Source organism: Mustelus asterias, chromosome 23, assembly GCF_964213995.1.
Source record: "Mustelus asterias chromosome 23, sMusAst1.hap1.1, whole genome shotgun sequence".
Classification (NCBI taxonomy): Eukaryota; Metazoa; Chordata; class Chondrichthyes; order Carcharhiniformes; family Triakidae; genus Mustelus; species Mustelus asterias.
The window spans coordinates 67843293-68913739 of NC_135823.1; the positions used below are offsets into that span (position 1 = coordinate 67843293).

Sequence of the window (1070447 nt, forward strand, 5' to 3'; positions counted from 1 at the left end):
AAGGGCCACTCACTCTGATCATATACCACTGTGCCATCACCTCTGGTGCATCTGCCCTGCTGGTGGGACAGGACATACCCAGTGATAGTGTAGAGGAGAATGGGACATTGACTATAAGGGAAGGTATGATTTTGTGAGCATGACTATGTCAGGCTGTTGCTTGACTCGTCTGCGGGACAGCTCTCCCAATTTTGTTAACAAATCTCCAAGCCAGTGAGGGGGAGTTTGAAGGGTGCTGTGGGCCAGGTGTGCCTATCGATGCTTTATTCTTATTAAACTTTGTGGTACAGGAAAACCGCTTAACCAGCAGCTCGTTCTGGGAATGGGAGGTGCCATTTAATTAAGTCTGCTGGTTAATTGAGATGTAAGTCGATTTCCTCATTATAATCCAATTAGAAATCTCCAGAGTAATCACATGCAGGAGAGTGCAAATTGCGTGAGCGACACTGACGGGGAGGGGTGGCGGGTGGTGGGGGGGAGAGGGGGGAGGGGGGGGGGGGTGGTGGGGGGGCTGCTGCAGAGGCTGAGACCAGAGAGAAGACAAGAGGACATGCCGCCAATAGCTATTAGCAGGGAGTTGACATCTCCAATCCATAAACACACCAGAGAGACCTGATCCCAGAGTTCCAGTTACTAGAAAGCTCTGGTTGGTAGGGTGCTGGATAAAAGAAATGTTACCCTATTGAAAAAATAACCAATTCTCATTGACCACGAAATGCCTGGATGGAGTTTCATGCCAGCACGTTCTCACACATTTGGACTGTGATCATAGCTACCCGGTTGAAAGCATGAATTACAAAGTTATATTCCCTGCAGAAAGTTATCAAAAAGCTTGAAAACAAATTCCTCAGATTTTGTGGCGATGGATAGTTAGAGGAGATCCTAGGAGAACACAATGCGTTTTGTCAAAAAGTCACGCAAAGCATGAGGGAGCTCAAAAAAAGGAAAATAATCAAGATAATGTGTTCGAGTCCCAAATGTCACTGATGTGAGAAGTAGATGTGCTTCTCTTGCATTGTCAGTTCAAAATGTAAAACTCAATGAAAGCCAATGGTTGAAGCAAGCCAAAATGATCTAGAACAATGCTTGATGGCCTGGTACCTTTCATAGAATCATGGAGTCATGCAGGGCAGAAAAGGCCCTTCGGCCCATCAAGTCTGCACCAACAATAATTGCCAAAGTCATGCTATTAACGCCAGGAGTGTAGTGAATAAAGTGGATGAGCTTAGAGTGTGGATCGATGCTTGGAAGTGTGATGTGGTGGCCGTTACGGAGACTTAGGAACAGGAACAGGACTGGATACTTCAGGTGCCAGGCTTCAGATGTTTCAGAAAGGACAGAGAAGGAGGCAAAAGAGGGGGGGGAGTGGCACTGCTGATCAGGATAGTGTCACAGCTGTAGAGAAAGTGGACGTCGTGGAGGGATTATCTATGGAGTCTCTGTGGGTGGAAGTTCGGAGCGGGAAGGGGTCGATAACTTTGCTGGGTGTTTTCTATAGGCCGCCCAACAGTAACAGGGATTTTGAGGAGCAGATAGGGAAACAGATCCTGGAGAGATGTAGTAATAACAGGGTTGTCGTGATGGGAGACTTTAATTTCCCAAACATCGATTGGAATATCCCTAGGGTAAGGGGATTTGGATGGGGAGGAGTTTGTTAGGTGTGTTCAGGAAGGTTTCCTGACACAGCATGTGGATAAGCCTACAAGAGGAGAGGCTGTACTCGATCTGGTACTGGCTAATGAGCCTGGACAGGTGTCGGATCTCTCAGTGGGGGAGTATCTTGCGGATAGTGATCATAACTCTATCTCCTTTACGCTAGCATTGGAAAGAGATAGGATCAGGCAAGCTAGGAAAGTGTTTATCTGGAGTAAGGGGAAATATGAAGCCATCAGGCAGGAGATTAGAGGCGTTGATTGGAAGGAGGTATTCTCGAGGAAAAGTACCGAAGTAAGGTGGCAGATATTCAAGGAATGTTTGTCGAGAGTTCTGAATGACAACGTTCCGATGAGACAGGGAGGTTTTGGTAGGTTACGGGAACCGTGGTGCATGAAAGCTGTGCTGAACCTAGTCAAAAAGAAAAGGAAAGCGTACAAAAGGTTCAGAGAGCTAGGCGATGATAGGGATCTAGATGAGTATACGGTTTGTAGGAAGGGACTTAAGAAGGAAATTAGGAGAGCCAGAAGGGGTCACGAGAAGGACTTGGCAGGTAAGATTAAGGAGAACCCTAAGGCGTTCTATAAATATGTAAAGAGTAAAAGGATGAGATGTGAAGGTATAGGACCTATAAAATGTGAAGGTGAGAAAGTCTGTACAGAACCGGAAGAAATAGCAGAGATGCTTAACGAATACTTTACCTCGGTATTCACGATGGAAAAAGACCTGGGTGGTTGTACTACAGGATTGCGGCGGACTGAAAAGATTGAGTATGTGGACATTAAGAAAGAGGATGTGTTGGAAATTTTGAATAGCATCAAGATAGATAAGTCGCCGGGACCGGATGGGATGTACCCCAGGTTACTGTGGGAGGCGAGGGAAGAGATTGCAGAGCCTCTGGCAATGATCTTTGCGTTGTCGATGGAGATGGGAGAGGTTCCGGAGGATTGGAGGATTGCGGATGTGGTTCCCATATTCAAGAAAGGGAATAGGGATAGCCCAGGAAATTACCGACCGGTGAGTCTAACCTCAATGGTTGGTAAGTTGATGGAGAAGATCCTGAGAGACAGGATTTATGAACATTTAGACAAGTTTAGTATGCTCAAAAGTAGTCAGCACGGCTTTGTCAAAGGCAAATCGTGCCTTACGAGCCTGGTGGAGTTCTTTGAAAATGTGACGAAACACATTGACGAAGGAAAAGCAGTAGATGTGGTTTACATGGACTTCAGCAAGGCGTTCGATAAGGTCCCCCATGCAAGACTTCTCGAGAAAGTGAGAGGGCATGGGATCCAAGGGGCTGTTGCCTTGTGGATCCAGAACTGGCTTGCCTGCAGAAGGCAGAGAGGGGTTGTAGATGGGTCTTTTTCTGAATGGAGGTTGGTCACCAGTGGAGTGCCCCAGGGATCTGTTCTGGGACCGTCCATTTTGGCAGGTCAAATGGAATGAAGGAGTATAATATCAGGGGTAAGACTCTTAGCAGTGTAGAGGATCAGAAGGACCTTGGGATCCGGGTCCATAGAACTCTTAAATCGGCCTTGCAGGTGGAGGAGGTGGTTAAGAAGGCGTATGGTGTGCTGGCCTTCATCAATCGAGGGATTGAGTTTAGGAGTCGGGGGATAATGATGCAGCTTTATAAGTCCCTTGTCAGACCCCACCTGGAGTACTGTGCCCAGTTCTGGTCGCCTCATTACAGAAAGGATGTGGAAGCCATAGAAAGGGTGCAGAGGAGATTTACAAGGATGTTGCCTGGATTGGGTGGAATGCATTATGAGAATAGGTTGAGGGAGCTCGGTCTTTTCTCCTTGGAGAGACGAAGGATGAGAGGTGACCTGATAGAGGTTTACAAGATGTTGAGAGGTATAGATCGGGTGGATTCTCAGAGGCTTTTTCCCAGGGCTGAAATGGTTGCTACGAGAGCACACAGGTTTAAGGTGCTGGGGAGTAGGTACAGAGGAGATGTCAGGGTAAGTTTTTTCACTCAGAGGGTGGTGGGTGAGTGGAATCGGCTGCCGTCAGTGGTGGTGGAGGCAAACTCGATAGGGTCTTTTAAGAGACTTCTGGATGAGTACATGGGACTTAATAGGATTGAGGGTTATAGGTAAGTCTATTTATAAGCCTAGGTAGATAGGGACACGACCGGCGCAACTTGTGGGCCGAAGGGCCTGTTTGTGCTGTAGTTTTTCTATGTTCTATTCCCATTTTCCTACACTTGTCCCATATCCTTGAATGTTATGCTGTTTCAAGTGCTCATCCAAATATTTTTTAAAGGTTGTAAGATTTCCGGTCTCCACCTTCCCAGGCAGCGCATTCCAGATTCCCACCACCCTCTGAGTGAAAAACTCTTTTCTCAAATCCCCTCTGAATCTCCTGCCCCTCACCCTAAAACTCTGCCCCCTCGTCACTGACCCCTCAACCCAGGGGAACAGCTGCTCCCTACTCACCTTGTCCATACCACTGAATCAGAGAATTCCGGCCCAATGAAACCAGAGGGTCCCCACACAAGTAGTTTTGACAGAACGTGGAGTTACATTGAGTCTGAAGCACAGGAACAAGCCAGTCGGTCTAACTGGTGTGTGCTGCCATTCATGCCCCACGTGAGTCTGCCCCCAAAATGCTCCCAATCTAAAAGCTCAAAGGTGAAAACCTGAAGCGTGCAAGACATAACAAAACATTTTAAATTGCATTCTATATCCTACATTTGATGGTAAATTAAAGCATGTGTAAGAATTAAAGAATGTGCCCGACAGATAAAAGTTTTGTTTGCTGATTTGGTTCAATGTTTGTTGGGGAAGGAGGTTGACTTTACAAATTAATAAATGCGATCGTGCGATTTGATCTCTTCGGTGATGATCCCTGGGTTCAACGAGGTGTCCACAGGGTTGCTGCTTTCTGAAGATGATTACAGTTTCTCTGCTTTCATGGCTCCTCAACACTAACATTAAAAAACTGGCAGATGTACTCTGCAATATTACACTCACAAAGCCTGGCTTTTCCAATAGTGTGATTACCTTGGCAAACAGCGCGAAGGATTAGCAATTAGGCTTCAACTCTTGGGTGGAATTTTCCCATAAAATGACAAAGGCCGGAATTCTCCGATAGTTCATGCCCCTCTGCCGCCACCAGTGAGAATGGAGAATTTGGTGCTCAGCCAAATCTCCGGTCGCTGCGGCGGGACCGGAGAATCCCGGCCATGGGCGAGGTCGGAGAATCCAGCCCAAAGTGTCATCTCGGGCACGAAACCTGGTGAAATTCCGTTCTGCTCAGGTGGCACGATCCTGATCCCAACTCCGATCTTCCAACACTGAGTGCAATGAATCATCCCACGTGGAACATGCTGAGCCTGAGTGTCCAGGTGTTTGATTCGCCCGACCCGGGACTCAGCTGAGTCCGGTAACCAATGGGGAGCTGCATTTTAATGCTCCCTCAGCACTCCCTCCCAATCGAGCCAGGAGGATGGCTGTGAGGAGACCCGCTCCACCTCTCGGAGAGGGACCTGACCAGGGTTCTGGACGCGGTGGAAAGAGGCGGGCCACCATCTAGCCCCCCCATGTGGGAAGGAGACCCATAAGTGACGGAAGCAATCCCACCTGGGAGGCGGTGGGAGCCGCAGTCAGTGTCAGCAACATGGCCTGGAGGAGCGACGTCCGACACCCCAAGAAAATGACTGATCTCCTACAAGCAGCAAGGCTGAGTTCCCACCTGTCTCCCCCTCTCACAAATCTCATCTGTCACCCCCGAATGTCACCATTAATCTAAAGTTAAGGAGTAGGCTTACATTAACACTGCAATGAAGTTACTGTGAAAAGCCCCTAGTCGCCTTACTCCAAGGCCTGTTCTGAGGGAGAATTTAGCATGGCCAATGCACCTCACCAGCACATCTTTCAGACTGTGGGAAGAAACCCACGCAGACATGGGGAGAACATGCAGACTCTGCACAGACAGTGACCCAAGCTGGGAATCGAACACGGGTCCCTGGCGCTGTGAGGCAGCAGCGCTAATCACTGTGCCACTATGCCACCCTCACTCACTGGCTCCTGGCAACCTCCCAACAGCCAACCTCTCAGCATCATCTTCAAAACTCCTGGCACTCCCCTTCACAACCCCTTTCTGTTCAGCCTAACCCTTGGCTCCTTGAAGGACCCTCCCTTGGCATCTGGCTAGTGGCTGCTCTGCCCTTGTGCACCCTGGCACTAAGTGGCGAGGGGTAATCACCTCCTTCCTCCCTCTCAGACTCCATGGCGCCTCGTCCCCATTTCTACAAACCAGTAGTAATTGGCGCCCATGTGACATCTCACTGGAAGGCGGGAAGATTCAGTGAGGCCGTAACATCTGACTTCAATCTCGTTAATGAGATGGAAATGCATCCAAATCAGGTTCTCACTATCTCTGGACAAGATCCTGATCACAGCAGCAGGAAGGGCCCAGGAAGACTGCGATCTGAGTTTGTGTCGGCGCAAGTCACATTTTTAGCCTCTCGCCAGATTTAGCAGCCAAACGGGATATGCGCCCATGGCTAAGTGAACCAAAACATCTCCTCCTTAGTTGACAGAGTATTTCTAAAAAAATACATTTTGTCAAAGCTTTTCATTTTACACTCATCACAGCAATCGCAAGAATACTAATGTCAGTGGAAGCAACAATTTGCACAGCTCTTTGTAGACAGAAAGAACATGTGCACACAATGCCTCGACCAATCAGAGTCAAGCTACCTGGTTCAAATTTCAAATTTTAAACAATGCTTTGCAGTTAACTGGCAGTCACCATCAACTGGTGCTTTCCCCACGTCTCTACCAATCAAGAGTCCACTTGCCAACCAATCAGCCCTCTCTTCTCATACAGTTCTGAAATTTAAAAAAGATCATCTTCAGCTTTGCATAGCTGGTGGCAAGATTAAAGCAGAACAATATTTGGTCTTTAAATTTTCACCCCATTTTCTCCCTATCTGGACTTTTAGAATCATAGAATCACTACAGTGCAGAAGGAGGCCATTTGGCCCATTGATTCTGCACTGACCACAATCCCATTCAGGCCCTCTTCCCGTAACCCCACTCATTTAACTAGCTAATCCCCCTGACACTCAAGGGAAATTTAACATGACCAATCAACCTAACCCGCACGGCGGCATGGTGGCACAGTGTCTGGGGGCGGCATGGTGGCACAGTGGTTAGCACTGCTGCCTCACAGCGCCAGGGACCCGGGTTCGATTCCTATCTTGGGTCACTGTCTGTGTGGAGTCTGCACATTCTCCTCGTGTCTGCGTGGGTTTCCTCTGGGTGCTCCGGTTTCCTCCCACAGTCCAAAGATGTGTGGGTTAGGTTGGTTGGACATGCAAAATTGTCCCTTAGTGTCCCGGGATGCATAGATTAGAGGGATTGGGGGGGGTAAATATGTGGGATCACAGGGATTGGGCCTGGGTAGGTTTCTTGTCGGTGTAGACTCGATGGGTCAAATGCCTCCTTCTGCACTGTAGGGATTCTATGATCATTGGATTGTGGGAAGAAACCGGAGTATCCGGAGGAAGCCCATGCAGACACGGGGAGAATGTGCAGGCTCTGCAGAGACAGTGGCCTGAGACCGGAATTGTGAGGCAGCAATGCTAACCTCTGTGCCCATACTGGGCTACTCATCCCTGCTGATCAGCCTGGGGGTGCTTTCCTACAGCAGCTGTTAATTCCATTTTGTCATCCGTTCCCTCTTTCACACCCACTGCTACACAACGATAAATCTTTTTTTGGGTTCTTCACTCCCATCACTTTCTCTATGTGGGACCTGGGTTAAGTGGTGGAATCAATTTAACACACTGCTGCAGCACCGCAATCCCAGCAAAATAAAAATGAAACTACATCGCGCTTTTCAATTGAAAGCCGACATATGACAGGACATGCATTTTCTAAACCTTTAAATACACACAATTCCTTTCTAAATAATAAGATTGCTTCCATCAAATTCAGCATCGGAAAAACAAGCTGGAATGAATTGCAGGTTCAAACAGCTTAAGCCTCGAGAATGTAAAACAGGGAAATCCACTTGGAAACTTCTCTCGATGCCTAATGTTGTGCAACTTATGTCGTTCCTGTAATATTTAGAAATTAACACCTTATGACAGCATTGTGACTGATGATACTTCCTCGAGGGGTTTGCTAATGCAATTCTGCACAGCTCTGGTCTGTCGTGATGGTGCTATCACACCAGGGCATTGACTGTGCAATGCAAAGTGTCAATGCACCGGGTGCAGATTTGGGGTGAAGTGTTTGTGAGGTCACCTCAACTAAAAACATCTGATCCAATGTCTGTGGGCACTGGCCTGGGTGCACAAGCGATTGAGGACAGGTCATCCAGTCTGACTCCAACACGCCTCAAATTCAACACGTGAAAATATGTTCACAACTAAAGGCAAGTTATGAGATAGAATTTCAGCCTGTACATGTTTTCTATCTTTCCAAGGCTACGTTGGAAGGATAGATGTAAGAAGCTAACAGCAAAGGAAGACAAATCATACAAAATGGAATCTGTGGACAGGTATCTGGTTGTATCACAGTTTGGTATGGCTCCTGCTTTGACCAAGACCGCAAGAAACTACAAAGGGTCATTAACGTAGCCCAATCCATTACACAAACCAGCCTTCCATCCATTGACTCTGTTTACACTTCTTGCTGCCTCGGAAAAGCAGCCAGCATAATCAAGGACCCCACGCACCCCGGACATTCTCTTTTCAACCTTCTTCCGTCGGGAAAATGATACAAAACACTGAGGTCACGTACCAACCGACTCAAGAACAGCTTCTTCCCTGCTGCCATCAGACTTTTGAATGGACGGGCAGCACAATGGTTAGCACTGCTGCCTCACAGCACCAGGGACCTGGGTTCAATTCCAGCCTCAGGTGACTGTCTGTGTGGAGTTTGCACATTCTCCCCATGTCTGCGTGGGTTTCCTCTGCGTGCTCCGGTTTCCTCCCATAGTCCAAAGATGTGCGGGTTACGTTGATTTGCCATACTAACTTGCTCCTTAGTGTCAGGGAGATTAGCAGGGTAAATACATGGGGTTACGGGGTAGGGCCTGGGTGGGATTGGTGTCGGTGCAGGCTTGATGGGCCGAATGGCCTCCTTCTGCACTGTACGGATTCTATAATTTTATGACCTAACTTATATTAAGTTGCTCTTTCTCTACACCCGAGCTACAACTGTAACACTATGTCCTGAATCCTCTCCTTTCCTTCTCCCCAATGTGATCTATGAATGCTACGTTTTGTCTGTATAGTGCACAAGAAACAATACTTTCACTGTATCCCAATATATGTGACAATAATAAATCAAATCAAATCAGAAAGGTACTAGAATCAGAGATCGATTACAGCTCAGCAGGGGCCATTCGGGCCATCGAGCACATGCCAAGAGCAACTGAGCTCGTCTCTCTCCCCCATCCTTTCCCTGTAGCCCTACATTTCTCCCTTCAAGTGTTCATCAAAAGGCCTGATTAAATCAGCCTCCAGTCCTTTCAGGCAGTGCATTCCAGATTGTAAACACTGCCACTGAACAAAAAAAAAGTCGCTTTTCTTCATGTTGCCATTGCTTGGTTTGCCATTCACTTCCAAAAATCTGTATCCAAGTGTTAGGGCAAAACTGCGTCCAATTTCCTCTTGGGTAGATGTCATGCTGCGTGTGCCAGTGCTTGATGTGGGTGTAAGGAATATTGCCTTGTTTGGGACTTCAGGCCACCCTCCTTACAAGAACACAGGATGCCATGCCTGGCACAAAACAACCAGACTCAACAAAAGTGTACATACCTTCGGGAGCTGTGAACAGATGTAGGAGCAGACAGCATATTGTAAAGAACCTGGCATGGTGGAACTATTCAGCAGTACCATGTACCAAAGTACTGCCATAAAGTGTTGCTTGGCAACTTGTTCCACATTTGAACACCTATGCCAAGCTGTCACACAACCAGACAGCTCATTAGTAAAATTTAATGCACACTCTTTCTTCAGTGGGACTCATACTCAAATTGTAATTTGCAACTGAAAGCCTTTACATATTGACATTTTCCAACAGCTTCACACTTCAGATCATCGCAACACACGATATGTAGGATCAATAATTGACACCAAGGTGGGTTGAAGTTAACTTATATCTCAACATTCCTACTCTGCTGCAATAAGGTGGCACATAATTAAAAAGATACAAAAGGACTCCAGAATCACAAACCCATGATGCCCTTGGATGTTCTGGTCTTGAAGATGAAGAGGCATCAGGGGGGTATTGAAGTAACAGGCATTCTCCTGGTGCTGATTTTGTCTTGCTCTTGCATCCTGGGCCCTCTCACAGCCAGTGCTACATAGGGATACACACAACCATGCAAACATCACATAGCCGAGATGTTCTTGCAGAGAGGTGACATGGACACAATGGGCTGAATGGCCTCCTCTGTGCTGTATCCGCCCTCATAGTTCTGTCACACAGCATTTTGGAAGGAGTGTTCCGTTTGAAGCTGTCTTTTGTACCCAACATCGTTTTTCTTTCACTGTAGGCCCGGAAGCTTCCAAATGCTGCCAAATGCCCACGATTCTGTACCAGAAACTACCCTGCATCTCAGAGCCATACAATGTCAGCTATGGCTCAGGCCCCAGCTGGCTTCTCAGGTAAAAGTAAAATATCTTCTGAAATACAGGATCTACAGGCATTTAAAGATGCAAGGACTGATTAGGGACAGTCAGCATGGCTTTGTGAGTGGAAAATCATGTCTCACAAATTTGATTGAGTTTTTTGAAGGGGTAACCAAGAAGGTAGATGAGGGCAGTGCAGTTGATGTTGTCTACACGGACTTTAGCAAGGCCTTTGAGAAGGTACCGCATAGTCGGTTGTTGCATAAGGTTAAATCTCATGGGATCCAGGGTGAGGTAGCCAAATGGATACAAAATTGGCTTGATGACAGATGCCAGAGGGTGGTTGTAGAGCGTGGTTATTTAAACTGGAGGCCTGTGACCAGCGGTGTGCCTCAGGGATCAGTGCTGGGTCCACTGTTATTTGTCATTTATATTAATGATTTGGATGAGAATTTAGGAAGCATGGTTAGTAAGTTTGCAGAGTACACCAAGGTTGGTGGCATAGTGGACAGTGAAGAAGGTTATCTCCAATTGCAACGGGATCTTGATCAATTAGGCCACTGGGTGACGAATGGCAGATGGAGTTTAATTTAGATAAATGTGCAGTGATGCATTTTGGTAGATTGAACCAGGGCAGGACTTACTCAGTTAATGGTAGGGTGTTGGGGAGAGTTATAGAACAAAGAGATCTAGGGGTACAGGTTCATAGCTCCTTAAAAGTGGAGTCACAGGTGGACAGAGTGGTGAAGAAGGCATTCAGCATGCTTGGTTTCATTGGTCAGAATGTTGAAATACAGGAGTTGGACATTTTGTTGAAATTGTACAAGATATTGGTACGGCCACGCTTGGAATACTGTGTAGAGTTCTGGTTGCCCTATTACTGAAAAGATATTATTAAACTAGAAAGAGTGCAGAAAATATTTACTAGGATGCTACCGGGACTTGATGGTTTGAGTTATAAGGAGAGGCTGGATAGACTGGGACTTTTTTCTCTGGAGTGTAAGAGGCTTAGGTTAACTTATAGAGGTCTATAAAATAATGAGGGGCATTGATCAGCTAGATAGTCAATACCTTTTCCCAAAGGTAGGGGAGTCTAAAACCAGAGGGCATAGGTTTAAGGTGAGAGGGGAGAGATACAAAAGTGTCCAGAGGGGCAATTCTTACACACAGAGGCTGGTGAGTGTCTGGAACAAGCTGCCAGAGGTAGTAGTGGAGGTGTGTACAATGTTGCCTTTTAAAAAGCGTTTAGACAGTTACATGGGTAAGATGGCTATCAAGGGATATGGGCCAAATGCAGGAAATTGGGACTAGCTTAGTGGTTAAAAAAAGAGGCAGCATGGAAAAGTTGGGCCGAAGGGCCTGTTTCCATGCTGTAAACCTCTATGACTCTATGTGTCTATCTTATGCTGCTATTTTGGAGGAGAGCAGAGCAGACCTCCCAGTGCGCTGGCCAATATTTGTCCCTCAACGTCACTGAAAAAATCTGATCAGTTGCTCAAGACCATTTGTGGAAGCTTGCTGTGTACAAATTGACTGCTGAAATTACTGCACTTCACAAGGACCTAATTATCTTTAACGCTCTGTGGAGTCCTGGGGTCATGAAAGGCACTATAGCAATGAAGTCTTTCTTTTTTATCCTCCTCGCTCACATGTTTGCAAGCTCCAGCGCAATGAGTTCATAGCCAATCACAGGTGAGGAACAGCATGTAGTGGTTCCAGAAGAGCAGCCATAATCATCTAACCAGGTGACCACAGATTGAGCATCAATAATTCTTCCTCAAAGGCAGCTGCACCATGAACCTGGGCTCCTGGTGCTCATCGGTGACAAAGGAAATGAAAATGCTCCCATGCTTTGGGACGGCACAGTGGCACAGTGGTTAGCACTGCTGCCTCACAGCACCAGGGACTCGGGTTCAATTCCGGCCTCGGGTGACTGTGCAGAGTCTGCACGTCCTCCCCGTGTCTGCGTGGGTTTCCTCCGGGTGCTCCGGTTACCTCCCACACTCCAAAGATGTGCGGGTTAGGTGGATTAGCCATTCTAAATTGACCCTTAGTGTCCCAAGATGTGTAGGTTGGGTGAACTGAGCATGCTAAAATTGCCTCGTAGTGTCCAAAGATGTGTAGGTTTGGTGGATTGGCCATGGGAAATGTGTCAAATGTTTGAAATACGTTTCCACACGTTAGCTGACATAGCACAATGAACCTGAAATATTGCGGAGGCTGAAAAGCTGAGGGCATTTAGCAGCCCTGCCTGTGTTACAGGTTGCTGCAGGTGTTCTTGTAAAGCTCTGCAGCTCACCCTCAATGAGACTGGGAGTACTGCAGGTGGTTGTCCTCAGTGAGTGACCCACATGTGCACCAGGCTCTGTACGCCTGGTTCACAGCAGAATGGCAGATGTGGTTGGGGTGGTTTAGGTGCTGACTGGTTCCCCCGTCTTTTATCTTGTTCCACTTTGACTATGAATCACTGCATTCAGCACATGACCCCAGTCCATCATTAACTACATCTTCATTTCATAACTAACACAGGAGCTCACCAGCATGAGAAGCCTCAGGACGTTCTCCCACACCCAGCCCTTGCGATAGCCGCTGCTGGAAGGAATTCCTTCCCTGTGCTCTCTCCCTATCTTTTCCCTACTTTGCTGAACCTTTATAAATGATTCACTTCCAACCTGTCTTTGCAGGGACTTCACGGGCAATTATGGATGGCGGTTTCGGCTGTACTGAAAACATAAAACTTTCTGTAAGTAACTAAAATTAATCCTCAAATATATATTAATGACAGCATCGTAAACGTGGCAAAAAATTTGTATTCGATGCACGATAAATAGGTCCTGAAAAAGCACACAGAAATAAAAACGCTTCAATTCTCCATCCCAAGGTCAGCTCCAACACACAGCGAAGCGAGCCCCCATTGTGCTCATTATATTGAGACGGTGAAAAGAACAAACCTGGCACAATATCCAGGAAAATGGGCCAGGCTGTCTCATGAATATTTTTTACAGGCAATCTGGGGACCCTAATGAGGCTGTGGAAGGAAAGGAATGGGCCCAAAACCTGCCGACTTGTCCAAATTCCTGATCCCTTGCTGCCACTGTGCCCTTGCACAGATAAACACAAATTTACATGGTGAGCATCAAGCTATGCTGTGGGAGTCAATGTATTAAGTATTTATACAAGGATCATGAATAAATCACTCATAAAAGTATTATCTGAAACCAAAAGAACTAAATCTTTAAAACTTTACCTTGCACATAAAATAAGAGTCCACCTAGTTTCCCACATCAGATGAATTCAGGATGGCAATCACTGGAGTGATAATGATTGACTATAGCTTTCCCCTGTGTGCTTCTGGATACTCCTTAACTGAGATTTTTACTGGCATCGAGAAGCAGATCGTTACGTTTTAATTTTATCTTTATCTTACAGAGAGCCTGGAGCCATTCTATAAGGTTTAGCTGCAAGGTAAGATAGTGGAAAATTTAATTAGGACGAGCATTTGGAATTGCAATGGCTGTCAGGTGTACCTTCAGCAGTAGGAATGACCAACTTATGACAAAAATGGGAATACTCTGTTTAACAAAATTCGCAAGAAACTAATTCTAAAAAAAATTAAAGATTCTATTTTTCAATAAAATCATCTTTACATTTTTCAAAAAGGATAACCGACATGTCACTGTGAAGTATTTCATTTACACACATTGCAAAGAGGCAGCACAATGGTTAGCACTGCTGCCTCACAGCACAGTAAGAAGTCTCACAACACCAGGTTAAAGTCCAACAGGTTCATTTGGTAGCACGAGCTTTCGGAGCGTTGCCCCTTCATCAGGTGAGTGAAGAGTTGTGTTCACAAACAGGGCATACATAGACACAGACTCAATTTACAAGATAATGGTTGGATGGAATGCGCGTCTTTACAGGTAATCAAGTCTTTACAGGTACAGACGATGTGAGTGGAGAGAGTGGAGAGACTTGATTACTTGTAAAGACTCGCATTCTAACCATTATCTTGTAAATTGAGTCTGTGTCTATGTGTGCCCTGCTTGTGAACACAACTCCTCACTCACCTGAAGAAGGAGCGACACTCCGAAAGTTTGTGCTACCAAATAAATCTGTTGGACTTTAACCTGGTGTTGTGAGACTTCTTATTGTGCTTACCCCAGTCCAACCCTGGCAACTCCACATCATGGCCTCACAACGCCAGGGATCCAGGTTCAATTCCCAAATCAGGTTTGCGCCTGATTTCTCACCTCTCGCGATCTTACTGGCACCAGATATCCAATGAGATCAGCCTCATGCCGGAAAGGGGGGACGGGGTGGCGATTGGCCATGGAGCGCCGCAGTGGTGGGGGAGGGGGGGTTTGATATCAGCCAGAAGAAGGCCAGCTATAGCTGAGGGGAGGCAGTAACAGGTTTCTGTGCTCTCTGCACAAGCGCAATTGTGCCCTCTGTTGCTATCAGCCAGCTTTTGGGCGATTTAGGCCCCACCCACTCCCCCTACTGGCAGATTCCAAGTTTGGCAAGATTTGTTTGACTAAGTCAGGTAAAATTTGATTTTTAACTCGTCCAAAAAGAGGCACGAATTTCTCCCATTTTCACACTCGTTCAGACTTAGAAGTTTTTTTGGTAAGGTCGCCCCCTATGGAAATGTCTAATTCATTTGTGTTTTTGTCTTCAAATTGTGGAAAGAGCTGATTAATCCCCCTTCACCAGTCTGTACATTCTGTGCGGAATTTTTCATCTTTAGGCAGTGGGTGGGGAAAACAGTGTGGAAGCCACAGGCCCCACAGGCGGATTCCTGCGCCCTATTTCTAGGGTCTTAGGAAAAAAAAGTTAAAGGGTGGTCTTGCGACATCAGGCTGGCGAGACGGGCTCTAATTGAGACCAGCCCGTCAGCAATTTAGTTTATAAAAGATCCGGGCACCACTTTTAAAGGACTTTAATAAAAATCAAAAGGGGTCCTCCCCTCTCCACTGAGCTCCCACCCCTTTTATGGAATCCCCCTTCACAGAACCCTCCCTCACAAAGCCTGCCCCCACGGAACCACCCCTCTCATAGACTCCCTCCCCGATAGATTACTCACTCACGCAACGCCCCCTCCCACACAGAACATTCTTACCTGGCAGTGATTCCTGACACTGCCTGGGTATGACCCTCTCCCCCGCCCCGGGGCCATACTCACCTGTGCACCTCTGGCGGGTTCTGCTTGCCAGGTGCACATCACAGGGGATCCGTTGTGATCCATGTTGGTGTGTGAATGGATGTTGTCATGGGAGGGAGGGAGGGGGGGTGATGCTGAACAAATAGCTTTGCGCCCGTTAATTATACACATTGGGTTCAGCTTCATGAATGACCAACAGATGAAGGATTACGAGATGTATATCTTTGATTTCCCATGATGCTCTGGTGTCAAGGCTCCCACTGGCTGAGACGTTTACCAATCACCCCAAGAAGACGGTTCGAAACTGTTCTTCGGTCTAGGCCTGTACATATTTGTGGCCAAGATTGGAAGAAGGGTTATCACAGACATGCCAGCCTGAAGGGCCTCCCCTGGCGTTGTAAGATTCTCAGAAATCCAGACTCACCGCAAATTTTCACATTTCAGAGCATGCCTAAATGTAAGTGACGGAGGAGATAAACGTTTTTTCTCCTCTACATTCATTATGTTTATGGGACGATTTGATTTGAACATTAAAATAGACTCTAACTGTACCTTTCTGACCGCTTCAATTATCTGCTGAGATCAGGTTGTTAAGGATGTGATTGAATGCCTTTCGCTGGGATATTAATCGTGAATAATGAAGCAAGTCATCAGCAGAAGAGTTGTGTAAATCAGTTGTAATTCCATTATGACTGATCAAGACAGTGGAGGATAAAAGGGAGGTCAAATCTGATTGCATAATGGCCTATAAATGTTAACAGCTACTGCCATCATCAATTTATTCAGTGACTGACAATGATATGTCTACACTGCAAATTCATATCGCTCCTAAATAAATGGTATAGGGCTGGTGTGCAAATACAACATGTTCAGGTTCACGTGGTCCCAGTCAGTAGCAGGGCACATACATTCTGGTCAATCCAGCAGAAGAATTTTTACTCTTGTCATTAATTTTTCATATCGCATTTAAGAGGAAGCTTAAAGCTTGGAGGTTGGGGAAAGGTGAAGGTTCTTGCATTCCACATTCCTTTTCAGTGATCATTTGTGTAGATCAAAGCAGAAAAGAGTCGAATTTCCCCTGGCGAAGGACAGCCCTTGCTACTTTAGTTAAAACACAAGAAGAATGATGTATTTCAGTTAATCGGGCAAATCCTCTTTATCATATTGTGTTAGTGTGTCCTCAACTTGATTTATGACTGCCTCCAGTTTGACAGCGACGTGTATCAAGTGAAACTGCTACACAGAGGGGACGGGGCTGGTTGAGGTCAGCTAATAGTAGGAACACTGGAATCTCTGTTTGAATTTGTTTAGCTGCTCCCATCCTGCACGTTGAAGTTTGATGCTTGACAAAATGATCTCAATAACGTTAAAGTAGAATGCATTACAAAGACCTTACAACAAAATTGAATCGTAGGACTGATACATCCTGAAAGCAGCATTTCTGACATCCCACCACCTATTATGGCGATGAAGGTGTTCCAGTTCTGACTGGTCGGAGATGCTCTTGTCCACTTCAATGCCTGGGGCAGGAGTAAAAACTCCAACAAGCTCGAGCTTTGCAATGGTTTACCTGGAGAAAGGAGCTGAACTCCAAACTAATTCAATGTGTTCATCAACAAACTTCTCTTTTTTTGTAGATGATCCTGGAAACATTTAATTAAATTGTCCAAATTTTGAGAGGAGGAGTCTTGTGGCTGTACCTTATTTCCCCAGAAAAGCCTGGAGTGTCCATGAACCTGGTTCCAATGATCTGAAATCAGTTTTGATCTCTTGAGTAAATCAGAAAGGAAGCCCATGAGGGTGGCCTGCAAGAATTATGCAAGTAGTTGACTGAATAGAAGATGGAAAAAGTACTAGAACCGTACAATGATTCCATATTTCTACTTACGGTGACGCATTTGCTTTTAGTGTAAGCAAATCATTTTAATTTGCATTGCCGAGCAGCACAGTGGTTAGCACTGCTGCCTCACAGCACCAGGGACCCGGGTTCGATTCTGGCCTCGGGTGACTGTGTGGAGTTTGCACATTCATTCTCTCCATGTCTACGTGGGTTTCCTCCGGGTGCTCCAGTTTCCTCCCATAGTCCAAAGATGTGCGGGTTAGGTTGATTAGCCATGCTAAATTGCCTCTTAGTGGCCTGAGATGGGGTTGGGATTAGTGGGGTAATTACTTGGGGTTATAGGGATAGGGCCGAGGTAAAATGCTCTGCCGGAGACTTGGTGCAGGTTGGTGGCCCAATGGCGTCTTCCTGCACTGTGGGGGTTCTATGGGGGGGATTCTCCCATCCTGCCACGCTAATGTTGTATTGCGGCGGGCCGGGAGAATCGCATGTCGGTCAATTCGCGGGATTCGCACATGCGTTCCCGCTGTGCGCGCAAATCCCAGCACCGGATATCCGGCGCCGCCTGAGCCATGCTGGAAACCAGCAGGAACACTAGATCAGTGATTTAAATCTACTTTTAATGTAATTTAAATCTGATTAGTGGGCCCAGGACTGAATTCTCCAGGCCCACTAGTATCTCCCACTCTGTCAGGAGTATTTCACTCCAGTGAGGTTCAGACTAGCTCCCCACTTTCGGGGAACTAGCGGGACCACCCCACTGGAGTGAAGGGGTGGCAATGGGGGCCCGCAGGGGGTCAGGCCGTGAGGGAGGTGGTGCCCCCTGGACATGGGCATCCTGGCAGTGCCAGCCTGTGCCCATTGGCACTGTCCAAGAGGCAAAGTGCACATGCCCAAGGGACACCTTGGCACTGTCCATCACGCATGGGGCAATGCCAAGGGGGCAGGGTCTAGGAGCAGGGCCTGAGGGGTGATCTGTGAGGGTGGGGGGCCCTGCTGCCACTCTGCCATTGCGATCGATGGGGGCAGGAGGGAGGCCAGCGATCGGGGCGGGCTGGGAGGTGGTCAGCCGGGGGAGGGGGATCACCACTGCTGGGGGGGTGGGGGGGAGGGGGATGCTGGAGATCAGGCGCTCTGGTTCGGGACGGGGTGGGGGTTCTGGCCCACGAATGGATGGGGGGCCGTGATTGGGCTGTGGGGGGTGGGTGAAAGGACAGCACTGCGAGGGTCCCGGGCTGGCCAGTGATCGAGCTGGCCAGCAAACTGTAGGCCGACAGAGAGGGGCCACTGCGCAGAGTTCCGGAACTGTCAGCCTCCAGTGTGTATAGGCCCCCCCACCCCCCACCCCACCCCCCCCCCCCCCCCCCCACCCCCCCGAGCTTTTAATAATATTCCCGATTGTGACCTCTGCATTGCACAGAGTGTGGGAGATTCTTGTCTGAAGTTGCACTGAAAAACCAGCGTGATTTGATAACTTGGTGTTGTGAGACTACTTACTGTGCCTACCCCAGTCCAAAGCCGGGAACTCCATGTCATAGCGTGATTTACACCAGTGTTCCCGCAAATTCGACAACTGGAACTTTTTTGGGAGAATTGCGGCCTATGATTCTATGACCATAATACAGTGCTACTTAGTTTTTTTAAATGTGCATTTATATAGCACCTCTCATGACCATTGGATGTTCCAAATTGCTTTACTTAAGTATAGTCACTGTTACAATGTGGGAAAAGTGGCAGCCAATTCGCACACAGCAAAACTTCAACAAGCAGCAATACAATAACTTGATAATCTGCTTTTGTGATGTCGTTTGAGCAAGAAATATTGACCAGAACGGCAGAGATATCTCCCCTATTCTTCTTCAAATAGCATCATGGAATCTTTTACATTCACCTTGAGAACAGACAGGACTGTGGTTTAATGTTTCATCTAAAAGGTAGCAGCTACAATGTCCTGAAGTAGAGCTTGAAGCCACAAACCTCGGACGATCCTTTAAAACAGAGATGAGGAGTAATTTCTTCAGCCAGAGAGTGGTGAATCTGTGGAACTCTTTGCCGCAGAAGGCTGTGGAGGCCGGGTCATTGAGTGTCTTTAAGACAGAGATAGATAGGTTCTTGATTAATAAGGGGATTAGGGGTTATGGGGAAAAGGCAGGAGAATGGGGATGAGAAAAATATCAGCCATGATTGAATGGCGGAGCAGACTCGATGGGCCGAGTGGCCTAATTCTGCTCCTATGTCTTATGGTCTTATGGACTCAAAGGCAAGGATGTTACACACCAAGTCACAACTTTGACAGAAAATAGTTAAATGGGTTGAAAGATGAAGATGCAAAATCAGTTCTGGTTTCTGAACTTCTGGTTTTAGGGTTTTGAGATCATTATAATCCAATCTCAAGCTCCATCTCACAGCATTATTGCAATGTAGAATCAGGATAAAGATGCGTCCTTGAACCAAACAGAAATGAACAGAAAAAAAGGCTTTTATCAGTTTTTTCTCCCCTGAAACCCATTATCAAGCAGTGATTCAACACTAAATAATCAAGGTGAAAAGATAAAAATGCAAATGAACTGTGCAAACAAGGTAAGATAAACAGTGATCTTTCTTCCCATACAAACCAATTCAGTAAATATGAAAATACATGTTTATGAAGTTTTAAAATTCGAAATTTACAGAAGCAACTGTCTCCGAAAAGCCAGTTCATGCGCAGCTTACAAATTATTTTCTTAAGATCAGATCAATAACAATTCTTTTGTAATATGCTGAGTATTGCAACAACTCATTGTAAGCTCCTGAAGGATTGATTCAACACACTTGTGTAAGAAAGGATGTCAAAATTACAATATCACAACTTTGTTCTTCAAAGCGTTTCACCCCCAAAAGGATTTTGTTCCACTAAAATAAGGACGAGTCATCATAGCACTTCAACAAATCTTAACAACATCAACAGGAAGGATGCTCCTCTGCATTTTTAATGATGTGATGGCATTTAAAATGAAAATGAGTTTGTGGTATAATAATCTTCGGCTTGTGTTTCGTGTTATTACTGCCAAAAAGGGTTTCGTCACCTGTTTTCACACAGCGCTCATTTATAACCTTGAAATTCTTCTCTTGGAAAGTAACTAGCCTATTAATAATGTTACAATTGGGAGGACACGTGTCAGGATTCGTCCGTTCTTTCCCACTCTTTGATTGATCAGAACGGGGTGATTTTGTAATTTACAAGGATGAAGGTTTTCATTCAATGACTGTGTATAACTATTTATGTGCTGATTGCAAAGACCTCAGTCCAACACACTTTGAATCTAAACACAAAAGGATTCATTCTTATTGATTGTCAGCTTTGACAAAGGGTCATCTGGACTCGAAACATCAGCTCTTTTCTCTCCTTACAGATGCTGCCAGACCTGCTGAGATTTTCCAGCATTTTCTCTTTTGGTTTCATTCTTATTGAGCCAAAAACCAACCCAGGTAAAGATATTTAAACAAAGTCAACTCACATCCTGACCTTCACAAACATTAGGAGTTGTATCAAAAGACATTTCAAAAATGGTTATTCTGGTCACATAATGATCTTCCCATGATGATTTCAGATAGAAATTGATTAGGTCATGTTTGAACAGACCGTGGCTATTGTTTCATGGCCGAGGTAATTGGATTCTGTAATTTCCCAGCGATACTGCTGAATGGGCCATTCTTCCCTGTGATCAGCTAGGATCTATGTAGCCGTTGTCCCAATATGCTTTCAGTTTCTACCTGAAAGGGCAGCTTTACAGAAATGCAAATGGTAAGAGCCAGTAAAGATTCAGTTCATCCTTTGAAGTAGTTTTTGACAACAGTAAATGTGAAATTCCATAGCAACTTGTCTTGGTAAGTCTTAACTATAATTCACATTGGAAATTTCCAGAAACTGGCCCACTTGAATTACTAGACATGTGGTAGCCATCGTAACGTGGTTAAAAGTCCTTTTAAAACTGTGCAGTATATAGCTGACTGGTCGATGGAATTAAAGATTAATAGCACACGTGCACACATCACATCATTGTGAAAAACAGTTCTATCTAAATTTGAAAAACAATTGCCCTGATATAAGAACATAAGAACAAGGAGCAGGAGTGGACAATTCAGCCCCTTGAGCCTGCTCTGTCATTCAGTGCGATCATGGCTGATCTCATCTCTGCTTCAACCGGTGAACTGGTGCGACAACAATAATCTCTCTCTCAATGGCAACAAACCTTTAGGAAGCATAGTGGAGAGCATGCCCCTGTCTACATCAACGTGGACGAAGTAGAAATGGTCGAGAGCTTCAAGTTTTTAGGTGTCCAGATCACCAACAACCTGCCTGGTCCCTCCATGCCGACTCTATAGTTAAGAAAGCCCACCAACGCTTCTACTTTCTCAGGAGACTAGGGAAATTTGGTATGTCCGCTACGACTCTCACCAATTTTTACAGATGCACCAAAGAAAGCATTCTTTCTGGTTGTATCACAGCTTGGTATGGCTCCTGCTTTGCCCAAGACCACAAGAAACTACAAAAGGTCATGAATGTAGCCCGATCCATCACGTAAACCAGCCTCCCACCCATTGACTCTGTCTACACTTCCCACTGCCTCAGAAAAGCAGCCAGCATCATCAAGGACCCCACGCACCCCGGACGTTCTCCCTTCCACCTTCTTCCATCGGGAAAATGATACAAAAGTCTGAGGTCGTGTCCCAAACGACTCAAGAACAGCTTCTTCCCTGCTGCTGTCAGAATTTTGAATGGACCTACCTCGCACTAAGTTGATCTTTCTCCACACCCTAGCTCTGACTGTAACACTACATTCTGCACTCTCTCGTTTCCTTCTCTATGAATGGTATGCTTTGTCTGTGTAGCGCACAAGAAACAATACTTTTCACTGTATACTAATACATGTGACAATGATAAATCAAAATCAAATCAAATCCACCTTCCTGCTCATTCTCCATAATCCTTCAACCCATTAAAAATCTGTCTATCGCCTCCTTAAATTACTCAATGTTCCAGCATCAACCACACTCTGGGGTAATGAATTCCACAGATTCACAACCCTTTGAGAGAAGTAGTTTCTCCTCATCTCTTTTTTAAATCTGCTACACCTTATCCTAAAACTATGACCACTTGTTCTAGAATGCCCAACAAGAGGAAGCATCTGTTCTACATCTACTTTGTCAATACCTTTTACCATATACCCTCAATTAGATCTCCTCTCATTCTTCTAAACTCTTGAGAGTATAGGCCCAAGCTGCTTAATCTCTCTTTATAAGACAAATCCTTCACCTCTAGAATCAATCTAATGAACTATCTCTGAACCACCTCTAATGCCATTACATTATTATAATAATATTATAACCAATGGATCCATTATCTCCACTGCCACTTCCTTTAGTATCCTAGGATGTAGGCCAAGGGCCCTGGGGACTTGTCTGCCTTCAATCCAATTGTTTGTTGAGTACTATTTGCCTATTGATGATGATTGTTCTAAGTTCCTCCCTTTCTATTTCCTCTCCATTACCTGTTACTATTGGGATGGTACTAGTGTCCTCCACAGTGAAATATGAGGCAAAATATTGATTTAGCATCTCCACCATTTCAGTGCTCCCCAGTATTAACTCCCCGGTCTCATTTTTCAAGGGAGCAACATTCATGTCAGCTATTCTCTTCTCTTTGATATACTTATAAAAGCTTTTGCTATCCTTTTTCATATTTTGTGCTAGATTTCTTTCATAATTACCATTTCTCTGTTATCACTTTTTAGTAACCCTTGGTTGATCTTTAAGTTTCCCAATCTTCCAGCCTATCACTGGCCTTTGCAATATGGTAAACCTTATGTTGACTTTAACTTTCTTGCTTAGCCATGGATGTTTTTTTCCCCTTTACAATCTTTCTTCCTCTCTGGAATATAGAATCATAGAACCTACAGTGCAACAGCAGGTCACTCGACCCACTGGGTCTGCACCAACTCTCCAATAGAGCATCTTACCTTGACCCTATCCCTGTTACCCCACATATTTACATCACTAATCCTCTAACCTACACATCTTGGGACTCTAAGGGGAAATTTACCATGGCCAATCCACCTAACCTGCATACCTTTGAACTGTAGCAGGAAACTGGAGCACCTGGAGGAAACCCATGTAGACACAGCAGAACATGTAAATTCCAGGCAGGCAGTTACCCAAGGCCGGAATTGAACGCGGGTCCCTGGCGCTGCGAGGCAGCAGTGCTAAGGCACTGTGCTACCGTGTCGCAAACTTTAGTTTAGTTTTTAATATACATATGATATATGGGCGGGATGGTGGCACAGTGGTTAGCACTGCTGCCTCACAGCGCCAGGGATCTGGGTTCAATTCCAGCCTTGGGTCACTGTCTGTGTGGAGTTTGCACGTTGTCCCCATGTCTGCCTGGGTTTCCTCTGGGTTCTCCGATTTCCTCCCACAATCCAAAGATGTGCAAGTTAGGTTGATTGGCCATGCTAAATTGACCCTCAGTATCAATGGAATTAGCATGATAAATATGTGGGGTTATGGGAATAGGGTGGGATTGTGGTCGGTGCAGAATGGTCTCCTTGTGCACTGTAGGGATTCTATGATTCTACTTTCATTATGAGATGAAAAGATAATGCAATCTGCATTGCGTTATTGAAAATAATTGGTGGAGAAAGTCCATTGTTGGTTTTCGGTTTGTTCTTCAACATGACTGCCAGTTCAGGGATGTGCCCAAGTGTTACACTGAACTCCCATTATAGTCTATTATTGATTCTTTACTTTACTTTTTCTTTACTTTGCACGAGCGAGGTTGTAAAATCCCGCCCAAGTTCAACGGAAATTTCCATTCTGCGAGCCTCGCAGTTCCGGGGCGGGCAAGACAGTAAAATTCCGGCTTTTGTTTCTTGTCCTAAAAGACCAACAATAATTTTGTGCTCAACATAAATAACATAGAAAAGTGCAAATGACCAGCTATGGGTTGAAAGTACTTTGCTTCAACTTTTCCCTGCCATTTACATTGAACACAAATTATTGTCAGTCTTTTAGAACAGGGGGTTGGAGTTTAAGAGCCATGGGGTTATGCTGCAACTGTACAGGACCTTGGTGAGACCACATTTGGAATATTGTGTGCAGTTCTGGTCACCTCACTATAAGAAGGATGTGGAAGCGCTGGAAAGAGTGCAAAGGAGATTTACCAGGATGCCGCCTGGTTTGGAGGGTAGGTCTTATGAGGAAAGGTTGAGGGAGCTAGGGCTGTTCTCTCTGGAGCGGAGGAGGTTGAGGGGAGACTTAATAGAGGTTTATAAAATGATGAAGGGGATAGATAGAGTGAACGTTCAAAGACTATTTCCTCGGGTGGATGGAGCTATTACAAGGGGGCATAACTATAGGGTTCATGGTGGGGGATATAGGAAGGATGTCTGAGGTAGGTTCTTTATCAGAGAATGATTGGGGTGTGGAATGGACTGCCTGCAGTGATAGTGGAGTCAGACACTTTAGGAACATTTAAGCGGTTATTGGATAGGCACATGGTGCACACCAGGATGATAGGGAGTGGGATAGCTTGATCTTGGTTTCAGATAAAGCTCGGCACAACATCGTGGGCCGAAGGGCCTGTTCTGTGCTGTGCTGTTCTATGTTCTATGTAACAAACAAAAGTAAATCATCAAGGGTAGACCATAATGGACAGCTCAGCATCACAGTTGAGAGCATCCTTGAAGTAGATTGCACAGTTTTAGTCTAATTAGAAATTCTCAACTCCCAGCCAGAAATGTTTAAGAACTTACTATCTTTCAATCTAACACCAGGAAGTAAATCAGTGAACTTCAACTCAGCACTAATTTACATATAATATATATTTACAGATGATGTAAAATAATCCTGTTGATTTATAACTAATGTAAATTATATAAACAGCTAGACACAGATTAGCAGCAATATTTTAATACATTTGCTTTCATAAATTTGTACTCTCCTGTTGATTTAAAGATTTCAACTCATTTTTTAACAGACAGCAAATCAGTTATAGCTAACAGGTCAGGTCAGATTAGAATTATTAACTACTCACCTGAACCATGTATGAATCAATCATTCTCCTATTTAACTATGTTTACACAGATTAACATAAAATATTTGCCACTTATTTTGAAAGGACCCAAATCTGAATGTGTTCAAATGTCCGAATGTCTCTACTTTCTCAGAAGACTAAGGAAATTTGGCATGTCAGCGATGACTCTCACCAACTTCTACAGATGCACCATAGAAAGCATTCTTTCTGGTTGTATCACAACTTGGAATGGCTCTTGCTCTGCCCAAGATCACAAGGAACTACAAAAGGTCGTGAATGTAGCCCAGTCCATCACGCAAACCAGCCTCCCACCCATTGATTCTGTCTACACTTCCTGCTGCCTCGGCAAAGCAGCCAGCATAATTAAGGACCCCACACACCCCGGACATTCTTTCTTCCACCTTCTTCCGTCGGGAAAAGATACAAAAGTCTGAGGTCACGTACCAACCGACTCAAGAACAGCTTCTTCCCTGCTGCTGTCAGACTTTTGAATGGACCTACCTCGCATTAAGTTGATCTTTCTCTACACCCAAGCTATGACTGTAACACTACATTCTGCACTCTCTCATCTCCTTCTCTATGAACGGTATGTTTTGTCTGTATAGCGCACAAGAAACAATACTTTTCACTGTATGCTAATACATGTGGCAATCATTAATCAGATCAAATCAAAATGTCCTTTGAGATGTCCAATGCAGACATGGTTTTACAAATCTCAGCGAGCTCTGATACTTATGTGTAAATAAAATAAACAGTGCCGTAATAACCAACCTCATTTCATTTCTAGAACATCCAGAATTGACCGTTAAAAGAATAACAAAGGTATAAAAGAGACATTGAATTGCTAAAATGTACTCACTCCCATCAGGGGGCTTTGCAGTGTTCACTCAGCTACATGTAAGCAGGAAATGTAACATTGTCCCCCCTCAGAGTTACAAAATGAAAATAATTTTCTCCAAGAATGGGTTTTGTTAACAGCTAAAGAAAGTACATTAAGTCAAGAAATTTAGCAACTTGCAGAAACATTATAAAAAATAACCATGGCTGGCCTCGGGGCTTTCACTTTCAGAGGCAATCATGTCATTGCTCTGTGTTTTAAAACATGGACTGTGTCTCCTCCTTCACACAAAGGTTTACTTGGTTGCACTTTACTGTACTCGGTTTCAGACTGAATACAGACTTTCCCTTCCCTGAGTTTGCCTGGGGCTCTAACTGGTGATCAGTTTTAATGTCAGGCTACAAAACCAATGTTGGTGATGAATGCGGGACTTTTGCCCTTCACTACAATTATCGGATTTTATTTTTAAGCCTCAACATTTCATATTTCCAATAACTGGCCATGAATGTCTAAAATAACGTTTCAGCAAAATCCAGATCTTTTGTGCAAAGCGATTTTCTGAAACTTTCCATTATACATTTTTCACAACACAAACGGCCTCAGGTGTCTAATTGAGATCAACGTTTAATATCTGAATGAGAATCACCGGTTTGCATTTCTCATTTTACTGTTATGGAATTTACAGGAAATTACAGGAATCATACAGCAATACCCCTCCAAAGGGCCGTTCCAAGAGCTCTACTGGACATGCCTAGAATGGCTGTCGAAGGCACTGGATAGCCAGCCACATTTTCTGGCCCCGTACTCACCACGCCAGGACTGAAAATTCCATCCATGAACATAGGTCTGGGTGGGACGCTCCATCGGAGAGTCGGTGCAGGCTCGAGGGGCTGAATGGCCTGCTTCTGCACTGTAGGTTTCTATGATTCTATCATAATGCCTTCTACCAACAGTTGCCGGAATTTTACCGCTTCACCCGCCCCAGAATGGGGTGGCACGGTGGCACAGTGGTTAGCACAGCTGCTTCACAGCGCCAGAGACCCAGGTTCGATTCCCGGCTCGGGTCACTGTCTGTGTGGAGTTTGCACGTTCTCCCCGTGTCTGCGTGGGTTTCCTCCGGGTGCTCCAGTTTCCTCCCACATTCTGAAAGACGTGCTGGTTAGGTGGATTGACCCAAACAGGCGTCAGACTGTGGCGACTCGGGGAATTTCACAGTAACTTCATTGCAGTGTTAATGTAAGCCTTATTTGTGACTAATAAATAAACTTTTACCTTACTTTTACAATCAGGGCGGGCATGGCTCACAGAATGGCATTCTCCGTTGGCCTCGGGCGGGATCTTACGAGCCTCGGGTGGGCGAGGCGGTAAAATTCCAGCAAGTTTGTTCTGTATCAACATGTGATGACTTTAATCAGGCAATTGAGGTTGGTCTGCTTGAGTATGAACTCCTAATTGATGGACCAATCAGGGAGCCCCATGTCCTGTATTTAAACAGGAGTGTCAGTCTCTCTGCACTCCTGATGCAGATAGCACACTGTGAGCACTCTGTATTTTATGGTGAGACCTTGGAAATAAAGGAACTTACAGTGATGGGAATTTCGCCTCCATGGACTTATTACATAACATAGAAACATAGAAAAACTACAGCACAAAAACAGGCCCTTTGGCCCCACAAGTTGTGCCGAACATATCCCTACCTTTTAGGCCGACCCATAACCCTCCATCCTATTAAGTCCCATGTACTCATCCAGGAGTCTCTTAAAAGACCCTATTGAGTTTGCCTCCACCACCACTGATGGCAGCCGATTCCACTCGCCCACCACCCTCTGTGTGAAAAACTTCCCCCCAACATTTCCCCTATACCTACCCCCCAGCACCTTAAACCTGTGTCCTCTCGTAGCAGCCATTTCCACCCTGGGAAAAAGTCTCTGAGAGTCCACCTGATCTATGCCTCTCAACATCTTATGTACCTCTATTAGGTCTCCTCTCATCCTATGTCTCTCCAAGGAGAAAAGACCGAGCTCCCTCAGCCTATCCTCATAAGGCATGCCACTCAATCCAGGCAACATCCTTGTAAATTGCCTCTGCACCCTTTCAATCTTTTCCACATCCTTCCTGTAATGAGGCGACCAGAACTGAGCACAGTACTCCAAGTGGGGTCTGACGAGGGTCTTATACAGCTGCATCATTATCCCCGGACTCCTAAACTCAATCCCTCGATTGATAAAGGCCAGCACACCATACGCCTTCTTAACCACCTCCTCCACCTGCGGGGCCGATTTTAGAGTCCTATGGATCCGGACCCCAAGGTCCTTCTGATCCTCTACAGTACTAAGAGTCTTTCCCTTTGTATTGTACACCTTCATCCCATTTGACCTGCCAAAATGGACCACTACGCATTTATCTGGGTTGAAGTCCATCTGCCACTTCTCCGCCCAGTCTTGCATCCTATCTATATCCCTCTGTAACTTCTGGCATCCCTCCAGACTATCCACAACCCCACCAAACTTCGTGTCGTCGGCAAACTTACCAACCCATCCCTCCACTTCCTCATCCAGGTCATTTATGAAAATGACAAACAGCAAGGGTCCCAGAACAGATCCCTGGGGCACACCACTGGTGACCGATCTCCATTTAGAAAAAGACCCATCTATACCCATTCTCTGCCTCCTTTGGGCAAGCCAGTTCTGGATCCACAGGGCAGCAGCCCCTTGGATCCCATGCCCTCTCACCTTTTCTAGAAGCCTTGCATGGGGGACCTTATCGAACGCCTTGCTAAAATCCATATAAACCACATCTACCACTTTTCCTTCGTCAATGTGTTTAGTCACATTTTCGAAGAACTCCACCAGGCTCGTAAGGCACGATCTGCCTTTGACAAAGCCATGCTGAGTATTCTTGAGCATAATAAACCTCTCTAAATGCTCATAAATCTTGTCCCTCAGGATCTTCTCCATCAGCTTACCAACCACTGAGGTTAGACTCACCGGTCGGTAATTTCCTGGGCTATCCCTATTCCCCTTCTTGAAAATAGGAACCACATCCGCAATCCTCCAATCCTCCGGCACTTCCCCCGTCTCCATCGACGACGCAAAGATGGAGGCTCTGCAATCTCTTCCCTCGCCTCCCACAGTAACATCGGGTACATCCCATCCGGACCCAGCGACTTATCTATCTTGATGCCATTCAAAGATTCCAGCACATCCTCTTTGCTAAATTCCACATACTCAATCTTTTCAGTCCACCGCAAGCCCGCAGTACATCCACCCAGGTCCTTCTCCTCTGTGAAAACAGAGGCAAAATACTCATTAAGCACCTCTGCCATTTCTACTGGTTCCGTACAGATTTTCCCGCCTTCACCTGTTATGGGCCCTATTCCTTCATGTCTCATCCTTTTACTCTTCACATATTTATAGAACGCCTTAGGGTTTTCCTTAATCCTACCTGCCAAGGCCTTCTCGTGACCCCTTCTGGCTCTCCTAATTTCCTTCTTTAGTCCCTTCCTACAAGCCGTATACTCATCTAGATCCCTATCTTTGCCAAGCTCTCTGAACCTTTTGTACGCTTTCCTTTTCTTCTCGACTAGGTCCCGCACAGCTTTCATGCACCACGGTTCCTTTAACCGACCAACTCCTCCCTGTCTGCTCGGAACATTGTCCTGTAGAACTCTAGACAGACATTCCTTGAAAAACTGCCACCTCTCTTCAGTACATTTCCCCAAGAATACCTCCTTCCAATTCACTCCTCTAATTTGCTGCCTTATGTCTTCATATTTCCCCTTACTCCATATAAACGCTTTCCTAGCTTGCCTGATCCTCTCTTTTTCCAATGCAAGCATAAAGGAGATAGAGTTATGATCACTATCCCCAAGATGCTCTCCTACTGAGAGATCTGACACCTGCCCAGGCTCATTGGTCAGTATCAGATCAAGTACAGCCTCTCCTCTTGTAGGCTTGTCTACATGCTGTGTCAAGAAAACCTCCTGAACACACCTAACGAACTCCTCCCCATCCGATCCCCTTACCCTAGGGATATTCCAATCTATGTTTGGGAAGTTAAAGTCTCCCATCACAACAACTCTGCTATTACTGCATCTCTCCAGGACCTGTTTCCCTATCTGCTCCTCCACCTTCCTGTCACTATTGGGCGGCCTATAGAAAACTCCCAGCAAAGTGATCGGCCCCTTCCCACTCCGAACTTCCACCCACAGAGACTCTGTAGACAATTCCTCCACAGCATACACCTTCTCTACAGCTGTGACACTATCCCTGATCAGCAGTGCCACTCCACCCCCTCTCTTGCCTCCCTCCCTGTCCTTCCTGAAACATCTGAATCCCGGCACCTGGAGTATCCAGTCCTGTCCCTGAGACATCCAAGTCTCCGTAATGGCCACCACATCACACTTCCAGGCATCGATCCACGCTCTGAGCTGATCCCCTTTATTCACTATACTCCTGGCATTAAAGTAAACACATCTCAATCCTTTGGTCTGACCTCTCCCCTTCTCTATCCCCCCTCCATCCTCCCTCTTGCACTGTCTATAACCCTTCTCTGTTTGCGAGCTAACTTCCTCGCTCCCTGTCTCCTCGTCTCGATCCCCCCAACCTATCTAGTTTAAACTCTCCCCAGTAGCCTTAGCCAACCTTCCCGCCAGGAACATTTCCACTAATAGTAGACAAGGCATTTCTAATTGCTTTATTGAGACGCTCGCTGAAGAGATGGTTTGCTCAGTTCAAAGAGAAACTGAGGAAATACTTTCAATCATCTCTCTGCCTCCTTCAGTTAAACATGAACCCATCACCAATGGCTTTGGGCCACATGGAGAAAGGCCTTATACATTTTGTCCAGAATTTTCCAGTCATTGTTGCCAGCGTGATCTTCCGGCCCTGACGATGACGAGCCCTGGCGCAAGTTTCCCGGTGGTGGGGTGGGGGGGACCCACCTCATTCACTAATGTCCTTTAGGGAAGGAAATCTGCCTCCTTACCCGGTCTGGCCTACATGTGACTCCAGAGCCACAGCAATGTGGTTTCCTCTCAACTGCCCTCGGGCAAAACTAGGGATGGGCAATAAATGCTGGCCAGCCAGCGACGCCCACGTCCCATGAATGAATAAAAAAATGAACTGCATTGATTTTAGATCCTCTGGAATGTCACATCACAAAATAACTAACTTTCTTATTTTTCCTGCCAAATAGACATTTTCATACTTTCCCACATTATACTCTATTTTCCAAATCCTTACTCACTCACTTAACCTTTCTACGTCCATTTGTAGCCTCCTTATGTCCTCTTTATATCTTACTTTCCTACCTATCTTTGTGTCATCAGCAAATGTAACAACCATATCTTTGGTCCCTCCATCCAAGTCCTTTATATAAATTGTAAAAGGTTGAGGCTCCAGCACTGACCCCTGTGACACACCACTCATCACATCTTGTCAACCAGAAAAATCCCCATTTATGCCTACCATGTTTCCTGTCAGCTACAGTAAGAAGTTTAACAACACCAGGTTAAAGTCCAACAGGTTTATTTGGTAGCAAAAGCCACAAGCTTTCGGAGCCTTAAGCCCCTTCTTCAGGTGAGTGGGAATTCTGTTCACAAACAGGGCATATAAAGACACAAACTCAATTTACAGAATAATGGTTGGAATGCCCGTGATTAGAGTTTTGGAAAATTGAAACCAACGGATCAACTATCTCACTAGCCACTTCACGGGCATTCGGCCTCTGATATTCGGGTAAGCGTTCTCCAAGGCAGCCTTCACGACACACGACGGCGCAGAGTTGCTGAGCAGAAACTGATAGCCAAGTTCCGCACACATGAGGACGGCCTCAACCGGGATATTGGGTTCATGTCACACTATCTGTAATCCCCACAGCTTGCCTGGATTTGCAGAGTCTCACTGGCTGTCCTGTCTGGAGACAATACACACCTCTTGAACCTGTCTTAATGCTCTCTCCACTCACATTGTTTGTACCTTTAAGACTTGATTAGCTGTAAGTATTCGCATTCCAACCATTCTTCTGTAAATTGAGTTTATGTCTTTATATGCCCTGTTTGTGAACAGAATTCCCACTCACCTGAAGAAGGAGCTTAAGGCTCCGAAAGCTTGTGGCTTTTGCTACCAAATAAACCTGTTGGACTTTAACCTGGTGTTGTTAAACTTCTTACTGTGTTTACCCCAGTCCAATGCCGGCATCTCCACATCCTGTTAGCTAGCCAGTGTTCTATTCATGCCAATATGCTGCCTCTATACCACGAGCTTTAAGATTTTCACAAAAACTTTTGAGGTGACACCTTATCAAATACCTTCTGGAAAGTGTCGCAAATCCATCACTTCCCCCTTATCCACAACACCTGTTACTTATTTTAAGAACTCCAATAAAATAGTTAAACACAATTTCCTTTTCACTAAACCATGTTGACTCTGTCTGACCACCTTGAATTTTTTTCTAAGTGCCTGCTATGACATCTTTGATAATAGCTTCTAACATTTTCCCTGTGACTGGACTGTGGTTTCCTACTTTCTGCCTCACTCGCTTTTTGAATGGAATTACAGTCATTTTTTCCCAATCTAATGGAACCTTCCCTGAATCGGGGGAAAATTGAAACCAATGCATCAACTATCTCACTAGCCACTTCTTTTAGGAACCTAGGATGTAGCCCATCAGGACCCGAGGATTTGTCAGCCTGCAGCTCCAATAATATGTTCAGTACCACTTCTCTCATGATTGTAATTTGAGAGTGCTATTGGAAAATCATCCCCACATCCGTGATCATCCGCGTAATGACTTTACTCAGGCGATTGAGGTGGGACTATTAGAATATGAACTCCCTGATTAAAGATCAAATTGATGGGCTAATCAGGGACCCTCTTGCTTTGTACTTAACCAGGAGTTAAGGGGGCAATTTTTTCACACAGAGGGTGGTGAGTGTCTGGAACAAGCTGCCAGAGGTAGTAGTAGAGGCGGGTACAATTTTATCTTTTAAAAAGCGTTTAGACAGTTACATAGGTAAGATGGCTATAGAGTGATATGGGCCAAACGCGGGAAATTGGGGCTAGCTTAGGGGTTAAAAAAAGGGGCGGCGTGGACAAGTTGGGCCGAAGGGCCTGTTTCCATGCTGTAAACCTCTTTGACTCTGTGACTCTATCAGTGTCAGTTCCTCTGGGACTCCGAGTGTAGACTGCTAAGTGAAAGCACTCTGTGTGCTGTTGTCAGACTTGTAAATAAAGGGATTTTGGTGAAGGGACTTCTGCCTTCAAGTGTGCATTACACTTCTTTCTGCTGTATTTGCTTCCTCACATTGGCCCAACCTTCTGGCTTTCTCTTCTGAAAACACTGCGAATAATCTTCAACTCCACCACATGCACAGTAATCTGGCAGAGTGAATCACTGGCATTGTAGATGGAGCAGCAATTTCATTCTAACCAAACAAAAAATTCAACAGGTTCTACAACGAGTGGACATCTGACCAAATCAGACAACAGCCCCGGTGAAAATAATTCCATTGAGTCTTATTCTGACACCTTGGTCCAGTGACTATTTTATTATGCTTGTCAACATAGCTTTGATTCATTTCCACATGATAAGATGGAATATAAAAGCATGTGACTCATACACCAAGTTTTTATATTGTGATGATCTGCAATTGGACGCTCTCACCGTGGAGTGGCGCTCAGAAGGTGAAGATGATTTTCTAGCCACCTGGGATCCAGATCCTGCAAATTGTTCATTTTCCATTTCACACACGGGGTTCCTGCTCACGGAATTAGCCCAAAAAAGCGCAAAGTACCTGTGCACGAAAATAAGGAGCTATTTATTTTTCTCCACTTTCTTGTTACATAACAGTTTTCTGAGTGACAGGCACCTTCTGACACCTCAACTAACTGCTCATTATTCATGAGTAAGCCCTGAGGGCGAGTGCTTGTAGATTATTTGACTGTGGGAGTCATTCCTGACCAATTGTGCGTTAATGATTTGATTTTCTCATCCCAAGCCTTCTTCTGTTCTCATCCAAATCCACACTGGCATATTTCCAAGACACATCATGACAAGTGGGAACCCTGCTCGGCTACTCCTTCTATGACCAAAGGTATTGAGTTAAATTATGGACACCCTTCGCTGACATTTGTACAATCCCAGTCAAGATCGGGTAACTCACATGAGAGAGGAGATTGCGTCCACAAATATCCTAATGCAATCGTAATGTCATGTCCACAAAGCTATGAAGCTAAAAATAAAGTGTCCATTTACCAATGAAAGTAAAGAAGATGGCAATATTAAATATTAACACTATTCTTTTATAAAATAGACTCTTAAAATCAGGTGACTTCTGTTGTGCTTTCTGGACAAACAGAGACAATGGCCGGAGTGTTACCGCCTCGCCCGCCCTGGAATCAAGGCGGGCGAGGCGCGCAGAACAGAATTCTCCGTTGGCCTCAGACGGGATTTTACGAGCCTCACCCAAGTGAGGTCGTAAAATAGTGGCTAATATTCATGGAAAGCTACTTAAATATGCAAATTGATTGACCACACCTCTCCATTTCAATGGAAGAGCTCTAAAATGGCATAGAGCCCCATGAAGATGGGATTTCAAATCAAATAAGAAAGATGATGATAGCTGGAATGTTTAATGGAATATCAAATATTTCCCCACTGTGTTGGGGCAAAACAGATTGGCTCCAAACCATTTGGTGGACAATTGAGTACATTGAAATTGCCATCACATGAGTGAAACTGGCTGAAGAGGGAGCCAGTACCTCATTAATTCTCAAGGGAATCCAACAAGGCTGTGAGGGACCAGTACCTCGGAGGGAAAGATCACACTCAGCTAAAGGAAAGAGCCTGCTCTTAAAGAGACAGAAATCTCAGACAGTGAAAGGCGGCTCATTTGTTTTAGCTAAAAGATTATGGGGTGAATTTTACCATTCCACGCATCACAGGAATTGGAGCGGGTGAGGGGTGGACCATGGAAAGGTCCGTTGACCTCAGAACAGATTTTATGGTTTCGGAACGAGTGCGGCCCCAAAATCCTGTCCTGTATCTCCTCACTGCAGAGACTTCAATTCCAACTGAAAAGCCAGAAACTTCCAATCTCTGTTTGTCTTTTAAAGAACCAGGAGAGAATCCCCCGTGTTGCATCTTTGGTAACTATCTTCCCTTGTGTGTGTGTGTCTGTCTGTTTGGAGAGGGTAGATGCTTGAAACATTTATATTTCAGGTGTTGCAAAAATAAACATTGTTTATTGTAGATGTACTTAGAACATAGAACATAGAACAGTACAGCACAGAACAGGCCCTTCGGCCCACGATGTTGTGCCGACCTTCATCTGAAACCAAGATCAAGCTATCCCACTCCCTACCATCCTGGTGTGCTCCATGTGCCTATCCAATAACCGCTTAAATGTTCCTAAAGTGTCTGACTCCACTATCACTGCAGGCAGTCCATTCCACACCCCAACCACTCTCTGCGTGAAGAACCTACCTCTGATATCCTTCCTATATCTCCCACCATGAACCCTATAGTTATGCCCCCTTGTAATAGCTCCATCCACCCGAGGAAATAGTCTTTGAACGTTCACTCGATCTATCCCCTTCATCATTTTATAAACCTCTATTAAGTCTCCCCTCAATCTCCTCCGCTCCAGAGAGAACAGCCCCAGCTCCCTCAACCTTTCCTCATAAGACCGACACTCTAAACCAGGCAGCATCCTGGTAAATCTCCTCTGCACTCTCTCCAGCGCTTCCACATCCTTCTTATAGTGAGGTGACCAGAACTGCACGCAATATTCCAAATGCGGTCTCACCAAGGTCCTGTACAGTTGCAGCATAACCCCACGGCTCTTAAACTCCAACCCCCTGTTAATAAAAGCTAACACACTATATGCCTTCTTCACAGCTCTATCCACTTGAGTGGCAACCTTTAGAGATCTGTGGATATGGACCCCAAGATCTCTTTGTTCCTCCACAGTCTTCAGAACCCTACCTTTGACCCTGTAATCCACATTTAAATTTGTCCTACCAAAATGAATCACCTCACATTTATCAGGGTTAAACTCCATTTGCCATTTTTCAGCCCAGCTTTGCATCCTATCTATGTCTCTTTGCAGCCTACAACAGCCCTCCACCTCATCCACTACTCCACCAATCTTGGTGTCATCAGCAAATTTATTGATCCACCCTTCAGCCCCCTCTTCTAAGTCATTAATAAAAATCACAAAGAGCAGAGGACCAAGCACCGATCCCTGCGGCACTCCGCTAGCAACCTGCCTCCAGTCCGAAAATTTTCCATCCACCACCACCCTCTGTCTTCGATCAGATAGCCAGTTACCTATCCAATCGGCCAACTTTCCCTCTATCCCACACCTCCTTACTTTCATCATAAGCCGACCATGGGGGACCTTATCAAACGCCTTACTAAAATCCATGTATATGACATCAACTGCCCTACCTTCATCAACACACCTAGTTACCTCCTCAAAAAATTCTATCAAATTTGTGAGGCACGATTTGCCCTTCACAAATCCGTGCTGACTATCCCGGATTAATCCGCATCTTTCTAAATGGTCGTAAATCCCATCCCTAAGGACCTTTTCCATCAATTTACCAACCACCGAAGTCAGACTAACCGGTCTATAATTACCAGGGTCATTTCTATTCCCTTTCTTAAACAGAGGAACAACATTTGCCACTCTCCAGTCCTCTGGCACCATCCCCGTGGACAGCGAGGACCCAAAGATCAAAGCCAAAGGCTCTGCAATCTCATCCCTCGCCTCCCAAAGAATCCTAGGATACATTTCATCAGGCCCAGGGGACTTATCGACCTTCAGTTTATTCAAAACTGCCAATACATCCTCCCTCCGAACATCTATTTCCTCCAGCCTATTAGCCTGTAACACCTTCTCTTCCTGAAAAACATGGCCCCTCTCCTTGGTGAACACTGAAGAAAAGTATTCATTCATCACCTCGCCTATCTCTACTGATTCCATACACAAGTTCCCACCACTGTCCTTGACCGGCCCTAACCTCACCCTGGTCATTCTTTTATTCCTCACATAAGAGTAAAAAGCCTTGGGGTTTTCCTTGATCCGACCCGCCAAGGACTTCTCATGTCCCCTCCTAGCTCTCCTCAGCCCCTTTTTCAGCTCATTCCTTGCTAACTTGTAACCCTCAATCGAGCCATCTGAACCTTGTTTCCTCATCCCTACATAAGCTTCCCTCTTCCTTTTCACAAGACATTCCACCTCTTTTGTGAACCACGGTTCCCTCACTCGGCCATTTCCTCCCTGCCTGACAGGGACATACCTATCAAGGACACCCAGTATTTGTTCCTTGAAAAAGTTCCACTTTTCATCAGTGCCTTTCCCTGACAGTTTCTGTTCCCATCTTATGCCCCCTAATTCTTGCCTAATCGCATCATAATTACCTCTCCCCCAATTGTAAGCCTTGCCCTGCCGTCCGGCCCTATCCCTCTCCATTGCAATAACAAAAGACACCGAATTGTGGTCACTATCTCCAAAGTTCTCTCCCACAACCAAATCTAACACTTGGCCCGGTTCATTTCCCAGTACCAAATCCAATGTGGCCTCACCCCTTGTCGGCCTATCCACATATTGTGTCAGGAAACCCTCCTGCACACACTGCACAAAAAGTGCCCCATCCAAACTATTCGACCTACAAAGGTTCCAATCAATATTTGGAAAGTTAAAGTCCCCCATGACAACTACCCTGTGACCCCCACACGTATCCATAATCTGCTTAGCAATTTCTTCCTCCACATCTCTATTACTATTTGGGGGCCTATAGTAAACTCCTAACAACGTGACCGCTCCTTTCCTGTTTCTAACTGCAGCCCATATTACCTCAGTGTGCATATCCCCCTCAAAGTGCTTTTCCGCAGCCGTTAAACTATCCTTGATTAACAATGCTACTCCTCCACCTCTTTTACCAGCTTCCCTACACTTACTGAAACATCTATACCCCGGAACGTCCAACAACCATTCCTGTCCTTGTTCTACCCACGTCTCCGTAATGGCCACAACATCGTAGTCCCAAGTACCAATCCACGCCCCAAGTTCATCTACCTTGTTCCGGATGCTCCTTGCATTGAAGTAGACACACTTCAACCCACCTTCCTGTCTACCGGTACCCACCCTTGACCTTGATACCTTCCCCAATACCTCACCACCCTCAACACTGACTTCCGGACTACAACTCCTTTTCCCACTCCCCTGACAAATTAGTTTAAATCCCCCTGAAGAGCCGTAGCAAATTTCCCTCCCAGGATATTGGTGCCCCTCTGGTTCAGGTGCACCCCGTCCTGTTTGTAGAGGTCCCACCTTCCCCAGAACGTGTTCCAATTATCCACGTATCTGAAACCCTCCCTCCTGCACCATCCCTGCAACCACATGTTTAAGTGCACTCTCTCCCTGTTCCTCAACTCGCTATCACGTGGCACCGGTAGCGTACCAGAGATGACCACATGTTTTGTCTTGGCTCTCAGCTTCCAGCCCAGCTCCCGAAATTCCTGTTCTAAATCCCCGTCCCTTCTCCTACCTATGTCGTTGGTACCAATGTGTACCACGACTTGTGACTGTTTCCCCTCCCCCTTAAGAATCCGGAAAACACGGTCCGAGACGTCACGGACCCTGGCATCCGGTAGGCAACAAACCATCCTCGAGTCTCTTTTGCTGCCACAGAACCTCCTATCTATCCCTCTAACTAACGAGTCCCCAATAACTATTGCCCTCCCGCTCTCCTCCTTACCCTCCTGAGCCACAGGGACGGACTCAGTGCCGGAGATCCTCTCACTGCGGCTCACCACTGGTATGTCGTCCCCCTCAACCGTATCCAAAGCGGAATACTTATTGCTAAGGGGAACGACCACAGGGGATCCCTGCACCGACTGCTTCTTCCCAGCCCCTCTCACCGTCACCCATCTATTTTCATTCCGCGGAGTAACTGTATCCCTGAAGCTTCTGTCTATGGCCATCTCTGCATCCCTAATGATCCTAAGTTCCTCCAACTCCAGCTCCAGTTCCCTTACACGGTTTTGGAGGAGCTGCAGATGGATGCACTTCTCACAGGTATAATCAGCAGGGACACTGACGTCGTCCCTCACCTCGAACATAGTGCAAGAGGAACATTGCACTGCCTTCACACCCATCCTCTCTAGATACCTTGCCAGTACCAGGTAGAAACAGCAAAAAATGAATTAACTCACCCCTGCTCGCCCTTCCTGCCTAAGCCCTGTGAGCCAAAGCCCTACAGCTTTCACTCTGCCTCCTGCTCACTCACTGCCCGCTAACGACGCTGCCCGCTCAAAAGTGCGGCCTACTTTTAAACCCTCCAAAACCTTCCCAGACTCCTGCTGGGCCCACTTCCTGTTTTGAAAAAAACCTCCGATTTTTTTACACAAATTTAACTTAAAATAAATAAATAAATGTAGTGAACAAACAAACTGCCTTCTCCTCAGCCTGGTCCTGTGGAACAATGACTTAATATACTTAATACAATTAATGTTACCAGGGAGGCAGTGCTTGGTAGACTAACGGGACTGAAGGTGGACAAGTCCCCGGGCCCGGATGGAATGCATCCCAGGGTACTGAAAGAAATGTCAGAGGTAATAGCGGATGCGTTAGTGGTTATTTATCAAAATTCGTTGGATTCTGGGGTAGTGCCGGCGGATTGGAAAATGGCTAATGTTACGCCGCTGTTTAAAAAGGAAATAGACAAAAGGCAGGTAACTACAGGCCGGTTAGCTTAACGTCTGTAGTTGGGAAAATCCTGGAATCCATCATTAAAAATGAAATAGCAGGCCATCTGGATAAGAATGGTTCGATTAAGCAGACGCAGCATGGATTCATGAAGGGAAAGTCGTCCTCGACGAACTTGTTGGATTTTTATGAAGATGTGACTAGTGCGGTTGACAGAGGGGAACCGGTGGATGCGGTGTTTTTGGATTTCCAAAAGGCGTTTGATAAGGTGCCTCACAAAAGGTTGCTGAAGAGTAGGGTGTTAGCGTGGATTGGGGATTAGCTATCCGACAGGAAGCAGAGAGTCGGAATAAATGGGTGCTTTTCTGGTTGGCAGATGGTAACTAGTGGCGTGCCGCAGGGATCAGTACTGGGGCCTCAACTATTTACCATTTATATAGACGATCTGGAGGAGGGGACTGAGTGTAGAGTAACAAAGTTTGCAGACGACATAAAGATAAGTGGAAAAGTGAATCGGGTGGAGGGCGTAGAAGGTCTGCAGAGAGATTTGGACAGGCTGAGTGAGTGGGCGAGGATCTGGCAGATGGAGTATAATGTTGACAAATGCGAGGTTATTCACTTTGGAGGAAATAATAGCAAATTGGATTATTATCTAAATGGAAAAAAATTATGACATGCTACTGTGCAAAGGGACCTGGGGGTCCTTGTGCATGAGACGTAAAAACCCAGTCTGCAGGTGCAACAGGTGATCAAGAAGGCAAATGGGATGTTGGCCTATATCGCAAGGGGGATAGAATATAAAAGCAGAGATGTCTTGCTGCATCTGTACAGGGCATTGGTGAGGCCGTAGCTGGAATACTGTGTGCAGTATTGGTCCCCTTATTTGTGGAAGGATATATTGGCCTTGGAGGGAGTGCAGAGAAGGTTCACCAGGTTGATACCAGTGATGAGGGGTGTTGATTATGAGGAGAGACTGAGCAGATTGGGTTTGTACTCGTTGGAATTTAGAAGGCTGAGGGGGGATCTTATAGAGACCTATAAGATAATGAAGGGGCTGGATAGGGTAGAGGTGGAGAGATTCTTTCCACTTAGAAAGGAAGCTAGAACTAGAGGGCACAGCCTCAACATAAAGGGGGGTCAGGTTAGGACAGAGTTGAGGAGGAACTTCTTCTCCCAGAGGATGGTGAATCTCTGGAATTCTCTTCCCACTGAAGTGGTGGAGGCTACCTCGTTGAATATGTTTAAATCACGGATAGATGGATTCCTGATTGGTAAGGGAATTAGGGGTTATAGGGATCAGGCGGGTAAGTGGAGCTGATCACTTCAGATCAGCCATGATCTTATTGAATGGCGGGGCAGGCTCGAGGGGCTAGATGGCCTACTCCTGCTCCTATTTCTTATGTTCTTATGTTATCTTTTCTTCTGATTTAAACATGCAAGGAAACTTGTTAGTGTCTTTTCTAACACTCAAAATGGTTAAAACACTCCTCATAAATACGTCTTGTTGTGGTCAACTAAGAGGTGCAAAAAGAGGGAGAAATACCCCACCTCTCTCTCCGTAAATACCACTTAACCTCCACGGTTCATATACGGTGGAATAAATTCACTCTAGCCACCCATCAGGGAAATTTATATTCATTATTTAACTATATATATATATAAATGGCTGCCTTTTGAACACAGTTTTTATTCTCACAGATAATTTTTGAATTATGGTTAAAGTGAGAAAAGCATTAAAATAGTTCAGTTAGAAGACTTAACTTTTACCAGCCCTTTGATAAACTCTCATTAGCTTGATAAATGATAAAAAGAAGGCTGACTGTTGCTGACTACCTCAGTAACAACTCTGTCAGTGATCTGAAGAATGACAAAAGCTCCTGCTGTGCCTACAGTCTGACATGTTATTGTCTTTGAAATAGAGCGGCCCTGATTGATTTGTCAGGCTGCAGGACCAAGGACTAATATCACTCGGGTTGACAGGAAGCATGTCCTGGCAGAACCAACCTCTGCATTTTGCTACTGTCAACCAGTGTGTAGAAAATGGTCATTAACATTTGGAGTCATTTTCTGTGGTGAATAGTTCACATTAATGGAATTGATAATGGTGCGCTCCTGTTTAATCTGTAGAGAGGGAAAAGGCGAGATGTTGGACTCAGGTGGTCAAAAGTTAAAATAAATAACAAGTGTCTATTATCCATTATTAACTGTAAGAAGTCTCACAACACCAGGTTAAATTCCAACAGGTTTATTTGGAATCACGAGCTTTCGGAGCGCTATTCCCTCATCTGGCTCGTGATTCCAAATAAACCTGCTGGACTTTAACCTGGTGTTGTGAGACTTCTTACTGTGCCCACCCCAGTCCAATGCTGGCATCTCCACATCATGGCTACCATTATTAACTAAACAAAGCTGGACTTATAGTACTCAGCTTAAAACATGCACATCTTTTAACACAAACCAGCCTGGGATCTCTGAAGATATATTTATCAGCAACATTGCTCAATGAAGATAGAAATAAAGGCTCAGATTCTTCAGAAACACACATCTTTACCAATAGGCTGAAATGTACAAGGAAGCTATTTCCAATAATAAGTAGAAAATTACCCTTCCAACTCAATCACGCAATAAAAGAGTGTAATTATCACCACAATTATGCAGATTCCTTTACTAATTGGTAGAAGCAATAGATGCTTTTACCTGCCATTAGTTTAAGCACCAGACTAGCTAAACATTATTCTGCATAACAGCTAAAAGGCTGAGCGCCACAACTAAGCACTTTCAAATGTGTTTCTTCCCTATTTATAGCAAGTCTTTAAGTACACCCTATTTCAGAAGTCAATTACTTTCAGGATTGTTTCAGATGGTAAGTACAGATGCCTTTCAGTTTGCAGACACTGATGCAACTGTTGCAATTCCATTCAGAGGAAACACATGTAATTATCCCAAACAGGAGACAGGTTGTCAGATGTTTATTAGCCTGCGAGGTACATCAGTTTAATAAATTAGCAGCTTACCAAGGCAAAAAAACACATAAAAGTCCAAAATACAGAAAGATTCTTTTAAATCCAGTCCACACACTTCAGATCAATCCTGTGGAACTGGTACTGTTGAGTGTTCTGTCATCAAATGTAAATCGCAAGTTTCTAAATCCTCCTGCAGATGCTGCAAATGGGATTCAAGATTGTTTCCGATCTTAAAAAGAAATTACTAATGCTGTCACTGACTGGCTGGGCCCCTCAAAGGATTCAAGTCGGAAATACCTGCCCCAACTGTCTGACTAACTCCAAGTCTGTAAGAGTTTTGACAACACCAGGTTAAAGTCCAACAGGTTTATTTGGTAGCAAACACCATTCGCTTTCGGAGCGCTGCTCCATTTCCACTCCATCTGACGAAGGAGCAGCGCTCCGAAAGCTAATGGTGTTTGCTACCAAATAAACCTGTTGGACTTTAACCTGGTGTTGTTAAAACTCTTACTGTGTTCACCCCAGTCCAACGCCGGCATCTCCACATCATGACTCCAAGTCTCTCAGCAAGAAGACAGCTCTATCCATACATGCTTATTTATTTCATATTTCATATGCACAGGACTCATCCACCCCCCCAACCGCCAACCCGCCCCCCCCCCCCCCCCCCGCCCCCACCAGTGGTTAACTTTTAAATTTTAACAGGACCATGCATGAGTGTTTGCACTCTAAACTTTTAAGTCAGCACTAAGCATACTTTAAAAAGATATTCATGAGGGTCACACACTTTTGAATCCAGGTTTGACATTAAACTGGTGTTCTACTCCATGTATTGATGACAAGCCTACCAGCTTGGAGGAAGATGCTGTTACCACATTGCTCCAGAGTCAGTCAGTTTCACTTTATAATCATTCAATAGTAGACACTGCATAGAATCTGAGTAGAGACTCTTGGCCCAGTTGACGTATGTCGGGGTTTATGCTCCACATATATCTCCTCCCAATTCGCTTCATCTTAGCACGTACATCCTTGCAGTATGCTCCCCTCATAAATTTACCAAGCTTCTTCTTCAATCTGTCCTTTATTTAAATTTGAGCAGAAGGAGTGATGACAATTGTGACAAAGATAGGTTGCATTAAGCAGATGAGAACACATCATTTACCGCTAATGTTCTAACATCTCTTACTGCAGACTCCTCAAGTGATGGTCATTCTGAGGCGCTCCATGATGTTTAGCCTCCAAATCAACCAAGGCCATGACCACAGGAATGTCCATGCCCAAGTATATTGGATGACACAGCTCTTCCGGGCACAGCAGGCTACAACTGTATGGGAGAATGAGCTTCCTGCAGTGACCTTCCAGGCCGATCAAGGCAGGAAAAGCACCTTTTTAAGATCCCAAAAGTCCCTTCGGTGACAAACTCTGACAGAAGCATGTGCCTCATTGTGGTTCTCCTCAGCTGCTGTACATGCTGCTTTAACATGGTTCATTGTTTATTACAGCAAGGCAGTCACAAGCTGTCCATTCCCATGATGGGCGCATGTGAAGAGCTCAGGAGAATTCCAAAAGACGAAGGCATCAAAACAACGTCTAGCGAGTCTTTGTGTTAATATGGAAGAATCTTTGCACATTAAGGGGATGGTTGCCCTTTCTGTTTGAGAAGTTGAGTAGGTTTGCAACACAAATGCCACCTATTTTTCCACAGCAGCCTAATAGAGCTGGATGGCCATTGCTTGCTGCTGTCTTTAAGATGCCAAACCAAGTGAATTCCTAAGTTTCCCTGAAAGTTGTGACAGTCGCTTGGTAAATATGTGCCCACATGGCATCCAGGCTGATACTACATAGATCTCCCTACACTACTTCAAATAACTTCGAGAGATAAAAGTGGTGTGCAACTGTAATCACCGCAATCTCCGATGACCAAGGTGGCAGGGTCATCATGCAACAGCTGGCACGGATTCCCTGTTGCCTCTTTGGTAAAGTACACTTACCTCACACAGTGCTCTTCACAAAAGGTCTTGGTAGGATCTGTGTGGTCCACAAGTGCTTTGTGGGAGTATTACATTGAGGACATATCGCCATCATATGCTGTCTCGCGGCCTTTCCTCCAACCACTCCTGCTGCTCTATTAGAATGGCAAACAAAGGAATTCACATCTCTTCCTTTGATCTTTCAAAGTGGATGGGAACAAAAAATGATCGCAGCCAGTCTCAGCTTCTCAGGCATTCAGAGGCAAATGGTGGACCACCCAGGCAAAAAGGTCAAAGCAAAATGCTCTAAACTCTCTTTCCTAAGCCCAGTCATTTGTTGGCAAAATTTGTTCACTCAAACTCAATAGATCCTCTCCTCGTATTATCTTTATTATAGCAAGGCAGTCACAAGCCGTCTGTCTCACGATGGGCACGTGTGAAGCGCTCAGGGAAAGTAGAATTCTGAAAGGCAAATGCATCAAAACAACATCTAACAAGTTCTTGTGTTGATGTGGAAGATTCTTTGCACAATGTCTCAGGTAATCAAGACATTAAGGGGGTAGTTGCCCTTTCTGTTTGAGAAAGGGTGGTCTTTATGTATGTTAGTCTTAGTTACCCTGGTACATTGTGAGCACGATCTCTGGGATTACAGGCTGTCAATGAGGTTGATAAGCTTGATGGAATCTGGGTGGAAGCCAAAGGCAGCGCTGGTTATTCAACTGCATCGTTTTGGAATGGAATGATTCTGGAAATGGCAATTGTCTTTATCTTCAAACCCAAGCAAATCAGGTTATTGTGTGCCATAGGGAAACCAAAAACAAGTACAGTCGAACCTGCATGTTTATTGGCAGCCAGTAGTTTTAGTGCTTTCCCTCAAGAGCAGTTGATTTTCCATTTCCCAAGAGAGTAGTACAGCATTCCTTTCAAATTGCACAAAAGGGAAGGCAAAAAACTCACAACAGCAATTTATGTTGAAAGAACATTTTAGTGATAATTCTAGATTGCCCTTATGGGGACCAGACTCTATTAAAACCCACATATGCAAAAATCAGAGATAATAGATCCATTTTAATGGATTAATACAGACACAAAACATTTAATTTGTTAATGACAAAGCATATACACATCATCAGATCAGAGTTTATATTTTACCTTGTAATTTCTCTTTTTACACACAAATACATACATACATCATACACACAGGGATGTGCGTGAGAATACACTCACTAAAAGTGGGGAATGAATTGAACTGTCCATACATCCTGATCTATGATATATTCATATAGGAAGGTCACCAAGGAATTAATAGGGAAGTGTGCGAACCATGCAAGGCAGGTTAGTCAAATAAATTTAACCAGAATTTATTTTAGGAATTACTGATCTAAATTTACCAGATTGGGATCTTCATCAATCCAATTCTCTTTCCTAATTCGTTGCCTCTCCTTTCCTTCTTCAGCACCCACTTCTTTTCCCTCCACCCCAATCCAAACTCGAATGCGAGTCCTAAGTCTGATTCAGAGCAGAATCCTAATTCACTTGGTCTGGGAATGAGTAGTGAGACTATCAAAATTGCCAGAAACCGGAGAACCTGAGTCACCACTCAGTGAGCTTACGACCTGCCTGGCTGAATCTTAGATTTTGACAGCAGACATTGCGCAAATCAGGATTGGACAACGTTAGAACAAAACGCTATTAAATTATGGATTATGTCCTTTACCAAAGGGCTGCATTTCTAACTGAGAAATCTCCACGGATTTGACAATATTCCAAGTGTTAATTATTATTTTTAAAGTATGTCTCAGGAAAGCCATCGCGACAAAAGGAAGATACAATAACACCACAATTCATTCAGTTCCACCGCCCCACACAAGCCTGTCCAATTGTGCCACTTACCAAAGTTGTTCCTTGAGGTTGTGGGCTGCATGTTTTCGTGTTGCACATGAATGGCGACCTTCCCATCTCTCTCCACGTGATTGCTGGTGGACTGACCCTGCTGTTTCAGAACATCAGTCAGAGCTCTGGAAAGAGAGAAGGTTTTTCAGAAATAACCAAAGCCTTTCATTTTCCATGCTGCTTTGTGAATGAAGCACCCTCCGGTTACTTTGTATTTATGACGTCGGTGCAGTGCAATTTACATTGTTGTTGGAGTTGTTGCAGAATAATCCTATTCTAATGAGGCGTGAGCAATAGAGTAAACACCTGTTTCCACCTGAAATGCCCAGTGCACTTAACATGGTGCAGGTGGAGACTTTGCAATTGACTTTGTTGGAAGTGTAAATGATTAGTGACTTTTTTCCTGTTTTAACCAAAGAATCGCTCAATTTAAACATGGGCTGTTTAAGTGTTGAGGACTATACTTAAAACCATTAAAAAAGGAGGTTGTATGTTGCCAGGTTACCTGCAGTCACGTTTGTTGTCAGTACGTAGAGGAATAAAGCAAATTACCAATCCATTGATGGCTCAAGTGAGCAATTTCATCTTGCTTTCCGTGATCACCTGGCAGCAACGTGAGGGGGCTATGCAATTTTATTGAACGGCGAGAATTCTGAAGACACTTGCACCATGTGGCCTTACACGCTGTGTTGCACAAAGCCACAAGCTACATGAATCAGAAAGAATTCCACTTGCTTGATGTTCAACTCATTTGCAATTATCAATGCTGAATTACACAAATCAATGGGTGCTTCGCAGAGCTCATCGCAAAGCTTTCACTTACGGTAATCCATGGTTCCATAAATAATCAAACCAAAAAGTCAATCTCAAGAGTGACTCCTGCATGATCAAAGCTTAAGGGTTTCAGGATATCAATATAATGATGCTTTAGGTGCATTGACAAATCTGAAATGCACTCTGACCAGGGTATCAAGGGTTTTGGCAGTGCATTGCATGATTCAAAACTCTGCCCAGCTATAAATGTATGGTCATAGGGCACAGGGGAAAGGCCCCACATGCAGGAGGAGTCAGTCTAAATCAGTAATCTAGAGATCTGAACTAATGATCCATTGACATGAGTTCAAATCCCATCATGGCAGCTAAATTCAATTAAATCAAACCTGGAATAATATCAATAATGGTGGCCATGAAACTACCAGATTGTTTTAAAAACTAATATACATTTACTAATGCCCTTTATGGAAGGAACACCACCATCCTTACCCGGTCTGGCCTATATAGAGCCATAGAATTCCTACAGTGCAGAAAGAGGCCATCCAGCCCATCGAGTCTGCACCGACTTTCCGGATGTGATACTAGACCCACAGCACTGTCTCTTTACAGCCCTGATAAGCCATTCAATTGTACTCAAGGAGGACGCACAACGCCATTTTCTCAAGGGCAGTTAAGGGTGGCCAACAAATGCTGGCCTTGCCAGCAAAGCCTACATCTCATGAACAAATAAATAAAGAGGCTGGAACGGAACTCTCATACGCAAGGCCGTCTCTTAACTTTGAGATATGCTGGACACATAACTGTGCCATCTGCATCTTCCCATTTCCTCTGGCACTCTGGCATCACATCCTCAGCTATGTATCTGGATACTCTCTAACTGGCTGTTTAAAGACAGAATGTGACTCACATTCATGACAGTGCCTGTAACCGACTAGACGGGAGTTCATTGGATGTTCAAGGCAAATTTACAGCAGTTTTCCTGATATTGATTGGAGGGAAGAACATTTGAATACAACTTTAAGGGGCTGCAGTTGGTGAAGTGCCAATAAGTCCTCAAATTTGAGGAACACAGGAAAGAGAAGCCGGAATGAGAGGGAGGATAGTGGGTATCTTACAGTTGTAAGAGAATCCAGATTTTCTAACTAATCTGTGGACTATAGCAAAGAGAGATCAACTACTTGACGGGTGGCACGGTAGCACAGTGGTTAGCACTGCTGCCTCACTGCGCCAGGGACCCGGGTTCAATTCCCGGCTTGGTTCACTGTCTGTGTGGAGTTTGTACATTCTCCCCATGTCTGCATGGGTTTCCTCTGTGTGCTCCGGTTTTCTTCCACAGTCCAAAGGGGCAAAATTGCCCCTTAGTGTCAGGGGTCTAGCTGGGGTAAATATGGGGATAGGGCCTGGGTGAGATTGTGGTCGGTGCCAACCTGATGGGCCGAATGGCCTCCTTCTGCACTGTAGGATTCTATAAAGCAAATTGACATCACAGTTTGGAAATTCATGTGAGTGGCTCAAGCAATATGGAGGGAGATGGTACAGACAGTCCTTGGAAATTAATGCCACCTTGACCACCCCAGAACAATGTCACAAAATCACAGAGTGACTGCTGAAGTACCCACAAGGAGGAAGTTCTTCAACTCCTTTGCAGACACAGTGCAGAGGAAATGGGAATTAGCAAGTTGGATGTGAGCTGCCAGGGACAAGTCGGTAACCTTGTGTATAGGGGCCAGTTTAAGAGTCTAATAATTAGCGAGGATGGATTTTATGTGAGGACAGTAGAGACAGATTACTCTCCTGTGCTGGAGGATCACGTTTCAGGATTCCTTATCTTCCATCAAAAGAATTTGTAAGAAGTGTTACATTTCAGGGATGTTTTCATAGAATTGTAGAATGATTACAGCATAGGGGGGCCATTTAACCCATCAAGTTCTGCTGGCTCTCTGCAAGAGCAATTCAGCTGGTCCCTTTATCCTGCAGTTTTTTTTATCGACAAGTATTTGTCCAGTTCCTTTCTGAACGCCCCAATTGGATCTTCCTCCACCACCCTCTCAAAGTGCATCCCAGATCCCAACTACCTACTGCATTAAAAAAAAATTATCATGTCACTTTTGGCAAAGAACTGAACACCTTGAATCTATTTTCTTTGGTTCTTGACCTCTCTGCCAATGGGAGTTTCTCTCTAACTACACTGTCGTTATTTTAAACACCTCTATCAAATCTCCCCTGAACCTCTCTACTCTGACTTGAACCCCAGCTTCTTCAATATACCCACATCAATGACGTTCCTCATCCCTGGAACTATTCTTGTCATTTCTTTGCGCCTTTTATAATACCTGAAGTGTGGTGCCCAGAATTGGGCACAATACTCTAGTCGAGGCAGGACCAGTGTTTTTTTAAGCTTGTGTGTTCTATGCCTCTATTTATAAAGCCCAGGATCCCATATGCCCTTATAACTCTCTCTGAACCTGCCCTTTGTGCACAGTTACCCCCAGCAGTCTCTGCTCCAGCACCCACTTTTAGAATTGTATCCTTCATTTCATATTGTCTCTCCTCAATCTTCTTCCTGCCAAAATATGTCACGTCACACTATTCTGCCTTAAATTGCATCTGCCACATGTCCCCCCATTTCCACCCACCTGCCTATGTTCCCTTGAAGTCTATCACTATCCTTCTCACAGTTCACAAAATTTCCATGTTTTCTGTCACCCACAGATTTTGAAATGATGTCCTACTCAACCAAGTCAGGGCCATTAATATATATCGAGGAACAGTGATCCTCATACTGATCCCTGAGGGACACCTATCTGATAAATAACTCTTTACCACAACTCCCTGTTTCTGTCACTCAGCCAACTTTGTACCCATGCTGCCACTGTAATTTTTTTTTATTCCATGGGCTTCAACTTTGCTAACAAGCCTAATATGTGGCACTTCCTGAAGCACCTTCTGAAAATCCATATACACTACATCAACCGCCTTACCTTCATCTTGCTACCTTGTCAAAAAAGGCTCAATCAAGTTAGTTAAACATAACTTGCCTTTTTAACAACTCCCTGTTGGTTTTCTTTAATTAATCCACCCCTGTTCAGGTGATATTAATTTTGTCTCAGGTTTAAATTTCTAAAAGCTTCCCCACCACGGAGATTAAACTGGCTGGCTCGTAGCTGCTGGCTTGTCTTTACCCTTTTTTAGAACAAGGGTGTAACATTTACAATTCACTAGTCCTCTGGCAGCATCCCCACTTGTAAAGAGAATTAAAAGTTTACGGCCAGTATTTCTGCAATTTCCACCCTTGCATTGTGTAGCATTCTTCATTTCCTCTGACCTGGTCTAGGTGATTTAACAACTGTGAGGCAGCTTTTCTAATACTTCCCCTGGAAATTGTTAGCCCATCCAGTATCTCACTTAACTCATCCTTCACGATGACTTTAGCAGCATCTTCCCATAAGGACAGGGGCTAAGTTCTTATTTATTACAAAGATAAAAGAAAATTACTGTGGATGCTGGAATCTGAAACAAAAACAGAAAATGCTGGAAAAACACAGCAAGTCTGACAGCATCTGTGGAGAGAGATGAGAGCCGACGTTTTGTGTTTAGATGACTCTTCATCAGAGCTTATGAACTGCCTCAGCCATGCCCTCTGCCTCCAAATATAGATCAACTTTTATGTCCCTAGACAGCACCACAGCAGCAGCACAGTGGCACAGTGGTTAGCACCACTGCCTCACGGTGCCAGGGACCCAGGTTCGATTCTCGGCCTCGAGTCACCGTTTGTGTGGAGTTTGCACGTTCTCCCTGTGTCTGCATGGGTTTCCTCCGGGTGCTCCGGTTTCCTCCCACAGTCCAAAGATGTGCAGGTTAGGTGAATTGGCCATGCTAACTTCTCCCTCAGTGTACCCGAATAGGCGCTGGAGTGCAGCGACTAGGGGATTTTCACAGTAACTTCATTGCAGTGTGAATGTAAGCCTACTTTTGACTACTAAATTTTACTTTACTTTTTCCTCTTACCACACATATTCACAAAGAAAAGACTTTTGTTTTCTCTTTTATGTTATTTCCAGTCTCTTCCCATACTCTCGCTTGACCTCTCTTATTTCTTTACCCAGCCTGGCTCCTACTTTTATTATCCACCTGGAATCTATCTTTTGGCCCCTTTTTCTGCTCAATTTTACTTTCTCTTTTGCCACCCAGGAGCTCTCTGGCTTTGGTTACCCTACCTTTCCTCCTTTTGGGAATGTACCTTAACTGTACCCAAACTATCTTCTCCTTCAGGCAACCCGTTGTTCCATTATAGTTTTCCCTGCCAATCCTTCTTTCTAATTTTCTATTTTTGTTTCAGATTCCAGCATCCACAGTAATTTTCTTTCTTCTTTGTAATAAATAAGAACTTAGCCCCTGTCCTTATACCAAGGAGGAAGATGCTGCCAAAGTCATCGTGAAGAATGAGTTAAGTGAGATATTGGATGAGCTAACAAGTTACCTGGGCAGGTCCGAAGTTGGCCCTCCCCTAATTAAGCATTTACTCGACATTGCTTCCTGTCTTTTTCCAAAGCTGTTCTAAACCCTACGATACTATTTTTCACTGTTCCCTATGTGCACTTCATTTACTCACCCTACCTCATTCCATCGAAGCAGGATCCAGCTTCCTCAATGGGTCAGAAATATACTGATCAAGAAAATTCAGCTGAACACACTTCAGCAACGTTTCTCTTTCTCTTCCCTGCACACTACTGCTGTAAGAAGTTTAACAACACCAGGTTAAAGTCCAACAGGTTTATTTGGTAGCAAAGGCCACACAAGCTTTCGGAGCTCTTAGCCCCTTCTTCAGGTGAGTGGGAATTCTGTTCACAAACAGAGCTTATAAAGACACAGACTCACTTATAAGTCTTTATAAGCTCTGTTTGTGAACAGAATTCTCACTCACCTGAAGAAGGGGCTAAGAGCTCCGAAAGCTTGTGTGGCCTTTGCTACCAAATAAACCTGTTGGACTTTAACCTGGTGTTGTTAAACTTCTTACTGTGTTTACCCCAGTCCAACGCCGGCATCTCCACATCATCACTACTGCTGTCCCAGTTTATATTCCAATAAAAGAAGTCCCGCATTATCAATACCCTATAATTCTTGCAACTGGCTAATTCCCCTGCAATTTTAAAGCAAAATGTATTCATACAAATCAAAAAGGTGATTAAAAAACCAATAGACATGGTTTTTGAATCTGTTTCCTCCAAAGATTGTAACAATGAGCAATTTGTTAGCTTGCCTCAATAATGGCTAAATACCTAACAACCATTGTGTAGGAAGATCCCTCATCCTGGGCACCCAGCAGGGGGGGTTTGGCACAAGCTATTCTTTCTTCCACACAAAGGATAGATTTACAAAAAAAAATAGAGGGAGAGAAATACGCAGACAGTCAAGTTTTAAATGGAAAGACACATTTCCAGAAAGATCAAACAGAATTAAGGAGAGTGGTTATTTTTTTGGTCGAGTCAAGCAAGATACTGGGAGGGGGAGCCTGTTTCTTATTTTGTATTATTTGTAAAGAGAGGTTGCAATAGGCCTTTTGGCTAAGGTGCAAATGAGATCAAGCACTGGAGGGGGTGCAATGCCTGCTCCTATCAGCTTGGATCATATAGATCATAGAAATCGTAGAATCCCTACAGTGCAGGAGGAGGCCATTCGGCCCATCGAGTCTGCACCGACCACAATCCCACCCAAGCTCTATCCCAGTTTAGTTACCCTGCTAATCCCCCTAACCTATCACATCCCGGGACACTAAGGGTTAATTTAGCATGTCCAATCAACCTAACCCGCACATCTTTCGGACTGTGGGAGGAAACCGGAGCACCCGGAGGAAATCCACGCAGACACGGGGAGAACGTGCAAACTCCACACAGACAGCGACCCAAGCCGGGAATCGAACCCGGGTCCCTGGAGCTGTGAGGCAGCAGTGCTAACCACTGTGCCACCGTGCCAGTCAAGATCAAGCCTAAACTCATAACTATTCTTCTATAGGTTCCAGTACCGTGAAACAAAGTACTTAAAGATGTGTATTTGACTGCATCCTCCACATCTCACTCTACTGTGAGTTTTGACGGGTATTTGGGGGTAAATGCAAAACACACATCACAAAGGCATACAATTGCCTTGGCTTGGCTCATCTAGTGAGGTATTGGACATTGTGGACACACTGAGAAGCAAGATATATAGATAGCTTATGGGACGTAAAAAAAACTTGTTGCTCTCAGGAAAATATCCAAGACGTATTACATTTGTAACATGTATTAGTGGATACATTGGTGTCCATGACCTACATCAGCAGGCGGCTTCTTGCTTCAGTGATCCATCTTCAATTGCAAGTCTGGACAATGAATGTCAGCGTGCTAACTGAATGAGAGCCATCACAGTCAAGACTGACATCGACCAGAAATTGCTTTTCTGTTGTTTCTGCTCGAGTTTAAGGTTGTTGAGTTCTGAGAAAGCTGTATTTCTGATGTACAAAAATGACCAGGAGAGAAATTCAATTCATAAATCTGGAATTATAAAGCTGGTCACAGGAATGGTTACCATGAAACTATCATGGATGTTGTAAAAATTTATCTGGTTCACCAATGTCCTTCAGGGAAGAACTCGGGGTCATTGTTTGAGGATAAGAGGTAAATCTTTTAGGACTGAGGCGAGGAGAAATTTCTTCACCCAGTGAATGTGTGGAATTCACTACCACAGGAAGTATTTGAGGCCAAAACGCTGTCTGATTTCAAGAGGAAATTAGATATAGCTCATTGGGCTAAAGGGTCAAGGGATTTGGGGAGAAGGGAGGATTAAGATATTGAATTCGATGATCAGCCATGATCAAGATGAATGGTGGATCAGGCTCGAAGGGCCAAATGGCCTACTCCTCCTTCTAGTTTCTATGTTTCTATGAAATCTGCCATCCTTACCTGGTCTGGCCTATATGTGACTCCAGACCCGCAGCAATGTGACTGACTCTGAAATGGCCTAGCATTTCAGTCATCTCAGATCAATAATCTCAGCTCCAGGACATCACTACAGGAGTTCCTCAGGGTAGTGTCCTAGACCCAGCAATCTTCAGCTGCTTCATCAATGACCTTCCTCACATAAAAGGCCAGAAATGGGGATTTTCACTGATTACTACACTATTCCTTACTTCTCAGATACTAAAGCAATCCATGTCCAAATGCAATAGGATCTGGACAATATCCAGGCTTGGGCTGATCAGTGGCAAGTAATATTCGTACCATGACACGTGCCAGGCGATGACCATCTCCAACAAGAGTGAATCTAACCGTCACCACTTGACATTCAATGACATTACATCACTAAATCCCCCACTATCAACACCCTGGGGGTTACCATTGACCAGAAACTGAGCTGGACTAGCCATATAAATACTGTGGCTACCAGAATGAGTCAAAGGCTAAGAATCCTGCAGAAAGTTACTCAAATCCTGACTCCCCAAAGCCTGTCCACCATCTAAAAGACACAAGTCAGGAGTGTGATGGAATACTCCCCAATTGCCCAGATGAGTGCAGCTCCAACAACACTCAAGAAGCTCAACACCATCCAGGAGAAAGCAGCCCGCTTGATTGTTACCCCTTCCACAAACATTCAATCCCTCCACCCCTGACAAACAGTGGCAGCCATGTGCTCCACCTACAAAATGCACTTCAGAAAGTCACCAAAGTTCCTTTGGCAGCACATTCCAGACCCACAACATCTACAACTAGAATGGCAAGGGCAGCAGATACCTGGGAACACCACCACTGGAGGTTCCCCTCCAAGCCATTAACTATCCTGACTTGGAAATATATCACTGTTCCTTCAATGTCGCTGGGTCAAAATCCTGGAACTCCCTCCCTAACAGCACTGTGGATGTAGCTACACCACAGGGACTGCAGCGGTTCAAGAAGGCAGCTCATCACCACCTTTTCAAGGGCAACTAGGGATTAGCAATAAATGCTGGTCTGGTCAGCGATGACCACATCGCATAAAATGAAATTTTAAAAAGCAAGCCACTCAATTGAAGGGCAATTAGGGATGGATAATAAATGCTGGCCCTGCCAGAGATGTCCACATTCCATGGAACAATAACAAGAAAGAGATGGGCAAGTACAAATAAAGAGGGTCTTATGCTAACCAATGATTTTGATTTGATTTGATTTATTATTGTCACATGTATTAGTATACAGTGAAAAGTATTGTTTCTTGCACACTATACAAAGCATACCGTTCATAGAGAAGGAAACGAGAGAGTGCAGAATGTAGTGTTACAGTCAATGGGGATTAGTGTCAGAGAAAACACATCAGACGTATGAAGAAACATGGCGATGTAAAAGCAATCTATTGGACCATTTTATTAGTATTTAGAGTTGGAATTACAATCCTAACACAATTAGGTGGGATAAGTTTGTTAAAAGAATCAAGCAGAGATGGTGGAAAACCATCAGACAGATCAGCTGGGTGCTATATGCAGGAAGTAAAAGTTGTAAGTGTGGAAACAGTTAAAAATGCAGAGAGAAAGCTCTTATCAAATGTTATGCACAGGATAAATATCATTATGGCACGCCACAAAAATGATCAAAATAGACAAAGCAATTTGAAGGGTTTAGAATTACACTGCATTGAGGTAAATATGTAATCTCAATCATTTTAATACACTGATATATTTAAAGAAAGAGGAGCCTATTGATTTTTTTCAATTGTGTGCAGGGGGAATTATAAAACAACACCAGATAGACAGGAAAACATAGAAGCTTCTTTATGAAAAATATAACTTCAACCAAAGAAAGCAGCAAGATAGGGGAATTGGCACAAGGTTATGTTGCAGCTCAAAACTGTTGGGCACAACACCATGGATGGCGCTCTCTGTGTGCTGGGAAAACTTGTGCTCATATTGGAACCGTGTGATTAGAGGCTGTCAGAAACGGCAAATTACACAACTCAGCAGAGACCATCTGAAGTTAATAAGAAGGATTAATGAAAGACGGGGAGAAATATTAGCCAACAGAAAGTCTAGAGGAGATTACTGCAGACGGGAAAAGAATCCCAAACCAAAGAATAATCCTAAATAAAGCTAAGGGAGAGACGAGAGAAAGATCCTATGAATTTATAAGAAGAGGTGAAAGATTCTGAACATATGCCAGACATTTATACCTGGGAGAAGTGCAAGTCATCATGTAATTAGAAGAGAACTCAAAACTGTGTGTTATATAGGGAATGTGGTCAAGGAGACAGAGGAGCTTTTTGAAAGCTCACAGACAACAACCCTGCTTGTTGGAAAAGGCCAAATTGATTTGCAAATTGACACAAGGACAACTGTCTCTTGACTAGCCAATCTGTGACGTGTTTAAAAGGAAACAGGCCAGCTCAAAAACAGAATAAAAATAAATAAAACTGAACACAAATTGAGTTTGTTGTGATCTCCCCATCTTCAAGAAAAAAAGTACAGGAAAATTCATATGCAGTTTGAAAGCTTACAGATGCTCCACTAAAGCACTCTGCAATACAAATTCTTGAACTTTCATCTCAGGTAGACACAGACAAAACAGAACTGGATTTTCCTGAGCTTTTTGAAGATCACGATGGCACAGTGGTTAGCACTGCAGTCACACAGCGCCAGGGACCCGGGTTCGATTCCCGGCTTGGATCACTGTCTGTGTGGAGTCTGCATGTTCTCCCCGTGTCTGCGTGGGTTTCCCCCGGGTGCTCCGGTTTCCTGCCACAATCTGAAAGATGTGCTGGTTAGATGGATTGGCCGTGCTAAATTCTCCCTCAGTGTACCCGAACAGGCTTTGCGCTGGAGTGTGGCAACCAGGGGAATTTCACAGTAACTTCATTGCAGTGTTAATGTAAGCCTACTTGTGACACTAATAAATAAACTTAAAAAAACGTTTAAACTTCTTTAAAAACTTTTTAAGATCATAGTGAACTCACAGGTGAACATTGCATTGAACCTAAGCTCAATAAAAAGCCTTTCCTGCAGCAGTTTGTAGAATGCTTTCTGTTCTATTTTGAAGAAAATTGAAACAAGAAAGAATCAGGCTGGAGAAATTTGTTATATCAAGAGTAGAGGGGAACTACAGACTGTTGTGCAGTAATAATTGTCATCCAAACAGCCAGGTTTGTACAATGCAATTTTGACCAAGAATTGTGTGTCTGTCTATTGGAAAAAGGAGGTGATGCACTCACTCAGTCAGACTCCACCACCGTTAGGAGGGAAGGAAAATGTCTTTTTTCTTAGAATTAGTTAACAAATCTGGATTCTGACAATCCCATCTTTTGAAAGGATCTGCTCTGGTAACAACATCTACATATCAAATTCGGAACAGTTCCAACCGCATATGTCAATGTTCCTGGAAAGCTGCCAAGACATTGCATGTCAGACAGATAATACTCTAGTAAAAAGAAAGATCCAATCAGATCACAATGTGCTGAAGAAAACATAAGCAGAAAAATTAATTTGAATGGCCTGTTAAGGTTTTTGAGGATAGAATCAAATTCCCACAATACCTAATTTTTTTCTGTAGGTGTTAAAGTGGGTCACAACCATGCTCAAGAAATCTTCACCTATGAACGTGAAAGGAGGTTGCCCCTAACTGGAATCGTCAACTAGTTCATAGATCATAGAATAGAATCCCTACAGTGAAGAAGAAGGCCATTTAGCCCATCGAGTCTGCACCAACCACAATCCCACCCAGACCCTATCCCTGTCACCTCACATATTTACCCCGTAAATCCCTCTAACCTACGCATCCCGGGACACTAAGGGGCAATTTAGCATGGCCAATCAACCTAACCCGGACATCTTTGGACTGTGGGAGGAATGATGTGAAGATGCCGGTGTTGGACTGGGGTAAGCACAGTAAGAAGTCTCACAACACCAGGTTAAAGTCCAACAGGTTTATCTGTACCTTTAAGACTTGATTACCTGTAAAGACTCGCATTCTAACTATTATCTTGTAAATTGAGTTTGTGTCTTTATATACCCTGTTTGTGAACACAAGTCCTCACTTACCTGAAGAAGGCGCTTGAGGCTCCGAAAGCTAGTGCTGCCAAATAAACCTGTTGGACTTTAACCTGGTGTTGTGAGACTTCTTACTGTGGGAGGAAACCAGAGCACCCGGAGGAAACCCATGCAGACACGGGGAGAATGTGCAAACTCTGCACAGACAGTGACCTAAGCCAGGAATTGAACCCAGGTCCCTGGAGCTCTGAGGCAGCACTGCTAACCACTGTGCCACCATGCCACCCCACGTTAGTTAAATATGGTTTCTCCCCACTTTCAACGTACTCTGAATAAAACCAAAACATAAGTGTGGATTAGTAATTAATTGAGATAGTCTTGTTTTTAGTCTCTTAGGTACCTCGCACATGCATATACGATGGGAGGTATCTATCATTTTCATCTGGATTGGGAACCATCTGACTGTAAAAATCCCAGCAAGGAATATCACAGACCTCAGTATGAGGAGATAGAACAGATCAAGACTTCCAAAGACAACATTGTTATTTTACAAAGCATTGCAGTGACAGCAAATTTGGTGACAGGAAATCAAGGAGTAAGCTTAAAATATGAGTCAATCTGAATCAACACTGGTGAAAATAGAATCAGAGCTAGGCAACAGATGATTAACATTTGGACCATAACAGAAAAACTAACAGTTCAAGATGAGTTGCTTTAGCAAGTATTTATTTACTTATCGCTGCATCAATGCACTCTGAAATGCTTGATTGGTATAAAATGCCAGGGGATCTAAAAATGCAGAAAATTACTCTAGGAAGATCGATAACCAGATTTGAGCAAACAACTGGGACATATTTCACAAAGTGGTAAAGAAAATGCAGTTCTCACCGTGATGCATTCTGTTCTTAGAGTCCTACAGTGCAGAAAGAGGCCATTTGGCCCATCAAGTCTGCACCGACTCTCTGACAAAGCATCTTATCCAGGTTCTCTTCCTCCTGCATCTCCCCCTCCCCCTCCCCCTCCCCAATTCCTATAACCCCAGACATTTACTATGGCCAATCCACCTAATCTACACATCTCTGGAGTGTGGGAGGAAACGGGGGCACCACCCAGAGTGAAACCCACACAGACATGGGGAGACATGGGGCAAACACCACAGACAGTCACCCGAGGAATTGAACCCGGGTCCCTGACCCTGTGAGGCAGCAGTGCTAACTACTGTGCCACCGTGCCGTTCTACAAGACTGTCCTCCGTGAAAGGTCAAAATTAATCAGTTCAAACTACAAAGTGGTACTTATCCCCAGAATGTAGATTGTTTCTCAATGTATCGGAATCATTGTAATAACCTAAACTCCAGCTCAGACTGGAGCAATGCAGCTGAAGTCTGTGTGTTCTTGCAATGGGATGCCTGAACAAATACTCATGGAAGAATTGCTCATTATCAGAAGGAGTTTGGTTTTACTCAGCTTAGAAATAACCATAAATATCCACGAAGCAGAAGCGGAGTGAAAACTATAAAGGATCTAAGAAAATGAAAAATTCTATATTTGGTTCTACTCAATTACAATGACACATGACGGGCTAATGATCTATCCGTGCTTAACTGCTCATGGGAAAGCAACTGAAAGCAACCCAAGCAATGTTTCCAGAAAACTGTGCAGAATTTCACCATTCACCATTTATTGGAATATTTATTTGAAAGGAGAATATAAGTGGTTATTAAATCAGGATCATATTAGCTGTGTGTGATGTAATAAACATCAGGAAAGTGAGTGTATCTCACAGACTGGTTGTTGGAAAGAGATTAGAAACTGTAAGAGAAATATTTTGGAATAAAAATCACATCCAATGGCTGGATGCAATGTATGACCTGCAGTCCATTCTCCTACCTCAGCCCAAGCACACTGAATGAGTGGATTACACCCACTCTGCTGCAGGCTGAGATCGTAGAATCATAGAATCCCTACAGTGCAGAACAGGCTATTCAGCCCATGGAGTCTGCACCAACTCTCTGACAGAGAATCTTACCCAGGCTCCCTCCCTTGCACTGCCCCCATAACCCCACACATTTAGCATGGCCAATCCACCTTATCTACATATCTTTGGACACTAAGGGATAATTTAGCATGGCCAATCCACCTAACCTGGACATCTTTGGACTGTGGGTGGAAACTGGAGCACCCAGAGGAAAACATGGGGAGAATGTGCAGACTCCACACAGTTACCCAAGGCTGGGATCGAACCCAGGTCCCTGGCACTGTGAGGCAGCAGTGCCAACCACTGTGCTACTGCACCGTCCTTGAGAAACACGGGGCGACAGAGTTTACTGGACGGAATAGTTCAGGTCCACATTCAGTAAGTCACGTGGAGCTGGTGTATATCATTGCAATACTTTATTTGTATTTCATAGATTGGCACATAGACCCCATCTAGTGGATGCTGTGAGGAGTCTATTGGTGATGACAGAGGACATCATAAACAAGACTACAGAAAATGCTGCCCATGTCTGCTGGGTGTCACACTATGTGGTTGGGGTTTTTTTGGAGGGGGCAGGAGTTGCTCCATGTGCTATAGAGGGTTTTGTAACGATCATCAATTTGACCTGGGCACAGACTAACCTTAGACATGTACAAGGAAGGGCCACAGAGATTCAGCCTGGTAAACAATAACCTCAGTACTGCCGTGAAGCTGGTCTTCACACACAATTGAGAGTTTCCGAGAGAGAGCAGCGGAGTGAAAAACCCCGCAGGATTATTCGAGAACAGGTGTGTGTTAGGAGTGCGGAAGTTGTCGAGTCTTTCAAGAGAAATGGGACCAAGAGCCTCCCTCGGCTGCAATCAGCCCATGTGGCCGGGCCAGCGGGTTAGCCAGCGGGTTAGAGAGGAAAGCTCTGGGTGGGAGGGCAGTTGGGGGTAAAACATTGCGCAGCTCTCAAATTGCTGCTTCACCCACCCTCCGATATTCCTGAGCCAAGCAGCGCCTTCTAGCGAGCTGCGCCTGGGTTAACTCCTTAACTTCCGCGGAGGTTGGGAGCAACAGTGAAAGCGGAGCAGGAGGAGCGGGGAAAGATGTACAGCACCGTCTCGGTCAAACAGCCGGGTTTGACCCGAGTATCAGACAACTGTGTATGTGGCGGAAAGAAGCTTTGACAAAGGGTCATCGGGACTCGAAACGTCAACTTTCCTTATAGATAGGAGCACGGTAGCACAGTGGTTAGCACTGCTGCTTCACAGCTCCAGGGACCTGGGTTCGATTCCCGGCTTGGGTGGAGTTTGCACATTCTCCTCGTGTCTGCGTGGGTTTCCTCCGGTTTCCTCCCACAGTCCAAAGATGTGCGGTTAGGTTGATTGGCCATGCTAAAAAAAAAATGCCCCTTAGTGTCCTGAGATGCGTAGGGTAGAGGGATTAGTGGATGGATATGGGGTGGGATTGTGGTCGATGCAGACTCGATGGGCCGAATGGCCTCTTTCTGTACTGTAGGGTTGCTATGAGATACTGAGATTTTCCAGCATTTTCTCTTTTGGGTTGTATGTGGCGAGGTGCACCCAGTTGACGGGTAAGCTTACACATTACCCTGGACAGAGGTGTTGTTCGGGGTCTGTGTGTGTGTGTGTGTGAGAGAGAGGACCCGTTACTTCCCCAGTGCTTGACTGTAGAAAATGTCCCCACCGGCGTTAACAGAGGGACATTCCCAGGATACACACATGTCCATATAGCCATTGGCACAGTGATTGTGTGTGTGTGTGCTGTTGGAACACAACATTGAAGGCATCAGAACTCTGGTGTACTGAGTTGTCAACTGCACTGATTAATAAGCGACTCCTAAAACCCAGCATCCGAAACACCGTTAACAAGAAGTGGAAAGTGTAAACTATCTCTATGTCCCCCTGCTGACACACATCTCCCAGGAAAAAAAATCAAATGGCTTTTCCAGATCTCACCTTTTCACAGGTTTTACCCTAACAAATTGCATTATACTGGAAGATTTGGAGATATTTTGACAGCCCCGCCCGCAAAGGATCATGCCATGTGGCTTGAAGATAAATAACACGTTGTAATTTTAAGCAGAAATGTGCGGTAACTGGGTAACAGTTCCAATGGGAATAGAAAGGCAAATTCCCATCCGATTCTTAGCGGGGGGATTAAACGTTCTACCAGTTTGACACTCATTTTGGATAGGACTAGCTTAGACGTTGGAAGGATTTTTTTTTATATTCTCTTTGCGCAGGCACATTTGATGGGAGATGTAGCTTTGGGAATTTGGGGAATAGAGCTGGAAGCTCACTAACTCTGTCACATATCCTGTCACCCGCTACCCTGAAACTCTGCCTTGTGGCAGCTGCAGGGGGGGGGGGGGGGGCTGTGCTGATGTACAGAAGCAAAGTGAGAGGAGAAGCTGTTTAGAGCAACAAGTCTGCCTCTCTCCCTCTTGTGCAAGCCTTTAGCGCAACATCTACAATCCCACAATCTCCTGAATGCCCAGATGCCATTTCGCAAGATTGAGAAACAAAAGTTGTTTATTTGAGTGACCTGTAACCTCTTTGGCTAATTTGGCAAAGGGGGGAGTTGTTGATCACCCAGTTGCCAACTCCACCGCCCCCCCCCCCCCCCCCCGCCTACAGGTATCTCCTGTGATAATAAATAACTTTCAATAGAAAATAGGGTTAAAAATGCCCCGCGCCGAGTGTTTAACCTGAAGGAGAGGGGAGATAGCCTCTGTAGGGTACAGAGAAGATTTCAGATGCAGTGACCGGGGTGAGCCGAATGGGAACAAGCTGATTTATCCCCCTCCCCCCTGCCCCCTACCCACCCCCAGTTCCTGTCGTAGGGCCTTTCAGAACCCAGTCCAGACCGGGTCTCAGTCTTTCCCATTTTACCACTACCGCCCTTACATTGTTCAGGATTTCCACTGGACCCCGATTCCCCTTCATACAGGGGGGAGGGATTATAAATTATTTAACAATAACGAGAGAGTGTCGAGTGCCTGCGTGGGGGGGGGGGGGGGGGGTAGCAATAATCCGGGCCCCGGGGTGGGGGGGTGGCGGGGGGGAGTCTTCCTTACCTGGACACGTTGAGTTCTCTCTGGGGTCTCTGTGATTTCTCCAGCCCAAGTTTGGTGAAGATTCCAACTAAGACCATGATAGCCACCACGCCACAAATGAAATAGACGATTAAGTTAGTTTTATCCCGGGTGTGATCAAACGCCGTTTCATCGGGTCTCTGGGGTGGCTTGCCCACGTTGGCCCAGTTCGGGGTGTCATAGTTGGAGCAAATGCTCTGATCCAGCCTGGACTCTTTGAACTGGCAGCAGTACCTGTAGCCGCATGTCCCACAGCAGTACTGGTAGATACTAGTGTTGCAATTGAAAGCGGCGTCGAATTGGCCCATCACGTCGAAGTAGCCCCGGCAGCGGTCCGGGGTGGCCGGCAGCTCGGGGGTCCCGGGTTCCTTCGAGGTGTTCTGGCCGGAGACCACCAGGATGCCCCCCAGCTGCTGCCCGCCTTTGCCCTGCGCCATGCAGTCCAGCACCGGGCACCACAAGCCCAACAGGTCCAGCAACAAGTAGCGCAGAAGTCGGGGCTTCATGGTCTTCCTCAGCATGCTGTGTGTATGGGGAGACAGGAGCCGGGTGCCAGCGCTCACAGGGTTCAGCCTGCACCCTGGCCAGGGGCAAGCAGCGCACCCTCGCCTGATCCGCAGCCCAGAGTTGCGGTTTGATACCCCCTCCCCCCCCCCCCCCTCTCTCTCCTGGGGATAGCAGCTGAGGTGGGAAGCTGGGCGAGTGGTCAGTGGCTGGTCACTCCTCCAATCGCGGCCAGTCCATGTAGCCAGACAGCAACACCGGATTGAGGGGCCATCCGGATCTCAGCCTCAGGTTAAAGCTGACTCACAACAACTCCAGGCGACAGCTGAATGCCCGCGACACACATCCCCCCCGTCCCCTTACAGCAGATCAGTGAAAGTCAATGGACCTTATCGTCTCAAAGTTCCAACCTTCCTCCCGCCCCTTCTGCAGGCAAGCTTTAAAAAAACCCCTTCATCGTGACACACACAACCCTCCCATCCTGCGGGTTAATATCGCTCAGGTATCCACACAGTGAAGCAGCTCCTGTCACTGATATGGGATGCTAAAGCTTTAACGCCGAGGGAGAGAGAGAGAGAGAGCATCCAGTAAGTAACTCGCCGCTGTTCCTCACAGCTACAGACTGGAGCTCTCGCTCGGGGACTCAGAATTAAAGGGGCAATGTCTGTATTGATATATGTCGTTGCATTTAACAGCCAGTGACAAACTAAGAGGTTTACATCTCTTGGCCAAGTTATTCCAGTCTTTTTAAAGAAAAATAAAGTTTTAAAAGTTGTCACTCGCGCCTTTAGTAAATAAAGGTTTGTTTTCTGAGGCGGTGGGACCTACACAGTGGACTGCCACTTTTAGAGATTAGAGTCAACAAATCCTCAACTGCAACTCCTGCCATTTAAACTATAACTAAAACACTGCATCCCGACATTTTTAATTTGCAGGGTCTGCTCGTGTTATTTAAAACAGTTCCCAAAATCTGTCCCTCTCATCACCATCTCTGATCCATCTGCTGATTGCAAACTCTGCTGGGTGGGACCACAATCCCAGCTCTGAGCTTGTTTGGCACCCTACCCACTAAAACAGCTCCAAATACCAGAGAGGGAGAGGGGGACGGGGGGGGGGGGGAGGGGTCATCACTGAGAGCATTTCCTAATTGAGAGAAAAAATAGAAACAAAAAATAATCGCAATATCTTTCGACACCATTCGAACAACCAGCAAAAGATCCAGCTTCAACCCGCTCCCTCCCGTATCTGAATTTACTCGGGTGGTCGGGAGCTCAGCAGCAATGAAGTAAGATACAGATATTACTGACAACCCCGAGATCTCAAACATTTAACCAGAATTATACTCAATGTGCGTGAACCGATATAATGTGAATGTGGAAATAGTTTTGAGATGGTATATTTGCCGAATACAGTTTAGAAGAAAGTGGTTCTGGGACTCTTGCGGTATGAGGATAGATAGGTAGCTTCATATAATCACCGTACAATGGAGAATAACAACTTCTCAGTCTAATCTCCGAATGATCTGTTAACTTCAGTCAACACTTTGAAATGCAGTCATAAGGACAGTTTAGTTCTTTTGCTCATTACTCGGACAGCAACTAACTGGAGCTCTTAACAGCTTGAAACCCTCGTACATGCATTTCATCCTGGGTTTTAATTTTCTTCCAAAAAACCCGTCTAAATGAGGCCGTGTTGAAAAATGTCACAAGCTGGGTGTTCGGACAGGTGGGCAGTGATTCAGTGACAGCGCCAAGCGATCTCCTCAGAAACCACACACTCGCAGCTCACAAAACCAAGATGGGGAATTTCATGGAGGGGTTCACCTTGCCCCGCGGGCAACCCGCCTGCTTCACTCTGTTCAGTGCTGAGCAACAAAAAAACATGACACACCGCGGTGTTTTAAAAGCAAAGATTGCGGGACTTATTGCAGCTAGAGTGGGTTGATGTTTGAGATGTACAAGTTCACAAGAGTATATTCAACGCTGAAATGGAGTCTCGAATCTCAAAGTGGAGCAGCTAAGTCTTGTTTGTCTCGCTGGTGAATTCGGATGAAAATGAAATTACAGGAGGATTGAAGGCTCACTTCCTGAACCCTGGCTGACAGCTGCAATTGTTTTTATTTAAACGGGTGTTTTGAAAGTTCGCCTGGTCCGGGAGTGTTGAAAGCTGAGTGAGATGTTGGGTTGTGAGCAGTTATGTCAATGCAGAGGCTCAGAACTCTCGCCTGCCTGAGGATCCCAGTCAGTCAGACAGGGTGAATGTTGCAGTTATGGATTAATTGGTGCCACAATCGAGCCTCGGCCAATCCAGCACTGAGCACTCCTTACTTTGCAGAACAGTGCCTTGTTAACAGGAGTTCCTGTTATTCACTCCTTTTTCAGGGGTTGCCTATTTACAGCACGAAACCGCATAATCCTTTCAATCCTCTCTCTGAATTAATTTCTGAACGCTCCCCCACCCCCCATTATTTTCCAAAATAACCCTGTATATCTGTTGAATAATCGCGCATGTGAGGTGGTGCTGATTATAAACAGTAATGCAGTGAACTAGTTCGAATATCACTAATCCTAACTGTCACATCTTCCACCATCCACCACCGTTTCTTCCACAAAGCTTCAGATCAGCTTGCAGGCTTCTGCTAGTGTTAGTGCCACCCTGTAATTAGCTGCCAGTATCCTGAGTCAGCTGGCAAGTGATGTTCCTTTGTTTTGTGGAGCAGCACCTTGCATCAGTTCAGTGCCTGATTTGAGAGACTGAGAGCTTACTGCTTGGGGAAATCAGTGAAGCAAGTAAAAAGCACCCTGCATTTATATGGTACTTCTCATGGCATCAGGACGTTTTGAAGTGATTCACACTCAATGTACTAAGAACTGGCACAGTTGTAATGTAGGGCAGCAGCAGCCAATTTGAAAACAACAAGCTCCAACAAACATCAACAAGATAAATGAACATTTGTTTTAATGATTTTGATTGAAGGATAAATGTTGGCCCTACACAATCTTGTTCATCCACTGACCATCATCGTGGGTGTTTGGCAGTGTTCCAGTGGGTACAGAGGTGACTGCAGGAAAGTTCTGCTGCGAATAGGACAGGATTGTGCAGCCGATTGAGCTTTGGATGTTGCTGGTTGGGAATATCCTCTCCTTGTGTTTTCTCTCTGCCGCTGACATGTGCTTGCTTTCGAGGGAGGGTGCAGTTGCACCAGTTGCAGCTTCTTCCAGTAACCAGGGTTGATCTCAAAACTCCTAAATGAAGCCTTTAGAGCAGTGGTGGACAACCTGCAGTCCGGGGAGCCATATACAGCCCATCTGGGTTCTGAGTGGGGCCCATGAGAAATTTTGTTGACTGTTGCCCATATGCAGTTACCAAATTCCATTGGTTTCCATCCACCTACTTCTTTTTCCTAATGGTATTAATGAAGTGATACACAGGTAAAGCACGGGCAAGTGAAGTGAGATGCATTCTGATTGCTCACATTGACTGTGAGGACCGTGTGCTCCCTTTGCATCCAATCAAGTGTAAATATTTATTTTGTTTTTACCATTTGAAATCGATGATAGTTCCAACAATATATAAATGATTAAACATTTTCTATAACTCATTATGAAATATTCAGCATCTAATAAATGCATTCAATCTTATTCATGGGGTCATGGTTAGTGAACAAGCCCGCTGAGATGAAGGCGGGCCACTCATGCAACCCACTCACTAGTCTTGGCTGCCCATCACTGCTTCAGAATGTGCTTGTAACATTTCCTTTGACTGTCATGAGACTCAAGCTCTCTGGAGAAGATTCGCTTTGATAAGCAAGTGTCAGGCATTCTGGCTACATCACCAGCCCAACTCGGTTGTGATTGTCTCAATATGGCATCGATGCTTGAAATGCCAGCTTGGGTTGCGCTTCAGTGTCTGGTATTTTGTCCTGTCATCTAATCTTCAGAAGCTTCTGAAGGCAACTCAAGTAAAAGTGGTTGAGCTTCTTGGCATGACACTGGTACACAGTCCTTTTCATTCCCAGACAGATATTTAAAGTCTGCCAAAGGCCACACTTGTTTTGGCATTTCTTTCACATATCTCGTCATCAATATAGACAGCTAGAGAGAGTGTGCTGCTGTGACAGAGGCCACAATCAGATCAGCCATGATCTTATTAAATGGCAGGGCATGCTCGAAGAGTCTGAGTAGCCTACTCCTGTTTCTAATTCATGTTTGTATGTTCGTATGAGATAAGTGGGCTCCACAGCTGGCAGATTCTAGTCATGGACTGAAACTTTGGGCTTGAGATAGGGCTCTCCTGGAGCAAGCTGGTGTGTTACTTTTGTTTTCTTCATGCTGAGCACATAAGGCTGAATTTGTCACATTAGAGGACAAGTCCATATTACATTGCATATCCAGTTCTGATCCAGCAGCTAGCACACAGTCATGGGCAAACAGGAAATTGTATAGTATGTCCTTGGAGACCTCGGTCAGGTTGATATGTGATATCTGATTTGGATCATGGAAGCTATAGGATAGCATGCTGTTTTACATCCTGTTTCCTTGATCATTGCCATATTCTCTGGAAGTGATATCACAACCATCCCACTTTTTTCCAAGATAACATTACATACATTGAGTAAAAGTACATTCATAGTAGGAGGTTGTAGAAACACAAATGATGAGCAGAGGAGATCTATCTTTTAAAAGTTTAAGAGTCTAAATAATTCATAGGTCACTTACTAATCCTCCCAGATCTTGTGATGGTATAATCTTCCTGAGATCTAGACATATCATTTAGGTATTCTTGATTTGCAGGTGCACTGGCATCCTATGTATTACTGACGTGCTGATCATTTTCATGGCGGTCTTCTACAATATCACTTTCCAATTTAATGTGATAAACATGGACAGGAGTTGACTCTTAATTCTCTTAACAATCTTCCTTTATTTAACACTTTAGGTACCAACTTACAACAGTTGCAACACTAAATCTTTTACTGAACTTTAACTCTTAACTGAACAGTAACTCTTCACTGAACATCAGTTATTTAACTGAACATTAACTCTAATTCTTTAACTGAAAATATATACTACTGAGTTTAGAATGACGTGGCCAGATCCGTTCCCGATGTAGAATCTATCCTCATGGTCTTCCCTGAAGATGTTCTTCAGGGCACTTCTTGTGACGGTTGCTCTCTGGAATTATTGCTGCAGACAAAGGCTCAAACACATCTCTTTATCCTGAATTTACATTCTTCCAGAAGGTTCTTTGGCACCCAGCCAATAGAATTATTTGTGAATGACTCCATAATGGTTGATTTAGATAGCATGTAGTTCACATCGCCTTATGTGGGTTGGGTTAACGTATAAACCTCGGTGCCATAGAGTATAGCTCCAGTCAACTCCCCATATTTAGTTAATACAGGAAGCTTCAAATCACAGCTCCCAGACCAGATCATGGCTCACAGTAATACTGCCAAAAATTCCAGCATACTTAATTGTCAGTTACACCTGCTCTTTAAAGCCAACATTGCCATTAAAGTTGTTACAATAATTGTTGTAGTTGTTCTTTCTCTGTCTGCACATCTTTGAGGATGCCTGGGTCAGGGTGGATCCCCGAACTTGAACAAATGGAGACAAAATATTAATTTGACCTACATTCAGCTGGTATTTCTTGCTGGTGGAAATGGGCCCTTCACAATGAGTTGTTTCCATCAGTGAGTGTAGATTTCAGTCATAGAAACATATAAACAAGGAGCAGGAGTAGGCCATTCAGCCCTTCAAGCCTGCTCTGCCATTCAATGTGATTATGCTGATCCTCCATCTCAATGCCATATTCTCACTTTCTCCCCATACCCCTTGATGCCACTAATATCTAAAAAATATCTATCTCTCTCTTGAATATATTCAAGAGAGCCTTCAGGGGTAGAGAATTCACAGCCTTCAGGGGTAGAGAATTCCACAGATTCACTACTCTTTTAGTGAATACATTTTTCCTCGTCTCAGTCCTACTTGGTCTACCCCATATCCCCATATTGGTCTACCCCATAGACTGTGTTCCCTGTTTCTAGACTCCCCAGCTAGGAAAAACATCTTCCCTGAATCTAGTCTGTCCAACCCTGTTAGAATTTTATATGTTTCAATCAGATCTCCTCTCATCCTTCTAAACTCTAGTATATTCAGGCCCAGTTGGACTAATCTCTCCTCATAGGACAGTCCCGCCAATCTCAGTATCAGCTTAGTGAACATCTGCTGCAGTCCCTCTATGGCAAGTATATCCTTTCTTAGGCAGGGAGACCAAAACTCCATACAATATTCCAACTGTGGTCTCACCAAGGTCAAGTATAACTGCAGCAAGACATACCTACTTCAGAACTCAAAATCCTTTTTGCAATGAAGGAAACATTGTCTTCTTTATTGCCTGCTGCACCTGCCTTTCTATTTTCATTGACTAGTTTACAAGGACACCCAGATCCCTTTGCACATCCACACTTCTCAATATATCACCATTATATAATACTCTTCCTCTCTATTTTTTACACTGGTGTAATACTTCATATTTAGCCACATCGTACTGCATCTGCTATGTGTTGCCCCCTCATTCAACATGTATAAATCACCTTGAAGCCTCCTTGCATCTTCCTCACAGCTCACAATTCCGCCCAGTTTCGTATTATAGCAAAGTTGAACATATTATATTTGGTTTCCTCCTCCAGGTCATTTATACATATATTGTGAACAGCTGGGGCCCTGTGATACCCCATTAGTCGCTGCCCGCCACTTGGAAAAAGACCCATTTATTCCCATCTGTTTCCTGTCTGTCAACTAATTCTCAATCCATGTCAATACATTCCCCCATCCCATGTGCTTTAATTTTGCCTATTAACCTCTTATGAGCGACCTTATCAAGAGCCTTCTGAAAGTCTAAATACATCACATCCACTGGTTCTCCCTTATCCATTCTACTAATTATATCCTCAGAAAACTCCAGTAGATTTGTTAAGCATGATTTGCCTTTCATAAACCCATCCCATCAATGCTTTCCAAATGTTCATTATCATATCTTTTATAATAGACTCTAACATCTTCCCACTACTGATGTCAGGCTAACTGATCTGTAATTCTCCATTTTTTCTCTCCCTCCCTTTTAAAAAGTGGGGTTACATTTACCACCCACCAATCTGTAGGAACCGCTCCAGTGTCTGTGGAATTTTGGAAGATGACCATCAATGTATCCAATATTTCCAGGGCCACTTCCTTTAGTACTCTGGGACATAGATTATCAGGCCCTGGTGTTTTGTCAGTCTTTAACCCCTTTAATTTGCACTTTCTTACTAATAATGATTTACTTCAATTCTCTCTCACTAGACCGATGGTTCCCTAACATTTCTGGAAGGATATTTGTGCCCTCTGTTTTGAAGACAGAACCAAAGTATGTGCTCAATTCTTCTGCTATTTATTTGTTTCCCATTATAATTTCCCAGGCTTCTGACTGCAAGGGACTTACATTTGTCTTTACTAATCTTTTTCTCTTCACATATTTGTAGAAGCTTTTACAGTCAGTTTCTATGTTCTCTGCAATTTTACTCTCATACTCTATTTTCCTCCTCCTGATCAGATGTTTTGTCCTTTTCTGCTGAATTCTAAAATGCTCCCAATTCCCAGGCTTGCTGCTTTTTCAGACAATTTTATAAGTTTCCTCTTTGGATTTAATATTATCCCTAATTTCTTTTGTAAGCGATGTTTGAGCCAACATTCCTCTTTTATTTTTGTGCCAGACAGGAATGAATAATTGTTGTAATTCATGCACATGTTCTTTAAATATAAACCATTGCCGAGCCACCATCAACCCCTTTAGTAAAGTTCCCCAATCTAACACTGCCAATTTGCATTCATACCCTCATCGCCCTCTTTCTTTTGATTCAGGGCCCTAGTTCGGATTCAACTACTTCATCCTCCTTCTTAATGAAGAATTCTATCATATTAGGATCACTCTTCCCCAAGATTGTGAATTAATCCCTTCTCATTGCACATTACTCAGTCTAGAATCAAAGAACAAAGAACAGTACAGCACAGGAAACAGGCCCTTCGGCCCTCCAAGCCTGTGCCGCCCCTTGGTCCAACTAGACCAATCGTTTGTATCCCTCCATTCACAGGCTGCTCATGTGACTATCCAGGTAAGTCTTAAATGATGTCAGCGTGCCTGCCTCCACCACCCTACTTGGCAGCGCATTCCAGGCCCCCACCACCCTCTGTGTAAAAAACGTCCCTCTGATATCCGAGTTATACTTCGCCCCTCTCAGCTTGAGCCCGTGACCCCTCGTGATCGTCACCTCCAACCTGGGAAAAAGCTTCCCACTGTTCACCCTATCTATACCCTTCATAATCTTGTACACCTCTATTAGATCTCCCCTCATTCTCCGTCTTTCCAAGGAGAACAACCCCAGTCTACCCAATCTCTCCTCATAGCTAAGACCCTCCATACCAGGCAACATCCTGGTAAACCTTCTCTGCACTCTCTCTAACGCCTCCACGTCCTTCTGGTAGTGCGGCAACCAGAACTGGACGCAGTACTCCAAATGTGGCCTAACCAGCGTTCTATACAGCTGCATCATCAGACTCCAGCTTTTATACTCTATACCCCGTCCTATAAAGGCAAGCATACCATATACCTTCTTCACCACCTTCTCCACCTGTGTTGCCACCTTCAAGGATTTGTGGACTTGCACACCTAGGTCCCTCTGTGTTTCTATACTCCTGATGACTCTGCCATTTATTGTATAACTCCTCCCTACATTATTTCTTCCAAAATGCATCACTTCGCATTTATCCGGATTAAACTCCATCTGCCACCTCTCCGCCCAATTTTCCAGCCTATCTATATCCTGCTGTATTGCCCGACAATGCTCTTCGCTATCCGCAAGTCCAGCCATCTTCGTGTCATCCGCAACCTTGCTGATTACACCAGTTACACCTTCTTCCAAATCATTTATATATATCACAAATAGCAGAGGTCCCAGTACAGAGCCCTGCGGAACACCACTGGTCACAGACCTCCAGCCGGAAAAAGACCCTTCGACCACTACCCTCTGTCTCCTATGGCCAAGCCAGTTCTCCACCCATCTAGCCACTTCTCCTTGTATCCCAATCGCCTGTTCTCTGGTTGGTTCTCAACATATTGGTCCAAAAAAACCATCAAATATACACTCCAAGAACTCCTCCTCCACTATACCATTGTTCGATCTGTATGTAAGTTAAAGTTACCCATGATTACAGCTGTACCTCTGATTTGTACCTCTAAGTTCTTGTTTAATACCATCCTTTACATCCCAACTAAAGCTTGGGGGCCAATAACAATATTTTTTGCCCCTTGGTGTTACTTATCTCCAACCATACTGATTCCCTATCGGGATGGGCCAAGTGCTGGCAAGTGGGATTAGGTGGGCAGGTCAGGGACTTCCGTGCGTCGGCGCAGACTCGATGGCCTGAAGGGCCTCTTCTGCACTGTAATGTTCTGTGATCCTGATTCTGTAATTTTCTGAGCCAATTTCCTGCCTCACTATTGCATCGATTTCCTCCTTTACTGATAAAGCTACCCCACCTTCATTCCCTTTTTGCCTTTCCTTCCTAAATGATGGCTACCTCTGGATGTTCAGTTTCTTTCCTTGGTAATCCTGCAGCCATGAGTCTGTAATTGCAATTATATCCTAACTATTTATATCTATTTGCACGGTTAATTCATCTACCTTGTTGTGAATGCTCCACACATTAAGACACAAGGCCTTTAGACTTGTCTTTTTAACCTTGTCAGTTATCTTAGCTTTATTTTGCATTATGGTCCCATTTGTTTCTCGTCTTTGTTTTATCTGCCTTCCACTTTTGCTTCTTACATTTCTGTCTTTTGTTTCTATCTTTTTTCTCCCTTCTTTGTCTTCCTGCTCAGGTTCCCATCCCTTTGCCATTCTAGTTTAAACCCTCCCGACAGCATTAGCAAACACCCCCCTGAGGACATTGGTCCTGGTCCTGCCCAGATGCAACACAGTCTGCTTGTACCAGTCCCACCTTCCCAGAACTGGTCCCAATGTCCTAGGAATCTGAATCCCTCCCTCCTACATCATTTCTCCAATCACATATTAATTTGGCATATCCTGTTATTTTTACTCTTATTAGCACGTGGCACTGGTAATAATCCTGAGATTACTAGCATTGAGGTAGTTTTTAATTAACGTCCTAACTCCCCATATTCTGCTTGTAGGACCTCGTTCTTTTTTTAACCTATGAATCAGGGATTAAGTTCCCTAATTTTGGAATCTTATGTGGGCATCTCTTTAGAGCGAGACTTCATACAATCATAGAAACCCTACAGTACAGAAAGAGGCCATTCAGCCCATCGAGTCTGCACCGACCATAATCCCACCCAGGCCCTACCCCATATCCCTACATATTTACCCACTAATCCCTCTAACCTACGCATCTCAGGACACTAAGGGCAATTTTTAGCATGGCCAATCAACCTAACCCGCACATCTTTGGACTGTGGGAGGAAACCGGAGCACCCGGAGGAAACTTAGCTGTCTTGGGTCCAAGCATACCTGAATTGTGCAATTTCTTTCAGTACACACCTGACTTAGTTAAACAGTCAGTGTGCTGATGCATATGTTAGATAATGCCATACTGCTTCATGTCTTCCAACGCACTCTAAAGCTTCTCCTGTACGTGCACACCGGAGGGTCAATTAATAGAATTACATCTTCTCTGAGGTATAGCACCAATTCTCAAATCTGTTTCAGTTCATTTGTTCATTGACTCAATGTAATTGTTTTTGACCTCTTCTGCCATAATTGATGAGTTGGTGACGCTCTCGCAGACGCATCACGCAAACCAGCCTCCCATCCATTGATTCTGTCTGCACTTCCCGCTGCCTCGGAAAAGCAGCCAGCATAATCAAGGACCCCACGCATCCCCAAGATTCTCTCTTCCACCTTCTTCTGTCGGGAAAAAGATACAAAAGTCTGAGGTCACGTACCAACCGACTCAAGTACAGCTTCTTCCCTGCTGCTGTCAGACTTTTGAATGGAATTACCTTGCATTAAGTTGATCTTTTTCTACACCCTAGCTATGACTGTAACACTACATTCTGCACTCTCTCCTTTCCTTCTCTATGAATGGTATGTTTTGTCTGTATAGCGCACAAGAAACAATACTTTTCACTGTATGTTAATACATGTGACAATAATAAATCAAATCAAATCAAATCTCATGTGCAGTTACAATGTTGAGTTCTATACATGATGGTAACCCTGCTACTGCTGGCCTGCTTGTGACTACCAGGTAGAATACTTGTGGTTTCCATGCAGACCAACCATAGCTGCATTTCAATGTCAATGTAATAATGCAATGAATGGGTGACCCATTATACACAGTTAGTTTGGTTGTAGTAGGTTGTATCATTGACTCCCACTGATCCAGATATATATCCTTTAGGATTCTGACTGGTAAGATATTTCTACTCACTCCTGTGTCGACTTTGGCTGAGAACATGTTCATCAGTAGTGTGCGGATGGCAGCATCACTTCTAGAATAGTATTAAACATGTTTTAAAAATTCACGAGTTCTTTGAAGTATCCAGACATTTATAAGATATGCTTTGGATACAGGTGGAGATAAGTTTTATATTGGGTGGAGTCCAAGTAGCTTGAGTACCCATTGCTTCACTACTCCAAGGCAATGAAAAGGCAGATCACAAACCGGAGTACTAAATTATACACAAACGAATCAATTCACACCTGACATCACCTCACATGAATGTAAAAGCAGTCAGATCATGGTACTGTGAGCAAGAACATAAGGAAATCCAGAGCCAGAGAATGCTTTTTATCTTCTCCAGCCCACTTCATTCACAGCTCATGTATGCTATCATGAATTCCCCTCCCACACTAACCATTGATCTCCTACTTCAGAAATCCTTACATGGCCTCCCATAATAATGATATTGAAGCAAATGAAAATGAAGAACAGGAAAAGATCAGCTGGTCCATTAATCCTACCAAAGCATCCCAAGAATCACGGTGAGGCACTTCACATTCCTCAGCAACCACAGCATCTCCTGGGACAGGCAAATAAAGGAAACAAAATCACAGGGATAAAAGAGAGGGAATGATCTGGAAATGTCCTATCTGACCCCTCTAACACAATTCTGGAGACTTGTTGTTTTCTAGTTAGGGATCAGTAACTTTAAAAAAAATAGATAGGATGTGAAATCTCAGTCACCCATCAGGAGAGTAAAACCATAATTTTCCACAGTTTTAAATAAACAAAAATAAACATTACTATACAAAGTCAGAAAAACAAAACAATTCACAATATCTCTTTTATACTCTAACATTCAGAATTAACATGAGATAAATATAAATAAATAGGCAAACTGTGGCTGAACACACCACATTAAATGGCAGATGCGACCAAGACAGATTTGACGGATTTCTCAGCAACCCACCCAGACATCAGTGACAACTGTGAGTCACAATATCTCATTGAAATTCCCAAACATTATTATTAAATACCTTGATAATTCTCAACAAATATTTATCCATTATAAAATGACCTTGATTTAATTGCCTTCTTAAAGAGTTTGATTGTATCCACTGTCCCATTGAAAATAACGACTAAGCTAACCAGTCGGTGTGCTGTTGCTCATGTTAGGTAATGCCATTAGGCATCTTGTCTTACTCAAGGCTTGTGAATGGCATACTTGTGTTCTCCTATTCTATTGTCATTTCCTTAAGACATGAAATAAATCATAAACTGTTTAAATCAAATGTTACTTTCTGGTTATTTAAAAAATAGGCTTTGCTGGACAAAAAAATGGCTGCTACCATATAATTTGCAAGTTGGCTACAGATCTAGAAAGTTCCAAAAGTAATTAAGGACAAAGCTCAACCCTCATCCTTGTGGAATCGCACAACTATCAATGTGTGGACCATTACAATCAATGAAATAAGGGAGCAGCAAATGGTCTGTCTCCCCAGCCTGGACCTATAAAAAAGAGAGAGACATCAAAACATATCATTCATGTGGATATGCTAATAACCACCATCATTAGGTGAACAATGAATTTTTACCCGATGCAAAGAAACTGATTTTTGCTGTGAAACTGACTTAACAGTGGGCAACTCAACGTGACCTTAAGCTCCTTTGGCTTAGGAAAGTTTTAATGTTACATTCCTCGATTCCCAGGGCAATCTGCTGATAACATCCAGCCTGTTGACATCAAAGATGGACTCCAGGCTGACAACAAAGCCTCCCTCAAGTTTAAGTCTCCTTGAAGCCTGGTTCTCTGGCAGATTCCTGTCATTGCCTGTAGAGTGGAACAAGTCTCTAGATACAAACCTCTTTTTGCTGTCTCATCACCAACTTTGAAGGAATTCAGCAACTCCTGCTTTCAACTAGCTGAGCCCACCTGAACTTTAACTCTTAGATGAAGGAACCCTCATTGGACTCTAGCATTCATGTGAATTAATATCCATACCTTTATGATTTTTTGTGTTGTTATTCCTAGTTGTAGAACTCTTTTCTTTCCTATTTCCTCGTTTGTGTGTGTGGTTGCAATGACTGTTCCCCAGGTATAAATGTATGAATAAACATTACTTCTGATTTAAACCCTGAAGAGCTTGCTGCGAGTCACTTCAAAATTGACTTCACGAAGAGAGAGGGTTTGGGAAACATACCACAGCCTATTTCAAAAAGAAAAAACACCTCTGCTTATGAACAGATGGTGAGAAAAATAAAGCAGCTCAGTTTGCCTATCTCTGCTGGTCCGTAATACTGTATGGGATTTTGTGGTAAATTCCCACCTGAAGTCAACGGACTTTTTGCTGGACTGTCAAATTTTCCATCCTGCCCGCAGTGATTCACACAGTGGGTGGGAATGTAAAATCCCACTCAATGGGTGGAATTTTCCAGTAGCACCTGTCCAGAGACCAGAAATTCCCACCCAAGGTCAATGGACTTTCAAATAATCCACCAAATTTTCCATCCCGTTCGTGACGAAAATGTATCCCGTTTTGTTCATTATTTTTTTTACTGCAGCCTTCTATTGTTCTGAAAGTCTGTTTCATGTCTTCCCTCCTTTCTTCACACATGCACCGGATGGCTGGAATCATTTTGGCCTCTCTGAATCTTTTTTTTAATGCACCTATATATTTTTTGGAAGTATTGTGTAAGTGCTAGTGCATATAATATTCTCGAATTGACCTCACATAGATCTGTGCAGCATCAATATAATTGTCTTTGATTTCTAACACAATGCCTTCCAGATGCACCTCAGCATCTGATTATCCTCAATAACTATCTTGTACTAACCAGGGGCTTTCACGCCATAATCAGCAATCACTCCCAAATCTCCGAGGAAATGAGTAAGCAAATTATACCATTGCCTGAGGTGAGGAAGTTGCAGAGAAGTTTATTTTGGCAATGGATTAAAAGAAGTTGCAGTTCTTCTGCTGGAGAATAAAAATACTGTATTTATTTTCCTGTGTAACACCAAGGTAGCAAGAAGAGGCAAGAGCCAACAGTCTTTTGCGTATTATTTTAGTTAAAAAACATTTGAAAAACCCTTTTGAAAAGTATGTTACTTGGTTTATACTAGTCCTTAGTCTGTTTATAGTAGGTTGCATTGAAAGAATCTCCAGACGAATATCAGGAAATAACCTTTGATATATACTATAGCATAATTTTGTAAATGAACACCATCTTTATGCTGCAATAGTTGCCATCTTACTGACCCAAGCATATTTGAATGTTACCTTGTGAAACACTGATGGTGCAGAGCTTCAGCGGCACCTGCTTGCTCTCTCTCACCAGGTTATTGTAGACAGCAGGCTCTGTGTTTATGAGTGTGTATTCTCATACCTACACTCCTTCCAGCAGCAGTCATGTCAAGGTTCAGTGGATGCATTGTCAACCATACAATGGGCATCTGTCTTGAGCATGATGGGAGAAGCTGTATAGGACAACTGGCATCGTGTCAACTGTGATGATTTCAGCCAGGCTAATGAAGTTGGCTTGCTAGAGTATGAGCTACTTGATGAGTCTTAATTGATGGTTAAATCAGGGAACCTCATGCTCCCTATTTAAAGCAGGTGTGTCAGACTCCCAGTCTGCATTCAGCAGGCAACAGCTGGCTGTGTACAGGTGTATGGTGTAAATAAAGTAACTTGGCGACGGGACTTTCACCTCCGTGGAGTTATTACACCAACCAACTTGATGGTCTGAACATCAAAATCTATTACTGCATGAGGAGCTTTAGTACTTGCTGACCACTCACTGAAATCTGTGATCATGATTGTTCCTCTCTGTAGTGGCTCCAATGATACTCATAGATTTGGAAAATCAGAGCTAAGTCAGCCCATGTGATAAATTCAATAGTCCAATTACTGAACCAAGTAGGCCAGTAGCACTCTAGAAAACTGTGGATAATTAGCCAACTGATCCAGCTCATTATTGGAACCTGGCGGTGTAGTGGGATCTTCTTACTTCCTAATCCTACAGGCCAATGTACAAATGTATAGAGTGACCCAAGTTAAACAAACAACTGCAAAATTGCCAGTACTGACAAGCTGTATGGTTTTAACTAGTTAAACCTTCCCCACTGTATGTAGCTGGTAAGTTGACATTAACATAATTTGGCTGCTATAAGTGATGGATTGTAAAACCATATCAAGTTGTAGCAATAAAACAACAATACATAGGAACATCGGAATTAGGAGCAGAAATAGGCAAATTCAGCCCCTCAAGCCTGCTCCAATATTCAATTAGATCATGGCTGATCCCTTCCTGGTAACTTAAGTTTATACAACACCTTTAAGTTTATATAACACCTGAGGTGTTTCACAGGAGCATAATTGGACATAAATTGAATACCAAGCCTCATAATCAAGCATTTAGAGACGCAAGGACTGATTAGGGACAGTCAGCATAGCTTTGTGAGTGGAAAATCATGTCTGACAAATTTGATTGAGATTTTTGAGGAGTAACCAAGAAGGTAGATGAGGTCAGTGCAGTTGATGTGTCTACGTGGACCTTGGCAAGGTACCGCATGGTAGGTTGTTGCATAAGGTTAAATCTCATGGGATCCAGGGTGAGGTAGCTAAATGGATAAAAAATTGGCTTGGTGACAGAATAAGAAGTTTAACAACACAGGTGACAGAAGCCAGAGGGTGGTTGTAGAGGGTTGTTTTTCAAACTGGAGACCTGAGACCAGCGGTGTGCTTCAGGGATCGGTGCTGGGTCCACTGTTATTTGTCATTTATATTAATTATTTGGATGAGAAGATATAAGGCATGGTTAGATGACACCAAGATTGGTGGCATAGTGGACAGTGAAGAAGGTTGTCTCGGATTGCAACGGGATCTTGATCAATTGGGCCAGTGGGCTGACGAATGGCAGATGGAGTTTAATTTAGATAAATGCGAGGTGGTGCATTTTGGTAGATTGAACCAGGACAGGATTTACTCAATTAATGGTAGGGCGTTGGGGAGAGTTATAGAATGAAGAGATCTAGGGGTACATATTCATAGCTCATTGAAAGTGGAGTCACAGGTGGACAGAGTGGTGAAGAAGCCATTCGGCATGCTTGGTTTCATTGGTCAGAACATTGAATACTGGAGTTGGGACGTCTTGTTGAAGTTGTACAAGACATTGGTAAGACCACACTTGGAATATTGTGTACAGTTCTGGTCATCCTATTATAGAAAGGATATTATTAAACTAGGAAGAGTGCAGAAAAAAATTACCAGGATGCTACCAGGACTTGATGGTTTGAGTTATAAGGAGAGGCTGGATAGACTGGGACTTTTTTCTCTGGAGCGTAGGAGGCTGAGGGGTGATCTTATAGAGGTTTATAAAATAATGAGGGGCATAGATCAGCCAGATAATCAATATCTTTTCCCAAAGGTAGGGGAGTCTAAAACTAGAGGGCATAGGTTTAAGGTGAGAGGGGAGAGATACCAAAAGGTCCAGAGGGGCAATTTTTTCACACAGAGGACGGTGAGTGTCTGGAACAAGCTGCCAGAGGTAGCAGTAGAGGCGGGTAATGTTTAGACAGTTACATGGATAAGATGGGTATAGAGGGATATGGGCCAAACACAGGCAATTGGGACAAGCTTCGGGATTTTTAAAAAAGGGCGGTATGGGCAAGTTAGGCCGAAGGGCCTGTTTCCATGCTGTAAATCTCTATGACTCTATGTCTCTATCTTTACCAAGTGTCCAAAAGCTTGGACACAGGAGGTGGAATTTTACGAGAAAAACTCAAGTGTCTAGCTAGTGTGAAAATGGGAATGTTGCAGATCTATTTTTGGGCGAGTATTTACTCCCAATCTTGTGCACGTAGTGCATGAAAAAATGGGCAAGACGTTTTCTAGCTACTAGAGGCAGTGGGCAGGGCTAATCTCACCAGCCAGCCAGCAGAGAGAGCTACTGTGCATGTGCAGACCTCTGTGTCTGCACATGTGCAATTCCAACAACAGAGGGCTCACAGAGAGAAAGATCTGTCAGGCCTCTGCTGTTGGAGCCAGCCTCAACGCAGCATCCACCACCGCCCCCCTCCCCCCACAATCGCAGGGGCCCGCAGCCGATCATGAGCAAGGCCCACACCAACTGGAAATGTAGCCCCTGCCATCCAGATTGATCATGCCCCCCCCCTCCCCCCACAAATCTGATGCAGAGCGGTGGGGGAAGTGGGCGAGAGGCTCACTGTGCCGGAAATCCAGTTCCGGTAAGACTGCGAGAGCCAGGAAGGTGGATATTAAAGAAGGGGAGAGAGGTTAAGAGGCAGACAGAGTTTATGGTCTAGGCGGGTAAGACCTACAGTCACAGTGGGGGCAATAAAAATCAGGTATGCGGAAGGCCAGATCTAGAGGAGTGCAGTGATCCGAGAGCGTTGTAGGGTTGGAGGAGATTACAGGGACAGGAAGGGGTATGACCATGGAAGAATCTGGACTTTTGATTTATGTACCTTGTCATTTCAGATTCCAGCTACTTTGAAAGCTAATAGCATAATTGTCACTTCTCATTTGTTGTGGTGATTTGGTTTTCTCTGTTGCAAAACATGATCTAATTGTCCATTTTGACCAAGAATATTCATTGTTACGGCTTTCTAAAATTAACAGAAACAACTCAGAAATGTTTTCTATGTAATAGATAATTACAGTGCTTTTGCTGGTGCTCAAATGCCATTGCTTTTATTCCAAATGAGCAATGCATACTCATTAGTTGAAATCCATCAGCACAATCTGGGCAGCTTAAAGTTTATACATTAGTCCCCATCACTCATGAGGCTGAGATAAGTGCCAGAAAGCACCACTTCTGTTTGAATATCACCATCATAGGGATTTTTAGCTGTGATATATAGAAAAACTGGAAATTTGTTACTCGATTGGTAAATACAGGGGAGTAACATGAAACAAAGAACCTAGTGAACTGTTTTAAATAGCTGGTATAACTAATACAAGTGCTGCCTTTGTAATTGACTCCTATGTTACTACCAAGTGGTTAATGCCATTTGTCTCTCTATATAGGTGGCTGCCTGTGATAAGCAACGTGGGGATTGTACTCCAAAAGGATCCCCTCCACGTACCTGGAAGATCTCCAAAACTTGACTACATGAAAGATAACTAAACTTAAAGAAGTGAGGTATGTTGATGACCAAAAATAGACTAAAATTTACACAATCTAAACTACTTGATGATTAGTGTAAATGTGTAAGGCTAGAAGTAGGAGGTCCCTATTTTAAACTGAAGGTTCAGAATGACATTAAAAGAACCTAGTCTGGTCATAGAATCATAAAATCCCGACAGTGCAAAAGGAGGCCATTTGGCCCATCGAGTCTGCACTGACCACAATCCCACCAAGGTCCTATCCCCGTAACCCCACATATTTCCCCTGCTAATCCCCCTGATTCTAGGGTCAATTTAGCATGGCCCATCCACCTAACCTGTACATCTTTGGGCTGTGGGAGGAAACCGGAGCACCCAGAGAAAACCCACGCAGACATGGGGAGAACATGCAAACTCCACACAGACAGTGACCAGAGGCCAGAATTGAACCCGGGTCCCTGGTGCTATGAGGCAGCAGTGCTAACCACTGTGCTACTGTACCGCCCCAGTCATGCAAGTAAAGTATCCTGTTAAAATGTTACCTTATGTAAAAGTAACTGGCTCGCTGATTGTGTCTGCTACTATTTTTCCCTGAATTTTCTATGGAGACTATAGGACGGAATTCTCCCCAAAAAATTCTAAGTGTTGAATTTGTGTGAAAACTGGAGCAAATCACACTGTTTTTATTCAGTGGGAGTTTCAAAATGAATCTCCCACATTCTGTGCACAGCAGTGTGCACTAGCATGAATCACTCCAGAATTCAGGGGATGGGGCCTATTCCCGCTGGAGAGGCCGGCAGCATAGCGCTGAGCGGGCCACTGTGCATGCGCTGATCTGTTAGCACAGAGATCAGCACATGCACAGTGGTCCTGCACTGCTGACCAGCCCCTTGACCCCTGCAACGTCGGCCCTCCCACTCACTCATGGCCCAATTGCTGGCCCCCCATGGATGTTCAGGGCAGCACCAACCCCCCCTCCCCACCTCCCCACAGCCCCGATCTCCCATCGCACCCCCCGATCTCCATCCCCACTGGCAGTCCTGAACCCCCATCCACAGTCCCGATTCCCATGCAGTCCCAAACCCCCCCAGCTGGCTGACAACCCCCCCCCCTCCCCCCCCACCCCGATGGCCAGCCCTGATCGCTGGCCTTCCTCCCTCCCCCACCAATCTCAATGCAGAGTGGCAGCAGGAACCCCCACCCTCACTGATTGCCCCACCGGGCCCCACTGTCCATAGGCCACACCCCTTGGCACTGTCCAATGAGCAGTGCCAAGGTGCCCCCTGGGCATTGGCACTTTGCCCCTTGGGCAGTGCCAGGGGGCATAGGCTGGCACTTCCGAGGTACTAATGCCCAGTGGGCACCAACCCCCTCCCCCACCCCCCGGTGCCCGACCCTCTGAGGGGCCCTGATTGCCCCCCTTCACTCCAGCGGGGTTGGGCCACTCGGGGAGCTACTGTAAATCCCGCTGGAGTCAAATACTGCTGGCGGGGTGGGAGATGTTAGTGGGCCCTGAGACTTCAGTCCTGGACCTGCTAATGGGATTTAAAATATACGGTGATGAACATTACCATAATTTATGTGCCTCCCTGCGAATTCCGGCACGGAGCTGACACGGCTGAAATCCAGCGCTGGGAGATGCTAGTGGGCCCAGACACCCAAAGCGGATCCCGTGCATCAGGTGCCGCTGGAAGCATCCGGCCCACTGCGCTAAAAATTTAGCGCAGATGGATGGGAGAATCATCCCATTAAGAATGTGCTTAACACATTCCAAGTACAAGAGTTAATTTCGGGGTTGTAGTATCAGCCATGGCTCACTGGGTAGCACTCTTGCCTCTGAGTTAGAAGGTTGTGGGTTCAAGTCTCACTCAAGGCACTCCATTGCAGCACTGTGGGAATGCTGCAGTGCTATCTTTTGGATGAGATTGAGCACAGGCTCTATCCATTTTCTCAGATGGATGTAAAAGATCCCATGATGCTGTTATGAAGAAGAGCAAGGGAGTATCCCTGGTATCCTGGCTGACATTTATCCCTTGTTCAACATCATAAAAAGAGATTATCTGATCATGGTAACATTGCTGCTTATGAGAACTTGCTGTTTGTATATTGGCTGGCACGTTTTCTACATGTTTTCTACATTCTACATAATTGGAACACGTTCTGGGGAAGGTGGGACCTGTACAAACAGGACGGGGTGCACCTGAACCAGAGGGGCACCAATATCCTCGGAGGGAAATTTGTTACGGCTCTTCAGGGGGGTTTAAACTAATTTGTCAGGGGAGTGGGAAAGGGAGTTGTAGTCCAGAAGTCAGTGAGGGTGGTGAGGTATTGGGGAAGGTATAAGGGTCAAGGGTGGGTACTGGTAGACAGGAAGGTGGGTTGAAGTGTGTCTACTTCAATGCAAGGAGCATCCGGAACAAGGTAGATGAACTTGGGGCGTGGATTGGTACTTGGGACTACGATGTTGTGGCCATTACGGAGACGTGGGTAGAACAAGGACAGGAATGGTTGTTGGACGTTCCGGGGTATAGATGTTTCACTAAGTGTAGGGAAGCTGGTAAAAGAGGTGGAGGAGTGGCATTGTTAATCAAGGATAGTTTAACGGCTGCGGAAAGGCACTTCGTGGGGGATCTGCACACTGAGGTAATATGGGCTGAAGTTAGAAATAGGAAAGGAGCGGTCACGTTGCTAGGAGTTTACTATAGGCCCCCAAATAGTAATAGAGATGTGGAGGAAGAAATTGCTAAGCAGATTATGGATATGTGTGGGGGTCACAGGGTAGTTGTCATGGGGGACTTTAACTTTCCAAATATTGATTGGAACCTTTGTAGGTCAAATAGTTTGGATGGGGCAGTTTTTGTGCAGTGTGTGCGGGAGGGTTTCCTGACACAATATGTGGATGGGCCGACTAGAGGTGAGGCCACATTGGATTTGGTACTGGGAAATGAACCGGGCCAAGTGTTAGATTTGGTTGTGGGAGAGCAATTTGGAGATAGTGACCACAATTCGGTGTCTTTTGTTATTGCAATGGAGAGGGATAGGGCCGTACGGCAGGGCAAGGTTTACAATTGGGGGAGGGGTAATTATGATGCGATTAGGCAAGAATTAGGGGGCATAAGTTGGGAACAGAAACTGTCAGAGAAAGGAACTAATGAAAAGTGGAACTTTTTCAAGGAACAAATACTGGATGTCCTTGATAGGTATGTTCCTGTCAGGCAGGGAGGAAATGGCCGAGTGAGGGAACCATGGTTCACAAAAGAGGTGGAATGTCTTGTGAAAAGGAAGAGGGAAGCTTATGTAGGGATGAGGAAACAAGGTTCAGATGGCTCGATTGAGGGTTACAAGTTAGCAAGGAATGAGCTGAAAAAGGGGCTTAGGAGAGCTAGGAGGGGACATGAGAAGTCCTTGGCGGGTCGGATCAAGGAAAACCCCAAGGCTTTTTACTCTTATGTGAGGAATAAAAGAATGACCAGGGTGAGGTTAGGGCCGGTCAAGGACAGTAGTGGGAACTTGTGTATGGAGTCAGTAGAGATAGGCGAGGTGATGAATGAATACTTTTCTTCAGTGTTCACCAAGGAGAGGGGCCATGTTTTTGAGGAAGAGAAGGTGTTACAGGCTAATAGGCTGGAGGAAATAGATGTTCGGAGGGAGGATGTCTTGGCAGTTTTGAATAAACTGAAGGTCGATAAGTCCCCTGGGCCTGATGAAATGTATCCTAGGATTCTGTGGGAGGCAAGGGATGAGATTGCAGAGCCTTTGGCGTTGATCTTTGGGTCCTCGCTGTCCACGGGGATGGTGCCAGAGGACTGGAGAATGGCGAATGTTGTTCCTCTGTTTAAGAAAGGGAATAGAAATGACCCTGGTAATTATAGACCGGTTAGTCTTACTTCGGTGGTTGGTAAATTGATGGAAAGGGTCCTTAGGGATGGGATTTACGACCATTTAGAAAGATGCGGATTAATCCGAGATAGTCAGCACGGATTCGTGAAGGGCAAGTCGTGCCTCACAAATTTGATAGAATTTTTTGAGGAGGTAACTAAGTGTGTTGATGAAGGTAGGGCAGTTGATGTCATATACATGGATTTTAGTAAGGCGTTTGATAAGGTCCCCCATGGTCGGCTTATGGTGAAAGTGAGGAGGTGTGGGATAGAGGGAAAGTTGGCCGATTGGATAGGTAACTGGCTGTCTGACTGAAGACAGAGGGTGGTGGTCGATGGAAAATTTTCAGATTGGAGGCAGGTTGCTAGCGGTGTGCCGCAGGGATCAGTGCTTGGTCCTCTGCTCTTTGTGATTTTTATTAATGACTTAGAGGAGGGGGCTGAAGGGTGGATCAGTAAATTTGCTGATGACACCAAGATTGGTGGAGTAGTGGATGAGGTGGAGGGCTGTTGTAGGCTGCAAAGAGACATAGATAGGATGCAAAGCTGGGCTGAAAAATGGCAAATGGAGTTTAACCCTGATAAATGTGAGGCGATTCATTTTGGTAGGACAAATTTAAATGTGGATTACAGGGTCAAAGGTAGGGTTCTGAAGACTGTGGAGGAACAGAGAGATCTTGGGGTCCATATCCACAGATCTCTAAAGGTTGCCAGTCAAGTGGATAGAGCTGTGAAGAAGGCCTATAGTGTGTTAGCTTTTATTAACAGGGGGTTTGAGTTTAAGAGCCGTGGGGTTATGCTGCAACTGTACAGGACCTTGGTGAGACCACATTTGGAATATTGTGTGCAGTTCTGGTCACCTCACTATAGGAAGGATGTGGAAGCGCTGGAAAGAGTGCAGAGGAGATTTACCAGGATGCTGCCTGGTTTGGAGGGTAGGTCATATGAGGAAAGGTTGAGGGAGCTGGGGCTGTTCTCTCTGGAGCGGAGGAGGCTGAGGGGAGACTTAATAGAGGTGTATAAAATGATGAAGGGGATAGATAGAGTGAACGTTCAAAGACTATTTCCTCGGGTGGATGGAGCTATTACAAGGGGGCATAACTATAGGGTTCGTGGTGGGAGATACAGGACGGATATCAGAGGTAGGTTCTTTACGCAGAGAGTGGTTGGGGTGTGGAATGGACTGCCTGCAGTGATAGTGGAGTCAGACACTTTAGAAACATTTAAGCGGTTATTGGATAGGCACATGGAGCACACCAGGATGATAGGGAGTGGGATAGCTTGATCTTGGTTTCAGATAAAGCTCGGCACAACATCGTGGGCCGAAGGGCCTGTTCTGTGCTGTACTGTTCTATTACAACAATTATTACACTCCAAAAGTATTTTATTGGCTGCAAAGCACTTTGGAACATTCTGGGGTTGTGAAAGGCGCTATACATACGCAAGCCTTTTTCAATAAAGAGACATTAACCCCTCAAAGAACTAAGATTAAAAATGAATAAGAAAACTGATAATAGTTGTACTGTGCCTACACTAATGACAATGACTAACATAGGAGGACCGTGGAACTTTTCACACCAAGCAATTGCATGAACCAAACCAACATTTTTACTTTCCTGCAGCACCTCTAATGTAGTAAAACATCCTGAGGCTAAACGCTTCATTGATAAAGGCTAAGATCTTAAGAAACAAAACAAATTCGTTCAGAATTTAAATATCTGTTGATGACAAATCTCCCAATGTTAGATTATTGGACATGGAAAACTAAATCCTCAACTATTGTTTTTACTTAAAGTATGCATATCTGGTAATCCAGAATCCAATCAGTTCCAATACTATTGAAGAATCATGCATATGAACTGTTGCCATTAAGGCAACGACTTACATTATACAATTAACCTGCACTCAAGCCAAAATTCCTTAAATTGCATGTTCATGGCAGCTAGCATGAATTATGCAAGTTATTTGAATCAGGAAGTCAAGTAAGCCACATTTACAGAAAGACACTATTTCCAGACACATTTTTGAATGTCATTCTTCCACAAGATATGATGATGATGGGCACATTAGCACAAGGTTGCCTCCAGCATGTCAGTTACACTAATAGGCTTCAACATTAGATCATGCCTCCATGGCAGCATGCTATAAATAGATGCATCCAACACCTCAACGCTAATTGTTCTGCCAATAAAAGATACAGGAAACATAGAGCAGTGCAGCATGGAATGGAAATTGATATAAAAATTAATTTGCTTATAGAATCATTTGGGAAAGTGATACCAGAATTAATAGAAACAACAAAGCCAGGAAATCCTAAAGGAGACTCTTTTAAAAAAAACAAACTGAGGCAGACTCATTCAAAACATTTTAGATGCTTGTGAAACTTAAAGGATCTGACTGCTTGAGTTCAGAACAAAAGAAGAATTTTCATGCAAACAAGAAGTAGAAACACCAGGAAATTGCAAATCCAATATGAATATTCCCAATAGCTTCTTGAGAAAAATAATGGAAAACATACTAAAGTCCAAACTAATTATCCAAACTTAATGAAATATTCTGTCTTCCATTACAGAAGAGATCTAAAGGATCTTAAGTCTTGACTTAAGACTGTCAAACTCAACAATTCTCCTGATAATGCCCAGTAACCCAATGTAGCACAATTGTCCTATTGTGACCCCAGAATCTTCCTACTATCTGGGATCAAGTTTACGGCACCTGGTTCCACAACGACCCTGCTTCAAACTCAAAGAGATTGGCAATGATAAATTGGACTAGAGATACAGGTAACAAATTCTTAAAAGCAGCATTGCATTTCGGCAAAGCAATTAACAAAGCATTGGGATTTATTTCTTGAGATACAGAATTCAAAAGTAATGAAATTATGATAAACCTGAATAAGAACATAAGAACTGGGAGCAGGAGTCAGCAATTCAGCCCTTCGAGCCTGCTCCATCATTTGGTGTGATCATGGCTGATCTTTTCTTGGCCTCAACTTCACTTTCCTGCCCGTTCTTCATAACCTGCTGCCTCACAGCCCCAGGGACCTGGGTTCAGTGCCCGGCTTGGGTCACTGTCTGTGCGGAGTTTGCACATTCTCCCCGTGTCTGCGTGGGTTTCCTTTGGGTGCTCCAGTTTCCTCCCACAGTCCAAAAGATGTGCTGGTTAGGTGCATTGACCATGCTAAGTTCTCCCTCAGTGTACCTGAACAGGTGCTGGAGTGTGGCAACTAGGGGATTTTCACAGTAACTTCATTGCAGTGTTAATGTAAGCCTGCTTGTGACACTAATAAATAAACTTTAGGGGCGGCACGGTAGCACAGTGGTTAGCACTGCTGCTTCACAGCTCCAGGGACCTGGGTTCGATTTCCGGCTTGGGTCACTGTCTGTGTGGAGTTTGCACATTCTCCTCGTGTTTGTGTGGGTTTCCTCCGGGTGCTTCGGTTTCCTCCCACAGTCCAAAGATGTGCGGGTTAGGTTGATTGGCCATGTTAAAATTGCCCCTTAGTGTCCTGAGATGCGTAGGTTAGAGGGATTGGCGGGTAAATGTGTGGGGATGTGGGGGTAGGGCCTGGGTGGGATTGTGGTCGGTGCAGACCCAATGGGCCAGATGGCCTCTTTCTGCACTGTAGGGTTTCTATGATTTCTATGAACCCTTTACCCATTACTAATTAAAAATGTCTATCTCCTCCTTAAATTTACTCAGTGTCCCAGCATCCACCACACTATAGTGCAGTGAATTCCACAGATTTGCAACCCTTTGAGAGAAATAGTTTCTTCTCATCCCTGTTTTAAATCAACTACACATTATCCTAAATCTATGACCTTTTGTTCTAGATTGTCCTGCAAGAGGAAGCATCCGCTCTCTGTCTACTTTGTATCATCTTATATACCTCAATTGTATCTCCTCTCATTCTTCTAAACTCTAGAGAGTAAAGGCTGAAACTGCTCAATCTCCCTTCATAAGACAAACCCCTCATCTCTAAAATCAATCCAATGAACCTCCTCTGAACTGCCTCTAATGCCACTACATCCTTCCTCAAATAAGGGGACCAAAACTGGACACAATACTCCAGTTTCTTAATTTTATACTCTGTTCCTTTAGCTATAAATGCCAAAATTCCATTTGCTTTCCTTGCCACTGCTGTACCTGCATGCCAGTTTTCTATGACTCATGCACAAGGACACCCAGATTCCTCTGCATCAAAGCACCCCGAAGTCTCTCTCCATTTAGATAATAAGTTGCCTTTCTATTTTTCCAACCAACATTTCTTATTGCAACTTACTACCCCACCTACTATCCCACCTTACTATCCAGAACGGAGTGGGAATGGAGGGATACAAAAGAATGGTCTAGTTTGGACCAGGGAGCGGCGCGGGCTTGGAGGGCCGAAGGGCCTGTTCCTGTGCTGTATTGTTCTTTGTTCTTTGTTCTATTTTAGTGTAATCTGCAAATCTGGCTGCAGTACTTTCTAAACCTGTATCTAAGTTATTAGTATAGATTGTTAGTATTTGAAGCCCGAGGACCAAACCCTGTGGCACCCCACTAGTTTCATCTTGCCAACCAGTAAACGACCCATTTATCTCGACACTCTGTCTTCTGTCAGTTCTTACTGTGTTTACCCCAGTCCAACGCCGGCATCTCCACATTCTGTCAGTTAGCCAGTCTTCTATCTAAGCTAATAAATTGCCCCAAACCCCATGTGATCTTACCTTGTGTAACTGTGCGGCACCTTAGCAAACACCTTCCTAAAGTCCAGATATACTATATCTACAGGATCCCCATTATCCATTTGACTTGTTACATCTTCGAAGAGCTCTAATAAATTAGTCAAACACAACTTACCCTTCATAAAACCATGCTGACTCTGTTGGATTATGTTTTGACTTTCCAAATGTGTAAGGCTTTGATTAGGTTGCACTTAGAATACTGTGCACAGTTTTAGTCTCCATACTATAAAAATGACAGAGAAGCACTGGCAAAAGTGCAAAAAGGATAGACAAATATGGTTCCAGACTGAACAGATTAGAGTATATCGATTGCACAATGTACAGTTCCATTTGTGACTTCTTGGATAATGAAACAGACATACCTGCGCACAGTAAGACCTGAACAAAATTCAAGTTTGGACTGATAATTGACATATAACATTCATGCTATGTAATGACCATCTCCAACAAGAGAGAATCTAACCACCTCCCCATTAAATTCAATGGCTTTCCCATCGCTGAATCACCCACCAACAATACCCTGAGGGATTATCACTGACCATAAACTTAATTGGATGAACCATATGAATACTGTGACTACAGAAGCAGAACAGAGGCTGGGAATTCTGCTGCAAGTAACTTGCCTCGTAACTCCTCAAAGCCTGTCTACCATCTACAAGGGAAGTCAAGAGAATAATGGAATAATCTCCACCTCACTGAATGAGTGCAGCTCCAACAACACCCAAGAACTTCTAAACCATCCAGGACAAAGCAGCTCACTTGATCAACATTCTATCCACCATCTCAAGCATTTACTCCACCTACCACCAATGCACAATGGCAGCAGCGTGTACTATCTACAAGATGCACAGGAGCATCTAGCCAAGCCTCCTAGAACAGAACATTCCAAACCTACGGCCTCCACCACTAGAAGGACAAGGGCAGCAGATGCATGGATACACTATCACCTGTAAGTTCCCCTCCAAGCCACACAACAACTTCACTTGGAACTATATTGCCGTTTGTTCACTGTTGCTGGGTCAAATTCCTGGACTCCCTTCCTGATAACACAATGGGTGTACTGACACCAGATGGACTGCAGTATTTCAAGAAGGCAGTTCACTACCACCTTCTCAAATAAAAGTAGGTTTGAGCAACAAATGTTGGCCTTGCCAGTGATGCTCACATTCTGTGAACAAATGAAAAAAACTCATTTGACAAATAAAAAAGTGCAGACAAAAGCACCTAGATTTGTATTTCATGGCAATAACAGTTAGAAATCCCTACTCTGTTTACAGTGACTCTGTGCTTGGTGGTTTATGAATGTTGAGTGGGACTACTTCCTAATGGCATTAGTCATAGGGTCATAGAATTTTACAGTACAAAAAGAGGCCCTTTGGCCCATAGTGTCTGCACTGGCCATCAAGTAAAATATTTTTAAATCCCATTTTCCAGTATTTGGTCTGTAATCTTGTATGCTATGACATTTCAGGTGTTCATGTAAATACTTATTATGCATACTCTCATCCCCACTCATGCCTCATAGCTGATCCTGTGCAATGGTTACTCAATATTTTAAAAGTCAGTCATAATATACCTTCAAGCCGGTTCAGAATGTGCATTTCTCTCACTCTCCTTTTACTTTTGCTGGTTTGTTTCTTTATCCAAGCTGTTATTTCCTGTGGTAGCTCATAATTATTTGATAGATTATGTAATAAAATGTATTAGCATTTGAACTGTATATTCATTTACAGTGTTGAATTATAGCAAGTTTTCTAGAAGAATTTTATATCGTGCATAAATAAGAGATTTTATTGTGCAGTTTTAGCATTCTGTCATACAAGGGATATTGAGACCATTTACATTGAAAACAAGAAGAAGATTTAATTGAAGATTTTATAATTAGGGCAGCCCTTGATAATGAGAATGGGGAAAGATGATTTTGTCTGGTTGGGCATTCGGTAACAAGCGATCAACAATTGTCACTAAGCCTGAGGAACAAGAATTTTCTTTAATGCAGTTGTTGGAACAGCAGCTGCTTTTCTATAGGGAGTAGATGAAGCGGAGATCATTGTTTCTTTTAAATAAACAATTGATAATTATTTGATGCGAAGCACGATACAAGATTGTGGGATAGAGAAAATATTAGACTTAAATAAAAACAGAAAGTACTGGAAATATTCAGGAACTCTGGCAGCATCTGTGGAGTGAGAAACAGAGTTAATGTTTTGAGTTGAACATGACTCTTCTTCAAACTCTTCTTCTGTTCCAAAGAGACATATTTGACTCGAAACTTTAATTCTGTTTCTCTTTTCAGCACTTTCTGTTTTGATTTCAGATTTCCAGCATTGCAGTATTTTGCTTTTCTTTTAATATTAGGACGTTCTAACATAGCGCGGACATGATGGGCTGAATAGCTTCTTTCTGTGTTGTAAACTTAATAGTTGTATGTTTGGGATGATGGAGCAAGGAACTTACAATGAGTATAGCTTGGCTGACTCTCAAATTAAAAACAAAATCAGGTATGCATTGGCTCTGCTGTAGGTTCAACCATTACACAAATATTTTTAATACTCTTATAGAAAATAAAGTCATGACAAGCTTTGGACCTTTTGTTTAAATCATTTGTAGCAGCATAGGACACAAGGCAAAGGCTTCTGATGTTTCTTGGTGCTCAAATAGTTGTGACGGTCTTTAAGTACATTTAATGACTTTTTTTTCGTATTTGCAGTGGTAAACAAGAGTGTTGCAGATGTATCAGAAAAATGCCATTCATCGCACACTAGTGTTAATGCTAACTGTGCAATTGTGATTCTATAATTTTATACTTGTCTGTTTTGAAATAAAACATAATTACGATACACTACGTTATAGATCTTTACTCCAGCTTTAATGTTATCTATTGTTATATTATCTATTGTTAATATTATCTAATGTTATCTATTGTTATCTTTCAAACTACTCCCAGTCAATTCCTTGACTCAGTTAGGATAAAAAATATTTAATCACTCCAAAATGTAACAAGAAAGGAAAATACTAATTTAATTTCATTTTTAACAGTAGTGTTGAGATGATTTTTTAAAGTACAATACATCCTCCAATCTCTACAGTAGTGCTGTGTAAGGACAGTATAATTCACTGTGTGATAAAATGGTTGGACACAGATTCATACCTGTGATTCTCCTGTTGTGGGCTTTTGATTTTGTCCAAGCCAGCAGGGAGATGCAACAAACAGAGGCTAGGCACTTTGCCACAGGTAGGGAAGCTCAAGGACAACATTGACTGAAGCCTTTGAACATGTTACCTGCCATTCTCTAAGCTATGAAAATATGCGACAGTCCTGCAGAGAAAAAGGCAAAATGAACAAAAGCAAAACAGATCAGCCATTCAGTATTTTTTTTAACAAACCCTTTAATTACAAGTGCCGATTATTCAGTTTCAGAATAATACCAGCATTCGCTTGAGAAGATTTAAAATTTAGAGCTTTGCCAAATCTAATTCAAATCAAATGTGCAGCGCCATTTTAGAATTAAATTTGACAGATGTGATGAACAAATCATTCCCTGGATGCCACCAGTTCTCGGAGCAGTTCTGCAGTAAGATCTCAGGGTTCCCGAATCTGTGGAAGACATCCTGTTTATCTTGTAGGTGGTTTTTAACAACAAACAGGAACATCCACAGCAGATGTACCAGAAAATATTTGTTTTCAATGACTGAAACTGATATATTTTTATTTATTCTGTAGTGCTGTTTGGAATAGTAGAACCTTAAGCAGCATTGATGACAAATACCATTTTTGCTTGCTTGCCAAACTTCCAAAATTATTAGCACTTTCTCATTTAACTTACCATACTACAAGTGACACACACTCAATGGGGTTCTAGCATAAAGGAATTCATTTTATATTTTGTGTAATGGTTTTCTCTTTTTCTAAACTTCTCTCAACTGCTTGCTTCTAATAAGTTAATATAACATTGAGGGGGTCAATTATATACTTAACTATACTCTATGGATTTTTTGTTCTGCTCCATGTAAAAGGTTGCAAATAAATGGAAACATATAAGCTTAGTTCAAGTGATTACCCTTTATTGTTTCCATCATCCTGATAGTCACAATTGACTGCTCATGCATTAGGGTTACATCTGAATCATAAAATGATTTTCGATACATGTTGGTACAAAGTTTAAAGTAACAAACTGGATAAAAGTTTTAAATATTTAAATTATAGGGCCAGGTTGCATAGATTGGGTTTGTATTCCCTCACGAATTGAGATGTTGAAGATGATTAAAGAATTTGATGAGATAGAGAGAAACAATTTCCTCTGGTGAAGATTTCAGAACAAGGAGGCATTCCCTTAGAGTAAGAGCTGAGCCACTGAGGGGTGATATCAGGAAACACTTCCACAGAAAGTGGAATGGAAAGCTCCTCCTTCAGCCACAGCTTTTTGCAGGAGTCAATTGAAAATTTCAAAACTTCAGATTGATAGATTTTTGATAAGCAAGGGTGCTAAGGGTTATGGAACCGAGAAGATAAATGGGACTAAGGTACAGATCAGCTATGATGGAATAAATGCTGAAACAGACTGAAGGTGAATGGACTATTCCCTATGTTCCAAAAAAATTAATAGTAAGGTTCTGATATCTTAAAAACAGAACTTCACATTCTGTAAGGCAGAGCTTTATGCGAATTGTACTTCTAACTCTGACCATCTCAGCGACTTTAACCTGTTGTACGTAAGGCTGATTCATTCCCTTTGTTATCAGACGCAGCACGATCATATTACTTACTGGACAGCAACATCTTGGGATATGATTTTATTCATATTCAGGATGTGGATATTGTTGGCAAGGCCAACATTTAGTGTCCATCCCTAATTGCCCTGAGCAGTGAAAGGCTTGATCGGCCATTTCAGGGACAATTCAGAATCAACCACACTTTTGGTGTGATTTCGATTTGATTTGATTTGTTATTGTCACATGTATTAGTATACAATGAAAAGTATTGTTTCTTGCGCACTATACAGGCAAAGCATTCTGTTCATGGAGAAGGAAACGAGAGTGCAGAATGTAGTGTTACAGTCATAGCTAGGGTGTAGAGAAAAATCAACTTAATGCAAGGTAAGTCCATTCAAAAGTCTGACGGCAGCAGGGAAGAAGCTGTTCGTGAGTCGGTTGGTACATGACCTCAGGCTTATGTATCTTTTTCCCGACGGAAGAAGGTGGAAGAGGGAATGTCCGGGGTGCGTGGGGTCCTTAATTATGCTGGCTGCTTTGCCGAGGCAGCGGGAAGTGTAGACAGAGTCAATGGATGGGAGGCTGGTTTGCGTGATGGATTGGGCTACATTCACTACATTTTGTAGTTCCTTGCGGTCTTGGGTAGAGCAGGAGCCATACCAAGCTGTAATACAACCAGAAAGAATGCTTTCTATGGTACATCTCTAAAAGGTGGTGAGAGTCGTAGCTGACATGCCAAATTTCCTTAGTCTTCTGAGAAAGTAGAGGTGTTGGTGGGCTTTCTTAACTATAATTTCGGCATGGGGGGACCAGGACAGGTTGTTGGTGATCTGGACACCTACAACCTTGAAGTTCTCGACCCTTTCTACTTCATCCCCGTTGATGTAAACAGGGGCATGTTCTCCTTTATGCCTCCTGAAGTTGATGACAATCTCCTTCATTTTGGTGACATTGAGGGAGAGATTATTGTTGCCGCACCAGTTCACCAGATTCTCTACCTCATTCCTGTACTCTGTCTCATCATTGTTTGAGATCCGACCCACTACGGTGGTGTCGTCAGCAAACTTGAAAATTGAATTGGAGGGGAATTTGGCTACACAGTCATAGGTGTATAAGGAGTATAGTAGGGGGCTGAGAACACCGTCTGTGGGGCACCGGTGTTGAGGATGATCGTGGAGGAGGTTGTTGCCTATCCTTACTGATTGTGGTCTGTGAGTTAGGAAGTTCAGGAACCAGTTGCAGAGGGAGGTGCCGAGGCCCAGGCCACGGAGTTTGGAGATGAGTTTCATGTGAATAATGGGGTTGAAGGCTGAGCTGTAGTCAATAAATAGGAGTCTGACATAAGTGTTCTTGTTATCTAGGTGTTCCAGGGTTGAGTGCAGGGCCAGGGAGATGGCGTCTGCTGTGGACCTGTTGTGGCGATAGGTGAACTATATTGGATCCAGGTAGTCTGGGAGGCTGGAATTGATTCGTGCCATGACTAGCCTTTCGAAGCACTTCATAATGATGGATGTCAAAGCCACTGGCCGATAGTCATTAAGGCATGCTGCCTCATCTGACTTCCATGCTTAGAACAGATGGAGACTGAGAGAGACAGAGATTGATTTTGAGATTGAGACTGATAAGAGTAAGAGAGAGAATGAAGAAGAAGGAAAATAAACTTTCTCAGTTTGCCCAGCACTTAAAAAATAATAGTTTTCTCTATCACGTCTCCTGTAGAAACCCCTTCAAGGCAACAACTAGAATGATACTGTTCTGTTTGGCTTCTGTTACAAATTTACGAATGGTTGGCTTTTAAGAACTCACTGGTGCCAGATAACACCCCTGACCTTTGCACGTTCCCATTGCATTATTGCCAGGCTTAACAAAAATGTTGTACAAAATTAGCTCATTGGAGTACAGAAGCACATTGCAACTAAAGAGCAGAGAGAGGTTCCAGCATCATAACACCAGCACTTCACCATCACTCCTGGTTTCCCTGCCTTTGAACTGAAGGCTTAAACAATTCTTTCCAAATTCTTTCAATAGAGATGTGCAACTTGCCCTCATTTCCACAACCCCTGCCACCTTCTTCTAATGTTGAAATCACTGGCCCTCTCCAACTGGAAATTGTTCACCCCGCATTGGTCTGACATGTCTATATGGCTTCATACTTTACAATGTCACATTTGGAGCTGTGCACAATCATAGAACAAAAATTAATGACTAGCTGAACTGAGGACTTAGCGATTAATCATCAAATATTTGATTAATTAAACATGAACAGATCAAAAGCACCCAATTCAGTTGATAAATATCAATGAGGAATGGAGATTTTGTGCTGCAGTGGTAGGGTCCCTATACCTCTGGGCTAGAAGCTCCTGGTTTAAGCCCCACACCAGGACTTGCTGGGTATGGAAGAAGCATTCAAGATATGGTTCAACAGGCTGATAACCAGCCTGGGGATTCTTCCACCACCATCACATTATCCCCCAAATTGAAAGTCTGCATAGACATGCTTTAAGAAAAGAGAAATGGGTGAAAATTAACCGATTATATTAATTATTCTTTTCCCAAAGTTGTCATTCACTCAGTAGAAAATCTAAGAAAATCTTCAAATAATTTTGGTTCTTTCCTATTTGTCTTCTTAATGAAGTGAGCCTAAAGCTCTTTGTGACTTAACAACTGTATCAAAACTTAGAAATTACTGAAAATTAAATGAGCAAACTTGGTTAATTAAATTGGAAATGATTGAAGGACATTTGTCTCAAAAATGCTTATCCTTGTGCTTGAAGCCAGGGAATTGAGTTAGATATTTCACTTCTGCAGCTGTCAAGAAATTTTCAGCTACTTTTCTCAGTTTATTTTGCTGCGACTCATTACCATATGGCTTTCTCAAAAATGGCCCCAATTTAGGTACCTGCCAATTAGAAAATGCTTCCAATATTGAGTGGCCATAGAAGCTTTTGTTTTAAACTTTGCTTCTTCCTCTGTAATTTATTCATCAAACCTAGTCTGTCTATGCTGTTAACTCTTTAGAATGTAAATTACATATTATATCTAAAAAATGAATTATATCTGAATAGAATCAAATGGTTTGTTCTGGGAATAATGAGAGCTATTTTGAACCCACATTTCATATAACAAGCTTCACCATCAATTTCACCATTCAATGTTGGTCTGAGGAACTGGATGATCTCCTACGGGACTGCTTTGCTTCAGTAGACTGGTCAGTATTTAAAAACTCTGCGACCAGCCTGAACGAGTACGCCACTACAGTAACTGACTTCATTAGTAAGTGTGTAGAAGACTGTGTGCCAAAGAAGCAAATCCATGTGTTTCCCAAATATTAAAGCATGTAGAATCACTGCCACCAATGCACCCGCCCGTCCTCCCGCCCGCCCGATGAGCTCAACACATTCTACGTTCGTTTTGAGCAAGAGGTCAGGGAGAGCACGCCTTCTACCCCGGAAGCCTCAGCCAAACCTGTATCTGAGGTCACCATCACGGACGTCAGAATAGCCTTCGTGAAAGTCAACCCACGGAAAATAAGTGACCCAGACGAGCACTCAGATCCTGAGCGGACCAGCTGGTGGGGCTATTAACCTCTCTTTACACCAATCTGAGGTCCCTATCTGCTTCAAGAAGAAGATCATCATCCCTGTACCAAAGAAAAGCCAGGCAGCGTGCCTTAATGACTATTGCCTGGTAGCTCTGACATCCATCATTATGAAATGCTTCAAAAGGTTAGCCATGGCACGAATCAATTCCAGCCTCCCAGCTTGCTTGGATCCACAACAGTTCGCCTATTGCCGCTACAGGTCCACAGCAGACGCCATCTCCCTGGCCCTGCACTCAACCCTGGAATACCTAGATAACAAAGACATATATGTCAGACTCCTAATTATCGACTACAGCTCAGCCTTCAACACCATTATTCCTATGAAACTCATCTTCAAACTCCATAGCCTGGGGCTCGGTTCCTCCCTCTGCGACTAGATCCTAAACTTCCGAATCCACAGACCACAATCAGTAAGGATAGGCAACAACACCTCCTCCATGATCATCCTCAACACCGTTGCCCCACAAGACTGTGTTCTCAGCCCCTTACTATACTGCTTATACACCTATGACTGTGTGGCCAAATTCCCCTCCAACTCGATTTTCAAATTTGTCGATGACACCAACATCGTGGGTTGGATCTCAAACAATGACGAGACACACTACAGGAAAGAGCTAGAGAATGGTGAACTGGTGTGACGACAAAAATCTCTCCCTCAATGTCAGCAAAATGAAGGAGACAGGCATCGACTTCAGGAAGTGTAGTGGAGGACATGCCCCTGTCTACATCAATAGGGATAAAGTAGAAATGGTCTAGAGCTTCATGTTTTTAGGTGTCCAGATCATCAACAACCTGTCCCTCCATGCTGCGCGTGGAAAGAAAGCCCACCAACTTTCTCAGGAAGCTAAGGAAATTTGGCATGTCCACTACAACTCAACTTGTACAGATGCACCATAGAAAGCATTCTTTCTGGTTGTATCACAGCTTGGTATGGCTTCTGCTCTGTCTAAGACCGCAAGAAACTACAAATGGTCATGAACGAAGCCCAGTCCATCACTCAAACTAGCCTCCCATCCATTGACTGTCTACACTTCCCACTGCCTTGGAAAAGCAGCCAACATAATCAAGGACTCCACGCACCCCAACATACTCTCTTCCACCTTCTTCTGTCAAGAAAAGGTACAAAAGTCCGAAACCATGTACCAACCGACTCAAGAACAGCTTCTTCCCTGCTGCCATAAGACTTTTGAATGGACCTATCTCATATTAAGTTGATCTCTCTCTACACCCTAGATTTGACTGTAACACTACATTCTGCACTCTCTCCTTTCATAGAATAGAAGAGTCATAGAATCCCCACAGTGCAGAAGGAGACCATTCAGCCCATCAAGTCTGCACTCACCACAATCCCACCTAGGCCCTATCTCCGTAACCCCATGCATTTAACCTGCTAATCCCGTGACACTAGGGTCAATTTAGGGTCAATTTAGCATGGCCAATCCACATAACCTGCACATCTTTGGACTGTGGGAGGAAAACGGAGCACCCGGAGGAAGCCCACGCAGCCACGGGGAGAACGTGCACTCCACACAGGCAGTGACCTGAAGCCAGAATTAACCGGGGTCCCTGGAGCTGTGATGCAGCAGTGCTAACCACTGTGCCACCGTACTGCCTGTTTCCTTCTCCATGTACAGTATGCTTTGCCTGTCGGCACAAGAAATAATACTTTTCACTGTATTAAATTGAATCAAATCAAAACCATCAGTATTTCTGCCAACATGTGAAACAGTGGAAGTAAAATTGAGGTTAGCTTTCATATTCTTTGTTAATCACAATTAATGATCATTTGAAGAGAAATGTCTTGAAGGAGTAACTGAGCTTGACAGCATGGGGACATGAAATAACTACATTGGAATTAAAGGATCAATTCCAAGAGATGAGAAGTCTTTGGCAGGTAGGATCAAGGAAAACCCTAAAGCTTTCTATAGGTATGTCAGGAATAAAAGAATGACTAGAGTAAGATTAAGGCCAGTCAAGGACAGTAGTGGGAAGTTGTGCGTGGAGTCCGAAGAGATAGGAGAGGCGCTAAATGAATATTTTTCGTCAGTATTCACGCAGGAAAAAGACAATGTTGTAGAGGAGAATACTGAGATACAGGCTATTGGACTAGACGGGATTGAGGTTCATAAGGAGGGGGTGTTAGCAATTCTGGAAAGTGTGAAAATAAATAAGTCCCCTGGGCCGGATGGGATTTATCCTAGGATTCTCTGGGAGGCTAGGGAGGAGATTGCAGAGCCTTTGGCTCTGATCTTTATATCGTCATTGTCTACAGGAATAGTGCCATAAGACTGGAGGATCGCAAATGTTGTCCCCTTGTTCAAGAAGGGGAGTAGTGACAACCCTGGTAATTATAGACCAGTGAGCCTTACTTCTGTTGTGGGCAAAGTTTTGGAAAGGATTATAAGAGATAGGATTTATAATCATCTAGAAAGGAATAATTTGATTAGGGATAGTCAACACGGTTTTGTGAAGGGTAGGTCGTGCCTCACAAACCTTATTGAGTTCTTTGAGAAGGTGACCAAAGAGGTGGATGAGGGTAAAGCAGTTGATGTGGTGTATGTGGATTTCAGTAAAGCGTTTGATAAGGTTCCCCATGGTAAGCTATTGCAGAAGATACGGAGGCATGGGATTGAGGGTGATTTAGCAGTTTGGATCAGAAATTGGCTAGCTGTAAGAAGACAGAGGGTGGTGGTTGATGGGAAATGTTCATCCTGGAGTTCAGTTACTAGTGGTGTACCGCAAGGATCTGTTTTGGGGCCACTGCTGTTTGTCATTTTTATAAATGACCTGGATGAGGGCGTAGAAGGATGGGTTAGTAAATTTGTGGATGACACTAAAGTCGGTGGAGTTGTGGACAGTGCGGAAGGATGTTGCAGGTTACAGAGGGACATAGATAAGCTGCAGAGCTGGGCTGAGAAGTGGCAAATGGAGTTTAATGCGGAAAAGTGTGAGGTGATTCACTTTGGAAGGAGTAACAGGAATACAGAGTAATGGGCTAATGGTAAGATACTTGGTAGTGTGGATGAACAAAGGGATCTGGGTGTCCATGTGCATAGATCCCTGAAAGTTGGCACCCAGGTTGATAGGGTTGTTAAGAAGGCGTACGGTGTGTTAGCTTTTATTGGTAGAGGGATTGAGTTTCGGAGCCATGCAGTCATGTTGCAGCTGTACAAAACTCTGGTGCGGCTGCACTTGGAGTATTGCGTACAGTTCTGGTCGCCGCATTATAGGAAGGATGTGGAAGCATTGGAAAGGGTGCAGAGGTGATTTACCAGGATGTTGCCTGGTATGGTGGGAAGGTCTTATGAGGAAAGGCTGAGGGACTTGAGGCTGTTTTCGTTAGAGAGAAGAAGGTTAAGAGGTGACTTACTAGAGGCATACAAGATGATCAGAGGATTAGATAGGGTGGACAGTGAGAGCCTTTTTCTTCGAATGGTGATGGCTAGCGCGAGGGGACATAGCTTTAAATTGAGGGGTGATAGATATAGGACAGATGTCAGAGGTAGGTTCTTTACTCAGAGAGTAGTAAGGGCATGGAATGCCTTGCCTGCAACAGTAGTGGACTCGCCAACATTAAGGGCATTTAAATGGTCATTGGATAAACATATGGATGCTATTGGAATAGTGTAGGTTAGAGGGGCTTTAGATTGGTTTCACTGGTCGGCACAACATCGAGGGCCGAAGTGCCTGTACTGCACTGTAATGATCTATGTTCTATTCACTGATCCTAGCTCCCAACAGGAAGTCATACTTGAAGGGAATACAGGTTGGATAATCAGGACTACCATGTTCGAGTCCTATTTCCAATCAGCACGCCTTTTGGGCGTGGAACGCGCTCCATGAAGTTTCACTGCAGTATTGAAAGACCACTGACCTCATCTGCAACTGGGATTCTTCTGCACCGCTGCAGTAAATGGAGCTTTGGCTGAGCACCAAATTCTCCATCCTCGCTGGTGGTGGGGTGGAGCGAAGAGATCAGAGAATCCTGTCCCACATCTCCAACAACATTTGTTCAGCATTTGCACTGTTGGATTCAGTAACTCAGTAAGTCAGCTCTCAAAGAGGTTGTCAGCACTAATCCAAAACAAAAATGAATAGGGATAATTATTTTGTAAAGGTTATTCTAATGGCAAGGTGCCCACATAAATATCCTTGAGCAATCGCTTAAGGTACATTAGTCATCTCATACTTTATGTTTGGAATTTCTCAGCTATTTTCCCATTTATGTTATCATGATAATTATTTGAATAAACTGTGTCTGATTAGTGTGTCTTTGATTGATAGCAATTCCTTTTTTCTGGCAATCTGATATGCACATAATTAAAAGTTATTAGAAATAGAATACTTTCAAGTTGATCAGTAAGTGCCACAAGGTATTAATTGAGCAACACAAAGGGGGCGATCTAACCTTCTTGTCCTGCCGGTCGATGGGCGAGTTCGTAAGATTGTGGGAGGGCTGAAATATCGGATTCATGCCCAATTTCTCACCCCTCGCGAACTTACTGGCAACAGATATCTGGCGCAAGATTGTAGTATTTAAGATCGATGTAAAATAGAATTTAAATATTACAAGTGAGCCTGGGATGGAATCGTCTGTTCTCACTCGCCTTAGCACCTTGCCGGTGAAGGTCCACACTGGTGAGGATCACATAGGGACCTGTCATGATTAAAAGTTTAAAGTCTATTCATTTATTAGTCACAAGTAAGGCACTGTGAAATTCCCCAAGTCACCACAGTCTGGCGCCTGTTCGGGTCAAAGCACCTAACCAGCACGTCTTTCAGAATGTGGGAGGAAACCGGAGCACCCAGAGGAAACCCACGCAGACACGGGGAGAATGTGCAAACTCCACACAGACAGTGACCCAAGCCGGGAATTGAACCGGGGTCCCTGGCGCTGTGAAGCAGTAGTGCTAACCACTGTACTACCATGATGGCCTCACCGGTAGGACTGGGCAGGGATCCCCGGGAGATGGGGGGCAGGACAGTGCCCCTCTGGGCAGTGCCACCCTACCACTTCCAGCCTGGCACCCTGGCAGTGCCCACTGGGCACCAGGTAGTGAGTGCCAAGGGGGTAGGGCCTGAAGAGGGCAGGGTCTCCTGGAAGGGGGCTGGGCCTGAAAGGGGCAGGGCCAAAAGGGAGGCAGGCAGGCAGGCGAACACTGCACACTCTGCAACTGGGATGGGGGTGCTGTGCACTCTGCAACTGGTGATTGGCTGGTCTGTGTGGGTGGAGGGGGGAGATTGGACAGCTGGTCCGTGCGGAAAGGGAATTGGCTGGGCCATGTGAGCAGGGAGGGGGGGTGGAATCAGCCATGGAGGCCAGCTATAACTGAGGGGAGGCAGTGACAGATCTCTATGTTCTGTGTTATGATCTGTGCATGTGCAATGGTGCCCTCTGCTGCAATCTTTCGGCTTTTGGGTCAGCTTAGGCCCCAAACCCTCCCCCTGCCAACAGGAAACAGATCTTGCTTCATTTTTTCCTCAGAGTGTGATAAGATTGGATTTTTAACTTGCCCAAAAAAAATCAGTGCGATTCTCTCCCGTTTTCACGCACGTTTGGCACTTAGAATGTTTTTGGTAAGGTCGCCTCCAAAGAGTATTGTTGTTCACAAAATCATGTTAATGCATTAACAATGCTGGTTCATAAGCAGCTTTGTCTTGTATTCTTGCATTTATATGTCTGGAAAAGTAACATGAGTTGTCAACGGGAGGAAGCAGAGCATTTCCGTCAGGGGGAGTGGTGGGGTGAGGGGTTCAGATGCTGATGCTTGTGGTGTTGCCACTCACAATATATTACATCAAATTAATTTATTAATTTTGGATATTAACACTGAGCATGGCATGGTACTCAGCTGTGACGCCTAACACAGATCTTAGTTTCTGCAAGATGGTTGTCAGTACTTCTCGGTGACTATGATTTAACATCTTTCTCTTTATTGCAGGGCCCTGGAGATGAGAGTTCACAGGTTCTGGAACTGGCTTAAGATTGCCATTGGGGAAAAAGCATCTTAGAGAAATGCAAATATACTGGGCTGGACAGTTTCTGCAATTACCAAAAGCATAGCCTCCTGACCAATTTGGAATATTAGCCAAAGGGGTATTATAATCTAAAAGATTATTAATGCTTCCACAGCATAAAATAGTGCTAGTTCTTCACAAAAATATAATCATTTCTGAAGGCACTCTAAAAAAACCACCGTCCTCATTAAATTTGTGTTGTACAATAGACACTTTTATGAAATTCTCAAAATGGCTCACGGTTACACAGTTAGTGTTAAATGTGGAAATTAAGGCAACATTTGGGTGAGAACTCTGCAAACGACCATTTGCACAGCAGCAATCAAAGGCAGAGCAAATCAATCCTAAGTTCTTCCAGAATGACAGCTCCAAATCTGCTCTTGAGTTCATTAGGACTCACATAGTGAAATAATTGCGGTTGCATGATAACATCGTCCACCATGACACTGGCACATAAATGTTACATTAATTTGTGGAGCAGTAAAAATATTCAGGACTTTTTAATGTTCAAGGAAAGCAAGGCGCGGCATCATTTATTGCAACAACATGCAGCAAATCGAGAAGGTTTAAGCTCGAGTAGAATATTTTAATAAGGTTGGTAGTAAAGAACGCTAAATACCTTTAAGCAAAGTTTTAACTCCAATACTTTCTGCAGTAAAACTCAGCACAGCTTGCAAAAGTTGAATTCAAGAAACTCAGATTCAGGGACATCAAAGGAATCTAATTAGCAGACTTTATTCATATAGTTTCCTTAATTTCCTTTGAGTTTCATAAAAAATATGGTTTGCAGTATCTGCATTAAAGTCTATTTTCTAATTAATATAATCTGATAATGTAAATTAGTTTTAATATGCATAATTCAATGCTATATTAATTCTAATAGCACACTGGTTACAGGACATTGACCCAGATTCACTCTGGAGTGTGCATCAAACAATGGTAACTCTAAGTAATGCAAATGGAAAATCATGACATTTTTAAAGAGACTGAACACCGCATGCTGTCATTTTGCTTCTCATCAATACCTAGGAGGCCCTTTGGTTATTTACCTGTAATCTATGGCCACTGATGTTTAATACTTTCTTTTGCTGCAGGTTGACAACAGTTGTGATTCTCTTAAGAATCACAGGGCTGGAAGTTTGCAAAATCTGGGCGACAATTGTTAGTTTCAAAATCAAGTTTTAGTGTTACGACCATTTTTGTAGTATGTTATTTAACATGATAAACTAACATGGTCAGAAACCAATCTTAAAGAATCTAAATCAGTAGTTTTCAGCCGGTGTGCTGTGGGGCAGACTCAGAGCCCTGACTATAGAAAGGGCATGTTGTATTCGAGCCACCAATCCCTGAATCTCAGGGCTGCTTTCCTCTCTACTCTCTGTCTTTCTCCTATCCCGGTGAATGAATCCTTTCCTCGCCAGAATTGAGAGCTGTGGTTGTGGGTTCTGTTCAGTCCAGCCTCTGATGTACATGCCCATATATGGAGCTCAGGAAGCCCATGTTTGGGCAGCTCTGGTTTACCTAATGAACAGCTGCAGTTAGTGAATGGTCTCTGGGCCATTCCTGTTCACCAGGACCCATTAATAAATTTGGAAGGATATATTTGGAATTTATGTGTCCAGTTCCTGCCATTTACCATCACCGTGAGAACCCCTCTCCCTTTCACGTGCTGAGCTGAGAAAGAAAACTATTGAACGCTTCTGGTTCTGATACCCACACAGTGCTTCTTCTGCAAAGCACAAATGTGTGAACTTTGGGTACGAACATTGACACATCCTGACAGTAAAATGCATCAGGATCCTGACAGGGTTATTACTTTCCTGTACTTTCTTGGAATAAGTGCAGAATTTGATTTTCCAATCCTGCCCAGGTTTCCCCATTTATATACCTGCGTTTTTTCTCTAGAAACTCTTTCCGAATTTAATCCTGCACTGAAGAATTTTACCAAACTCATTTGTAATTTATAGAAAGTAAAATACCAGCAATGGACTACTTGAAAGTGAAGCAAGGAACCTGCTCTGATGCTGAGCTAGCCCATTAGAAGTAGTTCTGCAAAGGAGGAGAGGTGGGGCTGAACCAGAGGGTGGAACAGGCCTGGGTTGATGGTGGCCAGCATTGCTGTTATGAAGCTAAGAGGAGTAAATCAAAAGTGTAAGACATTGCTTTTAGCCAACAGCATCAAGTAGTTTCTCTAATTACCGCTGTTCAAGACACCTAGTCTTCCTAAATTTGGGAATGTTATCCTAAAACCTTTGTTGGGACTCAGAGTAATGTCCTTTTTCTTCCTAGCTCTTAACTGTTTCAAATGCGTGCCCTGAACACTCACTTTTTGGTAGTTTCCAGTTTGGCAGTCACCGCACTTTCAGAGATTGGAATTAAGAGAACTCTAAACTTATCCAAGCAACAGGCACAACAGGGACTTAGGAAATTTTGTGAAGTGACCAATTTCATCAATGGCAGGAGAACCATAAACCAGCTGTGAATCATCACTTAATCAATGCAAAACACCTTTCAGTTATCACTGAGTCTTTATCTAAAGTATTTGGTATGATGTAAGTGTGATGATATTGTGCCTTTAAGAAATGCATTTGTATTATGAAGGGACTGTTTTATACTTCAGCACTGATTATTGTGCCAATTGTCTACAACTAGCAGCCCACATGCTAATAATGCAGAAGAATAATTATTGGGGGTGTTTGTTTTAATCTGGGTTAATGCAGTTTTATTATTTTTAGGATTGTCTCCTGGGTTTCAGAGTAGGGTTTAATTAGATTGATTGACATGCACATATTGTGTGCTATTGGGAGGACCTCGGCTTACAGAGAGACAAGCAGGCAGTTGCTGTTTGAATTTGAAAAGGAACAGCAGCTCTTTCTCTCTTTTGGGAAATTGAAGTCTGGGACCTGCTAGAAAATAGGTATCTCTCTCCAGAGATCTGCAAAAGGCAAGAGGTGTTTTCTTCCTCTGGAGTTCTGCCATGTGAAGATGGATTTTTCTCTAGAGCTCTGCTGTTTGAGAGGCAGAAGTCAGATGTCTCTCTCTGTATCTCTGTCCAAAAGTGCTAAAAAGGCTGGAAGACGAGCAACCCATGTAAGTCTGTGTGTTTTTGCTAACTGATTCTGAAGAGGAGTTTATGTCTATGGGAAATGTTGCTTAAATTGGAACCAATAGATATAACTAGCAGTTAAGAATTATACCTTGTCATGCTTAAGTATTTCAATTGGTAAAAGTTATGCTAACTCTTTTTGTTATAGTTAAACTGTATAGTTAAGTAAAGTTTGTTTTAATAAAAACTTCCTAGTGGGTCAAAAGAATCACATCTGGAGTGAAACGCCTTATGCTCACACTAATGACAAATCAAAAATGCTTGGGGTCTAGTCTAACATCATAATACACCTTGGACTTTCTGATTTGGTCCCTAACACGAGACAAATTTGACTGACATTGCACCTAAACATAAATCAGGCATTTGAAGGAATATTTATACTGGTTTGCATGAGTGGGTCAAGAAAAGAGGCAACTTTGCATAATGGTTAGTGTTAGAGTTAGGGTTAGGGTTACTTTTACATGCTTACACCACCAATCAATGTTATTGTACAATAGGGATGCAGATCCACAGGCATTTCTGCCTCTACATTCAACAACTCTCTTTGTCACACTGGGCCTTCGTTCTGGACTGATGGCTTTCCTATGTCTACTTCTTGGCCATGATTTGACCAGCTCACCCTGCCCATCGATGGGCAGAGTGAGCCAGTAAAATCGCCTGAGAGCTGAGAAATCAGGATTGCACCTTATTTCTCAACTCTCGCGATCTTACCGGCACCGGATTTATGGTGCGGTCAGCCTCTCGCCCATTTCTGGCCTGGAGCCTATTGGGGTGGGGCCTGGAGGTGTATGGCCAGGCCGGGGTGGCCCGATCGGGGGGGGGGTGGTGGGCGCTGTGCACTCTGCCTGTGATCAGTGGGGGAGGGGGGCCTACTGCGCCTTCTGCCTGTGATCAGTGGGAGAGGGAGGAGGGGCCCGCTGCCGCTCTGTTGTGATCGGTGGTCATGGGGAGAGAGGTGCTCGGTCTGGGCTGCAAGAGCTATATTTTCCGGCTGTGTGGTCATCTACGGACCCCCACGATTGTGGAGGAGAGGAAGGCTGAATTGAGGTTGGCTGCAACAACAGAGGCCTGACAGCTCTTCCTCTCTCTGTCAGGCCAATACTGTTGGAATTGTATATGATGTGGAGATGCTGACATTGGACTGGGGTAGGCACAGTAAGAAGTCTCACAACACCAGGTTAAAGTCCAAAAGGTTTATTTGGCAGCACGAGCTTTTGGAGCACTGCCCCTTCATCAGGTGAGTGAAGAGTTGGGTTTCACAAACAGGGCATATATATAGACAGTAAGAAGTCTCACAACACCAGGCTAAAGTCCAACAGGTTTATTTGGTAGCACAAGTTTTCGGAGCATTGCTCCTTCATCAGGTCATCTCAGGATTACTCCCTGTGCCACGTGCTAGTGAGGCTAGGAATAGGAAGATAGTGCAGCTCAACACGTGGCTAAACAGCTGGTGTAGGAGGGAGGGTTTCAGATATCTGGACCATTGGGATCTCTTCCGGGGCAGATGGGACCTGTACAAGAAGGACGGGTTGCATCTAAACTGGAGGGGCACAAATATTCTGGCCGGGAGGTTTGCTAGTGTCACACAGGAGGATTTAAACTAGTTTGGCAGGGGGGGTGGGACCCAAAGCAAAGGTGAATTAGCTGAAGGGGAATGAGAGAGTAGGGCCAATAAGACTCAGAGAAACAGCAGGCAGGGTGGGATTGCAAATCAGAGAGGGTCTGGTGGACTGAAGTGCATTTATTTCAATGCGAGAAGTGTAACAGGTAAGACAGATGAACTTAGAGCTTGGATTAGTACTAGAAACTATGATGTAGTTGCCATTACAGAGACTTGGTTAAGGGAAGGACAGGATTGGCAGCTTAACATTTCAGGATATAGACGTTTCAGGCGTGATAGAGGGGGATGTAAAAGGGGTGGGGGGAGTTGCACTACTGGTTAAGGAGAATATCACAGCTGTACTCCGGGAGGACATCTCGGAGGGCTCATACAGCGAGGCAATGTGGGTAGAGCTCAGGAATAGGAAAGATGTAGTCACAATGTTGGGGGTTTACTATAGGCCACCCAACTGCCAGCGGGAGATTGAGGAGCAGATGTGTAGGCAGATTTTGGCAAGGTGTAAAAGTAACAGGGTTGCTGTGGTGGGAGATTTTAATTTCCCCTATATTGACTGGGACTCACTTAGTGCTAGGGGCGTGGATGGGGCAGAGTTTGTAAGGAGCATCCAGGAGGGCTTCCTGAAACAGTATGTAGATAGTCCAACTAGGGAAGGGGCCATATTGGACTGGTATTGGGGAATGAGCCCGGCCAGGTGGTTGATGTTTCAGTAGGGGAGCAGTTCGGGAATAGTGACCACAATTCAGTAAGCTTTAAGGTACTGATGGATAAAGATAAGTGTAGTCCTCAAGTTAAGGTGCTAAATTGGGGGAAGGCTAATTACAACAATATTAGGCAGGAACTGAAGAATGTAGATTGGGGGCAGATGTTTGAGGGCAAATCAACATCTGGCATGTGGGAGGCTTTCAAATGTAGGTTGATAGGGATTCAGGACCGGCACATTCCTGTAAGGATCAAGGATAAGTATGGCACGTTTTGGGAACCTTGGATAACGAGAGATATTGTGGGCCTAGTCAAAGAGAAAAAGGAAGCATTTGTCTAAGCTAGGAGGCTGGGAACACACAAAGCAAGTGTGGAATACAAGGAAAGTAGAAAGAAACTTAAGCAAGGAGCAAGAAGAGCTAAAAGGGGTCATGAAAAAGCATTGGTCAGCAGGATTAAGGAAAATCCCAAGGCTTTTTACACATATATAAAGAGCAAGAGGGTAGCCAGGGAGAGGGTTGGCCCACTCAAGGACAAGGGAGGGAATCTATGTGTGGAGCCAGAGGAAATGGGCGAGGTATTAAACGAGTAGGCGGCACGGTAGCACAGTGGTGGGGCGACACGGTAGCACAGTGGTTAGCACTGCTGCTTCACAGCTCCAGGGTCCCGGGTTCGATTCCTGGCTCAGGTCACTGTCTGTGTGGAGTTTGCACATTCTCCTCGTGTCTGCGTGGGTTTCCTCCGGGTGCTCCGGTTTCCTCCCACAGTCCAAAGATGTGCGGGTTAGGTTGATTGGCCAGGTTAAAAATTGCCCCTTAGAGTCCTGTGATGCGTAGGTTAGTGGGATTAGCGGGTAAATATGTGGGGGTAGGGCCTGGGTGGGATTGTGGTCGGTGCAGACTCGATGGGCCGAATGACCTCCTTCTGCACTGTAGGGTTTCTATGAATCTATGAGTACTTTGCGTCAGTATTCACCAAAGAGAAGGACTTGGTGGATGATGAGTCTGGGAAAGGATGTGTAGATAGTTTGAGTCATGTTGAGATCAAAAAGGAGGAGGTATTGGGGTTCTTGAGAAACATCAAAGTAGACAAGTCTCCAGGGCCTGATGGGATATACCACAGAATACTGGGAGAGGCAAGAGAGGAAATTGCTGGGGCATTGGGAGAAATCTTTGTATCCTCACTGGCTACAGGGGAGCTCCCAGAGGATTGGAGAATAGCCAATGTTGTTCCTTTGTTTAAGAAGGGTAGCAAGAATAATCCAGGTAATTACAGGCCGGTGAGCCTTACATCAGCGGTAGGGAAATTATTGGAGAGGATTCTTTGAGACAGGATTTATTCCCACTTGGAAATAAATGGGCGTATTAGTGAGAGGCAACATGGTTTTGTGAAGGGGAGGTCGTGTCTCACGAACTTGATCGAGTTTTTAGAGGAAGTGACAAAGATGATTGATGAGGGGAGGGCAGTGGATGCTGTCTACATGGACTTCAGTAAGGCCTTTAACAAGGTCCCTCGTGACAGACTGGTGCAGAAGGTGAAGTTGCATGGGATCAGTGGTGAGCTGGCAAGGTGGATACAAAACTGGCTCGGTCAAAGAATGCTCCCTCCACCCACATTGTCTGTACATTTAAGACCTGGCTGACTGTAGAGATTTGCATTCTAATCAGTATTCTGTAATTTGATTTCTGTGTCTGTGCCCTGTTTGAGAACAGAGACCACTCCATCTGACGAAGGAGCATTGCTCCGAAAGCTTATGGTATTTGCTACCAAATAAACCTGTTGGACTTTAACCTGGTGTTGTGAGACTTCTTACTCGGTCAAAGAAGACAGAGGGTAGCAGTGGAAGGGTGCATTTCTGAATGGAGGGCTGTGACAAGTGGCGTTCCTCAGGGATCAGTGCTGGGATCTTTGCTGTTTGTAATATATATAAATGATTTGGAGGAAAATGTAACTGGATTGATTAGTAAGTTTGCGGACGACACAAAGGTTGGTGGATTTGCAGATAGCAATGAGGACCATCAGAGGATACAGCAGGATATAGATCAGTTGGAGACTTGGGCGGAGAGATGGCAGATGGAGTTTAATCCAGACAAATGTGAGGTAATGCATTTTGGAAGGTCTAATACAGATAGGAAATATACAGTAAATGGCAGAACCCTTAGGAGTATTAATAGGCAAAGGGATCTGGGTGTCCAGGTACACAGGTCACTGAAAGTGGCAATGCAGGTGGAGAAGGTAGTCAAGAAGGCATATGGCATGCTTGCCTTCATCGGCCGGGGCATTGAGTTTAAAAATTGGCAAGTCATGTTGACACTTTATAGAACCTTAGTGAGGCCGCACTTGGAATATAGTGTTCAATTCTGGTCGCCACACTACCAGAAGGATGTGGAGGCTTTGGAGAGGGTACAGAAAAGATTTACCAGGATGTTGCCTGATACGGAGGGCATTAGCTACGAGGAGAGTTTGGAGAAACTTGGTTTGTTCTCACTGGAGCGACGGAGGTTGAGGGGAGACCTGATAGACGTCTACAAGATTATGAGAGGCATGGACAGAGTGGATAGTCAGAAGCTTTTTCCCAGGGTGGAAGAGTCAATTACTAGGGGGCATAGGTTTAAGGTGCGAGAGGCAAGTTTTAAAAGAGATGTATGAGGCAGATGTTTTACACAGAGAGTGGTGGGTGCCTGGAACTCGTTGCCGGGGGAGGTAGTGGAAGCGGATACGGTAGTGACTTTTAAGGGGCGTCTTGACAAGTACATGAATGAGATGGGAATAGCGGGATATGGTCCCTGGAAGCGTAGGGAGTTTTAGTTAAATTGGGCAGCATGGTCGGTGCAGGCTTGGAGGGCCGAAGGGCCTGTTCCTGTGTTATAAGTTTCTTTGTTCTTTGTTCTATCAGTTTCTGCGCCGTGATTCTGTGTTAACGTGTATCTTGAAGGGCGCCTCGGAGAACACTTACATGATGATCAGAGGCTGAATGCCCTTGACTGCTGAAGTGTTCCCCGACAGGAAGGGAACATTCCTGCCTGGTGATTGTCGAGCGGTGTCCATTCATCCGTTGTCATAGCGTTTGCATGGTCTCGCCAATGTACCATGCTTCGGGACATCCTTTCCTGCAACGTATCAGGTAGACAACGTTGGCCGAGTCACAAGAGTATGTACCGTGTACCTGGTGGATGGTGATCTCATGTGAGATAATGGCATCCGTGTCGATGGTCCGGCACGTCTTGCAGAGGTTGCTGCAGCAGGGTTGTGTGGTGTCGTGGTTACTGTTCTCCTGAAGGCTGGGTAGTTTGCTGCGTACAATGGTCTGTTTGAGGTTGCGTGGTTGTTTGAAGGCAAGTAGTGGAGATGTGGGGATGGCCTTAGTGAGATGTTCGTCTTCATCGAGGACATGTTGAAGGCTTCGAAGAAGATGTCGTAGCTTCTCCGCTCCGGGGAAGTACTGGACGACGAAGTATACTCTGTCCACCATGTCCCGTGCTTGTCTTCTGAAGAGATCGGTGCGGTTTGTCGCTCCAAGGTGGCCTTCAAGACACACAACAACGCAGAATCGCCGAGCAGAAACATAGCCAAGTTCCGTAAACATGAGGACAGCCTCAACCAGGATCTTGGATTCATGCCACACTACCTGTAACCATTTGGCCTTGGCTTGCAAATCTTACTAACTGTCCTGGCTTGAGACAATTCACATCTCTTTAACCTGTGCTTAACCGTCTCTCCACTTACATTGTCTGCACCTGTAAAGACTTGGTTACCTATTAAGACTTGCATTCCAACCATTATCTTGTAATTGAGTCTGTGTCTATATATGCCTTGTTTGTGAAACCCAACTCTCAACTCACCTGATAAAGGGGCAGTGCTCCAAAAGCTTGTGCTCCCAAATAAACCTGTTGGACTTTAACCTGGTGTTGTGAGAATTGTACATGTACAACCACAGACGTCTGCACATGCACAATAGCTCCCTCTGCTGGTTGATCAAGCTGGCTGGCGAGTTAAGCCCTGTCCACTGCCTTGAGTGGCTAGAAACAATCTAGCCCATTTTTTTCAAGCACTATGTGCATAAGATTGGGAGTAAAATCTCGCCCAAAAAATGGATCTGCAACTCTCCATTTTCTCTTCAGCTGGACACCTAGAATGTTTCTCGTAAAATTCCGCCCCCTATGTAGGAACTAGATTTTCACACTTACAAATCACTCTGTTTTTGTTTATCTAACTTAAAATAATTCATGACTATAATTAGTTTTAATAATTATAAGACATGATTCATCCCTTTTGCATGAAAATTTGGCACTTTACAGGAAAGTGGTTTAGATAAAGATTCAGTGGAAACTGTATGATACTTCTATACTGGTCAGGTGTTGTTACAAAACTGATTTATGGTACTTCTGTCACTGGAATCGGATATATACTTGAAAAGAAAAAAATTGCTGGGTTATAGGGAGAAGAACAGGGGAATAGGACTGGTTGGATAGCTCTTTCAAAGAACTGGTCCAGGAACAGCAGGCCAAAATGCTTTCTTCTGTGCTGTGTGATTCAATGGGGGGAGTTCTCCGGCCTCCCAGCCACATGTTTCTCGGCAGCGGGAGGTGGTGTACTGTTCATTGGCAGTAGGATTCTCTGGTCCCACCGCCGTCAACGCGATTTCCCATTGATGTCACCCCACGCCGCTGCGAAACCCACAGGAGGAGGTGTGCTGCCGGCAGGACAAGAGAATCCCACCGGTGTGAATGGTCAATGAATTCCCCCCTATGACTCTACTTTCTTAAGGACAACAGCTATGTGTCGCCTGTGAAACAGAAGTAATCATATGATGCTAATAGTGTGGGTAAGACTTAAAAACATAATTTACTTGTTTCACAGTCACAAAACAGCCGTGGATTTATAATACAAAATACAATTCATCCCAGTGTAAAGCAGTTATTGCAAAACATGCAATGTGAAGCAGTTACTGCTTTTTCTTCATTTCAGCAGGACATTTTCAAAATGTCATCAATATGATTCAACAACAATAATATCACCCTTAAAGTTGATCACATTGAATTGGCAGGAGACATGGCAATTATTAATATAACAAATATAATTAACAGTTGACTAGGCTGAATTAATGTATAGTACACATTGGTGATAATTGCTGCGGCACTCTGGGTTAATGAGTCTAAGTTAATTCTACTCCCCCGTGTTAACAGACTCAGTCACCATTTCAAGCCAATTTGATTTCCAACGATTTTCGCATTTTAAAATCCAATTTTGAAAAAGATTTTTTTTAAAGAAAGCATTACTCATAATTCTTTTTATAAAAAATATGTTTCTATGGTGAACATTAAGGAAGAAGTCAGCACATTCCTACACCCTGCTATTGAGGAGGGAGTTCAATGTCACGGTCTAATCACGGAGTTCTGAACTCAGTCAGAATTCAAATTAATCAATCTGCTCCCAGATAAGTAGACCAGATTTTGTAGCTTCTTTTGGACACTTAGGCCTGAATTTTACTGAATATTTTCATTTGGACATCAATGTCAGGGTAAAAAAGGGGGAGATGGTGGTGTCGTGATAATGTCACTGGGCTAACAATCCAGAAATCCTGGCTAATGCTCAGGGACATGGCTTCAAATCCCACCATTACAACTTAATAGGAGGAAAAAATATGAAGCTGAAAGCTAATCTCAGTAATGTGATCAAGAAACTATCATCGATTGTCATAAAAACTCATTTGGCTCACTAATGTCCTTTAGGGAAGGGAATCTGCAATATCCTTACCCAGCCTGGCCTACAGTCAGCAAAGTAGCTGACTTTTAATTGTCCTGTGAAATGGCCTATGTAAGCCACTTCGTTCAAGAGCAATTAGAGACAGGCAAAAAATGCTGGCCTGTGATGCCCACATCTCATCAAAGAATTTTTAAAAAATGGATCCAAGCTCAATTTTGTCAGTAGCGGAATGGTCTTGGCAATTTTACAACAAGTGGCCTCTGACATTGCTAGTCCAATCAGAGGGCCAGCACCACAACTGCAGGAATGTGGTCACTAATCAGACACGGTAAGAAGTCTCACACCAGGTTAAAGTCCAACAGGTTTATTTGGTAGCCCGAGCTTTTGGAGCATTGTTCCTTCACCGGGTGATCTTCTTCACTCACCTGATAAAGGAGCAGCGCTCCGAAAGCTTGTGCTACCAAATAAGCCTGTTGGACTTTAACCTGATGTTGTGAGACTTCTTACTGTGCCCACCAGTTCAAAGCCGGCATCTCCACATCATGACTAATTAGACAAGCAGAATACCTCAGCAGCTGGGCCAGATAAATCTAAAAAGAATAAAAAATACAGGGGCTCAAGGGTTGGTGGGAGCCCCTCTGGGAATTTCACTGGGGCTGGGGTAGGTGAAGGTGTAGCTGCCTTCCCTCCTTGTGGTATGTTCATCAGGCCTCTAGCTCTGATGGCCTCCCAACTCCCATGCCTCCATTTAGCTGCTGACCTCTCCACAGATGCACAGTCACCCCCGCTGCCAGCCCCTAAAATTACCCCTAATTGGGACTCGCAACTTGTCCCACCACTGGGAAAATACCCACTTAAGGGAGCCAAGTCCCACCTCCGAGCCGGCTCCCCTGGCCCGGTAAAATTCTACTCTTAGTGATTGCATGGAAGTGAAAAAGAGGTGGGGCAATCATTTGTCTCAATTCAGCTTTCCCTCTAGTTGTTTTTGTTTTCTTGATTTGTATATCCCTTCTCAATAAACAATGTGTCAGAGAAAAAAGCATTCAGCTTCAGATTTTTTTCCAGGTGAGAAATAATGGGAGAAAAATAAATTAAATGAAAACTTGTTCCTGCTGTTTGATGTTCTCTAACATGCTTGTCCCTGATTTTCTTCTTCCACATCTCCATAGATGATTATTGCTATACTCACTCACAATCTTCTGGCATCTCACTAAATTAGCTGAGTTTGGATGGTGTGAATCAGGTGTTTTTGACTTTGCAAGGTGTGAATCAGGTGTTTTTGACTTTGCAAGGTGTGAATCAGGTGTTTTTGACTTTGCAAGGTTTACAGCCTACTACGTCATAACTGTTCTCACCTATTGAAATACAATTGTTGCCATGCTTGAGAATATAATTTCAGTAGATAACACTGAGCTCAGATCACTGTAAACTTTAGGAGTGAATTTCATCCTTAACTCAAAATGGGCATAGACTTACAACCACGTTGCCTGCCCATTGCTATTGGCATGAGGCTCCAGCTATTTGAGGCCTTGACTGTTTACACGAGTTTGGGAAATTGACTAACTGAATAAACCAAACACTGAGAAAGAGCAGCTCTTGACGTAGGATCACAGAGCCAATTATATTCAATAATAGGCTGCCTATGTAACATCAGAGCCCCAATTCATGGGAATGGAAACTATAACTGATGCACCTGATCCCCAGTTACTGGCTATGGTAACCATTTTTAATAGGAATTTAATAGTTGTTGCCTGAGGGAGATGCTATACGCAGGCTGGCAGAGGACTAAAATTTGTGCCCCATTAAAAAATAATTTCCAGGGCAGTTTTGTGTGCCCCCTCCAGCAGTCCCTTAAAGCATCACTGATTAGATGTCTAATCTCTGGTACAAATGTCTGGAGCCCACATGGTGCCTATTTGTTCCTCTTACCTATGCTTTTGAATTCCTGGCCTCAAACTTTTCAGGCGAAAAATGGACATCTTGTGGTTGCAAATTGCCTCCAGGATAACCAAAGGACCTTTTAAATTATCAATGGGAGCCTTGGGGAACACTTTTCGGGGTGACCACTTGATAGCAATCAACAACATTAGCTGATCATTTTTTCTGCCACTTTTTAGATAAAGATAACTAATCTTTAACATTCAGCCTCCCACCATGTGGAAGTGTGCCACTTTCAACCTTCTCTCTCTTCAAGGATTCATCAACAACAAGGCTCGCTTGTATATGCTGAAAATCCTGAAGATTGCCATCTGGACTAGGCCAGGGATCAAGGTCCCTGCTTTTGGTGATGCGCCACACCATTAATACTGGAAGAGATTAGTGGGCGTTAGTGTAACTGCGATAAATATTGCTGCATAAATTATTCCTCTCTTCACTCCTGCTAACATAAAAATAGCCAATGAGTAAGTAGGTTGTTTGGCACCTCTTACTAATCCTAATAACTGACATGCAAGCAGTAATCAAAACTGGAGGTTTGAAAATTCTCATGGAAGCAAAACAATAAGGAAAGCATCATTTAGAGACCATGCTGTTTCAGTCTGAGTGGTGGATGCAATGCTGCACTGACAATGAGCCATCTTTGGGTCTGCCGGTAATATTACCACAAAGCTCACTCACTTTATTCCTTGGAAGAGGTCATCGAGAGAATCAATGTAATGCCCCGATCACACTAACACCCGAGGATTTGGCAAGACTAAATGATTCAAGTGGGGGAATAAAGTGCTCTGCATCATATTACATAATAGAGGGAGATATCTGGTTTGTGATCAGTCAATAGAATTAGGAGTATCCTGTTGCTATAGCCACAGCTGGCAAATATGATGTGTTTTAAAGGGGAAAAAAGCAAGAGAGTGAAGCTACTGTATTAGAATACATAAGAGTTTGTAATTATAAATGAATGAACATATACCGAGGGAACCTTCCGCATAAACGATCTAAGGATTTCTTGAATATTTTGGAAGATTTTGTAATTAGAAAGTTCTGAAAGGGCATACCTGCATGTTGATAGAGATTTCGAACTGGTAAAATTAAACTTTTGGAGGTGTTGCAAGATAGCTTATCTGAATAGTACACACATAACTAAACATATGCAAAATATAATGGGGCAAATTTTCCTGTTCCGCCCGCCACAGGAATCATAGCGGGCGAGGGGCGGACCATAGAAAGGTTGGTTGACCGCGAGCGGGATTTTTCAGTTTCAGGGCGAGGGTGGCTGGAAAATCCCACCCAATGTGTGGAAGACTTGTTTGCGTTTGAAATTTGTATATACCTAATGGGGTTGGTTAACTCAGTTGCATGTAGTTCAGAATAGCACCAACCCCACGGGTAGATTTGGGACCTGTCTCCTTGCCGTGCCCCTGAAAGTGAAAGGCAATGGCAAACCATTGCTAACAAAAACTGGCCCAAAACATAGCTCAGGATGAAGCATCAACAGACAATGTGTCAAGAACCTGGCTTTGAGCAGAACACACATGACATGATATAAACCTACCATCATTATTTCAGACACTCCAGCATGATTAAAGTATACATGTTTTTCCTATCATCCGACTTGTTGAGGACCACGGTAATCTACAATGCTAAGGTATAAATAAAAATGTGTGGGGATTGCAAAAATAAGGGCCAGCCTCTAAATTGGTAGTTACTTTGATAATTGTATACAAATGTACTCACCTGCTGAGAACTCCACGTTTACCAAAGAAAATTGTCCACAAATGCATCTCAAATAAGACATCATCCACTATATCCATTTCTGATTCAAACAAATTATTTCCTCCCACCCCCTCCCATTTTCATGAAGAACAAGACCATTAAAATGTTAATGTTCAAAACTTGATATAGAGACCAAAAAATTGCAGACCTCGATTTGTTGCTAATATGGAAAAAACATTCTAGAGTCTGGAGATGAAAGCCATGTTAAGATGCTTTTAGCATTTCTCTGCTAATAGATTTTGAGCAGGAAATAACTTTGAAGTGACAGTCATAAAATTATCAAGAGGTCTCCTATTGCAGTGTATTCAAGAGGTTTTAGAAAGGAAAGCATATCACTACTGTGGTATGAGACTGGCTCACAAGGGCACCACTTACCTAATTTCCCACTCCCTCACAGACCCTCTTAAAATACTACTCTTACGTTGCTAGAAAAGACAAATGTGGGATGGACAATGTGATTCAAGCAGCTCTTACTGGGATTTTATGGATTTGAATGTGGTTACTTGCAATTCTGTCACTAGTATTTTGCAGATGTCTAGAGTGCAAAAGGCCTGAGACAGATCTTACAGTTTGGAAAAATATAAGAGCATATGAAAAGTGATGTTGACTGAGGGATAAATATTAGCCAGGACACCTGCTCTCCTGCTTTTTTTTGAAATAGTGTTATGGGATCTTCACCTGAAATGGCAGGTATAAACTTCAGTTTAACATCTCATCTGAAAGATGGCACCTCTGACAGTGCAACACTCCTGCAGTTTTTTGTTTTGCTCAGTCATAGAATTATAGATTCCCTACAGTGCAGAAGAGGCCATTTGGCCCATCCAGTCTCCATCGACTTTCTGACAGAGTATCCTACCCAAACCCTCTCCCCTTGCCCTATCCCTGTAACCCTGTACATTTACCATCCATCTAACCTACACATCTTGGGACACTAAGGGATAATTTAGCATGGCCTTTCCACATAACCTGCACATCCTTCGGACTGTGGGAGGAAACTAGAGCACCCGGAGGAAACCCACACAGACATAGGGAAAACGTGCAAGCTCCACACAGTCACCCAAGGGCAGAATCGAACCCGGGACCTTGGCACTCTGAGGCAGCAGTGCTAACCACTGTGCCACCTTAAAGGAATAAAGTATCCAATAGGAATTTAGATTGTTGTTAAATTAATTAAAATTTGGCATTATCATCCCTGTCACATCTCTGTTTGGTTGAATTACATCTTGGAATGGATGCAATTGGTTGAATTGGTCATTCCAGAAAATCTGTGCAACACAAAGAATTCACATATTCTAATGCAGCCAGGTATCCCTAATTAGGTAGGCTTTCTAAAAATGCAGTGAATTGGACTGATCCATGCATAATAGTGTTAGGAACAATGTATAGCTTTAAGTTTAATTTGTATTTGTGTGTTAAGAAAGTTGGAACTTAGTTTTGGTTTCATTAAAGATTTTTGTGAGCTTGGTGCCAAGAAGCCTGACAGGCCTCCTAGCAAGAAGGTCAGGTTTTCTGGATTTGTTTGTATACACGCATTTTAAATTAGTTTCACAATCTTTGAAGTGAAGAAATGGGTTACAGAGGTTTTGGTATTTGTTTAGTGATTTTGGGACAAAAACACCAAGCAGAAAAAACCGTATTGTCGCCTAGCAACAGGGGTCCAGTGACACACAGAGACATAGGGAAAGACAGAAAAGAAGTTCGAAGTGTGTGTGAGACAGAGAGTGAAGACAGGAGTTCTAAACTCTGATAAATACTTGCAAGGCTGCTAGGGGACTGAGTTTAGGTAACTCGTGTTTGCTCTGCAGTTGAAGTAATAGTGAGTTTATAGTTCAGCTTTGGGTGTTTCAGGGACAGATATTAGCTGGGGAAAAACATGTAGTGAAGTTCAGAAATCCACTGGAAGAAAACTGTTTGCAACTAGAATAACTCACGCAAGAAGCCTTGGTGTTAAGTCATGGTAAATCTTCACTGATGTTTTGTATCTGTAAGGGGTGGGGTAAAAGGTTAGGTGGATTGGCCATGCTAAATTGCCACTAACTGTGTCCTAAAATCTGTGGCTTAGGGGAATTAGCAAGGTAAATACATGGGGTTACAGGAATAGGACCTGGGTGGGATGCTCTGTCAGTGTCGGTTTAGACTCAATGGGCCGAATGGCTTCCTTCTGCACTGTACGGATTCTATGTACAGTGTTAATTCGAATCATTTTCTGGTGTTTGTATTGAGACTTTTTCATTTTTTTTGTCTGGTATAACATATTTCATCTTCCTTGTTTAATAAATGTTTTGTTCTTAATGTTAAATGTTTATCAGTAAACTCCTGTGAATTTGTTCAGTAACTTTTCTCCACGTTTTCTAAACAAAACAAAGTTAGAATCCATCAAGCCAGGTTTGACTTTGGGATCTGACATGTCTGGTATTAATATTAGCTGGGATTGTAACAATAGTGAAATGATATGCATACAAGCGATCGAAACAGAACACGTCTTTTTTCAAATAATGGCATCTAAACTTTTTTCCTCTCTCCTCTCTTTCCTAAATATTCTCTCCATTAATCTGCTATTATCCAATATGTCCATTTTATTGCTCTCAATGAGCCAGATCATCTGATGCCAACAGTGGCGAATGTTGAGATATCCACCACTGTTGCATTTTAGGACCCATCAGGTCCAATTACTTGTGGTAATTATCTGGGAAGATTAAACTTTCGATGGGCAAATCTGCACTGCCTGGGACTCTCCACAACTGTCACTTGGCTCAGCTTTAGAGATTTGGGATAGATATGTGCAACTTACCCTGACATTCACTCTAGAATTTTTACATCTTATAATCCCTGGTTTAATAAATGTGTAACTCACCAGCTCCACACATAACCATGCCCCACTCCTCACACCCCAATTATCTCCCCCAACTCGGCTACCCATCCCACAAATCCGGTTACTCCCCCCCCCAAATACCCACAACCCAACCAATTACCCACCCCTTGATCCAACTACTCACACCCCTGGATTATCCATCTTCCTGACCCAACTAGCCAACCTGACTTCCAACTGCCCCAACACCCTCGCTCACTCACATATCCACCTAATCATTCACTCGCTTTTTATCCACACACATATCCTCCAACTCACCTACCCACATATCTACCTAATTACTCACTCACTTTTCATCCACCTGTTACATATGTTGTCTGCTATTGAGGCTAATAACAAACCATGAGGTCAGTGATAGTAATCAACTGGGACAGTTTATTAGCACGTCTTAATCCTAGCACAGTCAGCACAAGGCTGACCAGGCAAGCTTCACCCAGGGTGAGGTCTGAGTCCAGGTCCACCTGACCCATTATCTTAAAGGGGCAACCCAACATATATAAAACTGCTCACAGTTTACTTCAAAACCTCCTTTAAAACATTATTAACATAATTATGTAAATACACAATTCAACTATATACAAAAACATGAACATGAACATCAACCGTGAATAGTAATATCAACATCCAATAAAAGTCTACATAGACATAATCAGTCTATCTGGAGGAAGATGATTCCTGGATGACTGTTTTGTTGCCACTTGACGCCTCTCGGGTGTTCTTCCCTGCATTTCCGGAACCTCTTGATCTTCCTCTCTATCCTGGTTACTGTCATCAGCAGCTTCTGCCAACATTTCCTCTCTGGTCAGAACTCCCTCAGTTTCAGGAATACAAGACTCAGTCGGTTCTTCAGGCACTTCTTGCAACAATTCCGTGTCAGGGAGGACTTCCCTGCTTTGATATGGAGCAGCCACCAGCTGATCCATGTGTCTTCTCCAGACCCGTTCGTGCCGGATCTGAACAGTGCATGACACTGGCCCTATTTGGGCCACCATTGTTGCAGGAACCCATTTAGCCCCGCCATGTAGTTCCTCGCCAACACTGTTTCTCTCTTCCTGAACCTCCTTGTCTTTCCCTCTCTGAGGGCCATCTGACCTTCTTGGTCCCTTATTACCACTTCTCATGTCTCCTCTGGCCGCATCTGGTAAAAAGTGGACTTCAATCTGCTGCCAAACATCTGCTGGGGAAACAGATCGTTGCATGGGTTGTGTTACGATATGTGCTTAAAAATCAATTCACTCCCCTTCCAAGGAACCCCTCCCCTTGGGAAACCTTCAGTGCCTGTTTTAAGGTCTGGACAAACCTTTCAGCTTGGCTATTTGTCGCAGGGTGATATGGAACCAACTTCACCAAACTCCTTGGTGGTCAAGGTAGTCCACAAATTCCTTTGCCACAAACTGTGGCCTGTTATCACTTACTATTCCATCAGGGCTTCTAAAACAAGCCAACAACTCGTCAAGTCACTCTATACTTGCCTCTGCGGACAACAATTCCATATTTGCTACTTCTGGCTATTTCAAGTGGGTATCGACCATTACCAAAAGCATTTTCCCTTCCACTGGACCCACAAAGTCTGTATGAATCCTTTGCCAAGGAGCCTCAAGCCATTCCCAGGGTAGAGGGGTGACAATGTCGGTGCTTTCTGCACTACTTCACAGGATTCACAAGCACCTGCCTTCTCCCATATCTGGAAGTCAATGCCTAGCCACTAAAATGAGCTCTTGGCAATTTCTTTAATCCGCACCACATCCGGTGCCCTTGGTGCAACTGATTTAGCACCTTCCTATGTAACATAGGAGGAATGACCGCTCTCATACCCCACAAAATACCCCGTTACGGATGACTCTCACCTCCTTGACAGGTAGGGACAAATAATCAGGCTGATTCCGAGTCTTTCGCAAAACTAAATCCATGCTTGACTTTAAGACTGGGTCGTTTCTTGTAGCGTTTTGAACCTGGGTCACTGATACAGGTTCTTTATCATCTAGGTGAAAATACATAATTTTAAAATGCCAATCCATTCTTCCAGGGAGAGGCAACCTTGAAAGTGCATCAGCGTTAGAATGCTGTTCCAGATTGTCTATACATCATGTCGTAGGAGTATGCTGCCAAACGTAGTGCCCATCATTATAACCATGCTGCTGCCATTGATGATATTCCTGTGTATGGCCCAAAGATGTTGGTCAGGGGCCTGTGAGCGGTTAACAGCACAAAATGCCGGCCATATAGAAAATGGGAGAATTTTTTCACCCCAAATGCGATACTTAACCCCTCCTTCTCGACATGGACATATCTTTCCTCTGTTTTTGTCAATGACCTTGATGCAAAGGCGATGGGCCTTTCTTCTCCATTGGCCAATATGTGTGATAATACAGCGCCAACCCCATAAGGAGAGGCATTACAGGCTAATTGAAATGGCAACTTCGGATCAAAGTGTACCAACACTTCCGACCTTTGTTAAGGATGTTTTACCTTCTGGTAAGCCTCTTTACACTCCTGGGTCCATTTCCATGGTCAACCTTTACACAGCAGATGGTGTGTAAAATACGGTGACCAAATCTGGCATAAATTTGCCATTATAATTTATAAATCCCAGGAATGAACATAACTGCAATATATTCTCTGGTCTAGGAACTTTCATGATGGCCTCCATTTTCTTGGATGCCTTGTGTCGTCCCTCACTATCAATGACGTGGCCCAGATATTCAAACGAATCTTTAAAGAATTTGCATATCTCTTTCTTTACCTGCATGTTCCTGCCACCTCCTGAGGGTCTCTTCAAGATTCTTTAAATGTTCCTTCTCATCACCACCAAAATGACGTCCAGGTAACATTGGACCCCAGGTAACCCACTTAGAATTTGGTCCATTGCCCTTTGGAAGAGGTGCCGACATAATACAGAAAGGAAGATGTTTATAATGGAAAAGCCTCTGATGAGCTATAATTGTCAGAAGTGGTTGGGACTCTTCTACCACACCCATTTGAAGGTAAGCTTGAGATAAGTCCATCTTTGAAAACTTCTTCCCTCCTGTCAATCCACTAAATAAGTCCTCAAACAGAGGAAGTGGGTACTAGTCTGCATACAATGCTGGGTTTATAGTTACCTTAAGATGGAGACAGACTGTCGACCGGATCTGCTGAGGAGGCAAAAGAACCCAAAATGACTGAATTTCGGTTGAATATTTTATCGGTTGGAGGCGTGGCACCACTTGTTCTTACAGGTACGCAAGGTGATTTTTGAAGGCTTCAATGGCAGTGTTTTCAACTTCTTTCTGTATACTGAGTCCAGGATCAGTGATATTGTTGCCCACTTATCAGCTTCCATTTTGATTACCTTCTCTTCCACCTTGGGAAGGACACAGAATCTATCCACTACTTCTCCAACCGATAAAATATTCAACCGAAATTCAGTCGATTTGGGTTCTTGTGTCACATTGGCAGATTCGGCAGACTGTCTGTCTCCTTCTTATCTGCCGACATGTATCTTGTTCCTAGTCTTCAGGTTCATCTCTCTCCTACTCCCCTTTTCCTCTTTTAATTGCGCCCTACAATTCCAGGCAATGTGCCCCACCCACTTAGACCAGCAGCATTGGTCTTTGCAAATTTAGCACATGGATTCTTTGCGGCTGGACTTGCCACGATGGCAGTATTCTATGGTTGAGACCCCATTCTGCGGTTCTTCGGCTACTTTGTGTACTCAGGCACTGACACCCAACTGTGCTGCCTCTTTTGCAGCCAGTTCCATGGAAGTAGCTATCTCAAAAGCCACTTTAAAGTCTAGACTTTTTTGTCAACAGTTTCCATAGTATTGCTTCGTTGTGAAGCCCACACACCAAACAATCCCTCAAAGCATCCTATAGGAAAGCACCAAATTCAGTGTTCAGCTTGTCTCTTCAACAGTCACAAATTGTGCAATGAATTCACCTTCCAATTGCATTCTCTTATAAAACAGGAACCATTCTGCTATCATAAGTGGCTTCGAGGCATAGTGATTCCTTAGTGCTTCACGCAGCTATGCTAGGGTATGTTCTGCGCGTTTCTCTGGTTGTATGAGGTTTCTGAACTTCATGAATGTTTTAGTCCTTATAGTGCTTAAGAACACTGCTACTGCTAGTTCATCCTCTACCTTATTTATCTTTAAATAAAGAGTTGAAACGCTCCTTGTATAGCATCCAGCTCTCCATATCTTCATTGAAAGGCCCCATTACCCCAAATTGGCCCACGATTTCCTGGTTCTTTTGTTGGGAGTTTTTTCTGCCTTTGTGTTTTGTAATTGTTTTTCCTGCACTTTTGCTGCTCTTTGCGCACTTCTCGCTGCTAATCCTTCACCAACTGTGCTCCCCTACTCTTCACATTGGTTGCTGTCTGAGTCCCTCCGTGACCGCTTCCCTCCTGACGGTCTCAATGTTCCCGGTGGAGAGATCCCTCTCCTATACCTGGCCTCTGAATATACCCTGAGTCCCGTCATAACCTTCAGCTTCCCGGTGAGTACCTTTGCGACATCAAATGCAGTTCGAGTCCCCTCGCAATTGCTCCTCTCGATGCCGAAGCCTGTTCCCTCGAGTCTACACCAGCAGGGGGGGTGACTGCCTATGCAGAATCTGCATATTTTGATTTGATTTATTATTGTCACATGTATTAACATACAGTGAAAAGTATTGTTTCTTGCACGCTATACAGACAAAACCTACCGTTCATAAAGAAGGAAATGAGACAGTGCAGAATGTAGTGTTACAGTCATAGCGAGGGTGTAGAGAAAGATCAACTTAATGCAAGGTAAGTCCATTCAAAATTCATAGAAATCATAGAAATCATAGAAACCCTACAGTGCAGAAGGAGGCCATTCGGCCCATCGAGTCTGCACCGACCACAATCCCACCCAGGCCCTACCCCCACATATTTACCCGCTAATCCCACTAACCTACGCATCACAGGACTCTAAGGGGCAATTTTTAACCTGGCCAATCAACCTAACCCGCACATCTTTGGACTGTGGGAGGAAACCGGAGCACCCGGAGGAAACCCACGCAGACACGAGGAGAATGTGCAAACTCCACACAGACAGTGACCCGAGCCGGGAATCGAACCCGGGACCCTGGAGCTGTGAAGCAGCAGTGCTAACCACTGTGCTACCGTTCTGACAGCAGCAGGGAAGAAACTGTTCTTGAGTCAGTTGGTACGTGACCTCAGACTTTTATATCTTTTTCCCGAAGGAAGAAGGTGGAAGAGAGAACGTCACGGCTGTGTGGGGTCCTTAATTATGCTGGCTGCTTTGCTGAGGCAGCAGGAAGTGTAGACAGAATCAATGGATGGGAGGCTGGTTTGCGTGATGGATTGGGCTACATTCACGACATTTTGTAGTTCCGAGCGGTCTTGGGCAGAGCAGGAGCCATACCAAGCTGTGATACAACCAGAGAGAATGCTTTCTATGGTGCATCTGTAAAAGTTGGTAAGAGTTGGAGCTGACATGCCAAATTTCCTTAGTCTTCTGAGAAAGTAGAGGCGTTGGTGGGCTTTCTTAACTATAGTGTCGGCATGGGGGGACCAGGACAGGTTGTTAGTGATCTGGACACCTAAAAACTTGAAGCTCGCGACCCTTTCTACTTCGTCCCCATTGATGTAAACAGGGGCATGTTCTCCTTTACGCTTCCTGAAGTCGATGACAATCTCCTTCATTTTATTGACATTGAGGGAGAGATTATTGTTGTCGCACCAGTTCACCAGATTCTCTATCTCATTCCTGTACTCTCCCCATGTCTCATTCACCCCATGTCTGCGTGGGTTTCCTCCGGGTGCTCCGGTTTCCTCCCACAGTCCGAAAGATATGCTGGTTAAAGTGCATCGGCCATGTTAAATTCGCCCTGTGTACTCGAGCAGGCGCCGGAGTGTGGCAACTAGGGGATTTTCACAGTAACTACATTGCAGTGTTCATGTAAGCCTACTTGTGACTAAGAAATAAACTTTAACCTCAACAATTCCTGCCATTTTTGGAGTCCAGGAAGTCCATCGTCCTCTCCTGAAAATCGGTGGTGAATTGCAGTCCGTGGGTCGTGACTCCACCCCATTGCTAGTTGTTATATATGTGGTCTGCTATTGAGACTAATAATAGCAGGAAGTCAGTGGTAGTACCACAAAGTCAGTGGTAGTAATTCACTGGAACACTTTATTAACACGTCTTAATCCTAGCAGTCAACACAAGACTAACCAGGCAAGCTCCACCCAGAGTGGAATCTGAGTCCCGGATCACTTGACCCATTCTCTTAAAGGGGCATGACCCAAAAAATACATAACACCACTCACCTGCACATCCTCCTACTCACCCACTCACTTACCCACCACTTTCTAATCAACCTAACCATTAACCCATTCACTCACTCACTAAATCCATTGAAAACATTATTGAGAGCTTTCAGCGCATACTTGATTATGGCAGTTGACGTTGTAAAAAGTGGGTGTGTCCTCTATGCTCCTGCTCTTTGCCAGTTTGCTTCATGGATGGCTCTGTTACACGGGTGGTAAGGTGGCACAGTGTTTAGCACTGCTGTCTCACAGCGCCAGGGGCCCGGGTTCAATTCCAGCCTCGGGCCACTGTCTGTGTAAAGTTTACACGTTCCTCCTGTGTCTGCGTGGGTTTCCTCCAAGTGTTCCGGCTTCCTCCCACAGTACAAAGATGTTGATTGGCCATGCTAAATTGCCACTTAGTGTCAGGGGGACGAGCAGGGTAAATGCGTGGGGCGACAGGGATAGGGCCTGGGTGGGATTGTGGTCAGTGCAGACTTGATGGGCCGAATGGCCTCCTTCTGCACTGTAGGGATTCTATGGAGTCTATGGAGCATCACTGTTGTAGCTGGAACAGGAAGTCCTGGTTCCAAGGATGCAAAAAGGTCAGGACTCAGCAATCTCTGCAGTGAACAATTGTCCAATTATCACTGTTTGGAGGGTTTGGACCACTGACATTTTCCAGCTGTGAATACGATTATCTTGCCTGTTAAAACATTTTGGGAGCTCCTGAGGTGGTAAAGGCTCCATGTAAATGCAAGTTCTTTATTTAATTTCCTTCTTTCATTGCATAGTTTGCACCGCAACTCTTCACCAGTCTTAGCTCAATATTCCTTGATACACCAATGCAAAAATCTTTTAATCTCAATCTTGAAATCTCCAATGGACCAGATATGCACAGCCTTTTGTAGGAGAGAATTCAAGATATTTACTACCCTTTGGGTTGACCAGGGAGGTCAAAAGTTCGACAACTGGATGTGCTGTATTTAACTATTAGGGAGAGAGGAGGGCAAAATCATCAGGGTGCCTGCTGCCTGATCAGTGTATCGTGAACCTTTTTGGAAGTGCGTGGATGTGAGACAAGGACAGAATAATGCTCAGCTGTAATCACCACAGCCAACTAACATGTCAACATTCATTGTTAAGCTTGTACATAAACAATCACCTGAGCGAGGTGCTGGAGCACTGATGACACTTATGTAACCATACCCCAGCATGAGTCATTGTCTTCAGAAGAGAAGTAGTAAAATTAGGACAAAAGGCGTAATGTTTCTATCAGACTGCTGCAATGAAATAAAAAAATTCAGATTTAAAAAAAAATGCAACAGACTTAACCCCAAGCTCATTGCAAAACAATGTCCTGGTAACTGACAGAAGCCTGTCCATTAAAATAATCTTTAATTAAAATAAACAAGTATTATTGAATTTACAAAATGCACAATATTAAGAATCAGATCAAATTTTAACTGCTTTTCTTTATACTGAAATTCTATTGTTTTCACAAATGCCTCCTGATGAGCTTTTAAAAATCCTGCATAACATTTCTCACAAGCTGTCCTCACTCCTTCTCCCTCATCCTCCAGCACAGCTCTCACCAAGTCATGGGACCTGTATTATTCTTTCATTTTTAAGCTCACAGTTTTACAATGTCAAAGCACTGTGGTATTTTACCAGTGTTGCTGCTGCAGAACAAGACAGAATTAGAAACATTTTTGTTTATAATTTGGAGAAATCTATAAATTGAAACATTGAATTAACACGAAAACATTAATTTTGATATAGGTTTGAGTTACTGAAGAATTTTTCTCTTGCCATTGACTTTAATATACAAATGAAGCCTAACCTAACTAAATGTTGAATTCCTAGGTGGTTATAACAAATATACCAAAGGGTAACTCCCACAATTATTTTCATTTAGTTGATGTGGTTAAAGTGGTTTAAAACTGCTTCACTTCACAGATGAAAGGAAAAACAAATGCTAAATCAGACAGAAAGAGATTTGAATGGGTGAATGAAATCGGTGTTGCGTAGGTTTTTTAAAAAAGGGATTTCAGTGAATAGGAACTTGACAAACCTTGGCTCTTCCACCAGTGATGGGGCCCAGAAGAGTTAAGGATGAGGGAGGGGCACAGCTTGGGAGGAGATTCTGGAGTCAGAGAAACACAATGTGACAACTTAAGGCTGAAGGAGATTGCAGAGGTAGGGTGAGGCAAGACCATGAGAGAAAAAGAGATGAGACTTTAAACATAATTTAGGTTAACAATGACTGGGTGATGGACTTAGTGTGGGACAGGGTATATTCTGTATGGTTTGGGATATGGAGTTTGTAGGGATGGAAGGTGGGAAGCCAGCAAGAAGGCTGTTTGAGTTTTTAAGGCTTACAATGATGAAAAGATTTACCAAAGGATTTAGCAAACCAATAGCTGAGGTAAGCAATGTGACAGAGGTAGAGGTCAGCAGCCATTGTGATGAAAATTGAATGGGGTCCGATGCTTAGCTCAGGGTGAAAGTGAATGCCAAGGATGAAAATTGTTAGGTTCAACTGAAGACCATGATTGGGGAAGGGACTGGAAACAGTAACAAAGAAGCTGAATTTGTTTGGGGGTTGAAGGCAATGGCTTTCCCAGTGTTGAGTTAGAACACATGACTCATCCAATAGTTGGTGTTGGCAAGAGGTCTGTGAGCACAAAGATGGTTGGAAGATCAGTGGAAGTGATGGAGATGTAGCATTGGCTCATTTCAGCACACAGACCAAGTCGAAGTCATACCTGCAGATAATGTCACCAAAGGGCATGGGAAGATTGAATGGGTGTTAATGTCCACTCGGCACAATCACTGAGGATGCAATCATGACTGGAATATTTTAAGAACTGGCCACTGACTTTAAAGAAAATTGCCCATAAAGATCTAGAAATTTCATGGTAGTACAGAGCTTGAATATTGCTGAAAAATGCAATATACATTCATACATGGGAACCCATTTTCTTCAAACAAAGGAATATGTTCAAGCCCGATGACTTTTTTGAATTATCCATTGGCTTGTGGAGCCTGTAGTTCCTGTTGTTTTCTCCGTGCCAATGACTCAGCTAATTAGAGTTGACTTGCCAACCAATTAGCACCTTTTTCTTATTATTTGTAATTTGGCTTTCTTGTGTTTGTCCTGATAAGTACAAGATGAAAAGCATCAGCAACATCTCTCTATTTTCAGCATTTTTCAGTTACATTTCTTTGAACAGCATTTCAGTATAGACTTTTCAGGTAATTCACAGTAGACCTTTCCTGATAATTTGGGGACGCTGCAATTCCTGCCACTGGTAATAAGTGTCCCTGCCAATCTTGCTTCCATTTTGGTCAAAATTATAAGCAAAAATCCAGAACTTATACTTTTAGCACCCTTGAAATGCAGTCTTGCTTTTTGAGAAGCAAGTATTATTATTCGCACGATGGGCACTAGTAACATTAACACAAAGGTTGTTATGAAAACAAGCTTTCCTTGTTGAAATGTAGGTCGGGAACTCCAAGTCCTGACAATATTCGGATATCCTGCGCTTGCGCAGGCTGGCTGCAAGCTGCACTTTTCAACACCTTGACATTCATCAGGCACAGGCCCTGTGTGTCTGCGTCTAGAGGAAAAAGAAGAAGGGTGCAAAAACCCATGTCAGGTGACCTGCTGCAGAGTGCCATAGTAAATAAACAAGTGCCCAGAGGAAAGGGACAAGGAAAGGAGGCAGGGTGAAGATCCCAAGAAGTGTCCCAGAGGTAGGGACGAGAGACAGGGCACAGAAACAGGTCCCAGTTGAGTTAGTGTCGTGTATGTACAATTGTTTCTGACTGATCTGACAACAAGGAAAAATGATTTCTGAAATGCCACACTGTGGGTTACTTAAATAAACCAATGCAGCTTTATTTACAAGGTGTTGCCTGATTGAAGTCCAACATGGATGAGAGATAAAAACCCACAAATCCTTCTGAGGTCACAGCACATCATGTGACTAATTACAGAGATGCATTGCTTTACAATACATAACATTCCTCCTCTTCTACTTCAGTGGTACAAGAACAAACTTTTAAACCTCAATGATAACCCACTAAAACATCAGTTACATTACCAAGTATTATCATCTACATATGAACAATTAATACAACAGTCTTTTTGGTGGACGTCAATTTTGTTTTGGCAAGATACAATGTTCCAGAGTCTGGTTTTTGACATCTTCGGTAGCCTGTTCCTCATGAATATTAGGTACTTGACCTTGAGAAATTGCTTCACTGTCAGCTTCCAGAGATGTTGGTTGTTCAAGTGGTGTAGAATCTCAACTTGGTTCTGTAGTAATTCTTGGTTCAGGAATTTTACAACCTTGGATGTCTGATGTAAGCCTTTTTGATACTGTCTCCGTTAATTTACTTTTTGAAGCGAGGATTTGATCTACGTGTCTCCTCCATATTATCTCATCAAGTTATACTGTGTAAGAAATTGGGCCTGTCTTAGCTAGAATGGTTGAAAGTACCCACATCTTACTTGTAGGGCCCGATTTTACTATCAAATTGTGCCTGTTTTCCGGCGCAAAACTTGGCAAAGTCGGGCGTGAGGCGAGTAGCGCAATCCGCATCCACCTCTGCACCAGTTCCCCCTTTACCAAGGCCCAAAAATGGCCGCGATTGGGACTGCGCCCAAAACGGGTGCGACGGCCATTGAAATGCATTTGCATGCATTTAAATTGACTTAACCTTACCGGCACGTCACCATTTACCACCGCGTTTGCCCATTCAGATTTGACGCGAATTAGACACGCTCTACAAAAGTCTGATTCAGGCACTCCAGTTAGTGAGACTACTGGGGTCCGCTGCCACTCTGTGAGGGGGAAGGGGGGGGAGAGGCAATGTCGATGGGGGCTAGAGGGAGGCATTATCCAGCCAGGAGGGATGTGGCAGGGGAGCTGCATTCTATCTTTTTTTTTCTGCGCGTGCGCAGTTGGAAGCGCCAGTCGGAGCTGCAGGGTTTCGGGCACGTTAAGCCCCACCCACAGGCTTGTGCAGCGAGATTCGGAATTGCTGATATTTTTGCAGGCAGAGTGCACATGGGGGCGCCAGTCAGATCTGAAACACTCCCAGTTTCAAGTCCGCCCAGCACTTAGAATCAAAATAGTAAAATAGAGCCCCTAGTGTAGTTTCACACTGAAACTCTTTCTCCTTGTTTGAAAGGCCTGTTTTGATGTTTGTTCACAGCAAGTAACTTGTGCTTCTTGTTGTCGCTCTACTAGTGTCAGGTGATGTGAATTGATCAAATTTGGTTCTGTTTTCTTCTTAGGAACAATATTGCTGATGAACTTTGTGTGGTGGCATGAGTCATGTAACAATAGGACATGAGAAAGTTGTTTACTTTCCTAAATAGCAAACCTTTATCTTGATGCTTTGGTGGCATGTTTCAGTGACTGTACTAGCCTCTCTGCTAATCTATTAGTGGACGGATGATATGGGGCAGTCCTTATGTGTTCTATACCATTGCTCTTAAGGTAATCCACAATTCCTGGGATGTGAATTGTGCCCCATTATTGCTGACTACTTGTTTGGGCCATCCAAATCTTGTGAACAACTCATCCAACTCCTCTATGGTTCTTTCCATCATGGTAGACTTCATCATCCTGACTTTGGGTCACTTTGAATACGTGTCCACTAGGGCAAGAAACATGTCCTTCAATGGGTCCCACAAAGTCAATATGTATCCTCTGCCAATGTGTTTTGACCAATTCCATGGGTGAAGTGATTGTTAGAAGGAGTATTCTATATTCTACAGCATGACTGGTGTTGCCCCACTTTTTCTTCTATTTGTGAGTCATGTCTCTGCAACTAAAAATAGCTTTGTGTGAGCTCTTTCATCCGCACTACCCCTGTATGACCTTTGTGCAGTTGATCCATGGTTCGCCTTCATACGCATGGAGAGATGACCACCCTCATCCCTCATAACAATACTCCATTTTGGACAGTTAATTTAAGTTCCCTCATTATACAAGGTCTGAATTCAGGACTCTTTTTTTGTTTGTCCAATGTTGTTCCTCTTAAAACCATGTTCATGACCCTAGCCATTACCAAGTCATTACTCATGTGCCTTTGCATTGGGGAACAATGTTCTTGGGACATTCTACCTGGTAGAAATATAATATGTTGATGTAGCTGTCCTGTGATTCAGTTTAGACCTGAAAAAGAAAAAAATCATTATCCCTTTCAGGAAACCTGAGCATTCAATGGTAACCCCAAGGATGTGCACAGTGGGAGATTCAATGATGGCAACACCATTGAATGTCAATGAGCGGTGGTTAAAGTGTCTCTTATTGGTAATGGTCATTGCCTGGCATTTGTGTGGCATGAATGTTACTTGCCACTTGTCAGCCCAAGACTGGATATTGTCCAGATCTTGTTGCATTTGAACATGGACTGTTTCAGTATCTGAGGAGTCACAAATGGTGCTGAATATTGCACAATCATTGACGAACATCCCCACTTCTGGCCTTATGATGGAGGGAAGGTTATTGATGAAGCAACTGAAGGTGGTTGGGCTTAGAGGGACCCCTGCAGAGATGTCCTGGACCACGAGATGGATCATCCACTCAGCACTTCGGGCTGAAGGTTGCTGTGAATGCTTCAGCTTTATCCTTTGCACAGATGTGCTGGGCTCCTCCATCAATGAGGATGGGGATATTTGTGGAGTCTCTTCCTCCAGTGAGTTGTTTAATTGTCCACCACCATTTACAACTGGATGTGGGAGGACTGCAGAACTTAGATCTGATCCGCTTAGCTCTGTCACTTGCTGTTTATGTTGTTTGGCATGCAAGTAGTCCCGTTCAGTAGCTTCACCAGGTTGACACCTCATTTTTAGGTATGCTGCTCCTGGCATGCCCTCCTGCACTCTCCATTAATGAGTCATAGAGGTTTACAGCATGGAAACAGGCCCTTCGGCCAAACTTGTCCATGCCGCCTTTTTTTTTAAACCCCTAAGCTAATCCCAATTGCCCGCATTTGGCCCATATCCCTCTATACCCATCTTACCCATGTAACTGTCTAAATGCTTTTTAAAAGACAAAATTGTACCTGCCTCTACTACTACCTCTGGCAGCTTGTTCCAGACACTCACCACCCTCTGTGTGAAAAAATTGCCTCTCTGGACACTTTTGTATCTCTCCCCTCTCACATTAAACCTATGCCCTCTAGTTTTATACTCCCCTACCTTTGGGAAAAGATATTGACTATCTAGCTGATCTGTGCCCCTCATTATTTTATAGACCTCTATAAGATCACCCCTCAGCCTTCTACGCTCCAGAGAAAAAAGTCCCAGTCTATCCAGCCTCTCCTTATAACTCAAACCATCAAGTCCCGGTAGCATCCTCGTAAATCTTTTCTGCACTCTTTCTAGTTTAATAATATATTTTCTATAATAGGGTGACCAGAACTGTACACAATATTCCAAGTGTGGTCTTACCAATGTCTTGTACAACTCCAAAAAGACATCCCAACTCCAGTATTCAATGTTCTGACCAATGAAACCAAGCATGCCGAATGGCTTCTTCACCACTCTGTTCACCTGTGACTCCACTTTCAAGGAGCTATGAACATGTACTCCCGAGATCTCTTTGCTTTGTAACTCTCCCCAACACCCTACCATGAACTGAGTAAGTCCTGCCCTGGTTCAATCTATCAAAATGCATCACCTCGCATTTATGGGTGGATCCCCTGGCTTGATGGTAATGGTAGAGTGGGGGATATGCTGGGCCATGGGGTTGCAGATTGTGCTGGAGTACAGTTCCGCTGCTGTTGGTGGCCCACAGCACCTCATGGATGCCCAGTTTTGAGTTGCTAGGTCTGTTTGAAGTCTATCCCATTCGCACGGTGATAGTGCCACACAACACAATGGAGATTATTCTCAATGTGAAGGCGGGACTTCATCTCCGCAAGGACTGTGCGGTGGTCACTCTTACCGATACTGTCATGGACAGATGCATCTGCAACCGGCAGATTGGTAAGGATGAGGTCAAGTATGTTTTTCCCTCTTGTTGGTTCCTTCACCACTTGCTGCAGATCCAGTCAAGCAGTTGTATGGCCTTTCTCGCCACAACTTCTGCATTTATTTTTCCTACTCCAACATTCATGTAGAGAGTGCCCCGCCTGAACACACCTATGGTATGCTTGCATTTAAGAGATTTCTTCCTGTCTGTTCCCATCTTGTGCATCTTGGCTCCAGCTCCAAGTTAGGAAGCTTCTTTTGCTGCCAATTCCATGGACACCGTGATTTCAACAGCAAGTTTTGGTGTTAAATAACTTTCCGTGAGCAATCGTCTTTGAATTGCTTCATTTCAAAGTCCACAAACAAATCTGTCTCACAGAATGTCTTTGAGGGTCGAGCCAGGCTTGCAGTTCTTTGCTATCCTTCCCAGCATTGCAACGAATTTCACCCTCTTTTTGGCTCCGACGGAATCTCTCAGCTAGTGGTTTAGGCAAAATATGACTTCCAAACATTTTGTTGAGTTCCTCTAGGTTTTTCACCAGGCTTAAGTTGGACAAGGCTCTGTAGCAATGTAGAGGTTTTATGCCCTACTACGCTTCAGAAAGTGACTACTTGTTTGCAGCCAGATAACATTGACATCTCTCTTAATAAGCATTCCATGTTACCACATTTTCTTCAAACGCCTCTATGGCACCATCTTTGTCCGCCATGCAGTTGCCGGCTCTTAAATTGTAGTACTTTCCTTAACTTTTCCTCCCCTCTTATTTCTTTTTCTCTTACTTATTAATTTGCGTTATTTGTTTTGTTGTTTTGTTTTAGTTGGATCTGTAGTTTTGAAAAAAAATTCAATCTATTCTTGGCAATCACACTTCTATTCTCTAACAAGACGACTTTAGTTGTAATTCTTGTTTGGCTTTTTTTTTGGAGTAGTGGCTTCCCTTTTCAGAATGCACAGGTTTTCTCTCTCTTTTTAATGAGTGTGAGAATCCCGTTGCTGCAGCCTCCATGTGTGAAGTCCCGTTGTTCAGAAGTCTACCTCGCCAGTAAACAGTAAGCAAACTCTTTTTCTTTTTCAAGGCTACTTAGTTTTTTTTCTTGCAGTTTTCTCTACTCTTGAGAATTTTTTTTCTCGCATAGGAGAGGTTTTCAACCTGTCTCAGAGCCAAGGTGCTTATTCTTTCGTCTTCGTGATGTTGATGCTTCGTTTCATGCCAAGGTCACGATTGAAAAGAAAAAAACTTCAGAATTTGGTCAATTTCGGCTTAAAAACCAATCTCATCATCAATTTTTCCTTGCTGTGTATGTGCAATTGTTTCTGACCGATTTGACAACAAGGAAAAAGGATTCCTGACATAACACACCATGGGTTACTTAAACAAATCAATGCAGCTTTATTTACAAGGTGTTGCCTGATTGAAATCCAACATGGAAGAGAGATAAAAATGTGCAAATGCCTATGGTGAGGCCACAGCAAGCCATGTGACAATCGCACAGAGATGCATTGCTTTACATACATAACAGTTAGGAAAGGGAGAAACAGTCTTCAATTAAAGAAAGAGTTGTGGGGTGCAGACTTTAAGTGAAGCGGAGAAGCTCTGATAGTCAAAGAGGGATCAAGAGGATCCAAGAAGGCAGCCAAAGGTTGGTGCAAAGGCACCCCATTGGAGCTGTGGTGTTCTGCTTGGCACGGCTGAAAATCTGAAATTGTGCTTGTAAGTTGATGCTTGAATGTACTCTGGAATCCAGGAAACAGAATCTCGAAAGACAAGTTCAAAACCCTACAATGTGGGCTGCCATTGAAGTTGTCAGACTGGGCATGACGTTTGGAGAGAATTCCAAGGCAAGATCTTCAAAGATAAAGATTGGATTCCCTTTTGAGAAAGACTATGTTTCCGTGAGATTAGTTGCCTCCACAAGTAACAGACACCTGAGTGGGTTGTTGTGAAATCTATGGAATTGTGTTTGGTCGCATTTATGCTGCAGTGCAGAGTTTATGACCACATGCATTTCATACTTACCTTGAATGTTAATTCCCATGTACTGTATGCTTACCCAGAATATTAGAGTATAAGATAGATATTGTAAATTGCTTTCTTTCTGAACTTGTACAGTAAAATTTATTTTGTTTGTTCAAAACACATGGAATCGCGTGGCTTTATTCACCTAGTAAGTGTCTTGAATCTAAAACTTTGTCCACTTTAAACAAAACATTATTGGTCCCTAACCAATCTCTCCCACAACCTGGGACCTGGTCAAGGTTTATAACATATGTAAGGATCAACTCAACAATTGCAGACCAGTAACTTTAACCTAAGTGGTGGGAACATTCAGAATAAAATTAACAGCCACTTTTGGACAAATATGGATTAATTGAGCAAAGATTTGTGAAAGAAAAATCATGTTTCAGTTGAAGTTATTGATGAGGTAATGGAGAGGGTTGATGAGGGTAATGCATTTGCTGCAGTGTATAGGTGCTTCCAAAGGTTTTGGATAAAGTGCCACAGAGTGGGCTTGCCAGCAAAGCTGACTTCCATGGAATAAAAGGGGAAGTGGCATCATGGATATAAAGTTCACTGAGTGAAGGGAACAGAGTAGGGTTAATGTATTTGTTTCAGACTGAAGGAAGATGTAATGTGGGGTTCCCAGGGTACAGCACCAGGACCACTGTTATTATTGGTATAATGTCCCAGACGTTGGCATACAGGACACAATTACAAATTTGGCAGATGGCACAAAACTTGAAAATATTGTAAATTGTGAGGAAGAGTGATGAGCTTTAAGAGGATATCGACAGGCTGGTGAGATGGGTGCACATATAGCAGATGAACTTTAATGAAGTGAATTATACATTTGGGTAGGAAGAAGAAGGAGGCAACAAAAAAGAAAGGACACAATTCTAGAGAGGAAACAGGAGCAGTGGGCTCTGGGGAAAGATGGGAGAGTGGGACTAACTGAGCTTCTCTTTCAGACTGCCAGCTTAAACACAATGGACCAAATGGCCTACTTATGTGCTCTAACCTTTCTATGGTTCTACAATTCTATGCAAGCTGTGTGTAATTCTGGTTGGTAAACCTGTATTGTAAAAAGGTATACAAAGAACAGTACAGCACAGGAACAGGCCCTTCGGCCTCCAAGCCTGCGCCAATCATGATGCCTGCCTAAACTAAAACCGCATGCACTTACGGAGTCGATATCCTTCCATTCCCATCCTATTCATGTATTCGACTAGTTGCCCCTTAAATGCTGTTATTGTACCTGCTCCCACTACCTCCCTGGGCAGCGCGTTCCAGACATTCACCACCCTCTGTGTAAAAAACTTACCTTGCACATCTCCCCTAAACTTTTCCCCATGCACCTTATGTCCCCTAGTACTTGACTTTTCTACCCTGGGAAAGAGCATCTGACTATCCACTCCATCCATGCCACTCATAATCTTGTAAACCTCTATTAGGTTGCCCCTCAACATCTGTCATTCCAGTGAGAACAAACTGAGTTTATCTAACCTCTCCTCATAGCCAATACCCTCCAGACCAGGCAACATCCTGGTAAACCTCTTCTGTAGCCTCTTCAAAGCATCCACATCCTTCTGGAAGTGTGGCGACCAGAATTGTACACAATATTCCAAATGAGGCCTAAGGAGAGACAAGATTTACAAAGATGATACCAGAAATTCCTGGGTATTCATATTAGCAAGGATTAGCAGGATAGGTCTCTTTTCTCTTGGAAAAAGAGAATTGAAGTCTTTAAAATTTTGAAAGATTTTGACACATTGGACACAAACAAAATGTTTCCTCTTGTGAGGGGGAGCATATAATTACAGGTCTTTAGTATAAGATACTCATCAAGAAATCCAACTGGGAATTCGGAAGAAACTTCTTTATCCAAAGAATGGTAAGAATATGAAACTCATTACCACAGGGAGTGGTTCAAGTGAATAGTGTCGACCATTTAAGGGGAAACTCAACAAAGATTTGAGGGAAAAGCAAATAGTTGATTATGATGGTAGATTTAGCTGAGAAGAGATGAGAGGAGACTCGAGTGGAGCACAAACTGGTTGGGCCAAATGGCCTATTTCTGTTTCATAGGGTGAAACTGCGATGAATCAGACTCAAATGATATGAAATTCTGGTTAAGAAGTTGTCATCCATTGCTGCTGACTGAATAGCAAATCCCATAGAACAACACCCATTAAATTCCAGATTACAGTAGTCAGCACTATTGCCTCACAGTGCCAGGGACCCGGGTTTGATTCTGACCTTGGGTGACTGTGTGGAGTTTGTGAGTTCTCCTCATGTCTCTGTGGGTTTTGTCTGGGTGCTCTGGTTTCCTCCCACACACCAAAGATGTGCAGGTTAGGTGGATTGGCCATGCTAAATTGCCCCTTAGTGTCCAAAGATGTGTAGATTAGCACGTGGTTACGGGGAGGACCTGGGTGGGATGCTCTTTTAGAGTGTCAGTGCAGACTTGATGGGCCAGATGGCCTCTTTCTGCACTGGAGGGATTCTATGGTTCTATTAGTGAAACTTGTCTAAATTTCTCACATGACTGCACTAATCAATCAGAGCAGTGTTAAACCACACAGCAGCGCAAAATCATGGTGCACTGGGCAAGCCATCATTTGATATTGAGATCTCCCTGTGAAAGGATGTGCAGAACCTGAGAGTATGGCTAAACCTATGAGAATTTTAAAAGTGTTGTTGATCAGACAGACGATGAGATTGATGCAACAAGTGGAAAACCAAGGCGCAAAGTGGGCATTGCAAAGGAGTGGGAAGTTCCAGTATGAAATATTTTCACCATTATGAAACATAAGGCAAACATCGACAAAGAAGGTGTGCTCTCCAGCATGGGAGAGGATGAGAACAACCACATGCCCCAGTGTTGAAGAAGCTATGCTAATATGGTTCAAAGCAGCCTGAGTAGAGGATGTCCCCATCTCCAGTCAAATCCTACAGGAAAAAATCACTCAGGCGAAGAAGCTGGGCCATGTGGATTTCACCTGCAGCAATGGATTGCTGGACCAATTTAAGATAAGGTACGGTATCATATTCTGTATGGTAATTGTATGCTGGGACGACAATAATGACAGATGATTGGCTCCAAAATGGTCTCATCATGTCTTGAACGAACATGCACCAAGTGTTTTTAACACAGATGAAACCAAACTGGTTTACTGTCTTTTTTCCAGATCACTCTTTGATGTTTAAAAGTGTAACTTGTGATGGTGTAAAATGGAGCTAGGAGCATGTCACTGCTATGATCTCCCCCAACATGGATGGCATTGAAAAATCTGCTGTTTGTTGTGACAGGAAAGTGCAAGAAGCCAAATGACTCTGTGACTGTCAAGACACTATGAAGCTAACAAACCTGCTGGGATGACCTCCAGCATTTTTTGATGCAAAGCCCTGGCCTTTTACAAGGTGTGAAGAAATTGAATAAAGACTTTTTCACACATTTACTGCTTTACTGTGTCTTCATTTGGCATTTGAATGGGTTGTATTTGACATAGACCAAGGGTTTAGGCATTTCGGGTTACATAGACCCATTCATGTGAGAATGGAGCCTCTTCGGCTATCACAAAGCTCTGTTTAACATGAAGTTGGAGATGGCTCCCCTTAGATATACCTCAATTAGATTTTACTGTTTATCCTATGGAGAAAACATGTCAGTGACCATTTTAGAGGGGGTGGCAGGGGAGTGTTGGATAAGGGGTACTTAAAGTTGTATTAAGTAGATTGGAATTAATAATGTGCCATTTGATTTATGCTAAATGTTGCTTGGAATGGATCACTGTATTTCCTTGGCACTATGGGCAGAATTTTACCGGCACGTCCGCCCGGGTTTCGTACGATCCTGTCCGAGGCCAACGGAGAATGCCGTTCTCCGAGCTTCGCCTGCCCCCGGAACCGGGGCGAGCGTGCCGGTAAAATTCCGGCCTATGTCTCTTTGCTTTGGCTACTTTCCAGAGCATTTTGAGTGAAGCCAAAGAAAATTAGTTAATTTCCCAAAATGCATTGTGGAAACCATTTGAGGGTGGTACCTTCTCACCATTACAATTTGCATTACATTCTGACAGAAACCACCCACAAATACTTTCATCACTAACCACTTCCTGTACGCACCCATTTCAAAATGAAATTCCCAGAAACTAACTTTTTTCTTTCACTTACAATTAGGTAGGTAGGTAATTAGCCATAATCCTTGAGAGACCATAGGCATCTCTGTCTCTCTATTAGAGACAATTGGCCATATAGCTTGAGGGGCACCACTCCATATCAAGTACAGAACCGAGGCACAGTGGTTAGCACCACTGTCTCACAGCACGAGGGGCCTGGGTTCAATTCCCGGCTGGAGTCACTGTCTGTGCAGGGTCTGCACGTTCTTCCCGTGCCTGCATGGGTTTCCTCCGGGTGCTCCGGTTTCCTCCTATAGCCTGAAAGACGTGCTGATTATGTGCATTGGCCATGCTAAATTCGCCCTCAGTGTACCTGAACAGGTGCTGGAGTGTGGCGACCAGGGGATTTTCACAGTAACTTCATTGCGATGTTTATTTAAGCCTACTTGTGACATTAACAAACAAAACAAAAAAACCAGGAAGCAAGTCCCACGTCTAGCTCAACAGGAACAGGAATTGAACCCATACTGTTGGTGTTATTCTGAACCACACACTAACCAACTGAAAAAACCAGCCCCTAACAGCAATTACTACGCTTCAAAAGAAGCAAACATGCTTAGATTTTGAAACATACAATGCAACTTCAATTCAATTGTCATTTTTTTCTTTACAAAAAGCAGCAATTTTCCTCACTTGCCATAGGTGGCAGTGGAATAATTGACACTATTTGTGAATTAAATTAAACCAATTTTTGGCTGGCAGCACTTCTACTACCTTGCCAAAGTCCAACTTCTCTTCATCTTTAGTTTGGTCGAAGAGTACACGGACCCAAAACAACCAGGACCTAACTTGATGATTTATGATTACCAACAGAACTGCTGCGTTATTCCAACATTTTGGGATTTTATTTCCCGATTCCTTCATACGGGTGCTCCGGTTTCCTCCCACAGTCCAAAAAATGTGCTGGTTAGGTACATTGGCTATGCTGAATTCTCCCTCAGTGTACCCAAACAGGCGCCGGAGTGTGGCAACCAGAGGATTTTCACAGTAACTTAATTGCAGTGTTACTGTAAGCTTAAGTGACATTAATAAATAAACTAACCATTTAATTAGTTCTTGGTTGACTTGTACCTAAGAACATATTTGTTGCCTAACAATTGTTTGGAAACACCCGCAGATGTTTATAGAATTGATAGCGTGGAAACTGGCCATTTGACCCAACTGGTTGGCCTATGCCAGTGTTTATGTTCCACATGAACTTCTTCCTACCCTACTCCATCTGACCCTGACAACATAATCCATACTTTCCTCCTTCATGTGCTGCAGGGAGTTTCTGAATCTGGGTCATTTCTAAGTTATGATGTGGAGATGCCGGCGTTGGACTGGGGTAAGCACAGTAAGAAGTCTCACAACACCAGGTTAAAGTCCAACAGGTTTATTTGGTAGCAAATACCATAAGCTTTCGGAGCAATGCTCCTTCGTCAGATGGAGTGGTCTCTGTTCTCAAACAGGGCACAGACACAGAAATCAAATTACAGAATACTGATTAGAATGCAAATCTCTACAGCCAGCCAGGTCTTAAATGCACAGACAATGTGGGTGGAGGGAGCATTCAACACAGGTTAAAGAGATTCAGCCTTGGATCTTCAGGTAAGCGTCCTCCAAGGCGGCCTTCACGACACACGACAGCGCAGAGTCACTGAGCAGAAACTGATAGCCAAGTTCCGCACACGAGGACGGTCTAAACCGGGATGTTGGATTTATGTCACATTATCAGTAACCCCCACAGCTTGACTCCTGGACTTGCACAATTTCACAAGCTGTACTGTCTGGAGACAATACACATCTCTTTAACCTGTGTTGAATGCTCCCTCCACCCACATTGTCTGTGCATTTAAGACCTGGCTGGCTGTAGAGATTTGCATTCTAATCAGTATTCTGTAATTTGATTTCTGTGTCTATGCCCTGTTTGAGAACAGAGACCACTCCATCTGACGAAGGAGCATTGCTCCGAAAGCTTATGGTATTTGCTACCAAATAAACCTGTTGGACTTTAACCTGGTGTTGTGAGACTTCTTACTGTCATTTCTAAGTGTCAGTGACAATGTTTCCAGCTCCGGTGCCCTGGGATAAACCACTCATTCTGATGTAACTCAACTCGCAATAACTGGTTGTTTCATCCACTTAACTAGTTTAAAAAACATACAAGTAGTTCTGGAATGTCTCCAGCTTCGCTCAGAGTATTAGTGGAATATGGGACCCCTAGTCTATGTTCTGTAACTCATACCGTGATACTTCTTATTTAGACAAAAAGTCCAGGAACAAAAAAAAATTGTGAAAGGCAATTGAATGTTTCGCTTTGGGGAGTCTGGGGGAATTGACAGACTGTTTGTTTTGGGGACAGTAAGAAGTCTCACAACACCAGGTTAAAGTCACTCGTGATTCCAAATAAACTATTGGACTTTAACCTGGTGTTGTGAGACTTCATATGCTCCCCACCCCAGTCCAACACCGGCATCTTCACATCTTGTTTTGGAGGAGTGAGGAATTGAGGATTGAGAAATCCTAAAAAAAATTTTTTGGGAGGGTGAGGAATTGAAAAGGTGAATGTTTTTTTTTGGCGGCGGCGGCGGGGAAGTGAGGGATTGAGGAGCTAAGTGTTTTGTTTTGGAGAGGCTGAGGGATTGAGGAACCGGGACAGTGAACACTATTAAAGGGAAAAGGCTCTGACCGCCAGCAGGCCGAAACTGGGCTGGGCCAGCCGGAGCGATCGAGAAGGCAGGGCACAACAACAACAACAAGAAGTTACCGAGCCGGGTTCACTCTGGATCAGCGGCGAGAGGCGGATTGAAAAAGAGGAAAGTGACCATGGCTGTGCAGAGCGAGGACTCCATTTTCCACAGAGCCCACTGCCGGCGCTTCAAGGGGCTGAGGGAAGGTCAGAGCGCGCGACGCCCGAACCCGCCAACGGCCCGCCTCGCGCCGCCCGAACCCGCCAACGGCCCGCCTCGCGCCGCCCGAACCCGCCAACGGCTCAGCTCGCGCCGCCAACGGCCCAGCTCGCGCCGCCCGAACCCGCCAACGGCCCGCCTCGCGCCGCCCGAACCCGCCAACGGCCCAGCTCGCGCCGCCCGAACCCGCTGACGCCCCCGCCTCGCGCTCCGCTGACGTATCTTCCCGCTTCTCCGCCCGCCTGTTGTCCGTTGGCGGCCGCCGGAGCGAGCGGGCGGGGAGAGTTTCCTCAGAGCGGCCCCCAGGCCCGGGTAACTGGAGCGCGGGGTTCTGCTGCTCGCTCTTCTCTCACGCTTTGCGGGCGGCGAGAGCAGCTCCACTCGGCAGGAACATGTCGGCCTACTGCTGAAACCTGTCCCCGGGTGTGGACCGGTGGATAGATGTGAGTGACAGCCTCCTGGACTGGGAGAGATCAGTGCAGGAGTCCAGTGTAATGGGGAGTTCAGTTCAAATGTAAATTGACAGGTTTAACTGAACCAATATTTGTTTTGGTTTGGAGACACATTACATCGAACACCCGCAGATGTTTATCCCATTTAATTTGTTTTAAAGATTGCCCCCTCCCCACCCAGTGCTTCATCTGTCCTGCTGGAGGAAAATTCAGTTCAACCTTGAACTGGTTTCCAACTGGTCTCCACTTGGATTCTGCTGGAGTCAGCCGCTTCCCTGGTGACTCCCACTGGAATCCAGTTGCTGAGTTAGCACATTTACTTTACACCTGACTTCATTCAGCTGGAACCAGTTCCCCTCTTGGCAGTTTTAACAATACACCTGTCTTTCAAATATTCCTCTCCATCCCTTCCAGCTGCAGTTTGCATGGCAAGTTCTGATCATCAGGGGTAAAACTTATGGTGGGAGAAACTTGGATTTCACTGGTGAACATACTTGAGGTTGCACCAATAATAATAGCAAAAGAACCAGAAAGATAATGAGAACTTTACACTTTGTGACTTGTCATGCTCTGACATGCCACTTTCTGAAAGGCAACAGGAGCAGAATCAGTCGTAACATTCAAAAGGGTATTGAATATATAATTTGTATTTTAAACACAACATTGCAGGGATTACAGGGTGAGAGCATATGGGAGGGACTAATTGGAAAGCTTTCTCTAAGCCAGCACAGGCATGAGGGACCAAATGGCAGTGATCTTCTGAACCACTGCCTCGGAAAGACAGCCAGCATAATCAAGAACCCCATGCATCCCGGACATTCTCTCTTCCACCTTCTTCCGTCGGGGGAAAAAGATACAAAAGTCTGAGGTCACGCACCAGCCAACTCGAGAACAGCTTCTTCCCTGCTGCTGTCAGACCTTTGAATGGACCTATCTCATATTAAGTTGATCTTTCTCTACACCCTAGCTATAACTGTAACACTACATTCTGCACTCTCTCCTTTCCTGCTCTATGAATGGTATGCTTTGTCTCTAGCATGCAAGAAACAATACTTTTCATTGTATACTAATACATGTGACAATAATAAATCAAATCAAAAACTGGCTGCAGTGTCCATTCCCCATTCTGGGAAACTCTTAGAAAATGAAAAAAACGCTTTAAAAAACAGAACAAGGGAAAATACTTTCCCTCCTGTTTCTCTTTTTGTTATACTGTTTTTAATTTCTGTTTCTATGATCCACCCTCGATCTCTGACTTTCCAATTCTTTAATTTTATTGATTAAGAAGACAGATAGTTGTTCACCAAGATGTTCTGTTACCCTTGCTGTACTTCCATCAGCTCACAGTTTCAGCAAAGCATTTTTTGAACAGAAGAGTTCAGGAAAAATCTGATCTGGGTATGATGCGTGAAGCCCTGTTTCAGCAAATTGTACCTCATTTATTGAATTTTGTACAAAGTGAGGCAAATACACTAGAATGACATCTTTAATTTATTGGACCAACATTTCACAGTCCATATTAATGAAAGTTAGAATCATAGAATCCTTACAGTGCAGGAGGCCGCCATTCGGCCCATCGAGCCTGCACCGACAACAATCCCACCCATGCCCTCTCCCCGTAACCCCACATTTACCCTGTTTGTTCTCTGACACTATGAGACAATTTAGCATTGCCAATCAACCTAACCTAAAGTTGATGTTGGCAAAGCAGTTGTATTGTCTTGAAGGACGCAGCTACTTCACAGCTTAAGTTTTTGACAAAGCTCTGTACAGAGAATGGTATAGAAACTCAGCATAGGCCATCATTCCTTGCTGGCTTTTAGAAAGAGCAGTCATATTTAGCCTGCCTGTCCCAATTTTCATCTGTAATCCTGTATGTCCCTCCTGTCACTGTCTAAGTCCTTTTAAAAATTATTTATAGCAACAGCTTTCCCCAAATTTTAAGGTAGAATTTCCAATTGTGACAGTTCTCGGAAAGAAAAAAATATTCTCATCTGCTCTCTAAATCTTTTACCAATGGTTCTAAACCTGAAACTTCTGATTATTGATGCAAGAATTTTTTTCCCCTCTATTAGCTCAATTGAAGCCCCCCAGCATCTCGGAAACGTCTATTTGGTTACCTCTCTGATACAACCACTCTGCATATCTGAAAGCCCTCAACCCTAGTACTCTTTCCCTCTGAACACTTTCGAAGGCCTTTACATCTTTCCTGAAGTGTGGTACTTAGAATTGTCCACAATACTATGATTAATTGCAGAGAATATACAGCACAGAAACAGGCTATGCTGTTAGTTATTCCCCATACGGGTCTCCTCCCACCTTTCTTCATTTAACTCGATTAACATAACCTTTTAATCCTTTCTCCCTCATGTTTACCCAGTTTCCCCTTCAATGCATCTATACTATTTGCCTCACTGACTCCCCGTGGTAGAATATTCCACATTCTAACAACTGTGTTAAGACGTTACTCCTGAATTCCCGATTAGATTTATTAGTGACTATCGTATATTTAAGGCCTCTAGCTCTGGTCTCACTTGCAAATACATTTATCTTCTCTATGTCTATTCTGTCAGACCATTTCATAATCTTAGACCTCTGTCAAGTGGTCCCTCAATATTGATGATGCCAGAGGAACCTCCTGTTCTTCTAATAGCACCGAGACTGGATATGTTTACCTGAAAAGGCAAAGAAGCTATTGGCACACTGTCTGATCCAAAGAATTGCACCGGTACAGCATTCTCTCAGTACTGCACTGAAGTGGCTGATTAAACTGTGTGTTTATATCCATTGTGGGGTTTGAAATCACAATTGTCTGACTCAGGCGAGAGTGTTAGCCAAGCTGACAACACAGTAACAACAAATAACAAGTTTGTGAAAACATTCTCTTGTTAGGGGAGAAGTACTTGGGACAAAATATTAGCTAAACCTTTTCAGCTTAGCTAACCACTATAAAACAAACATACAAATTCTAATTTAACAATAAATAAGAATGATACAGGCACAACCCTTGCTTAACCAATAAATACTTGCTTGTTTTCCTTCTCGCAGTTTGTGGTTTAAGTTAATAGATTTTGTTTATTTCAACTGATTTGACAAATCAACATGAAGTATGAAAAAGACAACTAAAGTACCATTATACAGTTAATACTTGTAGAACTGATCATGATGTTCTGGGGAAAACACAAAATTTATCATCATTGTAAGGATGACCACAACCCACTCCAGTCCCTTCGTCTCAGCTCAGTGTCAATCTAAAGCTCCAATTCCATTTGAACAAATAGAAATATTTTACATTTTTACCACTCAGAACGGATGTTTGTGAACTCAAGATAACAGAATCCATGAAATCGGTGTAACCACAGGTAGTGGCCATGCTAATAAGTTTTTGGAGGCAGAAGTCACGTCACCAAAATCCCTTTATTTACAATTCCAACAGCAGTACACAGAGTGCTATCAATCAGGAGTGCCAGAGGAACTGACATTCCTGATTAAATACAAGGAAAATACTCCCTGATTGGCCCCTCAATTGACTCCTTAATCAGGGAGTTCATATTCCTATAGGCCAACCTCAATGGCCTGATTGAAGTCATTGCAGCCATACAGTCCATCACACACCTGTGGCTACTTACTTTTCATAAAAGTGTTCATCATTCCTTCTTCAACCAACAACTCCAGCTGCAGGTTATGCGATTATTCATAAGACGGAGGAACAGAAGTAGGCCATTTGGCTCATCGAGTCTGCTCTGCCAGTCAATGAGATCATGACTGATCTGATAATCTTCAATTCCACTTTCCTGCCTTATCCCCATAACCCTTGATTCCATTATTGATTACAAATCTGTCCATCTCACTCTTGAACAACTTACAACCCTCTGTGCTAAATAATTCCACAGATTCACTACCCTCAGAAAAGAAATTCCTCCTCATCTATCTAAAAGGGATGACCCCTTACTCTGAGATTATGTCCTCTTGTCCTAGACTTTCATACAGGAGGAAACAACTCTCAGCATCTACCCTGTCAAGTCCCCTGAGAATCCGATATACCTCAATTAGGTCACCTCTCATATAACTCCAATGAGTACAGGCCCAACCTTTCCTTATAAGAAAATCCCTCTAAACCTGGGATCAACCTAGTGAACCTTCTCTGAACTGCCTCCAATGCCACTATATCCTTCCTTCGATAAGGTGTTCACAGTATTCCAGGCATGGTCTATCTAGTACCTTGTATAATTTTAGCAAGACTTCTATATTTTCATATTCCACTCCCTTAGAAATAAAAACCAACATTTCATTTGCCTTCCTTATTACCTGTCAAATTTGCATGTTAAATTTTTGTGAATTATGCACAAGGACCCTCAACTCCCTTGTGCTGCAGCTTTCTGCAGTCTTTCTCCACTTACATATTGTTCAGCTCCTTTAATCTTCCTACCAAAGTGCATAACTTGACATTTTCCTATATTATATTCCATCTGCCAAGTTTTTGCCCATGCATTTGGCCTGTCCATGTTCCTCTGTAGACACTTTTGCCGAAATTTTACCGCCTCGCCAGTCCGAGGCTCGTAAGATCCTGCCCAAGGCCAACGTTCTGGCTTTTGTGTCATCCTCACTGTAAGAGGGAGAGTAGTATATATGGACAATTACTACAATTTTAGGGCAGACAACAATCATGGTTTATTAAGGGTCAAAAGATTACAGTCAAGCTATCAAAAGGAACTAGTAACTGAAGAGACATTTTAGGGGGTTTTGAAAACTATATAGTATAGCATCAGAAAGGTTAAATAAAATATAGCTAACATGCTGATGGTGGCAAAATACCACCAAATTATTTGCTGCCAAATAAATCTTTTGGTTTGGGGATAAGGCAGGAAAGTGGAATTGAAGATTATCAGATCGGTCATGATCTCATTGACCGGCAGAGCAGACTCGATGAGCCAAATGGCCTACTTCTGTTCCTACGTCTTATGAATAATAGTTTGTCTTCTTGGACTTTAACCTGGTGTTGTTAAAACTCTTACTGTGTTTACCCCAGTCCAACGCCGGCATCTCCACATCTTGATGGTGGCAAAAGACACACTGCTAGCTGAATGTGTACGTGGCTAAGCAGTACCAGTAAACATGCCCAGAGAATTCTGTAATTCTTAGATGGCCTGAATTAGCAGACAAAGCTAACGATGCAAGGCCGAAGCTGAGTAGCAACAAGGAGAGAAGAGATTACAAGCAGCAAAAGAAAGATAAGAAATTTAGATAGTTCTTGGGATAGTAGACATCCTACCTTGTGAACATCTGCAAATTGTTTAATGTAAAACCAGACAATGTTGGAGTGTAAATAATGCCTTGCCTATTTGACTTACAATGTATCAATATTGCATGATTCTTCAGCTAGTGTAGAGTCAATCCCAAAGGCCTTCTCTGAGGTTGAGCTCTCCCAACACATTGGCTGATAAACGATCGTTCTGTAGTGGGTCTCTCCTGAGACTATTTCATATAATAATCTGCTCCACAATACTCACCTTCCCACCTATTTTTGTGTCTTCTGCTAACTTGGCAATAGTACATTCACTTCCTCCATCCAAGTCATTAATATATAAGTGCATATATTTATTTACAGATGTTAATAATTGTGGCCCCAGTGTTGATCCCTGTGGCATTCCACTAGCTGCAGGTTGTCATTCTAAAAATTGCCCTCTTATCCCAACTCTGTCTTTAGGCATGATTTCCCCTTCATGAAGCCATGCTGACTCTGCTTGATTCTATTATGTATTTCTAAGTGCTCTGCTATTATATCCTTCATAATGAACTCTTAACATTTTCCTAATGACAGATGTTAAGCTAATTGACCTATAATTACCTGTTTATTGTTTTTCTCCCTTTTTAGATGATACTTCATTGGCAATGTTCCAATCCTCTGGGACTTTCCAGTAGCTCCTTCCTTTAATATCCTAACATGTAACCCAATAGGTCCAGAGGACCTATTGGCTGTTAGCCTCATTAGTTTCCCTAGTATTTTTTCTCTACTGATATTTATTCCCTCACCACTGTTGCCCCATGATTATTTAGTATTTTTGGAATGTTATTAGTGTGTTCCACCATGAAGACTGACACAAAATATTTATTTAACTCCTCTGCCATTTCCTGGTTCCCCATTATGATTTTCCCAGTCTCATTCTCTAAGGGGCCTATGTTCACTTTGGCTTCTCTCTTCCTTTTTATATATTTAAAGAAGCTCTTATTGTCCATTTTTATGTTACTTGCTAGTTTGTCTTCTCCCTCTTTATTTTTTGGTCATCTTTTGTTTTTTAAATATTTTCTTACTCCTGTGGCTTACCACTAATCTTTCCACTTTATTTTTTTACTTCAGTTTAATACTATCGTTAACTTCCTTGGTTAACCATAATTGATTTATCCCCCTCCTAGAATCCTTCTTCCACATTGGGATATATCTTTGTTACGAGTCAGGAATTATTTTCTTAGAAGTCTGCCACTGCTGATCAACCGTCTTTTCCCCGTCCACTCCAGCCAACTCTGCCCCATTTCTTTGTAATTACCCTTATTTAAGTTTAGCAGTTGTTTCTGGTATATGTTTCTCCCCCTCAAATTGAATGTTAAATTCTACCATGTTATGGTCACTGTTTCCGAGGAGATCTTTTGCTCTGAGATTTTTTATTAAACCGGCCTCATTACACATTTACAGATCCAAAATAGCCTGGTCCCTGGTTGGATCTGCAACATATGGGGGGGTGGGGGGGGGTGATGATTTTTAGCACAGCAGACTAGGAGATTTAAGCTGTGACTGATCCGTGGGATTCGCACTGGGCGCCAGCCCCGAGAGAGTCTCCCAGAGCCGGACTTCTAGCGCCATCAGCTCCGCGCTGGAAATCAGCGTAGAACTGCATTAGATGTGCAGGGGGCAATTTGAATGTAATGTAAATGGCATTAGCAAGCCTGGGACTGAAGTTTCCGGGCCCACTAGCGCCCCCCCCCCCCACACACACACAGGAGTATTTCACACCGGTAGGGTTTACAGTAGCTCCCCACTTGCGGGGAGCTGGCGGCCTGACCCCACTGGAGTGAAGGGGGGCAATCAAGCTCCCCCAGAGGGCACTGGGGGGTACCCCCTGGGCATTGGCACCTTGGGAGTGCCAGCCTGGGCCCCCAGGCACTGCCCAAGTGGCAAAGTGCCAATGCCCAGGGGGCACCTTGGCACTGTCCATGGGGCATTAGGCAGTGCCATGGGGAGGTAGGGCCTATTGGGGGCAGGGCCTAATGGGACGGGGCCTGATGGGGGGGTGATCGGTGGGGGTGAGGGGGTCCTGCTGCCACCCTGCAGTAGGGATCGGTGGGAGGGAGGCCAGTGAGGTTAGGGTCAGTGGGGGATGGGGAGGCCAGGAGGCCAGCAATGCCTGGGTCACTGAAGGATGAGGAGGTCAATGCTGTCTGGGATTAGTGGGGGATTGGGAGGCCAGCAATATGTGGATCAGGTGGGGTGAGAGGCCAGCAATCAGGTCAGCGATGTCCATGGGGGGGGGGGGTGATGAGAAGTTAGCAATCAGGCCAGCGATGTGCATGGTGGGGGGGGGAGGGGGGAGGGTGGTGGGTGATGAGAAGTTAGCAATCAGGCCAGCGATGTGCGTGGAGGGAGTGAAAGGCCAGCAACGAGGCCACGATGTGCGTGGTGGTTTGAGGCCAGCAATTTTACTGCTGGGAGGACTTGTTTAGCGATCTCCTAGTGATGTGTGCATGCATGGTGGCCCACTCAGCGCACTGATTTCAGCCTCTTCAGTGGGATTAGGCCCTGCCCCTGGACCTCTGGACTGATTCACACTAGTGACCTCTGCAGTACACAGAGCATGGGAGATTCATTTTGAAAATTCCGCTGAAAAACCAGCGCGACATACTCCAGTTTTCACACGAATTCGACACTTCGAATTTTTTTGGGAGAATCCCGGCCATTATTCTCAGGAACTGTCCTGAATACACTCTATGAATTCTTCCTCATTGCTACCTCTGCCAATTTGATCTTCCCAATCCACATGAAGATTAAAGTCACCTATCATTAATGTACTGTCTTTTTTACATCCCCTCATTATCTCCCAATTTATTCTTTTGTCCTACAGTATAGCCATTGTTAGGGTGCCTATAGACTACTCCCACGAGTGTCATCTCCCCCTTGTTATTTCCTACCTCTACCCATATGGATTCTAAGATCATTTCTTGCCACCATACCTTTTCAATTTGTACTAACAAAACTACCCCAACACTCTTTCCTACTTGCCTGTCCTAGTACAAAGGTACAAAGGACAGCACGGTAGCACTGCTGCCTCACAGCGCCAGGGACCCGGGTTCGATTTCCGACTTGGGTCACTGTCTGTGTGGAGTTTGCACATTCTCCCTGTGTCTGTGTGGGTTTCCTCCGGGTGCTCCGGTTTCCTCCCACACTCCAAAGATGTGCGGGTTAGGTGGATTGGCCATGCTAAATTACCCCTTAGAGTCAGGGGGACTAGCTAGGATAAATGCATGGGTTTATGGGGATAGGGCCGAGGTGGGGTTGTGGTCGGTGTAGATTCGATGGGCCAAATAGCCTCTTTCTGCACTGTACGATTCTGTGATTCATACCCTTGAATATTTTGTTCCCGGCTTTGATTTCCTTGAAACCATGTTTGTGTAATGGCTATAAAATCATATCCATTATCCTCAATTTGTGCTGTTAATTCATTTATTTTGTGCCAAATACTACTTTGAAGAACCATTAATTTTTTTTAAAAACCATTTTTTCCCCCTTTGACCCTTAATCCATAACCCATCACGTTGGAGGAGGGATTTTTAATATTGACCCCAAAATTTCTCCAACCTGTGGTTACTCTGCCCTGAGTTTACTGCTTTGCCAGTGAGCCTCGTGTATTTTGTTGCAAACCACTGCTGATAAATGCCATTTGCTACCAAATAAACCTGTTGGACTTTAACCTGGTGTTGTTAAAACTCTTACTGTATTTACCCCAGTCCAACGCCGGCATCTCCACATCATGACTACCATGGAAATCCACAGCAGAATACTCAGTCATTTGTGGTGTTGGAGGGAGGGTGTGTGTGGGGGAACAACGTTTGTAAGGAAAATGCATTAATATTTGTAAATGTCACACATGGTCAGAATGTCTTATGATCAAACCTCTCGAAATACCATCAACAGACACAAATTATTATTCTTTCAGTGGTTTCATACGGTAGTTTCTGTTGAAACTATTCTGGACAAGTGTACTGATTACATTTTGTGATTTTAACTGAGATACTGGATTAATGGCAGATACAACATGAAAATATTTCCATAAAGAGTAATCTAAATTATTTGAGCGAAATAACCTCACTGGATGTTTCACTAGACAATATCTACAGCTATGCAGGCACTTGAGTAATCTAGAAGCTTGTGCATCATGCAAATCTTAACTGTTTCTTGTACATTAATCACATCAGGCTCTATAACTAAGCAAACTTATGTGTATTGCATAAAGAAACCATATTTATATTTGAATCTGATTCTGCAAGAGTCATTGCGTTTTCCTCTATAAATGGAGAATGTAGGAACTGTGGAAATACGTTTTGCCACTGTTTATCACAGAGGAGCATTGTATTAGGAATTAAATGATGGAGTGGAAGAAATGCAGGAATTAGATAGGTTAATTGTAGATAAAGGTGTAGTGCTGAAAAAATTTGTAGAACCCTAAGTTGAAAAGGCGCTTGCGTCTGATGTTTTTGCCTTCTAGAGAGGAAATAAACTTTCGAAGCTCCTTTGGATGCGAAGTTTGTGGCAAATAACTATAGGATTGCCAGCATGAAACTATAGCTCGAATGTGAAGAGATAAACAAGGTAACTGTAAACTGAGCAGCCTAAATCAGTAATTAGACAAGCTTCAAGAAGCCATGATAATGTAGGATATAAGTAATAAGTTATTTGAGGCTATCCAATATGGATTTGTAAAAACTGTTATGCCTTTGAAAGTTTATTGAAGAAATAAGTGACCTTATTGATAAAAAAGTCTAGATTTTGAAATTTGCATCTTTATTTTCCAATCCCTCAATTGCTTTGCCCCTTCATAGTTCTAAAGACCCCAACCCTGCACCCTCAGATATCTGCACTCCTCCAGATATGGCCTCTTTCTGCAGCACTGATTTTAATTGCTCCATCATTGACAGTCGTGACTTCAGCTGCCAAGCCTCTAATATCTGGAATTTCCTTCTAAATTTCCCCAGACCATACCTTTCCTCTTTTAATGATTTGCTTAAAAATTTCACCAACCTTTTGGCTACCTGTCCTAATTAAAATGCAGGTTGGTCCAGCTCAGTTGGCTGGTTAGTGATGCAGAATGAAAGCCCGCCTTCTCAGCCTTGTCCCTTGCCTGAGGTGTGGTGATCCTTAGATTAAATCACCACCAGTCAGCTCTCCCTTAAAAGAGTAGAGCATCCTATGGTCATCTGGGACTCTAGCGACTTTACCTCTTTGAACAATGCTCCTGTGAAGCACCATGGGACATATTACTGTATTAAAGGAACCAAGTAAACACTAGTTGTTGCTGTGCTTGTGTTTTGAAAGGTGTTACATTAAAGGTTTGTTGATTTAAAAAATAAGGTACAAGGATTAAAGGAAATGTGGCACCATGGACAGACAGTTGGTTAAAGGACAGAAAACTGAAAGAGTGATTACTGAATATATTTGTTAAGGAGGGATATGAACAGTGGGGACCATGAAGTGATTGTTGCCACTTGTGTATATAAATGGTGTGAACTATTAACATTTGTAGCCGGACTAAAATAGGGAGGTTTGTCAACAGTGAGGGACACTAAGTGATTTCAGGAAGACAGGCAAATTAGTAAATTGGGAAGATAAATGCCCATAGTGAAGAATAACATAGAAATTTGAGGGGATGTGCTCTGGGAGGATGAGCAAGGAGAAGAAATGTATCCAACAGTCATCATTAAAAATGGAGGAACAGAAAGACAAACCCAATGTATGTCCTCCACCTGCATATAGTTAAACAGAATTTAATTCAATTAACACTATTTTGGAAGTACAGGATGATCTTTGAAGGCACATTGATCATTCAGCAAGAAGCATATTTTTATGTGATTAGTCATGAAATATTATTCCATTCTTTTATCCAACAGTGCTCCCCAGTCAGGCTCATTTGACTGAGAATCAATAAATCAGCTCAGCCATGGCTTCAAGCGATGGTCACTGTGCAGAGAGAACATGCAAATGTTGTGCTTTAGCGAATTGATTATAGTTTGGATTTTATCCCATTTAATTTCATTTTATCTCTCCTTCCTTTTGGTTTTCTGCATTACCCACTTTGCCCAGACAGCAACCCAGTCCCTAGCCGTTTCGTAACCCGCCAGATGGAGAAATGCTAAGGAAGCCCAGGATGACTGTACTCATCTTGGTCTAATGTGCTGATGTAGTCTAGAATTTAGTTTGTGGCGAATTGCAGGTTTTAAGTTGTACCTCCGTGGGGCTCAGTATATTGGAGAACCAATTTGCTTTGCCACTCTCCTTTTCGTATAAAAACAGTTTTATATAAAAAATAATAATTCCACAGCACCTGTTGTGAGGCGGATTGGTTCTCAGTATTGGTACTGTCTCATCCAATTCTGTTTCTAATCAATTTGTTTTGTCAGCAATTCTCTTGCACAGAAAGTGATTTGATGACATTTTGGTTTTATTGCTTTCATCTCTTTCCACTTTAATCGCTGATTGATTTTTTTCAGTGTATAAGTGGAGATGTATCTGAAGGGATTTGATGGTTTTCATAAAGCTTCTGAAGTTGCAAAAATTCAGCCGAAATGCAAATTGGCCTTGACAGCTTTATTTTCAACGGGGATGATTTTGTAAATGGGACAGGTTCATTTGTATTTAAGTATCCCAGATGATGGGTTTCGGAGTTGTCAGGTTTGCTTCTATATGATGAAATAATCATTGATCAAAAATAGGTGAGTCTCACGTTTCATTGCGGTGCTGTTAAAAGACTTGGGAAAGAGTTTTAATCATGAATGAACTCGAGGGTCGCAATTGTAATAAATTAGTCATAGGGTGCTAGCACTGAGCATTGAAAATGTTGTAGTGCACTCGAGTGCTTTGGACAATAAAATATTCTACTACCTGATCTTCCGCAGCATTTCTCACAGGTAGTCTGGAGTCTGAAACATGATTGTGATGTTTAGCTGCTAACGTGGCCTGTCATTTTTAGTGCAGCTGACTAGTTACTGTATGTGGGAATCTAAATCCCTAGGATGATTTAGAGTCAGTACATCACTTGTAACCTTCAAATTCTAGAATGAAATGCTTGGCTTTCTTCATCTCTTATTAAGATTGCTTTGCATCTATACACAAATGGGATGTCAAGTGTGTCACAAATCCATTGAACACCAGGCATTTTTAAATATGATGTTGGATGTCCTGCAACATTTGTTGTGATGAGTGGGAGGATATGCTGTTTTATAACAGTTGGTATGTTATGCCATATCACCTTGTCTTTGTTGGTAAGCCATGCTCAGGATGATATTTGTTTTCTAGCTTGTTTCCACTCTAATGAGGGGATCTTGTGAGATTTAGTTCAATTGGGGTTGGTGGGGAGTGGTGGAGGGGACGTGACTTGGGGGAAATCTGTGCCGCTGAGGTTTTGCATCAGTGTAGTGGGAATTAATTAAAGTTAAATTACCTTATCCACAACATTCCATGAATTAGGATAGAATTAGAAGAGAGACAGTAGCATAGTGGTATTATCGCTGGATTAGCAATCTAGAGATCCAGGGTAATTATCTGGGTTCAAATCCCACCATGGCAGGTGGTGAAATTTGAATTCAACTGAAATCTGGACTTAAAAGTCTAACAGTGACTATGAAACCAGTGCCAATTGTTGTAAAGCCCCATCTGGTTCACTAATGTTCGTTAAGGAAGGAAACCCTTATTTTCATAGTAACTTCATTGCAGTGTTAATGTGGGCCTACTTGTGACACTAATAAATAAACTAAAACTAACCTGGTCTGGCCTACATGTGACTCCAGATCTATAGCAATGTGGTTGACTCTGAAATGCACTCAGTTAGGGGATGCCCACATTTACTGAATAGAAAAACAATTATTTAGTTGGAAGTTTAAAGTAGAACATAGAACATTACAGCGCAGTACAGGCCCTTCGGCCCTCGATGTTGCGCCAACCAGCGCCGACCAGTGAAACCAATCTAAAGCCCATCTAACCTACACTATTCCAATATCATCCATGTGTTTATCCAATGACCATTTAAATGCCCTTAATGTTGGCGAGTCCACTACTGCTGCAGGCAGGGCATTCCACGCCCTTACTATTCTCTGAGTGAAGAACCTACCTCTGACATCTGTCCTATATCTATCGCCCCTCAATTTAAAGCTATGTCCCCTCGTGCTAGCTGTCACCTTCTGAGGAAAAAGGCTCTCACTATCCACCCTATCTAATCCTCTGATCATCTTGTATGCCTCTATTAAGTCACCTCTTAATCTTCTTCTCTCTAACGAAAACAACCTCCAGTCCCTCAGCCTTTCCTCATATGACCGTCCCACCATACCAGGCAACATCCTGGTAAATCTCCTCTGCACCCTTTCCAATGCTTCCACGTCCTTCCTATAATGCGGTGACCAGAACTGTACACAATTCTCCAAGTGCGGCCGCACCAGAGTTTTGTACAGCTGCAACATGACCTCCTGGCCCCGAAACTCAATCCCTCTACCAATAAAAGCTAACACACCGTACGCCTTCATAACAACCCTATCAACCTGGGTGCCAACTTTCAGGGATCTATGCACATGGACACCGAGATCTCTCTGTTCATTCACACTACCAAGTATCTTACCATTAGCCCAGTACTCTGTATTCCTGTTACTCCTTCCAAAGTGAATCACCTCACATTTTTCCGCATTAAACTCCATTTGCCACCTCTCAGCCCAGCACTGCAGCTTATCTATGTCCCTCTGTAACCTGCAACAACCTTCCGCACTGTCCATAACTCCACCGACTTTTAGTGTCATCCGCAAATTTACTAACCCATCCTTCTACGCCCTCATCCAGGTCATTTATAAAAATGACAAACAGCAGTGGCCCCAAAACAGATCCTTGCGGTACACCACTAGTAACTGAACTCCAGGATGAACATTTCCCATCAACCACCACCCTCTGTCTTCTTACAGCTTGCCAATTCCTGATCCAAACCGCGAAATCACCCTCAATCCCATGCGTCCGTATCTTCTGCAATAGCTTACCGTGGGGAACCTTATCAAATGCTTTACTGAAATCCACATACACCACATCAACTGCTTTACCCTCATCCACCTCTTTGGTCACCTTCTCAAAGAACTCAATAAGGTTTGTGAGGCACGACCTACCCTTCACAAAACCGTGTTGACTATCCATAATCAAATTATTCCTTTCTAGATGATTATAAATCCTATCTCTTATAATCCTTTCCAAAACTTTGCCCACAACAGAAGTAAGGCTCACTGGTCTATAATTACCAGGGTTGTCTCTACTCCCCTTCTTGAACAAGGGGACAACATTTGCGATCCTCCAGTCTTCTGGCACTATTTCTGTAGACAATGACGACATAAAGATCAAAGCCAAAGGCTCTGCAATCTCCTCCCTAGCCTCCCAGAGAATCCTGGGATAAAGCCCATCCGGCCCAAGGGACTTATCTATTTTCACACTTTCCGGAATTGCTAACACCTCCTCCTTATTAACCTCAATCCCGTCTAGTCCAATAGCCTGTATCTCAGTATTCTCCTCGACAACGTTGTCTTTTTCCTGCGTGAATACTGACGAAAAATATTCATTTAGCGCCTCTCCTATCTCTTCGGACTCCACGCACAACTCCCACTACTGTCCTTGACTGGCCCTAATCTTACCCTAGTGATTCTTTTATTCCTGACATACCTATAGAAAGCTTTAGGGTTTTCCTTGATCCTACCTGCCAAAGACTTCTCATGTCCCCTCCTGGCTCTTCTTAATTCTCTCTTTAGGTCCTTCCTGGCTAACTTGTAACTCTTAAGTGCCCTAACTGAGCCTTCACATCTCATCTTTACATAAATCTCCTTCTTCCTCTTCACAAGAGATTCAACTTAGAAACATAGAAAAACTACAGCACAAAACAGGCCCTTCAGCCTCACAAGTTGTGCCGAACATATCCCTACCTTTTAGGCCTACCTACAACCCTCCATCCTATTAAGTCCCATATACTCATCCAGGAGTCTCTTAAAAGACCCTATTGAGTTTGCCTCCACCACCACTGACGGCAGCCGATTCCACTCGCCCACCACCCTCTGTGTGAAAACTTCTTTAGTAAACCATGGTTCCCTCAACCACTTCCTCCCTGCCTGACAGATACATACTTATCAAGGACACCCAGTAGCTGTTCCTTGAACAAGCTCCACATTTCAATTGTGCCCATCCCCTGCAGTTTCCTTCCCCAACTTATGCATCCTAAATCTCGCCCAGTGGGCACAGGTCTTTGTGGAACCCTCTGATGAAAGCTTTCAGAATTAAGTTTTGGTTTGCTTCTTGTTTGAAGGAGAAGCTCGCTACATGAGGAACAGATGATTAAAATTGTGTCATTAACAGCCATTGATTTTAAATTTAATTACTTTTGAATCCATTTGAAGCTGAAATACATAATGGACAGACTCTCTGAAGTTCTATTGCACTATCTGTTTAAATTCACGATTATTTTGGATAATTTGCAGGAAGAAGGCCAGTGTGATGACCATTAGTCAAAAAACTGCCAATATGATCAACAGCCTGCATTGTCTGATGCCCTCCTCCTCCAACATCCTGCCAACTATTCCTTTAGACCCAAGAACACCTGCTTGGGACTGGCATGGGATCTTCTCACAGGAGATGGTGGATTGGAGTGGCTGGTTGTGGGGATGGTTGGGGAGTGGTTGGGGGGGAAGTGGGGGTGGCTCACAGTCAAGTTGTGCATTGATCTTACAGTATACGGTTGCCATGTGCAGTGGCAGTAACAGTTAGTCTTCAGCTGAAGTTGGCTGCACTTCCTTGTAGGCAGGTTGTAATGCTAATCGATCAGAATGGCACACTGGAATGTCACAAGTGACAGTGGTCTAGTGGTATTATCGCTAGACAATTATTCCAGAAACTCAGCCAATGTTCTGGGAACCCGAGTTCGAATCCTGCCATGGCAGGTGGTGGAATTGGCATTCAATAAAAGATATCTGGAATTAAATATCTACCGATGACCATGAAACCATTGTCGATTGTCGGAAAAACCCATCTGATTCACTAACGTCCTTTAGGGAAGGAAATCTGCCATCCTTATCTGGTCTGGCCTACATATGATTCCAAAGCCACAGCAATGTGGTTGACTCTCAACTGCCCTTCAAAGGCAACTAGGGATGGGCAATAAATGCTGGCCAGCCAGCGATGCCCATTTCCTGCGAATTAATTTTAAAAAGGACAAACTTCCTTGCACTTACCTCCTGACAGTTAGAATACTGAATCAGATGCCCTGTCACTTTTCTTAAGTCCCTTTATTCGAGATTGCCATTTCTTAACCGCAGATTCCGATGGGTTGAGATTCCTTTTGAAGTTCTTTAAAGGCTTTCAGAATTTTTTTGTCCCTTGATATTGTACTTTAATTGTCTCTATCCATTTAAATTAGCTGCAGTTCTTCTCCTGCTGCTAATGACCTTCCTCGAACAGTCAAGTTGCATTTGTTACTGTGAATGTTGTGTCACACAAGTTCAGACTGTAGAATTCAGTGTTTTTTGCACTTGACTTTTTGGATAGCATTCATTCTATTGCTAAATCATTTGAAAACTTCAGACTTGAAGATGAAACTCAACTGTTGGTATTTCTTTTAAAGATTGAAGAAGAGAACTATTTCAGCCACAAAGTTTTGTGATGTGGAACAGATTCCCAAAAGTAGCAAAATCATGGTCAGTTTGCCTCTTTAAGGAGGAGCTGTTGGGAAGGAAATTTGAGGGTTGTCGAGATATTAACCGTGTTAGAAGGAGATGAAGGCAGAAAGTAAATATATAACCGCAACTGGTACGATGATCATGAAAACAAAAGTGCAAACTGATTTTTCCCCCTGTGAACTGCCTAATAATGCCTTAAAGCATTTACTTTTAAAACCTCTGTCTTTTAGATGCCTTTTTATCTGAAGGTCTGCCCAGAGGTTCCCTTTCCACTAAATTTCTTGGATGTGCTGGAAACTTGGCAGTCTTCCAGTTCTCCTTGCCCCTCTATGTTCACTGTACTACTGGAACCACAGAAATGTCAGGGGCGCTTCTCCAACCTCGTCGTGACATTAGTAGATTGTGCCAGACCCGGAGAATAGTTTGCGGGCCTAAAAGTCTGTTTTGAGTCAGGTGCAGGACAGTTTGTGAGTCTCCCGGCCCCTTCCTAATGGCATGAACCGGATCACGTTTAAAGTAGCATTTAATATGCATAGCCCGTTCAAATTCCACGCATGGAATTTACTGGCCATCGGGCGAGGTGTGATAACGGTGAGAATCACTACTAGTCTCCACTAGGCTGGGCGGTGCCCACCTGGCCCATTGGTGGTGCCCAACTGTCACACTGGCAGTGCCTGGCAGTGGCCACTGGACAACCCAGCAGTGCCAGTTGGGTGCCATCAGTATGCCAGTTGGGTAATGCCAGTGTACTGGGGCAGTGCTGAGGGGTGGGGCCTAAGTGGCAGTCATGACGGGGGAGCAATGCTGAGGGGTGGGGTGGGGCAGTCTGACGGGGGGTGGTTGTGCAAGGGTAGATTGTGAAGGCAGTCTTGATGGGGGAGGGGCATGTCAGGGTCCTGATGGGGCATGTCGGGTTTGGCAGAGGACCCATCGAGAAGGCCCCGATGCCCTGATGCTGATAACCTGTGTTAGGTAGTGGGTGGGGGAACATGTCACTGATGAGGGGTGGATGTTCCCATGTCTGTGGGGTGAGGGAGGGGGTCTCCCAGTGCATTCTGAGATCAGGGTGCTCTTGCGAAACAGCGCTCGAGCGCTCAGAAGCCATTTACACCGTCATGTTTAGGCCCCCGCCCCCAGTACTGGCGTGAAACTCCAAACTCTCCAAAAAAGTGTAGAAGGATTGCGGTGCGGAGCGCGCCTGAGAGACTGACGTGGATTACTCCATTATTCTCGCCGTTACGACACTTAGAAACTTTTTGGGAGAATTTCACTCGTCATCTCTGAAATGATCTCTGAAAGTTTTCTTCGTACCTTTGATTTGATTTGATTTATTATTGTCACATGTATTAACATACAGTGAAAAGTATTGTTTCTTGCGCGCTATACAGACAAAACATACCGTTCATAGAGAAGGAAACGAGAGAGTGCAGAATGTAGTGTTACAGTCATAGCTAGGGTGTAGAGAAAGAGCAACTTAATGCAAGGTAAGTCCATTCAAAAGTCTGACAGCAGCAGGGAAGAAGCTGTTCTTGAGTCGGTTGGTACGTGATCTCAGATTTTTGTATCTTTTTCCCGAAGGAAGAAGGTGGAAGAGAGAATGTCCGGGGTGCGTGGTGTTCTTAATTATGCTGGCTGCTTTGCCAAGGCATCGGGAAGTGTAGACAGAGTCAATGGATGGGAGGCTGGTTTGAGTGATGGATTGGGCAATCGCAACCTTTTGTAGTTTCTTGCGGTCTTAGGCAGAGCAGGAGCCCATACCAAGCTGTGATACAACCAGAAAGAATGCATTCTATGGTGCACCTGTAAAAGTTGATGAGAGTCGTAGCTGACATGCCAAATTTCCTTAGTCTTCTGAGAAAGTAGAGGCGTACCTGCTGTTGAAGCTCCTGCATTTTGAAGGGTGGGTGAATTGAACCTAGGCCTGGGGACTTGGGAAAAGGATTGGGGTTGAAAATCATCAGTAATCAATTGAACTCCTTTCTTTCTATGACATTCTACAGAACAGCATATCTTATGAGCATGCTTAATAAAGCATGCTAGACACTAAACGCAATTCCTTAATGTTGGTAATCAATACAGTGGAAAGAAGTAGGTCACCTTTTTTAAGTTTCTTCCCTTAAGTCTCCATGGAGTACTTTGGGACTTATTTTTCCTGTGCTAAAGGCTTTTGATGATGAAGTGTTATTGGAGTTTGTTAACAATTATTTTTTAATTCTTTATATGGATCACAGCTTCATGAAAGGGATTATATTAGGTTTATTATTTGCAACTGGGCGGCAAGACATTATATTTAGCATTTACAATCTATTCCAATTGCTCAGGAATTAAGTAGACCATTGTAAGTCTTTCAAAATGAGGAACATGTATTTGAAGAACTAGGGTTCAGGATTGTATCTAGTTGTAACATGATTAAAGCATTTCAAGGAAGAGACCATACTTGATTTAGAACATAAGTACAGGATTTAAATCTGGACGTTTGGACTGGAAAATACAACTATTAAAGACCAGGTAAGAGTTGTGTGAATGGATCTATCAATTTAAACTCTTGGAGAGGTGTATTTCATGGATGAAACTGATCCAGAATGTTAAATAAGTAAAAGCACCAGGATGTGATTCTAATATTATAATCTATGTTATTAGAAAACTCTGATCATTTCAAGAATGACATTTTCTATGGTCCCAGTGGTGCAGAAACAATAAGTAAGAAAGGAATCTAAACAAACATTTGGGTTACAACCAGTGTGTGCAATATTATTCTACTGTTCTTTTCTGGATCAAAATCATAAATGCAGGTTTTAAAAAAGGGTGCAGGTATTTTGATTATATTTATATTTGATTTGATTTGATTTTGTTGCATGCAGCCTAATCACTGGATCCCAAAGTAAACTTTTAAACTGTGAGTTTGACAGAGATATAACCATTGGGCGAATACTGAGACACTGAATTAGTAAATATTACCAACATTCATTAAAAATAAGAAAATAAAACAACAGTACATTTATCAATGAGTTAAAGATTTATCAATTAACTAAAAGAAAACAAGAGTATACTTATCAACCAAATCCTACAGACAAAATTCCTGTGTTTAAAAGAAAACTTCCTCTGTCCCTGAGGATATTGATTATCTCCACACTTTACGCTGATAGGTATTCACCTCTGCCTCTGAAGGAAATTGCTCTATCCGAGGTCAATGCTGATAGGAATTTTTCCTCGGTCTTCAAAGCTCTAAATCCGTTTCCCTTCACTTGATGTACTCACCAAGGAGATTCCCATAGCCCACATTTTTACCAGAAATTACCAGTACTGTCAATCCACTTTAGCCCATGTTGTTCGAAATGGTGAATTGGTCAATAATGTTGTGAGGATTCATTTAATTGGTCCTAATGTTACGACCACAGTGTATGTTATTTGCTGAGGAAAACGGCTTACGGACCATAACCCTTTTTATGTATTCTGAAAACAAGAAGAAACTGTACTTGTCTCAGTAGCAAAGAAGTCCAGTAACATTTTGAATTTTTAAAAATTAAAAGTAGAAGATTTATTAAGAAGTAGAAAAGAAATCTTAAGCACACAAGATTACAGTTAGACAGTTAAAAACCGTCTTGCAAGTCATTCCCCAAAAATCCTACTTGGTCAGACTCACAAGTAAACCAGGCAACACTCCATTATAGATGTTTTAATGATTAAAAATCCAGTAATATTACCCAAGGCAAAACTGCTGTTGCTTTAGTTAAGGTATACCACATGACTTCTCAAACTCTCTTCCACTCTGCTGTGAAAATCCAAGAAACTTCAGAAACAAGACAGCTTTCTGAAACCCAAGACTTTTCCAGCTTGACTCGATGGCTGATTCAAACTTTGCACCTCCTCCCAGCACAGAGCTGTTGCAGGATGTCTTCCCCCACACAGCTAACACAGCTCAGCTCAATATCTGAAGTATCCTTTTCCCCATTCAGTTTTGATTCCATTGTCCTCAGCCCCCTATGAACTTAACTTTTCAAAAATACAAAAATCTTTCATGTCTTTTCTATTGCCCCCACTTTTGGGTCAAATAAAATTTAATAACTTTGTTTACTTATGAAATCTTTGCAAGCTGTAAAATACTTTTACCCCTTTAAAATTTAACAGCTGAGAAAAACTAACTCCCCTACACTTCCTAATGCAAATTTCTCAACTTTGCTTATTTACTCATAAAACCATTTAACTAGAGCTTTGTTACAAATGCATGGATTTAGCACCTCTACTCCTTTTCACCTCTTAATTCTCCAGGCAAGCTATCTCCATTAACCTTTCCCCAGCTTAATTAAATCATTTACACGCACACATACATCTTTTACAAAATAACACAGCATTCCCCCCCAAAATATTAAAAAATAACATCCAAAGAACAAACAAAGAACAGTACAGCACAGGAAACAGGCCCTTCGGCCCTCCAAGCCTGTGCCGCTCCTTGGTCCAACTAGACCAATCGTTTGTATCCCTCCATTCCCAGGCTGCTCATGTGACTATCCAGGTAAGTCTTAAACGATGTCAGCGTGCCTGCCTCCACCACCCTACTTGGCAGCGCATTCCAGACCCCCACCACCCTCTGTGTAAAAAACGTCCCTCTGATGTCTGAGTTATACTTCGCCCCTCTCAGCTTGAGCCCGTGACCCCTCGTGATCGTCACCTCCGACCTGGGAAAAAGCTTCCCACTGTTCACCCTATCTATACCCTTCATAATCTTGTATACCTCTATTAGATCTCCCCTCATTCTCCGTCTTTCCAAGGAGAACAACCCCAGTCTACCCAATCTCTCCTCATAGCTAAGACCCTCCATACCAGGCAACATCCTGGTAAACCTTCTCTGCACTCTCTCCAATGCCTCCACGTCCTTCTGGTAGTGCGGTGACCAGAACTGGACGCAGTACTCCAAATGTGGCCTAACCAGCGTTCTATACAGCTGCATCATCAGACTCCAGCTTTTATACTCTATACCCCGTCCTATAAAGGCAAGCATACCATATGCCTTCTTCACCACCTTCTCCACCTGTGTTGCCACCTTCAAGGATTTGTGGACTTGCACACCTAGGTCCCTCTGTGTTTCTATACTCCTGATGACTCTGCCATTTATTGTATAACTCCTCCCTACATTATTTCTTCCAAAATGCAAAATCCATTCTTACACTAGCTGATTACACAAATTGCCTTTAACTTAAGACAATGGCTTGCTTCAAGCCATATGCCTTACCTTGAGGCTTATGGGCAAACTATTAATTTCACTAAGACTGTGTTAGACAAGCCATTGTGTTCTTGATGCGAGAGGTCCCACTGATAGGTCAGGCTCTTTCTTTCCCTGAATCTGTGACAGCACTTTTCAGCCTTAAGGGTGTTAATTGTAAAGTACAGAAATCATTTATTTCATTATTAACTACTTATCCTTCAATTACAGGGTAATTGAGGTATTTCCTTTTACTAAAGTCATTTGTTACTAGTTGGTGACGACTTCACAGTACTATATTGTGTTTGTTGTAAAAGGGTTAGCAACATCAACATGGCTTCTTTTCCTCTTCATGTTAGTAAAAAAAAATGGCCAAGTTAAACAAGCACACTGAATCCTACTAAAATCAAATCTAAAATCTAGGCCAGCTTACATCTCCCCAGAATGAGGGTGAAATATATTGATCCCTCACCACTTGGTGACCACATCCCTCCTTTTTAAAGGAGAAACAGAGTTTTCCAACTTAAACTGGATGACTCCATGTGCAGTCGAAGTCCTTAATCATTCTTTTCATATGAACTAAAGATACAGACAAAACAATCGGAACAAACACTTGGATTACAACCAGTGTGCAATATTATTCTAGTCCATGGCGGTATTTCAATATCAAGTCCAAAGTTCCACCAAAGCCTCTCGATCCCAACACCAGGCAATTCTTTTGTGATATTCATCTTTTGTCGTTGCATAGTATAAAAGTGTTTGTTGGAGGAATCGATCCTTCCATCAATTCAGTCCGTTGTTTTGACAATGAATCTGATATCCAAATCGAGTAACATACTCATGCAATCGTTCCTTCATATTGCCCTGGTTGTGAGGTTAAATTGTTGTTGATCATACATTCTGTATAGAATGTGTTCACTCAGAGAGAAGTAAGGGCGTGGAATGCCCTGCCTGCCTGCAGCAGTAGTGGACTCGCCAACATTAAGGGCATTCAAATGGTCATTGGATAAACAGGTGGATGATATTGGAATAGTGTAGGTTAGATGGGCTTCAGATTGGTTTCATTGGTTGGCGCAACATCGAGGGCCGAAGGGCCTATACTGCGCTGTAATGTTCTATGTTTATTTGAACTCGTGAGATAGGACTAAAGCAAAACGTTTCTGAATGAATGGGGCAGGTCAAATTCCCAAATTGATATTCTTTATAACCTTTTATATGGAAAATTCTCTTGCTCCAGTGACTGTCATAGTGCAAATAGGTCCTTGTTGATTCCAGGTAAACCCACATGCTGGTTTTGTGCATTCAGTTAAGGCAGAAGGGAAAACCAAGGTGTGACCTCTGTGGGTACAACCATTCACATCAGCGGCCACCCACATTGTTCCGTTTATCAGGGCTATATACTCTGGCTGCTGATGGTACCGACATGTGTGACCTTTGTTTTCTACTCCAAACTTCTCAATCCTATACAGGGAACTATCATTTTCTCTCAGTATGGAGTAATGCAATTAAAATATGCTAACTTCTTGCTGTGGCTTTTGTGCCTTTTACTTGAACATTAACAACATTCCTTAACACGCACATTTACTCTATTGTTTAAAACTGATTTTTTGAAAATGTATTGATTATTGGGATAACATTCACTGTCTTCAGATGTGACATCTGTATTTTTGAGCTCCTGAAGATGATCATCACAGCTTCACATATTTCCCTGGTCAGGAGCAAAAGCTTAATGATAATCTCCCTGCCTCAGGGTCAGGAGGAACATGCTTCAACCAATCCTAATGAGTGGAGACCAGGGTTCCAGCACTGAGTTCAGGTTTATTTATTTATTTAGCATGTAGGATCGGCACGGTGGCACAGTGGTTAGCATTGCTGCCTCACAGCACCAGAGACCCGGGTTCAATTCCGGTCTCAGATCACTTTCTGTGTGGAGTTTGCACATTCTCCCCATATCTATGCGGGTTTCCTCGAGGTGCTCCGGTTTCCTCCCACAGTCCAAAGATGTGCAGGTTAGGTTGATTGGCCATGCTAAATAGAGCCTAGTGTCAGGGGGATTAGCAGGGTAAATATGTGGGGTTACGGGAATAGGGACTGGGTGGAACTGTTGTCGGTGCAGACTCGATGGGTCAAATGGCCTCTTTCTGCACTGTAGGGATTCTATGGATTCTATGAAGTTGTTTACAAACACGTTGTGTACACCCGTGCCACTGCTGTGCTCCTAAATCTTTAAAAGGCGGCATGGTGGCCCAGTGGTTAGCACTGCTACCTCACAGCGCCAGGGACCTAGATTCATTTCCAGCCTTGGGTGACTGTGTGGAGTTTGCACGTTCCCCCCCATGTGTCTGGGTGGGTTTCCTCCAGATGTTCCGGTTTCCTCCCACAGTCCAAAGATGTGCTGGTTAGGTGGATTGGCTCCTCTAAATTGACCCTAGTGTCAGGAGAATTAGCCGGGTAAATGTGTGGGGTTACGGGAATAGGGCCTGGGTGGAATTGTGGTCGGTGCAGACTCGATGGGCCAAATGGTCTCCTTCTGTGCAGTAGGGAGTCTATGGGCCTGATTTTACCATTTTGAGTCTAAGTGCCGAATCTGGGCGTCAAATAGATCTGCACCTGGAATCTTCTTTCCAGCGCGCCCATGCGCGTTTTGCCGGCTCCGGTCCGATTCGCGCTGTGGGTGGGGCTTAGCGCTGCCAGACCAATCAGAGCTCTGAACTGCGCATGCGCAGTTCGAAAAAAAATCTGACAGAGCGCGTCCGGGCGCGAAAGAAAAAAAAAGCAGAAAGTGGAGAGAGCGGCTCTCTGACGATCATCCTCAGGTCGGGGGGTGGGAGGAGGAGGGGGGCGGGACCCAGATCATCCTCTGGTCGGGGTGAGGGGTGTCCGCCACCACTCTGCGGGCGATCCCTCCTCCCCACCGGAGGAACGAATTCCTCCTGCCGGAGTGAACGTGCAGCCATGCCATCCCACAAAACCTTCAGGATGAAGCGGTTCCTCTCTAAGAAGATGAAGCAGAACCGGCCGATTCCACAGTGGATTCGCATGAAAACCAGCTACAAGATCAGTACAAGTCCAAGAGGAGACACTGGAGAAGGACCAAGCTGGGCCTGTAAAGGGATAGACCATCACTGGTACACTACCAGCCACAGCCATCTCTCCCGCTCTCTTGCCCCTGCAGGGAAGAGTAATCTGTGGCTGGTAGTGTACCAGTGATGGTCTATCCCTTTACAGGCCCAGCTTGGTCCTCCTCCAGTGTCTCCTCTTGGACTTGTACTGATCTTGTAGCCAGTTTTCATGCGGATCCAATGTGGAATCGGCCGGTTCTGCTTCATCATCTTAGCGAGGAATCGCTTCATCCTGAAGGTTTTGTGGGATGGCATGGCCACACGTCCACTCCGGCAGGAGGGATTCGTTCCTCCAGTGGGGAGGAGGGATCGCCCGCAGAGTGGCGACGGACCCCCCTACCCCCTCCCTCCCCACCGATCGGCCGCAGACTGGCAGTGGAACCCCCACAGACCAGAGGATGATCTGAGTCCCACCCCCCCTCACCCCCCTCTCCCCAACCGGAGGATGACCTGGGTCAGAGAGCCATTGCAGGCTCTGAGCCCGCTCTTCGGAAGCTGCAGCGATGACTTCAGACTTTTATTTACCAGGTCGTTAAAAGTGCGGATCCGGATCGGGCCAGAAGACGGTAAAGTGGGATTTGGCGGTAGAGTTGGTCGCGCGGTTCATTAAGTCGATTTAAATGCATGCTACCGCCCAACTTTACCGCGTTCGGGCGCGAAGTTTTGGTAAAATCAGGCCCTATGATTCTATGTGCATAGTCACACAACCAAGCAATAACCTGGTCAGTGGCTAGATGGAGTTCTTCAATCCTGTCATCAAGTTTAGTCAGCAGACACTTCTCAACAATGTGAGTCATTGTTTGGACTGAACCACAGTTGTAGCCTGGATGACCTGAGTGATCCCACTGCTATCATTAGAGGCCTTGGCCAGTTCAGAAATGGTTTAAAAGCACCCACTGTTGCTGTGGGAGATCAAAAAATTGGGTGGATGAACAGCAGGGTCTAGAATTGAGTTCTTGCAGGTAAAACTCCCACGATTGTGATTTTTGCAATATCAACCCACAACTCCCTTTATCTTGTTCCCAGCCTCTGAATTCTCCTTTCGGTAGTACTCCTCCTACCTCCCTCTGCTCCAATGCTCTTTGCCACCAGAATCTCAGTGTTCCCAAATCCTAAAAACAATCTGCTAACATCAACTAACCACATGCCCCTCCTACTACCCCAGTATCCATACCAGCTATGTACGTACCTCTATTGTGAAACTTTTTTTTTCAAACATCTTCCTTTCAAACCTATCCAAATAACTATGATTAGCTATATGTTTACATGAAACCCCTGGTAATAATCAAGGCCACTGACCTGAAAATACTGCCAACACTTGCACCATTACTGTGTAATAAAACAAAACTGAACTTAATCAGTCATCATAAATCAATGGTGCTGTTAATATATTATGCATTGTATGGAATAAAACAGAATAACATCTGACTGAACATGGCTTTGGGAGATGTTCTGTTTTTAAAAAAAAAGTAGATTCATGAACCAATTGGTTTTTGAACAATTAACTTGAAGTTTTTGGATTTGCTTTCTCTAATTTTTCTACCCTTTCCCAATCTGGTATTTAATGCTCTATTGACTTTGTATACAGTTATAGTGCTTTTCCTGCAATTTACAATCTATTAATTGTTTCTCATATTTATTTAGTTTTTTGGCGTTTGTAGTAATCATGATCCAACAACAACTTGCATGTACATAGCTACCATTAACATAAACAAAGATCATAAAGCACTTCACAGATATATGGCCAGTTGGAAATTGATACCAAGGCAAAGAATACAGATTAGAACAGGGTACCCAATGTTTCGTCAGAGAGGGCCTTAAAGGGAAAAAGAGAGTCAAAGAAGTTTACGGAGAACATTCAGGAACTTGAAACCTGAGCCCCTGAAGATTGCAGTGGTTGAAACAGGGATGCAGAACTCAGAGAGAGATATATTGCAGATGGGAGTGAAGTGGGGGGATGGGGAGGGGAAAGAGAGATGGTGGGAGGGAGGGAGAGATGGCGGTGTGGGGAGGGGGTGTGGAATGTGAGGGAGGGAAGGTGGGGGAGGTCACTGGGGTGTGGAAGAGAGATTACAGAAGGAGAGAATTTGCCCATTGGCATCAGATTGGGAGTGGTGAGACGTGAGACATCAGATTGTTTTGGCGGTTTGGGACTGGGGGGGTGGGAGGGAGTGCTGCTGCTCCTGGCCCATAAGCTGTGCTGAAAAATCAGTTACCTGCTTGATCCGACAGTTCTCATTTCTATAGCTGCCGGTTTTCATGAGCCCTGGGACCCCATTCTGCAACTGCTCTTACAACAAGGCTGTTTGAATCTGAAACATGCAGTATCATTTTAATATGATTTCTGACCTGCCTGGAGGGAGATTGTGATTTGTGCAGGGTTGGAAAGAGAAGCAATTACAGGAAATTCTCCAGCTCTAACTGGATAGGTAAAACTGGAATCAGAAAAGGACAGCCTCACTGAGTTTGAAATCTGAGGGAGATAGTATTGTAAATTGTATCAAAGGCTACAGAGAAGTTGGGAAAGATGAGGAGGGATAGGGCAACATAGTCACAGAGAATGTCATTTGTGACTTTTGAGAGCTAGAGCTAACTGCTGTGACAGGGACAGAAACCTGATTGGAGTGGTTCAGGTGTGTAATTGTGGGAAGGACAAGTACAGATTTGGGAGGCAATAATATATTCGAAGACTTCAGAGAGGAAAGTGAGGTTGGAGATCGTTTTCAAGGACAGAAGTGTTAAGGATTTTTTTTGAGGAGGAGGTTGATGATGTAACATTTAAAAAGGAGGGAGACAATCCCTGAGGAAAGGGAGCCATTTCCAAAAAGCAGCTAGCACAATAGAACAAAGAAAATTACAGCACAGGATCAGGCCCTTCAGCCCTCCAAGCCTGCACCGGCCATGCTGCCCAACTGACCTAAAACCCCCTTACCCTTCCAGGGACCATATTCCTCTATTCCCATCCTATTCATGTATTTGTCCAGAAGCCCCTTAAAAGTCACTATCATATCTGCTTCCACTACCTCCCCCGGCAGCGAGTTCCAGGCACCCACCACCCTCTGTGTAAAAAAAACTTGCCCCATACAATAGCTAGCACAAGTAGGAATTTGATTCGAAGATGCTTGCTTTTGGAGAAAAGGAGCAAGGGGTTATTGCGCTGATCTTGACCTTGAAGTAGTGAGCAGTTTTGGCAGAAGATAGCAGGGCCTGGTGACACATTAATAAAAAACAGAAAATGCTGGATAAATTCACCAGACCTGGCAGCATCTGTGGAGAGAAAAACAGTTAAAGTTTTGAGTGTATGACTTCTTCAGAAACATTGGGCAGGATTTTATGGCCTCACTCAACCTTAGACCGGAAAATCCTGCCCGAGGTCAACAGACCTTCCCATTGTCCGCCCCTTACTTGCTCCAATTCTGTGGCAGTCGGGCAGTAGAATTCCGGCAATTAACTGTTTTTCTCTCTCTGGTTGCCAGACCTGCTGAATTTATCCAGCATTTTCTGTTTTTATTTTGGATTTCCAGCCTTTGCAGTATTTTGCTTTTCTTCTGATGGCACTTTATACTGTCTGTCCAGATGTGGCTAACTGCTTTAGGATTTCTTGTGCTTTTTTAAATAAAAACTTAATTCCTATTATCTAGGCTACTTTAAATCTCCTTTAATCAAAATCTGTTGTCCTTGTAGGAAAATGCTTCCTTTGCATAGCCCTTAAAAATGTGTATATTTTCATCTGTTTAATTTTCTGATGTTGTTTCCCATTTAATTGTACCTAAAACTTGCAGCAGAGTTTCAAAGTCTACCATTGAAATTTTACCGCCCTGCGTACCATGGAATTGGAGCAGTTGAGGGGCAATGAAAATGTCTGTTCATAGAATCATCATAGAAACCCTACAGTACAGAAAGAGGCCATTCGGCCCATCGAGTCTGCACCGACCACAGTCCCACCCAGGCCCTACCCCCATATTCCCTCATGTTTTACCCACTAATCCCTCTAACCTACGCATCTCAGGACACTAAGGGCAATTTTTAACATGGCCAATCAACCTAACCCGCACATCTTTGGACTGTGGGAGGAAACCGGAGCACCTGGAGGAAACCCACGCAGACACGAGGAGAATGTGCAAACTCCACACAGACAGTGACCCAAGCTGGGAATTGAACCCAAGTCCCTGGAGCTGTGAAGCAGCAATGCTAACCACTGTGCTACCGTGCCGCCCCGTCTGTTGTCCTCGGGTGGGATTTTCTGGTCTCACTCTAGCAAGGCTGTCAAAACCCGCCCTACATTTCTTGAACAGCTGTGTTGATTCTTTATGTTAGCCTTTATTAGCTTGTAAAGAATCCACCTGTTCATCCACTTCCACATTACTGCTTGCTTTATGTGAGATCCTAAATATATCCAACAGTGGTTTACAAGGTGCAGCAGAAAGAATCATATGTTATGCTAATGATATGAAATAGTTGTCTAAAGGAGTTAGTTCATGAAGTTGGTGTTCCCCTTTATGTTTTCATGTGATTTACCTTATTAAGATATTGGTATTAAAGATTTGGTACAGAAATATTTTTCAGCCCATTTAATTCAAGCTGTGCCAAACTTGACAAAATTGTCTGAAGAGTGCTGTTGATCCTGATTGTAATGTTCAAAAAATAAGGGTACATTGCAATAGATGTCAGATAAATATTTTGAGTCTATTGATAACATAATAAAGTTATTATGGCATAGAAAGAGGCCATTCAGTCCATTGAGTCTTTGCTGGCTGTCTGAGGAGCAATCCAGCCAATACCATTCCCCAGCTCTATCCCTGTGGCCTGCAAGTTTATTTCATAGAAATCATAGAAACCCTACAGTGCAGAAGGAGGCCATTCTGCCCATCGAGTCTGCACCGACCACAATCCCACCCATGCCCTACCCCTACATATTTTACCTGCTAATCCCTCTAACCTACGCATCTCAGGACTCGAAGGGGTAATTTCTAACCTGGCCAATCAACCTAACCCGCACATCTTTGGACTGTGGGAGGAAACCGGAGCACCCGGAGGAAACCCACGCAGACACGAGGAGAATGTGCAAACTCCACACAGACAGTGACCCGAGCCGGGAATCGAACCCAGGACCCTGGAGCTGTGAAGCAGCAGTGCTAACCACTGTGCTACCGTGCCGCCCTTTTTCCTTCAGGTCCACCCAATTTCCTTTTGAAATCATTGATTGTCTCTGCTTCCGCCACCTTCACAGGCCATGAATTTCAGGTCACCACTCACTATGTAAAAAAAAGCTCTTCCTCACATTCCCCCTGCACATCTTGTCCAATACTTTATATCTCTGATCCTTAGTCCTTGCACCATGTGCCAATGAGAACAGTTTTCCTTGTCCACCTCATCTAAACCTATCATGATCTTGTACACCTCTACACTCTCTTGTTTCTCCTTATTTATCCATCCAAACCCTCCATGATTTTGAACACCACTAGTAAATTTTCCCTTAACCCACTTTCCTCTAAGGAAAACAATCCCAGCTTCTCCAATCTCTCCATATAACTTTTTTCATTCCTGGTGCCACTCTTCTCTGCATCCTCTGTATAGTCTCGAACTATTTAGACAAACGTGCTGATTTAACCATGATCAGCCTGAAATTGCTGTACCAAATTTTGGCATTATTGTTTCAGTTGGTGCATTGCTTTCCTTGCCTTTTATAAATCTGAGCATCCCATAGGTTTTTTTAGTCTTCATTTTTGTACATATATCCCCAGGCCTCTCCATTCCTGCATGCCTATTAAAATTGTACCATTTACTTTCCTCATTGAGTAATATGTAACCTTAAAAATCTTTGAACCAACTGTATCAAATTCCCTAGCCAAGCCTCAGCAATGCCAGAGGCTGGAATATTCACCAGGTGATTGATTCTGTGATGCTATTCTGATTGCATTTAGTACTTTGCTGAAATAGGGTAGAGTGGGTCAGAAACTGACCTTTCAGCTCTGGACATGAAAATGAGGATGATAATTTTGAAGGTAAACATTGCTTGAGTGGGAACCATTGTAGGTTACTGAGCACAGGGGTGATAAGTTAACAGGACTTGGTGCGCATTTAAGGTATGGGCAGCCAAGTTTTGGATGACCTTGTTTTTATGGAGGAGACAAGTGGTGAAAATAACTAGTGAAGGATGCAGATTCAGATTTATATGGTACAAAATGCCACTTTAAATCAGATCATTTAATTTCACTAAACCTCAGAGAATCTTGTTTAAAAAATATTAGTTCAAACCATTGGTTATTAATCTTCTAACTTGCATCATCACAGCATCATACGCCATTGAACTGACAGAAATAGAGCACTGTGTCAATCTCACTGATCTTCCATTCCTTCATGGAACTGCAGGTGGGAAAAGATTATTTTCAAAAAGGCTCAGTGGATTTGAATGCAGTTCAAAGTGATGGAACAAATTTCTCCTGTCTTCCAGCTCTAAAGGTCTTATCTCAAATGAGCTTGAATGATCTAAATCCAGAAATTAATGGATATAAAATACTGCAGATTGTCTTTTTTTATTTGTTCATGGGATTCAGGCATTGCTGGCTAAACCAGCATTTTGTGCCCATTCATTATTGCCCTTGAGAAGGTGGTGACGGGCCACCTTCTTAAACTGTTATGTAGTCCATGTGTTGTAGGAACACTTACAATGCTGTTAGGAAGGGAGTTCCAGGATTTTGACCACACAACAGTGAAGGGATGGAAATATACGTCTGGAACAGGACAGTATGTGACTTGGAGGGCAACTTGCAGGTGGTGGTGTTCCCATGTATTCCCTCTAGGGGGTAGAGGTCATAGGTTTAGAAGGTGCTATCGAAGGAGCCTTGGTGAATTGCTGCAGTGCATCTTGTAGATGATACACATTGCTGCCACTGTGCGTCAGGGATGGAGGGAGTGAATGCTGAAGGTAGTGGATGGGCTGCAGTCAGCTCAGCAAAGCTACAGTCGAAAGGAAACAGGACAAATCCTTTCAGGTAACCTGCAGGACCAAAAAACTCAAAACTCAAAAACTTAAAATGCTCAACTGTCACAGTCAGCTCCACCAGAATCACCCAACTAAATGACCACAACATTTTGATATCTATTCCTTCCAGACAAGTCAAAGATTGATTCATTTATCTTTTTTAACTTTTACTTGTGGACTCACTCCTCATTCTAATCTGTGTCTATGTATGTTGTGTTTTATTATTTTCTTCTCGTGTTTCAGTAACTAATAAACTCTTTTTCTTTAACTCAAGAAAGTCTGGTTAAGTTGGCTCCTTTTAAAACATAAATACATTTGAGCTGGGAACAGTTGTCCATGAGGGAAGGGATCATTTCTAAATTAACCTTGTAGAACCAACGAGAGGATTGAATAAAGAAGTGGAACCAGCTCATCCCTCGTCATCTGGGAGCATAACAGTTTGGGGGTATCCCGTTTGGAATCATAAGAACGTTGGAGGACCTCACCCCGGTTGTAACACTGGTTATCATCAGCACAGATACAAAGCTGATAGATAATGCTGTCAAGTAGCAGCACTGGAGAGGGGCAAGGGTGAAAGTTGGAGTTGATTCCGCAGGAGGAATATAAAGCACCATGATTCCAATCAGAAAGGATGTCATAGAGACTTTGACCAGTGCATAGGCCAGAAACCAGATATTAAGTGGGTGGGTAGGTGGGGGTGGGGTGGTGTTGGATGGTAGAGGCACATGGATAGGGGTGGTGTTTTACAACTTAGATTGACCATAGATGCCTTTTTAGGTTCAGCGATGTTATTTATTCCATTAAGCAATTTGTTGTTTTTATGGCAGTTGACAACCATTACTCTATTTCTTAACACTGTGCTAGAACCTAGGAATGTAACAATGAAGCTTTCTTATTTCTGTAACACTGTTAACACTATGCAAGGTGCCATTTGGTTTGATTTGTAAACTACTTTGTATCACAGTAGGCAAAATAATACAGAACACCGAGAACAATAAGAAACATTTGTTATATTTAATAGAGCTTGTGTTTGCATACTGTTAAATAAAGAAAGAACGTATGAGCGCTAGACAATTCTTATTTAATGTAAAAAATATTATTCTCACTCTCTGCTACCTGGTCTGATGACCAAGGCCTAGGGAACCTCTCTTTGGCTGGTTGCTTCTATCTGATTGATTCCTTTTGTGTCTATATTCCGATTTTCATTTTATTAAGGGCCTTTGTCACAGCCCTCACAGAATATCAAAAACAATTTTCAACACCACGGTCTGAATAACCAGACTTAGCTAACCATTGCTTGGGCGTCAGAGAGGAACTTCCAGTCTTACATTGTACTTACCATTTATCCAGCTATTGGGGCTGACAGTAAACTCATGTCCAAGTTCCTGCATGAAAAAATAACCAAAGAATCCCAAATTGTGATAAGGAGGACTGAGATGGCAGAGCAGTGTTGGTGGAAAACAAATAATTAGCTCCTTGCACCATTACTGCATTTGATTTGGAGCGCTTGACCCTGATACTTGAGAAAAGTTGAATGGTATTCCATTCCCTGCACTGACACCCCAGTCCTTGATGAACATACAATAATTCCAGTGATATGGGCTCTTTTTTTAAATTCTTATGTTCTCCAGTTAAAACTTTGAAACCCTTAAGGGAAGATCTCACTTCTTAAAGAGAAAACGGCAATACCAGGAAGCTGCATTTAAACTACCGCCAAAGTCATTGGGGAAAATAATCGCCACTCATCTACATTTTACTCTCACCTGCTCCATCTGTCACCTTCCTGCACTGCGCTCACCTCTACACCTTTCCCTCTTGCTTCCGTCTCGGTTGTAATATAGCAGCTGGTGTAGCCATATTGAGGGAAACAACTTCTCATTATATATGTTATGTCTGTATGCTGGTGTCATGAGTCTGAATGCAAATTAATTTTTAACTGTTCCCTAGGAAAAGAAAGTGATTGGAAGGGACCTTTCTACTTCATACAAGGAGCTGATCCACAGCTTGGCCTTATGAAAGCATGGAAGGTTGGAGATTGCGATAATGGAGGTGATGAATGGCAAGAAGAGATCAAGCTCACAGAACAAGCAATCCAGGCTATCAACAAGCTAACATTGAAACCCAAGTTCTTTGTCATTTGTGGAGATCTTATTCATGCAATGCCAGGTAATTACTGTCAACAAAACAGCAATTGCCATAATGTCTGACAAGAACATATTTACATCACTTTGAGAAATGTGTTAAACTCTTTTGTTCTATTTCCAAAATACATTGTACAGGGAGAATTGGCTATTGATCTAATATTTGGTATTATGTTTGGAGAATACAATGCTTAGCAAAATTCTCAAGGAGAATTCTACAAGATTATGAGAGGCATGGACAGAGTGGGTAGTCAGAAGCTTTTTCCCAGGGTGGAAGAGTCAGTTACTAGGGGGCATAGGTTTAAGGTGCGAGGGGCAAGGTTTAAAGGAGATGTACGAGGCAGATTTTTTACACAGAGGGTGGTGGGTGCCTGGAACTCGCTGCCGGGGGAGGTAGTGGAAGCAGATACAATAGTGACTTTTAAGGGGCGTCTGGACAAATCCATGAATAGGATGGGAATAGAGGGATATGATCCCCGGAAGGGTAGGGGTTTTAGTTCAGTCAGGCAGCGTGGTTGGTGCAGGCTTGGAGGGCCGGAGGGCCTGTTCCTGTGCTGTAATTTTCTTTGTTCTTCGAGAAGGAGGTGAATTTTTTTCAGCGTTTCCCCTGACTTTCTGCCAGAATTACAGATGAAGAGCCATGACAAGCTCAGAAAAATGCCGAAACATATTCAAATCACTGTTTTGTGGTTTCTGGGGCTCTTCTACTGAAGTTACAGTGGACAAGCGCCCTTCCCACCCCCTTCTAAAAAAAGATCATCATGGTGCTGTGATGTTAGGTATTTATATTTCTGTTTACCAGAATGATAGTGTAGTTAACGTTTTACCTCCCCATCATGATGAGTTAATCTCACCAGCAAACAAGTTAAATCTTTTCCTGGCGATTTCTCATAGGGAAAATAGAGGGTGTGTCATTTGAAGCTACTCACATACACCTGCCGACTACTGGTTAGAGCCCTTCATTGATATGGTTTTGTTCATGCTTGGAAAAATATCTAGTTCTCAGAATCATAGAATCCCTACAGTACAGAAGGAGACCATTTGGCCCATCGCGTCTGCACCAACCACAATCCCATCCAGACTCTATTCCGGTAACCCTCATTTACCTTGCTAATCCCGCTGACATTAGGGTCAATTTAGTATAGCCAATCAATCTAACCTGCACATCTTTGGACTGTGGGAGGAAACCGGAGCACCCAGAGGAAACCCTCACAGATATGGGGAGAATGTGCAAACTCTGCACAGACAGTGACCTGAGGTCGGAATTGAACCTGAGTCCCTGGCACTGTGAGGCAGCAATGCTAACCACTGTACCACCGTGCTGCCCTTATAAAAAGATTTGCGCCGCCGCCGCCACCCCCCCCCCCACTGGCAGCTCCTCCTCTGCCACCTGTTCTCAAATAGAAATGTATTATTTATAAAAAGCAGTCAAAGAAAGATGCAATTTAGTCCTGAAGGGACTTACAAAGTATCACCCTTAGGTTCTATTTTGGTCTTTTTTAGTCTAACGATGCAAATTACTGAGTAAATACTGGACCTGTCAAATTGAAATTGGGTTAAAAGGGTTTTTTTTGTGCTTTCTCCACCAAAGCCGCATGCATATTTGACTCTCCTTTTCTCCAGGTACATGTGACAGGTTTGTGGATATCTGATGGGTTGGCTTCTATGTAAAGATTTCATTGGTGATGTGTAATGGCAACCTGATCTTAGGAAGAACACACATCAAAACCAAAAGCAACTCGGTAACAGCAACTACAAATTGTGTTTATATAGTGCCTTAACACAGGTACATAAATAGACAAAAACTTGCTGAGCCGAAGAAGAAATTAGTTGGAGTGATCATAAAGTCATGGTCAATGCGTCGGTTTTAAGGAGGTCTTAGAGGAGAGGAAGATCACAGGGTAGTTGTCATGGGGGACTTTAACTTTCCAAATATTGATTGGAACCTTTGTAGGTCGAATAGTTCGGATAGGGCAGTTTTTGTGCAGTGTGTGCAGGAGGGTTTCCTGACACAATATGTGGATAGGCCGACAAGAGGTGGGGCCACATTGGATTTGGGTACTGGGAAATGAACCGGGCCAAGTGTTAGATTTGGTTGTGGGAGAGCACTTTGGAGATAGTGACCACAATTCGGTGTCTTTTGTTATTGCAATGGAGAGGGAAAGGGCCGTACGGCAGGGCAAGGTTTATAATTGAGGGAGAGGTAATTATGATGCGATGAGGCAAGAATTAGGGGGCATAAGATGGGAACAGAAACTGTCAGGGAAAGGCACTAATGAAAAGTGGAACTTTTTCAAGGAACGAATACTGGGTGTCCTTGATAGGTATGTCCCTGTCAGGCAGGGAGGAAATGGCCAAGTGAGGGAACCATGGTTCACAAAAGAGGTGGAATGTCTTGCAAAAAGGAAGAGGGAAGCTTATGTAGGGATGAGGAAACAAGGTTCAGATGGCTCGATTGAGGGTTACAAGTTCGCAAGGAATGAGCTGAAAAAGGGGCTTAGGAGAGCTAGGAGGGAGGCATTAGAAGTCCTTGGCGGGTCGGATCAAGGAAAACCCCAAGGCTTTTTACTCTTATGTGAGGAATAAAAGAATGACTAGGGTGAGGTTAGGGCCGGCCAAGGACAGTAGTGGGAAGTTGTATATGGAGTCAGTAGAGATAGGAGAGGTGATGAATGAATACCTTTCTTCAGTGTTCACCAAGGAGAGGGGCCATGTTTTTGAGGAAGAGAAGGTGTTACAGGCTAATAGGCTGGAGGAAGTAGATGTTCTGAGGGAGGATGTACTAGCAGTTTTGAATAAACTGAAGGTCGATAAGTCCCCTGGGCCTGATGAAATATATCCTAGGATTCTTTGGGAGGCAAGGGATGAGATTGCAGAGCCTTTGGCTTTGATCTTTGGGTCCTCACTGTCCACGGGGATGGTGCCAGAGGACTGGAGAGTGGCGAATGTTGTTCCTCTGTTCAAGAAAGGGAATAGAAATGACCCTGGTAATTATAGGCCGGTTAGTCTTACTTTGGTGGTTGGTAAGTTGATGGAAAAGGTCCTTAGGGATGGGATTTACGACCATTTAGAAAGATTAATCCGGGATAGTCAGCACGGATTCGTGCCTCACAAATTTGATAGAATTTTTTGAGGAGGTAACTAAGTGTGTTGATGAAGGTAGGGCAGTTGATGTCATATACATGGATTTTAGTAAGGCGATGGATAAGGTCCCCCATGGTCGGCTTATGATGAAAGTAAGGAGGTGTGGAATAGAGGGAAAGTTGGCCGATTGGATAGGTAACTGGCTATCAGATCGAAGACAGGGTGGTGGTGGATGGAAAATTTTCAGACTGGAGGCAGGTTGCTAGCAGAGTGCCACAGGGATCAGTGCTTGGTCCTCTGCTATTTGTGATTTTTATTAATGACCTAGAGGAGGGGACTGAAGGGTGGATCAGTAAATTTGCTGATGACACCAAGATTGGTGGAGTAGTGGATGAGGAGGAGGGCTGTTGTAGACTGCAAAGAGACATAGATAGGATGCAAAGCTGGGCTGAAAAATGGCAGATGGAGTTTAACCCTGATAAATGTAAGGTGATTCATTTTGGTAGGACAAATTTAAATGTGGATTATAGGGTCAAAGGTAGGGTTCTGAAGACTGTGGAGGAACAGAGAGATCTTGGGGTTCATATCCACAGATCTCTGAAGGTTGCCACTCTGTGAAGAAGGCCTATCGTGTGTTAGCTTTTATTAACAGGGGGTTGGAGTTTAACTGCAACTGTACAGGACCTTGGTGAGACCACATTTGAAATATCGTGTGCAGTTCTGGTCACCTCACTATAAGAAGGATGTGGAAGCACTGGAAAGAGTGCAAAGGAGATTTACCAGGATGCTGTCTGGTTTGGAGGGTAGGTCTCTTATGAGGAAAGGTTGAGGGAGCTAGGGCTGTTTTCTCTGGAGCGGAGGAGGTTGAGGGGAGACTTAATAGAGGTTTATAAAATGACGAAGGGGATAGTTAGAGTAAACGTTCAAAGACTATTTCCTCGGGTGTATGGAGCTATTACAAGGGGGCATAACTATAGGGTTCGTGGTGGGAGATATAGGAAGGATCTCCGAGGTAGGTTCTTTACGCAGAGAGTGGTTGGGGTGTGGAATGGACTGCCTGCAGTGATAGTGGAGTCAGACACTTTAGGAACATTTAAGCGGTTATTGGATAGGCACATGGAGCACACCAGAATGATAGGGAGTGGGATAGCTTGATCTTGGTTTCAGATAAAGCTCGGCATAACATCGTGGGCCGAAGGGCCTGTTCTGTGCTGTACTGTTCTATGTCTATGACACGTTTTAGGCCTGAGAGGACTGAAGGTACTGCCACCAGTGCTTGGGTGAAATATAGAGGCGGTCAGAGTTCGAGGAATGCAGAGTTCTAAGGCTGGAGAAGGTTATAGAAACAGGGATAGGTGAGGCCAAGAAAGGACATGATCATGAGGATGGGACTTTTAAATTTGAGGTGTCAGGGCACTGAGAGTCAAATAGGTTAGTGAGCACAGGGTAATGGATGAGTGAGACTTGGTGCATAATAGGATCTGGGTAGCAGAATGATCCAAAGAATATGGAGGATGTGACTGGGAGACTACCAGGAGCTTATTAGAGACTGGAGATTGCAAAAGACTGAGGTTGTCAGCAGCAGATGGATTAGGGCAAGTACAATGATGGGCGATGTTACAGAGATTGACGATGATGCTAAAGGTGGAAGCAGCTCATCTTCGTGGTGGTGAGGATATCAACCACTGATGTTCAGCTGTTCAAATGTTCACAACATGGAGCTGACCACAAAGGAGCAAAACTAACAGTTTTAGAAAATATAGAAAATCAGACCATGTCTGCAAAGTTCAAACTCTGGGGGAAGGCGTTTGCAAGGAAACTATCCACCCATGTCCTCAGGCAACTCTCAGTAATCTACAGGACCTGTAGACACCTTTATCTTCTGAATTTGTAGGGAATCATTAATATAACACCATCATATATCCTGTGTAAGTAAAAGCATTGTAACTTTAAAGCCTCCACTCCAAAAAATGTATCCATGTAATTCATGTTGGGGTTCTTTTAAACCATTCGGTGACTGGTTGAGTAATTATTCGTTTGCAAGAACAAATATTGACTTGTAGCAAAACTTCGCTTTATAAGCAGTGGGAGCTGACTGTTGCCTTTCAGTGTGATTTGTTGGAAAGGGGTTACTCCTTCTGATTTGATTTTGCTGCAGCTGTATTGCAGCATTAACTGTCAGGAAAGAAACTAAATTACCAGTCTCTTGGTGCTTTAGAGAGCTGGCCCATTATCTCCCAAACTATTCTGTCACATTCTACATTGCATGTAAAAGATGGTGCCACTGGTTATTATTACCTGTGCTCAGGACATTGTTATTTTTTATCTGTTAATTTGTGTTGCTGCTGCACTTAGATGCCCTACAAAAATATTTTCACAGCTGTTGGATGGGAGAGAGTTGTCTGCATTTGTACATTAGCTGTGCTGATAAATCCATTTCAGAAGTTGTGAGTGAAGTACTGGTGGTTCGACTGAACTGACAGAAGATGTTAATCTTCTGAATACCTAGGGTGAGGCATATTCATGTGCATTGAACTCATTATTCTCTGAAATGGAGGGGAGAGCTTCCTCCTCACAGTTTACTCTTGTATACGAATAACTCAGAATATTCCTGGGTTTTCTGATGGGTCCTTTATTGTATCTTTTATGCACAATTAACCATAAATGGGGAATTTTATAATTTCACAAGTGGACTAACACTTGTACTGGAATTGTCAAAGTAACAGCCATATGGAGCAGTGCTCTCGCCACCTGCGACAAGTCTTGTTGCTATGCTGTTCTTCATGTGTCTCAATTGATGACACAATCGACTGTGAAAAATTTTGTGTGTGTGTTTGAGAGAGAGAGAGAAAAAGAACATTGCAGCATTGAATAGTAATGACTGTGAGCTGGTTAGGCTCGAATGAGACTGAAATGCATGATCAATTGTACAACTTGAAAGTCCTGTTTTCCAAATCAATCACACTCGACCCATTTGATGAACATAAGCAGTCCTTACTGGAGCCATTGTATTCCATCATTGCTGGAATGAACTTGAATATTTATTTAACCTTGACTTGTGTACTGGTTATAGAATCCCTACAGTACAGAAGGAGGCCATTCGGCCCATCGAGTCTATACCGACCGCAATCCCACCCAGGCCCTATTCCCATAACCGTACACATTTACCCTGCTAGTCCCCCTGACACTAATAGTCAATTTACCATGGCCAATTAACCTAACCCGCACATCTTTGGACTGTGGGAGGAAACCGGAGCACCCGGAGGAAACCCACGCAGACACAGGGAAAAAGTGCAAACTCTGCGCAGACAGTGACCGAGGCCGGAATTGAACCCGGGTCCCTGTTGCTGTGAAGCAGCAGTGCTAACCACTGTGCATGCATCTAAGTAGCTACTATCCTCATACACAATCGATAGTTGAAGGAAGTGCATAATTCACTTGCACAGCATGGCTTTCTACTGAATCTTTGATAGGTTTAAAAATGAAATGATATATTGGTCACGTGCACCACATTATTGCTCTGGCATATGGTGAATTTCACGTTGCAACCAGTATGTAATCCAAAATGACTTTCCCCTAATCTAGTGACCTTGCCAATAAATGGTATTTAAAATATATACATTGTTTACTCATGATTAGGTTGAGGGGAATGGTGCAGTTTTCTACTTGGGGCACTGACTGTCATTTAGCTCAGGTATATCATGCCACATTCTTTACTGAGATGCAACCCAGTCAACCTCCAGAGGAACATTGTACTTTTCCCATGACAGCCGCTGTTATGCTCTTCCAATGTGATTTGCAACTGTGGGTATAAACATGCACTAGAACTTTGGTTGAGATTGACCAAATGGAACTTTTATAGCCAGCTATGAGAGGAGATTTAATCCCATCAGTCTGGATGGCTGGTGAAACCATATTTCAGGGAGAAAACAGCAATGATATAACAAATTATACCACCAACCTCAAACAGTGACCAGAGAATGGAATGAAGTTAAAGACGATGGCCTCGATCTTCACTATATTTGTTGGACCAAAAGTTAAAAAGTTCAGAGACAGGGAGGGGTCTAGATTGATGGTGGTGAGGTAGAGGTGGGTGACCTCAGCAAGCAGTTGAAACCTGACTTAAAAGCAAAGTACTGCAGATGCTGGAAATCTGAAATAAAAATAGAAAACGCTGGAAAAACTCAGGTCTGGCAACATTTGTGAGAGAAAAAATAGAGTTAACATTTCGAGTCCATATGACTCTCCTTCAGAGCTAAAGAGAAGGAGAATTGTGATGGGTTTTATACTGTATAAGAAGGGGTGGAGCAGAGTGGATGGTCATGAGACAAAAAGCGTTGATGACAGAAGAAGATGTTGGTAGTGGCATAACGGTAAGATATCAGAATGTGTTAATGGGAGAAACAAAGGCCAGTGCTCTGTGAAAACAAAACCTAAGGGTGAGTGACAGCTGGCCTGGTGGAGGAAGGGGATTTTGCATTGGGACAAAAACATGTTTCGGATATAAGGAAAGGGTCAAGGTGGAGGAAAAAGATTACAGTCTAAAGTTGTTGAACTCAACATTGAGTCCCGAGGCCTATAACTTGCCTAATCAGAAGATGAGGTGCTGTCCTCCAGTTTGCACTGGGCTTCACTGGAGCATTGGAATGAGAGCAAGATGCTGAGTTGAAATGGCAAACTTCAGGAAGGCTGAGGTTATGCTTAAGGGCTGAGTGAATGTGTTCCGCTGCGCACTCATCCAGTCTGTGTTTAATTTCCCCAGTGTAGAGGTGACCGCATTGGGAGCACCAAATACACTAGACCAAATTGAAGGAGGTGCAAGTAAAAAGTTGCTTCACCTAAAGGAGTATTTGTGGCCTTGAACGGTCAGGATGGAGAAAGTAAAGGGGCAGGTGTTGCACATTCTGAAATAAGGGAAGGTGCCCTGGGAAGGAGATGAAGAGCTTGGGGTGATGGAGGAGTGGGCCAGGCTGTCATGGAGGGAGCAGTTCCTGTAAAATATTGATGGGGGTGAGGGGAAGATGTGTTTCATAGCAGCATCATGCTGCAGTTGGCAGAAGAGGATGATCCTTTGACTGCAGAGGCTGGTGGGATGGAAAATTAGGTAAAAGGGGACCCCATCATGGTTCTGGGAGGGAGGGAAGGGGTGAGGGCAGAGGTGCAGGAAATGGGTTGAAACCCGGCTACAGGGGTGGGGGACCTTGGTTAAAGAAAAAGGCAGACATGTCAGAACAAAGAACAGTACAGCACAGGAACAGGCCCTTAGGCCCTCCAAACCTGCGCCGATCATGATGTCTGCCTAAACTCAAACCGTATGCAGTTACGGAGTCCGTATCCTTCCATTCCCATCCTATTCATGTATTCACCTAGTTGCCTCTTAAATGCTGCTATTGTACCTGCTCCCACCACCTCCCTGGGCAGCGCATTCTAGATATTCACCACCCTCTGTGTAAAAAAACGTGCCTCGCATATCTCCCCTGAACTTTTCCCCACGCACCTTAAATGTATGTGCCCCAGAAGCACTATTTTTGAAGGCGGCATCATCAGAACAGATGCAACAGAGATAGAGAATCTGGGAGAATAGGATGGCGTCCTCACAGGGAGCAGGGCACGAGGAGCTGTAGTTGAGGTAGCTGTAGGAGTTGGTGGGCTTGTAATGAAAATTGGTGGTCAGTCTATCACTGGAAATCGAGACAGAGAGACAGGGGAAAGGAAGGGAAGTGCCGGGGATGGACCACGTGAAGATGAGGGTAGAAATTGGAAGCAAAATCGATACATTTTTCCAAGTCCAGACGAGAGCCGTTAAAATGGTGCCGATACACTCATTGATGTAATGGAAAAAGAGTTGTGAGGGCCAGCCTGAGTAGGACTGGAACAGGGAATGTTCCACATAACCCACAAAAGGACTGGCATAACTGGGGCCCATATGCCTACCCATGAGCACACCCTTTATTTGCAGGAAGTGAGACAAGTTAAAGGAAAAATTGTTGAGTGACAGAACAAGTTCAGCCGGATGAAGAGTGGTGGTGGTCTGGGATTGTTTGGGCCTCTGCTCGAGAAGGAAGTGTAGAGCCCTCAGGCCCTCCTGGAGGGGGAGGGGGAAGAGAGAGAGAGAGAGAGAGAGGAGGTGTAGAGGGATTGGACACCCAGAATGAGGAGGTGGTGATTACAACCAGAAAACTGGAAATTATTGATATGAAGTAAGGCATCCGAGGAATCATGACTGTAAGTGAGAAGAGTCTATACAGGGGGAGAGAGGATGAAGTCAAGATGGGAAGAAATGAGTTCTGTGGGGCAGGAACAGGCTGATATGTGCTAGTCAGATAGACAAAGGCCAAACTGAGACTTTTCAGTTCTGCAAGGCAATATTACTGGTTCTGCAAGTTGGAGGCCCATGTCACATAACTCCCACCTCACCACACTGCCTTTGATAAAGCTCATGTATCTGTTGTTTGGGCCCCTGGGTTGCTAACTGTCAACCATTAGGAATTGAAAGGAAGGCTGTGGGCCTCTTTGTCTTTGCAGACAGGCAGACTCCTATTGGCCAGCATGGGTTCTGAAAATGCAAACCGCCTTTGTATAATTCTGTTTGAATTTGGTCTAGGCAGCCCACAGCGGGATGTTAGTGGCTCTTCAGGGAGAATGATATGTGAGTTTCTTTGACATTGAAAAGGTAGTTTATTTTGTTCGAGGTCACATTCAGACATCAATTTAACTATTTTAGGTCTTTGAAAGACCAGTGTAAGGTCTCAGTCCCTCACATTTGTATCCTGCATTGCTGTGAGAGAGGTTGTATAGGTGTTCTTTATCAAAATTTGGAGTAGCACTCAATTTTTGGATGTACTTGGACTTTACAGAGTTAAGAAACATTAAGAGGAAAAGAATGAAAGAAAGACTTATCTGGGTAAGATGCTGTTTTGGAGTTGGTGCAGACTTGATGGGCTGAATTGCCTCCTTCTGCAATGTCAGGATTCTATGGGAATGGAGTGGAAGAAAGGATAGAGGGTAATGTTATATTAATTACATACCAGTAATATTGATTCTACATACTACAAGGGCGGCATGGTAGCACAGTGGTTAGCACTGCTGCTTCACAGCTCCAGGGTCCCGGGTTCGATTCCTGGCTCGGGTCACTGTCTGTGTGGAGTTTGCACATTCTCCTCGTGTCTGCGTGGGTTTCCTCTGGGTGCTCCGGTTTCCTCCCACAGTCCAAAGATGTGCGGGTTAGGTTGATTGGCCAGGTTAAAAATTGCCCTTTAGAGTCCTGAGATGCGTAGGTTAAGAGGGATTAGCAGGTAAATATGTGGGGGGAGGGCCTGGGTGGGATTGTGGTCGGTGCAGACTCGATGGGCCGAATGGCCTCCTTCTGCACTGTAGGATTTCTATGATTCTATGATAACTAGTACTATTGACATTTGCCAGGACAGATAATAGATGGCACTTTCTGAGCCCAGAGCAGCTGTTGACCAAGCTTTCAAGTTTAACCTATGCGTAGCTTTGGGGTGTGCAAGTCTTGATATGTCATCTTGGTGCTTTTGGAAGGGTTTTCTCAAATTTCCTTTGGGGCTTTCACAATGGCTGGTGTTTTAATGAATACTCTGTGCTAAACCCAGCATGACCAATTTCATCATGTTTGCTTGACCACTTATCTCTGTTTTCTTTGCTAATTGAATGGAGGTTGAAGTTGTATGTAGATGATAATTTCATTATACTGTTGTATACAAATGATGACAGTCTTGCTCTGCAGAGGTTAAATTTGGTCTCTTCAAGTGCAGCAGAGCAGAATAAATCGAAGAGTACTGAGCAATGAACTGATACAACAGCTGGTGCTTACATGAGATTCATAGCATTGCAAACGGAAAGATGAAACTTAAATAGAAATGATCAACCCAGCAATTATGGTCATTAGAATGCATTTGCCAGACAAAATACATACTAAGATAATGGAGCTAGTGGTATACATTATATTTGGTGGGAACCTCTTTCGGTATATTTATCTATGCATAAACAATTTCAAGAATATTGCAAAAGCATTTGTTCATATTAAATGAAAGAAAGGAACCCAGATATTCCTGCTGACCTAGACACCGTTTTGATTATTATTGTGACAGAAGTTTGAGCGATATTTGAGAAACTAATATCATTCATTCTTGTACTCGAGCTTGAAGTGATTTGACTTGATTTATTATTGTCACATGTATTAGTATATAGTGAAAAGTACTGTCTCTTGCACACTATACAGACAAAGCATACCGTACATAGGGAAGAAAAGGAGAGAGTGCAGAATGTAGTGTTACAGTCATAGCTAGGGTGTAGAGAAAGATCAACTTAATACGAGGTAAGTCCATTCAAAAATCTGATGGCAGCAGGGAAGAAGCTGTTCTTGAGTCAGTTGGTACGTGTCCTTAGACTTTTGTATCTTTTTTCCGATGGAAGAAGGTGGTATGTCCGGGGTGTGTGGGGTCCTTGATTATGCTGGCTCCTTTTCCGAGCCAGTGGAAGTGCAGACAGAGTCAATGGGTGAGAGGCTGGTTTGAGTGATGGATTGGGCTTCATTCACAACCCTTTGTAGTCTTTTGCAGCCTTGGACAGAGCAGGAGCCATACCAAGCTATGATACAAACAGAAATAATGTTTTCTATGGTGCATCTGTAAAAGATGGTGAGAGTCGTTGCGAACAAGCCAAATTTCCTTAGCCTCCTGAGGAAGGTAAGGTGTTGGTGGGCTTTCTTAACTATAGCGTCGACGTGAACGGAACAGGATAGGTTGTTGGTGATCTGGACACCTAGAAGCTTGAAGCTCTCGACCATTTCCACTTTGTCCCCTTTGATGTAGACAGGGGCATGTCCTCCACTATGCTTCCTGAGGTCAATGACTATTGGACGTTCCAAGACTCGATGACTTGACTATCTCCTTCATTATAGTGTTATCATGGATTCAAAATGGAGCATATTTTCTGCTCTGAATAAAGAATCTGACGTTCCTTTCTTTGAAAGTCCAAATGAGAATTATTAAGTGAATAGTCAATGAATAGCTTCTTGCCATTTATTTTTGTGGCTTTGTTTTAACGAATATACATTTTGGTGAACAAACAGCAGTCAGCAAAAAGGTGGCCTCTCTTCACCAAGCCGCAGGTGAGTTTCAAGACATCCTCCTGAAGGAGAAAATTATATTATGCTAGAGCTGAAGGATTCAGCAAGATAATAATTATGGATGTGATTTACACCCTCTGGAAGAAGATAAAGTGGTGGTAAGGTATATGCACTTTCATGAGATAGACAAAACAATAGGAGCAGGATAAGAAATCTGGATTTTTGGTGAAGAGAAATTTGTACCTGAATGGTTGCAAATATATGAAAAGGTGTACACATTGAAATAATGTAGTCAGTGTAGTCAAGCAGGTCAGCATGTTAGGTGTTGTCAGAGAGCCAGATAAGTAACATAGAAGGAAAGCAGTTTTATGTCATCATGCCCAATAAAGGCTTGTCATATTCATAACTTTATATGTTCGTATAAAAATTTCTGGAACTGTCTTTTAGTTAAAATGGACATTGATGAACCATTAATATGGCCACCAAGGGTCAGGTGACCATTGCAACTTCAACATTGACTATCTGAAGCTTCTGGAAGGTTCCTAATTGCATCACCCTGGGCGGTGCCTCCCCTTGGAATGGGCATGTCAAGTTGAATACTATCTGTGGAATTCATACTTGCTGTTGTTTGGAATTTTACCCAAAACACAAGTCTAAACTCCATGTTACTGAGTTGAAATTCTGACAGTGAGGGCTGGGCTGAAATCTATTCATCCTAAGTTAGGTGAGAAGAACTCGTCAATTATCTCTATTATATAGCAATGGCTTTTAGCTAAGCCTTTCCAGGTGGACAATACTAGTATTGGTCATGTGACCAAAACAGGCTGGAAATAATGAGTTTTTATTTGAAGAAAGAACTGGGCAGTCTTTGGAATAGCTTGGTAGGCCTTGGGTAATGGTGCATGTAGATTTTGTAGGTCCTTAAATGGTCTTTATGTTTCTTTTATTGGTGGATGCTCACTCTAAATGGTTTGATGCATACCAGAGGAAGTCCACCACCTCTTGCGCAACAATTGAAAAATGACATTAGTGTTTCTGCACTCACGAGTACCAGAGATCCTGATTTCAGATAATGGTGCTGCTTTTACCAGCATGGAGTTTCAGAAATTCATACCTTTCAATGGTATTAAACACATCAAAACAGCACTATTCTACCCATTGTCAAACTGTTTGGCAGAACGAACTGTGCAAACTTTCTAATCCGGAATGAAAAAGCAGTCACCAGCATCAACGGACATTAAGATTGTGCCATTTTTATTCACCTGTGGAACCACCCCACACTCAACAACAGAAATAGCCCTGGCAGAACTACTCATAGGGTGTCAGTTGCATACGAGGCTAAGCCTCAGAATTCCAAATTTGGTGAGTAGGGTGGAGTGCAGGCAAAATAACCAAAAAGGGAATCCCGACGACTCAAAAATAGAGATCATTTCAGGTAACAATCAAGTTTTTGTGAGAAACTTTGGAAGCAATCCTAGCTGTATCTCAAGAACTGCTGTAGCAATGACTGGACTAGTGTTGTACGAGATGAGAGCCCAGGACAAGATTCTGAGGAAACATTTAGACCATTTGAGGAAAAAAGAACCTCACCAGTGCTGGTGATGTCACCAACCCAAACATGCCCACAGTTAATATTGACCACAATACTAGAGAGCCAAACAGGCCATTGTGAGCCCCGGCACCGTTGATACAGAAGCTAAAGAAACAACAGCGGAGCATGTCCTTGTAGTGACAGAAGCCGATGGAGAGGCTGGCCAAAGTGAGACAATCCCCGAAGAGAAACCCCAGCCAGTGACACTCCAACACTCTCAATGTAAACAGAAGTCCCCTGAGAAACTGAGGTATCGGCATCAAGATCTTTAGGTAATAGCAGGAAGAATGTCACAGCGACCTTGAAGACCACACGATCTTCTCATCTGAGGTTTCGGCAAATCTCGGGAAACACACGATTCCCCAACCAATGGGACTGCGGCGCGTGGAATTTTTAGCTGGAGAGTGGGCTGTAAAATCTGCAATTGGGACCGGGAGTACGTGCTATGTCAGTTCCGATAGTGCTGTTTTGCTGTAAATGTTTCTTGTAAAGTCTTTTCTTCCTATAAATAAATAGTTGTTACTTCACCAGCTGTTTGGACAAACAAACAACAAAGAACAATACAGCACAGGAACAGGCCCTTCGGCCCTCCAAGCCTGCGCCGCTCCCTGGTCCAAACTAGACGCCAGGTGTTCATTCTTACAGGCCAGTCGGCCCCTTGAGCCTGTTTTACCATTTAACAAGTTCATTGATTATAATCTCAGTTACTCATTCCAACCTACCGATGAATAACCTTTCACCCCCTTGTTATTCAAGAATCTATCTAGCTCTATCTTAAAAATATTCAGACACTGCTTCCACTTCCTTTTGAGGAAGAGAATTACAAAGACATATAACCCTCTGAGAGAAAAGAAATTCTCTTAATCTCTGTCTTAAATGGGTGACACTTTATTTTTGAACAATTATCCCGCGTTCTAGATTCTCCCACAAGAGGAAAAATCCTTTCCAGATCCACCCTGTCAAGACCCTCCAGGATCTTATGTGTTATAATCAAGTTGCTTCTTATCCTTCTAAACTCCAGTGGAGTGGATACAAGCCTAGCCTGTTTGACCTTTTGTCATAAAAGATAAGAATTCTGTAATAATCCTTCTATCGACTTCTGCTATTCAAATCCATCAAAACTACAATTCCAAAGTGTGAAAAAGACTTTTCTTTATTGGTCCAACAGCGACTTTCTTTTATCACAAACCCAACACCTGAACTGTTAACTTTTGGTTTAATGCTTGTAGAAGTGCACTATCTCCTTCAATTATATCTTTGAATGTGTGATTTATGAATAATGCGGCCTTTAGATTTTTGGTGGGAATGTGTGAATAAATAATCCTCTTCATTTAACCCACAAAAGCTTGCTGCTGTTATTTCTAAATTGAACACCTACTCTTGGGGCTAAGGCCCGGATATATCATCCTCTGAAAAACCACACTGATTATTGATAGTAAAGGGAATTGGGGATTTCAGTTCATCTCTCCATCTGTAGCACCTGACACAACAAATTGGAGACAAGGAACAATATAACATCATGACCATACTGCATCAGCTTCAAAGCATAAACTCAACGTTTCTCAAACCGATAGCTTAGAAAGCAAGCAAATTGTTATGCGTATCAGGTCTGCTACTGAACTAATTGTAACGCAGACAGTTGAACTCCAACATAATAGTATTGTGCTTTATAGAAAGTCTTCATCATCACATAAGGCTATGTTTTTCTGCTGTTAAATTTGCTAATGTTCATTTGCTTGATAAAACTGAACGCATTTACATGCTTTTATTGAAGTGCATCTGTTTCATATTCATTGAAGAAGAGGTCCAGAGGGAGGCCTGTTGAGCACCTTCGCTAAGGAGATCATTGTTTAAATGAAGAAAATTTCCAAGTGCTTCGGGAAGTTGACTCCAATCAGCTGACTTTCAGCTTTTACTGAGACAGGATCTGGAGTGGGCAGCCAACCTGCTCCCAGGGAGTGGGTTGGCATTTTAAGTGTATTAATGAGGCTGGAAGCCTCAACTTTAACTTACTTTGTAGACTTACCTGTGACAGATTGGGTTCCCTTGGCCTCAGGAAACTTCTCAAGTGCAAGGTGGGGGGAACAGTCTCTGAAAGCACCATATGTGGACCAGGAAGTGCTGGAATGTTTCAAACAACCACATCATTTCCACCTCTTTCACCTTTCCAAAATTCTGGAACATGATGTCACCATCATTATTTTCAGTTTGAACCCCTCCAAACAAGTCTCCAGTAGTTGATCATTTTTAAAATGACGACTGAGCTGTATTTTAGGGGAGGCGATGGCCAAATTTTATTATCACTAGACTATTCATCCAGAAACTCAGCTAATGTTCTGGGGACCCAGGTTCGAATCCTGCCATGGTAGATGGTGGAATTTGAATTCAATAAAAAATACCCATGAATGGGTATGATGTCCATCAAACTATTGTTGATTGTCGGAAAAACTCATCTGATTCACTAATGTCCTTTAGGGAAGGAAATCTGCCATCCTTACCTGGTCTGGCCTACATGTGATGCCACAGCAATGTGGTTGATTCTCAACTGCCCTCTGAAATGGCAAACCACTCCGTTTCAAGGGTAACTAGGGATGGGCAATAAATGCTGGCCCGCCAGCAACACCCATGTCCCTCGAATGAATTTTAAAAATTGTATCACTAACCTGCTTACACAAATGTGGACTATAAACCCGTCAACTGGGATACACTTGAGTAATGATTTTGCAACTCTCTTTATGTAGTCAGGATATTTTAGTATCAATATGTTTGCTTCTGGAATCACAATCATTGTCTTTATATTACGAGCAGCTTCCTCGCACATAACTGCAACATGAACAAAATCAATAGATAAGGAATTATAGTCAGATTTGTATGAGATCATGAATCCACAAACCTAACAACCTAGATCAGGACCAAATGCACATAAGCTTTTTGGTTTGCAGTACCTTAGTGAAGGTGCTCAACAGGCCTCCATCTGGACCTCTTCTTCAATGAATATGAAACAGATGCACTTCAATAAAAGCATGTAAATGCGTTCAGTTTGCAGTATTACTATGAGACTTTTGTGCCTACATCATTCTTTCACATTCTTAAAGTAAGTCACTATTGTCAGCATTTCCCTTTCTTATTCTTTCTGCTACAATCTGTCCTACATGCAAAGCCTGGGCTTCTTTGCTGGTGATGACCAGAATATTGCTGATTAACTATGAGAAGTTGTGATAACCCCCATGAGTTCCATGAGGAATCTTGAAATGATCTCCTGTGGGGCTCATTATATACGAGCTCCCTTGGTAACAGGCAGTAGCCTGCTCAGGTGGAACTCATTACCTGAACCCTTTATAAAGCTGACACCAGATGGGGTCTGTAGAACTGTTGTCCTGGTTGGGACTTGTGTATGTATGCCATGGAGTAGTGGCTTCAATTTGTGTTTACCAATAAATACCATTCCTTTCCAAGCAGCTTCTTGAGTTATTACATTGGCGACGAGGAACAAGGAAAGTTTCAGCCTTTCAATGAACCCGCTAAGGCAGTAACAGGGAGATTTGAAGATGCCGCTGTTCGGGAAATTGGAATTGTATGATGTGGGTGTGGAGGATTGGCCCCAGTACGCCGAACAAACGAAATACTTCTTCCAGGCAAATGGGATAGAAAGGGACGACCAGCAAAAAACCATCCTCCTGATTACTTCTGGGGGCTCCAACATTCAACATCATAAAGAGTTTAACCTTCCCGGCAGCCCCAGATTAAAATCCCTTTAATGAAGTGATAGATTTTATAGCATGACCCCAATCCCTGTTCTATTGCAGCGCTACAGGTTTAACACGGCAAATAGTCTTTCTGGGGAACCAGTTACAGAATTCTTGATGAGATTGCAGAAATTGGCAGAACACTGGGTACTGGCCAGCACTTTCAGAAATGTTAAGGAACCGCTAAGTATATGGGATAAATAATATAGCAACCCAAAGGATGCTACTGACTGTGTGGAGTTTGCACATTCTCCCTGTTTTAGCGTGGGTTTCCTCCGGGTGCTCCAGTTTTCTCCCGCAGTCCAAAGATGTGTGGGTTAGGTTGATTGGACATGCTAAATTAACCCTTAGTGTCCTGGGATGTGATAGGTTAGAGGGATTAGCAGGTTAGTTAAGCGGGAACAGGACCTGGGTGGGATTGGTGTCAGTACACTCGATGGGCCAAATGGCCTCCTTCTGCACTGTAGGGATTCTAGGATTCTATGACTCAGCCGAATCTAGACCTCAAGAAAGCACAGAACTGGCCTTTCTCACGAAAATGTGCAAAAAGAGACCCAGGTGCCTCAGGGATCCATAGACGGTACCGTCCTTAGCCTTGGGTGACCCCCATACCGTAGAAACAAGTCCCCAGCAGATAACACTCATGTCTCCTATTTGTTGCCAAGGAAGGGCAATTGTATGAGGAGGCTGTGAGATTCCAGAACTGGACAGGAGGTTTCTCCACAATGCAGTGAGGAGCAAGCACATCCATACTTTCTTTATTCATTCATGAGACATGGGCATCACTGGCTGGCCAGCATTTATTGCTCATCCCTAGGTGCCCTTGCCAAGAGGGCAGTTGAGAGTCAACCACGTTGCTGTGGCTCTGGAGTCACATGCCAGCCAAACCAGGTAAGGTTGGCAGATTTCCTTCCCCATTAGTGAATCATTAGTGAACTTGCAGTCATGAGGGCCACCTCAGACAGGGCTATCAAAACAGGCAACGGGTGTTTTGCCAGGCCGAAGGGCGAAGCCACCTCGACAGGACTTTGCAAATAAATCAGCCCGAGGATGAGAAATTGATGCAACTAAATTGCATCACTGCATCCAAAGTAGCCACAATCCAGATTCAGCTTCAAGTAAATGGCCACCCCCTAGACATGGAAGTCGACACAGTTGCCGCAGTAGGTATCATTGGGGAGCACACCTTTAGGCAACTCCAATTGGGTATCTTGCCGTTAAGCCTGTGAGACACCAAGGCGAGATTGGCCATTTACACCGGGAAGCCCTTATGCATTATTGTGACCACTGTAACCCCAGTTACATATGGGCAACAGACAGTTCAATTCCCTGTAGTTGTAGTGCAAGGACCAGGGTCCGCCTCTTGGAAAGGCACTGGCTACAGAAAATCCACTTGGATTGACAACGGATCTTTAAAATGAGTACTGGCAACCTACAGAAAACCTACAGAAAGGAACATAAAAGTGCCAGGGCCAAGATCTATATAGACCCACAGACCCAACCTAAATACTTCAAAGCATGACCGGTCCCCTATGCCCTGCATGCCAAAGTAGCAATCGAATTGTAAAGTCTAGAGGAACTTGGCATTATACACCCAGTACAGTTTGCCGAATGGAATGGGCCATGCCGGTAGTCCCAGTTTTAAAACCTGGCAACTTGGTCTGTCTCTGTGGGGACCAGAAGTTGACAGTCAACAGAACTTCCCACTTAGTCAAAACTGGCTGAGGGTCATATATTTTCCAAATTAGATATGAGCCTCGCCTACCTCCAACTTGAAGTGTCATCAAGGAAATATGTCACTATAAATACTCACGAAGGATTGTATGATATACTCACTTGCCTTTTAGGGGGTCTTCAGTGCACTATTATTCAAAGGGTGACAGAGAACACCCTTCATGGGGTGTCCACCGTTTCAGTCTACCTGATTGACTTTTAATCTCAGGAGCTACCGTAAAGGAACAGTTGGAGAGTTTAGGGGTGGTTTTATGGTATTTTTCTGAGGCTGGTGTCAGGATTGAAAGGGAAAATGTGTGTTCCAGATAAAGAGTTGACGAGGACAAACTACATACACCCTGTTGAAGGGAAGGTGAAGGCCATAAAAGGGGCTCTGGCTCCAAGGAACACAGTAAGAAGTCTCACAACACCAGGTTAAAGTCCAACAGGTTTATTTGGTAGCAAATACCATAAGCTTTTGGAGCGCTGCTCCTTCGTCAGATGGAGTGGAAATGTGCTCTCAAACAGTGCACAGAGACACTGTTTGAGAGCACATTTCCACTCCATCTGACGAAGGAGCAGCGCTCCGAAAGCTTATGGTATTTGCTACCAAATAAACCTGTTGGACTTTAACCTGGTGTTGTGAGACTTCTTACTGTGTTCACCCCAGTCCAACGCCGGCATCTCCACATCATGACTTCCAAGGAACACAACGGAGTTGAAGTCTTTTCTAGCTCTCATCAACTACTACGAGAAATTCGTACTGAACCTGGTGACCCTGCTGGCACCTATCCATGCCCTGCTAATAAAAATCAGAAATGGTTGTGGCAAATGCCACAGGAGAAAGCCTTTACAAATGTCAAACAGCAATTGCTGTCGACAAACATACTGGCCCATTACGATCCACTGACACCACTCATCATGATGTGGAGAGGCCTTCCCCCTATGGGATAGGAGTGGTATTGTTGCACCATTGAGACGATGGGATAGAACGCCCAATCATATGCAGAAAGAAAATACGCCCAAATTGAGAAAAAAGGTCGGACCATGGTATTCGCAGTGAAAGAAATTCCACTAATACGTCTATGGTCGACATTTCACCATAATGACAGACCACCTCTGTTTGGCCTCTTCGCAGAAAGCAAAGCGATTCCTCCCTTGGCATCAGCTCGGATCCAATGCTGGGCACCGCTGTTAAAAGCCTACGAATACACCCTAGAACATCGTCCAGGGAGACAGATTGCCAATGTGGATGCCTTGATGCCACCTACTGCTCCCCACCAGCTTCACTTAATTCTGAAGATGGATTAATTCAGCATGACTTTGAACTTCTTGGACACTGCCAGTATCCGCCAAGCAAATTCAGGCTTGGACGCAAAAGGGCCCCACATTGCCAAATATCATCCTAAATGGTGGACCACAAGGGCGTCCTACAGAGAATCTAAAACCGTATGCTCCCAAATATCAGGAGCTGAGCATTGAGGGTGGTGGGGAGCGCGGGTGGTTGTGCCGTGTCCAGACCAGCGACCAATCCTCCACAAATTGTATTACAGCCACCCAGAGATTTCTAAAATGAAAATGTTTGCAAGAGGCTATGTCTGGTGGCCCGGTATAGATAAAGACATTGAAGAACTGGTCAAGTGGTGCAAAACCTGCCAGCAAAGCCAGAAGGTCCACCAGCAGCTGCGTTGCACCTCTGGGAATGGTCAAGGAGACCCTGGGTGTGAGTACATGTAGACATCGCTAAGCCATTTATGGGCTCTACGTTCTTAATTCTGACTGATGCCCATTCAAAATGGACCAATGTGCACTGGATGGCCTCGACTACCTCTTACAACACCATAGAAAAACTGGCAATCTTGCTGTGCGCATGGTACACCTGAGGTCCTTGTAAGAGTTTGATTCCATCTGAGACCGTAGCCAGAGAGGTGGGTGGACTTGGTACCTAGGGAGCCGATTTTATGGTGGGAGCAGAAAGCAATGGCTTCAGTCTTTTTAGTGAATATTACTGGATACATAGCTTCAAATTTTGTTTTAAGTTGTATCTTACTTGCATCATAAATTGCATTTGAATACTATGGTCTGCAACAGTAGAATTTGGGGACCTATCATTGATGGTCTAAAGTCCTTTAGGAGGATACAGTGACAGCCTACTCCCAGTGTCCAGGGATTAGTAATCTGTGTGACTGCGCTGTGCTGATGTCCACCCCTACATTTCCTCTTTGTCCTTGATACACTGAGTTTAAAATGACTACCATCATCAAACTGGTTCTTGACCTCACCCCCACCCTATCTCTGCAGCTTTTATAGTCAATCCCCTTATCCTTCCAAATGTCTCTTTATAATTCAATATTGTGCTTCATCAAGCCAGTGGTGATGGTATTAATATTTTTTAAAAGCTTATAGATAAGGTTGACATAGAAATCTGATTTTAACAGTATTGTATCCAGTAGAATTGAAAATAGCTGGTGTTAATTCAGCTGACCGTTTAACCCACCATTGCTACAGTAATTAATTCCAAAATAATTTACTGTCTTCCTGTCACAGCTTCAGTCCTAAACTATGTCTTCATCTGTTCCAACCTATATGACTTGTGTCATCTCTCAGTAGCCCTATTTTATGGATGAACAAACTAAGTTTGTTTCTTACAATTATTAGTATATGATTCCTTTTATGGAGAACGGTGAAATACAAAGATTGTTCCAACAGTGAGGAGGATTGGAACTTCCAAAACAATTTCTAACCTTTTGAGAGCCATTTTTTTATTGAATAAATTTTAATATGAGTGTTAGAAACCCTGCTTATAATGCATGCAAGGGTAACTCAGAACACCAGTTCTTAGTGATTTATATGTGGTTTTTTTGGTATAATATGAGGAGTGGTGTACAACCCAGAGCGGAACAGTCCAGTCACTGTGTGAACAATTAATAAAGAATATTTATTAATTTAAGGAAAGTAAAAACACATACGACAAAAAGGCCTATAATACAATATGACACTTAAGTACATTGATGACTATGCACAGAATTTTGCATGAAGCTATCCCTTGGTCCCCAACTAACTATGTTACCTGAAACTCTGGCACCCCTTTTCCCAAACAACATCTAATATTAAGTAACTCAATGAGGTAAACCCAGCAAAACGTTACCATATACAGGTGAAAGTGGCCATATAAAGGAAATAGTCTTCCGGTCCCAATGAAGGTGGAAAATTACTTCTACTTTCGAGAGATTCTGGATGGGATTTTTCGGTCGCGCTCACTCCAAGACTGGAAAATCCTACCCGAGGTCAACAGACCTTGGCATGGTCACTGTCCCCCCACCCCGCCTGCTATGATTCCCATGGTAGGCGGGAGAGATGGGAAAGTTCTGCCCTATATCTGCGACTGCTGCAGTTCTGATGTTACTGTCTCCCCCTTCTTATTTCCCTTAGTTGGTGTTCTACAGTGAAACTATTTCCTTCCCTTTGATGTTATCCACCCTGTGGTGTTGGCCTTTGGCAGGTATGTGTCAATTTCCTTATCGCTTCACTTTGAAGTTACCCCTTCTGTAGCCCCACATGATATTCCACTGATAGGAGGCTAATTCGCATCACACAATTTCTCCTGATGTCTGCCTCTAATCAACTCCCGGTGTCCTGTTCTTTCATCCACTGTTCCATTTTGTTTTTAACTTTAATTTTTTCCAATTCTTAACATGACTAACTCTGCCTATAGTGAAAAGAAGTAAAGAGTCAATTTCAATTCATCTCCATTGTGAAATATTAAGTGAGCAGCAGGCACTTTTCTCTGTTGCAGCAGCCTGCAAATCTAGCCTGTATCACTCTGCAGAAAATAGTAGGTGTATCGCCTAATAACAAATCTTTTTAAATTCTTCTTAGATGTGCCAGATTGTTTTAGTGGGAAAAACATTATGGGCAGGATGGAGCTGGGACAAAGTTTTATATAACTCTGTAATTTGGTATCAGTCATATGTATGACCATATTTCCTTTCAAAGATTTTGTGTTAAACTTTCCATTCTACCTTTGATTCCACATGGCAGAGAAGTGCAGTTTTCATTTTTTTCTCTGCTCTGAGCCACATTAATGAGACTAAAACCTCATTAGTTTTAGAGAAGTTCCCAATCTTGTATGACTCCAAATGATGAGCCCAAAGGGAGCTGCAGTGGTACCATTTCTCAGGTCGAAATTTTAAACTTAATTTAACTCTGCAGTTGACTTACCAGATTTGCTCCAGTTCTGAATCAGCTGCTAGGCACCAGCTGAAGCCACTCCCCTGCACAAAGTCTGATGAGCACTGCAGCTGGGTGCTCCTTAGGAAGGGCCTGGTGCTAGTCCAGATTCACCACTGACTTAGAGGGCAGCATTTTGTCTATCTGCGCCACACTGGGAAAAATACCATTTAATTCACAAATATTCTTTAGGAAATAAATTTTGTTCACCTTACCTGGTCTGGACTATATGTGACTTCAACAATTTGGTTAACTCTAACTGCCCTCTTGAATGGTCTAGCAAGCCAATGAGAGTGATAGAGGGTGACAGCATGGAAACAGGCCCTTTGGCCCAATTTGTCTATGCCTTCTTTTTAAAACCCTGGAGCTAATCCCAATTGCCCACATTTGGCCCATATCCCTCTATACCCATCTTACCCATGTAACTGTCTAAATGCTTTTTAAAAGACAAAATTGTACCAGCCTCTACTACTACCTCTGGCAGCTTGTTCCAGACACTCACCGCCTTCTGCGTGAAAAAATTACCCCTCTGGACCCTTTTGTATCGCTCCCCTCTCACCTTAAACCTGTGCCCTCTAGTTTTAGACTCCCCTACCTTTGGGAAAAGATATTGACTATTTAGCTCATCTATGCTTCTACTTAGGCTTCACCCTGTCTAAAAGTGTGAACTCACTGTAGGAAAACCATTAATGCCCTTTTACAAGCAACTTTTTGGAGTTGTACCTAACACAACGAAAGATGGATACGGTTGTTGGAGGCCAGTCATCTCAGTCCTGGATATTGCTGCAGGAGTTCATCAGGTTAGTGTTATAGACCCAACCATCATTTAGGTCAGAAGTGGGGATATTCATGGATAATTGCACAATTTTCAGCATCAGCCTCAACTCCTCAGATACCGAAGCAGTTGGTGTTGAGAAAGTAGAATATAAATGAAGGGTTAACTCAGAAAATATGGGTTAACATGACTTGACAGGGGTTAGAAAGTACAGCATGACTCAAATAAAATGAAGGCATACAGAGAATGGAATGTTCTAGGAAAAAAGCTAAAACCACATAAGTGATTTAATTATGCGTGTAACATTGTATTCTGGCAAGGACCCATTGGGTAAATAAGGTAGGTAAACAATCCATTCTATTGAGGAATGTGCTTAGACCTGTACAGAATTGAATATACTTGTATGATTAGATCTGTATAAAAGACAGCTGTAACAGAACAACTTTGACTAGATCTTTCTGATCACTCCCAATGGCCATTGTAAGCACAAAATAAAGTTTGGATTTTCCACGATGTCGGTTGTTCTTTAAAATTTTCTTTAACAGTGTCCATATGCAGCAAGACCTGAACAATATTCAGGCTTGGAATGATAAGTGACAAGTATTATTTGTGCCACAGAGACCAGACAGTGCCCATCTCCAACAAGAGAGAATCTAACCATCTCCCTTTGACATTCAATGGCATTGCCATTTCTAAACCCCCACTTTCTACATCCTGGGAGGGGCTTACCTTTGGCCAGAAATTGAACGAGACCAATTCTAGTTTCTAGTTCAGCTAAAGGGGTAAGAAATTGATTATTTTTACTTACTTTTTTGCGGGGTTTCTTGTACTAGTTTAAATTTGAAAAGCGGAAGTAGGCCGCCCGCAGGGTGACCTGGGAAGGCATTTAGTTTTTTTTTAAGCACGCGGGAGGTTTAAAAAGCAGGCCGCAGTATCCAGCGGGCAGCGTTGAGAGCGGGCAGCAGAGTGAGAAGGGAGCAGAGTGAGAGCTGAAGGGCTTTGGCTGTAAGGGCTTAGGCGGAAAGAGTGAGGCGAGGTAAGTTTAATTCTTAAATACGTTTCTCTGTGTTCCTTGAAATAAGAAGGGAAATTATGAGTGTGAGGCCAGTCTGTTGTTCCCAATGTGGGAGGTCCTGGAGGCTCCTGGCCTCCCAGACGTCCATATCTGTGATGGGTGTGTCGAGCTGCGGTTCCTAAGGGACCATGTTAGAGAACTGGAACTGCAGCTCGAGGACCTTCCTCTGGTTAGGGAAAATGAGGAGGTGATAGACAGGAGCTATCAGCAGGTGGTCACACCAGGGCCACGGGAGGCAGACAAAGAACAAAGAACAATACAGCACAGGGACAGGCCCTTCGGTCCTCCAAGCCCGTGCCACTCCCTGGTCCAAACTAGACCATTCTTTTGTATCCCTCCATTCCCACTCCGTTCATATGGCTATCTAGATAAGTCTTAAACGTTCCCAGTGTGTCCGCCTCCACCACCTTGCCTGGCAGCGCATTCCAGGCCCCCACCACCCTCTGTGTAAAATATGTCCTTCTGATATCTGTGTTAGACCTCCCTCCCTTCACCTTGAACCTATGACCCCTCGTGAACGTCACCACCGACCTGGGGAAAAGCTTGGGGAAAAAGACAAGTGGGTAACGTCCAGGAAGGGGAAAGCTCGGGTGATAAAGAGCACCCCGGTGGATGTGCCCTTTCACAATAAGTACTGCTGTCTGAGTACTGCTGGGGAGGACAGCCCACTTGGGGGAAGCAGCAGTGGCCGTGTCTCTGGAGCAGAGTCCGGCGCTGTAACTCAGAGGGCTAAGGAAAGGAGGAGGAAGGCAGTATTAATCGGGGACTCAACAGTAAGTGGGTCAGACAGGCGTTTTTGTGGAGGCAGATGGGAGTCTCGGTTGGTGGTCTGCCTCCCTGGTGCCGGGATCTGGGATGTCTCTGATCGCGTCCCAGATATCCTGAGGTGGGAGGGAGAGGAGCCAGAGGTCGTGGTACATATTGGTACCGCTGACATAGGTAGGAAGAGGGAAGGGGTCATGAAAAGAGAATATAGGGAGTTAGGTAGACAGCTGGGAAGGAGGAACGCAAAGGTAGTAATCTCAGGAAAGTGAGAGCAGGAATGGAGTGAGGTGGAGGATGAATGCGTGGCTGAGGGACTGGAGCAGGGGGCAGGGATTCAGGTTCCTGGATCATTGGGACCTCTTTAGGGGCAGGTGTGACCTGTACAAAAAAGACGGGTGGCACTTGAATCCCAGGGGGACCAATATCCTGGTAGGAAGGTTGGCTAAGGCTACTGGGGAGACTTTAAACTAGAAAGGTTGGGGGTAGGGAATCATGATGAGGTGACTGAGAGCGAGGAGGTTAGCCCGCAAATAGAGAAGGATTGTACACGGTGTAAGAGGGAGAATAGACGGGTGATGGAGAAGGGGAGAGCTCAGACCAAAGGTTTGAGATGTGTCTATTTTAACGCCAGGAGTGTAGTGAATAAAGTGGATGAGCTTAGAGTGTGGATCGATGCTTGGAAGTGTGATGTGGTGGCCGTTACGGAGACTTGGGGACAGGGACAGGACTGGATACTTCAGGTGCCGGGTTTCAGATGTTTCAGAAAGGACAGAGAGGGAGGCAAAAGAGGGGGGGAGTGGCACTGCTGATCAAGGATAGTGTCACAGCTGTAGAGAAGGTGGAAGCCATGGAGGGATTGTCTACGGAGTCTCTGTGGGTGGAAGTTCGGAGCGGGAAGGGGTCGATAACTTTGCTGGGTGTTTTCTACAGGCCGCCCAATAGTAACAGGGATGTTGAGGAGCAGATAGGGAAACAGATCCTGGAGAGATGTAGTAATAACAGGGTTGTCGTGATGGGAGACTTTAATTTCCCAAACATCGATTGGAATATTCCTAGGGTAAGGGGTTTGGATGGGGAGGAGTTTGTTAGGTGTGTTCAGGAGGGTTTCCTGACACAGCATGTGGATAAGCCTACAAGAGGAGAGGCTGTACTCGATCTGGTACTGGCTAATGAGCCTGGACAGGTGTCGGATCTCTCAGTGGGGAAACATCTTGGGGATAGTGATCATAACTCTATCTCCTTTACGCTAGCATTGGAAAGAGATAGGATCAGGCAAGCTAGGAAAGTGTTTATCTGGAGTAAGGGGAAATATGAAGCCATCAGGCAGGAGATTAGAGGCGTAAATTGGAAGGAGGCATTCTCGAGGAAAAGTACCGAAGTAAGGTGGCAGATTTTCAAGGAATATTTGTCTGGAGTTCTGCATGACAACATTCCGATGAGACAGGGAGGTTTTGGTAGGTTATGGGAACCGTGGTGCACGAAAGCTGCGCTGAACCTAGTCAAAAAGAAAAGGAAAGCGTACAAAAGGTTCAGAGAGCTAGGTGATGATAGGGATCTAGATGAGTATACAGCTTGTAGGAAGGGACTTGAGAAAGAAATTAGGAGAGCCAGAAGGGGTCATGAGAAGGCCTTGGCAGGTAAGATTAAGGAGAACCCTAAGGCGTTCTATAAATATGTGAAGAGGAAAAGGATGAGATGTGAAGCAATAGGACCTATAAGATGTGAAGGTGAGAAAGTCTGTACAGAACCGGAAGAAATAGCAGAGGTGCTTAATGAATATTTTACCTCTGTATTCACGGTGGAAAAAGACCTGCGTGGTTGTACTACAGGATTGAGGCAGACTGAAAAGATTGAGTATGTGGACATTAAGAAAGAGGATGTGTTGGAAATTTTGAATAGCATCAAGATAGATAAGTCGCCGGGACCGGATGGGATGTACCCCAGGTTACTGTGGGAGGCAAGGGAAGAGATTGCAGAGCCTCTGGCGATGATCTTTGCATCGTCGATGGAGACGGGAGAGGTTCTGGAGGATTGGAGGATTGCGGATGTTGTTCCTATATTCACGAAAGGGAATTGGGATAGCCCAGGAAATTACCGACCCGTGAGTCTAACATCGGTGGTTGGTAAGTTGATGGAGAAGATCCTGAGGGACAGGATTTATGAACATTTAGAGAAGTTTAGTATGCTCAAAAGTAGTCAGCACGGCTTTGTCAAAGGCAAATCGTGCCTTACGCACCTGGTGGAGTTCTTTGAAAATGTGACTAAACACATTGACGAAGAAAAAGCGGTAGATGTGGTTTATATGGATTTTAGCAAGGCAGTCAATAAGGTTCCCCATGCAAGACTTCTCGAGAAAGTGAGAGGGCATGGGATCCAAGGGGCTGTTGCCTTGTGGATCCAGAACTGGTTTGCCTGCAGAAGGCAGAGAGTGGTTGTAGATGGGTCTTTTTCTGAATGGAGGTCGGTCACCAGTGAAGTGCCCCAGGGATCTGTTCTGGGTCCCTTGCTGTTTGTCATTTTCATAAATGACCTGGATGAGGAAGTGGAGGGATGGGTTGGTAAGTTTGCCGACGACACGAAGGTTGGTTGTGTTGTGGATAGGTTGGAGGGATGTCAGAAGCTGCAGCGTGACATAGATAGGATGCAAGACTGGGTGGAGAATTGGCAGATGGACTTCAACCCGGATAAATGTGTAGTGGTCCATTTTGGCAGGTCAAATGGGATGAAGGAGTATAATATCAAGGGTAAGACTCTTAGCACTGTAGAGGATCAGAAGGACCTTGGGGTCCGGGTCCATAGGACTCTTAAATCGGCCTCGCAGGTAGAGGAGGTGGTTAAGAAGGCATATGGTGTGCTGGCCTTCATCAATCGAGGAATTGAGTTTAGGAGTCGGGAGATAATGATGCAGCTTTATAAGACCCTCGTCAGACCCCACTTGGAGTTCTGTGCTCAGTTCTGGTCGCCTCATTACAGGAGGGATGTGGAAATGATTGAAAGGGTGCAGAGAAGATTTACAAGGATGTTGTCTGGATTGATTGGCATGCCTTATGAGGATAGATTGAGGGAGCTCGGTCTTTTCTCCTTGGAGAGACGAAAGATGAGAGGTGACCTGATAGAGGTGTACAAGATGTTGAGAGGTATAGATCGGGTGGATTCTCAGAGACTTTTTCCCAGGGCTGAAATGGCTGCTACGAGAGGACACAGGTTTACGGTGCTGGGGAGTAGGTACAGAGGAGATGTCATGCGTAAGTTTTTCACTCAGAGGGTGGTGGGTGAGTGGAATCGGCTGCCGTCAGTGGTGGTGGAGGCAAACTCGATGGGGTCTTTTAAGAGACTTCTGGATGAGTACATGGGACTTAATAGGATTGAGGGTTATAGGTAGGCCTATACATAAGCCTCGGTAGGTAGGGACATGACCGGCGCAACTTGTGGGCCAAAGGGCCTGTTTGTGCTGTTCTACGAGCAGGTCAGAGGCTAGGATTTCTGCAACGTGTAAGTCAACTGACTCCTGAAAGCCTGTTACCAATTACAAAGCACAAGTCAGGAGTGTGATGGATACTTTGCATTTGCTTGGATGAGTACAACTTTAACAATACTTAAGAAGTTGAACACCAACCAGGACAGAACAGCCCACTTGATTGGCATCCATCCACCACAATGAACATTCACTCCCTCCACCACTGACTCATAGTGGCAGCAGAGTGCACTATCTACAAGATGCCCTGCAGCAAATCACTAAGGTTCCTTTGATAGCATCTTTCAAATTTGTGACCTCTATCACCTAGAAAGACAAAGGCAGCAGAAATATGGGAACACCTCCATCTGCAAGTTCCCCACCAAGCCACATACCATCCTGACTTGGAACTATTTTGCATTCCTTCCCTGTTGCTGGGTCAAAATCCTGGAACTTCCTTCCTAACAGCACTGTGGGTGCTCCGACAATACATGGACTTCAGTGGTTCAAGAAGGCAGCTTCTCAAGGGTAATAAGGGATGGGCAATAAATGTTGGCCTAGTCAACGACACCCACATCCCTTGAACAAGCAAATCTAATTTAATTCCCTTTTGATTGCATGGACTGTACTTTTAACAAGTTTGTGACAGAAAATCCCATGTGCTAACAATTCTTTGGTGTAAAGAATACTTTTCTAACGTTCTTCTCATAGCATCGTATCACTTTTTGACCAAACCATAATTTTTCAGAATTTTGAACAACAATAATTTGCATTTACAGTGCCCCGAGACACCTTACAGGAGCATAATGAAATACAATTTGACACAGAGCCATATAAGAAGAGTAGGACAGGTGACCTAGAATTTGATGAAGTAGGTTTCAAAGAGTGTCTTAATGGAGAAGAGGTTTAAGGAGGAAACATAGTTTATGGCCCAGGTTGCCTTATCACCCCTCAGAATTCTCAGTGCTAATATAATAATTGAAATTATAAAAAAATTAAGACTCAATATAACCATCTCTACCTATGGTTGCAACTCTGCAGGAATGATCCTCTGCTCTGTCTATGAGATTTCTGTGGATTTTCCACTAAAGTTATGGCAGGAGATTGGCAGAACTTTACAGGGATTCCACCCGTGGTAGTCTATCAACAGCTGAAGCAAAACTGACGGCGTTATGATTTTCTGCCTTATCCTTGTCTCCTTTGTTGAAGGACAGTGCCACAATTGCCATGCCCCAGGCTTCTAGTACAACTCTCCTTTGCAGTTTTTAAAAGGTTAATGGCCGGAATTGTCTGACCTCACTCGCAGGTGGGATTCTCCAGTCCCGCTGCAGTGAATGGAGTTTTGGTGGAATACTAAATTCTCTGTTCTCGCTAGCAGTGGTGGTGGGGTGAAATAGAGTGGAAAATTCCGGTCAAAGTCTGATACCTTGTTATATGTTTTTCAGTTTCATTCAAAATCCTCAAATAGACACCTTCAGGTCCCTGGCATTTCTGTCCTTTAAATTTGAGTGATTTATTTTTTCTATTACTTCGTGGGATATGGGTGTCACTGGCTGGCCAGCATTTATTGTCCACCCCTGGTTGCCCTTGGACTGAGTGGCTTGCCCATTTCAGAGGGCAGTTAAGAGTCAACCACCTTGCTGTGACTCTGGAGTCACATGTAGGCCAGACCAGGTAAGGATGGCAGATTTCCTTTCCTAAAGGAACATTAGTGGACCAGACAGGTTTTTCTGACAATCAAAAATGGTTGCATAGTCATCAGTAGATTCTTAATTCCAGATTTTCTTTTATTGAATTCAAACCCGGGCCCCCCAGCACCATCGCACTTTGAATAACAACTGCCACTGTACATTCTATAGCCACCTCTGGTTCTACAATATCCATCTTTCTTATGAATTCTGAGATAGTATTTATCATTTGTTACCCTCTCAGTGGCCACTACAATTTTATTGTTATCTTTTACCAACAACTACCCAATTTGAAAATCCTCTTATATTTGTAAAAAGTCTTTCATTGCTCTTTATGACTTTTTTAACAATGATAGTTTTGGTTTGTATTTCATTGCTCTGCCACTCTGAATGTATGTCGTCAATTAAAGAAACAAAACCAAATGTGCAAATAATGTAAATGAGATCAAATGGAATCGTGGTGAAATATGACAATGATGAACCCAGCATAAGTGTCATGTTCCCATCGTCGGTAATAAATTCCGAAAATCTAAATCCTGTTATAGAAACATAGGAAACTACAGCACAAAACAGGCCCTTTGGCCCCACAAGTTGTGCCGAACATATCCCTACCTATTAGGCCTACCTATAACCCTCCATCCTATTGAGTCCCATGTACTCATCCAGGAGTCTCTTAAAAGACCCTATTGAGTTTGCCTCCACCACCACTGACGGCAGCCGATTCCACTCGCCCACCACCCTCTGTGTGAAAAACTTCCCCCTAACATTTCCCCTGTACCTAACCCCCAGCACCTTAAACCTGTGTCCTCTCGTAGCAGCCATTTCCACCCTGGGAAAAAGTCTCTGAGAGTCCACCCGATCTATGCCTCTCAACATCTTATATACCTCTATTAGGTCTCCTCTCATCCTACGTCTCTCCAAGGAGAAAAGACCGAGCTCCCTCAGCCTATCCTCATAAGGCATGCCACTCAATCCAGGCAACATCCTTGTAAATCTCCTCTGCACCCTTTCAATCTTTTCCACATCCCTCCTGTAATGAGGTGACCAGAACTGAGCACAGTACTCCAAGTGGGGTCTGACGAGGGTCTTATATAGCTGCATCATTATCCCCGGACTCCTGAACTCAATCCCTCGATTGATAAAGGCCAGCACACCATATGCCTTCTTAACCACCTCCTCCATCTGCGGGGCCGATTTAAGAGTCCTATGGACCCGGACCCCAAGGTCCTTCTGATCCTCTACCATACTAAGAGTCTTTCCCTTTATATTGTACTCCTTCATCCCATTTGACCTGCCAAAATGGACCACTACGCATTTATCTGGGTTGAAGTCCATCTGCCACTTCTCCGCCCAGTCTTGCATCCTATCTATGTCCCTCTGTAACTTCTGACATCCCTCCAGACTATCCACAACCCCACCAACCTTCGTGTCGTCGGCAAACTTACCAACCCATCCCTCCACTTCCTCATCCAGGTCATTTATGAAAATGACAAACAGCAAGGGTCCCAGAACAGATCCCTGGGGCACACCACTGGTGACCGACCTCCAATTAGAAAAAGACCCATCTATACACACTCTCTGCCTCCTTTGGGCAAGCCAGTTCTGGATCCACAGGGCAGCAGCCCTTGGATCCCATGCCCTCTCACTTTTTCGAGAAGCCTTGCATGGGGGACCTTATCGAACGCCTTGCTAAAATCCATATAAACCACATCTACCACTTTCCCTTCGTCAATGTGTTTAGTCACATTTTCGAAGAACTCCACCAGGCTCGTAAGGCACGATCTGCCTTTGACAAAGCCATGCTGAGTATTCTTGAGCATACTAAACCTCTCTAAATGCTCATAAATCTTGTCCCTCAGGATCTTCTCCATCAGCTTACCAACCACTGCGGTTAGACTCACCGGTCGGTAATTTCCTGGGCTATCCCTATTCCCCTTCTTGAAAATAGGAACCACATCTGCAATCCTCCAACCCTCCAGCACCTCTCCCATCTCCATCGATGACGCAAAGATCATCGCCAGAGGCTCTGCAATCTCTTCCCTCGCCTCCCACAGTAACCTGGGGTACATCCCATCCGTACTTATCTATCTTGATGCCATTCAAAGATTCCAGCACAACCTCTTTGTTAAAGTCCAAATACTCAATCTTTTCAGTCCACCGCAAGCCCGCAGTACATCCACCCAGGTCCTTCTCCTCTGTGAAAACCGAGGCAAAATACTCATTAAGCACCTCTGCCATTTCTACTGGTTCCGTACAGATTTTCCCGCCTTCACCTTTTATAGGCCCTATTCCTTCACGTCTCATCCTTTTACTCTTCACATATTTATAGAACGCCTTAGGGTTTTCCTTAATTCTACTTGCCAAGGCCTTCTCGTGACCCCTTCTGGCTCTCCTAATTTCCTTCTTTAGTCCCTTCCTACAAGCCGTACACTCATCTAGATCCCTATCTTTGCCAAGCTCTCTGAACCTTTTGTACGCTTTCCTTTTCTTCTCGACTAGGTCCCGCACAGCTTTCGTGCACCACGGTTCCTTTAACCGACCAACTCCTCCCTGTCTGCTCGGAACATTGTCCTGTCGAACCCTAGACAGACATTCCTTGAAAAACTGCCACCTCTCTTCAGTAGATTTCCCCGAGAATACCTCTTTCCAATTTACTCCTCTAATTTGCTGCCTTATGTCTTCATATTTCCCCTTACTCCATATAAACGCTTTCCTAGCTTGCCTGATCCTCTCTTTTTCCAATGCAAGCATAAAGAAGATCGAGTTATGATCGCTATCCCCAAGATGCTCTCCCACTGAGAGATCTGACACCTGTCCAGGCTCATTGGTCAGTATCAGATCAAGTACAGCCTCTTCTCTTGTCGGCTTGTCCACATGCTGTGTCAGGAAACCCTCCTGAACACACCTAACGAACTCCTCCCCATCCAAGTTAAGTTATACTTAAAATGGAGCTGAAACATGAATATTTAAGAGTTAAATCTATATTCCCACTTATTTTAAAAACACTCCACTCACATAATACATATTTGCACACTGTGCCCAAGATCCTTCTTACATAGTCCGTGACGCTGGGAAGGAATCACTGAACAGCAGACAGTCAGCTTTTCGGGGATATCTAAGAGTGCATATTATCAGGGCATAATACATTATGTGCCAAGAAAACAAAAGACTCAAAAGTGGTGCAGGGTTAAAACATCACAGACAACACCTCCTGAGCAGTAGGTTATCTATGACGAATTATGATGAATTTCAGTGTTCCCGTGAAGATACTCAGCCATATGTTATATCTAAACATGACTGTCAGTCAGGGACACCACAGTTGTCACTGCTCTTGCCATCATACACATTATGAATTGATTACATTGTTATGTAGAATGAACAGTTGGTTCTGACACCCCAATGTAAAGAAATGCAGTTTTTGTAATATTCTAAAAATCTTGTGAATAATTCTAATTTAAAATACAATGGTTAGATTTAGAATGTGATTCCTGTATGAAACGGTAACGTGAATTGATGGGAAATACAATTTAAAATGTTCATTATTTTGCTTGTGCTTTGATTATTCTGACATGGGTATTTATGAAGCATTTAATTGGGATGATTAAATGTAATAACTTTGAATAACTGTACTCTGTTGTCCAATGATTCACATAGATTCAGTGCTGCAAAGATTTGTCTTTTCCTTGAATGTAAACACTGCGGTATGAATAGTGTGTCCCAATGTGTTGACTCCCCGCTGTCTCTCCCTAGATTGTCCCATGGGGATATTGGTCTCCTTCATTTGGTAAGCATTAGGCTTTTCTACGACAAGTACCATGCCCACATTTATTTTCCTCGCTTTGGAGGTTCTCAATGCTTGCGACAGTCTGCTCACTATTCTCAACCAGATTAGAGGTCTACATCTGTAGGACTCTGGCTTTGAAACATCTGGATTGTGAACCAGTGTTACTGCTTGAACCATAGTTTACACTGGTAGCTTATCTCACTCCCGGTGGAACTGATGTTGTAAACCTTGTTAGATTGTGCAAGGTATACTTCTTCAGAATTGCATTTCACACTTGTGAGACTGCAGAAGAACTGCAATACATCAGGGCGACAGTTTGAAATCTCTATTCTGGTAGGGATTGCTATTGTCTATCAACATAGATATAGCAAGATGTTGCTAACTGTCACCCTTCTAAAGCATTTATCTATAAATCGGTGGTGGATCATTGCATGAGTAGGACACATTGCATTGATTTCTGAAATACAGGCAAACTGCATTGGGTTTGCTCCACAACATAAAGGCAAAGTACTACAGATGGTGGAAATCTCAAATGCAAACAGAAAATGCTTGAAAATACTCCACAGATCCTGCAGCGCCTGTGGAGCAATGGTAAACCGAGTTGATGTTCCACGTCAACGATTTCTCAACAGATCATTGACGTGAAATATTAACATTTTCTCTCTTAAATGCTGCCAGACCTGCTGAGTATTTCCAACATTTTTTCGTATTTCTAGTTTACTCCAGTCTGGTTCACATTGCAGTCCCACGCTCAATTTTCCTTACTCACATTCTACTGTTGAACATCTCCAGTGTTAAATATTATGTGTTCCATGAACATCTGCAAAATAATTATGTAAGTTTGCTTCACATTATGGAAAGAGAAAATAAACTCAGAATTTGTCTTTTGTTTAAATGGTTGGTCATGCCAAGACATGAAAGAATCATCCTGGCTACTTCATATATTTTTTAGAATACTAATTTTATAATCGACAAAGGCTTTACACAAACCAAGACTGGCTTACGACTCATGGAAAATAAATTTCTATCCTTCAGAAAACCAGAGCAACCTAATTATCTCTGTAGATATGCTAATATCCCTTATGATTGCAGACATCAAGTTCTAAATGCACAAAGGCACCTTTACATTTCTGAGGCAAAGTCCTGACCAATGATGACTTTCTGCAAGGACAAAGGAACCTGAAATCTCTGATAAACTTATTAATGGTTGAAACATTAACCATCTGAAGAATCCAGACCATGAATATATATACTTTGTCCCTTTGTCCAAACCAAGAGAAAGAAAGTGGGAGTTACATCTTGTGAGCCCCACAGCACCCCCCGTCCCACGAACTGCTAGAATCTGTAATATTGCCTTGTGAAGCTAAAGAAGGCATGTTTCCATCAACCAAACAACCAGAGCTCTGTCCAGGTTCAAATTGCCTGGCCCTCATTTACCCTGTTCCTATGAGAACGACAGCACGGTGGCACAATGGTTAGCACTGCTGCCTCATAGCTCCAGGGACCTGGCTTCGATTCCCAACTTGGTTCACTATCTGTGTGGAGTCTGCACATTCCCTCTGTGTTTGTGTGGGTTTCCTCCAGGTACTCCAGTATCCTCCCACAGTCCAAAGATATGTGGATTAGGTTGATTGGGCATGCTAAATTAACCCTTAGTGTCCCAGGATATGAAAGGTTAGAGAGATTAGCAAGGTAGCTTAGTGGGATAGGGCTTGGGTGGGATTGTTGTCGGTGCAGATTCAATGGGCCGATTGGCCTCCATCTGCACTGTAGGGTTTCTATGATTCTATGATTTCTATGAACTTCCGAACCAGACTACAAGACTAATGCATATCTACACTCCTCTCCCCATCATGGAAGTCATTGCTTCTGGGAAAGGGGATCACGCAATATCAACTTAAGGCTGCTAACCTCTCTGAAGGAATACACCATTGGATTTTTGATTCGAGACTCTGGACTCATGTGAAACAATTTTTATTTTGTCTGTGGTCTTTTCCCTGTACTACTTTCTTTCCCGAATCCATCTTTAATTGCGTGAATGTACTGGGGAGTTATGTTGTGACACACTCTCCCTGCGTTTGAGAGTGAGTAAAATAAACAAACCCTTGCTGTGGGGTTATTAATAGAGAATCACTCTAAAACTGAGGGGTTGGGAAAAATATCTTAATAAAGGGGAAAATCAAATATTTTTAAAAAACACCTTTTGACTTAGGGATGGATAGTAAAGGAAAAAAATCAGGATTGTTGTGAATGAAAACTCCTTTGCAGATACGATAGTGATTTTTAAGGGGTGTCTTGACAAATTCATGAATAGGATGGGAATAGAGGGATATGGTCCCCGGAAGGGAAAGGGGTTTTAGCTCAGTTGGGCAGCAGGCTTGGAGGGCTGAAGGGCCCGTTCCTATGCTGTAATTTTCTTTGTTCTTTGTTCTTCAGTCTCTAATAGTTACCTTTGTAGAAAATATATGACCTCTCTGGCAATTTAGTACAGAAAATCCTCCTATTAGCATTGTATTTTTTTATTTAGAACATCTGTAAGAAAACTACTTTCTATATTCAGTGTTTTAAAACTTACTTGCAGCAATTGAACAGCAGCTTTTAATTTCAGCAATCCTGAAGGTCACACAGTCCAAACCAAAGCAGAACAAAGTTTGAAATATCTATTTAGAGATAATTGGTGTCATGTTACATTTGTGTCATTATGATCTTTATTTTAATTGGAGGGTATTTGTTTTGTTGCAATGGACATTTAATTTAATTACTGCCAAATTTAAGAGGTCCAGCAAAATAGTTCTGGTTTCCAGCAAGATCTATGTTCAATTATAAAGAGATGCAGCTGAGAAACAGGAGAAAACGTGTTGCATCAAGGGCTGTCTTGGACTTAAAGAAGAAAGGAAAAACTTGAAGTGGTGTTTCCAGTTCCAGGTGAGAGTAGAATTAGTGCCATAAATATTATTCGCTAATAAATCAATAGGGAATTCGGGGGAAACTTCTTTACCCAGGGAGTATGAAACTCAATACCACAAGAGTAGTTGAGGTGATTACCATACATGCATTGAAGATGAAGCCAGATAAACGCATGAGGGAGAAAGGAAATATTGATAGGATTAGTTGAATAAGTATGAGAGGAACGGTTGAGGACTCTGGGTCTGTACTTGTTGGAATTTAGAAGGATGAGGGGGGATCTTATTGAAACTTACAGGATACTGCGAGGCCTGGATAGAGTGGACGTGGAGAGGATATTTCCACTAGTAGGAAAAACTAGAACCAGAGGGCACAACCTCAGGCTAAAGGGATGATCCTTTAAAACAGAGATGAGGAGAAATTTCTTCAGCCAGAGAGTGGTGAATCTGTGGAACTTTTTCCAGTAGAAAGCTCTAAGGTCAGGTCATTGAGTGTCTTTAAGACAGAGATAGATAGGTTCTTATTGTTAAGGGGATCAAGGGTTAAGGGGAAAAGGCAGGAGAATGGGGATGAGAAAAATATCAGCTATGATTGAACGGCAGAGCAGACTCAATGGGCCGAGTGGCCTAATTCTGCTCCTATGTCTTATGGTCTTAGGAAGCTGGTATGGAGCAATGTACACCTGTTGGGCAGAAAGGTATTTGTTTATGTTTATGAAGGATCTTCACAATCTTGGGTTTAAAATGTTTACCAACAGCTAAGCTGTTTTTGATGGATGCATAGTCACTGTAAGGTATCTGTACTCCTGTAATTCTGATCTCTTGAGCATTGTTGACTTCTGTGGCACTGTCAATGATATCTGTGCTTCCAGCTGTCAAGGCCCTAAGCTCTGGAATCCCTTCCCTAATTCTATCTGCATCCCTACCATTCTTTCCTCCTTTAGGGCACTCCTTAAAAACGACCTCTTTGACCAGACTTTTGATGATTGGTCCTACAATCGTCTCCTGAGACGTGGTGTCAAATTTTGTTTGATAAAACTCCTATGAAAGTTTTACCACATGTGAGGCACTATACAATTACAAGTTTACCACCTGGACAGTAGTGGTTCAAGAAAGTGGCTCACCACTACCACCCTCTCAAGGGCAATTAGGGATGGGTAACAAATGTCAGTGATTCCAACATCCTATGAAAGATTTTTCTTTAAATGTCGCTGCTGATATGACAATAATGAGTGACTTAAATCATTCAAAGACAAACTGGGGCAAAAGAAATGCAAACGGCTAAGAAATATGTTTCCACAGTGTTCAGGATTGCTTTCCATGTCCATTTCTTCACTCCAGCAATGGAAGAAGATTTAGGCAGTGAGGATTTAGTCCTAGGAAATTAAGTGGCTTAAATAGGTAATGTAAAGGCCAATGAAGACCTAGGAAACGGTGATCATAAAATAATTAGATTTTATATGAAAAACAGAAAAAAAAGCCACAGTCTAGGTTAAAGCAAATTTCAACAAGATGAAAAGAAAATTGGCTGAAATAAATTGGAAAATAATAATTAGCCGGTGAAACAGTGAACTGAAATATAATATTTAGGGCACAAGAAGTAAAAGAGGTGTAGCATAAGCAAAATTCTTTGGCTGAGCAGAACATTTCAAATTAAACTGAGACTGAAAATAAATCTATGGTCACTGACCTAAAAGAAAATCAAGAAAGTTATGGAAAATATTGAGGAGAAACAAACTAAATTTAAAAAAGAAAATAGAGACTTGTATTTGCACATCCCTTCTCCGAACCTCAGGGTGTTCCAAAGCACTTTACAACTGTTGAAAGTGTAGCCACTGCTGTAATGTAGGAAAACACAAGCTCTCTCATACATGCTGATTGAGGGAAAAATATTGTACAGGACACCAAGAATCATAGAATCCCTGTAGTGCAGAAGGAGGCCATTCGGCCCATCGAGCCCACACCAATGACAATCCCATCCAGACCCATTCCTGTAACCCCATGTATTTATCCAGCTAGTCCCCCTGACACTATTAGACAATTTTGCATTGCCAATCAACCTAAGGAGGAGGAAACCGGAGCACCCAGAGAAAACACACACAGACACGGGGAGAATGTGCAAACTCCACACAGACAGTGACCTGAGGCCGGAATTGAACCCGAGTCCCTGGCACTGTGAGGCAGCAGTGCTAACTACCATGCCATCACGTCATCGATCTTCAAAATATTGCCATGGAATCTTTTATGACCAGTTCAGGGGTTTCAGCTTAATGTTTAATCTGAAAGAAAGCACATTGCAGTTCTGTATGACTGTTGTTAAGAATCAGGAAAAATTAAGATGATAAGTAATACGGAGTTGGTTTGAGGCAGAAGGCTGGAGCAATCTCATCCCATTAGTGAAAGAAAGTACCTTACATTTGTGACTAGAGAAAGCCCCAGAGAGAATGGGGCTTATAGCAGTGGTAAGTTCAAAGCGGAAATATAAGGAAATTGACATGTACCTGCCAAAAGCCGACTCTGAGGGGATAAAGTCAAAATGAAAGAAATGGTATAACTGTAGAACACAAAAAAGAATAAGGAGAGAGACAGCTAACATCAGAACTGCAGCAAGTTGCAGCTATTGTCTTCTGAGAACAGCAGCCATTTTCCACCTTCGCTGAACAGAGGGCTATTTTCTAGACTTGGCCACTTTAACATGGTTGTGGTAATTATTTGCTGGGGATTCAGCTCAGAGTTACTTAATATTGGATTTTGTTCTGGAAAAGGGGTGTCTCAGCGTTTAAGTAAAAAGTAGGTAGTTTTGGGGACCAAGGGATAGTTTCATGTAAAATTATGTGTGTATTCATTGGAATTCAGAAGAATGAAGGGAGATCTTATAGAAACGTATAAGATTATGAAGGGAAAAGATAAGATAGAAGCAGGGAAGTTGTTTCCAATGGCAAGTGAAACTAGAACTAGGGGGCATGGCCTCAAAATAAGGGGGAGCAGATTTAGGACTGAGTTGAGGAGGAACTTTTTGAGGGGGCGGCACCTAATGCTGCCTCACTGCTGCCTCACAGTGCCAGGGACCCAGGTTCAATTCCGGCCTCGGGTCACTGTCTGTGTGGAGTTTGCACATTCTCCCCGTGTCTGCGTGGGTTTCCTCCGGGTGCTCCAGTTTCCTCCCACAGCCCAAGGATGTGTAGGTTAGGTTGATTGGCCATGCTAAATTGACCCTAGTGTCAGGGGGATTACCAAGGTAAATATGTGGGGTTACGGGAATAGGGCCTGGGACTCAATGGGCCAAATGGCCTCCTTCCGCACAGTAGGGATTCTATGATTCTTCACACAAAGGGTTGTGAATCTGTGGAATTCCCTGCCCAGTGAAGCAGTTGAGGCTACCTCATTGAATGTTTTTAAGGCAAGGATAGATACATTTTTGAACAGTAAAGGAATTAAGGGTTATGGTGAGCGGGCGGGTAAGTGGAGCTGAGTCCACGAAAAGATCCGCCATGACCTTATTGAATGGTGGAGCAGGCTCAAGGGGCCAAATGGCCTACTCCTGCTCCTAGTTCTTATGTTCTTATAGCTGTGTGTCATAGGATATTATAGTCCTTCTTGTCATATGTGTTTTTGTTTTCCTTTTAAGTTAATAAATATTCTTTATTAATTGTTCACACAATAACTGGGCTGTTTCCTCACTGAGTTGCTCACATAATAGCAAAAAAACCCAATAAAACACATACACCACTACGAACTGGTGTTCCAAATTACCCTTCTGAGTTTTGGGATACCTTCGCATTTAACACCAGTGTGATTTGTAACATTCTTTGAGTGTCAGCCAAGTGGGGCTTGAACCTAACTCAGAGGTGAGAGTGTTACCAACCGAACCATGCTGATACAGAAATATTAAACAGAGAAAGATCAGCAATTCACAAAAAGAAATAAATGCATCTGAAGTAAAAGTAGCTAAATAATGGTGTTATAGTGCCCTGTTGTCTCAAACAATTTTTTCCTTTACAAACTGCAGTCCTAAAACAATTTAAAGTTCCAAATACCATTTTTCGAATGCAAATCTGATCTGATGAAGGAGCAGCGCTCCGAAAGCTCGTGCTTCCAAATTGACCTGTTGGACTCTAACCTGGTGTTGTGAGACTTCTTATTAGCCTGTTTGAGACACACTTCTCCTCAAGAACTGCCCATTTTATGCTTACCTGACTGCAGAAAGTCATCGCCTCTTCCAGGTGCAATTATCTTTAAAGGGAGGTTCTTATGGGGCCATTCCGCTACTGGGAATCGGAGCTTTCTTCAGTTTGTATCTAACATACTAACCATTGGTCACCTTGCTATAATGTGTGTAGCTGCTTAGAGATTAAAAGGCCTGCAAACTCACACTGTATATAAATGTGAAGCATGGACTTCTCCAGGTCACAGAAATTACAGGAGGCCTGTGAGTCCGTGAATTGACTTCATCTCTTGCGTGGCACTGCCCCATGTACCACCTTCCATGCTCCAATGCATGAAGGACATCTGCATAGAGAACCTCTGATTGGGGAAGCCTGCCACCTCTGGACAGTAGAATGGAATACCAAACAAAGGTGAGAAAGGGGAGAGTGTGCAAGAGTGGCCTGTACAGAAAACCCCTCCAGACGGTGCTATGGCATGGAGGGGCTATCCAAGAAATGGCTCAGGCCGTAGAACAGAGGCTACTGAGGGAGGTTTTGAGGCCTGGCACCAATGAGAAATTCTTCCCAAATGGGGGAGGTCAGTTTCATAGAATCATAGAAACTCTACAGTGCAGAAGGAGGCCATTCGGCCCATCGAGGCTGCACCGACCACAATCCCACCCAGGCCCTACCCCCACATATTTATCCGCTAATCCCTCTAACCTACGCATTTTAGGATTCCAGGGACAATTTTTAACCTGGCCAATCAACCTAACCCGCACATCTTTGGACTGTGGGAGGAAACCGGAGCACCCGGAGGAAACCCACGCAGTTTGGACAGGAATGCCCCACACTCCTGAGCCACATCGAAACCTTAAGTGCAGCTGAGGCTAAGCATCACCTTTTTAAGATTTTTTGACTGCAGCTGGACACTACCTAACAATGCATATCATGTTAGCCCTTCCAGTGCCATCCAGTATGTCCCTGACTCTGGTCATCATGGCAGCCAAATTCCTAACCTCTGCTATCCATATGTACCCCTACTACTGGAGGTGCAGATCCCTGAGCAGCAGCTCCCAGATGAAAGTCACCACTCTTATATGTGAGGGAGCTCTGGGTAAATGTTCCTCTGTAAGTACCTGCAGGAATGCCTGAAACAGACATTGGATCTTTGCATTTGCAAATAGGGGGCCTCTTGCTACTTTATGCCCTCTTTGCAATATTGGTTTGTGACACACCACAATATGTGCTGTGCAGCTTCTTTAAACTCTTGGTAGCTAAATCAGTGGTCCTTAGGGGGATCCTTGGAGGCTGCTCATGGAAAGACAAACTTTAATCTCCTTTCCTTAGCTTCTTGTGTAATTTCTGCTCTTCCTGGTGCCACGTTAATCCTCAGGCCGTTGCTGGTTACTGCTCTTTCAAGCCCATTCCTGATTGCCCTCCCTTTGACTTTCCTACTGACCTCAGCTGGAATCCCAGTTGGCCAACCTTTCTGTCCCTCAGGACCGCGAATGCTACAACTACCACCTGCAGCTTGCCAAGTAGATGAGACCGGTGGACCAATTTGCTCTGAAACTGCCACAAACCTCATTAGGCATTCGCTGACCCAGGATATTGATCTGTGTACGGGCATGGTTTAATTCCTAAGGGCCTTGTGTTTGGGCACATTGTCACACCTTGACATGTGGCTGCTTCATTTTTATTCAGCTTTTCTGAATTTTTTCCACTATAATTTTGCAAACCACATTTATAATGGATTTTGTCTATGTAAATTTGCAGTATGGTAATATTAACTTCTGAATGCACTTCCTGCATCAACTTTTCCCATTATACATTCCTATGTTCACCTTTAACGATGGTAACTGTGTAGAGTTGACATTCTGTAATTACAGCTTCAAGCCAGTGGTGCCACTATAGTGCCTCAGTTTCAAGTTTTTCAACTGCACAACTGGGATTTGAGAAAAACTCCAGAAACATCGCTTACCTGCTTCTCCAATTGTGTACGTTTTGATAAATGATTATAAATAATATAAAATGTAAAGATTGTGTGAAAGATAGATTGTAAGACTTTAAAATGGGAGCTGGATTACATCTTTCTGCCCTGACCCAACTTGTGCCCCACTCTCTAACCCCACTCTCTAACTACCTCACTTGGTCTTCATGTCCAGGTGCAAAACGGTTTTTTGAAGCTGGGGATATTCAGCAATAGAACTGTCACTGAAACTCAAGGAGAGGTGGTTGGACTGTTATTATTGGAGATGATCATTCATGTGGTGTAAATGTTGTTTGTCATTTCCCAGTCTGGCTGTTTTCCAGGTCTTGCTGCATTGTGAGAAATTGCTAATGGAGCTGAACGCTTCTTGCCTGCGTATTTATTTAGAGAGGCGAAAGAGGTCTATGTTTAGGGAATTGATTTGTTTTAAACTTGAGACTTGTGTGAAGAGCAGGAATCCTGGGTGCAAGACAGATTCCCAGTCCATCAAAGGCAATAGAATTTATTGCAGCAGCGGCTCATGAGCTAGAAAACAATTAGATAAAGAAATTACAGGAACTAGCATATGTTTAGAGTTTTTGAATATATAAAAAGAACTACTTTGCAATCTAGCAGTGTAATCATGATTCATTGTTTTGCAAGTTAAAATTTAAAATCTGTATGCAGTTACAGTATGGTAACGTCTTGTGTAGTTGTACACTTTTCGTTTGTATCTGTATTTAGTATTCTGTTTTAATGAGCTCTCCTGAGATGATTCTGTGCAGCAGAAGTATTAAAGTGAATAGCCTGTATTGCTTGACTGTCACAGAAAGCACTTTCACTTGATTAAACGTTTCATGATATCAAATTGCAGTTTAATAGGCTGGGATACTTTCTGGTAGCTTTTAAGACTTCAGCCGCCATTCATAGCCTAGCAATTGATCTTTAACACAGAATAATGTAAATCATTGAGGATCAATTTTGTAATAATTTTGAATTAGCATAAATACGCAGCTATTTTTGCATTTCAGTTGGCAGTGATGTTTAATTTTTAAAAAGGCAATGAAGGTACAATGCCTCCAGTGGTTGACCCGTTGATCAGAATTTCCACTACTGTAAGCTTAGGAGCAGTGCGGTGAAATATCAGGTTCTTAATCATCTTGCTTCAGCTGCCCATCATTCACAGCTGCTCCACTGATGCAGTTAGTCCCTAGCTTCAGCAACCAGACCTCAACTTCAGAGGAACAGCTACACTATGTGGTGAGTTGTTTTGTTGCTGAAATATATTCCAAGGTGGTGCAATAGTATAATTAGCAACCTGCATCTTAATGATACCCAACCTACCAAACTAAACATGATGCAGTAGATTTTTGTAAAATGAGGAGATAGCACGTGCCCAAACTAAGAGGCTGGAGGATCACCTGGAATTGGTGCTTGGATCATATCTGTGAATTGTGGTGAGCTGAAGTTTATTTATCAGTCACAAGTAAGACTTACATTCACACTGCAATGAAGTTACTATGAAAATCCCCTAGTCGCCACACTCCGGCGCCTATTCGGGTACACCGAGGGAGAACTTAGCATGGCTAATTCACCTAACCTGCACATTTTCGGACTGTGGGAGGAAACCGGAGCACCCGGAGGAAACCCACGCAGACACAGGGAGAACGTGCAGACTTCACACAGACAGTGACCCAAGCCGGGAATCGAACCCAGGTCTCTGGAGCTGTGAGGCAGCAGTGCTAACTACTGCGCCACCGTGGCACGTCTGCTAGAGCCACTAATTGTACCTGTTTGGGGAGCAAGCCTCATGAGACTATCTTGAGCTGTCTGCTTCACCAGCAATGACCTTTAACTTGCCTTTCATTGACAGCGGTCGAAGCAGGCCCGGTGCCTGAACTGTTCATCGGCAACAGATTTTATTGGGTGGCGGGGGGGGTAGGCAGGGCTGCAATCCTTGAAGAGGCTATTTATCAATAATTTTACAAGGCTTAGTGCGGTAGTACAAGAATTATTACGGTTAGTGTTGGTTGTTGGTGAACATCCCTCCCTACATCCCCATGCAGATTGAGTGCAGGCTGCACCAGTGCGAATACTTTGCAGTTGTTTTGTGCCTGGATTGCAAGCACAACAAATCCCAATTTACAGTTCAGATGTGCTGAGTTTATCCAGCATTTTCTGTTTTTATTTCCCATTTTTACTAATATCTGTTGGTTTTCATTGGAGGGTGAAGATGGGTCAGCATGCAGAAGAATTCCCCAAACTTGTTATAAGAATGCCATGTTTTACATTCCACCTAAACAGCTAGCCAGCATCCTGGTTTAACACCTCACCTGAAGACATTGCAGAGTGTCTTTACCCTGCCATATCTTCATTTGAAGCAATTTTTAAAAGCGGCATCTCGGCCTTTTGGCTAAGATGCAAATGAGATCAAGCCTCGGGGGAGGAGCTATTCCTACTCCAATCAGCTTGGATCATGTAGATCAAGCCCAAGACAGCAGGTGAGAGCCCTGTTTTGTCAGCTTGGATTGGGAATGTCTCAACTTGTTGAGACTCTGAATTGGACTTGATTTGATTGAATTGGAATAAAAATATAAAGGGTGAAGAGAGGCAGAATAGTCGTGAATTTGCCCCAATCTGTGAAACAGTAGGGAAGGGAAGAGCCAGTATGTGCCATACTGACTCGATATTCAAGTGATAAAGTGCATTGGAGCAAGCCTAAGAAAGAACATTATAATTATGAATAGAAATACGAAATGTACACAACATTTTTTGAAGTTAAAATCAGAAACCGCAGACTGTTTTAACCCAGCCTACACAATTAAAATTACCTGAGACTTACTAACTAATGTATACATTTCTTCTTGCAGGTTTCAATTTTACCCTGCTCTTCAGAGCAGGCAGCAAAGACAAAATACCAGCAGAATCCTTCTTTAAAAATCAGGGTCTGACTGCTTTTTTGCCTGAGGGGGAAACTGGCGGGATGGTGCATCATAGCCAGAAAAGGCCTAAAAAGATGAGTTCTTAAAAAAAAAATCCTTTTTTAACTTCCTGAAGAAAGTTTGAGGCCTTTCCTGCCCTCAGCTACTTCCTATCCTGTTCACGTAGCCCTCCCAAAACCCCTTCCCAGGGCAAAATGCCAGGGACTGTTCCTTGGCTTGCTCGACTGTTTTACATTCCACACAGTAAGAAGTCTCACAACACCAGGTTAAAGTCCATTGGATTTTAACCTGGTGTTGTGAGACTTCTTACTGTGTTCACCCCAGTCCAACGCCGGCACCTCCACATCATGATTACATTCCACACCCAGCACCCAGTCACTTTCTGTTGATTTTGGCTGGGCAACTGAACAGGAACATGCAAATGAGGCCCAGTAGTTCAAATCACCCCAACCTCATACTACCAAGGCCGGGGTGGAGTGGTTGATACTCATCTTGGCACCTACTGGCCTGATTCTCACCCAGTGAAAATCGAGGCTTGAGTTTGACATAAACATACCTCAGAAGAAAAGTAATTTGAAAAGATCAAAGATGGTGCTTGAGTCGGAAGCAATCCCACAGCAATATGATTGCATGAATATAACAACTTAGCAGAGATGATTCCCTTCATTAATGTGGACATTGTAATTTATAATGAGAAAAGTTGACAAAAATATGATGAGCAATCAGACACATAGTGAAGATGTTTATTAAATGCAATATTTATTGTGCGAGTGAAGCAGGATCATAATCAAATGACGGCGTCACTCATAAGTTATGCATATGTCTGGACATAAGGACACAACAACTACAACTTCTGTGTGTTATAACACTGGCTCGAATCCTCCGATGTCTCAGTTAATTAAGGCTGAGCCTTTCTGACCAGGAAGACCACAATTTTTATCATTCAATTTTGACTCAGAAGACATATGTGCGAGTTATTGAAATCTGAGTTTGGCTGCAGGTTTGTGGTATTTTAGTGGTGTCTGTATAAGTTTGTTAGGGATTGTATTAGGTATGGTGTAGCTGAACTCAGCTTTGTTGCACAAGTATGGAACGTTCCAGAATGCATACTAGCAGTCACGGTGAGAAAGTTGCCATGGTTACCTGGCCTTTGCCGACAGTGAGAGTAAATGCACCACTTTTTAATTTGAAGTTAGAATAACCTGTGGGGAAATCGTCTTGGTTGGATCGTAATCTTAATACATCTAGGGGGAATGATTGTAAGAAAAAAAAGATATGCATGATAAATTAAAGTTTTTTAAAAAGTTTATTTATTAATGTCACAAGTAGGCTTACATTAACAGTGATGGAGTTACTGTGAAAATCCCCTAGTAGCCACTGTTCGGGTACACTGAGGGAGAATTTAGCATGGCCAATGCACCTAACCAGCACGTCTTTCAGACTGTGGGAGGAAACTGGAGCACCTTAGAATCATAGAATGATGCCAACAAAGAATGAGGCCATTAGGCCCATTGTGGCCAATGTGGAAGAGCCATCCAATTAGTTCAATTTCCCATTCCTTTCTTTAGAGCCATGCAATTTTTTCCCCTTCATTAATATTTATTCAGTTCCCTTTTGAAAATTATGATTTAATCTGCTTTCACCACCCTTTCAGAGTATTTCAGATTGCTGAGTATAATAAATTTATTTTCACCTCAAAGACATGCCTCTGATTATTTTGCTCATTACCTTGAATCTGTGCCTTCCGGTTACTGATCCTCCTGCCATTGAAAATATTTCTTTTTATTCTGTCAAACGTTCATGATTTTGAACATCTATTAAATCTTCCCTTAAACTTCCCTGCTCTAAAGAGAACAAACACTGTTCATTTAGTCCTGCCCACATAACTGGTGTCTCTAGTCCCTGGTACCTTCCTAGGAAACCTCTTATGCACCCTCCATTAGGCTTTGATATCCTTATTAAAACGTGTTTTTTTAAAATAAAGGTTTGACATTGCTTTGTAATCGAAAGCACAGAAAAGGAAAGAATCCTGCCTCAATTCATCCTGTCCTTCAAAGATCTGTGTGCACATATCTCTGTTCCTGTGCCCCCTTTAAAATTGCACCATTTAATTCATATTGCATTTCCTTATTCTTCCAACTAAGCCAGTGTTTTTTAATAAAGGTTTGACATTGCTTTATAATCAAAAGCACAGAAAAGCATAGGACCCTGCCTCAATTCATCCTGTCCTTCAAAGGTTTGTGTCCACATACCTCTGTTCCTATGCCCCCTTCAAAATTGTACCATTTAGTTCATATTGCATCACCTTATTCTTCCAACTAAGATGCATCACTTGACACTTCTCTGTGTTAAATTGCAACTGTCATGTGTCTGCCCAATTTATTGATTTGATTTTTTTGATTTTGATTTATTATTGTCGCATGTATTAACACACAGTGAAAAGCATTGTTTCTTGCATGCTATACAGACAAAACATACCGTTCAAGGAGAAGGAAACGAGAGAGTGCAGAATGTAGTGTTGCAGTCATAGCTAGGGTGTAGAGAAAGATCAACTTACTGCAAGGTAAGTCCATTCAAAAGTCTGACAGTAGCAGGGAAGAAGCTGTTCTTGAGTCGGTTGGTACGTGACCTCAGACTTTTGCATCTTTTTCCCGAAGGAAGAAGATGGAAGAGAGCATGTTTGGAGTGCATGGGGTCCTTAATTATGCTGGCTGCTTTGCCGAGGCAGCAGGAAGTGTAGACAGAGTCAGTGAATGGGAGGCTGATTTGCGTGATGGATTGGGCTACATTCACGACCTTTTGTAGTTCCTTGCGGTTTTGGGCAGAGCAGGAGCCATACCAAGCTGTGATACAACCAGAAAGAATGCTTTCTATGGGGCATCTGTAAAAGCTGGTGAAAGTCGCAGCTGACATGCCAAATTTCCTTAGTCTCCTGAGAAAGTAAGTGGGCTTTCTTAACTATAGTGTTGGCATGGGGGGACCAGGACAGGTTGTTAATGATCTGGAGACCTAAAAACTTGAAGCTTTCGACCCTTTCTACTTCGTCCCCGTTGATGTAGACAGGGCCATGTTCTCCTTTACGCTTCCTGAAGTCGATGACAATCTCCTTCGTTTTGTTGACATTGAGGGAGAGATTATTGTTGCCGCACCTGTTCACCAGATTCTCTATCTCATTCTGTACTCTGTCTCGTCATTGTTTGAGATCAGTGTTTGACGACACCACTGCAGTGTCGTCAGCAAACTTGAAAATCGAATTGGAGGGGAATTTGGCCGCACAGTCATAAATGTATAAGGAGTATAATAGGGGGCTGAGAACACAGCCTTGTGAGGCACCGGTGTTGAGGATGATCATGGGTGATTAGAACATAGAACAGTACAGCACAGAACAGGCCCTTCGGCCCACGATGTTGTGCCGACCTTCATCTGAAACCAAGATCAAGCTATCCCACTCCCTACCATCCTGGTGTGCTCCATGTGCCTATCCAATAACCGCTTAAATGTTCCTAAAGTGTCTGACTCCACTATCACTGCAGGCAGTCTATTCCACACCCCAACCACTCTCTGCGTGAAGAACCTACCTCTGATATCCTTCCTATATCTCCCACCATGAACCCTATAGTTATGCCCCCTCGTAATAGCTCCATCCACCCGAGGAAATAGTCTTTGAACGTTCACTCGATCTATCCCCTTCATCATTTTATAAACCTCTATTAAGTAGATTGATTTGTCTATGTCTCCTGAAATCTGTTATGTTCAACTTTTGTGTCATCTGAAAGTTTTGGAATTATAGCCAAGTCCAGATCACTAATAAATATCAAAAAATGCAACTGTTCAACTTCTGGATTGGGGGAAAGGGGATGGGTTGGGGGCAAGACTGTAAACTTCACTCCAGTCTTAGAAAAGACAACTGCTTGCCACTACTGTCTGCATTCTCTCCCTTATGCAATTTTGTATGCATGCTGCTGCTGCCCCTTAAAAGCATGGATTTCAATTTTGTTGACAAGTCTTACTGAGGCACTTTGTGAAATGCCTTTTGTAGTCCACATAAACAACATCAACCACACTGTCCTCATCAACCTTCTATTATTTCATCAGTGATATTGAAATGCCTTAAAGCACATCACAAAAATAGATTCCTTTGTGAATGTAAACTAACAAGTTCTGTGGTATCAATGAGTAATAAACATCAGTGCGCTGGATAACCAATTCTTAATCTATTGTGTTTTGGTGTCATTATTTGGAGCAAGACTGTTGGCCAGGGCACCAGGAGTACCCTTTGCTCTTCTTTTAATAATGCCTTGTGATCTTCAAAGCTCACGTGAACAATAGTGCAAGACTTTGTTTAATGTGTTATCTGAAGGCTTGCATCTCCTGCAAGTTTCATTACAGCAATGTCAGCCTAGAGTATTCAGTTAGAGTCTTCAAATGCACAACCTCTGACCCATTAGCCACTGACTTGGCCTAGCTGACACAAACATTGCAGCATGCATGAAATTCTCACATGTTGTAAAAAATTAACATGTTTGTCTGCTGACTGTGCAGCATTTATGTCCACTTTTGAGTTTCAAGCATCTCAATGTACAAAATCAGGTGGAAACAGGGAAGGGTCCAAAGCCTGTGCCTGTGCACTTATTATTTTTTGAAGGATTTATGGCAAGATAGAGTGAAGAAGGAAATATAGAATTTTACAGATGCTCAGGAATTCCCACAGCTCTTCACAGATAATGAAGTGTCCTTGACGTGTAGCTGCTGTTATTATGCAGGTAAACATTGCTGAGAACTCCTCAGGCTGTATTCCAATGAATCAAATTGATTCTAATGATCATCTTATGATTTAAAAAATGGCTGATTATACAAGTAACAGCTTTTCACCATTTAAAAAACATACCAAACAAAGCTCCTATAGATCATATTACACATCAAAACAGAACTTTAATTACCATTGAACTTTCCTGTGTTAAACTAGATAACCTTTGGTCTCACTGGTAGCCAAAATCATTAACGCCACATTTATTGTAAAAGTGCAGCAAAATACTCACTGCAATGTACAATGGTTGCTATTGGCACTGCATATTCAAATTAAACGATAATGGGGACTGTGCAATATTGCTACAACTGTCTAAAGCTATAGCAGGGGGTGGCAAGGTGGCACAGTGGTTACCACTGCTGCCTCACAGCGTCAGGGACTCGGGTTTGATTCCCGGCTTGGGTCACTGTATGTGTGGAGTTTGCACGTTCTCCACGTGCCAGCGTGGTTTCCTCCGGGCGCTGTGGTTTCCTCCCACACTTCGAAAGACGTGCTGGTTAGGTGCATTGGCCAAACTAAATTCTCCCTCAGGATACCTGAACAGGTGCTGGAGTGTGGCCACTAGAGGATTTTCACAGTAATTTCATTGCCATGTTAATGTAAGCCTACTTGTGACACTAATAAATAAACTTTAAATAATGGTATTTTATGTGACAAGCTTAGCTGGAATGCAAATTAAATTCAATTTTTTTTAGAATTTCTGTTTTTAACAATAGAATTCTATATTTATTAGGGTGCACATGCTCAGCACTGTGTTTGTGTGTGAGAGAGGATGGCTAACATGACAACAGTTACAGTATCTGGTTAACAGAGATGGGATTTAGTGAGCAATACAAGCTTTTGAAAACGAACATTCATTAGTTGTTACATTTTGTCAGACTGATGGTGCCACCCATTCATCAAATGCTGACCAAATCATACAGGGCATACCATAGTTGGCATTGCATTAGCTTGCTGAGGGAAAAACAAAATAAAAAGAACAGTTTCTCGACTCAAGAACAGCTTCTTCCCTGCTGTCATCAGACTTTTGAATGGACCTACCTCACATTAAGTTGATCTTTCTCGACACCCTAGCTATGATTGTAACACTACATTCTGCACTCTCTCCTTTCCTTCTCTATGTACAGCTTGCTTTGTCTGTATTAGCGCAAGAACAATACTTTTCAGTGTATACTAATACATGTGACAATAATCAATCAAATCAAAGTATTTGCATTTGTATAGCACCTTGCCATCGCATCAACTGTCTCAGATTGCTTGATATAATAATGACTTACTCTGAAGTGTAGTCACTGTAGTATATAAGCAAACACTGCAGCTAGCAAGCTTCCATTTAAAAAAATGACTGGTTAGTTTCTGGTGCTGAGCAGAGAGGAATGTTGCTAAAATACGCCTGCAGAATTCCCTGCTCCAATAGAGACATGGAATCTTTTACTTCCACCTGAACAAACTTTGGTTCAGTGTCTCACCTGAAGTACAACACTTCTGGCAATGCAGCATTCACACACAACTGCAGTCAAGTGTCAGTCAGGATTATGTGCTTGTGTCCTGAATGGGCCTTTAACCCACAATCTTTTATTTGAAAGAATACTCCCAATTGAGACAAGCAAACAGATGTGTGTTTGACAGTGATTAAGGAGTTAAGAATCTCAATTGGCTTTTTAGATTAATCTCTGATCACCAGTGCGTTAAATTCAAAATCATTGTCCTTGCCTGTAAATTTGTTAGTATAGAAATAACGTAATGACCAAATAATCTGTTTTCAGTGACATTGATTAAGGATACAGTTGTCTAGGACAACAGGGAGCACTCCCATGCTCCCCTTCGAAATAGTTCGAAATCATTGCGAACAAGTATGATTTGGTGGCCATTACAGAGACATGGGTGCAGGATGTTCACAACTGGGGGTTAAGTATCCAGGGGTATCAGACTGTTCGGAGGGACTGACAGGAAGGTAAGGGAACTGGTGTAGCTCTGACATTTAAGGATGACAACAGGGCAGTAATGAGAGATGATATAGGTTCTATGGAACAAAAGGTTGAATCCATTTGGGTGGAAATTAGAAATAGGAGAAAAAGTCACTGATAGGCCACCAAATAATAACATCACGGTGGGGCGAGAAATAAACAAAGAAATAACTGATGCATGTAAAAATGGTACATCAATTATCATGGGGGATTTTAATCTCCATACGAATTGGTCAAACCAGGTCAGTCAAGGATCCTTGAGGAGTTCATTGAATGTATCCGCGATAGCTTCCTTGAACAGTATGTAACGGAACCTACGAGGGAGCAAGCTATCCTAGATCTGGTCCTGTGTAATGAGACAGAAAAAATTCATGGTCTTACAGTTAGGGATCCTCTCGGAAGAAGCGATCACAGTATAGGTGAATTTAAAATACAGATGGAGCGTGAGAAGGTAAAATCTAATACCAGTGTCTTGTGCTTAAACAAAGGAGACTACAAAGGGATGAGGGAGGTGTTGGCTAAGGTAGACTGGGAGCAAAAACTTTATGGTGGGACAATTGAGGAACAGTGGAGGACTTTCAAAGCGATCTTTCACAGTGCTCAGCAAAAGTATATACCAGTGATAAGGAAGGACTGTAGAAAAAGAGATAATCAGCCATGGATATCTAAGAAAATAAAGGAGGGTATCAAATTGAAAGAAAAGGCATACAAAGTGGCAAAGATTAGTGGGAACCTAGAGGATTGGGAAATCTTTAAAGGTCAACAGCCACGAAAAAAGCTATAAAGAAAAGTAAGATGAATTATGAGAGTAAACTAACTCAGAATAAAAAAACAGATAGCAACAGTTTCTACAAATATATAAAACGAAAAAGAGTGGCTAAAGTAAACATTGGTCCTTTAGAGGATAAGAAGGGGGTGTAATAACTGGAAATGAGAAAATGGCTGAGGCATTGAACAGGTATTTTGTGTCGGTCTTCACAGTGGAAGACACAAATAACATGCCAAAAATTGAAGACAGGAAGGCTACGACAGGTGACCTAGAAAGTATCATTATCACGAAAGAGGTAGTGTTGGGCAAGCTAATGGGGCTAAAGGTAAACAAGTCTCCTGGCCCTGATGGAATGCACCCCAGGGTACTAAAAAAGATGGTGGGAGAAATAGCAAATGCACTAGTGGTAATTTACCAAAATTCGCTGGACTCTGGGGTGGTTCCAGCAGATTGGAAAACGGCAAATGTGACACCACTGTTTAAAAAGGAGGTAGACAAAAGGTGGGTAACTATAGGCCGGTTAGCTTAACTTCTGTAGTAGAGAAAATGCTTGAATCTATCATCAAGGAAGAAATATCGAGACATCTGGATATAAATTGTCCCATTGGTAAGATGCAGCATGGGTTCATGAAGGGCAGGTTGTGTTTGACCAATTTGGTGGGATTCTTTGAGAACATTACATGCGCAGTGGACAATGGGGAACCTGTGGATGTGGTGTACCTGGATTTTCAGAAGGCATTTGACAAGGTGCCGCACCAAAGATTGCTGCATAAGTTAAAGGTGCACGGTGTTACAGGTAATGTATTAGCAGGGATAGAGGATTGGTTAACTAACGAAGCAAAGAGTGGGGGTAAATGGGTTTTTTTCTAGTTGGCGCTCAGTGACTTGTGGTGTGTCTCAGGGATCAGTGTTGGGACTGCAGTTGTTTACGATTTACATAGATGATTTGGAGTTGGGTACCAAGTGTAGTGTGTCAAAATTCGCAGATGACACGAAGATGAGTGGCAGAGCAAACTGTGCAGAGGATGCAGAAAGTCTGCAAAGGGATATAGATAGTCTAAGTGAGTGGGCGAGGGTCTGGCAGATGGAATACAATGTTGGTAAATGTGAGATCATCCATTTTGGTAGGAATGACAGCAAAATGGACTATTATTTAAATAGTATAAAATTGTAGCATGCTGCTGTGCAGAGGGACCTGGGTGTCCTTGTGCAAGAATCACAAGGAGTTGGTTTGTGGATGCAGCAGGTCATTAAGAAGGCAAATGGAATTTTGTCCTTCGATGCTAGAGGGATGGAGTTTAAAAACAGTGAGGAAAGGATGTGTAGATAGTTTCAGTCATGTTGAGATCAAAAAGGAGGAAGTATTGGGGTTCTTGAGAAACATTAAGGTAGACAAGTCCCCAGGGCCTGATGGGATATACCCCAGAATACTGAGAGAGCCAAGGGAGGAAATTGCTGGGGCCTTGAGAGAAATCTTTGTATCCTCACTGGCTACAGGGGAGGTCCCAGAGGATTGGACAATAGCCAATGTTGTTCCTTTGTTTAAGAAGGGTAGCAAGAATAATTCAGGTAATTACAGGCCGGTGAGCCTTACCTCAGTGGTAGGGAAATTATTGGAGAGGATTCTTTGAGACAAGATTTATTCCCACTTGGAAATAAGTGGACATATTAGTGAGAGGCAATATGGTTTTGTGAAGGGGAGGTCGTGTCTCACAAACTTGATTGAGTTTTTCGAGGAAGTGACGAAGATGATTGATGAAGGTAGGGCAGTGGATGTTGTCTACATGGACTTCAGTAAGTCCTTTGACAAGGTCCCTCATGGCAGACTGGTGCAGAAGGTGAAGTCGCATGGGACCAGAGGTGAGCTAGCAAGGTGGATACAAAACTGACTCGGTCAAAGAAGACAGAGGGTAGCAGTGGAAGGGTGCGTTTCTGAATGGAGGGCTGTGACAAGTGGTGTTCCTCAGGGATCAGTGCTGGGACCTTTGCTGTTTGTAATATATATAAATGATTTGGAGGAAAATGTAACTGGATTGATTAGTAAGTTTGCGGACGACACAAAGGTTGGTGGATTTGCGGATAGCGATGAGAACCATCAGAGGATACAGCAGGATATGGATCAGTTGGAAACTTGGGCGGAGAGATGGCAGATGGAGTTTAATCTGGACAAATGTGAGGTAATGCATTTCGGAAGGTCTAATACAGATAGGAAATATATAGTAAATGGCAGAACCCTTAAGAGTTTTGATAGGCAAAGGGATCTGGGTGTCCAGGTACACAGGTCACTGAAAGTGGCAATGCAGGTGGAGAAGGTAGTCAAGAAGGCATATGGCATGCTTGCCTTCATTGGCCGGGGCATTGAGTTTAAAAATTGGCACGTCATGTTGCAGCTTTATAGAACATTAGTTAGGCCGCACTTGGAATATAGTGTTCAATTCTGGTTGCCACACTACCAGAAGATGTGGAGGCTTTGGAGAGGGTACAGAAAAGATTTACCAGGATGTTGCCTGGTATGGGGGGCATTAGCTACGAAGAGAGGTTGGAGAGACTTGGTTTGTTCTCACTGGAACGACGGAGGTTGAGGGGAGACCTGATAGAAGCCTACAAGATTATGAGGGGCATGGACAGAGTGGATAGTCAGAAGCTTTTTCCCAGGGTGAAAGAGTCAATTACTAGGGGGCATAGGTTTAAGGTGCGAGGGGCAAGGCTTAAAGGAGATGTACGAGGCAGATTTTTTACACAGAGGGTGGTGGGTGCCTGGAACTCGTTGCCGGGGAGGTAGTGGAAGCGGATACGGTAGTGACTTTTAAGGGGCATCTTGACAAGTACATGAATAGGATAGGAATAGAGGGATATGGTCCCTGGTAGGGTAGGGGGTTTTAGTTAAGTCGGGCAGCATGGTCGGTGCAGGCTTGGAGGGCCAAAGGGCCTGTTCCTGTGCTGTAATTTTCTTTGTTCTTTGTTATGTTGCAGCTGTATAAGGTACTGGTGAGGCTACACCTGGAGTACTGTGTACAGTTTTGGTCTCCTTACTTGAGAAAGGATATACTGACACTGCAGGGGGTGCAGAGGAGATTCACTAGGTTGATTCCGGAGTTGAGAGGGTTGGCTTATGAGGAGAGACTGAGTAGACTGCAGCTATACTCATTGGAATTCAGAAGGATCAGGGGAGATCTTATAGAAACATATAAAATTATGAAGGGAATAGATAAGATAGAAGCAGGGAAGTTGTTTTCACTGGCAGGTGAAAGTGGAACCCGGGGGCATGGCCTCAAAATAAGGGGAAGCAGATTTAGGACTGAGTTGAGGAGGAACTTCTTCACACAAAGGGTTTTGAATCTGTGGAATTCCCTACCCAGTGAAGCAGTTGAGGCTACCTCATTGAATGTTTTTAAGGCAAGGATAGATGCATTTTTGAACAGTAAAGGAATTAAGGGTTATGGTGAGCGGGCGGCTAAGTGGAGCTGAGTCCATGAAAAGATCAGCCATGATCTTATTGAATGGCGGAGCAGGCTTGAGGGGCCAGATGGCCTACTCCTGCTCCTAGTTCTAATGTTCTTATGTCATGGAATCATTTATACCCACTTCTGAGAGAAAACAGGACCTTGGTTTAGCATCTTATCTGAAAGAAGGCACAGGAATGGTGGCCTAGATCATTCTCAAGTGTCTGGAGTGAGTCTTGATCCCACAGCTTAACTCAAGTACTATCAACCAAGCCACTCTTTTTTATTCATTAAAAATAAGTGTAAAGTTTTGAATCAATGTCAGCGTCCATGAAGAGATGTCCAAGAAAAAATTACCAAGATCATTTGCATTAGAACATTATTTTCTCCAAGGTTTCATGTGCAAGCTATAGTTGGCCCCATTTACAAAAATAGAAACTCAAGCTTATTCCATTTGTAGTCCAGGAAATGTTGTTTATAAACATAATTATGACCCTAAACACCATCTACGTGCACTTTCAGTAAAATCTATGCATTTCCGTTTGCCTGTCATGTAAATTACGGTTTTTTATTTTTCCAACAGCTGTGCCACCATCTTCCCTGATTTTTCAAGCGCTCAAATAGGATGTGGAATGATGCATCAGTGCGTAAGCACCAAGTAGCTGCTCCTACCCCTTCAGTTCTGCACCTGGTCCTTCCTTGCCTCTAAATATGATGTTAAGCATGTGCTACCCTCTCAGACTGGAGAAGAGAAATGAAGCTGATTCACTGCAGGAGGGCAGCAAGTGCTTAAAATGAGAAGCTACTGTGAGGAAGGAGGAGGTGCAGCACTACAATGAGTGAAGCAGAAAATAAGTAGTCTTTGTAAGGCATGTGTGCTTGTTCTACTAAGCATCTTTTTATAGAGTTATCTTTTGTTTTAAATTGCCAATGCAATGGTAATTTGCAAGCCACTTGGAAAATAAGTCACTGGAGAACTTGCTGAATGAAAATGAATTTAATGCATTTTGTTTTATCAAATGAATATTTCCAATACATGATCTACATGATCCTAAGCAAGGATGGAAAATTTGGCACTCAGCCAAATCTCTGTTCACTGCAGCAGGACCAAAAATCCTGGTGTGAAAGGCCAGAAAATTCCCCCGAATGTTTTGGGCCTGCATGATTCTGTCTGGAATTGCATCACCTCAAGTAGATAAGTTCAAAAATCAGGGTGGAAGGGAAATGGCAGGGACCCACGGAACTCTGATCAATGTAAACAAGGAATTGGGATCAGAGAATCTGCTTACAGGATTGGGGATGACAGCTGGAGTAGATAGGGGAGACCAGCGTTACCCTTATGGGGTCAGGAGGAGCACTCGTGCCAACAAAGAACATTTATAAAGTAGCATCGGAATTTTCTATAGCAAGAAACCTGGTTGCTAGCAGGCTTGAGACAATGCAGGCTTTAGTTGGAACCATAGTTAGAATGACGTTCAGGACCCAATTATTAATTGTTTATCAACTGTGCTTAATTATATGCAGGTGGAGGACATTTAACTGGAGTTTTACTTAAGCACATAAAGAGACACTGAAAAGGGAAAGAGGCGTTGAGTTAGGAGGTATATGCTTATGATGTTTCACTCTAAATAAATATAAGACTGAGTTAAGATTGGCTCTAGCATTACCCTTCACCAACTGATTTATGACACTGGGACATGGCAATGCCATTTAAATTAGAACCCTGCTCCTGGACTGTTACCTGTGCCCAATTTCAAGCCAAATAAAATGGTTAAGGGATGGGAACTAAATGTCATTGCTGAGAGATAGTGATAGTCCCTTAATTATGGGCAAATGACTGTTAACAGGTATACAAAATCTAAGGTTTAAAATTAGTTTAAAAAAGAATCGGAAAATATTTGAACATTTTGTCATTTGAGACTTCCATCTTCTAAAAACTGAGTCGTGTTCAGATTTTCAAGCAACTCTTTGAAATGGATGCGGAACGGTTTCACCTGTCAGGGAAACCTATATCTGAGCAGCCCCACAAGTCATTTGTACCATTTAAAAGTCTATAATCCTGAAGGTGACCAGCAAAATCAGCTCAGAATTCGGTGCAAAATACCAAACAGATGAAACCTGTACCCTAAAGAGAAAATACTCTTAGGACGCTGTACATCAGACTTTATGAAAGAACTTGAATTTAAATAGTGATTTTCACATTCTTGGGGCATCTCAAGTGTCTCACAGTCTTTTGAAGTACAATCATTCCCTTGTGGGCAAATGCAGCAGCCATTTTGTGCAGAGCTAGGTTGCACAAACAGCAGTCAGACAAATGGCCAGCTAATCTGCTTTGGATGGTTCTGGTTAGGGGCTCAATGTTTGGACACAACACCAATGAAAGCCTCTACACTTTTTCAAGTTGTGCTGTGGGATGTTTTTCATCTATCTGCACAGGCAGACAGGGCCTCAATTAAACATCTTGAAAGATGTAACTTTTGATGATTATTACTGTATTATATTATTATTATTAATATTATACTGAGATGTCCGCTGACATTATATACTTAAATCCTGGAGTGGCACATGAGGCCACAACCTCCTGACTCGGTAAGAGTCAAGGTTGACTCCTAAATAAAATTGGCTGAATGCAGTTTGACAGCAAGATCACTGAACAGCACAGCTGGTCCCTTTATGTTACCTAATAGCTTACAGGCAAAGCTAATTCATGCAAATTGTCAGCAGTAGAATCTTGGGTGCCCAGACACAATACTTGGATATGGCCAGCAAAGTTGGTATCTTAGAGGGACAAGCTGTGGCCAATTTTATTGTGTGTGTGGAGCGAAAGATGTCCTAATGCCACCTTATCCATTTTTATGTCTCCAATAAAGAAAACATAACCCCACATTATTTTTGCAAAACCTGAGCGGCTTTAAATTGGAAATGTCTTGGTGTTCCTGCTGGCTTTGTGTCTGTGCTGCATGATGATGGCTTTAACTCAGTAAAATCTGACATGTAAACAGGTAGGCTGGAATTTTACTAGCCCCCATCCGCCATGGGAATCGGAGCGGGTGAGATGAGGAGCATGGGAAGGTCCGTTTACCTCAGGCGGGATTTTACTGTTTCGGGATGAGCAAGGCCGTAAAATCCTGCCTGTAATCTATAAAAGCAACTTGTAATCAGGGCACAGGAGATGTACAACTTTCCTGGAGAAGATTCTCTTCCCCATCCCTCACTGTATTCCCTCCTTTGTGCTTACCTCTTGACACCTGCCTGGATAATCAAACTGAAAGCCCTGTCTGGGAAGTGCTGGACTATATTAAGCCTCCATAACATTCCATTCCAGCTTTTGAAGTTGAAATTTAAACTGTGATGCATATTTATTATTTAAATAATGAGCAAGTGAATAATCTAACAGAAGAGTGTCTTTTATCTAATCCCTTGGGTAGACATAATAATAAAAGATCCCAATTCTGTGAAATAACCTAATCCATTGTAATTACTTTTTAAATGCATGGTATTTTTCCCCATCTTTTTGAAATATCAATCTCTCATGAGATTTTCAGTCTTTTTGTTTCTGAGGTTTAAAATGATTGTCTCACTCATGCACTTCTCCAACTGCCAACTGAAAATTGTGTGTGGGTTGCCTCTGAAACCTGCTACCTAGTCCATAATCACAAACAATAAACCAGGATAGGCTTGAAATCTTGGTTATAACAGACTGTTAAATTTCCAAAGTATGATGGAGTTTCAAAGAAGGAAAATTAACTAAATTAAATCATGGATAATAATATATAATATCAATTTCTAATCTTTTGCTGTATTTGATAAACGATGGGCAATGACAAAGGATTGGAAAAGGCCTGCAATTTCTGTGCTGTAATTGGTTTATATTACTGCAGTGGCTTCAGGTTTGTGCTAACAGCTTTACAAGTGGAAGATGGAAAATTATTTCAAGTAAGTAAATATAAGTGTTTCTGAAAGCAGGTAGTTTTTGAGTCATCTTGGAGTAACTTAATTTACCTATGTGCACAGGCACTATAAGCAAAGATGGCTGAGATGCACACATTACCTTTAATCATATCAGCATACATCAACGTGAGAAGGCATGTTGAGGTTTAATAATATTTTAACAGAAGCCAAAAGTTGTCACTGCAGGGTATTATTTAATTATTTTGCCGTCTATTGTATTTTTGCCACAGAAGACAGAATGAGTTCTGCTGTAGCCTCCCACAGGTTTCCTTCAGTCCATGGTGTAATAGAATGTTGCCATTACGGTTCTCCAAATCAGATCATTCTTGTCTAATAATCTGATGAATTTGTGTTGAGCTTCATTTGTTAATGTTCTGATAATGAAAAAACGAGCAGGTAAATTACTCCCCATGCATGGTTCCTTTTCACATCTGTAATTAAAAGGAAATTGTGATGGTGCAAAACTCTTTGTTTCTAAATAAGCAATCTAGTGATGTAAGGAGTGTCGCCATTTTGTGATGGTAAGACCAATCATTCCAGCAACAACACAGATGTTCATTCGAAAATATAATTGCATTGCAGAAATTAAGTGAGACAGTTGTTGGTTTTGAAGGGCACCGCAGTGCTCTTTTACAGAGCAATATGAACAGCTTTTATTGTAGTAAATGGTAATTTTGCATGCCACTTCTCATTAGATTCATGGTACAGAGTTAGATTTCCAATTATCACCAGCTCTTTCTTCAAGCGTAAAGAGATTTTCTCAAACCCAAAGCGGTTTAACCCTCACACTATTAAACTTTCTCTGTCAAGTTATCAAGTTAAACTGAACAGATTAAGAAAAATAGAAAAATATTTAATGCAATAATACGAAAGCAAAATACTGTGGATGCTGGAAATCTGAAATGAAAATGGAAAGTGCTGGAAATACTCAGCATATTTGGCAGCATCTGTAACGAGAGAACAGTTAACCTTGCAGGTCTGTGAACTTTGTTCAGAATGTCAAACCTGCTTAGAGTCCTCCATGACTGCAACTGAGAATTCCTTTAGCATTTGTTCAAAATAACTATCTCCCACCACCCTTACTTGGAGGGCAGGTTCCAAGACAGTGACCAAAATGGTGTCGACGATCCCTAGCACATTTATTTGATCTTGATGTGCATAATTTCTTCAAGTACTCCCCAGCTCCCTCCCCTTCACCAATTTTCTGGTGGAAGCTCTAATGCCTAAAGCAAGGTGTGCCCAATGTTTGGAATGGACAAACAACAAATGGACACAAAAATTGGCATAATGATGATGAAAATAAACTTCAAGAACCAATCTACAGTGTAAAATTTAGCTGTTGAGGCTCTGTTCCTAGTAAGCATTTTTGTCGTTGTAAAATGGGCACACTGGATAGGTGTCCTGGGATTCAGATATACTCACTTAGGTTCTTAAAAGATTGTAGCTGAATTGTTGAAAGTGTTGGGTTGTTTGCAAATACATTTGACTCTTGAAGAATTTGTTTTTTTCTCTTTTTACTGTTTTTGTTGAATTTCTTCATACTTTTCCATTATTCCTTTTTCTCATTACTGCCATTTTAGTATCACCAAAGATGAGGAAGGTGAGTTCTTGGTGAGACAACAATCGACGGTGTGCCAGCATCTGAGGCATTTAATTTCCATCTGTCACTATCCTAAAAACTGTTTTTAAAGACCTCTCCACAGTTACTTGGATATGTCAGAGGGGAAATGTCTTGACAAGATAGGCTACAAATTTAAGTCTGGTGTACTTCTTGGGCTCAATGGCATCAATGGGGATTTTCACAGTAACTTCATTGCAGTGTGAATGCAAGTCTACTTGTGACTTACAAATAAATGCTTTTATCAGTTACTCCCATAAGTAGATCCCATGTCCCTGAAGTTCTGACAGCAAACTAAGTCATGAGGCAAGGAGTGCTGTTGGCAGCATGGAGTGAGGAAAAGCTGTACAGACTATTTTTGAGAGGTTTGGAGGAGCACTCCTGCTCAGATAGTCCCAAAAAATACTTTGTCCACCTTTGAGAGACTCTGCTTGTCGGTTGATTGATGTTCCAACCAGTTAGCTGTAAAAGTGGTTTTGGGATTCTGTCTTTGTAATGAAACCCCCATTTAAATGCATTCAAGAGTTTGCTGCCCGTATAAACTTAAAGTATAAACCCTTCACTTATTGAAGTAATCAGGAAGGACACATGTGGAAGACACCATTATTCAGCTTTGTGTCAAGAGAGACATCATGCTCATCCCCTGACTATATTCACAGTATTTTACTGGTGTAGTATGAAGCAAGCAAAACCAACTTGGGGGATTACCAAGCACTTGGAAGATACCTGACCTGATATTGGGTTTACATGCCCATGATACAAGAGTTCCTGGCAATCAACTAAAGTGGATGTTAGGAGCTTTTTCAAATGTAAATAAGGTGTCTAACATCTGTGTTGGGTTCCCAGGCAGATGATATTTTGGATGTCACTGGGAAAGAAAATAGTGCAGGGTGTAAACGGGGTTGCCAATTTACTGATTCTTGTTTTCAGTGTTGTCCAAAACCAATTTCACCTCGAATATGCCAAACATTCATTTATTATGGGACATTATGCTCAAAACACCTTGATGATATATTTAGTTTTCACTCCCTTTTAATGCTAACTAAAATATAATTGTCAAACTAATGCTAAAAGAAAAGCAGTTCACTTTACCAATTTAAAAACAAGTGATTTGGATTGGATAATAAGCTGTCACTTTATCTCAGTGTACCTTCTCTACTGTGGATCGGTTGTTGACCAGTGCACTCCATGCTCCCCTGTCTCTTTGCATAGCCCCTGATGTTACATCCATTCCATCACTTGTCTAATCATATTCATGTTTGTCTCCTTCAACAATTTTTTCCAGTTAATGACAATGTCAACCACCTGCCAAACAATGGCCCACTGTTTGTCATTTTCCTCACTCGTAATAAAGCCTCATCGCTTCTCTTGTGCTAGTTCAAGGACCCAGTTATTATTCTTGTCCAACTCATTTTCAGCATGTCTGTAGCGCCATTAATCAAATGTCTCCAGTTTTAAGTAAGCAATCCAGCTCCTGTTTTCACATCCTCTTAAATGCTTTTATCACACATAGTTCTACTTCTTATGGCCAGCATGATTTTCTGACAGGATAGAAAATCTTTGGCAATGGCTATTTCCTGTTTAACTTCTTTACCACCTCAGCTATCCTCACCTAACAAGATCAGCAATATTACCCAGTTGCTCAATTCCCATATCATTAATCCAAGGTCAATTTTAGAGGTCCACCTACTTCTTAATATTTTTCATGGCCATTATCACAAAAAAATGTTAAATATTCACATTTGTGGTTTACAGAAATATGAAATGTACAGTGCTGTTGCCTTCCACTTAATATTGCCTCTAGTTTTCAACCCATTAATTCTCCCATGTGGACATGTGTAAGGTAGTAGAAATGGTACAGATCACTCTAGTTGATAGCAAAATTTGTTCCCACATTGAAGAAAAGAAGGTAGTAAAGGGCAAATTCTAATACATCTGTCAATATTAAACAAAACCATCAGTCCTGGGAGAGTTTAAGATTAGCCTATAGTCTTCAGATGTCTGGAATTCATATATGAAATGAGAACTTTAAAGCAAAATATTGTGAAGCAAACCTCAGACTGGCTATTTATACACAGCCAATATTTCATGCTAAAATTGATTTTGTGTTTGTAAAATGTCATTGTTGCTATCCTGGAATATCTCCTTTTGAAACTCACCCCAATGAGTAAAAATGCAGCAGAGATCACACTGGAATTTAAATGGTAGTTTGTCACCAATTTTCAAAGTAATGCATTGATCAATATAGTTAATCAATACATTTTAGTTGAAGATTATAGACGCAGGCAAATATTAAGGACTGTTTACTTTTACCTTGTGTTTCTATCTTATCTTCATCCATTTGAGTCATCACACTGTGGTTATTCCACCTGAAATAGACAGAAGTATTTACATCAAATGTTAGTGCCATGGTATTGCTGTCTGAATGAACACCACCAAGGTCATTCTTCTGGGCTTTTTGAACCTGATGGAAGCCCAAAAAATGCTGCACCCAATGAAAATGAGCCTCCTTACATTTCCAAACAGATAACTACTTTATTCTTAGGGCAGCAAGAAGGATTAGCATGGTTTAAAATATCCTGATGCTTTTGAATATCAGCCAGTAGGACCCAAAGCTGACATCCATTAGCCTGTACTATCATTTCTTTTTTGTCCTATGGTTTGGTTGTATACTCAAAAGGGTGTTCATATGCTGAGGGAAGCTGAGACCATATGGGTACGTTCAGGTCCATTAAAGCAGCACATTTTGAGTGCACGCCATCTGATGTGCTCAGGCAGGGGTGGGAGTGAAGAAAATTAGTCCAAGTGGCTTTCAATCCGATTATCTATGTGGAGTGCTTTTGCGGAAAAAACTTTAGATGTAAAGATAAACTCACAACTGACATAGGTACCTCCTGATGACTTAATTGCAGCATTGCTTTAGAAAGAGTGTTGATGTGTATCCTCTGACTATGAGCATCATGCCAGAACAAAAGTGGATACTAAGAATAAGATGTAAATACAGTAATGGGGCAATCCAATAGATGAAAGAGAGAAAGTCTTGTATGTTCCCATTGTACTTACAGGTTTGCAGCACTGTTCTTAACCCATAGCAGAACCAATATCAGCATTTATGTAATGTGTTAAAATTCATGAGATTTAACCAAAAGGTTATTCTGTAAAGCAGAATATGAATGATATTAGTTTGAGTCGTGGTAGCACTATTACCATGAAATCTGTGGGTTGTGGGTTCAAACTGCACCAGGGATGAGAGGACACCATTTAGGCTGACACAGTGTGGTGCTGAGGGAGTGCTGTACAGTTTAAGAAAGTCACAAATAACGTACGCATCTGTGGGTATTCCATTACAAAGAACAAAGAGTTGGAGATACTGTCCTTCATAAGATATGAGACTTCGTGGCACTATTCTGAAAAAAAATAATTGAGTTTACCTTGGTGTCCTGGCCGATATCTGTTTAACCTCAGCTGACTTCCTTAAAGTGGATTATCTAGACATGATCACATTGCCACTTGTGGGATCTTACTATGTGCAAATTGGCTGCCACTTTTTCTACATGAAAACGGTGACTAGACTTCATACAACACTCCAGTGTGAGAATAGATGTAATTTTTGGGACAATGTATTGTGTTATTCTGTAAAGAAGGCTGTGTTTGTGTGTGTGCAAATTATTTAATTAAGCTGGAAAAATACTATTGGAGATCATTTGTCTGGAAGAGTTGAAGAAAAGGAGTAGAAGTGATAAATGCATCAATTTGCAATTAAACTATGGTCAAGTGGTTTTATACACTAAATGGCTAGGTTTAGAAATTTGAATTAAGAGATATATTAGGGATTTGTTGTTTTCAACTTAAATTTCAAAGGGAAGTAAAAGGCAGCTTGCAAAGGTTTCATAAGTAAACAAGGGAATGATGTTCATTTTTTGACCTGAAAGTGGGAGCCATGGGAAACCATAAAATATTTTTATATTTTTGAAAAGTTGAGTTCCAAGAAGCGCTGAGGACAATGAAATTGTAGATGAAAGGGAAAAGGGATATTTAAGGGTGTGTGTTGAGTTGATTAGGTACTGGTTATGTGAGAAAGATCTGCTAGAAACAGCTCTGAGCTGGGAGAAGATGTGAATTTTGAATAAGCCATCTAGTTAAGCCTTAAAAGTCTTGGGTTGTGCAATGCAGTCTTGTATCTGAAGGTTTCCTGGATTTCCAGAGCAGAATGGAAGGTAGTTTGAGAGGTTGCTTTTTTAAAACAACAGCAGCTATGCCTTGTGTGCGTGGGTTTCCTCCAGGTGCTTCGGTTTCCTCCCATAATCCAAAGATGTGCATATTAGGTAGATTGGCTACACTAAATTACCCCTTAGTTTGTCCGTGTGTGAGTGTGGCTGTGCCCCTCAAGCTATAAGCCCCTGGTAATAGACTAGTGATCTGTTCCAGGAATAATTAGCTATAGAAACAAACAAAAGTCTGACCTATGTATCGTCAGGCTGTGGAAATGATGAGAGGGAGAGCCTTATCTTGGGTAATTTAACTATATTTTTCTAGTTGAACATCTATAAGGGAATGTTGCCTGGAAAGTATTTACTTGTGGGTCTAACCAAGCAGGAAACTTTCGTAGGGAATGTTTTGTAAGACTAATTTTATCTGTGTAACTGTAATCATGTGTGCTTAAGTTTTCTTTCCTTCGTGTTTATTAACCTGTTAATTTCAATTTTTAAAGTCCCAAAAGTGTTGCTGGACTTCTTGCTGCTGAGATTAGGATGTTTTCTTCTTATTTTCTGAACAAAAAACGGTATGGCCCGTAAGTCAAGTTTCACTCTGGGATTTGGTTTGCTCAGAAATTAACATCTGCTGTGGTCATAGTAAATGGCTTTGAAGTGTTTTGGGATGCCCTGTGCCCTCAAAAACACTATATAAGTGGACGTCAGTGAACACATAGACAATTAATAGGTTACATCAGATATCATGCATGATTTTAATTTGTGTTCTGTTGCAACATCCAAATGCCAAGAGTTCCTTTTACACACATTGCAAAATTTTTGTAATTGTCATTTTTCACATACAATGGCTTAAGAATCAAATGATGTGAGTTCATCAGCACCAACATTTTACTGCAAGTAAATCTGTCATAACCTCCTCCAGTCACTGTTTACGTATCAAGGATTAATTTACCACTTTTCAGTTCTTTTAGAGAAATAGGGTCATTATGACCTGAGCGCTAAATATACACAAATTAATCTGTAAACGAAAGTTGCCTCCTACGGTAGCTGTTGCCCTATAATTAATGTGGCTGAGGTCTTGCCGAAAGCTAATATTCTGCCCTCTGCAGTTAGTTAAGGTAGGGACACCGCTGAGGTGATGGGGAGATGCTGGGTCAAAAACTGCTTGGATGCAACACAATTATTATTATCACTGTTGAAGACTGAGGAGGAGAGGGTTGTGATGGATGGGAATATGGACACCCGTGTAGTTTGCATGGAGAAACTGGGAAGAAGTCACGCAGACAAGCAAGTACACTTATGTAATTGGAGCTAGTGAATAGCTTAATGTTGATGTAGAAGCTATTTTATATTCCCCTGTGGTGCTAAACAAGTAACATGATTACTTGCTGGCACAAACAGTGGGGAAGTAGTGAAGAGGCCTCATGGTCTTACTTTTTCAAGACTGATCTGCCCTCTTCCACAGAATCTTTTCTGCATTTTAGAGGACAAATACCTTTCTTCCATTTTAAAAAAGTAAGCCTTAAACTTAAGGCTGCATGGTGCTGGGATTATATTCATTTGGAATTTTGAAAAAAAAGGGGGATACCTTGAGCCCGTGCTCACCCCAAGACCGGAAAATCCCGCGCGAGGTTATCGGACCTTCGCATGGTTTGTGTCCTGCCCACTATGAATCCCGTGGCGGGCGCAATGGGAAAATTACACCTCTTGTCTTTCGCCGAAGCAGCAACAGTTGGTTTTGATAGAGTTTCTAAACTTTTTAAATTGATTCCTCTTTAAAACATACGTTCAGACTATAACCTCAGCATAACAGGTTGGGAGATTTACACCCAAAAATTCCCAGATAGTTTTACAATTTCGGACTTGGGGTTGGAAGGAAACATTAAGCATCATTGAGTTTCTCAAAGTGAGGAATTAAATCTGCAGCCGAGATTACTCTTCCACATCTCCGATCGGGTGTTTTTTCCATGCCTTCAGCTCTAGAAAGTGTGTTTTCATGTTTCCCAGAGTGGAAAATCAAAAAGGAGCAGAGAAGAATAAAAAGGTTGCTAATTTAAAAAAATAATAATTTCAGCACTCTTAAGGCATCACTCTACTTTATAAAAAAGCTCTGCAGTGTTTATCCAGAGAAAAATCATTCAAGAGAAGATTCAAGAAGGTTAAAGCTACATTGTGATCACAAACACCTGGTGGGCAGATAAACAAAATTGCTTTCATCCTTTCAGAGATAGATCCTTTATGCCTAAATAAACCAACGGTGTGTTTTCAGCTCGGGCTAAAGTTGTCAAGACACCGACATTCACAGCAGACTCCAAGCATGTAATAATTGAATACAATCTCAAATTGATCTACATTTCACCTTTTGGATGTCAGAATCAACAAAATATGTTTTTAAAAAATGCTGATTGATGGACTTTACACAGATACAGCACAATTTTTAAAAACCTTTCAAAGGTTTCAACCTGGTGAAATTATAAAGCAGGCTGCTATAACTGTGAATATATTATACTCATCACAGATGTTCAGCTAAGTCAGTCTTAAGTCTCAAACTAATGGGTTCTTCGGAAATATTTTTATTTGACCTAAAATTTATAGATTTTAAAAGGTCCATGGAGATAGCGATCAAGGAAGAATGCTGAACATAGCTAGACTCCAAAGGTTGAACTGCTGAGCTCCTGTATTTTAGTTTTGGTTTTCAATTGTGGACTGCATGAAAGAATTCTTATGGCTACACCAAAATGCCCCAGAAGGTTAAGTATGAGAATTGTTCCCACCTCGCTAGATTTCTATTCACAGTCTAAATCTTGCAACTTTATCTGTGACAAGAAAGAATCGTGTTTGGATGCTGTGGATGGTGTTTGAGGTCAAAAATGGGGTGGGGCAAATATGGGTAAGTAGTGCAGGACACTATATTAGTGAGGGCATTCAGTACATACATGTTTCAGCATGTTCACTGCAAGGTCAGCAGTTCAGGATGTCAGTCCTTATACAACTGATTTGATGTCCACTGTCATTTTGGACCTCAATATTCCAGCTAACACAATCTCTTAATCTTGCACATCTGAACATGAATTCATTGTCAGAAAGCACCCCTCCAGCACTATTTAAGGGATCTTCAAGTACTCTATGACTCTAAGTATGTATCTACCTAGGTGAATATAAAGTCCTGGTCCTTAACAAACCACTCATTGTGTTATGACGAGAGAAAATCCCAAGGCCTGAGGGCAAAGCAATATTAAAAAGAAAAAGGGAGACATTCAAGATTGCAAAAAGTACAGAGGAATTAAACTCTTAACACAACTTCAAGATGCAGCAAAAGTCACGGGCCAGAAACTCAGAAAAATAGTGAAAACATAAAAGCATAAGAACTGGGAGCAGGAGTAGGCAATTCAGCCCCTTGAGCCTGCTCCACCATTCAGTGCAATCATGGCTGACCTTGTCTTAGCCTCAACTCCACTTTCCCGCCCGTTCTCCATAACCCTTCAACCCATTACTAATTAAAAATCTGTATATCTCCTCCTTAAATTTACTCAATGTCCCGGCATCCACCACACTCTGGGGTCGTGAATTCCAGATTTTCAACTCTTTGAGAGAAAGAATTTCTCCTCATCTCTGTTTTAAATCTGTCATTTCTTATCCTAAAACTATGACCTCTCATGAGCTCAACTCAGGTTTATGCCTGGAAGAAGCACCATCAATCCCATTTCTGGTTTGTGACAAGTGATGGAGAAGCATTGGGAATGCAACATGAAGAACTATATTCAATCGAGCTGGAGAGGGCTTATGACCAATTGTCTAGGGAGGAAGTCTGGAGATGTGCTAGAATTCATGGAGCCCCTGAGAAGTACACAGGGTGTGCAGGAGGACTGTCAGACAAGAGTAAGAAACAATGTGGAGGAGAGTGAAAGTGTCGAAGCCTAAGTTGGATTGGCACTGAGCCCCTTCCTCTTCTTGATTGCCATGGAAGTTCTAACTGAGCAAGTGAGACAGGAAATAGCATGATCAATAATGTTTGCAGAAGGCATTTAGGTGGAGAGGCTGAAAACATGACCAGGTATCTGGAGAAAATTGCTGGAAGGCAAGGGTTTGAAGATCAGTAAACTAAAAGCCCAATTTTTGGACTGTCAGTTTGAGCCTAGGGAAGATAATTAGAGTGGAAAGATTATTGCCAGGATTTTCTGGCCGCACTCGCCCTAAAACTGGAAAATCCTGCCCGAGGTCAATAGACCTTTGCTATGAAGTCAATGGACGCTCCGATTCCCATGGTGGGTGGGATGGGAAAATTCCTCCCATGGTAAAGACTTGGAGAAAGTGAGTAGTTTCAAGTAACTGGGATCAGTAGCGGCAAGAAGATGGAAGAATAGAAATGGAAATTAAGCAACTCATTAGCTCTGGTTGGATAATTGGAAGAAATAACATGGAGTATAGTGTTTTGAGACCAAAAAAGAAAATGCTGGAAAATCCAGCAGCATCTATAAGGAGAGAAAAGAGCTAATGTTTCAAGTCCAGATGTCCCTTTGTCAAAGATAAAAGGCACGGAAAGTGGGAGATATTTATACAGTAGGATGAGGGAATGAAAGATGAACCAGAGCCAAGGGGAAAGGTTAAGAGGTGCTAATGGCCGTCCATCGAGAGAATAGAAGATGTGAATGGCTAAACAGCAGAGAAGCTGAAATCAGAAGGTAAACTGTGACAGATGAAGATGTGGGGGGAGGGGGGGAGATGGGTAGGAGAGAGGTAAAATAGAAAAAGGGGGGAAAGGGAAGCAAAGCGGGAAAAATGGGAGGAAAGAGCGGGGGAGGAAATAAAACTAAAGAAAGACAATAAAGAAATAAAAGGTAGAGAACAGTTAAAAATTAAATAAAATGAAAACAAAGGGGTCGAGGTGGGGTAGAGCTAATCATCTGAAGTTATTGAATTCGATGTTGAGACCGGAAAGCTGTAACGTGCCTAGCTGGAAGATGAGATGCTGTTCCTCCAGTTTGCGTTGAGCTTCACTGGAACATTGCATTTTGGTAAGCACTCATTACAGGTTAAGCAGCGTTTTACTTGCACCTCTTTCAATTTGGTCTATTGCATTCATTGCTCTATGTCGGAGAGACCAAACGTAGACTGGGTGATCGCTTTGTTGAGCACTTTCAGTCTGTACGCAATCAGGATTGACCTTCCCGTTGATTGCCATTTTAACACACGATCCTGCTCCCATGCCCACATGTCTGTCGTTGGCCTGCTGCAATGGATGGGTACATGGGACTGAAACATGGCTAATGGAAGGGCAGGACTGGTGGCTCAATGTTCCACAGTACAGATGCTATAGGAAAGATAGGACAGGAGGTAAGAGAGGAGGGTTTTTTTTAATTCATCTATGGGACATGGACGTCGCTGGCTGGCCAGCATTTATTGCCCATCCCTAGTTGCCCGAGGGCAGTTGAGAGTCAACCACATTACAGTGGCTCTGAAATCACATGTAGGCCAGACCGTGTGAGGACGGCAGATTTCCTTCCCTAAAAGAACTTAGTGAACCAGATGGGTTTTTCCAACAATCGACAATGCCAAGACAATAAAAGAGAAAATAGAAAGGAAAAACTACTTATCAGTCACCAGCCAATCACTTACCTGCTGGCCATGATGGCACGGTTCGATTTCTTTCAACTCTCACTTGCCCTCGAGTCTCCCTCGCAGGTCCACCTCTCCACTCCTGAAGATGAGCACTTCTTTCCCCTCAGCACCGAATTCCCACTCGGCTCTAAATTCCTGATACCCTCACTCTGTCTGAAACTCATTCAGGCTGCAGTCTCTCTCTCAGTGGCTTGCGCAAGCTCACTGGTAATGAGTATTTCAGTATTATTCTGATGTCTTTCTGATTTATGCTAGTTGTTGGTCCTCAATTTGCAGCTGCCTTTTCTGCTTTGTTCTCTGGTCTTTTTCATTCATAATGTATCGCCCCCACCTCTCTGCTTTCATCCTCTAGTGAATGTACATTTCCCACATCTTTTGTTAACCTGTCTCTCGCAGCTGCTATCCTGAAGATATATTTTTGTCCCTCTTTTGAATTGAGACTTTCGTACATTTCTTCGATGGCCAGGGATCTTTCTCTAGCAAGCATTCCTTTATGCTTTTTTATACTGTTTATCTTTTTTGAGTTGACTGTTTCCACGTCACTGTTCTCACATGATTATAAATCTGATTAATATTTTGGAACATATGTCTTGCATTTATTTGTGCCTTTTACAACCTCAAGTTATCCCAAAGAGCTTTACCATCAATGAAGTGCTTTTGAAGTGCAGTTGCACTATAGTATGTGCAGAGCAGGAACTGTGGCAGTTTGCCCAAGATAACAATCCAAATGTTTTTAATGTTCCACCTGTTATCCTTCATTTTCAGTTATATGGTTAAACAGCGTTATGATAAAATATTTGAATGGTGGTTTGTAAATATCCATTTTTATTGTAGGCTGCAGTGCATCTATTCCTTACCTCAGAGACATTCCTTGAATGCAAATTAGTTGATTTGTTTTTTCACAGTGGTTTATTGTGTAATCAAATACAAGTACTTGAAAAAGTCTCACTGGCTGACGGTATTTTAATTAAGCATCAAGTAAATCTTTCTTGTTCCAAAAAGAGTGAAGCATCATTTTAATTACGGCAATAACATGTCAAAACAGTTCGAATTATATTAAGTGTTTGAAAACAAATGCAAAGAGGTTCCCCTAGCATTTTGCCTTGAAAACACCAGCCATTTATTGCAGTCTTTTGCATTGTCCAAGTGCAGCTTTCACTTAAACAACATTGGTGTTCATTGCTATCTGGGAATCAAATGCCCAGAAATATCTGTGACAGAAATTTGATTGTCTTAGGTTATGTAGCTATTGATGTTCTGCTATTTTATTCAATTCCATAGCAGACAACTTGGCTGTAAATTGTTCACTCTTTATCAGTCGGCAAATTAGTGAGCCTTTCCTGGAGTCAGGAAACATGAATAAATGGGCAGCAGTTACATTAGAACGACCTTAAACATTCACTTACTGCACCAGTGTGTACCACGCCAAATGCACTGCAACTTGCTAAACAACCTTCGACAGTGCCTTCCAACCCATAACCTCTATTACCTAGAACAACAAAGGCAGCAAGGGCATAGGAACACCACCTACAAGTTCCACTCCTGGTCGCACACAATCCTAACTTGGAAATACATCGCAGTTCCTTAGCTGTTGCAGGGTCAAAATCAAAAAAGACAACCTCGGTGTTTCTGGCCTGGATCATATCTGCTCCTACTTCCCCACACCCCGTCTTTGCATCATATTTCTGACCTGATCTTCTGAGCCTAGCTTCTTCAGAAATGTGGAGTTTGCAGTCCCACGAAAGAGGTGGGGGTGGGGGTAGAAGACAAGGTATGCTCCCTTTTTATGGGACTAGCTGCTATAAGGGAAGTTTAATTGTCCAGCGTGAATATTAGTGAATATATGAATGAATGAATGAATTAATGGGTAAGGTAAGTGGATGTCGGTAAGGTGGTAGCTTGGTGGGGTGGCAGTGTATATTCAACCTGTGGTAATATAGAGTGGGGCGGATATCTGTCTGATTCCGCAGACAGCTGAACATAGGTTAAATGTCTCTTCACTGGGACAGGAATAGAAGGAGAATTGGCATTGGCCTGGTGCAACTTTCCAAACGATCCAGAAGATTAGAAAAGTATTTTACCAGAGTAAAGTGACTTGGTGCCGAGCACCTCCGGATTGAATCTTGAACTTTTTATTTTTTATTTTTACTTCAGCTAAAAATACTGGCATTGTCCTCTGAGGATTTAAATAAAGCATGCATAACATGATCATTATGAAAGGTAATTGGTGAGTGCAATCAAGGAAAGATGATAGAGAAGCATAGAGCTAAATGAAACAGGCTGCCAGCTTAAAGTTCCTGCCTGTCAGAATGATAATTGTGTACTTTCTGCACACAGTGCACAACATTTCAGGAGACTGGAGCATATGTTTGCGGGCATATCTTCAGCTTTTAATTTAACCCATTCCTCCCCTACTCCAGGTGGATGTGTTCCTGGAGGTTTAATCATCTGACCTCCTGTCTCCAACCACCCCATCGCGCACACTCTCGCCAGTGATCTCCTGATACAGTCAGATGCCCTGACTTCCCATGTCAATTGGAAAACAAATAGACTGTTACCTGATTGGATGATTTTTGACTGTCAAACAAACTTTTTAATCCATCACCAGTGTTTTATAGCTAACTAATGTTCAAAGTCACCTTCTCAACTTTCATAATTAATTACAGATCATTTTGAAATTCATTCTGTAATACGTATAGCTTTTAACATAAAACAGAAGTCTATTTTTTATTAGTGGTGAATGAGGGGCTGCGTCAAAAGTAACAGAAACACCATCAAATGGGCAAATTTAAAGGATGTTGGAATGCATTTGAATGTGTTTGCTGTTACATGACTTGTATTTAACTATTTCATGAGAACATGGGAATAGATCGAGGCCTTTTACCCCTACAGCCTCTTTCGTCATTCAATGGATCATGGCTGATATGTGACCTAATTCCATATACTCATCTTTTCCTTATATCTCTTACTAACTTTCAGTCTCAGCTTTAAAATTTACAATTTATCTGGCATCAATTGCTGTTTGCAGAAGAGAGTTTAAAACTTATATGACACTTCGTGTGTTGAAGTGTTTCCTGATTTCATTCCTAAAAAGACTGGCTCTAATTTCTGGCTCTAGGTGGGGAGCGGTAGTCGGGTTGGTTGGGATTAATGTGGTTGACAGGGTAGTCAGGTCAGTTTGGGAGTTATTCATTGCATTGATCGAGGTGGCAGTTCTGGAGTTACCCAGGAGTAAGACTAGGATTTTTCTGTGTAACTATTCAGATAAATAATCACAGAATTGTTACGGTGCAGGAGGAGGTCACTTGGCCTATCGTGTCTGCATTGGCTCTGCAAATGAGCATCATGACTTAGTGTCATTCCTCTGCCCTTTCCCCGCACCCCAGCACATTGTTTCTTTTCCAATAATCACCTAATGCCTTCTTGAATGCCTCAATTAAACCTGCCTCCACCACAATTCCAAGCAGAGCATTCCAGTCCTGAACCACTCGCTGTGTGGAAAAGTTATTTCTCTCATCACATTTGCTTCTTTTGCAAATCACTTAAATTGATGCCCTCTCATTCTTGATTCTTTTATGAGTGGGAGCAGTTTCTCCCTATCTACTCTTTCCAGCTCCCTCATGATTTTGAACATCCCTATGAAATCTCTGCGTTCTTCTCTCCAAGGAAAATTGACTCAACCTCTATTGTCATAACTGAAGCTTTGCATCCCTGGAACCATTCTTGTAAACCTCTTCTGTACTCTCTCCAATGTGTTCACATCCTTCCTATAGTGTGGTGCCCAGAACTGTACGCAATACCCCAACTGTGGTCTAACTGGTGTTGTATAAGTTCAGCATAATCTCCTTGCTCGTGTACTCTATTCATTAATAAAGTCCTGAATACTATATACTTCATTAATTGCTGTCTCCATCTGTCCTGCCACCTTCAGTGATCTATGCACATATAGACCTAGGTCCCTTTGCTCCAGCACTCCCTTAAGAATTTTACCCTTTATTTTATATAGTCTCTCCCTGTTCCTCCTGCCAAAATGAACCACCCCACACTTTTCCACATTCAACTTCGTTTGCCACCTATCTGCCCACTTCACCAACTTGTCCAACTTGAAACTATGCTCTGCACAACAAGCTGTAGATCATTAATATATGTCAGGAAAAGCAAGGGTCCCAATACTGATTCCCTGGGGAATACCACTACAGCCCTAAAAATACCCACTGACCATTACTGTCTGATTCTTATTATTCTGTCAAATTTGTATCCACATTGCGACTGTAAATCCGTTTGTCTTCCTAATCACTTGCATTACCTGCATACTAACCTTCTGTGATTCATTTACAAGGACAACTAGATCCCTCTGGATCCTTTAAATAGCATATTACTTTCCTATTTTTCCTGCCAAAGCGGTCAAGTTAACTTTTTCCCACACTAAACTCCATCGGCCAAATCTTTGCACACTAATTCACTCGCTCAATCAATCATTTATCCCTTTGTAGAATCTTTATCTGCTCTTGACAACTTTCTTTCCTTTCTATCTTGTTGTCATCAGCAATTCAGCTGCCATACATTCAGTCCCTTTATCCAAGTCATTGAGTCATAGAGGTTGACAGCATGGAAACAGGCCCTTCGGCCCAACTTGTCCATGCCGCCCTTTCTTTTTTAAAGTCCCTAAGCTAATCCCAATTGCCCGCATTTGGCCCATATCCCTCTATACCCATCGTACCCATGTAACAATCTAAATGCTTTTTAAAAGACAAAATTGTACCCGCCTCTACTACTACCTCTGGCAGCTTGTTCCAAACACTCACCAGCCTCTGTGAAAAAATTGCCCCTCTGGACACTTTTGTATCTCTCCCCTCTCACCTTAAACCTATGTCCTCTAGTTTTAGACTCCCCTACCTTTGGGAAAAGATATTGACTATCTAGCTGATCTGTGCCCCTCATTATTTTATAGACCTCTATAAGATCACCCCTCAGCCCCCTACGCTCCAGAGAAAAAAGTCCCAGTCTATCCAGCCTCTCCTTATAACTCAATCCATCAAGTCCCGGTAGCATCCTAGTAAATCTTTTCTGCAGTCTTTTTAGTTTAATAATATCCTTTCCATAATAGGGTGAGCAGAATTACACACAGTATTCCAAGTGTGGCCTTGCCAATGTCTTGTACAACTTCAACAAGACATTCCAACTCCTGTATTCAATGTTCTGACCGCTGAAACCAAGCATGCTGAATGCCTTCTTCACCACTCTGTCTACCTGTGACTTCACTTTCAAGGAGCTATGAATACGTACCCCTAGATCTCTTTGTTCTGTAACTCTCCCCAACGCCCTACCATTAACTGAGTAAGTCCTGCCCTGGTTCAATCTACCAAAATGCATCACCTCGCATTTGTCTAAAACTCCATCTGCCATTCGTCAGCCCACTGGCCCAATTGATCAAGATCCCGTTGCAAATGGAGATAACTTTCTTCGTTGTCCACTATGCCACCAATCTTAGTGTCATCTGCAAACTTACTAACCATGCCTCCTATATTTTCATCCAAATCATTAATATAAATGACAAATAACAGTGGACCCAGACTGACCCCTGAGGCACACCGCTGGTCACAGGCCTCCAGTTTGAAAAACAACCCTCCACAACCACCCTCTGGCTTCTGTCAAGAAGCCAATTTTGTATCCATTTAGATACCTCACCCTGGATCCCGTGAGATTTAACCTTATGCAACAGCCTACCATGCGGTACTTTGTCAAAGGCCTTGCTAAAGTCCATGTAGACAACATCAACTGCACTGCCCTCATCTATCTTCTTGGTTACCCCTTCAAAAAACTCAATCAAATTTGTGAGACGTGATTTTCCTCTCACAAATCCATGCTGACTGTCCCTAATCAGTCCTTGCGTCTCTAAATGCCTGTAGATCCTGTCTCTCAAAATACCTTCCAACAATTTACCCAGCACAGATCGATATAGATTGTAAATAGTTGAGGTCCCAAAACTAATCCCTGTGGCACTCCACCCCTGTTATAGCTTGCCACACTGAAAAGGACTCTTATCCCTGCTCTGTTACCCCCTATACCATGAGCTTTTTTTCTCTGTAGCAACCTTTGATGTGGCACTTTATCAAATGCTTTTCGGAAATCCAAATACACCACACCTATAGGTTCCCCTTTATTTGTGTTGCTTGTTACATCCTCAAAGAACTCTAATCTTTTAATGAAATACCATTTTTTGTCTTCCTGATCCCAGTATGGTTTTCTCAGGATTCTGCTGTACCTTCCTTACTTAATAGATTCATGCAATTTCCCTCTGACAGATGTTGGGTGAACTGGCCCATAGATTTCTGCTTTTTGCCTCCCTCCTTTCTTGAAAAGTGGCAGTTATCTAGTAACTGGGAAGCAAAATATATCTTGAGGTACTTTACACTGTGGGGTGACAGGGCGCGGGAGAGAAATTAGAAATATAGACTCGAATGAGCACCAAGCTGTGGATAGAGAAATTAGGAGGGTGACTGAAAGATTCAATGAAATGCTGGCTTTGAAGATTTTTAAAGACAGTATGTGGTGAAGGGTCCAGAAAGTAGGACTCGGGAGGTTTAACGCCCTGCTGGCAGTGCTTGGACCAATAACTAAGTTGGAAAACTAGCAGGTGCATGAGGAAGAAAGTTGCAGATATTGGGTGGGGTGAGAACATGGATGGAACCGACGATTAAAAAAATTAATCGTAGCCATGACATATTAATATTGCATTGCAATTGAAGAATGTAAAGAAGGATGAGGGGGGATCGAATTGAAACTTACAGAATACTGAGAGGCCTGGATAGAGTGGACGTGGAGAGGATGTTTCCACTAGTGGGAGAGACTAGAACCAGAGGGCACAACCTCAGATTGAAGGGACGCTCCTTTAAAACTGAGATGAGGAGGAATTTCTTCAGCCAGATGGTGGCGAATCTGTGGCACTCATTGCCACAGAGGGCTGTGGAGGCCAGGTCATTGAGTGTGTTTAAGACATAGATAGGTTCTTGATCAATAAGGGAATCAAGGGTTACTGGGAGAAGGCAGGAGAATGGGGATGAGAATCATATCAGCCATGATTGAATGATGGAGCAGACTTGATGGGCCGAATGGCCTAATTCTGCTCCTATATTTTATGGTATTATAATTTTTCACCATAACTTTAGAACAAAAACAGTGGAAAATTATTTGAAAAACAAAATTAGTGTCAGATGGATAGACAAACATTAAAGATTTCTAACTGGCGAAATATTCATCTGGAGCCCTGGAAAAGAAAAATGTTCGTGTTAAGATAGACACTTTTGAAAAAAAAATTAAATTACGTAATGGAAATCAGCTAAACTAATAACTGTTTTTGGTTAAAATGCAAAAGTAACTTAATCTGTAATAATACATAGACCAAGAATGATACAGGTCAATTTTGGCAGCAAACATAAATACATTTTTAACACCATACTCTCGGTTCAATTTTTACTTTCTGCAATGTATAAACGTTCTGTAGTGGAAGAATATTTTATGGAAGAGTTTAATAAATTTAAAGTAATTGTTCATGATTAGATATGTCTACTATTTCTGAATGCAAAATTCCAGCTGATGTGCATTTTAAAACTACTTGCTCAGAATGTGGTATTACATTTTAAAGCTATGAAAATATTTTGTATGCTGTATAATTGTATAAGTGCTACAGCAGTTGTATACCATGTGCAGATTAAATAGACAATATTAAACAAAATATTCTGTAAAGTAAGTACAGTGGCACAGCTTATTAGTTCTCCAGCATATGGACAGAGTGGCCTAACCAATGTGCCCTCGCAGCTGTGTAAAAATACAGAATGTACTGCACAGGCAACAATCAGGCTGTGCACAGCATTGGTCCCAAACCTGGTTCCCTGCTGCTCTTCCACTTATGAGTTCAGGATGAGGTTGCATCATCTGAAGACATGACACAGTAGATGTTACACATGGAGACATAAATTTTGACTTTGTCTGATATGGTAAAATGGGTGTTATAACTGTCAGCAGCCATTACACACCTCTCCTGATTTTAACAGCCATTGAAATCAGTTGCAAATTAAGAGGGATGACCCATTTGCCAACTTCCTTTTTACTCCACTGCAGAATGTCAAGATCTACTGAGACTGATGGAAGAAGTCTTACAGCAGAATTAGTCAAAATGCTCTCTCATTTACAGGTTCACAATATATAATTAAATCAGGGGGAAAATGAGCTCATATAACTCCTAGTTTTTCTGTATTTTTCAGGTACACCTTTGCATGATGAGCAAACATTTGACCTCAAGCATGTTCTGAAGGGCATTGACCCTAGCATTCCATTGGTGTTCATCAGTGGCAACCATGATATAGGAAACGCCCCCACCCCAGACACTATTTCCGAATATTGCAAGAGCTGGGGAGATGATTACTTCAGCTTCTGGGTTGGGGGAGTGTTGTTCCTTGTGCTGAACTCTCAGTTTTTTCAAGATGCTTCCAATTGCTCTGAACTAAAAGAAGCCCATGACCTGTGGTTGGATCACCAACTTGCTGCTGCTGAACAGTCGAAAAGCAAACATGTGATTGTGTTCCAGCACATCCCTCTATTTCTCCAGAGTCCTGACGAGGAGAATAACTATTTTAACCTGGAAAAGTCAAAACGGCTGGATCTTTTGCAGAAATTTGAAAAAGCAGGTATTGTTTTTATTACGTTCATTCACTAACAAGCTAGAAAAGACTTCAGATCTGAAAACTCTAAATGAAAATGTTTCCTCTTTGGTTGTGCAAAATTTACACTGTTCCTGAGGTGCGCTCCGTCATTTATAGGTGGGGAATGCTCATCTTTCCTGTGCAGGCTCTTTGCTTGGCTCAGCTGCATGGTGGCACAGTGGTTAGCACTGCTGCCTCACAGCCCCAGGGACCTGAGTTCAATTCCCGGTTTGGGTCACTATCTGGATGGAGTCTGCACGTTCTCCCCGCATCTGAGTGGGTTTCCTCTGGGTGCTCCAGTTACTTCCCATAGTCCGAAAAACGTGCTGGTTAGGTGCATTGGCCATGCTAAATTCCCTCTCAATGTACCCGAACAGACGCCGGAATGTGGCAACTAGGGGATTTTCACAATAACTTCATTGCAGTGTTAATGTAAGTCTACTTGTGACACTCGTTAAAAAAACCTAAGGGCTCGGACCGGAAATGCCCAAAATGTCTAAGTCCCGCCCCGGGCCGGAATTTCCCACCTTTTCATGAGCGTAGCTGGAATTGGAAAATTTGATTCTGGAGGGTTTGGGAGCTTAATGTAAAGTAGTTGCTGCACACTTAATATTTGGGATTGATCTTCCCATGGAAAGAACTGCTTCGAACAAAAAAAAGTTAATGATGTGTCCAGCTTCTGACATGTTAATTTGAAAAAGAAATCCTTGGGATCTGGAGACTTGTTTTTGCAACAATTTATGAAAAACAGATCAGAGGCAACAAAGAACATTGGTGAAGACCTAATTAATAGTAAGTGGTTAAAATGCATTTGAGATACATGGACAAGGCTGCTAGCTTTGTACAAGGTAACATAAAATTTGACAGTCTTGTTAATTTAAAGTTTAAAGAAAGGGAAGGTAAATCTGAATAAAGACTCATGACTTATGAGCAGATTCTTTAATGGATTTGGGTCCGCTGGGAACCAGAGTAACTTTAAAACTAATGTAAATTTAATAAAGTTGATGCCAGCACAAGACAGCAGAAGCTGTAAAAGCCAGTGTGTATATATCACTACCTTTTGCTAAAGGAACAGCACACTGGTAATAATGATTTCCCCCAACTGGGCACTATATTGATTTTTGTGGACCAGACTGTCTGCTAGATTCCATTTTACTTGCAGTCTTAGGATTTATTCGAGATAGCATTTGATTACTATTCCCAAGATGACTACTTTCATCTTTTACAGCATCCAGGAGCCATTCTGTCCACACCAACATAGTTGTAAATTATAACAGGATTTCAATTAATTACATAACCTTTTGCAAGTTCAGAGAAAAGACAGGTGAAAACTACAGTGCAGTGCTTTGGAAATCTTAATGCATTGAAGTATAGGGTAAAGGTATCCACTACCCACTGAGACACATGAATTATACAAAGGTGCACATTGAAGACTCTTTGCTAACTGCTGAAACAGAGTATGAGTTATTTCAGATGATGTTGGTTCGACAGATTAAAATGGTTTGTTCCTTGGATTTAATTGGCAGCATTTTAATTGGCAAAAAACATTCAGTGCAGATTTTAAAAACCATTCATACTTATGACATATTATTTGAAATCTGTTCCCTTACTGAGCACTACATACATATGTGATACAATTTTATTCATGCCGCGAAACCTCTACTTCCAAGTACTAATAACATTGTTGGTTTTGACACCCAAAGTGAAAAGTAGTTTGAAATTGATTATGGGAGTATTTATGAAATGGATGAACAAAAAGTAATATCATTCTTTGCATCAGAAGTTAACACACAAATCTGTGGAAAGGCAGAACTGACAGATTTCATCCAATCTACAGGGACAGTTACCAGTTCAATGCCATTCATATGAAATGGAAATTAACACATTCTGAATGTTATGTTCTTGGGTTGACTTTGATATTTCTGTCATTCCTTTTGTACAGTGGTATTTGTTAGAAAAACAGTGAGGGCCAATTGGGATATTGCAAAGTATTAATTGCGCTGCATTTTAAAAATACTTTTGGATTCGTTGCAATTTATATCTTCAGGGTATCTTGTTATGTAAGACATCAAAATCATGAAAGAAAAACACATAGCTGTATACCGTACACCGAGTGAATACCGTACTTTTAACTTTTTCTACTTATCCCCCACTCACGGCCCGTCCTACTCACCCCCTCCCACTCCTTGTAACACTACATTCTGCACCCTCTCCTTTCCTTCTCTATAAACGGTATGCTTTGTCTGTACAGCACGCAGGAAACAATACTTCTCAATGTATACTAATACATGTGATAATAATAAATCAAATCAAAAATCAAATCTGTTCTTCACCCTTCCCGCTTGCCAACCTTCCCACTTGCCACTTCTTTCACCTTTCTTTCCTCTCGCTGACCATTTCCTTTTCCCAAACCCTAGCTGTGAGCGAGGGAGTTAAAGGGGCAAACGGAAGAGAAACATTGAATGGGAGGGAAGGAGCAAGTGTGGGGGGGGCAGCAAGTGGGAGAGAGGTGGCTAGCAGGAGGGCTGGAGAGTGGGAGAGAAACAGTGAAAGGGAGGGAGACAGCAAGTGGGAGATAGGTGGTGAGATAGCCATAGGAAAGACAAGTGCAAGCAGAGTAATAAATATCACTGGTTTAGTAAATAATTGCTGTGACTTCCTAATCTTTGGAAAATGTTGGAGTAAACATACTTCAGAATGTGCTGCAATAACATGAGTTATTTATAAGCAGTACCAATAGATCATACAATTGGATAGTAATTTATACAGCTTTAACGAGCAGCACAATACTTTGCTAATTATCTCAGCAATACTTGACGTGGGTCAGAGTTCATAAAATCTCCAGTCCCATCTTCAGAAGACTTAGGACGACTATCTTCTACTTCCTTTCCATTTTGAAGATGGATCAAAAACAAAGGTAACTAGATGTATCTCACATTTGCCTTATGTTCATTTAAAACACAAGTAGCGCTTGTTGGCTAGAGATGTACCTCATACCTTTTGAAGTTAACATTGGAGATATTGTAAACAAAAAGATAGCAACTCAGTAATTTGCTTGCTTCAGAGGTCCACTAAATGTCCAAAATGTTAATAGGAAATATTCAAGACCTCAAAATGAATTGCAGCCTGCCAAATGGCTCCTGGATCCTAACACATTTGTCACTTAAAATTCCTTTGAACTCAATCAACCGGCATAAATAAAGCAAGCAAGTAATGAAAGCCACAATTAAAATATTAACATTAAAAGGCACTCACAGTTGGTGAAGTAAGTAAGCCTTTCTTCCCATCTTTGGTGCTTGTTTTTATCTGTTTATTGCACCGTGGGAATTTCTGGAGTGCTTTTTAACTTTCTTTTGCCATTAAAATGTTACTATGTTAATGCCTACCTTCCTCATAACTTACAGGTTTTCTTCTTAAAAGGTTTCTAGTGCTGATGTTTATTTGCATTTAGTAATATTTAGAAGTGGACAAGCCATAGTTACAGTCAAGAAATAGTTACAAAAATAAAACTATTTGTAATCCTGTTATGAAACTCCCTATTCACCACAATGTTTTACTGCCTGAATGTTTGTACACGTTGTGGTTAAGTATTTGCCATTTTTCAGTTCTGTGTTAATATTTATTTAATTACAAATTAAAATATCAATTGTTTTGTTCTTTAAACCTTCTGCACTGTAGCACAGTAGCCACCATTTCAAAAATTCTTTATAATATAACACACACTTCGAAGGTCAAAGCATAGAAAATGTAGAGTTTCATAATGATGGAGAAAGAGTCCACTTAGAGAAATTGCTGGTGCCACGTTGAGAAGAGATGGAACTAAAAACTTCAAATTAACAATGATTGGCGGGAAATAAATTCTGAGGGATAAATGAGGAACTTTGCAAACTCAATCCAATCTGATAAGTTTATGTTTAACTTTGAAATTTAAAGGAATAAGTCCAGAGGGAGGATGGAAGTGCATCAAATTTATTTTCATCTTCCTCCCTTCCCAACTAGAAACTTGTGTTCACCCTAGTTACAGTTATTCCTTAGAATCCCTACAATGCAGAAGAAGCCATTCGGCCCATGAAGTCTGCATCAACCTTCCAAAAGAACATTCTACCCAGGCCTAATCCTCCGCCCTAACCCCGCGCATTGATCATGGCCAATCCTCCTAATCTGCACATCTTGGACACCTAAGGGCTAATATAGCACATATAGCCCAACCTGCACATATTTGGAGTGTAGGAGGAATCCGGAGCACCCGGAGGAAACCCACGCAGACACGGAGAACGTGCAGACTCCACACAGGCAATCAGCCACCCAAGGCTGGTATTGAACCCGGGTCCCTGGCGCTGTGAGGCAGCAGTACTAGCCATTGTGCCACCCCTTTTTTTCACCATGGGTGACATACAATACTAAAATCATCCTCTGATATGTGTACTGGCACTAAATTGAAGGTTTCTGCAGATACTGAAATTTATTTATGGTGCGTTGAAAACATACACTCTGCTAAATATGTTTCAAAGCTGATGTATTGTGATGGAGGTTGATCCTTTTAGCACCATCTGGCTGAATAGATACTATTTTCATTTGTACTACTACAATTCAACATTCAATTAAACATGATGTAGTATTCTTGATTTATAGGCAGCATGTATTCGTATATCTTTTTTGGTCTTGCACAAAGTAGTAGCCACTGTTTTCAATTATACGACTATTTGAGGATGATGCGCAATGATTTGATTTATTATTGTCACATGTATTAGTACACTGAAAAGTATTGTTTCTTGCACGCTATACAGACAAAGCATACTGTTCATAGAGAAGGAAACAAGAGAGTGCAGAATGTAGTGTTACAGTCATAGCTAGGGTGTAGAGAAAGATCAACTTAATACAAGGTAGGTCCATTCAAAAGTCTGACAGCAGCAGGGAAGAAGCTGTTCTTGAGTCGGTTGGTACGTGACCTCGGTCTTTTGCATCTTTTTCTCGACGGAAGAAGGTGGAAGAGAGAATGTCCGGGATGCGTGGTGTCCTTAATTATGCTGGCTGCTTTTGCGAGGCAGTGGGAAGTGTAGACAGAGTCAATGGGTGGGAGGCTGGTTTGTGTGATGGATTGGGCTACATTCACGACCTTTTGTAGTCTTGGGCAGAGGAGCAGCCATACCAAGATACAACCAGAAAGAATGCTTTCCACAGTGCATCTGTAAAAGTTGGTGAGAGTCATAGCTAACATGCCAAATTTCCTTAGTCTTCTGAGAAAGTAGAGGCGTTGGTGGACTTTCTTAACTATAGTGTCGGCATGGGGGGACCAGGACAGTTAATCTGGACACCTAAAAACCTGAAGCTTTCAACTAATTCTACTTCATCCCCATTGATGCAGGCGGGCATGTTCTCCACTAGCTTCCTGAAGTTGATGACAATCGCTTTCATTTTGTTGACATTGAGGAAGAGATTAATGTCGCCGCACCATCTCACCAGATTCTCTATCTCATTCCTGTACTCTGTCTCGTCATTGTTTGAGATCCGGTGTTACGGACAGTGATTGGTTACACTATGGTTAGCATTGCTGCCTCACCGTGCCAGGGACCTGGGTTCAATTCCGGCCTCGGGTCACTATCTGTGTGGAGTTTGCACATTCTCCCTGTTCTGAGTGGGTTTCCTCCGGGTGTTCCCGTTTCCTCCCGCATTCCAAAGATGTGCAGTTTAGGTTGATTAGCCACGCTAAATTGCTCCTTATTGTCAGAAAGACTAGCTGGGTAAATACATGGGGTTATGGGGATAGGGCCTGGGTGGGATTGTTGTCGGTGCAGGTTCGATGGGTCAAATGGCCTCCTTCTGTACCGTTGTTATTCAACGATTATATGAAAGAGAACTGAAACCCTTTGTTTCCTTCCCTTTCTGTAATCAGTGTGTATTTTTAAAAGGAAGAGGTGTGTGTTTCTTAACCCCTGAGTGTCTGAACAATTTGAAAGGCCAGCAGCAAGCTTTCTATGAATTTATTAAGAGGAATAGTTATTTAGGTGTCCATCCTGAATGTGTAATGCTATGTCTCATTACTCACCATTCACATACACATGCGCACGCACTCGAAAAAAACTTGTCAAATAAAATAGTGCATTTTTGTAAGTTATCAACAAAAGATAGTTCGTAATTTACGTGATTGGCTAGTTTTGACAAAAACATGCGTAGCACGCCTGGTGAAGAAGGCGTTTTCACTCCTATAGAGTAATCTAGGCGGATTCAGTAGTTGGAGTCGTATATCAGAATTGTTGTAGGTTTTTGAGAAGAGATGGATTTTGAGCAGGTTATTAAGTCAGTTACTTGTAGTTTCATCGGAATATAGAAAATATGAGTTGGAGTAAGCCATTGGGCCCATTGAGCCCGCCATGCCTTTCAACTAGATCATGGCTGATCTTTTACCTCAGGACCATTTTCCCATCATATCCCCATGTGCCTTGATATATTAAATATCTAGAAATGGATTGATCTGTATCTTGAACCTACTCAATGACTGAGCCTCTGGAGACCTCTGGAAGTTCCATGCCTTTATGTGTGGTCCAACCTGCGCTCTACATTCAGACATTGGAGGTCAGAGCTGCTCCGATAGGAAAGACTTAAAAGGTCTGGGATGAGCTAAAGATGAATATGACAGATTTTTTTCTTCACTTCTTAAGCACTTACTATTTTAAAGACATTGATTTCCCCCTCTGGTCCATCCATTACCTTTTTTTAAGCTAACCATTGAATCCAGCTAGGTCTTAGTTGGCAAGATTTCCATAAGCCTTACAAGTACATAATGGGTGAAATTCCCATGGTAGTCCAGGAGCTACATCAGACACACTCCCTAGGAGAATCTGGAAGGATCATTTGCTCCTCTGAATCATGTTTTGATCCAAATTTCAGCCTAATCTGCCTGACTTTCAGTCTGGCACCCCATTGGAATTTTAGGCCCAAAGCAGCTCATCACATAAGAGCTTGGACAGTCAAATTCCACTCAACAGCAATTTTATTCTAACAATGTTGCATTGTAGAAGGAATACCTGCTTCATCCAAACACACAAAAAAATGAAAATTTCCCTTATTAAATACAAATTTTGCATCGTGATGGAATGGCATTTTATATTGGGTCAAAATCCTGGAACTCCCTCCCTCGCAGCACTGTGGATGTATCTACATCATATGGACAGTGGTGGTTCAATAAGACAGCTCACCACCACCAACTTTTCAAGGGCAATTAGGGGGCCTAACTCCACTAGTCCTAGATCTTGTACTGCGTCAGTCTCCAACTCTTGCTGATGAACAAATCCTTTCACCTGATGTCCAGCAAGTTTCAGGCACCCTGAAGATCATTTTTTCCCGACCTGATGGTTTCCAGCAGCAGTTGATGTTTGTCCAGGCATGCGCCCCTGGGAGCACAGGATCCTGTGTTAGAGCTGCTGAGAATGACACTTAACAAAAAGCACTGCATTTCTTTCTTGGAAAATGTAAATTTTAAAAATCTTTTAAAAAAATACTTTTCCAATTCAATCAAATCAAGTCCAATTCAGAGTCTCGACAAGTTGAGACATTTCCGATCCAAGCTGACAAGACAGGGTATGCGACCCTTTACCCTGTCTTGGGCCTGATCTACATGAGCCAAGCTGATTGGAGTAGGCAGACGTCTCCACCCCCAAGACTTGATCTCATTTGCATCTTAGCCAAAAGGCCGAGATGCCACTTTTTGAAAATTGCTTCATATGAAAATGAAGCTTAAATGCAACCCAATGGCCACGACCAAGTGCAGCATTGGCAGACTACACTTGATCTTAGCCAAAAGGCCGAGAAGCGATGTAAATTATTCCAAATGGTTTTATATTCTTCACTCTAAAGCATTTGTAGCCAAATTGCCAAGCTTGATTCACTAGTAGAGCTACCACATTTGCATAGATGTGTCCCTGAAATCACTTTCCAATGAGGCAGTGTGTGTATTTTAATAACATCACTTGGAGATTAGTCTGTGCTAAATTGTCGATATTTCTTCCGAAGTGCCGGCAACTTATTTCTATGTTGATGAGAGCTGAATCGTTTGCTGCAGGAAATGGTGTATGGTGGTGACTTTATGAAGATTTTGCATTTCCATGGATAAGTAATTGTTATCTTCATTAGAAGTTCAATTATAAAACCTTATTATCTACATTGGAAAATTATGCCTAGATTTGTGTAATGACTAGTTTTTGTTTTATTGATACTTTTTCAACAAATTGTCAGCATCTCACAAATAAATTAACATAGTGAAAATTGCATAACCCATTTACATAGTTGGTGAATTATGTAGCAAGATAATACATTAATCACAATTATACCTTAAAGTTCAAAAATGAATATCTTTGGAGCAAATTTTAAATCAAATAATGTTGCTTTGGGAATAGTATGGTATACAAGTGTAGAATCTCACACTGTGACCCTAAAATAGATGCCAATATGTTGGCAGTGAAGCTATTTGAAGCATCAGTGTTAAAACTACTAGTAATTAAAGAGGCTGTTTCTGTGTATCCATTTAGGTCCTTCATATTCACTCCTCCATTCTCAGAATCATTGGTTTCTCCTGTGCTGTAAAATTCATTTGGTTCATTCTGCCCTGGCCACCACACCTGAAAGAGATTTTCTCTTTCCGTAAATATTTTTCAATGTTTCCATTCCAAATATGTATTCATTGTCTTTGTGATAATAGTGTGCTATTGCTATGGATATTTTGTTTTTATATTTAACGGGACTGTTTTAAAGTTAAGTTTTTGTTCTACAGGTAGTCGGTATGTCTGTGGGGGACGTAGGTCAGAGGCTGGGAAAGCAGGATAATTATTCACTTTAACCATGTTATGTTTACTTAAGAGAGAGCTAGTGGACTTCAGTCTACAAAAAGAAAAAGTTTCCTGAGGTTTTTGATTAAAGGAATACAAGGTAGGTTTTGATTGACAGGATCATGTGATAATGTGGTTAGGGAGAGTTGGCTATGTAGCAGAGAAAAAACCAGCTTTTGAGTTCTGGCTGGAGTTTGTTTAAAGACAGAGGTCTGCAAGCTGCTCTCTCCACAAAATCTCTGAAAGTTTCAAGGCTGTTTACATCCAGCAAGTATATTTACGGTTTAAAGTGATTTTTGAGTCTGTGAGAAGAATGTTGCTTATTTGGAGCTGAAACAGTGATAAGTTAGAAATTAGAGTTGTCTCTTTTCATGTTTAAATATTGTTCAATGGACAATAGTTAAACTGCTTCATTTATAGTTATAGTGTTATTAAATAAGTTTGTTTTAGCGGAATTAGTTCTGGAGTGAAGCATTCTATCCTCACATTTATGCTAAAATAGAAAAATTGTTGAGATCTAGTCTGGCTTCCTAATGTAACTTGGTATTCTGGTCCAGGGCCCTAATACTTTATTAGACGTGATTATTAATTCTGATTCCATAACTGCCCTAACAACAAGCACAAAGCAAATTATTGTAGATGAAGTAAAAGAGAAAATGCCGGAAAGGCTCAGCAGGTCTGGCAGCATTTGTGCAGAGAGAAGCAGAGTTAAGGTTTCAGCTCCTGACCTTTCATTACCATTCACCCTATTTTTGTGTTGACTGCAAATGAATGTGTACCCTACACTTAGAAAAAGGGAGGGGGGGAGAGAGAGAGAGAGAGAGTGAGAGTTTTAATACTGATCCTTGATGTATATCCCTTCAATCTGAAAATATTGATTTACCCTTGAGTTAACGAGGTCCAATATGGATGAACTTTCAATCTTACCAGTCAGATGTCCTGTGTCTGTGTACCCAAAAATGGATGCATCTGAATTTGTAGGCCAGTGGATTAAAAACATATTTTTCATTATTATATGGTTTTCATGATTTATATGTATAATTAAATATTTGAGGTAAATGCAAGCAACAGTTAAATTGTGGGTGTGAATATTCCAGTCTGTGGATATTTAAGGTTGTTTAGATTATATGATGCTAGATACAGTAGCTAGAATTGTTTAAATCTTAAATCTTAAATAAGGGCGGCACGGTAGCACAATGGTTAGCATTGCTGCCTCACAGCTCCAGGGACCTGGGTTCGATTCCCGGCTTGGGTCACTGTCTGTGTGGAGTTTGCACATTCTCCTCGTGTCTGCGTGGGTTTCCTCCGGGTGCTCCGGTTTCCTCCCACAGTCCAAAGATGTGTGGGTTAGGTTGATTGGTCATGCTAAAAAAAAATTGCCCCTTAGAGTCCTGAGATGCGTAGGTTTGAGGGATTAGCGGGTAAATATGTAGGGATATGGGTGTAGGGTGTGGGTGGGATTGTGGTTGGTGCAGACTCGATGGGCCGAATGGCCTCCTTCTGCACTGTAGGGTTTCTATAATTCTATGAAATCTACTGTTTCAACATATGCAAATGAACCCTCTACTCCTGCTCCTAGTTCTTATGTTCTTAACATCTGCAGCCATTCAGGGGTTCCTTGAATCTCTTGGAGAGTTTTACAGCGACAAACAATTAACTCTTTTGTAACTCAGTCCCTCCCTTCCTCAGTACCATGCCTGCACCACGCAATGCAGCGGATGATTTTGTTCTCCAACAGATTGGGCTTCTCGAAGTTTGACAGCAATTAGACAGTCAGGTTTAACTATATAATTGAATAAACTTATCACAGATGTTAGGGGCAGCACGGTAGCACAATGGTTAGCACTGCTGCTTCACAGGGTCCCGGGTTCGATTCCCGGCTCGGGTCACTGTCTGTGTGGAGTTTGCACATTCTCCTCATGTCTGCGTGGGTTTCCTCCGGGTGCTCCGCGTTCCTCCCACAGTCCAAAGATGTGCGGGTTAGGTTGATTGGCCAGGTTAAAAAAAAAATTGCCCCTTAGAGTCCTGAGATGCGTAGGTTAGTGGGATTAGCGGGTAAATATGTGGGGGTAGGGCCTGGGTGGGATTGTGGTCGGTGCAGACTCGATGGGCCGAATGGCCTCTTTCTGCACTGTAGGGTTTCTATATTTCTACGTTGATTAAACAATATTGTGTTTTGTCACAGTTCAGTTTTTTGCGTGTAATGCTAGTGTCTGACACAGCATTACTGTTGCATTATGCACACCGTTATCAAAAATTGTTATTACAGATGTCCTCTATCCATTTCAAATAGAGTTGGCAAGATAGTTATGCCACTGGCTAGTGATTCAGAGGCCCAGGTCTGGGGACATAGGTTCAAATCCTACCATGGCAGTTGGTGGAATTTAAATTCAATTAATAAATCCAAAATAGCTAGTTAAGTAATGGTGACCAGGGAAACTATCATCAATTGTTGTAAAAACCCATCTGTTTCCTAATATCTTTCAGGGGATGAAATCTACCGCCTTTATTTGACCTGGCCTTGGGAGGCCTTTGGGAGGCAAGGGATGAGATTGCAGAGCCTTTGGCTTTGATCTTTGGGTCCTCACTGTCCACGGGGATGGTGCCAGAGGTCTGGAGAATGGCGAATGTTGTTCCTCTGTTTAAGAAAGGGAATAGAAATGACCCTGGTAATTATAGACCGGTTAGTCTTACTTCGGTGGTTGGTAAATTGATGGAAAAGGTCCTTAGGGATGGGATTTACGACCATTTAGAAAGATGCGGATTAATCCGGGATAGTCAGCACGGATTCGTAAAGGGCAAGTCGTGCCTCACAAATTTGATTGAATTTTTTGAGGAGGTAACTAAGTGTGTTGATGAAGGTAGGGCAGTTGATGTCATATACATGGATTTTAGCAAGGCGTTTGACAAGGTCCCCCATGGTCGGCTTATGATGAAGGTGAGGAGGTGTGGGATTGAGGGAAAGTTGGCCGATTGGATAGGTAACTGGCTGTCTGATCGAAGACAGAGGGTGGTGGTGGATGGAAAATTTTCGGATTGGAGGCAGGTTGCTAGCGGAGTGCCACAGGGATCGGTGCTTGGTCCTCTGCTCTTTGTGATTTTTATTAATGAGTTAAAGGAGGGGGCTGAAGGGTGGATCAGTAAATTTGCTGATGACACCAAGATTGGTGGAGTAGTGGATGAGGTGGAGGGCTGTTGTAGGCTGCAAAGAGACATAGATAGGATGCAAAGCTGGGCTGAAAAATGGCAAATGGAGTTTAACCCTGATAAATGTGAGGTGATTCATTTTGGTAGGACTAATTTAAATGTGGATTACAGGGTCAAAGGTAGGGTTCTGAAGACTGTGGAGGAACAGAGAGATCTTGGGGTCCATATCCACAGATCTCTAAAGGTTGCCACTCAAGTGGATAGAGCTGTGAAGAAGGCCTATAGTATGTTAGCTTTTATTAACAGGGGGTTGGAGTTTAAGAGCCGTGGGGTTATGCTGCAACTGTACAGGACCTTGGTGAGACCACATTTGGAATATTGTGTGCAGTTCTGGTCACCTCACTATAAGAAGGATGTGGAAGCGCTGGAAAGAGTGCAAAGGAGATTTACCAGGATGCTGCCTGGTTTGGAGGGTAGGTCTTATGAGGAAAGGTTGAGGGAGCTAGGGCTGTTCTCTCTGGAGCGGAGGAGGCTGAGGGGAGACTTAATAGAGGTTTATAAAATGATGAAGGGGATAGATAGAGTGAACGTTCAAAGACTATTTCCTCGGGTGGATGGAGCTATTACAAGGGGGCATAACTATAGGGTTCGTGGTGGGAGATATAGGAAGGATATCAGAGGTAGGTTCTTTACGCAGAGAGTGGTTGGGGTGTGGAATGGACTGCCTGCAGTGATAGTGGAGTCAGACACTTTAGGAACATTTAAGCGGTTATTGGATAGGCACATGGAGCACACCAGTATGATAGGGAGTGGGATAGCTTGATCTTGGTTTCAGATAAAGCTCGGCACAACATTGTGGGCCGAAGGGCGTGTTCTGTGCTGTACTGTTCTATGTTCTATGGCCTATCTGCGACTCTAGATCCACAACAATATGGTTGACTCTTAATTGCTCTCTCTGAAATGGTGTAGCAAGCCACTCAGTTTAAGGGCATTAGGGATGGGCAACAAATGCTGACCTTGCCAGTGATGCCCATATCCCATGAATGAATAAAAAAAAAGACTTCCAGTTTACTGAGGATAACTACAGATAATATAGCCAATACTGGCATTTTCTTTTACATGTAACATTTTTTTCTAGTACTTTAAGCTATCCTGCTTGCATTTGGGTCAATGATTGCCCTCCATAATACCCTTTTGATTGCAAATGTAAATGCTTTAGCATGGTGCCTGGTTACCCTCTGGGTGCTCCTGCATCAATTTATGAAGCTGAATTACAAACATATTCTTTCGCCCAAAATACTGGTATGACGATACTGTGCCTTTAAGAAATGTATTGTTATGTCATGTTCCTTGTGAAGGGAATGTTTTAAACTTCAGCTCTGATTGCAGTGCCAATTTGTCTGCTCCAGGCAGCCCACTGCTGAGAAGCATAATTGATCCTAGATATTGGGTGTTTGTTTTAATCTGACTAATGTAGTTTTGATTATTTTTGTGTGTTGTCCCCTGGGGTTTCAGCGTAAAGATTAATTAGGTTGATTGACAAGAGTGCATCATGTGCTGATAAAAGGAGCTAGGCTTACAGAGGGGAAAAGGCAGGCAATTTCTGTTTGGATTTTGTAAGAAGCAGCAACTCTCTCTCTCTCTTTGGTGATTGAAGTGTGGGACTTGCCAGAAAATAGGTATCTCTCGCCAGAGGTGTTAAAAAGCTTGAATATTGGCAACCCTTGTTAGCCTATCTGCTCAAAAATTTCTATCCATTACCTAAGCTGTGTTCGTGAGTGTTACACATAGACAATAAGGTGAGTGAAGACCTTCTTCAAAGAATAGACAGTTGGGATTCACTGACAAACAAGAGCGCTATCAGATACGATACATTAAATCTGAAATGTGTTTCCACTTCAAGAAACACTGGCCTTGTGATTCAGTTTTCCCAAAAAACTGAATATTGGCCAGTTCCTTACTCCACACAAGCAAGGAATTCTCAAGAAGCCTGCTCTTTGGGCTGCAGAGCTGTTATTCACTTGAGCTCTCTTCTAAAGTTAACAGCTACTTTAGTTGATTTTCCAAATCTGTGCAGACTGTATCAAAAACAAATCAGCTGAAGTAATCAGTGGAGATTTCTCTGTTTCAGCAGTTTGCCTGGATCAGTAGTTGCGAACCATGCCAGATGGAATCACTGCTGTACGTACTTGTAACATGCCTCAATTCTACCAGGATCCGCATAATAGATTACCAGAGCACTCCACCAGTACTTGGACTTCTGCATCAATGCTTAGTTTTCAAATTGCTTTTAAATTACAAGAACACTTTACTTAAATCCCAAGGTTCATGTCCTTTTCATTGTTGCTTCAAGTTGTTAACAGTTTCTTTGCTGAATGTGCAACAGTTTAAATACAGCAACCAGAGCTCAGAAGCAGCTAGAAGACAAAGTGATAGAAGGGAAAAGGGGAAAGCTTACAGTATGTTCAGCAACTTTCACAATCTCAGGGCAGCTGTTCTCTCAGGCACAGGGAAGAGGAAAACCCAGAGCAAAAGATTATTACTTGGCTATATAAAGTGCAGAATTTTAAGCAACAGGCCACGCTAATTGTGTAATTAAAGAAATTAGATGGGCCAATTCCTGCCAAGGTGAGAAATGGCCAAGCATTTTGCTGATGTTTATAAGCAAACAGAAAAAAAGATGTGCTGCTTCCTTGATTCAACACGATACAGTATCTTCATAATAGCACGTAGGCTCTATTTTATCATGAACAGGCTAAATTGCCTTCACTTAAGAGTTAATTGTCTTATTCTGTTGAAGATATGAAATGTATCCCAGCTGTAATTGAATTTCAAGTCATGAGCTATGTAAAGTGTGTGGGAGGGCAATTGGATCAAGCTTGAGAAATTTGTGAAGATTTTATCAATGTCTGTCATTTGAAATTAGTGAGCATGACGAAGGTTGTCTTTCTGACTTTGCTGTTTTCTACTTTGCTTTACCTGATGAGCGAGGCTCCAATTTTTAATACCACTGGATCCAGTAATGAGAAATTAATCAAAACAGATAAAAGAAATAAACATTGAAGAACGTCTAGACAATAGTGATCATAACATAAGATTTGAAATAAAAATTGAGCAAGATATAAGTACGACAGAAAAAACTAATAGATTGGAAAAAAACAAATTTTGATGGGATGGGAATGGAACTAGGGAAGGTAAATTGGAAAACGAAAGTGACGAGCAACATAAATGATCAATGGGAAGTTTTTAGAACTGTGATCAGTAGAGTTTAGGAGAAATATATTCTGCTAAAATACAAGAAGAAACCTAGCTAGTAATGAAATATCATGGAGATATATAGAGTTGAGGGTGAAATTGAAACTAAAGAATATGGCATATACTAACTATATAGTGGATAAATTATAATAGTATTGGATATGCATCTGCAGAGAAGACATTTCCAGGGTTATGAGATAGGGACAGGCAAGTGGGATGAGTAACTTTTGTATAGAGCCGACGCAAACAATGAACCGAGTGGCCTTTTAAAAAATGCATTCACGGGATGTGAACATCGCTGGTTCGGCCAGCATTTATTGCCCATCTCTAATTGCCCTTGAGAAGGTGGTGTTAAGCTGTCGTCTTGAACTGCTGCAGTCCACCTGGTGTGAGTACAAGCACAGTGCTGAAGGGGAATGACTTGGAAGGGAACTTTCAGGTAGTGTTGTTCCCATTGTCTGCTGCCCTTGTCTTTCTAGATAGTAGTGGTCATGGGTTTGGAAAGTGCTGTCCAAGGAACCTTGGTGAGTTCCTGCAGTGCATCTTGTAAATGATACACACTGCTGCTATGATGCATTGGTGGTGGAGAGAGTTTGTGGATGGGGTGCCAATCAAGTGGACTGCTTTGTCCTGGATGATTGGGGAAGATCCCAATATTCTTGAGTGTGTTGGAGCTGCACTCATCTAGTGAAGTGGAAAGTGTTCCATCGCACTCCTGTCCTGTGCCTTGTAGATGGTGGACAACCTTTGGTTAGTCAGGAGGTGAGTTACTCTCCGTAGAATTCCTAGCCTCTGACCTGCTCTTGTAGCCAGTATTTAAATGGCTAATCCAGTTCAGTTTCTGGTTAATGGTAAGCCCCATGTTGTTGTTAGTGGGGAATTCAGCAATGGTAATACCATTGAAGGTCAAGGGGGTGATGATGAGATTCTCTCTTGTTGGAGAAGGTAATTGCCTGGTACTTGGGTGGCGCAAACGTTACTTGTCACTTGCCAGTCCAAACCTGGTTATTGTCCAGGTCTTGCTGCATTTGGACACAGACTGCTTCAGTATCTGAGGAGTTGCGAATTGGGCAATCATCAGCAATACCAATACATGTGACAATAATAAATCCAACAATGCTTTTATGTAGCATCTTTCACAGCCCCAGGATATTCATGACCAATGAAACACTGTTGTGATGAAGGGAGAACTGACATCTAATTACCTGGTGTTTTTTTTCCTGATGGTGTGGATTGGGGGCTGAATGCTTTCCAATTAAAAGGGCAGGTATGGCTTAACATTTCTTAAAATATTGCATGCAACAGTGGAACACTCCCTTCATGCTTAAGTCTCTGGAGTGGGGCTTGAACTCAAGATTTTCTGATTCAAATGTGGGAATGCTTCCGAAAAAGGATGATACATCACATGATTATACCATAAATATAATTCTTTGTCCATAGTTCCGATTATGGAAACTTTACGTCAAGTTCAGTTCTTGGATATTTTATGAAGAATGACAAAGCCTATCGTCCAACCTCCAAAGAAAGTGATTATAACAGCCAGAAGATATTTTGAAGCTTTGTGCAAAGAATTATTGTATAATTTAGTTTTGTTTCTCTTCTGATTATTCATATGGCAGAATTAACAGCCAGTATTCAAGATTGTATTATTTGGGAATCTCATACTTAAACATGGAGGATTAATAATGCAAATTCCGTCACACTATAATAAATCATCTGAATGTATTTGTTAACTAAGAAAAATGGAATGTGCTAATGACTTGACAAAAATCCAAGGATGAGTGCAGCTCATGTGATTTGATTTGATTTATTATTGTCACATGTATTAGCATACAGTGAAAAGTATTGTTTCTTGCGCGCTATACAGACAAAACATACCGTTCATGGAGAAGGAAACGAGAGAGTGCAGAATGTAGTGTTACAGTCATAGCTCGGGTGTAGAGAAAGATGAACTTAATGCAAGGTAGGTCCATTCAAAAATCTGACAGCAGCAGGGAAGAAGCTGTTCTTGAGTCGGTTGGTACATGACAGACTTTTGTATCTTTTTCCCGACGGAAGAAGGTGGAAGAGAGAATGTCCGGGGTGCGTGATGTCCTTAATTATGCCGGTTGCTTTGCCAAGGCAGCGGAAAGTGTAGACAGAGTCAATGGATTTTGGGATATGTAATTATGATAGATAATTTACTCTATTGTTACTCTATCTGTACCATTCTAGTTCCCACTACTAACAGGAGGAAACAGATAAACTATAAAGCCTAGGTTTATGAGCACAGTGGACAAATGAGGTAAAAATAAAAGGTGCTGGAAATCCTCAGCAGGTCACGCAGCATCTGTGGAGAGAGAAACAGGTTATCGACCTGAAATGTTAACTTTAATCTGAATTGGGAAAGTTTAGAAATGGAATGGGTCTTGAGCAAGCAGTGGGTGAGACAAGGGCGAAAGGAAGGTCTGTCAGCTGAGGAACAGCACCTCATTTTTCAATTAGGCACTTTACAGCTTCTAGATTCATCATTAAGCTCAACAATGTCAGACCATAATCTCTGCTCCATTTTGTTTCCTTTTCTTTGTTTTCAGTTTTTCTCTTACTTTTGCTTTCCCACTTCAGAACAGCTGCCCTTGGCACATTTTTTCCTACTCTCTCCGTAGATGCTGTCAGACCCAATGGACGGGATTTTACGGCTTCGCTCATCCCGATACTGTAAAATCCCATCCAAGGTCATTTCCATGGTCCGCCCCTCTCCTCCAATTCCAATGGTGGGTGGGGCAGTAAAATTCTGGCTCTCAGTTTTTCCAGCATTTTGTTCTTGTTTCTTGCCCCATCACCATTCCCGTTGACCCTGTGAAACGGACTCATATGTTGTTTAATCTCTCCTGTGTTGCACCTTATCACAGATCATCCTTTTGTCCTTGTCTCACCTACTCGCCCCTTGCTCAAAACCCATTTCTAACTTTTCCCAGTTCTGATGAAAGGTCATCAACCTGAAACGTTAATTATTTTCCTCTCGCAACACGTTGCTGTCCTTTGGGTGGCACAGTGGTTAGCACTGCTGCCTCACAGCACCAGGGACCTGGGTTCGATTCCCAGCTTGGGTCACTGAGTGTGGAGTTTACACGTTCTCCCCGTGTCTGGGTGGGTTTCCTCCGGGTGCTCCGGTTTCCTCCCACAGTCTGAAAGACATTCTGGTCAGGTACATTGACCCGAACAGGCGGCAGAGTGTGGCGACTAGGGGAATTTCACAGTAACTTCATTGCAGTGTTAATGTAAGCCTTACTTGTGACTAATAAATAAACTTAATAAAAAACTTTACCTGCTGAGTATTTCCAACATTTTCTGCTTTTATTTCAGATTTCCAGCATCTTTAGTATTCGGTTTTTTGGTTTGAAATGTGAGAATCTGATTCTGAGATAGGGCCCTGTGATTCATTGAGCATAGGACTCTGAGTTACTGAGCATACTCACTGATAGATAATTGCATTCAAATACAATGGCCCTAAATCATTCACAAAACTTCTCTGGTCACGTTTTTTATCTGCTCAATGTACACAAGCTTTGCAACTTCTGAACTAGTTCAGAGAGAAAGCTGTATGTCAAAGAAACAAATAAAGTGCGAGTAGAGAAACCTGACAACTAATATAATCAGTTCTGACACTGATTAGGAAGTGTCTCCTTTTTTTGGAATACCCTGCATATGAAGAAAACACATGCTGTGATTTGCATTTTGACTATTTTGTAGTCATGCGAGCGAGCAATATAACCTATTGCTTTCCATTTGTAGAATCCTCAAGTTAATATTAGTGTAAAATTCTACCAAATGCATCTCAGATTGTGAGGTTAAATTGAAACATAGTTTGGTTCCCAAAACTGCTGGATTCTGGCTCATGGCACTGAATAGCAAATAGCATTGCCACATATAGCCGCAAGTTAAATCTACTCAGATAGCATATGCTTAACTTCAAATAAATACCATTAAATTTCCTGTTTGTCTTTTAAGTTATCAAAGGATTTAGATTTATTAAATGCCACTGTGATGTAGTGATCGTTAGTTGGAGCAATTGTCGTAAATTTGGATCAGTCTGCATTAGAGGGAGACTTGCTAATACAGAGGGTTGTGCTGATATTAAAATTATAGGGCAGGATTTTCCGCACAACCCACTGCAGGTTTTGCAGGGGTGGAGGCGGCCGGTGATAGGATGGAATCATAGAATCCCTGCAGTGCAGAAGAGGCCATTTGGTCCATTGAGACTGCCATCAACTCTCCAAAAGAGCATCTTACCAAGGCCCTATCCCCCTAACTCAATGTATTTACTCTGCTAATACCCCTAACCTACACATCTTTGGACAGAAAGCAGCAATTTAGCATGGCCAATCAACCTAACCTGCACAGCATTGGACTTTGGGAGGGAACCGGAGCACCCGGGAGGAAACCCACGCAGATACAGGGAGAACGTGCAAACTCCACACAGTCACCCAAGGCCGGAATTGAATTCGGGACCCTGGCGCTGTGAGGCAGCAGAGCTAACCACTGTGCCACCCCAGATCATCTGGTCTTGCTGCTGTCAACGGGGTTTCCCATTGAATTCACCCTTCACTGCCGGGAAACCTGCGACAGGGAGTGAGCCATCAGCTGGACCAGAACATCCCGCCGCCATGAACGGCCGGAAAGTTCCAGCCACAATTGTATTGCCTTGTGTTTGAAGGGCTTAATGTCAAGTGTGGAAACCATATTTTGCTTGATTACAGTGATCAATTTTACCAATACCACATTTGCTGGTGTGATAGCTCAGCAAAAACTCATAAAATAATCAGGGTTGATTGTTTCCATGGAAACATAGCTTTAAATTTTCAGATGTGGTCCCCATAGTCTTGTTCTTCCTGCACTTGCCTTGTCAAAATGGCATCAAGGGGGAATTATTATGGTGGTACAAATGCAGTGACACCAATTTATATTTGCTCTGAATTGGTGGCTGGGGGGCAATAAACTGCCACAGTCATGATTAGAGATACTTTATCTATAGGAGAGAATGCCTTATTTATAGAAAGCTCAGAAAGCCCAGACTTTGGAAGGCAATTATCTGGATCAGCAACACGATTTGTTTTGCCTCCGTTCAACGTACAATCTCAGAAAATTGCACATTGAAAAGCATGCTACATTTTTGTATGGGAAAAGGTGAAACAAAAAATCATCTCCCTACAAATCATCTCCTGTCTTTTAGTACATGACCAGCTAGTCACGAATATTTTATGTCAGTCACTTAATGCATTGTCAAATGGAATAGTACTGTTTATGATGAACAAACAAAGAACAAAGAAAATTACAGCACACGAACAGGCCCTTCGGCCCTCCAAGCCTGCACCGACCATGCTGCCCGACTTAACTAAGACCCCGTACCCTTCCGGGGACCATATCTCTCTATTCCCATCTCATTCATGTACTTGTCAAGACGCCCCTTAAAAGTCACTATTGTATCCGCTTCCACTACCTCCCCCGGCAACGAGTTCCAGGCACCCACCACTCTGTAAAAAATCTGCCTCGTACATCTCTTTTAAACCTTGCCCCTCGCACCTTAAATCTATGCCCCCTAGTAATTGACTCTTCCACCCTGGGAAAAAGCTTCTGACTATCCACTCTGTCCATGCCTCTCATAATCTTGTAGACTTCTATCAGATCGCCCCTCAACCTCCATCGCTTCAGTGAGAGCAAACCTCTCATAGCTAATGCCCTCCATACCAGGCAACATTCTGATAAATCTTTTCTGTACCCTCTCCAAAGCCACCACATCCTTCTGGTAGTGTGGCGACCAGAATTGAACACTATATTCCAAGTGCGGCCTAACTAAGGTTCTATAAAGCTGCAACATGACTTGCTAATTTTTTTAACTCAATACCCCAGCCAATGAAGGCAAGCATGCCATATGCCTTCTTGACTACCTTCTCCACCTGCATTGCCACTTTCAGTGACCTGTGTACCTATACACCCAGATCCCTTTGCCTATCAATACTCTTAAGGGTTCTGCCATTTACTGTATATTTCCTATCTGTATTAGACTTTCCAAAATGCATTACCTCACATTTGTCCGGATTAAACTCCATCTGCCATCTCTCCGCCCAAGTCTCCAACTGATCTATATCCTGCTGTATCCTCTGATGGTCCTCATCGCTATCCGCAAACTTACTAATCAATCCAGTTACATTTTCCTCCAAATCATTTATATATATTACAAACAGCAAAGTTCCCAGCACTGATCCCTGAGGAACACCACTTGTCACAGCCCTCCATTCAGAAACGCACCCTTCCATTGCTACCCTCTGTCTTCTTTGACCGAGCCAGTTTTGTATCCACCTTGCCAGCTCACCTCTGATCCCATGCAACTTCACCTTCTGCACCAGTCTGCCATGAGGGACCTTGTCAAAGGCCTTACTGAAGTCCATGTAGACAACATCCACTGCCCTACCCTCATCAATCATCTTTGTCACTTCCTCGAAAAACTCGATCAAGTTCGTGAGACACGACCTCCCCTTCACAAAACCATGTTGCCTCTCACTAATACGTCCACTTATTTCCAAGTGGGAATAAATCCTGTCTCGAAGAATCCTCTCCAATAATTTCCCTCCCACTGATGTAAGGCTCACCGGCCTGTAATTACCTGGATTATTCTTGCTACCTTTCTTAAACAAGGGAACAACATTGGCTATTCTCCAATCCTCTGGGACCTCCCCTGTAAGAAGTCTAACAACACCAGGTTAAAGTCCAACAGGTTTATTTGGTAGCAAAAGCCGCTAGCTTTCGGAACAGGCTGTCCCTTCGTCAGGTGGGTGAGAGTTCTGATCACAAACAGGGCAATTATCTATCAGTGAGTATGCTCAGTAACTCAGAGTCCTATGCTCAATGAATCACAGGGCCCTATCTCAGAATCAGATTCTCACATTTCAAACCAAAAAGCCGAATACTAAAGATGCTGGAAATCTGAAATAAAAGCAGAAAATGTTGGAAATCTTTACAGCTAATCAAGTCTTAAAGGTACAGACAATGTGAGTGGAGGGAGCATTAAGCACAGGTTAAAGAGATGTGTATTGTCTCCAGACAAGACAGCTAGTGAGATTGTGCCATACTTATCCTTCATCCTTACAGGAATGTGCCGGTCCTGAATCCCTATCAACTTGCACTTGAAAGCCTCCCACATGCCAGATGTTGATTTGCCCTCAAATCTACATTCTTCAGTTCCTGTCTAATATTGTTGTAATTAGCTTTCCCCCAATTTAGCACCTTAACTTGAGGACTACACTTATCTTTATCCATCAGTACCTTAAAGCTTACTGAATTGTGGTCACTGTTCCCGAACTGCTCCCCTACTGAAACATCGACCACCTGGCCGGGCTCATTCCCCAATACCAGTCTAGTATGGCCCCTTCCCTAGTTGGACTATCTACATACTGTTTCAGGGAGCCCTCCTGGATGCTCCTTACAAACTCTGCTCCATCCACACCCCTAGCACTAAGTGAGTCCCAGTCAATATAGGGGAAATTAAAATCTCCCACCACAACAACCCTGTTACTTTTACACCTTGCCAAAATCTGCCTACACATCTGTTCCTCAGTCTCCCGCTGGCAGTTGGGTGGCCTGTAGTAAACCCCCAACATTGTGACTACACCTTTCCTATTCCTGAGCTCTACCCACATTGCCTCGCTGTATGAGCCCTCCGAGGTGTCCTCCCGGAGTACAGCTGTGATATTCTCCTTAACCAGTAGTGCAACTCCCCCACCCCTTTTACATCCCCCTCTATCCCGCCTGAAACATCTGGAATGTTAAGCTGCCAATCCTGTCCTTCCCTTAACTAAGTCTCTGTAATGGCAACAACATCATAGTTCCTAGTACTAATCCAAGCTCTAAGTTCATCTGCCTTACCTGTTACACTTCTCGCATTGAAACAAATGCACTTCAGTTCACCAGACCCTCTCTGATTAGCAATCCCACCCTGCCTGCTGTTTCTCTGAGTCTTACTGGCCCTGCTCTCTCATTCCCCTTCAGCTAATTCACCTTTGCTTTGGTTCCCACCCCCCTGCCAAACTAGTTTAAATCCTCCCGTGTGACACTAGCAAACCTCCTGGCCAGAATATTTGTGCCTTTCCAATTTAGATGCAACCCGTCCTTGTACAGGTCCCATCTGTCTGGAAGACCCAATGGTCCAGATATCTGAAACCCTCCCTCCCACACCAGCTGTTTAGCCACGTGTTGAGCTGCACTATCTTCCTATTCCTAGCCTCACAAGCACATGGCACAGGGAGTAATCCCGAGATTTCAACCCTCGAAGTCCTGCTTTTTAACTTTCTACCCTAACTCCCTAAACTGCTGCTGCAGGACCTCATCACTGTTCCTGCCCATGTCGTTAGTACCAATATGTACCACGACCTCTGGCTGTTCACCCTCTCCCTTCAGAATGCTTTCTGTCCGTTCAGAGACATCCTGGACCCTGGCACCAGGGAGGCAACAAAACATCCTGGAGTCTCTTTCACATCGACAGAAACGCCCATTTGCACCCCTAACTATAGAGTCCCCTATAACTATTGCTCTAGTCCTCTTTGTCCTTCCCTGCTTAACAACAGAGCCAGCCATGGTACCACTGCTTTGGTTGCTGCTGCTGGTATCCCCTGATAGAATCATAGAATCACAGAAACCCTACAGTGCAGAAAGAGGACATTTGGCCCATCGAGTCTGCACCGACCACAATCCCACCCAGGCCCTACCCCCACATCCCTACATATTTTACCTGCTCAGCCCTCTAATCTATGCATCTCAGGACACTATGGGGCAATTTTAGCATGGCCAATCAACCTAACCCGCACATCTTTGGACTGTGGGAGGAAACCGGAGCACCTGGAGGAAACCCACGCAGACACGAGGAGAATGTGCAGACTACACACAGACAGTGACCCAAGGCAGGCATCGAACCTAGGCCCCTGGAGCTGTGAAACAATCTCATTCAACAGTTACAAATTTAAGTACTTAGAAAGTGTGGAGGGGTGACAAGAAAGAATCCTTTCTCAAAAATTGGTTTAAAAATTATTCAGTGGCCCATTGGATCACTTGGTTGCTTCGTTAATTAGGTTAGTCACAGTTTTGAGTGTCGATGTCCCATGTGGCACCAAACCAAAGGGTTGTGCAACCACTGTCTCTAAGTTTTGTTCCAAAGTAAGTTTGCACATAGATTTATGCTGCAACTTTAGCATTGGGGCAAAGTGAAACTACTTTGCACAGGTATTAAACTCGCTGTGTAAATACACCTTAAGTTACAAAGAAAAACATGAATAAAATTGGGCTTGTTCTCATTGCAGTGGGAACTTGGAGATAACATGTAGGTTTCCAAAATTACAAAAAGTATTTGATGAGGATGAATAGTTTATTCTGATTTGCAATTTAACTTGAAAATTAATTTAGGAAGCCTGTTTTTATAAATAATGCTGAAAACACTTGCAAAGGACTTCCCAAACTGTGTGTCACGATCATCATTGGGGTCATGAGATGAGAATTTGAGTTCATGATCTCCCAGGGAGCAATGACAGATCTTTGAGGCCTGATTGCTGCTACAAAAAAAGGCTGTGAAAAGGTAGCTGTTTGTCTGCAATTTAAATGCCTCCTAACATGCTCAACCTTGCTTCACCTCCACTCAGCAGATGGGGGACCATTCCAGTAAATCTTCAATGATCGCCGATGACCATGGGGGCAGGCAAGTACTGAGATGGGCTGTTTAGAAGGCAACAGTGAAGTAAAGGTGATCTATTTCCAAGTCCACCAGTGGTTAGCACTGCTGCCTCACATCGCCAGGGTCCCAGGTTCAATTCCAGCTTCCAGTGACTGTCTGTGTAGAGTCTGCATGTTCTCCTCGTGTCTACATGGGTATCCTCTGGGTGCTCCAGTTTCCTCCCACACTCCCCAAATGTGCAGGTTAGGTTGATTGGCTATGCTAAATTGCCACTTAGTGTCAGGGGTAGGGTAAATATGTGGGGTTACAGAATATGGCCTGGCTGGGGTTGTTGTCAGTGCAGGCTCGATGGGCCAAATGGCCTCTTTCTGCACTCCAGAGATTCTATGATTTCCAAACCCACGACCTTTAATAACTAGAAGGACAAGGAAAGCAGTTGCATGCAAATACCACCACCTTCAGGTTCCCCTCCAAGCCACACACCTTCCTAAACCAATACTATATTGCCGTTCCTTCACTGTTACTGCATCCTAGAACTCCCTCCCAAACACCACTGTACACCAACAAAAGATGATTTGCAACAGTTTAAGTAGACAGCTCATCACCACCTTCTTAAGGGCAATTAGGGATGGGCATTAAAAAAAACGCTGGCCTAGCCAGTGATACTCACGAGTGAAAGGAATTAAAGTCAGGAAGGTGAATGGCTTGCAAGAGAATGTTAAGACCCAGGCCAGAAACTGCAAGGTAATTCGTGAAGTTAGCTTGGATCCTAAGTTTTACATTTGATTTTAGCATGGATGAGCATAAGGCGTTTCACTCCAGGTATGATTCAAGTGACCCACTAGGAAGCTTTTATCAAACAAAGTTTATTTAACAACAGTTAGAATATAACAAAAAAAAATCAGCATAACTTTTACAAGACTTAAACATGACACGGTATAACTCCTAACAGCTAGCTATCTCTGCTGTTCCAAGTTAAACACCATCCCATGGACATACACCCTTCTTCAGACTTAGCACAAAACTAGTATGCTGACGTGATTCTGAATATTCAGCTTTGTAACATCTATGTGAATTGGTTCTTCGAATGTTGGATCAAATCTCTGAGGCTCCCCAGTCCTGGAACTTTCAAAAAACCTCTGGAGAGAGAGAGACACTGCCTTCTTCGTCAGCTTCTGGCAGCAACAGAAAACAAAACTAAAACTAGAATGTTCTGTGGAAAAAAGTTGTCCTCAGTCGCATGACATAACCTGTCAATCAACCCCAATGAAGCTCCACTCAGCAATCAATTAAAACCACAGAACACTGCATTAGTTCAGATTAAAATCAACATTCCTTCAATTATCCTGCTTCAACAACAATAAATCTACTGATGAACCATGAAACCATTGCAGATTGTTGTAAAAACACATCTGGTTCACTAAGGTCCTTTAGGGAAGGAAATCTGCTGTCCTTACCTGGTCTGCCTCCAGACACAAGCAATGTGGTTGACCGTTAAATGGGGAAGCGATGACCAAGTGAGATTATCACTAGACTATTAATCCAGAAACTCAGCTAATGCTCCGGGTTCAAATCCCACGGCACATGGTGGAATTTGAATTCAATAAAAAATATCTGGAATTAATCTACTGATGACCGTGAAACCATTGACGATTGTTGGAAAAACCCATCTGATTCGCTAATGTCCTTTAGGGAAGGAAATCTGCCGTCCTTTCCTGGTCTGGCCTGTATGTGACTCCAGAGCCACAGCAATGTGGTTGACCCTCAACTGCCCTCTGAACAAGGGAAATTAGGGATGGACATTAAAATGCTGGCCAGCCAGCAATGGCCATGTCCTACAAATGAATGAAAAAAAATGCCCTCAGAGATGGGCAATAAATGCTAGCCCAGCCACATCCCATAAACAAATAAATAAAAAAGGTCAAGGACAGACTGGGAATGGGACAGGAAATTAAAATGGCAAGTGACCAGAAACTCGGGATCGTGTTTCAGAGGAGGGAGGATTGAGGGATATGATGAGATGGGATAAGTTCACCCAAGGCCAAGTAATTCCTATGCTCCTAACAAGCTGTTAAACATTCTAATTAAGTGCCATTGTTAATTTCAACACTTGATTAATCTTGTTGATTATAAATTCTGATTGGATTATTTCAATGAAGGCTGTATATTCACACTAATTGATACCCTACATACATACTCATGTTTCACATTTTCGAATATCTGCAATATTACCATATATTTTCCATATCAAATCCTAGCTGTTATTTTTTACCTGTTCCTTTGAATGCTATCTCCTTTCTCCTTGTTATGTGACCACATAGCTTGGTTATCAGCAAGTGAACCCTCTTCCAATTTGTTTATGGATAGTGCAAATAGATAATCCAGAACAGGTGGACATTAAATGTGGGGGTAGGGCCTGGGTGGGATTGTGGTCGGTGCAGACTCGATGGGCCGAATGGCCTCCTTCTGCACTGTGGGGTTTCTGTGATTTTCTGTGAGGTTCTGGAATAATGTATTGAAGGATACATCTCACAACTTTAACTGAAGTATATTTTATGTTCTTATGAAGCATTTTGACAATGATTACAGATTTTGAAATTCATGCAATGATTTAAAACATCAAAACTGAGGAAATTGACATCCAATGAAAACAGAAATGATTTTACTTTAATGTTACAACACAAAGGAACTGAAGCATATTTTGTATCAGCATTAACTACATGAGAAGTTGAGAACACTTAAAATTTATTCTCTTACAGCAATGTATTCCATTAAAATAGTGCTAAACAAACCAAAGTAATAAAAAAAGTACAGCTTCCATTTACTAAAGCACTGCTTTGTCGGGTAGATGTAGGGGAACCAGCACAATACGTGGATTACTAAAAAGAATTTGATATGGTGCCGCACAAAAGGTTGCTAGACAAGGTAAGGCAAGTTGGGGTAATATCTTAGAATGGATAGAGGATTGGTTAATGGACAGGAAGCAAAAAATAGGCATAAGCACAGCATTTTCAAGTTGAATGGCTTGACTAGTGAGTGCCGCAAGCATTAGTGCTGGGACCTCAACTGTTTATAATCTTTACTAATGATGTAGCTGAAGAGGCAGAGTATGGTATAAAGTCAGTTGAAATGTAAGGTGCGCTTTTCTGTGCGTCCCTGCAGCTTATTTTGCTGAGGCAACCCGCCATTGGCCAGTGGCGGGCTCTACTGATTCCACCTCTGTCAACAGGGTTTCCCATTATATGGCATCCCCTGCCACCAGGAAACTCATGGTGGGGTTTCGCTGTCGGCAGGGCTGAGAGATCTCGCCGGCAAGCATAGCCAGCTGTGAAGAGGACACAAACAGGCTGCAAAGAGGTATAGATGAGCTAAGTGAGTAGGCAACAAGAAGATGAATGGAGAATATTATGGGTAAGTGTGAGGTTATTCACTTTGGTCGTAAGAACAGAAATACAGAATCTTTTTTGAGAGATGTGAAACTTGTAAGTATTGATGTTCAGAAAGACTTGAGTGTGCTCGTATAAGAAATGCAGGTATAGCAAGCAAATAGAAAGTCAAATGGCATGTTGACCTTTATTGCAAGGGGATTAGAGTACAGGAATAAGGAAGTCTTGCTACAGAGCTTTGGTGAGACCACATCTGGAACACTATCTCTCCATATCTAAGGACTGGAAGTAGCGTAGTGAAGGTTCACTAGGTTGGACCCTGTGTCTCCTATGATGAGAGGCTGAGTAAATTGGGCCTGTATTCTCTGGAGTTTAGAAGAGTGAGAAGCAATTTCATTAGGGTTAGGGTTAACATAGAAAGAGCATGACAGGGTAGATACTCAGAAATTGTTTCCGCTGACTGGGGAATCTAAAACATGGTGACACCGTGCCAAGATAATTTAGGATTGAGATTAGGAAAATTGCTTCACTCAAAGGCTCATGAATCTTTGGAGTTCTTTGCCCCAGAGAGTTGCGGATGTTCCATCATTTGATACATTTAACACTGATAGATATTTGGTCTCTCAGGGAATCAAGGGATGTGGGGAGAAGGAGGGAAAGTCAGGTTGAAGCCTGACTACATTAAATGAGGAGCAGGGTCAACAGGCCAAATGGTTACCTCCTGTTAATTGAGCTTATATGGGTGTCACTATTTCTCGATCTGAACTCCAATTGTTGTTGAAGGGCACAAATATCCTGGCTGGGAGCTTTGCTAATGCAATTCGGGGGGGTTTAAACTAGTGTGGCAGGGGGGTGGGGATCAAACTATTAGGTCTATAAGTGTGGTGGCTGGGGACGAGCTTGGGGCTGGGACAAGGCTGGCAAAGAAGAAGAGCACTCTGGGGGAGGACGACCTCACTGAGCCTGGGGGTCTGGAGTGCTTATACTTCAATGCAAGGAGCGTAGCAGGTAAAACAGATGAACTTGGGGCCTTAATGCGCACGAGGAATTTGGATGTGGTTGCGGTGACGGAGACTTGGTTGAAAGAGGGACAGGACTGGCAGCTGAATATTCCAGGGTACAAGTGTTTTAGGCGAGACAGAGGAGGGGCCAAAAGAGGTGGGGGAGTAGCGGTATTGGTTGGAGAGCATATTACAGCGGTGCAGAGGGAGGACAATTCGGAGGAGTCGTGTAGCGAGTCACTCTGGGTGGAGCTTAGAAACAGGAAAGGCGCAGTCACTATGTTGGGGGTGTACTACAGGCCCCCCAACAGCCCAAGGGAAGTGGAAGAATGGATATGTCAGGAGATACTGGATAGGTGCAGGAAATATAGGGTTGTTGTAGTGGGAGACTTCAATTTCCCTGGTATAGACTGGAAATCGCTGAGGGCAGGGACTCTGGATGGTGAGGCATTTGTAAAATGTGTACAGGAGGGTTCGTTGGAACAATATGTGGACAGCCCAACTAGAGAGGGGGCTATACTGGACCTGGTGCTGGGGAATGAACCCGGTCAGGTCTTCAAAGTTTTGGTCGGGGAACATGTGGCAAATAGTGACCACAATTCTGTTAGCTTTAGGATAGTGATGGAAAAGGATGAGTGGTGTCCCAAGGGTAAGGTGTTGGATTGGGGGAAGGCTAACTTTATTGGGATCAGGCAGAAATTGGCAGCTCTTGATTGGGAGAGGCTGTTTGAGGGTAAATCCACATCTGGTATGTGGCAGTCTTTTAAGGAACGGTTGTTAGGGCTACAGGACAAGCATGTGCCTGTAAAAAAGAAGGATAGGAAGGGTAGGATTAGAGAACCGTGGATAACCAGGGAAATTGAGGGACTGGTCAAAAGGAAAAGAGAGGCGTATGTTAGGTCCAAGCAGCTAAAAACGGAGGGAGCTCTGGAGGAGTATAATGAAAGTAGGAAAATACTCAAACGGGGAATTAGAAGAGCAAAAAGGGGTCACGAAATGTTCTTGGCAGACAGGATTAAGGAGAATCCCAAGGCATTTTATTCATACGTTAGGAACAAAAGGGTTGTAAGGGAAAAAATCGGACCTCTCAGGGACAAAAGTGGGGACTTATGCTTGGAGCCCAAAGAGGTAGGGGAGATCCTAAATGAATACTTTGCGTCGGTATTCACTAAGGAGAGGGATGTGTTGACTGGGAGTGTCTCGGAGGGGAGTGTTGAACCGTTGGAGAAAATCTCCATTACAAAGGAGGAAGTGTTAGGTTTGTTAGAGAATATAAAGACTGACAAATCCCCAGGGCCTGATGGAATCTATCCAAGGCTGCTCAGGGAGACGAGAGGTGAAATAGTTGGGCCTCTGACGCAAATCTTTGTCTCGTCACTGGACACAGGTGAGGTCCCAGAGGATTGGAGGATAGCCAATGTGGTCCCGTTATTTAAGAAGGGTAGGAAGGATAACCCGGGTAATTATAGGCCGGTGAGCTTGACGTCCGTGGTGGGGAAGTTGTTGGAGAAGATTCTTAAAGATAGGATGTATGCGCATTTAGAAAGGAATAAACTCATTAACGATAGTCAACATGGTTTTGTGAGAGGGAGGTCATGCCTCACGAACCTGGTGGTGTTTTTTGAAGAAGTGACCAAAATGGTTGACGAAGGAAGGGCCGTGGATGTTGTCTATATGGACTTTAGTAAAGCGTTTGACAAAGTCCCTCATGGTAGGCTAGTGAAAAAGGTTGGATCCCATGGGATAAAGGGGGAGGTGGCTAGATGGGTGGAGAATTGGCTTGGTCATAGAAGACAGAGGGTGGTAGTGGAAGGGTCTTTTTCCGGCTGGAGGCCTGTGACTAGTGGTGTACCGCAGGGCTCTGTATTGGGACCTCTGCTGTTTGTGATTTATATAAATGATCTGGAAGAAGGAGTAACTGGGGTGATCAGTAAGTTTGCGGACGACACAAAACTGGCAGGACTTGCAGATAGTGAGGAACATTGTCAGAGGCTACAGAAGGATATAGATAGGCTGGAAATTTGGGCAAGGAAATGGCAGATGGAGTTCAATCCTGATAAATGCGAAGTGATGCATTTTGGTGGGAATAATGTAGGGAGGAGCTACATGATAAATGGAAGAACCATAAAGGGTGTAGAGACGCAGAGGGACCTGGGTGTGCAAGTCCACAGATCTTTGAAGGTGACGTCACAGGTGGAGAAGGTGGTGAAGAAGGCATATGGCATGCTTGCCTTTATAGGACGGGGCATAGAGTATAAAAGTTGGGGTCTGATGTTGCAGATGTATAGAACGTTGGTTCGGCCGCATTTGGAATACTGCGTCCAGTTCTGGTCGCCACACTACCAGAAGGACGTGGAGGCTTTGGAGAGAGTACAGAGGAGGTTTACCAGGATGTTGCCTGGTATGGAGGGGCTTGGTTATGAGGAGAGAATGGGGAAACTGGGGTTGTTCTCCTTGGAAAGACGGAGGATGAGGGGAGACTTAATAGAGGTGTATAAAATTATGAAAGGCATAGATAGGGTGAACGGTGGGAAGCTTTTCCCCGGGTCGGTGGTGACGTTCACGAGGGGTCATAGGTTCAAGGTGAAGGGGGGGAGGTTTAACACAGATATCAGAAGGACATATTTCACACAGAGGGTCGTGGGGGCCTGGAATGTGTTGCCGGGCAAGGTGGTGGAGGCGGACACACTGGGAACGTTTAAGACTTATCTAGACAGCTATATGAACGGAGTGGGAATGGAGGGATACAAAAGAGTGATCTAGTTTGGACCAGGGAGCGGGGCGGGCTAATTGTTCCTGGTTTCTCGTTTCAAGGCTTCATTCTACGATCATCTTGCTGGTGCCAGTACAGAGTGAGACTGCGGATAGTTGGGAACCTGTCTCGGGGGCAGGGGATTCATATGGTGTTCGTGGAAGTGGAAATGACTAGGGTTGGGAAGCATTTTCCGATCGGGGCCATTGTGATCTCCTGGACTCGTTTCGATCGCCTCAGGGGGTCGGAGAGGAATTTCCCAGATTTTTTTTTCCCCATATTGGCCCTGGGGTTTTTCACTCTGGGTTTTCGCCTCTCCCTGGAGATCACATGGTCTGGAATGGGGGGGTGGGGGTAAGTTAATAGGTTGTAATGAACAAAGCATCGTAGCTGTGAGGGACAGCTCGGTGGATAGGATATTGGTATGTAGATAGGCTGGAAAATTGGGCGGGGATCCTGGATTCAGGATTCAATCCTGGACCGGGGAGCGGCGCGGGCTTGGAGGGCCGAAGGGCCTGTTCCTGTGCTGTATTGTTCTTTGTTCTTTGTTCTTTGTTGTGCATTTTATCAGAGTCTGACGCAAGATGAAATGAATATTTCAGTCTATGCCTTCAATCAGATCAATATTAACTTCAATGGCCAGAATTTTACCACCCCACCCACCATGGGAATTGGAGCGGGCAAGGGGCGGACAATTTGAAGGTCAATTGATCTCGGGCGAGGTTTTACAGTTTCGGGACGAACGAGGCCGTAAAATCCCACCCATCATCTTGAATATAGTGCAACAAGGAACCTAGACTTAGGAGACAGGGGAAAGAGAGTTATATAAGAGCAACAGGAAGACAGAGAAACCCAGATAACAAATAAATTAGTTTAATAGGAAACAACTAAGACCCTCTGTTTTTAAATATGCAATTTTTTAATAAAAAGAATTTTAATGAAAATCTCAATTTTCTTAAATGATCAATTAAGCCGGAGTAGTTTCTTTATGACCATTGCTACATGATTAATGGAAGAAAATGTCATACTGAAAACACAGATTAATGTCAAAAATGACCTGTGACCGAAACACGTGTAGGACTAAGCAGCTTAATTAGAGCTAAATTTAAACCCATCCGTCATCTGATCATGGTTGGAGTTTGAAAAATTACAATTTATGGAATGTATGAGGAGATGAGCAATGAGGTGATCAATTTCCTTAAATTAGATCTGAAAAGATTTGGTTTACTGTAGTGGTATAGAACCTTCCTGTTGTGCCATTTTACCAGGAATGAATAGCATCATTTAGTTGACAATAATTCTCATTAGAAAAAATTCAATCGTGTATTGTGACAACAAAGAACATATCAAAACTCCAATTAAAATTCAGCAACCTGATGCTAAAATATGAATTTCTTGCAAATCATGTCCATGTATCTGATTATTCAGAACCCTTCAAGATTATGGGTGTCACTGGAGGTTGCAGATTATGCTGTGGTTTCAAGGGGCGCCAATTTAAGACTGAGATGAGGAGGAATTTCTTCTCTCAGAGGGTTGTGAGTCTTTGGAACTCCTTGCCACAGGGAGCTGTGGGGGCAGAGTCCTTGTGGATAGATTTTGATCAGGAAGGGAATCAAGGGTTACGGGGAAAGGGCAGGAAAGTGAACGTGAGGAATGTCAGATCAGCCTTGAACCTATTGAATGGCAGAGCAGGCTCAAGGGGCCATCACGTTCACTATAGCTGCTAGACTGGGACTGCAGCAGGGGTGAGGGAACCAACAAGAGGGAAAAATATACTTAACCTCATCCTCACCAACCTGCCTGCTGCAGATGCATCTGTCCATGACAGAATTGGTAGGAGTGACCACTGCACCGTGCTTGTGGAGACAAAGTCCTGTCTTCACGTTGAGGATACCCTCCATTGTGTTGTGTGGCACTACCACCATGCTAAATGGGATAGACTTCAAACAGATCTAGCAGCTCAAGACAGGGCATCCATGAGGCACTATGGGCCATTAGCAGCAGCAGAATTGTACTCAAACCAGAATTTTTAATCTCATGTTTTAGCATATCCCCCACTCTACTGTTAACAACAAGCCAAGGAATCAACCCTGGTTCAATGAAGAGTGCAGGAAGGCATACCAGGAGCAACACCAGGCGTACCTAAAAATGAGGAGTCAACCTGGGCTGAAAGATGGCAAGTAATATCCATGCCACACAGGTGCCAGGAAATGACCATCACCCCTTGACATTCAATGCCATTACCATTGTAATCCTCCACTATCAACATGCTGGGGGTTACCATTGACCAGAAACTGAACTGGATTAGCCATATAAATACTGCGGCTGCCAGCGAGGATGGAAAATTTGGCACTCAGTCAAATCTACATTCACTGCAGTGGGACCAGAGAATCCCACTGACATGAACGGCTGGAGAATCCCAAACTAGGAATCCTGCAGTGATTAACTCACCTCCTGATTCCCCAAAGTCTGTCCATCATTTACAAGGCACAAGTCTGGAGTGTAATGGAGTACTCTCCAATTGCCTGGATTAGTGCAGCTCCAACAACACTCAAGAAGCTTGACACCCTCCCAGACTAAGCAGCCCACTTGATTGCTACCTCTTCCATAAACATTGAATCCCTTCACCACTGATGAACAGTGGCAGCAGTATGTACCATGTACAAGATGCACTGCAGGAACTTACCAAGGTTCCTTAGGCAGCACCTTCCATACGCATGACCACTACCATCTAGAAGGACAAGAACAGCCGATACCTGGGAGCACCACTATCTGGAAGTTCCCTTCCAAGTCACTCACCATCCTGACCTAGAAATATATCACTGTTCCTTCACTGTCACTGGGTTAAAATCCTGGAACTCCCTCCCTAACAGCACTGTGGGTGTAGCTACACCTCAGGGACTGTAGCAGTTCAGGAAGGCAGCTCACCACCACCTTCGCGAGGGCAATTAGATATCGGTAATAAATTCTGGTCTAGCCAGCGATTCCCACATCCCGTAAATTAATATAAATACACATGCCTAGATTATAGAAATGAGACATTTCCACTTTCTAACTACCAGGATGCAGAGGATTTTGTGAATTATACCAGAACTAGTGACAATACTTTAAAGTTAACCAGTGGTCCATCACCAGTGACCTGTGGTGTTGCTCATGAAACCTTGCATCTGCTGACCCAACAGTTTTTGGGAGGAACGAAGCAGAATTCAACAGGGCCGAGATTAGATTGGGAGCCAGAGCATTGGAGGTGAAAATGCCAGGGTAGAGCTGCTGCCGGGAGGAATGGATTGAGGTGACAGCAAGTGTGGGAATGGAGTAAAGAGCAGGATAAGTTCTGGGTGGAAACGTGTAACACCTGATTACAGTACCTCAAAAGACTTGCTAAAGAAAACATTGATTGAATAGATCTTTGGAATAGGATCTATGCTCATCATCAGGATCATGGGGCAGATTAATTGTAATGTCAGTGTGTTGAGGATTGTTTTAATATTTGTATTTATGGAAATGACTTTCTGTTAAGCCGCTCTTGTGTATCAAGTAATATTGTGTTTGTTTACTTAGCATTTGTGAGAAAAGAATATCAGTGTATAGATAGGACTTCCTAAAATTAAAGCTAGTTATGAAGATGTGAATAAGATGCAGTGAGATGCTCTTTGTTTCACTCTCTGAACTGGGTAATTATTGTTGGACCAAACACTTTTTAAACAAACATCTGGTGGTAAAATCATTCTGGTGGTCACAGTTTGAGAATATTTTATTGATTTCAACAGAAACTTAATCGTCACCTTTCAAAAGTGTTTTGTTTCTGGAGGGCAAAATGACCTGGCTAGTTATTATACTTAGCTGTCAAATTTTCCCTTTAGAATACCATAGAAAACTTATAAATCTCTGACTGAAAGCTGCTAATGATTCTGCCAAAAAAAAATCGGGTAGGATCTAACTATCTGAAGTTTATTTTCTCTCATGAGAGAATCTCACAAATTTGCAGTAATTGATAAGACTGTTTGCCATTCAAGTTTGTGAAAAAACTGAAGATGAGTGTATTCATTTTTTAATAAACAGTAAAGTTTTAAAAAGGCAACAATTTATATAGTGTCTTTAATGTAATAATATATCCCATAGTTTTTCACAGGAGTATTATAAAGCAAAATATGACAACCACATAAGGAGAAAGCTTGGTCAATGAGGTAGGTTTGAAGGAGTGTGTTAAAGGAGGAAAGAGATAGAGAGGCAGAGAGGTGTGGGGAAGGAATTCGAGTTTAGGGACTACCCAACTAAGGGTGCAACCACCAATGGTGCAGCGATTTAAATCAAGGATGCTTAAGATGAGTTTCGATATCTTGGGAGAGATAACAGATAGAGAGACCATGGGGGGATTTGAAATGGAGGATGAAAATATTAAAATTGAAACATTGCCTGATGGGAGCTAATGTAGGTCAGTAAGCAGAGTGGTGATAGGGGAACGGAGCTAGATGCAAGTAAGGACATGGGTAGCAGAGTTTTGGATGACCACAAGTTTATGGGACACCAGCAGGAGTTAATTGGAATAGTCAATATGTGAATCTTATCTAGTACAAAAAAAATTAGGGAGGCATGAGTTGTGAACTTATAAATCAGATTAAGACTTGAGAGGTTACAATTTCTGTTGTCTTTTGACTGTCATGAGTGTAAGAACTCTAGCAGTTCCAGCAGGGTGCTTCGATGACATTAGCTTAGTCTTGATACAAGAAAAACCTGTTGGGTCATCATGAGCTCAGCAATGGAAACTAGCCCATTGGAATCACATCAGATTAGCTGCAAGTTTACTGGTGGCTTGTTTAATATATGCTCTAGATACTGGAGGGATGTGGCAAATCTACTTTACAGAATACCATTGGGAGGGGTTCCTCTTGCTCCTGTTTCAATTTACTGCATAAAACTCCATACAATTGAAAAAATACATCTTTACCTTTTGGAGGTATGAGGGGCAGAATTCAACCTTTACTGTTGTTTGAAGAAACAACAGAGTATGGTCTTAAACTGGAATTACTACCGAGTGGATAGAGGACAGTTCATATTCTCAGGAATCAAAGCAACATAGAAAACAGGTGCAAGAGAAGGCCATTCAGCCCTTCGATCCTGTACCATCATTCAATATGATCATGGCTGATCATGTATTTTCAGTATCCCACTCCCGCTTTCTCACCATATCCCTTGATCCCTTTAGCCAAAAGGGCCACGTCCAGCTCCCACTTGAACATATCTAACGAACTGGCCCCAACAGCTTTCCGTGGTAGAGAATTCCATAGGTGAGTGAAGAAGTTCTTCCTCATCTCAGTCCTGAATGGCTTACCCCTTATTCATAGACTGTGACCCCCTAGTTCTGGACTTCCCAAACATTGGAAACATTCTTCCTACATCTAGCCTGTCCAGCCCCATCAGGATTTTATATGTTTCTATGAGATCTCCTCTCTAAATTCCAGTGAGTACAAGTCCAGTCGATTCAGTCTCTCTTAATATGTCAGTCCTGCCATTACGGGAATCAGTCTGATGAACCTTCGCTGGACTCAAGAGCAAGAATGTTCTTCCTCAGACTGGGAGACCAAAACTCACACAATACTCAAGGTGAGGCCTCACCAAGGCCCTGTATAACTGCAACAAGACATCCTTACTCCTCTATTCAAATCCTCTTGCTATGAAGGCCAGCATGCCATTGTCTTTCCTCACCGCCTGCTGTACCTGCATGCCAACCTTCAGCAACTGTTCCACCATGACACCCAGGTCACGTTGCACTTCCCCTTCTCCTAAACTGCCACCATTCAGATCTTCCTTTCTGTTTTTGCCACCAAAGTGGATAACCTCACACTTATCTACATTATATTGCATCTGCCAACTATTTGCCCACTCAGTCAGCCTGACCAGGTCACCCTGCATCCTCTTAACATCCTCCTCACAGCACACACTGCCACCCAACTTAGTACTGTCTGCGAATTTGGAGATAGACTGGAACTGGGACATTTTTAGAAGTCAAATTAAAACCAGCAGCATCAAAGCATGGATAATTTGTTAATCAAACACTGATGGGTCAACAAGACCTTATGTACCTTCAAAAGAAGATTGACTTTTCCATATGTTTCTGGAAATTTATGTTTCCCATCATTGAGTGATTCTAACTTTCCCTTTTAAGGTGAAAAAGGAAATATTGTTTCACTTCATTTTGAGCAAGGAGACAACATTGTGAGGTTAAGTTTCAATTGTCAATCTCCTGCAACCATTCTTCCTGGAGTGAAATGGCTGCCAAGTTGCAAGTTTGAAACCGGCATTAGGTGGTTTTGCATTTGCAGTTCTGGTCTCTGATGCCAGTTGTAGGATCTCAGTTCAAAACCTAATGGACAGAACTTTGCCAGTTCTCAACTGCCTAACCAGGGGGACCGTTGGTTGGTGCCCACAAAATCTAAAAAATTTTGTTATGTAATAGAACAGATGTGTATGAACGGAGGGTCTAAAACTGTTTCGGGTCCTTGATGCTAAGTTCAGCGAAAGGTTTGTGGATTATGTGCAGCATATGCTCTGCTTAATTTTTTCTGGGTCAACAGCGAACTGAAGGAACTACTGGAGATTGTGAAAGAAGAGGTACGTTTTTTTAATTCACTTATCTCAATGTGGAGAAGAATGTCCTTCGTGCTTTATCGAAATCCTGCAAACTATTGGCTGTTTGCACTCACTCTACTTCATTTGCCTCCCTTTTCCCATTCTGGGCATAACTGAGGGCTGCCTATGGCCCAGGATGTCCGTCTGGGAATCCACAGCCTGCTGGTATTATGAAGGTGATGCCTAAGGCCTAATTTGGAGTGTGCCTCACGCCTGTGTCTTTGAGCGTGCATTCTGAACCCACACAAATTTCATGCTGGTTCCCGGTGATTACCAGTTATTTTGGCCATTGACTGTGAATTGATCATTGAATATATTCAAGGCAGAGATAGGCAGATTTGTGGTCTCTCAGGTAATCAAGGGACATGGGGAGCAGATGGGAAAGTGGAGTTGAAGCCAAAGACCAACCACAATTGTATTGGATGATGGAGCAGGTTTGATGGGCTGTAGCGTCCATCCCTGCTCCTGATTCTTAGAGTCTTATGAAGTCATGATGTGGAAATGCCGTGTTGGACTGGGGTGGGCACTGTAAGAAGTCTCACAATACCAGGTTAAAGTCCAACAGGTTTATTTGGTATCACTCTTTCATCAGGACTCAACTGGTGAAGGAGTAGCGCACTGAAAGCTCATGATACCAAATAAACCTCTTGGACTTTAACCTGGTGTTGTGAGACTACTTACTATTCTTTTGAAGGAGTAGACAAGGTGTGGCTATGGAAGCAATTTAGCATTTTATCTGTAATTTTAATCAATTTCCACAAAAATTATATTCAAAATGTTCTCATTTAAAATCTTAAAGTATAAATTTGTGGAGCATATTTTTATAAATCAATATATTGGAAACGGGGCGGCATGGTGGCACAGTGGTTAGCACTGTTGCCTCATAGCGCCAGGGACCCAGGTTCGATTCCTGGCTTGGGTCACTGCCTGTGTGGAGTCTACACATTCTCCCTGTGTCTGCGTGGGCTTCCTCTGGGTGCTCCGGTTTTCCCCTCACAGCCCAAAGATGTGCAGGTTAGGTGGATTGGCCGTGCTAAGTTGCCCCTTAGTGTCAGGGGGACTAGCTAGGGTAAATGTGTGGTTTTGTGGGGATAGGGCCTGGGTGGGATTGTGGCTGGTGCAGACTCATTGGGCTGAATGGCCTCCTTCTGCACTGTAAGGATTCTATGATAAACCAAATTTGACATGCAGGACCTATGGTGACTGCAATAATGCTTTTAAAAAAGATCTATGATTTAGATTACGATTCTATAAGATTAATCTTTGTAGGTCAATGTTTGCAACTTATTGGCCTGTATATGAATATTGACTGGTGGCTCTGACATCCATCACTATGAAGTGCTTCGAAAGGCTAGTCATGGCACAAATCAATTACAGCCTCCCGGTCTACCTGGATTCACTACAGTTGGCCTATCGCTGCAACAGGTCCACAGCAGACGCCATCTCCCTGGCCCTTAAACTGAACCCTGGAACACCTAGATAACAAGGACACCTATGTCAGACTCCTATTTATTGATTACAGCTCAGCCTTCACTACCATTATTCCCACGAAACTCATCTCCAAACTCTGTGGCCTGGGCCTCGGAACCTCCCTCTACGACTGGATCCTGAACTTCCGAACTCACAGACCCGTAATCAGTAAGGATAGGCAACAACACCTCCTCCACGATCATCCTCAACACTGGTGCCCCACAAGGTTGTGTTCTCAGCCCCCTACTATACTCCTTATACACCTATGATTGTGTGGCCAAATTCCCCTCCAGTTCGATTTTCAAGTTTGCTTACGACATGACCGTAGTGGGTCGGATCTCAAACAATGACGAGACAGAGTACAGGAATGAAATAGAGAATCTGGTGAACTGGTGCAGCGACATTAATCTCTTCCTCAATGTCAACAAAATGAAGAGATTGTCATCGACTTCAGGAGAATATGCCCCGATCTACATCAAAGGGGACAAAGTAGATATGGTCGAAAGCTTCAAGTTTTTAAGTGTCCAGATCACCAACAACCTGTCCTGGTCCCCCCATTCTGCCACTAAAGCCCACCAATGCCTCTACTTTCTCAGAAGACTAAGGAAATTTGGCATGTCAGCTACAACTCTCACCAACTTTTACAGATGCACCATAGAAAGCATTCTTTCTGGTTGTATCACAGCTTGGTATGGCTCCTCCTCTGCTCAAGACCGCAAGGAACTACAAAAGGTCGTGAATGTAGCCCAATCCATCACGCAAACCTGCCTCCCATCCATTGATTCTGTCTACATTTCCCGCTGCCTCGACAAAGCAGCCAGCATAAATAAGGACCCCACACACCCAGGACATTCTCTCTTCCAACTTCTTCCGTCGGGAAAAAAATACAGAAGTCTGAGGTCATGTATCAACCAACTCAAGAACAGCTTCTTCCCTGCTGCTGTCAGACTTTTGAATGGACCTACCTTGTATTAAGATGATCTTTGTCTACACCCTAGCTATGACTGTAACACTACGTTCTATACACTCTCGTTTCCTTCTCTATGAACGGTATGCTTTGTCTGTATAGCGTGCAAGAAACAATACTTTTCACTGTATATTAATACATGTGACAATAATAAATCAAAACAAAGTGAAACAGAATTTATTTGAATATTTTGTGTAGTAAAGTATAATTTATAATTGGAATCTTGTTACTTTTTTAAAATATAAGTAACAACTAGGGCTTTTCTTTATTTGCAACATCTGTTGAGTTTGAACAGTTAGAACTTAACAATCTGCAAAAATGTGAACACTGACAGATGGTGGTTTTCCATCCTGTACTTTTTGTCAACTAAATTGCTCAATTATTTGAAGGCAATTGCAAACTTTCCACAATTCTCTCCGTGACTGCACTGCTACTTCATTCCAAAGACTGGAGCCAGTGCAGTCTGCCTTCTGTTCCACTTATACGTGTGTCAATGAAGATGAAAGTAAGGGAAAAATCCAATTCAGCAGGATTCAGCTTGGCATTTTACTCTATTATGGCCTCATAAATAATTTTCACACTTTTTAAAAGACGCACATATTTGAGGAAGGTCAAACGGTATGGGACCAATTCAGGATTGTTAACAAATTGTTCCTTATGTGGGAAATTAAGTTTCTTAAAAATTGGCAGCACCCGCCATAAGAGAATTAATTTTTTATGCTCAAAGGAAGTATTATAAATTGTAATCTTGGCTACTTGAGCCTAAATTTGTTTATTAATTTGCATCCCATTAATGGGCATCTTGTTAATGGGAACACGCAACACATAACAGCCAGAAGGACCATTCAGACGCAAAACGTTATCTGTTTTCTCTCTCCACAGATGCTGCCAGACCTGCGGAGTCTATCCAGCATTCTCTGTTTTTATTCAGTATATGAAACAATTTCTTGGTTAGAGATTAGTTAATTTCCTGTAGATCCAACAGTGTTCACTTGATAGAAATTATTATTAGAGATGGGAACATTTTCTTCATCATGGAGGGGGTTTATTCATTAATAGATGATTTCCACATGATTGCCATTTTTTTCAGTTTATTCCTAGATTGTCATTTTAAAGAATTGTAACTCGTTTATTTATCTTTATGACTTTAAAATATGGCATGGATTTGAACCATTTTATGCTGACTAAATGCTTATCCATTTGCTGATACTTTTAAATAATTATTTCATGGGATGTGGGAGCCACTGGCTCAGGCAGCGTTTAATTGCCCATCCCTGATTGCCCTCGAACTGAGTGGCCATTTTGCTGAGAATCTGGAGTCACATGTAGGCCAGACCAGGCCAGAACAGCAGATTTCCTTCCCTAAAGGACGTTCAGGGGATTCAAACCCATCACTCTGGGTCTCTGGATTACTAGTCTAGTGAAAATACCATGCCACCATTGTCTTTCCTATTGACTGAAGTGCTGATCTCTTTACATGTTTAATCGCCCGTGCTTCCACTGCATTGTGAAAAGATCAGCATTTTCTCAGTTTAAAAACTCAAGTCTATGCCACATTTTAACGAGTTAAAGGCCAATTAACTATAATTTTTTTTAAAGTGAGTTTTGGAATAAACGCTGAAATGTCGATCATGTTAGGTCTTCTGGCCAGATTGTAAGAATCAGAGCATAGACCCTCTTGTAAAACATTTGTAGTCTGCAGAGTCCGAAGTGTACATTAAAAAAAAGGGAACACAGTAAAGTGTAGTCATAGGGGATTCAATAATTAGGGCGAGATAGGCATTTCTGTAACTACCAATGTGAGTCTCGCATGATATGTTGCTTCTCTGGTGCCAAGGTAAAGGACATCACTGAACTGGTGCAGAATGATTTAGGTGGAGAAGGGGAACTTCTAGAAGGCATGGTCCATATTAGAACCAACATCATGGATAGGGAAAGGATTGAAGTCCAGTAGATAGAGTTTCTAGATGTAAGAAGGAATTTAAAGAGCAGAAGCTCGAAGGTTGTAATTCCTGGATAACTCCCAGGACTACAAGCTAGTGAGCATCAGAGCAGTAAAATAAAACTGGTTAATGCATGGCTGAAGAAATAGTGCAGCAAGGATGGCTTTGGATTGATGGGGCATTCGGACCAATTCCAATACCAAGAGAAACCTGTACAAGATGAATAGATTGTAACTCAACTAGGCAGGGACCAATATCAGGCAGGTTAACTAATATAGCAACGGGGGAAACCAGGATGAAATATTAGAGAGGAAATGCAGGATGCACAAAGGTCTAGAAGAGATGAACAGCATTTGAATAAAGTGTAGTTAAGAAATTGAGCGGATCAGACGTAAGGGAAATACAAGGCAAGCTAACATGGACTTAGGGTAGATGTGCAAAGAGCTCACAATATGGTTAGTTGTATTGGTGAGCTACAGGCACAGGTGACAATGGCATCAGCTGAGGTCTGAATTGAAGAAGGGGAGGAATGGGTACTTTCTATTCTTGGCTGCAAAGTATTCAGGAAAGTTAGGGAAGGAAAAAGGAGAGTGGCAGTAAAGATACAGCACTAGAAAGGGATGATGTACTTGAAGGTTCAAGGACAGAGTCTAGTTAGTTAGAATGAATTAAGAATTGAGGAGCTCCTATGATGTTAGATGTATGCACAGTCCACCAAATAGTAGAAAGGTGAGAAAGAAGAGCTAATTTGCAAGCAAATTGCAAAGAAAAATGAATAGGATAGTGATCATGGAAGACCCTGTTATTCTAATATAGACTAGGAAACTAATAGGGTAAAGTGGGGAGGAATTACTAAATGTGTGCAAGCAAGTTTCTTGATCAGTGTCTCATGCCTAATGAGGGGAGGAGGATGTGCAAGAAGTACAGGGAAGAACTGAAAAAGAAACTAAAGAGACAGAGTGTATGTAAATAGATTAGTGGGCAACACCAATATCTTTTATAAACAAACGGTGAAAATGTAGTCATATGAAAGGTAGGATTAATCAGAGACCAAAAAGTAGAACTTATGGAGACAGACGGCATGGCTGAGGTACTAAATGAGTACTTGGCATTTGTCTTCGCTATAGAAGAGGATGTTACCAATGTCACAATAAAGGAAGTGGTAGCAGAAAGATTTGAATAGAATAACAATGTATAGAAGAGGTGCCAAAAAAGTTGGCAATGCTCAAAGTGGAAAAGTCACCATCAGCTGTTTCCTAGATGCTGAAGGAGGAGATAGTGGAAATTGCAAAGTCTTTGACCACAATCTTCCTCCTTAGATATCGGAATGGACCAGAGGATTGGAGGACAGCAAATGTTACACCCCAAGAAGGATAAACTCAAAATTACAAGCCAATTGGGCAAACATTGGTGGTGGGGAAATCTCTAGAGACATTAATCCAAGACACAATTAACTAGCTGTTGTAAAAATATAGATTAATAAATAAGTCAGTATGGATTTGTAAAGAGCAAATTGTGTTTAATTAACTTAATTGAGTTTTTTGATGAAGTAACAGAGAGGTTTAGTGGATGATGTGCCATGTGGACATTTAAAAGGTTTATAATAAAATTTTGAATAATAGACTTGTTAGCAGGATTGAAGCTTCTGGGCTGCATGGCATTTATGAAATTGGCTAAGAGACAGATTGTAGTGGTGAAGATTGTTTTTCAGACTGGAAGGAAATGTGTAGTGGTATCCTCCAAGGATTGGTGTTGGGGTTACTGTTGTTTTTGATATATACTGATAACCTGGACTTAGACATACAGGGCATGAATTCAAACTGCGGATGACATGAAACTTGAGAAATGTAGTAAACAATGAGAAGGGTAGTAGAGAGGCTGTTGAAATGGTCATGCGCATGCAGATTAAATTTAACGTGTGAAGTAATTCATATTGGTAGATAGAATGAGGAGATTCAGTATAAACTACATGGTACTATTTTAAATGGGTGCAGAAACCGAGAAATCCGGGAGTACATACACAGATCATTGAAGCTGGTGGAAAAGTTGGAGAGGCTGTAAAAAAAACATGCAAGATTCTTGACTTTATAAATAGAGGCAATAAATTAAAAAGTTGAGGAAGTTACATTAAACCTTTATAGATTACAGGCTATTCCTCAGCTGGAGTATTATGTCCAATTCTGAACACCACTCTTAGGAAGAATGTCAAGGCCTCGGAAAGGATGGAGAGATGATTTGCTTGTACGGTAACAGAGATAAAATACCTCAGCTATGTGGAGATGCTAGAGAAATTGAGGTTGTTATCCTTACAGGAGAGAGAGTTCAAAGGAGATTTGATTTAGTTCAAAATCTAATTGTGTTTTGATAGAGTAAATAGGGAGAAACTATTTCCAAAAGTTTCCAAAATAACCAAGGGACACAGATTTGGGTGACTTGCAAAGGAGAAAATGAGGAAAAAAAACAATTTACGTAGCAAGTTGTTGTAATCCAGAATGGTGGAAACAGATTCACGAATAACTTTTAAAAAGGAAGTGGATAAATACTTAAGAAAAAGAATGCTGGACTTAGGAAAGGAGCAGGAGAGTGAGACAAATTGGATAACTCTTTCAGAGAGCTATCTCAGGAATAATGGGCTGAATATCTTCCACCAATGCTGTATTATTCCATGATCTCTATGAATTACCACCTAGAATCATTCTCCTGTGACACAGAATGGGCCAGAACTTCCCACACATTATATCTGAGCAGCTGTTTTCATCAATAAGTGTAGAGTGCTGTGTGAGCCATAGATCTGCAACAAAATCCAGCAAAGCTGTTTGTTTTGACAGTTACTTTTAAGATTTTCATATAAAGAACACTTTTGGATCCCCATCGAAGACTATACAATCTTATTGCACGGAAGGAGGTTAGTTTTTCTTTACAAGTATATATCAAATTGCCTTTTGAAAGTTTCTTATTGTCCTTTCAGACAGTGAATTCCAAGTCTATTGGATGAGCCAAATGCTAAAAGCCCCTCCCATTTACAAAATATCCTGGCCACAAATTTAAGCCCCCATTTATGGCCTTTTTGAAGCTTACACAAAAACAGAACTGGAGCCTGAGTAGGTCATTCAACCCCTTGAACTGTTTCACCATTCAATAAGTTCACCCAAAACACACCAGGCGGGGGCACATAAAATCCAGCCTAATGTATACAAATTCATAGGTGCATCTATTTTTAAAGAGGAAGACATTATGACTGAGATTTAAAGAGATCTTTTTCACGTATGGATCCAAACCTGTTACACATGAAAGAACAAAAAATATTCTGATTTACCATGCCGTTAAAGAAACTAAGCTGTGAGATGAAAGTGCAAGGCTGCCTGCTTTTTTGTGACATTTATGCATGCCTGCACTAACCACAAGAGTGAAAATGCTGCTTTTCCCCTGTGATTCTCCACATGGTGCCTTCTGCATCTCAGTTGTGTTTTCAGGATGTACGGCAGGAAAGATACGTCGCGAGAAGAAGGAATTTAAAGGCTAATAAATTTAACCTATTTAAATCTCACATATATATCTCATAATGGTTTGACTACATGTCAATGACAGACAAATGGAAAGAGGTATGAGGTTGTCTTCTCAGTTGAATAACTCATTTTGAGTGAAAGGAGAAATCCAGGGATGAACAGGAAATAATTGACATAAATTAGAATTGAAGAATGAGAAATATATTCTGAAAGAAATATTAACATTCATGTCCTTGAACCATGTGTGCTATTTAGCAGGTTTAATAACAGTATAATCTGCTTTTTTTAATTTCAGTCATTTTGATATAACCAACTATGGCACAAGAATATTCTATGTCATTTACAATTGAATTGCAAATAAATTTGATTCCTAAAGCAGGGCAGAAATAAAGCTAATTAAGTTTGAGCTGAAAGCGATGACCTTTCAGCTTCTTATTAATTTATTAATTTAAAATTTTGATTTATTGAGGGAACTTAAGTCCACACTCATAGCACAAGGGGATTTAAAAAGCTGTGGTTTTGTTAGAGAAATAATCCGAAGCTAAACCGGGATCCATTTACTCCTGTGATGTGATTAGGCATTGTATTATGAATACAAAACCTGGTAGACATGAATTTATTTGAAAGCGAGTATATGTAAGATACTAGTTGCAACGCCTCCTGGGTAAGATTACATAAGTTCTGGTCGAGTAATTTTAGTTTAATTTGTGCTCACATGAACGTCATTTTAATTCAATATCTGAGGATAAAACTAGATAATTAAGCAGCTTGAGCCAACAAACCTTGAAAAGATAACCACCCAACATGCCCCTGAATTGTTTGTTACAGTGATTGTATATTTGGTAAATGTGCCTGTTGCAAAATGAGTACAACGTTCAAAGAGCAGAGAGAGCTCTGTAACAGAACATTAGAACGTGGAAGGCATACAAGTCAAAATAGCCTTCTTGGATTTCTATTATCCACACATCTCAATGCCTTAAAGATTTAAATTATGTCTGCTTTCAATCTTTTTTTTGTATTCAAAACAAAAGTTACTTCTGTTGGTAAGTTGCAGTCCCAAGTCCCAAAACAATCTTGGGAAAAGTTTCCATGAATAGTCAATAATCACACCCATATCCTTTGCAAACAGAGGCTCATTTATTGTGATTGCATACTTTCTGTTTCAATATTTATCATCTACCTTGAAAGACAACTGCAATTGCATTGTGCAAGTTGCCCATCTCCTTCCTAAAGCTATTAATCTCAATTACACCAGTTGCAGTGTTTGACATTTTAGGCAGATTTCCTATGGCTTGATGACCTGTCATTCCTGAAGAGCAACTGAAAGTTGGGATGGAAGTAAACAAATGGAGGATGTGCACTTGGAATCGTTTATCTAAAAATGCAGTTTAGGTTTGACTGCATTCTCAAATCAAATTTCTGTCTCCATATGTTATGCATAATAAGACTTCTTACTCACCACTAGATTATAGAGTGTTCACCAGATTCATTTTTGGGTGTGTAGATATCTTGAGGGTCTGACCTTCATGCCATTTCCACTAGAACTCATGAAACTTTTACTACATTTCTAAACTGGACTGCACAACTGAAGCTTAATTTAAAAGTTTAGCTCACTGAGCGGTTACGTCTGGGCATGTGTTTACTGATTATGTAAGCTTGCCTGTAACCCTAAGCAGTTTAATGTCCAGCATCTTGCATCACCAATGCCTGTTTCCACAAAGAATCACTCACTTGATGGAAAGGTAGTTAAGAGATTTTTATAAAATGCCCTTGTGCACGTATGAAACAATAACAGAATTATCGGGTGGAATTTTTCCAGAGTGTCAGGCTCTGATGGAAAACTGGCGTGTAACTCTCTAGCTGCACAGCTGAGTTTTTAGTCCAGATTGGCAGACACTCTTGGGAAAAAAAATAATGAGTAGACGGGGCTTACGCCATTAATCTGGTGGGGCAGGTCCTAATAGAGCTAGCTAGGCAGCTCCACAGAAACCGGAGCACCATCTTTAGAGGGTGCCCCGATCAGTACAGAAAGTAACTGCTTCCTCCCGCCCCCAGTGAACATGGAGAACCCCACCCCCTCACAAGCATCGGAGCTTCCCCCTCCCCCCACTCCCCCACCCCACCACCGTTGCACAAGCATCGGGACACTGCCCACCACCGAATGCCAACATCAGAGTCCTCCTATCCCCCAAGTGCTAACATTAGAGGCGACCCATCTCTCGGGGGCACTCTTCCTTCCCACAACCACAGTCTCAGAGGCACTCTCCACCCTTACAGACTCCCCTCCCCCCCCACCCCACCCATGAAGCTGCCCAGAGGGCCCACCCTGGCACTGCTAGGTTGGCAGCGCCCACCTGGCAATGCTCACTTTTGCCAGGGGCAGGGCCAGGACACTGCCTGGGCGTATCTCTTCCCCACTGGGGGAGGGCTATACTTATCTTAACGCCCCAGGGGGGAAACCCCTCAAATGTTTCCCACCTTCACAAACCTGTTGTGAATCTCACCATTGTGACGTCAGGTCGGCGAGTTTTCAAATATTCTGTGAGGGGGGTAATGTGGAGAGGAGGACTTTTAAACATATGTTAATGCATTTAAAAGTATTAAAATAAGGTCCTGCTGTCACTGGCGAGGGGCAGGGAAAATCAGGAAACGTGACCTCGCCGGCATGAATCACATTCTCGCAAGTTTTTGCGCCCACATCACTGATCTCGCTGAGGGCAAATGTGGGCACAAAATTGCCCCCATCATATTCTATGACAACAAGAATGACACGGCTCATCTACATCTCTCAGTAAAAGGCTCAGCAAACACTTTTTCATGGCACTCACAAAGATCTTTAACAGCTCAGCTATCCGCTCAACAGTAACATCAGAAAATCTGTTCCTAAGAACTGAGACTTAATGGTCTGGAATTTGCAGTCAGCAACAGAGCAAAGGCATTCACAGCTGACCTCGCTGAGAGATCTAACAATGTGGCAAGAACCTGGTGTACAATGAATTGCAGCATTCTCAAATGGGAATTTGAGAGTTTATTTAGTTATTAGTGTCACAAATAAGCTTACCTTAACACTGTAATGAAGTTACTGTGAAAAGCCCCTGTGAATTTCCAATGTGGAGCTGCAGTGATGCCACCCAAATGTCCAAGCATTCAACCACGCTCAGGAATTCTCACAGATAGCCAACCAGGTAATGAAAGTTATTAATCACCAAATCACCTTTCAAAAATTCTACACAAAGTAAAGATTGGAATGTACACATGGGGTGAAAATAGCAGAAATATCATGAGAAATTTTAAATTTCCTTCAACTTTAAAAAAAAATCTATTTTCAGAGATCTAGTAATTAATCATATTAGAGACATTTGGTAAGATAGTATTTCTGCAGTGAAACATGCAGTGAGGGACATATCACTACTTCAGGATTCCTGTGTTCTCTGCTTGTGCTATACCCTGAAGTGTCAGTCAGATTCAGAGCGGTAACAGCAGCGAACGGCAACAGTTCATGGTTTTTTTAGACAATGAATCTTTTAGCCCCACAATCTCCAGGACTTTTATTTTGCACTTAGTACATGAATTTGCATTTATGTGGCAGCTTTAATGTTGTAAAATGTTCCATGATGGCTACACAGCAATGTAATTCAAGAAAGGGAACAGGGACAGCCCGGGAAATTACCGACCGGTGAGTCTAACCTCAGTGGTTGGTAAGTTGATGGAGAGGATCCTGAGAGACAGGATTTATGATCATCTAGAGAAGTTTAGTATGATCAAAAGTAGTCAGCACGGCTTTGTCAGGGGCAGGTCGTGCCTTACGAGCCTGGTTGAGTTCTTTGAAAATGTGACCAAGCACATTGACGAAGGAAGAGCGGTGGATGTGGTCTATATGGACTTCAGCAAAGCGTTCGATAAGGTCCCCCATGCAAGACTTCTTGAGAAAGTGAGAGGGCATGGGATCCAAGGGGCTGTTGCCTTGTGGATCCAGAACTGGCTTGCCTGCAGAAGGCAGAGAGTGGCTGTGGAGGGGTCTTTCTCTGCATGGAGGTCAGTGACCAGTGGAGTGCCCCAGGGATCTGTTCTGGGACCCTTGCTGTTTGTCATTTTCATAAATGACCTGGATGAGGAAGTGGAGGGATGGGTTGGTAAGTTTGCTGACGACACCAAGGTAGGTGGTGTTGTGGATAGTTTGGAGGGATGTCAGAAGTTGCAGCGAGACATAGATAGAATGCAAGACTGGGCGGAGAAGTGGCAGATGGACTTCAACCCGGATAAGTGTGTAGTGATCCATTTTGGCAGATCCAATGGGATGGAGCAGCAGTATAAAATGAAGGGTACCATTCTTAGCAGTGTAGAGGATCAGAAGGACCTTGGGGTCCGGGTCCATAGGACTCTTAAATCGGCCTCGCAGGTGGAGGATGCGGTCAAGAAGGCGTATGGCATACTAGCCTTCATTAATCGAGGGATTGAGTTTAGGAGTCGGGAGATAATGCTGCAGCTTTATAGGACCCTGGTTAGACCCCACTTGGAGTACTGCGCGCAGTTCTGGTCACCTCATTACAGGAAAGATGTTGAAGCCATTGAAAGGGTGCAGAGGAGATTTACAAGGATGTTGCCTGGATTGGGGGGCATGCCTTATGAGGATAGGTTGAGGGAGCTTGGTCTCTTCTCCCTGGAGAGACGAAGGATGAGAGGTGACCTGATAGAGGTTTACAAGATGTTGAGGGGTCTGGATAGGGTGGACTCTCAGAGGCTATTTCCAAGGGCTGAAATGGTTGCTACGAGAGGACACAGGTTTAAGGTGCTGGGGGGTAGGTACAGGGGGGATGTCAGGGGTAAGTTTTTCACTCAGAGGGTGGTGGGTGAGTGGAATCGGCTGACGTCGGTGGTGGTGGAGGCAAACTCGTTGGGGTCTTTTAAGAGACTTCTGGATGAGTACATGGGATTTAATGGGATTGAGGGCTATAGATAGGCCTAGAGGTGGGGATGTGATCGGCGCAACTTGTGGGCCGAAGGGCCTGTTTGTGCTGTGGCTTTCTATGTTCTATGTTCTATGTAATCAAATTTGACATGTTTGGCCGATTGAGAGGAATGTTTGTGTCACTGTAACATAAGCACAGTTTTTCTCAAAGATAAAAATTTGTCCGGACCTTTGTGGTTGTTAATAAAAATCATTATTTTAAATAGATGTAACAAACACAGGTGGCACGCTGGCACAGTGGTTAGCACTGCTGCCTCACAGCGCCAGGGTTCAATTCCCAGCTTGGGTCACTGTGTGGCGTTTGTACGTTCTCCCCGTGTCTGCATGAGTTTCCTCCAAGTGCTCCGGTTTTCTCCCACAGTTTGAAAGATGTGCTGGTTAAGTGCATTGGCCCGAACAGGCTCCGGATCATGGCGACTCGGGGATTTTCACAGTAACTTCATTGCAGTGTTAATGTAAGCCTACTTGTGACTAATAAATAAACATTTAAAACATTTTAATCTCCTTTGGAGTTTGCACCTTCTCCCCGAGTCTGGGTGGGTTTCCTACGGGTGCTCCAGTTTCCTCCCGCAATCCAAAGATGCGCAGGTTAGGTGGATTGGTCATGCTAAATTGCTCCTTACTGTCCAAAGATGTGCAGGTTAGGTGGATTAGCCATGGAAAATTGCCCCTTAATGTCCAAAGATGTATAGGTTAGATGGATTAGCCATGATAAATGCAAGGAGTTACAGGGATATGGTAGGGGGATAGGCCTGGATAAGATACTCTTTCGGAGAGTCAGTGCAGACTCAATGAGCTGAATGGCCTCCTTCTGCACTGTATGGATTACATGATATGGTTCTACAGAAGCTTTTTAGGATGGTATATCCATTGCTGCATGGCCTTTCCCTCCGCTGGAAAGGCAGACGACGACGATATTTAAAAACCAAAGAGAAATTAGGTTATGTAATATTAGCTTTTTAGATGACTATGCTATCTTTTCAAACTGGTTGATACAATTTTATACCAAGTTAAGTTGTGATAATTGTACAACCTGAGGTGCCAGTGGAACCAACCTGTCATTGGTAATATAACATGGGAAATTGGAATTTTAGCAACGCTGGGTAGCAGCAGCTCCTGAACAGAACCTGCTTCCTGACTGATTCCTGTTCCTTGCTGCTGTGACAACGTTGCTGGAGGGCAAAGATTATATATCAGTTGTGGTTTTGTATAGTGTAGTAGACTGATTATATTTCTTAACAAGATATTCTGCACCTAATGCAAATTAATTGAATAATTGGTGTTTTTGGATAGTGTAGTAGACTGATTATATTTCTTAATGAGATATTCCGCATCTAATGCAAATTATCTGAAAATAAATAGGTACAAATGAAGCTTTTAACAGACTGCACTTTGTTTAGCAGAGTAGCCACCCCTACTTTCTGATGGTTTGTCTTTTGACAGAATATCTGGGAAAACATGTCTAGATTTTGATCTGTAAAATAATATTTTATATAAAAATGAGCCAGCTTCGTTCAGCACATCTCTCGGTATAACTGCAAAGTAGCTTTCTGTCAAGAGTGCCTATCTGTTCTGGCCACAAACAGGTTGAGCAACTGAAATATTCATGCACATGTCTTACAAGACAAATGTCCTATTAAGTCATAAGTTCGACTCGAATATTGTGAACGTTTGGATTAAACTGCAAGGTTGTGGAACATTTTCGAAAAGAAACTCTGTTTGGCAACAGAACATATAGACGGTGCTGGAGCAAGAACAAGCAATGAAAATGGTATACTAATGAAGAAGGGGATTTGATAAATTTGTGCCTATGATTCCAAGCTCACCAGACTTTACAGAAGTAATTGTTAACTAGAAAGATTGCATGAAGCAAAGGACATTGTAATTTAGTGGGAAGGTTTGTCCAGATACACTTCATTGTAAGTGGGTTAAGTGGGAAAAAAAGCAAGTACTTACCTATTTGTGTAATAAAACCATTTGCGATAATAAGCTCACAAAAAGGCTAAATTGATATAAATTGTATCCCATCAGTTTTCTGAATGTATGTTCCTTACGACATACATTAAAAATTAATTTGTTGAAGGATTAAAATTAGTTAAAGAGGTAATGAGATGTATTTAACGATAGATTACATCCCTCAGTGCCAACACTAATTAGTTTCTTGTTGTGAGGATCGGATTAGACTGTTTATGTTTTAAATATTCATTTTATAGGAAAACTAATCCCAGTAATTACTATATAAGGTCACCTCTACAAAACATGAAAAATATTTTGTGCAAATTATGCCATGACATGCAACATAAACTATTTAACAAGAAATATAATCCTAGCATTTTTTTTCTCATTTTTCATTTGCTATGTGTTGGAAGAAGGGTGACAGGGGAGAAGTCTACTAACAGTAGGTCTTCACCACTTGGGCAGTAATTTGGCTGAGTGGTTTGCCCACCTGCTTTAGAACATGCCCAATTGATTTCATATTACCGTCCAGTCTGTGAAGGTAACAATCTAACCCGGAAAGTTGCTAGGCTGCGTTAAGGAAGATTACTTCATGAAGGCCAAGGAAGACAGATTATTTTGCTGCTGCCCTCTCTCGCTAATTTACTCCCGTGTCTCTTCTGAAGGTGTGGACTGAATTTTGGTACACAGCTGCTAGTTGTCAGCTGATGCTTCACCCATATTTCCATTACTCAAGTGAGCTTTGACAGTGATGGTCACCAGAATATTCAATTATGTAGGCCCTAATTGAGGCAGATCCTGTCCTCAACTGATGTCCACATATGTGGGCTTCCAACTGGTTTCCATCATCAGATAGTGATCAGAAATGTGAACCCAGGCTGGTCTTCCACTCCCTAAGACAGGGCTGCAGAAGCCAATTCACATAGAATCCCTACAGTACAGACGGAGGCCATTCAGCCCATCGAGCATTGTAGCAACACTACAACTGTAGCCTCAATTGAGATCAGTTAGTTATCTTTTCCTGGTCTGTGTCATTCAGCAGTTTACCAAATAGACTTGTTGGGCTAGCATTTAATCTAAAAATAATATTCTGGGGACCTGGATTTGAATCCCACCACGGCAGGTGCTGGAATTTGAATTCAGTAAAAAATAATATCGGATGACCATATAAGCATTGTCAATTGTTGGAAAAACCCATTTGATTCACTAATGTCCTTTAGGGAAGGAAATCTGCCGTCTTTATCTGGTCTGACCTACATGTGACGCCAGAGCCAAAGCAACGTGGTTGACTCTCAACTGCCCTCGGGCAACTAGGGATGGGCAATTAATGTTGTAAGAGTTTTAACAACACCAGGTTAAAGTCCAACAGGCTTATTTGGTAGCAAATGCATTAGCTTTCGGAGCGCTGCTCCTTCGTCAGATGGACTGGAAATCTGCTCTCAAACAGGGCACAGAGACACAAAATCAAGTTACAGAATACTGATTAGAATGCGAATCTCTACAGCCAACCAGTCTTAAAGATACAGACAATGTGAGTGGAGGGAGCATTAAGCACAGGTTAAAGAGATGTGTATTGTCTCCAGACAGGACAGCCAGTGAGATTCTGCAAGTCCAGGAGGCAAGCTGTGGGGGTTACTGATAGTGTGACATAAACCCAACATCCCGGTTTAGGCCGTCCTCATGTGTGCGGAACTTGGCTATCAGTTTCTGCTCAGCGACTCTGCACTGTCGTGTGTCGTGAAGGCCGCCTTGGAGAACGCTTACCCAAAGATCAGAGGCTGAATGCCCGTGACCGCTGAAGTGCTCCCCCACAGGAAGAGAACAGTCTTGCCTGGTGATTGTCGAGCGGTGTTCGTTCATCCGTTGTAGTAACGTCTGTTGTGTGGGGAGCCTTCAACATGTCATTGATGAAGACGAACATCTCGCCAAGGCCATCCCCACACCCCCACTTCTTGCCTTCAAACAACCGCACAACTCAAACAGACCATTGTCCGCAGCAAACTACCCAGCCTTCAGGAGAACAGTGACCACAACACCACACAACCCTGCCACAGCAACCTCTGCAAGACGTGCCGGATCATCGACACGGATGCCATCATCTCACGTGAGAACACCATCTGCCAGGTACACGGTACCTACTCTTGCAACTCGGCCAACGTTGTCTACCTGATACGCTGCAGGAAAGGATGTCCCGAGGCATGGTACATTGGGGAAACCATGCAGACGCTACGACAACAGATGAATGAACACCACTCGACAATCACCAGGCAAGACTGTTCTCTTCCTGTTGGGGACCACTTCAGCAGTCACGGACATTCAGCCTCTGATCTTCGGGTAAGCGTTCTCCAAGGTGGCCTTCACGACACACGACAGCGCAGAGTCTCTGAGCAGAAACTGATAGCCAAGTTCCGCGCACATGTGGACGGCCTAAACCAGGATGTTGGGTTTATGTCACACTATCAGTAACCCCCACAGCTTGCCTCCTGGACTTGCAGAATCTCACTGGCTGTCCTGTCTGGAGACGATACACATCTCTTTAACCTGTGCTTAATGCTCACTCCACTCACATTGTCTGTATCTTTAAGACCTGGTTGGCTGTAGAGATTCACATTCTAATCAGTAGTCTGTAACTTGATTTTGTGTCTCTGTGACCTGTTTGAGAGCATATTTCCACTCCACCTGACGAAGGAGCAGCGCTCCGAAAACTTTTGGCAAATGGCATTTGCTACCAAATAAACCTGTTGGACTTTAACCTGGTGTTGTTAAAATTCTTACTGTGTTTACCCCAGTCCAACGCCGGCATCTCCACATCACAATTAATGTTGGCCAGCCAGTGACACCCATGTCCTGCGAATGAGTAAAATTTTAAAAAGGATTGAATCTAAAGATAATTCTAAGGGTAAGAATGCTCACCATTATTTGCAAATCTGACAACAACTACAGTTGTGGGCAGAAAGGCAGTTCAATACAAAAATACAGATTTTGCTGTGTGAGATGCTTTATTCCTTTATAAGGTCCACAAAATAGCATCTCATCTCCTGGCTCCCCATTCATCCATATACTGAACAGCATGAGCTTCCTGTTCTTGCATTGTAACTATGGGCTAAATCACCATAGAAAGTTAAGGTTTGGCTTTGTCAGTAATAAATCGCTGCCCAGCAACCTGTCTGAAAATAAACTTTTACACATGTGGAGATCCATTCACAAATTTGTTGGCAATTTTAAAACAAAATAATTAATTTAAATTTTAAAAATCTTTTACTTTTTGGCTGGTTTATTTCTCGCTCTTAATCTCATCTTTCTTTCGCTCTCGATCATTTATTTTCTGCACCTAATTTTACTGAGACCAATATTCTGACTACGCATTAATGACTCTTCTATTAGATTTATTAAGGAGATATCATGGAATCATAGAAACCCTACAGCACAGAAAGAGGCCATTTGGCCCATCGAGTCTGCACCGACCACAATCCCACCCAGGCCCTACCCCCATATCTCTACATATTTACCCATTAATCCCTCTAACCTACGCATCTCAGGACACTAAGGGCAATTTTAGCATGGCCAATCAACCTAACCCGCACATCTTTGGACTGTGGGAGGAAACCGGAGCACCCGGAGGAAACCCACGCAGACACGAGGAGAATGTGCAAACTCCACACAGACAGTGACCCAAGCCGGGAATCGAACCCAGGTCCCTGGAGCTGTGAAGCAGCAGTGCTAACCACTGTGCTACCGTGCCGCCCGGTTGCTTAGAACATAGAACAGTACAGCACAGAACAGGCCCTTCGGCCCACGATGTTGTGCCGAGCTTTATCTGAAACCAAGATCAAGCTATCCCATTCCCTATCATCCTGGTGTGCTCCATGTGCCTATCCAATAACCGCTTAAATGTTCCTAAAGTGTCTGATTCCACTATCACTGCAGGCAGTCCATTCCACACCCCAACCACTCTCTGCGTAAAGAACCTACCTCTGATATCCTTCCTATATCTCCCACCATGAACCCTATAGTTATGCCCCCTTGTAATAGCTCCATCCACCCAAGGAAATAATCTTTGTTCTAGTCATACAGTTTTAGGTGCCATGATGTTCCATTTGCAGAAACATAGAAAAAACTACAGCACAATACAGGCCCTTCAGCCCACAAAGTTGTGCCGAACATGTCCCTACCTTAGCGATTACTAGGCTTACCCATAACCCTCTATCTTACTAAGTTTATTGTACTTATCTAAAAGTCTCTTAAAAGACCCTATCGAATCCGCCTCCACCACCATTGCTGGCAGCCCATTCCACGCACCCACCACCCTCTGAGTGGAAAACCTACCCCTGACATCTCCTCTGTACCTACTCCCCAGCACCTTAAACCTGTGTCCTCTTGTGGTAACCATTTCAGCCCTAGGAAAATGCCTCTGACTGTCCACTCGATCAATACCTCTCAACATCTTATACACCTCTATAAGGTCACCCCTCATCCTTCGTTTCTCCAAGGAGAAAAGGCCGAGCTCACTCAACCTATCCTCATAAGGCATGCCCCCCCAACCCACGCAACATCCTTGTATATTTCCTCTGCACCCTTTCTATGGCTTCCACATCCTTCCTGTAATGAGGCGACCAGAACTGAGCACAGTACTCCAAGTGGGGTCTGACCAGGGTCCTATATAGCTGCAACATTATCTCACGACTCCTAAACTCAATTCCTCGATTGATGAAGGTCAGTACACCATACGCCTTCTTAACCACAGCCTCAACCTGCACAGCTGCTTTGAGCGTCCTATGAACTCGGACCCCAAGATCCTTCTGATCTTCCACAATGCCAAGAGTCCTACCATTAATATTATATTCCGCCATCCTATTTGACCTGCCAAAATGAACCACCTCACACTTATCTGGGTTAAACTCCATCTGCCACTTCTCCGCCCAGTCTTGCATCCTATCAATGTCTCGCTGCAACTTCTGACATCCCTCCACACTATCCACAACACCTCCAACCTTTGTGTCATCAGCAAACTTACCAACCCATCCCTCCACTTCCTCATCCAGGTCATTTATAAAAATCACAAAGAGTAAGGATCCCAGAACAGATCCCTGGGGCACTCCACTGGTGACCGACCTCCATTCAGAATATGACCCATCTATAACCACTCTTTGCGTTCTGTGGGCAAACCAGTTCTGGATCCACAAAGCAATGTCCCCTTGGATCCCATGCCCCCTCACTTTCTCAATAAGCCTTGCATGGGGCACCTTATCAAATGCCTTGCTGAAGTCCATATATACTACATCTACTGCTCTTCCTTCATCAATGTGTTTAGTCACATCCTCAAAAAATTCAACCAGGCTCGTAAGGCATGATCTGCCTTTGACAAAGCCATGCTGACTATTCTTAATCACATTATACCTCTCCAAATGTTCATAAATCCTGCCTCTCAGGATCTTCTCCATCAACTTACCAACCACTGAGGTTAGACTCACTGGTCTATAATTTCCATGGCTATCTCTACTCCCTTTCTTGAATAAAGGAACAACATCCGCAATCCTCTGAAACCTCTCCCGTCTCCATTGATGATGCAAAGATCACCGCCAGAGGCTCAGCAATCTCCTCCCTCGCCTCCCACAGTAGCCTGGGGTACATCTCATCCGGTCCCGGCGACTTATCTAACTTGATACTTTTCAAAAACTCCAACACATCCTCTTTCTTAATATCTACATGCTCAAGCTTTTCAATCCGCTGCAAGACTGCACTACAACCACCAAGATCCTTTTCCATAGTGAATACTGAAGTAAAGTATTCATTAAGTACCTCTGCTATTTCATCCGGTTCCATACAAACTTTCCCACCGTCACACTTGATAGGTCCTATTCTTTCACGTCTTATCCTCTTGCTCTTCACATACTTGTAGAATGCCTTGGGGTTTTCCTTAATCCTGTCTGCCAAGGCCTTCTCATGACCCCTTCTGGCTCTCCTAATTTCCTTCTTAAGATCCTTCCTATTAGCTGTATACTCTTCTAGATCTCTAACATTACCTAGCTCCCTGAACCTTTGTAAGCTTTTCTTTTCTTCTTGACTAGATTCATTACAGCCTTTGTATACCACGGTTCCTGTAACCTACCATAACTTCCCTGTCTCATTGGAACATTGCTATGCAGAACTCCAGACGAATATTCCCTGAAAATTTGCCACATTTCTTCCGTACATTTCCCTGAGAAAACCTCTTTCCAATTTAAGCCTCCAATTTCCTGCCTGATAGCCTCATAATTCCCCTTACTCCAATTAAACACTTTTCTAACTTGTCTGATCCTATCTCTCTCCAATGCTAGTGTAAAGGAGATAGAATTATGATCACTATCTCCAAAATGCTCTCCCACTGAGAGATCTGACACCTGACCAGGTTCATTTCCCAATACCAAATCAAGTACAGCCTCTCCTCTTGTAGGCTTATCTACATACTGTGTCAAGAAACCCTCCTGAACACACCTAACACGCTCCTCCCCATCTACACCCCTTACTCTAGGGAGATTCCAATCAATATTTGGGAAATTAAAATCTCCCATCACGACAACTCTTATTATTACACCTTTCCAGGATCTGTTTCCCTATCTGCTCCTCAACATCCCTGTTACTATTGGGCGGCCTATAGAAAACACCCAGTAAAGTTATTGACCCCTTCCTGTTCGTAACCTCCACCCACAGAGACTCCGTAGACAATCCCTCCATGGTGTCCATCTTTTCTGCAGCCGTGACACTATCTCTGATCAACAGTGCCACTCCCCCACCTGTTTTGCCTCCCTCCCTGTCCCTTCTGAAACATCTGAAACCCGGCACTTGAAGTAACCAGTCATGTCCCTGAGTCATCCAAGTCTCTGTAATGGCCACCACATCATATTTCCAAGTAGTGATCCACGCTCTAAGCTCACGTGTCTTGTTCTTGGAAATTAAATGGGAAAAAGCATGGAGCCATAGAGGTTTACAGCATGGAAACAGGCCCTTCGGCCCAACTTGTCCATGCCGCCCCCTTTTTTTAAACCACAATGCTAGTCCCAATTGCCCACATTTGGCCCATATCCCTCTATAGCCATCTTACCCATATAACTGTCTAAATGCTTTTTAAAAGACAAAATTGTACCCGCCTCTACTACTGCCTCTGGCAGCTTGTTCCAGACACTCACCACCCTTTGTGTAAAAAAATTGCCCCTCTGGACACTTTTGTATCTCTCCCCTAGCATGTCTAACAAATAGTGAGCACCATACGTTCACTGATTACAGTAAGGTTTAGTCTAGTATGCTTTTGGAGCCAGGATAAGTGGCTTTCACCAGGCATTTTTTTCCCCCAAATTATCATAGACTTTAACTTGGACACCTAATCAAAATGCTCCCTGTTAATTATTCGCCTTTTTAAAAATTTCTAAATCATGCTGGCGGTGCACATGTGATTTTTCATTGTCACCGTGCATTGCTAGTGTGCCCAGGTTTCGTGGCACAATAGTGAGAGTAGCTACACAGAATCTCAAATGATCGAATAAGCTGACTAAACGCCATAAAATGTTATCAAGCTGAATAAATTGAAATGTCAAATGGAATTACCACAGAACTGCCTGGAGTGACACTGAATAGCAGAAAATCCCAAAATCTAAATTGTTCAATGAAGTTCTGTTAAAATTTTCATTCTACATTGGTTCTTTTATTTAATTCAAGTGATGAAGAACTTTTTGATCAATGACTTGCGTTGTAAGTTAACCTTCAGGCTGGATATATAGACATATGAAATAGGCTGAATATGAATAGGTAAACAATTTTCCATGTGATCCCTGAGAAATATTTTGGTAAGATTACGTTTCTCAGTATGTTAGAAAAAAGGAAAATGCAAATAAATTATAAGATTAATAATCAATTCTGGACTATTTTTTAAAAAGAAAATAAACTATGTACTTGGGGAATCATCTTTCATTCTTTTGTTGTCAACAATATGAGGGTGGCACGGTGACACAGTGGTTAGCACTGCGCCTCACAGCTCCAGGGACCTGAGTTCAATTCCCGGCTTGGGTCACTGTCTGTGTGGAGTTTGCATGTTCTCCCCGTGTCTGCGTGGGTTTCCTCCAGGTGCTCCGGTTTCTTCCCACAGTTCAAAGATGTGCGGGTTAGGTTGATTGGCCATGCTAAATTTTCCATTCGTGCCAGGGGATTAGCAGGTTAAATATATGGAGTTACGGGAATAGGGCTTGGGTGGGATTGTGGTGGGTGCAGACTCGATGAGCTGAATGGCCTCCTTCTGCACTGTAGGGATCCTATGAACTATTTAAATTTGATATTTATCTGAAAGAAATTATCTGTGGTTCTCTTAGATTGAATGTCAAAGAACAAGATGGCGGTGAGGGGAGCTACCACCTGAATATGGGAATGTCTTTGCACTGACTCTCAGTTTTTACAACTCCTATTTAACTCTTGCATCTCTCTTCCTTGGCTAATGGCACATGCTTTGTTCCATTAATGTCATAATGTTTCCATAACTTGGCTGTGACAGTTTGATACATTATTCTTCCAGTGTCCCTGTGGTTGTGTTATACATTTGTGTGTATGTATTTTTATATGTATATGTAAATCAAGTCATTTTTCAGATTGTATTTACATGCTTATTCACCTCTTTTTCAATTTTCAAGAAGGCCACACAACCAAAAATTCAATTGAATGTCCTCACATTGCTGATTGACCTTTTGCATCTTTCTGTTATTTTCCTTATTATTATTCCCCATTGTTGCTCTATCAGTTTCTGATGATCCAGTCCCGCCTGTCACGGGAATCGTCGTGGGCGGGATGGAAAATTTGGCAGACCATTTAAAAGTCTGTTGACCTAGGACTGGAATTTCCAATCTTACGTGGGCGTGGTTGGAAAAGTCAAAGATTTCTGAGTTTTCTTTTATAGAAAGCTGTTTGACTCAGAATCACTCCCCCTCTACTGCCCCATTCCCCAAAGAGAAACATAACTGCCAACACGTTCATTCCCAAATTGAGTAAAGTTTTGATTTGGTTTGATTTATTATTGTCATGTGTGGTTAGTATACAGTGAAAAGTATTGTTTCTTGCGCGCTATACAGACAAGGCATACCGTTCATTGAGAGGGAAAAAGTACCTCACGCAGGACTGACAAGAAGGTAACATTTAAAGCACTGGTGGCTGATAAAACTAGAAGTGTGAATGGACTTGTTACTAGTATATTTTCTCCCCTTCTCAGGGCAGCGAAACAAATTGCTGAGAGAATTAACTTTATCACAACAGGCTATCACTCTGTTCTGCCACATTATCATCCAAGTGATGAACTTGAAAATTGACCCTTGAATAAAACAGAGAAATGTTTTTTTTTCTCCAAACCAATGCTGCTTCTTTCTACACTTAATAATAACATTGGAGGTGACCCCCACTATTTCTCATTTATATACTGCCCCTGGACCACAGTATCAGTAAACAGCATTCGCTGACGATACCTCACCACCGGCTCCCTCGACAACTCCACTGTCTCTAAATTATCAGACTGTTTGTCTGACACCCAGCGCTGGATGAGCAGAAACTTGCTCCAACTGTAAGGAAGGCCAATGCAATAGCTGTTGGGCCCAACTGCAAAATCCATTCCCTAGCCACTGATGCCTTTCCTCTCACTGGAATGTTTAAGATTAAACCATACTTATTCGTAACCTCCAGATGGGCTTCCCATCACACATCCATGCCATCAATAAGACCACCTATTTCCAACTCTGTAATATTGTCTAACTCCACCCCTCAGCTTATCTGCTGCTGAAACCTGAATTCATTCCTTTGTTACTCTAGACATGACTATTCCTTATTGGTCTCCTACACTCTATCCTCTGTAAGAAGTTTATTTATTAGTCACAAGTAGGTTTACATCTACACTGCAATGAAGCCACTGTGAAATTCCCCTAGTTGCCACACTCCAGCACCTGTTCACCTGTCAATGCACCTAACGCGCACATCTTTCAAACTGTGGAAGGAAACCAGAGCACCCGGAGGAAACCCACGCAGACACAGGGAGAATGTGCAGATTCCGCACAGACAGTGACCCAAGCCAGGAATTGAACCCGGGTCCCTGGCGCTGTGAAGCAGCAGTGCTAACCACTGTGCCACCAGCTCTGCTGCTTGTATTCTTACCCACATAAAGTCCCACTCATCCATCACAGCCGTGTGCCTGCGGACTTGCACTGCCTCCGCTTAAGCAACGTCTTGACTTTAAAATTCTCATCCTTACTTTCAAATCTGTCCATGGCCTTGCTCCCTTCCCTATCTCTGTGGAGCCCCAGAACCCTCAGATATCTGCACTCCTCTAAATCTAGCTTCTGCAGCAGCCCGATGTTAATTGCTCCATCGTTGGTTGGGCCACACTTTCAGCTACCTCAGCCCTAAGCTCTGGAATTCCCTCTCTTCACCTTTCCAACTCTCCCTCCTCCTTTTAAGATGCTCCTTAAGACTTGGACATCTGCTCTAATATTGCTTCATGTGGCTTAGTGTCAAATTTTGCTTATAGTGTTCTTATGAAACACCTTGGGAAAATTTGTTACATTAGAAAGTGTTTGTCCATGTGCTCTCTTTAGCAGCAATCATGAAAGAAAGCAAACATTAAACAAATACTGACTTTTTATTATCTTGTTGCAGTTTATAATATCGCAGCATAGCTCTTTCATGTAGCAGTTAGCTGTGTAACATTTGGGATCAGCATAGTGAAGCTTTCCCCAAGGTCTGAGCGCACACTGATCTTTCAGCTCAAAGCCTTACTTCAGCCTTTAAAAACCAAAGGAAAATATGTTGTGGACAAGAAAGCACCACTTGCCCTGTAAAGAAATCGTTGCAAATTAAATTCACTGGATAGATTCCTCAGAAATTCTTCTGAGTCCTCAGTTTCCACTTACTGAAATCCAGTGCAGCACAGTGGCGACTAAGCATAATTACAAACGTGTATCTAATACATTTTACAGCCAGTCTTTGAGAAGCCAAATTCTTTGTGTGGCTGTTGTAGAGACTGAACACTGTCAAAAATCTTAGCAGCTGTATGATTGTCAAAGGGAATGGAATTGAGAAGTCAAATGCATCATTATGTTGTTATACTGACTGATTTTGTTTTATTTGTTCCAGGCGTAAAGGCGATCTTTTCTGGCCACTACCATCGGAACGCTGGTGGTATGTTTAACAATCTGGATATGGTGGTGACTTCAGCTATAGGCTGCCAGTTGGGAGAGGACAAGCACGGTGTGAGGGTAGTGGTAGTGACGGAGGAGAAGATCCATCACAAGTACATCAATTTGGATGAACTAAGTGACCTTACAGTTAAAGAGGTGATTTCAGACCTTTTTGATGTAAGTGTTCTGAATCCCTGCCTTTAATAAAACATTGTGAGAAGAGGCTGTTTAATCAATACACATAAGGCCCATCACAAGATGAGTGGCATTAGTGGGTACATTCACATATTTGGTGAAGTCCATTATATAATCATACAGTGAATTAGTCAGAAAGATTTCTCCTGCTACATTAAACTGGGAGCGCCAATAAATGTGAATTTTACCAGATCAACTGTGTACATTTTTCTACATATTTAGGTACATCTCTGTTATCTCATGAAGTTATGCACATAATCTTGAAACTTTTATGGCATTATTTTTGCTACCATCTGTGGGAATGTTTTACCAGCTGTCACTGCTTTAATACAGGATGTACTCAAGCTGTATATTATCTGAACATGTTGAAGTATCTGAAATAATAAAGAAATGTAAACAAGAATACCAAACATGCTTCCCTTAATTAACAAAAAATCGTAATAAGAATTTTGTTTTTGAAAATCTTCATGGCTGGGCTAATTAACAATTATAGCAACAGTTTTGCAATGTAAGACACAGTTCGCAGGATTCCACCTATGGTGAATTTTAATTATCACTTCAAAAGCTCGCTGATGGGCAGAACCTCAGGCAGACACTTTGCTGTGTGTCTGACCAAGGTGTTAATTAGGTGTCACTGTGCTAACAAGACAACTTGGACCCATCACTACTTTCATTTCATTCTTGTCATAAATGCAAAAAACAGGCACTCTCAAGAACACTACAATCTTTAAACAATCCTATTGACAGTCATAGAGGTTTACAGCATGGAAACAGGCCCTTCGGCCCAACTTGTCCATGTCACCCAGGTTTTACCACTAAGCTAGTCCCAATTGCCCGCATTTGGCCCATACCCCTCTATACACATTGTACCCACGTAACTGTCTAAATGCTTTTTAAAAGACAAAATTGTACCTGCCTCTACTACTGCCTCTGGCAGCTTGTTCCAGACACTCACCACCCTCTGTGTGAAAAAATTGCAGTAAGAAGTCTAACAACACCAGGTTAAAGTCCAACAGGTTTATTTGGTAGCAAAAGCCACTAGCTTTTGGAACAGGCTGTTCCTTCGTCCTTCATGGAAAGCTAGTGGCTTTTGCTACCAAATAAACCTGTTGGACTTTAACCTGGTGTTGTTAGACTTCCTACTGTGTTTACCCCAGTCCAACGCCGGCATCTCCACATCATGAAAAAATTGCCCCACTGGACTCTTTTGTATCTCTCCCCTTTCACCTTAAACCTATGCCTTCTAGTTTTAGACTCCCCCGCCTTTGGTGGAAAGATGTTGACTATCTAGCTGATCTATGCCCCTCATTATTTTATAGTCCAATTTATTGGAAATTAGTGGGTATCTGGGATTAAGATCAGCATAACTTTCAAAATTCAAGAGGCTTTAACGTCAGTCATTTCAAAAGAATAAGAATTTTTGCATTAAGAGCACAATGTAAAATTGACAACGTAACTAAATGATAATTTTTCAAAATAGACAGATTTGGTCTTTAGTTCAATTGAGTGGTACTATCTAAAGGAACACATGTTTGAATGGGGCTTAATGGAGCATTATCATATTGCGATCTTGCTGTTACTTATTCATTATTGCTTGCTATCTTAAGGCACATACTATCCAGCCTATGTCTGATCTGAACAGCCAATAATGTGCATGTAAGCTATAGAGAGGCACCTTGCTTCAGATCATTTATTCTGACAAATGGCACACAAATCATTCAAATGGAGAAACATTGCAATGTTTTAATATGAAAACTGAAGGTTTAGCACATTATCTTGTTCTTTGGTTAATGAAGTTTGAGAAGTAATATTGTAAATGGGGCCACAAGGCTTTTGTTGAAGTTGATACGGTGCAACAGCCCAAAAGTGAATATTTCATGCTTTCTTAAGCCCAGCATTCACTGTCAGGAGAAGTGGATTCAGGTTTTAGGCTTGAATATTATATAAATCTTGCTTCGAGTCCTATTTCTGGGACATTGGACCGCAGAGGTGGGTAGACAGTGGGGTGTTGCTTTGAGTTTGGGGAAACTCCACAAGAATGGGTTTCCCTACAAGTCCTGACAAGTTTAACAGCAGGACATGATAAGCGTTTTTTTTTATTTTGATTTCCTGGCTGCAGCCAGCCAGTTTGAGAAGCAGGCAGGCTGTCAGAGAGAGGGAGAAGAGAGACCATAAAGTCTGAAATTGTAGAGGAGAGGTTGGGGGTGGGGTTAGTGTGGAAAATTCGATGCCTTGTGTCAGAGATTGGAAAAGTTAGATTTCGAGGCAGACTGAGCGCCAGAGAAAGGCCAAGGTGATGTCTGATCAATGGATGAGGGAGGAGGTGGGCAGCTGAGCAGATAATTTGGAGCCAGTAGGTAAATGGAAAGGCACTTTTCTCCTTGGTCCAAAAGTCCTCGCCTTCCTTTAGACTTTTCCAAGGCTGGAAATCCAGCCAACGTTAAATTCAAAATGAAGGATAAAAATGCGGCATTCATAGAATCCCTACAGTGCAGAAGGAGGCCATTTGGCTCATCGAGTCTGCACCGACAACGATCCCACCCAGGCCCTATCCCTATTTACCCTGCTTATCCCCCTGACATGAATGGATAATTTATCATGGCCAATCCACCTAACTTGCTCATCTTTGGACTGTGGGAGGAAACCAGAGCACCCGGGGAGAGAACGTGCAGACTCCACACAGACAGTGACCCAAGCCGGGAATCGAACCTGGGTCCCTGGCGCTGTGAGGCAGCAGTGCGAACCATTCTAGTATTTAAATTGCCAATTGGTTCCTGGGAGCGGGTTGGTTGCACACACACCACCCCCCCCCCCCCCCCCCCCACACACACACACAACTAATCTCACATCCACTAAACCCTGAGTGGTAGGGTTGGGGACAGGTTTTTACACCATAGACCTCCTACCTCGTCCATGGCTGGGGTTCCCTGGTGCCGCTGCGGTGAATGGAGTTTTGGCAGAGCGCCAAATTCTCCATTCTCGTTGACGGGGGGTGGGGGGGGGGGGCGGGGGGGGATGGGCACAGACGAGATCAAAGAATCCTGTCCTTAATATTTTAACATCCCGCCCAACCCAAACCCATCTGTTTTTGGGGGTTGAAACTCCCCCATTAAATGGCTTTCCCCCAGCTTTGACTGTTGCACCAGGACCTGAAGACAGCTTTAGTCTCTGCTTTTCAGAGTCATTTATATGGGCAGTGGTTAACACTGCTGCCTCACAGTGCCAGGGACCCGGGCTCGATTCCTGGCTTGGGTCACTGTCTGATGAGTTTTCACATTCTCCCCGTGTCCACGTGGGTTTCCTCCAGGTGCTCCAGTTTTCCTCCCACAGTCTGAAAGACTGGTTAGGTGCATTGACCCGAACAGGCGCCGGACTGTGGTGACTAAGGGAATTTCAAAGTAACTTCATTGCAGTGTTAATGTAAGCCTTACTTGTGACTAATAAATAAACTTTAATTCATTCTTTGTCAGTTGATGAGAGGTCTTAATCATGTACACATCACAGCGCAATATGTAACAAGAGCTTCACATGCCCACTGACATCTGTACCTGAAATCACAAGCATTTCAGCCCCAGCAGCCAGTTTTATTTAATTAACTAGATTGAGTATTTGGTGCTGATTGTGTTCCATTGAGATCACAGTCAACAATATTCCAAAAGTATCAAGTTACAGAATTTTCACATTCCTATGACAATCGTTCTATACTGAGCTTGTTGACACTCCTAGTATGTCATGTGTGCCCTGCCCGAAGGCAGGTGCTTGGCTAATTGTCCACTGATGCTTCCTCCTGAGACTTTCTTTGGCAGTTCTGTCAGCAGTGGTTTGAATTGCCTTTCCACTGTCAGGGGCAGGGTGAGGAGCTAGGTCCCAAAGTCCACTGTGGCCAGGACAGGAATCGAACCTGAGCTGTTGCCATTATTCTGAACCACTCATTACCCATTTGAGCTCACTGGCCCCCTACTCGTTATGCTTGTAGTAATTTAATACCAGTAATTTACACATGGCTTATCACATTAAATCATTTTATTAGGAAATGTTACTTTTTAAAAGAAAAATATTTACATTTTTTTCTTATTTATTCATTCGTGGGACATGTGCGTCTCTGGCTGGCCAGCATTTATTGCCCATCAAAAGTTACCCAAGGGCAGTTGAGAGTCAACCACATGGCTGTGGCTCTGGAGTCACATGTAGGTCAGACCAGGTAAGGACGGCAGATTTCCTTCCCTAAAGGACATTAGTGAATCAAATGGGTTTTTCCAACAATTGACAATGCTTATATGGTCATCAGATATTATTTTTTATTGAATTCAAATTCCAGCACCTGCTGTGGCGGGATTCAAATCCAGGTCCCCAGAATATTATCTTTAGATTAAATGCTAGCCCAACAAGTCTATTTGGCAAACTGCTGAATGACACAGACCAGGAAAAGAAAACTAATTAATCTCAATGGTTTCATGGTCATCAAATTCTTAATTCCAGATTTTTAAAATTGAATTCAATTTCAATGAAACCTGCTGTAGTGGGATTCAAACCCTTGTCCCCAGAACATTAGCTGAGTTTCTGGATTAATAGTCCAGTGATAATACCACTAGGCCATCGCCTCCCCGCAGGAACAGGTCATTCAGCCCAACCAGCCCCACCGTTTATGCTCCAAACAAACCATGTTTCATCAAAGCCCAGTCACATAATTCTCCTGGGGGTAGCACAGTGGTTAGCACTGCTGCCTCACAGCACCAGGGACCCAAGTTCAATTCCCAGCTTGAGTCACTGTCTGTGAGTGCACGTTCTCCCCGTGTCTGCGTGGGTTTCCTCCAGGTACTCCGGTTTCCTCCCACAGTCCAAAAGACATGCTGGTTAGGTGCATTGGCCATGCTAAATTCTCCCTCAGTGTGTCCGAACAGGCGCTGGAGATTGGCGATTAGGGGTTTTCACAGTAACTTCTTTGCAGTGTTAATGTAAGCCTACTTGTGACACTAGTAAATAAACTTTTTTCTATTCCTTTCTCCCTCATGTATGTGTCTCATTTCCTCCTAAAGACATCTATACTGTTCACCTCAAATACACCATGGGGCAGAAGTTCCCCACTTATTCCCTTTGGCGCCCAGGGAGTGAGCATTGCTTGAAAATGTTGTAAAGAATCAGTAAAGCCTGACACCGTTATACCATAAACCCCAATCCCCATTTGAATTAAGAACACTAAATTAACTTATTTTTCTTTCTCTCCATCCTAGACACAGCAATCTAATGGTAATGTCCCCATTGCAGGAATCAACTAACTCCTGCATTCCTTTCCTCCAACCTAGTCTTGACTCAGTGTCAACTCATCCGGCGAACTTACCAACTGTGCAATATGGGAAGATGAAAGAAATTGTTTTAATGACGCATGGTGAGACTGAGGGCCAAAGATGGTGACATCAACACAACTGAGATGCAGTCATTATTTGTCAGTTTTTAGCCCCCAGCAATGAAAGAGTGGGACTGAAAAACTGGGACCATTTTCACTGGGAACAGGATGGTTAAGAGGAGATCTAATAGTGATCATGAGACCAGGCATTTGGGAAAAAACAGTGTTTCCACAGCTCAGTTGGTAACGGGGGGAATTAACCCTCAACAGAACATGAGGAAAGCCAGGGAGTTTACATGGAAGATTTAAAAGGAAAGAAATACTTGCATCTATATAATCACGTTAGGACGTCCAAAAGTGCTTTACATCCATTAAGTATTTTCAAGTGTTGTTGTTGTAATGTGGCCACCAATTGGCACACAACAGGTTTCCATAAACAGCAACGTGCTGATGACCAGGTACTGAGATTCAGTGAGGTTGGTTACTGGTCAGGACACTGGGGAGAACACCTCTGCTTGCCTTCCGAATACTGCCATTAGATCTTTGATGTCCACCTGCGAGATCGGGTGAGATTTCAGTTCAGTGTCTTCTAAGTTTAACATCTCGTCTGAAAAACACTTGTTATGGCATAGAGGCCTAGAAATGGGATCACCTCCAAATTGTGGAATCTAATGGCGGTAGGGCCAGATTCTCTGGGTGCAGCGGAATCATGAGGACAGCATCAGCAAGCTGTGGGTGCCACTCGCAACCGGAGGGGAAGCTCGCCAGCAGCAGAAAAGCAGCAAAATAGTCCCGCTCGCACACCAGCTGTCAGGAGGAAGACGAGTGGGCAAGCTACAGGTTTAATGTGGAGATAGAGAAACAATCCGGCTCCTCCTAGCCCCACAATAAGGTAAGTAATAAAACGGTAAACATTCCTCCTTGTACAGCAGCTTTCACTGATTCTGTAAGGAACACAGGTTTAGTAGAATCATAGAATCCTACAGTGCAGAAGGAAACCATTCGGCCCATCGAATCTGCACCAAACACAACCCCACCCAGGCCCTATCCCCATAACCCTATGCATTTACCCTAGCTAGTCCCCCTGACACTAAGGGGCAATTTAGCATGGCCAATCCACCTAACCTACACATCTTTGGACTGTGCGAGAGGAAACCCACGCAGATACGGGGAGAATGTGCAAGCTCTGCACAGACAGTGACTCAAGCCGGGTATTGAACCTGGGTTAACCGGATCCCTGGTGCTGTGAGGCAGCAGTGCTAACCACTGTGCCACCGTGCCAAGTACCTGAAAAATACTGCCCACCCTCCCCCTACTCTCACATCCCATGGTGTAGTCACTCGTTTTTCCAGGGTCTTGAAACAGGATTTAGGCCTGATTTGAAAATAAAGTTTATTTATTAGTCACAAGTAAGGCTTACATTAACACTGCAATGAAGTTATTGTGAAATTCCCCTAGTCGCCACTCTCCAGCACCTGTTCGGGCCAATGCACCTAACCAGCACGTCTTTCAGACTGTGGGAGGAAACAGGAGCACCCGGAGGAAACCCACGCAGACACGGGGAGAACATGCAGACTCCGCACAGGCAATGACCCAAGCCGGGAATCGAACCAGAGTCCCTGGCACTGTGAGATAGCAGTGTTAACCACTGTGCCACCGTGCTGCCAGAGGGAGTGATGACAGTTTTGCACATGAACCCTGGACACCCACCCACCAAGTTGCTGAACCCGACACGGTGGGCAAGTCACTTCTGGTGTGAAATTAGCATGACGAGAATGTCAGCCTCTGTATTTGGCCTTTCAGCATCTTACCGGATCCAGGACTTGGCCCTCCCTGCCAGCAAACAGGTCCCTTAGGTTAACCATCAATGATGAGTGGGTGGCCAGGACCCAGCCCTCTGCAACATGAACCAATTTCTAGGCTGGAAACATCTTACTTGAAACAGTGGTGGAAGCAGAATCTATTATAATTACAAGTACCTTTCACAATCCTAAGGATTACTGAAACACCACAGACAGTTGGGTACTGTTGTTTCTATATTCAAGAGGTGGCTAGATATAGCACTTGGGGCGAATGGAATCAAAGGTTGTGGGGAGAAAGCAGGATTAGGCTATTGAGTTGGATGATCAGCCATGATCGTGATGAATGACGGAGCAGGCTCGAAGGGCCAAATGGCCTCCTCTTGCTCCTATCTTCAATGTTTCTATATTGTAATGTTCAATTTGCAGATATCAAAGTCCCATAAACTGCAATGAGATAAATGGTCAGCTACTTTGTTGCATTGGTGTGGGTTGAGGGACATATTTTGTTTTAGACATGGGCGTGGCTGGCCAGCATTTATTGCCCATCCCTAGTTACCCTTGGAGGGCAGTTGATATACAACCACCTGCTGGCCGGGGGAGTTTATCTGCTGTTCTTCAGATAATAGCATGGAATTTATTCCAGCCACCAGAGAGGACATGCGGTTTAATATTGTATCCAGAAAACTTCCAACAGTGTTGCATTCTCTCAGTACTGCACTGAGGAACCAGCCTAGACTTAAGTGCTCACCTCCTTCAGTGGGGCCCTGAAACTACAACATTTTCACTTCAGTCAGGAGAAGTAAGGCCACAAGTCGATTTGAACACAAAATACATGAGAGGGCATGGGGACCAGACAGGAAAATAAGACTGGGATAACTCTGAAGAGTTGGAACACTGGGGGCGCTGGCACAGTGGTTAGCACTGCTTCCTCACAGCGCCAGGGACCTTGGTTCAATTCTGGTCTTGGGTGACTGTGTGGAGTTTGTATGTTCTCCCCGTGTCCACGTGGGTTTCCTCCAGGTGCTCCAGTTTTCTCCCACAGTCCAAAGATCAGCAAGTTACGTTGATTGGCTATGCTAAAATGCCCCTTAGTGCCCAAAAGATACACATCGTGTTAAATGGGTTGGCCATGGTAAATGCGAGGGGTTATGGGAATAGGGGGTGGGCTTGAGTAAGATGCTCCTTCCGAGAGTTGGTGCAGATTTGATGGGCCAAATGGCCTCCTTCTGCACGGTAGAGATTCTATGGCACTATGACAACACGTTTAGTGAGCTGAATAGCTTACTGTGCTCAAATATCTCTTGGTTTTTTAATACACTGCAGAACTTCCTATCGATCATCTGCAAAATAATTCTTTGCAAATTTGGGTGCAGTGAGACTAAACACTTTGTTTATACCCATTGTACACATCACTCACTTTTACTGCATCTTCAGCACTGAAACCTACATCAGATTTCCAAAAACTAACTAGCCCTGTATGGTAACAATAGCGATTCTCAAATTTAAAGACAAATCAGAACATAGCACCAGCGTCTAAATCTATCATTGGACACCCAAGATTGAGTGGACAGCAACAAAGATTCATATTTCTGTTACACCATTAACCCAGCAAAACATCCCAAGGCATTTCGGAGAAGCAAAATGGAAAAAAAGCACAACGCGTTTCAGCTCCACTTTTATTGTCTGCGACAAGATTTGATGAATTAGATTACGGCAATATAATCTCTCCCAAATAATCACATGCAGACTGCGCTATACTTTAAAATCCACCTAAAACACTGAGACCAATGAAATGTGACATCAATGTGTGCAATGTACAGTGCCATTAATTCAAAATAAATTAAAATATCTTTAGAAACATTGAAACAAAAAGCAGGAATAGGCCATTCAGCCCTTCGAGCCTGCTCCATCATTCATTCTGATCATGGTTGATCATCAAATTCAATATAGAGTCATAGAGGTTTACAGCATGGAAACAGGCCCTTCGGCCCAACTTGTCCATGCCGCCCTTTTCTTTTAAAACCCCTAAGCTAGTCCCAATTGCCCGCATTTGGCCCATATCCCTCTATACCCATCGTACCCATGTAACTATCTAAATGCTTTTTAGAAGATAAGATTGTACCCGCCTCTACTACTACCTCTGGCAGCTTGTTCCAGACACTCACCACCCTCTGTGTGAAAAAATTGCCCCTCTGGACACTTTTGTATCTCTCCCCTCTCACCTTAAACCTATGCCCTCTAGTTTTAGATTCCCCTACCTTTGGGAAAAGATATTGACTATCCACCTTGTCTATGCCCCTCATTATTTTATAGACCTCTATAAGGTCACCCCTCAGCCTCCTACGCTCCAGAGAAAAAAGTCCCAGTCTATTCAGCCTCTCCTTATAACTCAATCCATCAAGTCCCGGTAGCATCCTAGTAAATCTTTTCTGCACTCTTTCTAGTTTAATAATATCCTTTCTATAATAGGGTGACCAGAATTGCACACAGTATTCCAAGTGTGACCGTACCAATGTCTTGTACAACTTCAACAAGACGTCCCCCCACTTCCCCTCATATTCTTTGATCCCTTTAGCCCCAAAGATGTATCTATATTAGATTGGAACTTGAGGTTTTCGTGTTTAAACGCAGTAGCAATCCATCAATTTACCCAAATATGTTGGTGACCAAAAAATAAAGGCTGGAATTCTCCAGCTGTTCACGGCGGCTCCAGTCCCGCTGGCAGCACACACCAATCCGCAGGTTTCCCGCCAGTGTGGGTGATGTCAATGTTTTATTTTTTTTAAATTTTATTTGTGTCACAAGTAGGTTTACATTAACACTGCAATGAAGTTACTGTGAAAATCCCCGAGTCGTCACACTCCGGCGTCTGTCTCGGGTACACGGAGGGAGAATTTAGCATGGCCAATGCACCTAACCAGCACCTCTTTCGGACTGTGGGAGGAAACCGGAGCACCGGAGGAAACCCACACAGACACGGGTAGAACGTGAAGACTCTGCCCAGACAGTGACCCAAGCCGGGAATCGAACCCAGGTCACTGGCGCTGTGAGGCAGTAATGCTAACTACTGTGCCATCGTGCCAGCCATATGGGAATTCCCATTGACAACAATGGGACCAGAGAATCCCATCGCCAGTAAACAACACGCCAACTCCCACCAGCGGGATACACATGGCTGGGAGACCGGAGAATCTCACCTGTAATGATTTTTCTAGCAAACTCAATTTGGCGACATTTAATCTTTACTTTTTAAAATTTCTTCTCAGGATGTTTTTGATTTGATTTGATTTATTATTGTCACATGTATTGGGATACAGTGAAAAGGATTGTTTCTTGTGCGCTATACAGACAAAGGAAAGGAAAAGAAAGGGTGCAGAATATCGTGTTACAGTCACATCTAGGGTGTAGAGAAAGATCAGCTTAGTATGTGATAGGCCCATTCAAAATCTGATGGCAGCAGGGAAGAAACTGTTCTTGAGTTGGTTGGTACGTGACCTCAGAATTTTGTATCTTTTTCCTGACGGAAGAAGGTGGAAGAGAGAATATCCGGGGTGCGTGGGGTCCTTAATTATGCTGGCTGCTTTGCCGAGGCAGCAGGAAGTGTAGACAGAGTCAATGAATGGGAGGCTGGTTTGTGTGATGGACTGGGCTTCGCTCACACCCTTTGTAGTTTATAGCAGCCTTGGACAGAGCATGAGCCACACCAGGCTGTGGTACATCTGCTTGCTATGATGCATCTGTAAAGGTTGGTGAGAGTTGTAGTGGACATGCCAAATTTTCTTAGCCTCCTGAGAAAGTAGAAGCGTTGGTGGGCTTTCTTAACTATAGTGTCGACATTGGGGGGGGGGGGGGGGGGGGGGGGGGGGGGGGGAGGTGCCAGGACAGGTTGTTGGTGACCTGGACACCTAGAAAATTGAAGCTCTCGACCATTTCCATTTTACCCGCTTTGATGTAGACAGTGGTATGTCCTCCACAATGCTTCCTGAAGTCAATGACTCCTTAATTTTGCGGACATTGAGGGAGCGATTATTGTTGCCACACCAGTTCACCAGGTTCTCTCTTTCCTGTACTCTGTCCCGTCATTGTTTGAGGTCTGACCCACTACAGTGGTGTCATTAGCAAACTTGAAAATTGAATTGGAGGGGAATTTGGCCACACAGTCATAGGTGTATCAGGAGTATAGAAGGGGGCTGAGAAAACAGCCTTGTGGGGCACCGGTGTTGAGGATGATCGTGGAGGAGGTGTTGTTGCCTATTCTTACTGATTGTGGTCTATGAGTTAGGAAGTTCAGGATCCAGTCACAGAGAGAGGAGCCGAGGCCCAGGTCACCATGTTTGGAGATGTAGCTGTCGCTGGTAAGACCTGCATTTATTGCCCAATCTTAGATTTACTGTCAAGGATAATGATAAAATTTTCCAAAGTAAATTAAAACTTAAATGATTTGTAATGCATGTTTTTAATATATTTAATGCTCCTTTCTTCCTCTGAGACTTTGAGTGAGTTAACTTTCTGCCCGATTCTTCTCTGAACACAATTATCAAATTCCAATCTGTGATACAGATTAGTGGCGCCTGCTGTTTCTCTACCTCCTGCCTATCAACTTGGTAAACTGTACAGACACAAGTGCCCACATAGACTTAATATGACAATTGATGGCCAAGAAGCCAGTAAAAAAAACCTGCATTTATATAGCGCCTTTCAAACCTCAGAACGTCTCAAAGCGCTTCACAGCCAATGGAAGTACTTTTTGTAAGTTTAGGAAATGTAGCCGTGAACTTACACACGGTAAACTTTCACTAACATCAATTGAATAAATGATTAGATTATCAGATCGAGGTGCTCGTTGATTCAGGATGCCAGGATGAAATCCAGCGTTCTTCCCCATCTACTGCCATGGAGTCTTGTTCATCCATCTGAGATGGCAGCTGAGGCCTCACTTTAATATACACACTCACCTGATGATGGAGTAGCGCTCCGAAAGCTCGTGCTACCAAATAAACCTGTTGGACTTTAACCTGGTGTTGGGAGACTACTTACTGTGCCCACCCCAGTCCAAAGCCGGCAACTCCACATCATCAGCCTTTTTCCTCTGATGGAGAAATCCAGCACGAGGGGGCATGGCTTTAAATTGAGGGGGGGTAGTTATAGAACCGATGTCAGGGGTAGGTTCTTTACCCAGAGGGTGGTGAGGGATTGGAATGCCCTGCCAGCATCAGTAGTAAATGCGCCTAGTTTGGGGGCGTTTAAGAGATCCGTAGATAGGTTCATGGACGAAAAGAAATTGGTTTAGGTTGGAGGGTCACAGTTTTTTTTTTGTTTTTTTTTAACTGGTCGGTGCAACATCGTGGGCCGAAGGGCCTGTTCTGCGCTGTAATGTTCTATGTTCTATGTTCTATGTTCTAACTCCACATCATCACTTTAATGTGTCATTCAAATAACAGCACTTTTGATAGTGTAACACTCCCTCAGTATCCCACTGAAGTGTTAGCCTAGATCATGTGCTCAGGTCTCAAGTGGGACTTGAATCCACAACCTTCTGACTCAGAGGTCAGAGTGCCAAAGCAGCAATTGATTAATGTTTGTGAATTGCCCCGTGTTTCAGAGACTGTGTATTGCCCGGTGTTTCAGAGACTGTGAATTGTTCCGTGTTTCAGAGACTGTGTATTGTCCCGTGTTTCAGAGACTGTGAATTGTCCCGTGTTTCAGAGACTGTGAATTGCCCCATGTTTAAGAGACTGTGAATTGCCCCGTGTTTCAGAGACTGTGAATTGCCCCGTGTTTCAGAGACTGTGAATTGCCCCGTGTTTCAGAGACTGTGAATTGCCCCGTGTTTCAGAGACTGTGAATTGCCCCGTGTTTCAGAGACTGTGAATTGCCCCGTGTTTCAGAGACTGTGAATTGCCCCGTGTTTCAGAGACTGTGAATTGCCCTGTGTTTCAGAGACTGTGAATTGCCCCATGTTTAAGAGACTGTGAATTGCCCCGTGTTTCAGAGACTGTGAATTGCCCCGTGTTTCAGAGACTGTGAATTGCCCCATGTTTAAGAGACTGTGAATTGCCCCGTGTTTCAGAGACTGTGTATTGCCCCATGTTTCAGAGGCTGTATTGCCCCGTGTTTCAGAGACTGTGAATTGCCCCGTGTTTCAGAGACTGTGTATTGCTTCGTGTTTCAGAGACTGTGTATTGCCCCATGTTTAAGAGACTGTGAATTGCCCCGTGTTTCAGAGACTGTGAATTGCCCCGTGTTTCAGAGACTGTGAATTGCCCCATGTTTCAGAGACTGTGTATTGCCCCGTGTTTAAGAGACTGTGTATTGCCCCGTGTTTCAGAGAGAGGCTGTGTATTGTCCCACGTTTCAGAGACTGTGCATTGTCCGTTGTTTCAGAGACTGTGTATTGCTCCGTGTTTAAGAGACTGTGAATTGCCCCGTGTTTCAGAGACTGTGAATTGTCCCATGTTTCAGAGACTGTGTATTGTCCCATGTTTCAGAGACTGTGAATTGCCCCATGTTTCAGAGACTGTGTATTGCCCCGTGTTTAAGAGACTGTGTATTGCCCCGTGTTTCAGAGAGAGGCTGTGTATTGTCCCACGTTTCAGAGACTGTGCATTGTCCCTTGTTTCAGAGACTGTGTATTGCCCCATGTTTAAGAGACTGTGTATTGTCCTGTGTTTCAGAGAGAGGCTGTGTACTGTCCCGCGTTTCAGAGACTGTGCATTGTCCCGTGTTTCAGAGACTGTGAATTGCCCTGTGTTTCAGAGACTGTGTATTGTCCTGTGTTTCAGAGAGAGGCTGTGTATTGTCCTATGTTTCTGAGAGAGACTGTGAATTGCCCTGTGTTTCAGAGACTGTATTGCCCCGTGTTTCAGAGACTGTGCATTGCCCTGTGTTGAAGAGACTGTATATTGTCTTGTGTTTCAGAGACTGTGTATTGTCCTGTGTTTCAGAGAGAGAGACTGTGAATTGTCCCACATTTCAGAGACTGTGTACTGTCCTGTGTTTCAGAGACTGTGAATTGTCCCATGTTTCAGAGAGAGACTGTGTATTGTCCTGTGTTTCAGAGAGAGACTGTGTATTGTCCTGTGTTTCAGAGCGAGACTGTGAATTGCCCCGTGTTTTAGAGACTGTGAATTGCCCCGTGTTTCAGAGGCTGTGCATTGTCCCGTGTTTCAGAGAGAGACTGTGTATTGTCTTGTGTTTCAGAGAGAGACTGTGTGCCTCAGATACAAATGGCTATAGTTTGCCATACATTGTTGGTAATAGAACCAGCTTTCACACAGTGTATCAGTGCTTGATCCCTTTCCAAGAATCTGCCGTTTATTACATATTTAGATGGTAAGGTATGTAAGGAAACATTGATTAGATTCCTTAATACTTGTTCATTTCATTGAAAGCATCTTTTTAATGATGTGTCATTATTCATTACTGTCCCTCTCTGGCAATGAAAATCAATGTTACAAATGTGAGATCTCACTTCTTTAGGTTTTAATTGCTGCTGGAGATTTTAAAAATAAGACCATAAGGCTTTAAGACATAGCAGCAGAAGTAGCCCATTCGGCCCATCGAGTCTGCTCCGCCATTCAATCACGGCTGATATTTTTCTCATCCCCATTCTCCTGCCTTTTCCCCATAACCCATGATCACCTTATTGATCAAGAACCTACCTATCTCTGTCTTAAAGACACTCAATGACCTAAAATCTTAATTTTTTTTCTCTCTCTCGATTTAATTTTTATTTCTCTCTGATTTGACATTGAATTCAGCCAGACGAATTTAAACTTTATTCTCATCCCTGTGCACCATTCATTTCATAATCCTTCAATCTGATTATCCAATCTTTCACAGGAGAGGTTGGAGAAACTTAGTTTGTTCTCACTGGAACGACAGAGGTTGGGGGGTCGACCTGATAGAAGTTTACAAGACAATGAAGGGCGTGGACAGAGTGGATAGTCAGAAGCTTTTTTCCAGGGTGGAAGAGTCAATTACCAGGGGGCATAAGTTTAAGGTGCGAGGGACAAGGTTTAAAGGAGATGTACGAGGCAAGTTTTTATACAGAGAGTGGTAGATGCCTGGAACTTGTTGCCAGGGGAGGTAGTGGAAGCGGATACGGTAGTGACTTTTAAGAGGCGTCTTGACAAATACATGAATAGGATGGGAATAGAGGGATATGGTCCCCGGAAGGGTAGGGGGTTTTAGTTCAGTAGGGCAGCATGGTCGGTGGAGGCTTGGAGGGCCGAAGGGCCTGTTCCTGTGCTGTAATTTTCTTTGTTCTTTGATGGGTTGGTTCCCGTGTTTATTCAGGCCCTGAGAATTCTCTCGCTGCCATTGTTATCAGCTCCACTCACAGCAATGTGAAGTAACAACAAATGGCAAATCCTAAACTTGCGAGGCTGAGTCTAACAGCAGATACCGTTAGATTCAGTCTCACAAGCAAATTGTGGGCCAACCTCTTTGCTCACTAGATCATTGAGAGCTTCAAGTAGTTAGGTGTCCAGATCGCCAACAACCCGTCCTGGTCCCCCCACGCCGGCACTATAGTTAAGAAAGCCCACCAACACCTCTTGTTTCTCAGGAGACTAAGGAAATTTGGCATTTCAGCAATGACTCTCACCAACGTTTACAGGTGCACCATAGAAAGCATTCTTTCTGGTTGTATCACAGCTTGGTATGGCTCCTGCTCTGCCCAAGACCACAGGAAACTATAAAAGGTCGTGAGTGTAGCCCAATCCATCACACAAACCAGCCTCCCATCCAGTGACTTTGTCTACACTTCCCGCTGCCTCGGCAAAGCAGCCAGCATAATTAAGGACCTCACGCACTCCAGACATTCTCTCTGCCACCTTCTTCCGTCGGGAGAAAGGTACAAAGGTCTGAGGTCACGTACCAACCAACTCAAGAACCTCGCATTAAGTTGATCTTTCCCTACACCCTGTAACACTACATTCTGTACCCTCTCCTTTCCTTCACTCCCATGTACTCTTTGAACGGTATGCTTTGTCTGTATAGTGCGCAAGAAACAATACACTTCACTGTATTCTAATACATGTGACAATCATAAATCAAATCAGTGAATGGCAGGATGGGCCTTGTCCTTTTCTCCTGCTCCTGTTTTTTGGATTCCTATATTGACTAGATTGTGATCCTTCCCTCCTCCTTATTTTGGTGTAATCTCATTTTAGTGCAATTTTAACCAGTTTATAATCCATGCTATTCATTTAGCTGAGGAGCAGATGTTCTGAATATATGCAGCATTTTACAGCATATAAATTATATTATTTAGTGAACATGATATTCAAATAAATGCAAGTCTGGTCCTGATGATTTGCAACTGCAGTTTATCTGTCTTCCTGTCTAACAGAGACCTACATTGTTATGTGCTGTGGACATTAATTTATAATGGATCCAGTTCTGTCACTGGGTTAGAATCCCTACAGTGCAGAAGGAGGCCATTCGCCCCATCGAGTCTGCACCGACTCTCTGACAGAGTATCTCACGGTACAGTGGCACAGTGGTTAGCACTGCTGCCTCACAACGTCAGGGACCCAGGTTCGATTCCCGGCTTGGGTCACTGTCTGTGTGGAGTCTGCATGTTCTCCCCATGTCTGCATGGGTTTCCTCCAGGTGCTCTGGTCTCCTCCCACAGTCTGAAAGTTGTGTTGGTTAGGTGCATTGACCCGAACAGGCACCATAGTGTGGCGACTAGGGGCATTTCACAGTAACCTCATTGCAGTATTAATGTAAGCCTTACTTCTGACTAATAAATAAACTTTACTTTCACTCACCTAGGCCCTCTCCCTCACCCTATTCCCATAAACATTTACCATGGCTAATTCACCTAACCTGCACATCTTTGGACTGTGACATGAGCACTTAATCTTGGCTTGTTCCTCAGTACAGTACTGAGAGGATGTAACACTTAGGATCATAGGATCCCAACAGTGCAGAGGGAGGCCATTTGGCCCATCGAGCCTCAACTTCACAACAATCCCACCTAGACCTTATCCCCATAACTCCACACATTTACCCTAGCTAGTCCTCCTGACTAAGGGGCAATTTAGCATGTGTACCAAACCCGCACATCTTTCAGACTGTGGGACAGTGGGAGGAAACTGGAGCACCCGGAGAAAAACCACACAGACACAGGGAGAACATGCAGACTCCGCACAGAGAGTCACCCGAGGCCAGAATTGAACACAGTCGCTGGCACTGTGAGGCTGCAGTGCTAACCACTGTGCCACTGTGCCACCCCGCCAACCGGTTCTACCAGCAGGTAGGATAGTAACCATCCCGAATAATCAATGCAGCTGAAGGGAATGTAATTAAAACCTCTGATGATTCAAAAATTGCAGCTGATTAATGTTCTGATTAGTTAAACTGATATTCTAAGTTCCTGAGACAAAGCTACTAAAGTCAACGTGTAGACTTGGTAACATAAGCCTCGGCATCATTAAAAAGTGCTGTGTAAAAATATAATTAGAAAAACAGAAAAGGTCCTGCAGTGCCTCAGTTGATAAATATACTGCGCAACCCAGAGGCACACAGGCCAGGGAGATCACCGATTCAATGTCATCTCTGATGCATTAGCTGAACCCAGCTCAGTGGGAACGCTACAATTGCTGTTAGTGTCTTAAATTAGGGAGGAGAAAAAACAAATGAACTAGTGACCCCTGCTGTAAGTAACTAAGGACTAATAATTCAACAATTGATTGTTATTTTTCTCCCGTGAAGTTAAGGGCCTCTGCTCTGATGACCCTCTGGCAGAATAGTCCATTGACATTCATTAAGCAAGCACATGCATGATAAGGCAGCTGGTTGAGTAACAGACCATAAGACATAGGAACAGAATTAGGCCACTCGGCCCATCGAGTCCACTCCGCCATTCAAACATGGCTGATATTTTTCTCATCCCCATTCTCCTGCCTTTTCCCCATAACCCCTTATTAATCAAGAACCTGTAAGTAGTCTCATGACACCAGATTCAAGTGCAACAGGTTTATTTGGGTAGCATGAACTTTCGGAGAGTTGCCCCTTTGATGAAGGGACAACGCTCCGAAAGCTTGTGCTACCAAATAAACCTGTTGGACTTTAACCTGGTGTTGTGAGACTACTTACTGTGCCTACCCCTGTCTAACGCCAGCAACTCCACATCATAATCAAGAACCTATCTATCTGTCTTAAAGATACTCAATGACCTGGCCTCCACAGCCTTTTGCGACAAAGAGGTCCACACATTCTTCTTTGGCTGAAGAAATTCCTCCTCATATCTGTTTTAAAGGATCGTCCTTCCAGCCTGAGGTTGTGCCCTCTGGTTCTAGTTTTTCCTACTAGTGGAAATATCCTCTCCACATCCACTCTATCCAGGCCTCACAGTATCCTATAAGTATTCATTAAGATTTCCCCTCATCCTTCTAAACTCCAACGAGTACAGACCCGGAGACCTCAACCGTTCCTCATACGACAAGCTCGTCATTCCAGGGATCATTCTTGTGAACCTCCTCTGGACCCTTTCCAAGGCCAGCACATCCTTCCTTCGATAGGGGGCCCAAAACTGCTCACCATATTCCAAATTGGGTCTGACCAGAGCCTTATACAGCCTCAGAAGTACATCCCTGCTCTTGTATTCTAGCCCTATACGGCTGATAACCACTGGTAGGAAGGGAAGATACATTAGATTCTTGAAAACAGAACTGTTCGGTGAGGAGGAAGATTTAAACAACACAAATAAAGCACACTATACTCGGAATGTCAATTTCTAAAGATAATATTTTGGAACGCTAACATGAAGCTAACACAGATGGCTAGAAAAACTCAACTGAACTTCTGTCATCAAATGTTCTTGCCAAATCAGTTGGAAATTGTACGTTATCTCATTCAGATTTCTGACGCTGATTCTATTTTTTCCAATTCTTTGTTCACACAACACTACTTACAGAGCCAAGTCTATACATAGATTTTGGTTGTTTTGTTACATAAATTCATAACATTTTTTTTCAGACAAATATCGAGATTTACACAGTCGCGAGTAAGTAATGCGGAAGTCAGATCTATTCAGTTTCCTGAACTGTGTCATGAGGGAACTGCTTTGTACGTTTAAAGTGCTCCCATGTGTTGGTAAAGTTGTACGAACAACTGCAACCCTGACTATAAAGGGCTCTAATTACATCATCACTCAGAACACGTTAGTCACGTTGAACAATATAATTAAATTGTAAATAATTCCAGTGAACGCTCAGGGGGAAAGTTCTGTCGCATTACAGACTGTACCTCAATATAAATTAACCCAGGCTTGTGACACATATTTTCGAATGTGCAATCTCAGTGGAAGTTCCAAAAGACAAATCCATCCCTGTAATTTTCGCGTTAAGATTAGCCTTGTTAGCATTGAGTAGCTTATGTAGGTTGGGGTTTTTCGGCTCATGCAATGAGAGTTCCCTAATGATTAACTCAAATAAAATTAAAACATATCACGTCCCACTGTGTGAAAACGGAAAAGCAGCTCACTCCAGCCTCCTCCATTCAAAACAAGCTTCTTTCTCGTACAGTGAGCCCCAAGGTCTGTTGGAATATTCATATAATGGACACCTTGTCAAAATGAAAATAGATTGAAAGTCTGTCAAGAACCATCTACATCATTTGTTTAGCTTTTTATCAGTCTTTTCTTGCTCTTAGTAATTGAAAATTAAAGATTTGCCAACAACACTTACCTCTGGTTTCATAGAATCATAGAATTCCTACAGTGCAGAAGGAGGCCATTCGGCCCATCGAGTCTGCACTGACCACAATCCCACCCAGGCCCTATTCTCGGATCCCCATACAGTCCCCCTGACACTAAGGGGCAATTTAGCATGGCCAATCCACCTAACCTGCACATCTTTGGACTGGTTTAGTGTTTGGATTTTGTCCAGAAGATGCTGCATTGAAAACGCAAAATAATAATGGCAATATTTAACCAGGGAGGAAGAATGCAAGCTTGTTTGCAATGGAGTTCAGAAGAATGAGGGGGGGGAAGGGGATCTCATAGAAACCTATAAAATTCTAACAGGATTAGACAGGGTAGATGCAGGAAGGATGTTCCTGATGGTGGGGATGTCCAGAAGCAGGGGTCACAGTCTGAAGATTCAGGGTTGACTGTTTAGGACAGCAAAGAGGAGACATTTCTCCACCCAGAGAGTGGTCAGCCTGTGGAATTCATTACAACAGAAAGTAGTTGAGGCCAAAACATTAAATGTTTTCAAGAAGCAGTTAGATATAACTTGAGGCAAAGGGGATCAAGGGATATGGGGGAAAGGCAGGATCAGGCTATTGAGTTAGATGATCAACCATGATTATAGAACCATAGAAAATTACAGTTCAGAAACAGGCCTTTTGGCCCTTCTTGTCTGTGCCGAACCATTTTTTGCCTAGTCCCACTGACCTGCACTTGGACCATAGCCCTCCGCACCCCTCTCATCCATGAACCCGTCCAAGTTTTTCTTAAATGTTAAAAGTGACCCCGCATTTACCACTTTATCTGGCAGCTCATTCTACACTCCCACCACTCTCTGCGCGAAGAAGCCCCCCCTAATATTCCCTTTAAACTTTTCTCCTTTCACCCTTAACCCATGCCCTCTGGTTTTTTTCTCCCCTAGCCTCAGCGGAAAAAGCCTGCTTGCATTCACTCTATACCCATCAAAATCTTATACACCTCTATCAAATCTCCCCTCAATCTTCTACGCTCCAGGGAATAAAGTCCCAACCTATTCAATCTCTCTCTGTAACTCAGCTTCTCAAGTCCCGGCAACATCCTTGTGAACCTTCTCTGCACTCTTTCAACCTTATTTACATCCCTCCTGTAACTAGGTGACCAAAACTGTACACAATACTCCAAATTCGGCCTCACCAATGCCTTATATAACCTTACCATAACACTCCAACTTTTATACTCGATACTCCGATTTATAAAGGCCAATGTACCAAAGGCACTCTTTACGACCCTATCCACCTGTGACGTCACTTTTAGGGAATTCTGTACCTGTATTCCCAGATCCCTCTGTTCAACTGCACTCTTCAGAGTCCTACCATTTACCCTGTACGTTCTACTTTGGTTTGTTCTTCCAATGTGCAATATCTCACACTTGTCTGCGTTAAATTCCATTTGCCATTTTTCAGCCCATTTTTCTAGTTGGTCCAAATCCCTCTGCAAGCTTTGAAAACCTTCCTCACTGTCCACTACACCTCCAATCTTTGTATCATCAGCAAACTTGCTGATCCAATTTACCACATTATCATCCAGATCATTGATATAGATGACAAACAACAATGGACCCAACACCGATCCCTGCACACCACTAGTCACAGACCTCCACTCAGAGAAGCAATCCTCCACAACCACTCTCTGGCTTCTTCCATTGAAAAGTTCCATGGTTCCATTGAAAAGTGTGGCTTTTGCTACCAAATAAACCTGTTGGACTTTAACCTGGTGTTGATAAACTTCTTACTGTGTTTACCCCAGTCCAACGCCGGCATCTCCACATCATTCTTCCATTGAGCCAGTGTCTAATCCAATTTACTACCTCCCCATGTATACCTAGCGACTGAACCTTCCTAACTAACCTCCCATGAGGGACTTTGTCAAAGGCCTTGCTGAAATCCAGGTAGACAACATCCACCGCCTTCCCTTCATCCACTTTCCTGGTAACCTCCTCAAAAAACTCTAATAGATTGGTCAAACATGACCTACCACGCACAAAGCCATGTTGACTCTCCCTAATAAGTCCCTGTCTATCCAAATATTTGTAGATCCTATCCCTTATCACACCTTCCAATAACTTGCCCACCACCGACGTCAAACTTACTGGCCTATAATTTCCCGGATTTCTTTTGGAACCTTTTTTAAACAACGGAACAACATGAGCCACCCTCCAATCATCCGGCACCTCCCCCGTGAATACTGACATTTTAAATATGTCTGCCAGGGCCCCTGCAAGTTCAACACGAGCTTCCCTCAAGGTCCGTGGGAATACCCTGTCCGGTCCTGGGGATTTATCCACTCTGATTTGCCTCAAGACAGCAAGCACCTCCTCCCCTTTAATCTGTCAAGATTCCATGACCTCCCTACCTGTTTGCCCTATTTCCGTAGACTCCATGCCCGTTCCCTCAGTAAATATGGATGCAAAAAAAAACCATTTAATATCTCCCCCATCTCTTTTGGTTCCATACACAGTCTACCACTCTGGTCTTCAAGGGGACCAATTTTATCCCTCACTATCCTTTTGCTCCTAACATACCTATACAACCTCTTTGGATTTTCCTTCACTCTGTCTACCAAAGCAACCTCATGTCTTCTTTTAGCCTTCCTGATTTCCCTCTTAAGTAGCTTCTTGCACTTTTTATACTCCTCGAGCATCTGATCTGTTCCTTGCTGCCTGTACATTTCATACAACTCTCTCTTCCTCTTAACCAGTGTTACAATCTCCCTCGAGAACCAAGGTTCCTTATTCCTATTTACTTTGCCTTTAATCCTGACAGGAACATACAAACTCTGCACTCTCAAAATTTCTCCTTTGAAGGCCATTATACCCATTATAATGAATGGCGGAGCAGGTTCGAAGGGCTGAATGGCCTCCTCCTGCTCCTATTTTCTAAGTTTCTATGTATGGGGTTTGGGGAACTGGAAATACCAGGAATGAGGTGATTCGGCTGAGTTTAACGACAGAACCTCATCAGAATGCTTTCCTTCCACTTCCCACCTGGAAGCAGGTTTGCTGGTTGATGAGTGGGAAAGCTGTGGTAGAGTGCCACAATTGGGGACAGTCCCTAGGAAAGATCAGGATCAATGGAGTGGAGATCAGACCTGCAAATGGCAAGGAAGTGGTACTGGAAAAGACTTGGGTTTGTGGGGAGGGGGGTGGGGGAGCAGTAGATTGATTGGAGCAGAAGATTTTCTTGATGGTGGGAAGAGTGGCAGAAAGCACTCCTGCTGGTCCTGACCCACAAGCAGTGCTATAAAAACTACTGACTTGCTGTTTCCCACTGCGGCTGGGTTTCCCAAACTGTGGGGAAATGGTTCAGACTTTTATTTCAGATCACTATTAACATATTAGGAAAGAAGACTTAGTTCAGCACCAATACTACAGATTTACATCTCCAGAGTTTTCACCCTTCCCAACCCTCTGCCGCCTGTTGTGAGGGTGAAAATTCCAGCTCCTCCTCCAGTGTGTCACAGTTAATCAAAATAACGGATGAAAATAATGCACTGGATGGGAAAGGACAGAACGTTCTGACAGTGCATGAGATAATGTCTTAATCTAAAAATACACAACGGGGCTGGAGAGGAGGACATGGCGTTCTCGCGAATAAACAAACTAACATTCACGCCACCCAAGCGACACCTCCAATGATGACCATCTCCAACAACATCCTCGACATTCACTGGCATCAACATCACTGAATTTCCCCACCATCAACATTGTTGAGGTTACCAACAGAAACACTAACTTGATCAGCCATATAATTATGATGAAAGCAAATTACTGCGGATGCTGGAATCTGAAACCGAAAGAGGAAATGCTGGAAAATCTCAGCAGGTCTGGCAGCATCTGTAAGGAGAGAAAAGAGCTGACGTTTAGAGTTCAGATGACCCTTTGACAAAGGCTCATCTGAACTCGAAACGTCAGCTCTTTTCTCTCCTTACAGATGCTGCCAGACCTGCTGAGATTTTCCAGCATTTTCTCTTTTGGTTTCAGCCATATAATTACTTTGGCCGCAAGAGAGGTCAGAGGTTGGGAATTCTGTGGCAAGTAACTGACGTCCTGACTCCGCAAAGTCCATCCACCATCCGCAAGGCACAAGTCAGGAGTCTGATCTGCTTTCCTGATGAGAGGAGTTCCAATTACAGTCAAAAAGCTTGACATTATTCAAAACAAAGCAACCTGCTTTTCGGGAACCCCATCCATCGTCTCAAACATTTTCTACCAGTAACTTAAACATTTTCTAACAGTACATGTTGAGCCTCTCAGTTGCAGTCCAGTAATAAAAGATGATGCAAGGCCAGCTTCTCCACAAACTCACTTTATTCTCTTTTACAACTCCACATACACACCCCAACACCCAGTGCCCTCTGTAACCCCTTTATATATCCCGGTGAGCACTATTAACAATTAACAGACAAATTAGGTGTAAAGTGAAAGGTTGCAGTTAACCCATTCCTAACCACAATGTAATTGACAACACCCAATAAATCAATCATTTGAACAACACAAATTTGGAATGTTCCCAAGGGTGGAGGAACAAATAATTTAAAAGGCCAAACAGATTAAACACCATTGATGACACACGGCAGAATTCCAGACCCAACAAAGTGGGGCAAAACCCCTAAAGATTTTCCCTTCATAGATGTTGGGATGGTTTCTGACCATCTGTCTGTCTGCAGCCTCCTCATTAATCCAAGGCTCGCTTTATCCAAGTGTTTGGTACCACAGTGGGCAGTCGATTACAATTTTGACCATCTAGAAGATGCATGCAGCAACTCACCAAGCTTCTAAATCTGTGACCTCAACCACGTGGAAGGACAAGAGCAGAAGACATTGGGGGATGTCATAGAAATCATAGAAACCCTACAGTGCAGAAAGAGGCCATTCGGCCCATCGAGTCTGCACCGACCACAATCCCACCCAGGCCCTACCCCCATATCTCTACATATTTTATCCACTAATCCCTCTAACCTACGCATCTCAGGAAACTAAGGGGCAATTTTATCATGGCCAATCAACCTGACCCGCACATCTTTGGACTGTGGGAGGAAACCGGAGCACCCGGAGGAAACCCACGCAGACACGTGGAGAATGTGCAAACTCCACACAGACAGTGACCCAAGCTGGGAATCGAACCCAGGTCCCTGGAGCTGTGAAGCAGCAGTGCTAACCACTGTGCTACTGTGCCGTCCTACTGTCCTCGCCTGCAAGTTTCCTTCAAGCCACACACCATTCAGACGTGGAAATAGATCGCTGCTCCTGCGCTATTGTTGGGTCAAAATCCTAGAACTTCCTTCTTAATATCTATATGTGTGTACCATAAAACCATAAGACATAGGAACAGAATTAGGCCACTCGACCCATCGAGTCTGCTCCACCATTCAATCATGGCTGATATTTTTCTCATCCCCATTCTCCTGCCTTTTCCTCATAACCCCTGATCCCCTTATTAATCAAGAACCTATCTATCTCTGTCTTAAAGACACTCAATGACCTGGCCTCCACAGTCTTCTGCGGCAAAGGGTTCCACAGATTCACTACTCTCTGACTGAAGAAATTCCTACTCATCTCTGTTTTAAAGGATCATCCCTTTAGCTTGAGGTTCTAGTTTTTCCTACTAGTGGAAACATCCTTTCCATGTCCACCCTATCCAGGCCTCACAGTTTCGTGTAAGTTTCAATAAGATCCCCCCTCATCCTTCTAAACTCCAATGAGTACAGACCCAGAGTCCTCAACCGTTCCTCATACAACAAGCTCTTCATTCCAGGGATCATTCTCGTGAACTTCCTCTGGACCCTTTCCAAGGCCAACACATCCTTCCTTAGATAGGGGGCCCAAAACTGCTCACAATACCCCAAATGGGGTCTGACCAGAGCATTATACAGCCTCAGAAGTACATCCCTGCTCTTGTATTCTAGCCCTCTCGACATGAATGCTAACATTGCATTTGCCTTCCTAACTGCTGACTGAAGCTGCATATTAACCTTAACAGAATCTTGAACAATGACTCTCAAGTCTCTTTGTGTTTCTGATTTCCTTAACATTTTCCCATTTAGAAAATAGTCTATGCCTCCATTCCTCCTTCCAAAGTGCATAACCTCACACTTTTCCACGTTGTATTCCATCTGCCACTTCTTTGCCCACTCTCCTAACCTGTCCAAGTCCTTCTGCAGCCCCCCTGCTTCCTCAATACTACCTGTCCCTCGATATCTCTTTGTATCATCTGCAAACTTAGCAACAGTGCCTTCAGTTCCTTCTTCCAAATCATTAATGTATATTGTGAAAAGTTGTGGTCCCAGCACCGACCCCTGAGGCACACCACTAGTCACCGGTTGCCATCCTGAAAAAGACCCCTTTATCCCCACTCTCTGCCTTCTGCCAGTCAGCCAATCCTCTATCAATGCCAGGATCTTACCCTTAACACCATGGGATCTTAACTTATTTAATAGTCTCCTATGCGGCACCTTGTCAAAGGCCTTCTGGAAATCTAAATAAATCACTTCCACTGGTTCCCCTTTATCTAACTTCCTTGTTACCTCCTCAAAGAACTCTCACAGATTTGTCAGACATGACCTCCCCTTGACAAAGCCGTGCTGACTCAGTCCTACTTTATCATGCACTTCCAAGTACTCCGCGATCTCATCTTTAATAATGGACTCTAAAATCTTACCAATGACCGAAGTCAGGCTAACCGGCCTATAATTTCCCATCTGCTGCCTCCCTCACTTCTTAAATAGCAGTGTTACATTTGTCACTTTCCAGTGCTCTGGGACCCTACCCTCCCTGCCTCAAATGATTCATGAAAGATCATCACCAATGCATCCACAATTTCCTCAGCTATCTCTTTTAGAACCCTGGGGTGTAGTCCATCCGGTCCAGGTGATTTATCCACCTTCAGACCTTTCAGTTTCCCCAGAATCTTCTCCTTAGTGATGGCCACTACACTCACCTGTGCCCCTGATTCTCCTGGAGCTCTTGCATCCCACTGGTGTCTTCCGCCGTGAAGACTGATGCAAAATAACTATTCAGTTCCTCTGCCATTGCTTTGTTTCCTATTATTACTTCTCCAGCCTCATTTTTACCTCTCTCTTACTTTTTATATATTGAAAAAACCTCTTCCTATCTTCTTTTATATTACTAGCTAGCTTACATTCATATTTCACCTTCTCCCCCCTTATTGCTTTTTTAGTTGTCCTCTGCTCACTTTTAAAGGCTTCCCAATCCTCTGGCATCCCACTAATCCTCGCCACTTTGTATGCTTTTTCTTTTGCTTTTATACTGTCCTTGACTTCCCTCGTCAGCCATGGATGCCTCTTCCTCCCCTTAGCATGTTTCCTCCTCCTTGGGATGAATTTCTGTTGTGCCGCCCGAATAATCCCCAAAAACTCCTGCCATTGCTGTTCCACTGTCTTCCCCGCTAGGCTCCCTTTCCAATCAACTCTGGCCAGCTCCTCCCTCATGTCTTTGTAGTTACCTTTATTTAATTGTAATACCGTTACATCTGATTCCAGCTTCTCCCTCTCAAACTGCAGGGTAAACTCTATCATATTGTGGTCACTGCTCCCTAAGGTTTCCTTCACCTTAAGTTCCTTAATCAAGTCAGCCTCATTACACATCCACCAAATCCAGAATAGCTTGTTCCCTAGTCGGCTCTGTTACAAGCTGCTCAAAGAAACCATCTCTTAGAGACATTCCACAAATTCCTTTTCTCGGGATCCACTACCTACCTGATTTTCCCAGTCCACCTGCATATTGAAGTCCCCCGTGATTATTGTAATATTGCCTTTTTTATATGCCTCTTCTATCTCTTGATTTATTTTCTGCCCCATATACCAACGCCACACGGGCTGCAGCTATTTAAGAAGGGAACTCAGCACCACCTTCTCAAGGGCATAGTGATGGGTAATAAATGCTAGCCTTCCAGCAACACTGACATCCAATGAAAGAACAAAACAAACTTTATGAAAACTACACTGGCCAAAATGTAAACAAGTGTGTTATCAATGCTCAAAGGAGATGGGTGACAAGAGGAGGTTTTGGGCTAGAAACGGTAGGGCGTGATAAGCCAGGCAAAGGATGGATCAAGGATGGCAAAGGATACATCAACAGGGACGAAGTAGAAAGGGTCGAGAGCTTCAAGTAGTTAGGTGTCCAGATCACCAGCAACCCGTCCTGGTCCCCCCACGCCGACACTATAGTTAAGAAAGCCCACCAACACCTCTTGTTTCTTAGAAGACAAAGGAAATTTGGCATGTCAGCCATGACTCTTTTACAGATGCACCATAGAAAGCATCCTTTCTGGTTGTATCACAGCTTGGTATAGCTCCTGCTCTGCCCAAGAGTGCAAGGAACTCAAAAGGTTGTGATTGTTGCCCAATCCATCGCGCAAACCAGACTCCCATCCATTGATTCTGTCTACACTTCCTGCTGCCTCGGCAAAGCAGCCAGCATAATTAAGGACCCCATGCACCCTGGACATTCTCTCTGCCACCTTCTTCCGTCGGGAGAAAGATACAAAAGTTTGAGGTCAAGTACCAACCAACTCAAGAACAGCTTCTTCCCTGCTGCCATCAGACTTTTGAATGGACTTACCTTGCATTAAGTTGATCTTTCTCTACACCCTAGCTATGACTGTAACACTACAGTCTGCACTTTCTCGTTTCCTTCTCTATGAACTGTATGCTTTGTCTGTATAGCGCGCAAGAAACAATACTTTTCACTGTATGTTAATACATGTGACAATAATAAATCAAATCAAAGGGCCAAAGAACTGAGGGCAAATTCAAAGCGGCTAAGTGCTCTCAGTTCCTGTTTTGTATAAACATTGTGGTTAGGAACAATGGTGAATGATTCTGATGCACTCAACCTGGAAGGGAAAGATAAACACTGCATGCTGTGCAAAACCTGTCAATCAAAGGCTTGTTCAACTGCACTGTGAAATTGAATGAAAGCAAAGATTTTCAAAGGATTTCCAAGGATCTAAGCTTTCTAGGAAGGTTCAGAGATTAGAAATCGATGCAGTGTTAACAAAATGGGGCTGAGTGAGCAGCTGTGGAGAAGGAAATTCTCAACCTCCCCTCCCCCCAGTGAAAGTGACTTCTCCTGTCAGTCAGAGGAGTTGAAAGGGATCGTCTCACACCTGAAGCTTCTTAGAGAGAGAAAAGGGAATCTCTTCTCCAAAATGGAGTGCTGCTGTGATTTGGAAGCTTGCAGGTGTCCGGAGGCATGGAGTTTAGAGTGACCAGGCCACTTCACAGTTTTCATAGTCCACAGACCAGAATGAAGACATTTATCAGAGGGATGCCTGAAATCACCATGCCAAGAATGATGTTTAGGTTTCCCAGGGCTAGAAGGGGCAGTCTAGCAACAAGGCGCCCATCCTGGGGATTTGTGCCCAGATCAACTTCTTGTCCCCCTCAGTCTAAGCCCACCCAACCCCCAAGACCTTTGGGGGACCCTCCCTCTGCAGCCTGGTAGCAGCAGAGGGGCACGTGGGCATTGACTGCACTTATCTCTTTGACCCCCCGCCCCCCCCTGCGCACCCCCCCCCCCTTGCGCACCCCCCCCCCCCCCCCCCCCCCCGCCGCCTTGGGCTCCACCACGCCAGGTCCATAATGCACAGGACTGGCACCAAAGCCCACCTGGTGCAGATCCCGCTGGGGAGGGGGGTGAATAGTGGGGGTGGGAGGGGGAGGGGGGCTTTGAATTGGGCTTCAAGCCTGCTGATTACATTCAAATGGGCAGTTCATTGGCTTCCAGCCCCTTCTGGATGGGAACCTGATCGGGACCAGGACCAGTGGGGCGGCCGAGGTTAATAGTGACAGGTTTGTCGCCCAGTGGGTATACTGCTTTAACCCCGATGTCTGATTCAGCAAGCCATGGGGATTCCCACCCGCGTCATCGGGGCCTATGTTTAGCCACCCCTCCCCGTATATTTTCAAGGAGTTAGATATAGCTCTTGGGGTGAAGGGGTTCAAAGGAAGACATGATCAGCTATTGAGTTGGATGATCAGCCATGATCGAAATGAATGGTGGAGCAGGCTTGAGGGGCCGAATGGCCTCCTCCCGCATTTCCATATCGTAATATGATCTCTGATTTGAGACCCGGGAGAGATCAGGCATGATCTGATTGAATGGCAGAGCAGGCTCGAAGGGCCGACCTTCTACTCCTAATTCCTCTGTTCCTGAAATGTTAAGGAATTAAAAATAAAATTAGAAGCAAAAAAAACTAGAATCTTTGTCTCCATCTATTCCTGAGTGACACAAAAATCTAAACAAACACTGGAGAACAAAGCTGACTAAGTGTTAAATGTCATGACTGGGAATTCTGGCCATTCCCAGGACTAATCTCCCATTTGTCTGGCAGTCAGAGATGCTGGAGGGAGGGAAGTATCTCTTTCTGGGTTGCAGTTTTACTCTGCAGTTGCTTTTGTGGTTCTCTAACACAGCAGGGTTGGATTAATTGCCCCACATCTCACCCCAGCAAAATAATGTGGGAAATAAATTTGCAGAGTTCAATGGTAAATTTCCCGATTAGGCTGCTGGCAACATTCACAACATCACTGGAATTTGGGTAAATAAGGGGTGGCACAGCGGTTCGCACTGCTGCCTCACAGTGCTTGGGACATGGGTTCGATTCCCGGCTTGGGTCACTGTCTGTGTGGAGTTTGCACGTTCTCCCCATGTGTGTGTGGGTTTTCTCCGGGTGCTCCGGTTTCCTCCCACAGTCTGAAAGAGGTGCTGGTTAGGGACATTGACCCGAACAGGCGCCAGACTGTGGCGACTAGGGGAATTTCACAGTGACTTCATTGCAGTGTTAATGTAAGCCTGCTTGTGACTAATTAATAAATGTTATATTGCTTCAAATTTTCAAACAGCTCAAAAGTTGAAGAAATCAGTGCAAGGGTACCAACATTTATTTAAAAAGTTTATTTATTAGTGCCACAAGTGGGCTTACATTAACACTGCAATTAAGTTACTGCGAAAATCCCCTAGTTGCCACACTCCGGCGCATGTTCGGGTAACTGAGAGAGAATTTAGCATGGCCAATGCACCTAACCCAGCACATCTTTTGGACTGTGGGAGGAAACTGGAGCACCCGGAGGAAACCCACGCAGACACGGGGAGAATGTGCAAACTCCACACCGACAGTGTCCCAAGCCGGAACCCGGGTCCCTGGCGCTGTGAGGCAGCAGACATTCAGGTGCGTATTTTCCCGTTCTGCCTGCCAAGGACGGGTGAGGGGCGGACCATGGAAAGTCTGTTGACCTTGGGCGGGATTGTCCTGTTTCAGGGCCAGCGTGGCTGGAAAATCCCATCCTCAGGGTCTTGCATTTTCAGGTTAGATTGTAACAGCGATATGAGAGTGAAAATGCTTGCATTCTCCACCCTCACCAACATTCCTGACGATTCCATGCTTTACCTGCACAAGAGTTCAGCACTGTGCACAAACATGACCTTTGCAGTGAAAGAGAAAATCTGTCTGTAACGCACATTTCTTCACACGGTTAAAACAAGAATTTAACAGCTGCTTTCGTGGAGAACGCAGACGTGACATTCTGCTGTTTGCTCATAGAAAAACACATTAAAATGTAATTAAGGTTTAGTGAATATTTCAGGTTCTACACTTCATTATGTTTTTCATTTAAATGATTAAGCAGCAATTTTTAAAACTCTGCTATCGGAATCTTATTACAAGAACAATCAAGTACATGTAACATAGCTACCAAGAACCACTTTGCACTAACATCATCTGAATATGAGTGGGCAACTGTCTAATGACCCCAATACGCTGCTTCTCAGTAAAATTGTTTGCAATAGTTCAGTTTGAGCTGCGTGCGGTGTCTAATTTACCAGCTCCAACCCATCACTGCTGATACTTCACCACAGGTAGTGCCTTGCTTATTTTACTTTTTATTTAATCAGATAAATCACACAGATACTTCCTGACTAGCGCATCAGCCAAACAGCCTACTGTCATGACTGCACTTCAGCAGGAGCAGCAGTGAGTCCCAGGCTCCTTTATTAATCATGCAGCTCCTCTCCTTCATTCACCCTGTGGTACTTTTAAATTTTATTCTGAAATTGCTTTCAGCAGCAGAAGATGTCTGAGATGGTTAACGGGCAATGAAAGTAAAATGGCAAGTCAGAAAGAGGACAGGAGCAGGGAGGGAACTTTCTCAGTTGAATTGAACTCTCTTCAAGGACATTGATATCTCAGGAGGTGATCAGGAGAATAAAGTCCGTGTGCTGAATGTAGCTGTCTCACAAGGGAAATCCTTTTGCTAATGGCCCATTTTGTGTGTATAGAATACCTGAATGACCCTTTATCTTTACGCTGTTTCAGACGGTTGAAGAATAAAATGCATTCCGTTTCCTATTTTGCAAAATATAATTTGGGTAATGGGTTTTCCTAAAAACTTGCTTTGATTTGATTTTGGATTTGATTTGTTACTGTCACATGCATTAGCATATAATGAAAAGTATTGTTTCTCATGCACTATACAGACAGAGCATACCGTTCATAGAGAAGGAAAGGCGAGAGTGCAGGATGTAGTGTTACAGTCATAGCTAAGATGTAGAGAAAGATCAACTTAATATGAGATAGGTCCATTCAAAAGTCTGACAGCAGCAGGGAAGAAGCTGTTCTTGAGTCGGTTGGTACGTGACCTCAGACTTTTGTATCTTTTTCCCAACGGAAGAAGGTGGAAGAGAGAATGTCCAGGGTGCGTGGGGTCCTTAATTATGCTGGCTGCTTTTCTGAGGCAGTGGGAAGTGTAGACGGAGTCAATGGATGGGAGGCTGGTTTGAGTGATGGACTGGGCTTCATTCACGATCCTTTGTAGTTTCTTGCGGTCTTGGGCAAAGCAGGAGCCATACCAAGCTGTGATACACCCAGAAAGAATGCTTTCTATGATGCATCTGTAAAAGTTGGTGAGAATTACACATGAGTGAAACATCAATGGCGGAACTTTACAGACTCCCCAACTGGATCTTCCAGTCCCAGCAAAGCCAATGGGCTTTTAGAATGGTTCTCTGCATTTTACAGCCCCACCCCAGCTGTGACGGGGCTGTAAAATTCTGCCCCATGTTTCTGTAGAATCCAGGTTTCCCGCTGAAACAAAAGAATTGGTGAAGGGGAAACACACCATGCAGATTTTCAAAATTACCAAAGGGACAGAAGAGATGAAAGTAATCAAGTTATTTTAACATAGGTGATGGCCCATGGATTAGAACAAGATTCGCAAGCCTTCAGCTCAAATGGTTCTCAACTGATTTGATTTGATTTATTATTGTCACATGTATTAGTATACAGTGAAAAGTATTGTTTCTTGTGCGCTGTACAGACAAAGCATACTGTTCATAGAGAAGGAAAGGAGAGAGTGCAGGATGTAGTGTTACAGTCATAGCTAGGGTGTAGAGAAAGATGAACTTAATGCAAGGTAGGTCTATTCAAAAGTCTGGCAGCAGCAGGGAAGAAGCTGTTCTTGAGTCGGTTGGTACGTGACCTCAGCCGTTTGTATCTTTTTCCTGACGGAAGAAGGTGGAAGAGAGAATGTCCGGGGTGCGTGGGGTCCTTAATTATGCTGGCTGCTTTTCCCGAGGCAGCGGGAAGTGTAGACAGAGTCAATTGATGGGAGGCTGGGTTGACTGATGGACTGGGCTACATTCACGACCTTTCATAGTTCCTTGTGGTCTTGGGCAGAGCAGGAGCCATACCAAGCTGTGATACAACCAGAAAGAATGCTTTCTATGGTGCATCTGTAAACGTTGGTGAGAGTCGGAGCTGACATGCCAAATTTCCTTAGTCTCCTGAGAAAGTGGAGGCGTTGGTGACTTTTTTAACTATAGTGTCAGCATGGGGGGGACCAGGACAGCTTGTTGATGATCTGGACACCTAAAAACTTGAAGCTCTTGACCCTTTCTACTCCATCCCCGTTGATGTAGACAGGGGCATGTTCTCCTCTTCACTTCCTGAAGTCGATGACAATCTCCTTCACTTTGTTGACATTGAGGGAGAGATTATTGTTGCCGCACCAGTTCACCAGATTCTCTATCTCATTCCTGTGCTCTGTCTCGTCATTGTTTGAAATCCGACCCACTACGGTGGTGTCATCAGAAAACTTGAAAATTGAATTGGAGGGGAATTTGGCCGCACAGTCATAGGTGTATAAGGAGCATACACTGCTTGGGGATGTGGAAAAAACTCCCAAAGATGGTACCAAAGATAAATTGGTACGAAAGGAAAATAAGATGGATGAATATCTGCTGAGAAGTGGAATTGAGATCTTGGAAGGTATTTAACAAGTTCCCTTTCCAAAGAAGATCGCTGAAGAACCACCCACCCCCAGGGATCAGCACTGGGACACGGGAATCAGCACTGGGACACGAGGATCAACACTGGGACACGAGGATCAACACTGGGACACGAGGATCAGCACTGGGACAAGGGGTTCAGCACTGAGACACGGGGATCAGCACTGGGACACGGGGATCAGCACTGGGATCAGCACTGGGACACGAGGATTAGCACTGGGGCACGGGGATCAGCACTGGAACATGAGGATTAGCACTGGGGCATGAGGATCAGCACTGGAACACTGGGATCAGCACTGGGACATGGGGATCAGCACTGGGACATGGGGATCAGCACTGGGACATGGGGATCAGCACTGGGATATGGGGATCAGCACTGGGACATGGGGATCAGCACTGGGGCATGAGGATCAGCACTGGAACACTGGGATCAGCACTGGGACACAAGGATCAACACTGGGACATGGGGATCAGCACTGGGACATGGGGATCAGCACTGGGACATGGGGATCAGCACTGGGATATGGGGATCAGCACTGGGACATGGGGATCAGCACTGGGGCATGAGTATCAACACTGGGACATGAGGATCAGCACTGGGACACGAGGATCAGCACTGGGATACGGGGATCAGCACTGGGACACGGGGATCAGCACTGGGATATGGGGATCAGCACTGGGACACGGGGATCAGCACTGGGACACGGGGATCAGCACTGGGACACGGGGATCAGCACTGGGACACAAGGATCAGCACTGGGACACAGGGATCAGCACTGGGACACGGGGATCAGCACTGGGACACAAGGATCAGCACTGGGACACAAGGATCAGCACTGGGACACGGGGATCAGCACTGGGACATGGGGATCTGCACTGGGACATGAAGATCAGCACTGGGACACAAGGATCAGCACTGGGACATGGGGATCAGCACTGGGACACGAGGATCAGCTCTGGGTCATGGGGATCAGCACTGGGACACGAGGATCAGCACTGGGACACGAGGATCAACACTGGGACACGAGGATCAGCACTGGGATACAGGGATCAGCACTGGGACACGGGGATCAGTGCTGGGAATGTCATGTACATAAATGGCATAGATAGAAACGTGGGGGGAATGTTAAGCAAGTTTGCAGATGACACCAAGATTGGTCGGGTAGTTAATAGTGAAGAAGATGGTTGTATATTACAGGAAGATGTAGATGGGTTGGTCAGGTGGGCAGAGCAGTGGCAATTGGGGCAGCATGGTGGCACAGTGGTTAGCACTGCTGCCTCTCAGCGCCAGGGATCCGGGCTCGATTCCCAGCTTGGGTCACTGTCTGTGTGGAGTTTGTACATTCTCCCCGTGTCTGCGTGGGTTTCCTCCGGGTGCTCCGGTTTCCGCCCACAATCCAAAAATGTGCGGGTTAGATTGATCGGCCATGGTAAATTGACCCTTAGTGACAAGGGGATTAGCAGGGTAAATATGTGGGGTTACGGGGACAGTACATGGGTGGGATTGTTGTTGGTGCAGGCTCGATGGGCCGCATGGCCTCCTTCTGCACTGTCGGGATTCTAGATGGTATTTAACCCTGATAAGTGCAAGATGATGCACTTTGGATGAAGAAACAAGATGAGGGGGTATTTAATGAATGGCAGGACACTGGGAAGCTCAGAGGAACAGAGGGATCTTGGAGTAATTATTCACAGATCCTGGATGCAGCAGAGCATGTGAATAAGATAGTTAAGAAGGCAGATGGGACACTCGCTTTCACCAGTCATTGTATAGAATATAAGAGCAAGCAGGTAATGCTGGAGCTGTACAGAACATTGGTGAGGCCACAGCTGGAGTATTGTGTACAGTTCTGGTCACATCATTACAGGAAGGATGTGGTTGCACTGGAGGGGGGACAGAGGAAATTCACCTGGATGTTCCCTGGGATGGAACATTTGAGCTATAAGGAGAGACTGGATAGGCTTGGATCATTTTCTCTAGAGCAGAGAAGGCTCTGCTCAGAAGGCTCAGAGAAGGGGGAACATGATTGAGGTGTATAAGATTATGGGTGGTCTGGACAGGGTGAGTAGGGAGCAGCTGTTCCCCTGGGTTGAGGGGTCAGTGACGAGGGGGCAGAGTTTTAGGGTGAGGGGCAGGAGATCCAGAGGGGATTTGAGAAAAGAGTTTTTCACTCAGAGGGTGGTGGGAATCTGGAATGCGCTGCCTGGGAAGGTGGAGACCGGAAACCTTACAGCCTTTTAAAATATTTGGATGAGCACTTGAAACAGCATAACATTCAAGGATATGGGACAAGTGCAGGAAAATGGGATTAGTATACCGATAGTGGAAGCTATTGTCGGTGCAGGCTCGATGGGCCGAAGGGCCTTTTCTGTTCTCAATGGCTCTCGGGGTGGGATTTTCCGGCCATGCTCGCCCCAAAATTGGAAACTCCCGCCCAAAGTCAACAGATCTTCGCATGGTCTGCCCCCTGCCTGCTGCCATTCCCATGGTGGGCGGGACAGGAAAATTCCGGTGTATGACTCTATGACGCTATCCGTATATCTCTAAATGACATCAATAGGTGGTGGGGGAGGGAAGTTTATGGTAACCTCTGAATGGAGCAGGTTTGATAGGTGGACATATTTTGACACTGTCTTCCTCTGAGAAAAAAATCCACTCAGGCCATTTAACCGTTTTTGGGTGTGGTTTTATGATGACGATTGATAGTGTTGTGTGAAAATTTAAACATGATATCGGCCGGAACTCTAACACCTCACCTGCCACGGAACCGGCAGGGCGAGGGATCGACAACGGAATCTCCTTTGACCTCGGGCGGGAATTCCCGATCTCGCCAGAGCAAGGCTGTAAAATGCCGCCCAAGTTGGGTTCACTACTTTAGGTAAATCTCAGAAAGTCTGCAAGTTTAGCTGAGTAACAATCATAGAAAAATAGGGAATAAGTCCATCAGAAAGCATTGGGCGTCTTACAAATGATAATATTTAACATCATAGAGTCATAGAGGTTTGCAGCATGGTTCTTCACGCAGAGAGTGGTTGGGGTGTGGAATGGACTGCCTGCAGTGATAGTGGAGTCAGACACTTTAGGAACATTTAAGCGGTTATTGGATAGGCACATGGAGCACACCAGGATGATAGGGAGTGGGATAGCTTGATCTTGGTTTCAGATAAAGCTCGGCACAACATCGTGGGCCGAAGGGCCTGTTCTGTGCTGTACTGTTCTATGTTCTATGTTCTAAGCAACCGGCCGGCACGGTGGCACAGTGGTTAGCACTGCTGCTTCACAGCTCCAGGGACCTGGGTTCGATTCCCGGCTTGGGCCACTGTCTGTGTGGAGTTTGCACATTCTCCTCGTGTCTGCGTGGGTTTCCTCCGGGTGCTCCGGTTTCCTCCCACAGTCCAAAGATGTGCGGGTTAGGTTGATTGGCCAAGCTAAAAAATTGCCCTGGGATGCGTAGGTTAGAGGAATTAGTGGGTGGATATGGGGGTGGGGCCTGGGTGGGATTGTGGTCGGTGCAGACTCGATGGGCCGAATGGCCTCTTTCTGTGCTGTAGGGATTCTAAGAAGTCCTGGTAGCATCCTAGTAAATCTTTTCTGCACACTTTCTAGTTTAATAATATCCTTTCTATAATAGGGTGACCAGAACTGTACACAGTATTCCAAGTGTGGCCTTACCAATGTCTTGTACAACTTCAACAAGGCGCCCCAACTCCTGTATTCAATGTTCTGACCGATGAAACCAAGCATGCCGAATGCCGCCTTCATCATTCTGTCCACCTGTGACTCCACTTTCAAGGAGCTATGAACCTGTACCCCTAGATCTCTTTGTTCTGTAACTCTCCCCAACGCCCTACCATTAACTGAGTAAGTCCTGCCCTGGTTCAATCTACCAAAATGCATCAGATTGAAGAATCCTTACTGAGAAACACAGGGTGGGATTTTACGACCTCACTCGGGCGAAACTGGAAATTCCTGCCCGAGATCAATGGAGATTTCCATTGTTGGACCCTTGCCCACTCTGATTGCGTGACGGGTAAGGTGGTAGAGTCCCGGCCTGTGTTGCAGCTCTAACTTTTTCTGACATGTGCAGTAGGTTCCATTCTCTTGTGTGCTCTGCCCAAAGGCAGGTCCTTGGCTCATTGGCCATTGATGCTTCATCCTGAGCCATTTTCTGGGCAGTTTATTGCCTTCCTCTCTCAGGGACGGGGTGGGGAGGCAGATCCAAAGTCTACCTCAGCTGGAACGGGAATCAAAGCAGCGCCATTGATGTCATTCTGAATCACATGCTGGCCACCAAAAAACTGAGCTAATCAGCCCCGTTTTAATGTGTGTGTAATGACTTAAGTGCAGCAACTTCATAACCTTATGCAAGTTTCACTGCTGGAGTGTGTTGACGAGACACTGTTAGAGCAAAGTTTCTGGAAGAACAATGTAATCTACAACAGTAACGACCAGATTTCCATGTTCAACTGCAGATGTGCAGTTTCTGTCTGATTTACTCCTTAATAAGTTTATTTATTAGTGTCACAAGTAGTCTTATATTAACACTGCAATGAAGTTACTGTGAAAATCCCAATAATAACTGAGTAATGATAGCTTCACGGTTAATGCTATCACAAAAGCTGGCCCATTAGGTGCTTTGACTGCCATTACTGAAATATTACAGAATTACAGAACAGTCACGGAATAAATAGGCAATAAATCAAAGAGGCATGTAAAATATTAGCCTTCTGATATTGCGGCAATTCCAAACTGAGTTTCGTTTCAAATAAGGTAACCTTCAAAAAACATTTCCCTGTGTTTGATTGCAGTATTGAAGCCACTCAACCCACTGGAATCTGTATCTAAATATGGTAAGTGTAACTGGGAGCAAGCTCCGTTTCATGTGGTATTTCTAACTGAGAAGCAGATATTACTTCAATACAAGAACAGTTCAATATGATGCCCGGGATCACCCTCCAGCTCACCATGTTGTGTGGTCTTCACCTCCAGCTGTTGCTCGAACTAGCTCCCTCCCCTGGTCTGGTGGATCTACATCTCACCCACGTTCTGGACGTGTTTCATTCCTGGGTTTGAATCCTGCTGTTCCTCTCTCCTCTGCTGGTTTATTGCAATGATGTGGAGATGCCGGCGTTGGACTGGGGTAAACACAGTAAGAGTTTTAACAACACCAGGTACCAAATAAACCTGTTGGACTTTAACCTGGTGTTGTTAAAACTCTTACTAGGTTTATTGCAACCCCTACCTATCCATTGGCTAAATCCCTGGTTCATGATCAAATCTCCATCCCTCCTTAACCGTCCCAATTCCCTGGACAAGGTCCAGCATTGTCCCCCAATACCTTTCCCTTCAAATGGTTCCTAGTTCCACTCCCTTTCTCTACATGAATTTCAAACTGAACATTGTGTTATGGACATCCCTGCTGGAGTTTTACCGCCACGCCTGCCCCGGGCGCGGCTTGCAGCATGGAATTCTCCCTTGGCCTCGGGCGAGATTTTATGAGCGAGCGAGGTCGTAAAATACTGGCCTCCAAGATAACTGCACACAATCTACAAGTCAACAGTGCCTCACACTTCACCTTTGGAAACTTCCATAATATCCCATCTTTTTCCTCTATTTAACTCTCTGGAACAGAGAAGGCTGAGAGGAGGTGTATAAAATTATGAAGGGCCCTTGATAGAGTGGATGGAAATGATCCATTTCCCATTTGCAGAGAAATCAGGGAACATAGATTTATTATTGACGGAAGGGTTAGAGGGGAGTTGAGGAGGATTTATTTTCACCCTGGGGGAGGTGGGTCTGAAACTCACTGACTGAAAGGGTAATGGAGGGAAAAAAAACCTTGTCAAACTGAGGCCCTGGATAATGCTCCGAGTTCAGATCTCACCAAGGTTGCTGGTGGAATTTAAATTCAATCAATAAAATCTGGAACTGAAAACTAGTCTCAGTAATGGTGACCATGAAACTACCATTGATTTTCATAAAAACCCATCTGGTTCATTCATGTCCTTCAGGGAAGGAAATCTTCCGACCTAACCCAGTCTGGTCCACATATGACTCCAAGCCCACAGTGGTGGTGCAGTGGTTAGCACTGCTGCCACACAGTGCTAGGGACCTAGGTTCAATTCCAGTCCTGGGTCACTGCCTGTGCAGAGTCTGCACATTGTATCTGCATGGGTTTCCTCCGGGTGCTCCGGTTTCCTCCCACAGTCCAAAGATGTGCAGGTAAGGTCGATTGGCTATGCTAAATTGTCCCTTAGTATCTCAAGATATGTAAGTTAGTGGGGTAAATATGTGGGGTTACAGGGATAGGGCCTGGGTGGGACGCTCTGTCAGAGAGCTGGTGTAGACTTGATGGGCCGAATGGCCTCCTTCTGCACTGTAAGGATTCTATGAGCAATGTGGTTGATTCTTAGCTGCCCTCTGAATTTCGAGCAAGCCACTCAGTTCACGGGTAACTAGGGAGGGGCAACAAATGCTGGTCTTGCCAGTGACACCCGTATCCCATGAAGAAATAAAGCTCCTATTGCTGGAAGAGTGCATTATGGAAAATGGGGTCATGCACAATCCTGACCGTCCAGGATAATGTAGAGGAGGGATCAGTAATGTCCAGGGCGTGTTATTTCATCAAACCAAGGCAGCTTAGTATCATCACAACTTCCGAAAACTTGACCATCCTTCATAATGAGCACAGATACAAAAGAATGGAAACCGGAGGAAAATATCTGCTTTCCACAAACCCAAACTTGAAAACTGTTTACTTTCCATTGGAATATGAGTGAAAAATAATGAGTTAAAACCAACTTAATCAGAGAAGTTACATCATATTATGGCACAGTATGCACCATGCAAACAAATATAATACAGAACTGCAAAATAAAGCAGGTTCCCACAGGACTGGAGAGAAGAGTAACACACATGGCTTAGAATTTGTTGAATACATATGTAGGTTTCCTTAATATACATTTAATGATTCATGAAACACTGATATGTTTGCACTGAAAGCTATTTAAATTGCACTTCTAAAAGTGAAGTATGTCAAGGTGTATTTTCAGTAAGTATATTCAGTTCAGCACCTCTGCAAATCTGGAGGAAAAATGTCATCCAGTACCTCACATCAGTTGCAGTAAAAATTGAAATGAATTTGGTCCCGTTTTGAAACTCATCATACCAAACTTTCTTTTACTCAATTTAAGAAAACACAAGTAGTGTTACACTGATAGGTCCAGTCAGTAAACAGGATTAGTGTACACATTACCCAAACAACAGATAACATTTCCATCCCAGTTTGATAAGATGATGATTGAATAATTCTTCCAGCAATCTTGCAATTTTCTGATGAAGAAATCAAATCCCTCGACAGAATTTTATTGCTTAATGGTTTTGATTTTGAGAAAAAAGGTAAAATTTTCACTAATATACATGAAGTTTCTAACTAAAAATACCCCAGCTGTAAAGTTTAAAGACACAACAGTACAATGTAGGATTTCCCAAAGGTGTGTTGAAACTGCAATTTAAAATAAATCTGCCAACGCTGGAAATCAGTAAGAAGTCTCACAACACCAAGTTAAAGTCCAAGAGGTTTATTTGGTATCACGAGCTTTTGGAGCGCTGCTCCTTCATCAGGTGAGTGTTGAACCTGACGAAGGGGCAGCGCTCCGAAAGCTCATGATTCCAGATAAACTTGTTGGACTTTAACCTGGTGTTGTGAGACTTCTTCCTGTGCCCACCCCAGTCCAACGCCGGCATCTCCACATCAATGTTGGAAATAAAAGCAGAAAATGCCAGGTGCACGCAGCTGGTCGGTCAGTATCTGTGAAAAGGAAGTTAGTGTTTCAAGAACGCGTCTGCAAAAAAATGAGCTGCACCTGAAATGTTCACCCACCTTTCTGTCTGTCTAGCCTCACAGTCTTCGCATATCTCCTCACATTCTTTTATACATTTTTCAGAAAAAAAAACATTCAAAGGAGTTGAATGTAGAGATAAATGGCATTATAATATTGTCTTGTCCATCCATCTGACTGCACCCGGGTGAAATCGGCATTTACCATCATAAATCCCAATTCACCCATAATTTCACACCAGCGCTGAACACGGATTTCACCCGCTTCCTCCCAGCTGTCTAACTGCTCAGAAAATGAAACAAAATAAAAAATGGAAAATAAAAGCAATAAAAGCAGAAGCCGCCACAACTAATACATCCGCACATATGCTTCCCCCATCAAGAGATTTCTCAGAAGCATCTTTGTTTTCGTAAATAATAATTGTAATAATAAAATTCACAAGAATGATCCCTGGAATGAAGAGCTTGTTGTATGAGGAACGGTTGAGGACTCTGGGTCTGTATTCGTTGGAGTTTAGAAGGATGAGGGGGGAATCTTATTGAAACTTACAGGATACTGCGAGGCCTGGATAGAGTGGACGTGGAGAGGATGTTTCCACTAGTAAAAAAAACTAGAACCAGAGGGCACAGCCTCAGGCTAAAGGGACGATCGTTTAAAACAGAGATGAGGAGGAATTTATTCAGCCAGAGAGTGGTGAATCTGTGGAACTCTTTGCCGCAGAAGGCTGTGGAGACCAGGTCATTGAGTGTTTTTAAGACAGAGATAGATAGGTTCTTGATTAATAAGGGAATCGGGGGTTATGGGGAAAAGGCAGGAGAATGGGGATGAGAAAAATACCAGCCATGATTGAATGGGGGAACAGACTCGATGGGCCGAGTGGCCTAATTCTGCTCTTATATGGTCTTATAATAAACAAAATTAAACTCCGTTATTATATTATAGCACAGTGACATTAACATTCCAGCAACCTGGCCTCAGGTTCAGAATAAATTTGCACCGGCATCAACACAGCAGTTACCTGCTCATTTACGTTTAGCCTCAGAAACAGAACAACTGCAAAATATTAAGAGCGACACTGGGAAATACATTGGGTGGGACTCCATCTGACAAACATCAAAATCTCAGTGCAAACTATTTTCACGGTTAACGAAATGGTAACAGGGCGGCAAGGTGGCGCAGTGGTTAGCATTGCTGCCTCACAGGGTCCCGGGTTCGATTCCCGGCTTGGGTGATTGTGTGTGTGGAGTTTGTACATTCTCCCTGTGTCTGCGTGGGTTTCCTCCGAGTGCTCCGGTTTCCTCTCATAGTCCAAAGATGTGCAGGTTAGGTGGATCGGCCATGATAAATTGTCCCTTAGCGTCTAAAGATGTCAGTTGGGTGGATTAGCCATGGGAAAAGTGTAGGGTTACGGGGATAGGGTGGGGGAGAGGGCCTGAGTAAGATATTCTGTCAGACAGTCGGTGTTGACTCAATGGGCTGAATTACCCTGTAGGGAATCTATGATTCTATAAGCACTGGCATGGAGTAATTAAAATAAACCCTTTTAGTGGTGAGCAGAATTTAACAATGCAACATCGCTGAGATTAATTTTGCAAGTTACCTGTTTCATTATTAAGTTACTGATGCTTTGATATGATCCACTAATAAATATTGTAAATATCTGGAGAAAGAATATTCTCTCAATTTATTTTGGCTTTTTTCTGACATCTTTTATTTTCCACGATTTTAAATGTCTTAAAATCACCGACAAAATAAAGAAAAGTGGGGCATTAAAAAGAGCTCTGAGCATCAAGCGCTCCCAATTCAGCGCGATTTGAAATTTCCTCCAGAAAGTCTTGTTCGTTGATAGTCAGTTGCATTCAGAAGCTGCGGGCACCCAACTGAAAGGTGACATAGACACTTCGCACCAGAGGAAAATCTAGGCTGTGTGTGCGAATTCAAGAATGTTCCCAATAGCGAGAGACAAGCAGAGAACGTGTGCGACATCACGAATGTAAAGTGATCGCTGCCAGAGAGTAAAACGTGCAATTAGCCGTGAACATTTGATTTATTTTAACACCCATTGGGACAATTGGCTGGAAATCATTAGCATTAGTAACTGGAAGCTGTGCAGTTTAATAAATCTGATTAAGTGTTAACAATAATTTTTCTTTTAAAAAATAATATTTATTCAAAGTAGACCCATAAATATACGCTCCAATGTTGATGAAGCTTACAAATAACCCAGAGAATGGCCTATTCCTGCTCTTATGCTCCTGATAAGAGAGCAATTTTTCTGCTCCAAATGTGCCTTTTAACTTGTTCTTAGAAGATATGGAGATAGACAAACTCAATAGGGGCAAGAACACCCAACCAGCCACCGTTCAGTGCTTCAGGAAAATTTAAGTCTTTTTAGAGCACCCAACGAATGAGTCTTTCTTTGTGATCGATGTCTCTGGATCAGTCCCCCAACTGGTCAATAATTTCACTGAAGTGAATAGTTTAAATGTGAAATACATAAAGTTCTTCCTTGTTACTGAGTTGAGAAGGCAGCACAAATCATCCATCTTCGTAATTGCATGAAAAATGGCAAGTTACACTACAGGTTATTAAGACAGGGCTGGAGGGAATATTCGGAACAGAAGGGTCATCCTTTAAATTTTCCTTGCCCTTGAACGATGCTACAGTCAGCATTAAATTTTAGCACGGCGAATGGGTATGTGGAATGTCACAAGCCAACCTATTAGAGATTTACTAAAAGTTCCAGTCGTGCATAAATGGCTACTTTATAAAGACGACCTACTGAAAGTATAACACAAAATTCAGCACCTTTTATTTAATCATGATCATGCATATTTATTAATTATTCTTAAGTTTGTTTTGTGGTCCCAGAGGCAAAATAAGCACTTGTAAGGACATCTCATTAATTTCTGGCACGACTAACGTTTAACCCTTGAATTGAGAGAGTCCTGATTATATACACTTCCACTGTTAAAAAGTTACATTGCAATGTTTCCCAGAACACATTTTGGTCCACGTAGCATATGTCTTATGAATGGCCGAGCCAGAAGCAGCTGTAATGAAACACTTTTCTCAATGCATTTCTAATAAAAAAAATTAAAGTTTAACAGCAGTGCTACATTCTCCACACGCTGACAGGATAGAGATTAATCTGTTTAATATCATGTCTAATCTGCTTCACGTACAACTGAACAGATGCTAACACAGGAGCCAATGGCTTCCACTTCTTCCTAAGTAATTAATCAAAATTAAAAAGTGTGTGCAGCAAATGTCAGCATGTTCAATGTTTGGTCTCTCTTCATCTCCCTGTCACTGGAATAAGTTTGTGTTCATTGATACGGCATCTAATTCAGTGGGTAAGGACACTCACAAACCTGTTGGATGATGAATGCAAAATGGGATGGAAGATGATAGGTAGGTTTTGGTGAAAATAGATGAGAGAAGTTTGGACAGTTACAATGCTAGATAAATGGACTGGTGGATTGCCGTGGCTGAAGTTGGCTGTTAAGAGTGCCGCAGATTGATAGCGTGGAGCTGAATGAAGAACAGAGAGGCTCGCTACAGTATGAACAATGAGGCTATTAAACATGGCTTGGGTTAGGAAACTCATGGAATTTGGGGACTGCAAGGAGAAATAAAGGAGCAGAAGGTGATAAAAGTCTTTGCAGCAATTCTAGCACGCACGTTAACTAAGGTGAATTGTGATTGGGTCTTGGTGGTCAGAATGCTTAAAAAAAAAGCTCTGAAGCAGAAAGATTAAACATTTAATATCACAGCGAAGATGGAATTGAAGCGGAAAAGTATTTTCTTTGTGTTGCAATTCATGCTATTCGCATTTACAATGTAAACATTCAGAGAAACAGTCATTACAACCAAGGTATTTTTTTGGTGGAATTTCTAAAAGCACAATGTGAGGAAAGTTGCTTTGGGCTCCAGCATTTGCTCACAAGAGGGAGAATTACAATGAACCTCATAAAAACATCAACCTGAAAGCATCAGGAAGCTGGATCTAAAATAACCTCAACAAACAATATTGCTTTCAGAAATCGATATTGGCAGAATTACATTTTAAGCTGTTCTTGAATTATTTTGCTTTCCAAATAATGATAAGGCTACTGTGTCTGACTGTGGGGAAAAAAATCCTCTTTGTCAATGCTCTCAGATTGTATGGAAAGGATTCGGTTGCAGATAGTAAATTTTATCCAACTGTGGAGCTCAAGGCATGTCCTCGGAACTGTGACTTGTGCACTGAGTGTCAGTGTGAGCTAACAGTTACTGATGTGATTCCTCTACATCGTGTTCCCTCACCCACCACCCCCCCAACTGTAAATTTAAGTATAAAGACAATATTAACTTACAAAAAATTTGAGATGCTATTGTTAGTATCTGTGTGTTTGGCTTAATCATTATTTATGTATAAGAAGCATTGTTCCTGCTCTGCTCTTGAGTTGATGTGACTTACACCGATGTTATTTAGGAAGGTTTGACACTCTTGTCCTGCAGTCTTTTCACAATCTGTGACAATGGAAATTTGCAAATGGTCGAAGAAAACTGCTTAAGGAACCAAATTTAGGAATTAAATGGAGAGATTAGAATCAGGTAGTTGTAAAGCATTTCAGTGTGAGAATTGTGTGCACTTTACATAAAAAAACAGTTTCTGAAATAAATCGATTTCCAGTTCATATTGCACTTATTGTCATTGCCAAAATAAAACTTCAATTTTTTTTTCAGGTGGGTGAGAGAGAAACAGCAACAAGCACTTCTCAATGTCAACAGATTATATCTGACTTGAAATCTTTTCTCTTTGGCACTCACTGAATGAGTTTCCGGTGTCTAAATGGTTTGAAATGCAGCTACAGTGTTTGTGTAAACTGGTGCAGGAATAGTTTATCCTACCAGATATTGTCGATAGACAAAGGAGTGGTCTTTTACCAAGCTCAACAAGTGAACACCAAGAAGCTGCCGTGGTTTTGATGTTTGGGTCATTAGAAATCGCAGTAAGAAGTCTCACAACACCAGGTTAAAGTCCAGGGGTAACCTGGTGTTGTTAGACTTCTTACTGTGTGTTTACCGCAGTCCAACGCCAGCATCTCCACATCATTAGAAATCCACAGCGAAAAGAATTACCAAATAAATTTTCCAATTGTGCCATCGCAATAAATAATCAATGCAGACTGTAAACATTTCAATCGGTGCAAGTGACAGGGAATCTTATCTGATACTGGCGTCTCTTTAAAGCGAATATGCATATTCCAAATGACCAACAATGTAGGGCCCATGAGAATGTGACATTATCCAAATCATTCCCCATGAAGTAACACTGTAGCTCTATCTTCCTCTGCTGCCGACTGAAGGGTTATCTGATGCTTCAATTAAAGGGTGGTTATGAAGAGTCCTGGAACCTTTAGTAAGTTCACAGGTCATAGGTCGCCACTCTGAGGCTCAGGATTCCGGGTCTCTCTGTGGTGAGTCGTGTTCAATCTAGAAAATTTAGAGATGCCCTTTGACCGTGTCTTACTTGCAGCGTCCCCCATTGGCTGTACGTCACTGTAGATATAAAAACAATGGCTAATTAGTTTGTTGAAAAATTACAAGACTCTTACTAATCTGAGCTCACGATGAGCTACAGATTGAAGTGGATGTGGCAACCACAAGGAAAGTATTTTTCTTTCTTAATTATTTCAATTATTGGGTGGCACAGTGGTTAGCACTGCTGCCTCACAGCGCCAGGGACCCAGGTTCGATTCCCGGCTTGGGTCACTGTCTGTGTGGAATTTGCACATTCTCCCCATGTCTGCGTGGGCTTCCTCCGGGTGCTCCGGTTTCCTCCCACATTATGAAAGATGTGCTGGTCAGGTACATTGACCCGAACAGGCGCCGGAGTGTGGTGACTCGGGGAATTTCACAGTGACTTCATTGCAGTGTTAATGTAAGCCTACTAGTGACACGAATAAATAAACTTCAGAACTTTACAGCTGAACATTCTCAGCACTTCCCTGGGTTTTGGAGACTCGCAGTCTGTCCACTGTTAACACACAAGCTGCTGCTATTGTTTCCATGCATGAAGATCTTGCATCATCTTTCTAGTAAAACAATCTGGACCCCCTTTGGTCTCAAACAATCACATCGACCAGGTTTGTCAAGCAGACTTCAGAACAGGTAATAAATAAACTTTAACTTTTCAGTTCAGAACACTGACATTTTGCAGATACTTTTGTTAAGAACAAAACTTTAACGACCGCTCAGCGAGAGTTAGTAATTAAAAATGTTTTCATCAGTTTCCTGAAGCCACGTTTGTACACCACAAGAGACCAGTTATATGGCACAGAGGCATCCAGTAGATGTGGTCTGCACATAACTCTGACACAAAGGCCGTAGATCTCAGTAGAATTCAGTTTGTGAGAAATGGTGTGAAAGTCTAAATAGTCCCAGATGACCAGAGGCTGCTCTCTCCTCTTTGAGATGATGGTGATTTTAACTGGAGGTTACGGGGATTGAACCCCTGCTGTTGGCCTCATTCGGCATCACTAACCAGCCATTCAGCCAACTGAGTTAACCGACTAATCTCCCTCAAGAAACCAGTCTTTCATTATTTGGAATCAAACGTTGTATGGCTCTAACTGGCAAGCAATGGAGGAGGCGTTGGCCTAGAGAGATTATCACTAGACTTAATCCAGAAACTCAGCTAATGATCTAGGGACCCGGGTTCAAAATCCCACCACGGCAGGTGGTGGAATTTGAATTCAACAAAAAATATCTGGAATTAAGAATCTACTGATGACCATGAAACCATTGTCGATTGTCGGAAAAACCCATCTGGTTCACCGATGTCCTTTAGGGAAGGGAATCTGCCGTCCTTACCTAAAGTTTATTTTTTAGTCACAAGTAAGGCTTACATTAACACTGCAATGAAGTTACTGTGTAATTCCCCTAGTCTCCACAGTCCGGTGCCTGTTCGGGTCAATGCACCCAACCAGCACGTCTTTCAGAATGTGGGAAGAAACCAGAGCACCCAAAGGAAACCCACGTAGACACAGGGAGAACGTGCAAACTCCACACAGACAGTGACCCAAGCCAGGAATTGAACCCGGGTCCCTGGCGCTGTGAGGCAGCAGTGCTAACCCACTGTGCCACCGAGCAATACCTGGTCTGGCCTACATGTGACTCCAGAGCCACAGCAATGTGGTTGACTCTCAACTGCCCTCAAAGGGCAACTAGCGATGGGCAATAAATGCTGGCCTAGCCAGCGATGCCAATGTCCCACGAATGAATAAAAAAAAGAATAAAAATGTAACATGGAAGAGAACATGCCAGTTTTCCAAATTATTTCCCATGAATAAGGCTGCAGTTCTATTTCCCTCTGCTTAACATAACTGCAACTGATAGCAGAGAGCTCAGCATCATCTTTCTTAGGCTCTAGACACTGTCCCCGATACCTACGGGAACTGCAGGTCAGTCAACAAATCTCTGACAGCAGGACCTCATTAAACAGGCAGACTGGACATGGGGTGGGGAGGGGACATGTCCCTCAGGAAGCTGAAGCCAGGGCCCTTAGAATGACAACCTTGGGGGTGAGGGACATAAACCTGTGGGTGGTCCGGTTAGGAAAGAGGACAAAGACCAACATTTCCTGAGGCTTGGAGGAGAATTCCAACTTACCCCAGCTCAATAAAAGAGCTGGCCATTCCCCTCGGTGTTTCACAGCCATGTTTCTCTGGGAAACAGAGAGCCTTTGTTACCTTGATATTTGACCTCCGTAAGTTCTCCTGGTTGGTCTATCTTCCACCCTATGTAAACTTTAAGTTTACCCAAAACTCTGTTACCCTTTCCCTTACTTGCAGCAAGCCCTGAGTTCATGGACCTACACTGGCTCCAGATCGGACTATGCTTCCAGTTAAAAATGCTCGTCTTCATTTTCACATCATTCCACAGCCTCAACCTGCACTACCTTGCTCACGTCCTCCAGCCCTACCACCCTCCCAGATCTCTGTGTTCCTCTTATTCTAGCTTCTTCTGTACCTGGGATTCTAAACGCTCCCCCATTGGTCTCTGTGCCTTGTCCTGAAACACTGGGACTCCTTTCCCTGATCTCTGCCTCTCCACTCTCTTTCTTCCCCTGAGTGCAAGTATTTCATCATTATCTTGCCTTTACATGCTTCACCCATCATGAGTACAGGCTCAGGGGTGAAAGCATTGTGAAGCTAATCTATAGGATTTAGCATCAACATTGCTTCTTGCTTTTGTGATGTTTTTAAATTGGCAGAGAGTCTTAATCAAGTTCACTTGGAACCAATATAAAGAAAGATTGACCTGGAAGGCTAGATAGATGAGTAAATTTAAATACCAGTCTACTCCTATGATAAATTGGAATAATTCTATCAATTATATTTTCTCAGTAAGTTTAACAAAGGCAAATGTGAATTTAAAATGAGAAGCATCAATCACATCTGGGTTTTTGATATGCAAAATAAGAGACTGATTTTGATGTATTACCTTCCCTCACCTGGGACATGGGTTTAATTATGTAACTGTCAATTTTACACACAAGCACCTCAAACTTCACATTGCTGAGATTCACAGCTCCAACGCTGTTTATAATGTATCCGGGGCCCATGGAATGGCCAACTGGCAGTTCAAACTGGATCACAAGGAAATTTCTAACCGTTTAATAGAGCCAATTGCATAGCACCTGGCGAGAATGGAAGATTTGAACATTTGACACGACGACCAAAGAATTGCAACTGCAAACATTGAAAACTGTAATCACCATCTTCATGTCGATATACTTTGCCCCACACTATGAGGTGATCTTTATTTTCAAACAGAATCTATACTTCACACACTGCACAATATTGCCAGGCTTATACACATTCATCATTTTCTAGATTTCAAACTCAAAAGAAAGCAAATTTACAGTTCAGTCCCAGCCTAATTCAGATGAACTCCGGGAACACAGAACATCAATATTGTTATTGCTCCAACAATCTCAGAAAGTTCCTCCGTATTTCAGCAGAACAACAACAGCAAGAGCTGCTGTCACTCCTCAAGACAATGGAGTGAATCTTAATCCCCAAGAGGTACCGCGAGATGTATATCAATGGGGTTGGGACAAGGGTTGGGCAGCAAAGCCGCTCACAAGAGCCACATTAGGTGGGCAGGTTTTCACCAGGCTGTGGCCTCTGGTTTCGCAGCTTTGACCTTGGCTGGTGTGGGTTTTAGCAAGGCCTCAGGAAGCCCAACAGCTGAAAACAGGTTAGGACAGATTTGGGGAGAAGGTTCAAGCTTTTCCCTGGAATGCCAACCACCAGAGGGCCTGGCGCTCAAACCCACTTCCTTGGGGTCAGGGATCTGAATCTCCTGGATCAGAACCACTCCTGGTTTCAAGAGTCTAAACCCCAGGATCAGAACTCCAAGCAGCAACAGGCGACACAGCAAAGATCCTGGAACTCCCTCCCTAACAGCACGATGGACAGACCTACACCTCAGGGACTACAGTGATTCAAGAAGGCAGCTCACCACCACTTCTCAAGGGGCAATTAGGGATGGGCAATAAATGCTGGCCCAGCCAGCGATGCCCACATCTTGTAAATTAATAAAAAAACAAACTAACCAGTGTGAAAGACACTATAGAAATGTAAGATCCTCATTTCTCTTTGTTAGTTAGCTATGCTTTCTTTATTTTATGGGCTATCCAAAATCATGAAATATTTTACACCTGATCACAATTTCCTCTTGTGTTTTCCCCATTTGAATTATTTCATTTCCATTCCATGCGTCATTCCCCGAACACGAGGGTGGACAAACTCCCAGCTGAGTGCCCCCGCTTTAGACACTGGCTTAAACAAATAAATAAATAAAGATAAATAGAAATTGTTGGAAGGAATTGGCAAGCCTGCCAGCAACAGCAAGAAGAAAGGATAGTTTAATGTTTTGGGTATCGTTCCTCTGTCAGACCTGGCAACAGTAAACAGGTTAAAAATAAACTGGACGGGAATGAAAAGTGCCAGACAAGATATAAAAGCATCTTGGGTGGGCAATTGGAATGCAATAGAAAATCTGTCCAAGTGGAAAGAAACCATTTGGGACGTGAATGGGAGAAACTGCCACGTTAATGGGGGAGACAAATGCAAGTCTGTAGCTGTGAACACGATGTGGAGATGTCGGCGTTGGACTGGGGTAAACACAGTAAGAAGTCTCACAACACCAGGTTAAAGTCCAGCAGGTTTAGAGACTACAACATGTACACGCAGAAGCTATTGTTCCTGATTGAGACAGTGTTTGATGATCAGGCTATAGATGGAAAGAATGGGGTAGGAATGAGTAGGGGGCTGCACTTCTGGCTTTGTCCCACAGTTTATTTAATTTAGTCTAATTGTTTAAACTTAAAAGAGTTGGGGCAGGAATGGGGATGTTTATGTAAGGCTTACATTAACACTGCAATGAAGTTACTGTGAAAATCCCCTAGTCGCCACACTCCGGCGCCTGTTCAGGTACACTGAGGGAGAATTTAGCGTAGCCAATCCACCCAGCCAGCACATCTTTTGGACTGCGAGAGGAAACCGGAGCACCCGGAGGAAACCCACGCAGACACGGGGAGAACGTGCAGACTCCACACAGACAGTGACCCAAGCCGGGAATCAAACCTGGGTCCCTGGTGCTGTGAGGCAGCAGTGCTAACCACTGTGCCACCATGCTGTCCAGATGGTCAGCTAAGGAATAATAGGATGGTGCTTGTGACGAGTAGACATGTTGAGTAAAGCAATCAATCTGTATTTGATTTCAAAGTTGAGAGTCTGTGCTGGCTGATACTCATTTTTTGATTTGATTTGATTTATTATTGTCACATTTATTAACATACAGTGAAAAGTATTGTTTCTTGCATGCTATACAAAGCATACTGTTCTTAGAGAAGGTGCAGAATGTAGTGTTACAGTCAAAGCTAGGGTGTAGACAAAGAGCAACTTAATGAGAAGTAGATCCATTCAAAAGTCTGATGGCAGCAGGGAAGAAGCTGTTCTTGAGTCGGTTGGTACGTGACTCAGACTTTTGTATCTTTTTCCCGACGGAAGAAGTGGCACAGTAGCACAGTGGTTAGCACTGCTGCTTCACAGCTCCAGGAACCTGGGTTCAATTCCCCGCTTGGGTCACTGTCTGTGTGGAGTTTGCACATTCTCCTCGTGTCTGCGTGAGTTTCCTCCGGGTGCTCCGGTTTCCTCCCATAGTCCAAAGATGTGCGGGTTAGGTTGATTGACCATGCTAAAATTGCCCCTTAGTGTCCTGAGATGCGTAGGTTAGAGGGATTAGCGGGTAAATGTGTAAGGATATGGGGGCAGGGCCTGGGTGGGATTGTGGTCGGTGCAGACTCGATGGGCCAAATGGCCTCTTTCTGCACTGTAGGGTTTCTATGATTCTTCTATTCTATGAAGGTGGAAGAGAGAATGTCCGGGATGTGTGGTGTCCTTGATTATGCTGGCTGCTTTTCCGAGGCAGTGGGAAGTGTAGACAGAGTCAGTGGATGAAATCCCTGCGATCCTCAAGCCCCACATTCCTAGCAACATTGGACAACCCTTTCCCAGCCTGGATGGCAGTGCTGTATATAGTATATACATTGGACCTTAAGAACAGGACTTATTTTAAAAGGATAATAATGCATTAAAGTTGAGGATGGATTGATGATAAATCTTGCAATGGCAGGCAGTGTGGAGAATGTTCAAAATTAGATTTCTTGTAAGATTTCTGAATCACTGTCAGCTTGTCAGTTTTTATAACTGCCATTTGTGTAGACAGTGCTTGTTAACACAATGAATAAAAAATGGATTTAAAGAAAAATACAAACCTTTCCCTGAAACAAAGCTGGTGAAATGGTGTTGCAGTGACTCATGGCTCCTGCGATTATCAACTTGACTCACTGAAGGAAATCAGCTTTTGCTAATGCGTGATGGTCTGCCTTTTGTCATCAGTTGTGTTCTTAGAAACTTCCTCTGCTTCCTTGCGATGCCTGTCAATGCTCGGTGGTCTTTATTTTGTTTGTTGGTGGGGTGTGAGTGTCACTGGAAAGGCCAGCATTTATTGCTCACCCCAGCTCAGTGCTCTTCAGAAGGTGATGGTGAGCTGCTTTCTTTGTGATGGTGCACTCTTGCCATTGCCTCGCAAGGTTCCCGGTTCAAGTCCCATTATTCCAGGGCCCGAGCACAAAAATCTACACCACTGCTCCAGCGAAGCACTGAGAGGGTGTTGCACTTCCACAGGTGCAGTCTTTCAGATAAGATAATAAACTGAGGCTTGCTCGGGTGGATATAAAAGATCCCATGACACTATCTTGAAGAGAAGGGGAGTTATCCCTGGTGTCCTGCAATCCCTCAATCACTGTCACAATAAAATATATTAACTGGTTCTTATCACATTGCTGTCTGTGTGCAAATTAGCCGCTGTGTTGCCTACATTACAACATTCACTACCAGGGTCAGGGAGGAAAGTCATGGGCCCTGGTGCTTCTCCTGTTTCCAGGCCCCTTATTCTCCACCCCCTTTAACCCTCTGCCTTAATCAGACATGATATTCCCCCCCTTTCCCGATTCACCATTCAATTCACTAAACGATCATAGAAAAGCCCTAGCAAATTGATGCTAGAAGTAGGAGACCTTCTCCTGCCTGAGTGCATGATATTATTGAATAAAATTATTTCATATGGGGGTGTAATTGGATTCTATCTTATCAGTCATCTTACAAGGTAGAAAAATCAAGTAATCCCTGAGCAACGAGTGGAATAATTGAACAATATAGATCTCCATTGTCAGTGAGAAGTATTGGAGTCCTCATGTGTCTCTGTGCAACATAGCTATAAAGAGGCCCGAGGACAAAGACTGAATGGCTCACAATTTGTATCTATGTTTCATTGATCAGCAAGTCGGAAAACTCTTGCTGATTGCAGCTTCTCACTGTAATATATTTTCAATTTCTACTACAGAACACAACTTTATCACGAAGCATCAGTACCTCAAAGAAAACTCATAAAAAGCACCAAGATAGAGTGGGATATTAGGCAAGTAGACAAAAGCACAAGATTGAAGTCAATGGAAAGAACTCTTGAGAATTATGTACAGTGTAAAACAGGTTAGTGTTTCACTTTTACCCAATATGCACTTCTGTCCTGGTCATTTTACCTGACAAAGCCTGCTCACAGCAAACTCCAATTCGCCACAAAATAAACAGAAATCCAGTTGTGATTCCACCCTCTATTTGCATGATAATTACAATGACAAAGGCCATCCAGCCCAGTCTAACCCATCTCAGAATGACATACAAACATACATATTAGGAGGAGGAGCACTTGGCTCCACAATTTGATAACATTGGGGAGGGGCAGGTGGCGATGTGGTGTAGGGGTTTGATAACCATTTCATAGAATCCAACAGTGGAGGAGGAGGCCATTCGGCCCATCGAGTCTACACCAACCACAATCCCACCAAGGCCCTATCCCCATAACCACATGTATTACCCCAGCTAGTCCCCCTGACACTAAGGGGCAATTTACCATGACCAATCAATCTAAGCCGCACATCTTTGGACTGTGGGAGAAAACTGGAGCCCCTGGAGGAAACCCACGCAGATATGCGAGAACGTGCAAACTCCACGCAGAGAGTAACCCAAGCCGGGAATCGAACACGGGTCCCTGGCGCTGTGAGGCAGCAGTGCTAACCACTGTGCCACCCATTTGACAACATTGTCTACATTATATCAATGACTACAACGCCAAAGTAGTTAATTGGATATAAAGCAATTTGGGCAATCCTGAAAGATGCTGTATCAATAAAGGCTTAGAGGCTTTCTCTTTCATTACACCTGTACACAGGAGGCAGAGTGACTGTAGCAATGTGAAAATGGAGGCTCAATGCTGATTCTGAATGGATAACTAATATGTGGAGATGCCGGCGTTGGACTGGGGTAAGCACAGTAAGAAGTCTCACAACACCAGGTTCAAGTCCAACAGGTTATTTGGTAGCAAATTTGCTACCAAATAAACCTGTTGGATAATTAATCACAGAGCAATCAACAGATCTCAGGAATGTGACTACAAAGAAATCACTGTGCTTACAAAAGAATTCAACTCTGTAGCTAAGACAGCCTTACCATTCTGGCGTCAACCCACGATATATCATAAATGCACCTGCCCCTTCTTACACCAATGACACTATCTCCAGGAATTGTCAATCAGACATGCAGCAGCAGCTCAACAAATAAAGAGGTTGAGTTTTTGATCTGAATTTTTCAGAGAAGAATCATACAGGAAACAAAGATTCAAGACAGCCTTAACTCAAGAACGGAATTGTTTCTCCTCCCCCCAGAAGCCGTTAGACAAGTAGTGTCGTGCATGGTGAATTTACAGCCTATTCGGGTGAACCACGGGGTGGAAAAACCTTTCTTTGTACAATCGCCTGGTGACAAATCGGGATTTTCCTGTCAGACTTTGCAGGAGCTCAGTTTACGCCTTGTCATGCATCACTCCCAGTTCTTAGTTTCGGATATTAATATTGATGAGGCCTGATACTCTCAAGCTTCTGGTACATCAACACAGCGTGTAATCAGAATTGTGCTGATGAACTCTGGGCCTATAATGAATCGTTAGATTGCTATTTAAATGCTGCCTCAAATTCAAAAGTGAATTTTGGAAGAGTGCAGCATTTCATTTTGTGGGATTAAACCTTCAAAGTGACCCCCACCACCACATCGCCCAACCAGCCCCTCACCCTCATCCCCACTGCCCCCACCCACCTCACCGCCCCCCCACTCCCCTCACCACCCCCCCACTCCCCCTCACCAACCCCTACTTCCCCCGCATCCCCCTTGCCCTCACCACTCAACTCTCCCCACCTCACTCCCCCCTCACCATCCCCCAACCCCCAATCACCTCCCACTCCCCTCACCAACCCCCATTTCCCTCCCACCCCCCTCACCACCCCCATTCCCCTTCACTATTCTCCCTGTCTTCACCCCCCAACTACCCCCCCCCCTCACCCCCTCACCACCCCTTCTACTCACTATTCATCATCATCCCACCACCCCCTCACCAGCCCTTCTCACTCTCTCCCCACCACCCCCCCCCCCTCACCGAGCTTGTCCCCACCCCTTCCTCCCCTCATACCCTCCCCCAGCAACAACTGGTTCTAGGAATTTCACTCCCCATTCCCACGCTCCTGATCTTTGGGCATTGTCTTGGTTTCCTGGCACGAGTTGCTGCCATCTCTGGAGTGATGTTGTCGTCTCAGTGGAAACCAGTTATAAACTTTTGTTGAGGGAAAAAAAAAGATCTGAGCAGATATATAAATGAAATTCCTTTCTGAAAGTGGAGAGTTAGCGATAGCTCTGAGGAGACAGAAGATGTTTCAGAGAGAGAAGACCACTTTTATTTTCTGTTGGTAGACTAAAGCACACACTTCAGTTGGCTATTTTCAAACTTATTTCAAAGAATTAGATTTTTTCTCAGTTTTTTTCCCGTTCCCGCATTGCTGTGTTGTCAAACCTGTGTTTCTGTAGATAATGAGAAAACGTCTGTAGTGTACAAAGCAAATTGAAGACTGAAACTACTCGAGAAAGGATTTGTGTGCCTGTATTGAAACCGTCAGACTTTAGAGAGCAGAGCTTAAAGAAAACAAACCACTCTGCCTGAAAGAAGCAGAATAAATCTGCAGCAAAGATCTGTGTACTCACTTCAGATGGCGAAAAGTAATAATGGGATTTAAAAGGGAATGGCTAAGGGTGTTTCAAATACTGACAATGAATTTTACGTCTCAAAAGGGAATGGCTAAGGGTGTTTCAAATACTGACAATGAATTTTACGTCTCAATTTAAAATGGAATTTACAAAAATTCCAGCTTCAGTCCTCTCTGATTAGATATTCTAACATCACATTCAATAACTCAGAGCTGGCAATGTATTTCCTAAGCATCAGGTGCAATTGTAAAGAGTCCCCAGTCACGAGGCTAGATTTCCAATCTCCGAAAATGGAAAAGCTCTTGCTGTTACAGATACCGGACTCCGTGTCCGGGAACCTCGAGACTGGACACGTGCTGGATTTGGGTTTTTATGGATTTTGGGTCCTCGGCCTAGTATGCACTCATAATACATAAAATAAAGTGTGAACAATAAAGAACCAAAGGGTTTCATTCAAGTTGTTACTCAGGGCAACAGATTTGAATGTAGCTAGTTTTAGGGTCTTTCCCGATTTTGGGATGCTGGATAAGGGGTCCGTACAGAGTCTGCCCGTTGTCCCCGTGTCTGCGTGGGTTTCCTCCGGGTGCTCAGGTTTCCTCCCACAATCCGATTATTAACATTTCCTAAGGACTGATTATTATGACATTATGGGGGCACGGTGGGTGGCACTGCTACCTCACAGTGCCAGAGACCCGGGTTCAATTCCTGGCTTGGGTCACTGTGTAGAGTCTGCCCGTTCTCCCGGTGTCTGCGTGGGTTTCCTCCGGGTGCTCCGGTTTCCTCCAAAGATGTGCGGGTTAGGTGCATTGGCCATGCTAAATTCTCCCTCAGTGTACCCAAACAGGCACCGGAGTGTGGCAACTGGTGGATTTTCACAGTAACTTCATTGCAGTGTTAATGTAAGCCCACATGTGACACTAATAAATAAACTAAAAAAAATTACATTCAGATGTCAATAGAATTAATTGTGATTATTGTAAGGTATTAAGCTGTTGCTTTATTAATCTGGTACATCATTCTGCAACCTAACTGTAAAGTATCCCTTTATTTCCGATCAACCAAATAGTACAAAGAATTTTTAAAATAAATTTCTCGTTCTATCCATTCTCTAATCTTATTCTATACTTTAGGATTTAATCTAATACTTGTTTCTTCTCTAAATTTTGAGAGTATTAAACAGAGGATTGACAATGTGTAAAAGTCACACGGTATTTAGATACTGAATTATCTGATTGTGAGTTCTAAGTAATTAATTGACAGGAGGGAGGTTTTGCCCAATGAATTTAATGGAACAATTAAAAGAAAGTACTCAACCAGAGGAAACAAAGGAGCACTGTGGCTGCTACTTAATCGGCAATAGTAATAATTCTGGTGGGCGATCTCAGGGATAAGTGTTTGGATCATTGTTGATCATAGGTAAATAAACAGGAAGACATGATAGAAACATGTTCTCCACGTTTGCTGATCATGTGTTGATTATAACATGTGAGACGATACTATGCCTTTAGGAAATGCAGTTTAATCGTGTTTCTCTGTAGGTTTTTCTCAAACAGGCCCTGGTAGTTTATTTTGGCACCGTTATGTTTCAGCCAGTGTCACCTAATTGTTGCTGAAGCAATATAATAGGCATCTTGTTTATTTGTAATCTGGGCTCATGCAGTGTCCTGGCGTTTTATGACCCTTTACGGGTTGTTGGGTGGAGCATGGTTGGCAAATCGGGTGCTGCCTTTGGACAGATTTCTCCCCCCTCCCCACAGGAAAAATCCAAGGTTTTAGTCTCATTTTGTTCGGAAGCTGTTTGGGCTGCAGACTGAAGGAAGTGTTTTTGTCGTTCCCTGGTGTTGGAAATCCTGCTGTTGGTTGTTTGCGAGCTCGAAGCCAGAGGCAAGCAGTGTCTCTATCTCTTTCTCTATCTCTCTCAAGATGTGCTGCAAGTTCCAGGGCTCGAAAGCCTCAGTGGTTTAATTCAACATCCAAAAGACTAATTCATGGCAGATATTAAAAAACTACAAAAATCCAGCATTACGTGAGCATACTTGCTTTCTGTGCCAAACCTAGAACAGGGTGTATGTTTGTGGGGGTTGTTTGACCTGGAACAGTACAGTTAGCTGTTAAGATTTATACAATATTCTGGGTGTTCTCTTGTAATTGGTAAAAGCTATGCTGATTTTTCTTATTATAGTTTAACTGTGTTCTGAAATAAACTTTGTTTGTTAAAAGCTCCGTAGTGGGTCACTTGAATCATACCTGGAGTGAAACATCTATGCTCACCCGAATGCTAAAATCAAATGTAAAAGTTATGATCTTCATAAAACACCTTGGAGTTTCTGGCCTGGATCATAACACATGGAACAAGTTAATCAAATACAAAAAGGATTTGGATACATTAAGAAGCTAGGGTGACAAGAGACAAGACATTTTTATAATGTGGATAAATTCAACATTATGAGAATTGGAAATGAGAATAAGCAGTGATAATACAAGCTAGTTGGTATTAATTTGCACAAGTTAGTGTGCAGAACTTGCAGTTTGCTGAAACCAATGACACAGATAGATGTATGGCTAAAGTAAAAAAAACACAGATTATTGTGGCTGTGTAGCCAGAGAGACAGACCAGAAAACCAAGGAAAAGGTTGCTGGGCCAAAATCCTGGAACTCCCTCCTCTACAACGCTGTGGGTACAACCACACCACATGGTTCAAGAAGACAGTTCACCACTACCTTCTCAAAGGACAATTAGCGGGGGGGGGGGGGATGACAATAAATGCTGTCCTTGTCAGCAATGTCCACATTGATAATGTGGTATATGACCAGCATGGGTTCACTCCCAGAACAATTACATGGGATTTAATGGGATTGAGGGCTATAGATAGGCCTAGAGGTAGGGATATGATCAGCGCAACTTGTGGGCCGAAGGGCCTGTTTGTGCTGTGGCTTTCTATGTTCTATGTTCTAAGTTATGTGCTAACTCTGATCAGCTTGCTGCAATGAGGCATCCCAACCCTGGCGAGAGGGCATCATGAAAGGTAATTAAATTGGGATTTTGAATTGGTACTTGAGCAAAAAGGAGATACCATGATTACTGGATATGTTTACACTGGGAAAAACAGCTTTTTTTACTGAGGTATTCAAGATTCCAGGGCACCTAGATAAACGGAACACTAGTAATAGGCTTAAAATCACAAACTTTGCAACAACAGCACACAGGCTTGAGTCAGAAGAGAGAAAGTGAGTAGAGGACAAAAAACATAATAACGATACAGATCAGGTGGAGATTTGGCATGTCAGCTATGACTCTCACCAACTTTTACAAGCGCACCATAGAAAACATTCTTTTTGGTTGTATCACAGCTTGGTATGGCTTCTCCTCTGCCCAGGACTGCAAGGAACTACAAAAGATTGTGAATGTAGCCCAATCCATCATGCAAACCAGCCTCCTATCCATTGATTCTGTCTAGACTTCCTGCTGCCTCGGCAAAGCAGCCAGCATAATTAAAGACCCCACACACCCCGGACATTCTCTCTTCCACCTTCTCCCTTCGGGAAAAAGATACAAAAGTCTGAGGTCACGTACCAACCGACGCAAGAACAGCTTCTTCCCTGCTGCTGTCAGACTTTTGAATGGACCTACCTTGCATTAAGTTGATCTTTCGCTATACCCTAGCTATGACTGTAACACTACATTCTGCACTCTCCCGTTTCCTTCTCTATGAACGGTATGTTTTGTCTGTATAGCGCGCAAAAAACAATACTTTTCACTGTATGTTAATATATGTGACAATAATAAATCAAATCAAATCAAATGGAAGAGATCACCAGAGTAAACATGGAGGAAACAATATCAGCAAATTCAAGAAGGATCTGGGATAGATTTTTTTTAACAGAGGAAGAGATTGAAGGGTCCAAGAAAGTGAGTAGTATAAGACATCTTCAGACTCTCAATCACACACATACAGCCATCATGTGAAATCCATACAGTGGGTAGTACAATGTATATTGAGCAATAAGGACACTACCCTGTATGGTGTAAGGTTTCACCTCATGGATAAAACACTCTAAATTTGCTAAAGAAGCCCATGGCTTAATCTCAAGTCTGTTTGCAGCAAAGGTTCCTTCCCCGCCACCCCACACACCTCACCGTAGGAAATATTTCCAACATTAGTGAATAAAGACAATAAATTTTTCACCAGCTAAAAAAAATCAGCAGCTGTTTGAGACCTTGGATCTTTCCCATGTGCTGCTAATACTTCAAAGAATCATAGAATCTACAGTGCAGAAGGAGGCCATTTGGCCCATCGAGACTGCACTGACCACAATCCCACCGAGACCCTATCCCCACAACCCCATGTATTTACCCTGCTAATCCCACTGATACTAAGGGACAATTTAGCATGGCCAATCAACCTAACCTGCACATCTTTGGACTGTGGGAGGAAATCGGAGCACCCAGAGGAAACCCACGCAGACATGGGGAGAATGTGTAAACTCAGTGATTCAAGGCCAGAATTGAACCCGGGACCCTGGCGTGGTGAGACAAGCAGTGCTAACCACTGTGTTATATTTCACACAGGAAGGTAATCAGAACATGGTCATTCTAGACCAGTTGGTTTGACTTCAGTTTAAGGTGGGCTATTTGAAGACAGTGTCAGAGAAACATTGTAGAAACACTTGGAAAGAGCAGCAGTGACTACAGAAACTCAATATGACTTTTGAAAATGCAGGTTCTGACTCACTAACTTCATTGAAATTTTCTGAAGCATGTTAAAGTTTATGTGCAATTATGTCGGATCTCCAAAGACTCTCCCCCCCCCACCCCCCCTTTTCCCCGCAGAGGGGGGATTCATTGTGTGGGAACGGTGGGGAGGATAGAAAATTGTTTACATTCTCCCGGGCAGAGGCAGTAATTAAAGATAGCAGCTCTGCATGGGGTGCAGTCACTGGTGCCATTCTATATGGAACATGCTGCAAGGTCTACTCTTCACCGTGCCTGTCAACCATTAAACAAAGAAATTCCACAGGAGCAGGTAACATGAGGATGTGTGCAGGAATTAGAAATGTAGACAGAATAAACTGCAGACTGATCTAAATTCCCTGGAAGAATAAACGCCAGGTGTTCATTGAGTTGAATAAATGTCGGGTAACACATTTGTGTCGGAATCATTCCAACAGGGCATACTATTCAGATTGTAATGTTTCAGGCTGTGGAACAGGAGTTGGGGGGTGGGGGGGGCAGGTCTGCGGAGGATTATAGTTGATGAGACATCTAAGGTTCATGAGTAGCATCACAAAGTGACAAAGAAAGCAAATACGATGCAAGAGTGTGTCGCTGGAACTGCTCAGTGTGGGACTGGAAACACAAAGCCATATCCGTGCCCAGCTTTGGTTCCTGCACATTTTCCTCAATGGGCTTACATTGTTTCCCTATTTTTATTAATTCTTGTGTGTGTTTGGTACGACACTACCTTAAATCTGCCGTTGAGCATTATAAAGGAACAAGACACTCTCAATGTGACCAGTCGCATAATATACAAGTAACATCGAATCAAATATGATTAGCTAAATTGAAAAGATCTATTTAAAATGTGACAAATTTATTCATACTCTTTTGCTACTTGCTATCAATAATAGCACAGTAGTAATCTTACTGGATGAGTAATCTGAGAGCCATGGACTAATGCTCGAGAGACATGAGTTCAAATCCCCCCAAGGCTGCTGGTGAATTTAAATTCCATTAATTAATACATACAAATATACAAATTAGGAAGAGGAGTAGGCCACTTGGCCCCTTGAGCTTTCTGTATTATCCAATAAGATCATGGCTGATCTGATTGTGACCTCAACCCCATATTCCACCTACTCTCGATAACCTTTGACTTCCTTGTTAATCAAGATTACCTCTGATTACACTTTATATCAAAAGGAGCCTCAGGCTGAGATGAACAGATTTCTGTCTTTGCTTTCTGCTGTTGTTTGATTTTCTTCCTCTGCCTGAAGTAGGTCCGCATGTCCACCATCTGCTCCGCACAATGTGGAAACATACCTCCTCCTCTCCCCCCTCAACATAAACCAAACTAGAGCAAATTGGGTCAATAAAGCAAGCAGGCAGATAAGGTGGACCTTCCATGAAAGCTAAACCATTCCTGTCCCAGAAACCAAAAGAGAAAATGCTGGAAAATCTCAGCAGGTCTGGCAGCATCTGTAAGGAGAGAAAAGTGCCGATGTTTCGAGTCAGCGAAAAATTGGGTTCGCGACGGATTTCCCACCTATCGCGATCATACCGGGCCTGGATATCCGGTGAGATCAGCCTTGCGTCCAATGACGGCCGACCGGCCACAGAAGTTAGCGATCGCGGAGGACGGCGGGAGAAACGGGCACTATTTGGGGGGTGGAGGTGACTGATAGATCTCTCTGCGTTGTTGCATAGAAAAGAGAGATCTGTGCACGCACAATTGTGCACTCTTCTGTGAGCTACCGGCTTTCTGGCGCATTCAGGCTCCACCCCCTCCCCCTGCTGGTGGGAAACAGATTTAGCATTATTTTTTTCACAGAGTGGCATAAGATTGGATTTGTGGCCTCGCCGAAAAGAACAGGATTGAAACTCTCCTGTTTTCACGCTCGTTCCGGACCTCAAATTCTTTTGGTAAGATCACCCCCATGGTTAATATTCCAGAACTCCAAGTGGAATTGGCCCTGCATTTTCTTTTGGCAAGGCATTTGTTGCCTATCCCTAATTGCTTATCCCTAACTGAGTGGCTTGCTGGGCTATTTCACAGAATCCTACAGTGCAGAAGGAGGTCATTCGGCCCATCGAGTCTGTACCGACCACAATCCCACCAAGGCCCTATCCCTATAACCCCAAGTATTTATACTAGCTAGCCCCCCTGACAGTAAGGGACAATTTAGCATGACCAATTTACTAACTCGCATATCTTTGGACTGTGGGAGGAAACCGGAGCACTCGGAGGAAACCCACACAGACACGGGGAGAACGTGCAGACTCCACACAGACAGTGACCCAAGCTGGGATTCGAACCCGGAACCCTAGCGCTGTGAGTCAGTAGTGCTAACCACTGTGACACCGTGCCGCCCTATTTCAGATGGCAGATAAGAGTCAACCACATTGCTGTAGGTCTGGAGTCATATATAGACCCGAACAGAAATGGATGGGTTTTGTTTTACAACAATTGATGATCATTGTCATTACTAAGACTAGCTTGATATTCCAGATTGCCATGGTAGAGATCTGAAACCATGTCCCCAGAGCATTAACCAGAGCCTGTGGATTGGTAATCCATTATCACCACACCACCATCTCCCCAAACTGTTCATCTGTATAAAGTGACTGAAACTGTACTAAATTGTTGGTTGATTTTGGATTCAGTTCTTTAATTCAGGTCCCTCTAGTCCAGCCTATTTGAAGCTTCACTGCAACAAAAATCATAGATTCCTCGAGCACAGATTGCGCCAAATGAATCCATTCTGCTTGATGAAAGAGTGAATTAGTTCTCCTCCTTTGCTGTTTTTAACAACCCTGGAATTCTTTCCCTTTCAACGTATAAATACAATCTCCTTTTCAAAGTTATTATTGAATCTGCTTCTACCACCCATTCAGCAAGTGGATTCCAGATCATAACAACTTGTATAACAATTGTCTACTCATTTTACCACTCTCCAGTAATTCTTGTCCCTTCTGTTAATAAAAAATCTCCGTAACTCAGCCTTGAATATATTCAATGACCCAGCCTCCAATGGCCTCTGCGGAAGAGAATTCCAAAGACAAACACCTCTCTGAGAGAATGAATTCCTCTTTATCTTTGACAAAGGGTCATCTGGACTCGAAACGTCAGCTCTTTTCTCTCCTTACACATACTGCTAGACCTGCTGAGATTTTCCAGCGTTTTCTCTTTTGGTTTCAGATTCCAGCATCTGCAGTAATTTGCTTTTATCCTCTTCATCCTAAACCCAAGACCATTTATCTTCCAACTGTACTCCCACAGCTCGAGATTCCCCCACATGAGGAGACCCCAGAGAAATCTCTCCCTATTAACTCTATTCAAAACGCCCTCAATTTTAAATACCTTTATTAAAGTAACCTAAACCTTGAGAAACATCTCCAGCTTTTCGAGTCTGTCTAAAGTTGCTCATTTTTGGGATGATGTGGTGGGGGAGGAGGATTAACAAACAACACGTCAAAGAAAGAGTAAAAACATATGTCATTTGGACATTCCTTTTTTCTTGAAAAGAACTACCTTTTATTTCCGAAGTCTGTAAAAAAGTCACTTCTAAAGTGACCTAGCTTTTTAAACATCGCATTTTCTGAATGCACCAAGGGTTATAAAACGTGGCATATTTGCTAGAAGGTTAACTAGTTGCAACTTTTCACTCAAGTCCCAGATACAATGACGATGGTTGAGGCATTTTTTGGGTGTAAAAATGTCATGACAGAATTGGGCATTCACAGCTGAGCCAATGCATGCATAAACTGGCAGGGAAAGCAGGGTGAACCACATCAGATAATGATAGAATAGACAATGATATAGAATATAACTGATAGAACGTAACACTGAGGAAAGTGTCTCATTTTAAAAAAATGCTTCCCTCTTAAGTATCAACTATAGTTTAGCCGGCATCATCCTTGCCTCCAGTCGGAAGGTTGTGGATTCAAGCCCCACACAAGAGACTAGAATACATGTTCTAGGCTAACACTCCTGTGCAGTATTGAAGGACTGCTGCACTGTCAGAGAAAGTACGGCTATTCGGAACAGAGATGAAAGCAAGGTCCTAACTTCCCTCTAATGTGGATGGAAAAGATCCCATGGTACTTTTCCAAAAAGAGCGGGGGAATTCTCCACGTTGTCCTCACTAATATTTTAGTCTTCAACCGACATCACAAAATAAAAAGATTATCCCACTGTTGTGTGTGGGATCTTGCTGTGCACAAATTAGCTGCCGGTTTTTAAAAATTCTTCCATGGGATGTGGGTGTCATTAGCAAGGCCAGCATTTGTTGCCCACCCCTAATTGCCCTTGAACTGAGCAGCTTGTTAAGCCATTTCAGAGAACTGCCACAGACTCACAAAGTTAACTCTGTTTCTCTCTCCACAGAGATGCCGCCAGACCTGCAGAATCTCTTGGATAACGGTGCTACATTTGTGATTTCCCAAACTGTTGGCACCTTTCCCAAATCTCGGGAACGTTGGAAGATCACTTATTTAGAATCATGGAATCCTACAGTGCAGAAAGAGGCCATTCGGCCCATCGAGTCTGCACCAACCACAATCCCACTCAGGCCCTATCCCCATATCCACCCACTAATCCATCTAACCTATGCATCCCGGGACACTAAGGGGCAATTTAGAATGGCCAATCAACCTAGCCAGCACATCTTTGGACTGTGGGAGGAAACCGGAGCACCCGGAGGAAACCCACGCAGACACAGGGAGAATGTGCAAACTCCACACAGACAGTGACCCGAGCTGGGATTAAGACCCTAGGCCTTGCCAGCAATTAGTTCAAATAGATTTCCCAGTGCCTTTCCTCTAGTCATAGAATCAAAGAATCCCTACAGTGCAGAAGGCGGCCATTTGGCCCATTGAATCTGCACCAATTCTCCAACAGAGCATCCCACACAGGCCCTATCCCTGTAACCTCCCACATTTACCCCACTGATCCCCCTAACCTACACATCTTGGGGACACTAAGGGGCAACTGAGCATGGCTGATCCACCTAATCCGCACATCTTTGAACTATAGGAGGAAACCAGAGGAAACCCACGCAGACATGGGGAGAATGTGCAAACTCCACACAGGTAGTCACCCAAGGTCGGAATTGAACACGGGTCCCTGGTGCTGTGAGGCAGCAGTGCTAACCACTGTGCCGCCTAGCGATGGTTTTAAGTTCCTCATTCCCTTTTACCCCTTCATTTTCAAGTATTCTTGGGATTGTTTTTATGTCTTCTGCAACGAAAACAAACAAAAAAATCGAGTGTCAGTTCATTAATGAGATCCCAAATCAAAAGCAAAAGAATTTTGTGCCGCAGGAGAAGGATTTTGCCTAAGCGAGCACTATCTTCTCTGTGAAAGATACTGACCTGATGCGTTCACGGGAGTCCACGCCCACTGATACATCTTTCAATGGAATCTCGACTCTTACTGAGCCGCACTTAACATGTATAAATATTAATAATTTAAATAGTTTGAAGCTGTGCTATGGTGTTCCGATATATCAAAGATGAATAATTGAACAGGCATCACAGAATCTGTTTAAAGCAGTTGTCAGCTTGCTATACATTCAGAAACATCCCCCCAGAAGAACCAGGGTATGGGTTAACACTGCAGGGATTCCAATCACATTCCAGTAGCAAAATCTTGCATACATTATTTTCATTTTTTTAATGTTAATTTTATAAAACACGCGAATGAAAAAATTTTCTTTGATTCAATAAATTTCCCCAGTTATACTTCCTAAAAAAAAGTGCAGAAAATTAATATCAACTTCTAAGAAAATGGAAATGTGCACATTTTAAAAGGTCAAATCAGATTTCAGCAAAAAAAGGAAAAGGAGGTTCTTTTGGTCGATTAAAATTTTAAATCATTTTTCATTTTCTGTAGAATTGAGCACAGTGATGTCTAAGGGTACACTAACCCAGCAAACACACCTTAGCTCAGAGTAATTAATGTAAATAAAAATTCTAAAATCTTATGACTTGCGGTTAAAAGTGTCCAAAGATCTGTTCATTTCCCTGAGTTGCAAGTGTCATTTAGTCAAATTCCATATATCAGCTTTTTCAATCAGTAGCACACAGAGAATACTCAGCAATTAGAATTCTACACACTCACATGCTGTCTATATGAACATATGAATTAGGAGGAGTAGGCCACCTGGCCCCTCGAGCCTGCTCCGCCATTCAATAAGATCGTGGCTGATCTGATTGTAACCTCAACCCCACATTTCTGTCCACGCCGATAACCTTTCACCCACTGTTGTTGCAATTATACAATGGGCAGCACAGCGGCACATGGTTAGCACTGCTGCCTCGCAGCTCCAGGGACCCGGGTTCGATTCCCGGCTTGGGTCACTGTCTGTGCAGAGTCTGCACTTTCTCCCCGTGTCTGTGTGGGTTTCCTCTGGGTGCTTCGGTTTCCTCCCACAGTCTGAAAGACGTGCTGGTTAGGTGGATTGACCCGAACAGGCGCCGGAGTGTGGCAACTAGGGGAATTTCACAGTAACTTCATTGCAGCCGTAATGTAAGCCTTACTTGTGACTAATAAATAATAACTAAACTTTAACTTTATACAGGGCCTTGGTGAGGCCACACCTACAATATTGTGTGCAGTTTTGGTCTCCTTCTCCGAGGAAGGATATTCTTGCTTTCGAAGGAGTGCAGCGAAGGTTTACCAGGCTGATTCCGGGGATGGTGGGACTGATGTATGAGGAGAGATTGACTAGGTTAGGATTGTTTTCACTGGAATTCAGATGAATAAGTCAGGTCTCATAGAGACTTATAAAATTCTAACAGGTCTAGACAGTGTAGATGCAGGAAGGATGCACCCAATGGTGGGGGTGTCCAGAACCAGAGGGGGTCAGTCTGAGGATTTGGGGTAGACCATTTAGGATGGAGATGAGGAGACATTTCTTCACCCAAAGAGTGGTGAGCCTGTGGAATTCATTACCACAAGAAGCAATTGATGCCAAAACATTGAATGTATTCACGAGGCGGCTGGATATAGCACTTGGGGCGAACGGGAACAAACGTTATGGGGAGAAAGCAGGATTGGTCTATTGAGTTGGATGAGCAGCCATGATTGTGATGAATGGCGGAGTAGGCTCGAAGGGCCAAATGGCCTTCTCTTGCTCCTATCTTCTATGTAAGAATCTATCTAGCTCTGCCTGAGAAATAGTCAAAGACTCTGCTTCCACTGTCTTTTGAGGAAGAGAATTCCAAAGACTCAACGCCCTCTGAGGGGGAAAAAATCTCCTTGTTTCTGTCTCACATGAGCGACCTCTTATTTTTAAACAGTGACCCCTAGTTTTAGATTCTCCCACAAGAGGAAACATCCTTCCACATCCACCCCATCAAAACCCCACAGGATCTTAAAAAGTTTCAATCAAAATGCACTCGTACTCTTCTAAACTCCAGCGGATACGAACCTAACTTGTCCAACCTTTCCCCACAAGACAACACGCCCTTTCCAGGATTTATTCTAGTAAACCTTCTTCGAACTGTTTCTAACCCATTTACCTCTTTCCTTAAATAAGGAGACTAATACTGCACACAATACTCCAGGTGTGATCTCATCAGTGCCTGTGCAACTGAAATATAACCTTCCTCCTTTTTTAATTGATTGCCTCATAAACAATAACATTCTATTGGCTTTCCTAATTACTGCTGTACCTGTATAGAAGCCTCTTGTGATTCATGCACTAGGACACCCAGATCCCTCTGCATCTCAGAGTTCTGCAATCTCTCACTATATAGATAATATGCTTCTTTTTTATTCTTCCTGCCAAAATGGACAATTTCACGTGCATCCACATTATAGGCCATGTTCCAGATTTTTGCCCACTCATTTCTTTTTATAATTCACTTTTACGGATCTTGGTGTCATCGGCTAGGCTTACATTTAGTGCCCATACCTAACTGACCTTGAGAAGGTGTCTTCTTTTTTTTAATTCATTCATGGGACATGGGTGTCGCTGGCTAGGCCAGCATTTATTGCCCATCCCTAGTTGCCCTTGGAGGGCAGTTGAGAGTCAACCACATTGCTGTGGCTCTGGAGTCACATGTTGGCCAGAGCAGGTAAAGACGGCAGATTTCCTTCCCTAAAGGACATTAGTGAATCAGATGGATTTTTCCGACAATCGACAATGCTTTCATGGTCATCAGTAAATTCTTCATTCCAGATATTTTTGATCGAATTCAAATTCCGTCATCTGCCGTGTCGGGATTCGAACACGGGTCCCCAGAACATTAGCTGAGTTTCTGGATGAATAGTTTAGTGATAATACCACTAGGCCATCGCCGCCCCCCCCCCCCCCTTCTTGAACCACTGCAGATGCTGTGGTGTAGGTACATCCACAGTGCTGTTAGGGAGACAGATCCAGGATTTTGACCCAGTGACGGTGGAGGTTGCTCACGTTTTAAACTCTCAGCCACTCCAGGATCTGTAGGGTTAATAGCCAATAAATAAGAAAAAGAAATGTATATAAAGCAGCTTAAACAGGATCAAACCCTGCTGTGTAGCTAGTGTGTACAGTTCTTTTTTAAGAAGTCTCACCTATAATTCTTAGAGCTCTTGCCTGCAGTTCACTGTGACATTGTGTGGAATTTATAACCGTGACTAATTTCTGCCATCTGATGTTAAAATACCATTATTTTTGCTACAAGGAATAGTGGCTGAAACAGTAGGTTTAGAAGGTGCACTTCTACGTCTATATTTAGTAAATTGTTAGAAGGGAGCTTAAACGTCATGAGCATAACAAACTAGTTCTGTTTAATCCTTCTTGAAGCTGGCGCACACACTTCTGATTATATATCCAACTATCATCCTCTCATACAACTGTTATCAAATTGCAGGGGAAACGTTAGTGTGAATGTTAAATAAGCTCAATCACTGTTCCCCCATTCCAGTTAAAATATCAACGTTCAGTGCACTCCTTGTTGGGCCAGGTGTGGAATTGTATGAACTAAAGAATAGCATGATGGGAAAATTGGTACAATATAAGAAAGACTGACTCTGCATAACTTAAAACATAATTGACCTCTGTGTAAACCTGATAAAGCTGACTTCGTATAACTTATGACGTAAATGAGATCAGAGAAGGTTAAGCTATTCCAATTTCCTGACCTCTAAGGCCCGATACGATTGATTCCTCATAGCCTAAGACTATAGGAGTAAATAAAACAAGATAAGGTGAGGGATGACGGAAATCACCGACCTTCATCTGTTACATCAATGGGCAAGATATGGGTATGAATGATGCGACAAAAGGTTCTAGGAGGTCAACAGGTTATAACATGATTAATGGTATTGCTTATACTTCTATTAATGATCAAATTCCTGAATAAGCTCTGGTCACACTAACTGATAATGATTATGTATAAATACTGAACTGTTTCTTTCTGTAAGCGCAGACTTGGGGAGGAATTAGCATGTTGTAATAACTGCTCTCTGAACCCAATTTGCAGCCAGAACTGCATGCAGTCTTTTCGTAAATAAAGGCTTGTTATTTTGTCTGAACAAACTTTGTTGAGTCTTTCTATCACAGTCAAGAAGCAGGAAAGTTTCCACTTCAACACAGGGATTGGTCGAAAACAGGAGGAAATGGGAATGAAAAGAGGTAAGGAAGAGAAAAGTGTACGTTAGTGAGAAAAAGAAATGTAAAGAAAGGAACTAAGCTAAAAATAGATTAAGGAATTTTAAGAGATAAAGAGAAAATTGAAGGGTGAAGAATGATGAGATTGTATTACGTAATCCCATAAACTGCACATACTTGAGGAAACTGAATGAATATCAAAACACGAAAATAGAACTAATCATCCCCAAAAAAACTAAAAGTAATTACAGAGTTTACAGCTTGACTCTTTGGCCCAACTTGTCCATGCCACCCTTTTTTTTTAAACCCCTAAGCTAATCCCAATTGCCCGCATTTGGCCCACATCCCTCTATACCCATCTTACCCATGTAACTATCTAAATGCTTTTTATAAGACAAAATTGTAGTGCATTATGCTGCACAATATGTATTTAACATATAGCATATTTTGATTTGATTTGATTTATTATTGTCACATGTATTAGTATGCAGTAAAAAGTATTGTTTCTTGCGCACTACACAGACAAGGCATACCATTCATAGAGAAGGAAATAGAACATAGAACATAGAAAGCCACAGCACAAACAGGCCCTTCGGCCCACAAGTTGCGCCGATCACATCCCCACCTCTAGGCCTATCTATAGCCCTCAATCCCATTAAATCCCATGTACTCATCCAGAAGTCTCTTAAAAGACCCCAACGAGTTTGCCTCCACCACCACCGACGTCAGCCGATTCCACTCACCCACCACCCTCTGAGTGAAAAACTTACCCCTGACATCTCCTCTGTACCTACCCCCCAGCACCTTAAACCTGTGTCCTCTCGTAGCAACCATTTCAGCCCTTGGAAATAGCCTCTGAGAGTCTACCCTATCCAGACCTCTCAACATCTTGTAAACCTCTATCAGGTCACCTCTCATCCTTCGTCTCTCCAGGGAGAAGAGACCAAGCTCCCTCAACCTATCCTCATAAGGCATGCCCCCCAATCCAGGCAACATCCTTGTAAATCTCCTCTGCACCCTTTCAATGGCTTCAACATCTTTCCTGTAATGAGGTGACCAGAACTGCACGCAGTACTCCAAGTGGGGTCTAACCAGGGTCCTATAAAGCTGCAGCATTATCTCCCGACTCCTAAACTCAATCCCTCGATTAATGAAGGCCAGTACGCCGTACGCCTTCTTGACCGCATCCTCCACCTGCGAGGCCGATTTAAGAGTCCTATGGACCCGGACCCCAAGGTCCTTCTGATCCTCTACACTGCTAAGAATGGTACCCTTCATATTATACTGCTGCTTCATCCCATTGGATCTGCCAAAATGGATCACCACACACTTATCCGGGTTGAAGTCCATCTGCCACTTCTCCGCCCAGTCTTGCATTCTATCTATGTCTCGCTGCAACTTCTGACATCCCTCCAAACTATCCACAACACCACCTACCTTGGTGTCGTCAGCAAACTTACCAACCCATCCCTCCACTTCCTCATCCAGGTCATTTATGAAAATGACAAACAGCAAGGGTCCCAGAACAGATCCCTGGGGCACTCCACTGGTCACTGACCTCCATGCAGAGAAAGACCCCTCCACAGCCACTCTCTGCCTTCTGCAGGCAAGCCAGTTCTGGATCCACAAGGCAACAGCCCCTTGAATCCCATGCCCTCTCACTTTCTCAAGAAGTCTTGCATGGGGGACCTTATCGAACGCCTTGCTGAAGTCCATATAGACCACATCCACCGCTCTTCCTTTGTCAATGTGTTTGGTCACATTTTCAAAGAACTCAACCAGGCTCGTAAGGCACGACCTGCCCTTGACAAAGCCGTGCTGACTACTTTTGATCATACTAAACTTCTCTAGATGATCATAAATCCTATCTCTCAGGATCCTCTCCATCAACTTACCAACCACTGAGGTTAGACTCACCGGTCGGTAATTTCCCGGGCTGTCCCTGTTCCCTTTCTTGAATATAGGGACCACATCTGCAATCCTCCAATCCTCCGGAACCTCTCCCGTCTCCATCGACGATGCAAAGATCATCGCCAAAGGCTCCGCAATCTCCTCCCTCGCCTCCCACAGTAACCTGGGGTACATCCCATCCGGTCCCGGCGACTTACCAACCTTGATGCCATTCAATAGTTCCAACACATCCTCTTTCTTTATGTCCACATGCTCGATCCTTTCTGTCCACCGCAAACCAGCAGTACAACCACCCAGATCCCTTTCCACCGTGAATACCGAGGTAAAGTATTCATTAAGCAGCTCCGCCATTTCTAACGGTTCCGCACAAACTTTTCCCCCTTCACCTTTTAAGGGTCCTATGCCTTCACATCTCATCCTTTTACTCTTGACATATTTGTAGAAAGCCTTGGGATTCTCCTTAATCTTACCCTCCAAGGCCTTCTCATGACCCCTGGTGCTGGCTAATGAACCTGGACAGGTGGAGGATCTCTCGGTGGGTGAGCATCTTGGGGATAGCGATCATAATTCTATCTCCTTCACGATAGCATTGGAAATGAAAGAGTGCAGAATGTAGGGTTACAGCTATAGCTAGGGCGTATAGAAAGATCAACTTAGTGCGAGGTAGGTCCAATCAAAAGTCTGATGGCAGCAGGGAAGAAGCTGTTCTTCAGTCGGTTGATACGTGTCCTCAGACTTTTGTATCTTTTTCCCGGTGGAAGAAGGTGGAAGAGAGAATGTTCGGGGTGCGTGGGGTCCTTAATTATGCTGGCTGCTTTAAGGAAGGATTTAAGGGAGGAATAGCTGCATTGGAGGTGGTACAGAGAAGGTTCACTAAATTGGTCCCGGTGATGAGGGATTGTCCTATGATGAGAGGCTGAGTAAATTGGGACTGGATTCTCTGGAATTTAGAAGAAGGAGACACAATTTTATTGAAACCGACAAGATTCTGAAGAGGTTTGATAGGGTGGATGCTGAGAGATTGTTTCCATGGACAAGAAATCTAAAACACGGGGGGCATAGTCTCAGGATAAGGGGGCGGATCATTTAGGACCGAGATGAGAAGAAATGTCTTCACACAAAGGGTTGTGAATCTTTGGAATTCTCTATCCCAGAGCATTGTAGATGCTTCATCATTGAATTCATTTAAGACTGGAATAGACAGATGTTTGGTCTCGCAGGGAACAAAGGGATATGGGAATATGGGGAGGGGGCAGGAAAGGAGGATTGAAGTCCCATTTTGGCCAGTCTGATATTGAAAGGCAAAGCAGGCTCGATGGGCCATATGGTCTACTTCTGCTCCTATTTCTGCTGTTCCATATATAGATATCTCGGTCTAAAACATCAAGACAGCACAGCAAGCATGCATTTTCTGCCTATCACACCAAGTACAACATTCAAAATTTCTACATACTGTGCTTTGAAAGAAAGCATGAACAGGCAATTATTCGGTAAAAAAAACAATTCCAGGGCACTGGAAATATCTCAACACAGCAGGAAGATTATTTGTAATATGAGCTTTCTTGCCAATCACACGTTAAAACAATTAGCAAAGTCATGGTGCTGATCTGGAACCTGAACAACAATTAAACATTGATTGACTGATCCAGTGTCAAATTAATAGCTTTTAGACTCTCTGGAAAGGGACAAAGCATCATTTTAACAGCAGAAAATTGATATAAATTTATTTCTCATCATATCGCGTGCATTAGAAATTGACAGGTCTAAGGTAAAGTCGATGGCTGAGAAAGGGATGAGCTTTGGTTGGGAAACAAGAATACTTGCTTCCTTTTTAAAAAGATTTTTGCCCGGAAGCCAGTGATTAACAGTCTTGTCTGAATGGTGGGCAAGGGAGACTTCAGAAAAGGCTGCAATTGAAGATTAGGTAAGTTCTTGGGGATAGAAATTCTGGGCTGGTAGGATGCATGGCATTAGGCGTGTGATTGGCAGGTCAGATGCGATCACAGGGGAGAGGACATTGTGGAACAGGAGTCAGAGTGGGCGAGTCAGAAGTCATAAAGATACCTATAACAGGTAAACTTGTTGTGCTGGGAAGAATCATTCTTCTTTTTCCAAGCCCACAAGCAGAGCTGTAAAGGCACGTGATGGATAGATTCCTTCCTACCCTCCTTTTACCTGACATCGGATTTGAGATGGGTTTGAGATTTTAAAAATTGTTTCTCACCTGACACCAAATCACCTGCTCTGGGGTTTTAAAATCCACCTCCGAGTAACAATGGAAAATCATCCACTGTGGTTAGTGCTCAAATTGGAAATGCTAGAAAAACAACACATCTCCTCAAACAGCAGCTGGGACCATTCTCATTGATAACGGATACATGCCTACATTCCACTGGAGAATTAAAGATAGTCAAAGAAATCAGTCTGACCTGCCTATCCTAGAATCATAGAACCCTACAGTGCAGAAGGAGGCCATTCGGCCCACCATGTCTGCACTGACCACAATCCCACCCAGGCCCTATCCCCATAACCCCATGCATTTACCCTGCTAATCCCCCTGTCACTAAGGGGCAATTTAGCATGACCAATCCACCTAACCCACGCAATCTTTGGAATCCAATGATAAGCTGCTCAGCTGGAGCAGCTTATCACGGCTAAAACACATACAATTAATGGGCAATGGGCCAATAATTCACAACACGTGAATAACAAGAGGAGAAAAAATACAAATCTAATTTTTGGAGTATTTTCAGTGGGTCTGTGTGTGTAGAGAATACATTCCCAAATGTTTGATAGGGGTAAATACAAGAGCAGAATGGGGAATAGATGGGGGGGCGGGGGGGGGGGGGGGGGGGGGGGCGGTGGTGTAGGAAACACTCTTAGAAGGCTTTGGAAAATAGGGATAGCAGTGGTAAGGTGGAGTTTCGAACATACATACAAACATACGAATTAGGAGCAGGAGTAGACCACCTGGCCTGTTCAAGCCTGCTCCACAATTCAATAAGATCATGACTGATCTGATTGCAAACTCAACCCCACATTGATTTGATTTATTATTGTCACATGTATCAGCATACAGTGAACTGTATTGTTTCTTGTGCACTATACAAAGCATACCGATCATAGAGAAGGAAATGAGAGAGTGAAGAATGTAGTGTTACAGTCATAGCTAGGGTACAGAGAAAGATCAACTTAATGCGAGGTAGGTCCATTCAAAAGTCTGATGGTAGCAGGGAAGAAGCTGTTCTTGTGTCGGTTGGTACGTAACCTCAGACTTTTGTATCGTTTTGCCGATGGAAGGCTAAATCTTCCGATAACCTTTCACCCTTTTGTTAATCAAGAATCTATCTAGTTCTGTCTTCAAAACATTCAAAGATTCAGCTTCTTCCGTCTTTTGAGGAAGAGAGATCCAAAGACTTGTGTTCCTCTGAGAGAAAAATCTTTCCCCTTATCTCGATCTTAACTAAGCAACTTTCCCATTAGCAGAAACATTCTCTCCATATACACCCTCTCAGGACCCCTCACAACCTTAAAGATTTCAATCAAGTTGCCACTTACTCTTCTAAACTCCAGTACAGAAGTCTAACCTGTCCAACCTTTCCTCATAAGACAATCCGCCCATTCCAGGTATGAGTCGAGTAAACCTTTTCTGAACCACTTCTCATACATTTACATATTTTCTTAAATAAGGAGACCAATACTGTATCCAATACTCCAGACATTTCAAAGCTTTTTTTACAGCCATTTGAAATATAGTCGCTGTTGGAATGTAGGACATGCAGCAGCCAAGCTGTGCACAGCAAGCTGCCACAATATGATAATGCCTAGATAATCTGTTCCTGTGATGTTGGCTGAGGGATAAGTATTGACCATAACACAGGAAGTAACTTCCCTGCTCTGCTCCAAAATAGAGCATGGGATCCACCGGATAGGGGAGACAGGGCCTCAGTTCAGTGTCTCATCCCAAAGACAGCATTTCCAAGAATGCAGCACTCCCTCAGTACCACACAAGAGTGTCAGCCTTGATTTTTGCTTACAAGTCCTGGAGCGATTCTCAACCTCAGAACCCTCTGACTCAGAGGCCAGTGGGCTACCAGCTGAGCTAATACCTAACGTTTAGTGAGTAAGCTTTGCTCTGTAGCACTGTTGATGACTCCTTCTGTCGTTTTGCTGATGACTGGGAGGAGAATGAAAGGACATTAATTTCAGGTTAGATTGGTCCTTTTTTTAGTCACTAAGCCATCAATGGGCACATTTTAACCTCACCAGATAGATGCAAGTGTCATAGTTGTACTGGAATGGCTTGGTGATTGGAATAGATAGTTCTAGTGCCTAAGTTAAAATTACCATAATGGATATTATGGTAATTACCATAATGGTTATTGATACAGTAAGAAGTCTCAGAACACCAGGTTAAAGTCCAACAGGTTATTTGGAATCACAAGCTTTTGGAGCCCTGCTCTTTCAGCAGGTGAGTCCCTGATGAAGCGCTCTGAAAGCTCGTGATTCCCAATAAACCTGTTGGACTTTAACCTGGTGTTCTGAGACTTCTTACTGTGCCCACCCCAGTCCAACGCTAGCATCTCCACATCATAGATATTGATAAGGTTAATAGCCTTCACTGTATCTGATGCCGACAAGCCACTTCTTAATATCACGGAGAATGAAATATGGGCTGGACACTGGCACTCATGACCATGGGGATTTGGGAGAAGCTGAATCGGATTTTTCATTTGGCACTTTTGGTTGAAGATGTTTATGAACATTTGAGCTTTGTTTCTTGAATTTAAGAATTGGGCCGTGCCACAGCTGAGTGTGGTGATGTTAATGGAACCTTCTCCTCTCATTAGTTGCTAATGGCAATATTAAATATTAAGTAGCTCTGCTGTTTCACTTATTCAGCACATTTAGAAAGATATCTACATATTTTGCCGCTGGTGTGCAGAATTCTTTGCATATCAAAGATGGTTTAGCGTTCAATGTGGATGAACATTTCTCAACCACAATGCTGCAAACATGTTTCAAGAAACAATATCAAATGCCCGCACAGTAAATCTTGTTAGTTTGCTGTAACATTCTGTTCCTGTATCCTGCTCCCTGACCTATCTATAATCTATGAGCCAAAACTCCCCGGGCAACCAGATCACTAATTAACAAATTCATGCTTCACCTAGTAAAAGGATATGAAAAGAATTCTTGATGAAAACACTAGCGACAGGAAACATACCAGAATACAGACAAGACAGGTGATGCAGTGACCCAGTAGGAAGGAGCACCAGTGTACTGGACTGCTGGGGGCTAGATTTCATTACGCACACTGTTGACTTTCTGTTCGCAAGGTGGGAACAATAACTCCTGGGCTTTGTCGATGTGCCACCTGGCAGGAAGTTTACAGTAGCACTGCTGAGGCATTTAGACATGTCAGTGTGGCAGCAGGGCCAGAGGGGGCACAAACAAGAGGTTGCATCATAAAAGATACATTACAGGATGCTGATATCTATCGGAATTAGTTTAAATCAAGAGTACGCATTAATAATGATCAGCTTTATGGAGGGCGGGCGACTTTTTTTGTGAGAAGCGCAGTAAAATTGTACATGGTTTACAGAGAAAATGCAAAGAATGAAGTTCTGCACAACTTCAGCAATCTATTACTCTCAGAATTAAAATTGCAACCATTTGTGACATTGGCGTGACAGAAAAATGCGCAAATTTTAAAGGCAATTAAATGCCTTTAAGCTTTGCCGACGACAGATTAAATTCAGGTTCTGGTGAAGTACACTGCTGTAACGATGGGTCGTTGAATGTCCTGCGATATTTGAATGACCATTGCCCGAATTATGAGAGGCATGGACAGAGTGGACAATCAGAAGCTTTTTCCCAGGGTGGAAGAGTCAGTTACTAGGGGGCATAGGTTTAAGATGCGAGGGGCAAGGTCTAAAGGAGATGTACGAGGCAAGTTGTTTTTACACAGAGGGTGGTGGGTGCTTGGAACTCGCTGCCGGGGGAGATGGTGGAAGCAGATACGATAGGGACTTTTAAGGGGCGTCTTAACAAATACATGAATAGGATGGAAATAGAAGGATGTGGTCCCCGGAAGGGTAGGAGGTTTTAGTTCAGTCGGGCAGCATGGTCGGTGCAGGCTTGGAGGGGCCGAAGGGCCTGTTCCTGTGCTGTAATTTTCTTTGTTCTTTGTTGAATTTGGGATATCCAGGGGAGAACAGCAACTGACTGCACATTTAGCCTGGAGGGAATTTCAGAAGCTTAACCTATTCTGCATCAGTGTTTCTTTAGTGAGGGAACTCATCTCAGTCATAAGTGGCCACCTCCTTATCCTGAGACTACATGCTGGATTTTCAACGCCAAGTGAGTAGCGTATGGCAGAACCACCAGGATTTAAAGAGCACGGTTATATCAAATTCCCACCCCAGATAAGTGGAGGCAGGATAGAGTCAGGCACGCTGACTCTGGAAGCAGATCCTAGGTGGCGAGTGGTAAGGCAAACTGGTTCGAAGGCCAGCCTAATTTTCTGGAACTTCCTACCAGACACACAAGCCCTCAGCTCTCAGACCACCACATACTCATCGTAGCTCATCTGTGCCCACTCACCCCTATGTCTCCTCATACCTCCAAAGCTTCTTCATGCCACACTCACCCCAAGCCCCGTCATTATCCCATTTCCCATAATACCCCCCCCCCCTCCATGCCACCTCTTTAGCCACTCACCCAGTATCAACCATGGGCAGACCTCAGGAGCCACGCAGAAATAAAAAAAACTTGTAACAAACCAATACAGCTCTCAGTCACACACAACTGATAGTGAAAAAACTCCTATTCATGAAACCCATTCACAATGTTGAAATCTCTCATAAAATGAACAAATCTCCATTCCAACCCCACAGAAATAGCTAATCCTTTAATAGAATATTTAAACTGCTGTTAATCAAACTGTGAACTCTGAACTTTCTGCTGAGATCATTTGGAGTTTGGAACTTAGCCAAACATTCATAACATCATAATAATAAGTCCTTAGGAAATGTTAATAAAGAATTCTATGAATCTACACATACAGATGGCAATTTCTTTTCTAACGTATACCAGATGGTCTGTCAATCATAGCAATCCAGCAGACAATGCTTTTTGTTTTAACTCCCACTGAAAAGTCAGACTTTAAAAAACTTCAGGTCATAGCAATTAAACAACCCATACACATCCTTCGTGAATGAAAGCTTTAGCTATTTGTGACTCCCAGCCTCTGGGTTAAGACCATTGAAACAGCCAAAATAAGATCTGCTTCAACTTAGCACTAAATTCAAATGGTTGTGCTGAGCTTGGACATTTTTTTTCATTCATTCCTGGAACGTGGGCGTCGCTGGCTGGCCAGCATTTATTGCCCATCCCTAGTTGCCCTTGAGAAGGTGGTGGTGAGCTGCCTTCTTGAATCGCTGCAGTCCATGTTCTGTAGGTTGACCCACAATGTCATTAGGGAGGGAATTCCAAGATTATGACCCAGCGAATGCAAAGGAACGGCGATATATTTCCAAGTCAGGATGGTGAGTGGCTTGGAGGGGAACTTGCAGGTGGTGTTTCCATGTATCTGCTGCCCTTGTCCTTCTAGGTGGAAGTGGTCATGGGTTTGGAAGGTGCTGTCTAAGGATCTTTGGTGAATTGCTGCAGTGCATCTTGTAGATTTCCCACTATGTGAATCACACCGGCCCCCTTCTCCTGCTAGCAAAAAACTGGATCTGTTGGAAATGGGACCTTGCGTCCGCTATTTTAAAAGGTTTGTGGTGCATTCTTACAGAAGCAGGAGGAAGAGGACCTGACACCAATGGAGAAGTTGACTATCAACATCATTGTGAGAGACATGGAACACAGCATTAGAGATGTCCATCTAAAATAGGGTATTTGGAAAGCTTCCTTTCCATTTCCCTTTCATTTAACTCTCACCCACACTCAGCATAATGATGCATTGTGCTGCCACTCATCTGCTAGCCCTTGCCACTACATGCTAACCTCTGTTACTCTTCCCTTTGGTTCATAAGCTGTCTCAGATCTTGTACAAGCATAGACTGAGGGGGTGGACCATCCCGATGGTGCACCATCATTCATTCTCATCTTTCCAATCATCAGCATTGAGATTGCATGCTCCAGAAGTTAGAGGGGCCAGCATTGGATGTTTGCATGTCAGCAGGGGCAATTGCAGTTGGAAAGGATGGCCTTGGAAACAGCTTGTCCTGGAAAATTCTCATCCTAGTCCTGTTGAAGAGAGATGTAGACTTCAGGGACCCAGTCATTTTTTTTTTATTCATTCATGGAATATGGGTGTCGCTGACTAGGCCAGCATTTATTGTCCATCCCTAATTGCCCTTGAGAAGGCGGTGGTGAGCTGTCTTCTTGAACTGCTGCAGACCATGTGGTGTAGGTTCACCCATCGTGCTGTTAGGGAGGGAGCTCCAGGATTTTTGACCCAGTGACAGTAAAGGAACAGTGATTTTTTTTCCAAATCAGGATGGTGAGTGGCTTGCAGAGAAACTTCTGGGTGGTGGTATTCCCAGGTATCTGCCACCCTTGTACTTTGAGATGGTAGTGGTCAGGGATTTGGAAAGCGCTGTCTAAGGAGTGTTGGTGAGTTCCTGCAATGCATATTGTAGATGTTGCCACTGATGTTTGCTTGAGACCTGCAATTTCTAATATATTCTACTATCTGCTGGGTGATACAAAAGATGACAGACAACACGGAGCAGTTGCCACTGCCATTTTGCAGAGAAGCGCAGAGTTTCAGTGTTTCCTTACAGGAATATGTGGTACCACTAATGGTCTCTCAATGATGCTCATGAAGTCATGGGTTCAACCAGAGCCAGGGTAATGTTCTGGGGACCCGGGTTCAAATACTACCACAGCAGATGGTGAAATTTGGATTCAATAAAAATCTGGAATTAAATGTCTACTGATGACCATGAAACCATCATCAATTGTCAGAAAAACCCATCTGGTTTACTAATGTTCTTTAGGGAAGGAAATCTGTTATCCTTACCTGGTCTGGCCTACATGTGACTCCAGAGCCACAGCAATGTGGTTGACTCCTAATTACCCTCTGAAATGGCCTAGCAAGTTACTCAGTTCAAGGGCAATTAGGGATGGGCAATAAATGCTGGCCGAGCTAGCGACGTTCACATCCCATGAATGAATTAAAACAATATATCCTCTTTCTGAAATGAGTGAGGAGAGCGGGATCAAATTCTTTTCTTCCACAGATCCATGCGTGTGTGTTGAGTCACAACTTGATGGCAGGAACAGGGAAGAGGATCTGTCGCCAACCTCATGAAGACAACATAACCAGACAATCGCCATGCTCCCCTGCCAATGCCAACACTGATGTCTGAAAGCTAGGCTGGCCAGGCTGCCCTTCCCAGCTGCCAAGTCGCTGCAGTCTACAGCTGGGTTCACTCAGGCCTGTGACCTGGAGCTCAGCAGCCTCAAGCACTTGAGAAATCTTTGACTGAGCTACAACAGCATCACACCCCAGCAACTAGGCAAGCACTGGAGTACAAAGAACAGAGAACCAAGAAAAGTACAGCACAGGAACAGGCCCTTTGGCCCTCCAAGTCTGCGCCGATCATGCTGCCCGCCTAAACTAAAACCGTACGCACTTACAGAGTCCGTATCTTTCCATTCCCATCCTATTCATGTATTCATCTAGTAGTGTTACATATTAGAAAAATATTCTTTTTAAAATATTTGTACGCAGAGTTGCTTCCTGTAGGAAGATGTGCTCATTTTTATTCCTGGAATATTTATCAGCGCAGGCTTGGAGGGCCGAAGGGCCTCTTCTTGTGCTGTACTGTTCTTTGTTCTTTCTTTATTCCCTGATTTCTATTCTGTGCATCTGCTTCTCAGCTCCCCAACGTCCAAGCTCCATACCGTTCATAGAGAAGGTAGTGTTACAGTCATAGCTAGGGTGTAGAGAAAGATCAACTTAATGCGAGATAGGTCCATTCACAAGTCTGACGGCAGCAGGGAAGAAGCTGTTCTTGAGTTGCTTGGTACGTGACCTCAGACTTTTGCATCTTTTTCCCAACGGAAGAAAGTGGAAGAGAGAATGTCCAGGGTGCATGGGGTCCTTTATTATGCTGGCTGCTTTGCCGAGGCAGCAGGAAGTATAGACAGAGTCAATGGATGGGGGGTTGGTTTGCATGATGGATTGGGCTACATTCACGACCTTTTGTAGTTTCTTGCGGTCTTGGGCAGAGCAGGAACCATACCAAGCTGTGATACAACCAGAAAGAATGCTTTCTATGGTGCATCTGTAAAAGTTGGTGAGAGTCTTAGCGGACATGCCAAATTTCCTTAGTCTTCTGAGAAAATAGAGGCGTTGGTGGGCTTTCTTAACTATAGTGTCGGCATGGGGGGGACCAGGACAGGTTGTTGGTGATCTGGACACCTAAAAACTTGAAGCTCTCGAACCTTTCCACTTTGTCCCTGTTGACGTAGACAGGGGCATGTTCTCCTTCACGCTTCCTGAAGTCTATGACAATCTCCTTTGTTTTGACATTGAGGGAGAGATTATTGTTGCTGCACCAGTTCATCAGATTCTCTATCTCATTCCTGTACTCTGTCTCGTCATTGTTTGAGATCACTACAGTGGTGTCGTCAGCAAACTTGAAAATCGAATTGGAGAGGAGATTAAACGGCAAAAGGAGATGCTGACACAAGGTAAAAGGAGATTTTAATAGAACAAATAAAGAAACAAAAGACCAGTCCAAAAGTGATGTAAAGAGGAAGAGAAGAATTATTGCTAACAGTTGCTGTCTGACAAATTGGGGACAGAAGTTATGGTCTGAAATTTTTGTATTCAATTTTATGTCCGGAAAGTTGTCAAGTGCCGAGTGGAAAGATGAGGTGCTGTGTCTCGGGTTTATCATGAGCGTCACTGGAAAAGTCTAGGAAACCGATAGTATATGGTTAAAGATAAAAGCAGGTGAACGAATTGAAATGCAGGTGACTGGAAGTTCAGGGTGATGCTTCCACACTGAATGGAGGCTTTTTTAAAATGTGCATCTTATCTGTCAGTAAGTCCTGATGTCTGACAGTACAGCGCCCCTTCTGTACTGGGCTAGGAAACAGCAAGCATCAAGTCTTCAAACTCAGTAAAATATCAGATATAAACTAAAAGCCGAATACTTCAGAAATCTGCAGCGAAAACAGGGACTGCTGGAAAAGTTCAGGTCAGTGAGCTACTGTGCAGAATTTTTATTTTTTTGCTTCAGAGCAATTCCCACTTAATTACCAACTCCACTTTCACTTCTTTCTAACCCATTTTGGTGTCTATATTGTCTCAGTGAACCTCAACACAAACCCGAGAAATTGCACCCGGTTCAATGAAATGTGCAGGAGGGCATGCCAGGAGCAGCACCAGGCACACCTAAAAATGTGGCACCAACCTGGTGAAGCTACAGCACAGGACGACTAGTGTGCCAAACAGCATAAGCAGCAAGCTGTAGACAGAGCTAAGCGATTCCACAACCAACAGATCAGATCTAAGCTCTGCAAACGTGCCACATCCAGCTGTGAATGGTGGTGGACAATTAAACAACTCACTGGAGGAGGAGGCTCCACAAATACCCCTATCCTCAATAATGGGGGAGCCCAGCACATCAGCGCATAACATGAGGCTGAAGCATTCGCAGCAATCTTCAGCCAGAGGTGCCGAGTGGATGATCCATCTCAGCCTCCTCTGGAGCTCCCCAGCATCGCAGTTGCTAATCTGGGCTATGAAACAACAAGCGTCGGGGCAGGATTCTCAGAACTCATCCGTTCCCGTCCCACTGCAAGTGAGAACGGCGAATTTGGCATTGCAGCCACAACTCCATTCACTGCAGCGGCATCGGATTATCGCAGCCACGGATGATGTCAGAGGTTTTTCAGCACAAGTCTTCAGGCCAATCTGATACATTCCACTCCACCACCTGGAAGTTCCCTTCCAAGCCACTCAGCATCCTGACATTGCTCCTTCATCACTCACCTTATGAAGGGGCAATGCTCCGAAAGCTCTTGCTACCAAATAAACCTGTTGGACTTTAACCTGGTGTGAGACTACTTACTGTGGCCACCCCAGTCCAACGCCGGCAACTCCACATCATCCTGACTTGGTTCCTTCGCTATGGCTGGGTCAAAATCCTAGAACTCCCTCTCTAGCAGCACTGAATGGCACGGTGCCACAGTGGTTAACACCAGTGCCTAACAGCACCAGGGACACGGGTTCAATTCCCGGCTTGGGTCACTGTCTGTGTGGAGTCTGCACGTTCTCCCTGTATCTGCGTGGGTTTCCTCCAGGTGCTCTGGTTTCCTCCCACAGCCTGAAAGATGTGTTGGTTAGATGCATTGGCCATGCTAAATTCTCCCTCAGTGTACCCGAACAGGTGCCGGAGTGTGGCAACTAGGGGATTTTCACAGTAACTTCATTGCAGTGTTAATGTAAGCCTACTTGTGAAAAAATAAATAAACTTAAACGAAATGAATAAAATAAAAATAGCGTCTTGTCTTTCTGTTAAACATTTTGGAATCCTCTGTTTGGCCCTAAGAATAACTTTCAGAATTTCAAACCTGAACTTTAGCTCCCACCTTCCTCATGTTCAAGGGTGTTGGTAACATCTAATGGATGGGAGGGTGCCTTGTGCTTTGGGGAAGGAGGCATTTCATTGCAACACCATGGCTGATGGACAGTCTGCATTCTTGCTCTCACCCTAATTTGTTCCCCTTGGAATCTGGATACAGTTTCAGCTTCTCTTGGTTGCATTTTCAGACCTTCTTTACAATACCATGCATCAGCCCCCACTCCCAACCCAATGTCTCTGTTCTACTATGATGTATCTGTACCTTTCAGGAAACATATCTTAAACTGCTGTCAATCAGTATTACCTCGACAGGACACGATGTATTCTTCCCATGGCTTGTACTCTGTCTGCAAGCAGTAACATTAGAGATCAGATATATTATACATAATCTCCCGGTTAGCTCAATTTGTATATAGACTAATCTTCAAATGAAGAACCCATAATATTGTTTCACCAATCCTTGTTGTGTGGCTGGTATGTCTTTGTTTAAGAATGTAAGGGCCACCACCTCAGCTATATTTATTTATTTGTTTGTGTTACAAGTAGGCTTACATTAACACTACAATTGGGGTGGCACGGTAGCACAGTGGTTAGCACTGCTGCTTCACAGCTCCAGGGTCCCGGGTTCGATTCCCGGCTCGGGTCACTGTCTGTGTGGAGTTTGCACATTCTCCTCGTGTCTGCGTGGGTTTCCTCCGGGTGCTCCGGTTTCCTCCCACAGTCCAAAGATGTGCGGGTTAGGTTGATTGGCCAGGTTAAAAAAAAAAATGCCCCTTAGAGTCCTGGGATGCGTAGGTTAGAGGGATTAGCGGGTAAAATATGTGGGGGTAGGGCCTGGGTGGGATTGTGGTCGGTGCAGACCCGATGGGCCGAATGGCCTCCTTCTGCACTGTAGGGTTTCTATGATCTATGAATGAAGTTACTGTGAAAATCCCCTGGTCACCACACTCCGACGCCTGCTCAGGTACACTGAGGGAGAATTTAGCACGGCCAGTGCACCTAACCAGTACGTCTTTCAGACTGTGGGAGGAAACCGGAGCACCCGGAGAAACCCACGCAGACACGGGGAGAACATGCAGACTCCACACAGACAGTGACCCAAGCTGGGAATCGAACCCGGATCCCTGGCGCTGTGAGGCAGCCGTGCTAACCACTGTGCCACTGAGCTTTCACACCTCTGCATCTTCTAGATATGTTGAATTTCTTTCATTTTTCTTTGCTGTGCCGTCTCGTATTAAAATCATTTCAATCATTGAACCGTCACTGCTTTTCCATTTAAGGACTGTGCAGCTCACTTTAATTTGTTATTTTTTTGCACATCATTAACTTTGATCTACGCACGTCAAAATATTATTCATCCATAATTTTTTCAGTCCAAATGAACACCCAAAATGTTAATTTGCCTGCTCTCGCCACATAGGCCGACTGATCCATTGAGGATTCACAGCATTTTCGGTTTTTGTTTAAACATTTCGTACAAACAGAAGAGTATCTCTTTAGCATTTACTCCTCTTAAATATAAATGGATTATTTAATGATGCCCAATTCATCTGTGGGATTATATATGACATAGTTTTTCTCATCTGCATCTTTAACAATTTTGAATGCTCATTTGTAAAGCCATTGCATTTCATTGCTAACTGCTACAGACAGCTTAAGAGGATTTAAGACAGTTTAGTTTTAATATAACGCGGTGTTTCACATTGTCCTGACACAGAAGCAGCAAAATAACTCGGCAGATGAACAATCAATGTGGCACTTGGGACATTTTTGACGCACACCGAGGGAGGAATAACCGCAGCTATAACTGGTGGACGTGGATTTAGTCTAAGCCTCGATCATCCTCTACGTATATTGCTCCTTGGAGACTCAGCTACTGTCTGAATGTTGATGTAACTCAGCTCCATTGGTTTATCCTGTCCCTCAGCCCCACAATCACTTCCTGCTGTCAGAATTCCGGTCCAAGATTGAGTAGGATGAGTCAAACCTTTCTCCAGTTGAATATCAAAGCCATTCATTTTGGCTGCAACTCGAAGTTTCATTCACCTGGCACTGGCTCTATCACCCTCTTGGGATAGTGACTCTGGTTGAACCAGATTGTGCAAGGTCTTGGCATCTTCTTCAACTCCAAATCAAACTTCAAAGCCTGCATTCTATCCATCACCAAAAGTATTTATATCCCCCCCCACGACACTGCCACCTCAACCCAATTGCTTTCTTCCTCATGTTCTTGCCATCTTTAACTTCAGCTTTTCAATGTCCTTTTCCGTTATCATCTGTGTTCTCTCACCAATTCCAAATTACCAAACTCAGGTGCCTACATTCTGTCTGCACTTATAATACAAATTGTGAAGGTAGCTGATACCTATTGGCACATTAAGGGCCTGATTTTACCATTTTGAGTCTAAGTGCCGAATCTGGGCGACAAATAGGTCCGAGCCTCGAATCCTCTTTCCAGCGCGCCCATAAACGTTTTGCCGGCTCCGGTCCGATTCGCGCTGTGGGTGGGGCTTAGCGCTGACGGAACGATCGGAGCTCTGAACTGCGCATGCGCAGTTTGAAAAAAAATCCAAAGCAGCGCGCCCGGGTGGGGAGAAAAAAGCAGAGAGAGCGGCTCTCTGACCCAGATCATCTGAGGTGGGGGTTTGGGGGGCGGGGGGGTTGGTGGTGGTGGTGGGAAGAGGAGAGGGGGTGTGACGGGTCCATCTGGCTCACCAAGTCAGTTACAATACTGCGTTCAGCATCTACTGAACCATCTTGGATACAAAGGATAATGCCATTAGGGTTCTGCATGTAAGCCTTGCTTATGCTAAAAATTATATCCTTAGTGTCGGCAGCCATTCCTGATGTTACAGTACTGATAGCACCAGGAAGATCGACCAGTACCATTCATTATCCTTTGTATCCAAGATGGTTCAGTCGATGCTGAACGCAGTATTGTAACTGACTTGGTGAGCCAGATGGACCCACAAGGCAGAAGGACCATCTTTGTGTTGACCAAAGTGGATCTAGCTGAGGAACATACAGCTTATCTTGCTAACGGAAGGATGGTGGAGGGAGACCAGTGATTGAGGTAGGTTGGGGGTGTGCTCTGCTGGGGGGGGGGGGGGCGTCTGCCGGGGTGGTTAGTGCGGGGGGTCCGCAAAGGATGGTGACTTCACAAGGGCAGAGAGGGCTTCGGAGGTTCCCCTGCAGAATAGAAATCCGCTTCGGACTTTTATTCTGCAGGTCGCTAAAAGCGCAGATCTGGAATGGGCCAGAAGACGGTAAAGTGGGATTTGGCGGTAGAGTTGGGCGCGCGGTTCAGTAAATCGATTTAAATGCATGCTAATGCATTTAAATCGTCCGGCCGCCTGATTCGGGTCGGTAAAGCCGCAATCTGCTCGGAATCGGGTGAAGATCACGGTATAGGCCCGACGCCCAACTTTACCGCGATTTTGGGTATTATCACTGACTATTAATCCAGAAACTCAGCTAATGTTCTGGCGACTCCGGTTCAAATCCTGCCAAAAATACCTGGAATTAAGAATCTATTGATGACCATGAAACCATTGCTGATTATCGTAAAAACCTATCTGGTTCACTAAAGTCCTTTAGAGAAGGAAATAGAAACATAGAAGATAAGAGCAGGAGGAGGCCATTCGGCCCTTCGAGCCTGCCCCACCATTCATCACGATCACGGTTGATCGCCCAACTCGATAGCTTAATCCTGCTTTCTCCCCTTAACCTTTGATCCCCATTCGCTCCAAGTGCTATATCTAGCCATGTTTTGGCATCAACTACTTCTTGTGGTGATGAATTCGTCCTTACCTGGTCTGGCCTACATGTGACTTCAGAGCCACAGCAATGTGGTTGACTCTCAACTGTCCTCGGGGAAATAGGGATGGGCAATAAATGCTGGACAGCCAGTGACGCCCGTGTTCCACGAAAAAGAAATTATCCAACTGATTCCATTGTTGGAAATCAGTCAGAATTCAGTGTGTATTGTATGTATACAAGTAGCTTTGCCTTTCTCCAGTAAACAAATAGTCAATGGAGAAAGGATATGACTGTAAATACAACTTGCCCGTTCATACTGGCGATGCCTTACTTGGTGCGGCATTATAGCTGCAGCGTTATAGACAGGATGCATGACCACAAGGTAAAGCCCCGAAAGCTGCTGATGAAAGAAGAACTTAAATTTATATAGCATCTTTCATAACCTTAGGACATCGCAAAGCCCTTTACAACCAATGATGTCTGTTTTAAAGTATTGTTGTAATAAGAACATAAGAAATAGGAGCAGGAGTAGGCCATCTAGCCCCTCGAGCCTGCCCCGCCATTCAATAAGATCATGGCTGATCTGACGTGGATCAGTACCACTTACCCGCCTGATCCCCATAACCCTTAATACCCTTACCGATCAGGAATCCATCCATCCGCGCTTTAAACATATTCAGCGAGGTAGCCTCCACCACCTCAGTGGGCAGAGAATTCCAGAGATTCACCACCCTCTGGGAGAAGAAGTTCCTCCTCAACTCTGTCTTAAACCGACCCCCCTTTATTTTGAGGCTGTGTCCTCTAGTTTTAACTTCCTTACTAAGTGGAAAGAATCTCTCCGCCTCCACCCTATCCAGCCCCCGCATTATCTTATAAGTCTCCATAAGATCCCCCCTCATCCTTCTAAACTCCAACGAGTACAAACCCAATCTCCTCAGCCTCTCCTCATAATCCAAACCCCTCATCTCCGGTATCAACCTGGTGAACCTTCTCTGCACTCCCTCCAATGCCAATATATCCTTCCTCATATAAGGGGACCAATACTGCACACAGTATTCCAGCTGCGGCCTCACCAATGCCCTGTACAGGTGCATCAAGACATCCCTGCTTTTATATTCTATCCCCTTCGCAATATAGGCCAACATCCCATTTGCCTTCTTGATCACCTGTTGTACCTGCAGACTGGGCTTTTGCGTCTCATGCACAAGGACCCCCAGGTCCCTTTGCACGGTAGCATGTTTTAATTTGTTTCCATTGAGATAGTAATCCCATTTGTTATTATTTCCTCCAAAGTGTATAACCTCGCATTTCTCAACGTTGTACTCCATTTGCCATATCCTCGCCCACTCACTCAGCCTGTCCAAATCTCTCTGCAGATCTTCTCCGTCCTCCACACGATTCACTTTTCCACTTATCTTTGTGTCGTCTGCAAACTTCGTTACCCTACACTCCGTCCCCTCCTCCAGATCATCTATATAAATGGTAAATAGTTGCGGCCCGAGTACCGATCCCTGCGGCACGCCACTAGTTACCTTCCTCCAACCGGAAAAACACCCATTTATTCCGACTCTTTGCTTCCTGTCGGATAGCCAGTCCCCAATCCACTTTAACACACTACCCCCAACTCCGTGTGCCCTAATCTTCTTCAGTAGCCTTTTATGGGGCACCTTATCAAACGCCTTTTGGAAATCCAAAAACACCGCATCCACCGGTTCTCCTCCATCAACCGCCCTCGTCACATCTTCATAAAAATCCAACATGTTCGTCAAGCACGACTTTCCCCTCATGAATCCATGCTGCGTCTGATTGATCGAACCATTTCTATCCAGATGCCCTGCTATCTCCTCTTTAATAATGGATTCCAGCATTTTCCCTACTACAGACGTTAAGCTGACCGGCCTATAGTTACCCGCCTTTTGTCTCCTTCCTTTTTTAAACAGCGGCGTAACATTAGCCGTTTTCCAATCAACCGGCACTACCCCAGAATGCAACGAGTTTTGATAAATAATCACTAACGCATCCACTATTACCTCTGACATTTCTTTCAATACCCTGGGATGCATTCCATCCGGACCCGGGGACTTATCCACCTTCAGTCCCATTAGTCTACCCAGCACTGCCTCTCTGGTAACATTAATTGTATTAAGTATTTCTCCTGCTGCCAACCCTCTATCGTTAATATTTGGCAAACTATTTGTGTCCTCCACCGTGAAGACCGACACAAAAAACTTATTTAAAGACTCAGCCATATCCTCATTTCCCACTATTAACTCCCCCCTCTCGTCCTCCAAGGGTCCAACATTCACTCTAGCCACTCTATTCCTTTTTATATATTTATAAAAACTTTTACTATCATTTTTTATATTAATTGCTAGCCTAGCTTCATAGTCTATCCTTCCTTTCTTTATCGCTTTCTTACTCTCTCTTTGTTGTTTCTTAAATTTTTCCCAATCACTTGTTTCTCCACTATTTTTGGCCACTCTGTACGCAGCTGTTTTTATTTTAATACTCTCCTTTATTTCCTTCGTTATCCACGGATGAAAATGAAGAATTGCGCGCACAATAGATGTCAGGTAGAGAATCCAATGGAGAATCAAAGAACAAAGAACAATACAGCACAGGAACAGGCCCTTCGGCCCTCCAAGCCTGTGCCGCTCCCTGGTCCAAACTAGACCATTCTTTTGTATCCCTCCATTCCCACTCCGTTCATATGGCTATCTAGATAAGTCTTAAACGTTCCCAGTGTGTCCGCCTCCACCACCTTGCCTGGCAGCGCATTCCAGGCCCCCACCACCCTCTGTGTAAAATATGTCCTTCTGATATCTGTGTTAAACCTCCCCCCCTTCACCTTGAACCTATGACCCCTCGTGAACGTCACCACCGATTCCCACCGTTCACCCTATCTATGCCTTTCATAATTTTATACACCTCTATTAAGTCTCCCCTCATCCTCCGTCTTTCCAGGGAGAACAACCCCAGTTTACCCAATCTCTCCTCATAACTAAGCCCCTCCATACCAGGCAACATCCTGGTAAACCTCCTCTGTACTCGCTCCAAAGCCTCCACGTCCTTCTGGTAGTGTGGCGACCAGAACTGGACGCAGTATTCCAAATGCGGCCGAACCAACGTTCTATACATCTGCAACATCAGACCCCAACTTTTATACTCTATGCCCCGTCCTATAAAGGCAAGCATGCCATATGCCTTCTTCACCACCTTCTCCACCTGTGATGTCACCTTCAACGATCTGTGGACTTGCACACCCAGGTCCCTCTGCGTATCTACACCCTTTATGGTTCTGCCATTTATCGTGTATCTCCTCCCTACATTATTTCTACCAAAATGCATCACTTTGCATTTATCAGGATTGAACTCCATCTGCCATTTCTTTGTCCAAATTTCCAGCCTATCTATATCCTTCTGTAGCTTCTGACAATGCTCCTCACTATCTGCAAGTCCTGCCAATTTTGTGTCGTCCGCAAACTTACTGATCACCCCAGTTACACCTTCTTCCAGATCGTTTATATAAATCACAAACAGCAGAGGTCCCAATACAGAGCCCTGCGGTACACCACTAGTCACAGGCCTCCAGCCGGAAAAAGACCCTTCCACTACCACCCTCTGTCTTCTGTGACCAAGCCAGTTCTCCACCCATCTAGCCACCTCCCCCTTTATCCCATGAGATCCAACCTTTTTCACCAGCCTACCATGAGGGACTTTGTCAAACACTTTACTAAAGTCCATATAGACGACATCCACGGCCCTTCCCTCGTCAACCATTCTGGTCACTTCTTCAAAAAACTCCACCAGGTTAGTGAGGCATGACCTCCCTCTCACAAAACCATGCTGGCAGGCAGAGTACAGAAGGACCAGAGGGGAATTGAAAAAAATAATTTAAAAAAAGCAGAGAGTATGAAAAGAGACTGGCAGCGAACAAAAGGGAACCCCAGAGTCTTCTACAAGCATATAAATAATCAAAGGGTGGTAAAATAAAAAGAGTAGGGCCAATTAGGAATCAAGAAAAAGGGACTTTCACACAAAGGCAGGAAAAATAGCAGATGTATTAAATGGATACTTTGCATCTGCCCTTACAAAGGAAGAATACGCTCCCAAGCCGATGAGAGAGAAGAGGTAACTGGTACACCAGAAGAATTTACAATTAAGAAGGAGGAGATGTTAGAAAGGCTATCCTTTACTGAAAATCGAGAAGGTACCAGGCCACATGAGATGATCCAAGGTTAGTGAGGAAACTGAGAGTGGAAATTGCAGAGGCACTGATGATAATCTTCCAGTCTTTTTCCTTAGATGCAGGGGTGATGCTAGAGGACTAGAAAATTGCGAATTTAACATCCTTGTCCAAGAAGGTGTGCAAAGATAAAACCAACAACTGCAGACCAGTCAGTTAGAATTCAGTGGTAGGGAAGCTTCTGGAAACTCTAGTTTGGGACAAAATCAATAGTCACTTAGGCAGGTGCAGGTTAATTAAGGAAAGACAGTATGAATTCATTAAGGGAAAGTCATGTTTAACTAACTTGCTGCAGCTTTTTGAGGTGGTAACTGAGAAGGTTGATAAGGGCAATGCGGTTGATGTGGTGTATATGGATTTTCAAAAGGCATTTGATACAATGCCACAGAACAAACTTGTGAGCAAAATTCAAGTTCATGGAATAAAGGGAAAGTAGGCATTTGGATCAGAAATTGGCTGAGTGACAGGAAACAGAGAGTAATGTTAAATGGGTTTTTTTCAGATTGGAGGAAGGTTTGTAATCGAATTCTCAAGGAGTCAGTTCTGGGAGCCTTGCTCTTTCTGATAGATATTATTAACCTAGACTGTGGTGTTCAGGGCCTGATTTCAAAATTTGCAGATGATACAAAGGTTGGAAACATTGTCAACTGCTGAGTTTATTCTTAAACTTCAGAGGGACATTGACATATTGGTGGATCGGGCAGACAAGTGGTAGATGAATTTCAATGCGCAGAAGTGTGAAGTGATTCATTTTGGCAGAAAGAATGTGGCGAAATAGTGTAAAGCAAAGGGAGAAATTCTAAAGGAGGTGCAGAAACAGAGGGACCTCAGTGTATTTGTATTTCAGCCACTGAAGATGGCAAGGCATGTTCACCGAGCAGTTAATAAAGCATATTGTATCTTAAACTTCATTAATAGAGGCATTGAGTACAAGAGTAAAGGGGTCATATTGAACCTGTATGAGACAATAGAACAAAGAACAAAGAAAATTACAGCACAGGAACAGGCCCTTCGGCCTTCCAGGCCTGCACCGACCATGCTTCCTGACTTAACTAAAACCCCCTACCCTTCCGGGGACCATATCCCTCTATTCCCATCCTATTCATGTATTTGTCAAGACACCCCTTAAAAGTCACTACCGTATCCGCTTCCCCCGGCAACGAGTTCCAGGCACCCACTACTCTCTATGTAAAAAATCTGCCTCGTACATCTCCTTTAAACCTTGCCCCTCGCACCTTAAACCTGTGCCCCCGAGTAATTGACTCTTCCACCCTGGGAAAAAGCTTCTGACTATCCACTCTGTCCATGCCTCTCACAATCTTGTAGACTTCTATCAGGTTGCTCCTCAACCTCTGTCGCTCCAGTGAGAACAAACCAAGTTTCTCCAACCTCTCCTCATAGCTAATGCCCTCCTATACCAGGCAACATCCTGGTAAATCTTTTCTGCACCCTCTCCAAAGCCTCCACATCCTCCTGGTAGTGTGATGACCAGAATTGAACACTATATTCCAAGTGCGACCTAACTAAGGTTCTATAAAGCTGCAACATGACTTGCCAATTTTTAAACTCAATGCCCCAGCCGATGAAGGCAAGCATGCCATATGCCTTCGAGACTACCTTCTCCACCTGCATTGCCATTTTCAGTGACCTGTGTACCTGTACACCCAGATCCCTTTGCCTATCAATACTCCTAAGGGCCATTTACTGTATATTTCCCATCTGTATTAGATCTTCCAAAATGCATTACCACACATCTGTCCAAATTAAACTCCATCTGCCATCTCTCCGCCCAAGTCTCCAACCAATCTATATCCTCTGATGGTCCTCATCGCTATCTGCAAATCCACCAACCTTTGTGTTGTCCGCAAACTTACTAATCAAACCAGTTACATTTTCCTCCAAATCATTTATATATATTACAAATAGCAAAGGTCCCAGTACTGATCCCTGAGGAACGCCACTTGTCACAGCCCTCCATTCAGAAACGCACCCTTCCACTGCTACCGTCTGTCTTCTTTGACCAAGCCAGTTTTGTATCCACCTTGCCAGCTCACCTCTGATCCGGATGCGACTTCACCTTGCCAGCTCACCTCTGATCTGGATGCGACTTCACCTTCTGCACCAGTCTGTCATGAGGGACCTTGTCAAAGGCCTTACTGAAGTCCATGTAGACAACATCCACTGCCCTACCTTCATCTTCATCACTTCCTCGAAAAACCTGATCAAGTTCGTGAGACACGACCTCCCCTTCACAAAACCATGTTGCCTCTCCTAATACGTCCACTTATTTCCAAGTGGGAATAAATCCTGTCTCGAAGAATCCTCTCCAATAATTTCCCTACCACTGATGTAAAGCTCACCGGCATGTAATTACCTGGATTATTCTTGCTACCCTTCTTAAACAAAGGAACAACATTGGCTATTCTCCAATCCTCTGGGACCTCCCCTGCAGTCAGTGAGGATACAAAGATTTCTCTCAAGGCCCCAGCAATTTTCTTCCTTGCCTCTCTCAGTATTCTGGGTATATCCCATCAGGCCCTGGGGACTTGTCTACCTTAATATTCCTCAAGAACCCCAATACCTCCTCTTTCTTAATCTCAACATGACTCAAACTATCTACACATCCTTTCCCAGACTCATCATCCACCAACTGTTCTGTGCTGTACTGTTCTATGTCTATGTCTAAGTCCTTCTCTTTGGTGAATACTGACACAAAGTACTCATTTAATACCTCGCCCATTTCCTCTGGCTCCACACATAGATTCCCTCCCTTGTCCTTGAGTGGGCCAACCCTCTCCCTGGCTACCCTCTTGCTTTTTATATATGTGTAAAAAGTCTTGGGATTTTCCTTAATCCTGCTGGTCAATGCTTTCTCATGACCTCTTTTAGCCCTCCTTACTCCTTGCTTAAGTTTCTTTCTACTTTCCTTGTATTCCACACTTGCTTCGTATGTTCCCAGCCTCCTAGCTTTGACAAATGCTTCCTTTTTCTCTTTGACTAGGCTCACAATATCTCTCGTTATCCAACGTTCCCAAAACTTGCCATACTTATCCTTCATCCTTACAGGAATGTGCTGGTCCTGAATCCCTATCAACTTACACTTGAAAGCCTCCCACATGCCAGACGTTGATTTGCCCTCAAACATCTGCCCCCAATCTACATTCTTCAGTTCCTGCCTAATATTGTTGTAATTAGCTTTCCTCCAGTTTAGCACCTTAACTTGAGGACTACACTTATCTTTATCCATCAGTACCTTAAAGCTTACTGAATTGTGGTCACTGTTCCCGAACTGCTCCCCTACTGAAACATTGACCACCTGGCCGGGCTCATTCCCATTAGCTGGAGACTACATCTCGTTAGGCCTCGTTAGCTGGAGACTACATCCAGTTCTGGCTGCCATACTTGAGGAAGGATGTGAAAGCATTGAGAGAGTACAGAGGCGATTCACAAGAATGATTCCAGGGAGGAAGAACTGTAGCTATGAGGATAGATTGGAGAGATTGGGACTGTTTTCCTTTGAGAAGGCAACTTGATGGATGTATTCAAGATCCTGAGGGATATGAACAGGTAAATAGAGAGAAACTGTTGCCTCTCAAGAGACCATCAAGAACTAGAGGGCACAGATTCAAAATAATTGGCAAAAAGAGTAAAAGTGATGTGAGGAAAAAAGAATTTTCACCCAGAGGATGGTTGTAGTTTCTGAGAGAGAGAGAGTGGAAGAAAGTTTGATCGAGGTATTCAACAGGGAATTACATTGTTATCTGAAAAGAAAGAATGTGTCACGTTACAGACATAAGGGAAGGGAGTGGGATTAGGTAGAATGCTCTTTCAGAGAGCCAATATTGACTTGATGGGCCGAATGGCCTCCTTCTGCACTGGAAAGATTCTGTGATTCTGTAACGTAGGGAAATGTGACAGCCGCAGAATATGACAATGACAAAAGAAAGTGACAATGACCATACGATCTGTTTTAGGATTGTTGTTTGAAGGATACATTTTGGCCAGAACACAAGGGAGAACTCTGCTGCTCTTCTCTGAATATTGCTGTGGACTCTTTAATATTCACCCAGGAGGGCAGATGTGACTTCAGTTCAACGTCTTCTCCAAATGCAGCACTTTCAGAAGTGCTGCATTCCTTCAGTGCTGCACTTTCAGCCTAGATTCTGCGCTGAGTCACTGGAGTGGGGCTTAAACCCATAATCTTCTGACTCAGTGGAAAGCGTGCAATCCGCTGAGTTATGTATGAATGTTACCTGAGGACACTTTGATGGCTAATTTGTTGTGATGCAATCTAAAGGCCTGATTCTTCCCCCTTCCTGTCTATGGAGAAAATGAAAAAAATCTCCAGATCCTCTGACCGTCCCCACTCCCAGCCACCTCCACATCTTAATGAATCCCCCTCCCCCATGAGGCTCGCCTCTTGTCACAGGTTGCGATGGGCATGCTGCCAGCCTGGCAAAGCTCACCTGCCCAAAGATGTGTGGGTTAGGTCGATTGGCCATGATAAATTGACCCTAGTGTCAGGGGGATTAGCAGGGTAAATATGTGGGGTTATGGGAATAGAGCTTGGATGGGATTGTGATCGGTGCAGACTCAATGGGATGAATGGCCTCCTTCTGCACTGTAGGGATTCTATGATTCTATTTTATGATTCTCTGCCAAACTGCTGTCATGATGTACCAGGGGGCATTGCCTGGGCACATCGAGGTGAATCTGTTGTAAATGCACTGATGTGTCAATATACGGCAGGGGAGTGTTAATATTTGATGAGGGGCAGGTTAATTATATCAAAATCTATTCAAATCAACATTCTGGACGTGAACTTGATGACGTCGCCTGCAAGGTCAGAAATCATCATCTCGCCAGTGAGCACTGCGACTTCTGGATCTCGAGCCCCCGCTGGCATTCGCTCGGATGGTGAGCGTGAGATCAAGATCACCCCCAGCATCTCAAATCCGGTTATTTGAGAACTGGAGTTGTCCAAAAACTGGATATTTTTAAAAGCTGCCATGCATTAATTTTAATTGATGATAATTTAGTAAAATAACTTACTGGGACAACTTGGCTTTGTGCTGCATTGGCATGGTGGCACACCAGAACAGTTGTAGGCCTTGCGCACCAGTCTTTACCCATGCTCTGAGCGATCCTTAACCCCACTCCTTGGCCTGATTTCAAGTGTCTTCTACTAATTAGATGGTGCTTCTGACTTTTTAAAATCCAAAACCCAGCAAGATCCAAACGCAGCCCCAAGGTTGCCGATTTTGAGATGCCACCGGTACCATATTTTCAATCCTTAGACTGTCAGCATCCACAGTATTTCATAACCCTTGGGACTAACTATTCTTTGCAAAGATTTCATTATAATTGCACAGTAAATCTGAATATTGATTAATGATTAATATTGACCCAATACAATGTACATAGTTAATGAGATGACTCATGTGATAATATTTTTTTCTCAATCCGCCAGAGATTAAATAAATGACAGAGACCAGATGATCCAGGGAGAAAATTATAAAGTACAATAAATTAAAAATCAATAGCATGTCACAAAATTAATAAATTGATATTGTGTTTATAATAATTTATATTATATTTAATTTGCTATCAACTTATTCTAACACGTAAACCAGCCTCCCATTCATTGACTCTGTCTACACTTTCTGCTGCCTCGGGAAAGCAGCCAGCATAGAATCCTAAAGTGCAGAAGAAGGCCATTCGGGCCCATCAAGTCTGCATCAACCACAATCCCAGCCAGGCCCTATCCCCATAGTCCCATGCATTTACCCTACCTAGTTCCCCTGACACTAAGGGGCAATTTAGCATGGCCAATCCACCTAACCCCCACATCTTGGGACTGTGGGAGGAAACTAGAGCACCCGGAGGAAACCCATGCAGACACGGGGAGAACATAATTAAGGACCCCACGCACCCCGGGCATTCTCTCTTCCACCTTCTTCCGTTGAGAAAAAGATACAAAAGTCTGAGGACATGTACCAACCGACTCAAGAACAGCTTCTTCCCTGCTGCCATCAGACATTTGAATGGACCTACCTTATATAAGTTGATCTTTCTCTACACCCTAGCTATGACTGTAACACTACATTTTGCATTCTCTCCTTTCCTTCTCTATGAACGGTATGTTTTGTCTGTATAGCACGCAAGAAACAATGCTTTTCACTGTATGCTAATACATGTGACAATAATAAATCAAATCAAAATCTTTCTAAATGTCAAGATTAAAATGATTATGGCAAAATAAGTATAATAACAAAAGCAAAATACTGTGGATGCTTATATCTGAAACAAAGAGAGGAAATGCTGGAAAATCCCAGCAGGTCTGACAGCATCTGTGGAGAGAAAATAGAGCCAACGTTTTGAGTCAAGATGACCCTTCGTCAGAGCTCTGATTCGAAACGTTGGCTCTATTCTCTCTCTACGTTTGCTGTTCAGGCCCGCTGAGATTTTCCAGCATTTTCTGCCTTTGTGAAGTTTAAGAAATCATTTTTAATCCCTCTGAATAAACCAAGCTTCAGCTTTGAAAAAAAAAATTAATTGTGAGGAAAGCTAGGAACGGACTGTCACAATACTTTGTTGAGAAGGGAACTGCACGACCTGATGTCATTTTTAGGGGAGGTAGATGAAAGAAAGTAATAAACTCTTGATTGAACAGACTCTTCTTAGCAGTCTAACTCCCATCATTTTAAGGAAATGAAATGTATCCTAAAATGGCTGTTTTACAGAAAGAAGTAAAGATGGTTGAATTAAAATCTGCAATTGTCAGCTTCTCAATAGACCCTGTCAAAGGACCAGGATTCATTTCCAGTAAAATAAATTAGAAACACAAAACACTCGCTGGGAAACAATACTAAAAGTGGAGCATTCCTGTGCTTGTATCTTTCTTCATTATGTGAGAATCTGAAATCTTTTGTCGCAAACAAAGAGGAAATAATCCATACTTAATTCCACATTCAAAGGACATCCAAAAGTGCTTCAAACAAAATTAACTTGTTTTGTAATGAACTGCGCTGTTGTTCTGTGCACAAGGCCACAAAGCAGGAAATAAGATAGATGACAGATTAATTTCTCCTTGGTGATTTTGGCTGAGGGACAGAACATGGAGAGAGATCCCCTGCTCTTTTTTTGACTGGTGCCATGGAATCAATGTCAACCCGGACCTCGGTTTGATGTCTCATTTGAAGGACGGCAGCTCCAGCGATGCAGCAATCTGTCAGCACTCCAACCAGACTCTGTACTCAGGTCTTGGAAAGGTGCTTGAGCCAATTCCAAGCCAATCTGTCACTGACCAGTCCAGACATAACAGTGCAACAAGTTGCCTGTGGCCTCAGCAGTGATAGATATCACGGCTTCCAGTTTTGTTTTTTCATTAATAATTGCTTCCTATTCATAAACTTAACAAAAAGTAATTTTTGTCAACTGTGATTAGCACAATATTTAAGTAATAAGGCTTCTTCAAGATTCCTTCTTGTTAGAAGCTTTGGTGATTGTTTTAAAAGTCACTCTATACCAACGATTCCTGCTTGTACTCGAGTACAGGTTATGTAATTACACTGCATGAACATTCAACTAGAATATTGCTGAAGAAAGATTCATGCTGTCAAAACTTTTTTGCCTTGCACTCATCAGCACAAATGCAAGAATGAAAAATTTAAAGGGAGCAACAATTTATAATTCATGAGAAAGGATCACTGATTGTTTGGCAATTCAACAACAGGGGGGAGCAATAGTTCCCTGGTGCATTTGGCAACACATCGACCAATCAGCCCACTTGTCAACCAATTAACATCCTTTCCTTGAGTAGCGCAAACTGCGGCTCCCTTTGAAATTTCGTATTCTTGTGTTTGTCCTGATGAGTGCAAGATGAAAAGCTTCAACAGCATGTCTTTTTTTCAGCAATACTTACATTCTGCAGTGCCAAGTAAACTTTTGACATATTGTAGATATGAGCTTTTACACTAATGTAGGTTAGATGTGTGGTTTACATTAAACATTCAACACAAATACATTAATCAAATCAATAAGCAGAACCAATTTAAATCCAACCCTTTCAAACAAGTGTTCTATTTACTTAAATTATTCATGACTTCAAAGAAAAGGTCAAAATAAATTAATAAGGTACTCAACACCAATAAATCATGTGGTTGGATTACTCAAGGATAATTTTGCTAAGTAAATTTCAGTCTTTAACATATATCCTCTATTAGTTTAGTGAACTGGTAATATAATTCAGTGATAAGGACCGAGAAAAATAAAATGAAATATTTATTTTCAAAAGGACTAGTTTATTTTAAATTATTGATAATACAAACTACTGCATATAAACCAAGCCCTCATGCAGATTTTAAAATATTTACAATTTATTTATAGTGACTATCTGTTGGCAGGCCAGGATAAAAAATCATGGATGAATTGCCTGTACTCGGATAGCCAACACATTGGATTTTATGGAAGAAACTAAACTTCAGTAAGGCTAAAAGCAAAACATAGAACCTGACAGGATGAGAGAGTGGACATGACCTCAATGCTAAATGCCAAAGTCTTTGACAGTTGGTGCTTACTGAAGATGATAATGAGTGTTTCAGCACAATTATGTTTTCGTCAGCTCTGAATCCCTAAATTGCGTTGGCATTCATTATTATCACAAATTTAACACACAGTTAACTGCTCCAAACATTATTTGTGACATCACAGACAATTTGTATAATGCATGCAGCAAATTGGAACAGTAGTAGAATCATAGAATCCCTACCATGCAGAAGGAGGCCATGCGGCCCATCGAGTCTGTACTGACCACAATCCTACCCAGGCCCTATTCCCGTAACTCTCATTTACCCTAGTTAATCCCCCTGACACTCTAGTCAATTTAGCATGGCCAATCAATCTAACACCCACATCTTTGGAATGCGGGAGGAAACCAGAGCACCTGGAGGAAACCCACGCAGACACGGGGTACTAGAAACAGACATGAATAGTACAAACTTCATTTCTGAGTTTTAGGTAAGAAGGTGTGATAAATGAGAAGGTGGAATGTACTCGTGCAGGTGAGTCAGGTGGGAAACGCCAAGTACTCTTGTTGCTGGTGAATCCAAGTTAACGTAACTGCTGCACTGGTCAGTGAATAAATGGGAGAAAGTCATGCACTTTTTATGGAGGAAATAGGAATAGGACTGACACTGAAGAGGGCTAATGAAAACAGAATATATATTCCAATACTCAACTACCGTATATTCCCTAAATAAGATTAAAACAAAGAGCTGCATACTTACACACAAAATGGCAGCAGATGCATCAGCGTCGCTTTTTTAGGATTGGATGTAAACTCTGGAAGTGTTTGTATAATTTTGTTCATTATGCTTCTTAGGTACTCCTGGAGTTGTTTACGACGTTCCTCCACAAACTTTGCGTCCTTAAAAACAAAAATGATATTCCTTACGATCTCAACACAGCTGTGCTTCAAGACTGGAATTAAGCTTGCACACAATACAGCGCAGACGAACAGCCATTTTTGCACTTTCTTCCTCGAGGCATGGTTAGTAAGTTTGCAGGTGACACCAAGATTGGTGGCATAGTGGGCAGTGAAGAAGGTTATCTCGGATTGAAACGGGATCTTGATCAATTGGGCCAGTGGGCTGACGAATGGCAGATGGAGTTTAATTTAGATAAATGGAGGTGATGCATTTTGGTAGATTGAACCAGGGCAGGACTTATTCAGTTAATGGTAGGGCGTTGGGGAGAGTTCCAGAACAAAGAGATCTCAGGGTACATGTTCATAGCTCCTTGAAAGTGGAGTCACATGGGGACAGAGTGGTGAAAAAGACATTCAGCGTGTTTGGTTTCATTGGTCAGAACATTGAATACAGGAGTTGGGACATCTTGTTGAAGTTGTACAAGACATTGGTGAGGCCACACTTGGAATACTATGTACAGTTCTGGTCTATTATAGAAAGGATATTATTAAACTAGAAAGAGTGCAGAAAAGATTTCCAGGATGCTAGTGGGACTTGATGGTTCAAGTTATAAGGAGGGGCTTGATTGGCTGGGACTTTTTTCTCTGGAGCGTAGGAGGCTGAGGGGTGATCTTATAGAGGCCTATAAAATAATGAGGGGCATAGATCAGCTAGAAAGTCAATATCTTTTCCCAAAGGTAGGGGAGTCTAAAACTAGAGGGCATAGGTTTAAGGTGAGAGGAGAGAGATACAAAAGCGTCCAGAGGGGCAATTTGTTCACACAGAGGGTGGTGAGTGTCTGGAACAAGCTGCCAAAGGTAGTAGTAGAGGCGGGTACAATTTTGTCTTTTAAAAAGCGTTTAGACAGTTACATGGGTAAGATGGGTATAGAGGGATATGGACCAAATGCGGGCAATTGGGATTAGCTTAGGGGGTTGAAAAAAAAAGGGCAGCGTGGACAAGTTGGGCCGAAGGGCCTATTTCCATGCAGTAAACCACTATGACTCTATGAGGTATTAACCTGTGTTATAAGGAACACCTTCATGACAGCACCGAGAGTGAAAGTATTCTTTTGTGACTTTCTCAGTTTACCATCTATATTTCCAAGTACAATTTGTTGTCAACAAAATTTCTGTGTCCTTGTAAAATATCTTGAGAAATAATTTAATCTAAGACTGAAATATTGAGGCTTACAGAGGGATATAGCAGATGCTGCCTCCTTGGCAGCAAATGTGAAGGATTCAAATCAGAAATAGAACAGATGCTAAAACGAACGAAATTCCACTGAAGAATCGGGTTTGACTGCATAAGACTCCAGTGTTTCCTCGAAGATTTGAAAAACGGTACAACACTGGGAATGATTTTTAACTCTCAGTGAATGAGTTAAAATTGGGCTCATAAATATTTTGGTACTAAGTTATACTTTGGAAAACATCTAATGATTCAAATCTGTATTTTGAATTAACAAAATGTAATATTCAACATTTCAATGAGCTAACTTTGACTTAACAGGAGTAGTGTGTACACCAAAGTGGCAATGTTTAAATCTTCTCCGATTTTAAACTTATTTTTGACAGGGTTTGTCTGTCTGTGTCTGTCCACCCCAGCTCCTCAAGGACAGCAGTGCAAAGACACTTTTCATGGAAAAGTAGTGAAGTTCTCCTGACATTCTTGCCAACATGAATCCCTCAGCTGATATCCCCAAAACAGATTAAGTAGTTGTCCCCTCATAGTTATTTGCACCTCACTGTGTAAAGTACTTGCTATCATGTTTGCTCGCATATTAAGTGACTTTATTTGAAAAGTAATCCAGTTTTGCGGCATGGCTTGGGACACAGTGAGAGCATGAAATCTGCTATATAAATGCAGGCTCTTTGTTGTCTAAGGTCAAGAAAAGCAACCACACAAGATTTTTGCATCCCAACATGCTAGAAGATGCACAATGCGGCACGGTGGCACTGTGGTTAGCACTGTTGCCTCACAGAGCCAGGGACTCGGGTTCGATTCCCAGCTTGGGTCACTGTCTATGCGGAGTCCGCACGTTCCCCCCGTGTCTGCATGGGTTTCCTCCGGGTGCTCCGGTTTCCTCCCACAGTCTGAATGATGTGCTAGTTAGGTGCATTGGCCATGCTAAGTGTACCTGAACAGGCGCCAGAGTGTGGCGACTGGGGGATTTTCACAGTACCTTCATTGCGGTGTTAATGTAAGCCTACTTACAAAACTAATAAACAAACTTTAAAACTTTTAGAAAGTCTTAGTATGTTCAGGTGAACTTTGTTTTGAACCTATTTGTTTTTGTTCGGGTAAATAGTTAAGTTAAATGGGTTTTGTAACTAGATGATAAATGGATTTGGACTAATGTTTATTTAGACAGAAACTCAGAATATGGTGTGTTCTGAAGTGACAGCATGATTAGCAGCTGTATTTGTTCTCTAAATCTCGGATTTCCTCTGCTGCTGGTTGAACGTTAAAGGATTTGTCTTGGAGCAATCACCTATCTGACCAGCTTTCTACTCAACCCATTGAGACGTCCGCTGAAAACTGGCGCATTTTACAAAACGCCACTTAGAATTCTTTGTCAGGGTCCCTGTCTCCATTTCGGTTTTGAGTTTTAGCGCAATGACAATTCCAATAGGTGTTATTTCCCATACTTAAGGAGGAAGATTCTGCTGTGAACATACTGTTAGGTTTTGCTTTTGCTTATTTGCTTTAGAACCGAAGAAGATTACAGCACAGAAGGAAGTCTTAGCATGTCTGTGTTCGATCCTTACGTTTTCCCCTTGGCTACATATCTACTTCTTCCTCTATTTATCCAGTTTTCCCTTAAAAGGTGCCACAGTCTCAGATCTAATTACTTCCTGTGAATAAGGTTTCCATTTCAAACAAATTTCTGAATAAAGACATTTCTCGCCACATTTTTAATTGGTAGCATCCAACTGCCGACCCATTGTCACTGACTCTCCCATCAGAGGAAACTTTCTCGCTTCATTCACCCTATCAAAATCCTTCATAATTTTAAATCATCACTATTTGTAGAAATTATTTAGCCTTCTCTGCTCCAATGCAAGTTGTTCCAGTATCTCAGTCTCATTTCACGACTACAGTTTTTTAAATTTTGGTATATTGCACACCCTTTATGGCTTTCTCAAATGGGGCACCAAAATTGCAGCGTTGCCCTAACACTTGCCTTTAACAAACATATTAGTGCTTCACTCTAACACTCTGGCTGGGATTTAATGAAGCCTCCCTGAGTAGGCTCGGTGACTGGTGGGTCCAGATAATATTGCAGGAAGTTGTGTGGCCCTTTCCAATGGTGGGAAAACTGACCCCTACATTGCAACAAATTGGGCCAACTGGGGGAATCCGTCCGCTGGCTAACAAGGCTCATTATTGAGTTATGTAATGGCTGTTATCCCTGAACCCACCATGATTTACTGGTGGACGCAAGGATTCTCCCAAACTTACGCAGGTCTCCTGTGCTTCCTGAAGCCATCCAACAAGCCCCTTAAGCAAAACTGGGAGGAGTCCCTCTTTCAGAGGCGCTTTGTGCCGTCTAAGGGATCTGGCTTCAAGAAGGGAGATGCTAGCCAAGAGCCACTCCCTGCCCTTGTCTCTGAACCATTCCCCCCACCTCACCGACAACCCAAAATCTGCTCAGACTCACCTGCCTTCAGGGATCCAGCGACAGTCCCTGGAGAAGACCTCAGAACTCCAAGTGGCAGTATTGGCAAGGGAAAGCTGCTGGTCTCTGACTGATCAGTGACTCATGGGGCAGGATTTCTACTCTATTGGGCACTTAATACCGTGGGTGGCTCGACACTTCCCACTGAGCTTTCTCATTACACTTGTAAGAAGTCTCACAACACCAGGTTAAAGTCCAACAGGTTTATTTGGTAGCAAATACCATAAGCTTTCGGAGCGTGCTGCTCCTTCGTCAGATGGAGTGGTTATGAGGTCCAACACCGGCATCTCCACATCATCATTACACTTGAACAGCTTTGAATGCCCCTTGGAAAGGTGACAATGGTTTCCCACCAGGTTTCCCGCTGGGCTGAAATACATCACCTACGCTATGTTCCTATTGGTAAAACCCGAAATAATATTGGACTTATGGCTTGATATACCCGTCCTCTCATTTCCAAAGAATTACGCATTATTACACCAACATCTCACTCTTCATCCTCCTCCAACAACACCTTCCACTGAACGCATACACTGATTCCTCTGAAAATATACTGCATCACACTCCTCTGCACTAAACTGCATCTGCCCTTTCTGGTAACTTGTTCATGCCCACCTACCTGAAATTGTGAAATACTTGTTGTTTGCCATTTATTCATTTATACCTGGGGAAGGTGATGGCCTAGTGATATTATCCAGCGGTATTAATAGTTAGACTATTAATCCAGAAACTCAGCTAATGTTCTGGGGACCCGGGTTCGAATCCTGCCACGGCAGTTGGTGGAATTTGAATTCAACAAAAAATATCTGGAATTAAGAATCTGCTGATGACCATGAAATTGTTGATTGTAGGAAGAACCCATCTGGTTCACTAATGTCCTTTAGGGAAAGAAATCTGCTGTCCTTACCCGGTCTGGCCTACATGTGACCCCAGAGCCACAGCAAGGTGCTTGACTCTCAGCTGCCCTCGGGCAACTAGGGATGGGCAATAAATGCTGGCCAGCCAGAGACCCCCATGTTCCACGAATTAATTTAAAAAAACTTGAAGCAAGTTTGCTTTTATTAACAGGGGGTTGGAGTTTAAGAGCCGTGGGGTTATGCTGCAACTGTACAGGACCTTGGTGAGACCACATTTGGAATATTGTGTGCAGTTCTGGTCACCTCACTAAAGGAAGGATGTGGAAGCGCTGGAAGGAGTGCAGAGGAGATTTACCAGGATGCTGCCTGGTTTGGAGGGTAGGTCATATGAGGAAAGGTTGAGGGAGCTAGGGCTGTTCTCTCTGGAGCGGAGGAGGCTGAGGGGAGACTTAATAGAGGTGTATAAAATGATGAAGGGGATAGATAGAGTGAACGTTCAAAGACTATTTCCTCGGGTGGATGGAGCTATTACAAGGGGGCATAACTATAGGGTTCGTGGTGGGAGATACAGGACGGATATCAGAGGTAGGTTCTTTACGCAGAGAGTGGTTGGGGTGTGGAATGAACTGCCTGCAGTGATAGTGGAGTCAGACACTTTAGAAACATTTAAGCGGTTATTGGATAGGCACATGGAGCACACCAGGATGATAGGGAGTGGGATAGCTTGATCTTGGTTTCAGATAAAGCTCGGCACAACATCGTGGGCCGAAGGGCCTGTTCTGTGCTGTACTGTTCTATGTTCTATATACTCTGACGAAGGATCATCCAGACTCAAAACGTTGGCTCTATTCTCTCACTACAGATGCTGTCAGACCTGCTGAGATTTTCCAGTATTTTCTGTTTTTGTTTCAGATTCCAGCATCTGCATTGCTTAGTGTTTAACTCATTGCCACTTCTCTTCCAGGAATGCCTTCCCTGAAGAAGCACAGCTCTTCTCTCCAACAGAATTTCTGCTTGCATAAATCTCCTCTGATTGTTGCTATGCTTGTGTTCTGCTCTTCAATTCTCAATATCAAAGATTACTCTCGTAAGCAAGATGTCCCACGAGAACCAGTGTGTGATTTTAAATGCACAAGAACTGACGCAGCGTGCCAGGGATCAGTGTTGGAATTTGAGCCAACGTTTTGCTCTTAGCTTTGACAAAGGGTCATCCAGACTCAATTCTCTCTCCACGGATGCTGTCAGACCTGCTGAGATTTTCCAGCATGTTCTGTTCCTTTGTTTCAGATTCTAGCATCCACAGTAATTTGCTTTTATTTTAAATATATTGCTTTCTAACGTCTGCAGGATCACAAGTGCTTCTGATATTTCCAGCAAGCTGTACGTAGTTAGAAGGGATTCTGTTCAATCCCTGGTACGCTGTATCAGTTCTTGTGCATTTAAAGTCAGACACTGCTTCTTATGGGACAGAAAGGTTGTAGAGACAAGCCAGGGAACTACAGACCAGTGAGTTTCACGTCCGTGGCTGAAGGAGATTGTGAAGGAGAGAACCTATCTCCATTTGGAGAGGCAAGGTTTGATCAGGGATAGTCAGCATGGTTTTGTCAGAGGGAGGCCATGTCTAACAAATTTGATTGATTTTTTGAGCGTGTAACCAAGTGTGTGGATGAGGGTGATGCGTTGATGTAGTTTACATGGATTTCAGCAAAACCTTTGACAAAGTCCCACATGGGAGACTTACTAAAAAGGCAAATGCACATGGGATGCAGGGTGATCTGATAAGGTGGATTCATATTTGGCTTAGCGGTAGGAGACAGAGGGTGGTGACTGGAGTAAGAAGCTTCACAACACCAGGTTAAAGTCCAATGGTTTATTTGGAATCACAAGCTTTCGGAGCGCTGATCATTCATCAGGTGAGTCACTTGATGAAGGAGCAGCGCTCTGAAAGCTTGTGATACCAAATAACTCTACTGGACTTTAACCTGGTGTTGTGAAGCTTCTAACTGTGCCCACTCCAGTCCAAAGCCGGCATCTCCACATCTTAGTGACTGAAGGCCAGTGGCGTACCACAGAGATCTGTGCTGGGCTCCCTATTGTTCGTCATTTATATAAATGATGTAAATGACTATGTCGGAGGTAGGATCAGTAAGTTCGTCGATGACACAATGATTGGCCGGGTGGTTAACAGTGAGGTTGAGTGTCTTGGGTTACAGGAAGATATAGACGAGATGGTCAAATGGGTAGATAAGTGGCAAATGGAATTTAACCCTGAAAAGTGTGAGGTGGTACACTTTGGAAGGAGTAATTTGACAAGGAAGTATACTATGAAAGGTCTGACACTGGGAAGTTCTGAGGAACAAAGGGACCTTAGCGTGTTTGTCCATAGATCTCTGAGGGCGGAAAGGCAGGTAAATAGGATGGTGAAAAAGGCATATGGCACACTCGCCTTTATCAATCGGGGTATAGATTACAAAAGCAGAGAGGTCATGATGGAGTTGTATAGAACTTTGATGAGGCCACAGCTGGAGCACTGCGTGCAGTTCTGGTCGCCACATTATAGGAAGGATGTGATTGCACTGGACGGGATGCAGACGAGATTCACCAGGATGTTGCCTGGGATGGAACACTTAAATTATAAAGCGAGGTTGGATAGGCTTGGGTTGTTTTCTCTGGAGCAGAGAAGGCTGAGGAGCGACCAGATTGAGGTGTTCAAGATTATGAGGGGCATGGAGAGGGTGGATAGGGAGCAGCTGTTCCCCTTAGTTGAAGGGTCAGTTATGAGGGGACAGAGATTAAAAGTGAGTGGTGAGAGATTCAGGCGGGATTTGAGGAAAGACTTGTTTACCCAGAGGGTGGTGAGGGTCTGGAATGCATTACCGGGGAGGGTGGTGGAGGCGGGATGCTTCACATCCTTTAAAAAGTACCTGAATGAGTACTTGGCACGCCATAACATTCAAGGCTATGGGCCAAGTGCTGGCAAGTGGGAGAAGGTGGGCAGGTCAGGGCCTTTCAGGCGTCTGTACAGACTCGATGGGCCGAAGGGCTTCTTCTGCACTGTAGTATTCTGTGATCTCGCTTATGAGAGTGATCTTTGATACAGAGCATGACGAAAATATCCAAGAACTGAAGAGCAGAACACAAGCATAGCAAATACAAAACACAGGATAAAGTTTTCTCTGTGCCCTGCAAACAACATGCCTTAAGCTTAGCTTCATAAAAGCACTCTCACTGTGAATTATTTCATTTGCAATGGGCAATTTAGGTGGCAAATTAGGAGCCGTTCCTTGCTGTGGAATTAAGCCTATCAAGCACTTAACGCGATTCCCGAAAATCATCTCACACAGAGTTCTTATGGGCAACAAACAAAAAAATACTTCCCTCTCATTAGGCTGAACTGGATTTGAACTCACTTTGTCCTATTGTCCCCTGGCTGATTAATATCAATTACAACGTTTTAAATATTTGTATAACTCAAAATAAATTACAGTTCATACATTAGTCATTGCTAAAAAAAATTACCATAAATATTCCAGTAATTGATGTTTATAGTGTGAAAATTCAGCATAACAAGCAGAAATAACCCATGTGTTATTGGAACAAATTGCAAATGTCATATAGACATTACTGCAATGTGAATGCCCTGGTACACTGAAGGTTTCCATCGCATTTTAGATTTAAGGGAAGTCTAAATCTACAAATGTAAGGCGGCACAAAATACATAATTAGAATTTTGGAGCTCAGAGCATGATTTATATACACCACTTTTAATTTTATAGTAATTCATATTCGACTTTGGTTTGCATCATATAGAAATTAATATTTTACTTGTATTGTGTTCTATGCCTTGGATGAAATATTATCATTTTACAAGCACAAGATGCAATTTAAACTTGGAAATGGTTAGAGGTGACACATGCTAATTATTGCACCAATGTCAAGATCCATCTGGAAATTGCATATCATTAAGATATTATCGAAGACTTCTAGACATTCTATCAAAAGAAAGTTAATTAAGCCAACTTAGATGAGATGTCCTAAAATAAACTACAAAGTAAAAATTCTTATTATTACTGAGTTAGACAAGACCCATTTGAGAAGTGGCCAACTATATCTAAGGTAGTCTTTAATCACACTATCTGCAACATCTACAAAGTTAGCCATGACCCCGTAATTCAGCGACTATTTTACAATTTGGTTTTATAAACGTATCCTTCAGGTGATGTATTTGAACAGGCTCCACATTTTTCCAATTACTACAGTCAAAATTAGAAGTCATGTCTAAATGGCTCTGCTCATGATGTTCGAAGAATGACGGTACTGCACTTATTCCCATCCAACAACAATGTAATGGGGTTCTGAGACACAATTAAGACCAGGGAGACATCTGCACTGAATATTGGAAAATTACAGGACTGAAATGATATTTCACGGCCAACACTTGAAACATGCAGAACGTCACAAAAAAAAATACACTGGGTGGAATACTCCCACCTGGGACTAAATCCTGTGGCGGGGATGGGGAGAGTATCCCACTGCAGGAAACCACGCCATATCTTCTGGCCCTGACTGCATTAGTTGTGCATCTGAGGGTTTAGTGCCATATTCTGTGGCAGGGCGGGTCTGATTGCATGCGCCCTGCCATCATATCAGGGTGCCAGACTTAAAAGGAGCCAATCATGACTGACCCACAGTTGAAGAAAGAACATGGACTCCCTGAAAAAAGATGGATTTCCAGGGACACGCTGAAGCTGGGAGATGGATCTCCTCGAATACACTGAAGCTGGAAAATCCACTTGATAGATGCTCCCCCTCCCCACCCATTGCTGTGATGTTCCAGGGTTCAGGGTTGCTGGTGGCCTCCATTGCGGAGTCCGGAAGCAGCCCCAGGCATTCTCAGCCTCTGCATACCATGTTGTTCCAGACACATTCTAGACCAGCGTGTTTTCCCGCTGGCGTCATGGAGAATCAGGAATGGAAGAACAAAGAACAAAGAACAGTACAGCACAGGAAACAGGCCCTTCGGCCCTCCAAGCCTGTGCCGCTCCTTGGTCCAACTAGACCAATCGTTTGTATCCCTCCATTCCCAGGCTGCTCATGTGACTATCCAGGTAAGTCTTAAACGATGTCAGCGTGCCTGCCTCCACCACCCTACGTGGCAGCGCATTCCAGGCCCCCACCACCCTCTGTGTAAAAAACATCCCTCTGATATCTGAGTTATACTTCGCCCCTCTCACCTTGAGCCCGTGACCCCTCGCGATCGTCACCTCCAACCTGGGAAAAAGCTTCCCACCGTTCACCCTATCTATCCCCTTCATAATCTTGCACACCTCTATTAGATCTCCCCTCATTCTCCGTCTTTCCAGGGAGAACAACCCCAGTTTACCCAATCTCTCCTCATAGCTAAGACCCTCCATACCAGGCAACATCCTGGTAAACCTTCTCTGCACTCTCTCTAACGCCTCCACGTCCTTCTGGTAGTGCGGCGACCAGAACTGGATGCAGTACTCCAAATGGGGCCTAACCAGCGTTCTATACAGCTGCATCATCAGACTCCAGCTTTTATACTCTATACCCCGTCCTATAAAGGCAAGCATACCATATGCCTTCTTCACCACCTTCTCCACCTGTGTTGCCACCTTCAAGGATTTGTGGACTTGCACACCTAGGTCCCTCTGTGTTTCTATACTCCTGATGACTCTGCCATTTATTGTATAACTCCTCCCTACATTATTTCTTCCAAAATGCATCACTTCGCATTTATCCGGATTAAACTCCATCTGCCACCTCTCCGCCCAATTTTCCAGCCTATCTATATCCTGCTGTATTGCCCGACAATGCTCTTCGCTATCCGCAAGTCCAGCTATCTTCGTGTCATCCGCAAACTTGCTGATTACACCAGTTCCACCTTCTTCCAAATCATTTATATATATCACAAATAGCAGAGGCCCCAGTACAGAGCCCTGCGGAACACCACTGGTCACAGGCCTCCAGCCGGAAAAAGACCCTTCGACCACTACCCTCTGTCTCCCATGGCCAAGCCAGTTCTCCACCCATCTAGCCACTTCTCCTTGTATCCCATGAGCCTTAACCTTCTTAACCAACCTGCCATGTGGGACTTTGTCAAATGCCTTACTGAAATCCATATAGATGACATCCACGGCCCTTCCTTCATCAACCGTTTTTGTCACTTCCTCAAAAAACTCCACCAAATGTGTAAGGCACGACCTCCCTCTTACAAAACCATGCTGTCTGTCACTAATGAGATTGTTCCGTTCTAAATGCACATACATCCTGTCTCTAAGAATCCTCTCCAACAACTTCCCTACCACGGACGTCAAGCTCACCGGCCTATAATTTCCTGGGTTATCCCTGCTACCCTTCTTAAACAACGGGACCACATTCGCTATCCTCCAATCCTCAGGGACCTCACCTGTGTCCAAAGAAGCGACAAAGATTTCTGTCAGAGGCCCAACAATTTCATCTCTCGTCTCCCTGAGCAGTCGAGGATAGATGCCATCAGGCCCTGGGGCTTTGTCAGTTTTAATGTTCCCTAAAAAACCTAACACTTCCTCTCTTGTAATGGAGATTTTCTCTAACGGGTCAACACCTCCCTCCGAGACACTCCCGGTTAACACGCCCCTCTCCTTCGTGAATACCGATGCAAAGTATTCATTTAGGATCTCCCCTATTCCCTTGGGTTCTAAGCATAATTCCCCTCCTTTGTCCCTGAGAGGTCCGATTTTCTCCCTGACAACTCTTTTGTTCCTAACGTATGAATAGAATGCCTTAGGATTCTCCTTAATCCTGCCTGCCAAGAACATTTCGTGACCTCTTTTTGCCCTTCTAACTCCCCGTTTGAGTTCTTTCCTACTCTCTCTGTATTCCTCCAGAGCTCCATCTGTTTTCAGTTGCCTGGACTTAACGTACGTCTCCCTTTTCATTTTAATCAGATCCTCAATTTCCCTGGTTATCCACGGCTCTCGAATCCTACCTTTCCTATCTTTCCTTTTTACAGGCACATGCCTATCCTGCAGCTTTATCAATAGTTCCTTAAAAGACTCCCACATGCCAGACGCGGACTTACCCTCGAACATCCTCTCCCAATCAACATCCACCAATTCCTGCCTAATCCGGCTATAGTCAGCCTTCCCCCAATTTAGCACCCTGCCCGTAGGACAGCACTCATCCTTGTCCATTACTATCCTAAAGTTAACAGAGTTGTGGTCACTATTTGCCACATGTTCCCCTACCGAAACTTTGACGACCTGACCGGGCTCATTTCCCAAAACTAGGTCCAGTATAGTCCCCTCTCTAGTCGGGCTATCTACATACTGTTCCAAAGAACCTTCCAGTACGCATTTTACAAATTCCTCCCCGTCCGGACCCCCAGCTCTAAGCACTTTCCAGTCTGTGCCAGGGAAATTAAAGTCCCCCACTACAACAACCCTATTTTTTCAGCATCTATCCAGAATCTCCTGACATATCCTTTCCTCCACTTCCCGTGGGCTGTTGGATGGTCTGTAGTACACCCCCAGCATAGTGACTGCACCCTTCCTGTTTCTGAGTTCCACCCACAGCGACTCAGTACATGACCCCTCTAAGTTGTCTACCCTCTGCACCGCGGTAATATGCTCCTTAACTAATATCGCTACTCCCCCACCTTTTTTAGCCCCTCCTCTGTCTCGCCTAAAACACTTATACCCCGGAATATTCAGCTGCCAGTCCTGTCCTTCTTTTAACCAAGTTTCCGTCACCGCAACCACATCCAAATTCCGCATAAGCATTAAGGCCCTAAGTTCGTCTGTTTTACGCGTTACGCTCCTCGCATTGAAGCAGATGCACTCCAGACCTCCAGGCCCACTCAGGTCATCCTCCTCCAGAGTGCTCCTCTTCTTAGCTAGCCTTGCCCTGGCCCCCAGCTCAACCCCAGCCTCAGTATTTACTGACCTACTGTTTTGTTCCCCACCCCCCTGCCACACTAGTTTAAATCCTGCCGAAACACTCTAGCAAAACTCCCAGCCAGGATATTTGCTCCCTTCCAGTTAAGGTGTAACCCATCCTTTCTGTACAGTTGCCATCCTGACTTGGAGATTTCCCAGTTATCTATGAATTTAAAACCCTCCCTCTTGCACCAGTCCTTTAGCCACGCGTTCAACTGTAGAATCTCCCTGTTCCGAGCCTCACTTGCACTAGACACCGGGAGCAGTCCAGAGGTTGCTACCCTGGAGGCTTTACTTTTTGATTCTGGTTGGGCCTTTATTTGCATTCCATTAGCAAATCAGCTTCACGCCAGCCACCAGTTTCCCGATCCGCCATGCTGGCACCAGCATCAGATCCCACAGGAAATTCACACCAGCATAAACACAATTTTGGACCTTTTGCTGAATTACCCCCCCCCCACCTGCGCTCCCTCCAGCTCACCTACTCCCTCCCAACCACCTGCCCCGCAACCCCCTCCTGCCTCACCATCGAATCGAAGGGTTAGAGAATGACCATTTGAATAATTACAAATAAGCTGTAGGTCAAACCTAGTTCAAATGTAAAGGGATTGTCATGGTCAGCACCAGATATACCTTGAAAAGAGCTACCAACCTTGTGATGCAACTCCGAGCTTTCCGAATATGAAGAACCGAAAGTAGCAAGTTAGAGCTTGAATTGACGGTCTCACAACCAACAGATTAGAGAAAGGCTCTGCAGTCATATCACAACTAGCTGAGAATAGTGGTGGGCGGTAAGGTAACTAACAGGACAGGGTACGTATGCTATGACATCTCCATCCTAAACCACACATTGACAACCATTTAACTACAACAGACTTTGCAAACATCTTCAACTAGAGGTATTGAGTAGACAATCCCATTCAGCTTCCTCCAGTTTGGTCCCCAAATCAAGGATAGCCATATCCTGCCAATTTAGTTCGCTTCACGTGACATCTAGAAGCCACTGATCTCACAGGCCCAGTCCATCACGCAAACCAACCTCCCATCCATTGACTCTGTCTACACTTCCCGCTGCCTCGGCAAAGCAGCCAGCATAATTAAGGGCCCCATGCACCCCGGACATTCTCTCTTCCACCTTCTTCTGTCGGGAAAAAGATACAAAAGTCTGAGGTCACGTACCAACCGACTCAAGAACAGCTTCTTCCCTGCTGCTGTCAGACTTTTGAATGGACCTATCTCACACTGAGTTGATTTTTCTCTACACCCTAGCTATGGCTGTAACACTACATTCTGCATTCTCCCCTTTCCTTCTCTATGAACGGTATGCTTTGTCTGTAGAGCGCACAAGAAACAATACTTTTCATTGTATACTAATACATGTGACAATAATAAATCAAATTAAAAAAGTGGTAAACTCAGCAAAAGGTACAGACCCTTAATATTCATTGGCTGTAAATCTGAAGATCTATTCACCAGAATTATCCATCCATCCCTAAACAGGCTAACCCAGGTAGTTAAAACACTGTCACTGACCCAACAAATTAAAACAAAATGCTCAGGAACCTGCTATCCACAGAACGCAGAATTGTTAATGGTCTCTCAGCCTTCTTCCAGTCACCAGATAAGTTATTTCCTGTTCAGTGCAGGTTCTGCCAGATTCGCTTCGCTCCTAGCCTCACCATTTCTTCACTCTAAGCACAGGCATGAGGGATGGATGTGAAAATTGAGGTGACACTAACTATATTTGATATCATTTACTTGGTTTAGATTTACTAGGATGCTACCGGGACTTGATGGTTTGAGTTATAAGGAGAAGCTTCATAGACTGGGACTTTTTTCCTTGGAGGGTAGAAGGCTGAGGGGTGACCTTATAGAGGTCTATAAAATAATGAGGGGCACAGATCAGCTAGATAGTCAATATCTTTTCCCAAAGGTAAGGGAGTGTAAAACTAGAGGGCATAGGTTTAAGGTGAGAGGTACAAAAGTGTTCAGAGGAGCAATGTTTTCACACAGAGGGCGGTGTCTGGAACAAGCTGCCAGATGTAGTAGTAGAGGCGGGTACAGTTTTGTCTTTTCAAAAGCGTTTAGACAGTTACATGGGTAAGATGGGTATAGAGGGATATGAGCCAAATGTGGGCAACTGGGACTAGCTTAGGCGTCTAATAAAAAAAGGGCGGCATAGACAAGTTGGGCTGAAGGGCCTGTTTCCATGCTGTAAACCTCTATGACTCTATGACTCCATCAAGGCAGCCTTTGGCTGAGCATGGCACCTAGAAGTCCTGCCAAAACTGAAGTCAATAATAGACAAGGCGAAAGTTGTCTAGCTGTTGGAGTTAACTTTTAATTTTTTCATGGGAAGATGGCATCACTGGCGAGTCCAGCATTTGTTGCCCATCTCTGATCGCCCTCGAGAATTGTTGGCAGTGAGCCGGCTTCTGACAGAAAAGATGTTGGTCAGAATATTTGATGGCCAATTATTTCTATTGCAGGTCATCGCAGCAGGGGTTCCCCAGGGCTGTGTCTGTTAACCCAACGAACTTCCCCTTCTTCTGCATCTGAATGATTCTACATCATTCAGCTCCATTCACAACTGTCTGCTACACACCCCCACACTCAGAGAGGCACAGAATTAAAATCTGGATTAAATTTAACAATCTCAGAAGGTACACGAAATAGACGTTTTTATGCTTGTAGTTTTGGAGTAGGCCACTGAATTGGTCTCAAGACATAATGTTGGAGCAGAATAATAAGAACTTCACCATGCATCTGCTGAGTAATATTGAACCTGTTGACTTTTGACACCAAGCAACCAAAGTGCGAACGTACGTGACTGCCTTTGCCAACAACAGGTGCAAAAATATGCGACAAAGTCTAAAGAACTAACAGAATATTGACCTACATATGTGGAAAAAACAGGATAAGTATTTTCTACCACATTCATATATGAACGAAGAAGACTCTGCATTGTGTTTAGAAATGATTTCTCTGCAATTACGGTATTGGAAACCCTGCCACTGTCAGGCAAATCCCATGTCCCACGACCCTGTTCTGTGCCTTCTGGCTATCTACATTTTCATACCAGAATAACTTTTCATTCCATCCATTTTCTCCCAGAGGAAAGTCAATCGCTCAAATAAACCTTTTAAAACCATCCCTTTGTTTTGGATCAGTCTGTATTAGAATGTCAGATGTTCAGTGGAGGACGTGAAGCCATAAGCCCCAGCATGAAGTGGATGCATTACACCACGGTACCTGGCTAATAAGCATGCTTCCCCTTCAGGGTGACCATTATCACACTGATTAAACTCTGCGCCATACCTTGAAAGTGTGACTGCTTCCGGCAAAGTTATAACATCAAAAAACTGCTGGAGAACGTCTAACTAAATTTCAGCACTAAATATTCCCGGCAATATATATTATATGAAATGTGATTAACCGAGAGAGATGGAAGGCTAGAATGCAATCTCCGGCCTTCTGATGCCAGAGGGGAGAAAAACAAAATCAGTAAATAATTTTACTCTAAGCCGTTACAGCCTGAGAAACACTCACATCTGAAATATTCATTCATTCTGGATCTCTGATCTATAAGTTTTCTGGTGGTGTGCTTCTTATTGAGACTTTGCTATCCTAGGAATCCATTTGGTGACTACAGATATTCAGCGTGCCTCGTAACTGAATCGTATTTCTCTCCTCTCTACAGCTGCTAACATGACAATTTCTAAGAGTACCATAAACCTCAGAGACCCACTATCTTAATGCGCTTCTTTTTCAAATTAACCTATCCTATCACATACACCAAGGCAGCATTTTAAAAAAAAACACAATCTCTACACCATTTCATCAATTTTGCTGTTGATCTAAAGCCTTGGCGTTTCATCAGGATTTAAAGTCAGCCTTGTTAATAGTAATTTAACTCAAGGGTAAAAGGTAGCGTTTGAACAAGAAACCAAAATCAAATCTAATTTGTCTTTATCTCTGTCGAGGATACAGCAGTCAATGACTGCAAGTAAGAGGAGACTTGGAGTTTTCTTATAGCCATCCATCCATGACAGAAGGCAGCAATTTTGCCATCTTCTTAAAAGTGCTGCATAACAAGTAGCTCGCAACAGCAAGAAACGATTCCTCTTTACCTGCCCCTCGTCCAACCTGCAAATGAGATTTAAGATTCACATTATCCTTCATTCACTGCTAGCACTGCAAGAGCACACGAGAGCAGACAGAGTGATGAAAGTAATATTAACATCGCACACCAGCATCCAGCTTCTCTCGTTACAAATACCCTACTTTTTTTTTCCTTTCCTCAGAAATCTCAGCCTTTGGCAAAGTGAGAGATGGCAATGTTTGAGAGTGGAACATTCTGTCTCTCTGTGCAAGCATTCTTTGACCAATTTAAAGTTCAGGATGCGAAAGGGTTCCTTTATAAAAGCAAATTACTGCGGATGCTGGAATCTGAAACCAAAAGAGGAAATGCTGGAAAATCTCAGTAGGTCTGGCAGCATCTGTAAGGAGAGAAAAGAGCTGATGTTTCGAGTCTAGATCCTTTGCTACAAAGCTTTGACAAAAGGTCATCTGGACTTGAAACGTCAGCTCTTTACTCTCCTGACAGATGCTGGGTTCCTTTCTCTATTTGTTCACAGGATGTGGGCATCATCAGCAAGGCCAATCTTTGTTGCCCATCCTTGAGAACAATTAAGAATCAACCACATTGCTGTGGCTCTAGAATCACATGTAGGCCAGACCAGGTAGGGACGGCAGATTTCCTTCTCTGAAGGACATTAGTGAACCAAATGGGTTTTTAATGACAAAAGCATGGTTTCATGGTCACCATTACTGAGACTGGCTTTCAATGCCAGATTTGTTCTTAATCAATTGAATTTAAACTCCACAGCATCACTACCCACTGCGAGCATTTCCCCGTTCAGGAACCTCTACACCAAGCTCAGGGTTATAGCTACGTCAGAATTTTAAAAAATGATCAATGCCATGTCAGTGCCTGCTACCACTGAAGCAGGAATATAGAGTCATAGAGGTCAACAACACAGAAAAAAAACTCTTCGGCCATCGTGTCTGTACCAGTTAAAGACAAACCACCCAACTATTCTAATCCCATTTTCCAGCACTTGGTCCATAGCCTTTTATGTGGTGGCATCGGAACTGCACATCTAAATACTTCTTAAATATTATGGGAGTCTCTGCCTCCACCACCCTCTCAGGCAGTGAGTTCCAGACTTCCACCACTCTTTGGGTGAAAAAGATTTTCCTCACATCCCCTCTAAACCTCTTGCTTCTGCTTACAACATGCTACTGTGCAAAGGGACCTGGGGGTCCTTGTGCATGAGACGCAAAAACCCAGTCTGCAGGTGCAACAGGTGATCAAGAAGGCAAATGGGATGTTGGCCTATATCGCAAGGGAGATAGAATATAAAAGCAGAGATGTCTTGCTGCATCTGTACAGGGCATTGGTGAGGCCGCAGCTGGAATACTGTGTGCAGTATTGGTCCCCTTATTTGCGGAAGGATATATTGGCCTTGGAGGGAGTGCAGAGAAGGTTCACCAGGTTGATACCAGAGATGAGGGGTGTTGATTATGAGGAGAGACTGAGCAGATTGGGTTTGTACTCGTTGGAATTTAGAAGGCTGAGGGGGGATCTTATAGAGACCTATAAGATAATGAAGGGGCTGGGTAGGGTTGAGGTGGAGAGATTCTTTTCACTTAGAAAGGAAGCTAGAACTAGAGGGCACAGCCTCAAAATAAAGGAGGTCAGTTTAGGACAGAGTTGAGGAGGAACTTCTTCTCTCAGAGGGTGGTGAATCTCTGGAATTCTCTGCCCACTGAAGTGGTGGAGGCTACCTCGTTGAATATGTTTAAATCACGGATAGATGGATTCCTGATCGGTAAGGGAATTAGGGGTTATGGGGATCAGGCAGGTAAGTGGAACTGATCCACTTCAGATCAGCCATGATCTTATTGAATGGCGGGGCAGGCTCGAGGGGCTAGATGGCCTACTCCTGCTCCTATTCCTTATGTTCTTATGTTCTGACCTGAAATCTATTCCCCCTAGTTATCGATCCCTCCACCAAGGGAAAAAGTTTCTTCTTGTCTACTCTATCTATGTCCCTCATAATTTTATACATCTCAATCATATCCCCCCTCAGTCTCTTCTGTTCCAAGGAAAACAACCTCAGTCTATTCAATCTTCCTTTATAACTAAAACTCTCCAACCCAGGCACCATCCTGGTGAATTTCCTCTGCACCCTCTCCAGTGCTATTACATCCCTCCTGTAATGTGGATTCCAGAAATGCACACTATACTCTGACTATTCTTGATTTCTCGAGGAATTAAGGGCTATGGGGAGAGAGCGGGTAAATGGAGTTGAAATCAACCATGATTGAATGGTGGAGTGGACTCGATGGGCCGAATGGCCTTACTTCCGCTCCTATGTCTTATGGCCTAACCAAAGTTTTATACATTTCCAGCATAACCTCCTCGCTCTTAAACTCTATATCTTGGAGGAGCGGGTTAACTCATCTACATTCCCTTATTACTTTCTGTCAGCGAATTGGTATTAAGTTGGAAAACAGATTTAATGCACAGTTGCTGAAATTATAGCTCAGGATTGAACAATCTGTTACCTTTGAGCACTGACTAAGCTGTACGCACACCGTAGCACTTTGTGGGGTTTATTTGGAAACAACAGTGAGTCCTTTCAACGAACATTATTCTCATAGAATCTACGGTGTGGAGACAGGCCCTTCGGCCCAAACTGGTCCATGCCAACCAAAAAGCCAATGCACGCTAACCCCATTTGCCTGCATTTAGCCCATATCCCTCTAAACCTTTCCGATCCATGTATCTGTCCAAATGCCTTTTAAATGTTGTCAATGTTCCTGCCGCAGCCACTTCCTCCGGCAGCTCATTCCACACACGTACCAGCCTCTGTGTAAATAAAGTTGCTCCTCAGATTCCCATTAATTCTTTCCCCTCTTAAAACCTATGCCCTCTAGTTCTCAATTCCCCAACCCTGGGAAAAGACTGGGTGCATCACCATATCCATGCCTCTCATGATCTTATACACCTCTATAAGATCACCCCTCAGTCTCCTACACTCCAAAGAAAAACGTCCTAGCCTGTCCAATCTCTCCCTATAACTCAGTCCTGCGAGTCCTCGCAACACCCTTGTAAATCTTCTCTGCACTCTCTCCAGTTTAATAACATCTTTCCTATAGCAAAGGTGATCAAAACCGAACGCAATACTCCAGGTGCGACCTCTCCAACGTCCTGTACAACTGTAACATCACTTCCCAACTTCTATACTCAATGCCTTGACTGATGAAGGCCAGCATGCCAAATTTTGTAAAGGGAATTTTGTGTTCTTGGCCTTGCATGGCTTTCAGTCTAATATCTCTGTATACACACACACAGAGGCACACACACGCACACACACACACACACACACAGGCACACACACACGCACACACACATGCACACACATGCACACGTACAAACACACACAGGCTCACACACAGGCACATGCGCACACACACACGCATGCGCACACGCGCACACACACACGTGCACACACACATGCGCACACACACATGTGCACACACACACACACATGCACACACACATGCGCACAACACATGCACACACACATAACTGCTCATTGCATTCACAAAGATAATTTGTGATGGCAAATCATAATCTCTAAAAACTTTAGGGGATGATATCAGTCCTTGCGTGCCTGACTGTTGGGCAAAAAATAGCGCTGGGTGACCAATCCTCCATGCCTGTTTCCCTGCCATGTGTATTGCTGCCAATTCAACAGCAGGTTGCATCATGGGCCCACCATACACTGGAGGCAGGCTCCTTGGATATGCTAATAAGGGGCGACAGACTGGCCTTCCCTGAGGGACAAACGCAAACCAGTTACGTTTTTACGACAATCTGGAAGTTTCCGTGATCAGTTTTCTGATGCTAACCAACCAATTACCAAATTTATTGAATCCCTTTTCCACCACTGCCATGGTAAAATTTCAGTCCTTTAAGTATTTAGATTCCTGTACTTTATGTGAAATGGCACATGCAGGGTGTTATCATTTCTCACACAATGGACATTCTTGTAATCCAGCTGACTAAATGACAGAAATTTAGATCCCATTGTTCCTTTCATAAAGGTTCCTGAAATTGCAATATTTGAGGACATGGAAGTCTGCAATGAATGCTCTAATTTGGTTTGTTTGGAGAACAATCTATGAAACATGATGACCGTTAGTAGGATACATTCATAGAATCCCTACAGTGCAGAAAGAGGCCATTCGGCCCCTCGAGTCTGCACCGACAACAATCCCACCCAAGCTCTCTCCTCTCAACCCCATGTATTTATCCAGCTAGTCCCCCTGACACTAAGGTGCAATTTAGCATGGCCAATCCACCTAAAACACACACCTCTGGACTGTGGGAGGAAACTGGAGTGCCCGGAGGAAACCCATGCAGACACGGGGAGAACGTGCAAATTCCACGCAGTCGGAAATTGAACCTGGGTCCCTGGCGCTGTGAGGCAGCAGTGCTAACCACTGTGCCAGCGTGCCATCCTCCAGTCTATTCTCACCACAGAATTAAAACACAAGGCAAAGGGTAAATGGGTTATTGCTAACATTATGTCTAGTTTACGTTGGAGGCCAATTACTCCACTGCAATGTCAAGGAACTAGACAAGAAATTATAGCTCAGGATTGAATGTTACCTTTGAGCACTGACTGAGTGGTACACACACCATGCGTGTGTGTGTATAGCACTTTGCAGGGCTTGTTTGTTTGAGCCCTTTCAATGCATGTTATTTTGTTAAAAAATTGTGTTCTTAGGCCTAATTGGCTTTCAATCCAATATCTCTAGACGCAGTTGCACAAACGTACATGAACAGGCAAACAGCAGCTGAATAATGGATCTACTGTGGCACCGCTCTGTGGAAATCATGATCTGTAGTTGGATCAGGACAGCTGCATTGTGCCATGGAATAGACAATGGATTTTGCTGCGAAGCCGAACGTGCATCTAATTAATATGAACATATGGATGAGGTAATTAAAGATCAAACACTACACAGGCTGAAGATTAAAACGAATGATGGACCTGCATTAATGTAAGGCCATTCACCACTTTAGGACATCCCAAAGCACTTTACAATCAATGAGATTATTGTTGTAATGAAGGCAACGTGGCAGCTAATTTCTGCACAGCAAGCTCTCACACTCTGCAATCTAATTATCACCAGATTATCCTGATCTGTGATGCTGTTTGAGGGATAAATATTAGCCAGGACACCGGGAATAACTACCCTGCTCTTCTTCGAATTAGTGTCTTGAGGTCTTTCACTTCTACCAGAAAGGGAAGGTGGGAACCAAAAATCTCCATTCTCATTTGGGGCTGGGATTCTCCGGTGCTGATTCGATTTGATCTGATTTATTATTGTCACACGTATTAGTGTACAGTGAAAAGTACTGTTTCTTGCATGCTATACAAAGCATACCATTCATAGAGAAGGAAACTGGAGAGTGCAGAATGTAGTGTTACAGTCATAGCTAGGGTGCAGAGAAAGATCAACTTAATGCAAGGCAGGTCCATTCAAAAATCCGATGGAAGCAGGGAAGAAGCTGTTTTTGAGTCGGTTGGTGCGTCTCCTCAGACTTTTGTATCTTTTTCCCGATGGAAGAAGGTGGAAGAGAGAATATCTGGGGTGCGTGGGGTCCTTAATTATGCTGACTGTTTTTCTGAGGCAGCGGGAAGTGTAGACAGAGTCAATGGATGGGAGGCTGGTTTGCGTGATGGACTGGACTTCATTCACGACCCTTTGTAGTTTCTTGCGGTCTTGGACAGAGCAGGAGCCATACCAAGCTGTGATACAACTAGAAAGAAGTTTGCTGACGACACCACCGTAGTGGGTCGGATCTCAAACAATGTTGAGACAGAGTACAGGAATGAGACAGAGAATCTGGTGAACTGGTGCGACAACAATAATCTCTCTCTCAATGTCAATAAAATGAAGGAGATTGTCATCAACTTCAGGAAGCGTAAAGGAGAACATGCCCCTGTCTACATCAATGGGAACGAAGTAGAAATGGTCGAGAACTTCAAGTTCTTAGGTATCCAGATCACCAACAACCTGCCCTGGTCCTCCCCATGCAGACACTATAGTTAAGATAGCCCCACCAACGCCTCTACTTTCTCAGAAGATGAAGGAAATTTGGCATGTCCATTCGGATGATGCTGCTGAAAGTGAATGGAGTTTCGACTGGAACACCAAATTCTCTGTTTTCTATTGCAGCAGGGCAGCCATGGTCGAGATTGGAGAATTTAATGCCTCATCTGAAAGACTGCACCTCAGACAGTGCAGCACTCCGTTTCTACTGCACTGGGGTGTCAGTCTTGACTTTTGTGCTCCAGATGTCCCCATGTAGACTTGAGCCCACAAATTCCTGACACAGAGATTGAAGTGCTGCAACTGAATGCTGGCTGACACCTGTGTGCGGGACATTAATTACGAATGTGCTTGGCTTCTGGACACTTTTCATAAATATTTACTTTTACTTCCACTTTTATAAAAAAAAGACATTTATGTGAAGTCGGAAATGTGACAGACAGTATGTACACATGTATGTAAAGTTTTCATAGAATCATCTCCCACTTTCTATGCCTTTTAGCTTTGACAAAGGGTCATCTGGACTCGAAACAAAGAACAAAGAAAATTACAGCACAGGAACAGGCCCTTCGGCCCTCCAAGCCTGCACCGACCATGCTGCCCGACTGAACTAAAACCCCCTCCCCTTCCGGGGACCATATCCCTCTATTCCCATCCCATTCATGTATTTGTCAAGGTGCCCCTTAAAAGTCACTACCGTATCTGCTTCCACTACCTCCCCTGGCAGCGAGTTCCAGGCACCCACCACCCTCTGTGTAAAAGATCTGCCTCGTACATCTCCTTTAAACCTTGCCCCTCGCACCTTAAACCTGTGCCCCCTAGTAATTGACTCTTCCACCCTGGGAAAAAGCTTCTGACTATCCACTCTGTCCATACCTCTCATAATCTTGTAGACTTCTATCAGGTCGCCCCTCAACTTCCATCGCTTCAGTGAGAATAAACCTCTCCTCATAGCTAATGCCCTCCATAACAGGCAACATCCTGGTAAATCTTTTCTGTACCCTCTCCAAAGCCTCCACATCCTTCTGGTAGTGTGGCGACCAGAATTGAACACTATATTCCAAGTGTGGTCTAACTAATGTTCTATAAAGCTGCAACATGACTTGCCAATTTTTAAACTCAATGCCCCGGCCGATGGAGGCAAGCATGCCGTATGCCTTCTTGACTACCTTCTCCACCTGTGTTGCCACTTTCAGTGACCTGTGTACCTGTACACCCAGATCCCTCTGCCCATCAATATTCTTAAGGGTTCTGCCATTTACTGTATATTTCTTATCTGTATTAGACCTTCCAAAATGCATTACCTCACATTTGTCTGGATTAAACTCCATCTGCCATCTCTCCGCCCAAGTCTCCAATTGATCTATATCCTGCTGTATCCTCTGATGGTCCTCATCGCTATCTGCAAATCCACCAACCTTTGTGTCATCCGCAAACTTACTAATCAATCCAGTTACATTTTCCTCCGAATCATTTATATATATATTACAAACAGCAAAGGTCCCAGCATTGATCTCTGAGGAACGCCACTTGTCACAGCCCTCCATTCAGAAACGCACCCTTCCACTGCAACCCTCTGTCTTCTTTGACCGAGCCAGTTTTGTATCCACCTTGCTAGCTCACCTCTGATCCCATGCGACTTCACCTTCTGCACCAGTCTGCCATGAGGGACCTTGTCAACATCCACTGCCCTACCCTCATCAATCATCTTCGTCACTTCCTCAAAAAACTCGATCAAGTTCGTGAGACACGACCTCCCCTTCACAAAACCATGTTGCCTCTCGCTAATTTCCAAGTGGGAATAAATCCTGTCTCGAAGAATCCTCTCCAATAATTTCCCTACCACTGAAGTAAGGCTCACCTGGATTATTCTTGCTACCCTTCTTAAATAAAGGAACAACATTGGCTATTCTCCAATCCTCTGGGACCTCCCCTGTAGCCAGTGAGGATACAAAGATTTCTCTCAAGGCCCCAGCAATTTCCTCCCTTGCCTCTCTCAGTATTCTGGGGTATATCCCATCAGGCCCTGGGGTCTTGTCTACCTAAATGTTTCTCAAGAATCCCAATACCTCCTCCTTTTTGATCTCAACATGACTCAAACTATCTACAGACCCTTTCCCAGACTCATCATCCACCAAGTCCTTCTCTTTGGTGAATACTGATGCAAAGTACTCATTTAATATGTCGCCCATTTCCTCTGGCTCTATGCATAGATTCCCCCCCTTGTCCTTGAGTGGGCCAACCCTCTCCCTGGCTACCCTCTTGCTCTTTATATATGCATAAAAAGCCTTGGGACTTTCCTTAATCCTGCTGGCCAATGCTTTTTCATGACCCCTTTTAGCCCTCCTTACTCCTTGCTTAAGTTTCTTTCTACTTTCCTTGTACTCCACACTTGCTTCGTGTGTTCCCAGCCTCCTAGCTTTGACAAATGCTTCCTTTTTCTCTTTGACTAGGCTCACAATATCTCTCGTTATACGTCAGCTCTTTTCTCTCCTTACAGATGCTGCCAGACCTGCTGAGATTTTCCAGTGTTTTCTCTTTTGGTACCATTTCTTTGAACGAGGCTACATTGTTTGCAGTTCACCACCCTAATGCATCCTCCTTGTATCTAAGGTGGATTGGAAGATTATGGACAATGTCTCCACAATATCCACCCTCTCTTCCCTCAGTACCCTCTGATGCACATGATCAGGTGCTAGTGACTGAACAACTTTAAGCCCAGCCAGCCTTTCCAGTAATTCCTCTTCATCAATGTCTAGTCCATCCAATGCCTCAGTTCCCTCTTCTATCAACTTTGACTGCATCTTCTTGCTTGGTAAAGAGGGTTTCAGAGTACACATTCAGTACCCCTGAATCCCTGTGTGAATCCCCTTTTTGGTTCTAAATGGGCCACACGCCTCCTCCTAATTATTTGCCTATAAAATACATTTGGATTTTCTTTTATGCTAGTTGCCAGTCTTTTCTAATTTTCTCACTTTGCTTCTCATTTGTTTTTCACTCCCCTGTTGAGCTTTAAACACTCAGCCAGGTTCTCACTTAAGTTATCGATCTGCCATATGTCATGTGCACCTTTTTCTGCTTCATCTTTCCCTCTATTTCCTCACCCGGAGAATTGTGACTTTGTCCTGCCTGTTCCCTTTAGGGGAATGAACCCTCACTGCACTCTAATATCACCTCGTTAAAGGTAGTCCATTGCTTCGTTATGGTTTTGCCACGTCAATCATTGATACTAAGTTACCATATATGCCGTGTTTGTGAACCAAACACTTCACTCACCTGATGAAGGAGCAGCGCTCCAAAAGCTCGTGATTCCAAATAAACCTGTCGGACTTTAACCTGGTGTTGTGAGACTTCTTACTGTGCCCACCCGAGTCCAACGCTGGCATCTCCACATCTAAGTTGCCAGGATCAGCTTCATTCACATCCCATTGAAACTGCAGCCACCCCCCGCCAATCCCCAACCCCCAATCCTCTTATCATTATGTTTACTCTGGATTGCTCTGTCTTTTCCCGTGGCTAACCTAAACCTATGATCACTGCTTCCTAAAGGTTCCCCAACTGTCATGTAACTGTCATGGGCGGTACGGTAGCACAGTGGTTAGCACTGCTGCTTCACAGCTCCAGGGACCTGGGTTCGATTCCCGGCTTGGGTCACTGTCTGTGTGGAGTTTGCACATTCTCCTCGTGTCTGCGTGAGTTTCCTCCGGTTGCTCCGGTTTCCTCCCACAGTCCAAAGATGTGCGGGTTAGGTTGATTGGCCATGCTAAAAAAAAATTGCCCCTTAGTGTCCTGAGATGCGTAGGGTAGAGGGATTAGTGGGTAAAATATGTAGGGGGATAGGGCCTGGGTGGTATTGTGGTCGGTGCAGACTCGATGGACCGAATGGCCTCTTTCTGTACTGTAGGGTTTCTATGAATTCACTTGACCCACCTCACCTGCCAGAACAGATCCACCAATACATCCTTTTTCCCTGGGTCACAACATACTGATCTCCAAAATCCCTCAGCACACCACTGAGAAACTCTTTCCCATCTCTACCCTTTACACTATTAAAATCCTAACCTATTACGATAATGAAAGTGCCCCATTATAATTACCGTATAGCTTTTGGCATATCTCAGTAATTTCCTTGTGAACTTGTTCCTTTACATCTTTCCCACTAGTTGGGGGCCTATAGAATACCCAGTAGTGTAATAGAACCTCTATTGTTTCCTAGCTCTGAGTAAGTCCTTGACCTCTCCAGGATAGCTTCCATCCACTGTAATATCCTCCTGAATCAATACTGCCACCCATTCTCCTTTCCTTCCCTTTCCTTCCAGAATGTCCTGTATCCAGAAATAATTGGTACCCAGTCATGTCCTGACTGATGGAGTGCTGCACTGTTGGGAGGTGTTTTTTTAAATGAGACGTTAAACTGAAGTCCATCCACGTGTTGTACTGCTTTAGATGAAAATCACAGATGTCATGGCACCGTTCAAAGAACGCCAAAGCTCTGACTGTCGTGACCAGTTACTGCTGCAGTCGACAACAAAATGGATTATTGATTATTTGTCATTGGACTTTGTTGTTTGTGGCACTTTGCTGTGCAGGAAAGTCTGCTATATTTACCAACATAGTAACAGGGACTGCAACTCACACAAAAAATCACTGTCGATGAAAGACTTTGGAATATAGTAATGTTGGCCGGAATTCTCCGGCCGTTCATGCCGCTGGGATTCTCCGGTCCCACTCGCAGCGCATCCTTGCCTGCACTTTTCCCGCTGGCGTGGAGTGACGTCAATGGGAATTCCCATTGACAGGAGCAGGATCAAGGAATCGCTCCGCTAGCAAACAACGCGCCACCTCCCGACGGCAGCAAACACGGGGCTGGGAGGCCGGAGAATCTCGCCTGTTGTATAAAACGTGAGACTTTCTTTTTATTGCTATTTATTCCCTTAGCTCAGTGTCCAATAGAAATTGCTAATGAGTAACAGTTGTGGCTATGGCGATACCATTTTAGTCACATGCCCTAATTCTTTGGGAGAAAATGTCTTGCATACGCTCAAAATACAGGTTAATATACCTTGCATGTATTTCTATTTAAACATCTACTATTCAGTGTCTAAGGAACTAAAGCACTCAGAACAATCAAAAAACACTCACACGCTGCTTTTTGTATTAAATTAGAAAATGCTGGATAAACTCAGCAGGTCTGGCAGCGTCTGTGAGAGAGAGAAACACAGTTAACATATTGAGTTAATTGACCCTTCTACAGAACTGCTTTTTGTATTACTGTTTTGCCAAAAATGTACAAGTTTAAAGTTCACACGCATGTGCCACGCAAATGAGTGTTGAGTTCACATGCCCAACAAAGATGACTATTATTTTATTATTTTCTGATCACGAATGCAATTAGCTACTTGAATCCAGATGTGACTATCATACTGGACTCTGCTCCGATTACATTTGTGTTGCACTCTGCTCCTCTTTCTGCTTCCCTGAGTTTCCGTTACATTGTTCCCTCACATTAAAGGCATTTGTGAGAGAGAAACACAGTTAACATTTTGAGTGAATTTATCCTTCTATAGAATCATAGAATAGAATCCCTTCAGTGCAGAAGGAGGCCATTTGGCCCATCGAGTCTGCACCAACCAAAATCCCATCCAGGCCCTATTCCGGTAACCCCACACATTTACCCTAGCTAGTCCCCCTGGCACTAGGGTCAATTTATCATGGCCAATCAACCTAACCCGCACATTTTTGAACTGTGGGAGGAAACCAGAGCACCGGGAGGAAACCCACGCAGACACGGGAAGAATGTGCAAACTCCACGCAGTGATCTGACGCCAGTCTTGAACCTGGGTCCCTGGTGCTGTGAGGCAGCAGTGCTAACCACTGTGCAGCCCTGTAATCTTCACGCTTTGTAAGTGAAGGTTTGTTGAATGTAACTGGCATGAGAGTTGAGTTCGACATGAGCAAAAGTGGTCTATTACGTTGGCTGGTGAATCAAAATAACAACTCCTGCGTCATTTCCAGTGTGTCAGTCAGTGTTATTGCATGTCGATATGCCAAGACTGTAAAATTCACTAAAACTGGTCAAATTAGATGATGCAACATAAACTCAGTTGAAGGCATGTGTAAGAATAGGTGTTTAGAATTATTACTTTAATTTTCCAGAAATTTCAGAAGTATCGCATTAGTCTTTGTGCCAGGAAAATGTGCTCATTATTTTAGCAATCGTTTTTTTAATACTGATTCCAGAGCAATAAGATGGTGAGTATGACAGTATTTCTATGATTTTGTTCTATGAAACATTTCTGAAATGCATCAACCCTCTCCCTGTTTAAGGGAAGCAAGGGTCTGGGGGCAGACAGCAAAGTGGAGTTGAGGTCACAATACGATCAGCCAAGACTTTAATTGAACAACAGATTAGACTCAAGGAACTGGATGGTGCGCTCCTCCTAATTTCTGTGTCCTTGTGTTTGTGTATTTGTTACTACCCTATGACAGGAATTGCAATGTATAACAATGGATTCCTTCCCCAATTACCCTGCGTTGCAGCCCAGGGGCCAAGATGTAGATGCGGCCCAAGAAACTAGCAACGGGTGGTTGATATGTTTGTTTTTTAAATTTATTTGTTCATGTGATGTGGGTGTTGCAGGCTGGGCCAGCATTTATTACCCATCCCTGAGGACACTTAAGAGCCAACCACATTGTTGTGGCTCTGGAGACACATGTAGGCCGGACCAGGTAAGGACGGCAGATTTCCTTCCTTAAAGGACATTAGTGAACCAGATGGGTTTTTACAATAATTGACAATGGTTTCATGGTCATCAGTAGACTTTTAGTTACAGATTTTTATTGAATTCAAATTTCACCATCTGGCATGGTGGGATTTGAACCCGGGTCCCCACAGCATTACCCTGGGTGTCTGGATTACTAATCCAGCGACAATACCACTATGCCACCGCCTCCCTAAACAGAGAAGCCAAGGCAGCTAACCGAATACCTTCTCAAAGAAAGTTGGGAATCTCTCATTTGTAGCTCACACTGGAGTACTTTGGCTGCTAATTTACAACAGCAGCAGCGAGGCTGGCCACCTGGCTCAACGTTACGGGTTCCTTCTGTTTGCTGGGGCAGTTCCGTATCGTGCCAGTGTCCTGATTCACCACATTGCTCTGCAGCTTGGTGTGGAGAGGAGCAGCACATGTTGTGCATTCTGGAGCTGCCCAGGACAGAGGGCACCCAGGAAAATCAGCTGATACATAGGGCTGAAGTTTCCATTGCAGGAGGGGGCAAACAGGGTGTCGGGGGGGGGGGGGCATTGAAAATCCTGTTCCCAGACACGAAAGCTGCATCTTGATGTCTCCAGAAAGTGGTGTGATTTTCAAAGGGTGGGGGTGGGCGGGGGTGGGGGGAATGTTGCTGTAAGATCGGGCGCAGTACTGTCTGCCGGGCCATTCACCCAGTTTTCAGAGCACTGAGGCTTCTAGCCCTCGGGATTCCTGCTTTCACTCAAATAAAAGCAAAATACTGCGGATGCTGGAAATCCGAAATTAAAACAGAAAATGCTGAATAAAGTCAGCAAGTCTGGCAGCATCTGTGGCGAGAGAAACAGAGTTAACGCTTCAAGTCTGTATGACTCTTCTCCAGAACTGAAGCAAGGTAGAAATGTATTGAATTATATACGGCAGAATTCTCTGACCACCACCCGCAGCGATGTGTTTCTTGCCGGTGGGTGTTTGGCTGGCAGCAGGATCTTCTGGTCCCACTGCTGTCAATGGGATTTCTCATTGAATCCACTCCGTGCTGCCAGGAAACCCACGGCGGGAGTGCGCCGTCGGCAGAACCGGAGGATCTCACCGGCATGGAAAGCTGGAATATCCCACCCAAAATTGGACAGGTGGGTGGAAGAGGCGGGGCAAGGACAAGCGTAGATCGGCGCAAAGTGGAGATTGACATGGGTGGCACAGTGGTTAGCACTGCTGCCTCACAGCACCAGGGACCCAGGTTCAATTCCGGCCTTGTCTGTGTGGAGTTTGCACGTTCTCCCCATGTCTGCGTGGGTTTCCTTCGGGTGCTCTGTTTTCCTCCCACAATCCAAAAATGTGCGGGTTAGTTTGATTGGCCATGGTAAATCGCCCCTTAGCGTCCCAAGATGTGCAGGTTAGGTAGATTGGCCATGCTAAATTGTCCCTTAGTGTCCCAAGATATGTAGATGAGGCGATTTGGCGGGGTAAATATGTCTGGTTACGGGAATAGGGTTTGTTAAGATGCCCTATCAGAGTTGGGTGCAGACTTGATGAGTCTTTCTGCACTGTAGGGATTTTATGATTCTATGAAGTCAGTATGGTGAGTGGCTTGGCAGGGAACTTGCAGGTAGTGGTGTTCCCGTGTACCTGCTGCCCTTGTGCTGCCAGGTGATCGAGGTCATGGGTTTGGTTGGTGCTGTCGAAGGAGGCTTGATGAGTTGCTGCGGTGCATCTTGAAGATGGTACACACTGCTACCACTATGTGTCAGTGGTGGAGAGTGAATGTTGAACGGTGGTGAATGGGGTGTCAATCCAGTGGGCTGCTTTGAACTGGATGATATTGAGCTTCCTGAGTGTTGTTGGAGCAGCACCCATCCAGGCAATATTCCGTCACTCAGGTCTTTGCCTCGCAGGTGGTGGAGAGGCTTTGAGGAGTTTGAAAGTGAGTTACTCTCCACAGATTTCCCAGGTTCTGACCAACTCTCGTAGCACAATATTCACCTGGCTGATGCAGTTCACTTTCTGAATGGTAACTCCCAGGATGTTGACAGTGGAGATTTCAGCGATGGTAATGCCATTAAATGTCAAGCGGAGATGGTCAGACTGGTCGATTAGGTGGTTCCACTTCCTCTTGCTATTGTTTTATTAAGATCTTTATTATTAAATAAATTCTTATTTATTGATCCTTTATTTCAGATACAGCTTCCAAGTTTTGGGAAAAGACATTGTCACAAATTAAAACATTTGCTTTACAACCAAGAATCAAGGTTGATTTCAGCCAACCAGTTCTCCCCTCCATCCCCAATTTTCCTTCCTGCCCACAGACCACTCAGACCACCTGTATCTGCCTCGGAGAAAGTAGGTGGATATCTTTTGAAGATTTCTGCTCCGGTTTCTTTGATTTGATTTATTATTGTCACAAGTATTAGTATACAGTGAAAAGTATTGTTTGTTGCGCACTATACAGACAAAGCATACCGTTCATAGAGAAGAAAAGAGGGCAGAATGTAGTGTTACTGTCATAGCTAGGGTGTAGAGAAAGATCCAAAAGACGTGCTGGTCAGGTGCATTGGCCATGGTATACTCTTCTCCCTCAGTGTACCTGAAAAGGTGCCGGAGTGTGGCGACTAGGGGGCTTTCACAGTAACTTCATTGCAGTGTTAACGTAAGCCTAATTGTGACAATAAATAAATAAACCTTAAACTTTCAAAACATTACTCACTGGCCAACTATTCATGTGACTGCAGGCTATCGAAGTGCCCATGCTGCCTCAAAGTCGGCACCTGATTTGATTTATTATTTCACATGTATTAGTATACAGTGAAAAGTATTGTTCCTCACCCGCTATACAGACAAAACATACTGTTCATAGAGAAGGAAACGAGAGAATGCAGAATGTATTGTTACAGTCATAGCTAGGTGTACAGAAAGATCAACCTAATGCAAGGTAGGTCCATTCAAAAATCTGACGGCAGCAGGGAAGAAGCTGTTCTTGAGTCGGTTGGTACGTGACCTCAGACTTTTGTATCTTTTTCCAGACGGAAGGTGGAAGAGAGAATGTCCGGGGTGCATGCAATCCTTAATTGTGCTGGATGCTTTGCTGAGGCAGCGGTAAGCGTAGACAGTCAATGGATGGGAGGCTGGTTTGCATGGTGGATTGGACTACATTCACGACCTTTTGTCGTTTCTTGCGGTGTTGGGCAGAGCAGGAGCCATACCAAGCTGTGACACAACCAGAAAGGATGGTTTCTATGGTGCATCTGCAAAAATCGGTGAGAGTCGTAGCTGACATGCCAAATTTCCTTAGTCTCCTGAGAAAGTAGGGGTGTTGGTGGGGTTTCTTAACTATAGTGTCGGCATGGGGGGACCAGGACAGGTTGTTGGTGATCTGGACACCTAAAAACATGAAGCTTTTGTGGATTTTGGCTCTGAGCAAAGTGGGGTTCAGAGCTAGCGTCACAGAATTTGACAGCCCATCATGCTGTCGACAGCTCCATAACAGGGCTAGCCCAATTAGTCTTATTTCCTCACCCTGTCCTTTAGCTCACACACTTTTTAATCTGCCTGCCCCATGGATTTGCTCAATCAATTGTACACTGCTACTCATGCATAATATCTGTTTCAACAGCACCTGACATTTTGGTAATTTGCAAGAATGAAGTAAATATATTGAAAGTAGAGCTGTGGGAGTTAATTAACACAATGCTATTTGCTCTTACGCAGTTTCAGAAGTAGATTGTTCAAGGTGTCAGCGTGTGATAACAATTTATCCAATTTGTTACCGTCCATCTGCATTACCACAGCAATCATTTCTTGGCTGTGTTACTGGACAAAACAACAGGTTCTGCTTCAATGTTTCATTCAGTAAACAGTGAGTCACTATTTAGCTCACTCAATATCTACCTCACCAATGGTTTCCCACCAATTTTATCCTGGAATTATAAACAGTATCATTGCAAATAAGATTACCACCTCAGAAATGTTGGTAGTTTTTCCTTCAACTATATTCAACATACCACACTATCACCCCATCATGAAGCTATCACAGTTTGTCATGTGTGACATTACTATGATAAAATTGACTCCAATCTCTCACATTTTGCTCTTTTCTGCACTTCTAAATGGCAAAATTTCCGACCAGCTGTAATAATAGAGTTGATAGCAAAGGATTGCATTAGAACAACCCCTTAGTTAGTAATTATGCTTGATTATGGAAGACTGAGTAGGGGAAAAAAAATCATATTTCAACAAAATAATTCAAAAAAAAGGAGGCTGAGGGGGTGACTTGATAGAGATCTAAAAAGTTATGAGAGGCCTTTTCCCAGGATGGAAATGTCAATTCCAAGGGGGCACAGGTTCGAGGTGAGAGGAGGAATTTTAAGGGAGATGTGCAGGGGAGGTTTTTCATGCAGAGAGTGGTGGGTGCCTGGAACGCACTGCCAGAGGAGGTGGTGGAAGCAGGCACATTAGCAACATTTAAGAGGCATCTGGATGGGTGCATGAACAGGAAGGGAATAGAGGGACACGGACCGAGTAAGGGCAGAAGATTTTGTTTTTAGTTTAGTTAGGGCATCACGATCGACATGGGCTTGGAGGGCTTGTTCCCGTACTGTACTTTTTCTTTGTTCTTATTTAAAACTAATACAAAAATTAGTATCCTGGCAAGAAGTTATCTCCCTCTTTCTGTTTAAAAGCTATTGTCATTTCCATATTAATTGAAGCATGCTGCTAATCTAATACACAAGCTTGACCTCCAATGGGAAAGTTACATCAGTTTGTGAAATCTCATGAGATTTCAAACAGTGGAAGATCAGCGACGTTTATTTTTATGAATGATGATATGTGTGCATGTTGAGAAAACCTATAAAAGGTACCTTGTTTCCAATAGCTTTTTTAGGTGGGAAATGAAAGGTGTTGACTGAAGGGAACTTGGTCCGTAGCCTGGTGTGCAGTGCCCTGAATTCAGTGTATCTTCTGTAGACGTTCCATTCATCGTCTTTGATCCGAATGTAAACCTGCCATCAAACAAAACAAAATGTTTCATGCTCACATTGATGCTGACAAAGATAACGTTCTGCTACCCAACTGCAAGTGCTTCAGAAAAGCGTGAAGTTCCCATCTTCAATTACGAGGAACCTGAGCACAAGGGGATTATAGATAATTCATCACTTTACACTGCACGCACCGCTGCAATGCTGTTATCAAGGAAAACAGTCTTCACTCTCTATAATGACGTACAATATTATTGAAGATCATGAAAATCGACACAGTGGAGAAGACAGAATTAAAGGCTTTCCAGCATTTTACGCTCAACACTTAAAGATACTGACACATACATAAAAATACAAATTGTTGAATGTTTAACACTTTTAAAGAGGTATTTTTCAATTTCATGGAACTACCAAATGGTACTACATTTCAAAACATTAAAATCTTAGCCCCTTTCCATTAGGATGAATTGTACAGATGCATTTTCTGTGAACATTCTCTTTAGTTCTTTTTTTATATATGGGTGGGAGAGCAGTTATAGTTTGAACTTGAGATTAACAATTCATCAATGTCGGACGCAATGTGAATGATTGGAACCGAAAGAGAAAATGCTGGGTAATCTCAGCAGGTCTGGCAGCATCTGTAAGGAGAGAAAAGAGCTGACGTTTCGAGTCCAGATGACCCTTTGTCAATGCTAAAAGACATAGAAAGTGGGAGATATTTATACTGCAGGGTGAGGGAATGAAAGATGAGTCATAGCCACAAAAACAAGGGGAAAGTCTGCTGATGGCAGTCCTTTGTTCCGATGATGCCACTTTCCAAAGTGGTGCTTCCAATATGTGCTCCTTCTTCCTCAACTGTGGTTTCCCACCTACAGTTGGCGACAGGGCCCTCAACAGCGTGCGGTCCATCTCCTGCACCACAAGATTTCCATATGTGAATGATTGTGATGCCACCAGGACAGATCTCTTAGAGCGGAAATTCAGTCAATGGGTGATGGTCTGATTAGGATGACCACAATGACCTGTTCCTCATGTGGAGCAAGTGGAGTGTCTCCCCCAGCCCGTCCTCAAACAGTTGTGGATTGCCCAGATTTTCCTTGCAAGGCTGAAACCTGGGTCTTCACCGCTGGGACTTAGTTACCAGGTTGCGATTGGTGATGTTTGCAGTCAACCTGGGGGAGGTGGGGCTGCTGACAGTATGTAGAGTATGTTCCAGTAGGGACTGTGGGATTCCAGATGAGTGTGAGGGGGTTTGTATTTGAGGTCCTGTGTCAATGGGAGTGTGATGTTAGCTGTCAGCTGGGGGTGTCAGTGAGGGGACTGTACACAAGAAACAAGTGGCTGAACAGTTGCTCTGTCTTTATGAACATTCAGAATTAGCTTGGAAAATTCACCCAGACCACAGCATTTGGTCACAAGATAAAAGTCATGATGTGGAGATGCCGGCGTTGGACTGGGGTAAACACAGTAAGAACATAGAACATAGAACAGTACAGCACAGAACAGGCCCTTCGGCCCACGATGTTGTGCCGAGCTTTATCTGAAACCAAGATCAAGCTATCCCACTCCCTATCATCCTGGTGTGCTCCATGTGCCTATCCAATAACCGCTTAAATGTTCCTAAAGTGTCTGACTCCACTATCACTGCAGGCAGTTCATTCCACACCACAACCACTCTCTGCGTAAAGAACCTACCTCTGATATCCTTCCTGTATCTCCCACCACGAACCCTATAGTTATGCCCCCTTGTAATAGCTCCATCCACTCGAGGAAATAGTCTTTGAACGTTCACTCTATCTATCCCCTTCATCATTTTATAAACCTCTATTAAGTCTCCTCTCAGCCTCCTCCGCTCCAGAGAGAACAGCCCTAGCTCCCTCAACCTTTCCTCATAAGACCTACCCTCCAAACCAGGCAGCATCCTGGTAAATCTCCTCTGCACTCTTTCCAGCGCTTCCACATCCTTCTTATAGTGAGGTGACCAGAACTGCACACAATATTCCAAATGTGGTCTCACCAAGGTCCTGTACAGTTGCAGCATAACCCCACGGCCCTTAAACTCCAACCCCCTGTTAATAAAAGCTAACACACTCTCCACTCACGTTGTTTGTTTCTTAAAGACTTGATTAGCTGGAAGTATTCGCATTCCAACCATTATTCATGTAAATTGAGTTTGTGTCTTTATATGCCCTGTTTGTGAACAGAATTCCCACTCACCTGAAGAAGGGGCAGCGCTCCGAAAGCTTGTGTGGCTTTTGCTACCAAATAAACCTGTTGGACTTTAACCTGGTGTTGTTAAACTTCTTACACAAGATAAAAGACAGACTGGGACAGTAACACTCATCACTCCAAAAGCAAAAGGCTTCAAATCAAAGGCCAGGATTTTTTGGCCCCGCCCATGCAGAACTAGTTGAGGGCGGCAATGAAAATTTGACAAACCAGCAAATTGTCCGGGAACAGACAATCTTGCCCAAAGCAATAACTCGATCTTCATTGTGACTGTAACCCATGGTAACTAACCATTCACTCCCTTTCCAACCTGTCTGCAGCCTTAGACTTGGCTGAACACCTCCTACTCCAAATGCCTTTTCACATTTTTGCCCAGCTGGATGGTACTGCACCCGCCAAGTTCCATTCTTATATATCCAATCGTAGCCAGGGAATCACCTGTAAGGACTTATTTTCCTGCTTCTGCAGCAATGTTTCAGATATTCCCCAAGGAACTATCCTTAACGCTGTCCTATTTCTCACCGTAAGAAGTCTCACAACACCAGGTGAGACTTCTTACTGTGCTTACCCCAGTCCAACACCGGCATCTCCACATCTATTTCTCACCCACAGGTGTTCCTCAGCGACATCATCCAAAAACACAGTATCAAATAAAGTAAATAAGAGTAAATAAATAAAGCTTATTTATTTATTAGTCACAAGTAGGTTTACATTAACACTGCAATGAAGTTACTGTGAAATTCCCCGAGTCGCCACATTCCGGCACCTGTTCAGGTCAATGCACCTAACCTGCACATCTTTCGGACTGTGGGAGGAAACCGGAGCACCCGGAGGAAACCCACGCAGACACGGGGAGAATGTGCAAACTCCACACAGATAATGACGCAAACTGCGAATTGAACCCGGGTCCCTGGCACTGTGAGGCAGCAGTGCTAACCACTGTGCCACCGTGCCGTCCCAGTTTTCTGCATGTGTTTTTGTGACACTGAGCTATACCGCAGCACGATATCTCTCAACTCCCACTATCTATAAAGTGTCACACTGTTTCCTAACAAGAAGAGAGCATGGAAAGAGACTGGCGACGAACAAATAGGAGAACCCCAAGGTTTTCTATATTCACTACCATCCAGAAGGACAAGGGCAACAGACACGGGAACACCAACACCTGGAAGTTCCTCCCACTATCCTGACTTGGAAATATATCGCCCGCCATTCCTTCACTGTCGCTGGGTCAAAATTCTGGAACTCCCTCCCCAACAGCACTGTGGGTGTACCTACACACCGGGTTGCAGCGATTCAAGAAAGCATTCCCTGCCACTTTCCCAGGGACATTAGGGATTGGCAATAAATGCTGGCTGAGCCAACGGCACCCATATCCGATGAAGAAATACAGATATATAAATAAAGAGTGGTTAGGAAAAGATTATTTTTGTATAAATAAAAACAGATATATAAATAAATAATGCCTCTACTTTCTCAGAAGATTAAGGAAATTTGGCATGTCAGTTACGACTCTCACCAACTTTTACAGATACACCATAGAAAGCATTCTTTCTGGTTGTATCACAGCTTGGTATGGCTCCTGCTCTGCCCAAGACCGCAAGTAACTACAAAAGGTTGGGAATGTAGCCCAATCCATCACGCAAACCAGCCTCCCATCCATTGACTCTGTCTACACTTCCCGCTGCCTCGACAAAGCAGCCAGCATAATTAAGGACCCCACGCACCCCCGACATTCTCTCCTCCACCTTCTTCTGTCGGGAAAAAGATACAAAAGTCTGCGGTCACGTACCAACCGACTCAAGAACAGTCTTGAGAACTGCTGCTGTCAGACTTTTGAACAGACTTACCTTGCATTAAGTTGATCATTCTCTACACCTTCGCAATGATTGCAACACTACATTCTGCACTCTCTCGTTTCCTTCTCTATGAACGGTATGCTTTGTCTGTATAGCACGCAAGAAACAATACTTTTCACTGTACACTCATACATGTGACAATAATAAATCAAATCAAATCAGATCAAAATCTAACAGCACTGTTGGTGTACCTACACCACATGGATTGCAGCGATTCAAGAAAGCAGTTCCACACCACCTTCCCAAGGACAATTAGGGATTGGCAATAAATGCTGGCTGAGCCAGCAGCATCCACTTCCCATAAAGGAATACAGATATATATATAAATAAAGGGTGGTTAGGAAAAGAGTAGAGTCGATTAGGGAAAAAGGGGACTTGCAAATGGAGGCAGGAGAAATAGTGGAGGTAGCAAACGCATATTTTTCATGCTTTTACAATGGACGATGCTACGCAGGCCCGAGGTTGGAGACAGTAAATCTAACTTTTTGCCCAGTTGAGGCTTTCTATGTCTGAAATTTCATCACAGTGAATTGGAGAACCAAATAAAGAGGAAAAAACATTGTGTTCTCAACAACAGAAGACGTATTTCTTCATGGAGAAATAGGAAGATATTGAAACAGCGTGCCCATGAATCACGGCACAAAATCTTGTGAAATGTGGCTTGAGATTAGAGATTTCATTGTCTTGATGTTATTGCAATCATTATTAGTTGTGCAGCATATACCTTTCATTGATTTATTTTCTCTTCAGATAAACTAAGAAAAAAAATAAAATAAAAGGGATTACACTAATCCATTCCCTCCTTCCAGAATCTAATATCCTCCCACCAAACCCTAGCAAACATTTAATAAATGAAAGAAATGGCTCTCGGGCTGAATTGCAGAAAATAAAGGAAGAACTCAGATTAATATAGCACCTTTCATATCCTTGGGACGTCCCAAAGCATTTCGGGGACATTGAAGTGTTTTCAAAGTGTGGCCTTTATTACTTTATAGGCTGAGATAGCCAACTTGCACACAGCAAGTTCCCACAAACACGTGGGATGAATGATCAGAGGCCGCATCTATATTTGGTGATGTTGGTTATGGAATCCATGTTGGCTAGGTCACAGGGAGAACTTTCCTGATCTTAACATAGTGTTGTGAGATTGTTTACATGCACCTGAGCAGACAGACATTTCAACCAAAAGATGGCACCCCCATGTGAGAAAGATATTGTTTCAGTCTTCAGAATGAATTCTAGACACTGGTCGACCTTTGACAAAGCTCGGGAGATGAAGGTGAGCATAAATGAAATGAATGGAATTCAAATGTGGAGGCACTGGACTGATTTTATGGACAAATACAGATGGTTCACCTCCTGAACCTATTTTATGGATAGACAAACGGATCAGTAGTTGCATAAGGTAGGGCACCCTCCTCAGGGTAAAAGCAACGCAACATTCATGTCAACAGGTACACATTACCTGCTGAATCTATAAAATAGATGCATCAGAAGATGACTCACACAAAGAAATCTGCCGAGAAAAAAACTAAACAACTATTCCATATCTTGACACTCACCCAAGACTCTGTAACACTATGAGTTGCCATAAATGTATTCAACGCTACAATTGGCCATTGTAAATCAACACACCTGCAATGACTTTAATTAGGCAATTGAGGTGGGCCTGTTAGAATATGAACTCCCTGATTAAGAGCCAAATTGATGGGCCAATCAGGGAGCCTCTTGCTTTGTACTTAACCAGGCGCGTCAGTTCCTCTGGGGCTCCGAGTGTAGACGGCGAACTAAAAGCACTCTGTATGCTGTTGTCAGACTTGTAAATAAAGGGATCTTGGTGAAGGGATCTGCCTCTGAGGACTTATTACAACAAACTTCCAGCTCTTTCATGCGAACCCCATAACACTGCAGCACAAACCCTAAACCTGCAGTGTACAACCTTACTACAGAATCACTTTCAAAGACTATATGAGGCTGCATAATAACTGATTATTTATTGGAGCCCCTGGTTGAAATGCAGATTGTAGACTGTGCATGCGTTCCTTAACTTCCAGCATCCTGAAACTACTTACCTGTTTCGCAACAACAATGCAACTGCAGTACACAATCCATTAGAGAGAAAGATCTCCCTCGTCAAGTGTAGTTGACAAAATCACATCTCCTGGTCATGCAGAAGATCTGTGGACTTGCCTATTTGGGTAATTATGTGTTTATGTAATCTGATTGAAGTACAGGGACCCCTCTCCAGGTTTTCTTCCGGAATATTTCCTTGTCTTCTCATTTCCTCGGTGTGAGAGGAGCACCAAACCAGCCCGGGTTTTTGAAATTCCCAACGTGCGGACAGTGAAAAGAAAAACTGAAGTAAAATATGAAGGAGAAAATAGAACGCATCGAACTGAAATCAAACCCAAAAATGCAAAGAAATAGACACGACCAGTTGTAAAAGCAAGGGGCATTCATTTTAGAAAGACCAAAAAGTTAGTTTTCTTCAGAAGTGTACAAACGCACCTCACCAAGTTGGGGGCAGTGAACAAAAGGGAAACGAAGAGCAAAGTATTTGTTTGCAGACGTTTTTAAGGTTTAACAGCACCCACAGCACAATCCTCCTGTTGCCCATTGCTGCTTGGTCAGAGAACGGGGATAATCATTCCTTTATCCTCCTTTCCCCCCACAACGTTTTAAAGAGTTTAGAAAGCTTGTACCCCCACAATGAGCTGTGAAGTGGTGGTGCGCTTTTTGATTTGATTTATTGTTGTCACATGTATCAGTATACAGTGAAAAGTATTGTTTCTTGCACGCTATACAGAGCATACCGTTCATAGAGAAGGAAAGGAGAGAGTGCAGAATGTAGTGTTGTACAGTCATAACTCAGGTGTAGAGAAAGATCAACTTAGTGCGAGGTTGGTCCATTCAAAAGTCTGACAGCAGCAGGGAAGAAGCTGTTCTTGAGTTGGTTTGGTACGTGACCTCAGAATTTTGTATATTTTTCGCAGCGGAAGAAGGTGGAAGAGAGAATGTCCGGTGTGTGTGGGGTCCTTAATTATGCTGATTTTCCGAGGCAGCGGGAAGTGTAGACAGTTTAAAGTGTGGAGCTGTTTCTACTCGATTTGCCACTTTAAATGAAGGATGAACACTTCTGATTCCGGGACAGAAAAGCCACGGGCCCCCTCCATCATTATTTGCCAGAAGGGTCACACTGCCATGTGCCTGGACTATGGCCTGAGGACCAGATTCAAGCTCTTCAAAGTGTTTAGCTGCGGTCACTCTTGGAAACAGGGATAGTTTCTGAGTAAAGAAAGCTCACGGAAAGGCAGTGGGAGCTCAGGCCAGGTGAGAAGCCTGATTTCAGGTTTCAGGTGGCTAATGTTGAAAACAGTATTACCCACAGCAGGAAGGTAAAAATCGACAGCTGGGAGGATCAGGACTGGAGTGAGTCACTTGGAAAGAATAAGTCAATTGGAGGAAAGTATATGAAATAGTGTTAAAACAGGAAGTTTAGATGGAAAGAAAGCCATGACAGACACATATGATGGAAAAAGAGGAAGGAAAGTGCTGTAAGCAATTAATGTAAAGGAAGGGTCTGCTTTGTACAGGACTTATAATTATATTAATATAGATTTATGTAACAATGTAAGTCTTGAATACCCATGCATTTACTTTTCTCCAAATTAAATTAAACTTGTATAAACTGACTTCAGAAGTTTTAAAGTTTATTTATTAGTGTCATAAGTAGGCTTACATTAACACTACAATGAAGTTGCAGAAATGGAGCTGAGAGGTCCTAAAGCTATGTGGCAGTGTTCTCACCTTAACCTCTGAAACCTTCACGTACTCCAAAGTACCAATATAAGTTGTTATGTTCACCAGTGCCTCAGGGTTATGAAATTGAGATTCTTGATGCATATTGCTTCTGTACTTTTTCACCACCTCACTGTTGGTTTTTCCCAGTCTCAGGCTGATGCTTTCATAGCCCTGTTTCAGCGGTCTGGCTTCCCATAGTCAACAGATCTACCCTTGGATCCTCTTCTACGCCCCCTCCGGCACAGAATGTATCCTATTGGAGACTCCCCTCTCCCACTCCTACTACGCTATAGGTAGGCTGCATAGATGTTATGTTACGGGACGGCTGGCTGGGTGGGAGACATCAACATCTGATACAGTTTCATTCTGAGTATGGAGTATTCTTATAAGTCTTTTCTACAATTATTTTACTGGTGTCTGTTGAGGGTTCTGAGCATGTGCGGATTTTGGAGAGCTTTTCTGTCCACAGCTTGAAGGGGATCTTATAAAGCTCTGTAAAATAAAGAGGGGCATAGATAAGGTAGATAGTCAACATTGTACAGAGGGATATGAGCCAAAAGCGGGCAGTTGGGACTAGCTTAATGGTGAAAACTGGGCGGCATGGACAAGTTGGGCCGAAGGGCCTGTTTCCATGCTGTAAACCTCTATGACTCTATAAGAGTGCGTTCTGCAAGCAAGATCTGTTTTACTCGTACTCCAGTTTTCATTGTTATTACTGTGCTGCTGAGTTATTGTAATTGTTAAATTTCATTACTTTATTGTATAAACAAGACACTTCTTTTAAACAACACATTCCACTACCTTCATTGTGGTGCAAGTTACCACAACATCCATCACCTAAAGTAGCTTGGCAGCAGTGCTACTGACCAGACAGTTTTGTCCTGAAAGACATGTCTGCCAGACCCGGTTAGTGGCAGGTATTGAGGAAACCGTGAGGGGAAACCACAGCCGGCTTCCTCCTCACAAATCTAAAGGCTGCAGAAACATTTTTTGATAACAATTATGGTAGGACTGATCACCACTGATTCCTTGTGGAGATGAAAGGATACCTTCACACTGAGGATACACTCCATCGTGCTGGGTGACACTACCACTGTGGTCAATGGGATAAATTCATAACCAATCTCGCATGTTATAACTGGGTATCCAAAAAGTGCTGTGGACCAGCAGCAGAAATATATTCCGCCATATTTTTCTTTATTCATTCATTCATGGGACATGGGAGTCGCTGGTTGGCCCAACCCTAGTTGCCCTTGGAGGGCAATTGAGAGTCAACCACATTGGAGTCACATATAGGCCAGACCAGGTAAGAACGGCAGATTTCCTTCCCTAAAGGACATTAATGAACCAGATGGGTTTTTCTGACAATCGACAATGGTTTCATGGCCCTCGGTAAATTCTTAATTCCAGATTTTTTTTTATTGAATTCAAATTCCACCATCTGCCGTGGCGGGATTTGAACCCGGGTCCCCAGAACATTAGCTGAGTTTCTGGATTAATAGTCTAGCGATAATACCACTGGGCCATCTGCCTCGCTCTGAAGGCAGCAACCACTTGGTCTGGCATACCCCTCACTGTACCCATTACCAACAAGCCAGGGACCAACCATGATTCAACGAAGTGTGCAGGAGGGCTTGACAGGAGCAACACCAGGCATACCGAAAAATGAAGTGACAACCTGGTGAAGTTCAACACAGGGCCACCGGCATGCCAAACAGCAGAAGCAGCTTGCTTTAAGCAGAACAGAGCGATCCAAAACCAGTGGATCACATCAAGGCCGTACCATCCTGCTGTGAATGGTGATGAGCATTAAATAATCGAAAGAGAACAGGAAGGACATCCCCATTCTCAATGACTGTGGAGACCAACTCACGAGCACAAAAGAAAAGGTTGAAGTATTTGCAACCTCCTCAGCCAGAAGTGACTGAACCATCTAATCTCCACCTGAAGTCTCCAGCATCATAGATGTCCGTTGCCAGCCAATTCATTTCACTCTACATGATTTCAAGCAATATATGAACCTATGAGTCAGGAGTAGGAATAGGAGTAGGAGTAGGTTTAGGCCACTTGGACCCTTTAGCCTGCTCCACCATTCAGTGAGACCATGAGTGATAGATTGTAACTTCAACCCACATTCCCGCCTACCCCAATAACCATTCGCCTCCCTTGTTAATCAAGAATTTATCTAGCTCTGCCTTAAAAATATCCAAAGATTCTGCTTCCACCGCCTTTTGAAGAGAATTCCTGAGACATATGACCCTCAGAGAAAAGAATTCTTCTCATCTTTGTCTTAAATGAGCAACCGCTTATCTTTAAACAGTGCTCCCTAGTTCTAGATTCTCTGATAAAAGGAAATCTCCATAAGAACGCTGTCAATACCTCTCAAGATCTTAAACGATTCAATCAAGTCACCTCTTACTTTTCTAAACCCTAGTGGATACAAACATAACCTCTCCAACCCGTCCTCATTCCTGACATTAGTCTAGTAAACTATCTCTCAACTGCTTCTAACACATTTAGATCTTTCTTTAAATAAGGAGACCAATACTGTACACAATACTTCAGATATACTCTCATCAATGCTCTATACAACTGAAGCATAACCTCCCTACATTTGTATTCAATTACCTGCACAATAAATGATAACGTTCTATTAGCTTTCCTAATCACTTGCCATAACTGTATACCAGCCTTTTGTGATTCATGCATTGAACACACAGACACCATTATACCTCAGAGCTCTGCAATCTCACCAGTTAGGTAATAAGTTTATTTTTTATTCTCCCTGTCAAAATGCATCATTTCACATTTGCCCACATTATACTCCATTTGCCAGAGTTTTACCAATCACTTAGTTTATCTATCTCCTTTTGTAATCTCCCTACATCTTCACAATTTGTTTTCTTACCTATCTTTGTATTATCAGAAAATCTAGCAACTACATCTTCAGGCCCTTCAACCAAGTCATTTACATCAATGGTAAACAGTTGAGGCCCCAGCATTGATCCCTGTGGCACACTATTCATCACAGCCTGCCAACCAGAAAAAGACCAATTTATGCCAACTCTCTGTTTCCTGCTCGCCAGCCAATCTTCTGTCCATATCAATATGTTAACCCCTATACCATGAGCTTTTATTTTCTGAAATAAGCTTTGATGTGGCACCTTAACAAATGACTTCTGGAAATCTAAGTAGAGTACACCTACCGGTTCCCCTTCATCCACAACACATGTGACTCCTTCGAAGAGCTCCAATAAACTGGTTAAACACAATTTCCCTTTCACAAACCCATGTTGACTTTGCCTGATTGCATTGAATTTTTCCAAGTGTCCTGCATCCCCAAATCAAGCAAATTTTAGAAAATTAAAACAAATGCTTCAACTAACTTCAAAGAACAAAGAACAGTACAGCGCAGGAAACAGGCCCTTCGGCCCTCCAAGCCTGTGCCGCTCCTTGGTCCAACTAGACCAATCGTTTGTATCCCTCCATTCCCAGGCTGCTCATGTGACTATCCAGGTAAGTCTTAAACGATGTCAGCGTGCCTGCCTCCACCACCCTACTTGGCAGCGCATTCCAGGCCCCCACCACCCTCTGTGTAAAAAACGTCCCTCTGATATCTGAGTTATACTTCGCCCCTCTCACCTTGAGCCCGTGACCCCTCGTGATCGTCACCTCCGACCTGGGAAAAAGCTTCCCACTGTTCAACCTATCTATACCCTTCATAATCTTGTATACCTCTATTAGATCTCCCCTCATTCTCCGTCTTTCCAAGGAGAACAACCCCAGTCTACCCAATCTCTCCTCATAGCTAAGACCCTCCATACCAGGCAACATCCTGGTAAACCTTCTCTGCACTCTCTCCAACGCCTCCACGTCCTTCTGGTAGTGCGGCGACCAGAACTGGACGCAGTATTCCAAATGTGGCCTAACCAGCGTTCTATAAAGCTGCATCATCAGACTCCAGCTTTTATACTCTATACCCCGTCCTATAAAGGCAAGCATACCATATGCCTTCTTCACCACCTTCTCCACCTGTGTTGCCACCTTCAAGGATTTGTGGACTTGCACACCTAGGTCCCTCTGTGTTTCTATACTCCTGATGACTCTGCCATTTATTGTATAACTCCTCCCTACATTATTTCTTCCAAAATGCATCACTTCGCATTTATCCGGATTAAACTCCATCTGCCACCTCTCCGCCCAATTTTCCAGCCTATCTATATCCTGCTGTATTGCCCGATAATGCTCTTCGCTATCCGCAATTCAAGACCTATGGGGGGGGGATTTTCCCATCCTGTCCACCATGGGAATCGTAACGAGCACGGGATCGGACCATGCAAAGGTCCGCTGACCTCAAGCGGGATTTTCCAGTTTTGGGGCGAGTGCGGCAGGAAAATCCCGCCTTTAGAGTGAAGTCTCTCCGAACCAGGGGATTTGTCAGCTCCTGGACCCAACAATTTGCTCCATACCACACCCTGGTGATTATAATTTTCCTGAGTTCTTCCCTCCCATCCAGTTCCAGATCCATAGTTATTTATGGGATGTTACTTGTGTCATCGCTAACTGATCATAAGTAAAACTAAAGGAGTTCCACAATATATACAATATCTATGTAAGTGTGTATAAGTTGTGTAGTGTTTCCAGCAAAGTTCACAATTCGCTGCCACATTAGTACCATTAAGGGCAGCATGGTGGCACAGTGGTTAACACTGCTGCCTCACAGCGCCAGGGATCTAAGTTTGATTCTCGACTTGGATCACTGTCTGTGTGGAGTCTGCACATTCTCCCCGTGTCTGTGTGGGGTTCCTCCGGGTGCTCCGGTTTCCTCCTATAGTCCAAAAGACGTGCTGGTTAGGTGCATTGGCCATGCTAAATTCTCCCTCAGTCTACCCAAATGGGCACCAGAGTGTGACGACTCAAGGATTTTCACAGTAACTTCATTGCAGTGTTAATGTAAGCCTACTTGCGACACTAATAAATAAACTTTAAACTTTCCATTATATGTCATTGATTGGTTCATTAATATCATAACTTTGTTTAACTAAATGGACAGTTTTATCTGCAGTTTTTCCAAAGCACATGGTCCACATGAAGCTATGAGGGAAGATGTTTCAGGTGGTCAAAGTGAAACAGCAGCATATCAAATGAGGAAATTGGGAGTAGATAAAATCAAAGCAGAAACAGTATCTAGAAAACTGCCGAAGAGTAGCTACAGATGATACATCAAAATAACCAAACCTGAAAAAACAGTAAAGAAAAGCATTTATACGGTAATTTTACTCTCTGGGCAGGATTCTCCGTACACTCCTGCCGCGTGTTTCATAGCAGTTGAGGCAGTCCATTATTGGCTGGTGGCGGGTTTTTTGGTCCCACTGCTGTAAACGGGCTTTCCCATGTTGTGCACCCCCCTCCATCACTAGAAAACCCACGACGGGGTTTGCTATTGACAGGAACGCAAGATCCTGCCGGCAGGAATGGCCAGAAAATTCCGGCTTCAGTAACTGAAAATTCTAATGTCCATAATGTTTAGACAACATAAGAACAAAATATTACACATCTTATGGTAGATAACATGATTACATTTAACCACTGATCATTTTAAATCTGAAATCCAGGAGTGCTGGATTTTTGTTAGACAGCAGGTATAGAAGAGTATGGAGCTAAGGATGGAGTTGGGATACAGCCATGATTTCACTGAATGGCAGAAGAGGCTCAAGGGGCTGAATGGCCTATTCCTGCTCTTAAGTTGCTTCCTACCTTTTAATACCGTGCATTAAAGCTTTTACTTCAAGGCCTCAGGCCTGTATCAAAAATCAAGGCTTTAACCAGCTTTATTCCCCAAAGCAGTTGAGGGACATTAAAAGCCACATTCATTCATTTCTCAACATGCATTCTCCCAGTTGAAGCAGAGGAAATCTTTCATGTCCAGTGAGGAATTGGGTTTTTGTCTTTTTCCAAAATATTCCAAACCAAATTGGTGCTTTGAATTTTCAAAACGTGAGAATCCTACAGAAGGAGGCCATTGGGCCCATTGAGTCTGCTCCGACCACAATCCTACCCCAAGCCCTATTCCCATAATCCCATGCACTTACCCTAGCTAGTCCCCCTGACACTAAGGGACAATCCACCTAACCCGCACATCTTTGGACTGTGGGAGGAAACCGGAGCACCCAGAGAAAACCCACGCAGACACGGGGAGAACGTGCAAACTCCACACAGACAGTGACCCAAGCTGGAAATCGAACCCGGGTCTCTGGAGCTGTGAGGCAGTAGTGCTAACCACTGTGCCACCCGAGGCATTACTTGGGGCAGGTTTCATGTTTAAGATATTTAACAGCTCCTTCTCTTCAATTCTGAAATAAATTTGACCTCAAAGGCAGTCAGATAACACCTGTGGTCCAATAAACCTGTGATTTATTTTATTGGTCAAGATTCTCTGGCCTCCCCTCAGCGATTTTCTCGGTGGTGGGAGGCAGCACGCCTTCAGCCGGTGCTGGGAGCCTCTGGCCCCGTCGCTGTCAATGGGAATTCCCATTGAAGTCACCTTGTGCTGCCGGGAAACCCAGAGAACCCCGCTGACGTGATCGGCCGGAGAACTCCAGTCAATGACATTTGAGGGGAAGGGAGGGATCAGGATATTGAATTTGATGATCAGCCGTGGTCAAAATGAATGGCGGAGCAGGCTCGAAGGGCTTCTAGTTTCTATGTTTCTGTTTAAGAAAGTGAAATGAATGTTTTTGTTTAGTAAGAATGACCTTCTTTCTTAGCTGAAAAAAAATCAAACAGAACCTTTTTATCACAAGTGATTTAAACCTGGCTGGAAGATGAACCTGGTTTATTGGATTCCTTCTTATTATGACCCCGTTTTTCACTCAAAAAAACTGTTCAGAAATATTTCTCGAGAAAGACAGCGGATAGGCAGCAGATCATACGCCAGTAGAATGTCACTGCACAAAGCACACATCGCAAAATCGCAGGTCTATGATTTTCTGTCCATTTGCATTAATGAACAGAAAGTCCTGGTCAGTGCGCAAAGCTTCAATGTTGCAGCCAAGTGTTTTTTTAGATAAGAATGTAGAAACTGCAAATGCTGAACTTTTTAGGACTTACTGAGATAACCTTTGATGGCTTATGGAAATCTCTGTTTACTAAAGGCTACATGAGTTGGTAAACACACTAGTAGTACTCCAAAAATTTAAGCTCACCACTTGTGGACAATGGCTATCACCAGGGAAAGTAGTAGGGTTGCTAATGATCTAAAATGTGCCACAGATAGGTTTAGGGAGGAGGCAATTCGGTAAGTGAAGTTCTAAACTCGATTGTCCCAAGGCTGGTCTGTGTCTTCCAGGACCACCGCACAATTCCATAGATTGGCATCTGAAACCCAAGGGATATCCCCAATTCATAGAAAACGTACAGTGCAGAAAGAGGCCATTCAACCCATCGAGTGTGCACTGACTCTCCAAATACGCATCTTACCCAGGATCTCCACACCGTCCTATCCTATTCCAAAGCATCCTAATTGAATATTAATGGACCTAATGCTCTTTAGAACATAGAAATCAAGGCAAAAAGCAGGAAATCCTCATGTGTGTCTGGAATAACTTTCCTGAAGAAAATGCATTGTGCTACTGTATTCAAGGGGTGTTTATTGCATGTTACATGTATGACAAGTGAAAGTTTAAGCAAAGACAAATTTCCAAGTATAATTTTTGTGTTTTAATCAATTTTAAATGCTTACGTCTTTTATTTACTCAAAAGTAATGATTATTCAAATATTCCTTCCACCTTTCGTTCATAACATCCATTCTTAATCATCAATGTCAGTATTTGTGTAATTTGTACATAACTATCTATTCATTCAGCGTATTATACCATCAAAACATGTCAAATTGCAATTTTACTTCATTCGTACCTCCTCTTGCATTTTCTCTCTAAATGTCAACTGTGTACATGAAGTTCTAATGAACCCAAGGAAATGAAAATTAAATATATAAATGTCCAAGCAATTTCCTTCATCATTTCATTTTGAAGTAACTGTACAAGTTTATCAGGAGGTCAAAGTAATAAACACCACCTAGGCTTTTATTAAACACCTCAGTCTGTGGTCTTGGCACTTTAATAAGCACAGCTGTTGTTTAACACATTTTATATTTGTGACAAATGGTGGTTACTGCGTAATCCTCAATCTCGTATCAAAACCCTGACTCCAGATGGTGGGAGAGGTAGAGAGGGAGAGGAAGGGAAGGAGGGAAAGGAGAGAGAGAGAGAGAGAGGTGAGACAGCAGTGAGAGAGGCGAGGGAGAGAAGCTTTGTAGTCTGTATATCATATAACTTGCTTCTTTTAATTCTTTGAGAGCAAAGGAGAGCTTTCAGAATCAAAACCAACACTCTATTTCTCTTACACGGTGACCTTCTTCCATCTGGAAAAAGATACAGAAGTCTGAGGTCACGTACCAACTGACTCAAGAACAGCTTCTTCCCTGCCAGACTTTTGAATGGACCTACCTCACATTAAGTTGATCTTTCTCTACACCCTAGCTGTGACTGTAATGCTACATTCTGCACTCTCTCCTTTCCTTCTCTATGAACGGTATGCTTTGTCTGTATAGCATGAAAAAAACAATATTTTTCACTGTATGCTAATACATGTGACAATAATAAATCAAGTCGAATCATACATTTGAGCAGAGCAGATTAAAACTTATACATTTTCAACGTAACAGATTTAAGAGTGAGTGAATCCAGCCTTCTATAGCGGGTTTGGAAGAATTACAGTTAAGCAGATTTTCTTTTCCGAGCTCAAACTGTATTGTTTACATCAGGATATTCTACTGCGTGAACCAAGCAGGACGAGTACTGTGTCCCCGGAACTCAAGGTGAATATAAATTAAAAATGACCACATGCTTCCTGAAGGATTAGGATCCAGTGTCATGGCAAACACATGGCACAGTTAAACTACCTCATGCCAAGGATTCAGAATGTCTGGAGAACTGTACCCTTCTTAGAAATGACTCCATCCATTACGAACTGAACATACTGCTCCTAAGATCATTACGAATTCTAATTTAGATGTTGTTATCACCACATAGAACAGGCCCTTCGGCCCACAATGTGCCGAACATGACGCCAAATTAAACTAATCCCTTCTGCCTGTCTTTGGTCCGTATGCCTCTATTCCTTGCATATTCATGTGCTTATCTAAAAGCCCCTTACACATCCCTGTTGTATCTGCCTCCACCACCCCTGGCAGCACGTTCCAGATACCTACCACTCTCTGTGTAAAAAATAACTTGCCCCTCACATCTCCTTTGAACTTTCCCCCTTTCATCTTAAGTGCATGCCCCTTAGCATTAGACATTTCAGCTCTGGGTAAAAGTAATCTATTTTCTGTAAATTAAGATAATGCCAGGGGAGAACCATATTATATCGGCTGTAAAAAAATGAAACTTTTGTTTTTTAAACAGATAAAATAGACAATTCGGCAACCATCTTTCAACGTCATTTTGCCCTTAAATCAATTATTGAAAGACCGCCAAAGTCACAATGGCTTTCTAAACCTCAGTGGCAAACTTTTAAGCGGTTGAAATAGGACTGTCGTAATCTGAGTGACAATTACAAACTGCCAGACAAAATTATGAATCTGTTAACTTGTGATAAATCACTGTTATATAAATAGGGACACAACACTAAGCTTCACTGAATTCTTGACACACCGCAATCCCTCTGGTTGGATTTGGTATTCCAATTTTTGCAGATTTTTCATTTTATGCAGACTTAAAACAACGTGCTTTACTGTGCAGTAAACATCATTTCAGTATTACAAGCCAACATTTAACATTTTTATTGGAATTTTGCCATGAATATACGACACTTAATGTCTCTGACCAAAATATGACTGTTTCAACGCAGAAAATTGTGAGCTACTGCCTCTGCCGCAAAGGTTCGCCGTGCCTAGGTAGGTGATGATCACCCTTGGTCGTGGGAAAGATCATGATAAAATGAAATGCCAGCAAATTTTGCTGATCTCGGGATAATGAGAGAAGCATGAAAACAGCTCAACTTTTTGGAAAAATGCACTTAATTGTTAGAAATACCAGACAATGGGTCGGCACGGTGGCACAGTGGGTAGCCCTGCTGCCTTCCAGTGCCAGGGACCTGGGTTCGATTCCCAGCTCGGGTCACTGTCGATGTGGAGTCTGCACGTTCTCCTCGTGTCTGCGTGGGTTTCCTCCGGGCGCTCCGATTTCCTCCCACAGTCCAAAGACATTCTGGTTAGGTACATTGGCCATGCTAAATTCTCCCTCAGTGTACCCGAACAGGCACCGGAATGTGGCGACTGGGGGATTTTCACAGTAACTTCATTGCAGTGTTAATGTAAGCCTAGTTGTGACTAATAAATAAACTTTATGAAGAGTTATCCCAGTCAAATCCAACCATTCCCATATATAGCTGAGATAATATAAGCTACGTAAACACACAAAACCATTTAAGCAGATCAAAGCAGTGGTTTCTATTGTCCAGCTCCTGCAGACTGACTTCAGTTGTGCTCTATGAATCGAAGTTGAAGAAATTCAAGTTTAAGATTATTGTTCCAGGGATAATTCAATAAGTCTACACTTGTTTAGGTCGATTTTTGTTTAGTGAGGATAAATAGATAAAGAGATACTTCTGACCCTGCAGCATGAAGGTGCAATGTTTGAATAAGTGTGACCATTCAAGGACCTGGCATCAGGAAGAGGGAGCCTTGCAGGAAGCCACCGCTCCACCCCAGAACATTAGCTGAAACTCAGTTAATGTTCTGGGGACCTGGGTCCGAATCCTGCCACGGCAGCTGGTGGAATTTGAATTCAATAAAAAATACCTGGGATTAAGAATCTGCTGATGACCATGAAACCATTGTCGATTGTCGAAAGAACCCACCTGGTTCATTAATGTCCTTCAGGGAAGGAAATCTGCCGTCCTTACCTGGTCTGGCCTACATGTGACTCCAGAGCCACAGCAATGTGGTTGATTCTCAACTGCCCTCTAAGAGCAACGAGGGATGGGCAATAAATGCTGGCCAGCCAGCGACGCCCATGTCCCACGAATAAATAAAATAAACCCTCCTCCCAATGACCACGCCCCCGCCGCCCTGGAATCACTATCCCACCCACACACACACCTCTATCTGGGGACTGACCCATCGGCAATCCTCAAGGCAGGCACCACTTTATTACCATTCCCAGTGGGATAACGCAGCATTACCCATCACATTGATTTCATTCTTCACATTTCTTCAGGTTTACAGGAGAGGCACAGAGAATTACCACTTAAACGATTGGTCAAAGGTTCGGGACTGTCACTCCTGGAATACAGCTTTGTAACTGGGATAAGGTGCTGCCTGATGCCAACACTAAGAACAATGGGACACGGATAGGACTATATAGTCTTTCAACAAAAGTGGCCTGCAGTCCAAACCCAGCCTCCCATCCATTGACTCTGTCTACACTTCCCGCTGCCTCGGAAAAGCAGCCAGCATAATTAAGGACCCCACGCACCCTGGACACACTCTCTTCCACCTGGGAAAAAGATACAAAAGTCTGAGATCACGGACCAACCGACTCAAGAACAGCTTCTTCCCTGCTGCTGTCAGACTTTTGAATGGACTTACCTCGCATTAAGTTGATCTTTCTCTACACCCTAGCTATGACTGTAACACTACATTCTGCACTCTCTCGTTTCCTTCTCTATGAACAGTATGCTTTGTCTGTATAACATGCAAGAAACAATACTTTTCACTGTATGTTAATACACGTGACAATAATAAATCAAATCAAAACTGAAAAGTTTCAAGGAATTATTCTCCACATATTACTGGGAACAATAACAATAACACATCAATAACAGAAGTGTGATTTTAGAAAAAAAAAAATTACATCGAATCAAACTTTTACTGCCCTTTACCGTTAAAAGCTTAGATCAAACAGAACTTAAGGATAGAATCATAGAATCCCTACAGTGTAGAAGGAGGCCATTTGGCCCATTGAGCACAATCCCACCCAGGCCTTATTCCCAAACCCCTCATATTTACCCTGCTAATCCCCTTGACAAAAGGGTCAATTTAGCATGGCCAATCAACACAATCCGCACATCTTTGGTGTGTGGGTGGAAACCGGAAACCCGGAGGAAACCCACACCGACACGGGGAGAATGTGCAAACTCCACACAGACAGTGCGCCGAGGCCAGAATTGAACCTGGGTCCCTGGTGCTGTGAGGCAGCAGTGCTAACCACTGTGCTGCTGGGCCGCCCAAAGATATTTGCAGAAAAGATCAAAGTCACAGAAATGATTACTTCAATTACTATTTTGTTCAGAAATAGTCAACAGCATGTGGGCAAAAGCTAATTTAGAATGTAATTATCTTTTAATTTTATTGTTTTTTTCTCCATTCTTTTTTTTATTTGTTTGCAGAGTATGGGCGTTGCTGGCTAGGCCAATATCTAATGCCTACCTCTAACTGCCCTTGAGAAGCTTGAAGCTTCTTGAACTGCAGCAGTCTATGTGGTGTAGGTACACCCACAGTGCTTTGGGACAGAGTTCCAGAATTCTGACCCAGTGACAGTGAAGGAAAAGTGATGAATTTCCAAGTCAGGATGGTGAGCGGCTTGGAAGGGTGGTGCTCCCAGGTATCTGCTACCCTTGTCCTCCTAGATGATAATGGTCACAAGTTTGGAAGATGCTTTCAAAGGAACCTTGGTGAGTTGCTGCAATGCATCTTGTAGATGGTACACGCTGCTGCCACTGTTCATTGGTGGTAGACGGTGTGAATATTTAAGGTGGTGGTTGGGGTGTCAATCAAGTGGGTTGCTTTGTCCTGGATGGCCTTGAATTTCTTGAGTTTTGTTGGAGCCACACTCATCCAGGCAAGTGGAAGTATTCCATTACATTCCTGGCGGCACAGTAGCACAGTGGTTAGCACTACTGCCTCACAGTGCCAGGGACCCGGGTTCAATTCTCGGCTTGGGTCACTGTCTGTGTGGAGTTTGCACATTCTCCCCGTGTCTGCGTGGGTTTCCTCCGGGTGCTCCGGTTTCCTTCCACATTCTGAAAGATGTGCTGGTTAGGTGCAATGACCCGAATATGCAGCGGACTGTGGTGACTAGGGGAATTTCACAGTAACTTAATTGCAGTGTTAATGTAAGCCTTACTTGTGACTAATAAATAATAAACTTTATAAGCTTAAACTGACTTATGCCTTGTAGATGATGGACAGAGTTTGGGGAGTAAGGAAGTGAGCTACTTGCCCTAGAGTATACTGTCTTCTTAAGAATGGAATTGTACTTTGTTAAAGACCACATTCCACAAAATTCCTTGCAATACATCACTTTCTTCCATTATACATAAGGTGAAAGCTGAGTAAATTACACTTTATGACTGAGGAATGCAAACCTTAACAGATAACCATTACCTAAAGTTTAAAGTTTATTTATTTGTGTCACAAGTAGGCTTACATTAACACTGCAATGAAGTTACTGCGAAAATCCCTTAGTTGCCACACTCCGGTGTGTGTTCGGGTAGACTGAGGGAGAATTTAGCATGGCCAATACACCTAACCAGCACGTCTTTCAGACTGTGGGAGGAAACAGGAGCATCTGGAGAAAACTCCACGCAGACACGGGGAGAATGTGCAGACTCCACATAGACAGCGACCCAAGCTGGGAATCGAACTTGGATCCCTGGTGCTATGAGGCAGCAGTGTTAACCACTGTGCCACCGTGCCGCACCTAACATGTGACTAGCTGTTTCGCAAGTTCATATTTAATGTTGGTGTCATTTGACTGGACAAATCATATTTTTGGAAATTGGATAAAGTTAAAGTACTTGTCACTGTCTTTTTTCAAGTAAAAGAACCAAATGTAATTTCAAAGTGAATTAGCTGTTGGGAAAAAAAACCCAGGCAGAGTTACAATCTGCTGAGATGACAAGTCGATTAGACCAAAACAGTCCATACTTGCAGCACACTCTAGCTCCAAGCTCAGTCGGAGTGCTGATTGAGAATCAGAAAAGGAGACTTGGACTTCATGGTGCTGAATTCTAACCTTGAGCAGTAGTTCCTTGAGTGGGTGATCCACCAGAACCAAATAAGACCATTAAAGCAGATGGCCAGGGCAAGGCCTTTAGTTCCTACTTGCCCAGCTCCAGAATGGGTCGACCAGGATTGGTTGACATTATTAGGAAACTTTCTTCAGGTGTCACCATCTTATAAAGGGGCCAAGGATAAAATAATTCTGGTAAAGCGAACGTTCAAATGGGTCAACAGTGGATAACCAAATATTTGGATTTTGGAAATAATTCGGTGCTTTAAATTTACTCCAAGTGGTAGAGATGCCCATAGGGACATTCAGACGAAGCCACCACTCCCTGATTGTGCATTCTCTGCAGGCTCAGGTCACTAATGCGCACAATCCCAGCACAGCTGTCAGGATTGCTTACCTTCGGGTTCCCTGTGCCAATATTTTTGAGATACTGTATTTCTATGTACAAATTATACATTACAACATAGACATTTTCAAAATAAAGATTAAAGTTAATTTTTTAGTGTCACAAGTAGGGCTTCCATTAACAGCATGGTGGCATAATGGTTAGCACCGCTGCCTCACAGCGCCAGGGACCCGGGTTCAATTCCAACCTCGGTCACTGTCTGTGTGGAGTTTGCACATTCTCCCTGTGTCTGTGTGGGTTTCCCCCGGGTGCTCCGGTTTCTCCCACAGTCCAAAGATGTGCGGGTTAGGTGGATTGGCTGTGCTATAATTGCCCTTAGTGTCAGGGGATTAGGAAGGTAAATGTGTAGGGCTACGGAGATAGGGCCTGGGTGGGATTGTGGTCGGTGCAGACTCGATGGGCCGAATGGCCTCCTTCTGCGCTGTAGGGATTCTATAATTTTACAACACTGCAATGAAGTTACTGTGAAAATCCCCTAGTCACCACACTCCAGCGCCTGTTCGGGTACCCGGAGGGAGAATTTAGCAGGGCCAATGCACCTAAGCGGCACATCTTTTGGACTGTGGGAGGAAACGGGGAGAAGGTGCAGACTCCGCACCAAGTTTCCCAAGCCGGGAATCGAACCCGGGTCCCTTGCGCTGTGAGGCAGCAGCACTAACCACTATGCCACCAAGAAAGAATTGAGTACATTTGGAGAAAATGTGTTTTTTTTTAATGGTCCCCTCAAACTGATTTTGTTCATTGCATTCTTGTGCAATGGCAGGATAAAAATTAATAGATTTGTGTGGGAGGATTCACCAGGTGAGCAACTAAAATAACCAGAATCTCTTGTGTGTGTGAATATGCAGTCATCTAAAACGATCAAATATCAAATGGAAAATATATAAAGAGAAAAACAAATCAAGATAATTGTTTGGAAGGGGATGTGATTTGTCCTTTAAACTGTAATCACTTCTATGAGAAAGTTTAATGGCAGTAAATTATATTAGTAATGCATTGGCTTCCTTTCTCTCTGTGTGAATCATACTGTTCCCTATTTTTGTCAGTGGAATGGACAAATAAATTATTTTATTACTCCACTGAACCACCCCATTCATCTTCATTTTCAATTGGCTGTGGAAAGAAAGTTAATCACAATTACAGCAGAGCTTTGTTATCCCGTGAAAGCAAAGGTTTGGAATAATTAGTCTACCTGACTGCATCTTTATCTCCAAATGTCAAATGCATTCCTTTGCCCTGTGCTGGCTAAACTACACTGTTTCCTGGTCTAGCGAGGTTTTGATTTTTAAATTCTTATTCTTATTTTTCTTATAGCTTCACCCACCACTATCCATGTGGCCTCGTACGGTCCGACACCCCTCTGGGATCTCTGCTTCTCCATACTGGCCCCCAGCGCATCCCCTTTTCTCAATAATTTCATCAATGATTTAATCTGCTTCAGCCCAAAACTCTAGAAGTCCTTCCCTTAAACTCTGCGCCTCATTCCCTCCTCCAAACTTCTCTCTTTAATCAAGCCTTTTGTCAGAGAGGCTCAGTGTCAATTTGATCACATTCCTGTGAAGCACCTTGGGACGTTTTACTACGTTAAAAGTGCTATATGAATGTAAGTAGTTGTTGTAAATATGCAAAACTATGCAGTGGGAAATAGTTAAAAGCTTTTATTTCTTGCTAAAGCAGAAACGAACAGAAAAATAAATCGGTTGTTGGGGGGAGGGGGCATTGTGGTATTGTCACTGAACTAGTAATCCAGAGAGCCAGGATAATGTTCTGGGGACCCGGGTTCAAATCTCACCATAGCAGATGGTGAAATCTGAATTCAATAAAAATCTGTATTTAAAAGTCTGATGATGATCATGATGATTACTGTGTTTACCCCAGTCCAACACCGGCATCTCCACATGATGATCATGAAACCATTGTCAATTGTTGTAAAAACCCATCTGGTTCACTAATGTCCTTTAGGGAAGGAAATCTGCCGTCCTTACCCGGTCTGGCCTACATATGCCAGATCCACAGCAATGTGGTTGACTCTTAATTGCTCTCAGGGATGGGCAGTAAATGCCCAGCCAGTGACGCCCACATCCCATGAACAAACAAAATAAAACAACATTGTCTTGTCTTCCTGTGAATAAATATTCTGTTCAAAAGTTAAGGGATCACTTGCGTTCTCTTCCTATGATTTCTTTTATTCATTCATGGGACATGGACATCGCAGGCTGGCCAGCATTTATTATGTGGAGATGCCGGAGTTGAACTGGGGTAAGCACAGTAAGAAGTTTCACCACACCAGGTTAAAGTCCAACAGGTTTATTTGGTAGCACAAGCTTTCGGAGTGTCACTCCTTCTCCAGGTGAGTCACCTGAAGAAGGAGTGACACTCTGAAAGCTTGTGCTACCAAATAAACCTGTTGGACTTTAACCTGGTGTGGTGAGACTTCTTACAGCGTTTATTGCCCATCCCTAGATGTCCGAGGGCAGTTGAGTGTCAACCACATTGCTATGTTTCTGGAGTCACATGTAGGCCAGACCAGGTAAGGATGGCAGATTTTCTTCCTTAAAGGACATCAGTGAACCAGATGGGTTTTTCCAACAATCAACAATGGTTTCATGGTCATCAGTAGATTCTTAATTCCAGATTTTTTTTATTGAATTCAAATTCCACCAGCTGTCATGGCGGGATTGGAACCGGGGTCCCCAGAACATTAGCTGAGTTTCTAGATTAATAGTCTAGCAATAATACCACTAGGCATTCAAAATTTAATTGATTACTTGCGTGATCTCCTAAAACAATTTCCATATTCTACTTCTAAATATTATGTGCTTGTTTTTGAGCACAAAGTTTAGAAATGTGTTGTTGGAAAAAAAGTTCTAAACATTAGCTGTCCAGCAAGGATACAGAGCAACATGAATTCTCATTCAAACTTATTGCTTTTCACACCAAGCAACAAGATTTAAATCCCATTATAGCAAAATATAATGATATTCTATTTTTTGCCTTTATGGCAGAACCATTCCTGTTTTTGCCATTTCAATTTTCTGCTATAATTTAAAATTACTTTCATATCACACAATAATTACAGAAACTGAAATGGTGTGCAATCTTCTGATGTTTTTTATTGAAAAGCAGTATTCCGAAAGGACAAGAAAGCGAACGCTGGGAAAGCATTGCCCATAGAGAAGGCCTGATAATAAAAGCTGTTTACAATCTACGCTCCCTATTTGAAGGGTCCAATAAATACGATAGCTCTTTATTGCCATTGCATTGTCATTAACCACAATCAGGGAATTGGTATCTGCCTTTTGACTGACCTACTGGATTATATTCTGTCCTGCATTTCAACAAATGCTAGTTATTATCTATTTAAACCAACATGTCATCCTGTACAACTGAGCAGTTATTAATATATTATACATTTGGTAGCTTAGCAGCCTCCGTAAAGCATTCATTTCACAAAAAATAAGTTTCAATAAGGGGGAGTCTTTGGACAAACTGGTGGGTGATGATATAGAGCTTCTCGATTTGTACTAACTGTTTGCAGATTGAAATTCATCATAAGGAGTGTTTCAATTGAAATCCGTTTTGAATCCGTTATGTTGCACGGACATTCAGAGTCTGTTGGAACAGAAAACCAAAGCAGTTCTCACAGATTCTAAAACTCACGCAAAAAGAAGTTGGCATTAAAGATGGGCGGCACGGTGGCGCAGTGGTTAGCACTGCTGCCTCACAGCGCCAGGGACCCGGGTTCGATTCCCGGCTTGGGTCACTGTCTGTGTGGAGTTTGCACATTCTCCCCGTGTCTGCGTGGGTTTCCTCCGGGTGCTCCGGTCTCCTCCCACAGTCTGAAAGACGTGCTGGTTAGTTGCATTGTCCCGGAGTGCAGTGACTTGGGGAATTTCACAGTAACTTCATTGCAGTGTTAATGTGAGCCTCACTTGTAACTAATAAATAAACTTTAAACTTCAGATACTAGCTAGGGTAAATGCATGGGGTTGTGGGGAAAGGGGCCTGGGTGAGATTGTGGTTGGTGCAGACTCGGTGGGCCGAATGGCCTCCTTCTGCACTGTATGATTCTATGATTGATTCTATGATACCATAAGACATAGGAGCAGAATTAGGCCACTCAGCCCATCGAGGCTGCTCCACCATTCAATCATGGCTGATATTTTTCTCATCCCCATTCTCCTGCCTTTTTCCCATAACCCCTGATCCCCTTATTAATCAAGAACTATCTATCTCTGTCTTAAAGACACTCAATGACCTGGCCTCTACAGCTTTCTGCAGCAAAGAGTTCCACAGATTCACCACTCTTTGGCTGAAGAAATTCCTCCTCATCTCTGTTTTAAAGGATCGTCCCTTTAGCCTGAGGTTGTGCCCTCTGGTTCTAATAATTGACTGAAAAATCTTTATTTGTGGATCATAACTTTTTGTTAAACTTTCAGCAAATAAATAAATATCCATATTTTAGAATTTTAAAGTATTAATATGTGTGACCAGCATAGATTTCATTTAAGGGGAAGCTAAATATGTACACGAGGGATAAAAGAATAAAAGGATTTTCTAAAAGGGATAGATGAATTCAAGTAAGAGGAGCCCCCACAGCATCTAGTAGATAAGCATTTGAAACGCCACAACATATAAGGCTATGGCCCAAGTGCTGAGAAATGGGATTCGATACTTGGTTCAAAAACAGAAAATGCTGGAAAATCTCAGCAGGTCTGACAGCATCTGTGGGGAGAGAATAGAGCCAATGTTTCGAGTCCAGATGACCCTTCGTCAGAGCTCTGACAAAGGGTCATCTAGAATCGAAACGTCGGCTGTTCCTGCAGGAAATTCTTTGCATTGTGATCATCCTTAAACCAGTGATTCATGAGAAAAGCATTTCTGACTGATGAAGTTGAGCATTAATATTTAAAATATTGAAGATCATAGAATCATAAAATCCCTACAGTGCAGAAGGAGGCCATTCGGACCATCGAGTCTGCACCGACCACAGTCCCACCCAGGCCCGATCCCATAACCCCATGTATTTACCCGAGCGAGTCCCCCTGACACTAAAGGGCAATTTAGCATGGCCAATCCACCTAACCCACGCATCTTTGGACTGTGGGAGGAAACCGGAGCACCCGGAGGAAACCCACACAGGCACGGGGAGAATGTGCAAACTCCACACAGGCAGTGACCCGAGCCGGGAATCAAACCCGGGTCCCTGGTGCTGTGACGCAGCAGTGCTAACCACTGTGCCACCGCGCCGGTCAAAATATTACTTGTGTAATGTGATTGACTTGCAGGCCTTGAGTTTCAGACTAGTATCACGACAGAAATGTGCAGGACACCTGAATCTGGCTTGTGATCCACCTGCGGCTGTGAGATGACCACACAAAAGACACTAAAATTCGCAGCAAGCCTTTACAGCAACCAGAGGAAACAGCCAGCAAAAAAGCGATTACTTTTTAGAAGGTTAATTGTTAGAACACATTATGCTGAAACTAATCTCATTATGGTTTATACCAATTACATTTTCAAATGGTATTTCATTGTGGAAGTAAGCTTCAAAAACAAATGCTGACGATGATTTTGAAGGAGGCAAAAAATCCTGCCCAGCACCTTTTGTCAAGAACGTGCCAGCAGGGTAAAGGCCACCAGCATTTCAAAAGGTATTTCACAGGATGCGAGTCCCAGTAATGAGATTAGCAGTTGCAGATGGACAGAGGAACCCACCCCCCTGCTAACAGTTAGCACCCATGATGTGGAGATGCCGGCGTTGGACTGGGGTAAGCACAGTAAGAAGTCTCACAACACCAGGTTAAAGTGCAACAGGTTCATTTGGCAGCACAAGCTTTCGGAGTGTCACTCTTTCTTCAGGTGAGGGAGGAGTATATAGACACAAACTTAATTTACAAGATAATGGTTGGAATGCGAGTCTTTACAGGTAATCAAGTCTTAAAGGTACAGACAATGTGAGTGGAGAGAGAGTTAAGCACAGGTTAAAGAGATGTGTATTGTCTCCAACCAGGACAGTTAGTGAGATTTTGCAAGCCCAGGCAAGTCGTGGGGGTTACAGATAGTGTGACATGAACCCAAGATCCCGGTTGAGGCCGTCCTCGTGTGTGCGGAACTTGGTTTTCAGTTTCTGCTCAGCGACTCTGCGCTGTCGTGTGTCGTGAAGGCCGCCTTGGAGAACGCTTATCCGAAGATCAGAGGCTGAATGCCCGTGACCGCTGAAGTGTTCCCCGATATCAGGTAGACAACGTTGGCCGAGTTGCAAGAGTATGTACCGTATACCTGGTGGATGGTGTTCTCTCCCGTGTTCTCACCATGGACTACTCTCCGGAATCGGTTGCATTCTTGGACACACGCATCTCCATTAAGGACGGTCACCTCAGCACTTCACTATACTTCACGATGCTCCACTTCTCCAGCTTCCACCCTAAACACGTTAAAGAAGCCATCCCCTATGGATAAGCCCTCCATATACACAGGATCTGCTCAGATGAGGACAATCGCAACAGACACCTACAGGCGCTGAAAGACGCCCTCATAAGAACAGGATATGGCGCTCGACTCATCGATCGACAGTTCCGACGTGCCACAGCGAAAAACCGTACCAACCTCCTCAGAAGACAAACACGGGACACGGTGGACAGAGTACCCTTCATCGTCCAGTACTTTCCCGGAGCGGAGAAGCTATGATATCATCTCCGGAGCTTTCACCATGTCATCGATGAAGACGAACATCGTGCCAAGGCCATCCCCACACCCCCACTTCTTGCCTTCAAACAACCGCACAACCTCAAACAGACCATTGTCTGCAGCAAACTACCCAGCCTTCAAGAGGACAGTGACCATGACACTACACAACCCTGCCACAGCAACCTCTGCAAGACGTGCCGGATCATCGACACGGATGCCATCATCTCACGTGAGAACACCATCCACCAGGTGCACGGTACCTACTCTTGCGACTCGGCCAACGTTGTCTACCTGAAACGCTGCAGGAAAGGATGTCCCGAGGCATGGTACATTGGGGAGACCATGCAGACGCTACGACAACAGATGAATGAACACCGCTCGACATCACCAGGCAAGAGTGTTCTCTTCCTGTTGGGGAACATTTCAGCGGTCATGGGCATTTGGCTTCTGATCTTCGGATAAGCGTTCTCCAAGGCAGCCTTCACGACACACGACAATGCAGAATCGCTGAGCAGAAACTGATAGCCAAGTTCCGCACACATGAGGACGGCCTCAACTGGGATCTTGGGTTCATATCACACTATCTGTAACCCCTATGACTTGCCTGGGCTTGCAAAATCTCACTAACTGGCCTGGCTGGAGACATTACACATCTCTTTAACCTGCGCTTAATCCTCTCTCCACTCACATTGTCTATAACTTTAAGACTTGATTACCTGTAAAGACTTGCATTCCAACCATTACCTTGTAAATTGAGTTTGTGTCTATCTATGCCATGTTTGTGGTCACCACCCACCGGCAAGAAACATGTACAAACCATGATGAGAATCCATTTCTACCCCTCTTCTCTTCTGAAGAAGAGTCATGCAGACTTGAAACTTTGGCCAGAATTTTACCGTTCCGCCCGCCATGGGAATGGGAGCCGGTGAGGCCTGACCATGCAAAAAGTCTGGGATTTTACAGGTTCGGGACAAGTGAGGCCGTAAAGTCTCGCCCCTGGACTCTGTTTCTCTCGCCACAGATGCTGCCAGACTTGCTGACTTTATTCAGCATTTTCTGTTTTAATTTCAGATTTCCAGCATCCGCAGTATTTTGCTTTTATTTGAGAGAAAGCAGGAATACCGAGGGCTAGAAGCCTCAGTGCTCTGAAAACTGGGTGAATGGCCCGGCAGACAGTACTGCGCCCGATCTTACAGCAACATCGCGGTGACAAAAATGTTTCCAGTTTAAAAAAAACAATTTTTCAGCTTCCCTCTTTGAACCCGGAGCATCAACCATCACCTCCCGGCATCCCCCAGACCCTGAACAAGGAGACGAATGGGTTAGTAATTGGAAGTGAACAGGTTTCCAGATCTCTCCCTGCCCCCTCCCAACCTTTGAAAATCACACCACATTCCTGAGACATCAAGATGCAGCTTTGGTCTCCAGGAATGGGAGATTCTCAATGTGCCGCCCCCCCCCCCCCCCCACCCACCCCCCCCCCCCCCCCCCCCCCCCCCACCCCGCCGGCCCCCGCTCGCCCCCTCCTGCCCTATGTATCCTGGGTGCCCTCTGTCCTGGGCAGCTCCAGAATGCACAACTCGTGCTGCTCCTCTTCACACCAAGCTGCAGAGCAATGTGGTGAATCAGGACACTGGCACGATACGGAACTGCCCCAGCAAACAGAAGGAACCCGTAACGTTGAGCCAGGTGGCCAGCCTCGCTGCTGCTGTTGTAAATTAGCAGCCAAAATACTCCAGTGTGAGCTACAAATGAGAGATTCCCAACTTTCTTTGAGAAGGTATTCGGTTAGCTGCCTTGGCTTCTCTGTTTAGGGAGGCGGTGGCATAGTGGTATTGTCGCTGGATTAGTAATCCAGACACCCAGGGTAATGCTGTGGGGACCCGGGTTCAAATCCCACCATGCCAGATGGTGAAATTTGAATTCAATAAAAATCTGTAACTAAAAGTCTACTGATGACCATGAAACCATTGTCAATTATTGTAAAAACCCATCTGGTTCACTAATGTCCTTTAAGGAAGGAAATCTGCCGTCCTTACCTGGTCCGGCCTACATGTGTCTCCAGAGCCACAACAATGTGGTTGACTCTTAAGTGTCCTCAGGGATGGGTAATAAATGCTGGCCCAGCCTGCAACACCCACATCACATGAACAAATAAATTTAAAAAACAAACATATCAACCACCCATTGCTAGTTTCTTGGGCCGCATCTACATCTTGGCTCCTGGGCTGCAACGCAGGGTAATTGAGGAAGGAATCCATTGCAATTCCTGTCATGGGGTAGTAACAAATACACAAACACAAGGACACAGAAATTAGGAGGAGCGCACCATCCAGTTCCTTGAGTCTAATCTGCTGTTCAATAAAGTCTTGGCTGATCGTATTGTGACCTCAACTCCTCTTTGCTGTCTGCCCCCAGACCCTTGCTTCCCTTAAACAGGGAGAGGGTTGATGCATTTCAGAAATGTTTCACAGAGCAAAATCATAGAAATACTGTCATACTCACCATCTTATTGCTCTGGAATCAGTATTAAAAAAACTATTGCTAAAATAATGAGCACATTTTCCTGGCACAAAGACTAATGTGATACTTCTGAAATTTCTGGAAAATTAAAGTAAAAATTCTAAACACCTATTCTTACACATGCCTTCAACTGAGTTTATGTTGCATCATTTAATTTGACCAATTTTAGTGAATTTTACAGTCTTGGCATATCGATATGCAATAACACTGACTGACACACTGGAAATGATGCAGGAGTTGTTATCTTGATTCAGAGAGCAGGTGAGAGGCAACCACATTGTTGTGGCTCTGGAGTCACATGTAGGCCAGACCAGGTAAAGGATGGCAGATTTCCTTCCCTAAAGGACATTAGTGAACCAGATGGGTTTTTCTGACAAGCAACAATGCCTTCACAGTCATCAGTAGATTCCAGAGATTTTTTTTATTGAATTCAAATTCCACCATCTGCCGTGGCGGGATTTGAACCCGGGTCCCCAGAACATTTGCTGAATTTCTGGATCAATAGTCTAGCGAAAATACCACTCAGCCATCACCTCCCCTAGATTTCAAGAAGACACAGACAGCCTGGTAGAATGGGCAGACATGTGGCAGATGAAATTTAATACAGAGAAGTGTGAAGCAATGCATTTTGGTAGAAATGAGGAAAGGGAATATAAAATGAAGGATACAATTCTAAAGGTGGTGCAGGAGCAGAGGTACAGATGTGCATAAATCATTGAAGGTGTCAAGGCAGGTAGAGAAAGCGGTTAATAAGGTATCCAGGATCTTGGGCTTTACAAATAGAGGCATAGAGTACAAAAGCAAGTAAGTCATGATGTACTTTTATAAAACACTGGTTCTGCCTCAACTGGCATGTCATGTCTGGTCTGAGCACCTAACTTTAGGAAGGACATCAGAGAGAATGCAGAGAAGATTTGGTTCCAGGAATGAGGCACTCCGGTGACGTGAACAGATTGAAGAAGAACTGTTGTTCTTAGAAGGTTTAACGATGTGATGGAGGTGTTCAAAATCATGAAGCATGTCACAGGATAGATGGGGAGAAACCATTCTCACTGGCAAAAGGGTTAAGAACCAAGGGACACCATTTTATGGTGTTTAATAAAATAACGCATGGCAATATGAGGAAAACCTTTTCTACCCAGCGAGTGATTGGGATCTGGGATGCACAGCCTGAGAGCGTGGTGGAAGCAGATTCAATGGCGGTTTTAGGGACGGCACGATAGCACAGTGGTTAGCACTGCTGCTTCACAGCGCCAGGATCCCTGGGTTCGATTCCCGGCCTGGGTCACTGCCTGTGAGGAGTTTGCACATTCTCCCTGGGTCTGCGTGGGTTTCCTCCGGGTGCTCCAGTTTCCTCGGCCATTCAGAATGATGTGCTGGTTAGGTGCATTGACCCGAACAGGCACTGGAGTGTGGCGACCAGGGGAATTTCACAGTAACTTTGTTGCAGTGTTAATGTAGGCCTTACTTGTGACTAATAAATAAACTTTCCTTTCAAAAAATTATTACCTGAAGAGCAAGAAATTGCTGAAAGCTCTTGCAGAGGGCTGACATGTACCCGATGGACTGAATGGATACCTTCTTTACTGTAATCATTGTATGATCCTGGCATTGCGCTGATGTGTAGATTACAAACTCAATGCTGGAACAGACAACTTTCAGAATCAGAAGCAACAGTGCTGCCAAATGAAACTTGGATCACCGTAACCAAACAGTAGAAAGAATAACAACTGAAATTAATTTTTCAGGAAATATTATATGAAAAGCCATAATTTATGTTGATATCTCTGAAAGGTTCTCTGTATGAATTGGCATCTCTTTAAGCATCACTGATTCAACAACAATGTCAGATAATCAACAATGGATTTGTGAATGTAAATTACATATTAGAAAATATTAGTGGAATGGACCATTGCAGAGGACAGCAGCCTTAGATATCAGTTTAAATCTCTTTACTTCTGATTGCATGAACCTTTTGTAAGTGTGCCTGTATTGTTTTAAAATTGCCGCTTACACTTACACTTGCCTGCATCCAGGGCTGGTGGGCTGGTAAACAACGGGGATAAAAGATTTACCAAGAGATTGATCAATAAAAAAAAGTCATTTTGTAACAAACAGAAATATACTGCATTTCTACTTGGTGTTCACTGATGTGCAAAGAATGAATCTCCCAGACGCGACTAGATTAGGTTGTGTTTGTGAGGGGAATCTGGTTTTAATGTACCAACATGACAGCAAATAATAGCCTGAGTGAAAGCATTGATCGCTTCTCCAAAAGATCAATACATCCTTAACTCCTGAACATATTGGAAAAGACTTATTTTATTAACTCAGGGGGAAGATGCTAACCAAAAAAGGCAGAACATAAAGGAGAGTTTTAATTTACATTTAAAGTATAATAATGATCACTAAAATTGAAGATTTCTCTTCATTCGAGGATTTTTGTGGAAGGTTTGGATCTGGGTGTGAAAACTCTCAATTTTCTGAAGAGATCTTTTTTACTTGCACAGATCCTTGGGTAAATCAATATAAGTTTATTTACCAGTGTCACAAGTAGGCTTGCATTAACACTGCAATGAAGTTATTGTGAAATTCCCCGAGTCGCCACACTCCGGCACCTGTTTGGGTACACTGAGAGAGAATTTAGCATGGCCAATGCACCCTAACCAGCACATCTTTCAGACTGTGGGAGGAAACCAGAGCACCTGGAGGAAACCCACGCAGACACGGGGAGAACGTGCAGACTCTGCACAGACAGAGACCCGAGCTGGGAATTGAACCCGGGTCGCTGGCGCTGTGAGACAGCAGTCACCCACTTTTAGGAATTTTAGGGATTACATGGTAAAATAATGAAAGGGGGAGATGGAAAGAAAATTGATCACAGAAAATCTTACTGCAATGCAAACTATTTACTTGATGAATGGAATTCAACAGTTTAACAAATAAGAACAAAGAAAATTACAGCACAGGAACAGGCCCTTCGGCCCTCCAAGCCTGCATCGACCATGCTGCCCGTCTGAACTAAAATCCCCTAGTTCCACGCAACAATCCAATCATAAATATAACAGAATAAGTGACTGAACAGCATTTTGTGGCATAAAAGGAAGAGGTTTGCTGCTTCCTCTGCCTGTACGATTTGTCTTAGGGCAGCTTCACATTCTGTAGCAATGACAAATTGATTAAGACGTTATTAAACTCATGGAGAATCTCGGTTTCTGATTTTGCCTCAAGCATATAGACCTTGAAATTACACCAAGGCATATTTGTACATGAATGCTCAACGTGTTCACCTGACACCCCTCTCTCCAGTACTTTTAGCAGAGCCAGTCAAAATAAATGGACTGATGCTGTCACTAAAATAGTGAGAGAAAAAGTTTGGAGAAATGTGCTAAGCATTTGCACACTTTAAATCCTGCAATTGTATCCAAGGGCAGGAAGTTAAAATAATGGAAGTGCAAAAAACAAATATTTGTAGTTTGCTCGAAAGCTTGTTTAATAAAAAAGGAGGATATTTGAATCACAATGCAGTGGGCTGCGGCAAAGAGCACAGAATGAATGAAACATAATAGAAAACATCTAGAGATATTCAATTTGCCATGCACTGGGGTTTCATTCCAAGATTGAGACACTGCCTGCTCATTTATTGCTATAGGGAAAGGAAAATAACAGGATGATGGTTGCAATGGGTGGTAATCCATTCTGCAGGCCTACCGTTAATTTGTTTTTTTTGTCTTGCCTGGTGCACCTTATTAAAAAAAAACATGACCTATTTAGTATAAAATGATTTATCAATCTTATTTGTGAAAGACTGCTCCGCCATTTTTATCATTTATGTATCGCGACACATTACCATAAAACAAACTCTGAGAAACAGTCATGTATTTTCCCAAAGTAAATGATTTGTCATGTTATTAAAAACACAGCTTCATGGTTTTCAAACAGGGAGAAATAATTTAACCGCTAACGTTAATAGAATTGGACATATGAATGTATAGAAACACACTTTCGTTTGCATATTGTCAGTTTGTTATTGCACATGATCAATTTTCCCTCCGTACTGCAATGTACAATGTACTTTGGGTCATTTTTCTATTATCTTAAATTCCATAGCTTTTCCACTTCACAGCAATGTGCTTCAGGTCAGCTGTGTCAGTTCACATTATCATGCTATACTCATCCCATTTACTTTATGTCGGGGAATAGAAGAGGTCTGTTTGCATTTTGAAACTATATCATTGTGTTGAACATTGTATTCAATTGCACATCAAATGAACATCAATATCTGAGGAAAGTACTTGGTTGACCAAGAACTCTTTTATTTGCCGCTAATCACGAAGCCACATTCTTTCAATTTGTGAGCTATTTAAGAGTACCAACTGTTGTGAACTTTGCATTGCTGGCTGAAACTTAAAAACAACCACAGCCCTATCTTAATCTTCAATAGCTGTGTACAACACAATTGCTCTGAAGATATCTTTTCACACAAGTTGCCGCCAAAACCTTCGATCGCAATGCACACAAAAACCATTTGAGGGGGTTAATGAACTGTCACCAGAATCCTGTGGACAGCACCCCAGTAATAAACATCATCGGAGCAGAGTCAATGAGATGGCCGACATGCATTGCAGGCATTTTAAGAGGCGGTCTGGTGGTGTAGCCTATTGCCTCAGTAATGGTTATCCAATGTGCTGGAAAATTGTGTATTGGCGATTATGACCCCTTATCTACAAGTTTCCAATCTCAACCATGGAAGAAGCAGTGGATCAAAGGAAGGCACAAGAAGGAAAGCTGGACGAACTGATGCAGATAAAAGCCTGCCCTATTCAACCTTTCCTCATAGGACAACCCGCTCAATCCTTGTAGTAGTCTGGTAAACCTCTGAACTGTTTGAAATGAATTTACAACTTTCCTTAAATAAGATCACCAATACTATACACCGTACTCTAAATGTGGTCTCGCTAGGGCTCTGTATAACTGATGCATAACCTCTCTACTTTTATATTCAATTCCCTTTGCAATATATAACATTCTATTCGCTTTCCTAATTACTTGCTGTACCTGCATACTGGTCTTTTGCGATTCATGTACCAAGATACCCAGATCTCTCTGCAATCTCTCGCCATTTAGTTAACATGCTTCTCTCTTATTCCTCCTGCCAAAATAGTTAATTTCACATTTTCCCATGTTATACTCCATTTGCCAAATCTTTGTACACTCACCTAACCTATCTATATCTTTTTGTAGCCTCCTTATGTCCACTTCACAACTTACTTTCCTACCTATCTTTGTGTAAGTAGCAAATTTGGCAAGCATCTCATCCATTCCTTCATCCAGATATAAATTGTAAACGGTTGAGTTCTGAGCACTGATCACTGTGGTACACCACTCGCTGCATCTTGCCAACCTGAAAAAAAAACCATTTATGCCTACACTACGTTAGCCAGTCAATCTTCTATCCATGCCAATATGTTACCCCATATATCATGAGCTTTTATTTTCCACAATAACGTTCAATTTGGCACTTTATCAAACGCCTTCTGGCAATCTAAGTACAGCACATCCACTGGTTCTCCTTTATCCACAACACATGTTACTTCCTCAAAGGACTCCAATAAGTTGGTTAAACATGATTTCCCTTTCATAAAACCATGCTGACTGTGTGATTATGTTGAATTTATCCAAGTGCCCTTATATAAATAGTTTTAGTAAGTATAGTGAATATTGCAGCAGTTACTGGAAGAGTTAAATTAAGTTAATTGAACAGGAGGTAGGTATTAGAAAAAACACCTTATTTTCCATAAATAGCAACCAAAAGATGAATATGAAATGCCCATTTGATCCCTACCTCCAATGCCATTCCTGATTTTTATATTAATATCAAATATTGCAGTAACCAAATCAAACAAACCCATCACGGTTTCATCTATATTGTCAACAAAAGGCCTTTCAGACTACCATCAACCGTCCGAAAATGTAATTATAAGTTCCAGCATTTTAGTTCCAGTATTTGTTCAGCTTAATTCTGAATTTGATTTTCTGACTGTAAAGCCCTTGTTGTCATTCTTCAATTTAACCTAAAGACATACTTTAACAGCTTACCAGAAATGTGTAAATTTAGATTGCGCACCGTTTTGAGTCTGTGTGATCTATGAGGTCCCTTTTAACCTCAAAATGCCACCACGGTGAACTGCAGCAACTCCAAATCACTTGAGACAAGGTCATTGAGAGCTGCTGGGCACAGATAATAACCCAAACATCTGCAGGGAATGGATATGTCTCCCTTTTGCCACCAAGCTCGGCAACTTGGAAGCTAAGATTTAGCATCTCGTAGAAAGATAATTGTTTTGTTGCAGATTCAGTCTCATAAACCAAATGGGGAAGGAGAAGTAATTTTGCAAAAACAACTATTAAACAAGACCTAGGAAATAATTTACAAATAAGACAGATATGAAAAAACAGTGTGAATTGAAAAGTCCAATGTAAATATGGTATTTTGTGCTATTTTACATATTTCGGTTTTTCAGTATGACTTGTAAAATAACAGGCATATATTGAATTTTAAGTTAACATAGAATAAAATCCTGAAACTTTCTCTGTATCAGACTTTAAAAAGAAATCTGGTTTTACCATGGTGGCACAGTGGTTAGCACTGCTGCCTCACAGCGCAAGGGACCCGGGTTCGATTCCCGGCTTGGGTCACTGTCTGTGTGTAGTCTGCATGTTCTCCCCATGTCTGCAGGGGTTTCCTCCGGGTGCTCCGGTTTCCTCCTACAGTCAGAAAGACGTGCTGGTTAGGTGCATTGGCCATGCTAAATTCTCCCCCAGTGTACCCAAACAGGCGCTGGAGTGTGGCAACTAGGGGATTTTCACAGTAACTTCATTGCAGTGTTAATGTAAGCCTACTTGTGACTAGTAAATAAACTAAACTAATATGCCATTAAACATGTCCAGTTTTTGGCTGAAGTTGCAAAATGTTGCATGTGACTAAGAGATGTGAACATGCCATCACAACATTTGTACATTTTGTCTTAATGATCATGTTTTTCTTGGTATTGGCTTGAATGTATAAATGTAAATAAAGAAAACAGCTCGATCAATACAGCCAGTTCAGTTTGGTTACTTTATTAAAGGGTGCTGGCAAGCATTCTATTTGTATTAAAAAGTGTGATACAACTTCTAAATACATTATGCCTTCAGGCTGGAGCTCCCATCTGCTTTGAACTGATAACATTCTTCGTAAAATCGCTTAGGCTACATTTTCCCTTTGACCATTACTCTATGGAATGGGATTTACTTGATAGTATTTTTATATAAGTTTATGAAGAGGTTTACACCAAACCAGGGAAGTTATTATTTGTCTATAAGAATCACATACACCTTTTATCTTACAAAACTTTGAAAAAGATATATAGATTTTCAGTTTCAGTTCATGATCTGTATTTTCAACATAATTATTACACCACATCTTATTCCCACAGTTATAACCGATGAACCCTGTAAAGTTTATTTATTAGTCACAAGTAAGGCTTGCATTAACACTGCAATGAAGTTACTGTGAAATTCCCCTCGTCCCCGCAGTCCGGCGCCTGTTCGGGTCAACGCATCTAACCCGCATGTCTTTCAGAATGTGAGAGGAAACCAGAGCACCCGGAGGAAACCCACGCGGACACGGGGAGAACGTGCAGACTCCACACAGACAGTGACCCAAGCCGGGAATCGAACCTGGGTCCCTGGTACTGTGAAGCAGCTGTGCTAACCACTGTGCTACCGGCCAGGGAGGTAGCATTCACTTATTTGCACACACCGCTTCACTGTAAAGCTTTTCAAAAACACTAGGAAATGTAAAGTAGCTTCTACTTGTAGTGGGACCTGCAAGGGCGGGGGGGCACTTGTTGTGGGGCATGGGGTGGGGTGCAAGGAGACTATTCTTAGATGTCGCTACATAAATAATTGAATCAAATGGATGCGGCTCCAAGCGGACATTTATACATTTCATGTGTTACGATCCCAGTTGATGATTCTACTGGACAGTCAGATTCTGGCTCAACAGATAGTAAATTTTATTGTTTTATTTAGAGACGTGGATGAACAGAGTCGCAGGATTGCCAATTAACTTTTAGCAAAATAAAAAAAATTAAAACAAGTAAAGATTAAACATAATACACCATACTCCACATCAGCTATCTAAAGTTAAAGTTTATTTATTAGTATCACAAGTAGGCTTACATTAATACTGTAATGAAGTTACTGTGAAAATCCCCTAGTCGTCACACTCCGGTGCCTGTTCGGGTACACTGAGGGAGAATTTAGCATGGCCAATGCATCTAACCAGCACGTCTTTCAGACTGTGGGAGGAAAACGGAGCACCTGGAGGAAACTGGAGCACCCAGAGGAAACCCATGCAGACATAGGGAGAATTTGCAAACTCCACACAGACAGTCACAGGCTATCTTTACAGATATACAAAGATTTGTAAGAATAACACAAGTTAAAAGCTATATCCTACACTCTACTGTACTCAGTAAGTATACAGTTCATGTAAACCAACAGGTCAACTGTGTTCAGACACACTACACTGAAGCCAAGTGGCAGATGTCACCCCGAACAATTCCTGTGGATTTCTCATCAAATCCCCCCAGATGCTTGTCACACCATGAGCCAAATGGTCTCACTGCAATTCTGACTTCCACACAGGAGTTTCCAAACTTCACTCTGGCAGACCATGCTTGAAATCTCCCTCCAAATGAAGTTTTCTCATGGATGCCTTCAACAAGGATCTGCCTCCAGGATTTCAATCTCTTTTGATATTCCTCTGCCTTGGATTGTCATGTGCATTCAAACTGCTACGCAATATCTCAGGTACTCAGTCATGCCAACAGAACACTGCTGCTTCACAGGCTGTATTGAGGTGTCACCAAACTTTTGAGTTACCTTGATGTCTGACTGCTCACCTAAACAAATTCAATTCAGGTCCTTGCAGCTGTATCTAGAACTAACAGCACTTTCTCTGCTTTTCACTTGAATTCTCCTGAACAGGACCTTGTGTCACTTCTTGTTCTTTGTTCCTTTAACTTAACTGCCTTTTGGAGACATATCTTTTGTTCCAACTTCCTTTTGTTCTTCTGAGAAGTCTGTTCCCTGGAGCCTCCTTGCTCTGTCCAGTTTTGCTTGGTTCCAGTTTACAGCTAACTCAAAAGTTCTTTATATCCTTGAGCAGCCCCTGGTTGCTAAGCAACAACCTAGTTTTCCTTTAAGTCCTGTTTACTTTCACGCCATAAACCTTTATTACCATGCATGCATCTAAACCAAACTAAAGTCATTATCCCTTTCACAGAAACATAAAATTAAACTTACTAAAAGCTATACCCTATTTCCAATACCCACTAATATAAATGTAAATTATTTAAAACTGCCCCTGTAGCCTGACACGTGTAGGAGGAAATTCAGAACAAAAGTTAAAATAAGTTTCTTATAAGACATTGGGCCGAATTTTCTGGCCCTTCCGACTGGCAGGATCTTCTGTTCCTGTCAAAAGTGCCTCCCTCCCCACGTTCCCAGCAGTAGGTTCCTCGGTGGCAGGGGTGAGTGATCCATGCAAAACACTGTAGACTTTGGCGGGACCAGAAAATCCCAGCTATCAAAGAACAAAGAGCAAAGGGAACAAAGAACAGTACAGCACAGGAACAGGCCCTTCGGTCCTCCAAGCTTGCGCCAATTATGATGCCCTAACTAAACTAAAACCGCATGCACTTACAGAGTCCGTATCCTTCCATTCCCATCCTATTCATGTTTTCATCTAGTTGCCCCTTAAATGCCCCTTAAATGCTGCTCCCACCACCTCCCTGGGCAGCGCCTTCCAGACATTCACCTCCCTCTGTGTAAAAAAACTTGCCTCGCACATCTCCTCTAAACTTTTCCCCACGAATCTTAAACCTATGTCCCCTAGTACTTGACTTTTCTATCCTTGGAAAGAGCATCTGACTATCTACTCATAATCTTGTAAACCTCTATCAGGTCGCCCCCTCAACCTCCGTCATTCCTGTGAGTCATTAATCATTCCGAAATGCAGAGATGTCAATCAATCTCTTCCACTGAATATAGGTATGGTCAAACAGTAATTAGGTCAAATTGAACGAGGAAACTAATAGCGAAGAGTGGAGATATAAATATTTGTCTCCAATAATTTTATAAATGAAGATATGTAGTGTGTTTAGCAATATTACAATTTCTCAACAAGAGTACAAAAAATGTTGAATGCTCTTAAACTGAAACAAACCTCTTCTTGCGTTGCTATCTCCAGAAAAATATTCCCATAGCTGCACCGTATTTTGCGCCCTTGTACTTACACTCAATAAATTGTTTGTAGTCTGTTTCTGCTTTATTATTTCACTCTTTCTCAGCATTTTAAGTGATTGCTACTTGTTTAAACTTTAATTACTTGAAATGTGCAATAGCTGGCTCTGAGTGTGTTAGAGAACTCAAACATCTCCAGAATTTCACAGGATATCAAACTGAAAGAGCTGTGGTTTGTTAGTTAAGTCACAAGACTTCACAACACTTGCTTTATAAGTAATATTCCAACTTCAAACATTTACACCATTTAAAACAAAACTGATCTTTTCCCCTTGTTAGATTGCATGTTATATTTGAGCAACAGTCGTAGCATGCACTAAGTCAAAGAATCCCTACAGTGCAGAAGGAGACCATTCGGCCCATCGAGTCTGCACTGACCATAATGCCACCCAGGCCCTATCCCCACAACCCCATGCATTTACCCTAGCTAGTCCCCCTGACACGAAGGAGCAATAAGGGGCACCAAGAGTCTCCCATCCATTGACTCTGTCTACACTTCCCGCTGCCTCGGCAAAGCAGCCAGCATAATTAAGGACCCCACGCACCCCGGACATTCTCTCTTCCGTCTTCTTCCTTCGGGAAAAAGATACAAAAGTCTGAGATCACGCACCAACCGACTCAAGAACAGCTTCTTCCCTGCTGCTGTCAGACTTCTGAATGGACTTATCTTGCATTAAGCTGATCTTTCTCTACACCCTAGCTATGACTGTAACACTACATTCTGCACTCTCTCCTTTCCTTCTCTTTGAATGGTATGTTTTGTCTGTATAGCACGCAAGAAACAATACTTTTCACTCTATGTTAATACATGTGACAATAATAAATCAAATCAAATCAAAATTTAACATGGTCAATCAACCTAACCCACACATCTTTGGACCATGGGAGGAAACCCATGCAGACACGGGGAAAATGTGCAAACTCCACACAGACCCAAGCTGGGAATTGAACCCGGGTCCCTGGCGCTGTGAGACAGCAGTGCTAACCACTGTGCCACCATGCTGCCCCTGATCATCAAGATGATGATAACATTGATAAAAGAGACAGAATTACTTATATTCAATAGAAAGGATATTCACTGGGCCTCCTGAACAATGCAGACAACGGAAGTGTTGTTTGTGAACACCAACAGTCTCTGGAATGATATGTCTGGTAGCAGCATGGCTCTCACAGTGGGCTAGCTCTGCAGCTGTGCCCAGGTTTCTGCCAGTCATGAGCTTTGTCAGGAGGGGATATTCCTTGTCGCCAAGCCTGGCTTCAATTAAGGCAGCACAATGGAATGGGCAAGATGCATCATTCATGACTGTCACCAGGAAACAGGAAACAAGGCTCGTATGATAAGCTGCCTGTGGTTGTAAATTGGGAATTCAGCAAGTGTAACCCCCTTCCCTTTGGGAAAAATGCCAGAATGGTGATGAAGAGCACACAAGGCAAGTTAGGTGTAGTCAATGACACCTTGAACTCTGAACAATAGTGCAATACAGGGTAGTCTAGGCTAGTCCAGTGCTTCCCAAACCTTTCCCTGATGAGACCTCATTTTAATGCTGGTGTGGTCCCAGAGTTAGTGAGCAGGGATTCAAATGAAACAAAACTAAAGGATAATGTAATGACCTCATCAAGGACCATGAGATTGGCCTCTTGGAGTATGAGCTCCCTGATTGAGGTAATAATTGTCTGTCCAATCAGGGAGTCTCAGCTGTGTATACATATTGAGGAGTGTCAGGGTTTCTGACACTCCGGATTCTGACTTTGTACCTGGAGCACTCTTAGGAGTGGAATCGAGTTTGTAAATAAAGGGAGTCTGGTGAAGGGACATCGGCCTCTGAGGAGATATAACAACCTTCACCACCGTGTTGTTAAATTAAAGGGCATTGGCCCTATTCTACACTAGGATGAAACACTACATGGGCATGCATGTTGCACCGCAGTCCTTAAAAGTCTGGCAGCGCGGTAGATAGTGTACAACTGCAAACAACAATTGCAAAGGAGTCAGAGAGCTTGCTGCTGGAGGTGGAAGCTCTGAAACTACTTATCAAATGACTTCCAGCCTGTTCAGCTTCAGATTAGAGACACACCATGCCAATGAGACTTACGTACGTTTTACACATGTAGAGGTTCGTTCCTGTCCTCAGAGTGAACATTTTAAATATTTCGGCTGCCTATCTTGAAGCTAATGGAAAAACCTGGCCCAATATGGCATAATGATAACTTCTGGCATCAAACAAGGGCCATAATTCTCCAGCAGTTCATGCCAGCAGGATTTTACGGTCCTGCCCATGATGCATACCAGCCGCAGGTTTCCTGACAGTGTGGGGTGCAGGCAAGAGGAAGTCCCATTGACAGCGGCGGGACGGGAAGATCCCACCACTGGCACGCCACCTCCTGATGTGAGAAACACACTGCAGGGAGGGTTCGATTCCCGGCTTGGGTGACTGTGCGGAGTCTGTACATTCTTCCTGAGTCTGCATAAGTTTCCTCTGGTTTCCCCCCCCCCACCCCCACCTCCCCCAACAGTCCAAAAGACGTGATGGTTAGGGTGCATTGGCCACGCTAAATTCTCCCTCAGTGTACCCGAACAGGCACCGGAGTATGGCGACTAGGGGGATTTTCATGGTAACTTCATTGCAGGGTTAATGTAAGCCTACTTGTGACAAGAATAAATAAACTTTTAAACTTTTAAAAAATTACTTCTTAATTTTTGAACGACTACAGCACCTTTATTACTTCAAGAATATATTAGTATGCTCAAAAGATTATTGCTTACAATCAGATCTGGTCTCCAAAGTGGGTTATGTAAGCCTTCCTCATGACTTTCATTCCCATTGAAGGTCCTATTAATACTACGCTTGACCTATAAAATATTATATTCTAATTTACATGTGCTAAGTTGTGCTATTTAGAGTGGAAAACAAACTATGCATGTCAGTACTGCCTGGAAGGTCATTTAGGGCAGGATATGTGGAATTATGGCTCTTTCCCAGGAACTGTTGATGAGTGTAGCTGGAAGGACCGTCAAGGGGCTAAACAAGCTCTGGATGTAGGCTGCTGTGTTTGAGGAGTTGTATTTCAGACAATGTCAAGAAAATAATTTGGAATTTGACACTTGGATTGTGATTTTCTTGCCTGAGAAGCAACCCGGCCTTAAGGCATTAGAACTTAAGCTCCCGGCACCAGCACTGCTGGAAATCCGTTTTCCCTCAAAAATAAAATGTGAACCACAGTATGTGGCTAGTAAGCTAAAGCTTATAGTACCAGTGAGCTTAGTCACAATCAGTCTTGTTCACATTATTGCCTGCAGAAAATATAGGACTGTTACACTTATTAATGCGAAGGCCTTTTTGACTTAAAATTATTTTAGACTCTAAGACCATAAGACATAGGAGCAGAATTAGGCCACTCGGCCCATCGAGTCTGCTCCGCCATTCAATCATGGCTGATATTTTTCTCATTCCCAGTCTCCTGCCTTTTCCCCATAACCCCTGATCCCCTTACTAATCAAGAACCTATCTATCTCTGTCTTAAAGACACTCAATGACCTGGCCTCCACAGCCCACTGTGGCAATGAGTTCCATAGATTCACTACTCTCTGGCTGAAGAAATTCCTCTTCATCTCTGTTTTAAAGGATCGTCTCTTTAGCCTGAGGTTGTGTCCTCTGGTTCTAGTTTTTCCTACTAGTGGAAACATCCTTTCCGTGTCCACTCTATCCAGGCCTCGCAGTATTCTGTAAGTTTCAATAAGATCCCCCCTCATCTTTCTAAACTCCAACAAGTACAGACCCAGAGTCCTCAACCATTCTTCATACGACAAGCTCTTCATTCCAGGGATCATTCTTGTGAACCCCCTCTGGACCCTTTTCAAGGCCAGCACATCCTTCCTTAGATATGGGGCCCAAAACTGCTCACATTACTCCAAATGGGCCTTATACAATCTCAGAAGTACATCCCTGCTCTTGTATTCTAGTCCTCTCGACATGAATGCTAACATTGCATTTGCCTTCCTAACTGCCGACTGAACCTGCACGTTAACCTTAAGAGAATCTTGAACAAGGACTCCCAAGTCCCTTTGTGTTTCTGATTTCCTAAGCATTTTCCCATTTCGAAAATAGACTATGCCTCCATTCCTCCTTCCAAAGTGCATAACCTCACACTTTTCCACATGGTGTTCCATCTGCCACTTCTTTGCCCACTCTCCTAACCTGTCCAAGTCCTTCTGCAGCCCCCCTGCTTCCTCAATACTACCTGCCCCTCTACATATCTTTGTATTATCTGCAAACTTAGCAACAGTGTCTTCAGTTCCTTCCTCCAAATCGTTAATGTATATTGTGATTTTGCATGTATTTTGTATGCATTTTGTATGTATTTTGAACTTAAATGAATAGCTTTGCAAGGTAGTGTGATAGTTAATGCTGTTAGGAGTTTTAGTAAGAAGTCTCACAATACCAGGTTAAAGTCCAACAGGTTTATTTGGTAGCACAAGCTTTTGGGGCACTGCTCCTTCATCAGGTGAGTCAGGATTTGCCGGAGTGTGGCAACTAGGGGATTTTCACAGTCACTTCATTGCAGTGTTAATGTAAGCCTACCAGTGACACCAATAAATAAAACTTTAAACTTTAAAAAAAACTCTCTCTGTTCCAGTATTTTATGCTTTGAGTCCACCGGCACAAGGCAGCAATTTTCCACCGTGTTGGATATACATTTGACAGACAGTGTTAGATTGCTGGACTAATTCAGGCCATCACTGACTAGAGATCAGGCAGAGACTGATGTGGGACATTGTCTGATGGGCTGTGCCCTTAAGAATCACAGAGGGATCCAGAACAAGTCAGCAAGTTACTCCATAACAGGTATTGTAATATTGGTTCTTCTTTTTTTCTGGTGAGGTGGCAGAGGGAATATGGGGAAAAGATTAATCAGATAATCCAGAAGGAGCTTTACACCACTTTATTTAGTTTTCACTCCAATCCATTAGTTTAAATGAAGAACATCATGTAAAATCTGTGGTGTAACATACATTTAGAATTGGTTTAAAGCTGCACAGATTTCACAGAAAGACTGTGCGATCACAGTGCATGACATTACATGGCACATTACTATTCTGATTCTTCCCAAATGGGTTTGCCAAGCACTTTTTGTGAAGTTTGTGCCCTTTAGAAAACAGCCTGTGCAGGCAAATGCAAAATTATGCTCCTGATCAAATCCCCGACACTTTGCCAAGTTAGAATACAGAAATGATAAACTTTGAGATAATTCATTTGAATATTCAAAGCTCTGTAACCACAGCAATACATGTGAGCACAGATACTGTCAGTAATGATTATCCAAAACTACTCAGCAATTCATGGGTTCTGAAGTTCACATAGCTCCCACCAGCGGAATGCACATTTAATAACTGCTGTACAGTGTCTGAGCTAAAGTGCACAATAGCATGCAGGCAAGATTGCCATTCACTTCACGTGTGCTCTGTTCAAAGGCAGGTCCGCGGTTCAATGTCTACTATTAATACTTCATCCTGAGCTGTTTTCTTGGCAGTTTTTTCAGTGGTGGTTTTCTATTGCTTTCTACTCCTCGACTAAGTCCACCTGAGCTGGAGATTACAGCACACTGCCATCTGCAGACAGTCTGCAATGTAGAGAGGGCCGTGCCAGTCTGGATCCTTCCAGGTTAGTGCAGGTGGCAAGAATGGTATCATTTATTTTGAGTTCAATGAATCAAACTGATAGCTAATACATTATTCAACAATCCAACACCTTATCTTCTTTTTCCAACAACATGCAACACATTTTGGTCTCCTTACTTGAGAAAGGATATACTGGCACTGAAGGGGGTGCAGAAGAGATTCACTAGGTTGATTCCAGGGTTGAGAGGCAGGTGCAGCAGGTAATTAAGAAGGCAAATGGAATTTTGTTCTTCATTGCCAGAAGGATGGAGTTTAAAAACAGTGAAGTTATGTTGCAGCTGTATAAGGTGCTGGTGAGGCCACACCTGGATTACTGTGTACAGTTTTGGTCTCCTCTCAGGATATACTGGCACTGGAGGGGGTGCAGAGGAGATTCACTAGGTTGATTCTGGAATTGAGAGAGTTGGCTTATGAGGAGAGACTGAGTAAACTGGGGCTATACTCATTGGAATTCAGAAGAATGAGGGAGGAATCTTATAGAAACATATAAAATTATGAAGGGAATAGATCAGATAGAAGCAGGGAGGTTGTTTCCACTGGCAGGTGAAACTAGAACTAGGGGGCATAGCCTCAAAATAAGGGGGAGCAGATTTAGGGCTGAGTTGAGGAAGAACTTCTTCATCCAAGGGGTTGTGAATCTGTGGAATTCCCTGCCCAGTGAAGCAGTTGAGGCTACCTCATTGAATGTTTTAAGGCAAAGAAAGACAGGTTTTTGAACAATAAGGAAATTAATGGTTATGGTGAGCAGGCAGGTAAGTGGAGCTGAGTCCACGAAAAGATCAGCTCTGGTCTTATTGAATGGCGGAGCAGGCTCGAGGGGCCAGATGGCCTACTCCTGCTCCTAGTTCTTATTTCCTTAGGACAAACATGACAGTGCTGCCCCAGTTTTGAAACTGGAATTCCAAGAATATGGGGGCGATTGATGGCACTCTTGAGGATATCTAGCTGCAAGCTTTATCCAGGAACAGAACTCTTCATTGGCACGCAGTTCGTCAGTGATAACCAGCACCATATTGAGCAGATTCCTGGCTGCATGTTGGGCTTAAGAGGTCTGGAGACCAGAGAATAAATTTTGATGAGGAGACAGTTGATGTCGTGGTATTAGGACGATAAAAGTATAGGATGTTTAAAAAGATTCACATTTCCTACATGGGCAGCAGCCATGTTGTAACAATCAACTGTAGCAGGTGTGAGGATCATAGAATCCCACAGTGCAGAAGGCCATTCGACCCATCGAGTCTGCACCAACCACAATCCACCCAGGCCCTATCCCCATAACTCCATGTATCCACCCTAGTTAGTCCCCCTGACACTTAGAGGCAATTTAGAATTGCCAATCCATCAAACACGCGCATCTTTCGAACTGTGGGAAGAAACCGGAGCATCCGGAGGAAACCCACGCAGACACGGGGAGAACGTGCAGATTCCGCACAGATCCAAGCTGGGAATTGAACCCGGGTTTCTGGCGCTGTGAGGCAGCAGTGCTAACCACTGTGCCACCGTGTCGCCCGGGTCCCTGGCGCTGTGAGGCAGCAGTGCTAACCACTGTGCCACCGTGTCGCCCGGGTCCCTGGCGCTGTGAGGCAGCAGTGCTAACCACTGTGCCACCGTGTCTCGCGGGTCCCTGGCGCTGTGAGGCAGCAGTGCTAACCACTGTGCCACCGTGTCGCCCGGGTCCCTGGCGCTGTGAGGCAGCAGTGCTAACCACTGTGCCACCGTGTCGCCCGGGTCCCTGGCGCTGTGAGGCAGCAGTGCTAACCACTGTGCCACCGTGTCGCCCGGGTCCCTGGCGCTGTGAGGCAGCAGTGCTAACCACTGTGCCACCGTGTCGCCCGGGTCCCTGACGCTGTGAGGCAGCAGTGCGAACCACTGTGCCACCGTGTCGCCCGGGTCCCTGACGCTGTGAGGCAGCAGTGCTAACCACTGTGCCACCGTGTCGCCCGGGTCCCTGACGCTGTGAGGCAGCAGTGCGAACCACTGTGCCACCGTGTCGCCCTAGAAGGAAACTAGAAAGATGATCTGTGCAACACCACAGGTTACCATTTCAGCCAGGCTTGTGGCAGTCAGGCCCATGCAACAACTACATAAGAACTAGGAGCAGGAGGAGGCCATCTGGCCCCTCGAGCCTGCTCCACCATTCAATAAGGTCATGGCTGATCTTTTTGTGGACTCACTTATTCGCCCGCTCACCATAACCCTTAATTCCTTTACTGTTCAAAAATGTATCTATCCTTGCCTTATAAACATTCAACGAGGTAGCCTCAACTGCTTCACTGGGCAGAGAATTCCACAGATTCACATCCCTTTGTGTGAAGAAGTTCCTCCTCTAGGATCAATACTGAACTTATCATTGTATCTAACAGCTATAGTTCACATATCTGAATAGATGGAGTATTCCAGAGTCCAGACCTTACACCCCACACCAAACTCCAAAACCATCATTACCGCAGGATACTTTGCTATTGTAAAAGAATAAGTCTAGCCCTGGAGGAAGAGTATCATTCAGAAACAAGGCTAGAACACAATGCAACAGTAATGATATAGCTCAGAAACTCCAACACAGGAAGACGACTGGCGCTGCAGAGGGTCATTCGAGTTCACCTTTAAAAGAACATTCCTCTACACAAATAACCAAGTCAAAGTGCCCACCTCGAGTACTTGGCAGACATCTTTCTCTTGTGCCCAAAGCAAAAATCCTTCTGCCCACATTTCACCTGAACCAAACCTTGAACTCATATATAAAGCAATTTGAGGTGGTTTGCCTCAGGTGAACAAAAAAAGTTGAGTTAACTTCAATAGCTGAGTCAAGAGTAACTGTTCAGTTGATAGTGTGTGTGTATGAGTGTATGTGTGAGAGTGAGTGCGAGTGTGAGTGAGTGTATGGGTGTGTGTGTATGTGTGAGTGCGTGTGAGTGCGTGTGAGTGTGTGCTTGTGAGACTGAGTGTGTGTGTGTGTGTGTGTGAGTGTGTGTGTGAAATGGTGTGTGTGTGAGAGTGTGTGTATTTGAGTATGCTTGTGTGTGTGTGTATATATGAGTGTGTGTGTGTGATTGTGCGTGTGAGTGAGTGTGTTAGTGTGAGTGTGCGCGCGAGAGAGGACAGTGTGTGTGTGTGTGATTGTGTGTGTGACTGTGAGTGTGACTGTGAGTGTGTGAGTGTGTGACTGTGTGTGTGACTGTGTGTGTCTGTGTGTGTGAGAGCATGAGTGTGTGTGTGTGTGACTGTGCGTATGTGACTGTGTGTGTGAGCGTGAGTGCGTGTGGGGGAGGGAGTGGCTAACATTTATGCATTGCACAAGCTGCAGTCTGAACTCATGGTGGAGACCCTTTACTGGGACGGCACGGTGGCACAGTGGTTAGCACTGCTACCTCACAGCAAGAAGTCTCACAACACCAGGTTAAAGTCCAACAGGTTTATTTGGTAGCAAATTTGGCACCTCACAGCGCCAGGGATCCGGGTTTGATTCCCGGCTTGGGTCACTGTCTGTGTGGAGTCTGCACGTTCTCCCCGTGTCTGCGTGGGTTTCCTCCCACAATCCGAAAGACGTGCTGATTAGATGCATTGGCTGTGCTAAATTCTCCCTCAGTGTACCCGAACAGGCGCCAGAGTGTGGCGACGAGGAGGTTTTCACAGTAACTTCATTGCAGTGTTAATGTAAGCCAACTTGTGACACTAATAAACTTTAAAAGCTTAAACTTTAAAAGCTTAAACTTTATTGCTTCTTATGATTATCATGTTTGCTTGGTTTTGCTTGTGCTTAGTGTTTCAGCTTCATACTTGATGAATCTGTAGTTCTTCAGTGCAGGAATGTTGCAATGTCTTTACAGCCTACCCCATCATTTTATTCACATCTTTTGGTGTTTTTCTATGTGTCTGTTTGATCTTGCTGATGATCTTTAATATCGACAAACTCTTTTCCATGAAGCAACTTGCAGATCATTGAACACATTGGTTGATGTAATGGGTGGTTCTCTCTCTTCTAGTTTTCCAATATTGATAAAATGTCTGTTTATCGCTCAGGCTTCAATCCTGATGAAGGCCACACACCAAAACTGTCATAATCTGCCTTTTCTTTTCTGATACGCTGTCTGACCTGTCATGCATATTACTGCCTTCTTTGCAGAATTCCAATATTTTTAGCTCCTTTATATTTCACTCTGGTTAGATCCTATGCCAAAAAATCAGGTTCACCAAGAAGTTAAATTAAACATGACCAAGGAGAGCTAAGAAAACAGTAGCTTTCAGTTAAAGACTGCCTGATTCCTCACCAGTACCTTTTTCAAAATATCTGATTTGATTTGATTTATTATTGTCACATGCATTAACATACAGTGAAAAGTATTGTTTCTTGCGCGCTATACAGACAAAGCATACTGTTCATAGAGAAGGAAATGAGAGAGTGCAGAATGTAGTGTCACAGTCATAGCTAGAGGGTAGAGAAAGATCAACTTAATTCAAGGTAGGTCCATTCAAAAGTCTGACAGCAGCAGGGAAGAAGCTTTTCTTGAGTCAGTTCGTACCTCAGACTTTTGTATCTTTTTCCCGACGGAAGAAGGTGGAAGAGAGAATATCCGGGGTGCGTGGGGTTCTTAATTATGCTGGCTGCTTTGCCGAGGCAGCGGGAAGTGTAGACAGAGTCAATGGACGGGAGGCTGGTTTGCGTGATGGATTGGGCTACGTTCACAACCCTGGCGGTCTTGGGCAGAGCAGCAGCTATTCCAAGCTGTGATACAACCAGAAAGAATGCTTTCTATGGCACATCTGTAAAGGTTGGTGAGAGTTGTAGCTGATATGCCAAATTTCCTTCGTCTTCTGAGAAAGTAGAGGTGTTGGTGGGCTTTCTTAACTATAGTGTCGGCATGGGGGTTTAATTACTTAAGCATCCCAGATCTTCAATACTTGTAACTTGGAATAGATGCTGCTGAGGAAACACTTACACGTGAAGTGTTTGCAGTTTTCATGCAGTTCAGGTTGTTTAACAGCCTGAATATTAGACAACAATTATATCCGAGCCTGTGAATTCCAATTTGTGGCAAAGAAATATCAATCTTCAAAAATTAGCCTAAACTGCAAGAAAAGAATTGAGAGAGATATTGGTGAGCATGAGTCAACACTAATTCCTTGTAAAACACTTCCTATGGTACACAGAAATCCAAAAGCAACATAATGCAGATGCTGGAAATACTCAGCAGGTCAGGCAGCATCATGGGGTTATTCCCCATCCCTAATTGCCCTTGAACTCAGTGTCTTGCTCGGCCATTTCAGTGTTCAGTTGAGTTAACCACATTGCTGTGGCTCTGGAGTCACATGTAGGCCAGACCAGGAAAGGACAGCAGATTTTCCCTCCCTCAAGGGCAATGGGTTTTTGCAACAATCAACGATCGTTGTCAAGGTCACCGTTACTCATACAAGCTTTATATTCCAGCTTTTATTAAGCAAATTGAAATTCCAACAGCTGCCATGGAAGGATTTGAATCCTTGTCCCCAGAGCATTAGCCTGGCTTCTGGGTTACCACTGCTCCACTAGCTTCTTATAGTAATGGGCCTGTTAATGAAAATACATTTCACAGGGAATAAAGAACTAGCAGCCTCATTCGTCACCGACAGAACGGAATAGAGTGCCTTGCAAGTAGGGTCCCACCCCCAACTTAGGCCAATCACAGTTAATGGCAGTTAGAAGGTGCAATAACATAGACCATAAACTGGACTGCAAAGTAAGGCAGCTCATAGCCTAGTGACTGATTGTAATTATTCTGACACTTGAATGTGCAGGGAGACAATCTAAATAGAATGCAATCATCTGCATTAGAAACACCAGTTGTCAAATACCTGGGTACAAACAACACTAGGTCCTATAGTCGACTTGGGTTCACACAACAGTAGGCACTAAGAGTACTCAGACTTCCAAGCCTTAATTACTTGTGCACAAGTGAGAACACAATACAGCGCAAAGCATTGCAAGGCGTTCTGTCGATTCATACAGAAAATGTAACAGTTATAGTTCACCGCATCTTGCTCTTTGGAATTTTGTTACTGAAAGGGTCTTATTTGCATCCTGTGGCCAAGGCTGGGAACACAGTGTTTATGAAACTAACACAAGGTTTAGATTAGTTGCTTATCCTGAGTATGCATGCGCTGGCCTCACTGAAGGCCTTGTTTGCTAATTAGCATTTTCCATTACTTGACAGAGTTGTTTGTCATAACTTAATTTCCACAATTGTTGTAACTTAATAGCTGGAATTACAACTTAATTTCTACACAGTGCGCATTGCAGCCAACAATTCATCCCCAGAAAATTCAATTTACCAGAGGGCCTATCTCAAAACGTAGTTGGCTGATCCTTCCTCCTTCTCCCTCTTCTGGTGAGGAGACCTCATCACTTGTTTTAGTCAAAATAATATATATAGCGGATGTATTTTGTTTTACTTCCAGTGCCCCAGCAGGAATTCTCAACCCCTCTCTCATCTGCACTGAATTTATTGATCATTTGTTTAATTGAGAATAGTACACCCAACTGAACACTTTCATTTCTCCCAAATAAGACAGAGGTCAATGAGTTTATCATGATGTCACCCCCAGAGCTAAAGGGGCGAATTTTCCCGTTCCGCCCGCCACGGGAATCGGAGCGGGCGAGGGGCGGAGCATGGAAAGGTCCATAGACCTCGAATGGGATTTTCCGGTTTCGGGGCTAAACGCAGCCGGAAAATCCCACCCAATATGTCTGACTGATTCTTAACTTATTCTTAATAATTCCCCTCTGGAAAGAATGAACATGCTGGGAGATTGCAGGATTTTGGTTGGCATTCAAATATCTTTTAAATTATTTTACAAGCTTTTACTTTTCCTCCTGCCAACTGGTCGAACAGAACCCTTTCTCACAAAGTTTTTTGATGTGACTTCACAGGAACAAAGACGAAATGAACACAAACCGTGATGCAGGGTTTACTGCAGCAAGCCCCTATTCGATTCCTGTTGGATAACGACTTCAATTCTTCCTTGTAATTTTGTACTCGAACCATGGACAATATGGACTTGCCTGGTCAGCATTCAATGAGCAATCTCTCAATTGCCTGGCAACGTAGTTTAAGCTTGTATAAATGTTCAGAAAGAAAATATATAAGGGCAGGACAGTGGTTAGCACTGCTGCCTCACAGCACCTGGGACCGGGGGTTCGATTCCCGGCTCGGGTCACTGTCTGTGCGGAGTCTGCACGTTCTCCCTGGTCTGCGTGAGTTTCCTCCGAGTGCTCCGGTTTCCTCCCACAGTCCAAAAGACTTGCTGGTTAGGTGCACAGGCCATGCTAAATTCTCCGGGCCTGATTTTACCAAAACTTTGCGCCTGTTTTTGGGCGCGAAATCGCGGTAAAGTTGGGCGTGGGCCTTTTACGCGATCTGCACCCGAATCCAAGCAGATCGTGGCTTTACCGACACCCAATTCGGGCGCGGATCTGGCCCGCGCCCGAATCGGGCGGCCCGACGATTTAAATGCATTTGCATGCATTTAAATCGACTTAATGAACCGCACGCCCAACTCCCACTTTACCGTCTTCTGGCCCGATCCGTGTCTGCGCTGTAATCGACCTGCCGAATAAAAGTCCAAAGTCGCCGCTGGAGGGGGGGGGAGAGAGAGAGAGAGAGAGAGGGGATGTGACCGTTCATCCCTGGAGGTTGGAGGGGAGGGGGTGTGATGTCTTATCCTCTGGGGGGGGGGGGGGGGGGGGGGGGGGGGGGGCGGTGAGGGGGTGGGGGTGTGATGTCTTATCCTATGGGGGGGGGGAGTGGGGGGGTGTGACCGATCATCCCGGGGGGGAGGAGGGCGGGGGTGGTGTGATGTCTCATCCTCTGGGGTGGGGGGGCGGTGGGAGAGGAGGGGGTGTGACATATCATCCTCTGGTCGGGGGGGGGTTCCGCTGCCTGTCTGCGGCCGATCCCTCTGGAGAAGGACCAAGCTGGGCCTGTAAAGGGATACACCATCACTGGTACACTACCAGCCACAGCCATCTCTCCCGCTCTCTTGTCTCTGCAGGGAAGAGTAATCTGTGGCTGGTAGTGTACCAGTGATGGTGTATCCCTTTACAGAAGGAACATGTTGGTCAAATGTAGTTAAAGGTGTACTTTAAACAAACCTTCGGCCTTGGAAAACAGATACAATTTCTACTTTCTGTTTTCTTACATTTTTCTTTTTCTACTGTCTGAAAATTGGCTGCAATCCAACTAAAAATAAAAACAAATTGATTGCAAGTGTCTAACTTTATGTCCTTTGCTATGACTAGATTAATTATTTTTCTTTTTGCGAGCTTATAGCTCCCTGAGACAACAACATCTTTCAGGGTACTTGCCACAAGCAGATGGCTTGGAGTGAGATGCCCAGCACCGATGAATATATCATTGATGCATCATTCGAGGTTCACAGCGCTTCACTATATCCTATCACCTAAAACTAACAATTTGGTCATCAGTAGATGCACTGAAAACAGACGGTTTATTTCAATTTACATTCCAAGCACACCATGGATAGAAAGATGAAAAAAAGAATCTGAATGCGTCTGAATTGAAAATTATACAATCGCAATAAGCCTACATTTACGAGTTAAACTGAAAATTGAGATAATTTTAATGTAAAATTAGAGCTTCTATAACATGTAGTTTAGAATCCATAGCTTAGAGTCATAGAGATTTACAGCATGGAAACAGGCCTCTCGGCCCAACCTGTCCATGCCGCCCTTTTTTTTAAACCCCTAAGCTAGTCCCAATTGACCGCATTTGGTCCATATCCCTCTATACCCATCTTACCCATGTAACTGTCTAAACACTTTTTAAAAGACAAAATTGTACCCACCTCTACTACGACCTCTGGCAGCTTGTTCCAGACACTCACAATCCTGTGTGTGAAAAAATTGCCCCTCTGGCCACTTTTGTATCTCTCCCCTCTCACCTTAAACCTATGCCCTCTAGTTTTAGACTCCTACCTTTGGGAAAAGATATTGACTATCTAGCTGATCTATGCCCCTCATTATTTTATAGACCTCTATAAGATCACCCCTCAGCCTTCTACGCTCCAGAGAAAAAAGACCCAGTCTATCCAGCCTCTCCTTATAACTTAAACCATCAAGTCCCGGTAGCATCCTAGTAAATCTTTTCTGCACTCTTTCTAGTTTAATAATATCCTTTCTATAACAGGGTGACCAGAACTGTACACAGTATTCCAAGTGTGGCCTTACCAATGTCTTGTACAACTTCAACAAGACATCCCAACTCCTGTATTCAATGTTCTGACCGATGAAACCAAGCATGCCAAATGCCTTCTTCACCACTCTGTCCACTTGCAACTCTACTTTCAAGGAGCAATGAATCTGTACCCCTAGATCTCTTTGCTCTGTAACTCTCCCCAACGCCATACCATTAACTGAGTAAGTCCTGCCCTGGTTCAATCGACCAAAATGCATCACCTTGCATTTATCTAAATTAAACCCCATCTGCCATTCGTCAGCCCACTGGCCCAATTGATCAAGATCCCATTGCAATCCTAGATAACCTTCTTCACTGTCCACTATGCCACCAATCTTAGTGTCATCTGCAAACTTACTAACCATGCCTCCTATATTCTCATCCAAATCATTAATATAAATGACAAATAACAGTGGGCCCAGCACCAATCCCTGAGGTACATGTGCCACATGAGAGATTCAAACCCAAATATAAAGCTTACCCATAGCCACACAAACGCGATCAGCATAAAATAACGGCTGTGACTAACATTAGAGTTGTTTTCTATTCACAGAATGGTTTTATTTCGTAGCTAGAACTAGCTCTGCGGGAGACAATACACATCTCTTTAACCTGTCTTAATGCTCTCTCCACTCACATTGTTTGTACCTTTAAGACTTGATTAGCTGTAAGTATTCGCACGCCAACCATTATTCTGTAAATTGAGTTTGTGTCTTTATATGCCCTGTTTGTGAACAGAATTCCCACTCACCTGAAGAAGGAGCTTAAGGCTCCGAAAGCCTGTGTGGCTTTTGCTACCAAATAAACCTGTTAGACTTTAACCTGGTGTTGTTAAACTTCTTACTGTGGACAATAAATGCAGCAGGGTTTTGCAGGGCCAGCTTCTCCTGTCCAATTTCTTTCTTAACCCCTTGTGGGGAGGGTAGTTCATTTTGCAATGGCCACATTTGTTGGAGGGCAATTTTACCAAGAGGGTGGAGATATCACAATTCAGCCTAGTCCTGTCTCCATCTGACATCCAAATACATGCACCTTCCAGAAGGGGGGACAATTTTTGATGATCAGGTGAAGGATCCTCACCTGATTTTCTCCACTACCTGGTTCAAAGGCATCAAAAGCCCAACTGCAATGCATATCACTGGCTCGGCTAATACCAGCTAACTTGGCATTAACCAGGGTTTGAATTTAAGACCTTCTTTACCCATACAGCAATGATATGCCACGGAGTGTAGTCACAATCAGCAGTGGCAGAGCTCTGTAGGGTTGATTTATTTTAATTTAGGGCGGCACAGTAGCAAGCACTGCTGCCTCACAGCGCCAGGGACCTGGGTTTTTGGCATGTCAGCTACGACTCTCACCACCTTTTACAGATGCACCATAGAAAGCATTCTTTCTGGTTGTATCACAGCTTGGTATGGCTACTGCTCTGCCCAAGGCTGCAAGGATCTACAAAAACTCTGTCTACACTTCCCGCTGCCTCGGCAAAGCAGCCAGCATAATTAAGGACCCCACGCACTCTGGCCATTCTCTCTTCCACCTTCTTCCTTCAGGAAAAAGATACAAAAGTCTGAGGTCATGTACCAACCAACTCAAGAACAGCTTCTTGCTGCTGTTGTCAGACATTTGAATGGACTTACCTTGCACTAAGTTGATCTTTCTCTACACCCTAGCTATGACTGTAACTCTACATCCTGCACTCTCTCCTTTCCTTCTCTATGAACGGTATGCTTTGTCTGTATAGTGAGCAAGAAACAATACTTTTCACTGTATGTTAATACATGTGACAATAATAAATCAAATCAGATCAAATCAATTCTGGCCTCAGGTGTCTCTCTGTGTGGAGTGTGCGTGGGTTTCCTCAGGTGCTCTGGTTTTCTCCTATAGGAGGAAACTGGAGCACTCAGAGCGGTTTGGTTGATTGGCCATGCCAAATTACCCCTTAGTATCAGGGGGATTAGCAGGGTAAACGCGTGAGGTTACGGAGATAGGGCCTGGGTGGCATTGTTGTTGGTGCAGCTTGAAGAGCTAAAAGGCCTCCTTCTGTACTGTAGAGATTCTATGAATCTAATTGTGTTTGATGTCAATTGGAGGAAAAAGGGCATCTCCATTTTTATCAGTGAGGTTTCTTTTAAACAGCGGAACCATGCATTTATCCCAGAGGGGGAAGCAAATACAGTAGGGAACTAAACATTTTAATACTTGTATAACAACAGAACAGAAATTGCACTAACATTGGTGGCATATCCAGAGATGGGCAGGTTAGGTGGATTAGAACATAGAACATTACAGCACAGTACAGGCCCTTCGGCCCTCGATGTTGCGCCGACCAGTGAAACCAATCTAAAGCCCCTCTAACCTACACTATTCCAATATCATCCATATGTTTATCCAATGACCATTTGAATGCCCTTAATGTTGGCGAGTCCACTACTGCTGCAGGCAGGGCATTCCACGCCCTTACTACTCTCTGAGTAAAGAACCTACCTCTGACATCTGTCCTATATCTATCACCCCTCAATTTAAAGCTATGTCCCCTCGTGCTAGCTATCACCATCCGAGGAAAAAGGCTCTCACTATCCACCCTATCTAATTCTCTGATCATCTTGTATGCCTTTATTAAGTCACCTCTTAACCTTCTTCTCTCTAACGAAAACAACCTCAAGTCCCTCAGCCTTTCCTCATAAGACCTTCCCACCATACCAAGCAACATCCTGGTAAATCTCCTCTGCACCCTTTCCAATGCTTCCACATCCTTCCTATAATGCGGCGACCAGAACTGTACACAATACTCCAAGTGCGGCCGCACCAGAGTTTTGTACAGCTGCAACATGGCCTCCTGGCTCCGAAACTCAATCCCTCTACCAATAAAAGCTAACACTCAGTACGTCTTCTTAACAACCCTATCAACCTGGGTGGCAACTTTCAGGGATCTATGCACATAGACACCGAGATCTCTCTGCTCATCCACACTACCAAGTATCTTACCATTAGCCCAGTACTCTGTAATCCTGTTACTCCTTCCAAAGTGAATCACCTCACACTTTTCCGCATTGAACTCCATTTGCCATCTCTCAGCCCAGCTCTGCAGCTTATCAATGTCCCTCTGTAACCTGCAACAACCTTCCGCACTGTCTACAACTCCACCACTTGGCCATGCTAAATTGTCCCTTAGTGTCGGGGGACTGGCTAGGGTAAATGCATGGGGTTATGGGGATAGGGCCTGGGTGGGGTGGGATTGTGGTCAGTACAGACTTGATAGGCCGAATGGCCACCTTCTGTACTGTAGGGATTCTATGTGGATTATTCTGGATTCCTGCAATGTTCTCTTTAAGGGTAAGCAAGACGTAAGCATTTCCTCGGCATATCACTGCATTCTTTCATGGCTAACAAACAGAAAGATGACCACAGATCAATGTCCAATCAAAGCTGCATCTTTCACTATTAACTAAATATAGAGATTGGAATTTTAGGTTAAAAAAAGGGACATTTATTTAATTTTTTAAAAAATGAATGATGTGTGATGGCAAATAATTCCTTGAATGAGCAAAGTGAATAACGGTGGAGCTTAGTCAACTGACTAGTGGAAATATTAATCCTATCATAATCATTTGTTGTTTCAGCTTTATGTATAAAACATTTTTGGCCTTATTATTTCAATGTAGATGACAGCCAGTTTGTAAATTCTGTATTAAATTCACTGCCATGTTTCAGCCAAAAATACATTTCTTTCAAGTCATGAAACATGGACTCAGTGAGAAGTCTTTAAACTGAAGCTCAATACAAGATAACCAGAATATTTACCACCAGCCATGTTACAAACATATGGAAAGCCGTTCTGCTTCCATGTGTCATACAGACAGCCCTGCCACAGGCATTTAATTATGACGGTGGTGGAGTCTACCGAATGGAAATGAAGTGATAATTACAAGCTTCAGCCCATTGCTGCAGCCACTGGTAACTTCAAATGGGCTTCACAATACTGATAAACTTAATTAATTAAACGTAAAGATAATTGTTAGCTCTCTGAATCACTGACAAAGGGAGTCTCATTTGAGATAGTATGTCCCCTATCGAATATAAGCTTTACCAGGCTCAGGAGCAGGGGAAAAGCTTCAGTTTTGTGGGTTAAGTTAATTGAAAGGAAAAGAAAATGATGGAACGAGAGGGCCATTCAGCCCTTTGAGCCTGGTCTCCCATTCAATCAGATCATGACTGATCTGTATCTCAACCATGTTTACCAGCCTCGGATCCAAATCCTTTCATACCCTTATCTAATAAAAATCTGTCACACTCAGATTTGAAAATTTCAACCAGTCCAGCAGTGCAGCTTTTTTGATTTGATTTATTATTGTCACATGTATTAACATACAGTGAAAAGTATTGTTTCTTGTGTGCTATACAAAGCATACCGTTCATAGAGAAGGAAACGAGAGAGTGCAGAATGTAGTGTTACAGTCATAGCTAGGGTGTAGAGAAAGATCAACTTAATGCAAGGTAAGTCCATTCAAAAGTCTGACAGCAGCAGTGAAGAAGCTGTTCTTGAGTCGGTTGGTACGTGACCTCAGACTTTTGTATCTTTTTCCCAAAGGAAAAAGGTGGAAGAGAGAATGTCCGGGGTGCGTGGGGTCCTTAATTATGCTGGCTGCTTTGCGAGGCAGCGGGAAGTGTAGACAGAGTCAATGGATGGGAGGCTGGTTTGATGATGGATTGGGCTACATTCACGACCTTTTGTAGTCCCTTCCAGGGATGGAATTATAGATTTCCACTACTCCGTGAGAAGAAGTGCTTCTTGATTACATCCCATGGGGGTTTTCATTTTAAGATTGTGCCCTCTTTTGGATTTCACCCCACCCTCCCCCCGCCCCCCACGGAGTAAACAGCTGCTCTGTCTGCATTTCAAATGCCTCCAATAGATCGGCACGGCACGGAGAACGGCACGGTAGCACAGTGGTTAGCACTGCTGCTTCACAGCTCCAGGGACCTGGATTCGAATCCCGGGTCGGGTCACTGTCTGTGTGGAGTTTGCACATTCTCCCTGTGTCTGCATGGGTTTCCTCCGGGTGCTCCGGTTTCCTCCCACAGTCCAAAGATGTGCGGGCTAGGTTGATTGGCCATTCTAAATTGCCCCTTAGTGTCCCAGGATGCATAGGTTAAAGGGATTAGTAGAGATATGGGGATAGGGCCTGGGTGGGATTGTGGTTGGTGCAGACTCGATGGGCCGAATGGCCTCTTTCTGCGCTGTAGGATTCTATGAGCTCTATGAGATCACCCTCAACTTTCTAAATGCAATTTAGAAGCCAGCAGCCTTATTCATAATTTACTCCTTTAAGCCTTAACATCAATTTTGTGAATCTACACTGCGCCATTTCCAACGTCAATCCATCCTTCCTGAGGTGGGCTGGTCAAAACTGACCCATCTCTAGATTAGGTGTGACCAAGGCTCTGAAGATCTGGAACATCGCTTATTCCCCTTTGTATTCATCCCCTTATTTGTTTATTAGTGTCACAAGTAGGCTTACACTAACACTGCAATGAAGTTACTGTGAAAATCCCCTAGTCGCCACATTCCGGCGCCTGTTCGGGTACACTGAGGGAGAATTTAGCACGGTCAATGCACCTAACCAGCACAACTTTCAGACTGTGGGAGGAAACCGGAGCACCCAGAGGAAACCCACGCAGACATGGGGAGAACGTGCAGACTCCACACAGACAGTGACTCAAGCTAGGAATCGAACCCGGGTTCCTGGCGCTGTGAGGCAGCAGTGCTAACCACTGTTTGAGATAAAGCCAAATATTCCATTAGACATGTTGACTATTCTTGGACCTATGAACTAGGTTTGAGCCCCTCTGCGTCTCCACATTCTTCTCTCACATTATGAAAATATTCTGGTTTTACTTTCTTGGATCCAAAGCACATGATCTCAGGCTTTCCCACATTGAACATTTATCTGCAATAGTTTTGCCACTGACTCCTGTCTCTGTCCCTTTGTAACTCCCTATTCCCATTCACACAACCTTCTGTGCCTCCTCGCTTTGTATCCTCTACAAGCCCTGAAACACAGCACTCTGTTCCTCTGCGTGCTACTTATATACGGTGAAACATCCAGGACGCAGTACAGATTGTACCAACCAGAGTATATTATCTCTATTTTCTGTGCCCTACTGAAAAAAGTACCAGTTTAACAAGTCTGGCATCTCATTGTTATCCATTATGCTATCATGTCTCCCTGTCTTTAACGGCCCCTACTGCTTTTCTCCCTTAATTAAAGCGCGGATGGACGGATTAAAGCGCGGATGGACGGATTCCTGAGCGGTAAGGGAATTAAGGGTTATGGGGATCATGCGGGTAAGTGGTACTGATCCACGTCAGATCAGCCATGATCTTATTGAATGGCGGGGCAGGCTCGAGGGGCTAGATGGCCTACTCCTGCTCCTATTTCTTATGTTCTTATGTTCTTAATATAGTTATTAAATGCTTGCAATTATCTGAGATATTTCTTGGAAGTTCTGTGTCCACACCCCATGCCCTTTCAAACCAGCAATGCCTTTCTTGGTATCTCTGTTGTTATCGCAGCTCGCCCAGTCTGCTGTACTTCCATCTTATCGTCTACTTGTTTAAATCTCTTGGTTCTATTGGAGCTTTGACAAAGGGTCGTCCGGGCTCGAAACGTCAGTCTTTTCTCTCCTTACAGATGCTGCCAGACCTGCTGAGATTTTCCAGCATTTTCTCTTTTGCTTCTATGCAATGTTGCCTTTTACATAACTTGTTGACCATGGAGTTTTTGCCTATTGCTCCTACTGTCTATCTGTACATTTACACATGGGTGAGAATTTTATGTGTGACGTGCGCGTACAGCAGGCGGGATCTGAAGCAGCTGCGTTTTCTGGTTCCGCCCGAGATCGACCACGATATTGCGCTGGCTGAATAGGGTCAGCAAGGCCGGCAGGAGCGCGGCGGGCACCGGGTTCATTGGCGACCCGGCAGGATGTTTAAAGGCGGCTGCTGCAGACCACTGAAGACATTCAAGGAAGTAGAGGGAAGTCTGCATCATGGCAGCGGCACCCAGCAGACATTCCAGCTGGGCATCAAGCCCCTCCCCGCCTCCATTTCTTGGATGACTGCCTCCATGCTCTTATGAAGGCAGTGAGTGCCAGGTGAAACATTCCAATGCCATGGGAATCACCAAGGCGGCCTGGGCAGAGGTGTAAGCCGAGATCAGTGGGCGCAATCTGGTCCATGCATGGATTCAGTCCCCAAAGGGTTCAGTGATCCTCTGCACTCAGCAAGGGTGATACTGAGTTGGCATGGTCCGATATGGAGAGAAGTATGGAAGAGTGCCCGTCCTTAGTTGCACTCATGGGTATAGGAATCAGAGTCTCAGAACACACCATTGCCTATGTGTGTTAGGCTGCGAGAGAAGATCGGAAACCCTGGGTCCTTCTAAGGATCCTCTCCACTTGGAGCCGGCAGTTTGCGGTGTCGATGGTAGCTATGATATGGAGATGCCGGCGTTGGACTGGGGTAAGCACAGTAAGAAGTCTCACGACACCAGGTTAAAAACTGCCGGCTCCAAGTGGAGAAGATCGCCAAGAAAATCGCGCATATCGCTGCCAAATAAACCTGTTGGACTTTAACCTAGTATTGTGAGACGTCTTACTGTGCCTACCCCAGTCCAACGCCAGCATCTGCACATCCCTTTAAGGATCAGATGTGCAAAGATGTCAGGAACATCCATATGGTTGGTGGGGGTGGGGGGAACAGCATGGTATGGCATTGGAAGTGGAGGGTTTGGTACTAAATGGAACTTTGAACGTACAGGAGAAACGTCGACACAACAATGCCACTGCACCTGCCACTGATGGTGGGGTGGCAAAGATGGTTATTCTCACCAGCCAGGAGCTAGGAGCCCTGGAGCTAGAAGGTGAGCAAGGAGAAAGGTTCTCAGATGGCGAGGAAGCTGGGGTCTCTGAGGAAGGTAAGAGTCCAACGAGAAGAAGCAGGACAGAAAAGAATATAGGAATATCTCATCCCTGATTGGGATTTCTGAGGAACAGTGACCAGTGATTCACCAATCACTGCGCCACTTTGATGTCACTGATACCACCTGCACCTTGCCACATAGCATGGGCATTGACTGTGTGATGGGTTTTAACACTGACCAATTGCTTTCCTCCCTCAGATGAGCCATCCTCTCGAGCCAGCCAGGAACATGATGACCTTCCATTAGCCCTGGAACAGGCGCGGATGACGGATGCACACATCACACCATCTCTCCACTCATCATGGCTGTGTCCACAAAAAGACCAGGCATGATCTTATTGAATGGCAGAGCAGGCTCGAGGGGCCAGATGACCTACTCCTGCTCCTAGATCTTATGTTCAATCACCAGTGCAGACATTGGCATGTCAGTGTGAGGGCACCTCACTGGTGGAGGCATAGAGACCCAAGGAGCTGGCATTCGGGGAGATGAGCCTCTGGATTTGTCCATCAGGGGAAGATGCTGGATGTCCATTGGGATGCCATGGGGAGATCTGGCAGAGATTGCTGAGTGTCTGCGTACCATGGCCCCTGTCATCGAGGAGTCCATGTGGAACATGAGCGCTGTGTTTACCCTGAGCACCGAGTGCACAGTCCCCTCCATTGAGAGAATAGCGACTCTTACAGAGATGCAGCTCCAGAGGTAGAACCAGGCATTCCTGGGGTTGCAGTTGGACCTGCAAGCCCTCCTGCAGGAAATGCAGCATCCAGTCTCTCAGCTAGGTGTTCATCCATCCAAGGGGAGCAGGGAGGGACTGACATACATTACGCTAGCAGATGAGCTGTCTGTTATCTGTGTGGGCTCCGCTCACAGCTGACACCTCTGTGCCAGTCACTGCTCTATCCTCAGAGCCAACAACGACTGAGCAGCGCCCATCCATGTCACTGAGCGCAGCCTCTCAGCCAGAGGACGACCACCAACGTCACAGAGCCACAGGACATCACGGCCAGCAATCCGCCTCCAATGCTTCTGCCAGAGTGCGAGGGGCCGGGGTCAGAGTGCGAGGGGCCAAGTTCAGAGAGCAAGGGGCCGGGGTCAGAGAGCAAGGGGCCGGGGTCAGAGAGCAAGGGGCCGGGGTCAGAGAGCGAGGGGCCGGGGTCAGAGAGCGAGGGGCCGGGGTCAGAGAGCGAGGGGCCGAGTTCAGAGAGCGAGGGGCCGGGGTCAGAGAGCGAGGGGCCGGGGTCAGAGAGCGAGGGGCCGGGGTCAGAGAGCGAGGGGCCGGGGTCAGAGAGCGAGGGGCCAGGGTCAGAGAGCGAGGGGCCGGGGTCAGAGAGCGAGGGGCTGGGGTCAGAGAGCGAGGGGCCGGGGTCAGAGAGCGAGGGGCCGAGTTCAGAGAGCGAGGGGCCGGGGTCAGAGAGCGAGGGGCCGGGGTCAGAGAGCGAGGGGCCGGGATCAGAGAGCGAGGGGCCGGGGTCAGAGAGCGAGGGGCCGGGGTCAGAGAGCGAGGGGCCGGGGTCAGAGAGCGAGGGGCCGGGGTCAGAGAGCGAGGGGCCGGGGTCAGAGAGCGAGGGGCCGGGGTCAGAGAGCGAGGGGCCGGGGTCAGAGAGCGAGGGGCCGGGGTCAGGGTGCGTGGGGTTGGGATCAGAGAGCGAGGGGCCGGGGTCAGAGAGCGAGGGGCCGGGGTCAGAGAGCGAGGGGCCGGGGTCAGGGTGCGTGGGGTTGGGATCAGAGAGCGAGGGGCCGGGGTCAGGGTGCGTGGGGTTGGGATCATGGTGCGTGGGGTCGGGGTCAGAGAGCAAGGGGCCGGGGTTAGAGTATCAGGGGCACCCAGACACAGCACTCACAAACCTGAGTTGAAGGCGCCTCCCTGGAGGTTCCCCATTTCGGCCTCTTCATCTTCACCGTTGACCTGCCCAGACTCTGCATCATTGAATTCCTCCTTTAAGGCAGGTGCAACCGTCTCCGTGTCCCCCTGATGCTGTGGGAGTGATTGCGCCTTTCCTCTGCCTCTAGCCTTGGGTGCCTGAGAGGTGTCATCAACCATCTATTCAAGGGATGCCCCTTGCCACCCACCAACCACCCTGAGAGTGTCTCAATAGGTAGGCACCATGGGAGTTGCCAGGACCCCTCGTACAGACCTGGAGAAACTGGGTCCTGTGGTCACACACAATTTGAACATTCAAGCAGCGAGACCCCTTCCTATTGACAAAGGTGCCCGGCTGGCATCTTGATGGCAATGTGGGTGCAATCAATGGCACCCTGGATGAGAGGGAATCCTGCAATAGCTGTGAAGCTTCTGGCTCGCTCCATCTGGGCGACTTGGTCTGTCCTGAAATGAATGAATATTCTCACTCGCCTGAACAAAGCACCGGTCACCAGCTTGGTACAGCTGACTGGGAAACTCTGAAAAGATCACACATTGACCCCTGGAAAGATTTGGAGGCATAAAAGTTAAAGGCTACCATGACCTTGAGAGCCATGGGTGTCCACCCACACAGTTGGAGGCTAACTCTGGTCAATCCTCTGGCATCTGGACATGACAATTTCCCTTGGAAGACGGAGCCGCCTCTGGCACTGGACCTCTGTCATTCCGAGGTTGTTGGAGCGCTGCCTGTTGACCCCGGCAGCTGGACAGTAGCATCTTTTACAGGGCCGCTTTCCTTGCCCTCCCTCCTGGCCCTGAACACCCTGTGCCTGCATCTCTACTCTGAGGAGATACCCATGACCACATGGCCTCCTTAGTTAGGCCGCGCTTGTAATATAGTGTTCAATTCTGGTTGCCGCACTACCAGAAGGATGTGGAGGTTTTGGAGAAGGTACAGAAAAAATTTACCAGGATGTTGCCTGGTATGGAGGGCATTAGCTATGAGGAGAGGTTGGAGAAACTTAGTTTTTTCTCACTGGGGCGACCTGAAAGAAGTCTACAAGATTATGAGGGGCATGGACAGAGTGGACAGTCAGAAGCTTTTTCCCAGGGTGGAAGAGTCAATTACTACAGGGGCAAGGGTTAACATAGGTTTAAGGTGCAAGGGGCAAGGTTTAAAGGAGATGTACGAGGCAAGTCTTTTTTACACAGAGGGTGGTGGGTGCCTGGAACTCGCTGCCGGGGAAGCGGATACGATAGTGACTTTTCAGGGACGTCTTGACAAATACATGACTAGGATGGGAATGAGGGATATGGTCCCCGGAAGGGTAGGGGGTTTTAGTTAAGTCAGGCAGCATGGTCGGTGCAGGCTTGGACGGCCGAAGGGCCTGTTCCTGTGCTGTAATTTTCTTTGCTCTTTGTTCTCCTCTCCCTTCAGCCCCTCTCTTCCTGAGAGGAGTGGGTAGTGCCTGCTGAGTACACAATACCCAATGGCTGAAATACTAGGGGAGCTGACCTGTGCACAGTAGATGCCAACTCCCATCACAGCTCTCTGTATAAGTATACTTTAGCCTTTTTAACTTGAGTCCAAACTTCTTAACCCTTCTTTGAAATTTACCTTTTCCACAATATATATTTTTTTATTATCTCTTTATGGCCACCGCTTTCAGGTAAAATAAAATTAAAATAAAATTGAACAGCTTTGCCTTACTTATTTATGACCTTTTCCAAGTTGTAAACACGCCCCTTTTTACTTCCCTTTGAAACATAACAACTGAACACAACAAACGTTATCTCCTAATGCAAATTTCTACCTATATTGTATGTATCTGCAGAACAACCAATCTGGCCATATTCATTTCAAGTGCCTGCCTTTCACATCAGTGCAAACGCACACATGCGCGCACCTTGCACAAGCCAGTCAATCAATTCTGACTTGTTACTCAATACTAAATCTAGGATACCCCCCATTGTTGAGGTATGAACCTTGACACTTCTAAAACATTGTTCTTCATGTTTGATTCCTAACTCACAGGCCACAATCAGTAAGGATCGGCAACAACACCTCCTCCACGATCATCCTCAACACCGATGCCCCACAAGGCTGTGTTCTCAGCCCCCTACTATACTCCTTATACACCTATGACTGTGTGGCCAAATTCCCCTCCAACACGATTTTTGCTGAAGACACCACTGTAGTGGGTCGGATCTCAAACAATGAGACAGAGAATGAGATAGAGAATATAGTGACTTAGTGCAGTGAAAATAATCTCTCCCTCAATGTCAACGAAACGAAGGAGATTGTCATCAACTTCAGGAAGCGTAAAGGAGAACATGCCCCTGTCTACATCAGCGGGGACGAAGTAGAAATGGTCGAGAGCCTCAAGTTTTTAGGTGTCCAGGTCACCAACAACTGTCCTGGTCCCCCCAGCTATGGCTGTAACACTACATTCTGCACCCTCTCCTTTCCTTCTCTATGAACGGTATGCTTTGTATAGTGTGCAAGAAACAATACTTTTCACTGTATACTAATACATGTGACAATAATAAATTAAATCAAATCAAATTTAAAAGCTCAAAGTTATGACTTTGGGGGAACATGGGGGGTGGGCACGAAGAGGAACAGTAGATAAATACATCCTGACAATGGAGTAGGATTCCTATCCTACTCTAGTTAATTTAGTAAATACCCAACCGAAATCTATCCAGAGCTTTTTTGATTTGATTTATTATGGTCACATGTATTAGTATACAGTGAAAAGTATTGTTTCTTGCGTGGTATACAGACAGAGCATATCGTTCATAGAGAAGGAAAGGAGAGAGTGTAGAATGTAGTGTTACAGTCATAGCTAGGGTATAGAGAAAGATCAACTTGATATGAGATAGGTGCATTCAAAAGTCTGATGGCAGTAGGGAAGAAGCTGTTCTTGAGTTGGTTGGTACACGTTCTCAGACTTTTGTACCTTTTTCCTGACGGAAGAAGGTGGAAGAGAGAATGTCCAGAGTGTGTGGGGTCCTTAATTATGCTGGCTGTTTTTCCGAGACAGCGGGAAGTGTAGACAGAGTCAATGGATGGGAGGCTGGTGTGCGTTATGGTCTGGGCTTAGTTCATGACCTTTTGTAGTTTTGTGGTAATCTTTTACAGGTCAAATCACGTTTCGTAAACTACAGCACAAGAAAAACAGTGTGGTAATGTTGCATGAAAGAGGACCAATCAAAAGCTATTGCTGAAACTCATGTTTGGCTGCTTTGAAGGGTCGGGTTTCCCTATTCTCTTAGCTGCAGACAATGTATGCCTGCAATAAAAAATGATGCATTCTTGCCAAGGTAGGGTATGATGACAACCTTCTTTAAACTCAGTCACAAAACACAGATGGGGCAATTTTCCAGCCAGGTGCTGTTTGCAAATGTGTGCTGCACCCCAAGCAGAAGTGGAGCACCTGCACCTTCTAAATCCACTCGCTTGCAAAGACAGGGCACACTTGTGCTCTTGTGATGGTGTTGAGCCAGCCAACCCGGTGACAGAAACTTCAAACACATTTTGGGCTAAAAAGCCTGGAGGCAAGGAACAAGAAGCAGCGAGATGAAGCAAATGCAGAAGAATCAAAAGTTTGGCTGTAAGGTTCTGTGCAAAAGGTAAATTGCAGCTTTGGCTGTTTCTGATAGATTAATTTTATAGGTTTAGAAGAAAATACCTCAAAAATATTATGCTCTGAGTCTACGCTGGAATTTAAGCTCTGTTTGCTACTTGTAAAACTCTCTCTCCTCATTAGCCTTTTTCTGATTCACTGACAGAATAGGGTATCAGCGTGAAGACAGTTTGATGAGGTGTCATACCCTTGCCTTGGGCAGAGAAGTCTTCCAAACAGCTGGATGCTATGTGCAGTGGAAACAACGCCAGTCCAACGCCGGCATCTCCATATCAGTGGAAAGTAACAGAGGAACTGATCTCTATACTGCACTGTCTAATGCACATGGGGTAGAGTGCTGGAAGAAGCTGACTGATCTCATCAAAAGCAATAAGGTAAGGCACTGTGTGGCTATGCTTCCCATCGTGAAGGAAGCAATTGTCTGCACCTCGCAATGTCTCTTCTTTTGCACATGTCCTGAAAGTATTCTGTCTTCATTCTTTTTGAATCATCTTTCAGCACTGTTCATTCTCACAGCAGCAGCAAGTCTACTGCTGGAAGCTTCCAACCTTTAATGTCTCTTCATTCTATGTGACATACTCCTTCCTCTAATCAGTCCCCTTCTGGTATTGGATTCTTAAATATCACTTCTCATTATTATCTCTTGGAACCACACAGCACAGAAGGAGGCTCTTCATCTCATTGTGCCTGGTCTGACTCTTTGCTGGAGCTTTTCATTGATTGGAGTTCCACTGCATTGTACTTTCCCTGCAGCCCTGAAATTCTTTTCCCTTCAAGAGTTTATCTCATTCTCTTGTTAAACAATTAGATTTGCCTCCATCATCCTATCAGCAGTGCGAACCAGATCACAACATCTCGCTATGTTAAAAAAAACATGTTGTCTATGGTTCTTTTACCAATCACCTTTAATCTAATCTCTAGCGCCTGACCCTTCTGCTATGGGCAACAGTTTCCCCTTACTTAATCCACCAAATGTTGTCTTCTCTGCCCTAAGGAGTGTAGCTGCAGCCTCTCCACTTCACAACTGCTCCTCATCTCTGCTACCGCTCTAGTAAATCTCTTCTGAACTCTCTCCAAAAACTTCCAAAAATCTTGCGCCCAGAATTGAACTCCAGCTGAGGCCTAACCAATGTTTTATAAAGATTCGGCATGAACTTCCTTCCTTTTCTACTCTACTCCTCTATTAATAAAGCCAAGGTACCCAAACCATTTTTTTTTAAAAAAACAGCGTTTCCAACTTATCCTGCCAGCTTCAAAGATTTGGGACTACATGGGTTCCTTTCCCATTTAGTTTATATTGTGGCTTCCCGGTCTTCCAAACAAAATGCATCGCTTCACATTTGGCTGTGTTAAATTTTATCACTATGTACCTGCCCATGTTATCAGTCTATCCAAATCCTTCCAAGTCTGTTTCTATCCTTCTCATTGTTTATTATATTGTCAAGTCTCATATCAACTTCAACCTTTAAAAGCATACTTTACGTGCCTCTGGTTATTTGTACGTGTCGATAACAGCAGGGTCCCAATACTGACTCGCTGCAGGAATGCAATTATATTGTACCCTCTACTCTGAAAAAAGACCTTTATCAGTACATACTGTTTCTGTCCTTTGGCCAGTTTTGCATCCACACTGCCACTGTCCCTTAATCCCATGAGCTGTAATTTTGCTAACAAGTCTATTACGTGGTACTTTGTCAAGCAACTTGTAAATTTCATTCACACCATACCAACCACACTATCCTCAACCTCCTCCTCTGTTACTTCATCAAAGAACGGAATCAAGTTGGTCAAATACAAATTGCCTTGAACAATTCCAATCTGATTTTCATTTCTTAGCCCATACTTATCAAAACAATAACTGATTTTATCCCGAATTATTGTCCTTAGAAGTGTCTCCACCACAGACGTGAAGCTGACTGGTCTGTAGTTGCTGGGTATATCCCTCTGTAGAACCATCAAATCTGTGCACCTGCAAAATAGGACGGCACGGTGGCACAGTGGTTAGCACTGCTGCCCCACTGCGCCAGGGACCCGGGTTTGATTCCCGGCTTGGGTCACTGTCTGTGTGGAGTCTGCACGTTCTCCCCGTGGGTTTCCTCCAAGTGCTCCGGTTTCGTCCCACAATCCGAAAGACATGCTGGTTAGGCGCATTGGCCATGCTAAATTCTCCCTCAGTGTACCCAGAGTGTGGTGGCTTAGGGAATTTCACAGTAAACTCATTGTGGTGTTAATGTAAGCCTACTTGTAACACTAATAAATAAACTTTAAACTTTATTCAGTGAGTGGCTCTAAGTTGGGACATTATGCACATGACTGTGAAAGAGAGCATAATGCTCTCTCCCTCTCAGGGAAAAACGACTTTCATGTTCTTCCTCCGATCCATCAGTCCTGACTGTTCATGAATCAGAAGGTTGGCTTCAAAAAAGTTGCCATTACAAGTGTATTCTCAGGAAGGCTAAAGGTCACATCTGTCATAGCATCACATCCCAGAACTCCAACCTAGCCCTGTCTCCCTGTTGCCTGTCAATGGGAGTTCATTGAAGTGAAGCACTGACGTAGGTAGCCTTGCACCCACATCACCACTATGGAAAAAGCAGGTAAGAGGGAAACACTTTGGTGCTGAAGATTAGTCAGTAACTTTCTCACTGCATTTAAATTCAATCACTGTTCGTCTGTGCTGTATCACTCCATGATCCTAGCTCTTTGCTAGAAGCAGTTTATGTCTGAGGGGTGAGCCAGATGAATATCTGTATTGCTCTCAAAGAAGCTTTCCCAACCAAGCATCTCTCGTAAGGAGAGAAAATATTGTTAAAACACTGCAATGATCATTGAATCAAAGAGTTCTGAAGCTGCAAACTTATCTTATATCCAAAGGTCCAAAAATAAACATTTTTTTGGACAAGAAGAGCCAATCTCCTTAAGACAGCTGGCACCTAGATGCTGGAAGCTACAGAGACAGATTTTTGGAAGCAGTTTTCCCCTGAAATGGATGTGCCAATGGAGCAGAAAATCTGAGGGCACAGGTATCTGACACTAATTCCTATGCAGCTTGTATAAGTGCACCCTCTCTGCAAGTAGTCAGGTGCAACCAGCTGAAACACCACTCAGTAAGTTCAGATGCTGTGTTATTCAAGCATAAAATGATGCAAAGGATTAGCACCCAGTTTTTCCCATGCATAGCACCCAGATTTGGGCACTAAACTAAGTCAGGAATCTTGTACCAATTCTATCCTGATATAATGTTGTAAACTGGAGAAGGGAACAATTTAAACTTAATTATCTGACTGCCTCAGATGACAACTGACCAGCATTTTGTTTTGGATTTGAAGGATCCGTTATTCCAAATTCAAAAGTGCTGAGATGTTCCAGCATTTTCTCTTTTGGTTTCAGATTCCAGCATCCGCAGTAATTTGCTTTTACCAAAAGTTATCATATCTCCTTTGTTTTAGGGTTCAAGGACTGATTCTGTTTGGAATTGAAGAACAGTTGGGAGATCCCATGAGTAGAGGCAGTTTGATGTTCAAGAAAGACAAAGAAGGTCTTGCATTTAGCACCTCCAGAACACTCCAGAGCACTTCACGGTAAATGCTGTACTTCTGAAGTGCCTTGTTTGACAAGGTCAAGTCTTACAGATTACAATTGTAATGTAGGAAATGTGATACTCAATTTGTGCACAGGCAACTCCCATAGCAACAACGTGATCACGGGCAGAGAATCTGTTTTTGTGTTTTTCACTGAAGGATGAATATCGACCAGGACAGTAATCTTCATCGAAACAGTGCCACCTGGGAGAGCACACAAGGCCTCGGTTTATAGTCTCATCTGAAAGATTGCAGGAAATCCATGTTTAATAATTCATTTTAATTTAGTTATGTGCAATTATCAAGGAATCAAAGTGCATTAATTCAACATGGAAGGCACTACTATCATACTACATGAGCCTCTATCTTCAGGTGCACTTCTCCTTGACAAGTGAAATGTGATTTGATTTTGATTTGAACAAAGAACAAAGAACAATACAGCACAGGAACAGGCCCTTCGGCCCTCCAAGCCCACGCCGCTCCCTGGTCCAAACTAGACCATTCTTTTGTATCCCTCTATTCCCACTCCGTTCATGTGGCTATCTAGATAAGTCTTAAATGTTCCCAGTGTGTCCGCCTCCACCACCTTGCCCGGCAGCGCATTCCAGGCCCCCGCCACCCTCTGTGTAAAATACGTCCTTCTGATATCCGTGTTAAACCTCCCCCCCCTCACCTTGAACCTATGACCCCTCATGAACATCACCACCGACCTGGGAAAAAGCTTCCCATCGTTCACCCTATCTATGCCTTTCATAATTTTGTACACCTCTATTAGGTCACCTTCCTCCGTCTTTCCAGTGAGAACAACCCCAGTTTACCCAATCTCTCCTCATAACTAAGCCCTTCCATACCAGGCAGCATCCTGGTAAACCTCCTCTGCACTCTCTCTAAAGCCTCCACATCCTTCTGGTAGTGTGGCGACCAGAACTGGGTGCAGTATTCCAAATGCGGCCAAACCAACGCTCTATACAACCGCAACATCAGACCCCAACTTTTATACTCTATGCCCCGTCCTATAAAGGCAAGCATGCCATATGCCTTCTTCACTACCTTCTCCACCTGTGCCGTCACCTTCAAGGATCTGTGGACTTGCACACCCAGGTCCCTCTGCGTATCTACACCCTTTATGGTTCTGCCATTTATCGTATAGCTCCCCCCTACGTTAGTTCTACCAAAATGCATCATTTCGCATTTATCTGGATTGAACTCCATCTACCATTTCTTTGCCCAAATTTCCAGCCTATCTATATCCTTCTGTAGCCTCTGACAATGTTCCTCACTATCTGCAAGCCCAGCCATTTTCGTGTCGTCCGCAAACTTACTGATCACCCCAGTTACACCTTCTTCCAGATCGTTTATATAAATCACAAACAGTTTTGATTTGATTTATTATTGTCACATGTAGTAGCATGAAGTGAAAAGTATTATTTCTTGCGCGTTACACAGAATATACCGTTCATAGAGAAGGAAATGAGAGAGTGCAGAATGTAGTGTTACAGTCATAGCTCGGGTGTAGAGAAGCGTCAACTTAGTGCAAGGTAGGTCCATTCAAAAGTCTGATGGCAGCAGGAAAGAAGCTGTTCTTGAGTTGGTTGGTATGTGTCCTGACTTTTGTATCTTTTTCCCGACGGAAGAAGGTGTCATATTACCTTTGGCCAAAATAAGGTTACATTTTATGGTTTTACAATGGGACAAATGGTGAAGGAAACCCAGTGTTATCACTTAGGCTTGACTACAGGGCAAATGTAAGGTGCAGTTTAATTATCAATGTACTTGCTTAATTACTTGTAGTTTGATTATCAAAGCACGGTGGCGTAGTGGTTAGCACTGCTGCCTCTTGGCACCAGAACCGGGTTTCATTCCGGCCTCGGGTGACTGACTGTGTGGAGTTTGCACATTCTCCCCGTGTCTGTGTGGGTTTCCTCCGGGTGCTCCGGTTTCCTCCCACATTCCAAAGATGTGCGGGTTAGGTTGATTGGTCATGGTAAAATTGCCGCTGAGTGTCGGGTGATTAGCAAAGTAAATATGTGGGGTTGTGGGGATAGGGCCTGGGTGGGATTGTCATCAGTGCAGGCTCAATGGGCCGAATGGCCTTCTTCTGCTCTTTAGGGATTCTGAGACCCTATGATTTAAATGCCGCAGAGATTAGACTCTGGAAAGTGGTTTGACATTTCTCGTGCTGTATTCCTCTCAAAAGCCCATTGTGTAAAGTAAAATAGTTTTAGGTCTCAAAGTGCAGTTCTGTCTTAAATTGTCTTAAATTTTTTTAAACCTGGAAGTGCCTTAAAGAGAAACTGGCACTTGTTTAAAGAAGTATGTAACAGGCCAATGCATTATTGTGAGATTTGCAACTTTGGAATCAGTTTCTGCAGTGTGTTATAGTTATGTAGCTTTTGTGATTTGTATTTCTCATGAACATGTATTAATTGAATGTGTCATTTTGTAATGTGTATCTTGCGACCTCAACTTTAATTCACCAATCATCTCAATGCAGTAATTTTGCAATTGTAATTGTTGTATTAGTTTAAGATTGTGTTCCTCTTGGACATATAGGCATTTGAATTTTCGACAACATCTAAGATGTACGATTAGGACTATTGGCAGCACAGTGGCACGGTGATTAGCACTGCTGCCTCACAGCACCAGGGATCCAGGTTCGATTCCGGCCTTGGATGGCTGTCTGTGTGGAGTTTGCACATTCTCCCCGTGTCTGTGTGGGTTTCCTCCAGGTGCTCCAGTCTCCTCCCACACTCCAAAGATGAGTAGGTTAGGTTAGGTGGGTTCGCAGGGTAAATGCTCAGGGTTACGCGGATAGGGATGGGCCGAGGTAAAATGTTCTTTCAGAGTCAGCGCAGACTTGATGGGCTGAATGGCCTCCTTCTGCACTGCAGGGATTCTAGGATTAGTCCAGAGCATCAATCATTAGGCCGGGACACCACACAGCCTCTTCTTACAAATAAGATCCGTAAATTACCTTGTAGTGCCTTGTTACCTTATTGGAAAAGCTATGAACTTAATAAAAATAACAGAGGAAAGAGAATACAAAGGATGTTCCCACAAGTGACTGACATCTCACGGAACCAGTCAGGTGGTAATGGGAAGTGACATCAGTGAGGTGGTCCTGACGAAACCAATCAGACGTTTGAGTGGGGCATGATCAATCAGGGACTGATCATGTGCTGATTGGGCCAATCAGAACTAAGGGATACTAGTGATCATGCATAGTGCTAGCATTGGTTAAAAAGCAACAACTGTCAATAGCTAGGAGCACAGCAAGGTGACAGAAGATAGACTGTGTTACAGTCAGCTGGAAGTCGTGAACCAGTGTTCGAGAGTGAGTTACCTCTTCTGCTGTCTTGGCTAAGTATTTTACAAGTTTGTACCTACCGCAACAAACTTAATAAATTATCTGAAATTTGTGACAACAAACATGTACCTAGAGTGGTCTGTAGCTAGTCAGGAACTGCAGTTTCTTTTTAGGTAACTCTTCCAAGTCATTCTAGCAATTGAAATCGACTTAAGTCTTACAACTGAGATTGGAGTGAACCCCAGATCTAATGAGATGGCACCTTCGACAATGCAGTATTCCCTCGGCACTGCACCGGAGTGCTAGCCATGATTTTTGGGCTCATGTCCTGGAGTGAGACTACAACTGAGCCACAGAGAAAGAAAAGAGATAGTCTGAATCTAAAAATGAGACACTAAATATTAGCTTGCTGCTTCAAATGTTGCTTTTAGTATTCACTTTATATGAAGAGTTAGGTGAAAGATTATGAACCATGAATACAATGGCTGCTGCTTATATCTAACCTAATTGGTATTTTAAAATTGAACTCAGGTCTCACAGAAACTCCGAAAGAACAGAGTGAGAATTTATGGTGGATGAAGACACTAAGCAGTGAAAGGCAATCAGCCAAGGCTTGTTGGGGCATCTTACAAAATAAACCGGCCTAGATCTTAAATCAAGGATAGAAACTAATCAAGGTAAAGGATCTCGACTCAGCCAAACCTATGCAACAGCGTAACAGTGACCCAGGATAGTTTAGTAAAATAGGACCTTTTTATAGTGTAATTAATATAGCAGAGATTTTAGACTGAGGTCCAAAGATGTGCGGGTTAGGTTGATTGGCCATGATAAATTGCCCCTTAGTGTCATGGGATGCGTAGGTTAGAGGGATTAGCGGGGTAAATATGTGGGGTGAAGGGGATAGGGCCTGGGTGGGATTGTTGGCGGTGCAGACTCGATGGGCCGAATGGCCTCCTTCTGCACTGTAGGGATTCTATGATTTTATTCTATGATTCTATGACTGAGAATAATTTTCAATGAACATAGCAGAGACAAGGCTCTTCCCCCATGCAAATCAAGCATACATATTTCTCAAAATGCTCATTAAGATAATCGTGTTTCATTTAAGGTTTCAGCCTGGGGGAGTGTTGCACTGACAGAGGTGCCACTTTTCAGATAAACCATTAAACCAAGGTACTATCCTGATGTAAAAGATCTGCCGGGCAAATTAAGGAAGAATAAGGGTGTAACCCACAGTAGAGATAAAGTTGCCATAGTCCGAGATGATCACCTGCAAAGGGGAGAGCTGACTGGTGGTGATTTAACTGAACTGAATCAGTTGGCTGGACAGCTGGTTTGTGATGCGGGGCAACACCAAAAATGGGGGTAAAATTCCTGTACCAGCTGAGGTTATTCAGGAAAGCTCCACCTACTCTACCTTGCCCCTTGCCTGCGGTATGGTGACCCTCAAGTGAAATCACCACCAGGCACACGAAAATGCGATCACACACGCACGTACATGCACACGCACCCTGCACCCACATCCTCTGTTTCCCAGCCAACATTCATCCCTCAATCAACATTACAAAAACAGTACCATATTGCTGATTGCAGGAGCCTTATCTGCAATTAGCTGCTGTGCTTCCTACATCACAGCAGTGGCTACACTTCAAAAGTACTTCATTGGGTGTAAAGTGATTTGAGAAGTCCAGTGGTCGTGAAAAGGGTTATATAAATCACGTTTTTCTTTTACATATTTGAGATCTACAGGATGGGTGTTTAACCTTTTATTAGTGTTTCGTGTGCTCGTGTTCACTGCACTGTGCCTTTGACCCTGAATGAGAGCACTGCATTGTGTAAGACGGGTGACTCTGGAGCAAATGCATTCTAGGTGGAACATCTTATCCTGACACTTTTCCTACAGTCATTTTATTTGACTGCTCTCTTATCACTGTATCAAACAACACTTTCCTACCCTGATTCTACCTCCACCTCTCTTCCCTCAAAACACGGGGGTTCAAACTCGCGTATGCCTGGCACATGGCTAGCCTACTCGTCAATACTCAATTTTGGCTCAATCGTTTCAAACTCTGCATGCTCTGATTTCCACATTCAATTACACCTACTATTCCCAGTCACCTGGAGGATAAGAACAATCTTATGCTCCTTTCTTCCATGGCTAAACATCTAGGGTCATCTAGACTCGAAACGTTGACTCTATTCTCTCCTCACAGATGCTGTTGGACCTGCTGAGATTTTCCAGCATTTTGTGTTTTTGTTTGATGTTTACCTCCCTGCCCCGCTCTCTTCCTCCCATATCGCAGGTACAAAGGGTTCATGGGTTTTTTTATTTCCTGTTACTTTCTTTTCCCCTTGCCGTCCGCTCCAACATCTCCTGAACCTACCCATTCTAACTGCATACTTTTTAATATTCATTACAGTTTGCCCTCACTCTTTCAAATTCATGGAATCATAGAATCTTACAGTGCAGGAGGCCATTCGGCCCATCGAGTCTGCACCGACCACAATCCCACCCAGGCCCTATTCTCATAACCTCATGCATTTACCCTAGCTAGTTGCTCTGACATGAAGGGCCAGTTTAGCATGGCCATTCCACCTAACCCGTACATCTTTGGAGGAAACTGGAGCACCCAGAGGAAACCCACGCAGACACGGGGAGAATGTGCAAACTCCGCACAGTGACCCAAGCCGGGAATCGAACCCGGATCCCTGGCGCTGAGAGGCAGCAGTGCTAAATTCATTCAGACCTACACATCTCTCCATCAATCCCTTCCTATTCAGCTCTTAATCTTGGGACAGGATGCAATATAGGGTATTACCTGAAAGTCCTCTGTTGGTGAAATCTTTTTGCATGCCTTTGGCACTTTCAGGTTCAACTGTTCCAGCACTCTAAGCCAGTCTTCCATCCAATCCTTCATTGGATGCCAAGACATTAAATTTGAAATTCTCCAAGATCCTCTGTAGCCTTCCCCTACCCAACCTCTGCAAGCTCCTGCCGTTCTATGGCACTTATCAAGTGAATAGGCACGTTTGGTCTGATCCCCGAGGGATATTCTCTCCCTAAAGCTTGCCATCGCTCTCTCCATCTCATTAAACATTTTTTTAATCACTCCTACAAGTTCTTCCTTTCTCGTTTGGGATCCTGTACCTTGCTCAAATTTTGAAATACTTCTCTATATTGAAGGCAGCATAATTAAGGACCCCACGCACGCCGGACATTCTCTCTTCCATCTTCTTTCATCAGGAAAAAGATACAAAAGTCTGAGGTCACGTACCAACTGACTCAAGAACACCTTCTTCCCTGCTGCTGTCAGACTTTTGAATGGACCGATCTCGCATTAAGCTGATCTTTCTCTACACCCTAGCTATGACTGTAACACTACATTCTGCACTCTCTCCTTTCCCCAAAGTGTATCCCTCCATATGGACTGCATCACTGAGGTTCTACATTGATGCTAAAAAACATCTCATTCAGTCACTAGTGTGGAGTGTTGCACTCGATGGATGTGAGAGTTGGACTCTGAAGAAAGAGAGGAAAGAGGGTGAGAGGAGAACAGCTTTTCAAATGTATATATAGAATCATAGAATCCCTGCGGTGCAGAAAGAGGCCATTTGGCCCTTCCCACCCAGACCCTAACCCCCACAACCCTATGTATTTACCCTGCTAGTCCCCTGACACTAAGGAGCAATTGAGCATGGCTAATCCACCTAACCCGCACATCTTTGGAGTGTGGGAGGAAGCCGGAGCAGGCACGAGGAAAACGTGCAAACTCCACACAGATAGTCACTCGAGGCTGGAATCGAATCCAGGTCCCTGGCACTGTGAGGCAGCAGTGCTAACCACTGTGCCACCGTGTCATCAACGGAGAATGCTCAGAATTAGCTGAATGGATAGAAAGACAAATGAGTGGGTTAGAGGAAGAGTAGAAGTTCAGCAATGAAAATGATTGCTAAGTAGTTACAGAAAGAAAGATAGCCAAATACAGACATTGGGGACTAAGACTCGACAGCCTTATCCTGACAACAATTCAAAGAGAAATTGAGGTTAAAAACAGAAGAAAAATTGGATGGATGGATAAGGTGGCCTGAGGGAGGCTTGAAGAAAACTATATGGCTACGGTGACAAGGAACAAACATAGACTGCTCATGGTTCTCTTATTAAATATTTTTCTGCACAGGTTCTTGCCAATGGCTTTTATTTATTTTTTTGATTTGATTTGGTTTATTATTGTCACATGTGTCAGTATACAGTGAAAAGTATTGTTTCTTGTGCGCTAAACAGACAAAGCATACTGTTCATAGAGAAGGAAAGGAGAGGGTGCAGAATGTCGTGTTACAGTCATAGCTAGGGTGTAGAGAAAGATCAACTTAATGCAAGATAGGTCCATTCAAAAGTCTGATGGCACCAGGAGAGAAGCTGTTCTTGAGTCAGTTGGTACGTGACCTCAGACTTGTGTATCTTTTTCCCGATGGAAGAAGGTGGAAGAGAATATGTTCTATTTATAGGCTTACATTTTTTTCTAAACAAATAAATCAACCTGTAAATAATGATGTGCTATTTTCCATACTTTGAGGCAATGGGAGATGAAGTGAGTATGCGGCACATTCTCCAATGACTGCCAATCACAGATGGCAGAAAATAAGGACCAAGACTCAATTCACTGGAAATTCATCTGCAAACAAAAACTGTTCTCAAGTCAGTTACAAAAGAATGAACTGTTTGGTAAACACTTTGCTGGAAATGGAAGAATGTCAACTTACTTCCATGGGGGAAAAAAATCAACAGCGTAAAGTTGCGAAATACCGTACAGTACGATACATATGATTGCACCCAAAATTCTACGGTAATCCTACAAATTTACTGTAAACTATAGCACAATACACGAAAAATGGAAACCTCACTGCACACAGAAAGTAACAACTAATAATTGATAAAATAAGAATTAAAGTTACTTTCATTTGGGAGTAACCGTCCCAATAGTTCATTGAATTTTACATGGAATTATCTAACCGTATCACATTACAAAGTCAGCTCTGCGCCTTAGATCTCCTAACATTTATTACACCCAAAAGAAATTAAACCTCTATTCTAATTCCATAGCACGAGGCAGCAACTAAACACAGACTTCAACATTAACCCGCTGTCACTGAATCCAAACTTAGTACAACACATCTCTTCAGAACCTGGAGTCTGAAAAAGCAAATATGTTGCCTTTTCCAATTCCATCTCTTCTTGACTAAAAAGGGTTTCTTTCAGCAGATGCTGCTTACATATGGTTGCTGCACGTTTTAGTCAACACTCAAAAAGGTCCGTAATGTGTTGTTGCACCGCTGAGTGGCTCTGAGTGTTGTAATGATCTACAGCGTAAATTAGACTGGAAGGTGAAGAGACAGAACTGCATAGTGCACATGAGTCACACGGTGATCTTTGGAAAAGTTGGCGTCATGTTTATTTGAAATGGAAGCAAGGTCGAGGGCAATGATCTTCATTCAGAGTACGCTTACATAACTATGAACAATGGACCTCCGAGGAATTCCAATAAGACTTTTTAATCCTTAGAAATATAAATCTTCTAATCAAGTGGCGCCCTCGAGTCAAAGTGCAAAGAATCTAACGTTGACCATTTGATTAAGGAATAATCAACATTCTAAAAATAGAACTGTTTGCTGAACAAGGAACAATCATCAAAAATGATCGATTATCTGAAGCAAGAATTAATCATCACAAAATGGATATTTCATACATTTAGCTTACTGGCAAGGAATGCATTTATCTACACATGATTTTTAATTGGGGAGGTTAATGGCAAACTGTTGGTATCACCATTGGTATCAAGCATGTGCAGGGTTTGCTTCTTTATGCAAAGACTTCATTTTAAGATATTTCTGCCTATACAATTACATTTAAATGCTAAGCTTAAAATAATAACTAACTCAGTTTTAACTTGACCACATTTTAAGGCTCAGAGGGCATGCTGGATTAGCGAGGAAAATTGACAGCATTTTTGAAAGTACAATGCAAGCAAAAACAGGCTCTCTCATGAGCCAAACACAGTTATTCATAAACAACTTCTGCAAGTTGTTTCTCCAAGTTAGAGACAGCATGTGCCAAACAATTTCAATAACACATATATTATAGGTTTAGCCCTATGTTTTCAGTTTGGGTCAAGTCTGTTTTCGAGACCTGTTCAGTCTGTTTTGAGTTCTGCCTTGAGCAGTACAGGGCTGGCAGGAAAAGCCAGTAACTCTCTCTCTCTCCAGTTTTTTGCTTTCCGTAATGCATTAATTTTAAGTTCTGTTCAATAAAAGAAATTCAACTCCCTACTAGTGCCATCTCCATCTATTCAAAGGAATGAATGGATCCTACATTATCTCTCTGAAATTGAAAGTGACTTCAAAATCTAGCATGAGCATTGATTAATGCAACAATTCCTAAGTTGTCTTCTCTCATCCCTGCCACTCCACAGGCTGCACTGTGAACATCCTGCATTTCCCCCCACCCTCACGCAATAGCAGGAATCTTTAAAATCACATGAGATGGTAAGAACTTCCCCTCTTCTACTCTTATATTATTAGAAAGTCCAATAAACATTACCGTCTGCAGGACCAGAAGATCCTACCCTTTCTTTTTAAACAATTATTTTAAAGTTTTTTGATCATACTTCAGCTTTTACCTTCATCCACATGTCTGCCACAATTGTTTTGTTTTTCTGTATAATGTTTTCAAAAATGATTTGAATTTAGTGCTTTTCATTTCCTGGTTGGCTGTCTGTGTGAATGCTTCAATGCGCTTGGCTGTTTCGACAGCTTGATGACATAATTGCAACTCCAGGCTGGGAACGCCCTTTAAAGTACGTTGAATTCACTCCAGGGCAATATAATAATTGTTGACAAACATTTAGCATAACTAAAGCTATATTAAACATATGCTGCACTCTACGAAAACCTCAAGCAAAAGAAAAGATCACGGTTGAGTCAAACTGGTAATCCAAGGTCTTGAATCATTGGCCAACGTCATGTCGACTATGTAGCTGGTGTTTCACTTGAATTAAACCCCAGGAACACATGAATCCCACAAAGCATTTCACTGGGAAATTAGATAACACAAGAATTGCAGGCATTTGCAGTTAAGGAATTCATCAGTATTGGGATAGCTAAAACGTGAAAAGCAATAATTCAATATGAGTTTTTCTTTTGCATAAAATACTGAGGGCATTCAAGATATTTTAAATGTGATATAAAAGCATTAAACATACAAAGTTAAATCAGGTGTGAAACGAACAAACTTGCTGTGTCATGCTTTACTTTATAAGGTGAAGAGACTTGGGATATTTTATTCTATTAGTAAAATTGTAACCGTGGCCAGCACGGTGGCACAGTGGTTAACACTGCTGCTTCAACACCAGGGACCCGGGTTCAATTCCAGTCCCCGGTGACTGTGTGGGGTCTGCAAGTTCTCCCTGGGATCTGACTTGTCCGGTGGTAGCAGTATCTGGGTTCGTAACAAGAGGTAGTGGCAGCACAGGTAAACCTCCCCCGTTACCTGGATGAGGGCAGCTCCAACAAACAATACTCAAGAAGCTCTACATCATCCAGGGTAAAATAGCTTGCTTGATTAGCATCCCATTCATGAACATTCACTCCCTCCCCTACAAAGCACAGCAGTGTGTACCAAGATACACTGCAGGAACACACCAAGGCTCCTTAGACAGCACATTCCAAATCCACGACCGCTATCATCTAGAAGGACAAGGGCAGCAGATAAATGTGAACACCACCACCTGTAAGTTCCCTTCCAAGCCACTCACCATCCTGACTTTCAAATAGACTGCTGGATCAAAATCATGGAACTTCCTCCCTAACTGCACTTTATCACCTGGACTTCAGTCATTCAAGAAGGCAGCTCACCACCACCCTTTCAAGGATAATTTGGGATGGCGATGAATGCTGGTCTAGCCAGAGACACCCACATCCCATGACTGAATAAAGAAGAAAGCGTGTCCTGCTTCTTCCTCGAGCACTGAAAGGGATGATCGAGCTGGACTAGGACATCTCAGACTTGAATTGAATCGGTTGATGACACTGAACGATCTTGTATGTTGGCAGAAGAATCTTTTCCCTGGATTTTGGATTTGATTTGATTTGATTTATATATTGTCACATGTATTAGCATACAGTGAAAAGTATTGTTTCTTGTGCGCTACACAGGCAAAGCATACCGTTCATGGAGAAGGAAATGAGAGAATGCAGAAAGTAATGTTATAGTCATAGCTAGGGTGTGGAGAAAGATCAACTTAGTGCGAGGTAGGTCCATTCAAAAGTCTGATAGCAGCAGGGAAGAAGCTGTTCTTGAGTCGGTTGGTATGTGACCTCAGACTTTTGTATCTTTTTCCCAACGGAAGAAGGTGGAAGGGAGATTGTCCGGGGTGTGTAGGGTCCTTAATTATGCTGCCTGCTTTGCTGAGACAGCGGGAAGTTTAGACAGAGTCAATGGATGGGAGGCTGGTTGGATTGTGATGGATTGGGCTACATTCATGACCTTTTGTAGTTTCTTGCGGTCTTGGGCAGAGCAGGAGCCATTCCAAGCAGTGATACAACCAGAAAGAATGCTTTCTATGGTGCAGCTGTAAAAGTTGGTGAGGCTTATTATGCTGGAGCAGAAATTCAGATGCTGGAGATTTAGACTTCAGAGCTTTCTCAGCGGCAAGCCCACGCCTCCCCCATTCCTGAGCCTGCCGCAACATAATTGGGTTCAGTCAACCACCCATGGACCTGAGCCAGAGCCCCACCGACATCTGGACCCACCAGAGGGGGCACCGACACTAGGACTAAATCCAGCCCATTAACTCTGATTTTCTTTCGACAGATGCTCTCAGACCTGCTGAGAAATCTCAGCATTTTCCATTTTTATTACAGGATTTTTAATAACGCATAAATGAGTCAAGACCCATTCATTAAACAATGGGTGGATTAAACAACAAGTAGACAAATTAGACACTCATTCTGTAGCATTTCCAAAAACATTTACTCACCTAATTTGCTTTTTTGAAATGGCAATTTTCTTCCACTGGAAGTAAAATCACTCCAGACTATCATTTGGCAACAATATAAATTCAACTTGTTGTTGTACAATCATTATTAAACATCGAGGAAATTCTGGTCTCCAGGAAGAGGCATGCAGAGTGAATTAGATATCTCCAGGTATGCCTGAGTATCTCAGTATAAAAATAGCAATCTATTATATTCTTATTGATCATTAGTGTCTCTCTTCATATGGATGTTGGCTACTCTTAATATAGGCTTACAGCCTCACTTTCCCCATTAATCTACAAGAATAAAGGATCGCAAGGATGTGCAGAAAATGATTGAAAACAACTAAGTTGCAGAATATAAATGGGTGTTAAAAAAATGAAGTTACTGGGAAAATCCCCTAATCGCCACACTTCGGTGCCTGTTCAGGTACACCGAGGGAGAATTTAGCACGGCCAATGCACCTAACCAGCATGTCTTTCAGACTGTGGGAGGAAACTGGTGCACCCGGAGGAAATTCACGCAGACACGGGGGAGAACATGCAAACTCCACTCAGACAGTGACCCAAGCCGGGAATCGAATCGAGGCAGCAGTGCTAACCACTGTGTTGCGCCTACAAAGCCTGGCAGAAACAGATGTGCTCAAGAATGCCGGTTAAGAGAATTCGCTCTAGGAAACACTCTCTTTATTTAAAAAAAAGGGAGCAACAAATCTTTAAGCAACATAAATTTTAGCATTAAACAGCAGCTAGGAATGCCCATTAGGGACTTATTGAGGAGAACTAAACAGTCATATGACCTGCGTAGCTTATCAGCACATTTCAAGTGTTCTCGCCCTGATTTATTTTATCTACTGAAATTACTGAATGTTAAATCTCATCAATGCAACCGCAAGGATTCACTGATGACATGGGTGCTTTTTTAATTAATTTGTGGGACACGGGCGTCGCTGGCTGGCCAGTATTTATTGCCCATCCCTAGTTGCCCGAGGGCAGTTGAGAATCAACCACATTGCTGTGGCTCTGGAGTCACATGTAGGCCAGACCAGGTAAGGACAGCAGATTTCCTTCCCTAAAGGACAGTAGTGAACCAGATGGGTTTTTCCGACAATTGACAATGGTTTCATGGTCATCAGTAGATTCTTAATTCCAGATATTTTTTATTGAATTCAAATTCCACCAGCTGCCATGGCGGGATTTGAACCCCCAGAACATTAGCTGAGTTTCTGAATTAATAGTCTAGCGATAATACCACCAGGCCATCAGCTCCCCGTGCAAAGTGCAGCCCAAGAAATTAATGAAAAATTTTTCAAGTTGCCATTTTCAGAATTACTTCCTTCATTAATTCGTTTTCCAAATTCCCACTCCCACAATCTCCCCTCCAGCCATCAGGGTGAGTTAGTTCAGGCAATTGAATTTGCGATTGACATTGGTCATCGTCCCTTGATAAATGTTTCATTTTCTGATTCAGAGAAACAGAGTATGTGAGTGAGTAGGGCCTCAAGGCTTCAGTCTTCACTGGAATCCTCTTGAGGCAAAAATCAATGGCACAGTCACTAGGTCATGTCATTAAAATATTTGTCAGAACTGAAGTTGTACATGAATGTCCCACGATACTGTAAGGAGACAAACTTCCGCCCTGAAAATGTGCACATGAACAAATAATCCTTTTATAAAATGTGGCGAGAGGGATTGTGTGTGAACACCATCAGAATGCAAAGTATGTCTCCCCTCAAGAAGGAGGGAGCAGCAGTAATTGATCATGGGAGAACTGCAATCAAAATGGATTAAGAGACAAAAAAAATCAAAATAATAAAACAAAATCGAAAGAATAAAATCGGCAGAAATATCTATTTGATTTGAGTTATTAACATTCGGCGAAAAGTATTGTTTCTTGCACGTTATACAGAGCATACCGTTCATAGCGAAGGAAAGGAGAGAGTGCAGAATGCAGTGTTACAGTCACAGCTAGGGTGTAGAGAAAGATCAACTTAATGCGAGGTAGGTCCATCCAAAAGTCTGACGGCCCCATTCCTTGACAGTGCCAACATGGCAGTGCCCACTGGCAGTGCCAACCTGGTGCCAAAAGGGGTTCGCCCCAGTGTGAATCATGTTTCTCCACCTGGGCGCGTGAGGCCAGAGAATCGTTCCATTTAACTTAAAACAACTTTTTCACTTTTCCATGCATCATTGGTGAGGCTGAATTGGGAACACTGGCCAATTATATTCTCGATATGGAGATGCCGGCGTTAGACTGGGGTAAACACAGTAAGAGTTTTAACAACACCAGGTTAAAGTCCAACAGGTTTATTTGGTAGCAAATGCCATTAGCTTTCGGAGCGCTGCTCCTTCGTCAGATGGAGTGGAAATCTGCTCTGACGAAGGAGCAGCGCTCCGAAAGCTAATGGCATTTGCTACCAAATAAACCTGTTGGACTTTAACCTGGTGTTGTTAAAACTCTTACTGCAATTATATTCTCAGCGTACTACTCCCCGCACTGTTCACCTTAGAGTACGATCTCAAGTGTACATTCCATTGCTAGTTAGAGAATAAATTACATATTGTCCTGGTCAGTGTGGTAAACAGTGAGGAGAGTTGGCTCATTAAAATATCCATCTCCTCTTCATCTCATTGGCTGTAACAAGAAGGATTTAACCATTTAAGAGTTCACAATTTAAAACAAAAGTACATACACAATTCACTCCCACATCCTTTTAGTGAACAAAAATGCTGAAATGTGGTAAAAGGGTTAGATAAATATTTGATTAATAATATTAAACGGTGCAAAGAAATTGCACCTTTAAATATTCCACCTCCCACATATGCTGAAGGAGAGACTCTGGAATGTGTTAAGCACTTCCCATTCACAGAAATTACATCGAAATCAGCAAGATTGACATTAAGCACCCGAGCAGAAAGATTTAAATTAATATGTCGATTCGAAGCCAGAGAAAGATCCAGTGAGCAAAATTGGATACAATACCGAACTAGTGTAAGATTAACAAATTCCAGGGGCGGGATTTTACAGCCACACTCGCCCCAAGGCCAGAAATTCCTGCCAGAGGTCAATGAACCTTTGTGTGGTCCGCCCCTGCCCGCTACAACTCCCGTGGCGGGCGGGACAGGTGTCACATCGCTTCTTGTGCTTCCACAGCTGGGTAGTCAGTGGAGAGCGGCAACTCAAGGCTGGAAGAAGGAGATGTGAACATGGATAAATGCTCTTCCTTTTTTCCTGATTGTAGGAGGTACTTTTAAATAACTTTCCTTCCAGAATGCATGATAGGAGAGATTGTATATGGTCTGTTGAAGCAGAAGCCTAATGAGCCAAACTGTTTATCTTACATCCATTGTCCATAAGACGATAAGGTATAGGAGCAGAATTAGGCCACTCGGCCCATCGAGTCTGCTCCGCCATTCAATCATGGCTGATATTTTTCTTATCCCCATTCTCCTGCCTTTTCCCCAGAAACAAGAACCTATCTGTCTCTTGTCATCATATAATTTCTTCCACTAAGAACATGCAATATTTTTGATTCAGAGGACTTTATGTTTTTAAAGGGGGATGGAGATTGTGGGGGACAGAAAGGGACACTTTGTGGATATGTAGCACTGTGAAATAAAGGTTTATGGTGTAGATTTTAAAAGGTTTGCAAACAATGTACACAGTGAAGGTTTAATTTTGATTCGTGTCTGTATCTTTGTTTCATACCTGGTAAACATGGAAAGCATTAGCAGCTCGTCCACGCAGGAACACTGTCGGAATCCACACATTGATCAGCGCACAGTGAGCCCTGACAGAAACAAAATAGTCCCACAGTGAATTTCACAGGAAAGCGTAAAATTTACAAAACAATTTACAGGCAAAATAATCATTGAAACATAGAAGATAGGAGCAGGAGGAGGCCATTTGGCCCTTCGAGCCTGCTCCGCCATTCATCACAACCATGGCTGATCATCCAACTCAATAGCCTAATCCTGCTTTCTCCCCACAACCTTTGATTCCCATTCACCCCAAGTGCTATATCCAGCCGCCTCTTGAATACATTCAATGTTTTGGCATCAACTACTTCCTGTGGTAATGAATTCCACAGGCTCACCACTCTTTGGGTGAAGAAATGTCTCCTCATCCCCGTTCTAAATGGTCTACCCCAAATCAAAAGGATGCAGTTCATTTAGGACAATTTCAGAGAACGTCTTAAATAATCGGAGCAGGATATGCGGCATGACAACAGCACTTGTCCCACTTCATTCCGAAACTAATTTATTTGGAAAAATTGCTAACTTGGCGCTTTCAGCAAAAGTAATGGAAAATGTTGCACATTACACAGCTGACACTAAAACATTCTGTCAGAGGCCTGTATTCTGCTAATGGTGTTAATACTGCAAACAGAATAAAGGATCTTCAACATCACTTGAATTTAAAGATTTGGAAGGAATCAATGAATGAAAGCAAACATCAGGAGATCCTACAGTTGAAACCTGACGAACGTGGGCCAATTTCAATAATTCACACTTCATATATAATAAAAGAAGCATGCCTGTAGTAGAAATTGCTGTTCATTTCTCGTAACATTTCATTTAAAGCAGCTTGTAGGCATTCCATATTCATGATTTCTGAAACATTGCCTCAAGTGCCAACTACCAATTCTTCAGTTGTTTTAAGTGCATCTATTGTTTCCAAATATGTTCGACACGGTACTTATTGCGAGAAGGATTTCTGAGATTGACAGAAAGCGTAACCCTGCTGAGAGAGATACTGGAGGTAGATGAAGTCAACATTGTAATAAAGTTCCAGAATGCGATGGGTTATCCTTCTGTCACAGCAGGGATAGAAATGGATTTGAAAAGCAGCTACATCCTTAAGTATGGATATTAACAGTCACGCTGAATAATAGACGTCTACCCACTGATAATGTAAAACAACTCTCTGTGATAATACTGCAGTTAACACTCATTTTAACTTAGTTACAGCTGGAGTATTATCTTGAAATAAAATTGTTGTACCGCTCTGTGGTTCTAACTTAAAACATTCTGTCATGATAGATTTTGAAAACGGCTTCAGTAATAGGCAACGTGCACTTGTCACCTCAATGATGGGATATGCGTTTGACTTTCTGGGCCACTGATCCCAAACACAGCTTCATTTCTGAGGGGTGCTGACAAGACCCAATGTGCAAGAAGGGGAAAAGAAAACTTGGAAGGGTTGAAACTGTGCACTCTGTAGGACTGTGCAGTCAGCAGCCCAAGTGATGATGCACACCTTAACCTCCAAGAAAACCGTCCACAAGGATCTGGGGTTCTTTGCAGCGTGGAATTCACTTTGCCCCAATATTAACTTGTGACTGCCACAAAGTCAAGGGCATTACTGCTTCCAGTGATGACATCATACAGGTTAAGCAACGAATCACAGTAGAGAATTCCCACAGACAGCAAATCATGAAGTAAAGGGCCAGAGGGATTGCTTAATAGAACATAGAAAGCCACAGCACAAACAGGCCCTTCGGCCCACAAGTTGCGCCGATCACATCCCCACCTCTAGGCCTATCTATAGCCCTCAATCCCATTAAATCCCATGTACTCATCCAGAAGTCTCTTAAAAGACCCCAACGAGTTTGCCTCCACCACCACCGACGTCAGCCGATTCCACTCACCCACCACCCTCTGAGTGAAAAACTTACCCCTGACATCTCCAGTTGTGGTTTTAGAATATTACTAAAAACTCAGCTACACCTCATTAACAAACCATGCGGCCGGGGGGGGGGGGGGATTCACAGCCATATTTTGGCCTGAAAAGGTAATCTTGTCAATTCACTGATTTTTAAAAGCTCATTCTGTGGAGGCACCAAGCATTTCCCATTTACCTGTGGAGACCAGAGGCTGCTGTTAGTGGCACAGGATAATGAGAGCAAACGCTGACTGTTGCAGGACCATTACAACTGAAAAATCCACATGCAAAGTTCCAGATACAGGTGCCGCCAGCCCGGCAATATTTTGTCTATTCTCCCCCCTACCGTCAATATAGGACAGACGGCAATCAAAGGATGACAAGAGTAAAATTCAGGAATCTTACCCCAAATTTGAGGAGGAAGAAAAGAAACAATTTGACACCATAAAAACAAGTAAGAAGCAATGAGCACTGAAGTAAGGGGCAGCATGGTGGCATAGTGGTTAGCGCTGCTGCCTCACAACCCCAGGGACCCGGGTTCGATTCCCGGCTTCAGTCACTGTCTGTTGGAGTCTGCACGTTCTCCCTGTGTCTGCGTGGGTTTCCTCCCACAGTCCGAAAGACAGCTGGTTAGGTGCATTGGTCATGCTAAATTCTCCCTCAGTGTACCCGAACAGGCGGCAGAGTGTGGCGACTTGGGGATTTTCACAGTAACTTCATTGCAGTGTTAATGTAAACCTTATTTGTGGCTAATAAATAAACTTTTAACTTTATAATGAAAAGTGGATGTGGTCGCGAGTGTGAAAAGTGAGACAATTCATCAGTGTTAATGCAACTCCAGAAATAGTGCTGCAATGCAACCCAGTACAATGTGTTGAATACCTCATACTAGGATTGCAGCAATCCATTGGGGTGATAAATGATCTGCTGCAATTGGACTGGGACAAAAGCTATACATAATGAGACAGCAATGTTACTGGATGAAGCGAATACAATCCAATGGGCTGAACAATTATACATTGTACTTGAGCTAATATGTCCAGTATAGTGAGAAGCAATGCAGTAGCACTGCAAGAATAGTACATTAGAAGAAAAATATTGGATTATCTGACTAAATACAATGAAAATTGGTCCAAGTCACTCACACTAATGTAACTCAACACAATGCAATCAGGCTGTTGTAATAAAATTTCATGAGTCACAAGCCACCAAAGCAATTGCAATGTAAATGAAGAGATATGTGACAAGTGCTGTGAATAAAGAATTTAAATATGAAAGGATGTGAATAACAAGATGCAAAACAAGGACTTCTGACAAGATCTGAAGTGACAAGCCAGAGCAGAAGAAAGCTGCAACTGAGATGCAAGACAATGGACTTCAAAGCAAAGCTTCATAAGTGATGAGTGGCAAAGGGAGCAGGAATGCAAATAGGACAGAGACTCAATGTGATAATTACAGACAGACTAATAATGAGTTCGGCCAGCAAGAGAAACTCACAACAATGAGAACAATATCACATTTTATAAGGCGGCAAATATACATTTGCTGCAATCAGTTTGTAGACAAACAATTGGGAAAACCATTTTCCAGGGTTAGTTTACTGTTTAATTAGTCAGAGATATGATGTTACTGGAAATGTGATTTAATTAATTACTTCGCGAAAGACACAAAAGTCTCTTTGTTATTGATAACAGAATTTAGCTTACGCTAGGAAACAGAATGTTGTCAAAACCATGATACTTGTCAAGTTAGGAAGTGAAAGCTAAGTCATTTTTGATTACATTCTCTCTTCCACGTTCTTCCGTCGGGAAAAAGATACAAAAGTCTAAGGATACGTACCAACCGACTCAAGAACAGCTTCTTCCCTGCTGCTGTCAGACTTTTGAATGGACCTACCTTGCACTAAGTTGATCTTTCTCTACACCCTAGTTATGACTGTAACACTTCACTCTGCACTCAATCGTTTCCTTCTCTATGAATGGTATGCTTTGTCTGTATAGCGCACAAGAAACAATACTTTTCACTGTATGTTAATACATGTGACACTAATAAATCAAATCAAAGTAGGTCAAAAAGTCATTACTTATGCTCAGGTATGCTGCTGTCTACTGCAAGAAATGTTACAGCTCGCATGACTGCCTGAAAGATGAAAATCATATCATAGAATCATAAAATCCTTACAGTGCAGAAGAAGGCCATTCAGCCCATTGAGCCTGTACTGACCACAATCCCACCCAGCCCATATCCCTGCAACCCCATGTATTTACCCTGCTAATCCCCCCAACCTACACATCTTGGGGCACTAAGGGGCCAACCAACCTAACCTGCACATCTTTGATCTGTGGGAGGAAACCGGAGCACCCAGAGGAAACCCACGCAGACACGGGGAGAACATGCAGACTCCACTCAGGCAGTCAGGCAGTCACCCCAGGTCGGAATTGAACCCGGGTCCCAGCAGTGCTAACCACTGTGCCACCTTAATCAATAGATTAAAGGATAAGATTCAGGACCAACAGTCAATCAAATACTGAAAGTTGTGACAAATCCAAATACCTATTAGTTCAAATGAAAATGAAAAGTGAATAACATCCCACTGCAGAATTAGCGCAAAGCAATAATAAAGTAAAGCTCAAGTAACAATTTCAGAAACTAACATCTTAAATTGAGGAAAGAACAAGTGGACATTATTGTGAATATAATTAAATACTCAGAACAATGGACAGAAAACAAGAAACTGTAAGACTAGTATGGCAATAATGTCACGCACAGGAATTCAGCAAAACCAACAAATAAAAAAGAAGGAAAATGCAGAGAAAAGCTCTGGCAGATTTGGGTAAGCTGACCTTCCACCAAAATGGATTCAATCAAAACGTGACAAATCCTCCAGCTAATGAAAAGGTTTCCAGCAGATTCTGAAATTAAAACCTGAAACTTTGAGTTATTTAATGTGACAAGCTAGCAAATTGGCAGCAATTACCCAACATAACTGGAGTCCAGAAATACTGAGGCAAAAACAATGCTGAGTTTCAACACATGCGCGTCAATCACTACCAAGCAAGGAAATTACTGAAGACAGCATCTGACCTGAAAGCAAAACTCCGCCTGAAACAGAGAAGACAAAGAACAAAGAAAATTACAGCACAGGAACAGGCCTCCAAGCCTGCACCGACCATGCTGCCTGACTTAACTACAACCCCCTAAAGACTTTGTGGGATATGCCAGGTGATTGGTCAAATGTCTAAATCGAAATAAAATTTACTGCGGAATTTAATGTTACTTTTCTATTAATAAGAAATTATGGTGTGTCATTCTGTTACTGAAACAGATCACAGAGTGTCATTTAGAATGCTGTTCGTACAGTGTGATAGATCCCAGCTGGAAGATCGGAGTTATACTGTTAATGTTACCAAACAAATCTGCTGGGGAATGAGTAAAGGGTGTATCTGCCCTGCCAGCTTGAAGCAAACTCACAGCAACACAAGAAATAGAAGCAGGAGTTGCCCACCAGGCCCTTCAAGTCTGCCCCGCCATTCAACACAAGTATGGCTGATCTATACCGGCCTCAACTCCTTTTCTGTGCCATTTCCCCATTGCCCTGTATGGGGTAGCACAGTGGTTAGCACTGCTGCCTCACAGCGCCAGGGACCCAGGTTCGATTCCTGGCTTGGGTCACTGTCTGTGTGGAGTCTGCACGTTCTCCCCGTGTCTGTGTGGGTGTCTTCTGGTGCTCAGGTTTCCTCCCACAGTCCGAACGACCTGCTGGTTAGGTGCATTGGTGATGCTAAATTCTCCTTCTGTGTACCCGAACAGGCGCCGGAGTGTGGCGACTAGGGGATTTTCACAGTAACTTCATTGCAGTGTTAATGTAAGCCTACCGGTGACACTAATAAATAAACTTTAAACTTATTCTTTGATCTATCAAATATTTATCCACCTCCACTTTAAATACTTCTAATGATCCAGCCTCCAACACCCTTTGGGGCAGAGAATTCCATCCGCGAGAAGAAATTTCTACACACCTCAGTTTTAAATGACCGGCCCTTTATCTTGCAGCTTTGTCCCCTTGTTCGCGACTCTCCCACGACTGAAAACATCTCACCATCTATCCTGTCAAGCCCCTTCAGGATCTTATATGTTTGAATAAGGTCACCCCTCACTCTTCTAAACTCCCAGGAATATAGACCCTGACTATTTAGTCTCTTGATAGGACAACCCTCTCATCCCAGGAATTAGCCTGGGGAATCTCCTGTGGACTGCCTCCAATATTACCATATCCTTTTTAAGGTAAGGGGGTCAAAACCGTACACAGTATTCCAGGTGAGGCCTCACCAACACCCTGTACAATTGCAACAAAACCTCCCAATTTTTAAACTCCAAACCCTTTGCAAAAAGGTCAAAATGCCGTTTGCCTTCTTAACTACTTGTAGGACCTGCTTGCTAGACTTTCGTGATTCATGCACAAGAACACCCAGATCCCTCTGTACTTCACTCACCTTCAGTCCCTCTCCATTCAGATAATAATCTGTCTTTTAACTCCTCCTACCAAAGTGCATGACCTCCCACTTCCCCACATTAAACTCCATTTGCTAGGTTTTCGCCCCGTCCTCCAATATATCTATATCCCGTTGCGGGATCACAGTATCCTCATCACAACCTGCCTTTCCACCTATCTTTGTGTCATCGTCAAATCTGGAAACCTTATTTCACTCTCCTATGGAATAAACTTGCATCAAAGGTTCCCCCATCACATTTTCTGCATCATACACAGAGTCGGTGTAGTAGATTGGGTGGAAACGAGGGTTTCTTTTGTTGTCAGTGTGCTCAGAATTCAGACACTCACATTGATGCACATCCAAAATCACCTTGTCCTGACACAAAGGCAGCAGTTCAATGATGCTGAAAAAGGAGCAGTAAGTTGTTGTAGTTATACCATTAAAGTGATTATGGCGGAGTGTAAATGACACAAACAAAAGTCAGGCAACATTCTGAAGTAAAATCACCTTTTCAAATAAACTTCAAAAAGGTCTGTAGAAGGATCATTTAGATCTGAAACATTAACTCTGTTTTTCTCCACAGACTCTGCCAGACCTGCTGAGTTTATCCAGCTTTTTCTGTTTCTATTTCAGATCTCCAGCATCCACAGAATTTAGCTTCTGTTCAAAAAAATGCCACTGGGATCAATATTTTTGGACATCTTTCCGGCTGACTTCATCCGCATTATTTCATACAATACTTTTGAGCTAAATGATGGAATTTTTGGCTCCCCCCTGGGCAGCAAGCAGGTTCGGGGATCTAAAACTGAGCACCATGGCAGCAGCAATATGTCCCTCACCATTTTCCACATCTATCGACTTCTCTTGGGATTTAACCCACGCTGGAGGAAGGGTCGAGTGATTCACTCACCCATGTGTCAACTAAGGCCCTAAGGAGCCAATTAATGGTTACTTAAAGACTTCTTCCTGCCACTGTTAGGATTTAACCCACAGCAGAAGGTGTTAGCACCATGTGGTGCGGTTACCTAGTGGCCATTTTATTATCTTTTTTAAATTTGATTTATTATTGTCACATGTATTGGATACAGTGAAAAGTATTGTTTTTTGCGCGCTATAGAGACAAAGCATTCCGTTCATAAAGTACATCGGGGAGAAGGAAAGGAGAGGGTGCAGCTAGGGTGTAGAAAAGATCAGCTTAATTTTGTGTACTGGTGGGGCCTCCTATTCGGACACCCTGTGCCCAACGGAATTCTCTGCTCCCCTCCTGCATTCCACCCTCTGTCCTGACAAACCATGGCCTGCAACTCTCTCACCAGGCTCTGTCCGCCTGGCCCTAGTGAATCCCTCGGACGCGCCTTGAAGTCCAGGTCCTTTTATAAGGGACCGCCTGCAATCCCAGTGGTGCTCATCACCCACAGTTGCACTGCTGGGTCTACAGAGGGTTTGATGGGCTGGCAGCACTTGGGGCTGGAGCCTCCTCACAGATAGATAGAAGTTGTGATGGCCCAACAGCTGTGAAATGGGGAACCCAACCCGATCAAGTGAAAGCAGGTTCACCCTTGACTTTTTAGATGGCACAGCAGCACCACCAACTCTGCATCAATCTTCCACTTGAAATGTTCAGTTCATTCAGTGACCTTTTGATCTTAACACAAACAAGTCAGTAGAGCACAATTAGGATGGGAAAGAAATCATGGAGTGTATAGTTTTGATCAATTCCTTGTGTTTTAAATCTGTTTTAATGCCCCATTCTAGTCAATGACGGCTGCTAATGCCCCAGCTCCATTTTTCCCCATGACCTATTAGACTTCCTACCAATCACTCAATCATAATTATAGAGTTGTGATGACAAGATGACCAAGGTTGAGACCTGAACATTGATATTTCAAAAAGACAGGACGCTAGGAAATGGCAGGGTAACTCTGTTAATTAGGGACATCATTCGTCCAGTAGTGAGAAATGACCTTAACTCAAAGCACCAAGATGTAGGATCAGTTTGGGTAAAGATAAGAAATAGGAAAGGTACAAGGTTGTTTGTGGGAGCAGCTTTTAGGCTCTCTAACAGTAGTTATACCGTCAGACAGAGTATACAGAAAGAAATAAATGGGGCCTGGAGGAAATAATCATGTGTTAGGAGGATCGGCAAATCTGATTCTGATTCATATCCTGGAAAATGAATTCGAGTATATTTGGGACAATTAAGCATTACGATCTGAAGCCAACCAGGGAACAGGCTATTCTCGTCCTGCTAATAAGCAATGAGATATGAATAATCAATAACCTCATGGTAATGGTACCTCTAGGTGACAGCGATCATTACATGATAGAATTTCACCGAATAAAAGCAAATAGGGCGGCATGGTGGCATAGTGATTAGCACTGCTGCCTCACAGCGCCAGGCACCCGGGTTCGATTCCTGGCTTGGGTCACTGTCTGTGTGGAGTTTACACATTCTCCCCATGTCTGCATGGGTTTCCTCCAGGTGCTCCGGTTTCCTCCCACAGTCCAAAGATGTGCGGGTTAGGTGGATTGGCCATACTAAATTGCCCCTTAGTGTCAGGGGGACCAGCTAGGGTAAATGCATGGGGTTACGGGGATGGGGCCTGAATGGGATTGTGGTCGATGCAGATTCGATGGGCCGAATGGCCTCCTTCTGCACTGTCGGGATTCTATGATTCTAAAACACTGTGGATGCTGGAAATCTGAAACAAAAACAGAAAATGCTGGAAAATTCAGCAGATCTGGCAGCATCTCTGGAGAGAGAAATAGAGTTAACATTTCGAGTCCATGGGACTCTTCAGATAGAATTTCATGTTCAGTTTGAAGGGGATAAGTGTGGATCTAAGACTAATACTTTAAACCTGAGTGGAGGTAATTATAAAGGCATGAAGAAGACAGAGCGAGGCAAAGTAAATTGAGAACTTAGGTTAAAAGGTATGGTGGTAGAGATACAGTGGCAGACGTTTAAGTAAATATTGAATAACTCTCAGCAAAGATTTATTCCAGTGAGAAGAATTCTTGGGTAAACATACACTACCCGTGACCAAAGGGAGTTAAGGATAGTATCAAATTGAAAGGAAGACTGTACAAATGTACAAAGATTAGTGGTAGATCAGAAAGATTTCAGCAAGGCCTTTGACAAGGTCCCTCATGGGAGGTTAGTCAGGAAGGTTCAGTCGCTGGGTATACATGGGGAGGTAGTAAATTGGATTAGACACTGTCTCAATGGAAGAAGCCAGAGAGTGGTTGTGGAGGATTGCTTCTCTGAGTGGAGGTCTGTGGCTAGTGGTGTGCCGCAGGGATCGGTGTTGGGTCCATTGTTGTTTGTCATCTATATCAATGATCTGGATGATAATGTGGTAAATTGGATCAGCAAGTTTGCTGATGATACAAAGATTGGAGGTGTAGTGGACAGTGAGGAAGGTTTTCAAAGCTTGCAGAGGGATTTGGACCAACTAGAAAAATGGGCTGAAAAATGGCAAATGGAATTTAACGCAGACAAGTGTGAGATATTGCACTTTGGAAGGACAAACCAAAGTAGAACGTACAGGGTAAATGGTAGGATTCTGAAGAAACCATAGAATCCTACAGTGCAGAAAGAGGCCATTCGGCCCATCAATCCCACCCAGGCCCTATCCCCACATCTTTACCCACTAATCCCTCTAACCTATGCATCCCGGGACACTAAGGGCAATTTAGAATGGCCAACCAACTTAGCCCGCACATCTTTGGACTGTGGGAGGAAACCGGAGCACCCGGAGGAAACCCACGCAGACACAGGGAGAATGCGCAAACTCCACACAGACAGTGAGCCGAGCCGGGATTCGAACCCAGGTCCCTGGAGCTGTGAAGCAGCAGTGCTAACCACTGTGCTACCGTGCCGCCCATGAAGAGTGCAGTTGAACAGAGGGATCTGGGAATACAGGTACAGAATTCCCTAAAAGTGACGTCACAGGTGGATAAGGTCGTAAAGAGTGCCTTTGGTACATTGGCCTTTATAAATCGGAGTATCGAGTATAAAAGTTGGAGTGTTATGGTAAGGTTATATAAGGCATTGGTGAGGCCGAATTTGGAGTATTGTGTACAGTTTTGGTCACCTAGTTACAGGAGGGATGTAAATAAGGTTGAAAGGGTGCAGAGAAGGTTCACAAGGATGTTGCCGGGACTTGAGAAGCTGAGTTACAGACAGAGATTGAATAGGTTGGGACTTTATTCCCTGGAGCGTAGAAGATTGAGGGGAGATTTGATAGAGGTGTATAAGATTTTGATGGGTATAGAGTGAATGCAAGCAGGCTTTTTCCGCTGAGGCTAGGGAAGAAAAGAACCAGAGGGCATGGGTTAAGGGTGAAAGGAGAAAAGTTTAAAGGGAATATTAGAGGGGGGGCTTCTTCACGCAGAGAGTGGTGGGAGTGTGGAATGAGCTGCCGGATAAAGTGGTAAATGCGGGGTCACTTTTAACATTTAAGAAAAACTTGGACAGGTTCATGGATGAGAGGGGTGTGGAGGGATATGGTCCAAGTGCAGGTCAGTGGGACTAGGCAAAAAATGGTTCGGCACAGACAAGAAGGGCCAAAAGGCCTGTTTCTGAGCTGTAATTTTCTAAGGTTCTATGGTTCTAATGGTCAGATTTTTAAGAACCAGCAAAGAATAGCTCAAAAAAATAAAGAGGAAGAAAGTATAATATGAAAGAAAGTTAGTTAGTATTACAAAACAGCTCATAAAAGTTTCTACAATTATTTAAATAAGAAAAGTAACTAAAGCTAGTGTTAGTCCTCAGGAGAGAGAAAATCTGGGAAATTGATCAAGGAAAATAAGGAAATGTCAGAGGCATTGAATAGGTATTTTGGGTTTGTCTACACTAGAAGACCTAGAAATTTGCCAAAGATACCTGAAAATCAAGGTGTAAAAGGAAGTGAAGAACTTAAAATAATCATCACCACCAGAGAACGGATGCTGGGAAAAGTCTAAAGGCTGTTCAGTCCCTTGTACCCCAGGGACTTGGGAGTCATTGTTCAAGATTCTCTTCAGGTTAACATGCAGATTCAGTCGGCAGTTAGGAAGGCAAATGCAATGTTAGCATTCATGTCGAGAGGGCTAGAATACAAGAGCAGGATGTACATCTGAGGCTGCATAAGACTCTGGTCAGACCCCATGTGGAGTATTGTGAGGAGTTTTGGGCCCCATATCTACGGAAGGATGTCCTGGCCTTGGAAAGGATCCAAAGGATGTTCACAAGAATGATCCCTGGAATAAAGAGCTTGTCGTATGAGGAATGGTTGAGGACTCTGGGTCTGTACTCATTGGAGTTTAGAATGATGAGGGGGGATCTTATTGAAACTTACAGGATACTGCGAGGCCTGGATAGAGTTGACGTGGAGAGGATGTTTCCACTAGTAGCAAAATCTAGAACCAGAAGGCACAACCTCAGGCTAAAGGAACGATCCTTTAAAGCAGAGATGAGGAGGAATTTCTTCAGTCAGAGAGTAGTGAATGTGTGGAACTCTTTGCCGCAGAAGGCTGTGGAGACCAGGTCATTGAGTGTCTTTAAGACAGAGATAAATAGGTTCTTGATTGATAAGGGGGTCAGGGATTATGGGGAAAAGGCAGGAGAACGGGGATGAGAAAAATATCAGCCATGATTGAATGGCGGAGCAGACTCAATGGGCTGGGTGGCCTAATTCTGCTCCTATGTCTTATGGTCTACCAGATGGTCTGCATCCTAGGACCTTAAAAGAAGTGGCTGATGACATAGCACAGTGGTTATAATCTTCCAAATTTTCCTTTGATCCTGGCAGGGTCCCAGCAGACTAGAAAATGGCAAATGTGACATCTTTATTCAAGGAAGGATAGAGACAGGAAATGATAGGCCAAGCCTAACATCTAAGGTGTGGAGTTACAACAGGATATTTTTAAAAATCAATATGGAATCAGGCAGAATCAGCATGGGTTTGTGGCAGTTTTAGAGTTATGTGAGGAAGTAACAAGCAAGATGGATAATGGGGAACCTGTAGATGTGGTATACTTGGATTTCCAAATGTCATTTGCTAAGGTGACTGCAGAAGATGTAGGGGGTTACATACTAGCATGGATAAATGATTGTTTAACTGACAGGAAGCAGAGGGTGAGGATAAATGGATCTTTTTCAGATTGGCAAGATGTAATTACTGGAATGTTTTCAGGGAACAGTGTTGGGGTCACAACTATTTACAATCTATATCAATGAACTGGATGAAGGGACTGAACATATGGTAGCTGCATTTACTGATGACACCAGGTTAGGTAGGAAATTAAGTTGTGAAGTAGGTAAAGAGTCTACAAAAGGATATAAATAGGCTGTGAGTGGTGTAATGGGGCTAAACCAGCACACTATATATCATCATGGCAACTGCTAGCATTTTAAAAATTGAACAATAACCTTTTATGTCTATGTCTATGTCTTTTAAAATAACTGAAGCAATTTGCGCTGTTATCTCTGAAGATATGCTAATGACCCCTGTGGACTGCAAAGACCAAATTCAAACGGAATTATACAAAATCCATCTACATTTCAAAGGCCAGGCCTTTGTGAGCCTGGGACTGGAGTCTACTAGGACAAAGGGCACTGCAATTTTCCTTTCAAATTCTTAATGGTTGGAACACACACAAAGGAATATACACCCTTTATCAAAGCCAAAGTGAAGAGGTGGGAATCCAGTGAGAACCCTCCTAACTGGGAGAACCAGTTATACTGCTCTTCTGCCAATCAGTCAGCCATCTTCCATCTATTAAGCAGCTGCACAGAAAGAGGGTTTGGGTTTGAATACCTGGCTCCCAACTACACTGTCTCTACTGGAACTTCTGAACCACTGTACCATTGCCTACAGGAGGACTTCATTTCTGCAAACCTATCTCATTGTCAAAGTCATCTCTACTGGAAAAGTGAATTATCCAGCATCCGTTTTCAACCTGCCAATCGCCATGAAGGAATACACCATTGGACTTTGATTATGGACTCAGGACTCAGGTGAAACAATAGATCTTTACTCTGTGGTCTTTGACCTGTAAATTTTTCTTTCTCTATCCTTTTTTTTATTTTATAAGTGAAAATGAGGCAACTTTGTAACGCTCCTCTTGTGTTTGACTTTGTGCAAATAAACTAATCTCATTGGGTTCATCCTATCCTGCATTTGCTGTTGGGTTATTAATAGAAATTGGATCACACAAAAACCGAAGGTGAGAAATACACACCACTTATTAAGGGAGAAATCAAAACTGAAACACCATTCTATTTACAGGTGGGTGGTGTGGGGAGAATTCAGGGCTGTTTAAGTTAAACCCCCCTCCTCTCCATAACAGTGCACAAAAATTTGGCAGGTGATGTATAACGTGGAAAGTTGTAAACTTGTCCACTCAGGCAGGATGAATAGAAAAGCAGCCTGCTATTTAAATGGATAGATATTGTAAACTTTGAGGGATCTCAGGGTCTTTTTACATGAATCAGAGTAAATCAATGTGCATGTGATTAGGAAGGCAAATTAAATGTTGGTATTTATTGCAAGGGGAATGGAATATAAATAGAAGAAGGTTTTATTGCAGTTGTACAGGACTTTAGTGAGACCACATCTAGATTACTGTGTACAGGTTTGGTCTCTTTATCTGAAAAATGATCTGATTGCAATTAGAAGCAATTCAGAGAAGGTTAATTTGGGCTCATTCCTGGGATGAAGGACTTACATTATGAAGAAAGATTAAATAGATTTGGTCTATAGCCATCGGCATTTAGAAGAATAAGTGGTGAACTTATTGAACTTTACGAGATCCTGAGGGGAATGGAAAGGGTGGATACTGAGTGGATGTTTCTTCTTGTGGGAAAGACTAGAACTAGGGGACACAGTTTAATAAAGGGTCTCCCATTTAAGATGGAGATGAGGATAAATATTTTCTCTCAGAGGGTCTGTGGGATTATCTTTGCAGAAAGCAGTGGATCAGTGAATTTATTCAAGGCTGGGTGGAGTTTTGATAGATAAGGGAATTGAGGATTACGGGTGACAGAAAAGAAAGCGGATTTGAATCCACAACCAGATCAGCCATGATTTTATCGAATGGCAGAGCAGACTCAAAGGGACAAATGGCCTACAGCTGCTCCAAGTCCTATGTCCTGGGTCCCATAGTCTTTATTCTCTGGCAACCACAACTTTCATCATAAAACTACACTTTTTTCTGTCCTGTAATAGCTCAACTATTCTGGTGAAACCTGAACTAGTCAATGTATTGATATAAAATGTTTCTAATTACAAACAGCAGTCCATCTTTTACACAGCGACGACCAAAATGTCAGTGGGATATTTTAGCTTGCAGACTTCAGATAACTGATTGTTTAACAGAAGACATTCTCCAGTAACTGTTTATTCTTCATCACCGAGATACCAAAATGAATGCATTTTTAAAATACTTACACTGATAGCTAGATAAAATTTAATCAAACGATCTTAATTGTTTTCACAATTATTTCCCTGAAGAAGAGTTGTAAGGTATACAAGTCAAGAAAGAGTCAACTTACATTTCAAAATCTGACAAGCTTTGGTCTTCGGAGGTTTGACTTAAATCACCAGGAACCTGTTAAAGGAAGAAAATTATTTTCAACTCGAGAATTTTAAAACTTCACAAACTGAAAATGGTATTATATAGAACAGAATAGAATCATAGAATAGGATAGAATAGAATCAAAGAATAGAATAGAACAGAATCGTAGAATCCCTACAGTGCTGGAGGAGGCTATTTGACCCATCAAGCCTGCATCCAACAACAATCCCAGCCAGGCCCTATCCCCATAACCCCACGTATTTAACCTGATAATCCATGTATTTACTCTGCCAATCCCCCTGACACTACCGGTCGATTCAGCATGGCCAGTCCACCCACACATCTTTGAGAACATATGTTTACTATAATGTTTGCATTCTAATGCAAAAAGAAAGACAAAAGACCTGAATACAATTGTCATTAGAACCTTATGAATTAGAAGATATAAAAAAAACCTTGCAGGCAGAACAGCAAATACGAACCTTGCGATAAAAATTTCTCATCTGTCACTGAGTACCAAAGCGATTACTAAGGTTTGACCATTTGCATCAAGGTTTAATAGTGGTTCTGACCATGCTAGCAAAAGAATATGGGGTCCCCATCAGGAAAATTTGGTTTCTAATCAAGTCTCAATATTTAACGGAAGTGGCAGTTCTTTAAAACTGAATCACTCCCAGAGCACTCAGAATTAATCACTGGGGATATTTTGGCCAAAATACTTGTCATGGTTCCTCCAAAAGTGAACTAACGGCAGAAATAAAGTCACCCGGTGCAGGTCCAGCTATGCTTAGTAAAGGAGAGCATAAAGATGGTGAGGAGATTAAAGAGCATGTTATTCTAGATGGGTGACTGGTGCACTGGGAAATTCATCATCATGAAGCAAAGTAATGAGAAGTCTACACGTGTAAGATATCTGCTTGTCCCACACAGAGTTTACACAATTTTCCCAAAGGAATACACTCCACTTAGCTATGTCCAAGAAGTTTAAACATAAGCCATGGTCTATAGGTATGTCCTGATAACTACTGAAGCTTTATTGTCATGAGCTTCCCAGTGCTGCTTTTGCTACAGTAATGATATCTACTGGAAATTTGGCTTGTGGTGTTAATGGGAGCCAAGTGTGAGACCGAACAAACAAATACACAAATATATAAATTAGCAGCAGAAGGTGGCCTTGAACCTGCTGTGCCATTCAATAAAATCATGGCTGCTCTGACTGTGACCTCAACTTCACATTCTGCCTATCCTGGATAACCTTTGACTCCAGGGTTAGTCGAGAATATACAGTGTCGTGTATAACATAACAGTCAACGGTTTAGCCGAGGTGCAGAACATCAGTGGATAGCTCGCATAGAGGACTGAGGTAAAAGAGGAAATGCAGAAATGAAAGAGGTATGGGGGGTGTGACTGACGAATCATCTTGTGTCCAGTGAGAAAATAACTGAATACAGGCGTCAGGACTATTAGTGTGTACTGTTGAGAATTTAATGTGCGATAGAGACTAACATGGTTTGAGATTAGGTTGTTCGGATTTGGCAAACCAAGCAAGACGAAAGTTAGAACATGCAAAGTTTAAGATGAAAGGCAAGATTTATAGAAGGACTGGCGTAAAGAATTAGGTCTTAGTTTGGAGCTAGAGAAGACAATATTATCCCTGAAAACGAGCAAAGGCAGTTGCTCCATGCCCATTCAACATGACACCAATAATGTGCTACCTGTTCATAAACATGACTGTTATCTGCAGCTGTAACATTACTTGCTAGCACTATCTAAAACGAGTTAACACCTCTGAGCAAACACGCACTGTGGCTGCTCTAGTCGCTGATATCATTTAGGGTCAACCTCGGCAGCCATCTGTTCAAAAGGTCGTGAATGTAGCCCAATCCATCACACAAACCAGCCTCCCATCCACTGACTCTGTCTACACTTCCCGCTGCCTCAGGGAAAGCAGCCAGCATAATTAAGGACCCCACGCACCCCGGACATTCTCTCTTCCACCTTTTTCCGTTGGGAAAAAGATACAAAAGTCTGAGATCACGTACCAACCGACTCAAGAACAGTTTCTTCCCTGCTGCTGTCAAACTTTTGAGTGGACCTACCTCGCATTAAGTTGATCTTTCTCTACACCCTAGCTATGACTGTAACACTACATTCTTCTCTATGAATGGTATGCTTTGTCTGTATAGCGCGCGAGAAACAATACTTTTCACTGTATGTTAACATATGTGACAATAATAAATCAAATCAAATCAATGCCTTCCCATCGTGTGTCCAGAGAGCGCCCTGCAGATACAGGATATTTCTCCTCTTTTCCACTAAGATCTCTACCACAGTGTTGAAACAGTAAGAAGTCTCACAACACCAGGTTAAAGTCCAACAGGTTTATTTGGAATCATGAGCTTTCCGAGCGCTGCTCCTTCATCAGGTAAGTGGATTCACCTGATGAAGGGGCAGCGCTCCAAAAGCTCGTGATTCCAAATAAACCTGTTGGATTTTAACCAGGTGTTGAGAGACTCCTTACTGTGCCCACCCCAGTCCAACGCCGGCATCTCCACATCATGGCAATGTTGAGAAACCTTGGGTTATCCTTTCTCCCACGGTCAACCATTGCATTACACTATTCCAACTGATGTCAGCAACTACAGCCGCCACAATGCATGCTTGCCAAGACAAAGCCCATAGGAGAAAGAGGACATTGGCAGCAAGGATACAAAGTTGGTCGAGTGACAGGAAACAGAGTAGTAGTGAAGAGTCTTTTTTGGGACTGGAGGAAGGTATATAGTGGTGTTCCCCAGGGGTGAATACGAGGAGCGCTGCTTTTCAATATTAATGACCTGGACGTGGGTGTCCAGGGAACAATTTCAACATTTTGAGCTGACATCTTGAACTTGCAAGTACTGTGCACTGCGAGTGGGATCGTGATAAACATCAAGAGGATCCAGACACAAGGGGAATGGGTGGACAGGTGGCAGATGAAACTTAATGAAGATAAGTGTGAAATGACACAGTTCAGTCAGAACAACGAGGAGAGGCAATATAAAATATAGGATATAATTCTAAAAGGAGCTGTAGGAGCAGGGAACTGGGGATACATGCGCATAAATCACAGTTTGTAACAGAGACTGAAGACAAATTTAACACTGTAATGAAAAATATTTCAGGCTTACAATTTCAGAATGTACTGAAGAACTTCAAATCAAGGGTTATCTCCTTTTTCCCTTGAATGCTTTGAAAATACAGTGAAATTACCTACACTCGAAGCTAACCTGAAATATTGTTATCAGCAACGTACAAGAAGTCATGCCAGTACACGGGGAATGCTAACAATTCATGTGTCTGATTTTAGATTTCATAGTTCCGAAGTTGTCAGACTGCTGATACACTGCACTGATATAAACTTGATAACTTAATTTCCAATCCTTATAGTTGACTTAAAATGTTTTCATTCGAAGAAAGAGTGGCTCTGCTGCGACGCTTGATCCCACTGCTGCTTCCATCCATTTTGGTTAAAGCAAGTACCACTTTTTATGTGGTGCTACCAAGTAAACAGGTGCACCATGAATAACCAGGAGTGCACATCAACAAGCAAGAATACACATCAGAATTCCAGCTGTAAAAAATGATGGATTCCTGCCAATGAGATTCATCGTTTAGGAAAATGGTGTATCATAAGGCCTCACTGAGAAGAAACAGCTGTGACTTGCTGAAAAATTTTATTTATGCAGCATTCCTTAATGAAATGCATGGACTAATGCGCATAAAACATGTTTAAATGTGTCTGAAAATGCTTATGTTTAAATTGATGGAAATGTTCCCCAGTTACACAAGCGTTTCATCAAACTAAATGACAAGATATCACGGTTATTGCGAATGAGACGGAGAACTTGAAAAGAGTGTCATAACAAATTCATATTATTTATCATTTCACTGAACCAACACTTTAGTTGGCCAAGCTGATGGAACTTGCGTTCTTGAAAGATGAGCTTCCAACAATCAGCTTTTACGATTCAGTACTCGTGAGGTTAAGGCCAGATTTGATTCCGCCCCCTCCTCTCCCCTTTTTCTCATGCAATAATTCATTTAATTAATTTACATTAAGTAATTAGATTTCACCTCACAGAATTACCAATATCACTGAAAAAGGACTGATTGTGGAACACTAAATTTATCTCAGAATGTAAGAGGTTATCTTGAAAATCCAGATAAAAAATAATCTATGGGGCAGCTGGAGCATTTATTTACTTAATAACGTCAAACAGGTTTCTAACTAAGTCTCAGTAGAAACAATATAAAAGTATAAAAGTTACTGCCCTCTGATGTTAGAAAAACAAAATTATAAATATAGCTGTTCCTTGTATTTAGAACAGTACACCTGAAGAACTACAAAAGGTTCGAGATTCCTTGCTTTATGTGTAAATGCTGATGCATAGTGGAAGAGTTAGAGAGCCATAGAAATATACAGCATGGAAACAGGCCCTTCGGCCCAACATGTCCGTGCCGACCAGGTTTCCTAAACGGAACTAGTCTCATTTGCTTGCGTTTGGCCCATATCCCTCTAAACCTTTCCCATCCATGTACCTGTCCAAATGGCTTTTAAATGTTGTAATTGTATACGCCTCTACCACCCCACCTCCTCTGGCAGCTCATTCCATATACGCACCGCCCTGTGTGTGAAAAAACTGCCCCTCAGGTCCCTTTTAAATCTTTCCCCTCTCACCTTTAACCTATGCCCTCTAGTTTTGGACATCCTACCTTGGGGAAAAAGACCTTGGCTACTCACCTTACCTCACGATTTTATAAACCTCTATAAGCTCACCCCTCGTCCTCCTACGCTCTTTCAAAACATACAACCCAATGCAAACTGTTTTCATAAGAATACCAAACTAAAATGAGCATTATGTTCTGACATGTATTTTGTGGATTTTATTTTTAAAAATCCATTTTTGGACATGAATACTGGTTCTGGTCCCCATAACTATCCCGTATGTTTCTGGGTTTATTTTAGATTTTGCAAATGAGCTCAACTGGGATATTTCACATTTCCGTGTGACACGAATTGTAATTAGTGTGTGTATTGTTTCTGAATTGTTGCTATGGGTGCTCACCCATTTTGATAGGGATCATAACTATTTACAGTGCAGTTTATCCAGACAAGTAAAGCCATTCAGTACGAGGATCAAAACACATAACCACTGATAATTTAAATACACCTCAATCATCAGGGCATGAAGAGAATAAAGATAAAAGTGAACTGTCTGCCTCTCTCTTTATATGACTGAAGTGTTCTAGGGAAATAATGAGTAGAGATATGAATCAGATTGCAAATGGATTTTAAAATAATCGTCTAGAGAGACAGTGATCAAAGAATGTGCAAATATTATGGTGCTTTGCTCAAAACGTGGCCAAATTCATTTAACTAACAGCCGACATAAGTTTGTCAATGAGGTTCAACTATCATCTTACAAAAATAAGCAAGTTTTAAAGCAGATGGAAAAATCTCCAGCCTTTGAATTTATTTGCAAAGCATGAAACTGAATTCTGTAAAATGGCATTGCGAACTTGAATTTTAAATTCGGCATGAAAGATAAACAAACAATAATTGACGATCAGGCGTTCTTTGTGCATCTATGATTTGGTCTCTGTTGAATTATCGAGGACTTTATTATTTAACAGTGTTGAAGCTTGAGAAGCAATCTGTAAGGATTTTCTTGCGCAGGAGCTGTTCTGCATTTGTGAGGTGCTTACCACTGCCAAAGTTCTTATTAAGAAGTCTCACAACACCAGGTTAAAGTCCAAAAGGTTTCTGTGGAATCATGAGCTTTCAGAGTGCTGTTCCTTCCTCAGGTGCGTGGCCCACTCACCTGATGAAGGGGCAGCGCTCCGAAAGCTCGTGATTCCAAATAAACCTGTTGGACTTTAACCTGGTGTTACAAAGAACAAAGAATACAGCACAGGAACAGACCCTACGGCCCTCCAAGCCTGCGCTGCTCATGTGCCCAACTAGACCATTCGTTTGTATCCCTCTATTCCCAGTCCGTTCATGTGGTTATCTAGATAAGTCTTAAATGATCCCAGCGTGTCCTCCTCAATCACCTTGCTTGGCACTGCATTCCAGACCCCCACCACCCTCTGTGTAAAATACGTCCCCCTGACATCTGTGTTGAACCTTGCCCCCCTCACCTTGAACCCGTGACCCCTTGTGTTCGTCACCTCCAACCTGGGAAAAAGCTTCCCACTGTTCACCCTATCTATTCCCTTCATAATTTTATACCCCTCTATTAGGTCGCCCCTCATCCTCCGTCTTTCCAGGGAGAACAACCACAGTTTACCCAATCTCTCCTCATAGCTAAGACCCTCCATACCAGGCAACATCCTGGTAAACCTTTTCTGTACTCTCTCCAAAGCCTCCACGTCCTTCTGGTAGTGTGGCGACCAGAACTGGACGCAGTATTCCAAAGGTGGCCTAACCAACGTTCTATACAGCTGCAACATCATATGCCAACTTTTATATTCTATGCCCCGTCCAATATGGACTTTAACCTGGTGTTGTTAAACTTCTTACCGTCCAATAAAGGCAAGCATGCCATATGCCTTCTTCACCACCCTCTCCACCTGTGCTGCCACCTTTAAGAATCTGTGGACTTGTACACCCAGGTCCCTCTGTGCGTCTATACTCCTGATGGTTCTGCCATTTATTGTATACTTCCCCCTTACATTAGATCTAACGAAATGCATCACTTCGCATTTATCTGGATTAAATTCCATCTGCCATTTCTCTGCCCAATGTTCCAGCCTATCTATATCCTGCTGTATTCTCTGACAATGTTCATCACTATCCGCAACTCCAGCAATCTTTGTGTCATCCGCAAACTTACTGATCACACCAGCTACATCTTCCTCCAAATCATTTATATATATCACAAACAGCAGAGAGACTTCTTACTGTGCCCATCCTAGTCCAGCGCCGGCATCTCCACATCAAAGTTCTTATTAACAATCTAATCGGGTTTATTTACAAAATAAAGATCTCTACACACTTTAGGATTCAAAAGCATTCAGGATTAGATTACTCCTCACATTATTTACTCATGAACTTTTGTAATCACCCACACTCGTGGGTGGTGGCACGATGACACAGTGGTTAGCACTGCTGCCTCACAGCACCAGGGATCCGGGTTTGATTCCCGGCTTGGGTCACTGTCTGTGTTGCGTCTACACCTTCTCTCCGTGTCTGCACGGGTTTCCTCCGGGTGCTCCGGTTTCCTCCCACAGTCCGAAAGACGTGCAAATTAGGTGCATTAGCCGTGCTAAATTCTCCCTCAGAGTACCTGAACAGGCACTGGAGTGTGGTGACTAGGGGATTTTCACAGTAACTTCATTGCAGTGTTAATGTAAGCCTACTTGTGACATTAATAAATAAAACTTTATATTCTTCAAGTATTCTTGCAGCTACTAAGAATGTAATTAAACAATAAAAAATACAATTTTCTTTCATTTGTATTTTTACAGACATCAAACTGTTGAAAGTACCATCATAATACATGAGGCATTAACTAATTCTGGAAAAAGACAAGAAAGACAAAATGTGATAAATGGAAAATAAAGATATCCAACAGAATGTATGCAAATTAATATGTTGTTCACAGAATAGTGTACAAGTTATTCCCAATAATTATTTCCAATTATCGTTACAACAGATTAACTGTATTTAGATTTAAATTAATCTTAACACAGAACATCTGCAGCCCTTGAAGGATGAAAAGATGTTTTTCAGGCATCACGTTGTATTAACATGTTTTCTTTCAGTTGAATAAAATACAAAGCTCTCATTTGATTTTATTCATTTATCTTCACTAACTATAGCCTCGGGGCGATATAGTTTGTGGACTGAGGAAAGAATGTATTGATTTCCACCAACTGATTTCCGTGGGCTGAAAGGGGACCTCACCAAGAGTAGCGATTATGATTGCAAATAATGGCCCAATAAGAGATGACCACCGAGAGGATCACTGAAACACTTGGAGGAAATCTGTGTGTTTCCCAATCAGATACCATGGATGAACAGGGATACCCACTGCTTGCTGAAGTCCAGGTCTGAGGCGTTCAAGTCAGGCAACCCTGACCTATACAAGAAATGATGTGGAGATGCCGGCGTTGGACTGGGGTAAACACAGTAAGAAGTTTAACAACACCAGGTTAAAGTCCAACAGGTTTATTTGGTAGCAAAGCCACACAAGCTTTCGGAGCTCTAAGCGCGTTGGAACTGTTGATCGATGAGTCGAGCGCCATATCCTGTTCTTATGAGGGCATCTTTCAGCGTCTGGAGGTGTCTGTTGCGATCCTCCTCATCCGAGCAGATCCTGTGTATACGGAGGGCCTCCAACGCGCCACAGCGAAAATCCGCACCGACCTCCTCAGAAGACAAACACGGGACACAGTGGACAGAGTACCCTTCATTGTCCAGTACTTCCCCGGAGCGGAGAAGTTACGGCATCTCCTCCGGAGCCTTCAACATGTCATTGATGAAGACAAACATCTCGCCAAGGCCATCCCCACACCCCCACTTCTTGCCTTCAAACAACCGCACAACCTCAAACAGACCATTGTCCGCAGCAAACTACTCAGCCTTCAGGAGAACAGTGACCATGACACCACACAACCCTATCACAGCAACCTCTGCAAGACGTGCCGGATCATCGACACAGATGCCATCATCTCACGTGAGAACACCATCCACCAGGTACACGGTACATACTCTTGCAACTCGGCCAACGTTGTCTACCTGATACGCTGCAAGAAAGGATGTCCCGAGGCATGGTACATTGGGGAAACTATGCAGACGCTACGACAACGGATGAATGAACACCGCTCGACAATCACCAGGCAAGACTGTTCTCTTCCTGTTGGGGAGCACTTCAGCGGTCACGGGCATTCGGCCTCTGATATTCGGGTAAGCGTTCTCCAAGGCGGCCTTCGCGACACACGACAGCGCAGAGTCGCTGAGCAGAAACTGATAGCCAAGTTCCGCACACACGAGGACGGCCTCAACCGGGATATTGGGTTCATGTCACACTATTTGTAACCCCCACAGTTGCGTGGACCTGCAGAGTTTCACTGGCTGTCTTGTCTGGAGACAATACACATCTTTTTAGCCTGTCTTGGTGCTCTCTCCACTCACATTGTTTTGTTTCTTAAAGCCTTGATTAGTTGTAAGTATTCGCATTCCAACCATTATTCATGTAAATTGAGTCTGTGTCTTTATATGCTCTGTTTGTGAACAGAATTCCCACTCACCTGAAGAAGGGGCTTGCAGCTCCGAAAGCTTGTGTGGCTTTGCTACCAAATAAACCTGTTGGACTTTAACCTGGTGTTGTTAAACTTCTTACTATACAAGAAAGCCAGATACGATCTAAGGAGATCCATCAAAGATGCCAAAAGACAGTACCAGACCAAGCTAGAGTCCCAGGCCAGCCACACCGACCTCCGCCGACTATGGCAAGGTCTGCAAGACATGGTAGGCTCCAAGATGAAGGCAGGTAAAATCGCCGGCTCAATGCATTCTATGCCCATTTTGAGCAAGAGGTCTGCGAGAGCATGCCCTCCACCCTGGAAGCCCTGGATGAACCTGTACCCGAGGTCACCATTCCAGATGTCAGAGCAGCCTTCTCAAAGGTCAACCCACGGAAAGCGACTGGCCCGGATGGGATACCCGGACGAGCGCTCAGATCCTGCACGGACCAGCTGGCGCGGGTAGTTGCAGACATCTTCAACCTCTCTTTACAACAATCTGAGGTCCCCATCTGCTTCAAGAAGACGTTCATCATCCCGGTATCAAAGAAAAGCCAGGTAGTGTGCCTCAATGACTATCGTCCAGTGGCTCTGACATCCAACATTATGAAGTGCTTCGAAAGGTTAGTCATGGCACAAATCAATTCCGGCCTCCCAGATTGCCTAGATCCACAGTTTGCCTACCACCTCAACAGGTTCTCAGCAGACGCCATCTCCCTGGCCCTGCACTCAACCCTGGAACACCTAGATAACAAAGGCACCAATGTCAGACTCCTATTTATTGACTACAGCTCAGCTTTCAACACCATTATTTCTACAAAACTCTTCTCCAAACTCTATGGCCTGGGCCTTGGCACCTCCCTCTGCGACTGGATCCTGAACTTCCTCACCCACAAACCACAATCAGTAAGGATAGGCAACAATACCTCCTCCACGATCATCCTCAACACTGGTGCCCCACAAGGCTGTGTCCTCAGCCCCCTACTATACTCTTTATACACATATGACTGTGTGGCCAAATACCCCTCCAACTCGATTTTCAAGTTTGCTGATGGCACCACCGTAGTGGGTCGGATCTCAAACAATGACGAGACGGAGTACAGGAATGAGATAGAGAATCTGGTGAACTGGTGCGGTGACAATAATCTCTCCCTCAATGTCAGCAAAACGAAAGAGATAGTCATCGACTTCAAGAAGCGTAGTGAAGGACATGCCCTGTCTACATCAATGGGGACGAAGTAGAAATGGTTGACAGCTTCAAGTTTTTAGGTGTCCAGATCATTAACAACCTGTCCTGGTCCCCCCATGCCGACACTATTGGTAAGAAAGCCCACCAAAGCCTCTACTTTTTCAGAAGAGTAAGGAAATTTGGCCTGCCCACTACGACTCTCACCAACTTCTACAAATGTACCATAGAAAGCATTCTTCCCGATTGTATCACAGCTTGGTACAGCTCCTGCTCTGTCCAAGACTGCAAGAAACTACAAAGGGTCATGAACAAAGCCCAGTCCATCACACAAACCAGCCTCCCATCCATTGACTCTGTCTACACTTCCCGCTGCCTCGTCAAAGCAGCCAGAATAATCAAGGACCCTACGCACCCCAGACATTCTCTCTTCCACCTTCTTCCGTTGGGAAAAAGATACAAAAGTCTGAGGTCCCAACCGACTCAAGAACAGCTTCTTCCCTGCTGCCATCAGACTTTTGAATGGACCTACCACGCATTAATTTGATCTTTCTCTACACCCTAGCTATGACTGTAAAACTACATTCTGCACTCTCTCCTTTCCTTCTCTATGAACAGTATGCTTTGTCCATATAGCACGCAAGAAACAATACTTTCACTGTATACTAATACATGTGATAATAATAAATCAAATCAAATCAAAAGATAGAGCGGCCATGTTGGCCCAGCATCTGATGCTCAATTCCTTCGACTGATAGGGGGTTGACTATTGAGCGAGACATAGACACAGGTGGCCAACGTGACATTGTCAAGATCTTAGTAGGAAAAACAAGAGGCAACATGAACTAAATGGTACACTTCTAAAGCAGGTGCAGCAACAGAGAGACCTGAGCTGTCTGTACACAAGTGTTTAAAGGTGACAGGGCAAAGAGAGAAAGGTGTTAAAAAGACATTTGGAATACTTGACTGTAAATTGAAGAGTACAAAAGCAAGGGAGTTATACCAAATGTTGAGAAAACAATGATTAGGGCTTGGCTGGAGTTTTGTGAAACAATTCTTGGCACCCCACCTTGGGAAGGATGTCAAGTTCCTCAAGACAAAAAGATGTGAAAGACTTCAGTTACATGGAGAAACAATCACCTGCCCCACCCTGGAACCCACTGAGGGGTTCGACATCATGAAGCTTTCAGATACAACAAATTAGGATAAACTGTTTCCAGTGGCAGAAGGGTCAACAACAGGAGCATGCAGAGGGCGGCACGGTGGCACAGTGGTTAGCACTGCTGCTTCACAGCGCTAGGGACCCAGGTTCGATTCCCGGCTTGGGTCACCGTCTGTGCAGAGTCTGCACGTTCTCCCCATGTCTGCGTGGGTTTCCTTCGGGTGCTCCGGTTTCCTCCCACAGTCTGAAAGACGTGCTGGTTAGGTGCATTGGCCGTGCTAAATTCTCCCTTAGTGTATCCGAACAGGTGCCTGAGTGTGGCGACTAGGGGATTTTCACAGTAACTTAATTGCAGTGTTAATGTAAGCCTACTTGTGACACTAATAAATAAACTTAAACTTTCAACTGAGCTAACTGGCAAAAACAATCCAGTGATGACATGAGGAAAAACACATTTCCAGAGCGCGTTGTTATAATCGAGAATGCACTGCATGAAAATACTTCCAATAATAACCTTCTAAAGGGAATGGAATTACTCTTTCAAAGAGCCAGCACAGACACGTTGGGCTGAATGGTCTTTTGTTTTGCATCACTGTATGATTCCATTATTCAAATGCACCAAAGAGGGGTAATAACAAGTGAGTTACTATCTCCTGATTACCTCTGATACAGACTATCAAATCACAGCAAACATACAATGGAGCATAAATATTGAATTGTCTGATGGTCATTCATGCCTCACCCTGATCTCATATACCCAAGAAATGTTTTACTGAGATACAGATTAACTCTAACCTACAGTGAGTGTGTGCCCTCCAGAACAAAATTTACTTTGATTGTTCAGCCATTTGAGATTTTACATCGGTCAGCTCCACTTGGTCAATGTTATACAGACAGGAGACAATTTTTACCACGATCAACAAGTAATTTACTAGGATGCTACCAGGACTTGATGGATTGAGTTATAAGGAGAGGCTGGATAGACTGGGACTTTTTTCTCTGATGCGTAGGAGGCTTATAGAGGTGATCTTATAGAGGTCTATAAAATAATGAGGGGCATAGATCAGCTAGATAGTCAACATCTTTTCCCAAAGGTAGGGGAGTCTAAAACAAGAGGGCATAGGTTTAAGGTGAGAGGGGAGAGATGCAAAAGGGTCCAGAGGGGTAATTTTTTCACACAGAGGGTGGTGAGTGTCTGGAACAAGCTGTCAGAGATAGTGGTAGAGGCGGGTACAATTCTGTCTTTTAAAGAGCATTTAGACAGTTACATGGGTAAGATGGACATAGAGGGGTATGGGCCAAACACAGGCAATTGGGACGAGCTTAGTGGTAAAAACTGGGTAGCATGGACAAGTTGGGCCGAAGGGCCTGTTTCCGTGCTGCGAAACTCTATGACTCTAATTGAGTTCAGACGGTATGTATTTATTTGGCTCTACAACCCCAATGTAAAATGCTCCTTAAAAATCAGGTTACCTTTCCTGGTTTCTGTGGTTCAATGTCAAAAATATCTTGATCCATATTGCCCTTATTAAACATCTTGGAACATTTTTACTTTGTTAAATGTGCAAAGTAAATGCTGGTTAACCAGATTCCAATAGAAGTTCACAATCCTCTGCCCAGCTAAGTTTCTGTTTTGAAAGATGCGATTGGAATTTTATGAAATGAATCTGGACGGGACTTTACTTCAGTCAAAATATGAAATTTCCCAAGTGCCGCGCTTCTAAATTCTTCGTGACATTTAGATTAAAATACTTATTTGTGGAGCTGATGTGCACAATTATGCCAATTACAAAAGAGAATGTGGATTGGTTAATTATTGTGAAACATAAAACGCAAGTGAGGTTAAACCTTTAGTTTTGAAAATTACACAAGATAGGATAATATTGTTGGTGGTGAAGTAAATAACAGAAATGACAACTGCCTTCACACGCCCCTCTTGCCATTTTAAAAATTGGCTTCAATCAAAAAATCAGGCAGAGTAAAACAGGCTTGCAATTTGCTATCGCTTATTCTATCCTACCAGCCAAGACAAATTTCAGCCCCATCTCTGCAGAATTTAGGGTGGCACGGTGGCACAGTGGTTGGCACTGCTGCCTCACGGCGCCAGGGACCCGGGTTCGATTCCAGCCTTGGGTCACTGTCTGTGTGGAGTTTGTACGTTCTCCCCGTGTCTGCGTGGGTTTCCTCCGGGTGCTCCGGGTTTCCTCCCACAGTCCAAAGATGTGCGGGTTAGGTGGATTGGCCATGCTAAATCGTCCCTTAGTGACAGGGGGACTAGCTAGGGTAAATGCATAGGGTTACGGGGGTGGGGCCTGGGTGGGATTGTGGTCAGTGCAGGCTCGATGGGCCGAATGGCCTCCTTCTGCACTGTAGGGATTATATGAATTTAAATCTCATCCATGGTGATTTTTGAGAAATGCTAAAACTGCTTAGCCACACTTTTTAAAATGGCATCTGATTAAAAATATCACCCTATACTTGTTCAATAAAAATATTGTCTCCCTCCTTTAATGAATTCAACAAGTGTTGTGTGATTCCTAATTACAGTTTATAGTAATCAGCAGACGCTGCTCCAAGCAGATAATTTTAGAGGGACTCATTTGGCGGCTTCTTATTTTGAAAACTGAAATAGTGCATCAAGGGCTGATCTGGAGCTCTCCCTTCATTTTATATTCATCTTTATCTTCTTTCCAGTCCTTACTGGGCTTGGCTTGTTCTTTATGTTTCCCTTGCAGCTGCCGACTTGACCACTGTTCAGCAGCGCACATTTTCATTTAACCATTTCCGATTTTGTGACAGTTCTCACCTTGTTCTCAACGTCTGCTTGGCTGGAATTCTCCGCTGCTGCTGCCAGCGAGGTTGGAGAACCGGGCGCTCAGCCAAATCTCCGTCCACTGCGGCGGAATCAGAGAATCCTGCTGACGTGAACTCGCTAACATTCTCTAACAATCCCATCACTGTTTTACTGTACCTGTTCAAAATTAAAGGTTTATCTCCACTTGGGTTTTACATTTGTTAATTCAATGATTTAGGGTCTGAAGCAAATTACTGCGGGTGCTGGAATCTGAAACCAAAAGAGAAAACGCTGGAAAATCTCAGCAGGTCTGGCAGCATCTGTAAGGAGAGAAAAGAGCTGACGTTTCGAGTGATGATGATCGCTTTGTCAAAGGGTCATCGGGACTCGAAACGTCAGCTCTTTTCTCTCCTTACAGATGCTGCCAGACCTGCTGAGATTTTCCAGCGTTTTCTCTTTTGGATTTAGGATCGAGCCCCATCACCACTTTACATCTAAGAACTGTCTCCCCTCCCTTCACAAGCTGTAATATATCATTCATTAAGTGCTGAGAATTGATGGGTTTAATTTAATTCTTTGATCAAATGCTCTCTGACCAACTTGCCTTCAGCCTTGACCGAAATGCCAATAGTTATTACTTGGGTCTTTATTAGCTCCTCTTTCCTAAATGAAGGACAGTTTAAATCTGCCTACATTCTCAATTAGAATGTGCAAAGAAGCAATATTAAATGTACATTGCTGCTCAGTCATGGACCGGAATTCTCCCATGCTCCTGCTGACAGTCCGAGATGGCGGCCAGAAACTTACTGGTAGATTTTTGTTTTACGGCATATATGATTGCCAAACCCTCTTTACCAATTTGTGAAAACTTCCTTTACGGTATCTAACAAGGTCCTGGAATCAAAAGTGACAGGTCGCTCCATGCCATCTTCCACCTTATGGCAAAGCACAGTCCCTGTGCCGTAAGACAATGCATCGCACGTCACTATTAGCCACTAGGCGGGTGGGAATGGGTGAGATTGTAGGGCCCTTTGGCCCTATTTGGTCAAAGGCTGTCTCTGAGAATCTTCCCCCTATCAGCATTAATGTTCCTTCAAACATTGCTGCAAAGGGCGTCTAAACTGGGGATATGTTTGGCATAAAGCGGCCGTAATAGTTGACCATCCCAAAAAAGGATTTCAACTCAGCTACCTTGCTTGGTGCAGGTACCCCTTTATCACCTCTACCTTATCTTCCAGAGCGTGTAAACCTTTAGCATGGACTTTGAATCCTAAATGTGAGGCCCCATTGACCTGAAAAGTACACGTTTCCCTTTTCAGGCGCACCCCTGCTTATTTAAATCTTGATGTGGAGATGCCGGCGTTGGACTGGGGTAAACACAGTAAGAAGTTTAACAACACCAGGTTAAAGTCCAACAGGTTTATTTGGTAGCAAAAGCCACACAAGCTTTCGGAGCTGCAAGCCCCTTCTTCAGGTGAGTGGGAATTCTGTTCACAAACAGAGCATATAAAGACACAAACTCAATTTACATGAATAATGGTTGGAATGCGAATACTTACAACTAATCACTTATCTAATCACTTACAACTAATCACAAATAAGACTTGATTAGTTGTAAGTATTCGCATTCCAACTATTATTCATGTAAATTGAGTTTGTGTCTTTATATGCTCTGTTTGTGAACAGAATTCCCACTCACCTGAAGAAGGAGCTTAAGGCTCCGAAAGCTTGTGGCTTTTGCTACCACATAAACCTGTTGGACTTTAACCTGGTGTTGTTAAACTTCTTACTGTATTTAAATCTTCTGAGGACCTCTTCCAAATTGGCCCCATGCTCTTCGGGTGATGCCCCCATATTAAGATATCATCCAGATACATAACTTTTGGGATCCCTTGTAGAAGGCTTTCCATTGTGCACTGAAAGATAGCTGATGTAGATGAAAGACTGAAGGTTAGCCTTGTGCTTTGGAATAAGCCCTTGTGTGTGTTGACGGTGACAAAATTCCCGCGTCTTCCTCCAGCTCAAGCTGTTAGTATGCATGACTCAAGTCCAATTTTGTGCACTTGAGACCTCCTGTCAGTTTAGAATAAAGGTCTTCTATCCTAGGGATAAGATATCTATCTATTTAGACAGCCCTGTTCACGGTCAACTTGTAATCGGCACAACTGCTTACTGTGTGGTCTGTGTTTTAACACTGGGACTATTGGTGCTGCCCATTCAGAGAATTGTACAGGTTTAATTATCCCTAGGTTTCCCAAAATTTCAATTCAACTTCCACTTTTTGATAGAGGGCATAAGGAACAGGTCGGGCTTTAAAATATTTTGGTGTTAATTCAGGGTTCATGTAAATTTTGGCCTTACCTCCTTGTTTTGTGCCCCGGCTCTGTCTAAACAACTTCCTGGTACTTGCACAGGAGTTGCTGGAAAAGCCCGTCTGTGATGCTTAATATCTCCAGCTAATTCAACATGACTTCCTTCAGCCAGTTTCATCCCATAAGGCTAGACCTCTGCCTTTTACTACCATCAGGGATGGCTGAGCAGACTGGTCCTGGTAAGACACTGGTGTCGTGCTCATTATCTTCAGGGCCTTCCCTGTATAAGTTATTAACTTGGCAGCTGTACTACTAAGCTTCAAGGGTTGCGATCCATCCTGTAAGTACTTGTATGTTTGCTCTCCTACCATCATGGCAGAAGCGCCAATATCAACCTCGCTACTCAATGGCCACGTGTTAACCATAAGGTATATTTTGATGGGGGGTGTCTTATTTAACTTTACAATGTTGAGCTTATAAATTTTGGACTTCTCTTCCCAGACTTCCACAAGCCTATTCACAGGAGTCATCGTTTTTTAATTGGGATCTAGGCACAGTCTGTTTGACTCTGCACCTGACTTGAGTGCGTCTCTTCCAAATGTACCTGAAACAAATGAACTCTTTACATTTGCATCTGTCTTGGGGATGGACTCCCCCACAACGAGAGCATGTCTCTAAACCCTGTGGCTGATGACCGATCTGCCTTTTATCAGGCTCCACTGTGCCCTCACTACAGGTGCTTAGAGTAACAGCTGCTTCCCGCCATAATTGATTTACCCCACTTTGCACATATTTTAGTTCAAAAGCACTTTGCTTAGCACTTTCAGTCGCTTCCCCCATTTCAACTACCTTCTCTAGGGATATTCTGGTTTCTGCCATCAACATTTTCTAAATATTCAAATTATTGATACCACAGATCAGACAGTCACAGAACATATCACTGGAGACTGGCCGAATTCACGGTGTTCAGCCATTTGGCAAAACTTAGCTACAAAAGCAGAAACCATCTTCCCTGGGTCCCTCATGGCCAAATGGAACTGATACCGCTGCATAATAATGGAGGGTCGGGGACTGCCGTGATCTCTCACTGGTGCCACTAGTTGATCAAAGGAGTTAGTATCTGGAACCTCTGGAGATTGTACGTTTGAGGGCTGCAAACTGTAAGTAAAATAACTTTTTGTTTTGGTTTTGAAATTATTTCATTGGCAGCAAGAAAGTATCAAAGCCTTTTGATGTACTGTCCCCAATTTTCAACCTCCATATTACATGGACCGATTTTCCCCCAAAAAACGACATAGTTATTTGACTATGGTTGCTACAGATCAATCTACCTAACCTGCACGTCTTTGGAGTGTGTGAGGAAACCGGAGCACCTGGAGGAAACCCACACAGACATGGGGAGAATGTGCAGACTCCACACAGACAGTGACCCGAGGTATCCCTCGCAGGTATCCAAGAGCTCCCCCTTCCCACTCCAAATGTTGAATTTTGCGGCCGTGGAATAATTTATTTTCATTGTCAAAATTGTAGTGCAAGGTAATACGATGAGGAAGTTTTAGATCAGAACTGTAATTTATTAAACAAGAACTGCAAAACAACACCCATAAACTGAACACTGATACAGTTCTTGTCCCTCCAGCTCCTTAGCTTGCAATGGCGGTTTCTCATCCCCGGACCTACAATCCACCACGCCATAGGTCAAGGTTCATACGCTCCATTCTGATAGGTCCCTGGCAGGTCATGTGACCCGCAAGCAAACAATCGCCCCTTAAAAGCGCCGCACTATCACAGTGCACCTTTTAAATATGGCACCCAGATGTCATGACGGGACACATGCCCTACAGCCCACTGCAGCACGGGAGACGGCGCAAAATCGCAAGATGCATAATTAACTATGCCAGGGACGAATGATGCGGCACGGTTTTCCATCAGCATCTGTCCTCGCCACGGATCTTAGTCCCAGATTGGGGAATTCCACCCATGGTATGGGAGATAATCTAAAGATCAAGAATAACTGAGCCTTCTGAAGGATCACGATAGAACACAGATTCGTTTTGCTATCACAACATCCACTGTAAATCTTACATTCTAACACCGATCTTGTAAAGTGCAGGTTTTAACGAGTACCGTAATAAACTCTCAACATATACTGTTTTTATGATCTGTTGTTAATATTGCTAATTCCAGATATTTAGTCACATGTACTCTAAAGTTCTAAATCCATGAAAAATAAGGATTGGCGATGTACTTTGTCGCGAGTAAAAGTTCCTTCACTGAGTTCAAAGAAAATGCTCTTCCACCTTTTTTTTTTCAGAAGCAGTAGGAACAAAAAGTATAAATGGTAATCAAATGTCATGGTCTAAGATTGAAATATTCATAACCTCCCCATGGAAATCTGAACAAGCAAGATCATTTTAACATTTAAGCCAACCAAACTGACTTCACAAGTTAAACTCAGCATACTAATCAATTCATAGCACACTGAATGATAATGGAAGTGCATGAGATTCAGAATGTCAAAGACATGTTCAAAAGGTGCATCCTCATTTTTTTTACAGCCTGAAAATGATTCATAGAAACGTAGAAATTAGAAGCAGGAGGAGGCCATTCGGCCCTTTGAACCTGCTCCACCATTTATTTTGATCATGGCCGATCATCAAATTCAATATCCTGATTCCCCCCTTCCCTCCTCCATATCCCTCGATCCCTTTAGCCCCAAGCGCTATATCTAATTTCTTCTTGAAATCAGACAACAAAGAACAAAGAGAACAAAGAAACTTACAGCACAGGAACAGGCCCTTCGGCCCTCCAAGCCTGTACCGACCATGCTGCCCGACTGAACTAAAACCCCCTACCCTTCCGGGGACCATATCCCTCTATTCCCATCCTATTCATGTATTTGTCCAGATGCCCCTTAAAACTCACTATCGTATCTGCTTCCACTACCTCCTCCGGCAGCGAGTTCCAGGCATCCATCACCTCTGTGTAAAAAACTTGCCTCGTACATCTCCTTTAAACCTTGCCCCTCGCACCTTAAACCTGTGCCCCCTAGTAATTGACTCTTCCACCCTGGGAAAAAGCGTTTTGGCCTCAACCACTTTCTGAGGTAGTGAATCCCACACATTCACCACCCTCTGGGTGAAGAAATCTCTCCTCACCTCAGTTCTAAAAGTCTTAACCCTTATCCTAAAACTATGACCCCTTTGACAAAGCTTTGACAAAGGGTCACCTGGGCTCGAAACGTCAGCTCTTTTCTCTCCTTACAGATGCTGCCAGACCTGCTGAGATTTTCCAGCATTTTCTCTTTTGGCTCCTAAAAATAATCCCTGTTTACTTATCTTTTTGATAAGTCATCAGTCCGGATGAAGCAACTGGCGACTAGTTCTAATTCATATGCAAACTGGCACAAAGGTGTCAGCTGCGAAATATTTACATAATTAAATAAAATTAAGAACCACCACTTAAATTATGCACAGGTAGAATATTACCACATATTCATTCTGTAACAGGTATATTTTTCAGATTTTCTTTGGTTGAATCTTTCAAAAAGTACAACCTGATTTATCATTTTTAAGTTTATAAAATATGTAATATGGCATTTTTCTATATCGTCACATCGGCTTGTGAACTGATAATACTTGATTTGATTTCTTATTGTCATGTGTTGGTATGCAGTGAAAAGTATTGTTACTTGTGCGTTATACAAACAAAACATACTGTTCATAGAAAAGGCAAGGAGAGAGTGCAGAATGTACTATTATAGCCATAGCTAGGGTGTAGAGAAAGATCAGCTTAACACGAGATAGGTCAATTTCTCACAGTAGGGCAATCATAAGAAACAGGCTCTTTTCTCAGAGGAAAAGTATAATCCCAGAATACTCTTATGAACCTCTCAGTTATATAGTGACAAAGGGTGAGACCAATGAGAATCATCGAATTCCTAGAGTGCAGAAGGAGGCCATTTGGCCTCTCGAGTCTGCAGCGACTCTCTCTGACCCAGGCCCTATCACCGTAACCCCACTAATTTCCCTAACCTACACATCGTGGGGCAATTTAACACGGCCAATCCACCTAACCCATGCATCTTTGGATTGTGGGAGGAAACCGGAGCACCTGGAGGAAACCCACGCAGACACAGGGAGGACGTGCAGATTCCATACAGACAGTCACTCAAGGTTGGAATGGAACCCGTGTCCCTGGCACTGTGAGACAGCAGTGCTAATCACTGCGCCGCTGCTGTTCATTCATTACCATTTAATCTTGTGATGGTGTATAGCTCCGGGAAACAAAACAATAAGAAAAAATGTGCATAAATATCTGATGAGATCAGTTATAACGCCCAGATAGATAAATATCCTGTTAATATTCAGCACAGGCAAAAAAAAATTAAAGTTTATTTATTAGTCACAAGTAAAGCTGATATAAACGTTGCAGTGAAGTTACTGTGAAATTCCTCTAGTCACCACATTCTGGCGCCTGTTCGGGTCAATGCATCTAACCAGCACGCCTTTCAGACTGCGGGAGGAAACTGGAGCACCCGGATGAAACCCACGCAGACATGGGGAGGACATGCAAACACCACACAGACAGTGCCCAAGCTGGGAATCGAACCCGGGTCCCTGGCGCTGTGAGGCAGCAGTGCTAACCACCATGCCACCAGGCCGCAAGAAATATTGATTTATGGAAAAGGAGATAAAGTACTTTTTAAGCCCGAGCCACTGTTTGGAAGTAGCGTCAATGAGAAATAACAAGTTGTTTCTCAAATTAAGAAATTGTTCACATGTTAGCTCTGTTGTCATCAAGCTTATTGGTCTTAATATACTATGGGAAAAATAGAATTGCACTTTAAGCCAATTTTCTTCAAAATTATACCAGACTCAAGAACCCAACATTAATCTGTCACAGCTATTAAGTGATTTCAGCAGCATATCATAGGATATAAAAATGATGAGCAGCTTGGTGCAAATAAAGCAAAGTAAATCAAGCTAAACAGAATGCATTAAAAAAACCCTGATTATAAGCTGAAAGTATTGAGTGAGCTGGTATGGGAAGGGATTGAAGATGCAATTAGATCTCACCAAATATATAGAAACTGCTCAAATCCAAATCTCACATTGAAAATTCACGGCAAAAGGTTTTATTCCAATTTGAATAACCTTTCATGCTTTTGTATTTTTAAAGTTATTTATAACATTCAAATATTTCAAAGAGTGCACATTTTGGACAGCAAAGCATTAACTGGGGCACATTAAAATATATTATACATATATGTATGAGCTTGTCTCCACCAACAGACAATAACTAAGGCCCTTTCCTATTTGAAACAAATTTTATGAGGATGAAGTGGAAAGAGTACATCGATGCATGTACAAGTAATAATTAATCTTAATTATTTTTGCTATTGATCATTCAAGTTACATCTGAAACATGACCAAAGATGAGAAGAGGATTGAAATATAATCAAACACCAAAGCACAGACCAAACGATCATTGGAAACGTAATACCTTCAATAAAACCGGCACGTGGGCAGCATGGTGGCTACGGGAAAAAGATACAAAAGTCTGAGGTCAAGTGCCAACTGACTCAAGAACAGCTTCTTCCCTGCTGCTGTCAGACTTTTGAATGGACTTACCTTGCATTAAGTTGATCTTTCTCTACACCCTAGCTATGACTGTAACACTACATTCTGCACTCTCTCCTTTCCTTCTCTATGAACGGTATGCTTTGTCTGTATAGCGCACAAGAAACAATACTTTTGACTTTATGTTAATACATGTGACAATAATAAGTCAAATCCAATCAAATCAAATCAAATCATACAGCGCCAGGGACCTGGGTTTCAATTCCCAGCTTGGGTCAGTGTCTGTGTGGAGTTTGCACCTTCTCCCCGTGTCTGCGTGGGTTTCCTCCGGGTGCTCCAGTTTCCTCCCACAAAGATGTGTGGGTTAGGTTGATTGGCCATGCTAAATTGCTCCTTAGTGTCAGGGGGATTAGGAGGGTAAATACATGTGGTTATGGGGATAGGGCCTGGGTGGGATTGTGGTTGATGTGACTCGATGGGCCGATTGGCCTCCTTCTGCACTGTAGGGATTCTGTGACTGTAATGATTTCTCTATTAATAGGGTAAGAAAACAAATATAACATTTGTACCAGTTCTGCTTTATACAAAAATGTGTATGATGAACAGTCAGGGCTGAAGACTGTGTTTCTTGTTTGTGAACCGGTCAGTTTAACCATTTCTTTATTTCCTTCCTTCGTGCTGGTCTTCAGTTGTTACAAATTTATTTAAAGAGGCAGAAAATGATAAAGAGAGTCCAGTTCGTCAAAACCTCCCTCATTTCAGGCACTCACAGCAAAACATTCAGAATGCCAAACACTGCACACCGCAAGGCTAAAAATCAAACACACAATTTTCAAGCCACAAGGCTTGGGTCACTGTCTGTGTGGAGTTTGCACCATTCTCCTCATGTCTGCGTGGGTTTCCTCCGGGTGCTCCAGTTTCCTCCCACAGTCCAAGGATGTGCGGGTTAGGTTGATTGGCCAGGTTAAAATTGCCTCTTAGCATCCTGAGATGCGTAGGTTAGCGGGATTAGCGGGTAAAATGTATGGGGATTGGGCCTGGGTGGGATTGTGGTCGGTGCAGACTCGATGGGCCAAATGGCCTCTTTCTGCACTGTAGGGTTTCTATGATTCTAAGTCAATCAGAGAGTTAATAAAATACAGGCAGTATGGAGTGAAGGGGACAAACTAAAGCCTAAAATTACCATTCACAGTAATAGCAGACGAAAAGTTTGCATAATATTCCATTGCACAGTGCTACTCTATAAACTCATACGAACATGCAAATTAGGAGAAGTAGGCCATTCTGCCCCTCGAGCCTGCTCTGCCATTAAATTAGAACAAGCTTGATCTGATTGTAACCTCAACCCACATTCCTGCCAAGCTCTGATAACCTTTCATTCCCTTGTTAATTAAGAATCTATCTACTCCGCCTCAAAAATATTCAAAGAATCTGATTCCACTTTAGAACCATAGAATCCCTACAGTGCAGAAGGAGGCCATTCGGCCCATTGAGTCCGCACCGGCCACAATCCCACCCAGATCCTATTCCCATAATCCCACATATTTACCCTTCTAATCCCACTGACACTAGAGTCAATTTAGCATGGCCAATTAACCTATCCCGCACATCTTTGGACTGTGGGAGGAAACCGGAGCACCCGGAGGAAACCCACGCAGACACAGGGAGAATGTGCAAACTCCACACAGTCAATGACGTAAGGCTAGAATTGAACCCGGGTCCCTGGCGCTGTGAGGCACCAGTGCTAACCACTGGGCCACTGTGCCATTCTCATTTGAGGAAGCATATTCTAAAGACTCACAAACTGCTAAGAGAAAAACATTTTCCTCATCACCATCTTAAATGAGCAACCCCTAATTTTTAAACCATGACACCTCATCCTAGCTTCTCCCACAAGAGGAATCATCCTTTCCACGTCCATCCTGTCAATACCCCTCAAGATCTTGTGTGTTTCAATTAAGTCACTCCTTACTCTTCTAAACTCCTGTGCATAGAAGATTAACTTACGAGCCTCGTGTGATAACCCCCATGATCTGCGTGGGGAATCACTAATCGATCTCCCAGTTGGGCTTGTTGAATACAAGCTCCCTGGGGATTGGTAATTAGCCCACCAGGTAGAGCTCGTATACCGAGCCCTGTATAAAGCAAGACCCTGAGAGAGTCCATTAGCCTTTAAGTTCTGGTTGGGACCTGTTGTGTCCACCACAGGCTTGTGGTTATTGTTTATTTTTATTTTGTGCAATAAAGCACGGTTCCTTCACAGCCAACTCCTGGAGTTAGTATACCTAGCTCATTTAATATAAATAGCTAACAGCAGCCAAAACCTTAATGTGCTCATATAACAATTATCTCTCTACTATCTTAAAGCAGAGGTCAAGAGATTTAAATAAACACATTAGGCCAGAATTTTCTTTCAATGGTAAACAAGTAAGGCTCATCATTCCTTGCAGTTACAGGTACACTGTGGACAGAACCCACTATAGACAATCTTGGAGCTGTGTGAACAGTGAAGTAACTGTGCATCACACTGACCAATCAGGTAGAACATTTTGTGAGATGCGCCGAGTCTAAACCAGGAAATGTCAGTTCTAATTCTGAATTTAATGTAAACTCATCGACAGAAAACAGGCAAGATAGAGAGAGCGAGATAGAGATGAATAAGATAAGCAAACAAAAGAGACAGAAAGAGTCATTTTTAAAAAGTTTTTGTTTTAAATCTACAACAATAGCTAAAATCTGAAGGAATGAGAGTCCACACTTATAAATAAGTTAATTTTCAGTGACAGAAAGCTTGTTTGACACTCATTGGAATTTATCACACCATTAAAAATTCACTTACACTTGAATTGAAAACCCTGCCCTTTTTTGCAAATCTGGCGCATCTCTGGTAACAACATACCGTAACTTTACACTATTCCATGTGCTTGAATGCTAAGGGCGGGATTTTCCATCTGTGCTCGCTCCAAAACTGGAAAGTCCAGCCTGAGGTGGCGGCAGGATGGGAAAACTCCCCCCTAAGTCTCTTGGCAAGATTCTATTGCAACCAGGTTTTTGAACCAGCAAGGCATCTTGGAAAGTAACTTTCTAATTTCCATGTATAACTGCGAATATGCGGATGCTGGAAGTTGCAGTCTGATTTATTATTTAATAACGATAAGCGCTAATAGCTTCACTGTTATTCTTCCTGCATGAACCTAGTCTTGTGTTAAAATAGCAGATAAATTTCCTGAATGTTGTCTAAACACATTAAAGCTTTGTTATCAGCTTCAGCACACTTTCTGGTCTCCTTTTATTTCTTTTTGAAACTAAATCTATTTCTGAACAGTTAATCAGCTACAAAAAAAGTTTTCAGCTGATCTTTTACCCATAATTGGGGCTGTCACAAATACCGCTACTTCACTCAGAGGGAGCTAAGTACCGCTGAGGAGAGACATGAGACTCCTTTCACATGATCAGGTAACATACCAGAGGAGCAATCTTAAATTTAAAGTGTTTGACAACGTTTTTGCATCTGTTTGCATGAATACATGATGATAATGCAAATTAGGTTTGGAGCCCACCACAGTGTCACTTAACACAGTTCACGTGGGTCTCATCTTCCCTGAATACATCTGGAAGATAACGCACATTGCAACTATCGTTCTTATAAAGGTCCAAAAATTAAAATTGAACTGAAAATCTTTACAAAACTAAACATTTTTCAAAATAATCATTTACGTTTTGAGTGCTTGGGAGTAATTGTGGAATAACAGTTTTACACAATTCACAAGGAAATTTGGGTGGCATGGTAACAGTGCTTAGCACTGCTGCCTCACAGCGCCGTGGACCCGAGTTCGATTCCCGGCTTGGGTCACAGTCTGTGTGGAGTTTGCACGTTCTCCCCGTGTCTGCGTGGGTTTCCTCCGGGTGCTCTGGTTTCCTCCCACATTCTGAATGACGTGCTGGTTAGGTGCACTGACCCAAACAGGCGCCGGAGAGTGGTGACGAGGGGAATTTCACAGTAACTGCATTGCAGTGTTAATGTAAGCCTTACTTGTGACTAATAAATAAACTTTAAGAGATAACTTTCCTGACTCTGTTTTCATAATCTCTGCCAATTAGCACTCACTGGATAAAAATTATATACTTAAGTTATCCACTGATAAAAATGTTCAGCATGAATTATGTTTTACTTTTGCAGCTTTCATATAAATTTGCTTTCTATTACTTAGCTTCCTTCAACTGTACTGCATCATAACTGCTCCTCGGCCTAGCTGCTTTATGCAGGTGCTTATATGCGCAAGCCTCCTCCCACTCTTTCTTCCCACCCTTTTCCCATATCTTTTCATTCGCGTCTCCTTCATGAATGTATCAGTCCTCCCCTAAAGTGAGCCAAAGCTATCTGCTTCAACCACTCCATGTGGTTCTGCGTACCACATTTGGCCACAAATCTAAACAGTACAAAGTTTTCTTCATGGTCAGAGGTGTAAGTGAGTGCGTTCAGTCCTTCATCCTCCCTCAGATGTTCTGCTAAATCCAGCAATTAACTCCACATGCAACATACTGCAGCATGTTTACAATGTACAATGTTTAAAGGTATTGCAGCTTAATTGTCAGTCTCTGGGGATAAAGAATTACTGTGAATTTCAACAGGTAACAATTAACATCAGGTTCATACTGTGAACATTTTCCAAGAATTTGCATTGTGACTAAGGTGCAAAAAGGAGCTGATAAAACAAAAATACTTTGTTGAGAGGGGCATCACATCGTAGCATAACCAAAGGACTTGACTGCGGGAGCGTAGAAAAGTTTATTTATTATTTATTAGCCACAAGTAGGCTCACATTAACACTGCAATGAAGTTACTGTGAAAATCCCCTAGTCTCCACACTCCGGCGCCTGTTCGGGTACACTGAGGAGAATTTAGCATGGCCAATCCACCTAACCAGCACGTCTTTCAGACTGTGGGAGGAAACCGGAGCACCCGGAGGAAACCCATGCAGACACGGGGAGAACGTGCAAACTCCACACAGACAGTGACCCAGGCCAGGAATTGAACCCAGGTCCCTGGCGCTGTGAGGCAGCAGTACTAACCACTGTGCCATCATGCCGCCCCGATGAAATGAGAGTATATGTTTTTAAAACATATATTTTGTCTTGACAAACTGCAGAAATTGGATAGCTGCCATTCTGCAATCATTTTTCATTAGTGGCAAAACATAATGTTGTTGGAAGTGACAGCTCCTTTCAGTTTCCCAGTTTTCATCTGGCAAATCCTGAACAAAATCATCATTAATCATTTCCTTCCCAGTGAACAAGGGCACATCCTCTTGTTGGGTTAATTCCAATATTCAGGTAACCTTTCATATCCAAAGGAGAATAAGCTGACAAATGACAAAAGCTTTCTGCTGGGTTGTGAAAGGAGGTCACGTATCAAGACTGGAAATGAAATCAAATTGTGAAATGAATATTTATTGATGTCACAGATGAAGAGGTGCAGTCCCGATGTGAGCCAATAAAGGAATGAATGACATAATACACATTAAAGCAACAAGGTTGAAGCAGCTGGGTGTTATCCACATTACAAAAATTACTGGAAAATTGATATAATTCTGAATGTGAAGGAGCTGACAGACACTTCAATAAACTTACAGGAGTCACCTGATACCACCGCAACCTTTTAAAAGCTGCTATAACGGCAGCGACATCTTCTCAGAACCATCATCAATATTGACGATAAATTGTTTATTGTATCCTTTTATTTCAGACAGAGGGAGACCGTCATTTTATTTGTAGCTGTGAAGCTTAAGTAAAATGATGCCTCAGGAGTCAGATCCCAACCTGGCTCCGGAACACAGTGAAGCGAGGAGCTTAGCTCCAGGTTTAGCACTGTGGGGAACATAGTGCTTTATGATCCATCGTCATCAGCAATACAGCACGGAAACAGGCCCTTCGGCCCAACCGGTCCATGCCAACCATGGTGCCCTCCCAGCATCCTACCATCTACATAAGATAATGAACATGCAACAAATTAAATCCGTTGGGGATGGGGTAGCTTCATAAGGGCTCACTTTTGCTGAAAGCCAAAGAGACCAACCAGTGAAAGGCAGGTTCAGAAACAAGTTTTATCTTTTACTTATTCTGTTCATAGGTCGGCATTTGTTGCCCATCCCTCATTCCCCGTGAACTGAGGGGCTTGCTAGGCCATTTCAGAGGGTAGCTAAGAGTGAACCACATTGCTACGGATCCAGAGTCACATGTAGGTCAGACCAGGGAAGGGTGGCAGATTTCATTCCGTAATGCACATTAGTGAAGCAGATTTTCTTCTTATAAAAACGCTAGTCTGATGGTCACCATCACTGAGGTTCCAGACTTTATTAACTGAATTAAAATTCCATCAGCTGCCGTGTTTCCAGAGCATTAGCCTGCAGTACTGGTTCAGTCACATTACCACTATTCACCATCTGCCGTATATGAAGTGATTATCAGGTGTAGTTATTTGCTGGTTTTGGCTACGGCCAATAATCGTCATGATGATGCACCCCCTCCTAATGTGGGGGGATGGAGAGAGGGTACAGCGACTCCTTCAGAATCATGCACATTTACCCAAATCTGGCAAGGCTAGATTGGGTGAATTATTACACCTTCCAGCATTCAAACACTCACTGCCCAGTTTGAACAAGACTGCAAGGGAAAGTTGCTAAAAACTTAGGCAACCAGAAACTTTGCTTTCTATGGTGCATCTGTAGAAGTTGGTGGGAGTTGTAGCTGACATGCCAAATTGGGGGGGAGGTGGACATCTAAAAACTTGAAGCTCTCGACCATTTCTACTTCGTCCCCATTGATGTAGTTAGGGGCATGCTCTCCATTACCCTTCCTGAAGTTGATGACAATCTCCTTCGTTTTGTTAACATTGAGGGAGAGATTATTGTTGCTGCACCAGTTCACCAGATTCTCTATCTCTTTCCTGTACTAAGTCCCGTCAATGTTTGAGATCCGACCCACTATGGCGGTGTCATCAGCCAACTTGAAAATCGAGTTGGAGGGGAATTTGGCCACACAGTCAGAGGTGTATAAGGAGTATAGTAAGGGGGCTGAGGACACAGTCTTATGGAGCACCGATGTTGAGGGTGAACGTAGAGGTGGTGCTGTTGCCTATCCTTACTGACTGCAGTCTGTGGGTTGGGAAGTCTAGGATCCAGCTGCAGAGGGAGGAGCCGAGCCCCAGGCCACAAAGTTTGGAGATGAGTCCCATAGGAATAACGGTGTTAAAGGCTGAGCTGTACTCTATGAATAGGAGCCTGACATAGAATCATAGAAAACCCTAAAGTGCAGGAGGCCGCCATTTGGCCCATCGAGTCTGCACTGACAACAATCCCACACAGGCCCTATCCCATTAACCCCACATATTTGCCCCACTAATCCCGCTAACCTATGCATCCCGGGACACAAAGAGGCAATTTAGCATGGCCAATCAACCTAACCCGCACATCTTTGGACATAGGTGACATAGATTCAATATATTGCATTGAGAAACCAGTTGGGATTAAAAACAGGTGTACATCAAACAAGTTTCAAGTTTCCAGTAAAAGATTCAGTTCAGTTGAGCAGGGCTTCTCTTGAATTAATTTTACATTAAACCAATGGTATTGGTACCAAGTCGCTCCATGGTTTGATAAAGCTTGCTCCCCGTGTTAAATTGTAATCCATTTATTTTGCTTGCTCTACTCTGCATTTTCTTGCGACAGTTCTCTCTTTATAAGATGCCTTCACAGAGCAAATGCCATGATTTGATTATAAAATGATTGAACAGTCTATGGGACTGCTCTTTATTCTCACTTCTCAGAGGTCCTTCCTCCAAGCGTCCAAAATATTCTCAGCAGCAATATTTTTAAAAATCTATTTCTAATCCATTTCCGGATCTATTTCTTTTCAAATTCTGTCAGCAGCAAACACTGATTTGCTTTTATCACAGTTTTCATATGGAACCTTTTATATATTTTGGTATCCTTTCTCTATTTTACCTGCTTCATAACTACACTTTACTCAAATACAGATTGTTCTGGTAACATGTCCATGAATTTTTAATACAGACAATGTCCAGTTGAATCCCACACACCACAATTATCCATTACAGTATTTCTGAGCAGTCTGTACAGAGCTACTTACTGGCCCTCGTAGATCAATGAGTTCCTGTCTCATCTGTGAGATAAGGGCTTCCTTGGCCATCAGTGATCTGTGTAGTCTCTCATTGAATTCTATGAGTTCACCATGCATCTCTGCCACCTGAAAACGAAGAAAACAGAAAATTATAAACATAATGCAGCCTACAGGGATCAAACTCTAGGTTGTTTAGATTTCAGCCATGCTGTGCCTGTTCCGGAAATAGAATCGTAGAACCAACAGTGCAGAAGAAAGCCATTTTGACCCATAGAGCCTGCACCGACAATGAGCTCACCCAGGTCCTATCACTGTAACCCCATATATTTACCCCTCCTAATCTCCCTCACACTAGGGGCAATTTAGTATGCCCAATCAACCTAACCCACACATCTTTGGACTGTGGGAGAAAACCGGAGCACCCAGTGGAAGCCCACACAGACACGGGGAGAACGTGCAAACTCCACACAGACAGTAACCCAAGCTGGGAATCAAACCTGGGTCCCTAGCGCTGTGAGGCAACAGTGCCAACCACTGTGCCACCCCGACCAAAATGCCTATCAAATACTTCAGTCACGCAAATAGGTTTGAGAAGTTGGGACTGTTCTCCTTGGAGAAGAGAAGGTTGAGAGGAAATTTGACCGAGGTATTCAAAATAATGTGGGGTATGAACAGAGGAGATAGAGAGAAACTGTTCCCATTGGTGGAAGGACTACGGACCAGAGGGCATAGATTTGAGGTGATTGCCTAAAGAAGCAATGGCAACATAAGGGGCGGCACGGTAGCACAGTGGTTAGCACTACTGCTTCACAGCTCCAGGGTCCCGGGTTCGATTCCCGGCTCGGGTCACTGTCTGTGTGGAGTTTGCACATTCTCCTCGTGTCTGCGTGGGTTTCCTCCGGGTGCTCCGGTTTCCTCCCACAGTCCAAAGATGTGCGGGTTAGGTTGATTGGCCAGGTTAAAAATTGCCCCTTAGAGTCCTGGGATGTGTGGATTAGAGGGATTAGCAGGTAAATATGTGGGGGTAGGGCCTGGGTGGGATTGTGGTCGGTGCAGACTCGATGGGCCGAATGGCCTCCTTCTGCACTGTAGGGTTTCTATGATTCTATGATAAGGAAAAGTGTTTTTACACAGCAAGTCATTCGGATCTGGAAGGCACTGGAGACAGGTTCAATCGAGGCTTTCAAAAAGGAATCAGATCATTATCTGAAAAGGAAAGATTTGCAGGGAGACGGAGAAAAAGCAGGGGTGCAGCACGGGGTGAATTGTTCCTGCAGAGGACCAGCATGGACACGACTGGCTGAATGGCCTCCCCTCCTTCTGTACTTCAACTCTTCTACAAAGTATCCGATAAGAAGGTATCAAGGGAAATCACTTCAGTTCCAAAGCATGTCATCTAGAGTATTGGAAAGTGCTTCATAATACACAAGATACATTCCACAAAAAGGTTAGCACCTTGACAGGTATATTCATTCCAACAGGGAGCCCGCTCTGCAACTGTGGTGCACCCCAGTCAATGACTCTCATCATTGAAGACTGCCCCCCTGACAAGCTTCAATGGAGGGCTTGGAGAGCTTCATTTAGCCACTGCTGGAGCTGTTTCCTGGGCTTGGTGATTACTGCACATGCTAAAAAAATTAAAAATTCCAACAGCTACCCACAGCTATCCCGACAGCTTTCCATATCAGATGGATTTCTTTCACCAACTTATATCATTATTCATTTTCTTGCTTCCCCTGAATAGTGCAATGTTAAAGGAAAATGTTGTGGTCCTCAGTCGTGTTTTTTAAAGTAAATTTAAAATGTTTTAATACTTTATAACTTGATTCCCAGCAAGACTACTAAATGCCTCACGACTCACTGATACAACGTGTGCTGGATGAGCAGAAATTTCCTCCAATTAAATATTGGGAAAACAGAAACCTTTGTCTTCTGTCTCGAACAACTTAATGGGGGCGATTCTCCCATCCCACTGCACTGCGAGATGGGAGATTCCAGCAGGGCCGGATTAGCGTGATCCGCGCTGCGTGCCCGGCCCTGAGGGCGTCTCCCAGTGCCGGATTTCCGGCACCATCGGCTTCATGAATTATTTAAATAAAAATTTTAATATAATTTAAATATAATTAGCATGCCCAGGACTAAAAACTCAGGGCCTGCCAGCATCTCTCCCCCACTACCACCAGGAGTCTTTCACTCCAGCAGGGTTTACAGACGCTCCCCACTTTCGGGCAGCTGGCACTGCCAGCCTGTGCCCCTGGCACTGCCCAAGGAGCAAAGTGTTGACGCCCAGGGGCACCCCCCCGCACCCAATCAGGCATGGGCAGTGCCAAGGGGATGGGTCCTAATGGGGGTGGGAGCTAGGGGGTGGGGCCTGGCAGGGCGAACGGTAGGGGTGGGGGATCCAGTTGCCCCCCACTCTGCAGTCAGGATTCGTGGGGGAGGGAGGCCAGCGATTAGGGCGAGCCATCAGGGTGAGGGAGGGTTTCTGGAGATCGGGGCGGGGGGGGCTGTGTCGGTTACATTCGGGAGGGCCAGTGATCGGGAGGCCAGCAGACAGGGGCCACTGTGCTCGTGCCGATCTCAGCACTGACAGATCGACACATGCGCAGTGGCCCGCTCAGCGCTATGCTGCTGGCCTCCTGGGCGGAAATAGGCCCCACCCATGGCTTTTCAGTGTGATTCACCCTGATGCACACCGCAGTGCACAGAGTGTAGGAGATTGATTTTCAAACTCACACTGAAAAACCAGCAAGAGTTACTCCAGTTTTACATAGAACATAGAACAGTACAGCACAGTATAGGCCCTTCGGCCCACGATGTTGTGCCGAGCTTTGTCCGAAACCAAGATCAAGCTATCCCACTCCCTATCATTCTGGTGTGCTCCATGTGCCTATCCAATAACCGCTGGAAAGTTCCTAAAGTGTCCGACTCCACTATCACAGCAGGCAGTCCATTCCACACCCCAACCACTCTCTGAGTAAAGAACCTACCTCGGACATCCCTCCTATATCTCCCACCATGAACCTTATAGTTATGCTCCCTAGTAACAGCTACATCCACCCGAGGAAATAGTCTTTGAACATCCACTCTATCTATCCCCCTCATCATCTTATAAACCTCTATTAAGTCGCCTCTCATCCTCCTCCGCTCTAAAGAGAAAAGCCCTAGCTCCCTCAACCTTTCCTCATGAGACCTACCCTCCAAACCAGGCAGCATCCTGGTAAATCTCTGCACTCTCTCCAATGCTTCCACATCCTTCTTATAGTGAGGTGACCAGAACTGCACACAATATTCCAAATGTGGTCTCACCAAGGTCCTGTTATAGTTGCAGCATAACCCCACGGCTCTTAAACTCAAACCCCCTGTTAATAAACGCTAACACACTATGGGCCTTCTTCACGGCTCTATCCACTTGAGTGGCAACCTTCAGAGATCTGTGGATATGAACCCAAGATCTCTCTGTTCTTCCACATTCCTCAGAACCCTGCCGTTGACCCTGTAATCCACATTCAAATTTGTCCTACTAAAATGAATCACCTCGCACTTATCAGGGTTAAACTCCATCTGCCATGTTTCACTTTTCACGCGAATTCGACACACAGAATTTTTCTGGGAGAATCCCGGCCCATATCCCTCGCTGGCAACAGTCTCGAGGCTGAAGCAGACTCACAATTCAATTTTTATATCTGACAGCAAGATGAGCATCTTGCATCATCACCAAGATTACCTGCATGATATCACCTGACTTCGACCTTGTCTCAGCTTATTAGATGAGGAAATTCTCACCCATGTCTTTGTTACCTCTAGATTTTATTATTCCAGTTCACCCTCGCCAATCTCCCATGTTATACCCATCGCAAACTTAAAGGCATTCAAAACTTTGATGCCTTAGTCCTAACTTGCAGCAAAGCCCTGCCTAGTCTGGAGAACGGGGTGGGCCCGGGAACGTTTCCAGTCTCCAGTCTATGTCTATCCATTTCCCAGTAAGAGTTTTAACAACACCAGGTTAAAGTCCAACAGGTTTATTTGGTAGCAAATACCATTGGCTTTCGGAGCGCTGCTCCTTCGTCAGATGGAGTGGAAATTTCTGTTGGACTTTAACCTGGTGTTGTTAAAACTCTTACTGTGTTCACCCCAGTCCAACGCCAGCATCTCCACATCATATCCATTTCCCTCCAGCTCACTGATTTCCATTCCCTCCAGGTTAAACATCTGCTTCAATTTTAAAATTCTCATCCTCGTTTTCAAATCATTCCATAGCCTCTCCCTTTTTATTTGGAATCTCTTTCAGCCCCACAACCCTCCGAAGATCTCTGTCCTTTGCGCATTCTGCCTCTTGAGCATTCTTGATATTTTGCAGTCAGCAGGGACAGTGACGAACACACTGATCTGGTGCACAGGGAAGTGGAGAACTTTCTCACATCTTTTGTCAGATCAAAACCTTTGTAATGAAAGATTTGAAAAGCTAATGAAGGTAAAGAGAGCCATACAGAAGAGTCTCATCCACAACTTTACACAGTACATCATCATACTGACAATTGAAAATATGAGAAAAGGGCCATTTGGCCCATCATGTGTCTGCTGGCTCTCCTCCAGTAATTTTGCCCAATGCATTCAATACATTTTAGGAATACATAGAAATATAGAAGATAGGAGCAGGAGGAGGCCATTTGGCCCTTTGAGCCTGCTCCACCATTCATTAAGATCATGGCTGATCATCCAACTCAATAGCCTAATCCTGCTTTCTCCCCATAACCTTTGATCCCCAAGTGCTATATCCAACCGCCTCTTGAATATATTCAGTGGTTTGGCATCAACTACTTCATATGGTAACGAATTCCACAGGCTCACCACTCTTTAGTTCTTCTTCAGTATCTCTTTTCAAATGTTCCATTTGTTCAAGAATAACTCAATAAAAGATTTGAAAAGAAATCAAATTTAAGGAGGCTCCCATACAAAAATCAAACAGTTGATCATTGATTATCCACCAGTCTCCAATTTCTTCAATGTGATGTCTCCCCTTCAATATGATGAACATGAGATTCCATCTCTATAACAATATCAATAACCAAACCACTAATCTTTCCATTCATGGCAATTATTTGAGTCCCAACTTTTCACAAACACCCTCAAGGGCAATTAGGGACGGCAACAAATACTGGCACAGTCAGAGACACCCATATCTCATGAAAGAAAATGAAAAATCCTCAACAATGTGTTAATGACAACAGACATCAAAAATTAAATATTCCAAGTGTGATGTCTGATTACAAAAACAGAAAATGCTGGAAAATTTCAGAAGGTCTGACAGCATCTGAGGAGAGAGAATAAAGCCAACATTAACTCCACAAATGCTGTCAGACCTGCTGAGATTTTCCAGCATTTTCTGTTTTTGTTTTGGATTCCAGCATCCGCAGTATTTTGCTTTTATTATATTGAAAGTAAAGTTTAGTCACAAATAGGTTTACATTAACACTTCAATGAAGTTATTGTGAAAATCCCCAAGTCGCCATACTCCGGCGCCTGTTCGGGTACACGGAGGGAGAATTTAGCACCTAACCAACACGTCTTTCAGATTGTGGGAGGAAACCGGAGAACCTGGAGGAAACCCACGCAGACACAGGGAGAATGTGCAGACTCCGCACAGACAGTGACCCAAGCTAGGAATCGAACCTAGGTCCCTGGCGCTGTGAGGCAGCAGTGCTAACCACTGTGCCACTGTGCACTTCAGGTCTTGAATTTTGGGGGCAATTTTAAAAATATCTATGGCAACGCCTCAGTCAGTCAGTCAGTCAACTTGCCAACCAATCAGCACCTTTCTCCCCTGCAGTGTAAATTGTTGGGATTGTTTGAAATTTGGCATTCTTGCCTTTGTCCTTATGTGCAAGATGAAAAGCTTCAACAAAACCTCTCATTTCAGCAAGATTCAACTTTTTAAATGTTAAATTCTCTTACTTGTCCTTTCTATCACTCTTTATTCTTGCTCTTAAATCTAATCTTTCTTTCCTTCCTGTAATTTCTCTTCCTGTACCCGATTTGACATTGAACTCCTTGCCTTTACTTCACCTTTTCATTCTCGGGCTTTCTGCTGTTTGTTTTTGAATGCTTCAGATCTTATTGGTTGAAGAGATGTCCTGCTGGTTTCCCTCGGGTCCCAGCTGCTGCCTTTCTCTAACTGCACCCTTATCAGCTCAGAAACTTTATCAGCAAAATTGCTCTGAGCTGAAGGCTGCAGAGGCAGGTGTCAATAACAGCTGATGCCACTTGATGCCCTGCTACAGAAAAATCTGGCCCAATAAAAGACAAATACTTTCTGAAACTTGCAAAGTGGAATATGAATAGAAAGCTGTCATACCCTATGTTCCATTTGTACAAAGTAATATCGCTTCTAATTACCAAAGAGGAATATTTATTTTAATGCATCAATAAAGACCATCATATTCTAACTGTGAGGTGGAGATGCCGGCGTTGGACTGGGGTGGGCACACTAAGAAGTCTCACAACACCAGGTTAAAGTCCAGGACTAATCTGATGAAGGAGCAGTGCTCCAAAAGCTCGTGATTCCAAATAAACCTGCTGGACTTCAACCTGGTGTCGTGAGACTTCTCACCATAATCTAACTGTGTTAACGTCATTCTGACCCTCATTGCACTTCATTGTCACTGTAACTGCAGCTTTAGGAAGCAAACATTTTGTGTGTTATATTGAGTGAACCATAACACAGCATGACAATATCAAAGAACAAAGAACAGTACAGCACAGGAAACAGGCCCTTCGGCCCTCCAAGCCTGTGCCGCTCCTTGGTCCAACTAAACCATTCGTTTGTATCCCTCCATTCCCAGACTGCTCATGTGACTATCCAGGTAAGTCTTAAACGATGCCAGCATGTCTGCCTCCACCACCCTACTTGGCAGCGCATTCCAGGCCCCCACCACTCTCTGTGTAAAAAAGGTCCCTCTGATATCTGAGTTATACCTCGCCCCTCTCACCTTGAGCCCGTGACCCCTCGTGATCCTGCCAAGAGAAGCACAAAACCTGAATCCATAGAAATCATAGAATCCTACAGTGCAGAAGGAGGCCATTTGGCCCATCGAGTCTGCACTGATCACAATCTCACCCAGGCCCTATTCCCGTAACCCCACGTATTTACCCTTCTAATCTCCGGATGCTAAGGGACAATTTAGCAAGGCCAATCAACCTAACCCGCACATCCTTGGAGTGTAGGAGGAAATCGGAGCAGCCGGAGGAAACCCACGCAGACAAGAGGAGAATGTGCAGACTCCACACAGACAATGACCCGAGGCCGGAATCGAACCCAGTACCCTGGCACTGTGAGGCAGCGGTGCTAACCAGGTGCCACCGTGCTGTGGGAGAGGTGCAATCTGTTTGGGAAGTTAACGTCTTTGTCGAGTCACAGACTCCACTAGCAAGCGGTTCGTCAAATTCCTGTAGCTCCCTTTGAAGCTGAACTGTGCAGGCACCAGGTGGTCTGGTAGAATCTCCTTAGACATAACGAGGTGTGACGTTCATGAAACTCAGAAGTAAATTACTTTGTTCTGGAGACTCACAAATGATAGCTCACAAGCAGAGGGTGAACTGTTTAATGGTCTTTGTTTAGCTAAAATGTCCAGTAAAAATAAGGGTATATTTATAAAGGCGTCCAGGGTTAGGTTCTGCTCTGTCACACCAGGTTTAAGAGCAAGATGCTATCTTGAGAAAGCTTTCGAAATCAGTGCCAGGAACAGCTGCCCAGAAGCTTGCTAAACAGCCAATTGTCAATGTGAGTGCTCATTAAAGAGGCTGCACAGAACTTTGGCCAGCAATTCAAATAATGCCCTATCAGTGACCAGCTGTTTGCAAATAAACAAAATGTTGATGTCAACTTCAAGCACTTAAAGGGACCAAAAGAGAAAATGCTGGAAAATCTCAGTAGGTCTGGCACAATCTGTCAGGAGAGAAAGGAGCTGACGTTTTGAGTCCAGATGACCCCTTGTCATGGGCCAAGAAACTTTTAAGAGCTGGAAAAACAAAGGCACCAAGTGCTGCAAAAGTGCATCAAAAAGCAACTGAATGTCGATGCACGCATACGAACAATGCAGACGTGGTGCCGGAAGGTCACCACTAACATGGCATCAGAAGGCTGAAACTGACATGGCAATTCAAAACAGTGTTAATTTGTAAACGTCTTGAGTATCATTCGTCGTAACTTGAATGTCGTAAAGACGAGGACTGCCCGTACTTTAGATATGGTCTCCCAAAGCCCTGTACAATTGGAGCAAAACATCCTTACTTTTATGTTCCATTTCCCTTGGAATAAACAACAACATGAGGGTGGCACAGTGGTTAGCACTGCTGCCTCACAGCGCCAGGGACCCAGGTTCGATTCCCGGCTTTGGGTCACTGTCTGTGTAGAGTTTGCATGTTCTTCCCGTGTCTGCGTGGGTTTCCTCCGTAAGAAGTCTCACAACACCAGGTTAAAGTCCAACAGGTTTATTTGGTAGCAAATACCATAAGCTTTCAGAGCACAGCTCCTTCGTCAGATGGAGTGGATATCTGTTCTCAAACAGTGCAAACAGACACAGAAATCAAATTACAGAATACTGATTAGAATGTAAATCTCTACAGCCAGCCAGGTCTTAAATGTACAGACAATGTGGGTGGAGGGAGCATTCAACACAGGTTAAAGAGATGTGTATTGTCTCCAGACAGAACAGCTAGAACAAGTTCCATCCCACCATGCACAGGTTCGAACAAGACTTCTTCACCGCACAGGACCTTCAACCGATGCTATACACTAGATACATCGATGACATTTTCTTCCTTTGGAGTCATGGTGAGCAATCACTGAAACAACTATATGATGACATCAACAAGTTCCATCCCACCATTCACTAGCTGTTCTGTCTGGAGACAATACACATCTCTTTAACCTGTGTTGAATGCTCCCTCCACCCACATTGTCTGTACATTTAAGACCTGGCTGTCTGTAGAGATTTGCATTCTAATCAGTATTCTGTAATTTGATTTCTGTGTCTGTTTGCACTGTTTGAGAACAGATATCCACTCCATCTGACGAAGGAGCTGTGCTCCGAAAGCTTATGGTATTTGCTACCAAATAAACCTGTTGGACTTTAACCTGGTGTTGTGAGACTTCTTACTGTGTTCACCCCAGTCCAACGCCGGCATCTCCACATCATGGGTTTCCTCCCACAGTCCAAAGATGTGCGGGATAGGTGGATTGGCTAAATTGCTCCTTAGTGTTAAGGGGATTAGTAGGATAAATATGTGGGAACACGGGTAGGGCCAGGGTGGGATTGTTGTTGGTGCAGGTTTGATGGGCCGAATGGCCTCCTTCTGTACTGTCGTGATTCTATAAAATTCCATTTGCCTTCCTGCTGTACCTGAATACGAACCTTTAGTGATTCATGTACCAGGATCTCTCTGTATCTCAGATTTGCTCAATCTCTCACCATTTAAATCATTTGCTGCTGTTCTATTCTTCCTACCAAAGTGGGCAAGTTCGCATTTTCCCACATTATACTCCACCTGCCAAGTTTTTGCCCACTCACTTAACCTATCTATAATCAGACCAGATTTAATTTTCTCTCTCCATTAAGTGAAACAGTGCACACGTTCACAGCTGCTTTGTGCCAGCAATTTCAGCCAAGAAGCCAATTACGAGCACTGCAGTGGCAAACAGACAGGGGAGATGGGAGAGTGAGAATGATAATCTGGAAATAAATGCAGTTTTGCACGTAGAAAAGCAGCCCGATCACAAGCAGCCAATGTCACTGCTGCAACAGCACAGCCAGGAAAATACAGGTCACCCTTGCCTCAAATCTGTGAAACCAAAGTGTGAAAAGTAACATGTAGCCATCGGTGCAGAGATAGCAGCGCAATCTACCACATGCAGACCATCATCTTTAGGGAAAACCCATTTAATTAACAGTCTCTAAAAGTTACTGTTCAGACCCACAGATAAAAGGACAGATAAAAATTCATCAAGGCATCAGAGCACATTCAGAAACAGTATATCAGACACTGTGAATTATTGCAAAAACACAATGACCACTACGAAGTGAATTTACACTGTGTGTTTGATTGTGACATTGAACTAAAGTAAACAGCCAAATCTGCAGTCTGATCATTCAGTAGTAGTTTTTATATTGAAGCCTGGGGCCGGTATTGTACAACCCCGCTCGGCTGAGGCTCGTAAAATCCCACCCAAGGCCAACGGGGAATTCTGTTCTGCGAGCCTCTAAAAAGGAATTTTTAAAAAATACTTTTCCAATTCAATCAAATCAAATCCAATTCAGAGTCTCAACAAGTTGAGACATTTCAGATCCAGGCTGACAAGACAGGGCGAGCGACCAAACCACCCTGTCCTGGGCCTGATCTACATGAGCCAAGCTGATTGGAGAAGGGGGAGGTTCCTCCTCCAAGACTTGAGCTCATTTGCATCTTAGCCAAAAGGCCGAGATGCCGCTTTAAAAAATTGCTTCATATGAAACCTCAGTGCAACCCAATGACCTCAACCAAGTGCGGCCGACCATGGGCTGCCGACCATACTACACTTGATCTTAGCCAAAAGGCCGAATTGCCGGAATCAGGGCAGACGTGCCGGTAACATTCCAGCCTTGGTTTCAGGAGAGCAAACTCACTGCAATGCTCTCTCAATCCCTCCAAAGCGCAGCGGGTTTTTTAAATTCATTCGTGGGGCATGGGAGTCAACCACATTGCTGTGGCTCTGGAGTCACATGTAGGCCAGACCAGGTAAGGACGGCAGATTTCCTTCCCCGAAGGACATTAGTGAACCAGATGGGTTTTTCCGACAATCAACAATGGCTCCATGGTCATCAGTAGATTCTTAATTCCAGATATTTTTTATTGAATTCAAATTCGACCATCTGCCGTGGCGGGATTCGAACCCAGGTCCCCTGAACATTAGCTGAGTTTCTGGATTAATAGTCTAGTGATAATACCACTGGGCCATCCCCATATCTTCAACATAATTGTATGCCTCAACATTTTGTGCATGCACAGACTCTCAGTAACAGTTTGCATATTTGCCAAGTACTGAAGTTATGATATTGCTGCAATATCATCAGTCTAATGTGTGGAATTACTGGATATATATGTCAAAACCCACACCATGCTACCGGCTTTGGGACACATCAATTATTGCCACTTGACTGGCAGCACCCAGAAGGCCCAATAAAAACATCTTCCAGTCGGCCGCTGTTAAATCTTGGCTGCCTCCACCTCGGCCTGTCAACAGTCAATGGCACAGAGCATAAAAAAGCAATTAGTGAGTAATGCTCGAGCAAAGAAAACTCTTGAGCCTCATTTAGTTTTAAATGACACATCAGATTCACTTTAGACTCCAACACCCTTGTGGCTACCAGCTGTAAAAACTGCTTGTTTATACTCGAGGTGGTTTTTGTAAAGGGTTAGCTCCTGTTCTATTCTCATAATAGCTTCTGAACATGTGCAAGGAGCTATGTCATAATGATATCACTCAAATGAGTGACAAGAACCTAACAGAGGAGCAAGTAGCTCTTTTCTGATATATTCTGTGATCTTTTATTTACATAACTAACTATATGCAAGTACTTTAAAGGAAAGATCTTTTCGTCTAGCCAGATCTCTCACGAGAGTAAGTCACACAATGTCTTCCGAGGCAACCCAACAATAACTGATTGTGGTAACAGTGATCACACCCACAGAGAAATGTGAAAGAAGATGGCGGGAAACAGCCTGCGATGAAGCCCAGCAGCAGCAGCACAGGCGCTGGGTGAAAGACTTCGATGCCAATCCGGTAGTCAGACCAGAGAGGGAAATCACAAGGATGGCCCAGCAACTAGCACAGAGAGACAGCATGGGAAACTGGAACTTCCACCTAGGGTGAGCAATGGCTTCGACCCTACCTCTCCCAAAATTGTTACTGAACATATGGGGCCCCAGGCAGACTGAGCGATGGCAAAAGTGAAGAAGGCACTTCACTCGGTCCTGCAATGTTTCGGGTCTGGCGAGCAAGTATAACAAGGAGGCAGGTTAGCACCTTGTTGTACACTGGAGGCAGCATTACGAATGATGTGCTAGCCAGGCAGGGTGTGAACAAAGAGATAGCCTCCCATAAAGATGTTTATCGGAGCCTTTCACTCAAACTTCAGTCTCCGTCGAAACATTGTTAATGGAAAGGACAAAATTTAACCAATGAAGCCAAAGCCCAGGTGAATGAATTTTTATTATTTCTTATTATTCATTCATGGGACATGGGCGTCGCTGGCTGGCCAGCATTTGTAGAATTCATATTGCCCTAGGTGCCCGAGGGCAGTTGAGAACCATCCACATTGATGTGGATTAGAAGACACATGTAGGCCAGACCAGGTAAGGACGGCAGATTTCCTTCCCTAAAGGACATTAGTGACCCAGATGGGTTTTTCTGACAACCGACAATGGCTTCATGGTCATCAGTAGATTCTCAATTCCAGATATTTTTTATTGAATTCAAATTCCACCGTCTGCCGTGGCGGGATTCGAACCTGGGTCCCCAGAACATTAGCTGAATTTCTGGATTAATAGTCTAGCAATAATACCACGAGGCCATCACCTCCCCTTGATCCATTCATAAATGATCTCTACCATTTGATGACAATTGTGAGAACAGAACATTAAACGATAACTTAATTAGAGACACGATAGTGGTCGGTATTTTAAAAGAAACCACAGGGAAGGTGATGGCCTAGTGGTATTATCGTTAGACTATTAATCCAGAAACTCAGTTAATGTTCTGGAGACCCGGGTTCGAATCCCGCCACGGCAGATGGTGGAATTTGAATTCAATAAAAAGTATCTGGAATTAAGAATCGACTGATGACCATGAAACCATTGTTGAAAAACCCATCTGGTTCACTAATGTCCTTTGGGGAAGGAAATCTGCCGTCCTTACCTGGTCTGGCCTACATGTGACTCCAGAACCACAGCAATGTGGTTGACTTTCAATTGCCCTCCAAGGGCAACTAGGGATGGGCAATAAATGCTGGCCAGCCGGCGATGTCCATGTCTCACAAGTGAATAAAAAGAAACCCTGTCAGACTTCCTATGATTTCAGGAAGATTTGACACTGTGTAAAACTACACAACTGGCAGGCTAATGACTGAGGGCAAAAATCAAGTCTTTGTAAAGGGAGAGAGCGAAATCCCACAGGAACAGCCCGATAAAACTATCCAGTTTGTTGGGTACAAAACTGAAAGTACATCGCCACAGCAACCAGGAAAGCACACTGAATGAATAGGTGCCAACCGCCACTTTCCTAAAATATCCCTGTTTTGGCAGGATGAAGAGCCAAGGCATGAAGAATGCCCTTTCTGAACCACGCTGTGCCATCTGTATGGCAAGGTTGGTCCTTTTAAAAACAGTATGTTGTTCAAAATGAAAAGCAAAATGAAAAGTATTTTTTCAAAGAAGCTCTATTCAAGAAATACAGGAACGAGACAAACAGGAAATCTCCTTCCTGGGGGAAATAAAAGCCAATACTGAAACGCTAACATTGAAGTGAATGGACATCATGCAGAATCTACACTAAATACAGGAGCTGGAATCTCAGTTTTATCTGATAGATGTGATAATGTAACCGACGGTAACACGCTGTGAAGGTCAGCTGACCTGGTAGACAATGTAACCAATGGTAAAATGATGAGGTGGTCAGCTGACCTGGTGAGCTTGTGTGGCCCCAAGTGTTGGAGAAATGAAGTTTCTTCATTAAAACTTTTTCTTTGATTTACTTTCTGAAGTTAGTTCTTTTATTACTTGCAACTGAAGCAGCCCGACTGCCGAATGAACAATGGAGTTCAGTGGCTGCAAAAAATTACTCTGCATCCTCATCAATCCAACCCCAAGAGGAATCGAGCCAAATGTCAGCTTGCTACAACACTAAAATACAGAGCTCAAAAAATCTCTGAGACACCATGGACTGGATTCTCGAATCTTGTCCGTACCCGCCCCACTGCCAGTGAGAAAGGAGAGTTTGGCATTACAGCCAAAACTCCATTCACTGCGGCGGCACTGGAGAATCCCAGCTGCAGCGGGGGTCGGACGTTTTTAGCATAAATGTTATTCAGAATCGGGAGTGCCCTTTGTTGAGCAAAAATGCCTGGACGGTCTGAACCTAATCTTAAAGTCAGTGAAGGAATGGACAAGAAGGTAAAACTTCCACTGAGGAAGTCCAGACCTTCACAACCTTAACCACTCAACACTTACCAGCAATAGAGCAGAACTTCCAAGAATTCCAAGAGGCGTAAAGACGAGATGAAGAATAGAATCTTAGAGGTTTACATCATGGAAACAGGCCCTTCGGCCCAACTTGTCCATGCCGCCCTTTTTTAAAAAAACACTAAGCTAGTCCCAATTGCCCGCATTTGGTTCATATCCCTCTATACCCATCTTACCCATGTAACTATCTAAATGCTTTTTAAAAGACAAAATTGTACCCGCCTCTACTACTACCTCTGGCAGCTCGTTCCAGATAATCACCGCCCTGTGTGTGAAAAAATTGCTCCTCTCAACCCTTTTGTATCTCTCCCCTCTCACCTTAAACCTATGCCCTCTAGTTTTAGACTCCCTTATCTTGGGAAAAGATGTTGACTATCTAGCTGATCTATGCCCCTCATAATTTTATAGACCACCCCTAAGCCACCTATGCTCCAAGGAAAAAAGTCCCAGTCTATCCAGCCTCTCCTCATAACTTGGAGCTAACCATCATGTCCCGGTAGCATCCTAGTAAATCTTTTCCGCACTCTTTCTAGTTTAATAATATCCTTTCTATAATAGGGTGACCAGAACTGTACACAGTATTCCATATTTGCAGGTCCGTACACACTGCCTTGATGGATGGCCACATTATATTCCAAGTAACCCCATCTTGAGGCAGTACTTTAAACTATTTCACCACATCAGCATCACAGAGGACTTCTTGCTGAGTGATTGGTGGTATCACAAGATCTTTCTCAAAGTCCTCCAAGAAGATTCACCAAAGATATTATATTGGTATTACTAAGTTTTGGACCAGGGCACAACAGTCAATATGGTGGCCAGGTTTCCCACTTTCTGGGCAATTAACGCCCAGTTAATGTGGATTCTTACAGATGGGATGTTTGTGATATTTTTAGGAAAACCTGTAACCCAATCCTACAATGGCTTCCTGTGGACTCTTCCCCTTTCCGAGCTCATCTCTATAGCAATGTGAATTGCATGGGCCTTGTATCCAGGTAGAAATGTCAATTAGCTACCCTCCAAACGCCAGCTCCATTCCATTTTAGAATTAAATAAGACAGTTTAATCTATAGCCATTTACAAAATAATACCGCCCTGTGAATTTGAGATTAAGGCCCGGGTTTTCATGGACAGTCCATGAAACTTTTTTTTAAAAGTTGGTGGAGCCTGGATTTGGAAGTCCGTCCCCTATTTCCAACAGATCCCATTTTCATCGGTAAAGAAAAGGGTGGAGCGTGACTCACATGAGGGAAACGCAAACTCAGCGAGTGGCATTAAGTTGGCATAGGGTCCATAAGAGGCCATGGGTATGGCAGAGTAAGTGGGTGGGGGTTATTGGGTATGAGGAGTAAGGGTTGCAAGGCCTAAAATGCAGCAAAATAACTCGGATAAAGTCTCAGAGAATCAGGATGGGCCTTGCAAGCTTGCACTCAGCAGCCCTTGAGGTCACCTCCTATCCGCATCTGGGGACAGCGAGCCCAAATATGCCAGGCCCGAATACATCCTGTTCCAGCCACTCCCTGCCATTCTAGAGCGAAGATGTAAGGGAGTTCCTCTCAAGGTGGAAGTGGCGAGCCAGGAAGTTTCCCAACTGGTGATACCTGGCTCAACAGCGAAAATCCAGGCCTGACAGTCAGCACAGCTGCTTGGTCAATGTTTACAGGTGTGAAAATATTGCACCTTCCTCCTAGTGAAGCAACCTGGGTCACTCCCCTTTAACAACCAAGCTAGCCAGTGAGTGTCGACAAGAAGTCAGTACAGATCACATTTAGATGTACGAGGCAAGTTTTTTACACAGAGGATGGTGGGTGCCTGGAACTCGCTGCCGGGGGAGGTAGTGGAAGCAGATACGAAAGTGACTTTTAAGGGGCGTCTGGACAAATACATGAATAGGATGGGAATAGAGGGATATGGTCCCTGGAAGGGTAGGGGGTTTTAGTTAAGTCGGGCAGCATGGTCGGTGCAGGCTTGGAGGGCCGAAGGGCCTGTTCCTGTGCTGTAATTTTCTTTGTTCTTTGAACCCCCTTCATTTGTCCATTTTACCCTAAATTAAAGAGAAAATCTCGAATCTTCATCAATCTTAGAAAACTCCGTGATTTGTAACTATATGTTCCAATCAATTCTTTTTGATGGTTTTTCGACTGAGTTGCCTCAGGCTTCAGAATAGCAAGTAGTCCATTTTCAAATGTTGTCTGCTGCTCGATAGCTACACTGTGGAATTTATTCAGATTGCTGTCACTAGATGTCAGATTTGAAATGTTCAGCATTTATCAACAGTTTATACAAATTCACAGAGAGCTATGATGGAACATTGTGACATGATTGTTCTAATATACCATTGTGATCCGTGGGTCTTAAATATTACTACAGGCAGCTCATCAAATAGCATTGGGAAAGCAACCATCCTAATGATTCCTGAGAAGGAAATAACAATAACATCGTGCTCTCTTTTCATTTCAGCTAATTAGATAGTTTATATTTGGATGTGTCTTCTTCCAAAAGTATCATTTAATGCCACCTGCTTTACATTAACTCTGCCTGGCTTCATGTCTCTATAATTCACACTCTCACTTACAGTATGGTGATCATGTTGACCTATAGATAGGAAGGACAGAGAGAGGCAATATAAAATAAAATGTACAATTCAAAAGGGGTTGCAGGGAATCATAGAATCGATAGAATCCTCATAGAAACCCTACAGTGCAGAAGGAGGCCATTCGGCCCATTGAGTCTGCACCGACCACAATCCCACCCAGGCCCTGTTCCCATAACCCCACATATTTACCTTGCTAATCCCCCTGACGCTAGGGTTAATTTAGTATGGCCAATCAACCTAACCTGCACATCTTTGGACTGGGGGAGGAAACCGGAGCACCCGGAGGAAACCCACGCAGACACGGGGAGAATGTGCGAACTCCACACAGACAGTGAGCAAAGGCCGGAACTGAACCCGGGTCCCTGGCACTGTGAGGCAGCAGTGCCGCCGTGCCACATGAGCAGAAGGACCCGAGGGTATAAATTACTGAAGATGGCAGGACAGGTTGAGAGCGCAGTTAATAAAGCTGATGGCATCCTGAGCTTCATAAATAGGTGCACTGAGTACAAAAGCAAGGAAGTCACGTTAAACTGGTATAAAACACTGGTTCGGTCTCGACTGGTGTATCGGATTTAGTCCTGGGCACGACACTTTAAGAGGGATGCGATAGCATTAAAAGAGATGAAGAAAAGATTCACAAGAATTCCAGGGATTAGGGACATTAAGAACAAAGAAGAACAAAGAAAATTACAGCACAGGAACAGGCCCTTTGGCCCTCCAAGCCTGCACCGACCATGCTGCCCGACTGAACTAATACGCCCTACTCTTCCGGGGACCATATCCCTCTATTCCCATCCTATTCATGTATTTGTCAAGACGCCTCTTAAAAGTCACTACCGTATCCACTTCCACTACCTCCCCCGGCAGCGAGTTCCAGGCACCCACCACCCTCTGTGTAAAACATCTGCCTCGTACATCTCCTTTAAACCTTGCCCCTCACACCTTAAACCTATGCCCCCTAGTAATTGACTCTTCCACCCTGGGAAAAAGCTTCTGACTATCCAATTACTTATATAGACAGATTAGATAAGTTGCAACTATCCTCTTTGGAGCAGTGAAGGCTGAAAAGAAATTTAAGAGAGGTTTTCAAAATCATGTGGGGTCTGGACAAAGTTGAGAGGGAGAAACTGTTCTGATGGGTGAAAGGATCGAGAATCAAAGGACACAATTTTAAGGAAATCGGCAAATGAAGCAATGGTGACGTGAGCAAAAGATTTTTCACGCAGCAGGTAGTCTGTATCCGGAATGCACGGCCTAAGGGTGTGGTGGAGGCAGATTCATTTGAGGCTTTCAAAGAAAAATTGATTATCTGAAAAGCAAAAATTTACAGGGCTCCAGGGAAAAGGCAGATCCAAGGCACAAAGCAAACTGCTCCTTCAGTGGGCCAGCACAGACATGACAGGGCAAATGGCCTCTTTCTGTGCTCCAACTGTTCCATGATTCTATATTGGGCGGTACGGTGGTTGGCACTGCTAATTCACAGCGCCAGTGACCTGGGTTCGATTCCTGGCTTGGGTCACTGCCTGTGTGGAGTTTGCACATTCTCCCCATGCCTGCGTGGGTTTCCTCCGGGTGCTCCGGTTTCCTCCCACAATCCAAAGATGTGCAGGTTAGGTGTATTGGCCATGTTAAATTGCCCTTTAGTGTCAGGGGGACTAGCAGGGTAAATGCATGGGGTTATGGGGATAGGACCTGGGTGGGATTGTGGTCGGTGCAGACTCGATGGGCCGAATGACCTCCTTCTTCACTGTAGGATTCTATGATTCTATGTAGCCAAACAATTAAGAACAAATTGAGGGATGTTTTGCTTAAACCGTACAGAGGACTGGTCAGATTATACCCGGATCATCATGTTCAATTCTGGTTACTGGTGCAACAGCGCTGTGCAGATCGCACGGAGAATAATGACAAGATTGAAAGGAAGTGCTAACGAAGTTATCTTACAGTGGGGTAGTAACAGACTGAATGCGAAGTAAATCTGATCCACTCTGGCAGGCAGTATGCGATCTCCAGTTTCTAATTTGAAATGTAATTTTATAATATGATGAGTGGTCTCCCTAGTATTCTGGCCACAATTTCTTCCTGAAAGAACAGCACAAAAACCGCCGTTCTTTCACTGCTCTTGGGAACTTGTGGTATACACATTTGGCTGCCACATTATCTACATTAAAACAGTGGCTACACTTCAAGAGGGACTTCACAGACTGTGAAGCGCTTTCAATAGTCCCGAGGCCCTGAGCGGCACAATATGAATGCACGTCTTTCTTTGGTAATGAAGCACCAAGTAACCCCTTTTGAATTGTACATTTTATTTTATATTGCCTCTCTCTGTCCTTCCTATCTATAGGTCAACATGATCACCATACTGCATTGACACTCGAACCCACAACCTCTGACTCAGGAGTGAGAGCGCTACCTGCTGAGCCACGACTGACAGCGAGAAAGTTAGAGTTATTTAAAACGGCAATTGTGCAGGTGCCTGTGCATTGCTCGACAATTTAAAGGTGAGATTGCAGCCGGCATCTATAAAAATGGAATACTTGACATTTTATTTGCAAGTGTTCCTGTCACAAAAGAAACCGCTTGAATACAAATAAGGGAAACTTGAAAGCTGCTGCATTCTCAAGAATGAAAACAATTTGAATGGTTGTATTCAGGTTCAGAGTATGGCTCTTTCCGAAAAGCTTCCCCAATAAAGCAGAATTACCGACTGGGGGATTTCAGATCTTTGAATAGAAGAAATCATAGAAATCATAGAATCCCCACAGTGTAGAAAGAGGCCATTCGGCCCATCGAGTCTGCACCGACCACAATCCCACCCAGGCCCTACCCCCATATCCCTACACATTTACCCACTAATTCCTCTAACCTACGCATCTCAGGACACTAAGGGGCAATTTTAGCATAGCCAATCAACCTAACCCGCACATCTTTGGGCTAACTTACTTTAGTAACTCACTTTCATAGTCTGCAACATTGGCTACTGGGTAACATTGTGGCTCACAAGATATAAAGACTATAAATAGATATAAATAGTCAAAGACTATTTCCTTGGGTGAATGGAGCGGTAACTTGGGGGCATAACTATAGGGTTCATGGTGGGAGATATAGGAAGGATGTCCGAGGTAGGTTTTTTACTCAGAGAGTGGTTGGGGTGTGGAATGGACTGCCTACAGGGATAGTGGAGTCAGACACTTTAGGAACAATTAAGAAGCTATTGGATAGGCACATGGAGCACTTTGGGATGATAGGGAGGAAATAGCTTGATCTGGGTTTCAGACAAAGCTCGGCACAACATTGTGGGCCGAAGGGCCTGTTCTGTGCTGTACTGTTCTATGTTCTATAATGCCAGTTTTAGGTTTCTTTTTAATGGAGACATGATTCCTGATGTAATCACACCATTACTTGTTTTTGTTTGCAGGCATCTGATAAAAAGATGCTGTTATTAGTTCACAAGGGCATTAATGACTGTTTAAACAATGATGTGGATTGGATGCTTTTGATATAAAGAGTCAATTGTGTACCTCCAGATGTTAGTAAGGAGGGGTTGACAAGGTTTTTTGAATTGGTTTTTTATTGTCACATGTATTTGTGTACTGTGAAAAGTATTGTTTCTTGTGCGCTATACAGACAGAGCATACCATTCATAGAGAAGGAAAGGAGAGGGCGCAGAATGTAGTGTTACAGTCATAGCTAGGGTGCAGAGAAAGATCAACTTAATGCAAGGTAAGTCCATTCAAAAGTCTGACAGCAGCAGGGAAGAAGCTGTTCTTGAGTCGGTTGGTACGTGACCTCAGACTTTTGTATCTTTTTCCCGACAGAAGGTGAGAGAATGTCCAGGGTGCGTGGAGTCCTTAATTATGCTGGCTGCTTTTCCAAGGCAGCGGGAAGTGTAGACAGAGTCAATGGATGGAAGGTTGGTTTGCTGGGTGGGCTGTTGTTGTTCCCGACGCCTGGATCGATGCCGGACATTTAGCTCATAATGTGCACCATAGAAAGCATTCTTTCTGGTTGTATCACAGCTTGGTCTGGGTTCCTGCTCTGCCCAAGACCGCAAGGAACTACAAAAGGTAGTGAATGTCGCCCAATCCATTACGCAAACCAGCCTCCCATCCATTGACTCCATCTACACTTCCCGCTGCCTTGGAAGAGCAGCCAGCATAATTAAGGACCCCACGCACCTCGGACATTCTCTCTTCCACCTTCTTCCATCGGGAAAAAGATACAAAAGTCTGAGGTCATGTACCAACCGACTCAAGAACAGCTTCTTCCCTGCTGCTGTCAGACTTTTGAATGAACCTACCTCGCATTAAGTTGATCTTTCTCGTGACCCTAGCTATGGCTGCAACACTACATTCTGCACTTCTCTATGAACAGTATGCTTTGTCTGTGTAGTGCACAAGAAACAATACTTTTCACTGTATACTAATACATGTGACAATAATAAATCAAATAAAAAAAGCCCTTTTCCTTGCTCCAATAACCAAATTCAAATTGAATCCAGTTCGTGATCCTAGTTTAATTTAGTTTATTTACTGCTCTCACAAGTAGGCTTGCATTCACACTGCAATGAAGTTACTTTGAAAATCCCCTAGTCACCACACTCTGGCGCCTGTTCGGATACACTGAGGGAGAATTTAGCACGGCCAATGTACCCTAACCAGCACATCTTCCGGACTGTGGTAGGAAAACGGAACACCCGGAGGAAACCCACACAGACACGGGGAGAACGTGCAGACTCCACACAGACTGTGACCCAAGCTAGGAATCAAACCTGGTTCCCTGGCGCTGTGAGGCAGAAGTGCTAACCACTGTGCCACCGTGCCACCCTCAAAAGAGAGATAAAAGATCCAAGCTGACAAGAAAAAGCATTGCACCCCATCTTGGGCTCGATCTGACCTTTGATCTTAGTCAAAAGCCCAAGAAGCTCAGCCCTACCAGCTGGTCATGGTTTCACCCCTATCCCCATTTGATTCCCAAATCTATTATCGGGTAACGTGTCTGTGCTTACAGCAGAGAATTTACCACATTGCAAAAACTCCCTTCAATGCATTTACAAAAAATTGAACATGAAACTTCAGAACAAAAATGCCCGATGAGGAAGGAGGTTTATGTTGCATAAGATCCTGCTGTTTGGAATAATTTTGCACAGTTATATGTATTTGTGCAGAGATACTTTCAGTTAAAGGGCTTGTTAATTTATAGTGTGGAATCGCCTGAACACTCTGCGTCTGCCAATATCAGCTTTAAAAAATAACCATGAAAATCACCACAACTTGTGAGCACTTAGCCCAAGTTGTTGAATTACAGGTCCCCGCCGTTGTACACAGCGACTTAGTGGGACCATCAATGCATGTTACTTCCAAGCCTATTGAGGCTCACCACAATGTCTGGTTTTCGATGAAGATGCTAGAGGTGGCACAGTGGTTAGCACGGCTGCCTCACAGCGCCAGGGACCCGGGTTCGATTCCCGACTTGGTTCACAGTCTGTGTGGAGTCTGCACGTTCTCCCCGTGTCTGTGTGGGTTTCCTCCGGATGCTCCAGTTTCCTCCCACAGTCTGAAAGACGTGCCGGTTAGGTGCATTGGGCCATGCTAAATTTTCCCTCAGTGTACCCGAACAGGTGCCAGAGTGTGGAGACTAAGGGATTTTCACAGTGACTTCATTGCAGTGTGAATGTAACCCTACTTGTAAAGTACACGAATAAATAAACTTTATTGCTCAAAGCAGCTCAATGTTTGCATCTGCTCGAATCACAAAATCCTGACCTATATGTCCCCCTGGAATATGAAGTCATCAAATGGATGTGGAAGGTCGGACATTGTGTGTTTTGAGTAGTTTTAGGAATGAGGTTTTATGCATTGCCCAGTGGGAATGGAGATTCTGACCAGGTTTCAGATGCTCTGCACATTTCCCACTCTGTTTGCAAGTGGAATAATTGGAATCCACCTTCCGTACCCACACACAATCCAAATTGTGAGGAATTCAGATTAATTCTGATACCAGGTTGGTTTGGAGCTCATCCCTGACATCAGGGAGGCAATGGCATAGTGCCAATGTCACTAACCTAGCAACCCTGAGGCCCTGGCAAATGGTGAAATTCAAATTCAATTAATAAATCTGAAATTAAAAACTAGTCACCGTAATACTGGGCGTAATTTAGGGCGGCACGGTAGCACAGTGGTTAGCACTGCTGCTTCACAGCTCCAGGGACCTGGGTTCGATTCCCGGCTTGGGTCACTGTCTGTGTGGAGTTTGCACATTCTCCTCGTGTCTGCGTGGGTTTCCTCCGGGTGCTCCGGTTTCCTCCCACAGTCCGAAGATGTGCCGGTTAGGTTGATTGGCCATGCTAAAAATTGCCCTTAGTGTCCTGGGATGTGTAGGTTAGAGGGATTAGTGGGTAAATATGTAGGGATATGGGGGTAGGGCCTGGGTGGGATTGTGATCGGTGCAGACTCGATGGGCCGAATGGCCTCTTTCTGTACTGTAGGCTTTCTATGATGATTTCTATGAATACTGACCATGAGAATTTGTCATAAAAACCTATCTGGTTCACCAGTGTCCTTTAGGGAAGGAGATCTGTCATCGTTACCAGGTCTGGCCTACATGTGACTCCAGCACCAAAGCAGTGTGGCTACTCTTAAATTCCCTCTGAAATGGCCTAGCAAGCTACTACAAAGTCAAAAAATGAATGAAAACAGATGGACCATCCGCCATCGATCTAGGCATCAGAAACAGCAATGGCACACCCAGCACTGTTGACCCTGCAAAGTCCTCCTCACTAACATCTGGGGGCGTGTGCCATAATTGGGAGAGCTGTCCGACAGACAACCTGACATAGTCATATTCACAGAATTACATCTGACAATGTCTCACCACCATCACCATCCCACCAATAGGACAGACCCACCATAGGCGGCGGCACGGTGACACACAGTAGGGAGGGAGCTGCCCTGGGAGTCCTTAACATTGACTCTCTAACACAATAAGGCATCAGGTCAGAAATGGGCAAGGAAACCTCCTGCTGTTTACTGTTGGAGGACGTTGGGCATTGTTCAGTCACTCTTATTAAGTATGTGTAGTCTTAAGATAGTTTAACAGCAAGTGTTTAACTACTAGGAGCTATTCATAGGTACAGTAAATATCCAAGCTTGCTTCTACACAAGGCTCTTTCCAACATAATTTGTTCCCTTGTGGGTGTTACTGTACTTGGTCCCACGCTAACCCTTTATGAGCCAGACCCACATATTACAGTTACCACATGTTAACTTCACCCCACCCCCTCCAGCACCCCTCCCACTCAGTTGATGAGTTAGTACTCCTCCATGTCGAGCACCGCTTGGACAATGCACCAAGAGTAGCAAGAGCACAGAATACACTCTGGGTGAAGGACTTCAGTTCAGTGTGTACCATGTAAAAGATGCACTGCAAGAATTTATCAAGGTTCCTTAGACAGCTACTACCAAACCCATGACCTCTACCAAACCGAAGGACAAGGGCAGCAGATACATGGGAATACCACTATCTGCAAGTTCCCGTCCAAGCCTGCCTTGGAAATTATCTCCATTCCTGCCGTCACAGGGTCAAAATCCTGGAACAGCACTGTGGGTGGACCTACACCACATGGACTGCAGTGGTGACTCACCACCAACTTTTCAAGCACAGTTGTGATGGGCAATAAGTGCTGACCCAAGCTGACACTGCCCACATCCCATGGAAGAATTCAAAAATGTCACAGACACATCATCGTTCTTTGGGCATGTTCAGTCACTTCACTGCTTGCAACACATCAAAAGTTAAAAAGTAATCAGTGTCTAGAAATCAGTAACAGTTTTTGAGAACCTATTTAGAAGACTTCTAAGATTGCACTGAGAGCTGCACGATCACAGTATAAACAGTGCCTTGAATATGATAGCAAGTTACAGACAATTCGTCCAGTCATGAGAAGATGATAATTTGTTCACACCTGCTGCTTTTGTGAATTATGATTCGTTCACACATGAAAGACCCTCTCTATCTCAGTCACAACACTCTGATGTTCTTTCAACAATCTGTGATAGTTATAAAAATGAAAAACAAAAACTGGATGATTTTTGATTATGGATGCATGTTATGTAGACCAACTGGTTGCCATTGGTGTTTAGCTCAACATAAATCTCCTTCTGTCTGACTTTATCCTTCCCTATCAGTATATCCTTTATTCTTCCCTCGTAAATTTTCCAGCTTCCCCTTCAATGTATCTATGTTATTCACTTCAGTTAGTCCATGTGGTAGCAAGTTAAGCAATCTGTGGAATTTCTTCTTGTATATCTTAACCCAAAGCAGCGTCCCACCAAATAGCTAAACATCCCATTCCCAAACAGTGGCATTTGGCCCCTAGTTTTGGATGTCTACAACCCACCCCATTAAAGTCTATCATAATTTTAAAGGCTTCCACCAGGTCACCCCTCACCATTCTCTTTCCTTTCTCTGTAATGTAAGAAGTCTCACAACACCAGGTTAAAGTCCAACAGGTTTATTTGGAATCACGAGCTTTCGGAGCACTGCCCCTTCATCAGAAATCACTCACCTGATGAAGGAGTAGCGCTCCGAAAGCTCGTGATTCCAACCTGTTGGATTTTAACCTGGTGTTGTGAGACTGGTTATTGTGCCCACCCCAGTCCAACGCCGGCATCTCCACATCATGTTTCCCTGTAATGTCTGCAGCCATTCTTCAGATCTATACTTTTGAGTTTTAAGATTCTGAGGTATAAATGGTATATCTACATCTCAAAATGGCATCTGAAGTGAACTCACTGAAACCACCTTGGGTGACTTTCACAGTTTTTATCTTTCAGTCATTATTCAGTTATCCTCGAGTCTCAATCATTGTAATGCCTAAGGTTAATGTTTAAAGTAACTGCTTTCTCTATCTCTCTCTGGCAAATATTAAAGCCAAAGAAGAAAACAATTATCGTTTGTAAGGAAGAAAGGAATAGCACAGCAGTGGAAACTAAGATAAGATAATACTTTCTGATTTTGAATCCCACTGTGCATAACTTAATCTACAAGGTTTGAGTGCAATTGCCAAGAAATGTTAGAATCTAACCAATGATAACATTGGATCTGTTGTCGTGTGACCAATGGTAACATGCTGTAAGGGTCAGCTGACCCAGTAAACTACATAACCAATGACAAAATGATGTGGTGGTCAGCTGACTCAGTATAAATAAGATGCTGTTGGGGTTTGAGAGAGCTTAGAATGGCCCTGGGTGAGGCCTCAAGTGTTGGAGTAATGAAGTTTCTTTGTTAAACTTTTCTCTTTGAGTTATAAGTTGGAGTTTCTTCTAGTGGATCAACAAGGAATACTGATATTTCATACTATTAAATTTGATGAAGTCTGATGTATTAAATGAGCCATAAGACCAAGGAGACCTCAGCTATAATTCCTCATCCGTACCAAATCAACAGGAGTAGCATCGGGATGCTACAATTAGTCTCAGCTTCCCCAGACTAGGGAGAGAGAAAACAGCCTGTTTCCACTCCTGATTGTGATTCAATGACTTATGTTGTGTGTGCACATTGGGTCAATTCCACGTGACTTGGTGCTTCAGAAGAGCAGACAGGAAAATCCGAGGAAGGTGCCCAGATTTGATTTGAAAAGGAGAAACAGGATTTTTGGGAAAATAAAGGTAGATTTAAGGGATTCATAATTGTATTGGTAAACATTAGAAATAAGGTATAGTTTTAAGTGGGTTTAATTTAAAATTTCTATACCTGGAAGGGTAAAATCTATAGTTAGATTCATGCTGAACAAAGATATTTATATGTGTGGGCTGATTTCAATTCCAACAGTGATTCTATTGTGCTTAGAGAGGACTATGGTGTGAAGAGTAAATAAAACAGTAGTGGTTGCTTCGCAACTGGGGCCCCATAAGGTAGAGAGGCGTTTATGTTTTAGTTTAGCTAATTTGATTGCAGCTGGAGATAGGTAGTGAGGGAGAAGGCAGCTCGCACAGTTCTGCTAGAAGCAGTTGGTTTTAGAAGGCTAAAGAGGGGACATCTCTCCCAGCCTTGCTAAAAGAAAAGCCATACTAAGGAGCAATGGTTAAGAAATCAGATGCAGGAAATCTAAAGTCCTTCTAGTTAAGGAAAACACAGAAATGAAGTGAAGTTTCCAAGAAGTCTGGGAACTGGGAAGAAACTGGGAACCGGAACAGATTATTCAGTAAAGTCACAGAGTTGAAAAAACCTTGTATCATGAGGGGCCAGAAAAACATCTGCAGTAGTGCTAAAGCTTGCGAGAAATTACTACATTTTGGGAGATATTACTTGAAATAATTGTAGAAATAGGTGGTTGGACTTCAGTTTATGTAAAAGCCTTTAAGACAAAGGCAGAGATGTAAAACCTGAAAGCGAAATCTTGATGGAAGCAAAGGAGGGAAAGCATAATTTAAAAGAAGATTTGAAAGTGTGACTTTTGAAAGCAGAATCTGAAATCATTTGTGTGGAAGCCGGAGTTCAGTGAGACGAGGTGGCTCACAGTATAAAAATCATCTGGAGGAATTTTGAGGAGAAATCCACAGACATTCACTTGGGCTCAGAGAGGAGTGTGTTTTACCACAGCCATCTTGTGTGCTTAAAAGGGACTTTGTATTAATGAGACCATTGTAGTTTAAGATGTACTTTGTAATCTGTGTTAATCTTAAAATCTGGGTGTTCATCTTAAAATATGTGTTTAATTGCTAAGATAAGGAAGAAGTAAAGGAGTATTGTACCACAATATTTTTTTGTCATCTTTATTAAATGTTTTTTAGCGTCATAGAGGTTTACAGCATGGAAACAGGCCCTTTGGCCCAACTTGTCCATGCTGCCCTTTTCTTGTTGTTAAAACTAATTCGAGGTACTGTGACTCAGTTCCTCCACATTTTATAAAGTAAAAATTACAGCCTTTTGAGCCAGCGTTCCATTCTGGGATCATCTTGTTCAGTTAATCAACTGGGATTGTAACAGGATGATTTGCAGAAGTGGGTCGACCAATAGGCATCCATTCAGGTGGTACAGTTTGAATACTTGACTAAAACTCATTCTCAATTTCACAGCAATATCAACTTTCACACACTCCTGGATAAAGAATTACTTCATATTGGATTTATGGAAAGGTCATTTTCTTTAGGCAGGTTATGATCTGCCAATATTGAAAAAGATGCCAACATCCCCAGTTCAAACTATCTCACATTCCCAGCTGAAAATAACAAACAAATGGAGACTAAAATCTGGAATGAAAAGAGGGATTGGGAAGTTATATCAATCCATTCCATGTTTTGCAATGGACTTTATTTGCTAACAATCTGCTATAAGAAATGTTCAAAGCAACGGATGAATTATTGAACAGAAACAATCTACTCAAGTTGTCATAAACATGGGTCCTTTATTCACAGTGGGAGAATTGATTAATAAAGTTAAAAATAGAGATACAGTGCTTGAAGAACTCTAATTTTTTCCGAACTGAATGTTGGATCCATTGAGCATAATATTTTGCCTTTATTTTCCAAGACAATACAAAGAACAATACAGCACAGGAACTGGCCCTTCAGCCCACCAAGCCTGCGCCGACACATGATGCCTTTCTAAACTAAAGACCTTTTGCCCCTACAAGGTCTTTGTCCCTCTGTTCGCTGCCTATTCACATATCTGTCATGATGCCTCTTATATGTTGCTGTTGTATCTGCTTCAACCACCACCTCTGGCAGCATATTTCAGGCACTTATCACCCTCTGTGTAAAAGAAAAACCTGCCTCTCACATCTCCTTTAAACTTTCCCCCTTTTACCTTAAACCTATGTCTCTCAGTTCTACCGTGGAAAAAGACTGACTGTCCGTTCTATCCATTCCTCTCAAATTTTAGAAGCTTCTATCAGGTCGCCCCTCGGTCTTTGACGTTCAAGTGAAAACAAACCAAGTTTGTCTCAATCTGGGAATACAGATACATAATTCCCTAAAAGTGGCGTCACAGGTAGATAGGGTCGTAAAGAGTGCTTTTAATACATTGGCCTTTATAAATCAAAGTATTGAGTATAAGAATTGGAATGTTATGGTGAGGTTGTATAAGACATTGGTGAGGCCAAATTTAGAGTATTGTGTGCAGTTCTGGTCACCTAATTACAGGAAGGATATTAATAAGGTTGAAAGAGTGCAGAGAAGGTTTACAAGGATGTTGCCGGGACTTGAGAAACTGAGTTACAGAGAAAGGTTGAATAGGTTAGGACTTTATTCCCTGGAGCGTAGAAGAATGAGGGGAGATTTGACAGAGGGGTATAAAATTATGATGGGTATAGATAGAGTGAATGCAAGCTGGCTTTTTCCACTGAGGCTAGGGGAGAAAAAAACTAGAGGACATGGGTTAAGGGTGAAGGGGCAAAAGTTTAAAGGGGATATCAGGGGGGACTTCTTCTCACAGAGAGTGGTGGGAGTGTGGAATGAGCTGCCAGATGAAGTGGTGAATGCGGGCTTTTAACATTTAAGAAAAACTTGGACAGGTACATGGATGAGAGGGGTGTGGAGGGATATGGTCCAGTGTGTGGAGGGATGCAGGTCAGTGGGACTAGGCAGAAAAATGGTTCGGCACAGCCAAGAAGGGCCAAAAGGCCTGTTTCTGTGCTGTAATGTTCTATGGTTCTAACCCTCCAAACCAGGCAACATCCTGGTAAACCTTTTCTGTACACTCTCCAAAGCTTGCACATCCTTCTGGTTGTGTGGCCACCAGAACTGTACGCAGTATTCCAAATGTGGGCGAACTGAAGTTCTATACAGCTGCAACATGACTTGCTAATTTTTATATTACATGCTCCGACCGATGAAGGCAAGCATGCCATACACCTTCTTGATCACCTTATCCATTTGTGTTGCCATTTTCCGGGACCTCTCTCTATGTTAATGCTTCTAAGCCTTCTGTCATTTACTGTATCCTTCCGTCCTGCATTAGGCCTTCCAAAATGCATCACCTCGCATTTGTCCACATTACATTCCATCTGCCATTTCTCCGCCCAAGTCTCCAGCCTATCTATATCCTGCTGTATCCTCTGACAATCCTCCTCACTATCCACAGCTTCCCCAATCTTTGTGTCGTCTGCAAACTTACGAATCAGACCATCTACACTCTCCTCCAAAACATTTATACATGTATTACAAACAGCAGAGGTCTTAGCACTGATCCCTGCGGAACACCATTGGTCACAGATCTCCAGGTTGAAAAATACCCTTCAACCGCCACTCTCTGTCTCCTATGACCTTGTAAGAAGTTTAACAACACCAGGTTAAAGTCCAACAGGTTTATTTGGTAGCAAATGTCACACAAGCTTTCAGAGCTCCAAGCCCCTTCTTCAGGTGAGTGGGAATTCTGTTCACAAACAGGGCATATAAAGACACAGACTGAATTTACATGAATAATGGTTGGAATGCGAATACTTACAGCTAATCAAGTCTTTAAGAAACAAACAACGTGAGTGGAGAGAGCATCAAGACAGGCTAAAAAGATGCGTATTGTCTCCAGACAAGACAGCCAGTGAAACTCTGCAAGTCCAGGCAAGCTGTGGGGGTTACAAATAGTGTGACATGAACCCAATATCCCGGTTGAGGCCGTCCTCGTGTGTACGGAACTTGGCTATCAGTTTCTGCTCAGCGACTCTGCGCCGTCCTATGACCTTGCCAGATCTGTATCCACCTTAGCAGTTCACTATGGATCCAATGTGACTTCACCTTCTGTACCAGCCTGCCATGAGGGAACTTGTCAAAGGCTTTGCTAAAATCCTTGCCCTCATCAATCATCTTTGTCACTTGCTCAAAAAAGTCAATCAAGTTTTGAGGCACGGTTACACAGTGGTTAGCACTGCTGCCTCACAGTGCCAGGGGCCCCGGTTCGATTCCCGGCTTGAGTCACGGACTGTGTGGAATTTGCATGTTCTCCCCGTCTCTGCATGGGTTTCCTCCAAGTGCTCTGGTTTCCTCCCACACTCCAAAGATGTGCAGGTTAGGTGGATTAGCCATGCCAAAATTGTCCTTTAGTGTCCCAAGATGTGTAGGTTAGGGAGATTAGCAGGGTAAATTCATGGGGTGACAAGAATAGGTTTGGGTGGGATGCTTTATTAGAGAGTCAGTGCAGACTTGATGGGCTAAATGGCCTCATTTTGCACTGTAGGGGTTCTATGTGAGACACGACTTCCCTCACACAAAGCTATGCTGCCTATCGCTAATAAGTCCATATTTTTCCAAATGTGAGTAAATCCTGCCCCTAAGGATCCTTTCAGATAATTTCCATACCACTGATGTAAGGCTCACTGGCCTGTAATTTCCCAGATTATCCCTGTTGCCCTTCTTAAACAAAGGAACACCACTGACTATTCTCCCGTCCTCTGGGGCCTCTCCTGTGGCTAAATAGGATACAAAGATTTTGGACAAGACCCCAGCAATTTCCTCCCTTGCCCCCCTCAGTATTCTGGGATAGATCCCATCAGGTCCTGGGGACATGTCTACCTTTATACTTTTCAAAACACCCAACACCTTTTATTATATCGACATGCCCTAGAATATCCACATACCCCTCTCCAGACTCACCATCTACCATGTCCTTCTGCTTTGTGAATACCGATGCAAAATATTCGTTAAGGACCTCACCCACTTTCTCTGGCTCCACGCATAAATTCCCTCCTTTCTCCCTGAGTGGATCTACCCTTTCCCTAAGCTACCCTCTTGCTCCTTACGTACATATCAAATGCCTTGGGATTTTCCTTAATTCTGTTTACCAAGGACATTATGGCCATTTTTAGCCCAGCTAACTTCTTGTTTAAGTTCTTTCCTGTTTTCTTTGTATTCTGAGGGCTCTGCCTGTCTTCAGTTTCCTAAACCTTATGTATGCCTCCTTTTTCTTTTTAACTGAGCTGACAATTTCTCTTGTCATCCAAGATTCCCGAATCTTGCAATCCTTATCCTTCATTTTCACAGGAACATGCTGATCCTGAACTTTAATCAACTGGCCTTTAAAAGATTCCCACATTGCAGATGTGGATTTACCCTCAATCTATATTAGGTTCCTGCCTAATATTGTCATAGTTGGCCTTCCCCCAGTTCACCCAATCTTTATCTTTATCTATAAGTAACTTAAAACTTACAGAATTATGGTCACTGTTCCCGAAATGCTCCCCCATTGAAACTGGGATCACCTGGCCGGGCTCGTTCCCCAATGTCTAGTATGGCCCCTTCTGAGTTGGACTATTTACATATCACTTCAAGAAACCCTTGTGGACACAGCTAACAAATTCCACCCCTTCCAAGCCCCTGACACTAAGGGAGTCCAAGTCAATATAAGAGAAGTTAAAATTACCCACCACAACAACCCTGTTGTTTTTACATTTTTCCATTATCTGTCCACATATCTGTTCCTTTATCTCCCGCTGGCTGTTGGGGAGGCTGTAGTACAACCCCATCAAAGTGATTGGACCCTTCCTATTCCTGAACTCTACCCATGTGGCCTCGCTGGATGAGCCCTCGGAGGTGTCCTCCCTCAGTACAGCTCTGATAGTCTCCCTGATCAGGAACGCAACTCCCCCACCCCTTTTACATCCCTCTCTATCATGCCTGAAACATCTAAACGATTAAGTTGCCAGTCATGCCCCTCTCTCAACCAAGTCTTTGTAATAGCTGTAACATCATAGTTATATGTACGAATCCAAGCTCTTAAGTTCATCTGTCTTATCTGTCATACTCCTTGCGTTAAAACAAATACACTTCAGGTTGCTAGTCCCGTTGTGTTCAATAACCTCTCCCTGTCTGTTCTTCCTCTTCGCCTGACTGACCTTAGTCTCAAACTCCTCTTCGATCATTTCACTTGCTGACCTACTGCTCTGGTTCCCACCACCCCCCACACTAGTTTAAACCCTCCTCAGTGACACTAGCAAACCTCCCTGCCAGGATGTTGGTGCCCCTCCAATTTAGCTGCAACCCGTCCTTCTTGTACAGGTCCAACGTTCCCTGGAAGACATCACAATGATCTAGATATCTGAAGCACTCATTCTTCACCAGCACTTTAGCCACGTATTTAATTGTACTTTCATCCTATTCCTAGTCTCACTGGCATGTGGCACAGGGAGTAATCCCGAGATAACAACCTTCGAGGTCCTGCTTTTCAACTCACTATCCAACTCCTTGAACTTCCTTTGCAAGACCTTGTCACTCTTTCTGCCTATGTCATTAGTACCAGTGTGTACCACAACCTCTGGCTGCTTACCTTCTCTTTTGAGACATCCTTGACCCTGGCACCAGGGAGGCAAACACCATCCTGGAGTCTCTTTTGTGGTCTCAGAAATGCCTATCTGTGCTCCTGACTACAGAGCCCCCCCATTACCACTGCTCGACTGCACTTTGCCCCTCCCTGCCGTAGAACAGAGCCAGCTGTGGTGCCACTGCTCTGGCTGCTGCTGTCAACATCCCCTGAGACAATCTCCCCCAACAATGAACAGGAAAATTAGAAAAAAATATTAATTAGTTTAGTTTGACCAATAAACAAGTGATTTGCTGATGTGATAGGGCAGATATGATGTTCAGTAACAAACTTGACTGTTAGTTCCATCCTGTTACTCAATTATGTGAGTTTTACCCATTATCATATAGTAGAAGAAGCAGTCACTCTATAGTAAGAGTGCCTCTTCCTATAAACTGAAACAAAATCTTATTGCGACCCGTCCCATTGTTCCCATCAGATGAAAACCTGGTGTATTTTTATGAGGCTGCACTGAGCTCCCGCATTCAATTTAGCAAACAAATTAACCAACAATTTGCCTTTATTATATTAAGCTAAAGTCATTTTGAGATTCTTGAAATAAATAAATGCCAGTTGATCTTTTTTGGCAAACTATTTGTCTACTTCCCATGACATCAGACATGATCTCTCTCTCTCTCTCTCTCTATCTCCCATCTTCCTAATTTCTTTGCCTCTCTCCTTGAATGAGAAAGGAAGAGGCAGACAGAGGGCAGGATTTTCCAGCTGCGATCAATGGACCTTTCCATGGACCGCCCCTCACTCCCTACGATTCCCATGGCGGGCGGAACAGGTTAAATCTGCCCCAGAGAAAGCCAGACAGAAATGGGAAAATTTGCCTAATTTTGGCCAGAGGGAGGGATCTCCAATTTGTGCCTTTTTGTTTAGGGAGAGTAGAAGTTATCTGGCTAGAAAAGGAAAAAGTACCTGAGAATAGCTTCAGATTGGTTCCAGGAAAATTAAATGTCTACTTAAGGGACAGAGGAAAATATAATAATGATTAAGGATTTTTGGTTGTTGCAAAAGTAAATGGGGGGTCTTCTTTGTTACTTAGAATACAAGCTGTGTTACAATCTCAGCTGATGTTATAACTGGAGGGGAATATCCCAGAATGGAACTCTGGCTCCAAAGACCTTAAGCTGTACTTTTTTTAATCAAATGTGGAGTTACAGAATCACAGGACTGCTAATTTTAAAACTCTATTAAATATGGAAAAATTGGATCATAATACAATACTCCCTCACCTCCTTCCTTCAGCTTAACAAACGATACACAGGTTTTACAATAAATAGAGGTGAAAAAGAACATTTGAATCTACAATGGTCTCACTTGCACACAAAGTTAGTGATTGCAGATTTCTCCCCTGAATTCCCCCAGATGGTTGTTATATGGAAGTTTCCAAACTCCACTCCCAGAAACACACTTTAAAACCTTCCCTCATAGTAATACTTCCTTTTAGCAGTTTGCACTCTGGAATCCAGTCCAGATTAATATAGAAACTCGAGCCTGCTCCGCCATTCATTTTGATCAATGGACCTGATCCCCCGTCCCCTCATATTCCTTGACCCCTTTAGCCCCAAGAGCTGTGTCTAATTTCTTCTTGAAATCAGACAATGTTTTGGCCTCAAATGGATTTTCCAAATGACACCTTCAAACAAAGCTTTTACTCCACTTTTAACATTGAATCCATTCCAGAATTTTGTACCAATCCCTTTAGATTTTCATTGCTTTGACTGACTTTCATTATTACACAAATTCTGATAACCAATCAATACTTTATTCCCAATTTCTATAGATTTTGTTCATAGACAGTAGTAAGACATTCCAAACTTTGGAATTACTTTAGAAACCTTTTTCTAGCATTTTCACTGACCAATTCCTTCTCCGTTTTGTCTGAGGTCCACGAACGGCATCCTGCTCTATTTCCAAGTTTTTGTCCCTTAGTTCCTCTGGAGCTTGCTTTCTTGTATATAACTCCACTGTACAGCTTTTCTTCTAGCAAAGCTGAGTGAGCTGGTTTCTCTCTAGCTTCTCCTAGCAGAGTTGAGAGAGCTGTTCACTGCTCCATGACCTGTCTGTAACTGTCTCTGGATTCTAGCTAAAACAACAGCACAAAGAAAGCATTTTGCTTTAACCTTACAAGGGCCCCTAGATGCTAAGCAACTATTCTTCACACCTTAGCTCTCTAAATACAATAGAATCCCAGCTGCATTTGAAACTAAGCCCCATATAAACAAATACCTTGGCACCAAAACATTAAATGCAACCCGCTTAAAACTATACCTTATTTCTAATATTTACCACTACAAATATAAATCCCTTAAACTACCTTTATTTCCTGAACAATTGCTTATTGAAATAGCGTTAGTAAATGTTGTTAATTTTGTTTGTTACAGTAATATTCTTAAATCTTGTGTGATCCGTTCAGTCATTCAGCAGAAGTTTGAATTTATTTTTAAAAGTTATGGAGCTCTAGCAGGGGGAGCAGAGGCCTTAATTGTGAAGGATAAAAGGAACAATGTAGGCAGATGATAAGGATAATGAGAACCAGGCTGTTGGCAGTGTTCTGATTGAGAAGAAGGGGAATATAATTTGGGCTGCAGCTGGTAGGATGGGAGGGGAACCATAAGACACAGGAGCAGAAGTAGCTCATTCAGCCCATCGAGTCTGTTCCGCCATTCAGTGAGATCATGAATGATCTGATAATCCCCAAAACCTTTGATTCCTTTACTGATTAAATATCTGTCCATCTCAGCCTTGAACATACTTAACAACACAGCCTCTACAGCCCTGTGTGGTAAAGAATTCCAGATTCACTACTATATTGAGAGAAGAAATTACTCTTCATCTCTGCCTTAAATGTGTGACGCCTTACGCTGAGATTATGCCCTCTGGTTCTAGACTCTTCCACAAGAGGAAACATCCTCTCAGCATCTACCCTGTCAAGCCCCTTGAGAATCCTATATGATTCAATCAGGTCACCTCTCATTCTTTTAAACTCCAATGAATACAGGCCCAGGCTACTTAACCTCCCCTCATAAGAAAGGTTCCTCCATACCTGGGATCAACCTCGTGAACATCTCTGGACTGCCTCCAAAAGCAGTACATCTTTCCTTAGATAAGGAGACCAAAACTGTTTTCAGTATTCCAGGTATGGTCTAACTCGTGCCTTGTATGGTTTTAGCAAGACTTCCCTAAATGAGGTGAAGTGAAGGAGGTGGTTGAAATGGAACCTATTCAAGATACCTGCAAAGGGGAAGGAAAACTAAACAGTCCAGGTAGTCTGCTTGAGACACTCAATGACAGATTTTTTTAAAGTTGTGAGGTGTACAAAGGGATGATTACTTTGTATATTTTACTTGATAAAAGAGATTACAGCAATTATCAAAATCTCAAATGTACAAATTAAATATAGAAATATTAAGCCAAATTAAAGATATCCAAAATTACATATTTCATAATAACACGATTATATTCATCCATTGCATAGCCTTCTGTGCTATTTGATATTTTTATTCAATATTTTACCTGCAGACCTTACATCCCTCAAAAGCCTGTGCCATTAACTAATAGTTTTGAAATGAAATAAACTTTGAATTGACCCCAGGATTTTGTCAGTTACAAAATTTTAATTTTTTAAAAATTCATTCGTGGGTCATGGGCGTCGCTGGTTGGGCCAGCATTTATTGCCCATCCCTGGGTGCCTGAGGGCAGTTGAGAGTCAACCACATTGCTGTGGCTCTGGAGTCAGATATAGGCCAGACCAGGTAAGGACGGCAGATTTCCTTCCCTGAAGGACATTAGTGAACCAGATGGGTTTTTCCAACAATTGACAATGGTTTCATGGTCAATTCCAGATTCTTAATTCCAGATTTTTTTGTTGAATTCAAATTCCACCATCTGCCGTGGCGGGATTCGAACCTGGGTCCTCAGAACATTAGCTGAGTTTCTGGATTAATAGTCAAGCGATAACACCACTAGGCCATGGCCTCCTCAATTGTAGCCTTAAATAATTGAGCTGTGCTTTAGCAGCAGAAAGTAAACTGTGTTACATGATCTAGCTTTCCCATTGCTAAAAAACAGTGTATTCTTCAATTCACAGTAAGCGTCATTACAGGACATCAATTAATCTATTTGCCATTCAAGGCAAGTTCATCATGTGTGGGGAACTACATAAAATGTTTAATATTAATTTTCATAATCTCTGGCTGGATTTTATCATTGCGGATAACTTGTAAATGAGTTTAGGACATTTTGTAGATTTAAAAACAAGAAAACTTGTACATTTTTAAAACTGAATGTGAATGAAAATGCAAGGCTGTCGATTGCACTGTCTCCTAACATCAATTAACGAATCTTAGTATGTGTTTTAGGATCGCACAGCAGGTTCATGAATAAGAAAATTATTAATGATATGTTTAACAAAATGATAGATGAGGCAACTCATTCGGATATAAAGCAGAGATTTTCATTTGAATAATAATTTCGTCATTTTTTTAAGGAAATTTATAACGGCACCAAAACAGAAAATTTACATTTTAAAATTCAGTTTTCAATGATATTCAAGAGAACTCAACAAGATAGTTATATTCTGTTGAGACCTCTGCCCTTCCCCTAAAAGAAATAACTTACATCAAAGTGAACAGCTTTTTTTGAAAAATCTTAAATGTGAACGAAGGTTAAATGTTTTTCAGATAGAAAGGGCTTTGTGTCTGATATGAAATGGTCTTCATTATCCCGAGTGTACGGTATCGTGCTGAGAAAGACGTGCGGGTATTTGATAGAATACTTCCTTTGGGGAATTGAGCCTGGAATTGGTTTGTGACATTCTTCTTTTTTTTTTAAAGTGAAAGATCTTACACATTTTATGTCACGTTGTTGAAAGCAAATGCTCATTCAGGTCGACTCTATTATCTGTGCCACTAAAAACTGTGCCTCCAAATCATTGATGTATATTGTGAATGGCTGGGGTCCAAGCACTGATCCCTGCGGTAACCCGCATCTCACTGCCCGCCACTCCGAAAAAGACCCATTTATTCCTAATTTCTGTTTCCTGTCTTCTAACCAATTCTCAATCCATGCCAAAATATTATCTCCAATCCTGTGTGCTTTAATTTTGCACACTAACTTCTAGACAGAACTTTATCAAATACGTTCTGAAAATCCAAAGACACCACATCCACTGGTTCTTCCTCATTTATTCAACTAGCTACGTCCTCAAACTGTTCTATGTACCACTGAGGGACACAAAACATTTCCTCCAACTCCCCATTACCTGCTAGCTTTCCACTAGTCACCACTTATTCATCCTAACTCTATCCAATACGGTAAGCAAATCACATCCAAAAACCAAAAATATCCAGGTGCCGCTGCATAAGTCCAAAGCATACGCTGGAAACATTTAAATACCTCATTTTCATTTTAGAGTAATAGTTCTATGCTTGCTGTAAGACCTACATGTGAAATTGGTCTGTCCTAGCACTTGACCTCATCATAGAATCCCTACAGTGCAGAAGGAGGCCATTCAGCCCATCGAGCCTGCACCAACAACAATCCCACCCAGACCCCATCCCCATAACCCCATGTATTTAACCTGTTAATGACACTAATGAGCAATTTAGCATAGCCAATCAACACACATCATTGGATCTGATAAACTTATTCAGCAATTTAGCTGGTAGCTTACCCTTTTAGGCTGCTTAGTTGACTTTGGGTGTTTTTATTTGCATATTTTTTGTTTTTTATAACCGACTTCTGACCGACAGGCGCTATCTATGTCTGTCTCACAACAGTTTTAATGCAGTCACAGGTGGCTGACAAGTCTGGGAACAATCATAATGTCCTCATCTTGCACCAGTCCTCTGTTTTATTTCAAACTATTAGGACATAGGCTGGCTGCTGGGTGAAGCAAGCTAACTCTTCCAACAATGATCATGTGCCAGGAACATGGAACATTCCTAGAGGAGGTGTCCAACAAAAACCATTCCACCATTAGAAACAGCATCATGCAGAAAGTCAGCATGTTCCAGGAACGCTTCCACTGCCTGTACTATTCAGAAAGAGCTTTGCAAAACAACTCACACCAACTATCCAGATTTTTGATCTGCTGTGTAGCTTCGTGGTAATGAATGACTATTATTACCAACACATAGGCAGCTGGAGGAAGAACAACAGGAAAGGAACAAAAGAAGTAAGATCACTATCAGTATCTAGAATGGACAAATGACTTTGATCCCAAAAGCACTTGTAAAAATCTTAGTGTACCATTTAATGAAAACAGAGCTTGACTTATAGTCACTGTGGTGACATTAGTGTCCCTTTAAGAAAGTTTTTTTTAAAACATGGTTTCTTAGCTCACAGCTTCAGTTGTGTCATTACTGTTGCCGACTTGACTGGAATTGTCCTTTTATTGCTACTTCAATAGTTTAAATGGGGGTTGTTTATGTTTACTCTGCTATTAGTTTTTACTATCCTGCATTGTTAGGAAAAAAGATTGTGTTTTTGGACAGTTTTGTTTTCCCCACTGAGTTTAAGATTTCAGTTTTGAGAGTTCTGAGGCTGCAGTTTAGTTTTTAGTTTTAGCAGGGGCATCAAGCAAGAAAGAAGCTGACGTCTCTCTCTCTGTCTCCCCGTGCTATTTGGAAATTCTGCTGGTTATCTCAAGATGTGGAGATGCCGGCGTTGGACTGGGGTAAACACAGTAAGAGTTTTAACAACAATATTCTGTAACTTGATTTTGTGTCTCTGTATGCCCTGTTTGAGAGCAGATTTCCACTCCATCTGACGAAGGAGCAGCGCTCCGAAAGCTAATGGCATTTGCTACCAAATAAACCTGTTGGACTTTAACCTAATGTTGTTAAAACTCTTACTGTGGTTATCTCAAGGCAACGTTTTGCCTTCCGGGAGGAAAATGCAGGCTTTGAAAAGACTCAATTCCAGTCAAGTGAGATTTTAATCTATGCTGTGTTAAGCCTGTGAAAAGGGTTTTGTCTATGAAAGGTTTTGGTTTGTTGGAACAGCTTTAACATTCAACTAAGGGTAGAAACATTATTGTGGTTGTTTTCTTTCTTTTTTGTGTCTATAATTGATAAAAGCTATTGCTAATTTTCTTTCTATACATATTAACTATATCCTTAAATAAACTTTGTTTGATAAAAGCTCCCTCGTGGGTCATTTGAATCAGACCTGAAGTAAAAATATCGAGCCAAATTCAAGACGCAAAACTTATGGTTCGGCGGGGCTTCATGAAGTACTTTTGAGTTTCTAACCTGACCTATAACACTGTGAATTATTAGTCCTGACATTATTCCCTTCATAGCATCAGCACCCTCTTTTTAGAACAGCATGTCTTCTGACTCCAAGGGCAAATTGTGCAGGTGACAGGATTCTGAGCCGCTGGCTGGAGAGAATCCCACATGCCTCCGTTAGGGATGGCCCAGTTCATCCAGTGCCACTCAGAAACCTGACAGGCCTGTAGTGGGCTTTCTCGACGATCAAGTCCCACCTGCAGACAGCTACAAGCCGGGTTCGATTCCTGTGCAGGGTCTGTGCGGAGTCTGCACATTCTCCCCGTGTCTGCATGGGTTTCCTCCGGGTGCTCCGGTTTCCTCCCACAGTCTGAAAGACGTGCTGGTTAGGTGCAGTGGCCGTGCTAAATTCTCCCTCAGTGTACCCGAACAGGCGCCGGAGTGTGGCGACTAGGGGATTTTCACAGTAGCTTCATTGCAGTGTTAATGTTAGCCTACTTGTGACATTAATAAATAAACTTAAAGTAACAAAAACTTAAGACAGAGGCAGAAAATGAACAAAAACAAAATAAAACATAACCTAAAAGGAAAGAGGGGGAGTGAGAAGATCGAAATGCTGAGAAACAGAACAAAATTACAGAGAAACTAATGAATGAGAGACAGATGGAAGCGCGGGAAGTATGAAACAGCAGTCAGGGAGAGTGCCATAGACAGAAGCAAAGGAAAGAGAGCAAATGCAAAACAAAGCATGGAGGGGAAAGAGGAGTGCAAAAATAAAAATTGAAGAGGAAAGCATGAATAAATCAACTGGAGGGACAGAGGGAAAGAGAACGAGGGACAGAAATGAAATACTAATGATGCTGGAAGCTGTTTCTGACATATGGCCAGTCTGGACTTCTTAAAACAACCTATGTACTGACACAAAAGAATATGCAATAGATTCATATGATATTCCTCTGTCTAATACTTTAGTGGACTTCTTAAAGTTTATCTATTAGTGTCACAAGTAGGCTTACATTAACACTGCACTGAAGTTACTGTGAAAATCCCCTAGTCGCCACACTCCGGCGCCTGTTCGGGTTACACTGAGGGAGAATTTAGCACGGCCAATGCACCTAACCAGCACGTCTTTCGGACTGTGGGAGAAAACCGGAGCACCCGGAGGAAACCCACGCAGACATGGGGAAAACGTGCAAGCTCCACACAGACAGTGACCCAAGCCGGGAATCGAACCCGGGTCCCTGGCGCTGTGAGGCAGCAGCGCTAACCACCATGCCGCACCAAAACCCATGCATTAAAATAGCAAAGGAGCATCATGTCAACAGATTCATCTTTTGTCCACGACTGTGTTGACAGCAATTATTACCCCAAGTTTTTTACACGACGGAGGATTGCACTGTATCCAAACTGAGGTGCACCTTGAAATGGTGCAAATTTCCTTTGAGAAATAGGACAACTGTCTATCCACTGACCCAGTTGTTTTCCCAAACCATATTTGATCACTGTGCACTTTACAAATTAAAAATAGCTTTTAAAGCACATTGGACTTGAATAGGTACTTCGAGAAACATCTGAATGCTTAATACACTGGTGTACCACTCGCTTCAATTTCAACAGGTTCACTGACCCATTTATTTCATGTTAAACTTCCATTAAAGGGGTAAATTGCTGAAGCAGGAAATGGCTGATAATAGGTTCTGATGGCCCATGATACTGTATGTGACCTGAAGATTATGTACCATTGAGACAGATTACCTGGTGGTGAACACAATAACCTCTGATTGCACTTAAACAAGTAATAAGATGTGCTAAAGATAAAGGCAAGATTTCCACATTGGCATCAACATCCTGGGGGTTACCACTGACCAGAAACTTAACTAGACTAGCCGTGTTAATACTGTAGCTACAAGAGCAGGTCAGAGGCTTGGAATCCTGCAGCGAGTAACTCACCGACCATCTACAAGGCACAAGTCAGCAGTGTGATGGAACATTCTCCACTTGTCTGGATGAGTGCAGCTCCAACAACATTCAAGAAGCTCGACACCACCCAGGATAAAGCAGCCCACTTGATTGGGACCCCATCCACCAACATTCACTCCCTCCACCACCAACACACTGTGGCAGCAATGTGTACCATCCACAAGAAGCACTGCAGGAATTCACCAAGTCTCCTTAAATAGCACTTTCAAACCCATGACTGCCGTCATCTAGAAGGACAAGGGCAGCAAGCACATGGGAACACCACCATCTGGAAGTTCCCCTCCAAACCATTCACCATCCTGACTTGGAAATATATCTTCATTCCTTCATTGTCGCTGGGTCAAAATCCTGGAACTCCCTCCCTAATAGCACTGTGGGTATACCTACACCACATGAACTGTAGCCACTGAAGAAGGCAGCTCACCACCACCTACTCAAGGATACTTAGGGATGGGTGATAAATGTTGGCCTAGCCAGCAATGCCCACATCCCATAACTGAAAAGAAACACTGTTCCACACACGCAGCATTCACTCTATTCTACTATTTGTAGGCTCTGTCGAAAAATATATTACATAGGCTGGAAATGTGAAATAAAATTGCAAGAAAACACACAACATCTGGAAAGGGAAAAGACAGGTCAACATTGAGAGTGCAGACTGGAAGATGAGCAAGTTCCTTTGAGGGGAAATTAATAGCTTGAATGAGCTACAAATGGCTTTACAGAGTAAAGGTAACCTGCTAAGTAACATAAAACATCGCTGAGGTATTGAAAAAACTTTGAAAGAGTAAAATAATATGCAAATGACTAAGATGATGAAATTCACAGGAAAAGCATTAGGTCTTATCTGAATACAGCAAAAAGTAAAAACAACTCTGCTCATGTGAAATACCATGCAAGCATCAGGGAACAAAGAATGCCTCACGTATCTTCAAGATTGGCATTACGGAGGGTTCCACACACTACCTTTTGTCTGGAAGAACTGAGTGGATTTAAAACAGATGTTAGGCACATTGAGAATGAGTTTAGTCAACCAAAAGATTGGATGGGGTTCAAGGAGAAATAATGGGCCTGGCGATCATCCTGGTGGGGGATGGAGGGATAAAAGGAGACAATTAGAGTAAAAGGAGCTTAAATCAACAAAGTGGCAAAAGAGTCTGATGTAAGTGCCTAGGGACTGAACAAGAGGCCAAAGTCTTAAACCAAGAATGGTTATTTATTAGTGTCACAAGTAGGCTTACATTAACACTGCAATGAAGTTACTGGGAAAATCCCCTAATCGCCACACTCCGGCGCCTATTCTGGTACACTGAGGGAGAATTTAGCACGGCCAATGCACCTAACGAGCACATCTATCGGACTGTGGGAGGAAACCGGAGCACCCGGAGGAAACCCACACAGACACGGGGAGAACGTGCAGACTCATGCAGACAGATTCCCCAAGCCGGGAATCAAACCTGGGTCCTTGGCGCTGTGAAGAAGCAGTGCTAACCACTGTGCCACCCCAAACTGGAATTGGTGCAAAAATCTTCAAAGGCAAGTTAGTGCTGCCAAAACTCTAGAAGAAGCATTTTGAAAGCCAACTTCGGAACACCAACTGCTACAAAGATCCTGCAGCTGAAAGTGAGATAATTCCATTTGAAAATTACATTAATATCACTCTGAGCTACCGACAGCATCTTTGATTCCTTATCATAAGTAGGTTTTCGAAGTATTACTATGTGTTATTCTAAATTGTACAATTATCCTGAAAGTATTTACATTTACTATGAAACAATACTTTGTCAGTGTGGTTTCCTTTCCACCCGAAGAGGTTACAAGAGGAATATGTGTGCAGCCATGCAAAATTAACTGTGGTACTGATACAGAAAAATAAATCCAGAGGTACTTATTGTATGTATGATAGGAATGACATTTTGCAATTCTATCCCCATATAAGTTGTTTAATGTACTGCCTGGGGCACCATACCAATTTATTGGCCAATGCACATCTCCATCAGCTTGGAAGGAGACAGTGATCTGGATGGGATCTAATGAGGCTTTTATTGCAGTCAGTTTTAATAAGACAGATGGTACAAAAGTGATTTGCTTTTGTTCAATAGTATAGCCAAAATAAATCAGAACAAAAACGCACAGCCTTTTGGACTACTTTTTTTTCCAATGTAACTACCTGCAGCCACCAAATCTAATTCCTGTGTTTGCCATTCTAATTATAGATAGAGCAACAGTTTACAGATTACAGTTAAAAATATACAGTTAAGCAGAAGAGCCATTAATGCTGAAATAATAATATAAATGATAGAAATGCATAGAAAAAGATAAGTTAACGGGCCATCAACCCAAATGAGATTCTCATGAAATGCTGCAACCAAGTATTAACCAATTTCTTTCAGATCCTGAATGGTCTGTTGTGTAATTCCAACGATTATTGTTTTTATGTAAGGTACATTGACTTCTACTTAGAAATTTTACATTAAAGAAAGTTATATCCTTAGGAAGCTTACATATTTTGTATTAAAGTTGAAAATGCTCTCACTATGACGAGATGCGCATGGACAACTACCAACATTAAATTCCAATACTGCAGTCATTTCAAGTGCATCAGCTCCATGAATCATCATGCAATGAGTACAAGTGTGGGTCTTAAATATTTCCCAATGTACAAGAGCTTCTTCTGTGCACCGCTAGTGCTCCATAGGTCTGTGATGTTGAAACCTCAAACTTGTTAAAAATAAAGGATGGCAGATTTCTTTCCCCAAAAGACATTAGTGAAGCAGATAGTTTTATGGTCATCATTACTAAGACTAGCTTTGAATTCCCGAGTTTATTTAGTGAATTTGAATTCCACCAGCTGCCATGGTGGGATTTGAACCCATGGCTTTACCACTACATCACTGTCTCCTCAATTACCCTAAAGTAAATTACCTCAGAGGTTTGTAAATCTTAAAAGATGTATTTACCAATATTTCATCTCTCTCTCTATGTATTTTTCTGTATCCAATTGGACTCTAATTCATGATATTTCCTTCTCAGTGCTTCATTCTGTTTTCTTCTTTACGTTTAAACTAACCTGGTTAAAGAGGTTGACTGTTGGTCCCCTTGTACACCAAAGTCCCAGATTCCCGTTGACCTTGGCCCACCAGTACCAGTTCGCACATCCAGCAGTCTGCAGTGCAACTTAGGAACATGGGAATTAGGAGCAGACGTCGGCAAATTCAGCCCTTCGAGCCTGTTCCGCCATTCAATTAGATCACGGCTGATCTGTCCCTGGTCTCAAATCCACCTCCCCACCTGTTCCCCATATCTCTCTTTCCTTTTTTTTATTAGAAATATATCTATCTCCTTACTGAAATCATTCAATGATTCAGACTCCACCGCGCCCTGGGGCAGCGAGTTCCACAAATTCACCACCCTCTGCAAGAAGTAGTTCTTCCTCATCTCAGTTTTAAATCTACCACCTCGCAACCTATACCTGTGACCTCTCGTTCGAGATTGCCCCACAAGAGGAAATACTTGGTCTACATTTACTTTATCAATCCCTTTAAAAATGTTATATACCTCAATCAGATCCCCTCTCATCTTTCTGAACTCCAACAAGCATAAGCCCAAAATGTTTAATCTCTCCTCATTCGTCAACCCTTTCACCCCCAGAATCAATCTGGTGAACCTCCTCTGAACTGCCTCCAACGCCACCACATTCTTCCTCAAAGAAGGAGACCAAAACTGGACACAATACTCAAGATGTGGTCTCACCAACACTCTGTACAATTGCAACACTTTTCTACTTTTATGCCCCAGTCCCTTTGCAATAAATACCAACATCCCAGTTGCCTTTTTTATTATGTGCTGCACCTGCATACCGACTTTCTGCGATTCATGAACAAGGACACCCAGATCCCTCTGCCTGGACGCATTTTGAATCTGCTTTCCATTTAGGTAATAATTTGCCTTTTTATTTTTTCTGCCAAAATGGACAGCCTCTCACTTATCCATGTTAAACACTATCTGCTAAATTTTGGCCCATTCTCCTAGCCTATCTATATGTTCCTCTGTTCAGGGGAGGCAGCAAAATAATTGGACCTTGCGTGACTAGACAGATTACAATATTCTGTCCGTGTGCAAAACACTGGCAACACAATAATGCCATCAAATCTCAGCCTCAGCTATGTTTCACAAGTAACCTTAAAATCCCATTGTGAATGAATAGTGCAAACATTGCTGAAAAAAATCCAACTGACTTTTCACAGTACATGATGTGGAGATGCCGGCGTTGGACTGGGGTGAACACAGTAACAAGTCTCACAACACCAGGTTAAAGTCCAACAGGTTTATTTGGTAGCAAATACCATAAGCTTTCGGAGCGCTGCTTCTTCGTCAGATGGAGTGGAAATGTGCTCTCAAACAGTGCACAGAGACACAAAATCAAGTTACAGAATACGGATTAGAATGCGAATCCCTAAAGCCAGCCAGGTCTTAAAGGTACAAACAATGTGGGTGGAGGGAGCAGTAAACACAGGTTAAAGAGATGTGTATTGTCTCCAGACAGAACAGCTGGTGAGATTCTGCAAGCCCAGGAGGCAAGCTGTGGGGGTTACTGATAATGTGACATAAATCCAACATCCCGGTTTTATCCATGTACCCGAGGCATGGTACATTGGGGAAACCATGCAGACGCTACGACAATGGATGAATTAACACCGCTCGACAATCACCAGGCAAGACTGTTCTCTTCCTGTGAGGGAGCACTTCAGCAGTCACGGGCATTCAGCCTTGGATCTTCAGGTAAGCGTTCTCCAAGGCGGCCTTCACGACACACGACAGCGCAGAGTCGCTGAGCAGAAACTGATAGCCAAGTTCCGCACACATGAGGACGGCCTAAACTGGGATGTTGGATTTATGTCACATTATCAGTAACCCCCACAGCTTGCCTCCTGGGCTTGCAGAATCTCACTAGCTGTTCTGTCTGGCGACAATACACATCTCTTTAACCTGTGTTTAATGCTCCCGCCACCCACATTGTCTGTATCTTTAAGACCTGGCTGGCTTTAGGGATTCGCATTCTAATCAGTATTCTGTAACTTGATTTTGTGTCTCTGTGCACTGTTTGAGAGCACATTTCCACTCCATCTGACGAAGGAGCAGCGCTCCGAAAGCTTATGGTATTTACTACCAAATAAACCTGTTGGACTTTAACCTGGTGTTGTGAGACTTCTTACTGTTTTCACAGTACAATCAGAGGCATATCAGCTTTCACGTATATGGAAGACCATGTGATACAAGAACAAATTCAAACAAAGCACCATTTTCCTTTTATTCCTATCAATGGATAAACAGTTGAGTCAATTCATTTTTTAAAGTTTATTTATTAGTGTCACAACCAGTCTTACATTAACACTGCAATGAAGTTAACTGAAATAGACAGGATTCATACTCTCTAGAGATAAAGCACGTTGCATTTATATGGCCTCTTTTTTTATTAATTTACGGGATGTGGGCGTAGCTGGTTAGAGCTGCCTTCTTGAACCGCTGCAGTCCAATGTGGTGTAGGTACACCCACAGTGCTGTTAGGGAGGGAGTTCCAGGATTTTGACCCAGTGACAGTGAAGGAACGGCAATACAGTTCCAAGTCAGAATGACTTGGAGGGAACTTCCAGGTGCTGGTGTTCCCATGTGTCTGCTCCCTTTGTCCTTCTAGATGGTAGTGGTCATGGATTTGAAGGGTGGTGTCTAAGGAGCCTTGGTGAATTCTTGCAGTGCATCTTGTAGATGGGTACACATGGCTGTTATTACATTTCAGTGGTGGATAGAGTGACTGTTTGTGGTGCAAATCAAGTGGTCTGCTTTGTCCTGGATGGTGTTGAGCTTCTTCAGTGTTGTTGGAGCCGCACTCATGCAGGCAAGTGGAGGGTATTCCATCACACTCCTGGCTTGTGCCTTGTAGATGGTGGACAGGCTTTGGCAAGTCAGGAGATGATTTACTTGCCGTAGAATTCCCAGCCTCTGACCTGCTCTTGTAGCCTCAATATTTATATGGCTAGTCTAGTTCAGTTTCTGCTCAATGATAACCCCCAAGATGTTGCAGATTCAGCAATGGTCAAGGGTTGAGGTTATGCACTTCGGAAGGAGGAATGGAGGCATAGACTATTGTCTAAATGGGAAAATGCTTAGGAAGTCGGAAACACAAAGGGGCTGGGGAGTCATTGTTCAAGATTCTCTTAAGGTTAACGTGCAGGTTCAGTCGGCAGTTAGGAAGGCAAAATCAATGTTAGCATTGATGTCAAGAGGGCTCGAATACAAGAGCAGGGATGTACTTCTGAGGCTGTATAAGGCTCTGGTCAGATCCCATTTGGAGTATTGTGAGCAGTTTTGGGCCCCATATCTAAGGAAGGGATCAGAGGAGGTTCACAAGAATGATCCCTGGAATGAAGAGCTTGTCGTATGGGGAACAGTTGAGGACTCTTGGTCTGTACTTGTTGGAGTTTAGAAGGATGAGAGGGAATCTTATTGAAACTTACTGGATACTGCAAGGCCTGGATAGAGTGGACATGGAGAGGATGTTTCCACTGGTAGGAAAAACTAGAACCAGAGGGCACAACCTCAGGCTAAAGGGGCAATCCTTTAAAACAGAGATGAGGAGGAATTTCTTCAGCCAGAGAGTGGTGAATCTGTGGAACTCTTTGCTGCAGAAGGCTGTGGAGGCCAGGTCATTGAGTGTCTTTAAGACAGAGATAGATAGATTCTTGATTAATAAGGGGATCGGGGTTATGGGGAAAAGGCAGGAGAATGGGGATGAGAAAAATATCAGCCATGATTGAGTGGCAGAGCAGACTCGATGGGCCGAGTGGCCTAATTCTGCTCCTATGTCTTATGGTAATGGTTAGATTCTCTCTTGCTGGAGACAGCCATTGCCTGATCCTTGTGTGGCATGAATGTTACAAGCTCTGGTCAGCCCAAGCCTGGATATTGTCCAGGTCTTGCTACATTTAGACATGTGCTGCTTCAGTACCTGAGGAATTGTGAATGGTTCTCAACATTGTGCAATCATTAGCAAACATCCCCACTACTTCATTAATGGAGCAGAATGTCCCAAGGTGCTTTACAGGAGTGTTAGCAAACAAAAGATGACACTGAACTATACAAGGCAATATTGGCGTAGAGAAGAGGTAGGTTTTAAGGAGCAATTTAGAGGAGGTTAGTGAGGCAGAGTGCTTTAGGGAGGGAATTGCACAGCTCAACATCAATGATGGACAAATTGAAATCAGGAATGTGCTAGAGGCTGGAATTAGAAAGGTGCAGATATTTCAAGAGTTGTGGTGTAGGAGAAGATGGCAGAGATAAGGAAGGGCAAGACCATGGAAGGATCTGCAAACAATGATGTGATTGTAAAATCAAGGTGTTGCTTAACACAGAATAATTGTAGGTCATTGAGCAGGAGGATGATGAGCGAATGGGACTTGGTGCAAATTAAAGAAAAGGGGCAGTGGAGTTTCAGATAGGCTGAAGCTTTTGGAGGTTTACATGTGGCTGATCAGAAGCACACTACACACAACAACATGGATGACGGTTTCAGTATCAGATGAGATCAGGCAAGAGTGGAGTTGAGCAATGTTACAGAAATGGAAACATCTGAACTTAGTCGTGGCACAGATATGTGATTAGACGACACCTCAGGATTAAATACATAGAAACATAGGAATTAGGAACAGAAGTGGGCAATTCAGCCCTTCGAGCCTGCTCCGTCATTCAATCAACCTCCCATCCATTGACTCTGTCTACACTTCCCGCTGCCTCGGCAAAGCAGCCAGCATAATTAAGGACCCCACGCACCCCGGACATTCTCTCTTCCACCTTCTTCCATCAGGAAAAAGATACAAAAGTCTGAGGTCACATACCAACCGACTCAAGAACAGCTTCTTCCCTACTGCCACCAGACATTTGAATGGACCTACCTTGCACTAAGTTGATCTTTCTCTACACCCTAACTATGACTGTAACACTACATTCTGCACTCTCTCCTTTCCTTCTCTATGAATAGTATGCTTTGTCTGTACAGCACGCAAGAAACAATACTTTTCACTGTATACGAATACATATGACAATAATAAATCAAATCAAATCAAAAAATCAGATCATAGCTGATCTCTTAAATAAAAGCAAATTACTGCGGATGCTGGAATCTGAAACAGAAACAGAAAATGCTGGAAAATCTCAGCAAGTCTGGCAGCATCTGTGGAGGGAGAAGAGAGCCAATATTGGCTCTATTCTCTCTCCAAAGATGCTGTCAGACTTGCTGAGATTTTCCAGCATTTTCTGTTTTTGTATGGCTGATCTCTTCCTGGTCTCAAATCCACTTTCCTACGGCATCAAGATTGAGAACATGACAAAATATAATGAAGTTTTCCGTTACCAACTACAAGGCAATATGAACAAAATCGAACAAAATTGGGGTGGCATGGTAGCACAGTGGTTAGCACTGCTGCTTCACAGCTCCAGGGATCTGGGTTCGATTCCCGGCTTGGGTCACTGTGTGGAGTTTGCACATTCTCCTCGTGTCTGCATGGGTTTCCTCTGGGTGCTCCGGTTTCCTCCCACAGTCCAAAGATGTGCGGGTTAGGTTGATTGGCCATGCTAAAATTGCCCTTAGTGTCCTGGGGTGCGTAGGTTAGAGGGATTAGTGGATAAATATGTAGGGATATGGGGGTAGGGCCTGGGTGGGATTGTGGTCGGTGCAGACTCGATGGGCCGAATGGCCTCTTTCTGCACTGTGGGGTTTCTATGAAACATAATTGGCAATCATGAGCTAAAAATAATTCAAAGAGTTATCAACCTCTTTGCCTTTTTTTTTCTCTGTGCCTTTGTGCTAATGTTTTTCCATTTGACCATTTAACATATGCAAGTCACTAGTATTGCAGTGAATCAATATTTTTTAAGGTCAGAAAACCTGTGGGGTGGCACAGTGGTTAGCACTGCTGCCTCACAGCTCCAAGGACGTGGGTTCGATTCCCGACTTGGGTCACTGTCTGTGCGGAGTTTGCACATTCTCCCCGTGTCTGTGTGGGTTTCTTCCGGGTGCTCTGGTTTCCTCCCACAGTCCAAAGATGTGCAGGTTAGATGGATCGGCCATGCCAAATTGACCCTTAGTGTCCTGGGATGTGTAGGTTGGAGGGATTGGTGGGGTAAATGTGTGGGGTGGTGGGGATGAGGCCTGGGTGGGATTGTTGTCGGTGCAGACCCGATGGGCCGAATGGCACAGTAGGGTTTCTATGATTCTATGATTCACCTTAAAAACGCTACCTGAAGTTGTCCAAGAATGAAAAAGCACGATTATTCAAACACCCTGAGTTCCTGCCATCAAATCATTTTCCCAGGTGTAAATCAGCGTGGATAACATTAGACTTTCCAATGCCCTTTAATTATCTGTATTTAATGGTGCTGGTTACAGTTAGACCGCACGGAAACAGTTGCTTCTTATTCCGTTTAGCCCGGGGCTACATTTCAACAGGTCTCTTACCATTACTATATACATCATATGCAGCCTCATATCAATTTATTAAAATCTGGAGAGTGATAGGAAATGTATGAGTTTGTCGAGCGATGCACAAGGGTATTATTGGCTCCCAGTACAAATTTCATGTGAACAGATAACAGACACTGCAATAAAATTCTGCAACAAAATGAATTCTGTACACTGTTCTGAATGTTAAATCATCTTGATATTTCTGTTTATTATTGTTTGACAGTTGGTAAGTGCTACATTTTCTGTGCTAATATTTTTATCCTGCAGGGAGATTGCTCTGAAATAATGATACCGCTGTGATTTGCACTGCAATTTTTTCCTTTCCTTTTGTGTCGAGAGACAAAAAGAGACTCCATCGGCCTCGGCAAGGGAGACTAAAGTAGAGTTGAGATCAAAAGTGACACTGATAGGATCTAGCAAGAGGGAAAAGTGCTCTCTACACAGTGAGAGAAAGTTAAGTTATATGTTGTGGACAAAACTACAAAATGAAGGAAAAAAGGCTGATTTGTGTCTTTCATGTTGCTGGAGCTCACCTCAGCGTTTTATTAATTTTTGAAATGTAGTCACTGTTGTATTGCAGCTAAACGCAGTAGCCATTCGATACACAAATAAGGTTTGGCAAACAGTGTCAACATCTTTTCTCAAAGGTAGAGTAGTCTAAAACTAGAGGGCATAGATTTAAGGTGAGAGGGGAGAGATACAAAAGGTCCAGAGAACCTGGAACAAGCTGCCAGAGGTAGTAGTAGAGGCGGGTACAATTTTGTCTTTTAAAAAGCGTTTAGACTGTTAGATGGGTAAGATGGGTATAGAGGGATATGGGCCAAAAGCGGGTGATTAGGACTAGCTTAGTGGTTAAAAAAAAGGGCGGCATGGACAAGTTGGGCCAAAGGGCCTGTTTCCATGCTGTAAACCTCTATGACTCTATTGTTAGAATGTAACCAGTGACAACCTTGTATTGGATGTAATGTGACCAATGGGAACATGCTGTAAAGGTCAGCTGACCCAGTAAACCATGGAACAATTACAGAATGATGTAATAGTCAGCTGACCAGCTAACTCACTATAAATAAGGAACTATGGAGAATTGTGCCCAGGTTGAGGCCCCAAGTTTGCAGTGATGATGTTTCTTTATTAAACTCTTTCTTTGATTTATAAGTTGAAGTAAGTTTTATTATTGTATTTTCATTAGCTACATTTTGAAGAGTGCCTTCTGAAGAAACATCTATGACCAATTAATCTGTTTTGTTGATGTTAGTTGGGGGATGAATGCTAAACTGGGGAATTCTCTGCTCTTCCAAAAGAAAACACCGCAGGATTTTTTTTAATAGCAAGCGTCCACAGGAAACAAGCCTCAATTTAACAACTCGTCTGAGAAACAGCAGCCGAGAATTTCATCCCTCAGGCAGGCCGAGGGAGGCAGGAAAATTCCCAGCTCCACACCCATCTCAAGGGAAAGTGCCTGCACAGGTGAAAGTTTCAGTGTGGGATGTGTTGGATGTGGGCTGGAGTCAGTCCAGCTGACGCAGGTAGATGTTTGAAGGAAGCCACAGGGGCTGCTGGCTGCAGAGACAGGCTGCTTGAGAGGCCTGCTTTGGTGCTGTGGAACTTCATACCAGTTAAAATGAAATAAAGGCCTCCCACTCACCGCTCCACGGCCCCTCAATTCACCCACTATACACTGTATAGAAGCAGTGAATTCTATCGTGACAGGGATGTGTGGATAAGACTTTTAAAAAGTCATTCATTAATAGATTACCACTTGCTTCACTTTCTCAGCAAATGCTGGGAGACATTGCGCATGTTTTTTGGCGTGTCAGGTTGGGAGATGCGCATGTCGGCCATTTCGTGGGATTCGCGCGTGCGTTCCCGATGCATGCGCGTCTCCCACAGCCAGAGAGCAGGCGCGGTCGAGACCACGCTGGAAACTGGCAGGAAGACTGTTAAGTGATTTTAATCTTATTTTAGTGTTATTTAAATGTCATTATCAGGCCCGGCACGGAATTCTCCCGGCCCAATACCATCTCCCAACCCACCAGGAGTATTTCACTCCGGCGGGGTTTCGACTAGCTCCCCCTGGGGGGGGGGGGCAATCGGGGCCCCCCCAGGGGGTCGGGTGGCGGGGTTCCCTGAGCTTTTAATAATATTCACGATTATGACTTCTGCAGTGCACAGAGTGTGGGAGATTCAAGTCTGAACTCCCACTGAAAAATCAATCGTGAATTACACAATTTTTCTCGCCAATTCAGCACTTAGAATTTCTTTGGGAGAATCGGGCCCATTGTTGAAGAGGATCTGACCTGGGAAAGGGCGAAGGATGACACTGCAGAGGAAGGAGCAGGTCCTAAGAATTTTGGATGTTGCACTGGAGAAGGTAGAAAGAGACAAAGAGGCCTTGCACCAACCAGAGTGAAGAAGGAGGCCCTCCAGACAGCCGGTCAGAAGGTACTTACAGAAACTAGCCGTCGAGGTCAATATCAGGGGTCAAAGATCTCCTGAGTGGTCAGGTTCTGTGAATGCACCTTCAAATGTCGTATCTTACCAAGTGCACGAGTGGCTTTAGCTGCTGCTCAAGTTACCATAACCCGTCACTCATCTACAACAACAACTTGCACCTGTAATTTAATAAAACATCCAAGGCACTTCAGAGGAGCGCCAAAAAGTAAAATTTGACACCAAGTCATGTCAGGTGATATTGGGAAATGGTCAAATGTTTGATCAAAGTTTTAAGGAGCATCTTAAAGGAGGAAAGAGAGGTAGAGAAATGGAATGGATAAGGGAAGGAATTCCAGAGCTTACGACCTAGGCAGCTGAAGTCACCGCCACCCATGGTGGAGTGTTTACAATCAGGAACGGTGAAGAGGCAAGAGTTAGGTGAGCACAGAGATCTTGGGAGGGTTGTGGGACTGGAGGAGATTACAGAGATAAAAAGGGGCAAAAAGGGAGGTGTTTGAAAAACAGGATGAGAATTTTAAAAGTGAGGCTTTACTTGACCGGGATGCAGCGTAGGTCAGCGAGCACAGGGTGGGTGAAGTAAGGACAGGGACAGCAAAGTTTTGGATGACCTCAGCTTGGTGATGGGTAGAGCGTGGGAGGCCAGCCAGGAGAGCACTGGCATGGTCAAGTCTCATATTCAACGAGAACAGTAGGATACAAAGTGATTCATAAGACAGATCTAAATATCAATTTGGAATGCAATTCTAATATAGTATAATTCCTCAGGATAGTTTTTATATTTGCTGTTAGGGAGCTGATCTCACAGTACTTCAAATGATACGTGTGCTGTAGGAATGCTGGGTGAAGAGTTGCCAAAATATTTTATTACATTTAAAACACTTGGTTACTTTTCAAAAGGTGAAGAGTTTAAAAGTAGTGGTCAATGGAATCACAGTTCATTTTTGAAAAAAATATGCAATAGCAAATTATAGGGCAGCACGGTGGCACAGTGGTCTGCACGGCTGCCTCACAGTACCAGGGACCCGGGTTCAATTCCCGTCTTGGACGATTGTCTGTGTGGAGTTTGCACATTTTCCCTGTGTCTGCGTGGGTTTCCTCCGGGTGCTCCTGTTTCACAGGCCAAAGATGTGCGGGTTAGGTGGATTAACCATGGTAAATGCATGGGGTTACGGGGATAGGGCGGAGGGGTAGGCCTGGGTGGGATGCTCTTTCTGAGGGTGGATGGAGACTCGATGGACTGAATGACCTCTTTCTGAACTGCAGGGATTCTATAATTCAATGGTTCTAAATTAGTGCTTTGCTCAAGAATGAAATCAGAGTTTGCTGGACACCAGAATCTTGCATCATTTGAAAGCACCAGAAAAGAATACAGAAACAGCCAGAACCATTCTAATAAATGGTTCAGTCACGAGTAGACTGAAACTAAATCAAGTTGTATTTCATATTTTACTCTTGACTGGCACCCAGCTCAGAGGGGAAGGATCACATATTTGAATTTGTAAGCCTTTTCTACAGAACATATCTAAATTGCTTAATTCAATCATCAGAATTTAACACATTAGTGATTCTATCGGCAACAATGAAAGCAAAGGAATACAGCTGTTCAGCTTATAGCCCACAAGTGACAGATTACTGATGACTTAACAAGTCATTCTCTGACATGGAATAGTATCTATATGCCACACTGCCGGCTGAGTACATTATTAATATGGCTGCAAAACATATGCAAAATTTTTTCATTTGATAAAGTCAATGTTTTCACTTGATAAATTCAATGTTAAGATTTGTTTTGTACCACCCCACATTCATTTCCTGCTGTTGACAACATAAATGTTCAGGATTTAAGAATTATTTTCCATTTATTTCTTGTTATTAAACTATAAATAGGACTTTATTACATTGTAGCCTGGTAACACATCGGGGTGAATTTTCCTGTTCCGCCTGCCACAGGAATTGGAGCGGGTGAGGGACGGACCATGGAAAGGTCTGTTGACCTTGGGTGGGATTTTCCGGTTCCGGGGCGAGCAAGTCCGGAAAGTCCCACCCATCATGTTACTTTTAGAATACAGAAGTGGTTTATTTAAGGAAACATGTCACCAAGCTATATGGTCAATAGTTCTCAATTTGAACTGCTATTGAGGCTCTAGAATAGAGTTTATCACTTGCTCTTAAACAGGTCACAATCTATTCATAAATGAATTTTTAAAAATTATGACACTTTCAAATGTTATGTAAAGCATGCCACTTCCCAAAGGTCAAACTGGGAGAAGGCAAAGACTGCTACTGATTAGCTTTTTACAATATTTCTTGCTTCATACTTCCACACTCCTTAAAGATACCAACTCCTTGCCAGGAATTCAATTCCATCAAAGCAAGATGCCTTTGACAGCAAATTGAACACAGTGTTTCAGGTCTGTATGACAAACAGTCACACGGACCCAAAACACTCGCTCTCCGCAGATGCTGCTAGACCTGATGAGCTTTCCCCAGCATTTTCTGTTTTATAGGTGATCTTATTAAAATTGATCTGATCCAGGGGGGGACTTGACAGGGTGGATGCTGAGAGGATTTCCCCTTCTGGGGAGTTTAAATCGAGGGGCACGACTCAAAAATTAGGATCACTCATTTCACATCGAGATGAGCAGTTTTTCTTTCTCGCTGAGGTTTGTTATTCTGTGGAATTCCCTTCCCCGAGAACTGTAGAGATTGGGTCACTTAATATGTTCAAGAACAAAGAAAATTACAGCACAGGAATAGGCCCTTCGGCCCTCCAAGCCTGCACCGACCATGCTGGCCGACTGAACTAAAACCCCCTACCCTTCCGGGGACCATATCCCTCATTCCCATCCTATTCATGTATTTGTCAAGACGCCCCTTAAAAGTCACTATTGTATCTGCTTCCACTACCTCCCCGGCAGCGAGTTTCAGGCACCCACCATCCTCTGTGTAAAAGACTTGCATCGTACATCTTCTTTAAACCTTGCCTATCACACCTTAAACCTATGCCCCCTAGTAATTGACTCTTCCACCCTGGGGAAAAAGCTTCTGACTATCCACTCTGTCATGTCTCTAATAATCTTGTAGACTTCTATCAGGTCATCCCTCAACCTCCATTGTTGCAGTGAGAACAAACCAAGTTTCTCCCACTTCTTATAGCTAATGCCCTCCAGGCAACATCCTGGTAAATCTTTTCTGTACCCTCTCCAAAGCCTCCACATCCTTCTGGTAGAATTAGGAAAATTTCATTCTTTAATGTTTCACCTTGCCAGTAAAACAAAACAAAACTCCTGTACATCCAAAAAAATATTTTTCATTTATTGTTTACCTCGTTACATGTTTTCTAATTAGGATCTCCACTGGCGCATGCTACTTCAAGGCTCAGTTAGATACATTCTGATCGACAAAGGAGTCATGGGTTACAGAGGGCAGAAAGAAAAATTGAGTTGAGATCGCAATCAACTCAGTTCTGGTCCTATCGAATGGCAGAGCAAACTCAAGGGGCCAAATGACAAAGTCCTGCCCCTAATTCTTGTGCGAATTTCCCTCTTTGTATCTCTCTTGCCTGTAGTGGGGCACGGGGTGGGTGGGTGGGTGGGGGGGGGGGGGGGGGGGGGGCGACCATAAGAACATAAGAACTAGGAGCAGGAATAGGCCATCTGGCCCCTCGAGCCAGCTCCGGCATTCAATAAGATCATGGCTGATCTTTTCGTGGACTCAGCTCTACTTACCCACCCACTCACCATAACCCTTAATTCCTTTACTGTTCAAAAATGTATCTATCCTTGCCTTAAAAACATTCAATGAAGTAGCCTCAACTGCTTCACTGGGCAGGGAATTCCACAGATTCAAAACCCTTTGTGTGATGAAGTTCCTCCTCAACTCAGTCCTAAATCTGGTCACCCTTATTTTGAGGCTATGCCCACTAGTTCTAGTTTCACCCACCAGTGGAAACAACTTCCCTGCTTCTATCTTATCTATTCCCTTCATAATCTTATCTGTTTCTATTAGATCTCCCCTCATTCTTCTGAATTCCAACGAGTATAGCCCCAGTCTACTCAGTCTCTTCTCATAAGCCAACCCTCTCAACTCCTGAATCAACCTAGTGAATCTCCTCTGCACCCCCTCCAGTGCCAGTATATCCTTTCTCAAGTAAGGAGACCATTTAAATAATAATCCATTTTGCTATTAGTACTACCAAAATGGATGACCTCACATTTACCAACATTGTACTCCATCTGCCAGACCCTCGCCCACTCACTTAGACTATCTATATCCCTTTGCAGACTTTCAGCATCCTCTGCACACTTTGCTCTGCCACCCATCTTAGTGTCATCTGCGAATTTTGACACACTACACTTGGGGGATTGGGTATCCCCAACTCCAAATCGTCTATGTAAATCGTAAACAATTGCGGTCCCGACACTGATCCCTGAGGCACACCACTAGTCACTGATCGCCAACCAGAAAAACACCCACTTACCCCCACTCTTTGCTTTCTGTTAGTTAACCAATCCTCTATCCATGCTAATACATTACCCCTAACATCGTGCACCTTTATCTTATGTAGCAGTCTTTGGTGCAGCATCTTGTCAAATGCCTTCTGGAAATCCAGATACACCACATCCACAGGTTTCCCATTGTCCACTGCACATGTAATGTTCTAAAAGGTCCGTTGACCTCGGGCGGAAATTTCCAGTTTTGGGGCGAACGTGGTCAGAAAATCCCACCCAACCTCTGAGCAGGTTTTTGGTCTTCTGTCCTAACATTGACGTGGTTCAGTCATATTTTGTTTTGCCGTGCCTCTGTGAAACACCTCGGCAGGTTTTCGTTGGCTAAATGTGCTTTAAGAATACAAGTTGGTGCTGTTTGTACCAGACTCATCCATGCTCCCACTACATTTCTGCTTATTAGTTTGATGTTCCTCATCTCTCCACTTGCCATCACTGTCTGACATAAAACTCCTCCCTGCTCTTGAATGTGCTTCTAGAAACACTATTAGGATGAGGAGTATTCACAGGTTACTGAATGCAATGATATCAACCTATTAGCAGAAAACAATGGATCATTTTGAAAGAAAGCAAGAGGCTTTACTAATCTCAATTTGCAGCAACATTCCTTTTCTTATGTTGTCTCTTGTGACAGCCAGGGTAGTTACGGAACTAAGATGGTTTACACTGGGCAGGAACTGTACTTGGAATCAATGAGTGAAAAAAAAGCTCAGTTGTAGACCAATTTTAGAAACGTAGAAAAACTACAGCACAATACAGGCCCTTCAGCCCACAAAGTTGTGCTGAACATGAGCCTACCTTAGCGATTACTAGGCTTACTTATAACCCTCTATCTTACTAAGTTCCATGTACTTATCTAAAAGTCTCTTAAAAGACCCGATCGAATCCGCCTCCACCACCGTTGCTGGCAGCCCATTCCACGCACCCACCACCCTCTGAGTGAAAGATTTACCCCTGACATCTCCTCTGTACCTACTCCCCAGCACCTTAAACCTGTGCCCTCTTGTGGCAACCATTTCAGCCCTGGGAAAAAGCCTCTGACTATCCACTCGATCCATACCTCTCAACATCTTATACACCTCTATCAGGTCACCCCTCATCCTTCGTTTCTCCAAGGAGAAAAGGCCGAGCTCACTCAACCTATCCTCATAAGGCATGCTCCCCAACCCAGGCAACATCCTTGTAAATCTCCTCTGCACCCTTTCTATGGCTTCCACATCCTTCCTGTAATGAGGCGACCAGAACTGAGCACAGTGCTCCAAGTGTGGTCTGACCAGGGTCCTATATAGCTGCAACGTTATCTCACGACTCCTAAACTCAATTCCTCGATTGATGAAGGCCAGTACACCATACGCCTTCTTAACCACAGCCTCAACCTGCACAGCTGCTTTAAGCGTCCTATGAACTCGGACCCCAAGATCCTTCTGATCTTCCACTCTGCCAATAGTCCTGCCATTAATATTATATTCCGCCATCCTATTTGACCTGCCAAAATGAACCACCTCACACTTATCTGGGTTGAACTCCATCTGCCACTTCTCCGCCCAGTCTTGCATCCTATCAATGTCTCGCTGCAACTTCTGACATCCCTCCACACTATCAACAACACCTCCAACCTTTGTGTCATCAATTTTGAGGCTTTCTGCAGTAATACAAATACTCTTGTGATATAATGATCAAAATATGAATCAAATGGGGTCCAAAACTGGATGTCACAATAATCAGTGTTTGTATTCAGGCTTAATACAACACATTGTACAATGTGAATATATACGTACTACACTCTAGAGATGAATACAGCTTGTATGTTCTCCCTGTGTCTGCATGGGTTTCCTCCGGGTGCTCCAGTTTCCTCCCACAATCCAAAGATGTGTAGGTTAGGTGGATTAGCCATGGTAAATGTGCAGGGTTACTGGGATAGGGTAGGGGAGTGGGCCTGATTTAGATGTTCTTCCAAATTCCCAGCTTGGGTCAATGTCTGTGTGGAGTTTGTACATTATTCCCGTGTCTGCGTGGGTTTCCTCCGGGTGCTCCAGTTTCCTCCCACAGTCCGGAAGACATGCTGGTTAGGTGCATCGACCATGCTAAATTCTCCCGCAGTGTACCCAAACAGATGCTGGAGTGTGAAGACTAGGGGATTTTCCCAGTTACTTCATTGCAGTGTTAATGTAAGCCTACTGTGACACTAATAAATAAACATAGGGTGAATGGCCTCTTTCTGTATCGGGATTCTATGGATTCTCTATCAAATACAGGTCTACCATGCCTGGGGGTGCAACATAAAGCATCAAGCTTGCAAGGTCATGAATCTGTGATATCGTGCAGCCACAATAACAACTGGATGGAAAGCTAATTTTAAATAAAAGCTAGGAAGACAAATAAAATGAAAAAAGGGACATGGGAATCACTTAACTGAGAATATTAGAGGAAGCAAGTTTTATACCATTATATTATTACAAAAAGGCATTAAAATATTTATTTCACTTAGCATGGATCCACAATCATAACATTCTAATTAAATTAATACTTCAGGCAACCAGAAATTAAGCTAAAATAATATCTGAAAATAACTACATTGTGACTAAGTACCAATGTATTTCTGCTTAGATTAAACATTTCTTCTCATTGCCTGGAGCTCTTCCTTAATGAAAGTTTTAGCACTAACAATTTTTGGTATTTAAATCAGTTGTCAGTGATGCACATTAAAAGCATCGATCAAACAGTCTGGATGGTTCTCTGAGAAGCATAATAAGTCACCAAATTTCCTTTGAAAGAATAGAGCACATAATGAGAGTAAAAGGGAATATCTTTGTCAAATATTATGTACTTCTGCTGTTCTGATGCTCGATCTTAACGACTGCACATCATTCACAATACCCGTGACTTCGTTTTTTACATTATGACATTGATCGCAGAATGTCACACAAAAAAAAGTGCATCTTCGTGTATTCACCTTAGAAGCAGCATGCGCCAGTGGGGTTCCTAATTAGAAGACATACTACTAGGTAAACAAGAAATGAAAAATATTCTTTTGGATATACAGAACCTTTTTTTGTTTTGTTTTACTGGCAGGGTGAAACATTAAGGAATGAAATTTTCCTAATTCCCAAAAGTACAGATAAAAAAAACCCATAAAATCTCTAACTTATTTGGTGAACATGGGGTGGAGATGCCAGCGTTGGACTGGGGTGGGCACAGTAAGAAGTCTCACAACGCCAGGTTAAAGTCCAACAGGTTTATTTGGAATCACGAGCTTTCGGAGGGCTGCTCCTTCATCGGGTGAGTCAGGCTCCTTCATCCGAAAGCTCGTGAGTCCAAATAAACCTGTTGGATTTTAACCTGGCGTTGTGAGACTTCTTATTTGGTGAAGGCTTTGGTCTTAGTCCAGCCTGGGTACAGGAGGCTGGGGTTTTGGCAGGGTGAGATAAAAATTTATTTGTGTAGCACCGTTAGCACAGGCTACACCGAGTGCCCCAGGGGCAAACTGTGCATGGGTTCTTATCCTGCACAGCCCAGGCAGCTCTCTTCAATTTCAGTGAGGAAACCAGCATGGGTAACACAAGCAGCAACCTGTGAAGTCGTCCAGCCCTGGGGAATCGACGCAAATCTACGTTTGAACCGGTACTAAGTGAATCAGTTTCTGTCCCTGGCCATCTTGCATTAGGTGTGAGTAGTAACTCTTACTCAGCTGATTTTAGAGCAATCTGAATCAGTGAACAGCTGGTCTGAACAAATGTAGATTGGCATCTGTTCTTTCTGGAGAGGAGAATGACTCCAAAATCTGTTTTCAGCCAAGAACCTTCTTTTGGGCAGCCAATTCAACAAACTTTGTAAAAGCTAATGTGACGATGGTAACATAATGGGCCCTGGGACAAATTCCTTTCATTACTGGGGCCCAGATTCCTTTCTTATCCCGATTAATGAGATGAAAGTCTACTCTCTCTACCTGCGTCATAAAATGTGTCTGTCACTAAACCAATGCGAGTGCGCAGGAGTTAATACCACAGCATTTCAAGTAATTAGTTAAACACTGATAATGAACCTCATAGAAGCTCGTTTGAAAAGCAGGAAAGGTCATGTTCTTTCAGTGCAGATCCCCTTTTGAAGATTAAAGTTTTGGGTCATTACATAAACAATGCAGAAGCATTGCAATTAATAAATAATTACAAAGATGGTACCAGAACTGAGATAGAAGACTGAAAGATGACCTAATTGAGATCTTCAAAAATAGGAGGGGTTTAATCATTGATGCATTTAAGGGGATGCTTGATAAGTACAAGAGGAAAAGGGGTAAAGGGGTGCATTGATGAGCTGAGATGAAGCAAGGTGGGAGAAGTCTCCCAAGGAGCATAAACATTGGCATTAAAGAGACCTGTTTCTGTGATGGAAAATTCTATGTAAGCTGGGATACCCTGGAAGGAAGCCTGTATCCAGTCACACAAAGTCTTATCTGGGACTAATATTGCATCACTGAGTGCTAAAGTGAAAAGTGTTTCATTCCTATCGGTTTGTACTGACAACTGTGAGCTTGGATGACAAAACATAAAAAAGTAAAACTTCAAATTTAAGATATTTAACAAAATTCACGAGTATTCACGTGCATGGGGCGGCACGGTGGCACAGTGGTTAACACTGCTGCCTCACAGCCTCAGGGACCCGGGGCAGCACGGTGGCACAGTGGTTAACACTGCTGCCTCACAGCCTCAGGGACCCGGGGCAGCACGGTGGCACAGTGGTTAACACTGCTGCCCCACAGCCACAGGGACCCGGAGCAGCACGGTGGCACAGTGGTTAACACTGCTGCCTCACAGCCTCAGGGACCCGGGTTCAATTCCAGCCTTGGGTGACTGTCTGTGTGGAGTCTGCACGTTCTCCCCGTGTCTGCGTGTGTTTCCTCCCACAGTCCGAAAGACGCGCTGGTTAGCTGCATTGGCCATGCTAAATTCTCCCTCAGTGTACCCGAACAGGTGCCAGAGTGTGGCGACTAGGGGATTTTCACAGTAACTTAATTGCGGTGTTAATGTACTTGTGACACTAATAAATAAACTTATCACTCAAGTGTTTTTTAGCTGCCAACTCCATAGCTGACAAAGAGTTACAGTGTGCTGTATGACTTTAAAGTCAATGGAAAGCTGTGCTTCTCCCTATCTGAGAAATGCTTCACCGTAGAGAGGAGTTGACCAGACAGAGATCAAGAGTACATACAGAGATTGCACAAGGCGGATTTTCCTTTGGTGCGCAAACAGTTTGCACATGTAGAGCATTGAGAAAATCTGTTGTGCAGATATTCCATGTGTTTCAGTGACTGCTGAGAGTTCTTTTTAGAGGAAACCTGTGGCAGAAGCTTTTGTGGTGGCATTGCTGCATCTCCAGTGAGAAACCTAGATTTGAGGCGGCTCTGAATCTCTGCCAGCTTAACCCTGAGGAACCGGCTTTAAGCTGCAGCACTTGCCCTGCATGTTCAGCTTCACCCTATGTGGTCTTTTGGGGGGGGGGGGGGGGGGGGGGTGTCCAAAAGGATTCCCATTGTGAAAGTACATTACCCCTTCAATCCCTCCAAGAAGGTCTTCGTGATCTGTGAAAGACATCAGATCAGAAAGCCCTTATCAATAGCTCCCTCCAATCATCTAGCTAATCAGGTAACCACAGGACAAAGCCTTATGACAGAAGTTGCAGCATTCTGAAGAACAAACCTCCCATCCATTGACTCTGTCTACACTTCCCGCTGCCTCAGAAAAGCAGCCAGCATAATTAAGGAGCCCACGCACCTCGGACATTCTCTCTTCCGCTTTCTTCCATCGGGAAAAAGATACAAAAGTCTGAGGTCACGTACCAACCAACTCAAGAACAGCTTCTTCCCTGCTGCCATCAGACTTTTGAATGGACCTACCATATATTAAGTTGATCTTTCGCTACATCCTAACTATGACTGCAACACTACATTCTGCACCCTACCCTTTCCTTCCCCCATGTACTCTCTGAACTGTATGCTTTGTCTATATAGTGTGCAAGAAACAATACATTTCCCTGTATACTAATATGTGTGAAAATAATAAATCAATTCAATTCAAAATACAAAGACCGATGTGAGGATTTCTGCACTAAAGATACTGTTTGCTCAAGATATCTAACGGTCTGTCTTCTCTGCCAGGAATGTGTCTGTGTAGTGCAGGTATGGAAAGACTACAGGGGAAGGACAAAATAAACATTCAGAAGGAACATTGAAAAAGACGCTGACTTTAGGGCCTGATCACGCAGCACGCCATGATGACAATTCCATCATGAGATGGACAGCAGGAATTAATACCAATGTTATTTCAAGTAATTAAACAGATAGTTTTTTTAACAATTAAAAAAGTGACACGTCCACAGGTTTAAGGGAACTATGGGTGGAATTTTACATTATTTGCACAGAGTGCTAAGGCGAGGAAACTGACACACAGCGCGGAGGCTGCACAGCCGACATTTCTCACATAAAATCTCTCGTGTAAAATCACAGCATATACCTTTTTGTATTCCCAATAAAAAAAGGAGCTCAAATATAATATCAATAATTGCCTCAGCCAGTTTAATTAGAATTGGAAAAAAGTTGGCAACATTTTGAACTAAAAACTTAGCTTTCAAGCAACAGGTTGCAAACGGGGACGATTATTTATGAAGCGAAACAGTCGATCAAGTTAAAAGATGGACTAACAAATAAACAGAGAGACTGACAGCTTCATTAAACACAGACCAAGCGAACTGTTGGCTTGGTAACCATCACAATGCGACATTTTGCCTGAAAGCAAAATAAAAATGATCAACGTGTAACATCAAGATTTTATCATGGGAATGTCAGCTGGAATTTGACAAAACAAAAATTAACCTGGAAAACTGAATTCAGAAAATGCATTTCAAAAACATTACACGTCTCAGAGTCTGCACTCTCTCCTTTCCTGCTCCATGAACGGTATGCTTTGTCTGTACAGCGCGCAAGAAACAATACTTTTCACTGTATGCTAATACATGTGACAATAATAAATCAAATCAAAAGATATTAGAAACAAAGATGTAAAGATCACATGCAAGCACATTGCTGGAATATTATAAAAAGTTGGGCTGCTTACAGGTTTGAATCATAGAATGGTTCACTAATGCTTTATATCGTGAGGAACTGAGCTTTAGGGCACAGGTTTAAGTTCAATGCTCAGTGTACTACTTCACTTGATCTCAACTAGGGCAGTAATAAGGGTTTTGCTCAGGGCGATTTAAACAACGCTACAATGGGCAGGTTGTCCTCCCTGCAATCTCAAGAGAGACTTATGCTGTAAGTTCCAAGTATATGGACATCAAGTAGAGGCAGAACAAGGTTTGGAAAAGATGCCTACAGCTTAATATATTGGTTTGCTGACATATACTGTCGAGATCAGACATGAAGAGTAAGTCTTTTAAATGAGGACAGCAGTAACCCTAGCATGAGCTGCCACTTTCAAGCGAGGAGTTGATAAGAAAAATATGATTGTTCATAGTCTGTTGAATCTCTAAATCCCTTAACCATATTGTCACCTCTCAAACTTAGGTTCATTTTATCAGCAATTCTGCAAAGTCTGCACTGGAGTGTTGCCTTGTTGCATTACTGTACAGCTGGAGTTAGGAGAAACACGGAGTCTCAAGGGGAATAATTTAATTTAATTTTAGAGCTAATTTCAATTTAAAGTCTAGTTTGCTCTTTAATTTAATTTTTTTTAAAGTTTATTTATTAGTGTCACTGGTAGGCTTACATTAACACCGCAATGAAGCTACTGTGAAAATCCCCTAGTCGTCACACTCCAGCGCCTGTTCAGGTACACTGAGGGAGAATTCAGCATGGCCGATGCACCCAACCAGCACGTCTTTCAGACTGAGGGGGGAAACCGGAGCACCCGGAGGAAACCCACGCAGACACGGGGAGAACGTGCAGACTCCGCACAGACAATGACCCAAGCCGGGAATCGAACCCAGATCCCTGGCGCTGGGAGACAGCAGTGCTAACCACTGTGCCGCCCTAATTTAATTAATTAATTTAGCAGCTAACTAAAAGTTGCTCTTTTGACTGGGTGAAGTTTAATTGCCGCTTTAAAACAGGAATTTACAGGCTCTCAGTTGAAGCTAGTTGTGGTGAACCATCGTTGGTTCCCACCAGGTAGTACTGAGCCAGGGTCTGGCCAGTACTATGAGTCTGTATATATGTTACTGTTGGGGTTAGGGTTGGGCTGTTCTACATGTTACTGTTGGGGTTAGGGTTGGGCTGTTCTACCTGTAATATAGTTATTATGGTACATCCCAGTCGGGCTCCGCCTCCTGGGAGAGGTATAAAGGTCACTGCTCTGTCTGGGACCCTTCAGTCTGGGATCGTGTATTATATATGGTAGCTCTATTGTAGTAGTCAATAAAAGCCTTTATTTTCTCGAGCATCTCTAGCCTCGTGAGTTATATCGCGCATCACTAGTTAATTGGACAACTGGTTTAATCCAGTTTCGTAAGCCTTGAATTAGGCTCCAGAAAGGGAGGACTCCCTTTGTGCTACTTTGTCTGCAGTGCAGCTGGAGTTTGGTGACAAAGGCAACAGAAACAAGACAGTAATAAAACAGAGAACAGTAAAATGCAAAAAATGACAGGGAATCAAGGGCGAGGGGCAACTAAGGCCACAGTACAAAGAAAAGTTAGGATGTTAAAAATGGCAAAAAGGCTTTGTATCTTAATGCACAAAACATTCAGAATAAGGTAGATGAACTGAAGACACAAATCGAGGTAATTGAGGCGCCAGACTGTGGCGACTGGGGGAATTTCACAGTAACTTCATTGCAGTGTCAATGTAAGCTTTACTTGTGACTAATAAATAAACTTTAACTTTAAATGATCTCACAGCCATTAAGAGACATCAGTTAAGCAGCCTGATAATTTACCAACTACTTCAATGCTCTCCTGCTTAGTCTCCAATTTGTCACCCTCTTTAAACCTTGGCTCATTGCCAACTCTGCTGCCCATATCCTACTCCAAACAAAGTCATGTTCAGCCATTATGTCCATATTTGGTGACTTAGTGACCCTTACCCACCAGCACCTCAAATTAAACATTCTCATCCTCATGTTTAAATCTCCATGGTCTTGTCCTTCCCTGAGCCTACGCTTTCCAGGGACTCTACATTTCTCCAACACTGGACATCTTTGCATCCTCATTCCCCACTCCCATCACAACACCTTCAGCTACCTAAGGCCCTATATGCTCCAGAATTCCCCCCTTAAACTGCTCTGCATCTCCATTTCCCTCTCACCCTATAAGATCCTCTTTGGACCAAGATTTTAGTCACCCTTCCCAATACCTCTTTTGGGTCATCACAGATTTTTCATCAGCTTTTGTGAAGCATTAAGGCAATAAAGGCACTATATACATACAAGTTGTTACTGATGTTGAGAAGCAGGAGAATATAGCAGACAATTGATGGGAACAGTTTATTAGCCACAGGCTATATAAACAGTATCAGCAATATTTTAAGTTATGGTTTAGAGCAAATCATAAAATAGTTCTGGTACAAAGTACAGTTTGGCCAAAGAAAACAGGGAATATTCTGCTTCATATAAAAGCAGAGTAGTTAAATGTTCACTTGTGGTATTTCAGTCAGCAATTGACTCTCCTCCCCAATACTGTTGGGCTACTGCTGCTTTGTTTCACTAGTGGGCGGCACGGTGGCACTGCTGCCTCACAGCGCCAGGGACTCGACTTCGGTTCCAGCCTTGGATCACTGTCTGTGCGGAGTCTGCACGTTCTCCCTGTGTCTGCGTGGGTTTCCTCCGGGTGCTCCGGCTTCCTGCCACAGTCCGAAAGACGTGCTGGTTAAGTGCATTGACCGTGCTAAATTCTCCCTCAGTGTATCCGAACAGGCGCTGGAGTGTGGCGACTAGGGGATTTTCACAGTATCTTCACTGCAGTGTTAATGCAAGCCTACTTGTGACACTAATAAATAAAATAAATAAACTAAATCTATACTGTTGGGCTACTGCTGCTTTGTTCCACCAGTTCTGCTTACATGAACTCCACAGGACTTCAGGTTTGGGGAATGTTCTTTGTGCTAATCCACTGCGGTGTCTACTGCACAGAATGATGTAGAATTTATGGAAACATTCAACCTATCTATGCTGCTCCACATGAGCCTCCTCCCGTCCTACTTCATCTAACTCTATTGGCATATCCATCTGCTCTTTTCTCCCACATTTACTTACCTAGCCTCTCCTTAAGTGCATCTGTGCCTATCGCTTCAATATTTTCACATTCTGGGAATGACTGAAGAGAATCACGCTCAAGGACAGGGACTGTATTTGGTTATTTGGGCCATGGATAATGTTGTCCCAAGAGATGCTGTCCATTCAGATGGGTTAACAAAACATGAAACTGTCGCTGTGCTGCAGCGCGTTTACTGTTTGTTCCAAACTTTGATATGAGTACCGTCAATTTATTTTCAAAATTCTTGAAGAACGCCTCAGGATAAATAATTATATTGCCACCAACCATGACAACCAACATGCTTCAGAAATATTGAAAACTGGAACTGAAACACCAAAGGCAAAATGCAAACGATTGCAAAAAGTATATTTTTGATTAATTAAACAGGAGTCACGTTCAGTCACAAGCCCCTTTAGCTAAGACAGCATCAATGATTAAAATCTCCTGTGCACATTCATTTGTTCTGAATTTAAAACAGTAATAATTGGAGCACTGATTCTCAGCTTCTCTTTGTCGCAACTGGAGAGATGTTTCATCATTAATTGCTCTGCAGTGCTTTAGCCAATCTGAGAGACAAATTGGACATCTCTCGAACAGCCATCAGCAATTGGCGTCAACTCTATTGAAAAGAGATCATTCTGTCACCGGCAAAACTAGAACATGTTCAATCAATAAGAGCACACTGTCACAGTAGCTGGCGGTCTATTGTTAATCTTCCCAAGTAAACAACAAGGGCATCTTCCGTATCAGACTACTGGAACAAAACTTGCCAAAGCAGCAAACAATTCAAGCAAAATCTTGGGTGAAATTTAAGGTCTTCGGATAGAAATGGGAATGAAAAGGGATTCAATACTTATTTTAAAAAGTAAAGTGTATTTATTGGTCACAAGTAGGCTTACATTAACACTGCAATGAAGTTACTGCAAAAATCCTCTAGTTGCCACCGAACAGGGTACACTGGGGGAGAATTTAGCAGGGCCAATGCGCCTAACCCGCATGTCTTTCAAACTGTGGCAGGAAACCAGAGCACCCGGAGGAAACCCACGCAGACACGGAAGGAACGTGCAGATTCCGCAGTCAGGTGACCCAAGCCGGGAATCAAACCCAGGTCCCTAGCGCTGGGAGGCAGCAGTGCTAACCACTGTGTCACCATGCCACCCTATTTTTTGATAGCGTTAACATTAAGCACCCTTAGATCCAACATAACATTAACCTAACGCCAAATAAAACCACTTGTTTTCTGTTCGAACAAAATACATAAGAAATAAGAGCAGAGGTAGACCATACAGCCCCTTGGGGCTGCCCAGGTGGCTGATCTTCTGCCCCAGCTTCACTTTCTGATTCAAAAAAACACACCTTAATCCTAACCCCAAAACAGCATCTCTTATTAATCACGTGTTACCTTCAAATTTGCCAAGATCAATAATCCCTGTGGCCTGAACAAGAATCATTTATGCTACACTCTAAGTAGCCTTTTACTGTGGATTCAAATTTGGTAGAAACTATGCAAATTAATTAAAAACAAAACATTTACTGCAATGCACAGACACAATTACTGACAAACTTATGTCAAGGACACTAGAGGCCTTCACGTACATGAATATCCAACCATCAAAAACCATGCTTAGGTGCCTCAGCTCAAGGCTCATGGAAGTTAAGTGTCATTTTTGGTCAGGAACCTGAACTAAATTATGTGATTCATTGGTTCGTCGACTTCACGTGTTGGGGGTGTACCAAAGGAGTTCCATCCATGTGATGATGATGATACTGGTCATGGTAAGTTAGCAGAAAGAAAATCTCTCTCCCACTTTCACCTCTGCATTTTACACTTGGGTTCTACAAAGCTTCAAATTCTATTGTTTAATTTCTTCCACTTCTACTCTAGCCTATACTTTGGCTCTCCAGCTTTTCACCTATGTCTTTCCTTATTTTTGTCCAACTCTCTCTATCTCTGTTGAAAGATGTCTCTCTCTGTTTCTTTCTCCTTCTGACCTCAATGGGCGGGATTTTCTGGCCTTGCTCGTCCCAAGACCGGAAAATCCTGCCTGAGGCCAACGGACCACTGCATGTTCCTGACCTGCCCGCTATGATTCCCGTGGTGAGTGGGACAGGAATTCCACCCAACGTCTTTCCCCCTCTCTCATTTTAGTTCTTTTCTTCTACCCTTTCATTATTCCTGTCTTTCTTTCATCTCTCTCCTGTGAAGCACAAGTCACTTTTCTCCCACTCCATTGATTTCCTTTCTCTGCCCATTCATATCACTCACCTCATTCCTCACTTTCATCTCTTCCTCTTCTCCTTTCACTTAGCTTCTCTCTCATCCTCCCTCACATTTTCTCTCTCTTACTTTGCCTTTATTTCTTCAATATTTTAAAAAATTTAATTGGCGCTGTCACTTTGAGAAGGGGATAATGAGGGACCAGAAAGATCTCGGAATTTCTTGCTCCTATAGTCAGTGTGCAGTTGGGGATGGGCAATGCAGGAAATGCCCAAGAATCATAGAATCCCTACAGTGCAGACGGAGGCCATTCAGCCCATCAAGTCTATCCCCAACCATTACCCCACATAATTACCCTACTAGTCCTTCTGACACTAAAGAGCAATTTAACATAGCCAATCCACCTAACCTGCACACCTTCGGAGTGTGGGAAGAAACCGGAGCACCTGGAGGAAACCCACGCAGACACGGGAGAATGTGCAAACTCCACACATAGTGACCCAAGCCTGGAATTGAACTCGGGTCCCTGGCGCTGTGAGGCAGCAGTGCTAACCCTAGAAAGATAATTCATATTGTTTCTAATTTTCACCCAGTTCTGGAATAGCCACTGTTCACTCTGGCGATCCACATCTCAGGCGACTCAGGTAGAAAATGACAATTAATGATTTCCTTCCTGCTCCCGAGAATCTGCACTGTTATAATCCAGGCAGAACATTTACAGACAGCAACTGTGAGGCACCAGCTTTAAAATTTTGTACAGTTTAAACTATTAAACAAACAGCATTGTTCTGATTCAGATTTGTGTGTGCTATGGAGCAAGACTAAATGGATTTATCAGAGATTTTGATGTTAGTCTCAGATAATGGGCTCCGAGTCAATCAAGCAGACAACCTGAACCATGACAAATCATCATCAATTCTGCTTGGTCACTGGAGATTCAACAATGGGGCAAACCTGAATAAAGACCATTCTAGTATTAAAGATGAACATAGCTCAGGGAACAGCGCAGTACTTTTCCATTAGCACAGAACTGAGTTCTTAGAATGAGTTCTTAGAATGCTGTCGGGATAGTTTCCTTGAACAGCATGTTACGGAACCGACGAGGGAACGAGCTATTTTGGATCTGGTATTGTGTAACGAGGTAGGTAGAATTAAGGATCTTATTGTGAAGGACCCTCTTGGGTCTAGTGACCACAATATGGTCGAATTTCTGATTCAGATGGAAGAGGAGAAAGTTTGGTCTCAAACCAGTGTCCTCTGTTTGAACAGAGGGAAATATGATAGGATGAGGGATGAATTGGCTAAGGTAGACTGGGAGAGCAGGCTGGCAGGTAGGATAGCTGAGGAACAGTGGAGGATTTTTAAGGAGATCCTTTTCAGTTCTCAGCAAAAATATATTCCAGCAAAAAACAAGGATTGTAAGAAAAGGGAGAACCAGCCGTGGATAACGAAGGAAATAAAGGAGAGTATTAAAATAAAAACAGCTGCGTACAGAGTGGCCAAAAATAGTGGAGAAACAAGTGATTGGGAAAAATTTAAGAAACAACAAAGAGAGACTAAGAAAGCGATAAAGAAAGGAAGGATAGACTATGAAGCTAGGCTAGCAATTAATATAAAAAATGATAGTAAAAGTTTTTATAAATATATAAAAAGGAATAGAGTGGCTAGAGTGAATGTTGGACCCTTGGAGGGCGAGAGGGGGGAGATAATAGTGGGAAATGAGGATATGGCTGAGTCTTTAAATAAGTTTTTTGTGTCGGTCTTCACGGTGGAGGACACAAATAGTTTGCCAAATATTAACGATAGAGGGTTGGCAGCAGGAGAAATACTTAATACAATTAATGTTACCAGAGAGGCAGTGCTGGGTAGACTAATGGGACTGAAGGTGGACAAGTCCCCGGGTCCGGATGGAATGCATCCCAGGGTATTGAAAGAAATGTCAGAGGTAATAGTGGATGCGTTAGTGATTATTTATCAAAACTCGTTGCATTCTGGGGTAGTGCTGGTTGATTGGAAAACGGCTAATGTTACGCCGCTATTTAAAAAAGGAAGGAGACAAAAGGCGGGTAACTATAGGCCGGTCAGCTTAACGTCTGTAGTAGGGAAAATGCTGGAATCCATTATTAAAGAGGAGATAGCAGGGCATCTGGATAGAAATGGTTCGATCAATCAGACGCAGCATGGATTCATGAGGGGAAAGTCGTGCTTGACGAACATGTTGGATTTTTATGAAGATGTGACGAGGGCGGTTGATGGAGGAGAACCGGTGGATGCGGTGTTTTTGGATTTCCAAAAGGCGTTTGATAAGGTGCCCCATAAAAGGCTGCTGAAGAAGATTAGGGCACACGGAGTTGGGGGTAGTGTGTTAAAGTGGATTGGGGACTGGCTATCCGACAGGAAGCAAAGAGTCGGAATAAATGGGTGTTTTTCCGGTTGGAGGAAGGTAACTAGTGGCGTGCCGCAGGGATCGGTACTCGGGCCGCAACTGTTTACCATTTATATAGATGATCTGGAGGAGGGGACGGAGTGTAGGGTAACGAAGTTTGCAGACGACACAAAGATAAGTGGAAAAGTGAATCGTGTGGAGGACGGAGAAGATCTGCAGAGAGATTTGGACAGGCTGAGTGAGTGGGCGAGGATATGGCAAATGGAGTATAACGTTGAGAAATGCGAGGTTATACACTTTGGAGGAAATAATAACAAATGGGATTACTATCTCAATGGAAACAAATTAAAACATGCTACCGTGCAAAGGGACCTGGGGGTCCTTGTGCATGAGACGCAAAAGCCCAGTCTGCAGGTACAACAGGTGATCAAGAAGGCAAATGGGATGTTGGCCTATATTGCGAGGGGGATAGAATATAAAAGCAGGGATGTCTTGATGCACCTGTACAGGGCATTGGTGAGGTCGCAGCTGGAATACTGTGTGCAGTATTGGTCCCCTTATATGAGGAAGGATATATTGGCATTGGAGGGAGTGCAGAGAAGGTTCACCAGGTTGATACCGGAGATGAGGGGTTTGGATTATGAGGAGAGGCTGAGGAGATTGGGTTTGTACTCGTTGGAGTTTAGAAGGATGAGGGGGGATCTTATGGAGACTTATAAGATAATGCGGGGGCTGGATAGGGTGGAGGCGGAGAGATTCTTTCCACTTAGTAAGGAAGTTAAAACTAGAGGGCACAGCCTCAAAATAAAGGGGGGTCGGTTTAAGACAGAGTTGAGGAGGAACTTCTTCTCCCAGAGGGTGGTGAATCTCTGGAATTCTCTGCCCACTGAGGTGGTGGAGGCTACCTCGCTGAATATGTTTAAAGCGCGGATGGATGGATTCCTGAGCGGTAAGGGAATTAAGGGTTATGGGGATCAGGCGGGTAAGTGGTACTGATCCACGTCAGATCAGCCATGATCTTATTGAATGGCGGGGCAGGCTCGAGGGGCTAGATGGCCTACTCCTGCTCCTATTTCTTATGTTCTTATGTTCTTATGTTCTAACTGAAGCCAAAGGACAAGTTTTCAATTCTGATAGCTGCTTGATCTGGTAATCCAACTAGATTTTGATTTGATTTATTATTGTCGCATGTATTAGTACACAGTGAAAAATATTGTTTCTTGCGCGCTATACAGACAAAGCATACCATTCATAGAGAAGGAAACGAGAGAGTGCAGAATGTAGTGTTACAGTCATAGCTAGGGTGTAGAGAAAGATCAACTTAGTGAGAGGTAGATCCATTTAAAAGTCTGATGGCAGCAGGGAAGAAGCTGTTTTTGAGTCGGTTGGTACGTGTCCTCAGACTTTAGCATCTTTTTCCCGACGGAAGAAGGTAGAAGAGAGTATATCCAGGGTCCTTGATTACGCTGGCTGTTTTTCCAAGGTAGCTGGAAATGTAGACGGAGTCAATGGATGGGAGGCTAGTTTGCATGATGGATTGGGCTACATTCATGACCGTTTGTAGTTTCTTGCGGTCTTGGGCAGAGCAGGAGCCATACCAAGCTGTGATATAACCAGAAAGAATGCTTTCTATGGTGCATCTGTAAATGTTGGTGAGAGTCGTAGCGGACATGCCAAATTTCCTTAGTCTTCTGAGAAAGTGGAGGTGTTCGTGGGCTTTCTTAACTATAGTGTCGGCATGGGGGGTCCAAGACAGGTTGTTGTTGATCTGGACACCTAAAAACTTGAATCTCTCAACCATTTCTACTTCATCCCCATTGATGTAGACAGGGGCATGTTCTCCACTACGCTTCCTGAAGTTGATGACTATCTCCTTCGTTTTGTTGACATTGAGGAAGAGATTATCGTCCATCGGGCAATTGATCCTTTGTGAATGAAACGTAACTTCACAGCACATCATAATATAAATTAAACTGGAACAATTTCCAGGTTACTTAAAGATAACATATCACAGGTGGCTACTACTATGAAAATAAAGAGTCTTCATGTCATTCTGTAATTAAACTGTGACAAGATCCAGTGGCATGGACAGTTTAAAACAAGCAAAAAGATGCACTAAATGGCAAAAAACAAACACACAGTAAATGTATATAAATCATGCCTTTTTAATACAATTAAAAATAGTTCTATGCTTGCTGTAGTCTGACCAATGAAAGCTATCATTCTGAAGCAATTTCGTCTGCAATTGCTGATTGGAAAAGTATATATCCTGACAGGTACAAATGAGAGATAACGTTGTCTGTGAGGATCATGAGAGAGCCGACATTTCAGGACGGTATGCTCGGAGGTTTTTCTGGAATTGCAATGTGGCTTTGATGGAATTTAGGACAGGACACAGTGGGGAATTTAACACACTCGTGTCAAAAAGAAAGGCTGCAAGTTTGAGTTGAGATCAAAGTTTCCGAAGAGAAAACTAAAACCAAGTGATTATTTTCAACAAACTCAGATTTCTATCTTTCATTCTCCTCTCCATCATATTAATTACAACACTTGTGACAGCATAGTTACGATACAGACATATTGCTTTATTTAATCTTCTTTAAAAAGAAATCATTTAAGCAGAGCGATGTTTCGGATTTTGGAACTGCAAATGGTTGAGATTATTACTGTGAAACTACAACTGCAGCACAGGACCACAGCAGCCTGAGGGTTTCAAGCTGGTCGGACATCTCAAGATTATTTGTAAAGAAATAACTGCACACTGGCACATTTTTCATTTCAGATCCACTGAGATACTGATTTAAAACCTTTTTCAAATATTGCGCTTTAGGAGAAGGTTACAGCTGACAGTAAGGAATATTTGAGTTGGGAAAACTCTGGGCTGAATTCTCCAATTTTGAGACAAATGGGCGGAATTTTACCGGCACGTCCGCCCAGGGTTCGTACGATCTCACCCGAGGCCAATGGAGAATGCCGTTCTCCAAGCCTCGCCCGCCCCCGGAATCGAGGCGGGTGTGCCGGTAAAATTCCGGCCAAAGTGTCAGCGATGTCTGGCTCTGGCAGCGTCTGTCCCGCCGGCCAGAATGGCGGGTTCCTGCATGAGACTCAGCACTTGGAAACTCATTAATTATGCAGAAACCACTTGGCCCCCAACTCTCCTGGTGGCGAGCAGCTGATTCGTCTGCCCCCCCCTCAGCCGAAGGGTCCAAAAGTCTCGCCGCCATATTTAAATACGGGTCCAGTGCAATCAGATTACTCTTTCCAGCCAACCTGCTTACACCAGACCGTGCAGGATATCAGCAACACGGGCAAGAGGCTGGCAGCCTCAAGAAGAAATCTGTTCCTTGAATCAACCACCTCCCCCTGCTGGGCCCATCACCTGCAAGTACACCTGTCCCATTTGAACCTCTACCCACCGCCTCTGGAGTCTTCACCCATCCAATTCCAGTCAACAATGTGGTATCCCTTTGACCCCCTTGTTTGTGAGCTTTTCGCACAGCCTTGCCGGGGCCCAGCGTCCCTCCCTACAGGCTTACCTTCGCCTTCCACTGTTCATCTTTTTCACCCACCTCCTTGCCCCCGTCTGCCCTTGTCCTTCCCACCACCCCTCTTGAACAGCCTTCCTCGCACACTGCCCCACCTTATCTTCATTAGGACACATCCGCTCTGGACACAACCTTGTCCTCCACCCCAGTCAGACTTCAGACGTTTGTTGTGGTGGCTGCATGAGACCCGCAGCAAAATGGTCTCCAGGAAAACACTGCTGTATGGCACCAGGAGCAAGTAGACTCCTGTACTCCCCAACCTGAGGCGTAATACTGGCCCAACCTGGTGGCATAGGATTTGATTTGATTTTGATTTGATTTATTATTGTCACATGTATTAACATATAGTGAAAAGTATTATTTCTTGCGTGCTATACGGACAAAGCATACCGTTCATAGAGGAGGAAACAAGAGGGTGCAGAATGTAGTGTTACAGTCATAGCTAGGGTGTAGAGAAAGATCAACTTAATGCGAGGTAGGTCTATTCAAAAGTCTGACAGCAGCAGGGAAGAAGCTGTTCTTGAGTCGGTTGGTACGTGACCTCAGATTTTTGTATCTTTTTCCCGACAGAAGAAGGTGGAAGAGAGAATGTCCGGGGTGCGTGGAGTCCTTAATTATGCTGGCTGCTTTGCTGAGACAGCAGGAAGTGTAGACAGAGTCAATGGATGGGAGGCTGTTTGCGTGATGGATTGGGCTACATTCACAAGGAGGGTCTATAGTTAAGAATCTTGGGAAGTTAATGAGGTTAACAGTGAGCCTGAGGTGAAAACAAAATAACAAACAGACAGTAACAAGATTAGCAGACATCTAGAGGAATAATGAGATGTGATTTGCCCAGAAACAAGATTAGCCAATGCCAAGGCTGGAACCGAATCCGGGTCCCTGGCACTGTGAGGCAGCAGTGCCAACCACTGTGCCACCCATACTTGAATTTCTTGGAGGGAGATCAGTGGATGAGAATAAAATCTTATCTGATTTAAATCTTGCAATGAAATGTGGTCAGGGGAAACAGATTCAGTGCTGCATGACGTAGCCTAATTATTTGATTTGATGAGACAAGCAAAGGAAAAATATTTGAACAGGGAATATGAGAATTCTTTCAGCCTCAGAAATATTCAAAATCAATTTAATCTTTTGGGTAAGTAACATTAATTTAAAAACGGCTTAAAAGGACGGAAGTAATTATTTTATAACTAAGAGTAACTTAGTTAACAGATATATTTGGGAGTTGAATTTGCAATTCATCAGTGAGACTGTCAGAGCAACATTACAATTCATTAAAATTAAATTCTATCAATACAGATCAGAAACTAAACATTTAAAAAATATTGTAACAAACCACGTTTTTATTTGTTGATTTTGAACAATAAATTCTGTGACTAATTAATTTTTTAAAAACGAAGCCTTCATACGTACAAAGGAGAAGCTGGAGTTACAGGGATTTCCCTCTCTTTGGAAATCAAACCTGTCTATCATTTACAAGGCAGACGTCTGGAATATGATGGAATACTTGCCAATTGCCTGGGTGAGTGCAGCTTCAATGACATTCAAAACGCTTGAACCCACCCAGGAAAAAGCTGAAGCGTTTGTAGCCAGAAGCATCACATGCATGATTCACGTCAGCTTCTCTCAAAGTCCACAGCATCACAGATGTCAGTCAATTCACTCCACAAGATGTGAAGAACCAGCTAAACCCACAGCAGAGGCTATGAACCTCGATAACATTCGATATGTAATGCTGAAGATTTCTGCTCCAGAACTAGCCATGCCCCAAACTGTTCCACCACGGATACAACACTGGCATCGACCTGACAATGTGGAAAGCTGCCAAGGTAGGTTGTCATAAAGCATCAAAAGTTCCAGCTGGCTGATTGCTGTCCCATCAGTCTACTCTCAATCATCAGCAAAGTAATGGAAGGCATCATCAACAGTGTATTCAATGGGGAATAACCTGCTCACTGATACTTAGTTTGAGTTCCACCAGGGCCAAGCATAAATAACCGCACCAGGGCAGCAAAATCTGACTGAATGGTTCATGAACCCACACCAAACAACTTATGAATGCAAATCTGTGAGTTCAACATACAGGGCTTCCTTATAACGAGCGAATATTCAATGTATTGAATAACATTCCATGCGGTGAATGATTTACATTTAGGGACTCACTACATTTCAATTTTGTGTTGAGAATTCGAAACAAGCTTCTATACAACAATGGGGTAATGGTCTAGTATGTCATAAAATTAGTGTCATAGAATCCCTACAGTGCAGAAGGAGGCCATTCGGCCCATCGAGTCTGCACCGACCACAATCGCACCTCGGCCCTAACCCCATGCATTTACCCTGGTTAGCCCCCCTGACACTAAGGGGCAATTTACCATGGCCAGTTCACCTAACCCACACATCTTTGGACTGTGGGAGGAAACCAGAGCATGCAGAGACGGGGAGAACGTGCAGACTCCAAACTCTACACAGCGTGTGTGGTTTGTGGTCTTCGTTCTTATAAGGAGATGAAGGGTTTTTAGGAAGCACTCTAAAATGCTTAATGGAAATCATTATGGCGATTATCACGTCGTCGGTCAGTGATGACCACTCCCAAAGACAATTCATATTACGTTATGGCAGCATGGTCGCTTGGTTTGTGGCACTGTAACCATGCAGGGCTCACCTCCAATTATTCAACAGGAACTGTTCCAATTATAACTTGTGCTTCATGAGGCTGAAATTAAGTACATCACAATTTGTTTTTCTTTTATGGGTCTACCAGTTTGCCAGAGGTTGGGTGGACCAGACAAAGTCGCATAAATGAAAAGTTCTGGCTCATGGATGTTGGTCTCCAAGAATTCAACCTAAAACAGCATGAGTATAAAGTGGAAACAGAAAGTGCTGGAAAATCTCAGCGGGTCTGACAGCATCTGCGGAGAGAGAACAGAGCCAACGTTTCGAGTCTGGATGACCCTTCATCAGAGCTCAAGTCATCCTGATTTGAACGTTGCCCCTATTCTCCCTCCACAGATGCTGTCAGACCTGCTGAGATTTTCTAGCATTTTCTGATCTTGTTTCAGATTCAAGCATCCGCAGTAATTTGCTTTTATCTGAATATAGAAGTGGTTTGTTAAGGGCAGACATATAGTCCTTCGAGACCAAGGAATATCATTTGTGAAATAACATCAGAATTCAGTAAAGCAGATTGCAATAATAGAATAATAGTTACTGCCGTCTTCACTCGTGTTAGACTTCACCTCATTGGCAAATTTGTGTAATTAATAAGATTTAAGTTATCAGATTGTACTGTACATAAGCTTAGTGATGAAAAGCCTTGATTTTTATGTACTATTAGAATGCTGTTACAAAGGTCTTTAAACTGGCATCTCTTTCAGTTGCAAAATACGATAATGTAGCTTTAAGAAAGAACACATGAAATTATAACGAGAAAACATTTTGCACATTTGGACTCCAATGTGTCTCGCATTACCAGTAAAGGGAAGTCAAGACCGCAATATGATTGGCTAAAACAATGGTCCAGAGATGGGTCTCCAAACAAAAAAGTAGAGGTTAAGATGAAATTGTTGTGGGGAAGTCAGGAGCATTTCCTCATTGTTCAAGAATTGCAAATATTTGGTTTGACATGGTTACTTTCGTTGATGCAGGTGCACATACTTGAACTGGATGTTGCAAAAACTGACTGCAAAAAGGGTATAAAAATAGGGAAGGGAGTATGGTTACCAGGGGACAATATTCATCTCGGGACACTTGCTGGGGACATTTGTCATTAGAGAAAGCTTGGGGTTGGTAGTAGAGCCTTTGCTATATTTTGCGGGACATTGCCAGTTAACAGGTAACTGTCATAGGTTGGATGTTGCTGTAAGAATCCACTGGTATTAGCACTGGTATCTACCATCAGGGCTAAAGGCCGGAAGAGAAAGTGAATGTTCTTTATTAGGAAACTGTCTCCACCAGAGAGGGAGTGAAAGGAGTTGAAGACTTAAACCTGCAAGGGATTTCTATGTGTGTTAGAGGTAAGATGACTAAAGTTAAAATCTTGAAGGGTGTCGTGAGTCAAGAGACCAGATTCAAAAAACCAAGAAGAGAAAACGCCAGAAGACCCGGGCCCCATGCAAAGGCAAGCCTGCATGTGTTTAACTTGTGTATCGTGTCATGCCTTGACTAGCAGAATGTTAAGAACAAAAGAACTTAAGAACTAGGAGCAGGAGTGGGCCATCTGGCTCCTCGAGCCTCCTCCACCATTCAATAAGATCATGGCTGATCTTTTCATGGACTCAGCTCCACTTACCCGCCCGCTCACCATAACCCTTAATTCCTTTACTGTTCAAAAATTTATCTATCCTTGCCTTAAAAACATTCAATGAGTAAAGTAATAATTAAGTAATAATCTTTGTTAACACAAACCTTGTTACTTTGCACACCAAATTATTAATTGTCCTTTTGACCAATAAGGTGGTCCACAATAAGATTTTTTTTAATCCTGGGTCTTAGTATGGAGGAAGAATTCCTAAACTTGATTTCCTTCAGGGTTCAAGAAGACATCTTACAAACCTCTTCTTATAAAGTTTGCTCTTATTTTTCCCTTCATTCTGTGAAATATTAGGAGATGGTGTTAACTGTGAAAACTTGATGCATTTGTTTTTACAAAACGACGTTGATTGAATGATATTTTCTCACAGTACAGTGTTAAAGGTTTAAAGAATCAAAACAGGCCATGTAAACATCAACCCGGCACAGGCAGCACGGTGGCACAGTGGTTAGCACTGCTGCCTCACAGCGCCAGGGACACAGGTTCAATTCTGGCCTCGGGTCACTGTCTGTGCGGAGTCTGCACATTCTCCTCGTGTCTGCGTGGGTTTCCTCCGGGTGCTCCAGTTTCCTCCCACAGTCCAAAGATGTGCGGGTTAGGTTGATTGGCCATGCTAAATTGACCCTAGTGTCGGGGGTATTAGCAGGGTAAATATGAGGGGCTACAGGAGTAGGGTCTGGGTGGGATTGTGTTTGGCTGAATGGCCTCCTCCTGCACTGTAGGGGATTCTATGATTTTAACCCCTCCAAATTTACAAGATCACTGACCAATATTTACTTGAGAGTCACAACTGTAAACACCTCCTGTTTTTGCATCCAACTCGCATTTTTGGAAAATATTTTTTGCACAGTTTAAAATGATTGATCAAGGTCGAGAGTCATGTGAGTCTTTAATGAGCTGCATCTGTCTCCGGAGCCGCAGGTTGTCGACGCCTGCACTAGAACAAGAATTGCAAATCATGTCGTTCTCTGAGGTACTCTTCCCTTGCCCAAATACTCCAGCCTTCTGCAGAACCAGGAATAGTTATTTATTTGATGGTTGGGGGTGGAAGGACTGGTCTGAAATACACTGGAGCAACATGTCTGACATCAAAGAAAAGAACGCTCGCAGTGGCAGAGTCAGCCTCATCAAAATTGTCTCACTTCAATTTTTAATTTTAAATCTTCACTCGCAAACCTCCATGATGTTGTTCATGGTCAATGAGAAGCTATGCTGCAACCTAACACAGGGGGAGTAATGCCATATAATCAACACCTAATTGGGGCGGCACAGTAGCACAGTGGTTAGCACTGTTGCTTCACAGCGCCAGGGACCCGCGTTCGATTCCCGGCTTGGGTCACTGTCTGTGCGGAGTCTGCACCTTCTTTGATTTGATTTGATTTATTATTGTCACATGTATTAGTATACAGTGAAAAGTATTGTTTCTTGCACGCTATACAGACAAAGCATACCGTTCACAGAGAAGGAAACAAGAGAGTGCAGAATGTAGTGTTACAGTCATAGCTAGGGTGCAGAGAAAGATCAACTTAATGCAAGGTAGGTCCATTCACGAGTCTGACAGCAGCAGGGAAGAAGCCGTTCTTGAGTCGGTTGGTACGTGATCACAGACTTTTGTATCTTTTTCCCGACGGAAGAAGGTGGAAGAGAGAATGTCCAGGGTGCATGGGGTTCTTAATTATGCTGGCTATTTTCTCCCCGTGTCTGTGTGGGTTTCTTCCGGGTTCTCCGGTTTCCTCCCACAGTCCGGAAGACATGTTGGTTAGGTACATTGGCCGTGCTAAATTCTCCCTCAGCGTACCCGAACAGGCGCCAGAGTGTGGCGACTAGGGGATTTTCACAGTAACTTCATTGCAGTGTTAATGTCAGCCTACTTGTGACACTAATAAGTAAATTTTTTAACTTTAAACTTTATATGTTAACAGGATTAATGAATTGCAATGACTGAATAAACCAAACTCAATTTTAATTATATGGCATTGTTGGATTTTAATGTTAGCAAAACAGTCAATTTTGTCCTCAACTTAATAGATGGAAAAAGTTGGCACCCATAATTTTTATGAATTTCCACTCAACTGCAAATAATTTTTATTTCATGCTGTTTCTGTTCCCCAGTCACCTTTACACATTTAAAGTTATACATTTAATAGATTTATTTTATTTGGATGCAAAAACAAAACAGTAAATTCATCATTCAGTTTTCAGTGCAATCATTCTTAAAAATGAACAAAGTGAACTACACTGTTAGACACAAAGGCATAAATGAACCTTTCCACTGACAAAAATATATTTGAGAAGGGATGTTTGTGTATATCTTTGTAAATGCGAATGTGTGTGCGTGCGTGCGTGCGCGTGCATGTGAGAGAGGGGAGAGAGAGTGTCAGACAGACAGACAATGGGCAGAATTTTATGGTCCATTCCCACCAACAGGATCACCTGGTCCTGCTTAAGCCAATGGAGTTTTGAACGGGTCACTTCATTTTCAAGCCTTACCCCCACCGCGACTAGGCTCTAAAAGTCTGACCAATGAATGAGTGTGGTGTATGTCAGTGAATCAGAGGCTGAGAGAAAGAAGCAGATATTGACCCCACTTCAAACATGTTTAAGATACCCCAAAATGTCTTTGTAGCATTTCACTGCTGGTCTTTAAGTAACTTTCCTCACTTTTGATTTTTGTATTCTCTTTCTCAATTCTGTTTTGCTGCCGCTTCACTTTGAGCCAATCAATGATTTGACAGCTGATGTGTACACAAAATCCAGGCTATGTGAAAGACTTTCAATATATTGCAGATTATTTTGAAGTGATATGCTTCTGCCTAAATAAAGTTGAAAAGGTGCAAAAAAACCTACAACTAAAATACAAAAACACTGTATTAAACCCAAATATTAGAGGAAAAAGACAGTTTTTTTTTAAGATTTAGGAACGCAATATATGCTTTAATGAACCAAAAATTTCCATCTGTTAACACAGCCTGCCCATGAATGCCAGCTCAAGGGTCCAAGATTTATGGAAATTTCATAGAATCATAGAATCCCTGCAGTGCAGAAGGAGGCCAATCGGCCCATCAAGTCTGCACCAACAACTATCCCACCCATAACCCCATATATTTACCCTAGCTCGTCTTCCTGACACTAAGGGGCAATTTACCATGGCCAAACCACCTAACCCGCACATCTTGGATTGTGGGAGGAACTGGAGCATCCGGAGGAAACCCACGCAGACACGGGGAGAACGTGCAAACTCCACACAGACAGTGACCCGAGCCGGGAATTGAACCCAGGACCCTGGTGCTGTGAGACAGCAGTGCTAACCCCTGTGCCGTAAATTCAAGATGTGAGCAAGTTATGCTATTCAAATACAGGATATATTTATGTCCATAAGCAAGATGCTCTTGCAATATCTCGATAGCCTTGGTAAAGGTGGTGGCGGCACAGTGGCTTTGTCACTGGACTAGAAATCCAAAATCCAGGGTAATGCTCTGAGGACTCGGGTTTGAATCCCATCACAGCAGATGGTGAAATTTGAATTGAATAAAAAATTGGAATTAAAAGTCTAATGATGACAATGAAACCATTGTCAAGTTTTGTAAAAACCCATCTGGTTCATTAATGTCCTTTAGGGAAGGAAATCTGCTGTTGTTTACGGGTTTGGCTTATATGTGACTCCAGGTCCACATCAACATGGTGGACTGTCAATGCCCACTGAAATGGAGGGTGTTTAGGGATGGGCAGTACATGCTGGCCTAGCCAGCAACACCCACATCCCATAAAACAAATACATTAAAAAAAATCAAGAAGTGAAAACACAAATTCAAGCTTTCAATCTAAAAAGGTAATGACATAAATAATTTTAGCACAATGTTATTTCAGAGTGTCACACATAGCTGCTAATGTTATATTCTGCCGACCCTTGACGGATGCACAGAAACTTGAGTGCTTCTATTGTACAATACTCACAAAGGCAAGTTTGCTTTTAAAAAGTCACACAGTCAAAAGGTTGCTTAGAGACATTTCAGGATTTCCATTTGAAGGCCCATTCCTAAGCCACATTTCCTGACATCACATCCACATAGTATATCATTATCACCAGGGAATAACAGAAAACCCATTTACACAACAGTATAATGTCGGGCAGAAGGTTGTAGAGTCAATACATTATCCTTTCATGGCTCCAACCTTTGAGTTCCGCCCAGTCTAATGGGATAGTGGCCTGCTTCTGCACTGTCGGAATTCTATGATTCCACGATAAGAGTCCAAAGTCCAAGTTTTAAGCTGAGTTTCAATTTAGATCCAACCAGGTGTACGGGAAGTCTAAACTAACCACTTTGGGCGCAAAATGGCACCAAATTAGCAACTTGCACTCAGACAATCCTCGTTGAGATGCAGAACAAAAGAAGTAGCCAGAAGAATGTAGGAAGCGTTGTTCAGGCTCAGAGTGGAATTGGGCTCCATTTCCTCCATTGAAATACTTTGAAAACTGTACAGTAAGAAGTCTCACAACACCAAGTTAAAGCCCAACAGGTTTATTTCGAATCACGAGCTTTTGGAACGCTGCTCCTTCATCAGGAATCACCCGCCTGATGAAGGAGCAGCGCTCCGAAAGCTCGCGATTCCAAATAAACCTGTTGGGCTTTAACCTGGTGTTGAAAGACTTCTGATTGTGCCCACCCCAGTCCAACACCGGCATCTACAGAAAACTGCAGAAAGGGCAAGGAAACCTCGAAGCTTCACAAAAATGGTAACATTGTAAGTACAGGCATACCACGCTTTAAAAATCACAATATAATTGCAAGGATCACGAAAAGTAATTTTATTTGTGATTTAAAGACTTCTTTTACAAGTTTCATCTTTTCAGTTTAAAAAATTGGGAGAAAATCAGGTGACAAAATTGGTCAAAAATAATGATACAATTAGAGAAGACCAGGAATGAATCAATTACTATTTGTAGCATTCCTCGGTCAAGAAAGCAAAGAACAGTCTGGAAAAAGTCACCATTTAGCAGAATGGCAACCAACCATTATTCACACAATTCATGTACATTATTTATGGGCCTCAATGGCAGATCCAAACTCCCGGCAAGTGCACACCAAGGATCTGATCCAGATTAAAACATGCTTTTAGCCCAGTATGTTTTAACAATGCGCTAGTCTTTCCTACAAGGGTATTTTTGGGCACTTTGTTCTCCAGATTTATTGCGCTGTCAGTTGCTAGAAAAATCATGGCTGGCAGCCAGCAATTGTAACAGTTCACATTTACAGAGAAATGGATTCTCGCACCCGAAGGAGCGTCAGCACACTGATGCCTGTCCGATCAGAACCATAATCTCATACATTGACCACTAAAAGAGAACAATCACCCTTTTAACACAGAATTTGCCACAATTCTCTGTTGTATTTAAAACTCAGATACAAAGCTGTGCATCATATTACTGACCTCCTTGTGCACAGTCAGCAAGACCTTGCCTGTGCATGACTATCCATGATACCCCAAAGATGTGTGGGTTAGATTGATTGGCTATGCTAAATTGTCCCTTGGTGTCAGGGGACTGGCAGCATAAATACATAGAAACATAGAAGATAGGAGCAAGGGGGAGGCCATTCGGCCCTTCGAGCCTGCTCCGCCATTCATTACAATCATGGCTGATCATCCAACTCAATAGCCTAATCCTGCTTTCTCCCCATAACCTTTGATCCCATTTGCCCCAAGTGCTGTATCCAGCCGCCTCTTGAAAACATTCAATGTTTTGGCATCAACTACTTCCTGTGGTAACGAATTCCACAGGCTCACCACTCTTTGGGTGAAGAAATGTCTCCTCATCTCTACCCTAAATGGCCTACCCTGAATCCTCAGAGTGTGGGGGTTACAGGGATAGGACCTGGATGCAGGCTCAATGGTCGAAAAGCCTCCTTCTGTACTGTAGGGATTCTAAGCTTCTGTGATCTACACCTTATAATTTCCATGGTGACATCGCTAATGCGACCACATCAATCTTGGAATCCGATTCGCAGTACAAAAAGAATTCTGAGATTTTAATGCCAAAATTGATTTACTAATCCACCAATCCAACTGAACCTCGGAACGGCTGAAAATTAGTAAAAAAATTACCCTGGAATAATTGGTACAAGAAATCTGTTCATAGAAATCATAGAAATCCTACAGTGCAGAAAGAGGCCATTTGGCCCATCGAGTCTGCACCGACCACAATCCCACCCAGGCCCGAACCCCATATCCCTACATATTTCACCGCTAATCCCTCTAACCTACGCATCTCAGGACACTAAGGGGCAACTTTCACATAGCCAATCAACCTAACCCACACATCTTTGGACTGTGGGAGGAAACTGGAGCACCCGGAGGAAACCCACGCAGACATGAGGAGAATGTGCAAACTCCACACAGACAGTGACCCAAGCCGGGAATCGAACCCAGGTCTCTGGAGCTGTGAAGCAGCAGTGCTAACCACTGTGCTACCGTGCCGCCCACTGTTAAAAATGATACTCCTAATCTAAGATGTTGGATAACATTTCTAAATCACAGCTTCTATCACTTGAATTCTGATTAAAATATAATGTTGTAATCATATAATCATTCTCACTTTGCAATAATGTAAATATGTTTTTTCCTGATGTATATGGAAGCTCTGATTCACCACTGTACAACAGAAGCAAGGGTTCCACAAAACCCTTCTCTTTTAAAAACCATTTTACACTCGCAGATTTCCTGTGGCATTACTCACAAGGCTGAAGATGACAGTGGTGACTGGTGTCTGACATCTAGGCCTGGAATTTCAAAAATGGCGAAAGAGGCTGTAATCCAGAAGTCCCGACCCTGAAAATGGCACCTACCATGCTCACAGGGGTGGGAATAGGCCCAGATTGAGATCTGCACGTGCACAGTTCACGGAGGCAGCTGCCTCCAGTCACGTCTGACTTCTGTGCGCCAGGATTGGCAAAAGCAACATGTGCAGTGAAACCTGATAGGAGCAGGTCTAAACTTTGTGCAGTCCTTTGGCGAGCTGGTGTACCTCTTTGGATATGGTCCTGAGACATCTTTGTGGAAAATCAGATGCTCTTGAGGGGAGGTGAAGTGCCCCTTTGTAGCCATGATTGTGCTTAAAACATGCAAAAACTCACTAACTGTCTTGCTCATTGGAATTAACCTAAGAGTCAAAATGAACTGTCAGAGGCAACTGTCAAGTTGTCAAGGCATTTAATACTCCTGCCCTTTAAATCAATGGAAAAATATCTGGAGATTTTTTAAATCATTGCTTGATATTTCAGTCTGTCTGTTGACATAAGCCTGAGGGCTGTCATTACTTGCTTGGTGCTGGATGACTGATTTGACAACCTTTCATTATCACAGTTGGGTACCTTCCATTTCATAGTTTGATTGTCAGACTCCGTGAAGTGGGGCTATCCAAATGTTGTTTTTATGAGGAATAAATGTTGAATGAAATGAAGAAATTTAGTAAATGGGTTTTTATGAATTGACGTGTTTTTTTAATACGGCCAACTTGAAACTAGACACTTGAAGCTTTTAAAATTTAATCTCAGCATGGGTCCTGAGGTTTGCTTATGGTAGATATTGGATGGGTTGGCACAGTAGATGCAAGGACAAAGATGGAGAGGCCTGGTTTGGCACTAAGTTGGCAAAGGGGCTATGAAGGGCCTTTGAGGGTGGGTACAGGGGCATACGTTGGCATGCAAGGGAGTGTAGAGAAGAATAGAGCTTGGCACAAATGCTTTAAGGGATGATCAAGTTGGATAAAGGGGCATAGGTTACTATAGGGGCTATAAAGGGCCATGGGGTGAGTAGAGTGGCATTCATGAAGTGGGCTAAGTGGAAGGCATGCCTCTCTACTCCAGCACTATGTGCAAGATGTTTTTAAAAACACAATTAAACAAAAGCAGCTCTTCAAACCTTGCCTCCCTTCAATCACCCACACTTCCCATGCCCCATCATACCAATCCAAGCAGTGGTGAGCCCGATTTCTACCCCAGAATTAAAATCCCAATTTCCACAGCACTCCTCCAAGAAATGTCCCAACTCAGCACTCCCGACTTGGGAGTGACGTTCCAGTCCTTAATGGTGTTATATTTCTACTGGTAAGTAGTAAATATAGTAATAGTATTGTTTGGCAAATTTATATATTTGATATACAGGATGTAATATATTATTTATATGTAGTAATTTATGAATTCTGCATATGAACAGGAATAGAGCGGGGTAATTGGACTGACTGGATTTCTCAAAAGAAAACTTGCGCCATTTAGCCTTCTGCTGTGCTGTAATGACTTTTATGTTTATCATTGTGTGTTACTGTTGTTATTTGATTTAATCCTTTAATCTTATTGGTATATTGTGACCAAATATATATAGATCATATTAAATGACATGGTGTGGTTGGAGGTATGAGGCTCATGGAAGACTGATATACGTTTAAAGAAATCTTTGAGGGTGCTTATAATTTTGGGAGCATTGTGTTGTTTGAGAGGTGGTTTGTAAATTGCAGTAAGTGGTAAAGCATTCAATCCTGAAACGCAGAATGCAGTAGTGGTGAAAAATTGCTAATGTTGATAAAGAGGAAATGTGTTGAGTGGGTCTATTATTCTCAATTGTTACTACGATACAATAGTGCATTTCTGAGTACGGGTCATGTTGCTTCTATTTTTAAAAAGATAGTTTTGTATTTTAAATCCTCACCTTTGATGGTGTTATGAAGTTAGTGTTCGTAAAATTATAAAGAATTGTAAAAATGCTAAGAGTCTGTTTAAAAGGTGGTTTTATTTTTTCTATCTTGAGGAGCTGCAGGTGCATCCAGTACCCAGATGGAAACAATTAATCAGAGGCAAAAACAGCAGGGTTGCTTTGATAACAGGCTTTAGGGATTTGAATCAGAACATATTTTTTAATTTTGACCAATTTGAAATAGGCATTTAAACAACAGCAGCCTATTCCATTTGAATTTGATGTTTTGATAATCTGCAAACCAATCCTATTGTGGGGGTTTTTGGAATGTCATCAGGGGTATAAAAACAGCTCCCAGCTCCAGAAAACTGCCAGAAGACCGCCTGCCAACGACTGCCACAGTTCACAGCTCTTAGAAAGAGACACACACACACACACAGATAGCAACTGTTTCTGCCAGTGTAACAGCCACATTTATGTCTTAAGAGAAAGCCTCATCTCAATCATAAAGGTACCAACAGAATATAATGAACACAGAAGAAATCAGCAAAGAATAACATTCTGGAAGACAGCAAACCTGACTGCATCTTGAGTGTGGCTAAAAATTCTATTTTATTTGGTTAATAAGTGGGAGTTGTAATTATCTAAACAGCATTCCATTAGATTAGTGTTTTATTCGGTTTGTTAATAGTTTAGTTAACCTGTTCACTCTTAGTTAGATAAAATAAAGTGTTACTTGTTGACTTTACAGAGATTGCCTCAGGTAGTTATTTTGATTTGACACTAAAAGCTGTGGAAGGGCAGATAATCCCCCTTCTCACACTCACTTTAACACTTTATGAAGGGAGATACTTTGAGTGGTTCCGTGTTAGTTCTCAGAGAGGAAATCAACCTCCCCTTCGTAACAATGGGCAACACATTAAAACTCCCCCGAATTGATTTGCGAAAACGTGTATTGAAGAAAACAAATTTTGGGGGGTACAGGACAAGAACAGCAGCACGAGATTCCACAAAGCAGTGAAGAGAAGCAAGCAGGTGGCATGGGAACCAGGTAAATACCAGTGAGAGACCGGAAAGCCACCAATAACGGTGGAACAAGCACCTCAAAGAGCCAGAGCAAGACAGATACTCAATGAAAGATTGCCTATCACGCCATTATTATAAATATCTACTCCATGATTAATGTCTTTTAGAATATACCTTCTAGCTTCGGAATAAAAATTTTAGTTTTAGGAATTGAAGTTTAACTGTAGAAAACGGGGTTAATGAAATGTAAGCTAGCTGGAAGGTTATTACAGAATGAAAGAGATAGAGCTATAAAACAGCAATGACCAAACTGACAACAGAAACTGAAATGGAAACAATAAAAATAAATATTGAATTTTGCTGGTGGCACAGTGGTTAGCACTGCTGCCTCACAGTGCCAGGGCCCCGGGTTCAATTCCGGCCTTGGGTCATTGTCGGTGTGGAGTTCGCACGTTCTCCCTGTGTCTGTGTGGGTTTCCTCCGGGTGCTCTGGTTTCCTCCCCCAGTCGAAAGATGTGCGGGTAAGGTTGAATGGCCTTGCTAAATTGACCCTTAGGGTCAGGGGATTAGCAGGGTAAATATGTGGGGTAATGGGAATCGGCCCTGGGTGGGATTGTGGTCAGTGCAGATGGGCCGAATGGCCTCCTTCTGCACTGTAGGGATTCTATGATGCTATGATCCTCCCTGCCTCTGAGGAAATGAAAATTGAACTCGAGATTTGAAAGCCAAAATTTCTGGGCAGAATGAAACTGGTCGAGGCTATAAACAGGGACAAAGTGCCATCCAAGGTCCAAACTGCAACTACTAAGAGATAGCTGAAATAAATATTTAGCTCGGCCTGCACTGTAAGCAGGGCAAAAAACAACTTCATCATTCACCGTGTGGAATGCAGGTGAGGCTTAATCTCAGTTTGAATTTTGTGAGGGGACAGAAGCCAGAGGGCTGTTCACTTTGAAGCTGATGGAAGAATCAACAGCGGGCCTCACAAAGTCTTGTGGCGTAGAAAGCAACAAACAGATTAGCTTGGAAGTATTGAAAAGTAAGCAGAACAAGGGATTGAGATGCCTTGGATAGACCTTTGAGAATAGTTGGAGCTGACAAAAATTAAAATGTTGTTTCCAGAAATCTGGCATACTAATGGATTCCCTACAGAAGAAAATAAGATTAAAGTATTGTAACATATGAGAGAATTCTTTGGGAAAGTAACAAGTAAACCTAAAGGGCTTGCAATTATGGGTATAAGCTTTAGTGTTAACTTAATTGCATTTGCTTTGTCTAATTTATTCTCTAAAAAAATAAAGTTTGTGTTTTGTTCAACAAACATGAGATTTTCAGACTTCTTCAATATTAACAGTCCCTAACAGGATCATAACACTACTCTTCAAACAGAAGGAGCTTTTTCAAGTCCCCTGATTAGTCCATTGCTCAAGTTCAGTGTTGTGATTACCAAACAAACATTATGAGATCCAAATAACTGTTGTGTTTATTAAGCAAAATCCAGCATGAAGAATAGCACAAGGAAACACTACCAGAAGGATGAGGAGGCTTTAGAGAAGGTACGGAAAAGATTTACCAGGATGTTGCCCTGGTAGGGAGGGCATTAGCTACGAAGAGAGGTTGGAGAAACTTGGTTTGTTCTCACTGGAACGACGGAGGTTGAGGGGCGACCTGATAGAAGTCTACAAGATTATGAGGGGCATGGACAGAGTGGATAGTCAGAAGCTTTTTCTCAGGATGGAAGTCAATTACTCGGGGGCACAGGTTTAAGGTGCGAGGGGCAAGGTTTAAAGGAGATGTACGAGGCAGATGTTTTACACAGAGGGTAGTGGGTGACTGGAACTCGCTGCTGGGCGGGGGGGGGGCGGTAGTGGAAGTGGATACGATAGGGATGTCTTGACAAGTACGTGAATAGGATGGGAATAGAGGGATATGGCCCCGGAAGGGTAGGGGGTTTTTGTTCAGACGGGCAGCATGGTCAGTGCAGGCTTGGAGGGCCCCAGGGCCTATTCCTGTGTTGTAATTTTCCTTATTCTTTGAAACACATCAAAAAGGTACACACAATCCAAGACATCTGGGGGATTGGAGCTGGACCATGCGGGCAATCAGCACACTCACATGGGGTGTAAACACATCCCCAAGGCTGGATGTATAATTTGGCTCCAAGACAATGAAAACATGTCTTTTGACCCTTCTGATTGTGACAATTCTTCTGGGTCCCCAGATTTGTAACCTTTTCAATTCTGCTGGATCTGTCTCACACCATACAGCATCAGCAAGATGAGGTTGGGAGGGTAGCACACAAGAAACAATACTTTTCACTGTATACAATGTGACATGTGACAATAATGAATCAAATCAAATGGAGGCATGGATTATTTGATTCAATTTATTATTGTCACACGTCTTGGAATATAGTAAAAAGTATTGTTTCTTGAGCGCTATACAGACAGAACATACTGTTCATAGAGTACATAGGGGAGAAGGAAAGGAGAGGGTGCAGAACGCAGTGTTACAGTCACAGCTAGGGTGTAGAGAAAGATTAGCTTAATATGAGGTAGATCCATTCAAAACTCTGATCGCAGCTGGGAAGAAAGCTTTTCTTGAGTCAGTTAGTACGTGATCTCAGACTTTTGATTTTATTATACAATAACTTCCAAAAAATATGTATAGAGATGTTTTAAATTCTGAGTTCACTTAACTACTGGACAAAATAAGATTGCTAACAAGTTGGAAAAAACCTCAAATTTACTCCAGAGTCACAAAATAGCATGACACACAACTACATTACATAGGCTAACATTAAAAACTATTAAATGGGAAATGCTGACATATTCCCAATTTATATTTGGGAAGGTGTTACAAAAGTCTAACCAATGCCCATGTGCACATTTTGAAAGCTATGATTATAGTAGGGAAACATTCATGGGGCGGCACAGTGGTCAGCACTACTGCCTCACAGCACCAGGTTCGATTCCCGGCTTGGGTCACTGTCTGTGTGGAGTCTGCACGTTCTTCCTGTCTCTGCGTGGGTTTCCTCCGGGTGCTCCAGTTTCCTCCCACAGTCCGAAAAACGTGCCGGTTAGGGGCATTGGCCATGCTAAATTCTCCCTCGGTGTACCTGAACAAGCGCCGGAGTGTGGCAACTAGGGGATTTTTACAGTAACTTCATTGCGGTGTGAATGTAAGCCTACTTGTGACTGAAATAAATAAAATAAAAATAAACTTAAGAAGTTCCTTACAGATTCAATTAATGTTCGATTGTGCTTGTATATTTAGCTGTATCCAAGTCTCATTGAATTTAGATGATATAAAGCATTATCTGCAACATGACAAGGAACAATTACAATTACACCAACAAGAATCAATGATGACAGAGATCTAATGCATACATCCTCTTTTAATAGTCCTGGTGTAATTAAAATGGCCAGTGCGTAACTGCATTCTTTTCTATGTTTCAGCAGTACAAATTCTAAAAAATAACTCTTGCTGATAAAGGGTGCTGAGAATGAAAGCTGTGTGTGATATAATTTCTGCTTTATACTCCTCCTATATTAAGTGCGAAAGCTGTGGGAAATTAATTCGCCTCCTTAATAAATGTTAAATCTTCTCACTTGTGCATGGAACTGTGTCACAATGATGTGCTTTGAAAAATAAGAATTATACCAAATGGATTTGCAAGGTGCCTATTTTTACACAGATGCACTTCAGCAAATTTTTGAAAATAACATTTTCAGAGACTTATGTCTGAGAAGTTCAATTTACTTCAATCTGGCATTTCTGAATAGAGCAGTTTTTTTTAACAAAGTACTGAAAGTTAGAAACTTTATAAGAAGTGAAATGTGCCATGCAAACATGCATTAGAAGCAGGAATAAATGAGGGTTTCAGGAGCAGATGAGCTGGGATGGGGGGCTGGGGGAGTCAAATTATAGAAACATAGAAGATAGGAGCAGGAGGAGGCCATTTGGCCCTTCAAGCCTGCTCTGCCATTCATCACGATCATAGCTGATCGTCCAACTCAATAGCCTAATCCTGCTTTCTCCCCATAACCTTTGATCCCATTCATCCCGAGTGCAACATTATGTTGTGGAGGTGGTCTCAGTGACGGCGTGGATATATGGTTGGAAAGTTTATCTTGGGGTCAAAAATGACACCAAGCTTGCAAACAATCTGTTTTGCCTCAGACTCGCCAGGGAGAAGGGATGAAGCTGGTAGCCAGAGCTTGGTATGGCTCCTGCTCTGCCCAAGACCGCAAGGAACTACAAAAGGTCATGAATGTAGCCCAGTCCATCACGCAAACCAGATTCCCATCCATTGACTCTGTCTACACATCCCGCTGCCTCGGCAAAGCAGCCAGCATAATTAAGGACCCCACGCACACTGGACATTCTCTCTTCCACCTTCTTCCGTCGGGAAAATGATACAAAAGTCTGAGGTCACGGACCAACCGACTCAAGAACAGCTTCTTCCCTGCTGCTGTCAGACTTTTGAAGGGGCCTACCTCGCATTAAGTTGATCTTTCTCTGCACCCTAGCTTTGACTGTAACACTATATTCTGCACTCTCTTGTTTTCTTCTCTATGAACGGTATGCTTTGTCTGTATAGCGCACAAGAAACAATACTTTTCACTGTATGTTTATACATGTGACAATAATAAATCAAATCAAATCAAATCAACAGCGTTTGCCATGGGGATCAAAAACTTTGGGCGCAATCTTACTGGCCATTCACGCCACATTCCTGCTGCAAAGAATTTGGCACCCAGCCAAACCTCCATTCACTGCAGCAGGATGGGAAAATCCTGTCGAGACTTCTTACGGTGTGAACACTGGCAGCATACCGGCCGATGACGTTGGTCTTCCCGATATTTAACTGAAGGAACTTTTGCTTATTCAATATTGGATGTCACTCAAGCAGTTTGATAGTGTTAGGAATAGGTTAACAGACCTTCCAATTAAGTCCTAATTTGATGTCAATTATTTAATAGAAGTCACTGATGTATAAAGGGGTCACAGGTGGCACTATTTCATTGGTGGAGAATTGTGTGTGAAGTTGGGTATTTTGTGAAGAAGCAGAACTCGTGTCTCCTTTATTCTACTATGCAGCCTAAACAGATAGTTTAGTAAAAGTGGAGAAGTGAAAGAGGTGATGGTGAGGTGCAGCTGGGTGTCAGCAACATACACCTGATATAGTTGATATTACTAAGGGGCAGAATGTACATAGGACATAGAAACATAGAACAGTGCAGCACAGAACAGGCCCTTCGGCCCATGATGTTGTGCCGAACTTTATCTGAAACCAAGATCAAGCTATCCCACTCCCTATCATCCTGGTGTGCTCCATGTGCCTATCCAATAACCGCTTAAATGTTCCTAAAGTGTCTGACTCCACTATCACTGCAGGCAATCCATTCCACACCCCAACCACTCTCCCCAACCAGTAAAGAACCTACCTCGGACATCCTTCCTATATCTCCCACCATGAACCCTATAGTTATGTCCCCTTGTAGTAGCTCCATTCACCCGAGGAAATAGTCTTTGAACATTCACTCTATCTATCCCCTTCATCATTTTATAAACCTCTATTAAGTCTCCCCTCAACCTCCTCCGCTCCAGAGAGAACAGTCCTAGCTCCCTCAACCTTTCCTCATGTAGGTGAGAAATAGGAGGTGGCTAAGGATGAGTGCTCAGGAAAACCAGAACTAAAGGTGAAAGAGCTAGAAGAGAAGACATTTCAAGTGACACTCTGTCTACGATTAGATTATTTGGAATCACGAGCTTTCGGAGTGCTGCTCCTTCATCGTGATTCCAAGTAAACCTGTTGGACCTGGTGTTGTGAGACTTCTTACTGTGCCCACCCCAGTCCAACACCGGCATCTCCACCTTACGATTAGATTGACAAGAATGGAACCTGCTGAATGCAGTCCTAACAAGCCATTGGAGATTCATTGGAGGAGGATGCAAGGACAACCATGTCAACCAGGTTGCAGACAGGTTGAGAAAGACAAAGAAACAGAGAAACTAGGAGCCAGAGTAGGCCATTTGGTCCTTCGTGCTTGCTCCACCATTCAATGTGATGATCAGTGATCCTATATCTCAATGCCATATTCCCGCTTTCTTCCCATATCCCTTGATGCCATTAAAATCTTTAAAAGCATCACTTTCTTGAAAACATTCAGTGACTTGACCTCCACAGACTTCTGTGGTAGAGAATTCCACAGGTTCACTACCCTTTTAGTGAATAAATCTTTCCTCATCTCAGAACTAAATGGCCTACCTCGTCTCCTGAGACTGTGGTTCCTGGTTCTAGATTCCCCATCCAGGGAAAACATCCTCCCTGCATCCAGTCTGACCAACTCTGTTAGAATTTTATACATTTCAATCAGATCCCCTGACAGGATTTTCACAGTAACTTCATTGCAGTGAGAATGTAAGCCTGCTTGTGACTAATAAATAAATAAACTTTATAAAGTCATCCTTCTAAACTCTAGTGAATACAGGCCCTGCTAAGCCAATATCTCCCCATAGGACAGTCCCACCAATCCCTGGTATCAGCCTCGTGCACCTCTGCTGCACTCCCTCTATGGAAAGCATATTCTTTCTTGGGTAGGGAAACCAAAACGGCACACAGTACTCCAAGTGCGGTCTCACCATAGCCCTGGTCAAAGGCAATGGCCCTGTATAACTGCAGTAAGAAGTCTCACAACACCAGGTTAAAGTCCAACAGGTTTATTTGGTAGCACAAGCCACAAGCTTTTGGAGCGCTTTCAGATGAAGGGGCAGCGCTCCGAAAGCTTGTGGATTGTGCTACCAAATAAACCTGTTGGACTTTAACCTGGTGTTGTGAGACTTCTTACTGTGCTTACCCCAGTCCAATGCCGGCATCTCCACATCATAACTGCAGTAAGACAACCCTACTTCAGAACACAAATCCTCTTGTAATGAAGGCTAACATTTGCCTTCTTTATTGCTTGCTGCATCTGCCTTTCCACTCATTGACTAGCGTACAAGGAAACCCAGGTCCCTTTGTCCATCCACACTTCTCAATATATCGCCATTTAAATAATACTCTTCCTTTCTGTTTTTCACGTTTAGCCACATTGTACTGCATCTGCCATGTGTTTGCCCACTTAATCAACTCGTCTAAATCATCCTCCTCACAACTCCGTCCAGTTTCGTGTCATCAGCAAACTCGGAAATGTTAGACTTATTTCCCTCATCCAAGTAATTTATATATACTGTGAGCAGCTGGGACCCAAGCACTGATCCCTATGGTTTCCTGTCTGTTAACCAATTCTGATCCACACCAATACATTACCCCCTATTCCAAGGGAGGATGGTTTAGGGTTGCCAAAGTCACATAAGATACTATTTGTAACCTTATGGGCAGATTTTCCAGCTGCGCTCACCCCAAGATCAGAAAATCCCGCCCGCTAGAATTCCTGTGGCAGACGGGACAGGAAGATTCCGCCCTATGAGTGTCATTTAGGTACTGGGGCAGGACAGAAACCTGGAGGGGTTTAAATGTGACATTCCCGGATAGATGAGCAAGGATTTAGAAAGAAGCAACATCTTCCAGATATTTGAAGCAGAAAGGGAATCAGGAGATGGGACAGTTTGAAAAGATAGTGGAATCAATTTTATTGGAGACGGGTCAGATTTAAAGGTAATTTCAAATTAGCTGAAATTAAGCTGAAGTTCAAATTAACAATATCAACTAACACATGGACGAGGAAGGGAAGCTTCGCGGTCAGCACTTCAGTGGGAATAGAATCAAGGGACTGAAGGTGGGTCACATGGACGAGGTGAACTCAGAGAGGGCACAAGAGGAGATAGGAGAGAAACTAGATAAAGATGAGTCCAGAGGTAAGGCTCGGGGAATCTTTAGAGGAAGTATGATCCAGCGGACTAATGGAGAGAGGGAAATGGCAGAAGCAGTTGCAAGGATATCTCAATCACAGTGACAAAGGAGTTAATGAACTCCTCAAAGCCATTATTGGAGGGAAGGTGGAGAAGCAGAGGAGAGGGATTTAAGAAGACAGACGGCTGTCAAGATGTTGGGTGTTAAGTTTTGCATTCTTGGATGATTCTTGAACAATCTGCAGTGTTAGCAGATGGGATTGTGGCCAGATAGTGGTTCAAATGGTCCAGCCAAATGTGGCAGTAAGTGGCTAATCCAGCTAAATTGGTTCAAGTCTGAGATCCCTGGATTCCAGGGAATGGAGATGAGGGATGGAGTGCGGAATGGCATCAAGTCATGAATCTTTCCATCTCTCTTACTGAATGGGCTGAATGGTCTACTCCTGCTCATTTATCTTCTGATCCCATATCAACAACCTATCAATCACCTCCTCGTCCGTCCTCATAATTTAGTCATCTGGCGCCAGGGATGAGTCTATTCTCAGTAAATGTCTGCAGAGTTTTGGTATTTTTCTGTGACTGGGTGGCCGGGCCTGGGCACAATACACAAAACTCAAACTGATCACTTCTGTCAGAATATGCTTCCAAACCTTGAGCTACGGATATGAGAAATACGCTGCTGTGTTTGTATACCACTTCAGGTACTGGGTAATTTGATGCACTGGACCCGAGGGACAAAATGCATGTTAAATACTAGTAATAATTAAACAGTGGAGAAAACTCGAGCAAACAATCACAGGGAAGCTCAGAAATTAAAGGATCACTATTTCGCACAACAGTACACTGTGTTGGAAGATTGCGCAACTATAGCAGAGCATTTGTTAAATCAAGCAATGAATCTTCAGATACTTTTGCATTAACTGAGCATCTGTGTTAGACGTACCACCGGGGAAAGGCAGGGACACGGACAGATAATTGTTGTGTCGGCAGGCATTAATCTCAGGTGGCGTCCAATCTCATAGAATTTTCAATTAAGGACTTCAGGTTTTTTTTGCTGATCTAAATCACCTGCTTAATCCATGCCTCTGGTACACCATCTGTTCTGAACAGTCTTTGCTCAATGGCAAGTTTAATGAAGGGTTATTTCACAGTCTCAAGCCAAAGACAAAAAGAAACCTTTTTGCTTTGATTACCAGTAAGTACCAGAATGCAGGACACAAGGTCAACATAAGCAGCGTGTTCGAAACAAGGAAAGCAATTACTAATGTGGCGCACAGCTCATCATTTAAGGACAATGTGGACAGAGAGGATAAAGCACTTGCTTTAGAACATGTCGTAAGTGGTGTCCCACTGATAGCACATACACAGTTATAATTAGTATGTCTGACTCAATTCTAACATGACAAACAGGTTCCTCTTTGCAAAAAGCCAAGAACTTCCAAAACTGATTCCTAAGTCAGAGTTCCCCCCGAGTGGCAATCAGCTTTGGTAGTTGGCGGGGGTTAGTCAGAATCAGTCGGAACCATCCGGAATTTGCAATGTAAATCATATCTTTGGATGGTTCCCAGCGCACAGCAATTGCCATGGGGATGTTTGCACATCTAGATAACTGTTGTACAAACCCTACCTGGTAAACTCTGAAGGGGATTCCCCAGCACATCTTTGGGGTACACCCCCCCCCCCCCAACCAATACAATGCTGGGGAGCTCAGAAGTTACAACCCAATAAGTATTTGCAAAATTAGTAGATTTCCGATGGGCTGTTCGTAGTTAGTAAGAGACAGGAACAGTGAGCAGTCAAAGATAAGGATGACTTTGAGATTGGGATGCACCAGGATAGGGCCCAGAATATAGCAATACTTTCAGCTACATTCTTAGCATCAGAAGCATTAGGAGGGGCGGCCAACATTCATAAAGAGGCTCCAAATCACGGTGACAGACGCTGCGATTTGGCATTCCCGGGGGAGGGTTCCTAGAATCATTGGGGTTGGAGTTCACAAGTCCTGAAGGGTTTTGGAGCGGTAGTGGATTCAGGGAGCACCTGGATATAACGGTGTTGTACAGACTTGGACAGGGGACTATGAGAGCTTTAACATTAAAAACTATCACAATGTCACTTATAAGAAATATTACAGGGAGAACAATCCGCTACCAAATTTAATATATCGATAATAACAATAAGTCATCACATTCCATCTCTAAATGTCAGGCTTTGTCAATGAGAAAACCGATTTAAAAGTGTCAACACTAATCTGTAGTCCTGCTATAGGTGTAATTAGCATTTACAATATTAAAAATCCTGTTAGCCAACATTAGTTGAGTGTTATCCTCCAAAGTCAGCACAATGGCACAGGATTGAAGCCACGCCGTTAGCCCTTACGATTGGCTCTCTGAACCAAAGGTAATTCTATCCAATGAGCATAGGAATGTAACACAAATGTAAATGTTTACAAGTAACATTCTTCCCTACCGTCACAGAATATCGAACACGAGAATCCTGACCTTTCAATCAAGTGGCTGGAACATTGTCCCTATCCATACTAAAAGGCCTATCACAATAGTCTCCTCAGCCTATTGTCGACCTGTTTCTAGTTCTTCATCAGTGTGGAACACCGAGCCTTCAACTAGCTCATGAGGAATCCCAGAACTGATAAGTGACTGGGGGAGAAACAGGGAGGGCAAAGGGAGAGATGAGGCCACAAATAGAATGGGAAGATGAAGGGTGTTAAATACATATTTTACTGTTCATTGCAGGAATGTCCCCAGTTCATGTTCTTTTGGGAAGGGTCAAATAAATGTGATGTGAAAGATTGTTATTCTGGTAGAGGTCAGTAATTTTTCTTAGCAACAGGTGGGAGAATTATGTAGTTTCTTAGCATTTTGGGGAGGGGCTGTTATGCAGATTTTGGAGTGGGGCTGTTATGCAGATTTTGGAGTGGGGCTGTTATGCAGATTTTGGGGAGGGGGTGTTATGCAGATTTTGGAGTGGGGTTGTTATGCAGATTTTGGGGAGGGGCTGTTATGCAGATTTTGGAGTGGGGCTGTTATGCAGATTTTGGGGAGGGGGTGTTATGCAGATTTTGGGGAGGGGCTGTTATGCAGATTTTGGAGTGGGGCTGTTATGCAGATTTGAGTGGGGCTGTTATGCAGATTTTGGGGAGGGGCTGTTATGCAGATTTTGGAGTGGAGCTGTTATGCAGATTTTGGAGTGGGGCTGTTATGCAGATTTGAGTGGGGCTGTTATGCAGATTTGAGTGGGGCTGTTATGCAGATTTGAGTGGGGCTGTTATGCAGATTTTGGGGAGGGGCTGTTATGCAGATTTTGGAGTGGAGCTGTTATGCAGATTTTGGAGTGGGTCTGTTATGCAGATTTTGGAGTGGGGCTGTTATGCAGATTTTGGAGTGGGGCTGTTATGCAGATTTTGGGGAGGGGCTGTTATGCAGACTTTGGGGAGGGGCTGTTATGCAGACTTTGGGGAGGGGCTGTTATGCAGATTTTGGAGTGGGGCTGTTATGCAGACTTTGGGGAGGGGGTGTTATGCAGATTTTGGGGAGGGGCTGTTATGCAGATTTTGGGGCGGGGCTGTTATGCAGATTTTGGGTGAGATTTAACAGCCTCATTAGGCCAAAACAAGATTTGCGTCAGCAAGATCTCGGATTGAGATCTCCCCCGTGCACTATCAGTGACATGGTGAGGGCAGAACCTGATTTCCATGAATCGGAATAAATTTTGATGCAATTAAACAGCTTTACACCATAGTGTCCACACATAACGTATCCTCCCCCCTCACCCACTTTTCACTTTTCAAAAGTGAAAACCAGTCACGATGACCATGCCATGAGCGTGGAGGTGCCTCGAGGCCCAGGGGTTTGAGACCCAAGGCTGGGGGGTCGAGGGCCAAGGCTGGGGGGTCGAGGGCCAAGGCTGGGGGGTCGAGGGCCAAGGCTGGGGGGTCGAGGGCCAAGGCTGGGGGGTCGAGGGCCAAGGCTGGGGGGTCGAGGGCCAAGGCTGGGGGGTCGAGGGCCAAGGCTGGGGGGTCGAGAGCCAAGGCTGGGGGGTCGAGGGCCAAGGCTGGGGGGTCGAGGGCCAAGGCTGGGGGGTCGAGGGCCAAGGCTGGGGGGTCGAGGGCCAAGGCTGGGGGGTCGAGGGCCAAGGCTGGGGGGTCGAGGGCCAAGGCTGGGGGGTCGAGGGCCAAGGCTGGGGGGTCGAGGGCCAAGGCTGGGGGTCGAGGGCAAAGGCTTGAGGGCCAAGGCTGGGGGTTGAGCGCTGAGGCTGGGCATTGTCCCTTGGCACGGCCCCCTTAATGTTTCTTCACCCACCCCCCTCCCTGCCCCCCAACACCACCACAATTTGGTGCAGTCTACACATTTTGGTTTCAAAGTCGCTGATAGAAATTATTCAATCAAATAGGAAACTGGACATTTTTCACTAAGCTTAATGGGCAAACCAACTTTTCATCATTTCACCATGCAAATAAAAGTACAACTGATTTTTCCCAAGGTGCTTAAACTTAAAGGTTGATTAGGTCACGTTTCAAAGCCATTGAGTATTTCTTTTATTCTTTCTTCCTTCAAAGTCCTGGACCTATTCAACAGTTAGATCTGCCACTTTACTGGTTCTCCAATACTGGCTTTATCTCCGATAGTCTTTCATTGTGCTATGTGGAATAGCACTCTTTTTGACTTCATATTGGCAAGAGAGGTGGATCAATAGAATGTCACTGTGGCTGCTTTCTATTACATTGCTTTTGCTGATAGATGGCATGGTGCCATGAAACACAAAATTATATCTCTAAAAAGCAGAACATCTATTGACTTTACAATGAGCAACCATGCCCAGCTTTTGCACGTGAGGCAGATGGTAGATGTGGCACGGAATTACTTTTGTTCTATTTTTTAAGGGTGGATTAATTCTAGAGCAAAACATCTCGATGAGTCCACAAGGGAGCTTTCAGGACAGATCAGTGCAGCGAAATTAAATCTCAATGTTTTATTTCTTTGCTGTACGTGTTTTTGAGAGGAGCAGGCTTGAACATAAATCACCATCAGTTATTAGAGGCAAACTGTCTATTCTGCTTCTAACATATAATATAGGTGAAAATAAAATAAATAACCCCTAAGCAAATTAGTATGAGAATGAAAAGAATCAAACACAACATTGCTTTTGTATTCCAGGCAACCCATACTGCACAGAAATAAATCACTTGATTCCTCAAGTGGGCCTTCACATACTTTCTTCAATTTAACATATTCTTAATTAAACATCTATCGACAAGCAGTGAGAATATGACACCCTCTCTTCATAGTTCAAATTAAGTGTTTTTCTTTGCAAGATCACAGAGATAATATTCTCAACTGCTCTCGGATTGGGGAAAAAAAAACTAGCTGTAAAAATTCAATTGTTCAGCACGTAGAAGTTACACTTTGGAGAACTCCAAACACTACAGACCAGTTAACCTACAGCGAAACCTGGCCTTCTTTCTGGAATCCACCCTAAATGACAAGCTCTCAACATAATAATCACAACTGAGCTGTTATTTACTCACCAATTTGGCTTTTCCTTTCTCGCTAATTAAACCAATTTGAATACGAAGACTCTTTCCTATCACTTAGAATTATAGCTCATCAAAAGGACACTCAGCAAAAGAGAACCAGGCCAGAATTAATGCTCCACATGAGCTTCCTCCCAACTTACTTCATCTCATCTCATGAAGATACAATTTTACCCCTTTCTCCCTGACATCTTTATATTACTTCTTCATCTTTGAACACCTTCCAATGCAACAATGTCACGTCAAACTTTGAGTGGTCACACTTTTGTTGCAAATACTGAGGAAGCACTGAATTTGACTCAAAGGAAAGAAAGAAAAAATAAGAGTGAATGTGACTCCGGGGAGCTGTCAATCACCCCAGCTATCATTTCACATATCCATTTTAAAAAATATTTCATGGGATGTGTGGGCATCGCTGGCTTGGCCAGCATTTATTGCCCGTGAGGTGGTGGTGGAAGCCACCTTCTTGAACCATTGCAATCCAAGTGGTGTAGGAACACCCATAGCACTGTTAGGAAGGAAGTTCCGGGATTTTAGTGTCAGTGAAGGAATGGCAATATAGTTCCAATTCAAGGTGACGAGTGACTTGGAGGGGAAACTTCTGGGTAGTGGTGTTCCCATGCATCTGCTGGCCTTGTCAAAGAACAAAGAAAGAACAAAGAACAATACAGCACAGGAACAGGCCCTTCGGCCCTCCAAGCCCGTGCCGCTCCCTGGTCCAACTAGACCATTCTTTTGTATCCTTCCATTCCCACTCCGTTCATATGGCTATCTAGATAAGTCTTAAACGTTCCCAGTGTGTCCGCCTCCACCACCTTGCCTGGCAGCGCATTCCAGGCCCCCACCACCCTCTGTGTAAAATATGTCCTTCTGATATCTGTGTTAAACCTCCCCCCCTTCACCTTGAACCTATGACCCCTCGTGAACGTCACCACCGACCTGGGGAAAAGCTTCCCACCGTTCACCCTATCTATGCCTTTCATAATTTTATACACCTCTATTAAGTCTCCCCTCATCCTCCGTCTTTCCAGGGAGAACAACCCCAGTTTACCCAATCTCTCCTCATAACTAAGCCCCTCCATACCAGGCAACATCCTGGTAAACCTCCTCTGTACTCTCTCCAAAGCCTCCACGTCCTTCTGGTAGTGTGGCGACCAGAACTGGACGCAGTATTCCAAATGTGGCCGAACCAACCTTCTATACATCTGCAACATCAGACCCCAACTTTTATACTCTATGCCCCGTCCTATAAAGGCAAGCATGCCATATGCCTTCTTCACCACCTTCTCCACCTGTGACGTCACCTTCAAGGATCTGTGGACTTGCACACCCAGGTCCCTCTGCGTATCTACACCCTTTATGGTTCTGCCATTTATCGTATAGCTCCTCCCTACATTATTTCTACCAAAATGCATCACTTCGCATTTATCAGGATTGAACTCTATCTGCCATTTCTTTGTCCAAATTTCCAGCCTATCTATATCTTTCTGTAGCTTCTGACAATGCTCCTCACTATCTGCAAGTCCTGCCAATTTTGTGTCGTCCGCAAACTTACTGATCATCCCAGTTACACCTTCTTCCAGATCATTTATATAAATCACAAACAGCAGAGGTCCCAATACAGAGCCCTGCGGAACACCACTAGTCACAGGCCTCCAGCCGGAAAAAGACCCTTCCACTACCACCCTCTGTCTTCTGTGACCAAGCCAGTTCTCCACCCATCTAGCCACCTCCCCCTTTATCCCATGAGATCCTAGAGGTTGTGGGTTTGGTTGGTGCTGTCTAAAGAGCCTTGATGAGTTGCTGCAGTGCATCTTGTAGATCATATACACTGCTGCCTCTGTGCAGGGAATGAATGTTGAAGGTGGTTGAGGGTGCCAATCACGCGGCTGCTTTGTTGTGGATGGTGTCAAGCTTCTTGAGTGTCATTCGACACTCACTCAATCAAGTGAAGTGCATTCCATCATGCTTCTGACTTGTGCCTATTGATGTTGGACAAGCAAAAGGAGATGGCTGAAATCTCTAAGATAAAGGCAAAATCTGCGGATGCTGGAATGTGAAACAAAAACAGAAAATGCTGGAAAACCTCAGCATGCCTGTGGAGAGAGAATAGAGCCAACGTTTCGAGTCTGGATGACCCTTCGTCAAAGCTCTAACAAAGGGTCATCCAGGCTCAAAACGTTGGCTCTATTATCTCTCCACAGATGCAGTCAGACATGCTAAGATTTTCCAACATTTCCTGCTTTTGTTTGTGGTTGAAATCTCCCTTGATGGAAATGGTCATTGCCTGGAGTACTTGTGTGGTGGGAATGCAAAAAGGTGTTTGTCACTTGCTCTCTTATTAACAGCTGACAAGCAGTCAGGAAAACATCCATTTCTTTAAAATTTCCAGAAATTTAAATGCCTAAATAAACTGAAGAGATACATGACTAAGGATTATCCTTACCTCGATTAGCTTCCGTTCATAAGTGTTAGCCAGCTCATCATTATCGACTACTGGTTTAGGTTCCGGGATCATAATCTCTGTATCACCACTCCGCAGGTTAGGAAGAACTAAATGAGATAGTAAGACAAGTTTAAAAAATTATGCAACAACATTTGTTATTTTGAGCAAAGAATTTTATAGCTTTTAATGCTGGCATTTTATTGAACCTTAGAATTTCATTCCAATGACCAAGATTATCACAATATCTTTAACTATTGCCCTTTGGACATAACTAGATTATTTTTTTAAACTCTAAATAATTGACTTAGCTTCTTTCCAGTTATGTAAACCAGGTTACATTTCATAGTCGCACATATTAAAGCCATACAAAATAGAAAGGGAGGTGGTGGCTTCATGATATTGTCACTGGATTAGTAATTCAGAGACTCCGGATAATCCTCTGGGGACCTGGGTTTGAATCCCACCATGGCAGATGGTGATATTTGAATTCAGTAAAAATCTGGAATTAAAAAGTCTAATGATGACCAGGAAACCCTTGTCGATTGAGGTAAAAACCCATCTGGGTCACTAATGTCCTTTAGGGAAGAAAATCTGCCATTCTTACCTGGTCTGGCCTACATGTGACTCCAGATTCACAACAGTGTGGTTGACTCTCAAATGCCCTCTGAAATAGAGGGCATAGAAACTAGAAGCAGGAGTAGGCCATTCGGCCCTTCGAGCTTGCTCCACCATTTATTTTGATCATGGCTGATCATCAAATTCAATATGCCCTTCTCCCCATTTCCCTTTAGCCCCAAGAGCCATAAGTAATTTCTTGAAATCAGACAATGTTTTGGCCTCAACTACATTTTGTGGTAGTGAATTCAAGACATTCACCACCCTCTGGGTAAAGAAATTTCTCCTCACCTCAGTTCTAAAAGGTTTACCCCTTATCCTCAAACTATGACCCATAGTTCTGGACTCCCTCACCATTGGGACCATTCTTTCTGAACCTACCCTGTCTAACCCTGTTAGAATTTTATAAGTTTCTATGAGATCCCCTCTCATTCTTCTAAACTCCGGTGAATATAATCCTAACCAATTCAGTCTCTCCTCATATGACAGACCTGCCATTCCACAAATCAACCTGATAAACCTTCGCTGTACTCCCTCTATAGCAGGTACACCCTTCATCAGATAAGGACACCAAAACTGCACACAATACTCCAGGTGTGGCCTCGCCAACACCCTATACAATTGCAGCAAAACATCCCTATCCCGATACTCAAATCCTCTCACTATGAAGGCCAACATACCATTTGCCTTCTTTACTGCCTGCTGTATCTGTGCGCTTACTTTCAGTGATTCATGCACGAGGACTCCAAGGTCTCGCTGAGTGTCCAACTCTCTCAATTTACACCCATACAAGTAATAATCTGTCTTCCTATTATTGCTACCAAAGTGGATAACCTCACATCGATCCACATTATACTGCATCTGCCATGCACTTGCCCACACACTCAGCCTGTCCAAATCACGCTGAAGCATCTCTGCATCCTCCTCACAGCTCACACTCCCACCCAATTTTGTATCATCTGCAAATTTGGAGATAATACATTCAGTTCCCTCTTCTAAATCATTAATATATAATGTGAACAATTGGAGTCCAAGCACAGCTCCCTGCGGAAGCCCACTCGTCACTGCTGCCAATCAGAAAAAGACCCAGCTATGCCAACTGGACCCATTTATGCCAGTTAGGATGGGCAATAAATGCTGGCCGAGCCAGTGTTGAATGAATAAATGATACGTGAATAAAAACAATTAACTTTGATGGTGCAAATAACAGGTCATTATCGGTGAGAAACATACAATTTAAAGACAAAAATATACAAACACGAATACTAATTTCCATCGCTTAATGTGTGGCTAGTAAACAATTCAGTATTAATCACATTACAATGTATTTCAAATTTAGCCACTTTCCATTCTTTTGTCACTTGATGCCAGTTTAATGGATCCAAACCCAGTACATCCTAAAAAGATACAACATATAAATTAGGACCAGAAGCAGGAGTAGGCCATTCAGCCCCTTGAGCTTGCTCTGCCATTTGATGAGATCACAGCTCACCTAATTGTGGACTCAACTTCACTTTCCTATCTGTGCACCATAACCTTTGACTCCCTTGTTAATCAAGACTCTATCTAACTCAGCCTTGAATTCCAGATAGTAATGACCCTCAGAGAAAAAAAATCTCTTCATCTCCATCTTAAATGAGAAACCACTTACTTTTAAACTACGTCCCCTAGTTCTGAGATTGATGTACCAGGGCTAAATTAGGCTAATAAAACACATAATCATGGGTTTAAGAACACTAACACAATACTGACTTAAGAATGAATGATCTTAGACTATAGAGAGCACTGATGAGAGCTGTCATTATAGAAAACAGCTCTAACTGAAGAACAAGTATGCCTCATTCAATTTGTATTTTGAATTTATAAAATGGATGTAGTTTGCTTTTAGAATACATTTTGTGAAACTTCAGTCAATGGCAAGATACAGTAAGAAGTCTCACAACACCAGGTTTAAGTCCAACAGGTTTATTTGGTAGCATGAGCTTTCAGGGCGCTGCCCCTTCATCAGGTGACAAATAAGATCCCATGAGGTCAGGATGTATAATGTTATTGGCTGGAGTTAATGACATGATGATTATTGACTGATTTGTATTAATGTTTATTGGATAATGCCCACTGGAAAGGTGGCAAATATGATTTTGAAAATGTATAATTGCCCTCGCAGAGGCGTTGTATTTCAGAGCGATATTGGGCTGCCCGTATTCTATACTTGGAGTGCTGGGCTACTTTATATCATTCTCCCATTCGATAGTTTGGTTAATAAAGGCACGTCTTAAAATCAGTACACTGAGCTTCATGGGTCTCTGTATTTAGTTTAAGGTTAGCAATACATAGCATCAAAAGAAAGCCCCCGTCAAGAGATGAATCATCTTCTCAGCATCCACCCTATCAAGTCCCTTTAGGATCTTATGTGTATCAACAAGGTCTTTCCTTCTTCTAAAATCCAATGCTTATAGGCGCAACCTGTTTGACCTTTCTTCATGAGATAACCTCTTCATCCTAGGAATCACCAGGAATTCTTATTTTGTGTAGTAACTTTCAATGCAACACCTTATCAAATGCCTGGAAATCCAGGTTTCCTTTTACCCATGTTTCTTGTTATTTCCTCAAAGAACTCGAATATATTAGTCAAACACAATTTCCCCATCACAAAATCATGCTGACTTTGATTGCATTAAGGTTTTCTAAGTGTCCTGTCTGATCTCCTTAATAACAGGTCCTAGCATTTTCCCTGACAGATGTTAGGCTAACGGGCCTGTAGTCTCCTTCCTTTCTTGAATAGAGTTACATTTGTTATTTTCCAATCTAATGGGACCTTTCCAGAATCTAGGAATTTTGGAAAATTAAAAACAATGCATCTCCAATCTCCGCAGTCACTTGTTTTTTTAAAGACCCCATGATGTAGCCATCAGGTCCTGGGATCTTGTCAAACTTTAGTTTGAAGGGTTTTCTTAGTACCATTTCCCTGATGATGTAATTATTTTGAGTTCTTCTCTCCCTTTCACCTCTTGATTGACAAGTATTTCTGGGATGTTATTAGTATCTTCTACAACTACACAAATATCTGTTCAACGCTTCAGCAATTTTCTTATTTCCCTATTATTAATTATTCATTCCCAATTTTCACTCTCTAGAGGATCAATGCTCCCTTGAATTAGTCTCTTCATTTTCAAATATTTATCGCCTTCAAGATCAAATACAAACAAACTTGTGACAAATTGGTTAAGGCAATTTCTCAAAGAACAACTAAAAGTACAGCACAGGAACAGGCCCTTCGGCCCGCCAAGCCTGTACCGATCATGATGCCCTAACTAAACTAAAAAAAACCTTCTGCTCTCACTCAGTCCGTACCCCTCTATTCTCTCCCTATTCATGTACCCATTCGGATGCCACTCAAATGTTGCTGCTAATGTGCCTGCCTCCACCACCTCCTCTGGCAGTGCGTTCCAGGCACCCACCACTCTCTGCGTAAAAAACTTCCACTGCACATCTCCCTTAAACTTTCCCCCTCTTGCCTTGAACCTGTGCCCCCTTGCAATTAAACATAGAAACCCTACAGTGCAGAAGGAGGCCATTCGGCCCATCGAGTCTGCACCGACCACAATCCCACCCAGGCCCTACCCCCACATATTTACCCGCTAATCCCTCTAACCTACGCATCCCAGGACTCTAAGGGGCAATTTTTAACCTGGCCAATCAACCTAACCCGCACATCTTTGGACTGTGGGAGGAAACCGGAGCACCCGGAGGAAACCCACGCAGACACGAGGAGAATGTGCAAACTCCACACAGACAGTGACCCGAGCCGGGAATCGAACCCAGGACCCTGGAGCTGTAAAGCAGCAGTGCTAACCACTGTGCTACCGTGCCGCCCATCCTGACACTTCCATCCTGGGAAAAGGCCTCTGACTATCCACCCTGTCGATGCCTCTCATAATTTTGTAGACCTCTATCAGGTCTCCCCTCAGCCTCCGTCTTTCCAATGAAAACAATCCTAGTTTATTCAATCTCTCCTCATGCCCTCGACACCAGGCAACATCCTGGTGAACCTTCTCTGCACTCTCTCCTCTATGCAATTAGATTTTCTAGGGTGCAAACCACAGAGCCTTTCCAATCTAAGGGCACCTCAAGAAAATATAGACTAGTTCAAAGTGCCACCAACTAACTAATTGATCCTGATTCAGTGTATCCCTAGCATGTGTTGAATTATACAAGCTCACAATACTTTATTAGCCTGAAAGGAAGACTTAATGTCCTGCTTCATCCACATGACACCCAAGTCATAACACAAGATTTAAACTCTCAACACTGGCACACAAAACTAATAAAGCAACCTCCAACTTAATTTCATTGTTGAATGTAAAATCTGGAGGTATTTTTTCTCAAAATATAATTCAATATTAATTCGGTATGACAAGGTCTAAAGTTGTCAATCAGATGAGTTATGATTAAAAATATTTAATTTGTTTTCACAAATTCATTGAGGAACAGCATGAATAATATTTGCATAAATCAGTATCCATATTTGATGTAAGAATTGATGCTGTTTTTAATCAGTCATTATCCTAAGACCAAATACCAGAACGCTCCATGCCTCATCATTTCACAGCATTAACACAAGAGAATTAACAATATTGTTAGGGGCCAGACCAGAAACGCCAAGGTATTTTGTGAAGCTCGCCTAGACCATAACTTTCATATTTGATTTTGGATTAGGGTGAGCATAAGGCGTTTCACTCCAGGTATGATTCAAGTGACCCACTAGGAAGCTTTTATCAAAACAAAGAGTACAGTTAGAATATACCAAAAATAATTAGCATAACTTTTGCCAATTAAAATACTTCAACATGGCAAAATATAATTCTTAAAGCTAGCTATCTCTATTGTTCCAGTTTAGCACTATCCCCTATCGACATAAACCCCTTCTTTAGAACCAGTTAGCACAGAAACCAAAGATGTTTACATGGGTACTAGATTTCTGATCTTTTAACCCATCTGGAGAGTGATCCAGATAGACACTTGTTTTTTAAATCTCATGCAGCAACTTCTAGAGAACGCTCCAGCCCCAAACAGTAGAATCACAGAGGAAAAGGCTTATTTCTTGGCAGATTCCAGTCTCCAAATCAGACAGAGCAAGGGATACAGAGAAAGCGACCTCTCTCTAAAAGGCCCCAGAAGCAGACTGCCTTCTCTGTGAAAGTCTAGTTGTGCCCAGCCATATAACCTCACCTGTCAAATCGAATTAATCAAAACCTATTCTGCAACATCCCAGGGGAAAACACAAAACAGAACCCTGCATTGTTTCAGATTAAATCAAATATTGTATCAATTAAGATCAATCAAGCAGCTGCGGTAACATTGCTACTGCTGGATCCGGACAAAATGGCTCCGAGTGCACAGAACAGGGCCTGCACAAGAAATGTGACTAAAATACATTTCTTAAAGGCACAGTATCGTCACAACATATAAACATAAGAAATGGGAACAGGACTAGACCACACATACCTTTGAGCCCACTCTGCTAGTCAACAGAATCACAGTCGGTCTTTTATCTCAATTTCCACCCTATCCCCGTATTTTGTTGATTTCCAATATGTATAATAAAACACATTAACCACAAAATAACACACTCTAATGTGGGATAATTAAACAAAATGTCAGACATGATGAGGAGATGCCGGCGTTGGACTGGGGTGGGCACAGTAAGAAGTCTCACAACACCAGGTTAAAGTCCAACAGTTGGACTTTAACCTGGTGTTGTGAGACTTCTTAAAATAGCAGGGAAAGTGGATTGTAGGATATGTTCATCAATTTATTACTTCCCACTAGTATATGACACATGTTCCACGTGGTCTTCTTATATTGCACTAGTACTGCCAGATTCCCAAATAGCAAAAAATGACAGCCAGTGTTGGGGCGATTATTTTGGACAAAGGGTGAAAACAGGCATGAACATACATAGAACATAGAACAGTACAGCACAGAACAGGCCCTTCGGCCCACGATGTTGTGACGAGCTTTATCTGAAACCAGGATCAAGCTATCCCACTCCCTATCATCCTGGTGTGCTCCATGTGCCTATCCAATAACCGCTTAAATGTTCCTAAAGTGTCTGACTCCACTATCACTGCAGGCAGTCCATTCCACACCCCAACCACTCTCTGTGTAAAGAACCTACCTCTGATATCCTTCCTATATCTCCCACCACGAACCCTATAGTTATGCCCCCTTGTCATAGTTCCATCCACCCGAGGAAATAGTCTTTGAACGTTCACTCTATCTATCCTCTTCATCATTTTATAAACCTCTATTAAGTCTCCCCCTCAGCCTCCTCCGCTCCAGAGAGAACAGCCCTAGCTCCCTCAACCTTTCCTCATAAGACCTACCCTCCAAACCAGGCAGCATCCTGGTAAATCTCCTCTGCACTCTTTCCAGCGCTTCCACATCCTTCTTATAGTGAGGTGACCAGAACTGCACACAATATTCCAAATGTGGTCTCACCAAGATCCTGTACAGTTGCAGCATAACCCCACGGCTCTTAAACTCCAACCCCCTGTTAATAAAAGCTAACACACTATAGGCCTTCTTCACAGCTCTATCCACTTGAGTGGCAACCTTCAGCTCTATCCACTTGAGTGGCAATCTGTGGATATGGACCCCAAGATCTCTCTGTTCCTCCACAGTCTTCAGAACCCTACCTTTGACCCTGTAATCCACATTTAAATTAGTCCTACCAAAATGAATCACCTCATATTTATCAGGGTTAAACTCCATTTGCCATTTTTCAGCCCAGCTTTGCATCCTATCTATGTCTCTTTGCAGCCTACAACGACCCTCCACCTCATCCACTACTCCACCAATCTTGGTGTCATCAGCAAATTTACTGATCCACCCTTCAGCCCCCTCCTCTCAGTCATTAATAAAAATCACAAAGAGCAGAGGACCAAGCACTGATCCCTGCGGCACTCCGCTAGCAACCTGCCTCCAATCCAAAAATTTTTCATCCACCACTACCTTCTGTCTTCGATCAGACAGCCAGTTACCTATCCAATCGGCCAACGTTTCCTCGATCCCAAAGTGGGTTCTGTGCGGATAAGAAATGCCTGTCTTAAAGTATGTACTACTTAAAGTATGTATCTACTTGGCATGTAGTTTTTGAACTAATTAACAACTGCATGTTTAACACTCAAGGACTGATTGAACACAATTGCTGTGGAGCTGTATACTTAGCCTGCAATCTCACACCTCCACAAAAGGTGCGGGTGATGCTGGCTGGAACCGAAGCCAATGTGGAATGACGTCTCAAAGAGTAATACAGAGAGTTGCCTATGAGATATTGGGGCCTCGGTGGAAAAGGCAGAGAAGATATGGGATGTTCTCTGGTGCAGCAAAAAAATTTAATGACTTGACAAGTATAGCCAAGGCAGGATCCCATCATAAATACACTTCTTAATAACCGCACCACCTCTAACATCACAACCTAAACACTTCATTCATCATCTAACTACACACTGACACTCACACATCCCATGCTATTGCATCCTTCACTGATACTGCTCATAACTCAGTCACACCTCACAGCTCTTCAACCACATGGGACATCGCACACACACTCACCAATGTACTTATTCAAAATTACCACTTCTTTTCCAGGACAACATAGCACATAGCAGATGGCAGCAGGATTTGTCTACGGGAGGTCAACCATGCCTGCATCAGATCATTCCCCTTGAGAAAACAGTGCTGGCCAGGAAGGCAGTAAGAGATGCTGTGGCCAGAGACAGAGAACAGCGAATATCACATCGAGGTATGTGGCCACTTCAGTTTCTTCACAGGTGAACAATATTCCTGATCCCATAGCACCTTGCTACCATAAAGTTAAAGTTTAAAGTTTATTTATTAGTGTCACAAGTAGGCTTACATTAAGACTGCACACTCGTCGCCACACTCCGGCGCCTGTTTGGGTACACTGAGGGAGAATTTAGCATGGCCAATGCACCTAACCAGCACGTCTTTCAGATTGTGGGAGGAAACTGGGGCACCCGGAGGAAACCCACGCAGACACGGGGGGAACATGCAAACTCCACACAGTGACCCAAGCCAGGAATCGAGCCAAGGTCCCTGATGCTGTGAGGCCACAGTGCTAACCACTCTGCCACCGTGCCAGCCCTATGTTCCATATCATCTCTTCACGCACATCCTCCTATAGTGGCCAGTCAACTTCAGCCAGTAAGTGAACTTTGAAAGCCAAGCATGGCATTGGAATCCTCGGCAATGACACATTCACTCCCATTCAGTCGGTCATTGTTAGGCAAAGTCATTAAATGAAGTGTTACACACCAAGATGCACACAAACTCTTATCTGAGAGCTAACAGCCAATGTAATTGTCAACCAGCCCTTACCGACCCCCAGGCTGCTGGTTGATCCGAGCGCTTGCTTTAATTCCTTTACCAAAATGCTATCTTGCACTAAACCGGCACTGCAGCTTAAGATTTTACCTTGGCCATTTTGGAAGCTCTTTAGTGCTTGAAATATTTGGCACAAATCGCTACCTTGGCGTTCCAGCAATTTTGCATGTAGCTGGCTTTGTAAAGCCTTTGCTTCAGAAATCTGGCAGTTTGAGCACGGATCTCAAGCAATGTAAACATACCGATTGGAGAATAGGATCACAAGGCCAGGGGACAGACCATTCTTAACACAACATGGCTCACTCGTGTCCGAAGGAAACAAGTGCAAATGACCTAATAACAAATTGACAAAAAGAATCAAGGAAATGCATGAACTATTTATTAAAGCATAAGCATTTTACAGGCCAATTGGCCTCTTCACATAAAACATGATTACTGGCTGTCCATTGTGCTGTACGACTTTACACCACAGCCATCATGCATGATACTCAAAATCGAAAGGCACTCTGTGGGGTCATCTTTGCGATGTCAAACTTAACTACTGACTGACTGATCTTCAACAGACCTGATCATAAATACTCAAAGTGGAGGAGTAAGAATAATAATGTTGAAAAGCGATCACTGTAAGCCTGATGAGTTAACTCCAGTTCAAATGATAGAGATGCATGATGCCGGTGGTGACATTTTGCAAGCTTGGGGCACATTTCAGTGATTGGCGTAATAAGCTCCATAACTCCAGATTCCAACATTACATCACAAGCTGGTTAAACAGCAATTGCAGTGAGGAAAGTCAGTGATTTCAAAAGTTAGAATATGCAAGGTTAAGGCATAGCCAGTTAAAAATACTTAGACCTCCCTAATTGTTTTCGTATTCATTTAAATCACAAACAAAAGAAAGCCTTTAGATCCAGCAGCAGATTTGATATAAATAATGTATAATTTATTCTATCATAGACTGGGCTCTATTTCATTTCTGACCACACTTGGAAATTCCAGGGTTTAGCAGGGTCAAATTTTTCTCCACCTTGAAATGCTCAAGAAAAACAGTTTGAAAAACTTCTCCTGTGGCTTCTACCTTTCATTTTTGATGATTTTGATGTATGCCTTCTTGCAGTGACATCCTTGTGGTTTCAACTTGCCTCAGCACCTTGCTCAAGAGAGGCCACCCAGGCTCCAGAGATGCTGACACTCTGGGTGGGCCCGCAGCATCAGGAGCTCAGCTACTGTCCTTGACAGCATACCCAGCTTGGAGGTAGCGTTCTCACAAGATTAATAGCCCGGTTTTGCTGCAAGCATGTATCCATTCAGATCCACCATTTGGACGCGACATCAGGGTCTTGAGCCAGTGGAAAATACTGCCTGTGGTTCCCAAACTGGGTGACACAGTGGTTAACACCACTGCCTCACAGCGGCAGGGATCTGGATTCGATTCCCGGCTTGGGTCACTGTGTGGAGTTTGCACGTTCTCCCCGTGTCTGCGTGGGTTTCCTCCAGGTGCTCTGGTTTCCTCCCACAGTCTGAAAGACGTGCTGGTTAGGTGCAGTGGTCATGCTAAATTCTCCCTCAGTGTACTTGAACAGGTACCGGAGTATGGCGACTAGGGGATTTTCACAGTAACTTCATTGCAGTGTTAATGTAATCCTACTTGTGACACTAATAAATAAACGAAACTAAAAACTAAAAAACATTACTGGGAGAATTCCTCGTTTCATAGAACATAGAAAAGCTACAGCACAAACAGGCCCTTTGGCCCACAAGTTGCGCCGAACAATTTCCTTACCTTCCAGGCTCATCTATAACCCTCTATCTTACTAACCTCCATGAACCTATCCAAAAGTCTCTTAAAAGACTCAATCAAATCCGCTTCTACCACCACGACCGGAAGCCGATTCCACGCACCCACCACCCTCTGAGTGAAAAACTTACCCCTAACATCTCCTCTATACCTACTCCCCAGCATCCTAAACCTGTGGCCTCTTGTGGCAACCATTTCAGCCCTGCGTAAAAGCCTCTGAGAATCCACTCTATCAATACCTCTCAACATCTTATACACCTCTATCAGGTCACCTCTCATCCTTCGCTTCCCCAAGGAGAAAAGACCTAGCTCCCTCAACCTATCCTCATAAGGCATGCCACCTAATCCAGGCAACATCCTTGTAAATCTCCTCTGCACCCTTTCTATGGCTTCCACATCCTTTCTGTAATGAGGCAACCAGAACTGGGCACCATATCATGGGTAATTGTACCCTATTAGATTTTTTAAAAATGTATTATTTATTTTATGGGATATGGGCATCATGACAAGGCCAGCATTTGTTGACCATCCCTAATTGCCCTTGAACTAAGTAAATCACTCGGCCATTTCAGATGGTAGATACGAGTTAACCACATTGCTGTGGGTCTGGAGTCACATGTAGGCCAGATCAGGTAAGCATGGCAGATTTCCTTCCCTAAAGGATTTTAATGAACCAGATGGGTTTTTACAACAATCAATGATCGATTTTTTAAAATATTCCTCCCACGGGATGTGGGTGTCGCTGGCTAGGCCAGTATTTATTGCCCATCCGTAACTGCCCTTGAGAAGGAAACGCTGCAGGGCATGTGATGAAGGTACATGCACAGTGGTGTTAGGGAGGGAGATCCAGGATTTTGACTCAGCGACAGTGAAAGAACGACGATATATTTCTAAGTCAGGATGGTGAGTGGTTTTGATTTGATTTGTTACATGTATTGGTACACAGTGAAAAGTATTGTTTCTTGTGCACTATACAGACAAAGCATACCATTCATAGAGAAGGATGTGTTGAATATAGTGTCACAGCCATTCTAGGGTGTAGAGAAAGATCAACTTAATGCGAGATAGGTCCATTCAAAAGTCTGATGGCAGCAGGGAAGAAGCTGTTCTTGAGTTGGTTGGTAAGCGTCCTCAGACTTTTGTATCTTTTTCCTGACGGAAGAAGGTAGAAGAGACAATGTCCGGGGTGTGTGGGCTCCTTAATTATGCTGGCTGTTTTTCGAGGCAGCAGGAAGTGTAGACAGAGTCAATGTTGTTGCACCAGTTCACCAAATTCTCTATCTCTTTCCTGTGCTCCGTCTCGTTTGAGACCTGACCCACAGTCGTGGATCAGATCTACGGTTTGGAGGGAACTTGCAGGTGGTGGTGTTCCCATGTATCTGCTGCCCCAGCCCTTCTGGGTATTAGAGGTCACAAGTTTGGAAGGTACTGTTAAAGGAGTTGGTGAGTTGCTGCAGTGGCCCACATTGTTCCTGCTGTGTGTCATTCTAGGAGAGAGTGAATGCTGAAAGTTGTGGATGGGCTTCTAATCAAGTGGGCAACTTTGTCCTCGATGGTGTTGAGCCTCTTGTGTGTTGTTGGAGCTCTACTCATCCAAGTGCAGACTATCCCATCACTTTCCTGACTTGCGTCTTGTAGATGGTGAACAGGTTTTAGAGAGTCAGGAGGTTAGCACACTTTCAGCTACAGTATTTATATGGCTGTTCCAGTTCAGTTTCTGGTGAACTGTGACCCGCAGAGTGTTGATACTCAGTTTTACAGCAATGGCAATGCCATTGAATGTCATGGGGAGATGGTTAGATTCTCTCTTGTTGGAGATGGTCATTGCCTGGCACTTGTGTAGTGTAAACGTTACTTGCCACTCAGCCCAGGATATTGTCCAGGCCATTCTGCAGATGGCTACGGACTGCTTCTCCCTTTTCTGAAGCTTACTTGGTTGTTCGGGAGGCAGTTTTTAAAACATCACCTTAACTGTAATAAAACATCCCAAGGTGCTTCCAGAGACAGTATAAAACAAAATTTGTCACACTGATTCACTTCTTGAAGGGCAAGAACATCAAACATTTGTGTTCTAGGTTCTCTTGACAAAATATCATACTTCACTCTCATTAGACCTTCAGCGCTCAAATAATAAATGTAGAATGCTGGGAGTTGGCTAATTGATCTTGGAAGCAACCTTTGGTCAACATCTTCGACGCTTTTATATTTTTCAGAACGAGTGGCCACTTTCAAGCATTCAGTTGTTTTCCTGATGACATGTTGGCCGGCAAGTATAGAATAAGTGCCAATATTTAAAATAAATCTCCAATTTAACAACGCGACACCAACTTAAGTGGTTCCTGATTAAAGTTAATGTTTAGAAAATCAAAACCTCTGCCTTTTTTATTCATGGGACATTGGTGTCGCTGGCTGGGCCAGCATTTATTGCCCATCCCTAGTTGCCCTTGAACTGAGTGTTTCGCTCGGACCATTTCAGAAGACAGTTGAGAGTCAACCATGTTGCTGTGGCTCTGGAGTCACATGTAGGCCAGACTGGGGAAAGACGGCAAATTTCCTTCCCTAAAGGACATTAGTGAACCAGATGGATTTTTCCGACAATTGGCAATGGTTTCATGGTCATCAGTAGATTCTTAATTCCAGATTTTTTTTTTATTGAATTCAAATTCCACCATCTGCCGGGGCGGGATACAAATCCGTGTCCCCAGAACATTGGCTGAGTTTCTGGATTAATAGTCTAGCAATAAAACAACAAGGCCATCGCCTCCCCATTATGTTGTGACCCCTCTTTTCCAGATTTACGGTGCAATTTGTTACAACTTGGAGCACGGCTCAAATGCAACTCCATACTAGGGGTGAAGATTTTATTCAGGATTTTAAACCATAGATTATTTCATTCCCTGTTCACATTGAAAATATTTTCTGTGTTAAATTGGTCTGAATATCTGCCAACTTTCGCAGTCAGAATATCTGCCAACTTAATTAGACAGTATAATCTTGCTGACATATTCATATATTTTACGCAAGATGCAACATAATTTAACATTCTCCTCAAAGGAATTCTGAATCAGTCACTGCTACCAACCCGATTAGTAGTTGATCACAAATTGTGTGAATATTAATCCAAAAAGAAAGTTAGCCTTAACTGGTTTTAAATTTAAAATAAATCATAACCTGTTTATTCTCCTGAGTGGGCAATATGGGAATATCAAAATATTTCACTGTGAAAATAGTACTATCACAAATCATGCAATTTATGCTGATTTTTTTTAAAAATGAAGCTTTCATAAAATGCCAGTTGTATTATCAGACAGGAAAGCAATCTAAAACGCTACAAAAATTAAGCTCTTGCAGTCATTAAATATTAACTCTGCACGTCTGAAAAATGTTTGGACTGTCGATATCTCTGGATTAGTAGTTATTCATCACTGACTACCAAAATATTTAGAACATAGAACATAGAACATAGAACATAGAACATTACAGCGCAGAACAGGCCCTTCGGCCCACGATGTTGCACCGACCAGTTAAAAAAAAAAACTGTGACCCTCCAACCTAAACCAATTTCTTTTCGTCCATGAACCTATCTACGGATCTCTTAAACGCCCCCAAACTAGGCGCATTTACTACTGATGCTGGCAGGGCATTCCAATCCCTCACCACCCTCTGGGTAAAGAACCTACCCCTGACATCGGTTCTATAACTACCCCCCCTCAATTTAAAGCCATGCCCCCTCGTGCTGGATTTCTCCATCAGAGGAAAAAGGCTATCACTATCCACCCTATCTAAACCTCTAATCATCTTATATGTTTCAATAAGATCCCCTCTTAGCCGCCGCCTTTCCAGCGAAAACAATCCCAAATCCCTCAGCCTCTCCTCATAGGATCTCCCCTCCATACCAGGCAACATCCTGGTAAACCTCCTCTGCACCCTCTCCAAAGCCTCCACATCCTTCCTGTAATGTGGGGACCAGAACTGCACACAGTACTCCAAGTGCGGCCGCACCAGAATTTAGATACACATTGATAAGATATTAACCTTATGAATGATGTTAAATCACAATTATCAGCGCATATTTACTTTCCTGAGTTGACAACACCAAAATATCAATAATATTTCTCAAGAATGCTTAACATTTTAGTTATGAGAACATTTCAAAGTTCAACATAAATTCAATTCGAGCCAGACAAGCAGATGACAAATGTCCTAACATGCAACTGGTAACCCAGGATACAGTCTCCTCTTCCAATAAGCATCAAGGTACAAAATTAACCATAAGGTTCAGACAATTACAGTGAAAAAATTTTTAAATTTTGTTTCTAAATATTTAGCAAGTGCCTTTCACTTGCCATAAAATATAATTTGCCTCATGTATTTACAGAAGTAAAACAATTTAAGAATTCATTGCTATAGTAACATGAAAAACAGTTTTACAGTTTTAAAAATGTATCAAAAAATGGACTAAATCAAAGAAGCTACAGTTTTCCTTAAGGAAGACTGATTGTCAATTTCACATCGATGCAATGTAATGTCAGGTGTGCATCAACCTAAGTTGTTAGTACAAATCACGGGCATGGTCCCAAAGTAACTTCTGAACTGACCTAATGTTAGCTAGTGCGAGATCATCTCCAAGGAATATATTAGATTGTCATACCAGTTTGATTTTGTTTCAAGTCCAGTTTATATGGTCAGTGGAGAGCTAAGAAACCCCTCACACACTCCTCACAATATCATAGCATCATAGAATCCCTACAGTGCAGAAGGAGGCCATTCGACCCATTGAGTCCACACCAAAAACAATCCCACCCAGGCCCTATTTCCGTAACACCACATTTTAACCCTGCTAATCCCTCTAACCTACGCATCCCAGGACACTAAGGAGCAATTTAGCATGGCCAATGCACCTAACCCTTTATAAGAACATAAGAACATAAGAAATAGGAGCAGGAGTAGGCCATCTAGCCCCTCGAGCCTGCCCCGCCATTCAATAAGATCATGGCTGATCTGAAGTGGATCAGTTCCACTTACCCGCCTGATCCCCATAACCCCTAATTCCCTTACCGATCAGGAATCCATCTATCCGTGATTTAAACATATTCAACGAGGTAGCCTCCACCACTTCAGTGGGCAGAGCATTCCAGAGATTCACCACCCTCTGAGAGAAGAAGTTCCTCCTCAACTCTGTCCTAAACTGACCCCCCTTTATTTTGAGGCTGTGCCCTCTAGTTCTAGTTTCCTTTCTAAGTGGAAAGAATCTCTCCACCTCTACCCTATCCAGCCCCTTCATTATCTTATAGGTCTCCATAAGATCCCCCCTCAGCCTTCTAAATTCCAACGAGTACAAACCCAATCTGCTCAGTCTCTCCTCATAATCAACACCCCTCATCTCTGGTATCAACCTGGTGAACCTTCTCTGCACTCCCTCCAAGGCCAATATATCCTTCCGCAAATAAGGGGACCAATACTGCACACAGTATTCCAGCTGCGGCCTCACCAATGCCCTGTACAGATGCAGCAAGACATCTCTGCTTTTATATTCTATCCCCCTTGCGATATAGGCCAACATCCCATTTGCCTTCTTGATCACCTGTTGCACCTGCAGACTGGGTTTTTGCGTCTCATGCACAAGGACCCCCAGGTCCCTCTGCACAGCAGCATGTTGTAATTTCTTTCCATTTGGATAATAATCCAATTTGCTATTATTTCTTCCAAAGTGAATAACCTCGCATTTGTTAACGATATACTCCATCTGCCAGATCCTCGCCCACTCACTCAGCTTGTCCAAATCTCGCTGCAGACCTTCTACGCCCTCCACATGATTCACTTTTCCACTTATCTTTGTGTCGTCTGCAAACTTTGTTACCCTACACTCAGTCCCCTCCTCCAGATCGTCTATATAAATGGTAAATAGTTGAGGCCCCAGTACCGATCCCTGCGGCACGCCACTAGTTACCATCTGCCAACCAGAAAAGCACCCATTTATTCCGACTTTCTGCTTCCTGTCGGATAGCCAATCCCCAATCTACGCTAACACCCTACCCCCAACTCCGTGTGCCCCAATCTTCTTCAGCAACCTTTTGTGAGGCACCTTATCAAAGGCCTTTTGGAAATCCAAAAACACCGCATCCACCGGTTCCCCTCCGTCAACCGCACTAGTCACAGCTTCATAAAAATCCAACAAGTTCGTCAAGCACGACTTTCCCCTCATGCTGCGTCTGCACATCTTTGGACTGTGGGAGGAAACCAGAGCACTCGGTGGAAACCAGGGCACTGGGAGGAAACCCACGGGGAGAACGTGCAAACTCCACACAGACAGTGACCCAAGCCAGGAATCAAACCCGGGTCTCTGGAGCTGTGAAGCAGCAGTGCTAACCACTGTGCCACCCTATAAACAGGTGAAGAGCAGAGCTATGTACCTGCATCTCTGTGATACGCCCTAATGCAGCCTGCAGCTATTGCACTATCAGCAATGTAACTCTGGACTCACCTGAAACCATTAACTGTAATGCAAGTGCAACTGACTATCCCTCTTGCCATGTCTCATTGATGGGCCTGTTTTAAAGTGAAGGTTGATATACTGAAAATAATCAGTCATCCACATTTGATGAAACCTCACTGGAACTGTTGTTGCACTCCCAGATGTTTGATAACTTTAGTAGATTACATTTTTTTTTAACATACATTGAATAATTTAGCCTAAGTCTGTTTGACATGATGGCGCTCAACTCTTAACAAGTCAAGTATGCCCTTGCATTGGCACCTTTCTTTAAAGAGAAACTTTTCTTTTCATTTCTACATAAAGGTTTCCAACTTTAAAGAGATCAACAATGAAATGTTAACAAGGACATTCTGTTCAGCTATCCCTTGATGTGCTTTCCTTGAAAAGAAATTGTACCTCATTAGCCTGCATTTGAAAATTCAACACAGCCAACTACACCATCTGTTAGAGGCCTGATAGTCCATCCTGCTTTAGCTTCACATCACAGGTTTAAGTTTTGGATCAGCTCACGTTATGGCAGTCATTACCTTACAAATGCCTGTCCCAAGAGCCAAAGGTGGTAACTCAGATAACAGAGCACCGTGCCATCTAAACCAAATTATAATATTAGCACACTTTTCCCCTGTACAAAATGCTCGGCTGTATAATGACAATTTTAGTTCAAAATGCACTTAGATTTCAAAATAGCATACCTGTGTAATATATTGTGTCGTACATTTCCCTGTATTACACAACAATGCTGAATAATATCATACCTGCCATCAGATTTTTGAATGGTCCTCTCATATTTAAGCTGATCTTTCTCTTCACCCTATCTGGAGCTGGATCACAGTATTCTGCACTCTCTCCTTTCCTTCTCCCTTATGTATTCTCTGAATGAAATGTTTTGTTTGTATAGCGCGTAAGAAACAATACTTTTCACTGTACCCCAACAAGTGACAATAATAAATCAAATCAAATATGATAAAAGAATTAACATCTTTTGTATTCTTTGACCTATATCAGCTTCAGAACAAAACATAAATACTGCCAGTAAATAATTCAGATCTCGAAGTTATTTAACTTCCGAAGCAAAATGGACCAAAGAATAACAAGTGCAAACATATACAGAGCTGTACTTGAATCTCAATATTCTGAAAATTAAATAATCAACTCAAAGTTTTATTTATGATCGAAAATCTAAACCAACAACAACAATTGTAGTCTTATATCTTACTACTGTTTAGCTGAGGGGGTCAATAAAGACAGGAATTGAAACAAGGCAGAAGGGAAAGGTACACCCGGGTAAGTTAGAAGCGGATGGAGTGAAAAAAGATAAAGCAACAGTAATGTGATGGGCCAGATAAGAATTGGAGGTCTGTGGGGTAGATTATGTGATAAGGTTAGGGGCTACACAAAGTGTATGCACTATTGGATAGGATACCGTAGATGGTGGCGTATCAGTCAAATTTCAAAACCTCGAAAAATCCCTCCAAAAATATGGGTAATATTACATGCTGAGTAAACAAGTGAACATCTAGCATGTGTCTGGTCGCCATCTTTGTTGTTCGCCATGTGGGACCTGTTCTCTCTCTCTCTCCTCCTGAGGATTGCGGATGTGGTTCCGTTATTCAAGAAAGGGAGAAGAGATAGCCTGGGAAACTATAGACCGGTGAGTCTAACTTCAGCAGTTGGTAAGTTGATGGAGGAGATCCTGACAGGCAGGATTTATAAACATCTGGAGAGGAATAGTATGATCAGAAATAGCCAGCACAGCTTTGTCCAAGGCAGATCATGCCTTACGAGCCTAACTGAATTTTTTGAAGATGTAACTAGACACATAGACGAGGGAAGAGCGGTAGATGTAGTTTATATGGATTTCAGCAAGGCGTTTGATAAGGTGCCCCATGCAAGGCTTATTGAGAAAGTGAAGGGGCATGGGATACAAGGGGACTTTGCTTTGTGGATTCAGAACTGGCTTGTCCACAGAAGGCAAAGAGTGGTTGTAGATGGGTTTTTTTCAGCATGGAGGTCGGTCACCAGTGGAGTGCCCCAGGGATCTTTTCTGGGACCCTTACTCTTTGTGATTTTTATAAATGACCTGGATGAGGAAGTGGAAGAATGGGTTGGCAAGTTTGCTGATGACACAAAGGTTGGTGGGGTTGTGGATAGTGTAGAGGGATATCAGCAGTTGCAACGAGACATAGATAAGATGCAAGACTGGGCGGAGAAGTGGCAGATGGACTTCAACCCAGATAAGTGTGTGGTGGTTCATTTTGGCAGGTCAAGTAGGATGAAAGAATATAATATTAAGGGTAAGACGCTTGGCAGTGTGGAAGATCAGAAGGATCTTGGGGTCCGGGTTCATAGGACGCTCAAAGCAGCGTCGCAGGTAGAGGCTGTGGTTAAGAAGGCGTATGGAATACTGGCCTTCATCAATAGAGGAATTGAGTTTAGAAATCGGGAGATAATGCTGCAGCTGTATAGGACCCTGGTCAGACCCCACCAGGAGTACTGTACCCAGTTCTGGTTGCCTCATTACAGAAAGGATGTGGAAGCCATAGAAAGGGTGCAGAGGAGATTTACAAGGATGTTGCCTGGATTAGGTGGCATGCCTTATGAGGATAGGTTGAGAGAGCTAGGTCTTTTCTCCTTGGAGAGGCGAAGGCTGAGAGGTGACCTGATAGAGGTGTATAAGATGTTGAGGGATATTGATAGAGTGGATTCTCAGAGGCTTTTACCCAGGGTGAAATGGTTGCCACGAGAGATCACAGGTTTAGGGTGCTGGGGAGTAGGTACAGAGGAGATGTTAGGGGTAAGTTTTTCATTCAGAAGGTGGTGGGTGCGTGGAATCGGCTGCCGGTAGTGGTGGTGGAGGCGGATTCGATAGGGTCTTTTAAGAGACTTTTGGATAAGTTCATGGAAGTTAGTAAGGTAGAGGGTTATAGGTAAGCCTAGTAGGTAGGGACATGTTCGGCGCAACTTGTCGGCCGAAGGACCTGTTTGTGCTGTAGCTTTTCTATGTTCTATGCACATCTTTGCAACACAGCTTGTATCACTTGCTTGATCCCTTGCACCCAGTCATATGGTACTAGTAAGTAAAACATCCATTTGTGGGGTGAAAAATTAAGGTTGACGACTAATGCCTAAATAGCATGTTGTGGCCGAAAAGTGGGGTCAACTTATATGTTGAGTAGATGCAAAAATGTGATTCCTGGGGCTGAATAAAATGGGGCCACATTAGACACCAGCTCGCAATTTATAGTAATGTGAATATTTTGAATTGAGAGAGAAGCAGAGGAAGGGTAGGAGTGTATGACAGAAGGAATAAATGAGAAGAACGGAAGAGGGGGGAAGGTCAGGTCAGGCAGAAAGGGAGAAAGAGGTTAGAGGGTAGGGAGGGAGAGGGAAAACAATATCATAGAAAAGGAAGAGTTTTTGTTTTATTTATTAGTCACAAGTAGGCTTACATTAACACTGCAATGAAGTTACTGAGAAAATCCCCTAGTCGCCACACTCCAGCGCCTTTTCAGAAACACTGAGGGAGAATTTAGCACGGCCAATGCACCTAACCAGCATGTCTTTCAGACTGTGGGAGGAAACCGGAACACTGGAAGAACGTGCAAATTCCACAGAGACAGTGAGCCAAGCCGGGAATCGAACCCAGATCCCTGGCACTGTGAGGCAGCAGTGCTAACCACTGTGCCATCCGACAGAGGTCTGGTGAGAGGCAATGAGAGGTTGGTGGAAAGACGAGGAAGAGGACAAGAAAGACTAACAAGTTGGAGGAAAGGAGAGAAAGAGGGAAGGGGAAAGAAGGAAAGGGAGAGGACAGTAGCATGAGTCAAAAACAAAAATGGAACTGGGGAATGCAAATTTAATGAAATGGGCAATTCATTAATTTAAATGGAATCGAATGGAATGCAAAGAAACAGTACAAATAAATAAAGCTGAAAATGTTCAGGATAAATGAAATGAGCAAAATGGGGACAAGGTTAGCAATATTAAAAATGTGGTAACAGTAAATTGAAAAATCCCTTATAGACAACACTCATTAAACCAACAGCTGAGCTTCATTCAACAAAATTCAAAATTGAGACATCAATGGGGAATAAAGTTATTAAAAATCAGGCTCCCTTTCAGAGTAAAAATTGATTAAATACAAAGTCTCTCAACCTGACAATTCTAATGGTCTCTTGGCACACCTCCCAATTGCACCTTCCATAAACTTGAGCTCATCCAAAATTCTGCTGACTCTGTAATCACCATTTCCTTCATCTTCAACAACAGGAAAGCTACGTTTTGGTGCTTACTTTTCTTCAGCTACTGGAAACAGACTGTTAGATTCATTGAGGTAACTTAAGTTGTTGAATAAAATCAACATCATAGACTATTCTTTCCAGCCAGATATTCAAGACTCATTCCATTTGCTTCTTATAACTCTAATTCACATCCTAATTCACATCAAATCCCATTCACCCATCATCCACACTCACTGATCTACTCTGACCCCTGGTTCAACAATGCTTCAATTTTAAGACTCTGATCCTTGCTTTTAAATCCCTCCATGGCCTGACCCTCTCCTTATATCCTTCTCCAGCTCTTCACCCTTCAAAATCACTACCCTCCTTTAATTCTTACCCCTTGCAGATCCCCGATTTTCTTCACTCCGCGAGCAGCCATGCATTCAGCTGCCTCAACCCCAAGTTCTAGAATTCCTCTTTAAACCTGTTTGCCTCTCTCTCCTTCTTGAAGACACTGTTTAAAACCTGTTCCTTTGACCTAGATTTCAGTGCCTATCCTGTACGTGACTCAGTGTCAAATTCTGTTTGATAATCACTCCTGTGAAACAACAACTAAGGGACATTACAATAGTCATGCCAAAAATGCCCACATCCTGTGAATGATTTAAGAAGTATTTTACCATAACAAAGAATAATTTACTATTCTAATCTTAGAATCTTAGAAATCTTAGAAAGCCTCCAGCACAGAAAGAGGCCATTCGGCCCATCGAGTCTGCACCGACCACAATCCCACCCAGGCCCTACCCCACATCCCTACATATTTACCCACTAATCCCTCTAACCTGCGCATCCCAGGACACTAAGGGCAATTTTTTTTAGCATGGCCAATCAACCTAACGTGCACATCTTTGGACTGTGGGAGGAAACCGGAGCACCCGGAGGAAACCCACGCAGACACGAGGAGAATGTGCAAACTCCACACAGACAGTGACCCAAGCCGGGAATCGAACCCAGGTCCCTGGAGCTGTGAAGCAGCAGTGCTAATGACTGTGCTACCGTGCCGCCCCTAGGGCGGCATGGTGGCACGGTGGTTAGCACTGCTGCCTCACAGCGCCAAGAACCCGGGTTCAATTCCGGCCTCAGGTGACTATCTGTGTGGAGTTTGCACATTCTCCCCGTGTCTGCATGGGTTTTCTCCAGGTGCTTCGGTTTCCTCCCACAGTCCAAAGATGAGTGGGTTAGGTTGATTGGCCATGCTCAACTACCCCTTAGTGTCAGGGAGATCAGCAGGGTAAATACGTGGATGTTAAGGGGATACGGCCTGGGTGGGATTCTTGTCGGTGCAGGCTCGATGGGCTGAGTGGCCTCCTTCTGCACTGTAGGGATTCTACGATTCTATGATTATTGCATGAAATTGTCCACGCCAAACTATGAATTCCTCTGCAGAAGTTGTTCAACTTACCAATGTAGATGGAAGACAGCAAAAGAGAACTGGTCTAAGAGTCTTCTAATGTGAGCTAAAATAACATTTCTTAGTATATTTCAGCAAAATATAATTTATTTTATTGTCATGGGATGTGGGTGTTGATGGCAGGGCCAGCATGTGTTGCTCATCTCTAATTGCCCTAATGGCTTGGTTAGGTTGGGCCATTTCAGAGGGCAATTCCCTCAAGCACATTGCTGTGGGCCTGGAGTCACATGTAGGCCAGAACAGTCAGGACAGCAGATTTTCTTCCCTGGTGAACCAGATGGGTCTTTATTCAACAATTGTTTCATTCAATTTAAATTTCGCCAGTTGCGATTGTTGGACTTGAACCCCATGTCCATCGAGCATTAGCCGGGGTCTCTGGATTAGCCAGTGACATTGCCACTAAGTCACTGTCTCCCCGATGCACATGATTATCACTTTTGTCAGTTCAGCTTTTGTTTATATTTCATTCGTCGTTCTAGCTTTAAAATTTCTGAGTAACACAATCCAGAGAGGAGCCTGCCAATAAATAAATACTGAGGCCTCTGGAAGTCCTACAGCAAAGCTGAAGATTACAATCAGTGATGCAGAATAAAACACATTATACAATACATATTTACATGGTTGATACCTCCGCTAAATCACTGTTCCTTTCAAACTGTCAGAACAAAAGTAATTGGATATCTGATAAACCACCTGCTTCCAATGTGCATTCTGTTTATTTACTGAAAATAGAATTTTTTTCCAGTGAGAATTAGAATTTTTGCCATTTTTTTTCCAAGTTTTTTTTCCCCATATTTGAGATATTTCATAATAAGGTGCAGTTTGGGGAGTTGGTTGAGCTCATTTGGCCGGGCGACTGGTTTGTGATGCAGAGCGATGCCAACAGAGCAGGTTCAATTCCCGTACCAGCTGAGGCTATACATGAACACCCACCTTCTGCATCTTGTCCCTCGCCTGAGGTTAAATCACTACCAGTCAGCTCCTCCCCTCAAAGGGAAGAGCAGCCTATGGCCGTCTGAAACTACAGTAACTTCACCTTTACTTTAAATGTCATCATAGACGTAGAATCCCTACAGTGCAGAAGGAAGTCATTAAACCCATCGAGCCTGCACCGACAACAATCCCTCCCAGGCCCTATCCCCATAACCCCACATATTTACTCTGCTAACTCCCCTGACATCTACAATTAATCTACCAAAAATCCACCAATCTTAACTTTCCTGGCATGTTTAATTGGATAAATACTACACCTCTCATGCTTTGCATTTTATCGACAGAATCACCATTATTTCCAGTGGAATATCTGGACCATTAATTCACTGTCATTGCACTCACACACCCTGATTGGTTAAAAACATCACAATTCCCTCAGCTCACTCAATAGTTTTTAAGTTTCATATTATTGATCTCAGTACACTTGTGAAACGATTTATGAAGGGTGACAAAAATGTTCCATTACAATGGTAAGGAAAGTGTACACAGCATGATGCACAGTATCCAAATTGTGAAGGTGAGACTTTGTAAATGCAATGGTGACTCCTACCACTCGTGCCGTGAACAGATGCACCTGCAGCAGGTAGATTGGTGAGGACAAGGTAAAGTAGGTTTCTCTTTCTTGATGGTTCTCTCACCACTTGCTGCTGGACCTGTCTCGCAGAAATGACTTTCAGATTGTGACAAAACTATACCTTTAAGAAATATACTTCAGTCATGTTTCTGTACAGGATTGTTTTTTTAAACAGTCTGTTCTAACACCGGTGCTGCTTGGTCTGTAACTGGCAGCCTCTGGTGTTACTGCGGCAGCATAATTGCTCCTAATTGCTAGAATGTTTGTTTTAATCTGGACTTAATGCTGTTTCCCCCCTGGGGTTTTGCAGCATAAGGCTTGATTAGGTTGAGTGACAGTCAGATCATGTACGTCGGTGGAGCTAGGCTAACACAGAGAAATCATGTTCAGTTTTGCTGCTTGGGATTTTTAGAGAGGGGTCACTTTCTGTGTGTCTCTTATTCTCTCTGGATTTGAGACTGGGATCTGCCAGGAAATGAGTCTCATTCTCTGCAATTCTGCTGTTTGGGGGTGGATCTTCCTCTGGAGGATGCTGTATGAGAGTCAGAAGCCAGGTGTTTTTTGTGCAGAGGGGTAGAAGGCTGGAAACATCGCACCCATGTGAACAGATGTGTTTTGTGCTGATTCTGAAGAGGGATTTATGAGATATTACTTGCATTATAACTATAGAGATAGCTAACTGTTAAGAATTATACCTTGCTGAATTATTTCCAATTGGTAAAAGTTATGCTAATTCTTTTTGTTATATCTTAACTGTGTTGTTAAAAATAAAGTTTGTTTTAATAAAAGCTTCCTGGTGGATCAATTAAATCATACCTGGAGCTAGTCAATCTTGAGGTCTCCCAGAGTCACTCCCTCCAACTATATGCCACCATGATCTGTGGCGTAGCACCCAGGGACTGTGATGGAGGTGTCTGGGGCATTAGTTGTAAGACATGATTCGATGAATATGACTATGTCAGGCTGATTAACCTGGGACAGCTCTCCCAATTTTGGTAGAAGTCCCCAGATTTGAGCGAGGAGGACTTTGCAGGGTTGATTTGAAGAAGAACAGGGGGAATTATCCCCCTTTGTGTTGGCCAAAATTTTTCGCTAAATCAACAATACAAAACACAGCAGCCAGTTTTTCAGAGCAAGTTTTCATAAACTTCTTTTTTGTTGATTGAGCTTAGTTTGCCTTTGTCGTTTCCAGGACCTAGGTCAATGCTGTTGCAGTTTTATTCTTAGTTAACTTTTCTGTTGCTGTTTGATATAACTGAATGATTTAATAGGCCATTCCAGAGGTCCTATAGTGAACCAGATGATTCTGTCACGGCAGTTTATAGTTTCATCATTATTGAGACTAGCTTTTTATTCAGATTAACTCATTAGCTAATTAATTGAACTTAAATTTCCCCAACTACCATGGTGGGATCTGAACTCATGACCCCAAGCATTCTGGATCATCAGAGAACTAACATTGCAACATTACATGCTAACATCCCTCTGACTCCACATATAAAAAAAGATGTCTCATAGCATTTGATGTCCAATGAGATACTTCTGAAATATCGTCACTGTTATAATTCAAGTCTGGCACTCCATCGGAGCATTGCAGAGAAGAGGTTAAACCAGATCCAATGACACTATTTTGAAGGAGGACAGGGAGAGTTAATCCCTTTGTGTTGGCCAAAATTTATCCTGAATTTATCCCAGCACAGAGGTTAGCACTGCTGCCTCACAGCGCCAGGGGCCGGATTCAATTCCCGGCTTAGGTCACTGTCTGTGTGGAGTTTGCACGTTCTCCCCGTGTCTGCATGGGTTTCCTCCGGGTGCTCCGGTTTCCTCCCACAGTCCAAAGATGTGCGCGTTAGGTGGATTGGACATGCTAAATTGCCCCTTAGTGTCAGGGGGTCTAGCTAGAGTAAATGTATGGGGTTACGGGAATAGGACCTGGATGGGATTGTGGTCAGTGCAGACTTGATGGGCCTCATGGCCTCCTTCTGCGCTGTATGATTCTATGATCCTAATTAATAACACAAAACACAGCAGCCAATTTGCACACAGTTAAACTTCCACAAACAACAATGTGCTAACAACTGGATAATCTGTGTTGTGATGATTGAAGGATAATTTTTGGCCAACACACCATAGATAAGTACCCTGTTCTTCAAACTAGAGCCATGGGATCTTTTACACCCACCCGAGGGGGCAGTAGAAGCCTCAGATGAAGATCTCATCTGAAAGTCAGCACCTCCAACAATGCAGCATTCCCTCAGTACTGCACTGGAGTACCAACCTTGTTTTTTATGCTCAAGTGCTGTAGTGGGACTTGAAATCACAAGAGCACCTCCTCTTGTTCTTCAACTGAAGTCAAATAGATTCAGTCCCAGAACAACCTATTATATCGTATCTAGAATTGCATCATCCCTTTCCCTACTCTTTTTCCTTCTCTATCATTCCTAAATAACTGGTAACCAAGATTATTAAGAAGCCATTCCTCGCCTCGCTTCAGCCATGTGTCTGTATATGCAACCACGTCATAATCCCATGTAGCAACATCATTGACATTTTTACAAAATGATACATTTAAAAATAACTCATTTTGAATTACATGACTCATGAGCATGTTGTAATACTTTTAATCGGACCACAGGAAATTCAAATCCAACATTACTTTTACCTGGAAATTGGTCTGACATACAATGTCTACCAATAAATGAGAGAGGAATTAAATCCCAGCAGTGAAATTACGTTCTTTGCATTAATCGTTTCGATACTATGACATTTTCTCAGCTGCTTCTCATTCCTCTGGTCAGACCACGCAAGGTTGGCATGAGTTTTACTCCTCATTAAGAAATATTGGTAATTTATTCCACAATCACCTCATTTTCATTTAATTGGTAAAACTGGCATCAAGAAGACGGCAGCTTTTTACACAAACAATAACTACATGATTATATTTATTCAAATTTTTAATGATTTCACCTCGGATATGTTCCAGAAACAATCCAACTTCTACATTAAATAATAAAGGATGATTAGGAATGCATTATAGGATTCTAACATACTCTGCAGGTTTGGTTGACAACATGGAACAAAAACAATACTTAAATATTTACATAGTGTTATCAACAGCTTGTGCTACTGGGTTGCAATTATGCTTTTAGATTTAAAATATACAGAGTTTTTGTTTTCTTAGTGTTTGAGGTTTTCTTAGAAGGATCACCTTCTACCAGCAGGGCAAGGAGGTACAACTCAAACTTCAGATGACATGTCCGAGCAAGCAGCCTCCAGAAAACAAATGATAATTTGACATCTCGGTGATTGTTCACATCCATTGCTGCGACAAAATCCTTTTCGTTTAAACCTAGCAGAAGTCGTGGCAAGTAACACTGATGGATCCTGCTCTTGATGGGAAGGTGTGGTGAGTTTTCACAAAAAGTTGTCACTGAGATTTAGGCTTGCAATAAACAAAGATATAAAAGGTGATACAGTTAGGCAGCAAATTGCTACAAGAAGGTTGAAAAGGCAGGAGATTACAGCAAGAGAAAGTGCTGCTCTGAAGCTGCAAGACAGAAGGCAGAGGAGTTGCTCCATTTAAGTAAAATAACCCACTGACTTGGGGTAGCATAGTGCATTAATTATTTTACAACAATACATGAAGATAAGACAACTTGTGAATCTGATCCTAATAATTTCTCTGTTTGCTCCTCTTGCTGTGAAATGAAGCTCAGAGATGTGTATCTAGTCTTGCGCTGCCTCGTTGCAATTCAGTCTGCCTGGGAGAATAAACAGCAAGTAGTCTCACAACACCAGGTTAAAGTCCAACAGGTTTATTTGGTACCACAAACTTTCAGAACGCCGCTCCTTCATCAGGTGCTCCAAAAGCTTGTGATACCAAATAAACCTGTTGGACTTTAACCCGGTGTTGTGAGACTACTTACTGTGCCCACCCCAGTCCAATGCCAGCATCGCCACATCGTGAGAGAATAAATGTAGCTACAGGATCAGGTGAAAGAACCTCCATCGAAGTATAACATTTAAACCACTTAAATAAGTGCCTAATATCACTGAAACAGAGGAGGTACGTGCAACATGAATTCATTGCATAGCTATCACTCTGCAACATATATCAGGAATACAATATTTCCAAAGTGTCTGTATTTTGAATGTGGCACAGAAAGAAAATAAAGTGAAAATCAACAAGTTTTTTGTATTCTCTCTTTCAGCCGACTGTCACAAATTATCAGAATTTGGCAGGGCTATTTGATAGCCTTTAGTGAAGAAGCAAGGAATTTGTCCCAGATTCAGCACCAGATAGGAATTGGACAGATTTGGGAAGATGGTGAGTGAGCTAACTGAGATGAGACTGGAAGAGAAATTGACACAGGACGATTAGATCAACAATGGGAGATTGCAAGGTTGCAGAATAAATGTATACTGTATAATTGAAAAAGGAGACAATGTCAAGTTTCAGAATGCCATTAAGAAAAGGCGATTGGAAAAAAAATTGAAGATGGCATTAGTATAAAAGGTTAGAAATAGAAGAAACTATACTAAAATAAGGAAAAAGGATAAGAAAAGGACAAAGAAAACAGAAGTACAAGGACATATATTTTTTTTAAACATTAAGAGCACTAAAAACCTTAGCCAAGCAATGGTATTTGCATCTCTGAGACACAATGTTATGGATTTGAATCCCAGGCAGCCCCAGCAAGCAGAGATAAGAATTAAGAACTCTGATCGTTGAACTGGAAATCAGCAGCATAGCAGAGTACCCCCAATAAAGCACCTTCAGCAAGCAGGAGACCAGAGCTCCAGCCTTTGGGTACTGGCTTGACATCTAACCAGTTACCTGTATCCAATAGGAGCAGAGTGGTGGCAATACAGTGGAAGTAATGACCTTGTGTCACTACGTAGGGAAGATAAAATGATGACAACATGTATATCAATGAAACGAGGGCTGTTCCCGGGAGAGGAGATTTAGAATCATAAAGGTTTACAGCATGGAAACAGGCCCTTCGGCCCAACTTGTCCATGCCGCCCTTTTTTCTTAAACGACTAAGCTAGTTCTAATTGCCCGTGGTTGGCCCATATCCCTCAATTGCCATCTTACCCATGTACTATCTAAATGCTTTTTAAACAACAAAATTGTACCCACCTCTACTACTACCTCTGGCAGCTTGTTCCAGGCACTCACCACCCTCTGTGTGAAAAAATTGCACCTCTGGACACTTCTGTATCTCTCCCCTCTCATCTTAAACCTATGCCCTCTAGTTTTAGACTCCCCTACCTTTGGGAAAAGATATTGACTATCTAGCTGAACTAGGCCCCTCATTATTTTATAAACCCCTTTAAGATCGCCCCTCAGCCTTCTACGCATCAGAAAAAAAGTCTCAGTCTATCCAGCCACTCCTTATAACTCAAACCATCAAGTCCCAGTAGCATCCTAGTAAATCTTTTTTGCACTCCTTCTAGTTTAATAATATCCTTTCTATAATAGGGTGACCAGAACTGCACACAGAATTCCAAGTGTGGCCTTACCAATGTCTTGTACAACTTCAACAAGACGTCCCAACTCCTGTATTCAACGTTCAGACCAATGAAACCAAGCATGCCGAATGCCTTCTTCACCATTCTGTCCACCTGTGACTCCACTTTCAAGGAGCTATGAACCTGTACCCCTAGATCTCTTTGTTCTATAACTTTCCCCAACACCCTACCATTTTCTTCACATAAAGGGTTGTGAATCTGTGGAATTCTCTGCCCAGTGAAGCAGTTGAGGCTACCTCATTGAATGTTTTTAAGGCAAGGATAGATACATTTTTGAACAGTGAAGGAATTAAGGGTTATGGTGAGCGGGCGGGTAAGTGGGACTGAGTCCATGAAAAGATCAGCCATGAATGGCGGAGCAGGCTCGAGGGGCTAGATGGCCTACTCCTGCTCCTAGTTCTTATGTTCTTATTAACTGAGTAAGTTCTGCCCTGGTTCAATAGAGGTTTGATAGAGGTATTCAAAATAATGAGTGAGGGTCTGGACAGAGTAGAGGGGCAGAAACTGTTCCTATGGTGGAAGGATCAAGAACCGGGGATATCGATTTAAGGTGATCAGGAAAAAAAGCAATGGCAACAAGGAAAAGCTTTGTTATGCAGCAAGTGGTTAGGATCTATAAATGCACTCCCTGCAAATGCGGTGGAGGCAGATTCAATTGTGGCTTTCAAAAGAGAACTCAATCATTATCTGAAGAGGAAAAATTTGTAGGGCTTCAGGGAAAAGGCAATGGAATGGCGCAAGCTAAACTGCTCTTGCAGAGAGCTGGCACAGACACAATGGACCGAATGGTCTTCTGTGCTGTAACCATTCTATGTTTCTGTTCTGTGAAAAGAGATGCTTTAAACGTGAACTGACACTTCTTAAAGAAGACTGGTGAGTTACTGGAGGATGTGGAAATTGGCAGAGATATCAACAAGTACTTTCCTCCAGTGCTTACAAAAAGAATACTGGGGCGGAGGTAAATTCTGATTGGCCAACGCAGACATGATGGGCTGAATGGTCTCTTTCTGCGCCATAACTTTTCCATGGTTCGATGAAAATCTGAAAGTATCAGAGAACTTAGTTAAGTTAAACAAGGACAAAATGAACAATATCCCTGCGGAAATAGCAATGGCTCCAGAAATTATATTTCCGGGTTCTTTTGAGACTGGTTGATATTATAGTGCCCATTTTCAATAATGAAGACAGAGCAGCCTGGGGGATTATAGGCTATGTAATTTATAGTCTGCGGCAGAGAAAGTTTGGAATCTGATTATAAAAATACAATTAGAAAGATCTATAAGAAGTTAAACCAAGTAGTCAATCCAAATTCACAAAGGAAGAATGTGGTCGGCCATTCTGATGGGAGATGCAACAGCAGTGGTGCATGCGGAAAATAAAGCGTATGTGGTGCAGATAGACTTTCAAAAACCTTTGATAAGACACCACACGGGAAACTAGCAGAGAATTTGAAAGGTTTGGAATTAAGGACAAAGTAGTCAATTGGATGGTTAGAAGGATGGAAACAGAAAGTAAATGTGAAGGACAGTTAATCACAAAGGTTGCTATAACAAATGATTCTATTCTGGCCTGCTTCTGTCCTCTGTGTACATGCATGAATTGAATATAGGGCTTAACAGATTAGTGTCCAAATTTGCAGACAATACTGAAGTAAGAGGCATATAAATAATTCTGAGCACCAAAGGAAGCTGTAAAAGAACATCTTCTAAGCGTGTCAAGGTGAGATAAAGCATATGAATTGGAGAGTTGAGTAATGATCGATAGAGATTGCTGGTGGGCAGTGGGGCTATAGATAATTGAGCAATGGATAAGGACAGCAGTGCACTTGATATAATATACCATTTGAAGTTTGAACTCACTCACATTGACAACTTGTGTCAAATCATTAAACTTCTTCCTGCACTGCATCAATTTTCTTGGAGCTACACTTAAGGCATTTTTGATCGCTGCTACTACTTAAGAGTCATGGAGCAATGCAGCACGGAAACAGGCCCTTTGGCCCAACTGGTTCATGCTGCCTCCCAACTAATCCCAATTGCCACATTTGGCCCATATCCCCCTATTCTTCTTTCCATTGCCCCCTGAACGCATGACTGGAGGGTCATAGAGGTGCATAACCACTCTCAATAACCATAGAATGCTAACCACTTAATATCAGGACCCTGCTGCTATATGAACTGCACAGTTAGACTTGAACATACAGCACAGAAACAGGCCATTCAGCCCTACCAATCTATGTCAGAATTTGTGCTCCACTTGAGTCTCCTTCCATCATGCCTTATCCAATTTTATCAGTGTTCCTCTCCCCTTCTCCCTCATACACTTATATTATCCTTTTACTTTGCATGATATATAAACTACTGCAAAAATCAATGAAAATCATGCATTAAAATTCAGTCTCAGTATAAACTTAATTTGTTCACTTCAAATTAATCCATAACTATATAATGGCAAAGACAAAGGCAAAATACTGCGGGTGCTAGAATCTGAAACAAAAACAGAAAAAGCTGGAAAAACTCAGCAGGTCTGACAGCATATGTGGAGAGAGAATAGAGCCAATGTTTTGAGTCGGAATGATCCTTCAAAGAGTCATCCTGACTTGAAATGCTGGCTCTATTCTCACTCCACAGATGCTGTCAGACCTGCTGAGTTTTTTTTCCAGCTTTTACTAAAGAATGGCAACTGGTTTTGAGAAATATAGTTAATTCTGATTACCATTTAACATTGGGAAGTGTTTATTTATTTACTGGGCACTGGGCATCACACTGATTCTCAAGATTATGGTGATGCAAAAGAATCTAACCTTTAAACCAACTTATTTCAGATAACATCGCTGGACAAAATGGTTTGCTCATTAAAATGAACTGTTAAATGTTTAAGGTGCCTTAAAGCTTTTGCCTGCCCAAAAATCTTGCCAGAAATGGCAATTATTTTAGCTGGCTAGAGGCTATCCAAGTTAATATGCATGCACAGCCTAGCTGTTCCACCTGCCAAATGTCTGAGTAAATCAAGATAGAAGTCTTGTGGACAAGTAAGTCTAATCCTCACGTTCATTGTTTGGGCGCATAATGGAGAAGCTTGACAAAATTGCACTTTTAAAGTATTCTAAAAAAACAAGAATACATAATAAAAATCAACATTATAGTAAATCATCATGGTAAAGAGCAGCCCAAAGTCAAAGCAGAAAGATTGTGTGACTTACAGAATAGAGCATTATCTATTACATGCAAAAGATTCTGTTGAAAGCTCACCAGGAATATCACAAAATGAAACAGATGGCACATTAAGTCACTACTGAGCAATGAAGAAGTTATTGCCTGTGAATTCAAGTTTGACTTGCAAGTAATTTGCCCATTCAGAGAAGGCATCATAAATTAACTGCATAAAAAAACTAATCTAAAACTCTGAAAAGAAATACTTGCATTTAAATGTGCCTCATAACCATCACTGAAACATTGTTAAGTGCTTCATGCAATTAGGCACTTCCTTTGGCATTTAATGATCATATATGTGAAATTGTGCTCAGTGGAAGGATTTCAGTAGCTTTAAAGGTTAATAAATCAAGCCAGAGATTACGAAAAGGGAAGTCAACAATACATGTAATTTAACAGAAATAATAAGTAATGATTGCTCCTTGTTTTGTGAAAGGAGGACATATTGAACTGTTACATGAGGCTTAGGATTTAGCCAGGAGAAATTATTGACATGTTAGCAAATGAACGCTGTATTCTAGCAGAGTAAAATTTGACACAGTATTAAAGATTTATGACCTTTTTTCATTCTCCCTTAGCCTTGTTTCAGCGTTCTTTTCTCTTTTAATCCCTTCCTTCTCCCTCATCTCTCTCACGGCAAAACAATCTGGAAACAAACTCAGCTTCAGGAACAAGATCGGAACCATTAGGCTGCGCTGCTGCACTCAGTCATTCTGCCAAATCCTTTTTGAAAATGCAGTACCTCAGACAACATTATACATCATAACACAGGATTATATTTTAAGTATGCATCATAAAATCTGTAAATAAACCTTATGATTCAACTTATCGAAATAGAATGCTCACAATCCATAAAATGCAAATTCTTGCAAAGTTTTAACATTTTCACTTGCTTTTAACATGAGAATAAAATCCTTTAGATGCAACATAAATGGACCTTTTGTACATTGGACAGACACGGCATTATTTCTGTGCAGATATAACAGGTCTTGCATTTGACTATTCTATAAAGAATATTGGACCAATGGGCGCTAAGAATCAAAACAAATATTTCCAAATATAAAAAACAAGCAAAGGTAAATCTCACTTTAAAAAAATGCCTCTTTGATATCCCTCAGTACTGCACTCGAGTGTCAAGGCATAGAATAATGCAAAAAGAGAGCCTGAGAAAGGTTCACAACATTCTCTACCAGTTCCTCTTCTCTGCTATCCACCTCAATGGACAATGATCACTTGGCACCATTTTGGCCTATCCAATTGTAGCCACAGGATTTCTCGCCATGTTTCTCTTCCCATCCCCAGATATCTCAGAGTTTCAGAATGATCTACCACTCTTCCTCTTCATAGTTGTGGTGTTACTTGGCAATATCATCCACTGTCACAGAGTCCACTTTCAAATTAATGTTGACAACTTCCAACTCTACCTTTCCCCCTTCTCAATCCGTGCACTGGCTGTTATCAGATTGTTTGTCCAACAAACAGACTCGAATGAACTGCAATTTCGTCCAATTAAACACTGGGAAGATGAAAGCCATTGTCTTTGACCCCCGCCACAAACTCTGCACCTTCAACCCCAATTCAACTCCCTTTCTGGCCACTGTTTCAGGTTCAATGAGACTTCCTGCCTTTATGCTGTTCCAGTCAACCCTGACTGAACATTGAACCCCCTTCCTCCTTTTCATGCTCACTGCTTCCACCTCAGCACATTTTGCTGCTGAAAGCTTAACCCATGGGCAGATTTTACGGTCGCGCTCATCCCGAAATCGTAAAATCCCACACGAGGTGAACGGACCTTTCCATTGTCCGCCCCTCGCTTGCTCCGATTCCCGTGATGGGTTCCAGCCTCTATATTTGTCAATTCTGGACTGAACTATTCCAATGTTTTCCTGACTGGCTTCCTTTCCTCCACACTCCATAAACTGAGTTTGATCCAAACTCTGCTGCCAGTATTTTGTTCTACTCATCAATCACCACCATCCTTGCTATCTTACATTAGCACATGGTCCTCCGAAATCTCAAATTCAGAATTATTATCGGCTTATATATAAACCTCTTTATAGCCCCACTCCCCCTCTCACTGTAATCTCCTCCAGCCCTGCAACTGCCCTTCACCTGACTCACTGAATGTCCAATTCCAGCTTTGTATAAACATCTCCCGTCTCCCTTCATCCCACTATAGCCCAATACGCTGAAATTCAAATGTACAAATCTGATAACCGGGCGAAAACATTTGGTTCTATTAAGACTGTCCCTCACCATCACGGTGCATGAAACATCATAATTTGGCCTCCTCATCCCCACCAGCAACATGTACTTCCTGGGGAGAGGCAAATGGGATCAAAGGTATTGGGGAGAAAGCAGGATTAGGCTATTGAGTTGGACGATCAACCATGATTGTGATGAATGGCAGAGCAGGCTCGAAGGGCCAAATGGCCTCCTCCTGCTCCTATCTTCTATGTTTCTAAACAGATATAAATCCAATGATATGGGGGTTGGGAGAGAACTTCTCTTCGACCCCCTCAGCTTGTCGAAAAGCCAGACTAGGAGACCACTGCTCACAATACCTGATAGTTCATCACCTTTTACTAGACATGATCTCTGCCCCACCCAGGAAATGGTCCAGCACTCTTTGAAGGTTTGCAAAGAGTCAGCACTGCAGTTATTTGAACGCCTCCTCCACGATCATTCTCAACACCGGTGTCCCACAAGGCTGTGTTCTCAGCTCCCTACTATACTCCTTATAAACCTATGACTGCGGGGCCAAAACCCCCTCCAGTTCGATTTTCAAGTTTGCTGATGACACCACCGTAGTGGGTCAGATCTCAAACAATGATGAGACAGAGTACAGGAAAGAGATAGAGAATCTGGTGAACTGGTGCGGCAACAATAATCTCTCCCTCAATGTCAACAAAACGAAGAAGATTGTCATCGACTTCAGGACGTGTAGAGGAGAAAATGCCCGTCTACATCAATGGGGATGAAGTGGAAATGGTCGAGAGCTTCAAGTTAAAGTTAAAGTTTAGTTATGATTCACAAGTTAGCTTACATTAACACTGCAATGAAGTTATTCCCAGATCACCAACAACCTGTCCTGGTCCCTCTGCGCTGACACTATAGTTAAGAAAGCCCGCCAACGCCTCTACTTTCTCAGGAGGGGAAGGAAATTTGGCATGTCCGCTATGATTCTCAACTTTTACAGATGCACAGCTTGGTATGGCTCCTGCTCTGTCCAAGACTGCAAGAAACTACAAAGAGTTGTGAATGAAGCTCAGTTCACCACGCATACCAGCCTCCTATCCATTGACTCTGTCTACACTTCCAGCTGCCTCGGAAAAGCAGCCAGCATAACCAAGGACCCCATGCACCCTGGATAAGTGGGGATAAATCTTCCAAAAAAATTTTAAGTGTCGAATTTGCGTGAAAAATGGAGTAAATCACGCTTTTTTTTCAGCAGGTGTTTAAAAAAGAATCTCTCACACTCTGTGCAGTGCAGAGTGCACTAACATAAATCACGCTAAAAATCAGCAGGCTGAAAATCAGCAAGCTATCCCCACTGGAGAGGCCAGCAACATAGCACTGAGCGGGTCACTGCGCAAACGCCGAGCTGTCAGGGCCAAGATTGACACACGCGCAGTAGCCCCTGTCTACTGGCCTCATGCTTGGTGGCCAGCCCCGCTAGCCCTGCAACGCTGGCCCTCTCATTCTCACCCGCCCCAAGGCCCAATCACTGGTCTACCAGACATACCCAGGCCAGCCTCAACCCCGCCCCCCCACCCCACCAACAGCACCCCCCATCTCGATTTCGCCCCCGCCCCCTGCAGCCCCAACATCCCAGCAGGCTGCCTCCCCCCGCTCCTATGGCCAGACCCGAGCACTGGCCTTCCTCCCTCCCCCACCGATGTCCACTGCAGAGTGGCAGTGAGATCCCCACCCTCACCGATCGCCCCCAGAGGCCCCACAAACATCAGGCCCCAAGCCTGGTGAGCAGTGCCGAGGTGTCCCAGGTCATTGACACCTTGCCCCTTTGGCAGCGCCAGGGGGCCCAGGCTGGCACTACAAAGGTGGCAATGCCCAGGGGACACCAATCTGCTGGTACCCAACACCCTTGGGGGTCTCGATTGCCCCCCCTTCACTCCAGCGGGGTCAGGCCACCAGCTCCCCATTATTGGGGAGCTATAGTAAACCCCACTGTAGTGAACCATTCCTGGCAGGGAAGGAGGGTGGGCTAGCAGTCCCGGGCCCACTAATGAAATTTAATTTATATGTAAATCATTGGCTGCATATATTATGCCTATTTCTGGCACTGGGAGACACGCTCAGGGCCAGACATCCAGCGCGGATCGCGCATCGCTTGAATCTCCCGGCCCACTGCGCTAAAAGATTGGCACAGCGGGGTGGGAGAATCACTCCCACTCTCTTCCACCTTCTTCCGTCAGGAAAAAGATACAAAAGTCTGAGGTCACGTACTAACCAACTCCAGAACAGCTTCTTCCCTGCTGCCATCAGACTTTTGAATGGACCTACCTTATATTAAGTTGATCTGTCTCTACATTCTAGCTATGACTGTAACACTACATTCTGCACTCTCCCGTTTCCTTCTCTATGAACGGTATGCTTTGTCTGTATAGCTCACAAGAAACAATACTTTTCACTGTATGTTAATATATGTGACAATAAAAAATCAAATCAAGTAGATAGCTGGGTGAGTAGGTCAGGTGGGTTAAGTAGGTACGGTTGGTAAGTGGGAGGTGGTCAAGGCAGGTCGATGTGTGAGGTGGATAAGTGGGCAAGGTGGGTCAGGGTAGTCAGCTCAGGTCAGGTCATGGGGTGCCTGGGTCAGATTGGGGAGTGGGTAGTTGGGTCGGAGATGGTAGTGGGGGTGGATGGAAGACGTTAGTCCGGTGCTCAGTAGGGTAAGGGAGTTATGTAAAAAACTAAAAGCAAATTACTGCGGATGCTGGAATCTGAAACCAAAAGAGAAAACACTGGAAAATCTTAGCAAGTCTGGCAGCATCTGTAAGGAGAGAAAAGAGCTGACATTTCAAGTCCAGATGATCCTTTGTCAAAGCTGTGTAGTTTCCCAGATGTTAGACTAGATTTTTTTCTGTTTAATATTTCCTGGGTAACTACCCAAGCAAGTACTCAGAGTCAGAGACATTCACAAAAGTTCTGGAAAGTAGGCTAATTGCCCATCGGAAGTTGAAGCTTCCCACGCAACTCCCACATACAAAGAACAAAAGAACAAAGAAAATTACAGCACAGGAACAGGCCCTTCAGTCCTCCAAGCCTACACTGACCATGCTGCCCGGCAAAACTAAAATGCCCTACCCTTCCGGGGACCATATCCCTCCATTCCCATCCTATTCATGTATTTGTCAAGATGCCCCTTAAAACTCACTACTGTATCCACTTCCACTACCTCCCCCGGCAGCGAGTTCCAGGCACCCACCACCCTCTGTGTAAAAAACTTGCCTCACGTATTTCCTTTAAACCTTGCCCCTCGCACCTTAAACTTGTGCCCCCGAGTAATTGACTCTTCCACCCACATAGGTCCAAGCAGCAAGACTTATGCAGGATTCTGATGTGCATCTTCAGTAGTATGCGGAAACTGGGAGATTTGACCCAATGTGATTTGTATTTTAAAGTAATCAGATGTAGCTGAATATTTAACATTAGCTTCAATATTCTAGTAAGGGAGTTCTCACCTTCCAAAGCTATCTGCAGATAGAAAATTTCAGAATGACAAAAATCTGAGCTCGGAAACGGGACATTGCAACAGGAAAGAAAACGATGTACATGAAAAGTGGGAGGGGAAAAAGGGACGGTCACGCGAGAAAGATGGAGGCAGAGAGGTTGAGGAAGGGAGCACAAGACAGTGAGAAAACAAGCAGAGAGACAAGGGAGGAAGGAGCAAGTGAGCGAGGATGTGCATTATGTCAATCTAACTATCACAAGAAAACAAATCAATACTATTAGCACAGTGAGGATGAAGCAGAAGCTTTGACATAAATTCACAGGCTGCTCATTAAGATATTGTGTAATTTATTTTGTAAAGCCTTATCAACATCAAAACTGCTCACAGAAATCTGGCTCAGGTTGGACTGACCTGAACGATGTTTGATCTTATACACTTACAATGAGCCCTGAGCCAAAAAACAAAGTGTGCAATAGAGGAAACCACAGCCCAACATAAACAGAGAGGCTGTGAGTGGGCTGCTTACAAGGGGTTGACTGACACGTAGCTGCATTAGAATCAGCAGTATAAAGTTACTTGTACTTTCTACTAGAGGTGGAGTTTAAAATGAACCCCAGAGTGTTTACAAAGTACATTTTAATGTAGAACAGCTGCAAATTTATCATAAAATCATATTAGCAGTTGCTATGTAAATGGGTTCCATGAGTACAAAACACCAATGATGTGTGACTAATGGCTGAGCTTCCAAGAAAGAACACCAGATTATTGTCGAGCTTTACATTAGATAACCAGTTAGAAATCATTTTGGTCAAAACTGCGCACGGAGATGAGTAGTTATGGCTCCCATCTGCAATGCAGTCAGATTTAGTAATACTAAAATAAAAATGTAGTCAGATTCTTATTTAGAATCACAGAATGTTTACAGCACAGAGGGAGTCCATTCATCTTGCTGTGTCCTTGCCAGCTCTTTGCATGGGCAAATCAGCTAATTCCATTTCCCAGCCCTTTCCCCATAATCCTTTGGAGTGGCACGGTGGCACAGTGGTTAGCACTGCTGCCTCACAGCGCCAGGGACGCGGGTTCAATTCCGTCTCAGGTCACTGCGGAGTTTGCACATTCTCCCCGTGTCTGCGTGGGTTTCCTCCGGGTGAGACACCAGTGACAAGTGACGGCAGGGAGTAGATTCTGTATCATCACTTGTTTCCTCCCACAGTCCAAAGATGTGTGGGTTAGGTTGATTGGCCATGCTAAAATTAATGCTATTGTCAGGTAGATTAGCGAGGTACATATGAGGAGTTAAGAGACTAGGACCTGGGTGGGACAGTGGTCGGTGCAGACTCAATGGGCCAAATGGCCTCCTTCTGCATGATTCTATGATTCTAACCCTGTAAATGTTCCCTCCTCAAATGCTTATCCAATTCTCTTTTGAAAGCCACAATTGACCCAGCCTCCACTGCACTCTCAGGCAGCGCCTTCTAGACTCTAACCACTCAGCTCGTAAATAGGTTTTTCCGCTAGTCGCCATTGCATCTTTTGACCAATCACCTCAAATCAGTATCCTTTGGTTCTCAGCCTTTCCAACAACCCTTTCCCCCTTAAAAAAAACTTTTGTCTCATCGACCCTCATGATTTTGAACAACTTTATCAAATCTTCTCTCGACCTTCTTGGTTCTAAGGAGAAGAGCCCCAGTTTCTCCAATCCATCCATACAACTTATATATGGAATTTTTAAAGATTGATTGAAGTTAGAAATGGGATACTGTGAAAATCAATGCTTAAGGCAATTTATGGTACCTGAAGAGATGATTCTGATGTCCAGAATAATGGGCAGTAAACAATAACTGATAAATTATCTCAATGGTTTTCCATTATTGATGAGCTTATTCAATGCTACAGCCATCTTACGTAAAAGAACTTCTAAATAAATATCTTTCCCAACCACACATTTTGCTGAATCTTGATTTGATCATTGTTCTCCCATAATCAGGCATTGCACTTTTGACAACATTTCACAAGAAAGCCAAGAGGTGACCTGCACCCAAACTCTCTCAATGTTGCAGTGTAGCAGCAATTCCTCAATGCGGTGACCTTCACCGAAACAAAACATTTTCTGATCTGCTCCACAAATAAATAAGATCGATGGGAATTTATTGTATAGGGAACTGTGAATACAGCAACGTCCTACCAGCCCACAGTACAATATGCAGGCAGTAAGCCACTCTCACAAGCCTGCATCCTGACCTCAGCTCCACATCCCTGCCAATCTCAGGCTCCAAATTTTGCTATTGCTCGTTGCCAAATAACAAGAAACACTCCTTTTCATCCTCTGCTTCAACCAGGGCCTCAGGTCCTGCTCCTTTCCCCTACCAACTCCCTTTGAACTGACTGCTCTATTTTCTGGCTGACAGCTTCACGCCTTGATACTTCATTGCACACTTAACTGAGATCTCCACTGGAGCTGTGATAATCATCTCTGGAGTTAAATTTGAGAAACCAAAACATGATATCGCAATGTCATAAAAATGATGACTGCAGCTGAGTTGTTCATAAATGCATTTATTTATTTCTGGCAACTGAACAACGTGTAAACTTCAGGATTGTTATTCATCCCGTTTTCAAAGTAAAAATAATGATGCTTTGCTTCCTTGCATTGGTATCAAAGTGTATACATGCAATTTGTATACTTGTGAATGTCTGATGACTTAACTTGCATCAGGATTTGATATTGGCAGACATTTTTTTCCTCCCCTTTTCTTTGCACCTTTATTAATGCTATCAATTTATGCTGGGCTACAATTTCATCAGCGTGTGGCGACTAGGGGATTTTCATAGTAACTTCATTACAGTGTTAATGTAAGCCTACTTGTAATACTAATAAACTAACTTTAAATTTTCAAAAATTTCGAGAGGACGAGAATACGAAAGCAGAAATGCACTGCTCAGCCTTTCTAAGGCTCTGATCAGACCTCATTTGGAATATTGTGAGCAATTCTAGGCCCCATATCTAAGGAAGGATGTGCTGGCCTTGGACAGGCTCCAGAGGAGGTTCATGAGAATGATCCCAGAAATGAAAAGCTTGACATATGAGGAGTGTTTGAGGACTCTGGGTCTGTACTCGATGGAGTTTAGACGGATGAGGGGGGATCTCATTGAAACATACAGAATACTGAAAGACCTGGATAGAGTGGACGTGGGGAGGATGTTTCTATCAGCAGGAGAGACTAGGATCCAAGGGCAGAGCCTCAGGATAAAGAGGTGACCCTTTAGAACCGAGATGAGGAGGAATTTCTTCAGCCAGAGTGTGGTGAATGTATGGAATTCATTGCCACAGACGCCTGTGGAGGCCAGGTCATTGAGTGTATTTAAGACAGAGATAGATATGTTCCTCATTGGGAAAGGGATCAAAGATTACAGGGAAAAAGCAGGAGAAACCTATCAGCCATGACTGAATGGCAGAGCAGACTCGATGGGCCGAATGGCCTAATTCTGCTCCTATATCTTGCGGTCTTCACACCTCTCTAAAGTGCCCTTCTTTCTCTGCAAACTTGAAAATGACTGAAGTAGGCACTGTGGAATGATCATCCTAAACCTAACTCCCATTTCATGTCCTGTTTGCGCACACAGACCTCCCAACAAGAATCATTGCTTGTCAATTAAGAATGAGAATTCTGTTTGACATTTCAAGTTTCATTCTCGATGCACTGAAGATAACGACAGCACTTACCAAATACAGTAATGAAACAGCAATTGAGGGATCGATGACGTCTTTGTGACCTCTGTGATTTAGCAGAACGTTACGCAGTGCAATTCTATTGAGGAGAAGTCCTTAGACAGTTTATGTGGATATTTTTCAGTTATTTAATACCATTTTGATGGATATGGATGTATGATAAGATTTGAATTCTTTCTTTAAAATTAATAAGCAGGCATCACGCCAAAAGTCCTCACGTTTAGCTGGTAGATTATATTCAGTTTAATGAAAAATCCTTGAAGCAAATGATAGCATATTTGCAATTCTATGTCCAACTAACCACTCTCATTCAAGCATCCTGATCAATTAAAATATTACACAAAACATACATTTTATCATCAATCCTTTTAAAATGCAAATAAGGTCATCAAATAACAGCATCAATTCTCTGATTTCCTTGAGTACTGCCTCATTATAGTCCGTTTTATGAGTGGTGACGTGGGTCCCAGCCGCCTTAGCCTGGGCTGGCAGGGGGAGCGGGAGTGACTGGTTTTTGTTTCAGATTCCAGCATCCGCAGTAATTTGCTTTTAAATTTCATTGGGGGGGGTCTGCAAGAAAATTGTCTGCTCCTCTTAAAAATGAATGATTAAAATCAAGTATTTTTAAGTATTTAAAATGAAGTAATAAAATGAAGCATAAGGCATAAGACATAGGAGCAGAATTAGGCCACTCGGCCCATCGAGTCTGCTCCGCCATTCGATCATGGCTGATATTTTTCTCATCCCCATTCTCCTGTCTTTTCCCCATAAGCCCTGATCCCCTTATTAATCAAGAACCTATCTATCTCTGTCTTAAAGACACTCAATGACTTGGCCTCCACAGCCTTCTGCAGCAGAGTTCCACAGATTCACCACTCTCACCACTCTCTGGCTGAAGAAATTCCTCCTCATCTCTGTTTTAAAGGATCATCCCTTTAGCCTGAGGTTGTGCCCTCTGGTTCTGAAGCATCCTGGCTCTCGCAAGCAGAAGCATTGAAAAATAGAAGATGGAAACAAGAGGAGGCCATTTGGCCCTTTGAGCCTGCTCCACCATTCATTATGATCATGGCTGATCGTCCAACTCAATAGCTTAATCCTGCTTTCTCCCCATAACCTTTGATCCCATTCACCCCAAGTGCTATATCTAGCCGCCTCTTGATGTATTTAAGAACACTGACACGCCACACAACTCGTCGCCATAAAAATGATGGCAACCACAAACGTACAGAATTGGTGTTGCTTTTGCAATTCTTAATTTTTAGCCCAATCTTCAACTCTCTCCTGACCATCATTGGAGGAGTAATCTAAACTCCAGAGTGACAGATCATTTAGACAAGTATCAGTTCCAAGACCATCAGTACAGATTTGTGAATAGTAGGTCACTTCCGACTTCTCGAGCTGAAAATTTCAAGGAGTCACTGGGACGGTGATAGAGGTTTTCTGTGGATAATGTCCATGCAAAAATTCAGAAGGCTTTTGATTCTAAAGTTTAGACAACATTCCACACAAGTAGGGCGGCACGGTACCAGAGTAGTTAGCACTCCTTCTTTACAGCACAAGGGACTAGGGACCCGGGTTTGATTCCCGTCTTGGGTCACTGTCTGTCCGGAGTCTGCGCATTCTCCCCGTGTCTGCGTGTCCGAAAGATGTGCTGCTTAGGTGCATTAGCTATGCTATATTGTCCCTCCAGTGTACCCGAATAGGTGCCGGAGTGTGGCAACTAGGGGATTTTCACAGTAACTTCATTGCAGTATTAATGTAAGCCTACTTGTGACACTAATAAATAAACTTTAAAAAACTTCAAACTTATAAAAGGTAACAATTAATTTGTCACTTTGATTACTTTTTCCCCTGCACACCAGCTTTAGTGAATTGTGTTCATGGACAACATGCAGACTCCGCACATGGCAGTGACCCGAGGCCGGGAATCGAACCCAGGCCCCTAGCGCTGTGAGGCAGCAATGCTCACCACTGTGCTACCGTGAAGGACATTCCTTAAAACTGAGGAAGAAAGTATATTCAAGGCAGATGTCTGATCTCAGGGCTAATAGGTTAAATTATCAAGACCATTACATAAACTTTGCTTGTTTCCCCATGACTTTGGAAGATAGAAGAGTGATTTTGAAGTGTTTGAAATGATAAAGGAATTCATGATAAAGGAATTCAATGTGTTCGATACAGAGGAACTATTCCCTCTGGTGGAGGAATCCACACAAAGACATGATCTTAAAAACAGAGCTAGGTCACTTAGGAGTCAAATCAAGAAGCACTTTTTCATACAAAGACCAAGGGAAATCTGTTCACTTCTCCAAAAAGCTGTCAATGCTGGGTCAACTGAGGTTTTCATGACTGAAACATATAGATTTCTGTTGGTGGAACAAAGGGATCAAGGGTGTGAACAAAGGCAAATAAATAAGAATTGAAATACAGATGAACTACGAGTTAACTGAATGGAGCAACAAGCTGTTCTTAATTTCTTACTCAAAGAAGTCTGTTCCCCCTGGCAGTTGCTGCAAGTCACAAAGAGATGACATGCAGAATTTCTGATTCCAAAAACTACTCAAAGGACAATACAGCACAGGAACAGGCCCTTCGGCCCTCCAAGCCTGCTCCAATCACGTTGTCCTATCTAGACCTATCAATAAGGACAGGCAACAACACCTCCTCCACGATCATCCTCAACACCGGTGCATCATAAGGCTGTGTTCTCAGCCCCCTACTAAACTCCTTATACACCTATGACTGTAAGGAATGAGATAGAGAATCTGGTGAACTGGCACGACGACAATAATCTCTCCCTCAATGTCAACAAAACAAAGGAGATTGTCATCGACTTCAGGAAGAACATGCCCCTGTCTACAGCAACAGAGATGAAGTAGAAATGGTCGAAAGCTTCAATTTTTTAGGTGTCCAGATCACCAACAACCTGTCCTGGTCCCCCCCATGCCGACACTATAGTTAAGAAAGCCCACCAACACCTCTACTTTCTCAGAAGACTAAGGAAATTTGGTATGTCAGCTATGACTCCCACCAACGTTTACAGATGCACCATAGAAAGCATTCTTTCTGGTTGTATCATAGCTTGGTATGGCTCCTCCTCTGCCCAAGACTGCAAGAAACTACAAAAGGTCGTGAATGTAGCCCAGTCCATCACGCAAACCAGCCTCCCATCCATTGACTCTGTCTATAATTCCCGCCGCCTCGGCAAAGCAGCCAGCATGATTAAGGACCCCACGCACCCCAGACATTCTCACTTCCACCTTCCTCCGTCAGGAAAAAGATACAAAAGTAAAGTTTATTTATCAGTCACAAATAAGGCTTACATTAACACTGCAATGAAGTTACTGTGAAATTCCTCTGGTTGGCACACTCCGGTGCCTGTTCAGGTCAATGCACCTAACCACCGTCTTTCAGACTGTGTGAGGAAACCGGAGTAACCAGAGGAAACTCACACAGACACGTGGCCCAAGCCAGGAAAACCTGCGTCCCTGGCGCTGTGAGGCAGCAGTGCTAACCACTGTGCCACCAGGGCCAACCAATGTATCAAACAACTCAAGAACAGCTTCTTCCCTGCTGCCATCAGACTTTTGAATGGACCTACTTTGCATTAAGTTGATCTTGCTCTAAACCCTAGCTATGACTGTCACACTACATTCTGCACTCTCTCATTTCCTTCTCTATGAATGGTATGTTTTGTCTGTATAGCATGCAAGAAACGTTTCACTGTATACTAATACATGTGACAATAATAAATCAAATCAAATCAACTGCCTGTATCCCTCTATTCCCCTCCTGTTCATGTGTCTATCCAGATAAGTTTCAAGTGTAGCTAACGTGTCTACCTTAACAACCTCACTTGGGAGTGCATTCCAGGCCCTCACCACCCTATTGTGTAAAAACTTCCCCAGCACATCCCTACTGAACCTTTCCCTGTTTACCTTGAACTTGTGCCCCCTTGTAATTGTCATTTCTGCCCTGAGAAAAAGCTTCCAACTGTTGACCTTATCTATGTCCCTCATAATTTTATAAACTTCCACCAAGTTGCCCCTCAGCTTCTCTCCACCTCTTACTCACCCTAAACCGTTCTTTCCCTCCCAGTCAATGCAAACTTGAAATTATTATACCCTGTAGTTTAAATTATTGAAACTATTGAAAAAGGTAACTTGCTTCTCCCACTCACTCTTCCTCACTCCTCGGTCCAAAATTCTGCACGAATGCAACAAACCAGACCTCTCTCCCTCAACACGGCACAACAGGATTTTTAGTTGCTCCAAACTGAGGTAGGAACTCCTATTAACTATTCCTGACTAAATTATGCAAAGGGTGGAATCCCTTCGATCAGAGTTGTGATTAGAAAGCAAAGAGAAAGATGCACTCCGGTTTGCTGCATTTACAGGAGTACTCGGTATGACGTTAATGTACTTTGAGATTTTTTTTTAAATCATGATCTCTGCAGCTCTCTCAGTCAGTGTGTCTGATGCTCATAGCCTTAGGTGATGTCAATGGCAGGAAGAGAAAAAAAAAACTGTGGGCAAGTCAGGTGACAAGGATTGTTTGTAGTTTCAGTTTGGAACTGCAGCTTTGAGGTTTTGAGTTTTAGCAGGGACAGCAAGCTAAAAAGAAGTGTTTCCCTCTCTCCCTTGTTGCTTTGAAAATTCTGTTGTTTTCCTGAAGAGTGAAAATCTGTTGTTGTCGGGGTCTGGACCAGAGTCTCTCTGGTGTTTTGGGATGCTTCATGTCTTCAAACTGTTCTGAATCTCAAGAGCATTTAACTGCAGAATTCAACTAATTCAACTACTCTCATTATCACGTGAGCAGTAGACTGTGCTGGATTGAACCTGTTTAAAGAATTGTTTATGGAGGTTGGTTTGATTGGGGCAGCTTATATATATTCATTAAGGGTTATACATTATAGTGGTTGTTTTGTTTCTTGTTTGTAATTGATAAAAGTTATTGCTAATTTTCTTACTATACATGGTAACTATATTCTAAAATAAACTGTTTGATAAAAGCTCCCTCGTGGGTCGCTTGAATCATACCTGAAGTGAAACATCTCATGCTTATCCTAGACAAATTCCAAATGCAAAACTTATGATTCAGGCGGGCTTCATAAAACACTTTGGAGTTTCTAACCTGAACCATAACATCGGGTAGCGAAAAGATCAAGGGACGATGGACCCATCTCTAATTTGTGCACCATATTCTGTTGGCAGGAAACTGTGGCAAAGATGATAGATTAGTCACTGTTTCGTTAAATAAAAGGGATAATTTCTGTATTTATAGCATTTTAACTTTCAAATCTGTTTAATAATATTTTATAAGAACATAATAAGAACATAAGAACCAGGAGCAGATGTAGGCCATTCGGCCCCTCGAGCCTGCTCCGCCATTCAATAAGATCATGGCTGATCTTTTTGTGGACTCAGCTCCACTTACCCGCCCGCTCACCATAACCCTTAATTCCTTTACTGTTCAAAAATGTATCTATCCTTGCCTTAAAAACATTCAATGAGGTAGCCTCAACTGCTTCACTGGGCAGGGAATTCCACAGATTCACAACTCTTTGGGTGAAGAAGTTCCTCCTCAACTCAGTCCTAAATCTGCTTCCCCTTAATTTGAGACCATGCCCCCTAATTCTAGTTTCACCCGCCAGTGGAAACAACCTCCCTGCTTCTATCTTATCTTTTCCCTTCATAATCTTATATGGCAGGTGAGAACCTAGAAACTATCATTATCACGAAAGAGATAGTGTTGGGCAAGTTAATGGAGCTAAAGGTAGACAAGTCTCCTGGTCCTGATGGAATGCATCCCAGAGATGGCGGAAGAAATAGCAAATGCACTAGTGGTAATTTACCAAAATTCGCTGGACTCTGGAGTGGTTCCCGCAGATTGGAAAACCGCAAATGTGACGCCACTGTTTAAAAAAGGAGATAGACAAAAGGCAGATAACTATAGGCCGGTTAGCTTAACTTTTGTAGTAGGGAAAATGCTTGAATCTATCATCAAGGAAGAAATAGCGAGACATCTGGATATAAATTGTCCCATTGGTAAGACGCAGCATGGATTCATGAAGGGCAGGTCATGTCTGACTAATTTGGTGGAATTCTTTGAGAACATTACATGTGCAGTGGACAATGGGGAACCTGTGGATGTGGTGTATCTGGATTTCCAGAAGGCATTTGACAAGGTGCCGCACCAAAGACTGCTACATAAGATAAAGGTGCACAGTGTTATGGGTAATGTATTAGCATGGATAGAGGATTGGTTAACTAACAGAAAGCAAAGAGTGGGGGTAAATGGATGTTTTTCTGGTTGGCGATCAGTGACTAGTGGTGTGCCTCAGGGATCAGTGTTGGGACCGCAATTGTTTACGATTTACATAGATGATTTGGAGTTGGCGACCAAGTGTAGTGTGTTAAAATTCACAGATGACACTAAGATGGGTGGAAGAGCAAAGTGTGCAGAGGACGCTGAAATTCTGCAAAAGGATATAGATAATCTAAGTGAGTGGGCGAGGGTTTGGCAGATGGAGTACAATGTTGGTAAATGTGAGGCCATCCATTTTGGTAGGAATAACAGCAAAATGGACTATTATTTAAATGGTAAAAAATTGCAGCATGCTGCTGTGCAGAGGGACCTGGGTGTCCTTGTGCAGGAATCTCAAGGAGTTGGTTTGCAGGTGCAGCAGGTAATTAAGGCGGCAAATGGAATTTTGTCCTTTATTGCTAGAGGGATGGAGTTTAAAAACAGCAAGGTTATGTTGCAGCTGTATAAGGTGCTGGTGAGGCCACACCTGGAGTACTGTGTACAGTTTTGGTCTGCTTACTTGGGAAAGGATATACTGGCACTGGAGGGAGTGCAGAGGAGATTCACTAGGTTGATTCCAGAGTTGAGAGGGTTGGCTTATGAGGAGAGACTGAGTAGACTGGGGCTACACTCATTGGAATTCAGAAGAATGAGGGGAGATCTTATAGAAACGTAAGATTATGAAGGGAATAGATAAGATAGAAGCAGGGAGGTTGTTTCCACTGGCGGGTGAAACTAGAACTAGGGGGCATAGACTCAAAATAAGGGGAAGCAGATTTAGGACTGAGTTGAGGAGGAACTTCTTCACACAAAGGGTTGTGAATCTGTGGAATTCCCTGCCCAGTGAAGCAGTTGAGGCTACCTCATTGAATGTTTTTAAGGCAAGGATAGAGTCATAGAGGTTTACAGCATGGAAACAGGCCCTTCGGCCCAACTTGTCCATGCTGCCCTTTTTTTATTAAAACACTTAAGCTAATCCCAATTGCCTGCATTTGGCACATATCCCTCTATACCCATCGTACCCATGTAACTATCTAAATGCTTTTTAAAAGATAAAATTGTACCCGCCTCTACTACTACCTCTGGCAGCTTGTTCCAGACACTCACCACCCTCTGTGTGAAAAAGTTGCCCCTCTGAACACTTTTGTATCTCTCCCCTCTCACCTTAAACATATGCCCTCTAGTTTTAGACTCCCCTACCTTTGGGAAAAGATATTGACTATCTACCTTGTCTATGCCCCTCAGCCTCCATTGCTCCAGAGAAAAAAGACCCAGTCTATTCAGCCTCTCCTTATAACTCAATCCATCAAGTCCATGTAGCATCCTAGTAAATCTTTCCTCACTCTTTCTTGTTTAATAATATCCTTTCTATAATAGGGTGACCAGAATTGCACCCAGTATTCCAAGTGTGGCCTTACCAATGTCTTGTACAACTTCAACAAGGCGCCCCAACTCCTGTATTCAATGTTCTGACCGATGAAACCAAGTATGCCGAATGCCTTCTTCACCACTCTGTCCACCTGTGACTCCACTTTCAAGGAGCTATGAACATGTACCCCTAGATCTCCAAATAAATTTCTGGATAAATCTCTAGATAAATTTTTAAACAGTAAAGCAATTAAGGGTTATGTGAGCGGGCGGGTAAGTGGAGCTGAGTCCACAAAAAGATCAGCCATGATCTTATTGAATGGCGGAGCAGGCCCGAGGGGCCAGATGGCCTCCTCCTGCTCCTAGTTCTTATGTTCTTATGCTTCTGAATTCCAATGAGTATAGTCCTAGTCTACTCAGTCTCTCCTCATAAGCCAACCTTCTCAAATCCGGAATCAACCTAGTGAAACTCCTCTGCACCCCCTCCAGTGCCAGTATATCCTTTCTCAAGGAGACCAAAACTGTACACAATACTCAAGGTGTGGCTTCACCAGCACCTTATACAGATGCAACATAACTTCCCTGTTTTTAAACTCCATCCCTCTAGCAATGAAGGACAAAATTCCATTTGCCTTCTTAATTACCTGCAAACCAACTTTTTGATTCATGCACAATTATCATGAGTTTGTTAACAGCTTTACCGAAGTCAAGCAACTCAGTAAGAATATCACGGTTCTTGCGAATTCACAAAAATGCATTCTTTTAAAAGTCTTCAATCTGACTTCTCGCGACCTTGATGTTCCTCTCCCTTTAGCCCCACTCCCCATCCTCACAGACTGTTGTTCAAATCCTGAACACTAAACAGCGGAATTCAAATAATAAAGAAAAGGCTGATACACGATAAAGAAATGTTTTTTTCCCTCAGTCATAAGCATCTCAATAACAGGATTAAGAAATGTATTTTCATGCAAAGAAAATCATCACATAATCCTGACTGCTTTTTGAAGGAAAATAGCTTGCGACATTAGATTATCCCTTTACTGCAAGTAATCAAATGTAACAAGTTGCAGATTGACCATAAAATCTCAAGGCGGTACATTAAAAGTATGGTGACAATCCCAGCAATCCCTTGTAATGAAAGCAGGATAAGTTCGATGTAACAGCAGAAGAGAATGGATTTAACTGGGTCATTAGATAACAGGGGAAGTCTAAGAATATTCTGCCAAAGTGACTTTTCACATGGGGACACCAGTCAATTTAAAAGGCTCCTTGAATGATACCAGCTACCTCCCTCGATTCACAGAAATCAATGTAAAAATCATATCAAAATTCAAAACTAGTAAACCACTGCAGTTGTACATTGCATTACTGTGTCTATCATTTCACGGCAGGGAGAACAGCATCAACAATGAATAAGTAAAATAAATCCTACAACAAATGAAATTTCAATTTCATACAAAATACTGTACAATAATTTCACCTGCCCATGGTTTGGTTATTTTAAAACATTGTTTTGCTTCTATATAGATAACCCTCTACACAGATAACCCCTCTGCACAGGATAACCCCTCTGTATAGATCACCCTTCTTGAAAATAACCCCTCTGTCTAGGTAACCCCTCTGGATGGATAACCCCCCTGTATAAATAACCCCCCCTGTATAGATAACCCCCCCCTGTATAGATAACCCCCCCCCGTATAGATAACCCCCCCCCTGTATAGATAACCCCCCCTGTATAGATAACCCCCCCTGTATAGATAACCCCCCCTGTATAGATAACCCCCCTGTATAGATAACCCCTCTGTAATTTACAACAATTACTTTTTAAAGACACAACTTTACAAGTAACACTTTACCTTGAAAACTATTTTCTTATGTCAGTCTCTTCTCCTTGTATTAGCACTTCAGTCCCCCTCCTCCAATTCCACCAGCCCCCTATTTGCCTTTAGTTCAAAACAAGTAAGCCTGTATTTTTGCTGATCTAAGATATATACAGCCAAGTGAATACACAGCACTCATTCCACATTACAAATTGCATCTTTTCCACAAATCTTTCTTTTCTGTATTTCCTGAAACACAAATGTGCAATAAAATATATTTTAAAGACTTGATTTTATATTGCATAATAGTCATTGCAGCACTTGGAAAATAAAGATTATACTATTTGAGGAATTTCATACACATTTGTTTCAAACCTTTCTTAGACAATAATTTACATTTCTGCTCTGCTTTAACACAGGGAAGTGTCTCAAGACACCTGGCAGAATGCAGGGAATGGCACGCACTAGGGGAATGAGCCCCGAAACAAGAAAGAAAAGTCTTGGAAATGGGAGTGGAAAGTTTGGCTCAAGAAATGCTGAGAAAGGAAGGGGTCAAGGGAGAGAGCACAGAACTGCTGTTCCAGCGCAACTGAAAGTTTTAACACCAGGGGTGTTAAGGAGCAGTGGTTACTGGATTCCAATCATCTCAGCCCCGTGACATTGCCCCACAAATTCCCCAGGACATATTACTTGCTTCATCAAAGACCCTTCCTCGACTGTCAGATCAGAAGTGGGGCTGCTCCCTTTACAGATGACTGCTTACAGTTCAGCTTCACCTGCAACTCCTCTGAATGAAGCAGCCAATACTCACATGAAGCAAATCTTAGAGCGCATACAAGCTTGAGCTGACAAAAAACTCAACTAGAGATAACCACAAAAATGCAACATATCACAGCTTGGTATGGCTCCTGCTTTGCCCAAAACTGCAAGAAACTACAGAAGGTCATGAATGGAGCCCAATCCATCACGCAAACCAGCCTCCCATCCACTGACTCTGTCTACACTTCCCGCTGTCTCGGCAAAGCAGCCAGCATAATTAAGGACCCCACGCACCCCAGACATTCTCTCTTCCACCTTCTTCCGTTGGGAAAAAGATACAAAAGTCTGAGGTCACGTACCAACTGACTCAAGAACAGCTTCTTCCCTGCTGCTGTCAGAATTTTGAATGGACCTACCTTGCATTAAGTTGATCTTTCTCTACATCCTAGCCATTACTGTAACACTACATTCTGCACTCTCAGCTTTCCTTCTCTATGAACGGTATGCTTTGGAGAGCGTGCAAGAAACAATACTTTTCACTCTATGTTAATACATGTGACAATAATAAATCAAATCAAAAAATCAAATCATTTTAACAGCAGGTCAGAAACTGGGCATTCTGGAGGGGGGGGGGCTCATCCACAAAGCTGCCAGTAAGTTAGAAGCCAGGAATGTGATGGAACACCTTCCACTTCCCTAAACAACAACAACTTGAATTCCTGGAAGAGCTCTGACGAAGGGTCATCCTGACTTGAACGTTGGCTTTCTTTTCTCTCCACAGGTGCTGTCAGACCTGCTGAGATTTTCCAGCATTTTCTGTTTTTGTTGTTGAACAACCTGCATTCATATGGCAACTTCACTGTGGTTAAATATCCCAGCGTGCTTCATCGGAGAGTCAGCCAACAAAATTTGAGTTTGCAGTAGGGATCGAAGAAATTAGCTTTGGTCTTTCAATATTCACTTAGACGATATTACTGCTCAAACAATACTGTAAGAAGTCTCACAACACCTAGCAACACATGGTGCCATGTTTGAGAACCTACTTCCACTCACCTGATGAAGGAGCAGAGCTCCAAAAGCTCATGATTCCAAATAAACCTGTTGGACTTTAACCTGGTGTCGTGAGACTTCTTATTGTGCTCAGCCCAGTCCAACACCGGCATCTCCACATCATGGCAAACAATAGTAGATGTTGGACAAGCAGTGTGAGAAGTGAGAAGTAGCAGAGCGAGTCAAGAGAAGGAATGGTGTGAGACAGTTCGGTAGAACATCATTAAAGAATCTCAACATCATCCAAACTAAAACAATTTATTTAATCAGCACTTCATCCACTAGGCTAAACATCAATTTCCTCCACCATTGCCTTACTGTGAACGCAGTGCATGTGCGAGCTGCAGAGGACACAACAGCAACTCACTAAGGATTTTTCAGTCACCTGCAATCTACACCATTTTGAATGACAGCAGCAGCAAATGCATGGGTACAATCATTTCCAAGTGATACTCCAATCAAGTAGCTGTCTGAAAAGGACCAATATCACTGGTGTTTCATTATCAGCGGATCAAATTCCTGAAACTTCTTTACAAATATAACTGTGGAAGCAGCTTCACCACAGAGACTGCAGCAGTTCAATAAAGCCATCAATTTCTCGAGCAAATTTAAGGATGGCAGTGACACCACACATGACGACAATTAATAAAGAAAATGCCTCATTTAATATTGCGTCAAGCTGAAAGAGTTGTCAAATTTTCATAAATCAATCAGAGCAATAGGTGTAGTTCCAGACAAATGGACATGAAAAGAGGCTTCCAAAATAAACCTTAATGGAATGGGACAAAGATGGAAAATGCTGGACAATCTGAGCAGGTCTGACAGCATCTGTGGAGAGAGAACAAAGCCAACATTTCAAGTCTGGATGATTCTTCATCAGAGCTTAATGGAACGGAGCGCTTTGTATGGGAATGTCACCATAAAAGGACAAAATATCTATAATATCGCTAACCCTTAAACAGGGTTGAAGGAATAAAGGAATTAAGCTGTAAAGATGAGATGGCTAACTTTTAAGCATAATTATGTTGCTAAAGATGAAAATTAACTAGGAACTGTGATAATCCTCAGAACTTACATGGGGAATCCTTGATTGATCTCCCTTTGGGACTCTGGAATACGAGTTCCTGTAGTAGTAGGTGATTGCCTACCCAGGTGGAACTAGTCTCCTGAATCCTTTATAAGGCAGACCACTGAGCGGGTCCAGTGATCTATTGTCCCGGACAAGACTCATGTATACACACCACAGGGTGGTGGTTTACTTTTGATTTAAGAATAAAACATTGTTCCTTTTCCAGAGTGTCCTGAGTTATTATAGGAATGAAGAATGTAACCATGTCAATGTCACCCACACGCCTAGAATAAATTGGTCCATCTTTTATTATGCCCCTTGGATGTATCTCACTCATATGAATTTTACATTCAATCTTAAATTTAACAGCTGTGATATTCTCTATCAACTGAAAGAAAGGCAATGGATCTCTTTGTTTGATTTAAGTGCAAAAATAATACAGTTAAGTTATCTGATCATTCAAATAAACAATCATTCTGCAACTCTCAGTTCTGTGCAACAATATAGTTTTAAATAAAAACAGAAACATGATGGTATACTCCCTAAGAATTTTCTTCACATCACTTTAGAGATTCCACTTCAATAAGTGCTTGTCTCCTGGGCTCTCTGGTGGAGCCCTTCACACGACAGGTCATATTTCAAATCTAATGCCGCAGGATGAATGAAAAGAAAATTCTTTTCACGAAAGTACTTTTTCTCTAAAGCGCCTACACTTTTAATTCTATTTCAGTGCATGCTTATATGTGCAGGTCATGTCCAATGATGCTGTACTGCAACACCAGAAAACTCAATAAATTCCACATCTTTCAACTGTTCGGAGATAATCCAAATTAGTGCAGGAATAGCTATAAACACTAACTTACTGGTAAAAAGGACATTAATTTGAATAAAGGGAAAATTAAACATCTTATATGTTTCAGCTGTCATAATAAATAAAATAATTATTTTGTGTTCAACGGGTTTGTAAAAGCAAAGTTCATATTGAGAGTAAGCACCGTCTTTTCAATTCTGTTTCCTGACAGGATATGCATCTCTGTGACACCTGATCGGCAAAAAGACATCAATCCCTCAGTCTGCACCACGAAAGGACACATTAATTTTCTCTGATTTGTGTTTTATACTTTCTCCAATAACAAAACACCGCCCTTTCAGCTCTTCTATTAATACAGTTCATCAGAAAAGATTACAATCTTTCAATTCCATTAGAACATTAATTCAAAAACTACATCAATTGCTGTGTGAATGCAATTGGGTCTCACCTTTTCTCAGTGATAAATTAACAACATCCCAGTCAAAGTGGCAGGAGGTTATTTGGCCAAATCATTATTTCTCATTGCTATTCAGGCTTAGCATTTCCCACCCTCAATTCCTAAGTTAAGATAAGATGATCTCCAGTGAAAATACAGCTACAGTTATGGTCATATGTAAGGGTAGATTTTAGCTATCGAGCAGCTGGCAGGTGGAGATAGTGGGCCAACTGCCTGATCCCTCTGGCAGAAGGCCCGGTACATTAAAAAGCAGACCTCATTAACATGCTTTTAAAAAAAAAAATCAACCTCCGCTGGGGCTCCAACTTAGCAACTGCTAGAATTCGTCAGGAAGAAACTATAACATTTAAAATCAAATTATTCTCTTTGACCTTTCAAGAATTTTATACAAGAACACAAACAGAATTCTGCTTCAAAATATTGAAACAGACTTAATATTTGCATTACTATCTCTCAGTAGAAACATAGAAACTAGAAGCAGGAAGAGGCCATTTGGACCTTCGAGCCTGCTCCGCCATTCATTTTGATCATGGCTGATCATCGAATTCAATATCCTGATTTCCCTCCTTCCCCATATCCCTTGATCCCTTTAGCCCCCAGGGCTATATCTAATTTCTTCCTGAAATCACACAACGTTTTTGCCTCAACTACTTTCTGTGGTAGTGAATTCCACACATTCACCACTCTCTGGGTGAAAAAATTTCTCCTCACCCCTAGTTCTGGACAGCCCCACTATCGGGAACATTCTTTCTGAATCTACCCTGTTTAACCCAGTTAGAATTTTATAAGTTTCTATGAGATCCCCTCTCACTCTTCTAAACTCCAATGAATATAATCCTAACTGACTTAGTCTCTCCTCATATGACTGACCTGCCATCCCAGGAATCAACCTGGTAAACCTTCACTGTACTCCCTTTATAGCAAGGACATCCTTCCTCAGATAAGGACACCAAAATTGCACACAATACTCCAGGTGTGGCCTCACCAGCACCCTATACAATTGCAGTAAAACATCTCTATTCCAATTCTCAAATCTTCTCGCTATGAAGGCCAACATACTATTTGCCTTCTTTACTGCCTGCTATACCTGCATGCTTACTTTCAGCGACTGATGCATGAGGACACCAAGGTCTTGCTGAGTACCTCTCTCAATTTACACCCATTCAAATAATAATCTGCCATAACATTATTGCTACTGAAGTGGATAACCTCACATTTATCCACATTATACAGATATTCACAGTGATACAAGCAGAGCCAGTAATATTGAAGGAACAAATGTAAGAAACTAGAAGGAACATTAAAAGCTTTTAAATTCAAAAAATTCTGTTACAGAAACTGCAGGCATCTCAAGGAAATGGTGAATTATCGAACTACTCCATGAGTGAGGAAAAAATGACAGCAAATCAAATACGAATCATGTCAATAACCTATAGCAATCATATAAATTTATCTCCCTAACACACTATAATGTAGACTGTACAAGCACATTGAGTGATATTCTGTTCAAGTAAATCACATGAGTTGCCATATACTCGCTCAAGGGGATAACAGGATAAAGCATTAAATTTACAGATACTATCTTGAACTGAAATAGAATGTAGCCCAGAACTAAGATGAGTTATTACCTCTTAAATTCAAACAAAAAAAAAATTGTTCAACTGCTCGGAACTGGAATAATGTCAGCTGGAAAAATTGTAGAGCGTAGAAAAAGTGCAACTTCGGATTTTTTTTAATATAAAAATGTTTCTTTTTTCTTGTGCAACTACTTCAATTTGATGTACTTCGCTTGGGAAATTCCATTGCATCAGTGTTGCAGCACATGGGTTCTGTAGTGCAGTGAATTTATAGATAGAATTTATACTCTGGTTTCCAAGTTGCCTTAATGGAAATACCCTGCCGATTGATGATCTACCAGCCCGAAAGCCAGACTATCCATCTTGATAAACGCATTCAGCATGAACTTGCAATCTTTTAAGAAAAACCCATGCCATGGTTTTACCTCAAAAACTGAAGGAGATTCACTTACAAATTTATTGTAATTATATTGTTGTTGGATAATGCGAGTATCCCTCATGCCCTGTGATACCCAACCTTCTTAGCAACAAGCAAGCGAGCAAGACATGATGCAAAAGTACAAGAATAACAATCATTAAGATATGTTGTGAATAGCTGGGGCCCGAGAACCGATCCCTCTGGTATCACACTAGTCACTGCCTGCCATTCAGAAAAAAAAATCGTGTTTATTCCCACTCTTTGTTTCCTGTCCACCAACCAGTTTTCTATCCATCTCAACACCGCCCAAAATCCTGTGCGCTTTAATTGTGCATGCGAATCTCTTATGTGGGACCTTGTCAAAAGCCTTCTGAAAGTCCAAATAAACCACATCCACTGGTTCCCCCTCATCAACTCTACTGGTTACATCCTCAAAAGCCAGTAAATTTGTCCAGCATGATTCCCTTTCCATAAACTAATGCTGATTCTTCCGATTCTACCACTGTTTACCAAATGCTCCGCTATTATATCTTTTAGAATTGTTTCTAGCATTTTCCGCACTACCGATGTCAGGCTGACTGGTCTGTAATGCCCTGTTTTCTCTGTACCTCCCTTTTTAAATCGTGGTTACATTAGTAACCCTCCAATCTGTAGGAACTGTTCCATTGTCTATAGAATCTTGGAAGATGAGCACCTATGGATCCACTATTTCTAGGGACACTTCCTTAAATACTCTGGGATGTAGATTATCAGGCCCTGGGGATTTATCGGCCTTCAATCCCATCAACTTCCCCACAAATACTGACTTCCTCCAGTTCCTTTCTCACTAAACCCTAAGTTTCCCAACATGTCTGGTACATCACATGTGTCCTCCTTTGTGAAGGCAGAACCAAAGTATGTATTTCCTTCTGCTGGAATTACATGTTTTCCTGCAGCTTCTCCTGATTTTAGGGAGCTGATTGACTATTCAAACTTGTTCATAGATGGTTATTATCAAGCTCTTCAATATCCAGCATTGCAGCTGGTTATCTCCATCGATGATCTTTATACTGCGAGATCTGAGTAGTGCAATCTTTTATATTTAAAGACATATTTGCTTTCTTTATTGATCATACAAAACTTTTAAATATCCAAAGGATTCTTGCATCTGCTGGCACAGAGTTCCTTGCTGTTCATTGCATTTTGCTTTTGATCCATCTGAAGTTAGCATATCTCAAAAAAGGTATTCATTCAACACAACCAGAATAATGAAGGAAGGCAATGAGGAGGAAACTTCAGAGAAAAGATGAATATGGAGAGGCGATGGCCTAGTGGTATCATCGCTAGACTATTACTCCAGAAATTCAACTAACGTTCGGGGGACCCGGGTTCGAATCCCACTATGGCAGATGGTGGAATTTGAATTCAATAAAAAATATCTGGAATTAGAAATCTACTGATGACCATGAAACCATTGTCGATTATCGGAAAAACTCATCTGGTTCACTAACGTCCTTTAGGGAAGGAAATCTGCCGTCCTTACCTGGTCTGGCCTACATGTGACTCCAGAGCCACAGCAATGTGGTTGACTCTCAACTGCCCTCGGGGCAACTCAAGATGGGCAATAAATCCTGGCTAGCCAGCGACGCCCATGTCCCATGAATGAATTAAAAAAGAAAAAGTAAAATAAAATATTAAAACTCATCTAAATGTACCCTACAGTAATCTTGTCTAAACATTGGGAGGAAAAGACAGAGGCATGATTTGTTGCATTGCCTAGGGTGGAATCTCCACCAGTCTGGCTTGAAGTCAGGACCAGAAGATCATAAATAAGGATGTCAGTTTGGTGGCCTGACACTTTCCACCAGTTTTGTCAGTGGCAGATGAACAACAGTGACATGTATCTTTTAAAAATTCATTTTACGGGATGTGGGCATCGCTGGCTAGACCAGCATTTTTACTGCCCATCCCTAGTTCCCTTGAGAAGGTGGTAGTGAGCTGCCTTCTTGAACTGCTGAAATCCTTGGGTGTGGGTACACCCACAGTGCTGTTAGGGAGGGAGTTCCAGGATTTTGACCCAGTAACAGTGAAGGAAAGGCAATATATTTCCAAGTCAGGATAGTGAGTAACTTGGAGGGAAACTTCCAGGTGATGGTGTTCCTAGGTATCTGCTGCTCTTGTTCTTCTAGATGGTAGTGGTCATTGGTTTGGAAAGTGTTACCTAAGGAAGTTGGTGAGTTCCTGCAGTGCATCTTGTAGATGGGTACACACGGCTTCCACTGTTCGCCCCTGGAGGAGGGATTCAATATTTGTAGAAGGGGTAGCAATCAAGTGGGCTGTTTTGAACTGGATGGTGTCAAGCTTCTTGAGCATTGTGGGAGCTGCACTCATCCAGGCAAGTGGAGAGTATTCCATTACACTCCTGACTTATGCCTTGCAGATGGTGGACAGACTTTGGGGTGTCAAGAGGTGAGTTACTTGCCATGGGATTCCAAGCCTTTGGCCTGTTCTAGTAGCAACAGTATTTATATAGCTAGTCCAGTTCAGTTTTTGGTCAGTGGTAACCCCCAGAATGTTCATAATGATCACTCAAGTGTCTAATGGGGAAACAATGAGGACCGCCCCAAGGGCTTGCTGGCATTCCATCCTACCCCTCCCCACCACTGAATGTGGAGTCTACCTCCAGACAGGAGCTCCCTGAGGTGGGGCCACATCCTCAACAAAAACAAAGCCGCTGAATAGGTTTCGCTCCCATTCTGATGGCCCTGCCGGATTTGGGTCTCCTTACTTGGAAAACGTCATTCACGTTTCTGACAGTGGCTCCAATGCTGAGGTGCTCTTGTGCCTCAACAGTGCCCATCTCCCCCCGGCAGGATTGCCAGCCATTCCCAACCCCCTCAGCCTCAGGAAACTGCCTACCATCCTTAAATTGTGCAGCAGATATGATCACAGTGGACAACATCATGCAGACCCTTGTGGTGTTGAAACCTGGGAATGATCCGGATGCCTGAAAGTATTCCATTGCAGAAGATTGCAACCCAAGTGTCAACAGAACCTTGAGTAAACGCAATAGTAAGCATACCTTACAGTTCACAAGTAACACTCTCATGATCCCAAATCTTGGCACGCAAAGAAAAAGGAAGCCTGCACTAGATGCAAAGTTTTTATTATTACATGTTAATATTTTAACACCTAGCCAATGCACCAGCAAATTTCTGAAGCAACATTAAGCTCTCCTAGAGATCTTAAAAATGGATTTAGCTTCAGTTCACAACCTCATTTCTTTTTGGATATACAACTGGGATTGAAAAAATAATTGAAATCTGAGTTTTTTGACAATCCAGTAAGTCTGTCGAATGCTCCCAGACACAATATCCATACTGTTCCCATGACATCAACACATGACAAATCTTAAATATTGTAAAGATATCAAACTCATTTAATAGCAAGAATTAAAATATGAATAGTCCGACAGAGTAGATATTTGTTATCTTGCAGTTAGACGTTCCTTACTATTTTATTTCAGAGATAGAAATTTTATAAGCCATTGTTACCATACTGATGGCATAAAGCATTCTGGGTTGACTGAAAGCCTCCCATGTACCAGTTTGGTCATTTTTCTGCATAAAAATTAAAACCTATAAATTACTGGCTGTTGCTCAGAAGATCCTTAGAACAGCTCTGACAAAAGCTTTGTCAAAGCTTTGATAAAGGGTCATCTGGACTCAAAACGTCAGCTCTTTTCTCTCCTTACAGATGCTGTCAGACCTTTGGTTCCAAGTCTTTATTTGTTGTCTGCGATCTCTTCCATGACTGCTGCTTCTCTCTCTGTTTCCCACTCTACATCTCATGACATCACTTCTGTTTGCATACATTACTGCAGTAGTGCTCCAGAATGAGCCAACAGAAATAAATACAAATACATAATGAATATTTTTTTTCAAAGACATTCAAGAGGGTTGGTCATACAACTGTGGTTCAGACATTGATAAAGTTAAATGCACATGAAAATTCTTGTTCAATAGCTTGCTGGCTTCCCCACTGACTGCACTCAGCAGGGTGCTTGGCTACATGCCAATACTTTTTCTAACCCTTATTAATGATGCATTCTCCTCTGCTGGCCTCAAAAACTGGAAATAGATGGACCGTATAACAATTGTGGAGTCCATACCACAGGGTGTGTTCAGAGATTTAGGAAACTCTTGACGCCCTCAATGAATGGTTTCAGAAAAACAGTTAAAGCAAATGCAATGTCATGCAGGTAGACTTTGGTAGACATGGCATATATCCATCGACATAAATTACATGCCGACAGACGTAAACGCCTATAAAATCCTGGGCGTACGCGAACTTGAAGTGGGATACCCAAGTGGACAGTATGTTAAAAAAAACAATAAGCAGATGTTCATTCTCAGATCTCTCAACCATTTCAGGCCCCCTATCTATGACCTGCTGTTGATCTATACTAGCTACATCAGTCTCTTGGCCAAATATGCTGCGCTTCTTCAGCACCCTGGTTTCTCACACATGCAAATCGCTCAGATCAAAAATGTACAGAAGCACACAGTGAGATAGATCTTAGACCCTTAACACCAGCTATACAACAGACTCTCTTCATGTCAAAGAACGTGAAACCCTACAAACATGAAGATAGATAGGTACCAGATGTAGCCCTATTCCCTACATGTCTTGGGTCCTCAATGAAGTGCTTAAATTATTACATTTATAGGTAATATGGTGTAACATAGGAATGGTGTATGATTTTAATATAATTTTAATTTAACATTACCCTTCCTTTAATATCTTGTCCACCACTTCCTTGTTGCCTGCTGGATTGTCTGTTTATTCAAGGTATTATATGATTGCTACATGTTTGCAAGTATTTAACCTGATTACTCCTCCCGATTAGGGGGAGGCGATGGCCTAGTGGTGTTATCGCTGGACTATTAATCCAGAAATTCAGCTAATGTTCTGGGGACTCGGGTTCGAATCCCGCCACGACAGATGGTGGAATTTGAATTCAATTTTAAAAGAATCTGGAATTAAGAGTCTACTGATGACCATGAAACCATTGTCGAATGTCGGAAAAACCCATCTGGTTCACTAATGTCCCTTTAGGGAAGGAAATCTGCTGTCCTTACCTGGTCTGGACTACTTGTGACTCCAGAGCCACAATAATGTTGACTCTGAACTGCCGTTGGGCACTTAGCGATGGGCGATAAATGCTGGCCAGCCAGCGACGCCCATGTCCCACAAATGAATAAAAAACTTAGACTATACATGAAGATCTCAATGGCCATTGCACTGCAATTCAGGCTAGAAACATGTTATCTTGAACAAAGTACCATAATTATACCTTCATGTTACAAAACATTATCCGGAATTCTCTTCAGAGAACATATTCTACATGCATGGCTACACCATCAACTTCAAGTGTTCCTCCAAGACACACACTACCCTTGGAAGTATATTGCCACTCCTTCACTCTCACTGGAGGGATACGGTTTGAGAAACAAAGATCAGGTAAACAATTAACAGGCATTTGACGGAATGAAAAAAAGCCGGCGTGGATTTGTAAATGGTAGATCATGCTCGATTAATATAACTGAATTTTTTTAACTAAGTAACTGAGAAGGTTGATGAAGGAAACACAATGTCCATATGGATTTTAAGGAAGTGTTTGACAAATTACCACATAAAAGGCTGATGAATAAAACCGAGGCTCATGGAATATGCAGGTCAATGTAAGTTGGGATAAAAGATTGGCTTAAGGCCAGGGAATACAAAGCCATGGCCAACCATCAACAAGGCACAAATCGGGAGTGCTAAAGTAAATATCATGTAAGTAGATTCGGTGATGGAATACTTTCCACTTGCCTGAATGGGTGCAGTTCCAATAACACACAAGAAGCTTTACAGCATCCAGGACGAAGCAGCCCACTTGATTAGCACCCCTTCCATAACCTTCACTCCCTCCACCACTGACGCACAATGGCAGCTGTGTACACCATCGACAAGATGCACTGCAGGAACTTATCAAGGCTCCTTAAGCAGCACATTTCAAACCCATGATCTCGGCCATCTACAAGGACAAGGGCAGCTGACACATGGGAACACCACTACCTAGATGTTCCTCTCTAAGTCACTCCTATTCTGACTTGGAAATATATCACTGTCACTGGGTCAAAATCTTGGAACTCCCTCCCTAACAGCACAGTGGTTGTACCTACACCTCAGGGATTGCAGCTGCTCAAGGCGGCAGCTCATCATCACTTTCTCAAGGGCAACTGGGATGGACAATAAATGCTGGCCAAGCTAGTGACACCCACAACCAAAAGAGAAAACACTGGAAAATCTCAACAGGTCTGGCAGCATCTGTAAGGAGAGAAAAGAGCTGACGTTTCGAGTCCAGATGAGCCTTTGACGAAGGATCATCTGGACTCAAAACGTCAGATCCTTTCTCTCCTTACAGATGCTGCCAGACCTGCTGAAATTTTCCAGCGTTTTCTCTTTTGGTTTCAGATTCCAGCATCCGCAGTAATTTGCTTTTATCCAGTGACATTCACATCCTGTAAATCAATTTTAAAAATGGTAATGGTGTTTCTTCAGACTGGAGGATATTAGACAGTCACATTCTCCAAAGTTCAGCGCTCGGAACACTTCATAAATGACTTTGATTTGGAAAACAGAAAAAAATTCAAAATTTGTCAAAGATGGACTTCAACCCGGATAAATGTGTAGTGGTCCATTTTGGGAGGTCAAATGGGATGAAAGAGTATAACATCAAGGGTAAGACTCTTAGCACTGTAGAGGATCAGAAGGACCTTGGGGTCCGGATCCATAGGACTCTTAAATCGACCTCGCAGGTAGAGAAGGTGGTTAAGAAGGCGTATGGTGTGCTGGCCTTCATCAATCGAGGGATTGAGTTTAGGAGTCGGGAGATAATGATGCAGCTTTATAAGACCCTCGTCAGACCCCACTTGGAGTACTGTGCTCAGTTCTGGTTGCCTCATTACAGGAGGGATGTGGAAATGATTGAAAGGGTGCAGAGAAGATTTACAAGGATGTTGCCTGGATTGGTTGGCATGCCTTATGAGGATAGATTGAGGGAGCTCGGTCTTTTCTCCTTGGAGAGACGAAGGATGAGAGGTGACCTGATAGAGGTGTACAAGATGTTGAGAGGTATAGATCAGGTGGATTCTCGGAGGCTTTTTCCCAGGACTGAAATGGCTGCTACGAGGGGACACAGGTTTAAGGTGCTGGGGAGTAGGTACAGAGGAGATGTCAGGGTAAGTTTTTCACTCAGAGGGTGGTGGGTGAGTGGAATCGGCTGCCATCAGTGGTGGTGGAGGCAAACTCGATAGGGTCTTTTAAGAGACTTCTGGATGAGTACATGGGACTTAATAGGGTTGAGGGTTATAGGTAAGCCTATATATAAGCCTAGGTAGGTAGGGACATGACCGGCGCAACTTGTGGGCTGAAGGGCCTATTTGTGCTATATTTTTTCTATGTTCTATGTTCTATACTAAATTTGGAGGTGTAGCAAATATGGTCCAAATTGCCTGCAACAGGTCGTAGACACACGAGCAGAATGGGCAAACAAGTGGCAGATTTTCATTTAATTGTTTTTGAGACGTGGGCATCACTGGCAAGGCAACATTTACTGCCCACCCCTAATTGTCCTTGAGAAAATTATAAAATTTAGTAAAGAGAAGTGTGAGATGATGCATCCCAGTAGAAGAGATAAGGAGCAGCAATACAAACTTAATGTCACAGTTCTAAAGAATATGCAGGGATAGATGGACCTTGGGATTCACGTGCACAGATCCTTGAAGATGGCAGGATCTGAGAGAGTAATTATTGAAGCATATGGAATGTTCATTTTTAGAAATCGATAACCTATAGATACTTTCTGTCGATATTATACCCAGAGATACTGGGTATAAAAGAAAGGAAGTTAAGCTGAGACTTTATACAGCTCTACTGTACCTATAATTAAAGAGAAAGTTGTTGCTTTGGACCGAAAGAAGAAAGACTGTTGCCTCTATTCCATAGTCATGAAGATCCTTTCTATCTTCAGGCTGCTACTGGCTAACCAAGCAACTTAATATTCTTTTAAGTAAATTGGCACTCACACTGGCAGCTCATGATAACATATTTTATCAGACCCTAAACTCAATTTCTGGCCAGCCACAGACTGGCTGGAAATGGGTCCAGATGAATTTCCACTTCATCGTCTTTTAATAGTTAATTAAATGTAACTCGAATGTAAAGAATGCCTTGCGTGCAGGAAAATGGCCCAAGCTGCTTCAGAGTCATAAACAGAAAAGAAAACAGATTCCAAGCCAAGGAAAGATCTGAGGAGAGGTGACCAAAAGCTTGGTCAAAGAAGTGGGGATTTAAGATGGGTGTGAAAGGATAAACCAGGAATAAAAGCATATGTGCTTATATATTGCGGCATTCTAACAATAACATAGTGAGAGATGCAAATGACATCTGAATCACAAGATGCTGATGCTAGTATGTGTTAACTTACACACGTAAGCGGAGTTCATACAGAAAGGTTTTATTCAGCAAAGCTTTTTTGGCAGTGGTGGCAATAGTCAATATCAGTAATAGTTGGCAGGCTAGCCTGACTGAAAAACATTATTTGACTAAACTGAAATGCTTCTGCGACTCATCATTGGAAGTGAAATTAAATCGGTTTCATTTCACGGCCTATTACAATGAAATACAAGCGTATAGCTTTAACACTATAATGATGGAACATTTTATTTATGACACTTATGCTGGATGAAATATAGCATTAACAACAGTAATATTGGCAGTATCTGTGTGCTATCATTATGCTTTTACAAGTGAGTGATGAAGAGCTTCCTCAGAAATGAAACAAACATCGAACACCATTTCCCACTGCAATAAACTTTTAATTACATTATTCTACTGTAGGTTGAGACTTAAAATTCTTTGGGGCTTGCTAAAGCAATAATTTCCTCAAACAATCCAAAGATGTGCGCATTAGGTGGATTGGCCATGCTAAGTTACTCCTTAGTGTCAAGGTAGGGTAAATGGGTGGGGTTATGAAAAGTATATTTATTAGTCACAAGCTTACATTAACACTGCAATGAAGTTACTGTGAAATTCCTCTAGCCGCCACAATCCGGCACCTGTTCGGGTCAATGCATCTAACCAGCACATCTTTCAGACTGTGGGAGGAAACCGGAGCACCTGGAGGAAACCCACGCAGACATGGGGAAAATGTGCAAACTCCACACAGACAGTGACCCAAGCTGGGAATCGAACTGAATGGCCTCCTTCTGCACTGTAGGATTCTTGACTCTATGACTAAGACATAGAAATAGAATTCTAGAGGATTATTAGTCATGGCAGCACCGTTATGCAGTTAGTGAACCTACAGTTCATCAGTGTCATGTGAAAATGGCCTTTGGTACAAAATGACAGAACTTGAATTCATCACCGATTCTGTGGACAGGCCTCAGCCAGCTCTTAAAATAAATTCTTTAACACCACACACTGGTGTCGAACATCAGCTATTACTTCGCACATCTGAAAAAGCATTGTTGGTTTTCACGCTGCATTAATATATCCTGGGGCAGTGAAATTACAACCATATCCATAGAGCAAATTACCTTATATTATTGGTGTGATAACACTTCTGAGTAGTTATTCCACTCCAGTTAACATCATCTGATGAATAATAACCTGAGAATTAAAACTATTTCTACAATAAGGTGCAGAACGTAATTTTTAATGACCAAATCACAGAGATTTAGGTAGGAGAGGGTCATCACACTGACAATTCTAATCCACAAAGTCATCAGTCCTGCGCCCTATGAAATAATATTGGCTATAAAGTCTCAACAAAAAGATTTGATTAAATAATCCGTAAAACCCACAAAAAGCATGGAGCACGTCAAGATCCAAGACAACATACATGTTCTAGTTCTTCAACAGGTTGTATTTTTCTGCATTTACAAGCAAGCAAGAAAACATTTTAAATCACACAATCTTAGTTGATTTATTATTGCCATTTGTGTTTTTCCAATGTTCAAGATTTATGTGTGCCCAAAATTTTGAAGAAGTACTGTTAAAATATTTTGGATGCTGACATTCCAGTTACAATAAGTGACAGTAAAATACTGTACTAAATAAACACTTAAACCAACAGTATGATTTTCATCTTCAATATTTAGACATTTAAGATGAATGAACCACCATCGCTGTATCCTTTTAGCATTAACTATATGTCAAATCGTATTCATTTAAGTTCGCTCAAGTTACTTCACTGTGGAACAAAATTGCTTCAAAAACAATTGCAGGCAATTGATAGAATACAACAAAAAGATCTGGAACAAACATTTTTAAGGGCACAAATGGCAATGCTGCCATGATAGTTGACCTAAATGAAGTTTATTTCACATTATTAAAGCATGCAAAGCAACAAGCTTGGTTGTATTGCATCAATAAGAGTACCTGCTGCAGCCACAAAATACCAACGAACAAGACAAGATTTCTTGGTTAGAAATCACTGTTGTAAAGGGTAAAATTTTATTATAAGAAAAGTGCTCTTAAAAAATGAAACAATCATAATAGTCAAAGACAAGTTTATTCGACAACAGAAAATTTAACTAAAAAGGTTAATTGCACATCGATTATTATTTTGTAATAAAACTTACAATATCACAAAAGGATTACAAATAAGTTAGGATTTGAAGTGTCCTTAAAGGGAAAAAATGCTGCTTTCTGAAATGTTATAAAGCTATCATTTCTGCCAACAAAAATGCTGTGGCGTAAAGGATGTGTTACAAAGATGGTATTTAACATTATTTCCTTAGTTTCAGTTGTATAGATGTCACCCTAGAATGCTTATTTCAGAAATGAGAGGGATCCTGGAAATTAAAATCTTAATTAATATTTTGGCTAGCTGAGCATCATGTTTCACAAGTAACTCAATTAAAATTCATTGAAAATAGAATGAATAAATAAAGCAGTGGAAGTACTAAAGGCATGAAAGCTGTTGTGGAAGTTTCAGTCAATGTCTCAACTAGCAAACCACCTGATTATTTGTCACTCACCAGCCCCATTTTTCCAGAAGCCGGAAGGTTCTGTCCTTCCTGGATTCAGCTCTTCAGCCTCAATAACTCTACTGTGATGCCTCAGAATTATTCTTGTCACAATCCCTCCCGGGTTCTGGTCACTTAATCTTTAAAGGCTGGTTCTATCCCCTAATTCACAGTTGTACCAATCTTTTACCTTGAGTAAACAAAGTTTTAAAACCCGATGGCCTCTTCAACTTTGCATCATATATTTGCAGAAGTGAAATCTAAAATATGCAAAGCATATGAATAAAATAAATGAAACAGGAAATGCTGGAAAAACTCTGCAGGTCTGGCAGCACCTGCGGAGAGAGAAACAGAACTAATGTTCCTTTTCAAAATCAGTTCTGATAAAAGGTCATGTTGATCTGAAAGGTTAACTCTGTTTCACTCCACAGATGTCATCTGACCTGCGGAGTATTTCCAGCATTTTTTGTTTTTATTGCAGAAGAATTTGATATTACACATTATATATAATTAGGTCTCCCGGGCCAGGGATGTTCCTCAGCAGTGTTGACTTGGTACACTGCTAATAAGCCAGTTGTACCACATTATCGAGCTATAACTTTTTCTGGGGCCTTAAAAGCAACATTACAGCATAGAAGAGGAAGTTTTCATCAGTTCAATAATTTCCAATTGATTGCAGTCTGCAGAGTCTTCAACAGTGGAGGAGCAGGGAATCACTGACAGCAACTTCTGGATTTCTGCATTTAACTGTGCATGTTCGGATGCCAGAAGTTGTTGTTAGTTCGAGATGGACAACAACAGCAAATGATGACAGTTCTACCATCATCACTATTGCTAAATCTGGGCCAATTGTACCTGGTCTTCACTGTTAAAATTCGTAAGTAAATTTAATACACCACCTCGCTAAAGGCTGGTGCTACATTTCTTACCATCATTCACTTGGCCTCCTTCTCGCTTTAACATTTGGACAGCTCCCACATACTTCTTCAACTGCACCTTTAAAACTTCGTTTTCCCTGTAGGCACCAAAGAAGTCCATTAGTTATAAAAATAACATGAATTTAAATGAAAAACTATTACACAATAGCATTTAATGACTTAGTGTATTTTCAATCTACTCAGCAGTTACGTACTGCATGATGTGTTATTTTAGAAGTGTATTTGCAAAATACTTTTAATAGATTTGATTATTGAGTTAACAAAATGATCCAGATTAAGTGATGTGCGTGTTCTACAATATTCCAATAAAGCTCAACATGAATGGCGCGGTAACTAGGGGGCATAACTATAGGGTTCATGGTGGGAGATATAGGAAGGATGTCCAAGGTGGGTTTTTTACTCAGAGAGTGGTTGGGGTGTGGAATGGACTGCCTGCAGGGATAGTGGAGTCAGAAACTTTAGGAACATTTAAGAAGCTATTGGATAGGCACATGGAGTACTTCGGGATGATAGGGAGGAAATAGCTTGATCTGGGTTTCAGACAAAGCTCGACACAACATCGTGGGCCGAAGGGCCTGTTCTGTGCTGTACTGTTCTATGTTCTAGAAGCTTGAGCAGCAGCACCTTGATTTCTGAAAAAGCACTTTAGAGCCTTCTAACTCAATATGGAGTTCCATAATTTCAGATCATAACCACTCCCATTCTCTCATACGGCAGCTTTTTGTTTTTATTGGTTCTTGGGATGTGGGTGTCGCTGACTAGGCCAGCAGTTATTGCCCATCCCTAACTTCCTTTGAGGTGGTGGTGGTGGTGAACTGAATTCTTGAACCCCTACAGTCCATGCGCTGTTAGGAAGGGAGTTCCAGAATTTTGACCCAGCGACAGTGAATGAATGGTGATATATTTCCAAGTCAGGATGGTGACTGGCTTGGAGGGGAGCTTCCAGGTGGTGATGTCCCATGTGTCTACTGCCTTCGTCTTTCTAGATGGTAGCAGTTGTGGGTTTGGAAGGCGCTGTTCAAGGAGTCTTGGTGAGTTATAGAAACATAGAAAAACTACAGCACAAAACAGGCCCTTCGGCCCCACAAGTTGTGCCGAACATATCCCTACCTTTTAGGCCTACCTATAACCCTCCATCCTATTAAGTCCCATGTACTCATCCAGGAGTCTCTTAAAAGGCCCTATTGAGTTTGCCTCCACCACCACTGACGGCAGCCGATCCCACTCGCCCACCACCCTCTGTGAAAAGTTGTTGCATCATCTTGTAGATGTACACACTGCTGCCATTGTGCATCAGTGGTGGAGGGAGTGAATGTTTCTGGATGGGATGCCAATCAAGCTAGATGCTTTGTCCTCGATGGTGTCAAGTTTCTTAAGTGTTATGGGGCTGAACTCATCCAGGCAAGTGTAAAGTATTCCTTCACACTCCTGAGTTGTGCTTTGCAGATGGTGGGCAGGCTTAGGTGGGTCAGGAGGTGAGTTACTCGCCGTAGGATTCTTAGCCTCTGACCTGCTCTTGTAGCCACTGTAGGGCTCATGCAGTTCAGTTTCTGGTCAATGGTAAACCCCCAGGATGTTGACAGTGGGGGAATCAGCGAAGTTAATGCCTTTGCATGTCAAGGGGAGAGGGTTAGATTCTCTCTCATGGGGAATGGTTATTGCTTAGCGCTTGTCTGGCTTGAATGTTATTTATGATGTGGAGATGCCGGCGTTGGACTGGGGTAAACACAGTAAGAGTTTTAACAACACCAGGTTAAAGTCCAACAGGTTTATTTGGTAGCAAATGCCATTAGCTTTCGGAGCGCTGCTCCATCTGACGAAGGAGCAGCGCATCCACTCCATCTGACGAAGGAGCAGCGCTCCGAAAGTTAATGGCATTTGCTACCAAATAAACCTGTTGGACTTTAACCTGGTGTTGTTAAAACTCTTATTGAATGCCATTTGCCACTTGTCAGCCCAAGCTTGAGGTCTTGCTTCTTTTGGACATGGGTTGCACCAGTACCTGATAAGTCACAAATGGTGCTGAACACTATGCAATCATCAGTGAACATCTGACCTTATGACGGAACCTAGGTCAATTGAGGATGGTTGGGCCTAGGACACTACCCTGAAGAAATCCTGCAATGATGTCCTGGAACTGAGTTGATTCCAACAACCATAATCATCTTCCTTTGTGCTCAGTATGATTTCATCCAGTGGTGAGTTTTCCCCCGATCCCCGTTGACTCAAGTTTTGCTTTGGTTGCTTGATGCCACACTCGGTCAAATGCCACCTTGACATCAAGGACAGTTACATTCACTTCACATCTGGAGTTCAGCTCCTTTGTCCTTGTTTGAATCAAGGCCACAATGTCAGGAGCTGAGTGACCCTGGCAGGTTCCAAACTGAGCGTCAGTGAGCAGGTTACTGTTGATTAAGTGCTGCTTGATAGCACTGTTGAAGACCCTTCGGTCACTTTACTGATGATTGAGAGCAGGCTGCTGGGGCGGTAATTGGCTGGGTTGGATTTGTCCTGCTTTTTGTGTATACAGTGCCTTCAGCCATTTATTGACAACTCATGGCTGAAGACTGGTAATGGAATCCTGGAGACCTCGAGAGGAGGCCGAGATGGATCATCCACTTGGCACTTCTGCCTGGAGGTTGCTGCAAATGCTTCAGCCATTTCTTTTGCACACATCTGCTGGGCTTCCCCATCATTGAACATGGGGATATTTGTGGATCAAAGGTAGATCTGTCACAAGCTCATCTCAATTACTCTCTGTACTGAGGGATTGTCGCAGTCTTTCAAATGAGGAGTTACACAGCTGTTCTTTCAGGTGGACTTGAAAGACCCAATAGCACTCTTTAGGAAAGAGCAGGGGTTTCTCATTGTGTCGTGGCCAATTTATCCTCAACCAAATCATTTAAACATACAAATTGGTCATTCATAGAATTCTACAGTGCAAAATGAGGCCATTTGGCCCATCGCATTCCCACCGACCACAATCCCACCCAGGCCCTATCCCCACAACCCCATGCATTTACCCTAGCTAGTTCCCCTGACACTAAGAGGCAATTTAGCATGGCCAATCCACCTAACCCGCACATCTTTGGACTGTGGGAGGAATGATGTGGAGATGCCGGCATTGGACTGGGATAAGCACAGTAAGAAGTCTCACAACACCAGGTTAAAGTCCAACAGGTTTATTGTGGGAGTTCACAAACAGGGCATATAAAGACACAAACTCAATTTACAAATAATGGTTGGAATGCGAGTCTTCCTGTTGGGGAACACTTCAGCAGTCACAGGCATACAGCCTCTAAACTTCGGGTTAGCGTTCTCCAAGGCGACCTTCACGTCACACGACAGCGCAGAGTCGCTGAGCAGAGACCGATAGCCAAGTTCCGCACACATGAGGACGGCCTCAACCGGGATCTTGAGTTCATGTCACACTATCTGTAACCCCCACGACTTGCCCTGGGCTTGCAAAATCTCACTAACTGTCCTGGCTGGAGACAATACACATCTCTTTAACCTGTGCTTGGCCCTCTCTCCACTCACATTGGGCTTGAACATGGGGATATTTGTGGATCGTGATTACCTGTAAAGACTCGCATTCCAACCATTATTTTGTAAATTGAGTTTGTGTCTCTATATACCCTGTTTGTGAACACGACTCCCACTCACCTGATGAAGGAGCAGCGCTCCAAAAGCTTGTGCTACCAAATAAACCTGTTGGGCTTTAACCTGGTGTTGAGATTTCTTACTGTGGGAGGAAACCAGAGCACCCGGAGGAAACCCACGCAGACACAGGGAGAATGTGCAAACTCCACACAGACAGTGGTCCAGGCTGTGAATTGAACCCGGGACCCTGGCGTTGTGAGGCAGCAATGCTAACCATTGTGCCACCGTACCGCCCCATTATCTGACTGCAGCTTATCGAACCTTATTGTGCATGAACTGGCTAACATATTTCCCTCCCTTACATCAATGACTACACTCCATTACCCATGAACTGCTTTGGAACAATCAAAAGTTAATAAAGGTGCTATAATCCTTGCTAATGTGCAAATTCAGCCAAAATAATTTAAAACAGACAGAAATCGGCTTGTATGGACACATTGTACTGAAGTCAGATGTGAAGCATGCATATTTCTAGAGTATGCCAAATCCAGACACAATCCTTGGTGAATTATCATTCCGAAATGAATTTCCTATCTTAAAGTCTCCCATGACATGTGTCACAAGTTCAACCAACTTACTTGGCAATAATTATAGGAATGAATATTTAAACAACAGTTGCATCATTTGTTTGACCCACGCAGGTACAGAACAATTATTCTCAGAAGAACAACCAGTATTTATACAGTATGTTAATGTTGAAAAAACAATCCAAACTGCTCAACTCTCAAAAGGAGAAGAAAGAAAATGCTTCAAAGACACTCTGAAACTCTCCGTGGAGGACACCAGCATTGGCCTCCCTGGCTGGGAGGGGTCTACTATCAATCATTCAAAGTGGCGACAACTTATCCATCAAGCTACATCACGCTTTTGACTCCCAACACCTTAATGGTGAGGCAGAACAAGAGAAAAGAAAAGGAAATAAATCTTACACTCCGGGTCCCACTACTCCATGGGGTGTCCTGCCCCATGTGCCCAAAGATTTGCCAGTTAGGAACCAGCCTGTTCAATCATTTGAAGTTCCTTGGCAGAAACTCAAGACCCTCAGTAAATGTCATCCTTGAATCGGGGAACAGACGATGACAAATCCTTCTTTTACCTCCAAAAGTAGTGATTTTCATCCACATTGCGCAGCCACTTTTCCCAATTTCCCTCACCTTTCTAACACCCTTAGAGCCTGGATCATTTAGGTCCCAGTCATGCCCAGCTTGTAGCCAGGTCTCTGCTTATTGGCTACAGCTGAAGCTGTGCTGCAAAATGCCTTGTATTATTTGATTTGATTCAATTTATTGCCACATGTATTAGCATACAGTGAAAAGTATTGTTTCCTGCGCACGATACAGACAAAGCACACCGTTCATAGAGAAGGAAACGAGAGAGTACAGAATGTAGTGTTACAGACATAGCTAGGGTGTTGAGAAAGATCAACTTAATGCAAGGTAAGTCTATTCAAAAGTCTGACAGCAGCAGGGAAGAAGCTGTTCTTGAGTCAGTTGGTACGTGACCTCAGACTTTTGTATCTTTTTCCTGACGGAAGAAGGTGAAAGAATGTCCAGGGTGCGTGGGGTCCTTGATTACGCTGGCTGCTTTGCCGAGGCAGCGGGAAGTGTAGGCAGAGTCAATGGATGGGAGGCTGGTTTACGTATTATTCCTTACGCAATGTATATTTGTGAACAAAACTCAGACTTGGCTAACAATTCTCACTGATTGTGTTTTAGTCACACTGTTTGAATTATCACACATTCCCTAACTTTTCGTCATTCCTGTTTTATTGACATCAAGTAGTCTTGTCTTCTAAGCATTGAATTTTTAATCAACCTTTTAGGTCATGTGCAGTTCATTTATATTTAATCTGTCAAGGATCATATTATCATTTAGGAAGACCATTTTATCATTGAATATTCAGTTTCTGCTACTTTTTGAATTAAATTCTTTTCTGTAATTCACAAGTAGTGATTGGTTGTCGAGTATACAGACCTCTGGATTTCTGCTGGTAAGCCTTCGCTCAGGATAAGCATCCATACCCTAAATGAAGAGGCTACATGATGACAATGAGCTTTTGAACTCTATTATCGTGGAAGGCACCAATTTGAGATGGTGATTCCTCAGTTGATTGCTTTCACTTGGATTGCATGTTGAATAATTGCATCCCTGCCAAAGGGCAAGACTGTTCGTTTAAATAATTTGAATGATTCCTCCTATCTTCCTTCTGACAATATGCAAGCCACTGTTGAGATTTCTTTCTAGATAGTGATAGGTTAGTAAATTATTCAGGTCTCATTCTCCTTAAACTTTCCTTACGTGCTGCCATTCAGCCCATCGAGTCTGCACCGATTCTCTGACAGAGTATCTGACCCAGGGCCTCTCCCCCGCCCTATCCCCGTGACCTCAGACATTTCCCACAACTAATCCATCTAACCAATGCATCTTTTAGACACTAAGGGGCAATTTACCATGGCCAATCCACCTAACCCGCACATCTTTGGGCCATGGGAGGAAACCGGAGCACCCGGAGGGAACGCATGCAGACACGTGGAGAACGTGCAAATTCCACACAGTCACCCAAAGCTGGAGCAGTCCCTGGAGCAGTGAGGCAGCAGGGCTAACCACTGTGCTGCCATTTGATTCAGCCACTCAAGAACAACTTGCATTTATACAATGTCCAATGCTAACTCAGCGCATTCAAAGAAATGTTTTGAAGTGCAGTCGTCACTGTAATTCAGGAAGTACAGCAACTAAATTCCACGTTAAAATGTCTCACCAACAGCAATTAAATAAATGACCAAATTATCTGCTCTGACTGTTGGTGGAGACACTAGGAGAAGTCACCAAACCTCCTCCTACGTGGGATCTTTTACCTCCACCTGAAAAGGCATACAAGGCCTGGGACTGCTATCTCATTTAAAAGTAGCACCTCTGTGCAGCATTCCCTTGTTGAGTCTAGTTCATGTAAAGTCCTGGCAGTGGGGCTTAAACCCAAAACCTTCTGACTTGAAAAAGAGAAAGCACCATAGCAAGGCCGCCATCTTGAGACTGTGCTTTATTGATGGTAAAAACTGTCAGATTCTTATCACAGAATCCTACAGTACAGAAGGCGGCCATTCAGCCCATCGAGTCTGCACCAACTACAATCCACTAAGGCCCTATCCCCATGTCTTTATCCTCGCTAGTCCCCCTGACACTAAGGGGCAATTTAGCATGGCCAATCCACCTAAGACATACATCTTTGGCATGTGGGAAGAAACCGGAGCACCCAGAGGAAACCCACATAGACATGAGAAGAATGTGCAAACTCCACACAGACAGTGACCCGAGGCCGGAATCGAACCCGGGTACCTGGCGCTGTGAGGCAGCAGTGCTAACTACTGTGCCACCCATAATCATTTTCTATAATTATCCAGCATTCAGCAGAAGTTTCCATAGGGATAATTTTCACTTCTAACAATGGGTTTCATTCAACAGTTAATACCGATAAGTGTGGTTTTATGGTTCAAATTGGTCCTGTCTACCAGCTGAATCTGCCATCATGGATTAAACTTCCCCATCTACTTTAAACTGGTAAGTTTTTCTCTTTAAATTTTTTAAATTCAGTAGTCTAGTTAAAGTTGGTATGATAGCCGACTCAGCTGACTGGGTGAGGGTTAACTGTCTATCGCCTGACGCATGATTAGGGCCTCAATAGGTGTTGATTACTATTGAACCTTGACTAGTGTGTGTCATTTCAGTTCTCTTGAACTCTATTTAAGAAAGGGAGTATTGGAAGCACATGACCCATGAGCTTTTACACACGAGCAAAGGAGGAGACCACTTCCTGAGTGAGACACAGCAAGAGTGAGTGTGGTAGCAGGAACTCGGAACAGTGTGGGAATTTGGTGCAGAGGGGAAAAAGGTGTTCTTGGCTTGTTTTTTGCTTTTTACCTTCATAAAGCTTCAGAGAGGTCTTGCCTTGCTGCAGCAGTAGAGCCACAAGGGAGAGAGCTGACTGGTCAGTAGTGGGTAAGGGCGGATAAGTATTTACTACTTTTATGGTTTATAAGGTCTTTCTGCAGTTTATAGTTTGTAAGGGTTATATTCTGTAGTAATGAGGTCCAGGGAAGAAGGGCCCGAGAGTAATTGATATTAAGCATCTTCCAAAGGTTGAATTTAAAGGGGTGAGTCATGGCAGGGAGAGTTCAAAGCCGTGGCGTTCTCCTTGTGTTCCATGTGGGAAGACAGGAATGTTTCCAGTGCCTAGGATCAGCACGTGTCCCCAGCTGCATCTCCTGGAAGCCCAGGAGTTTGAGCGGTGGCTGGGGACTACGCAAAGCATCCGTTAGGCAGACAGCATCGTGGATAGCATGTATAGGCAGGTGGTCACACCACAGGCTAAGACTCCCCAGGCAGGGAGGGAATGGGTGACCACCAGCAAGAGGTCTAGGCATGCAATGCAGGAATCTCCTGTGGCCATTCCCCTGCAAAACAGACATACCAGTTTGGATACTGTTGAGGGGAATGGTCTCTCAGGCGAAAGCAATGGGAGAGATCTCATCCTGAGTGAGACACAGTAAAAGTGAGTGTTGTATCAGGAATTTGGAAGAGTCTGAATTTGGTGCAGATTCAGCCAAACTCATTGCATTAAGTTTGGCTCTGCTGCACAGGGGAAGGGTAAAAGTGTGGGAATGCAATAGTTACAGGGCACTCCGTAAGGTGAACAGACAGGTGTTTCTGTGGCCACAAAAGAGGCTCCAGGATTGTATGTTGGCTTCTTGGTGCCATGGTCAGGGATGTCACTGAACAGTTACACAGCAATCTGAAGGGGGAGGGCAAACAAACCGAGATCGTGATACATATTGCTACCAATGATATCGGTAGAGAAAGGGATGAGGTCCTGCAAGCAGAATTTAGGGAGCTAGGAAGTAGATTAAAAAACAGGACCCAGGTAGTAATATCTGAATTACATCTGGTGCCAAGTGCTACTGAGTTTAGAAATAGAAAGTCAGTTCAGATGAATATGTGGCTGGGGAGGTGGTGTAGGAGGGAGAGCTTTAGATTTCTGGGACATTGGGCCTGTTTTTAGGTACAATGGAACCTGTACAAGATGGACAGGTTGCACCTAAACCGAAATGGGAAGTTTGCTAGTGCTGTTGGGGAGGATTTAAATTAACTTGGAACGGGTGTGGGATCCTGAGAAAAGGTTTAGCGGGGTAGATGCACAGCCAAGACTAAAGGAGACAATGTGGTCCAAACCACTTAAAAGTTATCCCTTAAAATTATTTTAAAACTTCATTCACTGGATATCGCTATTACTACTTTTATTACTGTTTATTATTAAAGGTTGGCTTTTATTGTCCATTCAAACTAAGTGGTTTGCCAAAGGCAACTAAAAATCAACCTTGTTGATGCACAATTAGAATAACAGATAAGCCAGAAAAGGTAATGGCAGCAGATATCCTTTCCTAAAAGGCATGAGTGAACAAGTTGGGTGTTTACAACAGTCCAACAGCTTCACGGGTCACTTTTCCTGATAAAAGCTTTTTATTTTCTGACACTTTGAACCAAATTCAAATACTCAGTCTTCTAGTGTGGCTACTCACCCAGTGACATAGAAACTACACGACTGTACCCAGAATAACTTTAATGGAATGAAAATCAGGTGGCAATACACAGGTGACCTGCTGGCCCAGAATAATGGCCAGGCAACGCAAGCAAAAAGTACACAGCTCCCCCATCCCACGTTTTCATATCAGAGTTGGGACCTTTACCTTCAAACAGAATGTACTCAAACTGCTACCACAAAACTGATTTGAATAGTAACAGTGAGGATCATGGCAAATCAGGGAGATCCAAAATATTAGTTTACTCGATGACAATACTACCATTGTTTTAAAAAAATATTCAATTTAAGATGCTCATAGTTAAATGTTAATTTGATATAGAATCATAGAATCTACATTGTCGAAGGAGGCTATTTGGCCCATCGAGCCTACACCAACAACAATCCTACCCAGATCCTATCCCCGTAACCCCAGGTATTGACCCTCCTAATCCCCCGACACTAAGGGGCAATTTAGCATGGCCAATCCCCCTAACCTACACATCTTGGGACACTAAGGGGCAATTGAGCATGGCCAATCCATCAAACCTATACATCTTTGGAGTGTGGGAAGAAACTAGAGCACTCGGAGGAAACCCACGCAGACATAGGGAGAACGTGCAAACTCCGGGAATTGAACCCGGATCCCTGGCGCTATGAGACAGCAGCGCTAACCACTGTGCCACCTCAATTAAAGCAACGTTCTGCTGTGATTTGAACTCAGATCGCTGGATTCAAAGTCCAGAGTGCTCACCTTTACACCACGGAACCCATCCAATATGCAATTGTCTCCTCACAAACTGTGATGACCTGTTTTGAACAACCGTAAATCACGGCATACAAGTAAATCACACGGAGTCAAAAACCAAGAATAGACTTATACTCAGTGCCTAAGTCGACCTACCTGTACTATTAAGAAATGCGATGCTCGCATTCAGAGTCGGCCTCAGTTTTCCATCTCAGAAACGCAAGTTGTACTTACCTTACAAGTCAGCACAACCAAAAAGGGCCGTGTTGTCAGGAAGATGTCTTGTGATAGAATGCCTACAGTGCAGAAAGAGGCCATTTGGCCCATTGAGTCTGCACCAACTCAAAGACTATCCCACCCAGCCGACCCCCACCCTGCTCTATCCCCGTAACCCCACACATTTACCAGAGCTAACCTACACATCATTGCAGTGTTAATGTAAGCCTACTTGTGACACTAATAAATAGACTTTAAACTTTAAAATTCTTTGGACTGGGGAGAAAGCTGGAGCACCCGGAAGAAACCCATGCACACAGGGGGAGAATGTGCAACCTGCACATTGACAGTCACCCAAGGCCGGAATTCCGGATCTCTGGTGCTGTCAGGCAGCAATGCTAACCTCTGTGCCACCGGACAGGAGTTTAAGACATGCCCAGCGAGTAGACTGCACCCGGCAAACGATGAACAGAAATGATTCCTCCAGCAAAATGTATGAACAATGTTGTTGGTTTCAAGCTAAAAGTTGTAACATTGCTTAACTAGTCAAATAACTGCTGCAGCAAAGGAAAATGATATCAGCGAAAAACTGGTGGGAGAATGGAAGGAGGAGGAAACTGCCCTGAAGAAGATGCTCAAGACCAAATGCACCATGAGTACAGGGACCAGCCACTGATCAGATGCATCAGAATGGGTCCTTGACAATCGTCAGGCTTTGTCACCAGGAATACAATGTTCATTCGTCAATGTATTTGATGGAGCCAAATCAAAGCCCGAGTCCAGCAAAGACTTCACAGCAACGGCGAGTTGGTGTATCCGCTTTAAGGAATGAAAATGCGTAATGTTGCGGCAGAAGATCAAGATCACTCAGAGGTCAAGATCACTGCCAAAATTATCAGTTTCCAGTGAACACAGCAGCACAAAAAAAACCACACAAATAAGCACTATGTCACATTGGCAACATGGATGAAACACTCATCAATTTTGATATCCTGAACTGAAAGGTTTAAAAGCAGTTCTAGTGAAAACCACAGGACATGAGAGGACAAGATTCATGGTTGTACTAGCCTGGAATGAAATTAAAGCCTAACATAATCTTGAAATGTAAATCCTTGCTGAAAGTCAAGTTCCCTACAGGAGATTTTGTGCATGCCCATGGCAATGATTGGATGGTTGAGAACAGAACAAAGTTATGGATCAATAAAGTGTTGAATAGGTATGCTGATGACCTTCACAAAAAAATGCAGCTTCTTAATGTTCAGATCCCCTCTTGGATAACTGATGAAATCAAGAGGCTCATGTGGAGAAATAACACCCCGCTTCAATTATATAGGGATTACTGAGGTGGCACGGTGGCACAGTGGTTAGCACCGCTGCCTCACAGAGCCAGGGACCCAGGTTCGATTCCCGGCTTGAGTGTGTGGAGTTTGCACGTTCTCCCCGTGTCTGCGTGGGTTTCCTCCGGGTGCTCTGGTTTCCTCCCACAGTCTGAAAGACGTGCTGGTTAGGTGCATTGACCCAAACAGACGCCGGGGTGTGGCGATTAGGGGAATTTCACAGTAACCTCATTACAGTGTTAATGTAAGCCTTACTTGTGACTAATAAATAAATAAAATATTAGAACATCCTTAGTTCAACTTTTAATGTGTGCCTCAACAAACCACTAAGGGGGTTGACATGATTTTATCATCATAGAATCATGTCAATCCCCAATAGAATGGTTGATGGAGTGGGAAGAGTGGAAATATGTATGCTGCCGCTTGATGTTTTGTGTGGTTTCATCATCAAGTCGTAGGATGCCATTAGTGCACAAACTGTCATCAGATTGTTTGAAAAATGTGGAATGTCCAATTCAATGGACGAAGAGGAAGATTGATTGTATTGGAGGGATGATTCTGAAACTAAAAGCACCAAATCTGATCCAGAGTGGGATCTTCACATTGCTTCTGTAGCTAAAGGGACTCAGAATGAATTTGACAAACGCTTTGTGTTGGAATCTAAAGACAATTAATTTGATGGTTAAAGATATCCTTCCAGAATTAATTCATTCAATAAAGCATGACGCATCGATTTAATTTTAATTACTGGCGTGATTTTTATCACATTTCAGAGTGGCCACCAGCAGTGGTTCACATTTTATACTGTTCATGGGAGGATTTTTCAAGCTTCAAAAGCTGACTTCTACAACATGATCTCGGCAATGTTCAAAATTATTGATGCACTTTGTGAATATCTGAAATCTTAGTAGCAAGTTCTGCATGGTTAGTTTACTCATTGGCGTCAGCTACAAGCTCTCGCTGCTCCTTGTTATTCATTACAAGTAATTGTATGAAAGGGACAAATGAGTTGACATTCCTGCCTATACCCAGAAGTAACCTTTGCAGTCAATTGACCACACTTGAACTTTTATTTAAGTGTTTCTCCATGCAGCGATAAAGCTAGCATTGTATCACAGCTTGAAAAGAAACATAAAAGAAACACAGCCCTCACCCCTACTGATACATTCCCCATGCCACTCAGGCATTCCACCCAACCCTCATGGCATTTCATATCCTCTATGCCTCTCTGCCCACCTTCAACAACTCTCATACTCGCCATCCCAACCTATGTCTTTGAAAGAAGATTCTAAAGTATGTCTTCTTGAGAGTGCAGTATAGAATCACTCATGTGGAAGCCAGAGTCCCATGAGAAAAGTTGGGTCATGGGAAGAATCATTTTGTGAGCAGAGGGGGGGGGGGGCGGAGGTTGCCAGTGCACAAGAGGCCAGGATTAAAGGAGTACAGAGATGTTGAAAGCTTGTAAGGGCTGGAAGAGGCTATACAGATACAGATGGGTGAGTTCCATGGAGGTTATTTGAAAACTTGGATGAGGATTTTAAGACTGAGGCACTGTCAGAGTTGAAGCCAGTAAAGGTCAGAAAACACAGGGATAATGAGTGAATGAGATTGGAAATGAGTTAGCAAACTCTTGGATGAGTACATGCTTACACAGTGTGGAAGATTAGAAGCTGGCCAGGAGTGGGTTGCAATACAATGATCAAGCCTAGAGGTAAAAAAGGCATGCACGAGGGTTCCACTACAGTTGATTTGATTTATTGTCACATGTATTAGTATACAGTGTAAAGTATTGTTTCTTATGCGCATTACAGACAAAGCATACCTTTCATAGAGAAGGAAAGGAGAGAGTGCAGAATGTAGTGTTACAGTCATAGCTAGGGTTTAGAGAAAGATCAACTTAGTGCAAGGCTGGTCCATTCAAAAGTTTGATGGCAGCAGGAAAGAAGCTATTCTTGAGTTGGTTGGTACATGACCTCAGACCTTTGTATCTTTTTCCCGAAGGAAGAGAGAATGTTCGGGGTGCGTAGGGTCCTTAATTATGCTGGCTGCTTTTCCGAGGCAACGGGAAGTGTAGACAGAGTCAATGGGTGGGAGGCTGGTTTGTGTGATGAATTGGGCTACATTGACAACCTTTTATAGTTCCTTGCGGTCTTGGGCAGAGCAGGAGCCATACCAAGCTGTGATACAACCAGAAAGGATGCTTTCTATAGTGCATCTATAAAGGTTGGTGAGAGTGATAGCGGACATGCCAAATTAGCTTAGTCTTCTGAGAAAGTAGAGGTGTTGGTGGACTTTCTTAACTATAGTGTCGGCATGGGGGGACCAGGACAGGTTGCTGGTGATCTGCACACCTAAAAACCTGAAGCTCTCGACAATTTCTACATCATCCCCATTGATGTAGACAGGGCATGTTCTCCTTTACACTTCCTGAGGTCGATGGCAATCTCCTTCATTTTGTTGACATTGAGGGAGAGATTATTGTCACTGCACCAGTTCACCAGATTCTCTATCTCATTCCTGTACTCTGTCTCGTCATTGTTTGAGATCCAGCCGACTATGATGGTGTCATCAGCAAACGTGAAAATAGGGTTGGAGGGGAATTTGGCCACACAGTCATAGGTGTATAAGGAGTAGAGTAGGAGGCTGAGAACACAGCATTGTAGGGCACCAGTGTTGAGGATGATCGCGGAGTAAGTGTTGTTGCCTATCCTTGCCTATCAGTTGAGCTGAGGCAGGATCAGAGGCAAATGATGATTATAGAGATGGGAAGGTGGCAGCATTGGTGTGGATATGTAGCCATGAGGAAACTCATCCTGAGGTCAAACATAACATTGAGGTTCCAAACAATCTCTTAATCTGCTAAACACAAGTTAATCTGTTTAAGACAAGTTATTAGAGATGGACATGGTGGACAGGACAATAGATTCAGTCTCCCAGTACTTAGTTGGAAAAAATATCTGCTCATCCAGTATTGAATGTCGAACAAGACGATTGACAAATTAGAGACAGTTGAGATAGAGCTGAATTTCATCAGCATAAATTTGGACCCCGATGTGTTTTTGGGTGATATTGCCAAGGAGTAGGATGTAGTTGAAGAACAGGAAAGGGCCAAAGATCCAAGAAGGAAAAGGAATCTAAGAGCAATCACTGCCTCCAAGGAAGGATGAACTTACATTTATGCAGTAACTTGGAATGTCCCAAAGCGCATACAAATTATGTATTACTGCTCATGTGGTCACTGTTGCCCTGCAGGAAAACATGGCACCAATTTGAGCGCATTGTTTTTAGTGACATTGTTTGACCAGCACAACCTCTGAGAGGACTCTGTTTTTCTTTGAATCATGCCATGGGATATTTTATGTCCAACTGAGCAAGTATACCAAGTTTCAGTTTAGGACTTATTTCATAGGACAGTGCCTCCAATATGTAGCACACACGTAGTGCTGTACACAAGTATCTGGAATATCTGAAGTTCATGGTTACGCTTAAAGCCACAGCCTCTGATTCAGAAACCATTATATGAGCTAAAGTGAATGCAAGGAGACATGGAAGGGTTAAGCCATTCACACTTGAGCCACCACATTTTTCAGCCAATTTTTTATCTTCCCTATCAAAAGTGCAATGAAGTTTCACCCAATGAAGTCCAAGGTTCAATCTGTGCTGAGTGAGCAATCTCCATCAGGATGATGTTAGGGGTCCTACAACTCCAGCCAACACCCCCAGGTTAGAGACTGAATTATCAGTCACAGTTTCCGTTCTTAAACCTTAAGGGACAAGCCTATCTGTGAGCTCCTAGTGGCGACCATCTCCCTCTGCTTTGAGGCTGCCCCATTCAAACAGTCTGCTAACATTTTCATACTTGCAGTTTCACAGTTCGACACTGACTGGATTCCTGTCAGCTTAAAGGTTATTTACAGCACTCTCTCTTATCTCCAGGTTAAGAAACTATTGATTTTTCGCCTGACTTGTCATGGTCCATCCCACTGCTCTATGATCTTACAAATCTCATGGCATTCTGATTTAGACTTGCTTTTATATTAAAAATACAAATTGTGATGACAGCACAAAATAAGGTCAAAGATAATTGAATTCAGTTGGATTTGCAACAAAAATTGTACAAAGCTTCAGCCCTTGAGTGTTCTTCTGCCCAGAAAGATAAGAATTGTTGACTGCCTGGTGTGAAGGTCAGGATCCCTTCTTCCCCAGAAACAGCCAATAACCCAAATACATTATGCATTACATTTCTTGAAAAAAAATTATATTAACCATTGAAGCCTAGGCTTTGAAAATAATTCAATTCATTTCAAGACCACAAAGGAATATTCTGGGACTACAGTCATAATTATTCAGGGCACATTATTTCTTCATATTTCTGTCTTCCAACTGAAGCAGTTCACACACCATGTAAGCACAGCTGTGCTGCATTTTTGTTCCAGATAGTCATTTGGAGAATTCTAACACCATATTGATTGTTGTAGAATACTGTAATATAATGCTGTTCAATTTTGCCACTTATCTAGCTATTAAACACTTCATTTGTCAGGTGCACAGATACTGCATACAAAGTGTCCATTTGTTAGTAATATGTAAATAAAGTTAAGATATGATAATGACTGCTGTTATAGTGCATAGTTATAACTTAATTACTCTTCATGATGCTTACAAGGGAACAGACTGGCTGCTGCTGGAATAAACCCTTTCAATGCCCAGGTGCCCACACAGAACCTTCAAAAAGGAACTAACAAAAACATTTGGCTGAATTCTGCTCATCAAAATGTGGGCACTCAGTATGAGAGAACAAAGTGAGTTTTCCCTTTCCGCCACTGAGCATCACCATCAAGCACTTCCGACCCACAGCAGCCGTGTTCCAGATGCACAGCAAATCTCTCCACTAGGTTCTGACATGCATCAAGCTCATGGCATCAGCTTGATCCTTTTTAAATTTTGGGACACAACGGGCGGGATTTTCTGGCCACACTCACCCCAAAACTGGAAAATCCTGCCCGAGGTCAATGGACCTTTACACGGTCCACCCCCCACCAGCTACAATTCCCGTGGCGGGCAGGACAGGAATATTCCCCAAACACCCTTGTCGTCCATCAGAATAAATTAAATAAAAGCATAAGAACTAGGAGTAGGAGTAGGCCATTTGGCCCCTTGAGTCTGCTCCGCCATTCAATAAGATCATGGCTGATCTTTTCATGGACTCAGCTCCACTTACCCGCCCGTTCACCATAACCCTTAATTCCTTTCCTGTTCAAAAATCTATCTATCCTTATCTTAAAAACATTCAACAAGATAGCTTCAACTGCTTCACTGGCATTCCACAGATTAAGAAGTCTCACAACACCAGGTTAAAGTCCAACAGGTTTATTTGGTAGCAAATACCATAAGCTTTCGGAGCGCTGTCCCTTCGTCAGATGGAGTGGTTATCAGATAACCACTCCATCTGACGAAGGGGCAGCGCTCCGAAAGCTTATGGTATTTGCTACCAAATAAACCTGTTGGACTTTAACCTGGTGTTGTGAGACTTCTTACTGTGCTTACCCCAGTCCAACGCCGGCATCTCCACATCATGACTTCCACAGATTCACAACCCTTTGTGTGAAGAGCTTCCTCCTCAACTCAGTCTTAAATCTGCTCCCCTTTATTTTGAGGCTATGCCCCCTAGTTCTAGTTTCACTTGCCAGTGGAAGCAACCTCCCTGCTTCTATCTTATCTATTCCCTTCTTAATCTTATATGTTTTTACAAGATCTCCTCTCATTCTCTTGAATTCCATTGAGTATAACCCCAGTCTACTCAGTCTCTCCTCATAAGCCAACCCTTTCAACTCCAGAATCAATCATAATTATTAAATAAATTACTGCAAAATCATAATCACTTTTATGTTGTTAATTTCTACCAACCACCCACTGGATGGCCCTTAACACAGTATCCTTGCAGCCCAAGGTACAGAGGAAATGTTGTATCATAATGCCACAAAAATAAATAGAAACAATGAAAAGATATTCTGTGAAATTTTTAAAAATTATCAAGTGTTTCAGCAGCAGACAAATCAGAACTTCCGGTGCAATAATTTCCCTTTTTCAGTGCATCCTTTCTGAAATACTTCTTTGTCTGCCTCTTTTTACCCTTCATGAAATTTCTAAGGTCCAAAGTAAAATATTAAAAATATACATATTTCACAAAAAACATGGAGATAATAGCAGAGGATATGAAGAAATTATTTTTCATGGTTCTATTAGATTGAGTGAATGCCACAAGATTGGGGTGCGGTCAATTAATCCCCTTTCAAAAATAGAAATTGAATTAGTCCATTACGGGCCAGTTAGGGAAACATTTTTGCCAGGAAAAATTTTGAATCTTTAATTGGACATTAAACAATTGTGGAGGAAGCCAGGGAGACAGTGACCTAGTGGTATTGTCACTAGGCTAGTAATCCAGGGGCAAGAACTGGGGAACCAGTTCTAATCCCACCATGACCATATGGTGGTGAAATCTTAATTAAATTATAAAACAAAACATGGAATTAAAAAGTCTAATGATGACCACAAAAGCATTACTGACTGTGGTAGAAACCCAGCTGGTTCACTAATGTCTTTTAGGGAAGGAAATCTGCCATCCTTGTCTGGCCAGGTCCACAGCTCTGAAACAGAGGGCAGTTAGGGATGGGCAGTAAATGCTGGCCCAGTCAGAAACATCTACATCCCCGAAATTAATTTTTAAAAATGCAGCAAACGTGCTATATATGGACTTCCAGGAAGTCTTTGATCAGATCCCACACAAGAAAATATTGGGGAAGCTTGAGAAACGTTGAATTAAAAGGAAAGCAGCAAATTGGAATAAAAACGAATTATAAGGAGGAAACTGAGAGAAGGGGTTAAAGGTAAACTGGCCAAGTGACTGAATGAGTAATGGAGCCTGTTCTAGAAATACCTCTGTTCACCATATACATCAATGATTTGGACGTATGGGTAGAGGGCATGGTATCACAGAAAATTCTGAAATAGGGACCCGAGTAAATAATTATGAGCACGTAAACACTACAATTTAACATGACGTGTTAAGAGGATAAAATTGACACAAGGGAGGCAGATGGAACTCAATTTTGGTAAAACAGTAATCATTCCAATTTCCATTCTAATGAATGGAAAACTTGACAACGTGAAGAGCAGTAGGTTCATAAATCAGCAATTCAAACGCTTAAGACTATTAGAAAAATCTAATGAATGCTGGATTTCACGGCATGCATATAGAATATAAAAATCCACATGTAATGGAGAATCTATAAAAAAACTTTTACTGCGTCCAGGTTTGGGCTACACAGTATTGCAAGGTTGTTGAGGCAAGAGAGTGTGTGCAGTGCCATGAGGAAATACAAAAACGAAGCAAGTCTTGAAAAAATGGGTTAATTTTATTATAAAAGGGAAGATTAGGGAGGGATGTGGCAGAGAAAGATGAAGCAGTCAGGCAGAAGTGGAAACAGTTTCCAATGATTAAGTAGTTGAGGATAAGAGTGGTATTGATGTAACATTAGATGAACAGATTTAAGGCACACAGAAAGAGCAATATATTTATACGTGGAACGTGAGGTTGTTGAGCACACTACCCAAGCTCGTGTTTGTAGAGTTCACATCTACATTTAACATGAGGTACAATCAATGGTTCAAAGAAAAGAGAACAAATGAAGATGGTTACAAAGCAGACACACGGCATTATTGAGCATGCCGAATTAACCTGTTTCTGTGTTGAAATTTACTTGTAAATCCATATGAAAGTTACCTTCTCTATCTTGTCAGACTTGGTTCATATTTATTTGAAGGTCTCAGCATCCCCCAAAAGCTTGGGCTTCGACTTAATACTGCCCAGGAGTCTGTTTATTCTATGCGCTGACTTTAGATTATCCAGTCTCAAGAGAAACCTATTTTCCTTGAATGAACCAGTAGTATTCAGTCAATGTCACTGATGGAATATTGTTCCTTTGTCACACTTTCTACAATAGGTAATCTTCAGATGATTTTGAAAAATAAGGTGACAAACTTCAAAGCTTCGTGGAGATAAAATGCACAGTTTTGTTACTAAAAAGAGAGCCAGATTTAGATAATTGTTGTGACGTACTTTTTTCATCAAGTTCAGAAAGTGCATTAAGCTGGAAGAAGAGAGGGAGAGATAGCCTTTTTCCTAATGCTAATTTGATTTTTTTTAAAACAAAATTAAATTAAAATTTTAAATCTTTTTTGGGGCATGAGATAAAAAGGCACAGTAGGAGGAGAGGAGAGAATGAAGGAGGAAGATAATGAGAGGGGAAAATGGAGCTTTGGGATTTTGGAAAGAAGGAGTGTGTGAAGAATGTAGGCGCATGAAGAAGGGAGCAAAAAGGTAGGTTTGATCAGAAGGGAGGAGAGGAGTGGAGGGCAGGTTGAGTAGAAATGGAGGAGAAGAATGAAATGGAGAGGAGGAAAGAAAGGGGAGAGAATGACAAAATGGAAAGGGATGAAGGTTGGAGAGAAGATAGGAGTGCAGCGAAGAGAAGTGAAAGAGGAACAGGTTTCAAGTGACATACAAATACAATGCTTCTACAAATACATAAAGGGCAAAAGAGTAACAAGGGAGAGAGTAGGGCCTCTTAAGGATCAACAAGGTCATCTATGAGCGGATCCACAAGAGGTGGGTGAGATCCTAAAGGAATATTTCTCATTAGTATTTATTGTTGAGAAAAGCATGAATGTTAGGGAATTTGGGGAAATAAATAGTGATGTCTTGAGGAGTGTACATATTACAGAGGAGGTGGTTCTGGAAGTCTTAAAGTGCATCAAGGTAGATAAATCCCCGGGACTGATGAAGTGTATCCTAGGACATTGTGGGAGGCTAGGGAGGAAATTGCGGGTCCTCTAGCAGAGATTTTTGAATCATCAGTAGTCACAAGTGAGGTGCCTGAAGATTGGAGCGCTGCAGGGAAAAGCATGGGAACTACAGGCCAGTGAACCTCACATCAGTGCTGGGTAAATTGTTGGAAGGTATTTTGAGAGACAGGATCTACAGGCATTTAGAGACGCAAGGACTGGTTAGGGACAGTCAGCATGGCTTTGTGAGTGAAAAATCATGTCTCACAAATTTGATTGAGTTTTTTGAAGGGGTAACCAAAAAGGGATATGAGGGCAGTGCAGTTGATGTTGTCTACATGGACTTTAGCAAGGCCTTTGACAAGGTACCGCATGGTAGGTTGTTGCATAAGGTTCAATCACACAGGATCCAAGGTGAGGTAGCTAAATGGATACAAAATTAGCTTGATGACAGAAGACAGAGGGTGCTTGTAGAGGGTTGTTTTTCAAACTGGAAGCCTGTGACCAGCGGTGTGACTCAGGGATCAGTGCTGGGTCCACTGTTATTTGTCATTTATATTAATGATTTGGATGAGAATGTAGGAGGCATGGTTAGTAAGTTTGCAGATGACACCAAGATTGGTGGCATATTGGACAGTGAAGAAAGTTATCTCCGATTGCAACGGGATCTTGATCAATTGGGCCAGTGGGCTGACGAATGGCAGATGGAGTTTAATTTAGATAAATGAGAGGTGATGCATTTTGGTAGATTGAACCAGGGCAGGACTTACTCAGTTAATGGTAGGGAGTTGGGGAGAGTCACAGAACAAAGAGATCTAGGGGTACATGTTCATTGCTCCTTGAAAGTGGAGTCACAGGTGGACAGAGTGGTGAAGAAGGCATTCAGCATTCTTGGTTTCATCGGTCAGAACATTGAATACAGGAGTTGGGACGTCTTGTTGAAGTTGTATAAGACATTGGTAAGGCCACACTTGGAATACTGTGTGCAATTCTGGTCACCCTATTATAGAAAGGATATTATTAAACTAGAAAGAGTGCAAAAAAAATTTACTAGGATGCTACCGGGACTTGATGGTTTGAGTATAAGGAGAGGCTGGATAGACTGGGACTTTTTTCTCTGGTGCATAGAAGACTGAGGGGTGATCTTATAGAAATCTATAAAATAATGAGAGGCACAGATCAGCTAGATAGTCAATATCTTTTCCCAAAGGTAGGGTAGTCTGAAACTAGAGGGCATAGGTTTAAGATGAGAGGGGAGAGATACAAAAGTGTCCAGAGAGGCAATTTTTTCCACACAGAGGGTGGTGAGTGTCTGGGACAAGCTTCAAGAGGTAGTACTAGAAGCGAGTACAATTTTGTCTTTTAAAAAGCATTTAGACAGTTGCATGGGTAAGATGGGTATAGAGGGATATGGGCCAATTGGGATTAGTTTAGGGGTTTAAAAAAAGGGCGGCATGGACAAGTTGGGCTGAAGGGCCTGTTTCCATGCTGTAAACCTCTATGACTCTGACTTCTCATCATATATCCTTATGTGCAGCCTGAAAGTGTGAGATAGAGAAGGTATGTAGATGTGAGTAACAATTCCACAAGATGACGCAAAGAATACAGCTGTGTGAGTAATTCAAAAGAAAAGTAGAATTTTGATGGGACTAACAAATAAAAGAAATGGGAGGAGATAATGGGGAGGTGTAAGGATAGGTGTGGCAAAGTGCTGAGGGCTGATGTAATTCTTTGGGGGAAGGGATGTGAAGGAAGCCACAGGAGGCAGTTTTTGACTGCAGCCACCAGTGCTTCCTTTCAAGGCCATCCCACGCATGAGGTCCTACCTTGCAGAAAAAGAGAGAGAAGCAGAAAAATACACAAATACAAGGACAGAGACAAAAACAAAAAGCAGAGTTGCAAAAGAATAAACAATATAAAGGCATCAGGGGAAAGTAAATGAGCAGCTATTTCCTGCAACTTTGTGTATGATGCCACAGGAGACCAACTGATGTAAAAATGAACCTTTGAACATGTTATAATTAGTATAATAATCAGCATAAAACAAACAAATACAGCCACATTTCTATGAACTTTTATTAAAATAATCTTATCGCAATTCACCTCACAATCGCTCTTCCAACATGAATTCAAGATAAGGGCTATATGACATTATCAATGATGGGAACGATATAAAACTCTCTTCCAGTATAAATTCATACCACGGAATTTTCTCACAAGATTTTCAAATAATGAAATCCCAAACTTGATAATTATTTTTTGGAACTGCAAATCATCAGAGCAAACACTTGTTCTTTCTGACCTTGCACACTCTTTTCACAGTTTGTAGCCATTAGACAGACGAAAAGCTCCACTGAACTAATGATGAAGTTGGTCTCCTTTGCATTATTACTAATGAAAATTTGCCCAATATTTTTAATCACAGACTGGTTTGTACATTATCTGAACCAAAGTAACTTCTGCACTGAACATAGCACCAGTGGATAATCATTTCTGCGCACGTCAGATCTTCATAACATGAAGGTCTAACTATAGCAATTATTGTTCCAGCTGAAACATCGCAACATAAATGATCTCATCCACCTCAATACTGGCAGGAGTTCAGCTCCCTTCATGCCAGGCAATCTATTCTAGTAAATAAGCCGAATGCGTATACAGTTAAGGCAACATGAGCTACCAAATCTGGGCAAAGCTTCTTTTTCTAAACTTTGAAAACCATTTCAAGTGCACAGGCTGTTATGTATAATGAATTTCAAGTTTTGAAGGAAACCAAAGCATCAGTCACAAGTGTTTAATGAGTGGCGTTATCCAGAATTGTTCATGAATCATAGAAACTGACAGTATAGGAAAACAATATTCAGCCCATTGAACCTGGGCTGCATCTTAAAAAGATCAGTCGTGCCTAGTCTCAAACGATCATTTTTTTAAAAGTTTATTTACTAGTCACAAGTTAGCTTACATTAACACTGCAATGAAGTTGCTGTGAAAATCCCCCTAGTTGCCACACTCTGTCACCTGTTCGGGTACACTGAGGGAGAATTTAGCATGGCCAATGCACCTAACCAGCACGTCTTTGAACATTTATTTGCCGGTAGCTTCAGTAAGTCTCAGTAATGCTAATCTTTTTAGCATGTCTTCTCTATCTATCACTATCTTGTAGATAACTTCTCTCTCCTCTTTTAGGCGAGTCTTCCTATCATCTGCCATCCTGGTGAAGACAGGTGCAACATACTCATTTTATATTTTAGCCTGGTCCTCTGCTTACACTTTGGCCAAAATTTTCCGGCCTTTCAGGTTGGTGGGATTTTCTGGTCCCACCGGCAGCGACCACCCGGCGCAGGTTCTCCAGCAGCAGATGGTGCAAACATGAAAACCCATTGGCTGTGGCAAGACTGGAAGATCCCGCCACCGGCCAATGGCAGGCCACAGTGGGGGCAGAAAATCCCACCCATGCTTCTAAAATGTTAATGAACTTATCTTTCACTAAGGTTGGAATCATTCATTGAGAACATCATGAGACAGTGGACAGGGATGAAGTTGACAGGGACATTAAGTTTATGGTAGGGTCCAAAACTACTTAGTTGGAGAAAAATGTGTTTCATCCAAGACTGAGGCCAAATCCCCACCTGAATGTTTGACAAGTAGTCTCACAACACGGAGCTAGAGTGTTGGTGACATTAGTGTATATGTGGAAGCTGATTGTACGCTCATAGGTGGTGCTACCAATTATCAACTCTGATGCTTCTGTGACGATACTGTGCCTTTAAGAAATGTAGTTTAGTCATGTTTCTGTGCTGAATGTTTCTAGCAGTTCCACCATTTTATTGGTGCTGTTATTTTTACAACCGGCATCCTGTATTATTACCACAGCAGCATAATTACTTCTAAATGCTAGACTGGTGGATTTAATCTGAACTAATGCTGTCCTGCTGTTCTTGGTGTTCCCCTGGGATTTTGCAGAGTGGCGTTTCATTGGGATGATTGACAGATATGGTCATGTGATGGGGTCAAGCGAGGCTTTCACAGAATATTTGAGCTTTGATATTGCTTTTGAATTGAGAGAGAGGAGTGCCTCTCTTTTCCCCTCTCTGAAGTTGGAGACCGGAATCTGTCAGAAGATGAGGCTCTTTCTTGGAGATTCTGCTGTATGAGAGTGGATCTTTCTCTGGGAGTTGCTTTTTTGGAAGCTACAGAGAGGGAGGTATCCCTTTCTGTCTCTGAAGTCTGGAGACTGGGAGCCACCAGAGTCTAGGTTTACTTCTCTGAAGTTTTGCTACTTTGAAGCTATATCATTCTCTGAAACTGCTGTCTGCCTTTCTGTCCAGAGGTGTTACAAAGCTGAAAATCTACCATTACGTAAGTACCTTTAGTTTCTGTGCTAACTGGTTCTATAAAAGAGATTTATGTCTATGGGGGATACTGCTGAACTGGAACAATAGAGATAGATAGCTAGCTGTTAAGAATCATATTTTGTCATGTTTAAGTATTTTAATTGGTAAAAGTTATGCTAATTATTTTTGTCATATTCTCACTGTGTTCTCAAATAAAGTTTGTTTTGATAAAACCTTCCTAGTGGGTCACTGGAATCAGGCCTGGAGTGAAATACCTTACTCTCACCCTAATGACAGAATCAAGTGTAAAGGTTAGGGTCTAGGCTAACGGCATAATATACCTTGGAGTTTCGGGTCTGGTCCTTAATACTTCTCCGCCCCGCTTGCTCACCAGATCAAACTGAGATTATCCCATCCAAGCTCTGAACCCACTTCTCTCTCTAGCTTCCTTTACACCTCTCTTTTCGTCCTCTGAGCAGATGAGGCAAACCTTTTCACCAAAACCACAATCATCGTACTCCTTAAGTAAAAAACATCAATCCCTCAGTCTTGGCAGATTACCATTCTCACTTCAAACTCTCTTTCCTTTGAAACTCCTGCTCAAAATTGCCACAGCCTTTGCCTTGAGAGTTCCAGAAATTTACTTTTGGTCCCGCTCCTCTTCCTTACTTACAAGTTGATAATTGGCAACACCACCTGTGAGCATAAAACCCAGCTTCCACATATACACTGCCGCCACCAACACTCTAGCTCCGTGTTGTGAGACTGTTTGTCAAACGTTCAGGACGGGATTTGGCCTCAGTCTTCAATAAAACACATTTTTCTCCAACTAAGTCGTTTTGGTCCCTACCATAAACTTAATGTCCCCGTCAACTTCATCACTGTCCACTGATTTGATTTTATTTGATTTATTATTGTCACATGTATTTAGGATACAGTGAAAAGTATTGTTTCTTGCACGCTCTACAAAGTATACCATTCATAGAGAAGGAAACGAGAGAGTACAGAATGTAGTGTTACAGTCATAGCTAAGGTGTAGAGAAAGATCAACTTAATGCAAGGTAGGTCCATTCAAAAGTCTGACAGCAGCAGGGAAGAAGCTGTTCTTGAGTCAGTTGGTACATGACCTCAGACTTTTGTATCTTTTTCCCGAAGGAAGAAGGTGGAAGAGAGAATGTCTCGGGTGCGTGGGGTCCTTAATTATGGTGGCTGTTTTGCCGAGGCAACGGGAAGTGCTGTCTCATGGTGTTCTCAACCTTAGAATCAAATTTATCCCAGAGTTGAACTTCCAATTCCAGATCTGCCCTATCACGAAAAGTTGTTTATTTCCACCTCTGTAGCATTGCTAATTCCCAGCCTGAACTGCATAACTCTTGCTGCAGTCCTGACTCATGCTTTCATCAGCTCCAGACTCCAGCCAGCATCTCATCCTCAAACTTCTAAACCTCAACTCATCTGAAACTTGATTCCCCATACCCCGTCACACAGAAGTTGAACATATCTTCCCCTGACTTTCAATGTCTCAATTTCCCAATGCCTCAAATTTAAAATTCTGATCATCATGTTCCCTCAAGTCCCTTTCATTGCCTTCTCACTTCTCCAGCTCTGTAACCATCTTTGACCTAAATATTTCTTTAAATGATCCATTTGAATTCCTTCTTACTAGTGGTTAACACTGCTGCCTCACAGTGCCAGGGACCCCCGGTCTGTGTGGAGTCTGCACATTCTCCCCATGTCTGCGTGGGTTTCCTCCGGGTGCTCCGGTTTCCTCCCGCAGTCTAAAGATGTGCAGCTTAAGTTGATTGGTCCCAAGATATATAGGTTAGGGGAATTAGGTGATGCTACCCAACGATAGAGCCTGGGTAAGATGCATTGTCGGAGAGTCAGTGCAGACTCGATGGGCCCACTGGCCTCCTTCTGCACTGTAGGGATTCTATGATTGGACAAGGTGTTCTTCATTCTTTGTATCACTCATAAAGCAAGGGCAGTGTAAGCAGTCCAGTCAAGTAAACAACTGCAACGTTTAAAGCATGACAGCACTACCTCCTGTTCCTCACTCGTGTTGAGTTGAGCAGCTCATGACTAAAGGAGTCCAAGTGAAACAACTACTTTTTCTGCCTTTCGAGAACTATGAGACAATGACCATACTGACTCTATTCTAATTAGCCAGCCAGACCTACATAACACTGACTGTTTTTCCTACCCTCACCCCTTCCAACATTGCAACATTAAAACAGACCAACTATATCCAGACCTCTCAATTTTTTTTAAAATAGCTGTTAGTGTAACTTTGAGGTCATTCATGTCGGATAAGATGACACTGGAGTAGAAAATCAATTTGACCTTTATTTCTGCATCAGTTCATGGTGTCAAACAAATGCAACAGTTCATCAGAATGCCTCACTTTGTCAGTTCTTGAATGACATCCTGAACACACTGTGGACAGATTGCTTCAGTCATCCAATGTTTGAGCCAATTAATGGAATTCGTATTTAACAACTTCAGGGCCAAATATATGAGAAAATAAGTCGATATGGCAATCAGCTTGTTAAGATCTGATCATTTACAAAGGTGATCTACACAAAAGTAAGGTTCCAATATAGGACAAAAGCAATAACACAATCAAAGACAAGTCATTATCAATGCTAATTGCTATTTATTGAGAGCTGCTTAATGAACCAATTTGATTTGATTTATTGTCACATGTATTAGAATACAGTGAAAAGTATTGTTTCTTGCGCGCTATACAGACAGATACCGTTCACAGAGAAGGAAACAAGAGAGTGCAGAATGTAGTGTTACAGTCATATCTAGGGTGCAGAGCAAGATCAACTTAATGCAAGGTAGGTCCATTGAAAAGTCTGACGGCAGCAGGGAAGAAGCTGTTCTTGAGTCGGTTGGTACATGACCTCAGACTTTTGTATCTTTTTCCCGACAGCAGAAGGTGGAAGAGAGAATGTTTGGGGTGCGTGGGGTCCTTAATTATGCTGGCTGCTTTTCTGAGGCAGCGGGAAGTGTAGACAGAGTCAATGGATGGGAGGCTGGTTTGCGTGATGGATTGGGCTACATTCACGACCTTTTGTAGTTTTTTGCGGTCTTAGACAGAGCAGGAGCCGTATCAAGCTGTGATACAACCAGAAATAATGCTTTCTATGGTGCATCTGTAAAAGTTGGTGAGAGTCATAGCTGACATGCCAAATTTCTTTAGTCTTCTGAGAAAGTAGAGGCATTGAAAGGCTTTCTTAACTATAGCGTCAGCATGAGGGGACAAGGACAGGTTGTTGGTGATCTGGACACCTAAAAACCTGAAGCTCTCGACTCTTTCCACAAGGACATGTTCTCCTCTACACTTCCTCAAATTGATGACAATCTCCGTTTTGTTGACATTGAGGGAGAGATTATTGTCGCCGCACCAGTTCACCAGATTCTCTATCTCATTCCTGTACTCTGTCTCATCCTTGTTTGAGAGCCAAGCCACTACGATGGTGTCATCAGCAAACTTGAAAATCGAGTTGGAGGGGAATTTGGCCACACAGTCATAAGTGTATAAGGAGAATAGTAAGGGGCTGAAAACACAGCCTTGTAGGGCACCGATGTTGAGGATGATTGTGGAGGAGGTGTTGTTGCCTATCCTTTCTGATTGTGGTCTGTGAGTTAGGAAGTTCAGGATCCAGTCGCAGGGGGAGGAGCCGAGGCCCAGGCCACAGAGTTTGGAGATGAGTTTGAATAATGGTGTTGAAGGCTGAACTGTAGTCAATAAATAGGAGTCTGACATAGGTGTCTTTGTTACCTAGGTGTTCCAGGGTTGAGTGCAGGGACAGGGAGATGGCGCCTGCTGTGGACCTGTTGTGGCAGTAGGCAAACTGTAGTGGATCCGAGCAGTACGGGAGGCTGGAATTGATTTGTGCCGTGACTAACCTTTCGAAGCACTTCATAATGATGGATGTCAGAGCCACCGGCCGATAGTCATTAAGGCACGCTGCTTGGCTTTTCTTTGGTACCAGGATGATGATTGTCTTCTTGAAGCAGATAGGGACCTCAGATTGGTGTAAAGAGAGGTTGAAGATGTCTGCGAATACCCCCGCCAGCTGATCCATGCAGGATCTGAGTGCGACATTTACAAGAATTCCTAAATCTAAACAAGCGTATGACGTCCCAGATGACATCCAAAGATGCACAGGTTAAGATGACTGGCCGTGCTAAATTGCCCCTTTGTGTCAGGGTGATTAGCAGGGTAAATACATGGGATTACAGGGATAGGGCCTGGGTGGGATTGTTGTTGGTGCAGGCTCGATGGGCCAAATGGTCTCCTTCAGCACTATAAGGATTCTATGATTCTATAAAAACAACTATGTCTAATCAGAGAAGTAGAAGTGCACTCACAAAATGATGCCAATAATGGAAAGAAGCATGGACATAAAGCAAACAACTGGTAGATGTAAGGGGTATGTAAAAGAATGGATTAAGAAGTTGAATCGTAAAAGTATATTCAGATCATGTAAAAAAAATATTATGCAAGTGTTATTCACCATGACGTCCTTTGTAACTTTGGTCCCTGAAGTTGTTAAATATGGATACTATTAATTGGTTCAAACATTGGATACTAATGAAATCTGTACAGAGTGTTCAAGAATGTCATTCAAGAACTGACAAGTGTGACATTTTGATGAACTGTTGCATGTGTCTGACACTATGAACTGAGTAAGAGTTTTAACAACACCAGGTTAAAGTCCAACAGGTTTATTTGGTAGCAAATGCCATTGGCTTTCGGAAATGGAAATCCAGATTTCCACTCCATCTGACGAAGGAGCAGCGCTCCGAAAGCTAATGGCATTTGCTACCAAATAAACCTGTTGGACTTTAACCTGGTGTTGTTAAAACTCTTACTGTGTTTACCCCAGTCCAACGTCGGCATCTCCACATCATGTATATGAACTGAAGCATAGTTCTGATCATAGTTTTGTATTTTCTTCTCAAATTGAAGGGCCTGTACTGCGCTGTAATGTTCTATGGCCAAGTCATTGACTCCACGCTGAGATGCAGTTTCACTACAACCATTCCTCACATACAAGCCAGAACATTAAGCATTAGCAAGCTGTTCAGCCACAGGATGGGTGCAGAGCCAAGTCCAGCCTGTTCACACCTGATGTTCACATCAGTGTAGTTCCAGCAGAACTGATTCCCTATTAAGAGTAGAGAATCTGGCCATTTTCACATTCTAACTGTAAGGCACAAGACTAACGGTAACGCAGTTACGGTCGCGAAATTGGAAAGCAGATTATTATTTAAATGGGTGCAAGTTGAGAGAGGTGAATACTCAGCGAGACCTTGGTGTCCTCGTGCACCAGTCACTGAAAGTAAGCACGTAGGTACAACAGGCAGTAAAGAAGGCAAATGGTTTGTTGGCCTTCCTAGCAAGAGGATTTGAGTACAGGGATGTTTTACTGCAATTGTATAGGGTGTTGGTGAGGCCACACCTGGAGTATTGTGTACAGTTTTGGTGACCTTATCTAAGGAAGGATGGTCCAGCTATAGAGGGAGTACAGTGAAGGTTTACCAGGTTGATTCCTGGGATGGCAGGATTTTCATATGAGGAGAGACTAAGTCAGTCAGGATTATATTCATTGGAATTTAGAAGAGTGAGAGAGGATCTCATAGAAACTTATAAAATTCTAACAGGGTTGGACAGGGTGGATTCAGAAATAATGTTCCCGATGGTGGGGGAGTCCAGAACTAGGGGTCATAGTTTGAGGATAAGGGGTAAACCTTTTAGAACTGAGGTGAGGAAAGATTTCTTCACCCAGAGAGTGGTGAGCCTGTGGAATTCACTACCACAGAATGTAGTTGAGGCCAAAACGTTGCAAGGAGGAATTAGATATAGCTCTTGAGGCTAAAGGGATCAAGGGGTATGGGAGGGAAGAGGGGATCAGGATATTGAATTTGATGATCAGCCATGATCATAATGAATGGCAGAGCAGGCTCGAAAGGCCGATTGGCCTACTCCTGCTTCTATTTTCTATGTACGTTTCTATGTATACTTACCATGGCCCTGGCTTAGAGCAGGTAACTGAGCAGCAACTAACAAGCAATGGCTCACTTCTTATCTGTATGATGCACTCAGCTGCTCACCAGATTAACTTGCTGAGCCACTGGCAGCTAGTGTTACAATGAGCAAAATAACATGCATTTACATTTTCCTGACAATTCAATTGAGTTGTGTGCACCTTGTGCATTTCAAATGTTTGCCAAAGAATATTTGAAGAATACTGTACGTTATTAGTTATATTTCATTTTGTTTTCATACACTCCAGCAGTGCTACCTACTTTGGATGTGAAAGTGGTAGGAATAAAGCATGGAATAACATTGTGAGAACTGAAGTCTCCCAGTTGTCGATAAACCAAATGGCATAAATTAATTTTTCTAATTCAGTTATGAACATTCAGAGGCTGTAGTCAAGTAAGAATTTTAAATTCTACAAAGCCATTAGGAAGGGGCAGGAAATGGGTATGTTTTACGACACCAAATGTATTTTTTTGCTTCTTAAAATCTCCCTTAAGCAAGATTACATTACATGGGATCCCAATCCCTCTCTCAAAAAAAAAGTAAATGATGCACATTTTATTCCTCAACAGTAACATTAGACAGGTCATTAACCAATACGGCACATCCATATAAAACACCAGAACTAATCTTACGTACAAACCGCAGCTGATGGGATAAATACATTTCTTTCCGAGAGACAGTAAGTAGTCTCACAGCACCAGGTTAAAGTCCAACAGGTTTATTTGGTAGCACGAGCTTTTGGAGGGCTGCTCCTTCATCAGATGACACACCTGATGAAGGAGCGGCGCTCCGAAAGCTCGTGCTACCAAATAAACCTGTTGGACTTTAACCTGGTGTTGTGAGACTACTTACTGTGCCCACCCCAGTCCAATGCCGGCAACTCCACGTCATGGCTTTCTGAGAGAGGGAGAGGTGTCAGGGAAATAATTCCATCAATTCTATTTCTAATGTAGATTTCAATAATATATTCATAGATACACACATATATATATATATAAAGAATTTAATTTATGCACGTAGCTGCAAAATTAAAAATCCTGACAATCCTTTGTCAGCATTACTGAAAAACTGCTATTTTACAAAGATCACAGCAGCAATTTCACCAACTGCGCAACATCTCCCAGTCTTTATTTTGACCAAATTTTTTTTCAAGATACTTTGCTTTGGTGTTAATAGAAATCACGACAAAATTAGCAACACTAATTAACAGCTCTGATGAATAACACTTTTTTCCTTAATTCGAAAATCGTACATTTTAAATCTACTAATTGCACCAGTTAAGTAGCTGAAACTGATTCACAGATAGTGATTATATTTCAAAAGAAAAAAATCCATGTTGTTCAACTGTTAAATAAAAGTATGTAAAATTAAAATCTTACATCTGCGCACACATCCTGTCTAGACTACTTGGCTTCCTGTTGTCACAATACTGGTGTAAACATTTTCCATTATAAATTCTTCTATCCACATTTACGATAGGGAATGCATATGTTAACTTGGTATTCTAGTTTCACAATATGGTTAATGTGTTCTCTCAAAATACTTGCTCAATTTTTTCAACAACCTATCACAATTATGAGGTTTAGAAGATCGTTATGTTTCTGGGACTGTGTCTTTGATTCAAGGTAAAATGAAGGTTGTCATGTAACCTATTCTGAAGTCTGCTTGACAGCATACCTGGGCGATGTGATTGTTTGAGACTAAAGGAGGTCCAGATTGTTTTACTAGAAAGATGATGCAAGATCTTCATGCATGGAAACAATAGCAGCAGCTTGTGTGTTAACAGTGGACAGACTGCGAGTCTCCAAAACCCAGAGAAGTGCTGAGAATGTTCAGTTGTAAAGTTTTGAAGTTTATTTATTAGTGTCACAAGTAGGCTTACATTAACACTGCAATGAAGTTACTGTGAAATTCCCCTAGTCGCCACACTACAGCGCCTGTTCGGGTACACTGAGGGAGAATTTAGCATGGCCAGTGCACCTAATCAGCACATCTTTGGACTGTGGGAGGAAACCTGAGCACCCGGAGGAAACCCACGCAGACACGGGGAGAACGTGCAGACTCCAGACAGTGACCCAAGCCGGGAGTCGAACCGGGGTCTCCGGTGCTGTGTGGCAGAAGTGCTAACCTCTGTGCCACCTCACAGCTGTGCTTTAACCTATTCATTTATTTCCAAGATGAAAGAGAATTGGGCTCTTGAACTTAGCTAATCGGCATCTTTAGCTGGATACAAGGCTCATGTGATTCAGATTGCCATGGTAACAGGCTTTGAGACGAGAGTGTACAGAGCGAGAGCAAGCAGTGAGAAGCTAAAAGTTTCCATGGTTCACCACACAATAATGCAAATGAGAGCTTTTGCTCAGATTGGAAATCCTAAGTTTGTGAGGGGTTAAACACGGGCTGGAGGATTTGCTTATCTTTAGCTAGAGGAGAAATCGCCAGAAAAACTTGCACCGTGAAAGATAGTTCTGGGAATTAGAAGTTTCCAAGCCAGTAAAGAAAAAGATCAGAAGTAAACCCTGGGGAGCCAAGAATCAGCATGGCCTGGTGCTGGGAGGATTGAATATCAATTTAAAGGACATACACCTTATTGTGGGGTTTTATCAGTTGTTTTGTCCTGTAGTTTATCAGATAGGTTGCTGACAAAAATAGTGTCGAGTAAATCATGCTTTTAGTCTGTTTGTTACAGTCAACAACTTCAAGCCTGAAACCTTGTTGTCATACCTTCAGCTATTAGATGGAAGTTCAAATTTCTTTTTAAAAGTTATTGATCTCTACCCAGTTTGTTACAGATCATTTTGTTCTCCATAAAATATAGATGTTCAAATTAAAAGTTTAAACAAAGAGAAAGCAAAAAAGAAACATTTGCCATTTCGCAATTAGATTGTGCTTTGTACCTTTAATACCTTGGTTAAAGATTTTTTATGAAGCCCTAAGCACCCACCAAATGCCTGGACTCAAGGTTATTAATTTTGCCCAATTTTGACACACAGACAAATTTGGATTATGCATTCGGCACATCCACAGTGCATCGAATTTTCCAGGACGCATCCGTGCCAACCAGGAAAAATGATAATATATTTTACCCAGCGGCTTGTGCTCAAGTGGTTTTCAATACGTACTCGAAAGCCAAATTTCAAAAGCTTTACTGCAATAAGCTATGTTGAGTCTTTGGGTCGGCACACCTTTGTTGAGTCTTTGTTTTGTGTTCCATAAACTTTAAAAGAGGAAGGAGAGAGAGGGGCAGAATGTGTTTCTCTTTATGTAATGTTTCCTGTGTTTTCCAAGACAAATGTGACTTGAAGTTAACTAATTACCTCACTTATGCACTGTTGTCAGTTATAAAAAAATAAATGCTTATACCTGGCGACAAGCACTCTAATTTTTGATTGCAACCCAGGCTGGGTAATTGTGAATACAATGTTGACAGAGGCAGGGGAGAAGGTAAGTGCCTTTACAGGACTGCTTGTGGCCCAGGAGCAGAAATGCTTCCTCCAAGTACCAGAATTGCATCCTCCCCCATCCCCTGGATCAGGCTACCGTGCCATTTCCAGAGTCCTACCCACCCGACTGGAAGCCAAGCTTGTGTGGGACCCTGTCAAATACAAAAACATGCATGCTGCAGAATTAACATTTCCCAGCAAGTGGAAAATCCTGGACTTCCAGGTTTCCCCATCCAAATCTCCACAACTTGTCTTTGTTAATGTCCAGGCCTCCGTGTTTGTAAGTGTCAATATATGTCTCCTTGATTTATGTTTTGAACTTTAGAGAATATTTATAATTTAGTTATGAACAAAAATCAATGTTACTATGTAATTAGTAGATGATCACATTTGATATTTATATGCATTTTCTCTCTAACTACAATGTGATAAGCAAGAAGTGTGACAAACAGGACAGTATGCAGTAGGCTTGTAGAGCTATTCTGTAGATCAAAAAATCTTTGGGGGAGTTCAGTAATGTCAAACATGAAATCATCATAGAATCCCTACAGTGCAGGAGGCGGCCATTCAGCCCTTCAAGTCTGCACCGACAACAATCCCACCCAAGCCCTATCCCACAACACATATTTACCTCGCTAATCCCTCTAACCTACACATCCTGGGACACCAAGAGGCAATTTAGCATGGCGCACATCTTTGGACTGTGGGAGGAAACCGGAGCACCCGGAGGAAACCCATGCAGACACGGGGAGAATGTGCAAACTCCACACAGACAGTCAGCCAAGCCGAGAATTGAACCCGGACCCCTGGTGCTGTGAGGCTGCAGTGCTAACCACTGTGCCACCGTACCACCCCATATGCTTTTACGCAACTGCTTCAACTAATGCGGTTTAACATACAAGTAAATTTGCTAAAAGGCAGCTCTTGTTCTTTCCCACTTTCTACATTTAACAAGATTCCATATGTGCATGCCACACTTGAAAAGTAAAATGCAATTTCAAAGGAAACTTTCTGGCCTGTACCACAATACCCTTCACAGAACGATGCAGCGTAACATGCACATGTCCCTCCTCCCCTTCCATAAGTATTCTCCCAGGTTCACCTCTCCTACCTTGCCAACGCCTGAACCTTGGCAGCATGTCGTTCTTCCTGCTCTGCCAGTTTTTTTTTCTGGTTGTCAAATTCTTGCCTGAGTGCTGAAGAATGTTCCATCTCCCCATCAAGTAAGTTTCGCAGTGATCTGGAAAAAAGGAGTACCATCTGTTACACCAGACCATCAAAGGAATCTGGTGCATCAAGTGCAAAAGCTACAGTAGTTTAAAAATACCATACAACTGATCCAAAATTTGGAGCTCCTCAACATCATGCTATTAACACTTGTAGTAAAACTATATATTTTTACTATTTAAGATACTTCACACATTCTATGGAAATATTCTCCACAAACTCATCGAATAACACCAAATTGGTATGATCTCTACACAAAGCGTTATTTAGGGCAGGGAAATGACATTTAAAATTATTTATTTGGAGGTCTGCAGCAGCATTTCTTCCACAAAATTGGAAATTAAAGCTATCATCCATCAAGAGAATAAGAGAATGCAAAATCATAGAATCCCTACCATGCAGACGGAAGCCATTCTGCCCACTGAGTCTGCAGTCTACCCAGGTCCTATCCTCATAACCCCATGCCTTTACCTTAGCTAGTCCCCCTGACACTCAAGGCAATTTAGCAAGGCCAATCTACCTAACACGCACATCTTTGGACTACAAATATAAATTCATCCTTGTCACCTAGAACCCCTCAAACTCCACCCAAATTCCTGCCCAGATAACCTCCTTTCTTCAGTTTCCAAATTGAGTAACTCCTTGGCAAATTCAATTCACTTCAACCAACCAGCCTTTCTATTCTTGGCTTCACCAACCTCTTACCCCCTGTAAACTTTCCTACCCTTTAATTGTGCCATCTCTGGTGCACTCTTTAATCATATTGTCTTCATCAATGACAAGGCTTTCCTCCAGCTACCTCTTTGTAGCCCTCATCACTCATATACCCCGCCCTCCTTCCACTTTATTTATTTCAATGTTTGCCCATGGTAGAAATTCTTCCCCAATTCTCTTGCAACTCAACTAATTTCTGACAGCATCAACTTTGGCCAGAGTACCTTTGCAGCTGTTAATTTGCTCAAATGCTCCATTGCCTTGGGCTTTTTCTGGAGATAATGTTGATCATTTTTCATCCCCATTGTTCCCTGGTATAGCTTTTATCTTTACCCTCTCACGTCTGCATGGTGTAACCTTAAGCAGATCAGACACATGGCTTAACCATCCACTGCCAGTTGTTGCAGATTGACAATCAACTCTCCACAGCCAACACTGTATAATATTCTTCAATCATGCCCCACCCATCCTCAGCTCTAATAATAATAATTAGCTCACTGATTTCTTTGTCACCAATATAGGGAAGGCTCACTCAGCTACATCCACCGCTTACCTGCCTTCAGTTTACCACACAAAGCCAAATCTCAATCAGTTTTCCTCCACCCAACCCTATTTTCCCTTCTCTCATTTACCCCCATCTACCCTTTCCTAACTTATCCGTCCATGAGAACTATCTTCTGCTCCCTTCAACCATGATCACCAAGTTCCACTCCTGGACACACTGACATTTAATAAAGGTGCTATATTGCTATAATCTGCATTTAAATAGCACCTTTATCATAGTAAAATATCCCAATGGCTTATCAGGAACCTCAGCAAAAAAACGGTAGGGAGGCAGTTTTCTTAAAGGAACATAGGACTGGAGGAGAAAGGGAAGGCACAGGTGGAACTTGAGTCAACATAGGTCAGGAATCGCAGGGATGATTTGAGAATGGGAATTGGTGAGTTAGGACACAGGCAGCAGAGCTTTGCATAAGCAGAAGATTATGAAGCGTGTTAGAAGAATGAAAGATCATAGTCTGGAGGTAACAGAGTTGCTGTGAAATACAAGTTATTCTCGTCACCGTTCTATGCACCCATTAATGGTTGCCCATAGGAGACACAAGAAATAAAATTAGCTTTTTCTAAAGGCACAAAGTACCACAAAATAAATGAGTAGAACAGATATTCGTACTCAACAAGTTAAAGGAACTATATAGGTAAAAACTGTTCATTTGGATCCAACCTAATTAACTGCAGATCTGTATTAAATCACACTGTGCAATTCTGTACACATCTCAATCTGAACTCAACTTTCCGTCGGCATATCTGACACAATTTTTCGATACAGGCTAAATAACATTCTGCCTAAATGGGCAATTTCAATTTAAATCTTTTTCAGCAGGCCGTGGCCTTACCCTGACTTTTGCATCTTATGTACTGATGCATAGCTACATAGAACTTGATATACTTAATCTAAATTTCAACGCCCCTTGTGTGTAAGCAGTAGCATAAATACTGCAGGAAAGCAGAGAGCAAGCAAGCATCAACTTGAACTAAGGTTCCATTTCCCAGTTACTGTCAAAGTACTGAACAATTGAAAGTATATAATAATTGAAACTTGCATAATAATGAGAAGAATTATTATCTTATGCACAGTAAAAATTTCATAAATAACAGGCTTCACAAAAAATATCAAGATGATGACAGGTTGCAAGTGCCAAAGCCTCAATAAAAGTTGCATATAACCAAGGTAAATAGGAATATAAAACATTTTTCTGACATTTGCAAATTACACAAATAATTGTTTGATCTTATCATATTGCACAGGCTCTGAACATTCAGCAGTTACCTGCAAGTCAATTTCCATTTTAAGTAAAACCAAACAAAAATGTAGCACAGTCCTAATGGTTCAGTGCTGATGTAGGGTAGTAATGATCCACATAGACCAGGGAGTTACATGTTTGAATCTTTGCCTACATTACATGAGGTAATCTCATCCCAGATAGCAGTGGGTAGTCTGACTGTCCACACTAACTCCAGAATCACAAAGCAAAAAGAAATATAATCCGGTGTTCCGAATCAGTTACTGTCCAGTATGCCTGCTAATAAAACATACTGGGTTACACAGGTTTACACTGAGTCCACAAAACAGAAACAGGCCATTCAGCCCAACCAAATTGTGCCAGCACGAATGCACCACACAGGCCCCTTCCCATCCCTGTTCATCTAATCCTTTCAGCATAACCTTCTATTCTTTTTTTGCCCCCTCAAGTGTTTATCTAGATTTCACTCAAATGCATCTACGCAATTCACCTCAACTATCCCTTACGGTAGCAAGTTCCATATTTGTATCACTCATAGAGGTTTACAGCATGGAAACAGGCCCTTCCGCCCAGCTTGTCCATGCTGCCCTTTTGCTTAAACCCCTAAGCTAATCCCAATTGCCCGCATATGGCCCATATCCCTCTATACCCATCTTATCCATGTAACTATCTAAATGCTCTTTAAAAGACAAAATTGTACCCACCTCTATTACTATCTCTGGCAGCTTGTTCAGACACTCACCACCCTCTGTGTGAAAAAATTGCCCTTCTGGACCCTTTTGTATCTCTCCCCTCTCATCTTAAACCTATACCCTCTAGTTTTAGACTCCCCTACTTTTGGGAAAAGATATTGACTATCTAGCTGATCTGTGCCCCTCATTATTTTATAGACCTCTATAAGGTCACCCCTCAGCCTCCTATGCTCCAGAGAAAAAAGTCCCAGTTTATCCAGCCTCTCCTTATAACCCAAACCATCAAGTCCCGGTAGCATCCTAGTAAATCTTTTCTGCACTCTTTCTAGTTCAATAATATCCTTTCTATAATAGGGTGACCAGAACTGCACACAGTATTCCAAGTGTGGCCTTACTCTTTAGATAAAGATGTATCTCCTGAATTTCCTATTGCATTTATCAGAGGCTATCTGACGTTCATGGCACGGCTAGGACAGTATTAGAGTTAAAAGTGTTAGTCAATTTGTTGACAATGAATGTGTGGAATTCACCACCACAGAAAGTAGTTGAGGCCAAAACGTTGTTTGATTTCAAGAATAAATGAAATAAAGCTCTTGGCGCTAAAGGGATCAAGGGATTTTTGGGGGTTGGGGGGGGGGGGTGGTGGGAGAGAAATCAGGATATTGAATTCGATGACCAGTCAAGTTTGAAGGGCCGAGTGGCCTACTCCTGCTTCTAGTTTCTATCTTTCTGTGACAATGAAGATAGCAACACAGGAACAGCAGTGGATTACTCAACCCTTCAAGTCTGTTCTACCATTCAATAGGATCATGGCTCATCTGCATGTTAACTTCATCCATCGACCTTGGTGCCATATCCTTTTATAATTTTCTCTCGCAAAAATCTATCAATTTCAGTTATAAATTATTAACTGAGCAATCATCTTTTTTTGTGAGAGTATTTCACCCTTGCACCAAATCTCATGTCTATAAGCATCACACACAGGTAATTTATTTAGCCAATGTCCTCATTCTTCTACATTAGATTTCCATTACATTTATTCCTAAGATTAATTCAGCCAACCCCCGCATTTCGCAACAAAGAGAAACCCCCCAGTGGAAGCAACATGTAAATAACAAAAAACAAAGAACAAAGAAAATTACAGCACAGGAACAGGCCCTTCAGCCCTCCAGGCCTGCACCGACCATGCTGCCCAACTTAACTAAAACCCCCTACCCTTCCGGGGACCTTCTCCCTCTAATCCCATCCTATTCATGTATTTGTCAAGACGCCATTTTCGTAGCTGCTTCCACTAAATCCTCCAGCAACGAGTTCCACCATCCTCTGTGTAAAAAAACCTGCCTCATACATCTCCTTTAAACCTTGTCCCTCGCACCTTAAGCCTATGCCCTCCAGTAATTGACTCTTCCACCCTGGGAAAAAGCTTCTGACTATCCATTCTGTCCGTGCCCCTCATAATCTTGTAGACTTCTATTAGGTCGTCCCTCAACCCCCGTCGTTCCAGTGAGAACAAACCAAGTTTCTGCAACCTCTCCTCATAGCTAATGCCCTCCCTACCAGGCAACACCCTCTCCAAAGCCTCCACATCCTTCTGGTAGTGTGGTGACCCAGAATTGAACACTATATTCCAAGTGCGGCCTAACTAAGGTTCTATAAAGCTGCAACATGACTTGCCAATTTTTAAACTCAATGCCCCGGCTGATGAAGACAAGCATGCCGTATGCCTTTTTGACTATATTTTCCACCTGCATTGCCACTTTCAGTGATCTGTGTACCTGTACACCCAGATCCCTCTGCCTATCAATACTCTTATCATGACATAATTGCAGAATAGCAAAATAACTTAACCATTGGATCACAAAGTTTAAGCAAGAGAATCAGATTTAGTGACAGAATTCTACAAGTCCTTAACTAACATGGTTTAAATAAAGAGTACAGAAACCACACTTTGTTACTTTCTCAAGTACAATTTTATGAGCACATGAAGAGAAAAAAACAACAGCTTTGTACATAATATCTTACCAAATTTTCCACTATTCCAGTTCATTTGCAAAGGCCAGCAATTACTGCAAGGTTAGGCTTTGATCCATCTATCACTCAATGTGCACTTAACTTACTGCATGGAGAAGATGTCATCTTCAAACAATACCTGTTTTGTTCTTCTAATTCGTCTTTTCTGTTCATCATGGCTACAATGGCTTGACGTAGTTCATCTGAGGAAGTAAACCTTAGGTTAGCAGGCATACTGACAATGTAACTGATGCAAAAGTAATTATTTTCCCATACCACACGTTGCCGAGCCAGGATTGCTGGTGTTTCACTTGTCCCATTACATTCCAAAATTTCACTGAGAATGAATGTGTGCTGGAGGATTGCAAAGAGGCTGAGAAGAAATCCTTTTTCAAAAAGAGAAACAAAACTACCCTGGGGAAATAAAGGTCAACTGCTCGGACATCTTACGCTGGCTGGGGAGAAATGCAGTGGATGTTGCATCTATGCACTTCCAGATCGTCTTTGGCAAGTTACCACAATGGGATTGAAGAGTGGTGAAAATTAAGGAGTACAGATTGAGGAGCAGGGTGAAAAATCAAATAAAAATTAGTTAGAAAGCAGGAACCAGAGAATAGCAGCTCAGGGCAGACCTTCAGAGTGTTTGGAAGTAGATGACAGGATTCCAGTGTTTCATTCAGGGGACATTTCTGTCCCCTGCATACATCTGCGAGACAGATTTGGGCTTGAAAGAATGGTGCAAAAATTTGCAGAGAATACTAAAATAGGAGGAAGAGTAAATAATTCCAAGAACCAAAGGGACTGCAAGAAAGCAAGGTGATGGAATTAGTTAAAAAAAAAGTGGCAAGTGGAATTCGAGGTCAGTTAATGTGAGACCTTACATTTTGATTAAAAAAGGTGTTTAAAGATTTGAAGGTTCAGGATAACAACACATAAAAAGCATTAGCCCCAGTCCGTGAGTTCAATAAAAATAGATTAACTTTTATTTATTTGTGTCACAAGTAGGCTTACATTAACAATGTTATGAAGTTACTGTGAAAGTCCCTTAGTCGCCACACTCCGGCGCCTGTTCGGGTACACTGAGGGAGAATTTAGCATAGCCAATGCACCTGACCAGCACATCTTTCGGACTGTGGGAGGAAACCAGAGCACCCGGAGGAAACCCACGCAGACACGGGGAGAATGTGCAGACTCCGCACAGACAGTGATCCAAGTAGGAATCGAACACAGGTCCCCAGCGCTGTGAGACAGCAGTGCTAACCACTGTGCCACCCACGATTTATAAGACCCCAGTTGAAACATTTGGTGGGACTTTCAGTGCCCCCCGTGGAGTGTTTCCCGGCAGTGCGATCTTCTGGTCCCGCTGTTGTCAATGGAGTTTCCCATTGTATGCATCCCTGTCACCAGGGAAACCGTGAGGAATGGCCTGGTCATCGAATGTGGTTTTGGGCTACGTGTACAGGAAACATGTTGAGACAATAAAGATGCAGATTCACCAAAATGCCATTTAGGAGGAGGAAATACAAATATGAAGACTTGAAAATTGGGGCTATTTTTGTTAGAATAGTGGTGAAGGTGGAGTGATTGATAGAGATGTTTCAACCTATAAAGGGAAAGGACAAGAGTAGATAGAACCTGACCGAGTTCAGTGAGATGGCCTCAAAAAGGATTCTTTTGAATGTAGGACAAATCTCAAGCCAGTCTTTTCCATAACACAGGTTTATTCATAAAACCACAAAGCACAGGCACAGACTCTGCTTTTCCTTCCCCCACACCAATGTAAACCAGTTCTCATATACTTAAGAATAATACTCTCACCTTTCCCCAATTAGTAACAGCTACTTTCACTTACAAACTAAAGCACGCACTTCATTGTAACAGAATTCCAACATTAACAAAGAGGACATAGAGCTAACAATAAATCAAGCGAACAACAGAGAGAAAGTGAAACAAAAACTGAAAATGCTGGAAAATCTCAGCAAGTCTGACAGCATCTGTGGAGAGAGAATGGAGCTGACGTTTCGAGTCAGGATGGCCTTTCCAGCATTTTCCGTTTTTGTTTCAGATTGCAGCAACTGCAGTATTTTGCTTTGATTTAAGATAGAAAGTGAAACATTTTTGCACGCAAGGGCTGGGAATGCAGGACCCAAGTTAGTGATTGAAGCTGACGCCATATCAACATTTAAGAATAGTTAAGTAAGTGGTTGAAAGAAAGGAAAATAAGGGACCTGGAAGCAGTGGGGAGCATGGAATTAAGCCCACTTCGTACTTAGGGGATAAAAACCAACATGGAATGATGTGATTTGATTTATTATTATATTAACATACGGTGAAAAGTATTGTTTCTTGTGCGCAATAGAGACAAAGCATACCATTCATAGAGAAGATAGAATTAGAGGCTGTGCTGGGGACAACTCGCAAGAACTCGCCTCACTCCAGCACCATCGGGACAAAAGTGCCTTTTTTGCCATGTTGTAATTTTAAGTAAGATTACGTTATAAAAAGGAACATTCCTTTTACAACAGGAATGAAATCTTAGCCTGTCCACTACACATATACTTCTCTAATTATCCACACTTCTGTTTGTAAATTGCAGACCGCTAGAGACTACAATTTAATGTGCATCTTCTGTAATTTCATAGAATGCTGCATAATTTCCAGATAATTTCCAGTCTCCCAGGGCTTTGCAATACAGGAGCTTGAAAGAAATTACATTAGCACAAGAGAAAAGGCAACACTAAAGATGCAAATTAATACAAATGATTAACACATGTGCATGCACACACCACTGCAATGAAAAATGTATTATGGGCAATACCAAGCAGGACTTCAATTTCAAACGGTGGTTTTTCCACAAAAGCCTCATTGGTTTTGCAATATGCTAATTAGGTCACAAGTTTAGAAGAGATCGTAAATAGTCTCAGAAGACAGGCATGATTACCTTGAAGAGAAAATAACAGCGAGAAAAAAAATATTTCTTGTAAGAGTATTAATTTTCTTTAACAAAGGCCTACAGATGGAATCAAATATAGTGTCAATATCAACAAAGCTTAATATTACTTACAATGTTTAATTTTTTTATGAACCGTTACTGCAGGCAGAGACAGATGCCTTCCTGGAATTTAGCTATGCTAGGCTTAAGTTATGCAAGAATCAAGCTAACAATCGCTGTGGAACCTCAGAAGTCCTCCACGTCCCAGGAAACTGGAACTGCAGTTCTCCAGAGAGAATGAATGGCAGCAACTCCAATTGCATTCTGATGCGGGGGGCGGGGAGGGGGGTGTCTCTCTTACATGGGATTGGGAGATGTTTTCTTTGACTGATGCCTAAATGATGATGGCTACCCAAGTAGGTCAACTTTGGGGTTGGTTACCCAGTCATCTTCAGTATTGATTTTGGAGCTCGAACCCCAGCCTCTGGTGGCAGGCCCAGTTCTCAGACATTAACATTTGATCTGCAGTTTACTTACGCATTTATAATTCAGACCCACGGGATTAGTTTTGCTTATTGTCGTTGTTTAAATAGGACTATTTTAAGGTCATAGGTTCCAGCGTACTGTGAAACCAGTTTTGCATCAATTCCTGAAAGTGACGTTTCCTTCATGATCGAGAAGCTGTACCATTTCACTAATGATGCTTGAGGTTGGGCCATGGAACGTTTAAAATAATGAATTAGAGATTAATTAATTGAAGAAATTTATTTACTGGATTAAATTTAATTTATGCACATCTTTGACAATTAGAAGCACAAAATTCCTACAGTGTAGAAAGAAGCCATTTGGTCCATCGAGTCTGCACTGACTCTCTAAAGGAACGTCCCACCCAGACCCACCCCTCTGCCTTATCCCCGTAACCCCTGCATTTACCATGGCCAATCCACCTAACCTGCACATGTCTGGGCTAAGTTAAGAGATATCAAACAGGTTAAATAAACTTTAATAGTAAATCAGAGTAGCTATCAATTATATAACAGTGCAATAAATAATCAGATCCATGTGATCTGTGGGTGTAGAGAGCAAGCACTTGTGTATGCTTGTTTGCTTCTCATTTTCAGCCTACACTGCTGGCTCGCAACAATGCACAAAGACAGCCAGATCTTTCCCTGTCCGTACGGACCCATTTTTTTTATTCGTGGGACATGGGCGTCGCTGGCTGACCAGCATTTATTGCCCGTCTCTAATTGCTCTTGGGTGGGCAGTTGAGAGTCAACCACATTTCTGTGGATCTGGAGCCACATGTAGGGCAGACCAGGTAAGGATGGCAGATTTCCTTCGCCAAAGGACACTCATGAACCAGATGAGTTTTTCCGACAATCAACAATGGTTTCATGGTCATCAGTAGATTCTTAATTCCAGATTTTTTTAATGGAATTCAAATTCCACCATCTGCCGTGATAGGATTCGAACCCAGGTCTCCAGAACATTAGCTGAATTTCTGCATTAATAGTCTAGCGATAATACCACTATCGCCTCCCCTTCTCCATGGCAAGTCTTCAGCTGTGCTTTCTCAACGTGACACTGAGAAACTGGATCCCTCGTGGCCCCAGGCTAAAGCTTCAGAAGAACTCAGAAGAGGTTTGGCCCTCAGATATGCAGGCAGGCCAACCAACCAGGACACACCCTGGCACTCTTGAACCAAACTCCCAGATATGGGTGAATAGCTTCACTGTCTTGCAGATACCTCGGGAGAATTGAAGGCTAAGGAGATTAACCCTGACAAAAAGTCTGGAGTGGAATTCAAAGGCAGATTGATGTCGACATGTCATCTTTCCACCAACTCCTGAAACCAAGCCAGAGCCAAATGTAGTGCTTTGCATTTCTTTGGATTCAACCAGGTAGTCACGAAGAGGACTCGACATTTGAGTAGTCTAAGGTCTCCATATATTTTTCCCAGGCTTGCACCCAGGAAAGGACACCACCATTTCACTGCAGTCCATTAATACAACTCAGGAGACAGCAGGTACAAGTGATATGCCCAACTGTGTTAAAGGCTGTCTCCAACAGTGACAAGGAGCATTGTGTCCCACTGGTCAGCTACCATCCACCTCAATAGGGGCAGCCCTTGATCAGAAATGTGCTGACCCATCACCGTCCATCTGTTTCAATAGGTGCTTGGAGCTTAGAATCTCTCTGCTCAACAAGTGGATGGAATCCATTGCATCAGGAAAAACAAACTAAACAAATGAAAAGAAGATGCCAACTCTTCAATTGGCAAGCTGGAATATCAGGATCATGTATATGGAATTGACAGACGTCTTGCAGCTGATCGATAACATGTGCAAGACAGCTGTGATAAACATGGAACTTGATAGGTAGAATATTGACACAGCTTCCCTATGAGAGACCAGGCTCGATGAGAAAGCATCACATTCATCTGGCAGCATAACAGTTCAGAGGAAACAGGTGAGCAAGCTGTAGCCTTTGCTGTAAAGAACTCATTACTTTCAATGTTAGAATACCCCATAAATGGTTCAGAATGCATTCTCTCCAACTGCCTCTCAATTCAAATTGGGTTAGTTAACCTCATGAATAATTATGCTCCAAAGCTGTGCTTGAGAGGTGAAAGACAGACAAGGAGCCTGATATTGTTATCAGCAGAATACCCAAGTCAGAACCATCTTTACCTATTGGGGAATTTCAACGCAAGAGTAGGGACTGACCATGAGGCATGGTCCTCCTGCCTTGGGCATCATGGGCTGGGAAAGATAAATGAGAATGGACAGAGACTACCTGAGTTTGGCTGCTACCAGGAGCCTTCTTTCAGAACAAACCATGTGACAAGGCATCCTGGAGACATCGCAGGCGGAATTTTACCGTCCCGTCCGCCACGGGAATTGGAGCGTGCGGGACACAGACCATGCAAAAGTCAGGCGGGATTTTCTGATTTTGGGGCGAGCAGGCTGGAAACTTCCTCCCCCAAGATCAGGGCATTAGCATCACCAGGACCTGATCATCACCAGACACCATTCTCTGAACAGCATTCTCAACACAGTCTACCACATCGCTGTCCATGATAATGCAGTGGTTGGTAAATTGATGGAGAAGATCCTGAGAGGCAGGATTTATGAACATTTGGAGAGGTATAATATGATTAAGAATAGTCAGCATGGCTTTCTCAAAGGCAGATCATGCCTTACGAGCCTAGAACATAGAACATTACAGCGCAGTACAGGCCCTTCGGCCCTCGATGTTGCGCCGACCAGTGAAACCTATCTAAAGCCCATCTAACCTACACTATTCCAATATCATCCATATGTTTATCCAATAACCATTTGAATGCCCTTAATGTTGATGAGTCCACTACTGCTGCAGGCAGGGCAATCCACGCCCTTACTATTCTCTGAGTAAAGAACCTACCTCTCACATCTGTCCTTTATCTATCACCCCTCAATTTAAATCTATGTCCCCTCGTGTTAGCCATCACCATCCGAGGAAAAAGGCTCTCACTATCCACCCTATCTAATCCTCTGATCATCTTATATGCCTCTATTAAGTCACCTCTTAACCACCTTCTCTCTAACGAAAACAACCTCAAGCCCCTCAGCCTTTCCTCATATGATTTTCCCACCATACCAGGCAACATCCTGGTAAATCTCCTCTGCACCCTTTCCAACACTTCCACATCCTTCCTATAATGCGGCGACCAGAACTGTCAGCAATACTCCAAGTGCGGCTGCACCAGAATTTTGTACAGTTACAACATGACCTCCTGGCTCCGAAACTCAATCCCTCTACCAATAAAAGCTAACACATCGTACGCCTTCTTAACAACCCTATCAACCTGGGTGCCAACTTTCAGGGATCTATGCACATGGACACCCAGATCCCTCTGTTCATCCACACTACCAAGTATCTTACCATTAGCCCAGTACTCTGTATTCCTGTTACTCCTTCCAAAGTGAATCACTTCGCACTTTTCCGCATTAAACTCCATTTGCCACCTCTCAGCCCAGCTCTGCAGCTTATCTATGTCCCTCTTTACCTGCCACTTCCCTCCACACTGTCCACAACTCCAACGACTTTAGTGTCATCCGCAAATTTACTAACCCATCCTTCTATGCCCTCATCCAGGTCATTAATAAAAATGACAAACAGCAGTGGCCCTAAAACAAATCCTTGCGGTACACCACCAGTAACTGAACTACAGGATGAATATTTCCCATCAACCACCACCCTCTGTCTTCTTTCAGCTAGCCAATTCCTGATCCAAACCACTAAATCACCCTCAATCCCATGTGTCCGTATTTTCTGCAAAAGCTTACCATCAAGCTTACTGCAAAGCTTACTTATCAAATGCCTTGCTGAAATCCATATACACCACATCAACCGCTTTACCCTCATCCACCTCTTTGGTCACCTTCTCAAAGAACTCAATAAGGTTTGTGAGGCACGACCTACCCTTCACAAAACCATGCTGACTATCCCTAATCAAATTATTCCTTTTCAGGTGATTATAAATCCTATCTCTTATAATCCTTTCCAAAACTTTGCCCACAACAGAAGTAAGGCTCACCGGTCTATAATTACCAGGGTTGTCCCTACTCCCCTTTTTGAACAAGGGGACAACATTTGCTATCCTCCAGTCTTCTGGCACTGTTCCAGTATGTGGAGATGCCGGCGTTGGACTGGGGTAAACACAGTAAGAAGTTTAACAACACCAGGTTAAAGTCCAACAGGTTTATTTGGTAGCAAAAGCCACACCTTTTGCTTTTGCTACCAAATAAACCTGTTGGACTTTAACTTGGTGTTGTTAAACTTCTTACTGTTCCAGTAGACAATGACGACCCAAAGATCAAAGCCAAAAGACCCTATCGAATCCGATCAAACATCAAAGCCAAAAGCCTGATTGAATTTTTTGAGGATGTGACTAAACACATTGATGAAGGAAGAGCATAGTATATATGGACTTCAGCAAGGCATTTGATAAGGTGCCCCATGCAAGGCTCATTGATAAAAGTGAGGGGGCATGGGATCCAAGGGGACATTGCTTTGTGGATCCAGAACTGGCTTGCCCACAGAAGGCAAAGAGTAGTTATAGGTGGGTCATATTCTGCATGGAGGTCGGTCACCAGTGGAGTGCCCCAGGGATCTGTTCTGGGACCCTTACTCTTTTTGATTTTTATAAATGGCCTGGATGAGGAGGTGGAGGGATGGGTTGGTAAGTTTGCTGATGACACAAAGGTTGTGGGAGGTGTTGTGGATAGTGTGGAGGGATATCAGAAGTTGCAGCGAGACATTGATAGGATGCAAGACTGGGCGGAGAAGTGGCAGATGGAGTTCAACCCAGATAAGTGTGAGGTGGTTCATTTTGGCAGGTCAAATAGGATGGCGGAATATAATATTAATGGTAGGACTCTTGGCAGAGTGGAACATCAGAAGGATCTTGGGGTCCGAGTTCATAGGACACTCAAAGCAGCTGTGCAGGTTGAGGCTGTGGTTAAGAAGGCGTATGGTGTACTGGCCTTCATCAATCGAGGAATTGAGTTTAGGAGTTGTGAGATAATGTTGCAACTATATAAGGCCCTGGTCAGACCACACTTGGAGTACTGTGCTCAGTTCTGGTCGCCTCATTACAGGATGTGGAAGCCATAGAAAGGGTGCAGAGGAGATTTACAAGGATGTTGCCTGGGTTGGGGAGCATGCCTTATGAGGGTAGTTGAGTGAGCTCGGCCTTTTCTCCTTGGAGAGACGAAGGATGAGGGGTGACCTGATAGAGGTGTATAAGATGTTGAGAGGTATGGATCGAGTGGATAGTCAGAGGCTTTTTCCCAGGGCTGAAATGGTTGCCACAAGAGGGCACAGGTTTAAGGTGCTGGGGAGTAAATACAGAGGAGATGTCAGGGGTAAGTTTTTCACTCAGAGGGTGGTGGGTGCGTGGAATGGGCTGCCAGCAACTATGGTGGAGACGAATTCGATAGGGTCTTTTAAGAGACTTTTAGATAAGTATATGGAACTTAGTAAGATAGAGGGTTATAAGTAAGCCTAGTAATCGCGAAGGTAGGGACATGTTCGGCACAACTTTGTGGGCTGAAGGGCCTGTATTGTCCTGTAGTTTTTCTATGTTTCTATGTTTCTAACAAACAAGCAGCAAAAACAGCAAATGCTGACTGATTTGAGACTAATATCACGTGATGGAATTTATAATTGAAGCCAAACAATCTGTTCTCATTAATTACAACAGAGATCCAAGTGAGAAGATTGAATGCACTAAGAACATGTAAAGTCCAACAGACTGTTCACCAATGACTACTGGTTACAACTTGCCAGAATGTCCAGATGTCTTTCGACACGGAATGTCAGGGACACGTATTAAGGGATCAAAAAGGCAACCGGTCCAGCAGCAAATTAAACAGCTTCATTGCAAAAGAAGGCATGGGAGATCATCACTGACATTTGGAAGGATGGGTGGAACACCACCTTAGTTGTACTCTAGGGAGAACACAGTCACCGAAGAAGCTCTAAATACCAGAGAAAGCTTGCCTATCAGGGCAGTGCTGGTTATTTAACCCAGTGGAGGAGCTTAGCAAAATTACTGATTCACTTGTCATGGCAAAGAACCAGGTGCTCATGTTATACTGCCTGAACTCATCAAGCATAAGAAACAGGCACTCCAGCGGCATCAGCGTGAACTTTTCCATCTCTGCAGAGGATTGGGGGGGGCGGGGTCGGGCAGGCAATCCCCAAGGATGTGTGAATTGCAAAGATTATGACCCTGGATAAGAACAAGGGGGACCACAGCAATTGCAACAAGTATTGAGTCATTTTCCTGCTGAGCACCGTGGGGTAAGTATTTGCCTGTTTTGCACTTGTCAGACTAAAGATGCTGGCTGAACACATATATCCCAGATCCCTGTGTGGTTTCAGCATTGGGAGATCTACAGTCGACATGACCTTCTCAGTCCAGCAGCTGCAAGAGGAATGCCGTGGACAAAGGTGGCCATGATATATTGTCTTCATCAACCTCACCAAGGCATTTGACCATGTGAGCAGAGGCGGTCTATTTAAGCTGCTGGAGGAATTTGGACGCCTGCTGAATCTGCTCAATGTGACCTCTGCACCATGACAACATAACGGGTAAGGACAGCTGTGATGGGGCAACAACAGAATCCATTGTGTCCTAGCACCAACAGTCACTGGCATATTCTTCACTTTGCTGCTGTCACATGCCTTCAGGCAAGTACAGAGAGTGTTTGCTTATATACCAGAACTGACAGAAACTTTGCTTACCTTAGATCTAAGACAAAGGTGTCCTTATCAGATGCTAATATTTGGCATTGACGATGCCACACTAACATTCCATGCCGAGGAACACCTTTAGCAGCAAATGGACAAACTCATGACTGTAGAGTTTGGCTGATCACCAGGGTCAGGAAGACAAATATCATGGCTCAGGATGTTGTCATGCTGTCTTCGATCAGCATTGACAATTTGACGCTGGGGCTGTTAGAGTCACAGAGTCATAGACTCTATGACTCTGACAGTCCCCTGCGTCAAATTGACGCTGGGGACTGTTGATAGCTTCACAAACTTGGGCTCCACAATCACCAGCAATCTGTCACTTGATGTTGGACTCAACATACACATCGCAAAAGCTGCAGCTGTTATGTCCAAGCTGAGTAACAGAACGTGGAACAACAACCTGTCTGAGAACACCAAACCGTGAGTCTTATCTAACCTGCATCTTCAGCGCGTTCCTCTACAGTGGGGAGATATGAGCAACATACACTACAAGGACAAAATGCTAAACAGTTTCCACCTTTCCTGCCTCATACGTATCTACAGCAGGACAAGATCATCAACTCAGAGGTCCGACATTCCATCAGCATACACTCACTGCTAAATCAACGACATCCTTGCTGGCTCAGTCATATTTATTGGATGGATGACGGGTATATACCCTGTACAGTAACTGGCAATAAGGTCACGACTTCTTTGGCATCCATACCTCCGCTACAAGGACACCTGCAGGTGAGATATGAAGATGGTGGACACTGACACTGATAACTGGGAGACAGTCGCTGAAAGTTGTGACCTCTGGGGGCTGACTGCTTGGAAGGGCATTGAAAGAGGCTAATGAAAACAAAAAGCTCAACTGACTGAGATGAGGATCCAGAGAAAACAGCGGCCAGCAAATCAGGTACCTTCTCACCTCACTGTCTTCCTCTGCAACAAATGCAGCAGAGATTGCTATACCAGAGTGGGACTCCTGACCAGAAAGCTGCCACTGTATTAAGTGTACTAGAAATAGTTAATAAAGCATCCATTTCCCTTTTTGCAAAACATTTCAGTTTACTGGTCCCTAGTTTGACAAATTCTGTCCCTCTCTGACCTATCATCCTCCTATTTCTGTCACAGTGTCAAATGGAATTGAATTACAATGCATGTAATGCAAGCATTAGCAAACAAGTTCTTTGGCTAACAGTAAAAAAAGCTGAACTCATTGGGGAAAATCAGAGCTATTGTCCCAGGAAATCACAAATGTGCTACAATGAATGATGCTATCTGCTTTACATCGGAGATTGTTTTTGCATGCTTATAGATTGCTCTTCAGGAAAACAAAGTCAATCCATTTTACAGTTCCAAAATACAGCTAAATAGAAAATTCAGAAACAGTACTTCAAGTTAAAATACAATTACACCTGCAAACCTTCATCAATTTCCAGATTAGCAAACAAACACAACAGACCCCTCATTACTTTGAATAGGATAGTCTGCTATTTCCATCGTGCAGGCATTAGCAATTTAAATTGGTAACCAGCTGAACAATATTTGAAACTGTCAAAAGCAAATTCACATACTTGTGACAATGACAAATGAATGGGTACAAGCAAACACATACAATGAATTCCACTCAAGTTTTCAAGTTTCCTGACATTATTTTTCCAAAGCAATTCTTTTTAGTGCGTGCTCATTAATTTATCTGAGAGTCACTTTTCGTGAATTTCAACTGTCAGTTTACATGCAATTTCTATCCATATCTACATTCCATCACCCTGTTCTTGTTGCACAAGACAGATGGAAGTGTTTGCAGCTTCCTCCAAATGGGCAATATAATCAACATTTCGACAAAATTGCAGCAGCCATCAGTCTGGGAAGTGACAGCCTCATTTTGCTATTGTACTGCAAAAAGAATATCTTGAACATTTCCTGAAACACACTATTCTTCTGCAGTGAAACTCCAGAAATTTGGCAGATTTGTGGACTTAATTCATTACATCAAGAGGAGAAGAGGACCTGGCAGATAAACAGAGACATTTCTACACCATAATAAACAAATATTCTAATCTCATTACCATGGCCTCACGAACAAGCTTTCCAGGACAATGTCACAATGAGGATAAAGTACACATTGCTAAATTAACTTGCAAATATTTTGCTGAGTTTTGAAGTTAAAATTGAAGAAAATGTTCAAGTCAAGAGAGGCAGAGCAAAATTTAACTAGATTACTGAACCTTACAAAGAATAAAAATTGTAAGCCCACATGATTTGGCAAAGATTTTTCCAAGATTGCATTTATTTCCTAAATCTGATCTGCCTTCCACTGACCAGAGCCAGACTGTTGAGTTCCTCAGAGTGAAGATTACATATTTTCCCTTGGTACATTCCATCATTGTGCCTGCCATAGATCTCACCACATACTTAAAGTAAGTTAGGATGGTTTCAAATATTTGTGTCTGGCTGTATCCTCAATCTACTTCTACTTAAAGTCTAGTACATTTGCTGTTAGGAGACACTATTATGTAGAAAAGTTCCTCTTTGATTTGATTTATTATTGTCACATGTCTTAGTATACAGTGAAAAGTATTGTTTCTTGCGCGCTGTACAGACAAAGCATACCGTTCATAGAAAAGGAAAGAAGAGAGTGCAGAATGTAGTGTTACAGTCATAGCTAGGGTGTAGAGAAAGATCAACTTAATGCAAGGTAGGTCCATTCAAAAGTCTGATTGCAGCAGAGAAGAAGCTATTCTTGAGTTGGTTGGTACATGACCTCAGACTTTTGTATCTTTTTCCCCAATGGAAGAATGTCCAGTGTGTGTGGGGTCCTTGATTATGCTGGCTGCTTTTCCGAAGCAGCGGGAAGTGTGGACAGAGTGGGAGGCTGGTTTGACAGGACATGTAGACAGGATGGGAGGCTGGTTTGGGTGATGGACTGGGCTTCATTCACAACCCTTTGCAGTTTTTTTTGAGGTCTTGGACAGAGCAGGAGCCATACCAAGCTGTGATTCAACCAGAAAGAATGTTTTGTATGGAGCATCTGTAAAAGCTGCTGAGAGTCGGAGCTGACATGCCAAATTTCCTTAACCTCCTGAGAAAGTAGAGGTGTTGATGGGCTTTCTTAATTATAGCACCAGCTTAGAGGGACCAGGACAGGTTGTTGGTGATCTGAACACCTAGAAATTTGAAGCTCGAAGTTCTCTGGAACTAGGGAGTCAGATTCAACGATTCCATTAATGGCAGCATCACTAAATCATTGTATTCATTAAAAAGCGGGGATCAGAGGCTTCAGTCAAATGCTTGCAGTAATTTTCGTGTTGTTATCAGGCTAATTTATAATTTCAGAAAGTCCCTGCATTTCATTAGACCAAAGGAGGGCTTCACTGTCATATTTTTCCATTTCATTTTCTCTTTTGTATCAGGAGATGCCCAAGAAAGAACAACTGAACTCTGACCAGTGTGTTTCCAAGAATCATTCACCCAAGTAAATTACTACCATTCTTCTAAACTTCAAAATAAAAGTCCAATGTACTCAGCCTCTCATCACTGGACAAATCCCCCATCCCAAGAAACAATCCAGTGAATCTTTGCTTCCACTTCCAATACGAGTGTAACATTCCTTAAATGTGAGGCCAAAACTGCACAACCTACACCAAGTTTAGACTCACCTAAGTCTTGTACAATTGTAGCAAGACTTTCTTATTCTTGTATTCCATTCCCCATACAATAATGTCATTGCCTTCCTAATTGCTTGCTGTACCTGCATGCTGACATCGTATTCCTTGTACAAGTACAGGCAAGTCATCTCCCTGATCATCAAAGAACAAAGAAAATTACAGCACAGGAACAGGCCCTTCAGCCCTCCAAGCCTGCACCGACCATGCTGCCTGACTTAACTAAAAACCCCTACCCTTCCGGGGACCATATCCCTCTATTCCCATCTCATTCATGTACTTGTCAAGACGCCCCTTAAAAGTCACTCCTGTATCCGCTTCCACTACTTCCCCCGGCAACGAGTTCCAGGCACCCACCATTCTCTGTGTAAAAAGTCTGCCTCGTACATCTCTTTTAAAACTTGCCCCTTGCACTTTAAACCTGTGCCCCCTAGTAATTGACTCTTCCACCCTGGGAAAAAGCTTCTGACTATCCACTCTGTCCATGCCTCTCATAATCTTGTAGACTTCTATCAGGTCTCCCCCTCAACCTCCATCGCTCCAGTGAGAACAAACCAAGTTTCTCCAACCTCTCCTCATAGCTAATGCCCTCCATACCAGGCAACATCCTGGTAAATCTTTTCTGCAACCTCTCCAAAGCCTCCTCATCCTTCTGGTAGTGTGGCGACTCCTTCTGGTAGTGTGGCGACAACATTGACAGGTTTCACATCTTTTTAAAAATATTCTGCTTTTCTGTTCTTCCTACTAAAGTCAATTACTTCACATTATACTCCATCTGCCACCTCGTTTCCCATTCACTCAATCTCTTTGCAGCCTCTTTATGTCCTCCTCACAGCTTACATTTCCACCTAAGCAAAGTCAGCAAAATTAGATATATTACTTGCAATCTCTTCATCTATGTAATTAACATATATTGTAAGCAACTGAGATCCCAGCACTGATCTTTGCAACACTTCACAATTTTTTTTGATTTATTAGTGTCACAAGTAGGCTTGCATTAACACAGCAATTAAGTTACTGTGAAAATCCCTTAGTCGCCGCACTCCAGCACTGGTTTGGGTACACTGAGAATTTAGCATGGCCAAATGCACCAAACTAGCACATCTTTCAGCCTATGGGAGGAAACCGGAACACCAGGAGAAACCGACGCAGATACAATGGGACAAAGTGAAAGAACAAAGAAAAGTACAGCACAGGAACAGACTCTTTAGCTCTCCAAGCCTATGCCAATGATGCCCGCCCTAACTTAACTACAAAAAAAGCCTTCTGTCAGTCCATATCCCCCTATTCACATACCCATCCAGATGACTGTTAAATGATGCTAATGTGCCTGCTTCCACCAATCCTTTGGCAGCGCATTCCAGGCACCCATCACTCTCTACTTCCCCCGCACATCTCCCCTTTCACCTTGAACCTGTGCCCCTTGTAATTGCCACTTCCACCCTGGGAATAAGCCTCTGACTATCCACCCTGTCTATGCCTCTCACAATTTTGTAGACCTCTAACTGGTCTCCGCTCAACCTCTGTCTTTCCAGTGAAAACAATCCTAGTTTATTCAACCCCTCCTCGAGATCAGGCAACATCCTGGTGAACATTCTTTGCACTCTTTCCAAAGCTTCCACGTATGTTCTATGTTCTATGTCCTTCTGCTAGTGTGGTGACCAGAACTGCACGCAATACTCCAAATGTGGCTTAACCAAGATTTTATATAGCTGCAACTTGATTTCCCAACTCTTGTACTCAGTGCCCCAGCTGATGAAGGCAAGCATGCCATATGCGTTCTTAATCACCTTGCCCACCTGTAATGCCATTTTTAGGGAACTGTGGACCTGCACGCCCAGATCCCTCTGGATGTTCATGCTCCTAAGGGTTCTGCCGTTTACAGTATAATTCATACCTAAATTTAGTCCTCCAAAATGTATCACCTCGCATTTGCCCAGATTAAACTCCAAGTACCATTTCTGTGCCCAAGTCTCCAATCTATCTACATCCTGTTGTATTCTCTGACAATCCCCGGCACTATTAGCAACTCCACCAATCTTCATGTCATCCACGGGGAGAACGTGCAAACTGCGCACAGACGGTGACCCAAGTCGGGAATCGAACCCAGGTCCCTGGCGCAGTGAGGCAGCAGTGCTAACCACTGTGCCACCATGCTGCCCATGTACAGCCTAAGTAAGAAGTTTAACAACACCAGGTTAAAGTCCAACAGGTTTATTTGGTAGCAAAAGCCACACAAGCTTTCGGAGCTCTAAGCCCCTTCTTCAGGTGAGTCCACATCATGTACAGCCTGCCAACTTGAAAATGCCCCATTTCCCTCCTCTCCTGCCAATTAACTGGTGGTGCCAAGGATCTGGGTTCAATTCCGGCCTCGAGTGGATGTCTGTGCGGAGTTTGCACATTCTCCCCGTGTCTGCGTGGGTTTCCTCCTGGTGCTCCGGCTTCCTCCCACAGTCCAAAGATATGTAGGTTAAGTGGATTGGCCCTGGTAAATTGCCCCTTAGTTTCAGGGTAATTAGCAGGGTAAATATGTTGGGTACTATGAACCAATCCTGTATCCATACTATTTATAATCACCTCTAATTCCATACTTGATTATCTTGCATATTAGCCTTTTATGCGATAGCTTATCAAATGCTCTTTAGAAATAGAAATATATCACATCTCCTGGTTCCTCTTTATTCATCCTATTGGTTACATCTTCAAAAAACTCTTAATTAATTTGTTAAACGGGGCTTCCCTTTTATAAAACCACGTTTACTCATTACTAGGCTCATCTACGCTCGTTAGAAGTGACACACATTCATTAGCAGTGACCTGTTCTCTGCAAGCCAAAGGAATATGTTCAAGCCCTTTTTTGAATTACCCAGGAAGTAAATTCCCCATTGGTTTCTCCATGGCAACACCTCAGCTCGAGCTAACTTCCCAGCCAATCAGCATCCTTTTGTCCTGCAGTACTAATCGTTGTGCCTGTTTGAGATTTGGCATTCTTGTATTTGTCCCAATGAGAGCAGGACAAAAAGCTCAAGCAATAAATCTCTCTTTTCAGCAATATTCAAATTATTCTTAAATTATTTATTTGATATGTTAATCATAGAATCCCGACAGTGCAGAAGGAGGCCATTCGGCCCATCAAGTCTGCACTGACCACAATCCCACACAGGCCCTATCCCCATAACCCTACTTATTTACTCTACTAACCCCCCGACATTAAGAGGCAATTTAGCATGGCCAGTCAACCCAACCCGCGCATCTTTGGAGTGTAGGAGGAAAGTGGAGCACCCGAAAGAAACCCACACAGACACAGGGAGAACATGCCGACTCCACACAGACAGTAACCCAAGCCAGAAATCGAACACAGATCCCTGGCGCTGTGAGGCAGCAGTGCTAACCACTGCGCTACCATGCCGCCCCAATTAGCTTTCTTGTATGTCTTATATTTATTCCCCCATATTCTGGACTCAACGCGTAGAGAGTTTCTCCACAATCTTCCATTATAACCCATCATAAATTCAAAAACCTCAATAACGTTTCCTCTTAGTCTTCAGTTTGATGCAGGAAAGATCCCCAACCTGCTCAATCTTTTCTAATAGATGCATTGACTTAATTCTGGTGACAGACTGGTAAATCTTTTCTGCGTTTCTCCAACCCCAGCCCGTGAAATGTCAAGTGGCCATCCCGCAACAGCCATTACTTACTTTTTAAAAGAAGTAATCGGATATATTTGTCATCATTTTTATGCAAACCCTGCATTTCATTTCTCATTTGCACTGAATGTAGAAATGTGTTGCTATGCAACAAGATACCCAACTTACTGTCATCTTCAATCAGTTCCCTTTTAGCATGTCCAATCTAAAATAAACCAAAATGAACAACAGCATGGCTGACGAATGTGTTTGCTCCACTTCTGACTTCCCTCTCTGTTAAATCTCTCTCAAAATTATGCATAAAGTTAGTCAGGAATATAGCAGTTTTCTAACAAAGCCAGACACCTTTTGAACAGACGACACAAGATGTATCTTCTCATAATTCTCAGAGTCAGATGAGAGAGAGGACAGCAGAAGAAATATTTCAGAAAATATCAGCGATGATTCTCAGGATTAAATAAAACGTTTTTTATATTATTTATAAGATCACTGGTCTGACAATAAAACTTTACTGTGTGAAAAGCCAATATTAGAATTTAAAGTTGCGAATAATAGGGAATCATGACCACAAACCTGCTCCCTGATAGTCTATGACTAGAACTTCATAGATACACAGGATAGTTAGCACAGAAACAGGCCATTCAGTCCATCACATTCATGCTAGTGTTGATGCTGTCCTTGAGCATCCTCCCATTCTTCTTCATTCGACTCTATCAAAATAACTTTCTACCTTCTTCTCCCTCATGTTTAATGAGCTGTCCCTTAAATGTATCCATGCCAGCCACCTCAACTACTCCTCATCATACTGAGTTCCAGTTGTCACCACTCTATGGAAAGAAATTTGTTCCAAATGCCCTATTTCATGTTTTACAAAGTAGGTTTTCTCTACCAAATTTGGAAAATCATAGCAGTTTTCTAATTAAGACTATAGCATACTCCTATAGAATAGTGGGTGACATGGTGGCACAGTGGCTAGCACTGCTGCCTCATAGCCAGGATGTGGAGATGCCGATGTTGGACTGGGGTAAGCACAGTAAGAAGTCTCACAACACCAGGTTAAAGTCCAACCTATTGGACTTTAACCTGGTGTTGTGAGACTTCTTAGTGTGCCTCACAGCGCCAGGGACCTGGGTTCGATTCCTGGCTTGGGTCGCTGTCTGTGCAGGGAGTCTGCACGTTCTCCCCGTTTCTGTGTGGGTTTCCTCTCGGTGCTCCTGTTTCCTCCCACAGTCCAAAGATGTACGGGTTAGGTTGATTGGCCATGCTAAATTGCCCCTTAGCATCAGGGGGATTAGTAGGGCAAATAAATGATGTTACGTGGATAGGCCTGGGTGGGATTGTTGTCAGTGCAGGCTCAATGGGCAGAATAGCTTCCTTCTGCATTGTAGGGATTCTATGAATACACTCCTTGACTTTGCAGAATTTAAAAGCTTCAGAGAGAATGATACCCCATGTAAAATAGCTCATCCGACAAAACGCACAATTGAGTGAGATGAAACATAGTTGCATGCCAGACTCCCTAGATAGTGAGCTACCAATCTCAGGCAGGCAGTCACAGGGAGGTGTTTAATTATCACTAAATGCTTCACCATGGGTGAGACAAAAGAAAAATTAAATCGGAGGCAGAGAGATCCACGGATGCTCTTCTGCATTTCTAAATGGCTCGTCAACAGAACCAAAGTGGCCTACCTACTTTCCAGTCAAGGATCATATACAACCAAGATATACAGAAGAGGAGAAGCAATGAAAAAAATACAAGCACCTTAAAGATATGGAGGCAAAAACAAACACAGGAGGGAAGAGGAGAGGAATGAAAAATAATAAATGTTCTACTGCAGGGTAGAGGTTGCCAGTTGTATCAATATTGAAGACACTGATTTGATTTGATTTATTATTGTCACATGTATTAACATACAGTGAAAAGTATTGTTTCTTGTGCGCTATACAGACAAAGCACACCGTTCATAGAGAAGGAAACGAGAGAATGCAGAATGAAGTATTAGTCATAGCAAGGGTGTAAAGAAAGATCAACTTAATGCAAGGTAACTCCATTCAAAAGTCTGACAGCAACAGGGAAGAATCTGTTCTTGAGTCGGTTGGTGCGTGACCTCAGACTTTTGTATCTTTTTCTCCGACGGAAGGTGGTGGAAGAGAGAATGTCCAGGGCGAGTGGGTCCTTAATTATGCTGGCTGCTTTGCCGAGGCAGTGGGAAGTGTAGACAGAGTCAATGGATGGGAGACTGGTTTGCGTGATGGATTGGGCTACATTCACGACCTTTTGTAGTTCATTGCAGTCTTGGGCAGAGCAGGAGCCATACCAAGCTGTGATACAACCAGAAAGAGTGCTTTCTATGGTGCATCTGTAAAAGTTGGTGACAGTCGTAGCTGACCTGCCAATTACTGGATTCACATCTCTTATATGCCCAAAGAGATCGGATTTGAGATCTTTAGATGTGTACACTAAGTTTCCCATGGTGGGCTGGTGATGGCTCATCCATCTTGGATTATTCTTACACATGTCCAAACAGGCAGTACGGTATTAAAGGACTGGGAGCTGTTTGTGTGCCTGTGATACAAAAGACAAAGCTTAAAATATCAAATAAAAACACCAGTCATTTTTATAAGTTGGCAAGTGATGATTGATTGAACCTGTGGCACTGGGCCTACTGCTGGTATCATTCCCATTTTAAAAAGCTGAACTCTACCTTCACCCAGCATGCAGTTCCTCGACCCTCTCATATACACTTCAACAATTCTCAGCTGAATCGAGATTAAGTATAAAAAAGGCAAGCATCCTAGTGGCTGATGTATAATATTTACACCGGCTACAAAGAATTCCGCAGTTTTACTATCATACTTATTGAGACAAAATGGTCTAAGGGAAAAAAAGTGAATAAAAACTGAATGGAATTTACACCAAAAAAGTAAAGTGCCTTCTTAAATTGACACAAATTGATAATACATATCATTTCTATATCATTGGCCTATCTATATAATTTCATTGAGCTTTAACATAGTTGTTCAACGCCCCTCTAAACGAACATAATGTGAAGGCGTAATGTTCCTGCAATTATTTTCATTGAACAAGTTCTGAAACTGCAAAGATTTAGCATGAATCGGGTGGCACTGCAGCAAACACAAACAAAATACAATTCTGCCACCTTGTGGTTTTCTTGCCACAACATTCAAGCACTTGATGCCACCAACTAGAACGTCTTCTTAAGATTGCCACCTATCCTGGACAACGTGACTGCAAGTTTTGTAAAACTAACTCGATACAAAATTTCACAATCGAATTTTAGTTCTTTGCACAAATTCATAACTCTAATTCCATCTCACTTTCAAATAAATCCTCATTTAAAAAATTCAGGGACTGTCGTAACAAATGTAAACTAATCAGGCAACTGAACTTTGACCTTCCAAATGCAATACTTTGAGAGCCGGTAAATAGATTTTTTGGTGATTTCTGTCACGAACCTGGCTGATGATAATTGCGAGGGTGTCCCAACATGTAAACACTGGTTCGTGGTGGTGTATAGTTTTGTCTATAGGAACAGTGTAATAGGCCACATGTGATACCCAATGAGAACAGTAACCAGCCCAGTCGTAGTATCATACTAATTAAAGACTATTTATTACAATACAGGACTATGATAATCTAAGACAGTTACATACAAGACTACTTGCTAAACACACCCACACAGTTTAAGTAGGAATTACCCTTCTGATCCAAAGTATATTTACAAGACCTGAACTCTTTCAGGACTTCCCTCTGACAAATACATGGATAGGATGGGAATAGAGGGATATGGCCCCTGAAAGGGTAGGGGGTTTTAGTTCAGTCGGGCAGCAAGATCGGTGCAGGCTTGGAGGGCCAAAGGGCCTGTTCTTGTGCTGTAATTTTCTTTGTTCTTTGCCCAAACAACATCCAATCCAACAGATCTATAAGTAAAGGCCAGTTTATAGTTACCACACTGTCTACAATTGAGTAATTATTCTGGGGAACATCTCTTCTTGGTTCAGCAAACATACAGTTTTAATTGCCTCCTCAAAAGGTAAACTGCACACTTGCTTCTGGTCTGCTAGCTAGCTCCGATGCATACGGCACAATGAGTCAATCGTCAAATCACCTGGTTCATTGAGCCACTGGAAAGTTGAGAGAGTGTTCTTCATCCTGAACGGCATCACCTTGAATTGACAAACATGGAGCGTTCCTTTGCCCTCTCAGTCCAAGGAACTTGCCAAAGCCCTTTAGCAAGTAGATTTTTGTGATAAATTTTGACTGTCCAACACTTTCAATGCAGTCTTCCAAATGTGGAATAGGGAATGAATCCCTCTTGGCTACGGCATTTACCCACATGTAATCCACGCACAATCTCTGCATTCCATTGGGCAGCAGAACAATAGAGGACTCCAGTCACTATAACTTAATTGAATAAAATCATTTTGGAGCATATACTCAATTTCCATTTGTCCTGTGATAATACAGCTGGATGTAACCCATAGGGATGATGTTTGATTGGAGCGGTGTCCCCCACATCGACGTCATGTGTTGCTAACCCTGTTTTACCTCAGTCTCCAGATCTTTCTTTGGACAGAGATGCATTCAGTGATACTGTGTTTCTCCAGGGGGAGCACTTTTAAAGTCTTCACTGAGGCAATCAACCCAGAATCAGTTATTTAATATCAACATCAACCTTTTACACTATATTCGTCCTGCAAAAACCATGGAAAAACTAGGCCCAAAGAATGAATTGTAACTGTGCTTTTAAATGAATGTTACATCATAATGACTTCTGACCAACTATGTAGCCCTGAAAAACTCATTTTAAAAATGCAGGAAAATCATTCACTTCATTCCATGAACAAGTTTTAATGATTACTGAAATTTGTTTTCAAATTAAAATCGTTAATGATACTTCAGCTTCTAACTTGAACACATGCACATGTCCCCATCTTTATTTTGCTTTCTATAAAATGATTAATAAGTGATTTATAATTCAGGCTTTTGTTAAGAACCCCATGATGTTAAATACATCATACACCATGGGCAGCACAGTGGTTAGCACTGCTGCCTCACAGCGCCAGGGACCCGGGTTCGATTCCCGGCTGAGTCTGCATGTTCTCCCCATGTCTGAGTGGGTTTCCTCCGGGTGCTCTGGTTTCCTCCCACAATCTGAAAGACGTGCTGGTTAGGTGCATTGGCCATGCTAAATTCTCCCTCAGTGTACCCGAACAGGCACCAGAGTGTGCCGACTGGGGGGTTTTCACAATAACTTCATTGCAGTGTTAATGTGAGCCTATTTGTGACACTAATAGAACATAGAACATAGAACAGTACAGCACAGAACAGGCCCTTCAGCCCACGCTGTTGTGCCGAGCTTTATCTGAAACCAAGATCAAGCTATCCCACTCCCTATCATCCTGGTGCGCTCCATGTGCCTATCCAATAACCGCTTAAATGTTCCTAAAGTGTCTGACTCCACTATCACTGCAGGCAGTCCATTCCACACCCCAACCACTCTCTGCGTAAAGAACCTACCTCTGATATCCTTCCTGTATCTCCCACCACGAACCCTATAGTTATGCCCCCTTGTAATAGTTCCATCCACCCGAGGAAATAGTCTTTGAACGTTCACTCTATCTATCCCCTCCATCATTTTATAAACCTCTATTAAGTCTCCCCTCAGCCTCCTCTGCTCCAGAGAGAACAGCCCTAACTCCCTCAACCTTTCCTCATAAGACCTACGCTCCAAACCAGGCAGCATCCTGGTAAATCTCCTCTGCACTCTTTCCAGCGCTTCCACATCCTTCTTATAGTGAGGTGACCAGAACTGCACACAATATTCCAAATGTGGTCTCACCAAGGTCCTGTACAGTTGCAGCATAACCCCACAGCTCTTAAACTCCAACCCCCTGTTAATAAAAGCTAACACACTATAGGCCTTCTTCACAGCTCTATCCACTTAAGTGGCAACCTTTAGAGATCTGTGGATATGGACCCCAAGATCTCTCTGTTCCTCCACAGTCTTCAGAACCCTACCTTTGACCCTGTAATCCACATTTAAATTAGTCCTACCAAAATGAATCACCTCACATTTATCAGGGTTAAACTCCATTTGCCATTTTTCAGCCCAGCTTTGCATCCTATCTATGTCTCTTTGCAGCCTACAGCAGCCCTCCACCTCATCCACTACTCCACCAATCTTGGTGTCATCAGCAATAAATAAACTTTATTTATGCCCATAATAAATAAACTAATAAATAAATAAACTAATAAATAAACTTTAAACTTTACAAGGGTATCTCAAAACATAGAAGGGTAACTTGGAGCATCAGTTCTTAGTGGTGTACATTTTCAACTTGGTATAATGTGAGGAAAGATATGCAAATCACTGAGGAACATCTCATCCTTGTTGTAATCAATTAATAAAGAATATTTATTAACTTAAAGGAAATGCACAAGAAAGACTACAACATACTACAACAGTGTATTTAATTACAATAATGGTTTTACACTTACACACACACACAGAATCTTATGAAGTTAACTCTGTGCCTCGCTATCTACTTCCTAAACTCTGAGAACTGCCCCTTTTCCAAACAACATCCAATATTATATAACTCTATGAGCTCAATCCAGCATATAGTTATCACCCACAACTTGTCTTCCAGTTGCGAAAACCTTTCTTCAGTTCAGTGTAGCGTTCTTCTCTGTGTTTTCTAAACAGCAGCTTTCAGCACCAACCTGTTTTCAGGAGAACCCGCTTTCCAGCTGGTCATACTTCCCGACCAGCTGTATTTCTTTTCTGCCTCTACTGTTGTACTCAATTACCTTGATATGAATATACAGTCTTTTTCCCTTTGATGGTGTTTGCACCTGAACCATGCTGGGACCTAGTGTTCTAAGGAGAGGAATAACTGGGAAGGTACCAGGATTTTAACTGAATAGCGGGGGGCAAGGGATCAAATTTAGGAAGATGTGGAAATTCAAATGAAGAGACAAGGCAAGAGAGAAAGGTATTAATTAATATGGAAAATGATAAACAGAGCATGACAAGAAGGGATAGAATACAAATCGAAGAGTAAATCAGCAGATAAGGCGAGAGGTTAAAAAAAGGACAAAACTAAAGGCTCTGTATCTGAATGTGCATAGCATTTGAAACAAAGCAGATGAACTGATAGTGCAAATAGAAATGAAAAAGTAAGATCTGATAGCTATTACAGAGACATGGCTACAGAGCAACAGAGATTGGGACCTGAATACTGGAGGGTATCTGACATTTAGGAAGGACAGGAAGTGAGGGAAAAGGTGGAGGGATGGCTCTGTTAATTAATGACTTGCACAAGAGAGCAGGTTGACCCAATTTCAAGAAACCAGGACGTAGAAGTGGTTTGGGTGAAATATAATAAAGGCAAGAAGTCACTTGTGGGAGTGGTGTACATGTGCTCTAATGATAACTACACAATAGGACAGGGTAAAAAGGAAGAAATAATAGAATGTCAGGAAGGTAAAGCACTAATCATGGGGGATTTTAATTTACATATAGACTGGAAACATCAAGATGGGCAAAAAGGAGTTTGTACAATGTTTCTGGGAAGTTTCTTAGAACAGCATATTCTGGAGCCAACCAGAGAGCAGGTTATACCAGACCTTGCAATGTGCAATGAGGTAGGATTAATTAATGACCTCACAGTGAAGGCACCTTTAAATAGTAACAAGTTTATAATATGATTGAATCTTACATTCCATTTGAGGGAGAGAAAAGTGGGTGTAAGACTGGTATTTTCTACTTAAATAAGTAGAATTTAAGGGTGTGAAAGCAGAGTTAGCTCATGTGAACTGGCAATTTGGGAACGTGGGAAGGAACATAGGAACTGGAGTAGGCCAATCAGCCCATCGAGCCTGCTTCGCCCTTTGATACAATCATGGCTGATCGGTCATTTCAATGCCTTTTACCACACTATCCAATCACCCTTTCTGTTATTGTTAAGTTAAAGGATAGATCAATAGAGATGCAGTGCAGACATTTAAAGGGTTATTACAGAATGCACAGAATAGATATATTCCAATGAGAGAGAAAAAATGATTAGCTAAAAAGGTTAACAATCATATCAAACTGGATGGCCGGCCAGAAGATTGGACAGAATGTACAAAACAGCAAAAAAGGACTAAAAGATTAATAAAGAGGTAAAAATTAGAGTACAAGCTAGCTAGAAATATAAAGACAGATAGTAAAAGTCTCTACAGATTTTTTTAAAAAGAGTTAACAAGGCAAGTGTCGGTCCATTAATAATGGAAAATAGGGAGATGGCAGACAAATTACCTGTTTTTTTGCATCGGTCTTCATTATAGACAACAAAAGTAACACCCCTGAAGTAGCTATAAATCAGGAAATGGAAAGAAAGGAGGAATTCAAGAAAATTACAATCACCAAGCAAGTGTTACTGAGCAAACTATTGGAGCTGTGGACTGACAAGTCCCCAGGTCCTGATGGACTTCATCCTTGGGTCTCAAGAGAAGTGACTAGTGAGATAGTTGATGCCTTGGTTTTAATATTCCAAACTACCCTAGATTCGAGGTAGGTTCCATTGGATTTGAAAATAGTGAATGTAACTTCTTTAAAAGGAGGGAGACAAGAAGTCGGAAACTACAGGCCAGTTAGCGTGACATCTGTCATAAGGAAGATGTTAGAAGTTATTAAAGACGTTATACAGGTCACTGAGGTCAATTCCAGGTAATCAGGCAGAATCATCAAGGTTTTGAGAGAATCACGTTCAACCAATTTATTGGAGTTCTTTGAAGAAGTAACACGGCTATGGATTAAGGCCAGGCTTGTATTCACTGGAGTTTAGAGGAGTAAGAGGTGATTTGATTGAAGCATGCAAGATCTAAAGGGATCTTGACAGGGTGGATGTGGAAAGAACGTTTCTTCTTGTGTTAGGATCTAGAACTAGGGGTTGCTATTTAAAAATAAGGAGTGGCCCACTTAAGGCACAGATGAGAAGTTTTTTTTGTCTCAGAGATTTGAGTGTTTTTAGATCTCCATTCCTCAAAAGGCAGCCTAAGTCTTTGAATACTTTTAAGGCAGAGCTAGATAGATTCTTGATAAACAAGGGGATGAAAGAGAATGTGGAACTGAGGTTACGATCAGATCAGCCATGATCTTATTGAATGGCAGAACAACCTCGAAAGGCTGGGTCTCCTACTCCAGAGCCTAACTCATACTTTTGCAAGTTCATATGTTGTCTGATATTGAACATCACTGATCCCCTATTGATAGCACTAGACTGAAAGTCGAGTGGAGTAGTGGTAACATTATTGGATGGATAATCCAAAGACCCAGCCAATGCTCTTGCACATGGGTTCAAATCCCACCACAGTAGTTGGTAGAATTTAAATTCAATTGATAAACATGGAATTAATAGCTCGTCTGAGTAATGTGGTGATGAAACTATTGGATTGTCATAAAATCTACCTGGTTCACAAATGTTCTTCAGAAAGGAAATTTGCCGTCCTTACCTGGTCAGCCTATATCTGACTCCAGCTCCACAGCAATGTGTTTGACTCTGAACTGCCTGCTGAATTAGCTTGCCCAGCAAGCCACTTTATTGTGCCGAATCACTACAAGTTGAAAGAACTGCAGCAGTTCAAAAAGGCAACTCATCACCGCCTTCTCAAGGATAATTATGGATGGGAAACAAATGCCAGTAACATCCACAACCCATGAAAAGAAATTTGAGAAACAGGGATATCGATACTCCGGAGCCCTCAAAATCCTTGCAGGCAATATTCTGCATGAAAATGTAAAATGTGTTGTTCAAATAACTTTCTGAACCAAAGCAGCAATGGTTTAATAATTCACTCACAGCCAAACAGTAGATTCCCTTGAATGATTGGAAGAACTATCAATCTGTCAAATAGTTTCATGTCCAGGCCTGGTGATGTCTCTCACCTAGGGTCAAACGAAACCACTCATGGCGGTGCCCATCAGTCAAATCCTTTACATTTCAGTTTTGCAACCATACCCTCCACCCACCCCGAACCAAACACTTTGCTCTCCTAGTTCATATCTTTGAACTTATTCCTTGTTATCCATCACTAATTGGGTACCTGTAATTATGTTCCTTGTGAGTCAGAAGATAGGCTCACAACATAAGGCATAGCAAGTCCAAATGAAACACACACCACTGCAGCACAGGGCCTGGACCAATAGGGGAATATGGGGAAGTAGTGGAGGGCGAAGCTGAGAGGTGAGGGAAGGACGGGGGAGAGCACCAATTAGAGCCTGATAGCACTGAATTTGCTGATAGGGAAAGCGTCTATCAGCAGGCAATGGAGAACAACATCAGGATCTGATTGGTGAAGTCCACTTAGAGTGGGAGAACACGGTCTGTCCCAGGTGAACTGACAGCAGTTCGGACAGATATCTTGATTGTCTGGTCTGACATTTCTGAACTTTTTCCCCTGGTAAAGCAGCAGCCTTCCACATTCAGGCAGGTAGCCTGGGGCAACAGAGAGTTTGCCAACCTTCCATCAAAATGTAGACCTGCGAGGCCTTCAGCGAGGACCAAGGTGGTGGCGCTGGCCAACGACTGTTGCAGCGAGCAGCAGACTCTCAACCTCCAGTCGAGGACAGCGGAGGACAAAGAAGGCACATCACAAGGTGAGGTGGGGAGAGGGAGGGGAGCTGGACCAGAGGCAGAGCACGAGGCCTCCAAAAGTTTAAATCCACTTCTGCCTGCACACACTAAAGGGTTTCTGTCCCTTTTTTGTTTCTCAACCCACAATCCATCTGAACTCTCCATCATTGCCCCACACAACAGATGATTCTCTCACTCTCTCTTTTCTTGTCTTTTTTGCACTCCAAGAGAGTACATTATCTATTTCTACCTCTTCATTGGATTTCTCAGACAACTTTTTTGCGATACCTTACCCTTCCAGGATAACCGGAGGTAGATTAGCACTTCTCAGGGCCGGAAATGACAGCCTCAGGCCCATTCTTGAGTTTGCAGGATAAACAACACATGATCCTATCAAGACAGTCATTATCCCACAGGATGTCTTTGATGAGGCATCTTGCAGCATCAGGCTTGTAAATAGCTTGGGCCCCAATCACAAGGTTGCCAATAAGGCCAGTCTTACCGCATGTGGAATTCTAAGAATCTTAACGCATACATTGATCAGTGAAGGTAGGCCATGGTAGAAAACCCCCTGGCAGATTTTTCAACTCGGACATCAAGGAAAAGAAGTTTATTGGACTGCTCCATTTCAAAGATAAATTTGAACGGCACGGTAGCACAGTGGTTAGCATTGCTGTTTCACAGCTCCAGGGACCTGGGTTCGGTTCCTTGGGTCACTGTCTGTGTGGAGTTTGCACATTCTCCTCGTGTCTGCGTGGGTTTCCTCCGGGTGCTCCGGTTTCCTCCCACAGTCCAAAGATGTGCAGGTTAGGTTGATTGGCCATGCTAAAATTGCCCCTGGGATGCGTAGATTAGAGGGATTAGCGGGTAAAATATGTAGGGATATGGGCGTAGGGCCTGGGTGGGATTATGGTCGGTGCAGACTCGATGGGCCGAATGGCCTCTTTCTGTACTGTAGGGTTTCTATGACTTCTATGAACACAGGGTGGAGCCCATTAAGGCATGCATGGAAATTTCTACATGCTGCTACAGATTTAAATACACTGATAATCAATTTAAGATTGTCAGTTGGGCTCACAGTGTGGCACATTTGCATGTACTGGAAGTTATTATGCTATGTTAATACACAGGGCCGTGTGTTTTGCAAACAGAAAGAACATGTACACATAGCGCCTGTTTCTGTTAAACAAGTTTAAAATATGGCCACTTGCTGCTTCATTCCTCAGGGCAACACCTTGACTAATCAGAGTAATCAGAGTCAAACTGTCTGGTTTAAATTTTCAAACAATGCCTGGCAGTTAACCGTCAGTCACCATTAACAGGTGCATTCTCCATGGCAATGCTTCTACCAACCAATCAGCACTTTCTTCACATACAATATAAAGTTGTTATTTCCCCTGACGTTGGTATTGCTGCAATTGCCCTGATGAGTGCAAGACAAAAAACTTGGACAAAATGTCTTTTTTTCCTAAATCGTTTGATAACCAAAGCAACAATATCAATTTCAGAATTAACATCGCAATCATTGCCACAATATTCAACACACACTTTGGAAACTACCGGTAAAAAGTAAAGCCACCTCGTCGCAGATGACCAGAGGCTGTTTTCGCCTTTGAGAGGGGAGAGGTGACTGGCGGTGATTTAACCTGAGGATCACCACACTTCAGGGGTGAGGGGTTGAGAAAGTGGGGCCTTCATGAGTAACCTCAGCCCATATGGGAACTGAACCAACACATTTGTTGTCTTTCTGCATCACGGACCAGCCGTCCAGCCAACTGAGTTAACTGATTAAACTATAAAAGGAGAAAAGAAAGTAGCTAAAAAGGGATACCATTTCATTTTTTGTCGGGTCTAGTTTGTACATTTCAAGATAAAATTAAACAAATAAGACCAAACTTCACCAATGAAAAGTAATTTTCATCGAGATTATTCTTCAAAACATAATTTATGCTTTTCTTAGAAATGGGTCTTTTCACTAAAGTACAAATAAATCGCCTCATGGTATTATCCAATCCACGGAAAATATACTGCTATGTCAACAGTTCTGCAGTCTGTTGTATATTTGAATGAACAGTCCTCCACAAAAGTGGTTTTTATATTGGCATTTAACATTTCCTGGCCTGCAGTTCTGCAGCAGGAGGAGTACATAAACTGAGACCTTGCTTCACATCAGATGATTTAGGATTTCATCACCAGGCAACAGTTGAATTCACTGACAATAATTTTCCCTCAGTGCCAGCTTGGTCATTATGCACAGCAGCCCACCTGATAAATAAAACTGCATGATTCACTCAGCAAAAGTACACCACCTGCCTGCTGAGTCACAAAGCTCCTCAGAAGGCACTGATTACTCATCTACCTGTTCATGTTGGAGGACATCCTGTTATTCAGCTACCAAAACAGAAAAGCTCTGTGCCCATTGAAAAGCAGCCCAATTGTCACATTGTCCATAAGACACATCACATCATGCTATTTCTGTAAAAAGATATCTGAGAGCATTGCACATTGGCCATTTGAACACAAGAGGGCTTTTTCAGTACTGCATCACTTTTTCTGGCAAGCGTTACAACTACATTTCTGCCACGTTTTGTTCCCAGTGGAAACTAGACTAACCGGACAATAAGTAAGTAATCATCAAAAATCAAAACCAAAATTTTTTACCTGTCAAATATGAGGACAGCTCCACTACAAATGATTTCCTTGTAACTTGTAACCAAGTTAAGTGAGTTTGTTGCAAAATTGCAGCATTAACAGCTACTTTCTAAAATGCCAACCACATCTATTTATATTTTAATGTTTAATGTTTATTTATTAGTGTCACAAGTAGGCTTACATTAATGAACACTGCAATGAAGTTACTGTGAAAATCCCCTAGCTGCCAAACTCCAAGCACCTGTTCAGTTACACTGAGGGAGAATTTAGCGTGGCCAACGCACCTAACCAGCATGTCTTTCGGACTGTGGGAGGAAACCGGAGCACCCGGAGGAAACCCATGCAGACACAGGGAGAACGTGCAAACTCATAGGTCCATCTACAACCTATAATTTTTTTTAGTTTGACATCTAGCACGTCCTTCTTGTGCACAAAGCTTAATTTTCTAAGTCGCAATTTCAATTCATGTTTTATACATCAAGGTGTAAGATTGAAACTGCCCGGCTGGAACATGAAGCTACCGGCAACACGTCACATTGCAACTGATGGCATCTCACAAATTGTAGGTGCAGTTCCAACAACCTCCATCCATTTATAGCAACAGCAGAATATCACAAACACATCAGTCATAAAGGTTTACAGCATGGAAACAGGCCCTTTGGACCAACTTGTCCATGCTGCCCCTTTTTTTAACCCTTAAGCTAGTCCCAATTGCCCGCTTTTGGCCCATGTCCCTCTATACCCATCTTACCCATGTAACTGTCTAAACGCTTTTTAAAAGACAAAATTGTACCCGCCTCTACTACTACCTCTGGCAGCTTGTTCCAGACACTCACCACCCTCTGTGTGAAGAAATTGCCCTCTGGACCCTTTTGTATCTCTCCCCTCTCACCTTAAACCTATGCCCTCTAGTTTTAGACTCCCCTATCTTTGGAAAAGATATTGACTATCTAGCTGATCTGTGCCCCTCATTATTTTATAGACTTCTATAAGGTCACCCTTAAGCCTCCTACGCTCCAGAGAAAAAAGTCCCAGTCTATCCAGCCTCTCCTTATAACTCAAACCATCAAGTTTAATATCCTTTCTATAATAGTGACCAGAACTGTACACAGTATTCCAAGTGTGGCCTTACCAATGTCTTGTACAACTTCAACAAGACGTCCCAACTCCTGTATTTAATGTTCTGACCAATGAAACCAAGCATGCCGAATGCCTTCTTCACCACTCTGTCCATCTGTGACTCCACTTTCAAGGAGCTATGAACTATACACCTAGATCTCTTTGTTCTATAACTCTCCCCAATGTCCTACCATTAATTGAGTAAGTCCTGCCCTGGTTTGATCTACTAAAATGCATCACCTCGCATTTATTTAAATTAAACTCCATCTGCCATTCGTCAGCCCACTGGCCCAATTGATCAAGATCTCGTTGCAATCCTAGATAACCTTTTTCACTGTCCACTATGTCACCAATCTTGATCTCATCCGCAAATTTACTAACCATGCCTACTAACTTCTCATCCAAATCATTTATATAAATGACAAATAACAGTGGACCCAACACCAATCCCTGAGACACACCGCTGATCACAGGCCTCCAGTTTGAAAAACAAACCTCTACAACCACCCTCTGTCTTCTGTCATCAAGATGTGGAGTTGCTGGCATTGGACTGGGGTGGGCACAGTAAGTAGTCTCACAACACCAGGTTAAAATCCAACAGGTGTATTTGGTAACACGAGCTTTCGGAGCACCGCTCCTTCGAAGGAGCAGCGCTCTGAAAGCTCGTGCTACCAAATAAACCTGTTAGACTTTAACCTGGTGTTGGGAGACTACTTATTCTATCATCAAGCCAATTTTGTATCCATTTGGCTACCTCACCCTGGATCCCATGACTTTTGTACCAGTTGCCCACTGTTCGTGGCATTGAGAATTAGAGAGTGCCAAGATCCATGTCAATTTTTTTTCAAGAATGGTGGGAAAATTCTCTTTCTTCGTGTCAAGTTGATTGCTGGCACCATATTGTATATTTTTCCAATCACATCTGATTTCCAGTTTGAGTAATAAAAAAGCTCCACTAGCTTCTCCAATGCAAGCTTCACGATCTGACATACATCTCTCGCCATCATCTGCACAAGACTGTTTAAATGAATGAAAAATATCCTGTTTACAGTCACTCAACTTCTAAGTGTACTTGTTTGTCACAATTTTCCACTGTTGACATATAACACAACTTTGATGGCTGTCTGCACAAGATTGTTTATCTTCTTTTGCATGACTTCTATTTTTAATTACTTATGAGACTGGTAACGCCTGCAAAGGCTGGCTCCCAAATTTCTCCACAGGTCCATGCAATGCCTGATTTTATACGAGACTTGATCTCACGATGAGACCATCCCATAATGAAACATTCACAATGCCAAAAAGATGCAGCTGACTGCTACCGGTTGTTATATTGAACCAGTAGGATAACTAATTGCTAGTTCTCACTACACACTGTGCCACTTTGTACAGAATCCTGATTATGCTAAGGACTTCCCTAAACAACCAATGTGCCTAGAAAAGCTACTATAGTGCTTTTTTGTCCATACAATCAACTGCCTTCTGAAATAAAATTTCAATAAAATTCAGTACTATTAATAACTTTTAACAGTATTTAGCAAAGCAAAAAATGTCAAAAAGTAAAGACCTATCTGACAAAAATGAGCTTGAAAATCTCAGAACCTGCCATCAGCAGCTGTTTGAATCATGTTGGCATTAATGGTATGGAAGAATTTGCCACAGGTACGAATACAATACCACAGTTGTCGCATTAAATTCAATCCCCCTGCTTGGGAAGCTCAACGATCAATCCTTTGGTTCGAACTTTTGCTGTTTCATCTCCCCCACACTAAAGAAATAGGCATAAGATGATAGTCTTTTTTGACCAATCCCACGCAATCTAATCAATTATAGATAACATTTTGTTCCTTAAGTTAGCCACGGTAGAACTCAACTTCTACATTGGAGTTTCACAGTTGACATCCAGTTCAGCCATTTTTTCAATAGAACTCAAGTCACTCCTAATGTCTGAAGGTGCTTTGTTCAAGATTGCATGAAAAGTGGACTTGTACACCACCTCTTCATATCTTCCAGTTTGGTGACAAGTAAATCATGCTGGCTTCGAACAGAACCTTCATCGTAGTGTTCAATGAAGTGTATGTTGTTGTCTTGCGCATTCCTTTGTAATCTGATCGCATATCCTCATAACGCCCACCGTTGCAGCCATTGCTCATTTGACGATGTAATTTATTTTGTCTTCATGTGCTTAGCATTTAACTGCCTTATATTTTTCTTCAAATTATTTTTTCTTCCACATTTGATCAGCTGGCACAGACAGAATCAAAGCCCGGAAGGGGGCCATTCAACCGATTATGTTTGTGCCAACATTTTTAAAGAACAATCAAATTAATTCCACTGCACTTCCCTGCTCTTCCCTCATAACAACTATCTCATAATCCTGAAAATCATTCTTTTTCATGTGTATAACCATGGCCCTTTTGAAAGTTACCATCGAGATTGCTTCCGTCAAACTTTCTGAGAGTGCATTCCCCACCATAACAACTTGCTACATAGAGCTCCCTCAGAGTCTTTCACCAATTATCTTAAATCTATGCCCTCTGGAGAGTGTGGCCATGCATCGATAAGGAGAAAGATCTTGAAGCTGATGTAGTAGACAAACTATGGGGACTGACAATGACACAAGCAATAGCTGAATGGATCGTTGTATTAAACAGGATGCAGACAGCAGTGTTTCAAATGATTTGGAGTTGGGATCTTGGGAGTTTGGCAGCAAAGTGTTCAAAAGGTCAATTTTGATTATGACAATGGCATGAATATGGGTTTTAGGAGCACTGGAATGCAGCATTGGAGATGGGCAACACTAAAGGAGCAGAATGTTTTTTTTACTCCATCCTTAAAGCCAATTTTCAGAGTGGACCGGGCAAACCTGAATCCATACCTTGCTTGCTCAAAATCCAATTGAATCCAATTCATGGTCCCCACAAGAGAGACAAACAAAATCCAAGCTGACAAGATAAGACATTGCACCCCCATCTTGGGCTTGATCTGGCATTTTACCTTAGCCAAAAGGCCTAAAGGAGTGGAAATACACTCTTTATAATGGATTGCATTAAAAGCTTGTAGCGCAATTTAATCAACATGTGGTGCCATTGGGTTCAGCTTGAATACACATTTAAGTAGGAGTCAAGAAATTAAATTATTTCAGGATTCAGATCAAATGACTTTGGTCTTGCCAGTTATGAAAGGCAAGGAATTCTGGCTTGTCAATGATCTATCATCACAGGCCAGCAGATAGACATGCAATTGAGGATGAAGGTAAACAGGTGAAGCTGGGCATCTTCCATATACATAAGAAAGGTGAACCCATCTATCATGCATGAGACGGTGCAGTTGTCAAATTAAGCAATGCTCCAAAAACCAAGACATTTTTATTAAAAAATAAATCTTAGCATACGATTTGTCAATTGGACTGCAAGATCCCATTTGCCATGTTTACTCTGCACCATAACAGCATGAAGTTTAGAAAGCTCCAATTTTGAAATTTACAATTTCTGCACCAGCTGAATATCATGGATGTTGGTGTTTAAGTTGACATTTGAAACCTTCAAAAATCGTTCCAAAAAGAGGTGTCAACTCATACAGCAAGAATAAAATGTGAACTAGTGTGGGTGGTTACTATCTTGAAAGGTGGGGAAAAAGATGACACCTGTAATTCATATTAATGCGGCACAGCTTATTGAATGTCTTAATTGTACAAAAATACCTTTAACCACAATGAAAGCATTTTAAAACCCATCAAATTCATTGTCCTTGGCATCTGACACAACAAATTCATTCCGAGTCACTTTGTCCTTGGCACTATCATAAGAATCCCACACTGGATCAGATGTGGTACTTATGGTTTCAGAATCATGACAATTCATGCACTAAAAGCATCGCACAATCTGATGACAAAACCATACAAAACATCAAGTGGGCAGAATCATAAGGAATTAATTGTGAAGGTTTTTTTCTCCATCGACCATCTACCTATTCCATTTGGTGCAAACATGATTCTTAAATAGTTTGTTAAGGCACATGTGTAAAGATTGAACTAGGGATGTTAGACTTCCTGGCATAACTGCAATGTGGGTGTTACTTCCATCTCTTGATCCAATTGGTTATATGGGAAAGAGTCATAGAAATTACAGGACAGGAAGAGGCCATTCAGCCCATTGTGTCTGCGCCGGCAAAAAAAAAGGGAAAAAGAAACTAATCAGCAACCTGGCCCGTAGATTGCAGGTTACAACTCTTCAGGTGCAGATCCAAGTATCCTTTAGATGAGTTGAGTAATTCAGCCTCAACAACCATTTCAGGCAGTGAATTCCAGATATCTAATAAATTATTCCAGTAAGAGCCAGGTTATATGAACCATAAGGTGAAAAAATAAGATTGTTGACACAATGCTAAGAAAGATACAGCCTCAGGCGTGAAGCATGGTTCCAGACAGACAATCAGAATGAATAAGAACTTCTCATGACACATTTGGCAGGTTGGACTGAGGAAACATTTGAAAACATGCTGTAGCTGTGGAGCACTGACAGAGACAAATGGGAGATGCAGCAAATCGACCGGGATGACATTCAATGCTACAATGAACAACTGAACAACTGTTAAATCCAAAGCCATTGTCAGCGTCTCATTACAGAAATAATAGTAGGAAAATGCAAGTGACAAACAAGACTTTGCATATACACAGAAAAAAAATACTGTGCTTCATGAACTGAATGATGGAGTTCGAAGCATTTCCATAAATAGTGAAGAGCTCTCAAACATTTCATCAAGATGTATCAACTACATAACTTAGAACATAAGAACTAGAAGCAGGAGTCGGCCATCTGGCCCCTCGAGCCTGCTTCGCCATTCAATAAGATCATGGCTGATCTTTTCATGGACTCAGCTCCACTTACCCGCCTGCTCACCATAACTCTTAATTCCTCTACTATTCAAAAATTTATCTGTCCTTGCCTTAAAAACATTCAATGAGGTAGCCTCAACTGCTTCACTGGGCAGGAAATTCCACAGATTCACAACCCTTTGTGTGAAGAAGTTCCTCCTCAACTCAGTCCTAGTTGATAACTTATATCAACTAAATATAAGATCTTTATACATCACCAGAATATCCATCTCTATATTCCCCTTCCCCACCACAACACTCCAATCATGTAACTCCAAATGCTCACACTTCTTCCTTTAATGTGCCAAATATGGCAGAGCCATTAGCCAGCTGGGTGCTTCTTTGTGGGATTCATTCCATAAACTCCTCTCTTTTATTTTCTCTTTTTCACTCTAATTCGGAAAACGGCTTGAATCCTAGGACCAACAACCATGGCCTTAAGCGGCCCAAAACTAAATGCCTTGATTAAGAACTCAATCTTCAAATACTGTTACAGAATCCAGACACAATGTACAAAGTTCGTCAAAGGATAGAAATTAACAAATAAATTGTTTTTTTAGCTCCAATTAAATGTAACCAATGAAGATTTTGTGAAGGCACTCACCAACAGTCATTGATTCTGGCACAGTAGAAGCTGGCAAAAGACCGCTAACAATATCAGCTTGAAGTGGAGAAGTAGTTTCAACACTGTGCGAAGACGACAAAGCAAAAGTTCAGGATAACAAAACTTCTCATGAATCATGAGTGCAAAATAAATTCATTGTTTCCTCAATACCAACAGTTCAGAAAACTACAGAAGTCCTATTACATTTGGTTTGAAATTATTAGAATTAACTTGAATATTTCTGGGGTAAAAAATTATCAATTAACAACATAATCAGTGACAAATGTCATTTAATCCACACCTGTAGCATTGCCCCGATCCTTTCTGGGCTAGTTCGACAGCCAGAGTGACATTTTCATGTTCATCACAGTACACCAGGTTATCAGAAGTGGCATCTGCAACACAATGTATTTTACATTATTTAGTTCCACAAGCTAATTTGGCAGACAGAAAATACAAATAGCTCAACATTTGACAGCTTTCAAAGGGATCATAGTCTTCAAAACAATATTATGTGCAATTAATTATATTTAACAGAACCACTGGAAACTTGGTGGTGATTTTGAGGAACGTAGCCTGAACCCTTTTGTTGATTAGTTATGATTGTTCACCACCTTTCAGAGTGGTTCCCTTATTCCAAATTTATCTACATAAATAAGCTTATTTTGTTAATTACTTATGATTCTACAAAGATCTTGTGCAATTATAACTGAAAACATTATCTGCGTTTTCTGTGGATAGAGGTTTGATTCCCAGCTGTAGTTCAGACAAAACTAGCTTAATTTCTGGTGCCAGAAACATGTTTGGACTTCTATCCATTCACCAGCCAAATGTTATTACAAGTGTTATTGGTATATGTTGTGGGGCCTCAAAATGATTTAAACCCACTGTCGCTAAACGTCTTTAGCACAATTTATTCAATTCTGTGAATATACTCCTTGTCCTGTTCTTGGGTAAAGTAACAATTTTGTTACAATTTTCACCCAAGAATGATTCAGGTTGATTGGGGTGGCACAGTGGTGAGAACTGCTGCCTCACAGCGCCAGGGATCCAGGTTCAAGTCCGGCCTCGGGTCACTGTCTATGTGGAGTTTGGACTTTCTCCCCATGTCTGCGTGGGTCTCCTCCGGGTGCTCCAGTTTCCTCCCACAGTCCAAAGATGTGCGGGTTAGGTTGACTGGCCATGCTAAATTGACCCTAGTGTCAGGTAAATAGCAGGGCAAATGTGTGGAGTTACGGGAATAGGACCTGGATGGGATGTGATGGGTACAGGCTTGATGGGCTGAATGGCCTCCTCTGTACTGTCGGGATTCTATGATAAGTCTCACTTCATAAAGATACATTATTGAATATGTTTATTAGCACACTGAATACAACAGAAAGTGTGAACATATTAGCCGATTGTTAACAAGCAAACATAGAGGTAACATTGTAATGTGAAGGAAACAGAAGGAATGAAAAGATAAAAGGGGGAATTTTCCTGTCCCGCCCGCCACGGGAATTATAAGGGATGGGGGTCGGACCATGCAAAGGTCTGTTTACCTAGGGTGGGATTTTACAGTCTTAGGGCAAGCACGGCCGGAAAATCCCGTCCAGAGTGCTACTTTCAGTTAATTGATGTAAATTTATCAGAAAGGTTTGTTTTCCTGAAAATCTTGGACTCTGCAAACTTGACAGTGTACCTAAGAACGTTATCAATTAGAAGACCATTTTATTTTTTATATATTAAAATATTTATGGTGTTTCATGTTTACTGAGCATCACACCTGAGCAAGAGGAGAAAAGGCTCACTGTAACTCGCCAATCAAGCATGCATGGCTTTAGTAAACTGATGATGTGGAGATGCCGGTGTTGGACTGGGGTGGGCACAGTAAGAAGTCTCACAACACCAGGTTAAAGTCCAACAGGTCTATTTGGTAGCACGAGCTTTCAGAGCGCTGCTCCTTCATCAGCTGAATCGCCTGATGAAGGGGCAGCGCTCCGAAAGCTCGTGCTACCAAATAAACCTGTTGGACTTTAACCTGGTGTTGCGAGACTACTTACTCAGTAAATTGAGTGTGTTGAAGCATTTCAGTTTAGTTGATAAGGTGGCAAAAATAGAGGATGAAAGAAAAATAGTGCGAAAAAAAATCGGAAAAGGGCAATAATTCTGGAAAAAGAGCAAACAAGGTATCGTAAAAAGAAAAACCAGGGAAGAGTTTGTTTTTAAATAGGATATCATACTTTAGTCCAGCACCAGAGGGAGCTACAGGTCAAGAAGGAATAAGCATCAATTCTTGAAGCTTTCATGTACCTACCAGACTGAGGGTAGGAACCAACTGCAGTGACTGGAAAAAGAATGTCAGAACTGTCATTGTCATTCAGAACTTGAAGGGTATTCCAGCTGGACATCTGAGTGATGGAAAGGCTCTGCACAAGAGATCTGAAAGATTTTAAAGTGTGATCATTAAAAATGTGATGACAACATAGGACACACAGAACAGAAACAGGCCATTCAGCCCATTCTAGTCATTATGCCCCACCCCATCTTTTCTCATCTAAATTTACCACATAACCATTTTCCGCCTCGTGTGCTGATCTGGTTTCCCCTCAAATGCATGGCTAAAAAACTAAAAATTCCACATAATTTTTCTGCATAGCAAAATTAGGTTCCTTTTGATTGTTAGTTGCTTCACAACATTTGATTTGATTTATTATTGTCACATGTACTGAGATACAGTGAAAAGTATTGTTTCTTGTGCGCTATACAGGCAAAACATACTGTTCATAGAGTACATTGGGGAAAAGGGAAAGGAGAGAGTGCAGAATGTAGTGTTACAGTCATAGCTAGGGTGTAGAGAAAGATCAACTTAATATATGGTAAGTCCATTCAAAAGTCTGATGGCAGCAGGGAAGAAGCTGTTCTTGAGTCGGTTGGTGCATGACCTCAGACTTTTGTATCTTTTTCCCGACGGGAGCAGGTGGAAGAGAGAATATCCGGGGTGCATGGGGTCCTTAATTGTGCTGACTGCTTTTCTGAGGCAGTGGGAACTGTAAGCAGAGTCTGTGGATGGGAGGCTGGTTTGCGTGATTTACTGGGCTACATTTACAACCCTTTGTAGCTTCTTGCGGTCTTGGTCAGAGAAGGAGCCATATCTAGCTGTGACACAACATTGTTCACAAACATAGGATCATAGGAACAGGAGTAGGCCATTCAGCCAGTTGAACCTGCTCCACCATGCGGTATGATCATGGCACTTCAATGCCTTTTACACTCACTCTCCCCATAAATCCTTTACATTATTGTTAATCAGATATCTATCAATCTTTACCTTAAACAGACTCTATGACTGAGCTTCCACAGCCTTTTGAGGTGGAGAATTCCAAAGATTCACAACCACCTGTGTAAAGAAATTTCTCCTCATCTCAGTTCTTGAAATTGTGTCCCGATTCTAGATTCCCCAACCAAGGGAAACATCTTACCTGCATCTACCCTGTCTATTCCATTTAGTATTTTGTAGCTTTCAATTAGATAACCTCTCATTCTTCAAAACTCCAGAGAATATAGGCCCATTTTGCCCAATGTCTGTTCATAGGACAGTCCCACCATCCACAGAACAAGTCTGGTGAACCTTCGTTGCAATCCCTTGATGGAAAAAATATCCTTTCAGAGGTAAGGGGACCAAAGCTGCACGTAGTATTCCAGGACACACAAACAGAAAATACTGGTAAATCTCAGCAGGTCTGACAGCACCTGTGGCGAGAGAAGAGAGCCAATGTTGTCTGGATGACCCTTCGTCAAAGTTCTGACGAATGGTCAGACTCAAACATTGGCTCTCTTCTCTCTCCAGAGATGCCATTAGACCTGTTGAGATTTTCCAACGTTTTCTGTTTTTGTTTCAGATTCCAGAATCCACAGTATTTTGCTTTTATCACAGTTCTCCAGGTATGGTCTAACCAAGCTCCTGTACAATTGGAGCAAGACCTCACTACTCACAAGCAAAATTAAAAACTGACTATCTTTCATCCTATAGCTGTCTCCCTGTTCATTTCTCTCTTTAACTCTTTCACATGTGCTCTTCATAGTAAGCAGTGGATAATACGCTTTAATTTTGAATCTGATCCTTAGATGTGCAAATTTCACAAGGATAATGAAAAGATTTACTAGGATGCTACCGGGACTTGATGGTTTGAGTTATAAGGAGAGGCTGGATAGACTGGGACTTTTTTCTCTGGAGCGTAGGAGGCTGAGGGGTGATCTTATAGAGGTCTATAAAACAATGAGGGCCACAGATCAGCTAGATAGCCAATATATTTTCCCAAAAGTAGGGGAGTCTAAAACTAGAGGGCATAGGTTTAAGTTGAGAGGGGAGAGATACAAAAGTATCCAGAGGGGCAATTTTTTCACACAAAGGGTGGTGAGTGTCTGGAACAATCTGCCAGAGGTAGTAGTAGAGACGGGTACAATGTTGTCTTTTAAAAAGCATTTAGATAGTTACATAGGTAAAATGGGTATAGACGGATATGGGCCAAATGCAGGCAATTGGGATTAGCTTAGGGGTTTAAAAAAAAGGGTGGCATGGACAAGTTGGGCCGAAGGGCCTGTTTCCATGCTGTAAACCTCTATGACTCTAACGCCAGAAGTGCAAGGTTATGCCCATCAGAAGAGGATAAACAAGTAGGAATTGTTTCTCTTGAAAATGAAAAATCTCTTTTTAAAATTACAGAAGATTTTAATGGAGTAGACACAGAGAGTGGAGAAGAGCAAATCTAGAGGTTACTCATATAAAATACTCAGCAAGGAACCAAGCAGGGAATTCACAAGAAACTTATTTAACCAGACAGTGGTTGTCTGCCTCTTGATTCGAGGTTGACATCTACGCAGGGTTGTGAGTTCTGCCATGTGGGTCTTCATTTGATTCATAGAATCCCTACAGTACAGAAGGAGGCCATTCGGCCCATCAAGTCTACACCGACGACAATCTCACTTAGGCACGGTCCTCGTAACCCCACATATTTACCCTGCTAATCCCTCTAACCTATGCATTCCAGGACAATATAGCATAGCCAATGCACCCAACCCTTTGGATTGAAGAGGATGATTCTCAATCCGCAGACCTCTGGGCATGAGGTCCCGAGAGGAAATGGGATTCGGAGTGCAGGATATGCTTCCTTTTTTTCCCTCCTCTGTCGCTGCTCTGCTGCATCGTTAAGGCACTGGCACTCAAAGCATGAATGACAAAAGTGTGAGACTTGCTACCACAGGGAGCGGTTGAGATGAATAGTACAGATGCATTTAAGGGAAAGTTAGATTAGAGAATAGACAGTTGTAAGAACATAGTTATAGAGGAGCAAAGATGGGAGGAGGCTCCAATTGTTATGAACTGGTTGGCTGAAATGCCATGTTTCTTTGCTGTACATTCACGTAATTCTACATAAAGCCCCTCTTTAACTAACATGTATAGATGTACATTAAAATTAGATGATCAAAATCAAAGATACTCTCCCAAGATTATACACTTAATCACATGCTAGGAATGTAGATTCACACTAATTGTACTGAAAAGCAAAAACAATAGCAGCTCCCATGAGGGTGGGGTTTCACAGCCTTGCTCATCCCGAAACTGTAAATCCCTCCCGTGGTGGGCAGGACAGTCAAATTCCGGCCTATGGCTTATTTGAAAATGCTCCAGTTAACAAACAAACTCTATAATGACTTTTTGAAACCTTGAGAATATGTTCACCCTGCGGAGGCCGGATGCTGAAATGCCTCTTCCCAAGCCTCTGCCTCAATTTCCCTGGCATTAATGCTGAGTCCCGGCTAATTGCATGAATTAAGGTTAAATGTTCACAGGAGGGAGGGGCACTCATTGGACTTCTGCACTGTTGACTATTTGTTTTTGTTTATTTGATTTCTACACGAATATAAAGATACATTTATTGAGACCGACACTGGATAGTCGTATTATTTTGCAATGTCTCACTGTGAATATAACTAACATTGCATAAAGATTTACATCTGGTCTCATCTTTCAATTGGCTGTAAGAAGTTTAAGAATCTCCTGTCATCTAAAGTTCAGATCACAATGATGGTTATAACATTGACGTTTTCACATGGAATGCAACAGAACTTGGAAATTCATAACCCACCTTCATTACAAAAAAATAAACCAAACTTGTAGAATTGTATCCATCAGCAACGTAATTGCCAGTCATTTATCGAATCTTGCGTACAAGACAAGTTACCATTGTTGGACTGTTCATCACAAGTAATTTACAAATTAGGTGTCAGTTTCAATTAAATGTGTCCAAATGTAAAATCCTGAAATCTTAGTCCTCAGTTCAAACACATCTGTTGCGTCTCTGTTCATATTTATCTATTTTGGAATATTTCTCACAAATCTATATAAATGAAGAACATGGCGGATTCCATGAGAAACCAAATCTATCACAGAGGAATGCTGTTTTACATTAATGATAAATCGCAACATGAAGCAATATTTGCTTTTGCTTCAAATGAAAAACATTAAGATACTTTAACGATAGCGATAATAACAGTTAAATTAACAGAAAAGCCAAAGACTGCCATGTGGGGTTATAAGTACATTTCATCTATTCTGTGCAACAAAACAATACTGTCGTAAATAGAACAAATTGTGAAAGTTATTTTTGTTCGTATTCACAATTATCAAGGAAAAATATCAGATAAACACAGATATATTTAAAAATTGCAGCAAAAACTACATCTGAGATAATTTATGGATGGCACATCCCAAATTTCAGCAATGTTAATTCTCTCTCAACAGACAGTTTATCACCAACAATCTGACATTTCAAATGTGTCTTAGCAAAAGAAAGGCCACAGACAAAATGTCATGGCTATTACTTTGAACGGTTACAATTCTGACAGCAAATACTTAGTATAGCTAAGGCTTTAAAATGTCACGTTTAATACATGTTCTTAAAGGTTAACTTTGTATTTTGAATATTCACAAAACTTTGAAGCTCAGTATCGTATACTCGTATTCAAGGGTGTTACAGCACACAGGATTTTAGCATGCTGTGCCATACAGCATGTCAGATATTGTTTTACCCCCTTGAGCAAAAGACATAGGGATATCAGAAGAAGAGTATGCCAGTCAACCCTTTCAGCCTGTTCATGATCCCCACACTTCCTAACCTTTTCCTTACTCATGTCAATAGGTTGCGCATAATCATAGAAACCCTACAGTGCAGAAGGAGGCCATTCGGCCCATCGAGTCTGCACCGACCACAATCCCACCCAGGCCCTACCCCCACATATTTTACCCGCTAATCCCTCTAACCTACACATCCCAGGACTTTAAGGGGCAATTTTTTAACCTGGCCAATCAACCTAACCCGCACATCTTTGGACTGTGGGAGGAAACCGGAGCACCCGGAGGAAACCCACGCAGACACGAGGAGAATGTGCAAACTCCACACAGACAGTGACCCGAGCCGGGAATCGAACCCATAATTCTATGCACTTCCATTTTTACTAACAACCACTTGTGTGGAACCTCAATGAATGCCTTCTGGCAGTCCGTCAAAATAAGTTTATTTATTAGTGTCACAAATAGGCTTACATTAACACTGCAATGAAGTTACTGTGAAAATCCCCTAGTCGCCACAATCCGGCGCCTGTTCGGGTACACTGAGGGAAAATTTGGCATGGCCAATGCACCTAACCAGCACATCTTTCAGACTGTGGGTGAAGACCGGAGCACCCAGAGGAAAAATTTGGCATGGCCAATGCACCTAACCGGCACATCTTTCAGACTGTGGGAGAAAACTGGAGCACCCAGAGGAAACCCACGCAGACACAGGGAGAACATGCAGACACCATACAGACAGTGACCCAAGCCAAGAATCGAACCTGGATCCTTCATGCTGTGAGGCAGCAGTGCTAACCACTGTGCCACCGTTCCACCCTATGTGTCGATGGACACATTCCTATCTACCATGCTAGTTATATTCTCAAAAAAATTTACTTGGTTCATTGAACATTAGGTACCCTTTACAAATTCACATGGAATCTCCCTGATTAGTTCATAGGTGCTGAAGTGCCCAGTCACTCTGTTCCACGAAACAGATTTGAGTAACTTCCTCACAGCAGATGTTAAGCAAATAGGTCTATACTTTTCTGGTTTCTCTCTCCCACCCTTCCTAAATAATGCATTGACACTGCAATTTTCCAATCCAAAGGGGCAATTCTTGAAACGCAGAAATGTTATGAAGCAGAATCATAGAATCTATGGCACGGAGACAGGCCCTTCGACCCAAACTGGTCCATTCCCCCGACCAAAATGCCCATCTAAGCTAACCCCATTTGCCTGCATTTGGCCCATTTCCTTCTAAACCTTTCCTATCCATGTGCCTGTCCAAATGCCTTTTAAATGTTGTCAACATCCCTGCCTCAACCACTTCCTCCGGCAGCTCATTCTATATTCGTACCACTGGCTGTGTAAAGAAAGTTGCTCCTCAGGTTCTCATTACTTCTTTCCCCTGCTAACTATGCCCTCTAGTTCTCGATTCCCCAACCCTGGGAAAATGACTGGGTGTATTCACCCATTCCACGCCTCTCATGAACTTATATAGCTCTATAAGATCACCCCTCAGTCTCCTACGTTCCAAAGAAAAAAGTCCCAGCCTGTCCAATCTCTCCCTGTAACTCAGTCCCTTGAATCCTCGCAACACCCTTGTAAATCTTTTCTGCACTCTCTCCAGTTTAATAACATCTTTTCTATAGCAAGGTGACCAAAACTGAACACAATACTCCAGGTGCGATCTCACCAATATCCTGTCCAACTGCAGCATAACTTCCCACTAGCCATTCAGTCCATTGTGTCTGCACTGGCTCTCCAAATGAGCCATTAGTGCTCATTTAAAGTTTTAAAGTTTATTTATTAGTCACAAGTAAGGCTTACATTAACACTACAATAAAGTTACTGTGAAATTTCCCTAGTCGCCACACTCTGGCGCCTGTTCGGGCTAATGCACCTAACCAGCACATCTTTCAAAATGATTTGGATAGGCTGAGCGAGTGGGCGAGGATCTGGCAGATGGAATATAACGTTAGCAAATGTGAGGTTATCCACTTTGGATGAAATAATAGTAAATTGGAATATTATTTAAATGGAGAAAAATTACATTGTGCGACTGTGCAGAGGGACCTGGGGGTCCTTGTGCACGAATCGCAAAAACTCAGTCTGCAGGTGCAGCAGGTGATCAAGAAGGCGAATGGAATGTTGGCCTTTATCGCGAGGGGGATAGAATATAAAAGCAGGGAGGTCTTGCTGCAACTGTACAAGGCACTGGTGAGGCCGCAACTGGAGTAGTGTGTGCAGTTTTGGTCCCCTTATTTGCGAAAGGATATATTGGCCTTGGAGGGAGTGCAGAGAAGGTTCACCAGGTTGATACCGGAGATGAGGGGTGTAGCTTATGAGGAGAGATTAAACAGATTGGGTCTGTACTCGTTGGAGTTTAGAAGGATGAGAGGTGATCTTATAGAGACATATAAGATAATGAAGGGGCTGGATACGGTAGAGGTGGAGAGATTCTTTCCACTTAGAAGGGAAACCAGAACTAGAGGGCACAGCCTCAAAATAAGGGGGGGCCGGTTCAGAACAGAGTTGAGGGGGAACTTCTTCTCTCAGAGGGTAGTGAATCTCTGGAATTCTCTGCCCATTGAAGTGGTGGAGGCTTCCTCGTTGAATATGTTTAAATCACGGGTAGATAGTTTTCTGATGAATATGTTTAAATCACGGGTAGATAGTTTTCTGATCGATAAGGGAATTAGGGGATATGGGGAGCAGGCGGGTAAGTGGAACTGATTCGCTTCAGATCAGCCATGATTTTGTTGAATGGTGGGGCAGGCTCGAAGGGCCAGATGGCCTACTCCTGCTCCTATTTCTTATATTCTTATGTTCTTAAACCCACGCAGACACGGGGCGAACGTGCAAACTCCACACAGAGACTGACTCAAGCCAGGAATCGAGCCCGGGTCTCTGGTGTGTGAAGCAACAGTGCTAATCACTGTGCTACCATGCCGCCCAATTAGTGCCTTTCTCTTGCCTGTTCCCTGTACCCCTGCACATTATTTCTATTTAACTAATCATCTAATGCCCTCACAAATGCCTCGATTGAACCAGCCTCCACCACATGCCAGGGCAGGTCACTCGAAACCCAAACTGCTCACTGTGTGAAAAAGGTTTTTCCTCACATTGCTTTTGCTTTTTCACAAATCACTTTAAATCAAAGTTATGGAAGATCAAGACTAAGGTATATGCAATTTCCTCACTTTTACTTTTAATAGGGCAAGAAAGGAGAGTAAGAGTAATTTGGCCAGTTTTGGGGAGAGACTGTAAATAGGCTTGACAGAGGTTGCTTGCCATTTCAAGGGGAAATGGTAAGTGGTGTCAAAGTATTAAGTCTTAATGAAAATTCTTCTGGTCTCAAATGCCAAACTTGTAGAATCAGAATCATAGAATCCTCCAGAAGGAGGCCATTCGGCCAATCCAGCCTGCACCAACAACGATCCCACCAAGGCCCTATCTCCGTAACCCTATGTATTTACCCTGTTAGTCCCCCGATACTAAGGGGCAAATGAGCATGGCCAATCCACCTAACCCGCACGTCTTTCGGATTCACATTCTTCGTGTTTTTCCAAATAAAAATAAAACAAATAACTATAATTGTTAATGTAAATAAGTCATTTGGACTGTGTTGAATTTGGACTGCATTTAAATTGTTTTGTAATTTGATTGACCTATTTTCTCTCTTTGGATTTGTTTTCCTCATTAGGGCTTAGAAAATATTCCAAAACATTCTGTATAAAACCTGCTCGGAGACAGTGATATTGTATTAACAAATTCTTAATATTTCCTGAGATTTTGATTTCTTTTTCAGCCTCATTTTAGAGTATATATATCTCTGTTTGAAGTTCCTTTCTTTTGAGTTAATTCACTGAAAATAAAAATGGTGATGTACATGTGCAGAAAGAACAGTCTCTGTGAAAACGCACACTGCAATTACTGACATACTACAAATCTCATGTGTTCTTTAGTAATTTCATAATCTGCATTTATATATCACCTTTAATGTAGAAAGAGTCCCAAGGATCTTCACAGAACTCTCATCAGGTAAAAATGGATGCCAAGCCAGAGAAAATCATTTGAGAAGTAGTGACCAAAGGGGTCAAAGATATTGGTTTAGAGGAGTTTTTTTCAAAGACAGGAGAGGAATGGGGAACACAGAGGCTTAGGGAGGGAATTCTAGACTGTAGGGACTAGGCTGCTGAAAGCGCATCTGCCAATACAAAGAGCAAAACAGCATAGGAAGAGGCCCTTCGGCCCACCAAGCCTGCACCGATTCCTAATCCTTATTTAGACCCACGACTTAATACCTATACGTGGTTTCTATCCCTCTGTTCGCCTCCAGTTCATGTGTCTACCAAGATATGTCTTGAACGTTGCTAACATGCCTGCTTCCACCACCTCCACTGGCAGCGTGTTCCAGGTACCCACCACCCTCTTAAAAACTTTCCCCATCTCACCTTGAATCCGTGTCCTCTTGTAGTTGACCTTTCCACTCTGGGGAAAAAGTCTCTTACTATCCATCCCATCTGTCTCTCATAATTTTGTAGACCTCGATCAGGTCTCCCCTCAGCCTCCATCTGTCCAGTGAAAACAATCTAAGTTTATTCAACCTCTCCTCATACCTAAAACCCTCCAAACCAGGCAACATCCTAGTGAACCTTCTTTTCACCCTCTCCAAAGCATCCAAGTCCTTCTGGTAGTGTGGCAAGCAGAACTGCACACAATATTCCAAATGTGGCCCAACTAAAAAGTTTTATACAGCTGTAACATAATTTGCCAACTTTTGAATGTGATGCCCTAGCCAATGAGGGCAAGCGTGCTGTATAGCATCTTGACCACCTTATCCACCTGTGTTGCCACTTTCAGGGATCTGTGGACTTGTACGCCCCGGTCCCTCTGCACGTTAATGTTCGTAGGGGTTCTGCCTTTTACTGTATAATCGCACCTGAATTTGATGTTCCAAAATGCAACACCTCGCATTTGTCCAGATCAAACTCCATCTGCCATTTCTCTGCCCAAGTCTGCAATCTATCTACATCCTGCTGTATCCTTTGACAATCCTCGTCGAATACCTTCACCAGAGGACCATTCTTGTCCTTATCCATAAGTATCTAAAAACTTACGTAATTATGGTCACTATTCCCAAAATGCTCCCCCATTGAAACTTGGATCACCTGGCCAAGTTCATTCCCCAATATCAAGTCCAGTATGGCCCCCTCCCTCATTGGACTATCCACATACTGTTTCAAAAAACCCTCCTGGACACACCTAACAAATTGCTCTCTATCCAAACCCCTGGCACTAAGGGAGTCCCAGTCAATATGAGGGAAGTTAAAATCACCCACCACAACAACTCTGTTATTTTCACATCTTTTCAGAATCTGACCACATATCTGTTTGTCCATCTCCCGCTGGCAGCTGGGCGGTCTGCAGTACAATCCCAGCATTGTGATTGCACCCTTCCTGTTCCTCAGCACTACCCATAATGCCTCGCTGCAAGATCCCTCCAAAGTGTTCTCTCTCAACACAGCTGTGATATGCTCCCTAACTAGTAATGGTGGGACTCAAGGGGCGGGATTTTATGGCCTCACTCGAGCGAGACCAGAAATTCCCGTCCAAGGTCAACGGACATTTCCGTTGTCCGCCCCTCGCCTGCTCCAATTCCGTGGCGGGCAGGGCAGTGGAATTCCGGTGAAGGTGTCCAAATGCTCCATCCTTTCAAAAGTAATTCTGAAACCCAACAGCCCATCACAGTATTGCCAGACCGTGACCCTCTTTCCAGTATTCCCAGGGCACCTCAAATGCGAATAAATCTGCGTCCCACATAAACCTGCTGGTACACCACGAGCAAAAGCAAAGAAGATCTGCTCGTGGTCAACATAATTAAGACATTGGTAAAAATGACTTATTAAAAATACTAAACTCTAAGATTTGAATGAAGGGGGTAAAGATTCAAGAGCTTTGTCAAAGGGGATAATCAGCTGTAAAAACGAACAAAACTAGCTCTGTGGGTTTCACGGGCAAAAACAAATGAAAACTATATACCGTATTGTTAATCTACAAACATGGACAAAACATCACCTCACCACTATTTAGCCACCAACTATTCTTCCATATATGAACAGTATGTCCTTTTTTTTATTATTTCGTGGGGTGCAAGCAGCACTTCCAACATCAGCATTTGTTGTCCACCCCTAATTGCTCTTGAACTGAGTGACTTGCGAGGCCAATTCAGAGGACAATTATGAGTCAATCACTTTGCTGTTTTTTTGAGACCAGGCCAGGTAAGGGTGGCAGATTTCCTTCCCAAAAAGGACATCAGTGAACCAGATGGGTTTTTCCAACAATCAATGATTGTTTCATGGTCACTACCAATGATTAGTTTTCAGATTTAATTAACTGAATTTAAACTCCACTGGCTGCCATGGTAGGATTCAAACCCATGTCCACAGAGCATTAGCCTGGGCCAGTGGATTACTCGTTCAGTAACAACACCACTAACACCACCATCACCCCAGTCTGTTGCACTTACGTCCATGCTTTTAGGTATTATTCTGCTTTACAGAAGCTGTTTACAAGTTTAAAAGTTTTTGAGGAAAGGTACAAAATATTTGTCTTCAAGAAGCTTTGCCTTATCAAGTACATTCACAGTTACAGTTGAGAAAGTGATTGGCAACCTGAACGAAGGCCTGCAACAGTACTACGCAAAAACAGCACAGGAAAAACCAGCTATGATCAATTATTCTCTTTACAAAAGAAAAGCAGTGTCATTTTTAACTTTAGAAATAACTGGCAAAAGAGGCATTTCAATTTTAAACACTCACTGCTCAGAAACATGCCTGTCCTCCGCATTCTCTTTACTTTGTGAGATCTTTTGATATATGTGCTCTCCTTCCACATCTTCATCATCGTCGTCATCATCGTCGTCAATACTTTTCATGTCTAGCTTCCTGTGATTAGCATCGCCATTGAGGCAAACGTCCACAGTCTTCAAGATACTGCTATTTAATTCTTTTCCATTGGAATCTGGTTTTCCGTTCAAATCTGAACTAAAAGAGGCTAATGTCACGGAAGAATCAATGGATGCCGAAACAGTTGAAAATCTTTCTGAATTTTCCTCAGAACTTTCTCTTGTTAAGTCTGAACTTTTCACTTGCTCAGCACTGCCTTGTTCCTCCTCCTCATTGTCACCATCAAACGAGATGATATTTGGCACCATTTTCTTCTTCCTTTTTTCTCTTTTATTTTTTCCATCTATCAATGAAAAGAGCCAAAATTAATTGACATGTTTTACTGTTCCAAGTAAGAAATACTGGATATGCGACAGTCATCCATTTTGGTAGGAGTAACAGCAAAATGGATTCTTTAAATGGTAAAACATTGCAGCATGCTGCTGTGCAGAGGGACCTGGGCGCCCTTGTGCATGAATCACAAAAAGCTGGTTTGCCGGTGCAGTAGGTAATTAAGAAGGCAAATGGAATTTTGTCCTTCATTCCGAGAGGAATGGAGTTTAAAAACAGCGAGGTTATGGTGCAGCTGTATAAGGTGCTGGTGAGGCCACACCTGGAGTACTGTGTCCAGTTTTGGTCTCCTTCCTTGAGAAAGGATATACTGACACTGGAGAGGGTGCAGAGGAGATTCACTCTTCTGGAGTTGAGAGGTTTGGCTTATGAGGCATGACTGAGTAAACTGGGGCGATACTCATTGGAATTCAGAAGAATGAGGGGAGATCTGATAGAAACATATAAGGTTATGAAGGGAATAGATAAGATAGAAGCAGGGAAGTTGTTTCCATTAGCAGGTGAAAATAGAACTAGGGGACATGGCCTCAAAATAAAGGAGAGCAGATTTAGGACTGAGTTGAGGAGGAACTTCTTCACACAAAAGGTTGTAAATCTGTGGAATTCCCTGCCCAGTGAAGCAGTTGAGGCTACCTCATTGAATGTTTTTAAGGCAAGGATAGATAAATTTTTGAACAGTAAAGGAATTAAGGGTTACGGTGAGCAGGCGGGTAAGTGGAGCTGAGTCCACGAAAAGATCAGCCACGATCTTATTGAATGGCGGAGTAGGCTCGTGGGGCCAGATGGCCTTCTCCTGCACCTAGTTCTGTTCTTATGTACCACTAAAAGACATGCTGTGATTAATTAGTTGATCACTGACAGTATTTTTTTTACTCCACTGAATATCTCAGGAATTCTTCCCATTAAAAATTGATAAAAATTTTGCAAGTGTAAACATTTTACTGCAACATAGATACATTAACATAGAATACTTGCAAGCACACTAACCATGCTCAGATGAATTCAAATAAACTGATAAAATGAGATAAATAATTGAAACTGTGCATCAGCTGAAGTAAAAATCCAGAAATAAAATTGCGGCACCAATTTCTAACCTCGGCACTAACCAGAGCTGGTGTACTAAATAACAAATCTCTTTTGATAAGTTATTTAAACATCACATTTAAAATTCTAATTGGAAGGAGTAGTTCTGTTGCCTGCAGCTGCCAAAGAATCAAAAGTAGTAAAAAAAATGATTGCACAAAATCCAGGCTTCAAAGAGAAATAATAATGGAAGTTCTGACCATTATTTCCTAATCTACTCTCTGGCTACAGGTGTGGTCCTGGTGCACTGAAAGCGTTGCTGTACCATTATTTAGATCGAGGAATGGGATAGACAGTCAACCTATCCTTGATGATAGGTAAATTATTAGAAAAGGTTCTGACAGTATAAATCATCATCTGGAAAGGCACAAATTAATCAATGATAGTCAGTATTGATTTGTTACGGCAAGGTCATGTCTGACTAATTTAGGAGGAGTTTTTGAGGGCAGTTTTTGATAGATCATTGAGTGTAGCAATTTAATGTAGGCGACATGGATTTGAGCAAGGCTTTAACAAGGTCCCACGTGGCAACTAGCCACACCATGAAAGATTTATGGGAGCCAAGGGAATATGACAAGTTGTGTTAATGGTTGGTGAATTGTGTTATTGAGATACTTGGGTGACGGACATTGTTTGACTAAGGGCTGAGAAAATATATCAAGTGCAATTTTGTCCCAAAGCAAGCCCCCCGCCCCCCCAACCCCCCGCCCCACTGAGCCATTTGTCACTTGTTCTTCAGTTCTGCTTTCACTGAGCTCTAATCTCTGCTCTCCTAGTAACATGTTCTACTATCTTACCTTTGTGCCAATATCAGCAACTTCTATATTCCTTAACATTGCCATTAACATTTTCTTTGTCTTGTGCCCTAAATATCTTTATGCACTCTCTCCTAGCTCAAAGCTATCACTGGCCATGTACTTTGCTTCACCCGCTCCACCCCCTCTTATACACAGTCTAAAATCCATCACATTTCTTCCTCTCGTTAGCTCTGAAGAGTCCTGTGGACTTGCAAGGTTAATTCTGTTTCTGTCTCTACATATTCTACAGACCTACTGAGTCCAGCATTCCTGTTATTATTATAACAGAGAATTTGCAAGGACATAGTTAGTTAGTAGTTAGGAGACAGAGATCAGGAGTGCTGCATCGTATGAATAAACTTACAATCAGGGAAATCTGTAAATGTCTTGTTCTCCATCATCTGGCTTGGACCCAGTTGACAAGTTAGACCCAAAATTGGCTCAGTGCAAGAAGCAAAGGTGATCAATGAACAGGACTAGAAGGTGTGACTAGATGGCTGTCAATGGGGTTCTGCAGAGCTCAGAACTGGATCCCTTGCTGCTTGTGATTTATATTAATAATTTAGACTAAAATGTAAAGGGCATAATTAAGAAGTTTGCAATTGATATGAAAGTAGAGTGTGTGGTTGATAGGGGAAAACATCAACGGACTGGTCAAATAAGTTGCAAATGGAATTCAATCTGCAGAAGTGCGAGTTAATGCAATTTGGGAGACAGGCAAGGCAAGGAACACACAATAAATGGTAGAATACTGATTAGTGTGAAGGAACAGCTTTAGAGTGCATATCCATAGGTTCCTGAAGGTAGCAGGGCAGATAGATGAGGTGGATAAGAAAGCATATGGGATACTTTCCACTTCTGGCTGAGGCACGGGTTATAAGAGCAGATATGCATAAAACACCAGCTCGATCACAGATAGAGTACTATGTACAGTTCTGGTCACTACATTAAAGGAAGGATGTGATCGCACTAAGTGAGAGTGTGGGTACAGAGGAGCTTCACAAAAATACTGCCAGGAATGGAGAATTTTAGCCTTGAGGCAAGATTAGATAGGTTGGTATGGTTTTCTTCGGAACCAAGAAGGCGGAGGGGAGATTTAATTGAAGGGTATAAAATTACTTGGAGTCCAAATAGTGGCTAGGAAGTCTATTTCCCTTAGCAGAGAGGTCAATAACCAGGGGACATAGATTTAAAATAATTGCCAAAAGGGTTGGAAGGGAACTCGAGGGTAATTATTTTCATCTAGCAGATAATGCTCACTACTTAAGGAGGAAATAGAGGCAGAAACCCTCATTGCCTTTAAAAACTCCCACAAGAGCGCTTCAGACCAACAGCTTGAAGGTCAAGACACGATGGGCTGAATTGCCTCCTTCTGTGCCATTAATATTTCTATGTTAACGTATCACTTCACAAAACTTGCTTCAGATGAAGAAAGCATGTCCTTCCCTCTTCAAAACCTCTAATTCCCAGTTATGTTTAAGATGCAAGTTTTTTGGAACCTTGCTTGTTCCACAAATGTTTTTTTTTAAAGAGGTTAATATATTTTTCCTTCCCTTACTTCCCATAGAGGCCTTTCATTCTGAGCTTATGCTGCATTTGTTGCAACATACCAAGAGAGGATTTTCCCCCCAAACACATCTTAACACCTGACCAACTGATCGTTTGCCATGGTCCTGGTCTGGATGATAGAAATATAGAAACTAGAAGCAGGAGTAGGCCACTCAGTCTTTTGAGCCTGCTCCGCCATTCATGTTCATCATGGCTGATCATCAAATTCAATATCCTGATCCTATCTTCCCCCCATATCCCTCGATCCCTTTAGCCCCAAGAGCTGTATCTAATTTCTTCTTGAAATCAGACAACGTGTTGGCCTCAACTACATTCTGTGGTAGTGAATTCCACACATTCACCACCCTCTGGGTGAAGAAATTTCTCCTCATCTCAGTTCTAAAAGGTTTACCCCTTATCCTCAAACTATGACCCCTAGTTCTGGACTCCCCCACCATTGGGAACATTCTTTCTGAATCTACCCTGTCTAACCCTGTTAGAATTTTATAAGTTTCTATGAGGTTCCCCTCACTCTTCTAAACTCCAGTGAATATAATCCTAACTGTCTTAGTCTCTCCTCATATAACAGACATGCCATCCTAGGAATCAGCCTGGTAGAGCTTCAGCAAGGACATCCTTCCTCAGATAAGGACACCAAAACTGCACATCATACTCCAGGTGTGGCCTCACCAATGCCCTATACAATTGCAGCAAAACACCCCTATCCCTATACTTAAATCCTCTCGCTATGAAGACCAACATACCATTTGCCTTCTTTACTGCCTGCTAAACTTGTGCACTTACTTTCAGTGACTGATGCACGAGGACTCCAAGGTCTCAACGAATACCCACCTCTCTCAATTTACACCCATTCAAATAATAATTTGTCTTCCTATTATTGCAGTGGATAACCTCACATTAATCCACATTTATACTGTATCTGCCATGCAGATTCCCACACACTCAGCCTGTCCAAATCACACTGAAGCATCTCTGGAACCTCCTCACAGCTCACTCCCCAATCCAATTTTGTATCATCTGCAAATTTGGAGATAATACATTCAGTTCCCTCTTCCAAATCATTAATATATAATGTGAACAGTTGGGATCCTAGCACAGATCCCTGCGGAACCCCACTAGTCGCTGACTACCAACCCTTTGCTTCCTATCTGCTAACCAGCTTTCTATCCATCTCAAGACATAACCTGCAATCCCATGTGCTTTAACTTTACATAGTAGTCTGTTATGTGAGACCTTGTTAAAAGCCTTCTGAAAGTCTAAATGAACCACATCCACTGGTTCTCCTCGGTCAACTCGACTAGTTACACCCTCAAAGAATTCTAATAGATTCGTCAAGCATGGTTTCCCTTTTGTAAATCCATGCTGACTTTGTCTGATTATATCACTGCCTTCCAAATGCCGAGTTATGAAATCCTTGATAATAGACTAGCAATTTTCCCAGTACCGACGTTAGGCTCGCTGGTCTATAGTTCTCTGTTTTCTCTCTACCTCTCTTTTTGAATAGTGGGCTTACATTAGCTACCGTCCAATCTGGAGGAACAGATTGGCTTCCAGTCAGCAAAAGGACAGCAAAACTCCCACACCTTTCCTTCTAAGCCCAATGTAAACCAACTCATCAATATTTTAAAAATTCTCATCCTAACTTCAAATCTTAGTCAACGCTTTAAGGTTTAAAAGTGCTTTCTGTTATGTATTAGTATTGATTCTTGGTAGTTGCATGAAGCACTGTGTATTAATCTTTGATATATTTACCAGAAGTGGCATCACATGTCCATAGCACGGAAACTCTCAGAGTGAAGAAGCAGTCATGTAGTGAGCACCATCCTGTGGATAAAGTTCTGTTATTTTTAACCCTCCATGAACTAGAGACCAGTGAGCCCAAGGTCAGTACTGGGGAAGTTGCTGGAGTCTATTATCAAGGATTTCATAACTCGGCATTTGGAAGGCAGTGGTATAATCAGACAAAGTCAGCATGGATTTACAAAAGGAAAATCATGCTTGACGAATCTATTGGAATCTTTTGGGGATGTAACTAGTAGAGTTGACTGAGGTTCATTTAGACTTTCAGAAGGCTTTTAACAAGGTCTCACATAATAGACTACTATGTAAAGTTAAAGCACACGGGATTGCAGGTTATGTCTTGAGATGGATAGAAAGCTGGTTAGCAGATAGGAAACAAAGAGTTGGTATAAATAGGTATTTTTCTGATTGGCAGTCAGCAACTAGTGGGTTCCGCAGGGATCTGTGCTAGGACCCCAACTGTTCACATTATATATTAATGGTTTGGAAGAGGGAACTGAATGTATCAATGTGTTAATTCTCCAATATACAACACACCTCTTATTTGTGAAAGTTTTGCCCGAGTAGTGCAAACCCACAAAAGAATGGTTAAAACAGCAATGTACATCAGGCACACTAATTCATACATAACAGCTCAGCAAGCGCACAAGAGTGAAGAGGCAATGCTGCTGGACTAGAAATCTAGAGAACATGTTCAAATCTCATCAGGACAGTTTTCAAATTTTCAGTCCATTTAAAGGTGAGAAGGATTCACAGTGGTTGCAAGTATGTGAAGGTTTTCGAGAGGGTGCAGAAAAGATTTATATCAATGGTTCCAGGGGCAAAGGAGTTCAGTAATGTGGCCGGTCAGTCTTTGTGGCTGGAAGTGAAGATCCAAGGGCACTGCTTGAAGAACAGAGTAGTACTTTATCTCTTACCATCAAAATCTCCCAAAACAGATCAACTGGTCACTGACTGATTACATGCTGCATGTACCTTTATAACAGTGCCTATAACTGAAAACAATTAATTATTGTGAGACATTTTTAATGCCATAAGGATGTGAAAAGTGCTATATTAATACACATTTTTCTTTGGTTCCTTAAATCACAGGCAGCAATATCTGAATGTAATATAATTGTATTTATAATGCTATTTTAACAAATATTTCATGTTGCAATTATTCTATGTTATAGTAAAATACGTTTTAAATCATTCACAGAATTTGGGCATTTTTGGCATGACTGCTGTAACGTCCCTTAACTGAGAGATTTGTGGACCATTTTAGAGGGTAATTAAGATTCGACCACACTGCTGTGAGTTTGGTGTTGCATATAGGCCCCATCAGGTAAGAACAGCAAATTCCCTTCGCTAACATGACATTAGTGAACCAGATGGGTTTTTATGGCAATTAGATGGTTTCATTGTCAGCACTGGCGATGCTACCTTTTTATTCCTGTAATTGAAACTCATTTTCAAACAAATGGTCCAGATTTCTGGATTACTAGTCCAGAGACAAACACCATGCCACCATTCCCGTTAGCCCCCATTTCCATTCAAGTATTCATATATACAACAACATTGTTCTCTAAAAATGCGAGCAGTTAGACTATCACTATACAAGTGTTATTTTTCATTCCCCTATCATTGGCAATGCCATTTTTACTTCTTTGCCTGTTGTGCAGTGATTTCAGCCTTACCCACATTACCAAATTTGGACTCTAACTTGGCTCTTTGGCCAAAGCGGCCTGTGCTGAAACACCAAAAATATGGGTGGAACCATGAAACATATACAGGAAATAAGAGACTCCAAGTAGTTTCAAGAAGGAAGTAATACATCTGGAGAGAGCTTTTTATTGACGAGAATAAATTTCTTCTACAGAATAAAAGTGAGACAGAGGGTCAGCCATGATGATATTAAATGGATAGAACAGGCTCGAAGGGCCGAATGACCTACTCCTGCTCCTATTTCCTATCTTTCTGTTCTACAATACTTCACCGTCTTCCTCTTGCATTCAACCCAGCCAAAGCAATGAAACTCCAAATGCAGAAATTTCTGAACCTCAAAAGTGAGGGGCTGACAGTGAGAGGTTTGACATCTAGAGCCACTTACCTTGATTTACGGTTTTAGACAGAACTGGCAGTCGGTCTGATTCAGACTCCGGCCGCATGAAACTTGGCACTGCAGAAACTGTTGTGATTTCTTTCAGGAGTGTGCTAACCCCCTGCGTGGATTCCTTTAACAGGGATGTGACATTTTGTGTTGACTCCTTCAACAGGTTTGCAACCGCAGACACAGGCTTGTTAGGTCCATTCAAATCCTCATTGTCAATGTTGATTGCAAAGAGGATAGAGTTTAACCCTTTAAACAAAATAACAGATTAATTTACAAAGGTAATTTTCTGATGGATTTATTTAATTCATTTTGAACAAAACAATATTTCAGGTACAAATCTACTTTGTTACTTCCATGATTGCCATGATGTGGAGATGCCGACTTTGGACTGGGATGGGCACACGAAGAAGTCTCACAACACCTGGTTAAAGGCCAACAGATTTATTTGGAATCACGAGCTTTCAGAGTGTTGCTCCTTCCTCAGGTGAGTGGAGAGGTGGGTTCACAAACATGGCATATATAGGAAGAATCACAATTGCAAGATAATGATCGGAATGCGAGTCTTTACAGGTACAGACCGTGCGAGTGGAGAGAAGGACAATCACAGGTTAAAGAGGTGTGAATTGTCTCAAGCCAGGAGAGTTGGTAGAATTTTGCAAACCCAGGCCACCTTGGAGAACACTTCCCATGTGCCTTCAAGACACAACAACGCCGAATCGCCAAGCAGAAACTGATAGCCAAGTTCCACACGCATGAGGATGACCTCAACCGAGATCTTGGATTCATGTCACACTACATGTAACCCCCACCATTTGGCTTGGGCTTGCAAAATCCTACTATCTGAAAGCTCGTGATTCCAAAAAGACCTGTTGGGCTTCAACCCGACTTCCATGATTGTGTTAGATGCAAAACACTGAGTTGAAGTTTTGTGAAGTAAAATAACTGTTAACTGTTCAGCTAATGAAGTATTGCACAGTGACCAGCACCTTTGTCCCTTTTAAAACAGTAGCGTGTTTAACTTGTCCTAGAGATATCTCGCATTTTAGCTTAGGGGTTTAAAAAAAAAGGGCGGCATGGACAAGTTGGGTCGAAGGGCCTGTTTCCATGCTGTAAACCTCTATGACTCTATATCCTTTGAGAACAAGAAGTCTCCTTGACCTCAAGTAACTTAAATTTCCTGGAAATGCAAATAACAGCAACAGCAAATCTAAGATGACATTACTATACCGATTTACATTCCCCGAAAATAAATACCTTGTGTTATCTGCACTGAATAGGAGTGCATCTTGAAAATGCTGTCAGCTTTCACACAACAACAAATTATTGCTAAAAAGGATTAAACAGAACTGAAATATATATCTGAACTATTTTTAAACTAAAAATTGAGCATCTTCTTCTGCATTAGCTGTAACTAAGAAGAGTGCCAGGTATCAGAAATTAAATTATTTTCCATGGAAGCATATATCGATGCACAATTAATTGGAGCATTTCTATTCTCTCGTACAAAGTGGCTATATTTTAAAAAACATGCAGAATCTAAACAAAATTCAATAGAAACAGCTCATTGTACAAATCTTGTACGAGGGGATGAGCAGGATGGATCTTAAAATCATTTCCAAACTATAATTTAAAGAATAAATGAAATTTCTATTATGCAAGCGCATTCTTAAGAGTGTGAAGAAATAGCATCAGGAGATAACAAAACAAACCCTAGAGTCTGTTCCATTGATCTTCAAACTCCGAAAGCTGGTTAACAGACAGGAAGCAAAGAGTCGGCATTAATGGGTCTTTTTCTGATTGGCAGTCAGTGACAATTGGGGTTCCACCGGGATCTGTGCTAAGACCCCAACTGTTATACATTAATGATTTGGAAGAGGGAACCGAATGTATTATCTCCAAATTTGCAGATGTTACAAAGTTGGGTGGCGGATGAGCATTGAATGTATTCAATGACTGAGCAATCACAGCCCTTCAGCATAGAAAATTCTAAAGATTCAAACCCTACTAATGACATCAAGCGAAATGGGGAAAAATGGTATAGAGACAGATGATCAGTTTGAATGGCAAAGCAGGATCGACAGGCCAAATGGCCTACTCCGACTCCTATTTGCTATGTTCCACTGAGTGAAGAAATGTCTCCTCACCTTCATCCAAAATAGCCCTCCCCTTATCCTGATAACATGCTCTCAGTTCTGGACTCTCCAGCTAAGGAAAACAACCTGTCAAGCCCTCTCAGAATCTGAGAGAAAAGCAAATTACTGCAGATGCTGGAATCTAAAACAAAAACAGAAAATGCTGCAAAATCTCAACAGGCATGACAGCATCAAAGGAGAGAGAATAGAGCCAATGCTGAGTCTGCCAGACTTGAAACTTTAGCTCTATTCTGTCTCCTCTCAGAATCTGATTTGTTCTGATGAGATCAATTCTCATTCCTCCAAAGTATAAGTCCATTCTACTCAACTCTCCTCACGCAACAAACTTCTCATCCAAGGAACCAATCTAGTGAACATTTGTTGCATCCCCTGAAAGAAACGTATACCCTTCCTTGGATACGGTCTTCAAAACTGCACAACTGCTGCACGCCTTCCTTACTCTTCTACTCCAAACCTCCTGCAATAAAGGCCAACATATCAGTTGCTTTCCTAATTGCTTACTGTACCTGCAAATTAATTTTGTGTTTCTTGTGCAGGAATACTAAAGTCTATCTAAACACTGACATTATATTTTCCCATCATTTAAAAAAATTATTGTTTTTATTCTTGCTATCAAAGTGAAAAACATCACATGTCCCAAATCATACTCCTTCTACAACCTTCTTACCTAACTTCTATATCTTTCTGTCCTCTTTACAGCTTACAGTCCCACCTTGTTCTGTGTCACCAGCAAGCTTAGATAGTTTATAATCCATGCTTTCATCTAAGTTATTAACATAAATTGTCAACAGCCAAGGTCCCAGCACTGATCCTGGTGCTACCTTCATAATAAGAGTCTGCAAACCTGAAAATTACCTGTTTATTCCTACTTTTTTTCTGTCATTTAACCAATCTTCTATCCATGCTAATGTATTATCCCCAATCCTATGAGCCATTATCTTCTGCAACAATCTTTGTGGGAATTTATCAGATGCATTTTGAAAATCCAAATATATTACAGCCATGGTTCTCCTTTTATCTGCCCTGGTAGTTACAAAAATTAGAGTATGCTGAGGTTGTATCAAACATTCCTCTTTCATGAAACCATGTTGACTCTGCCTAATCGTATTACGATTTTCTAATTACTCTGTTACCACTTCCTCAGTAATGGGTTCCAGCTTTTCCCCCCCAATGACTAATGTCAGGCAGTGTTACATTCGCAACCAGCCAATCCCCTTCACCATTCCCTAATCTTGGGAATTTTGGAAGATCACAGCCAGTGAATCCACTGTCTCTATAGCTACCTCTTTTAGAACAGCCTGAATTATTAAGATATTAAAAGATCAAAAAATCTAAAGCAAGAAAATTCAGAGTGCAATGATTGCTTCACAGCTTCTGTCAAAAACTAACACAAAAATGTGACAGAATACACACCATTTGACTGGATTGGTGCAACCATAACCAATGACAGTGTAAGCGGACACAAATTTCTGTGATTCCTTAATTAAATATTTCTTAGAATAAAATCAAATAAATGAAACAGGACAAAGCAGCACCCAGGCACAAAGTGTGAACAGACAAGCAGGTCTTTTAAAATGCAAACAAGGTCTAACACACAAAAGGGGGCCAGACAGGGTGGCACCAAAGGAAACTCATCTCATCAAATCAGCACCACTGACCTAATCAAGTGATATCAGGAAGCCTTCTTAGCCTCAAAAGACTTCCTGAGATCAGCCAAACACCCATTGATAAACTCATCGGACAGAAACGATTACCATACCTAAACATTGATACTGTACTTAAAACATCAAACAGAATGGCCAGAGTCAAATACTGTAAACAAAACATTAACATTTGAATCATACAACGTGTCAAAGTTCGAGTATAACTGTAGCCCATTGCGGCAGGCTTTCAGAGTGCTTTCGGGACAGTGCTGTTTGTATGTCCTGATTGCACCTCCGTCGACGTTAATAAAGCTGGACCGCTGTTGAACCTAACTCTGAGTTCGAAGTGGTCGTGTTCGCCCACTCGCGCTAACAACAGTGAGAAAGCTTGATCAGCAGCTCTGCTCACAGACTCCACAGCTAATATATTCCACATTCCCATTCCACTAGAGCACAGTATTTAAAGTTTAAAGTTTTAAAATTTAAAGTTTATTTATTAGTGTCACAAGTAGGCTTACATTAACACTGAAATGAAGTTACTGTGAAAATCCCCCAGTCGCCACAATCCGATGCCTGTTCAGGTACACTGAGGGAGAATTTAACATGGCCAATGCACTTAACCAACGCGTCTTTTGGACTGTGGGAGGAAACTGGAGCACCCGGAGGAAACCCACGCAGACATGGGGAGAAATTGCAAACTCCACACAGACAGTGACGAGCTGGGAATTGAACCCGGGTCCCTGGTGCTGTGAGGCTGCAGTGCTAACCACGGCATTTTCTGAAAGATGCTCTAAAATAATTTAACCAGCATACTTTCACCTTCTCAAGGGCAATTAGGGGCGGGCAACAAATAGCAGGTCTTGTCACCAATGCCCACATCCCATGAAAGAATTTTTTTAAATTATAATTTTTAAAAGCAAGTCTCAAGCGTCAGTCCCTAACACAAGTTTCAATAGAAAGCAAGAAGGTTTTGCCTAACACCAAGGTTCCTGGACTGTGTTATGCATGCATCTCTGGGAAATACGCTGGAAAGGTTGCCTATTGGTGGATTTTATGAGTAATTTTATTTATTCATGGAATTTTTACAACAGACAATTTAGATGAAGCTTTAAAACACGCAGGAATCTGTTGTATAGTGGTGAATTTATTCCAAAATGCTCCAATAAGAATAAAAATACACAGAGACAATAACACATAGACTTCACATATCCAATCACCATACAGTATGGTTTCAGTTGCCCAGCAAAGTCCAGTCTAACTGAGATCAGAACTAAGCTCGGTCCTGTATATCATACTGTAACTATAACTGCTGCCATGTAACAGTGAAAAGTAGACAGGTGGCTAAAGTCAGGAAATGTTAGCAACACAGTGATGGGGAGAACAGCAATTACATTTGTTTTTCCAATACCAATACACTTGCTGAAATTGTTGGTGAGACATGGCTTGTGAGACAATGATTATTGTGAAACAAAATATTGACACCAGGCACAAAACATGAGTTAAATAAAAGATGTAAACGTGACAAAAATACATGGAAATGTGACTTGCTAGGACTGAAGTGGCTGAATAGTGTCTATTACATGGGCAAGTCCTGTCACATAACAGCCTAAAACTATTCCTTGTCTCCAAACACTTGAAAATAAAACATGAACAGCACAAGGATAAATCGCCAAATTTTTGACAAGGGCACAGCTAATGGTGAACAAGACAGTTTTACACTGTGCTGCTGCTGATGACAATATTCAAGTCCTTGGAGTATTTTAGTCACATAGTGGCAGAGTTGCGAAGCCCAGAAAATCTCACACCATAGCAGAAGAACAAATATTACCTGCAGCTGTAGACACGCTAAGTACTACGCTTGGAGAGGAGACCCAAGAGAGAAAATCAAACAACACATTATCACATCAAATTAATGGCATGGCCAATGACATCTTAACTGGCTTAATGAACTGTGTAATTAGCAGCCAGTACTTTGTTCTGCAGCCAGATGAATCCACAGGCATGGCAGGCTTAGTTCACCTTCTGGTGTACGTGAGGTGCATTTTTAAAGGTACAATACTGGAGGATGTTTTGTTTTGCCAGTCATTGTCAATCTGCACAATGGCTATTTGGACCCAAAACTCAGGCAGCCTTTGTTGTAACTCAATCTCTGTCCACTGTTAGTTGAAATATCCAGGGGATTCTCTTGTTCTTTTTGGGTCAGGCTTTGTGGCATGAGAACTGCAGAAAAATTTTGTGAATGGGAGGGGGTGTTTGACGCTTCAAAAATCAACGTAATTGGTCAGTGTATTGGCAGTTCCTCTGATCGAGCAACGTCATTGATTGGGAGGCATAGTGAGTAGTGGGGTGTATCAGAACAGTCGCCTCCAAGTGATGTTGATACAGTACAATATATATTGGGGAGCACTCACTTCCAAAAGCAAATACACCAACTTGAAGGAAGTCCTGGACAATGCAATGAGGATGGTAAGCTTTATAAAAGCTCAATCCTTGAATTCCAGAATTTTATTTGCCCCGCGTAATGAGATGGGAAGCAAGAATATTAATCTATTGCTCCATGTAGAGGTTTGATGGTAGTCACAAGGGAAGTCCATTTCTTTGAACTTCAATCTGAGGTTATTCTTTACAGGCCACGCATTCCCAGTTTCATACTGTCTGCATGACACAGGCTACCTTTATTGTCAGATACAGTCTGTCACTGAATGAACTAATTTTAGGGCTTTAAGGGCCAAGTGCAATATCCTTAATGCCCAGGACAAAACTGAGTCAATGGCAAATGGACTCAGAATCTGGTGGGAAATACTCATCTTCAGCAGTGGGCCCATAATACAATATTATGGCTTTGCAACAGGATACCCAAAAGGCATAATATAGAAGGTAGAAGGACTATCACAGCTGTTAATTATCAGTAGTTGAGATGCCAGTGGACTGCAAATTCAACCTAAACACTTGAAAGTGCATCGAAAAGAAGTCTTTTTTAAATGTCCTTCAAGATGGTGGAGGACATGTAACCTGTACTATCGGGGATACAGATTTCACATTTTCAAAGCTTATACTCTCTTCAAAATGTTAGCTCCAATACAGCAAAACCAGAACTGTGGATTTGAGACATTTCCAAAGCTTTTGAAAAATATTCTCACCTTCTTCCCTAATTTCTCTAGGAACCTTCTCTAAGAGCATTAGCAACCATCCATTACCATGATCACGGTTAGTTGTACACCTAAAAGCCTAACATGTGAAAAACCACCACAGCCAAGCTTTTTCATTACCCACGTCAACAGACATGAATATTTTAGCAAGGATGGAAAACCAAACAAAAATGGAAACATAGCTAATTTATTCCTCCATCCTCGCCCAAGGATACTGAGACCAACTGTATTATTATACCAATACAACTGGTAGGATAACAACATTAGTTCAATTTTCTCAAATGCTACGACTACTGGGTGGCACGATGGCACAGTGGTTAGCACTACTGCCTCACGGCGCCAAGGACCTGTGTTCAATTCCAGCCTTGGGTCACTGTCTGGGTGGAGTCTGCACATTCTCCCTGTGTCTGCGAGGGCTTTCCTCCGGATGCTCCGGTTTCCTCCCACAATCCAAAGATGTGTGGGTTAGGTTGATTGGCCATGCTGAATTAGGGGGATTAGCAGGGTAAATATGAGGGGTTACAGGAATAGGGCCTGGGTGGGATTGTGGTTGGTGCAGACTCGATGGGCCGAATGGCCTCCTTCTGCACTGTAGAGGTTCTATGCTTCCATGATGACTCAAGTAATCACATGCCCCAGAACCTGGAGATGTTGTGGTGATGCAGCTTGAACTAAAAATTTGCTCATTCTACTGGGACCCAGCAGTATCCTGCCATGGTAAACCGAATAGCCCTTTGGAGAGAAGTGAAAGTGTATTTGACAAGGATTGATGTTATACCCTCAAAAAGGGGCAGGTGACCAACAAATTACACACTGATCTTAGCAAGTGCTTAAATCTATACCTAATCCAAACGATGTCGGAACTGGCACCTGGAAAAAAAAAGACTACACCTCAAGGAATACCTTTTATGTCAAGTAAATGCAAAGCACTAATGGACAATCAGCAACTAAAATCTTTAATGTGATTTCCCATTAGTGCTTTGTATTTATTTTTATAAGGGGCAAAGGATATAAATAAACAATTAATTTTTATTGGTCAAACATTATAACACAACAGTCCACCAGTTAAGTATCTCAAAAGACCACTCTACATAGCAAAGAAATCCCACACACACACAGCTCTCAAATGCTCATTTCTGCTCACGCAAGCTATAACCAGAATGTGATTTTTTAAACAAATCAATAATTCTGCTGAGACAAACAAACAAGTTGACGATCTGCATAAAATCTCAACACCGTAAAATAAATGCATTTGTTGGTGAAATCTTAGGAGGACATTTAAGGCTCACTGCATTGCAAACAAGGTTTTCATACAACCATTCTTCAGCGACCTATACAGCTTGCTAAAATTTGCATATAAATCACATAACCCATTAACAGACTGTTTTTCCTTCGATAATCTGCATGTAAATCCATGTACGCTACTTGCAAAACAAATTTAATTTGGTGTGCGAATATCATCAATGCAAAAATATTTAGTCATGGCCAGTAGAAATGAACATTGTTACTGAGAGCACATCTTACCTGCTGCCATCGTAGGAAGCATGCTTGCACGCTCTTCCTCACGCATAAAGGACCAGTCTTCATAGAAGACACTAATAATCACATATTGAAAAAAAAACAAAATGATTTCTAGTTCATAAAACACAAATCAGAACAAAGTTGTATCTTAAAAAGACAACTAGCATGTTTTCAGCACAATGCAGTCTTCATCTGAAATAGATTCTGATTTTCACTACAGTCAGGACGAGTTATTCTTTGGATAAGCAAGACAAAAGTGTTTACCTGCTTTAGCTAAGATGACACTTCAGACATCTGATTATTGTCAGTAAAATGGCAACTGTGTTTGCAATATTTTATGGGAAACTGCTTTGACATAGATATAACTTATAAACAAGATGATGAATGCTATGGAAACAAATAGTTAAGGAGTATCAAAAATATAGGTTCAGAACTAATCCCCAACACCAGGCTGTTTGTAATGTATTTCTATTAAGATATTCAGATGCGATAGCATCTAGATAGCATCTAAATATAAGAAATGTGACAAAGACATGACAGCATAAGTGGTGTATACAGAAATGCAATAATTAGGATTTATTAAAATATATTGCAGATATGTGTTGGACTACTGGTAAATAAAACTCAACCCGGTGTCCAGTTTTCTGAGCACCAGGTATAGTTGCATTAACTGAAATAAGGGAATAACCGATTAGTATCCGCCGAATCATAAAACAACCGAAAAACCATTGGACGTGGTACTTAAAACAAAAAAAGGTACTCATAATCGTATGGGAGTAATGTTTTTAAAATAGTTTCATTGGTGAATACACAGTCAAATAAAAAGCTGAAGAAACAGACAGCAAGGTTCTGGCTCTGATCCCTGGTCTGCTTTATGTTAGCTGTTCGGAATGAGGCAGCAGCATTGGCCTTGGCAGTGTCAAGGAAGGAAGGAGAAAAATTAGTTCCCGATTGCTACATGGTGACATTCGTTGGAAACGATACTGTCAAAAAGGGGGCGGCACGGTGGCACAATGGTTAGCACTACTGCCTCACAGCACAGGGATCTGGGTTCAATTCCTGGCTTGGGTCACTGTCTGTGCGGAGTTTGCACATTCTCCCTGTGTCTGCGTGGGTTTCCTCCCACGCTCCAAAGATGTGCGGGTTAGGTTGATTGGCCATGCTAAAATTGCCTCTTAGTGTCAGGGGGTTAGTAGGGTAAATACATAGGGTTATGGGGATAGGGCCTGGGTGGGGTTGTGTTCGATGCAGATTCAATGGGCCGAATGGCCTGCTTCTGCCCTGTAGGGCTTCTATGAATGAAAAAAAAATACAAATTTCTATTTTTTTAGTTTTGTAGAATTTAAATAGATAAGCTTTAAATGGAGGCTCTTACAGCAAGTCCAAAAGGGTGAACCAGAGGCGCAAACTAGAGATGATGATTAAAAATTAATAAAGGGGTCCCTTTGAAAGGGGCAGGGGAAAGAAAGATGCAGTATGATTACAATGTTAATATATGCAGCATCTTCACATTAACATATGATTTGTTATGCTAGCATCGTCTGATTAAAATACAAGAAAGGAAATTGTTATAGTGTCATAAGCAGCAAATGAATGAACAACTTGTTAATTTGTTTTGGTTGCTGTTGGTTCAGAGGAGAACATGGGCCAGAAAAATGAGAGAAAACCTTGCAATTCTATCGTCCCAAGCAAACAGCCAAAAGCTAAATTTAATTTTTCAACCTACAGAGTATGACGATACTGTGCCTTTAAGAAATGTATTTGTGTCATGTTTCTTGTGCAGAATTGATTTAAGCAGGCAGTTCTATTTATAAGTGGCATTTTGCCTGTAATCGACAACCCCTGTCATTAGTTTTATAAGTTTATTTATTGGTGTCATAAGTAGGCTTACATTAACACTGCAATGAAGTTACTGTGAAAATCCCCTAGTCGCCACACTCTGCGGTCTGTTCGGGTACAATAAGGGAGAGTTTAGCATGGCCAATGCACCCAACCAGCATGTCTTTCGGACTATGGGAGGAAACTTAAGCATCCGGAGGAAACCTACGCAGACACAAGGAGAATGTACAGACTCCGCATAGACAGTGACCCAAGCCAGGAATCGAACTCGGGTTCCTGGCGCTGTGAGGCAGCAGTGCTAACCACTGTGTCACCGTGCCTGTTACTGCAGCAGCATCATTGATCTTAATTGCTAAAATGTTTGCTTTAATCTTGGCTAATGGTATTCTGTGTTCCCCTGGGGTTTTTTTCAGAGTAGGGCTTGATTAGGTTGACTTACAGGAAGAATCATGTGACTTGACAGGATTGGACCGAGAAATCAAGTCAGTTGCTGCTTGGGATCTTGAGAGAGAGGTAGCTTTCTCTCTGTCTCTTTCTCTCTCTGGATTTTGAAGACTAGAAGCTGCCAGGAAATAAGTCTCTTTCTTTGAGGTTCTGCTGTTTGGGGATGGATCTTTGTCTGGAGGCTGCTGTATGGAAGTCAGAGGACAGGTGTCTTTCTGTATCTGTCCAGAGGGGTTAAAGGTTGGAAATCTAGTATCCACATGAGCTTATATGGTGTTTTTGTGCTAACTTAGTCTAAAGGGGGATTTGTCTATGGGGTTATTGCTTACATTGGAACTATCGAGATAGTTAGATGTTAAGAATTATATCTTGTTATGTTTGAGTATTTTCAATTGATAAAAGTTATGCTGATTAATTTGTTATATTTTAACACTGTGGTGTTAAATAAACTTTGTTTGAACAGAAGCTTCCTAGTGGGTCAATTGAATCATACCTGTAGTGAAACACCATATGCTCACCCTAATAACAAAATCAAAAAAAGTTGGGGTCTCAGTTAACTTCATAATATACCTTGGAATTTCAAATCTGGTCCTAACAAGAGGCTCCTTAAACAATGCAGCTCTCGCTCACTACTGCAATAAAGTAATAACATGAAAAGTATGCTAAATTGCATGGTGGGAATGAAAAGGACAATCTTGTGACTCAGTGCAAAAAAAAACAGCTCATTGTATTAATCAACTTAATTTACTGATTCATTTTGAAATAAGGTCATCCCTAATAGCCAACTGACAGCTTGGAGGATATAAAAACTTCAGAGAATACACTTATGCTATAAGCAACAGGTTTCCTACCAATTGTTACCTTAGAAGGTTTCCATCACCAAGAAGCATATGCATATATCGCTCAAGTGAATGTTCATTGAGTGCAGATCGGAGCCAGGCTCTGCCCCGTCCTATATCTGTTGTAATATTCTTTAAAGAGTAGTATCGTTGTAGTTCATGTTTGTTCAGATGTTCTTTGACATAATACCAAAACACAGGGTCTGAAAAGAAAAAGATATCTTTATTTATAATAAAGAATTCAGATAACATGGAACGATGTTAAAAAAACGAAGTTAATAGCACTCTTCCTGAACGCATGCAGCATTCGCAACAGGGTAGATGACGAGAAGGCACAAATAGGGGCAGCACGGTGGCACAGCGGATTAGCACTGCTGCCTCACAGCGCCAGGGACCCAGGTTCGATTCCCGGCTTGGGTCACTGTCTGTGCAGAGTCTGCACATGCCTGCGTGGGTTTCCTCCGGGTGCTCTGGTTTCCTCCCACAGTCCGAAAGGCATGCTGGTTAGGGTGCATTGGCCGTGCTAAATTCGCCCTCAGTGTACCCGAACAGGCAGCGGAGTGTGGCGACTAGGGGATTTTCACAATAACTTCATTGCAGTGTGAATGAAAGCCTACTTGTGACTAATAAATAAACTTTTTTTAAAAAAGAGATTAATGGATAGGATTTAATTGCCATTGCAGAGAGGCGGTTCCAGGATGACCAGGATTGGGAACTGAATATTCAGGGATAGTCATCATTTAGGAAGATTGGGCGGAGAGAAAGAGGAGGTGGGATAGCACTGTTAATAAGGAACGTGATCAGTACATTCATGATCTTGGACCAAAGGAGCAAGTTGTACAATCAGGTTGGGTGGAGCTAAGAAACAGCAAGGGGCAGCAAACATTTGTGAGAGTTGTTTACATGCCACCAAACTGTATGGGTACATGGGAGACTTCAATTTAGATATAGACTGGGTAATCATAATTAGTACTAATACGATGGAGGATAATAGAGATGTGTTTCTGGAGCAGTACATTGAGGAATCAATTCAGGGGTGGGCTATCTTTAATATTTTCCAGATGCATTTATAAGATCCAGCCAAGGATCAGGCTATTTGGGATATGGTAACGTGTAATGTTGCAGGTTTAACAAACAATCTCAGAGTAAAAGATCCTCCAGGAAACAGTGACCATAACATGGTAGAATTTAGCATTCAGTTCGAGAGTCAGAAACAGCAGTGCTGAACTTAAATGAGGGTAATTATAAAAGAATGGGGCAGAGCTGGCTGGAGTGAACTGGGAAGGGAGTTCAACAGAAAAGACTGTTGATCAGCAATGACAGACATTTAAGAAAATAGTTCGTAACTCACAGCAAAGATATATCCCAGTGTGGAAGAAGAAATCTAGCTGGAGGATAAATCAACCACGGTTAATTAAGGAAGTTAAGGATAATCTTAAAAAGAAAGAAAAACCAAGGGACGAATGAAAATAAGCAACTGAAATAAATTAGCATTAATAAAGTACTTGAAAAATTAATTGAACTAAAGGTTAATAAATCCCCTGGACCTGATTAACATAAATAAGAACGTAAGAACTAGGAGCAGGAGTAGGCCATCTGGCCCCTTGAGCCTGCTCCGCCATTCAATAAGATCATGGCTGATCTTTTCGTGGACTCAGCTCCACTTACCCGCCCGCTCACCATAACCCTTAATTCCTTTACTGTTCAAAAATCTATCTATCCTTGCCTTAAAAACATTCAATGAGGTAGCCTCAACTGCTTCACTGAGCAGGGAATTCCACAGATTTACAACCTTTTGTGCGAAGAAGTTCCTCCTCAACTCAGTCCTAAATCTGCTCCCCCTTACTTGGAGGCCATGCCCCCTAGTTCTAGTTTAACCCGCCAGTGGAAACAACTTCCCTGCTTCTATCTTATCTATTCCCTTCATGAACTGCATCCCTGAGTGTTGAAGTAGGTGGTAGGAATAATAGTAGGTGCATTGGTCATTATCTTTCAACATTGGGCAGCACAATGGTTAGCACTGCTGCCTCACAGAGCTAGGGACCTGCGTTCAATTCCTGGCTTGGGTCACTGTCTGTGTGGAGTTTGCACATTCTCCCCATGTCTGCGTGGGTTTCCTCCAGCTGCTCTGGTTTCCTCCCACAGTCCAAAGATGTGCGGGTTAAATGGATTGGCCATGCTAAATTGCCCCTTAGTGTCAGGAGGACTAGCTAGAGTAAATGCATGGGATTGTGGGGATAGAGCCTGGGTGGGATTGTGGTCGCTGCAGACTCAATAGGCCAAGTGGCCTCCTTCTGCACTCTATGATTCTATGATTCTTTATACTCTGGAAAGGCTTCTGTCGGCTGGAAAGTAGCAAATGTAACCCCACTGTTAAGAAGGGAGGGAGAGAGAAACTACAAACTACAGATCTGTTACTTTGATGTCAGTTGTAGGGAAAATGTTAGAATCTGTTATAATGGTTATGATAACCAGACAATTGGAAAATAATATGATTAGGTAGATTCAGCATGGATTTATCAATGGGAAATTATTTTGGCTAACCTGTTGGGAGTTTTTTGAGGATGTTACCTCCATCATTGATAAAGGGGAACCAGTGGATGTGGTGCATTTAGATTTTCAGGAGACTTTTGATAAGGCTGCACACAGGAGATCAGAAACAAAATTAGAGCACATGTGACTGGGGGTAACATACTGCTTAGAATGAGAGTTAAGACAGAAAACAGAGAGTAGGAACAAAGGGGCATTCTCAGAATGACAAACTGTTACTGGTGGGGTACCACAAGGATCAGTGCTTGGGCCACAGCTGTTCACAACCTAAATAAATGATTTGGCTGTGAGGACCTGTGGTGATTGTCCCTTTAAGAATCAATCTGCAAAGGGTCACATGACCTAGGGAACCAATCGGGGAGCAGATAAGAGCGCAGGTTTTTTTTTTGTCCAGAACCTTCTCAGGAGCTTGTTAGAATGCAACCAATGATAACATTGGATCTATTGTAGTGTGACCAATGGTAACATGCTGTAAGGGTCAGCTGACCCAGTAAACTATGTAACCAATGACAAAATGATGTGGTGGTCAGCTGACTCAGTATCAACAAGAAGCTCCTGGGAGCTTGGAATGTCTCAGGGTGAGGCCTCAAGTGTTGGAATAATGAAGTTTCTTTATTAGACATTTTTCTCTGATTATAAGTTGGAGTAAATCTTGGTTTTATTTTATTACCTACAACTGAAGAGTTCCTTCTGGTGGATCAACAGAGCTGACTGGTGGCGATGAAGCTTCCAGCCTCTATATCATAGCTATATGTAAATAAATACTGCAGCTGTTATTATAAACAGGAATTATTACATTGGTGACAAGGATAAGATGTTTAAAAAGCAGTCCCATGATTGTGAGTATGAAGTAATGTTGAAATTCAGTTCAAGTTGAGAAACAGACGAGTGTTTGCAGATATGCCCCAATTTGTACAGATAAATCTTTTTGTTATCTCTGGAGGATTCAACACAATACATTCAACTTTTGGCCTACTGTTTTCAGGCCAATGGAATAGTGGGGGAGGGGAAAGAGAAAGGTAATCCTTCTGAGCACATGTGGGACTGAGGCCTACAATTTAATATGCAGCCTCACATCCCCATGCCTGCCAACAAGTCATTCACTGAGATTGTTGAATTGGTGAAAACAAAGCCATCGGTAAATTGCAGCAATTTAAGTTTAACTCGACCTGGAGCCCTGGGGAAACTATTGCAACTTATATCACCAGGTTAAGACGGACATCAGAGCACTGCTACTTCAAAGCCACTCTCAAAAGATATGCTGCAAGACCGTTTAGTTTGCGGGCTAAATAATGTCATCAAAAGGAAGCCATTCGCAGAGGCTGGCATAAATTTAAAGAAGACATTGAAGATGGTACTGGCAATGGACACTGTGGAGAAGGGTGCACAAGAGCTTCAGAGCATGCAAAATGGTGCGGTTCATCAATTAGGGCAGGAAACTGAAGTCAGCCATGGTGCTAAAAACAAAGGTGTAATTTTACAACGGGAGGCAAATGCAGCCACGAATACAGCTAGAAGATTTAAAAGAGCCAATCAATCGGCTAGGATTTAAGTCGAGTGTTACTGGTGCCAGGGTAATCAGTCCCCTGGAGCCTGCAGGACGAAGAGGCTGAATGGTCACTTAAGGCATTGATGTAAAAGTAAGTCGGGTCTTCTCAGTAACGGAATTAATATGGAAGAGTCCAGGACTAAGAATATAAATATTCACTCTTGTTCAAGCTTAAAGTGGATAAGGTAGCCACCCTAACTGTGATGCTTTTGGTAAAGAGTAGGCCCTTAAAGATGGAAGTTGCTAGGGGAGCTTCTGCCACAGTGTTAGGAGAACACACATTTCAAAATTTACAAGAAGTCCAGCCATTGAGTTTGAGAGGTGCCACAGCAATTTACACAGGAGAAGCTATCTAGGGAAGAACTGGGTATTATCCAGCCAGTTCAATTCAGAGTGGGCAGCACCTATAAGTCACAGTGATAAAGCCTGACAAGATCGTCCACATCTGTGGAAACTACAAATTAACAGTTAATCGGGCTGCCAAGTTAGATAAGTATCCAATCATGAAAATTGAAGACCTGTATACAAAGCTGGCTGGAGGTCCATCATATATAAAACTGGATATGAGTCATGCACACCAGCAACTTGAATTAAATAACATATTGATCAGTGAACTTTACACACAAGCAGTAGGAGAAACCTCACCCTGACTGAGACACTGTCAGAGTGAGTGTGGATATTGGGAATTTGAAACACAGTGGGAATTCGGTGCAGAGCTTTATTTATGCTTTCTAACTTTTTTAATTTTCAGAATGGTCTTGCCTTGCTGCAGCAGTAGAGGGTACTAAGAAGGGAGCTGACTGGGGAGTTATGGCTAAAATTGGGTCAGTATTTACTACTTTTATTGCTTATAGTTTGTAAGTTCTTTCTTTGGTTTATACTTTAAGAGCCATATTCTGTAGTAACGAGGATCAAGGGTAACACAGTGGTTAGCACTGCTGCCTCACAGCACCAGGGGCCTGCGTTCGATTCCCGGTTTGGGTCACTGTCTGTGTGGAATCTGTACGTTCTCCCCGTGTCTGCGTGGGTTTCCTCCCACAGTCTAAGAGATGTGCTGGTAAGGTAGTCATTCGGGCCATCAAGTCTGCACCAACACTTTGACAGAACATCTCACCCAGGCCCTATCCCTGTTACCCCATGTATTTACCTCGCTAATCCCCCTAACCTACACATCTTTGGACACTAAGGGGCAATTTAGCATGGCCAATTCACCTAACCCGCACACCTTTGGACTGTGGGAGGAAATCCACGCAGACACGGGGGGAGCGTGCAAACTCTACATAGACAGTCACCCAAGGCCTGAATTGAACCTAGGTTCCTGGCTCTGTGAAGCAGCAGTGCTAACCAGTGTGCCCCCTCTTTGACTAATACAATGCAGGATTATAAACAGGTTCATTAAGAACAAATAATAAAACTAGCTTTGATACAGAAATATCCCAGTATGCTATATCTACAGTAGATAAGAGGGAACAAACAATATCATTCAACCCCTATATTTTATTGGATTTTAAGATGAGCTTGACTGACTGTTCCATTTGAATTTAAGAGACACAGATTTAGATTTCCTTCGTCCTGTTCAACTTTTGAAAGTATACTTCACACTAACATTGTAATCACCCTATTACAATCAAGTAGGCAAAATAAACCATAAAAGAGACACAGGTCTGTCAAAAAGACGCCGTGGCAGGGAACAGCAAACCACCATGTCAGGAACTCTATGACAAGCCAAGTTCACATTGACATTTTATGCAGTTGATAGAAATGTTTTCTGTTTTCGACCACTCCATGGAGATATCTACAGTGAAATTGCGACAAGTCACACTTGGATGACGCCAGTTATGTTGAAGTCATCAATGATTCTCACCGGCAGAATAACAAATCCCATAGAACAATGCCCATGATAAACTGAAAATTTGCATTGGTAACTCCAGATTAGCTGAATCTGCATACCCTTGTTTTTTTGCCTGTGCCGACCAGAGCATGGTTAACCGGCCAGTTAGACCACACAAGACAGTGAAATCATGTAGCACTGGGCATTTTCCAGTACAAAGCTTCGGCCTTTGATAAGGTTAGGTCATTGTATGGTGTGAACAAATTGAATAAAGATTTTTTTCATACATTTACTGCTTTACTATGTTTCCAGTTGATAGCTGAACCAGTTTTTGATTTGATTTATTGTCACACATATTGGGATACAGTGAAAATTGTTTCTTGTACGCTATACAGACAAAGCATACTGTTCATAGAGTACAGAGGGGAGAAGGAAAGCAGAGGATGCAGAATGTAGTGTTACAGTCATAGCTAGGATGTAGAGAAAGATCAACTTAATACAAGGTAGATCCATTGAAAAGTCTGATGGCAGCAAGGAAGAAGCTGTTCTTGAGTCGCTTGGTACGTAACCTCAGACTTTTGTATCTTTTTCCCGACGGAAGAAGGTAGAAGAGGTGCGTGGCGTCTTGATTATGCTGGCTGCTTTTCCGAGGCAGCGGGAAGTGTCGGCAGAGTAAGTGGATGGGAGGCTGGTTTGGGTGATGGACTGGGCTACATTCACAACCCTTAGTAGTTTCTTGCAGTCTTGAACAGAGCAGGAGCCATACCAAGCTGTGATACAGCCAGAAAGATGCTGTGGTGCATCTGTAAAGGTCGCTGAGAGTCGTAGCAGACATGCCGAATTTTTTTTTACATCCACCACATTGGTAGGCTTATGAGATTACACAGATGCATTCATATGGAATGGGGTCTTCTAGAGTGTCATGCGGCTCCACTTAACATGAATGTGCAGGTGGATCCCTTTGATTTGACTCATCAGAATTTTACTGTATTACTGGTACAGGATTTTCTAATGCGATAACTGTCCATTATATATGTTTAAAAATTTAGGAAGAAAAACATTTTATGGATTACTCCATTTAAGTGCCTTATTGGAGGAAATTACTATGAACGAGAAAAATCATAAAATCCCTACAGTGCAAAAGGAGGCCATTTGGCCCATCGAACCTGCACCAACCACAATCCCACCCAGGCCCTATCCCCACCTATTTATCCTTGCTTGTCCCCCTGACACTAAGGGGCAATTTAGCATGGCCAATCAACCTAACCCACACATCTTTGGACTGTGGGGGGGAAACCAGAGCACCTGGAGGAAACCCACACAGACATGGGGAGAACATGCAAACTCCACACAGACAGTCACCCGAGGCCGGAATTGAACCAAGGTCCCTGCTGCTGTGAGAAAGCAGTGTTAACCACTGTGCCACCGAGCATATGATGTAACGTACAATGTATTTTAAGTTGCATTTTCATAAGCATCTTTAACAGCCTCAGAATATCCCAAAGCATTTTTGCACAATTAACAAAGTACAACATTTTTGGCAGAGGAAATGGCATAGTGGTCTTGTAACCGGTCTGGTAATGCAGAAACCCAGAGCAAAGCTCTGGGGTCCCAGATTTGAATCCTATCACAGCAGATGGTGAAATTTTGAATCCAATTAAAAAATATCTGGAATTAAAAGTCTAATTGCTGACCATGAAAACATTGTTGATTGTCAGAAAAACCCATCTGGTTCACTAATGTCCTTTAGGAAGTCTTACCTGGTCTGGCCCACAAAACTCCAGACCCACAGCACTGTGGTTGACTCTTAAATGCTCCCTGACGTGGCCTAGCAAACCACTCAGTTCATGGGCAATTAGGGATGGTCAATAAACGTTGGCCCAGCCATCGACGCCCACATCCCCTAAATGAATAAAAAAATTGAACTATTCTACGCTCCAAACATTCACATCTCTCGCACACAATTCACACAAAATTAGATCTCCCATGACAATGCTTACTGTAATCTGTAACCCAAAATATAAATTTGGGTGCTTACAGTGGCAAACAAATGTCAGGCAATGACCAAGTCCAAAAAGAGAGAATAGAACCATCACCCCTTGGTATTCAGTGGCATTACCATCGCTGTAAACACCATTATCAAGGCGAACATATAAATACTATGGCTATAAAAGCAGGTCTGAGGTTAGGAATCCTGCAGAGAGTAACTTGCCTCCTGACTCTCCAAGGCCTGTCCACCCTCTACAAGATGCAAGTCAGGAGTGTGATGCAATACTCTTCACTTGCCTGGATGAGTACAGCTCCAACAACACTCCAAGCTTGACAGCATTCAGGACAAAGTGGCCCGTTTGATTGGCACCATAAGACATAGGAGCGGAAGTAAGGCCATTTGGCCCACCATTCAATCATGGTTGATTTCAACTCCATTTACCCGCTCTCTCCCCATAGCCCTTAATTCCTCGAGAAATCAAGAATTTATCAATTTCTGTCTTGAAGACGCTTAACGTCTCGACCTCCACAGCCCTCTGTGGCAATGAATTCCACAGACCTACCACTCTCTGGCTGAAGAAATTTCTCCTCATCTCTGTTCTAAAGTGACTCCCTTTTATTCTAAGGCTGTGCCCCCGCGTCCTAGTCTCCCCTGCTAATGGAAACAACTTCCCTACGTCCATCCTATCTAAGCCGTTCATTATCTTGTAAGTTTCTATTAGATCTCCCCTCAACCTCCTAAACTCCAATGAATACAATCCCACGATCCTCAGACGTTCATCGTATGTCAGGCCTACCATTCCCGGGATCATCCGTGTGAATCTCCGCTGGACCCGCTCCAGTGCCAGTATGTCCTTCCTGAGGTGTGGGGCCCAAAATTGCTCACAGTACTCCAAATGGGGCCTAACCAGTGCTTTATAAAGCCTCAGAAGTACATCCCTGCTTTTGTATTCCAAGCCTCTTGAGATAAATGACAACATTACATTTGCTTTCTTAATTAAGGACTCAACCTGCAAGTTTACCTTTAGAGAATCCTGGACTAGGACTCCCATGTCCCTTTGCACTTTAGCATTATGAATTTTGTCACCGTTTAGAAAATAGTCCATGCCTCTATTCTTTTTTCCAAAGTGCAAGACCTCGCACTTGCCCACGTTGAATTTCATCAGCCACTTCTTGGACCACTCTCCTAAACTGTCTAAATCTTTCTGCAGCCTCCCCACCTCCTCAATACTACCTGCCCCTCCACCTATCTTTGTATCATCGGCAAACTTGGCCAGAATGCCCCCAGTCCCGTCATCTAGATCGTTAATATATAAAGAGGACCACATCCACATTTACTCCCTTCACCACTGACGCACAGTGGCAGCAGTGTGCGCTATTTACAAAATACAGGAACTCACCAAGCCTCTTTATACAGCACCTTCCAAACCCATAATCACCACCATCTAAAAGGGCAAGGGGCAACAGATACATTGGAACACCACCACCTGGAAGTTCCCCTCCAAGCCAGTCACCATACTGACTCGGAAGTATATCACCCTGATTTCACTGTCGCTGGGTCAAAATCCTGGAATTCCCTCCCTAACCGCACTGTGGGTATACCTTTGCAACATGGGCTGCAGCTGTTCAAGAGGGCAGCTCACCATGACCTTCTCAGGGACAATTAGGGATGGGCAATAAATGCTCATTGGTGTTATTCACTGAATGAATCTGCATTGTATTTCCTGACATTTAGTTTAATTGATCAATAATAGAGCAGTGATTACAGTTCAAAAGGTACTTCATTAAATGTGAGGCACTTTAGGATGTTCTGAGGCGATGAAATGCAATCTCTTAATTTAAGTTCATAGAATCCTGACAGGGCAGAAGGAGGCCATTCGGCACTGACAACAATCCTACCCAAAGGCCCTATCCCCGTAACCCCACATATTTATCCTACTGGTTCTCCTGACACTAAGGGGCAATTTAGCATAGCCAATCAACCTAACCCACACATCTTTGGAGTGTGGGAGGAAACTGGAGCACCCGGAGGAAACCCACGCAGACACGGAGAGAATGTGCAAACACCACAGACAAATCACCCGAGGCCGGAATTGAACCCAGGTCCCTGGCGCTGCGAGACAGCAGTGTTAACCACTGTACTGCCCCAAGTTCTTCATTTGTACTTGAGCATGATCTCATTTCAGCAAATCACTAATTTACGCCTGCCATGTCAAGACAAATGCTGAAGTGCGTTAGTTTCAGATGCAAAATGACAAACACATACCAGGTGCAAAATCTTCAATTAGAGAAATGAGGTAAACTGGAAGAGTTTGTCACATACTGCACTTCCCTCAAATTCCTTTTCATTTGTTAAGTACAGATTGCTTATGACTAAACAAATGGTCACCCAGCTACTCACCACCTCATTTAATTCACTGCATTTCACTGCATTATACTTAAAAGTACAAATATAAAACTAGTCGCAAACATAGGATATTTCTATCCTCACTCCAGCCAAAAACATGCTTCCTGACTTTTCTCAGTTCCCTTTTTGGTTTAAACTTCCTTACTCTGAATGTGCACAGTGCAAGCAGCCACTTAAGAATTTATTGCCAAACAAGCAATACATTTAAAATTAAAGTTGTGGAGCGAGCAGCAAATTGCACTCACTTGTGACGCTCTCAAAATGGAGAACAAAAGACCAATCTTCACATCCATTAAATGCCAAATGCTACCAGTCCAAAGTCAAACACTCAGAAACAGTGATGACGAACATTGAGCAGTCCAATTGAAATTGCTGAACAGTTATGGCAATATTAAATCACGTGCTAATTTTGGTAGAAAAGCTTTCCACGCTATACAGGTATATTTATTTAACAAACAGCTGCCACTTATCAGTGTGAAAGTTTGCAGTCTTTATTTTTCACCAATGTTTGGAACTCCGGCATGAAATTACCAGGCAAAGCACATCTTAACGCAACATCGAGGCTTTTGTCCAGGAGTCGAAAGCAGTACTTCAACTTCATCAGAGTAATTGCTGAGAATGTTGTGATAAAGAACCACTGCTGCTCTCCATCCAGAAAGCAGTTGGATGCTGCCTTTTTCCATGATGAATTATTGGTTGAGTGTGCTTTCTCTGCTGATGGTTTTAGCAAATAGCCAATAGAAACCAACAGATACGCAATGAAGCAAAACTCAGCTCTTTAGCTTACCATTGCACCAACAACACACAAAAAAAGTTGAAGTACACATACAAACGCCAGGCAAAAATCTTAATCAAGATCATTGGCTCAACAATGATGTCCGCTACCCTTTAATAATAAGAAATGCAATTTGCCACATATGGATTCCCAATTAACCACGTCCTTGAGAAAGTAGTGGTGAGCTGCTTTCTTGAGCCACTGCAATCCATGTGGTTTAGCAACACTCACAGTTATTAGGGAGGTAGTTTCAGGATGTTGATCTATCGACAGTAAAGGGACAATGATGTAAATTCAAGTCAGGATTGGGTGTGAACTTGAATTTGGAGAGGAACTTTCACATGGTGGTGTTCCCACTGTAGCTCTGGTTCTTCCAGGTGGTAGAGGTCACAGGTTTGTGTGATGTTGTTGAAGATGCCTTGCTGAGTTGTTGCAATGTGTCTTATAGATGGTACACTTGGCAGGCATGGTGAATGTTTACGTTGGTGGCTGGGGTGCCACCGATCGAACAGTTGCTTTGGACAGTGTCCAGCTTCTTGTGTTGTTGACGTTGCCCTCGTCCAAGCAAGTGGAGAATATTCCATCGTACTGCTGACTTGTGCCTTGCAGAAGATGGGCTGGCTTTGGGGAGTTAGGAGGTGTGTTACTCGCTGCATAATGTCCAACCTCAGACTTGCTTTTGTAGCCACAGCATTTATATTGTTGGTCCAGTTAAGTTTCGGATTAATAGTAATAATCACCTGTTGGTGGGAATTCAGCAATGGTGAAGCTTTTGAATGTCAAGGGGAGTTGATTAGATGCTCTCTTGCTTAAGATGGTCATTGCCTGGCAGTTGTGTGGTGCAAATGTTAACTGCTGCCTATTAGCCCAAACCTAATGTTGTCCAGGTCTCACTGCATGTAGGCAAAAACTGCTTCAGCATCAGAAGAATTGCAAATTGTACTCAATATTGTCATCAGCAAACATCCCTACCTCTGGCCTTGTTGGAGGAAATGTCACTGATGAAGCAAATGAAGATGGTTGGGGACTAGGACACTACCTCGAAGAACTCCTGCAGTGATATCTGGAGCTGAGATGACTGGCCTGCAACAACCATAGCCATCTTCCCTTGCGTTAGGTATGACTCCAAACAATGGAGAGCCTGCCCCAGTTGCCAGCAATGCAATACAAGTTTGTAAAATTTGTTTTTTTGCTCATCAAGATAATGGGTGTTGATTTTTCAACATTATTTTTTGGGAACAGAGCATTGCTAGTGAGGTGAGTATTTGTTGCCCATCCCTAATTGCTCCAAATAATCCCCTTGACTTAAATTGTGATAAATGAACAATTTCTTTTGAACACGGGGGTAGTGCATAAACGTTTTCCAAGAAATAAAAGAAACTGAAGAATTTCCATGCTGTAACTTGAGGCACAATAGTGTGCAAAAAAAAACAGGAAGCAATGAGACTGCAACTCTCTACTCCACAAATCAGTAACACATTAACAAAGCTTCAGAGAATCCAGACACACACACAATCATAAAGATTTTTTCGATCATTTGCAAACCAGACTGCACAAGAATTTACTGCTTTCATATTCCAATTATGGTACACAAAATCTAAGTGTTAACCCAACCTTTGTTCCAATGATGAGGTATACAAGATTACTATATTTTTGGCAGTAGCTTTAAATTTAGGGTATGTGAGGAGGGAATTTGTGATCTCTTCTGCAGTCTGCCTAATAGTAAACATAGGTGGTTTGATTGTTGTAGAACAAAACAAGGTTCAGACTGTTTTACTGAGCAGAAGGTGCAAGGTATTTACACTTAAAGACAATGTCCACAGGATCGGAGTTCACCATGCATCTACTTTGAGTCTCCCAAAGTCCCAGGAAGGTGTTGTTGGTATCCTGTTGTAATTTTGTTTATTCTTTCACGTGATTTGGGCATCGTTGGCTAAGCCAGCATTTCTCGCCAATCCCTAATTGCACTTGAGAAGGTGAACATACGAACAAGGAGTAGGCCCTTCAGCCCCTCAAGCCTGTTCCGCTATTTAGTAAGATCATGGCTGGTCTGACAGCAACCTCAAATCTACATCCCATCTGTTCCCGATAACCTATCACCCCTTTGTTTACCAAGAATCTATTCACCTCTGCCTTAGAATTATTCAAGACTCTGCTTCTATCACATTTTCAGGAAGAGAGTTCCAAAGACTCACAACCCTCAGAGTGAAAAAAATTCACTTCACTTCAATTTGAACTGGGCACCGCTCCCCCCCCCCCCCGCCCCCTCTCCCTATTGTTAAACAGTAACCCCTAGTTTTAGACTCTCCACCAAGAAACATCCTTTCCATAACCACCCGGTCAAGATCCCTGAGGATCTTGTATGTTTCAATCAAGTTGCCTCTCACTCTTCTAAGCTCTAGAGATACGAGCCGAGCTTGTCCAACCTTTCCTCATAAACCGCCTATTCCAGGTATTAGTCTGGCAAAACATCTCTGAACTGCTTCCAAAGCATTTACATCCTTCCTTAAATAAGGTGACCAATACCAAACACTGTACTCTAAATGCAGGTTCATTAGTGTCCTGTATAACCGTATAACTTCTCTACTTTTACATTCAATTTCCCTCGCAATTAATGATAACATTCCATTAACTTTCCTAATTTTTTGCTGTACCTCAACTTCACACATATCCACATTATACTGCATCTGCCATGTATTTACCCACTCACTCAACTTGTCTAAACCACCTTGAAGCCTCCACACATCCTCCTCACCATTCACATTCCCACCTCTTTTTGTGTCATCAGAAAACTTAGAAATATAACATTAGCTGAATGAATGACACGACAAAGGTTTCATGTTTTAAAATTCTTTACTGCAATAAATTACTAAAAAGCACTATTAACTAAAAGTTTCTTTTAAGTCGGCAACTTATACTTTAACAACAGAAATTGACATTGCTGTTGTATACTTAGCATCCATCACACTTTCCACAGATTTCTAATCCTTCTGACAAATAGTCCACAATTGCTTCAGCTTCCACAGTAGCAACTTGGAGTGACCTTCTCTAGATGTTTTGCTCAGTTTTCAGTGAGTTCCTTAAATCCACCACCAGCCTGTTCCAATGATTCTCCTACATCTTGGCCATGCAAGTATAGATCAGGAACTCTCAGGTGGCTACAAGATGCTTCCCTTTGATCATCTTCCTTCGGTATCTGGCTGTCATAGCCTGTAAAGTCAAGCAATCTTTTACAGAACTTATGCTGTCTGTGATATTCATCGATTCGTAGGGAAGCACAAAAAAAACAGCTTTCTCTGCCCTCTTCCCACGCAACATGAAACACAGTAACCTTGCAGCCAGGTAGGAATGCTATTTAGCTATCTTTGACCCCCAACTCCCTTTCATCTTACAAGTAAATGGACAGCTTGCAGCACAACTCCCTTCTTAACAGCACTGCTGTGGGTGTGGTTGCACCACATGAAATGCAGTGGTTAAAGGTGGCGACTCACCACCACCTATCTAAAACGGTGAGGGCAGAAATTTCTTTACTCAGTGGGCGGAATTCTCTGCCACTGAAGGCTGTGGAGGGCAAGTCACCGAATATATTTAAGGAGGAAACAGATATATTTCAGAAGGAAACAGATATATTTCTAGACATTAAAGGCATTAAGTGGTATGGGGAGAGAGCGAGAAAATGACACTGAGATAGAAGATCATTCAGTAATCATACTGAATGGTTAGATTCAGCTCGAGAGGCCTAATGGCCTCATCCGGCTCTTATTTTCTATGCTTCTAAAAGCTGCAAGTTCAAATTTCTTTTTAAAAGTTATCAGTCTCTCAGGAGGTCGCAACACTTTGTACAGTCTCACATCAGAAATGAGAAACGAGGGTGAGAAAGTCTGATATTTTGACAGGATGCTGTGTTATTCAGAACTCTTTCTACATTTACTACATGAGAAAGTTATTTTTTTTTAAAACACATTTCTTCTAATGCATCTCAAGGCACATATGGAAAGAATTATGTTCAATAATGCATGATTTTTTAATATCAAGCGAATTCATTCTTGGGCCTAATTCTTGGTTCTATTAACATATTTATCACAGACATGTAACATAAATATTTAAGATCTGAAATGCTATGTTCATGTTATGATTAACATTATTAAACTTTTCACTTTATATTTTAGCTTTCAATATTGTGTACAGAACACCCCAGTGAGCCAAATACAAATTCTCACTTCTATGAGAATGTCCACAGGATAAACCCTATGTGCTTCCGATTTAGTTCTGCAAAGTACTCATATTGCGTGCGTGTGCGTGCCTGTGGCACACATCCATTTCCAACTCAGTGCATAAATGTTGAGTAAGTTTTTCATTAGTGTAATCATACAGACAGCAACCCCAGAATCACATGAATGCAATGCCCACATTAACCCCACCTTAGTTTCCTGGAAGTGCTGGCTCATACTGAACATAACATACTGCTCAAATAGAAATGACTGAGCACAATCTTCAGCTATGATGCCTTCAAACAACTTCAACTTAAAGAATGATCACAAAGATAATTTGTGTGTTTTCTTTCACATGTTTTACGTAAGTACTGTGTGTTCTTTTACCGTCGATGGTAGTCATGATGTGGAGATGCCGGCGTTGGACTGGGGTAAGCACAGTAAGAAGTCTCACAACACCTGTTGGACTTTAACCTGGTGTTGTGAGACTTCTTACTGTGTTCTTTTACCCACAAGAGTGATGTTCGCTATTTTAATAATTCCAACAACAAGCTTTGTGAATTTATAAATAAGTAAGGTTACTTACTTACTTGCTTTGGAGGTTTAAAACACACCATCTCACTCATACGACTCACCCACAACATTACTCTCACAAAGATTAGATAAAGATGAAGGGAAGAAACAATACCATTACTCCAAAGATGTGCGGGTTAGGTGGATTGGCCATGCTCAATTGCCTCTTAGTGCCAGGGAGACTAGCAGGGTAAATATGTGGGGCTATGGGGAAAGGACCTGGGTGGCCTCTTTCTGCACTATGATTACCATTTAGGATAATGTGAGCCCCTTTCATCGCATCCCTGTAGTTTCTTAGATAATGCTGATGCTTTAATCGAAGTTAAATGAATCATACAAGGCAAAGAATTCTCAGTAAGCTGAAAGGTTCCTTATGGCTGAATTTCCAGGAGGTTGGTGCTCATGTGAACTTGAAGTTAGAACAGGTTCAAGAAAGTACTCCTCTGTGTTAGGAATCTCCCCCTTTGCAGGTGTTACTGTTTGTTACCTTGGTTGCTTTAGATGTCTTGCAGCTGGTTGATGTCTTTCAGTGGAAGCTGTCTGCAGAACAGCCTCTTGCTATTATTTTAAAGCATTGAGATGTCAATCAATGGTTGCTCACATCACCAAAACATATTACCCTAATCAGTATCGCATTACTGCTTGTGGGATCTTGCTGTGCGAAAATTGGCAGATGCATCTGTCTATGACAGCATCAGCATGAGTGACCACGGCACAGTCCTTGTAGTGTTGGAGTTCCATCTTCATATTGAGGAAAGCTCCATCACGTTGTGTGGCACTACCACTGAGCTTAATAGGAGAGATAGACTTTGAACAAATCTAGCAACTCAAGACTGAGCATCCATGAGGCACTGAGCCATTGGCAATAACAGAACTGTGCTCAACCACAATCTGAAACCTCATGGCCCAGCATATCTCCCACTCTACCAACTACCACCAAGCCAGGGCTCAACCCAGGTTCAATTACAGCAGGGTATGCCAGGAGCAGCACCAGGCATACCTAAAAATGATGTGTCCAGCTGCTGAAACTACAACACAGGAAACAGCATAAGCAGCAAGTGACAGACAGAGCTAAGTGATTCCACAAAAAAACAGATCAGATCTAAGCTCCGCAGTTCTGCCACATCCAGTCATGAATGGTGGTGGACAATGTAACAACTCACCGGAGGAGAGGGCTCCACAAATATCCCCCATCCTCAATGATGGGGGACCCAGGAGATCAGTACAAAAGATAAGTCTGAAGCATTTACAACAATCTTCATCCAGAAGTGCCAAGTGGATGAACTATTTTGGCCTACTCTTGAGGTCCCCAGCATCATAGTGGCCAGTCTTCAGCCTATTCGATTCACTCTACACGACATCAAGAAATGGTTAAAGGCACTGGATACCTTAAAGGCTATGGGCCATTACAATATTGCAGCATGAGTACTGAAGACTTATGCTCCAGAACCTCCTGTGCTCCCTAGCCAAGCTGTTCTCGTACAGGTATAACACTGGCATCTACCCAGCAATGTGGAAAATTGCCCAATTATGTCCTGTCCACAAGAAACAGGAGAAATCCAACCAGCCTAATTTTTATGCAAACCTTTACAACAATGATAAATGCTCTTGAAGAGCAGATGAGGTCGATAGAACTGTCAAGCTGCCAAGTTATTTAAACAGCTAGCCATTTTTAAAAGTTGCCCATGAGAGTTGAAAAGAAATATGTTCTCACGGGTTCAATAGCTGTTTGCTGACATAACCTTGAGTGCTATCATTGTAGCATTATCAATGCATGCATGCTTTTCACAACCTATCATTATCACAATAGGGTGCTGTAAGTTTGAAGTGTTGGCAGCTCAAAGAGGTTATTAAAGAACTAGCTGCTTCTGATGTGGAGTTATGTTTACAAATGTTTGTTTTTAAAACAGATTCAGTAGTTGAGGGGATTTAAATGCTTTAAATGGGCTTTCATGAATGGGAATCATTTGCTTATTGCAGTTTAACATACATTTGGCCTATTGAACACTGGAACTTGAAGTGTGAATTATAAAAAAAAGCACTGTGCAATAGAGAGCTGAAATAGGTATTTAGGTTTTGGTTTTATTTCATCTCAACATGACTCCCGAGATCTGCCCATGGTGAGTATGGAGTTTGTTGGCATAAGTTGGCACTAGCTTGGTATAGCACTATAAAAGGCTATGGGGTAGACTGGCCGAAGTTGATATCTACAGGGAACTAAGTGTGGGTGTGAATGGGTAACGGCTAGAGAGCCTAATGTTTAACAAAACACCAGCACAAAGTGCAGATTATCGAGCTGAGCTTTTTAAACAACCCTCCTCAGCACCCAGCATGCCCTGTGGCCATCTCTAGTCTGTTTCCAGGGATGGCAGGTCCGACTTCATCATGCACACAGCACCCAGAGCGAAAACTGCGCCATTTGGGTCAATTTTCCCCTCCACCCCATCAACCCAAGGAAATTTCCAGATTCGAGATAGCTGCCTCAGGAGCAAACATCTGGCCCTTTATTACTGAAAACCAACATATTCAAAGAGAAAAAATCTCTCCTTGTAAAATGCTGCCTACAATTAAAATGATCTAAGTATTAAAAAAACTGCCCAAAATGTTTTTTAAATGGGAAATTAAAATAAAATGGTGATACATGAGTATTTTGTTTACCAATGGTAATACATTAAAGCACAAGAAAAGCATGCTGAAGAAGTTTGAAGAGCTAACGCAATTATGTAATGCAGCACCAGTGGCCGTCCCATAATCTATGAAATCTTACAAGTAATAATTTTATTAAACATTTTCATTCTCCATTTCTTACGCATATATTCTTGAAACACATGCCTTACCACAAAACCATTGCTTACGTGTTACTTCTGTTACACAGAATTTTCCCACAAAGGCACGTTGCAAACCACAAAATAATACTCTTTCTTTCAACTAGTATTTCAGCTAGCATTCACTCAAGATCGGTTCTGCTGGGCAGGACACTTCTTTCATATGGCAGACACCAGGCTCCTCAGAGCATAGTCACAGCTGCCGACTCCTAGGAAGACAATGGGAAAACTTTGAGATGTCCTCAAAGTATCCCTGTAAAGGTCAAAAATACCCTCCTTAGCTTGTGACTGACCAAAATGGGGAGGGCACCGAGTACATGGAGAGACTTCACTGGGAGCATGCAGAGACAAAGTCAAGGCATCAAAGCAAGTGCTCAAACCTCCACTAGCCCATTTACCCAATGCTCCAAGCACCACCTGCCCCACGTGTTGATAGTCTGCAGACTGTGCATTGATTTTGATTTGATTTATTATTGCCACATGCACTAGGAAACAGTGAAAAGTATTGTTTCCTAGTGCTATACAGACAAAGCGTACCGTCCATAGAGAAGGAAATGAGAGAGTGCAGAATGCAGTGTTACAGTCATAGCTAGGGTGTAGAGAAAGATCAACTTAGTGTGAGGTAGGTCCATTCAAAGGTCTGATGGCAGCAGGGAAGAAGCTGTTCTCGAGTCGGTTGATACGTGACCTCAGACTTTTGTATCTTTTTCCCGACGGCAGAAGGTGGAAGAGAGAATGTCCGGGGTGCGTGGAGTCCTTAATTATGCTGGCTGCATTTCCGAGGCAGCGGGAAGTGTAGACAGAGTCAATGGATGGGAGGCTGGTTTGCGTGATGGACTGGGCTACATTCACAACATTTTGTAGTTTCTTGCGGCCTTGAGCAGAGCAGGAGCCCATACCAAACTAGAAAGAATGCTTTCTATGAACTTAGCAGGCATCTCAGAACCCATCAATAAGCAAATGATTCCCATCAGTTAGAGCAGGTGTATGAAGCTCTTGAAGAACTAATTATTTTGGAGGAGTTTTTTAAAAATCACTTCCTGATGTGGTGAGAACTCCACTCAGAAACCATCAAACTGAAGTGAAAGCAAGTCATCCTCAATCCCAAGGGACTGGCAGCAAAGAAAAGGGATTTCAGTTAAATTCAGTTAAGTACAACCAATGGGAAATATCCATCACTTCTTCCAATACAGCTGTAAAACACATCCTCAAATCAGAAAAGAACAGAAAAACCACTTATTTCTTTTTAAATGCATTTTCTGATATAAAATATTTAAATCCAGATAAACAATATTTTCTACAATTAAAAATATCCCATGTACAGTTATTCTCTGCACTTTTTTGCCTCATAATTTCTCCCCTTTTTTGACAGTATCAATTTATGAATCTTCAAGCAGTGAGTCTAATGATGACCATGAAACCATTGTTGATTGTTGTAAAAATCCTTTCAAGAAGGAAACCTGCCAACATTTTCTGGCCTGGTCTATATTTGACTACAGATCCACAGCAAAATTGCGGTTGACTTTTAAATGCCCTGTGAAATGGAGGGACAACTTGGGATGGGCAATAAATGCTGGCCCAGCCAGCGATGCCCACAACCCATGAATGAAAAATAAAGCCCAAGTAGCCATGGCAATGAACTCAAGTATTAGACAAGGCCACAAGTTCAACCTCAACCACACAGCCACAAACATAATTCCTTTCATTTCTTTTCCCTCCGACTTTTGATTACAAGGATGAATCATAGAAACCATAGAAACCCTACAGTGCAGAAGGAGGCCATTCGGCCCATCGAGTCTGCACCGACCACAATCCCACCCAGGCCCTACCCCCACATATTTACCCGCTAATCCCTCTAACCTACACATCTCAGGACTCTAAGGGGCAATTTTTAACCTGGCCAATCAACCTAACCCGCACATCTTTGGACTGTGGGAGGAAACCAGAGCACCCGGAGGAAACCCACGCAGACACGAGGAGAATGTGCAAACTCCACACAGACAGTGACCCAAGCCGGGAATCGAACCCAGGTCCCTGGAGCTGTGAAGCAGCAGTGCTAACCACTGCGCTACCGTGCCGCCCTAATGACCAATCTCTCAGAGCTCAAGAAACAAAGATGTACCTAGCAAAACACAGTCAGGTATTCAGCTTTTTTATTTTACTGGGTCTAAGAAGATGACACACAAAGTGGCTCTGTGTTGTGTGATGTTAGTGTGCCTTTAAGAAAGGGTTTTTTTTTTAAATCAGTGATGTCATTATTGCCGGGCTGACTGTGATGAGTCCTTTTATTGCTAATTAAGTGTTTTAAATGGGGTTGCTTATGTTTACTCTGGGATTAAATGAAAATATTTAGTCCAAAGATGTGCGGGTTAGGTTGATTGGCCATGCTAAAATTGCCCCTTAGTGTCCTGGGATGTGTAGATTAGAGGGATTAGCGGGTAAAATATGTAGGGATATGGGGGTAGGGCCTGGCTGGGATTGTGGTCGGTGCAGACTCGATGGGCCCAATGGCCTCTTTCTGTACTGTAGGGTTTCTATGACATTCTTCTATGACATTAGTTTTACAATCCTGCATTGTTAGGAGGACGGTCATGTGTTTTTGGACAGTTTTTTCATTTTCAGTTTGGAGCTGCAGGTCTGAGTTTTAGTGCATGTCAGTTAAAATTGGCAGAGGTAAAGGGAAAAGTACAGTTTGAGTACAGTGATGAGGACAATGAGAAGGTGCAAGAGCTTTGTATTCAAAGGCTTGGCGGGGATCTATTTAAATATGTCCAAGCATTGCCAAGGTTTGATGAGAAGGATGTAGAAGATTTTTTCATTTCATTTGAGGAAGTGGCTAAACAAATGAAATGGCCACAGACCATGTGGGTATTATTGATTCAAACAAAGTTGGTAGGTAGAGCTAGTGAAGTGTTTGCATCACTATCAGAGGAGATACCTGGGAAGTATGAAGAAGTGAAAAAATCCATCTTAGGTGCGTATGAACTAGTGCCAGAAGCCTACAGAAAAAGGTTTAGAAATCTAAGGAAAGAACCTGGTCAAACAGACATAGAATTTGAAAGGATCAAACAGAGTAACCATGATAGGTGGATGAGGACTTTGAAGATAGAGCAGGTGTATGAAGCTCTTGAAGAACTAATTATTTTGGAGGAGTTTTTAAAAATCACTTCCTGATGTGGTGAGAACTCATGTGGAAAAGCAGAGGGTTAAAACCGCAAGATTAGCAGCAGAAATGGCAGAAGATTATGAATTAGTTCATAAATCAAAGTTTGGATTCCGACATCAGTTTCAGTCTGTGAGGGATAGGAACTGGGGAAGAGAGGAATCCTCAGGTGGTAAAGGTAAAGGAGATCTTGTGGGAGGTAATAAAGACACTGTACCTCAGGTTAAAAAGGAAATACAGGAGGGTGGAAGAGAAATTAAAAGCGTCAGATGTTTTCACTGTAATAAATTAGGCCATGTAAAGTAGCAGTGTTGATAGTTTAAGAAAAGCTAATGTGGTAAAACAGGATAAGCCAATGGGGTTTGTTAAAGTGGTAAAGGAAAGTCCAGTTGAAGCAAAGGAGTTGCAAAATAACGTACAGCCTGATCAGTTGATTGATAAGAAGGTGCCAGATCTCTTTAAAGAATTTACTTGTATGGGTAAAGTTTACTCATATGTACCAGGAGGAGTAGGTAAATAAATTAAAATTTTCGGAGATACGGGAGCAAGTCAATCTTTGATGGTAAGAGATGAGGAGTTATGTAGTTTGGAAGCAGTATTGCCAGAAAAGGTGGTAAAATGTGGAATTCAAAGTGAGAAGAGCAGTGTTCAATTATACGAGGTGAGGTTGGAGAGTCCAGTGAAGACTGGTGAAGTGGTGGTAGGAGTAATAGAGAAATTGTCTTGTCCAGGAATACAGTTTATCTTGGGTAACGATACAGCTGGCTACAGGTGGGAGTAATGCCGAATGTGGTCGAAAAAACCAGTGGGGAATCAAACAACTTAGTTGTTGAAGAACGCATATCCTGGGATTTTTCCCCAGTTGTGTAGTAACAAGGTCACAAAGTCACAGGTTAAGACAAAAGGAGAAATCAAAGAATGAAGATAAGAAAGTTGAAGTTCAATTATCAGAAATGATTTTTGATCAGATGCTTGGAAAAGATCAAGAACAGGTGGAGGATGAGGTGGATATTTTTAATTCAGGAAAGTTGGCACAGTTACCACAGAAAGATATAGAACTAAAACGGTTGTATCAGAAAGCATACACAGAAGAGGAATCCGAGGGTATACCAGAATGTTATTTCCTTAAAAATTATGTCTTAATGAGGAAATGGGGACCTTTACATATGCAAGCGAATGAAAAGCAGGCAGAAGTTCACCAAGTGGTATTGCCATTAGGGTATAGAAATGAGGTGTTGCGAGTAACACGAGGTACCAGTAGGAGGTCATTAGGAAGTAAGGAAAACTCAAGCTAAAACACAAAAACATTTTTAGTGGCTTGGACTGCAGAAAGATGTAGTTAAATTTTGTCGGTCATAGCACACATGTCAAGTCATAGGGAGACCTCAAACGGTGATAAAACCAGCACCCTTAATACCCATTCCAACATTTGAGGAACCATTTACAAGGGTCTTAATTGATTGCGCACGACCCCTCCCTAAAACAAAAAGTGGGAATCAATATTTATTGACCATAATAGAGGTGTCGACAAGTTTCCAGAGGCTATTCCATTACGCAATATTACAGCTAAAAGCATTGTAGAGGATTTACTTCAATTTTTTTACGAGATATGGACTACCCACAGAAATACAATCAGATCAAGGATCAAATTTTACATCAAAGTTATTCAAGGAGGTTATGGATAGCTTCGGAATATAACAATTTAAATCAACTGCGTACCATCCAAAATCGCAGGGAGCTTTGGAGCGGTGGCATCAAACTTTGAGACAATGTTGAGGGCTTATTGTCAAGATTATCCAGAGGATTGGGATAAAGGAATTCCATTTACACTCTTTGCAATTAGGGATGCACCTAATGAGTCAACCAAATTCAGTCCATTTGAATTGATTTTGGTCATGAGGTAAGAGGACCACTTAAATTGATTAAGGAGAAATTGGTGAGTGAGCATTCTGAGGCTACATTATTGGACTGTCAAATTTTAGGGGAAGGTTGAACAGTGGGTGAATTGACTCAACAACATTTAAAAGTAGCATAGCATGTGATGAAACAAGCAGATAAGAAATCAAAAATTCATAGTTTTGCTAGTGGGGACAAAGTCTTATCTTAATATTGCTACCAGTGGTAGGTGAACCTTTAAAAGCAAGGTTTCGTGAGCCTTATCAAATTGAAAGGAAATTGAGTGAGGTGAATTATTTGACAAGAACACCAGATAGAAGGAAAACTCAGAGTGCGTCGTGTGAATATACTTAAAAGGTATTTTGATAGAGAAGGAGGATGTTTCAGTGGTTATAACTCAGAGTGAAGACTTGAATCCAGATGACTCTGAATTTGACATTTCACAAATTAAATTGGATAACAAGGACATTATTAAAAATTGGATAAATTATTGAGTTACCTTCCAGAGGAAAACCAAACTGACCTGAAAAAGTTCTTAATATCACATGGACAAGTATGTGGGAATACACTGGGATGTACTAAGATAACTGGGAGTGAGATAGTTGTAGAAAGTGCTGTTCCAACTAAACACCTTCCTTGCAAGCATGAGCTTTTCAAGTTGGCACAGGTTCAAACGGAGAAGCTGATGTTTACTCAATCAGAGATGCAGCAGCCGAAAGTCTCGATCAATCAGGCAAAACTGGTGGAGGTGGAGAAGGAGAACAAGTTAATGGACAATGATGTGAACAAAGAAAGTGAGCAGGTGTGGAGACAGATACAAGTCAAATTGTTTTGGAACATGTTCCTGAGTTGTTTAAATTGCCTGAACATAAATTGAAGGACTGTCAAAGACAGCACATCATCTATGTAAAGAAAAGTGTGATCGCAAAAAGGAGACTGAGGAGTGTAAGTATTGTACTACTGCGGATCAAAGGAAAGGACAAGGTGAGATCAGACTATTTGCCAAAATTGTACCATCATCTAAAATGAACTGCTGGCATAATGATTCTGTATAGTGTGCAGAGAGGTAGATGCCTAGTGAAATGACACTGTACACTGGTGTTCGAATACCTTATGGTGGTTTTCGCAGCAGCCTAACTGCCACAGTGACCTTTGGAACCATGGTCGAAGTGGGTTCTGACACCAAGAAAGACAATCTGCCATGTGTCTTTTGCCAAAGAGTGTGCAGAAAGTGATGATGCAGATCCAGAGCAAACAAAGGAGTCAAATTATTTGGCAGAGGAGACGCTGAGGCCAATGACCAAGAAAAGGGACAGAGATAAAATTACCTTTCTGAATGGCCCTGACTATGTATAATGTGTTATCTTGCTAATCCTGCCTAGTTCTGTCAGGCCATTACCAGAGCTAAATTTATCATCGTAACAACAAACTGAGTTTGTACATAGAATCAAAGCAGTATTAAGGACTGAAGTATTTATTTTTATTTCTATTTCTAGGAATACATTGATCCAGTGCTATCGTGCTTTTTCTACTATTTCATATGATGACCAAGAAAACAGCATTTTTTTTTTGCTTGCATTTTATTTCTCCTCTGGCGAATAGCTCCTGATAGCTGCAAAATTCAACTTTTGCGAATAACAGATGAAGTAGCTGAAAAACATGCTCAATGATGTCTGTGAAAGGCCTGGACCAAATTAGTTGCCATGGTTCATTTTAATTATGATTGAAGGGCTAATGCTACAGAGAACTGTTTATCTTCTTATTGCAGAAGATACGGAGGCATGGGATTGAGGGTGATTTTGCAGTTTGGATCAGGAATTGGCTAGCTGTAAGAAGACAGAGGGTGGTGGTTGATGGGAAATGTTCATCCTGGAGTTCAGTTACTAGTGGTGTACCGCAAGGATCTGTTTTGGGGCCACTGTTGTTTGTCATTTTTATAAATGACCTGGATGAGGGCGTAGAAGGATGGGTTAGTAAATTTGCGGATGACACTAAAGTCGGTGGAGTTGTGGACAGTGCGGCAGGTTGTTGCAGGTTACAGAGGGACATAGATAAGCTGCAGTGCTGGGCTGAGAGGTGGCAAATGGAGTTCAATGCGGAAAAGTGTGAGGTGATTCACTTTGGAAGGAGTAACAGGATTGCAGAGTACTGGGTTAATGGTAAGATACTTGGTAGTGTGGATGAACAGAGATCTCGGTGTCCATGTGCATTGATCCCTGAAAGTTGGCACCCAGGTTGTTAGGGTTGTTAAGAAGGCGTACGGAGTGTTAGCTTTTATTGGTAGGGGGATTGAGTTTCAGAGCCAGGAGGTCATGTTGCAGCTGTACAAAACTCTGGTGCGGCTGCACTTGGAGTATTGCGTACAGTTCTGGTCACCGCGTTATAGGAAGGATGTGGAAGCATTGGAAAGAGTGCAGAGGAGATTTACCAGGATGTTGCCTGGTATGGTGGGAAGGTCTTATGAGGAAAGGCTGAGGGACTTGAGGTTGTTTTCGTTAGAGAGAAGAAGGTTAAGAGGTGACTTAATAGAGGCATACAAGATGATCAGAGGATTAGATAGGGTGGATAGCGAAAGCCTTTTTCCTCTGATGGTGATAGCTAGCACGAGGGGACATAGCTTTAAATTGAGGGGTGATAGATAAAGGACAGATGTCAGAGGTAGGTTCTTCACTCAGAGAGTAGTAAGGGCGTGGAATGCCCTGCCTGCAGCAGTAGTGGACTCGCCAACATTAAGGGCATTTAAATGGTCTTTGGATAAACATATGGATGATATTGGAATAGTGTAGGTTAGATGGGCTTTAGATTGGTTTCACTGGTCGGCGCAACATCGAGGGCCGAATGGCCTGTACTGTGCTGTAATGTTCTATGTTCTATGAAGGTGAATTTTGGAGAGGAAGCAGTTTGTCACGAATGTGATAACTGAAGGAGGAATGTCCGATGGTGGAAGATAAGGACTGGAATGGACTATATTACTATTAAGTTTGCATATTTTTATTTTGTAAAATGTATGTGTATTTATTGTAGAGTACTAGTAATGTGAAGCTGAAAGGGTTTGAAAAATAAAACCATCTTTGAAGGCTGACGGTTCATTTTTTTTCTTGGGGGTGGGGGAGGTGTGACGTTAGTGTACCTTGAAGGGTTTTTTAAAAAATCATGCTTTCTGCAGCTTTCACAGCTTCAGTGATGTCATTGTTGCTGGCTTGACTGGAAATGTCCTTTTATTGCTACTTAAGTGGCTTAAATGGGGCTGTTTCTGTTTACTCTGGGATTATTTTCACAATCCGACATTATTAGGTGGACGGTCATCTGTTTTTGGACAGTTATTTTTCAGTTTGGAGCTACAGGTTTGAGTTTTTTGTTTTAGAAGGGGCAGCAAGCTAAAAAGAAGCGTTTCCCCCTCTCTCCCTGTTGTTTTGAAAATTCTGTTGGTTAGTTGTAAACAAGATGTTGTTTTCCTGAAGGATAAAAATCTGCTGTTATTGGGGGCTGGACCAGAGTGTCTCTGGTGTTTTGGGAAGTTGTCTTGTCTTCAAACTGTTCGGAGTGAATCCAGAGAAATGCAGACTTCAACCAAAGGACTCAATTTCCATTATCACGTAGATAGTAGACTTTGCTGTATTGAACCTGTTTAAAGGGTTTTGTCTATGGCAAGGGTTTTGGTTTAATTGCAACACATTAGATAGCTTTGTTAAGGGCTATACATTATAGTGGCTGTTTTGTTTCTTGTTTGTAATTGGTAAAGGTTCTTGCTAATTTTCTTACTATACATGTTGACTATATTCTTAAATAAACTTTATTTGATAAAAGCTCCTTAGTGGGTCATTTGAATCATACCTGAAGTGAAACATCCCATGCTTATCCCAGCCAAATTCAAAATGCAAAACTTATGATTCAGGCGGGCTTCATAAAACACTTTGGAGATTCTAACCTGAACCATAACAGTTGCCATTAGCTTTACGCACTTTATATTCAGGAATATCAGCAGAAATTCACAATAATACAATCCCTACAGTGCAGAAGGCGGCCATTCAGCCCATCGAGTCTGCACTGACTCTCCAACAGGGCATCTTACCTCGGCCCTATCCTCATAGCTCCATGTATTTAACTCACTAATCCTCCAAACCTGCACATCTTGGGACTGTGGGAGGAAACTGGAGCACCAGGAGGAAACTCATGCACAGGGAGAACGTGCAAACTCCACACAGTCACCCAAGGCTGGACTTGAACCCAGGTCCCTGGCGTAAGGCAGCAGTGCTAACCACTGTGCTACCATGCCGCTCCATGACAACAGTCATGGCAAAAGCTTAAATGGAAATATTATGAGGTTTAAATTTCCATGAAGATTATCAGCGTCAACTGTGGTGTTGCAACTTCTGCAAACAGAATTGTGACAAGATGCATTTTTTGAGTTCTCTATCCAAAAGTAGGTCCCTGGTGATGATTTACCAAACCATAGCAAGTGACATGATTTTCTAAGACGGGTAGGGTGAAGAGGCAGGCCACAAATCCACCTCAGTCTCTACAGGGATGTTGGCATTAATCTGATCCAATGGAGCTAACCGGTCCTCTACAACAAACACACAGACATTCATTTTTATAATCAAAGGTTATTCATTTCCAAAACACTGAATAATCCAAAGAATTAATAATAAATAATTTTCTTTTAATTTAAAGAATAAAATCACTCAGTGGTATTACAAACATTCTTTCTTCGCTCATGGAAAGTGTGCCATGCAAGCAAGGCATGATATATAGTCCATGCTTCATTATCTTCAGTAAGAAGTCTCACAACACCAGGTTAAAGTCCAACAGGTTTATTTGGTAGCAAATACCATAAGCTTTCGGAGCTTGCTGCTCCTTCGTCAGATGGAGTGGTCTCTGTTCTCCAACAGTGCACAGACACAGAAATCAAGTTACAGAATACTAATTAGAATGCAAATCTCTACAGCCAGCCAGGTCTTAAAAGGTACAGATAATGTGGTTGGAGGGAACATTAAACACAGGTTAAAGAGATGTGTATTGTCTCCAGACATCTTTGGAGTCATGGTGAGCAATCACTGAAACAACTATATGATGACATCAACAAGTTCCATCCCACCATCAGACTCACCATGGACTACTCTCCGGAATCGATTGCATTCTTGGACACACGCATCTCCATTAAGGACGGTCGCCTCAGCACCTCACTGTACCGCAAGCCCACGGATAACCTCACGATGCTCCACTTCTCCAGCTTCCACCCTAAACACGTAAAAGAAGCCATCCCCTACGGACAAGCCCTCCAAATACACAGGATCTGCTCGGATGAGGAGGATCGCAACAGACACCTCCAGACGCTGAAAGATGCCCTCATAAGAACAGGATATGGCGCTAGACTCATCGATCAACAGTTCCGACGCGCCACAGCGAAAAACCGCACCGACCTCCTTAGAAGACAAACACGGGACACGGTGGACAGAGTACCCTTCGTCGTCCAGTACTTCCCCGGAGCGGAGAAGCTACGGCATCTCCTCCGGAGCCTTCAACATGTCATTGATGAAGACGAACATCTCGCCAAGGCCATCCCCACACTCCCACTTCTTGCCTTCAAACAACCACGCAACCTCAAACAGACCATTGTCCACAGCAAACTACCCAGCCTTCAGGAGAACAGTGACCATGACACCACACAACCCTGCCACAGCAACCTCTGCAAGACGTGCCGGATCATCGACACGGATGCCATCATCTCACGTGAGAACACCATCTACCAGGTACACGGTACATACTCTTGCAACTCGGCCAACGTTGTCTACCTGATACGCTGCAGGAAAGGATGTCCCGAGGCATGGTACATTGGGGAAACCATGCAGACGCTACGACAACGGATGATTGAACACCGCTCGACAATCACCAGGCAAGACTGTTCTCTTCCTGTGGGGGGGCACTTCAGCAGTCATGGGCATTCAGCCTTGGATCTTCAGGTAAGCGTTCTCCAAGGCGGCCTTCACGACACACGACAGCGCAGAGTCGCTGAGCAGAAACTGATAGCCAAGTTCCGCACACATGAGGACGGCCTAAACCGGGATATTGGATTTATGTCACATTATCAGCAACCCCCACAGCTTGCCCCTGGTCTTGCATAATCTCACCAGCTGTTCTGTCTGGAGACAATACACATCTCTTTAACCTGTGTTTAATGTTCCCTCCAACCACATTATCTGTACCTTTTAAGACCTGGCTGGCTGTAGAGATTTGCATTCTAATTAGTATTCTGTAACTTGATTTCTGTGTCTGTGCACTGTTGGAGAACAGAGACCACTCCATCTGATGAAGGAGCAGCAAGCTCCGAAAGCTTATGGTATTTGCTACCAAATAAACCTGTTGGACTTTAACCTGGTGTTGTGAGACTTCTTACTGTGCTTACCCCAGTCCAACGCCGGCATCTCCACATCATTATCTTCAGGCAGACGATAGAATAAGGTTCCTTCTCTAACGGACATTTGGGAACTATGGATTTTTATAACAATCCAGCAAGTGGGTAGCACACAAGTTATACAATTTGTCACGTGGTATTTGAATTGAACCTCTGGTTTACTAACCCAGTATTACAACTACTAGAATATTTAACTCATGGTGTTAAATAGAAGAAAAAGCATATAAAAATGCAAATAATAGCACAGATCTTGCAAAATGGGAAAAATACAAAGGACAGTCAGGGTAACAAAACAAATAAGAGTTACAAAAAAGGAATATGAAAAAAAACTTGCAAGGGATGTCAAAATAAAACTTTTTTTAAACAAATAAATTAGGAAAAAAAGGTAGTCAGGAGTAATATGGGACCCTTGAAAACTGATAAAGGTGATATTGGTGATGCAAATAAGGAAATGGCAGGCATATTGTTTGATTACGTTGCACCAGCATTTACCATGGAGGAAGAGGATAGCAGCCATTCCAAGGAAACTAATACTGCATCAAAGAAGGGGACTCACCAAAGTTAACATAAGCAAGACAACAATAATGGCACTAAAGGATGACAAATCCCCAAGTTCAGACTGCTTCCATTCCAAGGTTTGAAAGGAAGTAGATGAAAATATTGCAGGTGACCTTGCTATCACATTCCAAGTTCTCTCGATTCAGGAATCACTCCTTTATATTGCAAAATTTCACATACCACTCCATTAATTAGTAAGGAAACCTGGAAATTAGGAAAAGGTGGGTGAATATCTTGAAAATTTTCAGCCAGTGAAAGCCAGCATGGATTTATAAGAGGAGGTCATGCCTGATGAAGCTGATTGCATTTTATAAAAGCTGACTGAAGTAATTGTCAGGGTAAGTGCCTATGGGTGTTATCTGTATGCATTTGCTAAGTCCCTCAAGTTAAATGCCCATGGAATTGAAGGTAAATCATAGGCTGTTGACTGGATAGGAAATTGGTTGAGTGGAAGGAGACAGAGAGCCAGGACTTTGGACAGCTACTCCAATTGGGAAGATGTGATGCATGGCATCCGATGGATATCGGTGTTTGGATGTCAACTATTCATCGTTAACAATTTAGGTGATGCAATAAAAGGCCACATATCCAAACTTGATATAAAGATAAGCAAAATTGTAAGCAGTGGAAATTGAAATATAAGGTTACAAAGAGCTATTAACTTAGTGGGCAAAATTATGGCAAATAAATTTAAATGTAGGCAAATAGAAGATCACTTTGGACCTAAAAAGGATAGAACAAGGTGCTACCTAAATGGTGAAAATATAGAAACAGTGAAGGTCCAAAGAGTCATGGGGTTCATAGATAAATAAAAAGTCATGAATTGGTACAGAAAATAATCAAAAAGGCTAATGGAACACTGTTCTTTATATCTCGAGGACGAGGTTACCAGAGGGCAGAAGCCCTTGGTTTAGACCACACCTAGAGTACCGCAAGCAGCCTCACACTTTGGGAAAGATTTACAGCCTTTGGAGGGAGTGCTGTGTAGATTTACCAGATTGATACCTGGACTCCAGTGATTAAGTTACAAAGAAGGATTGCAATCCCTGAGAATTACAAGATCAAGATAAAAACAAATTATTTCCAATGTTTAGGGAGTCTATGGTTAAGGGATACATACAAATTGAAACAAGATATTTCGGGAATGAAACTAGGGAGCACTCTCCACACAAGATGCTGAAGGTTTGGCGCCACCTTCTAAAATTGACAGATGCAAGGTCAATTTTAATTTTGAACTAAGATTGATAGATTGTTATCCAGAGGTAGTAAGGGATGTGGGCAAAGATGAACATACAGAGTTAGGTCACAGATCAGCTGCAATCTAATTAAAAAGCAGATCAGACTAAAGGAGGTAATTGTCTACATCTGTTCTCAGTATAACTGAAACAAAAATGCATCTAGCACAGTTAACCACATGAAACAATGAAACGTCCAAACTACTTTGTTTCTCACTAATATCTTGAAATTCATTTTGTACCCAAATGTGCATTACGAACTCTTAAATGTCATCATCAGTCAAAACATATCTGCACTTGTGGGGGACGCAGACATACAAGTTGATGCAAAGATCAAATTAAACTATGGGCAACTGTCTTGATATTTCGGTGCATCTCATATTTCTCCAAAATTCAAGTATTTCCACTTTCAGACTGGCTTCAATCTATTATGTTAATGGAGCTCTATAATTTCCAAGTGAAAATCTGCTTCAGTCGTGGCCAATACAGGCAATAAGCAATTTATAGCAGCACTCAAATAAGGTGATCAAATGTCCAATTTGAGGCCTTATCAATCCCAAATCTTTAAATTGAACAAAATTATTGAGGACTTCGGAAAAGGGTTGTGTAATACTAGCCTTAATCATAAGATGGAGAGATGGTGATGGAGTAGCAATGTCATCCAACAAGTAATACAACAGCCCAGGCTAATGTTCTAGGGACATGAGTTCAAATCCCACCATGGCAGCTGATGGAATTTAAATTCAGTTAGTTAAATCTGCAATATAAAGCTAGTCTTGTATAATGACCATGCAACTCTCATCAACTGTCATAAAAACTCATCTTGTTTACTTATGCCCTTTAGGGAAGAAACCTGGCCACACGTCTTCAGATCCCCAGCTATATGGTGTTAACCGCCCTCTGAAGAGGCCAAGCGAGCCACTCAGTTCAGTTCAGGACAGCAATACCCACATCCCACAAAATGGATAAATAGAAAACTGGCTGGCAGTTAGGATTGGGATAAGAGGGAAATGTTTAGATTACTGAGAGATATTCCCCATAGACTTGGGTTTTTAGAAAGCATTCTTTCCGCTTGTATCACAGCTTGGAATGGCTCCTGCTCTGCCCAAGACCGCAAGAAACTACAAAAGGTCATGAATGTAGCCCAATCCATCACGCAAACCAGCCCCCCATCCATTGACTCTGTCTACACTTCCCGCTGCCTCAGCAAAGCAGCCAGCATAATTAAGGACCCCACGCACCCCGGACATTCTCTCCTCTACCCTCTTCCTTCGGGAAAAAGATACAAAAGTCTGAGGTCACGTACCAACTGACTCAAGGACAGCTTCTTCCCTGCTGCTGTCAGACTTTTGCATTAAGTTGATCTTTCTCTACACCCTAGCTATGACTGTAACACTACATTCTGCACTCTCTCGTTTCCTTCTCTATGAACGGTATGTTTTGTCTGTATAGTGCACAAGAAACAATACTTTTCACTATGTTAATACATGTGACAATAATAAATCAAATCAAAGGTTTTTTTTAAACCTAGATTTAGGAATAGAGTGAGCAATACAAAGTTATGTGAAAAAAATGAGCAGAAAATTGCAATATAGCAGACAGAACTACAGTGGATGTGGCTTCATTACAATTAAGTAATAATAAAGTTATCCTCTTTGGCCGTAAGTGTCAAATGGTTCATATATGTAAACAGCGAAATGGGGAAGCTGGGGAGAAGATGGGAGCAATGGTGAAGATGGATAAAGGGATTTTGGGAACCAAGTAGACAAAGTCATAAGCCAGCTCACAGACATACAAGGGACTCATAAAATATTGGGCTTCACATCAAGAATTAATTATTTGAAGAGACAATATAATACAACGGTATCATGCAGAAAAAGAAAGAAATTAAGAATAAAAAGACAGGTGTTTTGCCCCAAAAGAACTTATGTAACATGGCTTGAACATTTTCTCAATTCATTCCCTCATATTGGTATGTAAATTGTAAAATAAGTTAATGACCCAAGAAGATCATTGAATCTGTGGCACAACCTAGAATTAAGTCTACACAAAGGACTAATTTCAGCTCTATACCAGCATTTTAAAAATACCTCATGCCGTTAAGCCAGAAATCTCAATATTCATCAGAGGCAACAAGCTGACAAAGAAGGAAAAATCAGTCAAAGCCTTCACTCCCCACTTTGGTGTTCCTGTCTTAATATTGCCGTTCATTCATCAAGTTGCCTGCTGTTCTCTTCAGAAAATCCTAGTTCCCACTCCTGAACTAAAATGGTGCCTGCCATTCATAAGTCAGGGTGCATGACTGTACCTGCCCAGACAACCATCCCAAATGAAATCCCACCCAAGGTTAAAGAGGTGCAATTGAGATTTAAAGAAACAGTTGCAGCTCACAGCACTGTGTTGGTAGTTTTTTTTATTAGCTTTCTTATTAACATTTGTAAGCAAAATTAATTTGGACTTCATCACACTCGCGCCTGTATCAAAAAAATCTAATCTTTTTGGCTGAAATCTTTTGTTATTTAACATCTCCTGCCCTTCAACCTAACAGACTTTTTCTTTCATTATTCACCCCTCCCCCTCCCCATTACACTCCCTAGGAGCAGAGCAGAGGCAGTCAACAGCACCACAAATACAGCCCGGGGATCAGAGCATGGCCTTTCCTATCTGGGAGTGGAACAGAGGAGGTCACGAGTGCCACAGAGGCACAGTGCGCCATAAAATACAGGGAATAGAGCATGGTCTTTACTACTTGTGAGTGGAGCAGAGACATTCAGAAGCACTTTTCAAATTTGCTGATGACACCAACTTCGTGGGTCGGATCTCAAACAATGATGAGACGGAATACAAGAAAAAGATGGAGAATCTGATGAAATGGTGCAGCGACAATAATCTCTTCCTCAATGTCAGTAAAATAAAGGAGATAGTCATCAACTTCAGGAAGCGTAGTGGAGGACATGTCCCTGTCTACATCAGCAGGGGATGAAGTGGAATTGGTCAAGAGCTTCAGGTTCCTAGGTATCCAGATGACCAACAACCAGTCTTGGTCCCTCCAGGCCGCACTATAGTTAAGAAAACTCACCAACGCCTCTAATTTCTCAAAAGGATAAGGAAATTCGACATGTCTGCTACCACTCTCACCAATTTTTACAGATGCACCACAGAAAGCATCCTTTCCAGATACATCACAGCTTGGTATGCTTCCTGCTTTGACCAAGACCACAAGAAACTACAAAGGATTGTGAATATAGCACAGTCCATCACGCAAACCAGCCTCCCATCCATTGACTCTGTCTACACTTCATGCTGCCTCAGAAAAGCAGCCAGCATAATCAAGGGCCCCACACACGTTCTCTCTTCCACCTTCTTGTCAGGAAAAAGATACAAAAGTCTGAGATCACATACCAATTGACTCAAGAACAACTTGACACCTGCTGCCATCAGACTTCTGAACGGACCTGCCTCATTTTAAGTTGACCTTTGGGAGGCACAGTAGCACAGTGGTTAGCACTGCTGCTTCACAACTCCAGGGACCTGGGTTCGATTCCCGGCTTGGGTCACTTTCTGTGTGGAGTCTGCACGTTCTCCTCGTGTCTGCGTGGGTTTCCTCCGGGTGCTCCGGTTTCCTCCCACAGTCCAAAGATGTGTGGGTTAGGTTGTTTGGCCATGCGAAAATTGCCCTTAGTGTCCTGAGATGCATGGGTTAGAGGGATTAGCAGGTAAATATGTAGGGATATGGGGGTAGGGCCTGGGTGGGATTGTGGTCGGTGCAGACTCGATGGGCCAAATGGCCTCTTTCTGCACTTAGGGTTTCTATGGTTTCTCTACATCCTAGCTATGACTGTAACACTACATTCTGCACCGTCTCCTTTCCTTCACTCTATGAACGATATGCTTTGTCTGTGTAGCATGCAAGAAACAATACTTTTCACTGTATACCAATACATGTTACAATAATAAATCAAATCAGCCATGATCTTTTTGAATGGCAGAGCAGGCTTAAAGGGCCAAATGGCCTACTCTTGCTCCTAATTCATATGTCTGAATGTACCACCCCCCTACCTTCAGCATTGATGAAAGGTCATCACGACCCGAGGTGTTAGCTTTGTTTCTCTCCACAGGTGCTGCCTGACCTGCTGAATGTTTGCAGTGTTTTTGTTTCAGATTTCCAGCCTCAGCAGTATTTTGTTTTTGTATTAGTAAACAAATCTAATTCTGGCAAACCAAATTCTTGCTCAGAATAGTAAATGATTTGACAAATATTCATGGAGAGGTACATTCCGAAGTCTTAATAAAAACATTATATTCTAAAGCTAATATAGTCCATAATGACTGCAGTAATTCAATATTGAAAAATGTTTGGTTTACTAATGTAAAAAAAAATCTGCTGATCGCTTTTTATTTAATGATTACCTGTTTCAGTTTTATTGGCGAATCCTGCTGCCTGTTTAATAGCAGCTGCTGTAAGTGCTAATCCTCTGCTTCTCTTTAAGCCATGCTGTAACACAGTCTCAAACTGAGCACACAGACAGATCACCCTGTTAACAGAACAAATAAAATGCATGACAAAATACTTTGTTTACAGGCAATGCCTTTAGAAGTTCCACCTTTCTTGAATACCTGACATCAGTTAAAACTTGAGATACAAAAGTAATTTGCACAGAAATGTAATTCCTTGATAATTAGCTGAAAAGAAATCAATACAGATGTTTCAGAAAATATTTAAACAATTAGCCCAAATTCGAGTAGCTAACACAACACACTATTGTTACTCATGTATAAATTTCTGATGTTAAAAAGCACATAAAAATAAAAATGGTTTAAATTAATGTTAATTTATCTTCTGGAACTTCGAACAACATGCAAGGTATTTAATTGCACTTCATCAGGCTTACAACTACCTGCACCAAGCTAGCACTAAGGACATTTTAATGCTACACATTAAAGAGCTGCAAATATTCTCAACAAATAGAATCAGAAAATTATTTTCTGGTGTAGTCAACTAGAGACTGAAATTTAAAAATAGCATCATCTGCATGACATTAAGTTTCAAATCAAATTCATTTGATCTTCAAGCTTTCAGTTTGTTCTTTACAAAAGAATTATAATTTGTAATCCCAGCCACTTTTATTAATTTTTAGATCTCTGGTGCAGTAAGGTAACTAGATGTCACTATTTTGTGTATAAATATTCCAAAAAATAAATAAAATATAAAAAAGGAACGAACACGGTTTGGCACACAAAATTCTTGCCCCCCCCCCAAGATTGGTATACCATACTACAATCAACATTTTTGGTTTTTGTTACAAATACATGTTAGTTTATTCAAACTGAACTATTGTCTTTTCTGGACAAACCTTGTACAGAAGCTCCCACCTCAGCAGCACTGGTCAAAGCTGTATTTTTCCTTACAATCCAACAAAATAGCTTATTTGCTTCTGAATTGGTTTTTAAGAATCATACTTATCCGAGACCACTAAACGGGCTGTGTAATGCAACACTAAGTAAGGTAGGGCCTCGCCCAAGAGATTAAATGCGGTGATAAACATGGCCCAATCTAAGAACCATCACCCAATGAAATGTGGCTGGTAGAGATGGTAGCGTTCGGAGTTGAGGTTGTGTTTTGGAAAGCCCGAGTCAGGGAGGATTGGAAAATTGATTCATTTCATTTCCAGTTGAATGGCTGACCCAACTTGTCCGATTCCTATGGACTGCCTGAAGTGGAGAGGAAATTAGGCCCACAAAAATCAGCCCACTATAAAATGAACTCAGTATATTAATAAATAAGATTGTAACAAAAATTAATACAAGGAAGAAAGTACTTGAATTTATAAAGTTCCCTTGACAGCCTCAGGCTTTACGTAGAGAAGATATTTCCATTAGTAGGAGAGACTAATATCCAAGGGCACAGCCTCAGAGTAAAGAGACGACCCTTTAGAACCGAGATGAGGAGGAATTTCTTCAGCCAGAGGGTGGTGAATTTATGGAATTCATTGCCACAGAGGGCTGTGGAGGTCAGGTCATTGAGTGCATTTAAGATAGAGATAGATAGCTTCTTGATTAATAAGGGGATCAGGGGTTATGGGGAAAAGGCAGGAGAATGGGGATGAGAAAAATATCAGCCATGATTGAATGGCAGAGCAGACTCGATGGGCTGAGTGGCCTAATTCTGCTCCTATGTCTTATGGTCTAATGATCAACGGTTACGGGGAAAAGGCAGGAGAATGAGGTTGAGAAACGCATTCAGCCATGATTGAATAGCAGAGCGGACTCGATGGGCCGAATGGGCTTAATTCTGCTTCTATATCTTATGGTCTAAAGCACTTTGTACGAAGCCCATGATCTTTGGATTCAGAGTCAAGGGTGTTACCATTGAGCCAAGACTTGGTTGAGGAACGGAGCGATTTAAAGTTTATTCATTAAGTTACAAACAAATTAACAATAATTCTAAAAAGTACTCTATACACCTGAAAATATATTTCTTCATTATTGATTAAAAACAATAAACTAAATTCTAAAAATCTGAAATGAGCACAAACATGCCAGTAATACCTTACACAAAGCAAGGAATAAATCAATCAATCACTAAGTCAGGAACAAATTGGTATTTCTCTTACCGGCTGTCAGTGTCGGATGCAATTTCCTTTCTTCCTCCAAAGCGAATTTGGCACTATATTTGAAAAAGGGAAGATGAGCAATGATAAATGCAGAGAAAAGGAAATGTTTCATAGAATCCAGACCGGCGACCTTAAAGTCTCAAAAAGCCAAAAATACATTTGTACAAGTTAATAACCACCCATCTTGTTTCAATATCTGAGAGCTTGGCTTTGGTAATATATCATTCAATAAAATCATATCATATCCTGAAACTAACTGAAGACAGCTTTATGCAACACATCCTCTTTATGCAATGAATACATAACCATGCAAATAACGGAACCCTTTGCACATTATACAGTCAATGCCCCCTAGAAAAAGCAACAGACTGCATGATACTCTCCATTTAATTACATTTATTGAACTCAACCACGTGGCCTTTCTACCAAACTTCCTCACAAGTTGAGGCTGCATATTTGAAGTTCCAACATCTGAGTGTGGCAGCAGAAGAAAGGTACCAAGGAAAGAAAAAACATCTCTTGATGCAGGTATTTTATGAATTACAAAAACGGAAAAGCATGATTTTACTGTTCTCAAAGTCTGCAATCACATTTCATTATACAAGGTTTGAAACCTGAAGTTTCTGTGGTCTCATCAAAAACAAGCGATAGTGATGTGGCAAAAGAGATTGTTTGGAGGTTGAAGCAATGCATCAACAAACAATGACAAGATTTTTGGCTGTGACAAAAGGGTCAGTTGGTTCAGCAGCAATTCCAAAGTGAATTCAGCTGAAACAAGAGGGTCCTCTCAAATGACTCACCAGTTAAGCTATGTTCCAAATAATTGTGTACAACAAACTGGCAGGAAGACCAAGTGGAAAAAAAAGCACAAAAGACAATTCTGGCAGCCATAACATGAAACACATCAAAAATAAGGTTGACAATAATTGAGAACGGTAATACAATGGGCAAAGCAATAATCACTATGATCCGATTTCTGTGCTGATGAGCTGACTCAAACAGTACAAAGTGACCCAGAAAATCGTAGATTAATGGAAAAAAAAGGAAAGCGGCACTGGGAAGAATAAAGAAAAACTCTGGGAAAAGCACGAAAGAGAAATGAAGTGTTTGAATTTTACTTTTAAAATATTGAAAATGAAAGGAAAAGCAATAAGGAGAACAGGAACTCCAAAAACATGAGGGATGTGCAGGTATGTTCTAACCCCATGAAAAGCAAGACAAATCCTGTCCAGCAGATCAGTGCCACCATCAGTCTCCTCGAAATTATCACCAAAATGATGAAGGCGTCGTCAGCAGTGCTTATTAAGCATCACTAACACGACGATAACCTGCTCACTGATGCTCAGTTTGGGTTCTGCAGAGCCACTCGGCTCCTGACCTCAATACAACCTTCAACCAAACATGGATAAGAGTGGAACACAAAAAAGAGGATGCGAGAGTGACTGTATATGATTACAAGGCAGCATTTGACCGAGTGCTTTTTTAAAAATTCATTTTACAGGATGTGGGCATTGCTTGCTAGACTAGCATTTTTATTGCCCCTTCCAAGTTTCCCTCAAGAAGGTAGTGGTAAGCTGCCTTCTTGAACCACAGTAAGAGTTTTAACAACACAAGGTTAAAGTCCAACAGGTTTATTTGGTAGCAAATACCATTAGCTTTGTATTTGCTACCAAATAAACCTGTTGGACTTTACCCTGGTGTTGTTAAGACTCTTACTGTGTTTACCCCAGTCCAACACCAGCATCTCCACTTCGTGAACCACTGCAGTCCCCAAGATGTAGGTACACCCAGAGCACTGAGGGAAGGAGTTCCACAATTTTGTCTCAGCGACAGTGAAGAAACTGATATACTTTCAAGTCAGGATGGTGAGTAGCTTGGAGAGAAACTTTCAGGTGGTGTTCCCAGATATCTGCTGCTCTTGTCCTTCAAGATGGTAATGGTTGTGGGTTTGGAAGGTGCTGCTTAAGGAATCTTAGGGAGTTCCTGCAGTGCATCTTGTAGATGGTACACATAGCTGCCACTGTTCATCAGTAGGTGAAGGAGTGAATGCTTGTGGAGGGGTAGCCATCAAGAGGGCGGTTTTGTCTTGAGTGGTGTCGAGTTTCTTGAATGTCAAGGGAAATTATTGGAGAAGATTCTTAAGGACAGGATGTACTCACATCTGGAAGGGAATAGGCTTATTAGCGATAGGCAGCATGGTTTTGTGGAAGGGAGGTCGTGTCTCACAAACTTGATTGAGTTCTTTGAGGAAATGACAAGAAAAATTGACCAGGACAGGGCAGTGGATGTTGTATACATGGGCTTTAGTAAAGCCTTCGATAAGGTTCCTCATGGCAGGCGGATACAGAAGGTGAAGTCATATGGGATCAGAGGTGAGCTGGTAAGATGGATACAAAACTGCATGGGCATAGAAAGCAGAGAGTAGCTGTGGAAGGGTAATTTTCTAACTAGAGGTCTGTGGCAAGCAGTGTTCCACAAGGATCAGTGCTGGGGCCTTTGTTGTTTGTAATATATATATATATATATATATAAAAATAAATGATTTGGAGGAAAATGTAGGTGGTCTGACTAGTAAATTTGCAGATGATACAAAAATTGGGGACGTAGCGGATAGGGAGGAAGATTGTCAGAGGATACAGCAGGATATAAATCGGCTGGAGACCTGGGCCAAAAGATGGCAGATGGAATTTAACCCAGACAAATGTGAGGTGATGCAATTTGGAAGGTCTACTGATACAATGAACGGTAGAGCACTTCGAAATATCAGCATTCAGAGGGATCTAGACATACAGATCCATAGTTGCCAGAAGGTGGACAAGATAGTCAAGAAGGCATATGGCATGTTGGCCTTCATCGGTCGGGGCATTGAGTATAGGAATTGGAAAATCATGTTGCAGCTGTATAAGACTGGTTAGGCCGCATCTGGAGTATTGTGCACAATTCTGGTCGCCACACAACCAGAAGGATGTTGATGCATTGGAAAGGGTGCAGAAGAGATTTACCAGAATGTTACCTGGTTTGGAGGGTATGGACTATGAAGAAAGGTTGAACAGACTTGGATTGTTTTCATTGGAGCGTCGGAGGATGAGAGGGAACCTGATAGAGGTTTACAAGATTATTACAGGTTTGGATAGATTGGACAGTCAGAGTCTTTTTCCAAGGATCAAAGCGTCAATTATTTGGGGGCATAGGTTGAAAGTGAGAGGGGGAAAGTTTAAAAGAGAGATGTAAGGGGCACATTTTTCACACAGAGGATGGTGAATGCCTGGAACGCAAAGCCGGAAGAGGTGGTGGAAGCAGATTCTATAACAACGTTCAAGAAGCATCTGGATAGATACATGAATATGGCAGAGAATAGAGGGATATGGACCGCGTAGAAGCAAGAAAATATTAGATTAGAGAGGCATCTGTGTCAGCACAGACTTGGTGGGCCGAAGGGCCTGTTCCTGTGCTGTACTGTTCTTTGTTAGAGCTGCACTCATCCAGGCAAGTTGAGGGCATTCCATTACACTCCTGACTTGTGCTTCATAGATAGTGGCCAGGCTTTGGGGAATCAGGTGAGTTACACGCTGCAGAATTCCTTGCCTTTGACCTGTTCTGGTACACAGTATTTATATGGCTAGTCCAGTTGAATTTCTGGTTAATGCTAATTCCCAGGATATTGATAGTGGGAATTCAACAATATTAATGCCACTGAATGTCAAGGGGTAATGTTTAAATCATCGGGCTTGAATGTTGCTTGCCAGCCCATGCCTGGATATTGTCCAGGTCTTGCTGCATTTGGACATGGACTGCATCAGTATCTGAGTCACCGCAAATGGTACTGAACATTGTACAATCATTGCGAACATCCCTACTTCTGATCTTATGATGGGAGGAAGGTCATTGATGAAGTAGCTAAAGATGGTTGGGCCTAGGACATTTCCCTGAGGAAGTGTTGCATTGAAGTCCTGGAGCTGAGATAGGGCTCCTTGATGCCATACTCGGTCAAATACTGCCTCGATGTCGACGGTAGTCACTCTCACCTCACCTCAGTGTTCAGTGGCATCAAGGAGCCCTGACAAAACTGAAGCCAATGGGAATTGGGAGGAAACTCCCCACTGGTCAGAGTCATACCCAGCACAAAGGAGAAAGATTGTGATCGTTGGAGGGCAGAGTTCTTCAGAGTAGTGTTCTAGGATCAAACACCTTCATCTGCTTCCCACCAGAATGTTCACTGATGATTGCACAATGTTGAGTACCAACTCCTCAGATACTGAAGCAATCCATGCCCATATACAGCAGGAACTGGACATCATTCAGGCTTAAACTAATAAGTGGCAAGTAACATTCTCACTACACAAGTGCCAAGCAATGACCATCTCCAACAAAAGAGAATCTAACTACCTCCCCTAGACATTCAATTACATTACCATTGCTGAATCCCCCACCATCAACATCCTAGGTCACTCCTGACCAGAAACTGAACTAAACCAGCCATATAAATACTGTGACTACAAGAACAGATCAAAGGCTGGGAATTCCAAGACAAGTAACTCAGCTCCTGACTCGCCAAAGAATGTCCAGCATCTACAAGGCATAAGCCAGGAACGAGATGGAATATTCTCTTGCTTGGATGAGTGTGACTCCTACAACAATCAAGAAGCTGGACACCATCCAGGGACTTGATCCATTTGATCAGTGCCACTTCCACCACCTTAAATGTTCATGCCCTCCATCACCAATGCAGAGTGGTAGCACCTGTACCATATGCAAGGGGTGGCACAATGGTTAGCACTGCTGCCTCACAGCGCCAGGGATTCAGGTTCGATTCCCGGCTTGGGTCGCTGTCTGTGCGGAGTCTGCACGTTCTCCCCGTGTCTGCGTGGCTTTCCTCCGAGTGCTCCGATTTCCTCCCACAGTCTGAAAGACGTGCTGGTTAGGTGCATTGACTCGAACAGGCGCCAGAGAGAGACGACTAGGGAAATTTCACAGCAACTTCATTGCAGTGTTAATGCAAGTCTTACTTGTGACTAATAAATAAACTTTTAAAACTTTATATGCAGCAACTCCTTCAACTCCTTGCAAACCCGCAGTCTCTATCACCTAGCAGGACAAGGGCAGCAGATGCATAGAACATCTGCGCCTGCAGGTTCCCCTCCATTATGTGATTACACATAATCCTGACTTGGAACTATATCAGCATTCCTTCACTGTCGCAGGATCAAAACCCTGGAACTCCCTTCCAGTAGTTCCCAGTACCTTCTCAAGGGCAATTAGGGATGGGCAATAAATGTTGGCCCTGCCAGTGACAGCCACATCCCACAAACAAAGTGATCAACTTATTTTCGTATAAAACCTAGAATGAAATACCAGAAAATTACTACAAAATGGACCAGGATTAAGGAAACAGACTACAAATAGGTTGTCTTCTCAGAGGTCCCTTTGATACAGCCTGCAACTAGAGCAACTTTAAAAAAATCTAGCTTGTACTTCAATTCTATATAACAACATGGTCAAGATAATTGCTGTACAGACAGACAATTTAGAAATATTTTCTGTTTCAGCTCTTTAACTGACCAGAATCTTGAGTTACTTGCATGCATTACAAGGCACAGAAATAGTGGCACACTGGAAGAAATTGAACAAAATTAAGAAATTAAGATGTGAAATTAGAAAAAGTGATAGACATTTTTTAAATTTTCTATGATACTTTTTTCACATGATATTTGATAAACATGTCCTCTTTTTGATCTATCTGCTACAGAATAAATGGCTTCTGGATAGACGCATTACTCTGGAAGTTTTATTTAGATTATATGACTGAAAGCATGACTGCAAGAATACTGTCAGACACAGGAAATTGCAGTTTGACTGGCTCTTTTTCATATGCAAACATGACCTGAACATTTTTTTTTATTGTGCAAGACAAGATCATAAGAAAGAGGAGGAGTAGGCCATTTAGCCCATCGAGCCTGCTCTGCCATTCAGTAAGATCATGGCTGATCAGATTGTACCTTAGCTCCACTTTCCTACCTGGCCTCACAACCTTTGAATCCTTAATAGACCAAGCAGCTAAACTAACTCAGATTTGAATATCCTAAATGATCCAGACTCCACTGCTCTCTGTGTAAGAGTATTTCAAACACTAATGATCCTCTGCAAGAATACTTCCTTACCTCAGTCTTATTTTGAAACTATGCCTCCTAGCTCTAGATTACCTTGTGAGAGGAAATATTCTCTCAACATCTACCCTGCTAAGCCTCCTCAAAATCTTACGTTTCATTCAGATTGCCTCTTAATTATTCCAAACTCCAATGCATACAGGCATAGCCTACTCAACCTTTCCTCAAACAACAGCCACTTCATCCCAGGAATCAGCCAAGTGAACCCTCTCTGAACTGCCCCAACGTAAGTATATCTTGAATAAGTAGACCAAAACTGTACCAGTCCAACCAGTGCCCCGAAGAGTTGTAAAGACAACTATAAACCATTCATTACTTGTAATCGTACTGCCAGCCAAACATTACCCAAGAAACTTGTGGGGATGGGGGATGATTCAAGCCAGGAATGGTGACAAGTTTGGGAAAGGGCAGAGGACCAGTGATGCGTTAGGATAGGGACTGGGGAAAGGAGAGACAAAGTAGAAATAAAACATGGCATGATTGGATGCCTGTATGCATAAGAGATGAGAGAAGCTGGGGTTGTTGTCCTTAGAGCAGAGAAGGCTAAGTGAAGATTTAATAGTGATGTTCAAAGTCATGTAAGGTAAATAAGAAAAAACTTTTTCCACTAGCAGAAGGGTCAGTAAACAAAGGACAATGGTTTAATCCATTGGCAAAAAGCACAGGCGAGATTAGGAAAATCTTTTCTTGCACAGTAAGCTGTGATGATCTGAAACGGCCTGCTTGAAAGGGTGGTGGAAGGACATTCAATAAAGTTTTAAATGGGAAACATCTGCAAGGCTTTAGGGAAAAAGGACAAATTGAATAGCTCTTTCAAACAGCTGTTTTAGGCACAACGGGCCTCTTTGGTACGATATCATTCTATGTTACAGACAGAAACATGGGAAGTAACGTGCTGGAGTACAGATTAGCAGCTGAGAGAGAGAGAATGTGCAAACTCCACACAGACAGTGACCCAAGCTAGGAATCAAACCCGAGTCCCTGGAGCTGTGAGGCAGCAGTGCTAACCGCTGTGCCACCGTGCGCCCATGAAGTTGGGGGAAGGTTGCATCAGTTGACCATGCAGCTGCAGAAGAGTTTCCCAAGATGCTGCAAAAATACATTGAGAGAGGCAAACTTTAACACGTTCAAAACTGACCTGTTCTAGAAGAAAACGCCAAATAGAACCAACATATCAAAAGAAAGGCCACCTCCTGCCTTTAAAGCAGCAAAGGACAGACTAAAATTTCTAATATGTATGGTCAGTACTTAAAAAATTCTGCAACCAGCCTGAACGAGTACGCCACTACAGTAACTGACTTCATTAGCAAGTGTGCAGAAGACTGTGTGCCAGGGAAGCAAATCCATGTGTTCCCCAACCGGAAACAAAGGATGAACAGGGATATCCACTGCTTGCTGAAGTCCAGGTCTGAGGTGTTCAAATCAGGTGACACTGACCTATACAAGAAATGATGTGGATATGCCAGCATTGGACTGGGGTAAACACAGTAAGAAGTCTCACAACACCAGGTTAAAGTCCAACAGGTTTATTTGGTAGCACAAGCCACTAGCTTTCGGAGTGCTGCTCCTTCATCAGGTGAGTGGGAATTCTGTTCACAAACTCAATTTACAAAATAATGGTTGGAATGCGAGACTTTACAGGTAATAAAGTCTTAAAGGTACAGACAATGTGAGTGGAGAGAGCATTAAGCACAGGTTAAAGAGATGTGTATTGTCTCCAGCTGGGACAGTTAGTGAGATTTTGCAAGCCCAGGCAAGTTGTGGGGGTTACAAATAGTGCGACATGAACCCAAGATCCCGGTTGAGGCCGTCCTCATGTGTGTGGAACTTGGCTATCAGTCTCTGCTCAGCAACTCTGCGCTGTCGTGAAGGCCGCCTTGGAGAACACTTACCCGAAGATCAGAGGCCGAATGCCCATGACCGCTGAAGTGTTCCCCAATAGGAAGAGAACACTCTTGCCTGCTGATTGTGGAGCGGTGTTCATTCATCCGTTGTCGTAGCATCTGCATGGTCTCCCCAATGTACCATGCCTCGGGACATGCTTTCCTGCAGTGTATCAGGTAGACAATATTGGCCGAGTTGCAAGTGTATGTACCGTGTACCTGGTGGATGGTGTTCTCACGTGAGATGATGACATCCGTGTCGATGATCCGGCACGTCTTGCAGAGGTTGCTGTGGCAGGGTTGTGTGGTGTCGTGGTCACTGTTCTCCTGAAGGTTGGGTACTTTGCTGTGGACAATGGTCTGTTTGAGGTTGTGCAGTTGTTTGAAGGCAAGAAGTGGGGGTGTGGGGATGGTCTTGGCAAGATGTTCATCTTCACCTCTCCACTCTCCACTCACATTGTCTGTACCTTTAAGACTTGATTGCCTGTAAAGACTTGCATTCCAACCATTATTTTGTAAATTGAGTTTGTGTCTTTATATGCCCTGTTTGTGAACAGAACTCCCACTCACCTGATGAAGGGGCAGCGCTCCAAAAACTAGTGGCTTGTGCTACCAAATAAACCTGTTGGACTTTAACCTGGTGTTGTGAGACTTCTTACTGTCTATACAAGAAAGCCAGATACATAAGAACATAAGAACAGAAGAAATAGGAGCAGGAGTAGGCCATCTAGCCCCTCGAGCCTGCCCCGCCATTCAATAAGATCATGGCTGATCTGACGTGGATCAGTACCACTTACCCGCCTGATCCCCATAACCCTTAATTCCCTTACCGATCAGGAATCCATCCATCCGCGCTTTAAACATATTCAGCGAGGTAGCCTCCACCACCTCAGTGGGCAGAGAATTCCAGAGATTCACCACCCTCTGGGAGAAGAAGTTCCTCCTCAACTCTGTCTTAAACCGACCCCCCTTTATTTTGAGGCTGTGTCCTCTAGTTTTAACTTCCTTACTAAGTGGAAAGAATCTCTCCGCCTCCACCCTATCCAGCCCCCGCATTATCTTATAAGTCTCCATAAGATCCCCCCTCATCCTTCTAAACTCCAACGAGTACAAACCCAATCTCCTCAGCCTCTCCTCATAATCCAAACCCCTCATCTCCGGTATCAACCTGGTGAACCTTCTCTGCACTCCCTCCAATGCCAATATATCCTTCCTCATATAAGGGGACCAATACTGCACACAGTATTCCAGCTGCGGCCTCACCAATGCCCTGTACAGGTGCATCAAGACATCCCTGCTTTTATATTCTATCCCCCTCGCAATATAGGCCAACATCCCATTTGCCTTCTTGATCACCTGTTGTACCTGCAGACTGGGCTTTTGCGTCTCATGCACAAGGACCCCCAGGTCCCTTTGCACGGTAGCATGTTTTAATTTGTTTCCATTGAGATAGTAATCCCATTTGTTATTATTTCCTCCAAAGTGTATAACCTCGCATTTCTCAACGTTATACTCCATTTGCCATATCCTCGCCCACTCACTCAGCCTGTCCAAATCTCTCTGCAGATCTTCTCCGTCCTCCACACGATTCACTTTTCCACTTATCTTTGTGTCGTCTGCAAACTTCGTTACCCTACACTCCGTCCCCTCCTCCAGATCATCTATATAAATGGTAAACAGTTGCGGCCCGAGTACCGATCCCTGCGGCACGCCACTAGTTACCTTCCTCCAACCGGAAAAACACCCATTTATTCCGATTCTTTGCTTCCTGTCGGATAGCCAGTCCCCAATCCACTTTAACACACTACCCCCAACTCCGTGTGCCCTAATCTTCTTCAGCAGCCTTTTATGGGGCACCTTATCAAACACCTTTTGGAAATCCAAAAACACCGCATCCACCGGTTCTCCTCCATCAACCGCCCTAGTCACATCTTCATAAAAATCCAACATGTTCATCAAGCACGACTTTCCCCTCATGAATCCATGCTGCGTCTGATTGATCGAACCATTTCTATCCAGATGCCCTGCTATCTCCTCTTTAATAATGGATTCCAGCATTTTCCCTACTACGATCTAAGGAGATCCATCAAAGATGCCAAAAGACAATACCGGAACAAGTTAGAGTCCCAGGTTAGCCACACTGACCCCCGCCGACTATGGCAAGGTTTGCAAGGCATAACAGGTTACAAGATGAAGACATGTAAAATCGCCGGTTCCAATACCCCCCTCCCTGATGAGCTCAATGTATTCTATGCCCCTTTTGAGCAAGAGGTCAGCGAGAGCACGCCCTCCACCCTGGAAGCCCTGGATGAACCTGTATCTGGGGTCACCATTGCAGATGTCAGAGCAGCTTTGTGGAAGGTCAACCCATGGAAAGCGACTGGCCCAGATGGAGTACCCAGACGTGCACTCAGATCCTGCGCGGATCAGCTGGCGGAGGTATTCACAGACATCTTCAACCTCTCTTCACAACAATCTGATGTCCCCATCTACTTCAAGAAGATGTCCATCATCCCGGTACCCAAGAAAAACCAAGCAGCGTGCCTTAATGACTATCAGCTGGTGGCTCTGATGTCCATCATTATGAAGTGTTTCGAAAGGTTAGTCATGGGACGAATCAATTCCAGCCTCCCGGACTACCTGGATCCACTACAGTTTGCCGACCGCCGCAACAGGTCCACAGCAGATGCCATCTCCCTGGTGCTGCACTCAACCCTGGAACACCTAGATAACAAGGACAACTATGTCAGACTCCTATTTGTTGACTACAGCTCAGCCTTCAACACTATTATTCCCACAAAACCCATCTCCAAACTCCATGGCCTGGGTCTCGGCAGCTCCCTCAGCGACTGGATCCTGAACTCCCTAACTTACATACCACTATCAGTAAGGATAGGCAACAACACCTACTCCATGATCAGCCTCAACACCGGTGCCCCACAAGGTTGTGTTCTCAGCCCCTTATTAAATTCCTTATGCACCTATGATCGTGTGGCCAAATTCCCCTCCAATTCGATTTTCAAGTTTGCTAACGACACCACCATAGTGGGTCAGATCTCAAACAATGATGAGACAGAGTACAGGAATGAGATAGAGAATCTGATGAACTGGTGCAGCAACAATAATCTCTCCCTCAATGTCAACAAAACGAAGGAGATTGTCATCGACTTCAGGAAGCATAAAGGAGAACGTGCCCCTGTCTACATCAATGGGGACAAAGTAGAAAGGGTCGAGAGCTTCACGTTTTTAGCTGTCCAGATCACCAGCAACTAGCCCTGGTCCTCCCCCATGCCAACACTATAGTTAAGAAAGCTCACCAACGCCTCCATTTTCTCAGAAGACCAAGGAAGTTTGACATATCAGCTACGACTCTCACCAACTTTTACAGATGCACCATAGAAAGCATTCTTTCTTGTTGTATCACAACTTGGTATGGCTCCTGCTCTGCCCAAGAGCGCAAGGAACTACAAAAGGTTGTGAATGTAGCCCAATCCATCACGCAAACCAGCCTCCCATCCATTGACTCTGTCTACACTTTCCGCTGCCTCGGCAAAGCAGCCAGCATAATTAAGGACCCCACGCACCCCGGACATTCTCTCTTCCACCTTTTGTTCTTTGTTCTTCCTTCGGGAAAAAGATACAAAAGTCTGAGGTCATGTCCCAACCGACTCAAGAACAGCTTCTTCCTTGCTGCTGTCAGACTTTTGAATGGACTTACCTTGCATTAAGTTGATCTTTCTCTATACCCTTGCTAGGACTGTAACACTACATTCTGCACTCTCTGGTTTCCTTCTCTATGAATGATATGTCTTGTCTGTATAGTGCGCAAGAAACAATACTTTTCACTCATTGTTAATACGTGTGACAATAATAAATCAAATCAAATCAAATCATGCCAATGTGGTTTGTCTTAAGTGCAAGCCAATGCTAGCTTACAGATCAGAAAAACTCGAACTTTTAAAGGGAAAAATAAATCTTCTCTGCCAGTCTTTTGGAAGGCTAATAGCATTGCCTGGGTGACAGCAGTAGTATCTGAAGACTATTTCCAGAATTGCTTCCTGCCACAGGTCAGCCTTTCAAGGCCCTACTAATCTTTGATAATACACCTGGACATCCACAATCTCTTGCAGAGAGCCATCCAGAGGTTGACATCACTTACCGAGTCAATGGACCAGGCGGTCATGGCATCATTCAAGGTTTACTGCAGCCAAAAAAAATTTAGCCACATTCTTCATCTTATGGAAGCAGAGCCTTCAACCACAGACTGCGATTGCTGGCAGGAATTCAATTTCCTCATAGCAGTCAGCATAATTAAGAACTCATGGGATTAAGTTAAAGCTGCAACCATAAATGCCTGCTGGAAAATAGTTTGGCCCGAGGTTGTGAATGATTTCCCAGGGTTCCCCAATGTGGCTGGTGAAGTGGCCAGGATTGTTGACTTGGCCAAAAAAGTTGGGGAGGAGGGATTTGAAGACCGAACCAAAAAAGAAGTGGATGAGTTGCTTCAATCTCATCATGAGGAATTCTCTACGGAATAAGTGGTTGAACTGATGAAATGAAATGAAATGAAAATAAACAGGAGCAGAAGCAGGAAGAAAAGCCTAAGGCGGCACATTTTATAACCAAGATGATGGTCGATCTCATAAGATCAGCTGAAGATTTGAACAAATAGAATACAGACCATGATACAAACATGGGAAGAAGAGTTGCCTATTATAGAGCAATTGACACGGCTATTGTTCCTTATTAGGAACTTTACAAAAATGAAAAGCAAAATGTGCAGGAGTCAAGAATAACATTATTCTTTTCATCCACTTCAACGTTGACATCAGCCACTTCATCTACTTCCTCTTTCTCCACTCTCAAGTACTGTCCTGTAATCTGTAAATGTGGCAAACATTATTGTACTGTATCTCAGAGATAGTTTTTATAGCCTCTGAGTGACAAATTTAACATTGTTTTTGTTTATGGGCGGCATGGTGGCACAGTGGTTTGCACTGCTGCCTCACAGTGTCAGGGAGCCGGGTTTGATTCCCTGCTTGGGTCATTGTCTGTGTGGAGTTTGCACATTCTCCCCGTATCTGCATGGGTTTCCACCGGATGCTCCGGTTTCCTCACACAGTCTGAAAGACGTGCCGGATGGGTGCACTGGCCATGCTAAATTCTCCCTCAGTGTACCTGAACAGGCGTCAGAGTGTGGCGACTAGGGGATTTTCACAATAACTTCATTGCAGTGTTAATGTAAGCCTACTTGTGACTAATAAATAAACTTTACTTGCATTGTCAATTTACCCAGTAAAATAGTCTTACATTTATTCAAAGACTTTGTTTTTATTGCCTCTGCTCCTTTCAAAGGAATTGCTTTTAGGATGACTGGATTCGTTCCCATTATGAAATACATGCGCCATTCACAATTTTGCCCTTTGCAAGAGTTCATGGGAACATAACCCCCACGAATGCTGGGACTCTGCTGTTCGTATCTCTCCTACAAGGTGACCTCCACCCTAGCCAGAAACAGGTCCAACCTTCACTTAAAGAAATTCAGCCTATCAGCACATACTGTACAAAGCAGCAAACTGTTCCACAGATACACTATTCTGAGAAAAGAAGAATCTTCTAACATGTAATACTGCCCTGACATAACTTGGAAGAGTGACTCTGGTCCATCTTAACCTGTTTAATTTGAAACAGTTTGTCTACACAATCTAGTCCAATGCAATGATTTGGTCATCATCTCCAAACCTCTGTTTGGCCTCACCCCTCCCTACTCCCTGCAAATTCCAACATGAGAGCACGCACACTTCCACGTCAACCAAACACTCTTTAAACTCCCTCTGTGTATCATCTCACCATGCACATTTTCCACCTCCATTCAAAAGATTTCCCAGAAAATCTCTCTTCCATCATGTTCTGGTTGCCATTACTAACCATTCTCCCTTCACTGTTTGTTGCCTGCCTGCCCCCGCCCCCCCCCCCCCCCCCCCGACAATGATTCAAAGTAAATTTTGAAACACTGCTTGGCTATTCCAAAAGAGTTTAAGTGCACAGAATGAAGAAAATCAAGATCCGTACTGCACCCCAAATTCAAATGCAAACCCAATTCTCATCAATTTTCACATTCATTAAATTACATAAATAAATGAATCCAAAGCTCTAAGAGCACACTGTGGAGAATCATGAAAATGCACTTATACTCTCCAAGAGAGCGTGACCCAATAATTCAATTAGAAAATTATTTATTTTTCTGTGTATATAAATAGTCCTAAATTATCTTTTTGTAAATGCATGCAAGTTGACAATCTGAGTAATATGTTATATTTCAGTGTGGAAATTGTGAAACATTTCTAGTTACAATGACATCAATAAGGTGATGTTTCACGGAAAAGACTTCGCACTTGTAAGGCATGTAATCATGGACGTTTTAAATATCATTTTCACTGCCCTATTGAAGTGACAATGCAAAAATACTTCAAATACATTTTCTATGAGCTGATGAATAAACCTCCCCCAGTACCACAGTAGAAAACAGTACCACTGCACGCTACCAAATAAACCTGTTGGACTTTTTAACCTGGAGTTGTTAAAACTCTTACTGATGAAAATCCTTCATAGTTTTCTGCTGTCTCTCGTATTAGGTGTTACACAGTAAATGTGAACTAAACCACCTCGGGAAAGTGTCTCAGTTATAGTTAAAGCAGATGCTAACACAACTTCATGGAGAATCAACTCATCAGAAGATTTCAAAATTCTGTATCATAGAATCATAGAAACCCTACAGTGCAGAAGGAGGCCATTCGGCCCATCGAGTCTGCACCGACCACAATCCCACCCAGGCCCTACCCCCACATATTTACTCGCTAATCCCTCTAACCTACGCATCCCAGGTCTCTAAGGGGCAATTTTTAACCTTGGCCAATCAACCTAACCCGCACATCTTTGGACATTTAGGACATCCAGGGATCAGCTTCTTCTACTCAAAACAGTCAAAACACCTATTCAATGAATCAGCGCTTCACAACTTGCGTCAGTTTGCACCAACCTACTTATTTCCTTGTGAAATATTAACTTTTGTGTTTTCACCAGAGATACCACGGGACCTACTGTGCGTTACCAGCATTTTTTGTTCTTATTGACCCATAAAGTACTTTCTGACTTATAAATGAAAGTCAGTGTAATAAAAGTTTTATTTACCTGCTTAACAGCATCAAGAAGTCTTTCAAGCAATGACTGCCTCCTACTGTCATTTTGTTGAGACACTGAAATCAAATTAAATGTACAGAATTAGGTGCAAGCTATATTATGGACATTGAGTTATAGAATCATAGAACAGTTACATCACAGAAGAAAGCATTTCCTCATGTCACATTGCTTCTTTTGCCATTCACCTTAAAACGGAGTTGCCTGGTTCTTAATCCTTCCAAAATCTGTCCATATCTCTCATGGTTTTGAACACCTCTATCAAATCTCCTCCAAACCCTCTTTTCTCTAAGGCAAACAATCTCAACTTTCCCAATGTGACTGAAGTTCATCAACTTTGGAACCCATTCTCATGAATCTTTTCTGCACCCTCCATAACACCTTCACATCCTTCTGAAAATGTGGTGGCAGGACTGGACACAATACTACAGCTGACGCTAAACCAGTGAAGCCCAGGATGCAGCATGCTTTATTACCCATTTTCTCAACCCACCCTGCCACTTTCAATAATTTCTACACATACAACCTCAGGCCCCTCTGCTCCTGCACCCCATTTAGAATTGTACCTTTAATTTTATAATGCCTCTCCTTGTTCCTCCTACCAAAATGAGCAACTTCACAATTCTTTGCACTAAATTTCATCTGTCACTTGTCCGCCCTTTTTGCCTGCCTATGTCCTTTTAGATTTGACCCTCCTCTTCTTAGTCCCTTGATGACAGCTTCCATTCTGCTTTGATAGGTTCTGAGATGGCTGAAAGTCCCATGAGTGCTCTGCAGAATTTGTTACATGCAGGGCGGGTGATGCTTGAAGTGTCAGACAAATGAGGTATCTGGAGGTTCATGTGCTCTGTCACCTCGATTTCACCTCTCCGTGTTCCCAACAAAGTCTCTTTGGTGCCTTCCTACATAAACCGTCTCTATTTTAGTTGGTAAAAAGCCAGGGACTCCCATGGGTTGGCAGGGATATTTGATCTCTTCAGGGATGTTTTGAGGACATCCCTAAAATCCTTCTACTGTCTTCCTGGGAGTCTCCTGCCACGACCGAGTAGGACGAGTGGCTTCATGAATCTGGTGTCAGGCATGTGAATGACGTGTCCCAACCAGTGGAGCTGATTAGCGCCTCTATTCAGGGTATGCTGGTTTGGGAGTGGATGCTGCTACTGAACCACCTTTCTTACCACCAGATTTGAAGGATCTTATTACTGCACTGCTGATGGTACCTCTCCAACATTTTGAGGTGCCTGCTGTAGGTTATCAAAGCTTCCAAGGCATACAGGAGCGCAGAGATCACTGCTACAGTAACCTTAGTCAGAAGTTTGACATCCAGGGTCTGAAATACTCTTTTCCCTAGTTTAACACAGTTCATCCCAAAGTTCACAATCCTTCCAAGTTTTGCATTATCTGCAACATCCAAGTCTAAGTAATTAATATATATCTAGATGTTAATTAATGTACAAGCAAAGCATCATGAAAAACAGGTTACTTCCTCATTCACTTTTTTTCTTGAGAGCACACTGCATGCCATTTTTCTCTGCATAATAACTACAGTTTAAATAATTAGTGTCATATGAAGCACTCAAAGTTTCTTCAGACACCGTTAAGTAAGGTACTAAATAAATAGAAGTCTTTCTTTTCTGTCACACTTTAAGAAATTTAAGCAATATTTCTGGCATATCCTTTGGCTCACAAAAAGCAATGCCTTGGAAGAATTGCAAGTCACATTTTTTGATTTATTATTGTATTACATACAACCTCAGGCCCCACTGCTCCTGCACCCCATGTATTACATAGAACAAAGAACAAAACAGCACAGGAACAGGCCCTTCGGCCCTCCAAGCCTGCGCCGCTTGTGTGCCCACTAGACCATTCTTTTGTATCCCTCTATTCCCAGTCTGTTCAGGTGGTTATCTAGATAAGTATTAAACAATCCCAGCGTGTCTGCCTCAATCACCTTGCTTGGCAGTGCATTCCAAGCCCCCACCACCCGCTGTGTAAAAAACGTCCCCCTGACATCTGTGTTGAACCTTGCCCCCCTCACCTTGAACCCGTGACCCCTTGTGTTCGTCACCTCCGACCTGGGAAAAAGCTTCCCACTGTTCACTCTATCTATGCCCTTCATAATTTTATACACCTCTATTAGGTCGCCCCTCATCCTCTGTCTTTCCAGGGAGAACAACCCCATGTATTAACATACAGTGAAAAGTATTGTTTCTTGCGCACGACACAGAAAGCATACCATTCATAGAGAAGGAAATGAGAGAATGCAGAATGTAGTGTTGCAGTCATAGCTCAGGTGTTGAGAAAGATCAACTTAATGCAAGGTAAGTCCATTCAAAAGTCTGACAGCAGCAGGGAAGAAGCTGTTCTTCAGTGGGTTGGTACGTGACCTCAGACTTTCGTATCTTTTTCCCAAAGGAAGAAGGTGGAAGAGAGAATGTCGGGGTGCGTGGGGTCCTTAATTATGCTGGCTGCTTTGCAGAGGCAGCGGGAAGTGTAGACAGAGTCAATGGATGGGAGGCTGGTTTGCGTGATGGATTGGGCCAAAATATATTATCAATTGTTCAGGATGACAGAACAAGCAAATATTATAGTAACATTATTCACCATTCCATGACTGAGAGGTTAGACTGAATACTTACTCCCAGGTTTTTGCCAGTAGTTTAAGAGCCAAAGTTGAGACTAAGCAGCCATTTCATTTTCCCTCCTTTCTCCTTAACCACCCCACGGAATACATTACAAAAATGACACAAAAACTTTAGTGTATCTCATTAAATCACTGTGATCTGAACATACACAATAGATGGTCAACGAGTATACCTGATTTAAGTGGAGTTGTAACATTGAATTCTATCAAATTGTTTCAAAAAACATTCATATTGATGAACTTCCCACACAGTAAATTCCAATTTTCAAACATGCTGTGGGTGGAAGTAGGATGAGCGACCACAGTGACCGAATCACTCTGTACACCAATCACACAATCAGCCAGAGATCCAATAAAAATGCAGTGAAAACTTCATTTTTACTTTTACCAATAACAAAAAAACAACCATGGTATTGTATAAACCTTAACAATTAAACACCGTTCCAACAAAACAAATCCCATAAACAAACTTTTGCCATAGGTTTAACACAGCAAAGACTAATGGTCACGTGATACTGGTATTTAGTCCTTTGGTTGAATACTGCAGTTCTTTTGAGAGACACACACAGAAAGGCTTGAAGTCAGAACAGCTTCCCAAAACACCAGGGAGACTCTAGTTAAGCCAACCACCAACAGCAGATTTTCTACTCCAAGAAGGCCAGGAACCTTGCTTCCAGCTAACAGCAGAACTTCCAAAACCTGAGAGAGAGAGTGTGTGTGAATGAAACACTGCTTTCTAGCTTCATGTCTACCCCCTTCTAACCTAAAATTGCTGCCAGCCAAATTAAAAGTGAAACCTTGAATTCACTATGAAGAAAAAACTGCCCAAGCACATCACCTGCAACCAGTCTTCCTCCTAACACGGTAAGGTTATAAAACAACTCCCAGAAAGTACCCCAGGCCCAGAGTAAAAATAAACAAAACCCCATTTAAGCCATTGAAGCAGCAATAAAAGAACTTTCAGCAGACGGCCCTAAAACAATAAACAAAACTGAAAAGGTCTGCTTACAACTGCAGACATGATTTTTTTAAATTCTTAAAGGTACACGTGACCATTAGTCTTTGCTGTGTTATGTCATACAAATGTATGAATTGATCTATAGAGTTGTCATAAGAGTCGAGTGGCACGGCGACGCAGTGGTCAGCACACCCGGGTTCAATTCTGGCCTTGGGTGACGGTCTGTGTGGAGGTTGCACGTTCTCCTCGTGTCTGCGTGGGTTTCCTCTGGGTGCTCCTGTTTCCTTCCACACTCCAAAGATGTGCGGGTTAGGGTGATTGGCCACGGTAAATTGCCCCTTAGTGTCAGGAGGATTGTGGTCGGTGCAGACTTGATGGGCCGAATGTCCTCCTTCTATGCTGTAGGGATTCTATGAAAAGTTGAATTCGGAGGGTTGAGACAGCCAGAGCAAGGCACAATTTAACCAGTTTCTTTTACCTCAACTCCTCTAGCCCTCCCCATTCCTCCAATTTCAGACTCTCGTGTATCACCACACCACATGCTGTGAAATTTCTTCCCTCAGTTCCAACATGTCAAGGCTGCTCCATGTCCCACTCTCTCCACCTCCTTCAACAAGATCCTTAAAACACAATTCTGTAACCAAGCCTTTAGTTCCCTCCACCTAGTCTCTCTTAAGTTTGACATCCATTTTCGCTTCTGCATCTTTGTCTGTCTGTCAATATTAAAGATGCTATGTAAATGCAGTTGTTGCTGTTTCTGGAAAATGGGTTTGGCAGCTCAGGAAAATTCCCAACTTGCCCAAGACTTTATTGTTCTTGGTCGGGCTCCAAGTCAAAGAAATTGGCACAAGACAATGCTGCAATTAAGACATTAACTTCGGAACACCAGAGTTCCTAATACCAAAATATCACAGGAAATCTAATGGAAACATGGAAAACTTTAACAAGATACAAGAGATTTCACAGACTTGAATGTCAATTAAGGAAATAAGTTGAACATCTGGAACTGCAAACTTCTATATAGTATCAAAAAACAGGAAAAGATTTCAAGAATTAGAGCTGTTAATTTAATGGCAAATTCTTATTTATACTGTCAACTGCATGTCAATTTCAAACTCCAAACCAATCCAGGATGAATGTACCCTAAGGTAAAATTCAGATCTATTAGTGTCACTAGAAAATTAATGGAGACATTCTTAATTAGTCCCAGTTTCAATTACATTTATTGTTAAGTTGCAAAGTAAGGCCAAATGAGGTACAATGCACATAAGCTTCCAGATTTATTGACACATCCACTCAATATTGCTCATCATATTAGCCCTTTATAAACTATTCCCAACCAAAATGGAAATAGACTTGAAAAACATTTATGAACACGTGCTGACCTATTGAGAGACCCATTGTTTATAATTGGTAAAACAGTGGAAATGTCATATACTCCTCTGAATCCCAAGGACAAATTGCAGGACGACATCTGAATTTACGTTCTTGCTTAGTTCTAGCCAGTGAAATCTCACCAGAAGCAAAGTTTACACAGAACAGCATTTATCTCATATAGGAAGCATACATGATATGCACAACCGTACACAAATTCATCACAGAATCCCTACAGTTCAGAAAGAGGCCATTCGGTCCATCAAGCCTGCACTGACAACAATCCCTCCCAGGCCCTATTCCCATAACCCCACGCATTTACCCTGCTAATCTCCCTGACACCAAGGGGCAATTTGCCATGGCCAATCCACCTAACCTGCACATCCTTCGACTGTGGGAGGAAACCAGGGCACCCGGAAGAAACCCACACAAACAAAACTGTTTTCAGTTCAGCTCATACTAAAATAACCCATGCCCAGAACCCTTGCCCTAAACTTCTTTGCGTGCAATTTGATGTTATTTAGATGGAAAAATCCAATATTATTTCTTAGTAAAGACTATTATAATTCAGGTCAGGAACACCAAAGTGTTTTATGAAGTCCACCTTGATCATAAGTGTCGCAATTTGCATTTGTCTAGGGTGAGCATGAGATGTTTCACTTCAGGTATGATTCAACTGACCCACTAGGGAGCTTTATCAAACTAAGTTTATTTAAAAATACAGTTAACATAGATACAAAGAAAATTAGCAATAACTTTTATCAATTACAAACAAGAAAACAAACATATTACATAAACCTTAACAGCTAAACACCATTTCAACCAAACAAATCCCATAAACAAAACCCTTGCCTCAGGTTTAGCACAGAAAATACAAATGCTTTCGTGATGCTGGAACTTAGTCCTTTGCTTGGATGCTGCAGTTCTCTTGAGACACACACAGACAAGCTTGGAGTCAGACCAGCTTCCCAAAACACCAGGGAGAAAGAAAGAGGCTCCAGGTACTAAGAAGCCAACCACCAACAGCAGAATTTTCACTCCAGGAAGGCAAGAAACATTGCTTCCAGCTGGCCAGTAGAATGTGCAAAACCAGGGAGAGAGAGAGAAACACTGCTTTTCAGTCAGATGTCCATCCTCTTCTCAACTAAACAGCAGCCAGCAGCCAAACTGAAAGCGAAACCTTGAATTCACTATGAAAGAAAAATTGTCCAAAACACATGACCTGCCAACCAGCCGCTCCCTAACAATGCAGGTTCATAAAGATCCCAGAAAGTACCTGAGGCTCAGAATAAAAATAAACCCCATTTAAACCACTGAAGCAGCAATAAAAGGACTTCTAATCAGACAGTCCAGCAACAATGAAAAAAACTCCAAGCTGCTTAACTGCAGAGAAAATTATTTTAAAAAAACATTTCTTAAAAGGTACACTAGTGTCACAAGATACTTTCTTCAAAAGTGCAGACATTTCAATTCAGAAACTATGCAACTCATCAACCGAGTCCAGAAAAGTAAAACTCTGAAGCAAAATTGTGCATTCTTCATCCAATTTTGTTCTACAGAAATTCTACACACCATGAGGCAAGTAACATTTGCGCCACACAAATGCCAGGCAATTACAAGAACAGAGAATCCAACAATCTCTACTTGACATTTAATGGCATTAGCAACACTGAATCAACATCCTGGGGGTTACCACTGATTAGAAACTGAACTGGACCAGCCATATTAAATACTGTGGCTACAAGAACAGGTCACAAGCTGGAAATTCTGCTCAATTTCTTACTCCCAAAGTCTGCCCACCATCTACAAGTCACACATGTGATGGAGTACACTTCACCCACCTGGATGAGTGCAGCTCTATTAATGCTCAAGAAGTTCAACATTATCCAGGACAAAGCAGCCCATTTGATTAGCACCCCAGATAGCATCTCCAACATCCACTCTCAGTCCCTAAAAGACAAAAAAAAATCCACTCTCAGTGGCAGCAGTGCTTACCATCGAGAAGATGCATTACAACTATGTCCACGTGGGGTGGTGGGGGGTGGCACTTTTATTATTCCAACTTTGGTGGCAAGAAAGCTACTGGTGGCACTCACTCCCAAAAAGGTCACACTACCAAGCAATTGACTTGAAAATCAGCTTAAGTTCTCTAAAGTGCTTATGGCAACTTTTACTCTCAATTCCAAGGACACACATTAATTTTTAGCTATACTACCAATTTGAGATAGTCGATCTCTTGGCATGGCTCACTTACACTTGCTAGAAGCAAAATACATTCATGCACAAGGATTTGTTCCCTGCAAACAAAAGGAATATCTTTGCGCCTTGTTTGAATTAACTTGGAGCTCAGGAAGCCTATCGTTCCTTGCTGCTTTCTCTGTGGCAACACCTCAGCCAAACTCCACTTGCTAATTAATCAGCACCCTTTCTTCCCATAGTACAAATTGTTGCAATCATTTGAAATTTGGCATTCTTGCATTTGTCATGATGAGTGCAAGTTGAAATACTTCTCTGTGCTGTAAATTCAATCTTTCTTCAGCATTAGTGGTTTGAGAATAAGATGTCAAAAATGGAGAGGACTGCCTTTAAGGCAGATCAGGAATGGATTCTGGAGTGGAACCGTTCACGCCGGAACTCCAAACAAGCGCCAGAAGTGCAGGATGCACGAGGCTTGGTATTCAGAGAAGAATGGCACTACTTTAAGTACAAATAACCACAGCTCAGAGATGTAATTCTACAACTTGGAGAACCAGATCTAGAATTAGTCACTTGGGATGAAGTATGAGAAATAAGATTAGAAATTGGGAAGTTTCATGTCTGACAGAGAAAACATTCCAGATGAGCAAGACAGGAACATAATAAAGGAACTAAGTACCAAGTTTACAAGTCATAATCGTAAGGAAAGATTTGCATTTATATAGTGCCTTCACTTCACGTCCAGCTATCTCTGAAATATTTTTGAAATGTGAACACAGTTGTAATGCAAGAAAAGCTGTGGGCAATTTATGTACAGCTTGATCCCTTAAATAGCAACAAGCTAAGGACCAGATAATCTGTTTTAATTATGTTGATTGAGGAATAAAATATTGTCATAGAGAGTCATAGAGCTTTACAGCATGGAAACAGGCCCTTCGGCCTAACTTGTCCATTCCGGCCCTTTTTTAACCCCTATGCTAGTCCCAATTGCCCACATTTGGCCCATATCCCTCTATACCCATCTTACCCATGCAACTGCCTAAACACTTTTTAAAAGACAAAATTGTACCCGCCTCTACTACTACCTCTGGCAGCTTGTTCCAGACACTCACCATCCTCAATGTGAAAAAACTGCCCCTCTGGACCCTTTTGTGTCTCTCCCCTCTCACCTTAAACCTGTGCCCTCTTCAGTCCACCAAGGAGAACTACCCCACTCTTCTTCAAATTAGTGCCATTAATACAGATTAGTGTCATTTATACAGATATAATTTCTACTCTGCCAACACAAAAAAATTAAAAATGCATCCAAAGTCTTCTCCCACAACTTGCACATCTTATCAAGTCACACAAAACCCAGTCATGATGTATGACCATAATAATATACAAATGGGGTTAAACAGATCTTCTACTCATAGCATCCTAATTCAGGGGTTCCCAAACTGAGTTCTGCGGGAGTCTCCCTGGGTTTCCACGACAGTAAGAAGTTTAACAACACCAGGTTAAAGTCCAACAGGTTTATTTGGTAGCAAAAGCCACACAAGCTTTCTGAAGAAGGGGCTTAAGGCTCCGAAAGCTTGTGTGGCTTTTGCTACCAAATAAACCTGTTGGACTTTAACCTGGTGTTGTTAAACTTCTTACTGTGTTTACCCCAGTCCAACGCCGGCATCTCCACATCATGATTTCCACGACAGGCCAGGCTGATCTATACAGTTTGAGTTTAATGCTGTTTCTGCTTGCCCAATCAGAAGCTGGCTTCTCCAGATTGGGTGGAGCTCGGGCAAGGAGCAGAGCAAGGTCTTCGAGAAGGAGCAGGGGGCAAAGAGAGGCCAGAGTGTGAGCGCAAGCGATAGACGAGCGAGTGAGAGATGAGAGTGAGAGTGTGCGTGAGATGAGAATTAGTGTGTGTTAGAGTGTATGAGAGAGAGTGTGTAAGACATGAGAGTGAGTGTCTGAGAGAGATGTGTGTGAGAGAGATGGGAGTGAGAGCGAGTGTGTGAGGGATGAGAGTGAGCTGGGAGAGCACATGTGAGAGAGATGAGAATGAGAGACTGTGCATGTGTGAGAGATGAGAATGAGTGAATGTGTGCAGTGTGTATATATGTATATGTGAGAGATGCGAATCCAGCATTCCAGCAGCACTCTTCCCATTTGAACCAAAGGAACAGCAACACCCTTCCCATTAAAAATGACAAAAGGGTAAGGCAGAAGTACATTTTTTAATAAGAGAACTTTTTAATTATGGTAAATGTATACATATAAGAAATAGAAAAGACTTCTTTAAATTAGGTTTTGTACATTTGTACCTATAGCACGAAAACAATCATTATTTTGTGACTTTGCTCTTCAACACTATAAGAGTGTTTCTCAGGGGTTCCTTCAATACTCTTGAGAAGTCAAAATGGTTCTGCGGCTGGGAAGGTTTGGGAATCGCTGTCCTAATTAACTCACTCTTGCACCTTATGGATTACGTGGTGTCCAGCACTCATAAAAATAACAAATGTACAATGAGCTTTTCATTATCTGCCATAATGGAGGTGCACCCCAAGGCCTAGGATGGATAATAGAAACTGTCAGATAATCTAGGTTTGCAATGCTTTCATCTTACACTTCTCCTGTGCAAGGACACTAGGGAAAACAAACAAATGTTAAAGTCACTGTTCATACATTGAGGAAAGGATGAATCCAAAGCCAGTCTTTTCCTTAATCCAGGTTTATTCCCAAAACTAGTGTAAAGGCATAGATTCATCCTATTTCCCCCTACACCACTGTGAACTGGTATTTATACATTTGCAATAATTCCCTAATCTTTCCCCAATTGGTGGCAGCTTCCCTCAATTAGCGAACTTACAGCATGCTCTCCATTGCAGCATGATTCCAACATTAACAAGAACAATATAAATATCAAGCGGTGATTTATCTTCTAAAATTTTGCTACATTAGTAGCCTCTATGAGGTCACAGCTCATGCAAAGCTTTAGTCCATGAACATTAGTTGTGGCTCAACGGCAACATTGTCACCTCTAAATCACATGACTGTGGATTGAAGTCCTACTGCAAAGTGCGTCACTAATGTAATAAGTTAAATCTCTAAGCTAGTGTAACCATACTGGGAAATAGTATATATTCAATGTCACGCTAAGGCAATGCAACACTGAGTCAGAGAGTCATAGAGCTTTACAGCATGGAAACAGGCCCTTCGGCCCAACTTGTCCATTCCGGCCCTTTTTTAACCCCTATGCTAGTCCCAATTGCCCACATTTGGCCCATATCCCTCTATACCCATCTTACCCATGTAACTGCCTAAACACTTTTTAAAAGACAAAATTGTACCCGCCTCTACTACTACCTCTGGCAGCTTGTTCCAGACACTCACCATCCTCAATGTGAAAAAACTGCCCCTCTGGACCCTTTTGTGTCTCTCCCCTCTCACCTTAAACCTGTGCCCTCTAGTTTTAGACTCCCCTACCTTTGGGAAAAGATATTGACTGAAATAAAGGGGACAGCCACTACAGACAATAGTTCACCGCAGTGTCCCCAGAAGCAGAATCAAATATTCCTGAGGAAAGCAGAATAGCCCAGTGCCACAGCAGCCAACCTACTAATGACACTGTATATTTTTTTCCCTGTAACACAAAAGAATAGACTGAATCCTGGAACTTACCTGTGATGCATTAAATACTAACTTTTGAGTACAATCTTGGATACAAAAGTAGCTGCTGTTAGTCAAACCCAGCTAATGCTACAATATTGTACATTTATATTACTGTTGGACATACAATGGTTTAAGGTACTTCTGCGTAGATACTTAACATTGATAATTTTATTGTAATCCTAGTATGGTGCTTTTAAATAATTTTGTGGTAGTTAATGTTTCAGAAGGTCTGACACCATATTTGCTGGCTCCAGAAAGCTGGAGTTAAGCTATACTCCACTCAATGTAGTACTGAATTGGCTTGGTAAATTATGAATGCAGTTTGGACTGAGGCATTGGGGCAATCTGAAAAGTAAGCTAATTTAATAAATATATATATCACAATATTGTATAATGTTATAGTGTACATGTCAGGCAGGGGAAGATTAAGCTGATTAATTTATATAGGCCACATATTGGATTTTTTAATGCATTACCGGATCTCCCATAACATTGTCCTTCTGAGGAAATAGTGTTGCACAGGAGAGTGGATATGGGTTTCCTGATAGGAAGTACAAAAGCAATTAAATAATTTGTTAATGTCCAACCATCTCCAAAGATGGAACACATCTATTAAGTAGTGCTTTTTTACATTCATCAATTTGCAGTAGACATGTCAGCTGCTATCAAAATCAGCAAATAAATCACGTTGAACTTAGAGAGCAGTAAACCGGTCAGTAATTTTGTCTGATTACAACATTACAAGACAAGTAACTCATCTCCTGATTCCCCAAAGCCTGACCACATAAATCAGGAGTGTGATTAAATACACACCACTTGCCTGGATGAATGGGGCTCCAACACTCAAGAACCTCCACACCATCCAGGGCAACTTGATTGACAATTCATGCACTACCTTCAACATTCACTCATTCCCCACCACTGACTCTCAGTGACTGCAGTATGTACCGTTTATAAGATGCACTGCAGCAACTCACCCAGGATTCTTCGACAGCACCTTCCAAACCACAACCTCTACCACCGAGAAGGAAAGGGCAGCAGGTAGCTGGGAACAAACCATCCTGAACATGAAACAAAATTGCCTTTCCTTCAATGTCATTGGATTAAAAATCCTAGAACTTCCTTCCTAACAGCACTGTGGGTATACCTGCACCAAATGGAACACAATAGCTCAAAATGGAGGCTCAACACCACCTTCTCAAATGGCAATTTGATGCAAACATCCCATGAAAAGGATATAAATAACGTGTGGTCCTGGGTAAATTGGGGGAGAATTTATGATGGTTGGCCAGCACCATGAAGCCTGATGAAGATGATTGATGAGGGTAGGGCAGTGGGTGTTGTCTACATGGACTTCAGTAAGGCCTTTGACAAGGTCCCTCATGGCAGACTGGTGCAGAAGGTGAAGTCGCATGGGATCAGAGGCGAACTGGCAAGGTAGATACAAAACTGGCTCGGTCAAAGAAAACAGAGGGTAGCAGTGAAGGGTGCGTTTCTGAATGGAGGGCTGTGACAAGTGGCGTTCCTCAGGGATCAGTGCTGGGACCTTTGCTGTTTGTAATATATATGAATGATTTGGAGGAAAATGTAACTGGTGTGATTAGTAAGTATGCGGATGTCACAAAGGTTGGTGGATTTGCGGATAGCGATGAGGACCATCAGAGGATACAGCATGATATAGATCAGTTGGAGACTTGGGTGGAGAGATGGCAGGTGGAGTTTAATCCAGACAAATGTGAGATAATGCATTTTGGAAGGTCTAATGCAAATAGGAAATATACAGTAAATGGCAGAACCCTTAAGAGTATTGATAGGCAAAGGGATCTGGGTGTACAGGTACACAGGTCACTGAAAGTGGCAACACAGGTGGAGAAGGTAGTCAAGAAGGCATATGGTATGCTTGCCTTCATCGGCCGGGGCATTGAGTTTAAAAACTGGCAAGTCATGTGGCAGCTTTATAGAACCTTAGTTAGGTCGCACTTGGAATATAGTGTTCAATTCTGGTCACCACACTATCAGAAGGATGTGGAGGCTTTGGAGAGAGTGCAGAAAAGATTTACCAGGATGTTGCTTGTTATGGAGCGCATTAGCTATGAGGAGAGGTTGCAGAAACCTGGTTTGTTCTCACTGGAATGATGGAGGTTGAGGGGCGACCTGATAGAAGTCTACAAGATTATGAGAGGCATGGACAGAGTGGACAGTCAGAAGCTTTTTCCCAAGGTGGAAGAGTCAATTACTAGGGGGCACAGGTTTAAGGTGTGAGGGGCAAGGTTTAAAGAAGATGGTACGAGGCAGGTTTTGTTTTTACACAGAGGATGGTGGGTGCCTGGAACTCGCTGTCGGGGGAGGTAGTGGATGCGGATACGGTAGTGACTTTAAGGGACGTCTTGACAAATACATGAATAGGATGGGAATAGAGGGATATGGTCCCCGGAAGGGTAGAGGGTTTTAGTTAAGTTGGGCAGCATGATCGGTGCAGGCATGGAGGGCCGAAGGGCCTGTACCTGTGCTGTAATTTTCTTTGTCCTTTGCATTTCTTAATATCACATTTATTTAATTTTCAGACTTGCTTATTACTCCCAAGATTCACATTAAAGGTTGAATGATTTGTTCAGCTACTAGCTAGAGTGCTGCCCACAAATAATGATCCCTGACATGTTCCCACCACCAAAGACTGGTTAATTTATTGAGGCTGCTCTGAAAGAAGAAAAAGCTTTAGTTGGGGTAGAAACATCAACTGAACAAAATGGTAGAAGGATCTGGATGAGTCACACTATCATATCATCTCATGGTAAAAGGCCTGTAAGTACACGACAAAGCCACAGTACAGAGAGACATGTGTAACTGACAGGAAAATATTTACCCAGGATTTTCCATTTTCAATGTTGACATATATTTTCCATTGTAAATGTCATTGTTACAACATCACTCAAAATTATGGCACAGGAAATATGGTTAATGTGGACTCGAATTACACAAAGTAATCTTAATGTATTATACATTTTGTATTTGTTGAGAAAATGTTATGCTAATTTATCTCAATGCGAAGCTAACATTAGATTAATTGCAGTTAAGAGACATATTTAGCACATAGTAATGGAAGTGGTGCATGTAGCACATTTTTAAGATGTTTCAGGTCTAAAGAGTCTAAATGGAGCAAAAGGATCTTGGGCCATAGATATCATTAATCAGTAAAATCTGATGCAGGTTACAAAGATCATTAAAGAAACAGGCAAAGCTCTGAATGGAAAAGCAGAGAAGTTATGTTAAATTTGTATGGAGCCTTGGATAAACCACACTGAGTACTATGCACAGCTCTGGTCTCCATATTATCCAAAGGCACTGGAAAAAAGGCAAAAAAAGATTTACGAGCATGATGGGTATAACATCTCAGTTCTGATCTCAGGAAAGACTGAATAAACTGCAGCCCTCCTGAAAAGGTGATCTGATAGATCTTTAAGATTATGAAGCAACTTGATATGGGAGATGTAGTGAAGTTTCCAAATTTGTGATGGAGACCCAAACTCGGGACCATATAAATCCAACAGGAAATTCAGGATAAACGTCTTTATCCAAGAACTGGAATGTAGATCTCGTTACCACAGGGAGTAACTGAGGAGACTTACTGGTGCATTTAAGGGGAAACTAGATAAACAGGGTGAAAGGAACAGAAAATTGTGCTGAAAAGATTAGATGACAAGGGTTGGGAGGAGTCTCCCAAGGAATATAAATGCCAGTTGGATTGAATGTCCTATTTCTGCACTGTACATTCAATGTAATGTCAGTCATGTCACCTGTTCCTTTTAATCATCATATATTACTTCAAACTTGTACATTCAGAATAAAGGTTAGTACTTAAAAAGATTGCATTTTCTTAGGCATTCCAAACAGCATCATGCGACTACTCAAGTCACAGAGTTCATCAGGATGTTTATACTGCTATAAATGTAACAATCTGAAGTCTGGTGCATTAAATAAGGTTTTGCTTGTCAAGTACAGGGAAAACCTGCACTTCAGTACAACATTTTGAACAGCATTTATTTCCCAAGTACAATTAATACAAGCATTGTATTCATTGGAGAAGGGTCATATGGACTCAAAACCTTAACTGTTTCTCTCTCCCCACAGGTGCTGCCAGACCTGCTGAGTTTATCCATTATTTATTACTGAACAAACAATTGCACACTGTCAACATATTTGAGGGCAAAACTTATCCACAATTCAAAGAAGTTTTGTACAAGGAAAGAGGTTGAAATTAGATTCAGGTTTTGGTTACTGTTCTGGGATAAACTGATCATCATTAAGTACAAACACATGGTAAAAAATAACGCTTAAACTGATGTTATGTTTTTGAGTTTCTAGAGTAGATCATAGAATCCCTACAGTACAGAAGGAGACGATTTGGCCCATCAACTCTGCACCAACCGCAATCCCACCCAGGCCCTCGCCCCACAACCCCATGCTAGTCCCACTGACATTAAGGGGCAATTTAGCATGGCCAATCCACCTAACCCGCACATCTTTGGAGTGTGGGAAGAAACCAGAGCACCCGGAGGAAACCCACGCCGACACTGGGAGAACGTGCAAACTCTACGCAGACGGTGACCCAAGCCAGGAATCGAACCTGGGTCCCTGGTGCTGTGAAGCAGCAGTGCTAACCACTCTGCCACTGTGTTCTTCTAAACTTCAGCATCACCACCCTCCTCCATTAACAAACCTCCATTCCCCGACAACTAGATTATGCCAAATGGCTAGATAAATATAATGAGGCTCACGAATCAAAACAAGCAGCTTTTGTCACTGAAGTCCAGATTACTGGATTCCGTGTTACCAGATAATTCCATCTTCAGTGGGGAAAATAACATAAACCCCATCAAACTGCGGTTCAGACTATTAAAGAACAAGTTTGTTTAACATTAAACATGTAAACAAACAATATTCAGCCAAAAAGTGCATTCAAATGTACAAACAAGAAAGTTCCTTCTTCTGTGTTCAACATAACATTTATTCTTGAAGCACAGTTGCCAATTTATTACATGGTGAAATGTGACCAAGGTATTAATTTAGCCCAGTTCCAGTGCTGGCTTCAGCCTTACTACTAACTGTGAGAAAATAAACAAACTTTCATTAATTCAAAATCCTTTGAAAGTGTCCTAAGACAAAGAACATTTTTTTTTAAAGTGCATTCTTCAAAACTATATTAGGTGTTCATCAGTCACTGTATTCCAGCATAACGCTGTGGACTTGAAGGCACCATAACAAAAGAAAAGCCAATATTATAACAGAAGAGTAAAACTATTTCATTTGTCACGCTAACTTCAAAACATCGGTTGTTATGTGAATTTCAACAACTTCTTCATTGTCACTCTCAATATCAGAGAATAGATAGATTGTGAACTCAATGATACTGCAGTCATTAACAAAACCAACCATTCAGACAGTAGGCTTTCAATATGGAAATACAAGTTCTACTCTCATTAAACATGCTTAATTACAGTTTTCCACAACTCCATTAACTTCCACTTCTAGCAGAAAAAGTGAACAAGTAACCAGCTTCTAGTCTTCTGCCAACTTTGCTCGATAACCAGTCGCTGGCTGACTAATGATTGGTGATGGTGGAAATGCAGCCTCAGTACTTTGGTGAGGTCTGCACATTGTTTGATGCTGAACAAGCCAATTCTGGAAAGGCAAAGTCTGCCACAAGGGCCACACAGCCAGGGCTGTGTTTGCAGGGCTATCTGACTAACAGAATCTAAGTAAACTGCAAGTTGCTAAGTGTCACTCATTTTGATCTAAAAATATCACTCATCAATGCTAATCATTCTTATTATTAACAACAATGCATGTTGAAATAAGTTTTGCAAACTCTGTCACTTAAAAACGTCCGTTCTCATTTTCTCCAAAGTTGACAACTCAAAGAACTTGGCTTACATTCAAAGCTCTCCAGAAACATCCTGACTGATAATTATGTAGGAAATCCCAGACACAAAATCATTTATCAGTATTCTGTAGTACAAGTAAAGAACACTCATCTACATTTAGAAAACCTATTAGGTTACAAACATACTAACTATTCCTTTAATAGAAAGTAAATAATTCAATTTGTTAATGTACACTTTTAACAGAAACAGAACTCAGGTTGGATAAACTAACTCAGGTGTTTGATAAAGGGCAATAGTGGTTATCTGTAGTATTTTCTGAGCACTTTGCCCTTCCCAAAAGAAAAGTACAGGATTGTGTGTTAAACTAAATTTGTGATAGGATAACCTACTACTTCGTAAAACAATTCCAAAATGCTAATCCATAGAATCCCTACAGTGCAGGAGGCCATTCAGTCCATCGAGTCTGCACCAATTCTCCAAAACAACATCTTCAGGATCACCGCCCAGCTCACCACACCCAGTGCCCTATTCCCATAACCCTGCGCATTTATGATGGCTAATTCGCCTTACTTAGACATCTTTTAAAAGTAAGGGGCAATTTTGTATGGTCAATCCACATAGCATGCACATCTTTGGAGTGAGGGGGGAAACTGGAGCACCCTGAGGAAGTCCATGCAGACATGGGGAGAATGTGCAGAGACAGTCACCCAAGGGCAGAACCGAACCCAGGTCCCTGACACTATGAGGCAGTAAGAAGTCTCACAACACCAGTTAAAATCCAACAGGTTTATTTGGTAGCAAAAGCCACGAGCTTTCAGAGCGCTGCTCCTTCATCAGGTGAGTGGGACTTCAGTTCACAAACAGGGCATATAAAGACACAAACTCAATTTACAAAATAATGGTTGGAATGCGAGTCTATACAGGTAATCAAGTCTTAAAGGTACAGACAATGTGAGTGGAGAGAGGGTTAAGCACAGGTTAAAGAGATGTGTATTGTCTCCAGCCAGGACAGTTAGTGAGATTTTGCAACCTCAGGCCCCCACAATTGGGGCGGCACGGTAGCACCGTGGTTAGCACTGCTGCTTCACAGCTCCTGGTGCGATTCCCGGCTTCGGTCACTGTCTGTGTGGAGTTTGTACATTCTTCTCGTGTCTGCGTGAGTTTCCTCCGGGTGCTCCGGTTTCCTCCCACAGTCCAAAGATGTGCGGGTTAGGTTGATTGGCTATGCTAAAATTGCCCATGTCCTGCGATGTGTAGGTTAGAGGGATTAGCGGGTAAATGTGTAGGGATATGGGGGGTAGGGCCTGGGTTGGATTGTGGTCGGTGCAGACTCGATGGGCCAAAATGGCCTCTTTTGACACTGTAGGGTTTCTATGATTTTTATGATATGCCCTGTTTGTGAACTGAAATCCCACTCACCTGATGAAGGAGCAGCGCTCTGAAAGCTAGTGGCTTTTGCTACCAAATAAACCTGTTGGACTTTAACCTGGTGTTGTGAGACTTCTTACTGTGTTTACCCCAGTCCAACGCCGGCATCTCCACATCATGACTATGAGCCACAGCAGTGCTAGCCACTATGTCACTGTGCTGCCCAAACTAGACTAAGTCAGAGAAAAAATCACATCAATAAATATCTGAAATTTTAAACATATGTGGAATGTTCCAATTTTCAGCCCCATTCAGGGTAGCCAAAAATAAATTATATCCTCTCTTCCACATTATCAGGCATCAAGCACAAGAAAAATTGAGCAAAATTCCTGCTCATTAAAAATGGCATCACTTCTTTCATGTACGGCATTTATACACCAAGCATTTTTCAGAAAAGTCCACTCAACATCAATGGAGATCACCGATTATATTATGTGTGAAAGAAAAGCACCTGTTTTAGTCCCTCGCTGTTTTACCTGCTGCATTAAACACAACAGAGCAATGTGCAACCAGTTAAGAGTTCATTAACAGCTAAATAAATGGAATTTCCATCTTTTAAACACTGCCTGAATCCCTGGTTTGGTAGTTGCAGTGAACAGGTCATTCGCAATGATTCCAAAAGTTGATGGTTTTATAATTACAGGACAAGAGGTATGTTACCATCCTTTGTCACTATAAACAAAATTAGAATAAGCAAACAGTGCTGGGTAGGTTTTGTTTTTCTCTCAACTGTCAAGACAGAGTGATATATATAGTGTCAAACTCGCAATACAACACTGAGCAATCCACGACTAGGTTATCTCCTTGTATAAAGAAGGAGCTACGAAACTGGATAATTTTCTTAAACAGAAAAGAAACAAGCTCAGAAGAATAACATGCATATCCCAAACTGCCTGAAAAATTTCCTCAATTTATTTTGCTTTGCTACGAGTGAAAAACTGGCAAAATACAAAGCGAATGTGAAGAAAGCAGTTATTTGGGTCTGTTACAAATCTTTTCCTTAATCGCATTAAACTACTGCAAAGGAGTGGTTTGTATAACAGAGGACTGTGCTCCTAAATTATCATGGCTTAGAAACTTTCTAACCAACTGAGCCAACAGCTTGTCTTCCTTCCTGGCAAAAGCCCTGATTTTGTGAAACTGTTCCAAGTTCCTACAGTAAACAGCTCTTAAGTGCTTTGCCCTGGTTATGTAACCAGCCTTGGCAACTCCAGCATTTGAGTTGACAAGTTGTGTGTGTGTGTATGTTTCATTTCCTGCAGCGAGAGTGGTCTTTCTGGGTCACTACCAATCAACCCCCTCTGGCTGACAAAGTGCCTCATGTCATGTGGTTCCCCCCCCTCCCCATAATACTTTGCGATTATGATCTCAATCTCCACGCTGCATGAACAGGGCAGCACAGTGGTTAGCACTGCTGCCTCACAGCGCCAGGGACCCGGGTTCAATTCCTGGCTTGGGTCACTGTGTGGAGTTTGCATGTTCTCCCCCTGTCTGCGTGGGTTTCCTCCCACAGTTGGAAAGATGTGCTGGTTAGGTGCATTGGCCATGCTAAATTCTCCCTCAGTGTACCCAAACAGGAGCCGGAGTGTGACAACTAGGGGATTTTTACAGTCACTTCATGGCAATGTTAATATAAGCCTACACTAATAACTAAACTAAAAGTGAATGGATTGGAAACATTGAGAAAGGAAAAATAAAAATTTACAAAAGGAAGAATCACAGCCAGGTAAAAAAATAGTTTTATTGGAAGGAGAAAAGTGGTGGAAATGATGCAGTGGAAGGGTCAGATTTAAAACAAAAGCAGAGTAATGGTTATGCCTGTGCTGTGATGAAGTTAATGATGAAGCAGAGAGGCTTCAATCCCCTGGACAGCCACTGTCAGCAGCAGGAGCAGCCCCCACTCCCTCATCCCCCTGGCGACCGCCGCGCTCAGGATCAGCCTGACAGCCGAGCCCAAAACACCTCACAACAACAAAAGAGAGCACTCTGACCAACAAGCTGCACATATTTACCACTCATCTTTCCCCCGCCGTTTAGCCCCAGACAGCAGCGCGCATCAGGCGACCGGCTGACACGTAAATAACATCCTGGCGCTGACGCCGAGCCGCCACCATTTTCCGGCCCCCTGCCGGCGCGCATGCGTCATCGCGCCGCTGCCCGCGCAGGCGCACTCTCCTCACCTTCCCCCACCGCGTCCGCCGGCGAACTGATTTGCCCGCCAGCTGCGCATGCTCCAACCCAGCAAGAGCAACTCCAAGGGAGGTGTGCTAAAAAGTGGAGAGCTGTTGGAAGTCTTTCTCCCCAGATGCTGCCAGACCTGCTGAGTTTTTCAAGCAATCTTCATTTAAAGATGCAGTGCAGGGTGATAAAGACGTGTATTTAAAGACGTTCTTTTTAAATTACCGATTGCTTTACTGAAAGCAAAAAAAAAGTTCAACCTGAGAATCTTAAGTCGCTCACAATATCATGAATTTCCCTGTTGAAGGTATACAATCAGGGTGGTTAGCTAATTTTCTTTTTTCACATTCTTTCATGGGATATGGGCATCACCGGCAAAGCAAGGTTTTTTTCACACTTTTTTTCCATTGTGGGGAAGAGTTTAAGTTTATTTATTATTGTCACAAGTAGGCTTGCATCAACACTGCAATGAAGTTACTGTGAAAATCCCCTAGTTGCCACACTCCTGTTCGGATACACTGAGGGAGAATTTAGCATGGATTAGGAACAATGCACCTAACCAGCGTGTCTTTCAGACTGTGGGAGGAAACCGGAATAAAGAACAAAGATAATTACAGCACAGAAACAGGCCCTTCGGCCCTCCAAGCTTGCACCGACCGTGCTGCCCAACTGAACTAAACCCCCCCCCCACCCTTCCGGGGACCATATCCTTCCATTCCCATCCTATTCATGTATCCGTCAAGACTCCCCTTAAAAGTCACTATCATGTATCCGGAGGAACCCCACGCAGACATGGGGAGAACATGCAAACTCCACACAGCTAGTGACCCAAGCTGGGAATCGAACCCGGGTCCCTGGCACTATGAGCACCTGGAGGAAACCCAAGCAGACACGGGGAGAACGTGCAAACTCCACACAGATAGTGACCCAAGCTGGGAATCAAACCTAGGGCCCTGGCACTGCGAGGCACCAGTGCTAACCATGCCACCCTTGCCACTGTGCGACCCTTAGGTGGTGGAAGGATTCCTGAACTGATTACCAGCCCATTGAATCGCATTATGAATGTTCTTTCCGAAGCCAACAAGTCCTGGCGTTGGACTTGAACCGAGAGCTTCTGGTCCTAAGGTGGGTACGCCAGCACTGTGCCACAAGACCTCATAGGTAGTTGTGAGCTGCCTTTTTGAACTGCTGCAGTCCATGTGGCATAGGTACACCCACAATACTATTAGAAATCTTAGAAACCCTACAGCACAGAAAGAGGCCATTCAGCCCATCGAGTCTGCACTGACCACAATCCCACCCAGGCCCTACCCCCATATCCCTACATATTTACCCACTAATCCCTCTAACCTATGCATCCCAGGACACTAAGGGCAATTTTTAGCATAGCCAATCAACCTAACCCACACATCTTTGGACTAGGAAGGGGATTAGGAAGGGGAGTTCCAGGCTTTAACAGAAACTATAGTGAATCCTTGTGAATAGATTTTGTATTGCTTGCTAAATATTTGTCTGATCAGCAGTTGCTGTGTCTTTTTCTTATATATAAATAATTTTGAAAGTTATTTTTAGCCTGAATAGAAGCTTCTGGTGGGTAAAAGGAGAGAGAGATAGAGAAATGTAGAATGAAGGAGAGAGGAAACCAGGGATAAAAGAGTGATGTAAGTTAAGAGTGAAAGACTCCATATTAATAATTACAATCATTCAAACTAATTGTTGTACAAACAGTGAAATTAATTGGCTTAAAGCAGTTACAAAGGAAACTAAAATAATTGTAAGTCCAAGAAAATAGAGGTCCAAAGAGTTGTTAGAAATCTTCTTAATCCATGACAAAGGTAACGGCACCAAAATGTTTAAATAATGACAATATATAAATAAGCAAAGAGAATCAAGACAGATGTAGATAAATGTCAGGAATAAAAGACCAGAGGGCATGATAATATGCTGAAGAAGCTACACAATAATTTAACCTCGGGCTGAATTTTTCAACATTTAAGCATTGGGCTTTCAATCTGTGCAGCAGCTCCAGTAGGAGAGACCTCAAACACACCTGGAAATTCCCCCCCATTGGCCCAAGTTGTATTTTCAGACTGTTTTCAGGCCTCCGCTGAGGAGTTGCAGCAGCCCCGAGGACACAGACTTGCCGGAGCAGGAGAAACCAGATAGTTGCCAAACTGACTAAATCATATTTCTGGCAGAAAAAAATGTGCACAGCAAACACTCTGAGATTGCTTAAAATAAAGCAAGATGTCCCCATGCCCCACCATGCCAAACCCCCACCGAATTTAGAACTCTGGCCTCCTGCATCCAGGATTTATTTAGAGGAAAGGGCGAGGGGGGTGGGGGAGGGGAAACATGCCAGAGTTCTATGTAATGCGTGTATACCCGCACATGTTTTGGGCTTCTGTGATTGCCCTTTGGAGAAAGTGGGAGGTCGTGACAGAGCTGGGGTGCTTCTCTGAGCATGTTTCCAGCTCTAACTACCCCAAGACTTTTCAGAAATTCAGTGGGGCAGAACATGAGAGCCGAGATCTGTGAATCGGAAATTACACCGATTAAGTGTTCGCATACCAGTGATTAACGCAACCATATGAAATTCCTTTGCCCAGCATTTTTACAGGCGCATCAATCCATTCATTTCAAATCAGTTAACACCTCGATTCAAACAGCACGCACAGGCTTTACATAGAAATATGTTTATACATGATTATACATACAGTGAAATTTTAAGGACACAGAATCATTGATTCGTGGAATAAACCGCACAGATAAAAACAGGGAAGAAGACTTGAAGACCTGCACTAATCGCAGCTTTTACATGACAAGATGGGTTTTAGAAAAAAACTGTCAGTTAATTTCCCGAGAAGAGAAACGCAAAGTGAAGTAAGGGACATAACCTCTTTTTGTTCCTACTTTACAAGGTTCTTCAAAAATCTTAAAATCTACAGAGAATTACATTACAGAGCCTAGAGCCCAGAAGCAGGCTACTTTGCCGAATTGCTCTAGATCAGTGGCTGTATTTTACATTAGCCTCCTAACACTTTAATTACCTCTTCCCACCCTGTCCCCTAGCCTTCCATTCCTTTATTTCTCTTGTATGCTCCAGTCCTCTCATTAAATAAATCAGCGCTATCTGCTCCAGGCACTCCATGTGGCAGCGTGTTGCACATTCACATGTGAACGTCAGTTTATTTGTCAGTTTATTTGTCAGTTTATTTGACCTGTTCGTGTCTATCTTAAATTTATGCCCCATGTTCTGGACTCACCCACACGTGAAAACTATTTCCCCACATCCACACATTCAAATCCCTTCATAATGGGATTATGTGGCGGAAATATGGGGAGGCGATGGCCGAGTGGTATTATCACTAGACTATTAATCCAGAAACTCAGCTAATGTTCTGGGGACCCGGGTTCGAATCCCGCCACAGTCAATGATGGAATTTGAATTCAATAAAAATAATCTGGAATTAAGAATCTACTGATGATCATGAAACCATTATCGATTGTCGGGGAAAAACCCATCTGGTTCACTAATGTCCTTTAGGGAAGAAAATCTGCCGTCCTTACTCTGTCTGGCCGACATGTGACACAGTAAGAAGTTTAACAACACCAGGTTAAAGTCCAACAGGTTTATTTGGTAGCAAAAGCCACACAAGCTTTCGGAGCTCCAAGCCCCTTCTTCAGGTGAGTGAAGGCCCCTTCTGAAGAAGGGGCTTGGAGCTCCGAAAGCTTGTGTGGCTTTTGCTACCAAATAAACCTGTTGGACTTTAACCTGGTGTTGTTAAACTTCTTACTGTGTTTACCCCAGTCCAACGCTGGCATCTCCACATCATGACATGTGACTCCAGAGCTACAGCAATGTGGTTGACTCTCAACTGCTCTCCAAGTGTAACGAGGGAAGGGCAATAAATGCTGGCCAGCCAGCGATGCCCATGTCCCATGAACGAATAATAAAAAATAATAATTTTAAAGACCTCTTGCCAAGTCTTCTAAATTCCAGAGAAAGCACCCCAGGCCATGCAATCTTTTCAGATAGGTGTTAATTCTGTTACAATCCTTCTAAATCCTTTCTGTACTTTTTTCAGTACTTCAATATCCTTGTTGGTATGGGGACCGAAATACTCAAAGGCTGAAATTTCATGCCCACCCTACAATCGGTAACAGACCAGTGGAGCGGCATCGTTAGAGCTACAAGCCACAGTGGAATTTTACCAGCATTGGGGATGGAATCAGTTGGCTCACCCACTTTCGAACCACGTCAGGTCCTTAAGTGGCCAATTAAAAGTGGGGACAGTGGCCTTTGGAGAGCAAGCAGATATGAAAAAAAGGGGGTACTATCTCGGGATGAGGGCGGGTGCCCCCAAAGCACAAGGGGGCAACTTCTAAAGATGGTACCCTCCACTTCTTTCCCACCCTTATAAAAACTTAGCAAAAACAGCCTGCCCACTCCCACCTGACTGTGCATGCCAACCATACAGTGGCATGGGAGCATATCATTGAGGTCCATTGGCTTGTTAACAAGTTCAATTGACCCTTGATTATGTATTTAAATATGGTGGACATGTTGCCGATTTCAGTGTCTGCCCATCTACTGCATTATGGAGGTGGGCTCAGTGGGTGGGCAAGAGACAATGTAGGCAGGTAAAATCCAGCCTTATATATTACTGCACTGGGAAAAATAGAATGGGTGGGATTTTACAGCCTCGCTCGTCACGAAACCGTAAAATCCCACCTGAGGTCAATGGACCTTCCCATTATCTGCCGATCACCTGCTCCGATTCCCCTGGCGGGTGGAGCGGTAAAATTCCAGCCTGTTCATGCTCCTACTCAAGCAAAGTAATAAATTACACTTTGCCTACCACCAAAATACTATGTAATATTTTCAATTACATCAACTACATTTGTCGACAAGGTTGGCTTATATTTACAATAATTCCCTATCACTTGTTTCTTCAGGAATAGCTTCAGATTTACTGAGACATTTTTCAGTAACAATTCTGCCAAGGTCTTTTTGTCAGGTAATCAACAGTCTTGAAGATCAGTGATAGCCACTCCATTCTACAGTCTTGGTTGTGACAAGAATTGTTGCTCCTTCTTCAGTGGCTGGTAAAGGAAGTGAAGTAGCACAGTCACAATTTCCCTGAGCACCCATCGCCAACCTTTTCATTTCATTTTCTCGAAAGGTGCAATTGGAAACCTCACGCTCCACCGACAAGTCAAAATGTTGATTCCTTACGGGAAGGAATTCCTGCACATCTTTAGCCAGAGATTCTTCCTTGAAACTTGAAGCAGCAACATCTCTATCGAATGCAACCTCTGCAAGTGGAATATATAAATAAATAGATTGATTATAATAATGACCTTGTAACATAAATTGAGAAAGAATAGAAGCAAGTACCCACAAATCTCCCCTTTTCATAGCATCCCTATAGGACAGAAGAGGGCCATTCTGCCCATCAAGTCTGTACTGACCACAATCCCACCCAGGCCCTATTCCCGTAACCCCCCATATTTACCCTGCTAATCCCTCTGACACTAGGGTCAATTTATCATGGCTAATCAACCTAACCTGCACATCTTTGGACTGCGGGAGGAAACCTGAGCACCCGGAGGAAACCCACACAGACACAGGGAGAATGTACAAACTCCACACAGCCAGTGACCCGAGGCTAGAATTGAACCTGGGACCCTGGCGCTGTGAAGCAGCAGTGGTACCACTGTGCCACCATGCCACCCAAACAAATCATTGAACATATTTAAGGCTGAGCTAGACAGATCTTTTGATCGAGGAGGGAGTCAAGAGTCATGGGGGACAGGCATGAAAATGGAGCCACAGCCACAATCGGATCAGTCTTGAGCTTATTTAATGGAGGAGTAGGCCCGAGAGGCAAAGTTGTCCAATCCTGCTTCTATTTCTAATGTTCTTATTCAGCCAATGTCAAGAAGATAAATCCCCAGGACCGGACAGGGTATTCCCACGGACCTTGAGGGAAGCTAGTGTTGAACTTGCAGGGGCCCTGGCAGACATATTTAAAATGTCAGTATTCACGGGGGAGGTGCCGGATGATTGGAGGGTGGCTCGTGTTGTTTAAAAAAGGTTCCAAAAGAAATCCGGGAAATTATAGGCCAGTAAGTTTGACGTCGGAGGTGGGCAAGTTATTGGAAGGTGTGATAAGGGATAGGATCTACAAATATTTGGATAGACAGGGACTTATTAGGGAAAGTCAACATGGCTTTCATAGAAACCCTACAGTGCAGAAGGAGGCCATTCGGCCCATCGAGTCTGCACCGACCACAATCCCACCCAGGCCCTACCGTCACATATTTTACCCGCTAATCCCTCTAACCTATGCATCCCAGGACTCTAAGGGGCAATTTTTTAAACCTGGCCAATCAACCTAACCCGCACATCTTTGGTGGGGCTTTGTGCATGGTAGGTCATGTTTGAGGGGCTTTGTGCATGGTAGGTCATGTTTGACCAATCTATTAGAGTTTTTCGAGGAGGTTACCAGGAAAGTGGATGAAGGGAAGGCGGTGGATGCTGTCTACCTGGATTTCAGCAAGGTCTTTGACAAGGTCCCTCATGGGAGGTTAGTTAGGAAGGTTCAGTCGCTAGGTATACGTGGGGAGGTAGTAAATTGGATTAGACACTGGCTCAATGGAAGAAGCCAGAGAGTGGTTGTGGAGGATTGCTTCTCTGAGTGGAGGCCTGTGACTAGTGGTGTGCCGCAGGGATCGGTGTTGGGTCCATTGTTGTTTGTCATCTATATCAATGATCTGGATGATAATGTGGTCAATTGGATCAGCAAGTTTGCTGATGATACAAAGATTGGAGGTGTAGTGGACAGTGAGGAAGGTTTTCAAAGCTTGCAGAGGGATTTGGACCAACTAGAAAAATGGGCTGAAAAATGGCAAATGGAATTTAACGCAGACAAGTGTGAGATATTGCACTTTGGAAGGACAAATCAAAGTAGAACGTACAGGGTAAATGGTAGGACTCTGAAGAGTGCAGTTGAACAGAGGGATCTGGGAATACAGGTACAGAATTCCCTAAAAGTGACGTCACAGGTGGATAGGGTCGTAAAGAGTGCCTTTGGTACATTGGCCTTTATAAATCGGAGTATCGAGTATAAAAGTTGGAGTGTTATGGTAAGGTTATATAAGGCATTGGTGAGGCCGAATTTGGAGTATTGTGTCCAGTTTTGGTCACCTAGTTACAGGAAGGATGTAAATAAGATTGAAAGAGTGCAGAGAAGGTTCACAAGGATGTTGCCGGGACTTGAGAAGCTGAGTTAGAGAGAGAGATTGAATAGGTTGGGACTTTATTCCCTGGAGCGTAGAAGATTGAGGGGAGATTTGATAGAGGTGTATAAGATTTTGATGGGTATAGATAGAGTGAATGCAAGCAGGCTTTTTCCGCTGAGGCTAGGAGAGAAAAAAACCAGAGGGCATGGGTTAAGGGTGAAAAGAGAAAAGTTTAAAGGGAATATTAGGGGGGGCTTCTTCACGCAGAGAGTGGTGGGAGTGTGGAATGAGCTGCCGGATAAAGTGGTAAATGCTTTTAACATTTAAGAAAAACTTGGACGGGTTCATGGATGAGAGGGGTGTGGAGGGATATGGTCCAAGTGCAGGTCAGTGGGACTAGGCAAAAAATGGTTCGGCACAGAAGGGCCAAAAGGCCTGCTTCTGAGCTGTAATTTTCTATGGTTCTATGGTTCTAAGAGGGTCAGATGACAACAGCTTCAAAATCCTTATTTGAGAGAATCAAAGAGCTTTACAGCACAGAGGCCCTTCTGTCCATCCTGTCTGCATCGGCTATCAAGAGCCTATGATTCTAATCCTATAGAATCATAGAATGCCTAGTGCAGAAGGAGGCCATTCGGCCCATCAAATCTGCACTGACTCTCTGACAGAGTGCCTTACCCAGGCCTTTCCCCCACCCTATCCCCGTAACCCTGGACATTCACCATGGCTAATCAAACTAACTTACACATCTTGGAACACTGAGGGGCAATTTAGCATGGCCAATCCACCTAACCTGCACATTTTTGAATTCAATCCCAGAGGGTCAGAGAATTGCATATTTTTATTTGAGAAAAACATATACTTTAACTGAGATTGATCATCCCAGGAGTACACCTCATCCAGAATAGTCCTAAAAAAAGGGGCTAGGATTATAAACCATTTTAGGAAAGCATGTGTACATTGCTTAAGTACAGAACCAGGTTGGATGTCAGGATTTTGCATTTAGGCAGAGAATCAGAGACCTTTGAAATAAGTTGCCAGCTTGCGCAGTACATGCTAATGTACTGAAATCATTCATGAGGAAATTGAATAAATTTCAAGAGGCTGTTATCGCCATGTATAAAAGAGAGTGGAATATGGGTGAACTGCCTCATGATCAATGTTATAGAAACATAGAAACATAGAAGATAGGAGCAGGAGGAGGTCATTCGGCCCTTCGAACCTGCTCCGCCATTCATCACAATCATGGCTGATCGTCCAACTCAATAGCCTAATCCTGCTTTCTCCCCATAACCTTTGATCCCATTCACCCCAAGTGCTATATCCAGCCGCCTCTTGAATACATTCAATGTTTTGGCATCAACTACTTCCTGTGGTAATGAATTCCAAAGGCTCACCACTCTTTGGGTGAAGAAATGTCTCCTCATCTCCGTCCTAAATGGTCTACCCTGAATCCTCAGACTGTGACCCCTGGTTCTGGACACTCCCACCATCGGGAATGTCCTTCCTGCATCTACCCTGCCTAGTCCTGTTAGAATTTTACAAGTCTCACTGACATCCCCCCCTCATTTGTCTGAACTCCAGCAAAAACAATCCTAACCTAGTCAACCTCTCCTCATACAAGGGGGGGCACTGTGGTTAGTACTGCTGCCTCACAGCGCCAGTGACACGGGTTTGATTCCTGGCTTGGGTCACTGTCTGTGTGGAGTTTGCACATTCCCCCCGTGTCTGCGTGGGTTTCCTCCGGGTGCTCCGGTTTCCTCCCACAGTCCAAAGATGTGCAGGTTAGGTGGATTGTCCATGTTGAATTGCCCCTTAGTGTCAGGGGGACCTGCTAGGGTAAATGCATGGGTTTATGGGGATCGAGTCTGGGTGAGATTGTGGCTGGTGCAGACTCAATGGGCCGAATGGCCTCTTCCTGCACTGTAGGATTCTATGATCAGTCCTGCTGTCCCCTGAATCAGCCATTCTATTCTATCTGAATTGATCGAGAGTTTTTTTATATATCTGTATTTTTTTCCTCTCCCAGAAGCAAACATGACTGGTGGGTGGTCGAACTTTGAGTGTCAAGATGCTTCATTGCAATTTAGTGAATGGGATAAGCTTAAAGCACGAGCTGATCTTTCAGTTTATCTCCTTTTTTTTTGTTCCTAAGAAAAGAAATCTCACACAGCCATTGATGTGATTTTGCATCACTGTAACAGGTCAGATTAGTGATAATTTAATTATTTAAGATCTACTGTTTACTCATTTATGTCTTACCAGTGATGATTATTATTTTCCAATGCAAAAATCAACACTGGCTGTGCAGAGTATGTGCGATAGTACAGCACAGAAGGAAGGCATTTGGTCCATCAAGTTTATGTCAGCTATTTTGAAGAGCTGCACAGTCAGTCCCACTTCCTATGCTGCTCTTCTGGGGGAGTGATGGCCTAGTGGTATTATCACTAGACAATTAATCCAGAAATTGAGCTAATGTTTTGGGGATCTGGGTTCGAATCCCGCCATGGCAGATGGTGGAATTTGAACTCAGTTAAAAAAAAAATCTGGAATCAAGATTCGACTGATGACCATGAAACCATTGTCAGAAAAACCCATCTAGTTCACCAATGTCCTTTAGGGAAGAAAATCTGCCCTCCTTATCCGGTCTGGCCTACATGTGACTCCAGAGCCACAGCAATGTGGTTGACTCTCAACTGCCCTCCCAAAGGCAACTAGGCATGGGCAATAAATCCTGGCCAGCCAGCGACGCCCATGTCCCATGAACGAATGAAAAAAACCCTGATTTGTTTTCTCCTTCAAGTAGTTATCCAATTACCTTTGAACAGAGCTATTGAATCTGAATCCACCATTCTATGTGGCGGTGTATTCAAAATCTTACCCACTCACTGCTTAAAAATAGGCCCACTCATGTTGCCTCTGGTTCTGTTCCCAGTCACTGGCTGGAATGGTCTGATGTCTTACGCCTTGCAACCGTTGCCAGCGAGAACAGAGAATTTGGCCTTCGATCTCCAATTCATAGCAGCAGGACTGGAGAATCCCAGCCACGGGAGAGGTCGGAGAATCCCAGCCACTAAATCTACGGACCCATCTCTGCATCAGTGAATGAGAATTAGTTCTGTTGAAAAGATGCGTGACATTTCTCTTCATGTCAAAATTAGGGGAGAGAAAAATTGTGAAAGGCTTTTCAAGTTTGACGCCTTCTAAATTTCTAAAATTGCAACACTTGTTTTTCTTTTCCTATGTTTGATGATGACAATAATCTGTTCCAACTGAGATCAACTTCCTGATCATGCATTGTACAGTTCACTGTGAAACATCACAGATGTTGTATATCAGATACACTCTACACAAGTGGTTTCGATCATGCATTGTTCCAAACATGGTTTCCAAACAAAGAAGTGACTCAAGTTGATCTAATCTTTTATCTAATCTTTATTAAATTTGAATATTTTAACACAATAGCAGTTCATTCAAATTTTGAAGTCGGAAACATTTTTCACTTAGTTTCCGAGCCCGATTGTCAATGCTGTTACTTGGCTAGTTTTAAAAAATATACTTGTGGTTACGAAATGATTGTCAGCAAAAATCTGAAAATGTTACCTGTAGATTTAAATGATGTACTTGCTTTCCTCTGATGTAATTTTCGAACAACAAGAATTAATACAAACAATATCACAATCAGAAGTGGCAGTAATCCAATAATAATCCAAGAGTTTCGAATTGTCTCGTTACTCCAAGTATACAACGAAGATACTGGAGCTTCTGTGAATTAAAAAAAGAACATGGTTGCAAGTTAAATTTGAGAGCAAGTGCCCATTGCTTCTTCATTATCCAGGTGTACTGCAATGATAATTTCACTTTGGAGCTATTTAAATCAAACTCTTAATCGCATTTTCACATTCCACCCATGAGAATAATTTCCAAAAACAAGTGATAAAAACAGTTTCCAATGTCTGTCATTGGAAATGATTGAATTCCACTTAATGCTTCCCCCACTGTCATTCTGCCTCTATAAGGCCTCGATTATAAACAACTACTGCTGCTCAGAGGTGTCCAAAGTGGTCGGTGCAGGCTTGGAGGGCCGAAGGGCCTGTTCCTGTGTTGTGATTTTCTTTGTTCTTTTTATCAGGGTAATCGGACCTCTAATTCGCCCAAAATACAAGTGATCCATTCTGCTAATTCTCTTGTTCTGTTGTCATGGTCAGGATTTTGATTTGATTTATTATTGTCACATGTATTAGTATACAGTGAAAAGTATTGCTTCTTGCGTGCTATGCAGACAAAGCATATCATTCATAGCGAAGGAAAGGAGAGAGTGCAGAATGTAGTGTTACAGTCATAGCCAGGGTGTAGAGAAAGATCAACTTATGCAAGGTAGGTCCATTCAAAAGTCTGACAGCAGCAGAGAAGAAGCTGTTCTTGAGTCGGTTGGTACGTGACCTCAGACTTTTGTATCTTTCTTCTGACAGAAGGTGGTGAAAGAGAGAATGTCCGAGGTGCGTGGAGTCCTTAATTATGCTGGCTGCTTTGCCGAGGCAGCGGGAAGTGTAGACAGAGTCAATGGATGGGGGGACTTGAGTCAGTTTCCACTGTTTACACTCTTTGCATTCATCATGGCAGCTGCCTATATCATTCAAATGCTACTTAATCTTTGGTGATCACCACAGTCATCAAATACAAAGATGGAGTTCAAAATGCAATAAACACACCAGCTATTTCATGCAGTTAAAGGTTTAGCCAACTTAAAGCTCCAAGGAGGCAGAGTGGCACAGTGGTTAGCACTGCTGCCTCACAGCGCCAGGGACCCGAGTTCAATTCTGGCCTTGGGCGACAGTCTGTGTGGAGTTTGCATGTTCTCCCCATGTCTGCATGGGTTTCCTCCGGGTGCTCGGGTTTCCTCCCGCAATCCAAAGATGTGCAGGTTAGGGTGATTGACCATGCTAAATTGATCCTAGTATCAGGGGGATTAGCAGGGTTACGGGAATAGGGCCCGGGTAGGATTGTGGTCGGTATAGTGTGAGGTTATCCACTTTGGAAGGAATAATAGTAAAATGGACTATTAATTAAACGGTGAAAAATTACAACATGCTACTGTGCAGAGGGACCTGGGGGTCCTTGTGCATGAATCACAAAAACTCAGTTTGCAGGTGCAGCAGGTAATCATGAAGGCAAATGGAATGTTGGCCTTTATTGCGTATAAAAGCAGGGAGGTCATGCTTCAACTGTACAGGGTACTGGTGAGGCCACACCTAGAGTACTGTGAACAATTTTGGTCCCCTTATTTAAGAAAGGATATATAAGCTTTGGAGGGGGTACAGAGAAGGTTCACCAGGTTGATTCTGGAGATGAGGGGGTTAGTTTATGAGGTGAGATTGAGTAGACTGGGCCTGTACTCATTCAAGTTTAGAAGGTTGAGGGGAGATCTTGTAGAGACATATAAGATAATGAAGGGGCTGGACAGGGTAGAAGCAGCGAGGTTATTTCCACTTACAATGGAAACAAGAACTAGGGGGCACAGCCTCAAAATACGGGGGAGTCAATTTAGAACAGAGTTGAGGAGGAACTTCTTCTCCCAGAGGGTAGTGAATCTTTGGAATTCTCTGCCCAATGAAGCAGGAGAGGCTACCTCTTTAAATGTGTTTAAGTCACAGAAAGATAGATTTTTAACCATTAAGGGAATTAAGGGTTATGGGGAGCGGACGGGTAAGTGGAACTGAACCCACTATCAGATCAGCCATGATCTTATTGAACGGCGGAGCAGGCTTGAGGGGCTAGATGGCCTACTCCTGCTCCTATTTCTTATGTTCTTATGTACAGGCTCGATGGGCGAAATGGCCTCCTTCTGTGCTGTAGGGAATCTATGATTCAATGAGCAGGTTAGGTGGATTGGCCATGCTAAATCGACCCTTAGTGTCGAGCGATTAGCAGGGTAAATACATGGGGTTACAGGGATAGGGCCTGGGTGGGATTGTTGTCAGTGAATGTTTGATGGGCTGAATGGCTTCCTTCTGCACTGTAGGGGTTCTAAGATTTTTTTTAGTAAAGTTAGGTCTTCAGGAAGCTTCAATCAGATGTTTGCAGTATTAACAACTACTGAAGGAGGTCAGAAATTGGAGAACATTTAGACCATCTACTGTGTAGTGTGGACAAGTTGCGTCAGCACTAACTGCCCACGCTATATGCAGTGAAATCAGTACAGCGTTGAAATGTTCTGATCACTACATAAACTGACATTTTAAATGGATTGGGAAATAAGGTCCCTGGAGTCTCCAGTCAAATTCTAAATATGTTGAGACCATTTACAACTTTGCTGAATAGAGGAAATTTTCACAACATCACTTAGTATGATCTTATTTCATGAATTTATATTTATATACACGAACCAGTGTGGGGAATAACATATGTAACATGAGTCTGAATGATCAGTATGATCGCCACTTTAAATTAACATTTGTTTATTTCCCTGTATGATTTTTTTGTTAATTTATTGAGTTGGATTTGGTGGTTTGTGGCAAAGCAAATGGTACTTGCTGCCAACCTTGAAGAAGACCTTGGGCGGCACAGTGACACAGTGGTTAGCACTGCTGCCTCACAGCAGCCAAGGACCTGGGTTCGATTCCCAGCTTGTGTCACTGTCTGTGCAGAATCTGCACGTTCTCCCCGTGTCTGCGTGGGTTTCCTTGGGTGTTCCAGTTTCCTCCCACAGTCCAAAGATGTGTGGTTTGAGTGGATTGGCCATGCTAAATTGCCCCTTAGTGCCGGGGGACTAGCTAGGGTAAATGCATGGGGTTACGGGGATAGGGCCTGGGTGGGATTATGGCCGATGCAGACTCGATGGGCCAAATGGCCTCCTTCTGCACTATAGGATTCACTGTAGGGTTTCAACTTTCCCAATGATAGTTTGAATCTGGCAGCAATCCAACAGGATTTCAAGATGTCCAGCAACATTAATGTCATCAAATAAACGTGCCAACATGTAAACAACCAATCACATTAAAGTATCCTTACAGACAACAAACCAGGAAATAAAATGTACTTTTTAAAAATTCATTTGTGGGACGTGGGCATTGCTGGCTGGCCAGCATTTATTGTTTATCCTATTTATTTATTATCCTAAATATTTTAATTATCTTTTTACAGAGAACAAAATAAATTATTGGAACATCCTTATAGATTAAGGAATATCATGAACTAACACCTGAACAAATGTGTTACAATGTTGAATTTATCAAAATGGAGAAAGTTGGCATTCCAAAAATGTAACATTGATTTTGCAGGCCAGAGAAATTTTTCAGCAATAGTTATGAACATGGTACACTGTTAATGACCCAGTTGTACCTCATTCAATAAGGTGTAACCTTTTTAGTGGTATTACAGGAAGACTAAACACTTTAAAAGGGTTGGTTATTCCAATTATGTTTGAAGTCACTGGAAGCTTCAGTAGTGCACCCTGTGTTGATGCATAGAATCACGAACAGCAACTTTAGACTTCCATGTTTAACTGCGCATGTGCAGGTTCCAAGACTTGCTGTCAGTTTCATAAGAGTGACGGTTTGAAGACTAACAGTTTTTCTGTTTTAAAAGTGATTATTAACTCAGGTAGTGTGAGGGAAATAATTCAGCACAAGAGGACGGTGCGGTTGCACAGTGGTTAGCACTGCTGTCTCACAGCGCCAGGGACCCGGGTTCAATTCTGTCTGTGTGGAGTTTGCACATTCTCCCTGTGTCTGCGTGGGTTTCCTCCGGGTGCTCTGGTTTCCTCCCACAGTCCAAAGATGTATATGTTAGGTGCATTGCCAATGCTGAATTGACCGTAGTGTCAGGGGGATTAGCAGGGTAATATGTAGGGTTACAGGAATAGGCCCTGGGTGGGATTGTGGTTGGTGCAGACTCTGTACTGTAGGGATTCAATGATTCTAAGAAATAGGACCAGGAGTCTACAGCTTTCTGGGATAGCGAAGAAGGTTTTTCCCATCTTCGTCCTAAATGGCAACCCTTATTTTTTTTTCATTCATTTGTGGGACATGGGCGTCGCTGGTTGGCCAGCATTTATTGCCAATCCCTCATTGTCCTTGTGGCTCCAGAGTCACATGTTGACCAGACTGAGTAGGGATGGCAGATTTCCTTCCCTAAAGGACATTAGTGAACCAGATTGGTTTTTCCGACAATCGACAATGGTTTCATGGTCATCAGTAGATTCTTAATTCCAGATATTCTTTCATTGAATTCAAATTCCACCATCTGCCATGGCGGGATTCGAACCCGGGTCCCCAGAACATTAGCTGCGTTTCTGGATTAATAGTCTAGCGATAATACCACTAGGCCATTTGATATTCTAAGATAGTGGGCCCGATTTTACCAAAGATTTGTGCCCGTTTTCGGGCGCAAAATCGCAGTAAATTTGGGTTTTGGGCCTTTAACGCAATCTGCACCCGAATCCGAGCAGATCGCGGCTTGACGAACACCCGATTCGGGCGCATGCATTTAAATCGATTTAATGAACTGCCCGCCCAACTCTACCGCCAAATCCCACTTTACCACCGCGCGGCCCAATCCGGATCCACCCTTTTAGCGACCTGCTAAATAAAAGTCGGAACCGGCGCTTCCTCAGTGAGGGTTGGCGAGGAGGTAGGTGGATGGCATCCGAAAGCTCTCCGGTACTTACGGGTGTCTTGTAGTCGCAGCCATTCCGCCATCTCGGGTCGGTGGCGGCTCTGCGAGTGTGTGGGGAGGAGGGGGGGAGGATGGATCTCTGGTTGGGGGGGGAAGAGGGGGGGTGGAGGGGGGGGGAGGACGGGGGGAGGATGGAACTCTGGTTGGGGGGGAAGAGGGGGGGAGGGGGGGGAGGAGGGGGGGAGGATGGATCTCTGGTTGGGGGGGAGGAGGGGGGGAGGAGGAAACCCATACAGACACGGGGGGAACGTGTAAACTTCATACAGACAGTCACCCAAGCCAAGAATCTAACCCGAGTCCCTTGTGTTGTAAGGCAGCAGTGCTAACCATTGTGCCACCGTGTCCCCCGCTCCACACAAAGGTGCCATCTTTAAGATGAAGGAATGTAACTTCCTTGGAGTGCCACCCTGTGCCTACTTACTTGCATCAAATTTCTTTGGTGCCTATCTTGCCCAACCTTCTGACTCAAGCCAGGTGAGTGCCAAGCAGCACAACGTTCTCCGAAGCCTAGCATCGCAGTACAGCAGAGTTGGATTCAAGGAGTACAAGTGCCCTATCTTACAGCATTAGCTGTCGGACATTGGGGAGGGGAGAGGGGTGGGTGTCCACCCAGTTGGTTGAGTTGGGCGGGCTGGACTGGGTGTTTACAATAGTTACCCAGATGTTCGAAGATGTTTAAATCGTCCAAGCTTTTCAGAGTAACTATTGCTGTGACATAGTAGGAACAATCTGGAGTTATGATTTAAATCACATTTTCAAATGATTCCCAGCGCAGTTGCCCAGAGGAAGTATGCACTTCTGGGCAATTGCCATGCAAATGCTTTCCTGGGAAGTTCTGAGAGGGATTCCCCAGCGCGTCTTTGGGGTACTCGCCAAATTCAATGATGGGGAGCCCGTAGGTTATAGCCCAAGATGTTCAATCAGCCAATATCTACCCCTCTGGTGGATATGCACAAAAATCCATGCACTATTTGAAGAAGAGCAAGCAAGTGTTCCAAAGGGGCAGCATTTATTCCTCGACCAGCATCAACCAAAACACAAAGTGAACTCATTGTGAACTCACTTTGATGTTTGGGTCATCTTGTTTTACTCAGATCAACTGCTGTATTTGCTGATAGAACAATAGTAGTGATCATTCAGGACTAATTCTTTGACTATACAATGCATTGTGACATCCTGAAGACCTGCAAGATGCCACATAAATGCAGTGGGGTCTCATTTCTGGCAGGTGCTAAAGGCTGATTTGTGAATTTGCCGTGGTTATGATAAAACTGTGCATAGAGTCAGAGATTTACAGCATCGAAACAGGCCCTTCGGCCCAACTTGTCCACGCCATCCAATTTTTACCACTAAGCTAGTCCCAATGGCCCGCATTTGGCCCATATCCCTCTAAACCCATCGTACCCATGTAACTGTCTAAATGCTTTTTAAAAGACAAAATTGTACCCACCTCTACTACTACTTCTGGCAGCTCGTTCCAGACACTCACCACTCTTTGTGTGAAAACATTGCCCCTCTGAACCCTTTTGTATCTCTCCCCTCTCACCTTAAACCTATGCCCTCTAGTTTTAGACTCCCCTACCTTTGGGAAAAATTATTGACTATCTAGCTGACCTATGCCCCTCATTATTTTATAGACCTCTATAAGATCACCCCTAAGCCTCTTAAGCTTCAGGGAAAAAAGTCCCAGTCTATCCACCCGCTCCTTATAACTCTGCTCTGCTCTGGTCAGACTGCTCAGAATCACAGAATTGTTACAGTGCAGAAGGAGTCCATTCACCCCATCGTGTCTGCACTGGTTTTCCAAATGAGCATTGAACCTAGTGCCCTTCTCCCTGTAACCCTGCATTTTGTTTTTTTTCAAAATATCATCTAACACCCTCTTGAATGCCTCGATTGAACCTGCCTCCACCACACTCTCATGCAGTGCATTCCAGACTCCAATAACTCGCTGTGTGAAAATGTTTTTCGTTGTATCGCCTTTGCTTCTTTTACCAATTACCTTAAATCTATGCCCTCTTATTCTTGATCCTTTCACCAATGGGAACAATCTCTCACTATCTATCCTGTCCTGACCCACATGATTTTGAATACTTCTTTCAACTCTCCTCTCAACCTTCTTTTCTCCTCAGAAAAGAGCTACAACTTTTCCAATCTATCTTCATGTAAATCTCTTCTGCACTCGCGCCAATGCATTCACATCCTTCCTCTAGTGTGGCGCCCAGAACTGTACACAAATACTCCAGCTGGGGTCTAACTAGTGTCTCATACAAATTCAAAATAACCTACTCTATGCCCCTGTTAATAAAGCCCAGGATAATGTGTGTTTTATTATCCGCTCTCTCAAACTGTCCTGCCATCTTCAGTGGCTTATGCACATAGAATCCCTACAGTACAGAAAGAGGCCATTCGGCCCATCGAGTCTGCACCCACCACAATCCCACCCAGGCCCTACTCCTATATCCCTACATATTTTACCCACTAATCCCTCTAACCTACGCATCTCAGGACACTAAGGGGCAATTTTAGCATGGCCAATCAACCTAACCCGCACATCTTTGGACTGTGGGAGGAAACCGGAGCACCCGGAGGAAACCCACGCAGACACGAGGAGAATGTGCAAACTCCACACAGACAGTGACCCAAGCCGGGAATCGAACCCAGGTCCCTGGAGCTGTGAAGCAGCAGTGCTAACCACTGTGCTACCATGCCGCCCACATATACACCCAGTGTACACTTTCCTGTGCCCATTTTAGAATTGCACCCTTTATTTTATACTGTCTCTCCATGTTCTTCCTACTAAATATATCCTCTCACATTTCTTCACATTAAACTTCATCTATAACCTCTGCCCATTCTACCAATGTGTCTATGTCTTTTTGAAGTTCTACACTGTCCTCACAAATTTACAACTCTTCCAAATTTTGTATCCCAATCATCCGCAAATTGTGAAATTGTTCCCCGCACACCAAGGTCCACATCATTAATATATATCAGGAAAAGCAAGGAACCCATATCGATGTTTGGAGAACACCACCTCAAATCCCCCAACAGGTCAAAAAACATCTATTAACCATTACTCCTTATTTCTTGTCACTTAACCAATCCTGTAGGGATATTGCTAGCATCCCTTTTTATTCCATGGCCTATAACTTTTTTCTTAAGTCTGTTGTGTGGCACGATATCAAATATCTTTTGGAAATCCATGTCAACCACACGAGCAGCATAACCCTCATCAACCCTCTCTGTTACCACTTTGAAAAACTATAGCAACTTAGCTAAGCATGGTTTTAAACTTACTGATCTGTAGAAGCAGGGTTCTTTTTTGAACAAGAGAAGATGGGGAGTGTAGTTTGCTCCTTGAGTACTGTGTCTATTTCTAGCCCTGGGAAATAAATACGTTGTCCAAACGCTGGAGGCAGAACTGAGAAGAATCCCAAGTGTCAGAGATCTGAGTTAGAACAAGATACTGAAAGAACATGAGAAATAGGTGACCTGAAACAGTGTAAATGCCTGGAAAAAGGCAAATCCAAAATATTACTTTAAATTTATTTGTTAATGGGATGTGGGCATCACTGGCTAGGCCGGCATTTATTGCCCATGCCTGAGAGCATTGAAGAATCAACCACATTGCTGTGGATCTGGAGTCACATGTAGGCCAGACCAGGTAAGAATGACAGATTTCCTTCCCCCGAAGATATTAGTGAACCAGATGGGGTTTTTTTTACGACAATTGACAATGAGTTTTCATGAGACTAGATGTTTAATGAATTCAAGTTACACCATCCGCCGTGGTTAGATTCGAACCCATGACCCCAGAGCTGCGTCTCTGGATTACTAGTCCAGCAACAATGCCATTACTCCACTGCCTGCCCTGAGCGGTGGGAGTTTATGTAAAGGGAAAGAAGTTTAAATCTGTGACTGTTAATTTTAGGATTAATATCAGGATGTCCTTTGCGTGCAGCATTTGTAACGTACTCCAAGGGAGGGTAAATATTCTGAAGTCATTTTGGAATTGGATGCTGCAATAAGGTTGGGGAGGGCAATTCCATAGCTGGATTTTTAAAAATTCATTTGTGGGTCATGGATGTCACTGGCTGGTCAGCATTTATTGCCCATCCCTAGTTGCCTGAAGGCAATTGAGAGTCAACCACATTACTTTGGTTCTGGAGTCACATGTAGGCTAGGCTAGGCCAGGTAAGGATGGCAGATTTCCTTCCCCAAAGGACGTTAGTGAACCAGATGGGTTTTTCACAACAATCGACAATGGTTTCATGGTCATCAGTAGATTCTTAAATCCATATTTGTTTTATTGAATTCAAATTCCACCATCTGCCGTGGCGGGATTCGAACCCAGGTCCCCAGAACGCTAGCTGAGTTTCTGGATTAATAGTCTAGCGATAATACCACTCGGCCATCGCCTCCCCGATGGGCTGAACGTGTGAGGAATCTTCAGCAACTTTGTGATGACAGAAAAGCATTTAGCTACTCAGCTTCACCACACATTTTGCAGCTCGCAAAATATTTATGTACCGATTTCAGATTGTAGTTTTATTTTGGCATTTTGTTTTACGAAAAACATATTCCTGCTCAGTGTGGTCAGGTAAAAATAGATCAAAGAACCAAACAAACTGCAAAGCAAATTATACTTCTGCTATGATACCAGTTCTACTTCACATTTCTTTGTATTCATAAAACATCCTCACTTCCTTCTATTCAAATCTTGGCAAGGTTGCCAAAATCATTTTCCAGGTCCTTGCAAATATTCTCAGCATTGTAAGGTGCTCTTATAAAGCACCTCCAGAATTTAAATCATCCTTTGTATGGTTTGCCTCAGTTAAAAGACTTCAGTTTAAGATATTTCTGCCAATGTAACTAACTGTACTCAGCTTAAAGCTAACTTGGCTACGTTTTAAAACTCAGCTGGGAATTCTGGGATGAGCTTAGAAATTAACTGCATTTGAAAATACAATGTTAGCAGAAGTGGCTAAACAAAGTTTTCACAGCCACACAGCTGCCAATTGTTTATGTAAGTTGGAGACTGTGTGTGCCGGCTCTTTCAATAACACAGATAAGAATTTATATATAGTAGTAACAGTTGTCTGTTCAGTTCAGCCCTGTCCAAGGTTTTGATCAAGTCTGTATTAGGACTAGCTTCAGCTGGTCCTTCTTTCTCTTTCTCTCTCTCTCAAATAATCCTCTTTCTGATATGTTAATTTTAAATGATGCTCAATAAAAGAAGTTCAACTTCGGGCCAGTGCTGCCTACGTCTTTTCTAAAAGATTAACAGACCCTACACAGCACCTCCAGAATTCAAATCAATTTATTCAAGAAAGAAAGCGTTGAGAAACTGAGTTGTATAGTGGATTTGCACATTGTTCAGTCATATCTTTGTTTAAATTCAGCGCATGATAATGTAATCAAAGTTTTCTCTTTCTCTCTGACAGAAGCCCGAAATCAGTTCCCCCCAGCAGCACAGGTTTGCAATGCCCTCAATTGAACACAAATGCTACACTAAATTGGAAAACCCACTGAAAGCCCTTACAAACTCTTCAGATGGGAATTAGAAACAGGGATTACATTGGATGTTCTCCAAAGCTCACCAAAGAGTGCTGTTGAAGTACATGAGGTACATTCAAGTAGAAGTACATTCTGCATCCTTCCATGTTGTTCATTATGTGAGATCATTTTAACTTTACTCTGGACGGTAATTTTAAACTTAACCCAACTGGTGAGAAACTGACACCACAAGATCAGCTGTCACTTGATAAACTGTCTGATTTTAATAGAATCCCTACGGTGCAGAAGGAGGCCATTCGGCCCATCGAGTCTGCACCGACCACAATCCCACCCAGGCCCTATTCCCGTAACCTCACATATTTACCCTGCTAATCCCCTCTCACTAGGGTCAATTTAGCTACACTAAATTTATATATCTCATTTTATATCCCAGTCATAGGAATGTGGGTGCAGGAGTAGGCCATTGAGCCTGTTCCGTACTTAGTTAGATCATGGCTGATCATCCTCCTCAGCATCACTTTCCTATGCTATCCCCATATCCGTTGATGTCATTAATATCCGGAAACCTATCCATTTCCGTCTTGGAGATGCTCAATGATTGAACTTCCACAGCCCTCTGAGGTAGAGAATTCCATAGATTCACCACTCTCTGAGTGAAGGAAATTCCTCCTCATTTCAGTCTTAAAAGGTCTGCCCCTTTATTCTGAGATTCTGCCCCCTGGTTCTAGATTCACCAACAAGGGGAAACATCCTATCCACCTGCACCGCCTTGTTAAAAAGTTTGAAGTTTCAGTGAGATCACCTTTAATTCTTCGAAACTCTTGAGAATACAATTCACTGCAAAATTACCCCTTGAGCGTGACAAAGATATTCTTATCTAACTCACCAGTAACTAAAATAAATAAAAGTTTTAAGGTTACAATGAAGTTTTCGCTTGCAAGCTCAAAGTTCCTGTGCAAAGTTTATGATTTGAGGTAATTTTCTGGGAGGGGATTTAATTTTGAAATGAAATTATATAAACTTTATATATTAATGAAGGGGTGTTAACTGGGGTTACCTTGAATAGTCCAGATACTTTTAACAGTGGTGTGACTAAATATTTATAATTCCAACAACATTTTCTTCTTAATTAGCACAATCTGATAAATGATCAATTTTCCTTACAAAACGCTGCATATTCTGGAAAATTGAAACAAAGCAACAAATTCTCAGAAGGTTAGGCGGCATCTGGAAAATGAATAGGTAAGTTTTTTTATTCAGTCATGGGACACGGGCGTCGCTGGCTAGAGAAGCATTTATTGCCCATCCCTAGTCGCCCTTGAGAAGGTGGTGGTGAGCTGCCTTCTTGAATCGCTGCAGTCCACGTGCTGTGGGTTGACCCACAATGCCGTTAGGGAGGGAATTCCAGGATTTTGACCCAGCGAATGCGAAGGAACGGCGATATATTCCTACACCAGGATGGTGAGTGGCTTGGAGGGGAACTTGCAGGTGGTGGTGTTTCCATGTATCTTAGTTAATGTTTCAGGTGTAGAATTTTATTTTACACTATGTTTTCCAACTTACAGGCCTCACATGAATTCATCTCAGTAACTTCTGAATTAATTTGCCAGCAGGATTAACAATGTGATGCCAGGTTAAACAACACTTGAATGCACTTGAACTTAATTCTTATTATCATGCAGTCCCACTTGTAATTTAAAATAAATCAATGGAGAGCAGAGGCCTGTGAACAAGTGTAGACTGAAGACGCTGCACCTTGATGAAGTTTGCATAATTGAAGTATAGGCATGAGGTTGCCTTGACTTAATAACACAGAGGGGAGTAGGTTAAGGAGCCAGCAATACATTTACATGAAATGCGACAGTGAGCATCTTGGATCAGAGTCGTGGGTAGAAAGCAGTTAATAATGTCATTTAGAAAGCAGAAAATCCCACTGATTTGAAGACCTCTGCTTATCATGTTTGAGGCTCAGAGAGAAAGCACAGAGTAGACCCCCAGTTGGTGTAAGGAAGACTTTGGGCTGTAGGAGTTTGCAGAGGGAGGGAAGAGTGAGGGACCTCACCCATGGATACTTAACTGAAGGCGACTGAGCAACCTGGGGACGAACAGGGCTGAGAAAATGGAGAAAAAGTATACGGTGGAAAGTGGGATCATCATCATCGATGTCGATCAGTAGAAATATTATAAATTGCCCATTCCTTATTACAATGTTGTTAGAAATCAGAACGGTCAGTGTCGTTTATCATATATGGATATCTTAATAAGAAATGTAGTTCAGAAAGATGTAAAAAGGTGGAAAATGGGAATTTGGAGATTTGAGTTCAATAGAATTCATGCTCTTCAATCAGGTTCCCTGGAATTGCCCATACTTCACCTTATTTCATGAATTAAATTTTGAATAAGCGAGACTTTGTGAGCATTAATTTCCACGATTGAAAGAATTCACAGAAAGCTGGCAAACAACCTGATTGAGAAACACACATTTGAATGTCAGACTTAACTAGTTTCATTCTAATAGTTCTTGCCACTCCTTGAGCCACATTCTAATTGTTTTGTCTAGCAGGTGAAGATTTGGAATCCAGATCTGATTGTCATAAAATATCATCATTTAAATGCAAATTATGTGGCTTCTTTCTGATGGTGAATTTCAACACCTGCCACGCAATAGAATCAACCTGCATTGTACGGATGTACAGATTTGTACAGATTTGTACAGATTTCAACTTCCTGCAGCTCATTATCGGCCAGCTTAAGGCTCTCCTCTTCAGTCGCAGTCAGAAAAACTGCCCCTGAGACCTGATTCTGTCGATTCTCTGGATGTCCACTGGAGCTCAGCCCCACACAACAACCTTAATAACCTGTTGGAACCTGGTCTCAGTCCATCAATTCCATTATCAAGACCACCTATTTCCACCTCCAAAATACCTCCTGCCTATACCTGCAGTATTATGGTATCTGGCATAGTAAGGGTTAATGTGGGACTGGTTGCATAAGAACATAAGAACTAGGAGCAGGAGTAGGCCATTTGGCCCCTCGAGCCTGCACAGCCATTCAATAAGATCGTGGCTGATCTTTTCGTGGACTCAGCTCCACTTACCCGCCCATTCACCATAACCCTTAATTCCTTTACTGTTCAAAAATTTATCTATCCTTGCCTCAAAAATATTCAATGAGGTAGCCTCAACTGCTTCACTGGGCAGGGAATTCCACAGATTCACAACTGGGTGAAGAAATTCCTCCTCAACTCAGTCCTAAATCAGCTCCCCCTTATTTTGAGGCTATGCCCCCTAGTTCTAGTTTCACCCGCCAGTGGAAACAACCTCCCTGCTTCCATCTTATACAGCCTATCTGTACAGCCCACAGTGTGATATAGAGGATTACATGACCAAGGTCCAGAGAGTGCTGTGGACTGGAAAGAGACTGTGCAGAAACCAGCATGGAGCCAGCTGATGGCTTGGATTATATGCTATAAGTATGTATGTGGTATGTATATAGTTATGTGTTACCAATAAACATTTACACTGAAATCTTGCTGCTGTTCACGCCGGTGGGATCTTACAGTCCCGCCAATGGCTCACACCCACCATGGGTTTCCCGGTGACGAAGGGTGCATTCAACGGAAAAGCCCGTTGACAATGGCGGGACCCTCAGATCCTGCCGCCAGCAAGCAGCGCAGCCACCGTGAAACACGTTGTGGACAGGGAAGAAAACTCTGCCCCTATTGCTTAACCAAAACTTCTTCATGAGACCAACTGAATATACAACATGGTGGCAGCTTTTGGATAAAACCCTGAACTTCAGAGAAGCTGGAGCAGAAATTGAAAAGCTGGAAAATTAAAGGAGCAGCACTCTGGCCTTATTGAAAAGACCTGAAGTGAAGACACAGAGAGAGCGATCACCTGAGAGAAGCCCTATAGCAGCACTGGAAAGAGAAGGCGGCAGAAAAAACTTCACTGTGCAGCTAACATCTTGCGAAGGATGAATTTGAATCCCTAAAGAGTGCAGATTCCTGGTCAGAGCTGGTTTAAAAACTTTTTCAGTCTTTTAAGAGTCAGAGTAATCCACTTCCAGAAGCACCTCTGCTCGCCCAGGTTCACCGTACCATGTGGCGGCCGAGCTTGTTGCAAGGGGTGGCACAGTGGTTAGCACTGCTGCTTCACAGCGCCAGGGACCTGGGTTCGATTCTCGGCATGAGTCACTGTCTGTGTGGAGTCTGCACGTTCTCCCCATGTCTGCGTGGGTTTCCTCTGGGTGCTCTGGTTTCCTCCCACACTCCAAAGATGTGCAGGTTAGGTGGATTGACCATGATAAATTTACCCTTAGTGTCAGGGGATTAGTAGGGTAAATATGAATGATTATGGGGATGGGGCCTAGGTGGAATTGTGGTCGGTGCAGACTCGACGGGCCAAATGGCCACCTTCTGCACTGTAGGATTCTATGAAACGGGGGAAAATAAATTGTCAGATTAAAAAACTGCAGCCAGAGCCTGGAAACAACATCTGAAAATCCACCAACAGTGAAGGCCCAGAGCTGACCATTAAATGAATCGTTGCACAATGTGAGATACAAGGGAGTCAGGGCCGCCGCCAACACAAGGGGAGCCCATCAAAATCCAACGAGCGCCAGAGGAACAAAATGCTGACTGTGGTGCCATCTTTGAAACCTGCACAACATTCAAAATTGAACTCACAAAACCTTTTAAACAACGATGGATAAAAGAAATCAGTTCTACCAGAACCCTTTGAACTAATCCAAGAGCCAAACCTGAGATAAAATTTCGTCCAATTTTTAAAGTTATGACCTCTGCCCCATGTTTCAGTCTCTTCCTTGGTTTTCCCTCTTCGGAACTGATCCAGAATTTTTGAGGTGTTTTGGGACACTTCCATCTGTGGAAGCGTTCGGAATGGATTAGCAGACCTTCCAAATAAGTCCTAATTTGTCAATTATTCAACAGAAGTCACTGATATATAAAGGGGCCGCAGGTGGCACTGTTTGTTGGTGGAGAATTGTGTGCGGAGTTGGATCAAATAAATAAAGATATTTTATGAAGAAGCAGAACTCGTGTCTCCTTTAATCTACAGCGGCCGAGGGGCTCAAACAGAAAGGACAGTCACCACAGGCCAATCTCCTATCCCTCCTACTGCATAATTCCAGCATTGGCAATGTGCTGTGAACAAACAGCCAGATATTGGATAATAAAATCAATGAAGGGAAAGAAAAGAAAATTATGCATGTTGTAAAAATATTTTTGCAAGTCTGATTTTGTAAAACCTTGTTAACCTTCCCTCTGAAAGAAAATGACGACATGCGGCAGCACAGTGGTTATGTTACTGACTATAACCTAGACAATTAGAATAATGAGCCAGAGATCTGAGCTCAAGGCTCCCCAGAGCAGCTGGGAAATTTAAATTCAATGAATTAAAATCTGCAATTTAGAAAATGAACCAGTATTCATGGCCACGAAACTATCATCAAATCACATCTGATCGACTGTTGTTCTATACGGAAGGAAATCGGCCATCCCTATCTGATCTGGGATGACCCTTGCCCCAGATTCACTGCAGTGTGGGGAGGCAGTGGCACAGTGAAGTTATCACTGGACTAGCAATCCAGCCACCCAAGGTAATGCTCTGGGGACCCGGGTTCAAATCCCACCACGGGAGATGGTGAATTCGATAAAAATCTGGAATTAAAAGTCCAATGTTGACCATGAAACCATTGTTGATTGTTGTAAAAACCCATCTGGTTCACTGAAGTCCTTCAGGGAAGGAAATCTGCCGTCCTTACCTGGTCTGGCTTACATGTGACTCCAGACTCATAGCAATGTGGTTGACTCTCAAATGCCCTCTGAAATGGGTGTCACTTAGGGATGGGCAATAAATGCTGGCCCAGCCAGAGACACCCAAATCTCATTGAAAAAAAAACTCTTAACTGCCCTCTGAACTGGTTTAGTAAGCCAATCAGTTGCTTTGGCGGCTTACCGCTATTAAGGATGGGCAATGAATGCTGGCCTCACCAGCAATACCGACAAACTTTGAAGGTACTGAAAACTAAAGCCGCAGCTTTGTGACATATTAACAAATCATACAGATGAATTAACTTTTGCGAAAATCAATAACTGTATTTTGTTCATCTGAGTGATAATGTTGGTGAGAGTTGACCACAAATCGTTTCTGCCAAGAAGTAAAAGAAGTGGATTTCTTAAGAGTGTGAATTATAAATTTTGGGCCGCTATTGATGCGAACATTGATCTGCAGAGATCATGTCAGCTTATTGCTAGGAAGGTGCGTGTTGAAAAAGAAAATCAAGTATCACAAGGTGTCATAGAGGAAATACATAAAAAGCAGACAAGAAAATAGTTTCATAAAGGAAACAAACTTCTATTCTTAACCAACTTATTTCTCTTTGAGACGTTTCATTTTTGGCAGTTGATTTTTATGCACGTCTATAAAAGATTAGTTTGTCATATCTTACTGAGTACACTGCTTGGGGGCTATTTTTCTGTGCCTCATATTAAAATCTCATATTTCCAATGCACCAAAGGAAACAACAGTCATCATGTTTCATGTTCTGGAAATTCCAGCCAGTGGAAGTTGCAATTATGCATGCAAGAACAAAAAAATGGAGAACCCTTCAATTTGCTTATTTTTCTCTGTTACGACCATGTGTGGAAAGAAAAAACTTATTCCCCTAATTTACCACTCCAAGTCTGACCATAACCTGGTTTATTGCGAATTTAGAAAGATAAAGGAAATTTTCTCAACCATTTATGCAGTGATAAGAGGAGGTGATGGCCTAGTGATATTGTTGCCAGACTATTAATCCAGAAACTCAGCTAATGTTCTGGGGACCCCGGGTTCATAACCAGCCTTGGCAGCCTGTGGAATTTGAATTCAATAAAAAAAATCTGGGATTAAGAATCTACTGATGACCATGAAACCATTGTCGATTGTCGGAAAAACCCGAAATCAGGTTCACTAATGTCTTTTAGGGAAGGAAATCTGACATCCTTACTCAGTCTGGCCTACATGTGACTCCAAATCCACAGCAATCTGTTTGTCTCTCAACTGCCCTTTGGGATGGCCTGGCAAGGCACTCAGTTCAAGGGCAAATAGGGATGGGCAATAAATGCCGAGAAAGCTAATGGCATTTGCTACCAAATAAACCTGTTGGACTTTAACCTGATGTTGTTAAAACTCTTACAATAAATGCCGGCCAGCCAGCATGTCCCACAAATGAATTTTTAAAAAAGATTGCAAAGAGTTGTGTCTGACAGGCATTCTTGAGATTTAAAACAAAAGGAGGTTAGTTTTTATTGAGTTAAATCCCACCCAAGGATAGCGAAGTACTTAAGAAGGTAAACCCGTATCTCTTAAACTTATACCACCCATATTCATGCAAACACTAATTTATAAATTACACTGCAGGTAGTTAGTTACCTGTTTCACCAAATTGAAGTTAAATGTCGAAAAGTAAAGAAATTGAGAATTCACTGTTTATGAGTCCTTGGCTGCCACTGTGTGTTTGGCAAAACATTTTCACAGTTCCTTTAGATTTCAGGAGCTGAGTTGAAACTCATGGTAACAACAATTGCCGGAGACAATTTCTTTTTAATCTATAATCCACCTCTTCCAGAAGTGGATGGCGAATCGTATAACTAGAGCTGTAGATAGAGATTTAAAATAAATAGTTAGGGGGAGGGTTCAGTTGAATGGAGAATTAGAAAATCAAAGTTAAAGGAGAGGGTAGAAGTTCAGGTTAGCGATGAGGACTTTCAACTAGTTAAAGGAGCCGAGGCCTCAGAAGAGGTTAGTAAGGTTTCAAGATCACGTAATAGAACAGAGAGTATACAAGGTGGCAGGAATCTAACCTCAGGCAGAGCAAAAAAGGTGATAAGTATGAGTCAATGCAGGACTGAGGGTGTTGTAGCTAAATGCACGCAGTAAATGAGCTTGGTGCACACATTGAAATTGGCCGGTACGATGTTGTGAGCGCCACAGAGATGTGGCTGCAAGGGGATTAGGGCTGGGATCTAAATATCCAAGGATATGTGTCCTATCGAAAGGGCAGGCAGATGGGCAAAGGGAGCAGGGTTGCATTGTTAGTAAGGAATGAAATTAAATCAATAGCAAGAAACAATATAGGATCAGAAGGCACAGAATCTCCGTGGGTAGAGTTGGGGAATCGCAAAGGTAAAAAGACTCTGATGGGAGTTATGTACAGATCCCCCAGCAGTAGTCAGGATGTGGGGCAGAAAATAAATCAGGAGGTAGAAAAGGCAATATTATAATAATCATGGGAGACTTCAACATGCAGGTGGACTGGGAAAATCAGGTAGTTAGTGGATCCCAAGAAAAAGAATTTGTGGAATGTCTAAGAGATGGTTTTTTGGAGCAGCTTGTGACAGGGCCTATGAGGGAACAGGCAATTCTGGATTTGGTGATGTGTAATGAGGCAGACTTGATTAGAGAGCTTAAGGTGAAGGAAACCTTAGGGAGCAGTGACCACAATATGATAGAATTTACCCTGCAGTTTGAGAGGGAGAAGCTGGAATCAAATGTAACGGTATTACAATTAAATAAAGGTAACTACAAAGACATGAGGGAGGAGCTGGCCAGAGTTGATTGGAAAGGGAGCCTAGCGGGGAAGACAGTGGAACAGCAATGGCAGGAGTTTTTGGGGATTATTCGGGAGGCACAACAGAAATTCATCCCAAGGAGAAGGAAACATGCTAAGGGGAGGAAGAGGCATCCATGGCTGACGAGGGAAGTCAAGGACAACATAAAAGCAAAAGGAAAAGCATACAAAGTGGCGAGGATTAGTGGAAAGCCAGAGGATTGGGAAGCCTTTAAAAGTGAGCAGAGGACAACTAAAAAAGCAATAAGGGGGGAGAAGATGAAATATGAGTGGAAGCTAGCTAGTAATATAAAAGAAGCTAGGAAGAGTTTTTTTCAATATACAAAAGGTAAGAGAGAGGCAAAAATAGCCATTGGACCACTGGAAAATGAGGCTGGAGAAGTAATAATAGGAAACAAAGCAATGGCAGAGGAACTGAATAGTTACTTTGCATCAGTCTTCACGGTGGAAGACACCAGTGGGATGCCATAGCTCTAGGAGAATCAGGGGGCACAGGTGAGTGTAGTGGCCATCACTAAGGAGAAGATTCTGGGGAAACTGAAAGGTCTGAAGGTGGATAAATCACCTGGAGCGGATGGTCTACACCCCAGGGTTCTAAAAGAAAGCTGAGGAAATTGTGGAGGCATTGGTGGTGATCTTTCAGGAATCACTGGAGGCAGGGACAGTCCCAGAGGACTGGAAAGTAGCTAATGTAACACCGCTGTTTAAGAAAGAAGGGAGGCAGCAGATGGGAAATTATAGGCCGGTTAGCCTGACTTCGGTCATTGGCAAGATTTTAGAGTCCATTATTAAAGTGAGATCGCAGAGTGCTTGGAAGTGATAAAGTGGGACTGAGTCAACACGGCTTTGTCAAGGGGAGGTCATGTCTGACAAATCTGTTAGAGTTCTTTGAGGAGGTAACAAGGAAGTTAGATAAAGGAGAACCAATGGACGTGATTTATTTAGATTTCCAGAAGGCCTTTGACAAGGTGCCACATAGGAGACTGTTAAATAAGTTAAGAGCCCATGGTGTTAAGGGTAAGATCCTGGCATGGATAGAGGATTGGTTGACTGGCAGAAGGCAGAGAGTGGGGATAAAGTGGTCTTTTTCAGGATGGCAGCCAGTGACTAGTGGTGTGCCTCAGGGGTCGGTGCTGGGACCACAACTTTTCACAATATACATTAACGATTTGGAGGAGGGTACTGAAGGTACTGTTGCTAAGTTTGCAGATGATACAAAGATATGTAGAGGGACAGGTAGTATTGAGGAAGCAGGGGGGCTGCAGAAGGACTTGGACAGGTTAGGAGAGTGGGCAAAGAAGTGGCAGATGGAATACAATGTGGGAAAGTGTGAGGTTATGCACTTTGGAAGGAGGAATGGAGGCATAGACTATTTTCTAAATTGGGAAATGCTTAGGAGATCAGAAACACAAAGGGACTTGGGAGTCCTTGTTCAAGATTCTCTTAAGGTTAACGTGCAGGTTCACTCGGCAGTTAGGAAGGCAAATGGAATGTTAGCGTTCATGTTGAGAGGGCTAGAATACAAGGATGTAATTCTAAGGCTCTGGTCAGACCCCATTTGGAGTATTGTGAGCAGTTTTGGGCCCCATATCTAAGGAAGGATGTGCTGGCCTTGGAAAGGGTCCAGAGGAGGTTCATAAGAATGATCCCTGGAATGAAGAGCTTGTCGGATGAGGAATGGTTGAGGACTCTGGGTCTGTACTCGTTGGAGTTTAGAAGGATGAGGAGGGAGCTTATTGAAACTTACAGGATACTGCGAGGCCTGGATAGAGTGGACGTGGAGAAGATGCTTCCACTAGTAGGAAAAACTAGAACCAAAGGGCACAACCTCAGGCGAAAGGGACGATCCTTTAAAATGGAGATGAGGAGGAATTTCTTCAGCCAGAGAGTGGTGAATCTGTGGAACTCTTTGCCACAGAAGGCTATGGAGGCCAGGTCATTGAGTGTCTTTAAGACAGAGATAGATAGGTTCTTGATTAATAAGGGGATCAGAGGTTATGGAGAAAAAGCAGGAGAATGGGGATGAGAAAAATATCAGCCATAATTGAATGGCAGAGCAGACTCGATGGGCCGAGTGGCCTAATTCTGCTCCCATATTTTATGATCTTATGCTCTAAGTTGATTAGCTTTGCACTTAAGGTTTGTTTTGATGGAAAATTCACTATCTTTGTGCTGGATTAAACTGGAAGAGACAGGATCTTAATTTGGGAGAAGAGAAGGAAGTTCTTTACTGCTCCAGTGACAGCTTTTTCAGACTGCCCAACCTGTTTCCAACTTGTATATTGTATTAAAGAGATTTCAAGATGGTTACCTCAATCACAGGACCTCTCTCCCTCCCCATAATGATTTCCAAAGATATTTGTTTATCAGATGTTTGAATCAATGCTGCCTTTGTTTCATGGTCAGGAGGATGATTAGATTCTAAAATGTCCCAGCCATTAATGCCCAAATGAGTAACTTTTCAATCTTGATGAGATAGGAAGAAATGTCTCCATATAATTATTGTTCGAGTAGACTTTCTGTTTCCACTAGGGAGTTAGTTTTATAGAAATGTAAATGCTATGCCCAGAACCTTTCAGTAGATCTGTTTAAAGTGGTTCTTGACATTATCATGTGAGAAATTCTGAGAAGGATGCATTTCTGAGTTGTATTCCACATTGAAACATTCCAGAAACTAGTCACTTGCAATACCAAATGTCTGGTGACTTGTGGCAGACATCTTTAGTCAGTGTAATGTCTTGGCTTTATAAAGTCCTTTTTAAACAATTCAGTATATGTCTCATCTTTTGGTGAAATTACAGATTAAGATCATCATCATTCACCTCCCACTGAGCAGTTTAATTTTTTGTATTATTTCCCTGTCTACGGTACATCCTATCACACAGAACACAAGTAACACACGGCCACACAAGTGCCAGTCAATGAATATCACCAAGAGAGAATCTAACCATCTCCCCTAGACATTCTATTACCATTGCTGAATGATTCAGCAATCATCCCCCACCATCAACATCTTGGAGGTTACCAGTGACCAGAAACTGAACTGGACTAACCAAATAAATACTGTGACTACAAGAGCAAATAAGATACTAGGAATTTTGCAGTGAGTAACTCACTTCCTGACTCGGCAAAGCCGAGGCACCTACAAGACACAAGTCAGCGGTGTGATGGCATACTCTTCTCACTTGGGGGGCAACATGGTGGCACAGTGGTTAGCACTGCTGCCTCACAGCACCAGGGACCCAGGTTCAATTCCTGGCTTGGGTCACTGTCTGCGTGGAGTCTGCACCTTCTCCCTGTGTCTGCATGGGTTTCCTCCGGGTGCTCCGGTTTCCTCCCACAGTCCAAAGATGTGCAGATTAGGTGAATTGGCCATGCTAAATTCTCCCTCAGTGTACCCGAACAGGCTCCAGGGTGTGACGACTCGGGGATTTTCACAGTAACTTCATTGCAGTATGAATGTAAGTCTACTTGTGACTAATAAATAAACTTTTAACTTTACTTGTCTGGATGAGGGGGGCCTCCAATAACACCCAAAATGTTGACACCAATCAGGCCAAAGCAGCCTACTTGATCAACACCCTATCCACCACTGTAAACATTCACTCTTTACACTACAGACATACCCCAGCAGCAGTGTGTAACAAAGGCAAAATGCACTGCAGCAATTTACCAAGTCTCCTTCATCAGAACCTTCCAAACCCACTACCTCTACCACAGGAGCAACAGATGCATAGAAACACCACCAACCTCCAAGTAACACACCTTCCTGACTTGGAACTACATCACTATTCCTTCACTGTCACTGGATCAAATTCCTCCCTAACAGCAGTGTGAGTAAACCGATGACACGGGGGTTGCAGCAGTTCAAGGCACCTTCACCACCACCTTCCCAAAACATGCACCTTCACCACCACCTTCCCAAGGGCAATTAAGAATAGACAATAAATGCTGGCCTTACCAGTGACATTCACATCCTGTGTAAAGAATAAAAAACAAGAAAGTGCATAGATATTATTACCAACGCAAAATTGTAATGTTGAGGAATAGGAAACCCCCATGCCGACACTATAGTTCAGAAAGCCCACCAATGCCTCTACTTTCTCAGAAGACCAAGGAAATTTGGCATGTCAGCTACGACTCTCACCGACTTTTACAGATGCACCATAGAAAGCATTCTTTCTGGTTGTATCACAGCTTGGTATGGCTCCTGCTCTGTCCAAGACCACAAGAAACTACAAAGGGTTGTGAACGAAGCCCAGTCCATCACGCAATCCAGCCTCCCATCCATTGACTCTGTCTACACTTCCCGCTGCCTCGGCAAAGCAGCCGGCATAATCAGGGGCCCCATGCAACCCGGACATTCTCTCTTCCACCTTCTTCCGTCGGGGAAAAAGATATAAAAGTCTGAGGTCACGTACCAACCAACTTAAGAACAGCCTCTTCCCTGCTGCTGTCAGACTTTTGAATGGACCTACCTTGCATTAAGTTGATCTTTCTCTACACCCTAGCTATGACTGTAACACTACATTCCGCACTCTCTCCTTTCCTTCTCTATGTACAGTATGCTTTGTCTGTATAGTGCACAAGAAACAATACTTTTCACTGTATGCGAATATATGTTACAATAATAAATCAAATCAAATTAAATGTCCTGTTACCAGGCAGCCTGTGTGTAACATGCAGATCTTTATGATATTAAATGGATGTTAAAAGGCCACTCTAGTTCCTATATCCTAGAAGTTTGATTTCTTAAGGCTGTACTGTTAACATTTCTTTTTGTTGGTACACACGATGGGAATTGCCTTCAGTGCAAATCTTAATTGATTAAATAGAAAAGAACAAAAGGGAGGCAGGGATATCGGAAGATACCAGAGGTCCAGTCACTATAATCCCATCCTCTGTACCAATCCAGGCACAGCTACCAGGCAGTGATGGAGTGCATTGCCTCCATGGGCTCAGATTCAGTGGCAAAGGAGTTACTGAGCCGTGGCATGTGTGTCTTAGAGCCAGTCTTCACCAGAGGGTCAGCACTGCCACTGGAAGGGTGGGACGACACTCAGCCTTTGAGCCACCGGTTCCCTCCAGGAGGACAGAGGAGACATTGGAAAATGTCTTTCCATTTCCAATATTCTCATCTCCTTTTTCATAGAATCATAGAATCCCTACAGTGCAGAAGGAGGCCATTCGGCCCATCGAGTCTCCATCGACCACAATCCCACCCAGGCCCTATTCCTGTAACCCAACACATTTACCCTAGCTAGTCCCTCTGACACTAAGGAGCAACTTAGGATGGCCAATCCGCCTAACCCGCTCATCTTTGGACTGTGGGAGGAAACAGGAGCAGCCGGTGGAGACCCAACCAGACACAGGGAGACCGTGCAGACTCCGCACAGATAGTGACCCAAGCTGGGAATCAGACCTGGGTCCCCGGCGCTGTGAGGCAGCAGTGCTAACCACTGTGCCACTGTGCCGACCCGCATAACACTGTAGCATCTTTTAATGAAATCACTGGGATTGTACCCCAGGATTTCCAAGATCATTCATACATTGCCCATTGCAAAACGTTATCACACAAAAGGTGCCTAACTTTGATGAAGGCGAGGAGCAGCAGCAGAACAGATACAGACCAAAAGGATACAGCTGTAGAAATATCATTTATAGCCCAAAAGATGTGAATCCAAACTGAGTTTGTGAGCTCCCCCATTAAGGAGCACCCCCCGCCCCCCCCGCCCCCCGCCCCCCCCAGCCACGTTGCACCAGATAACAGCTCCAAGCATGTTTTCGAACGCTGTCTTTTGCACTTTTTCAGCATTAATGACCATCATATGTTATTATTTTATTCTCCACAATCAGAAAGAAACTCTTCAGACACAGTTCAAAGGCATCACAACTAATTGATTCTACCATCTTCACAAGGACAATTCATGCTGATCTGGCCAGCGATGCCTACATCCCATGAAAACATAAATAAAGGACAGGTTGAGAGAGTGGTTAATAAATAATACAGTATCCTGGCTTTTAGTAACAGGGTAAGAAGTCTCACAACACCAGGTTAAAGTCCAACAGGTTTATTTGGTAGCAAACGCCACTAGCTTTCGGAGCGCTGCTCCTTCATCAGGTGGAGTGGGAGATCTGCTCACAAACAGGGCATACAGAGACACAAACTCAATTTACAGAATAATAATTGGAATGCAATTCTTTACAGCTAATCAAGTTTTAAAGGTACAGACAATGTGAGTGGAGAGAGCATTAAGCACAGGTTAAAGAGATGTGTATTGTCTCCAGACAGGACAGCTAGTGAGATTTTGCAAGTCCAGGCAAGTCGTGGGGGTTACAGATAGTGTGACATGAACCCAAGATCCCGGTTGATCTCGCCAAGGCCATCCCTACGCCCCCACTTCTTCTCTTCAAACAACCGCATAACCTCAAACAGACCATTGTCCGCAGCAAACTACCCAGCCTTCAGGAGAACAGTGACCACAACACCACACAGCCCGGCCACAGCAACCTCTGCAAGACGTGCCGGATCATCGACATGGATGCCATCATCTCACGTGAGAACACCATCCACCAGGTACACGGTACATACTCTTGCAACTTGGCCAACGTTGTCTACCTGATACGCTGCAGGAAAGGATGTCCCAAGGCATGGTACATTGGGGAAACCATGCAAACGCTATGACAACGGATGAATGAACACCGCTCGACAATCACCAGGCAAGACTGTTGTCTTCCTGTTGGGGAGCACTTCAGCAGTCACGGGCATTTGGCCTCTGATCTTCGGGTAAGCATTCTCCAAGGCGGCCTTCACAACACATGACAACGCAGAGTCGCTGAGCAGAAACTGATAGCCAAGTTCCGCACACATGAGGACGGCCTCAACCGGGATCTTGGGTTCATGTCACACTATCTGTAACCCCCACAACTTGCCTGGACTTGCAAAATCTCACTAGCTGTCCTGTCTGGAGACAATACACATCTCTTTAACCTGTGCTTAATGCTCTCTCCACTCACATTGTCTGTATCTTTAAGACTTGATTAGCTGTAAAGAATCGCATTCCAATCATTATTCTGTAAATTGAGTTTGTGTCTCTGTATGCCATGTTTGTGATGTGGAGATGCCGGCGTTGGACTGGGGTAAACACAGTAAGAAGTTTAACAACACCAGGTTAAAGTCCAACAGGTTTATTTGGTAGCAAAAGCCACACAAGCTTTCGAAGCTCTAAGAAAGCTTGTGTGGCTTTTGCTACCAAATAAACCTGTTGGACTTTAACCTGGTGTTGTTAAACTTCTTACCATGTTTGTGAACAGAACTCCCACTCACCTGATGAAGGAGCAGCGCTCCGAAAGCTAGTGGCGTTTGCTACCAAATAAACCTGTTGGACTTTAACCTGGTGTTGTGAGACTTCTTACTGTGTTTACCCCAGTCCAACACCGGCATCTCCACATCATTTTTACTAACAGGGACATAGAGTGCAAGAGCAAGGAAGTTATTGGAATTTGGAAATCATTTGGTTGGGTCTCTGCTGGAATATTGCGTCCAGTTCTGGGCACTGCACTTCAGGAAGGATGTGAAGGCATTGAAGAGATTTCAGCAAAGATTCACAACAATTAAGTTCCTCATTCCTGGAACCAGTTACGATCATAGAAATCATAAAAACCCTACAGCACAGAAAGAGGCCATTCAGCCCATTGAGTCTGCACCGACCACAATCCCACCCAGGCCCTACCCCCATATCCCTCCATATTTACCCACTAATCCCTCTAACCTACGCATCTCAGGACACTAAGGAGCAATTTTAGCATGGCCAATCAACCTAACCCGCACATCTTTGGACTGTGGGAGGAAACCGGAGCACCCAGAGGAAACCCACGCAGACACAAGGAGAACGTGCAAACTCGAAGATAGATTAAGCATTGGGTGATGAGACCTCCCCCTTCCCCCAAACACTAATTCGCTAATAACTAATAACACCTCCTCCACGATCATTCTCAACACCGGTGCCCCACAAGGCTGTGTTCTCAGCCCCCTTCTATACTCCTGATACACCTATGACTGTGTGGCCAAATTCCCCTCCAATTCGATTTTCAAATTTGATGATGACACCACCGTGGTGGGTCGGATCTCAAACAATGACGAGACAGAGAACAGGAATGAGATAGAGAATCTGGTGAACTGGTGCGGCAACAATAATCTCTCCCTCAATGTCAACAAAACGAAGGAGATTGTCATCAACTTCAGGAAGCGCAGTGGAGAACATGCCCCTGTCTACATCAATGGGGATGAAGTAGAAAGGGTCGAAAGCTTCATGTTTTTAGGTGTCCAGATCACCAACAACCTGTCCTGGTCCCCCCATTGCAACACTATTGTTAAGAAAACCCACCAACACCTCTACTTTCTCAGAAGACTAAGGAAATTTGGCATGTCAGCTACGACTCTCACCAACGTTTACAGGTGCACCATAGAAAGCATTCTTTCTGGTTGTATCACAGCTTGGTATGGCTCCTGCTCTGCCCAAGACCACGAGAAACTACAAAAGGTCGTGAATGTAGCCCAATCCATCACGCAAACCAGCCTCCCATCCATTGACACTGTCTACACTTCCCGCTGCCTCGGCAAAGCAGCAGCATAATTAAGGACACTACACATCCGGGACATTCTCTCTTCCACCTTCTTCCGTCGGGAAAAAGATGCAAATGTCTGAGGTCACGTACCAACCGACTCAAGAACAGCTTCTTCCCTGCTGCTGTCAGACTTTTGAATGGACCTACCTCGCACTAAGTTGCTCTTTCTCTACACCCTAGCTATGGCTGTAACACTACATTCTGCACTCTCTCATTTCCTTCTCTATGAATGGTATGCTTTGTCTGTACAGCGCGCAAGAAACAATACTTTTCTCTGTATGTTAATACATGTGACAACAATAAATCAAATCAAATCAAATCAAATACTTTTGACTTATTTTCCTTCCAAAGAGTTTTCCCGCCCAAGATTAAAGCCAAAGTCAATCACTTTCGGGCAGTAAACCATTCATTCCACAACAACCAGGATATTAATTCAGTAACAACAATACGTTCAAGAACTATCTGTTCCCTTTTTTTAAAGCTTTTTAAAAATTTCCTCTCCTTATTTTGAACCCTTCCGGATGAAGAGGGCAGAGAAACCGGGATGCTGTTCTATAACCAGCCACCAGATGGTGTGCTAGGTCAGGAAGGCATGATTCACTTTCACCAGGGAGCCAGAGATACGGAACTGATCTCTTTCAAACTTACTCATAAGTACATTTCCAAATGTACTATTGGTCTGTTCTGATTAAACAAACTATGCAGCACAGGTTTCCTAAAAAAGTGATGAGGTCCTAAAAACAGAATATAGAGAGTGAGGAGGTTGCAAAGTAGGACCTCAAAGGGAGTGATGGAGCAGAGTTTATTTATTAGTCACAAGTAGGCTTACATTAACACTGCAATGAAGATACTGTGAAAATCCCTTGTCACCACACTCTGGCGCCTGTTCGGGTATACCGAGGGAGAATTTGGCATGGCCAATCCACCTAACTTGGGATCTTGATCAATTGGGCCAGTGGGCTGACGAATGGCAGATGGAGTTTAATTTAGATAAATGCGAGGTGATCATTTTGGTAGATTGAACCAGGGCAGGACTTACTCAGTTAATGGTAGGGTGTTGGGGAACAGAACAGAACAAAGAGATCTAGGGTTACATGTTCATAGCTCCTTGAAAGTGGAGTCACAGGTGGACAGAGTGGTGAAGAAGGCATTCGGCATGCTTGGTTTCATTGGTCAGAACATTGAATACAGGAGTTGGGGCACCTTGTTGAAGTTGTACAAGACATTGGTAAGGCCACACTTGGAATACTGTGTACAGTTCTGGTCACCCTATTATAGAAAGGATATTATTAAACTAGCAAGAGTGTAGAAAAGATTTAGTAGGGTGCTACCAGGACTTGATGGTTTGAGTTATAAGGAGAGGCTGGATAGACTGGGACTTTTTTCTCTGGAGCATAGGAGGCAGAGGGGTAATCTTATAGAGGTCTATAAAATAATGAGGAGCATAGATCAACTAGATAGTCAATATCTTTTCCCAAAGGTAGGGGAGTCTAAAACTCGAGGGCATAGGTTTAAGGTGAGAGGGGAGAGATACAAAAGTGTCCAGAGGGGCAATTTTTTCACACAGAGGGTGGTGAGTGTCTGGAACAAGCTGCGAGAGGTAGTAGTAGAGGCGAGTACAATTTTGTCTTTTAAAAAGTATTTAGACAGTTACATAGGTAAGATGGGTATAGAGGGATATGGGCCAAATGTGGGCAATTGGGACTAGCTTCAGGGTTTTAAAAAAGGGCGGCATGGACAAATTGGGCCGAAGGGCCTGTTTCCATGCTGTAAACCTCTATGATTCTATAACCAGCGCGTCTTTCGGATTGTGGGACGAAACTGGAGCATCCGAAGGAAACCCACGCAGACATGGGGAGAATGTGCAAACTTTGTCAATATTTTATGATTTTATAATTAATATATCCTACTAATCCAAGAACTTTACTATTTCCACTGAACCTTACTAATAATGAAACATTACAATTGCTAATAAATTATGAGTTTTGAAAGATTGAGTGTAAAACTCACCAACCAATCATTTACCTGTTTCCCTCCTTGCTTACTGAATCAAATTCCCTCACGAACCAAATTCCAAAATTCACACTGTGATTAGCTGCATTCGGTGATGAGCTGCTTACTTAATATGACAAAACTCAATTTAAATGTCAAAATATTATTTAGTAATAAATTGCTGCACATATCTATTTAGGTGTGTAGGTATGAACTGTAAGGAATCCTCAGAATCTGCTGCTGTATTTATTTTGGGATACGGTAAAGATATTTTCAATTCTTCTTTTACCCCCTCAAGATTTAATAGAAGGAAAAAAGATATGGATGCACTATTGCTGCCGAAGGAAGCTGGCAAATTTATATCTGAGAACAGCAAAGATGTCTCTATTTTAAAAGAAGGAGTTCAAAAGGTTGCTGAAATGTTGTTTGAAAAAAGAAATTCAAAGGAACTTGGTGCAACACGATGGAAATTGCTCCATGACTTGAACCCACAAATGATGAATGAGGCCTCTGTCAACTGGGTATTTGTTACAGATACCCTCAACTTTTCCTTTTGGTCTGAAAATGAAGATCACAAGTGTTTGGTGAAGTACAAAGGCAAAATGTATCGTGGCTTTTGGTCACTTTGTGCTGCTATTAACAGAGCACTGGATGAAGGTTAGTTCCCAGTTGGATTTTATTCTCTTATCTTTGTGGCAGGTCTTGAAAATTCCATTATTTCTTAGGTGTGATGTTAAAGAAATTTACCCGAGTCCAGTTGGAGAAATGAAATATGTACAAGCAATTAGGACTTAATTTTCCTGTAAAGAACATGAATTTGCATAGATCTTTGGGGGGCACAGTGGTTAGCACTGCTGCCTCACAGCGCCAGGACCCGGGTTCAATTCCGGCCTCAGCTGACTGTGTGGAGTTTGCACTTTCTTCTTGTGTCTGTGTGGGTTTCTTTCGGGTGCTCCGGTTTCCTCCCACAGTCCAAGGTGTGTGGGTTAGGATGATTGGCCATGGTAAATAGCCCCATAGTGTCAGGGGAACTAGCTGGATAAATACGTGGGGTAAAGGAGAAAAGGCCTGGGTGGGATTGTGGTCAGTGTAGATTTGATGGGCCAAATGGCCGCCTCCTACGCTGTATGATTCTGTGATTTTTCACAATGTGAGTGCATCTCAAAAACTCACACAGTCATTAAAATACAAGTGAAGGATAAACACTTTGCATTGGAGAAATCAGTACAGCTAATTTGTACACAGCAACATTCCATAAACATCAATGTGATAGTGACTAGAGTATCTTCAACATGATTAAGAAATTGAACTTTTTTGTTTTTTTCCACTCGAATATGATTACTTTTGTATTAATTCAAGGGATGTGGACATTTATTTATTGCTCATCCCTAATTATCCTTGAGAAGGTGATGGTGAGCTGCCTTCTTGAACTGCTACAGACCATGTGGTGTTGGTACACCCACAGCTGTTAGAGAAAGAGTTGCAGGAATTTGACCCAATGTGGCAATATATTTCCAAGTCGTGTGAGGGCTTGAAGGGAAACTCGTAGTGGTGTTCCCATGCATCTGCTGCCCTTGTACTTCTAGATGGCAAATAGAGATCATGGGTTGGAAGGTGCTTCTAAAGAGCCTTGATGAGTTCCTTTAGTGCCTTTTGCTGATGGCACCAAGATTGGTGGAGTAGTGGATGAGGTGGAGGGCTATTGTAGGCTGCAAAGAGACATTGATAGGATGCAGAGCTGGGCTGAAAAATGGCAGATGGAGTTTAACACTGATCAGTGCGAGGTGATTCATTTTGGGAGGACAAATTTGAATGCGGATTACAGGGTCAACGGCAGGGTTCTGAGGAATATGGAGGAACAGAGAGATCTTGGGGTTCATATCCACAGATGTCTGAAGGTTGCCACTCAATTGGATAGAGCTGTGAAGAAGGCCTATAGTGTGTTAGCATTTATTAACAGGGGGTTTGAGTTTAAGAGCTGTGGGGTTATGCTGCAACTGTACAGGACCTTGGTGAGACCACATTTGGAATATTGTGTGCAGTTCTGGTCACCTCACTATAAGAAGGATGTGGAAGCATTGGTGAGAGTGCAGAGGAGATTTACCAGGATGCTGCCTGGTTTGGAGGGTAGGTCTTATGAGGAAAGGTTGAGGGAGCTAGGGCTGTTCTCTTTAGAGCAGAGGAGGTTGAGAGGCGACTTAATAGAGGTTTATAAGATGATAAGGGGGATAGATAGAGTGGACATTCAGAGACTATTTCCTCGGGTGAATGTAGCTGTTACTAGGGGGCATAACTATAAGGTTCATGGTGGGAGATATAGGAGGGATGTCCGAGGTAGGTTCTTTACTCAGAGAGTGGTTGGGGTGTGGAATGGACTGCCTGCAGTGATAGTGGAGTCAGACACTTTAGGAACTTTCAAGCGGTTATTGGATAGGCACATGGAGCACACCAGAATGTTAGGGAGTGGGATAGCTTGATCTTGGTTTCGGACAAAGCTCGGCACAACATCGAGGGCCGAAGGGCCTGTACTGTGCTGTACTGTTCTATGTTCTATGTTCTGCACAGACAGTGACCCAAGCCAGGAATCGAACCCGAGTCCCTGATGCTGTGAGGCTAACCACTGTGCCACTGTGCTGCTCTTATCCTGATCTCAGGATTACTCCCAGTGCCACGTGCTAATGAGAGCGGAGATGGCAGGATATATCAGATGAATACGTGGCTGAAGAGATGATGCAAGGGGGATTGGTTTCAGATTCCTGAGACATTGGGACCGGTTCTGGGGGGGGGTGGGACCAGTACAAACCTGACGGGTTGCACCTGGGCAGGACCGGGACTGATGTCCTAGGGGAGTGTTTGCTAGAATGGTTGGGGAGGGGTTACATTAAAATGGCAGGGGGATGGGAACCTATGCAAGGAGTCAGAGGAAGGGGAAACAAGTTAGGAATGAAAGACAGAAAGGGGAATAAGGAAAGTGATAGGCAGAGAAACAAAGGACCAGAATCAAACAAGGCCACGGTGAAAAATAATAGGAATGGGGCAAATAATGTTAAAATGACAAGCCTTAAGGCTTTGTGCCTTAATGCACAGAGCATTCGCAATGAAGTGGATGAATTAATCACGCATATATATATAATCAGGATTACAGAGACATGGCTGCAGGGTGACCAGGGATGGGAACTGAACATCCAGAGGTATTCAGTATTTAGGAAGGACAGACAAAAAGGAAAAGGTAGTGGGCTTGCATTGCTGGTTAAAGAGGCAATTACGCGATAGTGAGGAAAGTGATGTGGAATCTGTACAGTTAGAGCTGAGAAACACCAAGGGTCAAGAAATATCATTGGGCGTTGTATATAAACCCCCCAAACATTGGAATGGCATTAAATAGGACATTAGAGACACATACAATAAAGGAACATCTGTAATTATTGGAGATTTTAATCTATTAATATAGACTGGGCAAATCAAATTAGTCACAATACTCTAGAGGAGGAATTCCTGGAGTGTATACGGGATGGTTTTCTGCACGAATACGTTGAGGAACGAACTAGAGGACAGGCAATCCTAGGCTGGGTATTGTATAATGAGAAAGGGATAATTAGCAATCTAATTGTGTGAGGACCCTTGAGGATGAGCAATATGATAGAATTTTTATCAAGATGGAGAGTGACATAATTGATCCTGAGACGAGGGCCCTGATTCTTAATAAAGGAAACTACGATGGCATGAGGTGCGAGTTAGCTATGATGGATTGGGAAATGTTACTTAAAACAATGATGGTGGATAGGCAATGGCAAACATTCAAAGAGCGCATGGGTGAACTGCAACAATTGTTCATTCCAGTCTGGCATAAAAATAAATCAGGAAAGGCATTCAAACCATTGCTTATAAGGAAAATTTGAGATAGTACTCGATCCAAGGAAGAGGCATACAAATTATCCAGAAGAAACAGCAGACCTGGGGATTGGGAACAATTTAGAACTCAGCAAGGGAGGACAAAGGGGCTGATTAAGAAGGGTAAAATAGAGTATGTAAGCAAGCTTGCACGGAACATAAAAACTAATTGTAAAAGTTTCTCTAGGTATGTGAAGAGAAAAATATTGGTGAAGACGAATGTAGGTCCCTTCCAGTCAGAAACAAAGAAAGTTATTTGGGGAACAAAAAAATGGCTCAACAACTAAATACACAATTTAAAAACACCGAAGGAAGCAAAGCTAGATTGCTAGCATTATATATTATATATTAATGATTTCGATGCGGGAACTAAATGTAATATTTCCAAATTTGCAGATGACACAAAGCTGGGTGGGAGGGTGAACGGTGGGAGGGTGAACTGTGAGGAGGATGCAAAGATGCTTCAGGGTGATTTGGACTAGTTGAGTGAGTGGGCAAACGCATGGTAGGTGCAGTATAATGTGGATAAATGTGAGGTTATCCACTTTGGTAGCAAAAATCAGAAGGCAGATTATTATTGAAAGGCTATAGATTGGGAGAGGGGAATGTGCAAAATGAGACCTTTGTGTCTTTGTACACCAGTCGCTGAAAGTAAGCATGTAGGTGCAGTAGGTGGTGAAGAAGGCAAATGGTATTCATAGCATTTAGAACTATGAAGGCCTTCATAGCAAGAAGATTCAAAGACAGGAGCAGGAATGTTTTGCTGCAGTTATACAGGGCCTTGGTGAGGCCAAAGCTGGAATATTGTGTGCAGTTTTGGACTCCTTAGCTGAGGAATTATGTTCTTGCTATGGAGGGAGTGCAGCGACTGATTCCTGGGATGTGGAATATGAGGAGAGATCAAGTTGGCTAGGATTATATTCACTGGAGTTTAGAAGAATTGTAGTTAGAAACCTATAAAATTCTAACAGGACTAAACAGGGTAGATGCAGGAAGGATGTTCCTGATAGTCGGGGAGTCCAAAACCAGGGTCACAGTCTAAGAATATGGGATAAACCATTTAGAACTGAGATGAGGAGAAATTTCTTCACCCAGAGAGTGGCGAGCCCATGGAATTCAATACCATAGAAAGCAGTTGAAGCCTAAACATTATCGCCAGGATTTTACCGTCCCGCCTACCACGGAAATTGGAGCGGACGGGACACGAACCATGCAAAAGTCCGTTGACCTCAGGTGGGATTTTCCTGTCTTGGGGCGAGTGTGGATGGAAAATTCCACCTTGTATGTTTTCAAGAAGGAGTTAGATATAGCTCTAGGGGCTAAAGGGACCAAAGGGTATGGCGGGAAGAAGGAATCAGGATATGGAGTTGGATGATCAACCATGATCAGAATGAATGGCAGGCTTGAAGAGCAAAGTGGTCTATTGCTGCTCCTATTTTCTATGTTTCTATGCTTCGTCCGGTACTATGTGATCGTAACATGATAAACATCGCAGGGAGATTTCCTATGCTCATTTCACTATTCCTGGAATGATTGTTAAAAAATCATGTGAAAGCTTTAATGGTTTTACAAATAAACGAAAGCAGAGGACATTTTCTTGTTGCCTTGATGATGCCTTTGAGATAAAGCAGCGAGAGTTAATCCTCCTCGCTATAAAAGAACAAAATTGCAATCATACTCTAACATGGTTTAGAAAATTAGCTTTGTGAAAAGATCTTCCTTAGAAGTCTTGGGCGGCACGGTGGCACAGTGGTTAGCACTGCTGCCTCACAGCACCGGGGAACTGGGTTCAATTCTGGCCTCGGGTCACTGTCTGTGTGGAGTTTGCACGTTCTCCCTGTGTCTGCGTGGGTTTCCTCTGGGTGCTCCAGTTTCCTCCCTCAATCCAAAGACGTGCGGGTTAGGTTGATTGGCTGTGCTAAAATTGCCCCTTAGTGTTAGAGGGATTAGGAGGGTAACTACATGGGGTTACAGGGAAAGGGCCTGGGTGGGATTGTTGTTGGTGCGGGCTCAATGGGCCGAATGGCCTCCCTGTGCGCTGTCAGGATTCTATGAAAAACATTATCTGATGAGAATCTCAATAAACTGTAAACGAGTATCTCAAACAAAAATGAGCAAAAGAAGGAATATTAATGTGGCTTCATTTTGAATCTGGCTGCTCACTGAAGTTTCTGGCTGATTTTTATCAGCATCTTTGATCGAGATATTCTGATATAATTTGAAGGGCATTCATCACTTCTTGAACATGAAGAACATTTTGACCTTTTGTGTTTTATTAAGAGAGAATAAGTGTGGTTTACAAGCAGGAAGTATATTCGACACCAGAGGAACATTAAAATCGAGGAGAATGTGCGTGGGTCGCAATAATTATTGTCCTCCAAACACATAAATGCTTTCATTTGGTGTTGGTTCTTCCACGCACAGAGGAGAGGTATACATCCTAATTATTGGAAGTCTAGCAATTGGTAAGACACTTATGCTGTGAATAAATGTTACTGATTGCCAATAATGGTAAAGTCGCCATAGTCCCAGATGACTATTTGAAGGGGTGACAAAAATAATTGGTGAGGGAAGGTGTAATAAGTCCACGGAGGCGAGAGTCCCGTCACCAAAAGTTCCTTTATTTACGAGATCTACATCAGAGTGCACCCAGTGTGCTACTGGGATCCAGGGGAGCAGAGAGACTGACACCCCTGTTTAAATATAGAACATGAGGCTCCCTGATTGGGCCATCAATTAGGATTCAATCAGGAATATCTTTTTGTGTTCTTAGGGATATCTTTTTGTGAGGATTCAATCAGGAAGTTCATACTCTAGCAGGCCAACCTCAATTGCCTGATTGAAGTCATCACAGAAGGGCTGTGGATGAGGTTTGTATGGACTTTAGTAAGGTGTTTTGACAAGGTGCCACATGGCAGACTGGTACAAAAACTAAAATCACATGGGATTCAGGGTGGGCTGGTAAGATGGATACAGAACTGGCTTGGTCATGGAAGACAGAGAGTAGCGGTGGAAGGGTGCTTTTCAGAATGGAGATCTGTAGCTAGTGGTGTTCCCCAGGGATCAGTGCTGGGACCTCTATTGTTTGCAGTGTTTATAAATGATCTCGAGGAAAATGTGGGTGGCCTGATTAGTAAGTTTGTGGAAGACATGAAGAATGGTGGAGTTGCTAATAGTGCCAGGGATTGTCAGATGATCCAACAAGGTAGAGATAGATTGAAGACTTGGGCACAGAAATGGCAGATGGAGTTTAATCCAGACAAATACAAGTGATACATTTTGGAGGATCAAATTTAGGTGTGAATTATACTGTAAATGGCAGAACCCCGAAGAACATTAACATACAGAGGGATCTGGGTGTGCAGGTCCATAATTCCCTGAAAGTGGCAACACAGGTGGCCAAGGTGATTAAGAAGGCATATACCATGCTTGCCTTCATCAGCCAGGGCATTGAGTACAAGGGTTGGGAAATTATGTTGCAGCTATATAAAACCTTGGTGAGGCTGCATTTAGAGTATTGTGTGCAGTTTTGGTCACCACACTACCAGAAGGACATGGAAGCTTTGGAGAGAGTGCAAAGAAGGTTCACCAGGATGTTGCCTGGTCTCGACGGTGTTGGCTATGAGGAGAGGTTGAATAAACTAGGATTGTTTTCACTGGAAAGACGGAGGCTGAGGGGAGACCTGATAGAGATGTACATATTTTGAGAGGCACAGACAAGGTGGATAGTCAGAGGCTTTTTCCCAGGGTGGAAGTGTAAATTACAAGGGGCACAGGTTCAAGGTGAGAAGGGAAAAGTTTAAGGGAAATGTGCGGAGGATGTTTTCCACGCAGAGAGTGGTGGGTGCCTGGAGGAAGTGGTGGAAGCAGGCATATTAGCAACATTTAAGAGGCATTTGGATGGGTACATGAATAGGGAGGGAATAGGGGGACACGGTCCGAGTAAGGGCAAAGGGTTATTTTTTAGTTTAGTTAGGGCATCATGATCGGCACAGGCTTGGAGGGCCGAAGGGCCTCTTCCTATGCTTTTCTTTTCTTTGTTCTTTGTTCTTTATTACTATAAGCTGCTCTTCCCTTTAAGAGGGGATGCTGGCTGGTGGCGATTTAACCAGAGGGTCTCCACACCTCAGGCGAGGACCAAGTTTGAGAAGGCGGGGCCTTCACGAATAACCTCGGCTATTGAACCCACGCTATTGAGAACAGCAAAGAAATCACGAGGAAGATTCATTTCGAAGAACAGACCTGGCCAGTTCGCACAAGTGGGTAGTATTTGTTTTCAGTCAAAGCTTAAAGTCAGAGTTAAAGTCAGAGTTAAAGTTAACCTACAGTGTATTAAGTTAAATGAGTTAAACTGTTGCAACTAATGTGAGTTTGTGTTGAGTATTGGTACCTAAAGTATTAAAGATGTGGTCTTGCCGGCGTTGGACTGGGGTAAGCACAGTTAGTAGTCCCATAACAGCAGGTTAAAGTCCAACAGTTTTATTTGGTAGCACGAGCTTTCGGAGGGTTGCCCCTTCATCAGGTGAGTGAGTATTAAATAAAGTATTATATAAAGAGAAAGGTTTTATTTCAGTGAAATTTGATACGACTGTCTGTCCTTTGGTTTGTCATAGAAGGGGGAAATATCTGGCAAAAGGTTCAAGTTTTCCAGCCGGATAACACTGACAAAGCACATCCTACAATTAATTTGAGTCTAATTAATGGATATTATCTATTGCTGCAGTTTCCTTGTAGATGTACACAGGTTGGTAAATCTCCCAATGAAGAAACCAACAGCAGATAATTAGTATGCTACTCATGACTAAAGCAAAATGAAATTTGCATGTATGACAGACATTCTCAAAATATAACAGAACCTTCCAGGCAGAGAAAGAAACTATTCACATTCACAGAGCATCATTCATGACTTCTGAGTATCTCAAAATACTTTGCAGCCAATGAATAATATTTGAAGTGTGATCACTTGTACTGAAGGCAAGTGTGACACCCACTACCTGCACAAGACCCTATACTCAACAATGACATGAATAACCAGACAGTCTGGTCTTAGTGATGTTGTTAGAGAGGTAATTGTTGGCCAGGATTCTGGAAAAACTCCCAGCTTTGCTCATCAGTGAAGGCAAACCTGGTTTGACATCTCATTTCATAAAACAACACCTTCAACAATGAGAGGCATAGACAGGGTGGACAGTCAGAGGGTTTTTCCCAGGGTGGAATTGTCAATCATAAGGGGACACAGGTACAAGGTGAAATGGGGAAAGTTGAAGGGAGATGTGTGGGGGAAGTTTTTCACGCAGAGAGTGGTGGGTGCCTGGAACGCGCTGCCAGAGGAGGTGGTAGAAGCAGGCACATTAGCAACATTTAAGAGGCATAGAACATAGAACATAGAACAGTACAGCACAGAACAGGCCCTTCGGCCCACGATGTTGTGCCGACCTTCATCTGAAACCAAGATCAAGCTATCCCACTCCCTACCATCCTGGTGTGCTCCATGTGCCTATCCAATAACCGCTTAAATGTTCCTAAAGTGTCTGACTCCACTATCACTGCAGGCAGTCCATTCCACACCCCAACCACTCTCTGCGTGAAGAACCTACCTCTGATATCCTTCCTATATCTCCCACCATGAACCCTATAGTTATGCCCCCTCGTAATAGCTCCATCCACCCGAGGAAATAGTCTTTGAATGGCATCTGGATGGTACATGAAAAGGGAGGGAATAGAGGGATACGGACCAAATAAGGGCAGAAGATTTCTTTTTGTTTAGTTAGGGCATCATGATTGGCACGGGCTTGGAGGGCCAAAGGGCCTGTTCTTGTGCTGTACTGTTCTTTGTTCTTTGTTCTAGCAAAGCAGCACCCTCCACAATACTGCACTGAGGTCTGGATTATGAACCCAAATCTCTGGAATGGCAGAGTACAACCAATGATCCAAGTTTGACATCAACTGATATTGAAGCAGACTGTACAACTCATCAAATCCATGCTCGAGTATTCCTCTCCTTCCACTCTTAATTGTAACTATAGTGTATTTATTTTTTTAAATTTACGCTCAATTCTTGTCACATTTTTGCCATACTTTCTGATGACCAACTATTTAACTCCAATAATTCAATACTTTCTCATTTCTAATTCACGAACTGGAATTTCTCATGTCCAAAATATTAGTGCAACAAAATTATTTTTAAAATATTCATTTCACAATATGATTAAAGGTATCCAAGAATTGTCTTTTTTGCCTTTTAATGCTTTCATTAAAGCTTATACCAAAGACTTTTTTTTGAAAAGGTTTCTCTGAAAAGGTTGGATGTGATGTAACAGCGTGAGGATGAAGGTGAGGGTGTGAAAGCCCAAGAGAAAATCAGATGTCCAGGACTGAGAACAAACGGCAGTGTTTAGTTTGCATACCTATTGCAGCATTTGTTCTGTGCTCAATAAAGTTTGGGAAAGTGAATAGAGAGAAAAAAGATAGGTTTGGCAGAAAGGGGAAGGCAGATAAGGCAACTTTTTTCCCCTCACGGCACAGTGGCACAGTGGTTAGCACTGCTGCCTCACAACACCAGGGACCCTGGGTTCAATTCCAGCCTCAGGTCACTGTCTGTGTGGCGTTCGTACATTCTCCCCGTGTCTGTGTGGGTTTCCTCCGGGTGCTCCGGTTTCCTCCCACAGTCCAAAGATGTGTGGGTTAATTTGATTGGTCACGCTAAATTGACCCTCGTGTCAGGGGATTGGTAGGATAAATATGTAGGTGTTGGAATTGAGTCCAACGCTGGCATCTCCATATCATGGCTACTACCGACACCGCAATTATGTAGGGTTACGAGAATAGGGCCTGAGTGAGATTGTGGTCAGTGCAGATTTGATGGGCTGAATGGCCTCCTTTTGCACTGCAGTTATTCTATTTAATCTTTTTAAGTTGCATGTTGAAAGCAAACAAAGCTCTTTGAGGGGAAGAGACGGTAAAGTGGGGTAAGAGAGTGGCTGAGTATGAGTGCGCTTCTGGAGTCTTCCCCCATGGAGAGTGAGCGGGAATGGATTAATGAATGCACAGTTAGGGGTGAAGTGAATCTCAGAAATTGAGCTCAGCAGAAGGTGGACAATATTCTCTGTTCTCACTTTCTCGGGACCAGAGAACATGTTTTATTCGGCACACTCAGTGATGCCATGGATTTACAAAGAATGCACATTTTACATCGCAAGTGTGCTGAGATTTGCAATCTCTAAAAATCTCAATGTTTATTTTGAAACGATCAAGAAGGGTTGAAAATCAAAAAGGTTTGTTGAAAATTAAAGAGAGACATTTTGGAACTTGATAAAGGTTTGTATATCCATTCCACATGGGTGATCAAGGAAATGCCATGTGAAACAAATGCATAATATTCAAAACCCATGATGCCCGATGGGCAGACTCACCGTCCAAAACATGCACTAACTCAAGTTGGGCATATTTCTGAAGACTTCATCACATGGTCTCCCACCCAGTCTACCCAAACAACCCTTGTTCCCCATTTCCAAAGACAATAACCCAATGTTGCTGGGGTAATGATGATGGAACTGTCAGCATTTTACATACTCACTTCTTCAGAAATTAACAACAATCTCCGGAGTCTGCACATGTGCAGTACAGGGAAATACAAATGTTGCTGGCAGTGATTCTACACTTCTCCAGAGAGGGCACTGTTGAGACCCCCTCCCCCCCCACCCCCCTGCCCCCTCCCCACAAACTGCCAACAGTTGAAAGCAATTGAAAGACTAGAACTTCCAATCTTTATGGGGCGGCATGGTGCGCCAAGGTGGCACAGTGGTTAGGGCAGTGCTGCCTCACAGTGCCAGGGACCCGGGTTCAATTCCCGGCTTGGGTCATTATCTATGTTGGGTTTGCACGTTCCCTCCGTGTCTACATTGGTTTCCTCCGGATGCTCCAGTTTCCTCCCACAGAATGAAAGACGTGCTGGTTAGGGTGCATTGACCCGAACAGGTGCCGGAGTGTGGCGACTAGGGGAATTTCACAGCAACTTCATTGCAGCATTTATGTAAGCCTGACTTGTGACTAGTAAATGAACTTAACTTAAGTTTAAAATTTCTCGTAAAAGTTACACCTTGTTGAATGAAATGTAACTGGGTTTTTTAATTGACATTCACACATCATAATTATTACTGTAAATCCTCAAAAGTTTTTAATATTTGTGGAATATTGACAAGTTTATCCTTATTTTAGCATGAATCTTAATCCAATCATCACCATTTATTTCACTTTCTGAAAGGTTGAAGGAAAAGTGAAGGATATAAATCTCTTCTAACTTCCTGGTTTGCTGTGCGTGTGAATACTTCAACGTGATTGGCTGATTACTCGGTTGCCACTGCATGCCTGGAGATCTTGGTTAAAGGTTTAACCTGCTCTTGGGAGAGATGGAAAACTATAAGAAAGATCCCGCGATGGTTTGTAGGCAGCTTTCCTTTGATCCAGCCTGGCTCTTGTTTTCCTGCTGGCTGCAAAATCCAGGCAGAAGTGAATATTCAAAGAAAATGAGGAATGCAGTGTTTTAAATGCTGCTGTGACCTCTCTCCTGTGTCCGGGGGACTAATCTTAATCCCTGGAGACACCACGACAACCCTGGAGAGTTGGGAACTGGCACGTAAGCCGTTTGCATGATACTCGATACTGAGTCACAAAATGGTCATTACATTCCACACATTTTGACTAAGCACCCAGGTCCAGCTTTCATTTTATTGCCAAATGACAGTCGATTGGAGCTGCGTGCTATAATTATTGACCTTATAAAAATAATAAATATGACTATTGACTTTGTGATGCTGTACATTAACGAGAGCCAACAGGGCGACACGGTGGCACAGTGGTTAGCACTGCTGTCTCACAGCGCCAGGAACCTGGGTTCGCATTCCAGCCTCGGGTCACTGTCTGTGCGGAGTCTGCACATTCTCCCCGTGTCTGCATGGGGTTTCCCCCGGGTGCTCTGGTTTCCTCCCACAGTCCAAAGATGTGCGGGTTTAGTTTAAAATGTATTTATTAGTGTCACAAGTAGGCTTACATTAACACTGAAATGAAGTTACTGTGAAAGTTCCCTCGATGGCACACTCAGGGTACACTGAGGGAGAATTTAGCATGGCCAATCCACCTAACCAGCACGTCTTGTGGACTGTGGGAGGAAACCGGAGCATGCGGAGGAAATCCACTCAGACACGGGGAGAAGGTGCAAACTCCACACAGACAGTGACCCAAGCCAGGAATTGAACCCGGGTCCCTGGCGCTATGAGGCAGCAGTGCTAACCACTGTGCCACCATGCCTCCTACCATTAGGTGGATTGGCCATGCCAAATTGCCCCTTAGTGTCCAAAGATGTGTAGTTTAGGGGGATTAACGGGGTCAATGCGTAGGGTTTCAGGGGTGGGATGCTCGGCTGGAGAGTCAGTGCCGACTTGATGGGCTGGGTGACCTCCTTCTCCACTGCGGGATTCTGTGATTCTCAGGTTGTTACTGTCCAGTATCTAACCGGAAAAGCACCCAACTGCTGGATTCAATCACAGCCTTTTCCAGTGTGGGTAGATTATAGAGATGACATTACTGATATTTTGTATTAGGATTTTTCTTACACATCCCTGACACTTTCTATAGGACACGCAAATAAACCAAGAAACCTGCTTCAAATCTGACATTGCTAAAAGCAAAGTAACAAAACTTGCAAGCAATATCATAGACGATATACATCATCATGTTAGAAAAGCAAAACTACACGCAATATAATCAGAAAAGAGTATTTCAGTGAAACATAGATAAAAGCAGAGAGTTGTGGAGATCAGAATCTGGAGTAGGTTAAAGCTCCACAAAAGGTGGTCACAGAATCCAACTGTGCGCAGGGTCTGAATGATAACAACTTTCTAAATAACCTGAACCATATCGAATATAGCTCAAAATAAAGCTCAAAACTGAATCACTTTAATAAATATAGTAATTCAGGCGTGTGAATTGAAAGTTACACGCCAGAACCTCGCCACATTGCAGTTCCTCGGTTAATTAATCAGTTGCAATAAGCAATTGGAAACGCTTTTAACTATAAGTGCCTCCTTTCTCCTAACGGGACGCTAAAAGTTCCAAATAATAAAACGGAACACGCTTTCAAATAGTCAGTGTTGCTGTTCTGTTCAGATGGAGATAATAAGAAGTCTGACAACACCAGGTTAAAGTCCAACAGGTTTATTTGGAATCACGAGTTTTTGGAGCACTGTTCCCTCCTCACTCACCTGATGAAGGGTTAGCGCTCCAAAAGCTCGTGATTCTAAATAACCCTGTTGGACTTTAACCTGGTGTTGTGAAACTTCTTGCTGTGCCCACCCCAGTCCAACGCCAGCATCTCCAGTGTAAATTTTCCAAATACTTTAAACAGACATTTTAAAACTCTCCGGACTTGCAAGTGGCAATAGAGGGCTCAATAATTCTGCATTAATTTCCACTCTAGACCCAATGATGATGGAGATAAGTTGAAGCATCATTGCACACTGGTCTGCTGTTAATAGATTGACTTTAGACACACTCACACTCACACTTACTGTCACAGAGCTAATCCGCACACACTCACACTTACTGTCACAGAGCTAATCCGCACACACTCACACTGTCACAGAGCTAATCCGCACACACTCACACTTACTGTCACAGAGCTAATCCACACACACTCACACTGACTGTCACAGAGCTAATCCGCACACACTCACACTTACTGTCACAGAGCTAATCCACACACACTCACACTCACACTTACTGTCACAGAGCTAATCCACACACACTCACTCACACTTACTGTCACAGAGCTAATCCGCACACACTCACACTTACTGTCACAGAGCTAATCCACACACACTCACGCTCACACTTACTGTCACAGAGCTAATCCGCACACACACACTCACACTGACTGTCACAGAGCTAATCCGCACACACTCACACTCACTGTCACAGAGCTAATCCGCACACACTCACACTTACTGTCACAGAGCTAATCCGCACACACACACTCACACTGACTGTCACAGAGCTAATCCGCACACACTCACACTGACTGTCACAGAGCTAATCCGCACACACTCACACTTACTGTCACAGAGCTAATCCGCACACACTCACACTTACTGTCACAGAGCTAATCCGCACACACTCACACTTACTGTCACAGAGCTAATCCGCACACACTCACACTGACTGTCACAGAGCTTGTCCGCACACAATCACACTCACACTTACTGTCACAGAGCTAATCTGCACACACTCACACTTACTGTCACAGAGCTAATCCACACACACTCACACTCACACTGACTGTCACAGAGCTTGTCCGCACACACTCACACTCACACTTACTGTCACAGAGCTAATCCGCACACACTCACACTCACACTGACTGTCACAGAGCTAATCCGCACACACTCACACTCACACTTACTGTCACAGAGCTAATCCGCACACACACACTCACACTTACTGTCACAGAGCTAATCCACACACACTCACACTCACACTGACTGTCACAGAGCTAATCCGCACACACTCACACTTACTGTCACAGAGCTAATCCACACACACTCACACTCACACTTACTGTCACAGAGCTAATCCGCACACACACACACTCACACTGACTGTCACAGAGCTAATCCGCACACACTCACACTTACTGTCACAGAGCTAATCCGCACACACTCACACACACACTTACTGTCACAGAGCTAATCCGCACACACTCACACTTACTGTCACAGAGCTAATCCGCACACACTCACACACACACTTACTGTCACAGAGCTAATCCGCACACACTCACACTTACTGTCACAGAGCTAATCCGCACACACTCACACTGACTGTCACAGAGCTTGTCCGCACACACTCACACTCACACTGACTGTCACAGAGCTGGTCCGCACACACTCACACTGACTGTCACAGAGCTTGTCCGCACACACTCACACTGACTGTCACAGAGCTGGTCCGCACACACTCACACTTACTGTCACAGAGCTAATCCGCACACACTCACTCACACTTACTGTCACAGAGCTGGTCCGCACACACTCACACTGACTGTCACAGAGCTAATCCGCACACACTCACACACACACTTACTGTCACAGAGCTTGTCCGCACACACTCACACTCACACTTACTGTCACAGAGCTAATCTGCACACACTCACACTTACTGTCACAGAGCTAATCCACACACACTCACACTTACTGTCACAGAGCTAATCCGCACACACTCACACTTACTGTCACAGAGCTAATCCGCACACACTCACACTCACACTGACTGTCACAGAGCTAATCCACACACACTCACACTCACACTTACTGTCACAGAGCTAATCCGCACACACACACTCACACTGACTGTCACAGAGCTAATCCGCACACACTCACACTTACTGTCACAGAGCTAATCCGCACACACTCACACTCACACTGACTGTCACAGAGCTAATCCGCACACACTCACACTCACACTTACTGTCACAGAGCTAATCCGCACACACTCACACTCACACTGACTGTCACAGAGCTAATCCGCACACACTCACACTCACACTGTCACAGAGCTAATCCGCACACACTCACACTTACTGTCACAGAGCTAATCCGCACACACTCACACTGACTGTCACAGAGCTTGTCCGCACACACTCACACTTACTGTCACAGAGCTGGTCCGCACACACTCACACTTACTGTCACAGAGCTGGTCCGCACACACGGTGGGTCGCGTTGTCGGATTGTTGCACCGGAGCTGACAGGGTTCACAAGCAGTTGTCAACTCATCGTAGTAAAACGGCTTGGAGCATTTTGGGGCCATTGGGTGAAAGACACGTATTGGTTAGGAATGAGAAAATAAGATGCACAATGTTCTTCTTTCCTGAGCGTGGTACACCGAGTACTCACACCAAGATTCAGCCACCCTCTGAACAGAGAACTGAAGCAACTGAATGGATTGCTGCCAGAGATAATCTCGAAAGAGCAGAGGGATTTCCCCCTCCTGCTCCCTGGGGAGTTTTTTTGTTTTAAATCTTACATCGTACATATACATTTGTCATCGCGCAGAGATGTGTCCGTACTGATTAATAAAAAGTATTTGAAGCTAGCTAGAAAACTTCAGGAATTATGACCTCTTGTTCCTTTGCAGGGTCCATAGATGTGCAAGTTAGGCGGGTTGGCCATGCTAAATTGCCCCTCAGTGTCTGGGTTAAATGGATTAGCACAGTAAGAAGTCTCACAACAGCAGGTTAAAGTCCAACAGGTTTATTTGGTAGCAAATACCATAAGCTTTCGGAGCGCTGCCCCTTCGTCAGATGGAGTGGATATCTATGTGACGAATTACTTTAGTATCTGACGAAGGGGCAGCGCTCCGAAAGCTTATGGTATTTGCTACCAAGTAAACCTGTTGGACTTTAACCTGGTGTTGTGAGACTTCTTACTGTGCTTACCCCAGCCCAACGCCGGCATCTCCACATTAAATGGATTAGCCATGGTAAATGCGTGGGGTTAGAGGGAGAGGGTGGGGCAGAGGGCCTGGGTAAGATGCTCTGTCAGGGAGTTGGTGCAGATGGGCTGAATGGTCTCTGCTGCACTGTAGGGATTCTACGATTCGCTGACCTCTCACATGGATGCTCTGGAGCAAGGTTCAAGTTCCAACAAGGGAAACACATTTTTGTTATTTTAGCTGTTGCAGGGGGTTTTGCTTCTCTTCACATTTCTCAGGTACAGCAGGAAAAATTAAATGTTGAGTTAACTTCAGCCTCAAAGAATTACTTCATTGCAACTATTTTTAGGCGCTGACTAACAAAGGCGCAATGTTCAGGCCGGGAGCGGAGCTCACCACCTGGTGTTGAGATTGCAGGAAGCTTCTGCAATTCAGCTACAGCAGGCAGCGCCCTCTACTGCACTCACTTCAGATACAATGACAGAGTGATCCTTCACCTGCATCTAACACTCATAAGAATCATAGGATAGAGACTGAATAAACTGGGATTGTTCTCCCTGGAAAGGCTGAGGGGCTTGATAGAAGTTTATAAAATTATGGGGGACATAGAGAGGGTGAACAGTTGGAAGCTTTTTCCCAGAGCAGAAATGACAAATACAAAGGGGCACAAGTTCAAGGTCAAAGGGAAAGGTTCAGTGGAGATGTGCGGGGGAAGTTTTTTACACAAAGGGTGGTGGAGGCCTGGAATGCACTGCCAAGTGAGGTGGTTGAGGGAGATATATTAGCCACATTTAAGACTTATCTGGATCAACTCATGAACAGGCGGGGAATAGAGGGATATAAGCGGTTGGTCTAGGTAGGACAACGTGATTGGCACAGGCTTGGAGGGCCGAAGGGCCTGTTCCTGTGCTGTACTGTTCTTTGTTCTTTGATCCCTACAGTGCAGAAGAGGCCTTTCGGCCCATCGCGTCTGCACCAACTCTCTGACAGGGCATCCCAGCCCCTCTTCCCATAGCCCCACATATTTTGCCTGCTAATCCTCCTCACCTTCACATCTTGGGACACTAAGTGGAAATTTAGCATGGCCAATCAACCTAACTCATACATCTTTGGACATCACGGCTGGTATTTTACAACCTCAACCACCCAAGTCTCATAAGATCCCGCCCGAGGCCAATGGAGAATGCCGTTCTGCGAGCCTTGCGCGGGCGGGCGGGGCGGTAAAGTTCCGGCCCAGTTGTCATAGAATCATAGAATCCCTACAGTGCAGAAGGAGGCCATTCGGCCCATTGATTCTGCACTGACCACAATCCCACCCAGACCCTATTCCCGCAACCCCAAGCATTTACCCCATGAATCCCCCTGACACTAAGGTCAGTTTAGCATGGCTAATCCACCTAACCCGCACATCTTTGGACTGTGGGAGGAAACCAGAGCACCCGGAGGAAATCCACGCAGACGTGCAAATGTGCAAACTCCACACAAACAGGGACCCGAGGCCGGAATTGAACCTGGGACCCTGGCGCTATGAGGCAGCAGTGCTAACCACTGTGCCACCGTTCTGCCTAAATGTCCATTAATAATAATTATTTGTAAAAGAACATGTGCTGATTTTCTTCTTTTGGTCACAGGTGAGCAATGGGCACTGGCCCGATCCGTCGAAAATTAAACGCCACCAATTGGGTACAAATTGGAATAAAGCACAGGTTCCGAAAGTGGAAAATGTTGGAAATGCTCAGCATCTGTGGAGAGAGTTAAAGTTATAGGTGAGGGCTTTTCCTCAGAACTGGAGAAGGGTGCTGATGTTAAAAGCAAAATACTGCAGATGCTGGAATCTAAAACAGAAACAGAAAATGCTGGAAAATCTCAGCAGGTCTGAAAGCGTCTGTGGAGAGAGAATAGAGCCAACAATTGAGTCTGGATGACCCTTCATCTGGTTGCTGATGCCATTGGTTTTAGGTAAATGCTGAGGCAGCTGGGTGGGGATAACAAAAGCTATAGTCCCTGAATGGCAAAAGTGATTAAAGAACTAAAAGTTTGGTGTATAACAATCCTATTGGGGACTGTTAATATTTTAAAATACATCGGGACCCCCGGTAATTAACCGGCAGAGTCACACCACAAGAGTTCACGCTTTAGAACAAAATGATTTTATTGCATATAAAAATAATTCAGCAAAAAAGCACAACTAACTTAACACTATAGTTTATAACTATTATGCTCTGAACTTAGTTTTGTTTTTACTTAACACCAAGAATTTCCTTATATTTTAATGTTCATTCATTTCTGTAGGGACCAACCCAAAGGTATGCCACAGTCCACTGAAATTCACTTTCATTTTCCTCAGTGTTCCGACTGTTCTCTGTGACTGTGGATGCTTCAGCCCTTTTTTCTGGTTACTGGCAGATACCCAACTGCTTTCACCTAGTCTCAAGGCTAACTCTTCTGACTGCTTTCTGCCACTAGGTTTTGTGAGGACCACTGTGGGTTTCTTCCTCCAGCTTCATCCAGAAAATTGGGCGGGGATCCTGGATTCAGGATTCAATCCTGGACCGGGGAGCGGCGCGGGCTTGGAGGGCCGAAGGGCCTGTTCCTGTGCTGTATTGTTCTTTGTTCTTTGTTGTTGTTCAAAGCAAATTTTCCAGCCTTTTCCCTCAAAAAATTCCGAATTGAGAATGAACCCCAGCTGTAATCCACATGGTGAACAATAAAGTTGGTATTGTCTCTGCTGAGGTGTGGGTCTAACAAATATTCATCTCCTTTTGACTCTCCTAACTCAGTGACCTGCAAACTATACAAATCCCAAGCGGCAATTGCTTTCAGTGAGGAAACACCCAGTTAAATTAAACAAAAGAACCTTCTACCTCCACAGCATATCTCAAAGACAATATGGCATGCTTTGGGATGTTGTCAAACAGCAATGTGAACAAATGATAGTATCTTCAGTGCTACTCTTTGATTCCATAACCCATGTATATAATTTATATTTCTAATGTATGTAAATACCCTTTCTCCAGTCTCCCACCATTCATGAAGAACCCCCATGCAAACATGGCTGTTTATAGCTTTCTTTCATCGAGAAACTATACGTATAACTTAAATCCCATACTGGAATAAGTAGAGACATCATGGCTCCAACCAAGGTTTAAAAAGATGGGTTATCCATTGTAAACATGTTTACACCTCACCCTCAGACCTTGTAAGATAAACATAGGTTAGCCTTTGAGTATAATTAACTTCAAGCTTGTTTGAATTCCATTGACATGAGAATTGTGTATATTTGATTCTCAAGCAGGTTCCACCATTTATCTGCAGTTTGAAAGAGAGTGGGATAGGGAATAACAATTGCACGTGACCAGAAGCTTGGGCTCCTGTTTGCAGACCGAACATAGGTGTTCAGCAAAGCAACCAGCAATCCATATTTGGACAATACAGTGTACTCAGTTAAAAGAGTTAGAAGTAATCACTGTTTCAACTGGAGGGAGTATTTGGGATCCTGGATAGTGGAGAGGTGAAAGGGCATATCCTATGCTTGCGCAGGTCGCGTCCTGGTAATAAGAGGTTGGTCTGGGGGTGAATCAGAGTATTATAGAGGGTATGGTCCCACCAGAATGCTGAAAGAGGAGAGGAAAATGTATTTGGTGATGGCAGAAACTCATTCAAAACTCTGTTGCAAATAGCCTAGTTCAGACCTAATCCCTTTTGGCCACCTTCCTGTGCAAGCTGACCTGCATTGGCTGCAGTCAAGTAATAGCTCCATTTTAAAATTCTCATCCCTGTTTTCAAATGACCGGAGGGCAGCACCCCTCCCTGTCTCTGTAGCCTCCTTTATCCCTCCAACCCTCTGCAATAACCATGGTCCTCCAATACTGGTCTCTTGTGTATCCCCAATACTGACCCCTTGTGTATCCCCAATAACTGACCCCTTGTGTATCCCCAATAGAGTTACAGAGTCATAGAGGTTTACAGCATGGAAACAGGCCCTTCGACCCAACTTGTCCATGCTGCCTTTTTTTTTAAACCCCTAAGATAATCCCAATTGCCCGCATTTGGCCCACATCCCTCTATACCCATCTTACCCATGTAACTGTCTAAATGCTTTTTAAAAGACAAAATTGTACCCGCCTCTACTACTACCTCTGGCAGCTTGTTCCAGACACTCACCACCCTCTGTGTGAAAAAATTGCTCCTCTGGACACTTTTGTATCTCTCCCCTCTTACCTTAAACCTATGCCCTCTAGTTTTAGACTCCCCTACCTTTGGGAAAAGATATTGACTATCTAGCTGATCTGTGCCCATCATTATTTTATCGACTTCTTTAAGATCACCCCTCAGCTTCAAAGTCCCAGTCTATCCAACCTCTCCTTATAATTCAAGCCATCAAGTCCTGGTAGAATCCTAGTAAATCTCTTCTGCACTCTTTCCAGTTTAATAATATTCTTTTTATAATGGGGTGACCAGACTGTACACAGTATTCCAAGTGTGGCCTTAGCAATGTCTTGTACAACTTCAACAAGACGTCCCAACTCCTGTATTCAATGTTCTAACCAATGAAACCAAGCATGCTGAATGCCTTCTTCCCCACTGTGTCCACCTGTGACTCCACTTTCAAGGAGCTGTGAACGTGTACCCCTCGACCTCTTTGTTCTGTAACTCTCCCCAACGCCCTACCATTAACTGAGTAAGTCCTGCCCTGGTTCAATCTACCAAAATGCATCACCTCGCATTTGTCTAAATTAAACTCCATCTGCCATTCATCAGCCCACTGGCCCAACTGATCAAGATCCCGTTGCAATCGGAGATAACTTTCTTCACTGTCCACTATGCCACCAACCTTGGTGTCATCTGCAAACTTACTAACCATGCCTCCTATATTCTCATCCAAATCATTAATATAAATGACAAATAACAGTGGACACAGCACTGATCCCTGAGGCACACCGCTGGTCACAGGCTTCCAGTTTGAAAAACAACCCTCTACAACCACTCTCTGGCTTCTGTCAAGAAGCCAATTTTGTATCCATTTAGATACCTCACCCTGGTTCCCGTCAGATTGAACCTTATGCAACAACCTACCATGCGGTATCTTGTCAAAGGCCTTGTTAAAGTCCATGTAGACAACATCAACTGCACTGCCCTCATCTACCTTCTTGATTACCCCTTCAAAAAACTCAATCAAATTTGTGAGACATGATTTTCCACTCACAAAGCCATGCTGACTGTCCCTAATCAGTCCTTGCGTCTCTAAATGCTTGTACATCCTGTCTCTCAAAATACCTTCCAAAAACTTACCCACCACAGATGTGAGGCTCACTGGTCTGTAGTTCCCAGGCTTTTCCCTGCAGCCCTTTTTAAACAAAGGCACAACATTTGCCACTCTCCAATCTTCAGGCACCCCACCCGTGACTATCGATGATCCAAATATCTCTGCTAGGGGACCCACAATTTCCTCCCTAGCCTCCCACAATGTCCTGGGATACATTTCATCAGGTCCTGGGGATTTATCTACCTTGATGCGCTTTAAGACTTTCCAGCACCTTTTTCTCTGTAATAAGTACATTCCTCAAGACATCACTATTTATTTCCCCAAGTTCCCGAACATCCATGCTTTTCTCAACAGTAAATACTGATGAGAAATATTCATTTAGGATCTCACCCATCCCTTGTGGATCCGCACATAGATGACCTGGTTGATCCTTAAGAGGCCCTACTCTCTCCCTTGTTACTCTTTTGCCCTTTGTGTATTTGCAGAAGCTCTTTGGATTCTCACTTGCCTTATCTGCCAAAACAATCTTGAATCACCTTTTTGCCCTCCTGATTTCTCCCTTAACTCTACTCATACACCCCCTATTCTCTTCAAGGGATTCTCTTGATCCCAGCTGCCTGTGCATGTCATCAACTTTTACAGATGCAACATAAAAAACATTCTTTCTAGTTGTATCATAGCTTGGTATGGCTCCTGCTTTGCCCAAGACCGCAAGAAACTACAAAAGGTTGTGAATCCATCACGCAAACCAGCCACCCATCCATTGACTCTGTCTACACTTCCTGCTGCCTCGGAAAAGCAGCCAGCATAATTAAGGACCCCACGCACCTTGGACGTACTCTCTTCCACCTTCTTCCATCGGGAGAAAGATACAAAAGTCTGAGGTCAAGAAAAGCTTCTTCCCTGCTGCCATCACACTTTTGAATGGACCTACCTTGCATTAAGTTGATCTTTCTCTGCACCCTAGCTTTCTTCTTCTTGACCAGGGCCTCAATATCCTGAGTCATCCAGGGTTCCCTACTTCTACCAGCCTTGCCCTTCACTCTCAGAGGAATGTACTTACCCTGAACCCTGGTTAACGCACTTTTGAAAGCATTCCACTTACCAGACATCCCTTTGCCTTCCCACAGACTCCCCCAATTAACTTTTGAAAGTTCCTGCCTGATACAATCAAAATTGGCTTTGCCCCAATTTAGAATTTTAACTTTTGGGCCAGACCTATCATTCTCTATGGCTATCTTAAAACTAATAGAATTATGGTCACTGGTCCCAAAGTGATCCCTCACTAACACTCCTGTCACCTGCCCTTCCTTATTTCCCAAGAGGAGGTCAAGTTTTGCCCCCCCTCTAGTCGGGCCATCCACGTACTGAATGAGAAATTCCTCCTGAATACACAACAAATTTCTCTCCATCTAACCCTCTAATACTATGGCCGTCCCAGTCAATGTTGGGAAAGTTAAAATCTCCTAACTATTACCACCCTATTTTTCTTGGAGCTATCTATAATCTCCTTACATATTTGCTCCTCAATTTCCCGCCAACTATTTGGGGGTCTATAGTACAACCCTATCAAAGTGATTTCCCCCTGTTTATTTCTCCGTTCTACCCATATAGACTCAGTGGGTGAACCCTCGGATATATCCCGTCTCAGTATGGCCGTGATGTTTTCTCTAATCAAAAATGCAACTCCCCCTCCTCTCTTACCTCCTGTTCTATCTTTCCTATAGCATCTGTACCCTGGAACATTAAGCTGCCAGTCCTGTCCCTCCCTTAGCCATGTTTCAGTAATTGCTATTATATCCCAGTCCCACGTACCCATCCATGCCCTGAGTTCATCTGCCTTGCCCGTCAGGCTTCTTGCATTGAAATAAACGCAGTTTAATCTGGACTTCCCTTGCTCTCTGTCTTTCTTTAGCCTGACCTGTCTGGTACTAGGATTACTGACACTGCCTTTACTACTTAATGTGCTCTCTTTAATTTCTGTGCTGTGCTCAAACTTCTTTTCTGTCTCCCTACTGCTTTGGATCTCACCCCCCTGCCAAACTAGTTTAAATACTGACCCCTTGTGTATCCCCAATACTGATCCCTTGTGTATTCCCAATACTGACCCCTTGTGTATCCCCAATACTGATCCCTTGTGTATTCCCAATACTGACCCCTTGTGTATCGCCAATACTGACCCCTTGTGTATCCTAGTCCCCCCCCATGCTGACACTATAGTTAAGAAAGCCCACCAACATCTATTTTTTCAGAAAACTAAGGAAATTTGGCATGTCGGCTGCGACTCTCATCAACTTTTACAGATGCATCATAGAAAGTATTCTTTCTCGTTGTATCACAGCTTAGTATGGCTCCTGCTCTGCCCAAGACCGCAAGAAACTACAAAAGATTGTGAATCCATCACGCAAACCAGCCTCCCATCCATTGACTCTGTCTACGCTTCCTGCTGCCTCGGAAAAGTAGCCAGCATAATTAAGGATCCCACGTACCTTTCTCACCTTCTTCCATCGGGAGAAAGATACAAAAGTCTGAGGTCAAGAAAAGCTTCTCCCCTGCTGCCATCACACTTTTGAATGGACCTACCTTGCATTAAGTTGATCTTTCTCTGCTATGACTGTAACACTACATTCTGCACTCTCTCCTTTCCTTCTCTATGAATGGTATGCTTTGTCTGTATAGCACGCAAGAAACAATACTTTTCATTGTAGACTAATACATGCGATAATAATAAATCAAATCGAATCAAATGGAGATAGAGAAGCGGAGGAAGGAAAGGAAGAGTTGGAGATAGATTTTGGGAAGGGTGATTATTTGAAGTAAAGTTGACAAAATTCTTCAGTGTGGGGCAAGGACAGGCAGTGATAGCGAAATGGTCATCAATGAAATGGCAAAGGTGGCAAGGGGGGAGCCTGAGTAAGACCGAAACAAAGAATGTTCCATATATTTGTTGCACAATTTGACATCCCAAGATTTTGAATTATTGCTGGGAATTTTGGATTTCATGAAATTTTACACTGACTTTCTTTTAAAAACTAACCCACACTTTCCTCTCAGCTTTTGTAACAAAACTGGTCGTTGAAATGTTAATGGGTTTCACTATCTAAAAAAAAGAGATAATTTTCCGAAAGACAGGTATTGCTCAGACCCACAGACAGGTTTCACAGCAACACCTTTCATCTGGCAAAGTGAGTGAAATGAGAAGTTATTCAATCTCAGAGCAGGTTCAAAATTTAAGTTTATTTATTAGTGTCACAAATAGGCTTACATTTACACTGCAATGCAATTACTATGAAAATTCTCTAGTCGCCACACTCCGTCGCCTGTTCGAGTACACTGAGGGAGAATTTAGCATGGCCAATGCACTTAACCAGCATGTTTTTCAGACTGTGGGAGGAAACCAGAGCACCCGGAGGAAACCCACGCAGACATGGGGAGAACGTGCAGACTCCACACAGACAGCTACCGAAGCCAGGAATTGAACCCGGGTCCCTGGCACTGTGAGGCAGCAGTACTAACAACCGTGCCACCGTGCTGCCCAGTCTAGTGGGAAAGGGTGGTGGACAGGAGCAGGTTGCATTGATGTTTCAAGGAAGAAGTGAAGAACCAGCAAGCTTTTCTGATTGGCTATTAAGGTATGGACAGATTGGATACCCATGGTAAAAATGAATGGTACAAAATAAAACGATGCCCATTTGCAATGCTTGATGCTTCATTAGCAGAATTTCATTAGCCAGTGAAATAATAGTGGTAAAATTAATGCTGCATAAAAAATATAAGTTAATGCAAGCCATAGGAAAGTTAAATGACCTGATGTTTTATGACAGTAATTCCCAATGGATTAGTTTGCTGCTAAAATGCTTGATCTTTTCAGCCATAAAGTTGAATTACTGTAACTTTATTTTCATTCATTCATGGGACATGGGCATCACTGGCAAGGCTATCATTTGTCCCCATCCCTGATTGCCCTTGAACTGAATGGCTGGCTACACCATTTCAGAGGACACTTAAGAGTCAACCACATTGCTGCGAGTCTGGAGTCACATATAGACCTGACTGGGTAAGGATGGCAGATTTCCTTCCCTCAAGGACATTAGTGAGCCAGATGGGTTTTTATGACAATCGACAATGCTTTCATGGTCAGCATTAGATTTTTAATTCCAGGTCTTTATTGAATTCAAATTTCACCATCTGTCGTGATTGAATTTGAATCTGGGTTCCCAGAGCATTACCCAGCCTCTCTGGATTACTGGGCCGGTGATAATATCACTACATTACCACCTCTCCTCAAATAGGCATACTGCAGATTTGTTGATGAGGGATGTTTAGAATGTCAGTTGCTGGTGCAACAATCGTGAGGTTCCTCCTTTTTCAGCACTTTTGACAAACTGAAGCATTAATGGCCACTTGAGTCTTCCTCCTGCCACCACAGAGACTTTCCCAATGATGTGGGCAGCCTATGCCTAGTGTCTTGGCTTCCATTTGAAACTTGACAGCCTTGTGGCCAGGCTGGCGGGCTGGTGTGTGTGCCCCCAGTGCCCATCAGAGGCACCTCCCAAGGTGCGCATCCATCCTGTGACATTCAGCCCTAAGTGACATTTCTAACTTTTGACATCCTGTCTTTAAAGAAACCTTACGTTGGTAAGGATATTTTTTGATGCCTGCTATCTAACAGTTCTCGGCAAGAAGAAATATGTCATTTTACGATAAAAACAGATTAAGGAAGACAAGTACTTCTACCAAAGACAGAAAATCCTGGCTTTCAAGTGAACCTTGTCAGAAGGGCATATCCTTTCAGTGTTAATTATCTCCAATAAGTTAGTACTGAACCATAATCTCCAGACTAGCCCGCTCCAGTTTTAGACCAGCACACTCCACCCCCCAGCCCCCCCACTCACATCCTGCCAACCCCCAATCCCCACACTTTATAGCCTTACTTTTAACAAATAAGAATACGACAGTTCTGACTTGTTTGAAACAATACATAGTTCTTCACTAGACTTGATCCAAGGTGAATGACTTTAATATTTAATTGCTTGACATCTTGTAGTCAATGTTTGTAAATTTGTATTAACATTTCACTTTCCAGTAATTAGTTATATGTTTTGGAGAGGGAGAGAGTGACACACAGACATAAACCTACGCCTGTGTAATCTGAGTGAACCCGCGGCATGGTGGCACAGTGGTTAGCACTGCTGCCTCCCAGCACCAGGGACCTGGGTTTGATTCTGGCCTCGGGTGACTCTCTGTGTGGAGTTTGCACATTGTCTGTGTGGGTTTCCTCTGGGTGCTCTGGTTTCCTCTCACAGTCCAAAGAATGGCAGATGGATTGGTCGTGGTAAATTGGCCCTTAGTGTCCAAGGATGTGTAGGTTAGGGGGATTAGTGGGGAAAATGCATGGGGTCATGGGGAAAGGGTGTGGCTGGACCTGGAAAAGATGCTCTTTTGGAGTGCTGGCGCAGACTAGATGGGCCAAATGGGCTCCTTTGCACTGTTGGGAGTTTGGTTCAGGTGGGAATTCAATGCAAAGAAGTTCCTTTATCTATTTTTTTGTCAACCTCCAGTGGTTGGTGAGGTTTCTTCCTTGTCTCCAGGCTAGGAGTGTGCAACGTTCTATTAAATTATAACTAATTGGCTAATTAACTAAATAAGGTTGGATAGAGATGGCAGGGATGGTGGTTTGCTGTGACTGCAGCATGTGGGGATCTGTGGAATGCACTGCAATCCTGGATAACCGTATCTGCAGAAAGTGTCTGCAGCTTAGGCAACTTTGACTCAGAGTTCCTGAGCTGGAATCTGAGTTGCGGACATTGTGGGACATCTCAGGGAGGAGGAGTTACCTGGACACTTTGGTCCCGGAGGTAGTCACACTTCTTAGGCTAGGCAGAACTTCAGAGTTGGTCAATTGAGAGAAGGAATATATGAGGCTCTTAGAGAAAAAATTCCTTTAGAGGAATTGCAAGATTCATTACCTGCAGTGATAAGGATTCATGTGGAGGAACAAACCAGGAAGGCTGCTGAACCAAGACTATGGATTAGTTCATTGATAAAAGCCTTTTTTAGGACTGTAGGAGCGTTTTCAGAGACTGTGTATTAAGCTGGCTTTCACATGGAGGATTTCCTCTCTTAATTATGGCTCAGCTAACACAAAGATTCGCAGAGACAAGTATTCTGGTAAAAGATGTTCCTTTATTTCCTAAGTGTAGTAGGGGATACTGAAACTCCTGCTTATTGAGGGGCTTCTAAAACAAAGTAGACTAGTCTAAAATAGGGAACATAATGTGCCATATATATATATATATACCAAAAGCATCACAATGTGCCTCCTACATATATTATACAAAGGTATTGCCTTAACCACACAATATAATCAATAATAATAGATTTTTAACAAGTATTGTAACTTTGAAATGTAATTTTAAAGGTGTTTGTGAGCTTTGGTCAAAAGCAACTGCCTAACAACGTAGTGGGAGAAAGCAGAACCAGACAGGCCACATTCAAATGGAACAATGAAGTATATCATAGAAATCATAGAAACCCTACAGTGTAGAAAGAGGCCATTCGGCCCATCGAGTCTGCACTGACCACAATCCCACCCAGGCCCTACCCCCATATCCCTACATATTTACCCGCTAATCCCTCTAACCTACCCATCTCAAGACACTAAGGGGCAATTTTAGCATGGCCAATCAACCTAACCTGCACATCTTTGGACTGTGGGAGGAAACCGGAGTACCCAGAGGGAACCCACGCAGACAAGAGGAGAATGTGCAAACTCCACACAGACAGTGACCCGAGCCGGGAATCGAACCCAGGTCCCTGGAGCTGTGAAGCAGCAGTGCTAACCACTGTGCTACCGTGCCGCCCCTGATTATAGAAGTATATAGAAGCCCCTGAAGTATAGAACTTAATCAGTGAGAGGCTTTGGAAGACCTTGCAGCTGTAAGGTACCTTTGACAAAGGGTCATTTGGACTCGAAATGTCAGTTCTTTTCCTTCCTTACAGATGCTGACAGACCTACTGAGATTTTCCAGCATTTTCTCTTTTGGCAATGTATATCCTATTCGGTAGAACTGTCTGGGACCTTTGGTGTGTCCTTGGTTAGTGAATATCCTATTTATTAGAACTGTCTGGCCCTTGATAAGAGTTGCTCTTCCCTTGCTCAGTAGCTGTATTGTTCCGAAGAATGTGGCTCTTTTCACTTAACGACATCTCATTATGCCTTAAAGCATTGTGTCATTAACCAAGATATATGCCTTTAATACAGAATGTTTTCAAAAATGCGTGTCTAAATTCTCTAACAGTGGTTATTTGTGCCTCTATGTAAACAGTATTTTTCAGGCACTTTGTAACTTCTGTATACTCTATTCACTCTGATCTAACCTACCCTGATCTGTTAGTCTTTTAATCCCAAATTATTCTAAATTCCCTCTTACATAGACATTCTTTTAGATCTGAGAAGGATAGAAAATGGGAAGGGGAGAAAATGGTCAGTCAAGTGAGAGAAGGAAAAGTCGAATGTCCCAAGCAGGTTTCACCTCAGAATAAAAAAGTAGGTGCTGAAGATACAAGGGATATGAGGAAAGTTAGATGCCTTTGTTGTAATAAACTGGGCCATACAAAGTCAGTATGCTGGGATCCAACTGGCAAACCATTTGGAATTGTAAGTCTTAAGAAAGGAAAGATTAATCAGTGAATGGGGAACAAGAGAAACTGGTAGGTTTTTTACTAAGAGAAGAACAAACAATACAACTGTATGAAGGTGTGTGAATGTGTGCGCAACTTGTTTGGGGTAGAGTGAGCAGCAGGTGCTGATTAATTTAAAGATTTTGTGTATGAAGGGAAAGTCTTTTCGTGTTTATAGAATGGAATGGGGAAAGATATTAAAATTTTAAGAGATACTGGGACAGGCACACTGGCACGGTGGCACAGTGGTTAGCACTGCTGCCTCACAGTGCCAGGGACCCGGATTCGATTCCCGATTTGGGTCACTGTTTGTGTGGAGTTTGCACATTCTACCCGTGTCTGCGTGGGTTTCCTCCGGGTGCTCCGGGGTTTCCTCCAAAGATGCGGTGGATTGGCCTTGCTAAATTGCCCCTTAGTGTCAGGGGGACTAGCTCGGGTAAATGCCTGTGGTTATGGGGATAGGGCCTAGGTGGGATTGTGGTGGGTGCAGGCTCGATGGCCTCCTTCTGCACTGTAGAATTCTATGACTCTGTGGCTCTAAGTCAATCCCCAATGTTGTGGGATAAAGATAATTGCTGTCCAAAGGGGATATTGAAGGAAGAGGTTCTGGATTGCAGTATTCATAGGGAGATTAAAAGAATTCCTTTGGTTAAAGTGAATTTGAGGAGTAGCTTAAAGACAGGAAAAGCGCTAGTAGGAGTGATGGAAACATTGCCCATTACAGGGTTCACTTTATTTTCAGGAATGGTATGGCTGCATCACAGATGATAGTGATGCCTAATGTAGTTTAACAGAAAATCAAGCTGCAGAAAGATTATGCACGGATCATCCTGGTTGTGTGGTAATGAAGTCACAGGCACACAAGGTGAGACAGAAGGAGTCAAGCACACAGGATGAGGGAAGTGAGATAAAGTTATCTGACTCTACCTTCAGAAAGTTGACTGGAGATGAAAGAAAAGGAGGCAAAGATTACAGCAAATAGATGCAAAATTACAGCAAATAGATGCAAAATTAAAACAAATCTATCAAACGGCTTACTCAGAATTGGAAACTGTGTGTTCCCAAATGTTATTATGTGAAGGATCACATATTAATGAGAAAAATAGACTTACTAAAAGGATATTGGTATCTTTGTCAGAGAGGGCAAAGGAAATGTCAGTATTTATGATGCCAAATTGTCTTTATCAGTTTAAGTTATGCTTTTTGGGAATAAAGAATGCAAGGGGAGGCAATGGCCTCGTGGTATTATCGCTAGACTATTAATCCAGAAACTCAGCTAATGTTCTGGGGACCGGGAATCGAATCCCGCCACGGCAGATGGTGGAATTTGCATTCAATAAAAAAAATCTGGAATTAAGCATCTACTGATGACCATGAAACCATTGTTGATTGTTGGAAAAACGCATCCGATTCACTAATGTCCTTGAGGGAAGATAATCTGCCATCCTTACCTGCTCTGACCTACATGTGTCTCCAGAGCCACAGCAATGGGGTTGACTCTCAACTGCCCTCAGGCATGGGCAATAAATGCTGGCCAGCCAGCAATGCCCATATTTCATGAATGAATAAAAAAAATTCAATATTTCAGACACTAACGAATAAAGTTGTTCATGGACGGAGTCACTCTGAGGTGTACACAGATGATTTGGTGGTATTTAGTCAAAGTTGGAAAGAGCATCTACAACACTTAAAAGAACCCAACAGTATAAATCTCGTCCTATTTTCTTTGTCTTCAGATCTGACAAAGGGTCATCCAGACTCGAAATGTTGGCTCTGGTCTCTCTCCACAGATGCTGCCAGACCTGCTGAGATTTTCCAGCATTTTCTGTTTTTGACCTAAAAGAACTGTTTGAACTTTAAAGAGATAATAACCTAGTCATGAATTTGACAAAAAGCGAGTTTGCCAGGGCTCAAATTTCATATTTAGGACATGGTCAGATGGCTCCACAAGATACGGAAATACAGACCATTTGGAATTTTCCAGAACCTAAAAGAAGAAAAGAGATTTTAAGATCTTTCAGAATGAGCAGGCTTAATTGTAAGCTTGTGCTGATGTTCAGCAGTGTGTTGGCACCACTAACAGAACTCTTGAAGAAGAAGAAATTTAACAGGATGGTGGACTGCCAAACTGCATTTCAAGATTTAAAAACTGTGATGGCAACTGCGACAGTGTTAGCCACACCAAATTATGACAAACAGTTTAAAATGGCTGTGGATGCGAGTGAAATTGGTGTGGGGGCAGTGTTGTTGCAAGAAGGTGAACTTGGAATTGAGAAGCCTGTGGGATATTTCTCAAGGAAATTAATTCCTCATCAACAGAAGTATTCTATGATCAAAAAGGAAACTTGGCATTAAACATTCTGTGATTTATTTTGGCAGTAATACAGCAGAAACAATTGTTTTTCCAGACCATAATCTCCTGAAATTTCTGGAGATTTTGAAATCAGAACACCATGTTGTTTCGAAGGAATCTGTTACTTCAACCATTTAATTTGTGACGCTACTGTGCCTTTAAGAAACGTATTTAATCATGTTCTCTGCAGTTAATGAGCAAGCTCTGTTTTTTTCATTGTGGCACCGGCTGCCTGCTTAGATGTCCTTTTCTTGCTGCTTAAATGGTATAAATGGGGTTTTGTTTGTTTTTAATGTGGGCCTAATGCACTCTCTGGGACTCTACGACTCTATTTGAAGTGTTATGGGAAGATTGATTGACAGGGGGGTGGGAGTAGGACAGTTTCTTTTCCCCCAACAGTTCTTTCACTTTCAGTTTGGGCAGTTGGCTGATGTTTTAGTTAGAAGGTGTTTTACTTCAGGTTGGATGCAGTGTTCTGTCTCTCTCTCTCTCTCTGGTGTTTTGGGAAGCTGCTCTGACTTCAAGTTTGTCTGTGTGTGTGTCAGAATCCAACAGCATCACGTGAGCATCCTTGTTTTCTGTGTTAAACTGTTGCAGAGGTATGTTTATAAGGAGGTCTGTTTGATTGGAGCATTTCATTTAGTTGTTAAGATTTATACAATATCATGGTTGTATTTTTCTTGTTTGTAATTAGAGTCACAGAGTCATAGAGGTTTACAACATAGAAACAGGCCCTTCGGCCGAACTTGTCCATGCTGCCCTTTTATTTTAAACCCCGAAGCTAGTCCCAATTACCCGCATTTGGCCCATATCCCTCTATACCCATCTATGCCCTCTAGTTTTAGACTCCGCTACCTTTGGGGAAAGATATTGACTATCTAGCTGATCTATGCCCCTCATTATTTTATAGACCTCTATAAGGTCACCCCTCAGCCTTCTACTCTCCAGAGAAAAAAGTCCCAGTCTATCCAGCCTCTCCTTAACACTCAAACCATCAAGTCCCGGTAGCATCCTAGTTGGTGAAAGCTTTTGCTAATTTTCTTTCTATATGTTAACAGTATTCTTAAATAAACTTTGTTTGATAAAAGCTCCCTAGTGGGTCATTTGAATCATACCTGAAGTGAAACATCTCATGCCAAATTCAAAGTGCAAAACTTATGATCTAGGCGGACTTCATACAACACTTTGGAGTTTCTGACCTGGATTATAACAAATTTGAAAATCATTCACTTGGCTGGGAGAGAGAACATCATTGCTGATGGTCTGTCGTGAGTATAAAAAGAACTACTATTGACCTTGTGTGCAAATACTTTGGTGTATATTTAGGTTCACTCATGCTTTTGGGACTTTGTAATGTTACATGAGGTAAAACTGGTAAGACCATAAGACCATAAGACATAGAAGCGGAAGTAAGGCCATTCGGCCCATCGAGTCCACTCCACCATTCAATCATGGTTGATTTCAACTCCATTTACCCGCTCTCTCCCCATAGCCCTTAATTCCTCGAGAAATGAAGAATTTATCAATTTCTGTCTTGAAGACGCTCAACGTCTCGGCCTCCACAGCCCTCTGTGGCAATGAATTCCACAGACCCACCACTCTCTGGCTGAAGAAATTTCTCCTCATCTCTGTTCTAAGAAGTGATTAAGAAATGAAATTGCCTTTTAAATTATGACACTTCAGTTTTAAGAAGGGGAGGAGGTGTCAAGAGCTTAAATAAAGTAAAGATTTAAGAATGGGAAATAATAAAGGTTAAAGAAGTTTGGATAAATTAAAGTTGGAAGAATGGGATAAAAGAGGAATTTAATATGCAAATGAGCTTAAATGCAATGTAAGATACAGTTGTACTGAAGTGAAGTGAGGATCAATACAAATATAGAATTTCAGGTGTTAAAACTTCAGGAGAGATGAATTCAAAGTGGAGATATGAGAATACAGTTAAAAACCTGGCTTCTAAAGTGACTCATTTAGACAGGAGGAGATCAAAAAGGAAATATATCAGTAGCTGTGTAGATCCATACTGACAGGAGAGCTGGAAAGGAGAAAGTAGAGAAGCAGCTGGAAAACAGTTATAATCACAGCCACACCCAGCTGGAATGCTGAACTCTCCCAGAAAACAGAATTCTAGGCTACAAGTTGCTGGTTTGAAAAGCTAGAAAGAGACCATGCTGAACCGAAGAAGGCTTCCTAAATTTAAAGATAACTTGTGGATGCTAACTAGTTGTTGGATTTAGCTCATAGAGTTTTACTGTTTGGGATGGCTGGTTTGGGACAAGGGACATTTCTCAGAGTTCAGGAACATAGATACTTGGGATTGGGGTTAATTCTAGAATTAGCATGTGTGTGTGTAACCGTTATTATAGTCAAATGTACCTTTATTTTGTATTGCGGCCTTTCTTGTTGTGTGTTTTACCTGTTCGTAAACATTCTTTTACTGAATGGTTACAACACGGCTGGACCTTTCCCTCACTGGTTTGCATACCTGTCCTCACAATAACAAATTGAAAAAAACTGGTGTTCCAAGTTACCCTTCTGGGTTTTTAGATACCCTCGCATCTAACATCAGTGGGGTTCTTAACATGGGTCACACAACCTTATTGCAGACCCAACGTGAAACAATGTTAAAAAGAAACTCCCAAGTATGGTCCCTATTAACTGACCGTGTGGGCAGCAGGGTGGCACAGTGGTTAGCACTGCTGCCTCACAGCGACACAGTGACACAGTGGTTAGCACTGCTGCTCCACAGCGCCAGGGACCTGGGTTCGATTCCCGGCTTGGGTCACTGTCTGTGTGGAGTCGGCACATTCCCCCCCCTCCCCCCTCCCCCACCCCGTGTCTGCGTGGGTTTCCTCTGGGTGCTCTGGTTTCCTCCCACAGTCCAAAGATGTGCAGGTTAGGTGGATTGGCCGTGTTAAATTGCCCCTTAGTGTCAGCGGGACTAGCTATAGGGTAAATGTCTAGGGTTATGGGGTTAGGGTCTGGGTGGGATTGAGGTCGGTGCAGACTCGATGGACCCAATGGCCTCCTTCTGCACCGTAGGGATTCTATGATTCTATGACATTAAAGTGGAACAACTTTAAATGGGGCAATTTAAAATGGGCACTTTCTGCATAGCCCAAACTTGGGCAACCAGTTGAATACATCAAGATGGTCTGCTGCATGACAGCGTCCCTCCATTAGAAAGGTCACAGCTATGTGTCTGAGCAGTCAGCCTTAGTCAAGTTGGTCACAGCAGTGCTGGAAAAGTTGCTTTCACACATAATTAGACCTACATCTCAGAAACACAGCTCATGCAACTGCCTTTAATGTTGGGTAACGATCCAAAAAAACTTGCATAGAATATCAATCGAGGAGCTTCACACACTATTTTTGCTGCTAGGAATGTGATCTTTGAATGCATTTAATCATATAGTTAATAATCTCTTGCAAAAGCTGGGTTGTTGCTGCATGCATTGGATTAAGTGGGATCTGTAACTTACCCTTTGGCACCATAGTAACATTTTTGCAGATGATTACGGTGCACTCAAAATGTCATGAGGCATCTGTTCCTTTCATAATTGTGTCCTGCTGCAGTATGTTGCCACCGAACAAACCAACATTAAAAAGAGACAACATCTAAGCTCTAATGCCACAACTGCAGCAGTATCACTGGGAATTTTCTCATGCAGTTTTTCAGTGTTAAAAATCTGTTTATCCAATTTAATAAGCCCTTACATTACAAATTAAATTTAAACAGTATCCCATCAAGGCACTGTAGGGAAATTTTTTTTTAAATGCTTTGTTTTTTTTTCTACTGAGTTGATTGAATGATGATCAATTGCCAACAAGTTGTGTGTACAGAGGTTTCACCACGCCAGCTATTGTTCTGACAGCAGCTGGAGCTCATTGCTAAACCACTACTGTTGTTTTAAATTCTGCAGTGTACATATGCCTTGTCATCAGTCCTGCCATTAGATAAGAAAGGTTGTCATATTGAAACATAATGGAGATCCCCCACAAACACTGTCCTGTTAATAAACTATGAAAAGTTTACTTGGTTAGCGTTAAATTCAGTGCTGAAAGCTGATGAACAGGAGGGGAGAAAATGTGCTTATCCAGTGAGGCGTTCCACATCAGCTCTTTATGGAATATGAAAAGTTTAACCAAGGTTCGAAGGCAGATCTCAAACACCATAAACGCTTCTCTTGTTAATTTTTGAAACCTAAGGCTCATTTTTTTAAACAGACAGGAAATTCTAGGATAAAAGACTTCATCATATTAATGGGACACTTTAAATGGCAAAAGGTTTCGCTGTTTTAATTATCATTCATACCATACTCTTCCAAATGATTATTTTTTTGAAGGAACTTAATTACTTAACAAGAAACTTGGGATTAATCTAACACTTTCCTCACGATCCAAGAAGCAATTTTACGATTCCAGCTGATGTTACAATTGGACAGTCAGGTCCCGAAATGAAAGCTTGGCTCTGTACACCATGGACCGGATTTTACAACCTCGCTCGTCCCGAAACCGTAAAATCCCACCCGAGGTCAACCGATCTTTCCATGGTCCGCCCCCTCACCCGCTCCGATTCCTGTGGTGAGCGGGGCGATAAAATTTCAGCCTGTAATTTTTATTTTTTGTTTGGATGAACAGAGTCACAGGGCAGCCAATTAATTTCTAACAAAAGAATAAAACATTTATTAAACATGAAAATGTTGAAGTGGAAACTTTCCTGCTTCTTGACTGTGATAGGAAGACTCAACAAAATTTGTTCCGACTAAATAACTAGTCTTTATTTATGAAAGACTGCATGCAGTAGTGGCAGTAACTTGAGTTTAGAGAGCAATTGTTACAACTTGCTAATTCCTTCTCAAGTCCGCGCTTACATAAAGAATCAGTTCAGTATTCATACATAATCATTATCAGTTTGCGTGACTAGAGCTTATTCAGGAATTCGATCAGTAATAGAATCATAAGCAATGTCATAAATCATGGCACAACCTGCTGACCTCCTAGAACTCTTTGTCTCATCATTCATACCCTTATCTTGTTCTTTGATAGAACAGAAAAAGGTGGGTGACTCCTTCATCCCTGACCTTATCTTGTCTTACTCATATAGCCCTAGGTTATGCGGAGTCAGCCTTATCAGGTCTTACAGGGGTCAGGCATTTTTGAACAGCTTGGTCAGCTCTCCTTATATTGTACCAAATAGTTGACCAATTTTCCCATCATGCCATTACTTAATTCGTACAACGTCACCAAAAGATTGCCTATAACACAACATTCCTTCACCCCACCTATATTTTCACAAATGTACACAGTTTTTTATGAGGATAACAACAGTTACTGAATATATATTACACTATAATGTCCTCTATAAGTATACTGTTGATGTGAACCAACTGGCCAACTATGGTCAGACACACCACACTCTGAAACTGAGTGGCAGATGTCACCCAATATAACTTCTATGGATTTCTCATCAAATCTCCCCGGGTGCTTGTCACGCTGGGATTCAACTGGTATCTCTGGAACTCTGACTTCCACAAGTGTTTCCAAACTCCACTCTCAGAAAATACACATTAGAAATTTCGCCCAAACACCACTTTCTCTTGGATGCCTTCACCAAGGATCCACTTCCAGGATTTCAATCTCTCCTTTCTGTATTCCGCTGCCTTTGATTGCCATGTGCATTCAAGCTTCCAAGCGATCTCTCAAGTACCGAGCCATACCAACAGAACACAACTGTTTCACAAGCTGTATTAAGATGTCAGCAAACTTTTGATTAGTTCAGATGTCTGGCTTCTCAGCTAGCCAACTTTGAAACTGATTCTTGAGCTGTCTCTTTAATTCAGAGCACTCTCTCTGTCTTTTACTTGAATTCTCTTGAAGAGGCCCTTGTTCAGCTTCTTGTTCTCTGTTCCTTTAACTTAACTGTCTTCCTGGGTCTTCTCTTTCATTACCAGGTTTCTAGAACAATCTGTTCTTTAGTGTCTGGGACTTTTTTAATTCATTTGTGAGACATGGGTGTCGCTGGCTAGCCAGCATTTATTGCCCATCCCTAATTGCCCTTGAAACTGAGTGGCTTGCTAGGCCATTTCAGAGGGCAGTTGAGAGTCAACTACATTGCTGCGGCTCTGGAATCACATGTAGGCCAGACCAGGTAAAGATGGCAGGTTTCCTTCCCTTAAGGATATTAGTGAACCAGTTTTTCTGAAATCCGCAATGGTTTCATGTTCATCAGTAGATTCTTCATTCCAGATTTTTTTGTCGGATTCAAATTCCACCATCTGTCGTGGGGGGATTCGAACCCGGGTCCCCAGAACATTGGCTGAGTTTCTGGATTAACTGTCTAGCAGTAACACCACTAGGCCATCACCTCCCTCTTGCTTTCTGCCCCTTACTCCATTGTCCTGTCTCTCTGCTGGCAGTGTCTGTGAGAGTTGTTTTCTTCCCAGATGCCTGGTTCCAACTGAACTACAAGTACTTATACTTTTCGGTGTGGGCCCCTGGTTACTAAGCAACAGCCGAGTCTTTCTTTAAACTCTACTTGTTTACACATCACAAACCCTTTAATTACAAGGCAGGTTCATATTGAAATGAAACCAAGACCCACAGACATGCAGAGACCTCTGTTTAACATGAGCTAGTTGAAGTTTTAACCCTTTCCAATACAGAAACACAAAATTAAACTTACTTGAAAGCTATAGCTTGTTTCTAATACCCACAAATACACATATAGGGGTCGATTCTCCCAAAAGTACTGAATTGGCTGGAAAACTGGTCTAGATCACGACTGTCTTTTCAGTGCAACTTCAGACCTGAATCTCCACACTCTGAGCAATGCAGAGGTCACAATCGTGAATAGCATCAAAAGCTCAGGGGGCGGGGCCTAGTCACACCAAAGAGCCTGAAATCGGAAGGATGAGTGGGAACCTGCGCGTGCGCTCATCTCTGGGAGGTCGCGGAAAAGACCTCCAAGCATCCAGATCACTTCCATCCAACCCCCACAAACATCACCGGCCCCATTACTGGACCCCCACAACCCCCTTCCCCCCCCACACATATCGCTGGCCTTGTTGCCGGCCTGCACAGTCCCTCCCCACAAACATCGCTAGCCTTATCGCTGGCCCCCACAAACATCGCTGGCCCCCCTCCCCCAGACAGACATTGCTGGCCCCCCTCCATACAGACATCGCTGGCCCCCTTTCCCCATACAGACATGGCTGTCCCCCGCTCTCCCCCCACATACAGACATGGCTGCCCGCTCACCCCATGCCCCCATGGATCTGGATAATGCGGGTAACCAATCCCTCCATCCCTTGAGCATACTATCCTCACTGCTGCCCTGCAGAGAACTTGCTGACATGCACAACCCCAGCTTGCGATCATTTCCTCTCTTGAATGGAAGCCTTGAGTATTGCACCTCCCCCATGGACACAGCAGCTAATTGATTGGGAGCCCTGAGTATTGCACCCGCCCCCCAGCACACAGCAGCCTATTGAATGGCAGCCAATCAGCACCCCGAGGGATGCATGACGCTCAACTGAATGCAGCCTTTAAAATTTCTTACAAGTATTTGTTGGCAACGGGCCCTTGACTGGCCACACACACTGCACCCGCACTCCCCTGATTGGCCGCACTCACTGCCCCCGCACTCCCCTGACTGGCCGCACTCACTGCACCCGCACTCCCCTGACTGGCTGCACTCACTGCACCCGCACTCCCCTGACTGGCCGCACTCACTGCACCCGCACTCCCCTGACTGGCCGCACTCACTGCACCCGCACTCCCCTAACTGGCTGCACTCACTGCACCCGCACTCCCCTGACTGGCCGCACTCACTGCACCCGCACTCCCCTGACTGGCCGCACTCACTGCACCCGCACTCCCCTGACTGGCCACACACACTGCACCCGCACTCCCCTGACTGGCCGCACTCACTGCACCCGCACTCCCCTGACTGGCCACACACACTGCACCCGCACTCCCCTGACTGGCCACACACACTGCACCCGCACTCCCCTGACTGGCCGCACTCACTGCACCCGCACTCCCCTGACTGGCCACACTCACTGCACCCGCACTCCCCTGATTGGCCACACTCACTGCACCCGCACACCCTTAATAAGCCAGAGCTGTATATAAGCTGCAGGAATGGACACATAGCCAGTCACGACACAAAGATATCTGTGCGCACACCTGCACCCAGATTTACAGAGGCCAACCATGCCGCTAGATGCCGTGGAGCAGAGGCGTGAGCAGATCTTCCCCGGCCACGGCCCTCGTCCAAGGGGTGCATCTGCCATGGCATTGTGGGAGGAGGTGGCAGAAGCAGTGAATGCCAGGAGGCTGACACTGCGCTCTGGCCGGCAGTGTCGCAAAAAAATGTAGGACCTTCTTCGAGCAGCACGGATGAGTGAGCATCCCACTTGGAACCCCGCACATGCTTGGCACGGATCTTAAACCCTGCTTAGACACCTGGAGGGCATGCAACAAGTGACCCTTCCCCCAGGAACAGAGTTGAACCCGTTCCCCTCACCCCTCAACGAGCACCCTTCAGTGGTGACCACTTTCCCCGAAACTGCCAGCACAACGCACGAGACACAGGCACGCATTGCACACCATGCACTGCAATATATTAATGCTTGCTATCCACCTTATGTTCCCACAGGAAAAGAACATTCACAACGTATGTGAGATGACACAGACTGGTGGTGGTGTGCCCGACCTGTGGCAGCTGACCAGCATCGAAGAGCGTGCCATAGAGCTGGCAGGGGGTGATGGGCCATCCCGAATGGTCACCGACAGCCAGGTCGGCGTACAGCATGCAAGTGAGCAGAAGCGCATCCTCAACCTAGGTACTCGTCGAAGTAGTTGCGATGCTGCATAGAATGTTTTGCCTCCCGTCCCCTAATGTGTGGTTTTTTTCCAGCTCTGGGCCCAGAGGAACCCGGCCCTTCGGGTGTTGCTGCCGCCCCTGCTGCTCTGGAGCAAACTGTCCACGACCCCCTGGATGACAGCTCGGAGGGAGGCACTGAGGAATCCTCCCAGGGCAGCATCATTAAAGCAGCACCGGCATGTACCACACAACCCACCAACACACAGACTATCACCACGGTGGGTACCTTTAGTGTTGAGGCTTCTGGGCCACAAACTGGTGAGCACATCACAGCTGCTGATGCACATCAGGTGGAGGCGGGCACACGGAGTTCTGCTGGAGGCCAGGATTCAGCTGTCCCCAAGCCAGCTGCTGGGCCTCTGGGTTTGTTCCTCCCAAGGCTGGTGGAGCTGCATCAGCAAACCCGGGGAGTTGTGGAAGGGTTGTCAGCAGCCACGCTGCGACTGCAAGGCTGTTTACTGGAGTCAAACAGAGTGCTGTTGCAGGAGGTGGTGCCGACACAGCGTGCGAACCAGGCCAACACTGCAAGGATGGCAACCGCAGTGGAAAGTCTGGCTCAGAGGTCTGTCCTCATGGGTGACAGGGTCTCGGCCATCCTGGAGGCACAACGGGCCACGGGTGAGTGTGTTTCTGGCATCCAGGAAGCACAGCGTTCGATGGCCATGGGTGTAGGGGGCATGTGGGAGACACTGCTGGCCATGGCTGGGACTCTCGCTGGCATTCTGGAGACACAGCAGGCTGTGGCTGTGAGCCTCAACAACTTAGCCCAGGCTCAGAGGGCTGCTGTTGAGGGGCTCCAGAGCCTGGCTCGCTCACAGAATGGTGTAGCGGAGGGGCTCCAGAGCTTGGCCCAGTCTCAGATGACCAGGGCTAAGGGATCACAGATCATAGGCCAGATGCATCTACGCCTCCAGGACTGGCAGAACTAGCTGACGCCGGAGCTTCTGGAGCTCAGTCCGGCTACCCTGGCATCCCATGGAGTGTCCCCGGGGCGTCTGGGCACCCCAAGGGAGGCGGAAGGGCTTGGACGCATGCCGGGGCTTTTCATCCAGGAGAACCTGGATGTCCCGAGACCTTCCGACTCTCCCCTTCCTCACACTGGGGTATCTCAGGGCCAGCGAGATGAACAGAGTGGCACCGAAACAGTGCCATCCGCAAGTCAGCCAGGGCCCTCCAGGTCCCAGCCACCCAGGGGACATCCTCCAAGGGCATCACAGGCGATGGGGTGGGCATCACAGGCGATGGGGTGTGCATCACAGCTGGACACCTCCACCTCCGATGTGCATCCTGGGGTAGCACCGAGAAGAAGCAGTAGACCGTACAATGTAAGAAAAGTTGTGGTTCACGAAGCAGGCATGGGTGAAGGTCACCTGTAGTCAGGGTTTATTAATCAATAACGTTAAGAACACAATAAACTGTTAATTGCACCTCACAGCTGTGGCTAATGTGTCTCTGATTTTCTACCCCACCCCCCCCCCCCCCACCCCCACAGAGCTGAGTGGTCCCGATTCCCAAGCATAGAAGTGCTGCCTGTCGAGCCTTGCAGACTCAGCCACATGTTAGAAGTGAGTGAGTGCCTGCTCTATCTTCCCTGACATCCACCAGACCCTTTGTGCGAGTGCCTCCACCACCGCCGACCTCCACCGCTCCCCCCCCTCCCCCCCGCCGCCGCAATATGCCAAAAAACATGTGTCCCCAATCCTTACAGCTAGGTGGGTCAGGGTGGCAGCGTGCATTTGGAGCACAGGTAGGAGTCAGACTTGACTGGCACCAGGGGCAGGATCCCAGTGTGTACAACAGCGAGTCCTCATCATCCTCCAGCCTTCAAGCAAGACTTGCAACCATTGCCAGCCCAGGCACATTAACAGGTTTGGATGTTTCTGGGGGATAGGGTGGTGGGATGACAGAGGCTGGGGAAGGGTGATGTGGTGGTTTGAGGGCCCAGGTCGGTTTGGAGGGGGAATAGCGGCTGCATTTGCTCCTGGGGTGTGGTGGATGTGTGGTGGTTGCAGCCCCGTCTCTGCACAGCACCAGCTGGGTGAAGCGGGCTGCAATCAAGGCGTCCCTCGCTGCCCTTCCCTGCCGGACACCTGCCATCGCCACCCGCCCTCTTTCCTCCGGCTCTTCATATGGCAGGACGTCCACCTCGCCCCCTCGCCGCTCCTCCTCCTCCTGCTCCAGCTGGTCTCCTCGCTGCTGGGTGATGTTGTGCAGAGCACAGCAAACGATAATGATGCGTGAAGCACGCACAAGGCCATACTGGAGGGCCCCCTCAGAGCGGTCCAAGCAGCAGAACCGCACCTTTAGCAGGCCGATGCATTGCTCTACGATGGACCAGTGGCTGCATGGGCCTCGTTGTAGCGAGTCTCCACCTCAGTCTAGGGCTTCCACACAGGCGCCATCAGCCATGACCTTAGCGGGTATCCTTTGTCACCCAGTGGCCATCCCAGGAGCCTAGGCTGGTCTTCAAAGAGCCCAGGGGTGTCTGACTGCCTGAGGACAAAGCTGTCATGGACACTCCTTGGATGGCGTGCATCGACCTGCATGATCCTCATTTGATGGTCGCAGACAATTTGGACATTCAGGAAGTGGAACCACTTCCTGTTCACAAATTGCTGCGGTCCTGTATGTGGGGCCTGCAAGGCGATGTGTGTCCCATCCACTGCTCCCTGGACATTGGGAATCCCAGCAATGGAAGCGAAGCCGAGAGCCCAGGCTTCCTGCTGTGCAGGGCCCACATCGAAATTTATATACGGCCCTACCCGGGCATACAGGGAATCTGTGACCTGCTGCACACATCTGTGCACGGAGGCCTGGGAGATCCCAACTAGGTTGCCACTGGGTGCCTGAAATGAGCTGGAGGCATAGAAATTCAGGGCAGCCGTAACCTTCGCGGCAAGAGGGATCAGGTGGCCACCCCTCCCCTGAGGTGCCAGGTGTGCTAGCACCTCACGAAGGTGTCGCACCGTGGCCTTGGAGAGCCAAAGCTGGTGATGGCACATCTCCTCCTCGGCACCCTCCGCCTTCTGTGCACCCTCTCGGGAACTTGCTCACCCACCTCCTGACCCTCAGCGGCAGCCCCCTGCCCTCCGTCCTGAGGGACTGGTCGTGGCTTCTCCTACGGTGGTCTCTCCACGCCCGTCACCTCCTCAGCCTCCTCCTCCTCCGCCCCTGCTGTCACCAACATGGCCAGCTCCAGATCAAGCAGACTGAGATCCATCTGCACAGTGGGGTTTCGAAAGAGCATAGAATGACAATTATCATTGGCTGCATAGACTGAGCACCACCCCAATCCCTCACTTGGGCCGGTACCCCCACTTGTGGGTGCTGGCAACACCACACAATCCACAGTGCCATGCGTGGCCCGATTAGGCTTGTGTGAGATTCCCATCATGACAAATGTTGGCACAGATTATGCAGGTTGGTGTGTAGTCGTGGGCAATGCGCACCCTTGAGCCATTGCTATGCGTGCAACTGCAGCATCCGTTACAGGCAGGTGTTGCTGGTCCGTGTCACAGGGCAGGGACAGACTGCAAATCAGCACCAGGTGTGTTCCCAGTGACAGCAGATTCCATGCAGTCCAAGTCTGAACCTCTGCACTCCAGCCTGGAGCACCAGCTGCTTCATCTGGTTAGACCTCAGTCAGCACGTGGTGCACTCCTCCCCCACCCCGGAACACCAGCACTCAGTCGAGTTCCTGACTACACCCCACGGCAAGACAATGCCACTGCATAGTGCCCTGGAGGGGAAGGCTGTGCAGGACTCCTTGAGGGTGCCTCCCACACTGAGCAACAGCGCTGCCCTGGACGGAAGGGCTGAGCAGGACTCCTTCACGGAACCTCACCCAGAGAGTTCTGAGATAATAGGAGCCCCCCCCCACCCCATATATCATTGGTCTATGGGCCAGCACCTGACAACAGCATGAGGAAGCCCACCAGACATCTCCAGGGCCTGCCTGCAACACCCCCCGCGCTCCGCTAGCAGCACTTACCTCCTCACACCAGTTCAAGGCTGCCATGCCAGGTTCAGACTTTTATATACCTACTCTGATTCGCGCCAAAGTGATATCACACCAAAGAGGTGGGAGACACAAACGTGGGCGGAGATTGCCGTGTCGATCCCGATAATGGCGTGCTAAAGTATGGAAAATAATGCAAATCAGCAGCACGCCGGTTTTCTGCACGGTCCTGGTGGCGCCATTTTTTCCAGTTGGGAGATGCGCGCGGGTCGTAAATGCTCGCGGGGAACCCACGAAATGGCCGACACGCGCATCTCCTGACCCGACCCGCCGGAACATTTGCGGGTCACGATGGGAGAATCGCCCCCATAGATTCCTTAAAACTACCCGTTTCTCTTTGGGTAGTATTGGAAAGGGAATGTCTTATTATTGAAAAGGCTTTGCTTGCTATTTTTCATGTGAAAACCAAATAAGTTGGTGGTGGCACAGTGGTTAGCACTGCTGCCTCACAGCGACAGGGACCCAGGTTCAAATCTGGCCTCAGGTCACTGTCTGTGTGGAGTTTGCACGTTCTCCTTGGATCTGTGTGGTTTTCCTCCGGGTACTCCAGTTTCCTCCCACACTGCAAAGATATGTGGGTTAGGTTGATTGGCCATGCTAAATTGTTCCTTAGTGTCAGGGGAACCAGCAGGGTAAATACTTGGGGCTATGGGGATAGGACCTGGGTGGGATTGTTGTTGGTTCAAGCTCAATGGGCTGAGTGGCTTCCTTCTGCAGGAATTCTATGATTCTAAGTTAGATGTGCTGCAACAATGAAAATACGTTATGAGCAGGCAACAGCACAGTAGCTGTGGAACTTCCTTGAAATGTTCTCCCTTGTCTCTCAATTGGAAACATTATGTCCTAGGCTTATGCTCTAACATATGTAATATTTCTGAATGAAAGTAAGTTTGGTGGAGTGGAAGGGCAGTGGGATTGTGGGTTGGGGGTATAGTTTCACAAATCATTTAAGTAAGTACCTCGGGTTGCTAAGGCTGTTTTATTTTTTGTTAAAAGCTGCAAAAACCTAGAATTTTATCTCAAGAGGTACAGAATATAAAAATCAAGAAGTAATGATAAACCCAATAAAAATACCTCAGAAATTTATGGAAATAAGAAAATGATTTGAAAAGTTGCGTTTTCTTTAAGAACAATGCAGCTTTAATGACTTGTATAATTCTGAAAGGATGAGACAGGGTAGTTATCTTTCCAGTAACTGAGTTGTCAATAATGAGGAGCCATTGATTGATTGAAAACTGACTTGGAATAAAGGACAGGAGCAAACTCTATCCAAACACAGAGTGGTTAGACTGTTTAGTACATTGCCTGGACTGGTGAGGCAGAAACTGTGTCAACATTCATGAGTAGACTGGGTATGCGGCTGAAGGGATATAGGAAAAGAGCAGTTGTTTGGAATGGTTTACAGGGTAAATGCCGACATGAACTGGTTTCTGCTGAATGCCCTGTTTCTGTGTTGTAACTTCTACGTATTTATCTGCTCTCACTTCTTGGAATTCTCTCAGTCTGTTATTATAAAATATGTAAATGGTCTATTGATATAATACTTTACTAAATAGGAAATGGTGTAATTAATAATGGTACATCTGTTTCAAAGAACAATACAGCACAGGAACAGGCCCTTCGGCCCTCCAAGCCCGTGCTGCTCCCTGGTCCAAACTAGACCATTCTTTTGTATCCCTCCATTCCCACTCCGTTCATATGGCTATCTAGATAAGTCTTAAACGTTCCCAGTGTGTCCGCCTCCACCACCTTGCCTGGCAGCACATTCCAGGCCCCCACCACCCTCTGTGTAAAATATGTCCTTCTGATATCTGTGTTAAACCTCCCCCCCTTCACCTTGAACCTACGACCCCTCGTGAACGTCACCACCGACCTGGGAAAAAGCTTCCCACCGTTCACCCTATCTATGCCTTTCATAATTTTATACACCTCTATTAAGTCTCCCCTCATCCTCCGTCTTTCCAGTGAGAACAACCCCAGTTTACCCAATCTCTCCTCATAACTAAGCCCCTCCATACCAGGCAACATCCTGGTAAACTTCCTCTGTACTCTCTCCAAAGCCTACACGTCTTTCTGGTAGTGTGGCGACCAGAACTGGACGCAGTATTCCAAATGCGGCCGAACCAACGTTCTATACATCTGCAACATCAGACCCCAACTTTTATACTCTATGCCCCGTCCTATAAAGGCAAGCATGCCATATGCCTTCTTCACCACCTTCTCCACCTGTGACGTCACCTTCAAGGATCTGTGGACTTGCACACCCAGGTCCCTCTGCGTATCTACACCCTTTATGGTTCTGCCATTTATCGTATCGCTCCTCCCTACATTATTTCTACCAAAATGCATCACTTCGCATTTATCAGGATTGAACTCCATCTGCCATTTCTTTGCCCAAATTTCCAGCCTATCTATATCCTTCTGTAGCTTCTGACAATGCTCCTCACTATCTGCAAGTCCTGCCAATTTTGTGTCGTCCGCAAACTTACTGATCACCCCAGTTACACCTTCTTCCAGATCGTTTATATAAATCACAAACAGCAGAGGTCCCAATACAGAGCCCTGCGGAACACCACTCGTCACAGGCCTCCAGCCGGAAAAAGACCCTTCCACTACCACCCTCTGTCTTCTGTGACCAAGCCAGTTCTCCACCCATCTAGCCACCTCCCCCTTTATCCCATGAGATCCCATGAGATTTCATTTGGACAATGAAATACAGCCTGTGAAAACCAATGAAATACAGCTATTGAGTTTTGTGAAATCTGTGTTTCAAGAGTGGGTACATATATCTCATAAAACCATATTGTTAAAATTATTACAATAATATAATAAAGTATTAGGAGGTGTTATGGCAAAGTGGTAGCGTCCCTACCCCTGGACCAGCAGATTTGAGTTCATTTCCAAAATGTGGAGATGCCGGCGTTGGACTGAGGTAAACACAGTAAGAAGTCTCACAACACCAGGTTAAAGTCCAACAGGTTTATTTGGTAGCAAAAGCCACTAGCTTTCGGAGCACTGCTCCTTCATCAGGTGACCTGATGAAGGAGCAGCGCTCCGAAAGCTAGTGGCTTTTGCTACCAAATAAACCTGTTGGACTTTAACCTGGTGTTGTGAGACTTACTTCTTTTCCAAAGCCAGGACTTTCTGCCCATGGGAGAATCGATGGTGTAGTAGTATTGTCACTGGGCTAGTAATCCAGAGACCCAGGGTAGTTATCTTGGGAGCAGGTCTGAATCCCACCATGGCACACAGTGAAATTTGAATTCATTTTTATTAGAAATCTAATGATGACCATGAAACCATTCTTGATTGTCGTAAAAACCCATCTCGCTCACTAATGTCCTCAATGGAAGGAAATCTGCTGTGCCAACCTGGTTTGGCCAATATGTGGCTCCAGAACCAACAGCAATGTGGTTGACTCTTGAATGTTCTCTGAAATGGCCAAGTAAGCCATTCAGTTCATGGGTGATTATGGAGGAGTAATAAATGCTGGCCCAATCAGTGACACCCACATCACACAAATACATTTTTAAAAATGGAAGGAGAGCGCATAATTTGGTTGATAATCAGCTTGGGAATCCTTCCTCCAGTTCCCCACTATTCACCAAAGGGAAAAAAGTGTGTAAGTGAAGATACAATTAAAGAAAAACTATTTGTGAACATTCAGAAAAATATTGCCTCACATTCTTTTTTCCCTTTAATTTATAAAGTTTTTTCATGACTTTATTTTTCCAGCTAAATACAGGAATCCCTGTAGATATGGAATCCATGCTGCCCTGCAGATGGTGCCATGAAGATGTTACAGGGAGCGACACTGAATATCGTAATGGCTATTCTAATTTCCCATACATCATATTGATGGTGCATGCATTTTTATTTCACAATGTGATAACACGAGACAGTAACTGATACCCAATGATAACTAATCCAGCGTCACTGGATTCAAATGTCATTGATGACTCGTTTGTTGGACTGGAATCAGAAGCATAATAACTAAAAATGGAAATAAAAATAACTTCTCAGGTGCTTGTGCTAAGGGGAAGTTTCATATCAAAAATAGCTCCTGTGGCAACCTTCAGCCTGGAAGCATTAACAGTAAGGAAAATTTGTAATGAATTTTAAAATATTTGGGGATCTGTAATTGTTTTTTTAAAAATGTTTTAAAAGGAGCTTTACGTATTTATAATCACTTGTAAAGGGATTAATTGAAAATTCTGGATAATAGGAAATATTGGTCCATGTGATCTGGTGACCCTTGATATATCAACAGGAAGGAAGTTCATTTATGGAGGCCACGTGGGTTCAGTTCTGCAGCAGGGGAAGAACGGAGAAGGCACATTTGTAGAGAGCTATGCATGTGTAAAATGGAAGGACAGAAAGCTGAAGGCAAGGTTTGAGTAGTGATTGTGAATTGATCAATTATACTGGTTCTGCTTTAGTTTTGCAAGAGCTGATCAAACTGTTTCATGGGGTTTATTAAAGGGTTCAGATAAAGATGGCTGTGGGAAATTTGTGTCTTCAAGAACCTTGTTAAGAAGGTTCTGCATGAGTGTGCTGTTTGGGTGAAGACCTTGCCCTGAGAACTCAGAGCTACTGATGCAGGTGAATCAAGAACCAAAACCATTGAGTGGGAAAAATGAGAAACCCTTCATACTGGAGGCTGAGTTGGAAAGATTGTGAGATTATATGTGGTGCCACATTTGTACGGAGAGTGATGTGCATACTTGTAATTTTGTGAGGCACATCTTTGTTGTATCGACGATTTAAAGTGAAACTCATTTTTTTAATTGAAATCCATTTGTCTGTTAATTCATATTTAAGTTACATTGATTTGATTGAATTACTTTAGTAAAGACTATTTATTAGTCACAAGCAGACTTACATTCACACCGCAATGAAGTTACTGTGAAAATCCCCTAGTCGCCACACTCCGGCGCCTGTTCGGGTACACTGAGGGAGAATTTTGCATGGCCAATCTACCTAACCAGCAGGTCGTTCGGACTACGGGAGGAAACCGGAGCACCCGGAGGAAACCCACACAGACACAGGGAGAACGTGCAGACTCCACACAGACAGTGACCCAAGCCGGGAATTGAACCTGGGTCCCTGACGTTGTGAGGCAGCAGTGCTAACCACTGTGCCACCATGCCGCTCAACAAGTTACAGAAAGTGAAATCCTGTTGGTAATTTCATCATTTAGGGGTAGTTTGGTTAAAAAAAAAAGTTTTTTGTTCATGCACAAGCCTTGTAAATAGAGGTAAGAAAGTTTCTCAATAATGGAGAATGATCAAGGGTCAAGGGTGATTCTGTTCTTCCATCAAGTGGAGCTGGATCACAATCATTAGCAGGCACTGTACAATTACTTTCCCATTTCCTAAGGAGGGGTATTGAGATCAGCTTTAGAGCTCTTTTAGAACCCTGGATTAGATCATTGGAAATTATACCTAGGCTTTTTTACTTGCTTGGCCACAGGTTTCTTTTTTACTTCCCTGAATAGTTTGCAAGCTTCAGGAATGGGCTATTGGTTTGTAAGGTTACACCATTCACTGAATAGGGCAGGTGTGATGGACTTCGATGGTCTCTTGTGATCTTCATTATCCTAACTCAGACCAAATCCCGTTCACTCATCATTCTTCTGCTTTCTTCTTCTTTTACTAGGATGCTACCGGGACTTGATGGTTTAAGTTATATGAAGAGGCTGGATAGACTGAGACTTTTTCCCCTGGAGCGTAGGAGGCTTGGGGGTGATCCTATAGATGTCTATAAATTAATGAGAGGCATAGATCAGTTAGATATTCAATATCCTTTCCCAAAGGTAGGGGCGTCTAAAACTAGAGGGCATAGGTTTAAGGGGAGAGAGGGGCAATTTTTTCACAGAGGGTGGTGAGTGTCTGGAACGAGCTGCCAGAGACAGTAGTAGAGGCAGGTGCAATTTTGTGTTTTGAAAAGTATTTAGACAATTACATGGGTAAGATGGGCATAAAGGGATATGGGCCAAATGCGGGCAATTGGGAATTGCTTAGTGATAAAAGCTGGGTGGCTTGGACAAGTTGGGCTGAAGAGCCTGTTTCCATGCTGCAAACCTCTATGACTCTCGGTGGACCTATATTGGCTTCATGTTCACCATTGACCTTGATTATAAAGTTATTATCTTTGTGTTAAATCCCTGCATAGTCTCACCTCCGTCCTATCTCTAACCCTCTCCAGTCCTAAAGTTCTCCAAGAACTTAACATTCCTCCAACCATGTCATTAAGAGTGTTATTCTAAATGTGAGTCTGCTGATATTCACTCTTTAGGTTAATGTATGAAGGATGGCCCGATTGTGGTCGATGCTGCTATACAGCAGCATAAGTCAATGGCCAGCAATCCTATGCCGTATTTGATACGATTTTGGTGTATTATCAGAATAAATAACTTATTCGTGGCAAAATGCAACTGAATCCTTTTATTCCAGTTCTCTACCTTAAAATAGAACCCCTCCACACTTCTTCATACTTTTTCACTCTCCCCACAATTTTCCTACTTAGTCCCATGAGAGCTTATTTACACAATCTAATCAGGAATCATAAGTACAAAGAACAAAGAAAGGTACAGCACAGGAACAGGCCCTTCGGCCCTCCAGGCCTGCGCCGATCATGATGCCCTAACTAAACTAAAACCGTGTGCACTTACAGAATCCGTATCCTTCCATTCCCATCCTATTCATGTATTCGTCTAGAATCAACGAATCCTACAGTACATAAGGAGGCCATTCGGCCCATCAAGTCTGTACTGACCACAATCCCACCCAGGCCCTATTCCCGTAACCCCACATATTTACCCTGCTAATCCCCGTGACACTAGGGTCAATTTAGCATGGCCAATCAACCTAATCCACACATCTTTGGACAGTGGGAGGAAACTGGAGCACCCGGAGGAAATCCACGCAGACACGGGAAGAATGTGCACACTCCACACAGACAGTGACCTGAGGCTGGAATTGAACCCAGGTCCCTGGCACTGTGAGGCAGCAGTGCTAACCACTGTGCCACCGTGCCATCTAGTTGCCCCTTAAATGCCGCTATCATACCTGCTCCCGTCACCTCCCCGAGCAGTGCGTTCCAGACATTCACCACCCTCTGTATAAAAAACTTGCCTCGCACATCTCCTCTAAACTTTTCCCCACGCACCTTAAACCTATGCATCTTCGTACTTGACTTTTCTACCCTAGGAAAGAGTATCTGACTATCCACTCTGTCCATGCCACTCAATCTTGTAAACCTCTATCAGGTCATCCCTCAACCTCCGTCGTTCCAGTGAGAACAAACCGAGTTTATCCAACCTCTCCTCATATCTAATACCCTCCAGACCAGGCAACATCCTGGTAAACCTCTACTGTACCCCCTCCAAAGCATCCACATCCTTCTGGTAGTGTGGCAACCAGAATACGCAATATTCTGAATGAGGCCTAACTAAGGTTTTATACAGCTGCAGCATGGCCTGCCAATTTTTATACTCAATGCCCCAACCAATGAAGACAAGCATGCCGTATGCCTTCTTGGCTACCTTATCCACCTGCGTTGCCACTTTCAGTGATCAGTGCACGTGCACACCCAGATCTCTCTGCCTGTCAATACTCCTAAGGGTTCTAACATTTACTGTATAATTTCTGCATGCATTGGACCTTCCAAAATGCATTATCTCACACTTGTCCAGATTAAACTCCATCTGCCATTTCTCCGTCCAAGTCTCCAACCGGTCTATATCCTTGCTGTATCCTCTGACAATCCCCTTTGCTATCTGCAACTCCACCACTTTTTGTGTCATCTGCGAATTTACTAATCAGACTAGCTACATTTTCCTCCAAATCATTTGTATGTACTACAGACAACAAAGGTACCAGAAATGATTCCTGTGGAACACCGCTAGTCACAGCCCTCCATTCAGAAACCTCTACTGCTACCCTCTGTCTTCTATGGCCAAGCCAGAACTTGCCAGCTCTCCTTTGATCACCTGTGAATTCACCTTTTGTACCAGTCTACCATGAGATACCTTGTCAAAGGCTTTACTGAAGTCCATGTAAACAACATCCACTGCCTTTCCCTCATCTCTCATCTTCGTCACTTCCTCGAAAAAAGTTAGTGAAGCATGACCGCCCCTTCACAAAACCATGCTGTCTATCATGAATAAGCCCATTTGTTTCCAAATGTGAGTAAATCCTGTCCCTAAGAATCTTTTCCAATAATTTCCCTACTATTGATGTAAGGCTCACCAGCCTATAATTTCCTAGATTATCCCTGCTGCCCTTCTTAAACAATGGAACAACATTGGCCATCCTCCAGTCCTCTGGAACTTCATCTGTCGTCAATGAGGATACAAAGATTCCTGTCACGGGCCCATCAATTTCCACCCTTGCCTCCCTCAGTATTCTGGGGTAGATCCCATCAGGCACTGGGACTTATTTACTTTAATGCTTTTTAAGACACCCAATACCTCCTCCTTTTTGATATCGACATGACCCAGAATATCTACACATCCTACCCTAAGCTCCTCATCCATCAAGTCCCTCTTTTTGGTAAATACTGAGGCAAAGTATTAATATAGTAACTCGTCCATTTCCTCTGGTTTCATGCATAAATTCCCTCCACTATCTTTGAGTGGACCAACCCTTTCTCTGGCTACCCTCTTGCTCTTTACATACGTATAAAATGCCTTAGGATTTTCCTTAATCCTGTTTGCCAAGGTCTTTTCAGGACCCCTTCCTTAAGTTCCTTGCTACATTCTTTATATTCTTCAAGGGCTTCATCTGTCCTAAGCCTTTTAGAATGCTTACGAATGCTTCCTTTTTCTTTTTGACAAGGCTAATAATATCCCTCATTATCCAGGGTTCTGGATATTTGCCACACTTATTCTTCATCCTCACAAGCATATGCCGGTCCTGAATTCCAATCAACTGACATTTGAAAGACTCCCACGTCGGATGTTGATTTACCCTCAAACAGCCTCCCCCAATCTATACTCTCCAGATCCTGCCTAATGTTGTTGTAGTTAGTCTTCCCCCAATTTAACACCTTCATCCAAGGACCACTCTTGTCCTTATCCACAAGCACCTAAAACTTACGGAATTATGATCACTGTTCCCGAAGTGCTCTCCTGCTGAAACTTCGATCACCTGGCCAGGTTCATTCCCCAATATCAGGTCTAATATGGCTCCTTCCAGAGTTGGGCTGTTAACATACTGTTTCAAGAAACCTTCCTGGACGCTTCTTACAAATTCTGCCCCATCCAAGCCCCTAGCAGTGAGTGAGTCCCAGTCAATATAGGGAAAGTTAAAATCACCCACCACAACAACTCTGTTGTTTTTGCTTCTTTCCAAAATCTGTCTGCATATCTGCTCCTCTATCTCCCGCTGGCTGTTGGGAGGCCTGTAATAAACCCCCAACATTGTGATTGCACCTTCCTATTCCTGAGCTCTACCCATATTGCCTCGCTGCCTGAACCCTCCGAGGTGTCTACCCTCAGTACAGCTGAGTACTGCAACTCAGTACTGCAACTCCCCCACCGCTTTTACATCCCCCTCTGTCCTGCCTGAAACAAGTCTTGGAATGTTTAGCTGCCAATCCTGTCCCTCTTTCAACCAAGTCTCTGTAATAGCAACAACTAATAGTTGTTGTAATAGTTCCAAGTACTAATCCAAGCTCTAAGTTCATTTGTCTTGCCTGTTAGACTCCTCGCATTGAAAAAATGCACTTCAGACCACCAGTCCCACTGTGTTCAATAACTACTCCCTGCTTGGTCTTCCTCTTAATCTTACTGGCCTTAGCCTGTAGCTCTCCCTCAGTTATTTCTCCTGCTGACCTACTGCTCTGGTTCCCACCCCCCCTGAGAACACCATCCACCAGGTACATACACTTGCAACTCGGCCAACGTTGTCTACCTGATATGTTGCAGGAAAGGATGTCCTGAGGCATGGTACATTGGGGAGACCATGCAGACGCTACGACAACGGATGAATGAACACCGCTGGACAATCACCAGGCAAGAGTGTTCTCTTCCTATTGGGGAACACTTCAGCGGTCACGGGCATTCGGCCTCTGATCTTCGGGTAAGCATTCTCCAAGACGGCCTTCACAACACACGGCAACGCAGAGTCGCTGAGCAGAGACTGATAGCCAAGTTCCGCACACATGAGGACGGCCTCAACCGGGATCTTGGGTTCATGTCACACTATCTGTAACCCCCACGGCTTGCCTGGGCTTGCAAAATCTCACTAGCTGTCCTGGCTGGAGGCAATACACATCTCTTTAACCTGTGCTTAACCCTCTCTCCACTCACATTGTCTGTATCTTTAAGACTTGATTACCTGTAAAGACTCGCATTCCAACCATAATTTTGTAAATTGAGTTTGTGTCTTTATATGCCCTGTTTGAAAACAGAACTCCCACTTACCTGATGAAGGGGCAGCGCTCTGAAAGCTAGTGGCTTGTGCTACCAAATAAACCTGTTGGACTTTAACCTGGTGTTGTGAGACTTCTTACTGTGTTTACCCCAGTCCAATGCCGGCATCTCCACATCATTCCCACCCCCCTGCCATACCAGTTTAAACCCTCCCGAGTGACTCTAGCAAATCTACCCTGCCAGGATATTGGTGCCCCTCCAGTTTAGGTGTAACCTGTCATTGCATTTCCAAGTTTCCTGTTTTTATGTTTGTTATGCAGCAGGAATAATTTAGAATGAGAATTACCAAAATCATCTGAGACAAGCGAAAGCGAAGGAGATAGTCATCGACTTCAGGAAGCGAAGAGGAGAACATGCCCCTGTCTACCTCAATGGGGATGAAGTGCAATTGGTCAAGAGCTTCAAGTTTCTAGGTATCCGGATCACTAACAACCTGTCCTGGTCCCTCCATGCTGATGCTTTAGTTAAGAAAGCCCACCAGCGTCTCTAATTTCTTGAGGTTAAGGAAATTCGGCATGTCCACTACAACTCTCACTAATTTTTACAGATGCACCATAGAGAGCATCCTTTCTGGTTGTATCACAACTTGGTATGGCTCCTGCACTGTCCAAGACCACAAGAAACTACAAAGGGTTGTGAATGTAGCCCAGTTCATCACGCAAATCAGCCTCCCATCCATTGACTCTATCTACACTTCCCGCTGCCTCAGAAAAGCAGCCAGCATAATCAAGAACCCCACGCACTCCGGAAAAACTCTCTTCCACCTTCTTCCTTCAGGAAAGAGATAAAAATGTCTGATATCACGCACTAACCAACTCGAGAACAGCTTCTTCCCTGCTGCCATCAGACTTTTTAATGGATCTACCTTGCATTATGCTAATCTTTCTCTACACCCGAGCTATGACTGTAACACTACATTCTGCACCCTCTCCTTTCCTTCTCCCCATGTATTCTATGAACAGTATGTTTTGTCTGTATAGCACACAAAAAACAATTCTCTTCACTGTATCCCACCCAATACATGTAACAATAATAAATCAAATCAAAAGTAAGAAGTTTAATAAGAGATTCCTGCACCAGTGACTTTTTTCCATTCTCCTCACACAGATAAAAATGGCGTAGATTTGGACTCTGCTGGGGAGGACAGCCAGTGAGACTCTGCAGGTCCAGGCAGGCTGTGGGGATTACAAATAGTCTCACTGGCTGTCCTGTCTGGAGACAATACACATCTCTTTAGCCTGTCTTGATGCTCTCTCCACTCACATTGTTTGTATCTTAAAGACTTGATTAGCTGTAAGTATTCGCATTCCAATGATTATTCATGTAAATTGAGTTTGTGTCTTTCTATGCCCTGTTTGTGAACAGAATTCCCACTCACCTGAAGAAGGGGCTTGGGGCTCCGAAAGCTTGTGTGGCTTTTGCTACCAAATAAACCTGTTAGACTTTAACCTGGTGTTGTTAAACTTCTTACTGTGTTTACCCCAGTCCAACGCCGGCATCTCCACATCATCTCCACCTCAGAGCATTACCATGGATCTCTGCATTACTAGTCCAGTGACAATACCACTAGGCCATTGCCTCCCTGTGGTTAGCAGTTTAAGGAAATAGAACTGAGGTGCAGGAGATGAGCTCAGAGAGGACATGAGAGTAGATTGAAGAAAAACTAAGAGAGAAAATGTATTTAAAACTACTTTATGAATAGGGACAGTTATATCAGCAGACTTTGTGATATCAATGTATGCCCCTGTAGAAATTTTCTTTGCACATGTTGAAGTTAATTCAAAAATCTTGCCATTAACAGGACTATGGGAAGAAAGGCAAGCAAACCAAGAAAAAAAACACACAACAAAATGAAGTTTGCAAGAGCTGTGACCAAAATTTGACAATAAACCTAATTTAGAAATCTAAATTATTGTGTTAGATGGATCAAGTTGTTTTTCTTGTACTTTATGATTTCATGGCCTTTTATCTTTTCTGTACGGTACATTAGTTTTAAAGATTGAATTACTAGGGAATACAAGAAAATATAACAATATACAGATAATCAAAATCACAATATAACTGCACTGGAGCATGCTGCAGAATTCAATTTACTGGTTGCAGGGCTGGTTTATTCGGTAAGTGTAAACGTGGCAGCTTGTTGGCCAATGTTAAGTACAATCAATTTAACTCAAGCACTATTTCCAATAACTAACAGAAAGCTTTAACACTGCCAACTAATTTTGAAACTGCACCTCTAAAATGGGCTGCACTGCTGATAGTGTCCCTTTGTAATCGGTGTGCAAACACACTTCATATCATTTGATTGCTGAGAGTGCTGCAGCAAATACTCTATCATGCCCTATACTATAGTAAGACGTGTCCTCTACTTTAAAGCTGTTCTTTTTTCACTACTGCACAAAATTGAGGGGCCTGGATAGAGTGGATGGGGAGGGCCCATTTACTTTAGCAGAGAGGTCAGTGATTTAGGGCATTGCTTTAAAGTGACTGATGTAAATATGAGAAGGGAGATGAGGAAATATCTTTTCACCCAGAAATTTGTGGGGGGTCTGGAAATCACAGCCTGAAAAGGTCACAGAGGCAAAACTCTTTAACTCATTTAAAGGGTGTCTGGATACATACCTAAAATGCCGTAACCTCAAGGAGATCAAATGCTGGAAAGCAGGATTTGGCTGGATGGCTTGATTTTTGGCAGACACAGACACAATGAGCCTTTCTGTGCCATAAATGGCACAGTGGTTAGCACTGCTGCCTCACAGCGCCAAGGACCCAGGTTCAATTCCCGGCTTGGGTCACTGTCTGTGCAGAGTTTGCACATTCTCCCCATGTCTGCATTGGTTTCCTCCAGGTACTCCGGTTTCCTCCCACAGTCCGAAGGGCGTGCTGGTTAGGTGCATTGGCCATGGTAAATTCTCCCTCAGTGTACCCAAACAGGATCTGGAGTGTGGTGACTAGGGGATTTTCACAATAACTTAATTGCAGTGTTAATGTAAGCCTACTTGGGACACTAATAAATAAACTTTAAACTTTCTATGATTAACTGGGTCACATAATGGATTAATACACTATATATTCACCTCTCAAACTGGGTTTTAATCTCACCTACAAAGCAGAGAAGAGTAGAGCGGGAATTGCAGAGATAAGAGTGTAGGCAGCGGAAGGTATGGCTTCCAAGACTAGAGGGGCTAAAATTGAGGGTGCACTAGGGCATGTTTCAAGTAGGAAATAAACATTAAACATCAACAATCTTTCCTGGCACTATATGTTGCTTTACGTTTTCCATTGATCTCAACTGTATATTGATATGAGATCAGCTAATTGTGATGTCAATGTCAGCCATACTATGTATTTACTCTGAGTAGAACTAGAACTGTAGAATGATTAAAGAACAATGCTTCATCTATTATAGGAAAACTTTTGTGTTTGAGTACAAAGCTGAATCTTTGAATCTGATTGGATTGTGTGATGATTTTACACACACTTAGCAGCTTAGTGCAGGAACTTTTGCAATCAGCTGTGAGGTCAAACTAATGATAAACTTTCACACTCGGGATAATCCAAGGGTAAAGCAACAGCATTTTGTACACAAATTCATAGTAGACGATCCATCAGGTATCAAAGTACAAATTAGTTTTAATTTCAACTTTTTAATGCTTCCAATATTCTTCCTTTCTTACTTTGCAGTAGATCAGTCATGAGTAACTTGCGCATTTACACCTGCTTTATTCAGAAACTAATGCATATATAACATGCATTGTCATTAAATTAGCTGAATTCAAAAATGGTACTGAACAAAGGCCACAATTTACCACATATCAGCAAAAATATTAACTGGCATCGAAAACTCTTTATTTAGAGAAAAGAAAACATTTGACCAATGATCAGGCACATGTGAAATGCCTGACAGGTTACGAAGATTTTGGCGTATTTCTCCTTCCACAGTGAAGCACTATGGGATGGATACTGCAACATATCCAAATGTGCAGTTTTCCAGTCAACACTGAATTGTATTTTTTGTTCAATCATAGCATGTGGGTGTCAACTGGCTAGGCCAGCATTTATTACCCATCCCTAATTGCCCTTGAGAAAGTGGTGATGAACTGCCTTCTTGAACCCCTGCAGTCTATGTGGTATAGATACACCTGCAGTGCTGTTAGGGAGGGAGTTTCAGGATTTTCAACCCAGCAACTATGAAGAAACGGAAATGTATTTCCAAGCCAGGATGGTGTGTGGCTTGTAGGGGAACTTCTAGGTAGTGGTGTTCCCATGTGGCTGGTGCCCTTGTCCTTCTGGATGGTATCAGTCATGAGTTCGGAAGGTGCTGCCTAAGAAGCCTTGGTGAGTTCCTGCAGTGCATCATGTAGATGATACACATGCACGCCACTGTGCGTTGCTGGTGGAGGGAATGAATGTTTGTGGAAGGGTGCCAATCAAGTGGGCTGCTTTGTCCTAGATGGTGTCAAGCTTCTTGAGTGTTGTTGTTCTTGGCGTTAAGACCCAGGCCAAAGACTCCAAGGTGTTTTGTGAAGTTAGCCTAGACTCTAAGTTTTACATTAGATTTTGGCATCAGGGTGAGCATAAGGTGTTTCACTCCAGGTATGATTCAAGTGACCCACTAGGAAGCTTTTATCAAACAAAGTTTATTTAAGAACACAGTTAAAATATAACAAAAAGAATTAACATATCTTTTGCCAATGACAAGACTTAAAAATGACACACTATAACTTCTAACAGCTAGCTATCTCTACTGTTCCAAGTTAAACACCTTCCCACAGACACATACCCTTCTTCAGACTTAGCACAAAATGCAAGTACGGTCACGTGATGCTGAATCTTCAGCTTTGTAACACCTATGGACAGAAATCCAGGCCAGCTATTTGGAGAGAAGGATATCTTCAAAACAGCCAAATTTCAGAGAGGTAAACTTAATCTTGGGAGGCTTCCAAAAACAGCCACACAGAGAACAGAAACTCCAACTCCAGAGAGGGAAAAAGCACCTGTTGCTTCTCTCCACTTCAAGCCACTGCTGGAAATGAAACTAAAAACTGGACTTTTCTGTGAAGCATAACTGTCCCTAGCCACATGACATGCCCCATCAATCACCACTCTGCAATCCAAAAGGACCATTAAAATCACAGAACACTGCATTAGTCCAGATTAAAAGCAACATGATATCAATTATACTGCCTCAGTAACAATACAGGACACTGGCTACAGACAACACGGTGCCAAGAAATTGCCAAGGACTGCAGAAACATCCTGCAGAGGAACATGATTTAAAAACATTTCTTAAAGGCACAGAATTGTCACATTGAGCGCTGTTGTTCTCACTAGTTCAAAGTGCCAGCTTTACTGAAATGAAAAGAGCAACTCTGAGATGAATGCAGTAATTTAATATTGTAATATCTCTGGAGGGAAGGAGCTCTAAAGCTGCAGATCTCCTAGAGGCAACAGAATTAATTCAACTCAATTTATCTTTTTGAAAAGGTAATTTATAATCCAAATTACTTTCAGAAAGATATTGCTCATTTTAAACTTTCTGCTCTTTGACCTGGACGCATATTATCTAATCATTAACTTCCATGCTCTCTGCAGATTTGGCTGCACTGCAAAGTTATTAAATTGTCTGCAGCAAATTTTCAATGCACAGGTTATACAGAAGTTCAACCATAAAGACCCTTAAGGACAGTTTCAACTTGATGCTAATAGGATACAAATTCCTCTGCACACATGTCTTCTTCAGTTCTCTACCGAGTCAGATCCAACCAATTGCCCTGCAATCACTATCACAGGTAGGGAAAGGAGGCTGATCCTAAATCTACCCCAGCCGATTATAGAGATGGAAACTTGATAGCCGAGGAAGGTGCTGTTGGCACCAATCTGATTCACACCGGTTGTCCAGCCAACTGACCCAAGGAGTCCAAGTTGCTGTGGCAATATATACTTTTACATGTATGCTGTAGTCCAGAGCTATGAATAGCGATGGTAAAGACTCTAACTTTCTTTCCATCTCCTGGCTAACCAGGAAACTCTCCTACTCTTAATGCATGCCATTGGCAGATTTATTGGAGGAATTTGTATACTCATAATCAACTTGTTTGGCTCCTGTAGGGTTTTTTCAGAGGCTAAGTATTGAGTTTAACTTTAGCTAATACAAAGACTCATGATTATAGTATCCTGATGAAAGACATTTCTTTATTGACCAACGTACACTGGGAGAGAAGGTTTGGGTGGTCCAACACTTCTAATGTTACATCACAGTAGCAATACAATTATATATCTTCCAAAAAATATTGGCTCATCCCAGTCGGAAATGAACCAATCATCATTCGTAAAAGTCAATCATTATTAGTAAATGCCATATACCTTGGCCAATTACAGATATTCTCTGACAGCATGGGAACAATAAGTTCTAACTGTTTCTGCCTGGCTTTCCCATGGCCACCTGTTGCCGGTTCCAGACTCTCTTAGCTGGTTGAAGGCTTTATCTATTCATTAGGCCATCTGAGTTCATGAGCTTTGCCCTTAGCTTATGAATTTTCTATTCATAAGGACTGTCTAGAATCCATGCCGATAAGTGCTATGCTTCTGTGAGTGTATTTTACTGGATTATTTCCCCATAATGCCTTAGAACTTTGTGCCATTAGCCAAGCTGTAACACATTTTTCAGAAATACATGTTTAAATTCTCTAACTGTGGTTATACGTGTTTCTAGGCAAATAGTACCTCTGTAAAATATATATAAGGCTGTGATTCTTATCCTAGGCTAATCCACTCTGTTCTAATAATCTTTATTAGTGTTTTAAATCCCAGAGTATTTTGAATTCCTCTAACAGCCCCGTTACGAATGCACCTTCCTCGGCTATCAAGTCCTGGAGTGGGACCTGAATCTGGAGCTTCTGTCTCAGAGGCAATAACACTATCGACTGTGCCATAAAATCTCCTACATCAGATGTGGTAACGCCTTAAATGCATTTTGAAGATTTCTTATATTTGAAGATTTCTTACATAATTAGACATACCAAACAGGGAAAACTCAACAGATGCTTTGGTGATGTTGTTACACAGAGCAACGAGAGAAATTTTCACACTGTGTAGAATTGAAATGCACCTCTAATCCTAAACTTGACTGATGAATGTTCAGCATGGAGGCCAATTGTTCACTGTGAAATCAAGGGGTGGGTGAAATCACCAGCTTAGCAGCATCCTGTAGGGACCTGGTTCAATTCTCTTCAAATGTTGAGATTGCTTGATGACAGAGACTTCTCCGTTCGGATTTCTTCAGGGTTTTTGATTTGATTTATTATTGTCACATGTATTGGCATACAGTGAAAAGTATTGTTTCTTGTGCACTATACAAAGCATGTCGTTCATAGAAAAGGAAAGGAGAGAGTGCAGAATATAGTGTTACAGTAATACCTAGGGTGCAGAGAAAGATCAGCTTAATATGAGGTCGGTCTATTCAAAAGTCTAATGTCAGCAGGGAAGAAGCTGTTCTTGAGTCGGTTGGTAGGTAACCTCAGATTTCTGTATCTTTTTCCCGTTGGAAGAAGATGGAAGAGACTATGTCTGGGGTGCATGGGGTCCTTGATTATGCTAGCTGCTTTTTCAAGGCACCGGGAAGTATAGGCGAAATCAATGGATGGGAGGCTGGTTTGTGTGATGGACTGGGCTTCGTTCATGACCCTTTGTAGTTTCCTGCAGTCTTGGACAGAGCAGGAGCCATACCAAGCTGTGATGCAACCAGAAAGGATGCTTTCTAAGGTGCATCTGTAAAGGTTGGTGAGAGTCATAGCGGACATGCTGAATTTCCTTAGCCTCCTGAGAAACTAGAGGCGTTGGTGGGCTTTCTTAACTATAGCACGGCGTGGAAGGACCAGAACAAGTTGTTGGTGATCTGAACATTTAGAAACTTGAAGCTCTCAACCATTTCCACTTCATCCCCATTGATGTAGACAGGAGACATGTCCTCCATTATGCTTCCTGAAATCAATGACTATTTCCTTTGTTTTACTGACATTGAGGGAGAGATTATCTCCCTACCCTCCTCCCCATGTAGTGGTTTGAAACTTAGAGGTTTTGAGCTTAGTTTTCAGAATATCTTGGTAACTGATTCTAAAACATAAAATACCTCCCGAGACCATAAGACATAGGAGCAGAAGTAAGCCAGTCAACCCATTGAGTCTGCACATTCAATGAGTTCAAATCTGGTCTGATATGATAATTCTCAACTCCACTTTCCCGCCTTATTCCTGCAGCCCTCGATTCCCTTACTGACTAAAACTCTGTCTATCTCAGCCTTGGGCATACTTAATGACCCAGCCT

The 1070447-nt window shown here is 43.1% G+C and overlaps 3 protein-coding genes across 3 annotated transcripts in view; 1 reads left to right on the plus strand and 2 right to left on the minus strand.

Moving 5' to 3' along the window:
• shisa9a (shisa family member 9a) overlaps positions 1 to 64261 on the minus strand; it is a 314382-nt gene extending 250121 nt beyond the window's left edge. Inside the window, exons 1-2 of the mRNA XM_078239851.1 lie at positions 63524 to 64261; positions 46706 to 46830 (exon numbers count right to left, since the gene is read on the minus strand). Coding sequence (XP_078095977.1) covers positions 46706 to 46830; positions 63524 to 64062 — 664 coding nt within the window. The 5' untranslated portion in view covers positions 64063 to 64261. The remainder of the gene's footprint in view (positions 1 to 46705; positions 46831 to 63523) is intronic.
• Positions 64262 to 146103: 81842 nt separating this feature from the next.
• cpped1 (calcineurin-like phosphoesterase domain containing 1) lies at positions 146104 to 328835 on the plus strand. The gene is made up of 4 exons (XM_078240876.1): positions 146104 to 146650; positions 181314 to 181532; positions 263115 to 263537; positions 328187 to 328835. Exons 1-4 carry the CDS (start codon positions 146581 to 146583, stop codon positions 328432 to 328434), a joined length of 960 nt encoding a protein of 319 aa, XP_078097002.1. The 5' UTR covers positions 146104 to 146580; the 3' UTR covers positions 328435 to 328835.
• A 45372-nt stretch (positions 328836 to 374207) lies between these two features.
• Positions 374208 to 965383, minus strand: snx29 (sorting nexin 29). Its single transcript, XM_078240877.1, has 21 exons — positions 965235 to 965383; positions 945084 to 945148; positions 929846 to 929898; positions 927642 to 927766; positions 891277 to 891457; positions 888136 to 888206; positions 879664 to 879912; positions 871846 to 872275; positions 860222 to 860346; positions 858227 to 858320; positions 857926 to 858008; positions 820636 to 820699; positions 815160 to 815288; positions 779825 to 779910; positions 709450 to 709556; positions 602325 to 602441; positions 571830 to 571885; positions 556842 to 556923; positions 466762 to 466902; positions 432301 to 432440; positions 374208 to 376004 (listed from the first exon to the last, which is right to left on the minus strand). The coding sequence occupies exons 1-21, from the start codon at positions 965359 to 965361 to the stop codon at positions 375878 to 375880; spliced, it is 2652 nt and encodes an 883-aa protein (XP_078097003.1). The 5' UTR covers positions 965362 to 965383; the 3' UTR covers positions 374208 to 375877.
• Positions 965384 to 1070447: the final 105064 nt, after the last annotated feature.

What these genes read in the sequence shown, in the direction of transcription:
- cpped1 (XM_078240876.1), top strand. Translation starts at nt 146,581, where the DNA reads ATGGCTGTGCAGAGCGAGGACTCCATTTTCCACAGAGCCCACTGCCGG. An exon ending in CTTCAAGGGGCTGAGGGAAG is followed by an intron (nt 146,651 to 181,313) that starts GTCAGAGCGCGC and finishes ACTGTTCCCTAG; the next exon opens with GAAAAGAAAGTGATTGGAAG. An exon ending in TCTTATTCATGCAATGCCAG is followed by an intron (nt 181,533 to 263,114) that starts GTAATTACTGTC and finishes TGTATTTTTCAG; the next exon opens with GTACACCTTTGCATGATGAG.
- snx29 (XM_078240877.1), bottom strand. Translation starts at nt 965,361, where the DNA reads ATGCGCGCCGGCAGGGGGCCGGAAAATGGTGGCGGCTCGGCGTCAGCG. An exon ending in TTCTTGATGCTGTTAAGCAG is followed by an intron (nt 929,899 to 945,083) that starts GTAAATAAAACT and finishes TTTCAAATATAG; the next exon opens with TGCCAAATTCGCTTTGGAGG. An exon ending in TGGTTCCTACCCTCAGTCTG is followed by an intron (nt 858,321 to 860,221) that starts GTAGGTACATGA and finishes ATTGTGTTGCAG; the next exon opens with ATGCCACTTCTGATAACCTG.